The 1,119,387-nt window shown below is 41.3% G+C and overlaps 4 protein-coding genes and 4 non-coding genes across 12 annotated transcripts; 3 read left to right on the top strand and 5 right to left on the bottom strand.

The window, feature by feature from the left end:
• The first annotated feature begins 6,200 nt into the window (after nt 1-6,200).
• Nucleotides 6,201-242,371, top strand: GFRA1 (GDNF family receptor alpha 1). Of its 4 annotated transcripts, none has more exons than XM_038758440.1 (11): nt 6,201-6,275; nt 6,742-6,994; nt 9,323-9,616; nt 11,063-11,146; nt 63,534-63,548; nt 156,981-157,320; nt 191,721-191,830; nt 198,209-198,343; nt 202,730-202,917; nt 232,078-232,131; nt 233,981-242,371. In XM_038758440.1, the coding sequence occupies exons 2-11, from the start codon at nt 6,955-6,957 to the stop codon at nt 234,116-234,118; spliced, it is 1,398 nt and encodes a 465-aa protein (XP_038614368.1). In that variant the 5' UTR covers nt 6,201-6,275; nt 6,742-6,954; the 3' UTR covers nt 234,119-242,371. The 4 variants fall into 4 exon arrangements, with proteins under 4 accessions (XP_038614368.1, XP_038614370.1, XP_038614369.1 ...); XM_038758441.1 differs by having other exon boundaries at nt 6,259-6,286; XM_038758442.1 differs by lacking the exon at nt 63,534-63,548.
• Nucleotides 242,372-313,332: 70,961 nt separating this feature from the next.
• ATRNL1 (attractin like 1) lies at nt 313,333-915,752 on the bottom strand. The gene is made up of 30 exons (XM_038758614.1): nt 915,451-915,752; nt 886,414-886,497; nt 885,353-885,466; nt 882,472-882,600; nt 880,802-881,010; nt 870,096-870,270; nt 867,196-867,283; nt 859,342-859,597; nt 842,262-842,445; nt 834,886-835,040; nt 806,909-806,993; nt 805,167-805,375; nt 803,944-804,062; nt 799,315-799,447; nt 796,820-797,001; nt 792,404-792,617; nt 791,061-791,249; nt 781,944-782,162; nt 773,154-773,291; nt 753,043-753,136; nt 718,749-718,801; nt 699,398-699,492; nt 697,484-697,562; nt 696,295-696,452; nt 653,779-653,840; nt 636,488-636,566; nt 507,971-508,078; nt 394,697-394,811; nt 360,983-361,106; nt 313,333-316,707 (listed from the first exon to the last, which is right to left on the bottom strand). Exons 1-30 carry the CDS (start codon nt 915,750-915,752, stop codon nt 316,653-316,655), a joined length of 4,206 nt encoding a protein of 1,401 aa, XP_038614542.1. The 3' UTR covers nt 313,333-316,652.
• On the bottom strand, nt 342,466-342,603 carry LOC119938857. Its single transcript, XR_005454554.1, has one exon. It is a non-coding gene; the product is annotated as a small nucleolar RNA SNORA7 (small nucleolar RNA).
• LOC119938851 lies at nt 404,682-404,823 on the top strand. Its single transcript, XR_005454549.1, has one exon. It is a non-coding gene; the product is annotated as a small nucleolar RNA SNORA7 (small nucleolar RNA).
• Nucleotides 638,365-638,502, top strand: LOC119938864. The gene has a single exon (XR_005454561.1). It is a non-coding gene; the product is annotated as a small nucleolar RNA SNORA7 (small nucleolar RNA).
• Nucleotides 915,753-927,839: 12,087 nt separating the features above from the next.
• LOC119938890 lies at nt 927,840-927,977 on the bottom strand. Its single transcript, XR_005454583.1, has one exon. It is a non-coding gene; the product is annotated as a small nucleolar RNA SNORA7 (small nucleolar RNA).
• A 65,992-nt stretch (nt 927,978-993,969) lies between these two features.
• Nucleotides 993,970-1,027,447, bottom strand: TRUB1 (TruB pseudouridine synthase family member 1). The gene is made up of 10 exons (XM_038758703.1): nt 1,027,303-1,027,447; nt 1,023,099-1,023,197; nt 1,021,992-1,022,047; nt 1,013,884-1,013,965; nt 1,006,170-1,006,242; nt 1,003,869-1,004,008; nt 1,003,008-1,003,064; nt 1,002,048-1,002,241; nt 1,000,677-1,000,718; nt 993,970-994,083 (listed from the first exon to the last, which is right to left on the bottom strand). The coding sequence occupies exons 1-10, from the start codon at nt 1,027,445-1,027,447 to the stop codon at nt 994,078-994,080; spliced, it is 894 nt and encodes a 297-aa protein (XP_038614631.1). The 3' UTR covers nt 993,970-994,077.
• Nucleotides 1,027,448-1,061,427: 33,980 nt separating this feature from the next.
• On the bottom strand, nt 1,061,428-1,103,371 carry FAM160B1 (family with sequence similarity 160 member B1). Of its 2 annotated transcripts, none has more exons than XM_038757656.1 (17): nt 1,103,179-1,103,371; nt 1,094,655-1,094,733; nt 1,092,593-1,092,762; nt 1,088,531-1,088,635; nt 1,087,395-1,087,517; nt 1,083,995-1,084,288; nt 1,083,497-1,083,693; nt 1,080,695-1,080,809; nt 1,079,593-1,079,669; nt 1,079,311-1,079,503; nt 1,078,897-1,079,066; nt 1,077,836-1,077,979; nt 1,076,596-1,076,686; nt 1,075,625-1,075,768; nt 1,066,189-1,066,329; nt 1,064,472-1,064,575; nt 1,061,428-1,064,380 (listed from the first exon to the last, which is right to left on the bottom strand). In XM_038757656.1, the coding sequence occupies exons 1-17, from the start codon at nt 1,103,221-1,103,223 to the stop codon at nt 1,064,275-1,064,277; spliced, it is 2,298 nt and encodes a 765-aa protein (XP_038613584.1). In that variant the 5' UTR covers nt 1,103,224-1,103,371; the 3' UTR covers nt 1,061,428-1,064,274. The 2 variants fall into 2 exon arrangements, with proteins under 2 accessions (XP_038613584.1, XP_038613585.1); XM_038757657.1 differs by lacking the exon at nt 1,103,179-1,103,371 and adding an exon at nt 1,096,990-1,097,008.
• Between the last annotated feature and the right edge of the window lie 16,016 nt (nt 1,103,372-1,119,387).

Raw genomic sequence — 1,119,387 nt, forward strand, 5'->3', positions numbered from 1 at the left:
GCGGCAAGATAGATGATAAACGATAGAATTAAGGGATGTTCTGCTCATGGAGGAGCTGCTAAGGGAGCTCCGTGGGAAGGTAATCTCTGAGTTTAAATGACGAACAAGAATCAGGTTAGGGACGAGCAGTTGCTTATTTGTGAATCTAGTTTCAGGTTAAGTCCTTAACAATGCATGGCACTGTTTTGTAGCAATCCTTTGCAGTGCTTAGGGGCCTGTTGCTGTTGAAACCTTTACTTCGGCAAATATTGGTTATCTGTTTATAATCAAAGTTTGTGCCTAAGCCATCTGTGGGGGTGGAACCAGCAAATTCACAGGCCTTGCTGTCCCAGGGACAGAGGGAGGGAGGTATTTGGTATTCCTCCAAACCTCAGTCAATAGCCTGCAAAATTCCTGCCTGGCTAGCTGAAATCCCAATGCTTCCCTTGCTTTTTGAGGGAACCAAATCCGAGAGTCATGAGACAGAGGCAGCAAACTACAAGGGAAGTAATAGTGGTATTTGTTAATCACTTGCTATGTGCCAAGGGCTTGGGTAGTTACAAAATAATCAGGCCAGACACAGTCCCCATCCCACATGAGATTCATGGGGAAAAAGGTATTGAATCCTATTTTACGGAGGCACAGAGAAGTTAAGTGACTTGCCCAAGGTCACACTGCATACAAGTGGCAGAGCGCCTGACTCCCAGGCCCATGCTCTTTCCTTCTTCCTTCCTCCTTCCCCTTCCCTCCTTTTTCCCCTCCCCACAGCACCTGTATATATGTATATATGTTTGTACGTATTTATTACTCTATTTTATTTGTACATATTTATTCTATTTATTTTATTTTGTTAATATGTTTTGTTTTGTTCTCTGTCTCCCCCTTCTAGACTGTGAGCTCTGTTGGGTAGGGACCGTCTCTATATGTTGCCAACTTGTACTTCCCAAGCGCTTAGTACAGTGCTCTGCACACAGTAAGCGCTCAATAAATACGATTGAATGAATGAATGAATGAATGAATGAATGAATGAATAAATGAATGCTCTTTCCACCAGGCCATGCTGCTTCTTGTTTTGGAGACTTCTCCAAAGCAAGGTGCATCAAGCGCCAGCCTCGCTACCATCCTTCCTTCATTAGACTGTTTGGCATTACTCAGTGCTCTGAAATCAATTCTACATCTGGCCAGCTCATGGGCTTAAAGTGATGCCATCCTTTCTGGGCAATGACTGTTGCCGTCATCACTCAGTTCCCCAGTTAGAAGAGTTACGGTGTGGAAGTCTGCAGATCGCGAAGATGGATAAAAAAAACAAAAACAAAAATCCACCTGTTCCTGTTGTCAGAATCCCAAAGCTTCTGAAAGACTCTCAGTTCTGCTTTTCAAAACTATCGGCTATTAGAAGGAGCTCCGTATTAGAAGTGCTGGTTGTAGAAGGAGTACGTAGTGACAAGAGTGGGAAAGGAAGGAAGCATGTTTGGCACTCTTCACTAATATTCCACATTAGTCAGGAGGCAGAGCAGCAGATCTGTCCTTTCCCAGAATTTCAGAGAAATCTAATAATTGGGGCAGTCCACCCAAATCCAGTTTGTGAAAACTGGAGAAACTTTGGGAGAAAGAAGTTTCTTTTTTTTTTACCTAATTACAGCTCTCATTAGTCTTAGAGAGAGGGAAGATTCAGTCAGTAACAACTGTGGGAAAAAATGATTAAGTAGCCCTCGGTTTGAACCATCTGTCATGAATCTGTGGCATATGTTTGCTTTGTTTATTCAAGAGCCAAATGTAAACTGATACACTGAACTAGGCATCTGCCATTGGGTATGGGTGGGCCAGATCTCTTTCTCTCTGTCTCTTTCCCTCCACCTGCCTGCTTCCCTCACCCACTCCCGGTGTAAAGCAGCACGTGCACACACAAATAAGGGAGGTTATTTGAGAAACGCATCCGAAGTTTGCCACAGGAGGAAAGGTGCAGCCACACGTCTATGCACAGACAAATAAGGGAAGCTTTATTTGAGAAATGCATCAGAAGTTTGCCACTGGAGGAAAGGTGCAGCCACATGTCTGTGCACATACAAATAAGGGAGAGTTATTTGAGAAATGCATCAGAAGTTTGCCATAGGAGGAAAGGTGCAACCACATGGTTCTGCGTCTAAACAATGCCCAGCACGTAACAGTGAAGCTGTTCCTGTCAGAGGCCTCGGCTCCTCTCCTCCGAAATGATTTGTAGTTGAATAGAAAGATGTTCAACCGCTCCGCCCTGTCTGCCCCGCCCCTCATCCTCATTCTTAAACTTCACCCTTTTCAATGAAATCCCCTCCACCGAGATAGGTTATTTCCTTTGTCTCCCCCTCTTTGCCCATTGTTTGCGGGGCCGGGTTGGCTGATCCCGGCAGATGCGGTTGGCTGGGCTTGGGTTCATCTCGGTTACGAGAGCTAATAATAATAATAATATAATTACGGCATTTGTTAAGCGCTTACTATGTACCGAGCGCGGTTCTAAGCCCTGGGGTAGATACAAGGTAATCAGGTTGTCCCACAGGGGGCGCACAGTTTGAATCCCCATTTTTCAGATGAGATAACTGAGGCACAGAGAAGTTAAGTGGCTTACCCAAGGTCACACAGCAGACAAGTGGTGGAGGAGGGATTAGAACCCATGCTCTCTGACTCCCAAACCCGCGCTCTTTCCACTAAGTCACTCAACATGGACATCCCTAAATCAATCAATCAATCAATCAATCGTATTTATTGAGCGCTTACTGAGTGCAGAGCACTGTACTAAGCGCTTGGGAAGTACAAGTCGGCAACATATAGAGACAGTCCCTACCCAACAGTGGGCTCACAGTCTAAAAAAGAGTTGAATGCAAGCACAAAGCTAACGGCGGCGTTTCTGGTGCAAATAATAATAATAACAGTATTTCGTAAGCACTTACTATGTGCCCAACACTGTTCTAAGCGCTGGGGTGGATATAAGGGTAATGAGGTTATCCCACATGGGGCTCACAGTCTTGGTCCCCATTTTACAGATGAGGGAACTGAGGCACAGCGAAGTAAGTGGTTTAGGGAAGCAGCGTGGTTTAGTGGAAAGAGCCCGGGCTTGGGAATCAGAGGTCGTGGGTTCCAATCCCACCTCTGCCACTTGTCTGCTGTGTGACCTTGGGCAAGTCACTTAACTTCTCTTTGCCTCAGTTCCCTCATCTGTAAAATGGAGATTAGAAGTGTGAGCCCCACGTGGGACAACCTGATTACCCTGTATCTCCCCCCAGCGCTTAGAACAGTGCTTGGCACATAGTAAGTGCTTAACAAATACCATCATTATTATCGTTGTCATTACCCAAGGTCACAACTCTGACTCCCAAGCCCGGGTTCTTTCCACTCAGCCTTTCCGGGGGCCCTGCAGCGTGGTCGGGAATGGTGTGTTTGTGTGTCTTGTGTGAGTTTGTGTGTGCACGCGCGCTTTTTGCAATCTTGGGGTTAACTCTTTCAGTGTCCAAGCTGTGGAGTGTCGATGTAGAGGAAACGGCTCGGTTGTTGCTGGGTCCCCTTCGACCAGCCAAAGCCCCCGGAGGGAGGAGGGAGAGCGAACGTGTACGAGAAAGTGAGTGCGTGAGTGTGCGGTGATGGGCGCCAGGGGCGATCCCAGGATCACGGCTCTCAGCCGGCCCGCCCGTGACAAGTCAAACTTTGGGCTCCGAGCGAGGGTTTCCTGGTACGTTTGCCCAAGGACGAAGGCCACCGTTTTCCCGCATCATCGACCCCTTTTTAGGCGCGCAGGATGGAGGTCCGCGGCCATGTGAGTGTGGCCATAAACAGTGCCCACGCTTAGAACAGTGCTTGGCACATAGTAAGCCCTTAACAAATACCATTATTATTGTTGTTATTATTATTGTTATTACCGAGGTTCCCGGGAGGAGTGGGAAGGGGATTGTGCAGAATTACAATAATATTAATAATGATAATGACATGCGTTAAGCGTTTACTATGTGCCAGGCACTGTTCTAAGCGCTGGGATAGATGCAAGGTAATAGGGTGGGACACAGTCCCTTGTCCCACATAGGGAGGCTCCCAGTCTTCACCCCCTTTTGACAGATGAAGAAACTGAGGCCCAGAGAAATGAAGTGACTTGCCCAAGGTCACCCAGCTGACAAGCGGCAGAGCTGGGATTAGAACCCATGACCTTCTGATTCCCCGACCCGTGCTCTATCCACTATGCCCGGAGAAGTAGCGGGTGGCCGTGTTCAGATGCGCCGGGTAATAAATAATAACAATAATAATAATAATAATAATGGTATTGGTTAAGCGCTTCCTATATGCCACAGTGCTTTGCACATAGTAAGCGCTTAACCAATACCATTATTATAATTATTACTATTATTATTATTGTTGTTGCTATGTACCAGGCACCGTTCTAAACGCTGGGGTAGAAACAAGCTAATCAAGTTGGACGCAGTCCCTGTCCCACGTGGGGCTCATAGGCTCACAGTCCTTAACTTAGAGAAGCAGCGTGGTTTAGTGGAAAGAGCACGGGTTTGGGAGTCAGAGGACATGGTTTCTAACCCCGTCTCAGCCACTTGTCTGCGGTGTGACCTTAGGCAAGTCACTTTTTTATGGCATTTATTAAGCGCTTACTATGTGCAAAGCACTGTTCTAAACTCTGGGGAGGTTACAAGGTGATCAGGTTGTCCCCCGGGGGGCTCACAGTCTTAATCCCCATTTTACAGATGAGGAAACTAGGGCCCAGAGAAGTGAAGTGACTTGCTCAAAGTCACACAGCTGACAAGTGGCAGAGCCGAGATTTGAACCCATGACCTCTGACTCCAAAACCCGGGCTCTTTCCACTGAGCCACACTGCTTAACTTATCTGTGCCTCAGTTCCATCACCTATAAAATGGGGATTAAAAGTGTGAGCCCCACGTGGGACAACCTGACCTCCTTGTATCCACCTCAGTGCTTAGAATAGTGCTTGGCACATAGTAAGCACCATACCATAATTATTATTATCAATCCCCATTTTACAGATGAGGTCACTGAGGCCCATTCATTCATTCATTCAATCGTATTTCTTGAGCGCTTCGAGCGCTTCCTGTGTGCAGAGCACTGTACTAAGCGCTTGGAAAGTACAATTCGGCAAGAGAGAGACAATCCCTACCGAACAACGGGCTCGCAGTCTAATAACAATAATAATAATGATGGCATTTGTTAAGCACTTACTATGTGCCAAGCATTGTTCTAAGCGCCGAGGAGGGGGTGGGTGGGGGTGGGGAGAATACAAGGTAATCGGGTTGTCCTACATGGGACTAACAGTCTTAGTCCCCATTTTCCAGAGTGCCTTGCCCAAAGTCACTTAGGGTGGATTCGAACCCACGACTTCTGACTCCAAAGTCTAGAAGGGGAGAAGTGAAGTGACTCGCGCAAGGTCACACAGCAGACGAGGGCCAGAGCCGGGGAGGATGGACCTTAGATGTGCTTAGTGCAGTGCCCTGCACACAGGAAGAGCTCAAGAAATATGATGGAATGAATGAACTCTTATATTGTACTCTCTCAAGTGCTCAGTACAGTGCTCAGCTTACAGTAAGTACTCACTAAATACGATTGACTGACATTGCATAGAAAATGCTGCACACAGATGTTTCAGGTGGGCGGAGGCCAAAGAGAAGCAGCGTGGCTCAGTGGAAAGAGCACGGGCTTTGGAGTCAGTGGTCATGGGTGCAAATCCCGGTTCCGCCCATTGTCAGCTATGTGACTTTGGGCAAATCACTTCACTTCCCTGGGCCTCAGTTCCCTCATCTGTCAAATGGGGATTAAGACTGTGAGCCCCCCGTGGGACAACCTGATCACCTTGTAACCTCCCCAGTGCTTAGAACAGTGCTGCTTCGCACATAGTAAGCGCTTAATAAATGCCATAATCATCATCATCATTATTATTATCATCGTCTCTAGTGGACAGAGGCACTAGTGGACGGGGCAGGGAGACTGGGGAGGGGGGGAGAAAGCGGGAGGGAGGAGGGGTCGGGGAGGAGGGGCGAAAGAAAAAAAATTCAGAGCGCCCTTCGCTTGCAGGGTTCTGATCGCGGCCGGTCGCGATCTGTCGTGTCCAGGTTGGTGGCGATAAGAGAGCAAGTTACGGCCGGTCGGTGGGGGTAGGGCTCTGGTTTCCCAGCCCCTTCCCCTGGGGGGTGGGCGGGGCAGGGGGCCGGCTGGTGGGCAGGGGCAGGACGGACGGGCCGGCACCTGCTTTTCGCTGGCCCGCTGGCCCGGGATCGACGGGTCCTCGCCTCGGCCGCTGCAGCAGGAGGGAGTCCAGTGTGAGCGCCGGGTATGGGGGGAGCGGGGGGCTGGAGGGGTGTGGAGGGCATTGGGGGGGCCGGGTGAAAGGGGGCAGCCCCCGGGGCTGGCTTGGCGAGGGGGAGACCCACGAGCCCCGAGGACGGTGCCTCCCGAAAGCCTCAATTATTGCCTGCTTTATTTGTGGGCATTCGACCCGGAGGAAGGCGGGCAACACACACACACACACACACACACACACCACATCCCCCCCTTTCGCATCCTCGGACTTGGCGACGTCGTCCTTGGAAGAGCGCGCCCGGCTTTCCCCGTGCCCTCTGCCTCTACTTTTCTTTTTATTCCCATTTGGCCTCGGGCATCTCCTACAACGAGGGGAGGCGGGGGAGGGGGCGTCCAGTCCAGTCCTGCCCAGCGCGGGGCGGGGCGGGGCGGGGGCCCCAAGGACCAGCCGCTGCCCCCGGTTTCATCCCTCCGTCTTCGTTCCAGGCTGGGCGGGCCCAGACCCCCCGAAGAGGAGCTCGCCCCCACCGACCCCCCGTTCGGACGTTTTTTGGGGGGCGGGGGTCCCGGGCCCCGATGGGGCTGAAGTTTGAGCGGCCGGTTCGGTGTGGCTGTCGGGGGGTGCCCGCATGCTGAGCTCGCCCGGCCGGGCACGGGGCACCGAGGCGCCTGGGGGCGGCCCCGCCGGCCGACGGCACCATGTTTCTGGCCGCCTTCTACTTCGTCCTGCCTCTCCTGGGTGAGTTGGAGGGGCCGCCCGCCTGGGAGCCCGAGCCCCAGCCCCCTGCCCCGTGCCAGGGAAATGCACGAGGAAGACAGACAGAGAGATGTGTGTGTGTGTGTGTGTGTGTGTGTGTTTGGTGTTGGGGGGGTTGGTGTGTGTGTATATTACGTGTATGGGGATTTGGGTGTACGTTGTGTGTAGTGGGTGGGGGGATTTGTGTGTGTGTTGGGGGATTTTTGAGTATGTTGTGTTTAGGGGTGGGGGATTTTTGTGTATGTTGTGTTTAGGGGTGGGGGATTTTTGTGTATGTTACGTGTAGGGGTGGGGGGATTTGTGTGTGTGTGTTGTGTGTAGGGGGTGGGGGGATTTGTGTGTGTGGTGTGTAGGGGGTGGGGGGATTTGTGTGTGTGTTGTGTGTAGGGGGTGGGGGGATTTGTGTGTGTGTGTTGTGTGTAGGGGGTGGGGGGATTTGTGTGTGTGTTGTGTGTAGGGGGTGGGGGGACTTGTGTGTGTGTGTGTAGGGGGTGGGGGGATTTGTGTGTGTGTGTAGGGGGTGGGGGGGATTTGTGTGTGTGTTGTGTGTAGGGGGTGGGGGGATTTGTGTGTGTGTTGTGTGTAGTGTGTAGGGGGTGTGGGATGTGTGTGTGTTGTGTGTAGGGGCTGGGGGATGTGTGTGTTGTGTGTAGGGGGTGGGGGGATTTGTGTGTGTGTGTGTTGTGTGTAGGGGGTGGGGGGATTTGTGTGTGTGTGTGTGTGTAGGGGTGGGGGATTTGTGTGTGTATGGTGTGTGTAGGGGGTGGGGGGATTTGTGTGTGTATGGTGTGTGTAGGGGGTGGGGGGATTTGTGTGTGTATGGTGTGTGTAGGGGGTGGGGGGATTTGTGTGTGTATGGTGTGTGTAGGGGGTGGGGGGATTTGTGTGTGTATGGTGTGTGTAGGGGGTGGGGGGATTTGTGTGTGTATGGTGTGTGTAGGAGGTGGGGGGACTTGTGTGTGTATGTTCTGTGTAGGGGTGGGAGATTTGTGTGTATGTTGTGTGTAGGGGTGGGGGATTTGTCTGTGTAGTGTGTAGGGGGTGGGGGATTTGTCTGTGTAGGGGGTGGGGGATTTGTCTGTGTAGTGTGTAGGGGGTGGGGGATTTGTCTGTGTGTAGTGTGTGTGGGGTGGAGGATTTGTCTGTATTGTGTGTAGGGGGTGGGGGATTTGTGTGCGTGTTGTGTGTAGGGGTGGAGGATTTGTGTGTGTGCGTGTTTTGTGTAGGGGGTAGGGGATATGTGTGTGGTATAGGGGGTGGAGGATTTGTGTGTATGTGTTGTGTATAGGGGTGGGGGATTTGTGTGTGTATGTTGTGTGTATGTTGTGTGTAGGGGGGACTTGTGTGTGTTGTGTGTAGGGGGTGGGGGGATTTGTGTGTGTGTGTGTTTGTGAGTGTCGAGGGGCGATGGTGAGGGGTGTGGAAGGAGTCTGGGCTGCATCTGCATCTGTGAGCGCTCCCCCAACCGCCCGGGCTCGGAGGGGTTGGGAGCCGTGGCCGACCCCCCAAATCCTGCACTTTATTTTCCCCTTCGACCGGCTGCTGATTTTGCTTTTTCATCTGGTATCAGCGGGCTCGGGCCCCGCTGTCGGGGAGTCCCTGGAAACTTCCAAAAGGAAACTTTTCTCCTCCCGACTCGCCTTTAGGTGACTGCGGCCGGCAAGCCTTTTTTCCGTTTCTTTTTTCCCGAAGCTGCCCCGCCTCCTCTATTTACCCTCTCCCCTTCCAGCATCGCCCCCAAATGTGCCCCTCTCCCGGCCGCACAATAGGGTTTTTGTCGTTGTTGTTGTTTGTTTGTTTTGCAGGGTGCGGTGGGAGAAGTCCGGGTTTGTATTTGGCCCCAAGGTGGGGCGGGGGCGGAGGCGGGCACGAGGAACCGGGCGATGGGAGCCCGCAGCTGGGGCGCATATTGGGAAGGAGTAATCGGGGGCCGGGCTGGCTCCAGCTGCGGCTCCCTCCGGCCGGGATTTGGGAATTGGGACCCCGGCGGCCGAGTTCCGGCCTCCCCACCCCTGATCCGGCGCCGAGAGAGCCCTAGGGGCCCAGGGGGCATTAGAGGCCCCCTGCCCTCATTTCCAGCCGTGCTTCCCCTCCAGGCGAAGCACGTGGGCAACCCCCGTGGGTGGGTTTCTGTGTGGTGCCTTGGAAGCATCTCCCTGAGTTCCCCCCCGAACTTGATAGGATCATATTATCCCCCCAGTCCCTTAAACCGGAGAGGAGGGACGATGGGGATGAGTCTGGCTGCGGGAAAGAAAAAGGAGGGGAGGAATGGGGGGGGTCCTCACCCACCCCTCCCTGGTTCCTTGCCAGATGCCCTTTCATCCGCCGAAGTGAGTGGCGGGGATCGGCCGGACTGCGTGAAAGCCAGTGACCAGTGCCTGAAGGAACAGAGCTGCAGCGCCAAGTACCGGACCCTGAGGCAGTGCGTGGCCGGCAAGGAGACCAACTTCAGCCTGGCGTCCGGCCTGGAGGCAAAGGACGAGTGCCGCAGCGCCATGGAGGCACTCAAGCAGAAATCCCTCTACAACTGCCGCTGCAAGCGGGGCATGAAGAAGGAGAAGAACTGCCTGCGTATCTACTGGAGCATGTACCAAAGCCTGCAGGGTAGGTGGTGAAAGTCCACCCCCATCCCAACCTCCACCACCTTTGTCACCCACTTGCCGCAGAGCCATCATCATCATCATCAATCATATTTATTGAGCGCTTACTGTGTGCAGAGCACTGTACTAAGCGCTTACAAGTTGGCAACATATAGAGACAGTCCCTACCCAACAGTGGGCTCACAGTCTAAAAGAACGGGACCAGACTCTAAGGGGGCTCATTCTTCCCCAGGTTGCCCTTCAGCAGGCAAAGCTGGGCACCTTCCATCAGGCCCAGGGGGCAAGGGCAGCTGGCCAGCCCTTGGCACCACCTCGTGTGTTGCCGCCACCAGCGACCTCCTGGGGTGGGGAAATCCGGAGGCAGGCGTCCCACCTGGGCACTGAGTTGACCTTTCGAAAACCCAGTCAAAATACATTAGGGCGCAAACCACAAAGTCAATCAGTTCAGAGCATCTGTCCCAAAGAAACTAACCCTTAAATGGCTTGCTTAACTTCCACCAAATCACAAGGACCACCTTATCCTGTCTTTTTTCCTACCCCTGAGATCTAACCGTTTTGCCAGAGAAAGCTGCTACATCATCATCTGAATAGCCAGCTATTCTCTTGTCCTTGGGTCTTTATCAGTCAGTTGTGTGAGCTCAAACCCCTCAAGAGGAGCTGTGTTTCCATGTGTAGCCTTCCCTCAAACTAGTTGGGTTGCCTCAAATGTGGGTTAGTTCATTGAGCAAGACAGAAGGAAATATGCTCCACTTGCCACCAACACTCATTCCAACGGGATTTTTTTTGTTGTTTGGTTGAGTCCTAGAGGGTTTTAGCTCTGTTGACCAAGCACAGATATCCTGATCATCTTCTGATGGTGCCATCCACATTAAAACCTTTATCACAGGCACCTTTGTGGTCACTTCCTCCCAGATGTCTACAACTTTACTGGGCCCAAAAGTTGGATTATTTTACTCATGGTCACGCAGTCAATTTCAGGACTTCCTTTTTGTACAGAGGGGAAAGGGATGTAGTTGAGCAGTTTCCAAATGAGAAGTGTTTGTGTAAACAGAAATGATCTCTTCCTAACTCTTCTTGCATTGGGGACTGGAGTGAGGCAGAGCTTGTGACATCCCAGACTTGCTCCTCAGTGATTTTTATCCCCTCGTAAAGGGTGGGGGAGTTTCTGGCAAGGCATTCTGGGTTCCTTTCCAGTGTTTTAGTGGCCTCCCGGGAGAAAAAAGAACAGGGAAAAAGAAAGAATAGAACGAAATAAACCAAAAACCAAACCACAACAGCTGGACTTGAAATCTTTGAAAATCGTACTTTTGGTTATTCCAGCATTGAATAACCAACAAAATAACTCTCTGTTCAGTTTAGATGATTTTGCGGTGCCGAGAAGGAACAAACCTTTTTTCAAATCTTCAACTAATTTGTAAACACAGTCTCTAAATCATCTTTTTGCCTTTAGGAAATGACTTGCTTGAAGATTCCCCATATGAACCAGTTAACAGCAGATTATCAGACATATTCCGACTAGTCCCAGTCCTATCAGGTAAGAAGACTTAAATTTCTCCCATAGAATGTCAGCTGCCTCTTCTTAAAACAATCCAATGGGCTCTTGGGATGTTTCATTAAGAACTCCTAGGCAGCTGAAGGATTGCTTTGTGCATTTGGGGAAATTGGGCATGGTACTTAAGAGAATTAGGTTGATTTTCGAGTAATTCTGAAAGGAGTGATGGCTTTCACACTGCTACATTGGGGAGTTGAGAGAAGGAAAGAGACAATTTAGTTGACTTTTTTTGTTGTAAATATGGGAATGGCTAAATTGTGGGAAAAAATGACACTAGTTCTACCTGTAGGTGGCAATCTGATTCTCTTTTTTTAGAATTTGAAAAATGAACACTTTATTGGTAAGTGACTTGTTTGCATGTCATTTAAAGTAGGGAAGATTGGGGTGACATTTAGAGAGATTTCAGATGAGTTTTTTTGTTTAATTCGCTTCTGGTTTTTCTAAAAACTCTAAATTATTTTAGCTGGCTCAAAATTTCATATTTTGGCATTCTTCTAAAAGTAATTTTGCATTAATGATTATGTTTTGTTGTCTCCAGAACAATTTCTTGCCTGGGGTTGAAGTTAAATTCCTTTTCAGCACTCTCAGATTATACTAAACCTCTACATTCGGAGAGGTTCATAAATAGTGTGGTAGACAAGATCTTTGGTGTACTGAAGTTAGGCTGGTATTAACTTGTGTAAAGTTAAAATTTCCTCTAATGATAGCAGCAGCAAAAGATCAGTTTTTCACTGACTTCCTGACTTCCTTTGGTAGCTAATGCTGTAATCTAAATCCTCAAAATTATATAATAGTGATGAAATGCAGGTGAATCTCAGGTTGTAGTATTCTTTACTTACAATATGTATCGTAAATATTAGTGTGGCCAATCAGTTGGAAGTGAAGTCAAGGGAATGAGGATATAGGCAGGACCCAGGGGCATCTGAATATTCAAAGTCATACAGATAATTTCCATATTTGGGGGGAGTGCTCTCTTATTCCAGGATTGATGGTTACTTTCTGGAATTCTTCCATTACTTCCTTGTACTAAGTAGGTACTCATTTTCATTTATATATCTCCATAGTGGACTTGGTCAGCCTTTTGGATGACCTTGTTTTTGCCTGAAATAGAGCCGTTGGTGGGAAATTGAAAGGAAGCGTTCAGTTCTTTCTTCAGATCCAGACACCATTCAGTCAAGATGGCTAGAATAAGGAAAATGATATTGTGTTTCCTGAGAAATCAATCAATGGTATTTATTGAGCGCTTGCTCTGTTCAGAACACTGTACTCATTCAACGGAATTGGAAGGCACATTCCCTACTCGACATCCTGCTGGAGTTCTGAAAACTATGATTAATTAATGTGATCAAACGCTGGAACTTCCTCACCCATTTTTCCCTAAGTGGATAAGAACTTGACCTGCCCATTCTATAGTTTTCATTTAGGTGTGAGTTTGCCTCAGTTTGGCTTAGGCTGGAAAACAACATGGACTCACACTGCATTTTATTGCATTGAATAATCATACTATGAACACTAGCAGGATGTGGATGGGAAAAGTTAATTGAGTAATGTTGCTTTTAAGTCCAAAATTCTGCCTCTTTGACGATCTACATTCTTTAGTCCAGCTAGATCTCTGTATAGACTTGGGCAGCAGCCCCATTTAAACTCTTCCTCTTGTCTTGTAGAGATCTGGTAGTAATCAAAGTTTCCATACCTGGATTTTAGCCAAATGTGTGTGGGTGTGTGTGTGTGTGTGTGTGTGTGTGTGTGTTTGCTGGAAATAATCAATTTGTATGTCTTTGTGACCATCAATGACTTTGTTTTGACTCCAATCCACAAGTCTATTGAATCACTTATTAGCCAGAATAGAGACTTCATAGATTATCTCTGCAGTGATCTTTTTAATGAAGCATTACACAAAGAACACAGTTCTCAGATTAAACTGAACTCAAAATAATGATGCCTTTGTCCTGAGTTTAGGGGATGAGGAAGCCAATTAATCGTAAGTAGATCCTTTTCAGATTTGATTTTTACTAGGTTTGGTATTTTCCCCCAGGAACTACTTAAGATTATTTCTGCAACAACTGAAATAAGTGAAAATAAATGATTATTTTAGGTAAATCAAATGTTTATTGAGAATTGGTGGTTGACCCCAAGCCAAACTGGTGTGGAAGAAGATTCCTGTATTCAATCAATCAATGCTATTTATTGAGCACTTACTGTGTATAGATCACTGCTGCTAATCTTCTCACCATGCCTCGTTCTCGCCTGTCCTGCCGTCGACCCCCGGCTCACGTCATCCCCCTGGCCTGGAATGCCCTCCCTCCCCACATCCGCCAAGCTAGCTCTCTTCCTCCCTTCAAGGCCCTACTGAGAGCTCACCTCCTCCAGGAGGCCTTCCCAGACTGAGCCCCCTCCTTCCTCTCCCCCTCCTTCCTCTCCCCCTCCTTCCTCTCTCCATCCCCCCCGCCCTACCTCCTTCCCTTCCCCACAGCACCTGTATATATGTATATATGTTTGTACATATTTATTACTCTATTTATCTTCCTTGTACATATCTATTCTATTTTATTTTGTTAATATGTTTGGTTTTGTTCTCTGTCTCCCCCTTCTAGACTGTGAGCCCACTGTTGGGTAGGGACCATCTCTATATGTTGCCAACTTGTACTTCCCAAGCGCTTAGTACAGTGCTCTGCACACAGTAAGCGCTCAATAAATACGATTGAATGAATGAATCTAAGCAAGCACTTAACAGTCTACAGTTCCCTTTGTGGTCCACAGATAGACAAGTTCCCCAAACTTTTATTCCCTTTCCTACATCAGAAATGGAAACTACACATTCTTTGCCTCTCTTCTGTGAGTAGCTTTTCAGATGCCATCTCTAGATCACTTAATGTATTCATTTCCATAAATAATTCGGGGTGAAAATTGGAGAAAACTTATCCTTGTTTTAAAACCAGAGTTTGGGGGCTATACCTTGGTTTTGTTGGGAAGGAGTGCCAATTAGCAGAGCTGAATAAGAAGAGGAGGCAGTGGTAATGGTAGGCCACTGCTGGTGTCAAATGCCATGACCATAAGGAAACTAGGGACATGGAACTAGGAGTGGAGGTTATGGAGTCCATGAAAATGGGAATGCTTATGCATTTGCTTGGAACTTCAGCTCTCTGCGCCTTTAATTTGCTTGCCTTATCTCCCCCGTTCATCCAAGGATCAGGAGAGGAGATACATGAGCGGGATGGGTCATGCTTTGGAATCTGGATTGAAATCTCTTGAAGAGAGGCAACCTGGTTAGCCAAAAGCTGCACAATTGTGTCTATGGAATGAAGAACAGAGAGGCCAAGATTTTTAAAACAGTGATTGTGGGGTTAGGCACTGAGAAGAAAATACCAGATGATTCCACATTACAAGCTGAGGTATTGGATATTGGAATGGTTTGTCGGCAATGGGGCAAAATGGTTGGAGGCGTAGATTTGGAAACTTTGAATGTGATGAAGTTCAAGTATGTTAACTGCCTTTACCAAATCCTTATCCAAGCTCATGCCTTTGGTTAAGCCAGGACTTTTGCTACAGTAAGGCCCCTAGGGAGTCCAAAAATTCCCCCCCTTTCCCCAACAGGTGACATTTTCCCTCCAGTGGTGTAGTGGATAGAGCATGGGCCTGGGAGTCAGAAGGTCATGGGTTCTAATCCCACTCCACCACTTGTCAGCTATGTGGCCTTGGGCAAGACACTTAACTTCCCTGTGCCTCAGTTACCTCATCTGTAAAATGAGGATTAAGACTATGAGCCCCATTTGGGGTATGGACTATGTCCAACCTTATTTGCTTGAGAAGCAGCGTGGTGTAGTGGAAAGAGCACGGTCTTGGGAGTCAGAGGTCGTGGGTTTGAATACCGGCTCTACCACTTAGCTGTGTGACTTTGGGCAAATCACTTAACTTCTCTGTGCCTCAGTTACCTCATCTGTAAAATGGGGAGTAAGACTGTGAGCCCCACATGGGACAACCTGATAATCTTGTATCCTCCCCAGTTCTTAGAACAGTGCTTGGCATATAGTAAGCACTTAACAAATACCATCATTATTATTATTACTATTATTAGTGTATCCACCCCAGTGCTTAGTACAGTGCCTGGCACATAATAAGCGCTTAACAAATACCATAATTATTATTATTACTGTTATTATTATTACCCCACCTAATTATTTTGGAAGGAGGAGGGAGCCAGTGATAGCTCTCCTGTTTCACCCAGGGTGATGATGGAGTCTCTTATCAGGAGCCCCTATTTAGCCAGAGTCCTGTGGTTTTAGGGCTGAGGACCTGAGCCAAGGAACCTGAGAAGCAGTATGGCCTAATGGACAGAGCACAGGCCTGGAAGTCAGAAGTACCTGGGTTTCAATCCCAGCTCTACCACTTGTCTGCTTGACCTTGGACAAGTCACTTCTCTGTGCCTCAGTTAACTCATCTATAAAATGGGGATTAAAACCGGGATGCCCATGTGGGACATGGACTCAGTCCAATCTAATTAGCTCCCCCTCCCCACCCCCCCGGCCTTACCTCCTTCCCCGCCCCACAGCACCTGTATATATGTATATATGTTTATACATATTTATTACTCTATTTTATTTGTACATATTTATTCTATTTATTTTATTTTGTTAATATGTTTTGTTGTCTGTCTCCCCCTTCTAGACTGTGAGCCCGCTGTTGGGTAGGGACCGTCTCTATGTGTTGCCGACTTGTAATTCCCAAGCACTTAGTACAGTGCTCTGCACACAGAAAGTGCTCAATAAATACGATTGAATGAATTAATTAGCTCGCATCTACCCCAGTTCTTGGTACAATGCTTGGCACATAATAAGCACTTAACAAATGCCATATTTTTTAAAAAAATGATTATCATGCTTGTGAATGGTGCAGTGCCATTTGCATTCTCTCATCCTTGCTGGTTTTGTTCCTGTTGTGGCATGGGATGCAGCTACTGAGTTGGGGAGTGGAAAACACTGTGAGGTGCATTTTATGCCTTCACTCTCATTAGCCAGGTAGTGGTATTATAAATCATTTATTTATGTTAATGTCTGTCTCCTGCTTTAGACCGAAGCTCTTTGTGGGCAGGGAAAGTGTCTGCCAACTGTTATATTGTACTCTCTAAACCGCTTAGTGCAGTGCCCTGCAAACAGTAAGCCCTCAATAAATAACATTGATTGGTACCTGTGAAACCAAGGCTAGTACCCAGGTCTCCTGATTCCCAGAGCAATGCTCTGTCTGTTGGATCCTGTAAGTGAGACTGAAGGTAAGGAACGAGGCCTAATGGAGGAAATTAAAAATGGGAAGTGTCACTGTGGAATAGTGGGGGGCCTTATAGAATGCTGAGAAGAGAAATGGTGGTTGTCTAATGAAGAGAAGGAAGTTTGGAGGATCTTTGCTGGCTCAACCAAATAACTTTTCTTCGTTTTTTTTGTTTTTTAATTATTATTGGTATTTGTTAAACACTTACTCTGTGCCAGGCACTGTACTAAATGCTGGGGTATTTACAAGATAATCAGTTTGGGCACAGTCCATGTCCCACACAGTGCTCACAGTCTTCATCCACATTTTACAGATAAGGTAACTGAGGCACAGAGAAATTGTGACAAAGTCACAGAGCAGACAAGTGGCAGAGCTGGTATTAGAACCCAGGTCTTTCTGACTCCCAGGCTTGCGCTGTATCCATTAGGCCATGCTGATTCCCAACTCTTGGGAACACTGAAGCTCTAGACTCCCTTTATATAAAGAAACACTGGTCTACAACTCAAAAAGCAGAAGCTTGGTATCTGGAATAACATTCTTTTGAATCACCCTGATGTATCTATCCCTGAATTTTGCAGTAAAGGGTAAAACACCATGTTCATTTAGGCAGAATTCATTGTCGTATTTATTGAGCGCTTACTGTGAATATCAGTCTTGCATCAGCATCAATCAATCACAGTCATAATCAATTTGCAGTTGAGCATACTGAAGTCTGGTGAAATGAAGTGATTTGTCCAGAGCTGGGATTAGAATTCTGGTCTTTTGACTCTCAGGCCTGTTCTTTTTTCACTGTGCCACACTGCTTCTCAACAGGTAAGCAAGAAGTGTGTTATTATCCTGTGATTAGGGAATGCAGGACTGCACTGGGATAGATATGTGTGCATTACTGTCCCCTGATCAAGAACAAGTTACAACTGAGGTATGGTTCCCCAGGCATCATGCAGATTTGAGTAGCGTGGCCTAGTGGAAAGGGCACGGGACTGAGAGTCAGAGGATGGGAGTTCTAATCCCAGCTCTGCCACATGTCTGTTGTGTTACCTTGGGCCAGTCACTTAACTTCTCTGTGCCTCAGTTACCTCATCTGTAAAATTGGGATGAAGACTTTGAGCCCCTTGTGGGACAGGGACTATGTCCAACCTGATTACCTTGTATCTACCACAGTGCTTAGAACAATGCCTGGCACACAGTAAGTGCTTAACAAATACAGTTATTATTATTGTTGTTATTATTGCCCAGCCCAGGTTGCAGTGGATGGTCCTGGATTTTTGAAAGGAGGTGAAAGTTTTGAAGTACTTAAACATTGTTGAAACTTCAAATCAAGGGCAAAGATCATTTTTCTCTACTCTGGTCCAGTGTCTTATAATCCACTATCCCCTTTGAAAGTTCCACATCCATCCTTATGAAAAGTCTATGTGGTTGAACAGTTGTACTAAGTACTGCTGGGATGATCTCATCAATCAATCATATTTATTGAGTGCTTACTATATGCAGAGTACTGTACTAAGTGCTTGGGAGGGTACAAGTCTTATCCCATAGGTAGTAAAATCCCATTTTCCAGACTGATTAATATTTATTGGGTACAGAGCATGGTTCCAGGGGCTGAGCCCCACAAGGGACAGGGACTGGTTAATTCCTACCTGTGAATTTTCTCCCTGTACTTAGAGCCATGCTCTGCACACAATAAATTCTTTAATGCTAAATTCTACTAGATGCGTGGGAGCATGCATTAGTGGAAGTCTCCTTTCCCTGGAACATATCCTTGGTGCCATCATCTTTCCCATTCCACTCTCTGCCTCATTCTTCCAATTCCTCCAGGGTCAGGAAGAGGTATATGTAACCGAGCGCTTTCCATTACTGAATGATCGGAGCAGTTCCGAATGAAGTGGCGAGAGGGTTATCGTGAGACGTGAGACATTGCTGTACCCGGAATAGGTTGAGATTTGGGGAGGTGAGGTATCAAAAAGAAAGAGTGTGTTTCTGACCAGTTCTCTTCAAGTGGAGTTTTAATATAGGTCTGATTACAACCACTTTTTACTATTTTTCGTTTTGTTTTTTAAAATGGGACTTGTGAAGTGCTCACTATGTGCTAGGCACTGTACTCAGTGCTAGGATAACTCCCTGAGGCAACCTCTTCTACCTCTGTTTTCTTCTCCCCAGATTGTAGTATTTGCTCTGCACCCACAGGGCTCTCAGTAAATAGGATTGCTTGAAGGAATAAGTGATTAAAGTTGAAAGGCTGAATGGCTTAGTAGAAACATTGTGGAAAGAGCATGGGCCTAGAACTCATAGGACCTGGGTTCTAATCCTGATTCTGCTGTTTGCCTGCTGTGTGTCCTTGGGCAAGTCACCTGCTCTGGGCCTCAATTCTAAAAGGAGGATTAAACCCTCCTCTTCTACTTAAAGTTAGATCTCCTTATGGGACGGGGAGTACATCCTACCTAATTAACTTGTATCTGCCCCAGTGCTTAGAACAGTGCTTGATACAAAGTAAGGACTGAAAAAATGCCATAATAATAATAACACCTTGGGATTGGGAGTGAGCAGGATACTGGCCTCTTGTATGACCTTAACTCCTCTCTGCTTCAGTTTTCATATCTGTCAAATGGTGATAAGATACCTATTCTCCCTATTAAGGGACAGAGACTGCCTCATATGGTTACTTAGTATGTACTAAGTAGTAGTAGTATCTATCTACTTAACTTAGTACTTGATGATAATTTTATTATTATTATTTCCTTTTGCACTTCGTAAAGTGCTGGATAGAACACAGGTCTAGGAGTCACAAGGACCTGGGCTCTGATTCTGGTTATGCCATTTGTCTGCTCTGTGACTTTGGGCAATTTACTTCACTTCTCTGTGCCTCAGTTACCCCTTCTGTAAAATGGGGTTTAAGACTCTGAGCCCCTCATGGGACATGGACTGTGTCCAACCTGATTATCTTGTATCTACTCCAGCCCTTAGGACAGTACCTGGCTCATAGTAAGCGCTTAAATACCACTTTAGAAAAAGATCATACTTAAACTACAACAAGAAGGACAGCTGCAACTTTTGTTCAGGATGAATTGGAAGATACCATTCAAGAGAGTCCTTCTTATTTTTTATGAAGATTGCTTTTAGAAGGGCTAGTTAGTGTAGTTTAGAACAGGACAAGTTCTTTAACATTTAAAAATGGGTAACGTGTGGCTAAAGACAAAATATCGATAGAAAGGAAGAGTTCTGAAAAGTTCCTTAAAGGTTCAAGACCTGATAAACGGGTCGTTGTTCAAAATGACACTGGCACTTTGTGGAACCCTCCTTTGTCCATCACCCAACTATTTCAGGGTCTGGCAATTGGTCATAAATTAGTAGGACATGAGTTTTACTTGTTTAGGCTTAAGTAATGATATTTAAATAATGTTATTTAATGATATATAAGGGGCAATTCTCCTTTTGTACCCAGTTAGTTTGGGGCAAAATCAGATTTAATTTTCAAGAGTTTGGGGTTTTATTTAGCTTTTAGTCTTATGATTCAGATACAATAACATCTGCATGGCAAGTGTTTCTTTGGCAAGATGACTCCTTTCCAGCATTTGCAAATGGCCCAGATGGCTAAGCAAACACTCTGCAAAATAGCTGTCTGTTGGCAAAGCAAGCTTTGCTTCATTCAGAGTGTAGCACTCCAGCATCAACTCTAAATTTAACAATATCCAAATCCTGGTTTGGATGTGAGGTCTGTAAAGTGGGTGGCAAAATCCAGTGACCCACAGGAGTGAAAGGAAACTGACCAAAGGGGGCCAATTCCCCTGGGAAATGTGGACTGTTTGATTGGGGGAGAAGGGAAACCCTTCAGGCAAAATATGGTCCTTGCATTGAAAAATGACTAAAATTTGTAAATGTCATCTTCCAATATAGATGCTGCCTCTCTTGACGTCAAGTCACACACACCTACGCTAAATCCACAATGAGGTGGTCGGACAGAATTAGGATGGATTTGTAAATCGATTTGATATTTTTCTCTGCTAACCTAGACTTTAGAAAACTTTTAAAAGGAAAGAAATCTCAGGTTTGGCAGTCATCAAAATATTTTGAGGGATAAGCAGTTGAGTTAAATCAGATGAAATGCTAAATATGTTAAATCCCCATTAAGTGGGCTCCGGCAGGGGGTGGCCCCCCTCAGCATCAGTGGTGCCAATGGCAGCCTGGCCCTCTTGTGCCTCTGTCAATCACTGCCTCCCAGCCTGCATTCCTCACCCCAGTCTCCTGCAATCCTCAACTTCTTTTATCAGTTTGCTTCAGTGACTCAGGTGTCCTGGCCTCACCTGCCCCTGGCCGCTTTTCCTTTCTCCACTGTTGCTGTCTGTAACTGACTTACTTTTGCTGTCTATCCCAGTGCCTAGAATAGTGCATAGTAACAACTTAACAAATATTTGTAGTCTTCTCATTATTATTGTTGTTATTGTTGTTGTTCACTTTCTCCTGGCTTCTCCCTGTAAGCTTCTTGTAGGCATGGATTCTGTTTACCAACTCTGTAGTGTAGTCTTCCAAGTGCTTAGTACAGTGCCCTGCACACACACAGTAAGCATTCAATACCATTGATTGCTCCCCAGTCAATCAATCCCAGCTCTGCCACTTGTTTGCTGTGTGACCTTAAGCAAGTCAATTAACTTCTCTGTGCCTTATCTGTAAAATGAGGGGTAAGACTGTGAGCCCCATATGGGTCATGGACTGTGTCCAACCTGATGGGTTTGTACTTACCCCAGCATTGAGTACAGTACCTGGCACATAGTAAACACTTAAATACCATAAAAGAATCATATTTATTGAGTGCTTCCTGTGTGCAGAGCACTGTACTAAGCACTTCGGAGAGTACAGTAAAACAGAGGTGGAAGGCATGTTCTCTTCCCACAACAAGCTAGAGAGGGAGGCAGATATTCATCTGAATATAATCTGAATAATCTGTGGAAGGGGTTAATAAAGGGTGCATATCCAAGTATAAAGGTGACACAGACGGGAGTGGGAGAAGAAGAAATGAGGGCCTAGTCGGGGAAAGGCCTCTAGGAGGAGTGGTACTTTCAGTAAGGCTTCAGATATGAGGAGGGAGGGAGTTCCAAGCCAGAGACAGGACATGGGAAAAGGTTGGCAATGACATTAGAAGAGATTGAGATACAGTGAGTAGGTTGACTCTAGAGGAGCGAAGGGTGCAAGCTGGATTCTAGTAAGAAATCAGGGAGGTAAGTGGGAGGAATCAAGGTGATTGAGAGCTTTAAAGCTAATGGTATGGAATTTGATGCATAAGTGGATGGGGAACCATTGGAGGTTCTTCAGGAGTGGGGAAGCATGGACTGAATATTTTTGTACAAAAATAACCCAGGCAGGAAGAATGGGAGAATGGACTGGAGTGGGGAGAGACCGGAGGCAGGGAGGTCAGCAGAGAGTCTGACAGTAGTCAAGGCAGGATGAGAGAAGTGCTTGGAGTAACATGGTAGAAGTTTGGATGGTGAGGAAAGGGTGTAGTTTAGTGATGCTGTGAAGGTTGAGCCAACAGGATTTGGTGACAGATTGAATATGTGAGCTGAATGAAAGAGGCGAGGTGTGAGGGTAATGCCAAGGATACGGGCCTGTGAGACAGAGAGGAGGGTGGTGCTGTCCACAGTGACAGGAATATCAGGCGTGTTCAGAGTTTGGATGGGAAGATGAGGCATTCTGTCTTGGACCTGTGTAAGTTTTGAGGTGTTGGCAGGACGTCAAGTAGAGATGTCCTGAAGGCTGGAGGAAATGTGAGACTGCAGAGGAGGAGAGAGATCAGGGCTAGAAAGTTGGGAATCATTTCTATAGAGGTGGTAGTTGAAGCAGTGGGAGTGAATGAACCCCACTTTCATACCTCCACAGTTCTCTCCCTGGCCTACCTACCTCACAGGGCAAGATAACCTAGCACAGTAGAGCCTAAGTCCAGGGATTCCCAGGCTCTGATGTAAGCTGCATCACTATCACCAGTTTTGAACACTCATTGAGGGCAGTGCTAGGTGTCAGGGAGCAGCCAGTACAAGTGGAAGACTTGGCAGAGAGACCGGCAGATGAGATCATAAATATTCAGTTGGAATAAAAATAAAATCATAGGGGCAAGTGGTAACAAAGTAATAAAAGCCTACAGCCCGTTGTTGGGTAGGGACCATCTCTATATGTTGCCGACTAAGTGCTCAGTACAGTGCTCTGAATACAATTGAATGAATGAATGAATGAATAAATATGAAGAGTGGCTGTTGGAATGACCATCAGGGAGGTGGGGTAGTCATGGAAGACTTCCTGGAGGAAGATAATTTTAGAAGGTGTGGAAGGAGGGGAGGGTGGTTTGAATGGGGAGGGAGTTTGACTGGCCATCTGGGGTCTGACCCCCCTCTTGCCTTTGCTTCCAATGAATCACTACCTGCTCGAAGTTAAGAAGCCGCTTAGAGCCAGGGAGGAGAGCAACATGGAAATAAAATAGCTTTTGCTCCTTAAGTCCTTTCCTGCAGCTCCCTGGGAGCCCTAGAAACACCTCTTCTTGCCACTTCTGGCTTGTACACCAGGCCTCATATTTTCCCTCCCTATCCCCATCCCTTTGCTGTTTACATCCCAGTCCTACTCTTCAGCTCTTCCCCTGCATCCCCGCTGGATTGCATCTGCCCCTCCTCTTTGCCCCACTTTCCTGCAACTCCCAGCCTCCCTGTCCCCTAAGCCCAGGCTTCTTCACAGTGGTCCTGGCTTATCCTGTCCATCTCCGCTAACCCTGCTGCCCTAAAATCACTCACCCTGTTCTGGTTCTGCCCCAACACTGTCTCTGGCAACTTCAGCATCATTCCCCCGGTCATCGGTTGGGATGTCGTAAAGGTTTTAGGGAGTGGAGCACCTTCGCATCTCCCTCTTACCCCAGAAGGCAGGAGGGCATGTGGTTTGACTATAGGACTGTCCTGCTGAAAGCAGGTAGTCTGGTCCCCTAGCCCAAAATGGGGTAGTGGTGGCTGAGTAGACATCTTTGCTTCTTCTCAGGGTTATACCTAGGGGAAGGAGGAGACTAAAACCGAACTAACAGCTGAGAAATTGCACTAGTTTAAGATAATGTATGAAATGCAAAATGATTGTCAGTCTGCCTCCGCCCTCTAGTATTAAGATATTGCTGTATTACAGTATTTAAGTACTTACTATTTACCAAGAACTTTTGTAAGAACTGGGTTAGTTACCAGTTAATCAAATTGGACACAGACCCTCTCCCTCATGGGGCTCACTGTCTAATAGGAGAGAGAACAGGTATTGAATCCCCATTTTACAGATGAGGAAACTGAGGCACAAAGAAGTTCAGTGGTTTTCCCAGGGTCATTCAACAAGCAAGTGGCAGAGCTGGGATTGGAACCCTGGTCCTCTGACTCCCAGGTTTGTGTTCTTTCCACTAGGCATTGCTATTTCTCATAACCCTTTATCTGAATTTGAGAACCGGAAAAAATAGTCGTCTTTTCCTGTTCTCTGCAATTCCAGGCCTTAATCTCAGCCATGTAACACCATGGGAGAAAGGATTATTTGTGCTCTATTAACTAAAGGTTTCCTTAGCTTTAAATAATAGCATTTTCTATAAACATAGGATATATTTGGTCCCTTTTTTAAGGACTCTTAAATGATTGGAAGCTCTGATTTTGCTGTTTGAAATTTTTTTGGAATAATAATTATTCAGTAGGTGTCAGTTATAAACTCACGGTGGACAGGAAACTTGTTTCCCAACTGTTGTGAAGTACTCCCTCAGGTACTTAATACAGTGCTCTGCACATAGGAAGAGCTCAAATACCATTGATGATGAAGATAAATGCCATTGGTAGAGCATAATTTTTGTTTTTAAAATTTCAACATCTTTGAAATATCCTCTGTCTTTACGTTTGAACCTGTCCTGGCTCTCTCTCTTCAGAAAACAGAGTCAAATTTAAGATTCTTATTACTCATCCAACAATTTGAGATGACACTCATGCCATGCACCAGGAAAGGTTTGAGCATCTCTTCGATCACTTTTGTTCAGTTAACAGAGTTCGAGTCAGTGGGTGGAACTTTTACCTTTCCAGAGCAATTTGAACATGATAAAGGATTTGATATTTTAAGTCCTCATAATCCTCTGATTGTTCAAAATTAATCTTTTTATCTGGAAGTTTTGTTAGAGATGCTAACCACTTCTAGTAATTTATGGAGTGCTAGCTGGGTCAGTGATGAAAACTAATACAAATTTGCGTAGCGGGCTAATTTATTATGTCCTGTGGGCATTCTCATTTCTTTCCATGCTAATTAACACTGTGATCGGTTTTATCTCTGTATTAGGTGTCAGCAGCCATTGTTAACCTTTATTTTTTAATCTCCCTTGACCCTATAGCCTCCTTCTCCTCTCTGTCCAGGCATTTACACAGGAGTTGGGTAGGGAGCAAGTGCTGTGTTATGATCTTTCTTCAACTGGTTTCTGTTGTAAAATAAGGTGACCCAAGGCAGTTTTCCAAAACCTGGAAGGTTCTATAAAATACGCCTCAAAGGAGCTGATAGACATAATTATTTGTAAAAAACTCTCTGATAGGAAAATGCATCTTTCCTTTACCAAAAAATAAATAAATAAATCTCTCCAGAAACTGTTTTGTCAATTTTTGGCTGGGGCAGGACCAGCTGTGATCACCACCCAGCTGAGGAAACTCAAGAGCAGACACTTTTTCTTCCAAAATCAATTACAATCCCAAATGGCCTCTGGTCCACCTCTTGGAAGGATTAGCGAATGACAGACTTTTTTCAGGATTTTTGCCAAAGCGTCTATTTGAGGGCAGATGACAAGTCGTTTTAGAGCTGTGCCATTCCAAATTTGGAGAATGTGGGTGTCCTTTGGTCTGGGCTGGGTTTGAGCCCTATAGTCTAGAAGCAGCTAGAAGCAGCTAGAAGCAGCACTAGTGTTGACAGGGACCTGGGATGGGTACACAGTGCCTTTGGAGCAAGGGAGGGGGTCAGTCTTTTAATAGTTCTTGTTAAGTCTCTACTATGTGCCAAGCCCTGTACTAAGTGCTGGGGTAGATTCAAGATAGGTCAGCAATTATGTGTGTCCCACATGGGACTCACAGTGTAAGTAGGAGGGACTAGGATTTAATCCCCATTCTACAGATGAGGTCCTTGAGACACAGAGAAGTGAAGTGACTGCCTTAGGTCACACAGCAGATAAGTGGCAGAGCCTGGATTAGGACCCAGGTCCTCTGGCTCCCAGGCCCCTGATCTTTCCACTACACCACTGCTGCTTTTTCCCTTGGAGAAATGGCTCTGGTTTGGGGCAGACTTCCTCAAAATGTTTGGGTGACATCATTGTCAAGTTGCATGTCTGGTATAATGCCTGTGGTGTCACATGCATCCAGATGTCACATGTTTGCAAGTGCCATCAGGGACCTTCCTAAGTATAGATAAAAACCAACAAATGGAAAGAAAATCTAATTTTCAGCCCTTTAATTTTTATTAATTCATTTTTAAATTTCCTCAATGCTCTTACAAAACAAAGCTTTATAGGGAGTGTTAAAATATGCTAAAAACCCATCAAAGATGTGGAAATTGGAATTATAGCTTCTTATTGCTTACCGTCAGTGTATTGATGTAACCTTTTTAGAAAAGTTTTCAAGTGTCATAAAGGACAATAGACTGAATTTAAGGAACCCTGTCTTATGGAATTCCCAGAGGATCCTCAGATAGATTGGTTTTCTTTCATTTTAACTAATGAGATCCAGTGCTAAAACTAGAAAGTCCCAATTGTAAATGGGATTAAATCAAAGGCTGTTGGGCGGAAAGAATATTATTAATTTTGAAATATCTTCACAGCCACAAATTTAGGTATTAAATACAATTAGCCAAGTTTTAAAAAATTATTTGCAAAGCTCTTGGGTGCATAACCCCAAAACTTTGTCCCAGAAATCCCTTATTCAGGTTGCCAAGAACACTCTTATTCCATCTGAATTTGCGGTTATCCCAATAGAGTTATGGATTTCTTTTAAGTCTGGACCACAAAGCCCATGGATGCATCCTGACTTCCAGAGGAATTGTTAAGCATGAGGTATAGTGTCACCAGGCTTAACTGGATCTCTGGGTTGCTTAGTGTCAGCTTTCAGAATGTGGATTTGTGTCTACAGAGGCCGCATCCTTCCTAACTCCTCTGGGTATGTGCATGTCTGCCAATTTGTGTATGCCAGGTTAAGCACATAGTATTCAGAAACCAGATTAAATTTTAGGACACTGAATCAGTATGCTGCAATTAATGAGCATAATTTACAGCTTGCTCAACTGACCAACCAAGGTCCATTGATTGCAAGGGACTGAGATTCCCAGCAGGCCCTACTTGTTCCTCGGACAAGGAGCAGGCAGAACATAATAATAATAATGATAATGGTATTTATTAAGCACTTACTATGTACCAAGCATGGTACTAAGCGCTGGGGTGGAGACCAGAATGATCAGATCCCACATGAGGCCCACAGTCTAAGTAGGAGGTAGAACAGGTATTGACTCCCCATTTGCAACTGACAAATCAGGCAACTTGCCCTAGGTGACCCAGCAAGCAAGTGGCAGATCTGGGATTAGGATCCAGGTCCTCTAACTCCCAGGCCCATACTCTTTCCACTATGAAGATGAAGATCCATCCAGTCCTATATTGTAATGATACTGTGAATGACAGGCGGGGGTGGGGGGGTGGTCTCCAGTCAAATTTGACAGAGTCTCAGTGTCCAGTACTGAGAGTCTGGACAAAGAAATTTCTTGTAGTGATGGAGATTTGGACAAAGACCCCTGCACTCTCTCATCCTTGTCAGCTTTGGTCTTGCTGGGGGCAAAGGTGTGGCACATCATGAATTGCAGGACCCATTTAAGACACAAGTAACAAGTAAGACACAAGTAAGACATCAGCATATTGCTGATGCAGGGCTTTAGTGTGCTAGCCTAGCTATGTTTATCAGCTCTTTTCAGGGTTCCGGTGTGTCCATTTTTTAAATGGTATATGTTACACACTTATTATGTGACAGGCATTGTTCCAAGCACTGGGGTAGAGTCAGGTTTATCAGGTGGGACACAGTTCCTGGCCCATGCGGAGCTCATAGTCTAAGTGAGAAGGGCAACAGATATTTAATCCCCATTTTGCAGACTTGTCCAGACTTGTCCTTGCCCAGGTCCTCTGACTCCAAGGCCTGTGCTCTTTCCACCAGGCCATGCTGCTTTCTCATGACACAAAATGGCCTAGGGAGGTCTTCAGAGTTCTTAGTTCTACAACACTGTCAACCACCCCCTTCTCCTAGAAACATTATCCAACCTTGGCCTCAGTGACATTGTCCTCCCCTAATTTTCCTCCTATCTCTCTGGCCACTCATTCTCGGTCTCTATTACAAGCGCCTCCTCTGCTTCTCACTTATGTCAAGGCTCAAGGCTCATTTCTGGGTCCTCTTCTATTCTCCATCTACTCACTCCCTTGGAGAACTCTTTTACTCCCTTGGAGAACTCTTTTACTCCCATGGCTTCAACTACCACCTTTAGGTGGTTGATTTCTAAATCTACATCTCCAGTCCTGATTCCTCACCTTCTCTGCAGTCTTGAATTTCCTCCTGCCTTCAGGACATCTTTTCTTGGATGTCCCAACAACCTCTCAAATTTCCATGTTGAAAACAGGACTCCTCCTCTTCCCACCCAAATCCTGTCCTTCCATGATTCTCCCTCACTGTAGAGAGCACCATCATCCTCTCTGTCTCACAAACTTGTACCCTTGGCGATATCCTTGACTCCTCTCTCTTATTTATTTATCTATTATTTATTTATTATTTATTATAAATTATTTATTTATAATTATTTATTATTTATTCTAATAAATGAATCCACTTAACTGAATTAATTTCGGTCTCCCTCTCTGGACCATTATGAACAGAGAACATGTCTACTAACTCGCTTACACTGTACCTGCCCAAGTGCTTAGTACAGTGCTCTGCACCCAGTAAGTGCTCAGTAAATGCAATTGATTTTAAAGGCTGTCACTCCTGATGGCCTAGCCCCAGCAGATACTCCTCTCCTTTTTTTTTTTTTTTTTTGGTATTTCTGAAGCACTTACTATGTGTCAAGCACTGATCTAAGTGCTGGGATAGATGCAAGTTAACCTGGCAAGATACAGTCCCTGTCCCACATGGGACTTTACAATCTAAGTAGTGGGGAAAAAGAGTACTGAATCCCCGTTTTGCAGTTGAGGAATCTGTGGCACAGAGAAATTAAGTCACTTAACCAAGGTCACAAAGACAGCAAGCAGTGGGCCCAGGATTAGAACCCAGGTCCTTTGGTTCTCAGTCCTGTGCTTTTTTCACTGCTTCCCACATTCTAGTAGTTAAACTCCTTGCTCTGTGAGGGGACGGTCAGAGATTGGGGGAGGTTTTGTGAGCATAATGATAGTTTTTTGCATTGCAGCAAGGGGGTTCAGCTTTTGGGCAGTCTTACCCATGCCCTATGACCTACCCTCCCCTCTGGAGGCAGACAAACCAGTAGCTCGGATGAGGGTGGCCAGTAGTAGGCCCTTGGACATGCTGGACGCAGAGTAGAGCTGGAGAAAGAGGGAGGAGACTGGAGACAAATGAAACAAGAGAGAGGGACGTGGAAGGATCAAAAATAAAAAATAGAATTTGAGCTAGGCACCCTGCCTGTTTCCTTTAAAGCGTTAAGGTAGAATCCACCACTTAAAACTTGAAAACGTAGCACCTTGCTTTAATAGAATCCATAATTGATTTAGGAAATCCCAAGCAGCACAGTATTGAAATCATTCAGCATAGCTGCAAAAATATCTACTCAGAACTTGGGATTGCTAGGTTGTAGCTGTCTCCCTTCAGTTTAAGGTGGAGAACTCTAGTCCAACATGCTGAACATGAAACAACATGCTGAAGTTGTTTTTTATAGAATAGACTTCACAACACTAAAGGCAGGAATATAGCTATTAAGTTCCATTTCTTTAAAGTGACCTAAAGCTACTCTTCTGCCTCATGCCTCTTTGGGACCACTTTTCTTAAATTCATCAGCATAGCAGCAGATACTAATGCCTAAAAACCAACCTATAGAACATGATTCAGTTGCCCTTTGTACCCTGTCTCAGTAGTCTCCAGGAAAGTAATGTATGGAGGTAAATATTGATCCCATTTTGCCTCGGGTTGTCTAGCAGGTATCCAAGCCTATTGTTAACTGATGCCTTGGCCTATGTTGTTGTGACTTTTCGGAAGTGCTCTTAATTAGTGGACTCAAGGATCCCACACAAAATCACAAGGGTACTTATGGAAGCAGAATAAGGGCAAACTCGATTTGACTGGCCTACTGGGTAGGCAATAAATTAAACTGTCCTGGTAACCAGAAGGGATTGACTTTAATCTAGAGGCCGTAGAGCATAAATCAGTGAAATAAGGAGTTGGAGTTTTCCTGTGCAAAATGGAAATATTATCTGTGGTTCCTCAGCATAACCAGAGCCTTAAACCAGGCAACCATAGAAGCGGCTTTCTGGGAGTAACTGGGAGCGGGGTTGTTCCCTTTGAGCAGCGGCAACACAAAGATCAGGATGCCAAGAGGCAGGCTCGGAAACAGACAGGCCTTGTGTGGGGGACAAACCCATTAGTGCTGCAAGGCTGTATTCTTTCATGCAAACAATGCTTATGGGTGTGACGGTCACGCATCGATCTTGCCAGCCACCCTCTGAACACATGGTTATGACCTCATTGCCAGTAGTGTCATCTCTGAAACAAAGGGCAGATGTGTGTGTGTGTGTGTGTGTGTGTGTGTGTGTGTGCGTGCGCAGTACAATCAGGCTCTTTAAGAATTTGAGTTTTCAGAAGAGGAAGTGGATCGTGCGTTCTCAGTTTTTGCCGTCATGTGCTCTCCATCTCCATCTTCCAAATTTCAGGCTCTGGGTTTGCACTTTAATCTTCATTCCTTTGTAAAACTTCATAGTAGCAGAGTAAGATGGCCAGGGGTCTGCGGACGACCCAGGGTTGCTGTTGGAAATGACTCTGAAGTGAGGGTCTTGAGGAAGCTCACAGCAGCCCCCGCCCCAACCCCTTAGCCCTTTTCTGTGCTACCAAAATGTCACATTCTGGCCACCAGAGGGCACTTTGTGGACAGCTAACTTGCTTTTCCTCTAACCAGAGGGGTGTCTACGCTCATGAAATATATACGCAATTCGTCCATTCAGTAGTATTTATTGAGCTCTTACCATATGCAAAACACTCTACTAAGGCCTGAGAGATACGGAAGAACAATAAACTGCCCACAATAAGCTAGGTCTCTAAAATCCACTTTGGCCTCAATTATCCAGACAATTCAGAACAAAAACCCCATTTGTCTTGAAAACCCATCTGGGAAACTAAGGCCATAATTTACCTTTAAGGCTCCACTTTCTGGGTAATCTAGACAGTAGCTTGTTGTGGTCTGGGAACCTGTCTACCAATTCTGTTGCTCTGTAGTCTTCCCAGCGTGGATTACAGTGCTCTGCAGACAGTAAGTGCTCAATAACTATGATTGATTGATCTTCAGTGCCTGTGCCCCATCTGGTCTATACTGATTATCTTTTGCTGGTCCATACTGGTAATCTTTTGCTCTTCCTGATTCTTGCATTGTCCACACTCCCTTTTCCATGGGGCAGAGCTGAGTATTGTATATCAGGGGTCGAAGATACGGCTAGTCACTGTCCCTTAGGCTAGACATCTTGTCCCTAAGGTGGCATTAGCTTGTGTCTCCCCATCCCAGGGGCTACTTCAGGGAAGATGCCTTTTATGGGAACCAAGCTCTCTTCCCATAGGACCCCCCTCCTCAAGCCCTCCCACCTCGCCTATCTTCTGAACCTGGAATATACTTTTGGAGTAGCACCAATGTGCTAAGGCCAAACCTGGGGGTGGAACCAGATTTATAATGCAAGGGATCTGGTCACTCAGTTTGCCACTGAAGCAGCTGAAAGTATAGCAAGGAAATAGCTCTAAGATAATTTACAGGTAGAAAAGGTGAAAGGAAAAATGGATGTGTAAGATAAGTGCTTATTCAACAGTGTTTATTGAGTGCTTAGTGTGTGCAGAGCAATGTACAGTGCAACAGGGTTGATAGACACATTCCCTGCCCACAGTGAGGTTACAATCTAGAGAGGGAGACAGAGTTTGTAAGTTGATATGTATAGAAGTGCAAATGGGGAATATTCTAGAATGAAATGATTACCCAGAAGCTTAAGGGATGTCCGTGTCTGTCTCTCTGTTTGGAGTTCCTGAATACATTTGGGGAAATGTTCTCCTACTCCCTTTCCTAGACTGTCTTCTGGAGTTGGCAGTAGTGGGGCTGAGGGGACAGACAGTTTGTCTTGTTTCACATCCATGCATGTCTACTCCTTATGGTACTAGCTTGTGACTCCCCCTCCAAACTGGAAAGCCCCAGATCAGACAGGGGTTTTGTTGTCTGTCTCCCCTTTCTAGACGGTGAGCCCGTTGTAGGGTAGGGACCGTCTCCATATGTTGCCAACTTGTACTTCCCAAGCACTTAGTACAGTGCTCCGCACACAGTAAGCGCCCAGTAAATATTATTGAATGAATGAATGAAGCCTGGCCTAAGGAGAAATCGCAGGACCTGCCCAGGTTTTGGCCCTTGGAGGCTGCAGATTTGTCTTTGAACATGCCACAGATGCACTTGGCACCCCTGCCTGTCCTGCGTCTTGGAGCTGCTGCTAGATGTAGTGGGGCTGTGGAGGAAAGGCAGTGCTGGCTGCCTCAGTGCATGCTGGGAGCTAGTCATGATCCATTCTGGGGTGAATGGTTAAAACTCAAAACTCAAAAAACACCTAAAACTCAACATGTCCAAGACTGAACTCCTTGTCTTCCTCAAAAAAACACCTAAAACTCAACATATCCAAGACTGAACTCCTTGTCTTCCCTCGCAAACCCTGCTCTCTCCCTGACTTTCCCATCTCTGTTGACGGCACTACCATCCTTCCTGTCTAACAAGCCCGCAACCTTGGTGTCATCCTCGACTCGGCTCTCTCATTCACCCCTCACATCCAAGCCGTCACCAAAACCTGCCGGTCTCAGCTCCGCAACATTGCCAAGATCCGCCGTTTCCTCTCCATCCAAACCACTACCCTGCTCATTCAAGCTCTCATCCTATCCTGTCTGGACTACTGCACCAGCTTTCTCTCTGATCTCCCATCCTCGTGTCTCTCCCCACTTCCATCCATACTTCATGCTGCTGCCTGGATTGTCTTTGTCCAGAAACGCTCTGGGCATGTTACTCCCCTCCTCAAAAATCTCCAGTGGCTACCAATCAATCTGCGCATCAGGCAGAAACTCCTCACCCTCGGCTTCAAGGCTCTCCATCACCTCGCCCCCTCCTACCTTACCTCCCTTCTCTCCTTCTACAGCCCACCCCATACCCTCTACTCCTCTGCCGCTAATCTCCTCACCGTGCCTCGTTCTTGCCTGTCCCGCCATCGACCCCTGGCCCACGTCATCCCCCGGGCCTGGAATGCCCTCCCCCTGCCCATCCGCCAAGCTAGCTCTCTTCCTCCCTTCAAGGCCCTACTGAGAGCTCACCTCCTCCAGGAGGCCTTCCCAGACTGAGCCCCTTCCTTCCTCTCCCCCTCGTCCCCCTCTCCATCCCCCTCGTCTTACCTCCTTCCCTTCCCCACAGCACCTGTATATATGTATATACGTTTGTACATATTTATTACTCTATTTATTTGTTTATTTTACTTGTACATATCTATTCTATTTATTTTATTTTGTTAGTATGTTTGGTTTTGTTTTCTGTCTCCCCCTTTTAGACTGTGAGCCCACTGTTGGGTAGGGACTGTCTCTATATGTTGCCAACTTGTACTTCCCAAGCACTTAGTACAGTGCTCTGCACACAGTAAGCGCTCAATAAATACGATTGATTGATTGATTGAAGTACACCTGCTTCTATTTCAATCAATCGTTAGGATTTATGGGTTGCTTTATGATAATATACGGTAGAAGAGGTGAAAGCAAAAATGGATGTGTAAGATAAGAGCTTAACCTATGACATTTATTGAGTACTTAGTGTGTTCAGAGCACTGAACTAGCACATCAGAGAGTACAATATAACAGAGTTGGTAGATTTATTCCCTGCCCACAAGGAGAAGAAGCAACATGGCCTAGTGAAAAGAGCATAGCCCTGGGTGGCAGAGGACCTGGACTCTAGTCCCGGTTCTGCCACTTCACTGCTGCGTGACTTTGGGCAAGTCACTTAACTTCTTTGTACCTCAGTTGTTCATCTCCCGGTGCAAACCACTGGCATGGGAATTCCATTCCTTCAGGTGAGTTCGCAGTCCTGAGGCCTCAGAACTAAGGTCCAATCTTCATATATGACCAGAGTCCCCGATATCTTCATGATTTCCCAAAGTCCGGTTGTCTGTGTACCATAACTTTAATCATGTTGGAGTGATTGAGCTGTAGTAGTTTTACTTTCTGGTCATTTTCTTTCTCTTGCTTGAGAAGAAGCATGGCACAGTGGATAGAGCAAAGGCCTGGGAGTCAGAAGAATCTGGATTCTAATCCCAACTCGCCAATTGCCTGCTGTTTGACTTGGGCAAGTGACATAACTGTGTGGATCCTATTTACCTGCATCCACCCCAGGGCATAGTACAGTTCTTGGCACATAGTAAGCACTTAATAAATGCCATAATTACTATTGTTTTCTGTCCCTCTGTTACCTCATCTGTAAAATGGGGATTGAGATTGTGAGCCCATGTGGAATAGGGACTCCGTCCAACCTGATTAGCTTGTATCTAAGACAGTGCTTGACCCATAGTAAGCGCTTAACAAATACCATTAAAGACCATGAAGGGCCTCTCCCTATTGTCCCCTCTGAGAAAATAACTGCCTCTGGAATCTCCCAAATGGCATCATACTCTCTCCCTGCTGGATTTGCAGAGTGTGAATTAGCCACCTTTTTTCTTCCTATAACTTAATACTTGCTTGACGTTCTCAGCTGGTGTATCCCATGGCTTTTGGTTGTAGAGTTAGTGGTAAAAATGTGGATGTGTGATTGTGCAGGTGCCATAAAAACTGCAAAGCTCTCTAGTCTTTTCCCCAGAGGTCTGGAGGAGCTGTTTTTAAATAAATTATTTGCAAATAAAGTAGGAAGAATGGAAGCAGTATTTTCTGTTAGCACAGTAAAGCTCACCGGGTAGTTATTTTTATTCTTGTCTCACAAATTGAAATTTACCAAGATGAGGCATTTCATCTTCCCTAGTTCTTTGACTGAGATAAATTATTCATTTTACCTAGTTCCAGGCATAAGGAACAAAATACTTAATGCATCATGATTATACTTATGTAGTATATACAAGGATGTTTTAAGTCTTTGGAGACAAAAAAGCAATGTGTCCAATAACTCGTCACTGTGCTTTCCAAACAAACCAAAGATATGTGTTTGGTCCTTTCAGAGTGTTTTTGTTTAATAATAGAATGGGGTGGGGAGAGCTGGAGAGGGAAGATATTATATCCACAATTGAGAAGATTGTTAGACACTTTTCTTTATCCAGAAGATGCTGGTCTTGTTTCTCCTCAGATTCGTAAAAGTTTTGTGGGCAGGGACTGGGAATTATTCTTTGCTTCTCCAGGCCATAACACAATGCTCTGGTCACTGTGGGTGCATGACAAACATTACTTATGAAAATTCAATCTGTAAATTCTTTTGGCTTTCCAAGTTATGGAAGGGATCATGTCTTCCAATTCTCCCAAGCACTTAGTACAGTGCTCTCTGCACCCAGTATGTGCTCAGTAAACACTAGTGCTCAATAAGTGCCATCATGTACTCAGCCTTTTGCAGTGGTTTCTCAGGCCCCAGGCAGTCTCCCTCTCCTAGCCAGCCATTGCTCAGAAGCTCAAGGGATTAGAAAAATGTTAATACCATTAAAAAAAGGCCAGGGATTACAGGGAGCTTCCATGTCACCACAGGCTCTGGCCTCTGAAGGGGCCATCTTTAGTACCTATGACCTGAGTAGGGAGGGGGCCGAGAGGGTTAGAGCTGAAGAGCGGAGCTAATAATAATTCTAAGAACTGTGGGCTGTGTGCTGAGTATAGTGGTAAATACATTAAATCAGATTAATAATAATAATTGAAGCATTTGTTAAGTACCTGCTCTGTTCCAGGTAGATACAAGGTATTGGGTTGTACACAGTCTCTGTCCCACATAGGGCTCAGAGTCTTAATCCCCATTTTCCAGATGAGGTAACTGAGGCCCAGAGAAGTGAATTGACTTGCCCAAGGTCACACAGCAGATGTGTGACAGAGCCGGGATTAGAACCTAGGTCCCTCTGACTCCCAGGCCTGTTCTCTATCCACTAGGCCACACCACTTCTGGGGCTCACCATCTTTAGGGGGAGTGAGTACTGGTATTTCATTCATTGTCGTATTTATTGAGCGCTTACTGTGTGCAGAGCACTGTACTAAGGGCTTGAATTTAATCTCCACTTTACAAGAAGAGGACAGTGAGGCACAGATCAGTCAGGTGACTTGCTCAAGGTTACACAGCAGGCAAATGAGGAACCAGAGTTGGAACCCCAGGTTTCTTGGCTCCTGTCTCTGTGCAGTTTTCCACTAGGTCATGCTGCTTCTATTGTCTTACAGCTGTTTCATGGCTTTTAGGTGCTCCCATTGTCTGGGCCTTGTCCGCATTTTTTTTTTCCTCTTTTCTAAGTGCCTGCCCTCTCCCACCTAGATTTTGATTCCCTGTGATACTAGGACCCTGTCTACATTTCCTATTTTCTCTTCATCCCAGCACTTAGATGAGTGCACAACACAAAGCAAGCCCATATACTGAGATTACTGCTAGTAGTCAAGACTCCAAGATCAGAGAAGATTCTCTTTTTGTTACCTTAGTAGGCTCTGTCAGTACAGTCAGGGAGCTCAGAAAAGTGACAGAGCTGATGATAATTTCATATTTAGACACTTACAATATGCCAAGTACTGTATTAAGCCCTGGGGCAGATACCCAATAATCAGGTCTGATATAGTCCCTATCCCACGTGGGCCTCACAGAGTAACTCTGTCTTTCAGTGACTTGTACAGAACAGTATACTTCACAAAGGCTTAAAGTAAAAATATCAAACGAATGGAGACAGATGATTAGTTTAATAAGTAAAAATTAATTTAGTTCTGGGGAATTTGTCCAACTCCCTCCAAAGCATCTCTGTGAAATGGATCTCCATATGTCATGAGTTCCAGCTGTGGGCTCTTTATTGCATTCACTCCCTGTCTTTCTTCAGAGAAAGTACAACAGCCAAACCAGACTTCTGGCTCTTTCTTTTCGACCTTATGCTTTCTAGTGGGGAATCTCACTTATGTGTTCTCCCGTCTCAATACAGAAATGCTTCACTTTCTTGAATGCTTCTGGAAAAAACAATTGAAGAACTTGACTCCATGGTTCTGTACACAGTGAGTGTAGGAAAGTTACATAGACCCTCTCTCTGGTTTCCCTCTGTAATTGAAAGTCTGCTGTGTTCTCCATGGGTAGATCCAGTGATAATAATAAAGTAAAAGTGCTTTCTGTTTGTCAGCACTGTTCTAAGCTTTGGGATAGTCCCTGCCCCACTTGGGGCTCACAGTCTAAGCAGGAGGGAGAACAGGTGATGAATCCCCATTTTACAGCTGAGTAAACTGAAGCATGGAGAAGTTACACGATTTGCTCAAGTTTACACAGCAGGCAAGTGGCAAAGCCAGAATTAGAACCCAGGTCCTCTGACTCCCCCAGGCCTGTGCTTTTTCCTTAGGCCACACTGCCTTCAGAGATCTCGTAGAAATCTCTCCAAGGTCAAACCACCTGGATGCTTTGTGTGTCTCTCTCTGTTTGTGTGTTTGTGTGTGTGTGTGTGCGTGCGCATGTGCATGCACACGCATGCTCCTCAGGATAAACGGAACAGTCCATACTTGCTCACAGGGACTGTGTGTCCTAAATTGCAAGTACATTTTTTCCTATTAATAACACAAGCCACAGCATTTCAGATAAGCATGCTGAAGTGACTCATAAATGCTAAGCAAATATTTACCCAGAGTGTAAGGTACTTACCAAGTAAAATTTGATCTAAAAAAAATGAAAATAGAAAACGTTGCACTCTACAGGCTGAGATTTTTTAGCAGCCAGTATTCTGGTCATACTGGTCCCTGTCGATTTATTCTGGGAATCCACCATTGTGATTGTGACAGTCCCCACCACCTCCTGCCACCCCGATCTGTCACTGTCAACCTCCCGAATATTGATTTAAATATGCCACAGTGGCCTAAGCTCTGTTCTAGGTGCTGCGGAAAATGCAGTCAAAGTGACCAAGTGCCTTCTTTCGAGAAGCTCACAATCTAAAGTGGAGTTAGACACGGAAGGACTCCTTGCCCTCAGGAGTGATCCCCAAACATGGACTCAGTAGATAGTCATGGATGGGTGATGCGTAAAGTTAATCTGTCATCTAATGGGCCTCGGGGGAAATGAAGCAGTGTGGTCTGGTAGAAAGAGCATGGGCCTGGGAGTCAGAAGATCTAGGATCTAATCCCAGCTCTGCCATACACCTGCTCTGTGACCTGGCGCAATTCAATTTAACTTCTCTGTGCCTCCATTACCTCAACTGTAAAATGGGGATTAAGACTGTCAGCCCAAAGTGGAACAGGGACTCTTTCCAACCTGGTTATCTTGTATTTACCTCAGAGTTTAGTAGAGTAAGTACCTGATACATAGTATGCACTTTATAAATACCATTTAAAAAAAAGTGAAAGCAGCAGGCTTACCACATGAGCTGCCCCATGAGATAGAACACTGGCCTGGTGGAATAAGCATGGTCCTGGAAGTCAGAGAACCTGAGTTCTAATCCAGGCTCTGCCATTTCCTGGCTGTGTGACTTTGGGTAAGTCTCTTCTCTGGGCCTCAGTTCCCCTATCTGTAAAATGGGGATTAAATACCTGTTCTCCTTTTCCCTTAGACTGTGAGGCTTATTTGGGGCAGGGACTGTGGCCAACCTGATTATCTTGTATTTATCCCAGGGCTTAGAACTAGTGCTTGACCTATAGTAAGTGCCTAATAAATGCCATAAAAGAAAAAGGGATCAAGATCCAAGTGTTCCAAGATCAAGAAAGGGAGGCTGGCTTAGCTTTCCACCTTATCCACTTGCTACCACTGATGTGCATGCACACTTCTACGGGCCTGTGGTCTCAGAACATAACAAGCACCATTTAAAAAAAAAATGACGTCTGGCACTTGTGCCTAATTGGCCCCCTTTTGACTGCTTCCTGCACTAGTGGAGGTAAATAATACTGGTCATTTTCTCAGGCCATTGTTCATGGGGAGGGGCTCTGTGCCCCCTAGAAGAGATGACTCTCAGGAGGGTGGGGCTCCTCCTTGCAACCAGGTCTGTAAACTCCTCTTGGGCGGGGAATGTATATGTTTATTGTTATATTGTACTCTCTCAAGTGGTTAGTACACTGCTCTGCACACAGTAAGTGCTCAATAAATATGATTGAATGAATAACTGCCAGGGCTCATCTCTCTTTCAATCCACATAGTCAGTTTGTCATCAAAGCCTGTCGCTTCAACTCCCTGCTTACTGTCTCTCCCCACTCCAGTCCATACTTCACTCTGTTTCCTGGATCATTTGTCTACAAAACTGTTCAATCCATGTTTTCCCACTCCTCAAGAACCTTTAATGGTTGCCTATCCACCTCCACATCAAACAGCAACTTTACTGTCAGCTTTAAAACCCTTGATCCCCTTGCCCCCTCCTATCTTACCTTCCTGATTTTCTACTACAACCCAGCCTGCTCACTTCACACTCCCAATACCAACCTACTCACTGGTCTCAGTGGGATCTCTCACTTCCAACCCCTTCCCCCACATCCTGTCTCTGACTTGGTGCTCCTTCTCCCTTCATATCCAAAAGACGATCACTCTCCTCACCTTCAAAGCCATATTAAAATTGCATCTCCTCCAAGAGGTCTTCCTGAACTAAGCCCTTATTTCCACTACTTCCTCTGCCTTCAGAATCACCCTTGCACTTGGATTTCCACCCTTACTCACCCCACCTTCAACCCCAAAACACTTAAGTACATATCCATAACCTTTATATTAATGTCTGTCTCCTCCTTCTAGACTATAGTCTCCTTGTGGGTAGGAAAGTATCTGCATTGTACTTAGGTGCTTAATATAGTGTCCCGAACACAATAAGTGATCAATAAATATGGTTCCTAACAATAATACAGAAATGCTAGAGGTGGCTGTGGATTGATTTGGAGTAGTAAGAATGAAATTTAAAAGTTTGACCTTTGTAATTTCCTAAAATGCTTTAAGATTAAGTGGGACTGGCTTCTATAATGGTTGCAGTGGGAAAGCTCTTAAGTATATAGATTGAAGATGTCGAGTGTGTGGTGAGCACTCTTAGTTTGGTGCCAAACTGGAGGAAGGCTAGGTGACCCTGAGAAGAGTTAAAGAACAAAGCCTTATGCCCAACCCTTTCAGGTCAAGGAATAAGTGGTTTGATAGAACTAAAAAAATGTTCCAAACTCCTTAGCGAATCTGTTAATATCAACAAACAAGCAGGTTTTGAGTTTTAAAAGCAATTTATCGAGATCACTGAAGAGTGGTGTTTTCGAATCCCAGCAAATCTTACATACTGGTAAAGAGGGTGTTGTGGGAAAAAATAAAGTGCCAGTTGGAACTACATTTCCAGAAAAGGAAAGTGGGAGCCTCTCATTTTAAGGTTCCAGAGAGCCGCTTGCTTCATTGGTTTGAGGCAGTCTTCCTGGTGATTTTTAAGTTGCCACTCCTCCTTAATAATAATAATAATGATGGTATTTGTTAAGTTCTTACTATGTGCAAAGCACTGTTCTAAATGCTGGGGGGATACAAGGTGATCAGGTTTTCCCACGTGGGACTCACAGTGTTCATCCCCATTTTCCAGATGAGGGAACGGAGGCAGAGAGAACTGAAGTGACTTGCCCAAAGTCACAGCAGACAAGTGGTGGAGCCGGCATTAGAACCCATGGCCTCTGACTCCCAAGCCCGTGCTCTTTCCATTGAGCCATGCTGCTTCTCACTTGGAAAACTCAAATGCTTTGATGGGATTCACTGAAGGGAAGTTGTCTGTAATTTGAAGAGGAAATAAGGAGGAGGGGTGACCACCCTTTTTTAGTATTGTCTCAGTGATTGATCTTTTTTGCCCCGAGGCTGAGAAATATTGTGCTTCCAACAACCTGGATGAAGAGGCACTTCTTATTTTCGCCACTGCTCTAACCTTTCTCAGTGCCTTCTGTGCCAATGTAAAAGTGAATTCTGTGCCTCCTCCATGGTAGAGACAGGCAGGTGTAGATAGTATATATGCAGTGGGAGCAATCAGTGAGTCAATCAGTGGTATTTGACTGCTTACTGCATGTAGATCACTGCCCCAACTGCTTGGGGGAGTACAACCCAACAGAATTTGATAGACACGTTTCCTGCCTACCAGGAGCTTACAGTCTAGAGGGAAATGAAAGGGAAAGCATAGACATAGCAAGTAATGAGCAAGGTAAACACAAAAAGAATGTGTGAGAAATTCGGGTTTAGATAAATAAGATGGATATATTGAAATTTGGCAGATATATTTAGTGGCAGATGGGATGGCATGATTGAAGAAGTGGGGATTTGTTGTGGGAAAGCTTGGAGGAGATGGGTTTTTCAAAATGTTGAGGGCAAGAATTGTTTCTATTGTATAATACCCTCCCAAGTGCTTACTACAGCAAGCTTTCAAAAAATACAGTTGATTGGTGGATTGATAGGGGCCTTGAGCATTGTGCTGTTATGGCAGCCAGTGGATTTGGAGCTCTTTACACCCATTACACTGGAAATTTCTGGACCTAGTGGCGATTCTTGGGGCTTGCTAGAATGCACAGTCAAATAGAAAATGCCTAAAAGCGCAGAACAACACTGTGTCTTTCCTATTATGCATACTTTGAATAGCATAAATATTCATGTTTGCCAGTTATGGGGTTGCTTTTGGCTCTGCAGCTGAACTAAAGATTGGACTGCGGAATCTCATCTGTGTGCATGGGTGTCAGTTCGAGTCACTGACTCCCTTGATGTGCCTTTGGTTTGTTTCCCAGGTTCGGCATAAAGTCCCCATATTGCTGTCAGTGAGGAAGGTGTTTGGGCTATTTGGAAAATAGGTGCAGCAAGGCTGGAGGGGTGAGGCAGCAGCCTGGCTCAGCCTTCTGCCCAGGTATCTTGAGCCACAGGCTTGGAGCTTCCTTAGCCAAAGCCCCCCCACCTCCTGTCCTCCTCCCTCTGGAAAAGGGATGAGCTACAGGGTGATGAGTTGGGGGAGGCGGGGAAGAAAGAGAGAGTGTGAACTAAAATGAGCAGACATCCCAAGGTGACCAGTCTTAAAATTTCGGGGTTTGTTCCACTTCCTGCCTTGAGTTCTTGGGGATTTTGGGTCCGTGCATGTACCCTAAAGGAATGAAAGGAGAGTGTGCACTTCAGTTGATGGGCAGGGTCACCTGCAGAGGAAGATGTCGGCTACCTCAGTACACCACAGCCTACTTAGGTGGGGAGGAGAGACCAGGAGAGGAAGACAGGAAGATGCGGGCCAGTTAACCCAGGCCAGCACCAGCATGCCCCAGTATGGCCAGAGGCAGGTGGAGCTGACTCCAGTTGAATTGTCCCTTACTGGCTGTTGCCTCCAAGAGGAAGCAGATGAGCATGGCCGCTCTCCCTGCCCCCCGAGATTTCTCTCTTTTCCCTGTATCCTATCCTTCCCTACCCATTTTCCCCTCTTCATTTCTCCCTTCTGCCCTCTGGCCATGTTTCTCCCTTCCTCTTTTTTCTCCTTCCTCCCCTATCGCTGACCTGATCCCACCCAAAATTTCTGGTCCCCTTAACTGAGAGGCAGGGGAGTGCAGAGGACAGAATGGAGTGGGCCAGATCCCAAAATCATATTTTGTGGAGGGTATTCACTACCAACTGGACATCAAATAAAGTGAAGATTATTTTGGAATTAGGAGCATTTATCTCTGGGAACTTTGTTTTCTTGGAAAGTGATGAATTCTAAAAGTATGACCTCAGAATCTATTTTTATTTTTGAAGTGTTTAGATTGCGAGTATTTGAGTTGAATCTCTATTTTATACCCGGGCTCTTTGGCTAACCTGGCTCTCTTTAATTAAATGCTGCTATTTTGGGTCCCTTAACATTTGCTATGGAGAAAAGTCCTAAAATAGCTAATTAGAGTCCACCGCACTGAAATGGATCAATAGCCAAAGTTCTCTTATTTTCCCCATAAGTCTTCAGATACTTTAATGCCTCTCTATACTTATCCTCCTCCTCACACCCCTGGCACAGAAAGGAATTTTATATTGGCTTCTTTAAAAAGGCTACCACGTGTGATAAACATCTGGAAAAAAAGCTGTGAGAATATGCAATTAAAAAAAGCAACCCCACAGTGGGAGAGCTGCATTTCACCAAATGCAGCAGGATTTTGTTATCTCTCGATCTCTAAGCAGTCTTGCCAAAGTGATGTGTTGGAAAGAGGGGGGAAATGTCAAACAGTTTAAATGGAAACTGTAAATTAAGATGGATGTGTGCCTTCAGTGGTTATCAGGTTTGATTGCTTTGTAGGCCCTGTGAAATCCTTTTTCCATCTCCATTTGTCACCCAGCTGGTAGTGCTCATAAGTTCCCACCTTTCCATTACTCCTTTGCCTTCCCAGTCTGTAGCCTGAGCCCAGGGTAGGAGGTCTTAAAATAATACAGTCGAAGTTCAAAATGCTGTTCTTGTTTGGACGAGTAATGGATACTGGCTCTCCGTCCAACCCTTTGGGTTAGTGAAACTAGGCTTAAGCATTTTGAAATGGATGTTTCTTGGGTTACTGATTCTTAATGTGATAGTAATTTGTTCTGTGTGGTAATGGTTTGGCCCAAAATGCAAAATAAGAGATTCAAGTATTCTGTCCTTTAGGAGGAAAATGAATACCACAGATTTTAGGTAGTCAATGGATTTGATTGGAATACTCATGGAAAACATTATTACTTCATTGAACAGCTTACAGCCAATTAAGTTGGAACTGAACCTTTGATAAAATCTATTATCAACTGACAGCAAAATTTTAGTGGGAAAATACAACATGAGGGCCATGCATACAGATTCAGACTTGCCGTTTCCCTCTCAGAAGTATTTATTTGCTAAAAGTTGATACACTGCTTATAGCATTTAAAGTGGATACATTTTATGTGTACTGGATGCTTAAAGAGTGGGCTACATCAGCTGTTCATATTTGGGGGAGCAAAGAGCAGTTGGATAACTGGCTTTGGTCAGATAACACTAAGAAACTGGATGAAGTAAACTACTGATACTCTGGGGAGGTCAGTTTGAGGTTACTTCAAGCTTGCATTCCCCAGGGCTGGTGATGCTGAAAGACATGCCTTTTCCTGTTGTCAAGTACTCCACTGCCTCAGCAGGCACTTAAAAAGGATTCTGGGAAGAAATTTGCAATGAAAATGTACTTAATGTTGTATATAATTCCATTGTTAAATTTATTGGAAGGTTGTACCTAATGTAATAGTGTAAAAAATGAAGCTACATGTGTCAGCTTTATGGCACATTTGGAAGCAGCTGCAGGTTCCTTGTGGATTTGTGGCAGAAAGAAGATTGTTTTCCGAGCCCAGGAGATGGGGGAGTCTCTGACACAAAAGGAAACTATATAGGTTTTAGCCCAATGTATTGTTCACTCTATTTGGAATCTGCACTTCCCAAAAGCAAAAAAAATGGGGGAACAAACATCATGTGACCAAATGGCTGGCAGAAGGCCATATAGTCTTGAAATTTGCCACCCAGTAGTGCCATTCCAAAGGTAGTCAGCAAGACCTTGAAAAGTTCAGCTTTTGACTGTAGCCTTAGCCCAGGCGATGGCGGTATGATGATTAGTGCTAAGCAATCAAGCAGATAACCTCATGGCTGCCATAGTTGCTACTGCTGCTTCCAGGATGGAGATGGAAAAAACGGACAGTGGGCAACGGTGGCCTAGTTGAAAGAGCATGGGCCTGGGAGTCAGAGGATTTGGGCTCTAAACCAGACTCCGCCACTCATCTGCTGACTCACCTTGGGAGAGTCACTTAATTTCTCTGTGCCTTAGTTCTCTCATCTACAGATTAGGGATTCAATACCTGTTCTCCCTTACTTAAACTGTGAGCCCTATGTGGGACCTGATTACAGTGATCATCACAACGATGGATGTAACATGGAAGAAGGCCCCTAGGGGTTCCATCTCTATTATTTTTGCCCCTGCTGCTGTTCATGGCAGTTCTTGAGTTGGCAGACTAGCTTTTATTGTTTGATTTTTCTGTAGGGCAGGTCTTCATCTAATGGGACCGATTGCTTTCCAGGTAACAGAAGTCAGCGATTGCCTTCAGTATGTCATGGCCAGTGGGGAATTCTGTCTGGGTGCTAGGCTTGCCAGTGGAAACTGGTATTTCACCGTGGACTCCTGATGAATTGCCCATCTCCAGCATGTTGGCGATTCTGAAAAGTGACTTCTGTCTGAACTTGTAAGGGGCTGACAAAAATACCTCCCATTGGCCAGGCGTGGCTTAGTGGATACAGCATGGGCCAAAGAGTCAGAAGGACCTGGGTTCTAATCCTGGCTCTGCCATTTGGGTGCTGTGTGACCTTGGACAAGCCACTTCTGTGTGCCTCAGTTATCTGACCTGTAAAATGGGGATTAAGAGTGTGAGCTCTGTGTGGGACAGGGACTGTGTCCAACTTGATTAAACTTGTATCTACCTCAGTGCTTAGAACAGTGTTTGGTATATAGTAAGCACTTTACAAGTACCATTATTAAGTGGTGGAGCTGGGATTAAAACCCAGGTCCTTTGACTTCCAGGCCCGTGCTCTTTCCAACAGCCCATGCTGCTTCTTATCCAACAATGAGATTCTTATGGAATTCAATATGTTTCTATTCAGACAATGGAAAACCCTTCTTAAGGAACTCTGTAAACTTACTAATCAGAGAAAAACATGGAGGCAGGGAATACCAGTAGGTTAAAGAAATGTTTGGGGAAATTTTATAGATGTTATCTGGGATGGGTTACTAGAGGGGAAAAGTGGAGGTGTTAAGAGGATTTGAATGTCTTTCTCCCCTTCTAGACTGCAAGATCCCTGTGGGCAAGGGTTTTTTCTGCCCACACTAGTGTATTGTACTCTTTCAAGAATTTGGCAAAGTTTTCCACAAACAGTAAGCACTGAATAAATACCATTGATGGATTGGCTGGAAACATTGAAACACCTCTTCTCCCATCTCTCTCCCAGTAGGTTCAAGAGTTTAGATTGATTTGAGGACAGTAGGGAAAAGGGAATTACAATGTTCTTAAAAGTAAAACTGATCCCTACTCTTCCCAAGAGCTGTAAAAACTGATCCTGCGCAAAATGCAGATGAACTGAAAGTGAGAGCTTCTCGTCTTTCACTGTTAAAAGTTCAAACATGTCTGAAAGCATGGTGCGGTTTTGCTTTTCAAGAGTTGTTACATGTCTGCCTGCAATGAATTACATTAAGAAGTCTCTCAGGACAGAGAATTCTTGCTTCTCATATACCGTAATTGTTAAGCACTGGTTATACATGCAGAGTTCACTAAATAAATGAAAAGTACCAGTCTTGATAAAAAGAGACTAAAGATGCTTTGAGTGAATCCTGGATTCAGATATATGTGCTTAAGGGCCTTGTACTTGGTCCAGAACCAGTAAAGGAAATTGAACTCCAAATTAGAGGCTTTTAGATTCCTTTCCTGTTGTTCATTTTTCAGCAGGAAGGGAATATGTGTGAAAAGGCTACTTCCTGGAATATAGCGCTGCTGAATTTCCTTTGACAAAGATGAGATCCTCAAAGCAAAGGGTGCTAAAATCTGAGGCTACCGAACCCGAACCCTATCTCACGATTAGAGGTTGTCACTTACTCCTCCTGATAACTTTTAGCACCTGTTGAGGACTTTAATGATCAAAGTGTATACTAATTCATAGCATTTTAGGGCTTGCTATAAAAGGTAATTTACAATTTGTCCTTTCTCCATTTCTAAATGTAGTGGTTAATTATTCCCTAATGACTTTTTGTTCTGTGATTTGCTACAAAAAAGAGACAAGTCTTTTATCATCATTAAATGCTGGAATTTGATATTTGTGTTTTTATTTTCTAAAAAAAGGAAAAATTGCTGGAAAACGTTGTTAGACAGGACTAAGCATTTCGTAGCCATATTTACAATAAATGGATTTATTGCCTGTATTTAAAGAGAAGTAAAGGAAATAAAGTATCTTTCTCCTTAAATCATTCAGCAGAATAAGACAGGATCTAGGAAGCCTGCCAAATTACAGGGAATGATATAGATATTCAAGGGAGGCAGACACTATTCACATCAGTATTTATGAGCATCTACTATATGCAGAGCCCTCTACTAGGCACTTGGGAACATCCAATAAAAGTAGAAAACACAATTCCTACCTTCAGAGAACTTTACAGTGTAATGGGGGTGGCATATAAGGTGCCAATGTAAGTAATCAAAAAATGAATCAAGTGGAGTAAGTGAACCAAACCATGGATAAATGTCAAAGATGGCTGATGGGATGACCAGATTAGGGAAGAATGTCCACTGGAGGTGGGGAGGGAGTTCTGGCTCGGGGTGGGTGTACATAATGGGCCAGAAATAGGAGAGTCTAGAGTGAGATACAGTTATGAGATGAGTTTGGAACTGTCAGCCCTAAGTGGGACAGGGACTGTCTTCAACCTGATTAATTTGCTTTTCTCCCAGTGTTTAGAACAGTGCTCAACATATAGCACTGAACAAATATCATCATAATAGTAATAATAAAGGGAATAATAAGAAGGAAACAGCTAGTGGAGCATTGACTACAATGATTGAGTTTCTGTCTGATACTCAAAAAAGTAAGTAGCTGGTTTTGAGGAAGGAGTAATACATTATGAATGGCATTTCCAGGATGATCCAAGCATCAGGGTGTAGAAGAGACCAAAGAAAGAAGAGTCAGATGGCAAGGAAATAATAATAATAATAATACTTACGGTATTTTTAAGTGCTTAACTATGTGCCAGACACTATAGTAATAGTAATAATAATGTTGGTATTTGTTAAGCGCTTACCATGTGCCAGGCACTGTTCTAAGCACTGGGGGGGGGGGTGGATAAAACGTAATCAAGGGTGTCCCACGTGGGGCTCACAGTCTTAATCCCCATTTTACAGATGAGATAACCGAAGCTCAGAGAAGTTCAGTGACTTGCCCAAAGTCCACAGCTGACAAGTGGCGGAGCTGGGATTAGAACCCATGACCTCTGATTCCCAAGCCTAGGCATTTTCCACTTTCCACTGCTTCTCTAAGCATTGGGGTCTGCTAAGCATTGGGGGTGTATACAGGCAGATCGGGATGGACACAGTCCCTGTCCCACATGGGGCTCACAGTCTCATTTTACAGATGAGGTAACTGAGGCCTAGAGAAGTGAAGTGACATGCTCAAGGTCACATAGCAGAGAAGTGGCAGAGCTGGGATTAGAACCCATGACCTTCTGATTCCCAACCCCATGCTCTATCCACTACGCCATGCTGCTTCTCTACGAAGGAGGCTGACACAGTCATCCAAGCTGGGAAAGCTTGTTGTGGGCAGGAGTTGTTGTTCTGCCAACTCTGTTGTACTTTCCCAAATGGTTAGTGTAGTGGTTTGCAAATACAGTTAAGTGCTCAACAAATACCGTGGAATGGGAAGTATATGGACCAGGGTGATGGCTAGTAAGGGTAGCGAGGAAGGAGGTTAGAATGTGGCAGGAAAAAAATGGGAGGATGTGAGAGGTGAAAGAGAAGTCAAAGGTGACACCAAAGTTACAAGTTTCTGAGACAGGAAGGATAGGAGATTCTTCGACTTTTTACTGCCTATGGACCTGCTGCCTGCTGTAAATCTGAATAGGCCAAAATATGATGTTTTACCTCTTTAAGGACGTTCAGTGTACTAGTATGAACAGGTGTGACTCAGTTGATGTAAACGAATATATTTTCCATCCCCAGAATTTTTCATTAGATGAAATATTAGGGGTTAGATTCTAATACCCTTTCTCATCAGCCAAGGAAGATAACACCTTTTCTCTTGGAATATTCTTGCATTGTGTAAGGAAAAGTTCCAATGCTACAGTTTTCTGCAAAAACATGACTGGCCTCCATATGGAATTTTTATTCTTTGCTAATCCATTCTCTGTACCAAGTGCTGATTTTCATCGTTGTGGAAATTTGGTCTGTAATGTCAGTAATCAGAGCATTAGTTTTTATGTTGTAGTTAAAATATAAATTTATGGCTCAAAGCTAACTCTTTTTGGTTTTGAAGCTTGGGCAAGGGGAGTGCCAGTAGGTGACATTTGTGATTTCCTAAAGGGAAGATTTTGAATGTGGGGAAGCATAATATAGTGGAAAGAGCATGGCTTCGGAGCTAGAGGATCTAGCTTTTAGTCTCAGATCTGCCTCTGTACTGCTGTGACCATGGGCAAGTCTTTTAACATCTCTGGGCCTCAATTCCCTAATCTGAAAAATGGGGAGAATAATCCTACCTCTTTACCTCCCAGGGATGAGATTATTTATAGAGCAGTGTAAGTGTGCTTATACAAATTCAAAGAATTGTTCCATCATTTCTGAAGCTGCAAAAGGGTCTCTGGAAGCAAAAGGGTCTTTTGGCATATTTTTCAGCACAACATTCTGAGCTACAAGAGGAATGGGAATTTTCACATCACTCTTAGCCTGTTGACCATAGCATTTATCAATGGCAGGGCCTCTAATCAGCAAGAGAACTTCTTCATTTGTATAGTAATGATGATATGAGCTGTATTATAGCTAATGTTGGGCATGAGAAAAGAGTTGTCAGGTAAAGGCTGGGGCACGTGTCCCATTTTGAAGCAGAGCTGTTTCTGGACCGAAATAGTAATAATAATAATGGTATTTGTTAAGCGCTACCACTTGCCAAGCACTGTTCTAACCGTATCAACCTGATCCTAACCTGTTCATCATCCATTCCCCCTGCCCCCCACCAACCAGGCCAGGTCCAGCTGATACCTCTTTGGGATCATGAAGGTTGGTTGGGGACATGTAATATAATGTTATTTATACATACTATATGTCAAGCACCTTACTAAATGCTGGTGTAGACACAGTCCCTGCCCCACCTGCAACTCTCAGTATAAAAGGGAGGGAGAACAGGTAATAAACCCCCATTTTACAGATGAGGAAACTGAGACACAGAGAAGTTAGGCAACTTGCCCAAGGACTCACACAGCTGGCAAGGGATAGAGCTGAAATTTAGAACCCAGGATTCCTGACTCCATGACCCATGTGGTTTCCACTAGGCCAAGACACTTGTATGGGCATTTATCCAAGAGCCAACCGGGCTCACTGTCCCAGGCAACATTTGTCAGACCCTAATTAGCTGCAAACCAAGCTGGACACAAGTCTTAGAGGTAGTAGGAACCGGGAGAACTTGGAAGGTGTTAGAGGGACTTACATATATTTTGACATTCAATTCTTCAAAACCAATATTTAAAAATATATAGGTTATCCTCCAGGATTCTGGACTGAGACCTGAGCTTCAGCAATAAGCTGGCTTTCTGGGTGGTAGGATGGGACAGTGAGATCCTCTGGCATTTTTTTTTTTTTGTAATGGAACTTTTAAGTGCTTGCTATGTGTTGGGAACTGTACAAAGTGCTGGAATAGATACAAGATAATCAGGTTGGACTCACAGTCTTAATCCCCATTTTACATGTGAGGTAATTGAGACACTGAAAAGCTACGTACTGTTCCAGGGTCACACAGCAGACAAGCATTGCTCTTTCCACTATGCCACACTGCTTCCCAACAGGTTTAACCTTCCCCATTTGTTCACCTACATATAGTATGTGAGCGTTGACGAATATAGACAGACGGGGGACCCAGAATGCACATATAAACCAAAAAACATCGTGATTAAAGACCTTAACAGATTTAAAGGGGTTTTTTTTGGTTCTATCAAGAGATTCCAGTGATTTCTCATACCGTCTTTATTTTGGCCAAAGATTGGATTATTGGCCTTTTACAACTGGAGCTGGTCACCGTTTCTAGTGGTGGTGACCCTATTTTAAGAGAAGAAGTGTAGTGCCTTGGGATGAAAAGTGAAATAAAAATATTTTTCCTCTGAAGTTGAGACTGCGCCAAGCAACAAGTAAGAACCTAGACTTAACTATGGCAGTGGTTTGCTTGAGGTGAATGTTCTCTTTGGATTCTGGACTCAGTTGCCAAAAGGCTGAGGAAATTTTACTGCAGCCTTTCAGAGTCTGTTACATTTTCATGGGCACATGAAATGTGGTCAGTTGTAACAATGGGCACATGCTGGGAAACTGAATAACTGCTGTCTAAATAATTACATTTTCACAAGTGGTAGCAACGAAGTAATGGAGTTACAAAATACAAACCCTAATTTAAGAACCATTTAAACTCTATCGTGCTCCAACAGATCGTTCCTTTGGATGGGTAGCTGTTTGGCCATCTATGCTTTATCCTTAATCACTTTGCAAGTGGAAAAGCTTTGCTCACTTTAAGCTTTGTCTTAAGATGAAGGTTGAAGGAAGCTTTCAGGAATTACCTTTATCAGGAAAACATTGTGCTGTAGAGATGCTCTGCACACCAACGTTTTAACGGCTGTGAGTTCTCTTCAAAAAGGAATGCCGAGAACCAAGAGCTCAACCATAAGTCACAATCAGTAGATTATTTTAGGTAGAGGACCCATGGTAGCCTTCCAAATACTGATCAGCAGAGATTCCTCAACTGCTGCCTGCTCTTTCAAGCTCCTTACCATTTAACAATCTAAATAATCAATCAATGCATTTACTGAGTGCTGACTTTGTACAGAGAGCAGTGTACTAAGTGCTTGGGAAAACACAATACAAAAGAGTAGGTATGGATGATCCCTGTCTCAGGGAGTTTACAGACTAAGGAAGACCGATGTTAAAATAAATTACAGATGGATATGTACAGAAATGCTGTGGGACTGTGAATAGCAAAGTGATCAAAATAACACAGTCGTTGACAGGCAATCCAAGCTAGAAGTTGGACTAATATCCAGAACTCCATGTCTGGATTGAAATGTCGATGATGAAAAGTTAATCTGGATGGCAAGATAATTTCAGGCTAGCCGTGGCACTTGTCTGTTGATGTGTTGGGCAGGTCTTTTTAACTGCATTTTGTAGAACCTTTGCTGGGCGGGGGGAATCAAGCATTTGGCATGGCTTTGAAGAAGACAAGTGAGACCCGTGGTCTTGAGGTTCTAATCTTGGCTGTGCCACTTGTTTGCTCTATGGCCTTGGGCAAGTCATCTCTCTTCTCTGTGCTTCATTTACTTTATAAAATGAGGATTAAGACTGTGAGCTCCAGGTGGGACAGGGACTGTATACAACTAAAGAATGGACATTGTCCCTGCTCTCAAACTTCATAATCCAGGCATCATCTGCTCTCTTTTCATCTTGCCGCTCCTATTTTACTGAGGTGTTTCCCCTCAGTCCTTGTTTCATGCTTCCCAAGCTCTTAGTACAGTGCATTGCACCAACTCGGTGCTCAGTAAATACTGCGTACCAGTGAGATGAATGGCAGCAACTTTTCCTTTTTGCCTTTGGAACATCCAAGGTCTGAATAGCTAAAGATCTTAAGATGCTCAAGAAAGGTTCAGCTTCTGGGCTTCACTAGATGGATTCCTTCAATTTCCCCTTCTCCTCATCTTTTCCCTGTCACCCTGTTTTCTCTTGCCTACGTTTCTCCTGGTCCCTACTTTCTCTCTTGCTGCTCTCCTGTTCTCAGAATCCAAGCTGCCTTCATTCACAGCTGCTTCATTCCTCCCTTTTCAGTGATTTCTTCTTAAAAGCTTCTCTCTCCCTCACTGTTCTTCCTGAGCTCACAGGAAATCGGTGGGGGACCACATCTTCCCAGCCTGAAAGTTTAATCAAGCAGTCGTGTTTTTGAGTGCTGATTGTGTGCAGAGAACTGTACTAAGTTCTTGGGAGAGTACAATGTAATAGAGGTAACAGACCTTGGGCAAGTCACTTAACTTCTCTGTGCCTAAGTTTCCTCATCTTTAAAATGGGGGATTTAATATTTGTTCTCTCTCCTACTTAGACTGTGACCCCATATGGAACAAGGACTGTGTCCAACCTGGTTAACTTATATCTATCATAGTCCTTAGCACAGTAGATGTTTAACAAATACCATTATTATTATACAATAATTATAATATCACACTAATGGGAATATTAAGCTCCCTGAAAGCAGGAATATTTCTGACTTTATTGTACCTTCCCAGGTGTCTTATACATTGCTCTGCATACAGTAAGTGCTCAGTAGATACAACTGACTGATGCAGAGAACAGTTTGGTTGATACACAACATAAGTGGCCATATTGGAGCAAAATCACAATAAAGTAATCCAAGGCTGGTAAGGGCTGCCTGTACCTACTTAGTTACCAGCCTTTAGCAAATCTACCTAAACTGAGATTATTTTCATTACTTTACCCAATTTAGTCATCACTTACAATAATAATAATAATAATAATAATAGCATTTATTAAGTGCTTACTATGTTTAAATCACTGTTCTAAGCTCTGGGGAGGTTACAAGGTGATCAGGTTGTCCCACGGAGGGTGGTGGTGGGGAGCTCACAGTCTCTCACAGTCTTAATCCCCATTTTACAGATGAGGTAACTGAGGCCCAGAGAAGTTAAGTGACTTGCCCCAAGTCACACAGCTGACAAGTAGAGGAGCTGGGATTTGAACCCATGACTTCTGACTCCAAAGCCCAGGCTCTTTCCACTGAGCCATGCTGCATCTCCTAATCAACCCCTGACTGCCTTTGACACTGTTGACCATCCCCTTCTCCTCAACACATATATCCAACCTAGGCTTCTTTGACTCCGTCCTCTCCTTGTTCTCCTCTTATCACTCTGGCCATCACCTTGCTCTCCATCACCTTGCCTCCTACCTCACCTCCCTTCTCACCTCCTACATCCCAGCCCACACACTCCGCTCCTCAGATGTTAACCTTCTCACTGTGCCTCGTTCTCGCCTGTCACGCCATCGACCCCTGGCCAACGTCCTACCTCTGGCCTGGAATGCCCTCCCTCCTCAAATCCACCAAACAATCACACTTTCCCCCTTCAAAGCCCTACAGAAGGCTCACCTCCTCCAAGAGGCCTTACCAGACTAACCCCCCCTTTTCCTCTGCTCCCCCTTCCCTCCCCATTGCCCTGACTCACTCCCTTTGCCCCCCTCCCCATCCCACAGCACTTGTGTATATATGCACATATCTATAATGTATTTACATTAATGTCTGTTTACTTGTTTTGATGTATATTCATCTATAATTCTATTTATTTATATTGATGCTATTGATGCCTGTTTACTTGTTTTGATGTCTGTCTCCCCCTAGACTGGACTAGACTGTAAGCCCATTGTGGGCATGGATAATCTTTTTTTATTGCTGAATTGTACTTTCCAAGCGCTTAGTACAATGCTCTGCACCCAGTAAGCACTCAATAAATATGATTGAATGAATGAATGAGTTAGGCAATGTATCCCCAAAGAATGAAAAATGCAAATTTTCATTTGGACTTCCCTCCTTTTGAGGCAACCCTTGGTTAAAGTATCTGGAGGTACTTCCCTGGTTTTTCAAAAATCTTTCTTGGATCCTTGAAGCAGCATGGTCTAGTGGCAAGAGCATGGGTTTAGGCATCAGAGGTTGTGGGTTCTAATCCCAGCTCCGCCACTTGTCTGTTGTGTGACCTTGGGCAAGTCACTTAACTTCTCTGTGCCTTAGTTAACTTGTCTATAAAATGGGGTTTGAGACTGTGAGCCCCAAGTGGGGCAAGGACTGTGTCCAACCTGATTACCTTGTATCTACCAAAGTGCTTAGGACAGTGCTTAGCATTTCATCAGCGCTTACTAAATATCATAATTATTGTTGTTATTATTATCTTACAAGGCCTCTGATTTTCATATGGTCCTGTCTGTTGGTGAGATGGAGTCCAACTGTTAGTGTGAATTCTAAGAAGCTTTTTCCCTAGTGTTTGATAAGGGTAGCTTTCCTCCAGACGATCCTATTGAGCTCCTGAATGGTCATGTCTTGGGTGGGCGAGGCCATCACTAAACACTCTATAGGGGGCTTCTACCCTACGTACTTCTTGGTCAGGTACTAGGAAAACATCTACACAGGAGTTGCGTAGGGTTGCATGAGCTTGTTTTTATTTTGTGCGTTGCATATTTGACCTTGTACTGTAATGCTGTTTCAATGTTTGTGTTTCATTCCTCACAGTGTGTCTCCAGTCCTCTCGCCACCCCCAACCTCTGCTCACAGATGGTGAGCCCCTCGAGGGATAGGGACTGTCTTATTCCCACCTTTATACTCTTTCAAACGCTTAGTACAGTGCTTTGCACACAGTAAGCACTTAATGAATGCTATTACTAAGTACTACTACTAATCCTGAAAAACTGGCTCCTCTCTTCAGGTTTTCAAGATTCTAGCTACTGAATGTTATGCCATTTTCTGAAAATGGGCCCATTATATAATGGCCATGTTTACTTCTGATTTCCTGCAAATATTCACCCATTTTGGGTTGGGAGCAAGCTGCCCTTTACGATTGAATTTCAAAATGCAGCAAGGTGTTTTAGGTGTGTTTAAAGTTTCGATTTGTGGGTTTTTCCTTGCCCTTGAAATACTCAACGTAATTGAGCATTTGGGCACAGTCCGTTCTGGCTTGTCACGGAAAGTCATCGAATGTGACTGATGTACAAGCATGTGACACATTCATAACTCAAGTGAGTGACTGCTTTCAAGTAGGAAGACTATTACTCTGAAAGATTTATGAATTAATGTAGATTCCGTATTTAATTATTCATTTCCACTCACTTCCAGAAAAACAGTTCCCCTTTGGACCTGAATTGAGTACGATGCTCTTGGATTTTTAGGCACACTCCTGAGGGAGAATATTAGTGTTCCCAGTACAAAGTTAGACAGGCAACGGGGCCTTTAGTGGATTCAGAGACACATTGTGAAGGTGATTCAGACTTTGGAAAGTGCTTTGGTTCCTCAGAGATAAGCCCGGGAGGGAAGTGGGGGGAAGCAGAAAAAATGGCTCAAACTCCCCACTATCCACAAGGAGCTCTAGATGGTGACCTCCTTGTGTGCAGGGATTTTGTACACTAATATTCCCAAACACTGAGTATAGTGCCCAGCTTAGAGTAAGCACTCAGTAAATACTTTTGGTTGACTAATAATGATGCTATTTTTCGGGGAGCCCACTGGGACACAATACAGGAGATACAGGTGGTTTTGGGGCCATGTCAGGATCCGGCAGGAGATCCCAAATGAACAATGGATTGTATAGCGTATAAGTGGATAGTTGGCCTCTCTCTGTCTGCCTCTGCCTCCGGTCTACTCAGCCACACTGTCTTCCAGGCCCATGTGGCCAGGGCTGTGCCCAGATGCCATGCTTTTGCATAGCAGCAGGTGCAGGGAAGGAGAAAGAGTTAGCTTCATTATTATCATCAGTCACTGTGAGAAATTGGGGGCTGGCAAATGCCAAAAGAAATTTGCCTGCACATTTGATTTCCCAGAGCTGCAGGATGCTAGCAACTTCATTTCACAATTGCTTCAGATTTCCAGGTCCTCTGACGAGATCTCATTGCATTGACTAATATCAGTGTAGTCATTATTTACGTCCTCTTGTATTTAAATGATAGGGTCCGATATCTGCTGTGAACATCTGAGAATCTTTAATTTACATTTTAAAATACTGAGTAAAAGATCATAAAAGAACCCAGATCTCCAGGATTTATCGTAGGGAATACACATAATAATATTATCTTGTATCTACTACCCTAGTGCTTAGTACAATGTGTGGCACATAGTAAGCTCCTTAACAAGTACCCTTAGAAACAAAAAACAGTTGTGGTATTTGATAAACACTCACTTACCAAACATGTACAAAGCATTGGAGTAGACTCAAGGTAATCAGGTTGGATAAAGTCCCTGCCCATAAGGGGATCAAACTTTAAGGGAGAGAGAGAACAGGTTTTTAATTCTCACTTGACAGTTGAGGAAATTGAGGCTCAGAAAAGTTGTGACGTGTCCAAGCTCACACAACAGGGAGTGGTGGAGCCGAGATTAGAATGCAGGGGCTAGAGGGTCGCCGGGGGAGAACTTTCTGTTGACCACTATTTTCATGACTCCCTCTGTTGCTGACTTCTTCTTCCCTTATCCTGGATGTAAATCTGCTAAGAGAACAGGAAGGGGCTTTTTGGCTCTTGAACTCAAATTATATTGATGCTCTCTGACACGAACTGGGACCTGGGATGAATGAGCATATCACTTTTAATTATCAATGTCAGTTCCAAATCTCTCAAACTAGATTGGAGCAAACTGCTTTGTTTGTAGAAACAGATAGAAAATTCTTTTTATTCCATTCTTAATGGGGCTATTAAATTTGTCCAGAACCATGCATGTGTGAGCTCTGAAATGACTTTATCATATAGGGGATTATTGTTGATGATGATGTTGATATTGGTGACAAATACTTTATCCTGTGTCTTCTGGGATAGCATAGCTTTTTGGGATTAAAGGTGGTAAAGGTGGTACGTATATTATTTCCTAATTATTCATTTGAGCCCGATGGCCTACATTAGAGTACTCAGACTGAAGCTATTTTTTTCAACTGCCACCATATGCTTTGTGACATAGACTTGATGATACTTTATGGTATTTAAGCACTTACTGTGTGTCAAGTACTGTTCTAGACTCTGGGTTAGGTACAGGTTAACTTGGACACAGTCCCTGTCCCGCATGTGGCTCGTAGTCTAAGTAGGAGAGAAAACAGGTATTTAATCCCCATTTTACGGTTGAGGAAACTGAGACACAGAGAAGTTAAGAGACTTGTCCAGAGTCACATAACAAGCAATAGGCAAATCTGGGATTAGAAACCAGATCCTGACTCCCAGGCCTGTGACCTTTCTGTCCACTTTTAAGGAGTTACGTTTCCCTTACAAACATACTACATACAAATAGATTTCAAAGAATTGGAAATGCAGTGGTCTTTTCTTTTGGACAGCTATCAGTTAGAACAACAGTGATTGCTAGAGGGAGGAAGTTTAGTATGGTTTAATATGGTTTTTTATCATGGAGGTTTTAATAATGAAGTTAAAGTATTTTTACATGAATTCATTAAGCCTGAATTAAGTTTATTGTAATTTCTCTAAAAGTAATTTAATATAAGAGAAAATAGTTTTAAGCAGATATAAAATACACTGTTAGCAAGCAAACCATTATATTCTCCTTTATCAGTTCTATAAAATTGTGACATAACATCCCGGTATACAGAATTCAATCATAAAAAGTATTATTTTCACATCTATTTTCAAATGTATTTGAGTAGCTAAGAGCTATATCTTTCACTCCTGAAAATGAGGCTTTTTATATAATTGGTTTTGATGTCTGTCTCCCCTTCTAGACTGCAAGCTCCTTGTGGTCAGGGATCATGTCTACCAACTTGGTTGTATTGTACTCTCCCGAGCGCTCAGTACCGTTTTCTACACACAGTAAGCCAGTGATTGACTCGATGTTCTGGCTTTCCTAGCTTTCGGGTTGTCTCGTCAAGTTAGTGCGGCACCAGTAGTTTCTGAGGATGGCACCGGTAGTTTCTGAGGATCCAAGCTCGTTGTGGTCAGGGAATGTGTCTATTTGTTATATTGTACTCTCTTAAGTGCATACTACAGTGCTCTGCATACAGTAAACACTCACTAAATACGATTGACTGACATTGCATAGAAAATGCTGCACACAGATGCCTTAGGTTGGTGGAGGCCATAAAAAAAAAACCAGAAGGCAGCCGACAAGACACTGGTCTTACTTTCTAATATAACGAAAGCTAAGGAGAGCAAAAGAAAGGAAAAGGACTAAACTTTTCCCAAAGTAGGGTTCAAACGAAAACCAAAACCCCAGAGATAAAGGACAAAGTTGACATCATGTGGCTGGACTGAGAAGTCAGAGCCTTCCAATGGGCACCTCTAAGCTATTAACAAGATGCCCTGGGTCTCTAATCCGTCTCAACAGGGCCTGCAAGAAAACAGGTTGAGGGTTTGGTCTGGGTGGATAAACAGCTGAGAGAATTATCTGGCCTGTTCGATGATGGACACTAATCACATCGTTGGTTCTGTGCCACTGACAACCAGATTGGAGTTAAGGGGCATGTCTCCATTGGCAAAGGGAGTATCTACCTCTCAGACGGTTTCCTGTGACAGCGCCTTGTAAATCCTGCAGGAAATTTGCCAAGGGAGATTTAGACCTGGTCAAAAGGCCATCCTTAGCTGCATTTTTATGGTACATGTGCTTCCCATGGATCATAAACCTCTCGGCATCTTTCCGGGGGATTGAACTACCTGGTATTATATGGTACTAGGGGTTCATTTTCATGATCTCCCAGAAGTAGAGGCATGCATCTTGGGTTTTAAAACTGGCTCCTTAACTGACCTTTTCCAGACCCTTTGGGCTGTGGCTTCGTGACACTGCAGCTCTGTGGTTGTCATGCGTGTACGGTAGGCCATTAAGCTGATACTTCTGTCATGCCCTCGATTCATATATGACCACATCCAGGTCTGTGCCAACTCCACTGTGGGCCCGGGGCTAGTAGATTTTGCGGAACCCCCACAAATGATACAGGATGCCGCTACATCTTGGTGCATGGGACAGCATTGGAGCTGTCTCCCCAGTTTAATGCTTTAGCACCCTGAGAACAGTCTCCCCCATCCCACACTGGCTTCCCAACACCATTGTCCCCTGGTGTCTGCAGCCAGCCATGGTTCTTCCTGGGTCACTGGCTTTTGATTGGAGTTAGAGTGGTGGCACAGCCTTAGCCCAGGCTCCTGAGTTGAGGTCCCGTGAGCCCCTATGTCAATCCAGCCCTGATTATAAATCCTTGATCAGTCATCTCCTGTTGCTGGTTGTTTGGCTCCTTTATCTAGGAGAGTAGATAAAAGTGACTGGTCTCGGAGGTTTTGAGGAAGGGGTTTGGTATATCTGCCATTTGATATATCTGCCAATCAAAGGTCAGATGGTAAGCAGGACAGGAGCAGGAAATGGCATGTGTGTTGGCTGGTCCCATGAATAATAATAATAATATTGGTATTTGTTAAGTGCTTACTATGTACCAAGTTCTAAGCCCTGGGGTAAGATACAAGATACAAATTAGTCAGATTGGACATGGTCCCTGTCCCATTTGGGGCTCACACTCTTAATCCCCATTGTATGAAGTAACTGAGGCACAGAGAAGTGAAGTGACTTCCCCAAGGTCATACAGCAAACAAGTGGCAGAGCTGGGATTAGAACCCAGGTCCTTCTGACTCCCAGGCCCATGCTCTATCCACTAAGCCATGCTGTTTCTCTAACTAGATCCCATGCTTGGTATTGGTCAGGGAGCCATGACTATTGACTTGTTCGTTTTACTGGTGATGGTGTTGGTGTGGCTTTTCTTTCCATCAGCCTACCCAGGGCATAAGCCAACAGTACTAACAGTGCTAAGCGCTTAGTACAGTGCTCTGCATACAGTAAGTGCTCAATAAAAACGATTGAATGAATGAATTCCTCACAATACAAATCTAACCACCATTATCAACCCATCAGAGGTATCGGATCCTTTGTAAAATATCCAGCTTTTCCTGTAAAAGCTCCTGAACTTGAAGTTTTTCTTTCTGTAACACCAGTCACATGCCCTAGACAAACATTTCCTCAGGTGAGATGCCTTAAATGGGAGTTAAGTGCGTGCAATCTCAAGAAACTAAACTCCCTCATATATAATTTAACCCAAAGATGAGAGAGGAATGTGATTACACTTTTTGAGAACTGTCAACTACCCCTCCCCCAGCCTACCAGATGCAGTGCTCATTTTTATTGTATTTGGTTTAACTCTAATTTCCGGGAATGGATTAATTGTAATAATAAAGATACTTATCTATGGCACCTATGGATCATAACAGTGAATTATTCTTTGTTAATTCAGTCCATGGGTTCATTATTCCTTTGGTGTCCACTCATTAAACAAAGCACTAGGTAAATCAGAGAAGAATCTCACTTAATGTGATTGATGATTGCTAGCTGTTTCTTTAAGCATATGGTAAGGGACAAACTCTTTTGTAAATCCTTTAGTAACCATAAACAGTAAGAATTTGAAAGTATATTTTGTAGGGTATTTTTTAATCAGCAAAGATTTGTAATCAACTATCATGCCTCCAATTGGCTATTAGCAACAAAGAACTATAGTAGGGGAGTCTATTGATGTCCATATCTGAAGAAGTCATTTATGACCTTAGGGTATTTATCCTCAACATTCTTCAGATGTGGTAGGACTTGCACTCTTGTGGCCTTTTCAGTTGGAGAAATTCATTGTCTAAATGAGGAGAATCAGATGTTGCCTCCACTTTACAAGATCATAAGAAATTCCAATTCAGGCTCAGAATTTGGTGTTTGTTTCTCCAGATATCCTTTGCTGCTGCTTTCGGAAACCAGGGTGATATTTGCCTCACTCACTGTTATGGATACACCTTCAAACACCTTCCTGGGGTATCAAATTCCAGATGCTCAATCCAACCATCTTCCCTTTCCCTCCTATAACATTACATCCTCTGTTGATGTAGAGACAGAACAATGGATGGACGAATCATTGGCCAGGATTGGAATGGTTTATGCTCTTATGTGTAATTAATGGAAAAATGATTTATGATGAGAAAATATACATCAACAAGTGGATGGATTAAGTCTGGAACCTTTTAATTGATACCCTTAGATTCCCTCCATTTTGTTGATGTTATAATTGGTAACCACAATTCATTTTTCCATTAATTAAGTATGGGCTTACTGTTTTGACTGTAAGCTCTTTGTGGACAGGGGATGTGTCTACCAACTCTGTTGTATTGTGCTCTCCTAAGGGCCTAGGACACTGCTCTGCACAGGAAGCAACAAATAAAACAAATAAATACCATTGATAGAGTGCACTCTGATCCCAGGTGACTTCTTTGATTCATTGTCCTAGCTAGACTCATAGAAGATCAAACACATTCGGCTAACTGCTTTAGAGCCAATCCTTTATTATTATTATTATTATTATTATTAATATTCTATTAATATTAATATTATTAATATTATTATTAATAATAATAATATTAAACAGTGATACTTAATCATTCAGTATGTTCCCAAGCACTGTAAACTGATCACAGCCTCTTTCCCCTATAGGACTCCCAGACTAAGGGGTAGGGAGAATAGATATTAGACCCCCATTATGCAAATTAAGACAGAGACATTCTTTGTGCCTCAGGTCATGCAGCTGGTGCACTGTATGTCCACTGCTGTTTTTAGTTTATTATATCTCATATAATATATATATATATATTCATATATATATATTCTAGACTGTGAGCCCACTGTTGGGTAGGGACCATCTCTATATGGTGCCAACTTGTACTTCCCAAGTACTTAGTACAGTGCTGTGCACACAGTAAGCGCTCAATAAATACGATTGAATGAATGAATACATACTCCCTCAGACAGTGGGGCCTTAATCATATTTGATTGCTTACTGTGTGCAGAGCACTGTGCTAGGCACTTGGAAAAGTAAAGTATGACAGAGTTAGTAGACGTATTCCCTGCCCACAATGAGGTAGTTAGATGAAAAGTGATATTGCTTTCACCAGAGCATTGTGAAAGGATGCAGTTTACCTGAGCCAAGCCCTTCTGCCTGCTATTAAATATCCTGTTTCTCCTCTCCATTTCCCAATGAGTTGACTGCCACAGCCTTCTCCATATAGCTCCACACTTGACCCTGGGGTGGACATGTCTGTTGGCCTGTAGGCCTCTGGCCACTTTGTGACAGTGTTCACAGGTCAACACTGAAGAGCGATGGAGGGGTACCTCTGGGATGGCCGCCATGTCCGCTCACGGCAGCCCCTAACTGGCCTAGACCTGGCCAGTGACACAGTCCAAACCCCTGATTTACCACTGTTCCTGAGGATAAATTATATCTGGAATTGATTTTTATTAATGCTTGTCTATATCTGTAACTTATTTATATAAATGATGTTTCCCCCTCTAGACTGTAAGCTACAGGCAGGGAATGTGTCTTTTTATTGTTATATTGTACTCTCCCAAGAGCTTAGTACAGTTAGTACAGTGCTTTGCAGGCAGTAAGTGCTCAGTAAATACAATCTATTGATTTGCTGTGCACTCAGTAAAGACAATTGATCGACTAACTGTTGTATTCTCCCAAGCGGTTAGTACAGTGCCCTGTGCATAGTAAGAGTTCAATGAATACCACTGGTTGATTGAATTGTGTGCCAGAAGGAAGTTGCTGCATGTATCTGAGGTTGAAGCAGCCATGGGCTAAAGGGGCTCCTTTGAGGGGGGCTCTTTTATCATCTTCTCCTCTACCTGCCTTCATTACTTGACTGCCAGCTTGGTGGGCCACCTGGGAAAGAAATCCTGTGCAGTGTCTTCATTCGGTCGTATTTGAGTGATTACTGTGTGCAGAGCACTGTACTCAGCATTTGGGAGAGTACAATACAACATATTCTAGTGGTCAGTCTAGATAATGGCAGAGAAAATGCAACCATCCTGGATCCCTAGCTGATGAGCTTTGAGACTTAAGGGCCATCATTTAACCCCTCTTTTTCCCAGTTCCCCCATAAAGAAAATATACTTGCCTCTCTCAAACGTTTCTCTGTTCTCCTGAGGGTATGTTTCAATGACCCTAAAGCGTCAGTAATGCCAAGGGTATAGTAAACTATGAGGAGACTTTTATATTAAATCCTGTAGGTATAGAACTTAAATCTTGATTTTGACTCAGTCATATTTTGTGCTTATGCATGGATTAAATGGGGAAAGATCAGATAATTTTTGGCTCATAAATATTAAATGCAGATGTTTAATATATGCCCAGGACTGTATGCATTATTGATACCCTCATTTTTCATCTGTTTATTAATCAATTATTGTTCTTTCTCTCCCCTGCCTTTAACTTCACAGATGTTTTCCAGCAAAGTAGGTTATCATTTCCTACTATCTTTTCTGTCTGTTGGTCTTTTATGTCTCAAGTACACACAGCCCAAAGGAGGGAGTGGTTGGGCTTTTTGCAGAGAAAGACTTTGCTTGTGGGAGGTGTACAGAGTAGGAAGGTAAAGGGAGGTGGGAGGAGGAGAGGGAGGAGGAACTGTACTTGTGGGAGGGAGAGACTGATAATGTCAATCTCTCTCTTGCTCCCTTCTCTGGGCCTTGTCTGTGTGTGTATGTCTGCTGAGGGGAGAGGAGTTCTCATAGACTTGGCTGCTTTCATTTCCTTCTCCAGCACAGATGGGATCACAGAGGAGAAGGAGGTTGACTGGTTTCTGGCATGAGAATTATAGCTCCCTATTTAGCACTGTTGCTGTGGGTTAGTGAAGGCTGATAGGCTCGGTAGATAGAATACATGAGGGCTTATAAACCAGAGCGATTTGGGGGTTAATACAGTGGCCAGTGAGGACTATGTAGTTGTGATGCTTAACCTGTTCTCTGGGCATTGACTGGTGGTTCTAGTTCTGATTTGGAGAGTGCTGGGGGACACTTGGGTGAATGTTTGCTGTCTAATTGCCTTGTTCAGATTCACGCTGGGAGATGGGTTTGTAACATGTGCCAGCTGCAGTTATCTAGAATGTGTGACCAATTTGGGTTAAGAAAGGCAAAGGAAAAGCACCCCAGTGTTTCATCTTTGGTATTTGATTGCTTACTTTGTGCAGAATATGGTACTAAGTGCTTGGGAAAGTACACTATAGTAGAGTTGGTAGACATGTTCCCTGCCCACAAGGAGCTTATACAGTTTAGAGGGGGAGAAAGGCACTAAAAATAAATTACAGAAATGTGCATGAGTGCTGTGGGGCTAATGGTGGAGTGAAAAAAGGGTCCAAATCCAATTCCATGGTCAACACAGAAGGGAGAGGGAGTAGAGAAAATGAGGGCTTAGTCGGGAAAGGCCTCTTGGAGGAGATGTCATTTTAATAGCTTCCAAAATAATATGGTTTAACTTGATATTTTCTCTTACTGTTACTTCACCTGAAGCCAACAGAATATTATGCAGGGTATCTGATAGCTGAGTATCTTTTATCTACTCCAGTGCTTAGTTCAATGCCTGGCACATAGTAAGCACTTAACAAATAAAAACTTAACCATAAAAATAGCTATGATAGGAAAGTAATTATGGCTAACAATGATACCTTTTTCATTTGGAATCTGGAGCCACAGACCCATTTTTATAAATAATTCATAAATTCCAACAATCTATAAGCAGTAAATTCTAGTTGGCTGGAGTTAGATTAGCAAACTAGAAGAGGGGCTGGGTCCCATTGTGTAATGAAAGAGCTTATGTTAAGCTGTAACGCTGAAGCGAACCTTCCCTCCTGACATAAGGTATTCTGTGAAAGTGCTTTCAGTAGAAAACAGTTTTATAAATTAGCAGTGAGAGCCACCAAAATTAAATTGTATTTCTCCCCTTGAAATGTCACACACTATCATTTAGAAAGTCAACTTATGTACGAAATACACATATCCAGAAAGTCCAGGGGGATAATTTAAAAGAGTGACCCATATCAGACCTTGCAAAACACCAACAAGGCTTGGAAATGGATTTCATTATGATGCAGCCACTATAAAATGGCTTAACCTGCCTTTTTTATGTAATTTGGCTTTTTTGATGAGGGGTGCTATTCTACTGACAGGGTTTGACTGTCAAATTTAACAAGTACCATTATTGTTATCCTTATTGTGATTATTATCAAGATGGTCCTTCCTGGGATCAAGGACGGAGTATAGCCTGTCTCCTCATCAGCCCCTCAAGCTTTACAAGGCCTTCCAATCAATCAATCAATCCATGGTATTTATTGAGCACTTACTATGTGCAGAGCACTACTATACGCACTTGGTTGAGAACAGTGAAATGGAGTTGGCAGACATGTGCCCTGCCCACAATGAGTTTGCAGTCTAGAGGGGGAGGCAGGCATTAATGTAAATAAAAATTTAATGTATATAATCAAAAGATATATACATAAGTGCTGTAGGGGTGAAAATAAAATGCCCACCTGAGGGTTTCTAGGGTGGGTTTACATACTTTCATTAAACTTATTTTTTGTCATATTGCCCAAATAAAAGCCAAGATTAACCTTGTACTCTAAAGTAATAATATTAATAGGAAAATAAGTGTTTTTTAACTTCTAGTTTTGAAAAAAAAATAAAAAATGCAATCAAAGAAATATGTTCCCTTATAAAATGACTTAGTGAATTAGACCTAAGAATTCCATCCCAAAATAATGCAGTCACTTTTAACATTTGGATAAGTTTTAATAGAAACTACCCATATAAATCATAAAGACATCCCAGTTTATGTGGATATATCCTATCCTATTTTGTCCTGGCTAATTTTGTCTGACAGAAGAAATGATTTCCAAATCTCTGCTTTTGGCTGCATCAGAAGTCAATTTGTAGCCTATAAAGAAGTTCATATGAGATGAGTTTAATTTGTTGCCTGGAAAGCGAGGAGAAAAAGTCAGGCCTCAGTTAACATCCGCCATTCTCAGAGGAAACTAAAGTTATTTCCTCTGAATTGCATTATCATTTATTTCACCACTGATCTAGCTCATTAAGGTAGGTGACAGGGTTGTTAACTGCTAAGGAAAGCCCTGAAGTATGAAGCTTAATCTAAGCTCGTTTTAGTTCTTTCATTCTTAAATATCATTGACTACAGTATCCCAGGTCAGGAAGTCCCAGGAAATTACTAACAGCAGAATTAAGTACCCCTAAAATCCATGACTACCAATCTTAAAGTTTAAAAAAAAACGATAATTTTCTGGAGCCTCAACTACTCCTCCTCTCAACGTCCACATAAAGATCTTAAGCAATTGAATGACCTTTACAAAGTCCTAAGTGCAGAGCAGTTTGATGCAAACTTGAAATGCATTTGAGTTTGTGTATGGGTGTATGTGCTGAAGTGTCAGGAGTCTGATTGACCATTTAATAATGTCATTAGCACAACATAAATACCCTTTTTTTGAGAGCACAGAAAGGTATTCCTTAGACCTCATCAAGGCACAATTTCAACTTTGATTTTTAACAATCATGGTTAAAAAATAATCAACATGGCCTAGTGGATAGGGCAGGGTCCTGGGATTCAGAAGGACCTGGGTTCTAATCCCAGTTCTGCACTTCTCTGCTATGTGACCTTGGACAAGTCACTTAACATCGCTGTGCCTCCGTTACCTCATCCATAAAAAGAGGGGATTAAGACTGTGAGCCCCATATGGGACAGGGACTGTGTCCAACAGGTTTGCTTGTATACATCCCAGTGCTTAGTTTAGTGCATGGCACATAGTAAGCACTTAACAAATATCATAGTTTTTATTAAATCTAAAGTAGTCCTGTAATTGTAAATTCTTGAAGGGCAGAGACTATGTTGTCTCTTTTATTTCTGTTGTATGGTAACAATAATAATTATTATTATGGTATTTGTTAAGCACTTACTGTGTGCCAAGCACTGTTCTAAGTGCTGGAATAGATACAAGGTAGTCAGGTTGTCCCATGTGGGACACTCCCCATTTGCCAGAGGAGGTAACTGAGGCCCGGAGAAGTGAAGTGACTTGCCGAAAGTCACTCAGCAGACAAGTGGCGGAGCTGGGATTAGAACCCACAACCTTGTGACTCCCAGGCCCCTGCTCTATCCACTATGCCATGTGATCCCAAGCATCCAGTATAGTGCCCTCCACACAATAGACACTTAGTAAATATTACTTCTGAAGTTGAACTTTGTAGGCTTGGGTGTATATATTGCTGCTACTGGGCAGGGGTTACTTGAAGAGTATGCAAAATCAGTTGTCCAATAATGGAGGAGTTTGACATGCTTGACAAACCTTGCATTTAGGAAAACTAGTGTTGTAGTACCTATACTACATCAATTTAATCTGATATCATATCATTCATTCAATCATATTTATTGAGCATTTACTGTGTGCAGAGCACTGTACTAAGCACTTGGGAAGTACAAGTTGGCAACATATAGAGACGGTCCATTGCCTAATTCCTTAACTGTGTGAAAATACACATTATAGGAGAATTGACTGACTTTATCAGTGGCCCCAAAAAGCAACTACAATCATAAAAGAGCATTATCTATTAAAAAAATCCTAATTTGGGATATGACTAAAAATAAGATTTTTATTTTGTCTGGAAAAATTTAGCAAATCATTTTTCACATTTCATATTTTTATGTGGAACATCCCAGTTCTGGCTTGAGGGGGTTGGTTTTTTATAAGCTTCTTTCTGTTCCTTGTAAAGAATGTAGGAGTACTCAAGCATATTTGCTGAGTTTAGTTTTCAGGGTGGAGGCTGGATTGGAAGCTTAAAATATGAACCTCCATTAACATTTCTGTTCCATAGAATTGTTTCAGAAGCACAGTGTACAGTGCCTTAATGGCCACTTTAAAAACATTCTCTCTGAAAACTCCTGGAGGACTGAGGTATTGCTTCACAATTCTGTCACAATCTCTCTCCCCCCACCAATACTTTTTTACTAAGCCTTGTACAAGGGAGGTGCGTAAGTAAATTCTACTCTAAAGTTTATACCTCTCCACATTAATGCCACATAGATGTTAGACTTGTTTTGTTTGTTTTTTTGTTTCCGTTTTTCTCCAAAGTCTAGGAGTTTCGATCAATCAACAACTATTGGCAGTATTGCCAACTCTTACTTCATTCACCTGGCAAGCCAGGGAAGTCAGCTGACTATCCCTATAATTACTCCTGGCTATGACTTCTCTGCTTCTCCTCTGCTAAACTCCCTCAAGTTGCCCCTTGAATTGCACCTGCTGAGAGTGATTCCACAAACACTGCTGCTTCTCCATCATTTACGGGGAGACCCTTCAGCTTTAAAGCACTCAGTCACCTTGCCCCCTCCTATCTTACCCTGCTGCTGTCCCACTACAGTCCAGCCTGCACACTTTGCTCCTCTATTGCCAACCTACTCACTGTACCTAGATGTCATCTCTTTTGCTGCCAACCTCTCGCCCGCATCCTGTCTCTGGCCTGGAATACCCTCCCTCTTCATATACAACAATTACTCTCCCCACCTTCAAAGCCTTATTAAAGCCACATGTCCAACAGTAAGACTTTTCAGTAAATGATATTACTTAATTTTGATAGGCAACCAGAGCCCTGCCATTAAGGAGCTGACAGGCTAATGGCGGGTGATGTGTACACAGTTTACAAATAGTGGGAGCAGCAGGAGGAATGAGTATACAACTGGTAATAACAAGAGTATAGAAAGATGAATAAATGAGTAGAATACATTTGCTTACAGAGGATGGCCTCTGAGTTGACCTAACCTGATATGCTGGAAATTAGGGGGAAGCTACGGCAAGGAGGTGGGATTTCTGGAGGGCTTTGAATAATCATGGTACCTATTAAGTGCCAAAAACTGTACTAAACTCTGGAGAAGATACAAGAAAATCAGGTTGGATATAGTCCCTGTCCACGTGGGGCTCACAGTCCAAGGAGGAAGTAGGATTTAATCCCCATTTTACAAGTTAGGGAACTAAGACTCAGAGAAGTTAAGTGACTTGCTCAAAGTCACACAGCAGTCAGATGGCATAGATGGAAGTAGAATCCAGTCCCCTGACTCCCAGGCCTGTGCTCTTTCCAACAGATGGTACTTCTCAGTTGTAATTCAGCCCCTTCCACTATGGACTGGTAGAGTTGATTGGATGCCCAGACAAGTTCTTCAACTGGAGCAGGGGAGCTTGAGACAGAGAGAGAGCCAGGGCAGCCGTACCAGGAAGAGTCATTGGGATAGTCGGCTGACTTCCTTAACTTTCAAAGGTGGCTTAGATGAGTAACCTCTCCTGCCACTAGTTGTTGATTGGCCTAAACTCCTAGATTTTTGGAAAAGAAAGACAAAAAACAACCGAAACACCTATCTGGCATTAGACTGTGAGCCCACTGTTGGGTAGGGACTGTCTCTATATGTTGCCAACTTGTACTTCCCAAGCGCTTAGTACAGTGCTCTGCACACAGTAAGCGCTCAATACGATTGATGATGATCTGGCATTAGTGTGGACAGGTAGAAACACTATATTAGAATTTATTTAACACATCCTTTGTACAAGGCATGGTAAAAAGTGTTCTGGGGAGGAACATTGTGAGAGAAGTATGAAGAGAGGAGGTTAAGAAAAGCTAATTGGTGGGATTGAGTTGTGGGATCAAAGGTAATCCTTCCATTTAGGATGTATTTAAGTGCTTACTATGTGCCAGGCACTCTACTAAGAGCTGGGTTAGATATCAGCTAACCAGGTTGGACACAGTTCGTGCCCAGAAAAATGAAGTGACTTGCCCAAGGTCACCCAGCAGACAAGTGGCAGAGCCGGGTTTAGAACCCAGGTCCTTCTGACTCCCAGGCTCTTGCTCTATCCACTAGGCCATGCAGCTTTTTTATTGATTTTGCATATTTCAAACTGGTTGGAATACTAGGCTAGAATTTTCTCCACGTACTTCAGAAAAATTCATAGGCTATATTGTCCAGCAGCTGTGACCTTTTTGATATAAGCCATAGCTCTTGGGTCAGGACTGTGAAATGACTTTTCTTTTGGGTCAGTGGTATTTTGGAAAATACATCCCATAAAAGAATGAAAATATTTTCCGATGAGAATCCAGAGTTGTAGTGTTTTGTAGTAAGATGTGGAATGAAATAAAGGATAAATATTTGCAAAAATATTTTTACTGTTGGAAAATAAGTGCCCCAGTTTTACTTGAAATGTTTTAACATATTTTCATTTCATTACATTATCCTGAGCTGCAGCAAACTCTGAAAGTCAATTTGCAAACTTATAAATCTATCAAACACTTAAGTAAATGCAGTTCCCAATTAATTTTGCAAAGATTTTTCTCCATAAGTTTGTGGGTGAAAAATGATTAAAGTGGCAGTTGTATTTAAATACTAGCAACCTCTAAGATGCCCACAGTTGTAATCTCTTCATATTCAGTATAGATTCTGTGGTGTCCCATCTTCCTTGCCTAACAACTTCCTATGTGCTTCATTTTTCAGTGTGTTTTAGACTGCCACAGACTTTCTTGCCAGAGAACAATAGTTCATTTTTGGCACCATAAACTAAATCCTTGAGAGGATCCAGAAAATTGGGTCAAGTGGAATCTTTAGATCCATTGTCCACACACATCCCTTGCCAGAGCAGAGGGGTAGTGAAGGAAGAGTGGTCTTAAGTCTTCTATATCTGGAGACCAAATGTGTACTTACGCATTTGCACACTGTACTGGATGCCTGCTAGGGGAAGAGCATTGTTCTTTACACTTAAAGGAACTTGTAGAACAAAATGGAAGGGAAGGCTTTCTCAACTTTTTCTGGGGAGTGTTTTTTTAACAGAGCATGCGAGAAATTAAAATACATGCCATGGGTGCTATTGAGCTGATGTGACCTGTTGTGGTGGAAATTATTCCCCCCCCACACTCCCGCCAGCATTTTGGGGGGCTTGTTATATTCCATCTAGATAGACTGTAAGCTCCTTGTAATTAAGGATCCCATCTATCAACTCTGTTGTATTCTCCCAAGCGTTAGGTCAGTGCTCTTCACACAGCAAACTCTCAATAAGTACCATTGATTGATGGGTCCCTTGACAGTTTAGCTCACTTTGCATTGTGCAGTGTTGATGTGAAATCTTTCAAGATGCTCTGACAAATGAGCTGCTTTTAATGGCTCCTGATCGGTTGGCTCATAGTTTCAATGATTAGGTTGCCCGATCTTTCGGATGCCAAGGGAGAGGAAGGCGGGTTATTCCGTGAAGCTCCATAAGTGGAAGGGATTCACATGTGGGGAGCTGACTGGGGATGTTAGAGTGTGTGGTTTCTTCCAAAACTGAAGCTTGTGTGGAAAAACCTGGAAGTGGCCCCCATGGCAGGGCCAGGGAGGACCCCAGTCTGGGCCACTGCACCCGGGGCTTTCCCAGCTCCTTGGGTGGGTTTGTGCTGCCCGAGGTTCACCTGCCCATTCATAAGCTGGAAGCGGGGAAAGCAGGAACTCACCGGGCCCAGGGGCAAGTGGAGGGGTTGAAAGAGAAACCTCATGTTGTTTCTGTTTCCTTTTTGTTTAAAAAATTGGCCAAAAGTAAATTCCCCAAGGCTAACTGTTAGCGGCAAGGACAACCCCTGGACCAGTGAAGCTGTGTGGCAGGTGGGGTGGCATCAGATGCAAATTGGACTAGTGGACAGAGAATGGGCCTGGGAGTCAGAAGGTCTTAGGTTCTAGTCCCATCTCAGCTACTTGTCTGCTGTGTGATCCTGGGCAAATCACTTCACTTCTCTGTGCCTCTTACCTCATCGGTAAAATGGGGATTAAGGGTGTGTGCTCTATGAGGGACAGGGAATGTGTCCAACCCAATTATCTTGTATCAACCCCAGTGCTTAGAACAGTGCCTGACACATAGTAAGTGCTTAAGTACTACAATTACTATTATTATGTTATGACTGGCAGGAGAGGCAGTGCCCTGTTGGATTATTTTATTTATTCTTTTGGTGGGGGAGGGGAGATTTAAGCCCTTATTATGTACCAGGCACTCTATTAAGCCCTGGGTACCTCGGTCCCTTCTATTAAGTATCGTAGATCTCATAGGATGCCTAGACAAATTAGTCAACCAAAGAAATACCTCTTTTGCAAATCTCACTCCTGTCACAGACTTGATGGATGCAATCAATCAATGGTATTTATTAAGCACTTACTATGTGTAGAGCACTGTTCCAAGTGCTTGGGAGAGTAAATATAAGAGAATTAGCAGCCCCAGTCGCTGCCCATAATGAGTTTACAGCCTAGAGATGCAGGTGCAGGTCTCCTAATCCATGGGACTTGTAGTCCAAAGGTATACACTGTGAGATTCTTTTTCCACCTCCTAAATTGATTGTCAAGATTTAAACATGCACACATGTATATACACACACGTGGGCAATCCCAGCATAAATTTTTGTTAGCTTGTTGTTTTTTGGAAACTGGACAAAATTTGCCTTGAACTATAAAAGACTGTCCCAGTTGGATTAATGGGAGCTGGATTATAAAGCTGCAGAGATGATTACTGGTGTGGAATGTTTGTGTGTTTTTTGTTTTCTCTGGCAGAATTCGTCTGTTCTTCCCCCTCCTCTCAGTTTTGTAGTTCAGACACCCCTTCACAGCTGCCATTGCCAGTGCCACTCGATGCTTATGTGAAGATTCCTGGGGACAACTCTTCTTTTATTAACCAACACATACAGCTTTTGCAGAGGTGCCAGGCACCCATTTAATTTAAGTGCATACTATGTATGAGGCACTGTACTAAGCTCTGGGGTAGACACAAGCAAATTGGGTTGGACACAGTCTCTGTTCCATGTTCAGAGAAGCAGCATGGCTTAGTGGCAAAGAGCACGGGCTTGGGAGTCAGAGGTCATGGGTTCTAATCCTGACTCCGCCACTTAGCTGTGTGACTTTGGACAAGTAACTTAACTTCTCTGTGCCTCAGTTACCTCATCTGTAAAATGGGGATTAAGACTGTGAGTCCCACGTGGGACAATCTGATTACCTTGTATCTACCCCAGTGCTTAGAACAGTGCTTGGCACATAGTAAGCGCTTAACAAATACCATCATCACCCTCATCATCATTGACACAATTCCCGTTGTACAGATGAGGCACAAAGAAGTAAAGTGACTTGCCCAATGTCACACAGCTGATAAGTGGTGGAGCTGGGATTAATTCAGCCTCAGACAGTGTAATATGTGCACTGGTTCTCTTGAGCCAGTACATGCTCTAGTACTTGCGGGTAGCCACATCTGTATAGCCTGTACTGCTGGGAACACCACCAATCTTCTCTGTTCACCCTTAGTTCATTGAAAGTTTGCATTTGTCACTGAAGGAGTTGCCCCCATCAGCAGCATTGACTTTTGCATCCACAATGTGCGGGTGCACTGAATAAGGTGTTAGAGGATGGGGCTCTCTCTTCCCTTAGGAGGCTCTTCAAGGAAAGGGACCAAATTTTTTACTCCTTTTGTATGTTCCATGCTTCTAGCACAGTGCTCTGTGCACTATAAGTGCTCAGCAAATACTGATTAATGAATCAGAGTGACTGCCTACTTTACCGACCAGGAGACATGCAGACTTTCCTTGTTCCTTTCTCTACTTAATCACGATAATAATAGTAATTATGATAAAGCGATTACTATGTATCAAGCATTGGAGTAAATACCAGTTAATCAGATTAGACAGAGTCCCTGTCCCACATGGGGCTTCTTTTTTAAATAGGAAGGGAGATAGGTATTGAATCCCTATTTTACAGATGAGGAAACTGAGGCACAGAGAAGTGAAGTGACTTGCCAAAGGTCGCATGGCAGGCAAGTGTCAGAGCTAGGCTTTTTTTTACTAGGATACGCTGCTCCACATTATTTTATTATTACACTATTTTATTATCAATAGCTGCATCTCTGGGACATGAGTTACTGAGGGAGCTGAATTAATCGTAAGCATCTAGCTTGGTCCCAGTCCTGGGAGATATGTAAGGTTTTCCTTGGTTGGGGGTTGATTGGATCTCAGCAGCTTTATGCCAATTGTTTGTTCATTGTCCATGGATGACTGAGATTCATCATCATTAATTTGACAGTTTAGGGGTCAGGGTTAGTATATGACATTTTCTTGCACACCCGTTTTTAAGTTACTTTCATTGACCTCTTATGTAGTGCTGGTGGGGTGTCCCACACAAGCATTATGGGAAGCAGCGTGGTGTAGTGTAAAGAGAATGGGCCTGGGAGTCAGAAGACCTGGGTTCTAAACCCAGCTCCACCACTTACCTGCTGTGTGATCTTGAGTGCGTCACTTAACTTCTCTGACTTAGTTCCCTCATCTGCAGAACTGGAATTCATTCATTCATTCAATCATGTTTATTGAGCGCTTACAGTGTGCAGAGCACTGTACTAAGCACTGGGAAGTACAAATCGGCCAATTCAACACCTGTTCTCTCTCCTACTTTCTCTGTGAGCCAGCCCCACATGGGACCTGATTATTTGTATCTACCCCTGGCCTTAGTACAGTGCTTGGCAAATAGTAAGAGCTTAATAAATACCACACTTGTTGTGAATATCAAATCCAAAAATAAGTGGAAGTGAGGTCACTACCTTATATTCCCACCCAGTCCCAGCAAAGAAAGGTACATACATGAAGTGGCATTTGACTTTGAAGCCAATATTAACTTTTTAGATTCTCCTCTTGCTGAATAATTCTGTTACTGTGTTGTAGTGATCGTCTGTGTCCATCTGGCCATTTTTAAAGTCTGTACTGTTGCTGCTTGTTTCAACAGGTATGCTTTGGAGGGCAGGACCCTAATTTGGCAGCTAGCTAGATGTTAATATAATACCTTGCCCATTTACTCCCGCATCTGCTTGTGTGAAGTCTGGATTATTTACAACCTTAATAATAATTTGTCCATTGAAAATTGAAAATTAATTAACATGTAAATCTCATAAATTAAATCCACTGATTAAAATGTAAATAGATGGGGCTTTTTGCAGTTCTGTCCAAGCTGTCCTTTCTTGTTGAACAGCTGGATTTGAGAAGAATAAAAAAGCATGAATGCACAGGTTTTATTTAAAATGGCTTTAAACGAATGTTTAGTGAATCTCTAAAGTATTGGAGGTTTAGTTCACATAAGCCCACAAAAGTTCAACTACTTATCCAAAGCTTATCCAAACTTAACAAAACCTTTTAGGCCTATGAAGAGTTTAAGGAACTAAAACAACCAAGGGCCAATATCGTGTTTCAAGAAGCCACCTGCCCAGATCGAGAGGAAAATAAAAGTCTGTGAAACAAAATTTATCTTTTTAGAAGGGTTGAGGCCTTCCCTGATTGTAGCATTCATTTTTCCTAAGGTCCAGGAACTAGGAGCTCAGTTGTATTAACAATTTAGCAGAAAACTCCTTGTTAACTTCAGGCGCACCCATTACTGTATCAATCAATCAATCAATCGTATTTATTGAGCGCTTACTATGTGCAGAGCACTGTACTAAGCGCTTGGGAAGTACAAATTGGCATCACATAGAGACAGTCCCTACCCAACAGTGGGCTCACAGTCTAAAAGGGGGAGACAGAGAACAGAACCAAACATACCAACAAAATAAAATAAGTAGGATAGAAATGTACAAGTAAAATAAATAAATAAATAAATAAACAGAGTAATAAATATGTACAACCATATATACATATATACAGGTGCTGTGGGGAAGGGAAGGAGGTAAGACGGGGGGATGGAGAGGGGGACGAGGGGGGGAGGAAAGAAGGGGCTCAGTCTGGGAAGGCCTCCTGGAGGAGGTGAGCTCTCAGCAGGGCCTTGAAAGGAGGAAGAGAGCTAGCTTGGCGGATGGGCAGAGGGAGGGCATTCCAGGCCCGGGGGATGACGTGGGCCGGGGGTCGATGGCGGGACAGGCGAGAGCGAGGTACAGTGAGGAGATTAGTGGTGGAGGAGCGGAGGGTGCGGGCTGGGCAGTAGAAGGAGAGAAGGGAGGTGAGGTAGGAGGGGGCGAGGTGATGGGCAGCCTTGAAGCCCAGGGTGAGGAGTTTCTGCCTGATGCGCAGATTGATCGGTAGCCATTGGAGGTTTTTGAGGAGGGGAGTAATATGTCCAGAGCGTTTCTGGACAAAGATAATCCGGGCAGCAGCATGAAGTATGGATTGAAGTGGAGAGAGACACGAGGATGGGAGATCAGAGAGAAGGCTAGTGCAGTAGTCCAGACGGGATAGGATGAGAGCTTGAATGAGTAGGGTAGCAGTTTGGATGGAGAGGAAAGGGCGGATCTTGGCAATGTTGCGGAGCTGAGACCGGCAGGTTTTGGTGACGGCTTGGATGTGAGGGGTGAATGAGAGAGCGGAGTCGAGGATGACACCAAGGTTGCGGGCTTGTGAGACGGGAAGGATGGTAGTGCCGTCAACAGAGATGGGAAAGTCAGGGAGAGGACAAGGTTTGGGAGGGAAGACAAGGAGCTCAGTCTTCGACATGTTGAGCTTTAGGTGGCGGGCGGACATCCAGATGGAGATGTCCTGAAGGCAGGAGGAGATGCGAGCCTGGAGGGAGGGGGAGAGAGCAGGGGCAGAGATGTAGATCTGGGTGTCATCAGCGTAGAGATGATAGTTGAAGCCGTGGGAGCGAATGAGGTCACTAAGGGAGTGAGTGTATATTGAGAACAGAAGGGGACCAAGCACTGAACCTTGGGGAACCCCCACCGTAAGAGGATGGGAGGGGGAGGAGGAGCCTGCAAAAGAGACTGAGAAAGAACGACCGGAGAGATAAGAGGAGAACCAGGAGAGGACGGAGTCTGTGAAGCCAAGGTCAGATAACATGTGGAGGAGAAGGGGGTGGTCCACAGTGTCAAAGGCAGCTGAGAGTTCGAGGAGGATTAGGACAGAGTATGAGCCGTTGGATTTGGCAAGCAGGAGGTCATTGGTGACCTTTGAGAGCGCAGTTTCCGTGGAATGAAGGGGACGGAAGCCAGACTGGAGGGGGTCGAGGAGAGAGTTGTTGTTGAGGAATTCTAGACAGCGCGTGTAGACAACTCGTTCAAGGAGTTTGGAAAGGAATGGTAGGAGGGATATGGGACGAGAACTAGAAGGTGAGGTGGGGTCAAGAGAGGGTTTTTTTAGGATGGGAGAGACATGGGCATGTTTGAAGGCAGAGGGGAAGGAACCAGTGGAGAGTGAGTGGTTGAAGATGGAAGTTAAGGAGGGGAGAAGGGATGGAGCGAGAGATTTCATAAGATGAGAGGGAATGGGGTCAGAAGCACAGGTGGCCGGAGTAGCACTTGAGAGGAGGGAGGAGAGTTCCTCTGAGGATACCGCTGGGAAGGATGGGAGAGTAGCAGAGAGTGTTGAGAGCCAGGGGGTTGGAGAAAGGGGGGAAGAGACTTTGGGGAGGTCGGACCTGATGGATTTAATTTTGTTAATGAAGTAGGAGGCCAGATCGTTGGGGGTGAGGGAAGGAGGAGGGGGAGGAACCGGGGGCCTGAGAAGGGAGTTGAATGTACGGAAGAGCTGGCGGGGGTGATGGGCATGGGTGTCAATAAGGGAGGAGAAATAGTTTTGTCTGGCAGAAGAGAGGGCTGAGTTAAGGCAGGAAAGGATAAACTTGAAGTGAACGAGGTTGGCATGGTGTTTAGACTTTCGCCAGCAGCGTTCGGCAGCTCGAGCATAAGAGCGAAGGAGGCGGACAGTGGCAGTGATCCAGGGCTGTGGGTTAGTGGTGCGAGAGCGGCGAAGGGAAAGGGGAGCGAGCGAGTCTAGCTGAGTAGAAAGGGTAGAGTTGAGAGCAGTAATCTGATCAAACTGTAGGTTTGGTACTTTCTAGAGGAAGTCAAAGCAGTATATTAGAAAGCACAATCAAGCACTTGATTCCTGGCTGCCACATTAGTTTTGAAGGGAAGTGCTTTCAAGTGCTCATTGGTCTTCCCATATGCCCTATGTTCAATGAGTGCTAAGTCTAGTTTTATCTTCAGGGTGCTTCTTTCAGGGGAATTTTGTTCATTAAAAGGGATTGAGCAGATGGAGGGTGTATCTACAGAGAGAAAAATCAATTATTGGAAGACAGTATGCACATCTCGCCTTCTGGAGTTGCTTGGTAAGCATTGCATTGTGGGAGCTAGATTCTTTAGTGATTGAACGTCTGGATTTCAAGGCAGAAAACTAAAGGTGCCCATTAGGAAGGTGATGAACATGATTTTCCCATCTGTGTCCAGTCGTAAAGCTAAGTGCATAATTGTGTCCATTCTGTTAGTCTGTCCCCTATGTTAAAAAAATCCTCTTGAAACCCATGAAACCTACAATCCAGCTATCGCCTCATTGTCATCATCCCAATCCTGTTCAAACTCCCTGAACCAGTTATTTATACTCTCTTCCTTCACTTCCTCTCTTCCACTTATTTCTTGACTCTCTACAATCTGATTTCTGCCCCTTTGCTCCACCGAGACCACTGTATTCAAGGATACCACTGCCCTCTTCTCCAGGTACAATGTTTCAATTGCCCTGACCTCTCATCTACCTTTAATCAATCAGTTGTATTTATTGAGTGCTTACAGTGTGCAGCACACTCTACCCAGTGCTTGGGAGGAGAGTACAGTATAACAGAATTAGTAGACACATTCCCTGTCCACAGTGAGCTTGTAGTTTAGAGAGGGAGACAGACAACAATATAAATAAATCACAGGTATGAGCATAAGTGTTGTGGGGCTAAAGAAGGGGGAATAAAGGATGCAAATTTAAGTACAAGGATGATGCAGATGGGAGTGGGATAAGAGGAGAAGAGGACTGCAGCTCACCCCCTTGTCCTGAAAACACTATCTAATCTTGGCATATAGGACACAGTTCTCTCTTGATTTTCCTCTTACCTTTCTGGCAGATCCATCTTTGTGATTTTGGCTGGTTCTTCCTCTGCGTCTCACCACCTAACTGCAGGTGTCCTTCAAGGCTCTGTTCTGGATCCTTTTCTTGTAATTTCTATTCACTCAGGGAAATCATCCACTCCCACTTCTAAGATAGTGACTCCTAAATCTACCTCTCTAGCCCTGATTTCTCGCCTCCTCTTTACAATCTCACCTTATTTCCTGCCAACAGAGTATTTCTATCTGGTTGTCCCAGCAGCACCTCAAGTGCAATATGTCCAAAGCTAAACTTCCCTCCCTAGTCTTCTCCCCGACCTAACTTACCCATCTTGTTTGGCAATACCACCATGCTCCCAGTCTTCCAAACTCATAATCTTGGAATTATCCTTGTGGCATATTGGCATATGGCCAAATTCTATGGGTATTTCTCCACAGTATTTTAAGGATCTGCCCCTTCTTCTCCATCCAAATGGCCACCATGCTGTTCTAAGCCCTTGTGTTATCCCCCACTTGACTACTGTGACCTGCTAGATTGTAATATCCTTAAAGTGTAGTGATCACTTCTATTAATCTTTTTGTCCCAGGTGCTTAATACAGTACTTAGTAGGTGCTCAGTAAGTACCTATGATTGATTAGCCACCTCAGTGATTCCCCTGCCTCCAGTCTCTCCCCTCAGAAGTTCATACTTTACACTTCTGGGTGGATCATTTGTCAGAAACATCAGTCTGCGTATATCTCCCCACTCTGCCTAAACCTCTAGTGACTTCCCATTCCTGTGTCAAGCAGAAACTCCTGTGCATTGGGTTTCAAGCACTCAATCAGCTCTCCCCCTCAGACTTAAACACTCTCTTCTCCCACTACACTGCAGTCACACTCTTCTGTACTTGAAATTCCCTCCCACTTCAAGTCTGCTGGATAAGAGCCCTTCTGGAGTCATATCTCCACCAGGAGATGTCTTCCCCAATTAATTTCCAATCTCCCCACTTTGTATCTCCTCTACAAACATCATCAGTGTGGACTAGTGGAAAAAGCCCTGAGAGTCAAGAGACCTGGGTTCTAGTCCCAACTCCATCACCTCCCTGCTGTGTGACCATGGGCAATTCACTCAACTTCTCTGTGCCTCAGGGCCCTCTTCTATAAAATGGTTATAAATTTCCTGTTCACCCTGTCTATTAACCCGTGAGCCCATGTGGAACCAAGACCATGTCCAACCTGATTATCTTGTATCTACTCCAGCCCTTAGCACCTACTGAGTGCGTAATAAATGCTGTAATAATAATAGCATCCAAATTCTCAAGTATTTTCAACCTTCCAAAGTACTTCTGTGCAAATCTTATATACTTTAGTACTTCTTGCCAGTAATGTGTATAGTGTATGGTTCCACCACTCTATTGTTGAGGTCAGGGATCATGTCCACTAATTCTCTTTGTACTGTCCCACACTAATTCTCTTTGTACTGTCCCAAGAGCTAAGTATAGTACTCCATACACAGTAGGGGCTCAAGAAGTAGAGTTGAATAGTTAATTCTGAAAGAGGAGGTTGAGAGTTTTGGGGTTTTTTTTGTATTTCATTTGGGCAAGAGCTTTCCAATCAATCCCACAACCCCTCATATCTCTCACTGAATCGATATGGATAGAAAGGAAGAACTCGTTTGGGATGCTGACTTCAGTGTAAGAAATGGGGCTGCTTAAGCAGAAGCGAAATTGCATCTGGCAAAATAGCCTCTTGGTCTTCAGATAATAATTGAACTACAAAATGGAAAAGCCTTCAGGAGCCATTGATTTTGACTTGTTTCTTCCTGTCCTAAAGTGATTCTATGGTAATGGGAGGCACCTCCGAAAAGCATTAAATCTTTCAGACCACCAGGGGATAGTTTAGTGCCCAGTGCATCAGAACTGTCCTCTAGAGGTGTGAAAGAGTTACTATTCCTCCCAAAGTGCTTAAACCGCCACCAGAGTTACTTTAAAGACTTGAAATGATTGGGCTCCCCAGCTTTCCCCACTTGATTTAGACTGTAAGCTCGTTGTGGACAGGGAATGTGTCTGTTATCTTGTCATATCATACTCTCCTGAGCTCCTAGTACAGTGCTCTGAGCACTGTAAGTGCACAATAAATATGATTGACTGACATACATATGAACAATATTGCTATTTAAAATACTCTGTAGGATGCTGAGACACCAAGTGGGAAGGTTGCTATTCTTGTATCCTAGTAGTTAAGGATGTGTTATCTAGCCTCCCTAACTTTTCTCTCTGTAGTCAAATCTTTCCTTTTTAGCCTAATATCTCCTCCAGGAGTTCCTCCCTGATTTAATCTCCTGTCTTCTCTCCCCACACTCCCCTTCACTTCTGTACTTCCACATCCCCTAAGCATGAGGGTACTCACTTCTCACCTCCACTTCCCATCCTGGTAGCACATATGTACGTATCTGTAAACTCAGTTCATTCCCTCATTTGTAATTATAGTGTCTGTCTCCTCCACTAGATTGTAACATCCTTGAGGGCAGGAATCAATTCTGTCTACTTTATTGTATCATCATAGTTATCAATATTTATTGAGCACTTACTATGTACTATAATAAGCGCTTGGGGAAAGTACACCACAACAGTTGGCAGGCACATTCCCTGTCCATAATGAAGGTATAGTCTAGAGGGAGAGGTAAGCAGTAGTATACATAATTTATAATGTACTCATCCAAAGACTCAGAACAGTGCTGTGCATAGAACAAGCAGTCAATAAATACTAGTGACTAATTCTCATCCAAAAATGTGTCCAACCCTTCTTAAACTGCTGACTTTTTCTGCATGCACGGTTTCGTAAGGCAGTGATTCCATATTCTTGAGACCTGTCCTGTGAAGAAGGGTATCTTTATGCTTGTTTGAACTGGTCACTATCAATCTTGAAAAACTGTTCTCGCAATGAATGCTGTGGGATTTGGGCAAAAGGAGTCCCATGTCCAGTCTGACTTCAGTCAACATGATGGATAGAAGGCAATTACTTTGTCTTTATTTATGGCTTTTGTTAAGCACATACTATGTGCCAGGCACTGTACTTAGTGCTGGGGTAGATATAAGCGTATTAGGTTGGACACAGTCCCTGTCCCATGTGAGGGTCACAGTCTTAAGCCCCATTTTACAGGTGAGGTAACTGAGGCCCAGAGAGTTAAGTGACTTGCCCAAGGTCACACAGCAGACAAGTGGTGGAGTCAGGATTAGAACCCCGGTCATTCTGACTCCCAGGCCCATGCCCTATCCAGAAGGCTACCTTGCTGCTTTTCAGGCAGAGGAGTCCTAAGTTTTCAGGCTAACCGCACACAGAAGTGTCTCTATCTCCGTGATCATCTGTTACCCTTCTCTATTCCATCACCAGATCTATTATATCCTTCCTTAATTGCAGCAATCAGAACTGTGCACATTATTCCAGATGCAAGTGAAGATGGTTTTCTAGAGTAACAAAACTCTGCGTTTAGGGGATTTTTATCTCATTCCTTATGATTCCCAGCACTTCGTTGATCTTTTTAGTGGCTGTTGCCCATTAAACCAATGATTTGGACTCATCTTGCTTCCTTAAGAAAGGCACCCATAAAGTGGGAGCAAGCCATTGTGTAGATTAACGTGCAGAGAACTAAGAACTCCAGAAGCAAGAGAAACCCAAATGGAAGACTACTACTGCTACCTAGGCTGGGGGTGCCTGGCCCAGTCAGTCAGTCAGTGGTACTTACTGAGCGCTTACTGTGCACAGAGCACTGTACTAAGCGCTAGAGAAAGTACAATACAACCATGTTGGTAAATGTGAACCCTGACCACCCCTCACAGTTTACTGATCACAGGGTTTTTTTCCTAAGGAAAGAAGAGTGGTGGATTCTTTTGTTGGGTGGCTTACTCTCAGAAGACTGACAGGAAAATCAGAATAAGTGACAGTCTTTGACCATGCTGTGGTCTTTCTTCCTCAACAGACGATCTCAGCTCCTGTTCCAAAGGGAAAAAAATGGCACCCTTCTTTCTTTTTTAAGCAGACAAAAGTGTATTTTAAAATACCCCCAAACCAAAAGACTGTTCTTTCTCTTCCTCCCCAGAGTTAGGATATGAATGGCCTTTGAAAGACAAGAAGTGGACCAAACATTATGCTCTCTCTGCTGGCTGCTTTCATGAGTGTTTGTTCTCATTGCAGGAGCACAATTGCACTCAAGACTCTTGAGTAAAAAGGATCCATTTTTATTTTGTAATCATAGGTCTCTATTCTCCCTTCCTTCCTGGCTGCCTGAATTACTCAAGCTGCTTTCTACCTCAACCAAAGAACACTCTTTCTACTGGCAGGGGGTCATTGGAGGAGTATGAATCTCAGGAGTAGGTTTTTGGAGAACATCTTTTCCGCTTCTCCTTGACTAGAACTACAGGCATTACACACATGATGGAAACTCTGCCGACAGATCTCAGAAACTGTCTCAAGGCATTGTCCCTTACAGTGAAGACAGAGTAAATGCCAGGGAACAGTGTGGTCTTGTGGAAAGAGCATAAGATTTGAAGTCAGGACACCCGAATCCTAATCCTTGCTCCACCATCTGCTTGCTGGGTAATCTTGGGCAAGTCACTTGATTTCTCTGTGCCTTGATTTCCTTATCTACAAAATGGGGATTAAATATGGTTTCTCTCCCCCTTAGACTGTAATCTCCCATGTGGGATAAGGACTATGCTGATTTGATTTTATTGTATATCCTCTAGTGCTTAGCATAAACTGTGGCATATAGTAGCACAGAGAAGCGGCGTGGCTCAATGGAAAGAGCCTGGGCTTGGGAGTCAGAGGTCATGGGTTCTAATCCCGGCTCTGCCACTTGTCAGCTGTGTGACTTTGGGCAAGTTAATTAACTTCTCTATGCCTCAGTTACCTCATCTGAAAAATGGGGATTAAGACTCTGAGCCCCATGTGGGACAACCTGATGACCTTGTATCCCCCCCACCCAGCACTTAGAACAGTGCATGGCACATAGTAAGCGCTAAACAAATGCCATCATTATTATTATCAATGACCTCCTGCTTGCCAAATCCAACGGCTCATATTCTGTCCTAATCCTCCTCGACCTCTCAGCTGCCTTTGACACTGTGGACCACCCCCTTCTCCTCAACACGCTATCTGACCTTGGCTTCACAGACAGACTCCGTCCTCTCCTGGTTCTCCTCTTATCTCTCCGGTCGTTCTTTCTCAGTCTCTTTTGCAGGCTCCTCCTCCCCCTCCCATCCTCTTACTGTGGGGGTTCCCCAAGGTTCAGTGCTTGGTCCCCTTCTGTTCTCAATCTACACTCACTCCCTTGGTGACCTCATTCGCTCCCACGGCTTCAACTATCATCTCTACGCTGATGACACCCAGATCTACATCTCTGCCCCTGCTCTCTCCCCCTCCCTCCGGGCTCGCATCTCCTCCTGCCTTCAGGACATCTCCATCTGGATGTCCGCCCGCCACCTAAAGCTCAACATGTCGAAGACTGAGCTCCTTGTCTTCCCTCCCAAACCTTGTCCTCTCCCTGACTTTCCCATCTCTGTTGACGGCACTACCATCCTTCCCGTCTCACAAGCCCGCAACCTTGGTGTCATCCTCGACTCCGCTCTCTCATTCACCCCTCACATCCAAGCCGTCACCAAAACCTGCCGGTCTCAGCTCTGCAACATTGCCAAGATCCGCCCTTTCCTCTCCATCCCAACCACTACCCTGCTCATTCAAGCTCTCATCCTAGCCCGTCTGGACTACTGCACCAGCCTTCTCTCTGATCTCCCATCCTCGTGTCTCTCTCCACTTCAATCCATACTTCATGCTGCTGCCCAGATTATCTTTGTCCAGAAACGCTCTGGGCATATTACTCCCCTACTCAAAAATCTCCAGTGGCTACCAATCAATCTGCGCATCAGGCAGAAACTCCTCACCCTGGGCTTCAAGGCTCTCCATCACCTCGCCCCCTCCTACCTCACCTCCCTTCTCTCCTTCTACTGCCCAGCCCGCAACCTCCGCTCCTCCACCGCTAATCTCCTCACTGTACCTCGTTCTCACCTGTCCCGCCGTCGACCCCCGGCCCACGTCATCCCCCGGGCCTGGAATGCCCTCCCTCTGCCCATCCGCCAAGCTAGCTCTCTTCCTCCCTTCAAGGCCCTGCTGAGAGCTCACCTCCTCCAGGAGGCCTTCCCAGACTGAGCCCCTTCCCTCCTCTCCCCCTCGTCCCCCTCTCCATCCCCCCATCTTACCTCCTTCCCTTCCCCACAGCACCTGTATACATGTATATATGGTTGTACATATTTATTACTCTATTTATTTATTTATTTATTTATTTATTTTACTTGTACATTTCTATCCTATTTATTTTATTTTGTTGGTATGTTTGGTTCTGTTCTCTGTCTCCCCCTTTTAGACTGTGAGCCCACTGTTGGGTAGGGACTGTCTCTATGTGTTGCCAATTTGTACTTCCCAAGCGCTTAGTACAGTGCTGTGCACATAGTAAGCGCTCAATAAATACGATTGATTGATTGATTGATATTATTATTATAGTAAGCACAAGTCTGTGATCGGGACATGATTTACACAAGAGGCATTTGGTTGGCTTAAGTATTTGGCTAAAGTGTCCTATCAATTCTACCAATCCCGAGGTGAAGGGGTTGAACTACAACTCAAGATAGCGTCGCATTCCCCTTCCTCCCTCAGTCATATGATAAGGGAGGCAGCCCGGGTAGTGTGTCTCAGAGTCTAGAGAAGAGCCCCAGAAGATTTATTTTTTGTTGTTCATTTGAATAACAAACACTGAGGCTTCATGTGTCAGATGAGGAGCTGCAGGTGCTTTCCTGCTTTCCCTAATTTAGCCACTTCTTTGGTGGAACCCATGTGCGCTTGTCTCCCTCTGCCTCCTCTCTGTCTTTCCAGTGGTGGAAAGCATACATGCATCCCCCTTCACTCACACATGCTTCAGTTTTGGAGGAAACCGTATGTGCATGGCCAATGAACAGTCCGTTCCCCATGCACAAGTACCTTCCTCCCACAGAGCGACACAGAAAGTCCTGCCATCCCATCCTTAGAGGATTGGGCAACCTAATAATTCAAATTATGAGATGATCCATCAATAGCCATTAAAGAATCACTCATTTATCATATCATCCTGAAAGATTTTGCAATACAAAATGCACCAACCTGTCATAGAACCATAAGCACTTAATAAATAACACAATTATTATGTCCCTCCATGAGATTTTGATATCACAGAGGGTAGCAGAGTGTGTGCATGGACATCCCTGATTCCCCCACATCCCTGCCACACAAGGTTATACAAGCATTTTTCAAGTCATTTTGACTTTTTATCAACTCAGATTTTAAGTAAAGTCTATTGTACTTTGGTTTTTAGCTGGTTCACTGAGCTTGAACCAGATCAGGAGGTTAATCCAATTCAAATGTCTCTAAACAGAAAGATGTTCAGCGGAAAATGATTTTAGAATACTTTTCTGGGTATAAAAAAGAGCTTTATTCACCTCTCTTGCCTGGCAAGTGGTGGCCAAAACAATGCCTTGTCCAACTGATGCACTGTCTGTCAGCAGCAGCAAGAAACACCCTGTAGTCAGTTGTCAGGCTAGTCGCTTAGAGAGAAGCAGTGTACCCTAGTGGTTAGAACACAGGCCTGGGACTCAAAAGCATCTGTGTTCTAATCCCGCCTCTGCCACTTGTTGGCTATGTGACCTTAAGCAAGTCACTCCACTTCTCTGTGCCATAGTTCCCTCATCTGAAAAATGGGGATTAAGACGGTGAGCCCCAGGTGGGACAAGGACTGTGTCCAACCTGATTAGCTTGTATCTGCCCCAGTGCTTAGAACAGTGCTTAACCCATAATAAGCACTTAACAAATACCATCATTCATTCATAATGGCTATCCATGACCAAGTACGGAGAAATGTACATTTTATCTTCCTACAATTTTTCTTTCATTTGAAAAACTAAGCATTTTTACAATATTATCATCATCATCAATCATATTTATTGAGCGCTTACTGTGTGCAGAGCACTGTACTAAGCGCTTGGGAAGTACAAATTGGCAACATATAGAGGCAGTCCCTGCCCAACAGTGGGCAATGTTATGAGGTGGTGGTCTCTTAAACTTGATCAGTTTCTCTTAAACAGCCCAGGGTTCCTTTTCAGGTCAAAGCCCTGACTGCTTGAAGTTTCGCTTTCACTCTTGAAAAGCAGTATCTCTGCTCTGAAGTTTGGTTTAGTATTAAGTAGGGCGTAGGAAGTTCCTGTTATAAACCTGACAGTACTAAAGAATGATCTTGCATTCGTCTCAGAGAAAACTGACCTTCATTTTTGGAGACAGGGGTTGCAACTCTGGGCTCATTTTGCAATGCAATAATCTAGGAACAGAAAACTTCTACAGTATTGAATGTCAAACCTGGAGTCATCTGAGAACCGTGTAGGATAAGTAGTTGCCTAACGCATGCGGAAGAATCACGAATTTTGTTTCTAGCTGGGCTCCAACTTGGGGGCTTCCCATCGCCAGCTCTGGGCAACCCAGTGAAAGATGATTTCTGAAAAAAAACCCTTCTCAAGGAGGGCTGGCTATTTCCCCTGCCGATTTAGAGTTCTCTGTCATGAGAACAAGGAGTTCACATGCTCTCTCAATGTGACATCATTAAGGCATAAATACAAATAGCACGAAAGACCCAGAAATCCACTTTCTCTAACCTCTGTGAAAAGAGTGTTCCTCTAAATATTTAGCTTTCTGGTCTCATGGATGGAAGGGGTTCAACATATTTGTTATTATTTTCAATTAGTGGTATTTATTTTTTAATGGTATTTGTTAAATGCTTACTTATGTGCCAGGTACTATACTAAGCACTGGGTTAGATACAAGATAATCAGGTCCCACATAGGGCTCACAGTCTTAATACCCATTTTACAGATGAGGCACTGAGCCACAGAGAAGTTAAGTGACTTGCCCAAGGTCACACAGCAGACAAGTGGCAGAGCCAGAATTAGAACCCAGGTCCTTCTGACTTCCAGGCCCGTGCTCTATTCCTTAGGCCACCGTGCTTTTCTGTGCAGTGTTACTGTGTTATTGAGCATTTACTGTATTCTGAGCACCATACTGAGCACTTGGTAGGTTACAGTATAACAATAAACAGATACATTCCTTGCCCACAATGACATGTTCCCTGCTCATGACGAGCTTACAGTCCAGAGGGGGAGGCAGACATTAATATAAATAACTAAATTACGGGTTTGCACATAGGTGCGCTGGGGCTAAGGGAAGAGTGAATAAAGGGTGTGAATCCAAGTGCATGGGCAGTGCAGAAGAGGAAAAATAAATCATGATTGCCAGCAGGGGGTATGATACCCTTGATACATTGAAAAATGTGTCTGTGGAATCAAGTGCAGTTGTTCACCAGGAGGTTTGTACCAAAGAAGAGCTGAGAACTACCTTCCTTCTGAGCCTGTGTCCATCAGAATGACTAGATCTAGCACCAAGGAGATCTATTACGTTCCACTCCAATCTTCTGCTAATAACTTTTATCTCCCTTTATTGCTTTTTTAGTATTTGGAGACTTTGGGAGGCACTCAGTGAAGTTAAAAAAGTGGCAATTTTTGCTCATAGTGCCCAAGTGACCATTATCCATAGAGCAAAAGGGCATAGTTAAAATCCTTAGCCTGTGTGTTGTTAGAATAGTCACAGCATTGTCACCTTGAAGTTTACTGCCTTGAGCTAGCAACAAAAAAAGTCACTTGGATTTAATTTTTGAAAATTGGATTTAAAACCTAGAATCCCTTTTTTATAATTATACTCACTTATTTGGACAACATATGGAGAAAATTTATAAGGCCTATCACTGAAAAGAACAGAGCAGAGGCTCTAAGCTTTTATGATGATTACACCTATATGGGGTCTTTATGTGTTCACAATCTGAATCATTTATAGATGCACACTCAACAGAGTTCTAGCATAACTAGTACTGTATGTTTTTCCCTTTTTTTTCCAACTGATAGGCAAAGTGATTTTCAACAAATGTCCCCAGTATGCTATCATCATAGAAGTCTTGTAATATTGCTTTTTAACCTTAGCATTGGCGGCAATCCAGAAATTATTGCATTGATACCAAACTGCTCTGCACTAGGACAGTTACCCTTTTCTCCATGGGAACAGAATGAACTTCCAATTTGGATTTCACACCCCTCCTCTGGTTTTTATTGCCCAAATATCTCTTTGTCACATTCCCTGTTTGGCACATCAGGGCACACAAAAAGTTAAGAAAAGAAGCAAAACCATTTTTAAAAAATTGGACTCCTATGTGTGTTAATAGCCAATCATCTGTCTAGTCCTGGAAGTGTTCCATTAAAGTGGGAGATGTACCTGATCCATTCCAGAGGCAGTGGGGGCTCTTTCCTCCTGAGGCTCCTGGAGCCAATGTCTGCCAAAACGTCCCTGTCTCTTGGCTTTCCTTAAAAAGACAGATCGGGAATCCCTGGTTGGAGGGACTCTAGCAAGTTTTAGAGAATCTCTGAAGGTATTTCAAGGTAAGGACTAGACTTCTGCAACAGTAAAGTGGAACAGAGAATTGCTTATAGGGGTAGGGACACAGCAATGAGGGGAGAAATGCGGCAAACACTTTGTTTATCTCTAGTAAGAAAATCTGGTTTTTATATGCCCCAAAAGTTACTGCAGGCAGCCATGGATTAGGGCCTCCCTGCTATTAGTAAGTACCCCCTGGACCTCTCCTCTCCTACTTGAGTGAATTAGCAGCCAACATTAGCCACAGGTAGAGACCCCAGGGCTAGTGTAGCAAAATTGTGTTGTCACTGGCACGTTTGTTGTTCGCCGTCTCAGGGAGAGAGCATTTTGTGATCAGGTTCTGTGCCTCCTGGGTGGGAAAAGAATTAAACTCACTAGAGCATTTAGTCTTTGTAAACTTTGTTCCGGATCTTTCCAGGGCTTCCTAGCGATAGATGTGGAACAAAGCTTTCTCTGCAATTCTCTCCAAATACACTCATTTCATTTCAGAATCTAAAACTACCTGATTTTAAATAGGTTGGTTCCCTGTGCTTACTGTGCTTCTGCTGTGATCTGGGGTCAGTATGCCCCTCAAACTCCCAGGACATTTTCAGGAGACTGACTAGAGTCACAATCAGTGTGTGTGGCCTGAGATCTCCACTATGAATATCTCCACTAGGAAGCAGCGTGGCTCAATGGAAAGAGCCTGGGCTTGGGAGTCAGAGGTCATGAGTTCAAATACTGGCTCTGCCAATTGTCAGCTGTCTGACCTTGGGCAAGTCACTTAACTTCTCTGGGCCTCAGTTCCCTCATCTGTAAAATGGGGATGAAGACTGTGAGCCCCACGTGGGACAACCTGATCACCCTGTATCCTCCCCAGCGCTTAGAACAGTGCTTTGCACATAGTAAACACCTAACAAATGCCATTATTATTATTACAATAGGCCCCTCACCCCAACCAGCTTCCCCCATAGAGCCTGGAAATCAGCAAGTTTTCAAAACTCTGAGCTGATTGATGGCCCCCAGTCAGACAAAAATTGTCTCTAGCTGATACCAGACAAAAGAAAAGGGTAAGTATTCTAGCCTCAAACTTCTTAAAAGGGCAGGGTCAGATTCTCACTACAGTTGGCAGAAGTCTCAACCCAGTATCATTCAGAAGCGAGAAGGGAATCAGCTAAGACAACATTGCTACTAGAGAGCCAGGAGGCTCTGCATAAGGAGACTTAGATTGGTCATCGGAGATGGGATGAGGAAAGCTCAAAATGAGCAGGTCAAGAGACAAAGGAGGATAAAGGAGATTTGGGATTGTTGAGGTGGAGAGAAAGGGTGAAACAGAAAATAGAAGTTTTTGATGGAGGCGAGTGGGATGGGGGAATCCCAGAAGAACCAGTTAATAGGGGAAGCCTTATTTGACCTCTACTAACCATTGGAGAAGCAGCGTGGCTCAGTGGAAAGAGCACGGGCTTTGGAGTCAGAGGTCATGGGTTCAAATCCCAGCTCTGCCAACTATCAGCTGTGTGACTTTGGGCAAGTCACTTAACTTCTCTGTGCCTCAGTTACCTCATCTGTCAAATGGGGATTAAGACTGTGAGCCCCCCGTGGGACAACCTGATCACCTTGTAACCTCCCCAGCTCCTAGAACAGTGCTTTGCACATAGTAAGTGCTTAACAAATACCGTCATTATTATTATAGAGAGGCAAGAGGTCTAAAATTGGCAACTCCTTTAGAGACCTTGAAGGCTTCTTCTGACTGCTGGCAGCTTGGCAGTCCGGAGTAAACCTACAGCTCATGGTCCTGGGATAGAGACTGTAGGGGAAGGGAGCGTGAGGGAAATAGCGAAATTCCAAACCAGTTTGGGAATTCCGCTCCTTAAATTTCCCCCACCCTGGGCTGAATTTAGGACCAGAATCTCCCTGGTTCAATCTAGTAAGGAAGTAATGTAAGAGTAACTGATGGTTCCACTCTCCCTACCCACTTCTGACTATAGAGCAGCAGCTTGGTCAGAGCTGTCCAACCCTGGCCCTGAGTCCCAGACCTCAGGTTTCACCACTGTTCCAGGCAGGCCTACCAATGGTCACCACTGCCGGCACCCCAGATGTGGGGAGGGTGACCCAGTCTTCAGCCTCCTTGCATTCCCCCTTTGGCCTCCCGGAACCCCCACTCCATCCACGTCATAACTGCATACAGTCTGTCTGTACATCTTAGAACAATAGTAGACGATGGGAAGCAGCATGGCTTAGTGGAAAAAGCACGATCTTGGGAGTCAGAGGTCATGGATTCTAATCCTGGCTCCACCACTTGTCAGCTGTGTGACTTTGGGAAAGTCGCTTAACTTCTCTGTGCCTCAGTTACCTCATCTGTAAAATGGGGATAAAGACAGTGAGCCCCACATAGGACAACCTTATTACCTTGTATCTACCCCAGCACTTAGAACAGTGCTTGGAACATAGTAAGTGCTTAAATATTATTATTATTATTATTATTATTATTGTTATTATTCCAACTTTAGAGGTACCTGTGGGGAAGAGATTGTCAGACTGCACGAAGACATTGTCAATTAAGGGCCAGAAAGATGCCTGTGAAAAGGGAGTGGGTTTAAAGAACAGGAGGCAAGTGTTAGTGTTACAGTGATTGTGATAGTTGTGGTCAGTTATTGTATTAGATTATGAAGCATTGGTTCTCTTTAGGCACTTAATTGAAGATAATATAGAGTTGGCGGTATGGATAATATAACCCATATCTTCATCAGTCAAAATGAACAGTGCCACAAGGGTTTGCAACCCCCTCCCCAACAAGTCTTAGATCCACACCCAGCCTTGGACACCTCACTGTTGTATGTGTATGTTGTTGGTGTTTGCACTGTGCCATTTTATTACTGTGAAGACAGGTTAGCTGCTGAGGCTCTAGAGCCCACTGCCTGACTAGGTTGGTAGCTGAGACCATGTAATTCAGAGCCCCTTATTATCCTTCTAGACTGTAAGCTCGCTGTGGGCAGGGAACGTGTCTATCAACTCTGTACTCTCCCAAGCACTTATTACAGTGCCCTCTGCACACAGTAAATTCTCAATAAATGATCGACTAGGTTTAATCCCATTTCTACTGCTAATCACAAGAGAGCAGCATGGCAACAACCCATTGGCCTGTTAGTTTCACCACAAGGAAAATAGGGATAATCTGGGCTGCTGAACCACCGAACAAGACTATGTGGAGCATAGGTGACAGCCAGTGCGGCAGTGCCTTGGTGATGATATTTTGAATTTGCATAAAACTTTAACTTTTCCAAAACACTTCCACACCAGTTTATTTAAACAGCATCACTGGGGCAGGGTGGGAGGTGGGGGAGGGTGAAGTAAAGACAGATATACGTATTTTGCAGATGGTGAATCAATCAATCAATCATATTTATTGAGCGCTTACTGTGTGCAGAGCACTGTACTAAGCGCTTGGGAAGTACAAGTTGGCAACATATAGAGATGGTCCCTACCCAACAGTGGGCTCACAGTCTAGAAGGGGGAGACAGAGAACAAAACAAAACATATTAACAAAATAAAATAAATAGAATAGATATGTACAAGTAAAATAGAGTAATAAATACGTACAAACATATATACATATATACAGGTGCTGTGGCGAAGGCAAGAAGGTAAGACGAGGGGATGGAGGGGGAGGAGGGGGAGAGGAAGGAGGGGGCTCAGTCTGGGAAGGCCTCCTGGAGGAGGTGAGCTCTCAGTAGGGCCTTCCCGGGAGGAAGAGAGCTAGCTTGGCGAATGTGGGGAGGGAGGGCATTCCAGGCCAGAGGGATGATGTGGGCTGGGGGTCGACGACGGGTCAGGCAAGAATGAGGCACGGTGAGGAGATTAGCGGCAGAGGAGTGGAGGGTGCAGGCTGGGCTGTAGAAGGAGAGAACGGAGGTGTGGTAGGAGGAGGCGAGGTGACGGAGAGCCTTGAAGCCGAGGATGAGGAGTTTCTGCCTGATGTGTAGGTTGATTGGTAGCCACTGGAGATTTTTGAGGAGGGGACTAACATGCCCAGAGCGTTTCTGGACAAAGATAATAGAAATAGGCCCAGAGAGATTGTGACTTGCCCAAGTTCACATAGCAGGCCAGCAGTGGTAGAGATTGGACTAGAACTCAGATCTCTTGGCTCAAGGTCTGTGATCACTGCCTCTAAAATGTCCCTAAAAGTAGGACTGCATAGAAATCTGTGCCCTGGTTTTGCAACTATAGCATGCTGCCCAAATTTACTTCAGGGCACATATGGTAAATCCATTGTTGCTACTCTGTGTAGACATTCAGTGTAAAATAAAAAGGTATATACAGGTTTTGGTGGAAGAACTACTCAAGAAACAAGAAAGCAAAAAATAACTGTCATAGAGGCTATAAAGTGTGAGTATATGGAAAGATGATACATTTTACTAATGGAAATTATTTCAAAGTGGGTTTGTAAAGAGTTAAGGCTTTCCAAATAATTAACCTCTTCACTTAAATTGAAGTGTTGCAGTAATCTTGCTGTTTTCAGTTGATTTTTGATAATATTGTCACTTTGAACCATTTAAATAGCCAATCCCATCCAGAGAAAACATTCTTTATAACATCGCACATTGACTTTTAACACAGAGAGAAGGGTCAGGGCCTTGTGGAGTTGGCTTATTCCCAAGATTTTATTGTAACTTCCTTGAGGGACCTTATCCAGTAACTGTCCCATGGGAGCCAAGAAAAGTTGGCACCATTTTCTGTAGCTTGGCAACATTCAAAGCTATCTGTTGGTTGGTGCAATAGAAGTTGTTCCCTTACTTTGGGGGGGGAAAAAATGCACCTCAGTACAGTGTCTTTCTGTGCCAGATAGATTTCACTCTTTTATGTTCTGTAGTCCTGAAATGGGAGTAGAAGTTTGATTACAATTAATTAAGCAGATGATAGACGGTACTTAAACTGAACATTCAGCATTTTCCCAGTTGTGTGCGTAGTACAGAGGATAATTGGATGGGAAACAATTTGGCAAAGCCGATTCTTTAAAACAAGGGGCACTTCCACCCACCTCCCAGAGATAGAGAGATATTGACCCAGCAGAACTGTATATCTTAGACATATGAGTAAAACTAATCAGATGTCACATGCCCTCATTTTGTAAGTGCACTAGCTCATTTAGCTGTTAGCAAAATTTTGCTTAGTGGGGCATCAATAATTAGAAACTGTCATTGTCCATATATGAAATACTTCTTTTCTCTCTTGCTAATTCGTTCTTAGTGGGGGGAAAGAAGCATATAATACATTTCATTGTGCCTGGAATCAAAGCATATTTGGGAATAGCAAGATGGCTAAATTTTGACTACATTTTAAACATTAAAAGTACCCATCATTTTTTGAGTTGCCATTGGGGGAAAATGAAATTTAGAACTTCAGTGGCAGAGCAGGTTACTTGTTTGAGGCATCTGGATTATAGGTTTTCAGTTTTGGCTTGTTTCCCAGTCTTCATTCTCATACTTACTGGATGAGAAGCATAAAAAATATCTGATTATAACCCTAAATCAAAATTGTAAAAAAAAAAAAAAAACCTACAAGGAGATATTCCTCTTTCCTTCATTGGGAATGGTGAGGGGTGGAAGCTGCTGACTAAAAGGGCTTTTTAAAGTCATATGGTGGTCGGTCACCTTGAACTCCTTTTTAATAAACTGTGGTCTGTTTTCTGTTGAACTGAATTCCTGATACTAAGAGTGTTTGGTCATTCATTTAGGCATAGAAGCACCTTCCAGGGGTAAAGAATATTTTTCTAGAGTTTCCTAGTTTTAATAACACATTAAGTAGCTTTATATGGGAACCCTGTTTTCTATTCCTGTTCCTTTGAGGTGTTTGTATTCAGGGTGTAGGAGTCAGCCAGGAATCTCAGCTGCTCTGCCACCTTCCCACCTGTAAATGAAATACAGTTTCATCTGGGGCAAGAGCAGAGTTTGGGGCAAGACCCAGAATCCCTTACGGGTGCTCTGCCATCAGTATCTCCCAACAAGTTCTCCACCTCTTGGGGTGTCTAGGGGTGAAACCCCCATGTGCTGCTGGGAAAATTAAACTTTTTAGAATAATCAGTGATTTAACTCTGTAGAGATATAATTGTTGATGATTTGGGGGCCTTAATTTTCATCTGAAGGTGAGAGAGAGAATACAGATTGTCTTCCAAACTATCATTCATTCATTCATTCATTCAATTGTGTTTACTGAGCACTTACTGTGTGAAGAGCACTGTACTAAGCGCTTGGGAAGTACAAGTTGGCAACATATAGAGACGGTCCCTACCCAACAGTGGGCTCACAGTCTAGAAGGGGGAGACAGAGAACAAAACAAAACATATTAACTAAATAGAATAAATATGTACAAATAAATAAATAAATAGAGTAATAAATACATACAAACATATATACATATATACAGGTGCTGTGGGGAGGGGAAGGAGGTAAGGCGGGGGGGATGCCAGCAAAGATGCTAAGATGCCACTCAATCTTGATTAACTGACTAGAATAGCATGGCCTAATGGATACATCATGGGTCTGGGAGTCAGAGGACGTGGGTTCTAATTCCAGCTCCGCCACTTGTCTGCTGTGTGACCTTGGGCAAGTCACTTACTTCTCTGTGCCTCATCCATAAAATGGGGATAAAGACTCTGAGCCCCATGTGGGACAGGGACTATGTCCAACCTTTTTAGCTTATATCTACCCCAGTGCTTAGTACATTACCTAGCACATAGTAAGCACTTAATAGATACCATTAAAAAATTACTTTCATAACTGATGCAGTTAAAGAAGTAGAAGCAGTTTTATGAGGGCTCTGAAAGCTAGTTTTCAATAGAGCCAAAAAGTGTGTTTAAATTAATGGACAAGGAGTCTATAATTGGTTATTAGATGATAAAGTTATTGGTCCTAGGGAGTAAAGTTAAGGATTCTAGAAAGTTTGAGAAGCATTTAGATAGAGTTTTGAGTGATAAGATCAGGAAGAATTATTAGAGGAAAATGCGAGAAGTAGCATGGCCTAATGGATAGAGCACGGGCCTGGGAGTCACAAGGTCCTGGGTTCTAAATAGACTTCTCCACTTGTCTCCTGTGTGACCTTGGGCAAGTCATTTAACTTCTCTATGCCTAACTTCCATCATCTGTAAAATAGGGATTAAGACTCTGAGCCCCATGTGGGACATGAACTGTGTCAAATATAGCTTGTATTTACCCCTATACTTAATACAGTGCCTGGAACATAGTAAGTGCTTAACAAATACTGTAAAAAAGATAAGGCCATGAAGGATTATTAGAGGAAGAAGCTAGAAGACATACTGATAATCATTCAATCAATTGTATCTGAGTTCTTACTGTACTAAGTACTGTACTAAGTGCTTGGGAGAGTACAATATAGCAGAGTTGGCAGACACATTCCCTGACCCAAGGGATGTCTTGAAAAGCAGCAATCACTCTGTTCCTTTTAGGGTAACTTTTCACACACAATACAGGCATTTCTCCATACAGCATGGTAATTGCTTTCATGTAAACGCCCGTGTTAGCCTGAAATTATTTGTTAGCAGTTGTTTCAATGGAAATTAAGGGTTTGAGGGGAAGATGAATAAGTAACATCTGCAGTCGTTCATGTCTTCTGTCACACTGGTAAATCCAAGAATGTTGTAGAAGAGGTAAGTTAAAACCTGAAATGAACTTTCTCTGACAGTTATTAGTATCTCTAGGGAAGCCAATTGCACTGCTTAAAATCAATTTCTAGTAAACTGTGAATTGTAAATAATTGTACTTGGTTTCCCTTGCCATATTAGTGAAAGATCCCATAATAGGCTTCAACCTGATGTCATCTTTGCTTGAAGCAACATTCCTGATTAGAGTCCTATCAGTTGAAACTAATTCACACCTATATTATAGTAACTATGTTCCCCTATTCTTCTTGCTATCCAAATTGCCTTAGGCAAAAACATTTTACTGGAACTGGTCCAAACAAGAACAGCATTTTGTAAGTACTGTTGCTTCTACCCGTTGTTAATAAGTGGGAAAAGAGGAAATGCTTTAGACAGATTGCGTGTTTTATTATGGAGAGAAAATTATCTGATGTGGAGTGGCTTTCTGCATCTCAAGTTTTTCTTTTTCCTTTTCTTTTTCATCTTTAATGTGCTCATCTCTGCCGAAAAGGCAGAGAAAACAGTGAGTGTGCAGTTGGAGCAGAGAATAGATAGAATAAATGCCGTTGTGGTGGGAACTCTTATAAATTTAACAGAACTGACCTAAAGAGGGGCAAATAAACTACACCAGAAATAAATTTTGTAGAAGGGAAGGTAGAAGTAATAAAACAACAGGATTGAAAGTGGGCGATAGAGCTCATTGTGTGACTTAGGAAAATCAAGTGAACAGATTAAATCTGGTACTTGTCTCAGAGTAAGTCAACTAAGTGGTATGCTGAGTGAAGCAAAGTAGTCTCAAAAAAATGAACGTAAATATTGCTAAGGAAAGTCCTTTCTCCAAAATGGATGTTGAAATCATCTGCAGCTAATAGTCTGGAAAACCTAACAGTCCCTTTGGTGACAAAAATAATGGATTTGGTGAGAAAAGCAGTGGTGACCCACAGAGAACCTATACATTAAAACAGTTGTGAGAGAGTTTGAAATGGCCAAAGCAAAAGTGCTCACAAATGACAAAGTTGTTTGATTCTGCAGAGAAGTAAACTGCCTCAAGAAAGAATTTCTCACTTCTGTGCTAACCCTGCCAAAAGAGTCAGGGTACTTAAAGGAAATAAAGTGAGCAAACACTTCCAGTGAGAAATTATCACCACTTAGACAGCTCTTATTCCAAAAAAATAAAGAGCGTGATGGTTGGTAGTCACAAAGCCTTCAATAGCCCCAAAATTGAATATCTGTCAGGGCTATTTTACAATTGTTGTAAAAGGTTCTGATTGTAGCTCTCTGGGCGAGCTTTATAATTGAGTACTATTGCCTGTAGCCCATCCTGTTGCTCTCTGAACATAAATTCTCAATCTCTGCAAGCAATTTTTGGAGAATCACCCAACAAACCTGCCCTGTACAGCTTTTGAACCAGAGTGCCCAATTTGTCTGGGTGGATACTGGCAGTCAAATGAAGCTTTCCTAGAATCTGGCAGGGAGATAGTCCTGACAAAGCAGAAGTGACTTCAGAAAAGTTCTTTTTTTGGACTGGGTGACTACAGAAGAGGGTGAGGGGAGAGTATAGGGTCCTACTGACTTAGGATGATGTGAAATAGAGTCCAGTGAGGGGAGTGATCATTTGCTCCGGCCTTGCTATCCCTGGCCCTGGAGTTCCAGGTCAACCTCGGTAAGAAGGTCAGTTCTAGGGGTCCAGAACCAAACCAGATCCAGAAGCCCTTGCACTCCCCTAGTTTAACACCATAACTATTTTCTTGGCTAGTTCTGACACATTCAAACCTCAACTCCGCTCTTCTCCAGTTGTTGTAACCTAGGGTCAGTCTTTGGGGAAGCAGCGTGGCTCAGTGGAAAGAGCATGGGCTTTGGAGTCAGAGGTCGTGTGTTCAAATCCCGGCTCTGCCACTTGTCAGTTGTGTGACTTTGGGCAAGTCACTTCACTTCTCTGGGCCTCAGTTCCCTCATCTGTAAAGTGGGGGTGAAGACTGTGAGCCCCACGTGGGACAACCTGATTACCTTGTATATACCCCAGGCTTAGAACAGTGCTTGGCACATAGTAAGCACCTAACAAATACCAACATTATTATTATTATTATTATTATGGGAGGACTAAAGAGAGGGTAGTTGTTTTTGACTTCTTTCTGCATCAAGCAGGCAGTCACATCCATTAGCTGCAAGGCTTTCTACTAGCTTTTGCCATCTTACATAACCACTCTTTTCACCAGCCAATCTCCAGCCCACACTCTTGACTCTTCCCAAAACAAACCCTCTTAATTTACCTTGCTGTTGACTCTCCCACCTATGACTGCTTGCTCACACTCTCCCCCTTCCAAATCCAGTAGATCACAGCTTCCCTCATCTTCAAAACCCTCCTCGAAACCCACCCCATCCACCACCCAGGGTCTTGTCAACCTAAAACACTGGGGGGGGGGGGGGGGGGGGGGGTGTTGTCCTACATATTCAACCATCAATTGATGGTGAAATTCATCTATGACTGCATGTGTGGCTGAAAAGGCCCAAGTGGGATACAAAGCTCCGGTCACATCATTCACACAAAAAGTATGACATTTTAACATTTTATAAGTTTTTATGTCCAAAGCACTTAAATGGGATTGCATAATTACTGTTATGGAACATTTTTCTTAATATGTTTTCGTATTGTCCTTTCCCAACCCTAAGGTTTGGTGGATATTGCATAGTTGGGTGTAACTTGTGTTTTTTCTTGGCTCCCTCAGAGAAAATGAGCAGAAAGGCCACAGCATTTAAAGATGTAATCACAAGTACCTTGCAGAAATAAGGAGTTGAGGAGATCGCAGACACAAGAAAATTTAATTGCTATCTTTCCTAGACTGACAGACCTCATGAGGGCAGGGATCATGTCTCTTACTCATGTTGAATGTCCCCAAACATTCAGACCTTGTTTAAGTGCTGTGATTTTAGTAGGTGCTCAATTAATATTGTTTCTCCTAAACTGTTAGTGGGAATCAGGAAAGAGCCCGGGAAGGGACTTAGACCTGGATTTTAGACCGCGTTCCGCCACTTGCCTACTGAGTGACCTAGAGCTAGTCATTTGACTCCTCTATGTCTTCATTTTCTCATCTGTAAAATGGGGAATCAGTACCTGTTCTCCCTCCTGCTTAGACAGTAAACTCCAAATGGTACAAGGACTATATCTGTCTGGTTATCTTGAAGTGTTATCCCAACACTTAGCACTAGATACCAAAATTGTTATTAGTATTTTATTCCCGTTTCTTCAATGAGGAATGGGCATTTCCTCCATTAGATTGAAAGCTTCTTGAATTGCTCAATAAATATTTGGCAATAATTGATTGATAGTGGGGAAACAGGAGCAGGTTGTCACTGCATTCTATTTTATGCCATTATTATTTGTGAAATCTTACTTTATGCACTCAATTCATTCATTCAATCGCATTTATTGAGCTCTTACTGTGTGCAGAGCACTGTACCAAGCGCTTGGGAAGTACAAATCAGCAACATATAGAGACGGTCCCTACCGAACAACAGGCTCACAGTGAAAGGGAAAGGGACCTTGTCCCACACCCTAGGGGACTCTCAGTCTAAAAGGAAGAAGTTGAGGGTAGGGTGAGGAAACTGATGACAGGTCCCCCCAAGGAAAGGGCTAACAGAGCCACAGAACAAAAACAACAATGTGACCATAAAGGCAGCAGTTTACTAGCCAAGCTTCTCACTGGTCCACTACTCATAACCTTCCCAAGGTCTAAAAACTATCCCGGGCCAATTAACAGGCTCTGGAAACACTTCTACATATGTCTCATACTATAGGAAACTCATTCACTCAAGTTAGAAAACAACATTCTAAATGTGGAGATTTTCTTTTAACCTTATGTCTATTTCTGGATATTCCCGTAAAGAATTCAATAGGTTTATGTTAATGCATTATTGTCATTTATCATAAAGCATTTCATCAAACATGGACAGTTGTCTCCAAAACTGAGCACTGTAGAAACACATTCCTAAATAGGGATGATAGGCCTGACATCCCAAATGGTTTATTCCCTAAAAATAAATTAAAAAATGAGAAAGGTTGTGGAAGAGTAAGACCTAGGCAAGATCATGAAAGCAAGGTTGAAGAAGTGAGTTTTAAGGAGGAATTTGAAAAAGGAAATCAATCAATCGTATTTATTGAGCGCTTACTGTGTGCAGAGCACTGTACTAAGCGCTTGGGAAGTACAAGTTGACAACATATAGAGACAGTCCCTACCCAACAGTGGGCTCACAGTCTAGAAGGGGGAGACAGAGAACAAAACCAAACGTATTAACAAAATAAAATAAATAGAATAGATATGTACAAGTAAAATAAATAAATAGAGTAATAAATATGTACAAACATATATACATATATACAGGTGCTGTGGGGAAGGGAAGGAGGTAAGACGGTGGGGACAGAGAGGGGGACGAGGGGGAAATAAGCTGAAGCCGAAGTTTGTGAGTTCCCCAAAGGACAAGAAGCTAATTCCTAACTTTTTATTCTACCCAGCACTTAGTATAGTGTTCTTTATACAGTACACACTGAGTAAATACTTGTACTACTACTCCTAGAAGCAGTAGTTCTATTTCTAGACCACAAAGCAAGGGAAGAAGATACAAAGGTAGAACTGGAATACAAAGGTAGAACTGGGAGAAATAATAATAATGATGGCATTTATTAAGCGCTTACTATGTGCAAAGCACTGTTCTAAGCGCTGGGGAGGTTACAAGGTGATAAGGTTGTCCCATGGAGGGCTCACAGTCTTAATCCCCATTTTACAGATGAGGTAACTGAGGCCCAGAGAAGTTAAGTGACTTGCCCAAAGTCACACAGCTGACAGTGCCGGGATTTGAACCCACGACCTCTGACTCCAAAGCCCGTGCTCTTTCCAGAGAGCCATGCTGCTTCCCTATATAGGTAAAGGAGGATAAAAAGGGAACAAGAATGGAAAGAGTTGCAAATTGAAGTGTTCAGAGTCTTGAGAGTGAGGATAAGCCATTTAGACTTGAGAGAAGAAAACGAAGAGCAGTCTATTAATTTGTTGAGGTTGGAATGCTAAATAAGGCCCAGTGTATAACTGGTGTAAAAGAATTCATTCTGTTACTTGCCAGTCGTTTATTTTTTTTAACTTAGTCACTTACAATGAGGAAATGATACTGATGAAGACATTCAAGTGAAAACATTTATCAAAGGGCACAACAGTTGTGGAATCTATCCTGAGAAGCATAAGATCTCAAAAGATAACATAATTTGTGAGGATGTAAAGGATTGCATAAGTAGGTTGACTGTGCAGTGTACCAGAATTTGGGCTGGATTGTCCTGTAACATAATTTTGAATTAACTGATAGGTGAATTTTCTCTGGGAAATGTCAAAACTACTGGTATTTCAACCTGGCATTTTGGAAACTTTAAGACAGAAAGTTACTGCCTTAGCTAACTGTGTACTAAATCAGAAAAAAAGCCCATTAGAATAATTATGAAGGGATATAAATTTACTTGACAAAATTAAATGGCCAAAATGATATGCCCTGTATTAAGAAAAGGAGACCCAAATTGGATGTAGGGAATTACTCTGGATAAGAATTACTGTAGGCATCGTACAGCAAATGAGCTCAAATTTATATTTCCTGAGCCTCCACATGTTAGATCAGTTGTGACAGAAAAGAGTAAAAGGAAAAGGAGTAGATATTTTCCAACATAATTAGTGCTAAATCAGTGGGTTGCATTGGCAGCTAGAGAAGGATTTAACAGAAAAAAGTGTGATGGTATTTTCCTTGGCTCTGGTGATGGAGAGACCTTTCGTGCTCTTAGAGTTAGAAAGAACTGGTGGTATATAGCAGGGGTGGCTAAGGGCCGTGGGTTAAAAAAAATGCATTAATTGGAGCGGTGACAGTGAACAAGAAGTCCGCTAACTGTGGGGCCAGGTGTCTCTCTCCTCCTGAGCCTCACCAGTGTGGAGTCACTTAACACCATCAAAAAGGCTGATGTAGCAACAGCACACCGCAGCCCTGCGCTGCCTCAAAAGAATTAATGAGAAGCAGTGTGCTCCAGTGGATAGAACATGGGCCTGGGAGGCAGAGGACCTGTCTTCTAATCCCAGCTCTGCTACTTAATATTAATAATAATAATAATAATAATAATAATGATACTTGTTAAACGCTTACTATGTGCCAAGCACTGTTCTAAACTCTGAAGTAGATACAAGTTATTCAGTCAGGTTGGACACAGTCCCTGTCCCATACAGGGCTCACACTCTTAATCCTCATTTTATAGATGAGGTAACTGAGGCCCAGAGAAGTGCAGTGACTTCCCCAAAGTCACACAGCAGACATGTGGTGGAGCTGGGATTAGAACCCATGACATTCTGACTTCCAGGCCCGTGCTCTAGCCACTAAACAATGCTGCTTGCCTGCTATGTGATGTTGGGTAAGTCATTTCATTGCTCTGGGTCTTGGTTACCCTGTTTTTAAAACACCCATTCTCCCTCCCTTGTGAATCTCTTGCAAGGCAGAGACTGTCTGATCTGATTGTATTGCATCTACCCCAGCCTTTAGTAAATACCACGTATAGTATTATTAACAACAATAAATAAACTGTTTTGGTATGAGCTGCATGGTGAGGAAGGAAGGCCATCCGAAGCTCATGAGTTGTGGTTCACAGCCCTTGACCCCTGGTATTTTGATTTCTGAAGCAAAAAGATTTCAGGTTCAGGTGATGTGGGCTTTGGAGGCAGTTCATCAGGAACAAATAGACAAAGCAGGAAAAGTCTGAGCTGGGCATTGTGTTGTGCCAACTTTTTGTTTCCCCCTCGAGACTTGTAAGCTCCCTTTGGGCAGGGAACTTGTCTACCAACTCTGTTGTATCATAGCCTCCCAAGCGCTTAGTACAGTGCTCTGCACACAGTAAGCACTCAGTAAATGCCTGTGGTTGATTGATGCCAAGAGTGGAGCTACGGTGTGCGTTTTCAGAGGGTAGCCTTCATGGGTCCAGGCTTGATTAATTGGCACATAATAAGCGGTTAACAGATACCATTATTATTATTACTGAGTCCAGGACCAAATTGTTCCAAAGGGAGAGGGTCAGACAGAATATGACTGCAGCCATGTGGAGCTTCTTCCCCAGCAACACAGCTCGGTGGCCCAGTGGATGGTGTTCGAAGCTTTGGAGGCTCCCCTGTTGGTCCTGCCCATCACAGCTTGGAGAAGCCCATGCCCCAACCTTTCAAATGCCAGAAAATTCAGACTGTGTAGACCAAGGCTGACTCTTTGGGAAGCCAAGATCTCTTCCCTCCATCAGTGATGGCCTCCTGCTGCTCTTATTATTAGGATGGTGAATTTTAATTGCATTGACCCAGCCACTTCTTTCCCAGCGTTTCTCTCTGCTAATGCTTGTTCTCCCCACGTACTTGTTTTCCCCATGTACTTAGACTCTGAGCCCCATGTCGGGCAGGGACCGTGTGTGACCTGATTCACTTGTACCTACTCCAGCACTTTGAACATTGGTAGACACGCAGTAAGTGCTAAACAAATACCATAATAATAATGTTAATTCAAAGTCCTGGTGAAAGCCTTCCTCCTCCAATATGTCTTCCCAGATTAATTCCCAGCCTCCCAAATCATAAAAACCTTATCAACTACCTCTAACACTAATGAATTGATTATGTCTATCCTTAGCGGTTATAAAATTAAATTTGAAATTATTTTCCTTACTCTCTAAATATATTTTTGTCTTCCCCATTAGAGTGGAAGCTTCTTGAGGGCACTTGCTTTGGTAGTTCCTAGAACCTCAGTACAGTGGTTGCATTCAGCAGGCTACCTCCCTCCCTCCGCGCATCCGCCAAGCTAGCTCTCTTCCTCCCTTCAAAGCCCTACTGAGAGCTCACCTCTTCCAGGAGGCCTTCCCAGACTGAGCCCCCACCTTCATCTCCCCCTCCTCCCCCTCCCCCTCCCCCTCCCCATCCTCCTCGCCTTACCTCCTTCCCCTCCCCACAGCACCTGTATATATGTATATATGTTTGTACATATTTATTACTCTATTTATTTTACTTGTACGTATTTATTCTATTTATTTTATTTTGTTAATATGTTTTGTTTTGTTGTCTATCTCCCCCTTCTAGACTGTGAGCCCGCTGTTGGGTAGGGACCGTCTCTATATGTTGCCAAATTGTACTTCCCAAGCGCTTAGTACAGTGCTCTGCACACAGTAAGCGCTCAATAAATACGATTGAATGAATGAATGAATGTGCTGAGCACTGTGCTAAGCATTGAATTAGCTCTAAAACAAACAATTCAAGCAAAGTCCCTGACTATCAAGCGGCTCACCATCTATGGATGAACATAATGAAGGAAATATTCAAACAATGAAATAAGAGCTTATGTTATTTTTATCTTTGTGTTTTCAGCTCCTCTCCATTAATGCTACAAATTCTTTCCCAAGAAAGGATTGTAAATGAACATGAAGTCAGACAATATTAATTTTCCATTAATGATATATACTTAGTAACAGAACACTCCAGAACACTGGTCATGGGTTTGAATCCTGGCTCAGCCACTTGCCAGCTGTGTGACTTTGGGCAAGTCACCTAACTTCTCTGGGCCTCAGTTACCTCATCTGTAAAATGGGGATGATGACTGTGAGCCCCCTGTGGGACAACCTGATCACCTTGTATACCCCCAGCACTTAGAACAGTGCCTTGCACATAGTAAGTGCTTACTAAATGCCATTATTATTATTATCATCATTATTATTATTATTATTACTCCATTTTTTTCCCTTTCCTGAATCACTAACTGATAAATTTCGAGCAGGGATGTTGTAAGTGGGTAATGTTACATATATATCCTATCTAAAAACATTATTGGTTGTGAAGTAAGTCCAATGTATTAGGCAGACTCACCTGTTTGTTTTTTGTTTTTTTTGCTTTTGTTGTTATTTGTTTTTCCTGGAGATTCTGACATTTTTCAAGAAGGCTTTCCCTTTTTGCTGGTGACTTCAAGACACTGTTTCCAGATGAAGCAAGAATAAAAATATATAGGTTTACTAGTAAGTTGCATAAGTGAACAGGATTTCATTAGACCTAAGGAAGAACGGTGTCTGGCACCTAATAAGCACTTAACAAATTAACAAATACCATAAAAGAAGAAAAGGTTGTAGAGAGGATGGAGGGGGGGGGCGGGGGGGGGGGGGGGGGGAAGGGAGAGAAAGAGAAGAGTGAGCTTGTGAGAGAAGCAGTCCACAGGCCTATGCCCATTCTATTTTAATTAGGACAAGGCTTCAAAAGCCTGTGGTTGGATTCTCTCAGAAGATACTTTCTCTAAACTCTTGGATAAAAATAAGATCATCATCATCAATCATATTTATTGAGCGCTTACTATGTGCAGAGCACTGTACTAAGCACTTGGGAAGTACAAATTGGCAACATATAGAGACAGTCCCTACCCAACAGTGGGCTCACGGTCTAAAAGGGGGAGACAGAGAACAAAACCAAACATACTAACAAAATAAAATAAATAGAATAGATATGTACAAGTAAAATAAATAAATAAATAAATAGAGTAATAAATATGTACAAACATATATACATATATACAGGTGCTGTGGGGAAGGGAAGGAGGTAAGATGCGGGGGACGAGGGGGAGAGGAAGGAAAGGAAGGAAGGGGCTCAGTCTGGGAAGGCCTCCTGGAGGAGGTGAGCTCTCAGTAGGGCCTTGAAGGGGGGAAGAGAGCTTGCTTGGTGGATGGGCAGAGGGAGGGCATTCCAGGCCCGGGGGATGACGTGGGCCGGGGGTCGATGGTGGGACAGGTGAGAACGAGGTACGGTGAGATTAGCGGCGGAGGAGCGGAGGGTGTGGGGTGGGCTGTAGAAGGAGAGAAGGGAGGTGAGGTAGGAGGGGGCGAGCTGATGGAGAGCCTTGAAGCCCAGGGTGAGGAGTTTCTGCCTGATGCGCAGATTGATTGGTAGCCACTGGAGATAAATCCATAACTCTCCAAGAGCCATTAAATATTATTTTTAACTTTAAATATTGAGAGAAATCATTTTAGAAGGTTGTGTAACATAGTTATTTTTAAAAGATCATTTATATTAGCACTGGTGGATAACCTTTTTGAATAATTCACAGACATGACTAGTGCTTTTGGTAAACCATAGTAGTTTTTTATCTGTCAATCCATTGAGAGTTTAACATTTCACAACACAGATTTAAAATAGAAAACCCTAACCTATTTGGTAGTCCAGTCTCAGCTTCTTAAATGAAAAAAATCTATAAGTAAGATTTCTGAATTTTGGAATCAAATCTATTATTTCATTTTAGAGTTTCATGAAAGACGATTAAGCTATTTAACACACTGAAGCTGCAAGTGTGAACTACTGATTTTTCAGCAAGATCCTTCCTGTCATGAACACTAAAGGATGATTTTCACAACTAAAACATATTGGTTATTAAGGAGAAGAATGCACAGAGTCAGGAAATTAGCTCACTTGTAAACTCCAGGAATACAGAAGTATTTACATTTGAAAAATGTTCTTCAGTTCAAAATGAAATTTATATGCATTTTAATAATAGTTTTACTCATGCAGGCAACTGAGTTCGTTTTAAAGGACAGAACAGTTTTTTCTGCTGCCTTATTCCACGGCTGTGGTTTGGCAGGAGCTGTCTGAAAACTGGGGCTGTGTTCACAAACACTACTTAATTCAAACCAACTACATTCAGGCTTAGATTTCTCTTATCACCTGGGTGTGTTTTTGGCATTTACGTGTTATTGTATGCATACTTCATTTTAGTTGCCTAGCTTTTATTCTCCAATATGTAAGGCTTTATTATTTATTTTTGTAACATCTGCAACACTTAGCTAGCCATTTCTTGTAGGTGGGCAACAGAAAAGAGGCATTCCTGTCTTCTTGAATTTTATGTGTTTATTTGTTATCACCTCCTCTTCTGAACTAATGTTCACAATTTAAAATCCTGCACCATTTGCCAAAGTGCTTTCCAAAGAATAGTTTCCCAAAGGACTTTTTTTTATTTGTGTGGATCCAGTAGATAGTTGTCATCATATGAAACAGGTAGACAGTTCCTCTTTACCTTGTGAACATGCACAAAGGATTCTGGGATGCCAGCAGGCACCTTGCCCTAGGTACAGCTCTACTTGTGTCCAACCTGATTGCCTTGTATCTACCCCAGCACTTAGAACAGTGCTTGGCACAAAGTAAGCACTTAACAAACACCATAATAGTTATCACATGGAGCACTAGAGACAGTATTGATCCCCCACAATTCCAGAGGGAAATCAGAGAAAGTCAGAGGAAAATGCTTATGAGGTATGAAACAAGGATTGGTGGATTGAGGCATAGTAATAAAGGACAAAGAAGTGCATTTGCAGTGAAGAATAGAGAAGACACAATATGGTCTTCAGAGAAAAAGAATGAGCACTTGTACTTTGTCACTATTGTTACTGGGTAATGATAGCTAAAGGAGTACTGCTTTCAAGCCAAGAATCTTGCTGACACGGAGGGAGAATACTTTCTAGTTAGGGTGTAGCATGTTCCCCCACACATATTAGGCATAAAAGAAATGCTATTAATAGGGTGGTTGGGTGACAGAAGAGATGAACTGGGGCTGAGTTGGCTAGACCTTTTCATTGGAGCTGTTGAACATAAGGGATGGTGAATCATTGTTAGGCTGAGACATTAAATTGCTCTGCCAGCTGGAGAGGGTCCTTTCTGACCCCAGAAGTACAAATTTTAGCTCCTTTCCTGCCCACTTCTCTAGGAAACAGGATTTCTTTTCTTACAGACATTGCGGGTGGGGGCACATGGTATTTTTTTCCTAAACTTGGGCTTGTTCCCATTGAATGTATACAGTTTGTGTCTGCTTGCCTCCCCTGTTAGATTATCAGACCCTTGAGAATAGGGCCCATATCTTTTACTTTCATTGTTCTCTCCTAAGCCTCTAGTATGGTGTTCTGTACACAGTAGTTGCTCAGTAAATACTTTTGAATGAAGTATTTATAATGATGCTACTGATGCCTGTTCACTTACTTTGATGTCTGTCTCCCCCCCCTTCTAGACTGTGAGTCAGTTGTGGGCAGGGATTGTCTCTATTTGTTGCTGAACAGTGCTTCCCAAGCACTTAGTGCAGTGTTCTGCACACAGTAAGCACTCAGTAAATACGATTGAATGAGTGGTCATGAGAAGGTTTAGGCAAACACCTTTAAGAGCCGTAGCTGGTATTCTAAGTCCAAATTAGTTCCTTCCTAGTCATATCAAGGTAAGGGAGAAGGTGGCACTCAAAAGCTAGAGTCAAAGCCTAGAGTCTTCTATTACTTTATTTCTGAATCATTCCAGCTGGGTATTTCTTGCTTTTGGAAGCCTAATAAATCTAGTCATTTAATTATATAAAATTACTTAATCAGAGAATTTATGCTATAAATTATTACTTGAATAAACCAGAAAGAATGAAGCAGCTTTTCCCAATCTGTTTTTAGAATCGGTCCAGGCACTCATGTACAATTTAATAACTAATAGCAGAAGAGATGGGAATAGATGTTATTTTTTTACAAGGCAAAATAAATTTAAGGAGGATCATAAGGTTAATTAAAATTATGGATAGATCTTATTATCCAGTGTCACTGAATTTCTCCAGCAGAGTTATTCCTGGTGGAGCTTCTGTTGGTTAAAATGCTTAAAATGGAATCCTCATGTGAAACAAAATAAGCAACATTGTCTCTGAGCCTGCTCTCATGTACCTATGTCAAAAACAAATGTACAATTAGCCCATTTTCATACTAAATTACCATTCATTTTCCTAGGATTAGTAGGAAATAGCATAATAAGGGCAAGTTTAGCATTCAGCCTGGTGGTCCTGTGGGACCTTTAACACTCTTAAAGGATTAGTGCATATCCTGTGAGGCATCCTGTTACCAGGCTCACACAGGGAAACAGTATGCAGTTTCTGACCACCAAAGAGGTTTCCAATTTATCAGCTTTAACAGGCAACCCAGCAAAACTCCAGTGCAGAGACGATGGAGGAGGCTTGGGCACTCACGAGAGAGCAAGGAAAATGTGGGCTTGCCTCCAGTGAATATTTGGATTTTGAACAAATTCTGGCATGCTTGTTTGAGTTGTAAGACTGAGCTTTGTATTAATCTGCTTCAATAACCTGGGAGCTCCCTTAGGGATGGTGTCTTTTATGGTGATTGGTTCTTTTTTTCCTTTTCATGCAAAGATGTCATATTCCCTGATCCAAAACTCTTGGCTTTTGAATTATGGTGTATGTTAAATGGTAGGATTTTAGAGGTGTTGGGATTTATTCAGCTTAATGTAGTTAAAAAAACCAGTTGGAATAACTTAGCAGCCTGGCTTAGATCTTTAATTGATATTGAGCATCAACATCATCAAACATTTATTGAAGGCTCAAGGGCATGTACCATGGTGCCAGATATTAGAGATGTTTATAATGGAAACAGAGAGGAGTTTCATCAGTGCTATCAACAGAGGCGGATGGCCATTTTCAGTCATATTTACTGAACGTTTACTGTGTGCAAAGCACTATACTAAGCGCTTGGGAGAGTACAATACAATAACAGACACATTCCCTGCCCACAACAAGCTCACAGTCTAGAGGGGGAGTCAGACATTAATTTACATAAATAAATGTTTTGAAACCAAACAGAAGAAATGTATTTTCTTAAGGAAAAATGGCTGACAAACTTCTAATAAAATGGAAGCTCAAGTGAGCGTGGCAGGCCAGGTGGGAAATTGGATTTGCTCCTGTCATGGATAGGAAACCAAATGGCCCGAACTGAGCACCAGGCCTTGGGGAAACAGAGTCCCGGGGAATTTTTTTTCTGCAGACAGTCAACAGAATTAGAAGTACTTGCTCAGCATAGAATTAGAATCTGATTTTATCTCTGATGCTGGTGTTTATGGATCCAATAGTGCATTCACACACATCAGGTGAATATATTGTTAAAGAAAGAGAAGAGTGTCCTCTTTGATGGGACCATTCGTGGGAACACAAAGCCTCATGGTATTCTGTCAACCTGCCCTGGATCCAGTGGAACATAAGGTCTTGAAGGAGGGCAGCCCACCCGGGAATTGCAATTTAGTTTGGTGTGCTTTGGAGAAAAGAAACGCCAGGCTGCTCACCTCCCAAGAGGAGGGCACTGTTAGCTGCCCCATCTGGAACTCGCATTTAAATATCACTTAGGGTTTTGTTTTCAAAAAGAAGTGATTGAAGTGCTCTGAAGTACAGAGAGATTGTTTACATAGCAGAGTGACTGTGGCTTTTATTTTTGAAAGAAAATCTGGTACACAAATATTCTGCATGCTGTATAAGCATGGTTGGGAGAAACATTTGGATCAAATAAAAGTAACAATGAATAAAACAATCTTAACAGCACCCAAAACACGTGAATGAAAGATTCAAGGCTGCTACAGAGCTATTAGCTAAACCACAGCCTGCTAGACAGGGAAAAGACTACCTGGTAAGGCTTCAAAATATTCATTTCAGAAGCTCACTCATCCTTCCCTACAGTTGCATGTGATGAGCAGCCTGCTCCTGAAAAACATCAACAGAAAAAAAACTAATAGTCGAGTTGGTATGCAGTTTGAGGTTTTAATCCCTGAAGTGCCTTTTCCCTCCCCTTCCTCATCTGACAGATAACCACTCTCCCTATCTTCAAAGCCTTTCTAAAATCGCATCTCCTCCAAAAGGGCTTCCCTGATTAGCTCTTATTTTCCCCACCCCCTGTTGTCACTTGGGCACTTCTGCATACCTGTGCACTGTGGTACTCATGCCCTAAACACTTCAGTCTTCCCCTTGGCAGCACTTAATTATCTCTTAAAATTATGTTGCTTCCCCTGACCTATATTTTAGTGTCTGTTTCCTCCGCTACATGCTAGCCCCTTGAGGACTGAAATCGTATCTACTAACTACTGTATTCTCCCAAAGGCTTAGTATAGTACTACAAAGAATGAGCACTCAATACTATCAATTGATTGATTAAAATAATATGTGGACTTACCTCCTTTACCACCCTATGGTTGATGATATGGTGGGGGTGGAATACATTCACTGATTTCAGTCTGGAATCATATGTTGTATAAACTTTGGAATCGTAATGCACAGAAGGCCTTCTATTTCAACTAATATGGTACAGTTGGACAAGTTGCATATTGACCAGAGCCCTAGAAGGTGACTGTCCAGTTTTCAGCAAGTTTGTCACCTGACCAGTAGAACCACGAATGCCATTATCCAGTATTTTTATTTAAAGTCCCTTCACCACAGCTTTGAAATGGTACCCAAGTGTTTACAAAGACTAGAAGGGAACCCAACTGCTTTTTGTAAGTGTGGCACCCAGGGCTTCCCCCTTCCCCATTTTTCCCCCCACAACTCCTTGCCCCCTAGAAGAATTCTGTAGGTTCAGATGGTATCAGACAAACTACCAGACAAACTTCTTCAAAACATGCACATGACATCATTACGTTACACTGCACCCCAATGTAAACCACATGATGTCACATATGTCTTCTGCTATGTGTGAGGGCAGGGCAGTGAAAAGCTATCACTTCTATAGATAATGATATACTGGCTAGTGTTGCTTGTGTGTAGAATTATTGAACTTTGCATCATCTGCTCTTCTGGACCCAGATTCAGCAGTAACATCAATATTTAATTAAAGCAATTACCAGAGTTTCCAAATATCCTTAGGCAGGGGTGTGGAGGTATGTGCTTTACCCACATAGAATCTCTAACTTTTCTAAGGATACAAAGGCAAAATCTTTCTTTGAGCTTTTTGAATTGCCTTGAAGGGTAGCCACAGTTACAGAGTCTCCAGCAAAAGACCCATCTGGTGGGAAAATATGGCACCTCCAAACCAAATGCAGATGGAAAAAAAAGACTTTCTGTAATCTCAGTGGAGAATCTAGGAAGACTTTGAGGTTCAGGAGCACCCTGTATTGGGGCTTTTATGTGCCAAATTGAACAGATGAATAAACAAAATTCAGAGAGGTTAAAGGACTTGCCAAGGTCACATAGATTTTTTGATTCATAGATTGTATGCACAGAGGGGCACAGGGATCATGTCTACTTTATGTGGTCTCCACCTTAGCCTTCATTTCCCCTACTCTTTCTCCCTTCTGAGTCACCCTTGCAGTTGGATTTGTATCCTTTATCCTCAGCCCCACATCACTTAAGTACACATCCATAATAAATTTTAATGTTTGTCTCTCCCCCGTTTAGGCTATTAGCTCACTGTGGGTGGGACCATGTCTACCAAATCTGTTATATTGTAGTCTCCCAAGTACTTCGTGCTCTGCACATAGAAGGCACTCAATAAATGCAATTGATTGACTGGGGGAAGGAAAAGAGGAGATACACAAAAAAGGCTATAAACTAAATACCCAAACTAACACTTTTCTTGCCTTTCTTCCACATCCCTGATTCAGAAAGAGCCAAGTTCCCAATGTTACAGAGCTCCCATTCCCTGCTTTATCCAGCTTCAACTCCAGAGGTCTTGAGAGGCAGACAGGCCTAGGTGCTGCACTGATGAGTCAAGCCAAAGCCACAAACTTCCATATGGATCAATCTCTGTAGCAAAGGGCTCAATTCACACTCCCCACTCCACACAGAATCATGCTCTCAAACTGTATTATTGCAGTAGTCAGTTGACAGCAGCAGAAGACCGAGTAGCTGGTAATGTGGCACCAGGGAAGGAATTGTCTTCATCAGGCAGAAGCTTGTGAGAGTAGAGTCTTATGGGAGATCACAAAGTCAATTTGAAACAGGCACTGCAAGCGGTACCTTGGCATGGCAAAAGATAATCTTCTCCCTAGATTTGCATCAGAAAGAATGTGAGCTGTTGATCTGAAGGAATCTAAAGCCTGAAGAATAGCTGTAATTTCCAGTAATTGGTTATTAACAGCAACCTTCTCTAAGGAAAGTAGGAAGACAAAGCAAGAAAATTGAAGGCAATGTAACTGCTTTTGCATTTCAAAGAGTGAATTGCTCTAGATAACTTTTTAAAACTTCATCTGAAGGAAGTGCTTAAAATACTTGGGAGTATAAGCCCATTAAATTAGAAATTGAGTAAAATAAGTATGGCATAACCTGATGTTAGTTCAGATGTAGTATCCATATTCATGCCAAAGGAAGCATCGCTGATGTTTTGAAGTTCTTATTTTCAAGTGCAAATTGTGTGTGGCTTTAATAAAATGAATTCTATCAAGTAGTCCATAGAATAAATTTGCACCCAGTTCAACACAACATGAGCACATTAAGTAGGCTTTGGCAATAAAAGACCCAGTGCTGAATAGGAGTCAAAAATAAGAATTGAAAATAAATGCCCACATTCTCCCCAGAAGACTATTCACCCTCAGGCCATAGGCATTAATTTAACTGAATGAGGAAGCGACTATAGAGCAGCTGTTGGGAGCTTATTTGATTTGTGAATAAACAATGGCTTCATTTTAAGTGTTGTTCACTCTTATACCAAAATAAAACACCAAATACAGAAAACTAACTGCTGGCCCCAACTCCTCTAAAACAAAAGTATTTCAGTACCTTAAAATTTGAGTGTCAGTATTGGGAAAACCAAAATCAAAACAGACTGGAACTATTCATTTTTAAAGTACTAATGGCAACGTGCCTCTAACGAGAGCTTATTGTTAATTGATCATGTGTAGTTAGCCATATATTAATGAGACATTAGGGTAACATAGGTCACTTGTCAGCTTGAATTATCCTGCTACACATCTGTGGAGAAATGGTCATTGGAATTGCTGATAATTGCTATCACAGTTTATTCCAATCAAGTCCCTAATGCCCAAGCTCCAAGACCAATATAGATGAACAGTGATGATATGGCAAACAGTTTCATAATCATGCCTCGTTTTAGCATAGAAGAGGCATTTTTTAGTTGGAGAACCCTTGTTGGCTTTGTGCATGTGTAGTCATCACTTTGGTGAAGTGAAGGTAACAGTTCTTGGAGTAAAAAACTCCAAAGGGGAATGTCTATCTGACATATGTCTATCCTCCCCCTCTCCATACCCCCTGCCTTACCTCCTTCCCTTCCCCACAGCACCTGTATATATGTTTGTACGTATTTATTACTCTATTTATTTATTTTACTTGTACATATTTATTCTACTTATATTATTTTGTTAATATGTTTTGTTTTGTTCTGTGTCTCCCCCTTCTAGACTGTGAGCCCACTGTTCGGTAGGGACCGTCTTTATATGTTGCCAACTTGTACTTCCCAAGCACTTAGTACAGTGCTCTGCACACAGTAAGTGCTCAATAAATACAAATGAATGAATGAATGAAGGTTTTTATGTATTGCAGACAAAACTAATTGTCCAAATGAGGGAACTAGGAGAGTGGGTGAAGGGTTGGGAGCATGAATCTCTGCTGATAGACCTCATGCTTGACTTTAGAATCCTGAATCCAGTTGGTCAAGGATTGGGCTCAGCCCCTTCAGCACCCCAAAGGCAGGCAGTCCTGACAGAGGGAAGCAGTGGGAAGGAACCCCCTAAGGGTTTTAGGATGGCAAGATGGAACCTTGAATTCCATGACTATCCTGCCCATCTGGAGGCAACGGGTCAATCATTAAATCAGTGGTATTTATTGAGCACCTGGTGAAGTACTCCTGACCACTGGGTCTAAGGCACTAAATCAACTCTCCCCTTCCTACCTTAACCTGTTGATCCCCACTACAATGCAACTTGCGTGCTTTGTTTCTGTAATGCTAACCTAATCACTATCCCTTCATTTCAACTCTCTTGCTGCTGACCCCTTTCCCTACATCCTCAGTGTGGGGAAGCAGAGAAGCAGTGTGGGTCAGTGGAAAGAGCATGGGCTTTGGAGTCAGAGGTCGTGGGTTCAAATCCCGGCTTCGCCACCTGGCAGCTGTGTGACTTTGGGCAAGTCACTTAACTTCTCTAAGCCTCAGTTACCTCATCTGTAAAATGGGGATTAAGACTGTGAGCCCCACGTGGGACAACCTGATCACCCTGTAACCTTCCCAGCACTTAGAATAGTGCTCTGCATATAGTAAGTGCTTAATAAATGCCATCATTATTTTCCTCCACCTGGCCTGTTACTCCTTCCCCCTTTATATATGACAGACCACCACTTTCCCCACCTTCAGAGCCTTACTAAAATCACATCTCCTCCAACCACTCTTCCCAACTAAGCCCTCATTTCTCCTGATCCTGCTCACTTCTATTTTGCTTATTACTTGGACATATACCACTTAAGCACTTGATATTCACTCCATTGTCAGTCCTACAGCACTTACGTTCATATCTGTAATTTATTTTAATGTCAGTCTCCTCCTCTAGACTGTAGCCTTGTTGTGGGTAGGGAACGTACTATACTTCCCCAAGTGCTCTGCATACAATAAATAGTCAATAAAAAACATTTATTAACTGATTGAATGCACAGCACTGTACTGTTTGGGAGAGTATGATACAATATAGTTGGTATACACAATCTCTGTTTCCATAAATTTCTCATTCTGTGTTCTGTAGGGCTAAGCTGGGAGAGATCATAATAGGGAGAGGCGATCTGGAGGGAAAGGAAAGATAAGTTTTGATGAAGAAAATTATATTCATGAAATCATATTTCTGCTTACCTGTTGACAACACAAGATGAAATAGACCTTCACGGCCTTGTAAAATGGTGCTGGAAATGGGTCTGGATAAATGGTTTTGTGATAATAATAATAATAATAGTAGTATTTAAGTGCTTACCTTTTGTGTTAAGCACTAAGATGGATACAATATAAGCAGATCAGACACAGTCCCTGTCCCACATGGTTGGGGGAGGGGAAGGGAGTGTCTACACTTTATGCTCCTTGTGAGCAGGAAACATATCTATTAACTCTCCTACATGCTTAGAACAGTGCTCTGCACCCAATAAGCACTCAGTAAATACCACTGATTGCTTGATTGACAACTTCTCCAGTGCACTAGTACAATGGGTTTATCTTCAACATCAGGAATTATTACATCTACTGTGGTTATTATTATATTATCCAAATATAATCTAACACTTTAAGGTTTCTGATGGGGTTTTGTTCAGTGTTTTAAAGAAAATCGTATTATTTTAAGGGAATTCAGGAACAGATCCTAACTTGCCCAGAATTTCTTAGGTTATTCTTTCCCCAGGAGCTGGAGCATCCCTGAAGGAGCTCCCCAAAGGGAAGAGTCTTCCTTAAAGAACATAAAAGAACTAGAGTTGTTTAGTAACCCCTCTTTATGAATCACTTCATCTTGTGTGTCATTACATTGATTTTCTTCATCTAGGGAGGTGAAAATGAGAGCGGGGCATTTGATCTATTCTGTACTGGGACAAATGTCACCCCCTAGTAACATGCCTGGGGTTGGTCGCTTTTAGGCCATCAGAAAAAGAGGCAGAATTAGACACTGTTAAGGCCGTCTTCCCAACCTGCTCTCGATAATGGAAAAAAAAAAAAACCAAGATAACAAAAACCTGTTGGGTGTTTATTGGGACTCTTTGTCAATAGCCTTTTTTATTGTGCCAAGGACCATGCACAGTTTCCCCTCTGTCCTCTCCCCATGGAGCAAACTAATGGTACACCCCTCTCTGGGTTACAAATTGATGTTTCTAATACTTGATTGACTCCATTGTTGACCTAAATCCATTTCCCTGTAAAAGGGTGAATTTTTTTTTCTTGCCCAATTTATCTCTACCCTGGATTTATGGAACCTGTAGGGGAAAATAAAGGAATTAAGTGTAGCAAATCAGGATAAAACCCTTAGCCGGCTCCAGCGCTACTAATCCAGCCTCTGAACCAAGTCACTTAAAGACAGCCAAAGCATATGTAATTGGGGTCATGGTGTTGACAGAACTTTTTGTATGCTACTAGGTGCCTGGATTTACTGAAGTGCCGAGTGGACAGGCATTCCCTCAGGGCTGAGACTCATTCCAACCTTTGCCTTACCTAGAAATCCTGTGACCATTTGGGATATGAATTTTGGTCTTCTCTCGACAGTGATTCCAGGGGGATTCATTGTGGCTTAGGCACCGGGGAAGTCACCGGCATAGCCATCTGGCCTGTGGGAATGAATAGCTTGTAAAGGGGAGAAAAGAGTGATATATCCCTAATCCTGTAGATCCTTTGAAAAATTCCCAGGTCTACAGACCATGGTACTAGACACTGAAGTGCTGTATACACTAAAGTGCTGTACGTACTAAGCGCTTGGGAGAGAGTACAGTACAACAAAGTTAGTGGACCCATTCCCTGCTCACAAGGAGCACACAGTCTAGAGGGCCAAACAGACATTGAATTACCAATATGTACATAATGACTGAGGGTGGGGCTGATATCAAGTGCTTAAAGAGTGTAGATATAAGGGCCTAGGCAATGCAGAAGGGTGAGGGAGTAGGGGAAATGAGGGTAGCCTTCTTTTTACTTTTTTTTGTTACCTGTCAAGCACTTACTATGTACCAGGTACTGTTCTAAATGCTGGGGTAGATACAAGGTAATCAGCTTGGACACAGTCCAACACAGTCCATGCCCCACGTGGGGCTCACAGTCTTAATCCCTATTTTACAAATGAGGTAACTGAAGCCCAAAGAAGGTAAGTGACTTACCTAAGCACGTCACAGCACAGCAAACAAGTGGGGGAACCAGGATTAGAACCCAGATTCATTCATTCATTCAATCGTATTTATTGAGCACTTACTGTGTGCAGAGCACTGTACTAAGCGCTTGGGAAGTACAAGTCCTCCTGACTCCCAGGCTCATGCTGTAACCACTAGGCCATGCCTCTTTCATTCAATCATATTTATTGAGCACTTACTGTGTGCAGAGCACTGTATTAAGTGCTTGGGAAGTACAAGTTGGCAACATATAGAGATGGTCCCTACCCAACAATGGGCTCACAGTCTAGAAGACTGTGAAGCCTCTTCCCACTCTTGAAGATGTAATTTTCACAAGGCCTTTAAGGTGGGGAGAGTGGTGGTCTGTCATATATGAAGGGGGAGGGAGTACCAGGCCAGAGGCAGGATGTGGACAGAGGGTCAGTGGTGGGATAGATGACCAAGGTGCAATGAATAGTTTGGTGTTAGCTGAGAAAACTGTGTGGTATGGGCTGGAGCAGAAAATCAATGTGGCGAGGTAGAAGGGGGAGCACATGATTGAGGGATTTAAAAGCAAAGATAAGGAGTTTCCGTTTGGTGCGGAGATGGATAGGAAACCACTGAAGATACTTGAGTAGGGAAACCTGGACAGAACAGTTTTGCCAGAAAATGACCTGGGCAGTAGAGTGAAGTATGAAGTGGAGTGGGGAGAAATAGGAGGCAGAGATTGGTGGGCAACCACTGGAGGTTTTTATGGATAGGGGAGATCTTGTGGACTGAATGTTTTACAAAAGTGAACTGGCCAGCCGAGCAAAGCGTGGAAAGGAACAGGGGAGAGACAAAAGGCAGGGAGGTCATGTGGTATTCCGATCAGGGCTCCCATTTGCCCTATCTGCATGGATTTCCTGTAGAGAGGTTAATAGTAAATTAAGACCTTGTAACTGAAGGATTAATAGTTCATCATTGATATTGACAGGTGTCCTCCCTTCCAAGTATCTCAGGAAATGGTATGAGGCTTTATAAAATTGGCTATGGCGTGTGAGGAACTACTGCAGATCTATTTATGGCTCTGTGCCTACTGGTCCTCACCTCCTGGGAAATTGTCTAAATGCATGATTTGTTAAAGGCAATACATCCTTTCATGAAATTTATATTGCCCATTAATTGGTCATTGATCTCTAGCCTATTTAGAGCAGTTATGTTTACAGCTAATAGGATGTCTTTGTCGTGCTATAAGATGCTGGATTTTTGTTTACTTCTTATAGGACATAGTTCTGTCATTAATTCTTCAACAGTGCCTGGAGATTAGTACAGTGCTCCGCACACAGTAAGCACTCAATAAATTCATTTATTCATTCAATCATATTTATTGAGTGCTTACTGTGTACAGAACACTGTACTAAGCGCTTGGGAAGAACAAGTTGGCAACATATAGAGACGATCCCTACCCAACAACGGGCTCACAGTCTAGAAGGGGAAGACAGACAACAAAACAAACCATGTAGACAGGTGTCAAAGACGTCAGAACAAATAGAATTAAAGCTATATCAATCAATCAATCATATTTATTGAGCGCTTACTGTGTGCAGAGCACTGTACTAAGCACTTGGGAAGTACAAGTTGGCAACATATAGAGACAGTCCCTACCCAACAGTGGGCTCACAGTCTAGAAGGGGGAGACAGAGAACAAAACAAAACATATTAACAAAATAAAATAAATAGAATAGATATGTAGAAGTAAAATAAATAAATAAATAGAGTAATAAATACGTACAAATATATATACATATATACAGGTGCCGTGGGGAGAGGAAGGAGGTAAGGCGGGGGGGTGGAGATGGGGAGGAGGGGGAAAAGAAAGAGGGGGCTCAGTCTGGGAAGGCCTCCTGGAGGAGGTGAGCTCTCAGTAGGGCCTTGAAGGGAGGAAGAGAGCTAGCTTGGAGGATGTGGGGAGGGAGGACATTCTAGGCCAGGGGGATGACGTGGGCTGGGGGTCGACGGTGGGACAGGCGAGAACGAGGCACGGTGAGGAGATTAGTGGCAGAGGAGCAGAGGGTGCAGGCTGGGCTGTAGAAGGAGAGAAGGGAGGTGAGGTAGGAGGGGGCGGGGTGATGGAGAGCCTTGAAGCCGAGGGTGAGGAGTTTCTGCCTGATGCGCAGGTTGATTGGTAGCCACTGGAGATTTTTGAGGAGGGGAGTAACATGCCCAGAGCGTTTCTGGACAAAGACAATCTGGGCAGCAGCGTGAAGTATGGATTGAAGTGGGGAGAGACAAGAGGATGGGAGATCGGAGAGGAGGCTTATACAGTAGTCCAGACAGGATAGGATGAGAGCTCATACTCTATCCTAATCCTCCTCGACCTCTCAGCTTCCTTCGACACTGTGGACTACCCCTTTCTTCTCAACACGCTATCCAACCTTGGCTTCACATACTCCATCCTCTCCTGGTTCTCCTCTTATCTCTCCGGTCGTTCATTCTCAGTATCTTTTGCAGGCTCCTCCTCCTCCCAAACCCTGCCCTCTCCCTGACTTTCCCATCACTGTTGATGGCACTACCATCCTTCCCGTCTCACAAGCCCGCAACCTTGGTGTCATCCTTGACTCCGCTCTCTCATTCACCCATCACATCCAAGCCATCACCAAAACCTGCCGGTCTCAGCCCCGCAACATTGCCAAGATCCGCCCTTTCCTCTCCATTCAAACTGCTACCCTGCTCGTTCAAGCTCTCATCCTATCCCGTCTGGACTACTGCATCAGCTTCCTCTCTGATCTCCCATCCTCGTGTCTCTCCCCACTTCAATCCATACTTCATGCCGCTGCCTGGATTGTCTTTGTCCAGAAACGCTCTGGGCATGTTACTCCCCTCCTCAAAAATCTCCAGTGGCTACCAATCAATCTGCGCATCGGGCAGAAACTCCTCAGCCTAGGCTTCAAGGCTCTCCATCACCTCGCCCCCTCCAACCTCACCTCCCTTCTCTCCTTCTACAGCCCAGCCCGCACTCTCCGCTCCTCTGCCACTGATCTCCTCACCGTGCCTCGTTCTCACCTGTCCCACCGTCGACCCCCGGCCCACGTCATCCCCCGGGCCTGGAATGCCCTCCCTCCCCACATCTGCCAAGCTAGCTCTCTTCCTCCCTTCAAGGCCCTACTGAGAGCTCACCTCCTCCAGTAGGCCTTCCCAGACTGAGCCCCCTCCTTCCTCTCCTCCTCCTCCCCCCTCCATCCCCCCGTCTTACCTCCTTTCCTTCCCCACAGCACCTGTATATATGTATATATGTTTGTACGTATTTATTACTCTATTTATTTTACTTGTACATATCTAGTCTATTTTATTTTGTTAATATGTTTGGTTTTGTTCTGTCTCCCCCTTCTAGACTGTGAGCCCACTGTTGGGTAGGGACTGTCTCTATATGTTGCCAACTTGTACTTCCCTTCTCCCCTCCTTAACTTCCATCTTCAACCGCTCACTCTCCACTGGTTCCTTCCCCTCTGCCTTCAAACATGCCCATGTCTCTCCCATCCTAAAAAAACCCTCTCTTGACCCCACCTCACCTTCTAGTTATCGTCCCATATCCCTCCTACCATTCCTTTCCAAACTCCTTGAACGAGTTGTCTACACGCGCTGCCTAGAATTCCTCAACAACAACTTGCTCCTCGACCCCCTCCAGTCTGGCTTCCGTCCCCTTCATTCCACGGAAACTGCCCTCTCAAAGGTCACCAATGACCTCCTGCTTGCCAAATCCAACGGCTCATATTCTGTCCTAATCCTCCTCGACCTCTCAGCTGCCTTTGACACTGTGGACCACCCCCTTCTCCTCAACACGCTATCTGACCTTGGCTTCACAGACTCTGTCCTCTCCTGGTTCTCCTCTTATCTCTCCGGTCGTTCTTTCTCAGTCTCTTTTGCAGGCTCCTCCTCCCCTCCCATCCTCTTACTGTGGGGGTTCCCCAAGGTTCAGTGCTTGGTCCCCTTCTGTTCTCAATCTACACTCACTCCCTTGGTGACCTCATTCGCTCCCACGGCTTCAACTATCATCTCTACGCTGATGACACCCAGATCTACATCTCTGCCCCTGCTCTCTCCCCCTCCCTCCGGGCTCGCATCTCCTCCTGCCTTCAGGACATCTCCATCTGGATGTCCGCCCGCCACCTAAAGCTCAACATGTCAAAGACTGAGCTCCTTGTCTTCCCTCCCAAACCTTGTCCTCTCCCTGACTTTCCCATCTCTGTTGACGGCACTACCATCCTTCCTGTCTCACAAGCCCGCAACCTTGGTGTCATCCTCGACTCCGCTCTCTCATTCACCCCTCACATCCAAGCTGTCACCAAAACCTGCCGGTCTCGGCTCCGCAACATTGCCAAGATCCGCCCTTTCCTCTCCATCCAAACTGCTACCCTGCTCATTCAAGCTCTCATCCTATCCCGTCTGGACTACTGCACCAGCCTTCTCTCTGATCTCCCATCCTCGTGTCTCTCTCCACTTCAATCCATACTTCACGCTGCTGCCCGGATTATCTTTGTCCAGAAACGCTCTGGACATATTACTCCCCTCCTCAAAAATCTCCAGTGGCTACCAATCAATCTGCGCATCAGGCAGAAACTCCTCACCATGGGCTTCAAGGCTCTCCATCACCTCGCCCCCTCCTACCTCACCTCCCTTCTCTCCTTCTACTGCCCAGCCCGCAACCTCCGCTCCTCCACTGCTAATCTCCTCACTGTACCTCGTTCTCGCCTGTCCCGCCATCGACCCCCGGCCCACGTCATCCCCCGGGCCTGGAATGCCCTCCCTCTGCCCCTCCGCCAAGCTAGCTCTCTTCCTCCCTTCAAGGCCCTGCTGAGAGCTCACCTCCTCCAGGAGGCCTTCCCAGACTGAGCCCCTTCCTTCCTCTCCCCCTCGTCCCCCTCTCCATCCCCCCATTTTACCTCCTTCCCTTCCCCACAGCACCTGTATATATGTATATATGGTTGTACATATTTATTACTCTATTTATTTATTTATTTATTTATTTTACTTGTACATTTCTATCCTATTTATTTTATTTTGTTGGTATGTTTGGTTCTGTTCTCTGTCTCCCCCTTTTAGACTGTGAGCCCACTGTTGGGTAGGGACTGTCTCTATGTGTTGCCAATTTGTACTTCCCAAGTGCTTAGTACAGTGCTCTGCACATAGTAAGCGCTCAATAAATACGATTGATTGATTGATTGATTGATTCCCAAGTGCTTAGTACAGTGCTCTGCACACAGTAAGCCTTCAAATATGATTGATTGATTGATTGATGAGAGCTTGAATGAGCAGGGTAGCAGTTTGGATGGAGAGTAAAGGGCGGTTCTTGGCAATGTTGCGGAGCTGAGACTGGCAGGTTTTGGTGATGGCTTGGATGTGAGGGGTGAACGAGAGAGCAGAGTCGAGGATGACACCAAGGTTTCGGGCCTGTGAGGTGGGAAGGATGGTAGTGCCATCAACAGTGATGGGAAAGTCAGGGAGAGGGCAGGGTTTGGGAGGGGAGACAAGGAGTTCAGTCTTGGACATGTTGAGTTTTAAGTGGTGGGCAGACATCCAGATGGAGATGTCCTGAAGTCAGGAGGAAATGCGAGCCTGGAGGGAGGGGGAGAGAGCAGGGGCAGAGATGTAGATTTGGGTGTCATCAGCATAGAGATGATAGTTGAAGCCGTGGGAGCGAATGAGGTCACCAAGGGAGTGAGTGTAGATCGAGAACAGAAGGGGACCAAGAACTGAAACTTGAGGAACCCCCACAGTAAGGGGATGGGAGGGGGAGGAGGAGCCTGCAAAAGAGACTGAGAATGAACGACCGGAGAGGTAAGAGGAGAACCAGGAGAGGACGGAGTCTGTGAAGCCAAGGTTGGATAGCGTGTTGAGGAGAAGGGGGTAGTCCACAGTGTCGAAGGCAGCTGAGAGGTCGAGGAGGATTAGGATAGAGTATGAGCCGTTGGATTTGGCAAGCAGGAGGTCATTGGTGACCTTCGAGAGGGCAGTTTCCGTGGAATGTAGGGGACGGAAGCCAGACTGGAGGGGGTCGAGGAGAGAGTTGGTGTTGAGGAATTCGAGGCAGCGTGTGTAGATGACTCGTTCAAGGAGTTTGGAAAGGAATGGTAGGAGGGAGATGGGGCGATAACTAGAAGGTGAGGTGGGGTCAAGAGAGGGTTGTTTTAGGATGGGAGAGACATGGGCATGTTTGAAGGCAGAGGGGAAGGAACCAGTGGAGAATGAGCGGTTGAAGATGGAAGTTAAGGAGGGGAGAAGGGACGGAGCAAGAGATTTCATGAGATGAGAGGGAATGGGGTCAGAAGCACAGGTGGCCAGAGTAGCACTTGAGAGGCGGGAGGAGAGCTCCTCTGAGGATACTGCTGGGAAGTATGCACATATATATGCACATCATTAACAAACTAAATAGAATAGTAAATATGTACATTCAATAAATACAATTGAATGACTGAATTAATGAATGTTGAGTTGATTCATTCATGTGCCTCCACCCTTCTTATAATGATGGCATTTATTAAGCGCTTACTATGTGCAAAGCACTGCTCTAAGCCCTCCTTGTCTTCGTGCATGCCCAAGCATACATCCTGCAGGTGATAACTTAGGGATTTCAGTAATCATCCAATGAAGACACTCATTAGCTTAGTGACCTCCAACCTCCTGGAACAGATGCTCTCAAATTAACCTGTCCAAGAAGAGGTGTGTGAGAAATTCTCACAGCCTTGCACCATGCCCTGGCACTCAACATATTCAAGTCAGATTTACTCCATGGGAGCCCTGTTCTCTCCTCATTAATCAAATATAAGGGCTAATGATGGAAATGTCCCAGTTGCCCTCCTAGCAAGGTAATGCCATTTATTAGGTACCGAGGTGGTAGACTCTGTGGGGCTTTGTTAAAGAAATTAACACCTTGAGTGAACTTGAAAGCCAGGGTAAAGTTGGGGGACTAAGATGCCCATTTTGTTCAATTGTGGGTAGGGAATGTGTCTACCAACTACTTTGTTATATTGTAAATACCTGAGCATTAGTACAGTGCTCTGCACACAGTAAAGGCTCAATAAATACAATTGATTGATTGATAATTGTGGATTTCCAGGGTTAGTTGGGGAAGGGAAGGTCTCTAGCAAGACAAGAGACCGGAATAAGTGGAATGGGGATAGGGATAACGTGACTGGGGTGGGCAGAAGAAAAGGAGCGAAAGAGTCATTAAGATAGTGGAATGACATAAATGGAGAGAGGAAGGGAGAAAAGGAAGGGGAAATTAATTGACAATAGTGATAATTATGATATGTATTAAATGGTTACTCCATGTCAAAGCACTGTACTAAGTTGGTGAAGATCATCAGGTAGGACACTGTCCCTTTTCCCTGCGGGACTCAGTCTAAGAAGTAGGGAGAGTCTTAGCTTATCTCTATTTTATAGAGAAGGAAACTTGCACAGAGACATTAAGTGACTTGCCCAAGGTCATAGAGCAGATGGATGGCACAGCCAGGACTAAAACCCAGGTCTCCTGACTCTCAGACCCATGTTCTGTCCATGTGGTCATGCTGCTTCGTTGAGCAATCCTATTCCACCTGCCCCTCTGCCATACCCTTTTGGGGCTGTTTTCTGGGGAGGTCTTGACATAGGTCATCATTCCAGCCAGACAGAAACTCTAGGCACCAGCCTGGGAAGAGTCAGGTTAGCAATGGCACCTGCCAAAGGGGAATGAAAACATGAAGGACAATTACTTCTCCTCTGCTCCTGCTCCCTGCTGCAGTGCCCCTTCTGCAAAGAGGAACCCTAAGAGATCATTTGTATTCCCGGTCAGAACCACAACAACTGAAACTGCCCAGGTGAAATCAGGTCACTTAGTCCCAGGGGAGGGTGACCCTTCTTTAACCTTATTACAAAACTGCTGAATTTTGCTTTTCTTTCCAAGTGACCTTCCGGAGAAGTGGCAGGGAGAATCGAGACTCGTGGCAACAAGGGCTACCTTAGGGAAGAAGGACTTTGAGCCCTAGGTTAAGGGTCACCTTACAGCTGCTGTAGGGTTGGGGATCCTGTGTATGGAAATCGTGGAGGTGAAGGTCTCATCAGAACCATTTTCTAGTCAGGCTCCAAAAACTATTTCTGATTTCCATCAACCGCCCACCTGCCTCTCCACAGCCCAACTTCCACCAGCCTTGCTATAAAGCTGCGTTCGGGTCCCATTAGATTGTTGGTTCCTCAAGGGCAAGAACTGTGTCATTTACTTGGATTGAACTCTCCCAAACGACTTAGTACAGCTTTCCACAGCCAGGAGGTGCTCAGTACAGCGCTCTGTCCAGAATAGGTGCTCCATAGGTGCTGTTGAATAACTGCTAGACAGATACGTGGATGACCAACTTTGAATATGTGGATATAACTATTTAAAAAATTATACACTCATTTTAGTATTGCCCCTTGCATTCATGGATCAATCAATCAGTATTATTCTGAGCGCTTACTGTGTGGCGATCACTGTTCTAGATGCTTGGGAAAGTAAAATATAGCAGAGTTAGTAGATGTGAGCCCTGCCCTCAGGAAGCTCACAGTCTAGGGATGTTAGGGGATTGACCGCTTAGGCTTCCATCAACTCCAGCCCAACTAACTGCTCTCTTACAAAGGGAACTCCAAGCACTAGTCCCGATGTAAGCAGCAATTAGTCTACATGATGCTGACAACCAGACAGCCACTGCCTATGTGGGCACCTTTAGTACGTGATGACACAATCAGTGGTATTCATTTATTTTTATGGTATTCATTACGTGCTTACTATGTGCCAGCCACCGTACTAAGCGCTGGGGTCGTTGCAAGATAATCAGATCCGACTTGGGGCTCACAGTCTAAGTTGAATTCCCCATTTTGTAGATGAGGGAACTGAGGCACAGAGAAGTTTAGTGCATTGCCCAGGGTCTCACAGCAGACAAGTGGCAGAGCTGAGATTAGAACCCAGGACTTCTGACTCCCAAGGCTATGCTCTTAATGCTAGGCCACACTGCTTTGCCCTATACTAAATGCTGGGCAGAGTACAGTACAACAGTTCATAAAAACGTTCCTTTCCCACTAGGAACTTACAATCTAGAAATGGCAGTCGATGCATCCAGGCAGATTTAATGAATATGACTCAAGATAAGAAGGTCCTTCCTCAGAAGAAAGAACAGTACCTTCATGATCTAAGCACTTAGTACAGTGCTCTGCACACAGTAAGTGCTCAATAAATACGATTGAAAGAATGAATGAATCTAGACAAAATGAGTGAAACCTCTACCGAGATAATAAATTAATAATCAATCAACTGTATTTATTGAGTACCTACTGTGTGCAGAGCACTGTACTAAACATTTGGGAGAGTGCAATATAACAGAGTTGGTAGACACTCCCTTGCCCACAACAGAGCCAGGTGTGTACAGACATCAGTATAAATAAATTGCTGATATGTACATAATTGCTGTGGGGCTAAGGGAGGAGTGGATAAAGCGTTAAAATCCAAATGCAAGGGTGACAGAAGGGAGTGGGGAAAGAGGAAATGAGGGCTTAATTGGGGAAGCCCTCTTGGAAGAGATATGCTTTTAATAAGCTTTTGAAGGTGGGCAGAGTGATAAGTAGTATTTGAGTGCTTACTCTTTGCACAGCACTGTACATTTATGAATTTGGGAAAGTTCAATAGAGTTAGTAGACACAATCCCTACCAGCAAGAATCCCTGCATCACCACCACCCTCAAGAAGGAAGGCAAAAAAAAAAAAAACTGTTGCAAATATCATCTCCTCACATTTCTCAGGTTTCCTGACTATATCCTGATCAAAAACCTTCCATGATGGGGTACCATTCATAACACCAAGCATTATTTTCACTGCATAAATTTCAAACCAAAGAACAAAGGAGAGAATAACATTGTTGATGAAATAGCAACTCCAGTTGAACTTTTCTAATTAAATGCAGAGTGCTACCTTAACCTTTTAGCTTGTTGTCTTTTGTCAGCTAAAAGCAGATTGCTAACCTTATTTATTTGCAGCTTTGTTCTTGTTTTTAGTTCTTATCTATTGATCAGCATTCTGTTCTGTTTTCACTTCTGTTTTCCAAATATCCTTGAACAGAGGAATTTCTTTTGCCCTGTAAATTGACTGACAAGTAAGATTTACCTTGGAACCATGTGAGTTGTGAAGTTTGGACACATGATATTTAAAAATAAACCCTCCCAGTAATTCTTAAATATACCAAACAGAGCACTGTAATCCTTGAAGAAAATAATTCAAACCATAACATAATTTGAAATTACTCCTAATGACCTGTAATTTCCTCCTTCAGAAACATGCCCCATTACATTAATCAAATTGACATTTTTGTGATATATTATCTCATTACAAAGGAAATTATTCTGTTGTTGTTGCCAATTCACTATCCATAATGTATATAGATCAGTGGCTTGTGGTGCATTTTCAGATAAATTAAGCATTAAGAATATTTTAACATAGCGTACCTGAAAATAAATAGAACTCACAAATGCAGAGAAAATAACTTTTTTTTACACTTGTACATGAAATCTAGCCATCATCATCGACAACAGACTTCAGACATTTCAGTTGTTGACCAGTGATGACAGAATGAAATTCTCAGAGGCAAAGGGTATGTGCCATGTCAGTGGGACTAAATGCTCAATTTCTCTGCAGGCAGTGATTATAGTGCTGTTTTATTACAGCATGACTTGATCTGTATTTCTAACACCTGGCTTTATCATCATATGAGAAAACAAGATACTATTGGAAGCAACAGAAAAGCTTAGTGGAAAGATTTGGGGCAAAAGAGTGTGGGCCTGGGAGTTGGGAAACCTAGGTTCTAATCCCTTCTCCAACACTTGCCTACTGGGTCACCTTGGAAAAGTCACAACTTCTCTTTGCTGCAATTTCCCCCTCTGTAAAGTGAGAAGTTTCCCGCACCCTTAAACTGTGAGCCCTATGTGGGACAGAGACTGTGTGTGTGACCTGATTATTGTATATTTATCCCAGTGCTTAGTAAAATGCTCAGCACACAGTAAGCACTGAACAAATATCACTTATTAATAGTAATAATAATAATAAGTGATATTTGTTCAGTGCTTACTATTATGCTGAACTCCTGGTGCATGATATGATATTACACAGATATTTTCCCTGCTACGGGCAAAAGAAAATAAGCATTATGAATGAACATTGTGATAACGTATATGGAGCTATTTCTAGTCCTATAGCCCTTTTAGACTGTGAGCCCACTGTTGGTTGGGGACTGTCTCTATATGTTGCCAATTTGTACTTCCCAAGCGCTTAGTACAATGCTGTGCACATAGTAAGCGCTCAATAAATACGATTGATGATGATGATATATTTAGGTTTCAGGCTGGTCATGGCCTGCATGATTTGTATGCCCTGAGTGCAATGCTGGTTCCTAGAGAAGCAGCACGGTGTAGTGGATAGAGCACGGGGCTGGGAGTCAAAAAGTCATGGGTTCTAATACTGGCCCCAACACTTGACTGCTGTGTGACCTTAGGCAAGCCACTGAACTTCTCTGTACTTCAGTTACTTCATCTGTAAAATGGGGAGTGAGACTGTGAGCCCGATGTGGGACAGGGACTGTGTCCAACCCAATTTGCTTGTATCCACCCCAGTGCTTAGTATAGTGCCCGGCACAAAGTAAGTGCTTAACAAACACCAAAATAATAATAATAATAATTATCAGTGGATATGTCCTGAAAGCAAACTTGAAAATAGAGACTGAGTCCGTGTGAGCACAACAGGGATTCTCAAATGCCAGCCAAGTGGCAGGTGTGTTGGTCCGTAATTAGTCTAGAGTTCTGTGTTGCAAACAAACATATCTGGTTGTAAACTCCTAGTGGACCAGGATCCTGTCTACCAACTCTGTTTCACTGTATTCCCACCCACGTGTTCTGCACACAATACTTCTTCAAATGCCATCCAGTCGTTTCTGCTGCATAGCGACTCCATGGACACACCCTCTTCAGAACGCCTCATCTTCTGTCATAAAGTCATTCCGGTGTGCATATCCACAGAGTTTTCTTGTTAAAGATATAGAAGTGGTTTACCATTGCCTTCTTCCACATAGTAAAAACTTGAGTCTCTGCCATTGTCTTTGATTAGTGTTTTGATCACTTGATTGTCTGCCTTTGACTCTTTCCCATGCCGCTGTTGTCCAGCACAGGTGACACAATAAGTACTTTACTATTTACTATTAAGCCTACTCTCCCATGCTTTTAGTACAGTGCTCTGCTCACAGTAAATGTTCAATTAATTCCATTTACCATGGTAATTTCCAGCCAGCTCTCCCCCTTTTCCTTGATGGTGGTAATTATAGTGACACCTTTGGAATCGTGTGGGTCTTCAGTGTTCCATGTGATGATAAACAGCGTATGCAGGAGTCTAAACGTTAAGTCCCTTTCTTGCTTTTAGCAATCTACTGAAATGCCATCCAAGCCAAGTGCTTTACCATTTTTGTCATGGTTTTGACTCTTTCGTGGTCCTCTTCCCTCAGTGGTAGAAGAGACGTTTAGCAGATAATAATAATAATGGTATATGTTAAGCTCTTACTATGTGCAAAGCACTGTTCTAAGTGCTGGGGAGGTTACAAGGTGATCAGGTTGCCCCACGGGGGGCTCACAGTTTTAATCCCCATTTTACAGATTGAGGTAACTGAGGCACAGATCATTTTAGTGTTAAGTGTACATGATTCTTCTGTCTCTGATGAGGGAATTCTGTCTGTTCCCTTCAGCAGTACTGTGGAAATGTGTATAGGGGACATATCACTTTTTTATTGATCAGAGGTAATCAGCTAAGTCACGCATCTCTACCAGGAACAATATGGCTCAAAAAATTACAAGCTTTTCCATTTAATTGAGTCTGGATTTGCCTGCTTGAATTTAGCCCTGATACGCCATATCACAGGCATAGCTAAATAGCTTGTTTTTGAATGAAAACAGTATATAAAGTGCCTGGTCTAAGTGCCTGGTGAGACCCGTTTAATTTATTAATAGTCATAAATTTGACGTTAACATGTTTTATTTTCTAGAGTTTGGTTTTCGCCATTGTGCCAGGAAGCCAATTTGGATGAAGTGTTTCTCTGTTTCCTCTGAGCCAGATTCATAAACCAGAGTTGATCTTTACAGCCATTTATTTTCACCAAGTCAATAAACCTTGATGGTTCCGGCACAGTGAGCAGTTGAAGCATCTCTCCAGCGTGATTTCCTTGCCGCATGATAGCGATTCAGTTTTACATCCAGGCAGCCAGACTCTAAATATTTCATGAGCACTAGAGGAATTACTCTCCTTTCCCCAAGTTTTAACTTGCATGTTGTTTTTGAAGCAGCACATTTGTTACCATGTTACTGATTATGACTTGCTCTTGTAGAAGTCGATTTTCTCTTAGTTCATTTATCCTAAACCTGCTTTCGGATAGCCTGATTTAAGTGGGATTCAAATATCAGTGACATTTAGTTACAGCTGATGAAATCTAATTTTCATATTTTGAGACATCCCAAAATCTGATTAGTTGAATTCTCATCTGGATCCTGTCCCTAGATTTCCAGGTTGTCTCTGCTCTGTAGCAGTTTGTAAGCTCCTCGAAGGCAGGGACTTTGTCTTCTTCTGTTGTGCTCTAAGTACTTAACACAGTGCTTTGCACACAGCAGGCAGTTAATACTGATGATAATGATGATCCCATTAGTGAAAGAGGAGCAAAATCCTTGCCCCTTTCTGAAAGACTACATTTCAAATATTTGGAGCTCTTGGAAAGAATGGGGTTTATACAGCTAAGCTGTTCTTAGACATAATGGCTGTTCACGTTTTATAGGTGTTTCAACTTTCCTAGAACAGTCACTGGCCGCACGTAAAAAACCTTTGTGTGCCCTTTGCAGCGTGCTGCTCCCCTGCCTAACTTGCTTATTTCCCTCTGTCAGAGATAAGAATGTAAGTGGCACTGAACAACCTCCTATCACTGTAATCAATTCCTTCACTTCAGGAAGTACATGATAGGTTTGCCCTTTTCTAATCTGTGACTCCCACGGCAAATCAAGGCTGCCAGGAAACCTTTGTTGTTTAGATTCCTCCATTAAAAAAATGGTTTATGATCCTCCCCTCCCACCTTCCACTCTGATGGGTACCCCCAGGAAAGTTCTGATTGGTGGGCAAACTTGTCTGTTGCATACTCGAGGCACATAGGCCAGATCAGAGTCATGGGAAACTCTGTCCAAGCCCCCTAAACTAGTAACGCAATCCTCTATGGCTTTGAACGTTGCGGGGACCCAACTATAGGACCCACTATACCTTGCTTTTCATGGCAGCAGACATTCTGTCCTAGGTGTTCTGACTTTCACTTCTGGCCTCTTTTTGTAGCAAAAGCAAAAACTTTAGGCAAAGGGAGATCAGAAATTGTGAGAGGTGGGGGGACATGATAGCTGGGATGTGATCACTGAAGTTTGGGTTGGAAGGGACAGAGCCTGGCAGAGCTTCAATGCCTTTGGCAGTCTGATAATAAACTGCCAGCAAGTAGGAGAGAAAGCAAAAGTGAATTTTCCAGCACATATGCAAGCACTGGAGCTGGCAACTTTTTCACCTACTTGACCATGAATCCCTGTAAAAAAAAAAAACCTGTGGCTTGGGACCTCTGTGTCATTTTGTTAATGATGTGCATATAGCTTTAATTCTATTTGTTCTGATGATTTTGACACCTGTCTACATGTTTTGTTTTGTTGTCCATCTCCCCCTTCTAGACTGTGAGCCCGTTGTTGGGTAGGGACCGTCTCTATATGTTGCAGGCTTGTACTTCCCAAGTGCTTAGTACAGTGCTCTGTACACAGTAAGCGCTCAATAAATATGTTTGAATGAATGAATCTGCTGCTGCTGAGGAGGTCTCCCAGAAATACCACAGCTGCACTTAGCCAGTAGCCTGCAGTACTGTTGGCCACAGGGATCAGCAGAGTCCAACACCATTACCACAAAAACAAATCCAGCATATATCCTGTTAACAGTAGGGTATTCCTACCAGCTCCTTCATTCCTTAACTGAAGTCCTAGGTATTGTAGGGAGCCCCATTTCCCTTATTAATGAAGAGTCCACAGTGCCATTTGACAAACCCGTTTGTTGTCTGAGCAGCCCTGCTTAGAGGGGCAGAGCAGTGACTCCTTAGACTACGAAAGTCAATTAGTGTACTTTCTCTCATTCTGTCTCTCTCTCTCTCTCTCTCTCTCTCTCTCTCTCTCTCCCCCCCCCCCAAACTTTGCTTTCATCTCCTTTCTCTACAGCCAGTCCAAACTGCTTTCATCTTCTTTTTCTGTCGTTCTTCTACTCCAGTCTCCGTGCCTTTTTGTATTTTCATTTCTTAAAGCTTTTTTTAAGCACTTACTATGTGCCAAGCAATGCACCCCTCCCTCAGCCCCATAGCGCCTATGTACACATCTATAATTTATTCATTTATCCTAATGTCCAGCTCCCCTTGTGGGTAGAGAACATGTCTACCAATTCTGTTATGTCTTACTTGCCCCAAGCGCTTAGTACAGAGCTCTGTACATGTAAGTGCTCAATAAATACCACTGATTGATAAGTAAGGATTTCTGAATTCTAAGTTCGTCATTGACATACTTTAGTAAAATGGAATCAAAACCAGTGTAATATTAGGACTGAATTTTTTTAAGCAGGATCACAGTGGGAGTCTAACAAGACACATTTTGAAAGGTTTTGGAAATCATTCAGCATGTAATGTCTCTCCAGTGAAAAATCTTCTTTTTTTCCTGTGATTCTTCCTGTAATAGGCATCTTACATAAGAAAAATGTGATGTCTCCTACTGTAACTTGAGCAATTTGAATCTGCACATATCCCTTCAGCATGTGAATTTTCTTTCATCCCTGGCTTATTAAAAAATGCAAATCTAAATTGCATTGTATTAATGTGATTCTTTGTATTAAAGCTGTGGGGTGCTAAGGAAAGTCCCAGTTTTGCTAACGTATTTGGATTTTCAATGTGCAGAGTGCAATGAACTAGACTTTTTGCAGGCCATATTTTCTAATCAACTGTTAAGAAAGATTTTATTGTGTTTCTATTTCCTTCTCTCTCAGAATGCATGGAGATAAAAAGAGTAATGGCTTCATTGTTGTACCCAAACTATTTTCAGTCATGTAGAGATCCTTATTAATTTGCTGTGGCTTTTCAAATGTGACAATGATTGTATCTTCCAAGAACGCTCAGGAGAAGTATTTTAAAGATGTGAGAAACATCTAAATTGGTTGGTGTACGTAATTTATGTATGTTCACTTGGGCTTATGCGGGTGAGAAAAGGTATACAACAGATTTCTTGAACAATTTTTAGACTGGCATGCTGATCAGTTAAACAATTTCTTCTTTTTAAAAAATGATTCTGGAATTTAATTTCCATCAAGTTAAAAAATGATTCCGTTAGAAAAATGGTTGCATGTACACAATTCTATATATTTTTCGTGTTCACAGCAGATTTCCTGCCTCAGTGTCCTAGATTAAACTTAATGATCATGATGAAATACTTATTTTTCATGGAATTAGAGCCAGTTGGATTTGAAAATACAGGCTTGTAGAATGTTCAGACAGATATTATTCTTTCAGAGTGGGGTTAGACACAGAAAAATTTGCTCATTCAACAACTCTTATACTGACCCCAAAACACTGAAAAAGACATTCTGGATTAAACCAGAGTAAATGTGTCTGAGTTTTCCTTTCCCTAATACCCCATCAAAAGAACAGCAGTGTAGCTGTGTATAAAGCGCATGGTCCTGAGAGTCAGGAGATCTGGCTTCTAAACCTGGCTCCAGCACTTGCCTGCTGTGTGACCATGGGCAAGTCATTTAACTTCTCTGTGCCTCAGCTTCTTCATTTGTAAAATGAACCTATTCTGTCCCCATTTAGGACTGTGACCCCCATGTGGAACAAGGACTGAATCTGATCTGTTTATATTGTACCTATCCCAGTGCTTAGAACAGTGCTTGCCACATTGTAACTGCTCAACAAATATTGCAGTTATCATTATTATTATTAGTACAACAACAAAAGTCTCACTCCATTGCACGGTCCATTAGTCTTCATTTCTAATGGGAACATGACCCCATCTAATAAGAATGAAACACGCCAGAAACACTTATCCAAGTACCCCAAGTTACAAATTTGGTTCTTTCTTCAGCTTTGCAAAAATTCCCATTTTTCTGATTTTCTGAGAAATATTTGGAGTGTTTTGGAATTGTTGAGGTAGGAAATGTGGGTGATTCACTTCAGTGTTGAGATGGACATTGTAGTTCCCAAAAACCTACCAGCTCCAGCTTTACTAAAGAGGACTTTTTATTCCCCCAAAAATTAGGATTGCCATTTTTACAGAGTAGTCTCTGCTGAAATAGATTCTACAAAGCATTTGACATGATATGTCAAACGATGGCAGGTGGCAGCTTTCCGTGTTTCCTTCTGACATGAGCCAGCTGATGTGAAATGACATGAGGTAACACAAAACAGCCCTTGGAGTAGATATTTTTTCCTCTTCAGTGATGTGGATAGTATTTTCTAGCAAAAAAAAAAATAGAATGAAGGCAGGTCATGTTTAAAAGAAAGGCAAAACTGCTCTGCAGGATTTCAGATTAAACGTTACAATGGTCAGACCTTTGGGGAAGAGAAGATAGACTCTATGTAAAACAAGGGCATTTGTTTCAGTTCAGTTTCCTCAGAGTGAATGAATCATGGTGACTTCTTTAAGTTAAGTTTCTGTTAAGTATGATAATCTGATTAATTATTTAATTTAATATAATTTAAGCAAATGTCACTGAGAGTAGTCTCCCTTTGGATGTTGGGAGTAGAAGAGACTTTTACTAAAATGCCACAGCTTGCCCAGTTTCTAGCAGTCTCAGAAGTCTATGGGGCAGAAGCAGGTTAGGAAACAGCCATGATCAGAGCAGGTGCCCAAATAGTGTCTGTTTTCTCCCAGGAATTTCAGTTCAGGCAGTAGTAGTAATAGTAATGGTATTTATTTAGCCTCCATTAGGTGTGGTATTCTGTCCTAAACCCATTGGAAAATTCAGTGGATATACGAGATACGTTCCCTGACCACAAGGGGAAGGCAGGCAGAAATATTTGCAAATTGAGTAATGAGATTAAATGAATTATACTTCTTTGTACAATTGCTGCTGAAGAGGTTAAAAATAAATGTGTTAGAGGTGGCTGTTGGGTCGATGTGACTTTAGGTGTTGGGGGTTCCTCAAAAAAAGCTTTTAGGCAGCATGGCCTAGTAAACAGCACGGGATTAGGAGTCAGGAGATTTAAGATTCTTGTTCGTGACCTGTCAATGCACTGACCTGCTGTGTGACCTTGGGCAGGTCACTTAACTTGTCAGGGCCCCAGTTTCCTCATCTGTAAAATGGAGGTAACATCATTGTGAGCCCTGCGTGGGAAGGGAACTCTGTCTGAAGTGATAATCTTGTATCTACCCCAGTGCTTAGCTCACAGTGTTTGAAGAATGCCATTATTTTTATTGTTGGGGACAGTGGATTGAGACTTCAATTGACCCACTTTTGGGAATGAATACTGGACAAATAGCAGCACTGAACAGCTAACAAAAACAGCCACGTCAGAAATAGGGACTTGGGTCAGGTCTCGTACCTCTTCTCAATGTGTAAGAGGCAATGGAGCAGGGAAATAACTTCTTAACGCAGGAGAGAGGACTCGGGGGCTTTAGTCTGGGAAGCAGCATGGCCTAGTGGAAAGTGCACGGGCCTGGGAGTCAGAGGCCCTGGGTTCTAATTCCAGCTCCACTTACCAGCTGTGTGACTTCGGGCAAGTCACTTAACTTCTCTGTGCCTCAGTTCCCTTATGTGCAAAATGGGGAGTCAATCCCTTTTCTCCCTTCTACTTAGACTGTGAGCCCCATATGGGACCAGATTATCGTCTTACAGTGGTTGGCATATAGTAAATGCTTAACAAATACCACAATTAGTATTATTATTGGTAATAATCTTTGAAATTTTGGTGATCAGGATTCAGTAAATTTTGGCTTAGATCACCCTGAAACAACAAACCTGCAGGTCAGATGCACTGAACAATGACTTGCCCAAGATCATAAAGCAGACAAATTAGAGCCCAAATTAGAACCCAGATCCTCTGATTCCCAGGTATGTGTTCTTTCCACTAGACCATGCTGCTTCTAATGCCTCTTTGCTGCTGTTCTTGTTAGTTGCAGATAGGAGTGCATTTGTTGAGCCCTGCTGATGACAACCATTCTAGAAACAAATAAACCCACTAGGTCGACTGTGCTGTAAACCTGTGCTGTAAGCTGGGAAATGACCATCATGTGAAACAGTTTCTCAGACTGAGAAGGGGAAACTTGCAGGGAGGAAGCTAAACTTCTGGTTCTTGGGCATTGGAGTCCAAAAACTTTCACTGACCCCATTGCACTATCCAGCAATCGCCCCATCTCCCTCCTCCCTTTCCTGTCCTAACTCCTCAAATAGGTTGTTTGCTCCCCTGCCTCCACTTCTCCTCCTCCAACTTGACCCTCTATAATATGACTTTCACCCACTTCACTCCACTGAGACCACTCTCTCCAAAATTACCAATGACCTTCTTCTTGCCAACCTGTTAGGCCAGTGCTCTGCACACAGTAAGGGTTCAATAAATAAATACGATGGAATCTTAATTCTCTTTATTTTCTCAGCTTCCTTTGATACTCTAGACCACTCCCTTTTCCTGGAAACACTATCTAACCTTGTTTTCCTGACCCAGATCCCTCCTGGTTTTCCCTCTTATCTGTCTGGCTGATCCTTCTCAGTCTCTTTCACTGGTTCTTATTCTGTCTCCCATTTCCTAATGATGGATGTCTCTCAAGGCTCAGTTCTGGGTCCCCTCCACTTTTCAATCCATATTCCTCCCTTAGGGAGCTCATCTGTTCCCAAAGCTTGACTATGCAGATGTCTCCCAAATCACTCTCCCTCTGCAATCTCACATTTCGTTTTGTCCATCAATCGTATTTATTGAGTGCTTATTGTGTGCAGAGCACTGTACTAAGCTCTTGGGGCTGCTTGTCGCCAAGATATCTCCATGTGAATATCCTGCTGACACCTCAAGCTCAACATGCCCAAGCTCCCAAATCCTCTCTTCCATTTATCTTTCCTATCACAGTTAACAGCCCCACCCTTCCCATCTCTCAAGCTCATAACCACAGCAGTGTCCTTGGCTCCTCTCTATTTTACAATCCCCATATTCAGTCAGTTACCAAATTCTGTTGATTCTTCTCACCATTCCAGAACCCATCCCTTCCTTCTCCAACCAAACTGCCACTACACTTGTCCAAACACTTGTCATATCCCGATTCCACTACTGTATCATCCCCCTTGCATATTTCCCTGCCTCCAGTCTCTCCTTTCTCCAGTATGCATTTCACTCCACTGCCTAGATCATTGTTTTCAAGTATCACTCAAACCTCTAATAGTTTTCCATTCCTCTCTGCATCAAGTAGAAATCCCTGACCATTTACTTTATGGCACTCAGCTCTCTTCTGTCTGCTTATCCTCCCATTTCTCCCATTACACCTGAGCCTTTCACACTTCATTCTTCCCAAGCTAACCTACTAGTCTCTCTTACGGCCATCTTCTAGACTGTAAGACTGGGCAGGGAATGTGTCTGCTTATTGTTGTATTGTGCTCTCCCTAGCACTTAGTACAGTACTCTGCACACAGTAAGTGCTTACTAAATATGATTAAATGAATCATCTTGCTTGTGCTCGCCCTTCCACAAGGCACTCCCACCCCTTCATATCTTCAAGGGCTCTGTGAAATTACATCTCCTCCAAGAGACCTTCCATGATTACTCTCTCACCACCTCATGCTGTATCCCCCACCCACCTGCTGTGACTCCCCCAAGGCTTTCTGCATCATTTAAGAACTTGGATATTGCAACCTTTCCTCCCCCAACAAGAACATTTAGTTCAGGGATCATATCTACTGAATGCTAAGGTGTTCAATACAGAAGTTCCTTGGTGGTGGACAGGTAGCCTGCAAGCAAATCCTCCTCCCACATATGCTAACTGTTGTTTCCCCCTTTTCCTAATCACTTTGAAAGCTGCTCTTCCATCTTGAATCCTTAACTCCTATTATCGTTTGATATATCTCCCACCCAATGATGATGATAGCAATAATAATATAATAATAACAATTGTGGTTTTGTTAAATGCTTACTACGTACTAAGTGCTTGTGTAGATACAAGATAATCAGGTCCCACATGAGGTGAGGAGAGAGAACAGGTATTGAATCCCCATTTTCCAGATGAGGGAACTGAGGCACAGGGGACAAGGGGCAAATCTGGGATTAGAATCCAGTTCCTCTGACTCCCTGACCTGTGCTCTTTCCACTAGGTCTCACTGCTTTCATGTGTAAAGTCACTGAATGATGGTTTTCTCTCTCACCTCTTCTTAATAGCATGGAGATCTTACCTCTCCCCCACTCCCAGTTGCTTTTGGAGGAGGGGGAATTAAAGGCTTTGGAGGGTGACAGGATGAAAGAGTTTGAAAGTCTAAAGCTTCCCAGAAAGGCTAAAATGAGTGGGTTTACCAGAAGCCAACATAATCATCTCAATTGTCTAAAAGAATGACCATCAAGACCCGAATATCACACCTGTGTCCATTAGCCTGTTCCAGGTGTGTTCAGTATGTTGGCTCCCCTTTCAACTGGAAACACAACTTGGAGTTTTCATTCCCTTCACATCTCAAAAAGTGCCAGCTCAGATCCTTTTCAGCGATTTCATTTAAAATGACTAAATCTAAGCAGCATAGGAACCTGAGATCTGCTTTTAAATTCTGGAAAAAAAACTTGGAATATCCCTGCTTCCATCTTGCATGACACCATCATTTTTTATTCCATTTTGCTCAGCAGTTGTAGCAATTAAAGCCCCAAAGAATGAAATGTTATCATCAGGTAAGGCATTAAAAAATATTGGCACGTCAGAGGGCGAGGCAGGCCTTGTACTGCAGCTATTCTTCAGCTCCACTAAGGCGTGAAGTCATGAATTGCATTCATTGCAAACTCTGGAAAAATAAGGCTAAATTGGGCTTTAATCTTTATTATTAGTTGTACGGTCCCTGTTGGAATATAATGAGTGGATGCACCCCATTCAGTTTAAAGTAACAGATCTATATACAGCTGTTAATTTGTGGATAAATATGGGTTTTCTTCTATTGATGTTTCTTGAGTCACACAGAGTGGTTATATTAATACTGAAACATTATTAATCAATAGTTAGGTCTTTAAAAATACATCAGTAAGACTACCCAATTACCTTTAAGTATATATCAAAGGGCACAAAGCAATTTGACGTTCACTCAGGATCCATTAGTGGGAACCAGGCATTTTAATTATAATTTTTTGTAGTTACAATGAACCTTAGAAAGTGGATGGAAATTCCATCTTTTGACCACAAAGTGTTCTGCCTAGAAAGAACTGGTAACACGAGTTCACATTTGAACAAATTTGAGAAGTGTACAACTTGAGGATTGTAACTTTTGTGGAGGTCTGCAAGAGCTTACCATTGGAACAGTGTTAAATATGGCCACAGGGTCAACTATTTTGGGTCTCATGTCTTTACAAATAGTAGTTGAAGCAAGTTTGCTTTATCTTTAGAAGAGAAAACATGACAAAGTTTTGATAAAGGCCAAGATAAAAGGTCAATAGTTTTGGTCTCTTGTGTTCTAAAATCTATACATATTACATGCCTTATTTCTGCTTATTTTTCTGCATTTCAGTTTAATTAGAGGAAGGTAAGTGTAGTGCTAAACTCTGTTTCAGTACAAGGGAAAAAAAATCACAAAGACGAAATGCATTTGAGACTACTGTGTTGAAGAACGATTCCTCTTTTCTTCTGACTTATGTCCCTGGGCCATTATCCAGTGTAAGCAATCTGCTGAGAATAGCCTGAGGTGTAACTGATTGTCATTCAATGCAAGTGAAATCTTTAGGTGAACATTAGTCACTGTTTTAGACATGTTAGCTTGAAGTGGAAGCAGTCAATTATAGACCAGAGGTTTTATGGTTACATTATTACCATCATACTATTAGGTTTTCAGCAGCAGCATTCTGTTTGATCGATCTGTGCCGAGACATTGATGGATAGCTTTGTTCTTCAAATGTCAAATATGGGGTCTTTGGTATTTTATATATTTACTGACACACTAATCTAGTTTAGATACATTTTTCTCTGCAGTATCCCACTGTAGGAGATCATCCTGATTTCTGTTCTTTATAAGCTGTGCTGTAACTTTTAATAACATTTCACAATCCTTTTTCTATCCTCATGTTTTGTAAGGCAAAAATCTTACAACGTTATTGGCTTTATACTTGAAGAAGGTACAAAAGGGTTTTTCCACACCTTCCCTGCGCTGATTAACACACCCTTCTTGATGAACTAACAGTAGCTGGGGGTCCTGATGCAGAGATCTTCTGCAGTTATGATGATAATGACAGTAATAGTAATGATTGTGATTAAGCCCTTACAATGTCTCAATCACTGCTTTAAATTTTGGGGTGGTTATAAATTAATCAGGTCGGACACAGTCCCTGTTCCACACAGGGCTCAGAGACTTGAGTATAAAGGAGATCAGGCATTTAATCCTCATTTTACAGATGAGGAAACAAGGACACAGGTAAAATAAGTGACATGTCAATGATCACAGAGCAGGGAACTTGTAGAGCCGGGATGGGAATCCAGGTCCACAGTCAGTTGTGATATTTGTTGAGCTCTTACTTTGTGTAGAACACTATACTGGGAGCTTGGAAGAATACAATACAATTGGCAGATGCAATCCCTGCTCCCAAGGAGCTTACTGTGTAATGGAGGAGACAGACACTAAAGTAAATTTCAGGTAGGGGAAGCTAATATATATATAAGGGGATGTAGCATGAGTGCAATGGTGGTAGGGATGGAGGAGAGTACCTAAGGAGTTAGGAAGGCTGGATTAATTGCATGGGAGAGACAGTAGAAAGGGAAAATAGGGTAGGGGAATAAGAGCTTAGTCCTGGAAGAAATATGATTTCAGTAGGGCTTTGAAGATGGGGAGAGTTTTTTGGTCTGCCAGATACAGAAAGGGAGGAATTACCAGGCAGAAAGGAGAGTGTGAACAAGGGGCTAACACCAGGTGGGTGTGAATAAGGGGTTGACACCAGATGAGGTGAGAATGAGGGACAGTGAGTAGGAAGCAGTGTGGCCCAGAGAAAAGAACACAAGCCTGAGACTCCAAGGACCTGGGTTGTAATCCTGATTCTGACACTTAGATCCAGTGTGACCTTGGGTGAGTCACTTCACTTTTCTGTACCTCAGTCTCCTCATCAGCAAAATGGGGATTCAGTACCTGTTCTCCCTCCTGCTTAAACTGTGAGTCCCATGTGGGACAGGGACTTTGTCCTACCTGATTAACCTGTATCTACCCCGGTGCTTAGCACAGTACTTGGCACATGGTAAACATTTGACAAATGCCACTGTTGTTATTATTATTATTATTATTATTATTATTAGGATGGTACTAGAAGGTGAAGCAGTGTTTGAGGGCTGGGTTACAGTGGGAGAGGAACGAGAATAAGAAACAGGGAGGTAATTTATTAACTTGAATCTGATAGGAGTTTCTTCTTGATGTGAATGGGCAAATATTGGAGGCAAGTTGAGTGGGGAGGCAGATGCAGTAATCAAGATGGAATGTGACGAGGGCTTGAACCCGTATGGTAACAGTTTGAATGGACAGGAAGAAGCAACTTCTGGAGATGTTATGTAGATAGAGGATAGGAGTCAGGCCCTCTGACTCCCGGGCACATGCTCTTTCCATAGGCCATGCTGCTTCTGCTCTGCTCTAGCACAAGTCTGGCTTTCTAGTCATCATTTTTTACAAAGTGTAAAACAAAGAATCTACTGTGAAATTTTGAGGTTTGCTGAAGACTTCAGCTGTTTGACACTTACATTGCCGTAGCTATCTACTCCAAAACTATGTTTATTTTTCCATTTATCACAATGTACTTCTTTTCCAAACATCAGGCATCCATTCCAAAAGAAGAAAGAAAGAAGTACTTGACTAGATTTGGGCTGATGTACCTCGTAATAGAACTCTTGAAGCCCAGTTCTTCAAATGAGGCTTTTGAATGTCAATGGAGTGGGTCCTTTGGATCTTTATGAGGTGCAGGCATTCTAAAATGTGCTTTGCTTAGTTTCCCTGGTGTTGAAATTTGAGACCTGTTGCTATTGGTGTGATTACAGAGAGGTTTCCTCAGTTGCAATCCATATCATGCTCAGAGTGATAGAGATTTGGCACTAACCTTCCTTTGGTGGCTTTTTTTCATTAAACACCCACTTTTTTTGTCCAGTCTCACACCCACCCCTTCCCACCTCACTCTAATTCTCCTGCCTGCTAGTTACTAATTTATAGTTACAGAAATTTCTGATGGGAAATTGATCTTAGAACACCCTAGATTCTCCTTAACCATTGCCAGTTCTACATAAAGCCAGTAACAGGAAACTTCTCTAGCAGTGCAATTCAATCCTAGATTCATTACATGAAATTAATGGTGCTGCAGAAAGTTCTGTTACTGACTGTTTAGGACTGAAGGTCACATGACTTAAACCTTTAACCTGTGCAGAGTTTGGAATTTTGATGATGAGCTAAATCACCTTAGAAAGGACATTTTGTCAGTTGGGTTTGAATCTCTTAATCTTTCTTTGCCTTGAATCACCTCCCAGCTCATAACATCATTGATTCACTTTGGTATGTTGAGGATCAGTTGAGCCTACCAATATAAGTAAATCGGCAGGTTCTATTCATTCAGTCATTCTCCTCACAAATGCAACACTGTTAACTATTTTCTGGTTAGCTTTACTTCTTTCAACTGTAAAAACCAGGCTTCAGGGATGGGAGTGTCACATTAGATATGTTCGAAATTGTGTACTATCCTGGGCATTTATTCAGAATAAATAAATGGCATATTCAAGCCTAGTATATATGTGCCCATGGTACCATTCTAACACAGACAGACAGCTAGTCAACTGTGACATTGCCTGTCACTGAGCATAACTTTTTCTGGTGGTTGTTTCTCACAAAATCAACAAATTGGATAAACACCATTTCCTAATTGAGAAAAGGCAAACCTAAAATCAGTTTTAGAACCAAATTAATTTTCTCTAACAAATATTCAAAGGCATACCCTATGATCCAGCCATCTCATATCCTCCTAACCCAGTAAACCAGTCAATCAAATTTATTGAGTGCTTATTTTGTGCAGAGTACTGTGCTGAGCACTTGGGAGAGCATTATACAACAGAATTGGAAGACACATTTCCTGCCCACATCGAGCTTACAGTCTAGAGGGATGTAAATCCCTGGGCATGAATTTTACTGGTGACTCATGGGCTGCTATTTCCCCTAGATTCCCTAGGGGAAGCAGTGTGGTGAAGTGGCACAGTGCTGATCTTGAAGCTAGAGGGCCAGGTTCAGATCCATGCTCTGCATCTGTCGTGTGCTCATGGGCGATTCACTTAACTTCCCTGTACCTCAGTTTTCTCATCTGTAAAGTGGGGATAATAATACCTGCTTTCTCTCCCTACCTCACAGGGTTGTTGTGAGGGCTGAAATGAACTCATTAATGTGAGAGTGTTTTTCCAGTAAAAGTGTTATAGAAACCAGGCGCTTAGAACAGTGCCCAGCGCTTGGAACACTGCAGACACATAGTAAGCGCCGAACAAATACCATTGAAAAAAAATGCAGTTCGGTTTCATTACCGAACCAGCCCCAGTCCTACAGGTAAATAAAAGTTAGATTCTAAATCCCTCCCTGATTGTACCCTCCCTGTTCCTTCCCCAAAGTCAGACCTCTCCTCCCCTGTCTCCCCTCCCCCCGTTCCCAATATTTAACTCAGTGGTTCTGCATGACTCCTATGTGACTCCCAGGCTCAGCCAGGAAGGGAAAGGAGAGGAGGGGCATCTGCATCTACAACATTGCCTCTATACCATCTTGCTCTGTCCATGTCTCCATTCTTATGGCTGAAGCTGGGAAGGGGAAGGGAGGCTGTAGGTTTCTGTGTTTGTTTTTTAATGGCATTTGTTAAGCACTTACTATGTGCCAGGCACTGTACTAAGCACTGGGGTAGATGCAAGCTAATCAGGGTGGACACAGTCCCTGTCCCACATGGGGCTCACAGTCTTAATCCCCATTCTACAGATGAGCTGCCTGAGGCCCAGAAAAGTGAAGTGACTAACCCAAGGTTGCACAGCAGACTGGTGGCGGAGCCAGGATTAGAACCCAAGTCCTTCTGACTCCCAGGCCCTTGCTCTATCCACTAGACCATGCTGATTCTCAGGTGAGATCTCAGGGTCAGGTGCCATTCTGGGCCCAATGGCCACGAGAAGGGAGTGGTGCACTGTGGCCTGGGGCAGAGGAAAAGTGTGCTCGCAGATGGGGATGGCAGGGAGAGCTGAAGGCCACTATAGCCACAATCCAATCAGCTGGGGCCGCTTGAAGTCCTGTACTTGCAGAGGTGGCCCCAAGTGCATCCTTCTTATATTGACAGATAATTGCTCTCCCCCACTTCAAAGCCTTATTGAAGGCACATCTCCTCCAGAAAACCTTCCCTGACTGAGCCCTCCCACTCCCTTCTGCACAGCTAATACTTGCTCCTTCATTCATCCTCCTTCCCATCCCCCCAGCACATGTGTATTATAATAATAATAATAATAATGGTGTTTGTTAAGCACTTACTATGTGCTGAGCACTGTTCTAAGTGCTGGGGTAGATACAAGGTAATCAGGTTGTCCCACATGGGACTTACAGTCTTAATCCCCATTTCACTGATGAGGTAACTGAGGCACAAAGAAATTAAGTGACTTGCCCAAAGTCACACAGCTGACAAGTGGCAAAACTGAGATTAGAACCCACGACCTCAGACTCCCAAGCCCATGCTCTTTCCACTTACCTTCTCTGGGCCCCAGTAATAACTATGGTATTTGATAAGCACTTACTATGTGCCAAGCACTGTTCTAAGCCCTGGGGTAGATACAAGGTAATCAAGTTAGACACAGTCCCTGTCCCACATGGGACTCGCAATCTTAATCCCCATTTTACAGATGAGGTAACTGAGGCACAGCGAAGTTAAGTGACTTGCCCAAGGTCACACATTATATCTTCATATATCTATAATTTGTTTTTTTTTATCTAGCTTTCTCTTTATTTATATTCATGTCCGTCTCCCCCTCTAGACTGTGAGCTCATTGTGGGCAGGGAATGTGTCTGATGTTATATTGTACTCTTCTAAGTGCTTAGTACGGTGCTTTGCACACAGTAAGTGCTCAATAAATATGATTGAATGAATGAATGAAAGTGCATGTGTGTGAGTGGTTCCATGCACCTCACTACTGTAGTTCAACTTGTTTTCTCTAACGATATTGGCTTTAGTGCTGGGGTCTGGGCTTCTGGGTCCTGGGCTATATTAGCAATTAGTGCCTGACATATCTCCAGCCAGTACCTATAGTGGTTGTTTGGAACTGGAGGCACATCTGTACATTTAAGAAAACAGATGAATAAAAATAAAAACTCCATGCTTAGAACCTATTCTTATTTACCATCTAATTCTCATTATTTTATACAGTATTCTCTCCAATATTAGGCCACTATATATAATCTTTGTAAAAGAGTCATAAAACTGACACTGGGAAAAGGCAGAGGAAAGGAATACTTTAAGTGTAGTCCAAAAACATTGGCTTACTCACCTGACTGAACTTAAAAGAGATAAATGTCCTTCAGATAGCAGCCAAATGTGAGAATAGCCTCTTTTTAGAGTGGCACTTTGCCCAGGTATCACTACAAGAATATTGCCATTCCTGTTCAGCAATTCCTGCATAAAATGTACAGATTAAGTTACAATGACATAATGAAGCCATGGACTAAATTCTAAAGGAAAATCTCAGTAGTTTAAACTTAATCTTTAAGTGAACTCTTTAAAGGTGAAATAACGTGCACTAAATTAGGGATGGAAAGGAGTAAATGAATCATTGCTTTTGGAACCAATTTACAACCAACTCATTAAAATATATAAATAACATGAGGCATTATTGGGTCACCATTAGTGCTGTTTCTCTGATACTAGGAATTAACCATGGGATTCTTGAATGAAGGGATAGGGAAACAGGATGGTCTAGTGGGTAGAGCATGGGCCTAGGAGTCAGAAGGACCTGGGTTCTAATCCCGACTCTGCCACTTGTCTGCTGTGTGACCTTGGGCAAGTCACTGAACTTCTCTGGGTCTCAGTTACCTCATCTGTATAATAGTGACAAAGACTGTGAGCCCAGTGTGGGACATGGACTGTGTCCAACCTATCTTGTATTTACACCAGCACTTAGTACAGTGCCTGGCAGATAGTAAGTGCTTAACGAATACCATTTACCCCCACCCCCCAAAAAAAATAGTTTTGCCTTCATGTGATTTTTTTTGCCATAAATGTTATGAGGAAGGATCACTTCATACCATATTCCTCAGTCAATTTCCTTTCTAGTATTTGTATTTACTGCAGATTGAACAACATCAGGTTATACTGGTTTACTCACCGGGCTCCTTAAGTTGATATAGCAAATGAGAACAGAGGCTAAAAGAAACAGCATGGCTTAGTGGCAAGAGCACGGGCTTGGGAGTCAGAGGTCATGGGTTCTAATCCTGCCTCTGCCACTTGTCTGCTCTGTGACCTTGGGCAAGTCACTTAACTTCTCTGTGCCTCAGTTATCTCATCTATAAAATGGGGATGAAGATTGTGAGTGCCACATGGGACAACCTGATTACCTTGTATTTACCCCAGTGCTTGGCACATAGTAAGCACTTAACAAACACCATAATTATTATTAAAAGGAATCACATCACAATATGATTGCATAGTACCTCAATGGTGTACAAATCTAAGTGTTTTGTTACTATCAACCAACTTTGTAAGTTGGGGAATTGGAGCCTGATGTCCCCTCTGCAGAATGGTGTCTTAGAAGTTGAAAGTGGTGATGTTGATTATTCATTTCAGAACTGTTTTGTCTTCAACAAAGAAACTGTTGAGCTCTATCATAGAAGAATGATCTTCATAAAGCCATGGTGCAAGGTTAAAGCCCTTGCAGATTAATAAAAGGCTAATGGGGTCACATAGATGCAGAAATTGGCTCCTGGGAGAAAAAAATGTTGATTTTTGAAATCTCTAAAAATAAAGGACCCACCCCCCAGTTAGCTTATCTTTGCTGAAATTTTTGTATCAGGGATCCTAGCAACCATCTAAATCATTAATGATTCCGTATCGTTATCATCATCAGTATCTCAGCAGTACCCAAGCTATTTAATATAATCACCCTTCTTTCCCCTTTTTTCTTTCAAGCTTACTTTTTTGCTTTTAGAATCCAGATTTCCTTCTAATCACAATTAACTATCCCACTAATAACTGCATTTAAGTGATGAGGTTTACTTATTGATCCATGTCTCTTCCTCAAACTACACATACTTTCTCCTCCAGTCAAGATGAGTGTTGGAATAAATTTAATACTGTCTTGTAAGTAAATTCAAAACATTTTCCAATGCACGGTCTCCATTAAGGAGTTGCCATGAAGATGAAATTAATGCTGTTGGAAATCCTTGGATAGTTAAATTGTTTGCAGCAAATCAATGTCTTGACAAACTATCCGAACAATCAAGGTAGCATGTTGTCAAGCTCCTGGAACTCACATCAACACAATGATAGCCCAAATGGAGCAAAGATGGCAATTATGATCAGCAAATGAGTGTTTCTGTCAGATCCTGCTTACCGGGCAAATAACAAAGCTAGACAGACCAAGGGTAACTCTACCCACATTGGTTTGATGAAAATGATTTAAATACCAAAAAAGGCGACATCCTTCATTGATACCTCAAATCACCTCTTCATCTCCAAAAGCAAGGGTAACTTCATTCATTCATTCAGTCGTATTTATTGAGCACTTACTGTGTGCAGAGCACTATACTAAGTGCCAATGCATGATGTCAAGGCTAAAGGAATTCTAAGCTATGTTCACCTCGTTGATCACGCCTAAATAAGGGGGGGGCATTCAGCACAACAGTAGTTCTGTGGCACATACTGTTTCAGCACCACAAAAGAGGGAAGATAGTTCTAAGGTAAGACTTTGGGAGAGTTGTAAGAGTAGTAGTAGTAGTAAGACTTATTGAGTGCCCAATGGGTACAATGCACAGTAATAAATTTGGGGAAAATACAAAACAGAGAAGTGACATGATCCCTGACCTCTATGAGCTTACACTGTAAAGGGGAAGGCACATGAAAATTTGTACAACCAGTAAACTAAGTAATTGGATATTCAGTTATCAGATATATATATATATATATATGCATATATGTACCAGTGCTTAGAATGGTGCTCAACACATAGTAAATGCTTAACAAATACCATAAAAAATATTTGAAAGTGCAGAGGTTGGATATAATAAAGTACAAAAGGGCAGGAGATAAGTGAGTTTGTTGTGTTAGCAATAGCCTTGAAGTGTTCCCTGAATTGGCCTTCTGCCCTTGAAGTTAAAGCCCTGAGAAATGGCCAAAACCTGAAGCCAATTTTGAGGAAACCTGGAAGATGGTTAAAAAGTTCCCAGGCCTCATATCATTCCTTCAGTAATCTACAAGGAAGGAGAAGACTTAATTCTTAAATGTCTACATAAGCCATTCCTCTGTATATGGAACACAGAGGAAGTGGCACAGAATATGTGTTCTACTTGCACTGTCATTTCAGTCCAAAGTAGGGCACAGCAGACATGACTTTTTACCACATGATAAATTCAGAAAAGCAAGGAGCACCATTTATACTTCTGTATTGTATGAGACTTTACAAAAGCATTTGCCATCCAGATTGGACTTGGGATCTGGCAACTAAGTATATTTGGCTGTCCACAGATGCTCTTCAAGTGCTTATGGCTACTATGGGGCCCTTACACAGCCATAGTTGTGGCTGCTTGTGTCAGAGATGAAGGCATCCTGTCTGCCCTCTCACTTATTGCCCCATCACTATTAGAAAAGAGAGGGCAGTGAGGAGGTGCATTGAGATGACTAAAGTGTAGACCAAAGGAAGCCCAGTCTCAAGGTGATGTAACATTGCACTGCTAAGGGGTGGAAAAAAAAAACCCTTCAGAAGGTAGATCAGTGTCTTTGAAAAGACTGTTCTTAGCAGAAATGGAAAGTCTACTTGAGCAGCGACTTAGAGATTAGGAAGCCAAGAGGCAGGGACACAGGAAAAGCTGCCTCAAACAGCATCAAATCAGCACAACTAAGGACTGATTTTCATGGAACCGCTGGGAAATGGCAGTCAGTGCAAATGTGTCTTTTCAGTCAAACTGGTACACATGGGTAAAACCTCACCGTCCATCTTCAAATACAAAGGACAGCTAGCTGTATAGGTCATAGTTGAACAATATTTTTGCTTCACAAAATTTGATGAGTTCGCATGATCATGCAAACCTTTTCCCCCAGTTCAAGTTCTCATTAATTTTACTGCTAAGGAGATGAGAGCAATTAAAGATCTTAATGTAATTAATGAAAGTCAGCTGAAAGGAAGAAACTGCTCATTTAGTTGTCTCAAAGCTTTTTTAAAAAAGACTTCCAAACCCATGTATTTCAAAGTAAATCCAGGTCAAGTGAACTTGGTCTCAAAAGACTGTACTCAGAACATTTCCTTGAGGTTAAAATAAAGAAAAGTATTCTAAAAGATGGTTAGAGATAGGAAAAATTCAGAACTGAAAACTAGTCCTGCATATAAGAGCAAATTTCATGGTTGAAGTTGTAACCTGGATTGAATCCAATTAATAATTATGGAAATAGTAGCTTAGTATCTGGTGGGCACATAATGCATAATTAGATTATTTAAAATGGTGTATTTTAGGCTGGCTATTGTTAAATTGAAATCTAATTATAGTTTTATGGTTTTAAGGGGAAATATTTGGCTAGTTTGTTCAAGCCTTTCTAGAGACCATTTCCTCTTCATAACAGCTTCACCTGTGCCACAAAAATTTGTTTTCAAGCAGATGCAACAATGATCTTAAAATCAACCCCAAGTTAGAGAAAAGGCATTTTAATGAATGTGTTTAACTAACAAAAACATGCTGTGTTGTTCTATATTTCAGGTTTTAAAAGATAGCCAAGGAGCAATTTGGTAAATGATTTTTCATTGAAAGATATACATATTTTAGGACTATTAAATTGTGCCATCGTAATTTACAAAAGAATGTGGTGTTCAAATAGAAAATATGATAGTATGTGGCAAGACAAAAATAGATTCAATTTTCAGTAATTGGCACCAGTACAGTAACAAAGCAATTGCTAGTTTGCAAAAATATGGGCTCAGAAATTTCTTGCACTCCTGCAGTGTGGATTCAAATGCTAAGTTAAATATTTATGAAGCTGAGATTTCTATAATTGATCATTTTATGATTTATATAGAGTAATTATAATTAGGTTGAGAGGGATTTTAAAAAGGCAGTTTCCTGGTATACTGGGCCATTAAATAATACTAAGCTGCCAAAACAGAAATTAGGTGGGAATACAGCCACAAAGTTCAAAATGCCTGTCCCATACCTGATTTATAACAAGTCTTGTTACTTCAGGACATAGTAGTAGTAGTAGTAGATGATGATCTGTAGATCAGTCACTGCCATGTTTCTTAGACTTTTTATTTTTCCTTTTTTTTCAGACCTAATTTAACATAAACAAATGCAATGACTTTACAGATCCAATGTGTATAACAAAAGGAAAAAAGTTGCAGAAGGTGTAAAGGTTAATTAAAAATGTAATGATCGCATTTGCAGCGACGGCACTATTAATCACACTGCAGCAGCAGACGTAGGTTTTACACACCATTTACAATAAGATGGCTCATTTTGAAAGGTTTGCTTGTGCTCTGCACATGGAGTTAAAGTTGGGACCTCTTTCATATGGAGGAGGAAATTACATAAAATCATGTATTGCCAAGACCTCAGATGCTGCTAATCATACAAACTCCCTCCAGAAAAGATGTGATTAATGTGTAATGCCTTGTGTGGTGGTGACGAAGACAAGGCAGGTGGCATAAATTCATCATCCTGTAACCTAATATCTCTGAAACAGTGTGTCTGTGAGAAAATGGACTCTCAAGAGTCAATATGTGCATCTGAATGTAATTTTTACCACGCCAACTGGAAAAGATGAAAGGAATCTTAGAGGATCAATTATAAGGGTCACAACCATGTATTATCTGATTGGCTATTATTTCCCTGCAGGCTTTAGTGGAACAGGGCATGAATTTGGGGGAAAAAAAGAAAGGTAAGCCCAGAGGGGACTGAAATGCTACTGTGAAGATCAGGAACCTTTTCCCCATTTTATTTTGCTGTAGCGGCACTTTAGAGCGAGGCCACTATAAGCAGGAGAACAGTAGTTATGTTAACATGGTAATTAATCAAGTCTGGGGGAAAGAGGAAACAAGTTGTGAATTCAATTCTGCAGTAATAAAAAGAAATGCAGAAAGATACCCTGTAAATTGGCCCGGATTTATAAGCAACAGCACTGGTGCGTAGTGAACTTTCTGGGCAATAAATCACTTCTCATGCAAGATCTATATTTTCATATTCTCGCTGTTTCATTCCACCTGACACTATGCAGAAATGTATTTCCAGCTCCCTTGACTTATTTGACTCAGCTCATTTTGGACGATCTCTGGCCCTAGTGTTTCCAGTAACACGGTGTCATTTTCTAAGGAAAAATAATTAGAGGATCTCGGCTGAACTCGTGATGGCATTCCACACCACAAAACTAGCCCCTTTGAGTCCACACAGTGCAAGGATTGTATTTGGGGTGAGTAGGGATCTCTGCACTAGAGGGATTTCAAATGTGAAAAGGTTCTTCAGTGCATAATTCATCCCTGATGCTTCTGTGGTATTATATACGGGAGGGACTGGCTAAGGTCAGGGTGGAAATCACTGGTGCAGTAATGCAGGGAACAGTAGCCTTAGACTAGATTGGCATCGTTTCTAAGGGTCTTTGCTAAAGCTTTGTATTATAACAGTGAACTCTAGTGATGCAGGGGCTTGAGCCGAGGCCCATCAACTTGTACTTCCCAAGAGCTTAGTCAAGACTGTGAGCCCCCCGTGGGACAACCTGATCACCTTGTAACCTCCCCAGCGCTTAGAACAGTGCTTTGCACATAGTAAGCGCTTAATAAATGCCATTATTATTATTATTATTATTATTACAGTGCTCTGCACACAGTAAGCACTCAATAAATACGATTGATTGATTGATCTCCTTGATTAGCTTTAATTATTACCATATTTGTCAACTATTTTGACATAGCAGAAAAAGAGTACGCCCTTATTGGAATGAGGGCCGATCCCATCTTGCTTTGGAGTGTGGAGATCTCAGTCCTAGGAGTGGGCTTCTCATTTGGTGTGAAGCCCAAGGATTCTTGGGGTTTTCATTAAGAATCAGGATAAAACTCCCGAAATATGCAAACAGGAAGCTCAGGGTGTCAGGTTAATAGACTTTTCAGTCGAGGCCAGGGCTAGTGCTGAGACGGAGAATAATAATTGAAAATGGAGTGCAACAATGCCACAGAAATAAATGAGTAGACTGCTAACTAATTGTGCAGCGATGTCTAAATTTAAAACTGAAGCCTGATTCCAGAGTTTTGAACATAATCAATGTAGCTGTCAATTGTGTTGCAAAAGCATCCCATTTGCCAGTCACAGCCAGCGAAAAAGGAAGTGATGGCCACCTTTTGCAGTCCCATACCATCTACAGAGGTAAAGAATGAGTAGCAGCAGATTCGGGGAGAAAGTCAGTGTGTAGGCTGGGGAGGAAAGCCGCATTTTTCAGCTGAGCTCTCCAATAAAGTGGGGAGTGGTGATGCAGTGAGAGATTCAGGAAAGCTGTTCAGATATTAGGCTTGCGGAAGATTAGGATATAAGCTCCTTGCAGATAGGGAATCAATCAATCAATCAATCGTATTTATTGAGCGCTTACTATGTGCAGAGCACTGTACTAAGCGCTTGGGAAGTACAAATTGGCATCACATAGAGACAGTCCCTACCCAACAGTGGGCTCACAGTCTAAAATGTCTCCCCAATCCATAAGAACCTCCAGTGGTTGCCCACCCATATCTGCATCGAACAGAAACTCCTTACCATTGGCTTTAAAGCACTCAGTCAACTCACCCCACCTCCCTCACGTATTTCCTACTACAGACCAGCCCACACACTTCACTCCTCTTGTGCCAGCTTGCTTTCTTTACCTTAGTCTATCTATGTTGCCACTGATGCCTGTCCCACACCCTCCCTCTGATCTGGAACTCCCTCCTCCTCCATATCCAGCAGGCTTCTGCTCTGCCAACCTTCAAAGCCTATTAAAATCACATCTCTGCCCAGAGACCTTCCCCGACTAAGCCATGTTTTCCCCAATTCCCTCTCCCTTCTGTGTTATCTATGCACTTGAATCTGTATCCTTTATTCACTCCACCCTCAGCCCCACAGAACTTATGTACATATCTGTAATCTATGTGTTTATATTAATGTCTGTCTCCCCCTGTAGACTGTATGCTTCTTGTGGGCAGGGATTATGTCTACCAGATCTGTTGTACTCTTCTAAATGCTTAATACTGTGCTCTGCACACAGTAACCCCTCAGTAAATATCGTTGATTGATTGATCATATTCTCCCAAATGCTTAGTACAGAGCTCCATATGCAGTAAGTGCTTAATAAATACCATTGATTGATTGAGTGACAAGAAATGAGTCTGTTGCAGAAAAGTGGTGAGGTCTAGTGGAGAGAGCACAGGCCTGGGAATCAGAGAACCTGCCTCCTATTCCCACTCTGCCATATGCCTGCTGTTTGACCTTGGTCTGGTCACGTCACTTCTCTGTGCCTCAGTTACCTCATCTGTAAAATGGGGATTAAGACTGAGGGCCCCATGTGGGCCATGAATTGTGTCCGACCTGATTAATTTGCATCTACCCCAGCACATAGTACCTGGCACAGAGTAAGCCTTTAACAAATACTGTTTAAAAAAAGGTAGATCAATCAATCAATCAATCAATCGTGTTTATTGCGCACTTACTGTGTGCAGAGCACTGTACTAAGTGCTTGGGAAGTACAAGTTGGCAACATATAGAGACGGTCCCTACCCAACAGTGAGAGATGTGACCCATATCGGATTTGCAGAAGTGATACATTACATCTGGCAATATTGTGGAGAGAAAACAGAGCCGAATGTGCTCATTAGCCCAGAGATAGAAAGGCCCATGAGTGTGTCAACCATAGAAGCAATTGATTATATTCAAATTCGTATTCAGCCCAAGCACTACTGAAATGTTATGCTTATTTGTGTTTTACATAGGATCCATAGCCAATGCATATGTTGTGTGTTTCACTGTGATAATAAAGTTCACCATTCTTAAGTAAAAATAGGTAGTGTGGTTGTAAGTAAAAACATGTATTTTATCAGACACCTGTAATTCTGAGGTCTTAGAGAAATTAGATTGAAGGCTGAATGATCTGATTCTGTGACCAGGTTGTGAGTTGCTTGGAAATTATGTTTTTATGCAATTCATTGTGTTTGCCTTTAGTTTTTTCTTAGGAGTTGCAATTTACCAGTAGATTCACATCTGTCCCTTTTTTAGGTTTAGAGTCTTCTTGTGGTATTCTGTGTTCTGTCCTAAAATAACCATAAAATCACTTTGTAACCATGTAGTAATTAGCATGTGCTAGGCATTTATTATTCTTGGAACATCACATAGCAGTTATAGTTGCATTTAGCAATGTCATTTTATATACTGGGCATAAACAATTATGCAATTACTTATTTTCCAATTTGTCCCTGTTTCAGTTTACAAACCAAGTATTGTTATCATATGTAGTGTGATTCAGATGGCCATGTGCTAATTCCATTCACTCTGGGCTATAGAAGAGGCATTGGTTCAGAAAAAGGATACTATTGTTTAGGGAAGGTTTTGGCCCAATATGTCTATTAAACTAGTAAAATTTTCAGAAGTTACAGCAAAATAGCCCACTCAGCGAATCATTCGTGATTTCTGGTCTTTGGATCAAAAGCATTTTTCTTTGCCATGGAATTATTTGCCTTGAAAAGATAAAAGAAGAATGAAGCTCTTGATTTAAATGAGCCAGGTTCACAAATGAAATCCAGTGCTTCATGGAAGTCATCCCTTCTTCTCGTTTTGCAGTGGAGCCGGTCATTTCCAAGGGAAACAACTGCTTGGATGCAGCCAAGGCCTGCAATTTGAACGATACCTGCAAGAAGTACAGGTCGGCATACATCACGCCCTGCACCAGTAGCATGACCAATGAAGTCTGCAACCGACGGAAGTGTCACAAGGCCCTTCGGCAGTTTTTCGACAAGGTGCCTCCAAAACACAGCTATGGGATGCTCTTCTGCTCTTGCCGGGACGTGGCCTGCACCGAGAGGCGGCGACAGACCATTGTGCCCGTGTGTTCATACGAGGAGAAGGAGAAGCCGAACTGTTTGAATTTGCAGGAATCTTGCAAGACAAATTACATCTGCAGGTGAGGCACTACACGGCGGTGGGGGCGGGGGGATGAACTAATGAACGAGGGGGCCACGAGAACCGCTGGCTTTGTTAGATTTGCCAAGATTTAGAGTCACACTCTCTGCCAAGGTATAGGGGAAGCTGGGAAAGAGGTCGGAGGTGGGATGGGGAGGTTGGGAGGGCTGGCTGACTTTATTGAGTAGCTGAGTGTCTTTACTGAGTTTACTTGTTCTTGCATGTTTCTTCTGAAACCGTTCCAACTCCCCTGCTCAGGGAGCGCATCTCTCTCACCAGGAAAACCATATAACTCTTCTTCCAAATGTTGCCTTGGCGTGCCTTGATTTTCTGCTTTGTGATGGGATGGAGTGCAGTTTGCACGACAGTCACGTGGCTGATTTCTGTGGTTGTCAGGTGCCCTATCAAACCTACTAATCTCAAAGCGAAGGGGTGAATTACTCCTACATGGCACTACCCTTCCCTCCCCACTACCAATTCCCTAGTCATGACAGAATCCAGATGGGTCCCTTTGGTACCCACCCGGCACCTGTGGCAGAGCAGAGGAAGGCATGCATAGGAATGCAAACCCAGCAGCTGATTCTGTGACAAACTCTCTGAGCATTGCTGAGGATTGCTCGTCTCTGAGTGCCAGTTACCGTATTGTGCATTCCATGTGTGTATTAATGAGAAAGGGCATGGCTCAGCTGGATGATGATTTATTCAATGGGTAGTAATAGCTCAGTGCGGGTTCTCGACCTAAAGTGTGCACAGGGGCCTACCAGCACTGGGAGCCAACAGGAGTCGCGCCTACCAGCTTTATTGTATTCTACTCACCCAAGCGCTCAGTATAGTGTCTTTCACACACAGGGCTCAATAAATATCCTTGACTGTTTGATTCCAGTTTACCCTGTAACCACGTTGAACCCAGTGTATTTTTCCTGCTTCCCTTTCATCTTTAAAGGAATCTTGGCTTTGCTCTCGGTGAAGATCCAATTCCACTGCCCCTTAGCATGTATGAGGCTTCCTGTCTCTAGCCTTTAGTACCTCCTCCATTCCCCCAGCTCCTCGCTCTCTCTCATGCTTCTTGGATGCAACCCATAAACTAAGCATGCACATTTTCTTCTAGAACTACTGAATGTGTAATAAGTTTGATTTCTAGCTTCTGCCTAGGCAAGGTCTTATTCTTTCTTCAAAGAAGCTATAGCAAGGTCACCGACAAGAAACAAGGCATGCTTTAGCTGTGGGAAATACCATGCAACCAGAGCTCAGTTTGGGGAGTAGGATCGCAAGGAAAAAAAAAACATGAAAGGGTCGTTGTTCCCTTAAAAATTAGAATCCTGTTGGGAGGTCATTTATTTTTTTTAATGGTATTTGTTAAGCACTTACTATGTGCTAGGCACTGTTCTAAGTGCTGGGGTAAATACAAGCTAATCAGGTTGGACACAGTCCCTGTCCTATGTGGGGCTCACAGTCTTAATCCCCATTTTACAGATAAGGTAACTGAGGCACAGAGGAGTGAAGTGACTTGCCCAAAGTCACACAGCGGGCAAGTGTCAGAGCCGGAACTAGAACCCAGGACCTTCTGACTTTCAGGCCCATGCTGTAACCACTAGGCCATCCTGCAGGGAACGTGTCTACCAATGCTGTTATATTGTGCTCTCCCTAATGCTTAGTTCAGTTCTCTGCACACAGAAAGCATTCAGTAAGTATGGTTGATTGGTATTTATTGAGTGCTTACTGTGTGCACAGCAGTGCACTAAATTTTTGGGAGATTTTGTGGCACAGTGGGTAGTGCATGGGCTTGGGAGTCAGAAGGTCATGGGTTCTAATCCTGGCTATGACACTTGCTGCTGTGTGACCTGGGACAAGTCACTGAACTTCTCTGTGCTTCAGTCACCTCATCTGTAAAATACGGATTTGAGACTGTGAGCCCCACGTGGGACAGGGACTGTGTCCAACCTGATTAGCTTGTATTTACCCCAGCACTTAGAACAGTGCCTAACACATAGTAAGTGCTTAACAAATACCATTAAAAAAAATAAGTAAACGACCTCCCATCAGTGCACTTATGTGCCTGGCACGTAAGTGCTTAACAAATACCATAATTATTAATATTATTATTATTATTATTACAGTACAACACAGTTGGTAGAAGTGGTCCCTGTCCACAAAGAGCTTACACCTAGAAGTCTAATAATGAAATGTATTAAAAGAGCATTTTTGGGGGTGTGGGCTTATATCAGATATCTATTATAATAGAATGATGTGGCTCTACAGGGTCATCATGTACCCCAGGTCCGGGACTATTCCTAGACATGGGCATGGCTGCATTTTGTGTCTCCCTTATTTTGGAAATAGTTTCTGTACCTCCATTCCCTACCTCCTTCATATTGTAGGAACAGCTTAAGCTGGGCAGGTATCGTGTCTACTAACTCTATTCTATTGTACTCTCGCAATCGTTGCACACAGTAAGTGTTCATTCATTGATTGCTTCACCAACCTCAATCCTCCCCACCCTGAGAGTCCTCTTTAAATTCCACCTTCTCCAATGAGCCTTCCCTAACTAATTATCAGTCCCCTTAATCTTATGAAGCTTTCATCCGTTTTTGCCCTGATGTATTTTTGGTGATGCCCATCCCTAGCATACATATATATATATATTTGAGTGAACATTCAATTTTAATCATTTATTCATTAATTCATTCATTCAGTTGTATTCATTGAGTCCTTACTGTGTGCAGAGCACTGTACTAAGTGCTTGGTAGAGTACAATATAACAATAGACACATTCCCTGCCCACAACGAGCTTACAGTCTAGTACGACTACTACTTCACTCAACTAATTAATGATATTTGAGTGCTTATTATGTGCAGAGCACTGTAATAAGTGCTTGGGAGAGTACAATATAACAGAGTTGGTACATATGTGTCCTGCCCATAACAACCTTACAGTCTAGAGGATGAGCCTATAACTACTACTACTAAAACTAAAAGTAGACCCCCACAGAATTTTCAAGGTAGGAGGTCTGTAACAGAAGAAAGTTAAGTTTAGACCCTTAAATCCTCTCTACTCCTTCCTTTTGAGGAAGAATTGCGAGGGCACTTCTTTTGAGAGAGAATTGTGAGGAGAACATTTTTAAAACGTTTTGGAGTTCACAGCTGTCTTTTGCTTCACCTCTAGAATGCACTCTTAGAAAACACAGAATCCATCTAGTGAGTGTAATGATACAGTAAAAATGAGATTAACAGGACTGGGGAAATTCGTGAAATTTAGAGAGGCCAGCCAATCATTTTTTTAAGAGGTAGGCATGAAGAAGCCATAACTTAATATTACAACCAACTGGTATTTCACTATCTAACCTCCAGGCTTGCAAAATATTCCTCCTTATACAATGTATCAATTTTAATCCTTAATTCAAAGCATTCACTTATTTCCCTTAACTGTTTCCACAACCAGCCCACCCCCAAAATCTCCCCTGTGCCCTCAGTTGGCCTTGTGAAGTCTTACACCCAGGCTTCCTTCTTCCACAGTGGATTAATAGCCATGTGACACTAAGCATATACCTTTCTGATCCCATCAGGACAGAACAGGTTTAAGCATCCTGTCAAAGGAGCTTAGAACAGTGCTTGGCATATAGTAAGTGCTTAACAAGTACCATTATTATTATTATTATTGTTATTTTTATTATTAAAAGAAGCATGGCCCAGGGGAAAGAGCCCAGGCCTGGGAGTCAGAGGACCTGGGTTTTAATCCCAGATCTGCCAATTGCTTGCTGTATGATCTTGGACAAATCAGTTAATTTCTCTGTGCCTCAGTTCCTCAACTGTAAAATGGGGATTTGGACAGGGACTGGACTGTATCCAACCTGACTAACTTGTATCTGCCCCAGTGCTTAGAACAGTGATTGACACATGTAGTAAGTGGTTGAAAATATAATAATAAATGATGGAACAGGCAGGAGAAGGGGTTTAATGGTCAGTGTAAGGGAGCTTACGGGAGGAGGGGCAGGAAGATCAGTGAGAGGTCTGGTGCTTGGGAGGTCTATCTGTGGCTACTGCCTGCCATTTTTTTTTCCTTATGGAATTTAAGTGCTTACTGTGTGTCAGGCACTGTACTGAGCACTGGTTGGCATCATTCATTCTTCCTTGGACTCTTCTGGCTCTCTTTCCAGGGAGCACTAGGAAACATCGGACCTTCTGGCATGTGTACACAAGTTTCTGATAACCAACCAGCCTCACTGCCAAATCAATACAGAAAATTCCCACAGTCATCCCAAACCAGCTGTGTCTCGGTGGCCTGCATTCCACATTTTGTTGATCTGTTTTCCAAGCAGTGCAGCCTCTTTTAAATAGTAGCATCCCAGTACTTGGCTACAAGCCCAGCTGACTCCAGCTGCAGGTCTCTGAAGCAGGCCTTGATTATCCAACCAATAAATCAGTCAATAGTATTTATTAAGCACTTACTGAATGCAAAGCACTGTACTAAGCAGGATAAGTGAGTACTGTAGAAACACAAAGGGAGTGTTCAATAGAACAGGACACACATCTCCTGCCCTAGACTGTGCATCTCTAGAGTTTGGACAGGGAATGTTTCTTCCAGTATTCTCCCAAGAGCTTAATTCAGTGCTCTGCACACAGTAAGTGCTCAAAAATACAGTTGATTTATTGCTCTTCAGGAGTTTGCAGTCTAGTGGAAGAGATGGGCACACCCAAAGAGGTAGCAGGAGGGAAAATTGAGATACAGCTGATAGAGAATGGGAAAATGAATACATGGACTATATAAATTGATAATCACATGTAATTATGTCAGGATGAAATGAAAAGGGAGGTTGGAAATCAATCAGGAAATGCCTTCCTTAGGGATGTGTTGTCAGAGGGGTGTTGTGGGCTGTGCATGGAGGATTTAATTGGGAAGATGCTCCAGGCATGGTGGGGAAGGATACGGGCAAGGAGGCAGAGATAGGAGAATTAAGAGAGCAACTGCAGTAAGATATTTAATGTGGGAGGAGTGGAGAGTGCGAGATGGGGTACACTGGATGAAGAGAGTGGACACTCATTTAGTGGACCTTCTGCCTCAGCAGCAAAATTAGCTTCTATATATATAGGGTCACTTCCTTTCCATTACCAAAAAAACACTCCACTTGCTCTCAAGTGGGCATGCTTTCTCTTGATCTCTCTTTCTTATATCCGTAAGGCCTAACTGTCAACCCACTGCTTTAGAGAAACAATGTGGTATAGTGGATAGAGCATGGGTCTGGGAGTCAGAGGACCTGTGTTCTAATGTCGTTCCACTACTTGTCTGCTGTGTTAACTTGGGCAAGGCACTTAACTTCTCTGTGCCTCAGTTACCTCAACTGGAAAATGGAGATCGAGATTCTGAATGCTATGTGGGACAGGGACTGCATCCAACCAGATTATCTTCTATCTACTCCAGTGCTTAGCACAGTGCTTGGCACATAGTAAGTGCTTAGCAAATACCAAAAAAAACCCCCTCAGCAGCAGGGAGTAGTTGAAATTTCAGTCCATCAGATACAGATCTGCTCTCTCCCCTCTTCCTTCATCTGCTATGTCTCACCTCATCTGCTGCTGAACCCCAGCAAATTTAATTTGCATTTTAGCTGAGAATTGTGAGGGCCACTTCAGAAAATAATTCATTGCTCCACATGAAATTTTTAGTGACCCAGGAAAGTGGACCCCTGAGGTCTTCTCAGTCCTGTTTACTAGTTCCCAGACACAAATCTTGTCTTCCTTCACAACAAAAGTGGGCTAGAGAATCAGGGCTAAGGGAGAAACTCTTGTAATTATGCAGTCCATGCTGTGATGGTCCTGCCTAGGGAACCTGAAAGGGCAAACAGTAAGTTTCCTCCCAGCCAGCTATATTAAATCCTCCTGGAAAATGTGATCATGAGGATAGGATAGGGTTGATTTGACATCTCTGACCAGATTTCTGACAAAGAACTGAAAATTGTGGACAATTGTATGTGTGTTGGAGGTATCTGTGTTGATTCCACAGTGGTTAGTTGAATTTATATGTCTTTGATCGATGGGTTTTGCGCCTTGCCATGAATATTTCCTGGGCAGGTGTACTGATAGTTTCCCAAAGCAGTGCCCCATTGTACCGTTATTTAATTTACATTTTCCTTGCAGAAACCCAGCCTTATTACTCCCAAGTACTTCCTCATCATGTGAAGTAGAAAACATTTTAAGTAACTAGGTTAGTTAATGGAGCTTGCTGTCTTCAGATTCTTTTCATCTCTCCTGTAAATATATGCCTTTCATTCACCAGTGCTTAGGCCATATTGGGCTCAGGTTTTGTGCAGAGCCACAACTGGAATTAGTGGATCCTGAATTTCTCCTGGTTTCATATTTCAGCTCCTTTCAGTCCTCCACCTCATAAACCACCAACATAATGATAAAGATTTGTTTGCCTGACCTCAAAGGGAAGATACGATGAGTGGAAACTGCTTATAAAAATATCTCAAAGTACCAGACTTCGAAATTCTTCATCTACATCCTCCCACCACCGTCAGAACTGCTACACCTAATCATAACACCTCACATTAATAATAATAATTGTGGTATTTTCTAAGCGCTTGCCAAACACCATGCTAACTGCCGGGGTAGATACAAGATAATCAGGTGGGACTTTGTTTTTCTGATTTTCCCATCCAGCACATGGGGATTTTGATTTAGTTTAGATTTTTCACTGAAAGTTGGCAAGATCATATTGTTAAGTTCATTGAGATTTTTAGGGAAAGATGAACCATGATGTATTTCTTGTGGGGGACGCCATTAAAAAGTCTCACATTGTCTCACATCTCACATTGTATCAGACTCCCTCTGATACAGTATTACCCATTTCCTGCCCATGCCTATCCATCAGTAGCTGAAGCCTGCCATAACAGGATTTGACTTTAATTAAAGTAAATCCCTTACAAGAGTTCTTACCCTGATTGTATTATTTTGTTCAGAAATTAGCATAATGAGTCACTGACTACTTTTTTTTGAAATGCCTGGACCATTTACCTAAGAGAAGCAGTGTGACTTACTGGATAGAGCACAGGCCTGGGAGTCAGAAGGACCTGGGTTCTAATCCCAGCTCTGCCACATGTCTGCTGTGTGACCTAGGGCAAAATCACTTAAACTTCTCTAGGCCTCAGTTACCTCATCTGTAAAATGGGGATTAAGAGTGTGTGCCCCATGTGGGACAGGGACTGTGTCCAACCTGGTTAACTCGTATCTACCCCAGAGCATAGCACATAGTAAGTGCTTAACAAGTACCAAAATTATTATTATTGTTATTACTTCAGATTATTAAGAGACCATTTTAGGTCATTGGAATGGCCACATGCTTCCTGGTCTCTTAAGTGGTCTTAGAGATTTTTGTGTCTTCAAATGATAGGCAGTGTACTTACTAATGACCTTCAGGATCAAGCCCTTTTGGGATACAGAGCCAGGGCATTCTTTACCAGCATTTGGATGTACTTGCTAAAACCAACAAACAAAATTTGAATAGGGAGAAGCAGTGTGGTCTAGTGGAAATAATACAGGTCTGGGAGTCAGAGGATCTGGGTTCTTACGCAGCTCTGCCACTTGTCTCTTCTGTGACCTTAGCCAAGTCACTAAATTTCTCTGTGCCTCAGTTACCTCATCTGTAAAATGGGGATTAAGACTATGAGTACCATGTGGGACATGGACTGTGTCCAACCTGATTAGCTTGTATCTACCTCAGTGCTTAGTTCAGCCTGGAACATAGTAAGCATTTAACACATACCATTAAAGAAAAATAAATAACGTTAGTTAATACAGCAGAACTGTCACCTGACCTGAATGTGTGGCAAACACAGCTTAGAACCCACAGTAAAATCATAGGTAGATTCATTTGTCACCTTACTTTGTTTTACATCAATTCATTCACAAATGGAAAGGACAGATACAGGAATATTAGAAAATATAAGGAAATATTTTCCACTTCATTTAAGAAGGCCCTACTGAGAGCTCACCTCCTCCAGGAGGCCTTCCCATACTGAGCCCCCTCCTTCCTCTCCCCTCCTCCCCCCTCCATCCCCCCAGCCTTACCTCCTTCCCTTCCCCACAGCACCTGTATATATGTATATATGTTTGCATGTATTTATTACTCTATTTATTTTACTTGTACATATTCTATTTATTTTATTTTGTTAATGTGTTTTGTTTTGTTTTCTGTCTCCCCCTTCTAGACTATGAGCCCACTGTTGGGTAGGGACCGTCTCTATGTGTTGCCAACTTGTACTTCCCAAGAGCTTAATACAGTGCTCTGCACACAGTAAGCGCTCAATAAATACAATTGAATGAATGAATGAAAGAAACTTTCCTTCACAGGATTACCCTCATATCAGTGCTGGGTGGCCCACTTTTAATGTTACACAGCTGCACACACTACCCCTGGTTCCCTGTATTGAAAACCCACTTGACTCCTTTATAGGGGCATTCAATCAAGTCAGGGTAAGAAAGAGAGTTCAGTGTTAACTAAAACTGCTACTTTCTTCTTTGCAGCGAACATTCTTCATGTTTGATAAGTTAGTCTTCTGAAGGGCATCACCATATCCTTTGATATGTGGCCTTAGTATAGCATCTAAATAGCAGCACCTCAGATCATCCTAGCTTTCTGGTGATTTGAACTGTGAATCAAGCCTAAGCCAGTTGTAACTTCCCCTCTCTTGTCTTTGATTATCTCTTTGGTGTCTTTCCTTTCAGCACCAGGGGTATGTTATGCTGTTTGTCAGTTGCTGTTACATGTGCCCTCCATCCCTTAGATTTTTCTTCTCCTAAATTGTCTTGTCTCTTGCCAGTTAGTGATCTCTTGCTTCACTGTTCACACATTTTCTTTCACTTGACTTTCCCTTTCAGGACTAATAGCCCTGAGGCAGAAGACTTTTACCTTCCTTGACTTGTCCATTTTATATTCTTGTAAGTTTTGCTCTATGTGGCACTGAGCCTTCACAACACTGTAATGTGTAAAGAAAGATGGAATCTGTGGAAGAGATTCCCAAATAGAATGAATAAGAGAACTGAAAAACGGCCATATTTATCCAGGAATGGGCATGCATGATTTGGGAATTTAGTTGAGATCAGCTCTTCACAGTTGTGAGTGAACCAGAAGTCGAATTCATCTTCCTTTCTGTGGTTGTAAGCTCAACATCCTCATCTCTCTGTTTCATTTTACAGTCCACTCCTGGTTTCCTCTTTTTTTTCCCCTCCTGCTCCATTTTCACTACAATTTCAGCAATGGGTGGGGGTGCTAAAGAAGTTGGGGGCTGCTGTACTGGACCCCCTCATCCCTCTAGGTTGTAAGTTCCTTATAGGTAGGGATCGTGTCTGCCAACTCTGTTGTACTCTCCCAAGTGCTTAGTACAGTGCTTTGGTATTCAGTAAATACTGTTTATTGTTTTTTGTTTTCCCCTCCATAGCTCCAGGGTTATCTCTGAAGATGATAGTCCTTTTAGGTAATGAAAGACCTGGGAAGTAATGGAAGTAAATATAAATGAATCAATTCTTGTTAAAACAAGAATACAATTATAGAATGCTGTTTTCTATTCAATTGCTACACTTGACACAAATAGACAAGTTTGACTGGGTTTGACTTTTCTGGAGAAATCCAAGAAAGCTATACTTGGTTGTTTCTAAATCCAAGGGCTCTTTGAGTTTCAGTAAGTGAAACAGTGTCATTTTTAAAGATGATTCCTTTGAAGGCAGCTAATAATGTAGATCAGAACCATTCCTGAAAATGTGAGCCCCACAAGGGCCAGGAACTGTGTCTAATTCCAACCCATGTAGTCTCTCAAAGCGGTTGGTACAGTATTCTGAACACAGTAAGCGTTTGATAAATGCTATTACTACTACTACTACCGTTTCATGTAGTGAAAATGATAAAGTAACTCGTTGAAATAATTTATGTACTCTTGCATCTTAGTTTACATATTTTGTGTTTCAGTATGCATTGCTTTCCCTAGAGTTTTTTTTTAATGCTATTAAGTGCTGCCTGTGTGCCTGCAGTATTCTAAACCTTGGGGTAGATACAAGACACAGTATCTACCCCAATACCCTTGGGGTAGACACAGTAGCTTGGAGAAGCTACTGTGGCTCAGTGGAAAGAGCCTGAGCTTTGGAGTCAGAGGTCATGGGTTCAAATCCCAGCTCTGCCAACTGTCGGCTGTGTGACTTTGGGCAAGTCACTTAACTTCTCTGTGCCTCAGTTACCTCATCTGTAAAATGGGGATTAAAATTGTGAGCCCCCCATGGGACAACCTGATCACCTTGTAGCCTCCCCAGTGCTTAGAACAGTGCTTTGCACATAATAAGCACTTAACAAATACCGACATTATTATTATTATTATTACAAGATAACTGGGTTAGAAACAGTCTCTGTCAAAATAGGGCTCCCTATTTTAATCCGTATTATACAGATGAGGTACTGAGGTACAATGAAGTGACTTGCCCACGGTCAAACAGATGACAAGTGGTGGAGACAGGATTAGAACCCAAGTCCTCTGACTCCTAGGCCTGTGCAGGAATGACTTCTTTTGCTTTATACCCAACAGCTTGTGTTGTTGTCACAGAGAAGGGCACATTGATTATCTCCTCTGACCAAGGCCACATCTGTAGAAACCTGTCCTTTCTCTCCTCACACAAAGGGAAGGAGGTCATTCACACCTTCCCGGTTATGTAGCAGGTGATTGGTCTCAGTTTATCATGGGCGGCGGGGGGGTGTCTTGTTTTCAGTGGGGACCTCATGGTTGGGAAAATGTGACGGCCTGAAACCCAGCAGACCCCCTTCCCAAATGATCTCTCCACCATTAGTCCCACCCCCGTGAAGATGCAGTGGAATTTACTTGATACATTTACATTTCTTGGAAATATTTTCAGCCTGGGGCGTGGTGATTTACATTGAAATTCAAAACATTAATTATGCAAGAAACTTTTTATGTGTCGAGGAGAAACTGTTCCCCTAAACCATTCTCATAAAGAAAATATCACTTTGAAAAGTAATTACTACTCTGGGCAGGAGCCAACATTTGCTGCCTTGGCCACTGTAATACTCTCCATCTCCTCCCCTCCTCTCCCTCTACCCTCCCCAATCATCCATATAGCACATGCTATTCCCCCAAAGCTTCATTTTTTGTGAAATGAAGGTTAATGAGGTTTGTGTGGAAAAAATGATTTTCAGATCAGTTAACTTCTCCCCTTAGCCAAGAAATATTCTTGCTTTTTAAGATGCTTTAAAGCAGAAAGGCATAGAAACAGATTTGGGGGTAAAATTATCCTTCTTAATGTTTATTAAATGCCTAGAGCCCTTAACAAAACATATAAGAGATTTTCTCTTAAAGCTCTGAAGCCAAACACAATTGAAATGCTAATATGATTGTAGCAACATTACTAAACTTCCTAAATCACTACTCTTTCTCTTCATACACTTTTAGGGAAATTGGTTAGAAAACAGAACAATGTGATACTCAAGGAGAGTACAGTCTAGATGCATTCTTTCTAGTCATTGCTACAAAGCATCCATGCTTGGAGAACATGATTAGCAACATACAGAGAAGGAACCATGCAGTAAAGTGTTAATGGATTTTGTCATATCAGAGAAGTTTTTGGTGGTTTTATATGATATTGTTTAAGCTGTATAGCGTTTGGGGAAACATCAACATAATCTTTCTAGGCTTTTCAGATCTATAGACTCTGTTAGCGCTCTGGGGCTCATCACAGTGAACATGTGAAAATGGGTTCTTTCTAGATTAATATGACTCAGTGAAAAAACCTGAAGGTGTTGTGTAGTTAAACATTTCCCTTTGTTCGCTACTGTGAGGAACTGTTGGAGTAACTTCATTGAGTCAGTTGACTTCTCCCCTCTCTCTAATTTCTGTATTTTGCAGCAATTACAATGGGATTCATTAAATCATTATATTATTAGAAAAGAAACTGTGTTCAGGCAACTCTGCAGCTGATATGGTAACTGCTAAAATCAGAAATTGTTAGGGCTCCCAATGTAACATCATTTTGGGCCTCGGGGGAGAACGCATTAGAGTAATGGTCTTTCATTACAGGTTGCCATTTCTTTGGAAGCAGGCATAGTTTTTGGAGTTAGAGTCTGACCATCAACCTTACTTTTTCAGTACACAGATCACTGGCCTTTGATCTCCTCTTATGAAAGTCTGTGAATCCCTATTCACAAAATTTCATTTAGTTGTTTTATCATTTTTCCACAATTGAACGAAGAGCAGAAGAGCCAAAACTATTTTTCTCCAAAAATGTTTTTTGAAGCTACAGGATCAGGGGTGTGCAGTTCTCTTTAATGTGTAAAAATCTAGTTTTATGATCCTCATCTTGCCCTTTGTTCCCTACTCCAGAGGTTCTGGGAGATGAAGTAGTGTAACCCTGGTGACTTCACCGTGCCTGGAGGTTGAGGTGGGGGGTCAGGAGGGTGGGCAGACTCAGGACTCCCTGCTGTCTCAATCCCCCACCCAGATTCTTGGGGCATTTATCCAGGGTGCCTCCCTGGACAAGCTCATTAACAAGCAGGACTTGGGTGGACCTTTTTAAAGAAAAATACCATGCTATTCCAGAATGTACATCTGTTGCTTATGGCATTTTCAAGTGCAGTCAGAGTGGCACTGTAGTGGTAATACAGATCCCCAAAGCTCACACTCCCTGTTAGATTGTTAAGTGATTGACAGACAAGGTGATAGAGCCCATTCGAAAGATGAGACAGCAGTCAGAAAGAATGAGCTTATTAGAGGAATATTCCAGTTGTATGTCTCTTGCAGAACTGACTTTTTACTTCAGTGGGCAAGGATTCTTGTACCACTAAATTCATCCTTAAGGAGTCAGCCTTCACCATAGATTTCTGAATCATTCAGAGAATTTCAGTGACATTTGGGGTTTTAAGCATGTGGCTGAAGAAATATTTCATTCTGCTGAATGCCCATTCCTCTGCATCAAGCAGACATTTCTGACCACTGGCTTTAAAACACTCCATCAGCTCTCTCAGCCTGCTTAAGCTCTCTATTCTCCCACTATAGCCTAATCAATCAATGGTATTTATTGAGCACTTACTGTGTGCAGAGCACTATACTAAGTGCTTGGGAGAGTACAGTATAACAGAGTTGGTAGATATGCCACAACAAACACAGTCTAGAGGATGTGACGTATACCTAGCCCACAAGGATCTTTTACTTTAATTGTGAGTGCAAACACTTGAATATATATGCTACTATTAAAACATTTCTATTGAACAAACCCATAAACACAAGTGGTCTGTCATTTATTGGGAATCAGCTTTAAAAAAAACCCAAAGGACCCTCAATTCTATATTTGTAAGGCTAATGGAGAGAACAATTAACACTGAAGTTGGGAAGCTCATAGGGAACCTCGAGGTAGATGATCAGTGGTCATTCCCATGTAACCACCTTCACATGTCTAGAGCATCATTCATTTGATGGAATGGGTTTTATAGATCTGCTTCCACTGGGCAGTGAAGGTGAGCCAAAAAATTCCCAATCTAAAACAGACCTGGTACTCAACATTTTTTTTGGGGGGGGGGGGGGGTGGGCGGCGGTGCTGTTGTGTAGAAGGTCCTCTACACAAGGAGTGTGAATTAAGGAGTGTGAAGTAAGCCCACTGTTGGGTAGGGACTGTCTTTATATGTTGCCAACTTGTACTTCCCAAGCGCTTAGTACAGTGCTCTGCACACAGTAAGTGCGCAATAAATACGATTGATGATGACGATGATGATAGTTAAGAAACCGGATAGAGGAAGTTTGGCCAATGTCATTTATCCTTGCATGAATGCATGCATTTCAACAATCATTCCATCATTCCTTCTTTTCCTCCTTCCTTTCCTCCTTTTTTTCAGTCCTGCTTCCTTCTTCATTCCTTCCTTTCTTCTTCCATTAAATTAGCCTTTCCTTCATTAATTTATTTATTTCCTACCTTTACAGCTTCCTTTTGTCCTTCCTCCTCCCCCACCTTCCTTCCTTCCTTCTTTCCTTCCTTCATCCAACATGCCATTCATTTTGTTGTAGGCAATATTTGAGATAATTGGAGAGGGTGTCTCTCCAATAGATAATTGATTGATGATTGATTGGTTGGAGCACTGAATATACTACTGATGGGATTCCCTCTCACAAAGTTATTAGGGCTCTGGACTATTTGCTGTTTTGTGTCCAACCAAGTATATGTTTGGTCTAAAGAGACATTTGAATTTGGAAAATGCCACAAAGATCTGAATGTGAGATTTTCACACATACCTAGCAGTTCGTATTCTTATCAGAAGACATCTGTCTTCTCTAACATCCTTCAGATAAGGTGACATTGAATTGACATTGAATTGCTTCTGAGAGTTTTAGCTCGCTTGCAGCCTACTAGAAATACCAAAGGCGCAACTGCAAAAATAATATCATTTTTATTAATAATGATAATGGTATTTAAGTGCTTACTATGTGCTAAACACTGTGCTAAGCACTGTACTATGTGCTAAATTCTGGCCTGGAACACCTTTCTCTTCAAAGCCTTATTGAAGGCACATCTCCTCCAAGAGATCTTCCCTAAGTCCTTATTTCCTTTCTCTCACTCCCTTCTGCATGGCAGCAATTTGCTCCCTTTATTCACTGCCCCCTCAGAGCCACAGCACTTATGCCTATATCCATAATTTATTTATATTAATGTCCATCTCTCCTTCTAGGCTGTAAGCTCGTTTGTGAGCAGGGAATGTGTCTGTTGCAGTGTTATATTGTACTCTCCCAAATGCTTAGTACAGGGCTTTGTACATAGTAAGTGCTCAGTAAATACTAGGGAATGATTAATTGATTGGTTAGCCTTTGCTTTGCTCCTGTTATCTTTGGTTCTGTTCCCTATTCCTCCCCTGTAGAATATGTACCAGCCATCTGCTCTTAAGGGCTACTTCCTTTCTGGGGTAGAAGGGAGGGGAAAGTAACCAGTATAAAATATTTTTGCAGTCGATTAGAATTGCCTGTGAATCTTTGTGAAGTCACAACAGATATTGCTTTTAACGTCTTAAATTTGCAAGGCTTGTTAAGCAAGAGAATGTCAACTAATTCTCTCATTACACTTTATTGAAGTGTAATAAGTACTGATCTAGTAAAGATGTTATATCTCTGACTCCAAGGAAAATTTCTTCTGCCTGTCTACCCCAGAATAACTAAGCAAAAGTCAAGACTTAAATCTAAAATTCGAAAATGATGGTTTTTATTTGCAGGGAGGAGTTAGGCTTGGGCTGGCATTTCTCTGGTTTTGTTTTATCTATGTGTTTTATAACATCTAAAGCTATATTTTCAAAATATTGTCATTTCAGAGTCATCAGTTCATTTTAGTTTTTAAAAAATTGGATTATAAAAATGCATAATAAGGAACATAATAGGGATGGTGAACATATCTTGGTTCAGTATACCAGATCCCTATTAGTGTACCATATCCTGTTCTCGTGAGGCAGTGTATTCTTCTTTATGGTGTTTGTTAAGTGCCTATCATGTGCCAGGCACTGTACTAAGTGCTGGGGTAAATACAAGCTAATCAGGTTGGCTACAATCCATGTCCCACATGGGGCTCATAGAGTTAATCCCCATTTTACAGATGAGATCATGGAGGCCTAGAGAAGTGACCAGGGTCACGTAGCAGAGAAGTGGCAGAGCTGAGATTAACTCCCAGGTCATTCATTCATTCATTCATTCATATTTATTGAGCACTTACTCTGTGCAGAGCACTGTACTAAGCGCTTGGGAAGTACAAGCCAGCAACATATAGAGACGGTCCCTACCCAACAATGGGTTCACAGTCGAGAACGGGAGAGACAGACAAAAAAACCAAAACAAGTAGATAGGTGTCAATACCACCCGGGCCTTTGTGCTATCCACTAGGCTGTGCTGCTTCTCCTCTGCTTGTCTCTTCTGCTTCACTGTGTTGAAGAGTGTGAGTCTAGGAATCAGTGCTTGGGTTCTAGTCCTAACAATTTCACTGGTCTGCTCTGTGACCAGTGATGAACAACTTAGCCTCTCTGTGCCTCAGCTTCCAGACTATAAACTTCTTAATGGCCATCTCTTTTACTTCTCTTGCCAAACTTAGGGCAGCAGTCTACACCCAAAAGATACTTGATAATTGTGATTGAAAAACTGAAAAACAGGGGTAACAGTAGCTGTCTCTCCCTGCCTTACAGAGCTGTTGTGGGAATAAAATGAGAGGGCTTGATGTAAAAAAGTTTTGGAAACTACAAGTCCTGCAGATATTCAAGGTTAAAAGGAATTAAGGTTTTTTAGTAATGAGAAGGGAAGTCTGTGAGGTGAAGCTAATATGCATAGAGATGCTGCATACATTTCTAGACTGTGAGCCCGTTGTTGGGTAGGGATCGTCTCTCTATGTTGCCAACTTGTACTTCCCAAGTGCTTAGTACAGTGCTGTGCACACAGTAAACGCTCAATAAATACGACTGAATGAGTAACACAGGTTTAAATTGGATAAAGACAAAGTTTTGATCGGGAAGGGTGTTAAATAGTAGAGTGCAATACCTGAGGGAAATAATGAAATTTCCTTATTTGCTTGGGATAATTTAAATGTGGTCTTCTCTGAAGGCAGGGTGTTTTCTCTGGCCCCCTTTTCTCTGAGCCTATTTCAATTCATAGTGCTAAACAAGAGTTGTTTTAGTGGCAGTCTTGAGCATTGTCTATATAAGGAGAATTAGTCACCTAATGGCTTCAGACGTGATGACTGATATATCAATTTTAATGGACTATCCAGGAAAACACAGCTTGATGAATGCAGAGGGATATTTGTTCATTTTGGAGTCTCTGTTGGCCTTAAAGCAGCCAACATAAAAGACATTTCCTTGGGTGTGTTTACTGTTGAATATGATTTTCCTCATTAAGTCTGCAACCCTATCAAAGATTGATAGGTGATCTTACATTTATATGTTCTGCTTAGAGTATATTTGCTGAACTGAAGGCAATTAACCATTCAAACAAGCTCTCTCCAATCCCATTCCTCCTTGCCTTCGTGTACAGTGCAGGGGATTTAGGTTTATTTAATTTGCAGTGAGTAAATTAAGATTCAGTGGAACATTCGTTGAGTGTCTCATTTCTTAGCAGTTCAGCCTCAAGTACTGTCATGTCACTTATCCTGTGTTTCAGTGGGGATTGTGAGTGTATGTCTGAGTTTTATTTTTCTTCTACCAAGAACATCAAGGGAGCACAAACAATTGAAAAGAGCCCAGTGCTTGAAAAACTGGGTTCAACTTGCTTTTTTTATGGTATTTGTTAAGCTCTTACTATGTGTCAAGCACTGTTCTAGGTGCTGGGTTAGATACAAGTTAGGTTGGACACAGTCCCTGTCCCACATAGGGCTCATAATCTAAATTGGAGGGAGGCGGATTTAATCCCCATTTTACAGAAGAGGTAACTGAGGCACAGAGAAGTTAAGTGGCTTGGCCAAGGTCACAAACAAGCAACTGGCAAAGCCGGGATTAGAAAGAACCTAGGTCATCTGACACCCAGGCTGGGGCCATTTCCACTAGACCTGGCTGCTTCTCATCTTGGTTGTCTCAGCTTAGTTTCCCTATCTGAAAAAGTAGATAGTTGCATCATATCCACCTTGTTGTCACCCATCAGCAAATATTGTTTATAAACACTTAACGAAATCAAGCCTGGAACAGACAGCGATCATCAAGCTTCTCCTACGAAAGTCTGATCTTATTGACACATGGTGTGAAACCGAATAACCCTTTGTCTGGGAAAAGTTCCCTGATCCAGCTCACGTCTGGTTGGAATCAATCGATCAATCAGTGGAACTTATTGAGTGCTCAATGTAGACAGTAATGGCTAGCTGGTAAACCTCTTGATCATATTTGCTTGAGGAGGAAACATGGCCAAAGAAAGACACATCGCAATGGGAAAGGATGCAGTTTCAAATCAGGAAATAGTAAAGCTGGAGCAGGCTCCTCTAAGGTCATTTTAAGCAGCCCCTGCCTTAGCCTTAGCCTTCTCATTTCCTGGATAAACAACATCAGATTCTTTTCATTTTTCTTTAAAAAGCCCCTTTTCCACCCCTTTAGTCAGTTTTTCACTCTTCTCAGGGCCTTCTCATGTTTTCCTTGTTCTTTTCAAAGGAAATAGCCAAAACTAGATGCACAACTCTAATTTGGGCCTGACAACTGTGAAGTGGTTCTTGTGTGCCAGAATATGCATACCTGGGGCCTTGTTTGCCCTTTCCCAATCCCAATCCAGTGTCCTGTGTGCCAGTCACGGCTAGTAGCTCTGCAAAATCCTTCGCCTATTTTCTAATTCCCCAGCTGATTTAAGTTCACCTCCTTTTTCCTTAGGTGATTAAATGCTTCTGTGTTCTTAATTTGGGTTTCCAGCATTTCATTGCAAATGGAGACTTACTGTGATTAATCATGCACACTGGATCAGTAGCAGATGCACTTTAGGGATTTAATGGGCCATAAAGGTACTGTTTGGGTTCTTTTCAGCTCCAAATGGAAACTTTCAGGTTTTGTCAGAGATTTGGGAAGAGCAAATCTAAGAGTCTGACTTATACAGCTGGGGATGAACCTCTCCCCACTCCTCCAAGAACCCTCCCTTTTCCTCCCTCCCCAACACCCCTATGGAGGGGCACTTATAAAAATTATTGAATTTTAATGGTAGTATTTTTTACAACACACTCACACTTGGAGATAATACAGCAAAGTTAACCTTGGCCTAAACTCCTCTCATCCCCTTCTCAGCTTTTGAAAAACCTTGACATGAAAGGGATAATTAAAGTAGTATTAAATGTAGCATTTAATATACATTATGTCAGATTTGTATTTTGTTAGTACAAGATCTTTTTGTTGTAAGATAAAACTTTGAAAATTAAATATTTACATATATCCACAAAAATCAAATTCAAAATCTTTTATTACTCATATATTCATTGCTATTTGAATAGGTAACCAAAATTTTTCATCCTTGACATTCAATATATTTTGTTTTGGTTACGTTTTTCACATTTTGGGAACATATTAATGTGCTTTACATTATTCCCTATGGGAAACAAACCTCTTTTAGTGGTCTTTCACCTAATATTCTATTTTCAGGGAGGGAGCCAATTTACTAGAGAAGCAGCATTGTCTAGTGACTAGAGCATGGGCCTGAGAGTCAAAAGGATCTGGGTTCTAATCTTGGATCCACCACGTATCTGCTACATGACCTTGGGCAAGTCTTTTAACTTCTCTGAGCCTCATTTACCTCTTCTGTAAGGGGATTAAGATTGTGAGCCCTATGTGGGACAGGAACTGTGTCCAACCCAATTATTTTGTATCTACCCCAGTGCTTAGTACAGTGCCTATGGGCAGGGAATGTGTCTGTTACACTGTACTGCCCAAACACTTAGTACAGTGCTCTGCACACAGGAAGTGCTCAATAAGTACAATCGACTGACATAGTAAATGCTTAACAAATACTACAATTATTATTGTTATTACGAGTTCAGAGGCCTTCCCAGACTGAGCCCCCTCCTTCCTCTCTTCCTCCTCCCCATCCCCCCACCTTACCTCCTTCCCCTCCCCACAGCACCTGTATATATGTTTGTGCGTATTTATTACTCTATTTATTTATTTTATTTGTACATATTTATTCTATTTATTTTTTTGTTAATATGTTTTGTTTTGTTCTCTGTCTCCCCCTTCTAGACTGTGAGCCCACTGTTGCGTAGGGACCGTCTCTATATGTTGCCAACTTGTACTTCCCAAGTGCTTAGTACAGTGCTCTGCACACAGTAAGCGCTCAATAAATACTATTGAATGAATGAATGAGTGCTAACCAGGGGAGAGCAGTGCAGAAACACTTGGAAATTGGTCCCAATGCATTCCAAAAGCCTGTGTGAACTGTGACCTCCTGAATTGCTTTTCAATCAATGTCTGTATAGTTGAGATTCCCCATTATCATCAATCGTATTTATTGAGCGCTTACTGTGTGCAGAGCACTGTACTAAGCGCTTGGGAAGTACAAGTTGGCAACATATAGAGACAGTCCCTACCCAACAGTGGGCTCACAGTCTAAAAGGAGTACCCAATCCAGAGTATATTAGCCCAAAATCCCCTTTGGCCGCCATCTCTTTTTAGGGGCTTCTGAGCATGGGTAGTTTTGGTTTTTTGGGGGAAGTAGCAGTTAATGCCACCTTTCTTTTTCCTCTGGAGGGCAGCACCCAGAGGCTTGCGATGTATTGGGGCACAAGCGTGGACAAAGGAGAAATGCCCAAGACCCTTGGCAGCTGGCTTTACACCTACAGGGTATGCCGCCTGTGAGTTTAAAAGATTTGGTCGCCAGTCCTTCCTAAATATTTCTCAAACACATCTATCAAACAGTGGTATATTTTGACAGCTTATTATGTGCTAATCACTTGGGAGAGTGCCATACAATAGAGTTGGTAGACCCATTCCCTGCCCACAAAGAATTTACAGTCTAGAGAGAAAGAAAAGCATTACAATAAATTATGTATATGTATGTAAGTGCTCTGGGGCTGAAGGTGTGGTGAATATCAAGCAGGGTACAGATCCAAGTACAAGGACAACCCTAAAATCTACCCTTTCCTCTCCATCCAAACTGCTACCATGTTGATCTAAGCATTTATCATATCCCATCTTGACTACTGCGCCAGCCTCCTTGTTGATCTCCCTGCCTCCTGTCTCTCCCCACTCCATTCCACTGCTGCCCCGATCATTTATCTAAAAAAACATTTTGTCCATGGCTTTCCAGTCCTCAAAAACCTCCAGTTGTTGCCCATCCACCTCTGCATCAGACAGAAACTTCTCCCTATTTGTCTTATGGCACTTAATCAGCCCTCCCCACTCCTAGGTTACCTTGATGATTTCCCACTATAACCCATCCCACCCATTTTGCTGCTCTAATACCAACCTACTTACTGTACTTTGCTCTTATTCATCTTACTGCTAACTCCTTGCCCACATCCTCCTTCTGGCTTGGAACACCGTCTCCCTTCATGTCCAACAGACCACCACTGTCCCCATCTTCAAAATCCTACCAAAAGCACATCTCCTCCAAGAAGGCTTCCCTAATCCCTCATTTCCAGCGTGGCTTAGTGGAAAGAGTCTGGGCTTGGGAGTCAGAGGTTGTGGGTTCTAATCCCAGCTCTGCCACTTGTCAGCTGTGTGACCTTGGGCAAGTCACTTAATTTCTCTGTGCCTCAGTGACCTCATCTGTCAAATGGGGATGAAGACTGTGAGCCCCACATGGGACAACCTGATTACCTTGTATCTCCCCCAGTGCCTAGAACAGTGCTTGGCACATAGTAAGTGCTTAACAAATACCAACATTATTATTATTATTATTTCCTCTACTCCCTTTCCCTGAGTCTCCCTTTAGGTTTTTGAAGATCCTGTCTTCCTCCACCCCAACCTTCTCCTTTCCCCTCTCCCTCTAGCTCCTTTTCTCTCTCTCCTCTCACCCTGTCTCTCCATCCCTCCCTTCCCCTTCCCTTTTGCATTCTTCCTTTCCCTTTCTCACCCCTTTCTCTGCTTCACTTGTCTTTCTTCCTTTCTAGTCTGTCTTTCTACTTCTTCAAAATGACCCTGTTAGACTCTTCCTGTCACCCTGAGACATACTGCATAGTAGTTTGAAAGCTTTAGGATAGCTTTGTCTTCTGAAAATTTCCAATTTCCAAAATGATATAGTCTACAGAAAAAAAAAAATCTGACTAAAGAGAAGCCACTTAAAGTTTGAGGTGTTTTCTTACCACATTCTATGCTTTGCAAATTTGCTTTGAGTAATGATTTTACTGATTAAAGTCAAAAGAACTTACATCCTAGCCCAGTAATATTAAAAAAAAATTCTTCAAATTTAGCAAACATTTCAGGAAGTTGACTAGGAAATCAGTGGAATCACTAGCAATCATGAGGAAAAGATACACTCAAGAATGAAGAGCTCAATCAATCAACTATATTTATTTAGTCTTACTTAGTTCAAAGCAGCACTTGAGGGAGTACAACAGAAGCAAAACACACATTCTGTGCCCCTAGGGAGCTTATCTTCAATTACTGGGACTGGATCATCCTCATGAAAGTTTTGAAAAACTCAAGGGGCCAAGTTGCAAAACTCCTGCTAAATGTGTAACCTAGTATTATATATATATATGGACACTGTATTGGAGTGTTGTCTTTGTAATGCCCTTCCAGAAAAAAAAGTTCCACTGGTGATCCTGGAAAATAGTGACTGAGGAATATGACTTCTCCATCTGGAAAATTAGCAGGGCTTGAAACAGATACTGGTCATTGTAGCTTTACAAGGAGTGTAGAGCCAGACTGACCATTGGTTCATGCAATCAGAACTTGAGCTAACTTTACATATGCATCATAAACAAAAGCTTCTGAACCATCAGTTAGGTTAAATATCAAACTCCTGGAGAATAAAGAAACCTGCAGGGGCCTTGAGACTATAAGGTTCTCTAGACTGTAAACTCCTCTGGACTGTAAGCTCCTTGTGTGCAAGGAATGTGTCTATTGTTACAGTGTACTCTACCAAGTGCATATTATATTGATGATGATGGTATTTGTTAAGCACATACTATGTGCCAAGCACTGTTCTAAGCACTAGGATAGATACAAAGTAATCAGGTTGTCCCACGTGGGGCTCACAATCTTAATCCCCATTTTACAGATGAGATAACTGAGGCACAGAGAAGCTAAGTGATTTGTCCAAGGTTACACAGCTGACAAGTGGCAGAGTTGGGATTGGAACCCATGACCCACAACCTCTGACTCCCAAACCTGTGCTCTTTCCATTAAGCCACGCTGCTTCTCATAACAGTGCTCTGCACACAGTAAGCACTCAATTAATATGATAGAATGAATGAAAGTGACAACATCACAGTAGCCTTATTGGACAAGGAACCCCATCTACAAAGTAATGCCATTAACAATGGGGTTGTGGGATGGGGGGAGGGCAATTAGGGTTTGTCTGCCAGACCATCATCAAGACTGATGAGACCCCTCCCAGACAGAGTTGATGAAAACAACTCAGAGATTGAAAGCTATTAGAGCAATGTAAGAAGTGCATTGATAACACCTTGTAGCTCTTAATGATTATTATAGAATGGAGGCATAAAAAATCTGTGCTTGGACAATGCATACATAACTGAAGCTGAAGAGTTCCTTCAGTTTGTTAAACTCCTCCATTAGAGGCAAAGGGATAAAAAACTAAGGAAAAAAGGCTTTCATTTGGTACCAAATAAAATCATGGTATCCCCACCTGGAATCCTGGGTGGACTCTTGCCTCTGTTTAGATATAATAATTATAATAATATAGTATTTGTTGAGTGCTGATAATTACAGTATTTGTTGAGTGCTTACTATGTGTCAAGCTCTGTTCTAAGCTCTGGGGTAGATACAAGTTAATCAGGGTGGAAACAATCTGTCCCATGTGGAGCTCACAGTCTTAAAGAATCAATCAGTGGTATTAGGCACTTACTATGAGCAGAGCACTGTACTAAGAGCTTGGGAGAGTACAATGCAAGAATTGGTAGACATGCTCTCTGCCCATAATAATAATAATAATAATGGAATTTATTAAGCGCTTACTATGTGCAAAGCACTGTTCTAAGCGCTGGAGCTTACAGACTAGAAAAGGAAGAAAGGTAGTGCAGACTTAGAAAAGACAGAGAAGGCTAACCACAATGACCAGGGAGATTGAGAAGCTCACATTTTTCTAAGAGTGAACATGATTGAAGTCTACAAAATCAGAAAGGGTATGAACAGGGCCAACATGAAATTAATTTATTTAAAATCCACAATACCAAGATCCCTACTGAAGCTTGCCAAAGTAGATTAAAAATATACCAAAGGACAATATCCTTCACAGAGTAAGTGATGAGCATATGGAATTTAATATATTGGGTAGACCAAAGATAGAAAAATGTTCAAGAGAAATTGATTGGTGAGTGGTTTATAGCTGGTTAATTGTAGTATCATCATCAGCATCAATCGTATTTATTGAGCGCTTACTGTGTGCAGAGCACTGTACTAAGCGCTTGGGAAGTACAAGTTGGCAACATAGTAGTGGCATAAATTGTGCACCAGGCCCACTCTTTGCCCACAGGGAATTTACCAGGAAGGCTAGTGATGGGGAGTAGAAAAGTGGGAATGTTCCATACCTTTAATTTAAGAATGGAGAGAAAGGAGGATAAACATCACATCCCTGTTCGAATCATTTTGTTGCCATTGTTGAAGACAGTGTCCCTGGCTGGATGGATTAGGGTGGCTTTTCGGTTTTTAACTAGTGAAGAATTCCATGTAAGTACAAAATTCACTAAATTTCAAATGAAAAGTCTGAGGGCATACCATTAACAAAATTCATATAACCACTAGATTGTAAACTCCCTGAAGGCAGGGATTGTGTCTACCAACTCTACTGTATTGTACTACCCTAATTGCTTGTACAGCAATTGATTAATTGATTGTGATTTGAAATGCAGCATAGAGTGGTAAATTACTATGCCTTAGGAAGACTGTTTCCTTCATTTTTCTTTACAGTTTTCCTTCTGTTTTCTCTCTCAGCAGATTTTGATCCTCTCATGGAACAGAATTTTCTTTAAAAAAAAAAAAAGAGAGGGGGAGAGTGGGGTGGGTGTGGGTGTGGGTGTGGGGGTGTGTGTATGTGTGAGATGGACAGAAATATTGTGTAGTTAATTGGTTTGTGTGAGCACATGAACTGCTGACATTTCGTAAAGCCAGCAACCTTTAAGTAATCTCAGTGAGAAAAACATTTTTTATCAAGTATCCTAGAATGTCACAAGGTCCAGAGGGCAAGCCAAACTTGAATTACTGGGAATTTAAATTGACTTGCATTTGGCTAACATGACTTCCTGTTTCTAGGAAGAAGTTCTTATTGGACAGTCTTGGATATCTGATATGCTTTCAAATCATTTGCGGACCAGGATTGGGTAAAATTCTAAAACATTAATTGAACTGAGTTTTTTTTAAAAAAAACAAAATGATTGAGAAATAGTTGGCAAGGGTCAAGAAACACACAGATGGAGATGTAGGCAGGTTTATGAATCTTTATCTCACCCTTTACTTGTGTGTTTAAATGTACTGTTTTGTGATTGTTGTAAGGTAACCAGCGCAGACAGCCAATGCATTTTTAGGATTTTATCTGGTGTTCAGTTGCTGATGGGAATCTTGAAATCATTCTTTTTATCTCTTCTGCAGACTGAAAATAAAGAAATAAATTGTTGGTACTCTTCAGTTAAAATTAGGCCAAGAATTTTGCTGTCAGTTTTCAGGCCAAATGTTTTGCTTGCCCTTTGGACAGAAGAAACCCATTGTGCAATTTTAAAAGACATTCAAGGAAACAGATCCCCACAAAACATATTTAATATAGGTTTGATTTCCTGTGGAATGCTTTCCAGATGTTCTTAAACAGGCTTCTAGAAAATGTGATCTGCAGTAATTTTCTGTAAACAGAAAAAGAAAATTCTGTTTTGTGTCTGACCAGAGAACGGCCATCCGGGCGTTTTTATTTTATTGTATTTTCCTGCGTCAAGGATTAGCATTTTTTGTCCCCACAAAATTGCTTTGTTATAGGTGGAATCAGCAATTAGCAAACTAACCAGTACTGGCCAACTTAAGGTAAACTGATATAGAGCCCTCTATGAAATATTTAGCTCCTTCAGACACCAGAAAGTGAAATTTTCCAAAATGCATCATCTTACACCTTCAAACTAACAGTGGTGAGAATTGGACTTCAGCTCCAGAGAGTCGGCTTTTCTCAGAGTAACAAACATTGCGTGGACATGCATTACCTGCATCTGAGAGTTTAGGTTAAGGCAGAAAATAGAAAACAGTGTGGCCTAGTGGAAAGAGCACGGGTTTAGGAGTCAGAGAACCTGGGTTCTAGTCCTAGGTCAGCCACTTGTCTGCCACTTGTCCACTTGGGCAAGTTACTTAACTTCTTTGTGCCTCCATTACACCATATGTAAAATGGGGATTAGACACTACTCATTCCTACTTAGACTGTGAACCCCATGTGGGACAGGGACTGTGTCCAACCTGATTATCTTGTATAATAACAATAATAGTACTTAAGTCCTTACTAATGTGCCTACTACTGTTCTAAGCTCTGGAGTTGATACAAGCTAATTAGGTTGGACACAGTCCCTGTCCCACATGGGGATCACAGTCTCAATCCCTGTTTTACAGATGAGGTAACTCAGGCACAGGGAAATGAAGTGACTTGCCCGAGGTTACACAATAAGCATATGGCAGAGCTGGCATTAGAACTCAGGTCCTTCTGAGTTCCAGGCCCTTGCAGTATCCACTAAGCCATGCTGCTTCTCAGTGTATCTACCCCAGTACTTAGTACTGTGCTTGACAACATAGTAAGTGCTTAACAAATATCTTTTTTTTTTTAAAAAAAAAGGACCAGCTTAAACCAGTTTTCAGTGGAAGAAAACTTAAAGGACTTTGAAATATCTGGAAATCTTGAAATGGAACTCAAAGCCCAAATCTTACCCTTAGGGAGCCACCATGTTACATTATTCCCTTCCCCATTCTGTGTAAGTAGGGCTGCAATTTTTTCCATAATTTTGAAAAATCAACTGACAAAATACAGAATGAGCACTTTCCAGTGCATTCAGTTGTATTTATTGAGCACTTACTGTGTGCAGAGCACTGTACTAAGTGCTTGGAAAGTACAATTCAGCAATAGATAAGAGATAATCCCTACCCAACAACGGGCTCATAGTCTAGAAGGGCGAGACAGAAAACAAAACAAGTAGACAGGCAAGCATTATGGCATAGGGGTTAGAACACAGGCCCGGGAGTCAGAAAGACATGAGTTCTAATCCCAGCTACATTTGTCTTCTGTGTGACCTTGGGTAAGTCACTTCACTTTTCTGCACCTCAGTTACCTCATCTGTAAAATGGGAATTGAGAGTGTGAGCCCAGTGTGGGACATGGAATGTGTCCATCCTGATTAGCTTGAATCTACCCCAGTGCTTCATACAGTGCCTAGCGCTAGTAAGCACTTAACAAATACCGTTACTATTATTATTATTATCATTATTATTATTAATAAAGTGAAGAGACGTGGCCAGAATTGAGTCTTCTAATTAGGTCCTGGTTGCATATTCCTTTCTCCCTCTTGTTGTTCCACCTGGAGGATCCTCATAAGAGAGTCTCCTAGCTGCAAGAAGATATTTTCGAGCTTCTAATAATGTCTTCATTATATTCATGGGGGTTTATTTCCCGGGAAAAGTTTATGATCATATAAATCAGGAAGGAGATGGTAATTTTACAAAATGATGGGAATGGGAGGGTAATTTGTAAATGTAATGATTTAAAACAAAATCCCAAGAGAGCAAGTTCATAATCTCACTGTATATCATTTCACTCTTTAGTTTTGTTAGTGTACATTGAAGAAAGAATTATCAAATCCCCTTTTCAGGAAATTTCAGGAGTGAAGCACAGACTATTTACATATTCTGAAGAAGAACAGATGCATAAATATACAACTCATGTAGCTTTCAAGATCCAGAAACTGGAATTGACAGCCACTGAAAGGTGCTTAGATAAACAGAAATTCACCAAATTGAGATTGTTCTTTCCATTTTGCACACATTCTGGGGGTTGGTATGCAGGTGTGGAAACATGCAGCTTGTTCCACATGTGTTCACACAACTGTTGTTAAGCTTCCTATCCCTGCAGGCTTATGGATATGCAATCAGGAGAAATTGCAGACAGTCCTGAAAGCTGCATCTTAGGCACAGTGCTGCTAAGGTGGGGCCCTTTTCCTCACAGAAACTATTTTTAGTATGAGGGATTGGTTCCTGATCCAAAGTTGAATACCCTAATTTCCCCTAAATCACCTAGAATAGTGTAATCAATCAAAAATGTGTCATATAGCTACACTGCTATTTTTATGTTGAGTCCAAGAGGAATCATGCTAGGTAGTTCTTCAGAAGAAAGATGGACATATCATCCTCTATGGGGACTCCACAAGGAGCTCAGATGAGATCCCTGACCTTTCCTGCTTCCCCCCCCCCCCAGCCCTGTCCTCTTTAAAAACTTGCTCCTCATTTAAAATGCCCCATGACTGATTTTAAAATTTGCCTGTTCCTTCAACTCTCCCAGCCTTCCCAGCTCCAGAGATCTCCCACCTTCTCTCAAAATCTATCCCCCTCTGCCTGTGCCTCCAACCCTATCCCATACCACCTTATCAAAACATTGTCCCCTCCCTTCTTTCCTCCTTGACCACAGTCTTCAACTACTCACTTTACAATGCCTACGCCCCATGGCTTTCAAGCATGCCCATGTATATCATCTGTCTTCAAAAAACCAAAACAAAAAACCCCCTCCTTTGACCATATGGCACCCTCCAGTTATTGCCCCATCTGACTTCTACCATTCCTCTCCAAACTCCCCAAACAGGTTGTCTACGCCTGGTGCTTCCACTTCTTCTCTTCCAATTCTCTCCTTGACCCCTGCAATCTGGCTTGTGCCCTCTTAACACCATGGAAACTGCCCTCTCTAAGGTTACAAATAACCTTCTCGCCCAATCCAAGAGCCTCTACTCCATCCTAATCCTCCTCGATCTCTCAGCTACCTTCAACACTGTGGACCACCCCCTTCTCCCGGAAACATCATTTAACCTTGGCTTCAGTGACACTGGCCACTCCTGCTTCTCTTCCCTGGCCGCTCCTTCTCAGTCTCTTTCACAGTCTCCTCTCCCTCCTACTAACTGTGGGGATCCCTCAAGGTTCAATTCTGGGTCATCTCCATCTACACCCACTCCCTTGGAGAACGTATTTGCTTCCACAGCTTCAACTACCATCTCTATGATGACGATTACCAAATCTGTGTGTCCAGCCCTGACCTATCTTCTTCTCTATAGTCTGGCATTTCCTTCTGCCTTCGGGACATCTTTCCTTGGCACTCCTACCAATACCTCAAACTGAATTTGTCCAAAACAGAATGCCTCATCTTTCCACTCAAATCCTGTCTTGCCCCAACTTTCCCATCACTATAAAAAACATCACAATCTTCCCTGTCCCACAATCCCTTAACCTTGGTATCATCCTCAACTCATCTCTCTCTTTTAGTCTACATATTCAAACTGTCTCTAAATCTTGTCAGTTCTACCTATACAATATCTCTAGAGTCTACCCTTTCCTCTCCATCCAAAATGTTACCACTCTGATCCAAGCGCTTATCCCACTTTGGCGACTGTGTCAACCTCCTCACTCACTGACTTCTCTGCCTCCTGCCTCTCCTCACTCCAGTCCATATTTTAGTTTGCTGTCCAAATAATTTTCTTAAAAAAAGTTGTCAATGTTTCCTCACTTCTCAAAAGCCTCCAATGGTTGCATCAAACTGCAGACAGTACAGCCTCTAGACTGTAAGTTCGTTGTGGGCAGGGAATATGTCTGCTACTCTATTGTATTCTCCCAAACAGTACAGTGTTCTGCACATAGTAAGCACTCAGCATTGATTGATTGATTGATTGATCAAACAACCTCATTACCATTAGCTTTAAGGTATTCAATCAGCTCCCCCCCCCTCCTACCTTACCTCTGTAATCTCCTGCAACAACCCAACCTGCACACTTTGCTCCTCTAAAGCCAACCCACTCATAGTACTTTGATCTTATTTCCCCTTCATATCTGAAAGACCATCACTCTCCCCACCTTCAAAATCCTCCTAAGATCACATCTCCTCCAAGAGGCCGTCCCCAACTAAGTCTATATTTCCCTTATTCCCTCTCTCTTCTGTGTCACCTATGCACTTGATAGTTTCCTTATTCTCAGCCCTGCAGCACTTGTGTACATATCCTTTGACCTTGGGATTTCCCCTGTTTATAATTTATTTCCATGTCCGTATCTCACCCTAGACTATAGAGTGTAGGCAGGGATCCTGTCTGCCAACTCTTCTAAATTGTACTCTCTTAAGCACTTGGTACAATGTTGTTTACCCAATAAGCACACAATAAATACAACTGAATATCTGACTAATGGATTACATTGAAAGTTCTCTGTAAATAAATTGTCAGGTCTTTGTGGTTTTTAATTCCACCATGCAGGAACATAGTAGTAGCAGAGAAGACTATAGCATTCTGGATCTATAGATTGTTTTCTAAGGAGCTCATCCTATTTCTGAGAGCATGAGGGCAGGCAGTATCATCTCCTTTCCGTAGATGAGGAAACTAAGTAAATGGACAAGCTTAAGATGTCTCAGCCAGATAGTGGCAGTTAGTAACTGGGGTTAAAGATATCTCAATTTGTGGTCCAGTTCTCTTTCCTTTTCCCAGTTTGTGAACTGTTTTGTATCTTAAAGATTATGAGACTAGAGTGGAATTAAACTCTGAATTGCAATTGTCATTTAACTGTTTAATACATTGATCTTGCATGCAATACTTTCCCAACATTTCATAAGCATGAGGTAAAATACTTTTTCCACTGTCAAAAGACCATCCACCATTCAAGAAAACTTGCTTGAAATTTATCAGTATCCTCTTTTTTTCTTGCAGCTAGTAGTGTACAGGATGTGTGCAATTAGTGTTCCTGTTTTCTTTGAGAAGATTTCCCCAAGTGAAAGTAGAATTGGCTTTTTTTCCCCTTCAGAAAAGGGCTAATTTTCTAAGACTCAGCTGGGGGCAGTCATTTGGTTGGCTGTGCTCCATGTGAGAAGCAGCATGGTGTAGTGGATAGAGCATGAGCCTGGGAGGCAGAAGGTCATGGGTTCTAATCCTAGCTCCACTACTCATCTGCTGTGTGACCCTAGGCAAGTCACTTCACTTTTCTGTGCCTCAGTTACCTCATCTGTAAAAAATGGCAATTGAGTGTGGGACAGGGACTGTGTCCAACCTGATTAATTTGTATATACTCCAGTGCTTGAACAGTACTTGGGACATAGTAAGCGCTTAACAAGTACCATAATTATTATTATTATCCTTGCACCCAAGGCCCTGGAAGCAAACCTAAACATCATTGGTATTAGACAGTGGTTCAACCAGCTCAGTAGTGTGCCTCTGACCAGGAGCAATCAGATGTTTAGTAGAACCATAGATTTACCTTCTTTGTTACCCATTTTGGACCACTTGTCAATGAATTTTTCCAAACCGTGATTGAACCTGCTGATATTTTTTTATAATCTGCACAACTTCCTGCAGTAATGAATTCCGTATGCTTATCGTATGCAACATGAAGAAGGGGTTCCCTTTGCTTTGAACTCCAGACTGTAAGCCCATTACGGGCTGGAAGTGTGTCTACTAATTCTATTGTTTTGTGGTCTACCAAGTGCTTAGAACAGTGCTCTGAACATAGTAAGCACTTAGTAAATACTATTGATTGACTGACTGAACACCATCAGTCAACCCATGGCCGATGTAGCAGTAATGGTATCAACGAGTTATATTTATTGAACGCTTAATGTGTGTAGAGCACTGAAGTAAGCACTTCAGAGAGTACAATATAACAGAGTTGGTAGACACAAGTGCTTACATTATGCAGATCTCTCTGCAGTTTTAAAGACTGGAGAAAGCTAGAGAGATGTCTTCAGATTTGATTCCTGGCCCACAGGGGACTTGTGATCGAAAAGAGGGTAACCAGATTACAGATACTAAATTTTGGTTGGAATTTTCCTCCACAGAAATTCCATGTTTTCCTTTTTAACCACTAAAAAGGATGTTATGCTCCTCCAGCCCCTTGTATATTGTGGTATTCCCCATGCCTCTGCACCCATTATAATAACAATAATAATGGCATTTATTAAGCACTTACTATGTGCAAAGCACTGTTCTAAGCACTGGGGAGGTTACAAGGTGATCAGGTTGTCCCGTGGCTCACAGTCTTAACCCCCATTTTACAGATGAGGTAACTGAGCCACAGAGAAGTGAAGTGACTTGCCCAAAGTCACACAGCTGACAATTGGCGGAGTCGGGATTTGAACCTGTAACCTCTGACTCCAAAGCCCAGGCTCTTTCCACTGAGCCACGCTGCTTCTCTAATGCTAGTTCCTACCGGGTCCTGTAGAGTCCTATGGGGTCTATAACTGTAGGTCTATGGAAAGAACACAGCTGAGGGAATTGGGAGCCCTTGATTCTAGTCCCTGTTCTAATTGTTGGGGCTTTGCCAACTGTAGTGAAGATTTCTGATCCAAGAACCACCTAAACAGGCTCAGCCAGAATCCTGAAAAATAACTGACTCCTGTGGACACTGAAGGTTAAAGTGGCTGATACAAAGGCACAGTATCAGCACTCTGGGTTCAAACCCCAGCTCCACCAATTGTCAGCTATGTGACTTTGGGCAAGTCACTTAACTTCTCTGTGCCTCAGTTACCTCATCTGTAAAATGGGGATGAAGACTGTGAGCCCCACATGGGACAATCTGATCACTTTGTATCCTCCCCAGTGCTTAGAACAGTGCTTTGCACATAAGTGCTTAACAAATGCCATCATTATTATTATTATTATTATTACTGTGGTCACTTCGTATAGAGACCGGGTTCTGCCCATAAAAAATTTCACCAGCACTATGCAGTTGTGCTGCACTCCTGCCTGCCTCATTGCATTCTGTGCCCTGGTGGGAACATGACTGGTGAGAGAGTGCAAGTGATGATCTGCCTCCATCGCTATAGTCAACCTCCACCCAGATTCTTGGTCTGGAAGTCTCAGAACGAAGGCTGGTCCACTGTTCCCAACAGGAGACTCCATCATATCCTGGCAGCTTTCTATCTCATTGCTCTTCTTTCCTCCCCTCTATCTCAGGGATTCCAGTTCTGCCAAGATCCTCCCTAACTGCCAAACATTCCAATTTGCCCGTTTCATTTTTGAGTCTCCTAGCATTTGGGCGGAAGCATTTTCTCTTTTTGGCTTTGTGATTTTGCCAGTTTCCACATCTGCCGGCGTTTTTGTTTGAGCAATCTAATCTGCCCTCCTCGTTTTCATGCAATGTCCATTTGCTTTCCCTCTGACTCCTACAGTGCTTCCTTGATCTGGAGCCACCTTCCTCCCTGGAGTTTTGTCAAGTCTGTTCTCCTGGCCTTTCCACATCCCCTAGTCTTTAGCTAAAACCTGCTGTCACCTTGTTAGTTTTTTGTTCAAGTCCCTAAATTCACACAGAGTCAGGCCCTCCACCTGTTCTCTAGGGAATTCCCAGCCCTAAAGTGTCTCCTCTCTATGCCATTTACTTTTCCAGGCAGTGAGCAGTTGAAGAGTAGTTAGGACAGTTGTAAAGTGTTTACAGTGTGCAGGGCACCAGGCTAAGTGCTGAGGAGAGAGCTGAGCCATAGTGGAGTCACAATCTAGCTAGGACCCCTGGGCAGAGTGAAGGGAAAAAATGAACACCCAGGAAAACAAGTAAATTCAACAAACACTATGATAAAGGCTTTTGCCATGCACTACCACATTACACTTGCAAAATTATAAATGTCAAAATCTACCTAAAAATGGCTTGGGCAATTTAAAACCAAAATGACATAAGGACTGCTGTCGATGCGACTTGCCTTTCTCCCATAAAAACAGTCTAATTTATGGGAGAAAAACCAAGCCCTGTATTTCTTGTGCCTCGGATTTTCCACAGACCTGTCTGCATGTCCCTGGCTCCCTCGTGATTTGTATTCCCAGTTTCTTCACATTACTGCAAACACCAAATAATAATGATAATAATTGTAGCATTTGTTTATTGCAATTCTCTGGCTGCAGCCAGAGGCATTTACAGCACCTGAAAGCCGCTTCTCCTCCAGGGTAGGAAGCTGCATCTGTCCCAAATCAGAACTTGTATTTTCCCTCTTCTTCAGGGTGGGCCAAGTTGGGGTAGTCTTTGGGTGTGACAAATAAGGGCAGAAAATGTAGCAGACCAAAAGAGGTCTGGGTTTTTTGTCCTTCAACTCCTTCCTCTCTCCATGAGGGTTGGTTTGGGAAAGCAGCATTCTATGTCTCTCAACTGGAATCAGTCACTCCCTACCCAAGGCATGTGGGTGAGAGAAGGTGGCTTAGGGAAAGGATTGAAGGAACACAGTGGTGGAGATCATTTCCTCCAGGAAATAAACCTCTTCTGAATCCCTGGTTTCCCGACTGTATTTTTTAAAGATGGGCAGAGTTCTTACTTTCTGGAAGATGCAAATGAGCAGTGTATGCAAATAAATAGGAATGGAAAAATCCAATGCCTAGAGAAGGCTTCAGCCAGAGCTGAAGCCTGCAGAATCCACTCCCAAGGATGCAGACCCACTGAGTTTATGTTTTGCTTTTGGAGAGGGTGTTAATAGTCGAAGACCGTGTGATTCATGGGATTAAGGAAAAAAGAAATATTGACAAAGCGAGAGGTGCAAAAGTTAAGTCTGCCCAGAGGCTTGCATTTTTAAAATATTCATCTTTTCTCCCCATGTTACAGATCTCGTCTTGCTGATTTTTTCACTAACTGCCAGCCTGAATCACGGTCCGTCAGTAGCTGCCTGAAGGAAAACTATGCCGACTGCCTTCTTGCCTACTCTGGGCTTATTGGTAAGGTCTGGGGATGAAGGGAATGCCCTTTGGCACACAAATCCCTCTGAGCCCCAATGCCATGAATTGTTCTGAGGCACTTTATAAACCCTAAATGCAATTTAATGAAGTTTTTAATGAGGGCCTTCCTAAAGACTTGAAAGAGAAGGATTACAGGGAATAGTAAATTTCATATTTATTGAGCTCCCACTTCAATCAGTTGCTAGTATTTATTGAGCACTTGCTCTGTTAATGAGCACTGTGCTGAGCACTAAGTACTCACATGGTGGAATGCATGATGCTAATCACTTTGGAAGCAGCATGACCTATGGATAAAGCACGGGACTGGGAGCCAGAGGACATAAATTATAATCCCAGCTCTGCCACTTGTGGGCTGTATGACCTTGGGCAAGTCACAAGTCACCTTCTCTGTGCCTCAGTTTCCTCAACTGCAAAACTGGGACTTAATACCAGTTCTTCCTCCTACTTAGACCTTGAGCCTCATGTGGGATAGGGACTGTATCTAGCCTGGTTAACTTGTATCTACCCCAGTGTTTGACACATAGTAAGTGCTTAATAGGTACCATAAAAAATACAAAAAAAAAGTGGCACATTCCTTGCCCTTAAAGAGCCTTACCCTCTGACATGGGAGACAGGCTAAAAATGGTTACCGACAGAATAGTATAGACAAACAATTGAATGCACAATTGGGAGAAACAAAAGGAGCAAGTTGGTGAACAGAGCAGTTAGGTGGGCAAGTTGGTTGAAAGCCTTTAAGGCATTTGTGAGAATGGGAGAAGGTTTAAGGCAGACATTAAATGGACAAAACAGTGGGCTGTCAAATCAGTGGTATCTATTGAGGGCTTACAGTGTGCAGAAAGCTCAGCAGTGTGGCTTAGTGGAAAGAGCACGGGCTTGGGAGTCAGAGGTCATGGATTCTAATCCCAGCTCCGCTACTTGTCAGCTGTGTGACTTTGGGCAAGTCACTTAACTTCTCTATGCCTCAGTTACTTCATCTGTTAAATGGGAATGAAGCCTGTGAACCCCACGTAGGACAACCTGATTACCTTGTATCTACCCCAGCGCTTAGAACAGTGCATGGCACCTAGTAAGTGCTTAACAAATACCATTATTATTACCATTATTATTATTATTAACCTAAATACTTGGGAGAGTACAGTAGAGTTGGTGGAGGCAATCCCTGTCCTCGGGAGTTTTCAGTTTAAAAAAAAATAATAGTACTTGTTAAGTGCTTACTATGTTCCATGCACTGTTCTAAGCACTAGATTAGACTCTAAACGTCTTGTAGGCAAGGAACATGTCTACCAACTCTCTTATATTGCACTCTCCCAAGCACTAAGTACAGTGCTCTGCACACAGTAAGTGTTAATAAATACCACTGACTGATAGATTTGGAGGCAGCAGTTAAAGTAAACTACAGATAGGGAAATGACAGTACAGTATTGTCTTAGAGTTCCTTCATCGTGAAAAAAACTGGTATGATGAATCGATAAGCTGAAAAGTGCAGAGGAAATAAGCTCATATTGTAGTAGAATTGAACCATCAGGTGTGCTCAATGAAATGATATATAAGGAAAGGGACTAGCCATCTCATGTCTCAAAAATGTCCTGTTAGAAGAGTTGGTCTCTACTACCTATAGCTAATCTGGAGTTAATATTTGGGTGAGCTATATATTCCTAGTTCTTATGTTTTGTCTCATTATTATTATTGTAGTATTTGTTAAGCACTTACTGTGTTCTGGGCACTGTACTAAGCACGGAGGTAGATAGAGGATAATCAGATTAGACACAGTCCAGGTCCCACATGGGGCTCACAGTCTTAGCCCCCATTTTAAAGATGAGGGAACTGAGGCACAGAGAAGTGAAGTGACTTGCCCAAGACCTCACAGACAAGTGGCAGAGCCGGGATTATAACCCACGACCTTCTGACTCCCAGGCCCGTGCTCTATCCACTATTCATTGTGAGCCCCAACTGGGACAGGGTCGGTGACCAACCTGATTATCTTGTATCCACTTCAGTATTTACTACAGTATACAGTATTTAGTACAGTTTACTGTTACATTGTACTCTCCGAAGCCCTTAATATAGTGCTCTGCATATATTAAGTGCTCATTGAAAGTAATAATAATAATGGCATTTATTAAGCACTTACTATGTGCAAAGCACTGTTCTAAGCACTGGGAGGCTACAAGGTGATCAGGTTGTCCCACAGGTTGTCACAGTCCTGTTCCCCGTTTTCCAGATGAGGTAACTGAGGCACAGAGAAGTGAAGTGACTTGCCCAATGTCACACAGCTGACAAGTGGCGGAGCTGGGATTTGAACCCATGACCTCTGACTCCAAAGCCTGTACACTTTCCACTGAGCCATGCTGCTTCTCTAGAAGTGTACTCATAGAAACACCATTCTCCCTCTGTCATGAGCCAAGAGAAAAGGAGAATATTTTCAGAGTAAAGGTAAAGGATGGGGGAGAGGAAAAGAAGGGGAGAGACGTGGTGGCAAGTCAGAGGTAATGTTTGGTAGGAAGAGAAGATTGCAGGATGCTCTTTGGATTTCAGTATTACTGTAATTGGCATCTTAGACAACAAAGTGAAGGCTAGAAAGGAAAGGAAATCATAGTTGTCAGGAGGATAATAGGATGTAATTGGCCCATTACAGTGCATGTTTTGAGCAGGTATTGGGTGGGCATTGATTGAGCTGGTCACCTACCCATGCTAGCCAATGCCAAGTCCAAGCATTTTCTTCCTTTTGAACCATTGAAGATACTGTGAAGACAATCCAGAAATAAAAATTTTCAAGTGTTTTCATGGAACTCATTGCCACAGCTTATGATTTTTTCCAGATAGGCATAACTACCTCTGTAAATTGGGGGAAGGAGTAAACAATCAACAAACAAGGGAGGAAGCAGTAGAGTAAATGGCTAGGATGAGAAAAGGTAATTGTTGGGGGGAGAAGCTGGAGAAAGCACTTTCTTTCTGGTCTCTAGGAAAAAAATTGTTGATGAGTCTTATTCCTATTCCTTCCTATCGACAGATAGGACTGGTAATTCTGGAGCTATGTTTTATTGGAAAAAAAATATTATAACTCTGCATTTTATTCTTTCGGGGGCATAAGTTTCTTCAAGAAACTCTTCATGATTCCAGGTTTCTCTTTGGCAGTCTAGCCCTCTATTTAGTGGTCAAAATATTTTTCCATTTCTAACCACAAAACAAAATGTTTTAGGTTACGCTGTTTATTTAGGCTATACCCAGTACTGAAGTGGCAACATTATCAACAACAGTGATCTATATTAGCGTCACTTATCTTTGTTTACAATAGCACCTGGTTGGAAACTTAAATATGTTGAGTTCTGCAGTTCTTGTTTTTCTAAGTTCTACTATAGGAACTTAAAACACCTGGTTCCCCTACTTCTCCCTGACATAAGTGGTTCAAGTCATAAGAAAGGAAAGACCTTTACAGATATTTTTGCATATTGGTTGACAGTTTTCAAGTTGTAGTAATTGGAGTACATTGGTCAGATGCAGAAATTAATTTGCACCCAGCAAGCACTTAAAAAATACCACTCATCAGTTGGGGATATTTTAAGGCCAGGGGACCTTTTAAAGCCTCTAGACTGTGATCTCATTGTGGGTAGGGCATGTGTCTGTTTATGGTTATATTATACTCTCCCAAGCACTTAGTACAGTGCTTTGCACACAGTAAGCATTCAGTTAATACCTGGGAAAAAACTAGTTAGTGGCATGATAGTCTTTGTCCGATCAGTCAGTTAATAAATGTGATTGAAAAGAAAGAAAGTTTTCTTTGAATGCAGAGACTGCATGCCTTATATTCCTTTTGTATGGTCCCTAAGCACCCAGTAGAATGCTCTGAGCATAACAGGGCCCAATTCAGCACTCCACCCACTTGGTACTCAACAAATACTTCTGTGGCTGTTGATATTTTTTTTTTTTTTTAGAAAAAACTCAGAATTTGCACTGCTTATTTTCTCCTCCAAAAGAACAGATGTTGGCCCTAGGAAGTGTTTATCTACTCTTAAGTTTTAATGAGCTTGAGCAATAAGCACTCATTTTTTTACGTCGTCTCTTCCACTTTATAAATATCAGTTTTATTAACATGTCCTTTTTCCAAGGTCTAAAAATTCAAAAAAATAGCATTCAACTGATTGGTCAGCATTAAAACAAAAATAATTTGGTTTCTGTTTTCTTATACAAGGTGCAAAAAAATGATCCCTTTGAGGATCTATCATACTGTCCTCGCTCTACTAAGAGACTCACACTTCTATGCCTTTTAAAGCAATGCTGCAGGTGTGAAATGTGCTGATTTTTGTTTTGCACTGGTGTGCTATTGGCCACCCTCTAATTCGCTGGGTTTATGAAACCTGGGAAAAAACTAGTTAGTGGCACAAAGGTCTTAGTCCAGTCAGTCAGTCAGCTGTCTTTATTGAGTGCTTTCTGTGTGCAGAGTACTGTACTAAGTGCTTGGGAGAATACTATATAACAGTATAACAGACAGAGCTTGCTATTGGCTGTAATTCCCTATTTAGTATTGGTTTCTCATGGCAATGTTATCATATTCTCTGCTGGGCCACCAACCCCTGTGAAGAGTATTTTGGTATTTAAGGGAAAAATTTATATTAATGTAAATAAGAGGTTCATTGCTGGATCACATCTCTTTCAATTGACACAAATTTACCACATAGTAAGCCCCAAAGAGAGGAGAATTATTTCAGCATTTTCTGCTGCACTGATTCTTTTTTTAACCTCAGCTGAACCTTGAACTTGAACCTCAACTGTGCAAAATCAATCAATCAATCAATCGTATTTATTGAGCGCTTACTATGTGCAGAGCACTGTACTAAGCGCTTGGGAAGTACAAATTGGCAACACATAGAGACAGTCCCTACCCAACAGTGGGCTCACAGTCTAAAAGGGGGAGACAGAGAACAGAACCAAACATACCAACAAAATAAAATAAATAGGATAGAAATGTACAAGTAAAATAAATAAATAAATAAATAAATAAATAAATAGAGTAATAAATATGTACAACCATATATAATATATACAGGTGCTGTGGGGAAGGGAAGGAGGTAAGATGGGGGGATGGAGAGGGGGACGAGGGGGAGAGGAAGGAAGGGGCTCAGTCTGGGAAGGCCTCCTGGAGGAGGTGAGCTCTCAGCAGGGCCTTGAAGGGAGGAAGAGAGCTAGCTTGGCGGAGGGGCAGAGGGAGGGCATTCCAGGCCCGGGGGATGACGTGGGCCGGGGGTCGACGGCGGGAGAGGCGAGAACAAGGTACAGTGAGGAGATTAGCGGTGGAGGAGCGGAGGTTGCGGGCTGGGCAGTAGAAGGAGAGAAGGGAGGTGAGGTAGGAGGGGGCGAGGTGATGGACAGCCTTGAAGCCCAGGGTGAGGAGTTTCTGCCTGATGCGCAGATTGATTGGTAGCCACTGGAGATTTTTGAGGAGGGGAGTAATATGCCCAGAGCGTTTCTGGACAAAGATAATCCGGGCAGCAGCATGAAGTATGGATTGAAGTGGAGAGAGACACGAGGATGGGAGATCAGAGAGAAGGCTGGTGCAGTAGTCCAGACGGGATAGGATGAGAGCTTGAATGAGCAGGGTAGCAGTTTGGATGGAGAGGAAAGGGCGGATCTTGGCAATGTTGCGGAGCTGAGACCGGCAGGTTTTGGTGACAGCTTGGATGTGAGGGGTGAATGAGAGAGCGGAGTCGAGGATGACACCAAGGTTGCGGGCTTGTGAGACGGGAAGGATGGTAGTGCCGTCAACAGAGAATGTTCAATACTCATCATAGATTTTGTACTACCAGTAAGGGCCATCAGAAGTTTGGCAACATCTCCTTAAAAAAGCATTCCCACTCCCCAAAGGAAATGGGGTTGAAATTATTAGAAATACAAACAATTTCATGTCTTTTTATGAAAATTAATTAATTTTTAAAGAAAATTCAAGACATAAGCTCTTGTAGTCCATGTTTTTTCTCCAGTTAACTTTAGAATCCTTAACGCTTTAATTAAAAAAAACCTCAAAAACAAACTGGAACTCAGAGAATTGCAACACCCATTTCACAGTAAATGTCTGAATTAGTTTTTGTTTCCAGTTAAATGAAAAATAAAGGCTATGCTCACCTTAATTTACTACTTAGAATACACAGGGGTTGCTGTTACTCATCATGGAATTATCCTCATTTGTTTCTTAGGATGACTGTAAGCTGCTTGTGAGCAGGAATCATGTCTACCAACTCTGTATGTATTTTCACAAGCACTTAGTACAGTGCCCTGTGCACTGTTAGCTCTAACTAAATACCAGTGCTTGACTGATGATGTGCAATCCCATTGTTACCGCAATAACCTGTCTTTGCCCATTAGGTACTGTCATGACGCCCAACTACATAGACTCCAACAGCCTGAGTGTGGCTCCATGGTGTGATTGTAACAACAGTGGCAATGATTTAGAAGAATGCCTGAAATTTCTGAATTTCTTCAAGGACAATACATGCCTTAGTGAGTAAAACATTTAATTCAGCTTGCTCCTCTATGCTTAGTTATTTTTTTTCTAACAAGAGCACACCTCTAAGGAACCTCTGTTTCTGTTGGTGCTTAGGATAATTCAGCAGAGGACAGGGAGTGTTGTGAGGAGTACAAAATCTACCTGATCACATGATGAATTGTTCTCTGCAAAGCCTGAGTTTAGGAGGCTGGAGAGGGCAGCCCGAAAGATTTAGGCACATAATGTTGGAGGGAGGGGAATATGTGTCCATTCACAGATCAAATTTTGATCTTGGCATCTAGAAGTCTGCCTGTTCCAAAGGATCTTAAAACCTGGGTGGAATATCCAGTTTGAGGAACGCAGATGAATTAGATGGATTAAGCTTCAAAAGGCTTTCATATAACAAATGGAATTTTAACATCAGTGTTTTCCTGGATGCTCTATGTTGGCTCACAGATAAATCCAAAATCCTTTCCTAGGCTGAAGTGCTGAGAGTGAATTCACTGAGCATATCACTTTAGGACTTCAACAGCTGTGTGAATCCTTATTTGGGAACATTTTATGCATTTCAGGCATGTCTATGGTCTGACTTTGAAAAGGTCTCCCCCAGGGGATGGAGCAGTTATAGGATTGATGTGCAGTGCCTCAGGAGAGGTCACTAGCCAGACAAGGATTCACACATTACTGCTGTAGTTTTTACTCTCGGTTTGCCAGACTATCCCCAGTCATATTGAAACTATTTCAATATCACACATAAACATTACAAGATTGAAGTGCTAGTGACCTTTTGTAGGTCTGGACAACTTTGTGTCCAGATTGTGTGTCAGGAACACAGCTTGACAATGTTTTTCAAGCATGATCTCATGTCTAGGAATCAAGATCAAATCTAGTTCCAGTACTGACCACCTCTAAACACTGACTTTCCCTATGACTTCATGCTCCAGTTCCTCAGGGATATTTTGAACAGACATTGGGTCTTAGAGACTTTTGTGAACAGGGTGAGCAGAAATTTTGAGATACCCCTCTTAAGATGAATAGTATTTTTATTTCTATATTATTTTGTTCACATATGCTACTTACCCTGAGGGGAGATGCCCTGAATTTCTGCTCACCCTCAAATTTAGACAGTGGGCATTAAAAAAAATGTGAAACGTTTTACTTAAGAAGTGATGGTGGCCAGTCTTTCTACCTTCCCTTTAGAATAACGTGACTGTCCACATTTTAAAATGGAGTGCTTACATCAGGTTACAGGGTGCCTCGGATTCATTTTAGTGCTTCCAATTTGGACATCTGGTTATTGCCTTTGGATGCTAACCTCAGTGGGAAAATTGGACCCATTCACATGAGAAATCTGGGGGGTGGATCCAGCAATGTCCTCTGGGGATTGTCTTAGGTCTGGTTCCGTGCAGAACCCTTATCGGTGACCTAGGTAAAAGAAGCAAGAGACTTCTCATTAAATGTGCAGATGACATTAAATTGATGGAGGCTCTCCACACATTGAAGACTGGTGACAAATGTTAAGTCTCCTGGGTAAATTGGAAAAATCACCCTAAGCAAAAGGAATCAAATCCTATATAGGGTAGTACACTCCTAAGAACAAAAACCAATACAATTTCCAGATGAGCTAGACACAAGAATAGCAGCAGTAAAAGCCTTGGGAGCCACAGTCAGCCACTAGTTGATCATTAGCTGGCAATGTAGTGCTGTGATTTTTGAGAAAAAAAAATCTACAAGAATGGAAGTCATTAATAGAAGTATGGTAAGTCAGAGTTCAGAAATAATTCCTTTCACTATCCCTGCTTTGAGCCCAAGAATATGAGTTTGATTGATGGTTCATCCAGCCCACTATTCCTTCTCTAATGATGGCCCTTTGGGAGGCTTGGAAGGACAGAACAATCAATTGGTGGGCTTTGAGGGCTTAGTGTGTGTAGAGCATTGTATTAAGTACTGGGGAGAGAATAGTGCCATAGAACAGGATCCCTATACAAAAACATAGTTAGAGAAGTGTAATTGTGGTCACTGCCTTTGAAATAGGTAATAAAAAAACTGTAGAATGTCAAAAAAGAGGTCGCAGGAATCATTGGAGGGCTGAAAATGTAGATCCTATGATGAAAGGTTAAAGTGATGAGATCAGAAGGGCAGGGTTGTAGAGAACATAGTGCCAGTCTTCATGGGATGAAAATTCTGCCTTGTGATCTCCAGGTTGGCAGAGGACTGGAAATGGACTTAAATCATAAGAGTTTAGGTGAACATAAGAAAGAATGTAGTGACTATCAGGAGTAATAAAACAGTGGAATAGGCTACTGGAAGTAGCTGTGAGATCGTTATCGCTGGAGCTCTAAAAGAAAAAAAACAGCTACTCAAAATAGGATAGTGAAGAGCATCAGTTCTCAATGGTTTTGTCTTTCACCTGTGTGTGGAATCAGGGCCCTGGACCAGATTATTTGTAGGTATATTCATTCTGGCAAAACGTTTTCATTTTCTTAAAGACACAGTAATCTCTCCTATCCTATTCTGTTGCTGGCCGAATACAAGTTTCAGTGAAGATGAAGCAGTGACAATAGAGGTCACGGTGAGAAAAATTACCTTCACTCTAACTGGGAGACCTTCACTTTGTGAAGAAATTAAAGGTGTCCATGGTTAATAGCATTTCAGTGAGGAGGGAAAATGAAGGGCTAATGGCCTTTCAATAAAAATAAAGTCTGAAAATATATTGGAATATTTCACAGAAGCTCCATTTAGACTTCCTGCAGAAGGGATTTTGAGAATGTTTTATGGCAAGTGCACTATAAAGACTGCCTTCAAATTGTTAGATTCTCAGATTTATAAATTAAGTTATTGCGAGAGCGGATGGCAATTTGCACCAGAGCTGACTTTGTCGATGCAATAGTTTACAAAGTTAACCCTGGAAACAGCAGAATTATGCCAGCATTGAGCTATGTGACAGATCAATTCCTAAAAAGGTGACAGGCCACCAACTTGGACCATTCCCTTCCAACTGATAGAACACTTGTCACTGCACTGTGGCTCATCTTCCACACACACCATTAACACTATTTCAACTCATGTGCCCTTCTGTTTATTTGAAAGGACATTGTATTTAACAAGCCATATGCCCATTAATGGAAGGGAAAGTGGATCTAGCAGCAGGAAAAGTGTCCAGCACATGTATATGTGGTATAGTGAACTCGCTGCCTGCATTTTGAGCTAAGCAACTATAAGATAGTAGTAGCCCATTTCAACAGGAGTCTAGAATAGCCTTACCAGGGGAACGAGTCCAGTAATCATTCAATCAATGGTATTGAGTCCTTACTGTGTGCAGAGCACTGGGGTAAGTGCTTGGAAGTGTAATGTACCTGCGTGTATTTTTTCAACTCTCAAACAGGACCGACTCTGTTGCTTACCTGTCTTAATGTTGAAAGTGGTGGGGCGGGGGGCGGGGGGGGGGGAATGTTTGGTTTCTGTATTTAATTTGGGCAGTTGGATAACTCCAGTTCCCCCATTTAAACCTGGGAAAGTGACAAGAGTTTTAAAAAAAATGTCATTTGTAACAGTTTCTTCCAGCCCGAGCAACAAAAGATTTCCAAACCAGGGTCCCAATTTGTTGGGGACTTAATGGATAACAATTTAAGAATAAGGCATGTTACCCTGGGGGTGAAATTAAACGTAAATTATTCTGTGTTGCATATAGAAAGATACCACTGAGAGCCAAATATTACCAACTGGTTCATTCAAGTCCCAAGTGAAGGTGTTTGATTTCTTATACAATGAATTTAAAATAAGAAATCCCTAAATCCATTCTGAATCCCCAAAGACCTGATTAAAAACTGTTTTCCTTTTCATTTTGTGGAGAAAAAAAACCCACATAACCAATTTACTCCTGCCATAAAAACAATCTCTAATCCCATGAAATTGTAATAAGCTTTTTAACTTTTAAGATCTAAACTTTTTGTTTATGCAGTCTTTCTTTTACCCAATTATGCAGATTTTGCTATGAAGTCTGGAAGCCACAAAAATACACCATCATCTTACTTAAAACCAACTACATATTTATGGTGGGGATGGGTAATGGACAAAACAAGTAGCATAAGCAAGTCAATGAATTGCCAGTCATTAGTGATTGGCCCACTGCATAAAAATACAAGAGCTAGAGCCTTTGATTCACTGTGTCTTCTTCAATCCCCAAATCGAATTATTGCTTCTGATTTATGTATAAAATAAAACAGTCATTCAGGGAGGTTGTATAGAAATAAACTGGGAGCCAAAGCATTTCAACCTCAATTTTCTGGTTCTTCATTAGCATTTCATTCAGAAAAGTCAAGGTACCCTCTGCATTAGAGCAGTGGGGCTGCCATTCATGTTGGCTGCTGCAATTCTTTATTTCCTTTTCAAACCTGCAGAAAACGCAATCCAGGCTTTTGGCAATGGCTCGGATGTCAACGTGTGGCAGCCGATCCTCCCTGTCCAGACTACCACGGCGACAACTACCACAGCCTTCAGAGTCAGGAGCAACAAATCCCAGGGCAACCCGGGATCTGAAAACGACATCCCCACCCAGAATGATTTACCCCCATGTGCAAATCTACAGGTAAGAGAAGCGGAGGAGGGAGGTGGATTGGTTAATGCAGAATGTGTCGCACTTTCTTTGTCTCCAGGTTCTCAAACGGATATTCTGGTAAATTGTACTTTGTCCCATATCTGGTCATGCATGCAGTGTTACGATCTCGCATTTTATGCACAGGTGACAAATAGCAGGGGGTAAATAGTAGTAGTGCTAACTTTATACTAGTCTGCAGGACTGTTCTTAAAATAGAGCCCAAAAATGTATTCATACATGCTCCTAAAAATAAATCCTAAGTATCTCACTCTGCACATAGTAAGTGCCCAATAAATATGATTGATTATTCAAACTAGCCCAAGAATCAGTATTAACCCAATCTCTTTGAATTGTTATATATTGTAACTAGTTCATCTTTGTTGTTTTAGTAAGAAATAGTGGAAGCAGAACTTGTCATGCTTGTCAAAATCAGGGGTGAGGATTTTATTTTTGGGGGGTGATGGTATTTGTTAAGCACTTACCATGTACCAGACACTATCAGAAAGCTCATCACACCCAGTGTGTACTGAAATCACTTCTAATGGATTCTCAAAATAAATATTTGGCCCATGCCTCCAGTATAAACTGTCTTGAGCAGATGGTAAATCTTGTGAAGACCATGGCCTTTCTTCCTCTCCACACTTCTTTCCGCCCCTTCCTGTCTTGTCTTTTATCCTGAGCCTTCTCTGCCCTCACCTTGGTCCTGGTTCATGGGGAACATATCTACGAAATCTGTTGTATTGTACTCTCCCAAGCACTGGATACAGTGCTCTGCACACAGTAAGTGCTCAGTAAATATGTGATTGATTGGGATTATCAGGACTCAGCATCTCAGAATGAATTAATGCTTCATAATCAGTGGTATTTAGTGAGCACTTAACAGGTGCAGCATAAGTGCTTGGGAAAGTGTAATGTAATAGAGTTGGTAGATGTGATCCCTATCTACAAGAAGCTTACATTCTACAGGGGGAGACAGACATTAAAATGAATTACAGATAGGGGAAATAGAGTACAAGGATATGTACATAAGTGCCGTTGGACTGGGGTGCATATCAGAGTGCTTTAGGGATACAAAACCAAGTGCATGGTCCACGCAGAAGGGAGAATGGGGAAGGGAAATAATGGCTTAGAGTAGGCCTCTTGGAGACGTGATTTTTAGGAGGGCTTTAATGGTGGAGAGAGCAGTGTGAACAGTCAGATGTGAAGGGGGAGGGAGTTCCAGGCCCAAGGGAGGAATGGGGCAAGTGGTCAGGTGGTGGTGGGATAGATGAGATTGAGTTACAGAGAATAGGTTTGTGTTAGAGGAGCGGAGTGTGCAGGTTGGGTTGAAGTAAGAGGTCAGCGAGCTAAGGTAAGAGGGAGAGAGCTGATTGAGTGCTTCATAGCAGGTGGTAAGGAGTTTCTATTTCATGCAGAGGTAGACAGGCAACTATTGGTGGTTCTTGAGGAATAGAGTGTTACAGATTTAACAGTTTTTCAGAAAAATGATTCAGGCAGCTGAGTGAAGTATACTGGAGAGGGGAGAGACGGAAGGCAGAAAGGTCAGCGAGGAGGCTGATGCAGAAGTCAAGGTGATAAGGTTTTGGATCAAAGTGGTAGCAGTTTGGATGGAGAAGAAAGGGTGGATTCCAGAAGTGCTGTGTAAATAGAACTGACAGGATTTCACGATAGATTAAACTGGAATAACAAAGTAACTAGGAGCTGGAAAGAAGATGGGAGGAGGAGGATGGGGGAGGAGTGTCAGGAGGTAGCCAAATGGAAACCACCTACGCTTTCTTCCCTCCTTTCATTCCATCCCCTGTCAACCCCCATAAACAACCACCATCTTATTTCCCTTTAATCATCTCCACTGATCTTTCCTACCCTACCTGGCTTCTCATGCCACTGGGGTAGTTCCTTCAAGGTGATTAGATGAAGTCATGACCTAGGCACAGTTCAAGGGAATAGAGCACTTGGGACACATAGGAGTAGGGGTGTTTACCTTATTTCAGCCCAAATTCTTCATATAGAAAGATCTAGAGAGTGATGGAGCTTTCCTTTGTTCATGAAAACAAGGGTGAAATATCCAAATCTGTGAACATTGTAGAAGACTGATTAATGACCACACTCCCTTATGCATAATTTCCACCCTAAGAGAGCTCCTTGCTGCCTCCTGGTATTCCAAGCTTTGCAAAACCACTGTCCAAGGAAAACAGCCCCTCTTCCAGTTGTTCCCCCTGACCAAGTCTTGTCTGCCAGTATTCATTCATTCAATTGTATTTATTGAGCGCTGTGTGCAGAACACTGTACTAAGCACTTGCATTGTTGTCACATAGGGGTTAGAGGCAGTAACATCTGCCTCTAGGTAGATTTGGAAGGCCCAAAACTAAGGACCATTTGTTTACAAGTCCAACACCTAAGTATCGTCCACTAAAGAGAAGTACTGTGGCCTTGTAGGTAGAGCACAGGCTTGGGATTCAGAAGGTCCTGGGTTGTAATCCCGACTCTGCTAGTAGCCTGCTCTGTGACCTTGGGCAAGTCACTTAACTTCTCTGTACCTGAGTTCCCTCATCTGGAAAATGGGGATTAAGGCCGTGAGCCCTCTGTGGGACAGGGACTGTGTCCAACCCAATTATCTTGTATCTACCCCAGTGCTTAGACAAGTGCCTGGCATAGAGTAAGCACTTAATACCACAATTATTATTATTATAGAGGGAAGGTCTCTTGGTGAGTAGGTTCACCTCACTTCTTGTCTCTGAGCCACGGCTAATTTCACTCAGTGCCATGATGTTGACTATGTATTATTCTGCTGTCCTTTGTAATCAAGAGACTTGTTACTGTTGCAAGTGTGGCTGAAAGAAAACCAATTCCAAAGATGTATTATCTATATTTAGTGTGTCTCTCAACTAAATTGTAAAATCAATACCTGGGATCAAAATAAGAATAATTTTAAAAGGCCATTTGATATCAAAAGCTTTGGGAAATGTGAGTTCTCATCCCATGAACATTAAATAAATCAGATATCACTTCATACTCAAGACAAATAATGCCATCTCAGACTATCTCAGGGAAATATTTTTCATCAACCCAGTTGATACAGCCAGCATTTCAAACCCCTCATTCTTATATATTATTTGGCTGAATGGAGGACCAGTATTTCAGCCCAAACATAAAATACTCACACTTTTCTGAGAAAAGATGTAGGTTTTCACTGCTGGGTTGCCCAGGCAACATCCAGAAGAAACACACAAACTCCAAAAAACAATGCTTCTTTCCACTACATTGGTGACAAACATGGTAAATTCATAAAGGAAAGAAAAGAAACAATTAAAGGGTGATGATTATCTTGGGAATTGCCATTTAACTTTCCAGAAGAGTGAGAAATAGAGGTGAGGAGCTGGGGGTTGAGTGGGGGGAACTTTTACTCTTCATATGGTTTTCCAGATGTAATAGTAATTTTGCAGAGATTTATGTGGTTGTCTTTTTTTTTTACTAGGGGGTTTAATAGGATTTCATGTGCAGTATTATTTTTATACTCATCCCCTCTAGGGAATGTTTAGTAGTTTAGAACTGGGCAAAAATAATTATCCCTTTCTTGCATAAAATAGAAAAAGCCAAGATTATTTGTTATCCCCGAGGTGGCCAATAACTTGAACCCAGCTCACAGCACTTTGCTTTGAGCTATGCTGTTTCTGCTGGGCTGTTACCTTGTAATGAGACTGTATTTTATCCTGGAGTGGTCAGCTATCTTTTTACTCAGAGGCTCTGGAGATTTTATAACACTTAATGATCAAAGAGGAATAATTTCCAAAGTCTTCGGTTTCTCTGGGACTGGGAGATGATAAGGAGGGAGAAAGAGGTAAAAAAAAAGAGAAGCTAAGAAAAAGAGTTAGATTGAAGTAGAGGTTTAAAATAGTCAAGAGAGCTTGCAGATTATAGGCTAGGCCTAGAGGAAATCAGGCTGGGGAAGGGGAAAACACTCTTTGCATAGCTAATCCACCCACCTGCTGCAACATTTCTACAGGCCATTACTAGAAATATTTGAAGTCTGATCTCTAGGATACCAATAAGGTTCAGGAAGAGCTAAAGCAAAGTAGTGCACTGAAACCAATATTTGCAAGTAAGGACAATTTCTTAAACCTACTTGCATACCAATCTACAGAGGTAAAGCAGGAAAGAATCAGTTTTGGTTCCTTAACTCTAGAAGATGACACTCAGCAGACGAAGAGATCTATCTCATCCCCAGCTGAAATATCACCTTGCCCCTACTGCTGATTTAGGACACTTGTCATTGCGAGGAATTCTCAGGGGACTTTTTTCCCCATTCTTGACCTTCTGTGCCTGCAGAAATGTCAAATTAATTCTCATTAGCCAGAAAGTCTAAGAAATGCTTCAAGACGCTGACTTTGTCCCAGCCTAGTACGCCGTTTCTCCGAATAGAACAGACTTAAACTACTCTGGAAACATTTTTAACAGATTTGGACAAGCTATAATGCTTTGGCAGCTCTAAAGTTCACCTCCCATGAGAAGCGTCCCTTTGTAATATTTTTAAATATACAATAATACTACTACATGAAAGCTTTCCAGGACTTGTGTTTCTGCCTTAACATTTCTGAGAGATTTCCCTCTTGAAAGGAAAAATGGAAAGCAAATATTTTGAAAAGGATGATTGTCAGTAAACCAGCCTCAGTTACCTTTTGAGGTAGGTTTAGAGGTGAGCGTTTGGGTGGTGGTAAGATGTGGCTATATGAAGTGTATCTGCTGTTCCTTTTAAGTGAACTTTTTTGCATGAGAAAGGGAAAGTTGATTGATTAATATAAAATGTCATAGAAATGTCCAATTCCCAACCCCTGCGGTTGTAAAATACAGGGTATTAAATAATCTGCCAAGCTTTCGTGTTAGGACTAATTGGCACTCATATTGGTGACAAGAATGACACAGGCTGTGCTATTGTTACCATGTTTCTTTGCCTGTACAAAGTGGTTTTGTGAAAAACAAAGAGAGGTAAATAATTCCACCAGCTTACTTCACCTTCTGGACCCAAGTGGTGTCAGGGCTGGAAAAAACTTGGGGGATTTAAAGAAAAGGAACAGTTCTTGTCACTTAAAGTATATGTCTCTGGGAGATTTAAACTGAAGCTATCCCATCCAAGGATTTTCTTGTTTTCAGTTGCTGGTCCTTTGTATTATTGGCATTTGTCTTTGAGTTAAAGAAGCTCAAGTAGGGTAGGACTCCTGTGAGTTTCAGGTTAAAATAGAGCAGTTTCAAAACTGGAAAATGCCACCCAGTTCCGCCTCAAGCAGAATAACTCTTGAGAAGTAGCATGGCCTAGTGGATAGAGCATGGACCTGGGAATCACAAGGACCTGGATTCTAGTCCCCTCTCAGCCACTTGTCTGCTCTCTGACCTTGGGCAAGTACCTTCACTTCTCTGTGCCTCAGTTTCCTCATCTGTAAAACAGGGATTAATACCCATCAGCCCCATGTGTAAAATGGACTGTGTCCAACCTGATAAGCTTGAATCTACTCCAGTGTTCAGTACAGTGTCTCGCATAGAGTAAGCCCTTAAGACCATAAAAAAACCCTTTAATTCCTTTCCCAAGAAAGTGCCTGGGCTGGAGAAGTAGGGATAATAATAATAATAATAATAATAATAACAATAATAATGGCATTTGTTAAGCGCTTACTATGTATAAAGCACTATTCTAAGCGCTGGGGGGATACAAGGTGATCACTTTTAGACTGTGAGCCCACTGTTGGGTAGGGACTGTCTCTATATGTTGCCAATTTGTACTTCCCAAGCGCTTAGTACAGTGCTCTGCACATAGTAAGTGCTCAATAAATACAATTGATTGATTGATTGATCACATTGTCCCACGTGGGGCTCACAGTCTTAATACCCATTTTACAGATGAGGTAACAGGCTCAAAGAAGTTAAGTGACTTGCCAAAGGTCACACAGCAGACATGTGGGGAAGTCAGTATTAGAACCCATGACCTCTGACTCCCAAGCCCATGCAAACCTTCACCCTACTTGGGTTTCCCTGATTCACTACTCACTCCCGAGAAGGCCAAATAATTGTATTTTTGAGCACTTACTGGGTGCAGAGCACACTGTACCAAGTTGTTGGGAGAGTACAGTATAACAGAGTTGGTAGTCATGTTCCCTGCCCACAGGGAGCCTACAGTCTAGAAGGTACTGGAAAGTAAACAATTGTATTTATTAAGCACTTACCTTGTGCAGAGCACTGTACTAAGCACCTGTGCTCTGTAGGCCTTCTGAGTGGTTCTGGGAGTCAGGAGGACAGTCACTTTTGCTCCAGTGTCCCCTCCTATATGGAGGCTTGGGAAGTTTTTCTGAAGACTAATAATATTAATAATAATTATGGTGTTTGGTAAGCACTTACTATTTGCCAGGCACTGTTCCAAATGCTGGGGTGGTTACAAGCAAATCAGGGTGGACACAGTCCCTGTCCCATGCTAGGCTCACAGTCTCATTCCCCCTTTTACAGATGAGGTAACTGAGGCACAAAAAAGGGAAGTGACTTGCGCAAGGTCACACAGCAGACAAGTGGCAGAGCCGGAATTAGAACCCATGACCTTCTGACTCCCAGGCCCCTTCTCTATTCACCATGCAATGCTGCTTCAGTATAATGTTCAATATAACTAGTGTAGGATTCTGTGGCCTGGGCTTTATGACTTGTTGACAAGGCCCAGCTCTTGGTCAGTAATTCTTATTGTAGGCCCCACCTTACCAAAATGACCTCAGATCTCATCCTGCTGAAACATCAAGAGAGATCCTACTTGCTAAGTAGGAGACCTTTAAATTGTGTTCCCGGAACAGTGAGAAAGGAGATCACTTCATCGTGGTGGATATTGACTTCTCTGCAGCACAGATGTTTGCAGGCTGTCATTATGAAAAGGTTGCCTCTGGTTGAATCTCATATCTGTTCTCCCTCCTACTTAGATTTGTCAGCCCCAGGTGGGACAGGAGCTGTGTTCAAACTGATTAATTTGTATCTACCCCAGCACTTAAAATGGTGCTTGTGTAAGTGCTAACACATATAATGATAATAATCAAGAGGGGCAGTTATCCCCACTAAGATCAGCAATTACATGTCCAATGGGGCTCATCCCTTTCCCAGTGTGGGAGACTACTGCATCTGCAAAGCTTCAATGTCATTTTGTTCCTCCTATATGGACAGGAGACCAGTATATCTTCAAGCACCTGGGCCCCATCCAGGAGTACCCACAGGAAAGCTACCACTGGGGCCGGATGGTTCATGCTTGGATGCAGGTGCAGTGTGGCCTAATGAATAGAGAATGGGCTTGGGAGTCAGAAGGACCTGGATTCTAATTCCAGCTCTGCCACGTGAACACATGTGACCTTGGGCAAGTCACTTGACTTCCCTGTGCCTCAATTACCTCATCTGTAAATTGGGGATTAAGACTGTGAGCCCAATGTGGGGCAGGGACTGTGTCCAACCCAATTACAATTAGTATAGTGCCTGGCATATAGTAAGTGCTTAACATATTCATTCATTCAGTCATTTATTGAGCACTTACTGTGTGCAGAGCACTCTACTAAGTGCTTGGAAAGTACAATTTGGCAATAAAGAGAGACAATCCCTGCTCACCACGGGCTTACAATCTGGGGGGGCAGACAGACATCAAAACAAATAAACAGGCATTAATATAAGTAAATAGAGTTATAGATATATACATATATAAGTAAGTGCATTAGAGACACAGCATGAATCAGTGGAAAGGGCCTGGGTTTGGGAGTCAGAGGTCATGGGTTCTAACCCTGGCTCCACCACTTGTCAGCTTGTCAGCTGTGTGACTTTGGGCAAGTCACTTAACTTCTCTGGGCCTCAGGTACCTCATCTGTAAAATGGGGATTAAGACTGTGATCCCCATGAGGGATGACCTCATTACCTTGTATTACCCCAGCACTTAGCACATAGTAATCGCTTAACAAAAGCCATCATTAAGTGCTATGGGGCCAAGGGGGAACTGAGGAAAAGGGGGCTTATTTATTATTTAATGCCAGGTTGTCTGAGTGAGTGGGTGGCCCCCACCAGCACCATCAGGATTCTGGGGTATGCCCAGGCTGGGACTGAGCCTCCCCAATTTTTGTGCCCCTCCTCTCCAACTCCCCCAAGGTCTTGTCTGGTTTTCCTCCATATGCCTTGGGCCAGTCGACACCACTCTGCCTGTCTCATGCAGGCACCAACCTCCATACCAGGAGTTGAAACCACTTGAGTAGAGAGAGGTGGGTACTCACCCCACCATAGCAATCTGTAGTTTACTTAGTCTGACCCATGAGCTCCTTTGGCAAAGTCACAGGTGATGCCAGGTAAGTTGGCTTTCTTTTTGGGGATGGGTCTGGTAAGACAGGATGGTGTGAGAATTTGCAGGGCTCTAAGGTGACTGCTGTTAGGCACAATATTCAAAATGACTTGGGCCAGGCAAGTCATCTTTATCAAGCCTCAACTACTTTTAAGTCAGACGTAGTTGCCCTGATTGACTTTCTGGAATGCCAAAGTCCATTCAGGCTCATTGTCAAATGAGAAAAAAGCCCAAGACCGATTTTGAGGAATTGTTAGTGGAAGGAAGTTGATTGTTTGAACTCCTCAAATGGCTAAGATCCTTTTTTGGCTTTGTCAGAATTTCTTCTGGCCCAAATTAAAAGATATTTAAAAACAAAAGCTGCCCCCAGGGATTCTGTAAATCATCAGTGCCAGTGTACTGACCCCATTATGTCAGCTAATCCTGGACATTCACGAGGTGAATTTAAATCTTCAAGCCTGAAGCAGATAATCAACATTCTAAATGTTTTTTTCTTACAATTTATGCTAACGGAGCAGTGGGTATTGTAGATTTCTGTTAAGTGTCTGCCATGAACTGGCTCTTTCCAAGCTTTGCCAAAAATATGATGTTGCAAGTATTTTTTATACTCTTTTTAGAGGATTTCAGGGTGCCATTAGGCACTGATTACGAGCAAGTTGCATGTGGACACAAAGAAGGAGACGTGGACTCTTTTACATAGTGATCCAGAGCCCGGAAAGGTCAGTTGGGCCAGCCCAGTTCACCTCTACGGTTAGTGGATCTTCCTCAGTCAACTTTTTCCTGATTCTCTTCTTCCACAACCTATGGAGGGTAGCTTTGGGCCATGATACCAGCGACTGATCCTGAGGAGAAGATAGAACTACTAGATGGATTGTAAATTTCTTGAGGGCATCATGAGAAGCAGTGTGGCTTAGTGGAAAGAGCATGGGCTTGGGAATCAGTGGACATGGGTTCTTATCGTGGCTCTGCCACTTGTCTGCTGTGTGACCCTTGGCAAGCTGCTTAACTTCTCTGTGCCTCAGTTACTTCATATGGAAAATGGAGATTAAGACTTTGAACCCCATATGAGACAATGTGATTACCTTGTAACTACCCCAGTGCTTAGAACAGTGCTTGGCTTATTGCAAGTAGTTAACAAATACCAAAATTATCATTATTATTATTAAATCCATTATATTTATTGAGCACTAACTCTGGACAGAGCACTGTAGTAAGTGCTTGGGATCAGTCAATCAATCAATCATTGACCCCCTCTGTGGGCAGCAGAACATTGTGCTAAACTCTTGGTAGAGTACCCTGCACCCTGCCCTTGAAGAAATGATCATCTAATGGGGAGACAGGAACTCTCCCAAGCATCCACTACACTGCTCTGCACAAAGTAGGTGCTCAATAAATACTGCTGAATGAAGGAAGGTGGTCCCTATGGAGACTCCTGGGTGAAAAGGAGAGGTTAGAGATGGCACACAATCATCCTCTTGTCAGTTTGCCATCAGCAGCCATTGTAATAATAATAATAATAATAATAATAATAATAATAATAATAATAATAATGGCATTTGTTAAGCACTTTGTGCAAAACGCTGTTCTAAGCGCTGGGGGGGATACAAGGTGATCAGGTTGTCCCACGTGGCAGGGAGAATGAGACTAAAATAATAATATTAATTATAATGATGACATTTGTTAAGCACTTACTATGTGCAAAACACTGTTCTAAGCACGGGGGGGATACAAGGTAATCAGGTTGTCCCACGTGGGGCTCACAGTCTGAATTCCCATTTTCCAGATGAGGTAACTGAGGCTCAGAGAAGTTAAGTGATTTGCCCAAGGTCACACAGCAGACATGTGGCGGAGCTGGGATTAGAACCCATGACCTCTGGCTCCCAAGCCCGTGCCCTTTCCATTGAGCCACACTGCTTCTCAACTAAAAGCAACCCATTTGGATCCTTTCCCTATATTGTTTCGTGGAGAGTATTTCTAATCCTCTTCACATAAACCCACTACCCCTAAGCAGGGACTGGATAGGAAATAGCCCAACTTAAACCTTGACCCCAGTCCAGCCCTGCCTTAAGTGATGGTGAGTGATTTAGCATATCTAGTCCCACAAAGTGTTATTTTTCTTCATTAAATTCTAATGTCGGTCTTGTTTACAGTGTTAAAATATTTTACAGTTCAAATAGGGTAGCTGAAATAGCATCTGAGATCTTATTTCCATTTCACTGCAGCATTTCCAATTACAATACTGCAGTTTGAAACAGAGCATCTCGTATTTTCAGTTTCTGATGATACGCCCAAGCCATTCTCATTCACCTAGGAGCTCAACTGTTAGTAAAAAAATTAATTGAATACTTAATAAGCAGCTTATTAAGTACATATCCATAATCTTATTAAGGTCTGTCTCCCCCTCTGGACTGTAAGCTTGACGTGGGAAGGGAACATGTCTACCAATTCTATTATATTGTGATACTGTACCCTCCCAGGTGCTTAGTACAGTGCTCTGTACATTGTAAGTGCTCAATAAATACAAATGTTTGATTGACTTTCCAGAATCTGTCCCCAGTGGTTGCCAAAGGAAACCTCTACAGCAAAAATGTTGGTAGGAGATTGTTAATATGACTCAACCTCCCCTTTGTAAAATGGAAATGAATTTTTCCACAACTCTTTTGGACTCACCAAGAACTCTCATGTGTGGCACTATTGGGGAATTTAACCTAAGCCTCTGATCTACATCAGCTCTCCCCTTCCCAGGGCCAGCTGAAGGGAGACCATCAATCTCCTAACTTTCCAGTGGCATTCACAAGCTCTCCAATTTCTTGGGGACTCCTGGCATTAGCCAAGTAGAAATAATATCCCAGCAGGAACAACATGGGTGGCCCCTTCTCTTTGAAATGCAACAGTTTATGGTCATTTTAAGATTGCCTGTCTTGACAGCTATGCCACAGCTGCAGGCCAATCTTAATTTATGGATCATAAAGAAAGTTTGTGTTCCTTGGGAGAAAAATATTCAGTGCATTAAAGGAAAAATTCATTCTGCAGCCAGTGAACTTCATTCAGGTTGCCAGGCATATATTAGTGTAAAGATCGGTAGGTCCTTATTTTTACAGGTTCTAAAACATGTGTACCTTCATTGCTATATAACTAGCATTTCTCTTAATGAATTCCCAGCATGGGTAGCTTTCAGGAGTTCTAAGATAGAAGGGATTCATTTCTTAAGAGTTTCAACTTCAGGGAAAGAACATAAGAAATATGTGGATCACATTTCTTTGGCTTAGATTGAGAGAATTGGCATTATCACAGTGGCATTGGTTTTGCACACTTAATCCACTTCCCTTAATCATGTTGGGTAACATGGTGTGTACACAGCTGCTTTTTCTGGGTCCACATGAATGTTTTTTGCTGTAAAGACGGATCCTAATGCTTCTAGGGGTAACACTTCCATTGTTTTGTGACTCTGTCCTTTGAAAAACGTTATTGGGGTGGGGGCGGGTTGTAGTTATCTCCTCCTTCTAGACTGTGAGCCCATTATTGAGTAGGGACCATCTTTATATGTTGCCAACTTGTACTTCCCAAGCATTTAGTACAGTGCTCTGCACACAGTAAGCGCTCAATAAATACGATTGAATGAATTGTGTAAATCCCTGCAAAGCTATCCTTAGTAGTTGAGGGGCAACATGATCATGAGTGGCATTTCAGCCTTGTAAAAGCACCATATCTGTCCTATCTGCCACAGAATTAATCGGTCAATGATATGTGAGTGCTTACTGCGTGCAGAGCACTGCACTAAATGCTTGGGAGAGTACAATATATAGACCTTTACCTTGCAGGAAGCATCTGATTGCCAGCTGGGGGTTACTCATCCCTACCACTGTGCAGTACTGGAGACCAGCCTAGTAGGTCTGTAGAGGACAACAGCCCATGTGTGCTGCTGAGTGGAATGGATGGTGGAGAAGGTGGGCACTGGCTTAAGGAAGAAAGAGCTGCCAGTTTGACTCTCCACCAAGTGACCCTTCTGTCATAGGGGGTCAGGCTTCCCTGCTCAGAAGGGTGCTGAATGTGAGGGTATATCGACACTAGCTTTTGGGTAAGAGCATTCACTGTGGAAAGGAGTGAAGTTACCTCCCAAACCTATTGAACTCACCCAAGCATTTAGTACAGTGCAGTGCACTGTACTCAATAAAGCACTCAATAAATACCATTGGGAGCATTTCTTAAATTTCAAGTTAAGAGGACAGATATCAGTGAAACAGTGGTATTAACTGAACGCTATGTGCACAGTACTGTACTAACACTGTACTAAGATCTTGGGAGAGTACATGAGAACCTGTACTTGAGAACCTTACAATCTAGTTGGGGGGGATGTGACCTAGCAGCTGCCTTTGGATCTAATGAATGCTGGAATACCCAGTTCCGGCTACTTTGAAAAAATTATCTTTCTAGATTATGCAGTCTGCAGTGAATTAAATACTGACTTTACATACTAAATTTTAAAACAACTTACCTGCATATAAAGTGCAGTTTTAAAATGTTGTTTCTGAGTGAGAGCAAGAGGATTGACAGTGGAGCCTTCACTGCTGCTCCGCCTGTCCTGAGGCAGAATGTATGAGTCTTTTAAAATGATCAATTATTACTCAGTGGTATTTGTTGAGCCTTTATTGTGTGCACAGCACTGAATTAAGGGCTTGGGAGAGTACAATACAACAGGGTAAGCAGATAGAAGCCCTGTCCCCAGGAGCATATAGCCTAGATGCTATATAGAAGAAATAAATTACAGATGAATATGTGCATCAGTGCTGTGGGGGTGATATAAGTATCAAAGTGCTTAAGGAGTATAGACCCAAGGGCATAGGTGACACAGAACGGAGGGTGAATAGCAAAGTGAGGGTTTTTCAGAGAAGGCCTCTTGGAGGAGATAGGATTTTAGTAGGGTTTTGGAGATAGGGATAGGTGTGGTCTGTCAGATAGGAAGGGGAGGGAGTTCCAGGCCACCAATAGGTGGCAAAAAAGACAAAATACAACAAGTTAGTTGGTTTTAGAGGAGCAAAGTATGCTGGTTGGGAGATCAGCAAGGTAAAGCAGGAGGGAAAAACTAATTAAGTACCTTAAAGCCAATGGTAAGGTGGTGGAGGTTAATGGGGAGGGATGGATTGACCAATTTTTCAGAAAAATTTTTTGGGCAGCAGAGTGAAATGTAGACGAAGAGGGGAGAGACAGGAAGCAGGAAGGTGAAAAGGAGGTAAATGAGGAGGCTGAAGCAGTAGTCAAGGCAAGATATAAGTGCTTGGAGCAGTGTGGTAGCAGTTTGGAGGAAGAGGAAGGGGCAGATTCTAGAAATGGTGTGAAGGTAGCATTAAGATTTGGCAACAGATTGGGTTGAATGAGAGAGATGATTTGAAGATAATGTCAAGGTAAAAGGCTGGTGGGGGGGAAAATAATGATATTGTCTACAGTTAGGGGAAAATCTGGGGGAGGACAGGATTTGATTTGGAAGATGTGGACATACTGAGTCTGAAGTGTCAGTGGGACAGTCAGGTTAAAGATGTCCTGAAGGAAATGCAAGACTGCAGAGAAGGAGAGAGTTGAGGCAGATTTGGGAATCATCCATGCAGAAATGGTAGTTCAAGTCTTGGGAGTGAATGAGTTCTCCAAGAGAGTGGGGTGTAGATGGAGACTTATAACCCACATTCTTCTACAATTCCGGTGGTCACACAGAAATAATTAGGTAGACGTGATTAAACTCTTTGCCAGGCTCCAGAAACAATTTTCATTCCAGCATGAAAAGGTCAGTCAGCAGTCCAGGCTGTCCTCCAGCTCTCTCCCTCTTATACCTCTATTTTCTCTATTCCTTTTGTATCCCTGCTTACACTCTTCACTCCATCCAAATCTTCTGACAATACCTCACTTCTCAGTTCTCTCACCCCCATCCCATTATTCACACCTTTTCTTCTCAGAACCTCCAAATCACATCCCACCCCACCTTCAAAGCTCCACTTAAAAAAAAGAAAGCACCACCTCCTAGAGACATAGCCTCTAATTAATCTGGTCATGCCAACCTATTGGCCAGTTTCACAGTGATCTATATACCTTTTTTAAAAAAACTTTTGTTTCTTGTCATTGTAGCTAAGCTCACTTGCTTACCTATTATATACTTGGCAATCTGTCTCTGTCTGCCCCATTAGATTTTAGGTTCCTCAAGGGCAGAGACTATATTTCTATTACACGTTTCTTACCTGGTACTATGCTCTTCACCAACTAGGCACTCAATAAATGTTGCTTACTAAACTACTAAATGAGTCAAAAATATGGAGTCCCATTCTATAATTAGTGCAATCAGACATAACAACAATGAAAGCCCTAGGGAAAAGGCAAAATTCATACCAAACGTAGAAACTGGTTGTTTATATTATGGGATTTGCAAGGGGGCTATCAAACTGCTGAATGCAAACAAAAACACTGGCACCCAGTTGTGGTCTTTTCTTAAATGGTAGTTCACTTACAGAAAATTGGCTCCAGTAACCTTGGTCGTGCTGCCGATCATTTGGGGAAATACAGGATATGGGCATTCAACATGAAATCCAGCAACTTTCCTGGACTCTTGTTGTTGGAGCAGAGGGAGGAAATTCCAGGTGGTGACTGTTCCGATATAGGCAGCCCATGTGGCCTGGATTCTCCTGAGGAACCAGGAACTGTCCATGTGACATCAGTCTAGCAGGGCTCATCTCAGACTTTTGGAAACCTTTTCATTTGCTCAAGCCCTGCCAAGATTGCAGCACTGAATTAGCCCAACCACTGGGGATGGGATGGCTGAGACCCAATCATTCACCTCTAATCCCTTGTCCAGATCTGGCACGAGACTGCAAGTCATTACTCTGATGACTGTTGCTTGCTGGCCCATGTAAAAAGTGGCTTCAGCCCAGATTTTAGTACCCAGCTGCCATGACCCATCAAGCACAAACTCAGCACTGACCCTCAGTGGGCACTGGTCCCCTGAATGGGTCCTCAGGGTCATTCCTTCTCCTTGTTGATGATCTCTCCAGCTCTGAGCAAGCATGCATTTGTGGGAGAGGAGGTTGATGGCCTACACTCTAGAATGCACTGTGCCTTCTAGAAGGACCTGGCTTCTAATCCCAGCTCCGCCTCATGTCTGTTGTGTGACCTTGGGCAAGTCACTTAACTTCTCTGTGCCTCATTTACCACATCTGTAAAAAAAGTGGGGATTAAGCGTGTGAGTCCAATGTAGGACAAGGACTGTGTCCAACCTGATAAACTTGTATCTGTCCCAGCACTTAGAACAGTGATTGGCATATAGTAAGTGCTTAACAAGTACCACAATTATTACAGAAAATTTCACCTCCAAGCTAAAGGCAATGATAGGCCAGTCTAAAATATTTGGGTTTCATATTGAATATGCTCAGGATTAGCACAGTGAGACATTCCCCTGATGACTTTGATTATATTCACCTTTAAATAAATGCATAAAAAAATTGTTTTATATACAGTATTCTATTTTACTTTTTTAAAAGTGGTGTTCGTTAAGTTCTTCCCATGTCATGCACTGTACTAAGTACTGGAGTAGGTTCAAGCTAATCAGGGTAGGTATAGTCCATGTCCCATGTCTTAATCCCCATTTCACAGATGAGGTAAATGAGTCACAGAAAAGTGAAGTGACTTGGCTAAAGTCACAGCAGACAAGTGACTGACCTGGAATTACAACCCAGCTCCTTCTGACTCCCAGACCTTTGCTCTATTCACTAAGCCATGCTGCGTCTTGTGATTGCCTACAACATAGAATGCACCGTGCATGAACAGCTAAAGCTAAAAGCTTCACCTAGAACTAAAGACAATGATACATTAGTCTAAAATATTTGGGTTTCATATGGAATGTGCTCAGAATTATCACACTGGGCCATTCCCTGATTACTTTGATTTTATTCACCTTCGAATGAAAACAAAAAACAATGGTTTTCTATACAGCATTCCACATTGCTTAAAATGGTAAAAGATATTTCCCATGTACTGGAAACTTATCTGGTGCCAATGAGTTCTCTAAGGGAAACCCCCACAAAACCCCAGACACCGGAAACTGATGTCTCATGTACAGAAGCAAACATCACCTAAAGACTGTAAGATCATTATAGGCAGGGAGCATATCTGTTGATTCTGTTGTACTCTCCCAAGTGCTTAGTATAGCACTCTGCACATAGTAAGCACCTAATTTTTTTAAATGGTATTTTGCTATGTGCCAGGTACTTTACTCAACTCTTAGATAAGTTAATAAAGATAGATAAAGTTAATCACTCCTTGTCCTACATAGGGCTCCTAATCTAAATCCCCATTTTACAGATGAAGTAACTGAGGCCCAGAGAAGGGAAGTGACTTGCCCTTGATCACACAGCAATCATGTGGTGGGGCTGATATTGGAACCCAGGTCCTTCTGACTTCCAGGCCCATGCTCTATCCATTAGGCTTTGCTGCTTCTCTAATAACTGGTTTGAGCATAAGACCAAATGCTCGGAGTCAGGGGAGACATAGGATTAAAACTAAGGGATGAAAAGAAACTGATAGATTGACTGATAAAGGGAAGTGTAATTGCAGGGAAAACCAGAGAACTTGAGCACAAATGTTCAGTTGGTTCTGAGAGATATGGATCCATGGAGCCCATCCTACTCTGGAGTGGTTGAAGGGGTTCATCCCAGCCTGTGGTTGGCTCATGTGGTCCTTCAGAAGACCTCTAGGAGGGGGGCCAAACTAGGTCAGTTTGTGGGCCCTGCAGTAGGGCATCAATCTTCTTGCCCTTCACCTGATGAAATGGACACAGCAATGAATAGTCTAGCCAACTTCTTACCAAATTAGTGTTTATAAATCTGCAAGGCAGCCACTTGACTTTTGTTTTTCTTTCTGAAACTTGTTATGCACTTATTATGAACTAGGCACACTGTATTAAGCACTAGGTAGATGCAAGTGTTCCTGGGAGAAATAGTATAATTATTCTGTAAAATTATATTATCTGGTAATGAACATTTAATAAAAATTCATAAAATATGACTAACAAATCTTTAATATAAATGTATTTTCATTTAGCATTTAACCAATATTAGTGAATTTTACTGTACTTATTTGTAAGTGCTTTGAACAGTGCTCTTTACCTAGTTAGGTCTCAATTAATGCTATTATTCATTCAGTCATATTTATTGAGTGCTTACTGTGTGCAGTGCACTGTACTAACAGCTTGCGAAGTACAAGACGGCAACATATAGAGACAGTCCCTACCCAACAACAGGCTCACAGTCTAGAAATAATGGCATTTGTTAAGCACTTACTATGTGCAAAGCACTGTTCTAAGCACTGGGGAGGATACAAGGTTGATCAAGTTGTCCCATGAGGGGCTTAATCCCCATTTTACAGATGAGGTAGCAGGCACAGAGAAGTTAAGTGACTTGCCCAGAGTCACACAGCTGACAAGCAGCGGAGCTGGGATTTGAACCCATGACCTCTGACTCCCAAGCCTGTGCTCTTTCCACTGAGCCACGCTGCTTCCCGGTTCACCTATCAAAACCGTCAGTTTCTTTTCAACCCTTACTTTTAGTCTTCTGTCTCCTGTGAATATGAGCATTCAGTCTTATGCTCAAACCAGTTACTAGGCTCCAGAACACAAGGATCTGTTCTCCACTTAAGAAAATTGTTCACTCCTATATCTTCATGAGATGCAGCATGGCCTAGTCTCAAGAGCCTGGGCCTGGGAGTCAGAACCAGAGGACCTGAGTTCTAATCCCAGCTCTACAACATACCTGCTGTGTGACCTTGGACAAGTCACTTAACTTCTCTGTGCTTCAGTTCCCTCATTTGCAAAATGAGATTCAATACCCGTTCTCCCTCCTATTTAGACTGCAAGTACCACATGGGACCTGATTATCTTGCATCTACCCCAGTGCTTAATACAGTGCTTGACGCAATATGTACCTCATACCACTATTATTATTATTATTACTATTATGTGAAATTGCTTTCTGTATGCTGATTGGATGGGAAGGAGCATTTCAGTATTTAAGGTAGTCCTGGCTTTTAAGTGCCGATAGGATATGGGACTTAGGATGAAGGAAGAACCGTGTTTCCTAACCCTGTAAAGATTGACCATTCCCCAGCCTGCTATATGGCTTATGATACACAAATATGAAATCCAAAGCTTTCCCACCAACCAAGAAGCTGGAGCAGATGATGTTGGACATTCAATAGAGATTACATAACAACTAATTAGCTGCTTCTGCCGGCCACAGAACTGTAAAGTATAATCAGTTCTCCTATAAAATGCAAGGCTTGTGCCCTTATAAGCCCCTTGCATTAAGAAACCTTGCATTGTAGCATTCACCTTACATCTTATGTCTCACACATGCCTACAAATGTCTCTTCCAAAACTGTATCACGCTGTAACCAGACAGAAGGGCATTGTCAGAAGACATATTTTATATTTGCCTCAAATATTTTAATCCTATCTTGGTGAAAATGTGACAGAGAATTTGCTTTATAAAGTGATGTGGTTTTCCCCAGCTTTGACCCTGGATCTGGGGAGGCTGTCTGCTAAGCCAGATGTAAAACAAAATTCCTGAACCATTAAGTCTCCTGGAATATCAAATCTCAGTTAAAACTTGCCATCACATGATTGCCTTCCGAGAATAAGAATTCTTAGTAAATATAAATGTTTCGCTAGGATAAGTAAGCCCCATGCATTCACAACCCAAATAAATAAATCTCTGCAAATGGGTATGGTACATTTGTGTCTTCACTGGTAATTTTAATGAAGCAAATTTATTATTTCACTGTTCTTCCATCCATCTTGACTTTATTTTGGTGAACATTTGCTTCACCAAATAGCTCTGCCACTTGTCTGCTGTGTGACTTTGGGCAAGTCACTTCACTTCTCTGTGCCTCAGTTATCTCATCTATAAAATAGGGATTGAGACTGTGAGCCCCATATAGAACAGGGACTGTGTCTAACCCGCTTTGCTTATATCCACCTCAGCACTTAGTACAGTGCCTGGCACACAGTAAGCACTTAAAAGTGCTTAAAAGCGCTTAAAAATACCACAATACCACAACTATTATTACTATTGTTATTATTCCACAGAATTGACATATTGCCTGTCATTCCAACCAATCAAAAATGGACTTTCCTATCAAACATTATTTTACCAAAACCGATCCGTTTTGCTTATAATTTTCAAAAACGTGACCAGCTGAGATTTTTCTTTAAGGAAGGAGGAAAGCAATTTAAGGAGGAGAGCGTTACTGGTATTCCTTTCATCTACGTCTGATGAGAGGCCACCTGGGACAAGTTCCCCAGTAGTTTGATGAAGTTATAAAGTGATGTAAAAAAACAGGAAAAGCAGAGACAGAGCCCAGCATTAAACTTCAGTTTAGTCAGTGCCTTTACCCACTCGTCCTTCCTAGCCTGCCCCTGCTTTGAAATTACAAGCTCCCCGTTGCTGGCCTGTGTTTAGAACTTGACACAGCAACCCAAGGGACTGCTTAACTAATGGAAGACATTGATGTATCTTATTGGACTGTCTCTCTGTTGTGGCTTTCCTTAGTAAGTACACTATAAGGAATCGTAAAGATCACAACTCACTTGTACCACATTTAGCTTCCCTAAGCAGAATTAGAATGGTTGCTCCGAGGACTGAGTGATTTATCAAAGCTTAAATGGTGCTAGGCAGGTAGTAGTTACAGAGAGCCACCAGAGAGAGTAGAGATTGTAAATTTGTATCATTCCTCTTCCCATGCCACTCGTTATACCGAGACACACCACTTGGCAACACCGTGCCACAACTGGGTGAGTGTGAGCATTTTGTCATATAGAGTTGTACAGACTTGAGCCCTCATTTAAATTAACTAGTGTCTGGTGACCATTAAGGTATGTATAAACCCACCGGGTTTATGATGAACAAGGAAAAACCTGTTCCTCCTCTTGCCCCACACAGTTACTTTCTTCTGCTCCATCCAGGGTGGATCCTGGTTCAAACTGTATGCTCCATAAACATTAGAACATTCAAAGAATTGGAGCCCTGTGCTTGTTACTTACACACTACCCCAATCAGGTTCCTGAAGGAAAGAAAGCTCAGGCCTGTGGAATTCTGGCAACTCTGTTATACAGTCACTTAAGCATGGCATAGCGATTAGAGCGCAAGCCTGGGAGTCAAAAGGTCATGGGTTCTAATCCCCGCTCCGCCACTTGTCTGCTGTGTGACTTTGGGCAAGTCACTTCACTTCTCTGTGCCTCAGTTACCTCATCTGTAAAATAGGGATTGAGACTGGAAACCCCAAATAGAACAGGGACTGTGTCTAACCCGATTTGCTTATATCCACCTCAGCACTTAGTACAGTGCCTGGCACACAGTAATCACTTAAAAATACCACAACTATTATTATTGTTATTATTCCATAGAATTGACATATTGCCTGCCATTCCAATCAATTGTACTTATTGAGCACTTACCATGTGCGGAGGACTGTACTAAGCCCTTGGGAGAGTATAATACAACAGAATTAGGAGATATTTTCCCTGCCCATAACAAGCTTTCACTGGTTACAAATACATGTCATCAAATTCGCAGGAGAAGCAGATGGAAAACCTTTGTATACAGGGTGGTGCTGCCATTTTGTCAGTAGCATCTCTCTTTTCTTTTCTCTTTTAAGTTAACTGGCAAAAATCACCAAAACCAAAGAGATTATAAAATCAAGCTATTAGGCTAAGAGAATTACTTAGCATAAGCATTTATAGTATATAAATCCATATAAAATCAATATCAGAGCTGTAACATAAGGAAACTAAAAATAAGAAGCAAGAAGTCAGGGCCATGAGGAAATACTTCACTCAAATGATTATCACCCTAGGAAATGCGGGAAGCATTGCCCCACAACTTGATAGCCAGAAAAATCAGGTAAATAATTTTTACCCTTTAAGGTTTTTTTTCCCCAGAAAAAATGTGGGTCCATGAACGATTACTGTCATTTTGAACTACTATCAGTTTGACTGTTGCAGTCTTCCAGAAACGACTGGTTATGGTGCCACAATTTCTTGGAATTTCATCCATTTTGAGGAGATGGAACCCGAGAAGAGGGATTTTATTTTTTAAATGGTATTTGTTAAGTATTATCATCATTATTATTAATAATAACAATATTGTATTTGTTAAGCACTAAATAATAATAATTATACACTTATTAAGCACATACTATGTACCAAGCACTGTTCTATACACTGGGATAGATACAAGTTAATCAGGTTAAACACAGTCCCTGTCCCTTATGGGGCTCACAGTCTTAATCCCCATTTTACAGATGAAGTAATTGAGGCACAGAAGTGAAGTGACTTCCCCACATCCACCAAGCTAGCTCTCTTCCTCCCTTCAAGGCCCTACTGAGAGCTCACCTCCTCCAGGAGACCTTCCCAGACTGAGCCCCTTCCTTCCTCTCCCCCTCGTCCCCCTCTCCATCCCCCCATCTTACCTCCTTCCCTTCCCCACAGCACCTGTATATATGTATATATGTTTGTACATATTTATTACTCTATTTATTTTACTTGTACATATCTATTCTATTTATTTTATTTTGTTAGTATGTTTGGTTTTGTTCTCTGTCTCCCCCTTTTAGACTGTGAGCCCACTGTTGGGTAGGGACTATCTCTATATGTTGCCAACTTGTACTTCCCAAGTGCTTAGTACAGTGCTCTGCACACAGTAAGCGCTCAATAAATACGATTGATTGATTGATTGATTACCCAAGGTCACACAGCAGACAAATGGCAGAGAACCCAGGTCCTTCTGACTCCCAGGCCTATGCTGTATCCACTAAGCCACGCTGCTTCCCTGTGCCAAGCACTGTACTAAGCTCTGGAGCAGATACAAGGTAATCAAGTCTGTCCCCCAAAAGGGTGAGGCACCAATTTGACACCCCTAGAGCCCTCCTGCATCTCCTCTCTGTCCCCCTCTGGGACAAGGGCACTAACATACTTCCCACCCTCAGAGTTGCCCTTTCCCTCCTCTCTGTCCGTCAGAGTTGGGGGAGGGAGTATCACAGGAACAACCCCTGCCAGAGCCCGCAGTAAATTTTGATTTTTCAAAACATTCTCTCTGTCTTCGTATCCCACCATGATTTCCGTGCTTCAGAAGGTTGGCAGAGCTTTCAATCAACCAGATCCTGTCTATCAGAACCAGCCAGAGAATGTGGTTCTTGAAATGCTGAAAATCAGCCCCTTCAACGGGATGGAGTCCGAACAGATTTGGGCACCCATTCATGCCTGTAATCCAATCAGATTTAGTAAACCCAAGAATGTCTCTGTGACATTCTTTTCTAGAACTCAGAAAACTGGAGATATTTTCTTTCTCACTTCTTAGCTAGCCCCTCACGCTCTTAACCAGGTTGCAAAATGCAGTTTACTCATTTTCCCCAAGGCAGAGTAGCTTTAGTGGCAGTCTAGCATTGCCGAATGCCAGTAAAAAAGTGCTATGAGTGTGATGGATACCACTAAGCACCTAGTGAATGCAGGAGATTTAAACCACTTGTATTTTACAGTTTTTGTGCATCTTTGTTTCATTGTTTATGTATAGGCAATCATTAAGCAGGTTCTCAATACAGCAGATACTTCCCAACTGCTCAAGCAAGCAAACATTGATTATGAATATTTGGTTGCATTAGGATCAGGCTGCCTTATTTCATTAGAAGGTGAGGAGTAATTTTCCATTTAGGGGAAATGGGTGTTCCTTATGACTCCCATATTAAGAAGGAGCGAATGGCAAAGTTCCACACGCTTTTTTTTTTAAACTGGTCTTTGTTAAGAACTTGCTATGTGCCAGCACTATACTAAGCGCTGGGGTAAATACAAGCTTAGATACCTGTACCAAATGGAGCTCACAGTCTTAATCCCCATTTTACAGATGAGGTAACAGACACAGAGAAGTGAAGTGACTTGCCCAAGGTCACACAACAGACAGGTGGTGGAGCCGAGTCAGGTCATTCTGACGTCCAGGCCTGTGCTCTATCCACTAGGCCACATCTGAGTAAATGGACTGAAAATGACCAAAAAACAAAAGGTAAATGTAATTCAATGCCATGTCTATAATCCCAGATCAGTGTATATGTTGGCGGCTGCTGCTTTTAAAGCCTGTTTCCTATTTCATTTTCCTTAATTAAAATAAAAATGCTCATTTCCAAATGAAACTCTCCCCAAGAAGTTCTCTATCCTGTTCCAAATAGGATATACCAATATATATAGACTTAAATTTCACTATATAGAGCTTGCCATATAGCAACTCAGCAATAAATTGTTTCCTGATATGTTTTCAGTGAGAAAGTCTTTGGCATCAATTCAAATTTTCCAAATGCAAATCACTGGAGTAAAAAGCACTGAAGTCACCATTTTGTCTCCAGTTGACATAGGTTAACAACATTTATTGCATTTATTAACCCTCTTATGCTTTGAATTGGGAAGGGCTAGCTCATATAATTAAAATATATTGGAAATTCCTTATATAACGTGCCTAGGCTTGAGAATCACGATAGTAGAAGACAATTTTATAACAGCAGAGCAATGGATGACTGATTGGGTTTATGAAGTACTCCAGAACAACAGATTTTCCAGTAGAAAAAGAAATATTTATTGGTTTAAGGTCAATTTCTTTATACCTTAACTGCACATTTTCAATTCAGCAGCATGTCTCCATCAAACCAGGGTAAATTTTCTTTACATTGTTATTAAAGATTCTTTTTCCTACAGCACAGAGCTAAGAGTTTCTTTTTCATAAAGCTAAAATTCAGCTAATGTGAAGTGTAATTTATTTTGTTTTATATTAAATGGATCATATAAATTTGATTTTCTAAGCATTGTATTATTGGTTACAATGTTGCCATTAAAAAAAAAGTACTACCATTACCCTCCCAGACTTTCCTTAAAAAAAAAAAAAGACAAAATGGGACAGGCTTTCCCATTAGTTGGGCTAGTTACATAGTCATATTGCAGTATAAACTGTGCCAGCATTTCTATTATAACCCTGGGTCCTAAAGGTTTATAACTCAGCAATAGAATGTGTTTTTCAAATTTGAAACTTGTATTTTAAGGTTTAAGTGAGGTAGCTGCTCTTTTTCCCCATTTCACTCTGTTAAGCACTTTTAAGTCATAAACATTGTCCATTTTACCTTGAGGAAAAAAACTCTGTAATAATAATTGTGATAGTTAAGCACTCATGCTGGTACCCTGGCCTGGAGGTCCCTCCCCAGAGCCAACAGACCACCGCTTTCCTCAGTGTGGCCTTGTGGATAGACCAAAGGACTGGGAGTCAGGAGGCACAGGTTCTAATTCTGGCTCGACTTGCCTATCATGTGTGACCTTGGTTGAGTCACAACTTCTTCTGTGCCTCAGTTTCTGTAAAATGAAGATGAAAACCTGTTATCCCTCCATTAGACAGGGACTGTGTCTGATGCACAGTACTTGACACATAGTAAGCACTTAAATACTACTGTAATTAGTATTATTTTCCCCATATTCAAATCATTCCTCCTCCAACAAGCCTTCTCCAATTAATTTCCAGAACCCCAAGCCATACAAACCCATCAGCCAATTCCCACATTTATGAACTTAATCATACCCCTCCTCTGCATGCATATATTAGATATGCATGTATGTTTACTCATTTATTTATTTTAACTGGTTATAAGCATTTTCATGTTTGCCCCACTAGAATGTGTATTCTTTGAGGGCAGGGAGCATGTAACTTCTTCAGTCTGCATTTCCCAAGGGCCTATTCAGTCATCAGTTGTACTAACTGAATGCTTGTGTGCAGAGCACTGTACTAAGCGCTTAGAAAAGTACAATATAAAAATGTAACAGGCACATTCCTTGCTGACAGCAAGCTTACAGGGGGAGACTTGCATTAATATAAATACATTGCAGATATGTACGTAAGTGCTATGGAGCTGGGATGGGAGATGAATAAAGGGAACAAGTCAGGGAGATGCAGAAGGGAGTGGGAGAAAAGGAAAAGAGGGCTTAGTCAAGGAAGGCCTCTTGGAGGAGATATGCCTTCAGTGAAGCTTTGAAGGTGGGGGAGAGTAAATTGTCGGATATAAAGAATATAGTTTGGTATAGCTTGGCCTAGTATAGCCCAGTGGACCAGGTGGGTGCACAAGTAGTTCTACCGCTAGTATATATTTAATGATGATGATATTTATTAAACACTTACTTCATACCCAGCAGTATGAGAAGCACCAGGGTAACCAGTTTGGTCAGTCTCTGTTGACATTGTACTCAGTCTAAGAGAAAGGAAGAGTACCTTATCTTCCTTTTACAGATGAGGAAACTGAAGCCCAGAGAGATTAAGAAATTTACCCAAAGTCACACAGAAGAACAGCAGCAGAGTTGGGTTTAGAACCCGGGTTTCCTGACTCTCCAACTAATGCTGTCTTCCAGGCCCCACTGCCCATTTGTGTAAGGCAAGATACCCAACACATATGTATATATCGATTTATGCTCTCTATTTGTATGATCATTTGTTTCAATTTTTCATTCTATTTCCAACTCTAGCTATATTTTTCCTCTGCTCCTGCTTCTGCCTGCCTCCCCCATTAGACTGTGAACTCAAGGAAAATACTGTGTCTTTTACCGTCTCTATATGTTTCCAACTTGTACTTCCCAAGCGCTTAGTACAGTGCTCTGCACATAGTAAGTGCTCAATATATATGATTGAATGAATGAATGAAAGTGTATAGTGCAGTGGTCTGTACATAGAAGGCACTCAGTAAAAATTACTGAATGAATCAGTTTAATGAATGGTTGTCTCAGTATGGGCTTTCCAAGTTTATGCCCCATGTATGAATACATGTTTGGCAAAAACACCTAGATAATTGTGATTCACAAACCCAGTTTCCACCTCATTACACCCATTATTTGGCTACTTGGAATGTATACCATTCAAAGAGGTGAAAAAAAAGTGGGCAGATTTAGAAGTCAATATCTATTATGCCTGCAGAGATTCGCTTTTGCCATCTGGTTTAGGTATAGGAGCCTTTTTTAGTAACGGAGTTTGGCTTGCATTTCAATTTTAAAAATCAAGACCATCCTCCTCACCTTTCATGGGGAAGCAGTGTGGCCTACTGGAAAAACCACAAGCCTGGGAGCCAGAGGACCTGGGTCCAAATCCCGGCTCTGTCACTTGTCTATCGTCTGACCTTGGGAAAGTCAGTTAAATTCTCGGCGCCTCAGTTTTCGCAACTGCAAAATGGAATTCAATTTTCTCCCTCTTACTTAGACTGTGAACCCCATGTGGAACAGGGACTGTGTCCAACCTGATTACATGTATCTATCCTACATGTATCTATCTTTCTTTTAGACTGTGAGCCCACTGTTGGGTAGGGACTGTCTCTATATGTTGCCAACTTGTACTTCCCAAGCACTTAGTACAGTGCTCTGCACACAGTAAGCACTCAATAAATACAATTGATTGATCCTAGCACTTAGAACAGTGTTTGACACATAGTAAGTACTCAATAAATACCGTAATAAAAATAAACAGATAGATACAGTACTCGGTGCTTACATAATGTAGTACAGTGTTTTAATCATCCCTAGACATCATTATTTCAAGCATCTTCCACTGCTGTGTATGACTTTTCCATAACAAATGTGTTTCATCCATCACCCACCCAAAAGAAATTATCCTTAAAATGGGGATTTTTATACAGCTGTTATTTGATAATAAGATTTCTTTGCAGTGCTGTCAGCATGAACATGGCTCTAGTTAAAATAGCTGATGAGATGTAAGATGAAGGGGCTGGTGATTGGCCATTTGCTAATTTTCAGTTGGACATTGAAAAGAATACATGGGATGAAGGGGAAATGGGGGAGTTTTTTTCTGTAGAATTTTACCATCTAAATGTCTTTTCTTTCCACATAAAAATGCATCCATTCATGAGCTAGATTCTCCCACTGCAGCCGCTCTTTCAAGCCATAAGAATACTCTTCAGTAAATCATTTGCTTGGACACTTTTAATGAATAATTAATTCAGCCTTCAAAAGAGGGTAACTCACAACAAGTAGTTACTCCAGCCCAATAAAATCTTGGCTGGGGAGTCATTGAGTACCCGCAATGAGAAGCAGCATGGCCTAATGGATAGAGCACAGGCCTGGAAGTCAGAAGGACCTGGGTTCTAATCCCAGCTCTGCCGCTTGTCTTCTGGGTGAGCTTGGGCAAGTCACTTATTTTTTCTGTGGCTCAGTTACCTCATCTGGAAAATGGGGATTAATACTGTGGGGCTCCAACTTGAGGAACTTGTATCTGCCCCAGTGCTTAGCCTGGCACATAGTAAGCACTTAACTACCATAAACAACAAAAGAACTAGTCCAAATACCAATTCATTCATTCATTCAATCGTATATATTGAGCGCTTACTGTGCGCAGAGCACTGTACTAAGCGCTTGGGAAGTACAAGTTGGCAACACATAGAGACGGTCCCTATCCAACAGTGGGCTCACAGTCTAGAAGGGGGAGACAGACAACAAGACAAAACATACAACAAAACATACAAGACAAAACATGTGTAAAGGGGTTCCTTGTACTTGTACATATAAATACTTGTACATATCTATTCTATTTTATTTTGTTAGTATGTTTGGTTTTGTTCTCTGTCTCCCCCTTTTAGACTGTGAGCCCACTGTTGGGTAGGGACTGTCTCTATATGTTGCCAATTTGTACTTCCCAAGCGCTTAGTACAGTGCTCTGCACATAGTAAGCGCTCAATAAATATGATTGATGATGATGATGAGAGGGGTTCCTGTCCTTATAAATATGACCAAGACTATTCAGTAAAATCGAACCCAAGATTGACTCTTATGTAGATTACAATTACAGATAGCCCTTCACAATTTATCCCAACTGAATTTCCAGTTCTCCACTGTCCTAAGAATGAACCTGGTACTTAGAGGAAGATGCTAGTTTGGCATTATTTCCAGTGAGTCGGGATTTGCCAGACAGCTTAATTTAGATTCACCTAGGAACATCTTGGAAAGTGAACACTGCCTTCAGTCCTGTTTTTTTAAAAAAAGTTCCAAGTTCGCTCCATAATGTGACCATTCTACTCGTTATCTGAAGGCACTGAGTAAAGAATGGTAGCTGTCATTTGTAAATTATGGCACTATATAGGAAAGCAAGAGTCATCATAATTTCTGGGAACTGATCCAATCTCTAGAAGAAATGAAACACAAACTTCTGCTCCTCCTTGTCCTGGAGGTAGCATTCAGTAGGGGCAGGTTGACGGGTTTATGTTAATTAAAAGTAACTTGTAACTGTAAGATCCAATCATACTCTTAATTCCTCGTCAATTCTACGTGTAACCTTTAGTTAGGACCTTTTCACTAACCCTACTTAAGCTTAGTTGCCCCTTATTGTATTCTCCCAAGCTCTTGGTAGAGTGCTCTGCACACAGAAAGCGCTCAGTAAATATGATTGATTATTTTTGATGAGTTGCAATTGTATATGCCAAAGCTGGAATGCAGATACAGTTTGCAAATGTGTCGCTCTCCCATTTAGCATTGTGGCCAGGTTAGCTGGGTCACCAAACTTGCCTTTGCAAGTTAAGCACTTTGGGAGTATGCTTTACTCTTTCAGGTTTCCCAAGGGTCACCTGATTCCTGCTTCAGGACCCTGAATGGAGACGACATCTGAAATTTTGGCAAAGCCGGACTTCCTCCCATAGTTTGCTCACCTCACTGGATCTTTTGTTTCCGGAACCCAGAAAATAAAAAGATTACTCTCTTCCTAACCATGTATTGTGCTTTCCTCTAGGCACAGAAATTGAAGTCCAATGCATCTGGGAACACACATCTCTGTCTTTCTGAAGTAAGCACTTTAGACTATTCACAGTAATGTTTTCTTTTCTGCTGGCCTGGGAGAGGGGGATGTCTAGGTAGTCATATACAGACCTCGTTCAGAGGTTAAAACAGCGATGCAAAACACAACGAAATCTGGGAGAATGCCGAGAAGTTGCCTGGGAGTTAAGTGTCAGATTTAGTCGATACTTGGCAGTCATGATTAGAGCCAAATGAGTCTGTAATGTAGAGAAATGTCAAACATCCAAACTCCACGAAGAGGCTTGAGATGAGTGACCTCCGGGTAACCTGTGAACAAAAAGCTATCAGCGGAGAAAATCTATAAGGCCAAACAAGGCCAACCGCTGTATCGCATTTGCCTGGCCCAGACTTCCTGACTGCGGCCCACCTAGCCATGCCTTGTTCCAGACTTCCCCTTTGGGTCTGCACCCTCCTTTCTGCTCCCCCTGCCCACACTAAAAACAAAAAAAAATTTCACTCATAATATACTATATTGCTATATTATATTGGAATATTATATCAGCATATTACATCAGGATGTAATGTAGTGATATATTACCTTCTCTTGAATGTATATATGCACCAAATTCAAGTCATATTTGGATGGGTGGAGATAGAAAGATATATATATATATATTTAAAGATGGAGAGATAGTCACTGTCCATGACATTCTGATATATAGGAAAGGGTAGTCTTTATGGTGCCTTCAGCTACTTGGGGGGTCCCTGAGGTTGGAAGATCAAAGTGGAGGATCATAAATCCAGAGGGAGTGGGATTCATGGCAGGTGAGAGAAACAGTAGGGGAAGCTCAGGGAATAGTTTGGTTAAGGGGTCTGATGATTCTGAGAAAATGAAGTCCTCTAGACTGTCAGCTCTTTGTGGGAAGGGAATGTGTCTGTTACATTGTTGTATTGTACTCTCCCACACACATACCACAGTGCTCTGCACACAGTAAGTGATCAATAAACATGATTGACTGATTGATGTTTTGCAGGGGCAGCCTCAGTGGGGATCTGGGGGAGGGCCCAGATGGGAATTATGGTCAAGTATTCATTTTGGAGTCAGAAGAGCCTATAGTACAATGAGAGGAGGGATTGAAAAAGTGTCTTCTCTTACTGCTGAAGAGATCTTTTTCACCTGATTGTTTTCAATTCTCCAGGTGTCAGAATCATCTCGGAGTGAATGATGCAATTTTCACCTCATTCACTTTGAACAGGCTTGTTATTGCCCATGTTAGCAGATGGGCTATTGTCACTTGCCTCTAACAGACTTGATACTGTTAGAAATCCACAGCCTAAAAGGCCTCTGGAAAATGCACTAAGAAAGAAGGGCAGGCTCCTGCTTTGCTCAGGGGCTACACATTCCTATAGTCCTGTTGTCTGCCTCTGTGTGCAAATTGGGGAAAAATGCATTATGGAGCTACTATTTCTAAAGCACTGTTGGTGATGCACCTGGAACTGTACCAAATTCAAGCCATATCCACTGAGCCCTCTTCACTGATGGCCAGCCAAGGGAAGTCTTATGAATGGAAAAGAAGTCGGCTGAAGAGTAACCTTATGTAATTTGGTACTCCCCAGTCGTGAAGGGCTTTGGGAGGGAGCTGTGGGGTGCGCACTGCACTTCCAAAAGAAAATTTCATGTTTAACGACAAAGAATCCAGAGGTGAGTGATGTGACCACTGATGGAAGAAATGGGTGCTTTTCTCCTTATCTTTTAAAATAGCAATTGCTTGTAACCAATTCCACCTCCTAGTGTCTTTTCTGCAGTATGAAAAGGTAAGCCCCAAATTGGGTTAAATCTAAGGAAAGAAAATGAAAGTGCTTGATAAGATGCTGAAGAAAAATATTGTCTCTTGCAGCGTGATTTTGAGACCACCCGGCACATGTCAACAGATTCGTTTGCAGTGCCCACGGGCTTCAATCTAAGCCTGCTGCTGGTTCTGGTGGCTACAGTCCTGTCCGTCCTCTGGTCCTCACCTTTGGCAGAAACATTGTAGCTCCATTCAAAATGGACGTGCTGAAATACGAAACAACCAATTCTCCGATTCCTGTCCGCTCCGCTCTTGTTTATTTGTAAGTCCAGTTGTTTTAGGAGCTAAATTGAGGCACCCTGCTGAAACGGTTTCAGACAACTAGAATATTTTTTTTTAATTAAAGAAAGCTTCTTGTGATATTTAGGGGCTTCTGTGAAATACCTGATGCAGTGCTACATTCCAAACCCAGAGGCTTTTGGGTATGCAGTATTCTAAAGAGACTGTGAGTCAATTTGGCCAAAAATCAACCTAGTATTTTTTATTTTTCTAATTTTAATTCTGGCTTCTACTGCAAGGGAATACGTTCATCTCCCCAAGATCCTATGATCTACTTTAATGTTTTTGATTTCCTGTTAAGTGAACGTCAGATTAATATGGGTGCCAGTTTTGTCACAGTGGACTTTCTGACAACATGCTTATTGGATAGATTGCTACTGATGTTAAACTTTCTCAACGTATTTGCATTCTCCTTACTGTTTATGTACTGTAAGTGGTTCTGCATCCTCAACTGCAAAAACATTGTCACATACAGATGTGTTGTATGTCTTTCAGTTAAAAATCTCATAAAAAGTGTTTAAAAACTGCTAACAGCACATTTATCATTTAAATACACTTATCTAAGCCTTACATGGGTGAAAATTCCTTAAACTAACAAGACTCAAACATAGTGGAAGCTTAATGCTAATAATCTTTACATTTATGAGATTATACGTAGAAACAAATTTTACTAAATGGTTTCAACTGATGGCTTTCTATACCTTCGCTGTAATAATACGGTTGTCATTTTTTTACTGTTGGTTTAATACAAACCACATGGAATTTATTTTCCACTATTAAAAAAAAAACATTACCTTACGTATATTAACACTACAAATATAAACTCTTTGAAAGCAAAGTTACATTATGCTGTAGCAGAAAACCCTCCATCACATCATTGAAGACAGACAAGAGGACAAAAGAAATGCAGAGGTTAGATTACTTACTATTTCTTAAATGCTAGAACTCACTATTAGACGGAGATCAGTCCGGTTTTAAAATGATGCAACATTATAATGGCTGCACTGCCATTTTTTCTTATTCAATCCTTTAGGTTTTCATGCATTGACAAAGATGGACTTTGCTGAGTGGTGATGATTTCCTACAGGTGACTTTTATGCCTAACCGTAATGGCTTGGTTACTGTTCTATACAGATCACTTATTCTGAGTGATCAACAGTAATCTGTTTTTGTTGCATTGCATTCATTTTCCAACACTGAGAAAAACTGATTCAAAGTAAATGCTTCATCACAGTGGTGTATAGTGAAGCTTTCTAATTCATTCAAGCTAGCTTGAAACATCGGAACTGCACAGATGAGTATCTAGACTAAGATAGACTAAGATAACTAGGGATCCTCAAGTTATAAACGTCAATGTCATTTAAGAGTGGGGTGGGGGGAAGCATGCATCTTATTAACAAATAAGTCCATTTATTCACCTACTCATTTTTATTTTTAATTCTTCTCAAGCTACTAAACCAATGCAGGGAATGGCTAACATTTCTTTTTGAGGTCTAGGTGTGAGATGTAAAGGATACTCTGACATAATGCTGGGATCCTGGGTTCCTCTATAAAATATCATCCTGCCTTCCAAGGCTAAGAAGTTCCTAATTGCTTCCAAATTTGGCTGAGGGACTTTGAAGAGGAAATCTATAGGATATCATTTCTGACATAGTCTCTTGTGCATGCTGCTTCTTTCCTAGTAAGAAGTAATCAAATTACTGGGAAACCGCAGCAAGGTTAAAAAAAAAAATGTTAGAACTGAGTTAAGGTCTAAATCTTTTATCCCCAATGGAGAAGACTATCTTCTTATACCATAGTACTAAAAATGCATATACCTTCAAATTGAAATTGATGTTGCCTTTGAAACAAAATCACAAATATAGAGCTTTCTTTGATCATTGAAAGTATCTTAAAGATGCCATGTAGCACCATAAAGTGTAAAATATATTTGGAATGTTAAAACCCCCATTAGTATCTATTGCCTTGAACATATTTTGTTTAAATTATAGAAACACTCTGAATCATCATTAAGCTAATTACATCTATCTGATAGCGTGATCCACAATAAAAGCTATTGATTAATTCTGCTGTAAAAAAAACAACAACTCCATTAGCTTCAGATGACCAGAAAGGAAATGATTGTTATCAGATCTAATGAGGAGAGCCTTGAGTAATAAACTCATGGATGTGAAACAGACAAATTATATTTTGAAAAGCCAAGTCTATCCATCTTCAACAAGAAATGTTACTTTTTTCAGCAAAAAATAGAGTGATCAATTGCATCCTTAATTTCTAAATTAATTACTAAAAGGTGCAGGGGGGAAAGACCCTCAATATCTGACACTCAATTGAGATTCCTGCAGATTTCAGCCAGGTAAATTCTCCTGGATTCTTTATGGCCCAAAGAGGCAAGGATCCTGTCAAGTTATCATTGAGATATTGTCAACGTAGTCATCTTCAAGTGATAGGAGGAAACAATTGACCTGGTAATTTTTGTCCTATCTGATCAGTTGTATTGAGTGCATTGGAAACAAGTACCAGGGAAGCTCAAGCCTGGACTTCTAGGTTTTGGTCTCTGAGTTTCCTCAGCTGCTGTCTTGGGTAGCCAGTGGCATTCTAGGCCATATACTGATGATGGCAAGGGAGATCCCAGAGATTTCTATGGCTTGGCTGATTTTACATAATTCTCAAATTTAGATGAATCCAGAGTGGAGAAAGTCAAGCTTCCCTATTTGCTTAAAAGAACAAAATCGGCCAGTTAATATGATTAGAAGCACATGTCAATTTGATGTTGAGTCTATTTGACCAATGTATGTTTGAGTGTCTCTGATATAGCACAGAATGACAATGAGCAAGTGCACAATTTATAGAGGGATGCAAAGTGCTGACCATAGACCTATTTTAACATGTCTGTGTTTTCCAAGCTGCTAATGTAAGAAGTATAGGTTACGAGTCACAGAGGTTATTTTTGGTTAAGAGTAACAAACTGTTGTGGCGATACAGATGGTTGTTTAACTGTGTGGTTTCTATTGAAAAATCAAAAGAACTTTCTTTTGACGTGAACACAGTATTATTAGATGCCAGATCCGGAAGTTCATAAATAACAGCGCCTGCCTCATTTGAGAACTGTCACCTTTCATTTGGTCTATACTGAGAGCTGTTCCTCTCTTAAATAGTCAGAAAGGGTGGGCAGTCTACAAAATACCATGATTTGCACATGCCTCTTCATACTCTAAATCAGACCACCCCAAACACCCCATCTGTTCGCCTGAGAATGTGGGAGCACAGAAGCACTTTGAGTCAGTGTACATTCTTCAAAGAGCTGCAGGAAAAGTGGGAGTTCATTTAATTAGCAAGTTCTTTTCTTAGAATTCAGCCCCCAAAACTTTTTTTGTGTGTAGGAACTGATGGCCTAGGCAGTACTGAGAGTTTTCTGAAAATAAGTTCTCAGGCCTGAGGCAGTTACTTGAACCAATAAGCAACGGGACTAAAGAGTGCTGTGTGTATGAAAACCTCACAGCCTAAGTGGGCTCTTTGAAGCTAAAGGCGCACAGGTAAATTGGCTAAAGAGGCAAACTCACTGCTGTGAGTTGAGTACGGCCAGCACACTGCAGGAGAACTAATTTTCAGGGTCGGAGTGAGAAAACTACTTCAAGGGTGCAGGAAGTCAGACAATACTGAAGGTAGAAACAGCAGACAGGAGACAACCATAGCTGACTCAGATTCATCCAGGTAAAAAGAACTGGATGATCACTTTCAAGACAAGAAGAGACAGTTGGTGATGTGACAACACTCCACTGTGGGATGTCACTGAGGCCATTGCTTTTCATTATTGATAAGACTGAGGCACTTTCCTTCCAATGAAAAGACAGGGGCATGGTGTATTATTGGAAGTATAAGTTTTTTTTAGGGAGGGATTTGAGCTCATATGGAGGAAACAGGGTAAGTGGCTTCTTGTGCCAATCTATCAAAAGAAACTATTTTGATCTTATTAATTTAAAAGTTTAATTGTACCTAAACCCTTAGTTTAGGCTAGCCCAGCCACTCCAGTCTGGTTTTGTGTCTTTTGAAAGCTAAACAACATTCTCTTCCCTGTTTATGCAATTCAGTAAAATCGAGGGAAAGATAATCTGTAGTATTTAATGAGCACTTACCATGTGCAGAGCACTTTAATAAGCACTTGGGAGAGTACCGTACAACAGAGTTGGTAGACATGTTCCCTGCCCACAGTGAGTAGCTCAGGAAGGGGAAAGACTAGCCTGACTAAGAACAGCTCAGGGGCACTTGGAAGTCACAAATGACCAGTAGCACTTGTTGTCCCCATCTACTTGAAGCAGATGAGGTTACAGAGGGATACAAGAAAGTTCACCATGACTAGGGAGGAAATCACTTGAAGAGCCAAGGAGAGTTGTAGAGTTTTATCCCTGGAGACCTGGGAAAGAATGAACAGTTCTCTCCATCCCCATTGGTTGAGATATTTACCCATGTGGAGGCACCTTTCCAGCTTAGTGATTCTCTGATTCCATCTCACATCTATTGAACAAGATTCTTCATGGTAAATGATCTCTAAAATGCCTTCCCACAGCAGGGGCTCTAACTATCCTAGTTAGCCAGTGTCCGGAGATGCGCTTGGTTCTTAGGTTGTCATGGGAGTCTTTGGAACTACTTCATGGGAACAAATCACCATCTCAACAACTGGCTTCGTGAGGCCAACCATCACTCAGAACCTTCTAATCACAGCATTCATTAGGTACTAAATCAGGGGTAACATCAAGGCAGTTGGATCAGAGATATTCTCTGATCTTGGTGCATAATCTACGAGGGAGAGAAAGCAGGTATTTGATCTTCATTCTTACAGATGGGGGAACAGAGACCCAGAGTTTAAGTGACTTGCCCAATACAAGCAACAGACCAATAGCAGAGCTAGGATTAGAATCCCAGGGACATGATCTTTCCAAAGATCTTTCCAATTTACCCTTGGAAAACTCACCCTACCAACTCTTTGCATACCTCATTGGATTCCTTTCCTGACTTTTCTTCCCCTCAATTTCCTGAATTTAGTCTTGAACCCCGAGTCGCTTCCCTCATTTAAACCTGGATTCCAGAATCAACCAATGGTCAGTGTTTAACAGTCCCCGAATTGGTCATTGCCACATGGCTGGATGGACTCCTCCTGCCCCTCCCCCTTCGCTATTGATTCCAGCCCACAGCGTCCCCAATGCCATATCACTTCGGGCTTTTCTTTTTATTCCTTCTGTCTCTTGTTATGTTTTTCTCCTGGGAGTTGGCCCCACTCCGTGGGACCCGCAGGGCAAAGGAGGTGTTCCCAGGAGGGCCAAAGGACAATATTAGGCAGGCTGGTTCATCGTAGAGACTTAAGGGAAAAGAGCCAAGATTGGCCACATTCATCTCAATAGATGAAGGAGAAAACCGCAATCTGTTGCCCTGCAGCCAAATCCTCCGACCCCTAAGGGCCCCGTGCTCATCTGACCGGTGCAGCTGTGACTGCTGCAGGTGCCAGGACCAGTGCCTTGTCACACTGCCATGTGGAACCCACTTTTGCCCAGATGCATCTGCCAAATGTTAGTCTCAGTATCATTGGGGATTGGCTCCAGTTTTTCTGCTCTTAATCCTGCCGCTACAATTTCTTATCCTCTACCAAATTCTGTTGTCTGGGATAGAAGCCGGCTCTTTCCCTCACCTGTGACACTGGCAAAATTAAATGGCTTTACATATCCACAGCCCTGCCCTCATGCTTCGTGTCCAATCTCCACCTCCTAGAAAAGTGGGGGGGAATTTTGAGGCCATAGCAGGGTGGCCTTAGCAGCCTTGCAAGCCGGATACTTTAAATCATGATTGAATCTTTTCACCCTGAGCTCTAGGTTTAAGGGGTGAGTCATAGGAGGGGATTGGCATTTAAGTTGGTATTCTCTATTTTTGCCCCTGAATTGTTGTGAACAGCAACCTGCACATTGAGATAAAAAATAAAACGGCAGAGTTGCTCACCCACTCGAATCCAGCAGTATCCGAGTGGGAGGCCCAGGACCCCCAAACTTTTAGGGGCTTCCAGTCAGCCTGCACTAGAGTAAGTTCCTTGAGGGCAGGGATGATGCCTTCTTACTCTATTGTGCCCTCCTGAGCGTTTAGTACAGTGCTCTGCACACGATAAATGTCAGGAAGGAATGAAGAAAGAAGTGAGGCCTACCAGAGTTGGAGATTGGCTGTTGGGTATCTGCCCCCAAACCCAGCACTCTGTTGGCTTTACTGTCAGTTGCCCCAAGGGAAATTACAGTAGGCATAGGGAACTCCCTCAGTCCTCACCCACATCATTCTTTCATTTGGCAATCTAAAGTAGACAGTCCCAACTCTGAATGGGCTCTCCTCAACCTGAACTGGAACCCACTGGAGCCCCAGGAGATGACTTTTGAACATGCTACTACACCCAGTCTGAGGACATTGAGTAATCTTAGAGCTCTGGGATGGCTGACTTGCTTGCTACCTGTGTCAAACATTAGATTCCCTTCTTAAATGGAAAATGATGAGAAAAATATTTCCAGAGATTCATCTTCTGACAAACCAGCCCATCCAAGCTGGCAAGCTCCCAGTCCCACACCTGATAGGCACAGAACAAAGAAAACTGAGCTGATGTTTGTGCCTCCAGCTCACTCTTTGCTGGCCTTCAAGTTGAAAAACTACTAAAAAAAAAAAAAAATCAACTCTGCTTAGCCCTTAGGAAACTCAAACTCTTTCAAGCAAATCCAGTGGAGTTAGTTGCTGAAACCATCAGGTAAAGTTTAAGATATGATCTTTATCAGAAGAGGATATTTTTATTTATTTTTACATCAAGGTAGAGCATGAGAGATACAGTGAACTGATGCAGAAAGTCCAGAGTCCTAAAATAATGTATCCAAGTGCTACTTATATGAAGAATCCTAGGGATGATAAAGTATTGAGAAACTGGTATGCTCTCTTAGAAAACAGGAGCAGGTGGGGAAATACCAGCTTCTTAGGTGTTACTGAAAATTTAAGCAAAGCCAAAATATTAAGGCTTTTCTTTCCATCCACCTGTGAGACCACTGAATTCCTGCTGGAGTGTTGGAATGTAAATTGTATCCTAACAAAGCTCATGAGATTAAAACTCCATATGCCACTACCCAGTCAGAAGAATGATCACAGACTGCAGCTAGTGTATAATCCTGTGCTAGCTCCCTGTTTGTAGAGGGTGGCTTGATCTGGGGTCCAGTTTTCATTTTTCAGCATTTTCAGAAACCCTGTCTGATCGTAAGAGACAAGGGGAAATATGGCACCAAATAACAAATTATCTTGCTTTATTAAGCTGTGAGCTTCTTGCTGTAATCAGGCATTTTCTGGGGAAGACAGTGGGACTGACTGTTTTGGGAAGGTTGTAGGAATGGTTTTAGAGAGCTCTATTTTAGGTAATTCTTCTAGGTTTCATGATTGTCTATCTTTCTTTCCCCCATCATGGACTTGGTTCTGGATTTGCTTAATGGGGTCTACCCAGCACAGTATGCACCATCATTTTGGGTTGAAATGGTTATTATCTTTGTCGAATCCTGCTCATGCTAAGTAGCAGGGGATGTGGCATTGTTTTGTTTGTGCCTGATGCGTTTGCCCACATTGGGATTCATTCTCCTCAGTGGAAGTGGCAAAGAAATATGCTCGAGGAAGAACTGGATGGGAAGTCACAACTTCCGCTATGTTCCTCATGGAGCTAGGGAAGTCTTAGAATTTCAGGGTCTAGCAGGTAGGCAGCCCCAGATGGAACTGACACTTTTGCTATTCACTGTGAACCAAACTCCCTGAGAGGAGCTTCCTCCATCGCTTGCTTTCTGATTTCTGTTTTACCCCACTCACCTCCTTCTGTTTCTGCCATTAGAGGAATTCATCATGCAGCTATCTCGTTATAGTGTGTCCATTCTATCCCCACTCTAGAATTAAGTCCAGTTCCTGGGGGTTGTTATGTACTGAATCCATCAGAGCCACTTACCAACACAAGAAAGGACTAAAGACTTTGCTGTTTGAACTGTCTGGACTTTGGAAGTAAATTTGTGATGTCTGGATTTTCTGATAGCATAATGCTCATGCACCACACATTGTATATATCCCCTCCTCCCCATCCCAAAGTACCCTAATAAACATTGTTTTCTTTTTTAAAAAGCTTGTTGTGGTGTTTTGCCCCCCACTTCAATAACCATATCGTTTTTGCAGTCAAAAATAAAAATCCCTCTTCTAGCCTAAAGCAAAAAGCCTTGTTTCTGGGGATTGGGGTTTACAGCTGAGGGAAGAGAGAAAGAAAACAGGAACTACACACCTAGATGGGCATCCTCCCCTCAGCCAAAATCAGTTCTCAAGCAGTCTGGAAAGAAGCCTCTGAAAAAAGTGGTTCAAGCTGTCCATTCTTTAATTTAGCATTTATAAAGAGGAATGAGTGTTAGATGCAGAGCACTTTGAGATGTCCTGTATTCATTCATTCAATCATATTTATTGAGCACTTACTGTGTGCAGAGCACTGTACTAAGCACTTGGGAAGTACAAGTTGGCAACATATAGAGACAGTCCCTACCCAACAGCGGGCTCACAGTCTCTAGAAGTTTCCAAGTTACAAGACTCAGAAAACTTATCTTACAGATTGAGGGGTGGAGGAGGAATTCATGGTACCACCAGACTTTCCTCAAACATAAAACTTTAGTTTAATGAACAGGGACTAAACAGTAAAAACAGCTCTGAATGCTTATTCACCAAAACACTTCTAGGCTATGATTCATAAGCAAGTTCTAAAAAATACACCAAATTCTGAGTGCACATGTACTCATGAATAAGTATCTGGAGCGGATACCCTGCAAGGCTACCACAATGTGTCTCAGCAGGCAGGAAGTGTGAAAATAAGAGTTGTCTCTCCCAAATTTAAATACCTTGTCCAGCTTGCTTGCTGGATATCATTTCAGAGGAGTCTGGGAAATGTAGCTCTTAGGCGGATTTAACAATAATGCAATTCCAATTCCTCTAATGCCTTGCCTTCAATTCCACCTGCAGAAAAAGCTTCAACATTTTCACAACCAATGTCAGCCAAAAATGAGAAAACACCCCGTGCTGTGGCATTGGGGTCCAAACTTTGGCTATTCTTAAAATTCTCCCTTCAAATACAAAGTCCAAATTGGTTTTCTGGTGTCCTGCTGGTTCTAAAGTATCACCACAGTTATTAATTCATAGCCATATTGAGTGCCTTTCAAGTCACTTCAGAAGCTGGCTTCAGTTTCCACAGTTTCAGTGCTGTTCAGTGAACCCCAAGGCTCCAAACAAGAAAACAAGACCTAAAAGATGCTTGCATCCCTCCATCACCTGAGTTTTGAAGGATTTCCATCAGAAACCATGGTAACTTGAGGTATCAACAATGGACTGGACGTGAGAGAATGGTGGATGAGGTATAATTGGGAGGTTAGCTTGGTACAAGCCAAGGGTTAGTGAGAGAAGACAGCGGATAAATAGGAAAGACAGAGCTGATGGAAAACCTTAATCCAATGACAAGAGTTGGATGCAGAAAGGGCAGGGAACATATGCTCTACACATAGTAAGCCTTCAAAAATACCATTGATTGAAAGAAATGGGCAACTGTTGTAAGTTTTTGAGGAGGGGAATGATGTGCTTTGAATGGCATTTTAGGAAGATGATCTGGGTATCAGAGAGTAGGACAGATTGAAAGACAAGCTGGAGGTAGAGAGATCTGTAAGGAGGCAGATGGGATAATCCAGAGGGGAGTTATGATAGCTTAAACTGGGATGGTGGCCATAATGGTGGATCCAGTAAGTAGTGGGGAGATAAGATCAGCAAGATTCAGAAAGGCGAAAGAATACGAGAGGGAAGTCAGAGATTACACCAAGGTTGTGAGTTTCTGGGACAGGGAGGCAGCTTGGGAAGAGTGAGGAGTTCCATTTTAGGGGGAGAGGAGGACATTATACAATAGGGGAGAAGTTGGAGCTGCAGGGAGGTGGTATACGTAGCCGAGTGAATGAGCTCCCCAGAAAAGTGAGTCTAGAGCAAAAAAAGTAGATGGGCTGGGATAGGGTTATGTATAGAAAGTTAGACAGGGGTCAGACAGCCCAGAGGAGGAAGTGGAGCCCCATGCAGGTAAGTAGGGGTGAATTAAAGAGATGTGGAGGGCTGGACACTGCCCCCCTCTACCCACCCAACACTGATACACACCCAGTCACCATGACTAATGGCAACCCCTGGGCTGGTCACTGGTCACACAGCTCTGGACGTGTCCCCATTTAGCAGCAGGCCAGCTGGATGTGAATCCCAAAAGTAGCTTGGATCCAGCAGGTAGAGCTCACCCACCACTTGCCACCTGAGCCATCCAAACCCCTGAATCAGAGCCATGGAACATCCTGGGAATTTTATTAGGAAAAGGCTGATAAAAGAAATGTCAAGAAAATGAATAAGAGCTGTGAGAAGTTGTGCTGTAAAAGGCAGTCGGCATGTAGTGGTGTAATGCCTAAAGACAGACATATGGCGATGGAAGAAACTCAAAAATTCACTGGGGAATCTCCTGCTGACCCCCCAAAATTAAGGAAAATAATGCCACCCAGTGATTGGATTTGACTGACTCCATACTCTAGCTCCTTGATGGCACATCTTGTGCTTAATAACTCTATTATTATTATTATGGTATTTGTTAAACACTATGAGTCAAGCACTGTTCAAAGCACTGAGAACAACATAACCTCTGTTGTATTGTTTTCTCCCAAGAGCTTAGTGCAGTGCGCTGCACACGGTAAGCACACAATATTGATTGAAAAGGTAAGGCACTTGGGCCTTTGAGAAACCAAGTTGACAGATTATTGTCCATGCATATGCCACCCCAATGCTAAAGGGGCAAAGGGGGCACTTTTCCTTCTCTTCATCCTCCTCCTCCTCCTCAGAAAAGCAGAGCCAGCTCTTCCCCACTGTTACAGTGATGCGCTCAGCTTGACTTTAATATTTACACCATGAAAGCCCTTTCCACTGAGAGAAACCATGGCAGCTAGGGGAGAGGTACAGCCACACAAGTATTTTATGAGATTAATTATTGCAATTGCCCAACTCCAGTTTGTGGTTACCTGCCTTACCCTGTGGTGCGCAGAAGGGTTTTTAAATTACTCGTGGCTACTGTGGTTTCCAACCCCTGTCTGGAAATACGGTGTTCGGAAGTGACAGACTGCCTCTTGCCAACATTGCATCCGGTATTTTAACACAACAGCCCATCAAAAAGCAAAGCCCACTCAGCTGCCCCTGAAACCAGCGTGTAAATGCGTGGGTGACCGTTTGACTTCTAAGTCTAACAGCTCATTTGGTAGCATTCCCGTGGAGATTATGCTGCGAGAACTTCAGACAATAACCTGCTTCTTACATCCTCCACTTCTGATGATCAAAAGCATTAAAAAAAAAAACAAAACAAAACCACCAGCTGGCTTCACCCTGCTTTTCTCTAGCTGACAATTGATCCAGTGTTACCGGAGCTGCACAAGATGACAAATTACTATATGAACCTGTCGGCAGGAGCTAATTAGATTACCGCCTCCACTATATAAAAAAGAACAGAAGATTAAAAAAATAAATCAATGCCAAAAGAGCAGCATTTCAGAGCCAGGGTGGTTCCACCACGATTCCTGCTTGCATTTCTGGTACAAATTTCGGGTCTGAAAACAAGCCATTTGGTTCCAAAACACCAATTAAGCCAGCAAAGATGCTGGGTCGAGTGCCAGAAACTCCTAGGAGAGTGAGGCCCAGGATGGATAAATGACTTGCCCAGAGGTCGTGGGTTCTAATCCCGTCTGCCACTTGTCAGCTGTGTGACTTTGGGCAATCCACTTAACTTCTCTGTGCCTGTTACCTCATATGTAAAATGGGGACTAAGACTGTAAGCCCCACGTGGGACATCCTGATAACCTTGTATCTACCCCCAGAGCTTAGAACAGTGCTTGGCATATAGTAGGTGCTTAAAATACCATTATTATTATTATTATTATTATTATTATTATTATTATTATTATTATTATTACCCTGCTCTGTGACCTTGGATAAGTCATTTATCCATCCTGGGCCTCACTCTCCTCATCTGTAAAATGGGGATGGTTACACTTCTCTCTCCCTACCTCACAGAAGTGGAGGACAAAACTGAGATAAGCAGTGTGACAGTACTTGGAACAAATAAAAACAGTCTGTAAAATTGAAGGTGGTATTGTTATTAGAAATGCAAGCAGGAATCGTATTGGATGCCTGATTTTTGCAAAGCACAATACTAAGTTCATGGAGCCATGTGGCAAACAAAGGCAGGGGAGAGTAGGAATGAAGAGGTGGCTTGATGGGCAGGAATAATGGCCAGAGAGCAGTGCCAAAAGGAGGTAGCATCATCTAGTAGAAAGGGCAAATGAGGCCCTGGGTTCTAGTCCCACCAATGCTCTTAGAGAAGCATCATGGCTTAGTGGAAAGAGCACAGACTTGGGAAGTCAGAAGGACCTGAGTTCCCATCCCAGTTCTTCCCCTTCTCTTCTGTGTGACCTTGGGCAAGTCACTTCACTTCTCTGTGTCTCAGTTCCCTCATCTGTCAAATGGGGGATTAATACTGGGAGCCCCTTGTGGGGCATGGACTGTGTCCACCCTAATTATCTTGCATTTACTCCAGGGCTTAGTACAGTGTCTGGGACATAGTAAGCACTTAAATATCATTAGCAACAACTCTGGCTGATGATCGTTCAGGTTTCTGGACTACGGTAGTTGGATTTCCTATTATCTAAACCAGTGCAAATGAATCTGGCCATTCTGGGAAGGTAACTCACACAAACGTGTCATTAAATGAGGAAAAAGGGTAAACTACAGCACGGGAAAACTTGCAGCCATTATATAAGCTGTCTCTTCTAATGTTGTGCTTGGCACATAGTAAGTGTTTGACAAATACCATCATCATACAAAAAAATGTGCTTACTGTATCCTTACAGATTACCTTTCAGGAACACACAAACCTATGTATGAAACTCCATAGTCAGCAGCACCATCTTTGATTATGTAAGGCAGAGAGCGATTATGTCAAGTATTTTCTCCTCCATTTAAAATTAAATGATGCTCCAATTCAGATTCTTAATCCAAAGGCATTGTCTCGGCTCTTCTCCTAAAAACAACACCCATTCCCTTCTGGATATGAATCTGTGTTCTCAGGGCTCAATTGAGCATATAAACTGAAACGACAACTTGCTAATCATGTGCATTTAGATGTATTGACTGGGATCTCCAAGGTAAGCTTCGCTAAGGGTATGAATTAAGGCCTTCAGACAGCCAGTTCTCAGCTGATGCTCAACCGTTAGGGGTGATAGCTCAGTCAGCAGTTGTTTACAAGTCTCCAGGAAGCAGCACACTTACTAGCTGCTTGGAGTCCATGTTAAAAAATAAGCAGAGCCCTCGCCTTAATGAGAATACTACTAGGCAAATACACCCGATCAACATTAATTCTGTCCTTTTGCCCAGAGCAATTTCCAGATTGAGCTGGGGATGCCCTCAAGACACCCAAGAGATGCTTGTGAAACCAGAGCTCAAGACAACTTATTAAAGTACTGGGGATAGAACTGACTTCTACAGATAAAACAGAAATCCGGGGGGACCCAGAAAGCTCCTTCATGATGGCTTTTTCTGTACTCGGGCCCACCTGTGTCACAGGTCCAAATCCTGCCTGTTAATTACACCAGAGGAATGAATGCCAGAGTCCAAGCCTCCATCTGTTCCAAGCCCTTAATGCTAATAAAAATAAGCAGAAAATAGAAATCATGGAGTGATAATTGTCACCCCTCAGTGAACGGCCAACAATAGGAACATTTCTATCTCCTTTAGACAACAGACCATCTGTTCCCGTTTGTCCTCTTAGCGCTCCCGACTTTGATCTGGGGGAGACACTTAGGAAACCACAGTTCCTGGTTGAGGCTGTAAGCTTGTTGTGGGCAGGGACTGTGTTTCTTAAATTGTTGTGTTGTACTCTCTGAGGTGCTTATTACAGTGCTTTTATTCAGTGTGCAAAGCACTGTACTAAGCACTTGGGAGAGTACAATATAACAATAAACAGACACATTCCCTGCCCACAACGAGCTCACAATCTAGAGGGGGAGACTGACACTAATATAAATAAATATTTATTTGCAAATAAATATTATTTTCACACAATAAGCGCTCAAGAAATGATTGACCGAATGACTGAAGTTATGCCAAACCCTTAACCTGCCCAGAATTATAGGTATAATGAATGAAGGTCATTAAAAAGCAACCAGTGACTAGCTCCGTGCCTTACCTTATTCGCTTCTTTGATCTTGTTGAACAAGAATCCAGCCAGTGATTCATTCTGTATTATTTACTGAGCATGCACTGTGAGCAGAGCCCGTATTAAAGGAAAAGACCTGGTCCCTCAGGAAGCTTACAACAGTTATCTGGATCAGTGAAGATCTCAGCCAGCCTTTAACTAATTTTGGAAAATTCCACAAAATAATGATGGTAGTAATAATAATAATAATGATAGTATTTGTTAAGTGCTTACTTATGTGCCAGGCACTGTACTAATCTCTGGAGAGGACACAAGCAAATGGAGTTAGACGCAGTCCTTGTCCCATGTGGGTCTCACAATCTCAATCCCCATTTTACAGATGAAGTAACTGAAGCACAGAGGAGGAGAGGAGACTTGCCGAAGATCACACTGCAGGCAAGTTGGGGAGCCAGGATTAGAACCTATGAACTTCTGACAATAATGATAATTATAATGGAATTTGTTGAACTCTGGGGTATATACAAGATAACTGGGTCAGACATTGCCCCTATCTCACACGGGGCTCACACCTTAAGTGAGGGGGAGAAAAGGTATTGAATTCCTATTTTAAGAGGAAACAGGCACAGAGAATTTAACTGACTTGTCCAAGGTCACCTGGCAGGCAAGTGGCAGTCACCCAGGCCTTTGCTCTTTCTGTTAGGCCAAAATCAATCAAATGTGTCATATTTATCGAGTACATACTGTGTGCAGAGCACTGTACCAAGTACTTGAGAGAAAACAATGCAACAGAATTGGTAGACACATTCCCTGCCCACAATAAACTTAAAGTCTAGAGGTTCGGTGAGTTAATTGACATTACAGGAGTAAAATGAGCATGGTGGGTTGTAGTAGAAAGTCGGGGAGGCAAGATAGGAGGGGGCAAGTGATTGAGTGCTTTAAAGTCAATAGTAAGGAGATTTTGTTTGTTGCAGAGTTGGATGGGAAACTACCAGAGGTTTTTGAGGAGTGGGGAAACATGGACTGGATATTTTTTAGAAAAATGATCTGGGTAGCAGAGTGAAGTATGGACTGGAGGGGGGACAGGGAGGTTGATGCAGTAATCCACACAGGATCGGATAAGTGCTGGGATCAACAAAGCAGTAGTTTGGATGCTTCCTGGGAATCATTGATGGGAATGATTGATTACTGAATTATGGCTGAGGATGTACACACACACACACACACACACACACCCTTCTACCTCTATGCCCACCCTTACATGAGACTTCACCAGATACCACGCCTACACGATCTTCTCTGCTGCCCAGGTATCTCAGAGGAAAGGGCAGATTTTAGTGATTCATTTGTTCATTTATTCAATCATATTTGAGTGCAAACCATTGTACTAAGCACTTGGGAGAGTACAATATAACAGTAGACAGACACATTCCTGTTGCAAAGGTTGATGCCACACTGCTTCGTGGGAATCATTGATGGGAATGATTGATTATTGAATTATGGCTGAGGATGTATACACACACACACACACACACACACACACACACACCCCTTCTACCTCTATGCCCACCCTTACATAATAATAATAATAATAATAATAATAATAATGTCATTAAGCGCTTACTATGTGCCAAGCACTGTTCTAAGTGCTGGGGAGGTTACAAGATGATCGGGTTGTCCCACGGGAGCTCACAGTCTTAATCCCCATTTTACAGATGAGGTAACTGAGGCACAGAGAAGTGAAGTGACTTGCCCAAAGTCACACAGCTGACAAGTGGCAGAGCCGGGATTTGAACCCATGACCTCTGACTCCAAAGCCTGTGCTCTTTTCACTGAGCCACACTGCTTCTCTACATGAGACTTCTCCAGATACCACGCCTACACGACTTGCTCTGCTGCCCAGGTATCTCATGGAACGTATCTACCTCAGCACTTAGAACAGTGCTTGGCACATAGTAAGCGCTTAGCAAATACCATAATTATTATTATTATTGAACATGAGGATGGCAAGAATGGCCAGTGGAGACTTTGTGAATGGAAGTCGAAGATGGTAGAGGTGTCAGTATGAGTAAGATTCTGCACCTGGATCTTGAGAGGGGGTGAAGCCTTGAGCCACTCAGAAAGGAAGATGGTGGGGGAGGTGAGATGGGGAGACTATGTTTCCCATGTGGGACAGGGACTGGGCCCTACCTATTTAACCTGTGCTTAGAACAGTGTTTGACACCTAGTTAGCGCTTAAATTACCATACAACGACAAACAATTGGACGTGAAGAGAAGATGGAATACAAAATCACCCCATGGGTGAGAGAGATCAAGAGGTGGATTTGGGTTTTTTTGTGTTGTTTTTTTCCAGGCAAAGCAGAAGGAACTGTTGGGGAGGGTCCAGGCCCCCAGGATAATTCCCAGTGCTCCAATGGGCCACTGCCACCCAGCCATCTGACTACGATTCATGCACGCCCTGCTTTGAACTTGCTTAGGATTCACCATCCAGCTCTGCCCCTGACCTTGCTCATTTCTATTTTCTAGAACATTAATTTAGGAGATTATTTCTTTATGATTTAGAAATTCCTTTAGGTTAAAAGTATTCTTACCTTCCATATCCTCTCATAATTTTCAAAACAATAAATTAGGGCTCCTTTTCAAATCACACCTAGTCCAACACCTGCACTGAAAGCACCATCAGTCTGATATTTCGCTGGGCAGCCAATATTGAGCAAATTCATGCAGCAATCAATCACATTTATTGAGCATTTACTGTGTGCAGAGCACTGCACTAAGCGCTTGGGAGAGGACAATACAACAATAAGCAGACACATTCCCTGCCCACAGCAAGCTTGCAGTTTAGAGGCTGGTGGTCCAGGAAAAAGGGAGAGCCACACGGGACCCACTGGGGCCAGAAGAAAAAGTTTTGGGAAAGGGTTTTGTTATGAATTAATTATTAAATAATAATGGTATTAAGTGCTTACTATGCATCAAGCACTACTCTAGGCCCTGGGATATATTCAAGTTAATCAGGTTGGACATAGTTCCTGATCTTCAGGGGGCTCACAATCTAAGTAGGAGGTAGTACAGGTGTTGGAGCCCCATTTTACAGATGAGGAAACTGAGGAATAGAGAAGTTAAGTGACTTTCCCAAGGCCTCACAAAAAAGGGCCAGCTGGAATTAGAACCCAAGCTGTATTCTTTGGCTCCGAAGCTGTGTTCTTACCATTACGCCATGTAGCTTCTTAACCTTGTCGAGGAGACAGGGGATACATTTATTTTGGATTGGTCAGCTGTTTGTGGGTTTTCAGCTGGGATCAAACTACACTGCAGTCACCACCCTTCCTAGAACCCAAGCCTTACGGATTTCAGGGATCAGACAAGAAAAGATTTGTGGGTGCTACCCTCGGGTTAAGGTAGATAGTCTTCCAGGTACCCATTTGACACACTAAAACAGTTATTCTATCTGTTCTGGAGATGTCTGCAGATTTGATATCTCATTAAGCTACTTCTGGGCTACTGTTGTCTCCTATTCCCGGCTGCTCTTTTACTTTGCTAGGAAAGGATTAACTCTTCAAAACACTGACTCCACAGAGAATAGAATCGTTCTTGGAACCTTGGAGTTCTCTTTTGTGCTCATGTTTCTTTGAGCTTGCCTTCTAAACTGGGAATCTACTTGCATATTTATCCAGCAAGCTATAATTATATTGCTCCAAGATTGGATGGAAATGAGTCATTTTGAGGGGGTCTATTCATATCCTGGTGGCTTTCTATTGTGTAGGTATTAAAATATCATAGTCGAGTCTATGAAACATAGCAAGGCACCTGTTCTCAGTCTTGCAGAAACCTACAAACAAGAATGGGACATTCTGCTTAATCTCTGCCCAGGTATTCCTTAACATGTGTTTCAGGGAGAAAATGCCACACAACTTCAAAGACTCCTCCAGAGTCACCATCGTCAATAAGAAAAACGAGAGCCCTAACTGTGGAAACATCAGGGTACCATATTGCACTCCCATCACCTACGAGAGCCTAAACAGCATCCCTTTGGATAGTGTACTGAAGACGATCATTAACTAATCACTCCCTGAACTGAACTGTGGCTTCCAAGCAAAGAGCATAGTTCAGCAGAAATAATCCCTGCAGCAAGACCAATTCAGGTGAAGTTCAGAGAGCAACTCCACGGCCTTGTCCTAGGTTTGTAAATCTTACAAAATAATTTTGCTACACATGTACCAATGTATATTTGATTGTATGTTATTTATTATTTTTTCAGCTACTTCATCCTGACCTATTTATACTACTGTCTCTTTCTGCTTCTTGCTTCCACTCTCCTTAAATCACTGTTGTCTGCTTGTCTCCCTCATTAGTTTTAAACACCTTGAGGGTTTAAACTATGTGATTTGCTTCTGTGCTCTGCACACAGTTAGCGCTCAATAAACACAGTTGATGGACTGATTGCTCTGTATTCAGTAGGGACTCAACACATGTTACTGATCAGCCAGTTTAAGTTCTGCCAATCAACCAATTGTATTTATTGAGCATTTACTATGTGCCGAGCACTGTACTAAGCACATGGGAGGGCACAATACAACAGAATTAGCAGGTACACTTCCTGCCTACAATAGGTTTACAGCCTAGAGGACAAATACTTAGCAAATTTGGCTGCTCATGGAAGTTTCACAAAATCCTAAATCCCCTTCATGATGGTGTGGGCAGTTAAATCAGGGCTGAAGATGCCCTCTGGCTCTTTCCCCATCATGATCAGGCTTTGTGGAAGGATCAGTTCATTTTGATCAATCAATTGCCCAAAAGCCCAGCAGAAATCATTTTCTTTCTAAACAATTGCCACTCAGGTTTCAGACTTCCTGCTTCCTCCCAGCCCAATAATCTCCTCCCCGCTCCCCAAAATCACCCCATCTCTCCAATCCCCTAATGCACTTGCTCTGTTCCACTTCTATTCCCTTAGGTGATTCTTTCTTTTATTTAATGGTTTCAACTCTATTGGATTTCATTGGAGACCTCGTCGCTTCTACGACTGCCACTATCCTGGATGCTTCCGTGACTGGTGGTCCAATCATTCAATCGTATTTATTGAGCACTTACTGTATGCAAAGCACTCTACTAAGCACCTGGGAGAGTACAACAACTGTCCGGGGCTGCAAAGCCAAAGACGCAGGGCCAGAATGGAACCGGATGTGGGTGGTAGGGCATAATAGGGGTAAGTGACAAGGTTTTAGTACTCCTGCTGTCAACTGGGAAGCATTTTGGCCTAGTGCACAGATGGGGAGTCAAAAGGACCTGGGTTCTAACCCTGCCTCTGCCACTTGCCTGCTGTGTCACCTTGGGCAAGTCACTTAATTTCTCTATTCCTCAGTTTCCTCAACTGTAAAATGGGGATTCAATACTTGTTCTCCTTCCTACTTAGACTGTGAGCCTGGTGTGGGGCAGGGACTGCGTCCGACCTGATTAACTTGTATCTACCCCAGTGCTTAGAACAGTGCTTGACAGGTAGTAAGCACTTAAATACCATTTTTTTTTAACACAGCCAGAAAAAAAAAACAAGATTTTGTATTAGGCGACACAAGGAAAATTTGACGCTGGTAATCCAGAACTTGATGCTGTCACAAAATTCTGCAGCTGGGGTTCACTAGTACTTTGTCTAAGAATAGAATGCATAGAAAATGGAATCAGAAAGGCCAGCACATCTTTTGGAAGTCTGGTAAAGTTTGACATCAGCATAAGACTTCTTGCCAAACTGGAAGGAGGTAAAGCATTGTTGGTTTGTAACTGCCTGCATGGCTGTGCACAGAGCAAATGTCACTTCTTCAAAACTTTCATCAGCCTTGCCTGGGGGCCACATGAAACATCCAATAACAATCAATCAACGGTATCCATTGAGAGCTTACTTTTTATGGTATTGGCTAAGTGCTTACTATGTGCCATACACTGTATTATGTCCTGGGGTAGAGACAAGCTAATCAGGTTGGACACAGTCCATGTCCCACATATGGCTCACAGTCTTAATCCCCATTTTACAGGTGAGGTAACTGAAAAGTGAGATGACTTGTCCAAGGGTTATATGAGATTGGATGAGACACAGCACCTTCTCACCCCCCAGACCCATGCTCTAGCCATGAAACGGCGCTTCTTACTTTGTGCAGAGCACTGTTCTAAGAGCCCAGGAGAGTGCAATACAACAGAGTTGGTAGAATCGTTCCCTGTCCACAGTGAACTTAATAGTCTAGAGAGGAAGACAGACATTAATATAAATAAATTTATCTGCCACAATGAGGTCATGAAATGCTGTCAGCTCACCAGCACTGAGGCAATGTTCAATCACATATCTTCTCCGTGGGGGAAGAGGAGGCACAGGAGAAGGGATGGTGGCGAGCTATCGAAGCACTGTGATAACTGAAGTGGACATAGGCAGCCAGGCAGGGTAGGACACCAACCAATCAATGGTATTTATTGAGCACTTAGCAACAGAGCCTTACATAGCTCAGCTGGCAGAGAGGAGAACTGTTGTAGCAAATACGTAGGGATCCATAGGTCGTTGGTTAGATTCCACCTCAAAGGACTCTTCTTTATTTGAAGAAGCATGGCCTAGCACTTAGAACAGTGATTGGCACATAGTAAGCACTTAGATACCATCATTATTAAGAGCACAGGCTTGGGAGTCAGAGGTCATGGGTTCTAATCCTGTCTGCCCCACTTGTCTGCTGTGTGACTGTGGGCAAGTCACAACTTCTCTGTGCCTCAGTTACCTCACCTGTAAAATGGGGAATGAGACTATGAGCCCCAAGTGGGACAGGGATTTGCCCAAACTGATTACGTTGTATCTACCCCAGAACTTAGAACAGGGTTTGGCACATAGTAAGCACTTTCAAAAACATAATAATAATAATAATTATTATTATCATTATTATTGTTATTATTATTATTATGTGCAGAGCCCTGCACTATGTGGTTGGGAAAGTACCATACAGAGCTGGCTGCCCATGAGTAAGGGGATTTGGATTTTAAGGACATTGTGAAGCTCAGCTTCAACCAATGTCATGGAACAGAGACCTTTAGAGAGGAAGTGGCAGTGGACAGACTAATTTGGCAATAAGGAGGACGGTTGTTCTCCTCGAGCAGATGATTTAGTAAGGTTGGGAGATCAAGAAGCACATTTGAAAACTAATAATCACTGCAGGTGATAAACACATCACTGAGGCAAAGGACATTCTTTAGATTTACGGAGTATGGACTGGAGTACAGTGGCACTAAAAGCCTTTTAAGATTCAAAAAGCAGGACTTCAACACCAAAACCATTATTCTTGAATGTGAAGGACAGCTTCCTAAATATATATTATATAATGCTGCTTAATTAGAAGAGAAGAGAGAAAAGACATACTACAAATCAAACTCCAATCTAGATTATTTGTTTTGGGATGATGATTGAAATCTTGCACATTTAAATAACTATGTTCAACACTCAATGATATTAATTTCACATGACTCCTTGTCTTAAGGTCAAGAGCATTAATCAGAGTTGCCATCATTAGCTCAGTTTCCTTTCTATTAAGTGATTATGATCACTTACTATTAATGAGTCGTGAAGTTTTAATAAATTTTTGCCAGTGTGAAATTGCTTAACAGTAATTATGGTATATTTGGTATGGATGGTTAGTTGCAAAACGTAAAGTTTTCTTAATGTTGGTTAAAAAAACCCAACAACAAAAGAGCATCAAATAATTATTTAGTTGTATCTGGGGACCTGAAATAGTCCTTTTTCCATCCAAAGACTCTTAAAAAGAAAAGGCAAAACCTTTTTGATGTTATGATGAGAACTGTTACTTGGAGACAAGCATTTTTTTAACAATATGAATGGTCAAGCAAGGGGTATTAAATGTCTTGAGTATTGGTTTAGTTGAAAAATAAATGCTAATTTTTAATATGTCTGTTCACTGCTATATTGTACTCTCCCAAGTGCTTAGTACAGTGCTCTACATACAGTAAGTGCTCAATAAATACGACTGAATGAAGTGCTTACCTCTGTCCCAAGCACTGTATTAAACATCAGGGTAAATAGAAGATAATCAGGTGGGACACAGTTCCTGTCTCACTGAGGCTCACAATTTAAGTAGGAGTGAGTTTTCCCACTCATCTGTGATTGGATTAGTTAGTAATAATAGGAATGACAGGCAAAAAAATGCCAGGATAGTAAGCGCAATCTCTGGTCCAAAGTGTACAGGGTGGTACATTCACGCAGAGAAGGAGCACCTGGGTAAAGTCAATCAAGTCCTCTAGTTCCATAGAAATAGCAACAAATTACACAATTCAATTCAAGCATTTGTATCCTTTATTCATCCCACCCTCAGCCCCACAGCACATGAGCATAACCATACTTTATTTACATATATTAATATCTGTCTCCCCCTCTAGACTGTAAGTTCCTTCTGGGCAAGGAATGTGTCTACTGACTCTGTTACATTATATTCTCCTAAGTGCTTAGTACCCTGCTCAGCCCACAGTCCGTGATCAATAAATACCATTGATTGATTGACCAAAATATAACCACCTCAGGTTCATACATTCCCATACAGGAGTGGAAATCTGAGATCACAACTCCTCCAGGAGAACTTCCCTGATTAATCTTTCATCTCATCATCTTATTTCACCCCCTCAACTGCCACTTCAGCCACTTTTGTGTCACAAAAGCACTTAGGAGTTCACTCCCATCTCAAACTGTTTCTGGGATATATCGCTATACTCGACTGTTTAGTGTCTTTCTCGCCCCATTACATTGTAAACTCCTTGATACTCCTACAAGTGGTTGGTCTGGTGCTCTGAACACAAGTGCACAATCAATTCTATTCGCTCATTGACTGATGGCACAGCACAAAGAAACTTGCTCCTTCCACTATGATCCCTGATTATCATCTCCGTGACAGATAAACATGCCTAGACTTGGGGCTAAGAGCAAGGTTAAATTCAGGACTTTCCCCTGCTCTGGGTATTCTTTCTCTGGAGTTACGCTATTTCCTTAGAGGGCAGCAAGCAGAAAATTTATTACCACAAGAAATACATCACCATTGCCTCCCCCAAAAGCTGCAATCCACACAGCTGCTCTATGAGACCTGCCTGCAGCAGTTTATACTAATCTAAGGCAGGATTATTAAATCATAAATTCACATCTCATCTTTGTCTCATTGGACCAAAGCATCACTATGCTCATTAAGGAGGAATATGAGATTATTCAATATCATTTTTATGACTCTCCAAAGATATTTTGGGTCAAACATTAGCCTGAAATTTCAACTTTTAAATGCAAGGAGCACTTAAGTTTCATTAGAAGACAACAGAGCATAATGTTCGTTATTTTATTCCTAGTAATGCTACTGGTGTCACTATACAGTTAACCGAGGTGTAAGTCATTTCCCCCTTCTTGAGGCCTCAGGAGAATGCAAATGCCACTTTTGGCAAGGAAATAAGACTTCCTGCAAACTGTAACCTCCTTGAGGGGAGGGGTCATTCAATCATATTTATTAAGCGCTTACTGGATACAGAGCACTACTAAGTAGGAGCAAAGTGTGCAGACACATGATCTACCTACTCTGCTGTATTGTACTTTCTAAGTGCTTAGTACTGTGTTCTGCACAAAGTAAGTACTAAGTAAACAACACTGGTGGATTCTGGGAACTGGGGTAGAGTAAGAAGTGTCTTGACTTTCAGGATGCTGCTGGAGTTACCCTTTTGCTATAAACCCATTCAAGTTCACTGGGTGATAAGCACTTGTTTTGACTCAGTCCATTGCACCAGGGAATACAAGAATAAATCAGTGGAATTTACTATTTATTGTGTGCAGAGCACTCTCTTTGCTATGTGCTAGTGAGAATACAATGCAAAAGATTTGGTAGACATGATTCCTGCCCTCAAGGAGCTCAGCCTAATGGGAAGGTTTGCAAATACCCAGTGAGGTTCTGAAGCACTGACTGCTGAGCACTGCTTCAGCATGTCATAGTGGATAGAGCATGGGCCTGGAACTCAGAGGGCATAGGTTCTAATTCCAGCTCCGCCACTTGTCTTCTGTATGATGTGGGGCAAGTCACTTCACTGGGCTTCAGTTACCTTATCAGGAAAATGGGAATTGAGACTTTGAGTCCCACGTGGGACAGGGGCAGTGTCCAGCCCAACTTGCTTGGACCCACCCCAGGACTTAGTACAGTGCCTGGCTCATAGTAGGTGCTTAACACATACCACAGTTATTATGATTGCATTTTTGTGAATTGAATTTTTCCCTTGGGGCATTGTGTCCCCTCCCTTTAATAGGAAGCACCTTATGGGCAAGAATGGTGGCTTCTAATACAGCATCACTGGATTTGCCTTAGGGCCTAGAGCAAGGAAAGGAACAAAGAGGAGGCTTCAATCAGTCACTATAGAGGTTGACAACAGCTCTATTTAATCCACATCCTTCATGTAGCATTTTCATCCCATTTCCTAGGTACTGGGGTGCACTTAGCATATGTGACTTGTCCTTGGCAATTATCTTTAAGCATTCCCATTACTGGCTAACTGATACCTTTGTGTGTGTGTGTGTGTGTGTGTGTGTGTGTGTGCGTCTTTATGCATGACTAGATGGACTTCCTGCCCTGTAATGTTGCCTATTGTATTTTCAAACCTGTCTCTTGGTGTATCTGTTGAAATACACCGAATCCATTGTATAAGAACATCAAGTAAAGTGTACATACAGCTTCTAATCAATACACTAATATAGGAAAAACCCTTAAGTAAGGTTGAGTACCAACCAGCAAGCAAATATCTAATTAACAGCAATGACGATTCCAAAGGTTTCTGGTCAACAAACCTAGAGATTTATAACCAAATGAATTTTAGTCCTGGAAACCGATTTCCATAAAATGCCACATGACATTTTAAATGCTATTCTGTGTGCTGCCATAAAAAGCAATTGTCCAACTAGTGTTATTTATTCACAATTTACTGGATTGTTATCAGGCTTGTCCTCTACAGGGCTCAAGGCACTATCTGGAGAACAATTGCTTGCAGTCGTTTCAGCTGTCAGAAGGAACTTATGGTAAATATCAGCGTTAAAGTAAAATTGCCCAGAGTCTTTGGGAAAATCCCCCAGTGAAACTGAACAGTGTAGCAACACACTTACACCACAAAGTACTAAATGGAAGTTTGGAACTTCAATTCAATATCTGCTTCAGGAGAGATGCTAGGCAGGAGCTCTGCTGTGGGAATCGATTAATTTTTCATTAATGGTGCAGAGGCAAACATCCTTGGTTTCACTGCCCCTCATACTCTCTCAACTCAACTTGATTAAAAACACCAAGTTAGAATGAAGATAAAAGGTTACCCTCTCTGGGAGCCAAGGCAGAATCCAAAAGAGGAATTATTTCCAGTGGTGAGCAAACCTCAATCCCACTACTCGGGGACAGCCTGAGGCAGGTAAGGCTAGATTCCAGGGTTGGAGATTGTTGTTGCATTTGGGAGGAAGAGGCAAAAAAGGAGGGAAAGGGCCTTCTTTTGATTCTTTCTATGCATGGTGAGGGGGGAGGGAGAGAGACTAATAATTAGACCGAAGCAAAGGTACAAGCCAAATCCAAATTCTGCCTGCTCTCTACTTCTCAACTGAATCCAAGGCCTCAAGGTGTGAGAGACAGTGATGAGGATGATGATAAAGATTTTGATGATGATGATGTATCTGTCAAGCACTTATAAAATTCTAAGCGCTGGAGTAGGTACAAATTAACGAGGTTGGACACAGTCCCTGTCCTACATGGGGCTCACAGTTGAAGGAGGAGGGAGAACTGGTATTTAATCCCCATTTTAGTTGAAGAACTTGAGGCACAGTGAAGTTACGTGACTTGCCCGAGGTCACACACAGCAGGCAAGTGGTAGAGCCAAGAGTAGAACCTGAGTTCTCTGACTCCCAGGCCTGTGCTCTTTCCACTAGACCAAGCTAATCACAAAGTAGAGATTCTACTCTCCAACCATGTGAAGAGCCAACTAGACAAGAATGATACTACCTAGACAGACTGTCAGCTCGTTGTGGGCAGGGAACGTTTCTACCAACTCTGTTGCATTGTGCTCTCCCAAGCACTTAGTAGAGTGTTCTGCACATAGTAATCACTGATTGTTTATTGATCAGGGAGACTAACATCACTGGGAAACAATTTCTTGGTAAAACCATACAGTATTGCTCTGGGCTGAGGAAGAAGAAATCCCCTTGCCAGGAAAAGTTAAATGAAGATCGGTTTTATCAGGGGAAGTACTTTGAAGAGTGATGAGAAAAGTTGATTTCTTACAATCCAGTGGGGAAAGAGCATAGTTCAGAGTACTCAGCTCCAAAAGAGTTTAGCTGAACTTCTAAATGTCATTACAATCAAAGATATCTCTTGAGGCCATTTTAACAGAACTGCAGTCAAACTCATATTTTACCAACTATCTTTAACATTAGTCATGACGATGGACATGTGTTTAGTTTAGAAAGTCTGGAGTGAATGATAAACTCAATAACAAATGTCCCTACTGAATTTTCTTTCCAACTCTCAACACCTTTTTTTCCTGATTTGCAGCTGGATTGGCAATTGCAGCAAATTCTTCAACAGATGTTGGAATCAAAACACCAGAAGAATTTTACATTTCATTATAAACTTCAGATAGTAAAGCCCATCAGGAAACAAAGAGTGAATCAACATCAAAATTACTTTATTCAAAAATATTCCATTTCTTTTTATATTATTTTGCAGCATGACCTGGTGGGAAAGGAAAAAGAAAAGTGGGCCTGGGAGTCAGGAGACCTGGGTTCTAATCCCAGCCTTGGCTGGGCTCAGTGGAAAGAGCACAGGCTTGGGAGTCAGAGGTCATGGATTCAAATCCCAGCTCTGCCAATTGTGAGCTGTGTGACTTTGGGCAAGTCACTTAACTTCTCTGTGCCTCAGTTCCCTCATCTGTAAAACGAGAATTAAGACTATGAGTCCCCTGTGGGACAACCTGATCACCTTGTAACCTCCCCAGGGCTTAGAACAGTGCTTTGCACATAGTAAGCGCTTAATAAATGCCCCATATGGGACAACCTGACTACCTTATATCTGCCCTAGCCCTTGAACAGTGCTTGGCACATAGTAAGTGCTTAACAAATCCCATAATAATAATAATAATTATTTATTAAGCACTTACTGTGTGCAAAGAACTACTACCTGCTGGGAAAGAAACAAGACATGGCCCCTGCCCCTTGAGGGGCTCACATTCTATAAGTAGATACATGTCTCATCCCACATAAGGTCTTCATTTTTAGGGAAAGCAAATATCCTGTTCCTCTTTTACAGATGAGAAAATTGAAGCACAGAGAGGTTAAGTGACTTACCCAATGTCACACAGCAGATCAGTCAGTTAGCCGGTCATATTTATTGAGAAATGATGATGATGGGTGGGTGACGCCTTTCACTTCACCCTCCAGCAGCTATTGGAGATCCCACTGTCATCTGTCCCTTCATGTGTTGCATGGAGAGCTAACTGCATCCCAGGACCTCATGGCAGTAATCATGCCCAGTTTTTGATGCTGTATAGGGGTCATACGTCACTACTGCTGGTACAACTCAGCAAACTGATAGTCTTTTGTGGATAGCTCAGACCTTAGCCATATAGAAGGTTGGACATTGATCCAGACTTATAGATTTTATTTGGAATGAAATTTGATGCCCCTTTGTCACCAAATTCTACCACAGTCAATAAAGCCATGCCGGTCTTTATGATTCCATTTTCTCACTCTTTTTCTGTCTATGCATTGATGTTAGTCAATTGCTTAGGTAGCAAAATTCACCAAAAGCATTAAGTTCTGGGTTGCCAATGATAGCCTTTGGTTGCCTGCAGGGTGCACAACCTCGATTTTCATCAGCCTCAGTGTCAGTCTATATTGATCTGTGTCAACTTCAAATTATACTTTTTTATGTTTTTTTTTTTTTTAAGCACACTACTCGGTGTCAAGCATTGTTTGTTTATTTCTGTACGGTATTTGTTTAGCACTATGTGTCAGGCACTGTACTAAGCCCTGGGAATAGATACAAGGTGGTGGACATGGTCCCCATCCCTCATGGGGCTCAGAGTCTTAATCCCCATTTTACAGATGAGGTAATTTAGGCACAGAGAAGTTAAATGCCCAAGGTCACACAGCAGACAAGTGGTAGAGCTAGGATTAGATTCCAGGTTCTCTGACTCCCAGGCTCGTGCTCTTTCCACTAGGCCATGCTATTTCTCAAAAAGCAACTCTGGTGGGATTCAAAGCCACAATCTTTGAATGGTTTCCGACATGCTAAAAGTCCAATGCACTATCCATTGTGGCATAGAGCCAGCTTAGGGGAAAGAGCACGGGCTTGGGAGTCAGAGGTTGTGGGTTCTAATTCTGCCTCTGCCACTTGTCAGCTGTGTGACTTTGGGCAAATCAATTAAATTCTCTCAGTTCCCTCATCTGTAAAATGGGGATTAAGACTGTGAGCCCCACATGGGACAACCTGATTACCTTATATCTGCCCCAGTGCTTAGAACAGTGCTTGGCACATAGTAAGCACTTAAATACCATCATTATTATTATTATCACCATGTATATGCCTTCTTCGATCAGGGACTTTAAACGACAGCCATTAGAAAAGAGTAGCTGTTGATTAACTCTCCCTGAGTGTGTTGAAGAGAGTCCTCACAGGTTGAGTTGGAAGAATTTCCTGGTGGATCAGAAGCATATTCTGGTTTAGGGTCAGATTCATTCATTCAATCATATTTATAGAGCACTTACTGTGGGCAGTGCACTGTATTACACATTTGGAAGAGTACAGTACAACAGACATTTCCTACCCATAACAAACTTACAGTCTAGAGGGTGAGCTTACAGTCTGTTCAAGCTATCCCACCAAGCTTGAGGTATCAACAAGGCCCTTCTGATGGTGATACAGAAACTGTTACACAAAGTTCCATCCTCTCTGACCGCTAACAATGCTGTCGTGGAGGCGCCAAACTTGGGATGGCCACATTTGCTCAGTGGTTGCCAAAGTCTGGGTCATCTGACCTGCCAAATTCTTTTATAAGGGGCACAAAGCCAGTATAGATGTCCAGGAGTCACTCCTTGAACCTTTCCGCTATCTGTCAGGCTGCTTGATCACATCTACTGTGCTGTTTTTTAGACTACAGTCACACTGCAATTTAGGTCGTGTATGGGTAATGAAGAGGAAGGTTAATCATTTCAGCTGTCAGATATCTCTCACCCTTCTCAAGGAGGCTGATTAAGGAAGCAACTCAGAAATCCTGTGCCATTTCCTCTGTGTGTCATATGGTGAGGAAGAGCTCGTGCAAATTCCTGAGGAATAAATCCCCTTCCGGCTTGTACATTTCTGCAATAATGCGACCAAATCCAAGTGTCTTTCATGACTTTGTCCTAAGTCTGGAGAGGTCTTACAGCCTCCCGCTACAACCTTTCCCCTATCTGTAATTTGTTTTATGTCTGCCTCTCCTGGTATAAGTTCCTTGAGGGCAGGGATTGAATTTATTTATTCTATTTTACTCTCCAAGTGTTAAATTCAGTGCTCTGCACAGAATAAGGTCTCAATAAAAACCACTGATTGAGTGTAGGGGGCCATACAGCATTTTTAACTGAAGAGCAAATGTCATTAGTTTGGTGGAACTTAGTGTTATCCCTGGATCTCTTTAGTTTTGGCATCTTAACACTGGTCACATATGTTTCTTTGCTCATGGTTCTCTTGGGAAATTTTGACGTAAGTGTGCAGTGATGCTGAAATGTGAAGAAAATCCACTGTACAATTTGGGATTGGTAAATAAAGCAGTAATGGCTCAGTCGTGGGAATGGTCAGAAGAGCAGCGTGGCCTAGAGGATTGAACACGGGCCTGGGAGTCATAGTACCTGGGTTCTAATCTCAGCTGTGCCATTTGTTCACTGTGTGACCTTGAGCAAGTCACTTCACTTCCCTGTGCCTCAGTTACCTCATCTGAAAAATAGGGATTAACCCTGAGAGCCCCTTGTGGGATATGGACTGTGTCCAACCTGACTACCTTGTTTCTATCCCAGCACTTGGTACAGTGTCTTGTAAGTGCTTAACAAATACCATAACTCCCCCCCAGCCAAAAAACAAAAGGACGATTCTCCTCTGTGAAGTGCTCTGCACCAGCTAAACATCACCCATGCAGTTTTCTACCTAATGAACCCTAGTAAAACATCTTGGATACACTCTAAGTCCAAGCAGTGGCATCTCACTGATGCAGCCCTGCTGACAGCAAAACCTGAAGGATGTTCAAATTTCTGCTAGACTCACCATCTGAAACATTCTACTACTTCACTTTCTAAACTGGACTACATTGCACAGAAGGGCCTCCAAATCACCTAGAGACCGAACATCACACTTCTAGAGAACGACAGCCCAAACAAGGAATTTTAAGACAACATCAAAGCAGCCCTATTTGGGCAAGAAACCCCCACTGCCTCTGCTAACATGGCCATCAACTGGCTGTCCCTCAGGATATGTGATGCCAAGATCAAAGAGCTACTTGCAGCAAAATAAGGAATATCTCAACATCTGGCAAATGATAAAAATGCTGACCAATTTCCATTGTGGAATCAGGACAAACTGCGGAGTAGCATTACCTAGCGGAAAGAGCACAGGCCTGGGTTCTAATCCTGATATGTCACTTGTCTGGTGGGTGACCCTTGGCCAATCACTAAACTTCTCTGTTCCTCAGTTCCCTCATCTGTAAAATAGAGATTAAAACTGTGAGCCCCATGAGGAACATGGATTGCTTCCAACCTTATTATCTTGTATTTACCCCAGAGCTTAGTACATACAGTGCCTGACACATAGTAAGTATTTAACAAACAAAAGAAAAAAAAACTTCTCAATCTCAGTTTCCTCAACTATGAAATGAGGATTCAATACCTGTTCTCCCTTTTACTTAGACAATCATATTTATTGAGCGTTTACTGTGTGCAGAGCACTGTACTAAGAACTTGGGTGAGTACAATATAACAATAAATGGACAACTTATCTGCCCACAGTGAGTTTACAGTCTAGAGGGGAAGACAGACATTAATATAAATAAATTACAGATAAGTACATAAATACTATGGAGCTGGGGTTGGGACAGGGGGAATAAATGAATACTTAGAGTGTGAACCCAACACGGGAAAAGGACTGTGTCCAACCTGATTAACTTTTATCTATTGTAGTGCTTACAACAGTGTTTAGCTTAGAGTAAGTGCTTCACAAATATAACAACACTTATCATTGTTTTTATGATTATTATCATTATAGTGTGTAGCAAGTAGTGGATCCCAGGTCAGAAAGTATAAGCCTTCCTAGATGGAACCAAACCAAGGAAATCTACACCTCCCTGATGGTGCATATGGGCCCCACACAAGTTGTGACAAACCCACTCCAGAGAAGTGAAGATTTCACCCTTATCACCAACAGGGAATCTTCAAAGGTGTCAGAATAGTTTAGTCATCACATCGGCTCATGGGCTCCTACAGTAATAAAGTTGTCTGACCATTCAGTTAATTTGATCAAGATTCTAAGATTATTAATAATAATAGTAATATTAATAATGGTATTTGTTAAGCACTTACTATGTTCCAAGCACTGCTCTAAGCACTGGGGTAGATCCAAGGTAATCATGTTGTCCCACGTGGGGTTCACAGTCTTAATCTCTATTTTACAGATGAGGTAACTGAGGCAAAGAGAAGTTAAGTGACTCATCTGAAATCACACAGCTGACAGTGGCAGCAATAATATTAGAACCCATGACCTCTGACTCCCAAGCCCATGCTCTTTCCACTGTCATGCTGCTTCTCCATGTCAAATCCTTTCCCCAGCACCACTGGAGTAAAGCAGGCGTGAGCACCCAAAAATCTAATCTGAACTCCTAATAGACATTTGGGATGCCAGATTAAAAACCCTGCCAGATCTGGAAGTGGTAGAGAGGGAAGAATTCGGTACTCAATAAAATTTAACTGTGTTATCCAGAGGGGTGTCTAAGACAGGAGTTGTGCACCTAAGAAATATCATTTGGGATTGCTCTCCCTCAAGTGATTGTATAAGAGGAATAAATCACCACAGATTTGAAAAACCAGAGCTCTTTAACAGCGGCAGGGGATCCGTACGAGGTAATTCACCATCAACATCATTTGGCATTGTTTCTGAATTTATTAAACCAATGTACTATTTCTTTTGTTGATGTTTTCCTGGAAATGCCGCCTCTCATCAGGAAATGTTCATTTCTGAGAAAGGATGGAGATGGCAGCTGATGGAGCAGAAGGAATGTTGGTGGTACAAAATGCTGTTCCCACCACCTCGGCTTCAAGGCTCTGCATCACCTCGCCCCCTTCTACATCACCTTCCTTCTCTCCTTCTACAGCCCAGCCCGCACCCTCCGCTCCTCTGCCACTAATCTCCTCACTGTGCCTCGTTCTCGCCTGTTCTGCCGTCGACCCCCAGCCCACGTCATCCCCCTGGCCTGGAATGCTCTCCCTCTGTACATCCACAAAGCTAGCTCTCTTCCTCCCTTCAAAGCCCTACTGAGAGCTCACCTCCTCCAGAAGGCCTTCCCAGACTGAGCCCCCTCCTTCCTCTCCCTCTCCTCCCCTTCCCCATCCCCCCGTCTTACCTCCTTCCCCTCCCCACAGCACCTGTATATATGTATATATGTTTGTACGTATTTATTACTCTATTTTATTTGTACATATTTATTCTATTTATTTTATTTTGTTAATATGTTTTGTTTTGTTGTCTGTCTCCCCCTTCTAGATTGTGAGCCCGCTGTTGGGTAGGGACTGTCTCTATATGTTGCCAACCTGCACTTCCCAAGCACTTAGTACAGTGCTCTGCACACAGTAAGCGCTCAATAAATACGATTGAATGAATGAATGAGCTGATTACCTGAAACACCAGAAATCTACCGTCAGTTCCCCAGGCACTGCCATTTTTCAGCCTCTTCAAACAGAAGTTGTACACCCAAGGAAAGCAATAAGAGATGACAAAAGTATTTCCCCCTCTCTGCTTACTTAATACTCCATACCACCTCAGCACTCTGCAGCTTCCCTGAAGATCCAAATCCAAGCATTAAAAACAGTGCTTGGCACCTAGTAAGAGCTTAACCAATACCATCATCATCATTATTATTATTATATGAAGGGGGAAGGAATTCCAAGTCAGTGGGAGGACACGGGCAAGGGGTCAGTGGCAAGGTAGATGAGATTGAGATGCAGTGAGTAGGTTGGCGTTAGAGTAGCAAAGTATGTGGGCTGAGTTGAAGTAGGAAATTGGCAGGGTAAAATGGGAAGGGGCGAACAGATTAGTGTTTGGAATTTAGTGAAGGAATTTGATGCAGAGGTGGATGGGCAACCACTGAGGTGCTGGAGGAGTGAGGAAACATGGACTGAACTTTTTTTAGGAAAGTGATCTGGGCAGCAGAATGAAGGACTGGAGTGAAAACACAGAAGGTACGGAGGTCAGTGAAGAAGTTGCTGTAGTGATCAGGGCGGGATATGATAAGTGTCTGTATTAGTTTAGTAGCAGTTTGGACAGAGGGGAAAGGGCAGATTTTAACAATATTGGGAAGATAGAACAAAAAGGATTTGGTGACACTGAATATGTGGGTGGAATGAGAGAGATGAGTCAAGGATAATACCCATGTTTGAGGTTTGTAAGACAGGGAGGATAATGAGCAGGAGGGGACAGGCAAGGGGGAGACAGGTTTTGAATGGAAAGAGAAGTTCTGCTTTGGCCATGTTTAGTTTGCCCCCTCTTATTTCACCTCTCTGCTCACCTACTATAACCCAGCCTGCACACTTTGCTCCTCTAATACCAACCTACTCACTGTACCTCAATCTCATCTTTCTCACCACCAACCTCTCACCCCCTCAGAGAGCAAAAGAATATATTCTTCTGCCCTAGGTTGGGGTGAACTTCTTGGGATGGAGGTGGAAGCAAGTTTCTACCTAAACTCAAGTTAATTCTTGAGGTTTTTCTCTTCAGCATAAATTGTTTCCCTGTAAAGAAAGCTAATGAGAATTAATCTTTGATGTCAATCTTTAAACAGAGTAAAACCTCAGTCACCCTCCCCACTGCCTTGGCTTAGCCATGACACAGCCAGGCATGCCCCTCTCTGTAAAACTCTGGGTCAGGGTCTGGCTCAAAGCCTCCAGAATATTTTTACAGTTATAATTAATTCAAGCCTATGTTTTCAAGAATTGGAAGCAGAGGTTGTTGTGATCCTATACCTTGGCACAGCCGGTCACATTGGCTCATAATGGCTGCCGTTTCCTTGACTCTGATGAAGCCAAAAGACGGTTATGTTTAAAGGCTTTATTTTCTTGGGAGCAGGTGGGAGATGAGAAGCTTGACTGATCTCCCTGATGAGAGCATTATTAAAACTCTCTATCTTCCAGCACTCCATTTCTCTTTCCTTGCCTGGTGACCTTTTTATTGGACAATGAAGGAAACTTCTGTTTGTTCTACTACTCATCTAGTCACTGAAAAAACAGATCTTTCGCCTTGGATCTCTGGTCTGATATACAAAATACAAATGGATAAATTGTCCTAAACCTGCTGAGAACATAGAAAAAACTTTGCTATCCAGCACGCTGGGAAGATGCCATTACTCAAAAATTTTGATTAACTGAGGATGGACAGTTAGAGATACTCCTGGGAACCACTCCAAGCAGGGTGTGTTGTAGCAGTCATATAGATAGTCAGAACTAGCTGCATTATTAGGAAAGAGTCCCTGCAGTGGCCCATTAGTCTGAAGGAGGGCTTCAAGGAATAGAAATTATAATATTAATGATCACAATATTGGTTATGCACTTACTATGTGCTAAGCACTGGAGTAGACACAAGATAATCAAGTCCTGCATGGTGCTCACAGACTAAGTAGGAGGGAAAACAGGGATTGAATCTCCATTTTTCAAAGGAAGGAACTGAGGCATGGAGAAGTTAAGTGACTTGCCCGAAGACACACAGCACATAAGTGGTGATGTCGGAATTAGATTCCAGATCCTCTGACTCCCAGGCCCCTGTCTTACCTCCTTCCCTTCCCCACAGCACCTGTATATATGTATATATGTTTGTACATATTTATTACTCTATTTATTTATTTAATTATTTTACTTGTACATATCTATTCTATTTATTTTATTTTGTTAATATGTTTGGTTTTGTTCTCTGTCTCCCCCTTCTAGACTGTGAGCCCACTGTTGGGTAGGGACTGTCTCTATACGTTGCCAACTTGTACTTCCCAAGCGCTTAGTACAGTGCTCTGCACACAGTAAGTGCTCAATAAATACGATTGATTGATTGATTGATTTCCATTAGGCCACACTGCTTCTCAACGTCAAGGTGGAGAGGGAGCTTACTTATTATAAACACACACCCTCTACCCCCCAGCCCCGCCCCCGGCCGAAATAGAGAAATTGTTGGCCTTTTCCTACTCAAACTTGTGCTTCTTCTGGTAAGGTCCTACCTATATGTGTGCGATGAATTGTTAATAATAACTGTGGTATTTGTTAAACACTTCCTATGTATCAGGCACTATTCAAGATAATCAGATGGAATACAGTCCCAATACCACATGGTGTTCACAGTCTAAGTGGGGGGGGGGGGGGGGAAAGGTAGGTATTTTATTCCCATTTTACATAAGAGGAAATTGAGGCACAGTTAAGTGACTTGCCTGAAGTCATATAATAGGCAAATGGGGGGGGGCTAGGCTCATCAATGTTATTTATTAATTGCTTACTGGGTGCAGACCACTGCTTTAGGTACTTGGGAGATTTCAACAGAGTTGGTAGACACGATCCCTGCCTTCAAGGAACTTATGGTCTAGACAGCTTACTCTGCTGACTGTCCTAGTGATTGCAAACTGAAGGGGCAGATGGGCTAACCCGGCATAGTCCAGTCATGTGCAACCCAGTCCAAGGGCTGCTGATGTCCATGATGGCCCCCCTCCCCAAAACCACTACCCAGACAAAGCCCCCAGATGGTCAGGCAGAATCGTAGTGCCAGCCATGTGGCAACCCCAGAATCAAAACCACCTAAGGGAACGTCTGCCCCCTGAACAACAGGATTCCCAGGCCTACCAAGTCTCAGTATCTTCTTTTGTAAGATGGGATTTCCCCACTTTACAGGGATGCTCTAAGAAAGAGCGCTCCTCAAGGTATGAATTCACACACCTTTTACTAGAAGTCAGTAACTGTCCTCCCTCCTACACTGTGAGCCCCATGTGGGACACAGAATGTGTCTGACTGGATTATCTTGTACCGATCCCAGAGCTTAGAACAGAACTTGACGTGCAGTAAGTGCTTAACAAATATAATAACAATACTAATAATAATACCAATAATTTGTTCCCAAACTTAGCAAAATGCTCTACGCACAGAGGAACTCAGTCCTAATGGTGAAGGACAAAGAAAACATTTGATTTGAATTATTTTGGAAAAACAGAAGCCTTCCACAAATTCAAGATTCTACTGTTATTGTTCGATGGATACCACCTAAACCACCTGCTCCAATCTGATCTGAGTTTGAGGAACAGATAAATTGGGAAAATGAATAGGGGATATTGAACGTTTTTTGCTCTCTCTCATTAAGGTGCTTACCCCTTTCTGTACAGTATTTGCTGTGATGAATTATAACTGGAGCTGTGGATGGGGCTAGAGATGTCAGCTAAACATGAAATTGTAGGAGCTTAATTTACTCATCAGCTGATCTCTGGAGAAAGTGGAACCTTGACTAAGTGGTCTGTTGATTTCTAACCATAAATGAAAAGTAGTTTATCAAAGAATACTCATGATTTTCATATGCAATGATTTATAGAGTCAGAAGTTTCAGGTAAAGAAATACTATATAGTTTTCCTTTCCATTGGAATGTTGGCTTTGGAATTTGAAGATGAGAAGATATGATCATGGAAAATAATGGTTGTCATTATTTTAATTATGTTGTTATCCTCAGCTTCATTTAGCACTCAAAACAAAAACATTTTAAAGAATAAAATGATGGAAACAGACCTCCAGGTTATGGGAATGTAAGATTGGAATATGATCTTCAGAGCATAGATGAGAGAGGAAGAAGCCACATTGAAGATAGTGGAATTAATGTAATTAACATGTTCCAAGTCCCTGCTAGCAAACACTGAGTGCAGTCTTTTGGACACACAATGATAAACTTGCTTATTTATGTTGCCAACTTGTACTTCCCAAGTGCTTAGTACAGTGCGCTGCACATAGCACTCAATAAATACGATTGAATTCATTAATTCATTCATGAATTTATAGGATCTGGCAATTTATAAGTGTATCTCTCACACTGTTCAAGACCTCTGCTGCTTTTTGGTGGTGCTCATAATTTCTGTTTCACCAAAACTGATTTAGAAGGAAAAGTGAGGTCCATGAGGGTGGATGCCAGCATAGCAGACATTAATAATAATAACTGTGGTACTCGTTAAGTGCTTACTGTATGTCAAGCACTGTTCAAAGCACTATGGTAGACATAAGAGAAGCAGCATGGCTTAGTGGCAAGAGCCCGGGCTTGGGAGTCAGAGGTCGTGGGTTCTAATCCCGACTCCGCCACTTATCAGCTGTGTGATGTTGTTCAAGTCACATAACTTCTCTGTGCCTCAGTTACCTCATCTGTAAAATGGGATTAAGACTGTGAGCCCCACGTGGGACAACCGGATTACCTTGTATCTACCCCAGCGCTTAGAACAGTGCTTGGCACACAGTAAGTGATTAACAAATACCATCATTATTATTATTATTGTATAAGGTAACCAGGTTGGACACAGATCCTGTCCCATATGGGGTTCACAGTCCTAAAGCCCATTTTACAGATGAGGGAACGGAGGCATAAAGAAGTGAAGTGACTGGCCCATGGTCACACAGCAGACAAGTGGCACAAATGGCAGGGCTGGGATTAGAACCCAGGTCCTTCTGACTCCTAGGCCTTACTTATACCATTCTTCCAAGCAGTCTTTACTGCCATTGTCACAAACCACACTGACGATGTTCAAAGAGCACCTACTGTAACCGGAGAACAGAAACCACCATTCTGATCCAGTAGGATACTGCCTACGTTCCTAACTTCTTCAGTTCCTACTTAGTGGCATAACTCTTGGATCTGGCAACAAGCAGGTCAATGCTTTTCTCAAAGACCTTGTTAGTTCCAACAATACCCACATAATCTGACTTTAGCTTGCCTGTGAGGCCTGGTCTTGAGAAACCATTCAACAAGGGAAATATTGGTGCTGCCTGAAGCCGGGGCTGGGGAGAGAAAGAGGAACTAGGGGGCAGAGAGAAAGGAATGATAAAGAATGGGGATGAGCCCAGCAGGCTCCAAACAGCCCATTTTAGACCACCTCCCAAATCGTTTCCTCAGATTAAGGATCAAACAATGGAGGCGAAACAGGAGAATAGGCATTTTGGCAAGGGAGGAAACAACCCAAGTCTTCTGTTTGGTTCCCAAGTCAAAAAGGTCACTGAAGTGGAATGGTTCAGGAAGTGGTTTCAGAGATCAAGGGAGCACAAGGCACCACTGGTCAAGCCGATTGAAGAGGCCAGTCAACCACAAAAATTAATGGCTACACCAACAATGAGAGGGATAATTAAGGGTTACAGGCAAATGGGGAAGTGGTTGAAAACCAGGAAGACCAGACTCCAGTCATTCCATTGGAAAATAGTGGGGATGCGTGAAGGGCACAGAGCATTTTCAATCCTTTGGGGTTGGGGAAGAGGAAGGGGCACGGATTCTAGAATAAATCACAAATAGAACAGGCCAGAAAAGTAACTGATGGCTCAAGATGAAAAATTCCCATTATGAGATCACTGTGAAATGGTGGGGTCGGGGACTCTGGTTAGGGAGTGAGGGTGGATAGGGGACGGGCCTTAAATTGGGAAGACAGGTTGAGATGGATTGGATGCTTGTGGACCGACCAGGAGCAATGTTGTAGGTTGGTGTTAGAGATGGAAGATTGCAGAGGTCTAAGACCCTGGAAACTCTATATCATGTCATGAGAAAGAATGTAAATCAAAGGCTGGTGAGAATAGAGCAGGCAGGCTATTCGGATAACTACATTTATAAAAATAGCACATTTCTGATTTTACTCGATAAAATGATTACCTAAAAAAGACTTTAAAAAAATATCTTCAGTCCCCTCCAAAACACATAAGGAAGATAGTGATAGAGTGGAGAGGTTGATTGTGGATAGAGGGGAAGATGGTGGGTTTACAGCATGGACTGAAGGGATTTCCTGGTAACACCTGAACAATCAGAAACATCCTAGGTATATAAAATACATCCAGTTTTCCTGTAAAAGTTGAGAGGGGGTTTCCCTTTCTCATAGAACTCCAAGTTAAGGAAAAATTGGGAAACAACGTGGCCTAGTGGAAAGCCTGATTTGAAAGTCAGAAGACCTAGGTTCTAATCCCATTTCCACCATCTGTCTGATGCAAGACCTTGGTCAACTCACTTAACTTCTCCAGACCTCAGTTAATGGGGATTAAGACTGTGAGCCCCAGGTGGGACATGGACTGTGTCTGACCTGATTATCTCATATCTACCCCAGCGCTTACTACAGTGTCTGGCACATAGTAAACAACAGCGCTTAGAACAGTGCTTGGCACATAGTAAGTGCTTAACAAATACCATCATCATCATTATTATTTACTAGTATTAAAAAAATGTGGAAGAGTGTTTCTTGATCAATACAATGTTCGAACACAGGCACTCACGCACACGCATTCTTCCAACTCTGTCACACTGTGTCCAGACAGTATAGGCTGTCAGAAGAGCATTTCCAAATTCTGTCTTCACATCTGAACCAAATCTGAGTTCCCAGGATCACAAAAGGGGAAGGACAATATTATATTTTTCCACTGAAGTTCACCTATGAGAGTGTGTGGCTGAAAAAGTCAATGTGGGACCCGCAGTCCTGGGACACTCTAGGCACACAAAAAGTCTGTCCCTTGTTTCGTTGTCCTGTTTAATTTTCACATTTCTATTTTTCATAAGTGTACACAGAAAATCCACTTCTGTCCCTAAAAGTTTCAGGGTTTCATCACCACATGCTGTTCTGTGGTATATTAATGTCTGTCTCCCCCTCTAGACCATAAGCTCCTTGTGGTAGGGGTACGCATCTACCAACTCTGTTCAGGACCTAGGTGCTAGGAGCTAGGTGCTTTGCCATATACAAGTAACTAAGTGTATTTCCCCCAAAAGGAAAGTTCAATTTGGCACACAAACAAATCTTGCAAGATTCAGCCTTTCTGACTTCAGTCTCACTCTAAGCTCACCCTCGTACCCATCCTCACATGAGAGGCAACAGCCCCATGTGGAGTAAGAACTGTGTCCAACCTGATTATCTTCCTCCCCAGCATTAGAACAGTGCCTTGCACATAGTAAGCACTTAAATACCATTATTATTATTATTACTATTATTATTATTGTTATCTTGCCACTACACCAGTGCTGGGCATATAGTAACCACTTAACCAATACCATTGTTATTGTTATTACTCTCCAAGGTGCGAAGTATAGTTCTCACCCCACAGACAGTGCTCAGTAAGCACTGTTAATTGATCGGTTTGATCGGACTGGTGCTAGCCATGTAGTCCAGGGGGCTACTTCCCAACTTCAACTCCTAGGGGGAGGAAGGACTGAGGAAAGCAGCTGGGGAGGGTCAGGGTGGGGCTCCATGGGGCTACCAAGGGCTGGGAAAAACAGGAGGTGCCTGTGACCCTCACCTCCAAGAAGGGCTGGGAATTACATGGGGGGGGGGGTGTGTGTGCTCCATTTGCCAAAAAGTATTTAAATAAGGGGAAATTGAAAGAAAAATAACTTCCCCTGCAGACAGGCAACAAGGGAGAATTTGTGGCCAACATATGATTTTAGTTTCCAGAGCTTCCCAGATTGATTGGGTGAAAAGGGACTCCAAAGCTATTTTCTGAGTCTCAGCAGAAGTTAACCACCTCTGAATGCACCAGTATTTAGCTGTGTTGCTGACAGGGAACATGTAGGGGAAAAAGCAAGATAAATGAATGAACATACCAGATCAGAGTCCCTAGCAATCTGTACCATTCTATCCCCCTTGGCCCCTATTAACACTCTGACCATTTCAGGAGTCCCATATTGTTATTCTGGGAGTAGGACAGGAGCCAAAGTTCAGTGACATGGAACCTGTTGTCAGTAGCCCTCCAGACTGACAGGAAAGTTTTAATTGGGTTTTCTGCTCGGTGAACAGAACGGGATGAGTGAGGTTTGTATTTTTTTCTGAACAAAGAATGTTTCCCCTTGTTTTAGCTTCAGAAGGCAAATAAAGCAGCAAAGCCTCTATTTATGCTCCTTGCCATGAGACCTAGCAGACTACAATGCCCACTGGGCATAAATAGTTGGTCTTGCAGGGAGAAAGAAATGCCTAATTTCTTTGGTGACATTCATACTGTTGCTTTTTGGATATTTTCAATCCTGCCAGGAAAAGCAAAATGTAAAGCAAAATGTTAAATGTAAAATTTCCTGAAAAATGGTTTCTTCCATATCACCAACTTCCACACCCCTGGGGTCAGACTGATTCACAGTTTCTCCACCTCTGCTCCCCCTTACCCAACCACCTTGGGTAAAATATTAATTTCCTGTCAGATCCCAAACCATAGATATATTACACGTGGAAAAATCATGGAAAGGGAAAGGCTTTTATTACAGGATGATAAATCTGAGTGACAGGTTTCAAAATCTAGATAGAATCCATCAAGTCTAGGTCTCTGGCCAAAGTCTGTTATCTCTGTCAGGGATGATACTTTTGTGCGTTGGCTGAACATATTACAGTCAAATCATCTGGACTTGTGCCAGTTCTGGAGTCCGTGGGTTAAATGAAAAGACCAAGGACTCTCAGCAAGAATGTAGCCAAAGAGTAATTTTATTCCAATGACAGAAGATGATGCTTGCTTATTAGTCAACATTGATTAGACTGCCTAATGAGGAGAGTTGGCCACTACATGGTTCCTGATTGATTAATTGGAAATAGGATACACTCAGCAAATGTGGTCAGGTAGCAAGACCGTCAAAATATAGGAAAGAAATAGAACAAGAACGGACCTGGAGTCAGGAGATCTGGGCTCTAATCCTGCCACTTGCCTGCTGCGTAACCTTGGGCAAATCAATTTTTCTCTGTGCCTCAGCTTCCTCCACAGAAAAATGAAGATTATAATACCTGTTCTCCTTCCCCCTTAGACTCTGAATCCCATATGGGACAGAAACTATGTCTGATCTGATTTCATTGTATCTACCTCCTTGATGAGTACAGGTCTTGCTACATAATAATTGTGGTATTATGCAAAGCACTTACTATAACTTTCCCTCTCAAGCTTTAGGCAATGGCCGCATTTGACCTGCTAGTACTGTAAGCTTAATAATAATAATAATGGTATTAAGTGCTTACTATGTGTCATGCACTGGAAAAAACACTGAGGTGGATACAAGCAAATTGGGTTGGACACAGCCTCTGTCCCACATGGGGCTCACAGTCTCAAGCCCTATTTTACAGATGAGGTAACTGAGGTATAGAAAAGTGAAGTGACTCACCCAAGGTTGCACAGCAGACAAGTGGCAGAGCCAGGATTAGAACCCATGACCTTCTGACTCCCAGGCCTAGGCTCTATCCACTACTCCATATGGGCAGGGAATGTGTGATCCAACTGTGTGAATGTGCGAAAGTTACATTGTACTCTCCCAAGGGGTTAGTACAGTCTCTGCACATAGTAAGTGCTCAATAAATACCATTGATTAATTGACCTCGTTCCCATACTCCCTCCTGAGCAACCGTCCACACCCAGAATATCCTGAGCTCACTTAGGGGAATTGGTTGTGAGCAGTTCGCTCCCATTCCTTCACTCCTAGTCACTTCCTTGACCTACTGACCTCATCTGTCTCTGCATGACTGTTCAGCCTAGTTTCTTCCCTCCCATAGAGTCACCTCTTTCCCCCAACTGATCAATCAGTGATGTTTGAGCATTTACTATGTGCAGATAGGGTAAAACAAACAGCACATGTCCAAGAAATAGATGGCCACTTAGGTTTCATGTGCAAAAGTAGATAGGATCAGTAAAAACAACCCAGTTATCAGAAAGGCTCGTGAAACATGGTCAGTCATTTGACTAGCTGGTCAAGATGTTGGTGAAACTTTAGGAAGCAGAAACCTCTGAGCAATCTGTAACAAGCTGACCCTGGAATTGACAATTCTCAATCAGCTATGGCGTAGTGGATAGAGCAAAGGCCTGAGAGTCAGAAAGTCATGGGTTCTAATCCTGACTCTGCCACTTGTCTGCTGTGTGACCTTGGGCAAGTCACTTCACTGTGCCTCAGTTACCTCATCTGTAAAACAGAGATTAAGGACTGTGAGCCTCATCGGGACAGGGATTGGATCCAAACTCGATTTTCTCATATCCATCCCAGCAGTTAATACAGTGCCTGGCACGAAATAAGCGCTTAACAAATACCATAATTATTATTATTATTATTTAAGGCTAGACAATTGATCCCTAACCATTAGGAAGGAAGTTAAGGAGCGCAATTAGCCCCTGGCTCCTCCGAGCAGCCTCTTGCCACTTGAACACAGATGACTAGTCTGGGCACAAGATTGATCTTATCCTGCAATGTTCCTCACATCTTCAAGTGAAACTTCTCAGCTCTTCTGCCCAGTGGGAGTGGAAAGAAGGAAGGTCTCAGAGAACAGTTCCTGGCTGGTTCCTAAGGTATAACATCCACCCACCGGTTCACCCCTGAGAAGCTTCATCATGGCTACTGCTAATTTTATTTGACTTTTGCAAGCTTGGAGGGCAAGTACTGCATCTTTTACTTCCACTGAATTCCCTCATGCGCTTAATACAGTGCTTTCAGACAGAAGACATTAAGGAAATACCACTGAATGGATATATCAAGTACTTGCTTTGTGCAAAGAATCTTACTGAGGGCTGGAAAAGTTATCAGGATATTGAATCAGAATCAGTCCCTGTTTCACAAGGGATTCAAAAGGTCAGGCGAGAACAGACAAGACAAATCTAATTAAAGAAACAAATCAAAAGTAGCAGCCACAAGAGCCACGTTAACACATTACTGAATAAAACTAAAGGGACTCCCAGAGGTAAGTGGCCAGGGGTACATTACACTCCAAGTAATAGGGTTACACTGACCAAGAGAAGAGCCAGAGGATTGTGGGAAAAATCTTCCAAATGGCCAATTTATGATGATGATGATATTTGTTAAACACTTACTATGTGCCAAGCATTGTTCTAAGCACTGGGGTAGATGCAAGGTAACCAGGTTGTCCCACATGGGGCTCACAGTCTTAATCCCCATTTTACAGATGAGGTAACTGAGGCACAGAGAAGTGCCTTGTCCAAAGTCACAAAGCTGATAAGTGGTGGAGCCAGGATTAGAACCCATGACCTCTGGATTAAAACTGTAAGTTCCATGTGGGACAATGGATTATGTCCAACCTGATTAGCCTGTATTTACTCCAACACTGCCATAGTAAGCAGAGTAAATAAGAGCCTAAGTACCACCATAAAAAAGGTATTTATTGAGTGCTTACTGTGTGCAGAGCACTGTACTAAGTGCTTGGAAGAGCATAGTACAAAATAATTGGTAGGCACACTCCCTGCCCACAGTGAGCTTACCATCTAGAGGAGCTATGATTCCTTACTACATTGTTTTTTGCCCTGCCTTAAAGATTAAGTGCAGTTGCTGCACACTGTGGCTACTAGCATGCATAAAGACTTTCCCGGGACCCACTGTGAGGCCTTCTATTGGTCCATAGTTTCCAACAGCCCTATCATCTGACTAAAACCACCCGGATCTCTTCTTCCGAGTGGCTCCTCATTTTTCCTTGATTTATCTCCAGGTATCAACCAAGCAATTGTATTTATTGAGTGCTTACTCTGTACAGAAGAGTGTACAGAAGAGAAGCAGAGTGGATCAGTGGATAGAGCACGGGCTTGGGAGTCAGAGGTCATGGGTTCAAGTCCCGGCTCCGCTGCTTGTCAGCTGTGTGACCTTGGGCAAGTCACTTAACTTCTCTGTGCTTCAGTTTCCTCATCTGTAAAATGGGGATTAAGATTGTGAGCCCCCCATGGGACAACCTGATCACCCTGTATCCTTCCCAGTGCTTAGAACAGTGCTTTGCACATGTTAACATGGCATTGCTTAACAAATGCCATCATCATTATTATTATTATTGCTGAGCACTGAACTAAGCCCTTGTAAGAGTTGGTAGACATGTTCCCTGCCCACAATGAGCTTACAGTCTAGAGGGGGAGACAGGCATTGATATAAATTATGGTTATGTACATAAGTGCCGTGGGGCTGAGGGAGAGTGAACAAAGTGTGCAAATCCATGGGCAAGGGTGACATAGAAGGGAGAGGGAGAAGAGGAAATAATAATGGCATTTGTTAAGTGCTTACTATGTGCAAGGCACTGTTCTAAGCACTGGATGAGGGTTTAGTTAGGGAAAGCCTCTTGGAGGAGATGAGCCTCCAAAAAGACTTTAAAGGTGGGGCGAGTGATTGTCTGGCAGATATGAAGAGGGAGGGCATTCCAGGCCAGGGGCAGGACATGGGTGAGAGGTCAGCGATACTGATATCAAGGCACAGTGAGCAGGCTGGTACTGGAGGAGTGGAGTGTGTGGGCTGGGCTGTATAGTAGGAAGAAATCCGGGAGGAAAGGCAGGAGGGCCCAAGGTGATGGAGTGTTTTGTCCCTTGATAACTTCCTGCTTATCTTCTCCTTCCACCTTTTCTGGCTCCCACACTCTCCTTCCTTCCTCCCACCCCACTCCCAAGCTCTTTACACCCCAGATTTCCCCATTTTGTGGAAAGGGGGAAAGTGAAGGGAAGCATTCCCAACCCTTAAGCCCCACATGGATTTATAGGGGCCTTTCTTTCTGCTCTGTCGAGGTCCATAGAGGAGCCTGAGTCAGCTGAGAGAAAGGGAAGTCTCCGGAGTAAGCAAGAGGCTGTGGTCACCATTAGTGCTTGGGTGGGGAAACCCAACACATCATCTCTGCAACAGACTCAGTTCCCATCCAGCCACCAGAGCACAAGGGCAAAGGCTCTATGCTATCCCCATTGTGTAAGCCAGCCAGCCTGAGAAAATGGCAGTGGGCCATGCGGGAGCTTAGAAACATGTGTCTCCCCCAAATGCTTAGCACAGTTCCCCGCACACAGTAAGTGCTCAGTAAATATGACAGAATGAATGAATGAGAAGTGACAAAGAAAACAGCCAAGTTCCCTTCCAAATCAACCCATTCCAGTCACTGCTGCTTCCAAGGTCGACCTGTCAATGGACTTCATCAAGGCGAGGAAATGAGGGTCAGGGGTCAAGAGGACAACGGCTGGCTTTGCTGTCAACAACTGAACTTAGGATGATTGATTTCTCGGTGACTGACCTTCAACCTTCAGGCATTCACTTTTCAGTGATTGATTTGGACCCTGTGGACAGGGCCTCAGAGGAGCAGGGCAGCAGAGTTAAATAGATATCAGGAGAAATAATATTCTTCACCACCTTGCTCAATGCAGGGGGTCAAACCAATAGGCCCAGGGACTTTTCTGGCCCTCCAGCTATTTTGTTTTGCAGGTGAAATCTATTATTTAGCTTTGACTAGGTTGAATTCACTGTTCGCATGAGTGATGGGATCTCTCTTTTCTCCGAGCGGCTCCTCATTCTCCCTTGATTTATCTCCAGGTAACGTTTTACCCCTTGAGAAAGAACTTGGGGCCACGCTGCTCTGAAGTTAATGTTTCATGCAGCCACTCCATGTCCGCAGCTAAATGTAATCAAACAGGACATTTCCCTTTGATTAATTCCAAGTGCGCTGTCAGAGGGTGTAGACAAGAGCTTATTCACCAACCAAAGCAGGGAGGCAGCATAATGTCTCCCTTCTTTCCGACTGTCTGCTCTGATGAGCGACCACTGACTGATGGTTTCGCAGTGATGAGACACGTCGAGAACTGAAACAAGACTCTTCTCTGAGAATCACCAGCCAGGGCAGCTTTCCTGGGACTTATTAGCATATCTCCAGATGGGCAATTCAGAGGGAATGCCTGTCTTAAGGATTCTTCAGACCCATTATAGAGCCTGGGAAGAGCTGCAAGGTCACTGGGTGAAACTGTCGGCTGAAATGGGCTATGCTTTGCATGCCACGCTGAGGGCACAGAAACCTGAGAGCTAAACAAGTTTTCACCTTGGGACATAGCCACCTTCTAGGAGCAGTACAGAGCTGAGGCTCACCATCAGCAATTGGCTTTTAGGCTTAAAAGTCCAGAACTACTTGAAAACTGGCACTCTGCATTCTTCCCATCCTATCCCTCTTTTCTCTTTTTCTTTGGTATTTCATAATAATAATAATAATAATAATACTTGCAGTATTTGTTAAGCATTTACTGTGTGCCAGGTACTGTTCTAATTGCTGTGGGGAATACACGCAAATCAGGTTGGAGACAGTCCCTGTCCCACATGGGGCTTGCAGCCTCAATCCCAATTTTACAGGTGAGGTAACTGAGGCCCAGAGAAGTGAAGTGACTTTCCCAAGGTCACCCAGCAGACAAATGGCATAACTGGTATTAGAACTCACTACTTTCTGACTCTCAGACCTGCACTCTATCCACTATTCCATGCTTGTTTGGCACTTACTATACCCCAGGCACCGAATTAAGTGCTGGGGCAAATACAAGCCACTCCAGGTAGACACAGTCCAAGCCCCATATGGGGTTCACAGAGAAGCAGCATGCCTCAGTGGAAAGAGGCTTTGAGTCAGAGGTCATGGGTTCAAATTCCGGCTCCGCCAACTGTCAGCTGTGTGACTTTGGGCAAGTCACAACTTCTCTGTGCCTCAGTTACCTCATCTGTAAAATGGGGATTAAAACTGTGAGCCCCCCGTGGGACAAGCTGATCACCTTGTAACCTCCCCAGCGCTTAGAACAGTGCTTTGCACATAGTAAGCGCTTAACAAATACCATTATTATTATTATTATTATTTTACAGCCAAGGGAGGCACAGAGAAATTGTGACTTGCCTAAGGCCACACAACAGACAAGTGGCAGAGCCCAGATTTGAACGCAGGTCCTTCTGTCTCCAAGGCCTGTGCTCTATCCACTAGGCCACGTTACTTCTCGGGCTCTGAGTTTGGGCTAATAAGCTCACCTCTGCTCTCTCCCTTAGCCAGCAGATATGACAAGACCTACTGGCATCAAAGAGCTGTTGTGAGGCCTGACAAGTCCACAGTTAAGCACTTTGGAAATAGAAAGTGTTTCATAAAAGTGCAGTTTTACTCAGAAAAGATTTCTCTTTAACCAAGACATCAGCATGCAAATCTCCCCAAGTTACAGTTTTTATGAGGTCAATGAGATTCTTTTATTAGCGTCATCAGTTTCTCTTTCCAAGGTCACTATTTCCCATTTGCTGGGAATAGCTTAGCCGGCTCAAGTGAATTCAAAGGGACAAGATCTCCTGGCTACAGTTTAGGACCGATTTTTTGCAAGCTAGATGTCAGGAACAGTTGTTGCCTTGACTGATGAGACAGACTCTAAGATGAATGATTAAAAATGAATTCCAAGAGTTATTTATTCAGACTTCTCTCCTTCAATCCCTGAGTCATCATCTACAGAGACTTTGAAATGCTGAGAGAGGATGTTATTGTTCACATCTAGATACTCTCATGTAGACCGTTCAGTATAGAGACATTTCTAATGAGGGGACAGAGGTAAGGAAGGAGGTAAGGTAAGCCTACTCAAAGCTTGGCCAAGTGGACAGAGCCTGGGTGTCAGAGGATCTGGGCTCTAATCCCAGTTTTGCCAATTGCTTGCTGTGTGACTTTAGGCAAGTCACTTAATTTCTCCATGCCTCAGTTTCCTCAAGTGTAAAATGGGGAATGACCTGTTCTCCCTCCTATTTAGACTCTGAGGTCCATGTGGGACAGGGACTGTGTCCAACCTCATTAACTTGTACCTACCCCAGTGCTTAGAATACTGTTTGACAAACGGTAAGCACTTAACAAATAACAGAGAAGCAGCGTGGCTCAGTGGAAAGAGCCTGGACTTTGGAGTCAGAGGTCATGGGTTCAAACCCCGGCTCTGCCAATTGTCAGCTGTGTGACTCTGGGCAAGTCACTTAACTTCTCTGTGCCTCAGTTACCTCATCTGTAAAATGGGGATTAAAATTGTGAGCCCCCCGTGGGACAACCTGATCACCTTGTAACCTCCCCAGCGCTTAGAACAGTGCTTTGCACATAGTAAGCACTTAATAAATACCATTATTGTTATTATTATTATTAAATACCATAAAAACAAGCATTTGAAAGTCTGTCTGCTAGAGTCAATCAAATTTGTTGAGTGCTTACTGTGTGCCGAGCACTGTACTAAGGATTTGGGAGAGCCCAATAACACAATATAACAGAAACATTCCCTACCCACAGTGAGCTTACAGTCTCAAGGGCTATCAACTTACAACCACTACGCTACTAATTTGTCATTTTCTTGACTATAGCTGAGCCCAAAATCATCAATGGAATTCATTGCTTGCCTTTAGCTGTTTATTTCAGTTTGGATGGAAATGTAAAAGCATTAGAAAAACAAAAAAACCTCAGAATCTCACCAAACGTAATGCTTCTAAACATACATGCCTTCTAAATTGATGTTTCCTTTTTTATTTTCCTTAAGTTCTTCTATAGCGTCAGGAACGAGAGAATGGTTAAAAAAACAAATAAATTCCATATACTGAAAATGAAATGTCTGCTACAGAGTGAGGTGTTGTCTGGGTCCTAAAGCAAAGGGAACAGATGCAACGGTCCAGAGATTTCCCAAGACCCACCCGATCCAGTCACTTCCATTTTTTTGTTATTTCCAACCAGAGACAAGTGTTGCTTAGCAGTTGTTTATGTAAGTAGGAAACGGACTCCACTCTACTTCATAATGGCATCACTGTTTACATCAGATTGGCCATTATACCTGTCACCATGCCGGGTCTCTTTAGGAAGCTCCCACTTTCCTTAGCTCCAGGAGCAGAGAAAGAGCTGTGAAGAGGATGATTTGGTTGGCCCGATGTTGCTTTAACTCTCCTTTGCTTGATGCTATTAAGCTCTGACTTTGGCCATTAACGTTCTCTTTGACCATTTCTGCCTCTCTCACGTTATGTTTGGGAGCTTTGTTGCAGACTAGCAGCCTGTGAAAGTGGACAAGGGAAATGAGAAATGTGTGGCACCCAGCCAAGCCCGGAGCAGTGCCGGGAAATAATGCAGTGGGAGAGAAATATCTGTCTGTGCTTAGCCTCTTACAGCTACATGCTCTCCTTCCCCCACACCCCACATGCCAGGGACAAATGCCTGCTTGGCCACCGGGTGACTCACTGAAATATTTTTCTTTTCATCGTTTTTAGCAGGGGGCTTCAGTCTCTTCCTCCTCTGACACCAGATGGGTAGTTTTCTACTTTACCACAGCAATGGCTGAGTTTATACTGTTTTCCTTGGGATGCCATTCTCCTAGGAAGTCAGAGGACATATCCACAGAAGATTAAACACCGGGCCAAACAATCAATTATATTTGAGCACCTCCAGAGTGCTAAACACCATATTGAGCTTGAGCTGGAGAGTTTGATAGTAGCAAGGAATGCATTCTCTGCCCTCAATGCAGACTCTCTGTGCTGTTTTGGGTTGCAGGGGAGTGGGGAGAATAGAAAAGGAGGAGGAATATAGCAGGATCACTTATGTAAATATCCTTATAGTCGACTATTTCTCCAATCTGTAATTTATTTTAATGGCTGCCTCCCCCTATAGACTGTAAGCTCCTTCTGAACAGGGATCGGGTCTACCAGCTCTTTCATATTGTTCTTTCCTGAGTGTTGAATATGGTGCTCCGCACACAGTAAGTGCTCAATAAATACCACTGAATGGATAGATTAGCCTGAAACTGCTGAGCAGGGTAATTAATTCAAGAATGTAAATTGTGGCCAGAGAAGCTTGGGTTAAGCATAATGAAGACCCTCTCTCATGGAAGGGTAAGAACACACTGGAATGGGAGAGGGAGATTGGAGCCCCTCAAACTCCAGGCAGACATCCCCCTGACCTGAACAATTTAGTCCCTTGCCTTGACCATGGGATTTCGGTGTAAGCGTTCTAATTTCAAATGGCAGCCATTCTCCTGTCTAAGAGCACAGGGCACCCACACTCTAACTGGTGAGTAGGATTTTCATCAACTATTAAGTTAAATTTCTATTTTATCAATTTCCAATTTTAAAATGTGATATACAGGATTCAACTGGGAATTCCTCTGGGAAAACTCCGAAAGAGGGAGCAGTAAGGGGATCCGATGCAGCGTGGCCTAGAGAATAGAGCATGGGCCTGGGATTCAGAAAGACCTGGGTTTGAATTCTGCCTCAGCCCCTTATCTGCTGTGGGACTTTGGGCAAGTTGCTTCATGTCTCGGTGTCTGTTACCTCATCTGTTAAATGGGGGATTAATACCGAGCCCCATGTGGGACAGAGACTCACAATATTTCTAGCTCCATGATGGCAGGAAGTTCTGAATATCTTCCTGAAACTCCCTCCCCTCACCACTTTAGCAAGAATCCATTTCCTATTGCTTTGTTGCTCTGTGGATGGGGAGGAACTTTGGTCCCAGAACACTACCCTTTGGCGTAGCAGACCCGGGGATTGTGTTTTCCCATTCCCCTCCAGAAATTCTAACTAAAGCCCACTTTTCCTACATGAAAACCAGAGGCACTGGGCACTCTCCCTTCCTCCCTTTCCTCTCCCACCTCCCCACTTTTAACCACTTCCCTCTTATTCCCTTCATCTCCCATCCTCAGGAAAGAGTCTCATTTGCTGTATCCTCTTGTGCTTTCCTGCCCTATCTCTTCCTGAAATGCCCAGGTCCCAGCACCCACTCCACCCTCCCCACACCATACACACACACACACACACACACACACACACACACACACACACACACAGAGCACACTCTCTCTCTTCCCCCACCCTGGTTCAGCAGAATTTTAGTCTGGCCTGGTACCTAGGACATACATACATAGAGAAGCAACATGGCTCAATGGAAAGAGTACAGGCTTTGGAGTCAGAAGTCATGGGTTCAAATCCTGGCTCTGCTTGTCAGCTGTCAACTTGTCAGCTGTATGACTTTGGGCAAGTCACTTCACTTCTCTGTGCCTCAGCTACCTCATCTGTAAAATGGGGATTACAACTGTGAGCCCCACATGGGACAACCTGATTACCTTGTATCTACTGCAGTGCTTAGAAAGTGCTTGACACATAGCACTTAATAAATGCCATTATTATTATTATTATTATTATTATACACATACACACACCCTTGCATCAATCTCTAAACTTTGAGCAAGGTTGCAAAGACCTCCTCCCTCTTGGCTTCTACTCGGCAGCATAAGCAAATCTGTTTCCCTTACAATTTCTTCATAGGATCCTATTTTCCAACCCTTTAATCCTTTTTGCCCCTCATCTCTAGTCCCTCTCTAAAACAGTGTATCCAAAACAGGATGAAATACTCTTTGAATAGGGGTCTAACCAGCAGAGGACTGTAAAGCAGATTCCTACCTTCTGACTTTTATAAGTCACAGGCCTGTCAATATATCCTGAAAAACCTTTTTTAATAATGGCACTATGTTGCTGACTCATGTTTAATTTATGGCTGACTAGGAGTTCAAGTTGTTTTTCTCCTGTAATTGTGCCTTGCTAGTTTTCCCCCATTTTGAATTTGTGATGTGTATTTTTGTCTCTAAGTGCACTGCATTGCACTGGTCCCTGCTGAATTTCATCCTGTTTTTGAAGGCCTATTTTCTCAACTCATCTAAGACAATGGTGTTTTCTTTCTGCTTTCAAAGTGGTAGTGTCCATGTCCAACTTAATAATCGTGATAATTGTGGTATTTGTTGAGCGCTTACTGAGTGACAGGCACTATACTAAGCACTGGGGTGGATACAAGCAAATTGGGTTGGACACAGTCCCTGCCCCATGTGGGGCACACGATTTCAATCCACATTTTACAGATGAGGTAACTGAGGCCCAGAGAAGAGTAGTGACTTGCCCAAGGTCACACAGCAGACAAGTGGCTGAGCTGGGATTAGAACTCCCAGGCCCGTGCTCTATCCACTGTGCCATGTATTCAGTGCACCAGTTGCATGTTTTTCCTAATGAGTGTACTCTGTGTCTGCTTGTCTTCCTCAAAAGCTAGACATTTAAGTTTTACTGCAAGTCTGAATACCCAGCATTCTATCCCTAGTAGTCACCTAATAAATACTGAAGAAGGAATGGGTCAGAGGGTTCATTTCTCCACACTCTCCCCATTACAAACACTGCCCAATATCCAGGTAGCCATGTCCCTGGGGCAGCATTTGATGTTTCTAGTTCAGTTGGCATAGCTTTCCCAAAGTAGCCAATTTTAGGTTGCTCTTAAAGAGTTTACAATTGAGAGTGCAAAGGGTTTGAGAATCCTATAGACTTTTACTGTACTGCAAAACAATGTATGAATCGCCTTAGACAAGGTGATATTTTTATTGTTGACAAGAACCCCAATGATGCCAGTCCTGATCAGAGCCAAGGGGCAACAGAATAGGCTAGAACTTCTTGGTGGTGCCAACGGGGACCCTTGTGCTTTGAGAACGAGCACTGAGAGGAACGCAGATGAACTTGGAAAATGAGTTTCTTTTCCAGTGTTGGAGCTGGGAGGATTAATACAGCTTTAAAGGAGGGGGGAAAAAAAGCACACACACACACACACACACACACACACACACACAAACACACACCAACCTTCCTATACTTCAAAGCTCAAAGAAAAAAAGAGATCTGAATTCATTAGGAGGATGCTGAGAAACCTGCTGGGGACTGAGTCCACTGTTCTTTTTAAACCCAAAACTTGCCAAGCTGGCCAAGCTCACAGGCTGATGAACGCCCGTGGGGAGTTCCGAAAAGCCGGGAAAAACAATAAGGGAAGAAAAAAGTGCTGGATCAGTTAAAAGTGGTGGAAAGGCAGCTGGAGGCAGTCATTACTGATGCCAGAGATGGGATGTGTCAAGGAGCAGAACCTCATTTGAGAAGTGGCAGCAAGGCAAACAAGAGGTCGCGGAGTTACCCTCTCCGCACACGTACCTTTCTTGTCCGACCCCACAGGAGATGCAGGTCGGTTCTGAGATTGGTTGTGTGGTCTGCTGGAAGGGGGATAGGGATTTCTGCTGCCTTGTTTCCAATTCAAAATGTGACCTGATGTCTCTCCACTTCTCCAATCCTCTCCTTGACCCCCTCCAACCTAGCTTCTGCCCCCTTCACTCAGGGAAACTGTCCTCTCAAAGGTCACCAATCATCTCCTTCTTGCCATTGCAATTCCTATATTTATATTAATGTCTGACTCCTGCTCTAGACGGTATGCTCGTTTTGGGCAGGGAATATGTCTATTTATTGTGATATTGTACTCATCCAAGCACTTACTACAGTGCTTGGCAACCCTTAAGCACTCAATAAGTACACCTGAATGAATGAATGGCAAATCCAACTGCCTCTACTCCATCCTAATCCTCCTCAGTATCTCAGCTGCCTTCGACCCTCACGACCACCCCCTTCTTCCTGGAAACATTATCCAACCCTGGCGTTAATGATGCTGCCCTCTCTTGGTTCTCCTACCTCTCTGGCTACTCACTTTCAGCCCCTTTTGTGGGCTCCTCCACTGCCTCCCATCCCCTAACTATGGGAGTCCCTCAAGGCTCAGCCCCATAACTGAGTCCCCTACTATTCTCTATTTACTCCCATGGAAAATGCACTTGCTCCCATAGATTCAGCTACCATTTTCACACAAATGGCTCCCAAATCTACATCTCTTGCTCTAAACTCTCTCATTCTTTCCTTGCCCTCTAAACTGCTACCGCATTAATCCTAGCACTTATCCTATCACATCTTAACTACTGTATCAGCCTCCTTGCTGATCTCCTTGCCTCTCCCCAACCCAGTTCATACTTCTCTCCACTGCCCAGATCATTTTTTTTTTTTTTAATATTCAGTCCATGGTTCCCCAGTCCTCCAGAACCTCCAGTGGGCTGCCCATCCACCCCTGCAAACACAAACTCCTTACCATTGGCTCTAAAGCACTCAATCACCTTTCCCCCTCCTCCCTTACTTCCCTGATTTCCTACTACAACCCAGCACGCTCACTTCAGACCTCTAACACCAGCCTACTTGCTGTACCTTGATCTTGTCTATCTCACCACTGACCTCTCACCCATGTCTTGCCTCTGGCTTTGTACTCCCCCTCTCATCATATCTGATGGATGATCACTCTCCCCACTCACAAAGCCTTATTAAAATCACATCTCCAAGAAGCCTTCCCCAATAAGTCCTCATTTCCCCTGTCCCCCCTAGCTTGTGTCACCCTAGCACTTGAATTTGTACTTTTTATTTACCCCAACCTCAACCCCACAGTGCTTATGTACTACATAATATATATAGATGTATAGATATGTTATATATCTAACTGTAATTTATTTTAATGTGTGTCTCCCCCTCTAGACTGGAAGCTCCTAATGGGTAGGGAATGTGGCCTACCAACTCAGTTATGTAGAATCACCCAAGGGCCTAGCACAGTGCTCTGCACACACTAAGTGCTCAATAAAATGATTGATCGAGTAAACGCTAGCAAGACATTCTCTCCTCGCCTTTAAATTGTTCACTCTTTCTGGTCAGGGATCTTATCTACCAACTTTACAGTACTCTTCTAAGTGCTTAGTACAGTGCTCTGCACATAATAATGATGGCATTTATTAAGTGCTTACTATGTGCAAAGCACTGTTCTAAGCACTGGGGAGGTTACAAGGTTGTCCCACGGGGGGCTCACAGTCAATCCCCATTTTACAGATGAGGTAACAGGCACAGAGAAATGAAGTGACTTGCCCAAAGTCACACAGCTGACAACTGGTGGAGCCGGGATTTGAACCCATGACCTCTGACTCCAAAGCCCATGCTCTTTCCACTGAACCATGCTGCTTCTTCCAATGATAATAATAATAATAATAATAATAATAATAATGGCATTTGTTAAGCGCTTACTACATGCAAAGCACTATTCTAAGCGCTAGGGGGGATACAAGGTGATCAGGTTGTCCAATGTGGAGATCAGAGTCTTAATCCCCATTTTACAGAGGAGGTAACTGAGGCTCAGAGAAGTTTAGCGACTTGCCTAAGGTCACACAGCAGACATGTGGCGGAGCCAGGATTAGAACCCATGACCTCTGACTGCCAAGCCCATGCTCTTTCCACTGAGCCACACTGCTTCCCAATGATATTGCACATAGTAAGCACTTAAATATCATTGACTGATCCATCATAGGTAAATACGGCAGGATACATACAATTACAGCAAATCTAAAATCCACTCTAGTCACATATGTAGTCTCCCAGTAAGAATGACCAGATGATCCCAGGCAGCAAGATGCACCTACTTCGTCTACCAGAGGGCCTTTCCCCGCCTCTCCTACTCCTGCCAAACCCTTAAGAATGCCATCCATTCTGTGGAGTTGGGGGAAAAGGTACTAAAGCAGATATTTCAAATGCTAATTCAAATGCTAATTTCCTAATTGAACTTGGAAATCTTATCCCTGGAAAGTGTCCTTTGGATTAATGTCCCAGAGTAATCTTCCACAGTCCCCCATCCCTGAGAGGCTGGAGTGACTTGTTCCTTGTGTTTAGACTCTACATGACAGAAAGGGACTGGACCTTTTGCAGGGGCCAAGTGAAGAACAATAAAGCAGCTAGTTGTAGTCAGAAAAAAACCTACTGCTACATGTAACAAAGTCTTCAACTCATCTGAGGAGCAGTATGGCCTAATGAAAAGAACCCAGGGCTGGGAGTCAGGGGGCCTGGGTTCTAAATGTCAGCTCTGCCATTTGCCTGCTGTGTGACCTGAGCTTAACTTCTCTGTGCTTCAGTTTCCTCCGCTGGAAAATGGGGATTTGATACCTGTCCTCCTTCCTACTTAGACCGTGGGCTTCTTTTGGGAAAGGGATTACACTAAACTTGATTAACTTGTCTCTACATTTAGATATAGCATTTAGAACAGTACTTGATAAATAGTAAGTACTTAAATACCATGGTAATACTAGTAACAGTTGACAATTCCGTGGGCTTTCTTTGTGCTTATCTCGTGCTGGCTAGCTCTTCTCTGGCCACCACTCTCCCCAAACCTCAATAAGTAGACTTGAGGAAGATTATATCTTGAGATGAGGGGCAACTGCTACACTTTGGGCCATGCCACTCTGAACCTGAGGTCATCCTTGACCTTTCTATCGGATTCACTTGGTAAAGTTCAGAGTTAACTACTCCCAACAACAACAAGCCCTTCAGCTTCCAATAGGCCCTCTCTACTCGGTGCGTTTTGGGACTTGAGACAGTTTATGTCTCACATGATATTGCGATCTATGTTCTGACTGTGATGGACACTTTGCTTGCTCCTGTCACTGGAAAACTGTCAGTCCATAAAGCCTCAGCCTCATTTGTCCTCCTATTTCTGGAAAATGCCTTAGTCTGTTGCCATGTAGGTGAGAAGTTGGACAAGAAAAGGCAAAGGAAGAGGAGGATTGCAGCAACTGCACCATTCTTTTTGGGAACAGAAACAAAGCAAAACAACCAGGATGTTCAAAGGGATAGGGTGATTTCTGTCTGGAAAAAGGGAAAACATTTGGAAAGATGAAAATGGTGAATGGAGGGCATGAACAGAGATGGGCACAATTGAGACTGCATCCTATAAAAAATTGAAGGTAGTGTGTTCAAAACATAGGAAACATTTCTTCAGCATTATGTGGTAACTTCTCCCCCTTCACACCTGACAAGCCATTACTTTTCCCAATTTCAAAGCCCTACTAAAATCTCTCACATCCTACCCTATTTCCTCCCTAAATACTGGAATTCTCACTCTTTAAGCACTTAGGTACCCACCACTAATCCCCACTGCAATTATGCATATAGCTTTATAGTTGTGGTCCCTTCCCCCTAATTTGCAGTTTATTTTATTGTCTGTGTCCCCATCTCTATTGTAAGCTCTTTGAGGCCAGGGATTGTGTCTACTTTACTGTACTTTCACAAATGCAACGTGTATTAAGAGCTCAATAGATACTTCTGATTGAAGTCATTTATAAAGGAAGTCAAGCAAACTGAAATGATCAATAGATTTGAGAGGGGTTGAGAAAAATTAATGGCCAAAAATAAGTGGGTTCCTAGAGGAAAAGAGATGGTGAGTAAAAAGTTAGGGTTGTTAACTGGTCCATCGCTAAGCATGGGGATGGATGTCCAGAAGAGCAATCCCCTGCTTTCTTCAAGCATTTTATTGCCATTGACACACAGGTGGTGGGATGGATGGACTGACCTTGTAATGACATTGCTTGGGTTCTTGGGAATTGGCCTCATGAGAAAGAGGGGAGAGAGGGGGCAGGGGAAGGAGAGAGGGAGGGGGCAGGGGAAGTAGAGAGAGGGCAGGGGAAGGAGAGAGAGGAAGGTTGGGGGGAGAGAGAAGGGGGAGAGAGAAGGGGGAGAGAGAAGGGGGAGAGAGAAGGGGGAGAGAGAAGGGGGAGAGAGAAGGGGGAGAGAGAAGGGGGAGAGAGAAGGGGGAGAGCAGTGAGAGAAGATGGGGGAAGTTGGGCTGATCCAGGACCAATGAATATCAGCTTAAAACCTACGAAAAATGAGGCATGTGGCAGGCCCTTTCTAATACTCCCATATTTGACAGTGGGTCAAATCAGAACATAATAATAATAATAATAATAATAATAATAATAATAATAATAATAATGACAGTACTTGTTAAGCACTTACTATGCATCAAGCACTGTTCTAAGCACTGGTGTAGATACAGGGTAATCAGGTTGTCTCACGTGGGGCTCACACTTTTAATCCCCATTTTGCAGATGAGGTAACAGGCACAGAGAAGTTAAGTGACTTACCCAAGGTCACCCAGCAGACAAGCGGCAGAGCCGGGATTAGAATCCAGGTCCTCTGACTCCCAAGCCTGTGGTCTTTCCACTAAGCCACACTGCTTCTACAGTACATCCATCTGTACCTCTGCAAAGCAGCAAATGTGTTCACTGGAATAGAGTGAACTAGGGAGCTTATTAGAGGATGACCTTGTAATTGGTCCCCTAATTTGAAATCCCACTGAATGGGGAAAGTCACTGCTCCTTAGCAGCCTCATATTAAGCCTTGCTTTCAGCAGAACATAATTTCCATAGCTGTCTTCTCCAATTTCAATGGACTAAAGCATCTTCTCTTTTCCAACACACAATTCAATGCCCATATTCAGGGGTTGTTTCTTTATGCTGATAATATTTCCAGGTAGCAGGAACCTTCCTTAATCCGGGCAATCAGAGAAATATTTCGGAAAGCTTTAAATAAAAGCAGACGTTTGTTTTGGTTAACCCAGCAAAGAGTGAGTTTCAAGGTGTTGTTTTCATAGAAAATACAATCAGTGGCAGAACACTCTACCAATTTTAGCTTATCCTCCTAAAAATCAGGAATCAGGTATTCCAGTTCGCCTCTACTCAATGTTTCAAAAATGCTACTTAGCTGCAGGGAAGAAGAGGCCATTTATATGAAGGCAGGCATTTTTGACCAAATCCCTATTCCCTAATCCATTTGTTTATTCAATTAGATAAAATAGGCAAGTAACTCTGTGTATGTCTCCAAAATTTCTGTGTCCCAGAATCAATTAATTTATTGAGTGCTTATTGTGTGCAGAGCATTGTATTAAACACTTGGGAGAGTACAACAGAGTTAGTAAACACTTTCCCTGCCCACAATCTGAGCTCATTTCCATCAAGAGGACAAAGTCTGGAAGGGAAAAATAACCCCAAATGGCATAAATGACTCACCATTGTCATTTGGAGGGTCGAATACTTTCTCAAAGTAACAATGTTGTTCAAAAATTGCACAAGGCAATTGATAAGGTGAAATGAAATCACACCAAACAAAGGCTGTGTACCATAGGAAAATGCTAATGCTGTGAGGCCCCCACTTCATGGAGGATCAATCAATACTATTTATTGAGTGCTTACTGTGTGCAGGGCACTGTACTAAGCACTTGGGGAAGCACAACACAATATTGTTGATAGGCACGATCCCTGCTCACAAGAACCTTACATTCTAGAGTGGGAGATAGACATTGAAATACATTACAGATGGGGAAATATAGTGGACTGTAAGGATATGTGCATTATGGGCTGTGGATCTGAGGATGGCAGAAGATAAACATTTCAAGGTTTCCACAGGCAGATTGTGAATGTAAAAACAAAGTAGGTAAGAGGGAGGTAGAGGAAGCGATTGTCAACTCTTTGGGATTGCGAACTGCTATTCCAAGCACAGGAGACAGAAAGATAAGAGGGGAAATGTAGGCTACTTGCCTCTATGTGACCTTGGGCAAGGCACTTGAACTTCTCTGTGCCTCAGTTTCCTTAACTATAAATTGGGGGTTCAATACCTGTTCTCCCTCCTACCCCAGTGCTTAGAATAGTGTTCGAAACATAGTAAGAGTCTAAATACCATTAAAATAAAAACGCTATAAACTTCAAATTGGAAAATAGATCAGGATTGAGAGGATTACTGAATTTGTGGATGTGGCAAGGCCTTCTTGAAAGCTCCTTTCTGGGAAAAGAGATGGAGGAAAAAGAAACCTTTCCACAGGAACCAGTCTGCAGAAGCAGTGGGAGATGAGCCCCCTTTTTCCTCTCCTCCTCCCCCCGCTCTTCCCCCCGGCCCTATCTCCTTCCCCTCCCCACAGCATTTGTATATATTTGAACAGATTTACTACTCTATTTTACTTGTACATATTTTCTATTTTCTTTATTTTGTTAATGATGTGCATATAGCTATAATTCTATTTGTTCTGACAATTTTGACACCTGTCTACATGTTTTGTTTTGTTGTCTGCCTCCCCCTTCTAGACTGTGAGCCCATTGTTGGGTAGGGACCATCTGTATATGTTGCCAACTTGTACTTCCCAAGCGCTTAGTACAGTGCTCTGCACACAGTAAGCACTCAATAAATACGATTGAATGAATGAACGGTAAGACACTTCCAGTTTCCAAAACCCTTTGGGGAGATAATATGCAAACAGAGCCAAGGAATTGAGGCAGTCTCTCTCCAACAGCTTGCTGTGAGCAGGGAATGTGTCCACCAACTCTGTGATACTATGCTCTCTCAAGCATTCAGTACAGTGCTCTGCACACAGTAAGTGCTCAATAAATACATTTGATTGACAGAGAAATGAGTCATCTAGTAGCCAAATCAGTTCTGTCTGGTTAGAACAATACAGTCACCTCGATTTTCAGAGATGAATTTCATCTCTGAAATTCCTATTAAGAACCTCCCTCCTCAGGGTCATCCTAAATGCTGCTTGCTTTTTTTTATATGGTGTTTGCTAAGTGCTTACTATGTGTCAAGTACTCTTCTAAGTACTGCGGTAGATACAAGTCTTATCAGGTTGGACACAGTCTCTGTTCCATATGGGGTTCACAGTCTAAATTGGAGGGGGTGGATTTAATCCACATTTTACAGATGATGTATCGGGCACAGAGAAGTAAAGTGCCTTTCCCAGGGTCACTCAGCAAGCAATTGGCAGAGCCAGGACTAGAATCCAGGTCCCCTGGTTCCCAGGCTCATGTTTTTTCCACTAGGTCATGATGCTTCTCTTCCTCAGAGTACCCTGATATTTCTGGGTAGGCCTTTCATATTCAACCTTTTCCTCCTCAGTGAGTTTCTCTTCTGTAAATTCCTTCTTCAGAAACTTCACTCCCCAGAATCCCACCTTCAAATACGGAGATACTTCCAAGACTCATAGCAGCTATTCAGCTGCGTTGTCAACTTCTACAATTCCTTAACTGTGGGAGTTTCCCATATAAAAGGTCCATACACTCTCTAGTCTATTCTAGTTGGATTGTGCAGAGTCCCAGGGTGTCCGGGACACTGCACAGTTCAAAAACAATGGACTGGGAACCTAAAGATTGGAATATGTTTCAGAAATACTCAATTGTTCGATTGTGTTGAATTGAGAGGCAGCAGCTGATCACTCTCTGGTTTGAGTTGTGTTGTGCATCAAGGCACTCGATCAAAATCACATGGTGGAGATGGGAAGAAGAGGTGCTGGGATGGAAGGTGAAAAATAACATTTTCCAGCGGTCATTGGGCTTTCCGGGAGGAGTCTGCTTCTACAGCCCAATAGGGAAGGAGCCAGGAATGAAGGAACCTCTGAGGGAGGAGCCAGAATTTTAAAAGGTGCTAACTTTTTCAGCAGTAGAGGCCAGTCAGAGGATAGGGCATGTGTAGAGTTCTCGAGACCAGCTGGGCCTCAGCACACAGAAGCTTTTCAGCCTCACCCACAGGCACCTCTGGGCAGGCCTGTGCCTGCCACTGAGGGCATGAACACCAATAAAACCCCACTCTCTGCAGGCTCATATGAACTTCTCATATGATTTGTGGGAAAGGGGAAGAAGACATTACTCCTGCCAAATCCTGACTACCCCCGCTTCTCTCTGTGCAACCTGGAAATACATCTCTGGGAAGTTGCTTTCCTTGCATATTGTGACAGGTTTCCCCTCCCCTTCCTCTGCCCACTACTGAAAACAATTATTCTTTCCATTTGTCTTGCTTGTCCCAGAAGGTAATCCATCTCCAAGCTGCCTAATCTAACATGAACACTGACCCAACGGCATCTTTAAAAGCCTCCCGTCTGCACTAATGTATCAGCCACTGGGAGTATTGCCTTCCTCTCCATAAACCTCGTCAACTCATGAAGAGAGTACAGCAGACTGGTCTCCCACCTGAATAACAGTTCTGCCTCACACAAAGCCATTTCCTGCACTCAAACTTCATGGAACCTATGCTTTTGTCTTCTCAACTGCTATTAACGACTCCTCCTCACTCATCCAGTGGACGAGCCTAGCTCCTCAGTATTTCTTTCATCCTCTCCCCTTTCTGAGAGTCATTACCCACCTAATCTCATTAACTTTGAATTGTTTGGCCACAGAACAGTGTAACCTATGTACTTGGCTACACAACTCTGCCTGACACATCAACTACTCTTTTAAATGGCTTCACTGTGGTGCTTTGTGTGGCATTCACTCCTCTCAAAACAGATCTGGTCTAAAAAGGCTCAGAAAACACCACACTCTTACTTCTTGCAAGTTTTGTTTCTGGCGGATTCTCTCTCTACTACCCTCATGGGGGGAAAGACAGGCACAATCAGCAGCGAGTTTAATTAGTCCCAAGCGGACTTCATAATAATAATAATAATAATAATAATAATAATGATGATGGCATTTATTAAGCGCTTACTATGTGCAAAGCACTGTTCTAAGCACTGGGCACTGTTCTAAGTGCTGGGCACTGTTCTAAGCGCTGGATATTAGTTCAAGGAAGTCTCAGGCACACTGCCATTCAAAGACTGATTTTCGTGTTCACACGTAGTTGCCTCAGTTCCCTCCGGTTTCATTTTGCTTTGCCATGGAAACATCGGGTCACGTACATTTGAAATGTTACTTCTACTTCTAATTGTACTGAACAGATTGAGCTTCCAATACATTTTTCTGTTTCTAGTGCCTGGTGATTCTGACTTCAAGTGAAAATCTTCACTCGGACTATATGGACATTTCAAATCTTCTCCATGAAAACAGCAACAGTGGAGTTCACGTTACAGAAGTGGTAGATGTGATCGCTTTTTAAATGCCAAATCCTGTTAATGTCTGTGGCAGGCTAAAACTTGAGAAATATCGGTAGGATTGATTAGATTCAGAATGTAACAATAAAAATTTATCTGGTTACTACCCTCTGACTGAATTCTGTCCTTCAATTTATTCAGTCAGCAGGCTGTTACCTTCAGTGAGAAAGCTGCCATCTAACTAGCCATGTTTGATTTGAGTCTCCTTACAATACAAGGTTTCGGGGGGCTTGTTCTCTATTATTATTATTATCATTAATAATCTGTTTAAAGATTAGGCAGGCTCTGTACAATTCTTTAAGATTGACTATATGTCATAAATTATTTATATTAATGTCTGTCTCCCACTCCAGACTCTAAGCTCCCTGTGGATAGGGAACATATCTACTAACTCTGCTGTACTGTACTCTCCCAAGAGCTTAGAATAGTGCTCTGCACACAGTAAGCACTCAATAAATACCATTGATGATGATCAATTACTTGTGAAGGATCTGGGTCACAAATCTGCATGGTGGGTACAACTCCACCCACTCAGGGAATAATGGATACGAACTCTAATGGACATTTTTTCAGGAAGAGAATTCCTTTTCTGCTTGAAATCAAACTCATCCCTTGAATGTCAGAGAATGAGAACTGCAGCAGTGTTGGAAAAGCTAGGTGACACAAAAACATCTGCAATTGCCTGTTCGGAGAGTAACATTCCTGGCCCTATTCATCAGTGCAATTTTGCTCATAGTAATTATTGAGAGCCTCCTTCATGCAGAGAAGTAACTCTGACTCCTTTGAAGCTCAAATATTTCCTGAATCCAGAAAGTCTCATTTTATTTTCCATCCCAAGCAATAGGTTACAGAACACCTCTTTCAAGACAGTGTAGTTACAATTTTCAGGCAAGTTAAGGTTTTCTATAGAAATGAGATGGCATGATTCCTAAATCTACCTCACCAGCCCTGACTTACCTCCTTTGCAATCTTGTATTTCCTCCATCCTTCAGGATATCTCTACTTCAATGTCCCACAGACGCCTAAAACTTTTCCAAAATAGAATTCTTCATCTTTCCCCCAAAACTCCCCCCATACCACTTTCCCATCATTGCAGACAGCACAACCATCCTTTCTGCCTCAAGACAGTAGCCTTGACACTGTCGTTGACTCATCTCTTATTCAAACCAACATACTCAACCTGTCACTGGATCCTGTCTGTTCTACCTTCTCAATATCACTAAAGTCCATCATTTCTTGTCCATCCAAACTGCTACTACAATAATAATGATGATGGTATTTATTAAGTGCTTACTATGTGTTGAGTGCTGGGGGAGATACACACTAATCAGGTTGGACACAGTCCATGTTTCACATGGGATTCACAGCATTAATCCCTATTTTATGAATGAGCTAACAGGCTCAGACTTGCCTACATGACTTGTCCAAGGTCACGCTGCTGACAAGTGGAGCGGGAATTACCAAAACCTGCCGGTCTCAGCTCCGCAACATTGCCAAGATCCGCCCTTTCCTCTCCATCCAAACTGCTACCCTGCTCATTCAAGCTCTCATCCTATCCCGTCTGGACTACTGCACCAGCCTTCTCTCTGATCTCCCATCCTCGTGTCTCTCTCCACTTCAATCCATACTTCATGCTGCTGCCCGGATTATCTTTGTCCAGAAACGCTCTGGGCATATTACTCCCCTCCTCAAAAATCTCCAGTGGCTACCAATCAATCTGCGCATCAGGCAGAAACTCCTCACCCTGGGCTTCAAGGCTGTCCATCACCTCGCCCCCTCCTACCTCACCTCCCTTCTCTCCTTCTACTGCCCAGCCCGCAACCTCCGCTCCTCCACCGCTAATCTCCTCACTGTACCTCGTTCTCGCCTGTCCCGCCGTCGACTCCCGGCCCATGTCATCCCCCGGGCCTGGAATGCCCTCCCTCTGCCCCTCCGCCAAGCTAGCTCTCTTCCTCCCTTCAAGGCCCTGCTGAGAGCTCACCTCCTCCAGGAGGCCTTCCCAGACTGAGCCCCTTCCTTCCTCTCCCCCTCGTCCCCCTCTCCATCCCCCCATCTTACCTCCTTCCCTTCCCCACAGCACCTGTATATATGTATATATGGTTGTACATATTTATTACTCTATTTATTTATTTATTTATTTTACTTGTACATTTCTATCCTATTTATTTTATTTTGTTGGTATGTTTGGTTCTGTTCTCTGTCTCCCCCTTTTAGACTGTGAGCCCACTGTTGGGTAGGGACTGTCTCTATGTGTTGCCAATTTGTACTTCCCAAGCGCTTAGTACAGTGCTCTGCACATAGTAAGCGCTCAATAAATACGATTGATTGATTGATTGATTGATTAGAACCCAGATCCTTCTGACTCCCAGACCATGCTGCTACTATGCTGATGCAAGCACTTCTATCCCACCTTGACTACTGAATCAGATTACTTGCTGGCCTCCCTGCCTCTCCCCATACTTCACTTAACTGTCCAGATCATTTTTCTAAAAAAAAACAATTTAGTCCATGTTCTCCCACTCCTCAAGAACCTCCAGTGGTTGCCCATCTACCTCCACGAAGAGAAACTCTTGAGCATTTTCTTTAAAACACTCAATCACATTGTCCCCTCCTAGCTTACCTCACAGATTTCCTACTGAAATCCAACCTGCATATTTCACTCCTTTAATGCCAGCCTTCTCACTGTACCTATATCTCATCTACCTCACGTCTTCCCTTTGGCCTGGAACTCCTTCCCATTTCACATCTGACAGACCACCACTCTCCCCACCTACAAAGCCTAAAAAAATCACACGTCCTCCAAAATGCCTTCCCCAACTAAGCCCCCGTTCCCCTTACTCCCTCCTGCATCACCCTGGCACTTGTAACCTTTAAGCAAGTGATATTCACCCCACCCTCACCAGTCTCCCTCTCTGAACTGTAATAATAATAATAGCATTTATTAAGTACTTACTATGTGCAAAGCACTGTTCTAACCACTGGGGAGGTTACAAGGTGATCAGGTTGCCCCACAGGGGGCTCACAATCTTAATCCCCATTTTACAGATGAGGTAACTGAGGCACAGATAAATTAAGTGATTTACCCAATGTCACACAGCTGACAATTGGCAGAGCCGGGATTTGAACCTGTGACCTCTGACTCCAAAGCCCATGCTCTTTCCACTGAGCCACGCTGCTTCTCTAAAACTCTAAACTTCTTGTGGGCAGTGAAAAAGTTTACCAACGCTGTTGTATTGCACTCTCCCAAGCATTTAGTAGGGGGCACTGCATACAGTAAGCACTCAAAAGTACCACTGATCGACTGATACTGAGAAACAAAAAATGAAAGTTTGAATCTCTGATATGTGAAAGAAACCTTTGAGAGTAGAAAGTGACACACTTCAGAGGAATTATGAACAGTGTCTACCTGGATTTCATTTGTCATTCCATCTTCACAACCCCCATGTGAGATGGTAGAGAGATGCAGTGTTTATTATACCCATTTTACAGAAGAAGGAATTGAGGCCAAGAAGTTAAATACCTTGCCTCAGGTCATCCAGCTATCCAGAGGCAGAAATTATTCCAGATGGATGAGTGTCAAAGCCTATCCAATTACATCAGCATAGAGCATGGACATTCAACGCAGTAAAACGTATGCTAATACTCTCAAATCTACGGGGAAGGAAACCATTCTATAAATCCCCAGGAATGATTACTGTTTAGTGTTTTGCCTCTCTCCAGGTTTAGAATTGCATGTAGGTGAGGTGTGAGAAGAGAAATGGGAATGGGCTTAATGGTCTAAATAATACACCAAGGAAGGCAAAATAATTCCCTCCTTATATTCTGCACAAAACACTGGACTATTATGTTTCTTTATTTCCATCGAGTAAAGAGTGCTTCAACTTGAAACAATTACAAATTAGGAGACAGCACATGGAAATGGAAAGTGGACAACGTGATCTCATCAAGATGCAATGTGAAAGTGCCAGAGTCACTTTGGATAAGATCAGAAGAGCTTTCTGGTCCCAGTGATGTGACATGATCAAGTTGGAGGCTGCAGCACATGCATAATTGGGTGAATTAATAAGGCAAGCTAACACTCTGGTTGGTGGGATGTTTTAGCTTCGTAGACTGCCTTGAGCTGGGCATAATTGGTGCTCACTTTCCACACATGGGAGAACCATGCAAGCTAAACTCCAAAAGATCTGGGTCCTTGTTGAGAAAGAAAGAATGTTTATTTTTAATTAAAACAACTCCCTTCAAGTACAGAGCGTGTGAAGAAAGGATAGTTGAGCCATTTGATAGTTGGTGCACAAATGTTGTTTATTTTTCCTTATAACCTGTCATTTCAAGATGAACATCCAAACATACACCAGATTTCGAATGAGCTCATTCTTTTGGGCTATTTATAATTATGGCTCCAGTTTTGGAAGAAGTTGGCCTCTCTTCTGAGGTTCAAGATAATTGCTACATGAGCGCATCCAGCACTTAGTACAGTGCCTCACTGCTTAGTACAGTGTGTGGCACATAGTAAGCGCTGAACAAATACCGTGATTGTTATTATTATTAACTGGCCTGCCAAAATATAGTTCCCTACCAGAAAAACTGGTAGAGAGCAGCATCCCCCAATTCCTATTAGTTCTGAATCAAAGCAAAACCTGGGATGATGGATCAGAAAGAAAACTTTCCCACAGACCAATAAATCAATCATATTTATTGAATTCTTATTGTGTGCAGAGCACTGTGCTAAGCACTTGGGAGAGTGCAACATAACATAATTGAGTTGGTAGACAAGTTCTCTGCCCACAACGCGTTTCCCATTCTAGTTTCCTCTGCTACACAAAGATGTGTTTTCCATCCAAAAATACAGGTCGTTTTTAACAACACCAAAGCTTTGGCTTTTTTTTAAGCCAATTGTGTTCTAGGTGTGCAGCTGCTGACCATTAGCTTAACTGTAAAGTTGATCACTAGTTGCATTTGTATAATTTACTCTGACTTTTCATTCAGTGCAGAAAGCCCTAACCCAGTCATTATAGGTGAAAACATAGATGATGCATTATGTTCGATCATACCAATGTCTCTACTACTAGCATTCTCCTGAACAACAGTGTATTTTTTTAACCCTACTGGTACCTAAAAGTCATATACTTGACTGATCCTAACCACCAGCACCGTGAATTATTAAGTTATATTTCAAAAGACAGTCCAGCCTCACAACAGACATGGAATTTGAATATTTGTCTGACAATACCTTACTTAAAAGAAAATGGCATTTGTTAGGCTCTTACTATGTGCCTGACACCGTACTACATGCTGGGGTAGATATAATTGGGTTGGACACAGCCCAAGTCCCACAGGGGGCTCACAGTCAATCTCTATTTTACAGAGGAGCTGAGGTACAGACAAGTTCAGTGACTTGCCCAAGGTGACACAGCTGGCAAGTGGACTATATATCCCTAATACTCAATACTTACTTGTCAAACACCCAGAGCAAGTTGACGTATTTGTCAAACTCAGTCCAAGACTTGGCCAAGAAGATTTCTCAAAGGCTCAAGGATTCATTGAAATTATCTTGGAAGATTCAAACAAGAGAAAGGTTTAAATGAAGGTTCTCCCTTGCTTACATTCTGCCCTGATTCATATTGATTCTCACCCTGAAAGGGAGTGTCAGAGCCATACCTGAATATATTTTCCAAAAGGCCACCAATAACAGAGGACTAGTCTGGCTGCCTCCTGCCAAGCCAAGAAAGAGCAGAAAGAAGCCTAAAACCAGACTGGATGGAATGCTGGGGAAGACTATGGCTGTTTGGAATCAAAGACAATCCTTGGAGCTGTGAGATGACAATAATAGTAATTATGATACTTGTTAGGCATGTACTATGAGCCAGGCACTGTACTAAGTGCTGGATAATAATTAAAGTCTTTGTAAAGCACTTACTATGTATAAGCACTAAGCACTCGGGTGGATTCAATAAAATTAAGTCCCAAATGGGGCTCATAGTCTGAATATGAGGGAGAAAGGTATTGAATCCCCATACTGCAGGTAAGTAAAGTGACTTTCCCAGGGTCAAATAGCAGACAAGTGGTGGAGCCAGGATTAGAATTTAGGTCCTCCGTGCTCTTTCCACTAGCCATACTGCTTCTGACAGAGGCGACTCCTCCCTCCAGGAATTATGTTGAGGTAGTTTATTTTATTCATTTTTTCTTGGATTTGTCTGTCTAGCCTAATTTAGATTAGACAGTCCCACATGACCTTCACAATCTCTTCACTTTGTATTTACCTCATCACTTAAAAAGACTGCTTCACACATACTAAGTGCTTACTAAATACTATTGCTACAACTAATAGTGCCTCTTTTCAGAGAAAAGCAGTGTAGCCTAGAGGCTAGATTATGGGTCAGGAAGTCAGAAGGACCTGGGTTCTAATCCCAGTTCTGCTACTTGTCTATGTGACCTCAGGCAAGTCAGTTCACTTCTCTGTGCCTCAGTTACCTCATCTGTACAATGGAAATTAAGACTGTGAGCCCCATGTGGAACAGGGACTGTGTCAAACCTGATTATCTTGTATCTACCCCAGGGTTTATTAAAAAAAAAAATCTATGCCAAAACATGAACAGAGACCTAGGTGTTGACTTTCTTAACACACAGTTATCTCAACAACAAATGAGATGGGGGCCATTAGGAAGACAGTAATTCTGAGCTGGCTTTTGGAGTACTCTTCTGGGTATTACAAGTCCCTTCAATTGAGAAAAAAATTAACTACATATCACAAAAGTGGAAAATCCAGAGACTGTTAACATTCATTGCCACCTTCAGTAAGTAATTTATTTCTCACTTGCACTAGTGAATGCAAACAGCAATTAGTGATTGCTAATAACCACTTCCCCCAATGGTGATTACACGAAATGGAGCTTAAGATATTATCCACACTAACTACTGAAGTGCTCTCAAATGCTTCACCAGAGCACAGTCCGTGGAGTCAGAGGACCTGAGTTCTAATCCCTACTCTGCCATTTGTCTGGGAGACCTTGGGCCAGCCACTTAACATCTCTGTGCCTCAGTTACCTCATCCATAAAATGGGGACTAAATGGAGATTAAATTCTACTGACACCACTGTGCCCAACCTGATCTACTCCAGGGCTTGGAAAAGTGTTTGGCACAAAGCAAGCACTCAAATACCATATTATTATTTTTGTACACATTGCACCATTAACCTGCCACCTTGTTTGAGAGCTGGCTAACTCAGGACTGTGTGAGTGTATGCTACATTCATGACACGCCTTTAGAGATTGCCAACAGTCACTACCAAGTGTAGAATGGGAGGAGCAGTACAGTGTAGTGGATAGAGTTTGGGTCTGGGAGTCAGAGGGTTGTGGGTTCTAATCCCAGCATCACCACTGTCTGCTGTATGACCTTGGGGAAGTCACTTCACTTTGCCTCAGTTACCTCACCTATAAAATGGGGATGGAGACTGTGAGCCCCATATGGGACAGGGACTGCATCCAACCTGATTTACTTGTATCCACCCTAGTACTTAGAACACCGCCTGACACATAGTAAACACTTAATGCCATTATTATTTTTTATATATAACCTGTTCACACCCTTGGGGGATAATATTCACTACTGGACAGTCTCAAACAAGGTGAAATAGTAGTGGACCTGGAACAGAGCAGCCTGCGGGGCAGCACCTGGGAGAGGGTTTGAGAAAAGGCTTCACCAAATGGAGATGCCAAGAGGCAGGGGTGAAAGCAGAGATCCAGGACAAGCAAGAGATGACTATTAATGCAAACAGTGCGGCAAGACTGTGTTGGTCATGCATCTGTCTTTGCATCCTCACTTGCACGCATGGGTAATATCTTCCTGTCAGTCCCATCTCTGAAAAGAAAGGACAGCTACACACACACAGTATCACCAATTTCCCATTTCCCCAGTTATACATACAGAAATGTACTGACTTTTTTTTTTTGTCTATAGTTAAGACTGGGACAGCAGTATCAGATTTTTCATTAGGTTAAGTTCCCCGAGGGCAGAGACTGTCTCCTAATTTTTTATCCATGTGCTATCAAGCATTGAGTACTGCTCTTGGCGATCGGTGGTATTCGACAAGTATACTGCTTATGTACAGGACACTGTACTAAGCTTTTGGGAGAGTAAAAAAGAGTTGGTAGACACAATTCCTGAACCCAAAAGGTGCTCAATAACTGTTGTGGGTGACGGTGAGAAGTCAAAGAGAAAGTATCCTTTAAACAAAGGATAAAATTGATGTTTCAAACTCGGGGCCTCAATGCCCACCCCCTGTACTTTCCCCTTGCTCCCCGTTAGTGTTTTTTTTTTTTTAAGAAAATTTGTATTATTTCAGTCTCTACAAACTCTCACAGATGTTAAACACATTTTATGGGACCTGAAAGAACAGAGTCCAATAAACAGGAAGTAAAATCTTATGATGGCTTTTTCTCTCCTAGCACTTAGATCTTTTCTACATGATTAAAAATTCCCAGTTCCTCTTTGCTGAATTGTTTGGAGTTCTTTAGCAGGCTCAGTCCTGATTAAAACAAATTAGCATTGAAGATCCCCTGCTGAAGGAAGAATCATTAATTGAGAAACATGCAATGCTCCTTAATTACCTTTAGAACCGTCAGAGAACAAATAATGTTAGGTACCAAAGGTGTTTTGTGGACTCAGTGCACTTCCACCGATGACTGGAAGAATGCTCAGGTGGCAAGCACTGCTCGGGACTAGGAATGCAAGTCACAGTAAACACATTGTGGATTATTTATCTGGAAAGAAAACCTGTGAAGCAATGACTGATTGGAAGAGAGAGATGCTTCCGTTTATTACGCTGAAAGGAGATTTAAAAGTGCTTTCCATATGCTGATATTGACAGAAATAATGTGAGCGGTTTTATTGATACAAATTTAAATACTTTTGTGTAAAATACCCATTATGCAATCACCTGACAAAATGTCAGCAGTATGTACAGATATAGCAACTTTACAATTTTAAGTATAACAGAAAGACAGAAAGGTAACAAAACTCCACAAAACCCAGCTGAAAATGAAAATACAAAACATAAGTGTACCTCAGTTGTTAAATCCCCTAATATACAATACTTTAAAGGGTTCATTATATAATTAGGAAGGACTCTGGCTCTCTAGGTCAGTGCAGTATGATGCAGATCTTTACATGAACAACAAAAAAACCCTTCCCCTTTAAGAATATCCAGGAAACATTTAATAGTAAAAACATCTTTGTTTCTGTAAATTCATTATGCAATACTGAGGTAAAATCTCACTTAAAGCCCAAACACTGTGCATATAGCATTCTGAATATGTACACAGTAGAAAATTAACTAAAAGGCATTCAAACACTAAATGATTAGAATGCTTCAATTCATGGCTATTTGATTGGGAAGCAGATGATTACTGGGCAGTCACAATATTGATCAAACTAGAGAGATACCGTTCTGATAAGGATTAATGATAATACTTTGCACTTGTATAGAATTTTGCGTCTGACACACTCAGAGCTGGGCAGAACAAGAATTCTCACAACCACCCTGTGAGGTAGGTAAGCATTATCCCCATATTACAGATGGGGAAACAAGCATAGAAAGGCTAAGTGACTTCTTAAAATCACACAGCAAATCAATGAAGAACAACTGGGTCTAAAATCTTGGATCCCTTCCTTCACTTTAAACAATGTATCTGGTTTGCACAATGCTCCTACTCTTAGGAGACAGCAAAGACACTATTCATCTTTAATTATTTCTTCTGCTTTAAAGTTCAAATATCCTATTTGCGCATTGTACAAAACCATGCCAAAACCTACAAAACCACACTGGGTGGAATTCTGACTTCTGAGCATGAGCTTTGCTTGACCCTTATTTATTTAGTTCCTATTTTTTTTTTAATTTCACCTATACCCAAACCTAATGAAAATTGACAAACTGGAGGGAAAGAAAATGAAACTTTGGGGCTGAGATTAGTGACCGTTTATTCACGGAGAGCTCAGGAAGTTGCATGCCTTGGGTAGGGAGTGCCACAGTAGGCTGTTTTCCACTTTCAGAGGGTAAATTTACAGTTCCTTTTTAGGGAGTGTCTCCAAAGCAGCAATTCCCCTGGGGAAAATGTTAAGAAATATCTTATATTCATGCCCAAACTGCCGAAAGCTGCCCTTCTCCCAGTTGATGGCTGTCACTTTTCCTCGTGTGACGGTGTCTTGTATCCAAACTTTGCTCAAAATTTAAAAAGACAGCCAAGATAATCTCTTCGATTTATCTACAACCTTAAAGATATGCAAGGCCAGCAACTTCCAGCTCCAACTGCATTACAGAGTCAACTTATAAGGTTTACTCAAATAATATGCACATGAAGTTGGTTTGATAAAAATAAATGAAAGATACACAACCCTAACTGCTTGTACCGTTATGGATAGCACAAACAATAAACTGATTATCTTTTCCCTGATTTATTAAAATGAACATATTCAAAGATTTATAGAAATAATGCCAGTTCAGTAGTCCCCTTCCAATAGCTATGGTGTACTTTCGAAAGCTCTGCTATTAGCAAAATTGGTCTTTGGACTATTATTTCAAAGTTTTCCAACTTTCTCCACCAAACACTTTATTGCTTCCATACATTCATTTTGTTTAACACACCCTTGACACCATTGTGCTTCTTTTATGGTTTGCCAAATATAGTACTATATTTGAAAGCAATAATACTACTTGGGTTCTTGCTGCAACCTGAGAGTGTACAATAGATTAAGTAGACTCGATGCTTGCCCTCAGAGCGTACTAGTGGAAACACAAACACCAATGATTGCTTTTTGAGCCTGCTTTTTGCCTGAAGATGTCAAGTTGGTTTTTCTATGTAATAGAGGCAAAATCAGAATCCACACAGAGTAGCCACCTCTGAATGCACAGTGTCCATGACCTTAATACCATAATTCTTTGGGTCTTTCAATTATTCCTGATCTATCCCCATGGAAATTGCCAAGCATTTATGATGTTAAAACAGAATTTTTACACAAAAGTTAATGAGTGGAACCCTTCTTTCTATAGTACAAATACAGCTTGACTCCTCTAGACTGTAAACTATTATATCTCTGTTTCGCTGTACTCTCCCAAGTGTTTAGAATAGTGTTCTGCACACAGTAAGCACTCAGACAGCACTGATTGATTGATAGTCAAGTTACACAAGACCTAGTTTCCATATATTTCCCAAACCCCAGAAAACACAAGTATCTAAATGAAATGAAGTCTGACAAGCCAAATCTACACCAAACTCGGGTGGTTCATTTGCAAAAAGGCAACTGGGGTGGGGGTGGGGGATGGGGAGAATCATCTTTTTAGGATGTGTTTAAAGTTACAACTCAATTTCTGCGATCACGTGGGCTGTAGGGTGAAATTTCATGCAGCAAGAGAGCCATGCATCTTAAAAAAAATGGTGGAAAAATCATTGTATAAGAGGAATACTACAGGAAAACTGCAGGTCTGTCCATTCTCTGGCTGGAGTCCTGACAGATAATGGCATTGGCAATTCCCAGCCATCTGAATATTCAGACCATTCCAGCAGCAGAAACCCCCTTTCCAGGAGTCATCCAGGGCCAACATAGGAATCAGGGGAAAGAAGATTGGGGTAGGAAACAAGAGAAGAGGGAGCTTGGGGAAAGGGAAGAATAGGCAATACTTACCCTCTCCTACACATTTTGAATATTAAATTTAAATACATGTTCTAATCAACCTTTTATTTCCCAATGCCTAAAAAGTCAATTTCATAAAGGAAAGTGTTTAAAAAAAATGCACCCACAGTATCATTAAGTTTTACTAAACAGCCCTTGCATCACTTCATCTAGTCTCCAAAAATACCCATATAGGTGATGGGCCACCTCAATGATATTGCCATTAGGAAAAAAAAAGTGAGGGTTTTGCTTCTAATTTTATTTCAAAAGAAAAGAGTAGCCCCATGAACTATTGGGGATTGTATCTAACTCTGGAAAGATAGGAATGCACTGTAGTGACCTTGGAGTTGTGCCCTGAAAAAAAACTCAAAGACTTGTCTGGGCAACTGCCAGTTGAATCCTGGTTACTTTTCTAAGAGAAAGAGCTTATCTGTGCACCAAGGCATAAGGGACAATATGCTTTTGTTCTTAAACAAGGTCTGCAACTGTAAATCAATTACTGTTCTCATACTCAACAAGGAATAGTTTTGCTATGTATAATATTCTGGCATTCATTATAAATTTGAAATGCAAGATATTTCTCTTTTGGTGGAAATCAAATTGTTTTAAGCAGAGCTGGTGTTTTTATTGGAGTCCTTCCATGCATCCTTTACTTTATTTCAAACTAGCTGGTATTTCAAGACTGCAAACACATCGCTGCCACGTAAGCACAAGAGAAAGAGAAGTTGGAAGATACTTTATCCCAGATTTTAGAAAATAACTGCTATGCCTCTGTGCTACCACTCCTCCCCAAGTAGATCAGTTTGGGATTTGGTAAGATGGTCAAAGAGAGCTAGTCCACAAGAGATTTAATGCTTTTTTTAAAAAAAATGGTATTTATTAAGAGCTTACTATGTGCAAAGCACTGTTCTAAGCGCTGGGGAGGTTACAAGGTGATCAGGTTGTCCCATGGGGGGCTCACAGTCTTCATCCCCATTTTACAGATGAGGTAACAGGCACAGAGAAGTCAAGTGACTTGCCCAAAGTCACACAGCTAACAATTGGCAGAGCTGGGATTTGAACCCATGACCTCTGACTCCAAAGCCCGTGGTCTTCCCACTGAACCACTCTACTTCTCTATACTTCCCATTATGGTGCCTTTTAAAATCCTGAAATATCCCAAATAACTAAGACAATGCTTCAAAAACTTTAATTAGACAGGAGAACTTTGATTAAAAGGAATAGCAACTGAAAGCACACACACACACAAAAAAAATACAACCATGCTGGGATGTTACCAACACTCAGTCTGTGGAACAAGAACTAACACTGGTGGGGGGAAGGGGCTATGGAGAGCTCTCACCGAGTATTTCCACTAAAGGAAAAACAGTCTACTTTTCATGTTCAATGAACAGTAACAAATCTTTGTATCCTCGTGAGGGAACCGGGTATTTTAATTCCCATTTCGCTGACTTTAACTTAAAACTAGAGAAATCGCAATTTGCCCAAGGCTAAAGAAAGGGTTATCACTAAAACTCAAGACAGCAATCAGCTCTCAGGATTAAATGGCAAACACCTTAAAAATCCCCAGGACTATCCATGAATAAAGAAAATCTGTTAATTCCCTCATTAATGCTATTCCCTAGATATATTTCATTTTTATGTCCTTTAAACCCACAAAATTATACCCTTTTATGTGAGAGCACTTCCTGTAGGTAATCATGACTACAACTCGTTCTCATTTCGTTTGAAACCTGCTTCAACACCCCTCTTCTGTGTGCAACGGTCATTATCACTCCCGATCAGAATGGGTACAACCCCAGTGAAATCAAAACAATAAACAATTGTTAGGCTGTTGCAACTACTATGAAGACTAGCTCCACAAACAAACCGGGAGGTTCATCCAGTTTTGCACGATTCTTTTTTTTTTTTTTTTAACAGAGGCCTGGGGAAGCTGTCAAATCCTTAATTGCCATCCACGCATATATCTCCTCTTCCCCAGGGATAGAGAAGAAAAGGGCCTCCAGAAACTCCTGGTAACCAACTACCCATTCTTTGCTCATCAAACGGGATGCTAAGTAAAGTTTGTATTCCGGAAACGAAAACAAAGGACCAAAGTGAGATCACCGTTATCTTTCCCTGTTTACCAGATAAAACTCCAGATTAAACAGTCTCCCTGGATTAAGGAATACCTCAGGCAGGAATGCAAAAGCCACGGACTCAACTCTGCCTTTTCACTCCAGCAGCTCGTGTCCCGACCGAGCTCGCCCCCCCCACCCCCCCCCCGGCCCCGGGCTTGCAGCCTTGGAAGAACTTTAAAAAGACACCCAAGTCTCCAGCCATTATATTCCCCATCATGTTGTTGTTGTCTCCTACCTGTTGTTCCCCGAGGTGGAAGAGTTTTGGGGACACAGAGTGGGAGCCTCGATCTTGGTCCGTCTTCCAAAGTTGGGAAAGGGCAGTAGCCTGGCCCAGCCCGTGCTCTGAGCAGGGGATCATTGGCAACACCTGGCATCAGGACGCCACTCACCTGGGGGGCGGGGCTGGATGACGATGGGAAAACGGTGAGCTCCACGTGGGCCACGGACTGCAGCCAAACCCGTTTGCTTGGATCTACCCCAGTGCTTAGGACAGTGCCAGGCCCATAGTAAGCTCTTACCTCTAGACGGTAAACTCCTTGTGGGCAGGGAACGTGTCTTTTATTATTGTAGTGTACTCTCCCGTGCCCTTAGTGCAGTGCTCTGCACACGGTAAGGGCTCAATAAATACGACTGAATGAGGGAACGAACAGCACAGTTGTTAATAGGGGCTGGGCTTATCAATCACACATTCAGGCAGAGAACCTGGTGCTGAAGAAATTGTTCTAACCGCATAAGAGACAAGGAATGGTGGAGAGGCCACTTGGAATCCTGCTGCATGGCTATATGGAGAAAAGTAATAATAATTATGGTATTTGTTAAGTGCTTACTATGCGCCAAGCACTGTTCCAAGCGCTGGGGCTGATACAAGATAATCAGGTTGTCCCACGTGGGGCTCACAATCTTAATCCCCATTTTATAGGAGGTCACTGAGGCCCAGAGATGTGAAGTGACTTGCCCAAGGTCACACAGTAGACAAGAGGTGGAGCCAGGATTAGAACCCAGGTCCTTCAGACTCCCAAGCCTGTGTTCTTTCCACTAAGCCACACTACAAACTTTTGCTGGAAACACTGTAATGATGATGATGATGGTATTTGTTAGGCGCTTACTATGTTTCAGACACTTTACTAAGCGCTGGGATGGATACAAGCAAATCAAGCTGGACACAGACCCTGTCCCACACGGGGCTCACAGTCTCAATCCTCATTTTACAGATGAGATAACTGAGGCACACAGAAGTGTGCCTGAGGCAAGTGAAGTGACTTGCCCAAGGTCACTCAGCAGACATGTGGCAGATCGGGGATTAGAACCCATGACCTTCTGACTTCCTTGGAGAAAAGTTGGGGGCATGTCCCAAAAACACTAACCACATGAGCAGGGTACTACATTATGTAATTTCATTTCCAAAAAAAAGTAATTGGAGTTAATCTTAGCAAAAGAGTTTTCTTTCAGTCTCTGCACCAGTAGAGGAGAATAGTCCTTGGATTTTTTTATGAAGGACAGAAATTTTGACAGCCAATGGATCAATTCTGAAAAGAAAAACAGGCAGGGGAATGGACTAAAGTAAATCTTTTCAGACGTACGATTCTATAATGTGATTTTAATTTAAGCCAGCAAAGATAACACTGATTATTAGAAGACCCTGCAAACTTAGAGAGTCATTTATATCCCACCCATTAAAAATTTTCCAGTTCCTCAACTGAGCTCTCCCTGTGCCAAATAGATCAAGATAATTTTTCTACATCTCAAAGAAAATCATCAAAGCTTTGTCACACTAACAAAGCTATAAAGCATAAAGGAAGTCTTAACTAAGCATTCAGGATTCTAGGTTTGTGTATTTTTAAAATAATTGTTTAATCCTGTTAGTATATGAATACATTTCTTGAAGTTAATTCAATGGAAAAATGTTTTGATGGAGGAAAGCATTCCATTCAAATAATAGTTCAACTAAGAAAACAAAGCTGCAATGATTATCCCTTGTCTTTCTGCCTGCTCAGATTGATGTATTTGGGGAATTTTATTATTAAGGAGATCTGTATTGTTATAAAAATGTTGAATAATTATTTACATAGGTGCTACTATGCAGCACAAACTAACATGCATATTAGGGCTTTAATTAACTTAATGAAAAATCTAATGGATGTATGTCACTCTTAAATGCTGCAATACACATTATGTGACCTCAGATGGGTTTCAGATTGACGCAATCTAAAATTCTCTCTTGGGAAATTCCATTTGTTTTACCTATCTGAAAACACATTCTCTGGATCTTACAAAACCCCTCAAAACGGTACACATCACTGCTGGGTCTTCAAGCCCAGAGGACAGCTATATATAGATATAGATATCTATCTATATCTATATCTACCTATATATATATAGATATCTTTCCTAGGTAAGGGTTTTGTCATGAAAAAGAGAACATAATTAAGCAAAGAGTCCAGCTCTGAGGTTTATTTTCGAAATTTGTTTGTAGGTATCAGTCCTGCTTGTTGTTCCTTGAGCAAATCAACCTTTAAAGAGTCAGAGGGGAAGCCAGGAAAAGGGCAGGTTTCTAATGTGGTAACATTATTTGCTCATTTTCTATAAAGTCTGGAAAATAAACTTTCCTGATTTTTGCGGGAAGTTGTGAAATAACTGAGGGATGTCAAATTAATCAATGAAAGTCACAGGAGATTGGTGGAATCATTTTAGGAATGAATCTCATTTCAACACATGGAAAATACCCAATAACCATGCCAGCTTATAATTCATAAATGCCTAATTTTTTTAAAAAACAATATATTAGATGCAACCTAACAACCCAGCCTAAGACATCAATTCCATATTGTATGATTGTTCCTTTTGCATTTTTACATTTAGACCTCATCAAAATCAATCTAAATCTCTATGCATTAAAATGGCATTATGAAATAAACACTAAAATTCACAATAGGGCCTTATTCTGCTACAGCATCACTATGACATGCAAGAAACTATACAGTAAAATATAAATAGTCATTGTGTCATCACCTTCCTGAAAAAAATGAAAATTCAGATATAGGGAACATCAAGTATATCATATTTTTCTTATTTACCAAAACTCTATTGTATAGAAGAGTTATTCATATCTTTGCTGCTGCTTCTTATATTATCGCATTAGACCACCATTGAAATTAGTAACTACTCTCCCACACAGGATTTAAGAGACCTATTGAGTTAGAATGAACATCTGCAAACGCGTAGGAGGCAGAAGAGAAAACAAACCATGTCAGCCTCTTCTTTAGAAGCCAACTTCCTTCTGGAATAGTTCAGATTTATGGTCAATGAGTTTTTGTTGAAGTTTTTAATTCTGGTTGCAGGATGCCTCCCAGCCCAAAATCCAATCCTGAGAGGCAAGGTAAGTTTGGCACTGTACTTGCCACTGGCAGTAGACAGCACTGGAGTAGTTATCTTGACAGAACTTCATCCATACTGCTAGATAGGAGGTGACAGGTATTCACATACATTTCATTAAATTAGTGGAAGGCAGGGATGGATAAAATTCAGCCACAGGGCAAGGAAGACTAAAGGAAACTCATAATTGTTTCCAGAAAAATACGTGGATTGCTGTGTTGTGTTTGCAAAGTGCAATCATCTGTCGACAATTAAAATATTACCGTACTAGAGCAGAAGCAGGTGAACTGTAAAGGGACAATTTAAGCTCCTTTTGGGCTTATAGTAGTGCAGGCTGTTTGGGGGGAAAAAGGGAGAAATTGATTGCTGGATGGGCTTTTCCATGCTCTATCAGCTCTGATAATGAGTCAGTCTGTTGGCAAGGCAGGCAAAAATGTCCTCTCCATACAGAATTTTAATAAACCTTCCACCGAGGGCACAAACCGTCTGCCTCTGCCGGCCTTTCCTGGATCAGCCTGGCCTGCATTCCAGGAAGATAGAAACCCTTCTTCTACCCAAACTGGGTTTTGGGAGATACATGGTCATATGAAATATTTAAATGCAATATGTACATACTATTAAATTTCAAATCTGCTTTCACATTTCACATTTGCAAGAAGATTAAACAGTATCTAAAGCCATTTCAGATGTTCAGTTCCTGCTTTATGCACTGGTAGTGATATTTCTTATGAGGAGAACACTGAACAATTCTCTCCATTAAGCCTTAAAAAAATCCTCTTATAAGAGTCCCACAATTTTATCAGCTCGGTCTTGAAGAATTATACAACTTTCAGCCACATTAGGAAACAAAGGACAACCTTTCCTAGACTTCAGTTCATTTGTGATCCGTTTGAGATCAGCATAAAAATTTACTTAATTGTTTTGTGAACTTCAATCGCTTGCTTTTCACTCAGGCTTACGTCACATATTCATTTTTGTCCTAAGGTTTTCTGATTCAGGGCACAGCAGGCTGGACGTTTGAAAGCCCAGGACGTGTTTTTTACCTATGATTATAGGTTTGCCTCCAGAAAAACTGAGGCTGTAAGATAGCTTTCAAAGGAAGCCATTTAAAAAGAAAAACATTACAGAATATACAAGTGCAGTTTCTGGACCTCAGACACAAGTTCCTTGACGGGTTGAAAGGTGATGTTTCCGATTCCGGACTCCGGAACTCTTTTCTTTGCTATCCGCAGACTTCTGTTGTGAAATGTCTATTAGTGCACTGGCAATTGCGAGACCTAAAGACAAAAGAAAATAGTTTAATGCTCAATTATTCTTGGCTGGTAGAATTACAGGGTTGCTTAGCTCTCTCATGAGTTGCTCTTCTGGTGGGTTAACTGGAGAGATGTGCACTCAAGTATTTGTTGGCTTGCTAATATCTTCAGGAAACGGCAACAAACCCAACTTGGTCAATTTTAATGCAATGTGGGCGTCAGGAAGAGAGATATCAGTACTATAAAAAGACAGTTTCAGTTTGTAATCATTTACCCAGAAGGCGCTGCTAAAAAGTTGTGCAACTCAAGTATTTGCTGGCTTGCTAAAATGTTTGGGGAATGGAAACAAACCCAATCTGGTCACTTTCAATGCAATACGTGCATCACAGAGATCAGTACCATAACAAGACAGTTTCAGTTAGTCATCATTTACCCAGGAAGTGCTGAAGAGATGTGTAACTCAAATATTTACTGACTTGCTAAAATCTTTGGGAAAGGGAAACAAACCCAACTTGGACACTTTTAAGGTGATAAGGCATCAGGAAGAGAGGTATAAGTACTAAAATAAGAAGAGTTTCTGCTGGTAATTATTTTCCCAGGAACATGGTTATTGAAAAATCCATGGGGAGTGTGAGGAAGAGGAATGGTGACCCAAACTTTGGATGAATGGGTCATGGAAAGAGTTGTGAAGCAAACCAATTACAGAATGCATACCCAACAATACTGGATATTGTACTGTGCAATGCAAGACCAATACTTTTGGAATTGTGAACCACCTTCTAGCTCACACCGAAGGCCCTGATGATAGCACATTTGTCTGATTCACATGGAGATTCAGATATTTCCGCTGTGTCAATCCTGCCCTCCATTCCACTCATTCATTCATTCAATCATATTTATTGAGCGCTTACTGTGTGCAGAGCACTGTACTAAGCGCTTGGGATGTACAAATTGGCAACATATAAAGACGGTCCCTACCCAACAACGGGCTCAGTCTAGAATGGGGATGACAGACAAAAAAAACAAAACAAGTAGAGAGTAGTGTACCCCATTCCTAGCTGGGGTACATAAGGGCAAGTGCTTAGATTCAAGGCAAGAAAGCCGTGGGATGAGTGGGTAGGCTAGCCCAATTCAATGTCAATATCTCCTCTCCACAGTAACCCAAACTATCGTTTTTCAGCCTTTTCAGCTGAATTGCAAATTGAAGCTCCTAATAGGAATTAGAAGCTATTGCTAGCTGGTTACAAAGCAAGATGGTGTAGTGGATAGTGCATGGGCCTGGGAGTCAGAAGATCATGGGTTCTAATTCTGCTCTGCCACTTGTTTGCTGTGTGACCTTGGGCAAGTCACTTCACTTTTCTGGACTTCAGTTACCTCATCTGTAAAATGGAAAATGAGAATGTGAGCCCCATGTGGGACAGGGACTGTGTCCAACCCAATTTGCTTGTATCCATCCCGGGGCCTAGTACAGTGCCTGGAAAACAGGAAGCATTTAAATACCACAATTATTATTACTATTATTATAGATACAATAAGTGATGTTAAGATAAGAGTTGGGCTACAATGAGCTCTTCAGGACAGCCTCCATCAGGTCTCAGAGTTGGTAGTGAGTGGCCTGAAGACTGAGAGCGCCCTTTGCCCACCCACTGTTGTTGGAGAGACAATTTTTCCCTCATCATTAGACTATTCAGATGACTGTGGGGGACTAAACGTAGTAGGCAAGGCTGGAGCAAAAAGGATCTGTGTCCTCTACTTTTATTTCAGGTTCCCAAACCACAGATGGAGGGGGTAGATTTTGAGGGCACATCTTCTTTCAAAAGATGAGAAAGAGAGGGTGGAGGCGGAGGTAAGCGAATGTTGAGGTGGCGAGGGTGGGTTGTGGGGAGCTTCTCTCCTGATGGTTTCTATTTCTCTAACCAAGCGGTAGGTGAGATCATCAGGAATTAGAGAGGGAGGAGGTGGGGACACTTGGAGTTTCAAGAGGGAGTGCAGGTCTGGAATAGTTGGAAGGGGTTGTGGGGTGGGAGTAGAGAAGAGAGGCATCATAGTGTTGTCAAAGAGAAGAGAGGGCTGAGTTACAGCAGGTGAGGCTGAATTGGAAGTAGGACTGGTCTCCTTTCACCTGATATCTCTTTGATGAACAGCATTAAATAGAAGCTGGATTGCTGGGAGAGGACTGCAGTGTATGGCCAGAAAAAAACCTCTCTGTAGCATACCACAGGAGAGAACTGCTGGGCCCTCAACCACTCTGTGAGACATTGTTGAAAAAGGTTAAGGCTTCACTGACAACTCAGGAATTTGGAAACAGAAGGTGCTTTGATAGTGAAAGGTCACCTGGAGGGAGGGGGCATTTGAGAAATTAAAGAAAAACACACACACACAAACTGGAAACAAACACAATTTTCTACATCACTAGTTTTGCAACCTCTCACCTTACCATGCATCTCAGTCTGGGGACTCTCCCAGACAAAGAACTGCTGTTCTTTCCAACATGAAAATCAGCTGGGATAAATCAACTAGGCCAAAGGTAGCCCCTGAAGCAATGATATACTGTGCCTTGAAAGAATTAATGTAGCTTCTAAAGGTGAGTAAGTTACAAACAAGGGAACAACATAGGTATGAGGAATCCTGAATCGACAAATCTTTGACAGAGCACAGAGTGGACAGCAGATTTTATCACTTGACAGTGAAAAGGTATTCTCTTCTCAGTAGTACTGAGATGAAGTAAATTCAAACTTCTAATGTCACAGCCTCAAGCAAATTAAAATTCTCTTGTCTGTAGAGAACTATAACTTCTTCAGATCTTTGACTGCCATTGAATTATACCTCTTTAAAAGTAATGGCCTGAAAGTTCACTGCAAGCGGACACTTGCCAAGTTTCCTCAGCTTATCTAACCTAAGGTTTCCCTTGACAGCCATGGTTCTTCAGTATCCTCTCTAAATATGTTATATGTCTCTTTGGCTACCACGGTATACAGCTTTGAGTAAATATGGTTTTCTGGGATTGTCCATCATGCTGCTGTCATTTCAAGTCAGCTAAGTCCTCACTCACTACTCCCAACACTGCAACTGCTTTTTGCTTTATGCCATTAGTGTATACGTAGCTACATTAGGAGATATACAGGGAACTTATTTTAACAGTGGCATTCATTAGTTCTTGGTTTTATGGTACAACTGGTTCCTAAAAACCATCTAGTCAAAATGTGGTTAACCTAAACAAATCGTCTCCTAGGAACAATGTTATAAAAGGGGGATTGATGTTTGAACTAAAGCTGGATACCCTACTTTCATGAAAAATTACTCAGAATTGTGTACCTCGTAAATTACAGATGAATAAAATAGCTACAATAATGTATTTACACTGAACTGAGTCACAGAGGGTTCACAATAGGGCAGCTGACTTTTATTTAATTAGAAAGAAAACAGACATTTGACCCTCTCTGGGAAATAGAATAATCTTCTTCAGCTCCTGTTCCCTCTAAAAACTTCTTCCTCGCCTCATCATAGCTTTTAAAATAGATTTCCCAAGGCTTCCATGCAACTTCCCCCAGCCCCGAACTCACTGCCTGGTTCCATAAGGAAGCTATGGTTGCAAATTTTAAACTGATGTGCTGTAAAGGTGAAAATTTAGATTTGTAAATTTAGAAATGTTTGATCATTTTTACTCTAACTTTCTTAAATTGGGGATTATTTAACCTAAATACTTAAAATACTCAGCCTTAAACTTATGGTCACAGAAAACATTAAAGAGTTACTGTAATATACATAACAAGAGATTTTCCTCAAGTTGTGAAAAGCATTATGACAAAACAATGTAATTTAGAAACATGTAGAAAAGATTTTCACACACTGTGGGATACTACAGGGTTACTGGTGACTGCCACAAACCTCCATGGATTTTACTCCCGGTGACAAAGCTACGAGTTCCCTAACCCTCTTGGATCCATGAGCCTTTTGATTTACCAACAGAATTGTGCTGGTGTTTGAGAAGGGAAAACTCTGTTTATTCGAGCTTCTAACACTCCCGGTATATTATATGGGTCTTTGAATAATTATTGCAAAGTATAACAAATTGTATGTTTCCTTTAATGTGGACAGGGACCACTTAAAATAATTTCAAAGGCCACAAAATCCAAATATGACCTTATCGCATGTATTTCACTACTGCATCATGTGGCCCAAAGAAAATGAAAAAATACACTTCCATTTATATGTGGCTGCAAATATTCCTTTACTTATACAAGAAATACTGCCAGAAAGGAAATAAATAGTTCACTTTGCTAGCACTGGAAATCCCATGCTACTCTAAGTTGTCAGAGAACCTTTGAATATTAGACCTAGCAAATGGAAAAGCCTAATTTAAGTGACTTTTTCCACAAATATTTCCAGGATTTGCTAATAATTTCAAAAATTGGTTACATGCTTAGATTCAACACCATAAAACACAATCTACCTCTCTATTTCTACCAACAGAAATATTAATTAAACAATAGCCTTTATTGAGGCACACAACTGTTTGATCAATTGAAAACCCTGCACTGGCTTTATTAGAGAAAAACCATAGTTTAAAACAGTTATACTTACTATTCTCCCCAAAATAAAAAAACAGTGGGAGATTTCTGCTTCACGCTGCTTTTTAGTAGCATCTCTAAGCTGTCTCAACAAATTAATTAATGGTATTTATTGAGCACTTACTGTGTGCAGGGCTTTGTACTTAGCTCTTGGAAGAGTACGTTGCAGAAGTTGGTAGACATGATTCCTGCCCACAAGAAGTTTAAAGGGGAGACAGCTTTTAAAATGAATTACAGATAGGGAATATGGTAGAGTATAAGCATATGTGTATGCTGTGGGTCTGGACATGAGGTCAATATCCGAGGGTTTAGGCGACGCAGAAGGAAGGGTGAAGAGGGGAAATGAGGTCTTAGGGAAGGCTTCTTGGAGGAGATGTGATTTTAGTAAGGCTTTGATGGTGGGGGGGAGTAGGGGTCTGTCATATATATATAGGGAGAGGGAAGACCTGGCCAAGGACAAACCACATCGAGATACAGTTGACATCAGAGGAGTAAAGGGTGCACCCAGGGTTGTGGTAGATTACTGAGGACAGGTAGCAGGGGGTGAATGGACTGAGGGCCTTAAAGCCGATGGCAAGGAGTTTCTGTTGATGTGGAGATGGACGGGCAATGATTGGGGGGGATTTTGAGGAGTGGGGAATCAGGGAGTGAACGTTTTGTAGATTGGGCAGCAGAATGAAGTTTGGATTGGACTAGGGAAAAGCCAGGCAAGGAGGTCAGTGAGGAGGCTGATGCAGTAATCAAGATGAGATAACAAAAGTGCTTGGATCAGCATGATAGCAGTTTGGTTTGAAAGGAAAGGGTGGATTCTAGAGTTGCTGTGAAGGAAGACTTGACAGTATTTGGTGACAGATTGAATACGTGTGGTGAATGCGACAGATGGGTCCAAGACAGTGACAAGGTTACAGACTTGTGCAATGGGGGGGATGGTGGTTTTGTCTAGGGATGGGAAGTTGGGGGAGGACAAAGCTTGGGAAGGAAGTTGAGGAGTTCTGTTTTGGACATATTAAGTATGAGGTGTTTGTGAGACCCGCTCAAAAAGAGATGTCCTGAAGGTAAGAGGAAAATCAGTCATATATATATGTCATATATATATATATATATATATTGTGTGCAAAGCACTGTACTAAGCTTGGGAGATTACAATAAAACACTTGGTAGGCATGTTCCCTGCCTACAACGAGCTTACAGTCTAGAGAGAGTTGACAAATACTATTTATTAATCGACTGACTGTTTCATTATGTCTGTTAGGGATCAGACCAGATGTATTTTATTTGGGATTTAAAACCCTTTGCCCGACTGTTTTCACAAGGAATTTAGTCCCTTGATTTAGGTTTCATGATGCCTAGTCCACACTGAAAAGCATTACAATATAGCAGGAGGCACTTCCTTCAAATTGAATGTTACATGGTGGGGCACGCTGGCATGCTGTTATAGTTCCATTAAAACCGGGTCATTCCAGATGATCATTTTTCAAAATGTCACACAAATCATCTGATGAAATCCACTTATTGTGTTCTCTAGGCCCAGCACAGTTCCTTGTTATCAAAGCAATACAATTAAGTGGGGGAACAATTCATTATTTTAGACTGGTGGTCTAAAGGAATTTCATTTACCATGTCAAGATGATGCACAGGCGCAGCAGGCTAGCAGAATTTACATTGAAATACAACGGAAGATTCAATAAAAGTGCTGTGGCTTAAATATTTAGTATAAGCTTTACATTTTTGCAGCTTTAGTTCTTAAATACTAGGTCCTGAGACATTTAGATTATTTAAGATTAAAGGCTAATCACCCACTGAAGAAAATGTTATCTTCTGCTTTGTGTCCTGTTCCCTTTATCTGTTGTCCCCCAAGGTCCTTTGCATGAACAATCACCTCAAACTGATACTTGCTGGCTCAGATGTTTTGAATTGTGGGAGGGACAGAGGTAGCAGCTAGCTTTCCTGCTTTTCTGTTATTCCTAGGAAAGACCCTCACAATGGGTAGCCTGGGGCCAGAAGATCAGAGTTGAGTTCTAGAACTGGATCCTTAATATTTCAGAATGATTTGAAACCTCTGAATAGAAATCACATGTCTTTTTACTACTCTTACAATATTAGGTGTATACAACTGAAAGAGAAATATTAAAAGTCCACGTCTCTAAATTGGACCCTATTTTAAAATCAGTGAATTCATATAGTGGAGAAACAGCATGAATTTAGTTATTTTTAGTCAAACTGTAGTTTTGTCCCTAATGGAAGCAAAATGGCAATAGTGCATTCTAGCAATAACAATCTAATCATGAAATTACTGGTGTGGTTTTTTACAATTACGTTGAACAATTAATAAGTACAGTAATGAAACACAGCACATCAAATGAGATTACTTTGGAGACAGCCTTCCCAAAAATGGTACTTCCATATTATTTGAATAGAAGCCTATGAAAAGTCATTCATTTTAAAATGCATGCCTCTCAAGTCAGTGTAAAAGCAGGCAGCACTATATATTTTAATTTTCCAGGAAAACAGCTTCATTAGGCGTGAAAGGTTAATTTCAGGTTTAAGTGGAGTTCAGGGAACAGTGCAGGGGTCAGTGGTGAATAGCCCAGTCAGCGACAGGCAGGCTGAAGGAGTGCTCTAAACTGTTTGCCCTTACTGAAATGCCTTACTACCTCATTTACTATCTGTCTTCTTTTACAGCTTGTATTTGTAGTTCTTCTAAACCTTTAATAGCTACAGTTTTATTTCACCATAATCAGATTTAAATGGAAATACTCCTGCTGGGACATTTAAATGCCTTTTCTTGGATTCTATAGAACTGCACACTGTGAGTCTGAGTCTTGGCTAAAATTCAAATATTAGGACAGGTACTTAGAAGAATTTGGATGGAGGGCACTTATACCCTTGCTGGTTTGCAAATTTGTTTTACAATTTTAACATTCACCATAGCCACCTAGGAAAAACGTGTGTAGGGAAATGGAAAAGATTTCTTTCCAGCTGAATGTATAAGACTGAATTTCCAACACATATGTTACTATTAGGCAAAATTCCCCCAAATTCCACTGTTGGACAGAACCTGGACACTTGCAGTCCTGAGGACACTAAAATGACTGAAATGGGCTATTTGCATTTGCATCAATTGCACTTGCAGAAACTTTTCTTCAAAACAAGAGACAGCTAACAATAAGAAGCAACAAGGCCCAGTGGATAGAGTATGGGCCTGAGAGTCAAAGGACCTATGTTCTACTCCCTTGTCTCCCTTGATCACTTGTCTGCTGTGATCTTGGGCTTTGACTCCTCTTCTCTGAGCCTCAGTTACCTCATCTGTAAAATGGGGATTAAGACGGTGAACCCTATGTGGAACAGGGACAGCCTCCAACCCAATTAGCTTGCATCTATCCCAGTGCTTACTACAGTGCCTGAAACATAGTAAGCTCTGAATAAATAATCTAAAAATAAAGGCAAATGATAGTTATATTCAAGCTATAAAATTGATTTTCTGCTTCAGCATAACAAAGTTGGGCTTTCTTACGAAAAGTTTTGGAACAGGCACTTCTTTGAGAATGAACCTGCACATGAGTGCCTACCTTATTACTTTGTCCAGCACCCCTAAAGTTCATGTGGGCTGTGTTATGCTGCTAGAAAATGCACCAATTATGTGATGGGAATTACAGTCTCTAATCACTGTTTAATTCAAATCACTAGAGGGCTTAATGAGTACAGTATCTTCCTGATCTCATCAGTACTTCTTGTAATTACATGCTAGGAAATTTTCCTGGGTTCATTTGATCTATTCTACCATTTTATCTGTGCTACAAAACAGCACTACCAGAAAGAAGCCTTGTTCATCAATTCAACTTTACAACTATGGCTAAGCTTCCCGATCCCTACTAAGCTTCTCCATCCCTGTTTCCCAAAGTCAGCTGAGGGGCATCTTTTAGCCTTTTCCCATCTGAGATTAATCAATCAATCATATTTATTGAGCACTTACTGGGTACCAAGCACTTAACTAAGCATTGGGTAGATAAAGACTGTCAGATCTCACATGGGGCTCACAGTCTACATAAGAGGAAGAACACATATTGAATCCTCGTTTAGCAGATTAGGTAACTGAGGCCTAGAGAAGTTAAGTAACTTGCCCAAGGTCACACAGTGGACAAGTGGTGGAGGCAGGTTTAGAACCCACGTCCTTCTCACTCCCAGGCCCATGCTCTTTACAATAATAATAACAATTAATAATCATTGGCCACCCTGCTTCAATAATTCTCATGACAACAACAAATATCTAAATGAGAACTGTAACAATACAATTCCATTTGGGGTTTCCTTAGAGATGCAGGCATAAACTACTTTCAAATCTTCATTAATTGACAGTATCAAAAGTATAGGCTCGATAGTGATGTAAGCAGTTCAGAACACACAACAGAAAACAGACACACAAAACATGCTCCCTGCTCACAAGGACATGTGACATATTCCTTAAACAGCACCTCACAACAAAGCGAGTTAATCTTAAAGACCCAGGATTCTAGAAGAAAGGGTAAGTTCAGACATGATATATCTCTTCAGTATTTTGATTTCTTCATAATAATCATTTTGGTCATCATTAAGTACTTACCATATGCCAAGAAGTATGCTAAGTATGGGGGAAGAAATTTCATTTCTATATCTACCCACCAACTTTTAGTATGACATGTTCTGGGGCATACTACAACTACAGTTGGATGTCCAACTAGTTGGAGATGGTTGATGGACTCACTGAAGACCTAGCTCTCTCCAAACTACACTGTTTCCCCTGTCCCTCTCTCTCAAGGGAGCTTCACTGTCTTGCATTCCCCCCAAAATTGCTGAGGAGCCTGCTCCTGACCCCTCATTGTTGCTTCTGTACAATTCTCCCACGTCCATCCTTCACCTTCTCTTTCTTTGCGGTCCACATAATCTGCCTTTATCACCCACTGAAATTACCAGTTGCTGTTATCCCCCACCACCCTGCCTCCATCTCCAATTTTCTGAGCAATTTTGATGCACTTCTCCCCTTCTCTCCCTCTTCTCCAGCATTTTTCAACATCCACACGGCTGTTCCTGAAGACCCTCCAGCTGCCCACTTCCTCTCTCACCTCAACTCTCCACTGACCACCTGCTTCACCCCACCTCACCTGCTCACCTGCTCACACATGCTGGATTTCATCATTCATTACTGGTCAATGTGCAATACATCTTATACCAAAGCAGGTCAAACTCTAAATTTGATACAGCTGCCCAAAGTGGGAGACTGGGAGGAGAAAGATGCAGTAGAGGTGGCCCTCCTCTGGTTTAGCCGGAAGCCTGGTTCTTTGCACCTGCTCTGGGCTGAAGGAGATGCTGTTGCTCCTTGTTGGAGTTCTAGGATCCCAAGCTGCCCTGCTTCTGGTTCCCCAACACTGGAAGTCCTTCATTCAGGCAGGAATACAGAGGGAGGGGTAATTTCTGCTATATCTCTCTTCCTCTGATGTTACTGTCTGAAAAGCCCATCTGGTGAATGTATATGTGTGTGTGTGTGTGTGTGTGTGTGTGTGTGAATGGGAGGGTGTGTGATAGGCATGTGTGTTTACCTCCCTGTTTTTGTTTCTGTTCTGTACCTTTGTTTTTTAAGAATCTCTGTCTTTGTCTCAGCCAACTACCTTTTTGGTTCTCCTGCCTCTCATTCAGTCTCTGCATGTGTTTTTGTGTCTGTTTCTGTGCCTTTGCTTTCTCGCCTTCTTCCCACTAACACTGGACCACTATCTCTGTCACCATGGAAGCCTCCACCCGTTAACACTGCATCTGCAGAAAAATGGCAAAAGCAGTGCTACTCTTTGATTTTTGTTTCTTTTTTTTCACAAATTATCTAGGCAGCAATGTATTAAATGGGTCCTCGTTGGCCTAAAAGACTTAATACCAACCCATAACTGCCTAAATTTCTAGGAGAAAGGGACTTGGGTTCAGGGGAGATACTGAATCAATGTCTTGGTCAACACAACTTCTCAATTAAACAGTTCATACTATCTGTGGGTGGGGGTAAATTATTGCTAAGCATACCAAACAGCTGCTTCATTGGCTCACACAACTATGACACTAGCAGGTTATGTTAATCCCCCAAATTTGGAGGAACTTTGGGAAGCAGACCTGATGTATGGATTCTAGAAATAAATGTTCTTGGATTTGACTCAGAATAGGTGCAGTTCTACCTGAAGAAACTAGCTTTCCTCTGTGCCTACAGAAACTTGAGCAAGCACTTCACAGGGAGAGAAAGCAGTTCGTCTTCCATGTACTGACTTCTCTCCAGAGACAGGAACAAAATTAGTGCCAATTCAGATGGCATTCTTCAGTTTGGAAGCACGTCCACAGGGAATTGGATTGAGAATATCACCCACTTAAGCCACTGATCAGTTACAAGCTTGAGGAGGAATGCTTTTTTGAGCATTTGCTGAGCATTAGATGCCACTGAATAAATAGAAGAGAGGAGTAATTAATATCATAGGGTTCAGATAGAGCCCTTCCCCTATTATAAAGCGCAAAATCAATTTGTACAAAAATTCTAACATCTCTTAAAGTTGTCATGCTCCTTCTGCCTTGATTTCATAGTACACTTGATGGATGAAAATCTAAATGCTATCAGAAAATTAAAATAGCGAATGCCCATCAATTGCCTAAATCTCACAGGTTGGTAGAACAAATGAAAAACCTCCACCCAAAATGACTCACTGCCCATATGTAAAAATTGTTTTCCGGTTAGCAGCTGCAATCTGTTGGCAAAGCTTGACATTGCTCCTAAGTGGACCTCAGACTTGAGAGTGACTCAAATTTTTTGCTTAAAAGCTGACCTTTTCTCATTGCCACATGTCGAGTCAGCCTGCCTGCCGCTATGCCTCCTAAAAGTCCACAGCTATGTCTTAAGAATAATAACTGTAATGGTGATAATACTGTTATTTGTTAAGCACTTAGTATGTGCCAAAATACTCTACTAAGTGCCTGAGTAGATACAATATAAGGAGACTGGACATAGTCTCTTATCCCAAATGGAGCCCACAGTCTACGAGGTGGGGAGAACAAGTATTACCCCCATTTTAAGAATGAGGAAACAGAGGGTCAGAGAAGTTAAGCTACTAATCAAAGGTCATACAGCAGGCAAGTGCCAAAGTAAGGATTAGAACGCAGGTCTCCTAACTCCCCGACCCATGCTCTCACTACTGGGCCATATAAGGTTGTGTTTTATTATGTTCTGGTAGCATTTCTTCCATTCATCTTCATTATAGCTACCCTGGTTAAACTCAAGATACAGCAGCATTTTAGGTATTCAGATTTCATTCATTTGCCACATATTTTCCATTACAGATGCACTGTACTGAATGTGAGCTCAATCTTGGTATATGTGCTGTGTTCTATCTAAATCCCACAATTAGTTGCCCTTTCTTGCCACTTAATATAAAAATTGCTTGAAGGTGATGCTGATAAAATTGCTCAATAATGCAGCTCTGGAATTTGTGGCAGATCCAGATTCTGCAGCCTCCCTGCCTTCCGCTGTAGATTTTTTATTTAATCCAGAAACAGATGCCAAAAAGCACGAAACACTGTCCAATAACCTCCATAAATAGACGCTAATTCTGTTGATTACAACTAGAACACTGATGAACTTAATGTCTACAGGTAAAGTTAGGGCTCCCTTAGACTGTGAGCCCCAGGTGGGACAGGGTCTATGTCCAACCTGATTATGTTGTACCAGTACTTGGATATTTATGATATTGATATTTATGTGAAATAATATCCTAATTTGTATAAGGCTGTTTTCCTTTTCCTAGTACTTTCATGTTATTCATCTCATTTTGTCTTTAACTCTGTAAAGTAGGGAGAATTACTTTCCCCATTTTACAGATGAGGAGACTAAGGTTTAAAGAGGTTGGGTAGATTGTCCAATGCTACATAGCTGAGTGGCAGAACTTGGACTAGAACTCAGATTCTCTGATTCATAGACCCTTCCTCTTTCCACTAGATCAAGCTGCTGAAGATAGGACAGAGCATCCTCAGAGTCTACAAACGATGGAGCACCTGGGAAGAAAGTATTTTTTTTTATTGAACTTCACTATCTTCAGTGTGAGAAGGCAAACAAGCTGCAAGTAAGGAATTCCCTTGTGGACAGATAGTGGGGAAAATTGGTTACTTCCTTAAGGAATTTGCCTGTGAACATAAAAATTGGTCTCCTTCCTGGTTTTCCTTTTTTTAATGGTGTTTTTTTTAACTACTGTCCTAAGCGCTGGGGAGATACAAGTCAATCAGTCCCTGTCCCACTTGGGGCTCACAGTCCAACTTGGAGAAAGGACACATATTTAATCCCTATTTTACAGAAGACGCAACTGGGGCACAGAAAGGCGAAGTGCCTTGCTCGAGATCACACAGCACGCAATTGGCGGAGGTGGCAATAGAACCCATGACCTTTTGACACCCAGGCCTGGACTCTTTCTATTAGGCCATGCAGCTTCTCAATGAGCTAACTGTGTCATTTGTGGCAGGATCCAGATTTTGTAGCCTCCCTGCCTTCCTGCTGTAGTGGCTAGGTAGATAGAGCAGGGGCCTGGAAGTCAGAAGGCTAGGGGTTCTAATCCTGCTCCGCCACGTCTGCTGTGTGACTTTGAGCAAGTCACTTCACTTCTCTGGGCCTCAGTTACCTCATTTGTAAAATGGGGATTAAGAGTGTGAGTCCTATGTGGGACAGGGACTGTTGTCCAACCTGATTAACTGGTAGCTACGCCAGTGCTTAGACAATGCTCGGCACATAGCAGGTGCTTAACAAGTACCATAATAATAATAATTATTACTATTATTATTAATTCAGAAAAGGTTGCCAAAAACCATATGCTCTTCTTTCCTCTACCTGGTGTCTTGTCTTCCCTCCCAAAACCCTGCCCTCTCCCTGACTTTCCCATCACTGTTGACGGCACTACCATCCTTCCCATCTCACAGGCCCGCAACCTTGGTGTCCTCGACTTCGCTCTCTCGTTCACCCCTCACATCCAAGCCGTCACCAAAACCTGCCGGTCTCAGCTCTGCAACATTGCCAAGATCCGCCCTTTCCTCTCCATCCAAACCGCTACTCTGCTCGTTCAAGCTCTCATCCTATCCCATCTGGACTACTGTATCAGCCTCCTCTCCGATCTACCATCCTCTTGTCTCTCCCCACTTCAATCCATACTTCACGCCGCTGCCCGGATTGTCTTTGTCCAGAAACGTTTTGGGCATGTTACTCCCCTCCTCAAAAATCTCCAGTGGCTACCAATCAACCTGCGCATCAGGCAGAAACTCCTCACCCTCGGCTTCAAGGCTCTCCATCACCCCGCCCCCTCCTACCTCACCTCCCTTCTCTTCTTCTACAGCCCAGTCCTGACCCTCCACTCCTCTGCCGCTAATCTCCTCACTGTGCCTCGTTCTCGCCTGTCCCACCATCGACCCCCCGCCCACGTCATCCCCCTGGCCTGGAATGCCCTCCCTCCCAACATCCGCCAAGCTAGCTCTCTTCCTCCCTTCAAGGCCCTACTGAGAGCTCACCTCCTCCAGGAGGCCTTCCCAGACTGCCTCCTTACCCAGCCCCCCGCCTTACCTCCTTCCCTTCCCCACAGCACCTGTATATATGTATATATGTCTGTATGTATTTATTACTCTATTTATTTATTTTACTTGTACATATCTATTCTATTTATTTTATTTTGTTAATATGTTTTGTTTTGTTCTCTGTCTCCCCCTTCTAGACTGTGAGCCCACTGTTGGGTAGGGACCGTCTCTATATGTTGCAAACTTGTACTTCCCAAGCGCTTAGTACAGTGCTCTGCACACAGTAAGCACTCAATAAATACAATTGATTGATTGATTGATTGATTGGTGTCAGTATTATGTGGGGCTCTAGCTTTTGTTTGGGGACGTGCCTGGAGTGGTAGTGGCTGGCCTGTGCTGGTGACAGCTGAACCCCAGGGTTGTCAGCCCCTGCCTCTTTAATCCCTGAACAATGTGGCCCTGAGAGCCAGGGCAAAAAGGAGCAGAGCAGTTTGGGAATGCATCTTGCACCTGCCCACTTGGGGATTCTCCGCTCACAGACAGCCAGCATAAAACTTCTTTCTCCTTTGAAGAGTCTATGGGTGCATGGCTAACCCCCGGGAGCCACACACCAGAAAATCAGGATCATTATCAGGATAAATAGTATTGAAGTCACAAAATAATAAGGAGCTAGATAATTACTACTGCTGATAATGGAAAAGCCAAAGGCACTTTGACGGGAGCAGGTGGGCCCAGCATCAAATTGCTTCTTATAAATCTGCTCTGATGTCCATCAAATGGGATAGGGGGCAAGACAGTGCACATTGTCTACTTTTCTCTAACAATTCAAAACTGAGAGTCTTTCACGGCCTGCTTATATGGTCAATTTTCACCTTTATGTATGATTGTGTAAAACCTTCTTCTCTGAAAGGTTTTTGAGAGCCTGAATGTGCACTAAAGAAATGGAAAAATGCTTCATTTTCACCCTTTTTTGCCTTTGGGAGCAACCAATGTTTCTGCTCAGCTACTGGGAATTTCATTTCACTAGGACTTAGAATGTCTATTGTATGTCCCCTGAGCACCAAGTCCAGGGCTAAGAAAGAGATATTGTGGATGATAATGATTTCACTTGAAAAAGTAGAAAAGCTTTCTTACTCAACAAATGGGTAAATCACAAAGAGAATAATCATCTCCATAGTGATCTGGAACTTTCCTGCATCCTGGAGAGTAGATAATGCATTCACTCTGCTTCAACTCTAGTGGTGTAAAGAGACTTTCTATACATTGTACAACTTCATCATCCTCAACGACAGCACTATTTGAAAAGCACCTACTGACGAGCACATATAGAACCCCATATATACAGCACCTGTATATATGTATATATGGTTGTACATATTTATTACTCTATTTATTTATTTATTTATTTATTTTACTTGTACATTTCTTTCCTATTTATTTTATTTTGTTGGTATGTTTGGTTCTGTTCTCTGTCTCCCCCTTTTAGACTGTGAGCCCACTGTTGGGTAGGGACTGTCTCTATGTGTTGCCAATTTGTACTTCCCAAGCACTTAGTACAGTGCTCTGCACATAGTAAGCGCTCAATAAATACGATTGATTGATTGATTGATTGAGTCACTGGTTATGTCTCTGCTTCCTTGACAATAAGAGAACTTTTGTTCAAGTTTATAACTTTCAATCTTTAGCTCACCAACACTTCTTCTGAACTAGTATGAATGGAAAACTAGTAATAGTATTTATGAGGTGCCTACTTTTCTTTTCTGGGGTTTGAGGAATTGTTTATGAGAAGCATAAAACAATGCTCCTGTCAAAGAGGAACCTACCGTTGAATGAAGAAACGCAGAGCTGAATGCAGCTGCGGTTACTATATGATGCTTCTACAGAACCCACTCTGAAGGAAAAGGTTTCAATATCTTTTTCTGAGAAAAGATGGGAGATTTTACCTTATTCATTAGAAGTGTTCAGTTTGGATATTTTCCACTAGCTTTCAATAAGTACCTTGAATTGAAAAATTTGCTTTTGGGTCAACAAAATGAATCTCCTACAGTTGTTTGTAGACTTGGCTGGAGATTGGAATAAAATCCTCTGGCTAACAGGCTCTGAGCTGCATTCTGACAAGGGTTACAAATTAGCCTTGTTCTAAGAACTGCCCAGTGAACCATCCGCTTACTTCCTACAGGCCAGTGGTTGCTGAGTTCCCACCCTCACCTGATAATAGTGGTGTTTATAAAGAATTTATTATGTGCCAAGTGCTATAGTAAGCCCTGGTGTAGATACTGGATGATCAAGTCCCACATTAGGTTCACAATCTCTGTAGGAGGCAGAACAGATATTAATCTCCACTTTGCAGATAAGGGAACTGAGGCACAGGGAAGTGACGTGCCTTGTCCAAGGTCACACAGCAGACAAGTGGCGGAGCAGGAATTAGAACCCGGGTCCTTTGACTCCCAGGCCCATGCTCTTTCTACTAGGTCATGCTGCTTCTCTCTCTTGGAGCTTGAGTGAAAACAAAATTCAGAAGATCTGAAATTAGAAGGGATAAGGATGGGAGGAGTCTGCTGTTTTCTGGTATCCAAGATTCCTTTTATATTCTTTGAGGGTTGGATGTCTAGAACCGGATCTGGATGAAATTCCTGCCTTGTGAGATTTGCAAAGATATAAAAAAGAATACAATGAAGAGAATAGATAAAAATGGCTTACTCTCTTTCTGGTTTACTGTAAAACAAGCAGTGTGGCCTACTAAATAGAGCATGGGCCAGAGGGTCTAATCTCAGTTCTGCCACTTTTCTGCATGTGTGACTTTGGGCAAGACACTTAACTTCTCTGTGCCTCAAACTGTGAGCCCTATATGGGATTAGTTTGTATCTACCCCAGCACTTAGTACAGTGTCTGGCACATAGTAAGCACTTAACAAATATCATAAAAAAACAAAAGGTGGCCAAAGAGTGTTGCTTCTATGATGAGTCAAACAAAGCTGGTTGTTTTGTAACAAACACAGGGATGGGAGCCAGGACAGTGGTTACTACGTGCCAACCACTCTTCTAAATGCTGGATTAGATACAAGTCAATCAGGTTGGACACAGTCCCTGTCCCACATGGGGTTCACACTCTTAATCCCCATTTTACAGATGAGGTAACTGAGGCCCAGAGAAGTAAAGTGTCTTGCCTAAGGTCACATAGCAGACATGTGGCACAATCAGAATTAGAATCCAGGTCCTTATAATGCCAAGGCCTGTGTTCTATCTGTTAAGCCATACTGCTTATACTAACTACCTTATTCCTCCTCAACCTGGGGGAGAGGCAGAGGAGGGAGGGACAGGGAGGTTATTTGCTGAGTACTTTTAAAGACTTCATTCGAAGAGGTACCTCAATTCATTTGAAGAGGGGCCTTTTAAAGTTTTATGACCGGCTTTACCTCTGTGTCAGAAAACTTTAACTGTATGGAATAGTCCATAGAATCAATCAATTGTATTAATTGCACACTTCCTTTGTTCAGAGCACTGTACTGAGCACTAAGAGATCACAATAGAGTTGGTAGACAAGATCCCTCCCCTCAAAGAGGGCTAGACACAATCCTTGCTCACAAGAATAAGGGCTTTCTCTGGGAGAAAAAGACTGTACTCCTTTCACATCAAATGGAGCAGCAATTATCAGCTGAAAAGTATGTCCAGGTGTTTGTGGCTCTGACTCTCATTTAAGTTTGTTCATATTTTACTTCATAGTGTAAAAGGTAGCTCTGTAGTTTGCTCCTGCAATATTGGTAAAACACCAACTGGTGAAAGAGGGCAGGGAAGTAAGAACTTGGACCTTCAGCATATGAAACATTACTGTTGTTACTTGTCAAGGAGCAATTTCAAAGTGCAACCCATTATTCTTGGAGAGATGGATCTGAGGGAACAGAAATGCACAATATAAAATGAAATGCAATTATTGCAACAGATGTTGCACCACTACAGTTAGTCTGCTGGCATTATTTTCTAGTATATATTAAAACTCACTATTGCAAAGGGAGTTATAAGCACAGATGGGTGAACTAGCTTAGGCAAAGTATAAATTGATTTTAACTTCACTCATTCCACAAAAATGAAATTATGTAATTTATAGAACCATCCTCCTCCTTCTCCCTTCCACAAAACAGTTACTATCAGAAACAGTTTGATTTTGGTTGCCAACACAGATGAAATGTGTGGCTCTCATAGGACTCACTCCAAAAGCAGGGGAAAAGAAAGGGTAAGATGGGCCACTAGACTATTTGGGAAGGGCTTATTCATTCATTCAATCGTATTTATTGAGCGCTTACTATGTGCAGAGTACTGTACTAACCATTTATATGAAGGGAATGAGGTAGACACGGTATCTACAGAGCCCCTAAGAAGGTAATTCCCAAATCTGGGGCATAGTAGTGGCCTGGACCTACTGCTTCATGATTGTTCGGAAAAGCATTTTTTCACATGACAAATCATCAAACAGGTCTTTGGAAATACACTGGAGACAATTTCCTAGTGCAGAAAGTGGGGCAATCAAATAGGGAAGATGCCCTACTTACCATATGGGAAGAATAAAGCAAGGATCTAAAGGTGAATGGAGATGATACTAAAACTTGTATTATTTGTTAAGTACTAAAACTTTGTGCCAAACACTGCTAATGTCCAGTCTTATCAAGATAATCAGGTCAGGCACAGTCCCTGTCCCACGTGGGATTTACAGTCTTTGTAGAAGGAAGATCAGGTATTGAATTCTTATTTTACTGATGAGGAAACTGAAGCACAAAGAAGTTAAGTGACTTGCCAAAAGTCATACAGCTGGCAGGTGGCAGAGCTAAAATTAGAACCCATGTCTTCTAACAACCAATCCTCTTTCCATTAGACCACACTGCTCCTCTCAGAGGAATCAACCACAAGGGCCTGAGTTTAAGATCAATAAAAGTAATAACTTTGACATTTATTAGAGACAAGCTATGTGCCAAGCACTATGTGCTAAGCCCGGGGGTAGACAGTATAAGCGGTTCAAAGGGAAAGGAAGGTGAGAAGAAAAATTAATAATTAGAATGTTGGGAAACAGAGTTTATCAGGTATACAAAACATTAAAAGGAAAGTCCTGCTAGAGAGAGGCCTAACACAAAAGGCAAAGCTATTTGTCTGTCTAAGGGATAAGGACAAGATAGAATAAGGGGGTAGGCAGGATAGGCAGGACAAAAAAATGGAGGTTGGGTAACCCAGAACTCTACATAGGAAATCAGAAAGTAGCATAAGTGGAAATTAGCCCAGATCACTTAATGGACCAGAATCTTTAAAAGAAAACAGCACGATTCAGTAGAGATAGGTTCAAAGAAGTCAAAGCAAGAAGGAGGATGCAACTAGAATGAAGCATTAAAGGAAATAAAAACCATTTTTAAATGTGAGACAACCAATGACTGGCACAAAAAATCCTCGGTCAGATCAGAAGATACAGGATGCTGACAATAGATAATGACTAAACTGTGGAGGTAGTTCACTGATTTTTCATTCCTGTGCTTTTGAGAAGATCGAACATGAAGACCTGACCAAAACAAGCCTTTCTTCAGTTGGGATATTGGGAAGCAAAGCTAGAACAAACAAAGACACTGTCTGCATTCAAATCACCAGGTTCTGATAATATACAACTACAATTCTTAAGGAAAAGATAGGCATAGCTTGCTATTGCTTTTGAGAAATATTGGCAGACTGGAGATTTTCCCAAGGATTGCCAATGGGTAAATGTTAGACCCATTTTTTAAAAAGCCAAAGGAATGGTTCCGGTTAATTATGGACATGCCAGATTAACATCAGTAGCTGGGAAGATATTAGAATAAATCATCAAACAACTCCCTAGGAGAACAAAGGTTACTAGGAAACCACCGACATAGCTTTCTGAATAGCAAATTCTGACAGACCAGATTAATTTCCTCCTATGATAGCTGACAGGCAGTCTAAGAAAGGGAAGTAATAGACATCATTTATCTACCCCTCACCAAGACATTGGATTTTGTCCTTCATAAAGATGAAGGGATGGCTTGGACATTTTCAAGTATATTAAAAGCATTTTTTAAGGGTGGCAATCACTTATTCTTCATGGACACAGGTACATGAGGAAAATAAGAGACAAATCTCCTTAGACTGTGAGCCCCATGTGAGCCCGGATCGGACATGATTAAATCCTATATTTATCCCAGCACTTAGAACAGTGTTTGGCACACAGTAAGCACTTAACCAATTAAATGATAATAATAATTTTTTTTAAATGGTGGTATTTGTTCAGTGCCTACTCTGTGCACACACTATGTTAAGCGTTGCGTAGATATATTATCAGGTCCCACATGGGGCTCACAGTCTAAGTAGGAGAGAGAATAAATATTGATTTCCCATTTTGCAGATGAGGGAATTGAACCACAGAAGTGAATTGACTTGCCCAAGGTTACACTACAGGTAAGTGATGGAGCTGGGATTAGAACCCAGGTCCTCTGACTCTCAGGCTGTGCTCTTTTCACTATGCCATACTGCATTATCATCATCATCACTATCATTATTGTTATTATTATTTGTTCTAGTATTAGTATCTGCCCCAGGCATGGGTTAGTCATTCACCTATCTAGAAACTGGGGGCTGGCTTAATTTTTTTTTCATGGTATTTGTTAAGTACTTATTATGTGTCAGGCACTGTTCTAAGCACTAGGGTAGATACAAAGTAATGAAGTTGGATATAGTCCACGCTCCATATGGGGCTCACAGTTTTTTAGATGAGGTAACTCAGGCCAAGAGAAGTGAAGTGATTTACCCAAGGTCACACAGCAGACAAGTGGTGGAGTCGGGATTAGAACCCAGGTCCTTCTGACTCCCAGGCTCACATTATATCCACTAGGCCATGCTGCTTCTCAAATAATATATGACCCTCTGAGCCTCCTGTCCAGTGCGGAGAATTTATGAGCCACTATTAGGGCACCTAGGTTGCTAGTCCATGGCAATTGGGAGCTGGGACTGGATACTGGTTAACTTCTAATCCCTTAAGGGTCAGTAGTGGCAGGGTGACTGCTGTGATGCTGGGAAAAGAAGTGTATTTTCCATTTTCCACTCACTGCCAACAATGGCTGGTCAGGTGGTGGAGGGCTGAGGGCTCCCCTGCTGAGCGGGAAGTTGAAGGGAAGAGGAGAAGGATCCATTACTACCCTGGGTCTAGGAGTCTCAGGAAGATATGACTAAAGATGGTCTTTGGGTGTTGTTCCAGGAGAATGCTGGCTAGGATTCTGCCATTTCCCCTATCCCTATCTATTTAGTACTTTTCTTGTGCTTAATCTATTTTAATGTTTGTCTCCCGCTGTAGGACTGTAAGCTCTTTGTGGGCAGGGATCATATCTACCAACTCTGTTGTATTGTACTTTTCCAAGTGCTTAGTACAGTGCTCTGCAAAGAGTAGGCACTCAATAAACACTACAGATTTATTGATTATTCCCAGCTATGAGATCCTATAAACCACAATCTACTTTTTCTCACTAACTTTCTTCTTGTAAGAAGAAATCCCAGCTATGCCAGTTGTCTGCTCTGTGACCTTGAGCAAGTCACTTACCTTATCTGTGCCTCAGTTTCCTCAACTGTAAAATGGAGATTCAATACCTATTCTCCCACTTAGACTGTGAGACCCATGGATGACAGGGACTTTGTCCAACCTGATTAACTTGCATCTACCCCAGCGCTTGGAACAATGCTTGACATATAGTAAACACTTAACAAATATCTTAATAAATTATAGTAAATTTACATTACCTCCTACCTCACCACCTTTTTCTCCTTCTACAGCCCAGCCCGCACCCTCCGCTCCTCTGCCACTAACCTCCTCACTGTACCTCGTTCTTGCCTGTCCCGCTGTCGACCCCGGCCACATCCTTCCCCAGGCCTGGAATGCCCTCCCTCCCCACATCCACCAAGCTAGCTCTCTTCCTCCCTTCAAAGCCTTCCTGAGCGCTCACCTTCTCCAGGAGGCCTTCCCAGACTGAGCCCCCTTTTTCCCCCCGCCCCACCTCCTTCCCCTCCCCATATCACTTGTATATACATTTGTACAGATTTATTACTCTATTTATTTTACTTGTACATATTTACTATTCTATTTATTCTGCTAATGATGTCCATATAGCTTTATCTCTATTTGTTCTGATGATTTTGACACCTGTCTACCTGTTTTGTTTTGTCGTCTGTCTCCCACTTCAAGACTGTGAGCCTGTTGTTGAGTAGGGACCGTCTCTATGTATTGCCGACTTGTACTTCCCAAGCACTTAGTACAGTGCTTTGCACACAGTAAGCGCTCAATACATACGATTGAATGAATTAATGAATGAATGAATTAGCACTGTCACTGACAATAACAATGGGGCATCCTAGAAATCCTGTGGCATTTCCCCACACTATTCCATAGGCTGGGGAAAAACCTAAGAACCACTTCCTCCAACTTGCTTCTAGATCTCAGCATAGGTTGCCTTTAGATCTGAGACTTGGTTATTCTTCATGACTCTGACTGCAGTGATGACAAGTGTTGGGGCCTAAGCCATTTCTTAACACATTTCTTCATAATGATGCTGGAAATTTGTTAAAGAGTGGGAGATGTCAGTCTAACTACTGCTGACATTTAGGAAGGAGCTGCCAAGATGTGAACAGAAGAGTAGATCCTCAGATAATGTCATGAACACTTGATTGACAGATTCTGTTGCAGTTTATCCTGCAAAAGACCGATTCCATAAGCTATGGAAGTTCACTTTTCCTTTATAAAAACTGGAAACGACCACCATTTGGGGGAAAGAGAGGCCACTAACTGAATCTTTTAATTTATGTATGACTGGAATTTCTTGAATTCTTGGGCAGAACATGATCCTTTACAGGACTTTAGCTATACTTGATGTTATTTTTCATTGTTTTGACACTTTATACAAAACTTTTAATGTGACATTAAAAAAACCCTGTAGTATGTGGAGATATTTACTCTTCAGATTCCACTTATTCAATTTGACTGATTAATTTTAGACTTAAGCAGGCATTAAATCCCTAATCAGGTAAGTGCCTCTTGAATTTGAGCTAGGCTGCAAATTTGAGTATAATAAACATAAAACTGCATTTATTACTCGGCATGTAATCTTTATCCCTAAAATCCAGTAAGCAATTAATATAATGACCTCTTCACAATAACTTATATTCCATTCCTAAACAGTGAGCACATTTTAAAAAGTTAATTCTTATACTTAGTATTTTATTTTCTTTGGTAAAAATGTGCCTTACTGTAACTGCCTCAGGGAGTGAGTATAGAAACAAGGCAACAATAAAAATCAAATAAAAATATAATTCTGATCAAAACAGCAGCACCATGAAACATGAAACAATAAACTTGATTTCTGTCTCTTAATAGGGAAGGTTAGTTTTCAGAAATACAAGCAGACTTTGTGAGGGCACATTAACAACTTCTGAGAAGTGGGTAAGATGGGGTACAGTTTCCACCTACACATGTCCCTAAAGAGCTGGGACACAGGGTTTGTGTCTGACTCCAGATTGTACATGCTAAAGTGGGTGTGTCAGGGGAAGCAGCATGGGTCTGGGAATAAGAAGGTCATGGGCCCTAATCCCAGCTCTGCCACTTGTCTGCTGTCTGGCCTTGGGCAAATCACTTCACTTCTCTGTGCCTCAGTTATCTCTTCGGTAATTAAGTAATTAATCAGGGGTTAAGACTGTGAGCCCCATGAGGAACAGGGACTGTGTCCATCCCAATTTGCTTGTATCCACCCCAGTGCTTAGTACGGTGCCTGGCACATAGAATGCGCTTAGCAAATACCACAATTATTATTATTATAATTAAAAAATGTCCCATTTTCCTAGAGGTTCACTCTGGTTAGTTCACACTTTCCAAAATGAGCACTTAGAAAGGATCCCATGTTGACAACCACTACAAAGCTGTACGACTGACTTCTGGAAGTGAACTGCAATTAAATACCCCCAAACCCAAAGAATGGAATTCAGGGAGGCTCCAGATGCTCCTTTCAAATTCAAAGTGGATGGACACTTGAAACAAAGCAAGTTGAGGAATATTTTCAAACCTTCAATCGAATTCATTAACAGACAATTTCGCTACTGAAAACTACATTTTAATGACCTGAGCCAGCTACATGAACTTCTCTTGGAATCCACTTTTCCACCCGAGTTTCCCGCTGCAGTGAACACATCCTTCCTATCACAGAAGCCCATAAACTCGATATTATGCTTGACCTCTCACTCTTCTTCAGCTCTTACCTTTTACAGTCTGTCCCTAACCACCTTGGTTTTTACTGCTGCCTTGTTTCTATAGCTTTGGAGGCAGTTACAGAAGGGAACATTTTAAAAGAATTAAATAAAATTCTATTTATTTTATTTTGTTAGTATGTTTGGTTTTGTTCTCTGTCTCCCCCTTTTAGACTGTGAGCCCACTGTTGGGTAGGGACTGTCTCTATATGTTGCCAACTTGTACTTCCCAAGCGCTTAGTACAGTGCTCTGCACACAGTAAGTAAGCTCTCAATAAATACGATTGATGATGATGATGATGATAAAATGCCAAGTATAAGAATGAACTCTGTGCCCTAATGGATAGAGCTCGGTCCTGAGAGTCAGATGGAGCTGGGTTCTAATAATAATAATAATGATGGCATTTGTTAAGCACTTACTATGTGCGAAGCACTGTTCTAAGCACTGGGGAGGGTACAAGGTGATCATGTTGTCCCACGTGGGGCTCACAGTCTTAATCCCCATTTTACAGATGAGGTAACTGAGGCACAGAGAAGTTAAGTGACTTGCCCAAGGTCACACAGTAGACATGTGGGGGTGCTGGGATTAGAACCCATGACCTCTGACTCCCAAGCCCATGCTCTTTCCACTGAGCCATGCTGCTTCTCTATCGGCTCTGCCACTAGTCTGCTGTGTGACATTACGCAAGTCACTTCACTTCTCTCAGTTATCTCATCTGTAAAATAGGGCTTAAGACTTCGAGCCCCAAGTGGGACACAGACTGTGTCCAAACCTGATTAGCTTGCACTTAGTACAGTGCCTGGCACGTAGTAAACACATAACACAAACCATACCCCAAAAAAATCAACTTTCAAAATTTAATCCTTATGTTTGAGATGTAATGAATCCCTAACGTAAGAGCTCGATCTGATGAGGTTTAAAGAAAACACCTAGTGGTAGCAGAGTTATATTATGTGGGTACTGGGGAACACCTTAAACTGCAGGAGGGTCATGAACTCAACCTTACTATTTAGGCAACATCTGTGGACAAGGAGAACAAGAAAAAAGGTTGCTATCCCTGCCTTGCCACATGCCTATGGTTTCTGTGGATTGTGGATTTATTCGTAAGACCCTCCATGTAAGAGTCTCAAGAAATGGTAATTTCTTCTACTTTTATTCTTTACTTCCAAATGCCTAGTCTTGTCTTATGCTGTCGAGTCATCTCCGACCCATAGCAACCCCACAGACATATCTCTCCCAGAACGCCCCACCTCCATCTGCAATCATTCTGGTAGCATATGCATAGAGTTTTCTTGGTAAAAATACGGAAGTGGTTTATCACCGCCTCCTTCTGTGCAATAAACAAGTCTCTGCCCTCGACTCTCCCATACCGCTGCTTTCCTGGCATAGGTGAGTTTGTTTGACTTGCTGCAGATTGCTTTCCATTCACTAGCCACTGCCCAAGCAAGGATTGGAATGGATATGCCTCTGCTTGACTCTCCCTCCTGTAGTCGAGACTGGTAGAGTACTGGAAACCCTCCAGGTGTGTTCCTGAGAGGGGGAAATGCCTCGTATAGTGGGCTTATTATGGTATTTGTTAAGCTCTTATTATGAGCCAGGCACTGTATTAAGTGCTCGGGAGACACAGGTTAATCAGGTCAGACACAATCTCTGCCCAATATGGGGCTCACAGTCTATGGGGAAGGGGGACCAGGAAGATGAAGAAACCGAGAACCAGAGAATTGAGTGACTTGCACCAGGTCACGCAGCAGGATAATGGTAAAGATGGGATCAGAATCCAGGTCCACTGACTCCCAGGTCCATGCTTGTTCTACCACACCATGCTGCTTCACAGTATTTTAATTTATTGTTATTATTATTATCTTAATATTTCCACATTGCATACAATATCATTGATACAATAGCTCTGAGAAGAGATTTAAGGCTCTTTTGTGATAATAGGTATAATCCATTACCAGGGATTAAGAAACAAAATCACTGGCCACCTTTCTCTGGCCAGAGAGGTTTGGCATGAACTTTTCAGATTTTTAATCCCTGCTCTGCTCCACATTCCCATATCAGCCAAAAGGATATCATATGATCACACTGCTACTCAGGGCACCTCTCTGGATTTTGGGAGGCTTGCAATTTGTTCCTTAGCCCATTAGCTAGTCTCAGATTTTGCTGCCACAAGGCAATAATACCCATAACAGATCCCCTTCCAGAGGTTAAGTTCTGTTTCAACATTGCCATGGCTTGACGCTTGGTTTCTCTGCTCAGTGCTTGCTATGTGCCTGTCATCTGATTCTGCCTTGTAGCAATTTATGTTTGATTGCCTGCTTTGCCCTGTTGGCAACAAATACATTTAGAAAGAAAAGAGTAAATAACAATCCTCAGGCTTTCCTGCCAGGGAGTAGACATGGGGTGGTTCCTGCCTTGACACACAAAGGGACCTTATCAGTTTGTCTAAATTCATTCAATCATTCAGTCACATTTATTGAGCACTTACTGTGTGCAAAGCACTGTACTAAGCACTAGGGAGAGTACAAAATAACAACAGACACATTCCTGCCCACAACAAGCTCACAGTCTGGAGGGGGAGACAGACATTAATATAAATAGATAAATAAATTAATTAGATATATACAAACACATATATGCTGTGGGGAGGGGAAGGAGGATGAATGAAGGAACAAGTAAGAGCAGTGCAGAAGGGAGTGGGAAAAGAGGAGAGGAGGGCTTAATAAAGAAAGGCTTCTTGGAGGAGATGTGCCTTCAATAGGTTTTGAAGTGGGGGAGAGCAATTATCTGTCTGAATGATCTGTCTAAAGTCTAAATTATCTGTCTAAAGACATCTGTCTAAAGCAGCTGCTTAGAACATGGTGGTTAGGTGACGGACGTATGAGACCAAGAGGATGGACAGGCTGAGAGCGGCTCAGAACCACAGGGGCTGGAATCTCCAGGCCGTTGGGACTCTGACAGCTTGACAGTGCCAAGCACTGTGTCCTGTCAATGTCCTGAAGTTGTGAGGCATACAGCATTTTGTAACCAAGATTCTTGGCTCTCTAGACTATAAACTTGTTATGGGCAGGGAACACGTCTGCTAATTCTGTTGTACTGTATTCTCCCAAACATTTACTACAGTGCTATGTACATAGTAAGCACCCAATAAATATCACTGATTGACTGATTGATTGACCTGGGTGGGGACATAACTGAAGGCTGCCCCTTATAAGCAACTGTTCAGCTACGACATTTTTCATCTCCGATATTTTCACTTCTGTAAGTTGTTTTAATTATGTTTGCATTATTTTACTCTCCTGGTGTATGGCTTGCTCTCTTCTACTTGGATTGTAAGTCCCTTGTGGGCTAGAGAATGTGGCCCTGGTAAATTCCTCCGCTAGACCGTAAAATCTTTCACGGCAGGGATTATGTCTACTTACTCTGTTGAGCCCTCTCAAGTACTTGGAATGGTGCTGTGTACTCACTAAGTGTTCAATAAATACCGCTGATGGATTTTTTTTGTATTCCATACAGAGCTTAGTGGTGCCTTGTTCAGTGTAAGTACTCAATAAACGCTAATAACGAGACTAAATGGGTGTCACTGGGATTACTGCAAAGACGGGTGGTTTTGTTGACTGGGGCGATACAAAGAATTGATTGATGCTGAAGAAGTTCTAATTCAACCCAGAGCACAAATAAATAAGAGCTCTTGTTGAGCGTGAATACTAGTTCATGAAGGTTTTATTCACATGATCATAGAAGACACATTCTTCTACTCTGACACTAAATTCATTAAATCATATTTATTGAATGCTTACTATGTGCACAGCACTGTACTAAATACTTGGGATATAACAATACAATGATATAATAATAAGCAGACACATGGACCTGGATTAAAGATGAACTCCAATGGCTGTGGTAGCAGGAAATAGAAAGGTAAAAGCCTCTGTGCTATGCTGGAATAGCTAAGGAGAACAGAAAACTACATTCCTAAGACCTCTCCCAGCCCCTGTCTAACACCAAACTAACTCCTCCATAGTCATATACTGTTTTAGTTTTGGAAAAGTATACTATTAAGGATGATCAGTATGGGCAGTATAGAGCTTATAGAGCAGTGGAAACAGCAGTACTGGTGAAAGGACAACCTGCTTTCCTACACACCCACACCCTCACACACATCTCTCACACAAGTGTATATTTCACACAGAGATGTGGTGTGTACAAACATACAAACACATATATACACACATTTATTTTTAATGGTATTCATTAAGCGCTTACTATGTGCCAGCTGAGGTAGATACGAGCTAATTAGGTTGGACACAATCCCTGTTCCACATAGGGCTCACAGTCTAAATCCCCATTTTACAGATGAGGTAACTGAGGCACAGAGAAGTTAAGTGACTTGTCCAAGATCACAGAGTAGATAAGTGGTGTAGCAGAATTACAACCCAGGTCCTTTTGACTCCTAGGCCCCTGCTCTATCCACTAGACTGCACTGTTTCTCTCTCTCTGTCTCTGTCTCTCTCTCTCTCACACACACACACACACACACACATTTATACTTGTTTTTGTACTCAAGAAGTTGCCACATAGTGATGCTCACCCACCCACCTACACGTGTTTGTGTGGCTGAAAAGCCCAACGAAGAGTTTACACCTGACCACTCCACACAAACAGATTGGACTTTCTTGTGCTGTTGGGCTTGCTGTTTGCACAACAAACTGCTGATTTTGCTTTTGCTTTGGAACCCCCCTGGAAGATCTTGAACTCTGAGTTGAATTCTAGTATAGACACACTGCCCAATTCCCTATTAGCCAGGTGAATTATTCACAAAGGTATAATTTTTGACTTACCATAGAAAACTATCCACTGTTTTCTGGAGGCTTAGAATGACTCCTGGGCTCCATTAGACTAGAGCAATGAAAGACTTCAAAATGCATGGCTAATTCAGTGAGGCAAGCTTCCATATCAACAGGATTCCCAGGAGAACTTGCACAGTGTGCACTGCATAACAGAAGAATTTGTAAGAAGAATGATTGTCATTCATTCTGGGTTTCTGAGTTGAAAACAATATGGAGAGAGAAAGAACAGTGGAGACTGAAGGAAGCACTGATGAAAGCAAGCTCTTTGGGACACACTAAATTATATTAGCCTGACATTAGAAGCTCACAAATTTGATATTTCTGGTCCTGATTTCATCTGCAAAAAGACAGATCAGATTCTCTATGTTTCATCTATTTCTCATGAAAAACTTACCAAGAAAGAATTGGTATATGGTAAGATTCAATATGCTTCTGCACCGAGTCTTGGAAATTTTCAGGCCTGTGGATTTTACTTAAGAGGCTAGGTTAAAAAAAATATTACTCATCCGGTCCCACTTCCCCCAGGGTTATCAAGCCCATAATTTATTTATCAAGTGTGTCCACATGAGCAGAGTCAGTTTTCCAGTTTAGCTAAGGTTCTGGTTTTCAGTCAGAGTAGTAGTAGTAGTAATAGTAGTACTAGTAGTAGCAGCAGCAGTAGTAGTAGTAGTAGTAGCAGCAAGGGTACTTCTTAGGAACTGAGTGCAATGAATTATTCTAAGCAATTAGGAAGCACAAGTCAAGATGCCTGGCCAGAAAGAGCTTTGGATGTTTTTGAGGAGTGGGGAGACGTGGCCTGAAAGGTGTTTTTAGAAAAATGAAAAATGGGCAGCAGAGTGAAGCGTGGACTAGATTGGGGAGAGACAGGAGGCAGGAAGGTCAGAGAGTAAAGCTGATGCAATAGTCAAGTAGAGATATGAGAAATGCTTGGATCTGTATAGTAGTAGTTTAGATGGAGAGGAAAAGGTAAACATAGCCTAGCCCCCCCACCCCCCAAAAGTGGTGAAGATGACTAAGGTATAAATGCATAATTGCAAAAGGTGGCCAAAGGAAATGAGATTTGCACGGTTATAAGAAGTTGGAGAAGACTTACTGGTGGATATGGGATTTTAGGTCTTTGAAAATGGAGAAAGCTGAGGTCTGAAAGATTTGGAAGACAGCTAATAATAATAATAATCATGGTACTTGTTAAGCACTTACTATGTGCCACACACTATTCTAAGTGCTGGGGTAGATACAAGTTAATCAGGTTGGACACAGTGCCTATCCCACATGGTGCTCACAGTTGTAATCGTCATAATCCCCATTTTACAAATGAGGTAACTGAGGCCCAGATATGTGAAGTGACTTGCCCAAGGTCATACAGCAGATAAGCAGCAGAGGCAAGATTAGAACTCATGTCTTTCTGACTCCCAGGCCCATGTTCTATTCACTAAGCCAGGCTCTGGGGATAACGTGAATAAGGTGTCAGATTTGGGCAGCTGTAAGCAGTGTACAGTGAGAAGATGAGTTTAGGAGGAGAAACGAATGACAGCAGTGTTGTTGTGGGTGAGGAGATCCAATCTGTAAAATCTGGAAAGCTGGGGGAGACTTCTGAAGCTGAGGTTTTCATCTTGACATATTTACTGGTGCTTCGAAGTAGGATTTCAGTGCCTCTGTTAGCATAAACACAATCTGTTGACCTCTTATCTATTAAAGATCTGCATACAAATACACTTCATAAAAATCTGAACACAAAGGAGAGAGCCATTCATCAGCAGAATGAAGATTTTTCGTAATTTAAACAGAATGTTCTGTTATAGTTTGACATGTCACACGTTATATTTATGAATTATCACCATACATTTTCCTGTTACTGTTATGATAAAGAAATTTCCATATACATGCATTATAGGCAGGGGGTATATAATGAGAAAGGAGAAACGTTTAGGTTTTTTCTGGATTACATATCAGCTGTTTCTATGTTCCGAGAGAACATAGATAATTTCCAAATAAATCCTAAAATGACAGTAATGCCAGGCTGTGTCCAACCTGACTAGCTTGTATGACCTTCAAGGCTTAGAACAGTGCTTGGCACACAGCAAACACTTAACAAGTACCATAAAAAATGATAATTATAATCATTATTGTTATGATCCCCTCTTAGGTAGAAAGCAGGTTCAGGTGTGTATGCCCTGCCTCCGGGGACTTGTAAATCTCCTTTCTCCTGAGGTTTATGAGGGCGGGGCTAGCATCGAAGGGGTCTGAAAGGGTGAACCTACTTAACATGTATGGTCAGGCAAAGCCTTACTGCTGGCCTCGTCTGTGTCCAAAGAGGGCAGCTTCCTAGGGATCAATCAATTAAGAATATTTCTTGAACGAGTACTCCTAGCTGAGCACTCCACTAAGCATTTTTTTATGGTATACATTAAGAGCTTACTATGTGTCAAGTACCGTTCTAAGCACGGGTTAATACAAGTTAATCAGGTTGGACAGAGTCCCTGTCCCACATAGGGCTCACAGTCTTAATCCCCATATTACAGATAACTTAGGCACAGAGAAGTTAAGTGACTTGCCCAAAGCAACACAGTGGACAAGTGGCAGAGCCAGGAATAGAACCCAGGTCCTTCTGACTCCCAGGCCCTTGCTCTATCCACTAGACCATGCTGCATACTTGGTAGAGTACACTAGAGTTAGTAGACAAGACTCCTGCCATAGACACATTTTCTTCTTTCCAAGCACAAATGAGTACAAATGGGAGTTTGTAGAAGGGCCTGAAGGAATCTTCCCTCTCAGCTGCTCCTGGAGAATACAAATTTGTGTTTGCCAAAAGGAGACTAAAGCTACACAGTATTCTCCCTTCTCATTTATTTTATTATTCTATTTACACTCAGCATGACTGATTGAATTGGGTCATTACTGATCTGGTCATATTAATAACTGGGCCAGGCAGGCCACAAACATCAAATGAACCAACTTTACTTAGTACTTATTACTGTAGCAAAAATATATTTGAAATACTGTCTCCCCCCTCCAGACTGTAAACTCGCTTTGGGCAGGGAACGTGTCCATTTATTGTTACGTTGTACACTCCCAAGCTCTCAGTACAGTGCTTTGAGCTCAATAAACATGACTGAGTGAATGAAAGTTACATGTTTGGGATACGATAAGAATAATAACTTTGGTATTTGTTAAGCATATACTATATGCTAAGTACTGTACTAAGTGCTGGGGTAAAGATAAAGAAGTTGGACATGGTCCCTAATGTACATGGGATCATCATCATCAGTGATATATAGTGAGCAATTACTGTGTGCAGAGCACTGTACTAAGCGCTGGAGAATACAGTATAACATAGTTGGTACACATGTTCCCTTCCCACTACCAGTTTACTGCCTAGAGATTCACCGTCTATTGGAGGGATGGAGAAGAGGTAGTGAATCCCCATTTTACACATGAGGAAACTGAGCCCCAAAGAAGTTCAGTGACTTGCACAACTGGCATTACCAGGATAAGAACCCAGATCCTGTGACTCCCATTACCATGCTCAAAAGTCACAATCAACCAAAACAATCCTAACAGTGTCTCACAATTTTACTGCCCTCTAATCTGGGTGAGTCAAAATTGTTTTCAATCTATTATTCCTATATTACAAAAGCAGACAATTGAGGAACAGGACATTTTTCAAATGTCTCTTTCTCAACAGAGTCTCTGTCTATTTGAGTTGCTTTGATTAGCCCCTAGCTTAATGGCATCTGCATGTAGGCATTTACTACTATTATTTGCTGGCAGTAATGTGGATGTTGATACATTGTTTACTGTTTGAAATCATTTAACAGCAAAGTTGAGACTACAAATGGAAGAGGTTTGTGATGTGCTGCACAATCTAATTACTCCCAGCTTAAATATGACCTGGAGGCTTTAAGGAAGAAATTTGCCCTCCAAAGCCTGCATTGCAAACTAGGAAGTCCTTTGGATGAACATATGAAGTCGACTCATTAATGTGCCTGCCAATGCTTTCGAATTGTATTTTAAATGATGTCCTACTTTAGGCAGATAATTGGCCCAATTCTTCCCTTTCTCTGGGCATGCAACTCCCTTTGAAATCAATGGGAATTGCACATTCACAGGGAGGAAAGAACTGGGTTATAGGCTGAGTTAATGGAATAAAGGGCTTTGTAGATCTCTTAAAGCCTGTGCAATTACATTTTGGTCTCACACAATTCCCTAGGGTAACCAGCAATTTGCTGGCCAAGCAAACCCAGATGATTTGGCTTTCTGAGAAGTGTCACAATTTATGGTTCAGGGTAACATATAACGTAAACACACAGCCCATGTTGGCTCAGTGCCACATTTTGACTTAAGAGCACGGTCACTAGAACCTGGTGATCTCTGCTGTCATTCACTTCTGGCTGACCCAGACAATAGCTGAATTTCAAGATCATCTGCAGAGTACGTTTCAGATAACAAAATTCAATGTTCCCAGATTTTCTGAACACAAACATTCCTGTGGGCTAAAGTACAGTTACAATAATAATAATAATAATAATGATGATGATGGTATTTGTTAAGTGCTTACTATGTGCCCAGTACTGTTCTAAGCACTGGGGGGGATACAAGGTGATCAGGTTGTCCCACATGGGGCTCACAGTCTTTATCCCCATTTTACAGATGAGGGAACTGAGGCCCAGACAAGTTAAGTGGCTTGCCCAAGGTCATACAGCTGATAAGTGGTGGAGACGGGATTCAAACCCATGACCTCTGAATCCCAAGCCCGTGCTCTTTCCACTGAGCCACGCTGCTTCTCAAATTGTGGTCACTGAAAATGTTCATCACAATACTTAAAAGTAGAAAGTTTGCTAATTGAATTTTAGAAACCAAAAAAATGTCCTCTATCATTTTGAGTTAAGAATGGACAGCAAACCAAGAAGCTTCCCACCTTAATTGGAAGTGGGCAATTCAGTTTAAAGCTGGAAGGAAAGGAAATGAAGTGATCTACAATCCCCAGGGGAACTTGGCTCCACAAAAATCCATGAGGGACCAAGGATGCATACTGACCCCTCCAGAATTACTTCTGTTAGTCCTGACCCCCAAGATGACCCATGACTAGTATTCTCCTATGCCATGGTCCCCCAAAATTGCTTCTGACTCTGCTTCTAGACTGAGCCTCTTCTGAGGATGGATCATGTCTATCAGCACTATATCAATCAATCGTATTTATTGAGCGCTTACTGTGTGCAGAGCACTGTTGTTCTCTCCCAAGTGCTTAGCACAATGCTCTGGACACATTATGCACACAACAAATACCATTGATTGATTGATGATAACTCTCATTACCCAACGTAAACCAGACCATATTCACTGCCTACGTGCTCCAGCTTTGACCTAGAAATCCCCTCATTTCCACTTGCCACAAACCTTGGGGATACCATCTACACCCACCCCTCGTGTTGAACCTGGTCTATATAAATCAAAAGTGACCTCCAATAGCCTTGACCCCCAGTAACAAGAAATGAGCATTCTCATGGTATCATTCACCAATCAGTCATTTATTTTCCTTTACTTTAGATCCTTCCAGTATTGTCTTGAAACTCTGACCATTTTCTCCATCTGGCCTAGAGTTGAAACTCTAGAGGAGTCTCTAGAAACTGGATCATCTTTTGAAGGAGGCCTGGGAGAGACACAGATATAGTTGGTTGATCAGTCTGATGGACTGTGCTTAAAAATCTTAGTACAGTGCTCCGCACACTGTAAGCGCTCAATTCATACGATTGAATGAATGAACCTGAAAAGAGCTGAGTGCAGTGTGGAAGGACATAGACAGGATAGTAGCAAGTTTGGAAAGTAGGGATCAGCCAGGTTCCAGGACTGTGTTCAGGATGGAAGAGAACTTGTATAGCAGTTTTTTTTTTTCCAAAATGTCTTCACACGCATGACCTTATGTTTTCTTCACAATGTCTTGGGGTGGAAAAAGAGCCTGTAAACTCCTTTGTGGCAGGTGTCATGTCTATTAATTCTACTGTATTTCACATAATAAGCATTCAATATATATTCATGCTTGATTTCTTGAATGATTATCCCCAATATAAACATGAGGGCGTTGCGGCAGAGAAGGGTAAACAACTTCTCCAAGTCCTTCCATAGAGCAAGGGAAATAATAATAATGACATTTGCTAAGCGCTTACTATGTACCAAGCACTGTTCTATAAAACCCAGGTTTTTTGGCTCTTGTCTCCTGCTCTTTCCACTAGGCTAACACTGCCTCCCATGTTGAATTAAGGGCTGGGATGTTATGGAAAGGACTTGGTCGATAGGAACGATCCTAGCAACCCTCTCGCAATAGAACTCTGACCCTGCTAAAATTATGGACCCGATTCTCTTGTGGCCACGAGGGTATTTGGGATGGTGAAACTATGGGAGTGCAGCTAGGAGTCTAAAGATAGTTTGGGGGTTGGGAGCAGGTGGACAAGAAAGGCAGCAGCAATATTTGGGAGCCCTGGAAAACAGGAATAACAGAAACAGCTTTAAGGGGACAGAGAGACAATTTGGAGGCTGGTTTGAAACAGCCCATTTTCACCTAATTGGTTTATAGTAGGCAGATATTTTCACTTCATTATTTTCTGTGCTGATTGGGTTGTGCTTCCCTCATTTGTCAGAATTGGCTCAGGATGGAAGAAGCAATTTGTTTTCTTTGGGTTGCTACCACCACTCTCAATGGTCGGCTGCCTTGAACTGTGAGGGGCAACACTTGGTCCTACATTTCCCAAGAACACATCTTGGGGTCAGACAGAACTATGACAAAATGCAAATTTGTACTGAAACACTACGTACAACTGTTTGATCAGGCAAAAGACTTTTCTTAATAGAGAAGCTGAACGGAGAAGCAGGATGGCGTAGACCTGGGAGCCGGAAGGTCATGGATTCTAATCCCGGCTCTGCCACTTGTCTGCTGTGTGTCCTTGGGCTAGTCATTTTACTTCCCTGTGCTTCAGTTACCTTGTCTGTAAAATGGGGATTGAGACTGTGAGGCCCTCATAGGACAGGGTCTGTGTCCAACCCAATTTGCTTGTATCCACCCCAGCACTTAGTACAGTGCCTGGCACATAGTAACTGCTTACCAAATACCACAATTATTATTATTATTATTATTATTATTATGAACTGTGACATATTAAGGAAAACAAAAGTCCTTCTTGGTTTTATTTATTCCCGGTGGTCTGACTCTCAGTTGTACATCTTTTCACTACTTTATGACATCTCTTTTAGCAGTAGGGACCAGTCTTTCTCCTAGCAAGAAGTCAGAGCTTGGGGCCTGGAGCAGCTTCATATAGTTACATCTTCACTAGTGATTTCAATGAAAAAATTCCAGAAGGTAAGAACCAAACCTGGTCATTAACTTGCTTTCCACTGTACTCAGCAGAACATCAGGCACAAGTCAGGTCAAAATGAGTGTATTAAATGAAATGTTTGCAGGAGTACTCTACTGTTCACAAAACAATTTGGATCATTTCCCTTACAGATTTTTGAGACCTGAAAATTGCAGCTGCCGGGGAAAGGTGCCTTAGAAAATTCTTGAGGTAAATTTTTTATGAGAGAATTATTTTAGGACCCGAAAGGTGGGCCAAAAATAATCAGACCTGAAGGATATGAAAAATATCACCAAGAAAACACCTAAAAACATGATCCCACAGGTGAGTGTTATCAAGAGAATTAAGAGAGGACAGTAAATCATATAACTTTCACCTAATTTTTTTTTACTGAGGCTTTTTTTTTTAAATTAAAGCACTGCAAACTGTTTTAGAAAAAAGGGGAGGGTCTGAATTTTATTTCAGTGGAAACCTCAATAAGAGAACCTATGCAGCTCTGAAAGCAGAAGTGTTAATACACCTTTTCCCAGAAACAATGAATTACACTGAATGGGGCATAGTTAAGCTAGGACTGTAGAATCACTCAGATTCCTAAAGAGGCACAACAATGATAAATATCTGCTCACAGTTCACGACTCATTATGTTGAAAGGAGCAGTGGAGAGAGTCTTTATAGTTCAGGCAATTGTACTCAATATGCAATGTTCAAAGAGCATCTATATTTTAAAAATATGGTAATTGAATGTTGAGGATAGAGTAATTGCATATCCACCAGAGTTATGACTGTTTCTTGGAACGATGGAGATTTCATAATATTCAACATTTATCTTTACTTTCTTTTTAATGAGGACAGCTTTTGATGAGTAGATTCGAGCCATAATTTTCAAAATCATAAAAAGGGACACAAGTAAAGATAGCACACTTCCTAAATTAATTTGGACTCTAATTTTTTAGAATTATCCACACAGATATGCACCCAAATTATGAACACATCTTGGAATGTCAGTCAAATCTAAAGTCCTACTTCTTTTTAACCTTCAATTTCATATCAAATTTGACGCATGGTGGTCAGCAAGTCAAATGGGTATAAAAACAATTTATAAGAACAAACCATGGATCTTAGCATATAACCAGAGAGTTGAGGTACCCTAAAACAGGCTTTGAGTTGTACAGAAATTTAAGGCTAAAGTACACCCCTGAAGCCCTGGTTATAACAATAACTTCCCTGAGCAATTACATCCGGATAAAAGTATTGTGAAGTCTTGTCACTGCAGCATTGAGTCAGCTGAGAAGCATGATGTGGGGCTACCAGTAACAGTAATAACAGTAACAATAATAATAATGATGGCATTTGTTAAGTGCTTACTATGTGCCGAGCACTGCTCTAAGCACTGAGGAAGATACAAGGTAATCAGGTTGTCCCACATGGGGCTCACAGTCTTAATCCTCATTTTACAGATGAGGTAACTGAGGCCCACAGAAGTCAAGTGACTTGCCCAAAGTCACACAGCTGACAAGTAGTGGAGCCAGGATTAGAACCTACGACCTCTGACTCCCAAACCAGTGCTCTTTCCACTATGCCATGCTGCTTCTCTCTATAAATGGATAAAGCATGGGCTTAGGAGTCAGAAGGACCTGGGTTCTAAACCCAGCTCTGCCACATTCATTCATTCATTCAATCATATTTATTGAGTACTTACTGCGTGCGGAGCACTGGCCTAAGCACTTGGAAAGTACAATTTGGCCACATATAGATGGTCCCTACCCAACATGTCTGCGGGGTGACCTTGGGCAAGTCACTTAACTTCTCTGTGCCTCAGTTATCTGTAAAAGAGGGATTAAAATACTACTACTACTACTACTACTACTACTACTACTAATAATAATAATAATAATAGTATTTGTTAAGTGCTTACTATGTACAAAGCACTGTTCTAAGCGCTGGGGGGATACAAGGTGATCAGGCTGTCCCACGTGCAGCTCACAGTCTTAATCCCTATTTTACAGATGAGGGAACTGAGGCACAGAGAAGTTAAGTGACTTGCCCAAAGTTACACAGCTGACAATTGGTGGAGCCAGGATTTGAACTCATGACCTCTGACTCCAAAGCCCATGCTCTTTCCACTGAGCCACACTGCTTCTCCAACTGTGAGACTTATGTGGGACAGAGACTGTGTCCATCCTGATTATCTTGTACCTACCCCATCACATAATACACTGCTAGGCACATAGTAAGTGCTTAACAAATGCCATTTAAAAAATCACCTCCTCCATTAACAGGATTCTGATGCATCACTACATACACAAAAAGGCCTGGTTGCTTCTGTGTCTAACAGTTTGGCAGTGCAGGGTAGACTCTAGAATCAGTCTTGCCATTACAAGCCAAACCATAATAAAAAATTCCATTAACGAGAACACAAAAGTGGTGTTTGAATATAGTCAGAGTAATTTTTCCTAGAGAACCATCTGCCCTTTATCCTTATTCATCATGTATGCTATATTTGTGTACTTATAATGTAGAAACTTGAGCTTCTATTATGTCACGATTTTGCCCAATACAGCAGCGTATTATAATAATAATAAAAATAATGGCATTTGTTAAGCACTTACTATATGTGAAGCACTATTCTAAGAACTGGGGAAGATAGAAGGTGATCACGTTGTCCCACATAGGGCACAGTCTTAATCTCCATTTTACAGATGAGGTAACTGAGGCTCAGAGAAGTTAAATGACTTGCCCAAGGTCACAGAGCAGACATGTGGGGGAGCCGGGATTAGAACGCTGACCTCCGACTCAAAAGCCCATGCTCCTTCCACTGAGCCATGCTGCTTCTCAAGTGTATCATATATATTGCTCACTGAAAAGGGATGATATAATGAAAGACTTGAATATAATGCACACAAATAAGAGGGCAAGAACTGAAGTTGTCAGGACTACATAGCAACTAAAATATTAAGGTTCTTCCTTTTAATGATTAATCTCAGTATTATATTTAAACCTCAACAAATGCATTGAGGTTAATATTTATGCATTTTATATATGTGATGAATTGTGACCACAAAATAAATCAAAGGTCATTAAAAATAATAACCACTCAGAATATCAGCAAAAAAGGCAAACAGCTATTTGTAGAAAGAACGAATCACTCCTAAAATTCGCTTCTGTTTTAAGGGGATGCACAATGCCATTTTAAGAAAGGAAAAATGAAAATTCCTTATGCAATTTTGAAAACAATGAATCAGTACTGAATTGAATTCAAAACAAGATACCTAAAGGTAACATAAGGCACTGAAATAGTTTCATTTCCTGATGCAAAAGGAAAGTCTGGTGGCAACATTATCTTTCTCAGACTATACAATATAAGAGTTTAGGAATGTTACAAAGCAAGGGTTTCACAACAGTTAAGAAGTAATTAAGGCATGGACCAACCTCAGCAATAGCCAGTCAAAGGTGAGTTTGAATAATGGCAGAGATGGCCATAGACAGGGAAGGGATTTGTGGAAGGAATGAGTTTGGGCTGAAAAATAATTCTGGCAATTATGGTTTATGGCGTAAAATGTCGAAGAAATGGAGAACAGAATAAAACACACGTAAGAGAGAACCTGAAGAGAGGAGAATCCTTGATACAAATTTAAGGCTAAGCAACAATTTTAACTAAACAGTGTGCAGATGCAAAATCGACATGACAGTATTTGAAAAGAAAGATTGCCTGAGCATTGGGAGATAGCATCACTTTAAATAAGAATTAAGTAATTAAGAAAAAAATGAAAGGATAACAGGATCTAAAATTTTAAACTTTCAAAAAGTGAATGAGAGAAGTTTTTGGCTAAGACAATCAGAAATTCGGCATCCCTGGGGGAAGAATCAGAAACAGTTTCCAGATTTTGCTAGATTGCAGGATGAATGTGTCAGATGATAAGTCTGACACTGGCAGTAACTCTTCCTCAAAAATGTAGCTTCTATATACAGAGATCTTCAGGTAAACCAATTTCTAGTTTCACCCCAGCTGCCAAAGCTCAGTCTCGGAGGACTGTACTTCAGCAAAGACTTGTCAAATCCCCCAATTGCTTTTCATTACTGAAATCCTTCTGTATCATTTTTGCCAGCTTTTTTTAAAAAATAACAAATTCATATAGGATTGATTTTTAAAAGACAGAACCAGTTCAGGTTACTCATTCATTTTCTTTAATGTACAAAATAGTCGGGAGTGGCAAGATCTGGGGGTGAAGCTATTTGTGGGTTCTTTGTTTCCTGGGTTAGTCTCTAATAAAAAATACTGAGAAGTGTCATTCCTTATTTTACACATTAAAATATGACTGTGCAATTCTCCTCAATTCATGTGCTTTTGTCCCATTAATGTTAATGGAAAGTACTCGTGTGCATCAAAGGGAGAATAGAGCCCTTTGTCTTTTTAATTGGTGCCATAAAACAATAAACGAATTCATTAGGTTCTGCTATATGGAGGAGGAGTCAGGCCACAGAATCTCCTGCTTTCTGTTGGAGGTAGATACTGTCTAGTTCTCTGGCTCTGCACTGCATAGGCACAAAATATATGAAAAGTCCTCAAGATTAACAGGATAACTGCTAAATTAATGCTATAGGAGGAAATAATGTTTATGATGTATCTCAAAAATACAAAGCATCAGGAAGCAACATGGATGAAGTATTTTGCAGGGAAAACTACAACTTAATAGAGGACAAGAAAGCAATTAACAGTGTAAAGTCACTGATGCAAAGGATGGGCCTAGAGATTAGAATCTTATTAAAACAAATGCTGGTACCATTTGATTATAATGAGATAAATGGAAGGCTCCAAAACAATCATTATAAGGGAATGTGAAAAAGGAAAAAGAATTCACCATTTTATTACCAATTTTGGTTGCATTTATGACCACTTTATTTTCCAGATTGGAGCCAAAAAACTATTTAATAATTTTAAAGGTGCTTGCTATTTTCTAAAATCAGTAACTCAAATAGGACAACAGAATTATGCTTCTGAAATTTAATTCCTCAGAATGGGGCTACTGGTGAATTGAGATTGTCAGTAATATTTGCTCCCCGAAATGAGAACAGCAGATAGCCTATTCTCATCACCCATGCTGAAAAACAACAAAAAAGATCCCTTGGGAAAGGGTTCTGTCTGTAGGCTAATGCATGTACTGTGTACTTTTCTCCATGTAATCTTCCCTCACAGATATGTAAAATCTGTCTTTCATTTTCCCAGATAATGCTACTGAAGAGGAGATCATATTCATGTTTGCAAATGTGCCTGAAAAAACTGCTGTGCAACTGACAATTTCATGCCTATGCAGTTGCGCTTTGCAGCACTTCTCCATTTGCTATTCACAGGGCCTGATGTTGTTTTGATTCCTGCCTCCAGCCATTAAGATCTTCCCAAAGCCTGGGATCCAAAAGAGCCTCCCCTCTCCTAATTGCCACATGTCAGCCCAGTCTGAGTATCCCTGAAGTTTCCCAAAAGATTGTAATATGCCTTACAGCAGGTGAGTCTTTGAGTCTCGTACTGTGCCTGAAATTTCCCCAAATTTGTTTGCTTTTTTTAAATGGAATTTGTTAAGCACTTACTATGTGCCAGGCACTGTACTAAGCACTGGGATAGATACAAGCTATTCGGGTTGCACACAGTTCATATCCCACAAAATGCTCCTAGTCGTAATCCCCTTTTTATGGAGGATGTTACTGAGGCACAGAGAAGTTAAGTGACTTGTTCAAGGTCACACAACTGACAAGAGGCAGAGCCAGCATCAGAACTCAGGTTCCCTCATTTCTAGGCCCGTACTCTTTCCACTCGGCCATGCTGCTTGTATGGTTTACATACAAATTCTGTTGGCCTAAAATTCTATGCTGCTGATGAACCTATGCTGTAAGAAAATTCAAGCTGTAGTAATAATAATAATAATAATGGTACTTGTTAAGCGCTTACTGTGTGCAAAGCACTGTTCTAATCGCTGGAGGGATACAAGGCGATCAGGTTGTCCCACGTGGGGCTCACAATCTTAATCCCCATTTTACAGATGAGGTAGTAATCTAGCAGTGCATACATGTGTACAATCATTTTTCCTGACACTCCTATCCCGTTGAATCCTGACAGGCAAGCCTGATTGGAAGAGCATGGCCTGATTCACTAAGAGATTTCAAACCAAAACTAACAGCGAAAACATGTTATGGAAGAGGTAAGTGTAACTATAAAGCCCAGGATGTATGGTAATTCACCCAATGAGACACGGTTAGAGAAGCCGTATTTAAATTAAGCTCAGTGGGAGATTAATTTGGGGGAAATCCTGAGTCTATTTTTCATCAAGGTGTTAAATCTTTTCTATGGGATAACTCCTGAAAAGTCAAGTTGCTTCTGGCTATAAACTTCAAGAGAGAGCAATGAAACTTAAAAGGAGGATAATAATTTTCATTCAGAGAACTATTCTGGGGCCCTGCCAGGTTCAATCAATCAATGATGGTATTTATTAAGCTCTTACTATGTGCCAAGCACTGGGGTAGGTTCAAGACAATTAGGTTGGACACAATCCCTTTCCTACATGGGGTTCATAGCCTAGGTAGGACAGGAATTGAATCCCCATTTTACAGGTGATGAACCTGAGGCACAGTGCAGTTAAGTGACTTCCCTAAGGCCACACAACAGGCAAGTGGCAGGGCCAGGAATGGAGAGACCAGGTCCTCTGACATCCATGCTTGAGACCTTACTGCTAGACCATGCTGTTTCCCATGCTGCTGGCTGGAATCTTGGGAACTGGTCTGGATACTTGCAGAGAGATGCCTTGAACCAGTTACTGCTTCAGCTCCAGAGGCTAAAGAGTTGGGAGCCTCTCTTTCACCCCAACCCCTTGCTAGATCTTCAACAAAAAGGCACCTTGGGATTCAGTCTATGACAGCAGTTGCATCCCCAGAAGATACACTCCGACCCAAGAAGCAAAAAAGACATCCAGGAAAGTACAGTGTCTGACACATAGTAAGTGCTTAACAAAATACCATAAAAAAAATAACTGGGGTGGAGGAACTGAGTGAAGGGAAAAGGAAGAGGAAGAGGAAGCTGAGTTGGATGGAGAGAAGACAGTAGGAATCCAGAAACCACCTCCAGACATAGTAATTTTAATTAGCATGGCCTAGTGGGTAGAGCATGGGCCTGGGACTCAGAGGGATGTGGGTTATAATCCTGGCTTCACCACTTGTCTCCTGTGTAACCTTGGGTGAGTCACTTCACTTCTCTGGCTCAGTTACCTCATCTGTAAAATAGGGATTGAAACTCTGAGCCCCATATGGGGCAGTGACAGTGTCCAACCCGATTTGCTTGTATCTAACCTAGCGCTTAGAACACTGCCTGGCACCTAAGTGCTTAACAAATACCACAGTGATTATTATTATTATTATTAAATACTTGTCAAAAGTATTTTGAAAAAAAAGGGAGGGCTCGAGGATCCAGTCCCCTCTCTCTCACTGGCCCCAATGACATGGCATTTTCCAATGAATAGTGCTGAGGATATTTACAATGTTTCCTCAGCCTTTCAGTTTTCTTTGATGGCTTCAGCTCCCCATATAACAGCTGTTGTGGTATCTCAATGAGGGAAGCTGAGTTAAGGCGAGCATTGTTTAGGGGCCTGTCAATAGTGAATGCTAGTTCTGATGTGTGGATGACACTGATGAAACTGCTCAAGAACTTGGAAGTGACATTTGTGGTAGGCTTAATACTCACGTGCAGTTCCTTCTCTTTAGGTCTTCAGACTGGTGCCCCAATGCTGTCAGCCACTCAAAGGTTTTTTTTTTAATTTGTTTTTCTCCGACCTTGTCTGTCCATGCAGAATTAGACAATGTGCTCCCTAGACAGCGGAATTCAATGAGAGCATTCAACTTTGCATCACTGATAGAAGTCCTCAGTTGTGTGCAGGAATTTATGGGTGATGGATGGGAAATAATCACAGCCTGCTTCAGGATTATTGTTAGCTCATAACTTTGTGGTTCATGTTATTTGCATGTCTTTTTATGGATGGACTTTCAGGGCAGAGTCAGCCATGTTGAGCAGTTTTTTTATGACTGACTCAAGGGCTTTTGATGTTACTTGTAGCCTGTTGAATTGGCAGTTTTTCAGACCTGACCAGAGGTATATTATTAAACTAGCTTTCCAGCTCCCTGCTCTACCCTTAAACATGGCTACAATGAGTTGGTGGAAATAAGATTGGTCATACCACACAGAACCCGTTGGACAGAAAATTATACACAGTGTACATTTTAAACAAAAACCTGTTCTTGTTTTCTTCAGGGATTCTAGGGCATTTTAAACTATGAAACTCCTGGCAAATTCTACAGGCACTTCAGCTTCCGCAGTCTCCACCAATCCCCCAATCGTTTCCTGTCTGGGGGAACCAACCTATAAAGCAATGCTTTAAACTAGTAGGATATGATCTAACAAGATGATCCGGAAGCTATCACTTCTCGTAGAGTCATACTTTAGCAAGGCATGAACGTCTTACGCATTATATGATACAATAAGTGTCCAGACTATCTCTCTTACCAGTCCAGATCTCTCACATAGTTAACATTCTTGCATCTTTTCCTACCTCCAGCATGTCCCTACCAACACAAACTCAATTCAGCACACAATCAACTCATCTTATTTCCTAAATCACCTCCTCCTCCTTTGACCTTTCCCATCACAATCAAAAACAACACCATCCTCTCTTTTCCAGAAGTTTGAAAACTTAGCATCCTCTTTGATTTTTCTCTGCTTTCACCTCCGACAGGTCTTTAGATCCTGTCACTTTTTCCTTCACTGTATGTCTCAGACCTTCTTCTCCTACTAACCTTATGACTAGGACCATGGTCCAAACCCTTGTTTCTTCATATCTCAATCAATCAGTAGTATATACTGAGAATCTACTATATGCAGAGCACTGTACTAAGGACTTGGGGAGAATACGATGTAATTAGAAGATATCTACATTCAAGAATCTAGGTCATTCTCTTAAATCACCACTTGGAACACCTCACTTCCCTTTTCAAAAAATCTCTATTGCTTTCCTGTTTCTCTCTTCAACCAATCAATAGTATTGATGGCACAGCCACTGTAGGGCAAGCACTGGTCTAGGTGCTTGGGATAATTTAATGAAGAGATGAAGTTCCTGTCCTCAAAGATCTTATAATTTAATGTGGAAGATGACAGAAATAAATTGTTTACAGTGTGTGGGAGCAGGAAGAACAACACAGATACAACTGGCCATTGCCATGGCATAAGGATGTTAAGATGAAGAACGGAATAAATACACAGAGGTCATAAATTGATATATTCATGTTTAAAAGTGATTGTTGGATGATGTGACCTGGGGTGCTGTAAATTAATTGGATACTATTTTTCCTGGAAGATCTAGGATTTTCATGAAGACTCTGAAGGAGAGAAGAACTGTGGTCTGGCAGATTTTATAGGGGAGGGAGTTCCAGACAGGGAGAAGAAGGGTATGAGCACTGGGATTATTCAGCAGGAAGGCTGAATACAATGTACAGTAAAAAGATTATCTTGGGATGAACTAGGAATGTAAGAATAAAGAGAGAACAGAGGAGAGATGTAATGAAAAAGCTGGCCAAAAGACTAGAAGCGAGAGAAAAGCCAATTGGAAGAAGTTAAAGCTGACCATATTGCCTTTGTTCAAGCCGAGGATGATAGAATGTTTTGGTGGACACTCTGACATTCCCATCATCTGTGCTAACCAGGCACAATCAGATCATAGAAGCAGAATGGCCGCTGTATTAAAGCTGTATTACATAATACATTTAAAAGTCCTTCCACACAGGTGCAGTCTCTGGGGACAGTAACAGCAATGGAAAAAAAATTCTTTTCACATTTTTTTTGTAATCAATACAATTGAACTAAGCTGATCATTCCTCTGGTTTGTATTACCAAGAAAGCTGCAAGACAATAGCAACATGTAAAACTGCCATTTAGCAAGTAGGGCCCACTTCTGTTATTTATTTGAATAGTGGTAAAAAAAAAATGTGGCCATGTAGAACATGGTTCTGTTATGTCTGAAGCAAAATACATTAGTTTCTGTGGAGATGACACAAAAGTCTCTGTTAAATTGTACTTTTTGGTGGAAGAACAGAGTCAAGATTAGCAAGGTTATGAAGAAACCCCAAGTGGATGTTCCCAAAGGATAGACTACTTAACTCCCCCCAAAAGCTATAAAAACTCAGTTCACAAGACAGAAAGGTCTTACTATTTTTCATGATCTCAGAAGTTACTTCACAGGTCAAGTTTTAGAGAAGTTGCTTATCACATCGATGGTGGGCTGATGTAATCATATCTGTACATCTTATGGAAGCTCTGAGAAGACCTAGTTACAGGGTCTTGTAGGAATGTATAGACTCAATAAAAACATTTCTGACAATGAGGGAACCAGATATCCAAACCAAATGTCACATCTCTGTGATTACTGAGTAATTTTTGGTTCTAAAAACGCCCATGGCACAGCAGGCTCTTCACAGTAGCAGAACTTCAGAATCTATTATTAACCAAGTCATCATATGGTGGTTGTTTGGAAATAATTGAAAAGGTTGAAGGGTCAGAACTAAGAGAGGCACAAAACAATGACACAGTAAGGGAGTAACCAAGTGCCCCAAACCACTTCCACATTACAAACATGAATAATGCCCAGAGCACACGGAAGAAGCCGGGAGAGTCACAAACACCCACACTGCAACACTGAATGGCAATGTAGATTAAAGTTGCCTCCTGTCAAATAAACTGATGTATCCATTGTGTAGCATGAGCAATAGGGCACTGAACTCCCATGACTTTACTAGTTATAGTGGGTGCAGAGAGCAGGGAGGATGGAAGCGAGCTCTCTATAATAGACTAAGAAGTTTATTGTCCATGGAAAGAGGGAGTTGCTTGGTGTTCATGTAATGAGATAAATTTATGAGGAAAATTCTGCATGAGTTTAAAGAGAATCGTATAAGACTATAAGATACACTGCAATTTGCAACACATAGTGCTATGTAAGAGATGATGGTAGGATTACAGGAGACCTCTAGGAGCAAGTGCTCTCACCAGTCAATCACAGCACTAGAGTTAAGAAGGCAGCCAGCCACAGAGACAAAGACAGCTACAGAGGGAGAGAGGGCGACCGGAGAATTCTAGTGCAAAAAAAGCGGCAGAGCAATGGTAAATACTAGTAATAATTAGGGTATTTGTTAAGTGCTTACTATGTGCCAGGCACTCTACTAAGTGCTGGGGTGAATACAAGCAACTTGGGTTGGACACAGTGCATGTCCCATTTAGGGCTAACACTCTCAATCCTCATGTTACAGATGAGGTAACTGAGGCACAGAGAAGTGAAGTGTCTTGCCCAAGGTCATGCAGCAGACAAGTGGCAGAGCTGGGATTAGAACTCAGGATCTCTGACTCTCAGGCCCGTGCTCAATCCACTTCTCCATGCTACTTCTCTGAAGGAATGGGTCTTCTTTCTACCAAGTGCTTAGAAAAGTATTCTGCACACAACAGGCACTCAAAACATGCAACTGGTTGACTGGGAAGAAGAGTATGTGGAAAGGGAATGGTGACACCAAACACAGAAAAAGTAGGAAGGAGTTTAAAAATACTACAACCAAATAGTCATGCCAATTACCTAGCAGTTATTAATCCCTTCTTTAGTTAAATATTATTGTAAGCAGCAAATAAATGTTCTCCTATAAAACACTGCACATACATGGGCTGTTTCACTGTACTCTCTCAAGCACTTAGTACAGTGTCCCCCCACAAAAAACACTTCATAAATACCACTGATTAATTTTTGTCTGCATAGCAACCCCCATGATCAGCCAGAATAGTTATGCATTTATGAAAAACACTTTTTGCCTTCAAAATATCCTTCCTTCAGAAGTGTTGAAAAGTGAAGAAAAGTCTCCTGGTTGCAAAATCAGTCTAGGTAGACATAGCAGGAAGCTCAGAAAAGGTTTGACAAGGTTACAGCAGCACACTTCCTCTTCAGTACATGCAATGCAACAGCTCTGGAGCAATTGGGGTGGGGTGGGGTGGGGCGGTTAGGAAGGTCAGGGTACCCCAGAGAAATATTCTAAGTTTGGGCAGGTTTGGTTGCTATTGCCAACATAACACATGTGACGTCATCTGCATTTCAGCAACTGGTTCTTTCCAGGGCCTTAGTTGAAGATATCCCAGCTATGCGTGGGAAGCCCCAAAATTCTCTTTAAGACTCATCCACATTTCTTGATGTGCTCCAAAGGGATAAATTTAAAATCCAGGCCTCTAAGTTAGCCAACCCGTTTCAGGATCCCACCTGGAAAGTTTTCAGTACTTCCAGTCTCGGCTACGGGAGGGAGAGAAGAGCAGAGGCATACCCATTCCATTCCTGTGCAGTGGCTTGCCAGAGGAAGGCAATCTTATACAGGTCAGAGCTCACCCATGCTGGACAGCAGCACATGGGAGAGGGTAGAGGGTGGAGACTCAAGTTTACTGTATGGAAGAAGTCAGTGGTAAACCACTTCTGGATTTTTACCAAGAAAACTCTATGGATACACTACCAAAACCATTGCTGATTGAGAGTGGGGAGTTCTGAGAGAGATGTGTCCATGGAGTCGTTATTGTTCAGAGACGACGCGACAGCTTAAGACAAGCTAACCAGAGGAAAGGCTCTCCACTAGGTCCTTGTTCTTCCCTGAAAGCCGAGCAACGGAGTTTGTAATGAAAGCATCAGAACCCTGGGGAAGAGAATTCATGTGGCAGACCAGGGAAGAGTATGTGCATGTGAGAGGAGAAGACAATACCAGTGTGGTGAGGTGGTAGATGTCTCAGGTGGGATAGGGGTGAGGCCAAGGAGCCTGAGAGGTAGAGGGTACAGAGGGAGAAAAGTGGGGAAAGAAAAGAAGAGACACATTTTCACCCACAATGAGCTCTGTTAAGCTCTTACTATGTGCCAGGCTCTGTTCTAATAGCAGGGGTAGATGCAAGGTAATCAGGTTGGACACAGTCCACAGCTCAGTGGAAAGAGCACGGGCTTTGGAGTCAGAGGTCATGGGTTAAAATCCTGGCTCCGCCAATTGTCAGCTGTGTGACTTTGGGCAAGTCACTTAACTTCTCTGGGCCTCAGTTACTTCATCTGTAAAATAGGGATTAAGACTGTGAGCCCCCTGTGGGACAACCTGATCACCTTACAACCTCCCCAGCACTTAGAACAGTGCTTTGTACACAGTAAGCGCTTAATAAATGCCATCATCATCATCATCATCATCATCATCATCATCATCATCATCATCATGTGCCACATGGGGCTCACAGTCTCAATCCCCACTTTACAGATGACGGAACTGAGGTACACAGATGTGAAGTGACTTGCCCAAGGTCACACGGCAGACAAGTGGTAGAGCTGGGACTAGAACCCAGGTCCTGACTCTCAGTCCTGAGCTGTATCCACTAGGCAACACTGCCATGTGCAGACATAGTCACTGCTTTAGCAGGGCTCTCAAATTTATACCTTAGAGAGGTTCTTTTAATCTTCAAACAATGTTAGTATAAACAGGACATCAATTCTTATGAAAATTGGCTTGAAACCTAGTTAACCTAGAGGAAAAAAAATAAACATCAATGCTGTGAAACCCTCATGAAACAAATAGGGGTTTACAATGAGAGATTCATTTTAGTGATATGAACACAAAGGCAACATTAAATTAATAATGCTACATCTACTGGGGAAAAACATGGTTCAAATGAAAGCAGTTTGTTTGCATTCTTGCAAAAAACCAAAGCATTATCCCTCTTTGGGGAGGAGCAACAGTCTTCTTAAGCATTTTTCTAAACTAACAGCTGCAGGGAAGAGAAACAGTAACTAGGAGTTCTTTTCTGGTGAGGCCAGCAGAAAGGAAATTAAGAATAATAACTGATCTTTGTTAAGCACTTACTAAGTGCCAAACACTGTACTGAGAGCTGGAGAGGAGACAAGATAATCAGGTCTGACAGATCCTCTATCCCATAAGGAGCTCACATTCTAAGGATGAGGGAGACAGGCATTAGACCCCATTTGACAGATGAGGAACCTGAGGCCTAGACAAGTTAAGCAACTTACTCAAGGTCACATAGCGGGCAAGTGGCAGAGCCAGAATTAAAACCCAGGTCCTCTGACTCTCAGGCCCGTGCTCTTTCCACTAGGATAAGCTGCTACATTACTCTGATCTGCCCCATTCCACATAATCACTGTAAAAAGCTAATGCTAATGCTAACCTTCTCACTGTACCTCTATCAGGTCTATCTCCCCGATGACCTCTCACCCACATCCTACCTCTGGCCTGGAATGCCCTCCCTCCTCATATCAGATAGATAATTGCTCTCACCCACTTCAAAACCTTATTGAAGGCACATCTCCTCCAAGAAGCCTTCCCTGACTAAGCCCTCCTCTCCTCTTCTCCCACTCCCTTCTGTGCCACTCTTACTTGCTCCTTCATTCATCCTTCTTCCCAGCCCCACAGCACATATGTAGATACCTGTCTATATCTGTTATTTATTTATTTATTTATTTATTTATTTATTTATTTATTTATTTATTTATATTAATGTTTTTCTCCCCCTCTAAATTGTGAGCTTGTTGTGGGCAGGAATGTGTCTGTTGTTATATGGTACTCTCCCAACCATTTAATACGGTGCTTTGTACACAGTAAGCGCACAATAACTACGATTGAATGAATGAATTAGATACTTGTTCTCCATCTTTCTAAGTCTGTGAGCCCCATGACAGGGACTATGATCTAATCATCGTGCATCATCTCCAGTGCTTAGCAGAAGGCAAGTGCTTAATAAATATCATAATTTTTTCTGTCTTGTAGTATCTATGTTCCACCTGTACCTTAATCCTATAATTGGCATTATGACTTGAGATCTTGGCTGACATTCAATAGATTGCTCTACATGAAGCTGGAAGAACGGTTACGGGAGGAGGAAATCTTTCCTGCAGCAATTTCATTTTTTAATGGTATTTGTTAAGTTCTTACTATGTGACAGGCATTGTACTAAGCGCTGGGGAAGAAACAAGATAGTCAGGTTGGACACGGTCCCTGTCCCACATAAGGCACACAGTTTCTATCTCTAGTTTACAGATGAAATAACTGAGGCACAGAGAAGTTAAATGACTTTCCCAAGGTCACACACCAGACAAGTGGCAGAGACAGGATCAGAATCATTGTCCTCTGACTCCCAGGCCCAGGCTCTATCCAATAGACCACACTGCTTCTCAATGGGACTTGGGAGGATACTGAAGCTGGCTTCTTTTTGGACTACAATTCCCATTATCATTTGGGAATGAAAATGGCTACTAAAGTCTGCCATATAGACTTAAATGGCTTAAATGGCTACTAAAGTCTGCTTTATAGACTTAAATCAGAAGTTCAACGAGGATGAATACACTCCCAGATGGGACGATCCCAGCTACCCTCCTCCTTCACCCCTCCACCAATTTTCCAGATATTATATAGGGATAATGCAGATGTACTTGAAATGGATGCTATGCAGAAAAAGATTGGCAGGCCGGGTAAATATTTCAATTGTCATCTGATGAGTTGTTAAATTACACTGAATTAATTGACTTTAATTAACCCTCAATATGATTGGGTATAGGTTTGTGCTTAATGATAATTATGCAGAGCACTGAATTTGATCCTTGGGTTCTACGCTAACCGAGGCCAAGGCATGAAATAAGTTACTTAGACCAGTGCATTCGTACAGGCTAGTACGGTACAATTTAGCCCTTTCCTGTTACCAAGTACATAACTTTCTACCAATTAATGGCCTGGAATTATACAGAATCAATCATTGGTATAAACTGAGCACTTACTGTGTGCAGAACACTGTACTAAGCACTTGGGAGAGTCCAATACAATAGAATTAGCAGACACATTCCCTGCCCAAAATGAGCTTTCAGACCTTAGAATAGAAGAATAGAAGCCCATAGTGTTCCTCTTGGTTGAATGTAAATTGAAGCACTCTTAAGAGAAGATATTCCATCCCATTCGATGGGCTGGTTCCTCATAAGTGAATGAAATCACAAAAATAGAGATATAGAGTGTGAGAGCCAAGGAGACATCCTATGATGTGCAATGGAAGTTTTACCTATCATAAAAGAGAATTTTAAAAAGTCTTCAAGGTGGGCACCTAAAACTAAGTCAAACAATTATTAATGACATTTCTTCATAGAGAGCACCACTAATGTATTAGTCATTCTTATGTCTGGCAAGTAGTAAGCCAAAGATGAAATAATGGACAATATTTTCAGTTGCATAAAGATGAGGAAAATTTGTGAGTTATAACTCAAGACTGATGTGGAAAAGATTGAGTAATGGGACCAGAAATTAAAAATGAAAAACAAACTAGAGCTGTTGACATGAAAAGTGTTGAGAAGAAATGCTGCAACAAGTATCACATACCTGACCTCACAGGCTACTGTAGACAGCACAATGTTGCATAATCTCTCTGAACATTCTGGGGTTTATAATTACATAGTAGTACTTTTTTGCTTTTTCTTCAGAGCACAAATGCCACAAGTACCCTCTATTTATGCAGTTACTTTTCATCATTTAACCACAGGGCTAATTCTGTGGAATACAATAGTGCATACATAAAGGAGTAATTACAGCATAAAGTACCTGAAAACTTCTATTCTCTAAAGTGAAGATTGAATGTTAATTACCCTTAAGAATATTATCTCAAATGCAATTATCAGGTAATTCGTAGGAAGAGGTATTTCTTGGATCTGAATTTAAGTAGGTAGGGGTATTATTTGGATCTGAATTTAAGTCACATGTAGTTACTTTGGGATGGTTAAAAAAAATGTTATATGCTATTTGGGCACTGTGAGAAATAATGCTCAGAGGTGCCAACTCAACTGTCACCTTGCTAGCTCAGCTACTGTTCTAGTGAACAATGTCATATTTGCTCTAAAACATCTTTTGTCCAATATACCAAATTATCTTGGAGATGTGGTAAAAGGTAAATAATATTTGCTTTCCTTTCCTTGAGTGAACAGAATACATGAGGATCACAGTTTGGGAAATATACCTTCTCATCAGCAGCTTTTGTTCTTAAATATGAAATCACAACGGAGTGTCCAGGTGGTCAAAATTTTTACTCCAGCAGCTGCAATTCTAACCCCCAAGTTCAAAAGCTGAAGCCCAACAGATTGGCAGTTTCCCATAATATTATCTCTATAACATGTAATTTATTCTCTGTGATAATCAGATATTGAGAGAGTCACGTAATTATAGAGAAATGGCTTCCTGCATTTTTTGGTTCCCTGAAGATCCACTGGCAGGCCGAGGATCTACTATGGGTAGTGATGTGATTCTGCCTTGGCAGCAGCATCAGCAGACACTGGTGAGATATCACTGAGGCACTCTGAGAGCTAAAATAACACCACCTAAATGCAAGCACTTCTTCAGTGAATTGGCACATCACATTTTTGCTTCAGATGGGCTGGAGTTCCTTTTACGCTAAGGGCTTTAGAGAATGTGGGTCACCAACAGTACTACAGTGTGAAATTTTTAAAGAAATGAACCGAAATACATTTTCCTAACTCCATTTGGTAAAATGGATAAAATGTCTACCTAATGTGAAGTCCAACTGGAATCTAATTTCTTCTTTTTGCTGTTTATTCCTTAGCTGCCTAACTCACAAATCCTGGAGGTGGTAGCTCTCGGTGGTGGCTTTGGAAGAAGCAAAGTTGGGGAAGCAGCATGGCCTAGCGGATAAAGCACAGGCCTGAGAGTCAGGAGGATCTGGGTTCTAATCCTGCTCCACCAACTGGCTGCTGTGTGACCTTGGGCAAGTCATTTCACTTCTCCATGGCTCAGTTCGCTTATCTCTAAATTGGGAATTAAGACTGAGCTGGTCGTAGGACAGAGACAGGGACTGTGTTCAACTTGATTAGTTTGTATCTACCTCAAGACTTAGTATAGGGCATGGCACATAATAAGTGCTTAGTACATATCATAAAAAATAATAAGTTGTAATGGCTGGGGGAATTCTGGAAAGTAGGAAAAGAGTCAGTTTCCCCTTAGACTGCAAGCTCCTTGAAAACAGTGATTCATGCCCTGCATCTCTAATAATAATAATAATGAAAATGATAATGATGGCATTTATTAAGCACTTACTATGTGCAAACCACTGTTCTAAATGCTGGGGAGGTTACAAGGTGATCAGGTTGTCCCACGGGGGGCTCACAGTCCTAATCCCCATTTAACAGATGAGGGAACTGAGGCCCAGAGAAGTTAAGTGACTTGCCCAAAGTCACACAGCTGACAATTGGTGGAGCCGGGATTTGAACCCATGACCTCTGACTCCAAAGCCCACGCTCTTTCCACTGAGCCATGCTGCTCTAATGTGCTGTAGTCTCCCAAAGCTAAGTACAGTGCTCTGCATACAGTCAGCGTTCAATAGATATGACCAACTGACAGATTTTACAACTATCAGCATCCATTCCCGTAATTTGAGAAAAGGAAGAGGTAGGAGGGAGTAGCTGAGGGGCTGAGTATGAGCATTTATATTTATTAAGCCTTTACTATGTGTTCGGAGTGGGAGTGCATACAAGATAGTCAGATTGGGCTCAGTCCCGCTAGCACGAGGAGCGCAGTTTACCCCTCCTGCTTCACCTCGTTCTTTTCCTACTACAGCCCAGCCTGAACACTTTGCTCCTCTTAATGCCAACCTACTCATCATGCGAACTACTGCAGATGGAGGTGGGGTGTTCTGGGAGAGGTGTGTCCATGGTGTCGCTATGGATCAGAGATGGCTCGACAGCATGAGACAAGACTCATCATGCCTCAATCTCGTTTATTTCACTGCTGACCCCTTGCTCATGCCTTCCCTCTGACCCAGAACTCCCTCCACCCCTCCATATGACAGGAACTAATCTTCCTACCTTCAAAGTCTCCTGCAAGAGGCCTTCTTGGAAGAAGCCCTCGGTTTCCATTTCCCCTATTCCCTCTCCCTTCTGTGTCACCTATGCACTTAGATCTGTATCCTTTTAAGCACTTGCTATCCCCCCCACCCTAAGCCCCACGGCACTTATGCACATACCCATTAATGTCTCCTTGTGGGCATGGATCAGGTCTACCAACTCTGCTGCAGTTTACTCTTATATATATACCCATAATGTATTTATTTATATTAATGTCTGTCTCCCCCTCTAGAGTGTAAGCTCATTGTGGGCAGGGAATCTGTCTGTTATATTGTACTCTCCCAAGTGCTTACTAGAGTGCTGTGCACACAGTAAGTAATCAATAAATACGATTGACTGATTTTACAGAAGGAAATGAGACATAGAGAAGTTAAGTGACTTGTTTCAGGTCACCCAGCAGGCAGGTGTTGGAGCCGTGATTAGAACCCAGGTCCTCTGACTCCTAAGGCCATGCTCTTTCCACTAGACCACACTGATTTTCAGGTGGGGTTGCTCTTCTGGAGCAAAGATTATGTGAACCCTGGCAGCCCAATAGGAAGATTAGGAAAAATTCCTGGTGCCGCAAGTGTTCCTACATGATGCCTCTTGTTCCAAAGCAGCCACTGAGGAGGGGGCAGAAGCAGATGGTAGTAATGAGAGATTTCCTCATAAGGTGCAGAGGCAGTTGGGTTTGTGACCTCTGACAGGATCATGTGGTGTTTTACCTCCCAAGCCTCTTGTACCAATACTGTTTTCTCCCTCTGTTCCACCGTTTTTTCTTACAAATCACTCACCTTTCTTGCCCTCTAAAGCTCCCCTTGAAACACGCATTCTTAGCTGCTTTCACCTGGAAGCACTATGCAGGTACTTTTAAAATGACAATGATGGCATAACAATACATACACACAGGATTCATCTGGAAATAAGCCACCTTCCTAGACCAGTAAAAGGACTTTAATACTGTCTAAAAGTAAATGAAACTAAGACTAGCTCCGGAGACTCAATCAGATGTTCCAATTTGATCTCCTGCTCTATGAACAAGAGAGTAGTATTGCAGGAGATGTGTGAGTTTACAGTAATTAACTTTTTGGTTTGCTATTAGTTATGTATCACAAAAGTTGCAGTGCTTATGGTTAACTCTCAAAAACAGAAAGCCCACTGTGTAGTTTCCAATTGCCAGAGCCAGCAGTTTATCCCTTTGCCTTCAGATAAACTGCTGAGTCTGAATGCTAGAAAGGTTTTTGATAGAAAAATTGCTTTTTTCCAGCATCCGACAGAATGGTCATCTAATTAAGGGGTGGTAGATTGACAGAGATGCCATTCAGAGAGCAGGAGGTTAGTGAATTTTGTTTACTGACCCCTTAAAGATGGGTACCATGAGGAAGCCATTTAATAGGTTTACTTTTTGATTTATGCTTTCTTGAGAAATCAATTAACTGAGCTCTTCAATCCCTTAGTATGGCTATCATCACCAAATGGACAATTATAGGACAACCTTGTAAGCTTTACTCTGGCAGTTTATCAACTAAACTTCACTGGGAAATAACAGACAGTATAACTCAGTAATACTAGTCTCACCTTCTCCAACCCCTAAGGCTACCCATCTCTGGTAAGACAAGCTTGAAAAGTTTCAATATTTACTTTAGGTGGCATTGTACACTTATTTGGAGTCACTGAGAAGGAACTTGTGTGGCACAAAAAAAACAATTATTCAGAAAAGCAAATAATGCAGAACAATGTACTAGACTGTAAGTTTCTTGAGGGCAGGGCTTGTGTCTGCCTACACTATTGTACTGTACTAATTCATTCATTCGATCATATTTACTGAGCACTTACTATGTACAGAGCACTGTACTAAGCATTTGGAAGAGTACAATACAACAATCAACAAATACATTTCCTATCCAGAACAAGCTTATAGTCTACAGGGGGAGACAGACATTAATATAAATAAATACAAATATAAATGAATAAATTACAGATATGTACTTATGCTGTGCTGTGGGGCTGGGAGGTTGGATGAATAAAGGGAGTGAGTCAGGACAACGCAGAAGGGAGTGGGAGGAGGGAAAAGGAGGGTTTAATCAGGGAAGCTCTCTTGGAGGAGATGTGCCTTTGATAAGACTTTGAAGCAGGGGCGAGTCAGATATGAGGAGGGAGGGCATTCCAGGCTAGAGGCAGGTTGTGGGCTAGAGGTCGGCGGTGAGACAGAGGTACAGTGCGAAGGTTAGCACTAGAGGAGCCAAGTATGCAGGCTGGGTTGTAATAGGAAAGTACCAGTCCTAAGAACTTAGTATAGCTTGCAGTAAGTGCTCATTAAATACCATTCATTGATTGACTGATTGCAAAACAATGCTTTGGAGAAGGCAAAACTGAAAAAATCTTCATTGACATTCAATTTGGGAAAAGAATGGGCCTGAATCTCCTCAATCTGGATGCTGGAAATGGCCCACTTGACTAATTCCCGGGTCAAATTGTATGGGAAAGCACATTCCTTGCCAGCCACTCCCAACCAGGGCTGAGATTAAAACAATTAATGATGAATGGATCTTGGAGGAAGCTCTGCTCACAGTTTGTCAGATTTTCAAAGTCACTGAAACAACCCTCCCAAGCAGATAACCGAAGAAGTTGTTGAATTGGTGATGAAATTTTATTTAGAAATGGATGAGGCTGCTAACAATGAGTTAAATGCATCTCACTCAGGCCAACCATGGTCCAACAGCTGCTCATCATACCTTGACAATCTAATGCAACTCTGCAAGATGTCAAAGCAGGTGAAGGTAGAATTTCTTCACCACCTACTCAAATTTGGGGATTAAAATGTTTTGAATCAATTTCCAGTATCTAAAATGTGACTGAAGAAGACAATCCTAATGAAGAAGACAGCTCAAAGTAGTGAAGATGTTTTGATAGATTTAACCTGCTATAAGTTACTTTATGAAGAAAAGAAGGCTGCTGTTCAACCTAATTTGTGCAAACTCTTCACTGAAGTTGAAAAACCATAGGCAGAACAAGCTTCTACTTTTGCAGGCTCCAGCAGACACGTAATATTACAACTCCATGTTTTTTTTAATTGTGAAGTTATTCTTTGAATTACTTTAATAATGTTAAATTATAGTTTAGAGAATAGTTTCATTCTTCATCACTTCCAAAAAAAACCTGGACAAGATTTACTTTTACATCACTTTAAAAGGGTAATTTCTTACCAATTTTCTGAGGGGGTGTTGAAAGTTTGAGTGCTGCAACTGATGCCATTATACAACAATATTTAGATGAAATGAAAACAATTTTAGAGAAAACCACACCACCCACCTAAAAATACAGGTTTCTGGAAGCCTAGAAGAGGGAACATTTCTGAATAAGCCACAGATCTACTTGTTTTCAGAATACAGCAGCAAGAAAGGAATAGCAACTGGAATCAGCTGAATCTCCATTATGTTGGATTTTGCTATCTCTACTTGCTGGCTGGCACCTGTCAATAGTGTTATCAGTAATTCACCAAAAGTAAACCTATCTTCAGCTACACAGAATTTCAGTTCTCTTAGGTGAATCTTTCCTGCCCTCCATATACATTTTCATTGATTACTCTTTTTCCTTGTGCAGCTGTTGTCTGCATTTAGGTTCCTCTATTAGTAAAAACTGGAAAATGATTAAAGATACTATGAAACAAATAGGAGGGAACTTTAGAACTAGGTCAGCAAACAGTGTCTACCATAGGAATACTCAGCTACAAGCTTGATTTCAAGGAGGATCAACTATTACGTAAACCTTGAAGGTTCTCATAAAATCTAGACTTTGGTGATTACCCATACTGACTTACATAAACAAATCAAGCAGTTTTCACTCATGATCTTTGTCAAGGCCTGGAAAAACTGACCAGCTGAAAAATCTGTCCAGTTTACTATTCTTCTGGAGCCCTGGCAGTCATTCACTGCAACATTCTTTTACGGAAATGGCAAATTTTTACTTTAGCTTCTTGCATATAGGCTATTGAATCCTTAGCCTGAACAGAAAGCATGATTTTAATACTGTTTACACAGTTGGCTCTGCCAGATAAGAGCAAGAAAGCATCTTTTTGTGTTTTCTCATTTTACCTTGTGATATTTATTTTTTAATGATGATGACGATGGCATTTGTTAAGCGCTTACTTCATGCAAAGCACTGTTCTAAGCGCTGGGGAGGTTACAAGGTGATCAGGTTGTCCCACGGGGGGGCTCACAGTCTTAATCCCCATTTTACAGATGAGGGAACTGAGGCACAGAGAAGTGAAGTGACTTGCCCAAAGTCACACAGCTGACAATTGGCAGAGCCGGGACTTGAACCCATGACCTCTAATGTGATTTCTGATGGATTTACTTTCTTGTCAGAGGAAATTTTGATTTATCCAAACCTTCTGATTAACACAATACAACCTGAGGGCAGACAGCAATGTATTTTTTCTATAAAGAAATGCAGATAAATAAAATATAAGGGATTGAAGACAATAAACTTTTGAATACTACTTTAAAAATGGAATTGTCCCCATCAGGTATTTGAACTTCTAATAAAGAAAACAATGACTCATTTCTGTCAACATTCTTCTGAACCACAAATTACTGGAGCATTAGAAATTCTTTGGAAGTGGCAGAAAAAGACCATCTAGCAAAAGTATTCTTAAAAAGTGCAGGTCTGCAAATCGGAGTAATTTCAGAGAACAACACATAAGGCTGAAAATATGGCAGATGCAAAGACTGGATTTAACCATAGAAGATAACCCAATTTTCTCCACAGCCCTCTAACTCAGTAAGTCTTTAATGGTTTGTACATAAACAGATGGATGTCATCAGAAGCTGCAGGATGATAAATCTGATTGATGTCGGAATAACTTTGCACTGCTTTATCCTCAAAACAAATAGCATAAAATATGCCCCAAAAAGCAGCAAGGGAATATAAATTGTTTGATTAGAGACAGCTGAATTTTCCCAATGGCACAATACTGAAAGCAACCAGCATGTCAGGTGACAAAGGATTCAATGAATCCTTTTAATGCGGGTTCTTCCTTTAGAAGACTTACAGACTTTTCTGATTGTTTATTCATTTAGTTATTGGTTTCATTTCATTTTTAATAAGCGACTGAAATGCCAAATTAGAATCCGTTAAAACATTATGATTTTCAGTTGTCCTTGTAGATCCTTGTGAGTTAACTGATCTTCGCTGTATCTCTGCTTATAGAGCAGGTATTTTTAGAATTTAGTTCATTAACTACATTGAATCCTCATTTTGCTCACCCACTGGCAGCGAATCCCTAAGTTTTGGTGTCCTCAAATTCCAGATCTTATGTGTTAATACCAAAATTATGAATCTGAACAAACTCTAATGTGAATATTAAGTTAAACATCGATGAGATGTGAACAGGTAAAACCAGTTACAAGATTATGACACAAGAATTTAACCATAGTAATAAGAGTGCTTCCTTCTAACAGCATACAGCACTAGAGTATACAACTTCTTAGTGGCAAAAGGGCCTCTTTGCATGCATTGACAAGGCTCGCCTGAATGTGACAAACAGTGTGGAGATTTCACAGGCTCCAAGCAAATCATTCATGCTAATGATCCCGATCTCCTCAGCTAAATGTGGTTTTGGACAGAAATAATATTTCACACCTGGTGTTCACTTTGGTAATTAAACAAGGGCAAAGTAAGAAACGTTTTACTTGAAAGACAAATCCATTGCTTTTCTCAGATTTCATTTTCACATACATTCATCTGTTCATTTGCCAGGTCACTTTTCTCATTTTATGCAAAATGTGCAATTTATGCAATAAGAGCAGTAAGCCTCAAACTGCCCCAGAAAAAAGCAAAAAAAAAAAAAGCACCCTAAAATTCTTCTTTTCCTTTAACACTACACTACAAGTTCATGTCAAAAGAAAAAAAAGAGGGAGAGGGGAACCTTCTTAGACCTTTGTGATCTGACTTGAAAAACTTGCCCTTACCATTTTCCCTACTCTTAAAATCACTCTCATTGGCCTCTTATAATAACTGGTCACTAACGTAAGTTAGCTAGACTTTTCAACTGGCAAGATGAAGTAAATAAACATCAGTTACTTCAACAATGCATAAAAGAATGATTAGCACTTAAGCACTTAGGTATTTTGCATCATTATGTTCTTAAAAGAGGTTATTAAGAAATGAGACATGCCTGAAGTACAATGGTACAGTAGCTATTTGTCATATTAAAGCAATTAATATTTTCAATAATAATTCTCTGTCCTGAAAACAGTCTGGCTTAGACACAATAATTTGAAGGAGGCTACGGATGTCCCTGTCTTTATTAAGCATAATGGAAGGCACCTATATTAATCATTGCGGGCTAGGTTCAATATGATTACAGAATAATTTTGGATTTTTTTCATTACCAGATTATAAATGTGACCAATTGTATCTAATGTTTCCAGAATACCATAAAATCAACACATGCCTTTCCCTTAATTTACTGAAAAAATACAATGCAATTTATAGAATACGATATTAAGGTAGAGAGTTCAGACTTTGAGAAAAGTGTGAATATGACACTCTTTTCTCCCAGTTTCTTATTTAGTCTTTTCAAATTTTTTTACATAATTCTTTTTATACGATAAAATAAGCTCAGATAATAGTAATCGTAATACACATTGAACAACTTTATTCATTTCCATGAATTAAAAATCTTATGGATTCAAGACTGTTCAAATTGATGATTTTGGTATCATAAACATTCTGTGCAAATTTTTTATGTCTTTACTTCATCAGGCTACTTCACTGTGCTATAAAAAATTTAGAATAAATTTCTCTAACGATACTTGCATTGGGACCACCACCCTCTATAATTGTTCAGTTACAGCATATTCCCATCAACATAATTTATAGATGTTTTTAAGGAAAAATGCTCTAGTACCTCATCATGATCATACAAAACTTAAATATTTAAAATATAATCAAATTTTCTAAAAAACATAACATTGTAATTCCTGTAAAGAGTTCAATATCCCCCGTAATCTTATTTAAAAAAATAACACCATATTACAAGATTCATTCCTCCTGAATTGTTCCTCACAAATAAGACTTAATGATGGAATGCAGTGAGGCCTAATGAAAATAATAATAATTAATTATTATTATTATTATTATCCAATTAGTGATTGAAACATAGTAGCACTTAACAAATACTATTAAAAATGAAACAGTAAAAATGGTCTTTACTGACATTTAAAATGCCATGGTAATTTAAAAGGGAACTAGGAAAATAAGGTGACAGTTTAGGAATGATATCAACGTAAAAATGCAAGAGCCCAAGATAGGCCATACTGAAACAGCCAGTGACTGACCCAATCCCTCACTGTGCCTCTAACCTTGATGAAAAAGCATGTGGGGAGGAACAGTTTGGTGGTTGCTTAATTTGAATTTTCATCCTCATGATGAGTGATTGCTAACATCTCAAATGGTGCCCTCCAATGACTCATTAGGAATCTCTTTTTCATTCATTCATTCATTCAATCACATTTATTGAGCGTTTACTATGTGCACAGCACTGTACTAAGTGCTTGGAAAATACAATTCTGCAATAGAGACAATCCCTGCCCACAATGGGCTTACAGTCTGGAAGGGGGGAAACAGATATCAAAACAAGGAACAGGCATCAACAGAATCAATACAAATAGATAGAATTATAGATATGCACACATCAAAACAAGTAAACAGGCATTTCGTGAATTTATCTGAAATCTTTGTGAACCCAATGGTATTTTTAGCTGGCACACCCTCCTGGTACTAACAAATTCCATATACTTATCTCCCATCATGAGATTTTTCCCTTTTGTCTGTTTTGAGCATACAACCTTCAACCACCATAGTTAAATAGGTCGGTTAAAAGTTAAAGAGCCAAAGAATCCAGGAAAGCCAACTGTTCCATCAAGAAAAAATAGAAAGTACTTAGCACATAAAATGAGAGATAAAGATAAGGTAGAAGAGAACCTAAATAACTAAACTTGATGTTACATAAGCTGAATGTCAAAAGACTGGAAACGAGACGTAGTCACTGATGAGATGTACAGAATAAATAGTTCTAAAATGTAGGAGAAAATCAAAAAAGCCTAAACAAGTAATGCACTGAAAATTACAAGAGACATATAGGAAAATGGGAATATACATTCCAATAGAATTTGCTCCTTTTTTAATTGAAGAGGGGAAGCTAATAACTGATGACACTGAAACAGCAGAAGTTTTAAATGGTGTATTTCCAATTTAATGTTGTTTAAAAAATATAGGGTATTCACAAGATAAGAAGGACAAAGGAAATGTTTCTAAAACATAAGAAATCTGAACTTCAGATGATGTGGCAATGCTGTGATTCCCTGAAGTCTGAGGTAACACAAGAACCTTTCTGGCCTACAATAATTTAGAATAGGTTTACTGCCTTTGGGCGTGCTCATATTCATACATACTAAACACCAATCTCAAAAAGTGACCTGTGGTTACTAATAACATGGGAATTTGCAGCCCAAGCCAGGTTCCCTTGGTATCAGATCTGCTGTTCTCTCTTCCATCCTGTGAGGATAAATGATTTGCTTAGTACAGTGGTCTGCGCAAAGTATTCAAAAAATACCACTGATGATATTTGTGATTGTGTGGGACCATCCAGGATATATTTATATATATACATAGATAGATATATAGATAATCACATGCGTGATGCCTATCTTGGGCTCTTGCATTTTTACGTTGATATCGTTCCTAAACTGTCACCTTATTTTCCTAGTTCCCTTTTAAATTACCATGGTATTTTAAATGTCAGTAAAGACCATTTTTACTGTTTCATTTTTAATAGTATTTGTTAAATGCTACTATGTTTCAATCACTAATCGGATAATAATAATAATAATAATAATTAATTATTATTATTTTCATTAGGCCACACTGCATTCCATCATTAAGTCTTATTTGTGAGGAACAATTCAGGAGCAATGAATCTTGTAATATGGTGTTATCAGTTTTTTAAATAAGATTACAGGGGATATTGAACTCTTTACAGGAATTACAATGCTATGTTTTTTAGAAAATTTGATTATATTTTAAATATTTAAGTTTTGTATGATCATGATGAGGTACTAGACACTTTATACATATGAATATTACTCCCTTAGCAGCAAGAACCAAACTATGAATACGCTAGGTGCACAACTATTGGAAAGGTTTAAATCGGACCTGTCATAAGAAGTGATGGTCCACAAAAATCACTCTTTTGCCCAGTGCCATTTAACATTTTTAATGGCGACTAAGATGATTGAATAGAGATCAATCTCATTAAGCCAGGCAGATGGACTGAGGGCCACACCTGGGAGACTAGAATAAGAAAGAAAAATTATCTTTATAATTGGGAAAGTGGTCAAAATCAAATGAATGACACAATACAGATGAGTGCAGGGCAGCTGGTTTAGGGAGGGAGAGAAGCTGAGAATGAATAGCTGCTGGTATATAAGAAAGAAATCTAGGAGGTCACAGTAGACTGTAAATAGAACATGAAACAGCAATAGCACAATACTGTCAAAAAGACAAGTATGTGGCTGAGATTTGTAAGATAACAAACAGGGAATTAAGAAATAAAGACCAAGAGAGGACCCTTTGTTATAATAAGGCTGAACAAACCTCTCACATTGTCATAATAATAATGATAATAATAATGAAAAATAATATTTGTTAAGCGCTTACTATGTGCCAAGCACTGCACCAAGCATTGGGGCAGATAGAAGATAATGAGGTTCCACTGGGGCTCACAGTCTAAGTAGGCGAGCTAACAGTTATTGAATCCCCATTTTGAAGAGGCACAGAGAAGTTAAGTGACTTGCCCAAGGTCACACAGCAGCCAAGTGGTGGAACTGGGATTAGAACCCAGGTGCTCTGACTTCCAGGCTTGTGCTCTTTCCACTAGCCCACACTGTTTCTTAGACAGACTCTGGCAATTTTATAAAAATACAATAATGTCCCAACTCTGGGACAGTCAAGCCAGAACTGCGAAAAGGGATGAGGTACCTTCCAAGTTTTCCGAGCTAATGCCACTCTGGCTCCTGGCTCTGTACTGAACTATCTTGTTGCTATTGGGATACCCTTGAGGGAGCCCATAGTGACAGCTGTCAGGACATAAAATGAGAGCAGTGAGAGCCAGTACCTAGGCTGTTCCCCTTGTATACTCCTCCTGTAGACTGTAAGCTCCTTGTGGCCAGGCATTGCATCTCCCAACTCTACTGTACTGTACTTTCCCAACTGCTTAGTGCAGTGCTCTGCACACAGAAAGTACTTAATAAATACCATGGATTGACTGATTGATTGTGCTGGCTGGCTGTGGTGCTTTGGAGTCACTACTGACCAGATGATCTGTCCCAAGAAGCTTTTCCAAGCCCCGGGTAAACTCTGGAATTGTAGACTGTTAACTACAGACCATCCTCTAAACTGTGCTCCTTGTGCACAGGGAACATGTCTAACAACTTTGTTATCTTGTATTCTCCCAAATGCTTGGTTCACTGCTCTGCACACAGTAAGCACTCAATAAATACGACTGATTGATTGTAGGCTTCCCCTCCACTCTCCATTTCCCCAGTAGCCTGAAAGAAAGGTAAGCGTGCACTTTCCAAAGTGTATGCTAGAACTGGAGGAAGAGCAAAGATTCTGGGTCTCTTCCTCCCTTGACTCCCACCCTCTTTGTCTGTCTCTCTCCCAGGACTGGCTTTAGACAGTAAGTAAAGTGAACTAATGCATCGGGGTGTTTACATAGCATCCTCCCACAGGACCTCCTGACTTGGATCTCCACAAAGAAGGCATCTGGAAAGGTCTCTCAAAGATGGCTACTGTTCAGGGACCGAAGTGAGAGTGAGCATAAATTGGGGTCTCAGAGCTCTGCTGTCCAGGACTCTCAGTTGAGGGGCAGCTGAATGTTTCAGTGTTTGTTAAATACCACAACAATAGCTTTTATATAGGTTCTGATATATGTGAATCCTAATAGCTTCCTTTTCATTTTACCAGTAAGATCAGGAATACAAATGTAACTCAGAATCATCCCATTACCCAGCCCTGAATTTGGAGACAATTACTTTGCAGCACATTTAAAGACATTTTTCATCACAATGGTGGGCAAGAGAAAGGTAGAAGGCATGGTCATTGTATCAATTTGATGATCCTTATTAAATACTGAAGCAGCATGGCCTAGTGGAGAGAGCATGGGCCCTAGGAGTCAGAGGACATGGGTTCTAATTCTGGCTCTGCCAAATATTTGCTGTGTGACCTTGAGAGAGTCACTTAACTCTCTGTCTCAATTTTTTTAATAGTATTTGTTAAGCACTTACTATGTTCCAGGCACTGTACTAAGTGCTGCGGTGCATACAAAATCATCTGGTTTGACACAGTTCACATCCCACATGGGCTCACAGCTTTAATCTCCATTTTACATATGAGGTAACAGAGGCTCGGAGAAGTTAAGTGACTTATCCAAAGTCATACAGCAGACAAGTGGCAGAGTCAGGATTAGAACACAGGTCTTCTGACTCCCGGGACCACGCTCTTTCCATGAGGCCATACTGTCTCAGTTCTTCTCTTTGCCATCCTACTTAGACTATGAGTTCCATGTGTCCAACCTAATTAACTTGTATCTACTCCAGTGCTTAGAACAGTGCTTGACACATAGTAAGCACTTAACAAATACCATTAAAAAATATATGTCACTAAATGCATAGTCAGTGTGGCCCAATTTCTTGATTTTTCCATTGTTGGGTCTAATTATATCAGGCATTAGCTTTCAGAAGCAAGAACAACTTCCTGAAGTTTCTCAGAAATAATCCCACTTTCCCTTTCAAATTTCCCAGCTCTCTCAATCCCACCATGCTGTTTTCCCAGGTTATTTTCTACCTGATCTGACAACTGAACTTAAAGAGTATGGGAACTGAGGAAAGTATCGTAGTTTTCTTATATTTTGCATATGTTCTTGTAATTGCGATAAATAATCAAGTAGCTGAGTAGAGCATGGTCTTCTAGGTGTAGCATCTGTTTTACCAGTTTGTAAATAATGGGATCTGTGAGACATATGGAATAAACTATACACACTTTAGAGATATATTAACTCTTTCAGATGTCCAAAATATTATGTCACAGTGTGCCACAGTCACATACTCTAGGTGAGAAACATCCATTTTCTCTGATAATTGCCTTATGGCCAGTAGAAGGAGATTTGGGCTGGCATTATCACTCTTCCACCATTGGAAGCCACCTACAAAGAAACTCAATGTGTAAGCTTTGGCTCTGGCTAACAAACACTATGAGCTAATCACCAGAATGGGATCAGACCCTTGACTCACAAATTCCAACAGCACAGATTTCGAGACTGCATGGCCAGTATTCAAGGATGCCTGCAGACACATCGAGTTTTGTCAGGCGAAAACTCTGATATTGGATCCACAGAAATGACAGTGAAGTCAAGTAGCTGATACAGACCATGCCTACTTGACATCGAGCATGAATCGATGACAGAAACTCTGATAAAAAACAAAGGGGGCTTCCAGCACATCAAGCAGCTGGCACGAGCACAACTCTGCCAGATGAAGGAGAAGCGGTGGGTGGCAAAACCTGAGGAGCTGTAGGCAGTGGCTAACAGCAAAGATGGCAAGAAGGCTTTCTAAGAGGTCCATGCAGTTCATAGACTAATCTCCAGTGCTGCTAATCTCATCCTAAGTGCTGTCTAGTCACAAATGCAGTTCTGCTGAACACTTCAATGATGTTCTCAAATGGGCATCTACAGTCCTAGATAATATTATAAGCGATCTGGAGCAGTTTCCTATAATTAACATGTCACATTACCACCCGACGTGTCGGATCACACTTCAGATGGACAGGGCTCTGTTCCAGGAGGTGGCATTCTGGCAGAGGGGTACAAGTGTGGTGGGAATCAGCTCATCAGAAAGTTTACCCATCTGCTTAGCGCAATCTAGACTGTGAGCCCACTGTTGGGCAGGGACCGTCTCTATATGTTGCCAACTTGTACTTCCCAAGCGCTTAGTATAGTGCTCTGCACACAGTAAGCACTCAATAAATATGATTGATTGAATGAATGAATCTGGGAATGGGAATAAGTACCACAGGTGTTCAAATCCACACACATACATACACACAGAATCCACCTTTATTAGAGGAGGGGCAATTGTCCTTCATGTGCTAAGCATTATGGGAAATCTCTCCTGGTCACTGCTGGGAAGCTTTTAGCTGTTGAACTGCCTAACTGACCTACTAACCAGAAACAAATTTCTGGTCTCACACAGCAGACAAGTGGCAAAGCTGGGATTAGAACCTAGGTCCTTCTGACTCCCAGGTCTGGGAGCTATCCACTAGGTCATACTGCTTCATCAGTTGCAGGAGAAGTGCAAGGAGTAGAACAAGGGCTTGTACCAAGTCTGCACTGCTGTCACAAAGGCATTCAGCAGGATGGCCTCTGGACCGTTCTTCCCAGGTTTGATTGCTCAGAAAACTTGGTTCCCATCACAAGTTCGCTCCACAAAGGAATGACAATTGGAATGACAGTGAAGTTTGGACTAAGGCTGCTTCTTGATGCCCTACACAACCTTCGTGGTCACAAATGGCATCAAACAAGGCTACTTTTGGCCTTGCTGGCTGATGCATTCAAAGACATGGAATGCGGGGGTCTTCATGCAGAATCATCTGGATGGTGGATTTGTGAATTTGCAGAAATTTCATGCAAAGACAAAGGTGGCAAAGATTCTCAACCATGAATTATTATTTGCAGATGAGTGTGCCCTAGTGGTCAATACTCATCAAGACATATAACTAAACTGCTCACTGAATGTTTTGCACAAGATATTAAATGCTTTTGGGCTGGCAATCAGTCTGAAAAAGCCCTAAGTCATATGCTTCACCAAAGTCCAATACTGAAACTCCTGCTCCAGCTGGTTTGCAGCTTAAAGCTTTTGAACATTCCTGCTATGTGGGTGGCAAGCTCACAGAAAAAAATGCTCTTATTGATAATGACACTTCAAGATGTATTGATAGAGCCAGCCCAGCTGTTGAAAATCTGTAGCATCGGCTCTGGAAAGAAAAGGGGATCTGTCTAAGACAAAGATTGATGTCTACTATGCTGTTGTTGACATCACAACATTGCTATATGGTTGCAAGGCATGGCCATCATGCTGACAGCATATAAAACAACTCTATGGGTTCCATCTGTGGTGTCTGAGCTGGAGAGCCAGCCTACAATGGCAGGATCTCATCCATAGCCTTGAGGCCTTGCATGTTGTGGAATTGCAGGACACGGGGCTCAGCCGTGAGGATGCTGTGGTCATCTGAAAGAGTGAATGATGAAAGGACTCCTCAAGACAGTCTTCTGTGGAGAGCTAGGCATCCAAGTATGCTCCAGAGGTGCCCAGAGGAAAAGGTATAAAGACGTAGTGAAAGCTAACCTTAAAACGTGATCCACTGATGCTAGTGAATGGGAACTTGTGTCCCAAGCCAGGTTCTCCTGGGGCCAGAAATACCATTTGGTTATTTGTTTCCAGGAGTACAAAAACATTGCCACAGTAAAGGACAAATGTTCAATGTGAAAGGTGACTGATTTCAAGAGCTGCATATTGATTCTTGCATGCCCAGTCTGCAGTCAGCCTAACCTTAGCCTCCATAAACACCTCAAAACACACTGGAAGCGATAGTATGGAGGCTTATTGGGCATTTCCATCAAGAGAACCCATCATTAACTCTTTCAGGTCATCTAAGTCCAACAAGAAAAAAGTATTTACCAAAAAGATCTTTCTGATTTTGAAGTTTGCTCCTTTCTTCTTCTTCTTCTTATTATTGTTACCATTATTATTGTGTTTTAAGCACTTACTATGTGTCAAGCACTACTATATAATATAAATGGTATACACTTACTATGTGTTGTAACCACTGTAGTAGGTACGCGATAATCAGGTTGGGCACAGTTCCTATCCCACAGTCTAAGTACGAGAGAGCCCAGGAAGTGAATCCTCAATTTACAGATAAGGAAACTGAGGCAAAAATAAGTTACGTAAATTGCTCAAAATTACAAAGGAGAAAAGTGGCAGAGCTGGGATTAGAACCCAGGTCCTTTGACTCCCAGGCCAATGCTCTTTCCACTCAATCACACTGCTCCTCTCATCAGATAAACTCCGTGTCTCACATTCTTTCTTCAATAACACTACAGCAGTGTGCATATGACCAAGTGGCTTTTTCAGTGATGAAATAAGTCCATTATTTGGTGGTAGTGATTGACTGACTGATAAGAAAGACTAGACATATTTATTGTGGCAGTTCATCACTTGACCCTCACTAGCTTCAAGGTATTGATGATACAATTCTTCCTCTGCTTCAGGTATTTTAAAAATAATTTTTAGTTAATCAAGTTTGATGGTGTCATCTGGCCACACCCTCAATCTTAAAAATTGCTTTATAGACAGTACTTTTAAGCAATATCCCTTTGAGGGTCAAGTTGATAGGTAATGTAATTGCTAAATTAATAGGCCTGCTTTGTGATGGAACAACACCCTGTAGATTTCTTTTCGTTTTCCAGGAACTTAACATACATTGTTTTTATACTTAGGATACTGCTTTTGAGTATACAAAGTTGCATTGCTAGTGTGAATTTGGAGTGTACCAGTCATTGTACTTGCCATGTACAACTTCTGGGTGACGCTGCTTGATGTCATTTTAGGTGTTTCACTATCCAGCCTCACTTTCACCTATCTGCTCTCTCTCAACTATTGACACTTTGGGACAGCTAAAATTCCATGGAAACAAATACTACATGTTTATGTGAAGAAGTGTTTCCACCACTGAGATTCAACAGTTATCATGAGATTTAGTGAATGACAACTCTGAGTTGGCTTTGTACTAATTCTACTTTTTGTCTTTTAGCTGTTGTCTTTCTATATAGGAACGGCCCCATTCCCTTTATCATCTTGGTTGCCCTCTACTCTAGATACCAGTATTCTATGGGCAGACGTACTGTGGCTTTAACAGAGCAGCATAAGAATATCTTTTGTTTGTTCTCCTTGCAGTTCTTAGTAATGTTTAATATTTTGTAGGCCCTTCTGCTTGGAATGATGATATGAAGGAATATTGAACAATGACTCCAAGATCTGCCTCCTGCTCACTTGGAAAGTTCTCTACCAGTCGGCAGACCATATGAAAAAACGATTCCAAGGAATTTTGCTAAAATATCCCACAATGTAGAATACACTAAAGAATTCATTATGTTAAACTGGAAACTTTGAGAAATGAATGGCATATTTTCCACTGAACTGAATCAGAAGTAGTGATCTAAAAAATGATTTCAAAGAATGCATCTACACTATGCAATACAGATCATTGGGTCTACTTCTCCTGCAGAAGTCCTCCCATAAAGGTCAATTATTTCATAATTATTTCCCTCTAGTTTTTAAGCTCATTGTGGGCAGGAAACCTGTCTACCCACTCTGTTGTACTGCACTTTCCCAAGTCCTTAATACAGTGCTTTGCACACAGTAAAGACTCAATAAATATGACTGATTGATAAGTCTAATTCCAATTTCAAAAGCCTTTGCAAAAAGTGAAAAGTAGTTTTATTGACCTTTTAGTTCATTTATATCCAGTTTTCCTATGGCTGATTATTGGTAATGACAGTATTTTTTACACTGAGAAATATTTTCTATATTTCATCCTAAAAAGGTTGTAACATTAACTGAACATCTGGAGACATTTTTCAGGCAAGAAGGGTCAATTAATATTGCATTGTACTTGTTCCAACAATTTCACTGAGTAAAAAATTACATTCTAAATTCTACCTTTAAAATTTCTACGGTTCTGTTTATATTTTTATAGCCAACTTTCCTAAAAAGCCCCAGCCCTACCTTTGTGTTTTATGAAAGCATGAATATCTGCAGTAAACAATATTTTTATACACCCATGTTGATGCCATGGAACTAATGTGGGTCACTGTGTTAGATGATGATGATGATGATGGTATTTGTTAAGTGCTTACTATGTGCAAAGCACTGTTCTAAGTGCTGGGGAGGTCACAAGGTGATCAGGTTGTCCCACGGTGGGCTCACAGTTTTAATCCCTGTTTTACAGATGAGGTAACTGAGGCACAGAGAAGTTAAGTGACTGTCCCAAAGTCACACTGCTGACGGCGGAGCCGAGATTTGAACCCATGACCTCTGACTCCAAAGCCCGTGCTCTTTCCACTGAGCCACACTGCTTCTCTATGATATGATAGTGATTCATCATGTGTTCTTAATCCTGCCTTCAGTCACAAGCACAACTAACCCAAACTAATACTTTGAATTCAGTGCTCAAGAACATTCCACAGTTAGGTGATTGGAGGTGTTTCAAAGATATAGATTCAGAGAAAAGTAAAGAAAATGTAAGACTGAAAGCAACCCCTAAATCCAGTTTCTCAAAAAAAAAAAGAATTAGTTTCTCCAAAGACAATCTGCATATTTTAGATTGGTTACATAAGTGTAAACTCTACTGCATCAGCCTCCTCGATGACCTCCAAGTCTCCTGCTCTCTCCACTCCAGTTCATATTTCACTCTGCTGCCCAGATCATTTTTCTACAAAAACATTCAGTCCATGTTACACCACTCCTCAAGAACCTCCAGTGGTTGCCTATCCACTTCTGCATCAAATAGAAACTTCTGATTATAGGCTTTAAAGCACTCAATCACCCTGTCCCCTTCTACCTTGCCACCCTGATTTCTTACTACAACCCAGCACGCACACTTCACTCCTGTAATGCCAACCTACTCCCTGTACCTCAATCTCGTCAATCTCCCTGTCAACTCCTCGCCCAGATCCTGCCTCTGGCCTGGAACTCCCTCCCTCTTCATATCTGACAAATGATCCCTCTCCCCACATTCAAAGTCATATAAAAGCACACTCTTCCAAGAGGCCTTCCCCGATTAAGCCCTCATTTCCTCTTCTCCTACTCCCTTCTGCATCACCCTGCACCTGGATTTGCTCCCTTTACTCACTCCTACCTCAGCCCCAGGGCACTTATGTGCAAATATATAATTTATTTTAATGCTGCCTCTCCCTCTAGACTGTATGCTCCTTGTGGGCAGAGAATGTGTCTGTGAACTCCGCTATATTGTACTCTCCCAAGTGCTAGCTCATTGTGGGCGGGGAATGTTTCTATTTATTGTTACCCTGAAGGACCCTGAATCGGGCATGAAGAAACAGGGCACAAAAAATAAGAGGAAGGAATCATGTAAATTTGTGGGAGGAGCTTGCTTGTGTTTCATATGAGAGTGTGATCTTTCATACATCAGCGATGGAACACTGGCAATGGTGAACCCTGGCACTGGGGGCCAGTGGAACACTTTGACAAAGATGATGATGATGATATATGTGTGGGGGATGGGGGGAGGCGCAGTGTGTGTATGTGTTTGTCCCTTTAGGAATTGCTACCCCACCAAGATAACTATATCCCTCAGACTGATAAGGCATAAAGAGCCTGTTTCCTTTAAGTCCAAAGCAGAGAAGGACACTGGCATGGGTGGAGAGATGGGTCACTTTTGGGGGAAAAGGGACAGGAGTCCTTTATTCTGGACACCATGGGAATCAGGTCCTAGTGATTCATAGGGTCTCCATGTCACTCCAAGTCTTTCTCCCCATATCGATCGATCAATGATATTTATTGAGCACTTAGTGTGTGCAGAGCACTGTACTGAGCACTTGGAAAAGTAGAATATAGCAGAATTAGCAAACATGTTCCCTGACCACACCGAGTCTACAGTCTGGGAAGAGTCATTGAGATAAGCCCAAAAAATTGCCTACTCCTTCTTATAAATTGCATTTTACTGCTTAAATGTCACCTGGATGCTCAGTTTGGTGGCCTGAATCTCTGTAAAGAGAAGGATATATTTAGGGTGTTACATTTCAGTATGAATTTTCTGTCCACTTCAATCTGTAGCTTCTTTCTCATTATTAGCAATGTGTTTTCTGTGTTGTCTCTGAGGTTCAGAAGGTAGAGACAGCCTACTGAGATATCTGTGGAAAGACTTTGGTATGTAAAACCTCCTGATTAGAGGTATTACCAATGCATTCAGGTGGTGAAAGCAACTTTTTTGAAGCCATTGTGTGAGTGTGTTTTCAAAGCATCATTCCTTTTGAACTTTAGAACCTAGGCAGAGAAAGTATAATTTTCCCTGATGGTCATTTTGAATACATGAAACATCAGTTTAAATTGGGCTACCCAAAAATTCGAAAAAAGTCTCCTCTTCTTTAGCACAAAAGGATGAGTATCAGGCAAGTGATTATGGATATGCATATTATTAGTACGGGCCACAGGTCAATTTGTTGGTAAAGTGAACTTTTCAATTATTACTGAGGTATGTGTGCATTACCCTTCCAAAGGATACATCAGTCTTCAACCTGATTTAAGGTCAAAACGGAAACCTACTACAGGGTGAACATATGTTGGTAACATAAAACCTACCTGCCAACTGATAGTGGCACAGTTGGCAGTTTTTGCTCACACAGGAAGCAAAGGAATCAAATAGCAGGTAGTACTATGCGATAGGAATGCTGTGAATTAGCTTAGCTACAGGTGAGCCAAGAAACTTGCCTACAATCTTGTATGCACTCTGAAGAGACACCTAGTGAGAGTACCTCATGAGCACTTAAAATCATTTCACATGTGAAGGAAATGGTAGCAATACAATTTAATGGATGAAACAGCACAATTCAAATATCGAGCATTCTTGATTTTCTCTTTACCAGAATCAATCAATCAATGGTATTTATTGAGCATTTACGGTACTAGTAAGTACTTATTTAAGTACCTGGGAGCCGCACAATACAATAGAGTTGATAGATGGGTTCCATGCCCACAACAAGATTAACATGTAGAAAAGGAGACAGACATTACCGTAAATAAATTACGGATATGTATGTAAGTGCTGAGGGGCTCAGGGTGGGGTGAATAGCAAGTACTTAAAGGGTACAGATCCAAGTGCACAGACTTCTCAGAAGGGAGGGTCAGGGAAAAGAGGGCTTAATTGGGGAAGACCTCTTGGAGGATATGTGACCTTAAGTGCACCAGGAAGCCTTTGGGAAAGCCTAAAGTGTCTTGGGGAAAAGGAGAAAATGCTCAAGAAAAGAAAGGGTGGTTTGGACTGGATTTATGTTCTATTGCTTTTTGTTTGTCTTTAAATGGTATTTGTTTAGTACTTACTATGTGCCAGCCACTGTACTAACTGCTGGGGTAGATACATGCTAATCAGGTTGGACACAGTTCCTGTCCCACATAGAGCTCACGGTCATATTCCCCATTCTACAGATGAAGTAACGGAGGCACAGAGAAGTTAAGTGACTTGTCCAAAGTCACACAGCAGGCATGGGGCAGATCTGGGATTAGAACGTAGGTCCTTCTGACTCCTCAGACCCATGCTCTATCCACTAGGTCATGCTGCTTCTCTATCGGAGTAATGCTCTAAAAATACTTGCTGGACGTCTAAAACATATTCAGATCTTCGATGCTGGTGTTTCTAGACTGTAAGCTTTGTGGGCAGGGAACATGTCTATCAACTCTGTTTTACTGTACTCTTCCAAGTGCTTAGTGAAGCGCTCTGCATTCAGCAAGCACTCACTAAATACCACTGACTGGTTGATTGATTGGTGTCCGCTTGTGGAGAGGGCTGGGGTAAGAGAAGCTGGGTTGCTGTGGGAGAGGGGCATGGCCTTGGATGTCAGAGGGAGGGAGGAGTGAGTCATTTCTCCCCTTCTCCCAGAGCATCCAGCAGTCAAGCCCAGGAAAGGAAATGGTGAGCAAGTCTCCGAATGATCCCTTTCTGTTCTGGAAAATGCCTGGTTTAGGGAACACTCGGAATGGTGGCAACTAAAGAAGGGGTACAGGACTTGGGATTTGCAAGGCAGGGAGCCCCAGTAACCTGCTTGTCCTGGGAATGGAAGAACTGGGGGGCTTTAGGAACCATCAGAAACTAACAGAGATGTGAGCACTCCTAAGTGACTCTGGAGGCTAATTCGACTGGGATTTAAGGCCTGCAAACCCCCAGAACTGTCACAAGGTCCACAAATAGATGTGTTGCTATGAGAATGGCTTCTTAGTTTCTTTTGCTATTTCTTCTTCCTCTCTCTGTCCTTTAATTATGAGTGTTCTGCAAGGCTCAGCTCTGGATCCTTTCTTCTTTTCATGTTTCACCAACACACTCAAGCTTACTTGGTTTCCACTACCACATCTAAGATACTGACTTCCAAATCTTTATTGCTCGCCCCCATCTCTAAGTTGCAAAAAATCTCGGACGATCTTCTACCTTTGGGAAATCTCTAGCTGGTTGAGCTTCCAGGGCCTTAAATTCAATGTGTCAGAAACTGAACTCCTCAACTTCTTCTCTTAATCCTTTCCTCATCCCATCTTTCCCAATATTGTTGTCACACCTGCTGCCGTCTTTGACTTCTTTGTTTGAATCCCTAATTTATTTATTTATTGATATTAATGTCTGTCTCCCCTTTTAGACTGTAAGCTTACTAACGGCAGGGAACGTATCACCCAATGCTTAGTAGTGCTCTGCACACAGTAGATGCTCAGTAAATACTATTGACTGACTGACAGTAGACTTCTCTCTCTTATTTGCCGCCCACATTCAAGGTCTCAAAATTCCTTCAGTTGTTTAATATTATTATTATTAATAATAATAATAACTGTATTTGTTAAGCACTTACTATGTGCCAAGCACTGTTCTAAGTGATGGGGTTGATACAAGGTAATCATGTTGTCCAGTGTGGGATTCACAGTCTTAATTTTACAGATGAGGCACAGAGATGTTAAGTGACTTGCCCAAAGTTACACAGCTGATAAGTAGCAGAGCCGGCATTAGAACTCAAAACTTCTAACTCCCAAGCCCGGGCTCCTTCCACTAAGCCATACTGCTTCTCACTATTTCCTCCATGGAATTTCACGCATCTCACCCCTTTAACCACTATGCCTAATACATGTCCTCATCACTTTCCAGCGAGATTACTCCAACAGTCTCCTTCTTCATCTTCCTCGCTCCTCTCTGTTTTACATTCTACTGTAAGCAGGTTGAAGGCCTACGATTTGTAATCTTGTATATTTGACTGCAATTATTTGTATCTAGTTAGTGTTCTGTTAATAGCAGACATCAATTAATCAATCAATCAATGGTATTTTATTGAGCACTTACTGTGTGCATAGCACTGTACTAAGCGCTTGAGAAGTGCAAGTTGGCAACATATAAAGACGGTCCCTACCCAACAACGGGCTCACAGTCACAGTCACTGTATTAAGCGCTTGGGAGAGTACACTATAACAATAAACAGATGCATTCCCTGCTTACCCCATCTCCATTAACAAGCATGCCCAAATTCAATCTCTCACAGTGAGATGAAGCAAGCCAATCACATTTTTCTACTGCAAGTTACAGAATATTATTTAACTTCTTACCTGACTGACCAGGAGGAGGGACACCTGATGATCCTCTTGGGAGACACAAAAACACAGTAAGTACAGCTGCTTTGTTCCCAGCACAGGGTTCTATGGCAATAGGTTTTGGGGCACCCTAGAAAAAGAAAGGAATATTTCCAATGCATATAATTAATGTAACAGAAGTTGACCTTTTTTCTATATAAAACTAGTTGAGCTACGAGCAATGAAATCTAAGTCAATTTTTCCCATTAATTCACCTTGCTGGAGACACAACAGACAAACAATATAATTAATTAATTGATCAAAAAGACTCCATTGGCAGGTTTTGATTTCAATCAATTCATTTAAAGATACATACTTATGAACGTCTCAGTGCTTTCATTTGAATTTTAAGTCAGCAGGAATGGGGGAGTGAATAGATGGTTCCAAGAGAAATAATGGAAGAAGTTTTCATTTAAATACAATGAGCTCATTCTCCTCTTGGTGGAGATTTTGAGACCTACTGCTGAGACAGTGAACCAAGCCCAGCTTCCTTATCCTTTCTTGGATTCTGCCCTTGAAAACGGGCTGTGTCCAGCCCAGCAGTTAATTTGTGCCAGGGCCTGTCAGACCTTAGCCCCTGGCACTTCTTAAAATAGTGGTTCACAGTCCTGGCACAGTTTGGCAGACTAGACCAAAGAATATTTTGCCAATGGTAATAATGATACTCATGTTTCTGTGCAGTCAGTCATCAGTCAATTGCTTGAGCCCGGGCACTGCTTTCATTACAGTTGGAGCCTTGATCTGACACACCTTCTTCTAAGGAGGAAACAACATGGGCCTGGCAGTCAGAGGATCTGGGTTATAATTCTGGCTCTACCACCTGCCTGCTGTGTGACCATGGGCAAGTCATTTAACATCTCTGCGACTCAGTCTCCTCATCTGTAAAATGGGCTTTCAGGACCTGTTCTCCCTCCTACTTAGACTATGAGCACTGTGTGGAACAAGGGCCATGTCTGATCTGATTACCTACCCCAGCACTTTGAACACTGCATGGCACATAATCAGTGTGCACCACATATTATTGTTATTACTATTATTTTTAATATTTTGGGGCGAAGGAGGCTAGGAGGCAAAGCCAATCCCTTTTCTAGACCTCAAGTCCAGGACAGAACCAGGGTCCCTAAAGCAGACCCACAGATGGGAGTTCACTGAGAGTAGAGAAGGTGTCTAAACTCTTTTGTATTGTACTCTCCCAAGCACTTAGTACGGTGCTCTGCACTCAGTAAGTGATCAATAAATGGCACTGATGATGGCGACGGGAGGGTCACCACTAGCACTGGTCTTCAGCCCTGTCCTCAAATGTTCGTGTACCTGGTTAACCCACAGTGTTTTTGCCTTCCCAAAGTGTCTGATCTCCAAATGTACACCTCCAGCCACAATCTCTATGCTTCTCTGCAGTCTCTTATTTCCTTTTGCCTTCAGGACATCTCTATTTGGATGCCCTGCAGACACCTCAAACTTAACATGTCCAACACAGAACTTTAGACACCTCAAACTTAACATGTCCACCACAAAACTCCTAATATTCCTACCCAAATCCTGTCCTCTCCCTGACTTCCCCATTACAGTAGACAACAACATCATCCTCCCTGCCTCACAAAACCTGGGACGTTGAAATTAGCCTAGACTCATCTCTCTCATTCAACTCACATGTTCACCCAATTTCCATATCCTGTCAGTTCAATCTTCACAGTATTGCTAAAAATCTTCCCTTTCCTCTCTATCCAAACTGCTATCATGTTGTTCCAAGCTCATATCCTATTTGTCCTTACCGACCTCCCCGTCTCCTGTCTCTCCACACTTCAGTCCATATTTCACTCTGCTGCCCAGATCATTTTTCTACAAAACATTCAGTCCATGTTACCCCACTCCTCAAGAACCTCCAGTGCTTGCCCATCCATCTCTGCATCAAGTAGAAACCCCTTACAAAAGGCCTTAAAACACTCAGTCACCTTGTCCCCTCCTACCTGACCTCCCTGATTTTCTACTACAATCTGGCCCACATACTTTGCTCCTCTAATGCCAACCTACTCACTGTACTTCAATCTTGTCTATCTTGCTGCCAACCCATTGCCCACATCCTGTCTCTGACCTGTAACACTCTCCCTCTTCATAGCTGAAAAATGATTCCTCTCCCCACCTTCAAAGCCTTATTAGAAACAGAGTCCTCCAAGAGGCCTTCCCCAACTAAGCCCTCACTTCCTTTTCTCCCACTCCCTTCTGCATCACCCTGCACTTGGATTTGCACTTTTTATTCAACCTCCCTCAGCCCCACAGCAATTAGGTACATATGCATAATTTATTTACATTAATGTCTGTCTCCCCCTCTAGACTGTAAGCTCCTAGCAGGCAGGGAGCATGTCTACCAACTCTGATGTATTATATACTCTCCCAAGCCTTTAGTAGAGTGCTCTGCACACAGAAAGTGCTCAATAAATATGATTGATTGATTCCCCACCTTTACTAGCACCAATAATCTAACGACCAGGCTGACAAAGGCAGAATGAAGCCTTTGTAAATTAAATGTTCTTAATCCCTTCCTCTCCAAAGAAATGCAGTGGAGACTAGGACTCATGCACTGTGGGAATTCTACTGAAAACACTGTTTTAGCTGATGCTATTGAAAGAAAACTACAAAAAAGAAGATCATGCTCCTTTTGTAATTAAAATAGCCCCTTGGCATCTGCAGGCTCTCGGTTTCACAAATTCATTGTTGGATGTTTCCATACACAGTCTCTTTGCTCACCAGCAACCACAGCCTCGCCTTTTTGGAAACTGCTGGTCAGCTCTCCTTCACCTCCCCATCCTAGGAAAGCCCTGATGCCTGAGAGTTGTTGGTTACTTTTTTTTAAAGGAATTTCTTATGTGCTTACTATGTGCCAGATACTGTACTAAGTAATGGGGTAGATACAAGATAACCAGATTGGACAGAGTCCCTGACCTACATAGGGCTCACATGAGGTAACTGAGGCACAGAGAAGTGAAATGACTTGCCCTAGGTCACATAGCAGATAAGCAGCAGAGCTGGAATTAGAACCCATGTCCTCTGACTCTAGGCCTGTGCTATTTCCCACTAGGTCCAACTGCTTTTCTTGTACTTTTGTGAGTACTTTAAGTGCAGCTGATGTCTGGTGCAAATGCTACTTGCAGTTTCACCTTTCCCACGGGGGTCTGTCTAACTGATACCCTGTGAAAACTGAATGGCTACTAACAGAGGTGGCAAATTTAGGTTCCATCATGAATGAAAACTAAACAGATAATTCTGGTAAAAGTTCAGTCTACAATTTCCCGAAAGTTGTACAAAGAGGCATAAAAATAATATATATCTAGCTTCATGCAAAACTAAAGCCAATATTTCTGATGACAATGGTTTTATGTGGCTATAAAGAATTTCTCCTCTGTAGTGACATAAATATAGTCTTTCAAAATTATCGTTCTTCCAACACATTTTTGGAGTTTTCAAGGTAAAGGCCAGAGTCCTGTGAAAATCCATAGGATATAAAAATTATATGGGGAGAACATCCTGAGGCATGCAGTTATTGATAGCTCTATTCATATATTTTGTGTAGCTAAGTGATACCACTTCATATCTTTAAGTTCAACTGTATCATTGAGCTTATAATAGAATCCAGAAAATGTGAGGTCAAAATCAGCATAAGTACATATTTTGTATCCCTTGGATAAATATTTAGAGAATAGATTTGCCATATTTGGGGGCAAAAAGAAAAATATGAATATTTTGACTCCTATTTCTAAGCTATTAAACTTTACACAGACATGAAAAATGCTAAGTATATATAAATATCAACTTGTTCAAATATACTGGGAGAACATATAGCTCATTCAAGTTAAGATGATGGCAAGCTACTGGAAATAAAAAAAAAGTTCCTATTATATGACAAAGCAATTGTTAATTTCTATTCAACTAGTTCTTAGAAAGCAATAATTCATTATGTTTAACTATGAAATTCTAACCCACAATGAGCTTTTTGTAACTGATCACACTTTAGATACAGGAATCCCATCAAAAGCAGTATTTACATTTGAAACTGGAATATCAAATTCTATAGTTGTAAACAAAAATAGTCAACAAATTCCCGTCTTAAGGAATTTCAAAACCTAATGAGCATCTTGGGGAAGGCAGCATCTAACATTCCTGGTCCGACCTTCTTTGTTCATGGTTCCTGGCACATGCACTTGGATTCTATTGTGAAATAATTTTTAACTTTTTTTTTCTGAAACCTTGTTGGAGAAATATCGCTTTCATCAATTAATCAATCAGTGATATTTATTGAAAGCTTACTTTGTGTAGAGCACTGTACTAGGCACTTGGAAGAGTACAATACGTTTACATTTGGTAGGCACTATCCCTGTTCTCAAGAAGCTATAAGTCTAATTCTGGACTTTTAGTTCATGAGTCTATTTGTCCTTCAGCAATATCTCATATAAGTATGATTTCAGAAACTGTAAATACTTCAAGACACTATCAAAGTCCAGAGACTTTGAATAATAACAATGCTATTTGTTAAGCGCTTACTATGTGTCAAGCACTGTTCTAAGTACTGGGGTAGATACAAGGTAATCAAGTTGTCTCACATGGGACTAACAGTCTTAATCCCCCTTTTATAGATGAGGGAACTGAGGCACAGAGAAATTAAGCAACTTGCCCAAAGTCACACAGCTGATAAGTGGTGGAGCCGGGATTTGAACCCACAACCTCTGACTCCCAAGCCTGTGCTAAAACATCTACCAAGGCCTGGTGACCCAGTGGCTCTCCCTGCTACGATATCGATTGATAACTAAATTTAAACTGAACTCCATGGGTAGTTACTAGGGGAAAAAGCATAGAAGAGAGAAACTGAAACATGAGTTACTCATTTATCAAGTGCTTTGAAACTTTAATGTGAGATGGCTCCTGAGGTACTGTAGCTGGTTCTTGAATATAGTCATAAAGTCAGAGAAAAGTGACATCTTGAAAACAAGTGAGGAGGAAAATCATCACCTTTTATCTAAAACTGATAGCATCAACTCTGCTTCTGGCCAGGCAAACCACTGAAAGTTGGTTTGCAGTATTTTAATGTCTATCCCCCATTCAGACATTTAGCTCCTTGGGGGCAGGTAATGTGTCTTCCAACACTATAGTATTATACTCTCTCAAGTGTTTACTACAGTGCCCTCCTCACAATAAGTGCTCAACAAATACTATTCATTCATTCAATCATATTTATTGAGTGCTTACTGCATGCAGAGCACTGTACTAAGCACCTGGAAAGTACATTTCAGCAACAAAGAGGCAATCCCTGCCCCCAATGGCCTCACAGTCTTGAAGGAGAGAGCCAGGCATCAAAATAAGTACACAAGCATCAATAGCATCAATATAAATGCATAGAATTATAGATATATACACATCATTAATAAAATAAATAGAATTATAAATATGTACAAATATACACACAAGTGCTGTGGGGCAGGGAGGGAGGTAGAGCAGAGGGAGTGAGTGGGAGCAATGGGGATAATCAGAGGAAAAGGGGGCTTAGTCCAAGAAGGCCTCCTGGAGGAGGTGAGCTTTCAGTAAGGATTAATTGCATTCATGCCCTTGAGCCCATTTGGCTAACTGCAGGAGAATGGGAAACAAAGCTTTTCCCAAGAACACAATGATTCAATCATATTTGTCATGTGAGACTTAGAGCTATGCAGCCCTTCATTTTAAAGGCATAACTAATGATAGAACAAATGTATATGCCTTGAAAGTATACTTGTATCGTAAACTGTGGCATATGCTGCATTTTTTTCAGCATATATCATTGTATCATAAATAAATAAATAAATTATTGTGATATTTTTAAGCACTAGGTGCCAAGCACTCTACAAAGCACTGGGATAGGTACAAAATAACCAGTTTGGATGCAGTAATGGTCCAACATGGATCTCACAGTATAAGCCAGAAGAAAAACAAGCATAGAATCTCCGTTTTACAGTAAATTCGTTCTTGAGTCTGTAAGCTCGTTGTGGGCAGGGGATGTGGCTGCTAAGTGCTATATTAATAATAATTATTATTATTATGGTACTTGTTAAACACTTACTATGGGCCAAGCACTATTCTAACCACTGGGGTAGATACAGGTTAGTCAGGTTGGGCAAAGTCCCTGTCCCACAAAGGGCTCACACTCTTAATCCCCATTTTACAGAAGAGCACATTTTAAATGCTCAAGAAATTCAACTGATTGATTGGCTGAATTACATTTGAAGCTACAAATTACATTTTTATTTATTATTTGGAGATAGCATCACTTCATGAAATTTTATTAATTTATTTCCTCTAAGATTTTTTTTCCAGGAAATCTGCAGTGACACTAATGGATATTTGACTACCCATTTGGTTTTAAATATTATTTGTGAGTTTTACTGCTCTAATGTTTTCAGGAACTCTGTTCTGTATCTTTTCAAAATTGTTTATAATGTTTCCAAAGAGTTTGTAAAAAATTTCACTTTGTTTCTTGTATCTTAAAGTGCAACCTGGCAATTATATAGCATCATTCAATTCCTGCAGCAGAAAACTACAGAAACTGAAGATAACACTTAGATACCCTGAGGTTTGTCAGATGTTTAAAGACAAATACACAACTAAGAATCAAACACAATTCACAATGACATAACAAGCTCCGCGAAATATGCAATTTATCAGGCACTTTTCATGGCTGCCTTTGAAAGTGATAAGGCATGTGTTTTCAATTGAAATTTACTCAAAACACTGTCATTGCTTTGAACAGAAATAATCTAGTACTGGACCGTGCCAAAAAAGCTTCTATGACAGTTATATAATTAGTAGTTTTTTTCTTGTGAATTACTTCCTTGAAAACACCTTCTGTTCATTTACTTGGTAAAAAACCTCAACTTCAATTTTCAAATTCCCCTGTTCATAGGTGAAACAATTCTCACTGACATTGTATGTGATGATTTCTAGTGCACTGACTTCATATAAACAACTTACATATTTAAAAAATCATCAGATTGCAAAAGAGGCTTTCTAATTCCTTACGCACTTCAGCAAATGTATTCTGACTACAGAAGCCAAATGGCTTAAATAACCAGCACATTTCTTGCTGAATCATTGCCAGATAACAAATTGGTGCAAAATACTCTGCATTCAAAGTTCACAATAGGTTAACATGACAAGTCCACTTCATCCTCCAATATATACATATTTGAGGGTGACCATTTCTTTGATAGTAAAGACTACCTTTTCTTCTGCAGTTGAAGGATGGAGCAAAGTAGCTTGGTGGCAGAGCTCACCATGTGGAGTGGATCTTCTTTGAACAATAATTTAACTGGGAGGGCAGAAAAACAGTGGAAAGTATTGGGTCATGGCCAATCTAGTTCATCAAATGTTTTAAAAAATTCTTTCCATCCTATACAATTCAATCATTCCACTGTATCTATCTGTTGAGTGCCTTCTGGGTACAGAGCACTGTAATAAATGTTCAGTAAAGTATGATAATGGTAGAAGACATGATCCCTAACCTTTAAGAAGCTGATGATCCAGCATAGGAGACAGATGTATATTAATTACAGATAGGAGGAAGGAGACAATAGAAAGATGAAAATGTGGATCGGTGAGCTCTGAAATTGTAGAATTCATAAGTGGATATTTGCAGATACCCATAGCACTTTGGGTCATGTGATTCTTAATAAAAACAGATTGACAAGGGAATCTGCGGTATTTAAATGTTGGCTCTGAAACAAATTTCAAAACCTGAAAAGACTGTAAGGCCCTTTGCTAGACAGTAAACTCCTTGACTACAAAGATCGGGTCTATTTATTTTATTATACTCTCCCAAGCACTTAGTAAAGTGCTCTGCACATAATAACTGTTCAATATACAGCGCTGATTGATTGATTGCAATGACAATAAAGTCTAAATCCAAATGCTATTTTAAGAACAGAGGAAGCAGATTTTATTTTGGCCGAAAAAGGGGTATAATTGATCACAGAATAATGAGATGAAGAGAAGGAAATGTTGGGTCAAGGATTTTCTGAAAAAATGATCCATTTGAGAGTGGAAAACACTTGAAGAACATGGGGAAAAGTGCCAGTGGGACTATTAAGAAAAATAAAATATAGGAGTAGCGTCTCTGGATTAGTTGGGGATTGCTATATTTGTTAATTTTAGATCTTTACTCTGATCGTTGGAACTATGGGGTGTGACAGCCTGGTGAGTACAAGGTAGCTTTGCCTTCTGGGTGGCATCTACTTCCGGATGGTCCTAGTAGCCTGAAAGAGTCTGGAACTACTGAAGATGGGAAAGAGATGATCCCGGGAAGAGAGAGATGATGGAAAACAGAAAGGGGTGGGGGAGAGAAAGGATCTGACTCTCTTCCTAATCTGGGAATTCAATATGGCTTTAACATCAGGGAAAGAATATTACATGAAAGTTTGGCTATTGTTCTTTGTTCCAATAACTGATACTTTATTCAAATACTGTAGAACTTTACATATCCATCTCTTAGTCATATTATGCTTTCTGTTGTGGCACTCAAAGGGTGCATCTAATTTTTTAAAGCATATTATTATTATGCCATAAGACAAATACATTGCCCAAGACTAAATGGCTACTATCTCATGCCAAAAAGGTAATTAGGAAATTGAATCAAAGAAAGAATTAATGATTAATGTAGATATGTTATACCTGTCAGCAGTAATACGTTCTGACAAGAATGGAATAAAGTTTGGCAGTATGCTCGAATGGGTCTGATATATGACAGATGTATAAAAAATGCAAACAACTGCACATTAATCATGCTAATGCTTTCCAACTCAAACACTTTTAATACAAATCTTATCAGAATTCACCTATAAATTGAAATCAGTATTTTTCAACAGCTTGGATAACTTGAAATTTGTAGTTTAATGAGTTTATAGTAATTGAAAATTGAATTTTTAATCACATTAGTAAAGTGACATTAGTTTGGTGAGAACCAACGAAGTCAGTCTACTGATCCAGATCACAAGCATTGATTCCATTGGGATAACAATGAGATTCACTATCTTAACAGCTGATTCTTAGATTTCAATGTGCTAGAAGTGGAGAACAAAATGGAAATCACATCCTCCCCTTATTAGCTTTTTGCTTTGCAGGAAATGATACAAGAGGAAAAAGCCTGTAAGATTGCTATGCTCTAAGTGAGAAGGCCTGGCATTTAGAGAAGAAATTAAGCTGACCTACACTTTCATACCCAGGGTTAAACTGCATTAGAAGCATATTCAAAGAGAATAATGTATTACACAAGGGAATAGGAGAAAGAATAAAACATGATATTCATGTAATGAGTATGCTACCCTGAAGCTTGCTAAGGCATTTCAATCTTAAACTTCATTTTCCTAGTTCCCTGACTTTTCTCTTCCTCCGTGTTCAATATTTCCAAGTGTGGTCACAGCCCAAAGAGACAGTGTGGTTCAATACTCTATGTTCAAGGGAAAATAAATCCACTGACTTAGCACTATGGACTTTGCATTGTTGTCATTATAAAAGCACAAAGTACACAGTGGTATAATGTTTTTACACAGACCCACAGACTCAAAATTAATTGCCCTTCAAAATATCAGAGGATTGGTCTCATTTCATTTAAATGTTTCAGGATTAAGACGCAGAGGGTGAATAGCAAAAATAACATTATTGGGTTTTTCCAGTCTTTGGGAACCTAAGAAAAATCAAGCCAATATGACCTCTTTAAACAACGAGAGTTCTTGAGTAATTGCATAGTTTTATGACAATTGTTATTAGTGAAGTAAGATGATTCATTCTGAAAATATCTAAAATATGTCCCCTTATTGTAGTTCTACATTACTAGTAATAAAATTTACTGTTTACAAAGCACTATTCTAAGCATGGGGAGATAATGCACAGGTGAGACAGGGTCCCTGTGCACAAGTAATTTATTTATTCTCTGGTACTAAATTTTGCGTTCCTCTCAGAGTCGCACCTGGAGAGTTTCCAGTACTCTACCAGTCTCAACTATGGGAGGGAAAGTCAAGCAGAGCCTGTCCATTCCATTCCATTCCTAGCTTGGACAATGGCTAGCGAGTGGAAGGCAAACTGCTACAAATCAAAACTCACCTGTGCTGGGCAGCAGTGGAATGAGGGCAGAGTCTAGGGAAGAGACTCAGGTTTACTGCGCGGAAGGAGGCAATGGTAAACCACTTCCGAATTTTTACCAAGAAAACTCTATGGATACATTACCAGAGCGATTGCTGATGGAGGCAGCGTGTTCTGGGAGGGATGTGTCCATGGCGTCGCTATGGGTCAGAGATGACTCGAAGGCATAAGACAAGACTAAATTTTGCTGCACCGTTCTAAATCAATGATCTGGAAGGTTTCCCTGGCCTAGTTGCACTGGAAGACTAATTCTACACTTGCCCCTACATTACAACTTAAAAGCTCAGTTTGACTTCCAGCCCAGGTCTATTAACAATAGGCCTAGTAGAAAAAACACAGGCCTGCAAGTCAGAGGACCTGGGTTCTAATCCCAGTTCCACCTCTTGTCTGCTGTGTGACGCTGGGCACATCACAAGTTCTCTGTGCCTCAGTTACCTTGTCTATAAAAAGGGGATTAGGACTTGAGCCATATGTGGGGCAAGTTGGACTATATCCAACCCTTTTGTTTTCTGTCTTGGCCCTTTAAGGGTTTTTCTGAACTATTATACAAGGTATTATTTTTATGTCAGGACTGAAAGAAGTTTTAAAACATTTTTATAAACCTCTAAATTTCTACTTTTCTAATAGATCTCTGATTAAGCATGGCTTAGTGAATAGACCATGGGCCTGGGAGTCTGAAGGACCTGGTTCTAATCCCAGCCGTGCCACCTGTCTGCTGTGTGACCTTGGGCAAGTCACTGCACTTATTTGTGCCTCAGTTACCTCACCTGTAAGATGGGCATTAGGAGTGTGAGCCCCATGTAAGGCAGGGACTGTTTCCAATCTGATTGACTTGGATCTACTCAGCACCTAGAACAGTGCTTGGCACCTAGCAAGTACTTAACAAGTACCATAACTATTATAACACATTATTTGCATGCTCTTCGAGGTGGAGAAGCAGCATGGTCTAGTGCAAACATCAAACACCTGGGAGTCAGAGGACCTGGGTTCAAATCCTGACTCTGACAAATGCTTGCTGTGTGCATTGGACAAGTCACTTAACTTCTCCATGCCTCAATTCTCTTCTTCTCCCCCCCTACTTACACTGTGAGCCCCTTGCGGGACAGGGACTGTGTCCAATCTAATTCACTTGTATCTACCCAAGTCCTTAGAACAGTGTTTGACACACAATAAGTGCTTAACAAATAGTATTAAAAAAACTCCTTCACAATTCAGAAATATAATTGCTACAGTACTGAAAAGGAAAATTTCAAATATTTTTCTAGGATCCATAAGGGATTTAAATGCTAAAAAAGAAGCACAATCTGCAAGGCTCTTTTGCTGTTTTTGTGGCCTAAAACATTCCTTAAGTTATGGAATTTAAAAATTGACTGAGTGAACTTTTGTAAAACAGTATATATTGCTCATTTTAAACCTCTTGAAAATAAGCTAGTCTGAAGAGAGACTATTAAAACACTTGTACCTAGCACTATAATAATAATAAAAGAACTAAACCAAGAAACTCTGTGAATACTAGCTGCTAGAAAAGGGGAATAAAAGTACAGGATTGGCAATATTTTTAACATAGAATCAATTGCTAATAGCACTTACATAATTAATGTCTTCTATCAAGATCACAGCCCATGAAAAGTAAGAAAATCACGGATGAAAGCCATGAAAGGTTGAGGTACTGTTTTATTGCTGCTGCTCTTGCAATTGTTGCATGGGAATGTGTAATCAATCAACACATAAACATGCATACTGTACTAGATTTGATTTATTCAGTTTTGCGTGTACACTCACACAATCTCTACTGGAAATACTAAATCAAAGGTGCCTAACAAAACTCACAGTTACAACTCATCATAGAAGCTAAGGAAGATATTTAAGAATCTGATGGATTATAAATATGCAGTGTATATACAAAATACTTAAGACACATCACTTTCTAAGTGTAGATGTCAACCAATCAATCAGTAGTATTTATTAAGTGCTTACTGTGTGCAAAGTACTGTACTAAGCACTTGGAAGAATAGGATCTGTTAAGCAGAGGAAGCAAGAGGAAGGACAAGCAACTGTCTATAAAGATATGTACATAGACGCTGGAGGAAGTGGGGTAAGTATCTAAGTGAGTAGAGGTTCTGGAATCAAGTGCAGGTGATACAGGAGGAAGGGGAAGTAAGATGGGGAGAGGAGAGATAGTGGAAGAAGACCTCCTGGATGAGATGTGATTATTTTAGAGATGACAGAAATATGAATCTCCAGAAAAGGCCAGAGGTCCTGGCGACAGAGAGGGGGTATGATTTTCCCACTGAGTTGGAAATTTCCATTTTGAGCATTGCCTCTTTGGCTCAAGGGTTCCATTTAGTTCACTGGCAGAGGCTTCTTACTAAATGAGTTCTGAAAGTCTGAGAGAATGAATTAATACATGTCCCCAGAATGAGCATTTATTCACTTCTCCGTGCTTGATGCTTTCCCAGCAATGATTTGCTCATCCTTATAGTAACTCTAATGAAGATGCATATCAGGCACCATTTTGTAATCCAATTTGTATAAAGAACTATATTAAAGTCATGGACATAATCCAAAATCGAATGCATCATAATCTCCTTCAATACCTAAATGCAGATGTTGGCTTTCCTTTAGCTGATTCCATAGTGGGACATTGGAGAACAATTGGTACACTCCTTTGTCAGAAGTAAGTTTGCATGCCCATACCCACATGGATGTGATGATCTAGATGAGACATTAAATGATAGAAGTAATTATTGGTGGCTTTTGAAGATAAATATTAAGGTCACCATAGCCATGAGCAACTTTAAACCCACAACAGACAACAGGTATTGCTGTAAACTACAGTCCTGGCCGCTTATATACTTGTGCGGACCCCAGGAGCAAGTGGTTCTGCCAATATTTTCTAATTCTGGAAAAAAATGAAAACATCAAAACTGACTTCTAACCATAACCCAAAGCCCTGGATCACTGCCAGTCTACTTCCTTCACTCCTGTGCACGAGCCGCAGAGCACGGCTGGTGGAAATCCAGTTATCAGGCCAACTTCATCCACTTCAAGTTCATCCTTGCCTACTTTAGTCCCACCCGGCAAAATTATTTCTCCAACTTCACTGACTCCCATGACCTTGCCAGTTGTTCCAGACGTTGAGAAGCAGCATGGCCTAGAATATGGGCCTGGGAGTCAGTAGGGCCTGAGTTCTCAGTAGGGCCTGAGTTCTAATCCCAGCTCTGCCTCTTGTCTGCTCATGACTTTGGACAAGTCACAACTTCTCTGTGCCTCAATTCCCTCAACTCTAAATGGAATATTAAGACTGTGATCCCCGTATGGGACAGGGATTGTGTCCAATATGATTTGCTTGTATCCACCCGAGCACTTCGTAGAGTGGCTGGCACATAGTAACTGCTTAACAAATACCACAATCATTATTTAACTTCCTCCTCAAACCCCGTTTCCTTTCCCCTGCCTCGACCGCCTCTTGCCCCTAATAACCAGGCCATGTATTTTATTGAGAAAATTAAAACCATCAGGCATGATCTCTCTAAAATCTCCCCTGCCCCCTCCAGTACCTCCCTCCTCCTGCTCCTTATTCAACTCTCCCATTTTTCCCAGCAGTATCTCAAGAGATCTCTTGACTTCCCTCAAAATCAACCCCTTCCACCTGAGCCTCAGACCCCATCCCGTTTTACCTTATCAAAGCACTTGCCTCCTCCCTTTTTCCCTCCCTGACCGCCATCTTCAACTGTTTACCTGCCAATGACATTTTCCCCAATGCTTTCAAACATGCTCATGTCTCCACTATCCTTAAAAAAAAACTTGACTCCACAGCTCCCTCCAGTTATTATCCCATTCCCTTCCTACAGTTCCTCTCCAACTCCTTCAGTGAGTTGTCTTCACCCACTGTCTACAGTTCCTTGCCTCCAATTTTCTCTTTGACTCCCTCCAATCTAGTTTCAACCCCATCCCTCCACAAAGAACTGCCCTCTCAAAGGTCACACTGATTTCCTTTTTGTCAAATCCAACGGCATCTACTGCATCCTAATCCTCCTCGACCCCTCAGGTGCCTTCAAAACTGTCATCCATGCCCTTCATCTGGAAATATTACCCAACTTCAGCTTCACTTACACAGTCCTCCTGGTTCTCCTATCTCTCTAGCCAGTCCTTCTCAGTCTCCTCTACCTTCCACTCTCTAACTATGGGAGTCCCTCAAGGTTTAGATCTGGGTCCCCTTCAATTCACCATCTACCTTGGAGAATTCGTTCGCTCCCACGGCTTCAGCTACCATTTATATGTGGATGATTCCCAAGTCTACATCTTCAGCCCTGATCTTTCCTCCCTCTCTGCAGTATCACATTTCCTTCTGCCTTCAGAACATCTCTATTTGCATGTCCCATTGATATCTCAAACTTAACCTGCATAAAAGAGGGCACCTTATCTTCCCACCCAAACCCTGTCCTTCCCCTGACTTTCTTGTCACTGTAGATAGCACCACCATCTTCCTGCCTCACAAGCCCATAACCTTGGCATTAACCTCGAATCATTGCTCTCATTCAACCTACGTATTCAATCTGTCACTAAATCCTGCTGGTTCAACCTTAATGACAGTGCTAAAATCCGCCCTTTCCTCTCTATCCAAACTGCTACCATGTTAATTGAAGGACTTATCCTATCCCGCCTTGATTACTGCATCAGCCTCCTTGCTGACCTACCTATCTCTCCTCACTACAGTCCATATTTCATTCTGCTGCCTGGATCATTTTTCTATAAAAACATTCATTCCACATTTCCCCATTCCTCCAAATTTTCAGTATTTGCTTATCCACCTCTACATCAAACAGAAATTACTTATCATTGGCTTTAAAGTACTCAACACCTTGTCCCCTCCTACCTTACCTTGCTGGTTTCCTACTACAAACGTGCACACTTCGCTTCCTTAATGCTTACCTACTCACTGTACACTGATCTCCTCTATCTCATTGATGACCCCTGGCCCACCCCCTGCCTCTGGCCTGGAATGCCTTCAAATCCAACAGACAATTACTCTCTTCACCTTCAAAGCCTTATTGAAGGCACATCTCCTACAAGGAGCCTTCTCATGACTCGGCCCTCATTTCCTCTTCTCCCACTCCCTTCGGCATCACCCTTGCACTTGGATTTTCACCCTTTATTCACCTGTCCCTCAGCCCCACAGAAGTTATGTACTTATCCATTAGTTATTTATATTAATGCCAGCCTCCCCCTCTAGACTGTAAGCTCATTGAGGGCAGGGAATGGGCCTGCCAACTCTTATTCTCCCAAGTGTTTAGTACAGTACTTGGCACAAAGTAAGCGCTCAATAAAAGCCACAATGATTGAACACAATGAACTAAACAAAAATATATGACAAGAATCAAATGCCCACTGTTATTGTTGTTGATGTGAATAACCTGTTGAAGCACGGAGAGAGACTAAGTACTGCTCAACTGGTGCTGAGGATTGCACAAGTTTTAGTCGAGTTCATCATGTGGTAGTTTCAGGTGTGACCCTTCTAATCTTACGGTTTGACAGTGCCTTATAGCAAGCCCAGAGCATTTGCCACCGATGGGGGTGGGTTCTGTCCACTGAATTTCTTTTTGTTCTTTCATCAAAGTAACTTTTCTAACACCAGGGCTTAGTTACCCATGGCAATTATCTCTCTGCAAGGTTGCCTATATACCATTTGGTTTTCATCTAAGATTTCTATTTGGGTCCTCAGAATATTTTATCAGTATTAATGAAACTGCCTCATCAGTACTGCCTTGAAAAAATGCAGACTAAAATAGAATCCAAATTCAGTTCTCTTAGGACTACTTGTTCATTGCCTGTTGAAAATTAATGGCCAGTGCCTGTGAAATGATCCTTTCTCTGGTTATAGTTACACTGTTTTACTACCTCCCATTTGGTTCTACTAATTATGTAATTGATTAAGCCTTTGAGAACACTTCTGTCACTTGGGTGGGGTTCATTACCCACATCTTTTTTTTTTCCTTTGTAAATTAAAGAGGAACTGCAGATTAATTAAAATAAGTCCAGTACAAATACACAAAACTAGAGGAAAAAATTGAGATGCCTCCTTAGAACATTTTCATCATCCATATGTTCACAACTAATGGAAGTAGGAAATGATTCTTTAAGGCAATCTTTTGATACTGAACCGTTTTAGGAATAGCAAAAATACTCTTAGAACAAGTAATTCACCCTGTTTCCCCAGAACATTTGTACTACTTGTTAGTACTAGAACTATTATACTTTCATTGTAGGATGAACCATGTATCAAATATCATGCCTAATTCCAATAGATGAAGAAGCAGGAACTTATTTACTTTGTGGGGATTTGAAATTAATCAAAAAGCAGATGGCAATTGTGAAATAGAAAATATTCACATTGTAGTTACTTAGAAACTGCAGGGTAAATACATTCAAAATAAGTATTTCCTTGTTGACTTTTAATATAACTTCAAATGGAAATTTGGCCCACTAAATTATTATGAACACAAGTTATTTTTCTATGACCAAATACCATGGATCAAATAGGTTTCTCACCTAATGATGTGACATCTTCTGGCTTCTGTACTGACTAATCATCTTTAAAGAATATTCACTTCACTACTGCAATCAGCTTATTTAATTTACCTTTCCTGGGCAGCGACTTCTAAAAACGGTTATTTTCTCTTATACAACAGTGAAAATATTTCATTTGGTTAGACCAATCAGAAGAATCCCGGTCAGATGTAATAAGAAACAGTGTCTTACATATCTTCACACACTTTGTTAAACTATTTCTAAATATTTTATTTAGCAATTAAGCCTTCCAATGTAAGAAATTTCCTTAGTTTAATGAACTATCTTCTGTTGCTGTCTGCTGTTGCAATACCACGTTATTTTAGACGGTCCTTTACTGCATCTTAAATTATGTGTCCTACCTCTTTATCATCATCAATGCTATTTATTGTGCAGAGCACTGAACCAAGCGCTTGGGAGAGTACAATATAACAGAGTTGGTAAACACTCTCCCTGCCCACAATGAGCTTATATTCTATAGGGGGAGACATTAATATAAATAATTTGTAATACATAATTTAGAATTTTCTCACAAGTGCCATTGCAGTTCATTTCCCAGCAGCTCTTTGGGCATCCTGCTATTATCCTTTCTCCTCACACTTATTACCCAAGTAAATTATATTGCTGTGAGCATTATCTCAATGCTGATAATTCACTGTATTCAAGGATAGTCAGTTATTCAATACCCATTTTGGACCAAATGCTATTAGGGAATTACAGAATACATTTCCACTCAAATACATATGCACTGAAATGCAGTCAGAATAAATGGGTTTGTGCAGGTGTGCAGAAGTGGCCAAAGTGTAGATACTCTAGTCACAGTTTTTTATAACACAAGTTCTTCAGCAGAAGCCTGCAGCCAGAAAGCAATAGAGACCATTCCGGTTGAAGATGACAATAATAGATGTGGATTGAAAGTCCAAGAAATTTCATCAGAGTTCCACATTTTGAGGAAATAATTATGCATACATAAGCTACAAGATAATAATAATGATGGCATTTATTAAGTGCTTACTATGTGCGAAGCACTGTTCTAAGCACTGGGGAGGTTACAAGGTGATCAGGTTGTCCCATGGGGGGCTCACAGTCTTCATCCCCATTTTATAGATGAGGTAACTGAGGCACAGAGAAGTTAAGTGACTTGCCCAAAGTCACACAGCTGACAACTGGCAGAGCTGAGATTTGAACCCATGACCTCTGACTCCAAAGCCCATGCTCTTCCCACTGGGCCACACTACAAGATCCTTCCTTGTACATTTCTGAAGGAACGCAATTAGGTCTAAATCTACCATTTCTCTTCATTATAACTGCGAGAGTGACTTCCTTGAAAGTTAAAGTTAGATATGCTTCTTTCCATATTTTGGCAGTTTTTTTTTCTTTGTAAAATATCTTTAGAGGATGACTGCAATGTTGGTGCCCTCCCTGCAGGATTCTTTTTCTAATGTGTGACCAGAGAGGATCTCTCTGCCCTCTTTAGTAGTATGAATATGGCCATATAATTCCTCTAGTCCTGAACAAGATCCTTGTTTCAGCAGTGATCAACTTAACCCTAGTTTTATTTCTATCCACACATTACTGTGCTAGGTTGGCATGTCACACCTTATGCTTTCATGGGACCCCTTATTTTATAACACTCATGAGATGCTCCAAGATAGTTGCGGATGGGATTTCTTACTCAGTAGAGCAGATATGACATTGCCACACAGTTCCTTGCTAACATCTTCATTCTCAAGAAGCTTCATAATGAGCCACAATTATGTTTTAGCTGATATTTTTCAATTCACTGGTTGAACTGCTAACACACATTTGGATAAATAAAATGATGGTGAGTCCCACATAAAGATGCAGTTATACATTTTTGAGTTCCCACTACAGAATGATGATAATATCGATGAAATGGGGTCCCATAATGCAGGTATTGGCAGGGTATGTAATAATAATGATGACATTTATTAAGTGCTTACTATGTGCAAAGCACTGTTCTGAGTGCCGGGGAGGTTACAAGGTGATGGGGTTGTCCCACGGGGGGGCTCATAGTCTTGAACCCCATTTTACAGATGAGGTAATTGAGGCACAGAGAAGTTAAATGACTTGCCCAAAGTCACACAGCTGACAATTGGCAGAGCCGGCGTCTGAACCCATAACCTCTAACTCCAAAGCCCGTGCTCTTTCCATTGAGCCACACTGCTTCTCTGCATGTGCTTCTCTGTATGTGCTATAATAATAATAATTGTGGTATTTTCATAGCGCTTACTATGTGCCAGGTGCTGTACTAAGCACTGGGGTAGATGCAGGCAAATTGGGTTGGACACAGTACCTGCTCCATGTGGGGCTCACAGTCTCAATCCCCATTTTACATAGGAGGTAACTTAGGCACAGAGAAGTGAAGTGACTTGCCCAAGGTTACAGAGCAGACAAGTGGCAGAGCTGGGATCTATTTTATTTGGAAAGAAGATGGTGCTGGTAATTATGAGATGATGTTTGGTGCACTCACTGAGCAGAAATAAATCCAGGCTATTTAGCTTTTCATGTGATCCATTTAGTCCAAAGTTCTTTTTTCCATGTTTTTCCATGTTTTGGAACTGCTACCTTTCTGAGCATTGAATTTCAAAAGCATCAGTCAAAAAATAATCAGCCTAGCTAACCCTCTCATGGGAGCAGTACACAAATTACAAATGTCTTGTAGGGAAGGCACTGACTATAGATCTTATTTAGTTTATGTGTGTTTCTGCTTTGCCACACACTTGACAGTTAAAGAAGTGGCAGCGAGATCGTCTTTCCGCTTTGGTTAGTTTAGCAGGGGCACATCAGGAAAAGAAAGGCAAGAATAAAACCGATGGGGGCAGTGGGGACAACTGAGAGGGCCACTTCTCTGCCATGTAACCGTGGGCAAGTCACCTCACTTCTCTGTGCCTCAGTTACCTCAACTGTAAAATGGGGATTAGGACTGTGAGCCCCATGTGGGACATGGAGCGAGCCCGACCTGATTATCTTGTATCTACCTCAGCACTTAGTACAGTGTCTGGACTGTAGTAAGCACTTAACAAACGCTTTATTCTTAATTTACACTATGGGATTAAAGTGGCCAAAGAGGAACTGAAAAATCTTGTTTCTAATTCTGACAGGTCATTAACTCCAAACGCTTTGTTCTTAAGCAATTTTCATTCTTCTATCTTTGAGTTTTGTGAAGTATGGCCAGTAATGGAAAATGGTACTGATTTTTTTCCTCACCCTGTACATACAAAAAAATCACAAATTAATTTAACACCACATTATAGAACTAATTCCAGCCAAGATGTTCTTTGGTGATGTGAAAGTATATAACTGGACAAAAAGATTCAGCTCCTTGTTAATAATATCACTTCATGTTAAATGGTTCCTTTCAATTAAAATTAAAACTGGGAAAATATTGGATACAGGTAAGAGCAGATAAAACTGAGCAACCCCAGTTCCTATGAAATTGCCCAAATTGTCCCAAATGCATACAATATCACTGTGGACTTGACTTTGCCAGAGCTCTACACTGTAAGCTCATCCTCTAGACTGTAAACTCATTGTGGGTGGAGAATGTGTCTGTTCATTGTTATCCTGTACTTACTTGTCCAAGTGCTTAGTACAGTGCTTTGCACACAGTAAGCACTCAATAAATACGATGGAATGAATGAATGTCTATGTATGAAGCATTAATTCTTTCTCTAGTTATCTTCATTTGAAGAGGCGGAACAGAAATGATTCTACTTTCAGGGTAAGAAGAATTCATACACTGCAATGTATTCAAATTGGTAAATGTTCTACTCTTGGAAAATGTTCTAAACTTTAATCTGGTCTAAATATCTGATAATGTAAGTCCTTAAAAAATGCTATGTCTACTAACGGTCAAGTTTTTTCTTGTCTTAGGCTATTGAGTTGTCTCTGATCCAAAGTGACTCCACAGACACATTTCTCCCAGAATGCCCCACCTCCATCTGCGATCGTTCTGGTAGTGTATCCATACATTTTCTTGTTAAAAATATGTAAGTAGTTTACCACTGCCTTCTTCTGCTAGTAAACTTGAGTCTCCACCTTCAACACTCTCCATGCCACTTCTGCCTTAGCACAGGTGAGTTTTTTCTTTTAGCTGATTGCCACTCGCTAGCCACTCGCCAGCTAGGAATGGGATGGGTATGCCTCTACTTGACTCTACCTCCCATAGCCAAAACTGGAATGGCCAAGTGAGCCTTTGGAAATACTTCCATCAGAAAAGAGAAGAAATGGAGATGTGATGCTAACTAGTTTGAGGGTTTCTTCTCCCCCGCAAACCATTAACAATACATTTTACTCATGAAGTTGGTATATTGGACAACACAAGTAGCAGCAACTGGTGCTGTGAATCACAGAAGCAGCATGGCCTAGTGGAAACAGGCTGGGAGTCAGAGGTCCCGGGTTCTAATTTTGGTTGTGCCACTTGTCTGCTATGTGACCTTGGACAAGTCATTTAACTTTTCTGTGTCTCAGTTCCCTCATCTATATAATGAGGATTCAAAACCTGTTCTCCCTCCTACTTATAAGATAAGTATCATGTGAGACCTGATTATTTTATATCTACTTCAGTGCTTTGTACAGTGCTTGGCACATAGTAAATGCTTAACAAATACCACAATTATTAGTATTATTACTACTATTACTATTACTATTAGAGAAGCAGCATGGCTCAGTGGAAAAAACCTGGGCTTTGGAGTCAGAGGTCATGGGTTTGAATCCCAGCTCCACCAATTGTCAGCTTTGTGACTTTGGGCAAGTCACTCAACTTCTCTGTGCCTCAGTTACCTCATCTGTAAAATGGGGATTAAGACTGTGAGCCCCACATGGGACAACCTGATCATCTTGTATCCCCCCAGTGCTTAGAACAGTGCTTTCCACATAGTAAGTGCTTAACAAATACCATCATTATTATTACTATTATTGTCATTTTCCTAGGATGCGCTACCCCTCCAGTGAATACCTATATCTAACCATGTCCGGTTTAAATGTGGAAAATATAATCTCAGTAGGGAGACTGAGGTTGACAGAGGTTCACTGGCTCAAGAGAGATACTTAAGTTCTCTCCAGCCAAGTTAGAGAATCCACGTTATTCATTTTTTCTGTACTCACGTATATTAACTTGAAACAAAGGAAGCAGTTATTAATTTAATACCCCACTGTCTATCCCCTACAAAATTCTTTCTGAAATGAATTATTTTTAGTCAGGTAATAATAACAACTATCAGTCCTCTGAAGAAAGGCACTAGGTTTTCCTAAAAGTAATTCATTTTAGTTTTTATTTGCAATTTGCTTAAAAACATCAGGAAATTAAGTTTCACAGTTTAGGGCAGTTCCCAGCCTAACCCTTAGATACTCCCTCTACTTATAAATATATAAATGCTCATCTCCTCTGTTGGAAAATTTAGGGAACATGTCACTTTGCTACCCAATACAGTACAGGGCACCAAGAGAAGCAGAGTGGCCTAGTGGATCAAGCACAGGCCTGGGAGTCAGACGGCTCTGGGTTCTAGTTCTGGCTCTGCCACTTGTCTGCTATGTAAACTTGGGCAAGTCACTTCACTTCTCTGTGCCTCAGTTAACTCATCTGTAAAATGGCGATTATGACCGTGAGCCTCATGTGGGATATGGACTGTGTCCAACTTGATTACCTTGTATCTACCCCAGTGTTTACAACAGTGCCTGGCACATAGTAAGTGGTTCACTCATTTATTCAATCAATCATATTGAGTGCTTACTGTGTGCAGAGCACTGTACTATGTGCTTGGTTAACAAATACCATAAAAAAGTGAGTGCTCAATAAATGCTGCTGCTACTACTACCATTACTATGATGACTAGTACTACCATACTGTAGCATGGCCTAGTGGCAAGATAGGTTTGGGAGTCAGAGGTTGTGGGTTCTAATTCTGATCCACTACTTGTCAGCTGTGTGACCTTGGGCAAGTCACTTAACTTCTCTGGGCCTCAGTTACCTCATCTGTAAAACGGGGATTAAGACTGTGAACCCCATGTGGGTCAGCCTGATTACCTTGTATCCCCCCAGAGCTTAGAAAAGTGCTTGGCACATAGTCAGCGCTTAATAAATGTCATTATTTATTATTATTATTATTATTATTATTATTATTATTATTATTATTGTTATTACTATTTCTAAACCTGCTGGGTTTCAGGGGACCCTCAAAGAATCCAGTTATCCCCTGGTAGGATTGTGTTCTGTGTTTTCTTTTTCAACTTGTGGATCAAAAATCATGGTACATATCTCATTACTGAACAAGATTCTCACATAAATATGGTACCAAAATCCCCAAAAGTTAGAAAATAAAATAACTAGCGGTGGCCGATATTATGCTGTGCACACAAGCAAGAAACAAAATTACTGTAAAGCCTCATTTATTCATACCTTTTAGTTCAATTGAAATGTCTGTTAGAGTAAAATAACTGACAAACCATGAAAAAGTCTGGTTTGTTTCTTTTCTTGATTTTTACCAGAATGCATTCATGTACAGCCTCAACAGCTGCACACAGTCTGTTATTGTGGCTCTCCAGTCAGTTTAGTGCTTCTTGAAGCATTCCATTGTTTCAGCATGTGATGGAGTCATTGTTAAAACTTTCTCCTCATCCTTTATGTTTGAGTGGTTCACGGTATCACAAACCATTTCCCTTCAATGCTGCTGGGAAAAGTTCTCGGCGACCCTATCCTCATACTCATTTTCATCACGATTCAGCCATTCTGGAGTTGTCCCCTAACCTTGAAAGAAAGACCCACTGCTGTTGCCGTTTCCACACCTGACCTCTTTGGGGCTTAGCAGCTCCAGCAATGCTAATGTGCTTCCACATTTGACAACTGTCGGGGTTGACGTCACCCCATTCCTCTGCCAACACGTAGATCACATTTTTAATTGTTGCAGGCATTCTGTTGAGAACAAGAACTCTCATTCCTTTCTAGCTTCACTACCCGTTGCAACAGTGTGGTACAGCTGTTTGAATGTTGTCAGAATTCCTCTGTACACCAAAGTGTAATATCCATTCATAATCCTGGCATTACTGTGGACCAGCCCAAACCGGACTGAACTATAACCTATATCTGACCTCGGAGGACTAGAGATTTATGCAATCAGAGTTTGAAAAACAATATTTTACATATTTTCAAGCCTCACAGTATTCATTAAAATGGGATTAAAACAACATAGTAGTTTTAGGCAGTAAATCACCAGCAATTTAGGTCTGAGGGTGCCAGGAACACACCATAGGTGGGTGGATTTCACCTTTCTCTTGAATTCTTCTCTCACCCCACGTTCTCCACCAAGTTGCAGATGGATAATAATAATAATAATAACATTTGTTAAGCGCTTCCCATGTGCTATACAAAGTGCAGGGTAGACAGCAGATAATCAAGGCAGACACTGTCGCTGTCCCAACACAGGGCTCACAGTACAAGCAGGAACACGGATTGATTGAATCCCCATTTTACAGGTGAGGAAAATGAGGCACAGAGAAGTCATGTGATTTGCCCAAGGTCACAGAGCAGGTCAGTGGCTGAACTGGGATTGGAACCCAGTTCCCCTGACTCCCAAGGGTGTATTGCGCTATTTCCACTAGCAGGGGTGGATTTAAGCACCCGACATCTTTTAGTTGGTACAATGGATTTTATGGTCATGACATACCAAAGTTCATGGTTAAAACACTGCCCTATGTCCGGTCCTCTGATAATGTCTTCTGGGCTCTACAGCCCTCCAGTTCTTCCCTTCCAGAGCTGGACAAGACTGGGGATTTCTGATCCCTTCTGAGTGAGCCATTTTGCCAGTTACCATTATTTCTTGTCTCTCACATAAGCACCCCTACAACAACTAGGGGATCACTAGGAATTTATACAGTCTTCTTCCCTCTCAAGATTATTTTTTATGGTATTTGTTAAATGCTTACTATGTGCCAGGCACTATACTAAGCAGTAGATACAAGACAATCAGACTGGACATAGCCCATGTCCCATATGGAGTTCACAGCTTGAATCCCCATTTAACAAATGAGGTAACTGAGGCACAGAAAAGTTAAGTGACTTTGATGAAGGTCACACAGCAGACAAGTGGTGGAGCCAGGATTAGAATTCAGGTCCTCCGGCTCTCAGGCACATGCTGCTTTCACTGGGTTGGCTGCAGGAAGCTCAGATGAGTCCAGTATTCCTCCTTTCCCTCAGCTTCCCAGGTAACTTCATCTCCCCTTCACCCAGGGGCTACTCAATCTGGTATCACAGCCAAACAAAAAGGTTAGAGCTCTTTGTTTTTTAACAGAAGAATTGAAAGCCTCTCCATTTCCTTTTGAAGGCACATCTCCTCCAAGACACCTTCCCTGAATAAGACTTCATTTCCTCTTCTACCATTCCCTTCCTAATCGCCCTTGGACTTGGATTTGTACCCTTAATACGCCCCTCCCTCAGACCCAAAGCACTTTTGTACATATCCATAATTTATTTACTCATACTAATATCTGCCTGTCCCTCTAGACTGAAAGTTTGTTATGGGCAGGGAGTGTGTCTACCAACTCTGTCCTATTGTATTTTCCCAAGCGCTTAGTACAATGCTCTGCATTAAGTAAGCTATCAATAAATAAGACCCATTGATTTGATCGATTCCCCTAACACTATTCTCCTGTGCTTGCCTTGTCCACAGCCTTTATGATTTTGTAAACTTGAATCATGTCCCTTTTTCTCAGTCTTCATTCAGTTCTTCTGGGGCCCTAATCTTTTAATTTATCACCTGATCAGGCTGGTTGCTAGTCTTTTCTATAATAATAATAATAATAATAATAACTATGGCTGGGATAGATACAAGTTAATCAGGTCAGGCATGGTCTCTCTGCCACATGGGGCTCATAGTCTAAGCAGAAGGGAGGATAGGTATTGAATTTCCGAATTTTAAGATGAGGAAAATGAGGCACAGAGAAATTAAGTCACTTATCCAAGGTCACAGTCCAGCCCAATAGCAGAATGGAAATTAGAAAGCCAGGTCCTCTGACACCCAAACCCATGCTCTTTCCACTGGCCATACTGTTTATAAAAATCTATGTCCGTCTTAAGACGCACTCAATTACCTTGCCCCCTCCCACTTTTCCTTGTTGATTTCCTATTAAGACCCAGACCCTACATTACACTCCAACACCAACTTACTCATTTTACCTGTTCACTGTACCTTGATTTCATCTACCTTGCAGTCAGCCCTTGACCATATCCTCTCTCTGGCCTGCAACTCCCTCTCCATTTACATATGACAGAACACTAACTCTCCCTACTTTCAGAGCCTTAGTAAAATCACCTCTCCTCCAAGAGGCCTTCCCCAGCTAAGTAAGCCCTCACTTCCTCCAGTCCTTCTTCCTTCTATGTCACCAATGCATTTGGATTGGTACCCTTTAAGTCCTTTATATTCACTTCACCCTCAGCCTCACAGCACTAATGTACATATCAGTAATTTACTGTAATATCTGTTGCCCCTCTAGAATGTATGCTTCTGGTGGGCAGGGAACATATCTACGAACTCTGTTGAACTGTACTCTCCCAAGCACTTAGTACAGACTGCTCTGAACAACTGACTGATTTAGTGTCTTACTAACGCAAGAGAAGAGAGGATATTTCTTTACTCGTGGCCAAATATCTCAGCCTTTAAAAGCAAAACAGCTTAGAGGTCAGTGCGACAAATGGATAATTCAAAGAAGAATTAACCCAATTAGGAATAGAAGGGGATCAGTTGGCTATCAGTACAGTACCAGTTTTTGTTGTCTTGTACTCTCCCAGTACAGTACAGTGCTGTGCACACAGAAAGCACTCAATAAATATGATTGAATGAATGAACCCCAAGTAATTTTCAATGTCTTTGAGTGGAGAGAGAGAGAAAAAGGCAAAAAGGGGGAGGAGGAAGTGGAGGGAGAGGCAGCAGGTAAGGGACTGCAAGTAAGCAGTCATTTTCTTGCTCTGACATTGTTTCCTCCACTGCTTTATTTTTGGTGCTATTTGTTAAGTATCAGCCACTTGTCTGCTATGTGACCTTGGGTGAATCACTTCACTTCTCTAGGCCTGAATTACCTCATCTGTAACATGGGGATTGAGACTGTGAGCCCCACCCGGGACATGGACTGTGTCTAACCCAATTTGCTTGTATCTAACCTAGAGCTTAGTACAGTACCTGGCACAAAGTAAGTGCTTAACTAATACCATAATAATAATAATTATTATTATTACTGTGTGGCAAGCACTGTTCTAAATGCTAAGGTGGATACAAGAGAACCAAGCTGAACACAGTCCCTGTCCCACATGGGACTCACAGTCTGAGTAGGGGGGAGAAGAGGCATTGAATCCCCATTGCTTTTACCTAATGCCCTCAGGGGAAACACTGCCAAGATGGGCCAGTTCTCAGGGGCCTGGGGTTGCCATTTTTTTCCCAAATTGGCCCTGAGTGAGCTGGCCGTAAACCGTGGCCCTTCAAAAACTGGCCTGCGTTGGTTGACCCTCTGCCAAGCCTGAGGGCTCTAAACCCAAGTCACTCTTACACTGTGAGCTCACTGTATGCAGGGAATGTGTCTACCAATTCTGTTATAGTGTTCTCTCCCAAGTGCTTAGTACAGTGCGCTGCACACAGTAAGTGCTTAATAAATACAACTGATTGGCCCTGGAGACCATACCCCAAGACCTAGAGTCACAGGGCTCACAAGCAGGCCTCACTCACCAGAGCCCAGAACTATATGCCTCAGGCCGAAGTGCCAAAATGCATGAGGCTGCCCCACTTAAGTCAAGATGCCTGGTCACCTTACCAAGTAGTAGCATGGTCTAGTGCACAGGGCATGGGCCTGGGGGTCAGAAGAACTTGTATTCTAATCCTGACTCCACCATTTGTCTGCTGTGTGACCTTGGACAAGTCACTTAACTTCTCTGTGCCTCAGTTATCTCATCTGTAAAAATGGGGATTAAGACTGTAAGCCCTATGGGGGACAGGGACTGTGTCCAACCCGATTATCTTGCTTCTACTCCAGTGCTTAGTACAGTGCCTGACACAAAGAAAGCGCTTAACAAAAATTATATAAAGAAAGAAACTGACTGAAATTTAGAGAAGAAATGGGCCTGTTTCTGATGGTTTAAAATTGGTTTTTCTAACAATAGGACAAAGGTACATTTTTAGCAGAATCAATTCCATTGTACAGCATTATTCTTCTCGGCATGGTAAAGGAGGGCAGCCTAAGTTTTAATGAAAAAAAGAAAAAGGGTCCTTCAAAAACTTACCATAGTGAAGTCAACCCCTAGAAGTTTAACTTCTGTGATGGTGTGGAGAGGATGTTAATGGATTTAGGAAAATATCATTCTGCCTCTTCCACCACCCATTACAAAATAACTAACCCATTTTCTGTGCCCAATTACAAATTTGCTGCCCCCCAATGGCTAAGGGGTCAAACCCATTTCCCAATGCTTTGCTCCTTGCACATGGGGAAAGAGGGAAAAGAGCACAGTGACGTGAGGCTGTTCACACAGCTCTGACAAAGCAGCACAGCAGACTGGGAGAAACCACAGTTGGCAGATTGTGCTGTGTGATCGCAGACCCCAAGAATCTGAGCAACTTGGCAGGTAGATCTGTGTGTGGAATTAGTAAAGTCCTCACTCACTGAACTCGAGGAATGAAAAGGAAGTTATTTGTTTCCCACTGACATTTCTCAGCAGAATCGGTATAATTTCCTTTTATTTGAAATTACATCAGTTGGTCCCCAAGACTGTAATTGTTGGAACCAGTTTCTGGAACAAGCTTCTTTAGAACAAAATCCCACACTGTATGCTCATTATGGTCTGCACTGACAGTACAAAGACTCAGACCTGAGTTTCCTAAACTTCCTTGCCATCTGTACCCATGAAGAAAATACAGGTCCCAGAAATAAACTGGGTGAATACTTTTCTGGAGGGCTGCCTTTTCCAGACTGCATACTTTCTGAAACTGCCATATCTCACAGAGACTCCTGCAGTCAGAATTTGTTCTAGCGAGGCTTTGGGGAAGTGGACACATTTAATTTGGGGGAGATGAATTCCTGTGACTGAAAATACAAGGTGAGACCAGTTCAAAGAAAGGCAACGATAATCAGTAGGTTCAAACGTAGCATGATAATGACCCTGAAGTACTTGCCCAAAGACGACCATGCATTTATTTCTATAGCCTTTCTTTCAAATGCTCTTTTGGACAGAACTGGCAAAACTCATGCTTTTGGGGGCAGGAAATGTGTCTACTACGTGTACTCTACTCTCCCAAGATCTTAGGACAGCACCCTGCACACAGTGAGCACTCAATAAATCCTGGTGACTGACTGATTGAAAAGGCATCTTCAGAAGTGAGGTTGGATTCAGCCTTATGGTAAAGTGACTGCATTTCAGGTGACTCAATCATCAGTAGTCTTTGAACATCTAATGTGTGCACAGCACTGTACTAAGTGCTTGGGAAAGTCCCTACAGGGATAAATGATCTAAACTCTCTGAAGTCAGGAGTTGCAATGTACTGGGGGAAAAGTAGGATGGGGGTGATGCCTCCAGAGAAAAACACACTAACACACATCTGAATGCATGCACACACGCACTCACACACAAACACGCACACCCAGAGAACACTCTGCCTCGTTTGCTTTTTCATGGCTTGTGACGCAGCAGCTGCTCACCCCGCGTCAGTGAACAGCCAGCAAGTGGCGGCAGTGACCTTGCTGCTGTTGGGCATTACATCCTGGAGGTTTTTGTGAGATGGAAATGGGTCAGAGGGATTTTACAGGGAATCTCCAGGAAACGGTTTGGGAACAGGCCAGTGCAGCAACAGTGGCAGCACTTCTGGAGTTTTCTTCAGAGTACCCCTCATCAAGGGTCAACTTTTTGGTGGGTCTGAAGTGGCTGGGTCCACGGCTCCCACACTGACCTTGGCAGCCACATCTGTGTTTACCATCATCTTTAAAGCCCTTAAGCAGATCACTCCATTCTATCTTTGCTGATTTCCAACAACAGTCCAGCCCTCACACTTCTCTCCTCTAATGCCCACCTACTCACTGTACCTTGATCTTGTCTGCATCACCGCTGCTGCTACTGCCTTGCTCGCATGCTCCCTCTGGCCTCCCTCCCCATTCATGTAGGATAAACTACCACTCTTCCCACCTTCAAAATGCTCCTAGAATCATATCGCCTCCAGGAAGCCTTCCCTAAGCCCTTAATACCACTACTCCCTCTCCCTTCTGTGACACCTATGCCCTTAGATCTGAACTCTTTAAGCACTTTATATTCACCCCACCCTCAGCCTCATGACACTTACATACATACTCGTAAGTTATTTTAATGTCTCCCCATCTCGATTGTAAGTTCCTAGTGGGCAGGGAGGCATAGAGGAGTTACGTGACTTGCCCAAGATCCCACAGCAGACAAGAGGTGGAGATGGGATTAGAACCCAGGTTTTTTGGACTCCCAGGCCTGTATTCCTTGAGTTGAGTTCCTTGAGTTGTCACTCTTGTCCCTGAGGTGCGGCTCTCCTGGCCAAAAAAGGGGATACTGGTCTGTCGCCCCATGTTTCTGGCGGGCATTGAAGGTTGCAAGCTGAGACTCGCCACTCACTATGGGGCCGTTGATCAATTTAACTTGTACTGCGAGTGGGAGAAACATTCTTCGCTTCCTATGCCAGTCAGTCATTAGCAGCCAGAATAACTGCGCAATTCACGACAATAACCCTCGCTGCTGTAATAAATCCAAGGAGCCCCGGTCACCCTGTTCATGAGCTCACTCTAGATTACCACGGCTTATTTTCAATAATCAAGATTTATATTATCCATTTGAACAAGATTTACTGGGTGAATGTAGTGCTACTAAATATACCGGCAGCATCCTTATAGGAAGAAATCCATGATAATTAGGGTTGCTATATGTTTTGCATTTGTCCCTTCTTTCATTGCCTAATTCATTTTCCCATATTTTCAGGAGGGGATGTAGAATGCTTTCTCTTTGAACAGCACATAAGCTAATTGGTGACACAATACCTCAGCCAGGGTACAGTATTCCCCAAACTGAAATCTGCTGACACTAAGATTTTAATCTGAGTTATATTCAAAAAAAAATCTTGTAGCAATAAAAATAATATTTGGTGGAATGTGTTAAATGTCTACTACATACAAATCACTGTACACTAAGCACTGGGGTAGAGATGATAGAAGCAGATCAGACATAGTCTCTGTCCCACATGGAGGTCCCCATCTAAGAGGATGGGAGAACAAGTGTTTCATCCCCATTTTACAGATGAAGAAACTGAGACCCAGAGAAGTCACGTGTCTTATCCAAGGTCACAGCACAAGCAAGTGGCAGAGCCAGCGTTAGAATCCAAGTCTCCTGGCGCTTTCCACTAAGCCCAGACTGCTGAGTTAAAGTAATCTCTTCAGATAATTATTTTAAAATCATTTTTAGGTTCTTTCTAGCTGTTTCATCAAAAGAAATATATAGAAAAAATCACTTTGAAAAGGGGACAAAAATTATGAATTTTGATTAAAATCAATGTCTGTCTGGATATGTCAACTGTCAGGGATGGAATCATAGTCAGGAGCTTTGCTCGGCCCTAAGGGTATAATCACGGTTCAGCATTGCAAAAACGGTATGAACAATTCAACTACTTACAGTTTCATTTCTGCTTCCTAAATAGAACATATGAGATAACTATGTTTGGTGGGCTGAACTTTAGATCACTCTGCTACTTGATCTCATATTGATGTCCTGTTTGATGAGTGAGTTGTGTATTGACCTAACTCTTTGGGTGTTTCAGAGTATATCATTTTCCCCTCTTTCCTAGAACACAAGCATTACAGTAGTTTTCATTTTCTTTTTATGAAAATGGAATTCACAGTAACAGGTCAAATGAAGCAATAACTAACTAGCATTTCAAAGGTTTCACCTTCTCAGGAAAGATTTGTTGTCAAAAGAGTATTTTCTGCAGGCACAGATGCTTTGAAAAATATTTGAGCAAAGTTCATTAAGAGCGAAAAAAGTTAAAGCATAATGTGTCTTAGAATTCTGGTTATTATTAATATTAATAGATGTCAAGTTTTTGTCAATATTTGCTAATGTAATTTTTCCTTCAAGTTTCATTTTTATTTTTATAGTACAATTGATTTTTTTCAGTGATATATTTTACAATATAAGTGTGAAGTGGTGATGTGGTTGGAAATCTTGGAACGTATGTTTACCTCATGAGGTTATCAAATGTAATTTTTTAAATATCAGATAATAGTAAACATAAATTTCATTTTGCTTTGGCTCCAAGCATCAGAACTGTATAACAGAAGCAGCAGATAGAGCACGGGCCTGAGAGTCAGAAGGACCTAGGTTCTAATCCTGGCTCTGTTGATTGTCTGCAGTGTGACCTTGGGCAAATCACTTATTTCTCTATGCCTGAGTTCCCTCATCTGTAAAATGGGGATTTAGATTGTGAGCCTTATATGGGACAGAGACTGTGTGCAACCTGATGATCTTGTATCTACCCCAGGGCTTAATATAGTGCTTGGCACATAGTAAACGCTTAACAAATAGTAATAATAATGATAATAATGATAGAGAGGCAGCAAGGCTTAGTGGAAAGATCCTCGGCTTGGGAGTCAGAGGTTGTGTGTTCTAATCCCAACTATGCCACTTGTCGGCTGTTTGACTTTGGGCAAGTTGCTTAACTTTTCTGTGCCTCATCTGTAACATGGCGATTAAGACTGTGTGAGCTCCACCTGGGACAACCTGCTTCCCTTGTATCTACCCCAGTGCTTAGAACATGGCATGGCACATACTAAGTGCTTAACAAATACCATTATTATTATTATTATTATTATTATTATTATCAAAGTGTTGGTGGTGACGGCCAATGTCTTAATGACTCTCAGTTGGTAATGGCATTTTGCCACTCTGCTGAGTTACTGACACAGTAATATGTACAATGGGAATCCAATCCTCCTCTCTCCAACTGTGAACCCCATTTGGGCCAGACACTGTGTTCGATACTGATTCACTTGAATCTACCCCAGCACTTAAAACAGTGTTGACACGTAGTAAGCACTTAACAAATACCATAAAAAATGTTTTAAACTGTTTTGCAGGCAATCCTCACTTTCCCCTCTCACCAGGGGCTGTTTTACTTTTCGAGAACTGATGATATGAGCTTCTTGAGGTTTATCCCCCAGGTCAATAACACTCAATATCAATATTCCTAAATTAAAAAAAAATCCTGGGTCTACTCTAATACTATAGTTTTTTTTCATATTTCTGTGACCCACTTCTACCTCCAAAGCTCTGGTTTCTGCTTCTCTCATAGCCCCTTCTTTTCATTATTACTTCTTTGCCTTCTGTCAAGTGAACATCTTTTAAGCCTCATTTTCATTTGTTAACTATTTATTAACTATTCTGTAATACTCTATTATATTAACTATTCTATTCTAATGATTATTCTATTCTAAATATTCTAATTATTAACTATTCTATACTAATAAATACACTAAATATTATTATGACTGCAAATCACAAATAGGATGAGATGCTCACTTTTTTTAGCACAGAACTTGAGATACTGGGAATGAAGGAGCCACTTAATTAACCTGAGGAATTATAAAGTGATCTTTATAAGGAAACTCAACAAGTTAGACTCAAATGAATTCACCAGCCCAGGTTCATCATGGAGAACCAGAAATAACTCCAGGTATCGCAGGGAGTGAGTGTGTGCATGTTTTTAAAGTGAAAATGAGTCCAATTCATATTATAGAACTAAGATCGATGATAGACTCAAGGCAGTTGGGACTGTAAATGAAATTCTCTCCCATCTCTCATTTATTAACAGTTTAAATTTCAAAGTAACCGCTGTTCAGAAATATCTGAAAACAATTAAATTGAAAAAAATCTACTACGTGCAGAGGCATGGCAGACTTCAGAGTTTGAGGAGAGATGGTTGAAAGTTAACATGAAAATTTATCAGATTAACCTAGCGGGCCTCGATTCCCTTGTTTCTTTCTACTTTCAAGTCACTCCTTTCTCTTTCCTGTGGCCAAACATAGCCACGATCCTCTTACTGGATATTTAAGCTTGGTTTTATCTCTGTTACACCTCTAGTCATGCACCATATGACTGGAATTCTCTTAATCATTCAGAGAATTTCTGAAATCTGGCTATTTGAAGAACTGCTTTCCAAACTAACTGGAAATTATTCTTCCTTGAATATAGGGAATGCTTCATATGCAGATAATCTATAGCAAGTCTGTGAGCCCCCTGAAAATTGTAAGGTCCAGGTCCCAGCTGACTAATTTAAAAAGTGGGCCCATTAACTTTCATTGAAATTCAAAAATCTGTCCCATGGACAAATAAACTCACTTCAGAAAGACAGTTATCTCATATCACATGACCTGGGTTCTAATCCTAGCTTCACCACTTGTCTGCTGGGTGACCTTGGGCAGGTCACAATGTCTCTGTACCTCAGTTACCTCTTCTGTAAAATGGGGATTAAGTCCGTGAGCCCCATGTGGGACCTGGACGGTGCCCATCCTGATTAGTTTGTATCTACTGCACCCAGCACTTGCTAAAGTGCCTGGCACATAGTAAGTGCTTAACAAATGTAAGAAAAGAAAATCACACTTATTGACTAGATTCAATAGTTATACGTTGACCTGACAGAAATTACTTCCTCTCAAAGTGATTGCTGTTTGGGCCACAACTTTAGTGGATTCACTAGAGAAGTCTCCCACAACCCCCCCCCCAACCACCGCCCAGCCCCCCAACCAATCCACACACACACTTCCTACCCCCACCTCCCCCATTCTCAGCCACCAACCCAGGTTTCCCCAGTTCCTGAAGTATTTCTGTTTTTTTCTGTTTTCAGTTTTCCTGTCTCCTTGCCCTAGCTCTAGTCTATTTCACTGAGTAAATGGATTTATTTTTTCTAGAGGTCTACTGTTGCCGTGTCCCAGCAGGGACTTCACTGCACCTGCTGTACTGTCCTCCCACAGTCCCTCAAAGGTCCCTTTTTCAGCCATCCCTCCCTGCCTTTAAGGGCTACAAAGGCAGCCAAACCTGAGAGAGATGGGAAGGCAGGGAGGAAAGATAGCAGCAGTGCCAGGAGGAAGAGGAGGAGGAGGGTTGGGGAGAAGCTTTGAGTCTCCTGGTTGTCCTTCTTCACTTGTGCCAACATCTTTCCTCCCCAACATTTTCCATTAATCAAATTCCTTCAAAAATTCTTCAACTCTATCGTATTTTCATTTAAAAAACCCCTATGCTTAACTCAAGATTGTGAATTTAGGTGACTTGCCACACATATTTATTCTTAACAGCCACCAGTTTCTCTCATTTTACCCATTTCCTAAAGGAAATTGCAAGTTAATAGAAAAAGCAGTACTGGAACTGCCTCACATCCTATAGTTATTAATTAAGCCAAGTCTGGTTCAGTACCCCTGGATACTAAAAATATAGAGTTAAACAAAGCCCAGTGCTTCTTGAAATGAAATTTCAACTTCAATAATCATTCTACAAAATTTATGCATTAAAATCTATATCCTCCATTAAAGGAATTCTGCACACAAAATTTTCTGAGAACAGGAGCTTGATATCTTTCCGTTTCTTAGTAAGAACTCTGAAGCAGAAAGAATCACAGAATCACCAAAATAAATGACTGAAGTTGAAGTAAGTTTCTTTAAAGGCTGCTAGTCACATCATTCTGTTTTATTCCCCACTACATAGTATTAACCCACAATCAATAAAGCAAGAAACTATAAAAAAGATATCAATTTTATACAATAGTTAGTAACCTTCAAAATACTGTATTATAAAACTTTTAAATGTTTCTGATAGCTTTGGATCATACAGGATAATTTCTACCCTTTGTGGTATAAAACGCTAGCAAGTGGGTATCATGCTGGGAAAATGCACATAATTTCTGCATGTGAGAATTCATGTCTTTGTAGAGAGAACTTTTAAAATGTTATCTCGCTATTAAGAGGGTGATTCTTAGAATTTGATTCAATAGAAGTCTTTGATTGACAAATGTTTCAAATATATCTATAAAATACATAATATGGAATGAAAACATAGATACTCATGAATAAAAATAAAATCACAATCCTCCTGTAATGTCAGTGTTAGAAGATTCTGAAAAAGTTAAGCAAATGTGAGGTTTTATGTACAGTTACAATCAAATCTAAAAACACAAAGGACAACCTTGGTTGTGAAACAGAAATCTTTGTTAATAGAGCATTTATCATCATGTTATCTAAGAGCTCAAATAGAGATCTTAAACTTATTTTTCAGGGAGAACTGCATATTCACCCTACCTTGAGCCCCACAGCACTTATATATCTCCAAAATTTATTTTAATGCTTGTCTCCCTATCTAGACTGTAAGCTCCTAGTAGGCAGGGAATACTTCCACCAACTCTGTTATAGTGTACGCTCCCAAGCACTTAGAATACAATGCTCTGCACACAGAAATTGTTCAATAAATAGTACTGATTGAATGACTTCATCATCATCATGAAAATCAAAAGAAGTACAGGATGAAGTTTCTGACTTCAAGGAATCTATAATCTAATAGAGAATGTAAGCACATAAAATATGAAGAATATTCAAAAGCTAAGGGTAGAAGTAATAGTATTTATAAAGTGTCATCTGCGTGCAAAACACTGTACAGCATATAGGAGATGTAGCCCCCCAGTCCCTGGCCCAAAAAAATAAGGGGAACGAGGACTGATGACATGAAAATAAGGAAAAGTGAAATAAAAAGGTAAAAGAGAAGAACGACGATAAATGCAGAGCAGCCTGGCCTAGTGGATAGAGCATGGACCTGGGAGTCAGAAGGAGCTGGGTTCTAATGCCGGCTCCACCATTTGTCTACTCTGTGACCTCGGGCAAGTTACTTAACTTCTCTGGGTCTCGGTTACCTCACCTGTAAAATGGGGATTAATACTGTGAGCCCCATGGGGGATGGGGACTGCCCAACCTGATTAGCCTGTAACTACCCTAGTGCTTAGACCAGTGCTTGACACACAGTAAGTGCTTAACAAATACCATCATTATTATTATCACAAGAGGAGCAGAAGAGCTTCAGCCCACTCCTGGGTATGACAAATTTACAAAAGTCACAGCCACAGCGTGGCCTTCCCAACGTTCTGTGAAAGTTGACAGGGCCTCAAGCTGAAGCAGAGGCCGATGGCAGTCCTGGGGATATGGGAGTGGGACAGTTTATCTCTCCTGCTCAGTAGACCGAGAAGGTGAGATGTAAAACGAGCATGTTGCCGTAATGAACACAGGTTAAAATAACAAGCATAGGGAGATAAATAAACATGCAGCTGAGGGAGATATGAATGCTGAGATACCTGGGAGGATACAATGATGGGGCTGAGGGAAGGATTTATTAGGGAAGACCTCATGGAGATGATGGCTTTTTGGAAGGCTTTAGAAGGTGTAAAGGTTTGTGCATTGGGGGCCTTCTGCATCAGGAGGGCTCATTTGCTAGCTGTTCCTGTCAGTGGCAGTGAGAATAGTCAGTGTTGCCATCAGCTGGGACGAGATAATTCTGTTTTTTTCTTTATCCTTCCTGACTTTCTCCTGCTCTCTCCCCACTCACCGTAGGAAACGGTGGGTAGGAAACCCAACCCTCAACCTTTTTAGAATAACCTCTTGTCCCTTTGTACTGCTGATCCACCACTTTTCCCTTCCTCGAATTCCAAACCAGTCTGGCTTTTATTCCAAATAACTTGTTGCTCTCTACCTTCCAGTCCCTTTCTCGGCTTCCTTGGTCCCACCTAGGAGTGGGACCAAGTGAAGGGAAGTGAAGGGAAAAACTTGTTTTTTTGTGGTTTGGGGGGGTTTCTTGCAACGGTGAGGTGCTAAGGCAGCATAACGCAGGCATTGCACGTGGAGCAAGGGGGACAGCAGAGTCACTGTGGCTCCCCCTGCAGTCTAGGGAAGACAACGGAGGCCCCCAAAAGGGCGCAGCTGGACAGAAAAGCTGAAGCAAGGGGAGCAGGGGCTGTCTTTGCACTCATCCATTCCCTGGTGCCAACCCTGTGCTCCCCGCATCCTGTACTTTGTAACGCCGAGATTTTGCATAGCAGTTGGCACATAGCTGCCAGACATATAACCCAAGCCCCTTGGGGTGACACCACAGAGGCTGAGCCCACTCCTACATACACACACCCTCCCCCACCATATACCCCTTATGGAGTCTCCAGGGAGGCAGGGCTGGATGGAGGGGTGGGCTTTCTGGATTCAAATAAACATTTTGGTTGTTCTCCCCCTAATCTGGGACCCTCCCCCCAGTCCCCAGCTCCTCAATCTTTGAGGCCCCATCAATTTACCTCTCTCCCTTGGAGCTGGAAGACTGGGTGCTAGCAGGGCACCTCTAAGGGCAAGGAAGGCTCAGGGTTAAAGTAGAAGATAACCGGCCCTGAGGGGACTGACCCTGGACCTTTTCCTCTGAACTCTTTTTTTTCTGCCTCCACAGCATCTCCCAGGAGACAAGAGGAAGAAGGAGCTGGAGAAAGAGGATGGAGGGGGTTGGGAAGGGTTGAGGAACAAGGGTTTGGACCCTGTCTAGTCCTCCCCTTTCTCCTTCAGGATAGAGTTACTCTTCCCATTTGGAGGGGGGAGAGAGGGAGACATGAGGACAAGCCAAATCAAGGGAGGGGCAGATGTCTTTATTGCTGTATTGTACTTTCCCAAATGCTGAGTACAGTGCTCTGCACACTGTAAACGCTCAATAAATATGACTGAATGAATCAGATGTGCCAGCCTTGCTCCTGAGAAATGGCAGAGGGCGGCTCGATACCAAAAGATAAAGAAACCTCAGTTTTGAAATAACGCACACTGTTAACAGCATCATATACACTTATTGTTTCACTTGTGAGGTATTCCAGATGGCTGCAGCTTTCTTTGCCCTCTGGCCCGACCCCAGCCAGGTAGGGCTAACACGGCTATTTGACCTCCATGACCAGAAAGGTGGCCATCTCAGCTGAACTGGCCTGTGAATCGGAGGTGATAGGGCAGAGACAGTGATAGTGGTAGCAGGGATATATTTTTTCCTCTCTCCTGCTTCTCCACTCTCTTTTTCCTCCTCTCCCTTGTTCTTTTTTTATATTATTTGTTAAGCACTTATTACGTGCCATGCACCAAACTAAGCAATCCATGAGGTTCAAAGTCTTAATCCCCATATTACACATGAGGTAACTGACAACAGAGAAGTTAATTGACTTGCCCAAGGCCACACAACACACAGGTAGAGCTGGCATTAGAATCCAGGTCCCCTGACTCCCAGGCCTGTGGTTTTTCCAATAGGCCACATTATTCTTCTTCCTTTCCCCTTTCTTTCTATCTGTCTTTTCTCTCTTTCTTTCTCACTTCTGCTTTGCTCCAACATCAATTTCATGGTTTTCAGAAATGACAAACAAGACGGGCTAAAGTATATTTGTGATACTCTTGACCTTTTGGTTTAAGCATACGATACTGTGAGATAGCTTGACTCAGTGGAGCTAGGTAAAATGATGATGGAAATGATTTTTCTGTGGTTCCATCTCTCGGAATGTTAATTTACTTACAATGCATTCACCTTGACATGATCTATTGTTATCATCATCAACAGTGATACTTACTGATCAGTGACTTGCTCCCTGCCCTCAAGGAGTTTACAATCTAATAGTGATGCTGGATAATAATAATAACCATGGTATTTGTTGTGCCAAGCACTCTGTTAGGCACTGAGATAGATACAAGATAATCAGATTGGACACAATCCTTAGCCCATAAAGTGCTCAAAGTCTCAGAAGGAGGGGGAACAAGTATTTTAACCCCACAATCCAGATGAGGAAACTAAGGCAAAGATAAGTTTACTGACTGGTCCAAGGTCACACAGCAGTCAAGTAGTGGAACCAGGACTATTCCTGACTCCCAATTCTGTGCTCTTTCCACTAGGAGAATCAATGTTGCTTAGTGGTTGGAGAGAAGGACATGCGTTCTATTCCCTGCTCCGTCACTTGCCTCTGCGTCACGTTTGGCAAGTTACTTTACTTCTCTGAGTCTCAGTTACCTCATTTGTAAAATGGGGATTAAGACTGTGAGCATCATGAGGAAATAGCCTGTGTCTGATCTGATTAACTTGAATCCAGCCCAGCGCTCAGAACAGTGCCTGGAACACAGTAAGCTTTTAACAAATACCATTGAAAAAAACAGGCCACCCTGCCTCAAAGAAATTAAACTGTGTAAGAGTCATAGGTATAAAATGTGAGATTACCAATGGCAGAACTATATACGAGTTATAAGGTTATATTGAAAACTCTGGAGTGAATGGCATAATAAGATCTGGAGACCTGACCTTGGAAAAGCTTCAGACAGAAGGAGGTGGCACTCCACCAGATGTATGGTGCCTAGCAAACTGCAAGGACTCAATCAATAACCGCAGGGTTCCAAAAACACAATCATCTAAGGAGAGAAGTGGAAAATCAAAGCTGACAAGCAGCTTCCCCTTTAATCCTATAGGTAATTAACAAACAGCAGGGGAGGAAAAGAGGTACTGGGAGAAATCATCCAACAAAGAGCAACAAACAGACAAGCAGAGGCAGACAGACCCTGACAAACGGTAATTCTGTTTGACAGGTGAATTATGCTAACATTTGCCAAACTTTGAATATCTGGATTTTAATATATGAAAACTTTTGTGATAAGGGCTATGTTCCACTTGTTAAGGTTAATACAGCTAGTTCCTCTAATACCTGTGTCTTCAATACACATTTCGGATGGAACACTTTCGAAGGATTGGGAATATTCTCACAAAGTGTGTTTCATTCATTCAATCGTATTTATTGAGCACTTACTGTTTGCAGAGCACTGTACTAAGCGCTTGGGAAGTACAAGTTGGCAACATATAGAGATGGTCCCTACCCAACAGCGGGCTCACAGTCTGTCTGGATACAATGGAATGTTGTGTAGGGAGACCCAGTTTTGCCATGCCTTCAAGGTGTGAGTACTACAGTGCCAGTTTCTGTGAACACAAGTTCTTTAGGAACTCAATCCCCATGTTAAAGATGAACTGACTGCTAATAGAGATGCATTTATCATCACTGGCACAGTTACTGATTCAGTGAAAATAGCCCAACTTAGTCGCATTGGGCACTTCTGGATCCTAGGACAACCTTGGAACTTTTTTTCCTCTGGTTTAATAAGCCTAATAAGGTCTCGGAAGGGAATGTTGATAATAAGCCCAACCTGTTGGCTAACAAAGCACACCTGGATTTATTCTTGGAAAGCACATCTGCATGGAAATCATCATGGTCCCAGTGAAGGGCAAATAATTACAAAACTCCATGGCAATCTAAAGAATGGATCAATCTGAGAATTCAATTTAGAACTCAGTTTTCTATAAGTTGGAACAGGAATTCCTTTAGCATCTCTAGATTGTAAGTTTGTTGTGGGCACGGAACATGTTTACCAACTCTGTTCATTCATTCATTCACTCATATTTATTAAGCGCCTATTGTTTGCAGAGCACTGTACTAAGCGCTTGAGAAGTACAAATCGGCAACATATTGAGACGGTCCCTACCCAACAACGGGCTTTGTTCTCTCTCTTCCCTTTTGACTGTGTCAAATGTGAGCAGGCACTGTGTCAGACCTGATTATCTTGCATCTATCCCAGTGCTAAGTACAGTGCTTGGCACATAAGTGATTAACAACAACTTGTTTTGTTTTGTTGTTTGTCTCCCCCTTCTAGACTGTGAGCCTGTTGTAGGGTAGGGACTGTCTCTATATGTTGCCGATTTGTACTTTCCAATCGCTTAGTACTCTGCTCTGCACACAGTAAGTGTTCAATAAATACGACAATGAATGAATGAATATTATTATTTAGAAATGACAGGATAATAAAGAGAAGTTCCATTCAAGGTTTCCATTCCTGGAATCAATTTACTTAGAGAAATGAAGGCTCATGTAAGGCTTCTAAATTCCTTCTGCTGCAACACATCTGCTAGTATGAAAAATGAAGTTTTTCCATATAAGTGACTTTAGCTGCAAGGTCATTTATGAAACTATAAATGTGGTATAGGTAAGATTGAAGCCCTTGCTCATACTTCAGTGATCGGTTCATTTAGTCTTTTCTATGACAGTTTTTAAACTGGTGTCACTGCAGTAAACTATATCTTTCAGATAAAATGATGCACCATTTAAAAATATTAACATAAATTTTAGAGTAAAAGGATTAAGACTAAAGTAGTCCTGTCGAAATTAATTTAGGTAAGTATACTAGATAAATAAATCAGCACCCTTCTCCTTTCAGAAAGCACTTTAGCCAATTTCAAGTCATTAAAAATACTTTTAGCTCCAACATTTTGGCTCCTAGTATCGTCTTAATGGTTATATGACAGTATGTTCTACTACTAGCTGTATGGCTTTTATTACCCGGCCTGATCTATTTGATGATCACGGCAATGTTTTAGAGAATTACAAAGAAAAAAATAAAATAATGAATTATTTTTGGACAACTCTAATAAAATTGTTAATCAAAAGTACCATAAATGTCACCAGTGACTGTAAATCCTAAATTTTTAATATATTTTTGGCTAAACATTTACTGACTGATGAAACCTCAGAGAGGCAGATGAAAAGTGTGAAAGAGCAGAGAAGGATGAGAGGGCATTCTGCATGGCATTTCCAAAAGCCTCTCCCAATTGATTTACTTTCTATCATTTACTACTATTTGAACTAGGCTCATATGTTTGTGACAATTCCTGAAAGTTTACAAATTTCTCATATGGATGAATGTCATTACATTTGAGATCTCTGGTTAGATTAAAAGCCAAGTCCCATAAGGCAAGATTTTAGTCAATGATTTTCACCTTATGTTGCTATCATGAAATATTACTCTTTTAAAATATATTCCCTGTTCACCAATACATTTTAGAGTGAATTGCAGGCTTCTTATTGTCATATAGCAAATAAAATAATCTCAGAATACAACTTGAAATGTATCTGATTTATAATGATTTTAATACGGATTTGTTTTCACAAAACTTTCTCCTGCAGAAAGTGATACTTTTTTTTCTCTCCAAATATTTCGACAAAAACATTAGGAGGAACCTAAATTAAAGCAAATATAACTTCAACCGGATGTGGAGTTGTGACAAGCTGGAGTCAGGGCACATCTGCAAAACCCCCTCCACGGCCCATGGTATTTCAATCCAATTGGTCTCTCTGAAAAGGGAGTCATATAATGTCCTTGAGAAACTATCTGAGTTTGAGAGGTGATGGCCTAAGGCATGTCTCAGGACTTTCCACTTCAGCTGCTTCTATAGCAAGCACAGCCACAACGAGACGTCCTGTCTCTGGCCTGAAACACACTCTCTCCTCATATCCAACAGACAATTACTCTCTCCTGCTTCAAACTCTTGTTGAAGGCACATCTCCTCCAAGAGGTCTTCCCTGACTAAGCCCTCCTTTCCTCTTCTCTCACTCCCTTCTGTATGGCCCTGACTTGGTCCCTTTATTCATCCCCCTCCCAGCCCCACAGCACTTATGTACATATCTATAATTTATTTATTTCTATTAATGTCTGTTTCCCCCTCTAGATTGTAAGCTTGTGTACGATTGTTCCCTTGGCAGGGAATGTATCAGTTTATTGTTGTATTATACTCTCCCAAGAGCTTAGTAGAGTGCTTTGCACACAATAAGTGTTCAATAAATACAAATGAATGAATGCAACTTTCTCCTTCTGCCTGGGCTCCCCACAATAAGTGTTCAGTAAATACAAATGAATGAATATCTCTATCTTTCTCCTTCTGCCTGGGCTCCCCATGACCTCCATTATGCGTTTAGAGAGCTACTGAAGCAGCAGGAGCTTCTCCCATGACAAATCAATCAACCAATGGTATTTATTGAGGGCATATTGTGCACTGCTCACTGTACTAAGCCCTTGGGAGAATAAAATACAAAAAGGTTAGCAGACACATTCCCTGACTATAAGGAAATTACAGTCTAGGGCCAAACCTTCAGAAGTTGCCAGTTTACAGGAGCTGGTGATTAGCTTTCTAACAGCAGAAATGGAGACCAGCCAGCTATGGCAACCAGCATCCAAAGCTTGCTTCCAGTGCTCTCTGAAGCCAATTCCTCTGCCTTTCTGTTCCCTTCCCCAAATGGGGGACGAGTAGGCTAACAGGGACAGCACTCCCCACTCAGGGCTTAAGGTATATAAAACCCCAAGACAAGACTGACATCAATCAATCATATTTATTTAGCATTTACTGTGTGCAGAGCACTGTACTAAGCATTTGGGAGAATACAATATAACACATCTGGTACACACTTTCCCTGCCCACAGAGAGTTTACAGTCCAGAGGACGTGCTTACACGCATCCAGGAATGCTGCATTGATCTCTCAAGCTTTTATTTAAGAAACTGTAAGATGAAATGACTCCTGTTCCTACATGCACCCTTACTCAACCAAACCCAGAACTGAAGGGCCAAAAAGAGAATGGGATTGCTCCACATCCCACTAGATTCCACTGCTAAGCCTGGTCACCTATCTGTACTAGTAGTAATTGTAGGCATAGTGTATATTCAGCACCTTCTGAATCCCATTCCCCTTATAGTAAGTGCTTGGCAAAGTATAACAGGAGCTTAAGACAAGTTCCCTGCCTATGAGGAACTTACTGGGGAAAACTGACGTAATATTTACCAGTGACTGAATGTACATAAATACTTAAGTGTAGAGGTTGGATATAAATACAGCCATAAATGCTAAGAAAGCCTGGTGACTAGATAATACTGGGAGTGTTGAGAATTATCTGGGGAAGGCTTGTTTGAGGAGGACAAACTGCAGCAATTTGTGGGATGTAATGTATGTCAATAGCATGCCAGTAACCATTGGATCTGTAGAGTTCAGAGCACAAGTTAATATTCCAGCAATAGCTCAGGTTACATGTGAAATTTTCCTTCCCCCTTACCCTGAGAGGCTTTCTTACTGGGAAGAGAAGCAGGGAACCTGATGGATAGAGCATGGGCTTGGGAATCAGATGGACCTGGGTTTTAATCCCGGCTTTACCACTTATCTACTGTGTGACCCTGGGCAATTCACTTAACTTCACTGTGTCTCATTTACTGACTGGAGTTGGTGACAGATCAAAAATGGTAAAACAGGGATAATGCCAAAGTTCTGGGCAGAAATGGAGCAATTGGGGGGTGGTCAACTGTGATGGGAAAGTGAGGTGGAGGAGAGGATTTGGGTAGGGAAGATGAGTTTAGTTTTGAAAATTATAGATGGTAGTAATAATAATTAATAATTATAGTATTTGTTAAGCACTTATTACTTGTCAGGCACTGTACTAAGCTCTGGGGTGGATACAAGCAAATTGGGTTGGACACAGTCCCTGTCCCATATGGGGCTCACAGTCTCAAATCCCCATTTTACAGATGAGGTAACTGAGGCACAGAGAAGTGAACCGAGGTCACACAGCAGACTGTGGTGGAGCCGGGATTAGACTTTCTGAATCCCAGGCCCATGCTCTATCTATTACGCCATACTGCTTCTGTAGCATGATGAGGAAGAAGAAGAAGGAAGACCAGCTGGCACTGGGTAGAAGGGACTTCTTATATACGGGCACCTTCCCTCTTATACCAAAGGGTCTGGTATCTTTCCCCTACCGCGCTCCCTGGCATACATCAGGGTATCCTGATTCCCTTCTGAGATAGGTCATGCATGACATCTCACAATATTTGGAAAAACTGAAAGTGTTAATTTTTTTGAAAGTTAATGGCCTATTGATTGTGTAAACAAACAACTAAACTCACTAGGAACTTGGCAACACAAAACGGAGGAGGGATTGGATTTAGGAAGTAGACTGCCTCAGTGCTTATTATTGAGGGTGTTTTGCCTTTTTTCTTGTGTGTAGGTATGTGTTTATATACACACACACACACATATATATATATACATATATATATATATATATATATACATACACAAAACATTTGACGGTAAAAAGACAAAAATCAGCAACACCAAGAGGAAGGGTTAAAGTCACAGATATGCCACTCTGGGTAAAGACGAAACTTTTTAATAATTTCTCTTATTCTGTTTTCCCCCTACCCCCCTTTTTATAGTTGCATAATGGAAACCATAAAGAACTTGTTCACCTCAAGAGGTGACACAGGTTAGGAAAGACATCATATGGTCAAATGTTATGTCTTTGGAATTAGCCATATTTATGTACTTTCATATCACAACTCAATCTCAGTATCTGTTATTTCTATAATTTACTCCCTTCAAAAACATTTTTAATCTACTTCTTTTTCAACAGTTGACTTTGATTAGAAAAACGCTTTGACTTTTGGAGCAATTTCAGTAGTTACACATTTTGTGACACTGTTCTAAATGGGTCATAATTCTGGTTATTTAAGATTTCTGAACTTAAATGAGAATAAAAGCCATAGATCTCACCAACATGTGACTTGTCATAAAAAAGAAAAATGTATAATTATGGAAGAAACTAACGGGCTATGTTCACATCATCAATAAGCTTTAATTATGAATGTCTCCCTTTATAAAATGTAGAATTACCTTTATTACCGAAGAACACAAAAATGCCATATTAGTACAGACCAATGGTCTATCCATACTAGTATTTTCACTTCAATAGGGTTTTTGTGAGGTTTTTTTGTGAGGAAGAGGAGGAGTCTCCATCAAACCTGAGGATAAATTACTAGAATAGGGTGATGGTTTTGTGGTGGTTGGTCTTTATGATACTCATTTTATTTGTTTTTTAAGAAATATCTGATCCCGTGGAGAGCAGCAGGCAATCAAGATTAGTGAGAAGAGAAACTCCTGAGGTATATTTCACTGCCATCCACTCTTGGATAGATTCTAGTCAGAATCCTTTTGGACAGGCTCCTGAAGAATGTGGCTAACAAGGCATTATTAGACTAGCAATTAGGCTTCATGTCCAAGTCCATGGCAGCATTAAGGATATTTGCAGTATGATAGATCTAGAAGAAGTGCAGAGGGCACTGTTGAGACCTTTATATCTTTTCCTAGACCTTAAAAAAGCATCTGCAGGGAAGCAGCGTGGCTTAATGGAAAGAGCACAGGCTGGGGAGTCAGGGGTTGTGGATTCAAATCCCAGCTCCACCACTTGTCAGCCATGTGTCTTTGGTCAAGTCACTTAACTTCTCTGTGCCTCAGTTACCTCATCTACAAAATGGGGATTAAAAAATGTGATCCCCACATGGGACAATATGATTACCCAGTATCTACCCCAGCACTTAGAACAGTGCTTGGCACAGTAAGCACGTAACAAATACCCTAATAATTACTATTATTATTGACACCATCAATAAACCTGAACTCTGGAAATTAGGCTGCTCTGGAAAGTTGGAGGGAAAGTGTTGATTAAGTGCCTTGAAGTTGATGGTCAGGAGGTTTTGCTTGATTCAGAGAGGAAAGGACAACCTTTGGAAAAGCTTTTTGGGGAGAATTTTTTTTTTTTTAAGAAAAATGATTTGGGCATCACAGTGAAGTACAGACTGGATGCTATGGAGAGGGGAGAGAGGAAAAGGAAGAGGCTGGAGGCAAAGGCACCAGGACACTACTGAGGTGACTGTTGGAGCAGTCATTCTGGGATATGACATCCTTAAACTATTCCACTGTGGAATCATATGTGGTCAGGTAAATCAGTTGAATGTTCTCCAAATGACTCTTTGCCCAATACAATTATAGTAGAGCAGAGATATGTGGCAAGGCAGTCCTGTTCAACATATTCTATGCCAAGAAGCTAAAGGATACAACAGGAACTCTAGATATTGGAGTCCAGCTAAGATTCCAATGTAGCTGAAACCTTCCCAACAGGCTACAAACGTGTTGGCAGGTCTCTGACACAATCATTCCGAAAGTACTAAATGCTGAGAGGACTGGGCTCCTGATACACGCTCAGAAGAACACATGCAAGGGAGCAGGATGGCCTAGTGGATAGAGAACTATCCACTAGACCATGGCCTCAAACACAATGAACTGATTTTTGTCTTCACTCTTTTTCAATCATTTGATATTACTTCCATTACTAATCAGTCATCTCAAACTTTTGCTAACTTTTCAGCCAGCAATCAGCACTATGTTATCCAATTGGTGCCCCTCTCACATACCTTCCATTCCTCACTAAACTCTAAAATGGCTCCCCAGTATCTATTTGCTTTTGAAAGATCTAAGCTTTGAGATATTTAGAAAAAGTGGCTTTTGTGGTTTAAAACCACCTGAATATTGATGGTGAACTTTTTTCCATATTAACGTGCTTTATATTATACAGAGTTGTGTTCACTAAGCAAGCTATAAATAAATATAATAGTAGTAATCAGAGTTGAACCTATATTATTTTAACAAATTTGTAACATACACATGGTTTCCATGACAACAGACAGGGGCCATGAGTGCAGGATAATTTCACTGGTGGACTGAGTTGAAAGGAAATATGCACACGAGGAGTCCTTTTTCATACAAATCAATGAAATAAAGCAGAAGGAATACAGACAATGGATAATCATCACAATTCCTTTTTATAACTGATATTCTACCTTAAATATGTGCTTGCATCAAGCTCCTTTCTCCAGATAATTTCAAAAATGAATAAGGAACGAAGGCCAGCTTACTGTATTGTATCAATGATAGAAAAAAATCTTTGAGCACTTTTCATCTTTGCAAACCACATAGTATGAATTTGTCCCAAACTGCTTTTGGCTAAAATGCTTTTTAAAAATGTTATTCCTCACTGACACTAACAAGTCTCTCCAATAATAGGGAGTACATTTATCATATCTATCAAAGTGGTTAAGAATGGAAAGGGTTTAGAAAGGAGGAACTGTATTGTGGTAAAATATGATTTAAAGTGGTTCGCTCAGTTAGACAACAGTCATTTTAATTGGCTGCTTATAGAAAATAGTTTGTTTCATTCTGGAGAGTTCAAAAGGTATTTAGTCAGTATTTATTGAGTGTCACTGGGTAGATCAATATACTATGGGCATGGGGGAGTATAACAGACATGGTTCCTGTCCTCAAGGAGCTTAAAATCCAATGGTGGAGACAGTTGGGTATGAATTATAACACCATCTAAAATACTGATATATGTATATGTTTTGAGGATGGGAGTAGATAGAAAATTGCTAAGGGTAGTCATGTAATACACAACCCTGAGGATGGATGCAAATTCAACTGCTTAGGGTGCCTTTGGGTGGGCAGATTGGGGTTGTAAGAACCAACCAGGGAAGGCTTCCTGGGAGGAGAGGGATTTTAGGAGGGTTTGACAATCAGACAAGTCGTGGTCTAGATGTTTTGAAAGGTGACAGAGTTCCACGCAGTGAGCATGGTGACAGCAAGAAGCAAGAGAGTCAGTAGGATATATTTTGTTACAAGGCATTTACTGGAGAAGCTAAAGGTGTCACATGGGATGTACTGTGTAAAAAAAGTGCCTTTGTGGGCCACCTCCATCTCTTGGAGATACTATCTAACCTTGGTTTCTATGACAGTCCTCTCTCAGTTCTTCTCATAGTCTCTGGCTGCTCCTTCTCTAGGTCTTTCAAGTGCTCTTCCCTTGCTTCCCTCTTAAACTATAGGGCCCTCAAGGCTCAGTTGTGGGTTCCCTTCCATTCTCAATCTATACTCATTCCCTTGGGGGTGCATCTATTTCCATAGCTTCAACTCACATCGCTGTACAGGTGACTCCCAAATCTAGCTCAAGCTAGTGGCTACACAACCTCATCCCTTCTCTACAACTTTACATAATAAAACAGTACTTGGCATGTAGTAAGTGCTTAACTAATGCCATCATAAGACTAATAATAATAATAATTATAATGATGGCATTTGTTAAGCACTTACTATGTGCCAAGCACTGTTTTAAGCGCTGGAGTAATCAGGTAATCAGGTTATACCACATGGGGCTCACAATCCTAATCCCCATTTTACAGATGAGGTAACTGAGGCACAGAGAAGTTTGGTGGCTTGCCCAAGGTCACACAGCAGACAGTGGAAGAGCTGGGATTAGAACTCCTCCTACCTCCAGGATGTCTCTCCGTGAATGTGCTGATAGAACCTCACGCTCGAAATGTCCTAAACTGAACTCATCTTCCCACCCAAATTCTCACTCCACCTAAGTTTCCCTCACTGTTGTCAACCCACCAACATCCCTCTCTCTCCAACCCACAATCATGACACTGTTCTTGACTCCTTCTCTCCCTTATAATCACCATATCCAGTCTGTCACTGTATCCTATCAGTTCTTCCTTCACAACATCTGCAAAACCATTCCACCTTGATCTTCCAAAATGCCACCATTCTGGTCCAAGCATGTCTCATATCCTGACTAGACCACTGTATCGGTCTTCTTGCAGACCTCCCTACATCCAGTCTCTCTCATGTCCAGTCCATACTTTGCTAGGCTGTTTGGATCATTTTTCTAAACTATCAGTTTGCACAATTCTCCCTCTGCTCCTCTTACGTCCAGTCTCTCCCCTGTCCAGTCCATACTTTGCTAGGCTGTTTGGATCATTTTTCTAAACTATATTTTTGCACATATTTTCCACTCCTCAAAAACCTCCAGTGGCACTGATTTTAAGGCATTCACTCCATCACCTATTTTATTCCTACTCATCCTCACTCCTCTTACACTACACCCCAGCTCATTTGCTTCAGTCCTCTCAAGCCACTCTACTCACAATGCCTTGTTGTCATTTCTCTTGTCACCCATCTCTTGCTCATGCCCCTTCCCTTCCGCCTGAAATTCCCTCTCCATCCACATTCGGTAGACCACTGTTCTCCCCAACGTCACGGCCCTTCTGAAATCTTCTCTCCTCCAGGAAGCCTTCCCCAATTAAACTCATCTTTCCACCTCAATCTCCACACTTCTATCATTTCATTTCATTATTCCTGCATCACCTAGGCATTAGGTACTCACCCCTGCCTCACCCATCCTTTAGCTCTTATGCACATATCATTAATAATCTATTACTTCCTCCTTTCTGTAATTTACTTTGGTGTCCATCTCTCTTTCTAAATTTTAAGCTCTTTGGTGCACGCACCATCTCAGCTAATTCTACTGTGCTACCAAATGGCTGGCACAGTACTTGACAGAGTAAATACTCAAATAAATACTACTGACTAACTGATTGAAAAAGGAGCTGGAAAGTTAAATGGCTTTGAACCCTAAGAATGATAATAACCCTAATTATTATTTTTGTGTAATCCATGGCATAAAGGAAGAAAAGTAAAATAGTCAACCAAGACATTTTCTTTTTACCAAAAACTCTGAGCTTACTCTAATGAAATAACCCCTGCATACGCCTGTTTAATGATGGCATTTATTAAGCGCTTACTATGTGCAAAGCATTGTTCTAAGTGCTGGAAGAGCTGGGGTGGTTAAAAGGTGATCCCACGGGGGGCTCACAGTCTTAATCCCCATTTTACAGATGAGGTAACTGAGGCACAAAGAAGTTAAGTGACTTGCCCAAAGTCACACAGCTGAAAATTGGCGGAACTGGGATTTGAACCCATGGCCTCTGACTCCAAAGCCCGTGCTCTTTACACTGAGCCACGCTACTTCTCGTGCTTCTGTTCTCCTCTGCTGCTTCTGTTCAATCTACTGTTCTTATTAAAAAGGCAGGCAATGCAGAACAGGAGCAGATGATGTCGAATGTTAGAAAGCAAATTTACAGGGTTATATAATGACACCACTTTCTACATGTTGCTTTGGACAGACAAAGGGCAGTGTTCTCATGGAAGATGCAGAGAAGGGCAGCATGGTTTGGTGGAAGAGTGCCAGTTCAGGGGCCCGAGGACCTGGGTTCGAGTCCAAGTTCAGCCATCGGCCTGTTGTGTGATCTTGGACAAGTTACTTAATCTATCTGGACCTCAGTTTCCTCATCTGAAAAATGGCGATATTAATACCTGCCTCCTTAGTTAACTCGCAGGGTTGCAGTGAGGGTAAAAATAAACTAAGTATCATGAGACTGCTTTGGGAATGAAAGCACTAGACAAAAACCAAGATATTATTATTTCCATTATTATTATTATTAATAATAATGGTAATAATAAGAAGAATAATAAGATGAAGGCACTGGAACAAATATATCTTGACAATGATCACTGAATATAACAGAAATCACGTTAAATACCAGGGAAACTACAGATTGGAGCCATTATGGGTTTCAAATTATACCTGAATGATATAGTTCATTTGACCACAATAAAAAGAAAATAACGATTTCTGTTCATTACACTACATAACATATAAAGAAAAGATAGAAACAGGTCCACTAAAAGGCTGAAAATAACTACAGCTAACTTGAATACGATGAAAATTAAGGACACTTGGAAATAAACAGGTCTTGATTATTAAAAATTTACATAACCTCTGATTACACATTTTGATTGTATATGTATTGACTGGGCACTTCAGCAAAACATAAGGCAAAAGAATTTGCTTGCAGAAAATCCCTAGAAGAAAAATCTCAAAAGAGATTCCAAAACGCATGTACTTTCGACCTTGCATAAGCAGGATTTCCTAAAGCAGAAGCAGCAACAGCAGTATTGACTAAGCACTCATTGCATCCAGAGCATAAATATTAGGTTTTTGAGAGGAAACGGTTGTAGAAGACGTCATTTCTGCCCTTAATAAGTGCAAACTGAGAGATATAGCCATGATTGTTTGATACCTTGATAGTTGCAGGTAACAGCCATCTCACCAAACAACTACCCCTGGGGAACAACATATATCATTTTATGCTTTATCCTACGTACACAAAAACTCAACTGTCCTGACGTTTCAGCTGAGGGCTACAAGTAAATAAATACATTCTATACCTCTTCCCTATATGGACTGAGATTAAGAAATCAACAATATATGGATCTTGGGGGAAAATCTGATCACAGTTTGTGTCATCTTCAAGGTATAGGAATAACCCTCTGAGTGGGTAAGCATAGAAGGTGTCGAACAAGACAGGCATTTAATTAGAAATACATGACACAGATATTGATGAGTTAACGGCAACTCATTCCGAGCAATCATCTAACGAGGACCTCAATGAACTTAAGCAGATCAATGCATCATTGCAATCTGCCAAAACAGATGAAGATGCTAGGTTCCCCTTCCCCTCCACTTGGGATTAATAAGTCTTGCATCAGATTTAAAGAAAATGGATTAATGTAGTTCATTTTAGGCAGGGACCACGTCTATGAACTCTGCTATGCTGTACTCTCCCAAGTGCTTTTACAGCATTCTGAACACAGTAAGTGTTCAATAAATGTGATTGACTGATTGATCATTTATAAAAAAGATTGAAGATCTAGAGGGAAAGAGGAGTTAAAAATTATACACAGTTGCTCAGAAGGAATTAGCCTGTTATAAAGTACTTTAGGATGGCAAAACAAAGTCTGTTGTTCAACCTTATTCACAACATTTACAAAAGCTAAAAAAACCCTACCACAGATGGCAGAGCAAGGTTCTACTCATGTAACCTGCTGAAAGAATACATCCTAATATGACTTATTTTGTTAATGTTGTGATGTTAGGCCTTCAATTATTCTAACAAAGATTACACAATAGTTTGGGATGCTTAATATTAAAGTACCAAACGTGTAAAATAAATTTATATTGTTTTCCCAGAGAGTCTGGAATGGGTAACCATTTTTTACCCATAAGTCTATGTGCTAACAAACCGTATCATATAACCATTCAAAATATACCCACGTATTCAAGGAACACATCATTACTGTATTGTTAAGTCTGCACGGGGAATGGTGTCTCGTGATCTGGTTGTATTGTACTTTCCCAAATGCTACGTACAGAGCTCTGAGCACAATAAGCACTTGATAAATACCACTGGTCGACTGACTGAATATGCCTGTGGACAGTGCAGGAAGAGGCAATCTCTACAAGGAAACAATAGTGAAGGGATGATTCATCACATATCAGATCGTTCTCATTACAACAAGTACACAAACTGAAACATAAAGGAGAGCACTTCGTTACCAACCGAGGACAGAAACATGAAATCAAAGAAAGCAATCAATACTTTATAGAAGAAAAAGGACCAAATACCTACAAATTGTTCCAATGATAGAGTTAATTCTATGATACACCTATTTAGTTTTAGCAACTGTGCTCTAAACTCTTTATCATTTTCATGCATCTAGATATACTAATACAAAACAATTGAAACCTTTTAGGTATAGCGGGGAATTCTCCAGTGCTATTACCATTCATACCGCCAAATCACTATAATTTCTCTGTAAACCAGTTTTAAATGTGTCAGGAGAAGGAATGATTCATGCTTTTCATTTTTCTTGACAATAGATTGAATATTTGGGGATATTTAGAGTGTCAACTTTCTTGACAAGTTTTATTACATTTTATTTTCCGGTTTTTCGAAAGAAAAATGGTTTGACGATACCAACTAAACTTATCACTTTGCCACTTCTAACCCCCTCTTCCTTCATATATGGTTGAATAGTTTATGGTTTGATATTAAAAAAGAAACCAAACCGCACAATCAGGAGCCTACTGTTCATATTACGAAATTTCAGCAACAAAAGCCAAAAAGTGATTTCTTACAAGATAGATGTACTTTACTTTCTGAGAATCTAAACTACAAACTTTAAATTCAGTCCTCAGAAAACGCGGCTGGGGCATCGAACAAACAGGACGAATTGATATTCACTACAAGACCTCATGTTGTAGCTCTAGCTAAATGTGCAAGTGAGGAGCTGTCATTTTTTTTCTCTAGGACTCTAATGGAGTGGCCAGGGAGAGCACTTGAGGTAACATGGGAGGTTACATGTGACTGTGAGCTCTCCTTCTAGACTGTGAGCCTGTTGTTGGGTAGGGACCGTCTCTACATGTTGCCGACTTGTACTTCCCAAGCGTTTAGTACAGTGCTCTGCATACAGTAAGTGCTCAACAAAAACGATTGAATGAATGAATGCAGGTGTCTGGCTGCAATTGGCCCAAACCTACACATCATAACAATAACAACAATAATAATTGTGGTATTTGTTAAGTGCTTACTATGTGACAGGCATTGTACTAAGCACTGGGGTGGATACCAACAAATCGGGTTGTACAAAAGTCCTTGACGCATGTGGGGCTCACTGTCTCAAGCCCCATTTTACAAATGAGGTAACTGAGGCTCAGAGAAGTGAAGTGACACATCCAAGGTCACACAGCAGACAAGTGGCGGAGTAGGTTTTAGAACCCATGACCTCTGACTCCTAGGCCCATGGTGTATTCACTATGCCATGCTGCTTCTCATGCTGCTTGGTCCATAAACCTTTGCAAGCCCATACCAGGTTGCCTGTTCCAGCTCTGAAAAGGGAAGCAGCTTCCAAAATGTAGAACTTGGGCATCAGGACCTGAGGCAGAGGGAGACTGGATTTTTTTAAATTGTTTCTTTTTAGCATTTTCTAATGTGCCAAAATTCTGTGTTAAGTACAAGGTTAGATAGAGTGTGGCCCAGTGGATAGAGCACAGACCTGGAAGTCAGAAGGATCTGGGTTCTAATCCTGGCTCTGCCACTTGTCTGCTGTGTGACCTTAGGCAAGTCATTTCACTTCTCTGGGTCTCAGTTCCCTCACCTGTAAAATAGGATTAAGACTGTGAGCCCTATCTGGGACAGGGACTGTGACCAAGCCGATTAGCATATATCTACCCCAGCGCTTAGAACAGTGCATGGCACACTGTAAGTGCTTAACAAATACTACAGTTATTATTTACAGTGGTGCACTGGCATTCTCAGGATACCCCAGAGCTAGAAATATTTTATGGATTTGGAAGGTGAATGGAACTTTAGAGTTTATTTGGAACATGAGAGCTAGTGTACGGAAAACAATTTAAAGTTACAATTTTCAGATGCTGGGGAGATTTCTAAAACATATCACATAATACATCGGCTCCAGGAGTATAGCATTTATCAATCAATGGTATTTACTGACCACTTACTATGTGCAAAGCATTGAAGCGTTTGTTATATACCCCTATTTCAAGAAATAATTAAGGTTCGGCATGGTGAGTGATAAACAAGAAAGAAATTCTACAATAGAATTAACTAGGGAAAATAAACTTCAGAGAGTGGATATTTTTTCCCCCAAGGTTAAAATAAACTGACAGTACATGCTTTCTCCAAAAAGGTTACCTAGAAGCACAGCTACTCTTAGCAAAACTCAAGAAGCTTTTAAGTTTCTGTTAAGAAAAAGGCACATCTCATATCTTCCAAGGGGAAATGTTTTATTCTGATGTTGGGGAAAAAAAGAGTATCAAGCTTATTTTATTTCTCAAAGACTTCAAGAAACAAAGAGTCAATAGAGCTCATAAATTAGTGTAAGATGAACTTTGTGAGTATCTCTAGTTCACAGGAAGGCTAAACAGAAAAGTTGGAACACTGTCTTTTTTGGTATCAGAAAAATCAAAATAAAATAGATTTTTTTCTCCAGGTATCAAATTTGGCTAAATTATAATGGAACCATTTTAGAAGCAGCGTGCCTCAGTGAATAAAGCACGACCTGTGGAGTCAGAGGTCATGGGTTCAAATCCTGGCTCCGCCAATTATCGGCTGTTTGACTTTGGGCAAGTCACTTAACTTCTCTGTGCCTCATTTACCTCATCTGTAAAAATGGGGATTAAGACTGTGAGTCCCCCCCGTGGGACAACCTGATCACCTTGTAACCCCCCCAGCTGCTTAGAACAGTGCTTTGCACATAGTAAGCGCTTAATAAATGTCATTAAAAAAACCAAATAGTTCAAGTATAACTAAGATTAATTAGGAGCATCAGAATGAAACTTTTACATGCAGATTGACAAGGCAAATTTGTCATTCCAAAGCAACTAAAAATACTATGAATTTACAGCTCCATATTTTCTTATTGATCTTTATTTATAACTAAAGTACAAGAACACTGAAAACAAGAAGCTTTCCTAACTGCTAGCAGCTTACATATTGACTTGACCATTGATTGATATGTTAAAGTACAAATCCCAAGCCAGGTAACACTGGCTGGCCAAATCTTAAATGTCAATGCTGTGGATTTATTACGGGACCCTAGGTATTTTAGAGCTGGGCAAGTTATTAGCTAAGAACAAATCAACGATTATTCTTTTACTTTACAGTTTGAAACAGACAAAAAGAAGTTTTGAATCTAATGAGCCTAAAAAAGCAACTGTTTTTATTATCGTTTTTCTCACTCTAACATCCCACGTCCTGCTAAACATGATATTTAATGATTAATTTACTAATACCTGAATTTCATATGTTTAGCTTTTCCATTTCCATTAGGAAATGAGTAAAGCCATTTTAAAGAAGTAGGGACTAAAGATAGATTCAGAAAAGCAAATCCATGCAACAGCACTCTAAGAGCAAGGCTCTTGACATACGAAAAGATGAAGAATAGACCCTCCACTCCACCAACATTTTACTAACTGATACTTCTGACTCTCCACTTAATCTCTCAACTGCCTCTTAAACATCAAAACCATTCTTCCTTCCCTACTGATTATCTGTTAGAGACTTCCCTCTACTTAAAAAGTACACAAGATTCCCCTGGAGGCCCTGAGATGAAAAGCTAGTGGGCAGGGTGGTGATTAGCACCTATTTGTATTCTTCCCTATCCCTCCAGGGGGTTAATGAGAGTAACAATACTTACAATAACTGTGGTACTGGCCCCCTTTATGGGTCAAGCACTGTACTAAGCACTGGATTAGATACAAGATAGTCAGGTTCCACGTGGGGCTCACAATCTAAGTATAAGAGAAAATCCATTTTGCAGATTAAGGAACTGGGGCGCCGAAAAGTTAACCAAGGCCATATGGCAGGCAAGTGATATTCATTCATTTTTCCTTCATTCAATTGCATTTATTGAGCGTTTATTGTGTGCAAAACACTGTAGTAAACGCTTAGGAGAGTACAATATAACAACAAGCGGACACATTCCCTGTCCACAACGAGCTTACAGTCTGGGGGGGGAGGCAGACATTAATATAAATAAATAACAATAATAATGGTGGTATTTGTTAAGCGCTTACTATGTGCCAAGGCACTGTTCTAAACGCTGGAGGAGATACAAGGTAATCAGGTTGTCCCACGTGGGGCTCACAATCTTAATCCCCATTTTACAGATGAGGTCACTGAGGCCCAGAGAAGTGAAGTGACTTGCTCAAGGTCACACAGCTGACAAATGATGTAGTCTGACTCTGACTCCCAAGGCCGGGCTCTTTCCACTGAACCACGCTGCTTCAAGTCATGTCCTCTGGCTCCCTGGCCCGGGCTCGTTTTCACTTGGCCAAGTTGCTAACTGAGAAGAGGAGGCTGAGGTAGGGAGGATTTTAAACATTGCCAAGATCCGCCCTTTCCTCTCCATCCAAACCGCTACCCTGCTAATTCAAGCTCTCATCCTATCCCGTCTGGACTACTGCACTAGCCTTCTCTCTGATCTCCCATCCTCGTGTCTCTCTCCACTTCAATCCATACTTCATGCTGCTGCCCGGATTATCTTTGTCCAGAAACGCTCTGGACATATCACTCCCCTCCTCAAAAACCTCCAATGGCTACCGATCAATCTGCGCATCAGGCAGAAACTCCTCACCCTGGGCTTCAAGGCTCTCCATCACCTCGCCCCCTCCTACCTCACCTCCCTTCTCTCCTTCTACTGCCCAGCCCGCACCCTCCGCTCCTCCACCACTAATCTCCTCACTGTACCTCGCTCTCGCCTGTCCCGCCATCGACCCCCGGCCCACGTCATCCCCCGGGCCTGGAATGCCCTCCCTCTGCCCATCCGCCAAGCTAGCTCTCTTCCTCCCTTCAAGGCCCTGCTGAGAGCGCACCTCCTCCAGGAGGCCTTCCCAGATTGAGCCCCTTCTTTCCTCTCCCCCTCGTCCCCCTCTCCATCCCCCCGCCTTACCGCCTTCCCCTCCCCACAGCACCTGTATATATGTATATATGGTTGTACATATTTATTACTCTGTTTATTTATTTATTTATTTATTTTACTTGTACATTTCTATCCTACTTATTTTATTTTGTTGGTATGTTTGGTTCTGTTCTCTGTCTCCCCCTTTTAGACTGTGAGCCCACTATCGGGTAGGGACTGTCTCTATGTGATGCCAATTTGTACTTCCCAAGCGCTTAGTACAGTGCTCTGCACATAGTAAGCGCTCAATAAATACGATTGATTGATTGATTGATTGATTGATTGATTAAAGGGTAGTGTTCCCTTTAAGAGCCAGATAACCTGGCAGGAATTGCTGTGTGTGGTGGCTCTAACCAGCAGTTAGGTTGGTATGGTCACAGTCTAAATTGAGCTCTTCTAGCTCTGATCTTCCACCTCTTGTCCTAGAAGCCAGAATGTGTCTGTTATATTGCTAAATGGTACTCTCCTAAGCGCTTAGTACTGTGCTCTACACAGTAAACACTCAAGAAATATGACTGACTGCCACCACTTTGCTCTTCAACACTCTTCAATCAGTCAATCTTATTTACTGAGCGCTTACTGTGTGCAGACAACTGTACTAAGTGCTTGACAGAGTACAACATAACAGAGTTGGCAGACATGTTCCCTGCCCATAATGAGTTTACAGACTAGAGGGGAGCACTTCTACTCCTATTCTATTTCCTTCATTCCGGATACCAAATTGGAGTTGGTTTATCCCTATAAACAATGTAGTTTCACAGAGGAATTTTGGAAAAAACAGCCATTGCTGTTCCTCCTATACAGCATTCAGGACTTGTTCAACTTGGGTCCTGGCTTTGTCAGCTCTCTCTGTATTCTATTAATATTGTATATATAATTAACAAATTTTAATGTTAGCTGGCAAAAGCCTGACATATCATTAGGTCTATTGAGACAAATGCGGGCCTTCTGCATTTATTTTCGACATGCCAATAGTTTTGCTTGGGCCAATATGTCATATTTCACCAAGCTGCTTTCTTTATCTGTCCATCATTCAACTGCAAGGTTAAATCAATCTCCAGGGTGGGATGAAAAGTTTTCTCTCCCTGAGGCCAGCTTCTCTGTGTCAGCTATTTGAAGGGGAGGGATGTAATGAAAGTTCCTCTTCTTGTTCACAGAACAGTAAAAAACCTCTTTGGTGCCCTAGGAGAAGTGGATACTTCCACACTGTGGTCAGAAGCCAATCTGGCATGTGCCCAGGCCCTTTTTTCCTATAGCACCTCTGCAATGACAAGCAACAACCAAAAATTTTCTGATGTTTGCTATAGACTACAAAAGCTGAAGCTCAAAAAGCAGAAGTGATTTTTCCTAAAGGCAGACGGAGGAGGGTTGAGCAAAGGAGCTGGGAATAAAACTCCGGATTCAATCTCAGATTCCCTATTTTCTATTATTAATTATGTTAGACCATCTTAGCATTTGGAAAATAGGATAAACCCAGTTGTTGCCCAGTTGAACTAGTAAGTATAGGTTGACATAAGAACACAGAACTATAAAGGAAATTGTCCCCTTTGCTTCCATGGAGTTGGTGCTCTTGTCGCAATCTAGCTAAACATTACTAAACTCAACCATTAGGGGCTATTTAGCTGAAATAATAATAGTAATAACAATGACAATAATAATTTTTGTTAAGCACACACTGAGGGAGATAAAATTCAATCAGATCAGACACAGTTCTTGCCCTACATAATGGTCACTGTCTACAGGGAGAAGGGAGAGCAGGTTTTCACCTCTATTTTGCAAATGGAAAAACTGAACCAAAGCAAAGTTAAGTGACTCGAAGAAGGTCACATAGCAGGCAAGTGTCAGAGCTGGGATTAGAACCCAGGTCTTCAGACTCCCAGTCCTGTGTTCTTTCCATTAGGTCACATGCGGTGCCATGCGGTCATTAGGTGCCATGAGACTAGACAAAGTGGTAGAAAACAGAATCAAAAAGGGTGGTCTCTTCTTTGGAGACAGACTAAGAGGGTAGCAGCCACCTGGCACCCCTTTCCAACCAAGCTGAAGGTCACTAGAGCAACTGCAGGGTCCGACCTTCTGGAGAGCCCAGAATTTGGGCTGATTTCATCTGATCTCTAGAGGGGCCCTCATCATCGAATGGCGAGGTAGGCTCAAAAACAATGAGGTCCTAATTGTATTACGTTGCTATGGCAGTGAAGAGCAGTGGAACGACAGCTGCTGTGTCAAGGGAGGTGCTTTGCTGTGAATGTACGCCAGTCTCCCTGCCTTTGGCCACTTTCTCAAACTGGTTTGTGCGGCCTCAGTGGTATACCCTGTGAATGGATCTATCACAGAACACGAGGAGGGGGGCGAGTTCATAGAGGCTGTTCTCCCCTGATTCACTGTAGCCTGCTTTCCTTCATGCAAGGGAGAGACCTGCTTAACTGAAACAGAAATACTACATTATTCTGAAAGTACACTCTGGGAACAGAGAAACTGATCCTGTTCATACTGGTATTGATTAGGATTAACAAATAAGATGCATACACCATTCTTTCAAGGTCTCAGAATACCACATAAAAGATTTATGAACTTAGAAAGCGTTTTACCTCTTCCATTTTCAAAAGAATGTGTGCTTCTTCCTCTTATAATGCTATTTTACATATGTCGAATACTGTTTAGTCATACATATCCCCACGTTTCCGTAAGTTAAATTTATCTGTAGGAATTTTCACTCCCAGAGAGAAGCCAACATAGTGCAGTGACGGACAAGGAAGAATATCACAGAGCAGTATTTAAGAGTTCATGCTGGCAGACACTGCTAACCCAGCAGGGGCTTAGGCCCGAGGAAACCACCCCTATTTCTTTAGCAAGTTCCAGGATCACGAGCAGATGATCCCTGGATTTGGCTTGTTCCTAAAAAGACTAGCATAACAAAGCTTTGCAAACTTTGTATTTTTTTAAAGCTACAGAAAAAAACATAAAACACTTTCCCCACAGTGATCCTAAACACCTCAGGAAGATGACATCCTGGAGGACCAACAAATTTATGTTGAAAAGACCAAGCGTTCACTCCGCTCCATTTTGGCTCAGTCCACGATTCCTTTTCTGATACTACAAATCAGGTTATTAAATTAGCACATCCTGCATTAGTTACTTTGGAATGAGCGGATTTTAGAAAATCATTATTTCTGAACTGGTCATGTAATGCATGCCGAGCTATAACAACCTTCAGATGGTGAGGCTATCATGATTCATTCATGCATTCAATTGGATTTATTGAGTGCTTACTGTGCGCAGAGCACTGTAGCAAGCGCTTGGGAGAGTACAGTATAACAATAAATAGACATATTCCCTGCCCAAAACGAGCTTACAGTCTAGAGGGGGAGATACACATGTACATAGCTGTAATTTATTTATTTGTATTAATGAGCACTGTGGGGCTGGGAGGGGGGATGAATGAAGGGAGCTATCAACTATCAGCTATCATCAACTATCATCTCTATGCTGATGACACCCAAATCTACATCTCTGCCCCTGCTCTCTCTTCCTCCCTTCAGGCTCAGGTCTCCTCCTGCCTTCAAGATATCTCCATCTGGATGTCTGCTCGCCATCTAAAACTCAATATGTCCAAGACTGAACTCCTTATCTTCCCTCCCAACACCTGCCCTCTCCCTGACTTTCACATCACTGTTGACGGCACTACCATCCTTCCCGTCTCACAAGCCCGCAATCTTGGTGTCATCCTCAACTCTGCTCTCTCGTTCATCCCTCACATCCATTCCGTCACCAAAACCTGCCGGTCTCATCTCCGAAACACTGCCAAGATCCGCCCTTTCCTCTCCATCCAAACCGCTACCTTGCTGGTTCAATCTCTCATCCTATCTCGACTGGATTACTGCATCAGCCTCCTCTCTGATCTCCCATCCTCCCATCTCTGCCTCCTCTCTGATCTCCCATCCTTCCGTCTCTCCCCACTTCAGTCTATACTTTACGCTGCTGCCCAGATCATCTTTGTGCAGAAACGCTCTGGGCATGTTATTCCCCTCCTCAAAAATCTCCAGTGGCTACCAATCAACCTACGCATCAGGCAAAAACTCCCCACTCTTGTCTTCAAAGCTCTCCATCGCCTCGCCCCCTCCTACCTCACCTCCCTTCTCTCCTTTCCTGCTTCAGCCCAGCCCGCACCCTCCGCTCCTCTGCTGCTAACCTCCTCACTGTGCCTCGTTCTCGCCTGTCCCACCGTCGACCCCCAGCCCACGTCTTCCCCCTGGCCTGGAATGCCCTCCCTCCGCACATCCGCCAAGCTAGCTCTCTTCCTCCCTAAAAAGCCCTACTGAGAGCTCACCTCCTCCAGGAGGCCTTCCCAGACTGAGCCCCCTTTTTCCTCTCTTCCTCCCCATCCCTCCCACCCTACCTCCTTCCCCTCCCCAGAGCACCTGTATATATGTTTGTACAGATTTATTACTCTATTTTACTTATACATATTTACTAGTCTATATATTTTGTTAATGATGTGCATCTAGCTTTACTTCTATTTATTCTGATTACTTGACACCTGTCCACATGTTTTGTTTTGTTGTCTGTCTCCCCCTTCTAGGCTGTGAGCCCGTTGTTGGGTAGGGACTGTCTCTATATGTTGCCAACTTGTACTTCCCAAGTGCTTATCACAGTGCTCTGCACATGGTAAGCACTCAATACGATTGAATGAATGAATGAATGAATGAATGAATGCATGACTGAAGGGAGCATGTCATGGCAATGCAAAAGGGAAAGGGAGAAGATGAAAGGAGGGATTAGTCAGGGAAGGCCTCTTGGAGGAGATATGCCTGCAATAAGGCATTGAAGGGGATGAGAGTAATTGTCTTTCGGATGTGAGGAAGGAGGACATTCCAGGCCAGGGGCAGGATGTGGGCGAGAGGTCGTCATCGGTGAGATAGACAAGATGGAGGTTTAGGAGTAGCTGTACTGCAGCTTTTCAGCCACATGTGTTCCTTCATCCCTGGCCATGCAGCTTCTGCATAAATGCACCATCATTTATCATTTTGCTATGACAGCGGAAGAAGGCTACAAGGTCTGGCAGTTGATCTGGACTAGGGAGAGGTGCAGCTCCTGGCCCAGTGCTTGCCCCTGCCTCGACTGTCTTTTGTTCACCCCACCAGCCACCCTGCAGAATACCTATTCAGTGTTCTTGTCCAAGACTTATTTTGTGATACTGCTCTCGACTACATTATGCTTTTGATTTGTGATTCCTCACCATAGCTACACCCCTGGGCAGAAGTTCCTAATCTCCAATTAATTTTGGGAGTAATCCAGCCTCAACAAAAAATGTCTCTTCATTCAAATTTGAAAGTTATTTCCCTGTAACTAGAAACTTGCAGGCTAGAAATGTCAATAAGGATGATCTATTTTGGGATATCAAGCAATCAGAGGCACTCCTTGATTAGGTTCATAAAGATCTGTCAAAAGAGGCTTATAGTTCTGACTCAATCCCACAAACCTGAGCTAAAATTTTAATCTTTATCAAGGTGTTTATTTGGTGAAGCACGAAAATTTACTATGCAACTTCTTTTTCAGAGTTTGATGATCTGATTTTCATCATTTGGAAAGAGATAATACTTTTCAAGGCTGAAATTTCAACTCATGTCTTTCATATTGACATGTCACTCCTAAAAATCTTTACTCTTGTGTTAATGATTACTAGCCAGCTTAATAAAAATGATATTGCTATTAAGTATTAGGGACATAGAAAAGAAACCAAGTTGGGGTTTTTCGGTGATTAGATAAGAATAGTTCTTGAAAGAATATTAATCAGAATATTTTAAAGTGCAATAATGCACTCCATCTCCTCTTTCCCTCTCAGGCCATATTAATGCTGACCTCTTGATTTAAACCTCATGAAATAAAACTTCAAGTAAGCACGATGTTTGAGGATTTTAGTGACCAATAATTCTTCCTAATGCTTGATCATTGTTCTTGACCCCTTGGACTCAACCACAATAAAATCACTGTCTGCTCAGGTATTTGCATTTGAGCATCTTAATGATAAAATAGCAATGGAAACCCATTTCCAAATATTAGACCCAATGAAGGGTTCAGTTTTTCAAAGTAAATTGTTCTCACAGTGAAATGAAGGTGCATAAAGATGCTGACACCAAAAAACTGGAAGAAATATTTTCTCATCCTTCTTATAATTTTGATTCTAGGATTATACAATTAACTGGACTTTGGCTACTAAGCCTTTCAAAATGAGTTCTGAAACGTTTTATCTGAATGGTAACTCTTTGTCATTGTTACAAAATAGCTAGTCTCCAGTTTTCTCTGCAGGATTAAAAAAAAGTTTATCGATTACTTGACATGAAGGTGCAATTCTCATGGCCTCTTTCTGGCTAGCTACATTAGACTATGGTTAAGTACACAGTCCATTAATGAGAGCCGCTTCATTTTTCCCTGTTCACCTTCCACTGCTTTGGAAATATGGATCAATCCAGGCACACATAAAAAAATAAATACATTTTAAGCTTTTCTGTTGTTGAAACACTCAAGCTGTATATGCTTTTTAAGAGATGTCATAGGAAATCAGTTTTCCCTTGATTATCACACTCCTGTTAAGGTGCTTGCAGTTCTTATTCATCTAAGGGACCAAATAATTGAAACTCTCCATCTCTCCCCGCCCCCGCCCCCCCACAGAGACACTCAAACACACACACACACACACACACACACACACCCCACACACACACACACCATGTTCTGTAATTTCTTCCTGCCTTGGTGATGTTTGCTGGTGATGTCAACCAGAATCAAGATCTCCTAAGACTTGCCTCATATTTTTGTGAAGGTGTCTACATAACTACAGTCATCCATTCATTCATTCACTCAATCGTATATATTGAGCGCTTACTGTGTGCAGAGCACTGTACTAAGCGCTTGGGAATTACAAGTCGGCAACATACAGAGATGGTCCCTACCCAACAACAGGCTCACAGTCTAGAAAGGGGAGACAGACAACAAAACAAAACATGTAGACATATGCTACTAACCTTTCCCTCAACAAGAATACAAGGAGGGACAGGAAAAGTAGCAGGGATTGCCCTAGCTGGGTGGATAATGACTAAAGACTTGTGTATTGTTTTCAAATCAATAAATCAATAGTCTTTATTGAGCACTTATTATGTGCAGAATACTGTACTAAGCACATAGGGAGAGTACAATACAACAGTATTAGCTGATACTCCCTGCTGCTGCTTTCTTATTCATCATGATTCCCAGATAGTTGGAATAACTGACTGCTTTACAACTCTTGCTCCCACAATGATGTTTGCTAGGATGGGGCATTTTCCTGATGTGCTCACTTAAAGGCTACAATGAGTAAAAGCCTTAATTACTTTTTCCAAAAGATGTAGTGGCCCATGGAGGGAAATCATCTCATTTGCATAGCTATTACTGAATATCATGATACTAATCTCTTCTCCATCTCCATGCTATTCCGTTATGCTCATGTGCCATTTCAGCAAAAATTAGAGAAAGAAGGCACAAGAAATATGATTTCTAAAATGAATGAAGTGCAGGCCTACTTCTGTAGGAAAGAAATAGAGTTAGAAAACCTAGATTATAACTGAACACAGAAAGTCAAGTGCCCTAATGATCAATACTGGTCAATACACTTGTCTCTATTCTCCCAAGATTACTACAGCATTACTCCCAGGAGATGTCAGGGTTGGATTGGCTCTGATAATCTTATCAGTAAATCCCCAGCATGAAGGCTTGAGGGAGCAGATGGGGAGAGAGAGGGACAAATAAGATTTGAGAAGCAGAATCTTTAAACTTCTGTCTTCCACTTTGGAGCAACCAGAGGCCACCATTTCTGGCCTCCCTGGCAATCTCTGCCTCATGCCATTGTTATGGTGGGAGCCTCTGGTCTTTTACTTTAAGAAATGTGGATGGAAGAATCCCATCCACATTCCAGTTCGGGTCGGGGAAGCCTTCCTTTGGACTATAATAACTGTGGCATTCATTAAGCATTTCATGCTCTGCTAAGGCCTGTAATAAGCGCTAGTCGTGCCGGATGCAGTCCCTGTCCCAAATGGGGTTCATCGACAAAGTAGGGAAGAGAACGGGTATTCTGTATGAGAAGCTGAGGCAGAGAGAAATGATGACACTTGCCCAAGACCATACAGCAAGTGGCAGCATCAGGATTCAAACCCAAGTCCTCTGACTTCCAGACGCATACCCTTTTCATTAGACCAAACTTCTTAATAGAGTTGTAGTGCTGTCCAACCTTCTCTATGATTGTGCGACTCCTTGCAACTCCAACTCCTTGGTAACATGTCTGACTATGTGAACAATTCCATCAGCACCACTTAATGGCCACACTCAACATCTAATGGCATAGTTCAGGAACAAAGCTAGTCTACTACATTAAGACTACACTAACCGAAACACAGATTCAGTGGATGGGACATCTGAGAAAAATGGATGACAATAAGACACCTCAAAAAGCTACTGTATGATGAGCTAAAACTGTAAGGTCAAAAAGAGGAAGCAGAGAAAATGGTGTTTGAATAAGTGAAGCCCTCAATGTGGCATTACAGCTGAAAAGTGTAAGAAGGAGTTAAGAAGCCGTGTGGCCTGGTTGATAAAGCAGGGGCCTAATAGTCAGAAGGACATGGGTTCTAATCCACACTCTGCCACATGTCTGTTGTGTGACCTTGGGCAAGTCATTTCACTTCTCTGTGCCTCAGATATCTCATCTGTAAAATGGCAGATTAAGATTGTGAGTCCCATGTGGGACATGGATTGTGTCCAACTTTATTAGCCTGTATCTACTTCAATGTGCTTGGCACATAGTAAGCGCTTAACAAATACCACCATTATTAACATTATCATTACTGTGCTTGGCAAAGAGTTAGCATGTACATATGTACATAAGTGGCATGGGCTTGAAAGTGGGGCAAATATCAAGTGCCCAGAGGCTACCAATCCAAGTGCATAAATGACATAGTAGGGAGACAGAGATGGGGAAAAGAGGGCTTAATCAGGGAAAGTCTCTTGGAAGAGACATGACTGTAAGAAGGCTTTGAAGGAGGGGAGATGGGAGGAATGCACAGAATCACTGCCCTTCATAATTACAGATTATTTACAAAGAGTGGAGGCGGTCAGAATAACAATGTTAAAATGGTACAAACATATCAGATTGAAGTGGCTAAATAATTAAATATACCAATAAAAGTATTTATAAAAGTAGATTGGAACAACCAATAATTGCAGCCTCCCTTCCTTCCATGCTGTTGCCTCTTCCTGCTGTAGCTGACTGAACTACCCTCCCCTGGCATGCTCTGTGCGTGCTGGGACAGGCATAAAAGCTGCGGCTGTGCCTTCTCAACCTCTCTTCATCATCATGACCCACTGAAAAACCTGGTAATTACAGCCCCGATTTGGCCGAACGACCCACCTTCTCTCTCCGCCACCCAGGGTCCTGACACGCTCTGTGCGTGAGGCCCTGCCTCCCTGGGAACAGGTACCAGCTCTCTTGCATACCATCGAGGGGACCCCATCCCATCCTGTTTTCTACCACCCTGGCAGGACACAGAACTACACCTGCAGCATGAGGCCTTATAAAACTTTCGGGAAATGTAGTGGTAGCCATTGCAGTGGCTACAGGTATGCCGTGAATTCTGAATCACGAGGAGCTTGAAATCCTCTCCTCTAGCCACAGCTCCTTACTGACTTTTGCCTCTATTTTATGCTGGTGTATTTGTCTATGTCTCTTGCGATGTTTAAATGGCTTATTCTTTCATTGCTCTAATGTGTCTGCCTTTCAGCCCTCTCCCTAACTTCTTTTCATAGAATGTGATCCCCTCAAGGGACAGACTCCATTTCTAATTCTCACCTGGGTACTCTTTCCCATTGCTTAATACAGTGTTCTGCACATACTAGGTGCGTAATAAATATTATTACTACTACTACTTAAACAGTTTAGGGACATAAGTGCTGAGTATAGGAACATCAAACATAGAAGTGGGGCAACTGGCATGTTATGATTTATCAGTGAAAGATTCCTGGAGGAGGTAGGCTTTTAGGATGGCTTTGAAAGTGAGGGAAGCTGTGGACTGGAGGATTTGGTGGGGGAAGGGCATTCCAGACTGTGGAGCAGACACAGGGTTACAAGGGTTACAGACAGGAAATGCTGAGAGCAGAGCATATCATTTAGAAGGTAAGCTTGGTCTAGTGGAAATAATCAAGAGACAAGCCCCAGGTCCAAAAGCCAGATCCACTACTTGCCTTCCACGTGACTTAGGACAAGCCACTTTGTCTCTGTGCGCCTCACTTTCCTGACCTGTATAAAAGGGATAAGATACACTAGGAATCCAATGTGGTACAGGGACTGTCTCTTGACCTCAAAATTTTCAATCTAATCGCTTAAAGTGGTATTCAGTCAGGATACTGTAACTTCTGCTCATATTTTCTGATTGGAAACTGCAATTGCCTAAAGAACAGGGAAATCTTTGAGAATAGGACAGATGTCGTTTTATTTTTTAAATCAAGCAAACTGCATCATAAAATGAGCACTGTCTACTCGGGAATTGTCTTAAGTAATAATCAAGATGAGAAGATACTAAAAAAATACCTACTGTAAGTCATAGCATACGATCATTCAAAACCTCTTCATGGACTATTCTAATTCAAATGTTTGTTATGGACAACAACAACAACAGGATGCATATTTCAATGTAAAATTAAAATTCATTAAATTTAAAAGTAATGTAAAAGTGACTATTTTCCATAATGACAGTAATAAAAAATAATAAAAAAACTAGACACGAGATTTTCCAATTTTTCTTGAGTCCTAACTTTTAAGACAATGACAGAGCTAGTTAGTCATTTGTCCATGGGATGCACTTCTTGCTAAAGGTCTTGAGTTCTAGTCTATATAAGAATATGGCATTGTTTGACTGATTTTTCTGTTGGAGTATGTGTAAGCAGTCTTTCAGAATAAAAACAATCTTATTTGCTGTGCATACAGATGAGAGAATAATAGATGATTGCCCCTGACTAATTCAAGAAAACAAAATATTGGAGCTTTTTGTCAGTGGTGGGATTTAATTATACTTCATTAATCATACTGATGTGTCAACAAAAGGTCAAAGAACAAAACAGAAGGAAAAAGGTTTGACTAAGGACAAATCACTTGACTACGGACAAAATGAAAACAAGTTAATATGGCAGCTTATTTGAAAAAGGGTTATTTCAGAGAGATTTACAGTCAAATTTCTGATTTGGGTATGGAAAAATATGAACTGTGTCTTAAATACCTTTCACATTATAACCCTGTAAATTGAACCCAGCACAACACTGGCAATGCACAATATTAGTCAATTCCATTACTACAATGAGGGCAATGGAATCACAGCTGAATCATTTCCCAAGATATACCATATATTTAAGATCATTACTAAAAGGGACTTTTGAGAAACTGAGTTGCTTCTTATCTGAGGATCTTTTATGCTGTTCCAATTTCCTTTCTTCATATTACTTTTCCTTAGCAAACGATAACTCCTCTCCCTCCAGCACATTTCCTGTAATCAATAGTATTTATTGAACACCTCCTGCGGGCAGAGTACTATACAAAGTGCTTGGGAGGGTATAATGGAGGCAAAAGACATGATCACCTGTATTACTATCTTTTTTCAAACCTCCTTTCCCTATTGTGCATCCCTCCTTTGAAAAAAGAACAACTTGGAAGAAACTTCGCCTGCAAAATTGTAGTATCAACCAGAAACAAGATACAAGATCAGAGTCATTTTACTCTCACCAGTCAAGTTTCAAAACTATATTTCCCTCTTGGTTTTTATCTCACCTTAAAAAAAATAAACCTCTTCTTTTTCACTCTGATTCTCACTGTAGCTGAATCATGCGACTCTGATTTAAGCTTGCAGAAATGTCAGAGCAAGAAATTTTACTCCTTGGCCTTCAGTGCTCTAAGCTGCTCTGAATCATCAGTTTGGTTTTTTGCCAAATGAAAAGCAATTTAACTTGAAAAAATGAAGAAAAGAAGGAGGAATTGGTAGGTAGGATGGAGGCTACTGGTTTTCAGCTCACGGTGAATTAACAAAAGGCAACTGGGAAAAAAATGATTTCTTTACTTTTTTGAAAAAGCAGTGAAAAGTTTACATTTTCTAGGCTTTCATTATATTCCAACCTTTTCATTTCCTGACTACCTAGGAGCATAACAGTAATTAGGAGCATTACAACCGTTTAACCCAATTAATTACGTCAAATGGACCACGGAAATTATCAGGATGCCTTACTGGAGTGCACATTTACAGCTGTATTTAGTTGAGTGGGAGGTGGTTAGAGAGAAATTTGTGATTAGCTGGCTAAACACCTTAGTAAAATCCCCAATCTTCTCCTCACTTAACTTTCCCATCCCTGTTGACACCACCATACTCTCCCTGTGTCTCAAGCCAACCACCTTGACAAAATCCTTGACTCCTTTCTTTCAATCACCAAATTCAGCCTGTTTCCAACTCCTGTCAGTTCTTCCTCCCCAGCATCTCCAGAACCAACTCATTCCTCTCCATTCAAACTACTGCCATGGTGGCCCAAGCAGTTGTTATATAATTACTCAACTACTGCATCAGCCTTCCCTCCAGAGTCCTTTCCCTCTCCAGTACATAGTTAATCTGCTGCCTAGATCGTTTTTCTAAAACACTCTTTGGTACACATTGTCCTGCTCCTCTAAAACCTCCAGTGCTTGCTCTTTCTTCTCTTGTGTCAAACAGAAACTCCCGACCACTGGCTAGGCAGTAAACTCATTATGGGGAGGGAACATATCTCCTAATTCTCTTGTATTGTACTCTCCCAAGCACTCAGATCAGTGCTCTGCACATAGTAAGTGCTCAATAAATAAAATTGATTGATAATAATAGTAATAATAATGATAATAATAATGGTATTTGTTAAGCGCTTACAATGTGCAGAGCACTGTTCAATAAATACCATACATTTAAGGCATTCAATCAGCTCCCTTCCCTCTACTTATCCTCACTCATTCATTCATTCATTCAATCGTATTTATTGAGCACTTACTGCGTGCAGAGCACTGTACTAAGCGCTTGGGAAGTACAAGTTGGCAACATATAGAGACGGTCCCTACCCAACAGCGGGCTCACAGTCTAGAAGGGGGAGACAGACAACAAAACAAAACACATTAACAAAATAAAATAAATAGAATAGTAAATATGTACAAGTAAAATAAATAGAGTAATAAATATGTACAAACATATATATGGTGCTGTGCGGAGGGGAAGGAGGTAGGGCGGGTGGGATGGGGGAAGGGAGGAGGGGGCTCAGTCTGGGAAGGCCTCATGGAAGAGGTGAGTTCTCAGTGGGGCTTTGAAGGGAGGAAGAGAGCTAGCTTGGCGGATGTGCGGAGGGAGGGCATTCCAGGCCAGGGGGAGGATGTGGGCTGGGGGTTGATGGTGGGACAGGAGAGAACGAGGCACAGTGAGGAGGTTAGCGGCAGAGGAGCGGAGGGTTCGGGCTGGGCTGTAGAAGGAAAGAAGGGAGGTGAGGTAGGAGCGGGCTAGGTGATGGAGAGCCTTGAAGCCGAGAGTGAGGAGTTTTTGCCTGATGAGTAGGTTGATTGGTAGCCACTGGAGATTTCTGAAGAGGGGAGTAACATGCCCAGAGCGTTTCTGCACAAAGATGATCTGGACAGCAGCGTGAAGTATAGACTGAAGTGGGGAGAGACAGGAGGATGGAAGATCAGAGAGGAGGCTGATGCAGTAATCCAGTCGGGATAGGATGAGAGATTGAAACAGTAGGGTAGCGGTTTGGATGGAGAGAAAAGGGCAGATATTGGCGATATGGAGGTGAGACTAGCAGTTTTTGGTGACGGACTGGATGTGAGGGGTGAACGAGAGAGCAGAGTTGAGGATGACACCAAGGTTGCAGGCTTGTGAGACGGGAAGGATGGTAGTGCCGTCAATAGTGATGTGAAAGTCAGGGAGAGGGCAGGGTTTGGGAGAGAAGATAAGGAGTTCAGTCTTGGACATACTGAGTTTTAGAGGCGGGCAGACATCCAGATGGAGATTTCTTGAAGGCAGGAGGAGACACGAGCCTGAAGGGAGGGAGAGAGAGCAGGTGCAGAGATGTATATTTGGGTGTCATCAGCGTAGAGATAATAGTTGAAGCCATGGGAGCGAATGAGTTCACCAAGAGAGTGAGTGTAGATAGAGAACAGAAGGGGACCAAGAACTGACCCTTGAGGAACCCACTCCCACTGTGCCACAGCTCACACATTTCACTTCTCTCTAGTCAACCTACTCATCAGTGCTTCTCGACACTGATCTCTTGCTTAAACCCTCCTTTCTTCCTGAGATTACCTCTTCCTTCACATCCGGCAGACCACCGGTCTCCCCATCTTCAAGGCCTTTCCCAAATCACATTTCCTCCAGAAGGCCTTCCCTGATTAATCTCTCATTTTATAGCCCCCACTACTGCCACTTCAGGACTTCTGCAACACATCAGCACTTGGATTCTCATCCCACCACCCCCAAGCATGTAGTGACATATCTTCCTACCCTATTACTTCCTTCCACCTGTTACTGATTTTACTATATACTGTCTCTTTCACTAGATTGTAAGCTCATTTAGACAGGGATCATGCCTACTCTCTCTACTGTACTCTCCCAAGGGCTTACTTTGCAGGGAGTAAAAACTCAATAAATATTATTGAGTGGTTGTTGGAAAATTTCCTCCAAGTAGGCTTAGAATGCTGACATTTCCAATAAATGCAAAGTATGAAAGGCTGGGATATTCAGGTTATATAATTCCAAAACTTCACATTTTTCATCAGGAAATACAGTTTGGGATGTATTTTAATTTCTTTTGTTAACCTTCTTTTCTCCTTGGAATTCAATTTTACAAATTGTTACCTTTTGTCGGTGTCTGTGGCACTTCATCTCTAGCCATAGAATGCCCATAATGGCTACGTATCTTTCTTTTCTTATGAGGACTGTCTATCTTGACTTCAAAAGTGCAACTTTAGACACTGTTCACCTGTTCAGTATGTTCAGCTCACACCAACCTTCATCTTATCGAAGACCACTCCTAAATACTGGTTATCTTATACCGCTGCAGCGCCATTAAGCTGTCTGAAACGTCTTATTTCTTTTAAAATTGCTCTTGTTATGAACAATTTTCATAGTGTAAAAAAGAATTGTGAAGGAGCAAGCATTTCAGACATTTTAGATTAGTCTATTATAGTAGGATTGAGCATTCCAATCAAGTCATCTACCAACTACACTGATTTACTACATCATGATTTTTTCTGCTTTAGGCTATTTGGAAAAAGAGAACAGCAACTGTAACTGATTCTCTCTCCAAAAAAGTATTCTACAGGAAAGTTGACCGAGGGAGAAATATATTAGTGTGAAAGTTATTCTTCATATTGAATATAATTTCCCAGACATGGGGAGAGGCCACGTGTCTTAGTGAACAGGAGCCTAGAATCTGGTTTTCCCGATTCTGTCACAGCTCTGAAGTGCTGAACCCTTTCCCTCTCATCTGTTGAAAGTATTTCTCCATCTTCCATCTTACCATTAACTTCAACAGGAGCATGGCCTAGTAAAAACACTTCGGGCCCGGGAATCTGAGGTCCTGGCTTCTAATCCCGGCTCTGCCCTTTGTTTGTTGTGTGACCATGGGCAATTCATTTCACTTCTTTGTGCCTCAGTGACCTCATCTGTAAACTGGGGATTAAGACTGTGAGCCCTATGTGGGATACGGACTGTGTTCAACGTAGTTAGCTTGAATCTATTCCAGTGCTTAATACCGGGCCATTGATTCATTCATTCAATCGTATTTATTGAGCGCTTACTGTGTGCAGAGCACTGTACTAAGTGCTTGGGAAGTACAAGTTGGCAACATACAGAGATGGTCCCTACCCAACAATGGGCTCACAGTCTAGAAGGGGGAGACAGACAACAAAACAAAACATATTAACAAAATAAAATAAATAGAATATGTACAAGTATAATAAATAAATAGACTAATAAATACATACAAACATATATACATATATACAGGTGAGGTGGGGAGGGGAAGGAGGTAAGGCGGGGGGATGGGGAGGGGGAGGAGGGAGAGAGGAAGGAGGGGGCTCAGTCTGGGAAGGCCTCCTGGAGGAGGTGAGCTCTGAGTAGGGCTTTGAAGGGAGGAAGAGAGCTAGCTTGGCAGATGTGCGGAGGGAGGGCATTCCAGGCCAGGGGGATGATGTGGGCCGAGGGTGGCACATAGTAAGTGCTTAACAAATATCATTTTAAAAAACAAACAAAAAACCCCTCATTCTCTCTTGTCTCCTTCCCCTTGCCCTTCTAAAATGCCTGTGTCTCCCTAAATTGACAAAATTTGGCCCTCAACCCCCTTTGTGACACTTACTCCTTCCAGTTGTCAACTTTTATTCCTATTGTATAGACTGGATACATCCGCTGTGTCCACTTTGTCTCTATCAACTCCCTTCTCAATCCCCTGAAATCTAGATTTTGCTCCCTTAATTCTACTGAGATGGCACTTATCAAGGTCTCCAATTACCTCCAGGTAAAACTGAATGGGCTCTACTCTGTCTTAATCCCCCTTGCTCAATCCCTTCTCCTAGAAGCTTTCTCAGTCCCTGCTTTACAGACAAGGTTCTTGCCTCGTTTCCTTCCCATCTCTCTCAACACTCTTTCCCACTTTCTTCCGCTGGCACATCTTTTTTCTCGTCACCCTATTTACAGTGGGTGTCCTTCCAGGCTCATGTCTGAGAACTCTGCTCTTCGTGTCCCAGAGAGTTCACCCATTCTCATGTGGTCAACTATTACCTCTCTGTATTGCTTCTCAAATCTATTTGTCCATATATGTCCAGGCTTGGCTTATATCTGGTTTATCATTTCTGTATCACTGACTGCCTGCCTCTGGGATATCGCCAGCTCACTGAATTTCTGACACCTTATACTTACTATGTCCTGAATCACTCATATTCTACATGTCTAGAAACGTGGTTATATTGTACTATCACAACCATTTAGTACTCTGCATATAGTAAGGGCTCAATAAATACCACTGATTGGTTGATCTTCCCTTCTACACCTTTTCAAAATACTAACTTTCCCATCAGTGTCGATGTGGGCATAAAATATGTCTGTTATATTGTATTGTACTCTCCCAAGCACTCAGTACAGTGCTCTCTGCACACAGTAAGTGCTCAGTAAATACAATTGATTGATCAGTGTCAGCACCATCCCCATCCTTCCCATCCCAGAATCCTGGGTCTAGGGTTTTGTATTTTTTTAATTTTTAGTTTTTACCTTCTGCCTTTAAATACTACTGGCTATTTTTCTAAAACATTTTACAAATGCACCCATTCTGTTCCAACCCCACTACCACCAAGTTGGTTTAGCTTGACATGACCTCCAGGTTGGATGCTCTTCCCTGTCTAGTCTATCCTACATGCCATTCAGTAGGCACTCAATAATGCTATTTGTTCTGCTATAACTGCATGAATTATCTTTCCAAAATGTCCCTCAGTCCCTAAGTCACACACTTGGCGTGTGAAGAGTATATGACACGAATAGAAGACAAAGACAACTTGAGGAGCTAACAACTGAAGGGAAAATAATCTCCCGTTGTCAAATTTAAAATCATTTAAAGAGGTGATCTTTTAAGGCAGAGATTTAGAAAAGACTGAGACACCAAGGTGGTGAAACTGCACCAGCCCTTCATCCACACTATCCTAGTCTGGCAAAATCTCACTGTCAAGAACAACATCTTTGAACCTTGTGTGACAACTACCCACACGAATCCATACCTAGCTCTCTTATATGTGAGATACCTAATCCTCAGAATATTGGTTATTCTACTAATAAATTGTTTAAAGCCACTGATAAGCAAGAAAAATGACAGATCATGGACTGTTCAATAATTATGAATTTATTAATATACGATAGTATCAGAACCTTCAAAAAAATTTTTTTAAGTTTCGTGAGTTTACCAATTTAAAATCTTCAGTCTCCTACTTATTCTTTAAATACCACTGTTTATTCTATTGATTTCAAACATATGATTTTCCCAGCATCATTTTTTATGTATGCAATAGAGATTTCATTTAGTTTAAGGGTTAGAGGTTCTATGCCTCAATATCCTTTTAAAAAAAAAGATTCAAAACTGGGAATTAAAGCCTATTTCAAATGCATTTATTAGCTACCAATCTTACTGGCCTTTCATGGAGCAATATCCCTTGCTTTTGAAACCAGCTTGGCAAACCACCACAGAAGACACTAAATCTGTTAAACTAGTTTTGTTTCTAATTTTACTGCAACATGTAATATGAGTTGGTACTGCACTTTTTCCTAAGAGACTGGACCTTAAATTTCAATGCTCAGCTAAACGTAAAATATGAATGTTTGGCACTTGGTTGAAAATGGAATTTCATTGTAATATCTGGTTATAGGTGGAAACAAAATTTGAAGGCCATGGTGCTCCCTCACAAAGTCTACATGGAATAAGAAATGGGATGGCCAAGTGGATAGAGCACAGACCTGGAATTCAGAGGTCCTGGGTTCTAACCTTGGCTCTGCCACTTTTCTGCTGTGACCTCGGGCAAGTCACTTCACTTCTCTGTGCCTCAGTTACCTCACCTTTAAAATGGGGATTGAGACTGTGAGTCTCATGTGGGACAGGGACTGTGTCCAACCTGATTAGCTTTTATCTATCCTAGGTCTGAACATGGTTCCGGGCACATAGTATTAATTCATTCATTCTTTATTCATTCAATCATATTTATTGAGTGCTTACTATGTGCAAAGCACTGTACTAAGCACTTGGGAGAGTACACTTTAACAATAAACAGACATATTCCTGGCCCACAAGTTTACAGTCTAGAGAGGGAGACAGACATTAGTATAACTAGACAAAAAGAGTTAAACAAAGGCTATTAAAATATTTATTTATACACACACAAATACACACACATATTTATATACACATATGACAATTCTGTCCAGGGCTCTTTCAGTTTGTTCAAAATATTACTATAAAAGTGTGCTTTCACCTTAATTACCTGCTTCTGGGGGGATAGTCCAGCTTTATAGGAAATACTGCTTGGTGGAGAACCCTTAAGTCAGTTCTGAGTTCTGGGGGTTGCTGCCATCTGTACCATTTATGGGTATTATCAATATGATTTTGAATTGCTAAAGGCATTTACTGTGCTTTTAAATCTCAATGATACTAGATGCTTTATGGGAAAGATTAACAGGCATTCTACACAAACCTGCACAATCTCTACTTTCAGCATAAGAAGATGACCTCTGTCTATTTTTTTTACAACCTGAAAACTGGAGAGTCAATATAAATGTCAATGCTCTGAGAAGATTTCCTTCATTTAATTGTAGCAGGGGTTTTCTCTTGCCTCCTAGCTGGCAGCCTGCCACATATTCCTTTATCTCCTTACAATATTTATTTATTTTGCTGCTGGAATGGAGATAAACCCTTTAAAGGCTTGTGGTCTTCTGTGTGGGTTTTATTTGACTTGATAAAGGGGGCATTGTTATTTGGGGGCAAGACAATGTTACAAGTTTCATTTCAAAATTCAGGACTTAATAAAAATATCTAGCCCTTTCTAAATTAGAGGGTAAAATGTTTTTTTTCTTTTAATCCTTACAACAGCATGTTGACTATGACATGCCAACATTTCATCTAAAGCAATCATGCGATACATTCTTCATATTAAAAATTAAACTGAAAAAATATAAACTATAAAATAAACATGAGTTGAATTCTCCAATGAAAATATTTAGGGAAGAAACAGAAAAACTTCCCCACATAACACTGATTCAGAATACAATCCCTTCTCTTATAATGTGGGGGCAGTGTTCTGTTAAGGAAAACTCACACTGTAGTATTCATAGGTGCCACATGCACAACTGTTTCTTTCAACAACACACTGCGTTCAACCCACTCTCTGATTGAACATTCCCTAATTCTTCTGTCTTCCTCTATTGCCTTCTATCCAAAACGCACATTGAAAACCCATGTTAGAGAGCAGACTGTATTGCATAGATAACACCTATATTTTAGGCTTCACTGCAGCTGATGGAATGAGAACTACAGTTGGATAAATGTCCTCGGAATCAAGGGAACAATCCAGTTACTGGATGAGAGTAGTCAGAAGGAAAGAACCCCCCATGTAGGTATTTGTCTCTTAAAATAAGAACCTGAGATTAAATGATACACTAGAAAGTGGAAGACCCTTCTGACTACAAAGCTAAAAACTGAAAAAGGGAAAATGAATGAAATCGACAAAATCCTGAAAGGTGTGGATGGGATGAACATAGAATTTTCATTCACTGGATCCCACAGCACAAGGAAGAGGAGGGATCCGGTGAAGCCTGAAGTGGGTAGGTTCCAAAGAAACTAAGAGAAAAACTTTGCACAGCATGTGGCAAACATAAGGAATTTGTTACCAGAGGAAGTAATACGAGCCAAAAATGAGGGTAAAGTTAGAGAAAGTCATGGTTTCAGATCCCTAGTGGATGTCAAGGGGGAAGGTACAGGAATGTTAGCACTATTTCTAACATTAGTTGCCACTGTTGGAAACAAAATGCCAGGCCAGAATTACCACAGTTGCAGACTAGGTAATGACATTTCTTCTGTTTCTTTTATTTCTTATGCTTAAAATTAAATATCCAGAACTGCCAGTTCATTTGCTCAGCCACTTACAATCTCTTGTTACCGACTCAATGCTTGCAAGTCCAGTGTTGAGGGGCCCATTCTAAGCAATAAAAAAGCAATCCGGACCAAGTACTAGGACTAAAGAGAGAGAGAGGAAAGATGCAGTACTAAGTATAGAGAGACTTCACATTAAATTTTCCACTAGCTTGATGGGGTTGAAGGACCCATCAATGTTGAGGTAGAGATACCTACTCTGACCAACCGACAGAAAGCTTTATACCAAAAGCTGCCGAAGAATCAACTTTTTGTTGTTTATTTGAATCAAGATCACTTTTTTATTCATAAAGAACTGATTCATGAGAAGCAGTATGGTGCAGGAGATAGAGCACAGGCTTGGAAGTCAGAAGGTCATGAGTTCATTCATTCATTCAATCAATCGTATTTATTGAGCACTTACTGTGTGCAGAGCACTGTACTAAGTGCTTGGGAAGTACAAGTTGGCAACATATAGAGACGGATCCTATCCAGCAACGGGCTCACAGTCTAGAGGATAATGATGGCATTTACTAAGCGCTTACTATGTACAAAGCACTGTTCTAAGCGCTGAGGAGGTTACAAGGTGATCAGGTTCTCCCATGGGGGGCTCATAGTCTCAATCCCCATTTTACAGATGAGGTAACTGAGGCCCAGAGAAGTGAAGTGACTTGCCCAAAGTCACACAGCTGACAATTGGCGGAGCCATGATTTGAACCCATGACCTCGGACTCCAAAGCCCATGCTCTTACCACTGAGCCACGCTGCTTCTCTAATCCCAGCCCTGCCACTAGTCTGCTCTCACTTTACTTCTCTGTGCCTCAGTTCCCTCATCTGTAAAATGGGGATTGAAGCTGTAAGCCCCACATGGGAGTGGGACATGGACTGGATCCAACCCGATTTGCTTGTACCCACCCCACCCTAGCACTTGGTACAGTATCTGCTTCGGGGGGATAGTCACAGTACATAGTAAGCACAATAAATACCACAATCATTGTTATTATTATTATTATTCACCTAAAGCTGCCCATAAGGTCTTAATGCTTGTGGGAAACTACTGGTCCCTCACTTTTTCAGGGGTTTTTGCTTCTGTGGACAACCCAAGAGCAAACATGGCCCTCTGAACCTTGTTCGAGACTTTGAAAGTAGCCCAGACAATGTTGGGAACAGAAGCATGCATGGAAGAAAGGTTTCCTGCATGCTCTAATGGTGGAGGGAACATATTGGCCTGGGGGTGGGGGGTGGGGGGGGAAGCTAGGCTTCTTCAGCCCATAGCTAGCTCACCAGAACCTTAATCTTGCCTTAAATCCACTGTCTTCCACATGATGGTTTGACAAGAATCCTGGAAATAATTATTATTTCCTAAATAAATCAACCAATCAATCAATGGCATTTATTGAGTGCTTGCTATGTGCAGAGAACATAGGAGTGAACAATACAACAGAAATAACAGACATGTTCCCTGCCCATAATGAAAAAAAAGGATTTGGATCATAAATTTAAAAAGCAACAATCAGTTTGATTATCTATGGAAATGCTGGCCAAAAATCACATAGATAATTAAAATCTATGAATTAGCAAAAAACCCTCTATTTTTGCCAACACTTTGAGTCTCTTCCTAGAAAATAATTTACCTCAGCTGTTCATAGTGGCAAAATGGTCTGGTTTGAGTGCCATTTCCTTTTACTTATCCTGATAATTTCCCAAGTGGTTAATTTATCAAAGGGAAAGGAATACTGTAGATAGGAGGAGAAACAAGAAGAGGAGGAAATCAGTCAATCATATTTAATGAGTGCTTACTGTGTGCATTTAGTGCTGGGGAGAGTATAACAGTACAATGCTCTGCACACAGTAAGTGTTCAATAAATACGACAATGAATTAATGAATAACAGATTTGGTAGACACATTCCCTTCCCCCAAGGAGCTTAAGGTCCAGAGAGAAGGAAAAAGGCCTTCAGGAGAATAAAATAAATTTATATGTGAAGGTATTTAACCCCGGGTTATATTACGGTAAACAAATATCAGGCATGTTCAATATGGCATGTAACTAATAAATGGTAACACAAAAGTATGGACAGGAGGTAACAATGAGCTTTATCTAGCTCCCCCTGCATTACACTCCCAGCTCATCAGGACTGATCACTTCTTTATATGCACAATTCCAATTAACAATGGTTCATTCCTTCCTTCAATTAATGCAGGCTAATTGGCACGTATCTGCTAATTCTGTTACACTGTACTCTCCCAAGCACTTAGTACAGTGCTCTGCACATAGTAAGTGCTCAATAAATACAGGGACTGTGTCCAACCTGATTTTCTTGTATCAACCCCAGGGTTTAATACACTACCTGGCACATAGTAAGTGCTTAACTATTATTATTATTACTACTACTAATAATAAATACCACCAATTTATTGAAGGGCTATTGCTAATGGCTCCCTTGACATTTCTGCCGTAGGCTGGTGCTTTTTCAGGCAACTGATGCCAGTCAGTCAGTCAACCATGTTTATTGAGCACTTACTGTGTGCACAGCACTGTACTAAGCGCTTGGGAGACTACGGTACAACAATAAACAGATGCATTCTCTGCCCACAGTGAGCTTACAGTGTAGAGGACTGAGGCAGCTCTAGCCAGTCAGTTCCCTTACAACCAAGGATTCAGGAGAAGGGGAGGGAAGAGGGTGGTGATCTTTGGCCCTGATTCTCTCCCTGCAGGTCGGGGGGCTCACTGACTCAATGAAGCCGAGCTAGGCTGGGAGGGGGTGAAGATCCCCCACACGAATGGGGATCTCTCGTGTCTCTCTCCACTTCAATCCATACTTCATGCTGCTGCCCGGATTATCTTTGTCCAGAAACGCTCTGGACATATTACTCCCCTCCTCAAAAACCTCCAATGGCTACCGATCAATCTGCGCATCAGGCAGAAACTCCTCACCCTGGGCTTCAAGGCTCTCCATCACCTCGCCCCCTCCTACCTCACCTCCCTTCTCTCCTTCTACTGCCCAGCCCGCACCCTCCGCTCCTCCACCACTAATCTCCTCACTGTACCTCGCTCTCGCCTGTCCCGCCATCGACCCCCGGCCCACATCATCCCCGGGGCCTGGAATGCCCTCCCTCTGCCCATCCGCCAAGCTAGCTCTCTTCCTCCCTTCAAGGCCCTGCTGAGAGCTCACCTCCTCCAGGAGGCCTTCCCAGACTGAGCCCCTTCTTTCCTCTCCCCCTCGTCCCCCTCTCCATCCCCCCGTCTTACCTCCTTCCCTTCCCCACAGCACCTGTATATATGTATATATGGTTGTACATATTTATTACTCTATTTATTTATTTATTTATTTATTTTACTTGTACATTTCTATCCTACTTACTTTATTTTGTTGGTATGTTTGGTTCTGTTCTCTGTCTCCCCCTTTTAGACTGTGAGCCCACTGTTGGGTAGGGACTGTCTCTATGTGATGCCAATTTGTACTTCCCAAGCGCTTAGTACAGTGCTCTGCACATAGTAAGTGCTCAATAAATACGATTGATTGATTGATTGATTGAATGGGGGCTGGGGAACCACGGCTCTGCAGGGCTTGTGTGTCTACTGCACCATCTCCCTGGCAACAGGCTGCAATGGCAAGGAAGGGAGGGCGTTCTGCCGCCAGAGGATGGAAGTGTCAAAGAGCTGGACTTGAGGGCAGCTTTTGGTCTGGGCCTGAATTAGAGCAGTGGTGGGAGCTCACACAGCTGGTGACCACATTTTTTTTTAATTTGAAGTTATCTGTGAAGGGCTTGTGATGTGGTCAGGCCCTATTCCAAGCATGGGGTAGATACAAGCTAATCAGGTTGGACACAGTCCATGTCCCACATGGGGCTCACAGTCTTAATCCCCATTTTACAAATAGGGTAACTGAGGCACAGAGAAGTGACCTGTCCAAGGTCATCGGCAGAATCGTGGCAGAGCCAGGATTAGAACCCAAGTCCTTCTATTTCCCAGGCCCGAGCTCTATCCACTAGGCCACGCTGCTTGGTGTTCGGGGTGTCCCATCTTCTTGGGGCTGTCTGAGCTTCAGCCCTATGAGTCCCTACATTAATCTGTCCCTGGTAGAGAAATTTTACTACAATTATAAAAATGGTAGTCTCAGTCATTTTCTACCCTGCTGAAGAAGCACAAATGTAAAGCTGTTCCAGAATAATTATTTCAATGATTAACTCCTTACATTGGAACAGAAATATCTGCCAATACAAACTATCAATTGCTACTCTCTGAAGCACCAAGTAATTATCATTATTAGGTCTTTATATGGCCCTTTCCAATTTATGAAATGCTTCATTTCAGGTGGGTTGGCAAATATTTTCAGCTCTATTTTATTTTCTCCTAGACAGTGGAAAAGTCCAGGTTTCTATTTGAGGTCCCACAGCCAATGTTTAAGAAATCTCGGTTCCTGTGCTGAGATTCACATTGAAAAGCACCAATGTGCTATTCTTCTCAAGGGCCCTGGGTGACTCTCCAGTATGGGTTTACTGGCCTTTACGTGTCCCTTGAAACCTGCATAAATTAACCCTTGTGGGATTTACAAGGAGCACAATTTATACTCAATAATCGAGTCAACAGAGAGCTCCTGTTTACCATGGCTATTTCTGTATACTTACACAGGCACACACTGTGGGAACTATACTCAGTATCAACCAGCATGACCTTCATTTATGATGTAACATAGGGCTTCTCTAACAGAGATTTTGATCCCGAAGAGATCAAGGAGAAACTTCAGGGAGCCACACTGACCCAGGTGGCGGTAACTTCTGTTTGGCAGGCACTTGGGTGAATGAGGATTTCTTTACGTAATCCACATTTCTTCCTTCATGTGGGGAAAATCAGTCAGTGTTATTTACTGAGCGCTTACTGTCTGCAAAGCACTATACTAAGTGCTTGGGGGAGTACATTACAACAGAATTAACACAATCCCAGCCTACATGGGGCTTGAAGACTACAGGGGGAAATGGTTTTAAGTGTGGGAACCCACTCTGGACATGGTTCACAAGACCTGTAGGGGACAAGATAAGTGCACAGCTATGACAGACAGAGAAAACGATAAATTCCATCTGCAGGTATGGGCAGGGAATGTGTCAGTTTACAGTTCTATTTTACTCTCCCAAGCACTAAGCACAGTGCTCTGTACACAGTAAGTGCTCAATAAATATGATTGAATGAATGAAGGTGAGCTGGGCAGATAGACTATGATGCTGAGTGAAAACATATTTCCTACCTCACAGGCTTGTTGTGAGAACAAAAATAAGTAAGATGAGAGAGCTCTGGGAATAAAAGTGCTATATCGAAGCCAAGGCATTATTATTTCATAAAATGCCAGAAAGGGCAGATCGTGGGGAAAAGTGATCACCAAGTTTTCTTCTAGAGCTACCTTCCTTCTGCGGTTCAAGTCATGTTGTAAGGATTGCAATTAAACTTTGCAATTACTTGTGTCAATGCTTCCGAACTTGCCAAGAGACAGTTACCAAAGATCTGCTGATGACGATCCACCCCTAAAGCAGAAAATGTGCCTAACCATCATCAGAAAATATGTTTCCCAGGGAGTGAGTGATGGAGTCATGCTGGGCATGATGGCTGATCCTCAGTACTGAGACTATATGGCCAACAACGTGTAGAGGAAGCGGTTATAATAACATTAATAATAATGATGGCATTTATCAAGCGCTTACTATGTGTAAAGCATTGTTCTAAGTGCTGGATATAGTTCTGGTGGCTTGAGCAGATCCATTCACATTCTCTGCTCCCTGCCGGTCATATTTTCTCTGGGGCATGAAATGCTCCTAGTAAGTAGGTGGGCAGAAGAAATGTAATCCATTGGAAAATTCATGGACAGTCTGCCCTTGTTAGCTAGCTCCATACATAACTACATAACCAGGACTGGGAACCCACATCTCCGATTCCCAGAGCAGTGCTCTTTTCATCGTATCAGCAGCAGTAAAGAGGAAGGTTCTACAAGTTTCTAGAAAGTTTCTGGTTGTAGTAACAGCCAGTCAAGGACACGACAAGGAATTGGAAGTTGGTATTATGAATCTCGGTTCCAGGAAACTCTTCCAAATAAACTAGCTAAAAGCATTATCAGTAGTCCTTGAGGTCGTCATCAAGGAGCTGTTGATGCCTGCTGCATGCTGATAGCTGGGCCCTGGAAGTGCATATTCATGAGCTCAGCACAGTTATATGGATGGATAAGAAGAAAGGGGTGAAAGGATGCCCTTATCGGCAGTAGGGAAATATTATAAAGACCCAAATAGTTTCTCAGAACTGGTAGATGCCACCATGTTTAGCAGTTTAATCTACCACTTCTACACAATTTTTTCCATTCACCTCAGAATTTCATTTTGCTGAACTTGGGAGGGGCAAAATATTGAATATCTAGATAACAGTAAACAAATGAGGATCAATTATTGATCGAAAGGACTAAGTACTTTTAACCACAATTACATCTTTGATTGTGAAAATGAACTAGCCATGTACTGATCTCTCTCTCTCTCGCTCGCTCTCTTCCTCTCTCTTTCTCTCTTCCCCCCACCCTCATCTTCCTTCTTTCCTTCCCCTGGATCCCGGAGTAAAAGTGCTTCCATTCTGAAGCTAGACAGCATGCCACTAATTGAGAGACTGGATGGAACTTACTGCACAAAAAGTCCTGCTAAAATATGATTGAAAAATTGGAAACGCGGAGGATTCTTTTAAACTCTAATCGTTACTTTACTAAACACATTTACTCCAAATATTGTGGGTAACCTAATTCCAAGTCTTCAAAAGCCACATAACTCTAATAGGGAAAGAAATTTTGCTAATCAAGAAGAAGCTTTTTGCTATCATTTTCAACTTTCTTTTGATAATGTGAATTGATTTTTTTCAAAGAACTCGAACAGCAAAGTCTTTGAAACTCCACCTCAAAATAGGTCAGTGTCTAACTTCCTTGGTTTTTCTGAGAGGCATAAAATGCTGCCTGCATTTTCTCAGGATTTTTCTTCTCATGGGGCCTCCCATGGATCATTTCTCTCAGTAAAAAAGAATCCATTGACTGAGCCTATCCTAGAGCTAACAAACTGAACATCCATTGGGAAACAACTACAAATTGAGTGTAGATATTGACCAAGGTACTGTAGTTAAAAATATAACAAACAATGCCTTACCAGGTTTACTTTAGCGTTACTGGCCTACATTATTTGTTATCTGCCAACCTTCAATTGAAGTTGAAGAAAAATAAAAGTCAGTTGTTCTGTATGTATTCTTATTTCAACTGCAAGGCCAAGTTTGAGAGCAATCATTCATTCATTCAGTCGCATTTATTGAGCACTTCCTGTGTGCAAAACATTGTACTAAGTGATTGGGAGAGTACAATATAATAATAAACAGGTACATACCCTCCCACAATGAGCTTAATCATGATATAAGTAACATGAGAGTGCTTTGGGAAGAAAAGTGCCATACATCATTGTGGGCAGGGAATGTGTCAGTTTATTGTTAAACTGTACTCTCCCAAGCACTTAGTACAGTATCCTGCACACAGTAAGCGCTAAATAAATACAACTGAATGACATATCATTGAATGACTATAAAATTAAGGTATTATTAATGTAGATGGGAGACCAGGTATTGAATCCCCATTTTACAGTTAAAGAAATTGATGCACAGAGAAGTTAATGGACTTGCCCGAAGTCACACAGCAGTAAAGTGGTGGAACTGGGATTATCACTCAGGTCCCCTCATTCACATCCCATTATTCTTTCCAAATATGCTAATATCCAAGATCACTTGGCACAGCTCAGGTAAAAACTGAAACATTAATGGTAGGGAAAAGGGAAGGTGGGGACCCTTATGAAATAGAAAACTGGGCTAATTGCTAATTTGCATTTTAGACAACCTCCCTTCCTGGTGGTGTTTCCCATTTTCTCTGACTTGGAGGGTCAGCATACTCCAGAGGGAAATCTGGTAAACTGCCCGTTTGATGCTTTTCTAGTGTGGGGTAAAGGGGGCTAGCACATTTGGCCTGCACCTACCTCCATCCTCTAGTGGTGACATAAAAGACGTCACCTTCCCGCAGAAGCTTGGGCTCTGGTAGCTCTGTAGCATCTTGGGAATTTACCAATCTGATTTCATACAAGTCCAACATTACCACGATCCCTGACCGGAGAATGACAAAACAGGTTTGTTATCTTGTTCTCACTCTGAATCTTTCATTTTGTGCCACATCTGCTGGCTTAGAAGAGGGCCATTTTGTTGAATCTTTTTCCTCCTCTCCTTATCTCTTTCAGATCTGCTGGAACCATAGCACATGAGAGAAAAAGGTGTGGATTTGCCTGCTTGAATTATCTGTTTGGGCAGACTGAATATTGCAAGTCAATTGCATGTATGGTACAAATCCATTAGTGTGGCAAATATCTACTCTAGAATGCAAACAATGTGCCAGGGTGTATTAAGTCACGTATCAGCCACACGATCTTACCATGGGAAGTGTTATCTTCAGAAGCAAGGATTAGAGATACATACATACACAATTAGGGATACACATACAGACACACATGTCCCTCCCACACACTTCGATACAATCTTTCAATCAAATTCTTAGTTCACTTGGATTGTACACCCTCAGTTTTAAACAGTAGTCCACTATATTGAGAAAGTAAACATATCAGACATTAAGAAGTATGATTAAATAGAATACATTATACTATATATATATATGGTATTTTTCAGCTTGGAAAAAAGTGCTGATTTGTCTTAACAATAATGGCCAGAGATAAAAATAGGAGTGAAAGGAAAAGTACTAAAAAGATTGCTGTTATTTGACAAAGGACAAATACTATTATTTAGAGTCTGAGTCCGTTAATGTTCCTTCTAACTTTGGGAGTTAGGATGATTTGGGGGAAGTGAGAGATAATGATAAAATTAAGGTATTAATATTGACCAACCAGCTTTTCTGGTAGCAGAAAAGGGAATAGAAAATATAGGTGTGCTATAGAACTTTCTCATATCACTTGAAAAAAAGCTTCTATTTCTGTGATCCAATCTAAAGAAGTTCAAACACTTTATATCTAATTAGTCCTAAAAAAAGCAAATCTAGATGTTTGGGTGCATGTGGTCATTCATGGAGAAAAGCTGAGGATGAACAAGGAAATGTCATGTGTTTGACCAATACCAGGAAAGGAGAAACTTCCTAACTGCTTATTCTAGAACTAAGAAATTATAAATCTATTCCTAGCACAACTCGTTTAACAAAAGGCTTCTGTTAATGAATCCTATTTTATCTGGATTGTTACCCAGAAAATATATTAATTAACCTATTCAGTAAGTGAAAAGACAATTTTCTATTGTCTTTGACTTTTTAGTATTATGAAAGCTGTTCATTATTAAAGATTTGCTAAGGGCCTCTCTACTAGGAGGTGAAACTCTCAGCAACAGACTAGGCAATAAGTCAATTGCTTGTTTCTAACTTACTCAATTGCCCAGAGGCATCAGTGACCAACTAATGACCCCAAGCCTCCCTCAAACACAAAAATGCTATGCTACTCTGTCAGGCCATAAGCCTCCATTAGGACAGATAAGAAAGAAAAGAAGCATCTGGACAAGTTCACTGCAGTAGAACCAGTATCAGATGGACTGGTTGACTTCGGAGAGTTCAACTTCAACTGCATGCTTAGACAGCAATTCTGGAACACGGAAAAAGAATTGGACTATCTGGGTTTGGAAAGCTAAATAATTCTGGTATTTACATTTAATTTACATTTAATACACTATGAGGAAAAACCTGGAAAACACAGTCATGCTTATTAATGTGTCTGCTAATTCTGTTATATTCTTCTAAACAATTAGTACAGTGCTCTGCACATAATAAATCTCAACAAATACAATTGACTAATTGACTGAACTGAGTGAGAAAGCATTGGTGGAAGTCCCCCTACACTGTAAACTCCTTATGGGCAGGGGCTGTGTCTGTTTATTGTTATATTGTACCCTCCCAAGAGCTTAGTACAGCGCTTTGCACATACTAAGCGCTCAATAAATACCACTGACTGATTAGATAGGTATATTATGGCTACTGAGCAGTATATTCTTGGAATGAATCTGAAAACAGGTCTGATTTCTATGCATTACCATCAACAGACATTAGTGAATCTGTACTCTACTGTAGCCTTAGCTCTGCACACAGTAAGGGCTCCATAAATACAACTGAATGAATGAACTGAATGAATACCTGCTGAGTACAGAATAGCCAACTAGATACTTGGGAACACTTAATATAAGTAAAAGACACATTCCTTGCCCTTGAGGAGCTTACATCCTAATGAGGGATGTTTATCCTTAAATAAATGTGTTTCTGCTGAGCTGTAGCAATAAGGAGAGTTTATACTCATTATCAAAGTTATAATTAGGGGTGACATGAATACGTTAAAGATGGGTTAGCCTAAGGGGTCTCAAGGAGGACATAAATAACTTCAGAGAGCTAATAAAATTAATGGAAAGGTTTGCATTCTCTTTACAAAGAAAAACTTTAATTGAAAGTGAAGTGGCTAATACAAAAAGAACAAAGAGGTGGTACTGACTAAACAATTCACAGGCCAATTGTAAAGATGCCGTAGAATCCTCACATAGATCAAAAAGAGATAGAACAAGATAGACAAGATAATCTCTCTGCCTTGATAAACTATACAAGGCAGAAATGGAATTGCTGGCTAAGCAGGAGGATGATTCTTGTTCTCAACTAGTTGTCCTTGAGATATATTTCTGCGGTTAAGCCATCTCAGAACAAAAATGATCACAAAAAGGGACATGCACAATTTACAAGACTTTCTTAACAAGTCTACTGGGAACAGCTCCTCTTTACAGCAGCACTCATTCTTAGGTGAATAAAAGGATTAGGTAGATGTTGAGTTTAGTAGTTTTACCTACTGAAAGCATTGCTCCCTTTACCAAATAACAGACACGATTGTTGGTCTTTACTATGAGCAGGCCGGAAGAACAGGGCTCCAGTTTCCTTGCCTATGAAACAGGGAAAGAGTACAGAATGCTAGAGGAAATGGCCTGAAGGGTCAATTCCCCTCTTTCAGGCAGAGGAATAATTAACCCATCAAGGAAAGATGGTTTCCTGTCCTTCTTTTAAAGATCCCAAGGATTGGAGACTTACAGTAGCTTATTAGAGTGCTTCCTTCAGTCAAGGAATTCTTCCTTATGTTCAACCACAATCCTTCCTGTTCCCTCTTGTTTCGGCATGAAGAACAGCTAATCAGAATCTCTCTCCCACAAATCCTTTATATACCACCACATCCAGGGTTATGGTCACCCCTTAAATTTTGTAATCTGGGATATATCCAGCATTAATTGCTGATGTATCCCAGGATCTTTAAGCCCAGCCCCTTAAATTGAAATAATAATTATGGTTTTTGTTAAGTGCTTACTATGTGCCAAGTACTGTACTAAACACTGGGGTAAATACAAGAGCATCAAGTCCCACATAAGGCTTATAGTCAAAGGAGGAAGGAAAACAGGTGTTGAATCCCATGAGGGAAATGAGGCATAGGAGAAGTGAAGTGACTTGCCCAAGGTTACACAGCAGGCAAGTAGCAGAGCCGGGATTAGAAACCAGATCTTGTTACTCCCATGCCTGGGCTCTACATACTAGGCCAAATGCCACCATTATTATTATTATTATTCTTTCTAGTTATGTCCAATAACTTCCTTTCCCACTCGGTCCATCCAGTTTCCCTGCTCCTCCACATCCCTAACTCGCCCCTCCACCCTTCAATCTCCCACCCTCCAGTACTTTTTTAAAAAAACTGATTGATGCGAAGCTGATGCAAGCAACCACAATGCACACAGCGCCAACCCAATACTCATACATGCACACAGCGCCAACCCAATACTCATACAATGTATTGCTAAGTGCTGGGGCATATAGAAGATAAGCAGATTTGACTCAATCCCTGTCTCAAATAAGGCTCACAAAACACCACAGAGCACCTGTCTGCACCTCCCGCTCCAAGGCTGCAAGCATAATTGGGTTGAGCATGGTTTCTCCCAACCTGGAGCCAAGTCCCAGGCCCCAGTCCTCTCTTGCCACGTTCAAATGCCGCATGGCACTGCCCACTTCTTCCCACTTGCAGTACCGTCTCCTGGCCCAGGCCCAAACATGAAGGAAGCAGCGTGGCTTAATGGAAAGAACATGGGTTTAGGAGTCAGACAATGTGGGTTCTAATCCCGGCTCCAGCATCTGTCCGCTGTGTGGACTTGGGCAAGCTACTTAACTTCTCTGTGCCTCTGTTATCTCATCCATAAAATGGTGATTAAGACTATGAGCACCATGTGGGCAACCTGATTACCTATATCTACCCCAGCACTTAGAACAGTGTTTGGCACATAGTAAGCTCTTAACAAATAGCATAATTATTATTATTATTAGAGTGGGATGGGGAGAGGAACAGATTGGTGCTGGCGTAGGGAAACAGCTTTTCTGCCAGTGCCCTATCCCTTTCCCTTCCTGGCTTTTACCTGACTGCTGTTAAAAGAGAAGCATTTTTTCATTCAATCACATTTATTGAGCATTTACTGTGTGCAGAGCACTGTGCTAAGCCCTTGGGCGAGTACGAATACAACAATAAACAGACACATTCCCTGCCTACAATGACCTTACAGCCTAGAGAAAGGAGGAGACAGACATTAAAATAAATAAATTACAGATACGTACATACATGCTGTGGAGGAGGGAAGAACAAACAGAGCAAGTCACGGTGACAGAGAAGGGAGTGGGAGAAGAGGAAAGGAAGGCTTAATCAGGGAAAGCCTCTTGGCTTCGAGGACAGGGAGAGTAATTGTTGGATTTGAGGAGGGAAATAATTGTCAGGCCAGAGGCGGGACACAGGTGAAGGGTCAGCAGTGAGAAAGATGAGATTGAGGCACAGTGAGAAAGTTAGCATTAGAAGAGCGAAGTCGGTGGGCTAGATTGTAGTAGGAGAGTAGCGAGGTAGGGCACAGGCCTGGGAGTCAGAGGACCTGGGTTCTAATCCTGACTCCTCCACCTTTCTGCTGTGTGACCTTGGGTAATTCACTTAGCTTCTCTGGGCCCAGTTCCTTCATCTGCAAAATGGTGATTCAATGCCTGTTTTCCCTCCTACCTGGACTGTGAGGCCTATATGGGACCTGATGATCTTGTATCTACGCCAGCACTTAGCACAGTGCTTAGCATATAGGTAAGTGCTCAAATTCCAGAATTATTATTTTTAGCTGGGGCTGGGGCAGTAAAGTGCTCTGCACACAGTAAGCACTCAATAAATACGATTGAATGAATGAATAAGACTAGCTGTGCCATCATCAACAGAGCCACTGCCAGAGCATGTAAAAAAAAATTAAATTTTGGTGGCAGATTGGGGCAAAGGGAAGAATGTGGGAATGGGAAGAAAATTCAGAGGCACAGGGTAGGGAGGAGGATTCAGGGCACAGGTGTTTGGGAAGCACACAGGGGGAGGTGGGAGAACAATTTTAAAAAGGGCTTTGGGGGCCAGGGAACTTTAAAGAACATGGGCATGGTGGGGCAAGAGAGGCCAAGAGGTAGGAGGGGAGGGGGAGAGAGGAGGAGCTTAAATGTCACCAGGTCGATTTTCCAGCAGGGGCTGACACAATCCACTTAATCTCCATTGAAGCCTGTTACCCCACTGTGGAACTTCGCTGACTCAATATAACTGCCTTAATGTAGCTCTACTGCTTATCTGTAATTAAAGACAAAATGTTCGGTAATTTTGTTAAAAATATGATATCAGACATAGGTTCAGCAACCAACCCCCTATTTATAACAAAATGGTTTCAAGTTCAATTTTGATCTAAGACAAAGCTTTCACAACCAATTAAATTCTAAGTTCGAGGATGGCGTTAAGAGCAGTTTATCCCTGAGATAGCAGAACTATCATTCTGAATAGCAGGCAGCTCTCTTTAAATCCTTGAAGTACTCTAAACCTGTTAGAGTTTATTTTCCAAGGCTTTATCTTGACTCCCTGCCTCTCCCCCTGAGGATCTTGAACTAATAATCTTTCCATTGCTTCCACCAAGGTTTCCGCCCAATTTTAGATTCCCAACTAACTGAATCTGAAAGCCAAAGCAATCCAAAATTCTGTCTGATTACTGGCAAAATACCCAACAGCCTTTCTATAAGGCATCTTGGCATCACCAGTGGATCCTGAAGCCTGCTTGGTAAGAGGACCAAAAATTGCCTTGTCTGCTTCCTTATTCCCATTCAGAGGTCTGCAGTAGGCAAATGTCATGGCATGATGCCATTTTTTAGTACAGTGCTCTACACATAGTAAGAGCTCAATAAATATCACTGATTGATAATCAGGGTGATGCGATCCCTGTCCCTCTAGGGGGACACAGTCTAAAAGGGAGAGAGAACAGAACCACCATTTTGCAGATGAGGAAACTGAGGCACATTGAAATTAAGGGACATACCCAAGGTTCCCACACAAACACTCTCCTTGACTTTCCCATCACTGAAGACACCACTACAATTCTACCAGACCCACAAACCCGTTACCTTGGCATTATTCTTAACATGTCTCTCATTCAACGCACATAGTCAATCTGTCACCAAATCCTGTTGGTTCTACCTTCACAACATCTCAAGAACATGCTGTTTCCTCCCCATCCAAACTGCTAAGAAGCTGACTCCAGGACTTATCATATCCCACTCTGAATACTCATCAGCTCCCTTGCTGACTTCCTTGCCTCCTGTCTCTCCCATCTCCAGTCAATACTTCACTCTGCAGCCCAGATCATTTTTCTAGAAAAACAAAAAACACACACACACAAAAACCAAACACAAAAAACTACAAAAAAAACTGTCCATATCTCCCAATTTCTCATAAACTTCCAAGGGTTCCCCACCCACCTCTACATCAAACAGAAACTCCTTATAATCAGCCTTAAATCCCTCAATCAGCTGACCTCTTACCTGAACTCACTGATCTCGCGCTACAACCCAACCAACATACTTCGCTTCTCTAATGCCAGTCTACTCACCGTACCTTGACCTCACCTCTCTCACTGTCGACCCCTTGCCCACATCTTCCCTCTGATCTGCACCTCTCTCCTCCTTCACATGTGACAACCACCATTCTCCCCACCTCAAAAGCACTAAAGAAAACCACATCTACTCCAAAAGGCGTTCCCAGACTAAACCTTCATTTCCTCTACTCGCTCTCTCTTCTGCTCTTGGATCTAGATCCCTTAAGCATGTGATAGTCATCCTACTCTCAGCCCCACAATGCTTTTATTTATACCCTTTGTATGTACATTTCCCCAATCTCTAATTCCTCTGTAATTTAATGTCTATCTCCCGCTCTACCCTGTAAACTACTGGTAGGTTGGAATTATATATTCCAACTCTACTGATCTGTACTCTCCCAAGAGTTCAGTAAAGTGCTCTGCACACAAGTGCTCAATAAATACCATTAATCAACTGCTTGGCAAGTCTCCTGATCTCAGGCCCATGCTCCTTTCCCTAGGCCATGCTATATACTTTATTCTGCTGAGATTCTACTCCACATCAAGCAGAAACTGAACTATTTTAGCTTTAGGATTTTCAATCCACTCTCTCCCTTCTAATTATCCACTTTCTTCTCCCACTACACCCCAGCTTACACACTTCATTCCTCTTAAATTCATCTATTCTCTGTTCCCTGCTCTTTATTCTCCTACTGTCTGTTTACATCTTTTCCTTTCATCTGATGGACCATTGTTCTCCCCTTTTTCAAAGCTCTTCTGAAATCACATCTCCTTCAAGGGCCTTCTCTGATTAATTTCTAAGCTCCCCACTGTGTATTCATTCTCTTCCACAAATCTGTAGCATTTAAGTATCTCCCATAGCACTTAGGTACAGATCTTCAGAGTCTGTTACTGCCTGGTAACTGTGCATACACTAAGCCTCAGTACATACAACTGAATGAACACCTGTAATCCCCTTAATATATTTCCCTGGCTAAAGGGTCCTTGAGGGCAGGGCTCCTGTAAGCTGATTCGACTATACCCTCCCAAATACTCAGAACAGTGCTCTATACATGGTAGGTACTCAATCAGCACTTAGTACAGTGCTCTGCACACAGCAAGCGCTCAATAAATATGATTGAAGGAATGAATACTATTGGTGGATTGATGTTAGAAGACTCATTCCCAGCCATACTGTTAGATGTGGAGGGCAACCAGTTTACAGCACTTAGAACAGAGCTCAGAGCTTGGAACAGTGCTTGGCACATAGTAAGTGCTTAACAAATACCATCATTATTATTATTATTCTCCCAAACATCTTACAGGACTAACGTCATAGAATACTGGGATGAAAGGACCATTGACCTGACTCAATGTAGCACTGATGATGCTATTTTGTTGCTATGAACATCATGATATCATTGACTTTTGAAAATGAACTGAAATGAATTTGAACTTCAGGTTGTTATCAGCAGTGGATAATATGACACCAGAGAGGAAAGAGCTTTAGGTAGTCTTTTGTTTCCCCTAATATCCAGGATAACTCCATTGCTTATCTAAGTGAATACTAACTCAGAGTGTTCATTAAAACTGTCATTTTTACCGTGTTTCAGTCTGCCTTATAAAGGAAATTCTTATTTTAACAGCATTATCTTAATGTTTTTGCTAGCTATGGAATGCCTGGTGAAGAGTGCAATATTAGAGTTCATTTGGCTCCACATTTCTGGTAATGGATGCTGCCTGGAATATAATAAACTGTAGATATTCAGGCCTCGATTGAAATGTGTCATGGTTACTTTTCCAATTACTGTAGTTGGTTGTAGACCCCTACACAATTGGATATCATTTCTCTTGTCTGACTGTTGCCAACTGCTAGTGGTTGGCCTTTGTATAAAGTTGATAAAAGCAAATTTCCTAACAACTTGAAACACACTTTTACATGACTCAATTAAAACCGTTCATGCCCTTCGTTTGAGTTTCCAAGTGAGGAAAAACTAAGCCAGTGCTCTAACAAGGATTAAGAAAGTGCATCTAAGATTATCATCAATGTATACTTTTCAATGTACCTATAAAACCAAATCATGGCTTGCATTAACATCTGAACATAAGTAGAAATTTCCATTGCACATAAGTTACATTTCTTTTAATTTAATGTCTATCCTATTATTGTACAAAACTGTGTACACAGTGTGCTAATAAACTAAAGCCCATTTCACATAATGAGCTTTTCTTCTCATTCAGGTGTGATTATTTCCTATTGTTTAGTGAATAACCTCTTTAAATAATACAGTCACTGGAATTGCACAAAGAGGAAAATTACTAAGCACAGATAAAACTCAAGTAAATGGTAGATTACCCAACCACTGGTACACTGGCAGTATTTTTTCATTTTATTGTGCATTTTAATATTTTAATGCTAGTATGAGAAATCAAGACCTGTACTACACAACTAAGACAACCCTCTGACATGATCTTCTTTATATTTCTTGTTCAATGAAGATGTCACATCTAAGGTGATTTTTGTGGCAGACTGGAGAAATACATGATGGATCTGTACTCTGTAAGCACTTGATATTCACCTCAATGTCAGCCCCCGCAGCACTTATGTACACATCAGTAAATTGTTATTATTTTTTAATGTCACATTGTTGGAAGGAGGTTCTGAAAGTCCCCAAACACTTGTGTCATGGTACTGGGGGTGTTTGGTTACCAAGCTATTCCACAAGGGAGCTATCACTACTGGGGTTTCTTCGCCTCCCTTGGGCAAAAGTGGGCCCGGGACTACGTTTGGGAAGGGAAATCTCAATTTTGAAATGGCAGCATCAGCCACGACCCTCCACTCTGGAGCCCAAGATGTGTCTCAGTTTCAACTGCTTCTAGAACAAGTTCTGTGCCTACCGAGAGCCCCCAGGTTACCCTACTGACCAAAGCCATTATGGGGATTCCAGGGGAGGCCAGAACTGCAGCAGGAGTCACTGGATCAGCAGCCAAAATCAGAAGGGTGGAACCCACGCAGGATGGCTTGTCTCTAGACTGTAAGCTCTCTGTGTCCCCCAACTCTGTTGTACTGCATTCTCCCACGCACTTACTACAGTGCTCTGCACCCAGTGAGCACTCAATAAATAATACTGATTGATTAATGCTTGCCTTCCCCACTAGCCGGTAACATCTTCATGGGCAAGGAATGTGTCTATCAATTCTACTGCATTATATTCTTCCCAAGTGCTTAATACAGTGCAGAAGATTTCTCCACCAACAGTTTATGGGAATATTCTGTTCCCCTCATCTCTGGATGATCACTTGACAGGAACAAATTCTGAAATCGTTTCTCTTCCATTCTAGACTATCTACTACTAGTCATTTCAGGTTTCTGGATTGGAAAAAAAATCCCTACCAGTGTTTCTGTGGGTAGTAAATGAGAGACATCTTTGTTCCAAAGTGTAAATTTTTCCCAAAACCTTAAGGATGAGAGGAGGGATTAGAAACATTTAAAAGTACTCATGCATATGCCACATATAAATGTAGCATTTTCACATAAAGCTTAATTGGCAGGTAAGTACAATAAACTCACACAGAGTCAATCCTGCCAAAAAAATTGTATGAATAATGATATTTAGTGATATTTAGTGGCAGGTAAGTACAATAAACTCACATAGAGTCAATCCTGCCATAAAATAGTATGAATAATGATATTTAGTGAGCATCCACTGGGGGCAATGTAATGTACTAAGTGTTTGGGAGAGAACAAGAGAAGCACAGGATATCAATCAAAGGAGTGTTTACTGTGTGCAGAGCATTATACTTGGACAGTACAATAATCTGTTAGACACATTCTCTGACCATAATGAGCTTACACCCTTACATAAGAATAATTATGTGTTCTAGAGTGAAGAAATGATTGTGCACATACATGCAGTGTTATATGTAGACTGAGTGCCAAAACACAAGCTTTCTTTAATGTGGGTTCTTAAAGAACACCACCACTGCATTTTCAAAGAAATGACTGTATGGCAAATTCTACTCTAATGTACCACAAGTACTGAACTCTGAATGTTAGGAGCAACAACAGGAACCTGAGAAAAACATTGGAATTGAGAATACACAGTCAGTAATAAGATTTGGCTTTTTAAAGATTTCAACTTTAAGAATAACATGAACCAGAACTTAGGCAGTACAATTAAAGATGTTTCTGAGTTTCCCTTGAAATAGCAGTTCAAGGCTGTGGGGTACAGAATGAATTAGAGAAATGCAGTCTTGAAAATGCAGTGCTTTCTTAATGAAATATTATATTGCCAGCCTCTGCATAAAATTCAATTTATCTTAGACAAAGTTGTTTTTATGTGAGTGTACTTTTAAAAAATTCAATAATAAATGCAGGCGCCATTGTGCAACACATCAGAGGGTTTGGCTGCCATATATTCTATACATGCCTACAAACTCATACAATTTTAAAGGAGTGTGAATTTTCTGCCTCAGTAACAGTAAGAAGTTAAATGTGAACAATTTATATGGGTTTAATATTGCTCATTATTTATTTATGCAAAATACATAACCAGCATATATTTACTTCTACCAATGCATTTTTTTTATCTCTACTGCTACCTCTGAGAAAAGAAATACATAGAGATCAGTAGAACACACCAGTTGGACTAAATTTTTTAATGTTTTTGGAAAATTATGTGCTTTTTAATTTCATAAGTATCTCTGGTTCTAAGCTAAAACCAATTAAGACAACAAAGCAGAAAATCACATGGCTGAAACAACCAGCCGTTTAAATGTAAATTTTGTTGGAAAAAAATGAAAGCCAGGCAGTGGTGCTGGGCTTTGAGAGAAGAAAAAGCAAATATGTCCATTCAAAGTATCCTAGTAACATCATCACAGTGTTTCTCAGAAAGTATGCATAGGGGAGAAAGCATTTCCTCTGGACTAGTAGACTGGAACCGTGACTTTGCATATCAACTTGAGTTTCCTTTTGTGAAAGACTTTTTCTACACATGGTCTTTCATTCTTAGGGCGAGAAAGGGCATCAAGAAGCAATTTAGTTAATTTCCAAGCCGGCAATCTGGTTAATTTCCAAGCAGAAGAGTGCCCAAACAATATTGGCCTAGGCTTTTTCTGGGTGTCAGGAAGAGTCAGGAGAGATTCCTGGACAAAAATTCCACAGTGAGCTATAAGGGAGGAAAAGTTAAGGGATGTAAGAAGGAAGAGGCCTAATGATCTGGTTGTGGGCAGGGAATGTGTCTGTTATACTGCCGTGTTGTACTTTCCCAAGTGCTTAGTACAGTGCCCTGCACAGGGTAAGTGTTCAATAAATACAACTGATTGAGCATCAAGGAGAGAAGCTATCCTACTGTTCCACCCAAGGATTCTTTGGGTAAAATGAATATAATTCTGGTGACTCAAAGCCAGTAACCATCAAACATTGAATCCTAAATAAATGCAGGGATTCACACCTGACCATTCAAAACTTAATTTTTGATGATTTCTTATACTGCCATGTAACTTGAGATATTAGAAGTTTCTATTGATCCTGGTAATAGAGAAACCATCTTAGTGCTGTCGATGTTATTAAGTGCACTCAGTTCAAAAAAACTCACAGGTTATAATCCCTCAAAACCCTGCATTAAAGATAACTCATGATATCTGAAACTGCGCACAGGCACTCTGTGCACAGGCACTCGTGTAAGTAAATCATTTCTTTAAACGCTACGGAACCATCTATTAAAAACAGGCTCATGTTGTCAGACAGTAGTTCCCTAAATCTCTTACGTCAACCTAGCCAAAATGCATAGTGAAAACATAAGCCCTGGTAGAATTGGCTGTGATTCTGGCCTTGCAGGCGCTGTGGCTAGAACCCAGGGACAAAAACACAAACAGGGGACATCCTCTCCAAATAAAGCCCATTCTTACTCGGTTTCATGACAGATTTTGCCAACTCAGTTTTAAATGTGCAGGCATGGTACCAAATGAGCACAATACACAAAATCCTTGCTCAGAGAGATGACATGGCCCCGGATCTACAAGCCCTGCCCCTCGATCTCTTAGGCCATCCTTCCTCCTGCTCTGCCCTGCTCTGCTTTTTGGTCATTCGCATCCTGAACTCAGTGCCCTTGCTCCCCAGGCTCCACTGCTGAATGGTATCTTCCATTCATTCATTCATTCACTCATTCATTCAATTGTATTTATTGAGTGCTTACTGTGTGCAGAGCATTGTACTAAGCGCTTGGGAAGTACAAGTTGGCAACATTCCAGCCCTCCTTATGTACATGGACAGTTGATGCTGAAATCCACAGGCATCCTAACTGGGGCTGTTGAAAACCATGAATAATAATAATAATAATAATAACTATGGTATTTGTTAAGTGCTTACTATGTGCTGGGTGGATACAAGCAAATCGAGTTGGACATAGTCCCTGTCCCACATGGGGCTCACAATCTCAATCCCCATTTTACAGATGAGGTTACCGAGGCACTTAGAGGTGAAGTTATTTGTCCAACTTCACACAGCAGACAAGTGGTGGAGCCAGGATTAGAACCCTTGCTCTACTGACTCCCAGGGCCATGCTGATACTATCCACTACACCATATTGATACTAATTTACCACTGCTGGCTACTCCATGCATCTTCATCACAGCTGTCTGAACCTGTGGGTGTCCTCACCATGGTTAAATCAAACTTACTTTTCCAGCCCCGTGACGGGTACATAGTGCATCCTCTCTTGCCATGACAGTGTTCGAGGTAGTATTACTCCCCAGGTTCCTCTTTTAGCTCAACCTCCCTTTCCCAGCCCCAGCTTTGGAAACAGACGCTGGGCAGGGCCAGGGCAATGGCTGATGTAGGGAACTGGCTAATCCCTTCCCCACCTCTTTTTCTTCTCCTGCCTGGGGCTGCAATGCAGAGGGGTAGAGTGATGGAGCTAGCCATGTTGACAGCAATAGCTATTGCTATGAACCATGATCACAAAACTTATTAAAATACTGGAGTGTAGGGTGGGGAAACAACAGAGGAGTGGGTTGAGTTTGGCGAAAAGTGGGACAGGGCATCCCCTAGATACAAGGGAAGGGAGGGTTTTGGAAAAGAGCCTAGCAAACTGTATGTGAATGCATGGGAAAACATGTCTCACGATACAACCACGTTTTCAAGGACTATACTGTGGCTGCATTGTAGGGTATGCTGGTAGTGGACATAATAACTTACATCATTTTCTCAAATGCCATTCAATACACATACCAGGTCTCAGAGCCACATGTCATTTTCTGGGCAACTTTTCAGGGCAGACTCAGAAATAGTTCCAGCTGACCTTTTTCATTCACCTTCATCTGAACACTACTTTCCATTCTATTCTGTAATCAATTCAAAATAATTTAAAATAAGACTTGCTGTTCTACCATATATTTGAAATAATTCAATGAAAATATTCCTTTTGTATATCTCTCATTTATTAAACAGTATGAGATATAGAGATATATAACTTTAGCTCTGCAATCGGTGAACTTTGTAGCTATTTCATGAAATAAGATGTTGGCAGCACTTTAATCATTAATTCCAGGAAACCTAGGACACTTACAATGTCATTTACTCAGAAATTTAAACACAAGAAACTTCTTATGCTTAAAAATGAGATGATGCCATTTTATGCTATTAATTTCACAATATGCACAATCCAATAATTTAATTAATAAATATATTTCAGACCCTGCTAATACTGATGAAACACCGTCATTTAATCTAAACTAATTGCTGCAATCAAGCATGAAATTCATGGCAATTCTGTTCAACTTAAATCCTATATTTCTAACCAAGCAATTTGAAAGCTGGTATACTTCAATGGCTTTAGTGAGGCAGCAAGCCTCGATTACTTTAATAACAATTTTAAATAACTGCTGAAGTGAATTCCAAAATGTTATAGTAAAAAACTTTTTGCTATGCTACATATGCAAATTACTTGATGTTATATAAAATTATGCTTGCAGAAATCCAAATTTTTCTGTTTTAAAATCAACTGAACATTAGAAAATCTTTATCTTGGAAGCGTGTTACTTTTCTGTAAGTTTTGATCAAAAACCAAGACATAAACCACTCCTCAAATCCTGGCACAATGTTTTGGAACAGACATAGTAAACAAAATCTTCCATGGAGTGTGCCATGGATGGATGAAGTCTGATTATCAGGTGTAGTTAAAAAAATAAGTAAATATGGAAATTAAAAATCCAGGCGTATCAGTCATATTTATTCGTCACTTACTGTGTGTAGAGCATTTATTCAATCATATTTACTGAGCGCTTACTGTGTGCAGAACACACCATACTGAGCATTTGGGAGAGTACAACATAACAGAGTTGTTGAACAGGTTCTCTGCCCACAATGAGCTTACAGTCTAGAGGGATATACAAATGATCTGGAAGACTGCAAAGTTTCTAAATACTCTGGTTGTTTATTATGGCTCTTCAAGTCATTCACAATTTGAATTAATCCCATTGCCAGATTAACTGACACATATCAGAAACTAGGTCTCTTAGCTTTAAAAAAAGTATTTGTGACATGAGAGAGCAGGAAAATGTGGGCTTTAAGTCGACTCATCTCTCTCATTCCACCCACATATACACTCTGTCACAGAATCCTATCAAGTTCTATCTTCACATCTCTAAAATCCTCCCCTTCCTCTCCATCCAAACCACTACTATACTGATTCAAGAAATTCTCATTTCTTGCATTAACTACTGCATCAGCTTCCTTGCTGACCTCCCTGCCTCCTGTCTCTCACCTCCCCAGTCCACATTTTGCTCTGATGCACGGATCATTTTTCTACAAATACCATTCAGACTGTCTCTATATGTTGCTGATTGGTGCTTCCCAAGCGCTTAGTACAGTGCTCTGCACACAATAAGTGCTCAATAAATACGACTGAATGAATGAATGAATTCAGTCCACATCACCCCACCGCACAAACACCTCCAATGTTTGCCCAACCACCTCCCCACTAAAGAGAAACTCCTTATCATTTCCTTAAAATAGCACTCAATCTGTTCTTCTCCTCCTACCTTATCTCACTGATTTCCTATTACAGATCTAGTCTGAATATCACTCCCCTAACTCCAACCTAATCACAGTTCCTTGATCTCATCCTGTCTCACCATCAACTCCTTGCCCACATCGTCCTCTTGCCTGGAAGTCCCTCCCTCTTCATATCTGACAGACCACCAATCTCCCCACCTTCAAAGCCTGCCCAAAATCACATTTCCTCTAATTGGTCTTACCAAACTAATCCTCATTTTTCCTACTCACACTCCCTTCTGCACAACATTATTTATATAGTGGGATCTGTATCCTTTAAGCAACTGATATTCACCCCATCCTCAGACCCCACAGCACTCATACGTGCACTTATGTAATTTAATTACTAATTTTAATGTCTGTCTTCTCTTCTACACTATAAGCTCTTTGTGGGCAGGGACTGTGTCAACCAACCCTGTTATAATGTAGGCTCCCAGAAGTTTAATACAGTGCTCTGCACATAGTAAGCACTCAACAAATACCATTGATAAAACTTTCAAGATTATCCGATGATTTTTGTGCCAAATGGTTCAAACTATCAATATTTACCTAAAGAAGACCAAATGTAATCTAAACTATTGTCTTTGGTCTATGAGTACCGGCTTGAATAGGGGGTGCTATTTCTCAGTTCGGAGATTGAGGGACTCAGAAAACAACTTGGAGGTACATAACTGGCCTAGGAAATAATCATCTCTATGAGACAGTTGGGAAGGAGAACCATTTATTGGGGAAGGAGATTTAAGCATGACCAGAAGTTAATGCTGAAACGATAAGGGTATCTGGATCTGAGAGGAACTGGTACACTGCACTCATTTTTTTTTTTTAAAGGTATTTGTTAAGCACTTACTATGTGCCAGGCACTGTACTAAGCGTTGGGGTAGATACTAGATAATCAGGTAGGAAAATCCCTGTCCCACAAAGGGCTTACAGTCTTGATCTCCATTTTACAGTGGAGGGACTTAGGTTAAGTGACTTGCCCAAGGCAACACAGCAGACAAGTGGCAGGGCCTGGATTAGAATCCAAGTCCTCTAACTCCCAGGCCCATGCTCTTTCCACTAGGTCATGCTGCTTCCCCATCCCCATCCTCTTTCTTTGGCTCCTGGCTCATTTCTTCTGAAGGATACAGGGTTCAATTGAGAGGCAAGGGACTTCAGAAGGTATTCAACCCAAAGCATACATTAAATGACCTAACCATGGCTTTTATCTTAAATTCTCTTGTGGCACTGGTGGCATTGGTATCAATCCATTATAGGCATATTGTGGTCCTAGGGGTATCCTTAGAAGCCATTGTGATGCTTTTGCCTTAACCCAGTTAGATTTAAAACTAATGCAGCATCAAAAGCCATACTCAAGGTTTCAAATGGAGAGAATCGATCAATATGCAAAGAAGCCTGGTTTGTTGAAAACCCCTGCATAACCCTGAAACCCTGTTTCAAGACGTAGGGAGATGATCAGCCACTGGAAGTGGGAAATAAGATTCCTTATAGAGGGAATCTTCCATGTCAAAAGGTTCATCCTGTGTGTACACCATGATCCAGACAGGCAGAACAAAACTCCAGAACAAAGGTTTCTTAATTAATAGGAACGGAGGCCAAGGAAGAGCTGTATTTACTAGGAATTACCTTTCCATCTGCAACCTGTCATTTCCAAATATCTGACTAATGGAGAGGGGCCCGTGTGTGTGGTGCATGGGGGGGGGGGGGGAGGGGGGGGCGTTCTTGGATCCATAAAGTCAGTAAAAATCACAAATGGGACTTTTACATTAAAATACCATATACAATTTACTAAACAATGCAACAGAAAATGCTGCGAGAACTAAACCACCAAAAGTCAATCAGGTTGAAGCTGATCACCAGAACTACTAGCCAGGCATTTGAGAAGGCAGCTTCAGAAAGCCAGAAAAGGCCAGTGGTTGGGTGCAACAGGGTGGGGTTATGCTTTCTACGGCTCTGGGAATCAAGCCAATAATGCTTTTAATTTCAGAGCTGCTGGTTTCTTGATTTGGCACAGACTGTAACATTTTCCTTTTCTCGAGAGAAAGAGAAGGAGAGATAGACAGACACACATACACAGCACACACGTGGAGGTTTTTTTTAAAAAATGGGCTGGTCTCAGCTGCCCTAATAAACAAAAGAACCAATTTCAGTATGATATCAAAATTAATGTTTTTGGTAAAACCAAAGAGAAGATAGAATCTGAATGAAAATTTCTGCTGGTCTGTGGTGTTGAATGCATTATTCATTGGAATCTTCTCCTGCCTAACCTTCTTCCTGACCCAGATATCTTCCCAAGACTATGGTTTCTAAGTGGAAGAAAAATGGAGGGAGAAAAGAACCTCACAACTGAGGTTTCACCTTAAAATGAAACCCATGGGAAAGGTTTAGACTTGTTATCTTCAAAATGGAAAAAAACAGGACACAGAATGCTGATAAAGTATGAGTATGGTTTCATTTCGGTCAGAATAATCAAGCATGCTTGGACTGCGGTTTTTAAAATTGCTCATTATTCAAATTAAATAGCAAAAAGAAACCAAAGTTAAACTAGATTTCTGGAAAGTCAGCTACAAAGTCTGATATTTTAAAAACCTGTCATAACTACAATTGCTTGTTGTGGGCAGGGAACGTATCTGCCAACTATTGTACTGTAATCTCCCAAGTGCTTAGAATAGTGCTCTCTAAACATAGTACTCAATAATTGCCATTGATGATAATGATGAGGATAACGATAATAGAAACTTCAAATATACAGAAAACTAAAGTCTATGCCCTGCAGTTTACTGTACTTTACAATATCATCTTGATTAATTTGTAGCAATTTAGTGACAACTAACATTGGTCATGTCTGCTCAGGACTGGAGCATGGTTGCATTCAAATTTTAACACGAATCGGCAATGATCAAACCACACAATACACACTTAAGTTAATGTAAGTAGGGATTGTTCTGGGAAGACAAAATCAATGTTTGGAGCCATGTATCACGAGTCCTGCCTCGAAAACCCTAACATCAATATATCTGCCAGATTAACAGTTGATTCAAAGCTCTGCTTTTCCAAGGCCAATTCTACTTCTCCATTCCCTTGCCACCTTTAGGGAGCTTCAGAACTATTTCTAGAGTCCAGCCAGGCAGGCAGCTATGAGGGCAGAGGCACTGAATGACAAGAACACTTAGGCAGCAGATGTTCAACAGATGGAGTTCCGGGTCAATCAGAAGCATCTGGGACAATGCTATTGTTTTATGGTATTTGTTAAGCGCTTATTATGTTCTACGCGCTGGGATAGATAAAAGATAATGAGGTTGGACACAATCCATGTCCCATAGGGGACTCACAGTCTTAATCCTCAGTTTACAAAGAAGTTAAGTGACTCACCCAGGGTCATACAGCAGACAAGTGGCAGAGCAGAATTAGAACCCAGGTCCTTCTGACTCCCAGGCCCATGCTTTATCCAATAGGTCTCACAGCTTCTCATGGCAGTTGGAGAGGATGGGGGAAGAAATTCTTCACCTGGTCAACCTCATCCTATAGTTTTTCAGAACAGCCACGTTGAATAATGAGGAAAGCACTAATAGAATAGTTCTCTGGGATAAGCTAGTTAAAGAAGCATATTTCATTAGAGATATTAAGAAGCATGTAAATTTGCATATATTTTTAACTGCCCCATGCAGATTCAGCTACTCTAAAAGATAAAGTCAGTGACTTTCCCACTGCTTTGGAACACCAGCCCTCAGGGGAGTACTTGAGGACTTGGAACCAGCGATGGAAGCATGAACTTAAGTGAACTACAAATGACTCGACTGCGTGAAAGGGAAAAACAAAGAGAAGCATGTTTAAGGTGGTAAGTTTTAGGCAATTCTGACATTTTAAAAATTATTACTTGAACATTCAGAACTCTGAGATTGCTTGGCTGACCCCATAATATGTATGCAATTACACGTAATTGTATGTAATGTTAATTCTATTTTTATATGCTCAACATTACAGCAAAAGAGATATAATGTTAACTTTTAAAATTCACTTACTATAACATTTCAAAAAAAAGACAGCAATTCTAAAATGCAGCAAAATTGGCCTGATGAAGGTCTCTTTCAGAATCTAGAGTTGTCCCTTGCCCCAGTCCAGGCCCTAGGGCAGTGCTGGTTGCCCCCAGATATCCAATCCAGACTAGCCCCTGGCCCAGAAGACCTCCAAGAAGTTTTTATGGGGAAATGGATAGGGACAGTTTAGGGGGAGAAGGAAAAGCCAAGAAACAAATTAAGTCAGAAAACAAAGATAAGAATATGTTAGAAATCCAGAAACTGTCTTGGACTCTAGGGAAGCCTTGGACAATTAGGGCCAACTAGGGATCAATCAGACCTCTTTGGGAAGGTTTGTTTCAAAACAGATGCTTGCTTAAATTGGCTCAGGGTGCTCTTGAACCAACCAAAATCCCAGAAATACAAGTGTAAGGTCTTACAAAACTCTGGTCCTTATATATGGCAGCCCCAATATTCAGGGGCTCACCAATCCACTCCTAACATCAAAAAGTTGATCTGTCATTCCTTGAAGAATTCTGGGATATAAGAAAATATCACTGAGAGAAGAGACTAGAAAATCAAAACCCTTGATACGATTTCACTGGAATCAGCACTAAACTGGGAGTCAGAAGACTGGATTGTGTTCCCGTTTTCACCACAGATTAGTTCTATAGACATGGGCAATTCATGCTAACTAATAATAGTGATAGTCATGTTGATAATAACAAATAATTATGGTATGTGTTAAGTGTTACTATGTGCCAAGCACTGTGCTAAGTCCTAGGGTGGATACAAGCAAATTGGATTGGACAGAGTCCCTTTCCCACATGGGGCTCACAGTATCAATTCCCATTTTACAGATTAGAAAACTGAGTCACAGAGAAGTGACTTGCTCAAGGTCACACAGCAGCAAGTGGCAGAATTGGGATCGGAACCCACATTTTTCTGACTCCCAGGCCCGTGTTCTAACTGCTAGGCCATGCTCTTTTCCTCCCTGTATCTTGGTTCCTCCATTGATAAAATGATAATTATATAATTTCCCTCCCTCCCTCACAGGGATATTCTAAAGATATACAGGATAATGCGAGTAGCAGAGGAGTGTGCTTTTGGAAGAAAAAGTATTTATGAATTCTTAACTACTATAATCAGTGTCAACTGACATCTTAGTTGAGACTTTATAATTGTAAAAGATGTATACTTTTTAAATGGAGAGAATCATAAAATGCATGTTAATTAATTCCAAATGAGACACAACCTGAAGAAAGCAAGTTTATAAATAACTACTTCTCAAAATTTCTGAAAAGACTCTAGCTCCTCAAGCACCTTCTTTCTCTCAAAGCACCAGCAGCAGAGGTAGAAATAGTGAAATCCATAAAACAAGGATTAACATTTTGGTAAACTAACATTTCAGTCAATACATGAAATTCAACAACAGCTCAGAAAAGGCCACTAGACACACTAATGAACCAACTGAGATGACAATCCTGGACAGTGTGGCATTAGAAACCTTTGCTGCAACACAGGAAAGGTAAAACCATCAATAATAGTTCTCAGAACTAGGCCCCATGAAACAACAATGTCAGGGATACAACGGGGCATGTATTCTACTGCTTCCAATAAATGAATTCGCACATATTTACGTAATACACTCATGTATGAACTCAAAAAATATTTCATTAGGTTCTATTAATTTCCAGACAATTGAAGGAACAGAAATACTACCATTTGTGCATTAGGATGTTATTTTTGATAAACATTCTAAAATTGTGGCAGCACAAATGAGGACAGTGATTTCAGGGTGGGAGGGATTTTTTCTTTGAAAGCATTGCTTAACAATAATAATAATGATAATAATAAGAACTGTGGCATTTGTTAAACATTTACTATGTGCCAGACCCTGTTTTCAGTACTGTGGTAGATACGAGATATTAGGGTTGGACAGTTACTGTCCCACATAGGGCTCACGGTCTTAATCCCCATTTTACAGATGAGAAAACTGAGGCAGAGAGAAGTTAAGTGACTTGCTCAAGGTCACAGAGCAGTTAAGTGACAGAGCCGGGATTAGAAACCCAGGTCCTTCTGACTCCTAGGCCTAAGCTCTATCCACTAGATAATGCTGCTTCCCTACACTGAGCTTAGAACAGTGCTTGGAACATAGTAAGTGCTTAACCAATACCACAATTATTATTATTAGGTCTTATATTGGTACATCTGTGGCAGCATTATTTTTCAAAAAAATCAGGAGTATCTTTTAATAAGATAATATATAAGATATAATCATTTATATTTTAGATAATAAAATTGAAAGGTGTTCACTCAGCCATTTAAGTAAGGGCCCCCATGATAGATAATGAATCCATCTATGTTATATTAAGCTCATATGGCTCAAAGATCAATTCGATGTCATTGAAAGTGTAGGAGTTATTACAATGTCAATCAAAAACGGAAAACTACCCTTATATTTGGTCAAGAGCACACATAAATGTCAGGGAAAGGTTACGGTTTGGGATTCCAAAGAATCCTGCATGCCTCCCATGGTAATGGCAACTGTTACTATGTCAATTTTAAGTACCAGTAAAGTGTCAGTGGTATACTCTGGGAAAGGTAATTAATTCTAAAACTTAACACCTTATTAAAAATAACTATGCTGAGGAAATAATCACTTTAGGGTAAACTAATAAAACTAAGCAAAATCAGATTCAAGGTGTGGATTTTTACATTTCATTTTACGTGCTTTCAGCATTTCAAAAAAGGGCTGATTTGAATGCTTAGCAATATGAGCACTTACAGATTCTTGGTCACCCTTCAGCGAGCTTCCAAATTAATTTTCATAGCCGCTTCAATCCCTATGTTAAATAGTGCCCCTTCCACTGTACAAATAAGAAGTAAAAAGAAAGGCAGATGTAAAGCTAAGAGAAAAGCAGGGCCAAAGAAGGAACCAGGTTTAGAACTTAAGTCTATTTGCCTTGCCGTCTGTCGGGATTGTTGCATTGTGAATTCTCAGTAAATATCAAGAAACGTGAATAATATTGGTCTTCTCTTTGAGTGGAAGTTTAGAGATGGACACTGAAAAACGACTAGTAGATAACTCCCAAACCCTCTTTAGTTTCTAATGTTGGAAAACAGCCATTGATATTAGTCTTGGAACAGGCATCTTGTCGGCTTGAGCTCTGCTCTCTGCTGCATAGGGAAATCAATAAACAGCAAAAGACTAGTTCAGTGTTTGACAGAAACCATTTTTTTTCCAGGCTTATAGGGCATTATAACAATAAAAAGCCAACTCAGTTTCGTTGCTGTATAAAGCAGAAACAGTTTCTGTTTCTCCCATTTACTTTTCCTTTTTAGTCCACCATACTTTATACAAATTAGAGGAGCGTGGCTCAGTGGATAACAGCATGGGCCTGGGAGTCAGAAGGACTTGGGTTCTAATCCCAGCTCTGCCACTTGTCTGCTGTGTGACCGTGGGCATGTCACTTAACTTCTCTGGGCCTCAGTTCTCTCATCCATAAAATGGATATTAAGACTGTGAGCCCAATGTGAGACAAGGACTGTGTCCAACCTGACTACTCCAGGTCTTAGAACAGTGCTTGGCACATAGTAAGGACTTAACAAGTATGATAACTATTATTACTATTAAATTAGGCTTAGACCATGATCCCTACAGAAGACAGGGACTGTATCTAACCTGTTTAACTCTGCACTTGGAACAATGCTTGACACATAGTAAGCACTAAAAAAGTACCATAAAAGTAATATTGGAGTGTTTTTTTATTCTTGACTCACACACATATTAGTCACACGGAACGCATTCCACAAGCGAAATGAAGCAATTGCTTCACAATGCTTAGAAAAGGAGAAAATAAAAATATAACTTTTAAAAAGCTTTCATCTCCATCAGTGCTTAAAAAAGGCAATAAAAGAAATGAACAATTAGCTTTTGAGGTTTGCTCCTGATGTTCAATTAAATAAACATTGAGTAAACAACCAAAGTGTTCCAGAAGGGACACAAAAAAGTTCTCAAGTTGCATTACCAAAATTTCAAGATGTCAATTAACTTTAAATTACAGCAGAGAAAAGGACCTGGAGAGTTCTCAACATGACTAACTGTAAATACTGTCTCTTCTGAGGCAAGAGGAAGCTGAACAGCTGAAGTTTGAGTTTTCAGCCCTGACATGTATTAAAACCAACTTCATGGCAGAGTGACTTTCTCAACTCAGTTGATAAAGAATTAACACAGTTCCCTGTGAAAGTGGAAGATCCCAGATGCTCTTCCCATTTCTTCCTTGGAATATTTTCTTACTAAAACAGTTCATTTCTCTACACTTAGCTATGATTTTAAAGTCCTGAAATAGTTTGAGAAGTAAACGAGAAATACAACCAAGTCTCAGATTACTCAGAGGGCAACGATCCAACTGGATTATCTAGCCTCCATATTGATTACCCCACCACATGCCTTTCCCCTTCATATAAGGCACTCTGGGCCATGTGGATGTTTATAGCACCTTCTCCAGAAGGCAGCAGGGGAAGGAAGAACAGGTGAAAAATGGAATCATCCAATTTGGCTACTTGTCAACAGCAACAGAAGAGGAATAAAGGCTAATCTGAATTTTGTGGATTATTTGAAAATTTCATTTATCTGTGTTGTCCCGGACTTCCATTTCTACAGAAAATCAAGGATTGCATGTAAACGAACGGATAGGCAGATTTCCTGTCCCACGCTATTGGGATTCTATTGGCTACAATCTGTGAAAATTCCACACTGATTACTCAAGATCTAACAAATCTCCCATATCCTTTCCACAGATCAAGGCCCAGGAATATTACTCCCCATGAATTTCTTCAAAGAACCCAAACAATTGTTTACAATGTAAATGTTAAATAAAGCTATAAAAACTATAAAACCGTTTTTGTTTTCTCCATTTCCTAACACACTGGTAGAAGCACAGGGGACACTATTTGTCTCTTGCAAAAGGCAATGCTGCACAACACAAGGCCCAAATTCAATTCAGTTGAGACTGGAAGAATCAGAAAGGGAGTGTGAACTTCAAATGTGCATAGCTCCCTAACACTCCATTTCATCTTTTTGATCAACATGATGGTAAATGAAAAGTGACACGACACTGACTAAAAAGCATCAATTACTAACTCTGACTAATCACTATTAGCACCATATGAATTTTTGTCACCGTTTTCAATTTTCATTTTTTGAAACCAAGTCATGCATTATTACACAATTCAGATACTACAATGGCTTCCATATAATGATTGCTATTCCAAGTGTACTGAATTTCTGCATTTACAATGAACGAAAGTAATAACAGTCATTTGCCACAAATGAAAATATTCACTGTACTCTGACCTTATTAAAATTCCCAATGAAACCACAAAATTAAAATGCCACTCATTCAGTGTAAAGTTTGTTAATTAAGATGTATGTGAACTGTTATCCAGTGGCCTTGTGCACCGCAGGAGCTTGAGTTTCTCCTTCATACGTGTATCTTAAATGCCTTCGGCTTCTGTCAAATAAAAACTGCCGGGTGAGCAGGCTGTCACTTCAGCCTGGGCTAATAGATTCTCCAGCGGCTTTTGTCACAGCTCATGTCATACTATTAAAAGTATGTGCCTCAGAAATGGTGTAACGTTTAGCAGGGTCTTGTCAGCTCCAGATAATCGGACTCTGCTCGGTTGCAGGAGTAGATGCAGCTGAGACTGGCAATATAAATATGCAAATCACAACGGTCCCCTTTCCGCACCACTGTTCCTACCTCTAACGGGCCTCGTGGAAAGTCTGTTTGTTCAGCTCCTACTTCCAGGGCTACATCAACAGAAGCAAAAGGACGGCTGGCCATCTGCTGTCGCTCTCGGAGCAGTTGCTAGAGGGGGTTAAAATTATTTGTTTTAAAATGGTGGTTGTTTTAAAAGCATGAAAGCCCACAATATTCTGTCCTGCTTTTTCAACAAGTGGTACCCTCAGCCCTTACTCTGCCCAGAGTCACAGCCACACCAATAATGGCAGAAAGATTTTCTCCCCTTGGCATGGAGTTATCGTGACCCGTAGGTTTGCTATAAGCAATGCTTGTAAATAATTTTTCATTGCCCTCCACCCCAGAAGTCTAACAAAATGTATTCACAACATTTTGAAAACCTCAGGTGAGAGGTGTTAATTCAAGGGCTGTCTTCATCATGTTACGCTTTTTTGAACTCATAATAACCCATGCTTTTGTCTTAATGAAAGCAAAAAAACAGTCCAAATGGTTAGGATAAAAGAGTGCTGTTGAATTACATGCATAAAGACTAAACCAACACCTGCCAAGAAAAAGGTCCTGTAGGCCTTCAAATCCCTAGTCTAATATATTAAACCAGCTGGAGTTACTAGTAACAGTGTTTACAACCTCATGCAGAAAAACAGCAACCCTGTTTCAATTATTTAAAAAGAACGATTTGGAGATTGCTCTCTTTGAGGCTTCATTTCCGACAAACCCACTGATTTTCTTACCATCCTTGCTTCGTTCAATGCCTTCCACCAAAACACTCCTACACCCCAACCATCACTGCACCAAGGCAATTTGCATTTTTTCCTCTACCTGCAATTATATTTCTCATTAAGCCAGAAAATTTAAAAAAATTAAAAAAATGGATAACCGCGGCAAGATATTACAAATCTCACCACTCTGATTCTATAAAACTAATAAAAGCATTATTAAATATTTAAAGTGCAATTAAAGGCCTGTGTTCTTCCAAATAAGAACATCACACCATCTGGAAAAAGCAAAATCTTTGCATAAAATGTAATAAGAAGAAAAATATTTCATTTTCCACACAGGAACTTCTGTGTATTCAATAGCAAATCCTAAAGTACTAGCTATTGGCCTCTGAACGTATCCAGCATCCAGTATTGGGGAATATTATTCATAAAACACCCTCCGAGATAATAAAGAACATGCAAATATTTGTGATGGCTGTTTATATTTAAAACTCTTGCTTTACTGGGTGTGACAATGGAGTAAGAATGTTTTGTAACACCTTTCAAAAGTTTTGCTTCATGCACGTTTTCAGGATTTTTTTTTCTTTTCTTTGAAAAAGAATAGACCCCAGGGATAAAATAAAAATACCACGGTCATCTAAATGATCTCTAGCTAGGTTCCCATTTGTGTTCCTTAAAGAATAAATACGTTCAAACCAAAGAGAAAACATGATTGGATGATCAGGTTGCGCATTTCAATTTAAGATGAATTACAGATTTAAAAGTGTTAGTAAATTAAAAAGTCTAAGCCTTGTAGAAAGAGGAATGGTCTTCTGGTCTAGCCTGTGAACAAACAGCCATGAAAATGCAATAGAATCTGGTTATGATACTGTCTTCTACAGCCTTTGGTAAAACACTTAATTTCCTATTATCTGTCTCAGTGTTATAACTGGAGAAATAACACTTTCAATGTATGACGAAGTTCATCTTTTAACTAAATTCAATGTTTAAAAAATACTTTTCAGGATAAAACCGGCTTCATCAGTGATAAAAAAGTCTCCTTTCCTCCTCATTTCCTATTCCTTAAAACTGACAGTGATTCCAAAATAACCCCATTGTTGCCAGACATTAGGCTTTCTTGAAACAACATTTTAGGGGAGTAATATGATTACAGCCCTGGTGATAGCTTTTTTTTTTTTCAAAGGCACTTTTCTTCCACATTACAAACTGCTCAGGTAAGTTGGGAAATACTTGTTAGCCTGGGAACTGGAGGTTTGGTCTTCTTGTTGCATGAGGATAACCATTTTCTCTTTTAGTACAGAACATGTTAAATTTTCATCATTTACTCTGGTAGAAAGTCCGTATTTCATTTGAGTGGCTTTGTGCAGAGGATTATACAAAGAGCCTGGGAGACTGAAAGCTCATCTCTAGACTGTAAACTCATTAGGGGCAGTGAAGGTGTCTGCTAATTCTCTTGTCTGCTAATTCTCTTGTATTGTACTCTACAAAGCACTTAGAACAGTGTTCTGCACATAGTGAGCATTCAAGAAATACCACTGATTGACTGAATCCAACAGAATTAATAAACATGATCCCTGGCTTCAGGCTGCTTAGAAGCTAGTAGGAAAGACAGACATTAAAATGAATTACAGATAGGAAAGAGTACTACAGTTTAAAAGTGCCATTGGGGCTTGTTAGGATTTAAATGTTTAGGTGGCAGGGAAGTGCTGAAATGGGAGTTAGGGGAAATACGATGGGAAGAATAGAAATTCATTGGGAAAGGCCTCCTGGAGGAAATGTGATTTCAGGGGTGTGCAAATTGTGAAGAGAAAGGAACCCAGAACCAAGGGCTTAAAGACCATCCTCAGTGAGACAGTGGGGGAGGTTGGACAAATGCCAGGGGAAGAGAATGAGAAAGATTGGCCAGTAAGATAAGGGGAGAACCAGGGAGAGAACTCTGCTAGAAAAACCACGGCAGTGGTCTGGCAGTCTTGAAGGCTGTTAAGAGTTTGAGGAATATTAGGATGCCATTTTGGATTTGGCAATGCTGATACTGGAGAGAACTGTTTCAATGGGGTGAAACGGGTTGAAACTGGAATGTAGATCAAGAAGGGAGCTGGGGGGACGAAGAGAGGACGGGGGTGTAACAGAGTGTGTTCAAGGAGTCTGTACAGGAATGATAGGAGGGTGACCAGGCAACGGCTGGATAGTCGATGGAGTCCACAGAAGGTCTCTTTGTTAAGGATAGGGGAAGTGTGGGCAGGTTTGAAGTCAGAAGGGAAACTGAGTGAGTGTTTGAAGATGGTGGTTAGAGCGGGAAGAGGAGTGGGCACCAGAATTTTTAGAAGCCGTGAAGAAATGTATTGGAGGCTCACGTAGAGGGGGAAAGTTTCAAAAGTGGATGAGAAAGACAACTCTTAGAGACAACTGAGAAGGATAAGCAAGTAGATGTTGGAGTGGGACAGGATTTGGAGTTGAGGGGGATATTTTGGGGAGTTCACGCTTATCATTTCAATTTTGCCAACAAAGTAGTTGGCAGAGACATGAGCAGCAAGACAGGAAGGAGGGGGATTTGAGAGTCATCTGCCTAGAGGTGCAGAAGGTAGTGAGCTCCCCTAGGGAATGTAGATGAGAAGAAAAGGGGGTCCGGAACTAACACCAGAGTTAGTGGGTAGGAGGCAAAGGAAGATGTGGTGAAGGAAACTGACAACGGTTGGCAGAGGAAAGAGAAGAGTCAGTATCTAGTAGAAGGGAATTGTCTACAGAGAAAAAAGCAGCTGAGAATATATAATAATAATATAATAATATAATATAATAATAATAATAATAATAATTATAGTAATAATAATCAGTGGTATTTATTGAGGGCTTTCTGTGTGCAGAGCTTAATGTGTGTAATAATGATAATAATTGTGGTATTTGTTAAGTGCTTACTATGTGCCAAGCACCATACAAAGTGCTAGGATGGATACAAGCAAATTAGGTGGAACACAGTCCCTGTCCCATGAGGGCTCACAGTCTCAATCCCCATTTTACAGATGAGGTAACTGAGGCCCAGAAAATTGAAGAGACTTGCCCAAGGTCACACAGCAGATAAGTGGTGGAGCTGGGATTAGAGCCCATTACTTACTGACTACCAGGAATACAACAGAATTGCTAGGCACATTCCCTGACCCCAAGGAGCTTACAATGCAGAGAGATGTTATTAATAATAATAAAAATATTAGAGAGGACATTTATGGAGAGCTTGGCAACTGAAAAAAATGTGAAATAAATGGAGAACACTGGCTTGGTTATAACAACCAACATTTTGAGTAACTTTTAGAATACTATCCTTCACCTTCATTTTACATTTTCTTACCCATCATGTATTCACGAGGGCTGCATTTTACATATCAAAAATTGGAACAAATGGAAAATACAGCCCCGATTTTAGAGCTACCATGTACTACAAACAGAATTCCAATTATAGGATAAGCAATCAGTATACAACAGACAGACACTGTCTAGTCAGTATGTCTAGCCAAATATTCTCCATTAAGCAGACACATTTCTGAATCCAGACTGATCTCACCGTATGCAATCTATTTTTTTTAAAGTCCTACGCATTTGATCATGTTTTGACATTTACCTCATAGTCACTGAAGACAAACTAAGGAAACTTGGCTGACAACTGAGCCACAAACAGGATCTATGTTCCATCCTTATAAATGGGGTGAAAGCTACACCATCGTGAATGGTGATGAACTGTGGTCAACAACCCACAGTCCTTTAATCACCTCCTGAATGTGCTTGATGGATAAGATAACCAGGTGTTCCAAAAGTAATGGGGCAGGACCACAAGTGAGCATTGTATTCCTCTGTCCCTCTATCCAGTTGCTGCCCCAAAAGTCTATGGCCTTTCTGGTAGCTCTGCCAGGGTTGGAATCTGGAGGCAGAAATGAAGCCAGCCTGTTAAACGGTGAGGGATTGTATTTTCTCTGAATCCTGCCAGGTAGTAGTTATCTCTGTGGCAGAGCAGAAGGAAGTGCATCCTCAGCTGTGCAGCATATTGAGACACCAGCAGACTGCTGGCCCTGTTTCTGTGCACAGTCCTGAATCTTCCCTGTCTCCACTATTAAGTGTTGGAAGAATATTTTTTTAAAAAAAATATGGTGAGGAGCAGCATGGCATAGTGGTAAGAGCTCAGGCCCGAGAGTCAGAAGGTCATGGGTTCCAATACCATCCCTGCCACTTATCTATGTGGTCCTGGGCAAGTCACTTTACTTCTCTGTGCCTCAATTACCTCATCTGTAAAATGGGGATGGAGACTGTGAACCCTGTGCAGGACAGGGATTGTGCCCAACCCGATTTGCTTGTATCCACTCTAGTGCTTGGTACAGTGCCTGGCATGTTGTAAGCACTTAACAAATACCATAATTATTATTTGTTAAGTGCTTACTATGTGCCAGACACTGTATTAAGTGCTGGGGTAGACACAAGCTAATCAGGTCGGACACAGTCTCTTAACCACATGGGGGTCACAGTCTTAGTCCCCATTTTACAGATGAGGCAACTGAAGCACAGAGAAGTTAAGTGACTTGCCCACAGCCACAAAGCCAAGTGGCAGTGCCGGGATTAGAATCCAGGTCCCTCTGACTCCCAAGCAGGCGATGCTGCTTAGGCTGGAAAAGTCTAGGGGACTGAGGCTGGGGGCTGTTTCTGGTTAAGGATGGGAATCTTGGCCTCCATCCCATGGTATGGGGTACAGGGACAGGAATCCCAGTCAGGGACCAAAGAAGGTGGGGTCCTGTATAACTAGTCCTGGGAAGATGGGGAAGCAACTGCTGCCTCCCATTATTTCCATCTCTCTCCTTTTTGTTCCTTTCCATTTCTCTCCCATAGCTCAGCTATGGATTAATCCTCGGGGATGTAGCCTGCTATTTCTTTCTGGAGAATGGATTGGCTTTTCCTTAACTGGAGAAAACACTCTTTATCTTGCCCTCCCCAACACACAAATGACTGGTGGAAGGATGGCGATATACGGTATGTGTCAGTCTAGTTATATGAGCCAGTCTTGTGGGCACAAGTCAGGCTAGCGAGAGAGGTGCAGGTAGAGGCTGCACTTACTACAGAGGAACATCAGAGAAATATCTGGACAAACCAAGGTCCCCCCAAAGCCCCACCCCAATACACCTTGTACCACCACACCTCGAGACACACACACACACACACACACACACACATATACAAAAAATGTAAGCAGATACACAGAGCTATATATTTAGCTTCATGTTTTATCCAGCTTTATATTCCTAGCTGTGTGTCAGTGCACTACTCATATATATACAGATGGATGTTCTCTCTTGCTCTCTCTAAATTTGTGGGTCTTTGTATATTTAGATATATACAAATCTATACAAATACAGAAACGCAAATACAAAGACACAGATGTATTCACAAATTCACAAAGCATTCCTACATAGACAAGCACCTGCATCCTCATATGAAAGTACATTCACAGATATCTGCCAACAAATGACAAGAGTCAGAGATATGCTATTTGCTTAGGAAGCAGAGTCTGTAATGGAAATGATAGGGGAGGGGAGAGGTGAGAGACAAAAGACCCTTCTAACAGAATGATTAATTCCTCTGCCTGTATTGATCATAGCTCAAAATAATGGACCGGGAGTTAGAGAGGCAGCACAACCAACCTAAGCAAAGGGAATTGTGGGAGCCATGAGAGCTGCAAGATGGCTTCATCTCAGGCATTTCTACCATTGGATGTTGAGTGGCTAGAAAGTCTTGACATATGCATCACGTAATGATAATAATAATTGTGGTACTTGTTAAGGACTTACGTGCCAATCACTGTTCTAAGCACTGGGGTAGATACAAGTTAGTCTGGTTGGACATAGTCCCTGTCCCACATGGGGCTCACACTCTTAACCCCCATTTTACAGAAGAGGTAACTGAGGCCCAGAAACATTAAGTGACTTGCCTAAGGTCACACAGGAGACATGTGGCAGAGCCGGAAGTAGAACCCAGGTCCTTCTGACTTCCAGGCCCATGTTCTATCCACCTCGCCATGCTGCTTCTCATATACACTGCTAGCTTCTTGTGTGCCCGGTTCATGTCTAATAACTATTATATCGTATTTTTCCAAGCTCTTGGTACCATATTCTGCTTGCTAGGGAAGCAGCAAGGCCTAGTGGAAAAAGCATGGGCCTGGAAGCCAGAGGACCTGGTTCCAATCCTGGCTCCACCACCTGTCTGCCGTTTGACCTTGGGCAATTCACTTAACTTCTTTGTGCCTCAGTTTCCTCAATTGCAAAGTGGGGATTCAATACCTCCTATTTCAACTGTCAGCTCCATATGGGACAGCGACTGTATCCAGCCTGACAAACTTGTATCTATCCCAGGTCTTACTATTGTGCTTGACAAATAGTAAGCACTTAACAAATACCATGAAAAAGGACACAGTAAACATGAAACAAATACCACTGATTGATTGATATATGGGGAGTTTCTGGTAACCAAAATCCCATCCCCATTAGTGTGTAGCAATTGTAAACTAAAATCAAGAAAGACTGAAGTTCCTTATGCACATATGCTATTGAAAACCTATCATTCTGTGATAGTCCTGAAAATCTGAAATGAGGTGTAACATTTTTCTACATCCCCCCAGAAAATCATATATCTGATGTATCAGTTTTACAACAAATCTCAAAAATGGCAATTATTCAGAAGAATAATAAAGCCAAGAGAACAAGTTGATCATAATATATAATAGATTACTTTCAACCTGCTACAAAAATCTGTGAAGAGAGTACACAATGAAGGGATAGTGAAAGTAATATTCTAGTTCCAGTTCCATTTTTCTGATCATTCAAAATGCTTTGCAATATAAACAGTAAGTGCAGAAAATCACAAGATAAGTCTATGTTAAAATACAATAACAACCAGGTGTAATCATGTTTACTCAAATCAACTGAATTTACAGATAAACAGAGGACATGTTTATTCAATTCAATAGTATTGACTCAAATATTCTAAATATAATAGCTGAGAGTCCTTATTCAGGGTTATATTGTTTGTGTTAGTCTACCCCCAATAAAGAAATACAACTTTCATGAGCAGATTTCAGGATAAGATTTTTACAGAAAAAATGACACCATCTCTGCTCTTTTTTTCTCTTTCCTCTCCATCTTTTAGTCCCAGCTTGTTTTGCTTTTCTCTCCCTTTGAAGATCCTTGAATCATATTTTGCAACATGCCCTCAATCAATCAATCAATGGAATTTACTGACCACTTACTATGTGCAGAGCACTGTAATAAGAGCTTGGGAGAGTATCATACCAAAGAGTTGGTAGACATGTTCTCTGCCCATAACAAGCTTACAGTCTAGAGGGGAAGAAAGACATTAATATAAATAATTTAAATTTATAATGTATAATTTATAGATATGTTCATAAATGCTGTGGGATTGAGGGTGGGGCAAATACCAAAGGCCCCAGTGCCCAGACGTCGCCCTCCTGGAGGTCTCAATTGGTGAACATGTCTAAGTGGGAACAAGTCAGACTCATTTTCAATGTTGTGTACATATTTACTAAATACATCAAATTTTTTAACTGAAAAGGACAAGTTGTACCTATGTTATTATTAGCAGGAAGGAGGGTAAACAACAGGAGTTAGGCCATTATCTCTTTGTGTTAGTTTACCAAACTGATGTCAGGAGAAGAACAAGCCTGAGAGGAATATTGATGGACAGAAGAGGAGGAGTGTAACCAGAGAGGGTCAGAGTGTGGAAAGGGTGATGTACCTTAGGACACCACACCTGTAGCAGGCCCAGTGTTTTCACTATCTACTCTTCCCTGCAGTGTGGAAGGCAGGAAATGGGAAATTCCTACAGCATTTAAGGGGAACAGATAATAGATTTCAGGGGGAAGGTTGATAATGTGGTCCCTCAAAAATTCCACCACCAGTCACAGATCTCTGCCAAGATCTCCGATGTTTCCTGTCTTGGTGATGCCGCTGGTATTACATTAGGCCATGAACCAAGCACGTCAACTCTTCCCTCAAGGATGAAGAAGGTCTTCTTCAAAGCCCTTCCCAGAATTCTAGAATTTGGGGGGGGGGGGGGTTCTTCATCTTCTTCTTTAAAATTTCCACTAACCTCTGAGAAATGCAACTTTTGCATTTTCAGACACAGACCAGGTTTGCATAAATCCCACCTGGCATCTCTATCAACCCACCCATCCCTTGATGTTCCAGTCCACATTGTCACCTCTGCCCTCTGACAAAATAATCTCCCTTGACCCTTCTCACTGGTCCCTCCTGCTTCTAGCTTTGCCCCACAATAGTTAAAAATGTGGTATTTAAGTGCTTACTATGTGCCAAGCATCATACAAGATAATCATGTAGAACACACAGTCTCTTTCCCACATGAGGTTCACAGTCTAAGGGAGAGAGGGAACTGGTATTGAATCCTCAATTTACATATTAGGAAACTGAGGCACTCAGAAGTTACCCTAGGTCACACAACAGGCAAACTGGTGGAGCTGTAATTTGAACTCAAGTCCTCTGACTCTCAGGGCCACTCTCTTGCCACCAAATGGGCTTGTGCCCACATGTCGATTGTTATACCAGGAGGTACTCCTGTTTATGGAAGAACGTTCCGAATTCTTCTATCTTTTATAGCCAAATTGGTAGTGAAATCCCGAAACTCGTTTTTCTAATATAAAATTCATCTAATATTCTAATTTTAGCTGGATAATGAGTGAGATATCTAGCTTCGATATGTGACAGATGGATTCTGTGACATTTTTTCAAATAAACTGTCCCCGGATATAGTCTAAATCTTTAGTTTCAAACAAAAAACACTAAAAAAAGACCATAAATAGCTTTTTAACACAAATTCACTCTTCAGAGGCTTATCACTACCCATTAGGATCTCTGCCAGGAGAGCATATAATCTTCAAAACCACTTACTCCCTATGGTCACCTTACTGTACAATCCCACTACCAACTAAGTGTGTAAGAAAATGTGATGGATTGGGGGGATTTTTTTCAACATTAAATACTCAAGTTTTTTTTATTCTTGGAAGAGAACAATGAATATTTTCATTAAGAGGAAAGTCAAGGTGAACGAGGGTATCTCACTTGTAAACATACAGCTGTATGTTGACCCCCATCCCATCTCTATATGATCATATATTTCTGGCATTTGGCAAGCAAGACTAAGTGGCTCTTTCAGAAAAGATCACTGATTAAATTAGAAAAGCATAAGGCAGAATTGAAGTAGGCAAGAAATTCCCTCCCTACAAATTTCCACAAGTTACCCTTTGCTCCATATATAAAACAAAGCATCCTGACCATCTGATCAGGGCTCCTCATCAATTGGCTCCTTCCCATGCTGATCTCATTTCTTTGTTCACCTCGGCTCATGCTGAGGAATTGCCCTTGGCTCTCAAACTTTTGCCTTCAACCCACTGTCCACAATTTTCTTCCTGTTAGAACTCCCTCTCCTCCTGGTTTCACCCTATCACACCCTCCAGCTCAGCACTAGAACAAGCCCTCCTTCTGGATTCATTCATGGGATTGTCATCTAAATAGCCCTCTCATCATAAATATGCACTATTCATTTATTGTGCTTATGTTTATCACATGCAGGAAGATTGTAGCTGCAGCTGTGGTTATCATGGCTGTCGTGACTGCTGGAGTCTGAACCTGAAGAATGAGGAGCCAGAAATTTTGAACCTCTAGCCACGAATCCCTGTAGCTCTTATTGTATTTAATGTGGCCCTTGTATTTTATGTGGCTTTACTTTTCTAGTTTTCCTTAGTTGTCTGTTTTCAGTGTGAAGCCCCACACAGCTGATTCCTTGACCCCTCTGATCTGTAAGCTTGCTGTGGACAGGAAATGTGTCTGTTTAGTGTTATATTGTGCCCCGCCAAGTAATAAGTACAATGCACTCAATAGAAACAACTGACTAACCATTGGATTGTGGAGGCCTACTACTTGGGAGAGAGGCTTCTCAGCCCTTACACAATCCAGTTCTCCCATCAGGCTCCCTTTCAGCTAATCCAGATGAAGAAGAGTGGCAGAATGAGCCTTTGCAGTGTTTAGGATTTTGGGAAGATCGTGGTTGCAGCTATGGCTATTTTTGGGTGTTGCCAATGCTGGACACTAAAGAGTCCTTCTAAGTGGCCTGAAACTTGCTCTATTGTTCTCATTCTATTCTTGACTGTCTTTTTATATTGTTTTCATGTTTTGTTTCATCTTTCCATATCTAATTGTTGCCAACCTCCTCATCTCTAGACCGTGAGCCACTTGAGAGCCTGGGATCACATCGAATCCCGAGCATTATCCCCAATACCTAGTGTAGTGTTTTGCCCACGGCAGACACTCAATAATACTGTTGAATGAACAAATGAGTAACAGAAAAAAAACTCGGCTTCCCAAGCTAAGCATAAAATTGAAGACCTCCATGTGTTCAGTCCAATGCTTTCTAATCAGTCAAGTGGCGTGTACTGAGTGGGAGGCAAAAGTAGAGTTAAAAGGCTGACCAGAGGATGGGGATCATAGGCATGACGTTTTGTCAGGATTATGTGAATGAGCCCAACAAGCACAAGACACGCAGAACTCCTAGAAGGTGGGGGCTGCATCCCTACATAAACCTGTCGCATCCTCATCACTGACTTCAGAGCAGTCAGTCACCTCACCTTGCTACTCTCCTACTACAACGCAGCCTGCACACTTTGTTCCTCTAATGTTAACCTACTCCCTCCCTGGACCTTGATCCCGTCTGTCTAGTCCCCAACCTAGCCCATATCCTGCTTCTCGCTCTCCCTCCTCAAATCTGACAACTACTCTCTTCTCCTTCAAAGCCTTACTTGAAGGCACATATCCTCCAAGAGGCCTTCCCTAAGCCCTCTTTTCATCTTCTCCCACTCCTTTCTGTGTCATCCTAACTTGCTCCCATTATTTCATCCCCCTCCAAGCCCCACAGCACTTAAGAACATATCTGTAATTTATTTATTTATATTAATGTCTGTCTCCCCCTCTAGACCGTAAGCTCGCTGTGGGCAGGGATTGTGTCTGCTTATTGTTATATTGTATTCTCCCAAGCACTTAGCACTTTGCTCTGCACACAGTAGGCACTCAGTAAATATGAATGAATGAATGAATTGTCTTATGGCTGTTCCTCAATTCGCAAAAATATTCTAGCCAAAGTACAGAGTGAAAGGACATCTTCTGGTGGAACTGGGGTGTACCTTTGTATATTCCTATATTATCCCTAAAGAGAAAAGAACATGGGAAAATAATTTTGATTCTTCTGTGGAAGGCATGAATATCCATCATTTCTGGGATTGTATATGTGTGGGGTTGGGGGCGGTATATGTATATGTATGTGTATATACATATATGTATGTGTGTGTGCATGTGATTGTTCAAGAAACTGATATAGAGTGCCAATAAAATACCAAAACATTAGTTAAAATATCTATTTTACCTGGACCTGGGTGTGTGTTAATGAAAATATTATAACAGTAGAACCAAATGAAACAACTTAAAATTGTATAAAAAATGGTGTAAATTTCTATGAAAGGGTAACCAATAGTTTGCTTTCTCATCAAGAAAACTGTGTGCCTCATCCAGGGTTTCAAGGAGAGAAGATAGAGGCTAAAGCAATACAGAAATATCAAAATGTCATTCTGTAGACCATAGCTTCACGGGCTATAATCCTTACATCCTTAACTGGCGGACTGCAAGTAAAATTGAAAGCTGAACAGATGATCAATTTGGGCTGGCAGAGATTTTCTAAACAAGAACATGTGGAGTGAAGCTAATGCTGTGAACATAAGGCAGACGTCTCCAGGGAGAGGATTCAAAGGTTCCTGATTTGGTATGCATCTACTACATTCACCCTAGAGGAATGTTGATTGGCTACCAGAAACTCCTGCCAAGAATCAACAGTTTCTAACCAATCAACAACTGTTCTGCCAAATGATTGGGGACAGTGACTACTGGGGATCAGGAGCTGCAGTTGAAGCCAGAGACAGCCAGATAGGGAAGATGGGAGAAGGAAGGGCAGGGCAGGGGAGGGGTGCTTGGGAAAGTTCTTGCTGAGGGGATCAAGGAACTGGGCTCTGACTCTAATCGCCTCTGCACTGTCTCCCATCATTTGGCAGGGCCTGTAGACTAGATAGCCACTAACATTTGGATGCTCAAAAGTGAAATATGATAATGCCATATTCAATTAGGAGGAAACCAAAATCCAAATAAACTGTAAACGTTTACCCATGTTCACATAATTTCCAACATAGGTAAATTCATCTAAATAGATTATAGATATAAATTGGATTGTTCATCTCAAAATGAAAAACATATTGTGACAATGGGTATTTGATTAGAAAGGCTTTGGGTGATTAAATAAAATAATTCTGAAGAATGAATTTGCCACATTTCTATCAAGCCCTTAGATACAGAGGAGTGGAGTGGAAAGATATAGTGATGTCTCTGGACTGTAAGCTCGATGTGGGTGGGGAAAATGACCAACAACTCAGTTAAATTGTACTCTGTACACAGAAAGTGCTCAATAAATATGATTGATAGGTAGTATGCTTTTGAGAATAAGGGATTTGGGCAAGAGCTAAAATGGAGAGAAAAGGGTTAGGAGAGACTGAGAGAGAAGGAGAGAGCAAGAGATCAAGAGAAAGAAAATAAGTGAAAAAAGTTTCAAAAGCAGGGATGAGGATGAAAGGGGTAATAGCAAGTAGAGAGACTGGACTTAAGTGGAGGAGAGTGAGAGACAGCTCTTGTCAGACTCAAGACATTAAGGATGAAAGGACAAGGAGAAATAAGGCAGTATTAGGAGAAGAAATCTGTGATTTTGCTTAGCCATCTTGTTAGTAGAAGTAATAATGATAATAATAATTATGGCACTTGTTAAGCGCTTACTGTGTGCCAAGCACTGTTCTACGCGCTGGAATAGATACTAGTTAATCAGGTTAGACACAGTCCCTGTCCCACATGGGGCTCACAGTCTTAATCCCCATTTTACAGATGAGGTAACTGAGGCCCAGAGAAGTTAAGCGACTTCCCCCAGGTCACACAGCAGAAAAGTGGTGGAGCTGGAATTAGAACTCCAGGTCCTTCCGACTCCTCTGCCCGGGCTCTATCCAGTAAGCCACGGTCCTCAACAGTAAGTGAGGATGATGGATGTGAGACAAGGGAGGGTGAGCAGAGAGTTAGCTGACTCAGCAGTAATCACTTTTAAAGAAGCTTGTATGCATTTTCAATCTGAAACTGAGAATGTTGGGTAACTTTACATTTGAAAAATATCTAGTCACCAAGGTTCATTGGCTACATCCTTCAACACTTTGTTGTGTCTGTCTGATTGCTTGACATAAGCAAGGGAACGAATTTGCTGTGTACTCTTTAATCCAGTTTTGCAACACATACTCGAAATACAATGTATACAGCTCTTCAAAATCATAGTAACAAAAGGTCAGTTTCATAAATAACACACTGAAACTACATACCAGGTTGATGTAATTCTCTTAAATCAAAATAGAGAAGAGGAAGAGTAATGAAAAGGTCATTTTGCAAACAAATGCTGAGAACAGATGCTTACAACATGCAGCAACACAAGTATCTTGCACATATTTACTATTCTATTTATTTTGTTAATGATGTGCATTTAGCTTTAATTCTATTTGTTCTGACGACTTGACACCTGTCCACATGTTTTCTTTTGTTGTCTGTCTCCCCCTTCTAGACTGTTAGCCCATTGTTGGGTAGGGACTGTCTCTATATTTTGCCAACTTGTACTTCCCAAGCACTTAGTACAGTGCTCTGCACACAGTAAGTGCCCAATAAATACAATTGAATGAATGAATGAAGAATATTTCATATCTTCAGGTACAGAACTAGTTCTTAATTAAACCTTTACCACCTAGAATAAACTCATTGTACTGCTGAGGAATATATCAGGTGCACTAAATTTAAAGTCTAACTCTTCTTTAAATAAGAGAAAAAACAGTCTTTCTTTCCATAAACTATATGAATGGATTCTGCATCTCTGACATCCTAGCAATGCACAGTATGTTCAACTCAACCTTGAATAGTGAGACTATGAAAGCAGCTGATTACAAAAGAAATGACACATCGACTCGTGCTTGTGTGCCAGTAATTTATGACCGCAAGGTCTTGTTACAATAAAGCTCTGATCAATCCTTCAGTAGATTTTTTTTTCCCTTTAGAATTAACTAAAGAAAGATTTTTTTTCCCGGTGTTGAGAATCGATACTAAGCTCAAGGTTCAATTCTGAATCCCAACATGATAGCTTCTAAATTAGGAAATTCTAAATGTGACCCAATCCTGTTATCTTTTTCATTTAGTGAATAAAGAATTCATGTTCACATTTAAATAGTCAGGGACAATAATCGTTTTGGAAAGGTTCTTCATGAGGTACTTAAATCTTCCTGGAGGCACAAATGACCCACACCCTGCCCTTTTCCTCTCAATCAAGTGGATCTTTAAACATTCCTTTTAAGAAAACGTGATTGTTTTGCCCTAAACCAACACGGCCATTTCAGGTCAATATCATGAGTTCCTAAAAATAGCTGTTTCTATAAAGTGAACTTCTGTTACACTGCAATTTTTAAGGGTTTTACAGAAAATAACCTGAAACAAACAGAACCAATTAATAGCCACACTATTTTGTTTGTTTATTGTTTGTTTATGGCATTTTTTAAGCACTTACTATGTGCCAGGCACTGTACTAAATGCTGGGATAGATACGAGCTAGTCAGGTTGGAGACAGTCCATGGCCCACATGGGGCTCACAGCTTTAACCCCCATTTTACAGATGAGGTAACTGAGGCCCAGAGAAGTTGAGGGATTTGCTCAAGGTCACACAGTAGTCATGTGAAGTAGCTGGGATTAGAACCCAGGTCCTCTGACTCCCAGGCCCGTGCTCTTGCCAATAGACCACGCTGCTTCTCCAAACTATTTTCAGATTATTCCAACATATTCAATCATTCATTCAATCGTATTTACTGAGCACTTTCTGTATGCAGAGCACTGTACTAAGCACTTGGAAAGTATAATTCGGCAACAGATAGAGACAATCCCTACCCAACAACAGGCTCACAGTCATACATGATTTAAGGGTGTTCAAATTAGGTTGATATAGGGGTGAGTTACTCTCGATTAAAAAAAGAAGTTTTCCCTTCCAGAATTTGGTAATGGGAAAAGCCACAAAATTTGTAAGTGAAGGAAAAAAATAACCCATCATGATTACTTACACTAATAGTTGCAAATGATACCGTGAACTTTCAAGTAAAGAAATGCATGTAACCATTTGCTCAGATATTGTGTCATACAGAAAAGAAACAGTGTGTGGTTGTGGATGCCCTCATGCATTATTTTTCTGAGCACACCTCCTTAAACTTCAATTTACACTTCCCCAGATCTCAATCTGCCTGTCATTTTAAAGTTGAGACTGTTCCCTGGGTTGCTGAACCATACAACTGGTTTCCTGGAACAGTCAAGCTACTGGCCTGAATTAAGTAAGGCATTTTTCGGAGTGTGTAACATATCTAGGGAGTAGCTTATTTCCCCAGCAAGATCCAGTCCATTAATTGGGAATGAGTCTGCCTGCCCAGGATGCTACACACAGGGATGCTGGGAGACCCACCCTGGACTTCCTCTTTCCCTATGCTTGCCTCATGAAAACTAAGTACCATCAATTAGTCATTATCTCAGGTAAACAGCATGTGGAGAGGGCAATGGCATGAGGTGGGATGTGTGTACCACTGCTGACAGAACCGGGGATACATTTTCTTTCAATAGTTTCCTCTCGGCTTGTGTACAGGAAGTACATTGGTGACAGACTCTTAAGAAATGATTAGCATAAAAATTCCCTTTCCAAAGGAATTAGGGAGCAAAGGAGTTAGCTCAAAGCCCAAAAGAAAACTCTAATATATTTTTGGAGGACTGATTAAACACGTCTGTCAGCTAATAATATTTTTAATCGGAGATACAATTGAAGGAGAATGCAAGGAAAGACTGAAATAAAAGTTACCCACAGGTGGAGATCTGAGCTGTACCCAGAGGGACTGATGAACAAATAAATGGTTTCTACCACAATCTTGGAGTTAAGCCTCCAGTCTAAAGCTTCTGTTTGGAAAAGGATGGAATCGTTAACCTCGAAGGTGACTCCCTGCGTCCTTAGCCTATTTCCCCATCAGTGCTGATTAAGCAGAGACAAAAACTCACCACAGCCTTGGGTGTTCCTGCAGAAGCATGGAGTGCAAGGAGCCAGTAGGCAGGCAGGTGTGTGGCACATCATGAAATGAACCATTTCTTTTTTTTTTTTTACACCCAGGACTCATTTACAGCTGACATGACCATACCATGGCCTCTAAGAGGAACTGTAGCACCATATTTCAGAGAGCAGTTGCTCTGATACCTCCTACAGTCTATTTTCACCCAGACCAGCCTACTCATTCATGTTTTTGTCCCCTCTGCCCTACTCACCCTTTTCATCCTTTGTTTCTTTCCTGTCTCCATTATTACTGTTAATATAATTGTATTTGCTAAGTACTTTGTGTCAAGCACTGGATACAAGTTCATCGTATCAGACATAGCTCTGTCCTTCTCTAGGGCTCAAAGTCTAAATAGGAGGGGGAAACCCCATTTTACAGATGAAAAAACTGAAGCACAGAAAAGTTAAGTAACTTCCCCAAGGTCACAAAGGATGCAACTGTCAGTCCTCTGACTCCCAGTCCCATGCTCTTTCCACTAAGCCACCCTGCTCCTCCTCCCTTTTGACCCTTGCTTCAATCCAACTCACAGTTCACCCCACAATCCTCTCTGCTCCCTTCCTTTTCATCTCTTCCTTATTCTCAGTCCTTTACCAGTGACCCTTCCCTATCTTATTCCTTCTTCTCCCTCACCTCTCCACATCCAACTTTGAGTGGTGGGTTCCTTCTCTCACCCCCATTCAGCGTGGTTGCTGAAGTTGGTTGTCTAGATTTACTAAATGATCATTACAGCCAAGTCTGAAATTCACCAACTGTACAGGTGACACTTGAAATAGATAACAATTAGTTTTCCAGACAAGTATTTGATCTTTCAGACCTCATTTCAGGACTGCTTTGGCAGGCAAATGCATTCCCTATGTCATGTAGCGGTCGAAGATTAAGGAAAATTTGTAGCTTACTAGCAAATGGATTTTGGTATTTATAGACTTGTACATAAATAGAAAAAAATTACTAGCCCATACTAATTCTTTAACTGCTCCTCTTTTACTACCTCCAGGAGGCCCAATGGGAGAAAAATGTAAGAAATTGACATTCTTATATATTCACTCAGTATAAATCATCTATATACTACATAGCATGATTTATATAATATGTATATAACTACATATCATATATATCACTATCTAGATATGCATTTGTGTATATAAAGCTGGTCTTCATTTTTGAAAATTACATTACTAAAGATGAGCGCCTATACATTCAAGCAAATGTGGCTAAAATGACCAATGATTGATGAATAAGATATTACCTCTTTCTAAGATTTTTTTTAAAGTCCATGCATATTCTCTTATTTTTAACTATGGACTTAAACTAAAATAAAATGGCTAGGCCTAGTTTGCACTGGTTTCTTTAATATGAGTTTAGAAGCCATCATTCACTTATTGTTTTACATAACCTATGCCACTGATCTTTGCAAATATCCACAGCTAGAGTTTTAATGATAGCAAATTCCTGATTTAATTTACATAACACCTAGGATAACCTGCTCAATACCACTGGCTTCTGAAATCAAATTTTCATTGATGGAAACATACCTCTAAATAATAGTTGCATAAAATCTGGTACGGCCTTCCCTAAACCAACTAGAAAAGGGGAATTACCCTTTTAATGCCTAGAGAATAAAATATACTATCATTTAAAACAAGGGGGTTTCCATCCCCATTTTTCAATCTTATTATTTACTCTCCTCTGAATATTTTTAACTCTTTGGTTCTCTTTTCATTAAGGAAAAGAAAATATTTTTTCTAGGTTAGGAATAAGAGATTTTATCATCTACTGCTTAACATATTAATCAATCAACTGATCAGTCATATTTATTGAGCATCTACTACAAACCAAGCACATTACTGTGTACTTAGGGGCCAACAGAAGAATCAGTACATGTGATCCCTGCTCAAGAGATATTTTTTGTATAATTAAATACATCAGAAGTAATGCTTTCATTTGTCATTATTTTAGAAGACCTTCCTACAAAATAATAATAGTTCCTTGCATTTAGATAGCATTCGCACAACTATAATTTGATTTCATTCTAGCACTTTCCCTCAGCTAGGAAGGAGAAAACACTATTTTCATTATTGGTGCCCAACGTCTTATTTGACTATGAGACCTGGACATACTACTGAAGACACAACCAGGTTTTGTGGTAGTTTCACCGGCACCACTTTCAAACCAGAATTAATAACAAATGGGGTCAGAGGGATCCAGGCTCTAATTCTGGCTCTGCCACTTCATTCATTCATTCAATCAATTGTATTTATTGAGCGCTTACTGTGTGCAGAGCACTGTACTAAGCACTTGGGAAGTACAAATTGGCAACATATAGATACGGTCCCTACCTAACAATGGGCTCACAGTCTTGTCTGCAGGGTGACCCTGGACAAGTCATTTCACTTCTCTGGGCCTCAGTTACTTCATCTGTAAAATGGGGAGTAACACTGTGCGCCCCACATGGGATATGGACAGTGTCTGACCTGATTTGCTTGTATCTAGCCCAATGCTTAGTACAGTGCCTGGCACATAGTACATGCTTAACAAATGCAATAAAAAAAGTCAAGACAATTACCAACAGGTCCTGAAATGCAGTCAGCTCACCATCATCAAAGAAATGCTCACAGTAATAGCTACATGCATTGCTATGCGTAGACCAGGGGATAACTATGCAGCTTTTGTAAGGAGAACTGAAAGGAGGTAGATGGAAGCCTGCAGGGTAGAATAAATGATATAACGACATGCTGAAGAATAGTCTCCAAAAATGTGATGTTCTAGTGCACTTTTAGGAGACTATTGCTTTGTGACAATCAGGATGCCAAGAGGCAGGCATTAACACAAAGAGATCCTTTAACAGACGGGCCCATTAATGCAGTAAGGATCTCTCCTTAACTGTAAACAATGTGATAAGGCGTGTCATCATTTTTTCAGTCACACTCCAATATGTCGATAGGATCTCAACATCCACCAGTAGTGAAATGGAGGTCAGCTAGAAATACGTGGGAAAACCGAGGAATGGAAAAATTTAAGTGACTTGACTAAGGTCACACAGTCTGGTTCAGAACTAGGATTACAGCCAAGTGCTCTACCTCTCAGCCCAGCGCCCTTTCCCCTCAAAGCAGCCTCCTCCAAAACAGACTGTTATGACATTAGGAGGTAAAGAGGTCCTGCCTAGGAGGAGAAGGGCTGAATTTCTGGTGCATGCCCAGTAGCCACTTCTGGGAATGGTGCCTCTGCCTCTCTTCCTCCCCCCACTTGCACCCACCCAAGTGGCCACTTGTGCAGTTGGACGGGCCCTGATAATGACAATCATCATATCAATTACCACTCCATCAATGCATGTGTAGGATCTCTTAAATGGACTGAAAGGAAATGGATCTGTAAAAATATAGAAGAGCAAGTTGGCACTTTTACAATGACCCAACTGCACTTGATACTAATATTTTATATTACAAAATGTTGAAAAATAAAAGTGGTAATGGCTCTCTCTCTATATATGTAATTAAAAAAATGAGTAATAGTCCCTGCACAGACAGTGAAATCAAGGAAATATATTTAAAAAATGTTTAGTTAAATCCTTAATTGTTGATGTTACAGCTCAATAAGGAAACCATTATCCAATTCACTGTATCCTGTGGACCTTTCATTATTGGTTTATCCCTTTAATTAGGGGTCAATAAAGGATTCAAATTTAAAATTGAAATCAGAGGACCACAGAATCTAATGCGACTGAAAATATGTTTTCTGGTCAGAAATCGTCTGTTGCAATGTGAGTCGTTCTGATGATGCCATAAGATGTGGCAGTCTATCTCAAAGGCTAAAAACATTAGAATGCTGACCCTTCAAAATATACGTCTAGGAATGAGAGTGACGAAGTTTGCCATCTGGTGGCCACTGTGTCTGATCTGGGAAGTTTCAGTCTTCTGGTGTACAGACCTAAGGGTACAATTCTGAATTGGTCCTAAAAAGAGCATGTCCTTGGACTGTCATTTATTCTTAATATCGCAGTGACTGGGAATAGAAAATGCCCAACAATGAGATGGTCATATTGTAGCAGAAGGTAGAATAGGTAAATGAAGCATGACTGCAATAACAGTGGAGTAGGGGCCACCTGTATAACTTTAAAGAGTTCTAGCAGCTCTGGAAACCTCAATTGTAATTAATAAAACTGCTTAAGAATAGGAACTGTTTTTCCTATTTCTAAAATCGACTATACTTTGGAAGTCAAGATCATTAATTCTAGCAAAATGAAATTTTGTATTTCTCTGGATGAAAATGTCTTGGAAACACATAGACCTTATAAATCAAGCATGTCAAACTCATTCCTGTAGATGGGCAGCTTTTGTAGTTCTACATTCCTAGAAGGGCAGCACTTTTAAAAAGTCACAAATGAGCAATACATTCTTTGGATACTGGCAGCCTACGTGACGCTTAAATGAATAAAGGGAAATGAAATTGGTGACGAGCTATTTTTATAAATCTCCTGAGATCAGTCAAAGTCTAATACATCTCCTTTTGGTTTCGGCATAACACACATCTCAGGGGTTACTCTGAATAATTTTGACTTCGCTGTCTCAGAACTGCATTACAAGGAAGCCAACATATAATTGTAGAGAGATACAACTCTCTCCAAAAATGTGATCTCTTAACATGCTGGTGTATCAGAAATGTCTCATCTTAACCATTGGGGTTCATTTAATAGCTTTACCATCTAATTTAGCATACTCATAATATGCCATTAAATATTCTTGGTATTCAGAGCTGGCACTATTGGAAGTGTTACCCAAGTTTATCAGCACAACTAGAAACCCTACTTTTTCTGCCATATTCCTTTCTATACCAAGTAAATGGAAAAAAAATGCATCCTCTGATTAAAAACCCATCACCCTCTTTATGGGTCCGCTGCTTTGTCTCATGGGTCATTTACAGCCTTTAGCCACAAGCTCTGATTGATGTGTGCCACATTTGTATGGCCATTGCTGTTGCTCTTCAGTAGCAAATACCTACGCAGCATTACTAGATCTTCACTTAATTTGTACAGCATCTTTACTATGTTTGTGTTTACTCCACCAGCCCACCAAAGAGTTGCTGTTTGGATAACCTGCAGCCATCTATCCCTGCACATATTCTCTAACGTGAATGTCAGCGGACTAATGCTCAGCTAAGCAGTATATAATTTCTTGTGTTTTGGCTTGGGTGACCTTCTGGAGCAGAGCTGTTAGAATAAGCCATTCTGAGATGATTGTCTCAGGAACGCTTGAAGATATTCCCAGGCTCTTAAACTATAAAGGTCTTCCAAGGATTGGATGTTTATTCTAATATCAGTTTCAAAGTTTCTGTTGTATCGTTGAGTATGGATACATAAAACAGATGCCATTAGAACTGAACCTATTATGGAGAAGGACATGGTCAGTGCAATTACTTCCTGCTGGATCATCTTGAAGACTCAAACTTAACTAGTAGCTGCCAAACTCTAGATTGTAAGCTCCTTGTGGGCAGGGAATGTGTCTACCTACTCTTTTTTATGGTATTGTCCCAAGTGCTTAGTACAGTGCTCAGCACACAGTAAGTGCTCAATAAATACCATTGATTGAAACTCCAGGGCGTCTATTGATATTGCTGAAAATACAAGATATGATAAAGAAGATATGATGGCTGTTCCCTGCTGTTGTCATTTCTCCCAACATCATCAACAATGGTATTTACTGAGTGCTTACTATAGGCAGAACACTGTACTGAGCAGTTAGGAGAATACTGCAAGAGTTGGCAGACACAGCCCCTCCCCACAACAAACCCACAACGAGCTCCTGTGACTATATTTGAGTGCACAGAAACTACCCAGAAATTACCGGGGAAATCCTCAAAGAGTTCATTGCTGTCTATCACTATAACAACTGATTCAGTATCGAAGTGACCAAGAGTGTAAAACAGAGCATGCTGACATTTTGAGCTCCAGTGAGGCTATTTCAAAAAGGAGAAGGTGGATGATTTAGAGTTCATCAATTACATCACATCAAATTAGTCTCCCTCATTGGGCTTGGCTTGACAACTTTCATCTATCCTAATTTGGAACAGAAAGGACAGCCAAGAACAGGATGGTAGCAATGACACACTCAAAGGGAAGCTCTGGAGATTTACGCAGAGAGAATTATGATTTGTTTTTTACAATGAGCAGCAGTAAGATCAACATCTCAACTCTAATTAGTTTCTAAAATTTGATATGATGTGATACTCCCTTGCTTTCAAAATACAAGTGATCCAAATGTCTCCACTCTTCAGGCTCCTGATAATGAATGCCCTACTTACTTCTTAGGAGAGGAGGGTGAGTTAGGGTAAAAATTCAGGCTTCGATATTTAGTCCACAGAATTAGATGAAGCCCTGCCTCAGTGGTTAGCCTATTCCTTGCCATCCACATTTCCTTATACAGCTCCCCTTATCACTAGCCATTCAGCAAACATATGTCCTCAGCAGGTATAGTAAGGCCTCCCACTTCTAGGACAATTGCTGATCGGCATTTTGCCTGTAGCCTACTATCTTTTAGACCTTAGGCACAAACTTCACCAAATTGGATCACCTGTTTGTATAATTTATCGCACAATGCTTTAAAAATCTACCTGGTACAAGCACCGCTATTGAAAATAGCTGCTGCAAGGAAAGAGGCAAGGAGAGGGAAACCGAGGCAAAAACAGGGATGGGAAGAAGGTGGAGAAAGAGAAGAGCTGGGAAGCAGGGAAAGAACTGCAGCCCAAAGCAGGGAGGAAAAGCAAAACAATTTTCCAACTTCAATCAGCTTTAAACACCTCCACTAGAAAGGGAGTGAGAAGAGAGTAAGGATGAAGAAGGGTTATCCCGCGTAAGGAAAACCAAAAACAGAAAGATGGAGAAATGGTGAAGGGGAAAGAGAGCTGCCTATTGGAACACCAAATTGTGATTGCTTCTCTAAGAACCAGAAACGACTCAATCAACTCCTTCCTGTTAAGGTAACCGAACTCCCTTAAAGCTCTAAAACCCTTATGTAAACCCATTCCCGTCTCCTGCCCCCCATCCTCAAAATTTCCCTTTTTTGGCCGTTCATATCTCCTCACCCCAAACCTGTTGTGCCAATCCCCACCCCACCTCTGTTTTTCTATGGCTTCACCATGGCTGTGTTCCAGCGGGGACCTCACTGGTCCTGTCACTGCCACACCCCTAGCCACTTCTGTGGTTATCGGTCTTCATATTCTGGGGCCGCAAAGTCAGGGAAACCACGGCCAGGCCAAGGTCATAATAATAACAATAATAATAATAATGATGGTATTCATTAAGCACTTACTATGTGCCAAGCACTGATCTAAGCACTGGGATAGACACAAGGTAATCAGGTTGTCCCATGTGGGATTTACAGTCTTAACCTCCATTTTACAGATGAGGGAACTGAGGCATAGAGAAGTTAAGTGACTTGTCCAAGGTCACACAGCAGACAAGTAGCGGAGTTGGATTAGAACCCATGACCTTCTGACTCTCAGGCCCATGCTCTATCCACTAGGGCAAGCAGTGGAAAGACTGTCCAAGGCTCTCCCCATATCTCCCTCTACCTGCTCTCCTTTCTATCCTGGCTTGGTCCAGTCCCAGCTCTGTCTTGGAATTTCTGGAAGATGGGGATGAGCCATGGAAGTAGCCAGGATAGAACAGGAAGGTTCTCAAAAGGACCCAGAAGTGCTGGATCTGAAGAAAGAATGACTTGGTATAACAACAGATATAGAATACAGGCGATGGGAGGAATCTGACAAGATAGGAAGGTGAGTTGGGGATGGGGAGGGAGGATGGGAAAACTGAAATCCATGGAAGGAAAGGCAGATTGGGCTGGTGATTTAGGGACAGGACTACTCCACTGGTGAGTTCTCAAAAGCAAAAAATTAACAGCATTTTTTCTAAAGATTTTAAAAATTCTTGTGCTTGTATTAAGCTACCTGGTCTGGGTGGGAATGCCAAAACTGACTCTGAGAAACATGACCTAAAAGTAATTCATTTCCTAATGGCTGACTCCCACCTGGCAAAAGACACATATTACCTCACCAACACTCCTCTTAATATCCTTAAAGACTGACGTCATTTTTAAAAGTACATTGTGCCTTTTGGGAAAAGATGCCAAACACATTTTCTGTGCAAGTATTAACTTTGAGATACAATTCAAGATGCTGTCTGTGAATCACCAGTGCTCCACTAAGCTTAAGATTTAACTATCTTTCATATAACTTTTCCCTTAGGTAGCATCACTGAAATCCCATGTCCACTACCCATACCAACTATTCCAGACTTTAAACTCTGCTCTTAACCTTTCAGTGCCCCACCTCTCAACACTCTCTTCCCGATAACCCTGTCAACTACCCTGTTGAAAAAATCAAAATGATCAGGCACGAACTGCTGAAAATCCACTCCCATCATCTCCCCAGCTTCTTCTTACCCACTCACCCACATTCTTATGATTGCTGGCCATAACTCAAGAGGTGATCTCCCACCTGTCTTCAAAATCTAGCCCTTCTGCTTGTGTCTCTGACCCCATCCTTTCACACTTTATAAAAACATTTGCACCCACCCTTCTTCCCAGCCTGACCACCATCTTCCACAGCTCACTTTCTAATGCCTCCTTCCCCTCTGCTTTCAAATATATCCTGCCAAACTAAAAAAACAAAAACAAAAACCCAAAAACCGCTCTCTTGATGACTCGGAACCATTCTCCTATTGCCTCGGCACACCCTATCATTCCAAACATTCCACACTGATTGTTTAAACCCACATCTTACACTTCCTCTTCATCAAGTCCCTTTTTGACTGGTTACAATCTGACTTCTACCCTCTCTATTCCACTGAAACTACAGTCTCCATCCTAAGCCTCTTACCTCTGAGTTGCCTTTGACACAAGGGAGAAGGCTCTTCTAATAACAACAATAATGATGATAATGGTGTTTGTTAAGCACTTACTATGTGCCAGGCACTGTTCTAAACGCTGGGGCAGATAGAAAATAATAGGGTTGGACAAAGTCTTTGTCCCACATAGGGATCACAGTTTTAATCACCACTTCACAGATGAGGGAATAGAGGCCCAGAGAAGTGAAATGACTGTGTGAACCAAGGTCACACAGCAAACTTATGGCAGAGCCAGAATTAGTACCCATGCTCCCAGGCCCATGCTTTATCCACTGGGCCATGCTGCTTCTTCTCCTGGGAATATTATCTAACTTTGGTTTTTATGAAACAGTTTTCCCCTGGTTCTTCTCCTAACTCTCTGGCTAATCCTTCTCGGTCTCTTTTGTGAATTCATCCTCTGACTCTCCACTCCCAAACTGTGCTTGTCCCTTAAAGGTCAGTTCTCTTCTATTCTCCATTTACACTCATTTTCTTAGGGAGCTAATTCAATCTCACAGCTTCATCATCATCATCATCATCATCAATCGTATTTATTGAGCGCTTACTATGTGCAGAGCACTGTACTAAGCGCTTGGGAAGTACAAATTGGCAACATATAGAGATAGTCCCTACCCAACAGTGGGCTCACAGTCTAAAAGGGGGAGACAGAGAACAAAACCAAACACACTAACAAAATAAAATAAATAGAATGGATATGTACAAGTAAAATAAATAAATAGAGTAATAAATATGTACAAACATATATACATATATACAGGTGCTGTGGGGAAGGGAAGGAGGTAAGATGGGGGGGATGGAGAGGGGGATGGAGAGGTAAGATGGAGAGGGGATGGAACTATCACTTCTACAGAAGTACTGTGGCCTAGTGGAAAATGCAAATGCTTACAAATCTGGGAAACTGGCTTCTAATCCAGGTTCTGACACTTGCCTGCTGTGTGACCTTGGGCAACTCAATTAATTTTTCCGTGCTTCAATTTCCTCATCTGCAAAATGGGCATTCATTATCTGTTCTCCCTCCTACTTTGACACTGAACCTCATGAGGGACAGGGGCTCTACTCCAGTGCTTAGTATGCAGTAAATACTTAACAAATATGACAGTTATCATTATTCATCCCCTCAACCCTCTTGGAACTTGGGTACATATTTTTAAACTCAGTTGCCTCCCCCTTTCTGTAGTTTATTTTAGTATTTGTCTCGCTCGCTAGATAGTAGGTTCCTAGATGTCACATAACTTCTCTGTGCCTCAGTTACCTAATCTGTAAAATGGGGATTAAAACTGTGAGCCCCATGTGGGACAGCGACTGTGTCCAACCTGATTACCTTGTGTCTACCCCAGTATTCAGTACAGTGCCAACCATTAAAAAAGACATTTACCTGCCAATTCAGCTACTGAAATTATGAACTTCCAACATTCTCTCTTTTTTAAAGTGGTATTTGTTACACACTTACTATGTATTTAACTCTGAGGTAGATATAAGATAACTGAGTTGGACATCGCCCCTGTCCCACAAAGGGCTGAAAGACTTAAGCCCCATTTTACAGATAAAGTAACTGAAGCACAAAGAAGCTAAGTGACTTGCCCAAGGTCACACAGCAGATAAATGGCAATGCTGGGATTACAAGCCAAGTCCTCTGACTTTCAGCCAATGCTCTTTCCACTAGGTCACAATCGAGAGAAATGGCTGATCAGCCTGTCCAAAGAGCTCTCCCATAAGTTTAGTAGCGTTCTTGGGCTCAACCAATAATTTGCTAATATAAAATGAGGTGCACTTAAAACAGTTGGAGCTTCAGTGAGAACCTCTCATTTCAAATCCAGCTCCATATAGAATGTTAAGAAAGAGGAAAATTGTTCTAAAAACATTTTAAAATATAGCCTAATAGTAGCTTCCCAAATATTTAAATATTCACAAAGGTATTCATACATATTATAAAACAAATGATAGCAAAAATGTTATAGAATTATTTTTTTTTCCAATTTTAACTTTAGGGTACGAGAGTCAAAGAGCTTAAACTATTAAAGAGACACTGTCTAGAGAAATTGCTCCCAAATACCTCAAGATCAAATTTCTACAGCTTTGCTAAAAGCTTCTCTGAGAATCCAGTGATTTAAAGGCAGTAATAGAAACGTATCAATGAGAAATTTGAATCACAAAGATATACAAAGAGTAGAGGGTCCTACAATTAATCTATGCTATAACCAAACAATATACTGGACAATAAATCAGTGATAAAATCCGAGATTTAGGCATTGGTTAGCTTCAAAAAGAATTATAATTTAAGAAATCGGCATTTGCAAGCAACGTATAAAAGAAGTGCTTTGTTTCAAATATACCATCAGCTACAATGTCCTTGTTTCTTCTGAGATTGCTCAATAAATGATAAAATCATACTGTGACTGGGTTAAAATACAATACAACAAATCTCCTAACAGCAATCCAGATTTTTTTTAAAGCAGTTCAAAAATCTAACATCTATAGCAGAGGAAAAGTTGGCTGGGGCCATGCATTCGTAACTATGACAGAGTGATCTGGCAACAACACTTTTGGATTCATAGAACCTGCAAGCAGCTCTATATGCTGGCGAAACCATATGGCAACTCAATTTGTAAGTTCCTGAACTGCCTTGCTCTTGGCTGATTATCACCGAGCTTCTCGTTCACAAATATAGTGTCTGGAAAAGAGCTGTAGCTGCAGTGTAATCCTTAAAGAAATGAGGCTCCTACCAGCATCTCATGTCATTAGCAAGACTACAGCTGTTATGGGGACTGCTCCGTTAAATTAGCTTTTATATGATCTAAGGAAATTTTCTGCTAAGTGCTCAAGAATGGGCAGTGGAAATGTAATGTTCTTATCAGTCCATTTAGAAAATAAGAATATTCTATGAAATGTATTCAAAAGTCTAGTGTCAGAGTTATAGCAAATATTCTTCATGGCACTATTGGAATTGGATGACTAGCAATCAGAATAATCTACTTGTCAAGGATGTCAAAGTTATCCTAGGTAGTAGGTAACTTTCAGGGCTGAATTACTGGAGTTTGTAGTAGCCAGGGCCCTAGAGTAGGGCTGGACTGGGGACCTTTCAGGCTGGGTATGAGAAAGGGGGAAAAGAGATGATGAGAAGCAGGGTAGCTCTAGCTTAAAGTCAAGTTGAAGAATGTCATGGCAGAAGCAAAGGAATGTATCCCTTAAGTGTATCCCAAAGTGTACCCCTTAAGCACTTTGATATTCACCCCACCCCCAGCACTTATTCATTCAATCGTATCTATTGAGTGCTGTGTGCAGAGCACTGTATTAAGCACTTATGTCCGTATAATTGTACTTTGCCCCTTCCCCTATCTGTAATTTATTTTAATGTCTGTCTCCTGCACTAAATTGTAAGATCCTTGAAGGTAGGAGTTGTGTCTACCAACTCTACTGAATTCTCCCAAGTACAGGGCTCTGCAATCAATCAGCCGATGGTATTTATTAAGCACTTACTGTATGCAGAATACTGTACTAAGCACCAGGGAGAATACAATACAATAGAGTTGGTAGTCACATTTCCTGGTGGCATTTACTGAGCACTTCCTGTACACTAAATACCATACTGAGCACCGGGGAGAATGCATAATAATACAACAATGATGATATTTGTTAAGCACTTACTAGGTGCCAGTCACTGTACTAAGTGGAGTTGGTAGTCACGTTCCTTGCCCATAAGGAGCTTATAGTCTATCTTATAGTCTATAGTTTACACACTCTCCCAACTGCTTAGTACAGCGCAGGGTTAATTGAGCACTGAGTCACTACTAGGGAGGGGCCTTGTGGGTGGACAGAAGCCCTTGGTAGGGGACACATTACTGGAGTGCGGAACAGAGTAGATCCTACTGCTGTACCTATTTACTAAGTAAAACTCAAAAAAAGAAAATCCTGCAGAAATATTTTTACTTTTTATTTCAGGGGAAAGTGGCAATGATAGCAGTGTAATGATGATGAGGAGCTGGCTTAGTGGGTAGAGCATGGGCCTGGATGTCGGAGGACGTCGGTTCTAATACTGGCTTTGCCCCATGTCTGTTGTGTGACCTTGGGCGAGATACTTAACTTCTCTGTGCCTCAGTTACCTCATCTGCAAAATGAGGATTTGGACTGTGAGCCCCATTTGGGACAGGGTCTCTGTCTGACCTTATCACCTTGTATCTACCTCAGGGTTTAGAACAGTGCTTGGCACATAGTAAGCGCTTAACAAATACCACAATTAATTATTATTATTATTATTACGCTACGGAAGGTTGTGCATAAGCTCCCAATGCCTCCATGAATGGGGTCGATAACCCCTGCAGCAATGAGGGAGAAAGCAGCAAGCAGCTGCCAGGGCTGCCTGTGCCTGAGGACTAGGAGTGGGCAGGTGGGAGGGTGGGGGAGGGGCTGAGGACTTGAGGCAGAAAGCCTCCAGATGGAAGGTCTCAGAGCTGGTGGGGAGGCTCATTCATGAATTGGAGAAGACGAGTCCATGGGCAGGGAAGGGGCTGCAAATCTGAGTGGTTGATGGCCGAGTCCCGAAATGGGGATCCCCAAATCGACTGGAAACTGTCACATCCTGCACAGTTCCAGGCTCCACTGGTCTGATACTGGCAGGAAAATGGAAAAAAGACCAGGTCAATTTATCAATCGTATTTATTGAGCACCTACTGTGTGCAGAGCACTGTATGAAGGGCTTGGGAGACTACAAGGGTATAGCGCATCTCTGTTGTGACAGCAGCCAGGGACAAAGCCAGGAAAATCCTGTCCCTGGGCTGAGACACATCTCAAGTGATATTAGCATGTTCAAGGCTTTGGGGCTGTCATTACAGCAGAGATGCTTGGACTTTGTTCCTGCAGCTGCGGATCCCTACAGTACCAGCTTACTTGGAATAAGGCCAGTGGTTTCTGCCCTGGGAGTGCAGAGACGCCCAGAACAGGCCGCCTGCCTGTCTGTCCTCCATTCCTGGGCAGGGAAACCACGCCTGGACTCCAAGTCCCTATCCCCCTAGAAAGCTACATGTCTGGCCATTAGGTCATCTTTTTTCCATTTTCCTGGCAGCATCTCTGGGGCCCTGATTACAAGCACAACATACGACCCTGATGGTTCAGCCCATGGGTGACTACCATTGAGCAATCCAAATCCTTGCTAGTTGTGGGGCACTGTGGCTGACTTTGGCCCTAGGACTCTGGAATACAGGATAAACTCTGGTGGATCAAATGAAGGGGAGGGCCTTAATGCCTACTACAGCTATGAGGACTCTATTTGGATGGCTCTAGGCATTACCTAAAACATTAAGCTCTGAGGGGGGCTGAGAGACCCCTGAAAGAGTGGATTCAAATACCTAATTGACTTACTGATGGACAGTGAAGGTGGCCATCAGAAGTCAATGGGAATTTTAATGTTTTAGTATAAACAATAATAATTATGGTACTTAATTATGGTAATTATGGTACTTAAGTGCTTACTATGTGCCAAGCACTGTTCTAAGCACTGAGATAGTTACAAATTCATTCATTCAATCATATTTATTGAGCGCTTACTGTATGCAGAACACTGTACTAAGCGCTTGGAAAGTACAATTCAGCAACAGAGACAATCCCTAAGCAACAACGGGCTCACAGTCTAGAAGGGAATCAGGTTGGACACTCTCCCTATCCCACCTGGGGCTCACAGTCTTAATCCCCATTTTACAGGTGAGGGAATAGAAGCACAGAGAAGTTAAGTGACTTGTCCAAGGTCCCACAGCAGACATGTGGCAGAGTTGGGATTAGAACCCAGGCCTGTGCTCTATCCACTAAGCCACACTGCTTCTCTGAAAACATGTCACCTTCTTCTTTAAACCCATATGGGCACATATACGTGGATGTACTTCCCCAACGAAGTAGATCAGATATTCAAAAGTAATCACACTACACACACAGACTGCCATTGTCACTGAAGGAAACAAAACAAATGCTACTCAAGCTAAAGAATATGCTAAACTATTATTTTTTAATCAGTTGTTTAATTATTGTTTTCTCCTTGTGATTTTCTACAAGTGTAACGGAAGGAATAATGATAAAACTTGCTACTAATTCCCCCAAACCTTGGAAATAAACTGCTTATAGGATCTTACTGAGTTCTCTACGGGACAGAAAATAAAATATTCTTCTCTTCGTTCTCATACTTATTTTTCGGTTGCAAAAGAATATGTAGCCTTCATTGTTATGCAGATGTTATGAGAAAGTTTCCATTTCAGATATAATGAAAAACTAATGAAGAAAAAGAAGGTGTTTAAGTACAATGGAAAATAAAATACAGTCATTAATTCCACTCCTATGACTACTTTAAATGACTAATCTAAAAGAAAAATCACAGAAAACTTGAAAAATACAAAAAATTGTTCAATGTTCAAATATGCATTCTTTATAATGGTAGTACTGAACCTGTTTTACAAACGTACAGCATTACTAAAGTACCTATTTTCTAGACATTTTATTCTGCCCATTGGTGCTTCTAGATCATATATACATTTATATTTATATACTTCAGAATTTATGTGCTACACGCAATAAGCACTTAATATGATAGAATAAGTGAACAATAGACATGCACACATATAATGTTCATAAACTATAATCTGTGAAAAATGATCAGTTTTTTTTTTAACTTTCAGAGCACTCAGTATGAAAAGACAAAAATAACCTGATCATTCCCTTTAGATTTTAAGGTCCCTACAGGTAGCAAATCACATCTTTTTAACTCTTTTTCATATACTCATATTGCTTGCTATTGCCATAGCGCTTTCTATGTGCCATGCACTGTTCTAAGTGCTGGGGTGGATACAAGGCAATTGGGTCGGACACAATCCCTTTCTCACAAGGAAATCCCCATTTTACATATGCAGTAACTGAGGCACAGAGAAGTTAAATGACTTGCCCAAGATCACATAGCAGACATGTGACCAAGCTGGGATTAGAATCCAGGTCCTCTGACTCCCAGGCCTGCGCTTTTTCACTAGGCCACTTTGCTTCCCTGTTTTGTTCTTAGAACACTGCTTCGTTTCTGCCAAAAACAGTGTAAAATTTACTTGTTACTTTCTGTTCATCTTGGATTTTTTTTTGCAAGGGACAACACTTTTCAAATAATCCATCAATCCAACAATCCATGGCATTCATTAAGTGCTTACTGCACCCTGAGGCCCTTTTGGGGCACCTCATCTCATTATCTTAGTCCAGCAGTATGTTCCTGTGGAAAATCTGGATTATTTCTGGCATCTTCATTAGGTTAGTAAAACTTGGAAAATCCTGGGATATTAATCAGTAGTATTTACTGAGCACTTACGGTGTGCAGAGCACTGCACTAAGTGCTTGGGAGCATACAACAAACTTGGTTGACCTGTTCCCTGCTGACAAGGAGCTAATGAAAGGGTTCTGGGGTGGACTGGTAGCTCTAGATTGGGGTCTGCTTGAGCATCTGCCCACTGGAGTCTCGCCCAGGCATCACCCTCAGCTGGTGAATCCAGTCCGTCACTGCCAATGGCAGGCCTTCCAAACAAGAACAGGTTGTGATGCTCTCTTCCACTCTGTCTTTAACCCTCCTTCCTGTTGCTGCCACCGGCTGAGGAAGATCAGCTCAGTATGCATGAGGGCTGGCAGGGAAGGTGAGGCTGAATGTGTGAAAGGGACAGAGAAGCAGCATTGCCTAGTGGCTAGATCCCGGGCCTGGGAGTCAGAAGGTCCATAGATTCTAATCCCGGCTCCGCCACTTGTCTGCTAGGTGACCTTGGACGAGTCACTTAATGTCTCGGTGCCTCGGTTCCCTCATCTGTAAAATGGGGATTAAGACTGTAAACCCTATGTGGAACAGGGACTGTGTTCAACCCGATTATCTTGTATCTTACCCCAGTGCTAAGAACAGTGCCTGGCTCATAGTAATAATAATAACAATAATAATGGGATTTGTTAAGCACTTACTATGTGCGAAGCACTGTTCTAAGCACTGGGGAGGATACAAGGTGATCATATTTTCCCACGTAGGGCTCACAGTCTTAATCCCCATTTTACAGATTAGGTAACTGAGGCTCAGAGAAGTTAAGTAACTTGCCCAAGGTCACACAGCAGACATGTGGGGGAGGCAGGATTAGAACCCACTTAAGCACTTAACAAATGCGATTATCATTATTATTATTATTGTACTTGTCGATGCCTGTCTATCTCTTCTGCCTTTTTCTCCTCTCCCATGTTGAAACATGGACCTCCACCTCCAAGGAAGGCACACTCACTAATACTGTATCTGCAAAAAATTTAATACACTTCTATTCACCAATGTAATTTCCTTTTGCTCTATTCATTTTAATTAACAAATTATAGTCTGTTACTATTTTACAAAAAACATCAGAAATTTGTAGTTGTTTTTTTTTAAAGTATAGCCTACGGCTGTTTGAATTAGAACCCCATAAGAATCCACTCACAGGATAAGTTTCCTGTGCCTCAGGTTCCTCATCTGTAAAATGGGGATTCAATCAATACCAGTTCTTCCTCCTACTAAGACTAGGAGTCCCAAATGGGACAGGGTCTATGTCCAACTTAATTATCTCATATCTATCCCTGTGCTTACTACAGCACTTGTCACATAGTAAGAGTTTAAAGAACACCATTATTATTATTATTATTATTAATTATTATTATTATTATTATATAGACTTGATGTCCAGCAAAACTCTTATTTCTGAACTTTGCTTTCAGAAAACTCAGCTATGCAAAATTTTACCTTAGGAATTTAGCCACTATAATCCACTTTCTGTGAATTCCTTAGAATGGTCTGCATCTTTCTCACTGAATGTCAAAGACTTTAAAAAATGTACAGTACTTCAAGTACTCCTAAAACACAGAACTCTGAGTTGAGAAAAAGGCATATTGTGGTACTCAGGGGGTCTGAGCTTCCATACTCACACACAAACCATTTTTTCAAATATCTCTGAATCCGAAATCAGTGGGTGTTCCCTAATACCCAACACTGTTCTACCCAAAATTTGTAATGAAAACATGCATTCTGACAGGCCTGGATTACTCTACATTTACTAGAGTCCTTATTTCATGGTAATATAATTGTCCACGAAATTTAACATTCTGAGATGGACTTAAAGGGGTATAAGGTTTATTAGGGCAGGACTTTAAGGAGTGTAATGATCTTAGATTCAGAAATCTCAACTACACATTAACGAGAAACTAATAAAAAGGCAAGCATTAAAGGAGAGGAAAACTTCCACTGGATAGATACATTTTCCAAATCCCACTCTCCTTTAAGAGGTGTCCTTAAACATTGTGCTTAATCTGACAGTAGGGCTGGGTTAAGGCAATTGCTGCTCTGAGAAGTCCAACAAAATGCTGATTTTAATCCCAAGGATATGACTGGTCACAAGAATTGAGGGTTCTTTCTCTGATTCATTCCCTATCACCTCAAGAAAAAGCAAGGCGGAGAGAGGATCACATGAAGTCCAGTGCTCTGCACACAGTAAGTGCTCAATAAATACAATTGAATGAATGAATCCCATTCAACATATTCTAACCTGCCACGATGAAGGTTGTAACAAGGAATTTGGGCGCTGGGAAACAACTTCCATTTCAAAAGGAAGAAAAATATCCTGTCTTATCACAGGGTGGTAGAAGCTGAAGAGGACCTACATTAATTCTTGACTAGACTGTTCGACTTGATACCATTTGATACCTGAAGAACAGCATAGCTTACATTGTCAGTCATCACCATTTAACAATGCCCAGATTTTATACATTAGAATGAAGTTTTATCTATCCATTTATTCTACTTCTAAAATTCCAATTGCAGTGCCTGGGCCCATGTATTTGATGTTAGTTTGGGTAATTTTCAGAGTCATATACTTCTATTATTCCTCATGAAAAGTTGGCACAAAGTTGAAAGAGAAGAAGCTTTCATCTGAGAAATCTTGCAATTCAAAGTCAAAGACAACACTATTTTGGCACTTATTTGAGGAGATTTTTGGCTGGAGGAAAGTTGATTCAATCTGTTTAGTAACTGCAGTAAACATTTACAAATATTTTATACTTTAATGAATCTGTAGGTATTTTTAACCCATCATATTTATGATTTTTTGCAGAGGAAGGTGGAACTTGACCTAAAAATAATCTGCACTGGCTTGAAAATCAAAATTTGGAGATACCATTATATTAACAATTAGTTCACACCAATTAGTGTGAACTAATACATATAACATTCATTACTTTCAAATTGGAAAAACTCATCTTTTGTCCTGGACAACATAATTTATTGGCCTGAACCAAAAGACTCTTTAGGAGCATCTGTCTTGCCTTATGCTCTTGTTTCCCTGGAAATGTATGGTAATGAAGTCCTTTTTAACAGATGTTTCTCTAATAATAATAATATTTATGGTATTTGTTAAGTGCTTACTACGTGCCAAGCACTGTTCTAAGCATTGGGGTAGATACAAGGTAATGAGGTTGTCCCACATGGAGCTCACAGTCTTGAACCCAATTTTCCAGATGAGGTAACTGAGGCACACAGAAGTGAAGAGGAGGAGCTGGGATTAGGACCCATTTCCTCTGACTCTCAAGACCGTGCTCTTTTCACTGAGCCACGCTGCATCAACTACAAACTAGAGTATTAGAAACACAAGGTAAAGAGTTGAAAAGGACATAGATAATAATAATGATGGCATTTGTTAAGCACTTACTATGTGCAGAGCACTGTTCTAAGTGCTGGGGATGGGGGTACAAGGTGATCAAGTTGTACCACGTGGGGCTCACAGTCTTAATCCCCATTTTACAGATGAGGTAACTGAGGACATTGATGCCCCCGTTGGCATCTAATCTAGTTATATCACTAGACTAGTGCCTGCAGATGATAACAACAATAGTGTTAATAGTGTAGGTATAAAATTGCCCTAAGAAATGAGGGAATTCCACATGACTCAATAACTGGAGAGTCCCTAAATGGCTCAAGGCAAACCTTTTATGAATCAGAGCCTTTCATCGTTTCTGCCTTAGCTATTGGCCACAACTAAAAGCAGAGAACATATTTGATTATAGTTGCCTCAGGACTGTTCTTTAAGCAAGCTAAAAATATTATATTATGTGAAATTACTTTTAATGACTATGAAGGGAGAACAATGATGTTTCTAATAATCATGTACATAAAGGAAATAAAGTTCTCCAAAAGTAGGTGTGGAATCTAGAACAAAAAGAGCGGTACTAAAGGCTAATGCAATATCTTGCAAGTTGATGGATAACAGCTCAACAAAGAACATTAAGACAACGTTCTGTGAATTACACCCTAAATAACCTTCATCATGTAGGAATCATGTCAAAGTGTACGGTTAGAGTTTACGATCCATTAATCAATTTACACTGGACAGTATATGCAGCAAACACATTATTCAAAGTTGATTTTCTGGTACAGAAAAATGCATTTTTGGCTTGAATCTGCTCAGGACAGGCCTAACACTGTTAATCTAGCATTAATGGACAGGGAAAGATAGATAGCTGCCTTTCATATTAAACAATACAATTTTGAGATTGGAATTGTATCCATGATAGCAAGTGAGACTGGAAAAACACAGGCATCACTGACCAGTCCGTTCTCACTGAAAAGGAATCATTTGCCCCTCTAATGCTTTTGCTGCTTCCAACACTAGTTGCTATTTGTGAATCTGTCTTTTTGTCCCCAGATCTGCCTGAGGTTTCTACATAAAGCGAGCAAACTCTCTTGATTGCCATCGGCCAGCCTCGTCTGCTTGGTCCAACAGACTCACAACAGTCCATTGCTTCATCACATTGTTTCAGACTGTGATTCACTATGCCTTTAAAGTGCTGGTTCTACTTTCTTTCTTTGTGTATGCGTGTATGGCACTAATGATCTTTACTTACCTGAGCAGACTGCATTTCAGGATCCTGTGATATTAAGCCCTTACACTTTAAATCTTCCAGGTGACAGCTCTATCTATTGTCAAAGCCCTTCTTGAAAAAGGCCTTTCCACCACTCAGTCTTGTTCACTAAACAAATGAGTGGTATTGACTGCTATTGGTTTTTACTGTGTACCAATCACTGTCTAAGCACTTGGGGAACCACAGTAGAGTTGCCAGACACATTACAGTCTAGGGAGGAGACTAGTTCCTCCTACACCGAGACAAGCTTAGAACATCAACAGACTCCCAAATAAAGTGGCAAGGGGAGAAGTTCCCAGATCCTCTGGGCAGCAGCTGAAAACCGAATGGATTTTCAAGTCAATTAGGAGGACCACAAAAGGACAAAAATCTCGCATAAAAATTCCCTACCTACCAGCATAAGCCCAAACAATATTCCTTTTCAACTTCCCACAATGAATAGTGCCAAAAATAAAAGTAAATTGTCTCTATTTACGGCATTATTAGGCCACAGGTGAAATCCTTAAGAGTTTTTCACTGTAAGGTTTACCCCTCAGAGCCATGGCTCAAACCATTACCCTCATTTTGGCAATTAAGAAAAGAAGTCCATAGCCTTGTCGAGGTAACAAACAGGGTCTGAGTTAATTTCAAGATGAGATTATAACTCAGATTTCTTAAATCTGAACCTTATTTATCCCTCTGAGTTAATTTTAACCCCATAGCCTGGGATCTAGGATTCATCTCATGGAAATTAATTTGTCTAGTACAACAGGTGGACTGACATTTTGAGCTTAGTTGAGAGAGGATTTAGAGATAGGAAGAATAATATTTCAGATGGTGACAGAAATGAAGTGACCTCTGGCTACACAGAATTAATACAGATTTAGATGGGATAAATGGGTGAGATCATAGCTCATGAAGCACAATCTCAGAAAATGATGCAGAAAAGATTTTAAATAATGACAACAGAGAAAGAGGGCAGACATCCAGGGCAAGTGGAAAGGCTGAAATAAAGCTTTGGGTAGGGAAGGCTTAGGGGAGATCGAGAGAATGAAATTTGAAAGAAAAGAAACTCTGGGAACACACACACACACACACACACACACATAGATATACATATTTACATACATACACAGTATAGTGTACACTATACTATAATATACCTACACACACAGTATAAAAGTGAGAAAAGTAGGAGAGGGTGCTATCAGACATGGAAACTTTATAAAATGGGTAAAGACTTTATCTGTAGCTAGGCTTATGTTAAAAATTATGTCATGTAAATAAAAAGGTTCACAAATAAAATATAGAATAATTTTCCCACACTGCTGCTTCAGCGAATGCCCACAAGAACAATAAATATCAGCCTCTAGATTAAGAAATAAAGTTTTAATATTTTCATAAAAATTGATTATGAAGTAAATATTGCTGCTTTTGCTAGTACCCGAGGAGCATTATGTTCAGAAGTGAGGTAGAGTTATACCTTCTAATGAAAATGAATTATAATTTCACTCTCTTTCACTACTGGTCTACTTAAGGGGAGAATTCAGTACCAGCCTTCTTTACTAAGATAAAAAGACAATATACTGTTTAATATTAATGGACCACCAACATATGCCTTGTCTTATGCCACACATAAACAATATGATCTCTACCCTTAGAAGCTTATATTCTAAGGCCATGTGATGCATACACATTGTATGTGTTTGTCATGTGGAGACATTCTTGATTATGCTTATATACATAAGTGCTTCTGAATAAGGATGAAGGAGGTGATGCCACCTGCCTGCTTTGTGACCTTGGGCACGTCACTTAACTTCTCTGTGCCTCAGTTTCCTCATCTGCAAAAGAGTGAGAAAATATCTGCTCTTCCTCCCACTTAGATTGTGAGCTGCATGTGGGGTAGGAACTGTGTCTGATCTGATAATTTCATATCTACCCCAGGCTTAGTACAGTGGTACATAGTAAAAGTAAGATAGTTGTGGGCAGGGAATGTATCTGTTTACTGTTGTATGTACCCTCCCAAGAGCTTAGTACAGTGCTCTGCACACAATAAGCACTCAATAAATGAGCCCGTTGTTGGGTAGGGACTGCCTCTATGTGTTGCCGAATTCTACTTTCCAAGCGCTTAGTACAGTGCTCTGCACACAGTAAGCGCTCAGTAAATGCGATTGAATGAATGAATACGACTGGCCGACTTACCGCTTAACAAATATCACAATTCTTGTTATGAAAATAAATACAAAAGTGCTAATAATAATTATGGCATTTGTAAAGTGCTTACTATGTGCCAGGCACTGGTCTAAACGCTGGGTTAGATACAAGATAATAGGGTTGGACGCAGTCCCAGTTCCACTCTGGGCTCACAGTCTTAATCCCCATCCCCAAGGTCACACAGCAGACAAGTGGCGGAGCCGGCATTAGAACCCATGACCTGCTGGCTCCCAGGCCCGTGCTGCTTCTCCAGGAAAGGTGGAAGGAGTCAAAGGGGTTAGAGTGGTCTCAGGGGTTGAGGAGATTTCCAAGGAAACTTCTTTACCCACCTTAGAGTGTCGGTGGTACATGTCAAAACCTGAGTCTTGTGACACAGCCACAAAGAATTAAAATCCTAATTGTGAGAGATCTAGGTCAGGCCCTTCAAATTATGAATTACCTAGTCATGCCACTTTGATCCTCCATCTCTCAGTTTAAAAAAATTACGGAAAATATTTGCATATTTAGAACTTCCTGGTGAAAATATCTGGAATCAGTTCATCAGTGCTCAATACCACTGTAGTTTTAATCTATCTTTGCCTTTGGCAACGGTAAGTGCAGATTGCTTGTCCTGTTTTCCCAGAACTCTGAGTCAGCATCGAACTTTTGGCAAATGAGTGTGCTTCATCAATGCCACCGCCTTAGAAATTACATCATTCTTGATTCTAGTAATATCTTCTTTTACGTCCATTATGCTGTCACCTCTGAACGTTAACAATTTTGGAGCAGCATAACTAAGAGTTAATATTTGATAACTTTAATTGATGTTACAGACCAACAACAAAGAGTATATATATGAACGCTAGCTAATTAGCTCAGAACCCAACTTGGGGGTGAAACCACTACATTCTCTCTTGTGGTATGGAGGATTGGCTAGTACACAATTTAGTTATGTTTTAGAAAAATAAGGTTAAAATCATCTTTCAATATTCACTCTTATGGGCTGTAACTTTTTCACAGCTGAAAAGGTGAGGTTTTTTTTTGAAGGGGTGGTGTTGTTGCTTGATCCCAAGATATGGCTAAATAATGATAATAATAATAATGATGGTATTTGTTAAGTGCTTACTATGTGCAAAGCACTGTTCTACATGCTGGGGAGGTTACAAGGTGATCAGGTTGCCCCACGGGAGCCCACAGTTTTAATCCCTATTTTACAGATGAGGTAACTGAGGCACAGAGAAGTTAAGTTACTTGCCCAAAGTCACACAGCTGACAGTTGGCGGAGCAGGGACTTGAACCCATGACCTCTGACTCCAAAGCCTGTGCTCTTTCCACTGAGCCACGCTCCTTCTCCAATCAGTAACAGAGCTGTAAATCTGTATAACAGAGCTTCTGAATAAGGGAAGAAGTGTGTCTGATGACCTGTGCATTAAAGGAAAAGAATTCTATCTTCAGATGATTACTTCCTTTGTTTTTAAATATTTGATGACATTTTATGTTCACTTAAAAGTACTCTTTGCTTTTTATTAGAATATAAGCAGCCTCTAACAAGATCAAAGTCGATTCTCCAGAGAGTTAATGGAAGAATTGGATTAAGCTGTTGTCACCCGAAGCCTTAGTGTGGTTCTAATTCCAGATTTCTGAGAGGAAGTTAGCATCAGTTGTCTAGAGATGTTTTAAATTTGAGTAAGCCAAGAAGGGTTTTCAATTACCACTGTGCAGTCTTAAAGAGTGAACTTGCTAAGCCATAACCATATACTTTTTTTATATTTGTTTCGTGCTTCCTATTTGCCAGACACCATATTAAGTGCTGGGTTACATCTAGATGTTGCCAACTTGGACTTCCCAAGCGCTTAGTACAGTGCTCTGCACACAGTAAGCGCTCAATAAATACGATTGAATGGATGAAAGGCGAGGCCATTCAGGGGTCCGAGCAGGGGGTCTGGGCGAAGATTATCCACGGAGGAAGGGCTTCCCCGGTCTCTGGGTCTCAGTTCCCTCATCTGTAAAATGGGGATGAAGATTGAGCCCCCCGTGGGACAACCTGATCACCTTGTAGCCTTCCCAGTGCTTAGAACAGTGCTTTGCACATAGTAAGCGCTTAATAAATGCCATCATCATCATCATCATCATCATATAAGGTAATCAGGTTGGACAAAGTTCACGTCCCACACGGGTCTGACAGTATTAATCGCTATTTTACAAAGGAGGTAACTGAGGCTCAGAGAACTGAAGTGAGTTGCTCAAGGTGACACTGCAGACAAGTGGCGGGGCCGGAATTGGAACTTAGGTCCTTCTGACTCCCAGGCCCAAGGCCTAGCCACTAGGTCACGCTGCTTCATTGTTACTGGAAAATTGTTTGCCATCAACTTTTCAGTATGGATCAATTTCTGTAAATAATGTTTTATACACAGGTTCATTGGGCATCTGATTCCTTCCCATACTTTGCTTTCATATGAACTGTAAAAATCTCTTACTGGTAAAAACTGAACTCAGAATTTTTGTAGAAAAGTGCTTGTTTGGACAACAGGCCAGGGACTTTCTGACTCACAGTAATTGAAACACTGTGCAGAGCATGGAGATTTTACTGTGATGTGTGGAATCAAATGATTAGTCTGTTAGGGAAATTTTGATTAATCCTTCTTTAACTCGCTGCTTTAGAAACCACTTCAGGGGTTTGCTTCTAATACAGGAACTGGAAATTTTCATCTTGATGCTTATAATGTCGTGTTTTCCAACCAAATGCACACCTGAATGTCAAATTCGTTCGTTTGAGCTATAAAGCATAAGCACTAAGGAGGAATGTTATGTAATATAGCTTAGAGAGGTTTATAACATTTCTCCATGTATTTATATGCCGATTTCACAACTTGCTATTTCCTTTCCCCTTGCTTTATGGACCTGTTATGCTTTCTGAAAACTTGCATATTTTATGTATTCAAACACAGAATGTGATTTCCCCCAACCATAATGAGCATAACTCAAAAAGAAAATGCAAGTGCATTATCTCAGCTAATTAGTCCAGTCTATCATAACTGTTTTGTTTTTCTGTACTGACAAGGAATGAACCGGCTCCCCCTGACCTTTACACAGCTTAATATCACCATTTCTTTTTATAGGTGAAGTGTTCCCACGTGTTTTACACAAAGGAGGCATTTGGGCCACAGGAACCAAGTGCAAGAAATGCCATCTGTTCTCAGAGGTGGCCAAACAATTAGACAATCATGCACTGCCTTCCCAAAGTTTAGGCTCTTCAGAGGGATTCATGCCACTCTAAATTCCTGGTCAAACATGTTAACTTAGAGGTAAAATTGTTATGAATCAAGGTAAAAAGTCAAGATTGACTTTTCTCTAGGAAAGTGAATTGCCTTATTAGAATATGAGTTCTCCCACTGAAAGTTTAAGAATCCATGTAGAGATATATGCATTTTTAGGGCCAGATGGACCAGAGCGCTTAGTACAGTGCCCCTGCACACAGTAAGCGCTCAATAATTCGACTGAATAAATGAATGAATCTTTTTTGGGGGTAATCTTCAGTGGAGGATTCAGTATCCACGAAAGGACTGTTGGACTGTGGGCATCTATATTTTAAGATCTTAGGGGGTCCAATTTAATGCACACTGAGACAGACAGATGGTAAGAGACAAACTGCAACACAGTTTTGTATTGGCTTGGCCCAGGATGGGTGGGTCTCCTTTTCCTTAGTTGAATCCTTTTAATAGTTCCTCAGTTGAATCCTTTTAATAGTTAATAGTTCTGTTAGGCTAACCACTTTCCATATCTCTCAGATCCCGCCCCTAGAGAGCTGCATATAATAACTGTAGTATTTGTTAAGCACTTACTGTGTGCCAAGCACTGTTCTAAGTGCTGGGGAAGATACAAGGCAATCAGTTTGGACACAGTCCCTGTCCCACATGGGGCTCACGTTCTCAATCCTCAATTTATAGATGAGGTAACTGAGGCACAGATAAGTTAATTGACTTGCCCAAGGTCACACAGCAGGTAAGTGGCAGAGCCCAGATCCTCTGATTCCCAAGCCCAGGTCTTTCCACTAATCCATGTTGCTTCTGAGGTCAGCGCTTTACTCTACAATGGGATACTGCGTCTGCTGCTGAGAAGAGAACCAAAAAAATATTCCAAGGCCACAGTCTGCATACTCTACTACCCTTTCCCTCGGCTTTCTACCTTCTTTCTCTCCCATTCCCACATCCATTCTCGCCCTTCTCCCGTGCCCTCCCAAACTGGCTGCTACAGTATCAGGGCAATGGGTTATTTGTAATTTAAGTCCTTATTCATCCACAAATCTATCTTTCCATTCTCCCTCTTATGCCAGTAACATTTTTGCTTTGGTCTCCCACCCTAGACTGTCAAGCTTCTTGAAGAAAGGGATCACATTTTATAATACTAATAATAATAATGATACTAACAATTGTGGCATTTGTTAAGCATTTACTATGCACTTGGAAGGCTGGACGCAGTTCTTGACCCATGTGAGGCTCAAAGTACTCTACTGTATTCTCCCAAGAGTTCATTACTAGTACAGTGTTCGGCACACAGTAGGTACTCAATAAATACTATTAACTAATAACAATGGAGACCTAGTCAATCAATCAATGGCATTTATTGACTGCTTACTGGGTGCAGGGCACTCTACTTAGAACTTGGGATATAACAGTTGATAGAAATATTCCCTGCCCAAAGGAGGTTTCAGTGGAAAGTGCACAGGCCTGAAAGCCAAGGACCTGGATTCTAATCTTGACCCTGCCACATGCCTGCTGTGTGACCTTGAACAAGTTACTTAACTTCCTTGGGTCTCAGTTTCCTCTTCTCCCTTCTGCTTATAAGCACAATATCAGAAAGGGACTGTTTCTGATTTGATTACCCTGTATCCATCCCAGTGCTTAGAGAGTGCTTGGCATATTGTATGAGTTTAAAATACCACAATTATTTATTAGCAATATGATTTATTAATCATTCAGTTGTTCTGTAACTAATATCTTTTTGCTGCATTTTGTTTTATATGGGTTGTTCCTCTGGCTTCACTAACCATAAGTAATTTTTACCTGTATCCTTTATTAGATTGTAAACTCCCTGAGGCCAGTGAACATAAAGCTTCTTCCTGTCATATTCTCTCAAGCACTTAATAGAGTGCTTAGCACTCAACAGGAGCTCAGTAAATGCCATTGACTGATTGCCTGTTTATGAGTTTTGCTTATACAGGAACACACTGACTTCTGCGGCTGAGATTTTTTCAAAAATCATTCTAGCCTACTGAGAGTTTTAATGATAGCTTAAAAGTTAATTAGGGCTTCTTCCCTATTCAAATCACAATTTCCATAATAAATGACAAATTAAAGTGGTAGAGGAAAAGTGGTAGAAGAAAAGACTGCAATTTGGTAAGGCCTTTGGTAAGGAATTATGAAATGGCATAAACAACTTGCTATTTCTAATTTGACTAAGTTTAGGACTGATAGTTCATGAAAAGAAGCACTGATACTAAAAAGATCATTTCCCCATTTAGCTAGATAAAAAAGAAAGCCTACATAGCTGACTTCTACATCCAGTATACAGAGAAGTATTAATTCTGACCTTTTAAAACTGAGCTTTGCCTATTGAAATACATTTGCACTTTTAAGCTATAAAGTGAACAATAGACAACATATTTCTATTGCTCTGGATCTTTCTGATTCTGTTTCCTATCCCACTCACCACCTGCTCTACTTAACTCTGACTGGCCCTGTAGCTTCCCCAAATCATTCAATAGAAAACAAACATGGTACTGTTATATTAAGGGCCTAATGTGTACTAGGCTCTATCATTATTGGTCAGTACAGGAATTTTCCAAGCATCTGGTTTATAGCTCACATCACACACAGATAATTTTACACTAGTAATTGAAAATGATAAAGCATTTGACCCTTTCAGATGTCTAATGAGGATAAATTACACTTAGAGTGTGAGCCCCATGTGGGACAGGGACTCTGTCCAACCTAATTCACTTGTATCTACCCCAGTGGTTAGAACTGTGTTTGACAAATGGTAAGCACCTAAAAATATACCTAAAAAAATCAATCAGAAAACCAAGGTTTTCACAAATTTAGCCTAAAGTGAAAAATAAATATCATCCCACATTAGGATTCCAAATAGATGTTGATAGGCATTTTTTCATATATTTTAGGTAATTCCTCTTTCATGGTGAAAGATGTAAAACATGTAAAATTTCAACCAACGGATGATTTTTCATAATGCACATATGTTTAAATCCCTATAAAGGGGTAGACTGCTTTGCCCTAAGTTTTCAAATTTCAATATCTTATCCACAGGAAAACTATACATGTCAGTGCCAACTTCTGCACTCTCTCTTCTCTGAGAAGTGTAACACATTTTCCTCATACTTAACATGTGTGCATGAGCCGGGGAAGGTGGGAGGGGAGGGAGGAAGTCATAGAAGTAAAATTTTGGTCTTTTCCCATAGAATCCTGTGGCGTGTATAAACTGATTTTCATTCTGTTTTGAACTGAGCACACCTAATGAAGCACTGATCAATACATTTAGACAGCAGCACATTTTGTTGTGTTGAGCTTAATGTCTGTTCTGTGCTTCAAATTAAGGGATTTTCCCCAACCACTAGTCCCAGAAGCCAATTCCAGAGGGGAATTGAGTGGGCAGGATAACCTACAGGCAAGAAAAGGGGAATGAGAAAGTAAGTCACTATTTTTCAATTTGTTACTTTCTTTTATCATCATAAAATCAAGACTATTTACCAAAGTACCACTTGCAAAACTCTGATTTAAGGAAACCTTGCCTTGTAATATGAACTAGGTTCAGCGCCAGCTGCATAAGCATATATGTATGCACAAGAACCGATTCTTCTGTCACCTAGTATCAAAATGGGTTATTCTGGTCAAAATCCCTGCAAGCCTCCTCGTCAAAATGAATCGGGAAAGCACATTTTGGCAGAAATTAGTTTACTGTTCGAGGTGCTTACATATAAGAAATATAAGACAAGGTTCTGGCCCTCAAGGAGCAATATTTGGAAATGTTTGATTATTTGACTTGAGCAGCATACAAGAAAGAATATGTTAATTTTCATTGCTGTGGTAGATCAGGCCAGACTCCAGACTGTAATCTCACTGTGGGCAGGGACTATGTCTATGCTTGTATTGTACTATCCCAAGTGCTCAGTACAGTGCTCTGCACACAGTAAGCACTCAATAAATACGACTAACTGGCCAATGGTCCAACAAGGCCAGCAGACCATCGCAAATGGCTGTATGATGCTTGGAGTAATGATTGATTAATCAATCATATTTACTGAGCAATTACTGTGTGAAGAGCATTGTCCTAAGTGCTTGGGAGAGTACACTATAACTGGATTGGTAGACACATTCCCTGCCCACAATAAGTTTACAGTATAGAGGGGGAGAAAGACATTGATAGAAATGATTAAATTACAGATATATACCTAAGTGCTGTGGGGCTGAAGGAGGGGTGAAAAAGGGAGCAAATTAAAATGCAAGGGTGATGCAGAAGGGAGTGGGAGAAGAAATGACAGCTTAGTCAGGGAAGGTCTCTTGGAGGAGATGTGCTTTCAATAAGGTTTTGAAGGTGGGGAGAGTAATTCCTTCAGATATTAAGAGGGAGGCTGTTCCAGGCCAGAGGCAGGAAGTGGGCAAGAGGTTGGTGGAAAGGTGGATGAGATTGAGATACAGTGAGTAGGTTAGCATTAGAGAAGTGAAGTGTGCAGAATGGGTTATAGTGGGAGAGCAGCAAGGTATGGTAGGAGGGGACTAGGTGATTGAGTGCTTTAAAGCTGATGGTAAGGAACTTCTGTTTGATGTGGAGGTGCAACTACTGGAGGTTCTTGAGCAGCAGGGAAATATGGACTGAACGTTTCTGTAGAAAAGTGATCCAGACAGCTAAGTGAAGTATGGACTGGAATGGGGAGAGTCAGGAAGCAGGGAGGTCAGTAAGGAGGCTGAAACAGTAATCAAGGTGGGATAGGATAAGAGTGGATTTTTGTGATGCTGTGAAGGTTGAATGGACATGATTTAGCGACAGATTGAATATGTGGGTTGAACCAGAGAGCTCAGTAGAGGATACTGCTAAGGTTACAGACTTGTGTGACAAGGACGTTGGTGTTGTCTACAGTGATGGGAAAGTCAAAGGGAGGATGGGACTTGGGTAGGAAAATGAGGGGTTGTGTTTTGGACAAGGGAAGTTTGAGATGTTGGTGGGATATCCAAGTGGAGATGTCTTGAAGGCAGTAAGAAATGAGAGACTGCACAGGAGGAGAGAGATCAGGGCTGGAGAAGTAGAATTGGGAAACATCCGCATAGAGATATATTTGAAGCCACAGGAGTGCATGAGTTCTCCAAGGGATGGGTTTAGAAGGAGAATAGAAGGGGACTGAGAACTGAACCTTGGGGGACACCAACAGTTAAGGGATGGGAAGCAGAGGATAAGCCCACAAAAGAGACTGAGAATCAGCAGCCGGACAGGTAGGAGGAGAACCAGGACAGGACAGTGTCAGTGAAGCCAAGGATAGATGATGGTTCCAGGAGAATGGGGTAGCTGACAGTGTTGAGTGCAGCTGAAAAGTCAAGGAGGATGAGGATGGAGTAGAGGCTTTTGGATTTGGCAAGAAGCAGATCCCTTATGACCTTTGAGAGGAAGATTTCTGTGGAGTGAAGGGTGATGGAAACCAGATTGGAGGGGGTCAAGGAGAGAATTAGAAAGGAACTGGAGATGGCAGATGTAGAAAACTCACTTTAGGAGTTGGGAGAAGAATGGTAGGAGGGAGATGGGGTGATAACTAGAGGGTACTGTGGGGTCAAGGAAGGGTTGTTGTTTTTTAGGATAGGGGAGACATGAACATGTTTGAAAGCAGTGGTGAAAAAGCCACTGGAGATCAAACAGTTGAAGACAGAAGTTAGGGAGGGAAGAAGGGATGTAATGATTGCCCTCTGATACCTACTCTAATGTTCATATATGCAGCATTTAACCTACTAACTTTATCTTCTTCATCCCTATTTTTTCCTGTAGTAGCCCATTACAGACACATAATCTATGTAGCTCTCTAACCTCCTCTTGAATTTGCCAAAATTCTTAGCGGGCAAACCCACCTTTATTTATTTGCCACCTACTGGAGGGAACAAAAATGCCCTTTTCCTTTGGAAACTACCAATTTTAAACTTTAACAGGTGTCCCTTCGGTTATCCCTTCACATATTATTGTTTGATTTGGTGAATAACAATTCTGAATTCCACCCCAAAGAGTTAGGAGTATAACCAAGAAAAGAGAGTGTCCGAAAAAACAAAGTTAGATGGTGTTTCCAGGAGAAGGGTGGGGAGGGAGCAAAGTGCTAAAGGCTTCTGAGAGCTCAAGGAAAATTAAGATGAAGTAGAGTTGACAAGCAGAAGGTCAATGGTGACCCTGGAGAAAGCAGTTTCAGTGGAAAATACTGGATTGTAGAAGGTCAAAAAGACAGCTGGAGGAGAGGCAGTGGAAGCAACCTGCTCAAGGAGTTTGGACAAGTGTTGTTTCATTTGCTTCCCTCAAACAGAGACTTTGAGATCAGGATGCTAAGTGGCATATTAGAAAATGGCAGGCACCGCAAGTAGCAAAACCACAGTATACTCAAATTCACCCAGAAGATGGGAATTGGAAAAGCGGTATAACGTACTGGAAAGAGCATGGACATTATAGTCACAGGACTTGGGTTCTAATCCTGATTGCATTTTTCCTGCTGTGTGGCCCTGGGCATACCATTTAACTTCTCTGTGCCTCAGTTTCCTCTACTGTAAAATGGAGATTCAATACTTATTCTCCCTGTCTCAGACTATGAGTCCCAGGTGGGACTGGGACTATGTCCAACTTGATTATCTTGTATCTTGCCAGAGCTTGATATAGTGCCTGGAACACAGTAAGTGCTTAACAAATGCCAAAATTAATTAAATTAAGTTACATTCCTGAAAAGCCTCAAATGAGGAAAGCACACAAAGGAGTATTTTCATTTTGACCAATACCATGAGAATGTTCATAACCATTTCTCCTGACATCAGAATGCATTCTATGCAGACAACCATGTACTGTCAGAAGAACATTCAATATAACTGGGCAAAGGGGTCCATCCAATAGGCACAGTAACAACATGTACTGTAGGAGAACAACTGAACCAGAAGAGATATGTTTATGTGCACAGAAAGTAGAATGGACTAATGACAGGCACAGTCCTTTTAGCCCATCCACACACTTAATTAGAAGTCACCATCCACAGCATCTACTCTGGATATGGAGGAAAGATACACCAATAGGTAGGTAGATACTGGTACATGTTCATCACTATCTGATTGTCTTTAAGGTAAGGAAAACAACATGATAGAAGAAATTAAGGGAGAATTTGATCAGCCTTAGAATAATACTTGATTTACAGGAAAATTCTTTCAGTGTGGGATGGGTTTTTTGCTTTATCATATATTTACGAATACTGCCGTATGCGAGAATCGGACGTCATCATCAGGGAAAATATAAATCTAAGGCACAAAGCTGACTTGATTGTATCATAACATTTCTGTACAGATTGTACTTCTCCTTTGGAAAAACAGGTCACATACCAAAGAACCTGGCAATTTCACATTGTTTTTCCACCCATAAAAATTGATAAGTGGAAGAAGAAGGATTTCAGAAAGAGTGAGGTATTTTATTCATTGGCTTTCAACCAAAGTTGAAGTCATTTCTTCCATTTGAATTTGGTCTTCACATTTCAGTATCTCACTTGAGCTCTAGATGAGGTTATATAAACACATGACAAACTACGAGACAACAACAGGAAGGGGCAGGCTGAGATGAAGTGAAAGGAGTGATGACAGTGAAAATCGATGATAGTGTGAGGTAGCTGGTATGCTTATAAATGCTTGGCTCACTGGAAAGAGCATGGGCTTTGGAGTCAGAGGACATGGGTTCTAATACTTGCTCTGCCATCTGCTGTGTGACCTTGGGCAAGCCACTTCACTTCTCTGTACCTCAGTTACCTCATCTGAAAATGGGGATTAAGACTGTGAGCCCCACTTGGGACAACCTGATTACTTTGTATCTACCCCAGTGCTTAGAACGGTGCTTGCCACATAGTAAGCACATAACAAATACCATAATTAGTATTTAGTTACCTTGTAATTGATGAATGCCCCTCTCAGGACCACATCTGGAGAGTTTCCAGTATTCTACCAGTCTCGACTTCAGGAGCGAGAATCAAGTGGGGGTATACCATACTCATTCCATTCCTAGCTTGGGTAGTGGCTGGCAAGTGGAAAGCAATATGCTACAAGTCAAAACTCACCTACGCTGGGCAGCAGCGGCATGGGAAACAGTCAAGGGTGGAGAGTCAAGTTTACTGCGAGGAAGAAGGCAATGGTAAACTACTTCTGGATTTTTACCAAGAAAATTATATGGATACACTACCAGAATGATTGCAGATGGAGGTAGGATAATAATAATAATAATAATAGCATTTATTAAGCGCTTACTATGTGCAAAGCACTGTTCTAAGTGCTGGAGTGGATACAAGGTGATCAGGTTGTCCCACAGGGGCTCACAGTCTTAATCCCCATTTTACAGATGAGGTAACTGAGGCTCAGAGAAGTGAAGTGACTTGCCCACGGAGTCGCTATGGGTCAGAGACAGCATATGACAATTAATGAATGAGGTGGAGTAAACAGGCAATCTGAACTTTTATTTTGGCAGAGAGTCATCCATCTCTTTCAGATCTGGGTGCCCTTGGGTGCACTTTCTGCCTTGAAACCAGTGGGGCAAAATGATAACTGGTAGGTGGATGCACTTTACAATGAGTGCCTGAGGTGTGCTAGTAAATCAATGGTATTTATTGAGCACTTTTTGTATGCACAGTCCTGAAACACTTGAAAAAATATGAAACATTAGGTAGGCATGATCATCCACCTTCAAGGAGTTTACAATCTAGCAGGGGGGGATTGTTCGTTTAGTCATCTCAGAAATAATAGCTATCACATATTAAGACTTATTTCAGAAGAATATGCAATTTAGTTGTTAGAAACAAAGGGAGAAAAGGAATCCTTATCATTCACTGGTTCTTACTGCTGTTTTTCATAATAATGGGACTTTTAATTTCACTCTAAGTTTCTGCCATTTTAATCACTTATTCTTTTCAGTGTACTTGTGTTTCTTTTATTTGAATGCCTATTCAGATGAAAATTCTTCCTGACTTCTTAAGTTTTATAAAAGAAAACCCCTCCAATTTAGCTACCTAAATGGTTTTTAAATGCTCAAATTAAAGGCACAAAGCTGACCTGATTGTAACATAACATTTCTGTACTGATTGTGCTTGGCTTTTGGAAAAATAGGTCACATACCAAGAACCTGGCAATTTCCAATTGTTTTTCCACCCATAAAAACTGATAAGTGGAAAAACAGAGTTTCAGAAAGAGTAAGGTATTTTATTCATTGGTTTTTAACCAAATCTAAAGTCATTTTTCTATTTGAATTTGGTCTTTACATTTCAGAATCTCGCTTGAGCTTCAGATGGGTGCCAAAGTGCTTTGTTAACAAACTTATTTACCAGATGTGATTGAGTTGGGACAGAAGGCACAAATGCTCTAACACACCCAACAATTCAATTACAGTTATCTTATGGTGCCATCATATTTTTCTTCAACAATCAAACAACCTCAGCTGGAAACTCCAAGCAATAACATAAATAAAGGACCATCTGGCAAGAATAATTAAGGAAGGTTGGAAATAAAACATTAATTAGTTCAGTATTTCAAATAACCTTCAAAAGCCTTATTACAAAATTGTATTCAAAACAAGTAATCACTTATTCCACTTCGTTGGGAAACTGAAAGAGACATGAATGCACAAACAAAATTTTTAGTATGTTACTGAATATTATTGGTTAAAACTGATAATGAAATAATATTATTTCAGTGTAGAAATTGAAACTACAATTTTTAAAAAAAATTGGCAGGTTAGCCCTTGATGAGAGGTGGCATGGTGTAGTGGAAAGACCAAGAGCCTGGGAGTCGGAGGACCTGGGTTCTAACCCCACCTCTTCCACTTGCCTTCTGTGTGACCTTGGGTAAGTCACTTAACTTCTCTAGGTCTCAGTTCCCTCATCTGTAAACGTGGGGATTCAATACTGTTCTCCCTCCTACTTATACCGTGAGTCTCATGGGGGACCTGATTACCTTGTATTTACCCCAGCGTTTAGTATAGTGCTTGGCCTACAGTAACCACTTAACAAATATCACAATTATTATTAGTTACTCTGCCAATGTTTAGAAGTTACAGTAATTCAAAACGGTGTTAGGCTACACAATAGTCAAAATTCCAAAAAGAGAAGCCAGAACCTTGAAATAATTTTCTGTAACATTTTCTGCATGGTCTTTATACATAAAAACCATGTCTTCTCTACTTCACAGATATCTTAAAAATTCTCATCAGCAAACATATTATGGATCGATAGGCTAATTGAATTTATCTTATGGCTAGCCTGTGGCTTAAGAATTACAAGAGGTTTTGATAAATGTGGATGAAGTCAATAGAACTGTAGGTGAAATACCATTCTGATTAGCAAAGTTGTTCATGAAAACTATCTATAGCTAAAGTATGGATTCAGTTCTCAATTCAATCCAATTTATATTCTGAATTTTTAAAAAATTAAGTTAATTAAAAAAACAGAAAAAAGTTATTTCTTAATTTTTTCACAACTAATACATACTTTAGTTGATCTACAAATCCATGCTAATCCTGTCACATTGACTTGCACAAATGTAGTGCACTTAAGTCATAATAATAATAATAATAATGGCATTTATTAAGTGCTTACTATGTGCAAAGCACTGCTCTAAGCGCTCAAGCACTGTTCTAAGCGCTGGGTCATGATTTACCAACTTCTCCACTGTTATCCAAAGAACATGTATTTTTGAATGTAATATCTGTAAAATTTGTTTATTTTTGTACATGCCATTTTTTTTTCTATGGCAGGTTTCTCTTCTTACCAGTCAGTAAAGAGTCTTAGGCAGAAGCACTGCTTAGGGGGATAAAAGCTCTACTCATCTTCACAGCCTTTTTGAAATTACATTCCTCCAGGAGGCCTTCCTGATTAATCTCTCTTCTCTCTACTGTAGTTTCTCTAACAGCCACTTTAGCACAGCCCAAACACTTAAGTACTCACAACCTCCTGTAACACTTATAAGCTCCACTACTTCCCATTTCTGTTATTAATTTTAGTGCCTGTATCCTCTGCTAGATTGCGAGTTCCTTTAAGGGCAGAAAGTGTGTATACTAATTCTACTGTACTCTCCCAAACACTTAGCACAGTACTTTGTACACAATAATAGATGCTCAATAAACAGTACTGATTGAATGATTAATCATTCTTTCTGCTTCAATGTAGAGCTCTCGCTTCAAAGCCACAAGAGAAGGATTGTGTCCAAATTGATTACCTTTCATCTGCCTCAGCACATATGGTGCTTGGAACATAGGAAGAATGTTTCCTGTTCTCCCTTCTACTTAGCATGTGGGACCTGATGATCTTATATCTACCCCAGTACTTAGTACAGTGCTTGACTTGGCTTTAAAAATACCGCAATTATTATTAATGTTATACTGCTAATAATTACTATTATCACTATTAATCTCTAGCAAGGCCTTGACAATTAAAGTAGATTTGTTCTTCCCTGAGTAGATGGGTGAGTTCCAGGATAAAAGGTAAATCTTAGAATTCAGTCAGTCCTCAACCATATCTATTTATTATTTCTACTGTAACAGAACACTGGGCTAGAGAGCCCTTCAGGAATAAATTAAGTACTTAAACAGTAAGGCAATATCTGCAGTAGTTTTGCCAAAAAAACGAAATTGAGTCATACCCAATGGGGTCCTGTGGTTAGACCCCACCCCTCTCCTCGAAACCTTCTAGTCACCGCCTATCACTTCACATCAAGCATAGCCATTGGCTTCAAGGAGCTCCACCAGCTCTTTCCATCTTTCTTACTGGCTCTCCACACCTGCTACTCCAATTTGCACTCTTCACTACAAGCCCACCTTCTGCTTGTACCCTGCTCATCTTGGCCACCTCTGCCCCCTTGTTCACACTGTCCTCTCCCCCACCTCTGCCCCCTTGTTCACACTGTCCTCTCCCCGACGCATCCACTCACCTTAATCTCTCCCACCTAAACCTTCCTAATTTCCACCTCCTTTAATAAGCCTTCCCTGACAAAGTATGAGTAGCCCAGAACCTTATAATGCCCTTTATTTATACTGATCCTTAGCACTTGCATACATATACTATTGAACATTTAATTTTGCTTATTCTGATTGCACCACTTATGAATATGTCCTTTTCTGTCCTCCCCATTAGGAAGCCCTCTGTAGGCAGGGAATGTTTCTTGTACAAAAGTACAAAGTACAAAATAAGGCCAAGACACAATGTACTTCACAGTGCATTGCATTCTGAAGGTGCTCAAATACCACTACAACTACTCTAGCATTATTTCACAGAATCTCTTTAGCTATGTGACCTGATGAACCCTTTCATTTTGCTTTATATTAATCACTCTGTTTCATTCCTTCGTACACCATATGTGGAAATTTGTGTGCTTTTATGGTCTAGGATGAATTCTTAAACATAAAAATAATCTATCAAACTCATTTAGAGATTGGTTCAAAAACCTAAGATAAACATATCAAGTTACAGTTTCACTCAAATCTATCTGAATAATATTAGTTGCTAAAGCAAAAGATGGAGGTGGAGATGACGATTATGTTCTAAAATACAAAAAGATTCTATGTTCTTTGTTATGCAGGGTAGTTCCATTAGGATTAATAGTCTCCTAAATTATATGTATTTTCTACATGGTATTTGCTTACTACCTGGTGGTCAATTAATGTTATTGTTCCAGTATACATTTTCGGGGATATAAAATAGTGAATTTAGCTTTTATCACAGCCTAAGATTTTAAGAATATATACACATACAAGCCAGTAAGTCTTTGTACAACCTTGTAAATAGTTCAGTGCTTAATGTGGTTGGTTGAATATAAGCACTATTACAGTCTTTAATGAACTGCTATTGTGTAGTATAAAATAGAAAAACTGTCTTGTAGAAGTCACTTAGAAATCAGCAAGATAATTTGGCAAAGATAATAAAAGTTCATGATAATTATGGGAAGTCATATATCAAAAGTTTGAATTATTAAATATGTTTTAGCTGATAAATGCTACAATGAAAGAGAAGAGCTCATTTTACTGATTTCTTTTCAGAAGCAACTCCTTTGCATAGTATTACTGATAAGGCATTTTCCTTCTCAGACATTTTTCCCTGAAAAATAAAGGAGATTAAACACTTCATACTTTAAGGTCTTTCAAAAAGCCAGTAATTAATTATGGTATAGGTATACCCCAAAATTCAGCAGTGATGTGTTCCTTAAAAGCCTGGCTGCATCATAAATGGCTATACTGAGGGGTTCATGTTTCTAAAGGCTCAAATGCAATTTGTTAGTTTCCATTTCTGAAACAGTCCTGACCTGATGACTGGGCACTGCAGGCAAGTAAAAATTACACTGCAAATCCCTCCCCGCTACCTCCCTCAATTAATTCATCCATTAATTGATATTTGTTAAGTGCCTACTATGTGCCATGCAAAGTACCAACCACTGGAGTAGAGGCAAGATAATCAGGTTGGACATAGTCCCTTTATCACATGGGGCTCACAGTCTCAGTAGGTGGAAGAACAGGTATTAAATCCCTATTTTAAAGATGAGGAAACTGAGGCCCAGAAAAGTTAACCGATTTACCCAAGATTATACAACAGGCAAGTGGCCAAAGACAGGATGTAAGCTAAATGTGGGCAGGGAATTTGTCTGTTTATTGCTCCATTGTAGCAACAGTACAGTGCTCTGCACAAAATAAGCTCTCAATAAATATGAACTGAATGAAGGTCCCCTCCCTCCCAGGCCAGTGTTCTTTCCACTAGATCACACTGATTCCCATGCTTATTCCCCTACCCTTTTTTTAAGGGCTTTCTTGCTCCACTGAAGCCCCAGCTCAGTCCCTCCTGCCCTGCTCCTTCTTTCCCATCTCTACCCTCCAGTATTCATTCATGTTTTTTGAATTCCATTCAAACCAACAGCAGTTGCTGCCAGGGTAACTAGCAGTGACCACTCCCACAAATAACAGTGGTTGCCCTCTCCTGCACCAGCTATAATTCTATTTGTTCTGATGATTTTGACACCTGTCTACATGCTTTGTTTGTCTCCCCTTTCTACACTGTGAGCCTGTTGTTGGGTAGGGACCATCTATATGTTGCCGACTTGTATTTCCCAAGCGCTTAGTACAGTTCTCTGCCCACAGTAAGTGCTCAATAGATACGATTGAATGTATGAATGAATAACTGAATTATTATGGAATAAAATACACTCTGTACATCCAATTACCCTCTACGCCTACTAAGGAAAAATTACTTGAAATAACGCACCTGTAGAACTGAAAATTTTATAGGGTTAGTAACAGTATTTAGGGCTGAAATATCATTTCTACTCATGGAGGACATTTTAGAAACACGATGGTATAAAAACAGACTGAAGTCTATGTAAGTGGGAATTACTCATATTTTTAAAATAATTATGCATATTCAGAAAATTCTGGGTGCACTGAGTTTCTGAAGTTTAACAAACACCCTTGAAAAATATCTAATAAGGGGAATTTGGGACCAACAGAAATAGATTTAGTTAATCTTTGCATTTTTAGGAGGAATTCCTGAAAATTCTAAAGTTTCCCTGACTGGATTTATATTTGTGTATCAGAATTTCATGCATGATTGGTTTTAGAAGCTTTTCAACCAGTGCCTTTGAAATGAGCCTCTAATATCCTATAGAGGGAAAGAGCTTAGCTAGTTTCCTTGTAGTGTAAATGTACAGCTCAGAATCAAACACACAGCATGAAACTGTTCAGGGATTTTCAGAGCAATATAAGTCTTAAAGCTTCGGGGATAAGAAGGATACTTGTCCTGATGGTCTTAAGATTTGGCTTTTATATTTATAGGCTGAGGTTTATCAAATAAAAATGATCCCATCCATATGTTTTACCTATCAGGAATGTCCAGACTGTTAATAATTTTGTTAAATGAACAGAGGAGTTAAGGGGACTCTGGGCAGTCTAACCTAAAGAAACAGTGTGGCCTAGTGGATAGAGTGGCACATCATAACCATTAATTATTATTAATTATAATTATTAATGTGTTATAATAATTACTTATAATAATAATAATAATTAATACTAACGTGATTTGTTAAGCACTTACTATGTGCCAGGCACTATACACTAAGCGCTGGTGTGGATACAAGTAAATTGGGTTGGACACAGTCCCTGTCCCACGTGGGGCTCACAGTCTCGATCCACATTTTACAGATGAAGTAACTCAGTTATAGAGAAGTGAAATGACTTACACAAGGTCACACAGCAAACATGGAATCAGAACCCATGACCTTCTGATTTCCAGGCCTGTGCTCTATCCACTATACCATGCTGCCACTTTTAGGATCATTATAAAGGATTCCACTCTACCCTGATGGAGAAATGGTTTGTTAATAGGTCCCTTGGCAATGCCGGGCTAGTTGCTGAGGGCTTCAATCAATCAATGGTATTTACTGAGTGCTACTGAGCGCAGAACACTGTTCTAAGCACTTGGGAGAGCACAATACACTGTGTAGTAGTCGTGGCCGAGTAGTTAAGGTGATGGAGTAGAAATCCATTGGGGTTTCCCCGCACAGGTTTGAATCCTGCTGACTATGGATTTCCAATTTTTCTCCAGCTCTTAGAACAGTGCTTTGCACACAGTAAGTGCTCAATAAATGCCATCATCATTATTATTATTCCCACAAGGAGCTTTCAGTTTAGAAGAGGACCTTACAGTCTCGAGTCTTTGGTTGCTTCAGGCCCAGGAACTGCTAGTTCCTACAGACCCAGGTTTACCTCAGGATGTCCCCAAACAGGCAGAATCTGAGAGTCTTCATCAAGCTCTCTGGAGGGGCCCTAAGCTGCAAGGCCTACAGCCTCTGGAATGACTCCCTGAGCTGGACTAACCTCATCAATCAATCAATGTTATTGAGTGAGCACTTAGTATGCACAGAGCACTGTACTAAGCACTTGGAACAGTAGACTACAATAGTCAGTAGACACATTCTCTACCTTCAACCATCTTACAGTCTTGAGAAGGAGCACAGTCTAGAACCCAACCCAAGCATCAGATTAGATGAACTCTGAACATAAAAATGATCAACTCACTGATTCTGCTTTTTCGATTGCAACCCTGAGATATGTAACATTTTCAATTTGCACTTTTGGAAAAAAATGAAGCCACTCCGGTGGGCAAGAATTCACATCTGCCTCCATCATTCTGACCGGCTAATGAATTCCTCCACAAACTACCTTCAGAAATGGGATAATTATAAACTAGGTATGCATAAGAAATACTTTAAAGCTGTAATACATGAAAAGCTCAAATGATGCGCCTTGGCTGATGACAGCTTGGGAAACATCAGTCCAAAACTGATCAGTCTGGTGTGCAATAATTAGAAATGGGAACACAAGCTTCAGGAAGATTAAAACACAAAAATAGCACTAGGTATTGTGGGCAACAAATACAACATTGCAGGAATGAACAAAATAAAAAGCACAGGAGCAATACTAAGATCTCAAAATGGTTTTCATTGACCATGCTAAACCATTTGGCTCTAAGGGTTCATCTGGATTCTGGAAACTGCTTTCGTAAAATTGGCTGCCCTGCACAGTTCATTAAAATTCTGAGATTTCTTCATGATGGTAGAGCTGGTTTCAAAAGAGCTGAGGGTGCCCTGTTCGATTTATTCCACACCACCACAATGGAGTTGAACAGGTCCTGTTCAATTTATTCTATGCAATCCATGCCGTTTAAGGGACAAGAAGAGACATGGATGCAGGTGCCACAACAGACTTCTGCTCACCTTGGGGAAAGCAAAAACTCACTTTTACCACCACTCAAAGTCCTAGAGATAGTCAGTCATTAAGGAATTTCAAGAGTTGACTGTGCCCTAGAGGCACTCACCCAAGAAGACCTGCAATTGATTGTAAACCTCTTTGCAGATACAGTGGAACAATATGGAGAGATGATATAGCTAAAGAAAACTAAGTCATATATCTCCCTCCATCAGGGAAGCCATACACACAAACCAAAAATCTACCCTGGCCTTTTGAAGCTAAACACTATTACAAAATTCTGGGACTTAGGCAGCTTACTACTGACCAATGAAGCAATGGTACACAACAAAGCATAAAACTGAATCAAAAAGGTCAGTTTATCCTTTGGGAGTCTACTGAATGGAGTGTGGTCATAGTATGGTATTTGGCTTAAGAGCAAACTAAAAGTTTACAGAGCTGTAGTGCTAACCAACCTCCTTTAGAGCTATGAGAAGTCGACTCCTCACAGATGCCAAATCAGCTTAGTTGAACAGTTCTGTCAGTATCCCTTTGGGGCTATATTTAAAGGTCACCCATAATGGAACTTCTCAAATGAAGTCAGTCTCCTAGCCCTGGAGCTATGATCCCCTTAACCCAGCTGCATGGGCTGGTACTCCTAGGGAGAATAAATAATTAATGATAATTGTGGTATTTGTTAAGCACTTATCATTTGCTAGGCACTGTACCCAAACACCTGCTGAATGGTCAGCTGTGCTGAAGCACAAAGATCAAGCCCTTTCATTTCCCCCCTCTTCTCACTGACCCTCCCTTCTCGGGCTACCCAGATCTAGGCCTGTTTGACCACCTCTGGGTGTGCCTGATTACCTGACTGACCCAAGTAAAGTACACCATAACATATCTTAGCATATCAACTGAAGGGGAGATGAAACTACTCTCGATCTAATCAAGACCCCTGGCCCTGCTTATGAGTACTTTCAGGACTGCCTAAATAGCAAAGCTGGGCCAGGGCTGACGGGGAAAAACGCTCAAGGGACTTTCTGTTTTTTATCCTAAAGTATTTCTGTATTGTACTTTATTATGAATGCTGTACCAACAATATAAAAAATACTCTGAACTACCTGAAGTTGAATTAGATTTCACTAGTAGTGGAAACTCTGCTAGTCAACTTCTCTTCCCTACTAGTGCTGATAGAAAAAAACTTGTCTCTGACATACCCACTTGAACACAATGCAGAGTTCATGAAGCTTTTCTTCCACAGCTGGAATGGGCAAATCAAAAGTGAGGTGGTCAAAGGAAGCATTTTAAGGATACAATAAAAGAAATATTCTGACAATGTCAAACTTCCGCTATAAAGTTGGAGCCAATTGCCAGAGACAGACCAAAAAGGGTGCACTGTTATTGGGAGAGGAGTGACTTTTCAAGCAGAAGCTTTGAAAGAATTGTGTGACAAGAAAGCACATAATAAAAATTAAAAAAAATAATAAGAATAATGGTATTTGTTAAGCGCTTCTATGTGCCAAACACTGTTCTAAGAGCTGGGGGGGATACAAGGTAAACCAAGTTGTCCCACGTGGGACTCAGAGTCTTAATACCCATTTTACAGATGAGGGAACTGAGGCACGGAGAAGTTAAGTGACTTGCCCAAAGTCACACAACTGACAGGTGGTGGAGTCAGGATTAGAACCCATGACCTCTGACTCCCAAGCCCAGGCTCTTTCCATTGAGCCAGGCTGCTTCTCATGGACACATCAAATGTGACAGGACAAGAAGGGATAAAAATCATCAATAATAATAGTGGGGGTTTTTAAGTGCTTACTATGTGCCAAGCACTGTACTGAGCATTGGGGAAGATACAGATAATCAGTTCCCACTCTAAATAGGAGGGAGAACAGGTACTGAATTCCCCCATTTTGCAGATGAGGGAACTGAAGCACAGATAATTTATGTGACTTACTCAAGGTCACACAGCAGGTAAGTGGTAGAGCTGGGATTAGAATCCAGGTTCTCTGACTCCCAAGGCCATGATCTTTCTACTAGGTCACCCTTGTTCTCTAATCTGAGCTCGTTCTAATTCCACATTAGCCTTTTCAAACACATGTGCGCACACACACACACACACACACACACACACACACACACACACACACACACACACACACACACACACACACATCTATAGGTGAATTTGGCCATCCACCAGGAGATAAAATTGCATACATATGTGTAAATATCTGTGAAGTAAAATCAGAAAGAGGCCTATTTTTCATTCATTCAATCATATTTATTGAGTGCTTACTATGTGCACAGCACTGTACTACATGATTGGAAAGTACAATTCGGCAACAGATAGAGACAATCCCTACCCAACAACGGGCTCACAGTCTAGAAGAGGAAGACAGACAACAAAACAAAACAATTAGAGAGGCAACAAAACAAGTAGACAGGATTTTCCCCCTGGAAAATATAACTTAAAATAACTTCCCGTATTCATTTACTTTATTGTCCCATAAAATTACCAGTAAATTCTGGAATTGTTAGAAATTCCCAAATCAAAGGCAGATCCTTCTCATTCACCCAACAAAAATGCTTTTTAAAATACTCATTTCTTTCATACATGAAAGTAATAGGTTTTCACAAGGCCATTTAGAAACCTTTGGTATTAGGTTTCAAGTGGCATAGAAAAAATATTCGGAACATGAACTAGAACATATTGAAACATTACAGAAACTAATTCAAGGACAGGTGCTTAAAAAATATGGAGGCCAAAAATAAATTGTTTGGACCAGAGTCCTGCTAGCTCCAAGTAGAATAATTACTAGGACAGCTGATGCTTCAAATGAATCTAAGCTACCTTGGCTGCTGTACAACTTATAACCAACATATTGATATTCTCACTCTCTTTTTGTTGGAACAACAAATTACTAGGTGGTGGTAAACAAACCACCCATTTTAAGGGCTAGAGTTTTTAATACACAATGTATTCCTAACTAAGCTTCAAGCCATACTCCAAGATTACTTTAACTGATGATGTAGCACAGGGTGAACAGTTAATATCCAAGTTTGCAAATGTCTGAATGGCTAAATGCTATATCAATGGGGATAAACTACAAGAGAGTATCAGAGGGCTGAATGAAATGGTTGAGATGATTTATGAGTTTTAATATTCATTCATTCAATCATATTTATTGAGCACTTACTGTGTGCAGAGCACTGTACTAAGCGCTTGAGAAGTACAAGTCGGCAACATACAGAGACGGTTCCTACCCAACATCGGGCTCAGAGTCAAGAAGGGGGAGACAGACAGTAAAACAAAACATGTAGACAGGTGTCAAAATCATCAGAACAAATGGAATGATAGCTATATGCACATCATTAACAAAATAAATAGAATAGTAAATATGTACAAATAGAGTAATAAATCTGTACAAATATGTACAAGTGCTATGGGGAGGGAAGGAGGTAGGGCGGGGGGGATGGGGAGGAGGAGAGGAAAAAGGGGGCTAAGTCTGGGAAGGCCTCCTGGAGGAGGTGAGCTCTCAGTAGGGCTTTGAAGGGAGGAAGAGAGCTAGCTTGGCGGATGTGTGGAGGGAGGGCATTCCAGGCCTGGGGAAGGACGTGGGCTGGGGGTCAATGGCAGGACAGAAGAGAACGAGGTACAGTGAGGAGGTTAGAGGCAGAGGAGCAGAGGGTGCGGGCTGGGCTGTAGAAGGAGAGAAGGGAGGTGAGGTAGAAGGGAGTGAGGTGATGGAGAGCCTTGAAGCCGAGAGTGAAGAGTTTTTGCTTGATTCATAGGTTGACAGGCAACCACTGGAGATAATATAAGCAAATACATGGGCTAGACTGTAAGCTAGTGGTGGGCAGGGAACTTGTCTGCCAACTCTGTTGTACTGCATTCTGTCAAACATTTAGGAGAGTGCTCTGCAGACAGTAAGCACAAAATATATACCATTGATTTATTGATAATATATCCAGTGAAAAATAATCCACATTAAAACTACCAGATGATACAGTATAAAGTCCTCATGGGCAACTTCTACTTCTACTTCTTTTGTATGCTCCAAAGCACTAGCACGGTGCTCTGCCCACAACAAACACTCAACAAATGCTGCTGCTGCTGATAATGAAGAAGATGGGCCTAAACTATGAATCACAACTGAGGAAAGAGAATGTGGAATTCTGTCTTCTGTTCTCTCAAATCATCAGTTGAAAATGTGATTGCAGCATAAAAATAGCCAACTAAATGCTGAGCATCAGCATTAAAGGTATAGAAAGAAAAGCAAATTGTTTATATGTGCCCCTATATAAAATCATGTTTAATTCACCCTTTATGAGTTCTTCTAATTGTCCCCAGCGCTTCGTACAGTGCTTTGCACATAGTAAGCCCTCAATAAATGCCATCATTATTTTATTATTAACTGTGAATATAGATTTAAAAGATTAAGGCTTTAGTCTAAAAAGGAGATGTCCGAGAAGGAATACAAAATTACAAAGAGTATGATCAGGGTAAACATAGATTTTTGTTTTGTCAGATTCTACAATGCTAGGGTTAGGTGACGTGCTGAGGTTTGAAGGTGGCAGATACAAAAAAGGGAAAGAGCTTTATTAAGGGAGCCCTAGGAAGTTGTGGTAACATAAAATATCAATCATATCACATTGGAATTGGATAAATTCATGGAAAAGAGGCCCATTATTGGCATAGTAATATTAAGGGAAAGGAAGTAGTATTAAGGGAAAGGAGGTAGTTTCCAGATGAAGAGAGGAAAGTTAGAGATGTTACTTTGGCCAACAATAACCTCAAGCTACATCTTTTGCTGCCACTGCTAAAGGCAGAGCCCTGGGTGAGTTGGAGGAGTCATTTACCTGACCTGTATGGCATTGCTTATATTTTTTTAGAATTGAATCATCCTTCATATACACAAAAATGGAGATGGGTGATGATGTACGGCAACTGGAAAGACAATTTCCATAATATTTATAATACTGAAGCTCAATATCAAGCATAAAATGAGTACTATGAGACAAAAATGAGAATTTTAGAAGAACATGCACAGTATACTACATGATACTTTCATTGAAAAATACCCAACTCAGTTCAAGTTTCTTAAATGTTTATATATCTTAACTAAGGACATTAAGAAAAGCAATATGCTTATGTACATCGCTGTAACTTTATTTATATTCATGTCTGTCTCCTCCCCTCCCATCAGCCCACCCACTGTAAACTTTTGTGGGCAGGGAATGTGTCTGCTTATTGTTTTCTACTCTTCCAAGCACTTAGTATAGTGCTCTGTACACAATAAGGACTCAATAAATATGACTGAATGAATGAATTGCAAAAAGTGTTCAAATATTTTCAGACCAAACAAAAAATGCATTAGCGCAACTATGCACTGGTCTCACTCGTACTGACAAATGCCACTACCATCTCTAATCACGTACATCTTTATTTTGCTTACCAAATCACTACACTAAGATGATCTGAATGCCTTTTCTTAGAAAAGGCAGCCAGCACTCTTTTAAAAAAGCACTGAATCAAAAAAACAACAACAACAAACACTTCATCAAAAGTCAGAAAGGACAGCAGGGATGTATTGGACTTTCTGCTTAATTTGGGGAAAAGTGGGGGAGGGCTCTGATTGCAGGATCATTTGCTAATGATGCAACTACTTTTAACATTATTCCAAAGAGAATCAATATGATTTCAGATTAGCATTATTATTTATATTTATCCAACAGGACCCTGCTATATGGCACAAGAGAGGAGAGCCACATCTCTTAATTCACAAGATTCAGGCACCATCTGAAATTTGGGGACAAAGAATTCCCTTTTGGCATGGCAGAAGGTTACTGAATCTTCCAATATGCAAAAGTCAATATATCAATCAATCAATAATATTTACTGAATGACTATTGTGTGCAGAGCACTGAACTAAGCGCTTGGGAAAGTACACTACCAGAGAGCTGGTAGACACAATCCTGATATATTTCCCAGGTGTACAGGGGCCTACATTTACATTAATAGAACAATTAGTATTGCCTCAATTCTCACAGTAATTCCAGTGTAAATCATGTTCTATATTCTGCACATGAATGATTTTTCAAATCCACCGTTCATATGCATTGAACTCTCTGTGCGCAGAGCACTGTACTAAATGCATGGAAGAGACTAAATGAGAGTATACACATGAACCCTGCCCTCAAGAACTTTACAATCTAACAGGGGAGACAGGCATTAAAATAATTTACAGACAAGAGGAAGATGGAAAAGGGGATATGCACATGAATTAGTGTTAGAATGTTAGGGTATGCAAGATATGCACGTAACTGCTTAGGTTGGGGCTTAGAATACTGGTGCTTAGGCGGCACTGAAGGTCTAAAGTGGCAGTAAAGAGCCAACATAACCTGGGGACACGAGATTAATTGGGAAAGGTCTCATAGAGGAGATGTGATTTCACGACTGTGAAATTATAAGAAACACTATGGCACCTCTAAATGCTACTTTTCTCAAAAGAAGAATACTGATTAAATCCTAATAATGCATACTGCACACTTGAAATATTTAAGGACCTAGTCATTAAAAACTGATTCTGCAAAGGATCCTGACAAATGCCATCTGATGATTTACTGTCTACTTTCCTAGAACACAATTAAAATATATGACAACTGTTAAGAAGCAATTCCCCATTCAAATCACATTGTTAAAATATTAAAGCAGACCTATTCCTTTGATCCTTCCTTTAGGGTTTTAAATGCTATATAATTTAAACTGTTTTATTTCATGCTTTGAATGTTGACAGGATTGTGAAAGTATTATGAGAACGAACACCTTTTTATTTTTTAGGAATAGCGCTAAAAATCAAGAATAACTTAAATGAAGTCTCTAATAGAGTGATTGATAAGAATCAGCTTTCAATTAATCGTAAAGCACAACTCAAGTAGATTTCACTACAAAATAGTTTAACATGGATCTATGAGATGAAACTTACTTAAATAGGAAAGCAGTCTTGCAACTTGACCATTAAAATTTTGGACAGCTAATCTTCTTTAGCTTTACCTCGACCTTTAACATTACCCTTTATTGACAACTTAACAAAATTCAAAAAAGTGAGTACAGACATAAAATTTGGAATAAAGTCAAAAAGTTGTATTTATAAAGCATTTAGTATGGTGCTAAATGCTTGGGAGAGTATAAGAGAAGCAAGAGACAAGCCCCCTTCCATCGTGGAGCTTTCAATATAACAAGGAGGGATTTTTAGCAAAATAAATCTGCTTTTTATGGTCTATTCACTTGTCTGGGTGAATCTGTATAATTAAGAGCATGGCACTGTCACTGTACTGTTGGAACTGACAGGATGTGATCAAAAGAACATCTACATTTAGAATAACTATAGTGAAGTTTAAAGTACACTGGTAAATTCATCTATGTCCCAAAGTCAGAAAATATTTATGTGCATTACAACTGGGAGAATGACAACAGAGTTATTTTAAATCATGGGTTTTTTAAAATTCCCATATATAAAAAGGATGGTATAATGTAGCTAGATTTCAAACTTCTTCCCTTCAGCATGGGGTCTTGAACACTAGGGGATTGAAAGGCTAATAACACAGGCCAATTTATGTAGTCCGAGTGGGTAAAGTTGATAGGAGGTCCACCATAAAAATAAATGTGTATTTGATTAGAATATGCTGTAAAGCTTTTAAGTTCCACATTCTGCACCTAGCCAAGATTAATCTGCCTGGTAATTCACATTTTTCCAGTAGAGTCTACTTCTGTATGTCTTCAAATGTCATATTATTCTAATATTCAATAATGTGAACAGATGAATAAAATTTGTGACAATGCCAAAGTAGTTAAAAAAGAGCTCACACAACCCCTAAAAATGAAGGATATACATTGAAAACTCATCCTAGAATGTGGCATATAATACAGTGTAATTTGAAATTGTGCACTAGAAATTATTTTTTTTGTACTCTCTTATTAGTTCCCTTCTCTCTGCTACTCAGTTTATATTAGTCTGCTTATTTAACAACTCAATCTCATGGACAATTAAACAATATCCACAGAGGTATACAAATGTCCGACCCAATCAGTTCCACCTTATTAAGTTCTCCTTCATTGTTTTGTTGCATTGTGAACCATACAGCTAAACAGTCCTTTGAAGACTAGTTACACTTAGTGATTATGATGCAGAATGACAAAACCAAAATTTGTTGAATAAGTATACTTGATTTTTTTTTACAATAAAAGGTAAATGCCTCATTTTCCATACAGTCCTAAGATTTATTTGTGCAAAAACTTCATTCATTAAATTACTGAAAACACTGATTATGCTATCATTTGATATTAAAGATTACTTTCAATAATGATAGCAACTGAAATTTATATGCGGGTGACCAACAATACACATAAAATTACTCCTTGCCATACTGTTGCATTTACTACCCCTAGATGCCTATTACTATTTTAATCTAATTCTTCAGGTCTCCTCACTGATCTCCTTCCTTCCAGCCTCTCCAATCAGTATTACCTGCTACTGCCTGGATAATCTTGAAGAGATGCTCAATAAACATCTTTCTATTCTTCTAAACCGCCTTAAGGCTTCCTCTATTTCCTCCTTATCAATCAGTTTTATTGCCCTCACTTGCTCTCCTTCCTCTCCACCTCAAATACTTAATTCCTCCCAATCCAATGCATTCAGGGTGCCTCATTCTCATTTGTCACCATCAAACTCTTGTTCTCGCCCTCCCCACTGCCTGGAACTCTCTCCCTTCCCCTTCATATCAGGCAGACCACTGCTATCCTGACCTGCAAGACCCTTCTGAAATCACATCTCCTCCAGGAGGCTTTCCCTTATTAATCTTTTATATCCCCCCTTTATGCCCCCCTCAAATGCTATTTCAGAGGCAGGATGTGAAGAGTCAGCGGGAGATAGAGAGATGCAGTGTTTAGATATGCAAAGAGGCAGGGGTAACTATTGAAGGTTTTTGAGGAGCAAAGAAACGTTTGCGGAACAATTTATTTGAAAGATCATCTCAATAGAAGAGTGAAGTATGGACTGTGGATGGGACAGACTGGAGGACAGATAGGAGCTAATCAGCACCTGGACCAGGGTAGAACAGCTTTTGACTGAGAAGAAACTGTCAGGTTCAGGAAATGTGGAAAAGCTATGAGGATTTGGTGCAGACTATGAGAGCAGAAAGAGAGCAAGAACTCAAGGACAATTCCAAGGCTGTGGGCACCCTTTGCAATTCTTTGACATTTCTTAATGCCACCCCTGGGAGAATTGCTTGGGCAGGTCCTTAAGATAACAGATGGCTCCACATTTCACCAGAGACTAATAGGGAATCAAAAATAGATGCCAACAACATATAACCATCTCCTTTACACAGTCTCCACCACTCAGACTCATTTTTTTTGAGAATTAAAATTTAAAATTGTTTAACCAATGGCTCTTTTGGCTGCTTTTTGTATTATAAACTCAGGTTTTCAAAATTTTATCATAAAAAGCGATAGTGCTTATTTGTGTGAAATTGTGCAAGTGAGAACATGAAATTGCAACTAAATATTATCGAGGCAAATTCTTATTTTCCTCATCCTCCAGGGTTCTGTAGAATGCAATTGGAAATGCATGTTGCGGCAGCAGTGGGAATCTGGCCTTTCATTTTAAAGAAATAATTACCTGCAATGATAATTCAATTGCTTGGATAAAGTATTTACTATACCAATGGCCTTCACAACTCTCTTCCAAATATACGACTGCATTATTTTTTTACTTTCAGTTAAATTAAGTCTATTTACCAGTGACTTGAAGCGTTTTCCCTAGATACAAGCTGAGTATCCTATAAGAAGTTAACTGTGATGGGTTCAAATACCTACTGCATTCACAAACCATGCTAATTAAGATAAATCAAACTATGTGTCTTCTTCCTACATGATCATGTCAAATGGATCACCGGAAAAAATAATTTACACTATTTTTATCAAAGTCCCTCTAAATCTGCAGCAATCTCTAATTGCCTTTCATAGCTTGTTTCTGAGTTTCCTCCTAAGGAAGAGCATAAAGAGAACTCTACTCCTCTTTCAGAAGTGCCTTTCTTCTTTGCCTCTTCACAATACAGTCTTCCAAAGGGAAGAGGAGTCCTGAAAGTTGGGCAGTTCACTTGATGCAGACAGACAGATGCCACAGATATTCATTTGCCAACAAGGACTTGGGGGTGGGGGTGGGGCACAAATTGCTTAGTTTGCTATGAGTTTCTTTAATCTACTGTTTTTTCTATATCGCACAGGTCAGTGACTTCTGACTCTCCTCCTTTCTTAGACCTCGAGTCCCACAAGGGACAAGGACCACATTTATTTCTCATCCATGAATTTTCTTCCAGGGCTTCATACAGTGCCCTGACATATTGAGTGCTTAATAAAGACTATTGCTACTACTATTATTCCTCCTCATCCTCCCAGTTTTCTCCTGCTGTCTCTGAAGGGAATAAACAATGAACAGAATAGGAGAGAGGAAATGACATTAAGAATGCTTCCACTTTGAAAACTGCCTCTGGTGCATGTACCTTGGGGAATCTGATTTCCCTTTTTCACAATGCAAGGTTTTTAAGGAAAGGAGACACTCACAATGGAATACACAGTAATCTGATTAATAATATTGAGCCTGACTGTACCAATCAATCAATCAATGGTATTTGAGTACCTACTATGTGCAAAGCACTGTATTAAGCACTCAGTAGAACACGACACAATTACCTGACACATTCCTGGCCTCTAATAAGCCTACTCTCTCTAACATTAGGGGAAACAGTAGCTGCTGAAAGTTCATACAAAATCACCAACATATAAGATGCACCTCAAGGGCACCCAGAATTATTTGACAGAAGCTCAAGGACAGAGTGGTGTGTGTGAATTGCTGGCAATTTGAATTTTGGTGTGGCCGGTATTGCTCCACTCCTTGTAACATGTATTAGATCGATCAATTAATCTAGCAATGTATTTATTGAGGGTTTACTGTGTGCAGACCACTGTATTAAGGTGTTAGAAGAGTACAATACAAAAGAGTTGGTAGACACGATCCCTGCCCACAAGGAGTTTACAGTCAAAAGGGATTGGAATGCAGTCACTTTTGTAGCGTTGGGAGTTTGAGCTGACGAGTGAGTTGTAAGCCTGGGGAAGTATGGGAAAGAAAATGTGTCTGCTGTAGTGTACTCTCCCAAGCGTTTAGTACAGTGCTTTGCACACAGTAAGGGAACAATAAATACAAATGATTGATTAATTGACTGAAAGAGAGGGTGGTGGGCTGGAGCAAGCTTTGGCTTGGGGCAGCCATATATGGGACAGCCTTTCTAGCTCCCAAAGCTGAGTTACTCAATGGCTCCCTTGCCTCTCTCCTGGAACTCTCCTAAACCAGTTTTCCCTGCCCATCTATTCATTCAATCATATTTATTGAGCACTTACTGTGTGCAGAGCACTGTACTAAGCACTTGGAAAGTACAATTAGCAACAGAGACAATCCCTACCCAACAACAGGCTCACAGTCTAGAAGTGGGGAGACAGGCAACAAAATAAAACAAGTAAACAGGCATCAATAGCATCAATATAAATAAATAGAACTACAGATATATACACATCATTAATAAAATGAATAGAATAATAAATATATACAAACATACACAAGTGCGGTGGGATGGGGAGGGAGGTTACAGCAAATCTACTACTTCTTGGTGGGAATGGGGGAGGTGAATATTTGTTTTTCTCTTATTCATTTATTTACTCAGTTTTTACTTTCAATTATTGTTACAAGTTGAATCTGCATTTTCCTTCAATGGTTTCTGATTCTCCTCTCTTCTTAGATTGTGACAAGGACCAGGTTTACTTCTCATCTGTGAACTTTCTCCCAGTGCTCAGTACATATATGTGTGATCTATACTGGCTTCTGAAGGGCTGGTTCAATTCCTTCTAATTTTATTGTATGTTTCCATATGCTTCGTGCAGTGCTCTACATACAGCAGGTGCTCATATGACGATAATGATGATGAAGATGAAGAATGATAATGATGATGAAGATGAAGATGAAGTACACTGTGCACAAATTCCTGCCCCACTGACAAGTTTTTGATAGGTAACCAAAACCTTTCCTGCATTAATAAAGGCACTTTCATGGCTCACCAAAGTACTTCAAAAATATACCATATTCTTTGGCTAGGCATTCCCAATTTTCAATTAGGTAAATTGAAACAAAAAAAATTAGGCGGCTTTTCAGCCCATTAGTAGCTCATGCGTGCTACCGCTAATCAGAAATTCTAGTGTTCCGGTTCTACACTCAGATTCCATTTTACTCAAGATATATTAACCTAAAGTAAAAAGGAAATTATGATTTTTAGTTTTCTACTACTTATTGTGAGGCAGATTCTCTAACATCGGCCTTTTATACAACAGCAGAGGAATCTTAATTTTCAAGGAAAGAAATGAGTGACAGCAACATAAATCAGTGACAGGTCATCCTTTTTTAAAGCCCAGGTCTTTAAATGATACTAAATGACACTATTATATTCATATCACTTATCAAATGACTGCCGACATTAATGTCTTGTTTCGGGAATAACTGTGAATCTCTTATGATATATTTGGGCTACTGCAATGTACAATTATAATAAACTTTTGTCCTAGATCATTTAATCACTAATGCTCATTACCCTTGTTGTCTGACCTATGGAAAGCTCTCATAATCAAAATTCTGACACAGGAGTTCACAGTTCAGATCTGCCTTTCAAATTATCCTTGGAGACTACTTATACTGGTCTTAGACTTTTTTTGACAGCTGGGTTGAGATCTCCTGATTATAAATTCCACTTTTAGTCTTTTCATTGGGAAGGGCAGCTGTAAGTAATACCATTTAATTGCTGCTGTGCCCCAGCTTCTTAAAAGGGTTTCAAAGGATTTGTTGGGGTCTGCTTTACAAAAACAAAGCAAAAAACAGAAACAAAAAAACTGTTGATATGACTTCAGTCCAAATCTCTTGCTCCTCAGAAGGTTTAAGCTACTACTAAATCCTAGGGGGGTAATTCATGTAAATTTTTATCACAAGGGGTCTGTGTAGTTACCTCTGCATGGTTGGCTTTCAAGTCACCTCAGTGGAAATGAAATTATTTCACACAAACCCTAGCAGTCAATATTTATTCCAGTCACTGAAATGGGAACTAAAATAAATAACAATCTATGACTAACTTCTTTTACATCTGATCTGAGCACATTTCTTTAATATAGGCAAGTTGAGCATTTTGATTTATCTATACAGAAAGCCAACTGACACCCTTCTAATTTGGGGAGGCAAAACGTTTCCTATGATGTTACAAATCCATATTACTTATCTGAAGGCTCATTTCCTGTGAACCCCGCTCTTTTATAGACTGCCAAAGTTCATGAATTTAATCATAAATATCAGGGTACTTAATCACAAGAGGATAAATAATTTTTGACATTTGCCTCTGATGATTTCTCCAACTGGGAGAATTTGCACCATTTGGGTGAAAACACCATCTCTACCTGTTCCTCATGCCTGAACTGTGAAGACATCTTTGAATCTTCACAGCCCTTTATTCAGTTTTATCTAAATACCACTACTTCTTTCTGAATATTGCTCATATTTAACCCCACTCCCACCTTGCCTCGTATACTGCCATTTCCATCATTCCGGTCCCAGTCTAGAGTCTCAAATGGGCTGAAATCCCCATCCCAGGACTGGCTCATTATTTCTACAAGATATTCAGACTATATCTCTGAAATTCCCCAAAACTTCCAATGGTTGCCCATCCACTTAAACAGAGGCACACAATCAGTTCTCTCACTTCTACCTTTCCTCATTTATCTTCTACTACAACCCAATCTGCACAGTTAGCTTCACTCTCTCCATTTCCTCCTGGTTCTCCTCATCTCTCTGGCTGTTCATTCTCAGTCTCCTTTGCATACTCCTCCTCCCCCTTCTGTCCTCTAACTTTAGGGGTCCCTCAAAGTTCAGTTCTTGGTCCCCTTCTATTCTCCATCTACTCTCACTACCTTGGAGAACTCATTCTTTCCCATGGCTTCAACTATCACCTCTGTGCGGATGACACTCAAATCTATATCTCCTCCCCTGTTCTCCCTCTCTCCCTCCAGGCTCGCATCTCCTACTTCCTTCAGGACATCTCCACCTGGATGTCCTTTTGCCATCTAAAACTCAACATGTCCAAGAAAGAGCTCCTTATCTTCCCTCCCAAACACTGTCCTCTCCCGAACTGTCACGTCACTGTAGACGGCACAACCATCCTTACTGTCTCACAAGCCCATTGCCTTGGTGTCATCCTTGACTCTGCTCTGTCATTCACCCCACATACCCAATGCTTAGAACAGTGCTTGGCACATAGTAAGCACTTAACAAATGCCATCATTATTATCCAATCCGTCACCAAATCCTGTCAGTCCCACCTTCACAACATCGCCAAGATCTGCCCTTTCCTCTCCATCAAAACTGCTACCATGTTAGTTCAATCATTTATCCTATCCTGACTGGATTACTGCATCAGGCTCCTTCCTGACCTCCCAACCTCCTGCCTCTCCCCACTTCTGTCCATACTTCACTCCTCTGCCTGGATTATCTTTCTACAGAAATGCTCAGGGCCTGTCACCCTCCTCCTCAAAAATCTCCAATGGTTGCCTATCAACCTTCGTATCAAACAAAAACTCCTCACTATTGGCTTTAAAGCCCTTGCCCCCTCTTATCTCACCTCCCTCCTACCTCACCTCCCTCCTCTCCTTCGACATCTCAGCCTGCACACTCTACTCCTCTGGTGCTAACGTTCTCACTGTGCCTCCATCTTGCCTGTCTCGCCACCGACCCTTGGATCACATCCTATCTCTGACCTGGAATGCCCTCCCTCCTCATATCCGCCAAACAATCACTCTTCCCCCACTCAAAGCCCTACTGAAGGTGCACCTCCTCCTAGAGGCTTTTCTGGACTAAGACCCCTTTTCCTCAGCTCCCCCTCCCTTCTGTGTCACCCTTTGCTCTTCCCCCGTACCCTGCCCCATAGCACTTATGCATATAATGTACATATCTATAATTCTATTTATTTATATTGATGCCTGGTTACTTGTTTTTATGTCTGTTTCCTCCTCTCTAGACTGTTAACCCAAGTGGGCAGGGATGGTCTCTCTTTATTGCAGTATCGTACTTTCCAAGTGCTCAGTAGAGCGCTCTGCACATAGTAAGCACTCAATAAATACAATTGAATGAACACTTAGTTCCTCTAACACCAACTCAGTCATTGTATCTCAATCTCATCTGGCCTGGAAGTCCCCTGCCCACTATCCAGCACTACACCACTCTCCCCAATTTCAAAGCCCTCCTAAAATCACATCTCCTTCAAGAAGCCTTCCCCAACTAAACCATCCTTCCCCCTAACCCATCCTCTGCTCTGCATTGCCTTGTATTCGGATCTTTATTCCTTAAGAACAGTGCTTGGCACATAGTAAGCACTTACCAAATACCATAATTATTATTATTAAGCATTTGATATTCACCCCGCCCCCCAACCCTCGGCCACAAGGCACTTACGGACATATCCTTACACCCTGCCATTTCCCCATTTTGTAATTTATTTTATGGCTCGTCTCTCCTTTCAGACAGTAAGTTTCCTATGGGCAGGGATCAGGTCTACCAACCCTACTGCACTTTACTCTGCCAAGTGCTTAGTACAATGTTCTGTGCACACTAAGTGCTCAATAAATACCACTGGCTGCTGACTGGGAACCCCAGGACTGAAGTGATTGAATCTAGGCTGAATTCAAATGGGTTTGGGAAGAGGTCCCATTGTCTTGGGAATGCTGGGGCTATGGCAAGGGCCACCTATAATCAAGAAAGATGTGCAGCAGTGCCCAACGCCTGGAACAAATGTGGCTCACAGTCTTAATCCCCATTTTACAGATGAGATAACCGAGGCACAGAGAAGTGAAGTGACTTGCCCAAAGTGAGAGAGCAAGCAGTGGGGGAGGTAGGACACAGGTCTTTTTGACTCCCAGACTCCTGTCCTATCCACTGCTGATTGTTATTCAAATCTGACCCTTGATTGGTCAGTTTTACCTCACTCAGCTGAGGGGTTCTTTGGCCTTTCATTATCTCTGCAATGACCTGTGCCTTACTTTGGCCTGGAATAATTTTACAATTTCCATACTTGTCTTTTTCTACCCTCTCCTCCACTTATTAGTATTGAATATTTTTACAAAGGTCTTCCTTTGCCACCTATTCAAACCATTCTCTTTCCTTCAGGGGCACTCTTATCAGCCTTTTCATTAGCATCATCTTTATGATGTGCTTAAAATTCACTTATCAATCTGCTCTGACCTACTTTATTCATATCTCACATCTATCACTTACCATTTCTTCTATTCCAGTTTAATGCTCTCTCTCTTCCAATTAACACTCCTCCTAGGCTTTAAAGCTTAGTACAGTGCTCAGGACACAGTAAGCCCTCAATAAATACCACTGTGATCGACTTATTCAGAAACTGGAGAATATTTACCCAACATGGCTTGAAAAAGTACTGGACTAACATCTAGAACCAACTGCACTTCAGAACAATCGCACTTATACAGCATGGTCACGAATAAAGAGTACCAGATTGGGAGTCAGGAAACCTAAGGTGTTTGAGTCCCAGCTTCATCACTGGCCCAAATGTGACCTTGAGCAAATTACTTAACCTCTCTGAGTCTCAGTTTTCCTGTTCGTAATTTGGGGAGATGACTGACTGTGATCTCCATTTGGGACAGAGGCTGCAACCAATCTTTTAACCAGGCATCTGTCTAATGCTTTAACACACAGTAAGTGCTTAGTAAGTACTATAATTATTATGTATGTATCTACATCATTGATTGATATACTACTCTCAATGAATTGATATTATTTACTAAGAGCTTACAGTCTACAAAGCTCTGTAGCAGATGCTGTAGAGAAATACAAAGGTATGTATTTAGATGTTATCCCTAATTCCCAGAAGAAATGATGTCAAACAAATAGGGAAAAGGAGAAAGAAATAGAGAGAGTGGGAAACCTGGGAAACATACAGATAGGCAAATCAATAACAACAACAGTAAGTACAACAGTTATTTACTGGGTAAGGAGCAGATATTCCTTAGTTTCCTCAATTCCTCAATAGTCACAAGTTTAACAAATAGCTTCTCTTGTTCCTCCTCCACTGGTGGAATGAGTTTTTGAACTGAGTTTCTTTAAGATCAGAACTCCCGCAGTATGGAATAACATTTTATATAATCAATCAATCATAATTATTGAGCTCTTACTGTGGGGAGGGCACTGAACTAAGTGCTTGGAAGAGTATAATATAACGGAGATGGTAGACATGTTCCCTACCCACAAGGGACTTACAGTCTAGAGGGGGAGACAGACATTAAAATAAATTCCAAGTAAGTACATAATCAATCGATCAAATTTATTGAGCACTTATCATGTGTATCAAACACTTGGAAGAGTACAATATACCAGAGTTGGCAGACATGTCCCTGCCCACCAGTGATGTGGGGTTGAGGATAGGGTGAATATCAAGTGCTTCTGTTGTACTGCACTCTCTCAAGCACTTAGTACAGCGCTCTGCCTAAAGTAAATGTTCAATAAATATCATTATTGATTGATTAAAGGATACAAAGCAACCTCATTCACTCAATGTTAGATATTAAGGGATTAGTGCAGTGAAGCACTGTACTAAGCACTGAGGAAGCCCAGAATAAAGGCTAAATAAGACTCCACTCCTGGCCCTCAAGGGACTCACAGTCTCAAAGAGGGGGGATTGGAGGATAGCAACAGGTCCTAAGGAAGGACTTAAATACATAAAGACAAAACAAATGGAGGAAGATAAAGGGCAATAGACTGTGGCAGTTTTAGGGACCATTTCAAGCTTCTCACTGCTCTAAGTCCATCCAAACAAAGCCTTCTACAATAAGCGGAGGCAAATGGATGCACCTCAACTCCCTCCTGATCCCACTTGTGCAGGGCACAGCAGGAGCTGAGGCCCAAGATGCTACAGTGATCTTGGTTCTATATTAACCAATAGGCTTAAGTGGAAAGAAAGGAATTCCTTTTCCATAACTGGATGACTACTCCATACTTGTCATATTAGTGCTTTGCCTCTTAAAGAGTTTCACAACATATTCACTGTCGATCACATTAGAGTTTGGATATTATTTTCACAGTGGGTTAAAATGGTCACTGATGCTGATAGGAAATTATCTTCAGTATTGTTTACAAAGTGAGAAAAATGTGACTATAAAACTATAAAGCTCACGCCAATGTTGAACTATTACCTCTTCATTTATATCTTTACATGTAGCTGGATCAAAACCTGAATGCTGTTTGTTATCAAATATTGAGTAAAAGAAGCCCTGATGTTCATTTCGATAATTCATGCTTACGAGACATAAAATAATGGATCACTACTTTACATGGCAGAGTATATTTCTCTCAGTATTTAGGAAGCTCCAAAGCACTGAGGGCAAACATTAGGGAAAACCTGATTTAATATTTGAAAGAGGCTATAAATGACTTACTGAACATTACAGATGTGTACCTTTACAATGACCTTGAACAAGAAGTCACTGTGAAATATCTTCACCACATTTAAACTGTCCCTTGCACTTCATCATGCATCACTGAACTGTAACAAACTTGGACAGGTATAGTGTGCATCTCTAAACATTATGACACCCGCCTCGTGGCAGCTGGAAAAGAAAAGCTGGACATTATTCGGCATTTTCCAAAGAAGTTAATATGGCTTTGTGCTGACCAGCTTGGTTTGAGACACTAGTGAGATACATAAATTTAAAATATTTGGTTAAATAAACTCATTTTACCATTACAATGAAAAGAAAAATGTCCAGGGTAATTGCTAGTCTCAACATCAGCAGCTGGTTTCTGTCTTGGATACAATATTGTCATAGAAATATCTATTAAAAATAAACCTGCAGTGTTCAATAACCTTGATCCATTACAAAACAACCCATGACAAAGGTTGTTTGCAAAAGCAACAATATTTACATAATAATTGCACGCAAAGAAAACAGCTTGAAATGCTATATCATTCTATGAATTATCTTTGTCATAAATTTTTTCCATTAATTACTTAAAATGATTTTTACAAAGACATGTTACTTAATATTTCACTTACACTAGAATATTAACTCTAGAACTCTACCCTGAAAACAAAAGTCCGATAGAAGTCCTTGATAATGACTTCCCTTTTCAGAATGTCTACAGAATGGAGGGTACATTTTCAGAGTTACTCTAAGATCCCACTGAGTCAGTTAGTCAATTGTATTTACTGAGCACTTACTGTGTGCAGAGCACTGTACTAAGCGCTTTGGAAAGTACAATATAACAGACATATTCCCTGACAACAAAGAGCTCACAGAATAGAGCTTAAGCACAATGAGCTTAAGCAGACAGATCCCAATGCAGTTTCAGTTATTTGGGAATTTAATTCCATGAGCATCATGCTGAAAACTTACTGTCCTCGTATCCAAAGAAGCAAAGCTAATTCTCCCATAGCTCTCTGCACTTCTGCTTTCAATTCAAGGAAATTTCTGCCAGGAAACCAATTTTGAGAAAAACAGTAGGGCCCTTCTTTTGCCACAATCACAGCAAAAATAATACCTAATACATTTCAGAATATCCTAAGGCAGCTAACTTCTGGAGTTAACTGGGTTTTCTTTTAAATGACATTTGTTCATTCATTCATTCATTCATTCATTCATTCATTCAATCATATTTATTGAGCGCTTACTGTGTGCAGAGCACTGTACTAAGCGCTTGGGAAGTACAGGTTGGCAACATATAGAGACGGTCCCTACCCAACAGCGGGCTCACAGTCTAGAAGGGCGAGACAGACAACAAAAACAAAACATATAAACCAAATAAAATAAATAGAATAAATATGTACAAGTAAAATAAATAGAGTAATAAATATGTACAAACATATATACATATATACAGGTGCTGTGGGGAGGGGAAGGAGGTAAGGCAGGGGAATGGGAAGGGGGAGTAGGGGGAGAGGAAGGAGGGGGCTCAGTCTGGGAAGGCCTCCTGAAGGAGGTGAGCTCTCAGTAGGGCTTTGGAGGGAGGAAGAGAGCTAGCTTGGCAGATGTGCGGAGGGAGGCCATTCCAGGCCAGGGGGAGGACGTGGGCCGGGGGTCGATGGCGGGACAGGCGAGAACGAGGCACAGTGAGGAGATCAGCGGCAGAGGGGCAGAGGGTGCAGGCTGGGCTGTAGAAGGAGAGAAGGGAGGTGAGGTAGGAGGGGGCGAGGTGATGGAGAGCCTTGAAGCTGAGGGTGAGGAGTTTCTGCCTGATGCATAGGTTGATTGGTAGCCACTGGAGATTTTTGAGGAGGGGAGTAACATGCCCAGAGCGTTTCTGGACAAAGACAATCCGGGCAGCAGAGAAGTATGGATTGAAGTGGGGAGAGACAGGAGGAGGGGAGATCGGAGAGGAGGCTGATGCAGTAATCCAGTCAGGATAGGATGAGAGATTGAACGACTAGGGTAGTGGTTTGGATGGATAATGGTGGTATTTGTTAAGTGCTTACTATGTGCCAGGCACTGTTCTAAGCGCTGGGGTAGATACAAGATAATCAGGTTGGACACAGTTCCTGACTCACATAGGGCTCACAGTCTTAATCCCCATTTTACCGATGAGGGAACCGAGGCCCAGAGAAGTTAAGTGATTTACCCAAGGTCACCCAGCAGACAAGTGGCAGAGCCGGGATTAGAAGTGTTTAGAGGTTCTGTACATTTCTACTTTACCCTATTCTGACGATAATCCCCTTTCAGTGGAGTGAAAAGGTAAAAGTGTACACTGACCCATGAGGAACATCAACTTTTTCTGGCAGGGAATATTAGTTACACTGTGTTTTAAAATACAAGTTACAATTATTCAGATAATTGAGATCTAAAAAGGTTTGTTAATCTTGACTATCCAAATATTCAAGGCCATAATCCCTTTCAGTTCAATAACCTGGATAATGGAAGCTGAAATATATACTTAGAGGTTTAGTATTTATTAAAATAATTCCCAAATATTGAGGTCTTCATGTTTCTACAGGTATGAAATATGGCATTACCATCTTCTAGACCTTGAAAATCACTGTAATTTTAAGACAGAGGAAATCAAATAATAAAATTACTACTATAAGGAGGCAAAGGTTGAGCAGTGCTACATAATACTATTAATAATGATTATTATTAAGGTATTTTTTAAGTGCTTACTATGTGCCAAGTGCGGTACTAAGTGCTGGGGAAGAGATAAGTTAATCAGGTTGTACACAGTCCTTGTCCCAAACGTGGCTCCAAGTTTCAGAAGGAGAGAGAACAGGTAATGCAACCCCATTTCACAGATAAGGAAACTGAGGCACAGAGAAGTGAAGTGGCTTATCCAAGGTAGGTCACACGACAGGCAAATGGCAGAGGCAGAATTAGAACCTAGGTCCTCTGACTCTCAGGCCCATGCTCTCTCCACTACGCCAAGCTTCTTCTCTCTTAAAAACAAATGCATTGTTCCCCTTGGACAATGATTACCTTTTCTGATACAATTCTATCTCAGCCTAGCCCCCAATTATGAAGAATATCTTTGAAAGTAGAAACTTTTGTGAGTTTCAGTCATCATTTACTCCAGTAACCTGGGAACAGATTTCAGAATATCCAGAAGCAGCCAACTTGAGGATTTTCAGCTTGGACTTTCAACAAATGGGGAATTGCTGTCCTGTGGACAGGGTTCTCATCTACCAACTCTGTTGCACTGTATTTTCCCAAACATGTAGTATAGTGCTTTAGTGCTCTGTACAGTATTTTCCTACTCTTCAATCTAAGGAAGTAGCCACATCTTAATCAGTCGTTGGTCTTTATTGAATACTTACTCATACATTTAGTGTGTACATTCTGAAAGTGTGTACTTACTAATACATTTCAGAATATCCTAAGGAGTAGACTGTGAGCCCGCTGTTGGGTAGGGACCGTCTCTATATGTTGCCAACCTGTACTTCCCAAGCGCTTAGTACAGTGCTCTGCACACAGTAAGCGCTCAATAAATATGATTGAATGAATGAATGAATGAATGAACAAATGTCATTTAAAAGAAAACCCAGTTAACTCCAGAAGTTAGCTGCCTTAGGATATTCTGAAATGTATTAGTAAGTACACACTTTCAGAATGTACACACTAAATGTATGAGTAAGTATTCAATAAAGACCAACGACTGATTAAGATGTGGCTACTTCCTTAGATTGAAGAGTAGGAAAAATCCATTGTCCTGAGAAACATATACATATTTAGAATAAATTCCTAAATTTATGTTTTTAAATTTGAAAGAGAATGAATGCATCATACAAAATACAATTTTCCAAGATGTTTAACGTACTTCATGTATGTTAGTCCAACTATAAGATTTTGTTTTCATTTTCTGCTACAATGCTAAGAATATTTTCTATCCTAGTTCTAAGTCTTAAAAATTGGTTGAGATAACCCTCACCTCTGGTGTGCATTTCCTTAGAAATACACGTTAGAGAGTGCCCAATAACCAACCCCAAAGTGAACATTTTTTTTATATGTGATTTTGCATTCGTGCAGGTTCTAAGACCTTAGAAATTAACAATTTAAGAATTGTTCTTTTTCTTCCTTGTTGGAACAGCAAAAAATGGAAAAAATAAAACCCCAAAGTTAATTTGCTTATGAAATGATTGAATGACCTTTACTCGATAGTATTTGAAATCAATATATTTTTCCATGAAGTGTATAAAGAGTGTTGATCTAGGACCATAATTATTAGTTAGCAGTGATATATTATCACTAGTAAAAGTTAAATAGCCCATTATTTTTCTTTGTACTTTTTTTGGTATAAATCAATGAACTACAAGGCAAAGAAGCAAAATTTAATGTTCTAAAAATGCTCCTTGTGGGGAGGGACCATGGTCTGCCAACTCTACAGTACTGAATAGGCTCAAGCGCTTAGTACAGTGCTCATCACACTGTCAATGCTTTACAAATACTACTGATCAACTGATAAATATTTATGTCAGATTTACTGTAAAGTGTAAGGCAATGTCCCTTGTTGGGACTAGGATTAGTTTTTCTCCACATTTGGGGTCAAATATACTGCCGACTCTAAGTTCTAGACTAGAAGCTCAATACGGGCAGGGAACATGTCCACTAATTCTGTTGTACTGTACTCTCCCAAACAGTACAGTCCTCTGCACACAGTGCGTGCTCAAAAAATACCATTGATTGATTGATTGCTGAGAGAAAAAGTGAATTGTTAAACTTATCCAAGTGACCAGTTTAATGCAACAGCCCAAGAAGAGGACATCAATCACTGATACTTACTGAGCACTTATGGTGTTCAAAACACTGTCACCCAGCAGTTTTAAGGTGACTGGGGGGCTGATTTGCAGAAGAGGTTTGTGTGTATCATTATGCAAGTTGTTTTTTAAATAAATGTTGGCAGCAGAGAAAAAACATACCATGTAGATAAATTAGGAGAAGAACAAGCAAGGAACCTACTGCAGATAGACTTCCCATTATCATAAAGCATTAAAAAAAAGAGAAAAGGCAGAAGACCTAGAGAAGCCAAGAGAGGACCACTCTGGACCAAATCAACTATATCCTGGAAGGTACTCCAAGAATAATCTATGTTGCTCACTGGTAAAAATTTCATTCCTGCAAGACTGGAGCATGAATCGCTACTTTCAAAACTCAACATTGACATCTTTGATGTAAGCTGAATAAAATGACTGCAAAAACGTCCACTGAGACTACCTTCCTAGGTGAGCTGTTGCTGAGAAATCTGGGATACCTGATAGAACTGGGAATGGATGATGATTACGATATGTTTATCGACACTATGACAGGTAGCAAGATCAAATTAGAAAAGCACAAAGGAACAGTTCACAAGCTTGTCAGGAAAGATTTTGGCTCCTGGGAAAAAGCAAAAAACTAGAGTGGAAGGAAAAGTAGGTGATACTCACAAGGCATTCTACAGAGAAATAAGGGTCAAATATGCAAAAAAATACACGGGATTCAGAAGGAACAAGAAGAGAGGGTCTGCCTGGTATCAAAGAGCCTGAGAAAAGCAGAACACAATATTCGGCTGAAGTTCTAAATCCCAACAGGTTCTCCAGTCACAACTGTCTACTTTGGTTGCTACCTGTTCTATCTATATTTTTCCTCTTGTTTTCCTTGAATATAAACTATTGTGTCTACCTGGCTCTCACCTTAAGACTATGTTCTTCAAGGGTAGACCTGTATTTTAAGTTCCAAGTGTTCTGCATACAGCAGACCCTTGATAAGTACTGATAACACAGATATAAAAACAAACTCACTTGCTGTCAGCACAGCTGGATAGAATTGTGCAAATCTAGCTTGGAAATAAATATCTCCAAAAACAAATGGATCCTCGGTGCATATTGCGAAGGAGGAGTTAGTCAAATCAGTGGCCAAAAAAAAAAAAAGAGAGAAGGGATCAGCAGCTTTGTGAACCCGGGGTATAAACTGACTACAGGAGGTATCTTCAATGGCCAAGGTAGTAGCAGACAAAAGGTTGCTATTGCAGAATAAAAACTTGGCTGATGTTCACCATTTTGCCTTCCATGATGTATGGGCCTGAATACTGATGAGCAACACCATGAAATACAAAAAAGAATGGTGAAAAGGAGAATGAGCAAAGTACCCTTAGGAGATCATATACAAAACAACAAAACGAAACAAAATCTACACAAAGCACTGGGATGACAGATGCAGAACAGGTAATTTATGCAACCTAGTGCAGATGGGTCAGATGTGGCCAATGTCAGAGTAACAGATGGACAATTCAAACCACAAACTGTGTACCCCAAGGCCATGAATGGCCACTTGGAAGTCCAAAGTCTCACTGGGCAGATCCAAGGACAAGATTTCTTACACAGATATGAAAACACCCAACATCAGAATGTGATTAAGAAGAGAATTAAATGTGGAGAAACAGAGGTGACAACTATGCACAAGTCTGGACCTTGCAGGGTAAATTATTTTTCTTCAAAGTGGGTAGCAATGATGGATCACTTCGGTACTGACATCCAACACTTGGGGTTTTGCTGTTGTTGAAATGGCAAATTGAGAAATGAAAGAGGTTGTTATTGTCGCACGTCACTCTGGGTTGGCTTTGCAGACACAGCCCTTGCCTGAACGATGTCAAAGTCAATTCTTTTTCCACTCAAGCAGTTTCACAACAAATGTACTGACCTTTTGGATTTCCACTTCTAATTATGCCAGTTAGAAGCCCCTAACTAAAAGTGCCTAGTGATAATTAATTCTAAGCTTTCAAACATGCAATCAATTAACCCAAAACAACATTTCAGGCACCAAAAGAATAGGCTCATAAAAATCTGAAACATATATACTAATAACTCTACTATATTTCTATTCTATTTGGTGGAGACAAATTATTTTGTTCTTCAATTGATTTATCCTGAAAAACAGGTCAGCTATCCTAACCAATCATAAAATAGGTACTCTTAGTTGTTCGTCCACATCCAAGTGTTTCAGTACTTGGGCGAGTAAAGTTCAGTTGGTAGTTATAAACCCTGTCCTTAAGGAACTCTCAGCCTAACAATCTACATCCTCTAGACTGTAAGCCCACTGTGGGCAGGGACTGTCTCTCTTCATTGATGTACTGTACTTTTCAAGTGCTTAGTACAGTGTTCTGCACACAGTAAGTGCTCAATAAATACCACTGAATAAAATGAATGAATGAATACTCAAAAGCTATCAAAATACCCTTTAAATTCTACAAAAATTTTTTTCCTAAAAATGAGAAAAAAAAATTCAGTTGACAATGACTCTTCTTCCATGTGACAGAGTGTGTTGCAGTGGGAAGAACATGAAACTGGGAGTTAGCAGACCAGGATTCTAATTCTGGCTCTGCCACTCATCTTTTATGTGCAGTGTGCTATATACTGTGCGGTAAGTTCAAGAGAGAATTCAATGGGGTGGTGTTAGAGAACGGAAAAAGATACTTCAGTAAAACACTGAAAGGGCTACATTTTGGACCTGTTTTTTATAAAATTACTTTCAACAGAATTCTATGGATTCTTAGACACTAAGTGAAAGGGAAGCTGTGTGGCCTAGTGGAAAGATGAATCAATCAAACATATTTATTGAGCACTTCCTCTGTGCAGAGCACTGTACTACCAACTTGGGAGAGTATAACAATATAACAGAGTTGGTAGATACGCTCTCTGCCCACAACAAGCTTATATTCTAGAAGAGCTTACAAACACTGAGAAACAGTGGAAAGAGCATGAGCCTGGGAGTCAGAGGGCTTGGGTTTGAAACCCAGCTCCTCCACTTCTCTGTTGTGTAACCTTGGGCAAGTCACTTCACTTCTCTAGGCCTCAGTTCCCTCATCTGTAAAATGGGGATTAAGCCTGTGTGCCCCATATGGAACAGGGTCGGTGTCCAACCCAATTATCTTGTACCTACCCCAGCGCTTAGTACAGTGCCTGCCATACAGTAAGCACTCAACAAATAACACAATTATTATTATTATCTCCTGCCCACTCTCCCAGATGCCTACCACCATTTTGACCTTGCCTGTAAAATGGGGGCATGGAGCCATGATGATGTCAATGGGGAGCCCAATTTAAAAGCAGAAAAACTCTGGCCCAAGGAGGTAAGAAGAAAACAAAATTGATAGTCCCTGCTACCACCATTACTGGCTCCATGGGGAGTTCCTGCTTCTGCCAGATCCTAGGAGCTTCAGGCAAGGGAAGTCCAAGCTGAGTAGCAGCTGTAACAGTAGCTATGGCTGCAAAATCCCTACTATCTACTCCTGCCAATAGTGTTGCCTAGAAAGGACAAAGGCTTTAGTGTGTCACTGTGTGTGTGCACGTGGGAGTGTGTGTCTTAATGAGCTGTAAGTCTCTGTGGTTATATACAATGTGTGTCTTCTGATTCAGCCTCTATTTCTTCCTAGCCCTGAGCAAAGCAGCTAATTCAGCTAGTATTAATATAAAAATATTAAGTACTCTATCATGGGAAACCCTAGAAACACACTTCAGTTCTTATTGATATTTTCAATTGGAAGTTGGCAGAGCTTCAAAAGCTTATCTTGACCTGATCAATGCAGGGTACACATCACTGAAATTTCCTTTCTAAAGTCTTTTTCCGGCAATTTAATCCACTTGCTCTTTTCTCTCCCCCAACCTTTCTGACTGAAATAGATTACGAATTCAGTAGTGGACTTTGCCAGAATCCCATGAGTATCAAGATTTAACTTTCACTCATTCATTCATTCATGCAATCGTATTTATTGAGCGCTTACTGTGTGCACAGCACTGTACTAAGCACTTGGGAAGTGCAAGCTGGCAACATATAGAGATGGTCCCTACCCAACAATGGGCTCACAGTCTAGAAGGGGAGACAGACAACAAAACAAAACATGTGGACAGGTGTCAAGTTGTCAGAACAAACAGAATTAAAGCTAGATGCACATTATTAACAAAATAAATCGAATAGTAAATATGTACAAGTAAAATAAATGGAGTAATAAATCTGTACAAACATATACACAGGTGCTGTGGGGAGGGGAAGGAGGTAAGGCGGGGAGATGGGGAGGAGGAGAGAAAAAAGAGGACTCAGTCTGAGAAGGCCTCTTGGAGGAGGTGAGCTCGCAGTAGGGCTTTGAAGGGAGGAAGAGAGCTAGCTTGGCGGATGTGTGGACGAAGGGCATTCCAGGCCAGGGGGAAGACATGGGACGGGGGTCGACGGCGGGACAGGCGAGAATGAGGTACAGTGAGGAGATTAGAGGCAGAGGAGCGCAGGGTGCGGGCTGGGCTAGAGAAGGAGAGAAGGGAGTTGAGGTAGGAGGGGGCAAGGTGATGGATAGCCTTGAAGTCAAGAGTGAGGAGTTTTTGCTTGATGCAGAGGTTGACAGGCAGCCACTGGAGATTTTTGGGAGGGGAGTAACATGCCCAGAGCGTTTCTGCACAGAGATGGTCTGGGCAGCAGTGTGACGTATAGACTGAAGTGGGGAGAGACAGGAGGATGGGAGATCAGAGAGGAGGCTGATGCAGTAATCCAGTCGGGATTCCCTAAGTGGTATTCACATTTACCTTTGTTTAAGCAGTAAGCTAGAGGCTTGCTCTGTCTACCATTCCTGCCATTCACATATTACATAAAACAATTACATGTTAGAAACAGAATGTTCCTTAAGCTTCTAAATGAGTATACCTACAGGGTCTCATAAACATCTTTGGGGATCTAACAATCTTAAGAAAATGGTGTATACCACCATCACATCTTGGAGGCCTATTTTGCAAATTTTAGGGTGGAACTGTTGTTCTCTATTCTTTGGCATAAACTTTTTAAAAGGTTGATGAAGTCAGCTGTGATTTGTACCCTAATCTCCTTTGGGATAGACTAGTAATAAACTGTAAAACAAATAAATTACAAGATTCTGGCATTGTTGCTTTTAGTTGGAAAGGATCAATTGATTTCATTAATTATAGACCCTACAATGCTGAGTCCTTAGCTCTTTAAACATGATTTAATGGGGCTCTTTTTTGGCCCTCCTGACCAACATGTGAAACCTGCGATGTCTTATCTCTATTAGTAGTAGTGGTAATAATAATAATAATAATAATAATAATGATAATAATAATAATAATAATAGTATTTGTTAAGCGCTTAGTATGTGTCAATTACTTTTCTAAGTGCTGGGGTAGATACAAGCTAATCAAGTTGGACACAGTCCCTGTCCCATCTGGGGCTCACAGTCTTAATTCCCATTTTGCGGATGAGTTAACTGAGGCACAGTAACTTGCCCAAGGTCACACAGCTGACAAGCGGTAAAGCCGGGATTAGAACCCAGGTCCATCTGATTTCCAGGCTGCTGCTCTATCTACTAGGTCATGATGTTGACTGTGAAAAAAACTCTTCAATGAAATTAATTCAAACAAAATAGTCATTGCATTCCCTAGACTGCAAGCTCATTGTGGGCAGGGTACGTGCCTGCCAACTCTGCTATACTGTACTCTCCCAAGCACTTAGTACTGTGCTGTGCATACAGTATGCGCTCAATAATTACCATTGATTGACTGGCATTCTGCCAATGTAATTTGACTATAGTATGTTTTCTACTGTGTTTTCTTAATACAGCAGGATTAGGGAACATTTTTCAACACCACAAGCCTATATGGATTCTGCGCTACACAATGTCAGAAGAAAGGTTGCACACATGTGCAAGGGAGCAGTACCTCACATGGTCAGCATTACAATGAAAGTCTACCAATTCTGGTTCCTCTTTTTACTAAACGGTATTTATTAAATACTTACTATGTGACACACACTGTTCTAAGCAAGTTCATCAGTTGGGAGTACAGCCCCTGTCCCATTTGGGGTCACAGTCAAGCAGGAGAGAGAACAGGTATTGAATTGCCATTTTGCAGTTGAGGAAATTGAGGCCCAGAGAGGTAAAGTGACTTGCCCAGGATCACAGAGCAGGCAAGTGGTGGAGCCGGGATTAGAACCCAGGTCTTGTGGCACATAAGCCCATGCTTTACCCACTAGGCCAAATGCTTCCCTACAATTCTGTAGTACTGCACTCTTCCAAGAGTTTAGTACAGTATTTTGCTCATAGTAAATGTTTAATAAATATCACTGAATGATTGATCACAGGTCATAAGGAAACACTGCCATTCTCATACTGAGGAATATCTACTTCCTAGGCCCAATGAACTGAGACACTTTCTGTCACTTCAATGAGTTTGTAACTTCTGGGTGACTGTGGGATCCTTCAAAGCTTCACAGTGAAAACTGACTTTTTTCCCAACTTTTTTTTTTATAAAATTACCTTGTTTACCAATTTCATTCAGCTGAGTCAGATGGCTTCTTTTGCCTAGCTTTGATATCTATGTGTACATATACATCAATCCAAATCAACTAATGATATCACAGGAACAGAAGTGCTTCCTGTCCCCCTTCTAGAAAATGACCATCACTAAAGTTCTGCCCGCGTGTTAAGAAACAAGGTTGACACATAGCTTGCAGCCTCTGAGTCAATGGAACTGATATTTGGTAGTGCTGCTTGCTCCTAGGAGACTTATAATCTGCCCTGTGAGGCAGAAATACTACCACTTCTGGCAGGATTTGTCATTGTTTGCCGCTCTGCCTCCATCTCATAGACTGAACAATGCTTTTGCTCCAGTGAGCCCCATCTCTGACTGCTGCAGGCCAACTAAAAAGAAGCAAGCAGGCTCAATTCTTCCCCACACTTCTCTTTTTGGGGGAAATCAGAAACATTTTCTGTTTGCTTAAAAGGCTACAAAAGATAGCCATGACTCAATGGGTAACTTAAATCCCTATGAATATGAAAGCATCATGGCATAGTGGAAAAAGCACGGGCTTGGGAGTCAGAGGTCACGGGTTCTAATCCCTGCCTCCCCCACATGTCTGCTGTGTGACTTTGGGCAAGTCACTTAACTTCTCTGAGCCTCAGTTATGTCATCTGTAAAATGGGGATTGAGACTGTGAGCCCCCCGTGAGACAACCAGATCACCTTCTATCCCACCCAGCGCTTAGTACAGTGCTTTGCATATAGTAGATGCTTAACAAATGCCATTATTATTATTATTATTAAAGCATAAACATTGCCTTAGCTCCAAACAATAATTATGAAGTAATAGGAATAAGCAATAGGTAAATCCCATTTTTCCCAGGGAAGTCTTGACAGTCCATAAGCAAGGGCCCTTAAAATGCCTAAAAGAAGCAGTGTGGCCTAGTAGATAGAGTATGGGCCTGGGAGTTAGAAGGACCTGGGCTCTAATCCCGGCTCTGCCACATGGCCATGAGACTTTGGGTAAATCACTGAACTTCTCTGGACCTCAGTTCCCTCATCTGTAACATAAGGATTAAGGATGTGAGCCCCATGAGGGACAGGGACCATATCCAACCTGATTACCTCGTATCTACACCAGCACTTATGTACCATTATTATGATTATTATTATTAGGAGATCTTAGCTTGTTGGCTTCCTCAAAATCACTGACTCGCTGCCCCAAAGTGTGCAGTAGCAGTGGCCCTTCCAAAGCCCTGAGCCAGTAGGGTTCTAGGATAGCCCAGTTTGGCTAGTGTTCTGAGACACTCTGAAAGGGGCTTGGCCAAGCTGCTTGTCCTTGTTCGGTCAGATCCCGGCTTTAGTGAGTGCCCAGACTAAAGATGGAATTTGCAGGTCTTCTGAGGTTGCTACAAACTTGGTAAACCCAGGATATGTGGGAATATCTACTGAGGCTACCCTGAAGCTTGAAGACTCTAGGTCTTGCTCTACACATCCCAGCTGGGCCCCATCCCTAACGGATCTGGAGGTCACAGACATAGATGTGGGGAGCATTCAACTAGGGGTGCGGGGGAAAGCTCTTCACCCACATAAACCTGTGGAAGGGACTCTCTATGGATTCTTGTGGTACTTATTTATTCATTTACCTAATTTTGCATTCTCCTTTTCTGTCCTGTCTATATTTTGTATTGCTCTTTCTTGCTAGAGTCTAAGCTTTCTGAGATTAAAGATGGGGTCTTTTGTCTCTATGGTACTCTGCGAAGCCCTTAATATAGTAGTTCATGAGAGAAGGAATTTAATAAGTATTCTTCACCCGCTGAATAGCCTAAACTGTGGCTTCTCTCAGCTTTCAGGCCTTTCCTCTCAGAGTTGGCAATTATTACCATATTATAGTTCTAAAGCATATCCTTCCAATATAAAGGAAATGCCCATGCCACATCCATCTTGTATCCATGGCAGTGAGGATGGCCAAAGTGGCTGCCATGGCAACTCTGCCCTGTCCTCTCTACCAACTCTGTTATACTGTACTCTCCCAAGTGCCTATTAGAGTGCCCTGCACAAAGTAAGTGCTCAATAAATACCACTGATTGGTTAACTGAATACAAGTTCCAGTTGTTTACTGCTGGCAATAGCATCAGTTCCGTCATGGGTAGAGGCCCCTATCTAGGCAACCCCTTTGTATTTGGGCTAATAACCAGGAGACAGTGATTTTGCTACAGCTTTTTTAACTACCTATCGATGATACACCTATCGATGATACATTTGAGCAACATCTCCCTCTCCGACTGAATTTTCCTAATGAGAAACGAGGTAGGGTCATGGAAATCCATACCTTTCAAAAGGAGATGGTAATTAGTGTGGTGGTACAGAGACTATAATTCATACTATTGCAAGTAGACTAAAAGGCTGAGAAACTTACATTGAAAATCAGTAAGACACTAACAGAATATTTAGTCTGCAGCACAGACTTCCCAGGAAACAGTGGAAACCCAACTCTCTCGGGTCATTCAAAAACAGATTAAATTAAGGACCATATATTTGCTGAACAGGAGAACAATTCCATGTCTGCAGAGCAGGTTAGATGATCAATCAAATCTGCATCGAACAAGGCTGCTTTTATAAAATGTGTACAGTAAATGAAGGGATTCATTCTTTAGGGATAGACTGCAACTTCAGGATTGCAAAAGATGATTTCAGACATTTTCAGTCCAAAATTCACCTACAGTGAATTTTAGCAACTTGTAAACTTCAGAAATTTAAAATAAGTGTTTAACATTAGAATACTAATATATAGTTTACTGCCATAACACAGATGCACCACTAAAATGAGCCTGTTAGTGGTGTATTATAATGAAAGTTTTAATGTACTCTTGATTTTCTGAAAAGGCCTTCTGGGAAAAAAAGAAATCCAGATCAATCATTTGTTTCCAAACTAAACTCTGTGTGCTCCTGAAATTTATATAAATATATTCAGGAATGGTAATCTTCTAAAATGACAAAAGCATTAATGCTTTTTAATGGATCTCAGACAAACTGTTATATAAAACATAAAACACAGCCGGTGTTTGATCTCAGAAGCTAAAGAAATGTCAAGAGAATTGATTTTTTCTCTACATTCACAGTAATCTACTCATTCTCAATGTTTCACCATCAACAGATTAGCCCACATATAAAATCAATCTTTAATTCCGTGGCAGGCAAAAAATTCTTTGTTCCCTATATGACTACTAAATGAATGGAGCCTCTCTTCATGGCACCACTCAAGTGGCAACACAGCACACAGCAGATTTAGAAACCATGAAAATTCTCTTCAAAATTAGATCTTTCCACCCTTCAAGTTAAGTTGTCTGCTATCACTACATTAGAGGATCATTTTAGGTTTTCTCTTTGAAATATAATGGCTTCAACTTTCAGGATAAACAAAGGACTCAAACCCGAAGAAATGCATAAAATGCTAAAGACCCAAAAGTAAATATCATAAAAACAAATCAAAGGCCCGTTAATAAAACAAGATACCCCAAAAGGGAACATACAAAGTAAGGTTCTGATTGAGATCACCAAAAGCACAGAGTGACTCTGATGATACAAGCTTGTTCAACATGAAGAACAAAAGTGCAATTCATATGCCTGAATAAGCCAGCTAATCTTGTTAGGTTATGCATTCATGTAAAATTAGTCTCTGCATCTCAGTCTGAAAGAAGCACTTAGACCTTTTTAATTTTTATGGCCTCCGGCAGTAAATGACTGTAATCATTTAACAATCAGACTCTTTACAACACAGATTTGTTCTTAAGGCTGATAGAGTGGATACTTCCCATTTAACATGGGCAAAATTGAATCCATTTATTTTGCCATAGTATTGTATACTGCAGAAAGTGCAATTCCAGATTAGGCTTGTGTGTTGAAGTTTCTGAAAGAAGAATAACGCAAAACCCTGTGTCCAGCTGTAATTCCCTTTGGTTCTCTCCCCAGAACTCAATAAACACTGCAATAGAGATGGCCCTGTTGTGTCTGCTGTTCGTTATTAACCTTGTCCTCTTGACCCTTGTATGAGGAAGTACATACCCCTGCCATTTAAGAATGCCAATTTAAAATGAATCCATTATAAAATGTTCTGTATGCACTATGTGCTAAATTGACACTTTTTTCAGAGCAAACTGTACTTTAAGAAGTTGAGGAAAGTTGATGTCAGATACTAAATCATTGTCCAAATAACCAGAAGTCTTCTATTGAACATTCATGGACTGCAGAGACAAAGACATTTCAAAGACTAAAAATATACATTTTGTGGAGGGAAAACCCCTGCACAAATGAACTTTTCCAAAGACTTTTAATGTTGGTGCCCTAAGGGGAAATTAAAGCCTAAACTGTATTTTAGCTCGTTGACTCTGTATAACTATTATCCAATTGGTTAAGCATTGAGAAATAGTTCATCTAACAAGGAAATCCCCTCTTTATTTTTCCTCATTAAGAAAAAGCCTACCTAATTAGACAATGAAACTATAAAAAAAAAATTATCCTCTTTAAGGGCTTTTCTCATTTTCTGAAATCCTCTAAGAGTTAAACAAGAAACCTTTTCAGAGGGCCATCAGAAATAGTAACTGATGGCAAATATGTTGTGGCTTCATCTACCAAAACAGCGGATGCCTAGTTTGAAACAGTACAGATAGTCCTGATGTAACACTACAGTTTTGACAGAAACTGTGGTGTCTAACAATGTTAAGTGAAATAATCCTAAGAAAAGCCAATTTCCCCATACTAAATAATGTCGATAGGATGGAGGGACATTTTTCTCTCCAAAAAAGGCAATAATGATAATAATAATAATAATAATAATAATAATAATAATAGTACTTGTTAAGCACTTACTATGTGCCAAGCATTGTTCTAAGTGCTGGGGTAGATACAAGTTAACCAGGTTGGACACAGTCCCTGTCCCACATTGGGCTCACACTCTTAATCCCCATATTTTACAGATGAGGTAACTGAGGCACAGAGAAGTTATGTGACTTACCCAAGGTCACAAAGTAGACAAGTGGTGGAAACGGGATTAGAACCCATGACCTTCTGACTCCCAGGCCTGCTCTCTATCCACTACGCCATGCTGCTATCACTTTAAACAAACAACTGACTACCCCAGGGATGGACGGACAGCTTCATTGGGGTGGGGAATTCAGAAGGAAGAAAACATACCTAAATAGTGTACCCAAATTAATGATTTTTCTGGGCATTTTATTTTACAACTCCTACATCTGCTAGGGCATTGTGATCCACCACATCGGGTTAGGGATTCATGGCACAGAAATGTTCAAGGAATATTTACACTCTATTGATAAAACGTAAACTACAATGACTGCTACAATGAAGCAGGAATGACTCTATGTCATGGAAGGTGACTGCCAAAGGTGATTTCAAAGGACTGCACAATTTCAAACATATACATTTCCTAACAAATGATTTATTTAATGCCAAACATTAACTGGAATAATTTCTATTCATTCACTGAATTCCTACTGGGTACAAAGGCATTTGGGAAAGTGGGATTTGGGAGTATACAAAATGAAAGACATTGTAAACTCCTAGGCAGTTTAATGGACACCTTTTCTGAGATCATATTTCTTGGATTTTGAAAATGATAATTCTGTATTAAAATGTTGGTTGTAGTTTTTGAAGACAACTCTTATACCTAAGAACCGTTAAAATGTAAAATAAAAGATGATTACAAATATTTGGAAAACACTAGCTAAGACGGCACATGGTTTTGTGATCAATAATGAAAGTTAAATAAATTATAAAAACACATTGTGAAACCGTCCAAATGTCAACAGCACTAAAGCTGTAGCGTTCAGACAAAAACAAATGAACAATACATCCACAGTTTGATTTTCAACTTAATAATAGTTGGGGCTGAGATCTGTCACTACTCTCGGCTTCACTGCAATTGACAAATACATTCTTTAGATCGATACTCTCTATTTTATTGTTTTTTTCAATGCTTCTAAATGATTAGATTTCAGTTCTAGCCTAATACTGCATTATGATTTCTACAAAAAGCAAGGGTTCGTTTGCTCTATCTCAAGTTAAAAGAAAATAAATTAAATACTGGAGGGAATTTCTGTAAAAATATACCGTGTTTTCTTGCATAATTACTCCACTTTTTTCAAGCACAAAAACATGGGTGGGACCATACAAAAGTCTAGCAATAAGGAAAGCAGGAGAAATAAAGGAAAATGAAGGAGAGGAGACTCAATCAGTCAATCAATGCTATGTATTGAGTGCTTACTGTGTGCAGAGCACTGCAATAAGCACTATGGAAAGTACAAGCCAAAAGAGCTGGTAAAACTTGGCTTCTCCCCAGGCTCTCCTCCTACTTACCTGATTGCTCATTCTTCATCTTTCTCGCGAGCCCCTCCTCTGCCTCCCACCCCTAACTGTGGGAGTTCCTCAAAGTTCAGTTCTGAGTTCCCTTCTATTCTCCATCTACACCCACTCTGGAGAACTCATTCACTCCCATGGCTTCAACTACCATGAGAAGCAACATGGCCTAGTGGAGAAAACATGGACCTAGGAGTTCGGAGATCATGAGTTCTAATCCTGATACTTGTCTGCTGTGTGACCTTGGGCAAGTCACTTAACTTCTCTGTGCCTCGACTACCTCATGGAGATTAAAACTGTGAGCCCCATGTTGGACTATGTCCAACTTGATTAGTCTGTACCTACCCCAGCGCTTAGTACAGTTCCTGGCACATAAAAAGCGCTTAACAATTACAACAATTATCTTATCTCTATGTGGATGATTCCCAAATCTGCATCTCCAATCATGATCTCTTTCATGATCTCTTGCAGTCTCACCTTTCCCCCTGCCTTCAGGACAATTCTATTTGGATGTCCTGCCAACCCCTCAAACTTGACAAATCCAAAACAGAACTACTTACCTTCCCATCCAAACCCTGCCCTCCCCATGACGTTCCCATCCCCATGGACAGCACCACCATCCTGCAGATGGTATGTGCACACTATGGCGATGGGAATATCCAAAGACCAGGAAAAAGCACGCACACAGAAAAGGAGCTGAAAATCCAAGGGAGTGTGAGGCAAAATGATATTTTTGTTCCAACCCACTGTAGGTCATGGAGGCAATTTTCCCACTGCCCCCATCGAGGGTGTGTCTCAGTCCCCCATGGTCTTTTCATATGGTACTTGTAAATGCTTACAATGTACCAGAATTCTACTAAGCATTGAGTGAGATAGAAGACAGTCAGGCTTGACATGTCCTTTGTCCCAGATGGAGCTCACAGTCTAAGAAGGGGGAAGTAGGATTTAATCTCCATTTTACAGATGAGGTATCTGAGGCACAGAGAAGTTATGTGACTTGTCCAGAACACACAAGTGGTGGAAGTGGGATTAAAATCCACGTCCTCTTATTCCCAAGCCCATGCTCTTTCCAGCAGGCTAAACTGCTCCCCTCCCATTTAGCATGGAAGACTCCATAGAACACTGTTGAATAAAGTGCTTTTATAAAAAGAAACAGGTCCAAAATGCAACCTTTTCAGTATCACAACTCAGACTATAAGCTCATCTCTAGACTGTATGCTCACTGTAGGCAGGGAATGTGTCTGTTTATTGTTGCATCGGACTTTCCCAAGTGCTCTGAACATAGAAAGTGCTCAATAAGTGTGACTGAATGAATGAATGAACTCAGGTCCTCTGACTTCCAGGCCCACACTTCTTCTTGACTGGCTTTCACTTCTTTCACCTCTCCTGTCCCCTCAGTGCTTCTAAAATGGAACTTCCACTGCTGACCACCAAATACATTCAACTGGAAAAAAGAAACTTCTAGTGAGATATCATCATCATCATCATCATCAATCGTATTTATTGAGCGCTTACTGTGTGCAGAGCACTGTACTAAGCGCTTGAGAAGTACAAGTTGAGATATCGAAATTAGCAAAGGTTTTTTTTGCCAGCCTAACCATAAATTCATCTGCATGATTTTCAGGGAAATTAACAGAGTGAAACGCCATGTTCTGCTTTGAAAATGTTCTCCAAAATTTCTACAGGAACTTGTCATTTCCCAAATGATTTACATCTGCTTATTCAGCGCCTTAATTTAATTAGAGATTCTCAAAGAGCTTTCAAAGAAATAAGGCCATGTCCCAGCTGAATAAGCAGGAGAGGAAAGAGATGGACGGCTTTGTCCTAACACCCTGCTATGGTGTCGGGAAATCTGTTGCCAAGAACTGAGTTGTGCAAACCCTAAATGGCTTTGATGTTCTGTAATGACAAGGGAGCCGGTGGGTCTTGCGGATGTGCGCAGGCAGAATTCAACTTGAGAGCATCTGGTACCTAAAAGAGCACCAGATCAAAGTGATCTGTTCACTTGCAACAACAACCGTTGCCTCATCCAGCCCTAAACTGTCCCTGTCTGCATTCGGCTCCAAATCGAGAACAGGAAGAAGAGGGTGGTACTGTGTGATTTGATGAGGCAGGAGTGTTGTCAGGCTCTTAACAGCAGTTTTGTGTATCTTGAGTAGTGTACTGCCACTGTCTGTGCATTCACAGCCCCAGTTGTGATCTTACTTTAAAAAAGGGAAAGAATACTGGAATGCAAGTGGAGGGGTTCTGAAGAGGGAGTCCAAGATCAATGTGGGAGGGGTGGGGGAAAAGGGAAAGCAAGAAGGAAGAGCAGCACGTCAGTCAGTCAGTTGTATTTGTGGAGAGCTTACTGTGCGCAGAGCACTGTACTAAGAGCTTGGGAGTGTAGAATGGCACTAAGGCAGGAGACTCAGCCCAGAGATGGCAGCTCTGGCTCCACCTGCCATGGAATCCAGAGAGGCAGATGGGAGTGAGTGAGTGAGCCCACGTGTCACTCTGGGAGCTGGAGTTGCCTCTGCTGAGAGACTAATCCTTCCTTCATCTCCTCCCTTCACCTAGCGTAATCCCCCAGCATTGGGGACAACAGTGGTGATGATGATGATGTTCGTTAAGTACTTACTATGTGTCAAGCACTCCACTAAATGCTGGGATAGATACAAGGTAATTACAGTCTAAGTAGGAGGGAGAACAGGTACTGAATCCCCATTTTGTAGATAAGCAAACTGAAGCACAGAGAAGTTGAGTGACCTGTCTGAAGTCACCCAGCAGGCAAGAAGCAGAGTTGGGACTAGAACTCGGGTCCTCTGATTTCCCAGGCCTGTGCTCTTTCAACTAGGCCACACTAGTGACAGCAGACCAAGATGGCAGATTTTGATGAGACCCACAAAGAGGAAGAAGAAAAAGAGTGGCAAAGTCTCTTACCATCAGCCAACGATGATGATCTATGAAGGCTCTGAGCTGATGGGAACATTGGAAGGAAGACTGGGGAATGACCCATGCACCGCTACAAAGATCGAAGACGAGTGGCCCTTCCACCTGGCAACTGATACCAAGGCATACGAGCAGATCTTCTGCCCGACAACCGATCATTGGCTGCAGGAGATTGTGTGAGCCGGAACTTTTAGGGCAAGACTCGGGAGGACAGACTATGTCACTTAGGAGACAGAATATGTAGACGAGCAAGTTAAAAACATACAGAGCTTCAAGCAATGTGTGGCAGTGTTGCAGATCTGTTTGAGTGCCTTTAAGATTTCTGGGAAGTTGTGAGAGTAGAAGCAGGCCTCCTCACTTTCAGACCTGCGGGCTTTTCAGTTCCTTTTAACTCACATACCTTTGTGGTGCCCCTTCTCCTGCCTGCCTCCCATAACACTAAAAAGAATAAAGATATAATACATGCTCTTCAATCACTGCAGAGAGGCATAAACTCAGGGAAATGCCATTATTACAGATTTTACGAAGAATATCTCCACCTCTGTACACAACACCTATTACAACTACAAAAATTTTTACCTAAAAAGTAGGCAACATGCGAAGCGAAGTTACCTAATTTTCAGTACATTCTGTACTAGTCATAGTAATCTTTCTCATTTATGGCATAAATGCCTCACCATGTGCTACCTTTCACTTAGATTATTCACTTGTGTGGTGTGCAAACTCTTAATGACTTATCCCTACGCATATGCAACTTACAGTTTGCTACTGCAGAATTTAGCAGTCTCCCTCGTGCCAGTCACAAGTATTTTATTTTAAGCAAAATGGGTTTTATCCAAGCAAACCCAAATCAGCCTTGTGAACAAGGAAGTTTCCTATCAGAACATAAAAGACTAAGAATCTTAGTAAATAAGGTATCCTTTGCTGATGTCCTACTACAACCCACACACTTCCCTATTCTATCGCCAACCTAATCACATCAGTCTGGTCTCATGGCCCACCATTTAACCACATCCCCTCTCTGGCCTGGAAATTCCCTCCCCCTCATATCTGACAAATGTCCACTCTGCTCATCCTCAAAGCCATCATAAAATCACATCTCCAAAGGTCTTCCCTTACTAATCCCTCACCTTGCCTAGTCACCCTCCCTTCTGCTTCACCTGTGCACTTGGATCTGAATGCTTTAAACACCTGATAACCACCCCCATTTTCAGCCCACAAGACATATGTACATATCTGTGATTTATTTTAATGGCTGTCTCCTCCTCCAGACCATAAATGCCTTGTGGGCAGGGACCTCATCTACGAATTCTGTTCTTCTGAACTTTACCAACCATGTAGTAAGGTGCTCAGCACACAGCAAATGATTATTTGATGACTGATTATTTGATGTTTGGGTATCCTGATGTCATTGTCTACCCCAGAAAAGCTGTACTGCTGAGAGCACTATCTCAACACAAATGAGATGACAGCTTTTCAAGACCCCACTGTTAATAATCTCATCCTGCCATTTGATGGGTATGATTCATAATGTCACTGCTGAAACTTTTCAAGAAACTGGATGCTTTTTCTCATGCATTCAAAACCTGAATTTTTAAAACTTTCTTTTATTTTCACTAGCAATTATTTTTTGGAAAGAATACAATAACTTAAAAAGCTGATAAAGAAACAGTTTTAAAAATCAAGAGAAAGCACATCAGATAAAAAAGGAAAGCAAATTTATGTCCTTTCTGTACTTTAATTAAAAGCACTCAAATGTGTCTACCAATAATGGAGGGTTGCAACCCACAGGGACAAAATAAAAAGAATTAGGAAAGCAGCATCTTTCTATGAATCCTACTTCATTTGTCACTTTGGTAAGATGAGAAAGAGAATGCAGCTTGAATTCTCAGTTTATAAATTCATTTATTCCCCACCCTCTCTTCCCCCAACCCCAATCCCTCCCTTTCGCCCCAATTTTTCCCCAGGCTACAGTATTCTTTTTCCTTTTTAAAACTTTAACTACAGCAACATTGGTCATCTCGGACACAGCTTACGACACCCTTTCCCCAACCCACCATAATCTGGCCCAAGGCCACCTTTTTTATCATTCTTGCCTCAATGGCCAAAAAGGATAAGTAGGCCAGCACGTCATTAAGTGGGAGGAGAAGACAGTGGATGCTGCTTTGGCAACGACTGTCGGCTATGGATAATTAATCAATCAATGGCATTTGTCAAGCATTCACACTGAGCAGAGCACTACACAGCATCTGAGAAAGTACAATTCATCAGAGATGGTAGATATAGAGATGACTTTACAGTCTTGAGGGATTAAAGCGCTTAGTACAGTGCTCTGCACACAGTATGCGCTCAGTAAATACTGAATGAATGAATGAATTAGGGTTTAACAAGAAAGGTAAAACATTTTTGGTGATCGTTCTTGTCCATATCGACACTCTCTCAATGATCTCCTTGCCTCCAGTTTCTTGGCTTTTCATTCCATATTTCACTCTGTGGCCGCCTCTCACTATTAATTGCATTTCTGTACATATCATATAAACCCGATTACTTAAGCACTAACTCATAAGCAAATCCCATTTTCATCTTTCTACTGGGATATATTTTGTCAGTCTCCTCTGCTAGAATGTAAGCTGCTTGAAGGTGAGTAACAGGGCTATTGAATCTATTTTGCTCTTCCAAGCACATAGTACATTTCTCCATATAAAGTAGGTTTTTGATAAATAAGATTGGAGTGTGGAAAGGGGACCTAGGAGATAAGGGAGTAAGGAAGCATGTTTAGCATAGGGAGGGAGAAGAGAAGGTGGGAAGAGGGTGCAGGAATAAAGACAGAGAGTGGGTTGGGTTACAGTGTAATTTTTATTTATCTGGAACGTTGGCCATATTGTAGGGAGAAGCTGCGTGGCTCAGTGGAAAGAGCACAGGCTTGGAAGTCAGAGATCGTGGGTTCTAATCCTGGCTCCGCCGCTTGTCAGCTGTGTGACTTGGGGCAAGTCACTTCACTTCTCTATGCCTCAATTACCTCATCTGTAAAATGGGGATTAAGGCTGTGAGCCCAACTTGGGACAACCTGATTACCTTGTATCTACCCCAGCATTTACACAGTGCTCGGCACATAGTAAGTGCTTAACAAATACATTTTCAGGGACTGTAACATGGTTATGTCGTGAGTCAAGCTGCTCATATTTTGGGAGATAACACCTTAATTCAAAGGGACCATGACAAATTGAGACAAGCATCCCTCAAATTGAAGGTGATACTCAATATCATACATAGGTGCTGCTTTTGGACAAAGAATTAAAGCAAATAGAAGAAGGGGAAAGACTAGCTGGAGCAATTTCTGTAGAAAGAGATACAGGAGTCATAAGTGACCAAACCTGAAAGAGCTAGCGTTAATGTTCAAGAAGTCAGTGTAGCTGGGGTATTTATGTAGCAGGCGATACACTGAGTCAAAAAGTACATTTCTCATGAACTCTGCACTAGTGAGCCAGCTGGAATGGCACAGTGGATAGAGCATGAGCCTGTGCATCAGAAGGACCTGGGTTCTAATTCCGACTTCACTTCTTGTCTGCTGTGTGACCTTCGGCAAGTCACTTAACTTCTCTGTGACTCAGTTTCCTCATCAGTAAAATGGGGATGAAGACTGTGAGCCTCATGTGAGACAGGGACTGTGTCCAACCAATAAGTCACTGTATCTGCCCAGCACTCAGAACAGTGCTTGACACATAGTAAGTGCTTAACAAATACTATTATTGTTATCATAATTTTTGATCCAGCTGCATTTGTTCAATGCTTCCCGCTGACCACTACTCTGTTCTACCAATCGTTCTCCTAATCCTAAAAAAAAATGCTTTTCTTTTGTATTTCTCTCATGACTGGCTTTTCAGTCTTTTTGACTTATTTTGTTACACCGTTCAAGCCAAATATGGGGGTCCCCATCACAATTGGTGGGTCCTGTTAAACTGAATGATTCGATTTACCCTTCCCACAATTCTGCTGGTTTAGATCATTATTGTAGTTTGTTCAATTTTCAAACCTAAATTTCAAACTCTTTTTGACAGAGAACACATTTTTCTCTTCATCAAAAAGTATAAAATGTCACCTTTCAGTATTGCTTATATTATACTTGTAAAAGTATAACTAATAAATAAATGCCACCTGTTACTAAAAATAGCCAAAGTAAAATCAAAATTAAAAAAAAAAACAAACAATTTGAGAGTTTCTAATCCTCTACTGATAAAACGACTTTCATTTACACCACTTTAAAAGTGTTAAGTTCGCTTAGGGCTTTTCAGAATGGAAAAGTAGAACAGGATTTAATCACAAACAGAGGAAGATTTATCATTTCGGTAGCCAGAGGCACTAGGTTTATTGCTGCCCCCTAGTTTATTAATTATAGAACTGTATATATTATAAAAGCATTATTATAAAATCCTGATCAAGAATTTACTTTAAAATGAACCCAGCACCACACCCTAATCCTTCTTTCAGCAAAAGATATTGATGATGTAGGACAGCAAGCAGCGTGGCTTAGTGGAAAGAACATGGGCTTGGGAGTCAGAGGTCATGGGTTCTAATCCCAGCTCTGCCACTTATCAGCTGTGTGACTTTGGGAAAGTCACTTAATTTCTCTGTGCCTTCGTTACCTCATCTGGAAAATAGGGATTAAGACTGTGAGCCCCATGTGGGATAACCTGATAACGTTGTATATATCTCATCACTTAGAACAGTGCGTGGCACATAGTAAGCACTTAACAAATACCATCATTATTAATTATTCCTATACAGTACACTTTTTTCCATCACTTTCATTTTAGCTTATATTTCCTTCAGCTCTACTCAAACTTTACCTTCCACTCGAACTTCATTCTTAAAGTCTCACACATACAACCATGCTACTCCTGAGGCTGTTGCACTCCCACACCACTGTCCTGCCCACACTGGTTACCGGGTTGCAGTTGAATTGTGAATCCTATAGATTCAGAGGCAACCCAGTAACCAGTGTTGATTGGATTGGATTGTGAATCCTCTAGAACAATAGTTGTATTTGGGGGTGGGGGTGGGGAATCCCCACACACAGTGAAGTTATTCATATATAAGCTTTTGTTTTTCTGAAAAATTGCTACCTATCAAATATGTTTCAAGCTTTGGTCCAGGGCCTTCAGGCCTATTGGGAAATTTGCCAGTGATCACATATGAAATCAAACTGAATTAAAGATGTTCCTTTCCCATACATACTTTATCAAAGTGAGTTCTGCCTTTCAACCTAATTTACTACAAATTTGCAACAAGTTCATTTGTGTTCTAATCTAAATAATGATCCTGTGGAACTTTTTAATTTAAATTTTACCTATCTTTTAGCCTTCCTTTCTCATTATGGCCAGGGAACAAGCCTGCTAATTCTGCTGCATTGTATTCTCCTACGCACTTAGTGTAGTGCTCTGCATAGTAAGTGCTCAATAAATGATTGATCGATCAATTGATTAAACTCTAATTCCTCAATGGTGTTGCATAATCACATTTGTAACACTGCAGTAATTCTTCCTTGACACATCTAGATCCCTAAGATATGGCACAGAGAATGTGGTTGATCAGTAAAACAAAATCCACCTGCATTTTCTTGAGAGGGGTAAGAGAAGAGGCTATAGGTCTCACCCCCATTTTAGACCAGCCATGTTGAGTTACACCCCCTGAGGGGGGTATACCGAGGATCAGATTCAGATGGGAAGCAAACTAAGCAGTAACTTTCCTCAAGATCAAGATGGCCACAAACAAAACTCCCCCCCACATACACGTATAGAGCTCCTTTCGCGCCCCGCCCGCCCCATGACACTGTATGTGGGTGGCAGCTATCCTGGTGGTTGCTTTTCAGTGATCCTCCCTCCACCACCAACCCTCCTGCTCTCCCTTGAAATAAAAGTATCTGCCAGAACATTTTTACATGTTTTTACTGTGCCATAGTGAGGTTGGGATGGGGCAGAATTAAATGCTTTGGGACTGGGAGATAGGGTAGCATCTGTTCTTAGCTCATATCCACATCACTTTAACAGTTCTATTTATCTTACTTGTAGTGGTGACATTCTTTACTTTATTTAGTAAGCTTTTATTCCTACTTCTATCATTTTGTTATACAATTTAAACAGGTAAATGCAATCCTGATTATAATTAGGATCCATATTCTATTAAAAATTTGGGTTCCAATTTAGGGTCTACCAGGGTAACTTTCCCTCCCAAATCTAAAGTCCCCATTACTGGCAAACACAGTACAAATTAGCTGTGAGAAATTTGGGACAAAGAAAGTTAGGTAATTGCCATACATTTTAAGAAGTTTTGTTTTAATGGACGAACCAAATCATTAATAAAATTTATTGAGTGCCTACTGAGGACAAAGCACTGAAATTAGTACATGAGCAACTGCAAAATAACCAAAAATACTAATTACAATAAGAGTGGCTTTCATTAACACCTATGTGCCAAGCATTGTACTAAGCGCTAGGGTAGATACAAGATAATCAGGGTCCCACATGGGGCTCACAGTCTAAATAGGAGGACGAATAGATACTGAATCCCCATTTTGCAGATGAGGGAACTGAGGCATAGAGAAGTGATTACAGCATAGTTAAGTGGTGGAGCCAGGATTAGAACCCAGGTCTTCTGATTCCCAGGCTCGTGCTCTACCCACTATGCCACACTGCTTATCACTCCTTCCAGGATTTAACTCAGGAAGACGAGCAAGACATATATCTCCTGTCCTCAAGGAACATATAATCCAATGGAACAGTTTTACATTATTTTGCTCCATAGGATAAACGAACTGAGTTGCCTGGCATTCTAAAAAACCAGCAATTTACATATCTCCTTGATATGAATATCTCAAATTCAGCTTGAGATATTGATATTATGTTCCCCATAACTTCTTAACATTGGAACCTTGTACTAAGCCATTCTAAGCAGTGTCTTCGAAAAACTGAATTATTGAAAACACATTAATCTTGTGGATTGGTTTTATATATGATTTTAAGTTGGCTACAATATTTAAGAAAAATATGGAGAAATAGCTACTTGAATGCCACAGCAATAAAGATAGGTTTAAATATAACACTCCATTGGATCAACTGAAACCTTTAACAGCGTTTCTGTAACTTCCTCTCCGGACCGGATAACTCCATCTAATTCCAAGTAAAATATTTTAAGTATATTGGTAAAACATGAAATTCACATTAATGGATAACCCAGGTATTACAAGCTGCTTTTACAATTCACTTCTATACCTTATTACTTCAACCTTCCACTTCATTTCCAGTTATGAACAGGCACACATTTTAAATGAAAGGTGCTAACCAAAATGGTTCATGTACATATTTTTAAATTAAAAAGTCAAAGAAAATAATAATCCAAGTCTTTCATTAGATCTGTTTTTCTTTCAGAAAACCTGCACTACTATTTCCAATGTATTATTACAAAAGGTAGTGTCTTCAATGTATGTAATAAATGGGAAATTTTTAGTTAAGAATAGAACCTACATTTTAACAGTCAAACTCTTAGTGTGATAAAAGGTGAGCCCTATGTGGGACAGGGACTGTGTCCATATCAATTATCTTCTCTCTATTCCAATGTTTAGTACAGCGCGTGAGACATAGTAAGTGCTTAACAAATATCATTTTAAAAAAGCAGGCTACAGCAGTGGCAAGAGTAAGAAATGATTTCATGAAGAATTTCTATTTCGAAAAGGCAAACTGAGATGTGTTCATATTTTTAACCATAGAGCAGAATATTGTCTGCCAAAAATCCATGATTCAAATCAAGAATATTTAGATCTTGGGTCTAGCACTCTCACAATTCTACTTTGTCTGGGATATTCATGAGCATAATTTCTACTATTGATGAGAAGGCCATAAAAAAGCCCAGAAAACTCACCAAGGGAAGAGACGAGGCTCGTACCTACGAGGAAGTCACGGTCTCAATCAGAGCCATAAAAAAATAATCAAGGGTCTGGACCTGATGCCATATCTATTGAAATAAGCAAGTGTGAAAGGGACACAGTGCTGAACACATACACAAGCTTTTTCATCAGCATTTGGAATGTTGATATGCTGCAAGGTCTCAAAGATACACCATCATGCAGTCTCTTCAAAAGGAATAACAGAACTCTGCTGAAGGTGTCTAATCTGAAGCAGCATGGCCCAGTGGCTTGAGAACGAGCCTGGGACCTTGGTTCCAGTCCCGACTCTGCCGCTTGTCTGTGGTGTGACAGTGGGCAAGTCATTTAACTTCTCTGGGCCAAAGTTCCCTCATATGTAAAATGGGGATTAATACTGTGAGCCCCACGTGGGATAGAGACTGTGTCCCACCGGATGGTCTTGTACCTATGCCAGCACTTAGTATAGTGTTTGGCATATACTAAGCACTTAACAAATACCATTATTATTAGAACTATTGTTTGCATGCCCCTGGAATCACAACGTGGCTCCAGACCATGGCATAGCCCAGAAGACAGGATTTGTGCAGCCTACCAGATGAACAAGATGGGCAGATAATTGCTCTGGGGCATTGATGCAATTTCCATCGACCTTGGAAAGCATTTAACACCTATTAGTAGATTTGGAGCATGGTAATGACTAGCCACGTACTGAGAGTTCACATCAGAATTCTGCTACTATTCCTACCTCTCACAACATCCCACCCCCTCCACCCCAAACCTCTGATCATTGCTGGAATCCACTTCCCCTTTTCTGGGTGATTCTGATGGCTTTCTCTCTCCACCTCCTCCTCCTCCCCTACACTGACCCTTGGAGACTTCGATGGCCAAGTGGATGTTCTCAGTGATTCCCCAGCCACCCACCTCCTCTCACTCCTCCATTCTGCAGACCTGATCCACCTCAGGCACTGACCAACTTCATCACACACTGGATTTCACCATCCCTTGACTTCATTTAATTTCCAACAACCATATAGGACCATGTCAGTAAATGGTATATTAACATTCTAAATACTGGCAAGGCCATTTGAGAAAACATCAGTCCATTTAAGCATTTGGATGTTAATGTACAGTGGATCAAAATGGCCGAGCATTACAATAAAAATGATATTGCAGGCATTTAAGATGTTTAATATAACAAAAGGCTGAAACACGACTTTTGAAATGTGCAGCCCATCTTTGGAGAGTCATATTTTTCACTTTAATGCCTATGGACCCAGACTAGTCAGCATTCTTCCAGGGTGGAATTTTATACATTTAAAAAAAGAAAAAAAGAAACTCCACAATATTTCTCCTTTACTGATGAACTATGCTTAGAAAACAATCGGAAAAGTGAACCTCCTTGCTTTATTTTTATTTTTTGGCTCCTTATCATGTCTCAGGTATGAACTAAATATTGCCACATTTTCTTAACAACATGTATTAAGTGTCTTGGTCACACAATACAAACAATAAACTGTGGACAGTCAGGACTGTATGTTTTTCTCACTTATAAGTTATTTTTGTTATTGTTATCTACCAGGGTTTCAACTACAAAGGAACCTTCATTTGAGATCCAATGGAATTTATCTTCACAAAAGACTGAATATAAGGCATGATATATGAGCACAATGGCAAAAGGGGACATTCAGAACAAAATTTTTATTGATGAGCCACTAATATGGAACAACAAACCCAGCAATGGGTAAGTCCCACTGAGCTTAGTGAGAAGGAGTACAGGAGCCGAGTCTAGGTAGACCTCAGCCTACGGGACCCTTAATTTTCAGGGTCGCCTATTGGTGGAAATGACTTTGATGGCAATGTTTGCCCAAGATTCACCACCCCTGGAATGTTTTTGGGACAAGTGGTACTGGACATGCTCTCTGAGAAAAGCTTGGGGAAAAGAAGTGCCCCTTCCCCCTCCATATCCCGTGCTTGAGAGAGACTTGAAGTTTTGCCCGGATCTTTGGATTTACTGACTCTGACATTGATGAGAAACCCGCCCAGCAGGTGGGACATCTCCCAAATATTTCATGGGCTAGCTAGCAAGACGCTGAAGATTTCAACAGAGGTACAACTACCTAGTCTGCCCCAATTTCCTTTCTAGCATTTTCTGAGATCTCGTTTGGCTGTGCATCTCCCAATTAAACTAATTGTTTCCAAAATACCTCCAAGTAGTTCAGCAATGTGCAAATAATCTGCTGATTAAGAGACATGTGAAAAAATGAGTCCACTTGTGAAAGAAGATAAAATTAAGTTTCTTTTGGTGGCCTGAAATTCCATACCAGGAAGGAAGTTAATTTAATGTCTATAAAATGTTTAGTTGTCCTTCATACTTGAAGACACCAACTGATAGTGAAGTTCAACTATGGATGCATGTGTGGTTGAAAAGGCCAATGAGGGACTTGAAATCTACAGTACACTGAGTCAACACAAAGAATAATAATAATTATGGTACTTGTTAAGCACTAACTATGTGCCAAGCACTGTTCTAAGCACTAGGGTAGCTGCAGCTCAATCAGGTTGGACACAATTCCCATCCCACATGGGGCTCACATTCTTAATCCACATTTTACAGATGAGGTAACTGCTGCCCAGAGAAGTTATGTGACTTTCATTCAATCGTATTTATTGAGCGCTCACTGTGTGCGAAATACTGTAGTAAGCACTTGGGAGAGTACAACAACATACAGACACATTTCCTGCTCACAATGAGCTTCACAGTCTAGAGACAAACCCAAGGTCACCAAACTGACACGTGGTGGAGCCGGGATTAGAATCCAGGTCCACTGACTCCCAAACCCGTGCTCTATCCTCTAAGCCAGAGTTTTCTGTCTTCCCCATATCACCTTTGACTGACCACTGCCCCTGCAGTAACAGAAGGCTAAAGCTGATAGCAGAGCAGTTAGTTCACGGGACTCAGCAGTGTATGAGCTGTAGAAGAAGTACACCTGTTCTGGCGATAGGCCGTGGTTTTCCTAGATGGGGAGGAAGGGGAGGAACACAAGGGTCTGGGAGAAATAGGAGACAAATTCCCTGAGTAAAGATGAAGCTGGCTACTAGTGGATGGTAATGGCCAACAACTTCATCTGAGTAGGGTATAAAATGTAACACTGGGAACACAGATAGTGACACAGCATGGTACAATGAAATCCCTATTAATTTACATTTATAAAATTATAAAAATATGATGCACTGTTTGATTACCATCTTACTTATTCAGCAGATATAGCAGGTTGGAAAGAACGCAGGCTTGGGAGGCAGAGGTCCTGAGTTCTAATTCTGATTCCACAACTTCTCTGCTGGGTGACCTTGGCCAAGTCACTTCTCTATGCCTCAGTTCCCTCATCTGCAAAAGGAGATTCAACACCTGTTCTCCTTCTCCTCTAGACAGTGAGACCTATGTGGGACAGACACTGAGTCCAACCTAATTAACCTGGTACAGTGGTTGGCACATAGTAAATGCTTAACAAATACCATAATAATAATAATAAATATATAATAGATTAATTAATATAATACTAATTAATAGTAATATGATTATACTTAATTATAATTAATTAAAATAAATGCAATGTTATTTTAGGACAGTTGTGTAGCTGATACTGTTGGGAATTATAATTATAATTAATTATATAATAATAATAACAATAATAATAATTATTAGTAGGGGTTTTTGACTCCCGGGCCTGTGCTCTTTCCACTAGGCCACGCTGCCCCACTGTTTGTTTGATATAGCCCTGCTAGGATGCCTTAAACAGAGTTTTTGCAGAATGCATTAGTGGGACGGAATACTGCTTAAGTTTATCGGTTCCTCCCTACAATGGAGAAGATTCAAATTTCATCAACCAGCCAAGTTTGCTGTTGCATGGAAGCTATGAGAAATCCTAGTTGTTAGAGCTTTCCAGATGGTACAGTGCCAGGTAACAAATCTTCTAATGTAGCATCTTATCTAAACATCGCCAAGAACATGTTGTTGGGTAGGGACCGTCTCTATATGTTGCCGATTTGTACTTCCCAAGTGCTTAATACAGTGCTCTGCACACAGTAAGCGCTCAATAATACCATTGAATGAATGAACAGTGAGAAATCCTCGAAGTGTTTTGGGAAGCTATGGTTCTGTTAATTAAATGAGCTATGACTGATTGTTAAAATAACCTATGGTAACCTACCAACATTATAATGTAGCTCCCTGCCAAGATGCATACAGTCCTGGAAATTCCAACCACAATACTCAGTTGCTTTATACTAATGATCCTTACAGTAATTGAATCACATCCATAAAAACAGTGGACTCTTCAAATATTCGTTTTATTCTCAACAGTATCAGCTACACAACTGTCCTAAAATAACACTGCATTTATTTTAATTAGATTTTGCATTTCAAAGAATTATTTCTACTCAATATTATTTTATGGAACTTATATCAATAGTCTAAGATAAAAGAATAGCCAAAGGTTATATGTAAATTACTAATTATCTAAAGGAAGTAAAGCTGAGTTGCTGCTTAATTCAAGTTAGCTCATCTGTTAGGCAAATCACTTCAGAGGGCAGTAATAAATTATCCACCTCTGGTTAAGAGAAATAGTGATTCACTAAATATGGTATAATGCAAAAATAATGACTTTTTAAAGATACAGTACTTTCACATTGATTAGAAATCTGTAAACTCTACAGAAAAATGATTTAGAAAAAATTATGGATTATTTCAGATTATAGTCACACTTCTAAAAGGATATAGGATCACCAGTGCTTTGAGGTGTATTCAGTAGGAGGCTAGATGTGAAATTATGAAAAATGAAATACTATTAATGATTTAGATTTCACCAACCCACGTGGCCTAATGCAAAGAGTGCAGGCCTGGGAATCAGAGGACCTGGGTTCCAATCCCAGCACTGCAGCATCTGCTGTGAGACCCAAATTATCTACTTGTAGCCACATTAGTATCTGATGCCCAGGGATATATCCATAAGGCCTGGGAGTTCCCATGGAGGGATGGGAGGTCATTCAATATTTGCGGCTCACGTTAGTGACCTCTTGATATTACCCTCGTTAAACGAAACATCATCCCAAAACATTCAAGATTTGTAGCCCTAGGCAGCATGGTATCTGAGGTTCCAACTTGAAATGCTCAATCAGTCAAGCAATGGTATTTACTAAGCACTGTATGCAGAGTTTCGACTTGAAGCATAATTTCCATGAGTGTGTGGTAAATCTGAGTATTTCCTGAGGCAGTCATATTTCCTGAGCTCTTACCAAGTGTAAAACAGGGTACTAAGCATTTGGCAAGGTACAACAGTAGCTCAAGACAAACTGGCTTCACACAAAGAAATTTTTCTCTAACAGTAATGTGCAGTGAAATTATTAGATTTCTCTGCTTTTATAATAATAATAATGGTATTTGTTAAGTGCTTACTATGTGCCAAGCACTGTTCTAAGCGCTGGGATAGATACAAGGTGATCAAATTATTAGGTTTGTGGCAGAGAACATGCAGATTCAATATCTGTTCACTCTCTTACTTAGACTGTGAACCCCACGTGGGACCTAATTATCTTGTATCTACTCCAATGCTTAGTACAGTGCTTAGCACATAGTAGGTGCTTAACAAATATTATTATTATCATTTTGAAAAAATAGCACTGAGCACTGTGAGTAGTGAAGGTGACAGTGCAGCAAGAGGCGATCTTAACAGACACAATATGTGGAAGGGATTGTCAGCTGCACTGCACTCAAACTCTGATCAAAATCTTGAGTGTGTCATCTCCAATCTCCAAGGGCAGCTTTTGATTCAGTTTATATATGAACCAACCTAAAAGCCTTTAGATATCATCTACTTATAATGCTAAAATTGAGGGTTTCTACATTTATGTACAGGAAAAAGCAAAGAAAGACAGAGTGCTTCCTTTACATGAAATGTATTTCAGTTGATTGGTAAAACAGTCTTAGGCAAACTGCTGAGATTATAATTTAGCTCACTTTCAATATTAACACCATCCAATAAATTCAAACAAATTTACCCACACATTTTACCTAAACAACTAGTGTATAAACTGAACAGAATGGATAAAAATAAATGTCTGTTCAAATATTCATGCTTTTCCCTCAAGTATTTTGCTTCTACACAGTACTCCTAAAATAACACTATATTAATTTTAATTAGATTTTGCATTTCAAAGCATTCTTTCCACACATGGCAGTACTTATGTGACTTATGTCAATACTTCAAGATGAAAGGAAAGTGAAAGGTTAAATATAAAGAGTCATTGGCAGTGTGGCTTAGTGGAAAGAGCCTGGGCTTGGGAGTCAGAAACTGTGGGTTCAAATTCCGGCTCTGCCACTTGTCAGCTGTGTGACTTGAGGCAAGTTACTTCACTTCTCTTGGCCTCAGTTCCCTCATCTGTAAAATGGGGATGAAGACTGTGAGTCCCATGTGGGACACCCTGATCACCTTGTATCTATCCCAGTGCTCATAACAGTGCTTCGCACATAGTAAGCCCTTAACAAACACCATTATTATTATTATTATTATAAAAGTAGAGTTTGTATCAGTTCACATTAACTGGAGCTACTGTACGATTATTAGATTTATAATGAGAACTACGGTTTTAGTGAAGATAAAGTGTCACGATGAATTATGAGAAGGGTATAAGCACTCCAAAAGTTATACCATGGTGGAATGTATTAATATTTGTGATAACTTAAAGGCAATCCTATTTCTCAATTTTTTACTACTGAATTTATTGACATAATTGCCTCCAACATGTAATTTCCTTCTTCAACTACCCCAGATTCTTCAGGAGGAAATAAAAGATTATTTCAGTAAGCTTTAATAGTGGTGTGAGCCAGGTAGGAAGAGGAGACGGATCAGAGCTCGCTAACGCCACGGACTTGGGCACATGCCTTGAGAGTTTGTTCACTGAAATGAGCATGCATGAGCCAGGGTAGAGAGAAGAGAAGGACCAGAACACGATAGCATGGGTACAGACCCATGCTGGGGAGGGAGTTTCTTCACTGAGACGTACAACTCTAGGCCAAAAAGAGAAAGGAGGGGGAGGAAATTCATCAATTGCCCATGGGATGCACCACAACAGAAGTATGAGGTGCAGTCCTGAGTTCCCTCTTACCTTCCTCTTCCATCTCCCCTTCTCTCCTCCTCCCCATTTTTTCACCTGCTCCCCTTGCTGCTTGACTTATTATTCTACATATGACATCCTCCCTTGTTATGGGGTTGCAAAAAATATTCAAAAAAGCCAGGCAGTTATGCAAGCAAATATAGCCTGTAGATTGGCCTTAAAATATTCTGTAGCTTCATAATTGCCAGCTCAATTTTGACAAACTTTCAGCCATTTAAGCTGTAATGTTCATTAAGAGAAGAATGGTCTTGTATTTTTCTCATTATTCTTTTCTTCCTATCTCTAAGCCTGCAAATATTCTTCGTTGCTCTTTTTTTTTTTTTTGGAAAACAGCTTCTTTTACTCATATCTACAGGAAGCAAAACTAACCCCTGAAACCAAACAATTCCTTTTTTAATAGGATTTGTTAAGAGCTTACTATGTGTCAAGCACTGTTATAAGAATGGGCTAGATGGGGCTCACAGTCTAATTAGGAGAAAGAATGGGTACTGAATCCGCATTCTACCACTGAGGAAATTGAGGCACAAAAAAGTTAAGTGATTTTTCCAAGGTCACACAGCAGGTAAATGGTGGAGCTGGGATAAGAACCCAAGCTCTCTGACTCTTAGACCTGTGGTCTTTCCTCTAGGCTTCACTGTTTTGGGCGATTGTTCTTTGCAAACAAAGAGGGATATTTCCAGAACCCTCTGAAACTATTCCAGGACCTACACCTTGTACCCTGTTTGCACACTGACTGACAGGCGACACTGCACTTGTATTTTTTTTATAATATTTGTTAAGCACTTACTATGTGCCAGACACTGTACGAAGTACTGGGGTAAATACAAGATATTCAGGTTGGACACAGTCCGTGTCCCACAAGGAGTTCAGAGCCTTAATCTCCACTTTACGGATGACATAACAGGCCCAGAGAAGTAAAGTGACTTGCCAATGGTCACACAATAGACAAGTGGAGGAGCTGGGATTAGAATCCATGTCCTTCTGACTCCCAGGCCCATGTTCTTTCCACTAGGCCACACTGCTTCCATAGTCTCCTATATCTTCCTTTCAATCTCACATTTGTGCCCTGTCCCTCCTTAATTTGTTGAAGGACTTTCAACACACTCTCCCTCGTAACACGGGAGAATAAAAACAGTGGGGGATGGAAACACAAAGTGTACAGGGAAGAGTAATTGGTCTCATAGAGGAAAGAAGATTAAATAAGCGCTCTGCAAATCCTTAGCAAATAAGGTCTCAATTCAATTTTTTAATTATAAGGGCCTCTTAATTTGACAATAAGCTAAATCAGCCATTCTAAAACAAAAGACACTACCAGCACCAAGAGATAACTGACGGTGCAGGGATTAATCTGTTGGGTGAAGTCAAGTCCGCACGACATACAACCTGCCAAGATACGTGCTCTGCTCCATCACCCCACCCCCTTAATTCTTATGATGTAACTCACCTTCCCCATCCTTGTCTTCATGCCTCCCCGCTGCTCCCGCCCTCCCTCTGACTTCCACTGGGCTGGCCTGACCCCTTTCACTGGCCGAGTTTTTTGAGGATGGCAAGTCCAGAGTGTGTGGGGGTAATAATAATAATGATGGTATTTAATATAATAATAATAATGGCATTTGTTAAGTGCTTACTCTGTGCCAACCAAGCACTGTTCTAAGCGCTGGCGGGGGGTGGGGAGGGGGGGAATACAAGGTAATCAGGTTGTCCCACATGGGGCACACAGTCTTAATCCCCATTTTCCAGATGAGGTAACTGAGGCACAGAGAAGTGAAGTGACTTGGCCAAAGTCACACAGCTGACAAGTGGCAGAGCCGGAATTAGAAACCATGACCTCTGACTCCCAAGCCCAGGCTCTTTCCATTGAGCCACGCTGCTTCAACCCACCAGCCACGCTGGTATTTGTCAAGCGCTTACTATGTGTCAGCGCTTAGAACAGTGCTTTGCACATAGTAAGCACTTAATAAATGCCATTATTATTATTATGTGTCAAGCACTATTCTAAGTGCTGAGGCAGATACAAGCTAATCAGGTTGGATACAGTCCCTGTCCCACATGGGGCTCACAAACCTCATTTTACAGATGAGGTAACTGATGCACAGAGAAGTGACTTGCCCAAGGTCACACAACAGGCAAATGGAGGAGCTGGGATTAGAACCAGGTTCTACTGACTCCCAGGTCCATCCTCTAGCCACTAGGCCATGCTGTTTCACTGGAAATTCATGCCATAAAATGAGAAGGATGGAGGTCATGGATGGATTATTTCCATAGTAGATGAATTGACAAATGGAGAAAACTGAGCACAAATAATTTAGCAGGAAGGAATTTCTTCTGGCTGATATGGAAGGGTACCAAACTGCCAAGGCACAGGAAGCAAAACTATAGGCCAAGAAGGTATAGGAACTTGAGGAGATCAAAGCCAGAAGACTTTCAGTAAACAGTAGTTTTCCTCACTAAATGGACTGACTTCACTGAGCTGGAACTGGAGGTTTTCCCTAAAGGTATGACCTAAATTTCCCCCCATATTATTTTCAGGGAAAGCAGGAAGTAAAAGATTAGTGATATTAGCAGAGATCTGTAGTTATAATTAATCTTTAATGTTAGTGCAATAACAGTAAAGGGAAAAGTCACACCTGGATAGTCCTGTTTTAAATTCCCATATTCAACCAACACAGGACTTGTAGTTCCAGCTAGAGAAACACTGGTCCAGCAGAAAAGCAGTGTGGCCTAGTTGATAGAGCACTAGAAGGACCTTGGTTCTAATCCCAGCTCTGCCACTTGTCTGCTGTGTGACCTTGGTCAAGTCACTTAACTTCTCTGGGCCTCAGTTACCTCCTCTGTAAAATGGGGATTAAGACTGTGAGCCCCATGTGAGTAATGGACTGTCCAACCCGATTAGCTTGTATCTATCTCAACACTTCGTCCAGTGCCTGGCACATAGTAAGTACTTAACAAATACTAAAAAATAAAAGCAGCAGCATCAGTAGTAGTAGTAGTAGTAGTAGAGTAGTAATGATATTTACTGAGCACCTACTGGATGGAGTGTACTAAGTGCTTGGAATGCAAGAAACACTTCCCCAGTCTGCAAGGAGCTTACAGTTTAAGAGTCAGACTTAAAAATATCTACAACTATTGGAATCAGAATAAATAACTGAATTCACAATTTAAAATAAGCATATACAATCTAGACCCTTCTCAGGGTCACACCTGGAGAGTTTCCAGTTCTCTACCAGCCTCGACTACAGGAGGGAGAGTCAAGCAGAGGCATATCCATTCCATTCCTAGCTTGGGTAGTGGCTAGTGCCTACTAGTCAAAATTCACTTGTTTTGGGCATGGGAGAAAGTCAAGGGCGAAGACTCACGTTTCCTGAGCAGATGGGGGCAATGGTAAACAAGTTCTGTATTTTTAGCAAGAAAACTCTATCGTTACACTACTATTGCAGATGGAGGTGGGGTGTTCTGGGAAAGATGTGCCCATGTTGTCGCTATGGGTAGGAGATGACTCAACAGCATAAGACAAGATACGATCTAGTGGATTATAAAGTGAAAAACCAAGTTTATGCTAGACAATATGCTACACACTGGGCTAGATACAAGATAATAGGATTGGACACACTACCTGTCCCACATGAAGTTCACAATTTCAAGGTAGGGAGAATATAGATCTTATCCCCATTTTATGGATGAACACATTGAGTTACATAGAGGTTAAATGATTTATTCAATGTCATACAGGTGGCCAGTGGTAAAATCCAGTTTTCCTGACAATTCCCTAACAGTTCCTCTTAGCCTTGCAACCCAACAATAGCTACAGATGCCTCACCCCAATCTTACCTCTTCACAGCCTTCCCACCTCCCACTCACTTCCCTGTTAAATGTGGCTTGTTGAGTGCCCATTCCAGTGTGTATAGACTCCAAGACTGATTCCTAACCCATTTTTTTAATGGTATTTGTTAAGTACTTACTATGTGCCAGGCATAGTACTATGTGCTAGGGAAGAGACAAACTAATCAGATTGGACCCAATCCCCATTTCAGAGATGAGGTAACTGAGCCACAGAGAAGTGAACAGACTTGTCCATGGTCACACAGCAGACGAGTGGAGGACCTGGGATGAGAATCCAGGTCCTTCTTACTTTCAGCCCCGTGCTCTTTCCACAAGGCCAGGCTGCTTCCTGTGGGCAGTGAATGTGTCTGTGTATTGTTATATTGTACTCTTCCAAGCGTTTAGTACAGTGCTCTGCACACAGTAAGCGCTCAGTAAGTACGACTAACTGCTTCCGACATTTACTCCTTCTTGCTACCTGGCACACTCCGGGCCGTCGTGGATCCCCTGCTGCTTTCTCCCAAAGTGGCTTCACCTTCTCCCACTTCTAGGGAAAGGTGGATTCATCTACCTCCTCCTCACTCATGCTGCTTCAATACCATGGTCTGCCAACATCCAGCACCATGGAAAACCTATCAAAAACTAACGATTTTCACTGGTCCCATGGCCAATGCTACCAGATCATTCTGCTTCCTGTTGAGCACAATGCTCAATGATGCACACTGTAGTGAAGGAGAATGAAAGACACTGGATCAAAAAAACAACACTCCTTCGGTGAGCGGTCAGACACTGTGACCTCAGGATGACATCCTGCTTCAAACCAAACTTAAGATCTACAGATCCGTACTCTAGTTCTGGCTTCTCTATGGACCGTGCCCACAGACAATGATCCAACTAATTTGTTGGGCAGTTGCATCGTGTCACTTTGGGCCAGACAATCAATCAATGGGATTTACTGAGCATGTACTATGTGCACAGCACTGTACTAAGCCTTTGGGAAAGTACAATGTAACAGAATTAGCAGATATGTTCCCTGCCCACATCGAGCTTACAGTCAAGAGGGTAACATCAAAAGACAGAGCAGCAAGATAGGAAAAGAGCATTTAGGAGTACCTTTCATATGATCAACTCATGCCATGTAATACAAATCCAGAGAGACACTGTGCCAGCCTATCTGTAGCAGAGACGACAAAGGCTAAGGAATCTCTCACAAAGGTGAAGTAGTGTGGCCTAGTGGATAGACCACAAGCCTGGAAGTCAGAAGGACCTGTGTTCTAATCCCAGCTCTGCGACTTGTCTGCTGTGTGACCTTGGGCAAGTCACTTAACTTTACTGTGCTTCAGTCACCTCATCTCTAAAATGGGGATAAAAGCTGTAAGCCATACGACATAGACAGTGTTCAACGTGATTCGCTTGTATCTACCCCATCGCTTAGTATAGTGCTTGGCACATAGGAAGTGCTTAACAAATACCATAAAAATGTATTTTCAAAATTAAGGGCATGAAAATCTAAAATTTATCAAAACCCTCTCTGAGTTTTTTATTTTATTTTATAGTAGGCTAAAATGAAAAATGGTCCATGGAAAGGGTATGCCCACAGGGCATATTTGGTCCTGAGCGAGGAAAGGCACAATCTAATTCTAAATAGGTAAAATTGGGAAACTCCATCTACTAAACTAATAAGTTCCCCTGGTATTTTATCCACTTGGATAGTAGTTACATTAAGTGAAACTATTCCTAATGTATTATTAATCGAATTTCAGAATGAGGTTATAAGAAACATATTGCCCTCATAATATTAATTCATTTCTATTCATAAAAGCAGTGATCCATGGACTGAAAATAAACACGCTAATTTAATAAATGCTTTATGTAATGTTTTAGCATTCAGTTCTCAGCTATTGACTGTATTTTATGTTCAGTTGCAGTCCCCATTTCCATATCCAATTTTCCTCAACCTCTAGAACTGAATTCACAGTGGCATGAATACTGGCATTCCTTAAGGAGTTGTAAGTGATCTACTGAGAGCAGGGATGATGTCTCCTGATTCTAATGTTCCCACACGTATGACTGAACATTTGGGAGCCCCTTCTGCTTTGGGGTGCATCTGGGCTAGCTCCCCTGATGATAGTACCCTAAACTAGCTTGAGAGCTAGTTCACTGTGCTAGTTCAGTAAGAACTGCTTCACTTTTGTGAGGATTCCTTAGCCTTTGTCCTCTCTGCTACAGATAGGCTGGCACTGTGACTTCCTGGATTTGGATTACCTGGAATGATTTGATCATGCAAAAGGCACTCAACTGTTCTTTTCCTTCTGACTCCCCGGACCATGCTCTATCCACTAAGCCACAGTGATTCTCCTTTCTTACCCCTGCTGCTTGGGGGGACAGTCAAGGTTGCATGCAAGCTTGCCCTCTGTAGATTTACCCCAAGAATCAGGAGGGTGTGAAGCAAGGGGAACATGTTTTTTTTTTAAATGGTATTCCTTAAGTATTTACAATATGCCAGGCACTAAAGAAAGTGCCGGGGTAGAACGAGATAATCATTCATTCATTTATTCAATCGTATTTACTGAGCACTTACTGTCTTCATAGCATTGTACTAAGTGCTTGGAAAGTACAATTTAGCAATAGAGACAATTACTGCCCACACCGGGTTTACAGTCTAGACACAATCCTTGCCCTACATAGGGCTCTCATTCTTAATCCCCATTTTACAGGTGAGGGAAGTGAGGAAGCTGAGACACAGCAAAGTGACTTGGCCAAAGTACAAGTGACTCCCAGGTCTATGCTCTATCCACTGGGCAACACTGCTTCTTAAGTGTAGAAGAGATTCCTTGCCCCATGCACAGGATCACTATACCACATCTCTACGGAGCACCAAAGTGTGCTCACCCTGCAGTATGCAGAGTTTTTTTATGTGAACAGCTGCAAGATACACACCTAATAACTCTTCCAGAAGGAAAGGAGCTCAATGCCCAAACCTCTTTTGCTTGGGGACTTTGACTTTCCATGGACTTCAGAGGGTGGGTCCAATCAGAACCACAAGAACTACTCCAGTCCAGTTCCAATATGCCTGGATCCCCTGCAGCCTGCAGCAGAGTCCTCAGGTCATCCCACCCCCTAGCAAGATGAAGACACCTCAAGCAGCAGGCAACTTGGGGCCTTTCTGGCCACTGCACTCTCAAGCAGCATGGCAGAGTGGATACAGCACGGGCCTGGAAGTCCTGGCTCCACCACTTGTCTCCCGGGTGACCTTGAGCAAGTCACTTCATTTCTCTGTGCTTCAGTTCCCTCAACTATAAAAATGGAGATTCAATTCCTTTTCTCCTTCCTACTTGGGCTGTGAGCCCTCTGTAAAACCTGATTATCTCGTATCTACCAAGCACTTAGTACAATGTTTGTAACATAGAAAGCACTTAGCAAAAGCAATTATTATTATAGTCATATCACACCTTGATTACTATGTCAGCCCCCTAGCTGACCTCTCTGCCTTTCCCCACTCCAGCCCTTACTTCACTCTATTGCCCAGGTAATTTTTCTAAAAAAAAAAAAAGTTCAGTCCACATTTCACCACTCTTCAAGAGCCTCTAGTAATTGTCCACTAACCTCTTGCATCAACCTTAAAAATCCTTAACATTGGATTTCAAACAGCTCACCCCCTCCTATCTTACCTCCCTGATTTCCTACTACAACTCAGCCTGCATACTTTGCTCCTCGAATGCCAACCTACTCACTTGACCTCAACCTCATCCATCTCACCACCCACCCCTTGCCCATGTTTTCTTTCTGGCCAGAAACTCCCCCTGCATATCTGACAGACCACCCCTCTCCCTAACTGAAAAGCTTTAGGAAAATCACATCTCCAAGAGTCCATCCCAACCATGCCCTCATGTCCCCGATTCCCTCTCCCTTCTGGGTAGCCTATACATTTTGCACTGTACCCTTTAAGCCCTTGATAGTCACTCCACCTTCTGCCCCACATAATTTATATACATAGCTATAATTCATTTACAGCTCCTTCTAGACTGTAAACTCCTTATAGTGTTTACCTACCCTTGAATTGCAGTCGACCAAGCCCTAAGTACTCTGCACACAATAAGCACTCCATAAACAGGACTGACTGATTGATTGTTTGTTTGAATAATCTATTCTAACTCCTAATCTAATGCTAACTTTCTCACTATGCCTTGATCTTGCAGCCGACCTCTTGCCCACATCCTACCTCTGGCCTGGAACGCCCTCCCTCCTCATATCAGACAAATAATTGCTCTCTCCCACTTCAAAGGTTTATTGAAGGCACATCTCCTCCAGGAGGCCTTCCCTAAGCCCTCCTCTTCTCTTCTTCCACTCCTGTCTGAGACACTCTTACTTGCTCCTTCCTTCATTCATTCTCCCTCCCATCCCCACAGCACATATGCATATATCTGTATATATCTGCAATTTACTGATTTATCTATTTATGTACTTAGAGAAGCAGCGTGGCTCAGTGGAAAGAGTACGGGCTTTGGTGTCAGAGGTCATGGGTTCAAATACCAGCTCCACCACTTGTCAGCTGTGTGACTTTGGGCAAGTCACTTAACTTCTCCGTGCCTCAGTTCCCTCATCTGTAAAATGGGGATTAAGACCACAACCTGATTACCTTGTATCCTCACCAGCGCTTAGAACAGTGTTTTGCACATAGTAAGTGCTTAATAAATGCCATTATTATTATTCTTATTACTTATATTAATATCTGCCTCCCCCTCTAGACTGTGAACTCGTTGTGGGCAGATATGCCTGCTCTTATATTGTACTCTCCCAAACACTTAGTACAGTGCTTTGCATACAGTAAGCATTCAAATATGATTGAATGAATAGTCTGTATAATCACAGATGTCAAACAGAAAATTTTTTAAATGAATCATTATGGCATTCTGTGGAACTGCTAACCCCTGTTTTCTGAGTGTCAGATATATTTATATGACATCAAATGGGAGAATTTTAATCCTAGGTTTACTGTAAGTTTTTATGATGATCCACTTATAAATCCTTAAAATTGGTTTTATAGTCCAAAAAGTGTATCATGAAAACTGATGCCAAAATCCTTAGTAAAGTATCACTTTCCCCATCTCTATTTAATGTTTTTTATTGACTTTTGAAGCAATGCATCAGCAGAAAATATGCCATAGAAAACTTGAGTGGCATGATAAATCATACATTAATATGCCTTATAAGTTTTAATGCTCACCCAAAGAGAAGACTAAGAAAAAAAGGCACGGGAAGAGAAAAGGCTTTAAACAATTTTAAAATACAGGCAAGGACTATAATTATAATAGGAGTCAAGGTGAAAATGAGGCTTTACTCAATTGTGAGGCAATGTCTTTCTACTATCTATTGTAGTGGAGTTACAGATTGAACTTTTATAAACAACTCAATAACACATGTACGAAGTTCCTTTAGGCTTGTTGTGTCCCCGTTAAAATGTGTTTGATTCAGCAGTTTCACTGTTGTGTCAACTTCAGTTAGTGAAATGCTTGAATTCAATATCTGCATTGCAGGGGAAAAAAAGTAATAATATTGGGTTCGGTTTTCACACTGTAAAATCCCAATCTCCGATTGTAGAATTACACTTACTCTCCATTAAAAAAACAACAGCAATTATTTCTGTCTTGTATATTGTGGGTGAAAATCTAAGTTCTCAGTGCTCTAGCACATTACATTTATCATTGAACTCCATCATCGAAACTGAAGATCTCTACCACCTTTAGAAAACAAACTGTAAAACATACACCAATTCCCTAACATACTGTATTGTATGTTAACCAAAATTCATTTGTCTCTGTTCCATTCAACCATTCAAACAGTTAACAGAAATTCAATAGTTAATAGAATTCAAATATGAAACCATTCAAATAGTTAATAGAACGCCTGAAACAAAACTTTAGCTGTTAAACAAGTATTGGGCTTAGAATATATCTTTCACAGTTGCATTTTTCTGTGCACTTTAAGAAATCTATTCATAAAGTTTAAGATCAAAAAGCACCAGGTATAAATATTATACACAAAAAACAAAATTAACCTCTAAACTTGCCTATTCCATAAAAAGAAGCAATATGTTTCCACTGCACCAACACACCTCATTTTAATATTTGTCTTTGATCTTAAGTTCTTTTAAATGATAATGGAACCCATATTTACAAATAAATGACTAGTTTGCTTTGTTTGAAAGATATACTGGCATTCTACAAATAAATGACTTCTAACATTGAAGTCATAATACTTTTCTTCTGTTTCATGACACTGTAGTGAAGAGAAAATACAGCCATTTGATTTTTAGATAAAGCACTGAATACTCCATCTCCAGAAGGAGAGAACAGACAAATATGTGCCTCTTCACTCTTCAACCTTTCCAACCACCTCTGCCTTCAAGGATCTTACAAGATGATAATGGGGGTAATGGTGGTAGTGCAGGGAGAGGGAGGGGCAGTATGAAGTTTCCCATCCAGAATGACGGATAAGCCTTAGTAATAATAATTATGGTATCTGTTAAACCCCTGCTATATATGCCAAGAATTTTACTAAGTGCTGGTGTAAAGGAAGTAGCCTGGCCTAGTGGAGGGTGGACAGAGCACATGCCTGAGAGTCAACAGGATCGAGGTTCTAATCCCAGCTCTGCCACTTATCTGCTGGCGACCTTGGGCTAGTCACAACTACTCTGTGCCTCAGTCACCTCACCTGTAATATAGGGATTAAGGCCGTCAGCCCCACGTGGGACATGGGCTGTGTCCAACCTGATGTGCTTGTATCCACCACAGTGCTTAGTACAGTGCCTGGCACATAGTAAGCACTTAACAAATGCTATTATTAGTAGTAGTACTACAAGATTATCAGGTTGGACACAGTTCCTGTCCCCTCACGTACTCATAGTTTAAGGAGACGGGAGTACAGGTATTTAATCTACAGGTGAGGAAACTGAGGTACAGAGAAGTTGAGTGACTTGCCCAAAGTCACAAAGCAGGCAAGGGGCAGAGACCTGTGTTCTTTCCACAAACCACACTGCTTCTCAGGACCAAGAACTGATTATAGTTTTGCATGCCACAATTGAAGGAGTCACTGATGATGAAATGTGCTTACTGGTATCAGTGTGACTGTGCATCCCCTGAGGAACAGAGACTGTGGCTGATTTGATTATCTTCTATCAACTCTAGTGCTTAGTACAGTGTTTGGCATATAGTAAACACTTAATGCCACAATTATTTAGTGCAGCTAGGAAGGTCCAGCTAGTCCTATCTATATCAGTCCCACACAAAGGCTGCCTGTTGTTGTTTGTGGTGTCTGGGGCTGTTTTTGTGTTTGCAGTTATAACAATAATGATAGCATTTGTTAAGCGCTTACTATGTGCAAAGCACTGTTCTAAGCACTGGATGACTCAGGACCTTCTCAAGACCTCCCCTTCAAATCAGCAATAACTTTCTTGGTTTGCAGTGTGCTTTGCTGATCTGCTTGCTGCAGCTGTCACCCAGTTTTTAGGTTGAAATACAGAATTGTCAGAGGATTTATTTTAATGCAGTCTCAAAATGTTTCCTCTGTCTTATAGGTTCGACAATTTTGTCTCACCAAAGAGCAGCTGCTTGGGTGTCCTGCTGCCATGGCCAAATTAACACAAGTGTCTTAAGGAGTTGGAGCCTTGGGGCCTGGGTGAGAGGGAACCCCGGACCACCCCGCAACTCAAAGAGACTGGCAACACGAGCCAATCATGCACCTGTTTGAGACAATGGGCCAACAGATCTGGGTACTTTCAAAAGGAGGGGATCAGTACTGGCATTGGCCTAGAGTCCCAACTCTTGACACTCAAGTGCTCCCTCTCATACTATGTGTGTAGAGTGGCCATTTTCAACTTCTCCACTCTGGAAAAGAGGGGGCTAATGGAGGAGTGAGGAAGAGACAGTGGGGGCTGTGCACTTTGAACTCCGCTCTGACCCTCAGGCATTGCCTTGGGCTGACCCTAGCTACCACACCATCCCAGACCACCCATTCCCCCAGCCAAAACCGGCCTACCACCTGCCCATTCGTGTTAGTGTGGCCAGCTCTTCTAGAAGACAGACAGCGGCCCAAGAAAGAAGCCTGCACGTCCCCTAGTCAATGGACGAGATATGACTGGGGGATTCCCTCCAACTCCTCTCCCAACACCCTGAGCCTGAGAAACGATGTCAGGGAGGCGGGAACATCCTGGATGGAGGAAGGGGGCACTGAGGCATTGCTGCAGCAGCCAAAGGTCTCAGGTCCGAACCTGGCCCCGATCCAGCCCCCTTGGTGTCCTACCTGCCCCTGTGGCATTGCGTGCCACAGTGATGCTGCGGGGAGTGAAGACACATGAGACCAGGGCCAAGGGGACTGGCTCAGTGATTCAGATGGCATAGAAGCTACTGAGAAATTTCTCAGTCTCCCCCTGGCCATGCCCCTGATCACAGCCGGACTTGTTCTCTTCAGAAAGCCCCATCCCAAACCAGTCGGACACTTTATTGTCCCCACATGGATGATGTGGACTGAGGGAGCCGGTAGAGGAGGCGGCAACCTAGCTGCTAGGCCTGGGTAGACTCAGCTAAGTGGCTGCCTCCCTAAAAGACCAGCTCCTCAGGTTCCCCAGGGCTCTTGCTGCATTTAGTCTGGTAGTCACTGCTGACTGGGCTCCTGGAACCATTCAGCCTGGCCTGGGTTTGTAGGTGTCTGAAACCCCGGGTGCTGGGGTCAAAGGGTGCACTTTGAAGTTTCCATCCCCATCCACCTCCTCCTCCTACACCTCTGGCCCCAGCAAAGGGCATGACAAAGGAGGTGTCAGGGGGCTACTGGGCACTAACTGACACTACTTTACCCTCACCTCTACCCCAGCTCAGGTGAACAGGAGTGGTGGTCTTGGTTTTTGCCTCAGATGAGGCTTTGGGGGCCCACAAGAGTCCGATCCTGGGTGCCAGTAGGAGTGGACCAGGCCCCACCAACTGTTACCCATTCTCCTTACATGTTCCACCCAGGCAATCTGTATCGAAGGGATCAGAACTTCAATGTTTGTCATCCTGCCTTAAGTTTGATGTTGACTGTGGAGAAATATTAATATTGTTTTCTGCACTGTCTTCTGAATCTGGCCCACAGTTTTTCATTAATCTTTCCAGGGAAACTCTGGCTGGGGTCTTGCTAGCAATGCTGGACAATGAGATCCTACAACATTTTCTACAGTGAGCTCTCTTTACCCCTCTCCCCCCTGGCTTTTTAAAAATTATTTTGACAAAAGTGGCAAGGTATTTCCCCAAATCATGAGGAAGAATGTGGCAGGGACCCTAAGCACCAGAACCCTCCCTGTTGATAGCTCCCAGCTGTGTTTACCATTAGCTATGATATCAATGCCACTTTTCATGGCTCTAACTGTCTTGGTGACTTCATTACATATTGGAGCAAAAGCCATGCCTTAACACCATTCTTCACTGTGACTCATCCTTAATGATGGAAGGTGTATTCAGAAGTGATACTGCCATTTCTTCAATATTCCCTTTGGTATGAGGTTCGAGTCAACTCCACACTCTTCCCTGGTGCTTTGTGATGGAAATGGAGCCATAAACCCTCTTAAGGATGCATAATCTCTTCATCTTTGACAACCCCTCTACTCCCACATACTTCTTCTGTTAATCTGTATTCCACCAATCCTGTGCTTCCAATAGATTCCCTCCACATTCCAAAGTCATTGCTCATACATACATTAAAATCTCCCAGCTTATCAGATATTGGTGCTGCTGTGATAAGTTTGTTTAGTGCTTAACGAATCATTTTTCTCCTCACTCGAATCAATAATGGAGGGGGCACATACACTAATGACTGTGACATAGTACTTCTGTTTTACAGGTAGTCAACAACTATTTTATAAATTACAGATGCACCACTATCACCTAAACCTTAAATCAAAGGTGACACTAAATATTTCATTTAAATTGCTGAAGAACTATAGCTGAGTGTGTTGTCTGAGATAAACCATTGCCTATTTTATTAAAACTCTTAGATAACCTTGAGAAGGTTACCTATTCATTTGAATCAGTTCAAACACCTATTTGCCGATAACCTTGAACTTCGTTATGTAGAATCAAAATGTAAAATGAAAAATTTCAAATATGAAACTGTATCACCAATGATAATGTCGAGTATTTTATATTAAACTGCCTGCAGCTAATCCACATTCCTTCTGATTCTGACTCATTCTGACAGTAGTCTAGTCTGTTTTATAGAAAAGAGAATCGTACCAGATCTCCTTGTTCAACCTTAACACATAAAATTGGCCAGAGAAGTTTATGTCTTCAACATAGTACCTTCAGTTATACAAGACAGACCTGTGCTTTCACCTGAAGGCCTAAATTCACCAGACAAAAGGTTAAATGAGAAAAAACTAATATTGATACCTCTCTTCGTCGAGAAGCCCAGCAGGTTTGTTTGATCTTCCAGACCACAGCAGCCACCAAGAGCAAGGACAAGAAACAACTAGAAAAAAAAAACCAAAAACATTACCCCATGTTCTAAATATCTGCTCTATAAATGAAGGTGAGAAAACAAAGAATAATATTAATCCTTGCAGAATCACAAAATACATTTTGTAAATGTTGTGCTAATATTCATTCAAATGCTCATGGATAAGTATTCATTCAGAGTTTCACTGCTGCTCCAAAAATCACCCAAACATTGCTCTCTTCTTGCTGAAATACAATAATTGTGTATGAACATGAGGGTGGTGAGGAAAGCTGACCAATGAGAAGGAGCTTTCTACATGTATTAAGGTGCAAGCAGGCCCCAGGTTTCCACCACACTATCCCCTTGTTTCTTTCCTAAAGTTCCCTCAGTTCACTGGTTCATCAACATTTCAAACTATGCCATGACAGTCCCACAAGAGATTATGGGGGTAATACTATAAATACATAAACTGAGAAGACACAAATGGCTTTTACATAGGCAGGGAGTGTTGTAGTCATCAAAAGAATAAGAAAAGAGTGAGTGGACACAGCCTTAATGGATCTGTACTGGAAATGGCTGTTTTCAGAGATGCCTCCTTTGCAAGGTACCTCCATCTTTGCAGAACCAGGCTAAGACACACAGAATGCATGTCTTAAATAATTTTCTAGAGTTGGTAGTTCTTATTAGAATCCAAAGCCTTTGGTTTTTGGATGAAGAAGACTGATCTCATCCAAGCCTATTAAATAACCCACAGTAATTTTTTTCCTATGCAAAAGTCCACAATTTTCCACATGGCCAATGTTAAATGACAACTTTTCCTCTGAGGATACTTTAAATCTCCTTTGGGACCATGCATTTATTCTGAAAGTGAAAATTAGTTTTCACTGATTTATTTTACATTCATTTTATTAAAAAAACAAACCAGTTCTCATTCCTTCACTGAATCGTTCTTTTTACGGTAGTTGAGTTTTCATTGGTTTAAAGTGCTACTGATGGATCTGAAAGGAGGAATGTACCTCAGAATTATCCTCATCCCAGTAGAAATCAGACAAAACACAAGAAAATGAGCTGCAGAAAAAGGGTAAAGGGCAAGTTTGGCAACCTGAGGCTTGAAGGGGAATTTCAACTATTTCTTTTTTAACCTTTCTGAAATGATCATTAATGAAATGACTCAGAATTTAAAAGCACACAAAATTGATTTTGTAACCTCATTTAGAAAAATATATTTTAATACATATTCCATAGAATTACCATAGTGAGGCATAAAATGATATTCCTCGAAAAGGTTTCTGGTGACAAAGAACTATCCTCTGGTGACAGTCAAGCTAACCAAATGCAAAAAGAGATAATATTGTCATTATCTTTTTCCAGCAGTTTAACTGACTATGAGCATCAAGTTGGAATACATATTTTCATAAAGTATTATTAACGGTTGGTTTGGGACTGCATATCTTTTATTCCCCCAGAAAGAGTTAGAAACCAAGGAATTGTGTTGAAGCCCAGAAAGTTATTCCAAGAAAATTATCATTTACACTTTAGTAACTGATACCCTAATGAACATTATTTCTAAATGGGTAAAACTGGCAGATTTTTAGGTATTTGGTTATTTAAAACATACATTATTATTCCCATTGGTCCTTTGCCAGATGACAAGTACATGAGCAAATAAATGGAGTACGTAAATTGCTAAATCGCTAACAGTTGTGGGGTGATATGACCTGAGGTTGTAGGATTTAACCTGAGGTTGTAGGATTTAATCAGGGAAATCCTCCTGGAAGAGGTAGGCTTTCAAAGTTGGCTTTGAAGATAGAGATCGCCTAAGGTACGTGGGCCCCTCTCAGGGTCGCACCTGAAGAATTTCCAGTACTTTACCAGTCTCGACTCTGGGAGGGAGAGCCAAGCAGAGGTCTACCCATTCCATTTCTAGCTTCGGCAGTGGTTAGTGAGTGGAAGGCAATCTGCTACAAGTCAAAACTCTTTCATGCTGGGCAGCAGAGGCATGGGAGAGTCGAGGGCAGAGACTCGAGTTTACTGCGTGGAAGGCGGCAATGGAAAACCACTTCTGTAATTTTACCAAGAAAACTCCATGGATACACTATCAGAATGATTGCAGGTGGAGAGTGAGACATTCTGGGAGAGATGTGTCTGTGGTGTCTCTATGGGTTGGAAACAACTTGATGGCAAAAGACAAGATGTGTAGGAATAGATAGGGAAAAAAATGCTCTTAACTAAGGCCACAGTGATCATTTGTGTGTTTTTAACAGTGTGTCTAGTGCAGTAGTAACCAAGATGAAGTCATTCACACTTCAAATATCAAAATCTGGATCATTTAATAATAAATTAAGCACTTTCATTATTGTGATAATAATTTCATCTTAGTATTACTGCACTAGACACATTTGCACTGTTACACATGCTTAGACTGCAAACTCTATGTAGGACAGGGACTGTGTCCCAATTGATTATCTTGTGTCTTCCCCAGGGTTGAACACAGAGTAATCACTTAAATAAATGCCATTATTGCTATCAATCAATATCAAGACTGTACAAATTAATCAGTAGACATGATCACTATGTGGGGTTAAACAGACAGGAATATAACATAGACAGGTATGTGTATCAAGACCCATACTTAAGTGCAATGGAGAGTGGTCTGAGTACCCAAGTGCTTACCATGGAGCTGGAGAGCTGAAGTGGCAACAGAAAGATATAAAGTAGGCAGACAGAAATTAAGCAGGGGGAGGTGATTTCAGAAATGCTTTCAAAGGAAAGGGCAGAAATCCAGAAGAATTGGAAGAGGGGAGTTCTATGCAATGTGAGTGGGGAGAGAATGAACAAGAAGTTGATGGTGAGAGAGATTAAAGTGGGGAGAAGGCGGTAGGATATCTTGAGTGCAATGTTCTTTAGGTAGCTCATCTACACATACAGCTTCAGTTACAACCTCTAGGAAGAGAACTCTCAAATCTCTCTCTCCTGGCACATCTTTTCATCCAATCTACAGTCCTACACTTCTTCTTGTCTCCAGGATATGGCCACATGGATATCCTGCCTGCACCTCAACTCAATTAATCCAAAACTGAATTTCTTTTGTTCTCCGAAACTCACTCCTCCTCCACCGTCACCGTTCCTGTTCCAGAAGCCCACAACTTTAGTATCACTGGCAAGCCTAAAAATTCTGTAAATCCTTCCTCTACCATATTTCCTCAGTCTGCTCCTTCTTATCCACCCAAAGAACCTCCATCCAGGTTCCAGCTCTCATCTTATCATGGTTAGCCTACTGTACCATCCCATTTTCAACTGATACTATATGCTGCTCTATAGATGATCATCTTGAAGTGACTCTCAACACACATCACTCCACTCTTCAAAAACCATTAATGGTTCCCTAAATCCCTCCATGTCAAGCAAAATCTCCTCACACTTAGCTCCAAGGCTTTCCACGTCACACATATTGCCCCTCACACCACTATTCCTCAGCTTGCCCTCTCCACTCCCCGGAAGCTGACAACTGACAGCCACACTTAACTCTCCCATCTCTGAACTTCTGCTAACACTGTTCCCCAAGCCTGAAATTCCCTCTTAAACCTCCTGGAAGCTTTGATAATAATAATAACTGTGGTATTTGTTAAGCGTTTACTATGTGCCATGAACTGTTCTATGTGCTGGGGTGGATATAAGCAAATCGGGTTGGAGACAGGGACTGTCCCTATCTCATATGGGGCTCACAATCTTAATCCACATTTTACAGATGAGGTAACTGAGGTGCAGAGAAGTTAAGGGACTTGCCCAAGGTCACACAGCATGGAGAAGTCAGGATTGGAACCCAGATCCTCCTGATTCCTATGCCTGTGCTCTATCCACTAGACCACAATGCTTTCTTTGATCAGTTCACAATACTCAGCTTCCCTCAACCTCACAGCTTCCCCTAGCACTTTTGTGTTTTAACCCTATCCTTAGCATTATGTAGGTTCACTTGTATATTCAATAATGTTTTCAGTTATTTCATCCTGGGAAATTTGTTCTATTCCCTATCATAACATTATCCTTCTTACAATTTTAAATAATTTCTGTCAGTTGTCCCTCAGTGGATTGAAGCTCTTGAGGGCAGGGATCATTTATCTTTCTTCTGTTGTACCTCTCAAGTCCTTAGAACAGTGCTTTGTACTCGTTAGCATGCAATCAACATCACTGATTGATGGATGGATGGACAGTTTCAATACAAAACAGTCCCAATACAGGATTTTGAAAGACCATAGTGAGGAGGCAGAGATAAGAATAAATACATATGTCAAATGTTCAAAATTTTTTCAACTTAGGTAGCTTAGTAATAAGGTAGCTTAGTAATAAGACAATGATTCTAACTTTAGCTCTGGTTTCAGCAATTAGCAGTGCCCAGGAAAATATAAATGCAGTTTAACCTAAAGACAATGTTTATGTAGATATTTGTCACAAATATTTACTAAACACAGACTCCAGTTGTGCATGAAAGAAACTTCAAAGGAAAAATCCAAAATAACATGACTATTCCATTTTTTATTATTAGCATAAAGAGAAAAAAATAGTTGTGATGCAGGCAGAATGTTTAGCTAGAATTTAGTAGTTTAAAGAATTGTCTCAGTCCTTAATTAGCTGTGTGTCTAGTATAAATTCTTATCCTTAGAGAAGCAGCATGACTCAGGGGAAAGAGCATGGGCTTGGGAGTCAGAGGTTCTAATCCTGGCTCCCCCATGTCTGCTGTGTGACCTTGGGCAAGTCACTTAAATTCTCTGAGTCTCAGTTACCTCATCTGTAAAATGGATATTAAGACCGCAAGCCCCACATGGGACAACGTGATCACCTTATATCCTCCCCAGCGCTTAGAACAGTGCTTTGTGCATAGTTAGCACTTAACAAATGTCATTATTATTATTATTATTATTATTATTATTATTATTATGCTTGAAAAACTGAAAGTTAAGTGATTCAAAGGGCTGGAACATGACCGCCTAGGAAAAGCAAAAAATGTAATTATGATTAAAACATTAACATCCTTTAGGATTATTAATTTTACTAAAATTATACAGATGCACTTAGTATGTTTTTAAAGAATAATAATAATAATGATGGCATTTATTAAGTGCTTACTATGTGCAAAACACTGTTCTAAGCACTGGGGAGGATACAAAGTTATCAGATTGTCCCACGTGGGCTCACAGTCTTAATCCCCATTTTACAGATCAAGTAACAGAGGCACAGAGAAGTCAAGTGATTTGCCAAAGGTCACACAGCTGACAAGCAGCGGAGCCAGAATTAGAACCCATGATCTCTGACTCCCAAGCCTGGGCTACTTCTGCTTAGCCACGCTGCTTCTCTAAAGAATACACCCGCTACTACTAACACATTTAACAATATAAAGACAAAGTTTGTGCTAAAGTACATTGCTCTGGAGATGATACAGTCTTTAAAGGCACTTGATGAAACCATTTACATTTGATGAGGAGCATCATGGCCCACTGGAGAGCGAATGAGTTTAGGACTCAGATGACCTGGGTTCTAATCCCAGGTCTGCCACTTGAATGTTGTGTGATTTTAGGTAAGTCTCTTAATTCCTCTGTGTCTCAGTTTCCTCAACTGTAAATTGGAGATTAAATACCTGTTCTACCTCCTACTTAGACTGTGAACCCCATGTGCGAGAGGGACTGTGTCTAACCTGATTAACTTGTAACTAACCCAGTGTGAAGTACACTACTTTAAAAATATTATCATTATTTGTTTTTCTTTAGTGGTTCAGTGAAATTTTACCTTTATGAAGGCTGAGTCTGCAAAGCTCAATGAAATGGGGCCTTTGGGAATTCATAATCTGGTTGATTTTTTGCATGTGTGTGAGTAAAATCAAACTGGGTAACTGAAGCCACCAAAGTAACTTCTAAGAACTGTATGATCCAGTTGGGCATTATAAATGGAGCAAATCAAACATATAATTGTTCAAATTACTTAACTTGGGTTCTTGGGATTCATTCATTCAATCGTATTTATTGAGCACGCACTGTGTGCAGAGCACTGTACTAACGGTTGGGAAGTACAAGTCAGCAATATATAGAGACGTTCCCTACCCAACAACGGGCTCGCAGTCTAGAAGGGGGAGAGAGACAACAAAACAAAACATGTAGAGAAGCAGCATGGCTCAGTGGAAAGATCCTGGGCTTTGGAGTCAGAGGTCATGGGTTCAAATCCCGACTCCACCAATTGTCAGCTGTGTGACTCTGGGCAAGTCACAACTTCTCTGGGCCTCAGTTCCTTCATCTGTAAAATGTGGATTAAGATTGAGCCCCCCGTGGGAAAACCTGATCACCTTGTAACCTCCCCAGCTCTTAGAACAGTGCTTTGCACATAGTAAGCGCTTAACAAATTCCATTATTATTATTATTATTATTATTATTATTATGTAGACAGGTGTCAAAACCATCAGAATAAATAGAATTATAGCTATATGCACATCATTAATAAAAGAGTGGTAAATACGTACAAGTAAAATAGAGTAATAAATATGTACAAATATATACAAGTGCTGTGGTGGGGCGATAGGGAGGGGAGATCTTGGGATCCCACCTGTATGACAGATTGAGGAGACAACTCTACAATTCAAAATATCACTGACTCTAAATTGATCAGTTTTGTATTTTCTCATAGCATTGAGTAAAAATTAATTAGGTGAGCACCAGGGATTCAGGGCTTTAAGACACACGATCAGCTTTCTCCCCCTACATAAGCTCATTTCTCTTCCACTAAAACCCAGTTTGGTCATTTTGTTCCTTTCAAGCCAACCTACTCCCCATGCCTCTTCTCATCTGTATTACTTCTGACTTCTTGTTCACACCCTCCTTTGCATCTGAGACGAACTTCCCAGTTATACCTGAGAGACCACTACTCTCCCATCCTCAAAATCTTTCAAAAATCACATCTCCTCCAAGAAACTTTCCATGATTAGCATTCCCCACCTCCAAATGCTAATCCAGTCCTTCTGCATCTCCTAAAAACTAGGGTACTCACTCCCAAGAACTTGGATAACTCCCAGAAGCATTTATATATATATATATATATCTTTAAATTATCTTGCTTCCCACTGCAATTTATTTTAGTATCAGTCTCTCCTGCTGTTCTGTAAGCTCAAGGGCAGAGGGATCATGTCTATTAACTATATTGTACTCTCCCAAGTGTTTAGTATAATACTTGGCACAAATATAGTGTAGAGTCCAAAATGTAGCATGAGAATCAAGAGTGTTGTGTCTGTAACATCAAGGCCAAAGAAGTAGCAGAGGATGAGGCTAACCAGGTCAAGAGTGATGGACAGAGTGTGGAACCGAGGAAAGAGACCAAATGTTGTGCTCTACCCCTCTATCTCTTCCCTCTGCTGCTTCCAAGACTTCACAGACACAAATGAGTCACCCAATTAATTTATCACAATAACACTTATGGTATTTATAAAGTTCTTACTAAGTACCAAATCACGGTGCTGAGCTCTGAAAATCAGACTGGACATGTCCCTACCCAATACAGGACTGAAAACAGTTTTTATAGTGGTTGTTAAGCACTTATGCTATGCCAGGCACTATACTAAGCAGTGGGGTAGATACAAGATCATCAGGTTGGACAAAGTCTATGGCCCACATGGGGCTGACAGCTTTAATCTCCATTTTACAGATGAGGTAACTGAGTCTGTCCATCTGTCCTTCTTGAGTGCTTCCTACTAAGCACTTGGGAGAGTAGGCTATAATAATAAACTGACACATTCCCTGCCCAAGAAGTTTAGTGACTTACCCAAGGTCACACAGCAGACATGTGACAGAGCCAGGATTAGAACGCAGGTCCTCTGACTCTCAGACCCGTGCTCTTTCCTCGAACCCATGCTGTCTTGCCAGTGTGTTTAAAATGGGCAGTGTGTTTAAAATGTAAGAACAAATAATCACTGGAGACAATATCCGCAATAACAATGAAGATAACAGCTAGAGAGATATATTTGTGAGACATGACGTCATGGTGGCGGTAGGGGTGAGAGGGCAAGATGAAGGAGACCTTTGCTGCCTCAGCACCTATATACTGGTAGAAGCAGTCCCTGCCCTCAAGGAGCTTACACAATAAGACTAGTCAACGTTGGCACCTCACATCACCTTCACATAAATTCCTCAGGGGTGGTGTTTCACAGCACTTCAAACATATGGGGCCATATATTGTTATTCTCTCCCAGAAATAGTAAGAATACAAAAGCTAAACAGTTAATTTGGTTTAAAACTATTAGTTGCCCTGCAAGGTACCTGATTCTTAAAGATATAATTAAGATTGTGACCAATATTCATGTGTGTCCAAGTAAAATAAAATCATATAATTAAAATTTTCTGTTCATTCCTTTCAGGGCAATTTTATTAAGCTATTTTTATTAACCTTCTATTTTAAAACTCATTAGTTGGAACTCCTTATGAATCCAAATCTTTGTCTTCCAGTGTAATCATTATATTTAATATTTTAATAACTAGAGTAACCAGAGTTAACGTTACTTTCTGTGTTTTATCTTTTCTTGTCCCTTTGGATTATTACAATTCAGTACAAGGACCAGCAATATTTCTCAACTCCTGAAAACAGGTTGTTCATTTCTCAGATGTCACTCATTTCACAGAGTGCTATACCCACTGTGTCTGACAGGGAAGGAGACTGGCAGACGAAAAAGCAACTTGTCATCTGTTATAACATAAGATGTCATTATTGCCTAGAGCAAAGCCTACTCTTACTTTTTTTTCTGCCTCACTAACCTTCACACAACCACACCAGCTGTTTATATTTCTAAAAATGGAGTCTCAAAGTTGAGAACTGCCATGGGTCATATACTTTACAAAGGCCGGGGGGGGGGGGGGGGGCATAAGTGTTTCCAATATGAATATCAGTAGAGAAAATCAATGAATTTGTTTCCTTACTTTGGGCAGAGCACTGTACTAGGATTTTGGGATACAATGGAGTTGGTAGAAATGTTCCCTGCCCACAAAGAAGTTACTGTCTAAGAAGGGGAAAGACTGTTCTAGACCACCTGTTCATTCATTCATTCATTGAACTGTATTTATTGAGCGCTTACTGTGTGCAGAGCATTGTACTAAGCACTTGGGAGACTGCAATACAGCAATAAACAGTCACATGCCCTGCATGCAAAGGGCTTACAGACCTGTAGTAATACCAGGTACATTTCAAATCAGCCTAATTTAAAGAAGGTGATCAGAACTAAAAAAAAGTGCACGTCAAACTGTTCCTTTTACATATCTTAGGTTAAATCATCACCTGGTGATTTAACCTAAGATATGAATCTTTAACAGGCCTAGTGAAAACTTTGAAACACTTGAAAAACCTTAGGCAACTTCAGATGTCAAACTTTGAAATGACGTGAAATCTCAGGGAGCCATCTTATTCATTAACCAAGTAGCTTTAAAGCACCAGTGAATTTTTTTTTTTTTGGTTTTTAAGTGCTTCCTCTGGGCCAGGCACTGCACTAAAGCAATGTGGCTTAGTGGAAAGAGCCCGAGCCTGGGAGTTCTCATCTTTAAATTCGGGATTCAATGCCTGTACTCCCTCCAGTGTAAATTGTGTGCCCCATGTGGGACAGGGATGTGTCTGACATGATTTCCATGTATCTTCCCTATAGATTAGTACTTCACTTGGCACATAGTAAGCATTTAAAAAATACCACAATTATTTTGACAATTTGGTCAATTTGTCACAGTTAACTGGAGAAGCAGAATGGCCTAAAGGAAAGAGCCTGGGCCTGGGAGTCAAAGGACTTGGGTTCTAAATCTGGCTGTACCACTTTTCTGCTGTGTGACCCTGGGCATGTCACTTAACTTCTCTGCACTTGGCACGTAGTAGGCGCTTAACAAATACCATAAAAAATTATCTCATATCTACCCCAGTGCTTAGTAATACTTACAGTATTTGTTAAGTGCTTATTATATGCCAAGCACTGGGTTTAATACAGGATAATCACATCCCACATGGGGCTCAGAGTAAGTAGAAGGAGAACAGGTAAAGAATCTCCATTTTGCTGATGAGGGAACTGGGGCACAAAGGAGTTAAGTGATTGCCCAAGTTCACACAGCAGGCAATTGGATGCTCAAGACTCCCAGGAGATTTATTGTGGTTATATGAACATGTTTTGAAATATAGTAATTTATGGTTCTATAAGAAGAATTGGACCACTGGTACTATATTTACATAAGTAAATCATGCAAACAATAACAAGTAGGAATTATCTAATGCAACAAATTATGACTCTTCATTGTTTTATCCCCAAAGGAACCTTCATCTTAAGCAAAAAGAATACTATATAATGCTGTGACTGGTAAATATTTTAAGGTCATAAGAGCATATGGTAAAAATAATGTCAAAATTATTGCAATTTAATATTTTCATCTTTATTTTGGTTTTAGTATTCAACCAAATTTGGCACATATTAAAATGAGTACATATCTTTACCCTCTTTGCTGCATTTTGGCAACTTTTATTAACATTTGCCCCCTTTTAATATTATGTGAAATCTGTTAAAAATATTAAGCATACACTTAATTTATAGGAACTACATAAGAATTATATTTCAACCATGTATTAAGCAAACACCAGGAAACAAATGACTCTCTAGTTCAACACCAGGTAGGAGTTTGGATTGGGGATGATTTGACCACAATTTATGGGATCATTCTGAAAATTAAATTAACTGAAAATCAAAGTCAAGCAATACTGCCTGACATTGTAGTAATATTCTCTTTCTGCAACAAAATGAAATGATAATTTATATTACAATTTCAAGTTATAATAATTATAATTTATAATTACAATCTCAAATTTAACCATCCAGCATCTAAAAAAGGATTTTTCAAAACAATACCAGGGAGTTGACTTATATTACAGTTAAGCAATAAGTTCAATTGAAACTCACACCTGTATAGTCATATAGCAAGTCCCCTCAAATATTTTATACATTACCTAAGCTTGAGGGAAAATCAATAAATTGTATTAATTGAGGGCCCACTAAGGGCTAGGAACTGTACTAAGCGCTTGGGAGAGAAAAACTTTGGCAAGGCACACACTCCTTCAAGGAATTTACTATCTGAAGGGGAGGCTGAGAAAAATGATTTTTTGAGAGTGAAAGGTGGAGGAAAAACAAGTATACAATTAGTGGCAGTACAAACACATCCCTACTCCTGCTGCCTCTTAGATTGTGGATCCTGTGTGGGACTGAGACAATTTCCAATCTGATCATCTTGCAGCTACCCCAACACCAGGCATGGTGCTTGACCAATCCATCAATGATATTTATTAAATGCTTACTGAGTGCAGAGCACTGTACTAAGTACTTGGGAGAACACAATAGAGTTCTAGCATCGAAGAGTTTACAATCCATTAGGGGAAACGGACATTAAAATAAATTACAGATAAGGGAAATGGCAGAGTATAAGACATATATGGACATAAATGCTGTGGAGCTGGGGGTGAGGTGAGTATAGAAGTACATTAGGGGTAACATCAAAGTGTTTAGCTGATACGAAAGGGAAGGCAAGCAGGGTGGGGAAATGTTATTGTTTACTTGCTTAATCTCCTCCCAGATACGGAGAAGAAAGGAAGGGACTAATAATTATTATTATTATGGTACTTGTTAAGCACTTACTATGTGCCAAGCACTGTTCTAAGTGCTGGGGTAGATTTGAGTTAGATTAAACACAGCCCCTGTCCCACATGGGGCTCACTGTCTTAATCCCCATTTACAGATGAGGTTACTGAGGCCCAGAGAAGTGAAGTGGTATGCCCAAGGACACACAGCAGACATGTGGTGGAGCCAGAATTACAACCCATGACCTTCTGACTACCAGGCCCGTGCTCTGAGCCACTAAGCCACGCTGACTACAAACTTCCAGGCAACACAGGCTTACTTATAAGTCTATGAGAAGCAGCGTGGCTTAGTGGAAAAAGCATGGCCTTGGGAGTCAGAGGACATGGGTTCTAAGCCCGGGTCCGCCACTTGTCTGACCTTGGGCAAGTCACAACTTCCATGTGCCTCACTTACCTCATCTGTAAAATGGGGATTAGGACTGTAAGCCCCACGTGGTACAACCTGATTACCTTGTATCTACCCCAGCGCTTAGAACAGTGCTTGGCACATAGTAAGCGCTTAACAAATACCATTGTCATTATTTTTTATTATTATAATAAGCAAAAACAGACTCATACTGGACAGGGAGGTCAGGTTAGAGTTGACAAAAAGTGTGGGCCTGGACTGCCATGCGCCAGGCATGACAGTGTCACACTGGGGCCAAATCCCCTCACTGGCAACACCCCAGTGTTGGGGGATCCCAGCCCCTGTGCTAGTGTAATGTGGTCAGTCCAGATGGCTCAAAGGGCAGTTGGAAAAAAAAAATCCTCTTTGAAACAATTTTTTTTTTAAATGATATTTGTAAAGCACTCATTATGTGCCAAGCACTGTAGTAAGTGTTTGGGTAGATACAAAATAGGAAAAGCGGCGTGGTCTAGTGGATAGAGCATGGGCCTGGGAGTCGGAAGGACCTGGGTTCTAATACCAGCTCTGCCACTTGTCTGCTGTGTGACCTGGGCAGGTCACTTGACTTCTCTGTGCCTTAGTTACCTCACTGGTAACATGGGTATTAAGACTGCGAGCTCTAGGTGGGACAGGGACTAGGCTAGGCTCCTGCTTTCTATAGACCCAATTACCAGAATTAAGTCACCCTAACACCATAATGATACAAGGGGGCAGGGAAGCAAGTATGTTTCTCACTAATGCCACATAACAATGTTCAGTACTTTAAGATACTTGAGGGCAAATTTCGTTGCATTGCCTTTCGGAGATGCATTGCCTAATTTGGAGACAAGAGTTTTGGAGTTTTTCCTATTAAATTTTTTTTTCTTTTTAATTTAGCAATTTCTATATAGAAACTCACATATATGAACAATGAAACAATCTTAAAGTAACCTAATTAACATTTCCATATTTAAGGTCATTTGAGGAAATTTAAATGACAAATGATAAATCAAACGTATTTTAACCCCCACAATAATTAGAACCAGCAATTTCATTTAGCCATCGTGGCAATCTAAATAAACAATACCATGTCTAAATGAGTCTTGCAAAACACCAGCTTTTTCAATGTAATGATACAGCTATTCAATTATAATACCCTCACAATTTGTGAAAACCCAATTGGGAATCCTAAATATATTAAAGCAATTTGCATACATTTTCAGCACTTGAATTTTTTTAGAGATATTTGAACTTTCCAATTCATCCTATTTTGCATAAAAATAATCCTATTTTTATTGAACAAAGACGGTTCCTTCAATTGATTTCTACAAATATACAGTCCCCATTAGTGTTGCTAATAGCTTGTAAAAGGTCATTTAAATTCAGCGATACAAAATGCCCAAACTGCAAACTTATTTAAGGTTCATGCTGAAACTTAATCTTCATTACATTTTCCAGAATAAATAGTATTTTCTGCCCATTAAAATCAAAACATATTATATATTCTGATTCCTTGCATTTCATTTCCAAACAAGCAGACTACTGATTTACGTAAGACCCTAAAAACTGTGTTTCCCAATGGAAAAATAATGCTTCCCTTCACCTTTCCTTCATAATAGAATGGTTACATCTGCTGAGTACAGATGGCTATGACAAGAAAAGTCTAGCTCAATATGTGGTTGGGGTACACTTCTCCACGACAACAGCTTTTGCTTAACTGTGAATGAACCTAGTTTATGCCACACACAGATTTTAATCATGAGGTTCTGTCAGAGTCACGAAGCTCTAGCCACCATTCACCTTGTCCCCAAACTCCACACTATACACCTGTGAGGTTTCCAGAACTGATGGGGTCCTTCACCTCCCGCCCATTTTTCAACTGGATAGCTTTTCAGGCATGGAGGTCAGCTAAGGCAGCCAGAGATAGGTCACCTTACTTCAGTTACCAGATTGTGGCCCTCTTCCCTCTAAACCATCCTGGCCCTAGAGGGATTACTGCATCAGCCTCCTCACTGATCTCCCATCCTCCTGTCTCTCCCCACTTCAATCTATACTTCACGCCGCTGCCCAGATCATCTTTGTGCAGAAACGCTCTGGGCATGTTACTCCCCTCCTCAAAAATCTCCAGTGGCTACCAATCAACCTATGCATCAGGCAAAAACTTCTCACTCTCGGCTTCAAGGCTCTCCATCACCTCGCCCCCTCCTACCCCACCTCCCTTCTCTCCTTCTACAGCCCAGCCTGCACCCTCCACTCCGCTGCCGCTAACCTCCTCACTGTGCCTCGTTCTCACCTGTCTCACTGTCGACACCCGGCCCATGTCCTCTCCCTGGCCTGGAATGCCCTCCCTCTGCACATCCGCCAAGCTAGCTCTCTTCCTCCCTTCAAAGCCCTACTGAGAGCTCACCTCCTCCAGGAGGCCTTCCCAGACTGAGCCCCCTCCTTCCTCTCCCCCTCCTCCCCCTCCCCATCCCCCTGCCTTACCTCCTTCCCCTCCCCGCAGCACCTGTATATATGTTTGTACAGATTTATTGCTATTTATTTTACTTGTACATATTTACTATTCTATTTATTTTATTTTGTTAATATGTTTTGTTTTGTTTTGTTGTCTGTCTCCCCGTTCTAGACTGTGAGCCCGCTGTTGGGTAGGGACCGTCTCTACATGTTGCCAATTTGTACTTCCCAAGTGCTTAGTACAGTGCTCTGCACACAGTAAGCGCTCAATAAATATGATTGAATGAATGAATGAATGAATGAGGGGACTGTGAATAGACCCAGGGACTCTTCTTTCTCCCTCCTGGCCAGAAGGCTAGGCTATAAGGTCCACTGGGCCCAACCTGTTCTCAGAGCCCAGTGGGAGATACTTTCTGGGCCACAATTGGGAGCTTTTTTCATTCTATCAAACAATCAGTGGTTTAAAGCACTCGATCACCTTGCCCCCTCTTACCACACCTCGCTACTCTCCTACTATAACCCAGCCTACACACCTCGTTCCTCTTATGCTACCCTTCTCTCTGTACCTTGATCTCATCCATCTCACCACCAAGCTCTTGCCCACATCCTGCCTCTGGCCTGGAACGCCTATCCGCTTCATATCCAACAGAGAGTTACTCTCGGCCACTTCAAAGCCTTATTTGAAGGCACACCTCCTCCAAGAGCTCTTCTCTGACTAAGCCCGCCTTTCCTCTTCTCCCATTCCCTTCTGCGTCACCCTGCCTTGCTTCCTTTATTCATCCCCACTTCCAGCCCCACATCACTTAAGTAAAATCTGTAATTTTCTTTATATTATTGTTTCCCCTTCTAGAATGTAAACTCGCTGTGGGCAGGGAATATGTCTGTCATATTTTACTCCCCAAGCACTAAGTACTGCACTAAGTGCTCAATAAATAGGACTGACTGATTGAGAAGCAGCATGACCTAATGGAAAGAGAGCAGAACTGGGAGTCAGAGAACCTGGGTCCGAATCCCAAACTCCATCACTTGTCTGCTGTGTGACCTTCGGCAAGTTACTTAAACTTCTCTGCTCTTCAGTTTTCTCATCTGTAAAATGGGGATTAATGCTATGCGCCCTTTGTGGAACAGGGACTATGTCGAACCTGATTAACTTATATCTACCTCAGCACTTAGTAGAGCACCTGACATATAGTGCTTAACATATGCTTAACAAATATCATAAAAAATAGCAACCACTGAGCGCAAAGCACTATGATTACAAAGATACAACAGAAACAAGTAAAACCAAAGTCTGAAAGTATTTTTAAGAAGAGGAAATGGACCACATGTCACAGGACGCCAAGTGATGAAGGAGGATTAAGTCAGAGTAGAACAGCATGGCCTTGTGGAAAGAGCAAAGATTTGGGAGTTAGATGACCTGGGTTCTACTCCCTGCTCTGCCACTTCCCAGCTGTGTGACCTTGGGGAAGTCATATAACTTCTCTGGGCCTCAGTTCCCTCATCTGTAAAATATTCAACACTTGTTCTTCCTCCTGCTCATTATGTGTGTTATAAAGAGCCAATGTCAGTGAGTAGCTTGCCTTTTCACTATGAATCTCTTTGTAATCTAATTCATATAGTTTGGATTCTTGAACTGGGAAATTTCAAGATCTTTCAGCGTCCTGGGTTACTCAATTATCTGGATCAGATCTTACCCCCTACTCAAGACCACATTTAACAATGTGAATAAGGTACCTCCTTAGTGGTACCAGAATAGTGTTGTGGATAGAGCACAGGCCTGGGAGTCAGAAGGTCATGGGCTCTAATCCTGGCTCCACCACCTGTCTGTTGTATGACCTTGGGCAAGTCACTTAACTAGACCTCAGTTTCCTCATCTGGAAAATGGGGATTGAGACTGTGAACCCCACATGGGACAGGGATTGTGTCCAGCCTGATTCACTTGTAGCCACCGCTTTGCATAGAACAGTGCCTGACATACAGTAAGTGCTTAACAAATACTATAATAATCATAGTAATATATTATTATTATATTATATCATTATTATTATTATTGCACTCCTGAATGCCAGAAGCATGGCCTAGCGGGAAGAGTAAGGATCTGGGAGTCAAAGGACCTGGCTTCTAATCCCAAGTCTACCACTTGTCCACTGTGTGACCCTGAGCATGTCACATCACTTCTCTGTGCCTCAGCTCCTTCAACTGCAAAATGAGGATTAAGACTGTGAGCCCCTCGTGGGACATAGACTGTGTCCAACCTGATTATCTTGTATCTATCCCAGTGCTTATTAGAGTGCCTGGAATAAACACTTAACAAATACCACTGGAAAAAAAAAGATTGATCAATCAATCAACAGTACTTATTGAGTGCTCACTCTGTGCAGAGCACTATACTAAGCACTTGGGAGAATACACAGTTGGCAGACACATTCCCTGACCACGATGAGCTGACTGTCTAGAAGGTGCCTTGAGTAATGTGGAAGGGAAGAATGACTGAACAATTTTTACAGTTCTTCCCAATGGAAGTACTGCTGCCTGAATCATGAAGGCACAGAGAGATAGTCTAGGAAGAGGCACTCTACCAAGTTAAAGATTTGCTCTACCGGTGGTTTGAATTTACGGGAATAAATCCTCTAAAGATATGAAGTGGGATTTTTAAAGGTTAAAGAATTGCTAAATTATATCACATACTGACAGAACATATATCAGAACAGAGGCTCAACTGGTCAAAAGTCAGAAAAAACAATTTACCTGAAGAAAGTGACGAAGAACTGCACAAGATCCATGATCGTGTTGTGCTGCGAGAAAGCAATCTGTAAATCAAAATAAAACTAAGTTAGCATAAAATTTTGTAAAATCTATTATCTCTTCTAGATCTTTAAATACTTGATATTTACTCCACCCCCAGCTCTACAGCACTTATGTACAAGTCCTTATACTTTCTCATTTCTCCTATCTGTAATTTATTTCAATGTCTGCGTTCCCCTCTGCACTGTTAAGTGCCTTGTGGTCAGAGATCATGTCTACCAACTCTACTGTATTTTACTCTCTCAAGCACTAAGTACAGTGCTCTGCACATGGTAAGCACTTAAATGTGTTGATTAATTGATATCCCCCTAGGATGTCCTAAAAGCAGTCCTACTTTGGATCTTATGAACATGTATGTTAGGTTCTTCTGTATCATTATATTAATTGCACATTACTCAATTAATGTAAATTCAACCACAAGGGAAACTCAATACCTTTCCCTCTTCCGTGCCACTGAACAATGAGAAACTCTTCTATAAAAATGGCCTTGGGAATTCCCAGTAGTAGTTTCGTGAAAAGGCTTAGGTGACACACACACCCACACCCACACACCCACACACGCACGCACACACACAATGCTTTACCCTCTCAAAGTTTAATTTTTTTTTGCTACACATTCTGAAAATGTTGATACTTGCATTTTTTAAAAAGTGCTACTGTCTAATTTACAATGTGCTATGGAAAACAAGCTTGGCATATTAGGAACATCCTATCGTTAAAAAATAAACGTCGATGGAGGAGCCATTAAGCTCCATTTTATCATTATTCTGTTTTGTGGCTACAGTTTGTCCAAGATTAGCATGTTACAACCAAAATAACTTGCTGGTTTTCTTTCACACATACTTTAAAGCATTTTTTAAATTCAACATTTTTATGAAATTTATCGTAATGTGGGGGCTTCCAAAAGTAGCCTCTTCCCCAAGTCAAAACCAGAGAAATGTTTTTCAGGAACATCTTTTTAAGCAGCAACCAAATCTACACGGAGCGAGTCTCCTTTTTGTAAGGTTGTTCTGGTTTTGACCAGACTCTGCACGGTGCAAAGCAAACATCTGGCACCAAACATATGCCTGCAGAGATTGCGTCTGTGCAGACCAACCTAATGATTTTAGAGTCACGTTTTGGAACCTTGGTGCTTGCCCAGGACCCCTGATATCAGCCCTCCTGTCAGACTGGCATTTGTGCCCATTTATTTGCCCTGCTCTAGATATTAAAATATTTCACAGCTGCTGGTTTGTTTTATTTTTTCTACAGATCTTTTTACTTTCTTTCTTGCTATGTCCAGGCTCCCCTATCCTGGTATCATAGAACTCCCTCAGGTTTTGGAAAAGAAAAAAGGAAGGGAAATGGCAAAGGAAGGGGAAGTATGAACCATTTATGAAAATATGAAGCACCAAGGGCATAAACATAATCTAAAATGCAAATTAGAGATTAGCCCATTTTCCTATTTCAACAAGGCTGGGCTGTCTGACTTTTCATACATTTAACCAACCTTGATAAGTAATACCTTAATTTGGTCCTTTCCTGATTCATTTTTCACCTTCCCAGTTTTTGTCTTCCATAACTGCCACTTTAGCACTTCTGTGTTATCTACACATTTGTGTACTGAGAACTACTTAGTAGCACTTATATAATAATAATAATTGTGGTATTTGCTAAGTGCTTACCATGTGTCAAGCACCCTTCTAAGCGCTGGGATAGATAAAAGGTAATTAGGTCAGACACAGTCCCTGTCTCGCATGGTACTCACAGTCTTAATCTCCAGGTGAAGTAACTGAAGCACAGAGAAATTAAGTGACTTGCCCATGGTCATACAGCAGACACAGGGCACAGCCAGGATTAGAGCCCATGTCCTCTCTTCATAACCCCATTACTGAAGCACAAACTCTTAGCCATATCCTCTTCACTGTCTTCCTACTATCTGTAAATTATTTTTTCAGTTAATTATATTTATTCAGCGCTTACTGTATACACAGTACTGTACTAAGTGCTTGGGAGAGTACAATATAATGGAAAAACTCCCTGCTCAGAACAAGCATACAGTGTGTATCCGTGGTAGATTTTAAGTTCTGTGAAGGCAGAAATCATGTCAACTATTATACTCTCCCAGACACTTAGTACAATGCCCTGCTCATAGTGGCACTCAATAAATATTACTGAAAATAATGATGGTGGTGGCGGTGATGAAAAAAACAAATGTTTTCTAATTTGCATTTCATATTCTAATTCTGCCCAGCAAGGACAGGGCCAGGAGTTGTTGCCGATGTGTACTTCCCTAGCGCTTAGTACAGTGTTCTGCACACAGTAAGTGCTCAATAAATATGACTAAATGAATGAATAAATGTGTTGATGACTTTGTGAAATCTATTACTGTAATCAACTTGTTCATTCATTCAATCGTATTTATTGAATACTTACTGTGTGCAGAGTACTGTACTAAGCATTCACACTGGTTCTCGGTGCCAAAGCCTTGGTGACTAGTCCAAAGCAGAAGACACCTTCACATCTATATAGGACTCATCAGCAGTGTTTTAATTTGCTCAGAGGAGCAGCCAAACATTTATGTCTGATTATAAATATAATTATGAAACAAAAATTTCTCATCTGCACTGTAAAAAAATGGCTATCTATCCTGGAAAAATTCCTATTTTCAAAAATTTCACTAGAAGTAAAAAATAAACTCAGAGAGTTCTTTCAAGACGGCATTGAGAAGTTATCACCTTAAAATATATTCAGTGCTCAAAATAACCACATCCTTTTCTACCATCAGTTGAATGAAATAACATACAGACATCCTAACGTACAGACAAAACATAGGCAATTTCAACAGAGTTTCTTGTAAGTGACACCATTAAACAACTATTTGTCAAAGAAGGGCTTTTCATTTTATATTACTGTAATTATTCTCAGTTAAAGTGCCATCATTCCTTGGAAACATCCCTCAATTCAGAAACAATTCTTGTCAAGGTAAACTACAGCAATCAATAACAGCGTGCTTCTGATTATAAATGATAGCCATAGAGGATCATTTCAACATCAAATGTTTCTAAGAAGGGTCACTAACGTAATACAAATTTTCCCACAACATATCAAATATGAAAAGCCATGTTTATATATAGTTTATATATAAACTATATAAAGTATATATATATACTGCTGTAAAACTAAAGGATCATATATTTATGCTTGAATAGCTTTCATTGATAAAGGCAGCATAAGCCCATATAAGTGGCACAGCATCCCCTGAAAGGCCAATGGAATCCCATGAAATTGTTCTCTGTTTCTCTTACTGCCTTTGTCACACTCAATATACATGGCTAGTGAACAGGAGATCACCTCCAGAAATGCCTGCCACGTCTGCTAGGGTAGAGGATATAGGTTAGGGCTGTTTTGGGCTGGGGTAGTGGAGGCCATGCAGGCTCCTTTTCATTCCTGCTGGAAATGTGGAGAAACAAGCAGAGAAGTAACGGAAATAAGAATCTGGATACCATGGTGGCACTACCACTGTAATACTGATATTTGAAAGCATTCTGGGGGTAGATAGAGCATGGGTCTGGGAGTCAGAAGGACCTGAATTCTAATCCCAGCTCGGTCACTTGTCTGCTGTGTGACCTTGGGCAAGTCACGTTTCTTTTCTGTGCCTCAGTTACCTCACCTGGAAAATGGGGATTAAGATTGTGAGCCCCATGTGGAACAGGGACTGTGTCCAACAAACTACTTCGTATCAACCCCAGCACTTAACACATAGTAAGTGCTTAACAAATACAATTATTATTATTATTAACTCAGAACTGTGCTTTCTTTACTTAGCTCAGATGGATATAAGGGGGCTTTTTTATTTTATTTGTTAAGCATTTACTATGTGCCAAGCACTATAATAATAATAATAATAATGATGGTATTTAAGTGCTTACTATGTGCCAAGCACTGTTCTAAGTGCTGGGGGGGGATACAAGGTAATCAGATTGTCCCACATGGGACTCACAGTCTTAATCTTCATTTTACAGATGAGGGAACTGCGGCACAGAGAAGTTGAGTGACTTGCCTAAAAGTCACACAGCTGGCAAATGGCAGAACTGGGATTAGAACCCATGACCTCTGACTCCCAAGCCCATGATCTTTCCACTGAGCCAGCTGCACTGTACTAAGCACTGGGTGTCTGGACACAATCCCTGTTCCACCTGGGGCTCACAGTCTTAATCCCCATTTTACAGACGAAGCAACTGAGGCACAGAGAAATAAAGTGACTTCCCTAAGGTCACAAAGCAGACGAGTAGCAAAGCTGGGATAAGAACCCAAATTTTCTGACTCCTAGGCCCATGCTCTACCCATTATGCCACACTGCTTCTAGAGGGTAACAAGGAGCCACGGTTGACTTACCCACTCAACCAACCCAACTCATTCTGCTGGTGTCTGGATAAGCACTTTACAAATACCAGTACCAGTACCAGTTACCAGTACCAGTTACCAGTATAACAAAGGTATTCTTTCAGTCATTACTAAATCGTGATCGAATCACCACGGCTTTACACTGCCAACAGGAGTAGATTTCTATCCAAGTACATTTTACAGGTAGGAAACCGAGGCACAGGAAAGTTAAGCAACTTGTCCAAAGTCACAAAGCAGATGAGTGGCGTATCTGGCAAATGTTTTCCTGAGAAATCCCCATTCCTTCCACTAAGAGCTGTAGGGATTTGAAGGAGGTGGTTGAGGGTCAAGAATCGTAAGGCTTAGGAGAAATGGCCTGGGTTGGTGTCAGGGATGGGAGGAGACCCAAGTATTGTACTCTCTCTCAAGCCCCTTGTGTAATGAGACCCTAAACCCTCTCCAGGCCTCCCACAATCTCAGTTCACCCCAATCCCGTTCTTTCCTCCCTGCTAAGATTCCCATTTGCCACTCTGTACCAGGTGTTGCCTTGAACTCTGCAGTAATGAAAATAATAAAGATGGCATTTGTTAAGCACTTACTATTTGCCAAGCACCGTTCTAAGTGCTGGGGTAGATACAAGGTAATCAGGTTGGACACAGTCCCCTCCCACATGGGGCTTACGGTCTCAATCCTCATTTTACAGATGGGGTAACTGAGGCCTAGAGAAGTGAAGTGACTTGCCCAACATCACAGAGCAGACAAGTGGTGGAGCTGGAATTAGAACCCATGACCTTATGACTCCCAGGCCCATGCTCTACCTACTATGCCATGCTGCTGTTTCTCCTAATAAGTCAGGAGCAAAATGAGGGTGAAGTTAGAGAAGGGAAAGCATTGAAAGACCCCACCCAGCTTCAGTCTCTGAGCTTGTAAGAACCGAGATGGAGAACAAAACAGTCAGAATAATTTATGGATATTATTGTCAGTCTCCCTCTGTAGACTGTAAGTTTACTGTAGGCAGGAAACATGTCTACCAATTCTGTGGTACTGTATTTTCCCAAGCACTCTGAACAGTGTTCTGCACACAGTAAGCACTCAGTAACCTCTGGATGTTTACAGTTGGGGACAGGTGTGTTCAGCCAAGGGTCACCTCATTAGCAATTGCATCCTTAGCTGACATCTTTCAAATGACCTCGGGGTGATGATTAGGAGCTTGGCAAAGGGTATGCTGGCACTCTTGCTGGAAGTGCAAGGGACTCCGCCTTATTGCCATGCTTCCTACAGAGGCAGCAGGTAACAAAAAGCAGCAGCGTCTTCCCTCCCTGGCCCTTTGAGGCAGGACTCCTACTTAGGCAGGAAATCCTGCACCTGCTCTGAAACAGGTTCTTTGCTCAGTTTCTAAAGCCGGGTGGAACAACTGTCACTGTTTTGAAAAATCCTCCTCAGAAATGAAGAAATGTGTGTCACAGAAGGATAACTCAAGGCTGTTCCATATTTAAGCACAAATGCCTTCAAAATCCAAAATGAATATCCTTGTACTCTACCTTTTAGTAAACTTCAAAGAATTCAGGAGAGGATGTTGACATTTCTGCTTCATATATTTCAATAATTAGTCTAATCTTTAAGCAATTTAGTGTTGAGCCAGAGAAAGATAAACGGTGAAAAAACTAAGTATTAATTGTCATTAATCGTAATTTGGGATCATTTTAAGAATAAAGGACTTAAAGTTAGTTTTGTTTGCTAGGCAATTCATTATATATCATGATATATGTATGTATACATATATAAACATATGCACAATATGGTAGTTTGCTACGGAAATGTGCAGGAAAATTACTATAAACAAAGCAAACATGCATTTTCTCCACTATGTTTTTGGTGGAAAAGCAGCTTATGTAAGACAGGTTTTGCTTTTAAATAAAACCCCAGAATTCCTCTTCACCATTCAGGAATAGGATGTTGATTTCCTTATCTTTGCTCAGCACAAGATGTTGTGCTTTACAATAAGGACACTTTAGGAATTAAAAAGGTAGTGATAAAATAAAAAAAACAACAAACAACAGCTCTTCTTTATTTAGATTAAAGCCTCAAGGTCAACTGAGTGAGCAGCTAGTTTTCTGGAATATAATTGCCATCTTAAACCAGTAATACTAGGGTTACCATCACATAAAGAATAACAGAACAGTTTACCAGAAACAGAACAAAGATAATTGCTGTAAAAAAGTTGGTTACAGAGATTTTCATAACACCAGCAAGAAAGAAATGTCAAAAGTGGACAAAAGTGAAAAGAAAACATTAAAGAGATGCAAATTAGCACACATACTGAATAGGGAAAAGAGATATAATATAATAGAGATAAGAGTCAAAAGAAAGTCAAATACCATGCACATAGATATATGCAAAGAAAGAAGACATGGTCTCCCTAGGTCAGTCATGTTCATAATGCATGTAACATCAAAACAAATATGCCATGAAAGGCAACTGTCGTAAGGCAGTAGTTGTGTCCAATGTGGCAGCCCCACTTATTAGAGAATGGAGCATGCCTACCTATTTCTCTCTCTTACCTCATATAATGATAACAGCACATGCTTTGCTCATTCAGGAGGACAAAGTAGCTTGTCTGTATGTTTTTCACACCATTTTGTAAGCTGCCTTAACACCATTTTGTAAAATGTGCTATTAAGGATGAGTGAGTGGGAAAAAAAGAAAACATGAACACACTAATAATAATGATGATAATAGTAATAATAGTGGTATTTGTTAAGCGCTTACTACGTGCCAAGCACTGTTCTAAGCACTGGGGTGGGTACAGATTAATCAGGTTTTTCCACGTGGGGCTCACACATTTACTCCCCATTTTACAGATGAGGGAACTGAGGCACTGAGAAGCTAAGTGACTTGCCTGAGGTCACACAGCTGGCAAGAGGCAGAGCCGGAATTAGAACCCATGTTCTCTGACTCCCAAGCCCAGGCTCCTGCCACTAAGCCATGCTGCTTCACTAGTGGACTCCACCCTTCTATCCAGTTGCCATTTTTTTAATCTTATTATGTTATTTGTTGAGTGCTTATTACGTGCTAGGCACTGTACGAAGTGCTGGGGAAGACAAAAGATAATCAGGTTGGACACACTCCATGTCCCACATAGGGCTCGCAACTGTAATCCCGATTTTAGAGATGAGGTTAACAGTTACAGGGAAGTTATGAGTTGCTCAAGGTAACACAGCAGATAAGTGGTGGAGCCAGAATGCCAGAATTAGAACCTTACCTTCTTCATTAGTGAGTGAATGCATGAATATATGTATGTATGTATGTGTGTGTGTGTGTGTGTGTGTGTGTGTGTGTGTGTCTCGGGCGGGAGGTGGAGGGGAATATTGGGGGAGAAGGAAAGGGTTGTTGATGACTGTGGATGTCTGCAAGAGTACAAGTTGTGGTGGGGGAGATGATTGGGTACACCCATTTCTTCTATAATCTGGGGTTAGCGTTCTTACCCAAACCTTGTGTTAAGGATTTATAGCACTTGCCCTGTGTCCAATGTTGCACACATATTCACAACCTCATTTTCCAACAGTGCCTCATGCTGTATTCAGGCAGATGCAGATCCACAGTGTTGGAAAAACATTCCCTATTTCTGCCATTACCATCTGTTCAAAATGCTTACTGAATGTACATGAGAGAGAGAGAGAGAGAGAGAGAGAGAGAGAGAGAGAGAGAGAGAGAGAGTGTGTGTGTGTGTGTGTGTGTGCGTGCGTGTGTCTGGGGAGGAGCAGGGGGATGACAGGAGGATGGGTACACCGTAATGACAAGCATAAAGAGACCAAATGTGTGGGACCTTCTATATGTGAGTTTGCCCTTATACCAGGTTTCCTAACCTTGAATGAACCTCATTTTGTTAGAATGAGATCACTGTTACTATTTCAAGCAAGAAAATTCCAAGGATTTCGCTTTGGACATGATTTGCTGGATTTGCCATATGAAAAGACATTTATTTCCACAATATCCTCAAATGCTTAAAAGTCTTATATAAAAAGAGAAGCCAGGAACATTGAACACACACTATCACAATAACCAGTTTTGGAGCACTGATCCAATAAACATTGACCTGAGCAACATCTAGGGAAAGGATTGCCAATATGGGTTGTTGGAACAAGAGGCCTTCCCTGACTTCTCCTTTTCTTCAGCTCACTTCTGTGTCACCCAAACTTGCCCCCTTTATTCATCCCCCCTCTCGGCCCCACAGCACTTATATACATATGTATTTTATTTTATTTATATCAAAGTCTGTCTCCCTCTCGAGACTGTAAGTTTGATGTGGGCAGGAAATGTGTCTGTTTTACTGCTATACGGTACTCTCCCAAGCCCTCAGTACCGTGCTCTGCATTCAGTAAGCGCTCAATAAATATGACTGACTGGCAGAAGACGAAACAACATTTATTGAGTTCCCACTCATTCATTCAATCATATTTATTGAGCACTGTGTGCAAAGCACTGTACTAAGCTCTAGAGAGCTTAGTACACATTCCTTGCCCATGCCAAGCTCACAGTCATAAATAACTAAATACATTACAGATACATACATATGTGCTTTGGGGATGGAAAGGAGGATGAATGAAGTGAGCCAGTCAGGGTGATGCAGAAGGGAGTTATAGAAAAGGAAAAGAGGGCTTTGTCAGGGAAGGCTTCTTGGAGATGTGCCTTCAATAAGGCTTTGAAGTTGGGGGAGAGCAATTATCTGTCTGAGATGAGGGAGGAACTTCCAGACCAGAAGTAGGGTGTGGGTGAGAGGTCAGCGGTGAGACCTTGGCACTCGGCACTCAGTGCAATTACCTGTACTATAGACTTGGGAGAGTACAGCAGAAACACAAGACATGTTCCCTGCCCATGAGGAGGTTACACTCTAAAGAGGGAGATAGTCATAAATAGAGTATATAACTACATGTTCACAAGTGCACAGGAGGGGGATCAACAAATAAGTGCTAAGGGAAGATAAGATTCAGGAAACTGTGTCCATAGGTAACAAAGCAGCTTACCTTTGCTAGCAATGTGCTTAATAATCAGAGAGAATCAACATTTACCATTACTGTAAATAAATTTTCCTTTCACAGCTTCAGAGATGACAAACAATATGCAGAGAGGGACTGACTTCTAAGAACCACCATGTTCAATATTTCCTACAATTTCTGCTATTACTATTAGTTTCTCCGAATTCGATAAACACATTTTCCACTCACTTTGAATCCTTCTCTCATGAATAACAATAGTTCGGCCAAGGATTATTGTCATTTTGAACTTCAACCTATTTATCCGGTGAAGTCCTCCAAGATGACCGGATAAGCAGTAACTTGTGGTCTCATCCACCATCTAAATGGTTCAAACTACGTTAGTTGCCGGCTTGATGACAAGGGTGTGGAGCCGGGGAAGAGGGAGATGGGATGTTCCAGTGAGCCCAGCTTCTGTCCATCCCACTGTGCCGCTCTGTCTCCCTCCATCGACACCATCCCTCCCAGAGTGCCCCTCTGCCTCCTCTGAAACCTTGCCGTGGTCAGGGAATGTGTCTGCTATACTGTCACAATGTACTCTCCCAAGCTCTTAGTACAGTGCTCTGAACACAGTAAGGGCTCAACAAATAGGACTGGCTGACTGACTGACTCTCTGACCCTGGAGGGTTGTCAGCTGAGAAGGCTAGGGGATATGGAAAAGAGTACCCTAGGCAGGACCGCTCCCCTCCCGAGAATCTGCCTTGGTTTTTCCTCTCTCAGTTCCCTCTTGGGGTTCCTTGGGACAACTGAGTTGGGATGCCTGCATTGCTCGACCTGGGATGTAGGAATTTGGCCGTCCCATCCGGCGTTACAGAATGGCTTCGACCTGGGCCCTCCCCACCTCCCTGGTGACATGACCCCTCCCCTCGGTGAGGAGCTGGGATACAGCATCATGAGGCTCATGGGGGAAAATGCCGATTTTGATTTTTCAGAACCATTATCTCTCATCTCCCTAGGTAGGTCTCTACATTACACTTTGATTTCACTGTGTCAGAACACTGGCAGACCATCCAATCAATCAGATCCTGTCTGCAGGGACCAATCACACACCTCAAACATCTCATCCAAAACTGAATTTCTTATCTTCCCTCCCAAACTCTTTCCTTTCCATGTCTTCCCCATCACTTTAGCCAATACCACTATCCTCTCTATCTCACAAGCCTATAACCTCAGCATTGTCCTTGGCTTAACTCTCTCATTCCAGCCACATATTCAATCAGTCACCAAATCCTATCAGTTCTACCTTCACAACAATGCTAATATCTGCTCTTTCCACTCCATCCAAACTGCTACCACACTGATCCAAGCACTTATTCCAGCCTGCCTTGACTGCTGCATCTACCTCTTTGCTGACCTCACGGCCTCCTGTCTCTCCCCACTCCAGTCCATTTTTCACTTTGCTGACCAGATCATTTTTTCCAAAAAAGCATTCAGTCCATGTCTCCCCACCTCTCAAAAACCTCCAATGTCTGCCTATCTACTTCTGCATCAAACAGAAATCCCTTACCATTGGCTTTAAAAAACTCAATTCACTTATTCATTCAATAGTATTTATTGAGTTCTTACTGTGTGCAGAGCACTGTACTAAGTGCTTGGGAAGTACAAGTTGGCGACATCTACCCAACAATGGGCTCACAGTCTAGAATCAGCTTGTTCCATCCTACCTCACCTCACTGATCTCCTACTACAGCCCAGCCCTCATACTCCACTCCTCTAGCACCAGTTTACTCACTGTGCCCTGATCTCATCCATCTGGCTGTTGACCCCTTTCCCACAACCTTCTCCTATCCTGCAACTCCCTCCCCTCTCCATATACACCAGACCACCACTCTCTCCACCTCCAGACCATTATTAAGATCGTATCTCCTCCAAAAGCCCTTCCGCGATTAAGCCCTCTTTATCCCAGCTCGCTCTCCCTTCTGCTTCATCGATGCAATTGGATCTGTGACCTTTGGATATTTTATATTCACCCCACCCTCAACCCCACAGCACTTACATACATATCTTTAAATTACATATTGTAAATAACTTATTTATTCGTACTAATGTCTGTCTCCCTCTCTAGACTGTAAGTTTGTTATGGGCAGGAACATACCTGCTATTTATGTTGTACTGTACTCTCTCAAGTACTTAGTACAAGCTCTGCACATAGTAAGCACTCAATAAATATCACTGATTGACTGATGAATACAAAGAGTACAAGCCATTCGTTAAAAAAATCCAAAAACCTTTAATTAGCTAATTTGCATGTATGTTTGTCTTCTTTTTAAAGCTGCTAACACCACTTTGAAAATTGTGTTAAGAACGACTGTGAACCACTAATGCACAATGAAAGAGGAATCAAGGTCTAAAAATAGGTTTCAGTCCTAGGCTTCTGGGATGCCCTTCTTTTGCATTGTCCCCATTCAGTCAGCCATCATTTTTTTAATCCACAAGGTACTTTGGGGAATGTATTACTAAGCACTGGTGCTTTGTACAAACAAGTGACCAGACTCCATCCAGTCATAATTAGAGAATAATCTGAAAAAAGAAAAAAAAAAAAACCAGTCCATTAAACACCTCTCTCACATGGGGTAGATTTAAGCTCATTAGATTGGACACAGCCCATGCCACTTATGGGGTTTATGATCAACCCCCATTTTACAGATTAGGTAACGAAGACACTGAGAAGTTAAGTGACTCGTCCAAGGTCACACAGCAGACAAGTGGCGGATCCGTAATTCAAACCCAGGTCCTTCTGACTCCCAGGTGTATGCTATATCCAATAGGCCACGCAGCCCTTCATATCAGAGACACGGCACTGGCAAGGAAACCACTTCACTTAATGGGCCACTGCTCAACTCCCTACTTTCAATGGGAAGGACGAAGATAATCCACAACACCAAATTCGTAATGGTTACTATATATAAAGTACTGTCCGATAAAACCAAAGCGATTCCTAGTGTCATCAGGATACTTTCAAATGCCAGATCTGGTCTTGTTTTCATCTGGCTTGAGGGAAACTGGATAGGTGGATTCTTCAATGACCAGTACCAGGTTTTGTGCTGTATGATTCATTGGAAAAAAAATAGTACAAGTCCACTGGTTTGCCTTTAAAAGAGTTTGCAATAAATATGGATATTGAAGCAATATTCTGAGTAGCCTAATACTGTGATATTTCCACAAAATGTCAGAATTTCAAAGTGAGGAAAAAAATATGCTTAGAGCATGAAGGGCAAATTAGTGTGTTTGTGCAAAATGTCAACTCGCCATTAAATAATGAACTCTGACAGTAACTAATATAAACAAAGATGATAACCTTAAATAAAGATGTGTTGAAGTTATTCAGCCAATTTGACAAATTCAAATCACGTAGTATTAGATAAAATACAGTATATTTCAAAGAAGTGATATTTAGATTGTTGTTCTTTATGATATGGATATAATAGTATACCTTCAGATAGTGGATGTTAACCAAAACATCAATTTTGTGGACATTTAGCTAGTCATGATAAATGGCTATTTATTTTAAGAAAAAAGACATACAGCTGGGATTAAAATTAAGTATAAATGAAGGTGTAAATACCTTCACATTGAAAATGGACTTTCATCACACACTGGGTTTTTTTGGCATACAAATTCAGTTAACTATTTCTGAAGAGCAATTAGCATTGACATGGCTTACTTATATAATTTTCCCACAGTTCAACTTAAATCCACCCTGACTGCTTCTCTGACCTAATATCTGAGCCTTTCTATGTACATATCTCACCTCAAAACCTTAATGTTGCAATGCAGTTATATAAATATGAGCCCCCATTTTCCTCTCCTCCTCCCCATCCCCCACAGCCCTACCTCCTTCCCCTACCCACAGCACCTGTATATATGTTTGTACAGATTTATTACTCTATTGATTTAACTTGTACATATTTACTATTCTATTTATTTTGTTAATGATGTGCATTTAGCTTTAATTCCATTTGTTTTGATGACGACACCCGTCCACATGTTTTGTTTTGTTGTCTGTCTCCCCCTTCTAGACTGTGAGCCCGTTGTTGGGTAGGGACCGTCTCTATATGTCGCCAATTTGTACTTCCCAAGCGCTTAGTACAGTGCTCTGCACACAGTAAGCACTCAATAAATACAATTGAATGAATGAATGAATAAATATGCCAACAATACACAAAGCTGTGTCGGTCATAGACTGATCTTTCAGTCACATATGAACACATGGTTAAGAAAAGCAGCATGGCTTAGTGGAAAGACCACGGGCTTGGGAGTCAGAGGTCATCGGTTCTAATCCTGGCTCTGCCACTGATTAGCTGTGTGATTCTGGGCAAGTCCCTTGACTTCTCTGTGCCTCAGTTACCTCATCTGTAAAATGGGGAATAAGACTGTGAGCCCCACTGGTGACAACCTGATTACTTTGTACAAAACAGTGCTTGGCACGCAGTAAGCGCTTAATAAATGTCATTATTTATTAACTATTACGTAGTTAGTATCTCACTGGTTCTTGTGTTATTTTTGAAAATGAAAGTTCTTTTATATACACATATTTAGTATCAGGATATCTCTCTCAGTTTGCTAAAGCTCAGTTTGTAAGATGAGTCGAAACAAATTAATTTTCCATCAACATCACGTCGAAGTGCCTAAAACCTTAGAACCTAACTGGTGAATCCCAAGAACATATCAATTCTTTTTAAAATGAAAGACATATTTCCTAAACTTATTGTTACAAATTTACGGTATATTATAAAACTTTATTGGGAGCTATTTAATAAAAATTATGTATTTGCATTATTATCTTTTCCTGAGTATCTTGGATTAACATATTAATGAGGTAATTTTCAGAGCCTCAGGTTTTAACCCACAATTCACAGGTTTTTATATCAGCAGGACTAATGGATTACACAGAAGTCTATAGCTTATAATATCCCAAAGGCATATCACAATTGAAGCTAGTAATGCTACTTTGTAAAAATAACATTTTGTGAGCTCTTGTTTTACTAGGTTTTTCCTTTATAACTTGTTAGATAACTAAAAGTGAATTCCCTCCCTCCAGGCTGACTCTCAATAGCCAGTTTCACCATTTCATCCCTGCTGCTGCTCCCACAGAAGGGGGATCCTATCACAAAGCGCCTCCATTATTAAGTGAAGGGCATGGTAAGCATGATTAGGAATACCACCTGAGAAGTAACAGCAAAGACACAGTTTAAGAGGAAGTTTTAGAAAACAAATGGAACAATAAATTAAAGGATTAAATCAAAGAGTGAAGATGGCTGTCCTCAGCCAACAAAGGGAAGAAGAAAGTATCAGCGACTTGATAAACTCACAACACTCAAGGAGAACTAGGCACTTGGAATTCATTTAGACGATGTGGAAGACAATTTTGTGAATTTTTTCACCAAAGGGGTGAAAGTTGTATCTCCCTGGAGCTTTTGTTTACAATTTTCCTCTTCCTGAAAAATCTAGACATAGATCTTTATTCCACTGGGCTGTGGGTCTGTGTCTGATCTGATTAACTTGCATCTACCCCAGCGCTTAGTGGAGTGCTTGACAAACAGTAATCCTTTAAATGCCATTATTATTATTCACTAAAGTGTTAATAAGATTATCCATACCGTGTTGAAGTTTAAAGGAAAGAAATCAATCACTAAAATAGACATGGTGAGGACAGAGAAGCAGTGTGGACTAAAGGTTAGAGCACAAGCCTGCAATTCAGACGGACCTGGGTTCAAATCCAGACTCCAAGTCTACTATAATGGAGATTAAGATGGTCAGCCCTGTGTGGGACAGGGACTGTATCCAACCTAATTGACTTATGTCTATCCCAGTGCTTAGAAGAGTACCAGGCACGTAGTAAGCATTTAACAAAAACAAAAACAAACAAAAAGGATGCAGATGCTTCAGTCATATACAATGATGCTCCATTAATCTTTGCTGGTTGACACCATTCTGTATCCTGAAAGTTAGAAAAAGTAAATTCTAAATTAACTGAATGTTGTTCCTTTCTTCAAACAGGGAATGGAATGGAGTGGGAACAGGCCAAAATGGTACATCAAGTTTCTGACCCATGAATAGCTATTAAATGACCAGAAAAAGGCAAACTCCCCATTCTTCTCTTGTAGCCCCAGATTCTACTACCATTTCAGGGCAGAGCTGCAGTCTTATGCAGGCTTAACTAAGCTAACTCTCACACTAACTGAAAACTAACACTTGGATATTTAGGAATTTACTGCATAAGTATTGACTTACCATTACAAACATTAATTCACAATTGTTTTAATTTAGTTTTAACTCTGGAGTTTTTTAAATTTGTTTACACACCTCTGAACAGGCTTAATATTGATTTATGTTGTTTACTGAATACTTGAATTAACCTCTGGGGCAATCGCTCACAGTGAAATAAATCATGCAACCATATTTAAAATTGGCTCTGGAGGGTTTGTGCAAAACATGACTGGACAGGTTTAAGTCCAGGTAATACAAGTGGTCCACCTAAATTTTAAAATTAAAGTTGTTTTACTTAAAATGCTTGAAGTGCATTTCCATTTTAGGATCTTATGTAGTAATAGCCCATTTTTGTTGCAGGACAAATGTATACAGGGACATAAGGAGATTACTTATTTACATTACTAAAATATTTTCTCTTGAGCTGCACAATAGTTCTTCGTTAGACTGTGAAGCCAAGGATACACAAACACTTCTTACTGAGGGATACAGTATAATTTGATAATTAAGACAACTTCTTCAGTCCTCCCTGAAATTTCCTTCTCCCATAGGAATGGAAATGCTCATGCTCAAAATAATTTTAACAATAAAGTGTACAAAACATTTGGAGGAAATCTACTACATTCCACCTCAAAGCAACTGAACTATCCAAGAATCATTTTTTATTAGCTAAGAATTACTAGGCCACATACTCCCTAACTCCCACCCCAGGGCATTTAGAATATCCTTATACTCAGATGTTTCCCTTACCTGTACCTAATTTTAATGTCTACCTCACTTTTTAGACTGTAAGAGCCTTGAGGGCAAGGATGACGTCAACTTAAACTACTATACTCTCAAAAGAGCTTAGTACAGTGTTCTGCACTACTTATTTATATTAATGTCTGTTTCTCCCTCTAGTCTGTATGCTCTTTGTGGGCAGGAAATGTGTCATTTATTGTTGTACTGAACTCTCCCAGGCACTTAGTACAGTGCTCTGCACAAAGTAGCGCTCAACAAATATGACTGGCTGACTGACGGCACACAATAAGGGCTCAATAACTGATTGACTGGTTTCTGAAAACAGAAATATAAATAAAACCATTTTATACAAGTTCATACCATTTTAAATTGCTTGTTCAAAACAAGAAATGCAATATGGTGATTAAAAGTGTAATTTAAAATCCAAGATAGTAAGCTGATTTTAATTCAAGGATTTAGGATTTCACTTCACTGTACTTTACATGTACAATGCCTATCAGAAGATAATTTACTGTGTCAACTGAACTGTTGTTCCATTAACTTGAAACTGACTACCCATTCTCTGGAAAATGATAAAACAAAAAACAAATCAGTTAATATAATTAGAAATTCCATCATCACTTTAGGGTTGGCAGTTCACAAGGAAACCGAACCTCTGGCGTTACAGACCACCACAAGATACCATTAGAGATTGCAAAAGAACTTACAACAGACCTGAATTTTATATTTCATTTAAATGAGAAAGGTGGATTATTAACAATTTAGAATGTAAGGTACCTAATTCTCAACAAGCCATAGAAAGGGAATGAATTCATTTTAGCCAGGAAATATTTGAAAGATAGACACATTGACTAAGCACCATTTAGTGATCAAGTTGTATATACTGGGATATTTTAACATTTATTTTAAAGGTGATTTAATGCTGAAAAAAGTGACCCACTCTGTCATTTGAAACAAACTTGGAATAGAAACTTTATCAGTATTCATCTTTTCAGTTCTTGTTTTTTAACTTGCACTGGCAAGACCCCATTATTTCAGTAGAAATAAGGACAGAACTGTCAACTCTAGCTTCAACTGGCAAATATGATAAAAAGAGCAACTTCTGTTTTCAAATCAGAATTGCTAAATTATAATGGAAAAATGGACATATCACTATTAAGACCTGGTCCAGTTTCAATTTCAATTTTTCTACTTTGATCATTATGAACAAAAGAATAACACATTCTAAGAAAGAAATCAGAATTTAAAGTGGAGGGTAATTCTTGGCATTCTCAAAAAAAATCAAATCTAAATTATGACATCAGTTGCAGATTGACTTAATAGTGAATTACCAAATCCAATTTACTCAAGACCTGGTAATTTAGATTCAATCTAATTTAATTCAATTTAAACCGTGATGTACAAATGTTGATGAACAACACTATTGCAACAGAATGCAAAGTACTTAAGGCCAATGTGCAATTTCAGTTATTCAAGTTATTAGCACTGCAACTATGGTTTTTTTTCCTCTGTCAAAATAAAATTGCAAAGTACTTAGAAACCATAAAGAATAAATGTTAGCAATATAAAATCTCACCCTCCAATTCTTGCAAATCAATTCAACAGCAGGGTTTCCAACATTAAAAAATTATTCCCGAGATCTAGATTGTAAATGTGTACTTTAAACATGTCAAGGGTCAAACAAAAGCTCCATCTTGGATCACACGACATTAATTTCCAGTTATATTGGAACCCAGAAATGCTTTCTTTAACTTACAGTTTAAAATTTGAACAAATTTAATTGCCAATACCATATAATCTCTATCTTAATCTGACATTTAAATAGACCTAAATGATTAAACCCATTTAAATTAGTGTGGCCAGTTGTCTGGTTTCATACTAGACCAACTGGTTGCCAGCTGGTCTGTCCCCTGTCTGGTTCCAATTCATTCCTAGGCATTTTTACATGTCTCTCTCCCTCAATGACTCCTTCCAACACCAAGTCCCCTCTACTGCAACTCCTGCTGCTGAGTTGGGTGATAATAATAATAATAATAATAATAATGATGATGATGATGATGGCATTTATTAAGCACTTACTATGTACAAAGCACTGATCTGGGTGACTCCAAATTGTCCTTGGAAGGGACAGTCAAGGCTCTGGAGTAAATCAAGCATTTAGGAGTAAATCAAGCATTTGAGGTTTTCCCTACAAAGAAATGCTCTTAAAACTGCACAAAATCCTCATATTTCTGAACTGCGGCACCTGTGACATAAGCACATTATGCTGCATACCAGATATAATGTGTGTGAAGATCGCATGCATGTGGACAGTTCAGATCATCAGTGGCCACCCTAATTTATATCTACAACTGCCACTTAAATGGCATAATTTAAGATTTCATAGGAAAAACTCAAAAACATGAATGAAAGAATATTAGTTACAGAAATCCCTTGGCACCTGTGGAGGACTGGTCCATACTTCACGCTGTGGCCGCCATCATTTTTCTACAAAATCATTCAATAAAGTTTACTGACTCATCAGGAACCTCCAGGGGCTGCCCACCCACCTTGGCAACAAAGAAAAACTCCTCGCCGTAGGGTTTAAAGCACTCATCAACTTGCTCCCTCCAACTTCAGCTCGCTACTCTCCTACTACAACCCAGCCTGCACACTTTGCTTCTCTAAAGCCAACCAACTCACTGTACATCAGACTCATCTATCTCGCTGCCAAACCCTCATCCTTCCTGCCTCTGGCCTGGAACTCTTTCCCCCTTTACATGTGACAGATGATCACTTTCCCCACCTTCAAAGGTTTTCTTAAAATCACATCTCCTCCAAGAAGCCTTCCTCAACTAAGAGCCCTCATTTGCCTAATCCCCCTCCTTCTGCATTGCCTATTCCTCTGAATCTGTACCCTGTAACTGATGCTGACCCCACCCTCAGCTCTGCAGCACTTAGGTACATATTTGTAATGTATTTTAATGTTTTTCTTTCCTTCTATACTGTAAGCTCCTTTTGGGAAGGAACTTTGTTGTAATGTACTGTGCCAAGCATTTAGTACAACCATCTGCACACAGTAAGCGCTCCATAAATGTGATAATGCTGATGATAATAACAAACAATAGTACTTGTTAAGAGTTTACTATGTGCCAGGGACAGTACTGAGCACTAGGCTAGATACAAGCAAATCAGGTTGGACAATGGTCCATGTCCCATATGGAGCTCACAGTTTTAATCTCCGCTTTACAGATAAGGTAACTGAGGCACAGAGAAGTAAATCAATCAATGGTACTTACTGTGCCCTGATCTCAGCACAAGAGAATTAGCAGACACATTCTCTGCCCATAATGGGCTTACAGCCTAGATGAGAAGAAAGGCAGCAATATGAATGAATATGAATACGAATGAATACGAAGTGAGCAGACCAAAGTCACACAGCAGACAAGTGGTGGAGCCGGGATTATTACCCAGGTCCTTCTCATTTCCAGGCCTGCCCGCTATCCACTAAGCCATGCTGCTCCTATTGACTGATTGACTGAAACCGCACCGAAGTGAAATCATGAATGCCAGCTGCACCCAACAGTTGAGATTTACTCGATACCTCACGGCCATCCAGGCTCTCTGGTAAGGGTTGAGGAGGCCGGCCATTTACTGCAGAGACAGGGCTGCAGCTGCTGACACCCAGAGAATGGTGAGAACAGGGGTCGGGGTCATGGCCAGGCACTGCCCACTCAGCCCTGAGCCTGGCTCTATCCAACTGCTAACAAGCAAAAACCATGAACAGAAAATGCATACAGAACTAAGAACGACTGTACATAAATATCTTACTGCTCTTATGCCACATGCAATGTAAACACAATAAAATTCAAGCAACTTCAATTTTTTAACTTTCGTTGCTTTCTTGGCTCAGTGGATAGAGCACGGGCTTTGGAGTCAGAGGTCATGGGTTCAAATTCCGGCTCTGCCAATTGTCAGCTGTGTGACTTTGGGCAAGTCACTTCACTTCTCTGTGCCTCAGTTACCTCATCTGTCAAATGGGGATTAAGACTGTGAACCCCCTGTGGGACAACCTCCCCAGTGCTTAGAACAGTGCTTTGCACTTAGTAAACACTTAATAAATGCCATCATTATTATTATTATTTTCTGCAGCTGACAGTTAATGCAATTCCTTCCCTGACTGGCACTTTTGGAGGCATAAGTAAGACCTGTGAGGTTCTAAGATTCAATCTAAAAAAAACAAACAGCTATCTAAATTTTAGAATGGGGACTGTACTTTCCATTGAAAAGGAACAACTTTCCAACCATTTGTCAAATATCCTCAGTTTCCATTTCAGGACAAATTAAAGTAAAATGAATTATTCAGCAAAGATACCAATTTATTCATCTAATATTTTCAAATACCCCATAGTTACCAGAGGCTCAAATTCAGTGAGTTTTATACAGACCATGCCAGCAGTGCTTAGCCAAGGCAACTTTTTTGTCTTTTCAATTTAGCAGAATCCTACAATAGTCACAAAAAATTAGCAGCTGTCATGATAACCTTTGCCCTAAGAAAACACTAACAAACACAGAATTGAACCAATGATTTCCTTCCTCATTCCACTGTATTTACATTTGATGGTAGAGAGTATGTTTCTTTTATTTTGTTCACCTGGCAAGATGCCTGCCCTTAAGCCACAAGAAATGGGTATTTGATAAATCGTTTCCATGCCTAAACAGCTTATAAAAACCTGACTTAAGGGAATCGCTAAATACAAAAATGGGAATTGGGAAGAACTGAAGAAATGGCCTGGAAACATAACCCCACTCTTTCTCTCCATCAATGTGTCTGAAGGAAAAAAGAGTTATCGATATTCCCAACAGTAAAATGTACTACAAAATTTATTATTGTTGCGATTTGGGCCCTTACTCCAGTACAAACAGAATGAGAAGTATCTTTAATCTTAATGAATGTCCAGGGCACTTGGAACTTGCCCCTACCATGTCAATTTAAAACAGACTCTTTTATGATAAAGTATGGCTTTATGGGATGCAAGCTTATTTTAAATGAGCCAAGTGTACATACCAAAGAGATTTTTATCAATCAGAGGTTAGTGAAATTACTCAGCTACCAAACAGTTTACACTTTGGCTCAACGATATAGTACTGAGGCAACAAATCAAATATTTCCCCAGCAATACGGAAAGTACAATATAGAACAACTTCAAGATTTAATTATACTACTATTGAATTTTAACACTACTGAATTTCAACATTTATTATCACTCTCACTTTGAGATAATGCTGCAACCTGCACCTTGGCTTAGACACTCCCCCCCACCCCCCATTTAAGTATTATGCCTATTTTGAATAGAGCAATTACAGACTGTTTCAATTAAGAATGAACTGATTAGTAGCAGCATGCTCAAAGCCTCCACCTCCCAACAACCACCAGCAGTCACCTCTTCTGCAACCCACACCATGCCATCGAGGGGCCTCAACCCCAGCCTGACCTGCACCAGCACATGGGCATTAGCCAGGGGAACCGGTAGCCCCTTTGCCCCATCTCTGTGATATCCAGAGGCTTCATTCCTGGGTTGCCCCGCATCAGCAGGAAGGACATGCCAGCCCAGACAGCACCCGACTTCCATAAAATAGAGAATGTAGGGAATGCTAGGGTGGTTACTGTGGCTGAAGTGGTGACTGTAGGACTCGGGAAATTGAAACTCTGTTCTCCTAGCCACATCACTCTACTGCTCATTTTGTTTGTATTTTTTGCATTCACCATTGTGCTTATTTTCTATTTTTCCATTCTCATGTTTTACTGTTTCATCTTTCCTTACATTAGGCTTCCGCAACTCCCTCTCCCCACCTTATTCTTTGATTTTTGAGTTCCCTTGAGCCAGGAATCATGTTTAGTTCTCAACCCTGTATGTTTTTCTATTATTTAGCATCATGCTTTGCACATATTAGGCATTTAATAAACACTATTACAACTAACAAGTATTACATAATAGCAATAATAATAATAACTGTGGCATTTGTAAGTGCTTATCATGTGCCATACACTGTACTAAGTACTGGAATAGATACAAGAAAATCTGATTGGACACAATCACTCTCCCACACGGGGCTTACATTCTTAATCCCCATTTAACACAAGGTAACTGAGCCACAGAGAAGTGAAATGACTAGCCCAAGGTCACACAGCAGACACGTGGCAGAGCCAGGACTAGAACCCAGGTCCTTCTGACTCCCAGGCCCAATTTCTATCCAATATGCCATGCCGCTTAATTTAGCATACACAATAGGTGATCTCCAGTATGCTAGCTCAAGGTGTAAATATGCTGACCAGGATGCGAAAGACAATACTTTCAATATTATGTATTGAATATATGCACATAGTAAAATCAAAGTCAAAATCATTCCTTACTGGTATCTACTCATATTACTATCTGATCATGCACTGAATTGTAATTACCTTTTAATATATTTATACTTTTGGTCAATTTTTAGATCTTGGGAATGCATTAATGTATTAGAAGTCTATGGGCACTACAGCCCAGATATGTTCCTAAAAAATATCACTTTATCGTGAATTATGTTTGTTCCCATAGACTTTCATGCAATTAGTTTCTACCTTTGGACCAACCCTGAGTGACAGCAAAGCCCTACAGGTAAGGAAAAATAGCATTGTAAATCCCTCCCCTAGTGTGTGCCTGGGTGTCAGAAGGACCTGGTTCTAACTGTGGCTCCTCCACTTATCTGCTGTGTGACCTTGGGCAAGTAACTTACCTTCTCTGTGCCTCAGCTACCTCATCTGTAAAATGGGGATTAAGATTTTGAGCCCAAAGGTGGGACAGGGACTGTGTCCAACCTGATTGGTTTGTACCTACCCCAGGGCTTAGAACAGTGTTTGACACATAATAAGCTCTTAAATGCCATTATCATTATCACTGCTGTTATTATTATTATTATCATTCTATCCCTCCTACCCCTAATCATAGTGGCTTTCCAGCTGCCTCAAACCCGCCTCTCCTTTCCTAAACTCTCCCTTCCTGGCTGCCAAGCCCCAGACACTGAGAATCTTTTCAATGTATAAGTTCACAAACTAAGAAAACATTGATACATATATTATTTTTCTATCAGGCTAATAGGAAAACAAATTTTAAAGGGCAAGAATGAAGCAAGGTAAAATCTGAATGGCAAAGATCTACTTCATTTCCTTTTAAACCATTCATATGTAGCCTAAAATCTGGAAAATGAAAATTATATCATCCTTGTATCAGGTTCATTAACTGCATTTTTAATGATAGCTGCTTAATTCAGCTGAGTATTTTTTAAACTGTTAATGAGCAAACCTCCTTTCTCACATCCAATTACACCCATCTCTTCACCCATATCACATAACTTTTCTAAAATGCTCAACACTGACAAGAGAAAACACTTCCTTCTTCAGTACTCAACACTACCTTACTCAATTTCAGAGATCTGGATGGTAGGAAGGGCATCACAGATCATCTACACTTTTAAACTAGAAGGTAATTATTTATCTTACTCTGAATACCTCCGAACAAGATCCTACATCATCTCCTGGAAATATGTTCCAGAATTTCACACCTTGGTAGTCAGCAAATTGTTTTTAATGCCTATCCTGTATGCTTTCTCATTGACCTTACTGGTTCTAATCTGCCTTCAAGAGAAGTGGAGATCACAGATACAACCCCACTTCACATTGTTGAGAACAATTTGGTGATCATTGAGTCTCCACCCCTACATGAAAACATTCTGGAATTCTAACACTTGGTAAATAGCTAATCAGTCCTACCCTCATTTACTTCTTCTCTGTATAACTGTGCTTCCTTGTAACTGTATATCTGGTTGCCTTTTTCAATACATCAGAGTTTCAGAACAGAAAGATCTGTACTAGAGAAGCAGCGTGGCTCAGTGGAAAGAGCCCGGGCTTTGGAGTCAGAGGTCATGGGTTCAAATCCTGGCTCTGCCAATTGTCAGCTGTGTGACTTTGGGCAAGTCACTTCACTTCTCTGTGCCTCAGTTACCTCATCTGTAAAATGGGGATTAAGACTGTGAGTCCCCCATGGGACAACCTGATCATATTTTAACCTCCCCAGTGCTTAGAACAGTGCTTTGCACATAGTAAGCACTTAATAAATGCCATTATTATTATTACTAAATTAATAACTGAAGGCATGATGAATTTCCCTTCAACTGTCTTAATTTTCTAATATAATGAATTCCTATTGCACTAGCTTGCATCCTGTGGGAACACATTATTTGAAAACTTAAAGGGTTAAGTATTATTGTATCCCTTAGTTGAGAGCAAAAGTTACACACCCCATCACTTGCAAGTGATCTTTCCATGTTAATTTCCTCAAGAATTCATACAATACTGTCACTCTAAAACCAAACAATCCAAGGAAAGGCTATGGTTATAGGAAAATGCATTTATGATGAAGAAATTAAATATTGTTTAAGGCTTGCACAATGATTACTTCACTGGTTTCTGTCTTTGATACATCCATCCAACACATGCAATTGGAAAGTGGAAGTGGCATTTATGCTGCAGTCAGGGACCCGCCTTGCCTCTCTTCCCCTCCTGAATGGGATGGCAGGGTCATAGGAGGCCAAGCAATGGTGCCGGGTGCAAGGATGAGGATGACACCATAGTGTGAGGAGGCCAGATCCTGGAGTGCAAGTCCAACCACAAGCAAGACACCCTGCAGCCCCTAGGTACCAGGCCCCCTCCTGCCCTCTCCACCGTGATCACGTCAAGTGAGGAGGAAGCGAAGCATTCATGGTAATGTTTAGAGCATTGGGATGGGGGAGGTTGAGGGAGTGATGGTTGAACCTGTTAGTCTAGGGAGGTGCGAATAGGAAACTATTCCACTAGCCATATTGTTCTGTGACTCCCATAGGATTTATTCTTGCCTTTGTCTTTTAATTCTGTTCTTCCTTTTCACTGTTACCTCAGTATCCATCCACAACACTCCATAGCTACAGATTGAACCAGGACTATAACACAAGTATCTTGACTTCCAGAGTAGTGTTCTCCATTGAACTTACAAACAGGGTTCACTCTTGCTAATACCAGTCACATGGGAGTCCTTCTTCCCATTCTCCTAATTTGTAAGTAATCTGGGCCTAATAATTATGACATTTGCTAAGCACTTACTACGCCAAGCACAGATAATCACGTTAGACACAGTCCGCCCCACATGGGGCTCACAACCTAGGCTGGGAGGGAGTAGGATTTAATCCACATTTTACAGATGAGGAAACTGAGGCTCAGAGATGTTACATGACTTACCCAAGGTCACAGAGCAGACAAGTGGCAGAGCCAGGATAAGAACCGAGGTCCTGTGACAACCAGACCGATGTTCCTTCTACTAGGCCATGCTGCTCTACTTGAATTCCCCTTTTGGTTTAATGTTCCCTGAGGCCAGAGCTAGTACCTCTAACTTCTTTGGCTCAGGAGGGGTGCCTGGCCACCTAGCCAATACTGGAGTTGAGTAGATTAATGGATTGACTGGATAGTCATCTTGGCAAATTCTTCTCACTCATTCAGTTAATCCACTGTATTTATTGAGCATTACGAGCACAGTACTGTACCAAGCGCTTGGAAAGGTACAATAGAACAGAATTTCATAGAATCTAATTCTATGAAATGTACTACTACACAAATTGAACTGCAGGATAAGGAACTCTGATTCTTTTCTTCTTGCACACTATAATGACTGCTCCTCCTCAACCAAGGGCTCTGGGTCATTCTCATAGCATATAATTCTGGTAATGATTCTTAACCTCATAGGTCCATTATCTGCCTAACTGTGATCACACTTTTCAGGACAAAATATGACGCTTATGTGAAAACAAAGATTACTATGGAACCAACTGAAGATCTTCCTGCAACTTTCATCAATAATGGATAACACATCCTTTAAGGAAAACGATTATCAACCCAAATGAGGTGGGAGTTGGTAATCTACTATACATTCAAAACAATCTTGGTTAGTAGAATTGTCTGTTTGAATAACTAACAGTTTGTCAGTCCATTTTCACAAACCTTATTTTGTAAACAGCAATCACTTTTATCTCCAAAACTGCAGTTAGGAAAAACGGAAGTACTCTTACAGGTCAAATATTTTCTCATAATGTAGACAACTAGAGAATTGCTAATGTTAACAATACCTCTTTTGTGGGTTTAACCACAATAAGAACAGGATAAGCTCCATTTCTAAGGTAACAAGAGAGGACTAATATAGTAGAATATGAATAATACAACTCTAAGCTAACTTTCTTTAGAAACAAATTCTCCCCAGGATTGACATAATTATTTAAAACTCCACATGCCTTCTAGGAAGCCATTAAAGTTGTGCTATGATTCCTCTATTTCATGAACAGTAATCAGACATGATCAAAGTCATCTTTCTTTGCAGGAAAACTAGATTTTTTTTAACCAAAGAAAGCTTTAAGGAAAGCTTATACAGCTTGGATATGAAATGGCGAGGACATAACAAAAGAACATAGAAACCAAGTCATTTTTTGTGCCTAAAATAACTTTTCCAGTTATTTTCCAGACTCCAAGCAGTGATGCTCTGAGTAACCAAGAATAGAAAGAAACTAAGAAACTGCCCCCAGAGCCAAACTGAGTGCAAAGCCAGCAGGTTGGATTTTTCTCCACAGGAAAAAGTAACAGTGATGACTGATGTGTGTTTGCTGTGACTGATCACAAAAACTTAGAGCTACAAAATTCCTCCAAAACCATAGCTGAACACAAATTAAGTTGGATTCTATTTTCACTTAGATTTTTTTATAAGAGGCTCAGATCAGGGCAAAATTGCAGAACATTTCAATGTGTGATCTGTCACCATATGAAAATACAGGACAAAATGAGAATTTTTTTGTAGCTCATTCTGTTTTCCATAGTTTTTGACAAATTGATAAAAGAGGTTTCAATGTGATTCTAACTCACAGTGAGCTATTTACAAAAATGGAGAATAGGTTTCATTAAACAACCTGACACCAATCCAGGCAAAAGCAGTACACTGCCCCAAACGGGTTGAGGATACACATAATAATGACAATTCAGAGGCTGCAGAAAAGAGCAAGCTTTTTCTAAGTCACAAAAGTTACCAAAAGGTTATGCAGCCTGACATAAAGGATTTGGCTGACCTATCTAATCAGTAATGTCTGCAGTGCAGCACCACTTTCAGAAACTGTCAAAACTGTGCAGCTGGAGAACCCATTTAAGAACTGTTCTAAATAATATTCACAGACATCTAACAATGTAGTATTAATATTTTGCAATTAAAACTACTTTCAGGACTAGTTTTGAACCTCAGTTTTCACCAAAATTAATTGCAGTTACCGTGTTCATGAGTATAGAATCTCCCTATGCCACAGGGTGGGAAAGCAGACCAATGCCATAGAAGTAACCTCCTCCATTAATGACAAAAAAAAAAAACTGTAGCATTTTTAATCAGTGATATTCACTGAGTACCTGAGTGCAAAGTACTATACTAAGGCTAATTTTGTATTTTTTCCTCAAACCTGTGCTTCAATTAAAAAAAAAGAATATAACTCTTGAATGCTTAGTGGTAGCAATTATGGAAGAGCAGATTTCTAAGATCTTTATGAAATACTCACAATTGCCCACAGTTTAAGAAAAACGAAAACCTCTGTTACCTCTGAAACATGTTCCCACCACAGGAAAAATGATTTCTTCCCAAGTGCCTGTTTAGACAAGACATGGTGCAACAGGGTGAACCTGCAGATTCTGGATTCATGGATACGGATCAGTTTCCTCACCCCCAACTGGGTGCTCTCTGGACAACTCACTGTTAACTCCTTGTTCTGGAAGGCTTTGCCCCAGGTGACTTTCTCTTGCTTCACCATGTTCTAGCTGGCATACACAAATTGGCTTTTGTCTGCCAAAAAGGCATCAGCAGGTCGACACACAGTAAGGTCAGTGGAGTGGGATGGGTAGCAGCAGAGGTGAGTGGAAGGGGAGGAGAGGGAAGGCCACCAATTGTCAGCTGTGTGACTTTGGGCAAGTCACCTAATTTCTCTGTGCCTCAGTTACCTCATATGAAGACTGTGAGCCCCCTGTGGGACAACCTGATCACCTTGTAATGCCCCCGGCACTTAGAACAGTGCTTTGCACATAGTAAGTGCATAATAAATGCCATTATTATTATTACTATTACTAGATGGACACTAATATGGGCTAACCCCTTGGCACTAATGCTTTTCTTGTTGTTCCTTCACTGGGTTATTCATTGTTTTTCACTGTAGTTTCTTGCTGTGACTGTCCTTCCCCCTGAATTTTACCATTTTTATCCCAGTGCACCTATCTTCTTCTCGCCCTCCCAACCCCTGTTCTTGGATTGTGAGCCTCCTGTAGGCCACACAACTATTTGAACTATCCATATACCTTTTCTCTAGTCTAGTGCTTGTCCAAATTAAGAGGTTAGAAGATTCAATTTAAAAAAAAATTAAAAATAGGTGTAGTGACGGCTGCTGGGAGGAGGGGGTGCTGGTAGAGTGGTGAATAGGGGTGTGAATAGTTTAACTGAGGAAAGGAGAAGAAGGGGATTCATTTAGTGTCCCAAAACCTAATTCCTCCTTTTATCATTTTACTATACATAAGTGTAATTCATTCATTCATTCAATCGTATTTGTTGAGTGCTTACTGTGTGCAGAGCACTGTACTAATAATAATACATATACATACATACATACACAGGCTTTCACAATTTGCTTATGCACTTCTTTTTCCAAAACACAATCACCCGGTGAAGTGAGAGACCAGTATGATCCCTCCTTGCCAACTGCAATATGACTTGATTTCTGGAGTCTAAGTAATTGGCCAGGTCTCCATAGCTCTCCTTATTACAGCTGGAGAATGGGATGGAGGCTGAGCACAGCCTATTACTGTATCACCAGTTTCTCTTTACCCTGACGTCCTGATGAGTCTCCCAAGCACCCTCCTTTACCACACCACAAATGAGATTCTCCATCTTCTCCTTACAAAAACCCAACAGAAGTATGGGCTCCCAACAGCAGGCTTGGATGGATTCTGTTTTCCATAACAGCCATTCGTTATCGTGCTTTCCCAATTTATCTTCCTCAGGCTAGAGAGACCTTCATGCATCCTAACCTAATCTTTGAGCTACATGCTTGGAAGGGACTCAGAGAGGAGGGTTAAGAAGGGCTGATCCTTCCATTTCAGGGGTATTTGAGGCTGAGCCCACACTGCCCACCACCTTAGGCCTGGGCTGCAGAAGACCAGGTATAGTTAGCCACCAGCTGTACTGTCGGCTCCCAAAGTCAGACGGCAGGGCTCTGGTGGGGGGAGAGGTCCCATCTGGGGGAGGAACGGTGATATCTGTTTTGTGCTCTGGATGATTCCGCTCTTTCAACCAGCAGGAAGTGGCCTGCAGCCCGGCCTGGACATTCATGGGGCTCCTCTCCTACACCCTCTAATCTTGCAGGAGCAGTTTGAAATAACTTGCTTCATCCACCCCCACTTCTGATATAACATACAGTCTTTTTAGAACAGTCAATGCATTTAAAGCAGAAGGAGTCAAGTTTTACTTTCATTCCTATCGTCGGCTATGTCTGTAGTTCCCACATAGGCCTCTTTTATATGAGCACTAAATAAAAGCCAGAGGGATGACATCAGAAGAGATGAGAAATCAGTCTTCACAAAAAAACAAAGATAAAACCCATCCAATTCATATTAGTGTAATTTTCTTCCAAGCCTTCAGGATGTCTCTTCTAGTTCAGAATAGTGGTGTGAATTGATTTTTTTGCAGGAATTCGAACACGATGTTTTTTTTCTACCCCAACCCCATGTCCCATACAAAAGTACACTAAGAAAAGTGTTTTCTAAATAACTGCAGCAGAGTGATTAATGCTTTTGGAAAACAAATGAAATGATATTAATTTTAAACCTCCACATTTTAGAATGGTAAATCTTTAATTCATTTCTCTAGACAAAAGATAATAGACTTTCTCCTCTTTACTACTGTTATGAATGAACATGTAGCTTTACAATACACAGCAATGCTTGATATTGCTAGGTATCCCAGGTACATTTCCATTACAGGAAATATTTTAGGTCTTTACTTTGGGATCTGAAATGGGCTCTGAGAGCCAGGGTCCTGAAAGGGAAGATAAGGAGGAGGAGTCTCTACCACGATCCAAATGCAGGGCATAAAATCTATCAATCAATATTATATGCTGATACTTTGATCATAATTAGGATTTGGAAGAGTGCAACAGAAGTAGACCACTTATTTCCTGCCCTTAAGGAGCTTACCGTTTGAAGGGGGAAGTCACTGAATTGTACACTCCCAAATGCTTAGTACAGTGCTCTGCACATAAGTGTTCAATACATACCGTTCATTGGACAAAAGAGTGACTCACCAATATTAGAAGCAGGAGAAAGAACAAGGATATAACAGGTGATAGTACAAACGTTAAGATAAAATAGCTGACAATGATTGAATATACTAATATATCTGCAAATAAGTGCTGAAAAGATGAATGCAACACACAAAAGCGTAAGGGTGGATGATGAGGTGACACAACTAAGCTGCTGTGAACTAAGTGGGGAAGGTTTCTTGGGGGAAGTAAGATATTGGGAGGGTTCGGAGATGGGAAGTGCTGAAATCTGGCAGATTTGGAGAAGGGAGTGGCAGGAGATGGGAAATGTGAGGAGCCAGAGGTGGGAGAGTTGAGTGTGAAGTATAATTAGTAGGTGAGCTTGAGAAGAACAAGAAGTATGAGTCTGGGCGGAGAGAGTCAATGTGTGAGCTGGAGAAAGTGGGTGGAAAGCCTTGAGGCCAAGTGCAAAAAGTTTATGCTTAATATGGAGGGAGATGGGAAGCTTTGGAGGTTTCTGATGAGTGGAGATATGTGTTGAGTGACATTTCAAGAAGTTGATCCAGGCAGCAATGTGTTTTTTTCTATCTTTCCAGATCAGCAACTGTCTGAGCTTCTCACATAGCCTACTTAGCACAGAAGTGCCAAGGTGAGCACAGCTTTATTCATTTATTCAAACACTCTTTTAATGTATTCATTGTGCTCCTATCATGTGCAAAACACTATTCAGCACTGGGAAAAAATACAGAGGTGGGAATTAGATAAGATGTCTGGCTCTTAAGGAGTTCACAAATTAGTATGGGGAGGGGGGCAATTTGGAGGTAAGTGGCAACTGGCACATGAAGAAAGACTGAAGTAATAAAGACCAAACAATATTCAAACGTGAGGAAATCGGCTGTTTGAAGACCCTTACAGCTCAAGCAGGACTATCCAGGGATGAACAATGCCAGTGACCACAGCTATCTCAATGTTCTAAAATTTGTGAAAGCTTGGCTGCTACTCCAGTCTCTCCCCATCCCGCTTAGACAAAAGGTGGGGGACAGGAACCCTGGAGGGTGTGGGATGGGCAAGATGTGTCCCCAGCCTCCTGCTCCTGTGCTATAACAATGGCCAAGTCCATGAATTGCTGCTACTTGGGTCTGTTCCCATCCTTTTCTGACAATAAGACAAGTCAGGACCCTCCCAGCTGGCATGGCAGGTGGGTGGCAGGTGTCCCGGAAAACACTCCTTAGGATTCCAGAGGTACAGTACTAGTCGAAACCTCACGTTACCTATAAGATTTCATTCCAGGTCATCATTGTCTGCAATCCTTCCTGCCCCTGAAGGTAGAGCACGACCCATGAGAGACACTGAAGAAGCTGCTCAAGGATTTGGCTACAGTGCTTGTGCAAGTATTTGGGGTTGGGGTGAGAGAGCTGTGATGCATGCAGATCCTCCAAGCCACAGAGAAGCTACAGATCTTTGGTTTCATCTGAAACCTGATGCTACACTGGCACCACATTTCATAAGAAATGCAGAGAAGCACTGTGGCTTAGTGGATAGAGCATGGGCCTGGGAGTCAGAAGGACGTGGGTTCTAATCCCAGCTTCACCATGTGTCTGCTGTGTGACCTTGGGTAAGCCTCTTCACTTCTCTGGGCCTCAGTTACCTCATCTGTAAAATGGGTGTCCAACCTGACTGTCTTGTTTCTACCCCACAACTTAGAACAGTGTTTGGCACATAGCAAGCCCTTAACAAGTACCATTGTTGATATTCTTACTATTTTCATCTAACAGTCTTCCAAAATATGTACTGCCCTGAACTGTTTTTGTTTACTTTTATGATATTTGGCAGTGTGCTGCCTAGACAACAGAATTCTGTGATAACATTTAGCGCCAGGTAGCCAATGAAGACCTTGGGTTTCATGTATTCCTTACCTGAAGCAGGTTGTGGAAACTACTGGGGTATTTCTCCACTGCTGTTCCCTTTGGGGCAGGGAACCTTTGTACTTTCCCAAGCACTAAAGTACTCTGCACTCAGTTGGAGCTCAATGAATACCATTACTAACAATTCTACATCTACCATTAAGATTGTAGCCAGATACCTTTTGAACAGGTCACTGAAAAGTAGAACTAACCAAGCCTTTCCTTAATTGCACTGTAACTCATACCAAAACACAGCATGGAAAATGGGGGTTTTGCAGAAAGAGCAGGGAACGACACAAGGCCAAACACTAGAGCATTTGACATAGTCAAAAGACCTGTCTCTCGCAACTGCTAAGTACATTCTGCCTTCCTTGAGAGCTAGGAGAGCTAGGCTCTGCAGTGCAAAACAATTCAGAATGAACAATTCTTTGAGAGCATAAGACTAGGGAGGAAACCAAGAAGCTGTCTTGGGGAAACGTTTGCATTCTGAAAGCCTAAGGAGAATTGCCATCTTCATAGAAATCTGCCAATCAGAGTTCACCTACTGGACTTAAATAGGCCAAAATTATTCTGTCCCAGAAATAGAGAAATAGTGCAATGCCCCACAAGAGAATAACAGTGATGCAAATTAAGAAATAGCCTCAGAGATTCACGGAATTATAATTATCATTAATTGGAGCACTAACTGCTTCATGACATATAGAATTCAGCATGAAAGGAAGTTTCAAAGAGGGTTCATGATTCAGTGAATAAACTCATATAAACAGAAGTTACACCATTGATTCAAGTTTCATTCTATACATAGCAAGATTCAAGGTCATTTCATAAGCTCAGAAGCCAAAATAAAGGACATTTTTGGGGAGAAGGTCCCATGGAACCTAATGCCTAAATAATGAATGTCTCATTCTGCCACCCGGTCACTATGGTTCTGAACATTCCCAGTATGTAAAATCCAGAGATATATCCTGATATCTTCTCATGACTGCTTGACAGAGCCTGGGATTTGTAAACTCCACCGGATGTTCCAATCAGTCACTGCTGGTAAGGAGGCCCCTTCCCAACTCTCCCTTCCTTCACGCTGCCTCAACCGTGTGCCCACTTCCCAGTCGATGACTTGCAGGTCAGGATCTCCATTTCAGCAGGATCTCCATTTCAGCAAGGGAGTCCTTGAAAGGAGCCGGAATGGAAGGGGCAGCATCGCTTCTCTCCTCAGTCTGATACCGTTCAGCCTTGGGCTGAAGCGAGAGAAGACCTCATTCAGCCACTTCTCCTTCCCCTGCATCCCATTCATTAATTATAGCCTCTTTTCTCCATCCCAAGTCTGTGCTGCTTTTAGAGGACAGAGGATGGAGGGAAACTTGGCTAGGTGGGAACTGCTGCTCCATATAACAGGCTCCTTTCCACCTATAAGCAGCCAGAAATGGCCCTGGGCTAAATCAGTCCAGCTCCCTGTCTTTTGGGGCAAAGAGGCAGGGCCACGACTCAAGGATCTGGCCATCGGGGACCAGAATGGATCACCCCCACCCCAACCCCAAATCATTTTCTTGCCAGAAATCACAAAGGCACATGGCTTGAGGAGGGGAAGTGTGAGTCCTTGGTTTGCAAATGAGTATTAGAAAAACTGGATAGGTAAGAAGAAGGGGAGCTGGGAAAACTGGGGGGGAGGGGAGGATCATGTTTGAGGTACAGAGGTGGGTGGGAGGGTCAAGAAAAACTGGGAAAAGAAGGAAAAAGGATCAAGGGAGGGAGTCCATGGTGTGGCAGAGGAAGCGGGGGAATTATAGGGTAATTTTTCACTACCTAGAGGGTTTGGTTATATTGGGGCTGGTTCTGGGACTGGAACCCAGCAAATTACATTTAAACCTATGGAAAAAAAATCCTATATTACGATGGCCGACAATACACCCACATTTGGGATGAACACAGGACAGACACATCCTGTCCATACAGCCTAAGTATGAAGTAAATGGAATCACTACCACAGAAAATGAATGATAACTGACAGAATTTTACATTATATCAGGAAATGAAAGGAGTTTAGGGAAGTTTAAAATACTATTTTCTCAAAAGATGATGGTGCTTTGGCCACTTCTGTTCAGAAGACACAATGGTAGTTTAAAGCCCGATTGCATCTTCTTGGTAGGAGTAAGTATGCTTGCTCCATTTTATTTGCTTCATTTTTCAAAAACATTGCTTCTCTAGTGTGCAATTTATAAATGTTTACGAACAATTTCATCAGCAGTTTGTATACTGCCTTATAACTTGCTAACTTTTTAGAACTTGCTAAAGGGTCACAGCAATAGAGCCTGTACTGGCTCTCCTGAGTGCCACAGATTTCAAAGAGTTCTGAGAGGGTTCAAGCCAATCTTTTACTTCAGAACTCACAAATTCACAAATGAAAATATAAAATCCCAGACGTACCCAGTAGCTTTTAGTATTTTATATCAGCACTAAAAGACAAAGAGATTTTTGACACACTGTACTTTATATTCTAGGCGTGCTACCAAAATAATCATTGGAAGCAGTTGCATTTTCAATACTTGGTGGAGTTTGTGCTTTCCATAAATGTATTCTGTTTCCTTCTTTTCTATTTTTGGCATTCATATTTATGAAAACTTGAATGTATAACAACCTGGATCTGTGCTTAGTGGACATCAGATTCTACTGATTATTCAAAGATCAAATCTTTCTCAACCATTCATTTAAAATTAACCCAGCACTTTTAGAGCACTGACCTTCAGCCTAATATTCATAATAGATTCAACATCACAACTGGTACTTTTAAACATCTTCATCCAACACTGGACATTCTATGATTCAAAATATTGACCACAAAAGTAAAGATGTTCACAAATGTAAATACAAAATAACCACACCTCCTTGCATATTATTGTTTTACATACTGCAGCCAGCTCTCCACTAGAAAAATGAGTGGCAAATTAATCTAACTAATGATATGACTATGGCCAAACTCAATTTTCCTTAAATTATTCCTCCCCATTACCTAATAAATTATAGATTAATATTTGCTGATAATATGCTGAGCAAACTATGGTCATGATTATCAAAAAAATTCAGAAAAAAATATTGATGGACAAATGTTAAAGTTCTGTTGATTTTTTGCAATTCAACTCAACAGTTCAACATCGTTGAACAGCTGAAAGCTGAAACAAGATAGCAGACTAATTTAAAATTTCAGTATTTCACTCTTGATCCTCATCATATCAGCCATTAAAATAGTATGATCATATAAACAGCAAAAATATGTAACTGGGAGTTTATGCCCATAACATCAAATCTGAATTAGCATATTCATATCCATGAATATATAGATGTATAAATAAACAAATATATATTTGTAATAATTTTGTTCAGAAAATATTACTAATACTGCATAAGCCCTAAAAGCAGAATGTGTTTTACTATAATAAATTTGGCTTGACATTAGATGCTTATAAGCATACCCTTTAAATAGCAATCATCATATTTACTGAGCACTTACTGTGTCCACAGCACTGTATTAAGCATTTAGGAGAGTACAATACAACAGATTTGGTTGGCATCTTCCTTAACCAAAAGGAGCTTACATTCTGAAGGAGGAGCTTACAGCCTAGATAGTCTACAATCTAATTGTTATATTTACTCATATAATCACACAACATAGACTTTTTTGCTGAGGAGATAAAATAATTTTTCAAAATTTTTTTGAAAATCTATTTTAAAGACAAAAATCAGGAATTTATTTTAATGTCTGCCTTCCCCCACTAAACTCCTTGAGGACAAGGGATCAGGTCTACCAACCCTACTGTATTGCTTAGTTCAGTGCTCTGCCCACAGTAAATGCTCAATAAGAGCACAGGCTTGGGAGTCAGAGGACACAGGTTCTAATCCCAGCTCAACCACTGTGAACTGTGCCATGCTGTGAACTTGGGCAAGTCGCTTCACTTCTCTGTGCCTCAGTTACCTTATCTGTAAAATGAGGATTAAAAGTATGAGCCCCACTTGGGACAACCTGATTACCCTCTGCCTACCTGAGCACTTAGAACAGTGCTTGGCACATAGTAAGTGCTTAACAAATACCATAATTATTATAATTACTATTATTCTGAATGTCATTGACTGATTGATACTACTTAGTGCAACCTATGTATAATGTCTGGGCAGGCATTCCCTGCTGCTGGCGCTCATGGCCCCAATCCCCTCATGTCCAGCAGGAGCCAGACAGCACTCTGTCCACGTTTCCCCCTTCTGCCTGCCCTCCCTTCCACCCTCCACTGCCTGGTCGACCCTTCCTCTACCACCACACTGTTCCCAACCCACACAAGACAAATTCTCCCACCTGAAAATGGGGGTAGCAGGCCCCACAGCACTTATGTCCTTATCTGTAATTTCTTTATTTAAATCGATGTCTGTCTCGCCCTCTAAACTGTGAGCTCGTTGTGGGCAGGGAATGTGCCTGTTATACTGTACTCTGTAGTGCTTAGTACAGTGCTCTGCACACGGTAAGTGCTCAGTAAATATGACTAACTATTCCTGATCTCTAAAATGTTGCTGACCTGTTGACTTTTGATAATCACTTAAAGGAAAGAGAACAAATGTAGTGAATACAAGTACATGTCCATGTAGACAAACTTACCCTGAAAAGGTTACTACAACGTAAAGCCCACTGTGGGTTAGCTGAATCACATCTGACTTCAGACCAAAATACAGCAGAGGAGCTATTATTTTTGTAGCACAAGAGATCAAACAGTCAAAGTACGGTATTCACTGAGCACCTACTTTGCGCTGAGAATGGTCCTAAACATTTGGGAGAGAACAATAGAATGTGAAAGACGCAATCCCTACTGCCAAGGAATTTATCATTTAGTGGGTGAGAGAGATAAGAAAATAATTTAGAGATAGAAAGGAGTAGGAGGAGTGAATATCTATCAATCAATCTACTATGTGCAGAGCACTGTACCCAGGACTTGAGAGAGGACAATAAAATGGAATTGGCAGAGATATTCCCTGTCTAGAGTATGTGTAGATATAGAGTGATATAATATATATATATATGATATATAATATCATATGATATTATATGATATATAATGATATAGAGTACTACAGGTGTTGTGAGTAAACAAGTGCATAGTTAGCACAGAAGTTCTGAAGTGCTACTTAGAAGAATACAACCTGGGGAGAAGAGAAAATTATTTGGGGAAGGTCTCTATGAGGAGACAGGAGTTCAAAAGCAAAAATTTAGCAAATGCAGCAAGAGGAACACCAACGCCTTTCTACTATGTCTCTTGCCTTAACAAAGCACTTGACCTTATCAACAAACTGGAGCTCTGGAAACTGCTAAGAAAATTCAGCTCTCCTGAGAATTTCATCATGATTCTCTGCCTACTCCATAACAGAATGGTTGGTCCAGTCAGTTAAAATAACTTGTCCTGTTTCTTGTTATAGTGTACTCTCCCAAGTGCTTAGTAGAGTGCTCTGCACACAGTAAGTGTTCAATAAATACGACTGGCTGACTCTTTCCGTATCACTGTAAGAGTGAACTGGGGCTGTAAGGTAGGTCCAATTGTTATCAACCCATTCTAATAGGTTGCCATCCCCTGAGGATGCAACAAGACATATGCAAGGTGGAGTCAGACATGCTTCTATGCAACTGGGAAACTCTCATTCATTCATTCATTTATTGGGTGCTTACTGGGTGCAGAGCAATCATCATCATCATCAATCGTATTTATTGAGCGCTTACTGTGTGCAGAGCACTGTACTAAGCGCTTGGGAAGTACAAGTTGGCAACATATAGAGACAGTCCCTACCCAACAGTGGGCTCACAGTCTAAAAGGGGATCATTCAAGAGTGGGAATCATTCAAGAGCAATCATTCAAGAGTGGGAACATAATTAAAATGACTGCTCTGGAATCACATTTGAAAAAGATATGCACATGACTGAGAACAGCTTTGTGGGCCCAGCCTAATAACTATGGGCTAACCATAAACCTGAGTAAAACATAAATTATTTATCACCCTACAGCCAGAGAACCCAACACTAGAACCAAAGGTTTTCACCGGCAACTCAAAATGTAAACTGGCCTCAAATTCTGCTCTGAAGGCAGGGTGCTGGTTCGGTATTCATGGACAGGACGGAAAAATCAAAACTAAACATAGTCTTCAGGGGATTGCAAGAGAGAGTGTGAAGGAAAAGAGGCATCAAGCTACATACATATCAAGTGAAGGTCCTCAGCACTGCTGTACCATATAACTTTCTATGTAGACCTGCTACAAATCCAAATCCTGGAGTAGTTTCATCAGCATCATCAACATCAACTGGAAGTACCAGATAATCAACAATGAGGTTCTGGAATGCAGTCAGCTCACCAGCATTAAAGCACTACCACAACAATGCTGGGAGGGATATTTGAGGAGAATGAATGACAGCAGGATGACAGCAACTGCTATTCGGGGAACTGAAAGGTGTCACATGCAAGTCTAGAAGGCATAAAAAGCAATTAAAAATATGATGGTGCACTGTTTCCAACAATTTGATATAGCAGTGTGCTGTTCGGAGACCAATGAAGTAGGCAGGTCAACCTGGTGGACAGAAATTGTAAGAGAGGTTGCTTTCCCAGAACAAAAGCTTAAGAGAAATCAAAATGTAAGGAGGCAGAATTGAAAATGGAGTCAGATCTAAAGTAGGACAAAAACATGAGCGCAACAGGGATTTATCCTTACTTGTACACAACTGTTTATAGTATGTGTTAATCCTGCACCGGCCTTTTCGCAACACTCAGATGCACCAGTAGAATCTCAATGTCATTAAAAATGAAGAACAGCTATATAAACACTGAAAAATAATTAGGGATACTTACTTAAAAATGAAACATCACTGATAATTGTGCTAATGTGGAGGGAAACAAATGAAGCTTGAGAAGTATTTACGTGGGTATGAAGATATGTATGTTTCTATGTAAAACCTGCTAACGAATCAATTTCCTAATTTTTCCCAAAAGTTTCTAAATACGAAGAGATTTCTGTGTTTCATTGTCATGTTCATTTTAATAAAGTAATTGGATTTGTGGTACTTCATTAACAGTGGATTACTGGCCCTCCTCTTGGCAGTTACTGATAACTTCTACTTTTCAGAGCTTTTAAAATCAGTATTTATCTGTGAACAATGTTAACTTTTCCAAAGGAACTTAAACATAAAGGAAGTTGAAATAATTAAGTATGCTACACTGAGTAAATTTTATTGAGAACAGATGTTCCTCTTGACTTTTATTAAGCTGTTTCTTCAGGTACAAGGTTCAGTCTATTAACATGGGAAATAAAATCTTTGCAGAGCTCTGAAAAAAGAACTAGTTTGTTAGAAGACTGCTGATTTCCCCTTCTTCTAGTATACTACCACTGAAACCTGTGATGTAAAATTTCTTTATGATGAAACACCTATGTTTAAATTTAAAATATTCCAAGGAAAGAAACAAGAATATAGCACATTGCAAACCAGTAGAGGATCTCCCTTTTCCCTGACATCTAAAGTGAAATGTGATCACCTATAAAAAAAATGAAGAGTAAATTGGGTTAAGTAGAATTTATCTTTTAAAATACTACTTTTATGTTAGTGCCTCCATAAAAGTCATGAAAACTCCAGAAGGGATGATTTTCATGGAAACTTGTTTTTATATCAATGTCATCTTTTCTTTGACCAAGATACATATAAAGTGATGCAGAGATATGACAAGATATTGTTGTTGACTTTCATGAATATTACAATTTGGAGGACGTTTTAACAGTGGTTCCCATTTCTCTCATCTCTTCTCACCTCCTCTGGGGAATGGGAAAAAGATGTCAGACATTTATTGGTCAGTATATTTACAACTCACCAGTCCCAAATCTTATTCCCATCACCTAGTGCCTAGACAATTAAGAAATGGCAGGGCAGAAGGGTTGATTAATTCTATGACTGAAGTGGTTTTGAAAGTTCTATTACTAGGACACTAGCCAAACACCATACTACTAAGTATACCACAGTAGCACACACCACAGAGACACTTGCACTTAATACTATGATACCCATGTGGGACAGAAACTGAGTCCGATCTGATTATCATCACAACACGTAATGCAATGCTGTGCACCAAGTTGGCCCTTCATAAATACAATTGTTATTATCAGAATTATTGGCAATTGAAAGTGCTCTCAGTTTAGTACTTTTTCAGAAACTGTGGGGCAACTAACATAATAACAATAATAATAATAATAATTATGGGACTTAAGCACTTACTATGTGCCAAGCACTGTTCTAAACACTGGGGTAGATACAAGACTGGGAACAATGCCCTGGTGAAAGTGGGACAAATATTCACCAGTCATCATTGCTACTGATGTTATTTTCACTGTTTGGAAAATGTATGTGGAAGCTCTACCCCTAGTTGGCACAAAAGTGAAAAAAAAGAGGCTTAATATGTCAAGCTAAAGGCCTGAGCAAAACCACAAAGAAAGCTACAAAGAGAAACAGTTCATTCACCTGAGAATACTTTCACTAAGACCACAAGTGTAGATGCAGGGGAGAAAAGAACCCCAGAGGATATAAGACATGAAAACTCTAAGAACATTTTAGAATGGCAAGAGAACAAATGAAGATTTGGAGTGGGAGTTGGGGGATTTATGAAAAAAACTATAGAAAACATGTGAAAACAAATTCTGTCTTTCAAGACAGAGGACCCTCTAGGAGACAGCAGCAATAATTAACAAGTAAATATACTTTATGCAAAATATTTACCCAACCTGATAAACCAACTGCTACCAAAAAATTAATGCAAAATACCTATCAATATGCCATATTAAATCACCAAACAGCTAAGCACTATTAGTTACAGCAAAACATTGTTTAAATGTATGAAAATTGGGCCACATTCATCCAATCTATGGAATAAAATCCTCATGCATCCAAGGAGAACAAGAGATCTCAAGGAAGAGAATAATGAATGGTGTTGACTCTTTTATTTTTAGCAGAACTGTGATGACTGGACAATCTTTCCATGTGCCCCAATTCTGACCCATCCCTCAGTGTGGTGGTGATGGTGACATAAAACAGCTAGAAGTAGAGGACCAGAAGTCCAAAAAACAAGTCTGTTCTTGTTTAAAGCCATCTATAAGTCTGAGTAAGCACATTCGTTGTAAGAAAGCAAAGCTTGTGCACATGCTGTGGAGCACTGGTCACGATGAGGAGCAGCCAAATTCTGCCTCAGACTTACTGTACAATCCAGGACATTTTCTTTGGGGTTTTGCAACTTTGCAGTATATAAGACAGTAAAAGGGCAAGAGTTTAAACATCCTGCCAGTACTGGACACTATAATGATGGAGGAATTTGAATAGAAAGCCATTTGTAACGGTGATATCTTTGAATCAGGACGCCCTGATCTATTAATCCTCATTAAATTAATAGTTATCTGATTTTTTTTTTCAGGGGCAGGGAGAGAGGATGGGAAATGCACCTTTAGTTGTGTGGTGACTACAGGCTATCTTGTATACAAAGAATAAATATTTTCAGAGTAGCCTGTTCCCTTGGGAAAGACACCCAGCATTTTGAAATATATTTTCCAAAAACTAATTTCAAAAGTCTTTGTTCAACCTCTCTCTTCAACGAATCATGCAATTTGGTGGATATATTTCTTCAAATGGTCATTCATTTGCAGATGGGATTACAATGATCAAGATTCACTAAATGCGACAAGTCAACTTCTACATGGAAAAAGTCCACTGGTCCATTAATTTTGCACAAAATGCTCACTTCAGCAATGAAGACAGTAGGATTAAGAAATATAAGGTTATTTGCACTCACCTGTATTTTAATTGGCCAGGAAAAGTTGCTGACATATACATAAAATGTAATGTTTGGGTTGCTTCTGAAGTTAAATTTTTCACAGGAAAAACTATCTCTGTATTCCTTTATATTAGCTTTAGAGACTACAGGAATTTCTTCTCCAGATATTGTCCCAGCTAAAACACAAATTACAAATAAAAGTTATAAAATGTCATTTGAAATAATTTAGCAAAATATAACACTTGTTCTTGTTTTTGAGAGCACTCAGCCTTTTTAAAATGCTCTCCCTCATGTAACCTAGTTTGAATTGATCCCACCAAAGTAATGGTGAAATATTTCAGGAGGTATATTTTTTAGAAAATGGATCTTTATTAACTTAAGAACTACTGTGATTTTTCCCAGAAACAGCAAATCCATTTTAAAAGTATGTTTTTCATTACATAAAATGAGTAAAATGGCTTTCTCATTTGAATACTGACGGATTTGGGCTCCTCTTCGTATTCTAGAGAAAAATGCCATAGTTGTCAGCTCTTAGTTCATCAGTATACTTGTTGCCTTTGTAAATAGAATGCAATGGAATATATCAAAAGTCATAAAGGAAAAGAAACGGTGAATACTTTCTAGGAAATCAATATGCAGGATTTGTACATCTCCTTGGATTTATTTTCCAAGATAGCAATTCCAGTTTATAAAAACTTTCTAAAATAGGCTCACTACATTAATCTTGTAGTCTCTCAACAGTAATGTCAAAGAGGGGGTTATTTCAAAGTTTAAAAATAACAGATAAGCTGTTCTTTTTTATCTGTTCACACAGAAGAATTTCATTGTTTGATATCAATGTTAAGATTAATAATTAAATTTTTAGCTTCAACAATGAAACAAAGAAATTAAAATCTCAGTCTCTCCAGTCATTAAGGAAGTAATTTATCTTAATTAAAATCACAGCATCTCATAACTGCCATTTAAAATTTTAAATAGAGCACAAGTTTTGGCTACCAATGTCATTTTAATTGAAATAGAGAAAAAGTTAAAAGTTAACAAAGCTTTATTCACATTGCAAATTATTATCAATACTTTAAATAATGTGATTGTTAATGACAATGATAATGGTAAAGAACAGACTTTCAATATTGAAATTATGAGCAAACGTCCACATAAGAACAGTTTAAATACTCGTTGCAGAACAGCATATGGGAAATATGCCTACCTGTTGACCCAATGGACCACGTAATATTGAGGTTAAAGTTGTTTGAAGCATTAATTGATATATCCAAGTTTTTGTTTGACTAACGACAAAGAGAAAATACAATTTACAAAACTCAAAGGACATTATGAGGCACATCACTTAATCTACTGCAATACTTACTGACCCAATGCAGTGTTTGAATACCTTAACCAAGACATCGGAATTCTCCACTGCTAGAGGTCACAATCTACATTTTTGGAGCAAAAACTACTTTCATAAAAATAGAATCAAAAGTACGAATAAAAAGTCAAAACTAGATAGAAGAGACCTATTTTTATTTTCCCTTACTCATTAGAATGGGATCTATACAGCAGCCTTACAGGCCTCATGTGACCTGCAGTGACGGCAGCCTGCCTTCAAAGCAATGGGAGAAAAGAGATTTAGCCAAGTCCTGAACCTTCTGCTGATAGCCCAGTTCCTTGCTCAGAGCTGAAGAGGCGCGCTGCCACTACTCCCATTTCTATGGGGGGGGTTGATTTCTCTCTCCAGTCTCAGAGGAAGCCACTCTGCATGCCATTTTTACAGATGGGACACCAGAAAAGAAACCACCCCTCCTGTCAGCAGTGGCAGGGATTCCATCTACCAACTTCAGAGAACTCGCCCACTGGTAGAGTGCTCTGCAGAGTGTAAGCACTCAATAAATACTACTGATTCACTGAAAATAAGGACTGGTGAGACTGACAGAGGGAAGGGGGCTGGATTTGGCAGATCCTTGTGGTCTTTGTGTTGGCCTTCCTGTGTCTTTATGTATTGGTCTCTTGTATCTGCCTTGTTCTTTCCCTGACTCTCTGTTTTTCCCTTTCCGGCCATTTCCATGGCTGCGTAAGAGTCCCATCCACTGGACTTAGTTTCCATAACTCCCCTGCAGTCAAAAACATTTCATTATTTAAAAACATTTACTATTATTCATTACAGTATTCTTCCTGACTCATTTGTTCATTTAAGATTTGTTAAGCATTTGCAGCATTAGCATTCTGAGCTTGCTAAACTTCCTGTTCCTTTTAGTGACAAATCCTCAAACCACTTTGCTTTTTTGTGATTATTTTACTTATAACTGCATTTTACATATACCTAATTCTCCTATAACATAGGGGTGACATTTCTGCAAAAGGAAAATTCATCCTGTAGAATACACTCACTCTGATATTTTACACACGCATATACACACAAATCAATTCCCCCGCTAGACTGTAATGCTTCCTGTAGTCTGGGAACATGTCTTCCAACTTTGTTATACTGTACTCTCCCAAGCACTTAATACAGTGCTCTTGCACATATTAAGTACTCAATAAATACTGCTGATTGATTTATTCTGACACTGTGCTGCACTGTATCCTAATGAGCTTATGCTGTGGGTGAACACTTTTTAATTCTAGTCAAAATGTGTAGGGAAAATGTGTATTATGGCTCAAAATTAATTAATGGTAAGGGTTGAAACCCCCCCTCCAAATCAATGTATTGTTGACTTCAAACACAGCACAGAAACCTTACACTATTTGTTTCATATTATTCTTTTTTTAATATGGGGTTTGAAATTCACAGCTTCTATTCCAAGTTAGGTTGTACGTAAAATGTGAAAGAAAATTTTCACACATGATTCCTGGACTTTAAATGCAAGAGATACATTTTAAATTACAAAAATGTTGGTAAAACCAGCAACAGCCAGCTCACATACAGAATGAAAGTCAGTAGAACTTGTTCATCTCATAAATATTCCAATAATTTAGAAAATGAAAGAAGGCTAGCCTCCCCCACAAAAGCCCAATTCAACGATCACTCATGGCAGAGCGAAAAATCACTGTGAAGTATGATGGAAAAATTGGATACCTTGGTTTGATCTTAATTATATTACGGAAGATGAATTGCATTTCTCACCTGTTCTGGGTTTGCTATGAAGTTTATGGCAGTGTGGTGTCGGTCATCTTCCTGTAATAAGCTGAAGGTAAACTGGTAGTCAATCAAAAGGCTGTCTGTGGATGAAATGGATCATTTAAAAAAGGAATCCAGATGAGTACTTTCATAGATTAGAAAATCTAACTGTTTATGTATGTACCATTGTAGATTCACCAAACTTTTATTAGAAATTAATATTTTTCATTAAATTTTCAAAATTGTAGATAGGCAATATATAGATATTACTCAACCAGATGGTGAAAGAAACAGGAAAAAACTGATAGGAAGAACCAACATTACTTAGAATGAAAAAAGTTATTAATTAAGTTGTTTTATTAATTTATAAAGATTACTGTTTTCAAAGTAAGGGCATTCTAAATGCCATATAATCATCATCATCATCATCACCATCATCATCATGGTATTTGTTAAGCACTTTCTATGTGCCAAGCACTGTTCTAAGCACTGGAGCTAATACAAGGTAATCAGGTAAAAGCATATCGTTGTCCCACATGGGCCTCAGTCTTAATCCCCACTTTACAGATGAGGTAACTGAGGCTCAGAGAAGTTAAGTGGCTTTTCCAAGGTCACACTGCGGACAAGTGGAAGAGATGGGATTAGAACCCATGTCCTCTGACTCCCAAGCCCGTGTTCTTTCCACTAAGCAGAGAACCATAATACACACTGGGAAAGTAAACAAAGGTGGGAATTAGTCACAGCCCCTGGCCCTCAAGGCACACACAATCTGAGATTTAAAACAATTGTTGTCTCAAGGTAACTCCTGTAGTACCTAGCAAAGTCAGAGATTTCACCACTCAGCAGCCTTAGAGGATGCCTCTAACTAAATCAGTCGGATTTACTGAACACTTACCATGTGCTAAGCATTGTACTAAAAGCTCAGGAGAGTACAATATAACAGAGTTGTAGAAATGTTCCTGCCTACAAGAAGCTTACAATCTTCCACTGTGAGTTAATAAATGGAGGCGGGAGAAGACCTTGAAAATCAATAGGGTGGGCCCAAGACACAGACAGAGGCCCCTGGGAGATACAGACTCCCTTCCTAAATTCTCCAGTCCAGCTCTAAGGAAAACAGTGACAAAATTGATACAGTATGACTTATTGTCTGCTAGATAAATCCCTTGCCAATACTTTAAGACACAGAGAAATTTAGTATGACTATATAAAACTTTACCTACTGGAGTAACTGGCTATTTGAACCACTGTAGAGATGCCAGTAACAGAACACACAAGCTCCCTATGGGTACGGAGTGATACCATATGCAACGTTCCGCAGAAGCACAACTACATCTACTTGACCTCAGAGCAATTTTCTAAGGGTCAACCCTATCCCCCCCATGCCCTTCATAGCCTTTGCATTAATAGTAATAATAATAATAATGGCATTTATTAAGCGCTTACTATGTGCAAAGCACTGTTCTAAGTGCTGGGGAGATTACAAGGTGATCAGGTTGTCCCACGGGGGGCTCACAGTCTTCATCCCCATTTTTACGGATGAGCTAACTGAGGCACTTGCCCGAAGTCACATAGCTGACAATTGGCGGAGCTGGGATTTGAACTTCAAAGCCCGTGCTCTTTCCACTGAGCCACGCAGCTTCTCACTGTTAATTACTTTCCAGTTCCCTGTGAACACATGAAGCACTTCTGTACTACAGATCTTGGCAGTAGAAGCTGAGGTAAAGGGAGAATAGGTGCTTAAAATAAAGATAGCAGATCTAGAGACCAGTACCAAATCTGGCCTGGCTAGGGGACAAATGAACTGAAAATTAGACTGCCCAGAAAACTTAGACCTACCTAGACTGTCCACACGGACAGGGATAGGGTCCTATCTAATTAAGATGTACCCACATCAGCACACAGAACAGTGTTTGACGCATAGTAAGCGCTTAACAAACGCCATGAATAAATAAATGAATAAACAAATGAAACACGGCTGATATTCATTCAATCGTATTTACTGAGCACTTACTGTCTGCAGAGCACTGACTTCTTATGCTCTGGAGACTAAGGATCATCTATAGGAAATCCATATGAAAATTTACGAAAATGAACATATTCCCTAAACTAAAAAATGATTACAGTGAGTTTTAAAGACAGGCACATGCATCTTATTTTTATTTCCTTTCCACTATTTTCACATGGATGCTTATATTTTTATAGATAAACTAAGTATATCTGTTGCAAGTAGTTGTTTTCATGAACTAAGAATAGAAGGGCAAGTCCTGCTTAGTAACTGTAGTAAAAAAGCTGAAAGGGACTCAAACCTTTAGAATGGACTCATTAGAAGGAAAGAAATGGGAAAGGTTCATAAAAATGAATTTATCTTCACCTACATGATATTCCATAAAAAACCCTTAGTATAATCTAGCTATGATATTTGATTGTCATTCTCTGTCCCTGATTTAAACAATGGCAATACCCCCAGTACAAATAATGATATTTGGTTATGGCACTGCCTATTCCTGAAATCAAAACAATATCTTGATTACCCAGTCTATTTTAGGAGCCAAAAATTCATTCTCTCAGCTTTGACACCTTAACTGGATTCTAAACCTCACCGGCAACAGAAATAACATAAGGAAATTTTAATGCCCATGTACTTGAGAGTTCCCTTGCTCCACCAAATCAATCTAATCAGTGCATAAATATAAAACCAACTAATCTAATCAACAACAGCTAACAACACTGGAAGTGTCTTTAGGCTTTACTCTTATCTGTCCTTAGGTCTTTCCTTGGAAAAAACCAAAATTGTTTCAGTGAGTAACCAGAAGATCTGAAAATTTATTGACCACAACCATAAAAACATTAAATCAACTTTAAAGAAAATAAAAATGATCAGCAGGCTAAAAACAAATCAAAGACCAATGCCGATAGAAAGGATAAGTTATGTAATGACAAAGTGAAAAAGGGTCACATTTCACCAATGGTCCTGATACATGTGTGGTTTCCACTGGAACACAAATCCTTTCCATCAGTCAAATCAATGGAATTTATTGAGCACTTACTCTAACCTGAACATTCAAGGGCCAACGAGATTATGATTGAAGGTTGGATAATGCTTGATCAACAAGCAGAAACTACTATTTTAGTCAGAATGTACCTCATGAAAAACCACACTTTATTACTGCTAAATACACTCAACTGATTATTTGCCCACTTGCATGGATGTAAAGTAGTGGTAGTAATCAATTATATTTACTGAGTGAAGAGGACTGTACTAAGCATTTGGGAAAATACCACACAACAGAGTTGGTAGACACATTCCCTACCCATAAGAATCTCACAGTCTAGAAGGGGAGGCAGTCATTACAATAAATTATGGATATGAACTAAGTGCTAAGGGGTCGAGGGTGGAATGAAAAAAAGGTACAAATCCAAGTGCAAGTATGATGCAGGGGGGTAGGGGAAATGAGGGCTTAGTCAAGGAAGGCCTTTTGAAGGAAATATGGTTTCAATAGGTTTTGAAGAGGTGGAGTGTAGTGGTACAGTCAATATGAAGAGGAAGGGAGTTGCAGGCCAGCAGCAGGATGTGGGCGAGGAGTCAGTGGTGAGATAGATGAGATCAAGGTACAGTAAGTAAGCTGAAGTTACTGGAGCAAAGTGAGTGGTAGGAAATGAGTGAGGTAAGATAGGACAGGGCAAAGTGAGTGTGTGCGGGAGTTTCTGTGGAGGTGGATGGGCAACTGGAGATTCTTGAGGAGTGGGGAGACATGGACCTAACAGTTCTGTAGAAACTGATTCAGGCAGCAGTGTTAAGTATGGACTGCAGTGTGGAAAGACAGGAGGCAGGGAGGTCAGAAAGGAGGTTGAAGTAACAGTCAAGGTGGAATAGGATCAGTGTAGTATCAGTTTGGGTGGCAAGGAAAGGGAGGATTTTAGTGATGCTCTGATAATAGAACAGACAGGATTTGGTGACAGTTGGAATATGTGGGTTGAATGAGAGAGATGAGTCAAAGATAATGCCAAGGTTATGGGTTTGTGAAACATGGAGGATAGTGTTGTTGTGTAAAGTGATGGAAAAGTCAGAGGGAAGACAGGGCTTGGATGGGAAGATGAGGAGTTGGACATATTAAATGAGAGATGATGGCGGTGCAGCCAAGAGGAGATGTCCTGAAGACAGGAGGATATAGGAGGCTGCAGAGAAGGAGAAACATCAAGGCTGGAGATGTAGATTTGGGAATTATCCACACAGAGACAGCAGTTGAAACTGTAGGAGTGAATGAGTTCTCCATGGGAATGGGTATAAATGGAAATACAAGGGGACCCAGAACTGAGTCTTGAGTGACTTCCAAAGTTAGGGAGCAGGAGGCAGAGGAGGGGCCTTTGAAGGAGACTGAGAATGAGCCACCAGAGAGATAGGAAGATAACCAGGAAAGGACAGTGTCAGTGAAGTCAAAGAGCACTGTACTAAGTGCTAGGAGAAAGTACACAGGCAGGAAATAGACATGGTCCCTTTACCTTGGGGGTCTTACAATCTAAGACCTGCCCCTTAAAGAAATATTCAAAACAGTGAATCTGTGTATATGGTGAGATAATTTATTGAAAATATTAATCAATGGAACAGCATTCCATGTAATGAATGTAATTATCTGAAAATGTTACCATCAATAACAAATGCTTCCGGAAGGCAACTATTCTTCCTTTTCTCTCTGTACCTTTATACAACTGTAGTTCTCTCAATCTAACAACTCTATACCTTCCTTTCAATCATATTTTTATATTTCTATCACTTGTTTTTTCCTTAAAAGTTCTTTGTAAATAGTATTCTAAAATAAATTTCTGCCTTCCACTAGTCTCTGGATTTACCCCTTGGATTTACCTTACTTTTAGTTCCTGATCCATTTTATAAACGGGTCCATGACACTCTGCTTCCCTTTCGGCATTTTTATTAGTGACTCCATTTAAAGAATTCCATCTCATCTGTTTCATTCTTCGACCTATCTTTTTAATTCGCATCAGTGGTGTAGAGTACCTCATTTAATTGCCTCATTTTACTTACAATTTTCTCTAGCACTGTCCAGCTTTCATCTCCATATAGCTCAGAGCAATAGGAATGTCTTGTGGATTTTCATTTTTGTTTGCAAATTTTTACTTTTGCCTGTTTTTACTTTTGAGTTGATATTGTATGCTCCTGGCTTTCTCGGATTCTATTTGGCGCCTCTTGATCTATTCTTGAATACCATTCAAGAATTATTCCAAGGTATTCAAATTTCTACTTTTTCCATTTCCATATTGTGGTCCATTGCCTCTTTTTCTTTCCTTCCTTTTGCTCTCCACAACACTTCACTGGTGTTTATATTAATTTCTATTCTTTTCTATCCTCCATTCTAATACTGTCTTTTGTAACATCTCCTGGAATTTGCTATTAAAATAATTTCACCTCTATATACTACTGCCTGAATACTAATTGGTCTCAAAAACTAATTTCCCACTTTCGCTTTTACTTTAAGTGTGAAGGACCTTGTAATAAATAATACAAATACAAAAGGATTTATAATTAATACAATTGCAGTTGAAAAACACTACACTGCATTCTACCTGGAAAAAATAGCAATCGGATACTTTGCACCTTCTTTATTGGAAAAAAGTTTGAATATCTTGCAATGCAACCATAAAGAAACAAAATATTTTACTTTTTAAATATTAAAAGAGAGGAAACTAATAAGTGGCTTAATCTTTCATTAACTTATCAAAAAACTATGACATATAAGCTTAGTATCAGAAATGAACCATTCATATTCACCTCAAATTTATTTTGGACTAGGATTTTAGTGTGCTATCCTAAGGATTTCTGCAAACAATCAAAATTACCTCTTAAATGAGGGTTCCATTAACTAATTTTCTTTCAAAACAGGATGGCCCCAAAATGAAGGTGAAACAGAATTAAAGTGGGGCATTTGACTTTTAAAATGCAGTAATTTAATAAAATAAAATACACCACTCTCTAAGAATAATAATAATGGTATTTGTTAAGTGATTACTATGTGCCAAGAACTGTTCTAAGCGCTGGGGTAGATACAAGGTAAGCAGGTTGTCCCAAGGACTGCTCCCAGTCTTAATCCCCATTTTACAGATGAGGTAACTGAGGCACAGAGAAGTTAAGCGACTTGCCCAAAGTCACACAGCTGATAATGTGGCAGAACCAGGATTAGAACCCACATCCTCTGACTCCCAAGCCTGTGCTCTTTCCACTGAACTGTGCTCTTCCCAATGAACCATGCTGCTTCTCTAGTCATATATTTCTGCTGTTGGTTGTAGCTCGAGGCTGAGTGTTGCTACCTGCACTGCAACTGAGTCATTGCACTACAAAGTTTCAATCAATCAATCAATCAAATGTACTGAGTGCTTACTGGCTGCACAGCACTGTACTGAGTGCCCAGGAGAGTACAATGTAACAGAGTTGGTACTCATGACCCTTGTCCACAGGAGTCTAGAGAGGAAGACAGACATTATAACAAATTGGGGATATTTACATGAGTGCTGTAGGACTGAGGATGAGATAATTATCAAATGCTTAAAGGTTACAAATCTAAGTACAAGGGTAATGCAAAGGGGAGAGGGAGTAGGGGAAATGAGGCTTTGTCAGGAAAGACCTCAGAGCAGACATGATTTTAATAGGCTTTGAAGGTGGCAAAAGTGATGGTATGTCAAATATGAAGCAGGACAGTGTTCCAGGCTGGAGTGAGAATGTGGGCTGGCAGTGAGATAGATGAGAACGAGATCGAGTAGATTGGCATTACAGGTGTGAAGTGAGCAGGAAGATTTCCTCTCTGGCAAATCAGAACGGTATGATAAGAGGGGGCCAGCTGTTTGACTGAGTGCTTTAAAGCCAATGGTAAGGAGTAACTGTTTGATGCGGCAGTAGATGGGCAACCACCAGAGACACTTGAGGCGTGGGGAAACATGGATCGAACAGTTTTGTAGAGGGATTATCCAGGCAGCCAAGTGAAGACTGGAGGGGGAAGAGACAGGAGGCAGGGAGGCCAGAAAGGAGTAATAGTAATAGTCAAGGTGGGATAGGATAAGTGCTTGGATCAGTGCAGTATCAGTTTGGGTGGAGAGGGAAGGGTGGACTTTAGTGATGTTGTGAAAACGGAACCAACAGGATTTGGTGACGGATTGAATTTGTGGTTTAGGTAAGAGATGATTAGAGCATAATGCCAAGATTACAGGCCTGTGAGACAGGAAGAATGACGGTGCTGTCCAGACTAATGGAAAAGTCAGGGCAGGAGACATTGTTTGGGTGGGAAGATAAGGAGTTCTGCTTTGGATATGTTATGTTTGTGGTGTCAGCAGGATATCCAGGGAGAGATGCAGAGGCAGGAGGAAATGTGAGAGTGCACAGAAAGAAAGAGGTCAGGGATGGGGAGGTATATTTGGGAATACTCCACATAGAGATAGCAGTTGAAGCCATGAGAGTGAATGAGTTCTCCAAGGGAGTAAGTGAAGATGGAGAACTACTGTTAGAGGGTGTGAGGCAGAGGAGAAGCCTGCGAAAGAGACTGAGAAGGAGCAGTCAGAGGGAGAGAGGTGCTGAACCAAGAGAGGACAGGGTGAGTGAAGCCAAGGTTGGATAGCGTTTCCAGAAGAAAGGGTTTGTCTACAGCGTCAAAGACAGCTGACAGGTCAAGGAGGATTCAGAGGGAGTAGATGCCATTGGATTTGGCAAGAAGGAGGTCACTGGTGACCTTAGAGAGGGCAATTTCTGTCCACTACACTCCATGAAAACTGCGACTAGGTCCTATAAAACCTCATAGGTAGTATATATAGCAAAGTACAGGGCTCTGCACCTATGACGTGATCAATAAATATAGTTAATTGATTGTGAAGCTATAGTTTCCTACAAAATAGTTGAATACACTGTATTTATAGACTACTTTGCTATTTGTAAAAATGGAATATTTCATTGAAGAACATGATGTTGACATGCTATGTTAAATGTTTATGCTAAGAGTTGGCCAAAGGAAAATGCTACATTAACTACTTAAAATCTCTTCTGAACTCAATTTAGGCAATAACCCCCAAATGCATATTTTTTCCCATTAGGAACAGGAGAAGTAATAATAATAATAATAATAAGTTGCCACAGAGGAATAAACTATCATTTTACTTTACTGTACACTCCTTAAAGGTAAGGATGGTATCTTCTGACTCCATTATATGCTCCCAAAGGTTTAGTGTAGTGATCTTCACACAGCAGATGTTTAATACTCCTTATTGGTTTTTACCTGTCAGTGGTTGGTATGTGAGGAAATGAGTAGATGATCATGGAATATCTGGTTTGGCACCTCTATCAAAACTTTTCTCATTTCCACCAAAATATTTCGGTTTACTCTTACCAGTAATTTAAAGACTATGGTATAAATGATATATGAGCCACATAACAAATAAAAAGTATAATCCGTTTAGCAGTTCATTTGAACATCTATGTTTTTTAATCATGCCTCCATAATGCTGGATTATTTCCCATTAAATTCTAACAGTATTTTGAAAAGCCAGAATTCCCACTGTGAAATTTGTCTCTTTTGTCTATATGTATTCACAAGATGTTAATTAGCAATAATGTTTTTTGTTGGGATGAGTTTCCCCTTTAATAATTGCAAAAGCTTTAATGAAGGGTGAGATTTTGTTCTCCCTTTTTTCTGGTAAATATCTGCATTTTAGTCACCTGACAAAGCACTAGTAATTAAACAACAGCAAGTAAACCCATTACTACTTCACTGTAATAAGCATAGGTTTTCATGTCTATGCATTTTAGAGTTCTGACGTTCTTTTATCTGTGTATCTTGTGAATCTGTTATTGTAGTTTTGCAAGCCATCTTCTTGTTAAAACTACTGAACTTTTAACAGTATCAACTCCAATAAAACACTTTATTCACAACACTTATTGCATTCAAAATACACTTCAATTTTCCTTGTTAAATCTCAGGTTTACTTTGCCACATCTAAATCTAAAAAGCACCCCTTTGTTTTTTAGGCAAATTCATCTATTGAGAGATGTCACTGATTATAGTTGTCATGATCATTCCATACTTTTTATACTCCCTTAAAAAGAGTTTCAAGAGCTTGATTACACTTATTCAATTAAGAAAAACAAGTAATTGGAAACAGTGCAATATGTCTATAATGAACACATGGAAAATTACCACAATAATTACACAAAATCAAGTACCATTTTAATTAAATAAGAAAATAAATTTGAAACCACCAGCTCAATTTTATCACAAATACCAGTTTTAAACAGTCTACTCTTGCTGATGAATGCAAGTTGCCTCATTAAAGGTGTGAACATAGCTGCATGTTCATAAATTTCATTAAGGCAGCTGAGATTTATGAATATGTGGACAAGATAGAAGACCCAGACAATTCTAATATTAGTCAAAATATTTCCTGTAAGATTATAACCTTCATATATATTGTGCTATAGTCCCTCAAGAAGGAGTAAAGATGATCTAAGAGCCAGATCACACACATACACACCCCAAAAAAAAAAAATCACACCACTGTCTACATTTTGGAAGGTTTAACTCTATGTATAACTACCACAACACATCTATGGAAAAATAATCCAAATTGCAATACATGATGATAGGCTCTAAGCTGTTAGTCAGAAAAACAGACATTTTAGAGTTATCGTTGACTGTTCTTTTAATTTTCTGGTTTAATATGTAACAGGAGCTTAAAAGGCCAATTAAATGTTGGGCATCATCAGGAAGAGTACAGAAAACAAACCAGTGTTTGACAACACCTGAAATATTATGTTCAATTGTTTTGTCATAGTTTAGGAAACGCATATTTGACCTGGAAAAGGTATACATAAGAACAACCAAAATGATTAGGGAAATTTGAAATTCAGACATGGGTTCTAATTCCAACTCTGCCACTTGTCTGCTATATGACCTCGGGCAAGTTACTTCACTTCTCTGTGCCTCAGTCACCTCATCTGTAAAGTGGGGTTACGATTGTGAGCCCCATGTGGGAGAGGACATAGGTCCAACCTGATTATCTTGTATCTATCCCAACCTAAGAATAGTGCCTGGTATATAGCATGTGCTTACCAAATACCATTAAAAAAAATTTAGAAGTTTCCTTCCAAAGACAGACTGATAGAGTGAGGATTCTGTAGTCTGGAAAAAACCTGCTAAGATGTCTACATAATCATTAAGAATGCGGATACAGAATTATTGTCCCAAGAACAGGACTTGTCAAAAGCCACTGGAATTGGAGTGTGATAGGCCATAAACAGATCTGAAACACTTCTTTACATAGTGAATGGAAGCATATGGAATTATCTACCAAAGGAAGTCATACACACAGAAAACATTAGTGTTGAGAGGGTACTGAATAATTTCATAGAAAAATGATTCCTAATGGGGTACAAGAAGAAAAGGAAGGTTAGTGATGGAAAAGTTGAAGATGTTACATGACACTAACACAGGCAAGGAAGACTACAGCAGCTAAAAAGGCAACCGTTAGGGTACTGGGAATCAGATCAGTGTTATGTTTAACCATCAATGGATCCTACAAGTGAAAAAACCTTGGCATTTACCTCACCATGTGCTACACCCCTACCTCGCTATTTGATCAATTAATCAATGGTATTTCTTAAATGCTTACACCCTCTAAACTGTAATCTCACTATGGGCAGGGAAAGTGTCTACCGATTTTGTTGTACTGTATTCTCCCAAGTACTTAGTACATAGAAGTGCAAGTGCTTAATTAATGCCATTAATACCGATCAATACCACTTGTCTGCTGTGTGACTCTGAGCAAGTCACTTAACTTCTTTGTGCCTCAGTTACCTCATCAATAAAATGGGGATTGACTGTGAGAACCACGCGGGACATAGACTTTGTCCAACCTGATTGGCTTGTATCTACCCCAGCACTTAGTATAGTTCCTGACACATATTAAGTGCTTAACAAATACCATTAAAGAAGGAGAATACAGTCTATAGATCAGCTCTATAGCCGTTTCTTTGCACTGGTTCTTGGTCTTGAAGTCTTCATGATTTGACCAAGGCTTATGCACTATTCTCAATGGGAGCCTGCATCATCACCAGATATTAGGATAAGTGTCAATAAGGACAACCACCATCCAGTCCTTCAAGCATTTGTTGGTTTGTTCAAGACAAAATACTGGACTGGATGAGCCCTTGGTCTGCCCCCAGAAGAACATTCCTTACGTTTTTTTATATCCTGAAAATCCACCTGTTACTGGCTTTGAGGCAATGCTCAAAGCAACATAACTTCTCTAGGTGAATCACATGAAGAAAATAGACAGTGTTCTATTGGAGGAAATTACAGAAGACCAGTAGGCCTGGACTGTGGTAAATGGGAAGAGAGGGGGGGTTTCCTCGAAAGGAAGTTTTGGGAAGGCTAGGAGGCTAAATGGGAAATTAGTGGGAATGGGAAATGGAAATGAGTGGCAACCAAAACAGTTCAGAAAGGACCACCTTCACAGGTACACAATGAAACACAGAATGTCAACTTCTCATCAGCCTATGCAGCCAAACCTAAGGGCACACAGAGGATCTTATGCTTGGTAGCATTATCCTCATATTTAAGACAGTTATTTACCTATAACTACACTATTTCAGAAAATAACGAATTTGACTTTTATTCAAAACTCCTCAAGCACAGACAAAGTGAATCAATGGTAATTAAGCTTCTCTTCACTTGTGAATAGGGTAAATATTGTTAATTAGCCAAACTAATTGGCACTGAGGATTCTTGGGATAATCGAAAGTTAATTTAGCCCAACCTGTGACCCAAGTGGGTGGCTGGGAAATGTCAACAAGTTCATATTAATTAGCTGGAATAGAAAAGTGAAAGAGGTTATAATAATAACCCCACCCCACAGCACTTATGTATACATCTATTATTTTATTTATTTATATTGATGCCTGTTTACTTGTTTTGATGTCTGTCTCCCCCCTTCTGACTCTAAGCCCAAAGTGGGCAGGGATTGTCTCTCTTTACTGCTGAATTGTACTTGCCAAGAACTTAGTACAGTGCTCTGCACACAGTAAGTACTCAATAAATATGACTGACTGAATGAATACTAATAATTGTGGTATTTGTGGCCTACTGTGTGCCAAGCACTGTATTTAGCTCTGGGGTAGGTACAAGATCATCAAACTGGACACGGTCCCTGTCCATCATCAGACTCAGAGTCTGTAATAGTCTGTCGGAGGGAGAATGGACAAGGAAACAGGCACAGAAATGTTTGGTGACTTTCCCAAGGTCACACAGACCTTTTTCTATTCTATTCTCCTTCCTTATTCTAAGGTACAAGCCTCTGTCTTGTTGACAATTCCCTCTGGAATGCTCAAATAGGAAGAGTGTTACTTGTGGGGACTCATTTGAAAGGCTAATTAGAAGTGGACTAGGGTGAAGAGATACTTTTCTTAAAGAATAGCCAATCAGTAAAAAAAAAAAAATCACTGCCTGCACAGAATCTTACTTTGCTCATCCCCATTTTCTCTGTGAATTGTTTTTCTTGCTTTTTCCCTTGTTTTAGCAAGGAAATGGAGAAAACATCCCCAGTTCTTTCACAAACCAACTAGACGGCCATACACAACAATGACTTATGAGAGGAATCAATGTAACAGTGCGTGCTGCCAACAAAGTCTCTCGGAGCGTTTGGTTTCCTAACCATAAACTGCATCCACCATCCCTATCAGTCATCTTGCAAATTGTGCTGATCATGACAGGAGAACCACGAGAAAGTGTGGGAGGCTTGGCACAACCTTTCACCATCCGTGACTAGAGAAATATAGCCAGCATGTCTCCTGCTGACCATTGGATATATCTGTCCCATCTTCCCAACTCTAATCTAAAATATTATAGGCAGTTCCACTCGGGTCTCTTATGGAGGAAGAAACCAGTGTCATTCATTCAGAGTCCCTTATGTGCACGGCACTGTACTAAGCACTTGGGCCAAAATAATTAGGATCTACTCGGGGAAACAGGCAGGCAGAAAAGTACTTAAGCTTAGGAGTCAAAAGCTGCAAATGATTATGACCCGAAAACGCAAAGATGGGTAACTGAATAAGTTGTACCTGCATTGTCAAGTTGATATGAGTCAATAGGATACGATTATATGCATCGATACGTATATAAGAGCTTAAGATGGCTAACAGTACCGATGAGTTGAGTTGGCTGTTGCGGTAATGCCACCCAAAAGAAAAATACTTTAATTAAGGAAACCTCCTGGAAGAGGTGAGATTTCAAGAGAGCACTTTGAAGTTGGGGAAAGTTCTGGCCTGGCAAATTTGAAGGGCAGGGGATTCTGAGCAGAAAGGGATGACACGAGCAAGTGTGGGAGACAGTGAGATAGTTCACTTCGGGGGGCAGACAGTGTGGGTTGGGGAGTAGCAAGACAGGCCAAACGAGAGTCCCTAGAAACCCCTGAAGGGATGGTTGGTATAAAACATATTAAAGAAACCCTGAAGAATATTTGTTTACAATGAAATTTTTCAGTCTGTCTGTATTTGTAAGTTATTTTCCCAGGTCCTCTTATACTCTTGATTTTCCCCAACAATAGACTGTAAGTACTTTATTAGACTGGAGCACGTTATGAGCAGGGAAGATGGCTGCTAATTCTGCTACATTGATTGTACTCTCCCAAGTGTTTAGTAAAGTGCTCTGCTCTTCGTAAGTGCTCAATGAATATCAGTGATTGATTGATGATAATATAATCACAATGACAGCATTTATTAAGCTCTTGCTATGTACCAATGTGCTGAGAGTTGAGATAATATAAGTTAATCAGACTGGACACAACCCCTGTCCCATACAGGCCTCACAGCCTAAAATGGGAGGGTCACAAGTATTTCATCCCCATTTCACATATGAGGAAGAATGAAGACGTTAAGTAACCTTCCCACGGACAATGTACCTCATACTTACCTCTCCTGCCCCTGACCTCTTGGTTCATCTCCTTCCTGCTACTAAAACTCCCTTCCATATCAAATCCCACCAGATTCCAGCTCTTCCCTCTTCAAACCCTCTTGCAATAGCACCTCCTCAAGGAGAATTTCTCCAAGTCATATCACATCTTCCACATCAGCACTTAGGCATTCACAGAACTTTGGGACCCATTGATATACACACTACTCTTTGAGAACTTACTTATTTACTTTCCATCTTTCCACTCTATTTTTCTTCCAATACCTAAATTATCTGGTGTCTTGTTTCCCTCAGATTGTAAGCAACTTGACGGCAGGGATTGAGTCCTTTATCCTCTATTGCACTCTTCCAAGTGCATTTAGTACAGTGCTGTTTACATAGAAGACACTCAGTATGAATGATTGCTTTGATTATGCAACAAAAACAGTTGCAAACCATTGGACTATATGATCTCCGAATATTCCTTCCAGCCCTAGATTCTATGCTGTTAAAACATTTAATCTCAATTCATTACTTCAGTTCCTATTTTCTAAAGTAAAGATCCTTTAAATTGTATGTTTTCTTGTATTTTAACCTGCTGAATTCAAGAAACCAGAGATGGCACTTGCCGGTGTAGTCATTATATTCCTGTATTTAGTAATAATAGAAGAATTGCTTCAATCTGCATGAGGGTCAATCAATGTTAGATATAATTTCTGGAACTCATTACTTTAAGTCAAGCATGACAGTTTTATAATTACAGTAGGAATTCAGTTTAAACTGAATGCTGTCCTAAATGAAAACAAGTAAAATATGGCTCTGTAAAATCATGGATAAATCCTGTCCCATTTCTTCTAATTCTGCAAAAACCACTTTTAATTCCAATTGCTGTAATTTACAGCAACTGCCATTCATTTTAAGTTTCAGATAATCTTTACAATTATTTGAGGTTTCTGTCTATAATATTTATACTTGCATTTACCTTAGCTACTCTCCTTCAAATGCTTTTGACTTTAAAGCAATAAAGTACTTCAACTATAACAAGGCTGCCATCTAGTGCTTTAGGTCCATTTCCAAGACTTTTTTCCCCAGCTTTTAGCTCTAATTTAAGAAGGGAAAAGATCTTTGCCACTCCACCTTTCAGTACTTTTTTGAATGAATTATGAACCACGTGATTTCAATCCCGTTCTTCCAAAGACTTAGATGTTTGGATCCACATGTATAGCAAATAAAGACAGACTGAGGCATCCTATTCGATGAAGGGTAAAGCTTATGTTGTCAAAAACATAACAGGCTCTTCACTCCCTACACCGACCGCTTTAAACCACATTTCAAATTCAAGGTCATGCTCCACAAAGACTGTGTAACTCCTGGAGGAAGGAAGAAAGGACTTAAGAGGAGAAGGAAGAAGAGGAGGAGAAATATGAAGAGGAGGAAGAGCAGAAGGAGGATCAGGAGGAAAGGGAGAAGGAACAATGAGAGGAGCAGGGGAGGAGGAAGGGCATTAGAAGGAGAAGAAGAAGGAGAGGAAGAAGAAGAGGAGGAGGAGCAGGATGAGAAAGAGCAGGAGGAAGGCGAGGAAGAGCAGGAGGAGGAGAAGAAAGAGGATAAGATCCTTAGGGAAAATACCAGATGTTTTATATTTTATAATTTGACCATTATATCATAATTTAATACTTTAAATTACTGTTTGATATATTATAATTTTGTAATTACATTTTTGTTTTTTTAATTTGCCTTTCAGTATCAAGAATTTGGATCGCAAAGAATTTGGATAAACATAGAAAGCGTGGACAGGATACATCATTTTGCAGTGTAGTATTTTCCTGCCAAGACCTTACTCTGCAGTTGAAAATCTGTGAATCTTATGGCTATTAGGTGTGTGGAATTTCCATTAGAAGCTTACTGTAAAGCAAACAATACATAGCCGCTTATTGACAAGACACAATACCAAACATAGAAAACTATTTTCAAATTAGCCTCTGAATAATAATAATAATAATAATAATAATAATAATAATAATAATAATAATAATAATCATAATAATAATAATGGAATTTATTAAGCACTTACTACGTGCAAATCACTGTTCTAAGCGCTGGGGAGGTTACAATAATAATAATAATAATAATAATGGCATTTATTAAGCGCTTACTATGTGCAAAGCACTGTTCTAAGCGCTGGGGGTGATACAAGGTGATCAGGTTGCCCCACGGGGGGCTCACAGTCAATCCCCATTTTACAGATGAGGTAACTGAGGCACAGAGAAGTTAAGTGACTTGCCCAAAGTCACACAGCTGACAATTGGCGGAGCTGGGGTTTGAACCCATGACCTCTGACTCCAAAGCCCGTGCTCCTTCCACTGAGCCAAGTTGCTTCTCTGAATCGAAATAATACCCCTAATGGTCCTGAACGGTAGGATTTAATAGAAACACGGATAAATCTAAGTTGGTACTTTTCAATAATAGTTTACCATTTCCCTTTTTCCTCTGATCAGAAGATACTTCTTGCCAAAATCATAAAATATTGGTGAAACGGCTTTTCTGAAAGTGAAGATGCTAGCTTTCATTTTATTTCCAAAATATTGTTTTTAAGGATTTTAGCTGATGTTTACATAATAATGATGGCATTTATTAAGCACTTACTAGGTGCAAAGCACTGTTCTAAGTGCTGGGGATCACACAACCATAGGGATTCACTACAGTTCAAAAGTCATTTATTCCATGAATCCATCTTTGGAGACACCAAGGCACAATGACTTAGAAAACATTCTTGGACTTTAAAACTCCTCACTTGCTATTCCACAAATTAGCCATGTACTTAGAGACTAGGTAATTTCACAGATGAGCACTTCTCTGTCAGCAAATACTAGAAGCCATTGAATCCTGAAGATGGAAATTTAAGTTCACCTAGCCTGTACTGTGGCAACAATACAATATCTATAAAGAGCATTTCCAATAAAGATAGGCTCTCGGAGCATTTCCGAGACTTGACTTTGACCCTTAGCACCCTCATACGCTTTTAATTAATTAATAAAAGTGATCTAAATCCTGGCTGAGAGTACACATCCTTCCTGGCCTCTTCTCCCCAAGAAGGGCTTGGGCTTCTTGGCTTCATCTCATCCCTCTGCACTATGACTCTTGGCAGACAAACTGAACAGATTAACACTACATTTGACAATATTAGTGTTTCCAAAGCATTCACTGAGAGGGAAGAAACTGTAGCTCATTCCTTCACTTGCTGTGCAGCTTCTGGTGAAAATTGAGGTAACGAATACTTTGTTATGCTTTATTTTGCCGTTGCAGCAGCTGTGACTATCCTGCCCACATGGGGCTAGGAAAGGGAGGGAATGCAATGACCAACACAGACCCAAATGTTTCATCGTCACTCGCCACCACCACCAGGTCCTCCCCAGAAAACCGGCTCATCACCACTCTTCCCCAGAACACCACTCACCACCACCTTCTCCCAGAAAAAAGTTTGCCTCCACTCCTTGCCATTTCCTCTAACCTCAGAACACCTGCTTGCCATTATGGTAAAATATTTTTTTTTTGATCTGCAGCTCTTGGCCACATTGTGTTTTCAATTTGCTGCTCTTCAGTTCAAGAGAAGCCCAGTGGATACAGCACGACCCAGGGGTCATAAGGATCTGGGTTCCAATCCCGGCTCTACTATGTGTCGGCTGTGTGACCTTGGGCAAGTCATTTTACTTCTCTGTGCCTCAGTCACCTCATCTGTAAAATGGGGATTAAAGCTGCGAGCCCCATGTGCAGCATGGACTGTGTCCAATCTGCTTAGCTTGTATCTACCCCAGCACTTAGTACAGAGCCTGGCACATGGCACTTAAAAAACAACATTATAAAATGAGATTGGTCACTTCTAGCACATGCTGAATAGTTCTGCTATGAAAGGATCTGAAAAAAAATCTGAAAGGAGCACCTGGATAGGTGAAACCCATTTCAAAGATTTCAGCTGTAGCTGATGGAGATGTCTTTGATTTGCCCAGAAATGGTCACCATGAATAGCCAAAGAAGTTTTTTACTTTAATTAAAATGTACAACTAAATATCATCTGGCATTCTGATATCACTGCAACACTTGGGCAAGTACTGCCAGCAATATGAGAAGCTGAAGAGTCAAGCATAGATTGATATAACTGGACAAAGGCTCAGCAGAATATACTTGGAAAGAGCATCTCAAAAAAGACTAAACGCTTACAGATTCAGCCTCTTTTACAAGTGTTCAAAACAAGAAATAGTAACATTAATATGTCCTCAGTCCCACAGTATTTACATGCATATCCATAATTCATGTATTCATATTAATGTCTGCCTCCCCCTAAAGCTTATATGGAGAAGTGGGGGCTGGAGTGTGGGGGGGGGACATGTCTATAAACTCTGTTTTATTATACTCTTCCAAGTGCTCAGTATACACTTAGTAGCTCTGCATACAAGTAAGCACTGACTGATAATATTAGTGCAACAACATGTGGTTAGAACATAAAGAATGAAGTAATGCAAATCCTGTAGGGTTTTGGTAGCTTTTTGGAGTATTTTGTAACTGGAGTGTCAAATAGATTATCGAGTCAAAGGCAGTCAGAGTAAAAGGGGCAACTGGCTGAGAGGCATCCTAACAGAGAGACAAACCTGGGGCAGAAAAACACCTTTGTTCTCTTTACAATCAACTGCCCTGACTGGTTCACTCAGTCACCTATCTGGAAGCAGAAGGTCAGATCGGATAATTTCTCAAGATCCATTCCAGCTCTATTATTCTGTGTTTCTACAATGATGACCAAACCACTGACCACTTTAAAACTGTGTCTAAAACCTTTTTAAAAAGGTATTCATTGAGGTTTCAGATGAAACATAAATCAATGGAAATATCTGTGGTCCCTCTGGGATAAGCATGCAGGCCAAGGAAGGTTAATTAACAATCCGTTTGGAGCATTCTGTAGCTATATGGAAACTTCAGAACTCCCGGTATTCTGGTGAGATTTGGATACTCTTTCACCAGACATCAGTGTTGCAAAATCCCCAACAGTCATAGCAGTATGGGGAAAGTATTCAGTTTTAAAATCTGTCAGTGTAGAATGGGGGGTGGGGTGATATACCACCTACGAAACAATAAAAATAACCAGCCTCCAAACTCAGGCAGCATGTGGCAAAGGTTAGTCTAGGCCTGGGATGGTTGATCATGGAACTGTTAGAACCTCAACTTAAGCACATGCCTACAGTATCAAAAAACCACATCATTTTACAAGGTAAACAATGCAACCTGTTAATTAATTCAACATTCATCAGAGGCATTTTTAGTAGTCAAGGTGCCTTTCAAATTGGGTTATGGCAGTATTAAATCTACTGTGCTGTTAAGAACTGGCTAAGAGGATAAAGTCCTTAGGAAAAAGAAAACATTCAAATACTCACAGTAACATGTTCCTCTAAGTGGATTCCCAAGATAACGATTTTCAGAGTCACATCTGCAGAAATTAAAACATTTGAATCACATTAAAATGTCACAGTTTAGAAGACCTTTCATTTTTCTTCAAAGTAAAGGAAGTGTTTATATGAAGATGGCACTAAAAATAAATCTTTATTTTAAAGGTAAAACACAATATTCTAAAGTGTTCAAAAAGCAAGCTTGCATAAGTCTGTACATAAATATATATACACATACATAATTACATAATACATATTATTTATATTAATTTTCATGTATTCATTCTTTCAATTTGTAAAAACAACAGTCCTTAAGGCTCTGGGTAAACATACACAGTTTTAAAATGACAAACCATTTCTCTCTAATGAGAATTCCCTTAAGTGTTCTATTAAAGAAAAACATGTAAATTGTTGCATAGCCCATTTAAACATTTTGAACAGGGGAAGAAAGTTTATGTTCCAAAGTCAGTCATTTGTATATTGAGCGCTTACTACGTGCAGAACACTGTACTAAGCACTTGGGAGAATACAATATAACAATAAACACACATTTCCTGCCCACAACAAGCTAAGTGCTGGAAAGAAAACACCTTTCTTCTAGTTGCCTTGAAGACTGAACATGGGTGGGAGGGAGTGTCTGTGAACAGTTTTAAAGATGGTTTACATCTGCTAGACCACAGCTCATGAGCTCATCCCACATAACTGAACATCAGAACAATGCTATAACAGACAGCAACTGGCATCACTATCTGGAAAACTTGCTGTTCTGTTTCTGACAAGTATTTTCAATATTATTACATCACATATGCCCACAGTCTGATTTCTTCCAAGCTTAGTCTGTTCTGCTTAATTCCTGGATATACAACTAGAAGTTCATTTTCATGGTCAAGGTAGATGCATAGCCCACTACAGGTACCATGGACCACAGCCAAACTGACCGGTCCAAACCTGATCCTCCCCTCATGACCAACCAACAGAGGAGAGCAGGGCTATGAACTAAGACCAGCCCGGTTGAAACCATCCTGTGCAGCCATACACAGTAAGGGTTCAATAAATACCACTGATTAATATTTGAAGACACAACAGGAAAACCGGAAGCTTGTACCATCATCATTAATGGTTTTTATTGAGCGTTTACGGTGTGCAGGGCACTGTAGCAAGCTCATGGGAGAGGATGCTTCCATTTATCCAAGGCATTGCTTCAAATCAACAGAGAGCACAAACTAAAGAACATGAAGCACTCACCATGAAGTTCCTTTTATATTTGCAACTATGCTTTAAACCCCCATATATGAAAACATATGATCAATCAATGCTGTTTATTGGGCACGTGCTATGTGCAGAGCACTGTACTAAGCACTTGGGAGAGTATAATACACACTGTTGGTAGATACATGCCCTGCCCGCAAGAATCATACAGTCCAGAAGGTGCTTTTCAGAATCAGCCCAATGCTAGCATCATCGCTATCAGCATTTATTGAGCACCTAATACATGCTGAGTATTGTGTTGGACACTTGGGAACATACAACAGGAGAAAAAACAACCCCTGCCTTCAGAAAGCAATAAGCCAAAGTTATGGATTGGTGATTGGCCTGAAGAATATGTGACAGTGTGAATGCCTTCAATGACTTTGCTTCTTTAGCAGTACACCTTTCAACAAAGCACAGATGAACAAGAAAGAAGCTCAGTGGAAAGAGCACGGGCTTTGGAGTCAGAGGCCATGGGTTCAAATTCCAGCTCTGCTGTGTGTGTTTGGGCAAGTCACTTAACTTCTCTGGGCCTCAGTTACCTCATTTGTAAAATGGAGATTAAAACTGTGAGCCCCCCGTGGGACAACCCGATCACCTTGTAACCTTTCCAGCACTTAAAACAGGGCTTTGTACATAGTAAGCACTTAACAAATACCATCATCATTATTATTATTATTAATACACAAAATGGCAAAATATCAAATGAAATAAAAACTGGTACAGTAAAAGTTCTGTACCCAGTGAACTCATGGATCAGAAATAACCTATTAATCAAAAATGAGTGGAAGATTCAGGGGCTAACCAATAATGGGTTAGGCACACAGGATAAAATTTCACCCAGAAGCCTCAGGAAGGTCAGTGTAGGGTAAACAGCAGAGTAGCTACACTTAATGTTCATAATAACAACATACTGAACAATACACTGAACATGACTCAATCAAAGGTAATTACTGAATGCATACTGTCTGCAGAACATTGGGGAGAGTATAACAGAGTGAGTAGACATATTCCCTTTAATAACGGTGCTTACAGTATAGTGGGAGAGACAGACATTAGAATAAATTCCAGCTAGGAGGAGGTAATAGTGTATTAAGATATGTTAAGTGAACATATTATGAATTCATAAGAGCTTAGCAGGTGCCAGTGCCTTGATAAGGCGGTTTCAGGGAGATAGGGTGGGGAGATGCTAAATTAATCGGGGAGAATGGGGAGATCAATAGTCTGTCAGATGGGAAAGAGGGATACAGGGGTGTGGTGGGGGGTTGCAGGGCACAGTGAGAAGGGGGAGCTTGATAAGAATGAAGAGTGTGAGCTGGTGTGTAGTGGGACAAGGGATTCAATAAGGAGGAGGCAGAAAGCTGAATGAATGCCTTAAATCCAATGGCCAGGAGTTTCTATTTGATGCAGAGAACAATAGGTAACTGCAGGTTTTTGAGGAATGGGAAGATGTGCACAGAACAATGTTTTAAATAAAATGGTAGTCTGAGAGGGGAGGGAACAGAGGCAAATGGTATCGGAGAAGAAGCTGATATAGAAGTCAATCCAATAGTGGGAATATAATAATAATTAATTATGGTATTTGTTAAGCACTTACTATGTGCCAAGCACTGTTCTAAGCACTGGGGTAGATACAGGGTAATCAGGTTGCCCCACGTGGGGCTCACACTTTTAATCCCCATTTTACAGGTGAGGTAACTGAGGCACAGAGAAGTTAAGTGACTTGCTCAAGGTCACAGCAGACAAGTGACAGACCTAGGATTAGACCCATGTCCTCTGACTCTCAAGCCCATCAAAGGACGTCATAAGACTGCACCAGTGTAGTAGCCATTTGGTTGGAGAGGAAGAGGCAAATTCTAGAAATGCTATGGAGGAAGAACAGACAGGACTTGGTGACATACTGCTTGACGAGGTTGAAAGAGAGAGAAGTCAAGGATAACATCAAGATTATACATAAGCTTGAGAGACAGAGAGGTGGTGCCTGTTTTGGGAAATTCAAGTGAAGGAGAGGAGAGGGGAGGAAAAATGAGAAAACATCAGGTTAGGAGATAATCTCTTGCTGAAATGATAGCCAGAGCAGTATAGAAGAAAAGCAAAACCTTGGTAGGACTTGGGGACTGCCTGGGAGCCAAGAACAGACATCAGTGGGGAGCTCAAACTGCTGCTACTCACCGAAAGGGAAAGAGTCACACTCTGTAAATAGCTTCTCCAGAGATCAATCAATCAAGAATTTTATCGTCCTATGGAAATAGGAAGGTTGGTAGAGGCTTTTGGCAAATGTTTGATAAAATGATTTCTCACTTTGTCCTTTGGGAAACTGACAAACTGTGGCATTAACATGGTATCAAAATTTGGATGCAACAGAAAGTCAAGAGACCAACTGTAGGACCCAATTTTCTAACTTACTTACTGTAAATCCTGGACTTAATTTATGCCCAAATATCATGGAGGTGGAAGAGGGCCATCTCTCCTATTGGCTGGACACTATCAGGGAAAAGCTATCAGCTTCTCTGTAGAAGTAGTCCCTGCCATTGGATTTAAGGCATTCAATCAGCTTTCTCCCTCCTCCTCATTGAATCCCTTCTCCCACTAGTAACCCCCCTGCCCACCCCTCATGCCCCCCTTTCCCATACAACAGACTACTGATCTTCCTATTTTCCCTGATTAATTTGGCATCTCCCCAGCCTATCTCCCTGAAACTGCCAGGAAAGAGGCCAAAGGGGGAGTTTCGGCTCCTCTTTTAATCATCTGCTGAAAGGCTGAGTTCCTTCCTGACCTCATGCTCACTGGGCTACTGAGCCAGGCCAGAATCAACTCTTGATCCCAACTCGGAAAACTACAAAGAAATCCTTCCAAACCTACCGCGGAGACTGTCATTACGGGCAGGAGATGTGTCTGCTAGTTCTCTTGTATTGCACTCTCCCAAGCACTTAGTATAGTGCTCTGCACAAAGTAAGGACTCAATAAATACGACTGATTGAGAGTGGCTCCAAACGACTGGTCCTCACTGGTTTTCAGTCTAGAATCTTTGGTCTTGTGCCACAGTCCAAGACACTCAGCAGTGAAAGAGGAGACAGTGGCCCCAGTGAAGGTGAGTTTGTTCATTCAGCATCTGCGTGAAGCTCACTATAGAAGCAGCAAGGCCCAGGGGGAAAAGCCCAGGTCTGGGAGTTGGGGGACCTGTACTCTGATCCAGGCTTCAACACCTTTCAGCTCTGTAACTTCAGGCAAATCACTTATTATCTCTGTACCTGTTTCCTCATCTGTATAATGGGGTTTAAATACCTGTCTACCCCTGGCTTAGACTGTGAGCCCAATGTGGGACAGGGACAAGCTAGGATCTCAAGCAATGGGTCCCTGGAACACAGTCAGATCAACTAGTAAGTATTCAAGCATTGTTCACTGCATGAGCCGAACATGGGAGCAGAGCGGATAACAACAGATTCACTAAATGGCTGCTTTAAGATGATCTGAAATGAAAGGATCCTGTCCATCCACAGAAAGGATAGAAGAAATGCTTTAGAGGTAAACCACAGATCCAGAGATTTGGTAGGCAAGAGGAGAAGGAAGACCAGTTTGATGTTCAACAGTTGGGAATGGGGCAACTTAGATAGAGCAGTCTTTACGAAGAACCCAAAGAGAGAAACAAAAACAATGTTTGCCATTAATGACGGCAAATGCCACAGGACACAAAGGAAATTTCCAAGTTTTTTTATTCTGAAGTCTCGGCACAGAAGTTGATCTATTATTCTTACTGGGAGACATCAGGTTTAGAAGGAGATAAGGAAAGAACTAGAATCATTAACCAATTTTGACTTAATTTGATGTTCAACTATTTAACCTTAGATACATATCAATTAAAATCTACAGATCTATAGAATGTTCTGCTTCTAAAAAAAACTGGAAAAATGACTAGTGGCAATGGGATTTCAGTCAGGTAATTCAGTTTTTTCCAGCACTTAGAACAGTGCTTTGCACATAGTAAGCGCTTAATAAATACCATCATTATTATAAGCATGAATCCTGATACATCACAACACCACCACTAAAATCAAGCAAAAACTCCTCACTCTTGGCTTCAAGGCTCTCCATCACCTCGCCCCCTCCTGCCTCACCTCTCTTCTCTCCTTCTCCAGCCCAGTCCGCACCCTCCGCTCCTCTGTCGCTAACCTCCTGTGCTAACTGTGCCTCATTCTCGCCTGTCCCACTGCCGACCCCCGGCCCACAACCTTCCCCTGGCCTGGAATGCCCTCCCTCCACACATCCACCAAACTAGCTCTCTTCCTCCTTTCAAAGCCCTATTGAGAGCTCACCTTTTCCAGGAGGCCTTCCCAGACTGAGCCCCCTTTTTCCTCTCCTCCTCCCCATCATCACCCCTCCCTCCCTAATCCCTCCCCTCTCTCCCTCCTCACAGCACTTGTATATATATTTGTACATGTTTATTGACCTTGTATACCCCCAGTGTTTAGAACAGTGCTTGGCACATAGTAAGTGCTTAACAAATACTATTATTATTATTACTTTGTTTATTTTACTTGTACATATTTACTACTCTATTTTATTAATGATGCGCATATAGCTATAATTATATTTATTCTGACCGTTTTGACACCTGTCTACTTGTATTGTTTTGTTGTTTGTCTTCCCCGTCTAGACTGTGAGCCCACTATTGGGTAGGGACCGTCTCTACAATGTTGCCGACTTGTACTTCCCAATTGCTTAGTATAGTGCTCTGCACACACTAAGTGCTCAATAAATATAACTGAATGAATGAATGAATGTCAAAATTATATTAAATGTAAGATGACAAATTCTTACAAATCATACTTTCATCATTCATATTGGTACTCTAAATGAAAGAAGTGCATAGAACTACAATGAAAAGAAGAGAAATTCTGATAACAGAATGACATTAAATATAGGGATAGAGCATTGCCAAAAATCTAACTGGTTGCAAAAAAGTAATCAAATATTCATGTTTATTCATAAAAATATGTATTGCAAGTCCCAGTTCAATTCTGTTTCCAAATTGTTCCAATCTCCCATTAAAGATGCATACTACAGTTCATGTGAATTGCTTTGGGTAAGTCTAGAAGTACAGTCCCAATTATAAAAACTGCTACTCAGTGAAATTGTTCTACCATTATTCAATTTAGTTATTGCAATAATTGTTTTGTACTTTTCCAAAAACCAATATACATTATATTTAAAATAAAGTGTTCATTTTTGAGGTAAGGTTGTTTTATTTCTGGTATTGGCGACAGGTGCTTGGGAACATACAACAGAACTAAAAGCACTGGGTCCTGCCCTCAAGGAGCTTTCAATGAAATGTATTCTACTCTTGGTTGACACCAGGAAAGTAACCTAGGTCAGAGTCAAGGAGGTAATCGCGATGACTTTGATGATGTTATTTTTTGAGTACTTACTATGTGCCAAGCACTGTACTAAGCACTGGTGTAATCACAAGATAATCAAGTTGGACACAGATCCTGTCCAATCTAAGTAGGATGGAGGAGGTATTGAATCCCCCAGTTTACAGGTGAAGAAACTGAGGCCCAGAGAAGTTATGTTACTTGCCTAATGTCACACAGCAGGCAAGAGGAAGAGTTGGAATTAGAAACCACAACCTCTGACTCCTATGCTCGGGCTCCTTCTGCCTGACCGAGCTGCTTTCTATGTGGAACTCTATAGACTGGGCAGGGTCTGCCAAGATATTCAAGATACGCAGGTCAGGCATATGAAACCAACAATATCATATTTACTATGAGCCCCATGTGGGACAAGGAATGTGTGACCTGATTAACCTGTATTTACCACAGGGCTTAGAAGAGTGCTTGTCATATTGCAAGTGTTTACAAATACCATAATAAAAATAATACCACATTGCTCTGGCCCATTGTTTTACCTAGGATCCAAGATTCTGAAAGTGTTTAACAAATAGTACAAGAACATTTCTCTAATCTGTATTAGCTTTTTAAAAAAACTTTTAAGCACAGTAGTCCTATTTTTCATATCAGAAATAGATTCCATTAGCATGCAAATTTCCCTTAAAAGCAAGGGTTTGATTTTGAGAATTTTTTTAGTAAGGATCAGTTTTGTGGGTTTTTTCATTTGATTTCCATAGCTTTACTTCTCAAACTCACGCAGTTGCAGTAATCTGTCCACATATCCACAGTGATCCATCCAATGGCAGACTACAAATTATCATTCCCTTTATTATTCCTCCCACTCCTGATCTCTCACACACATATACCACATACAAACACTTCAGTTCTGCATCATTATAACATTTTCAGTCATCAGTCTTTAAAAAATAATGTAGAGCTCTAGAGACTGAACTCCTTGTGGGCACAGAACATATCCACCAACCATCTCGTTCTCTCCCAAGTATCTAGTACAGTGCTCAGCACACAATCAGCATGCAATAAATATCACTGATTGATATATAGAGAACAGGACTATGATCACAGCAAAACAAAGAAAATATTAAAAAGATGAAAAATGATTCTATTATAAACAATAAAGAGAAGAGAAAAGAAAGCTAGAGGATGGCTTACAAACTTTTGTTAGTATATAAAGGACTTTTGTGGGAGAGGATGCTGACCAGTTGATCTCTCCAATTTGTTGAACACGGAAAAAGAGAAAAAAATGGAATAAAACTTCTTGCTTTTCAGGGTGGAAAAAATACTGGAATGGCCTAATGAAGACAAACAACTATCTGGAGGCAGTGTGGTCTAATGAAAAGACCACAGGAGTGGGAATCAGGAGACTAGGTTCTAATGTCAGCTCTTCCCCTACTGAAATACACTGGGCAAAGAACTTAATTTCCTTGGGTCTCAGTTTTCTCATCTGTAAAATGGGGCTGAAACTGGTTTGTTCATACATTCATTCATTCAATTGCATTTATTGAGTCCTTACTCTGTGCCGAGCACTGTACTAAGCACTAGGGAGAGTACAATACAACAATAAACAGCCATACTCCCTACCCACAACAGGTTTATAGCCTAGAGACTGTGAATTCCAGTTCCTAGGCCATAGGAACCACTTAATACATGCCATAATCATTACTATCGATGGTTTTGTCATTCATTTTTCTGGAGACTGGCGACTGAATCAGATGATCCTTTGAAGTCCTTTCTAACTCTATTATTATTTGAGGCTAAAATACTTTTTACTCAGAAAAGCAGTGATAAGAATGATTTATTCACTTTCCATTGATATACTTATAATGACAAATGGAAGAATATACTTAACTGCAAAAGTATTTATCTATGGTTGTTTTAATAATAATGTCGTCTAGCCACAAAACTCTTTGACCAGTCATTAAAATGTCTCATAATCCTATTTATATTCACCCACTGAAAATGAAACTCACATGAAGCTTCCTATGATTTTCTGGGAGATGGAAAAAATACACCACACTACAAGATGTAGTCTTCTTAATTTCTTCTAAATCAGTGGTGAGAAACATGCTCTGAAATATTAAGTTCCTTTTCTTTGTGTTTTCTATATTCCCTCAACATATTCAAAATATCTAAGAATACAGAATCCATTTTGCTTGTTCTATTGCAAAACGTCCTCATTTGAATTATGTCTCATTTTCCCTTTTCAGCAGGACAGATTATTCAGGGCTTTCAAATACTTCATGTGAAAAACGAACAGTGACTGTTCTTCAAATATTCTCACCAAAAGCTAAACTATGGACTGTATTTTCCAACATAGGATGTCCCAATAAATGTAACGTTTCACCATAGGTACCCTGTGCGGTGAGAGAAATACAGAGGAGGAAGGAAAACAATGCCAACAAGCCAAGATGATGGAAGGGAAGGAAGCTGGCACAAGGAAAGAGGAGAGGCAGGAAAGTCTGGGACCTTGTTAGATAATCATCAATTCATATATTCTTCATTTCTAACAACTCTTCCAAGAGGCTTTCTCAGACTGAGCCTCTTTATTTCCCCTTTCCTCCCTACCTCTGCATCGATTATGCGCTTGACTGTGTACCCCTTAGTGATGATGGAATCTGTTAAGTGCTTACTATGTGTCAAACACTGTTCTAAGTGCTAGGGTAGATACAAGATAATCAGGTTGGACAGAATCCCTGTCCCACATGGGGCTCACAGTCTTTACCCCCATTTTACAGATGAGGTAAGTGAAGCCCAGAGAAGTGAAGTGACTTGCCCAAGGTCACACAGCACAAAAGTGGCAGAGGTGGGATTAGAACCCAAGTCCTTCTGACTCCCAGGCCCATGCTCTATGCACTAGGCCTCGCTGCTTCATCCAGCCCCACGGCCCTTATGTAGATACTCTTATAGTTTAGTCTTCCCCTTTCTCTAATCTATTTTAAAGGCTGTTTCCCCCTGTAGACTGTAAGCTCTCTTGTGGGCAGGGATTCCATCTACCCACTCTATTACACTGTACTTTCCCAAGTGCTTGGTACAGTGCTCTGCACATGGTAAGTGCTCAATAAATAGCACTGATTGAACTGAACATGATTCTCATTTTGTATTTCTTTGGCTGCACACCCAAAACTGCAAGTACAGAGGCACAAATCTGAGAAACTGAATGTGATAGTGACTGCAACCGGGTAAGACTGTAGATTGCAAAACAGTTTTTTTGTTTTAATTTAGCTGTAAAAATCTAGACTTCTTATCCATATGGAAACACTTATAAGCCCCAATCAAACTATTTTGGAAAAAAATTAATTGCTGTAATGTGAAGAGAATGAATAATAAAAAAGGAGAAAATGAAATACAATTGAACGCCTAAGAGTACGGCTGACTAAACATTTGAGCCACCTACACCTTTAAATTGGAAAGACCCTGGAACATTTCCTTATTATTCCAAGAGTTTGAAATTTACTTGTCTTGATGATTTAGACGCTGCTTTTGTATTGGCTGTATTTGTAGCTAAAATTCAGAGCACTTGAGCCTCTTGCTTAGCTTCAGTCATCTGCACATCTCCCAAGCTCCTCTGACAGACGAAATAACCTATGTGATATCTCTCTAGGCCTCTGGTGCATCCATGATGTCTTGCACTTATTTGGGAGGTGGGTGATAGTGATTACAAGTTAGCAGACTGCTGAGTTTTCCAATCTTATGCAATAAGATGACCTTTCTTCTGTTATGGCATCACTGCCTACCCGTGATTTGAAATTTCCAGTGACATTTGTCTTCACAAATGTTTACCAACTCTTATCATTGTACTCCCCCAAGTGCTCAGTACTGTAAGCTTGTCTCTAGACTCTAAGCTCACTGTGGGGAGGGAATGTGTCTATGTGTCTGTTTATTGTTACATTGTACTCTCCCAAGTGCTTCGTGCAGCACTTTTACTCATCTGTAAAATAGGGATTAAGACTGTGAGCCCCCTGTGGGACAACCTGATTACCTTGTAACCTCCCCAGCGCTTAGAACAGTACTTTGCACATAGTAAGTGCTTAATAAATGCTATTATTATTATTATTATTATTATTATTACAGTGATTTGCACACACAAAGATTGTGTGTGATTGCAAACACAATCACATTTATTTTCTTTCCACTCATGGAACACAGAGAGCCCCTGAGTTTCAAAACAACTAAGGGTAATTAAAGTAGCTACCAGAAAATATGGAATTCTGGTGAATTGCAACATTCAAACAAAAAGGACACTCAGATTTGCTAAAAGAAACTTACTACAGATCTGGAAGGGTTGGAATGAAGGAAGCTATATACGTTTCAGAGCTGTCCTTTCCCTAATCTAGTTCAATTGTTTCCAATTGTTAACTTCCTCTATTTGCAATGCCCTGAAGTATTCTGGCACCAACTGTAAGAACTCCCCTCTGGATCTTTTTGTATCTGGAGCATACCTGATAAAGTTTCTTCGGAATCACTGAAAAAGGCTTAATGTCATAAACTTGTTAACTTAAACAGGGAGTAAACAGATGAGGTTTAAGAAGCACTGACACCTGTTAGGAAACTATCAAAGCCGACACCCTCGGTCCCAAGCATATGTTTGTTGTACTCCAGAGGTTTCATGTGCAGCAAAGCAAATCTGAGGAATTCTTTAATGTTATTGTATTTTCAGATATTTCAGAAAGGGCTACACTGAACAGTGCTCATTAGATATTTTATTTATACACCAGACTAATTACAATAGACCATGAACTGAGGCTTCACTGGAAGACTTGCAAAGCCACTCTGGCTCCCTCACCTCTCTCCCTGCCTCTCCCCTCAAAGGTTCAGTCAGATAGTTCCAGAGACTGGATTAGGCAAGCACAGACAGAACCAGACACAACTCAAGTGCTTAGTATAGTGCTCTGCACACAGTAAGCACTCAATAAATATGATTGAATGAATGAATAAATGAATGAACTGGACTTGAGAGAGCTCTAACATCCTCCTCCTACTACTGTTTGTATCTCACCAGAGACTAAGTTGTACCTAGGACTAAGTATTAGCTGTAGCAAAGACTTATCTGGAATAACATCTATCTAAGATGACTTGGCCATCCATCTGTCTGACACCAAGGTGGTGGACCAGATGCCATCTTCAAATATGTTTATGTCCTTTTCATCTATGATTACTGGTCAGCTAATTAGGGTCCTGCTGAACCCTTCAAATTGCTACCAGCAAAACGGAAAGGAAAGCGGAAAGGGCTACTGAGAGGAAAGGGGTGAGGCTTACAGGAAGGAATAATAATAATAATAAATTATGGCATTTGTTAAGTGCTTACTATGTGCCAAGTACTGCTCTAAGTGCTGGAGAAGATACAACGTAATAAGCTTGTCCCATGTGGGGCTTGTACAGTGCTCTGCACACAGTAAGTGCTCAATAAATATGATTGATTGATTGATTAATACCCATTTTACAGATGCGGGAACTGAGGCACAGAGAAGTTAAGTAACTTGCCCAAAGTCACACAGCTGATAAGTGGCAGAGCCAGGATTAGAACACCTGACCTCTGACTCTGAAGCCCGTGTTCTTTCCACTAAGCCACGCTGTTTCTCAATTGGGGCGGGGTGGCTACAGAAAGGAATGCAGATTGGCTGTTGGCATCCACTCAAAGAACAATTCTAGGTGCTTAGGCACACAGAGAATATTCCTACAAAATATTCTCAAGATTTTTGTTCATTCCCAGCAGGAGATTCCCCTGCCTAGGAAACATCAATCGTAAAATCATATTGCTGGAAGGGAAGCTGAAAGCCCATTTGGCTTAGTTCCCTGCCACAGGCATGACTAAGAAATTCAGGACTTATGCTTGACTGTTCTCTTTTTAAAAGCTCTCTAGAGATGGAAACACTACAACATACGTGGGTAGCTTGTAACACTTTTTTATCACCCAGACAGTCCAGAAACATTCCAAAGTGCAACTGACCTTTCTCCAGCTATAATTTAAACACATTTCTACTTGTATAGCATTCTACACTCAGAGTGAACTATGTCTTCCTTATAAAAAAGAAAAAATTATAATCCTGAAGACAGTTATCGACTCACCATTTAGCATCATATCCTCCAGCGCAAACAGCCCCAATTATTTTAAGCTTTTCTTACAGGTTCTATTTTCCATTCATTAAATCAGTTTAGTACTTCTCTCTGGACCCCTGCCAATTTCTTCCTATCCTTTTAGAACATTGGATCCAAAAGTGGATCCAATATTCTAATGTATTTGACAACACATGCCGTAATCAGCAAGATTATTCTGACCTTCAAGGACCTCTTTTTGATGTCATAAGCAGATGGTTCCACTCCTTCTCACTATTTCAGCAGACATCATCATCAATCAGGAGTCACCCTCTCCTAAGGAGTGACTACAGTGGGGCCAGACAAAAAATGAGTATAATTAGCACTGCCGCCTCTCTTTTCCAGAGAACCTTCCAAAATTACCAGTTTTGTTCTCCACCAGCATGATCACTGTGGGAATCTCTAGTGAGCTACAGCAGGCATCACACTAGCAAGGCACCCAATGCCAGGTGAAATTTGAACAAATGATACAGCAGCCAGGGTCCAACATCATATACAATAACAGGAGCTCACCAGGAGCAATCGTGTATTTTTATAGCATTTTGTTAAATGCTTACTATGTGCCAGGCACTGTTCGAAGCACTGGGGTATATCCAAGCTAATCAAGTTGGACACAGTCCACGTCCCACATGGGACTCACAGCACTAATGCCCATTTTACAGATGAGGTAACTGAGGCACTGAGAAATTGAGTGACTTGTTTATGGTCTCACAACAGACAAGTGAGATCCATGTGGGACAGGGACTGTGTCCAAACTGATATGCTCGTCTCTACCCAAATGCTTAGAACAGTGCCTGGCACATAGTATTTACAGGTACCATAAAGTAAATGCGGCAGAGCCAGGATTAGAAACCAAGTCCTTCTGACTCCCAGCCCATGCTCTATCTACTATTTCACGCTGCTTCTCAAGGTGTATCCAAGGTGTCATCTCAAATGAACAGTAATAAAAGTAATAAAAATAATAATTGTGTTTTTTAAGCATTACTATGTGCCAAGCACTGGGGTAGTTATAAAAGATCACCAGCTGTCATTACCAAATTTTGGCAGCTGATGCTTAAGTAAACCATATTTTTTTACCTTACTGTGCCATGTGAAGTCCCTATAGAAACCTTACCATAGTGTCAATTAATTAGCAAGTTCAAGTTTTTAAAAAAATCGGTAACAAGAATATAGCCAGAATAAAGGTCAGCACACCCAAAAATCCTTAATCAAACCTAGTGCATATCACGGCCTTCAAGACAAGTGTCTTTTTCTTCATTTATCAGTGTAGCACTACATCACTAAGGGCATGTGAATAGGCTACTGTTTTTGAAAAAAATATGTATTTAATGACCTTATTTGCATGTGTAGTTTTCCATTGTAATTTTTTTAATAAAGCATGTGTTCAGTGATAATTTTTATGGAAACAAGAATACATGTGTTACTAGTGTTTGGTGAGTGGCTAGCCTATATACATTAGAATCCCATATATACGTGACAAAATGTCCTTTCGTTTATCCAGAGAAGGGCATTATATAATATTAGTGAGTAATGAAAAGAGTTCATATGGCAGGAAGGCTCTATATGGGTAACCAAATACACTATAGAGAAAGGAAATTATTTTCCAGAGAAATGCTTGTAATTCTTTATAAACTTTCCACACACTGGATTCAAGCTGTTTCGATTCTTTGGTTCTCCTTTTTTCACAGTCTAATAGTTCACTCTATTCAAGCTTTTTGACTCAAGGCTGCACAAGATAATAGGCTCCAATTACATTTACCATCTTTCCATAACCGAGGAAACCACATTTGTTCCACATACCCACGTGGAAATTTGTCCCAAGTCAGTTTGTTTAAATCACACAATAATGTGATCTTTTTAATGTATAACACTTTGTATAATGCTTTTATATGATGCTAACAATCTCTGTGCACTCCTATAAAATAGTATGTGATTCCATGCAGCGTGGCTCAGGGAAGCAGCGTGGCTCAGTGGAAAGAGCACGGGCTTTGGAGTCAGAGGTCGTGGGTTCAAATCCCAGCTCTGCCATGTCTGCTGTGTGACCTTGGGCAAGTCACTTAACTTCTCTGAGCCTCAGTTACCTCATCTGTAAAATGGGGATTAAGACTGTGAGCCCCATGTGGGACAACGTGATCACCTTGTATCCTCCCCAGCGCTTAGAACAGTGCTTTGCACATAGTAAATGCTTAATAAATGCCATTATTATTATTATTATTTAATAACAACTCTATATCAATTTATTTTCCCAAATTCTAAAAAGTGTAATGACAGCAATGATACTCTATCGTTTTGACTGTAATGTAACAGAATTGCTTTTGCTGTAGACCTGTTTTTTCTTCTTTTGTCAGCACCTTATATTCTGAATTACATCTACTTTCCTAAAACCATGCTATATAATGAATACCTCAATTTGGAATGTCACCAACCAGCTATAAATGGGGAATTTCTTACTGTCACTTCAAAATTTCAACTTACTGTGGCAGTAACTTGGCATGAATACAAAATATCAACTAAATGTTCAATAAATTAAACAAATGAAATGGCAGAGAATGGATTCCCGAAAAGAAAAACTCTCTTTTGGCAGGCTTTCCATGAAAATGATCCAAAAATTCACTCTATGTGAATTATTCAATATTTGCAGAAAATTTGAGTACATTATCTGAAACACTCAATTCTTTCACTAGGTTTAATGGTCAGCAGTTAAAACTTTAATTAAAGTCATAAACTAAGATCGTTTTCAAAAGTGTTACATTTCCCAAAACAAAAAATTCAAATTTCTGAATACTCCAGCAAGAAAACTTTTAACTCAATTTTTGCAAATGCTTGATTAGGTACAGCACTCCTTTATGCTGTGTGAATATAGACTGCATATATTTTCACAATTTGAAAATAAAAGTTGATATTACGAACTCAGTGGCATTAAGACCTAAATGATAAAACCTCTGTTGAATGCTTTTTTGGAACACTTAAAACTTTTTTTGGTGGTTCTAAATATTGACCATCTCAAATGAATTATTCTGAAAAGCATTCCGTGACTTAGTAATCACAGTGTCTAAATCATCTCAGCTCCTGATTGTAGCAGGAGAATAAGAGCAACATGGCCTAGTAGATAAAGAATAGGCCTGGGAGCCAGCAGAACTGGGTCCTAATCACAGCTCTGCCATTTGCCTGGTATGTGACTTGTACTTACCTTTTCTGTGCCTCAGTTTCCTCAACTGCAAAAAATTGGAATTCAATGCCTGTCTTCCCTCCTAATTTACTATGGAACAGGGACTGCATCTGGCCCAATTAATGAGTTCCTACTCCAGTTCTTAGGACATTGCTTGACATAGTAAATTCTTAACAAACACAATTAAAAAATTGGAATTCCAGGATGACATACTTTCCCAAATGCTTAGTACAGTGATCTGTACACATTAAGCACTCAATAATGAACTAATGGTTCAAAAGTGGAGGTGGGCGGAGTGAGAAGAGGGAAGAGTGAAAAAGTTGGAAAGATGGAAAAATTAAAGCAAAGCTACAGCAGACATGTGTGGGACATCCGACTCACATGCACACAGACACAAACAGGCCTGAAGATGCCCACCAAGACAAGCAGAGACTCAAAATCAAGCTAAACCAGAAGGAGAAAAATAATAGCAGTGGCTGCCACCGCAGCTCACTCCCCAGAGTTACTGGTGCAGCTGCTAATGATGCTGCTAAGTAGACGTTCCCTGGGCAGAGGCAGGAAATAAGTGCTGAGAACTTCAGGATGCTATTGCAGCCACAGATGCCTCCGTCACTTGCTCCAATAGTTTACCTCCCACTGCTGTTCATCTCATCTCAGCTCTAAACTGCCTCTGCCTCTCTGGAGTTCTCACTGCCAGAGTCAAAAGCAGAACTTGCAGTGAGTTGCAGGACCAGAAAGCCCAGAGGATACGGTCCTGTTATGGGCAGGATCGAGTCACTTTCTGAATAATCCTACATAGATGCCTTTTGTGTTTTCATTCATTCATGCAATCGTATTTACTGAGCGCTTACTGTGTGCTGAGCACTGTACTAAGCGCTTGAAAAGTACAATTCAGAAACAGATAGAGACAATTCCTACCCAACAACAGGCTCACAGTCTAGAAGGGGGAGACAGACAGCAAAACAAAACAAGTAGGTAGCGTGACCATCCCCACCCGCCACCCGCTGGCTCCTCCTCTAGTGGAGGTCTCGGAGCTGTGGGGTCTTACCTCATCACCAGTTGTTGTTTTTTTAATTCTGACTCCCTGTTCAGAGTATCTAATACATACAGCTGTCTTTTTCAAAGTTGATACTATCAGTGGTAAGACCATGTGAAATTACTTTCACATAATTTCTGAAGAGACCATTTCTGACCCACACTCCCTCCAGCAGCTGTTTGCATGTAAACCTAGCTCTGAATTGCCCAGTGAGTTTGCTTCCCTGGCAGGACTGTCTCTTTTTAAGCCTGCCCACACTGTTCCAGGAACTGTACTGAGCACTTGGGTAGATCCAAGACACAGGTTGGACACAGTCCACATCCCATATGGACATGTCCCACCTGTGTGCAGTCAATAAGAGTAGACATTGTCAGTGATGGGGGAATTTATGGCCTAATGGTAGAGAACAAACTACTGGGATTGGGCTTGAGCTGCACTGTTTTAACATCCATTCTAACTCTCTTGATAAAGTTTTCATGGGAATTTGTTTTAAATATTGCTATTATCATTTGGGGGGTTGCTCTGGTCAAAAGATTCCTTTACTACTCTAGAGAGAGCCAAAACCATGTGTGGAAGAACTATTTGAAGCAGAACAGGTAACTAGAAGCCAGCTCTTCTGGTGCTTTGCTCTATTTTCTTCCCACTACACCACACTGCCTGCCCATTATCCTTATACATTACTTTTGGCTTTCAAAATGTGAAACAAATGGCTAAGTGGGTTAAAACCACTTCTAAATTCTCGATACTGATAAATTCCAATAAACTTCCACATTTAATATAAAGACGTCCCAGGCATAGTATAAATGCATAGATGTCATGAAGGAAGGAATCATTTAAATTGCATATATGTCATGTGATGAATTACTATAATAGTGCATTTGAGTCATCCCTCAAAGCTTCAATACAGTGGAAATTTTGTGCAGCATAGCATGCTTCCACTTCAAGACAAAAATGGAGAATGCTAGAAATTTTTTTGAAGGGATCTATTACTGAAATCATCTACATTTTCCTGAGGCTCACTGAGGAATTTGACAGAAGAGGAAATCTTAATGATGCAAGTATGTCATTCATTCCTTTGCATTACTGTGAATATTTGCCAAGCCAGAGCCTTGACAGTCTTTCCAAAATTTATTACTAAGAACAAATCTAGACTTGCTGTGTGATGACTGCCCTACTGTGTAACCTAGGGCAAGTCAACTAAAATCCCTGAACCTCAGTTTCCTCTTTTGGAAATCCTCATCAGAGGATAATAATACTTGCCTCTCCCAAGCCTCGGGGATGTTGGGAGCATTAAACGTGAGAACTGGTATTTGGGAAAAGAAAAATGCCAGACAAATGCCTGGTGATGTTATACTGGACAAGAGGACCCTAATGAGTTACTCGATGATTGCTACCAAGAGGGTAAGATGCTAGAAAAACATTGAGCTTAGTGCCGTCTTCCCCAAGGCAAACATTCTCACTGAGCCTCTGTAATGCTGTGCTTAGCACAGGAGATCAGACACCTAAAAATCCCTGAGAGCCAGGAGCTTGCTAAGTTTAATTATTACAGTTCTCCAGGGATAGGAAAAATGCAAGGTCAGACTGCAGGAACACAGTTCTTTTCAGGTTACTTAACTACTGCTTCCAAGACTCCTAAAGGATACCTGAGTGATTTAGATCGAAGGAAACTCTGTCCTTCAGATTTCCTTTGCCTCGTCCATCATCTGAAGCAGTTGGACAACTCCTAATTTGCCCAATGTTGGAGAAGAGAGTCATGTCCTAGAAATGAAGGTCAGCTCTGGGTTTCTATGGGGGATTTAAGGCTTGCCTCTGGGAACCTGAGACAAGAAGGGCCAGAGCCAGGCTCTAGGAGCCCAAAACAAGAAGGTTAAGCTTATGGAACAGAAACTAATGAACAGTTAAAATCACAAGGGAGCTAACAGAGGGGTATGGCATGGTTTGGGGGAAACCAAAGAAAGCAGAATTATAATCCAGGGGTTCAAAATGAGAAAGTGAAGAAGCAGGACATTGTTTCTGAACCCAGGTTAGTAAACTGTGGGCACCGCTACTGTAAGTAAGAAACTCCCATTTCATATATACATTTTCATGTATCCACCCTTCAGAGCTTATCCATCACTTTCTCATCTTTTTCCTCTACATTGTAAGCTCTTCCTCTAGACTGTGAACTCCTAGTGGACAAGAAACATACCTATCAATTTTGTTTTACTGTACTTTCCCAGTGCTTAGTATAGTGCTCTGCACACAGTAGGTGCCCAATAAATACCACTGCTTGACTGAGTTTACATCTTCCTGCTTTACTGTTAGATTGTAAGCTATTCAAAGACAAAGCCTGCCTCTTCAATTATTATTCTAAGATCTCAAGCACCTAGTACAATTCTCTTAAACATAATAGGTGCTCAATAAACACAGTGAGTTCTCTTAAAATACATGATTTCACTAGACACTATGCATTTCAGATAGGATGCTATTGGGGAACATTGAAAGCTTTCAATGATGCTATCTATCTGGACAGAACACACTGTAACGGAAGTAAAAATTGGAAACATGCACCTGGCTTTGATAACGTAGGTTTTCCCTGGAGACCAACAACAAAAAGAAAAAAAACATGGTCCTTTCCCTCAAGAAGCTTACACTTCAAGGATACAAAGAGTTATTATTCAGAGCATTACCAAAAACTTTTTGAAAGAGCAAGAATTGGGAGCAGGGTTTAGAAGTTTGCTGCTGCAGGTTCTTGGATGAAGATCAACCAAGGGACTCTTATTGGGGCCCATTTCTGTTCCTGAGATGTGGTGAAGGGAATATACAAGCCAACCCCATGATTAGGAATCACCTCCCAGAGGTCTCTTTCTCCTGAGGCCTCCCTGCAGCTATATCCTTAGGACTATTTCCTTCTCCTGAACTCAATAACACTGCCAATTTTTTATTCAAACTTGAGCACTGTGGCCCAAATGAAAAAGCACATGCTGCTCAGTCCATCATAATTAGTCAATTGCCTTTACTATAATAATAATAATAATAATAATGGCATTTATTAAGCGCTTACTATGTGCAAAGCACTGTTCTAAGCGCTGGGGAGGTTACAAGGTGATCAGGTTGTCCCATGGGGGGGGGCTCACAGTCTTAATCCCCATTTTACATATGAGGTAACTGAGGCACAGAGAAGTGAAGTGACCTGCCCAAAGTCACACAGCTGACAATTGGCGGAGCCGGGGTTTGAACCCATGACCTCTGACTCCAAAGCCCGGGCTCTTTCTACTGAGCCATGCTGCTTCTCCACGAGGCCTGATGGGAAGTGGGGAGAGGGGCAAGCTTCAGCGAACACCTGCTCCAGGCCCCTTTGGGAGCATTTACTGTGTGCAGAGCACTGTACTAAGTGCTTGGGAAAATACAATATAACGGATACATTTCCTGCCCACAGTAAGTTTACAGTTGGATTATGTGGGTTCTATTCCCTGCTCTGCTACTTGCCTTCAGTGTGATCTTGGGAAAGTCTCATTACTTTTCTGTGCCATAGTTCTGTGCAAAATGGTGCAAAATGTGCAAAATCCATTTTCCTTTGTATTTAGACTGAGAGCCCCATTTAGGACAGGGACTGTATCCGACCTGATTATCCAGCATCTACCCTAGCTCTTAATACAGTGTGTGGCACATAGTAAGCACTTTAAAAATATCACAATCATTATTAGGTTGCCAAGAATTCTGAATGTTTTACCATTCTTTTTTAATTCACATAAATTCCCAAATTTATAAATACTAAATTTTTAGAATGTGAACACCTCACCTACCAACATAGTAATGAAGATATTATAGCTACAAAATGTGCTTTAACGTTAGTGAAATAGCTGCTTATTCACTGATTCAGTGATTGCTAAATGAGATTAGGTATTATTGCATGTAAAATTTAGCAATCAAGATTCTAAACTACAAGATATTAATCATCAATAATTGCCATCCTTAGAATGGGAAAAATGCGTTTTTATATCTTTCACTGTTAATTGCGATATAAAATCCACTTTAATACTGTATATCTACATAATTGAAATTTTTTATAAATGCTTTTTTGTTTCTTTTATGACAAAATTTCAGCATTAATAATTGGTAATAAATCTGAAACAAAAAGGTATAGTGGTTTTCTTCTCAACCGTCACAAAGTTGGCTTTCTGCTTGCCATTTAAAAATGGCCATAAAATATATCAATATAAATACAGGTGAATAGTTCACCAATTAGAAATAGTTGTTGGAAGATTAAATACATCTTCCTATACTAGAATCTTTCCAGAAAATATACAGCATCAGAAGTGCTTACCTAGACAAGCGACTAATTTACCGGGAAAATGCATTTTCTTTTTTATGCTTGTCAGCATTCAAGATTACAAATCTTTCAGGTCAAAACTAGTACATTATATTACAAATCCAAAAATAAATGTTTCTAAAGGAAGCATAACTCCATTTTAGCTACGTATGGGAAAGGTAAAAAAAAAACCACTAGCAAAACACAGCAGAGAGTAGAGAGAAATGATCTGAACAATTCAAGTCAAAAACACTTTTATCAATCAACTGGATATTTTCAAAGAAACTGTTCATACCTGGAATGAAACCAATTTCCTCATTTCTCTGTTTCCTTTTATTAACAGAGATCTGGCTTTGGTCTGTCAGAAAGATGTACATTTTCCATTTGACATCCAATTGTTTACTGTAATACCTTTTTTCTCAAATCAATTATTGGGCCAGACCCTCTCTAGAAGATTAGGATACTAATCCCATTAGATTTTTTTATGAAGAATCAGAAACAGTACATTAGTCCTTTCCATTTGTAGGGCTTGACTTCTTCCAGCACTGGGTTTGAAATAGAATGTGCAGCTAACCGATTTGGGGACTCATATACAATGGACTCTTAGATCAACTATTAGTAATAAATAATTATGAGAACAACTGTTGTATTTGATAAGTGCATACTATTTGTCAAGCATTGTTCTGCATACTGAGGTAGAGCTTGCACTGAGGAAAATCATGTTGGAACTAGTCTCTATCCCATATAGGCCTCAAAGTCTAAGTAGGAGGGAGAACAGGTACTGAATCCCATTTTACAGTTGAGGAAGCCGAGGCACAGAGAAGGAAATGACTTGCCCAAGGTCACACAGCAGGAACATGGCAGATCTGGGATTAGAAACCAGGCCTTCTGACTCCCAAGCCTGAATTCTTTCCACTAGGCTATGCTGCTTCTGTGCACTGTAAGCACTGTAAAGAAGACAGATCTTTGCCTACACCAAAAATGGCTGTTGGGTTGGATAGCTTGAGATGTTCATGTCACGGAAGGCTTGTTGCAGGAGGTGGGATTTTGGGAGGCTCCGAGTATGCCCAAAGATGTAATCTATCAGATTTGGGGAGAGTGTTACAAGGTGGAAGAACAGAGTTGAGAATCAGGTACCGTTTTTAGGTGAGTTATGGAAAAATGAAGAGAACAAATAATTATGGCATTTATTAAGTGCTTACTATGTGCAAAGCACTGTTCTAAGCACTGGGGGTTCTTGTTTCCTGAATTCTACGACACCCACCGTTTGCAAAATCCAGGTTCCTTTCTTTGTCTCTACACATTGTGGCACAGAAACCTTGAGTCTAGTGACAAGGAGACTCAAGGCCATGAACACGGGAACCTATTCCCAATTTTACAATAGAGCTGAATTGATTGCATCAGATCTGGGAGTTTTGCCACTTTTCATGACTTTGAGTATTGCAGTGTTAGAGTGAAAGTATTAGTGAGATTAAGTGCTAGAGTTAAAGGAATGACTTCATATCTTGGCAAGTGAACTATTTTTCATAAAGGTCATCCCCAGTGGGGGATGGCATTAAGGAAGCCATTGAAGGGCTGCAGCTATCTCTTCAAGATACCTTCTTATTTGTTATCAATCAATCCATCAATTAATGGTATTAGCTAGTTTGGCAGATGTGTGGAGGGAGGACATTCCACGCTAGAGGTAGGACGTGGGCTAGGGGTCGACGGCGGGACAGGTGAGAACGAGGCACAGTGAGGAGGCTAGCGCAAAGGAGTGGAGTGTGTGGGCTGGGCTGTAGAAGGCGAGAAGGGAGGTGAGGTAGGAGGGGGCAAGGTGCTGGAGAGCTCTGAAGCCGAGAGTGAGGTGCTTTTGCTTGATTTGAAGGTTGACAGGCAACCACTGGAGATTTTTGAGGAAGGGAGTGACATGCCCAGAGCATTTCTGTACAAAGATAATCCGGGCAGCAGAATGAAGAATAGACTGAAGTGGGGTGAGTCAGGAGGATGGGAGATCAGAAAGGAGGCCAATGTAGTAATCCAGTCGGGATAGGATGAGAGATTGAACCAACAAGGCAGCGGTTTGGATGGAGAGGACAGGGTGGATCTTGGCGATGTTGTGAAGCAGCATGGCCTAGTGGATAGAGCATGGGCCTGGGAGTCAGAGGACAGGGCTTCTAATCCCAGGTCTACCAGCAGTCTGCTGGGCAACCTTGGGTAACTCACTCAATTTCTCTGTGCTTCAGTTCCCTTAACTAGACTGTGAGCCCCATGAGGGACAGGGACTGTGCCCAACCTGATAACCCTGTATATGCCCAATGATCAGAACAGTGCTTGGCACATAAACACTTAAATACTGTAATTATTACTATTACATTGTTGCTGCAGATCAATCTAGAAATAAGCACCTGTGAGCATCACAGATACAAATATTGTCATTAAGATTTGATGAATATGAAATTCAAGCAAAGCTGTATGCCATGACTGCTGAATAACCACAGCACACATGGTACTGTGGCATATAACCACCAAATCACGGACAAGGACCAAGACAAGAAGGAGGAGGAGGAGCAGAGGATATTCAAGACACCTAATCCTAACTATGAAAAGTGATTGCCTTTAATACAGCGCTCAAGTGCTTAATACAGTACTCTGCACACAGTAAGTGCTCAATAAATACGACTGAATGAATGGCTGCATCGCTTAATGAGCAGGAAGGGAAATGACATTTCTCCCTAAAGGAGCATTTAACACCAATGCTGACTCCAATAATGAAACAGTCAACATTTAAGGTGTGCAAATAATCCAGGATGGGATGCTATCGACAGTAAGTCTAGAAACAATCCTCTCAAGCTACATTCAGGAAGTGATCAGGGAGTATGAGGCTGAAGAATAGCTATTATCCATTTTTAAGAAAATGAAAATGTTTCAGAGTAGGTTCTGAAAGCAACTGGAGCACTAAAAGCAAAATTTCAAATAACCATACTTTCAAGATTTCAATGAGGGGCAAGAGACTGGTCCTCCATGCAGTGGGGCTGAAAAGATAGGTAAGGAAGACAAAATAGAGTTTAGCGGCAAAGAGAAGTAAAAGCTTTAGTGCCATCTCAGGAGGAGTAGATCCAAGAAAATCTGGTCAGAAAACAGTCCCTGTTCCACTTGGAGCTCAAAGCCCAGGTAGGAAAACAGGGACTGAACCCCTATTTTACAGATGAGGAAACTGAGGCACAGAGAAGTTAAGTAACTTGCCCAAGAAGGTAAGTGACAGACCTGGGATTAGAACCCAGGTCCTCTGACTCCCAAATCTCTGTTCTTTCTACTAGTCAGTCAGTCAACTGTATTTATGAGCGCTTACTGTGTGCAGATCACTGTACTAAGCACTTGGGAGAGTACAATATAATAGTATAGCAGATACATTTCCTGCCCACAACGAGCTTACAGTCTAATCCCTGCTACTCAGGTTAAGAGAGACAGAGGAAGAAAGAGAGCATGACAACAAAAGAAAGGGAGTGAAAGTAGCCCTCCCTGGCTGGCGAAGGGACTGTCAGGATTCCTGAAGGTGGGGGTTAAGCAGCCTCTCTCCCAAGGGGAAAGACCCAGTGGAAATCCAGTGTTAGAGGATCAGCTTCCTCTACCAATAGTCACTGGACCCTAACACTAAAAACCATAACTCCTTATAAACTTCAATTACCAAATTACTATGGCACAAGAAAGAACAGAGTTCACTGTCTTCCAATTAACATGAGAACTGAATAATTACTGTATGAAATCCTCAGAATCTAGCACATTTTCCTTAAAAACTTTCAACAAAGAACTTCAAAGTATTCCCCCAGCTCGTTGTGGGGAGGTAATGTGACTGCTTATTTCTCTTGTATTGTAGTCTCCCAAGCATTTCGAATAGTACTCTGCACATAGTAAGTGCTTAATAAATACCACTATGCGATTGACATTTAATTATGTTATAAACAATATTTTGAGTTTTTAAGTATTAAAATGGTACATAATTTTGAATAACTAGTAACCTAATTTTTCCATCTTTATAACTCCCTGACAGTTCATCAACAGGAGCTTACTGCAAATTGATCAAGAATACTTTTTACTACATACAACTGAGCTATACCAAATAAGACCAAACTCATTTTTCAGGGCACAAAACCACTAGAAAGGAAGTAATAGGTAAAATCAGGAATCAAAAAGTTAAAGTCACCTATTTAAATACTACTATTTAAGAAAATTTCAAGAAAATGCATACTAATTCTTTCTTACACTGCTCATATAGAAAAGTCTGAGAATATATTTACTAATGCCACTTCTCAACACCTAAACAGAAAGGATCATCATCAATAGAAAGGCAGTCTATCATATCATACTCTTGAACAGTCCCCTCATCCACTGATTTATATGTCTTCATTAGTTTTCTGAGTAATTTTTAGCCTACTCAGGCTACTAACTGGAAGGGCAACTTGTTAGCAGTGCAATCCCATCTTCCCTTCTACACTCCCAAATGTTTAGTACAGTACTCTGCACACATTAAGTGTGCTCCTGGCTTGCCACCTGTCTGGTGTGTGACCTTGGGCAAGTCATTTCATTTCCCCTGGCCTCAGTTACCACATTGGTAAAATGGGGATTGAGACTGTCCACATGGGACAGGGACTATGTCCAACCCGATCTGCTTTTTTCCACCCCAGAGCTTAATACAGTGCCTGGCACATAGTTAAGTGCTTAACAAATACTATTATAAAAGAAGTAAGTGCTCAATAAATATCAGTGACTGATGGATTGAGTCCCTTCTTTTTATGGTGGTCTTTCTGAGCATGAAATTTTGTGAGATTTCACTTGAGTGGGTTGGTCTTGGGACCATATTGGAGACATTCTGCTGCAGAAAAATCTACTTCAAATGAAGAAGGGTGACCTGGTGGATAGAGCATGGACCTAGGAGTCAGAGGACCTGGGTTTTAATCCCTGCTCCACCACCTGTCTGCTCACACTCGGATTCAATGCTCTCCATCACCTCGCTCCCTCCTACCTCACTTCCCTTCTCTCCTTCTACAGCCCAGCCCGCACCCTCCGCTCCCCTGCCGCTAACCTCTTCACTGTGCCTTGTTCTCACCTGTCCCACCATCGATCCCCGGCCCATATCCTTCCCCTGGCCTGGAATGCCCTCCCTCCACACATCTGCCAAGGTAGCTCTCTTCCTCCCTTCAAAGCACTACTGAGAGCTCACCTCTTCCAGGAGGCCTTCCAAGAATGAGCCTCCTTTTTCCTCTCCTCCTCCCCATCTCCCCACCCTACCTCCTTCCCCTCCCCATAGCACTTGTATATATTTGTACAGATTTATTACTCTATTCATTTTACTTGTACATATTTACTATTTGATTTATTTTGTTAATGATGTGCATATAGCTATAATTCTATCTGTTCTGATGATTGACACCTGTCTACATGATTTGTTTTTTGTCTGTCTCCCCCTTCTAGACCGTCTCTATATGTTGCCGACATACTTCCCAAGCACTTAGTACAGTGCTCTGCACACAGTAAGTGCTCAATAAATACAATTGAATGAATGAATGCTGTGTGACCTTGAGAAAGTCACTTAACTACTCTGTGCCTCCCTCACCTGTAAAATGGGGATTAAGATTGTAAACCCCATTTGGGACCTTACCTGTGTCCAACCAGATTAGCTTATATCTAACCCAGCACTTAGTACAGTGCCTGGCACACAGGAAGCACTTAAATAACCTAAACAGAATGGTTGGCCACACAGATGGGGATTTTTTTAATTGACTGGACACCTCCTCATTTGGGCTGGCAAGTAAAGTAATATTCTTTTTGCAGTTTTGAAGGACCAATGGTTCTGAGTTTGCTTTTGGCATACATTCTTCAGAGACATTCCAATAGCACAAGACTTGATGCCAGACTGGAATGTGAAGTAGTTCCAAATACCATGCACAATTAATGGATTATTTGAAATCCTTCAAAAATGAATTTGTAAGGACGACTCCTCTCAGATAAATTGTCAAACAGCAGATTTGGAAAGTTCCTCCTTCAATTAAACAGTATGACTGACTAGTTTAAAAGATTAGGAAAAGATTATCTGTAAAGACAAGCAAAAACTGAAAGATTAATGACTACACGGCTGATCTCTGTATGAAATCACTGGGAAAGACGCAATTTCATTAATTACAAGTTCCAATTTCCATAGACTTGTAAGATTTATCATTAGCCAATATTTAGAGTTGCTTGGTTCTGTTTATGTAGTTATTAAACTTTGCATTTCCTGCAAAGTACTTATACATCACAAAGTTAACAATCCATACCAATGGCAGCCACAAAAAAAATCACTGAATTAGTCTGGGAGCTGTGATTAAAGTGCAGTTGTTTTCGGTCTATTATAAGAATATCTGAGCTTAGTGTAAGGAGTTTCAAACATACTTTCCCCCTTTCTATCAGTGATAATGAAAATACATAACTAATGCAGTGGAACCTGTGATGTGTACAGTACTTGGCACATAAAAAGCACTTAAAAACCACAATTTTTTTTTTTAAAAAAAGGACTTCATGAAGGGTGGATCCAAGGAGATGGAGCTAGAAACAGAAAGAGACCCAAGAGACAAACCCATGAATGCAAGAATGATCTTTCTTTCCTTGAAACAATACAGGAAAGAGCATCGATTCTGCTTCAGTCTTTTCAGTCCTTTACGTGGCATGCATACAAACTCACTGATGGCAGTATCGTCTTAGAATACAAAAGACCACTATATATAAGGAATTACAACTTTTATGGAAAGCACCTAACCCCAGTTTGGGATATACACCCAACCCACAACGTGGCTCAGTGGAAAGAGCCCGGGGTTTGGAGTCAAAGGTCATGGGTTCAAATCCCGGCTCTGCCAACTGTCAGCTGTGTGACTTTGGACAAGTCATTTAACTTCTCTGTGCCTCAGTTACCTCATCTGTAAAATGGGGATTAAGACTGTGAGCCCCCTATGGGACAACCTGATCACCTTGTAACCTCCCCAGTGCTTAGAACAGTGCTTTGCACATAGTAAGCACTTAATAAATACCATCATTATTATTATATGCTTGCTGCTCACAGTGCCTACGTGACAAAACCAGAACACTATTAACAGCAAGAGTACCATGTGGAATATTGGAATCACACTTCAGGACTACTATAATGGGAAAGTGCAACAGATGAGTATTATAATGGGGGTCTGTACCATGATATTATGCTCTCTTCCTTTCCTCTAAGCTCTCCATACACACACACTCTCACACACCCCAAACCCCCCCACCAAAAAGTCTCTCTAGACATAAACAGAAAACACTGTAGGATTATGGACAGAAGAATATGGATTGGGAGACACAATACTAGCTTGGAGGTCTAAGGTTTGATTATTTTAAAATGAATTAATGTAACCACATTTTAATAGCTTTTCCATGTGTAAATACTCCAAAAACCTTTACTTGTACTTTATCAGATTCTTTCCATTATTTTTTTCATTCAATCAATCACATTTATTGAGTGCTTACTGTGTGCAGAGCACTGTATTAAGCGCTTGAGAAGTACAAGTTGGCAACATATAGAGAAAGTCCCTACCCAGCAACGGGCTCACAGTCTAGAAGGGGGAGTCAGACAACAAAACAAAACATGTAGACAGGTGTCAAAATCATCAGAACACGAAGAATTAAAGCTATATGCACATCGTTAACAAAATAAATAGAATAGTAAATATGTACAATTAAAATAGAGTAATACATCTATACAAATATATACAAGTGCTGTGGGGAGGGGAAGGAGGTAGCGCAAGGGGGGATGAGGAGGAGAGAAAAAGGGGGCTCAGTCTGGAACGGCCTCCTGGAGGAGGTGAGCTCTTAGTAGGGCTTTGAAGGATGGAAGAGATGTGGCGGATGTGTGGAGGGAGGGCATTCCAGGCCAGGGGAAGGACGTGGGCCGGGGGTCGATGGCGGGACAGGCAAGAACAAGGCATAGTGAGGAGTTTGGAGGCAGAGGAGCAGAGGGTGCGGGCTGGGCTGTAGAAGGAGAGAAAGGAGGTGAGGTAGGAGGGGGTGTGGTGATGGAGAGCCTTGAAGCCGAGAGTGAGGAGCTTTTGCTTGATTTGTAGGTTGACAGGCAGCCACTGGAGATTTTTTGAGGAGGGGAGTAACATGCCCAGAGCGTTTCTGTACAAAGATAATCCAGGCAACAGAGTGAAGTATAGACTGAAGTGAGGAGAGACAGGAGGATGGGAGATCAGAGAGGAGGCTGATGCAGTAATCCAGTCAGGATAGGATGAGAGATTGAACCAGCTTCCTCATGAACCACTTTCTCTCAGGATGGAGTCCAAAACCTTTGAATGATTTCATTCCCCATGTCCTCAGAATGATCTCTGTGCTCCCCCTTGACTTCACGTCCTTGGATTTTTTATAGTATATCATATTTTAGAAATAAGTAACATGGCAGTTTCATCAAAAATAATTTACATAATGCCTTTCACCCAAGGATGGATCGCACATTAAAATATTTTTATATACAAAACTGAGTGTGATATGCAATGTCATAAATCCAGGCAGAAATTCAGGCTGAATAAAACAAATGAAATGTAATATGAAAAGAAGAGGTAAAGAAAAAAAATGAAATCTAATAAGAAATGATTCTGTGGTGGTGTTTCAGCAATTTGACGCTATCCAGGCAGGACACATTGGAATTCTAGGTAATTCCCGCCCCAGAGGGAAGGACAAAAGCACCAGCAGCTCACAGAATTGGCCTCCTTCCCATCAGTCTGCTGAGTTGCATTGCTGGTGGACCTCTGCCAGCCTCCACCAAACCACGCTGAGGCCTTGCTCCAGTCCTGACCCATGCTAGGAGGGCAGAAAGGGGAGACTACCATCCCTCATTAAATACCATTAAATGATGAACACAGTCCTTGTCCCACATGGGGCTGAGTGAGGGGGGAGGAAGAAAAGGTATTTCATCCCCATTTTACAGATGAAGAAACTGAGGCCCAGAGAAGTTAAGTTCCTTGTTCAAAGTCATAGAGCAGGTCAAGTAGCTCCAAGCACTCCTCCCTGCTGAGCCACTTTCACAAGTGGTAGGAACGGGAAGGGAGGCCAGTTTAGGGCAATGTTACACCACCTATGGAAACAGCACAGGCGGTTGTGACTGCTGGTGCCCGAATAGTGGGACAAACAACCAGTTAGTCACGCGATGTCTTAAGTCTGTATGTTTTGCCAATTGGACGTTGTCTCCAACTGTCTGAAGAACTGCCTTATTGTAGTGTTGCCAATTTTGTAACTCAGTTTTACAACACCTGGACTCAGCAGCCTAACTGATCTGTCAGTTCCCTGAAAACTCTTCATGCCACTTCTCACGTCCTCTCCCTGGTTAGGAGGTTGGCTTCAGCCCAACATTGGGATAGATGGGGGTCCCTTCCTCCAGCATTGGGCATGAGGTGGGGGAGGGCCGGGTTTGGGGCAAATGGAGTCAGAGCTCAGTTTTTTCAGACTAGGCAGGATGGGATAGGGAAGCCCCCTGCAACTTTCAGGAAGGAATCAGAAAGTCTATCGGTGGCCGACCGGCCAGCAGTGGTCTAGGCTCTGGGAAAGGAGAGCCAGGTTGACCCGACTCTGGGGGAAACAGAGGGGTTTGAGCACGAGACTCATTCATTCAATCATATTTACTGAGAACTTATTGTGTGCACAGCACTAAGCACTTAGCACTATAAACCCCCCTACCTCTCCAGCCCTTTCCGGGTTCACCTCCTGCATTGCCTCAGGAACTGCCACTTCAATCACAGAGAAAATAAATTGGGGACCTACGTTCTCCAATGGAGGAGGCATGAAGCACGGTTTAAAACAAAATCCAAAGGGCTCATAGAGCTCTCCTAACTTATCTTCCTGCTTCGCAGGTAGCAATCAAATACTCATTCTTCATGGGCAAAGATTTTTTTTTGTTTTGACCCAATTTTCTTTCAATGAAATAAAAAATGAAATTTATAAAGATTTTCATTAGCCCAGCTTATTTAATTATTCAGAATCAATTCCAGTTTCAATCTAAAACAACCAATCTACTAAGACTAAGAAAGAGACGGTCATTCTCAAAAGAGTGGTTCTTCTCCTATAGCTTTCCAGTCTCTAAGAAATGATTTGCTTTGTGTAGCTTCCCTCATTCCAAACCCTCCAAATCCCTGAGGTACGGGCTCACTGCTCACTCACTATGGACAATTAAAATGACAGAAAACAAACAGCCCTTCAGCTACAACTCTTTAATCAATAGACGGCCTGACAAGAATATAAACCTAACTTTCACCCTGTCCAAAAAGAGTTTGAAATCTTCACAGGGATCCTTATTTGAGTAATCGGCACAGTGCTAAAATTGCATATTAGCTCACCCAACAATCAGCTTGAACACCTTATGCCTCACCTTATGGCGAGCAATGAATATTTACATTCAAAGAGTTCATAGATCAATTATGCAGAAAGTTACAATAAATCACATTGTATAAAGTCTTCTAGAAAACAATAATGTATGGATAGTGATTTTTCTTCAGCTACACAAATGCTTTTGTTATGGTATTTGTTAAGCACTTACTATGGATCAAACACTGTTCTATGCACTGGGGTAGGTACAAGTTGATTATATCAGATATAGTCCCTTTCTCACCTGGGGCTCACAGTCTAGGCAGGTGGGAGAGTTGGTATCACCATTTTACAGTTGAGGAGACTGAGGCAAAGAGAAGTTAAGTGATTTACTCAAGGTCACACAACAAGCAATTGGAAGAGCCGAAATCAGAACTCAAGTCTGTACTCTCTACTGTTTCTTCTGATAAACTTCCTCAGCATTCACTCAATCGTATTTACTGAGTGCTTACTGTGTGCAGAGCACTGTACCAAAAGCATGAAGGATGGGCCTTGGGAAGCAAGAAAAGGTCAGACAGTGGAGATCTCAATATAGAAACACTCCCTTAGGGAGATCACCATTTAGCAAAATACTAAGGCACTGGTTTTGCCAAAATATTTTTTGGTATTCTAGATGAATTAGGATCAGCACAAATAATTCAAAATTATGCAACATTTTCCACTAAATTTTCTAAATGACAGGCAGGGAATTAACTATGCAACAACTCCACTTAAGTACATTTTATGTTACGTGTGTTCTGCTTAAAATATATGGCGACTGTTGAATTCAGTCTTTAGTGGCCATAGATAAGAAATATTACAACTTCAGGAAAGAGGCAGGATTATCTCAAATCTAAAATTGCTTAGCTCTTAATGAATTATGCAGGAGAATGAAGAAATTAAGCGAGAAGTAAAATCACCCACTGACAGTCAAGGTCATGTAACATCTTGAATCACCGCCTGAACAAATGTGCATCTCTTTTATGTTGTAAATAAATCTTTTGGGTATGTGCCTTGAAACCACTGTGGTAAGTAGGCTAAATAAATAAAGTACAACATTTGTTGAAGTGGAGTAGAAGACATGAGTGCAAGGGCTTCTATTCAGCTCATGCCTGGAAAAAAATAAAAGGACTTAGGAAAAAAAATGTTACATTTGAGTATTGGTTCAGACACTTCCTAATTTCCACTTGATGGGACTCGTGAAATACTGGTTTATGTCAGGATACCCGACAAGGTGCAGTACGGTGAAATGAAGTGGGTAGAATCTAACCTAGGAAGGTAGGAGAACTGTTTAAAAGCCAAAGTGAAATGTAACTTCAAATGATACAGCACAAAGGGGAAATAACTGGAAGAGTTACAGACACATGTGTTTCAATAAAATATAGAGCAGAGGCTAAAGGGGAAATTCTAAGGGAAATCTTTTTTAAAATCCCCGGACTGTAAATTACTTATTCCAAAACATAGGAGAATATCTGTGGGGATATGATGTAGAATGAACTGCCTATCATGTGCCAGTCTATACAAGTACACGGAATATGAGGATAAAGTCTCAACATCAGTAGCTCATCTTCAAAGACAGCATCAATACAGTTTTCACAGCCAGTTATAAAGAGATTTCATATATGTTTTAGCTTATGCAAATTGTGAGCCCATCGTTGGGTAGGGACCACCTCTATATGTTGCCAACTTGTACTTCCCAAGCACTTAGTACAGTGTTCTGCACACCGTAATCGCTCAATAAATACGACTGAATTGAATGAATGAAATTGGTAGCAAAGCATTTCATATATTTGTATGTGCACACCTATATCCACTGCCATACAATATAAACGTATATATCCCAGTTAGATGCCTTCCTCCAGTAACAATACTTCTCCATCCTTACTGACTCCCATGCCCACTGTCCACACCAGCTGTTTCAGATTTTATTTCCCTCCTCTGACCCCTTGTATCCTCTCATACTTCCATCTCTTGTTCCAATGATATTGTCATGTACTTCATAATACACTTGCCCACTATGTGTCCTTGGGCAAGTCATTTCTCTGCCTCAGTTTCCACAACTGTAAAATGATCACTAAGTAGGATGAATAACTTTAACTAGGAAATAATTCCAATATTTTTGACATGAACATATTTCACATATATCACTCATATATTTTTAAATGTTAAGGACTAGCCAATAGTAAAAGAGCCATATGATTACAGTACCAAAGCACACTGTAATTATTCACCGTAACTAAAGATGCACATTTCACTAGTTAGTATTTATGTTGTGACATGCCTTAACTATTATCCAACTAAAAGCATATCTAAAATTTCAAATCTAGTGTAAATATTAATTTAAATATTTGTAGCAAATGTACCTGATAAGACAAAATCAACACACTTTGGAACTTGATTGAAAATGTAAATAAGGGATAAGCTATGCCATTCAAAAATATATCCAATAACCATCAATTAAAGGTAATAGGAACAAAGATTTGCAGCACACATTTTACTAATGCAAAATTGTAGGGTCATGTTTTAACCAAACTCTGAAGTATTGCTCTTTGCGGCAAGTGCCACAGTGAAGGTACAATGAACCAATATAGGCAAAATTAGTCTATTTTACCTGCAACTTAGCTAGAACCAAATTTGAATCAACATGCTAAATCATATTTACTTACAGTTGACATTGATCTCCTTTAATTCCTTTGGTTGTGCAGAAACATTTTCCTGTGTGCATGTGACAGATATTTGCATGACCACTGCATGTACAAGCTACAAATCAAAATGAAAATAAAATACTCAATTATGTGTAGTATAAACACGTACATAATCAGTCAAGCATATTTATTGGCAATAAAGCACTGTATTTCAATACGACAGAGTTGGTAGACACATTCCCTGCCCAAATACACACACATCTTGCACAAAGTATAGTTGAAGCAATGCACTTTAATCCATAATTCATACCTCATTAAAATAGTATTTAAATCAATTATTTGGTGCATAAGCAGGAACCTTCAATCTAAAGTGGTTTGACAGTCTTGAATGTGTTACTTGGTCAATTTGATTCACAGATTACTAATAAATAAAATGATTGATGGCAATATGCTGTCGTACCCTGAGAAGCTTTAATCTTTCATATTTCACAACCACAGGACTAAAATGATGTCCACTCTGAACTCTTTGGACAGTTAACTTGCACTCAAAAATCCTCAACCACAATGTATTTACTACTTAGAGTAGATGTAGGAAACATACTGCATAATCAGTCTAAGCTAGATAAAGGCAGGGAACATTTCAACCAACTCCACTGATCTGTACTCTCCCAAACACTTAGTACAATGCTCTACACACAGTAATCAATCAATCAATCAATCTTATTTATTGAGCGCTTACTGTGTGCAGAGCACTGTACTAAGCACTTGGGAAGTACAAGTTGGCAAGCATTCAATAAATACCACAGATGATGATGATGATGACTGTGGGGAGGAGTAGGCTGGTGTGAAGCAGCCCAGGTCTGAATAACTCTGCTCAGTAGAATATTGGCCTGAACTTCCATAAGCAGGACTTCTTAGAGGCACAACCTCTAAGAATTAATGTCTGGTGTTATTTTTCTAGGGGTGGTAGCAGAAGTGCCAACTTTTCATTTTGAGAGTGTGATTAACTTGGCAGTGGAAGATTGAGGGGGTGGGGCAGAAAAGCAGGAAAGAGAAGAAAAGGTGGAAAAGAGAGTTGAGGAAAAGTAAGAAATGGAGATGTAGAGGAAAGAGGGGGACAGAGAGAGGAAGAGGAGAGAAGAAGGGTATGGAGAGAGAAGGGGGAAGGGAGAAGCAAATAGGGAGAGCATGGGGAAGGACAGAGAAAGAGGAAAAATGGAATGCAAAGGAGAAGAAAATGAAAGGCCATTTAAAAGCAGGAGCTCTCTTCTATTGTACAATACCAAATTCCTAGAGTGATGATGATGATGATGATGATGATGAGGGTATTTGTTAAGCGCTTACTATGTGCAAAGCACTGTTCTAAGCGCTGGGGAAGTTACAAGGTGATCAGGTTGTCCCACAGGGGGCTCACTGTCTTCATCCCCATTTTCCAGATGAGGGAACTGAGGCCCAGAGAAGTGAAATGACTTGCCCAAAGTCACACAGGTGACAAGTGGCGGAGCTGGGATTTGAACCCATGACCTCTGACTCCCAAGCCCGGGCTCTTTCCACTGAACCACGCTGCTTCTCCTGAACCACGCTGCTGTGTACAGAGTAGGCACTGAGTGAGTACCAGTGAAATAATGAGTGAACTCATATCTCCTGCCACTCTGTGTTCTTCTCTTCTCTGCCTATGCTGCTTTTATCCTCCTCTCTGGGATAAGGGGCACTGCTAGATGATTTTCTGCTCCTAGGGCCTACAAGGACATGAGCTGCAGAGGTTAACAGCAGAGGTTATCCAAGCCTGGCACCACTGCCACCCTCCTCCTGCCACCTCGAGTGGCTCAGCAGAAGTGACTCTAGTGCCAATCCAGGACAAGCTAGCTAAGTTGGATCTTCCACCACTCACGGTCATCCATGCCCAGCTGGGAAGGAGCACAGAGACTGTCCTGGTCTGAGAAGCTTAAACTGTGTCTGTAGTGGCTCTTAAAGAGTGCCCCACCCCCGCCAGCCCCGGAGTCTAAGCTCACTGCGGGCAGGGAATGTGTATGTTTATTGTTATTTTGTACTCTCCCAAGAGCTTCTGCACAAGTAAGTGCTCAATAAATACAATTGAATGAATGAATGAAGCAGTCTCTGGTCTGAACCACTACCACCAGCTTGGAAAGAACCTTTCACATGTCAGGCCAGGGACTGCATCCTGCTGGAAGGGGGAAAGAAATGGATACAACATTGCGGCTCCACCTTTGGCCTCTTTCCAGTATCAGGGATGAGGTTGGTATGGCTGCAGCTGCCTGCCCTGGCCCAAACCTATTGGGCAAAACTAGTGGCTTCACCTCCATGGTTCCAATTTCCACCCTTATCTGTCCCAAAAGAGTGGCACATAAAGGTGTGTGAAAGATGAAACTGCCCTCAAATACTTCCCTACTGCAATGAGAAAAAACACAAGTTACCCTCTTGGGCAAACCAAGGGGGAACCCAGAAAAATCATCGTTATTGCGCAGTGTTCCTGAACAAACAAAATTTGCTTAGCAACTCCAATCATGAGAATACAAATTGCCAGGGATTAAAATGGGCATGAAATCAGACTGAAATCCCACTCAGGATATGATCAGACTCCAAAAAAACAAAGAGATCACATTTTTAGAAGTCAAATGAAACCAGCTTAATTCTCAAGTTCAGCTTTTCCATTTAAATTAAGAAAATATATTATTCTCCCCACTGATCTCTGGGCCAATTGCCTGTCTCCGCCATATATGTGATCACTCCTCTCCCTACTTCTCCACTGGGGCTGTTGTTATTGGAACACAGACGGGAAGCTTTAGTAGTTTTGTATATGTGGGGACGAATAAATGTGCTGTGTACGGCTGAATTATGTGAGATCATCATGTGTCTGTTTCTGTTCTGTGAGAGTGCTGTATGTTCCCTTTTGTCCCAATTCTTTTCAACCACAGCGTAAGCATTTGTGACTTTTTTACACATATATTACACATACACATATTCACATTTGGATGCATAAATAGGAAAATAGTTATAGGCCTAAATTAAAAAGAAATACAATTTAATTACAGTTTTACCAGACAATGCACAAATTTATCAAATACCAATGTAACCAAAATTTCACCTAATTATTCTCTTCATTTGAGTCTTTCGGCAATTGCCTCTATTAGAACAGTTTTAGTGGGCTTTCTTGTTCTTTAGATTATAACTCCCACATTATAATTGAGCTATAAAATGGCTAGTGAATATCTAAACACATTCTAAAACTATTACTACTTTTGGCTAAAAAATATGTGCTCAGTCCTCCCCATTTTCCAGCTAATTTAGGCACTGCAGGTGCTCAATATTCTAAATGTACAAATTAATCTTTCTAAGCCAAATGACTCAATTTGCAACTATTGTCGTCTTCTAACAGAATAAACACCCACCTCCCATAATAATAGGTTTTATAGAGTAGCAGTTAAGTGAATTTCAGGGGATGTGTTTCCAATAAGATAATCATGGCTTTAGAATATTAGAGATTCTAGCATTATAATGAATTATGATATACCCAAAGGATGGAGCTATGGTCTGTTTCTCATATTTCAGGAAACACCCTGACAATGATAGTTTTTAAACTGCAGAATTCGATTTAGATACAAATAAAAGTAATTTTTAGGACACAAAATGAGAATCCTCTAACAAGGCTATGAGAATATTGGCTCAAAATATCCCAAAAAAGTCTTTAATCCCTTAATCTAATAAAAAAAAGTACTGCACTACTGCAGGCCTTTTCCTCAATGAATTATATCTTTTCTATAGAAAATACATATTGCTTAAAGTCTACATCTCATGGCTTAACAATTACTAAAAGCTCTTAAATCTCTTTTCCCATTAAGTACTGAAAAAAATTGTACTGTTTGAGGCTATAATGCCTTTGTCAAGCAATGGTATTTAATGAGAGATTTCTACATGTGAAAATAACATTACTGGATCAGACCAGTGTTGCTTTTGAATTCAGTTTTCAGTTTCTATCTAAGTACACATCGTTGGATGGTGAAATACTTAGGTAGCAGTATTCAGTGAATGCTTTCAATGTGGCAATGCCTATGAAAACCTGAAAGTGAAAACAGGGCCAGACATTGCAAAACCAAACAAGTCCAAATAAAGCCTCATCTTTGTGTGTGCCTGGTTTTGTTCAAGATCACTGCTTTTGCAGCACCCTTTTCAGATACACCCACATGTGGGGGTAAACTGCACCATCAGGAATCATGTCCCAGTAGTAGAATTTACCCTCTCCTTCATTTTCAAAACTGATGCTAGTGATGATGTGTTTGCTTAGCAGCCCTGCCTCAGTCTCACAATCTTTTGAAAGCTGCTGCACTTGTCTTCCAAATGCAGCCAATACACCAAATGGGCAATCAATGGCATTTACTGACCTGGTACTGTGGAGAGGGCACTATAATAAGTGTTAGGGAGAACACAATACAACAGGGTTGGTAAACACATCTCCTGCCAACTAGGAGCTTACAGTCAAGAGGGAGAAGTAGACTGTAAAATAGATTATGTATATGTACCTGCACTATAAGGACCGAAGCTTGCAGTGGGAAGAGGACATGTCTACCAGTTCTGTTATACAGCACTCTCGCAAGCACTTATTACAGTGCTTGACACACAGTAAGTACTCAGTAAATACCATTGACAGATAAGAGGGTACTTAAAGGGCATAGATCCAAGTTCATAGGCAAGACTAATAATAATAATAATAATAATAGTAATAATAATAATAATAATGGCATTTGTTAAGCGCTTACTATATGCAAAGCACTGTTCTAAGCGCTGGGAGGGATACAAGGTGATCAGGTTGTCCCATGTGGGGCTCAAAGTCTTAATCCCCATTTTACAGATGAGGTAACTGAGGCTCAGAGAAGGTAAGTGACTTGCCCAAGGTCACACAGCAAAGAATAATAATAACTGCTCTATTTTTAAGCACTTACCGTGTGCCAGGCACTGTAGTAAGTGCTGGGGTGGATACAAGCAAATGGAGTTGACACAGTCCCTGTCCCACACGGGGTTCACAGTCTCAATCCCCATTTTACAGATGAAGTAACTAAGGCCCAGAGAAGTCACTGACTTACCCAAAGCCACACAGCAGACGTGGTGGAGGCTGGATTGGAACCCACGACCTTGTGACTTCCAGGCCCATGCGCTTCCACTACGCCATGCTGCTTCCCAGGTTGTGTTTTACTGCATGTCTAAGTGTTTCCTCTGTTCATCCCTGCTCTGGGTTAAATGATTTCATCTCACGATAGGGCAACTCTTTGGGGATCTTGCTTGTTTGGAGCCAGAGCAGTTAAGCTAAGAGTCCTGCACTGCGAAGGACTTGTTTGGATGGTCAGGGAGGAGATGGAACTGATTGCCACTTGCAAAACACTCAAAGATAAAATAACGAAGAAAGATGCACACAGGTCAATCCTCGAATTGTCACTTAATATGAAAGAAGAAAAACGGGGAGGGTTTGGGGAAAATTATATAGAAAATTGCAAAGCTTTGGTCAAAAAGGCTTAACAGTAATTAGAGGAGGATTGCTTATAATGGAGGGTCATGGAAGGGATCAAGAAAAGGTTTAAATGATATGCAATTTCCTCCTCTCCCAATAAACTGTATAAAAACGGAAAATGTTAGAGGCTCTTAGTTTGCTGGAGAACCGAGGCCTTGGTGTGTTGGTATGCTGCCCTGGACTTCTAAAAGCATTGCATATAAAAATGATAAGGCCCACTAAGTCACCGGCAAGAAGACACATTGTTTTCCATTAATTTTACATGCTATAGCTAGCAAAACATGCTGAGGAGAACAAAACGTACAATACATGTGACTGACACCATTCCAGGACCTTATTTTTTGTGACTCTGCCTTACCACTTGGGAGTTTAGCTTAATACTTTTACTCCAAAATAGAAAATACAACTCACTATTTAAGTATTACTCAGGCAGGAACAAAACTAGTTTCAAAGAGATTCAAAATGCCATTACTCAGTGAACTTTTATCCACTGCATATGAAAAGACTATTTACTTCAACAAATTGGAAATGTACACCAATAAAGCCTGGATATACGCATCAATAAAGGTTATAGCTGCAAACACTGAGTTCTTATCTGATCAATACACAGGTTCGCTTTGGAGATATTTGAAAGACTGAAAATAAGGATATTTGAATTCCTCAGAGTTAAATCATTACAAGTAAATCTAAAAAGTCATGTCTCCGGAGCTACTATGCGACTTTTACATGAAATCTATCTTTTGATTAATTGTTTCTCTTTTACTTTTCTCCCTAAGCTATTTATTTGAAGTCCATCTTAATTGGAATTCGGAGATACTTCTTTCTTCTAAGATAGTGAAGCTGAAAAAATGAGGATTGTGAACTGCTGCCCAATGGCACTAGGGATCCCTGCAGTTTGGGAATCATTCAGCTTTATGCGTTTAAGGAACAAGAGGGCATCCTTCATTTCAGTAAGGTTCAGGAAAAGAAGAATAGGTTGATGGGGTGCAAACCCCATCTTTATCTGCTAAAATTCTAATACATTAAAATGCATTTCCTGTCCTGTTTCATAAAAAGGTACTGATGTTCAAAATCTAAATTTGAGTTGAACTGTCCCGTGATCGTCAACTAGCACTAACCAGGAGCCGTCTAAACATACTGCTAAATATTTCTTCATGAAATTCCAGTTCTGGTTCAAATTACTGAAAATTTCATGAAGATGGGGGAACAAACCACAGAGCCACAGTATAATTTTACATTCTACAGAAAATGTTAAAAAAAAAATCTGACTGGAGAAAGAAGAACTGCAAAAAGTAACTCAAAACGAATAGTTATAAGTGGCTACACCTGAATTAAATCACTTCAAAATAAAATGTGTTTACTCACCTATTATGCTAAGCAATATGTAATCCTAGAATTAGGATTAGCCCTTACTTATGACCTCTTTGAAGCTGAAGGTCAAGTACTCATTTTGAAAAATTGTTAAACTGTTACAGAATTAGAGACTCAGAATAATAATAATAATAATAACAATAATGGCATTTGTTAAGCACTTACTATGTGCAAAGCACTGTTCTAAGAGCTGGGGAGGATACAAGGTGATCAGGTTGTCCCACATGGGGCTCACAGTCTTCATCCCCATTTTACAGTTGAGGTAACTGAGGCATAGAGAAGTTAAGTGACTTACCCAAAGTCACACAGCTGACAATTGGTGGAGTCAGGATTTAAACCCATGACCTCTGACTCCCAAGCCCGGGCTCTTTCCATTAAGCCACGCTGCTTCTCTACAGTCTAGAGGACAAACCAACTGAAGGCCTAAATAACTCTGCATCATCTGCACATTTGGATCTGAACCACTTAGGCACTTTATATTCACCCCACCTTCATCTTCACTTATGTTCATATCTGTAATTTATCTATATTACTGCCTCCTGCTCTAGATGTAAGCTCGCTGTGGGCAGGGAATGTGTCTACCACCTCTGTTGTATTGCACTCTCCCAAGCATTTAGTACAGTGGTCTGAACACAGTAAGTGCTCAATAAATATCACTGCATATTTGTCGAAGTATTTCTGTTTCAATGGGTGTCTGGTTGTGTTGTGTGCTCTTTGTACATTTCTGTGTCCATCTGTTTTGTCTCACGTGCTCTGTGGCTGGAAGAATGTGTGAGCGTTTAGTATCGTGATCTGTACACAGTAAGCAGTTAGACTGTTCACAGTTAGAGAAGCTGCATGGACTAGTAAACAGAGCACAGGCTGGGAGTCAGAAGGTCATGGGTTCTAAACTGGGCTGTGCAACTTGTCTGCTGTGTGACCTTGGACAAGTGACTTCACTTCTCTGTGCCTCAGTTAGCTCATCCGTAAAATTGGGATTAAGACTGTGAGCCCAATTTGGGACAGGGACTGTGTCCAACCCAATTTGCTTGTACTCACCCCTGCACTTAGTACAGTGCCAGACACATAGTAAGTGCTTAACAAATACCATAATTAATTAATTAGGAACTCAATAAATACAATTGAATCAGTGGAGGCTGAGAATTCCCAGCTCAGGCTAGCCACTACTGCTGCTGCCATAAGGCACTTTCCCCAGCCCTACTTCGCCCTGACTGGCTGTTTTGCTTGCTTTAGTTGTCTGGGCCTAGTGCTGGGTTTAACGGCAGCTTAAAGGTCCCTGATCTCCACCCCACCTCTGTGGGACAGGGACTGTATCCACCCCAGGGCTTAGTACAGTGCCTGGCACACAGTAAGCACTTAACAAATACTATAATAATTATTACTATTTCCTATCACTCCTACACTAGGCGAGGTCTCCCCTCTACTCTCTGGTCCAGCCCCTCACCTTACTGTTAGGCTTGGCTCCCCAGGCATTGATAGTTTTGGTGGTAGAGACATGGACAGCAACTACCTACCTGCTCCTCCTGCCTTCCCTTCCCATGTGATACCCAACATTCCCAGTACAGAATGAAATAGGTTGACGGTTTTGGTGTGCAAGACTACAACTTAAACTTTGTTAAATCCTGTTTGATTTTCAAATATTCAATGTGCACTTTTGCTTTTTTTGAGATGGTAGCCAAATATTTGAATATAATATGATCCATTAAGGAAAGTTTGGTCTCTAAAATTATCATTCGATAAAATTTGCCAAACGAAAAGCCACAGAATGATGGTTTCAAACTTGTTTGCTCAGCATAAAAATGGAACCATGCTGACAGCAGCAGAATACTACCAACATTTTCATGAAGTACATGCTTTAGACAATTGAATTCAAAATGCATTTATTGCTTTTTGTCCCTGAAGTATAGTAGCAAGTGGACATTCTTGGAAAATAAGCACATTACAAAAGGTATTTTAACTTAATTTTTTTTACTTTAAAGATTAAAGTAAAGTGGCTGCACACAGACAATCCTTTTATGCTACACTACCAACTAAACTACTATCCAGTTTTAAAGCAAAGAACATATTGAATCGGTTAAATATTAATACTAAATATTTGTTTTAAAATGTTTTAGAGAAGCACAGGCCTGGAAATCAGAGGATCTGGGTTTTAATTCTGGCTCTGCCACCCATCTACTGTGAGAGCCTTGGGCAAATCATTTCAGTTCTCTGGGCCTCAGTTTCTTCATCTGTAATTTGGGGATTAAGGCTGTGAGCTCCATGCAGGACATGAACTGTGTTCAACCCGATTAACTTGTATCTACCCCAATGCTTGGCACACAGTGAACACTTAAATATTATTAAAAAATTGAGGATTATATAATATTTACATCCCACGGTGTAGTTGGTGGGCTTTCTTATACAGTGATCACTGTTTAATAAACGATAGCATGACGTTTATATTATCATTATAAAATTTCATGTTGTTAAATATCTTAATTGTTTTAATAATCCAAAACTCCATATCTCCTTTTCCATGTGCACATATTTTTTTGTGTGAGTATGTCTCTGACCAAGTTTTTGATTCCTGGGTTTCCTATGTACAAGTGTCCATGTGTTTCCCTTAACTAACACCATTCAATTTTAATAGATATTGATAAAAAAAATTATGCGGTGAATGTTGCCTGGGCTTACATCAAAAACAAGAATGGGAACTGAGTCCTAGGAAAGGGACTCTCCATGCTAATGAGTCTCTTTTCCACAAAACAATGACAATGAGTGCTTACTGTGTGCACAACACTGTGCTAGGCACTTGGGAAAGTACAGTACAGAGTTGTAGATATGTTCCCTGCCCACACACTTCCTGTTATGTGACTAGCTGATTAACAGGGGGGAGTTAATCATAATCATAAGTTAAAATAAATTCCAGAAAGGGAAAACAGTAGAGTATAAGGATGCACACTAAGGGGCTGGGACTAGTATCAAAGTGCTTAAGGGTACACAGCCAAATGCATAGATAAGGGGAGTGAGAGGGATGCAGAGTAAGAGAGGAATAAAAGGCGAAGGGGTGAAAAAATGGGAGAAGGGAAAAAGAATGGAAAAAAGGTGGGAGTGTACTGACTCACTACTGCTGGACTGCTGCTGTCACCATCCCCAGCAACCAGCCTAGAATCAGCTAGCTGGGCCACAGCCACTACTGCTTGTGTGGCGCAAAAACGAGTGGTAGCCTCCACCTCATGAATAGCTTAGCTCCTCAACAAATGGGATCATAGGGGTTGCAATGCTGCTGTGGGCTTGGATATCTGCCTCAGCGGTGGGAAGCACGACAAGGCCCTGGCCCACCCTCACAGCATTCCCAAGTGAGAGAAACCCTCCAGGTCTGGGATGGGGAATCCGAGGCCTACCGACGAGAGGGAAAATAAAACCAACAACTCTGCTCCATGTCCTCACATTCCCCAGCTTGAAAGGGAGAGACCAACGTATCTAGACCTGCTTGCCTGCTCATAAAGCTGTGATAGTCCCTCTCCTGCATCCTTATGGAGCTGATGCCTCCAGTTGGGGAATCCCCATAACCAAGGGAGACCAGGTCAAATATCTCTGCCTCCCCCAGCACTCTTCATCCAGCATTGCTCCAACTTCATGCCTTTTGGGCCCAAGGGCACAGGGTGGCCATGGGGAAATCCCAAAGAAGCAGCCCAAGAAAGTGGGAAGAGTTACTACTACAGCAGTAGTAGCATATGGGCAACACTGGAAACCATCTGGAGTGGGGTTAAAAGCATTTAAAATCATCACATTTACAATAAAGTGTTAGCACAGGTGTAAATTGTACAACTGGCTCTTTTTGTGCCCCGACTACTTGAACGTTTCATTTAATTTGCTCTTCTGCTCAAAAGGCTCCCAAAATACTTGGGAAAGTAATGATAATAATAATGACAATAATAATAATTGTGGTATTAAATGATTACTATATGCCAAGTACTGTACTAAGCGCTGGGGTAGATACAAGCAAATCAGGTTGGACACAGTCTCTGTTCAACATGGGACTCATGATCTTAATCCCCATTTTACAGATGAGATATCTGAGGCCCAGAGAAGTCAAGTGACTTGTCCAAGGTCACGCAGCAGATAAGTGGCATAGCCAGTATTAGAACCCAGGTCCTTCTGACTCCCAGGCCCATGCTCCGTCCTCTAGGCCACACTGTTTTGTAGAAGAGTACAAAACATATCTGCCCTGTCCACAAAGAATTTACAATGTAATACAGTGTGGTCACTGATGGCACTTGAGAATACTGGACATTGCTATATATGATGTCACAGATTACTCTGGGAACCCAGTGCAACACGATTATGTGATTTATGCCATTCTGAATAACTGTGCTTAATTCATCCCCATCTAGGCAAAAACTCCTTGTGGGCAAGGAATGTATCTACCAGCTCTGCTCTATTGAACTCCCCAAAGTGCTTAGTACATTGCTCTGTACCACTAAAATGCTCAATAAATATGATTTATTGATTGACTAAACATCCCTTCTTGCTCCGGAACCAATGAGTTCCCCTTCCAGGGAAAAATAAACATGAGCGCCTCTTTGAAGCCACGGAACCAAGCAGCAGGAAGGAGGTTGGGCATTGAAAATAACAATACTGGACATAAAGACATCTGATGTGCAATCATTTCAGATGTGGGAATGATTGGCTGAAAACCAGATGGCCCAATATAGAACCAAATAACCTGGCACCCTCACTTAATGGTAGCCAACCATTTTTAATCAAATTCATTGTCACAATTGGACCAATATGGCAGAGTCAAATATATGACTCAAAAAAAGTTAATGACACAAGGTTACAATAAAATGCAAAATTATTTTCAATATTTTTCTTAAGGGCATATCAATTGGTTATTCATTTGATGTCACTGTACATTGTCAACCCAAGGGGCATATGAAACATGGCCTTTTATCAATAGTTCAGAATAATCTTAACTAAAAGTAAACTCTATAAATAAAAATAAGCAGTCACAAAATACAAGTTCAAAGTATCCAACCCCCTTACCTACAATATTTCCTGGTAAAAAAAAAAAAAGTTCACTCAAATACCCAGAAACCTTTCCCGACAAAGCACAATTTCTTCGTACTATATCCTCAACAGCATATATGAAAAAAATACATAGTAATATATTTATTAGTATTGATGCCAGTGATGGAGAGGATGTAATAAACCAAGCTTTGCTGTAAACTGGACATTTGGATTCTTCTGCCTAGTACTAAAGCCAAAAGAAGTTCAGCATAAATAAAAGTTGTAGATGGGTTGAAGTAAACCCTAAAAGAGATATGAAATGGCACAAAAAAACTGTTTGACCGCTGAACCCATAGCAGTTTTAGAATCTGATCTGGGAAGGAACAATATCTAAGCCCAAAATGGGTAAATGAAGTCTTACTTTCAAAAAATGAAAATCTATCTTTACAATTATTTTATGGCATCTTCCAGAGACTTTTTTTAAAAATATACCTAACAAAAAGAATAAACTCCACCAGTAATCTCCAATTCACAATGAAGAAACAAGTGGGAAAAATATTACTTATCAGGCCTTATAAACTGACTTTACCCATTACTATATTAAGCATAATTCACCAAAGGTGACATAGTCCTTATTTGGTTAGATAGCTAATGTGTCCCTAAAGAATACAAATGACTTTCATATATCACAATGGAATAGAGAGGCTAGAACAGCAAGAGAACATTTTGTCAACTTCAGGAAACGAGGGAACTATTTAAAATTATTTAAAGCTTCATAAATTACCAAAAAATGTTCAACTGTCAATGAAGATAAGCATTAATCTCTTCATTCAATTGAATACACTTAATCTTAAACAGATGTGCAATTTTACTAACTGAAAATGGACACTGAATTGCTGAATAGAGGTTACTGCAATGGAACATTATCACGGTTAGTGATAAAGATTTCACTTTAAATAATTTTCCCTGCTACCGAAGTGCCATTCTCTTTTCAACATATTCTGCAATTGATGTCTCTCCCTTTAATCACAATTCAATAAATGGGGTAATTTTTATAGCATTTATTAAGCGCTTACTATGTGCAAAGCACTGTTCTAAGCACTGGGGAGGTTACAAGGTGAACAGGTTGTCCCACGTGGGGCTCACAGTCTTAATCCCCATTTTACAGATGAGGTAACTGAGGCACAGAGAAGTTAAGTGACTTGCCCAAAGTCACACAGCTGACAAGTGGTGGAGCCGGGATTTGAACCCATGACCTCTGACTCCAAAGCCCATGTCCTTTCCACTGAGCCACGCTGCAACACTTACTACACACAAAGCACTGTTTTAGGGGCTGGGGGCTAGATACAAATAAGCAGATTGAAAACAGTCCCTTCCCCACATAGAGCTCAAAATCTAAGGGGGGGGGGGGGAAGGACTTCTTTATCCTCATTTTACAAATTACATAACTGAGGCACAGAAAAGTTAAGTGACGTGCCCACGGTTCCATAGCAGGAAAGTTGTGGAGCCTGGATTACAAATCAGGTCCTCTAAATCCCAGGCCTCTGCTCTAACCACTAGGAAATCCTGTATCTCACAAAAAATAAGTAAACCCTTCTCTGAACTCTCCTGTATTATCCAACTCTTGCCTATTTATCATCTCCCATACTTGTCCAAATTCTTAGCAACATCTTCTTGATAAGTCTAACGGAGTCTTCTCTATCCTAATGTTCCACAACCCCTCAGCTGCCTTCAATAATGGTCTACTCCTTTTTCCTTGAAGCTCTACCTAATCTTGTCTTTTTTTTCTATAGTTTGCTCCTGGTTCCCCTCTTACCTTCACATTTCTCCCCACTCTTCAAAAAAACCTCCAATGACTGTCAACTCCTTTCCACATCAAGCAGAACTCTTGATTACTGGCTTTACAGGCCTCAGTCAGATCTCAATCCCCCACTTAATCACTCTATTCTCCCTCTACATCCCAGCTAGCACTCTTTGTTCCTCCCATAGCAACCTATTCACTCAACCTCATCCTCATCCTCATCTCTTTTACCACCAATCTCTCTCTTATGCCCTTCCCCAGGTTTATTATTACCTCTCCTTTCACATATGACAGCTTCACTGGCTTCACTGACTCCGTCCTCTCCTGGTTCTCCTCTTATCTCTCCGGTCGTTCTTTCTCAGTCTCTTTTGCAGGTTCCTCCTCCCCCTCCCATCCTCTTACTGTGGGGGTTCCCCAAGGTTCAGTGCTTGGTCCCCTTCTGTTCTCAATATACACTCACTCCCTTGGTGACCTCATTCGCTCCCACGGCTTCAACTATCATCTCTACGCTGATGACACCCAGATCTACATCTCTGCCCCTGCTCTCTCCCCCTCCCTCCAGGCTCGCATCTCCTCCTGCCTTCAGGACATCTCCATCTGGATGTCCGCCCGCCACCTAAAGCTCAACATGTCGAAGACTGAGCTCCTTGTCTTCCCTCCCAAACCTTGTCCTCTCCCTAACTTTCCCATCTCTGTTGACGGCACTACCATCCTTCCCGTCTCACAAGCCCGCAACCTCGGTGTCATCCTCGACTCCGCTCTCTCATTCACCCCTCACATCCAAGCCGTCACCAAAACCTGCCGGTCTCAGCTCCGCAACATTGCCAAGATCCGCCCTTTCCTCTCCATCCAAACTGCTACCCTGCTCATTCAAGCTCTCATCCTATCCCGTCTGGACTACTGCACTAGCCTTCTCTCTGATCTCCCATCCTCGTGTCTCTCTCCACTTCAATCCATACTTCATGCTGCTGCCCGGATTATCTTTGTCCAGAAACGCTCTGGACATATTACTCCCCTCCTCAAAAACCTCCAATGGCTACCGATCAATCTGCGCATCAAGCAGAAACTCCTCACCCTGGGCTTCAAGGCTGTCCATCACCTCGCCCCCTCCTACCTCACCTCCCTTCTCTCCTTCTACTGCCCAGCCCGCACCCTCCGCTCCTCCACCACTAATCTCCTCACTGCACCTCGCTCTCGCCTGTCCCGCCATCGACCCCCGGCCCACGTCATCCCCCGGGCCTGGAATGCCCTCCCTCTGCCCATCCGCCAAGCTAGCTCTCTTCCTCCCTTCAAGGCCCTGCTGAGAGCTCACCTCCTCCAAGAGGCCTTCCCAGACTGAGCCCCTTCTTTCCTCTCCCCTCGTCCCCCTCTCCATCCCCCCGTCTTACCTCCTTCCCTTCCCCACAGCACCTGTATATATGTATATATGGTTGTACATATTTATTACTCTATTTATTTATTTATTTATTTATTTTACTTGTACATTTCTATCCTACTTATTTTATTTTGTTGGTATGTTTGGTTCTGTTCTCTGTCTCCCCCTTTTAGACTGTGAGCCCACTGTTGGGTAGGGACTGTCTCTATGTGATGCCAATTTGTACTTCCCAAGCGCTTAGTACAGTGCTCTGCACATAGTAAGCGCTCAATAAATACGATTGATTGATTGATTGATTGATTGATTGATATGACAGATCTCAGCTCTCCTACCTTGAAAGTCCTCGTGAATGCACATCTCCTCCAGGAGGTCCTCCCAGAATTCGAATCCCTCCCTTTATACTCCCCAACTGCTACCTCATCTCTTCTGCATCACCTAAGCACCCCCAGCCTCTTAAGCACTTATGTACGTCTTATACACACTATTTATTCCTATTTATATGTTAATGAAAAGTCTAGCTCCACCTCTAGTCAGCCAATCGTATTTATTGAGCACTTACTGTGCAGAGAGCACAGTCCTAAACACTTGGGAGAGTACAGTATAACGGACACATGCCCTGCAGACAACAAGCTTACAGTCTACAGAGGGATTGTGGGCGCCTTGAGTGCCAGGATATTTTATTGTAACTCTCGTAGTCTCCCAAATTCTTAGAACATAGTAGGTGGTCGATAACTGCTACTGATAGAAATGGTTAAATTGAGTACAAAGGAATAGAAATAGGGACTTCAAACACCAACAGAGGGGCAGTGTTAGGAATATTGCTTAGAAGCAGCATTCAAATACTACCTGCAACAACATACAAGTGTACTCCAGGGCAAAGCCAGAATATGTGGATGCATCATGGAATAAGTTTATCCCATTGATTTAGATGCAATCCATTAGGTTTCATTCCAGAATCAACCCTGGCAATAACAACCAAGCCCTACAATTAATTAAAAATTAAACTGTAGCTCATTCCCTCCCATCCCCCTCCCCTCCACTATTCCTAGGGACTTTCTTTATCTTTATGTATCCCAAACATGACTGGGTCCTTGCTAGGAACAGAAATGACCAGAGAGATATCTACTTTTTTATGGCATTTATTAAATGCTTACTATGTACTGCTATTAACACTGGGGTAAATACAAAGCAATCAGGTTGGACCCAATCCGTGTCCCACATGGGGCTCAGAGTCAATCTCCATTTTACATATGAGGGAACTTAGGCAGAGAGAAGTTAAGTGATTTGCCCAAGGTCACGTAGCAGACAAGGATGGAGTAGGGGTTAGAATCCAAGTCCTTCTGACTCCCAGGCCCATGCTTTACCCATTAGGACACGATGCATAGTCCTGGCAACACGTCTTTGCCCCACTGGTGGGGAGCTGCGTCAGTTTAACCTGGCTAGGTCCTCTCCTGTCGCTCTGTACTTTGCTACACACCCCTCTAGCCCTGCTCTAGCTGCCTATCAGCTTGGGGGCCAATGAGATCAGGCGTCATTTCCTCCCAGCAGCAATTCCAGTTAAGGAAGAAAACCAGGACGCTGTCGGAAGAAAGGACAGTGAATTCCCCCCCAGCCTCCTGACCGGAGTTATGCATGAGAAATGTGGGATGGGGGAGCAGTACAGCATGAGAAGCAGTGTGGCTTAGTGAATAGAGCATGGGACTGGGAGTCAGAAGGACCTGGGTTCTAATCCCAGCTCTGCCGCATGCCTGCTGTATGACCTTAGGCAAGTCACTTAACTTCTCTGGGCCTCAGCTACCTCATCTGTAAAATGGGAATTAAGAGTGTGAGCCCCATGTGGGACAGGGACTGTGTCCAAACTGATTAACTTGTATCTATTTTAGTGCTTAGAATGGTTCTTGGCACACAGTAGACACTTAGCAAGTATCATTAATATTATTATTATTACTGGAGTGAGGTAGATGAGGTTACTGTGGGGGTTCCCCAAGGATCAGTTCTTGGTCCCCTTTTGTTCTCGATCTACACTCACTCCCTTGGTGACCTCATTCGCTCCCACGGCTTCAACTATCATCTCTACGCTGATGACACCCAAATCTACATCTCTGCCCCTCTCTGCCCCTGCTCTCTCCCCATCCCTCCTCCTGCCTTCAGGACATCTCCATCTGGATGTCTGCCCGCCACCTAAAACTCAACATGTCCAAGACTGAACTCCTTGTCTTCCCTCCCAAACCTTGCCCTCTCCCTGACTTTCCCATCACTGTTGACGGCACTACCATCCTTCCCGTCTCACAAGCCCGCAACCTTGGTGTCATCCTCGACTCCACTCTCTCATTCACCCCTCACATCCAAGTCTTCACCAAAACCTGCCAGTCTCAGCTCCGCAACACTGCCAAGATCCACCTTTTCCTCTCCATCCAAACCGCTACCCTGCTCGTTCAAGCTCTCATCCTATCCCGTCTGGACTACTGCATCAGCCTCCTCTCTGATCTCCCATCCTCGTGTCTCTCCCCACTTCAATCCATACTTCATGCCGCTGCCCGGATTGTCTTTGTCCAGAAATGCTCTGGGCATGTTACTCCCCTTCTCATAAATCTCCAGTGGCTACCAATCAATCTGCGCATCAGGCACAAACTCCTCACCCTCGGCTTCAAGGCCCTCCATCACCTCGCCCCCTCCTACCTCACCTCCCTTCTCTCCTTCTACAGCCCAGCCCACACCCTATGCTCCTCTGCCGCTAATCTCCTCACGGTGCCTCGTTCTCGCCTGTCCCACCATCGACCCCCTGCCCACGTCATCCCCCTGGCCTGGAATGCCCTCCCTTCCAACATCCGCCAAGCTAGCTCTCTTCCTCCCTTCAAGGCCCTACTGAGAGCTCACCTCCTCCAGGAGGCCTTCCCAGACTGAGCCCCCTCCTTCCTCTCCCCCTCATCCCCCTCTCCATCCCCCCGTTTTAGCTCCTTCCCTTCCCCACAGCACCTGTATATATGTATATATGTTTGTACATATTTATTACTCTATTTATTTATTTTACTTGTACGTATCTATTCCATTTATTTTATTTTGTTAATATGTTTGGTTTTGTTCTCTGTCTCCCCCTTCTAGACTGTGAGCCCACTGTTGGGTAGGGACTGTCTCTATGTGTTACCAACTTGTACTTCCCAAGCGCTTAGTACAGTGCTCTGCACACAGTAAGCGCTCAATAAATACGATTGATTGATTGATTGACTGCCTGAACCTGACTACAAAAATCAATGGTATTTATTGAGCACTTACTGTGGGCAGTGCACTGTACTAAGTGCTGGGGACAGTACAATAAACAGAATTAGCAGACACGTTCTCTGCCGATAACGAGTTTACGATCTAGAGGGGGAGACAGACAGTAAAATATAGAATATTTGCCCCTTCCAACTGGCACAATCTGTGCCTTCTGCCTCTGGTGACCTTGCCCGAAGCGAGGAAGCTGAGGTTCAAGTATGTGTTTTGGAGACAGTGAGGTATAAATTAATTTCCCTGCAGTGCCTGAACAGTAGGTAGGGACTTTTTCTCATCCCCTATGCTATCAGCGAAATTAGCGCATGGCAACTCCAGACTTTCTGTACAGTGGGTAGTTCAGAACTAGAAGGGGATGGCCTGTATGTGAAATCTTGATGTTCAACGAACCCATTCAGTGAAGCAGTTATAAAAGCAGAAAGACTCAGGAGCCAGAGTGGCCGGACAACCTTTGGACCATTTAGATTAACAGTAGCATACGGTAAGCCTATTAATTCTGCTGAGGATGACACATCAAAATATATAAATATTTCTGCAACAAACTGTAAGAGAAAATAACAAGTCAATCTAAATGTATAGACATGCCAAATGATCACTAAGTAGGATGAATAACTTTAATTAGGAAATAATTCTAATATTTTTGACATGAACATATTTCACTCATATATCAGATATAATAACTGCTGACCTCAGTTCATTTGCCAGCATAGCCAAGGAGAATCACTGAAATGTTATTTGACAATTAAAAACCATGCGCTCTACAAACAGATACTACCATGATTAAATAACTCTGCTTTCAAATTTTAGGCTAATCAATAGAATGAAAAATAATCAAGTGCTCTTATTTCCTTTCAACCACACAACACAAGCTCCTAATAGTCAAAATCCATTTGCAAGCCTTGAGAACAGGGATCCTGTCTTCCAGGTTTATTGTAATCTCCCAAGTGCTAAGTATTGTGTTCTATACACAATAGGTGATCAATAAATACTACTGATTGATTGTCATTAAAAACATTCTTCACTTACTAGAAGCTGCAACTGAATCTGTAATGATGGAATACCAAATAGGAGAGAACTGAACAGTTTTCCAAAAATGCCAACTTTTAGGAGAAAATGCCAACAGTCACAATTTTTTAAAACAGATACACTGTAAACTTATAATTTGAGAAGCAGCATGACCTAGTGGAAAAACCACGGGCCTGGGAGTCAGAGGATCTGGATTCTAATCCCTGCTCCATGACTTGTCTGCTTTGTGACCTTGGGCAGGTTACTTTACTTCTCCATGCCTCAGTAATCTTATCTATAAAATGGGTATGAAGACTGTGATCCCCATGTGGAACGTGGACAGTGTCCAACCTGATAATCTTACACCTACCCCACCAATTAGTACAGTGTCTGGCAAATAGTAAGCATTTAAATGCCATTAACTGGAAATAGAAATTTTCAATTTCAATTCAGTCATTTTTTATTACAGTTCCTTATTCCAAGCATACACATGATTAAAATTGAAATATTGTTTAGGAAATGATTTTGCATAAGAAAACAGCATCTAAAAGTTAAATTGTTTTAGCCTCTTAAAGCCTGTCACTCAAATTTCCACAGTTACCACCCCTGACGTACTAAATTTATCCCTCCAATAACTGTCTTGCACAGACTTAACCAACATCATTCACAAAAGCAGTCGCAAAAACCATCAAGTGTAGCTATTCAAACTAAGGAGCCAATGTTAGAATACCATGCTCGTTTCTTTCACTCCAGGTTCCTGGCATAGAACCATATTATAGAAGAAGAAAATCAACTACCTGTGCATTGGCCCCCATTGGTTGGGTCTCCGTAGTATCCTGGCATACAGTCCTGGCACTGCTTTCCTGTAGTGAGGTTTTTACACTGCTCGCACACGTTACTGTTGATACAAGTGCTGTGTCCATTACACTGGCAGGCTATAACAAAGAACAAATGGCATTGTAAATATTCTTCTACATAGTGTGACGACACTAAATGTAAATCAAATATTTTTTGCAACCTTTAAAATACACAATGCTTTACAAAGTGATTGGGGAAAAATGCCTAAATATGTCAAAAATGTCTTCCTTCCTTCCTTCATTCATTCAATTGTATTTACTGAGCACTTACTTGTGTGCAGAGTACTGTACTAAGCACTTGGGGAAGTTTAAAAGTATTATGAATTTCATCCCTCCCCTCTAGGCTGTGAGCTCTTTGTGGGCAGGGAATGTGTCTACAAACTCTGTTGTTTTGTATTCTCCCAAGCATTTAACCGTGTTCTTCAGACAGTGAGCATGCAGTAAATATGACTCATTGAGTAATACAATCTGCAAGAGATGGGGGGAAAATCTGCGACATTTTGACCCATTCACTATGCAACATCAGAATCACCTAATATCATTATGTTCTCAGTAAACGTGAGTTGTTATTGAGAATACCAGAATATATAATTGCAAAGAATTTAGATTTTGGGATCAACTTCAGTGAAGAAACAGGGCACTGTGTAATACAGTCATTTTACAATATAAAAATTGGTACTGGACAAATACATAAACATTAACTCCTTGATTATCCATATACTGTGGAGCATTCACTTACTACTCGGTCCTACTCTACTTCCCCCAACTTCAAGGCTGCTGCTGCCCTAGCACCCTTCATTCTGAGAGCTCACCTCCTCCAGGAGGCATTCCCAGACTGAGGCCCCTCCTTCCTCTCACCCACCCTACCTCCTTCCCCTCCCCACAGCACCTGTATATATGTTTGTACAGATTTATTACTCTATTTTACTTGGACATATTTACTATTCTATTTATTTTGTTTTGTTAATATGTTTTGTTTTGTTGTCTGTCTCCCCCTTCTAGACTGTGAGCCTGTTGTTGGGTAGGGACCGTCTCTACATGTTGCCAACTTGTACTTCCCAAGCACTTAGTACAGTGCTCTGCACACAGTAAGTGCTCAATAAATATGATTGAATGAATGAATGAATAAATGCCCAGCCCTCCCAAAGCCCAGCCCTTTGCACCTTGTCTTGAGAGGTTTAAGGCACTCTCTCCAGAACTTCCAAGAAGCCTTGTTCATATCTTTCCTACCCTAAAAAATAAACTACGCTTGACACCATGGCCCCCTCCGCTTATCGCTCCATCTCCCTCCTACCATTCCTCTCCAAACTTCTTGGAAGTCACATGGAGAAGTTGGAGCTAACACAATGACATGCAAGGCTCCAGGCCTCTTTTTGGAATCTGGGAGATTCCCACACAGAAGAAGCTCCTTTATGGACAACTTCACTCCAGAAAACTACCTTTAGGCCCTGATCTTAGGAGGACACCAGGGCAGGGGCAGGCCTCACTCCAGGCAGTCTAAACAAAAGATTTCCAAAGGGAAAATCCATAAATTGGTACATTGATCTTTTTTCAAAACTGGCAATACGATGGCAGTTCTGACATAACTATGCAATGACTACATCTTCATTAGGAAATAAATTAAAACAGTTTATATTCATGACAGCAGAATTCACAATTCAGGACCAATTCTCAGTCTTCATTTTAAGCTTTGCTGGAACTAAACTAAACTAAACTGGAATGGGCTGGAAATCAATTCGAATCGATTTCGGTAAATATAAAGTCCTGGAATGGCTGTTTCGGGACGGATTTTTTTTCACCACTACAGCTCTTTGGGAAGCCTGCTAAGAGTCTACCCTCCCTAACTGCCATCTTCCACTGTTCAATCTACAATGGTTTCTTCTGTACTGCTTTCAAACCTGTTCATATCATTCCTACCCTAAAAAATAAACTACGCTTGACACCATGGCCCCCTCCACTTATCGCTCCATCTCCCTCCTAACATTCCTCTCCAAACTTCTTGAGCGAGTTGTCTATACCCACTGTCTCCAGTTTCTCACCTCCAAGTCTCTTCTTAACCTCTTTCAATCTGGCTTCTGACCCTTCTCTCCACAGAAACTGCCCTCTCAAAGGTCACATATGATCTCCTTCTTGCTAAATCCAATGGCCTCTACTCCATCCTAATCTTTATAAACCTCTCACCTGCCTTCGACACTGCCAAACACCCCCTTCTCCTAGAAACAGTATTCAACGTTGGCTTCATGATGCTGTCCTCTTCTGGTTCTCCCCCATCTCTCTGGCTGCTCCTTCTCAATCTCTTTTTTGTGCTCCTCCTCTGCTTCCCATCTCCTAACTGTGGGAGTCCTTTAAGGTACAGTTCTGGTTCCCACTCTATTCTCTATCTTCGCCCATTCTCTTGGAGAACTCAATCACTCCCATAGCTTGAGCTACCCCAAATACTGTAAAAGGGCATCAGAGCAGTTAAATCTGGAGTCCCGCTTTCAGAAGGAAAAACTAAAATGCTGAATTAGAAATTGAAAAAGGCAACTGCAGCGTTCTTTTAATTTTGCATAAATTATCAGGTGAGCCGGAGGTCTACGATTACTTTTGGCCGCGGCTGAGCTAATGAATTATTCCTTGGGATCCGATGGGTGAATGGACGTGTTCGCAAGAGTACATGTGGTTGTGCATTCGTGTTTGGGGAATGGAGTCTGCGGCTTCCCAGAAAATAACTCCATTTGGGGTGGCCCTGGCTAGATTTTCCCTTACTTCACATCGTGGAATGTTTGAGGGAAGACCTGGACACCTGTCCTTTGGAGGAGGCCCCAAATCACTGCTGAAGTGTTGCAGTCGATCCCACCAGGGATGGGAACTGAGGCCCAGGGAAGTTAAATGACTTGCCCAAGGTCACGCAGCTGGCAGGTGATAGAGCTGGGATTAGAACCCAGGTCCCCTGACTCCTGGTCCTTTGCACTTTCCACCAAGCCATGCTGCTTCGCAGTAATAGTCAACTGCTCCCTGGTTTTCAGCAATTTCCCCTTTTTCCCTGCCAACTAACACAAACATACACACAAACTTGTGTGGTTTCTGGCCCAGCCCTTCACTCCCACTGTCACCATAATCCTCTCTTCCTGGCCGAACCACGCCAGGCATGGCATGCTGTCACCTGGGCCTCATCCCTGATGAAGAGGCTTTGTTAAAAAGATCTTAAACCTTATACCCTTGTTTATTGCTTTACAGGCTCAGCCTGACTGCCAGAGGAAACAGATGCCAGCGGCCAGGGGCCATAGCCCTCCTTCCATTCTCTTGCTATCTGCTCAGGGTGAAGACACACTAGAGTTAAAAGCCACAAGGAGACCCTCAGACCTCCCCTCATCCCATGCCCAACCCCACACAGAGACCGGTTTCTTGTTTCTTTGGGATGCATAACGATGTGGTGGGAGAGCAGTGTTCACAGATCTCTCCGGATGGGCTGAGCCCTGGGGAGGCTTAGGCAGGCACAGTGATATCAGTGACTCAGGAATCCTCTCCCTTTTTGAGGGCCTTGGGCCTCTGCCTCTCTCTCCCCGTGACCTCCCAAAAATCTTAAGAAAGAAAGCAGTCAGGATCTGAGCCCCAGTGCTGATAGACTAAAATGCCAGCCCCTACTCCAACTGGCCCTCTTTCCTTGTCTCCACCCGCCATGGTTACAGATTGTGGGGAGGGGTCCGCTGAAGGAGGTGGCCTGGGACTACCTGGGGTCTCTGGCTTGGCTACAGTGAACCCGAGACAGTTTGAGCAAGTCTGGGGGCAGTGAGCCCGGAAATAATTTTTTCATTTGAAATTTTCCTTACCCAGGACCTTCGAATCAGTCCCTTGGTGTTCTGTAGTGAATTTAATTTTCAGGGTAGATTGATGGCCCTAGAAACCCAAGCACTTACTATGTGCAAAGCACTGTTCTAAGCTCTGGGGGGATACAAGGTGATCAGGTTATCCCACATGGGGCTCACAATCTTAATCCCCATTTTACAGATGAGGTAACTGAGGCCCAGAAAATTTAAGTGACTTGCCCAAAGTCACACAGCTGACAGTTGGCGGAGCCGGGATTAGAACCCATGACCTCTGACTCCCAAGCCCGTGCTATTTCCGCTGAGTCATGCTGCTCTCATGCCGACTTGTACTTCCCAAGTGCTTAGTATAGTACTCTGCACACAGTAAGTGCTCAATAAATACGATTGAATGAATGAGTGAATACTCTCCCAAGAACTTAGTACGATGCTTTGCACACAACAGGCACTAAATAAATTATGGTTGATTGAGGTGCCTCAAGAGCAAAGCCTGGAACAAATACCTGAACCCATACCTCAAAGACTTTTGATAATGCTTGTAGCTTGTTGAGCTACCAACAGAGCTGCTGTTAGAGAAGCAGCGTGGCTCAGTGTCAGAGGTCATTGGTTCAAATCCTGGCTCCACCAACTGTCAGCTGTGTGACTTTGGGCAAGTCACTTAACTTCTCTGGGCCTCAGTAACCTCATCTGTAAAATGGGGATTAAGACTGTGAGGCCCCTGTGAGACAACCTGATCACTTTGTAACCTCCTTAGCGTTTAGAACAGCGCTTTGCACATAGTAAGCGCTTAATAAATGTCATCATTATTATTATTATTACCAACGTTTTCTGGTGTCTTGGAAGTGGATTCCAAGTCCAGCTTCCAGATCCCTCATTTGATCCTCAAGTATGAAAAGAATCGAAGTGGTTATTCAAGACTGGAGCCATTCCCAGCCTTGCTTTGCCTCAACAGTGATTGGGAAAGAGCCAGGCAAGGCACCTGCAAGCTCTGATTTACTAACCAAACTATCATGGAATAACCCAAGTACTTAGGTTCCTCAGAAGAGTCAAAACTGCCTAACAATTGCAAAAGCATTGTACAGTCGCTGCACAAAGTAGATGCTTGATAGATACTACTGAGGATGATGATCTTGAAGTTATTTCCTATAAATCACTCATTTTGACAGGTGATAATTTGGCACATAACTAATATGAGGCCTAGTGATGCTGAGGCCGGGGACAATAAGGTTTTATTAATATTACATGGAATCAATCAAAATTTTATGTCTTTGTTCAAGGGAAATAGTGCTAAGTAGTGATAATCCTTTAATGGTGCATACTGACTTTTGTCTCTTATTGGACTAACCCCTGTACTCTGAGGCTAATGGTTAAGTACACCAGAGCTTGATTAGTTTGGCAATTCTCTACAGCATTCTGAGAAAACCCACTGTTTGGTACCTGAACACATCTACGTACTTAAAACGACCAATGTTAACAAGCACTGGTTTAGTGGCACGCTGACCATCAAGGCATAACTGACAGAGAACCACTGTTTTTATAATGTTGATGAAAAGACTGGAGGATGTTGCTACTCATGCAGAACAGACCACAGCAGGCTGAATGTCTTTGACTCCACAACAGCCCAAGTATTTGCAAGTATCTTTGACTTGCCAAAGTGCAGTAATCAGCATTTAGTAAATGAGGTGCAAAAAGGCTAACGGCCTTAATCTTTATACATAGTTGCTGCAAACTGAAGATGACACCATCTGTGTGATATTGAATGTGAATGTGCTTGTTGTCACTTCTGAATGCATCCATCAGCATTACTGCATAATGTATATGTACAAAAATAGCCAAGCAAGTTCACAGTTTATGCCTATCCATACCATTGAAATGAAATGGTAAACAAAACTGACATGGTTCGGAAATCAGAAATCTAAGTGAGCATAGTATCTGTTGGGAATGACAGGGTGAGCCTGATACAGCCAGATTTACCCTAAGAGCCGTCAAAGTCCATATACAGAAACCTTGTCAAAATATGATAATCGGCTCAATAGAAACATAACAGACCTCAATATTTTGCTTCTGGGATCTTATTTCTGCATATGCGGCTGTGAATGTCATTTTCACAGGCAGGAAGCCACACTGATGTTCAAAGAGGATCCTCTCACTTCCAGAGCAAATATCTTTGCGCAAATTTTTGTGGTACTGGTTAGTTGAGAGATCAGTCAACCCATCAATAGCATTTATTGGGTGCTGAGTGCAAGCATTGTAACTGCCAGGGAGAGTATCATATAATAGAGTTGATTGACACAACCCCTACCCTAAAAGCGTGTACAATCTAAAGAAGACAGACATCAAAAGAGATGTTACAGTTCATGTCAAGCAATAGTATTATTTAAGGAGGGCCTAGGGTCCAGCCTCCACAGGTCAGTTACAAGGATTAACTGGAGAACTTGAATAAATAAAGGGATTTTCCTTATACCGCCCCCTGAATATCAAAAGGCTAGGGGCTCATCTCCAAGTCTAGAAGAATTGGAAGCAGGGTGCCCCAGTCACATAGGGAAGGTAGACGGAAGGACCTGGAAGGATACAGAGGTAGTAGCCTCTCTAGACTGTGAGTTCTTTGTGGGCAGGGAATGTGTCTAATTATTGTTGCTCTGTACTCTCCCAAGTGCTTAGTATAGTGCTCTGCACACAGTAAGCACTCAATAAATACAGTTGAATTAGTGAATGAATGAATAGTAGGGTGAATTTGGAGGGAGGAAGGGGCTAAGTGGGATCTCTTAGTTGCTTTCAGTTGGGAAGAATAGGAGATAGGCTAAGGGTATCATGTTGAGATGAGGAGTCCAGGGCTGAGGGAGAAGCAGAATGGCCTAGTGGAAAGAGCACAGGCCCATGAGCCCGAAGACCTGGGTTCTAATTCCAGATATGTCACTTATCTGCTGTGTGACCTTGGGCAAGTCACTTCTCTGGGCATCAGTTACCACATCTGTTAAAAGGGGAGTAAGACTGTGAGCCCCTACGGGACATGGACTGTGTCCAACTTGATTAGCATGTATCTACCACAGTGCTTAGTACAATGCCTGGAACACAGTAAGCACTTAAAAAAAAACATTAGAAAAAAAAAAGAGGGGTGGATCTGCAAGAGGAGACGGAGATTTTCAGGAAATCTGACACTTGTTAGCAGGAGTAATTCCAAATCCCATAATGTTGACACCTCAAAATAAAACGAGTACAAAATATTTTCCCTCTGACAGACTCTTTTTTACCCATTTCTGCCTCCAGAGGCTATACCCTGTCCCCTATAGTAGGCTTTTAACAGACCCTCAGGTAAAAAAACAGAGCTGAATCCCTTGTTTGGAGGGGAGGAGATAAGAGAAAATTGCTAGGCAGTCATGGAACCATTCATGGCTTATGCAACTGCCCTAACTTTATGGAACTGGACCAGCCTTACCATGCTGTACCATATTTTGTGTGTTTGCAACTTTACAGTGCTTTTTAGTGTAGTAAATTTACACTTACTGAATGTTGTTATAAAAGAAAAATGCAGAACAATATATTCTGTACAAGGGGAAAGATAAGAGATGAGAAAGTCCGGAGTGAGATGCAGTTAGGATATTACCTTGGGGAGAATAAAAAGTGTGGTAAGCAGGAGGAGAAGATATTACTAAAGACAACTGGTGGAGAGGTCTAAACACAAAGGTCAGGAGTTTTCAGTTTAATGTGGAGACACTTGGGCATAAATTGGACTGCTTGAGACAAAAGCGGCACGTTCTGAATGACATTTTAGGAAGATCAGTAAAGTATTCTAATTCTGACTTTCACCTCTCATCACATTCATCAACTGGTTGAAATGGACTAGTGCTGAAATTTTAGAAGTTCCTAACCAGAACACCACCAGGGTGGAGAACGGATTTTATGGGACCCGGGGGAGGGTGGTTGATGGGCTGCTGCATGAGGGTGCGGTGCTGTGCTGTGCTGGGGTGGCTCCCGAGCCAGTCCCTCAAGTTTGAAGTGTTGGCCTGACTCAGTCCTATTCCAGACGGCTCGGGCGGGCACTCCTGGCATGCGGCCCGGGGACTTGGGTGGAGTGATCTGAGAGAGGGGAGCTGCAAGCCAGCCCCATCTGGTCAAGGAGGGAATGCCCTTTGCTCTGGAATGGACAGTTTTGGGCTTTCTCCTTGTACCAAATTCCAGCCAGTCCAGGCTTACCTCCAGCACAGAACAGAAGTGGACTGACCACACAGCCTTGTTTTACCCTGACAGCTACTGGGGAAAATAAACACCTTGTTTAAAGAGAAGTCCAGTGGTGAAGATGGGTAGGGGGCTTGGGAGAGAAACGGCCACAGAAACTGGATGACAAAGTGATGAAGGGGGAGCTAGCTTCCCTGGGGAAAAACATTACTGTTAGAAAACTATTCCAGTGCCTCATCAGGACAGTAAAATTGACAGTCTCTCTCTCTCTCTCTCTCACACACACACACACACACACACACACACACACACCTTGTACATATTTACTATTCTATTTTATTAATGATGTGCATATAGCTATAATTCTATTTATTCTGACAGTTTTGACACCTGTCTACATGTTTTATTTTGTAGTCTGTCTCCCCATTCTAGACTGTGAGCCCGTTGTTGGGTAGGGACCATCTCTATATGTTGCCGACTTGTACTTCCCAAATGCTTAGCACAGTGTTCTTCATACAGTAAGCGCTCAATAAATATGACTGAATGAATTAAAACCATTCGGCCTGATTTATAATCTTGCCTCTGCTTTTGTATGTAGCAAATTTGCAGAGATCTTTAAACATATTCAACATTTGAGTCAAATGAAAATTGTGTTCTTCATTTGACAGGATAATCAATCAGTGGAATTTATTGACACTGTGTGCAGGTGTCTTGCTTACAATGTTTAAAAAACAAAAAAGAACCTTACCTGGACAGTGGATAAAAGACCATTCGTAATTTTTCTCTTTAGGGCAAAGGCTTGTGTCCAGGACCATTTCATTAGTGTGCATCCCAGAAAGCTTCATTGGTCCCCTTGAAGAGCCTTCAACACAATGTCCTTTTCCCGTATTCGTAGGATCATTGCACCAACCACATCCAGGCTGTTCCAAGCACTGCCCACAAGTTCTTAATCCAGAACAGTTTTGTGCTAAAAAGTCAGAAGGACGTAAGAGAAAGACAAATTATTTTAAATTCCTTTGGGTGTGCTTTTTTTTTCAAACAAAGGAAACAACAGATTTGTATTCAGAGCAGTTCAGAAAATGATTTAAATTTATAGAAGATTTTTCACTATGACAGCCCAGAATAATGGTTCTATTGTTGCACAAAAATAAGTAACATTTCCAGAAAGATAACTGCTATGAAGAAAGAATGGTATTAGAGGTCAAAAATACCAAATGCTGATCAGACTGGTTCTTTTTCTATCCTTTATGTAAACATGATTGGGAAAAATTTCATTGAATTTCATCTGTAATTTAATATGGTCCTTGACATTTTAATTACACAGTTATCAATTACAAGATAAAGTAATGCGAATTTTCCTCAAAAAGGTGATTTAGATTTGTTACACTATGGGGATGTTGACGACCCCCAAGATGTATTTAACCAAACTGACTTTAGGCTGAGAGCTGGTTTCATTGTGATCTGCTATTCCAAGAGCACTGAGCCCTGGAATGCCCTCCCTCCACATATCTACCAAACTAGCTCTCTTCCTCCCTACTGAAAGCTCACCTCCTCCAGAAGCCCTTCCCAGACAGATCCCCCCCCTTTTCCTCTCCTCCTCCTCCCCTCTCCATCACCCCCACTCCATCCCTCTGCCCTACCCCCTTCCCTACAGCACTTGTGTATATTTGTAAATATTTATTACTCTGTTTTATTAATGATGTGTATATAGCTATAATGCCATTTATTCTGATGGTATTGACACCTACTTGTTTTGTTTTGTTGTCTGTCTCCCCCTTCTAGACTGTGAGCCCGTTGTTGGGTAGGAGCCGTCTCTATATGTTGCCGATTTGTACTTCCCAAGCGCTTAATACAGTGTTCTGTACACAGTAAGCACTCAATAAATACGATTGAATGAATGAAAGAATAGGCATCAATGGGCATCACCAAGGAAGAAACATGGCAGGTCCTGCCCTTAGAAATCCATTTCTTGCTCTTTCTGGGTTGACATCTGAAAAGACTTCCCAAGGAGCTATGGAAGATGAGTTTTGGGTCAGTCTGACACTCCTAACTATGCCATCTATCCAGTTGCTAACACCCTAGAAAAATCAAGAGGTTAAATTATCCATCTTAACCCCAGCACCACGGGACTGGAAGGAATTTCCACGACAATGCCATTCCAACCAGACACTGCCATTCCAACCAGCACCCTTCACATTCTGGCCAGCCACACACCCATTTCAAGAGAAATGGGGAGTAACCTCTATTTCCATTCTTATGGCCTAGATACTAATTTATTTTTTCAGAATATGATTAAACTGTAAATCTCTTTTTAAGGTGTACTTAAACATGATCCATCTACAAATATAAATCAGTCAGCAATAAAGTAGTTAAATGTTTTTAACGACAGTAAGTTCTTTCATATCCAAATATCAGTTCATTCTGCTATTAAACATTTTTTTCAGCTGTGTGAAACTTGGTTTTATGTTCTTCCTTCTCTGTAGTTAAAATACACAGCCTCTCACTGGAGGCCAGGGTGATGGAGGTGGAGAAGGGAGAAGGAAGAGTCCTATTTCCGAACCATAGGGATGGGTCCCTCTTCAGCCCTGAAACCTGGATTAAAAATAGAATCCGGGCAACCCTGCCGATGCTGATAATATATTGATAGGAAAAAAAACCCAACAACAACGACTTGAAATGATTGGTCTGATTATTTTCATTACCTAAGACGTTGTTTTATTCCACCTGTAAACAAATGGGGTGATAGCTGAATGGCATTTTTATTAAGCACTCACTATGTGCAAAGCACCGTTCTAAGTGCTGGGGAGATTACAAGGTGATCAGGTTGTCCCATGGGGGCTCACAGTCTTAATCCCCATTTTACATATGAGGTAACTGAGGCACAGAGAAGTTAAGTGACTTGCCCAAAGTCACACAGCTGACAAATGGCGGAGTCAGGATTTGAACCCATGACCTCTGACTCCAGAGCCTGTGCTCTTTGTAATGGGATCCAGATAAGGTTTTGTTGGGGGGGTTTTGTTTTTACGGTAGGGGAGACATGCACATGTTTAAAGACAGAGGAGAGTGAGTCTATCAACATAAGCTTTCATTCTTATTTTATTTGTAATCAAAGAAGTAGGAGATTTATTATTCGAATACCAATCATTCATGGTTCAATTTTCATGGGGATAATGCAAATTCCATTTGGGGATGATCAAAAGCCTAGACCCTGAGACTCATGCTTGGAGTCTCAGGAATTAAAAGCACCCTAAATGTTTACTGTTATACATAAGGGAACTAAATATTTTTGAAAACTGAAAGGTTAAACACTGAATGGAATATGCCAGATTTAATCCATAAAATATTCGTTTCCAGTTCTCAACTGAATTATTAAAATAAATGGTCTTATTTCATACGATTGCAGTAACATTGGCAATCTAAATTCACAGCAATGCATACAATGGCTTTCGTATTCATTCATTCATTCAATCGTATTTATTGAGTGCTTACTGTGTGCAGAGTACTGTACTAACTGTATTAAGTGCTTGGGAAGTACAACTCGGCAACATATAGAGAAGGTCCCTACCCAACAGCGGGCTCACAGTCTAGAAGGGGGAGACAGAGAACAAAACAAAACATATTAACAAAATAAAATAAATAGAATAGATACAGTACACGTTTTCACATTGGAATTTTTAAATAATAAATTTTAAAAAATATTAAACATTTGGACACCCATTTTTTATTTCTCACTCTTAAGCTTTCAATATTTTATGTCTGAAAAGTTTGAAAAGATGGAAAACACAATTCCAGGTAAAACTGCTTACATTAGATATTAAACTGGCATGAAAAATTCCTATCGGGTTATGTAATAAAAAAGAATTACATAACTGCCTCAAAGGAGAACTACATTAAGCAATTTCCTGTGCCTTCTTTCCTACCAAAAAAAGATTATTGGCCTCCATGTCAAAAACTAACAAACTGAAACAAAAGCTGTAAAACGGCCCAACGGGAAGATGCAAGCCTTACATTTTATCTTCATTCATATTATTGAATTAGAAGAAAATTGGACATTGACCTGAATTCTCCATTTCCAGTTCTACAGGATTCAGCAAACCACTTGCTAGAAGTAGAGGGGAAGAAGGAAAAGGGATTTCCCTCTCTCCTCTCCTGTACTGGGTCACTGCTGCCACCAAATGTTACATCAACCAATTCGATCCAAGCCATTTCCAGGCTGAAGCAATCTGCCGGGCTCACCTAATCTGTGTCTAGCTGGATCCAGGCCCTTATTTGGACCTAGCACATCAGAGTTTTTACAGAGCCTTTTGTGGTCATGACTACCTCCCTTCCAGCTGTCAGTACACAATAACATGAAATGATTTTCCCAAAAAGGCTCTGGGCAAACTTTGTGGCTTATTTTCTTGAGCCTACATCTTTGTGACTAGGTATGTTATATCTGCCTTAACAAAGGGTATTCTATGCCCTGCTCTATGTGGATGTATAATTAGCGTGAGCTACCTAGGAAACAGATAATACTTGGAGGTATTCTTTTATAAAACAAAAGCATAAAGTACTTAACTAGAATTAAAGAAGGGTTATAGAATTAGGGAAATAAAAAAATATGGCAATTAAGAGCTTCAAATAATTCTAAAAAGCACCCGGTACCAGACTAGAGGATTTTAAAATTCCACTTAAAAGCAACATTCAGGTTATCAATCAATCAATCAATCGTATTTATTGAGCGCTTACTGTGTGCAGAGCACTGTACTAAGCGCTTGGGAAGTACAAGTTGGCAACATATAGACACAGTCCCTACCCAACAGTGGGCTCACAGTCTAAAAGGGGGAGACAGAGAACAAAACCAAACATATTAACAAAATAAAATAAATAGAATAGATATGTACAAGTAAAATAAATAAATAGAGTAATAAATATGTACAAACATATATACATATATACAGGTGCTGCGGGGAAGGGAAGGAGGTAAGATGGGGGGATGGAGAGGGGGACGAGGGGGAGAGGAAGGAAGGGGCTCAGTCTGGAAGGCCTCCTGGAGGAGGTGAGCTCTCAGTAGGGCCTTGAAGGGAGGAAGAGAAGGAAGGTTATCTGACAATAAGCCATACTCAGAACTAATGAGAATGAAAACATGGTTCCTCCCTTCAAAACAGTGGGCTCAAAAATGATTTATTTATAAGGCAATGTAATCTGTAGGGTGAAGAATATAAATATTTCTCCATCACAGCTTGAGTGAATCGTAAAGGTGAGAAGTTTACTGTTCCCTCTATCTCATATATTTCTCTGCTCCTAGAATGAATCCCTCTGGTACTGGTTGTCCTGAGCCTTTTTCCACTTTTTCCACTTTAATGGAATCTTCACAGGAATGAGAGATCACAACTAAATTACAGAAACGACTAATTTGATAGAGATAGTAGTTCAGTGCACTAAAAGGTTTCTGCTGAGTGCCAAAAACCTTCCGGAACCTAGAAAATACTACAGTCAGCCAATTCTTGAATTATATGAAAATATATTCCAGTCTTGAGAATGAAGTATTGTTGGCATAAAAACCAAGAAAGGGCAGCAGAGACAAGACCACCCAAGGGAACACAGAGACAGATGAATAATCTTAACAGAAATAAGGCTGGCCTTCACTCTGCAAGTGGATACATTTGGTCAAAAACCAGCAAGAGCAAATTGTTCCCATTAACCCTGGTGAGTTATGGACTACAACAGTGGCCAAATGTACCCATTAGTTATATGCTACATGCAATCTGAAATTACCACGAGTCTCTGCTCTGTTCCAGCACAGCAGAGAAAAGGAGCAGCCACAATTGGCCTTCTTAATGTGGAACACGTTGGGAAGGCTGTGACTGTGACTACTGTGACTGCTGACTCTGAGCTGCACGGAGCGTGAAACTCCACTTCTCTATCCACAGTATCCAACTGCTCTCTCCGGAGTATTGTTTCCTATTTACCCTTGCCCTTGTCTTGCAATGTTTGTATGGGGTTTTTTTTTCCTTTTACCTCTCCTTGTGCACATATTGCCAGTTGCCTCCCCTGTTTTATTTTAAAACTGAAAGTTCCTGGGTGTCCAGGGATTGTGTCTAATTCTCAGACTTTCTCCCAGTGCTTAATAGACTCAGAAGCTTTTTCCTCAAAATATTTATGGGCTCAATTACCTGTGTAACAGCAAGCCTGAACTAAAACTAACAAAAATAACAAAAATGGGAACCATCCAATCATCTAAACAATCTAGACAAATGGAAAGAGTAAAGATGCTGGCCAAGATCTACCTGCTAACTCTGCAAAGGCCTCTGAACCAGATTCCCCCACAGAATAATGGTCAAAAGTCATGATTTGATTGGTATTCCAAACTGGAATGGATACCAACAGAGGGATAGAAAGGCTGAGATTTTTACCATATGATATTTAAAACAACTGAGGGTTAATGCTGCAAAAGCACAAATCTATCACTGCCTGACTACAAAGTCGGTCACTCTGTACTTGGTCACATGGACTACCTAAGACTTTGGGGAAGGGGTGGAAAAGATGTAACTAAAAGAAACACAAATGAGTTCAGGCTAGTCTCCTCTTTACCACATCTACAGCTTAACTAGAGATAAAATAAACTCACTACCTGGAATACTTCATCCTTGGAGTTCGGCCAAAGCAGCTCATAAAGCAGAAGTGAAGCTAGCATGGCTCACGGAAGGTAGCACAGCAAAAACTGAAGTTTTTTCAGAGTTTTCCATGAGGAAAACTCAGCCCCCACCCCCACCAGAATTGTGTGGAACCTTTCAACTACTAGCAGGGGAGATAACTCCTTCCCAAACAACCCAGTGACTTCTAGAATGTTTAGGCAAAACTAGGCCCTTTGTAGTCAATCAGTTAAATAAGTGTTTACTGTGTGCAGGGTACAGTACCGCACACTTGGGAGAGTACAATGTGACAGACACATTCCCTGCCCACAATTAGCTCACAGTCCAGAAGAGACAGACATTAATACAAATAAAATCATTCATTCATATTTAATGAGCACTTACTGTATACAAAACACTGTACTATGCGCTCGGGAAAGTATAAATTGGAATGGATACCAACAGAGGAGGAGAAGGGGAAGGGGAAGGGGAAGGGGAAGGGAAGGGGAAGGGAAGGGAAGGGAAGGAGAAGGAGAAGGAGAAGGAGAAGGAGAAGGAGAAGGAGAAGGAGAAGGAGAAGGAGAAGGAGAAGGAGAAGGAGAAGGAGAAGGAGAAGGAGAAGGAGAAGGAGAAGGAGAAGGAGAAAGAGAAAGAGAAGCAGTGCAGCTTAGTGGAAAGAGCAAGAGCTTGGAAGTCAGAGGTTGTGGGTTCTAATCCTGGCTCTGCCCCTTATCAGCTGTGTGACTTTGGGCAAGTCACTTCACTTCTCTGGGCCTCAGTTACTTCATCTGTAAAATGGGGATCAATACTGTGAGCCCCACGTGGGACAACCTGATTACCTTGAATCTACCCCAATACTTAGAATGATGCTAGGCACACAGTAAGCATTTAATAAATATTATCCTTATTATAATAAAACAATAAACAGACACAATCCCTGCCCAGCTTAGAATCTAGAGGGGAAGACATATGTACAGCAGTGCTGTGGGGCTGGGAGGGGGAGATAAATAAAGGGAGCAAGCCAAGGTAATACAGAAGAGAGTGGGAAAAGAGGAAAGGAGGGCTTAGTCAGTACCCTGGGTGTTCCTTGTACTGTCCTTCCCTGCCATTCTTTTGCCAGCCTTTTAGCCAAGCCTGTTTAGAAGAAGTCTGAACACTACTTTGGCTACAACCTCACTATCTAATACAACGAGTACAGCGCTTTTCAGATGGTAGATGCTTAATAAATACCATTACTACCACAGCTACAAATGTGAGGCTGATGTAGCTATATGAATTAAGAATTACTTCAGTGAATTACATAAAATACTATAATACTAATCTATATATAAATTTCTCTTTAAGTTATGGAAATATGGAACTACTGCAAATGTTCAGGTATTATGTTAATTTTACAGCTACAACTGAGTAATAAAATGAAAACCTTTGAAGTCTAAGTCTTTCCTATTGCTCATATTGCTACATATTGCCAAATGTGCATAGCTACACAATATCTAAAATGAAATAAATTATAAATGAATATATTTGCCAGCCAAGTAAAACTAAAATGGCAAAATGCAATATGAAAAATTAGGTTTTCCTATACATAATTTATAAGATTCTTTATCTTTTCTCCATTCCTTAAGGTTTAGCAATTCCCTCATCCATTCCCTCAATTGCCTTTCCCTCTCTCCTATTTTTCCCCACTCCTTTCTATTTTCATTCTTCTTTTAATCTGATCTTTACTATCCATTTCCATCCTCCTCCTATCTTTTTTCTTCAGAAATATCTCCTTGTGTTTCTTCTGTCAGTCCTCAACATGCTTGCACCCCCTAATGGTGTACCATTTGCATGCTTGCCAGCAGTCTGTTAGGAATTTAAGAACTTTGCCTAAATGTAAATAGATGACCAAACACTTCTCTCCAATGGCTAAATAGACTTCTGATATGGCACCCTTCAACGGTGAACTTGCTAAAGCCTAACACTTTTTGTTTATCTGGACTTAACAAAATCTATGAATATCAAAAGACACTGTCATTGCCTTCCAGAAGTTTATAATCTAACACCCAAAGAGCAAAAGAAAGTCCATGAACCCATTCTAGCCCACCCAGTGCTTGTATCTAGTCTTTGAGCCTGATTCAGACTTGTTTGCATTCCAATCACTGGTGAGGGGAAGAATCCTTTCCACACACCGGGACCCTGAAGTACACAGTATAGGCTTAGTGGAAAAATCATACTTCTGGAAGTCAGAGGACCTGAGCTAAAATTCAAATTCCACCACTTGCCCTCTGTTTGACCTTGGGCAAGTCACTTAGCTTTTCTACGCCTACATTTCCTCATCTGTAAAATGGGTGCTCTCCCTCCTAATTACATCTCGAATCCTATGTGAGTGCAACCTGATTACCTTGTACCCAAGTTAGTGCTGAGTATAGCACATGCCACATAGTAAGTATCTAACAAATACCATTATTGTTATTATTAGTAGTAGTAGTATAGTAGTAGTAGTAGTAGTATTACTATAACCCACAGTATCTACTACGGTCATCTTGGAGTAAAAACAGAACCATCGTAGGTAGAAGTATTGCACTTCTAGAAGTTCAAAATCCCTAACCCCTCCCTCACTTTATACTAACCCATAGACACTTACTGAAAGTGGCCTTTGAGTGTAAATAAAAGCCCACCCTTGCTTAAGTAGTCAAAATGTAATGGATTCCTGGAACCATAGCCTCGTCGTCTTGGTCCCATAAAGATGCATAAATGGATATAAACTGAAGACTGAGACTAATATCATTGCAGCATGCTATTTAATTGAAACAATCTTCCAGTATTCAGGATTTCAGAGTTGAGTATTGATTTACTGAGTCTTAATTAAAGATATGCAATTCGAATGACATATAGAAGAAAGGGAATTAAGTTAAATGGGTTCCTACGGTTTAAGCGTTATTAAAAAGGAAACTTTTAGTAAAAGTGCTATGTATCCACCTCCACAATCTATAATTACACATTTTTACGCTTACCACATTATTCATTATGTTTGTCCTCAAAAGGATGTTATACTATTCGGAATATATTTTTAGCTGAAGAGTTGAAGTAACTTACAAAGGTTTCCCAGATCAAGGATCACAAATATTAATGGGGTAAAATGCTGGCTGGAATCCGATGACCTTTCTCTCTTATCTTTATTGGATACTATTCAAATGTTTATGCTTCTGCCTGGTGGGAAAATTAATCATGGTATAATTAAACAAAAGTCTAATCCACTGAAAACTTACGAGAACAGGTGGCAGTTTGCCACTCCAGGCACTGTCCATATGGAAAAGAGATTATATATGCATTGGAGTCCACACATCGTTTGGTACTGCTACACCACATACACTCCATGCCATTGCTCGTGCAGTTGGAGCAGGTAGTTCTTAAAGAGCATGGTTTCTTGCATGGTCTTGCATTCTGATTTGGACTAACTGGAATAAACCCAAGAAAGAAGAGACAGATGTTTATTTTTTAGTGAAAACATTCTCTACTACTTTTTAGAAAAAGCTTAAAAAGAATACTTCATTTCCAATATGCTTGCCCATAACTTTCCTTTATGCAGGAATGCACAATAACTTTACAGTATAACACCAAAGAGAAATCATTTAAAATACTTTTAACTCAATTCTGCATTTGTAGTGGCTTAGCGGATAGAGCACGGAGCTGGGAATCACAAAGTCCTGGGTTCTAATCCCGGGTCTGCCAATTGCCTGTTGCGTTACTTTAGGCAAGTCACTTAACTTCTCCATTTCCTCATCTGTTAAATGGGGATTAAAACTGTGAACCCCATGCAGGAAAGGGACTGTGTCCAAATCGATTTGCTTCTATCTACCCCAGCATTTAGTAGAGTCTTTAGCATACAGTAAGCTCTTAACAAATACCACAATTATTATTATGTAAATATCCTTGTCTAGCAATGAGGACAATTCCAAAAGAATCACCGGGAACTGAACATTTTTTGAATATCATATTTTTGTGAAGGTAATATTCTACAAGGTCTTTTCTTGCTTACTGAGAATTTTGCTTACTTTATTTCAAACAATGAGAAAGAAATGCTCATTTGGTTGCCCTCTAATGGCAAACTAAAATGTGCAAGAACTCAAAAATACAATATCTTTATAGGTTCAATTCATAATTACATACAAGGGTGAATTTTTCTTTCTAAATATGTCTGAAAATGAATATGAAAGTCTGGAGATTGTTTTCTATTTTAGTGTGCAAAATGAAAATTTTTGGCTAAAATTTGTACATTTAAAACTGAAACAAGTATAGTGCGATCTGAAAAAAGATAGGCTTACATAATACAATGCCCCATTAACAGAGTCCTAACATAGAACACAGACCCCTTTAACAATCCTTGCAAATGTATTACTGTGGTTAACTGCCATAATATATTTTTTAATACTACCAACCTATTGGATCAAAAAGGATTACATCATTAATCTTCCTAACTAAACTTAAATAAATACCATAACTGATGAATATAAAACAAAGGGAAATGATTCAACAATTGAACCTTGTGTAATCATGTAATACAAGATAATTGATAGCAATTGATAACCATCCAATCTTATGAACTACTTACCAACAGGCTTTTCACAAACAAGACCATTTGCCATGGATGTGCAGGGATTAGCCTTTAGTCCTGCCACTTCTGCCCTTTCTAGGTATGCACAGAATCCAGAGTCATTTGGTTCACCAGGAAGCCACTGAAGGGTTGTATTTGTGAAAGGAGACATGTCTTCCCAACCCCAGTAGGAAATGTTGATCTTGCGTAAACCTACCCATGGTGATATCTTCTGCACAACAAACAGGGTGACAAACAATTGGTCAGAACAGATTTGTGATCCATACTGGAAAAATGAATTCTGGGTGAATGCAGAGACCCACTGATGGATTAAAACAGTTAGCACAACAGAGACTTCCTATTCCACACCTTCAGGTTTATATGGAATCAACTATATAATTCTGATTGAAGTCTGGGAGCCACCTTTCTGGGACAATTTTTTGATTGCCAGATCATCCCTTGATACCATGCAATTTTCCTAACTCGCCAGGAAAGTTATACTCTGGGAAGCCTTGTTGTGGGCAGGGAATGTTTCTGTTTACCGTGATATTGAACTGTCCCTAGCACTAAGCACCGCACTTTGCACACAGTAAGCACTAATAAATACAACTGAATGAATGAAGCCACACTTCTTGTAATATATTTAGAATTTAAGACTCTGTGTTCTAATCCTGAATCTGCATCTGACCTTCCGATGACATTAAACCATCTTCTGCTTTGGTTTCCACCCCTCCTTCAAAGACACCTAGTTAAAAACTCTTTGAATACTGAATAGGAAATACTGAGCAATGAATGTACCCCCAGTGAAACTATTATGATAACAAAGTAATCATACACATGCACAAACACCTCATGAGGAAATATATGAACTCACCACTGATTTTCGATTACATTAAAACCTGAAATGTATATTCAGTAGAGGCATTATGATTTTGCCTGCAAGGACCCATTCATTTTCAACTAATCTATCAAAAGATCCAATAGAGAGGGAGAGAGAGAGAGAGAGTGCCAAAGCACTGTTGAGAGTGTACAACTGTAAAGAGTTGACCCCAGAGAGTTTGAAGAAGGTGGCCTCTCTGATACTTTTCGTCAGTCTCCCCCACGTAGTCTCTCCCACACCATGTGCAGGACTTTCTGCTAAACAATGAATATCTTTGTCACATTAAATACAGTAGATATTTTTTACTACTAGGCTTCTTCTTTAGTGTTCCCCAATCTGAAAGATGGAGGAAATCTTTTGAGGCCATGCCTCTTTTCTTCCAAACACTTCCCACACCTCAGCAATTCCTCCATTGCAGTGCTCACAATTTCTTAACTATTTTATCAGATACATAGCAGATGAATTTCATTAGCCGTTTTACAGCAAAAAGTACCCCATTGCACTTTAAGTTTTAATCAAAGCAATACACTGAGTACTTTTTCAGGTCCAGTATTTATATTCTTGTTCCCCACTAATTTTTTGAATCTACTGGGAAAATGATTCTAAAACTTGTCTTGATTGCTGTGGACCTAGGTTATTAAGAAATTTTAATGCAAGTCAATTTAAAGCATTCCATTTAATTTACACTAGTCATTTTAGCCCTTCTCTGCAACAACCGAAACAGACTACTGGCCTGGCTTAAGATATTTTTTTGAATTACTAAAATATAAGATTTAAGGTTTGAATAATTACAGATACAAATTCTGATTTTCAAATCACTGCTCTGATGCTCATGATACTGCAAAAATTATAACCTACTACAATATTTTTGAAATCGTTAATGTTAAGAATTGATGTCAGCACTTCTTAAATATTTCAGATGAAGGGACAGAACACACAATACAATGGCTCAGTTTGCATTTGTGAGCTATCTGTAACAGACAATTCATCTAAAAAGAAATCTGGACTTCTACCATGTGATATTTAAAATTTTGGGAAAAAGGGAGACAAAGGAAATTCATGTAAATTCTCAGTGTGCTTCTGTGGCAGCTGATAGCATGTTTTGTCTGTCTGATACAGAATAAATGGAACTGGACAGGCAGCTTGAAATGAAAGAGAAATTACTTTTTTTTTTAAGACAACTTATGGCAGTCTGGCATAAATCACTGTAACATTTCATTACAAGTTTTTGATAAGTAAATGATTTTTTAACCCAAGATATCCCTTTAAAGCACATGAATTTGTCTACCTTTGTGACGGGAGGTGAGTTATCTCAAATTTGGAAAACTGGACTGGCTTGGCACATAATTCATTTAAATAGAGATACACTTGGCGGGATGTCACCTTGCAGAAGTTTCTGGTTTTGAAATCTTTCTAGAGGCTGACAATCCAAAAAAAAAAAAAATAACCATCCCCTAATCCCTCACCTACAATAAAACTAATCAGCAAATCGTCAACTCTACAGTTTCTTGTACATTACCACATTTATACACTTCTATAGAAAAAGAACACCACACAAATATTAGTTGGAATTCTGACATAATTAATAATAATAATTGTGGTATTTATTAAGCACTTACTTTTTGCCAGCCACTGTACTAAGCCCCGGGTGGATACAAGCAAATCGGGGCATGGACTGTGAACAATTTGATTAGCTTGTAATCTACCCCTGTACCTTGAGAAGCAGCATGGCTCAGTGGAAAGCACATGGGCTTGGGAGTCAGAGGTCATGGGTTCTAATCCCGGCTCCGCCACTTGTCAACTGTGTGACTTGGAGACCGAAGACCCTAACCTAGCAATGACTGGCAAAAACTAGAGATTTTAGTTTATAGTGAACCACATTTGTCAGGTCTCATTTTAGCAGACAGAGGAATTGAACAGTGTTACAAAGCAGAACATTGCTGCCTTGTTTTTAGAGAGGAAAAATCCCAAGGCTATATAAAAAGAGAGCTCCAAGAAGAAAACCATGACTTTATTCCCTTTAGATGAACCAAAGCTGTGGGGCCTTGTCAATGTCCAGCACATACTATTGTGCTGGGACTTTAGTACCCAAATGTGTGTGGTTAGCCTAACTGTGATTAACATTTATGATATTTTAGCAAAAGGATTTGGATCATTGTGGACTGGAAGGTCAGCCTCCAATGCTTATTCAAACCCTAAACGACTCCAGTAAGCAGAATGTGGGGAGGAAAATGCTACCAGGATCGTGATTGGGACCCTCCAGGTAACTGATTTGCAGACTGTTGGCATCACTGTTGAGAAGCAGCGTGGCTTAGTGGAAAGAGCATGGGCTTGGGAGTCAGAGGTCGTAGGTTCTAATCCTAGCTCCGCCACTTGTCTGCTCTGTGACCTTGGGCAATCCACTTAACTTCTCTGTGCCTCAGTTACTTCATCAGTAAAATGTGGATTAAGATTGTGAGCCCCATGTGGGACAACCTGATTACCTTGTATCTACCCCAGTGCTTAGAACCGTGTTTGGAACATAGTAAGTGCTTAGCAAATATCATCATCATCATCATCACGTGTTGAAGATAGGAAACAACTTGACCAATTCCATTCTTGTTGTCTGTGGGCACTAGCCAGCACAGAGCGGCAATCCTGCCACTGTAGCAAAGGTCCTAAAGTACTGCAGGGTCACAGCAATTAAGGCAATGACATGCCCAGACGAGCTGTCAATGGTGTGGTCATCTTAATACTAACTGATTGCCATGATACGCTTTAATCAATCAATGTGCAGAGCACTGTACTGACAGCTTGGGAGAGTACAATAAAACAATGTAATAAACATATTCCCTGCCCGCATGAAGAGCCAGCCACTGGACCACAGTGGCCTGACAAGTAAATTACAGCTTGATCTACCAGGCACAGCATCCTTGTGTTCATGTGATTATCCATGCTTTTTCCGTGACTCTTAGCTCTTTGTTTTTCCTATCTCTCCAATGCCTCTCTCTATAATAATCGTCTAGTGGAAATATGCCTGCATACACAATGTTTGGGATACGCATTCTCAAGTGATAAACAGTCCTACAAACTTTGAAGATCAGAACTCTGTGCCTCACCATCCTTGAAACAAAGACCTCCTTAAATTCAGAATGTCGCATTTCATGTTATCATCCACCTGGAATTGAAGTGTAATGCAGAACTGAACACTTGCCCCACGGCAACGAACCGCTTTTAATCCAATCTTTTCATTCTACAAAACTCAGCTTGCCTTGAAACTATCACAATTTGAAATGACTTCTGAAATTATAATTTCAGAACCTCTTAATTTGATAGTCATTGAAAAGCGCTAGTTGCTGGGAGAAAAATAAGAGGCAATTTGGAAATATCCAGCACCAAATAAATGTGCCACAGTCTTCATCTTTAGCTGGTTCATTGCTGAAATCAGTTCCACCTTGATTTCCAAAATACTAATAGGAAGGGAAGTGAATTTAAGTTTAATGAATGGTTTACGGTATCTTAAAAAGCTCTGTAGTTCTTAACCATAATATCTAATCATATATAATCAGAGTTACCTGAAGTGTGTATTTCTGTATTTCATCCAGAACAAATTCCACTTCTTTTGACGCTGTTAATGAAGCAAGGTTTCCACTCAAATTGTAACAATAAAGCTTTGCATTGTCATAGTTTTCCCTGCTAGAATTGACACGAAGACAAGCATCTCCAACATGACTCCATCCTTCTCCACAAAGATGAGCTAGTGAATAAAATGCAGAAAATGAATTTCAAAGTTTCTACCAAAAAACACTCATTTTCTGATTTCTAAATTTCTAATAAGGATATGTTTTAAGGCAAACAAAATCATCAATGTTAGATCAATTCCTTTCTTATAATACACTTCAAATTTAGAACGTTCAATCTTGTTAAAAGTGTTGCAACTATATACGATAGGCTACGATTTCTAAAATTCTCTATATTTGAGAAGAGCATAGCCTAGTGGAAAGAGCATAGGCCTGAGTTCTAATTCTGGCTCCACCTCTTGCCTGCTGTGTGACCTTGGAAAAGTCACTTAACTTATTTGAGCCTCAGTCTCCTCATCTGTAAAATGGGTATCCAGTACCTGTTCTCCCTCCTACTTAGACTGTCAACCCCATGTGGGACAACTGATATACTTTTATCTACCCCAGCTCAAAGAGCAGTGCTTGACACATAGTAAGTGCTTAACACAAACACCATTAACTTTCCTGGAAACATTTTTATATTTGCTGCCTTAATGAATCCAAAAAATTCCTCATTATAAACCTCCTCTGGTCTTAAAAATGCTCAAAGGTTTGATACAGTCAAATGAGTATCTCATTCTAATAAGACAATCACTTAATTGATATCATCTTTGAGGCCCATGATCAATCATTCAGTGCATTTATTGAGTGCCTAGTGTTTGCAGAGCACTATACCGAATTCTCAGAGGAATACAACAGACAAAAAAAAGATACAATCTCTGCTCTCAGTGAGTTAATAATCTAACTAGTTAATGATCTAATTTTACTGATAAAAGGAAAAAGAGATTGTAGATGAGTGAATAACATGCCAATAGTTTTTTTAATGGTATTTGTTAGGTGCTTACTATGCATCAAGCACTGTTCCAAGTGGTGGGCTGGATACAAGCTAATCAGGGTGGACCCAGTCCCTGTCCCACCTGGGGCTCAGGGTCTTAATCCCCATTTTACAGATGAGGTAACTGAGGCACAGAGAAGCTTAGTGACTTGTTCAAGGTTGTTCTTCCATAAAGTCCTTCACATTTTTGGTCCAAGGTACCTTATATGCTGCTATCTCTCGCCCTATACAACTTGCAAAAAGTGAGCTCTGCCGGGCTATTCTTCCTAGCATTTCCTGGAGCTGAAGTTTTATGAGCAGGATGTTTCCTTTGGTGGGCTCAGGATCCTCATTTTCCCCTCCTGATCATTGAGAGTCCATAACTATTAAATCTCCTTCAGAAAATGATGCAAGGCCCATCTGATCAATCCTACTTTGACCTAGCATTTTTAAAAATCAACCAAGGAAATAAATTACTATTGCCTTCCTTGCACCATTTGTTCATTATGCTCAAGATCAAGGTGATTGGCACCTCCTACAAATTTTAAAAATAGATAAATTCCTGATGCATCTTTGTATCTCAATTAAATCATCATAAACAATGCATCGGTCTAGCCTTCCCTCAAGTATTCACCACACAGACAGTGGATGATTGCTCTGGCATCTTTTTGGCTTGAATGTCATGAAATCAACCATGCAACTGTATTTATTGAGCACTTGCTGTGTGCAGAGCACTGTACTAAGAACTTGGGAGAGTATAATATGGCCAAAAGACAATCTCACTCAATTACCTTTCATTGATTTAAGATTTAAAATGGCAGGTACACATTTCTTACATCATGAATTTAAATGGTAAATATTACCCATGTGACATTCGACTTTTACATGCTCTTGCATTAAATACAGATATTTGCAACACACACCACTTATATTTTACATACCTTAAAAAATGAACACATCAACAAATTTAAAAAACAGGATAAGAGTGACAAATAGAATGACACTGCATGGAGAATGTTCTAGTTAAAAGCCTGTATTTTGACCAGAGTAAAAAAGAATCATAAAGTAAGGAAAGGTTAATTTTGCACTTCTCACCAGAAAAGTATCTTGCTGGTCACGATTTACAAAAGTAAACTTCATAGGGAAAAATTTCTATTTTTTATTACTATTATTATTTTATATTTTCATTATTGCATTTGGTAAGCATTTACTACATGCTAAGCACTGTAACAGATGCTGGGGTAGATACAAGAAAATCAGTTTGGACACAGCTGCTTTTCGCCATAGGGCTCACAGTCAGTCCCCATTGTACAGTGAGGAAACAGAGGGACAGAGAAGTTAAGTGATTGGCTTAAGACCACACAGTAACAAATTGGCAGAGCTGGGCTTTGAACACAGGTTCACTATGCCATGCTTTACAGTAGGACTTTCACTTAAATTACTATAGTTGTCAGCTGGGACACTTATATTTCTGTACCTGGTAAAGCCTGACATTCTTGCTGCCGCTGATCCCACTGGCAGTTGAGGTTTAATGAACAACTTTTGCAGCTGGTCAGCTTATTACAAATCTGTTCATTTCTCACATGGCACTTGGTGTAGTTTTTGACTGACTAAAAAAAAAAAGAAAAAATTAAGGGTTAATTTTCACCTTTACAAAGGATTACACAGACAAATCGGAGAACTATCTGTCAAGGACCTACCACTCCAAATCAACACATGCAGCAATGAGTTGAATGTCTACCTGGAAGCCCCAAGGCAACATGTGACCCACTGCTAAGTCATGTGAAGCCCTCACAGGACAATCAGCCAGCAGCAGCAGCACTGAAACAGAAAGATATAGGCAAGCTCCTGCTTCTGTAGCTGTCAGAAGCTGCTTCTGGCATTTCTGCCAGAAAATACCCTTCAGGCCATTCCCTGCTCCACAAGCACCTCAGGAGTTTCCTAAGTAGCAGCAGCCTAGAACTGGGTTACCAGCTACTTTCCTAACTAGATTTTCAACTGACTTTGTGACAGGGTTCTATGCCAAAGGCACTAAAAAAACCCCAGTAATCATTGATTGGATGTTCTTCCATCATAGAAATCTGGATAAAAAATAAGCTACAGGGAAAGGAATAAATGGCCACTTTTAGGGATAGAAAAACATAAATAATGGGGTTACTCGGGGAACTGTGCTAGGACAATTTTCATTTAACGTAGTCAAAAATGACTTGGAAGAAGAAATGGAGAGCAGTGAAATGTCAAAATTTGCAGATGACACTAAACTCTTCCAGGTGGTGAAATGTCATGCAGATGGAGATAAACTGCAGGAAGGCCTCATAAAGCTGAGTGGGCCAAAAATGGTAGATGAGCTTCAGTGTAAACAAGTGAAGGTGATGTTCTATGAGAAAATGATCCAAATTACAAACCCATGATGCTGGGCTTGGATCACCCACAATTCAGGAATGAGATCTTGGAGTTATTATTGACAGTTCTTTTACATTCCTGGCTCAATAGATGGCAGCAGCTAAAAAGGCCAACAGATTGGTGGGCATTGTCAAAAAGTGGGTAGGAAACAAACCCCAAAGCAGAAAATAAAGCACAGTATGTGCTTACCTATTATGATGTGTGCAGCTCTAGCATTACTGCTCTTGTTACTGTTATTATTATGAACACAGCCCTGCTGTTGGTCTAGCTGTAAAATTCCCAAATAAGGAGACTGTATCCTAGGCCTGTGACGGTCAGCCTACTCGAGTGCAATCACCAGTTATCAATGTTTCTGACTGAAAAACCATCTTGGGTGTACTGCAAGGTGGACACTCCCAGCGAGGATCCTGAAGTACACCTGGCTAATGGATACAGCAAAGGCAGTAACTGCTTCCAGGGCAAAGCTATTTAATGAGCACATAGTGCAGAGCACTGAGAGGATACAATCCATAGAGTTGGGAGACATGATGCCTGTCCTCGAGGAACTTACAATCTAGTGGAGGTTGATATCTTTAGGACAGCTTATTAGCCAAGTGCTACGGATAGCCTGGCCATTAGTGGGTTGTGTCTGTACAAAACGTATGCATTCATTTCAAATAGGTCGCACACCTGCCAGGCTGCCACTCTGCCAGCCTGGGGACCTGGGAACCTGTCGGAATTACCTTCCTTGAACATGTTCCAAGAACAGAAGCAGCAACATGGCCTAGAGGATACAGCATGGGCCTGGGCGTCAGAAGGACCTGGGTTCTAACTAATCCTGGCTCTGCCACGTGTCTGATGTGTGACCTTGGACAAGTCACTTAACTTCTCTGGGCCTCAGTTCCCTCATCTGTAAAATGGGGAGTAAGACTGTGAGGCCTATGTGGGAAAGGGAATATGTCCAACCTGATTTACTTGTATCTACCCTGTGGTGAGTATAGTGCCTGGCACGCAGAAAGCACCTATGTCCATTAGTTTTAAAAAAAACAACTTCATGCAGTGCCTTGCACTCAGCAGGCATACAATAACTATACTTGAATGGAAAATTTTTGCATGGTTTAAGATACACTCTCCTTTACATTACTGCATAAACATAATCACAGGAGCATCAACCCTCACACTGTTTTGTAATGATTGACCCAAACCTCACTTGTTGTTTGTAGGTATTCAATACATTTATAATGATCTTTCTAATACAATTTTTTTGGCTTTACAGAGTTCTCGTTCTAGGTTCACTAGGATACAGATTAAATATTTTATAATTCTGTACAAGAATCATCTGGATCATCTCCTATACATCAATGATCAAACAAAATTTCTATGGAGTGCCTTATCAACATGTAAAAATAGGAAACCAAGTAGCACTATAAGGCAATTCAGTTTAGGGATGGGAATCATTATCCACATCAACCTACTTTTTTTACTATTAAAGACTGCAACAAATACCTAACTGGAAATCTAGTATAGTTGTTGAAATTAAAGTTCAATCACATTGTCAAACACATTTTTTTAAATAAGAAAGAGTTCCATTATTTTGAAACTACCTGATTTTCTTATGGACCTACAGAGTAGAGGCAGGGATTGTCTCTGTTGCTAAATTGTACTTCCCAAGTGCATAGTACAGTGTTCAATAAACTAAGTGCTCAATAAATATGAATGAATGAATTAGAAAACAAACACCAAAAATAACTCATTACTTTTTTGATTTTTACTAGAGTAAACTGACAGGAAAAGTTTAAAATAAATATTAGCAAGATAAGCAGCTACTGAACCACTCTATCCCATATATACTCTAATGCAGTAAAAAAATGTGCCTTTATCAGGTAATACATACACACACAGAATTCATACTAAAAGTTCACAGACCTTTCTGTGCACATTGGTATTTCATCTGGCTTTATCAGAAGAGACAGTGACAAACTATCTAACAGACACAATACCAAGAACTTAAAATTACAAGGGAATACCATCTATTCCTTGTATTATACTGCACTAATACTCTCCTTGGGAAAAATCATCACCAAAACCAAATTCTTAAGCCAGAAAGATATTTTATGAACTAAATTCTCAACATTCTACATAGAATTGAATTTTAAAGATTATGTACATTCATCTTTTCTTTTGCATAAATTTCTAAAACAGACTAATTCCAGGATTTTGACAATATAACAAGAGATTCAAAGGGCTCTATTTGTTTCAACACTGTTCTAATCTAATAATGTTCTAATAAAATTGTTATAATAGTGTTTTTATTATATTTCCACTCCTAATTTCCTCAACTCCGATTTCCAAATTACTCTTTAGAAACACCTCATTGGTAATTTGTAAATAGGAATAGAAATGGTAATGTATATTTTTATAAAGCAGTCAGGAAACTTCAAAGTTATGACTGAATGTATCTAAAATGCTTTATTGTGATTATAGTATACGTTACCTAAAACCATCTACCTCTAATATTTGTGCAATACTGAAATACCATCATTACAATTTTATCTATCTTCTATTTTACTTTTCACCTTCAGAATATTATTTTCACATAGCATCAACAAACATATCACCCAATTTCATAAGAATGCTCTAGACTTTTAGGTAAATCTGAGAAGTGGGTTTTCTCTTTTTTCCTTGATTGCATATGTAATCATTCTTGCTGTTAAGTTTTGACTTATATTTAACCTGACAATGTTTCCAAGGATTCCTACTAGGGTCTTCGGTCTTCTAATTATATCACAGGGTGAAACCAAATTTAATTATTGCTCCTGAAAAATGTGTAGTACTGACAAATGTAAATCATTAGAGGCGGTCCTATCTACTTGCAGCCCTCTTTTCAACCCCATTAAAAAGGAGATTGATAAGTTCCCTGCACACACAATAAGTGCTCAATAAATGCTGGCAGATTGATCACTATCTTCCACAGCGTCATCCACAGCATCAGGATCAGCTTCTATTGAACACTTACTGAATTTGGGAGTACACAATACAATTAAAAGGCTGAGGTCCTGCCCTCAAGGAACTTACAATATGAATGAGATAGGCAAATACAGAGTATAGACATACAATAAGAAACTGGACTAAAATTGATAAAAATAAAATCATCAAAAAAAAGTGTTCGGCACAAACAGCTATACATAAGTGCTAGAGGTGGCTGGTGGGCAAATATGACCATGGAAGGCGGAGATTAGTAAGTGAATACTTCTGGAGGCACAACATGGCCAGAACTGTGGATCCCGCACTGGTCTTAGCTGGCGCTCACAGTCTTAATCTCCATTTTACAGATGAGGTAAGTGAGCACAGAGAAGTGAAATGACTTGTCCAAGTTCACCTGGCAGACAAGTGGCAGAGCCAGGATTAGAACCAATGTCCTTCTGCCTGCAGGCCCATGAAATATCCACTAGACTATGTTGCTTTGCACATAGTAAGCACTCAATAAATATCACTGATTAATTGATTGATTGAATTCTGGACAACTGCCACTGAAAACAGAAAGAAGGTGAACATATGAAAATATATTAACTTAGTAAAAGATTCAAATTTTCACATCTCATTTGTACCGACTATTTTTATCGTGTCTGATGTACAATATGCAACGTCATTAAATCCTGGTATATGGTGAGCCAATGGTCACAAAGAATTATGAAACTCAAAGTCATGTATTTAAAACACTCACCATACTGCAGTTACTGTTTGCTGAAATGCACTTTTTATCATCACACCACTGGCACCCATTTGTATTGGCAGTACAGCTAGCACAATCTGCATATCTGTAACATCTGTCATCTGCAGCAGCTGTAATTCAAATGGGACACAAAAGAAATCATTGGGGATAAAGAGAAAATGGCACAGGAACATTTCTTAACTTCATTTCATACATTTGTAACAGCTGTCCTAAGATAGGAACATCCACTTTTTGATTCTGTTTGACCTTCAGTCGAAGAAGTTACCAAATAGGAAATCGACCAAATAGGAAATCGACCATATAGTTTCCTTTCATTTGCACTGTGAATTGGTGTGTTTGGAGCACTCTCTCTGCAGCTCAATAACTTCTGTTCTGGGTTAGGGAAAAGTTCAGAACTTTAAATCTTATTACTTGAATTCAATGGATCACAGGCTTTGGAATGAGTCAATCCACTAACACTGGACCTCTGCTCATGTCAATAAAGCTTCGTTGTGATGGACCTGAGAGGAAAATGGGTGACAACAGGGTGCCAGAACAGCTGTCTGTGTGCAGAGCTCTTGGGTCAGTACTCTGCACAGAGTAGGCACTCAATAAGTATCACTGATTGATCCAATGACGTGATGAAAGCAAAGACATAAAAAGTATTTTAAGGAGCAATAAAGCACCATTTTAGACAATTCAGCTGCACAGCAGTCAAACAAGGAGTGGCTTCATTAAAATGGAAGCTTCCAGAGGGCTGTGAGATTAGGTAGCAAGAACAAATGTAGCATCCAGTACTGTAAACTGGAACATATTTGCATACATCTTAATGTGTGAACAATGTCACGATCATCAGTTTCCCATCAGCCTACCATCAAACTTACAGTTACAGTTACACTTCATCATTAGCAATGTCTTTTCAAATGTGAACATATACATATACACATAGATATGTACAAAGACATACTTGCTGACCATTCTAAAACATGCTATAGACTTTCAGAAATGAAATACATGGATTGTTTGAGAAGTCGACAGTGACTTTCAGAGTGTTCAGTCTTCTTGGTAGCAAAACATTACACAGAGAAAAACCAAATAGAAAATTGGGCTGTCGTTACATCAGAAGAAACACTATTAAAGGAATTCCCACTCCAACTTTCTGCAGGGAAAGTGAAGCTTCCTAACAAATACCAAATTACTTGGAAATAAATTAGAGAAGGAAATTTCTTTCTTACCTGACTTTGGGGGGCACTTTGCTCTGAGAATGTTATTAGTATGCCCAGACTCCCAAGATTCACAGCGATTCTTGTTCCATAGACATTTTATCCCTGGGCCAGCATTTTTACAGAGTTCTTCATTTCCAAAAGCCTCACAATTCGGAGGTTTGTACACAAGGATATCATTAAGTAGTACACTAGAAAAGCCTCCAAATATATACATAGACCTATGGAAACAATGTTAAAATATCTTGAAGAAATAACATGAAGGAAATCCACTTTTTCCAATTTAGAGTTATCAATCAAACGTATCTACTGAGTGCTTTCTGTGTGCAGAGCACTGTACTGAGAACTTGGGAGAGTACACTATAACAGAGTTGGCAGACGTTCCCTACCACAAGGAGCTTACAGTCTAGAGGGGGAGACAGGCAATAAAATCAATTAGGGATATGTATATACATGCTGTGGACTGGGGGTGGGGTGTGCTACATGCACCCCCCATGTGGCTTTTGAAAGTCCAGGCAATTTGTTTGCTGAGTTACAAGTCTTGTAGGATAGGAATTTTGGAAGATTTCCCTGCTAAAAATTTTACAAGGCTTTTTAAAGCTGCAAAGCAATGAGTTTCCAGTTTGTCCAGGTTTGGAGCTAAGGTAAACTATGTGAAGAGAATGAACAAGCATAACATAGGAAGCAGCACTGCTTTTAGGCCTCGAAGGTGAAATCAGTGCTGCATTGCTTTATCTCATATTTCTACAATCAGTAGAGTTGACTGCATAAGTAGAAATCAGACTTATAGCTTTTCTACTGTAAAATAAGATTCTCATTTTTTTAATAAGTGATAGGTAGAGTTAGGGAAGACCAAACTGACAGAAAGACATGTTAGAATGTACCTGACCTGTCTCTTTTTCCCTTTTAAAATTAAAGAGGCCAATACCTAATAATCTCACAATTTTGATCTCATTTACAATCCAGATTCATAACAAAATCAAGGCACCTTGATCAATGTCATGAGACCATAATAGATGTGCAATACAATTTTTCATTAAAACAGATAGGATTTGAAAACCCCCCACAGAATCAAGGTTTTTTTAAAGTGAAATCAACAGAATGTAAATTTATGTTCATTTTACATAAACCTGGAAGTTTTGTTATCTATCAGATCCTTCTGAATTCCTTACAGCATGATCCTGATTGCCTGAAACCAGTTACGTTCTTCCACTATATTAATCCTCAACTTTTCATTATACGACTCATTTATGTGGCATCTTTTCATAAATTTTTTTCAATTCATTCTAGGGCCACAAAGTCATTGAATAATACCAGAAAGAAAAACTGGCCAAACCGTCTTTAGGAAACATACAGTGTTATGATTCTAAATATACAGAAAAGTTGTGAGTAAATTTATTCTAAGTGCAAAGGTGACACAGGTTCTAATCCTAGTTCCACCTGTGGTGTGACTTTGGGCAAATCACTTAACTGTTCGGTGCCTCAGTTTCCTAATGTGTAAAATAAAGATTAAACACCTGGTCTCCTCCCCTTTAGACTATGAGCCTAATGTGGGACAGAGACTTTGTCTGATGTAATTATCATGTATTTACCCAATGCTTAGCAGAGTGCGTGGCAGATGTAAGATACAATAACAAATAGCACAATTTGTATTCTCACAGTGAAATAGCACTGATGAAAAAGGACTGCATAACATGGGCATGAACTGTCATACTGACTCACACTGCAAAGATTTGCAAATAAAAGCAATTTACCCATTACTGACAACTGCAGAATGTCCAAATCTGTTGACATCTCTATGAAGATTGGGTTTTCTTAAAATTTTCCATTCATCACAAGCTAAAGAGAGAAGGAAATTCAAACAAAATTTAACAAGATTAATTGTTTTCTACATTTCAGGATTTAACTATATAAATGTGAATTAACATTCTGTGCTACACAACTTTCAAAACCAAAAATTAACCATAGGAAGCTCTGAAAAAGATTTTCTGTTTTCACTGTAGACTTTAACTTTACCTGCCTTTAACTGACACTGAGAAAACACAGACCACAAACTCACCTTTAAAATGAAAAGATCTCTCTAAAATAATACAATTCATTGCTACATAGTAGCATTTATTCCTTCTTAAAGTTCACTAAGAAAAATCTCCCTGCTTTGTGGCAATGAAAATGCTACTGCTTTAAATCAACAAACTATTACCTGGGCCAAACGGCATTCTCACTTTGATTCATTACTTTTGTCTTGGTTATTAATCAAATGCCAACCAGGTACCAGTTTCCCAAGGCCAGAGAGCATCCATATCTAAATACTGTCTTTGCCACTGTAGCTGGCCATCCCTGAACAAAGGATGATTACATGCCCTTGTTCTCTCCCTGGTTTACCAGAGTAAGCCACAAGAGTATAATCATCCAAAGCAACGGAGGGCACCTCCCAAATACCTCACTCAAATGAACACTAAATTCAAGGTTGATTTATTCCTAACTTAAGTCTGCTTTGTCCAAAAGAAGTACAATTTGATTATAGAGTCATTAAAACAACTACACCACTATCAGGAATTTTCACTAAAGAAGAAACAGAAAGAATATTTCACTGCATTTTTAAGTACCGGATGTTGAAAAAGGGCAAAACAGAAAAAGACTCCAAGGGGCTATATTAGAATCAAAAGATAAAAGGAACTCTGTGACTGTAAGCTCCTTGGAAAGCAAGTAATTGTGTCTTTCACCTCCAGTGTGCTTTCCCAAGTGTTTAGGAAAGTATTCACCTTGTAACCTCTCCATCACCTTGTAACCTCTCCAGCGCTTAGAACAGTGCTTTGCACACAGTAAGCGCTTAATAAATACCATTATTATTATTATTATTCTCCACACTGCAGATGCTCAGTAAATATCAATGACTCAATCAAGGAACCACCTGATCTAGCCTCAGCTTCGGGTAAAGGCGAATATGAAGCACTCAAGACAAACCAATGTCAAGTTCTTTCAGGATGGAATCTTCAGAATTCCTTATTAGTTCACTCCAGTATTTTATTATCCAATCGGTGAAGAAATTTCTCTTTCCAGTTGACCACCTTGCCTTCATTTACTGTTTTATACATATTTATTACTCTATTTATTTATTTATTTTACTTGTACATATCTAGTCTATTTATTTTATTTTGTTAGTATGTTTGGTTTTGTTCTCTGTCTCCCCCTTTTAGACTGTGAGCCCACTGCTGGGTAGGGACTGTCTCTATATGTTGCCAACTTGTACTTCCCAAGCGCTTAGTACAGTGCTCTGCACACAGTAAGTGCTCAATAAATACGATTGATGCTGCTGCTGCTGCTGATGATAACAACAGGGAAATCATTAGTGCAAAGTACAATTGATGATTACTCCCCAACTTTTTCATGCCTTTTTCCTGCTGATCCTTCCAAGTATTATGACAATTCTATTGCACTGACATATTCGCTTGCAGGTCTGCTCTGACCAAGCATCTATTTCTACTGTACTAATGGAAAGGGCAGAAATTAGCATGGTGCAAGTAGATGCTATGTAAAAATGAGGGGTTGTTAAGATTAGTAAGCTGGCAATTTGCTGAGTGGGGCTGAAACCAAGTTAGACCCTGGAATCACAGCTTCTAAGTTCCATCCAGAAGTGAAAATGTTCAAGGATTACTGTGGTAACAGGGAGTTCTGCTCTTCAAACACTAGGCCCTTTGAAACCCAAAGGTGGCCCCAGAACCCCTAAAACCAGCTCTTGGAAAGAACAAAAATTGTATTTCTTGTCCTGGGTGCTGAAATAAATCACAAACGTTCTGCCTCAGGAATTTCTTATATCGTCCATGGATTCTCAGAAATAATAGCCAGTGGTTTGGTAAGCAACACCTATCAGTTTCCTAAATAGCCTAAGATTCATGTCTAATGGAGAATATGGTACTCTCTCTCCCACTCTCCCAAATCCTCTGCTAGACAGGAAGAGAAAAGTGATGACTGTAGAAAGGCAGGTGATTTTAATGTTGGTGTTAATTAACTTTTGATTTTTCCAAATTGATCATCCACTAACCAAGGCACAATTCACTTGGGACACAAGGCAGGAAAGCTAAACAAGAGGGTGGGAAAGTGAACTCAAGAGTATTTTTTTAAATCCTGGATGAATTTTAGTTTCCAGGGTTGGGGCAGCCCCCCGCTCACACCATCCTAATTTCAGACATAGAAGGTCCTGTGCTGTGGCCATCTCAAAGGGAAGAAAGGAAGACCCCATTTCCTAGTCAGCTTAAGATCAATACCATGCAAGACACAAATAAATCATCAAGTGGTCAATATCCGATCACCTAAAAGAGCAAAGGCTACTGACCTATTTGAAAGTAAAATATTCTATGGGAATTCAATTTGTAACTAATTAGAACTTATTAGATTCCTAGAGCCAAGTAATTACAATGCTGAGGACAAGCATCATATTTTTAGATGTAACATAAAAATCAAATTAGTTTGGTCATGATCATTGAAAATTTGTCCTTTGAAAACAGTAGGATGATGCAGTTAAGCTAAGAACTCTTGATTTGTCAAGAAAACAGTCCTTCAGACTTTCCAGAAAGGCTGATTTCTTGTAGCTGGCAAACAATTCTGGAACATGAGAAAGACCAATCATTTGGCTACATAAATGGTCTCTGAAAATGTTTTTGGAATCCGTTAATGAGTTGAAGATATATAACCAAAATTTTAGAGGGATTTCAAAGTTTCCAAAGAATTTGGGATTCAATAATTAAGGTTAAATTTATATCTATGGCGATGACAACAATTGAGATTTCTAAACAAAATTTTTAACCAAATCATGGCGTAGTGGATAGAGCACGGGCCTGGGAGTCAGAAGGTCATGGGTTATAATCCTCGCTCTGCCACTTGTCTGTTGTGTGGCCTTGGGCAAGTCACTTTACTTCCTTGTGCCTTAGTTACCTCATCTGTAAAATGGGTATTAAGACTGTGAGCCACATGCAGGATAGGGACTGTATCCAACCCAATCTGCTTGTTTCTTCCCCAGCACTACTTAGTGCAGTGCCTGGCAAATAGTAAGCACTTACCAAATGCCATAATAATAATAAAAATAATAATCACCTAGGGACAAAATTTGGCTCATAACAATCATGAAAGAACACAGGATGCATTAATTATATTATACATTTATAAAAATGACCTACATTACAGATAGTAGCATATGATTCTAAAATTAATTTAACAGAAGAGTAAGAAATTGCTATTTTATCAGAACTACCCATTTTCCAATTTAAGGAACCAGAGGGGTATTTATTCCTAAAACTTGAGTTTAGGCAGTCAAAGCTCAAACAGGACCACAAGCATCTGCATACTGGAAGGAAGCTAACATTGTCAGCTTAATATCAGCACTTACTTCCTTCCATCTGCTTTTCCTAATAATTCTGCTATGACTACGTCTAATTTCAGTGAATTCTTATCTCAACTTTTATCATCAGAACACAACTTTTCCCATAACAATCAAAAACTTTGAAAGTAGAAGGTATACAGAACATCAAAGTTGCAGCCTGGAAGAGAAGGTTGACGGATGACTCAGTAACAGCTTTAACAGCTCCTGAAGGATTATCTGTACACTAAGCCTTGTTCTTGCCTCTCCCGCTTCCAAACCCTTGCTCAGGACCTCCTTTCTGCTTCAAACTTCCTCTTCAAATCTGCCGGACTTCAGCTCTTCCCATCTCCAAAACTCTTCTGAAATCTCATCACCTCCAAGAGGATTTATCCAATTAATTTTTGCTTCTTCCCAGACAATATTCCCTAGCTACAAACTTGTTTATGCACAACCAACTCTAACACTCAGTATAAATCATCTTATATATCCTTTTTCTTCAGCACTCACTCATCAACATATCTACATTTCCTTCTTTTTCCTATCGGAAAATTATTTTTATTTCCTTCTCTCCAGCTAGACCAGAAGATTCTTGAGGGCACAGATTGTTTCTTCTATCTTTATTGTGCCGTCCCAAGCACTGAAGACAGTGTCCTGCCCTTGGTAGGTGGCTCGATAAACACTACTGATTAAATACTATCAATAGGTAGACACCATCCCTGCCCAAAAGGAACTTATCAAGATATGTGGTCGTAGAAGTGCCGCCGAAGAGCCTCTTCCTGCCCTCCAGGGTCCACATCAACTCCTCCGAACTACTCTCCCAGCCTGGTGAGGATTGATGGATTCCAAGAACCTCATGAGTGCACTAATCTAAATCTATCAAACTTTTCTCCCCAAAGGTCTGGCGCCTCTCTCCCTTTACCCACTTCCCGACTTTGAAACCAGGGACTCCTGGGTTCCACCTGCACAGCTTCTGCATGCTGCAGGCCGTGATTCCTAGACACTCCCTGGCAAAGAACCAAGGCTTCGGAAAGGGGAGGGGAGGGGAGAGAGTTCCACTGCAGGAGAGCAGAGGAGCAGCATGGCATAGTGGATAGACAACAGGCAGGAGAGTCAGAAGGACTTATTTTTCTTCCTGGCTTTTAACTTCTCTGGGCCTCAGTTAAAAGTATGAGCCCCTTGTGGGACAGAGACTGTGTCCAACATGAATTCATTCAATCGTATTTATTGAGGCTATGTGCAAAGCACTGTACTAAGCACTTGGGAGTGTACAATATAACAACAGAGCCAATTCCTGTCCCTGAACGAGCTCACAGCCTAGAGGGGAGACAAGTATTAATATACATAAATCAATAAATTACAGATATATACATATGTGCTGTGGGGATGTGAAAGAGGATGAATGAAGGGAATGGGAGAAGTGGAAGGCTTATTCAGAGAAGGCTTCTTGGAGGAGATGTGCCTTCCATAAGACTTTGAAGTGCAGGACAGGAATTATCTGTCTAATATGAGGAGGGAGGGCATCTGATATGGGGAGGTAGGATGTGGGCAAGAAGTCAGCGGCAGGATAGACAAGATGGAGGTAGAGTGAGAAGGTTAGCAATGACTTGTATCTTCCCCAGTGCTTAGAGCAGTGCTTGGCACAAGAGTTAGCACTTAAGTGCCATAATTATTAGGAGACAGAGTGATTGGTCAAGGGGAAGTGTGCTCCATCCAGTTGTTTTCAAGGGAGGCTTTTAGCAGGGGTTGAAGTGGCAGCATTTGCAGTTTAAGGTCAAACTATGGAGTCCTGGGGGCCCTGACTTGGCCTAGGGCTTCAGCCCAATGCACCCTTGTGGTAACCCAGCCCTGCTCCCGTAAAAATCATTTTAATAAATATTACATCTATTTTCTATGATTTCTGTTGAAGGTCTCAAAGAATTTTCACCTGAAAATTATTTAAACAGTAGGAGTTACACTAGAGAAAATCCATAAAAAACATTGGTAAAAGCAAGTTTTAAGATAAGCCACCTTTGCAGAGTAGAGACATAATAATTCTAAGCATTCTGATATTATTTGTCAAACTGGCAGGTTTTTTCAATAGAAAGTGTGGGGAGAGAGAGACAAGGGTGGGGAAGGTGTTATAAATAGCATTTTCCTCTTATCTTTTCTAGCCTTCTCAGTAACTACTAAACACTGTATTGGGATAGATAAATACTTCTGCTGTGCTTCAAATTCCTCATCAGAGTTCTGTGTAAAATACAGATTAGCTCTTGTAGGACACAGGGGTTATTTAATGACTAAGTACTCCTCACAGAATTAAACATAATTTGTTTCCATGTTATCTATTCCTTCTCTCTCCCCTCCCTCTTCACATAAAAGCCTGAATTATTTCCTAAATTACTAAGTGCATCATTATACATCTTGACAGGGAGAAACTTATTTCCAAGGGCACTCATGTTATTTTGGATCTATAAACAATTCAAGTCTAACTAAATTATAGAAAATTTCAATGGCATACCATGTTCACCAAATCCCAAAACACGAGAATGGAAGGGGCACCCAATGGAGCTTGGAGGTGGTGGGCGCAAAACAAATGGAAGAAAACACTTCATACAGCAAGTGGTAAACATATGGAAAGGCAGAATATCAGTGGGCTCAAAGAGATTGGGAAAAATTCAGGAACGAGCAGTCCCAAATGAATTACTAGGGGGAAAACTGATTTGAGGGATGTCAGGAATGTTACGTGATACATCCCTGAACATTAGGATTAAGTTCAAAGCATCCATCAGATAGTTTCTCTAAGCATCCTAGTCACTATACCGATAACAGCATCCAGGGCTGGATAGATCATTTGCCTGACCCAAGAATAATAAAAATTCATATCTGTGGAATTTAAGTGCTTTATGTTCCAAGCACTGTACTAAGCGCTAGAGTAGATACAATGTAATCAAAATCATTTTCTGTCTGAAAACTCCATGGACCTATGAATTCCAAATAAAACTTACCAAAATGGTCTACTGTGTACATATAAAAATTTGTGCAGGTGTTTATATAGTTTAAAACCCCAGGTTTACATGAGGAAAATGACCTTTTTTTTGGCTGGGAATTTTTCTTTCCACCTACATCTGTGCATCTATGTAAATCCAACTCAGATCTCTGCAGAAAAAGAAAAGAGCTTGGCAAGTTCAGGTATCCAACCCTTGAGGGGCTTACTGGGAGCAAACAAAGAGTTTTTGCTTTGTTATGCTTTCTCCCTGTCTTTTTTCTAAATAGTATCGGTTAAGCGCTTACTTTATATTACTTGCTGTACCAAGTAAGTACCAAGGAAGATACAAGCTAATCAGGTTGGACACAGTCCATGTCCCATGTGGGGTTCAGAGTCTTAACACCTGTTTTACAGATGTGGGAACTGAGGCACAGAAAGTGAAGTGACTTGCCCAAGGTAATACAGCAGACAAATGGTGGAGCTGGGATTAGGCTTTTGACTCATAGGCCTGGGCCTATCCACTAGGCAACACTGCTTCTTGGTGTGCAAATCATCATGCAGGAAGACCACAGTTGAAGGAAACCCAAGCACAGGAAGATGGACAATCACTCCCCAAAACTGTGGGGACAATGACACAGCCATCCTGCTCCCCCTCCAACAAGTTCCCATACAACCTTCAAAGAGGAAATTAAAAAGAAAAATATTCTGTCCTTCATTTGGGGGAGTACGCTTTTTGAATCCCTCAGATTGGCTATGGAAGGTTTAGAGCCATAACAATTTAGGGACACATGCCCCAAAAAAAGGGAATAATAAGTATTTCCACACCTGACAAAAATCAGCTGTAAAAATCCACTTTGTAGAAAGCTGATAACTGGAATGGACAATTAAAGGAAAGATGAGGATGAAAATTTATAGGAATTAATGTGCAAAACAAAGACTGCTCACAAAATTTATCTACAGTATATGGATATCCTTATCCCTGGACTCCGAGCTATAACGCATTAATAAAAGCACTTATGGCCGATTATTGATTTTACTTATTCTAATAAATAGGATGTGACTTGGCCAAACAGGCTTAGGCGATTTGAACATTGAGTCAATTTACATACCCTATTAATAACATATGTATGCCAGTTATTTTTAGAAGCTACAAATGAAATAATCTTTGAAGTAGACCGTATAGTAAAATAATTCTGCAAGCCGGGTACCCTGTAAATGGAAAAACCAGGCCCTGCCATAATGGCCCCAGCTTGGGACATTCATGAAGATAACACCCAAAACAGACGGTTTCAAGATGGCTGCGTTAAATGCAACATGTTAGAAAATACACAGAGCCAGGGTGGAGTTAGATGGTAGAGGCCACAGTTCCTCCAAATCCACCTCTCTGACTCTGTGCATACACAGAAGTCCTTCACTATGTGAAGGAGACAGTGTCTGATGGAAAAGCAGAGTTAAGGTGGAAGGAATAGGCCCCAAGCACTTCCATGGCTGTCTTCATCATGTGGCATCCTCCCAGACAGGCACAGTGTGACAAGCAGTTTGTCCAGTAGTTACAGCACGGGTCTGACAGTCAGAAGGACCTGGATTTATTTATTTGTTTATATTGATGTCTGTCTCTCCCTCTAGACTGTGAGCTCATTGCGGGCAGGAATGTGGCTGTTGCTATAGTGTACTCTCCCAAGTGCTTAGTACAGTGCTTTGCAAATAGCAAGCGGTGAAATAAATACAATTGAATGAATGAATGAACCTGAATTCTAATCCTGGCCCCACCGCTTTTCTGCTGTGTGACTTTGGGAACGTCACAACTTCTCTGTGCCTTAGTTACCTCACCTGCAAAATGGGGATTAAGACTGTGAGCTGCATGTAAAACTGGGACTGTGTCCAACCTGATTAGCTTGCATCTACTGCAGCACTTAGTACAGTGCTTGGCACATAGTAACTGCTTAACAAATAACCATTAAAAAAACCCCACAATACAGCCCCAGGACACAGAAGCCCATGCCTGTTTAGTCTCTAAAGTTCTCGAGTGGCTGACTGTTAAAGGAGATTTTACCTCCTTTCATTAGTCACGCTCAGATCAGAGCAGGCAAGGCAATGGGCATCCTGAGAGAGAAGCCCGCACATTCCAGACCATGTGGAAAAGGGGTGACTGTGCCCACCTTCTCTGACTCCCCTTCCCACCCCAGAAGCAGCGTGGCTTAGTGGAAAGAGCACGGGCTTTGGAGCCAGAGGTCATGGGTTCAAATCCCGGCTCCGCCAACTGTCAGCTGTGTGACTTTGAGCAAGGCACATCACTTCTCTTTGCCTCAGTTCCCTCATCTGTAAAATGGGGATTAAGACTGTGAGCCCCACTTGGGACAAACTGATCACCTTGTATCCCCCCTGTGCTCAGAACAGTGCTTTGCACATAATAAGGCTTAACAAATACCATCATTATTATTAGTAGTAGTAGTACTATTATCTGTGGTGGAAGAGCAAGATTGATCCTGAATGGGTGTGGAGCGGGAGCAGGGGCTGCAGGCACTGCCGCACATAGGCTGCTAAAGGAACCAGGCCCAGAATTCCCAGGGCTGGAGTCTTCCTTAGCTGTCCCCAGCATTCTCATCATATTGGTATCGGGGATTCTGCCTGGCGTGCTGCTGGCCGGGACCGTGAACGGCTTGGTCTGACTCGGCTGAATCCTCCAGGTGATGGGATTCATAGTCTCCATTCCCTACTGCTGCCTCTGCCTACTGAAACTCATTCATTCATTCATTCATATTTATTGAGCACTTACTGGGTGCAGAGCACTCTACTAAGCACTTGGGACAGTACAATATAACATATTGAAAGCATATTCCCTGCACACAGCACGCTTACAGTCTAGAGGGAAATCATTCAAAGATAATGCACGATCACTAGCAGGGATACACCTTGTCTTCCCCAGTTAGCATTTGCTCACCCTTCAGTTTGACAGTAGAAACCATTCTTAAAAGTAGATTCGTACTGTGAGCCTCACCTGGGCCAGGGACCTGTGTCCCAACTGATTACCTTGTGTCTACATCAGCACTTTGTACACTGCTTGGAATAGAGTAAGCACTCAATGAAATACCACAATTATTCTTTGTAGTATTGACTACTACTCATCCTCCCCAGCTCTTATGAACAGGTTTTTGGCTCTTTGCTGAGGTCTGGAGGTTGGGAGTCTGGGGGAGCCAAAGGGAGAGGAGAGGGAAAGCGGCTTTTTAGGGTTAGGGAGGAGAAAGAGAGTTGGAGATGTGTGGTGCTGGGCAATGAAACCATTACGGCACCCTTTACATTGGGCTTCATCTATGTCACACCCCACAGAGGGGCCAACCAAGGCACTCCAGGCCAAGGATTCAGCTTCACTTGTTCCAGCCCTGAGAGGTACATGATACAAGTGAACTTTCTGAAGAGGATTTCAAATGATTTCTTAATTCATTTCCTATAAAAGTCTGACAAATTTTAAAGTATTGCTCAGGATATTAGGGAAATTTTATCTCAGGTAAGACAATGAGGGGTCATGGGTTGTCTTCAGCAACACTTACAGTCTTTATTCTTTAAGACTTGTGCTTTCAATTTAAAATGTTTTATCCCAATTACTAGTTTTCATGAACAGTTGGATTTGCCCCCATTTTGGATGCCCATGCCTCTGATTCAGGGTGCAGGTGAAGGAGTTCCCTTGGATCTTATCCAGGACTTCTCTCCATCAACTCTGGGCTCATGCTGGGATTAAGTGGAGCATTTTTACCATCTCCTGTTGTAAATATAAATCCCAATACATTTCTGGGGAAAGAATAAAAAAATAAGAAGGTCATAGCAGTCATTTTACTGATCCATCTTAACCATGTGCCTCTCAATTTTTTTCATCCTCCAATTCAAAATATTATGCTTGTTCACAGATCTCCGTATTTTCTTTCTTTAGTCCAATTTCTCTTCCCCAGTGAGTTTATATTTCCACCTTCATACCAGTTTCCAAAGACATTATGCATGCAGAAAATTAAATATCCTCTACAAGATTTTTATATTTAAAAATAAAAACACTTTCCAGGGTTTTTGTTGTGGTTGTTAAAAAATAGATATAATCTTTTAAACGAAGCTTAATTGAATTCCAAAAATTGTTTTTTGGTTTTTAAGGCACTGAATATGGAACAAGCAAAGCTTGATTAGGGTTTGGCATAAGGATAATAAACTTATTTTTATGTACTTTTCCATTTACTTTATATTCAATAAATCTACCTTTATTTCATTAGTTTAAAAAGTCCATTCTCAGCAAAACTTTAAGCCAGACCTGTATTAAACAGCATGAAATAAATTTTAACTACAGGTGTAACATCCTCAACAGAGCCCATAAACCCAACAACAAATCCCCAAACAGCAATTTAAAGAAAAAACACAAGCTTGAAGTTGACAACTAAATGAAGCAATTAGTGCATTATACTATTATGAATTTGTTTTCCTAATACTGCAGAGATAAACTGCTAATTACTACCACTGACTGTGCCAGCAATGCATTTATGCCTTAAATACTCAAGAACACATAAAATTTAATGCATTGCAGCTGCTGCTTCACATTCTCTTTGGGACAACTCACTGATAATGCATATCTAATTATGTACTTTTGTTCAATGTTATATATTCCAATATTTTTCTTAAATATAAATTTGAGACTATTCAACTACATAGGATCCCTCAGTAGATATGGAGCTTTAGAATACTTCCTTGTATAAACAAAATGATTACTCAGAAAAACATAAATTGTCAAATAATAATATCATCCTAAATTCATTCAAGAAGTTAGTTCTAACAGAGGTTAAGGAACAGAAGAGTTTATCAGTGGATTCTAATACCACAATTTGTTATGATTGCCCCTGCAAGAAATAAGTTACTAATATTTAGCAATACTATCAAGCTCTGGGTTTCCTTAAGCCCAATATTTCCTTAAACCTAAATCACACCCAATATTTGTGGATGGGTTCCATTGCATTTTCAGGGATACCAGAAAATATTCCAGACTCAATTGAAATATGACACGAAGTAGGAATAGCAAGGTGGAATCTTCATGATGACGATCCCTCAGAGTCAAAACTTGTGGGTAGATAAAATAGTGAGAACCTCAATAACCAATCCACTCCTAACTCCAGCTTAGTAAACTCTCCAAAATCAAGAACAGAGAGGCATAAAAATAAGTGTTCTTCATTCCTCCTAGACAGTGAGCCCCATGAGGGTCAGAGACTGTATCCAATTTGATTGGCTTTGTACTGACTCCGGTGCTTAGCTTAGTGCTTATCTTACGATTCTTGGTCCACCGTGAGTGCTTAATAAATAGCATTACTGTCAAGCATAACTCATATGTGTGTAGCAGTAGACAGTGAGGAGACAGCCAAAGAAGATGAGTTAGCTGGGTGAAGAGCAATCAGAAATTAGTCTAGAGGTTAGCCCTATCTACTTGCTAATCTTAGGGTCCTTGGGAATAGAAGCTACCTCTGACACCAGAAATGCAGGGAAACACAGATGGATGCTGCTCAGGGAAACAGTCAAGCACACTTAGAATCCAAAAAAAAGTCAGACATACACGTAAAACAAATTATTCCTCATCAGAAGACAGTGTTCTTAAATTCTATACACACACACGTATATACATACATGAATGTAATAATAATAATGATGATGGTATTTGTTAAGCGCTTACTATGTGCAAAGCACTGTTCTAAGCGCTGGGGAGGATACAAGGTGATCAGATTATACCATGTGGTGCTCACAGTCTTCATCTCCATTTTACAGATGAGGAAACTGAGGCACAGAGAAGTTAAAGGACTTGCCCAAAGTCACACAGCTGACAATTGGTGTAGCTGGGATTTGAACCCATGACCTCTGACTCCCAAGTCCATGCTCTTTCCATTGAGCCATGCTGTATCTCTAATGTACTATACATATGTACTATGTACATATGAATATGTGCTATATACATATGAATATATGAATACATATGAATATGAGACTTCAAGATCCTTACCCCTTATTTGTCACTGACTTAATATCTCATACAATACTATTTACCATTGCAAAATGTTTTCCATTAACATCACTGTTACATACAATTTTATGTTGCTTCTTTTTTCCTTCTTGTAACATAACTCTCTCCTTTGCTCAATACCATTAATGATCATATGCTTAAGAGACAAAATCAATGGTTTCTAGCCTTAAATTGCTGAATTAAGACATTGGTTTCTTCCCAACTGTGCAAAGGATATTCTTTCTTGCTTATTCTCACCAAATAGCTAGGGGATTTCTTATCTCATGCAGCACCTAGAGCTTAATTACTTGGGTAAAGTGAATATTCTATAGTTGAAGCATTTTTTTTGTCTGAAACACAATGTGATAGCCTCCTTTAGTCCATCTCTAATCTGGAACGAGTAAGGCTTTGCCACTGTACTCCAAGAACGACTCATGCAGAGAAAGAAGCTGTGATCAGATTTCAATCTAGTTAGGCAATGAAAGGGATAACTGGGTGAGACAATGTTTTTTCCAATCCTACTTAATGAGCTGTGGGGACAGAGAAAGAATAATCCTGGCTTGTACTTTATATTTTGCCTTCTCCATCATTAACTTAAGAGTGCTACTGTAAATGTATATTCTGTAACACTGTCAAAGCTGGCAATTCAGGCAAGTGTATCATTTTGCTTCCTTTTCTTTAACTACCTTAATAACGTTTATTTCTGGTAGTTAATAAATTTATGAGTAACAAAACTAGAATGCTTACTTGCTGTTAAATTTGGTCTGAACTGGAGCCAATCTAAAAGGAAGTACATAAATAATACATTTTGTTACCTAGTGGAAGAGTACAAGCCTGGGAATCAGAAGACCTGGGTATTAAATCCCAGATCAGCCTGCTGTGTGACCTTGGGCAAGTTACTTAACTCCTCTGTCCCTCCACTCCCTTTTTGGATAAATAGGGATTGAATGCCTGTTCTCCCTCCTACTTAGACTGTGAGCCATATGTGGGACCTGATCTCTTTGTACCTACCCCAGTGCTTGGCACTTAGTAAGCACTTTAACAAATACCATAATTCTGTCAGTATTTTATGCAACAGATTAAAAAAATTAATATCCTCTTAAAATATACCTAATGTTACAATATTAACTTCACCTTTTGCTATACATATCACGTACTGGTTAAACTGTTTGTACAAGACTTGATGCTAATTCCACAAAAATCATGTACATTCATTAAAGCAAAACTTTAGCACAGAACAAAAGGCTATCAAAAATTTAGTGACGATTTTTATAGCATCCTATTTCTACAGCATCTTATCACACATTTTATGACATCTACAGTCTTCCAAATTGATGGTCTTCCATAAAAACATCTTTACAGCTCATATATACATGGTGATTGATCCTGAAATCAATTAATTAACATAAAAAACATGTAAATATGTCCATCTATTCAGCACCTAACTGCTATATTATAGTTACCTGCATAAATGCAGATTTTCTAAATTTCTGAAAATTGAGGAGGAGCTGGGAGTTCAAAAACTCCAAATGTGTTTAACATCTGCTGAGAGAAGTGATTTGCCCAAGGTCACACAGAAGACAACTGGCTGAGCCGGGATTAGCCAGAATTAGAACCCAGGACCTAATTACTCCCAGGACTGTGCTCTGTATACTAAACCATGCTGCTTCTAGTCTATCCTAGCAACAGCAGACAATGTGCTAACCGGACTAAAGAACTGAGTGCCAAAAGAATTGTGTTCTTGCAAAACCTAACGTTACAGAAAACCCACCGTGTAGTACTCACTGTGCCTGACACTACTCACATGCAGCATATGCACACATCAATCCTATGTATTGAGTGCTTACAATGTGCAGAGTACTGTACAAAGTGCTTTGGAGAGTACAGTACAACAGAATTAGCAAAACCTTTCCCTGCCCATAACAAGTTTACATGTGAAGAAGCAGTGTTGCCTAGTAAAAAGAGCATGGTTCTAGGAATCAGAGGACCTTGGTTGAAATCCCAGCTCTGCCACTTGCCTGCTGTATGACCTTGGAAAAATCACTCAACTTCTCTATACCTCCGTTTCCTCATCCATAAAATGGGGAACAAATTCTCCCACCCCCTAAGACTGTGAGGCCCATTTAAGGCAGGGACTGAATCCATCTTTATTTTGTAGTTATCCCAGGGCTTAGCACAGTTCTTGGCACATAGTAGGCACTCAATAAATACTGCAGTCATCATTATCCTCATTCTCAAGCACACAGAACAATTGCTCCACATCTGGCATGCTGTAACCAAACAAGTTCATATACCTGGGCAAGCATTCTCTAATTCTCTACAACATTCTTGCCAGAGAATAGTAAAAACCTATTATACCAGAACTGAATGTATTGATTGTTGATTACATCAGTAGAGGAGACAGGTTCCTTGTTTCTGAAGCCTGTTTGGTTGCCACAGAGTTCCTTCCACAATACTTCATTCTCCAGGATTTGGACACAATCCTGGCTATCACTTGGGGATGCACTGGCTTTATCGTTATTGAAAGTTTGGAACATATCAAGCAATGATCAGTCCAGTACTCTGCCACCACGCCAAGCATGAACAGCCATCCTTCAGGCTCACTGACGTATGATAATATAATCAATAAGGTCTCACTGCCTGGTTCTTAGATTCATTCAAAATGTCTTTCTTTCATTTGGTAATCAAAAACTGAGTTGGTAATTGTGAGCTGCAATGTGGCACATTTACTGAGCAATAATTGCTATTTAATTTACAAATCCCATTTAGTCTAATGATTTTTCTGCACATTTAATAATGATGGCATTCATTCTAAGTGCTTACTATGCTCCAAGCCCTGTCATAAGCGCTGGGGTAAGCCTAGAATAATCTCAACAGATGCTATCCCTGTCCCTCAATGGGTAATTCAGCAACCCTGCTCCTGTGTGAATTGAAATCTTCTTTGAAAATCAGCTTATTACAACCTCAAGGCTCTTGTCATGTGCCTGTCCAGATACTTAAAGAAAATCTTTCCCCTCACTGGTGTCAATCAGCGACTTAGGCACTGATTGATGATTGTGGCATAGGGATTCCCATTTAGAGATAAATGTACGGCTATCAGACGTTCGCTAATGCCTCTAGGTAGATAGGGAATGCTTGAGACAAGAGATTGATTGCGAATCTTCCGTTGTGAGGAGGGAAGACCTTTCCATGAAAAGTAGTATTCAGAATCTATTTCTGTGAGCTGCCCTGCAATCAGGCAGTCTTGGTTAGCTCAGTGTTCCAATGTGGACTATGTATCTGTAACTCACAGACGAGTGCTGTTTTAGAGAATGGTTGTTTTTTTCCTTGAGTTTAGAAAGTTTTGAGTTTGGTTTTTTTTAATGTTCTTTTAGCTGTAAAAACATTTACTTAGTTTATTTAATGAAAAGCAGCATGTTCTAGTGGACAGAGTACAGGTCTTGGAGTCAGAAGGAGCTGGGTTCTGAGACCTGCTCTACCACTTGTCTGCTGTGTGATCTTAGGCAAATCCGTTAACTTCACTGTGCCTTAGTTACCTCATCTGTAAAATGGGGATTAATACTGTGAGCCCCATATGGGAATGCGTCCAACCTGATTAGCTTGTATCCCCACCCCATGCTTAATACAATGCCTGGCACATAGGAAGTGCTTAAACACCATAAAAAAATACTTAAGAGGGACTATAACTATTAAGTGCACTCAGCTCTTCCATAATGCAGGGTTCTTGAGAAATCCCACATAATGGAAAACTAATGTTATGCTATGCATATCTTGACCAGCACTGTGCATATGTTTTTCCAAAAGTACATGACTTTCTTTCCAGATAGAACAATGTTGTCGAAATACTGCTCTATCCAAAATATGTTGTAAGAACACATTTTGAGAGAACAGAGTGTATTATTACCCCACTTTATGAGTAAGTTAACATTGTTAGATGATGCTCTAATATACTATAATACTTTCCTTTATCACAGCTTTTAGCAGAAATCGCTCCATGTAATAGCAAGTCTGCACTGATTTTTGAATAAAATCACAGGAAAGATTTTCAGATAGCAGTTTTTACAGATTCTAGCAAATCAATCATCAGAATATAAAATAAAAGTTGCGTAGCCTGGTAAATCAAATTTAGAGAGTTCAACTTGGAGTCTGCATTTTAAATACATGGCACATTGCTTATTAGCGGATTCCATGTCATTCAGAATTGGAATGAGGCAACAATAAAAGATACTGCCTCTCTCATTACCTAGGTTCAATAAAAAAAGAGATAAAGAAAGTTTATCCCTGGACCCTTAGTATTCACATCTCATTTTTGCATATAACTCTTTCATTGCAGAATGAGAGAGAGAAACCTATGAAGGGTGACATGCAGATTTGATGAACCTTTTTTTTAACAGTGCTTGTTAAGAGCCTCTTACTATGTGCCAGGCATTGTACTAAGCACTAGGATAGATACAAGCTAATCAGGTTGGACATGTCCCACATGGGGTTCACAGTCAATCCCCATTTTACAGATTGAGGTAACTGAAGCCCAGAGAAGTTAAGAAACTTGCCCAAGGTCACATTGCAGAAGAGTGGCAAAGCCGGTACTAGAACCCAGGTTCTTCCGACTCCCAGGCCTGTGCTCTATCCATGCTGCTTTTCTTTCAGGTCAAGTTTTCCATTTTAGCCAAAGAGAAAGAAGAAGGATATGTATAAGCCTATAATCTGAAATGATCCTACCATTAGAGCCTTAGGCAATCAAAATTTAAAATATGCACCGTACTTTTAGCTTGCCCTCAACTCTAGCTGTGAAGTTTGTGCAACAATTCTTTTTTCATTACACTGTTAAAACAACATAAGAACAGAGGAAATGTCACATTGGGTTAGGCCAATAGTATATTCAGCCCAGAACTAAGCCTCCAGGAGCAGCAATAAAAGATGTTTGAAGAATGTTTGGAGATGGCAACAACTCAGGGAAATACATATAACTTCTTCTTGTGGCTTCTACATGGAATGCACTCCAAAAGACATATATATTCACTTATAGATCTATAAATGTACGGCACCATACTTAAAATCCTTCTTTCTAAAAGGATGATTATAGAAAAAAATTTACTTAAATGCAATTCAGATCTTTCAGATGTATGCTTATCTATAGAATATCACATTTTAGAGTAACTAAAATAGTATTCCTCACAGAACAGCTCGATACAAGCAGCTTATTCATTCATTCAATTGCATTTATTGAGTGCTTACTGCAGAGCTCTGTACTAAGCCCTTGGGAGAGTAGAATACAACAAAAATCAGGCACATTTACTGCCCGCCATGAGCTTACAGTTCCTTTTTCTCCCAACAACATAGCTACCAAAGATTCGAATCCAATGATTGTTTGAAAGGTCCTTTAAATGACAATGGTGTATTCAAGGAGAACTTATTTGAGGTAAATTTAGCCTTTGAGAACTTTGCACTGGCAGTGGAGTGTATATTCCAACCCAAATGATCACTCAATAGCATTAACTGAATACTTATCAATATCATCAATGGTATTTCCTGAGCATTTACTGGGTGCAATGCACTGTACTAAATGCTTGGGAGAGCATAATACAACAGAGTTGGTAAGCCCGTTGCCTTGCGCACAAGAAGCTTACAGTTCAGGGCATACTGTGTGCAGAGAACTGCATTTAATGCTTTTAAGACTACAATAAAAATACTTCCTTCCCGTCACTCGTCTAGGGAGAGAAGAGCTTATAGATGGGTACGTATATAGTGCTATGGGACTAGAGGAGGGGTGAATATTGACAATTGGTAAATGTGCCCTTAAAGGGATATAGACCTAGGTACAGAGGTGACGCTGCAGGGAGAGCAAATAGGGGATAATGAGGGTTTAGTTAACTCAGTGGTCACGTAACCACCTCCACCAAATTCCTTCCTGTCTCCGGATATACATAAGGAATACGCTACTCATGAAAATCTACTTAAATAAAAGTCTCTGAAACAGACTCCAATGGCTCTTGAGCATAATTCCCTGGATCCCAGCTTGGTAGATGTCCACTGACTCAGTGGAGGAAGCAGTCGCTCTATGTAGTTTGGCCTCTCTCTTGATCTCTTCTCCGCCTCCCCTCCCTCAATCTCTTCTGTCAGTTTACATTTCTCCCATTTGATAGTCAAGAGGAATATGCCTCGCAGCACCCTGGAGAGTCCAATCAAAATCTTCTGAAAATGTTTCAAGTGTTCAGTTTTTACCCACTGTAGCCTCCTTTTTCTCCCTATTCTTTTCCCTTTTCTCCCCTCTACCCCAACTTCTTATTCCCCTGCCTCTTGCTGACAGGAAAGAAGAGAGAGTAGGCATTTACTCAGGCAGCAAATTACCTGAAATAATCAAAAAGGGTTTCCACTCCAACCAACCAGCAGAGTTGAGAGCAATTATTTTTCTATTACACAGCAGAACCTCATCACAGCTCAGATTCAATAAAACCTTTTTATCTCTCTTAGTGCCAGGATAAGCTTCAGAGATTTACACATCCAGAGAAAAGAAGTGTGATATAAACCAAAATTCTTTCTCTCCCTACACCTCTTGAGAGTTAATTGAGAAGAACTTTACCCAATGGAGGATGAGGGTTTTGAGCATTTATTTTTTCTTCAGTTGGTGCGGTATTTTGAAAATCTCAGATTTTGAGAATCTTAAGGATAAAGAGTAATCCTTTATGTGTGAAGCTGTCGATATAAGGAAAAAATTTTGGAAAGAAACTACATAGGACTATTTAGAAGTCTGAAGAAAACTGAAGATATGAGATCCACAAAAGGTATTTGTTTGGGATGAACATTTTTCCTAAAATATTTTAGTTTACACAAGAGACATTTTGTTAAACAATAATGAGAAGGGAAAAAATTACTTTTGGATTCAAGAAAACGAGATACGGTTGTCTTCTCTAAGGCTTCTCAAGTTCTCACAAACTGACCATCAGTGTCACAATGAAGAACTTGATAAAGGGATCATAACAGAAGCAGCGTGGCCTAGTTGATGGAGGACGGGCCTGGAAATCAGAACGACCCAGGTTCTAATCCTGTCTCTGCCGATAGTCTGATGTGTGACCGTGTGCAAGTCGCTCAATTTATCTGGGCCTTAATTACCTCATTGTAAAATGGGGATTAAGAGTGTAAGCCCTATGTGGTTCAGGTAATATGTCCAACCTGATTAGCCTGTATCTACCCCAGCACTTAGTGCAGTGTCAGACTCATAGTAAACAATTAACGAAAGCCATAAAAAAATAACATCCTGAGTCCTAAGGATCATAAAACTTCTTTTAACCTAACAGAACAGAAACACATAAGATATGGTCACATTTTAACACCACAGATATGTATATCATGGTCTGTCAGGGCCAGGGATGATGCTGCTAACAGTGAGATATGTGTGTGTGGATGTGTGAGTGTGTGTGTGTGTGTGTGTGTGTGTGTGTGTGAGAGAGAGAGAGAGAGAGAGAGAGAGAGAGAGAGAGAGAGTGTGTGTTCCCAACACAGTACAGCAGGGTTGTGTACTGTCTGTTGTATGCTGTTCTCTACAGCCATGCTAGAGAATGCAACAAGCAATCTGGAATCTTGTGTCAAAATATTATTCTGGCCCTCTGGAAAACACTTTCAAACTCAGCAGGTTGACAGCAGCATTAAGAGTCCTTGAATCATTATACAGATGCTGCTATATACTGATGAATGTCCTATGAAAGTACACAAATAAGAAGATTGGCAGGCAATCATTATCTGCTTTTCAGAATGAGCAAAGTGCTACAAATTGACAATAAGCTGGAAAAGGCTGAGGCTATGTAGCGGCCCAAGCCTGGCAAACCCTTCACATAACCAAGGCACCCAGGGGAGTTCTCACTCTGAATTCTGTTTACACAGGTGGCACTCTGCTCAATGACGCAAATAGAAAGGATGAGGGGGAAAAAAAGGAAAAAGGCTAATGTGTCCTTTGGGTGACTGATGACTGACACCAAGAAGTGCTGCCTACATGGCATTAAGATTTAAACCAAATGAAAGCTACCTAGAGTAATTAGAGTGTTCAAACTTCATAATCCTGAGAACTTGACCTGCCAAAGACACCACCTTTAATATCTAAAATAGTACTACTTTAACATCAAATGGCAAACCTTGAACTCAAAAAACGAGGCCCAGGAATGTCATCCTACCACCAGCACTAAAGCAATGCTCATCATATTGGACTTACTGGGCAAGACAATTGAGGAAATAGATGACAGCAGGATACAAAGAGCTATTCTCTGAAATTGGGAAATTGTAGAAAGTGTGGACCAAAGAAGTTAGTTAAATCACAGTGATGCAAACCTCAAACTATATGGCATTTTAATCATGAGAGGCAGACATGTCCCTGCCCACCACTAGCTTTGGAACTGGTGTTTCCACTGAACTGTAAGCTCGTTATGGACTGGGAACGTGTCTGCTAATTCTGTTGAATTGTATTCTCCCAAGCGTACTAAGTTTGGGAGACTCCAATATAACAGAATTAGCAGACACGTTCCCTGCCCATAATGAGCTTACAGACTAGAAGGCAACTTCTCCTTCACTACATGTGCATCATGCCCTGCTGTTGGTCCAGGGGAAAGGGCAGAACTCTGGGACCCCCGGCCCACGTCCTCCCCCTGGCCTGGAATGCCCTTCCTCCACACATCCCCCAAGCTAGCTCTTTTCCTCCCTTCAAAGCCCTACTGAGAGCTCACCTCCTCCAGGAGGCCTTCCCAGACTGAGCCCCCTCCTTCCTCTCCCCCTCCCCCCCATCCCCCCGCCTTACCTCCTTCCCCTCCCCACAGCACCTGTGTGTATATATATATATATATATATATATATATACATATACATATATATATATGTTTGTACATATTTATTACTCTATTTTACTTGTACATATTTATTCTATTTTATTTTGTTAATATGTTTTGTTTTGTTGTCTGTCTCCCCATTCTAGACTGTGAGCCCACTGTTGGGTAAGGACTGTCTCTATATGTTGCCAACTTGTACTTCCCAAGCGCTTAGTACAGTGCTCTGCACACAGTAAGCGCTCAATAAATACGACTGAATGAATGAATGAATGCTCAGCACATAGTAAGTGCTTAACAAATACCATAATTATTATTTTTATGGTCTCCCTGCCTCCATGGTTGTCCATTCCTCTCCACATCAAGCAAAACCGCTGGATAATCAGCCCCACTACTAATCAATTCTTCCTTCCCACCTACACTCTACATTCATCCTCCTCTCACCATCTTCAGAGCTTTCCTGAAATCCCACTTCCTCCAGGAGGCCTTTCCCAGTCAATTTTACTTCTTCCGAAGTCATAACCTCCCAACTACTACCACAGGACTTTTGTACCACCATCTTACTTGTACACTCACAACCACCTGTAGAATTTCTATACATATTCAATTCCATACCGTACCATTAAAATACTTATTCAGCCACATATTCGTTTATCCATTCTGTTTTCTCCTATCTGCAATTATTTTGTGACTGTTTCCTGAGTTACATTATAAGGTCCTTGAGATCAAGGATCGTATCTTTCAATTCTGTTGTACCCTGCTAAGTGCTCAGTACAGTGCTCTGCCCAGAACAGGCATTCAATAAATGCTACTGATTGATTGTTCCTTACTCAATCCTCCATAAGACAAGATCATTCATCTTATAACTACAACTATTCCAGATAAACAAATCATGGATAAGACATAATTAACTAGTTGGGAAAAATGAAATGGTAAGAATGAAAAATGGAAAGTATAAGAAATGGCAATGTAACAAAGACAACAAAGACCATTAAAAAGTGAAATTAATGGAATAAAGGACTAGAAATACAAGTACTCAAAATATTCCAAACTAGTATCAATTTCAGATGAGAATTAAAGTAAATGTATTGCTGAGAGGCCAACCTAGATATTCCTCGACTCGGCAATGGTACATAAATTCCCAAAAGCAAAATCATGTATTCAGTGTAAAATTAGCCCTCAGTTTCTACAAGTATATTTATTGTGAGTACCTTTTTAAGAGACATAGAAAGTACTAAAGAGGCAGTTTTTCACAGCTTAATCTTTTAAATAAGTTATTTGTTGTTTAATAAACATCAGCTATGTAGTGCATGTTAGAACTGGCTGAAATACACCTTACAAAAGTGAACAGAATCAGAAAACACTAAAGAGAAGTGAACAGAAAACAGAAAACAGAAAACTGAAGCCAGAATTAAGATGTCATTCACCCAAGGGATAGCTTAGCATTTAACAATTCAATATCATGAACACCCTTGTGACTGGAAATGATTTATACAAGAGTTTGCCTGAGAAGAAGAGGAGTAAATCCAATATGTTGGGAGAATAAATCCATAAGAAGTATAAAAAGTATTTGGAAATTTAGCAATTAGCAGTTGGAAGCAGAAAAAAAATACATAATTTAATTCTGTTGTTCCATAAACATGCAGGGCCCAGTATGATTGTGGGTGAAATCACCATGAAACAAGGTTAGCCTTTACCAGAAATGAGACCCTAATTATGCAGAAGATAGTAGTACTTCTTTAACTGAATTTTTTCCAAAACACTTTAGCAAACAATATCCTCCAAAAATTTAGGCTTTCACTTAAAATTCCATCTCCTTTTTTATTTTTAACTTTTAATCAACATCCCTCTCAAATTAATTCCAATCCTACCCCCTGATTATGTGACACCTTTCTCCACAAATTATAAACTTCTGTTGTTAGCATATAATATTCACTAATGATTACCTTCATCCAACTGCCTGAAGTGGCCAATGAAAGACATATTTCGATAGGGTTACTACCCATGTATTAACCAAATATATTAAATTCATTATGACCTCTTCTTCTTTATCCTCAGAGAAGATGATCATTTGTTTCTTTGCTACTTAATTAAAAATACACCCAAAATAGTTGCAGTCATTACCTACCTGGAAATTAGGATAAGTCAAAATGATGTGCTTTCGAAATCGTGTAAATGCTATTTAATGTGAATTCTATCAGATGTAGATTTGCAGCTGCACTGCTTTCTACAAGATACATTTTTGTTACTAGCCCTTCTTTAGGCTTTTCCAACTAATCTAACTCAGGAAATTGCATTTTCACATTTCTGTTACCTAGCTTCATTTTATTTCAAAGTTCTGTGTAACCTTCTTTTACCCTGAATGATATTTTCCAATTTAAGAATAATAATGGCATATCCACTATAATTTCTTTTTTAACCATACAGATTGTGTATAAATGCTGGTGAGGTACCCAGACCATTTAGTCAAAGAACATATGCTGTTCATTCTGAAGCACAAAACATTACAGATGTCACTTGAGTTTCTCTCAGATTCATTCCAATTATTTATGTTTTTATTTTAATCAATGGCTCTGATTCCAAATACTCTCTCACTACTAAATAAGAAAATACTACAAAAGTTTTGAACGTTTTTCAAATATAAACAAATTAAATTAATCCCCTTTTATTTTGTAATGATCAAGTCATGAAACCAAGCTGGCTTAAATTAGATGGTTATTGATTGTTTTATTGTCATCCTTTTCTAACAAGGATTATCAATCAGATAAATTGTATGCTTCAAGTCAGAGGCATTTGTTTTCCTTACATTTTGTATAATATAGTGCTGGGAAAATTCTGGCTACTTTTAATGAGTAAGAAGGTCACTATAACAATAAATCTAATATTAGCTAAGCCTTGGAATACAGGAACTGAACTTCCTAGTTAAAGATCAGAATCTTCAAGGGCTGGTTTTAATTAGAATTCTAATGGAAAGCATATAAAATGATAAAAGCAAGTTAATGCCTTGGTTTAATTTAAGCAATACTCGCAAAATTATTTCTGAATTAATATTCTCTGGAAAGTGAACATTTTTAAGACCAGAACTGAGAAGTCAGAGTGTTCGATAGAGTTGAAAGATTGCTGTTAGGGGTCTCAGAAGGGCTAATCTGCAGCAAAAGACGCTCAAGGCCAGTGAAGTCCAGGTAATTTGAAGAGGTAAAGTCATCATCGCTAGGCTCAACTTACTCACGTATACCTCGATTTCATCTATCTCACTGCCGACCCCTTGCCCAAATCCTTCCTCTGACCTGATAATAATAACTGGGGCATTTAAGCGCATACTATGTTCCAGGAACAGTACCAAGCGCTGGAGTGGATACAAGGAAATTGGAAATGCCAACTCCCTCCCCTCTATGTATTCAGCAGACTACCACTCTCCCCACCTTCAAAACCTCACTAAAATTGTATCTTTTCCAAGAGGTCTACACCAATTAAATCCTCTATTCCTCTACTCCCTCTCTCTTCTGCATCATCTATGCACTTGGTTCTGTACTCGTAGGTACTTGGTTTTCTTTCCACACTCAGTTCCACAGCACTTACATACCTATTCATAATTTATTTATATTAACGCCTGTTTCCCCCTCTATCCTGTAAGCTACTAATGGCAGGGATTGTGTCTACCAACTCTGTTGTAGAGTACTTTCCCAAGCGCTTAGTACCATGCTCTTCACAACACTGCTAAAATCCACCCTTTCCTCTCTGTCCAAATTGCTACCACGCTGATCCTTGCTTGCACTTATCCTATTCCTCCTTGACTACTGCATCACTAACTGGCCTCCTGTCTCTCCCCACCCCCAGTCTACACCTCGCTCTGCTGCATGGATCATTTTTCAACAAAAATGTTCAGTACACATCTCCCCACTCAAGACCTTCCAGTGACAGTGCATTCACTTTCACCCTGAACAGAAAGTCCTGACCATTGACTTTAAAGGGCTCAATCAGCTTGCCCCATTCTACCTCACCTCACTGATCTACTACAGCCCAGCCCGCATACTCTGCTCTTCTACTGCCAGGTTATTCACTGTGCCCCAATCTCCTCTGTCTTGCCACCAACCCCTTTCCCACATCCTCTCCTTAGCTCGGAACTTCCTCCCCCTTCCGTATACACCAGACCACTACTCACTCCACCTTCAAAACATCATTGAGGTCCCATCTCCTCCTAGAGGCCTAGAGGCCTTCCCCGATTAAGCCTTTTTCCCAAGCTCACTTTCCCTTCTGTGGCATCTATGCACTTCAATCTGTGACCTTTGGACACCTGACATTCACCCCACACTAAAGCCACACAGCATTTATGTACTATCATTAAATTATGCATTATAAATTCCTTATTTTAATGTCTGTCTCCCCGCTAAGCTGTAAACTCACGGGCCCTGTATGTCAGAAGAACACAAAGACAAAAGTACAGGAAACCTATACTAAAATATATGAAACCATTGCTTCATGTAATCCTTACCTTTTTCATACATTTTATTAAAAAGATGAGATGGAGTCTCCCATATTTTGAGAAGAGTATAAATGAAAATTAGCACTTCGGAATATTGCAAAGGTGAGATAAACATATATAGGTGACTACTTCATTGAAGATATGTCACCCTGATGCCCTACAAAACTCAATGTGACTGAAATTATCTCCACTTTCCATTATAGAAGAATAGAAAATACTTACAATCCTAGAACATTACTAAAAATTAAAAACTTATTTTCCCCTTATTCCTCATCCTAGGACTACATCCGCTGAGATCAGCATATTTCATATATAAAAACACCAAACTTTTCCCTCGAAGAAATAATCTGAAAGATAGGAACCCAGCAAACTCCCGTACCTAAGCCCCACTGGAATGGAGTTGAGCATCCCCCTACTTTACTAATATCAAAGTACACAAATATGGTATGCCAGCAGAACCTCACAGGAAATAAGGGTGATTATAGGTTCTAGACATTATCCCCCAACCCATTTCCAGCCCAAATTAAGTTTCCTAAATTAATTCTGCTTCACACATCCACTCAGGAACACCTGCTTCTCACTCCCAATCACTACAATTTTTAACAACTGAAATTGAGTGCAATTTCTTCTGATAAATGAAAACATTTTTAAAGGGAAATGAAAGTCTAAATATTTAGACTTTTAGAAGTCCTTACTCAAAATTAGCACTCTGATCATCTTGTGATTCCTAAGTATCAAAGCTTGGTGTTTCAAGAAACATTTAAAACTTTCACCTTATGATCCTCCATTCCCATATATACAAAATGATTCACTTTCTATATTCATAGCCACTTTGGTTGATTTACTACTTATACCACAGGTCTTTGCTTCCAAAGACAAAGGACTCAAAATAGGTCTGTTGGTATGAAATACAGCATTTCGCTCTTTTTCAAACTATGTCTTTCAGAAATAAATTCTGATTATCATTTCTTTTAACAGCAAACTTTTGAAGGATCTCAATGAATTATAGAATATAAACTTAAGACAAACTCTGGGAAAGAAGAGAATTTCAGTACCACTAGCACGAAGAGCTGTAATTTCACTATTAGGCCCAAAATGGTAATAAAGACAAAAATAGTCCAAAATGGTAATAAGTAAACACAAAAATAATAGTGGCTAAGAACTCAGCCACTAGCAGATAATCCACTTTCCTTGTTTTTGTCTTTCCCATGTTTCTGCCCATTAAACTGGAGGGGTTCTATCTTTATGGACTTTATCCATAACAAAGTGGCTATCTATTTAATGAAAGAATTAGCTGGGATCCCTGATGACGGAAAATAAAGTGGAGCTAGGCCTTGGGTTCATACAATGAGTGCAGATGCACTTTAAACTGCTTGACATACCTTGATTTTCAAATGCTCTGCACACAGTAAGCGCTTAATAAATATGATTGAATGAATGAATGAATGAAATGACATATAGTATTAATAATAATGGTATTTGTTGAGTGCTTACTAAGTGGCAAGCACTGGGATAGATACAAGGTAATCGTGTTGTCCCACATGGGGCTCACAGTCTTTACAGATGAGGTAACTGAGGCATGGAGAAGTTAAGTGGCTTGCCCAAGGTCTCACAGAAGCCAAGTGGCAGAGCCAGGATTAGAAACCACATTCTCTGACTCCCAAGTCCTTGCTCTTTCCACTAAGCCACACTGGTTTTCCAGTATAAGAGCTCTTGGGGTATCTCTACTGCTCCAACAGTTCTCTAAATGGGATGAATGTACATGTTGATGGTTCCCTTTGCGTATACAAGATCAATCAATCAGTCAGCGGTATTTATTGACAATGTGCACAGCTCTGAACTAAGCAATTGGCAAAATAAAAAAGTGTTAGCAGTCATGTTCCCTGCCCACATGGACATAGAGCTTACAGTCTACAGGATACTCACTCTAGATTTGCCTTCCAAGCCTTCATGGGGCTCCCCTTCTCCTAGTCTGGGCATACCACTTTTATCCACAACTTGTCATCCTGTTCCATCCTCAAAAAAACCACCCTCATCCCTTTGTGTCACATTATTAAAACATTATTAAAGTCACCTATTTTGCCCACCCCTAAAAAATACATACCTATGTCATATGCCAGGAAATCGGCAGAAAAGCATTTTGCACCATTACTCAAGGAAGTGTCATTATGGGTGTTTCCTCCAAAAATAAGCATAGCTCCATTGATTAGAACAGCTGAATGAAGGTATCTGGCAAACCCACTCTCTTTCAAAATAGTCCTACAGAATAAAATTTGAAAAGGCATTACAAAAAATATAAAGACTTCCCTCTTTATGAACACAAGTTAATGCATCTGACTAGAAGCACTGTCCTATCATAAAGGACATGAGACCAAGAGTTTAGTATGCAACCTCCAGCTGGATCAGAAAACTCTTATGGAGGTCTAGTCAGCCAGGAGCCTTTCTGAGCATGTTTCTTTTTTTCAAATAGAACACTATATCTTAGTACACGTTTATTTACTCTGATATTTTTAAAAAGAGAATTAAAAAGCTCTGCTTTTAGAGTCACCTATTTCTTGATTTGATCAATTTTTAACCTCCAAATGGAGTACAAACGCTTCACCAAAGAATCAATAATATTTATTGAGTGCTTCCAGAGCACTGTACTAAGCACTTGGGAGGGTACAATACAACAGAATTAGAGACATGTTCCCTGCCAATAAGTCAGTCATCAGTCTTTCTTGCCACACTCATACATTTCTTAATAGAACCCATTTATTGGGTTTTTCACTCTTCCTCATACGGAACTTGCTTAAATCATTTAACATGCCTCTTTTAAAAAAAATGAACACCTCTTGAAAATATATTTTTCTTTGAACTATTAGGTATGGTAATGGCAAATGAGGAGAGAAAACATCAAAATATGATACATCGTAACATGCATTTGGTTATGTTTAAGAGGCATTTTGAAATAATGAGCTCTACAAATACCACACAATGAATTTAGAATTTACTGGCCCCCTAAGAAAAATGCAAAACAGTTATGAGAAAGAGGCACATTCAGACTTTTCCTTCTTCAGCATCTGTCAAGGAAATATAACACTAATCAGTTCATTTGTGTAAAACTAAAATGATTATGTAGTTCTATTTCAAATGACTTAACATCTCTCCTGAGCCATTCAAAGATACTTAGGATATCCAGGCCACAAAATTGGAAAATACAACTCTACAGAGTATAAAAAATGAATGGGCCAGAAGTTCTGGGAACTGCAAAATGTAAACCTTAGGTCACCTCTATTTCCACTTTTCCATCAAGAAGCACCTTAATGGATCCTAGTGATCCCTAAATTTCCCACTGTAAAATTATGGTACTTTTATATTACAAAATGAGCAACAAATAAGACACCAGAATGAAAAATGAGGAATATATTTCAAGAGAATAAAACCACTAGAGTAAAAGACACATTAGCAAATAAGTGCAAATAAGACTGAAAATGAAAAATGATGTAAATAAATTCAAAAGAAAATCTTAAAATTTAGATCTTAAAATTAAAAAGCACAAAAAATGAAAGTAAACAACTCAAACTATAGAGAAAACAACAAAGAGGATACAAATAGTGTTTTCCATTCTAAAAACCAACTGAGTTTTGCCAGAAAGCTATATTCTAGTCTACTTAAATCAATCAATGGTATTTATTGAGTGCTTACTATGTGCACAGCACTGTTCTAAGCGCTTAGAGAAGGACAATATAAGAGAATTAGCAGACTTGAAGGTAATGGTTCCATTGAGAGGAAAGTCAGAGAATTTCTATAAGGATATTAGAGGAAAAAAACAAGCCATACAATATGGGCAAGTAGCATTATCACACACAGCTGCAATATTTAGAAAAATGAAAAAAAAATTACAATGAAAGGATTCCAATAATAAGGACAAGAAGAGGAATTATGGTATTTGTTAAGTGCGTACTATGTGCCAGGCACTGTACTAAGTGCTGGGGTGGATACAAGCAAACTGGGTTGGATATAGTTCCTTTCCCACATGGGGTTCACAGTCTTGATCCCCATTTTACAAATGAGGTAATTGAGGCACAGAAAAGTGAAATGACTTGCCCAAGGTCACACAGCAGACAGGTGGTGGAGCTGGGATAAGAACCCATGACCTCCTGACTCCCAGGCCCACACTCTATCCACTACGCCATGCTGCTTCTCATGAGGAATTTATAACTTCTACAACCCAACAATTGTAGAACTTTGAAAAACATCACCATTATTTGTTCATCATATGTAATCATACCACTAGCAATGTATGGGAAGGAACATTTTTCCAGATTGTGATATTGTCCCACATATTTAAATACAAAAAAAAATCAATATTTTGAAATCAATGGGAAAAAAAAGAAATTCAGAGTTAAAAGTAGTTTAAGAGAATTCACTCTGTGTCATCCTCCTTAAATACTATAATAATATCCCATAGAATAGAGTAATATCCAAAACAAAAAGAGAGATTTGGGTACTACTTATACACTAACATAGACCTGGGAAAATAACCATGCACCCTGCTCTGTCTGCCCATCCCAGGATCATCCTCCTTCTTATATCTCTTCCTGCCCCAATCCCTCATTATTTTCAGACTCCCTGAACTGTCCTTTCCCTTCCTTATAGAGTTCTCCTGACCAGGCTGTATTTAACCAGTCCCAGGGTTATTTGCCAGCAAAACTTATGGCCCTGGGCTTGCTTGCTTATCATCCTTTGTGCTCCAGGCCCCAACCTTGTTCTGAGCTCTAATTTATGGGCACACTTTGATCATGACCCTTAGTGACTCTCTCCAAACCCTAGTTCCCTTCCACCTCTTGTTATGGGCAGGGAATGTGTCTGTTTGTTGTTATATTGTACTCTCCCAAGCGCTTAGTACAGTTCTGTACATACAGTAAGCACTCAATAAATATGACTGACTGACTGACAACCTGCTGCCTATTCAGGCACAGGAAATGCCAGATGGAATCACTAGCCCCCACATTATGAAGAAACCTGCCTCACCACACCACAGGAGCAGAAATCACATGAGAATTCTGCTACCACAAGGCCCAAACTCCCTATTCTAGGACCCTTGGACTTCAAGAACTTCAGTGGGGAAGCAGAAGGCAGGCTTGTATCTTTCATGTGTTAGTCAAGGATCGGCCACTTTCCACAAATTACAATATGCCTGGTGCAAGCAGGAAGCCACTTGGTTGGAATTCCTTCATTCCCCTCACTCATACTCCACCAACCATCAAGGCAACATTATGAAGAGTTAAACCTTGATCAGTTGGGGAATTCTTTAATTTTTATTAATGAAAATGCTGCGGTATTAATTTTGAGCTGTTGAATTCTCTGTTACTGCTTTTTTTGTTTAAAGTGGGTGCTTCCACTGTGCTTTCTCCAGTATAAAATAATTCTCCACTGCGGAGAATTCAGGAAATGTATGTGATAATGGTGATGAGGAGGAGGATGTCTGAGTATAAACATTAGTGAACATGAACATAGTGAACATTTGAAGCATAGTTAACAGTTGGATCACTTGTTAGGCACAAATTGGATAAAACTGAGGTAAGGCTAACATCCTGAACACCAAATAAACATTAATATTACAAAAATGTGATAATACAAAAAGCCCCTTAGAACTGCTTGAAAACTCATCATATTTAAGGTGAACCTAATACATGAAATGATCAAACTTCGACTAAAAATATTTAAGATTTTTAAAGTGCTTTATTATATTATAGTCTTCTGGACAGTAAACTCATGGGTAGGGATTATGTCTACTAACTGTTGTACTGTACTCCGCCAAGCACAGTAAGCTTTCATTCTTTCATTCAATCGTATTTACTGAGCACTTACTGTATGCAAAGCACTGTATTAAGCACTTAAGCACTGTACTTAAGCACAAAATCACCATTAGTGCTTGGCAATTAAAACAAAGACTCTGCATCCAACTAAAACCTCAAAACTTTCTCTAAATTTCCAATAACCGGACCCTAGAGCAAACCCCATTAGCTTAAAGTGAAGCCAATAGTGCCCACAGCAAATATTAAATTGACAAAAATGTTCTCAGAGAAATGTCTTGCTCTTGAAACAGCTCTGTGGTGAAAAAAATTCAAAGATCAGTTTGTGCAAGGAACATAGGGCAATGCTCACAAATTACAGTATACTTTAGAAATACAGAATTGACAAACAAAAGCATCAAATCTAAGAGCAGAATATTAATGAAATAACATATATGATTTTGATCCTTATTAGAAATACTAAATGCATCTCTTCTAAAAGATTTCAGGTGAATAAAACTCTTAAAAAAAATAAAGTGTGATATATAAAATTTTGTAGCTAAACAGAAATAGGCTATTTCTCCTAAGGAGACCAGATCTATTTACAAGGGTGATATCAAAAATTGATGAGGTTGATACCCTCTTAATTTTAAACAACATATTAGTTTCAGCACTATGAAACTGTGAGGAGAGAAAGACTCTGAGACATAGTTGTTTTATCTGTGCATTTACAAGTTCTCATATGAAGTTATACAATGGTGATCTTCAAGTCCTGCAAGATATATAATCAGCCTGATTTTTACCTATTATAAAACTGAGGGAACAAGAGGTTAACTTGTTTTTGTTCACAAACACAGTTATTTTCCCTTTAAGGAAACTCTGAAGTTGGAGTTCACTTACCTTAACATTTAACTCATTCCCCACTTCCCAACTGTTTTCCTACTCCAAAGCTAATGATCTCAAGATCAATGTCACCCTAAACCTGCTCCAATATTCCACTCCCTTATATCACTACCTTTAATCTTTACCAAAACTCTGTTCACCAGCTCCCTCTTATCCAAACTTCACTCCTTCCTCAAAACAATTCTCTCCATTGTTCCCATTCCAACCCGACCCATGGGTTATCTCCAATTTGTTCTTATCTCTCCAGCTGTTCCAGCTCTCTATCAAATCCATATAGTTTATGTTCTTCAAGATCTGTTTAACCTGTCCCACTTCAAGGAATTTTTAAACATTGAAGGGCTTCAGCAACTATGGAATACAATTAATAGTCATAAAAATACGGTAATTACTAAGGTAAAACAGTATCAGGACCAGAAATAGAAATCAAAAGTCCTAATTTCAATGTCAGTATCCTTACCACCTAATAAATAAAATTCAGGTTTGAGGGTCATGCTCAGAAAGTCTACAGTGAAAAAAGATGAATTTTACAAAATCCATAAAAAGAAAAACTTGTTTCTAAAAGTACCAAGAACAGATAAACAAAATAAAATGGGAAGGGAAAGATGGCAGAGAACACCAAAATGCAAAGATGTTTAACATAGGGTTTTTTTTTTTATCTCTGTCTTTTGGAAAAAAAAGTGCACAAGGAAATGGGAATGTGAAGATGGAACATGAAGATTATAGGATGCAACTCTGCTGGGCAGGCACAATCTAGGAAGAAAAGGGATGGGAAGGATAAAATACACAGAATTATCATGAAATCCAATCAGACAAGAGGAGTAGTTTGATTCAGCATTGTTGTCTGACTTAAAATGTCATTTCCTATATTCCTTTGCACTTACTAAGGATGTATCAATCAATCAATTAATAGTATTTATTGGGCACCTATTATTGGTCAGAGCAATGAGAATTCCACTGTATTAGTAGACATGATCCCTGGTATCAAGAAGAAAAATCAAGATAGATTAAGACAAGGGATGTGAATATCCTGATAAGGTGACACTCAGATTCTGAATGGATATTCCAAAGCTATACTGGTTGCTATTTTTAAAACATGGATAGTTAAAAAAGTAGCTGAAGATTGGAATAAAGGTCAAACTTTTTAAAAAAAGAGAGAAGTAACACAACATGTAACACATAACAGGTAACACAACAGGTAACATGTAACAGATAACAAGTAACGTCACACATGTAACAGGTGTGAAACCAATTTTATCTGGAAAATAATAGAAAAAAATCATCCCAAGGTTATAATAACTAGAAATATGTCACAGAGAACAAGTCCTGTCAGGCTAATATCCACCTATGATAATACTGAGTCCCAAAGACTGTGATAAAGAATAAGTTGTTTTACTTTGTCCTGCCACATACAAAAAAGATGAAAAAATACAGTCTGGATTGAGATGATAATGGTAATCTTTGAAAAATTTAGTGTTTCACAACTATAAACTCTTGGCTGCATCTTTTACTTGTTTACTAAGGCCTGGATGAACAGAAGATGTGATCAGTCAATCTGCAAATAACCAAGTTAGTTGAATGAAAAACTTTGAAAAACTGCATCAGAATGAAAAGTGATATATGCAAATTTTAGAAGAGGTGAGAAACCAACAAAGAAAAGCTGCTTCAGTGTAAGAAGTATGCCTAGTGGGTAGAGCACAGACCTGGGATTCAGAAGGCCCTGGGTATTGTACTCTCCCAAGTGCTTAGTACAGTGCTCTGCACAAGGTAATCACTCAGTAGATAATATGGATTGATTGCTTCTAATCCTGGCTCTGCCACTTGTCTGCTGTGTGATTTGGCTCAAGTCACAATTTCTCTGTGCCTCAGTTACCTCATCTGTAAAATGGGGATAAAGACCGAGAGCCCCAGGTGGGACATGGACTGTGTCCAACATGCTTAGTGTCTATCTACCTCAGTGCTTACCACTTTACCTGGCACACTGTAAACACTTAGCAATTACCATTTGAAAAAAAATGGGAGTATGAATGGAGGAAGCCAGGGATAATCCCTCCAGTATTTCAGACCCAGAAGGATCCTTACAAAAGAAGCATACAATTTTCAGCTTTTCAACTAGTGAGATACCAGTCAATGAGAGCAGTGATAGGATGCCTTAAAATAAGAAAGTATTATAAAGTAAGACCTAGGAAATAGGTTATATGAACTAAAAGTAGTGTACAGTCTGGAAGAAAACAAGACACTGATGTTAACAAGAAGTATAAAACAATGGGTCCTACTATGGAAACACTAATCAACTGTTTTCAATACTCTCTAAGAACAAAATAAATAGAAACTGGATTAAAATATAGCCTCAGGGGTTTTGATTAGATTCTCAATGAAAGTGATTTGCTAAATATTGAAGTGCACTACCAGATTTTTAAATCTCACACGAATGGGATGATTTACGTTTTGTCTTGCCTCGAGTGGGAAGAGATCTAGGTGATCTCACAGTCCTTCATTGTTCATAACCCTACTTCCATTTATTAAAATACAAATGACGTAATAATGCCAAAGGGCAATATATGTTAAAAATGCTTTTTAGAAAAAATATAACGATAATGAGTCCACTATTCACCGTGGTGACTATATAAAAACATTGATTCATTCTTTCAAGACTACATGTATATTTTTGAGCATGTATTAGCTTCATATCTAATAATATCCATTATGCACCGAAAATTTTCCCCTTAGCAAACATGATACGCATCTTGTCATTACAATGGTATAGTGTTCTTCCCCTCCCCGTATGCTGTATACTTACCATGTCCTGGTGTTGACTTCATATCTGTAAAGATCATCCACTAATCCATATTTATTGCCTGGTAATGCTTTATATCCTCCATGAACATATATGGATTTTGTCATTCCCTCGTAGACACTAGTATGGCCATAACCACCTTGCACAATTGCTCCTTTAGTTTCTGGGACAAACCAAGTATTATGCACTACAAGAAGAAAAAATATTGAGAAGAAAAAATAAGATTAGTCTAAAAATGAATAATTTGCAGATATCTAGCAAATTATATTAAAGAAAATATATTAAACTGACTTTATATAGTAGTTACAAAACTCTGAATAGCAAACCTTTGTGAGAAATTGTTAAACTGTGCGGCACTACGGTCAGTGTGTGTTCAAAACATGCAAAAGTTCCTGCTGACGGTTGGCCAGGAAATTGCAGAGAAGGAAATGAGAAACTACATTTCCCAGAAAGCAAAGGAGCAGACTCATGACCTTCTGCAGAACAGTACGGTATGATCCTTGGTGAAGCTAATTCCCCAACGTCCCCCTCCGCCTATCTCCTTTTTGAGTTCTCTTTTTCCTCCTGATATTAGTTTTCTCATCTACCTCTGCAGAGCAGACTCAACATTGATAATCAGTCAGTGGTATTTATTGAGCATTTCCTTACTGAAGAGTGCAATACTAAGCACTTGGAAAAATACAACAGAGTTGGTAGACATGATTCCTGCCCACAAAGAAATCCATATTCCCTAATTAAGCTGAAGGGATGGTGGGCCAGGGTTGGGGGTTGACTATTTTGTAGTTCCTCTGGTGGTTTTAATATTTCCTTGAATTTACTTTCTTACAATTGTATTTCCACTTAAAATATTATTATTAGCAGGCATGGGCAGTCAGGTTATAGTTCTTCCAAGTATTCAGGTAGAGCACCCTTTTGGATTCTGACCAGATTCCACATCTCAGATTCATTTTGAATACCTGGCTTCGGGAAGGGTAGTTATAAATGCTTTTCATTCTAGGTATCTTAGCCGGGGGGTTCCTCTTTAACAGAAAAGTTAATCCATCAATGAACCAGGTTAGGGAAACAGAATAAGCAAGAGGCTGGGGAAGGATGAGTCAAGAGCAAGTCACGGTTAGAAGGTGAACTTGGGAGAATGGGAGAAGCAGGTGAAGAGAGTCAGCATGAAAGATGGGAAGAGCTCATTAAGAGCCTTAGAATAATGGTAATAATGTTTAAATTATTATTATTGGTATTATTAATAACAGTATTTGTTAAGTACTTACTATGTGTCAAATAAGTGCTTGACATCCACCTCTAACTCCCCCTCCCTCCCTCATGTATTGTTGTATTGTACTCTCTCAAGCACTTACTACAGCGCTCTGCACATAGTAACCACTCAATAAGTGATTGACTGATTGTCAAGCACAGTACTAAGCCCTGAAGTAGACACAAGACAACCTGTCCCACAAGGGACTCACAGTCTAAAGGACGGAGAACAGGTATTTAATCCCCACATTTCAAAAGGAGAAACCAAACCCCAGAGGAGTTAGGTGACTTGCCCATCGTCCTAAAGCGGGCAAATGGTAGGGCCAGGATTGGTACCCAGATTAGAGGCGGAATTAGAATTTTGAAGGAATTGTGAAGAGAATGTATCTATGAATGGTTATACGATCAGTCCTCCTATAATAATATGGCAGCTGTGTTCGTGAACTTTACATTAAGGAAAACTCATAAAATAGTACTCATGTCTCAACTAATACCATAGGCATGCACATATGATTTCTTTCTACACCAGGTCAAATTCTAATTAGATGTGTACTTGGAACCGCCGTGTCCCTGGCCCCCTGCCAATATGTACTGTTAGGCTTTATCCAAAATGCATAAGAAAAATAGGTATTATAATAAAACACTGTATTTTACGCACGATGATTGCAATAATAATGATATTTTATTAAGTGCTTACCATGTGCCAAGATCTGGTCAAAGCACAGGGGTGGATACAAGATAATCAGCTCAGACACTGCCCCTATCCCACCTAGGGCTCACAGTGTAATGGGCAGAGATAACAGGTACTTCATTCCAAGTTAACAGATGAGGCAACAAATAGAGAAGTCACTAAGCAACTTGGCCCAAGGTCCCACACAGCAGGTAAGCTGCAGGGTTGGCACTCTAACCAAGGACTCCTGACTCCCCAACCCTGTGCTCTTTCCACTAAAATCTCAAACTTGGTAAAGCTGTGGATAGCAATTAGAAATAGGATAATCATTAAACACCAAGGCTATAAGAAGACCTTGACACAAATTTAAAAAGGCCCCTCCAAAAAATGGTGTCCCATACTTTGGGTAGTAAACTAAATTGGGCTGCAAGAAGCAATTTACGTGCCCACAATGTGAAGGAACCGTCCCTTGGGCATCTGTTTTTAAACTAACTCACTCACTCTCTCTCTCTCTCTCCCTCTCCCTCTCTCCCTCTCTCCCCCCCTCCTTCCATGCACTGGAAAGCATCTTTGGCAGCATCATCTAACCAACTGAGCTTTATCAAAATGATTTCAGCACCATAATCAAACACTTCATTATTACTACTATAGCTATGGCACTAAAGATTATAGCATTTAAATGTCAGATAGTAAAAATCTTTAAGAAACCGCATGCTTTTGTACTTACTTTCAACTACCCAGAGAGATTAGCCCAAATGTGTAAAGCACATCTCATCATCAATGGTATTTATTGAGTGCTTATGATGTGCAGAGCACTATACTAAGTGCTTGGGAGAGTACAGTACAACAGACATGTTCCCTGCCCACAATGAATTTATTCATTCATTCATTCAATCGTATTTATTGAGCGCTTACTGTGTGTAGAGCACTGTACTAAGCGCTTGGGAAGTACAAGTTGGCAACAAGTTTACAATCTAGAGGACATCTTACTTCAACACCCTGTTCACTTCATTAAAGTTAAGATAATCAGGATGTACAACACAAAGTAAAAGCCTAAAAATTCTTTGCAATTGCAACCATCTCTAAGGCAGAGTAATAATAACGGTAATAATAATTACTATGGTATTTGCTAAGTGCTTACTATGTGCCAAGCACTCTTCTAAGCACTAGGTAGATGATACACAGAAATCAGGTTGGACACAGTCCCTGTCCCACATGGGGCTCACAATCCTTATCCCTATTTTACAGATATAAAACTGAGGCACAGAGAAGTTTAGTGACTTGCTCAAGGTAACACTGCAGATAAGCAGTGGACCTGGGCTAGAACTTACAATCCTCTGACTCCCAAGCCCATTGAAAGGGTAGTCCCCTGAAAAAAAGCCATCTAGATGAGGCTGGGTGAAAGACCATTTAGCCCATTTTCAGGCTGTGAAACTGCAGCTGTCACCAATGAAGACAATTTGAAAACTCTGTTTCTCAACACTTGTGCCCATATTTGGATGACCCTGAATGACAACTAGTCATCAGGATCAGCTAACAATTTAACCAGGAGAAGAGAATAGGCATAACTGATCAAACAGCAAAGTATACAACTATGCAACAAAATAACAGAATGTACGGTTTAGAGCAGGTAATAATTCAGATTGGTTCCATCAATTCTGAGGAGCACTGTCATCAATCAATCGTATTTATTCAGTGCTTACTGTGTGCAGAGCACTGTACTAAGCGCTTGGGAAGTACAAGCCTTTCCCATTGTTCCCATGGGCTCATACTCTTAGTCCCCATTTTACAGATGACATAACTGAGGCCCAGAGAGGTAAAGTGACTTCCCCAAGGTCACACACCAGACAAGTGGCAGAGCCTGCATTAGAACTCAGGACCTCTGACTCCCAAAGCCCATGCTCTTTCCACTAAGCCACGCTGCTTCTCAAATGAAAAGAATTATCATCATGGTATTTGTTAAGCGCTTACTATGATGATGATGACATTTGTTAAGTGCTTACTATGTGCCAAGCACTGTTCTAAGCGCTGGGGTAGATACAAGGTAATCAGGTTGGCCTACGTGGGGCTCATGGTCTTAATCCCCATTTTACAGATGAGGTAACTGAGGCACAGAGAAGTCAAGTGACTTGCCCAAAGTCACACAGCTGATCAGTGGCAGAGCTGGGATTAGAACCCATGACCTCTGACTCCCAAGCCCATGCTCTTTCAACTAAGCACGCTGCTTCTTCTCACTCAACATAAGTGAATCTTCTGCCACCCCGCCAATGGTCATTGACAAACATGAAAAGCAACCAACACACTCCTGAAGACATCACCAGTTTCATTATTGAACTGTAGACTGTAGTCTGTAAACTCGTGGTGGGAAGGGAATATATTTACAAAATCAGTTTACTTGTACTCTCCCAGGTGTTTAGTACAATGCTCTGTACACCTTAAGTGCTCAATAAAAATCACCGACTGATGATTGACTCATACCATACTTCTTTAACCCAACACTTGTGTGCAGAGCACTGTACTAAACACTGGGAAATAATATACAGGTGAGAATTACATATAATTTCCTTCCCACAAGGGGTTTACAATCGAAGGGAGACAAAAATAACAAATGTACAGCCAGAGTGATCAATGGTATTTACTGAGCACTTACTGTGTGCAGAGCACTGTTCTAAATGCTTGACAGAGTACAATACAACAGAGTTGGTAGACACGATCCCTGTAATCAGCAAGTTTACAATCTGGGGCTGGGAGGGAAGAGGGTGATCAAAATAAATGAATACAAGTTCATACGAGTGCTAAGGATGGTATAAAGAAATACATAAGTGTTTAAAAGTGTATCAGTGATGTCTTTAAGAAATAATACCTATCCACATCTTTGTGATAGCAAAATATCAATGCTGCACACCAATAAAGTAACCAACAGTAACTGAAGTACTTTATCCCAAGAGTGAAACTGGCATATGTCTATTCTTCCCCAAAGCAAAAAACACAGCCAGGGCTCATTATGCACAACTAACTGAAACAGCTAAAAATTAATGAGCAAAAATGATGGCAGAATACTTATCTTTGAAAAATACTGTTCTTACGCAAAGCTATCAAGAACCACTTGGAAAGAGAACTTTAGTCCCAAAATGAGTTAGGAAAACAATTTATATGTTCCATTGGGGCAACATAGATAAAGCTTTATTTACTTCTCAACTAGTATAAGGGCATGGCAGCAATGAATTTAGCTGCAAAAGAAGCAGTGGAAGAGGTGATTGTAAAGATCTGCCGTAAGGGAACTTTTAGGGATAAAGACAAGAAATCCAGTGGGGAAACAGTTGTGTTGAGCCCAGTACTGCTTACCTCACCCTGTTCCTCTGATTGCTCTTTGGGGGACAAAGAAGCAGGATGAAGGTTGATGGGTCAGAGATTGCTGACACATAATGTCTGATAATTACCATCCTTGTTATAGAAAATGGGTTTCTAAAAATCCATTATTTCCCAAAGGAAATAATAAAATATAACATAAAAATTTCCTAGTCAAAGTTGTAATATCAATTTCCAATCTGAGGAATCAGATCTCCCCATAGTATAACTAGTCAGTCATAGCCCTTAATTACCCTAATACCTTGTTTAAAGTAACCTAAAGTATGAACATTGTAAATAATTGGAAATAAGCAATAAGAAAAACATCTCTTTTTTGAGTTGGATATCTGAAAATAAAAACCAACTGAATTTGAGAACATAGTGATGCAATATCAAACCAAAAATAAAAGATAAAAATGTTGTTTTACATTTTCAAAAATGATCTGTAAAGTTTAAACACACTTCTCACGTACAATGCAGACCTTGAGTTCTCCAACTATGCATTGCTAAAATCAAACTCTGCAACTTCAGTTGTGAGCCTGCAACAAAACACACAGCCAGTGCTACATGCCTTCCCATATTCTGTCTAATCCATCCATTCACCAATCATATTGATTGAGCCCTTACTGTATGCCCAGCATTGTAACTAAGCACTTCGGAGAGTACAATATAACAGAGTTGGTAGACATGTTGCCTGTCCACATTGAGTTTGCACTAACAGAATTTGGTATTTTCCCAAGTCATTTCCAAAGGCCTGGCCTGGGTTAAAGTTCAGAAGAATATCTGTGCTCATTATCATGAAATCAAATCTACGAAACAGAAAATCTCAAAAAATAACTATACTACTCACTTTTATCCATTTTACTCACTGCCATATAAAAACATATATAAGCAGTGCGGTTCAGTGGAAAGAGCATGGGCTTGGGAGTCAGAGGTCATAGGTTCTAATCCCAGCTCCTCCAGTTATCAGCTGTGTGACTTTGTGCAAGCCACTTAATTGCTCTGTGCCTCAGTTACCTCATCCATAAAATGGGGATTAAGACTGTGAGCCCCATGTGGAACATCCTGATTACCTCGTATTTACCCCAGTGTTTAGAACAGTGCTTGGCACATAGTAAGCACTTAAATAACATTATTGTCCTGCACTTAGAACAGTGCTTTGTACACAGTACGTACTTAACAAATGCCATCATTATTACTATTATTATTTACTTGCAGACTAGCAAAAAATGTATAATGAAAATTGTATGTATTTCTCACTACAAATTCAATGCCTCTGAATTATCACCTACCAAATAATGCCACTAAATTTGGGGCTGCAATCTACCACTTAATGAATAAGGAAGTCACATTCTTGCCCCAAATAGAGCAATCATCTTGCCCAAAGGATCTGTGAACCTCAAAGTCATAAGTCATAAAGAAACAATAATATAAACAGGATGTTTCTAGTTGACTTCTAAACTATACAAAAAATTCTGAAGGTGTGAAGAGGCTTTTTAAGCATGTGCTAAAACAAAACATTAATATGATACTCACCTTGAGACTCACATTGAGTTTCTTAGAAAGTATGTGAAATATTGCTACCTAAAGTGAAATAAATTTCCCTCTAGACTAACCCTGAAAAGCTTTATGGTTCAAGTTAGTACAACCATTCACATAATTCCTCTCTAGAGATTTATTGGTTCCCCAAAACTCATAACTCTGAGAATGGCACAAAAGGGCAAAAGGAAGCATCTTTATTTCCAGAGTGGGTCCAAAGGCTTTCTAATAACTTTAGGATCACAAATTCCCAGACAGCCAGACATATGAGGAAAAATATACATCTGCTTCCTCTCCATTTTGTATTACATTTGGAAAAAAGTACAATGCCCCAGAAGAAAAATACTTTCATGTCATTCTAAAACAGTTCATCCAAACACTGAATTAAAACAATTGTCATCTTGCATTTCTCTAATCAATCAGTGGTAGTTACTGAGCGTTTACTGAGGGGAGAACACTGTACTAAGCACTTGGAAGAGTCAATAATAAACACAGGGTTGGGGTAGCTGATGGGTTGATATGAGCAAGAAAGTGTGTGTGTTTGTGGGGGGTGGTAATCCAGGAGTGCTTCCTGGAGGAGGTGACTGTTAGGAGGGGAGGAAGGATGTTATTTGGCAGAGCTAAGAGGAGGGTGGTATGCCATGAGAAGCCCGGGCCTGGGAGTCCGAAAAACCTGGGTTCTAGTGCCAGCTCCTCCAATTGTCTACTGTGTAACCTTGGGCAAGTCACTTAACTTCTCTGAGCCTCAGTTCCCTCATCTGTAAAATGGGGATTAAGGCTGCGAGCCCCACGTGGGACAACCTGATCACCTTGCATTCCCCCCCAACGCTTAGAACAGTGCTTTGCACATAGTAAGTGCTTAACAAATGCCAATATTATTATTATTATTACAATATATCAGAGTTGGGAGGCACATATTAAGAGCTTTAATCAGTACCATTATCATTGAAAAACAGAACTAGTCAGTCAATTGTATTTATTGTATGCTGTGTGCACAGCACAGTACTAAGTGCTTGGGAGAGTACAATACAACAATAAACAGACACATTCCCCACCCACAGTGAGCTTAGAGTCTAGAGTAGGAGACAGACATCAATATAAACTATGGACATGTACATAAGTGCTGTGGGGCTTAGGGATGGGTAAAAATCCAAGTTCAAGGGCAATGCAAAAGGGAGTGAGAGACGGGAAATGAGGGCCAAGTTAGCAAGGCCCCTTAGAGGAGATGAGCTTTTTAATAAGGTTGCATTATCCTCTATGTACAAATTATTTATTTCTGTGCATAGCTACATGAGTTTCTTGTGAACTAGTTTGTCTTCTTGTCTTGTCCGCCCATGTAAAGACCACAGCCCTAGGACTCGGAGGATTTAGGTTCTAATCCCAGCTCTGCCAACTGCTTGCTGTGTGACCTCAGGCAACATCTCTGTGCCTCAGCTCTCCGGTTCTCCCTCCTACCTAGAACACGAGCCCCATGTGGGACAGGGACTGTGTCCAACCTAATAATCCTGTATCTACCCAGTGCTTAGAACAGTGTTTGACATAGAACTAATGCTTGAAAATACTTTTTTTTTTAAAAAAAAAAAAGGTCCCTTCAGACAAGGAATGTACAGAATGTTAGTGGTAGGAGAATCCTGAAAGGCCACTCAAGCTTCCTGAAGTTTGAATGGGTTAGAAGAAGATGGAGTGGTAAGAAGGAAAAGGCAGCAGTACCTCTAGGAATAGTCATCATCTCACTCTTCCTGATTCCTAAAACGTTACTCAAAACACCAGTGAACCGAGCCAATTTGACATCCCCCCCCTAAAAAAAAAATTTCTTTAAATTAAATCCTGTCTTTCTGAGAAGAAAGAGAAAGGGAAGACACAGAGGGATAAATACTGGGCCAGATAGGTCAATTTGCAGGTGCTAATGAGAGATGCATTAATAAAGAAGTTTTTCTGTGTATTTTAGGAGAATATTATATAGTAAGTACTAGCGTTGATTTCTGGGTTTTTTTTAAGATTGCCATTAAAAACATTTTGGAGTAGTCTCATAACTAAAGACTTTTAAATTACCTAACTGGATGATCCAAATGAAATAATCTAATTAAAATACTCAAGTAATAGCAATATGATAATTAGGTAAACTATTAAATTAATTGAAGTTGTGGGAGAGCTAAGTCATATGCATGGACACATGAACTCAAGTGGGATTCAGACACTAAACACAGATTCAGAATAATAATAATGGCATTTGTTAAGTGCTTACTATGTGCCAAGCACTGTTCTAAGCACTGGGGGGTACAAGGTAATCAGGTTGTCCCACATGGGGCTCACAGTCTTAATCCCCATTTTACAGATGAGGTAACAGGCACAGAGAATTTAAGTGACTTGCCCAAAATCACACAGTTGACAAGTGGCAGAGCTGGGATTAGAACCCATGACCTCTGACTTCCAAGCCCATACTCTTTCCACTGAGCAATGCTGCTTCTCAATGACCTATCCATTTATGTCGCCTTCTGTGATTTTCTAATACTGGAACACATGGGATAGTAAAGGCATGTTTTTTGATTCCTGGATTCTGTAAATCTTCAGAATGAATGATCATCGTGAAATTTTATAACAAGATTTTGCATTTTTATGGTTGCTTTTGTCAGATTTCTGATCCTGTTTGTTTTCAGATTCCCCCTGAAATGCTGACGAGACATCTCATGCTTAAAATGGTGCACTTCACTATATTAAATTTTCTAGCATGCCTAAATATATGTGTGTGAATGTCTTCAGCCCTACACTATAAACCCTACACTTTTAAGACATTGATACCACTAAATCAGCCACATAAAAAAGCCTAAACTTTTCTAATTGTAGTATAATCCTTCTTTCTGAGACTGGAAAGAAAAAAAAAACCTATCCCAAGGGAGAGAACTATTCCCCTTATAACTTACATGATAAACGATTCCATTACTTACATTCAAACTGGCTCTGCTTTACTGCTATCATCCCCTGAAGTGCCACTTTTTAGCGGTGAACTTAATTCTTTTGACAGTATCTTTTAACTGTATTTGTCCATGTTGTTTTCTTCTTGAATGCTTTTCAAAATGAAGGCACTTTAGGATAGGTTTTTTTTGTTCCTGGCATAACTTTCTCTTTGAAGTACCATAAGAAATTCATTCATTCATTCATTCAATCGTATTTATTGAGCACTTACTGTGTGCAGAGCACTATACTAAGTGCTTGGGAAGTACAAATCGGCAACATATAGAGACAGTCCCTACCCAACAAAAACAGGCTCACAGTCTAGAAAAGGGGAGACAAATAACAAAACAAAACAAGTACACAGGTGGCAATATCATGAGAATAAACAGAACTATAGCTATATACAGATCATTAATAGAATAATAAATATGTACTAATAGAATACTAAATATGTTCAAATATATACAAGTACTGTGGGGAAGGGAAGGGGGTAGGGTAGATGGAGGGGGGCAATGGGGAGGAGGAGGAGGAGGAAAGAAAAAAGGGAAGAGTCAGTCTGGGAAGGCCTCCTGGAGGAGGTGAGCTCTCAGTAGGGCTTTGAAGGGAGGAAGAGAGCTAGTTTGGCAGATGTGTGGAGGGAGAGCATTCCAGGCCAGAGGCAGTACGTGGGCCAGGGGTCGACGGCAGGACAGGCGAGAACGAGGCCTTGTGAGGAGGTTAGCAGCAGAGGAGTGGAGGGTGCGGGCTGGGTTGTAGGAGGAGAGAAGGGAGGTGAGGTAGAAGGGGGAGAGGTGATGGAGAGCCTTGAAGCCGAGAGTGAGGAGTTTTTGCTTGATTCGAGGTTGACGAATAACCACTGGAGATTTTTGAGGTGGGGAGTGACATGCTCGGAGCATTTCTGTACAAAGATAATCCAGGCAGCAGAGTGAAGTATAGACTGAAGTGGGGAGAGACAGGAGGATGGGAGTTCAGAAAGGAGGCTGATGCAGTAATCCAGTCAGAATAGCATGAGATTGAACCAGCAAGGCAGCGGTTTGGATGGAGAGGACAGGGTTGTTTTAGTGACGGACTGGATGTGTGGGGTGAATGAGAGAGTGGAGTTGAGGATGACACCAAGGTTGCGGGCTTGTGAGACGGGAAGGATGGTAGTGACGTCTACAGTAACGGGAAAGTTAGGGAGAGGACAGGGTTTGGGAGGGAAGATAAAGAGCTCAGTCTTGGACATGTTGTGTTTTATATGGTGGGCAGACATCTAGATGGAGATGTTCTGAGGCAGGAGGAGATATGAGCCTGGAGGGAGGGAAAGAGAACAGGAGTGTCATCGGTGTAGAGATGATAGTTGAAGCCATGGGAGCAAATGAGTTCACCAAGGGAGTGAGTGTATATGCAGAACAGAAGGGGACCAAGAACTGACCTTTGCGGAACCCCTAGAGTAAGGGGATGGGAGGGGGAGGAGGAGCCCGCAAAGGAGACTGAGAATGAAATACATGGAGGATATTATGCTATGGAAGCAGCAAACATAGAGGGGTCAGAGAAGAATGTTATTTTAGCAAAATGGAAAGCACAGTCACAGGGTGGAGCAGAAGCCAAGTGAGGCCAGTTGGGTGGAGAGTTAATAGACGGTCAATTGTTTCAGCTGTGCAGCAACGGAAAGTCACCGTACAGTTTTTAACAGGAAGGTGTGTGGCCTAGTGGAAAGAACACGGGCCTGGGAGTCAACGAGGAAGCAAGTTGAAATACTAGAAGTGGGAACTGCAGCAGTTATGCAAAAAATAATAACTGGTGCATTTGTTAAGGCTTGTTATGGGTCAACTGTTGTGGCAGATATAGTACAAGCTGGTACGTCACAATGCCTGTCCCACATGGAGCTCTCAGTCTAAGTAGCAGTGAGAAAGGATAGTTAATCGCAAATTTACAGATGAGGAAACTGAGGCAGAGAAATTAAGTGACAAGTGCAGGAAAGCAGCAGAGCAGTGATTAGAACCCAGGTTTCCTGGCTTTCGGGCCCATGTTTTCTACTAGTCCAAGCTGCTTCCCTATGGATCATGACTTCGCTTTTTCTGCTACAATCACCTACACTCTATTGTATTTTAAAACAAAGTGCTTTTACCAGAAATGTAATAATTTTCCAGTATAAAGGACGACTACACTGATCAATCATGTTTCTGGAGCACTGTGTGTGTATTGTGGGTGTTTACATGTACACTACAAAATTTTCATGGGCCCCTATTGCTTATTCAGGTTAAATTCTAGCACCATCTCATCCCAGTTTCCCTGAGAACTTTGGAATGCTTGGGAATTGGTACAGCCTTGTGAAAAGAGCAAAGATCTAGGAGTCAGAGACCTGGGTTCTAATCCCAGCTCCATCACTTGTCTGCTGTGTGACCTTGGGCAAATCACTTAACTTCTCTTTGCCTTAGTTTCTTCATCAGTGAAATGGAGGTTAACTCCAACTCGTTCCTTCTTAAACTGAGAGTTCCATGTGGGACAGGGACTATTTCCAACCCGATTATCTAGAATCTATCCAGAGCTTACTGTAGTGCTTGCCACATAGTAAGTCCTTAATATAATAATAGTAATAATAATAACAGGTGCTCAGTGCTGCTCTGTCACTGCTTGTCAGTGTTATCACCTGGACTATTGTGGATTGTCTGTTGTATACAGTACTGTTGGCTAAGAAGCAGCATGGCCTAATGGGAAGAGCACAGGCCTGAGAGTTAGAGGACCTAGGTTCTGATCCCAGTTCTGCCACTTATCTGCTGTGTGACTTTAGGCAACTCACAACTTCTCTGTGCCTTATTACCTCATCATTAAAGCAGGGATTTAGACTGTGAGCCCTATGTGAGATAAGGACTGTGTCCAACCTGATTATCTTGTATTTTACCCCAATGCTTAGAACAGTGCCTTGCACATAGTAACTGCTTAAAAAATACCGTAAAAATCGATTAATTAAAGGTTTCAGGGGAAGTATGTTGTATAGGGCTGCTGGGTCCTATCAGTTTGGGAGTTCTCAACTTCTCACTGTGCCTTGAACTATCCTATCTCGGCACTGACCCCTAGCCCACGTCTTGCCTCTAGCCTGGAATTTCCTCCTTCCTCAAATCCGACAAACAATTACTCTCCCCCAACTTTCAAAGCCAGATTGAAAGCACATCTCCTCCAAGAGGCCTTCCCACACTAAGTCCCACTTTTCTTCATCTCCCACTCCCTTCTGATTCACCCTGATTTGCTCCCTTTACTCTTAATGATAGCATTTATTAAGCGCTTACTGTGTGCAAAGCACTGTTCTAAGCACTAGGGAGGTTACAAGGTGATCAGGTTGTCCCACAGAGGGCTCACAGTCTTCATCCCCATTTAACAGATGAGGGAACTGAGGCCCAGAGAAGTGAAGTGACTTGCCCAAAGTCACACAGCTGGCAATTGGCAGGGCCAGGATTTGAACCCATGACCTTGGACTCCAAAGCCTGTACTCTTTCCACTGAGCCATGCTGCTTCTTTGCTCTTCCCCCTCCCAGCCCCACAGCACTCATGTACATATCTGTAATTTTATTTATTTGTATTGATGTCTGTGTCTCTCCATCTAGACTGTAAGCTCATTGTGGACAGGAAATGTTCCTGTTTATTGTTGTATTGTACTTTCCCAAGCACTTAGCACAGTGCTCCGCACACAGTAAGTGCTCAATAAATATGACTGAATGAATGAATGAGTTTTTGATCATCATTTCCTGGGCTCAAAAAATAGTACCAATTAATAAATAGCATTATATGAATGTATGAAGATTTCCAGGGCTGATACCTACATTGCTTTGCTGGTAAAGACTCATCACCTTCCTCAGAAAAGTATCTTTCATCAAGTTTGGCCTGTACATGCACAACTACATGGGACATGTGGAATCCATTATTTTTCTGGAGTTTCCCAAGTTACTGCATCTTTCAGCAAGGGTCGACCTTCCTGGGGAGTTTGAATATTGTCTTAATCCTATATGGTTCTAGAATTCTGCCCATTCTATCTGTTTGCCCTCGAACAAATAGAAGCCACACTGTGTGAAATGAAACTCAAGTCTTCAGCAATTCTCTGTGGCACAAGGTCTTCCACATATGGCTTTATTTATAGTTTATGAAAATGTCTGCTCAAAAGTCCTTCTTCACTGTTGATTGCTCTGATTGCTCCTAGCTCTAGTGATTGTGGTCACAAAGCCTTAGCAACCTAATAGGAAGTGTGTTATCTACTGAGCACATTTGGGATTTGAATGATGGGATTTGAATTCAGAGACCAGTCAGAGACCAGTCAGTATGCATTAGTTTTATGCAGACAGCACATCCCTGGATGTTACTGAGATTTTTCTTCCCCTCTCAGGGTATTCAAGAAGGAAACACATCCACTGATCTCAATTCCACAGCAAAGTTGATTTTCATGTTTGTGTTGAAGTGAGATTAAAATGGATCAAATTTTTTCTCAAGAATTGGGCCAACTGAGGAATGTTTCTCCCATTTGGCACACCTTGAAGGTAGATTTTAGATTTGCCATGTCCAAGGCTTGGCTTTGGCTTGAATACAGAGTGAAAGTAATGGAGGATTTGATTTGGTGCTGGACAGAGAGGCATCTTTTGTTGGGCTATCATATCAATAATTGTTTGCAGTCAGTTACGTTGTTTTCTCTTGTCTCATAAATTTTCTGTTCACAAAATGCTGCTCATTTCTTGACTGCAGAGTGCCACACTGCCTAACTGTGGCACTGACTCATCCTATCCTGTCTGGATTACTGTATCAGCCTCCTCTCCGATCTCCCATCCTCCTGTCTCTCCCCACTTCAATCCATACTTCACGCCACTGCCCGGATTGTCTTTGTCCAGAAACGCTCTGGGCATGTTACTCCCCTCCTCAAAAATCTCCAGTGGCTACCAATCAACCTACGCATCAGGCAGAAACTCCTCACCCTCGGCTTCAAGGCTCTCCATCACCTCGCCCCCTCCTACCTCACCTCCCTTCTCTCCTTCCACAGCCCAGCCCGCACCCTCCGCTCCTCTGCCACTAATCTCCTCACCATGCCTCGTTCTCGCCTGCCCCGCCATCGACCCCTGGCCCACGTCATCCCCCTGGCCTGGAATGCCCTCCCTCCCCACATCCGCCAAGCTAGCTCTCTTCCTCCCTTCAAGGCCCTGGCTGAGAGCTCACCTCCTCCAGGAGGCCTTCCCAGACTGAGCCCCATCCTTCCTCTCTCCCTCCTCCCCCTGTCCATCCCCCCCGCCTTACCTCCTTCCCTTCCCCACAGCACCTGTATATATGTATATATGTTTGTACGTATTTATTACTCTATTTATTTTACTTGTACATATTTATTCTATTTATTTTATTCTGTTAATATGTTTTGTTTTGTTCTCTGTCTCCCCCTTCTAGACTGTGAGCCCAGTATTGGGTAGGGACCGTCTCTATATGTTGCCAACTTGTACTTCCCAAGCGCTTAGTCCAGTGCTCTGCACACAGTAAGCGCTCAATAAATACGATTGAATGAATGAATGAATGAATGAACTGACTCCTACTTGCAAGTTGGGAATACCCAGGTGCTTAGGTGGTGCAGAAGTGCAGACGAAGTGGCAAAACTAAAATTTATAAAGTGGAGAAATTTACAAAGAATCCCAGAAAGTCTCCTGAAGGAATAAGTCCCTCCCATTCAGGGAAACTGTGCTGAGGGGAGCATAGCTTCAGTCTGAGGAGACTGACTCATTCCAAGACTTGGCTGTTTGTGATTCTGCCTTGCCTTATGAGATTAGCCCTTAAGTGGAGCTTCTTAAGAAGAAGCCTCAGGCATCTGTGGGGAATTCAGTTCTCATATATCCAGACAAGCTCGGCAGACCTTCACTTTGGTATGTAGGCTAATTCCACATTGTTACCACACTCCATTTTACAGTCTCCCATTGATTTGTCTGCCTCTGCATGTTGGCAGACCTTCATCATCAATAGAAGATGATGGAACTCCCTTCTTCTCAATTACTGCCTCCTCTCATGCCATTCTTCACATTTGGAATGCCTTAACCTTTCAGTTCAGTGTCAATCAATCAATTTGTAAGATTCATTGAGCATCTACTCCATGCAGAACACTGCACTGAATATTTGGGAGAGGAAAATAGATGTAAAAGACAATATCCCTGCCCACAAGTAGCTTGTAATCTAACGGGGAGACAGGCACAAAATAATTTCCAAAAAGGAGGAAGAAGAGCTTAACTAGAAGAATATGTAAATTCATATGGACAAAAGTACAACAAGGGGTACAAAATGCTGAGGCGGTGCTCAAGTGGTGAGATGTGGGAGGGTGTATGATATGGGGAAAGGAAAAATGAATCCAAAAAAGCTCCTAAAGTAGAGGGAATTCCACACTGGCTCTGAAGATAGGTAGAACTGAATCTGGCAAGGAGTACCAGGCAGTAGGAAGGGCAGGAGCAAGGAGTTGGAGGCAGGGCACTGAGAGGAGATTTGCTTGAGAAGACTGAAGAATGTGAGCTATGCTACAGGAAGAGAAAGATGGATAGGAAAGAGGAAAAGAGCTGAAAGAGTGCCTTAAAACCACTCATCAGGACTCTCTGCCAAGCAGACTATTTCCGACTGTCCCCAATCTTCAGTCAGTATTCCTGGGGAATCAGAGGGCAGTCATCAGAACCCAGGTAGGCTGGCCCCAGGATGAGATTATATCTACAGACAGATGCTGTCAATTGGACTAGCTCCAGGACCAAAAAGGAGGCAGACTTAACATGTAATTCGTAACTGTACATAATTCATAACTGTACATAATTCTCCAGCACAAAAGTTTCCTGCTTTGAACAAGTGTTTTCAATGACTGTGTTGCATTTTGACAAAAAAAAGTACCTTCAACACCTCTTGGGGTTTTGTGATTAAAGTATGATACATAAATGGGGATGTTAAACCTGGATTCGGAAAGAGAATGTCTAACCCAACAAATCCTGTTGCACACAGTCTTGCTCTGCACATCAGATATTTTCTCTTTCAAATCACTGGCAAACTAGTACCATCTACTGGCTCCTAATAAAAAACTAAACCTCATTTTTAAGACTTGCAGATCTGAATGAACTTGTTCGGAGTGCACATTATATTTTTCACAAAGGATGGGTGAGAAACTGACAAAGATGTTTAAGGACCATCACACAACCAAACAGAAATGAGAGCAGAAATTATTGTTTCTAGGTACTCTGTCCTGGCCTTGGATCATTCATCTTTTTTCCCAATTAATTCTGGTATTGTTACTGAAAAAGAATATTTTCAATCATTGCAAAAAAGAAATAAAAGCATAAAAATATATAATTAAAAGTAACTCACAGATAGAGTATTCCTGTATGCTGCTCGTATAACCATACACAGATGAATAGCCAAAAAGTATAATCATGATGACATCTTTGTTATCCAAGTCCATGATATGTGCTGAATGTCCCTCCACCGCATACTGCTGACCATGTCCAAGAATGGTAGGAATCTTTGTACTCCACGACTGACTCTGTATGTTGAAAACCCACAGTTCATCTGTGACATTGCCAATATTTGTTTCAATTTTGCCTCCATACATGTAGATGGCCTCCTGGTAATTAGAAATAAAGAACTGAATGATTATAAAAGAGTAAGATAGCAACATTTTTAAGATTTTCCATAAATATGCAAATGGGAAGAAAATTCCCAGAATCAAACAATTCAAATCCCAGATGATGAATGGTAGTTAACTCCTAGCCTTGGACCACCCCAGGATCCACTCTGTCCAAGATCGCTCATGCACCTTAGCGATCTCGGTGGAAATCCAAAATCCATGTAGGCCCCTGCCAAAACAACTTTGCTTATTCTAAAACTCTGCCCTTGCATTTGCATTTGGGCAAGTCACTTCACTTCTCTGTGCCTCAGTTACCCCATTTTTAAACAGGATTAAGACTGTGAGCACTATGTGGGCCAGAAATTGTATCCAACCTGATTATCTTGCATCTACCCCAGCTCTTCTACCAGTGCCTGGCACATAGGAAGTGTTTAATAAATATCATAATTATTATTATTAAAATACAGTATCACAAATCTGAACAAATTAACTCCTAAATTACTTCAGTGACAGTTAATTGTGACAAATTCCTTCTTTTAAAAAGATGCAACATTAAAATGTATCTCTTTCTGAGGCCTGCTAAATAACTAATAAAACAACTCTGAAGTTCCCAGAAGCTTTTCATTTCTCAAGTAAGAATTATTTTCATATTTAGGATTTACAATTGAAAAAACAAATAACATTTCCTTTTTCAAATTAAACCCTTGGATGAGTAATTCACCTACTATTTCTAAAATGGTTTAATTCCCCAGAACTATTACAAGACATAATTTCACTTTCTTACAACAAGAATGGATTAGAAAACACAAACATGACATTTCAGGCACCAATGTGTAGTACAACATGAAACACTCTGAAGACAGGAAAACTAGAGACAAAATAATTACTTAAGTTCATTATTCAATCATCTGTCATTCAACAATGCAAGTAATCGTGAACAAAGCACTCTCTAGGTATGACAGGCAACTGAATAGCTAAGCGAGCACGGGTATTTGCAAATTTGTGTCATTTATAAGAAATATTTATAATGTGGATTTGAATAATCAAAAATCAAAATTCTGTGCCCAATTCTGGAAGAAAATGGAAAAAGTTGACTTAGCATATGACAGGCTCTCAGAGACAGGTATGGCAACAGTTCTCAGATCCAAAGATGCAGGCCGCCTATTCCCCGTACACCCCCTGTGAAGGTTATTCCCTCTTGGCACAACTTCAATAAATTGGCACAGAGCGCAGTGTGAAACAGCAAGGAATAAAGAGGGGACTTTAGTCACACTGCCAAGCAACTGATATTATTTCCAACTGAATGTTTTAATAATTCATCAAAGACATTCTATATTTCTGCAAGAAGTTCTCAGAAATTTAACATTTTTTCTTTGAGAGGCAAATTTACAGAAGTAAAAATAGGAATACTCTGAAGAATAATTTTTGAAAATTAGCAATGGCATTGAACTGTTCTGATAGTCTCTTGAATCTTGCCTTCCAATTCACTTTTTGAAATTGGACCTAAGAATGAATGTCAAAAAACCAAAAATCAATCACTTGTACATATTCAGCACTCACTGAGTATACGAAACTACACTAATTGCTTGGGAGAGTAAAACAGAAGTAAAACACTCAATCCCTGAACTGAAGATGTTTACAATATAACAGGGGCATGACACACAAACTCATCTGTAGATAGGAGGAAAAACAGAACGGAAAGTTAGAAAAGTGAATAAATTGTGCTTCATACTAGAATATGTAAATTCTATGCACCTAAGTGCCTCAGGTGTCTCTGAGTACATAAGCACTGAGAAAGCAAATGGGATGATATATGAGTTGAGAAGAAGAAAACGGACTGAGTTACACCACTGGGAGGAGGTGGTATTTCAAGGGGGCTTTCAATACAGGGAGATTGGTACTTTAAATCACTGAATCACCTTGCCCCCCTCCTATCTTACCACTCTAATCTCCTGCTTCAACCCAGACCACACACTTGGCTCTTCTCACACAAATCTACTCAATACACCTCCATCTCATCTATCTCATCGCTGACAACTTGTCCATGTTCTCCCTCTGACCTGGAACTCTCCCCTTGGCCCCATCATTATCCAGCAGATCACTACTCTCCCCAACTTCAAAAACCTTCTAAAATCACATTTCCTCCAAGAAGCCTCCCTATTGCCCTATTTTCCCCACCAAACTCTCCCACCCCTCTACATCGTCTATGCCTTTCGATATGTATCCCTTAAGCACCTGTATTCCTTTAACACTTTGATACCCCAATCCACAATGTCTCTGTATATAACCTTATACTCTGCCAATTCCCCTACCTGGAATTTATTTTAATTCCTCTCTATACTGTAAATCCCTCGTAGGCAGGGATTAGGCCTACCAAGTCTATTGTATTGTACTCTTCCAGGAGCTTAAGTACAGTAAGTAGCTACAGTAAACACACAGTAAACCCTCGATAAACATCAAATCACAGATTAAGTGATTGGTCTGAAAGACTTGAGGGTTCTACTCAAGCAGTATGTTATGCATGAACAAGAGATTCAAAGTGGAAGAGGTAAGAGCGAGGGCCAGTGAAACTGTCCACTTGGGAAGAGCACTTGGTGAAGAAGCCAGATAAGGAAGGTGAGACCTGGTGAACGGCCTTAAAGTCAATGTTCGGGATCATTTCAAAGGATTGTGTTCACTAATGAAGCTCCCTAATCAGGCCTTTAAAATAATGCATTTCATATTCCTAGTTTATCAGGAGACTGAGTCACCATATGCCAGGAACAGGTTAACTTGAAATACTATGATAATTTAAAATACTGAAATTTCAAAACAGATCAAAAACAAAACAAAAGAGAGACTACAGAACGCTGTGGAGCTTTATGACTCAAAAAGATCTGTGCTTTTGAGAAAAGGGATGAAAACAGAAAAGCAGTGTGGCCTAGTGGATATGGCAGGGGCCTGGGAGTCAGAAGGACCTAGGTTCTAATCCCAGCTCCATCACTTGTCTGTTTTGCAACCTTGGACAAGTCACTGAACTGTTCTGTGTCTCATTTACCTCACCTGCAAAATGGAGATTAAGACTATGGGCTCCACACTTGTACCTACCCCAGCACTTAGTACAGTGCCTGGTACATAGTGAGTATTTAAAATAATACCAAAAAAAAAAATTCATTCAACACTGCAGGACAGTTTGTGCTCAATTATCACCTGGTCTTTAAAATACTGTCCATTATCTTTTCTTGTATTTTTTCTTACTTCAATCATTTATTATTTTTGTAATTTACTTGGGCAAAGGCCGTGTCTAGCTCTATGGATTACACAGCACACAGCATGTCAGTGAGCCCGTTGTTGGGTAGGGACTGTCTCTATCTGTTGCTGAATTGTACTTTCCAAGCGCTTAGTACAGTGCTCTCAAAAAATACAATTAAATGAATGTCAGTGGAAATTAAATAATACCGCTGAAAACAATATTCCAATAAGATAGAAACTGAAGTTTTGCTTTCAAGGCTTAAACAATTAGTTCTGAAAAACTCATTGATGTCCCACAAAGTGGAATAAATCAAACCTCTTTCCCATGCCAGACCTACAAGATCCTGCACTTGCATGAGGAGAGTCATGTCCCATGCTATGTCCCTTCGCTTGTTTGCTATCACAAGATCGCCAAACCTGCCCCCTTGCTCCCAAGTATCCAGGAGTCCCAAAAAGTCAGCACCTGAAAACTTGCCACTGCCTTTCAACGCGAGTGCCAAAGTCTGCAGGGAGCCCAAATGTCAAACTCTGAGTCTTTAGAAAAGATGGAACACTGGGAGAGGATGTGACTATTTGAAACCAGAACTGCAAAGAGAAAATAAGTCAGCACTGTCCCTTCCAAGGAATCTTTATCATTTTGTCTAACATATTTATCCCTTTGCTATAGACTCTTTCCTCTATTTAAAAGTGCCTGAGATTTGTTGTCTATAATTTAATTCTCTTTTCATTTCAGGGACAAGAACCTTGTCTGAATTTGTTTCACATTTTTCCCAGGACTTAGTGCTTTATAATAATAATAATAATAATAATGATAATAATTCTGGTATTTGTTAAGCACTTGCCTTGTGCCAGGCACTGTATTAAAAGCTGAGGTTCCTTGTCCCATGTGGGGCTCAGAGTCTCAATCCCCATTTTACAGATGAGGTAACTGAGGCCCAGAGAAGTACAGTGACTTGCCCAAGGTTACACAGCAGACAAATGGTAGAGCTGGGATAAGAACCCACAACCTACACAGCAAGCTCTCATTACATACCAGTAGTATTTCTACTACTCTCCGATCACTTTACTAATTCCTTTAAGATGGGATTGTTCCCAACTATACACTAATATGATATCTCACTCTTTACCAGATACTACAACATTTAATAAATTGCCTTGGAAAGAGGACCCACACCTAAAATACCCTTCCTGTACTTTTTTTTCTTTTCAGTTCCAACCTTTACTCTAAATTACACTGCTGGAGATCTATCCTACCCAAAACCCTGCCCTCCTTTTTCCAAATATCTACATGTTACTGTTCAGAGAATACAGTACAGGGCATTCTTTTCCCATTTTCAGATAGACTTCCACAGTATAGACTCTTATATAATAATAATAATAACAATAATAGCATTTGTTAAGTGCTCACTTATGTGCCAGGCACTGTACTAAGCCCCGGGGTGAATACAAGCAAATTGGGTTAGACACAGTCCCTGCCCCATGTGGGGCTCAGTCTCAATCTCCATTCGACAGATGAGGTAACTGAAGCAAAGAGAAGTGAAGTGACTTGCCAACGTCACAGAGCAGACAACTGGCAGAGCTGGGATTAGAACCCATGACCTTTTGACTCCCGGGCCCATGCTCTATCCACTATGCCACGCTGATCTTCCACAATCCCTTCCAGCTATGGGATACAGGACCTTCCTTGAAGTTTCCTTAGGTAAACCAACATTTTCTAAGTTCCTTTCCTTACCTTAATTGCTACTCATCCAAGCTGCACATATTTTGTACTCTTGAGTCTAACAGTTACTGACTCTATACAGTCTTTCATTATTGGTTACTGGACTTCAAATTCTTTTCAGGCAATTGACTTTACTTCTCCTGGTACTGAAGCGCTTAATGCCTTGCAAGCCAAGAAGAGGTTCAACAGTATTGAATATTATCTCATTGGTAGCACAGAAGTATTAAGAATAATCCTCTCCAATTCTGATAACCTATTTAGTTACAAAAGTTAAACCAGCTCTCACCAAGCAACACTTCAACTGTAGCCAAAAGCATGGATCCTTTTATACACACACTCTTCCATAAATGCAATAAAAGTCAACAGTACCACAATGGTAGGCTTCTGATCCTTTTCTATTCTAGAATATAAAAAATTTAAACTTCAGAAGCCTTATAAAAGCAACAAGCACTACAAGTGCTTTTCATTCTCCACAGAGTCAATTACATAGCTTCAACTGAATGAACTACAGACACACTAGATTAAGCTCCTTCTTTACGCAGAGTTACACTTTAAAAAATCTCAGCTGTTCAAATTGGAAATTTTATAACAGGCTTCTTCATAAGATTTTTCATTTCCTTAAAAACGAATCCACTGCCTCAAGACGAATACACAGCTCACAACTGCCATCTTTAGGCTTTCTTTTGAACCTCTGAAAAACCTTCTCTGCCAATATATGCCAAGATATTTCCTTTTAAGCCATTACTTCCATTTCATCATTAAAATTAATTTGCCAAAAAAAATCATGGGAATCATGTCCACATGTTTAAATGTTCTGTGTTGTATAAAACTGGTTCTGTGTGTTCATTATTGACCAAACGTTGTGGATTTAGTTTTCTGTATCAAGCATAAATGTTAACTATTTCCTATTTCATGAGTTAACCGAGAATAACCTTAGTTTGTTATAAGAGACTTGCCTTCACTACATCTAGTTTCTATTTTCATTAATAATGATTTTATGAACTTGTGGATAAAAAACAGTCCAGTAAATCTTAATCAAAAGGGGCTCTTTTATTTTAAATGTAATTCTAGAATATAAATACTATTTTGGCCAACATTTGTAGATTAAATGGTCCTGGGAAGGTAACTTTAGAGGAAAGTGAGTAATAATTAATTGTTCCTAAAATATTGTAGCACTATTTTCTCTAAATGGCTATTATGGAAAGGTTTGTACTAAAGTGAACAACTTTTGAAGTACAAGGTTGAACTTTAGGCAACTTTTCACCATCACCAACACTCGATTACTACAGAGATCTGCTTTCTTCTGAGTGTTACTGATACCTTATCAAGGGCAACACTGATCCCTGAACTTAGTAGAGGAGAATAGATTTTAATTACTTTTTATAATATATTATCACCTCAATGTGAACATCTGTCTTTTCTTATGCAGTAGATTACATTAAGCGTCACATACATTTTCAAATAACTTTTTTCACATCAATAACTTTCAACACTATTAACTCAGTTTTCTTCTTCTTCTTAGATGCTGTCAAGTCTCTATGGCTCTTTTTCCATAGAGTTGTACTGGTAAAATACACAAAGGTGGTTTACCACTGACGTCTTCTGCGCAGTAAAAATTTAAATCTCTGCTTTGTCTTCGATCAACATTTTGATCACTTGATCATCTGCCTTTGACTCTTTTCTATGCTGCTGCAACTCAGTTTTAGCTATAGATTGAGTCTTGAAGATATTTTATTGTAGAACATGATTTCATACATACTACAGCTGAAATGTATTGTTAATTTACTGTCTCTTAGGGAATTTTTTTGAGAATAATTAAGCTGCTAAAGGAAATAGACTAAACCATATAACAAGAGTGGGAAATGGTCCCAATACATGTTTTTACTCAACAATCCCTCCCTTGAAACATACATCAATCAATGGTATTTATTGAGCACTTACTCTGAGCAGTACACTGTACTAAGTGCTTGGGAGACTACAATTCAACATAGTAGACATGTTCCCTGCCAACAAGGAGATTACAGTCTAGGGATGCTGCACCGTAACCTTAGAAACACGATTACTGCCTATCCCAGGAGATCATAATCTGCCAAAATATAGGCAGTAATCAACACTTTTAAAGAATTCAGAAGCTATTACTCAAAATATGTTTAAACTGCTGCAACAGCATACCTGCAATATAGAGGGTTTTTTCCTTTTTTATCGCACTTTTTTAAGTGTTTACTATGTGCTAGGCATTTCACTAAGCACAGGGGTACAGACAAGCTAATCAGGATGGACACAGACAAAACCCACAAGGGCTCACCATTTTAATCCTCATTTTCCAGAGGGGATGACTGAGGCATAGAGAAGTGAAATGACTTGCCTAGGGTCACCCAGCAGGCAAGCGGTGGAACCAGGATTAGAACCCAGATCCTCCTGATTCCCAGGCCCGTGCTCTACCCACTCTAGTGTGAACACAGGGAGAGATAAGGAACGAGGGGAATGGATGGTAAAGTTCCTCCCCATTCTGAAAAGGGAACAAGTCACCCCTGGTTCAAAAATTAGATTAGTCCCAAATGAAGGTCTTGTTACATAAAAACCTAACTTTTGTAAATACTGATCACAAAATAGACCACTAAAAATCAAAAAGTAGGATACAAACCTGATATAAGGCCAGAGAGTGTCCATATCTCTGCAGTGGTCCCCTGGATATCGGGCCAACATTCCATATGCTGCTCTCTAAATTATAGCTAGAGAGGCAGAGAAAAATCAAATGTATTAGAAAGCAGAGAGCATTTTCATTCTCATTAGTGGTTTTAAATGTGCTTTCCTGCTTTACTTGCAATTTAGAACATGTTAATCTAAAAATCATCGATTCACAAAGCAAATTTCTTTACTCTCTCCTCAACTGTTTCAAGGGTAACAGTAAGATATCCCTGTAGACTGTAAGCTCCCTCTACACTATAAGTTCGTTGGGGGAAAGAAACATGTCTACCAACTCTGTAATACTGTACTCCCCCCCCCCCCCCAAGTGCTTTGCTCAGTACAGTGCTCTGCAAACAGTAAGCACGCAATAAATACCATTCATTGATTGACTTATATCCAGACTTTTACACATTTCCAGGGCTGCTGTGGGCACACAGTGAACCTTTGGAGCTTCTAAAGAGCAAAGAAAACCCTCTTCCTCTCATTTTTACTCCATTTTCTTAAACAGAATCCAAGTCAATAGCTTCAGTGGTACTTTGATTTCATAGCCAAGCCATCTCAATCTAATTCACCCTATTAACCATACATTGCATTTTAATTTTTTCAAATCAAAGCTACTGCTTTAGAGGCATCATCTTTTTTTGAAAACACAAAACAGAGACATTTCTGCACAAATCACTTTCCATTCTATATGTTTTTCTGTGCAAAAATAATGTAAGTACAATAAGGTGCAAATCGTGCAACAAAAAGCTGGGGGATATTTGAAAATCTACTAATCTTTCCCATCTTATGCAAAGCCTGTGAAATCATTTAGCATCCTTGGGGAGGAAAATTTTGGCTTAAGGCTTGGAAAATACCCTGAAAGGCTACTGCACGAGGAGAGCTGCATTAATCATTTTTAATTTAATCTCTACTTTTTATAACAAATGCATACACAGATACTCATTAGGTACTAGAATACATCTCACAGATCTCTGCTACTAGGCATATTATAAGACATAAAAGTGTGATTCCTTATTTTTCCCCAATTTAGACAAACTTTTTACAATATAATAACTTTACTCTGGTTAAAGAATTACACCCCCCCAATTCATGAAATCTTGATTTGCTGCATTAATCACCCTAATCTCACCATGGAAGGTCGATCAAGTTATAAAGAATGCTAATTATCACTCCCACGAGCTGTTATACATCTATTCCCCTAGCCAAATTGCATTTCAGAATGGTGACATTTCTTCCTTGCCCTTGGAAATAGCAAAGGGATTACTTCCAATCTGATTTTTACATTAATATGGTTATTAAATGCACCATCAAAAATTTTGGCTGGCCATTATGAATCAGATCGAATAGTATTAGGGGAAAATTCAGTTCTGAGAAATTTTCTTTTCCAGTTACTCAAATAAGGCTAAAAATTTATGAGAATCATAATTTTATGTTATTTTCTGACAAAAAAAGTAAGCATTGTAGCTATTTGAATTTTCTTCACTTGACATTTACATTTTCAAATTTCAATTCATTCTAACCCTTTTTTTAAATCATCTTTCAACATTCGTCTCCAGATTCATAGTTCTTATGTTTTCAGATGCATCTTCCATCTTAACTTTATTTCTAACTGATTTATTTCCTTTCCCTATATATCATTTATTTTGAGCTTCAGTTGCTCACTTCTATAGCCTTGAACATTACCTTTCCTAGGTCCCAGAACTCCATTTACTATGAATGTTCAATAAAAAAAACAAGTTTCAAAAGGTAATTCTGAGGTAATTATCCATTCCAGGGTAGAATCTTTCATGGCTGAGAGTAGCACGGTTAATTGTTCCCCTATTCACATCACTTCCTTCCCCAATTCCGTGAACTATATCATAGTCATTATCAACATCCCAACAAGACAGTATGTTTTATGTTTCTTTAGGCCAACATATTTTCTCTTATTTTCACATATTAGAATGATTTCTTCAAACAAGTGCTTCTAAAAGAATATTCACTTTAACAGGACAAAAGTTCAAATCCAAGCAAACTTGGAAAGTTCAGACCCGATGAGGTATTCCTAAGATATGCAGAAACATTTTAGGTAACCTCAAAACATTTTCATAAAATGTAATTCCATTCTTTGCAATGGTGAAAATACAGCTCTATTGGACTGCTGAAATTTACCAACCAGCAAATCAATCATTGGTATTTACTGCCAGCTTACTGTACGAAGCACTTAGAAAAGTACAATACAACAGAGTTATTAGATGTGGTACCTGCCAATACAGTCTATAAGGAAAGACAAACATCAAAACTGCTTAGGGATAGCGGAAATAGTGGCATATATGGATATTTATATTCTAGTCTACACGTCACCATGGCACTTGTTCATAACGTTTTTGAATCAAACACATTAAATTCTGTGAAATTTAGATTAATAAGTGAAGCCTCATCATAATTAAAAAGTTCATAATAATAATAATGATGGTATTTGTTAAGTGCTTACTATATTCTAAGCACTGGAGAATTTTCATCAGGGAAGAATTTTGTGAAGGGGGGACAGAACTTCAGCTTCACTTATAGCTCAAAATAATTACTTTTTTGGGGGGCTAGAATTCCAACATAGTGTCTGCATGTAAAAATGCCAATGGTTCAGTAACAATACTAGTAGGGGCATTTATTAAGCACTGTACTATATGCTGGCAGGATGAGCATTCAACTACATATCTGAGCGATATTGTCCTTACAAGAAAGAGCAGTACAATAATAAATATTCATAATTAAAAACAATGAAAATTCATGAAAATGTGTCTAATCTGTTGAGTTTCTAGCTATCTAGAAAAAAGTGAGAACATAAAAAGAATAAAAAGAGGTAAAATCACTTACTTTAAAACCATTTGGAAAGAACTATAGTTAAATGTATATCCACCAATCACCCACATAAACTTTCCGTGTAAAACTGCTTTATGAGAAGCCCGACCTACAGATGGGCTGAATGGTTTTACATTTGGAAGAATCCAGTAAGACTCGGTGGAAGGAACATTCAGAGAACAATCAGGACCTGTTTCAAAATACATGAAAAAATTGTGCAATGCATTACAATAAAGACAAGGCCAACATATACAAATTTCAAGGGAACTTGCAATTTACTAAGTTAGCATTTACTATGTGCCAAGCACTGTACTAAGCACCAGGGTGGACACAAGATAATCAGGTGCCATATGGGTCCCACAGTCAAAGGAGGAAGGAGAACATGTATTGAATCCCCACTTTGTAGATGAGGCACAGAGAAGTCAAATGGCTTCCAAGGCCACACAGCAGGTAAGTTCCAGAGCCAGGTGCTCTGATTCCCAAGCTCATGCTAATCATTTTGAGCCATAATAGACTGTGAGCTGGTTGTTGGGCAGGGATCGTCCCTATATGTTGCCGACTTGTACTTCCCAAGGGCTTAGTACAGTGCTCTGAACACAGTAAGCACTCAATAAATACGACTAAATGAATGAATGAATAATAAAAGACCTCTCATAAGAAATGTTAAACAGACCATAGATTCATGTATTCCAAAGACTTCAAACATTACCCAAGAAAGACTGCCAAGGTTGCCACACCCTTATTCTTTGCCATTCACAACTGCATTACTTGCACTGCCCAAGTTACTTAGAAAAAGATTGGAGATGAGTATCTTAATCTTATATAGATGATTATTCTAAAGTAATCACTTGAAATCCTACACCTACAAATGCCAAGTCTTTAAGTCCGTCAGAGGTCTCCCTTTTTGAACAGGTAACTCATACTCTGGCACTAGGAATTTGTGAGAGAGGCCGGGAGGCGGGGGGCAGAGGGGAGAGAGAGAGAGAGAGAAATGCACCCACAGAGAGAGGGGAAAGAGAGACTGAAAAAGGGAGAAAGAGGGGGAGAGAGGGAGGGAGGGTGGGGAAGACAGGGGAGAGAGAGAGAGAGAGAGAGAGAGAGAGAGAGAGAGAGAGAGAGAGGCACATTCACAAAGTCTGACACCTCACTGCAGAGAGGAAGTGAATCAAGGAGAATGCCTTCTTGCAGCTATATGCAAGAAGAAAAAGAAGAAGGTGGAGAATCTCAGCAGAAATCCTGAAAACCTGACAACAGCCTGCTGGTCTACGGTGCACTGGCAGACAATGGTTACTTTGGCTATAAATGAGCTTTGAACCTAAAGTTCTTGCATAAAATTCCCAATGTACTATACTTGTGCCCGTTTACCCACTCACTGCACTCCATGATCCAGCAGGAACAAGACCGGAAGGGACAAGGAAGAGAGGTGTGCAATGCTAGACCTTTAGGCAGGTTTTCTATCACGAGTCTTTGTGACTGGATCGAGACTCATCTGTCATTCTCAGCAAGAAACCAAATCATCATACATTTAAAAAGTGCAATGGGGGGTCTCTCTCTGCCTGGGTATACGCTGATAGTCAAAGCATACCACAGACAAGAGCTCAAAGGAACCCAGCAAGAAGCAGAACAGAAGTATCAGCACTTAGAACAGTGCTTTGCAAGTAAGCAACTAAGCGCTTAATAAAGGCCATAAAAAAGTAGCAGGAATAGTTAAGAACAGACATTTAATTAACTGTTGGTGCCTCCATCACAGTCACCAACTTTCCGGAGTTCATACTTACAGCAAGTACCCTCAAGGTGCAGATTAACTGCACGAGAATTAAGTAAAACCACAAACCAACCACTACTACTGCCACTCTGGTTTCATTTTTGCCTTTTGTGTGTAAGACTTTATGGCCACATAAAGAGATAATGAGGCAGAGAAGGGCCCATATCTGACTCTTTCTTTGTCTCTTCTTAACTCCAAGTGAATCACAGGCAATTCTGCCAACAATTAATACTTATTCAGTGTGGCCCAAGTAATAATAATAATAATGATGATGATGATGGCATGTATTAAGCGCTTACTATGTGCAAAGCACTGTTCTAAGCACTGGTCCATTCTAGGTTTTTTTGCTTGTTTGTTTGTTTGTTTTTCAAGTGTGATTCCTGAACACTACCGCAGTGAATAATTAAACTAAGACTCTCAAGGTCAGGAATGGAACCTTTTGCTTCTGTTGCATGTTCCAACACTCCTAATTCAATGCTCTGCATAAAGCAGGTATTTAATAAATTCTAATGAAAATAACGAATTTAAACTATTGTAAATACATTTTAACAAGTTTAAATAAGTTTAGACTTCTTGGAGGGGAAAAATTAGACCTCATTTGTGTTGTGAGGGTTAAGGGATAGGGCTTGGTAATAACAGTAATTGAGAAATGAGCGAAGAAAAATAGCTACAGTCCCAACATTTAGGACCACCTTTTCTTTTGTCATTCAAACATAATTTTAAACCCCAATATGAGCAAAGACAAGCTCCTGAAAAGAATTAACACACAAATTATTTCCTTTAAATACAGATGAATCTCAATTAACAGGATTTGCTTCCCTCGTAACGTAACAGCCTTCTTATAAGGAAATTATGCATGGCAAATTTTCATATCACTGAATAATTTTCAGTTAGAAAATGATAAAGCATATCACATATTACTCTAATCTCTTCCATAGGAACAGGCATACATTAGCTATGCATATTACACACAAATATGAAAGCTCTAACCATCAATCATGAAGAAGCAATTGCAGTTTTAAAAGACTTAAAAAGGGTTTTTTTCTCTTGTAGATTTGCCTAAACTCCTTAACAAAACAAAAATGCATTCATCCTCAAATGTTAATCATCACCAACTCCATTCATTGGCTAACAACAAAATTTAAATATTTAGGATCTCCAATCTGATGTTTTTATTTTATTGGGTGGAAGGGAGAAAAGCGTTTTGAAGGGGAAGGGATGAAACTCCTGTCATTTTTGCCAATTTTTCTTTCACCATTAAAATCCTGATGGGAGCTTTGCTAGAATCCAAGTTATTTTAAAAAGAGAACTGTATTCTTGCTTGTCTTTTTCCCACTGATTACTTCAGTGATTTAAACAGTGCTTGCTACAAAGTACTTAATAAATATTACAACTAGCTGACAACTAGCTTCAGTTCTATTGTACTATACTCTCCCAAACACTTAGTACAGTGGTCTGCACACAGTAAGCACTCAATAAATACCACTGCTTGATTCAAAGTAACCCACCGGTTCTCTTCACTACCCTGAAGCCACAGTCTTCACTCCTCCCAGGGTAGCCTTCTCACTGTGCCTCCCTCTCAACTCTCCCACCTGCAAACCTTTGCCCATATGCTCCATCCTGCCTAGAGGGTCCTCGCCTTCCATCTAAATGCAGCGGACCACAGCTCTCCTCATCTTCATATCCCTCCTGAAAACTCATGACCCCCAGGTGACACCCCTCAATTAAGCTCTAACTTCTCAGGTCATATCCATCATACAGTTACTCTTAGCACTTAAGTTACAACTCAAGGTTTCCAGACCCAAGACCAGGCAGCAGATAGGAAATAAGCTGGATAAGACCCCCTCTATGTTTCTTCTTCAACCTCGCATTTTTTTCCACTGGCTTACACCAAAGGGGCTTTGCGGTAAGTGTGGCTCCTCTGCCTGATGCCAACTGGCTTGCATGAAAAAGAAGTAATACATACACACACTAAACAAAAGCAGCCTCTAATGTATCTTAATTGTATTTCTCTCTTCCTCTCTCAGAATCTGTGACCAGCAATTCCACTACTGATTCCCTTCTAAATCCCCTTTAAATGACTCTCCCCAACAGGGAGAGTTCAATTCAACAGGAATGGATTCAAACAACAAGAGGGCAGTACACAAGGTGACCCACTTCTCTTATTTAAGCATCCTTCCACTGACCTTTATTTACCACCACAATCCTGTGTTATACCACAGTGCTTGAGACTGTTTCATTTTGCTCTGTGTTTATGACATACACTGATGTCACAAAGGTGCACCCAATGTGGAATGTCACTTGCAAATATGTCTTTTCAAATCACTCTTTACACAAGGCTTTGATCACAAGGACCTGCAGGAAATTGATGCATTTTTTTCCCTGCTTCAAGTCATTTTTCATCCTTGCCTTGTTTTCAGTGAATAGATAAGGTCGTTGCTTCTTGCTGGCCAACACTGCCACCACCTGGCAAATCCATATCCAGAAAATGGAAATCATGGTCTACAATCTTATTTTAGGAATGAAGGAGCTATTTTAGGAGCTATCACCCTCTCTATTTTCTACAACTTAAAAATTTGTACGTTATTCAATATATATTTCAGTTCCACCCATAAAACAACAGGAAAATATCAGAACAGAGTGTTAGCATTAGCCAAAGTAGCACAGCCCCCAGATATGGAACTTCTCCTCCTGTGTCTCCTCCACTCCTGTGCTCTTGCCACAGTGCTATGATGGAAAATCAGGGACCAGGCCAACTTTGTAATGTTATTAACTCAATTCTGCAAGCTAGTAGCAGTGAGATGGCTAATAACTAGAAAACCTCAAAGGGAGGACAGGGAGGCAAGAGAACTGGGTTCCAATCCCAGCTCTGTCAAGTGGATTTCGGTGTAGCCAAGGGCAAGTCACAACATCTCTGAGCTTCAGTTTCCTCATCTGTAAAATAAGGATAGGATACCTGCTCTCCCTACTAGTTGGCAGTAACCCCCATAAGGGAATGATTAGCCTGCATGTATTCTAGTGCTTGACATTCAGTAAGGCCAGAATAACATCTTCATTTTTATTATTGCATTCTAAACTAAAAATTGTAACATATTCTTTGGAGAAAAATAATTTTAAGCCAATTTGAAAATCCTTGAAAATAAACCATTTTATTAATCACTACCATTACTGTTAATTAAAATTAACATTGCTGTCTACCTTTTCCTTAAAGATCTCCAGGAATAAAAAGTCAACAACTTTGGTAGCCGACTCCAGTAATGTTTTCACCCAGGTTGTCAATAAGTTCTTCCATAAATCCTATTGAAAAGCCTCCTGTTTCAATTTTATGCCCGTTTTCACCATTTCTTACTCTGACTCTGAAACCTATCTCCATAAGAACCTTTTATATCCTTGAAAACAGTACCTGGGTCACCTTTTAGCTTCCACTAGGTTAAAAGATACTTTTCCCCTTTTCTCTTCAAATTTATTAAATCAATCAGTGTTGTTTTGGTTGCTCTTCTCTGGGCCCCATTAATTCTCCACAACGTTTTTAAAATGTAGTGACTGAAACTGAACCCAATATTCAAATTAGAATCTGGCCAATATAGAGTATAGATGAAGGATTACTCCTTTTCCTCACATATATTATTCTTGTTGAATATGCCATGACAATGCAGAAATTTAAATAGTGACTAGGCAGGTACACAACTAGCTGGAAGGCTGTTCTTTTATATAAGGAAGCAGCATGGCCTACCCTGCACTTAATAAATACGACTGATTGACTGATTGATTGGAAAGAGCATGGGCCTGGGACTCAGAGGACCTGAGTTCTAATCTCAGCTCTGCCAATTACTTGCTGTGTGACCTTGGGTAAGTCACTTCTCTGTGCTTCAATTTCCTCACCTGTAAATAGGGATTAAATCCTACTCCTTCCTACTTAGACTGTGAACCCCATGAGGGGCAGCGACTGTGTCCAACCTGATAATAATAACAATAATAATAATAATAGTATTTGTTAAGCGCTTACAATGTGCCAAGCACTGTTCTAAGTGCTGGGGTAGATACAAGGTAAACAGGTTGTCCCACGTGAGGCTCACAGTCTTGATCCCCATTTTACAGATGAGGTAACTGACACACAGAGAAGGTAAGTGACTTGCCCAAAGTCACACAGCTGACAAGTGGCGGAGCTGGGATTAGAAACCCGTGACCTCTGATTCTCAAGCCCATGTTCTTTCCACTTATGCTGCCAACTCATACTTCCCAAGCGCTTAGAACAGTGCTCTGCACACATTAAGTGCTCAATAAATACAACTGAATGAATGAATGAATAAATGAACCAAGCCTCGCTGCTTCTCATCTCGTCTCTCATCTATCTCGTCTCTCTCCCAGAGCTTTGTACAGTGTTTGGCACATGGTGCACACTTAACAAATACCATAATTATTAGTAGTAGTACTTTAATCATGAGTGACCCAGTGATAACCGGGGGGGGGGGGGGGGTGACGGGCAGGGAGGAGCATCACGAATGTGGGTTCAACCACATTTCAAAAATCAAGCTGGAACTGAGGAACCTGGATCAAAAGGAACCCAATCTCATTTTCCTGAAGTAATGGAGCTCCATATACATGCTGTAGCACCCAAGCACAGTTGGAACTCTTCCAAGGCTCTGCTAACTGTACCCCTGCTCTCACCCAAACCCTACCTCAAATCCTTTCCTCTCGTTGTCCCACCTACCCATATCTCTATTTCATGAAGATTCCCTGGATATAAGTTATTCCCTCCTTCAAAGCACTTCTCAAATCCCAAAGCCTCAAAAAGCCTTTCCCAACTATCTATAACTCGAGTTGCATCAACCCAATAATCACCTCTTGCATTTATGTAGTGTTTGATGCCCATCCTCACCACTTTAAATAAAAGCTTCAATTTAAAATTCAATGCATACATTCTGACCACTATTTTCAAATAACAAAATTAATATTATTTATTAAACATGTACAGTGTTCTGAACACAATACTAAATGATGGGAAAGAATACACAGATGAGAATTAGACACTTGCCTCAAGACGCTCACAATCTCAGTAGTTTTATATCTGTTTCTCAGATTAAAATATAGGCTCCCTTTGGGCAGGAAATGTGTCTTGTGATTTTACTGTGCCTTTCCAAATGCTTAGTACAAGTGCAACTGGACATAGCAGGGGCTCAATTCTGTTACTACTACTACAACTTCTTTGGACTTGTCACTGCAATGACGTCACAAGAAGGTCTACATAAGTGAAAATCTTCAACCACTGTGACACTGTGGTGACAGTCAGGAACTACTACCCTTCAACCTAATCAATTAGTCAGCCAATCCTATTTATTGAGCGCTTACTGTGTGCAGAGAACTGTACTAAGCACTTGGGAGAATATAACATAACAATAAACAGATACATTCCCTGCCCAAAGCAAGCAATCCTACCCAAACAGGAAGAAGTGTTGCTAGTCGACAGTCAGCCCCTCAATCCATGTCTGATGCAAAGCCTACCAACCAGGGAGCATGGCTGGCAAATTGGATAACAGGATTAGAATTGGTAAACTGAACAACTGGAATCAAAACGAAATACAGATAAGTGGAGGGGGAAAAAAGAAAAGAAATGGTGCACTAACCAGATGCCTGCAAGGAAACAAACTTCAAGTCAATATGGGGGGTATGTCAGACCTGGTGGTCCAGACTTGAGAAGCAGAAGTCTCAGGTGCCTGAAGTTAGCAAACGAAGTCCATGAATTGTGAAAAGAAAAATCTGGTACGTATATTTTACTAAACTTGTAAATACATTTCAAAAGTGTCAGCATCTACCTACTCCCTGGATGACTGCATCTAAAGACAGGTCTCAGAAGATACAGACCAGTTGATTATGTTGTAAGGTCAACATAATCATATGATTCCCATATGACGTATGCATCAGTGTGATCAACAGTTCAAATTGTGGGAACAATTTCTCTCATCATGGACAGTACTTTCCCTTCTAAAAATACCTAGTAAAATTCTAAGCAATAAAGTCATGAAGGTATGACACTTAAAATGGATGACCATAACAGGAAACTGTGCAGTAATAACTTTAAAAATACGAAATCTCATCAAGGCTGTAAGTGCTATCTTTCAACAAATGATACAGAGATGACTGAAAATTACTCTAGATGGAAAAAAGTCAGTTTCTAAAAAATACTCCAACCAGATAACAGCTACTAGAAAATAATTTTATTCTTTTAGATATTTTAAAATAAGGCACTAAAGCAGCATGGCTCAGTGGCAAAAGCCCGGGCTTTGGAGTCAGAGGTCATGGGTTCGAATACCAGCTCTGCCATGTCTTCTGTGTGACCTTGGGCAAGTCACTTCACTCCTCTGAGCCTCAGTTCCCTCATCTGTAAAATGGGGGTTAAGATTCTGAGCCCCACGTGGGACAATCTGATCACCTTGTATCCCCCCAGTGCTTAGAACAGTGCCTTGTACATAGTAAGCGCTTAACAAATACCATCATTATTATTATTATCATTATTATTATTACAGGACAGGAAAGGAAAGACATCAGGCAGAGTTCCAAACAAATATTAAAGCATTGTCTAGTGGAATGAATATGAGCCTCAAACTCAGAAGACCTGGACTGTAGTTCTGGCTCTGCCATTGCTGCTGAGTGACCTTGGGCATCTAGCCATTTGACTTCTCTGTGCCTCAATGTTCTCATCAATTCTATTCTCCTTTTAAAATGTGAGTCAAGGACTGTGTATGATATAATCATCTTGAATCTACCCCGGAGCTAAGCACAGCAGTTAGAACATAATATGCAGTTACTAAATAAATATTATTATTCTTATAAATCAATTCCAATGAAAGTGTCATTTAGTTTCCAAAAGAGAATTACCTAATTTTGTGTATGATTTTATACCAGGCCTCAATTAAATCAAACCTACATACATGATATAAAATTGGAACTTTTAGAATCTAAGTATTTTAAAGACGTTCTTTTAAAATTTCATGCTACAACTTTTCTTTCTATAGCTTGACTAGTTCAGTGTTATACCGTGTATTTCCTCACATAAAATTTTTTTTTCAAAGTAGCCACAAGAGGGCACCCTTGTTCAAAAATATGTAAAATGGTTCAGGATCACTAAACTAGTGATTTTTAAACTCAGAAGATTCGTACAAAAGAGATTAAGAGAGTGAGATGTCAGAATATACAGTAAATTGAGGAAAGCAAGTATAAAGGCTTTAGGGAATGTGTTGTTTTCATTTTGAAAAACTGCTAAAGAACCAATCGGAAAATGACTTGTTACACTAATGGCCTGAGAATTAATGTATTTTCAAAGAAAAATTTTATTCATTAATGGAGTACTTTATTCCCCCACAAAAAAATTCAAAAAACCCAATTCATTCATTTTGCAAAAAAAAAGCCAAATAAGAATTTAGTTCCCTAAATTTTAATGTAATGCAAGGAAAAGGAAAACTAACTGTCACAAAGATTCATTCAGTATCTTGAGAAAAAATGATAAAAGAAAATCAAGAAAAATTTGGAAACGTAAAATTATCTTTGAGAAACTGAAGGAGGTACTGCCAAATTAAAATATCCTAACTCCTAATAAAATTACTTCAAAATTTTCCCCCCACATAGACCAGGAATAAAACATGGTTTGTGAAAATCTGGCTCACAACTGAAAACTAGTGTAAAGACACTGTCAAATCAAGGCAAAGAGCAGTGAAGAGAAAGCTACAGTGGTGGGTAGCAGGAGAGGTAATGGAAAATGTTGACCCAACAGGGCCCATGGGAGAAGATGCAGAAGGTTCCGAGGGGTCCCATCTAGGGAATCAATCAATCATATTTATTGAGTGCTTACTGTGTGCATGCAGAGCACTGTACTAAGCGCTTGGGAAGTACAAGTTGGGAAGCCGAGCTCTGCTCATGTCCACGTTACCATGTCTCTTCCCACACATTTCTCCCTCAAGTTCCCCAGTCTGGCTCTTTCCCTGGTCCTTATGACACATTATGGAGCTATATTATGGATAAAGCAGGAGCAACAGGACATTTATTGATTGGTCAGAAATGTCTGCTAATAGTGTCTCTGATACAGTAGCAGCAGGCCTCAAAGACAGAGCATGGGCCTGGGAGTCAGAGGTCCTGGGTTCTAATCCCAGCTCCAATCCTTGCCTGCTATGTGATTTTGGACCAAGTACAATTTCTCTTTGCCTCAGTTTCCTCATCTGCCAAATGAGGGTTAAATACTTGTCCTCCCTCCCTTAGACTGTGAGTCCCATGTGGGACAGGGAACGCTGTTTCTTAGAAGATTACAGTGTATCTACCTTAGTGCTTAGACTAGGGTAAGAGCTTCAACACAATTATTATGATACATGTGCCAGCACTGTAGAGTTACAAATGGATCCCTTAAAATCCTGGTTTAGAGAAATAATTGCAGAGGGAGGTGGGGGTGACAATTTTTAAGTGGGGGAAAGAAACAAAGTCTTTCATATATTTCAAAGTATCTGTACATAGTTTTTCTAATTGTGCTACTATCTAATATCTAAGTTGCTTGCAGCCAAAGAGAGAGGGCAGTGCACAGAGTGAGGGGATTCCTTTATGTGACTGGGAGAGTCCAGAAATGAGCTCACTTAAAGACATGCTTGCACACATTAGAGAACTCTTTTCTTTTTTAAAAAAACGAAGGACAGCAGTAAAGCTTATGGGAGAAACTAAGCTCAGTACTATGAGCAGAACAATGGCAAATCAGCCCCTGTGTACCAAGATCCTTGTTGCATTAATTTAGTAGACATACTCTTAGCCCGCATGAAAACAGATACAATACAAATTAAATTGCATTAAAAAAGTACTCTATCCATTTTTTCTTCTCAGCTTTGATAATCTTGATGGGGGGGGGAAGAAAAGTAGGTCGGAAAAGGTTCCTTGACGTATGCTCTACATATTACTTTTTAAAAATGCACACACAACTTACCTTGCCAACTGTCATTGCAGACACATAATTTTTCTCCTGTGAGATCACAGTACCCATGATCGGGACTGCCACAGTTGGCTTTACAGTAAGGGATATCACACGCTTCACCTTTCCAGTATTTGTCACACTCACAGTACACTCGACTTGGAAGGGAAACACTCGGTGTGCACTTCCCATGCCCTGAGCAATTGTTAGGACAAGAATTAATGCTGCAAAATATAAAAAAGTTAAAAATTATACTCTAAAAACAGATATGTTTCTCCACCTTTGTTTTCAAATATATCTTTTAACAGGCATCAATGTCCACTAAAAAAAATAATAAATCACTAGTAATTATTATACTGGTAATGACTGGCTTTGTCACAGGTCTTGTGTGCATATCTGAGTTACTATTATACATATTTAGACAGTGAATTTAGACAAATCATCACCTGCAAGAGACTTGTACTCCAATATCCCTGAGCCAGTAGTGGTGAATTTCAGAAAATAACTGTTTTCTGAAATGCTTTCCCCCCAACCCATGCAAAGTTTTTCTCATAAGCTTTTTTCACTTCATTTCTTCGGAGATTTTCTCCATGTTGAAAAAAATCACTGAGCAGACTTTAAATTTTAAGCAGACAAAAAAGAGAAAGCCCACTTTTCCCCTCTTTTCCTACGAAGTCACCCTCACCCAGGAGATGAAGGAGTTCATCTCCTTATGTGGCAGTCATGAACTGCAGATTCTTCCTCTAAGATGGAAAATGTTAACACAGATGAATGTTAAATGATAAAAGCACTACAAATATTTGATTTAGAAGAGTGTGATGAAAGAGTCCTGAACTATTAAAAGTCTTCCACATAACAGAAAGTCACACTATCAGGTAAGCAAATGTCTCTCTGTGCAAATGGGACACTAACATGTTTTAATTCTTTCTGGCCACTAAGAGCCACAGTTAGTGCACTATTTTTTTCAATTTGCTAAATTATGCCTGAATAGTTTGAAAGATAAAATTTGTTTTCAACTGTGTCCAAATATGCCTAGTTTACTGAACATCCAATTTGGGACCTAAGAGTTTGACCCAAAATATTTTTGTTCTACAGTAAACTCCAGTACAATATAGACTTGCAATTAAAATAAAGAAATCAACCACATTCCTGATACTGGGTTATAGCAGAGTTCGTTCCCAACAGCAGAAAAGAACTCCTCCCAGAACTGGAAATGATCCTCCATGGTAACTTGAGATAAAACATATTGACAAAATCCAGGCTTCATCCCACATCTAATCTTTAAAGAAATGGTTCACAAAAGTCACGGGGGTGGGGGCGGTCTTTCCATGTCCCAATAAGCAGAGGAAAGCTGGAGTGCTCCAGGAAAGGGAAAACAGCAGTAATGTGCAGATCCCACCTTCTTCTCCACAACCCCTGGCTGGAATTACGCAGAGAGTAATCCCAAGAAGAAACAGTGAAGGGGACATTTGATGGGATTTTTACAGATTGTTTTTTTCTATTTCCCAAGAATCAATTAGGGCTCCATATTAAAAGAAGACCTCCATTCTAGTGTATTCTGCATTCTACCCTAGATGAATGTTAAGAAATTGATTCATAAAATTAACAGTTTTAAATCCCCCCCCACCTGCCAGATGATAAGTAACCGACTAAATCTTATCCCAAGATAGAGCTAAGATACTTACGAATAAAAGATGTTGAAACCAGTTAAATTGTATGCAGCATCGCTAAAAAAGTGTAGTAGTGCATAGCCGGATGTAGTAACAACTTCTGGTACAGTTTCATTCCCACGTACCTCAGGGACTATTAGACCACTGAAAAGAGAAAAAAAATCCCCATGGTGTAGTAATAGCGGTAATTATAATACTAATATTTAAGGACTTACTATGTGACAGGCACTGTAAGTCCCTGTCCCACATGGGGCTCTCAGTCTCAATCCCCATTTTACAGAGGTGGTAACTGAAGCACAAAGAACTGAAGAGAGTTGCCCGAGGTCACACAGCGGACAAATGGCAGAGCCAGATAACTCTGGGTTTGTAGAACCCAGGGCCTTCCAACTCCCAGGCCTGTAATCTATCCACCAGGCCATGCTGCTTCTCTTAACTTACTAGCAGTGGCTCTCTTCCCGTAGTTCTGGTTGCCCAAGACCTAAAGGACTGGGCTGGCCCAACTTGAACCTATCTGTCCCCCTGCATGCCTACCTCCACAGAAGCTCTCGAACCATTTCCTCTCTGGACACTCTGGCTCCCGCGCCACGCACCCCCAAAACAGCAGTTGAGACAATCGGCGGCGGTGGATGGAGAGACAGACAGAGGAGGAGGTAGCGAGCAGGATAGGGTCACCCCCTCCCCCTGAAACCAGCACCATCTCCAGCTTCAGGGTTGGGGCTGGGAGGGGGCAAGTGGCTCAGTAACTGAGTGGCTGGGTAACAGTGAGACGGCGCCTGAGAAGGAGCGAGTTGACCTGGAGCCATGCCCGGCTCGCTGCAGCTGCCCTCACCCCCGCACCCACAGTGTTTCCTGTGCCTGTGCTTTGATTTTCCTCTCTGCAGGAATGTCAAGTCTGACACAGCCACGTGAAAAGAGGTACTGTGCTTCCAAATAAATCAGGCTAAGACACCGTCTCAACTACGGCAGGAGAGTTTGAAATGGAGATTCATAATAATAATAATGGCATTCGTTAAGCGCTATGTGCAAAGCACTGTTCTAAGCGCTGAGGGGGGATACAAGGTGATCAGGTTGTCCCATGTGGGGCTCACAGTCTTAATCCCCATTTTACAGATGAGGTAACTGAGGCCCAGAGAAGTTAAGTGACTTGCCCAAAGTCACACAGCTGACAAGTGGCGGAGCCGGGATTAGAACCCGTGACCTCTGGCTCCCAAGCCCGTGCTCTTTTCCACTGAGCCACGAGACTGTGAGCCCTATGTCAGGGACTGTGTCCAACTTGATTACCTTGTATCTACCTCAGCACTTAGAACAGTGCCTGGCACATAGTAAGCGCTTACCAAGTATTTTGGGGAAGTAGCATGGTTTAGTGCATAGAGCACAGGCCTGAGGCTCAAAGTCATGAGTTCTAATCCTGGCTCTGCCAATTGTCTGCTGTGTGATCTTGGGCAAGTCAACTCACTTCTCCAAGCCTGTTACCTCATCTAGAAAATGGTGATTGAGACTCCAAGCTCCACGTGGTACAGGGACTCCTTCCAACCCGCTTTGCTTGTAGCCACCCCAGGACTTACTACAGTGCCTCACACATATCAAGGGCTTAACAGCTATCATTATTATTGTTATTATTATCTTCTAAGCTGGGCCATCTTCACCCAGAGTCTATTTCTACAATCAGATTCAATTCTTGTTACTTAGTACATACCTAATTGGAGTCGACTGAGGTATTTAAAAAACATATGTAATGTTAGCAAAGGCATTTACTAGAAAATCTAGTTAGATATATCCTCTATATCCTTAATTCTACTTCTTGATAAGAAAATTTCTCTAGATAAAATGCGTGCACATAGAAGAGCAAGAAAGAAAAAAGAACTTCACAGCCGAAGACATTTTTATGACCATAAAAACACAATTCACGCAATGAGGATGTGACTGAAAAACAAATTCACAACTAAATTCAATTTTATATTGGGTAGTAATAGCATTTATCTTTTACTATGCTGATACCTGTGCCATTTGCTGACTGCCACTGCTTTTAATCTGCTTCTCTTAGTATTTTAATCATTCCAAAGTCTCTGCTCAAAGAAGGCAATCCCTATTGCTGGCTAAATTCCTGCTGATGTGTCCCCACTTGGACCTACCTCTTCCCCTTATTTGCCCACCTCAATTATGGCAGTTCCGTAATAGGACACTAGTTAAGGCTATAGTCCAGATGCTTTCAGAATAAGTCCTTCATGAATTTACTTTATACAAAGACAATATAAACCAAAAAGGCTCCCCAGGTGACAGCACATTTCACTCTGCAAGATGAGGCTTCTATTCATTAACAATCTAAATTTAGGATCCTGGCCATGAGCAGGATTTGATCTCCTACACATATCCAACAATTTTATAATGTGTTTCACATAAAATGCTCTCTCCACAAAAAGGCACTCTTTACATGAGACAAAGTATTTTGGAAAAGACCTATTTTATTCAGATTTTTAGAATCCAAATGTCTTGACTGAACTAGCCTTCCTCTTTTCTGTCTTTGCATAATCTAGACAAATATACACAAAATGCTACATATAATGTACTGTACAGAAAATGCACATTCATCAGGGAATCTAGAATCTATTTCAACAAGATGGCATTCCACCCTCCTGGCTTGAAAATGTTCACTAATTAGCATGAATGTGAGCTCAAAAGCTATTAACAACAAAGTAATGTATCCATTCTAATAGGGTTTACCATTCATAATTATGCTTACTTCCTAAGAACATTAAGGAAATGTTCTAACAAATATAAACATACATAACAAATATTTACAATATACAGCATGTAAATAAACACAATTTAATCCTGAAAAACATTTTCACTGTTTGTAAAAACTTCTATAAACATAACAATAAACAGTATTACTCACCTAAGTACAGCTATTAGAGGTGCATATATTGAATCTCCATCATAAACATACATGTGGTCCCAACTACATTCTGTGGCAAAATGATTAAATCTTAATCTTAGGACTGCATTAGGACTACAAATGAAAATAGCTCAAGGTTAATTGATTACAATATACAAAAACTGTTCTTAGCAATAAATCATTCTAAGTAGTACTACAAAAATACTGTACTTAATAGCTTCAAAAAGTCACCGCAGTCTGATGTTGAAAATTCAAACTGAATGTTTATATTCTACAGAGATTAAGGCATTTTCTAAGAGATATTTTAAGGCAGTAGAATATAAATATCTAAAACAGCAATAAATTCATTCTTTTAAATGGTTTATTTTGTACAAAACCTCATGCCTGCTTTAAATATGATCATCGGTAGAACTGCTTTCAATCTCTGATAGCTGTTTCCCTTCTGCTTTTAAGCATACCCACTTGTCCCACTATCTTAAAATACTCCCTAACCACCAACGGCACCATCTAGCTGTTGCCCCATTGCCCCCTATCATTATTGTCCAAAGTCTTCAAACAATTTAACACCCAATGCCTCCACTTACTCTCCTCCAACTGCTCCCTGGGCCCTCTATGCTCTGACATGTATTCCTTCCATTCCACTGAATCTGTTCTCTTGACAGATACCAATGACCTTTTTCTTTTCAAATGCAATGGACTCTACTCCAACCTTAGCCTCAGCTTCCTTAGACACCGTGGATTACCCCCTTCTTCTGAAAACACTAGCTAGCCTTGAGTTTTCCAGGTTCTCCTCCTACCTCCTTAGAGACTCCTCCTCTGTCTCTTTCACCTCAGCTCTTCCTCTGCCTCCCAATTCCTTAACTGCCCCTCAAGGCTCCTCACCTATTATCATTCTACACTCACCCCCTCTGGGACCTAATTCCCTCTCATGGCTAAAACTACCACCTCTATGCAGGAGGGCTCCCAAATCTCTCCAGCCCTGACCTCTCTCCTCCGCCATCTCAGGTCTCTCCTCCTACCCCCACCAATAGCATTCAATAAATTAAAAATGTCATACTTACTAGCCTTCAATTAGCCAAGTACATTTAGTTTTATATTTATAATTAATTGGTCCATCTGTTAAATATCCAGAGGGTTCTGTTAACCTAGAAAAGAAAAAACAAAGCCATAAATACAATTACCCTTATAGTCATTTAAAAGAGGTAAAACAGCATCATAAATGAAAATATCAACATTGAAAAGTTATAGCTCATGACAGACGGTTAGAAAAATATCACTCAGGGTTCATATTAGTCACCACTTTTTTTGAACAATCTGAGAGCTCTTTTGCCATGCATCTTTAAATATTTATTTTCTAATAGGAGTACAATTTTCTGGGAAAAGCAAAAAGCACTACTGTATAGATAGATCACATAATATATGTGTGCAATTAGTTCCTCTATAAGACAAAGGTTAGGTTCTTGAATAATCTGCTAGTAAGAAAAATTCACACTATATTACTCATGCTTGACTGACCTTATGCACATACGCATAATTTCTTTCACCATCCTTAGCGTGCTCTATCGAGGCAAGCACCTACTGTTGGAAGAACATTCCCTGATCCTCCAAAAGTGTGCTACACAAAACACATCAGTATAGTCTAGTGGAAAAAGCACTAGTCTGGATACTATGAGTCCCAGGTTCAAGTCTAAGTTCTGCCCCTGGCCTACTGGGTGGCTCTGAGTACATCAATTAATCTCTCTGGGTCTCAGTATCCCCATCTGTAATATGGCAATAATACTACCTTCTCTCTCCTATCTCACGGGAATATTGTGAAAAGAAAATGTCATAAATCATATGAAAATACTTTGGAATAATGAACGCTATATAACCACAAGTACTGTTATTATAAAAGCTCTGTTACACAGACAGCATCTTATTCAACAGAAAGTTCAAAAAACCCACCTGTTGGTTATTTCTCCTGCACGGATGATACTAACTGATTCCTTTTGGAGAAGGAATTTAACCAAGTTTGAGTTCACCCCAGGGGTATGGATCACCTCTGGGGGCATTTGCATAAGCTCTCTGCTTGTCTGATTCATGACTGCTCCAGCTCACCTTCAATCAGTGAGCACCTCTCCTGGCTACACCTATTACTTGGGCTCCATTCATTCATTCATTCAATCGTATTTATTGAGCGCTTACTCTGTGCAGAGCACTGTACTAAGCACTTGGGAAGTACAAATCGGCAACACATAGAGACAGTCCCTACCCAACAACTGGCTCACAATCTAGAAGGGGGAGACAGACAACAAAACAAAACAAGTAGATGGGTGTCAATACCATCAGAATAAACAGAATTATAGCTATCTATACATCATTAATAAAATAGAGTAATAAATATGTACAAATAAAATAGAGTAATAAATTTGTACAAATATATACAAGTGCTGTGGAGAGGAGAAGGAGGTATGGCAGAGGGAGGATGATGGGGAGGAGGAGGAGAGGATGGGGGGGGGGGGCTCAGCCTGGGAAGGCCTCCTGGAAGAGGTGAGCTCTCAGTAGGGCTTTGAAGGGAGGAAGACAGCTAGTTTGGTGGAGGGGTGGAGGGAGGGCATTCCAGGCCAGAGGTAGGGTGTGGGCCAGGGGTCGATGGCGGGACAGGTGAGAACAAGGCCCAGTGAGGAGGTCAGAGGCAGAGGAGCAGAGTGTGTGGGCTGGGCTGTAGGAGGAGAGATTGTCTGCCCCTTGGGGACATTTGCATAAACTCCCTCAAGGGCCAGGGTTGCACTGCTAATGTAATTAGCAAACAGTCTTCCTCATCCAATCACTAATAACATTTATTAAGGGTTTTCAAAAATGTGTTTAACTGGGAAGAGACCACGCACATTGCTTCCTAAACAATCCATGGCCTATAGGAGGCCAGACATTCTACAAGGAAGGAAAAAAAATACAGAGGAAAATATAGCTATATCCAATTGTTCAGCAAATATTCTTCTGGCTACAAGTGTTGAGGGTTCACTGTGCCCTCAGTGGAGCATTCTAGAAGGTCTTTACTCAAACTACTGTGTGACAATTAATGCACTCTGATGATAAGCCCTGAATTACTCAATAGTAGTAGAGTATTGTACTAAGTGCTTGGGAGAGTGAAATAAAGTTAGTAGACACAATTCCTACCTGCAAGGATCTTACAATCACTTAGACACTGTAACTGAAATGTTCAGCTAACCAGCAATTCCCATTCCCTGAGTGTGCTGGATGGCAGAGGTCTGTGTATCTGTTCAAATATATAATCTTTTATTTTTAAAGGTAATGCTATATAGACTTGATATACATATCAAGTCTAAAATGATTAATGGTTAAAAATGATCTGGATGAACTGATAATTCACTCTACTCTGTGTGCATGTAATGGTAGCCCTTCGCTCCTCTCCTACCTTTACCACTGGCAGCAGCAACTAGAGCTGATTCTGAAAATGCCTCTCAATGGCCTAGTCTTTCTTAAACCTTTCCTGATTGCTATATGCTGGCTCACCTATGTACTCCAGCTGTATCCCAACCGTCTGGTTTTATACAAACAAAATCAGGAAAGCCATAGACACCTAAACAAAAGGCATTTGTTTATCATCATTTGAAACCACGTTACATCCACACTGGGAAAACCGGTTACTCTTCAGGTAATCACATTTTAGGAAGGATTAACAGAATTGGACTATGTACAGAGAAGAGCAGTCAAAATGATTGGGAGACAAATCAGGAGCCCATGCACAAGGATGGGAGGGTTAAGTGAGATTGCGGTAGTATGCACGAAATAATGGAGCAGGCACAAATCTATCAGCTATTTAAAAACCCTATCAACACCTATTAATGGTGCCAGCAAGTACTGTCTACCAAAGGGCATTTAAGATTGTGGGTTAAGTCAATAGACTAGCTGAATGATAACAACTCTTAGATCAAGGAGCAACTTGCAGCAGAGCAAACAAAAGTATCCTCAACATCCTCATGGCCCTTAGAAAGGGATTTATTGAAAGCTACATTGTGGAAAACAGAACAAAGTAGGGAACATATGCGACAAATAATGAGACACCATGGCTGAAGATTAATTTCCCCTCTTGCCAGTCAAGTTATCTCTTCTCAACGTTCATGAATTTATCCACTGATGTATTTATTCCCTTGTATCTACTTATATCCATTCCATTACTCTTAACTATGGTACATGAAACAACTTATGTCGGCCTCTCCCCATTAAATCAAGGACAGGAATTGTCTTTTACTACTTTTATGTTCCCCAAGTGCCTATTACCGTGCTAATGTATACAGTAGGTGTTCGATAAATTATATTGAAGCTGAAGCTATAGAAGGATATATATTGAGAGATGCACCCACATACCTCTCTCTCTCTCTCACACACACACACACACACACACACACACACACCACACACCACCCCAGCCCACCCCCCACACACACACACTTCTTCTCTCCTTATTTTATTATACTTATTTTTCTGGCCAAAATAGCTAAACTAGTGAAGGATGGATACTGAGAAAAATTTCAGCAGGCCAGTGCTCATCTGAACCACTTCCTGCTCTGAATAATAATAATAATAATAATAATGATGATGGCATTTATTAAGCACTTACTATGTGCAAAGCACTGTTCTAAGCGCTGGGGAGGTTTCAAGGTGATCAGGTTGTCCCTCGTGGGGCTCACAGATTTAATCCCCATTTTCCAGATGAGGTAACTGAGGCACAGAGAAGTTGAGTGACTTGCCCAAAGTCACACAGCTGACAATTGGCGGAGTCAGGATTTGAACCCATGACCTCTGACTCCAAAGCCCGTGTTCTTTCCTACTGAGCCACGCTGCTTCTCTGCATGATGCCATTCTTGCTGAAGCAAGTCAATTAGAAAAGCAATAGACAAAAAGTAGATAAAGCTCCACTCTTCAAATCCTCCCCCTCACTCTCAAGGGTTTCTCTTGGGTTTTTCAGCCAGTCCAGTTCAGATCTGGTGCCCCTTACCTTTTTGAGATAAAGCTCAGCTCTCTCAGAGGGAGTGCCTGTATCTCAGCAGAAGTAACTCTGAAAACATAGTGAGTCACTGAACCCTGGAAAGGATTCTCTCTGCCTTTGATTGGGTGCTTTCCCTCAACATTCTGGTGTGCAGTCTTCCTTCACGGCCTCTCTGCCCCCAGCTACCGGATTTGCTCATTATAATTATACTTATTTTTTCATTCTTCACAGGGAATCAACTGAGTCCCTTCATTTGTTTTTGCCCTGCCCCATCTGACCATAAGCTCCCACACAGCAGACAGAACAGACCCAAGGAAATGAAAGGCCTCCGGCAGGGGGTGACGTTAGTTGGGGCTAAGGAACTTATAAGACTGAAAGTTTGTTATGGGCAAGGAACATGTCTACCAGCTCTTCATATTCTACTTTCCCAAGTGCTTAGTACAGTGATCTGCAAACAGTAAGTGCTCAATAAATACCACTGATTTTTTTAAAAGGCATATCTATGACATGTAGGCCTAGTAACAACTGAGAAGAATGCATTTATAGAACTACGGTTCCCGAAATGCCAAGTGAAGAAACTGACAACAGTGGTGAATTGATCACGTAATTACCACAAAAAACAAGGCACAAACAACCACTGCTATGTTAGGGCTTTACGCCTTCAACCGCATTCATGCTTTAGGGAGACAGTGGGAGATAGGTAGAGATTAGATCAATAAATACGATTGAATGAATTAGGGAGTAAGAAAGACCTGGATTCTAAACCCAGCTCCTTCATGTGTCTGCTGTGTGACCATGGGCAAGTCACTTCACTTCTCTGTGCCTCAGTTCCCTCATTTATAAAATGGGGATAAAGACTGTGAGCCCAATATGGAACAGGGTCACTGTGCCCAACGTGATTTGCTTGTATCCACCCCAGTGCTTAGTACAGTGCCTGGCACATAGTAGGCACTTAAATACTGCAATTATCATTATTATTACTAGCTTTTCCATTTATGTCCACCACTTATTTAACTGGATCCAAGCATTTCCTTGTTTCCTCTGATTGATGCTACAACACAAGTTTTCATCAATTTGAGGCTATTCAGGAACACAACCCTCAAATTATGGTAGAATTGTCATCTAACAATACTTGTCCATGGTGTTACATAAAGTAAACCAATCAGGTCTACCATAATCTGAGAGTTGTGTTCCTGAATAACTTCACACTCACAACTTGGGTGGCATTACTCATATTGGGCCCATGGCCATGCATAAATGCAAAACTGCTCCTTCTGACACTAAACTGCATTTACTCTAGACATATGCACTCTGTCCAAATAAAAATACCTCATTCTTCAATAGTGTCAATAAAATAATAGTGGAAATGATGGTGGTATTTCTTAAGTGTTTACTATATCCCTAACATTGTATCAGATGATGATGAAGATGATGGTATTTGTTAAGCACTTACTATGTACCAAGCACTGTTCTAAGCACTGCGGTAGATACAAGTTAATCATGTTGGATATAGTCCCCATCCCACAAGTGCCAGGGCGTATATAAGATAATCAGGTCAGACATAGCCCCTGCCCCTCATCAGGCTCAAAGTCTAAGTGGAAAGGAGAACAGATACTGAGTCCACATTTTACAAGTGAGGAAACTGAGGCACAGATAACTTAGATAACTTGCCCACAGTCACACAACAGACAAGTGGCAGAATGGAAATTACAACCCAGGACCTCTGACTCCCAGCCTATACTTCTTAACTATGTATTCTATCCAAAACAAGTAAAGAAAACACACATTATCAATCAATGCTATTTATTCCACACTTTCTACGTGCAGAAAGTACACTGGGAGAGTACAACAGAATTAGTGGACCCATTCCCTGCCCACAACGAGCTTACTGTCTAGAGGATGTGACAGAAGTGTCTGTTCATGTTTTTAATGATGATGATGGCTGTACTGAAAAACAGAGTATTTCATTCTTTAAAGGCTGATTGAGGTGAGTATCGGTGCTCTTGGAGGGTAAAGAGTGTCAAAGAAAGTCTCCGCTTGAAGTCTGCATGTATGTGTACATATGATATACATATGTGTATATTTATTCAATTAAGGTATACTGGTGATATAAAATATAAGTTAAATACGCAAAACCTATTCTAATCACACCTGCATACAGTAGCCAAAATAACTGTGGGTAATACTTGGAATAAGGTGTTAATTCCAGGATGGTTTTGGTAAATATTTCTTACCCTCAAGATTATATAAATCATAGAATCACAGAGTTGGTGAGATATCATGAGATCATCTGTCTAGGTTCAGACTTCCAGACAGGTGAATCAAACAATTAATGGTATTTATTGAGTGCTTATTGTGTGCAAAGCACTACACTAAGAACTTGGGAGAGTAGAGTTGGTAGGCCATCCAGTTCTTATTGTGATCCACTATTTTCTTTAATATCCACGAATGAAGAATCCACAATCTCCCAGGTTTTTAATCAATCATTCTGATAGCCAATAGGATTTCTTTATGTACAACCAATATCTTTTTATGCTTTAAACTCATCTCCTCTTGTTAATTCTCATGAGAAACACAGAAGCCCCAGAGAAACATTAGACAGCATCCTCCATAAAACCTTTCATATACTTAATGACAATTACTAGGTCACTTCTCCCCTCTGGAACACATCACCCACATTCCTTTAACCAATTTTCCATTCCTTTAATCAATTTTCTGTACTTTCTCCTTTTTAAACCTAGATGCCTAAAAGTGGAGTTAGCACTTTCATACTTGTCTAATACTACACAGTAGTGAAAAGGCTATTTTCTAGTTCTTATGCTATATTCTTACTACTTTTTATCAGTACCATGTGATTTTTCAAATAAAGTAACTAGACTGCTGACTCATATTCCACTTGCAGTTCACTAACTCCCATGTCCTTGTGGACTGTAATCTCCTTGAAGAGCGGGATTGTAACTACTAATTCTTTTCTACTCCCCCAAGCACTTGGCATTCTGTATGCAGCAAATACTCAAATACTACTGATTGATGTCTTTTTCCAAGGAACTCCTTCTTATCCAGTTTTTCTTCCCCCTATATTTGTGGTGGTGGCTTTTTTAGCTGTAAGTGAATTACCCTCAACCATTTTTCTCATTTACCCAAATTACTTTGAATTTTGTCTTCCAAAACATTAATAACTCTACCCAAAATAATCATTTGCAAATTGAAGAATATTTGTGGGACAAAAGCCTTCTCCCTCAAGTACCCCCAAAGAGGAGCAAAGAGAAAAGCCCTCCACCAATCAGAGAATTCCCAAAGATATGAAAGAACCCATGGACTCCGGTGGAAAGAATAAGAAGGGGGACTACGTAACCGCTGCATAAATATTTTGAAAAGTTGCAAAGCTCTGACTGAACACCTAATATTAGCCAGCAAACGTTGGTTTATTCAGAAGATTTACTTGAAGAGGAAGGCAAAAATGAAACTAAGATTTAAAACCACAACCAGAAAACCATCCTTATTGATTCAATGTTTAAAGGGTTACTCACAGCTTGCATGCCTTTAACCACAGGCTCGGAGAAAAAAAACAAAGGGGCAAAAGGTTCTCAGCAGCCTTAAGTGTAAACAGAGAAAAGCTTTTCCTGAGTCCCTCCAAGAGAACTCTGGAAACATGACTTGTGCCAAGAACAACCCCCTTAGTTCTGTGAAATGTAATGAATCAACCCTTTCGCGTGTTAGGAAATGTACTTTGACCTTTCCTTCTCTTCGATTCTCTTGCCCACCTCCAACAGGTGAGCTGATGAGATGTTTGAAATCACACAGTTCCCACCAAAGATTGCCTGCCATTAATATAGCAGAGTTTACCAATTCTTGATTCATTCGTTCAGATCATTAACAAAGACAACTGCCTCAGGACCAACCTCTGTATGATGCTGATCTCCCTGCTCCACAACGGCAGGGAGAAGCAGGAGCCACAGCGAGAACCACTGACAGACTCGTCCCCCCCCAAGCCCAGAGCTCTGCTGCCCCTCAGAAGAACTGCCCCACTCCCATATCACTTCCCCTCAGCCTCTGCCCTGCTCCACCATAGCAGAAAGGGCTGCTCAAACAACAGGCTATGACTACAGTTCTTGTAACTGTTGGGCCCTGAGCAAGGAGAAGAAACAGCATGGCCGAGTGGATAGAGCACGGGCCTGGGAGTCAGTGCCACTTGTTCGCTGTGTGACCTTAGGCAAGTCGCTTCACTTCTCCGTGCCTCGGTGACCTCATTTGCAAAACGGGGATTAAGACTGTGAGCCCCATGTGGACAGGAGCCATGTTCAACCTGATTAGCTTGTGTCTACCCCAGCACTCAATACAGTGCCTGGCACATAGTAAGTGCTTAATCAATACCATGAAAAAGGAGGTGCCTCTGCAACAATGTTCTTCTTGTCACGGTGCCTTTATTGTTTTTCTTAAATTTACTTTTTGTATTTACCGTTGTCCTTTTCTGTTTTCTTTGATTTCAAGGTTCCTTATGTATTTATTGTCAAATCCTCCTCCCCTGCTTCTTCTTTGATTGTGAGTCACTTGGGGGACCAGAGACCATGACTATATCTCCAACAGATTTTTCCAGGCCCAGTATGGTTCTTTACCCTCAGCAGACACTTTATAATATACTACTACTACTGCTGCTGCTACTACTGCTGCTACTATTTGGTCTGTCTCCCTAGGTTGACAATGAACCACTGACAAGTGCATTCTGGGTGCCCCCCTGGAGTAGGATGTCACTTTACACCTATTTTGTGGTTGAGAGATGAAGCAATACTTCTGCAATTGAAAAATCATTTAAAACCATCCTTTAATAATATTAATAATAATGTTGGTATTTGTTAAGTGCTTACTATGTGCCAAGCACTGTTCTAAGCACTGGGGTGATACAAGGTAATCAGGTTGTCCCACGTGGGGCTCACAGTCTTCATCCCCATTTGACGGATGATGGAACTGAGGCCCAGAGAAGTTAAGTGATTTGTCCAAGGTCAAACAGGTGACAAGTGGCAGAGCCGGGATTAGAACCCGCGACCTCTGGCTTCCCAGCCCGTGCTCTTTCCACAGAGCCACGCTGCTTTACACTGTAAACTCCTGGTGGGCAGGGAACATGTCAACCAACTCTGTTGTACTGACTCTCCCAAGCGCTTAATACAGTACTCTGCACACAGTAAGCTCTCAATAAATACCATGGATTGACTGAATCATTTTTGCAATGCAGTACTTCCTTAAACACAACCTAACCACTAAGAACGATTATATATATATATATATATATATATATATATCACTACCAAAAAGCACTAATTTGGAAGATTCTACATTCAAGGTATTGCAATAACTTCCATTCTTAGGATTACTTTCTTCCCAGCATAGTAATGAACAGGGTTTAATTAAATAACTGTAAAATAGATCCCTAGCATGAAGGGTGCGGACTGCAACAGCTGTCAAATCAACAACCTGCTGGGTTGCGACCAAGGACAGTATTGGCACTATGCTGGGGTCACTTTGATAGTAAATGGGTCTTGTACATAAAGAGCCTTTGTGGGCACTTGGCAATGTGTTGCCCCTGCCCTCCTCCTCACTTGCTGCATTCCATGCCTCAGTAGGAACACAACTGGCAAGGACAAGAACAGAAGTGGTGTTGTACAAACCACTGGTCAATTTTCTTCACCCAGGTTTTCAGTCCCAAAGTCTCAGCCCCAAGACTCATCTTGCTGTTCATGATGGGAGACTCTTGCATCATCAGAAAGAATTCTGTTCTTTTTGATTTGAGTACTTCAGATACTCCTAAATTCTGCTGGTGAGAATGTAAACTTTTCTAATATGGAAGAGGTTTACTGTTTTGCTCCAGGAAGATTGTTATTCACCAAATGTCTTGGAATAGTCTAACCAACCCTCATCTAAATAGGAAAATGGTACAGCCCTTGACTATGTCATAGATTAGAGTGGCTTTTATTCAAACTGCTCTTAAAAACAACTTACAATGGAAGAAAAATCAATTTTATACAAACCCCATAAACTTAGTAATGCACTAAATATAATGAGCACATATATTTAGTAGATTTGAAAATTTGGGGAAAATGCACAGATATGACAATTTAAGGAATATTTATTCAATTCTAGTAATTATCTTTTGTGTCTTCTACTCTGCATTGATGATGATAAGCTTTGTTTGTCTGCTATGTGACCTTGGGCATGCCATTTAACTTCTCTGCACCTGTTACCTCATATGTAAAATGGGGATTAAGACTGTGAGCCCCATGTGGGATGTCGACTGTTTCCAACTGGATTGGTTTATATCTGCCCCAGCATTTAGTACAGTAGCTGGTACATAGGAAGCACTTAACACAGTCTTCAAATTTGTCAAAACCTGTGCACACATTAAGTTCAACATGTCTGTCTTTAATTGTAAGCTTTTCAAAGGCAGGAAGCTTGTCTAATTAACTTTGTACTATGCCAGTCACTATGCCATGTGCAGAAGCTTATACGTTAATCACCCAAAAATTATATAATTTCTCATCCAAAAAGTGGGGATCATCCATATTAACAATTCCTCCTGAAATGCCAAGCATAACTAAAATAGAATCTTTGCCCAAAGCAGAGATATTTGATATATAGAGTCTATGTAAATAAAATGCAATCTTTTTCAAATTAAAAACTGTCACTTAGAAAATTGAATCTTGGCATTTTGTCAACACATACCAATGTATTTCTCAAGAGGAAATTAGAAACACTGGATGGTGAATTTTAACATTTCAATGAGTACCTGCTACTCTTAAATTCAATCACAGAGAAAAGGATCATCGAAGATATGCTCCTCTTGTAAACAGAAATGAGAGCAGTCAACTCAACATTGTCGAGAAATAATTAAAAAGGCCAAATGTGCATAAATAGACATAAAACAATGCCCACACTGTATGAAATTAACTGAAGGATACATCAAACAATAGTCACTGTGTGGATGAAACCAGAGTAGCAAACAACATTTGACCCACAGAAAATGCAGTTTCCAGATAACAGTGGCCTTGCTACATTATGTAGCTAGAATGACTGGAACTAATGATGGTAATTGATTGCAGTTACAGGACACAAAGCATAATAATAGTAATAATAATAATGGCATTTCTTAAGTGCTTACTATGTGCAAAGCACTGTTCTAAGCACTGGGGTGGTTACAAAGTGCTGACCAGGTTGTCCCACAGGGGGCTCACAGTCTTCATCCCCACTTTACAGATGAGGTAAATGAGGCCCAGAGAAGTGAAGTGACTTGCCCAAAGTCACACAGCTGACAATCTGTGGAGTCAAGATTTGAACCCATGACCTCTGACTACAAAGCCCGGGCTCTTTCCACTGAGCCACGCTGCTTCTCTGATGTTCATAACATAAACATCATTTGGAATATTTTGCAGAAAATTTCCAATGTGCCCAAACCTGAAGCAGTTCTAATAGCTATCAACCCAGCGCCAACCACCCTTAACCCTTATACATTTCTTGATGTTTTTAAAAAAAATGATATTTGTTAAGCACTTACTATGTGCCAGGCACTGCACTAAGCTTATTAGGTTGGGGCTCACATCCCCATTTTACAGATGAGGGAACTGAGTAACAGAGAAGGTAAGTCACTTGCCCAAGGTGTTTCAGCAGATAAGTGATGCAGCAGAATTAGAACTCAGGTCTTTCTCATCTGCTATGTATCTTTTATGTATTTTTATTCAGCTACTTTGATCTGAAAATATTTGTACCTTCATTATGTCCTAGTTCTTCCTCCTGTTTCCTCAATTGCTAAACAATTATAACTTTTGTCTGTATGTCTGTTTAACTCAGATTGTAAAATAGAGGGAACAGATGGTAGATCTGGTTTCTGCACCCTTCTAAGCACTTTTTACAGTGATGCGCAATCAGAAATGCTCAATAAATATTATTAATGATAGAGCAGTATCCTCCAAGATGGCTTCCAGGAGGTGATGTGATTTTTAAAATATGGAACACTTCACAAATACACAAGTTATGATGTGTGCATTAAAAGAGAGTTTAGGGGTGGGCAATGAAAAGGCTGTATATTCAGGTACTAAAGTTGTAATGAAAGTAAGTGGGCTCGACGGGCTAGCACCTAAAGTTGCTTTACTAGACTCTCACTATAAAAAAACCTGGTAATCTCTGTGGGTCGTTTGGCAACAAATGAAATGAACTGATAATCTCTGCTAATACTCCTATGAGCCCCATGTGGGCCAGGGACAGTACCCAACCTGATTAGCTTGTACCTTCCCCAGCATTTAGAAGACTGCTTGACACAAAGTAGTATTTAACAGATACCATCATTATTAAAAACATATTCAATACTAGGAAGAACATCTTAGAATATCTTCCCATTTTCATTATACATTACAGTACACCTTGGAGACACTTCACAAGCCTAAGAATCAAATTAAAATCAATTCATCATTCATTGTATTTGAACTCTGTACTTCAAACACTGGTACATATTCAACTCATATCTTTTAGTTAGTATCCCTCCAACCTTGAGCATCATTAAGAGTGAAGAAAAATAAGTCTAAAAACTCTTGGTACATTTTAAAACTCTTCTCCAACTCATCCTAGTTTTTCCCTCCTGGAGCTCAAGAAAACCACACCATTTTACTATATCTAGATTTCTGTTACAACCATCTCCACCCAAAAGTTTTTGCCACTGGACCTACCAAATATATTCTTGGTTTTCTGCATGATTAGTTCCTGTAAGACAGGAAGTCCATAGGCTAACCTACGTGACAGTTATAGTGCCTCCCTATGCACTCACCTCCCCTAGCTTAGTATATATTTGCACTCATTTTTGCAGCTATATTCTTCCTGACTTCACTTGGGAATATTCACGTGAAAATAAAGTGAATGCCACATAAGAAACAAGAACTGGAGTGCCTCGATTCTTGCTTCTACCCCAGTGACTTGACAAAGTGAGCACGTCGAAAACACCGTTATTAACGTGAAGTCAAGAGAGAATTTAGGAGGTGTGGAAGGCTTTGGGGAAGTTTATGTGATGTCATGCTAACAAATACTTGGTCCATTCACCAGAAGTCAGAAATGGCACAGCAGTATGGCCTAGTGATGGCCTAGCAGAAGTAGCACAACCTAGTGGAAAGAGAACAGGATTGGCAGACGGATGGCTCTAATCCTAGCTCTGCCACTTCCCTGCTCTGGGACCTTGGACAAGTCACATAACTTCTCTGGGTCCTTGGTTTCCATATTTGAGAAATGAGGATTCAATATCTGTTCTTCTTTCTACTTAGACTGTGAGCCCCATGAGGGACAGGGTCTAGGCCTGACAAAATCTTGTACCTAGCCCATAGCTTAACACAGTGCCCTGGCCTAGAGGAAGCACTTGAATACCATTATTATTTTATTATTTCTAAGAGAAATGTACATGTGATATTCTACCGCTCTTCAGGTAAGTCATCGTTTCTTCTTTAGCACATGAAGTCAGGCAATGGTCTAATATAAAATGCCTTTGATGGCAAAAATAGAGTGCAAAAGTCCTCTTTTCTTCAGAGGCAGCTCATCATCCAACAGTGATGTACTACTTTCACTGAATCAGATTCGGGCCGTTTTTCTCCTGCTGCAGCATTCATTATTAAATGTATTGGCTTTGTTTACTTCCTGTATGACACTTTCTTCTACTTATTAAATGTATTCACCAATTTACTTGAATGGATCTTTCCAAGCAATATTTGTTGAGCATCCATTTGAGCTTTGAGGGATTCATCTCTAGGCCAAGAACTTGTGACCATTCTGCAACTCCTGCATTTTCATTTCCACTCCTGCTGCATCATTTTAAAAATATAAAATGAAACCTTTAGTGAAAAGACTATCAGTTGTCTACAATCCTACTGAGTACCTTGTCCAAGGTGTTTGTTTACAGCCAGAGCCCAGTGACTAATCAACAGTTTTGGTGAGATTATGTGGGCCTACCCAATTTTCCCTTATTATCAGTCTCCCTCAAATGGGAGGTATTTTGTTAATGGTTAATCAAGACTACAATGGCATTGTTTACTAGAGAGCATGGGGCAGAGCAGTGATTAGAATTGGGAGGAAAAAGCATCTCCTAAATCAGTTTCTGCGGGGGAAGGGGTGATCTGTCTATCTATTTGACTTCCTTGCATACAACACTGAATTGTACTTTCCAAGCGCTTAGTATGGTGCTCTGCACACAGTAAGTGCACAAGAAATACGATTGAATGACTGAATGAATGAATACTGAACACAGAGATTTCTGTTAAGAAAACACAGCTGCCCTCCTCCAGGGGATATCAATTTAAGCACTCCAAAATATAAGCAATATCAGACTATTCAACCCAAGAGTTTGTCTCTGACAGTAGTAGCAGGATGCTTGAAGCCATTTGACTGTTATCTTCCCAGCTACTCATCCTATGGGTTACAGGACCAGATCCATTGAGCACAATATAAAATAGGCACTGAATTCAACCGAGTCAATCACTTTCTTGTAGTTGTGGAATACAAAATACAACTGGGATTTGATATTTCTGGAGTTTTCTACTCCTACCTAGAAGGGGGAGTCTGGCCAATAGATGATTATCCTGATGATTATGGTTTGTTTCCTACAGATATGCTATTGAAGATCATTCTTGATGTGGTGTTTCTTAATTCTGGTTATGTATTTTTGATGGTAGTTTCAAATACATTGTTTTCCTCTTCATCAGCAGGATTATAGCATTTATTATTCTTAGACTGTGAGCCCTTTTTCCGACAAGGATTGTGTACACCCTGATTACCTTGTATCTACCCCAGTGCTTAGTACAATGCTTGGCACATAGTAAACACTTAAGTATCATTATTGTTACTACATGAAATTGTAGCCCCAATGTTCAGAATTTGGAAAAGAAGAATGGAGATTGGGACAGATGGTGGCGACAGCAATTTCTGTGGGCATCGTTGCCAGGATCATCAAACCATGTTCAAAGTTCAAAACCCACTGCGGAAAATCCTAGAGTCCTAGGCTGGGTCGTTTAGGATGCAGGGAGGGTGTAAAACCCCCTAGGAACATGAGTAAAAAGGGGATGAGAAGAATGGGCTGATGGGAAGGGACTTACAGTATGATTTTTTACTTTGTGTGTAGGGCCCAGTTGTTACCTTATCACACAATTTACTAGTCACAATTTCCAAGACCATAACATGGCTGCATTGTGGGGTACTTCTACGTAAGTGACGCATTAAAGCACAGGAAGTACTCAAGTTTTGACAAACGGCCCTTACAACAAGGTTGAATTTGTATTCGTTTTGAGGTTTACAAGCTGAGCTGACTTAATGACATTAGATCAGTAAAGTATGATTTATATAGCCCTGTCTTTTCCCTTCCTACAGCATTCCTGTTCTCTTCTGTCTCCTCTCTCCCTGCCATTGCTGCTCACCCCCTCAAAATAATAATAATAGAAATTGTGGTATTTGTTAAGTGCCTAACATGTTACAGGAACTGTTCTGAGGGCTGGGGTGGATACAAGCAAACTGGGTTGGACCGTGTCCCTCATGGGGTTCACAATCTTAATCCCCATTTTACAAATGAGGTAATTGAGGTGCAAAAAAGTTAAGTGACCTCCCCATGGTCAAACGGCAGGCACGTTGCGGATCCTTCTGACTCCCAGGCCCATGTTCTACCCATTAGGCCATACTGCTTCTCGTCTTCTTTTGTCCACAGCCCCCACCGCCCAAGACCACAAAGCCCAAGAGCCGGGGGCACCAGCCACAGGAGAAACAGAAACAGCAGTAGCCACAGAGGTGCTCCTGTAACACAACTAACACACAGTCTCCACCTTCCCTTTAGTGGGTGACAGTAGCAGCACAGCCCTTCTCCTATTCACCCTCCTTCCGAATGCTATTTATGCAACCTTTACTTTTCACAGAACACTTTACTAAGCGCTTGAAAGAGTACAGTGCAGTTCATAACCACAATCCCTGCCCTCAGGTACTTACAGTCTAGCTGGTTAGACAGACTTTAAAATAAATTACAGTCACGGGAAGCAAACTAGGCCTTTGTGACAGGGAATGTGTCTGCCTACTGTTACACTGTACTCTCCCAAGTGCTTAATACAGTGCTCTGCATATAGTAAAGGCTCAAAAAGTATGATCGATGGATTGACAGGGTAAAGTGCTGAGGGGGTGGGGTGAGTAGCTAAGTGCTTAGGAAGTGAGATTATGAGCACGGGTGAGCGAGTCAGAAGGGAAAATAGGCACAGTAAGTCAAATGACAAATAATACTGTTTAGATTATAATATAGCCCTGGGTCTTGTCACTGGTCCAACCAGACTGCCCTCTCCCCAGCATTCCAGAGGCTGGAGAAAGTAGGCTTCTCCTTAGTGCCAGTGGCAAGCTGGAACTGTCCAAGGCACTAGGTGGGTTCCTGGCCCCCAGAGATCACCAGGAACCAAAGACTCTAGGCCATGAGGCACTTAGCTTCTTCTCTCCCCCAGCTCCTGAAGACAGGAGGGAGCGCTTCTCCTCCGCAGTGGCAAGGGGGAGGATCAGGGTTACCCCAGAAAACAGACAGACTTCCTGCGGAGCCTAGGGCCTTGCAGGCAATTTCCACTCCTCTGGTCAGCAGGCCCCCCCACCTCCCTCCCTGCTTTAGTGGGTAAGAGGATCAGATGCCAAAGTAAGCCAGAACCATCGGGAAATTGGTTTCAGTAAAACTCAAAGTGCCAAAACAACCCATATGATTTCAAACCAGATACCTTTTTTATCTTCTTCAGCCCCTGCAGCTCATACTTCACTCTGCTGCCCAGATCACTTTTCTACAAAAAGGTTCAGGCCATCTTCCCCCACTCCTCAAGAACCTCCAGTGGTTGCCCGTCCGTCTCTGTATCAAACAGGAACTCCTCATCATTGGCTTTAAAGCAGTCAATCACCTTTCCCCCTCCTACCTCACCTCGCTACTCCCTACTGCATCCCAGCCCGCATGCTTCAATCCTCTAATGCCACCCTTTTCAAGGTACCTCGATCTTGTCTATCTCACCTCGGACCTCTTGCCCAAGTCCTGCCTCTGGCCTAGAACACTCTCCCTCTTAATATCTGACAGGCAATTACTCTCCTCATCTTCAAAGCCTTATTGAAAGCACACCTCCTCCAAGAGGCCTTCCCTGATTAAGTCCTCTTTTCCTTTTCTTCCACTCCCTTCTTTGTCACCCCGACTTGCTACCTTTACTCACCACCCTCCATCCCCACCCAGCCCCACAGCACATGCACATATCTGTAATTTTACTGAGTTATATTAATGTCTGTCTCCCTCTTAAGACCGTAAGCCGGTTGTGGTCAGGGAACCTGTATACCTATTCCTATTGTATTCTCCCAAGTGTTTAGTACAGTGCTTTACACACAGTAAGCGCCCAGTACAACTGATTGACCAAGGACTAATTCATTCATTCAATCGTATTTATTGAGCGCTTACTGTGTGCAGAGCACTGTACTAAGCTCTTGGGAAGTACATGCTGGCAACATATAGCGATGGTCCCTACCCAACAGTGGGCTCACAGTCTAGAAGGGGGAGACAGAGAACAAAACAAAACATATTAACAAAATAAAATAAATAGAATAAATATATACAAATAAAATAAATTGAGTAATAAATACGTACAAACATATATACATATATACAGGTGCTGTGGGGAGGGGAAGGAGGTAAGTGGTGGGGGGGGGGGGGGGAGTTAAGTGACTTGCCCAAAGGCACACAGCTGACAATTGGCAGAGCTGGGATTTGAACCCATGACCACTGACTCCAAAGTCCGGGCTCTTGCCACTGAGCCATGCTGCTTCTCAACTAATGGAGAACCTCTCTCCTATGAATCAATGCCTTACTGTGGAAGGAGAGTTTGCATATGCCAATAAAGCTTAGAGCTATGCCACTGAGAGATGCTCTTTCATCAGTTACCCGTAATGGAAAGGCCTATGCTGAAGCTTCAGGCTTCCACCTGTGTTGGGCAGCAGTGGCACGGGAGAGAACCAAGGGTGGGTGATCAAGGACAACGGCAGAGACTTAAGCTTTTACTGTGCAGAAGGTGCCAATGGTAAAACAATTCTGTATTTTTTACCAAGAAAACTCTATGTGTTAATCCATAAAGTCACTAGGAATCAGAAACGATTTGATGGCATCTAAAGAAGAAGAAATGGAGAACTTAGCTTTTCTGGCCTCTCCCTATCATATTTCAGCCTGGTCTCTTGTGACCAGTTGGATCATTTAGCTCCTACTGAGTGTGGAGCACTTTACAACAGAAGCTTGAAACCTGGTTCCTGCCTTCCAGGACTTTTCCTCTACCCTGGGATGTTCTGCGCTGGCTCTCTTCTCAACCCATTTGCTGCTCAAAAACTTCCAAAATATGCATAGAAATTCCTGAGCACACCCAAAATTGTGACTCTGTTTATACAACAGACTCTGTGACTCTACTTTGAGGGCCTCGAAATGTATAGTACACTCTCAGATGGCCGAATTATTCAGGTCTAACTGACACTGATAAGTGAGCATTAGAGGTTTCATTTTCAATCTAGGGACAGTACAAATCAGAATTCACTCCTTTTCCTGTAGCTAGGGACTCGGAGGAGAAGCGGGCTAAAAATAAGCTGCTTCCAAGGGCTACAGAACAGGGAGAAAAGACACCTAGATTATTTTTAGCACTTCCTGACAAACTGGTTTGCAGGGAGAAAGATTAATTCTTGTACAGCACATAAAAGTTTCAGCTACATGAATCGTTAGGCATATGCTACTCCACAAGTTTTAGTGCTGCCATTATCTTTCCCCAAAAATGACTGCCCCACTGTTAAATTCCTTCAATTGTCTTTAACATGTGCAGAAATATCATGACAATCAGAATTAAGAACTTCTTTATAAGAAGCAAATCACACCCCCAATCAACATAAGGCTTAAAGAATTCTATGCACTGCCCAGTAAAAACCTTGCTGTGAGTCTGCAACTCTTCCATCTCTGGCTCCTTGCTCAGATCCTCCTCCCAGCTTGGAACTCACTCCCCTTTCAAATCATTCAGACCACAGCTCTCCTCAACTCCTCCTGCCTCCTAAAATCCCATCTTCTCCAGGCATGTCTTTCCCAATTTCCATCACCCCAAATCACATCAACCCAACAAACCCCACAAGTACTTTGTGTATTCATACCTATCCTCAGCTCTTACATACACATATATATTTACTTATTCCTCTATCTAATCTTCCCATTCTCTTACTCGAAGTTATAACCTTGTTCATCCTCCTGCTATCTGTAAATATTTTATATCTGCCATTTAGAAGATGGTAATCACTTTGAAGGCAGGGGTCATGTTTTTTGCTCCACTGTACTATCCCGATTCCATGCCGAGCACCCAGTAGGCACTTAACAAAATATCCCTGCTTGATTACTTTACTGAACATGACCTGCAAGATAGATGTGATGGGTGAAGCTGACTAATGTTGGAGGCACTCCAAACATTATTTTACTTGTACATATTTACTACTCTATTTTATTAATGATTTGCATATAGCTATAATTCTATTTATTCTGACAGTTTGGGCACCTGTCTACTTGTTTTGTTTTGTTGTCTGTCTCCCCCCTCTAGACTGTGAGCCTGTTGCTGGGTAGGGACCGTCTCTATATGTTGCCGACTTGTACTTCCCAAGCGCTGAGCAAAGTGCTCTGCACACAGTAAGCGCTCAATAAATACAATTGAATGAATGAACGAATAATCACTCAGAGGTGGAGAATCAAGTACAAGATACTATTAGATTTTCTTGGAGAAGTGGAAAGCATGAGCCAACAAAATGCTGGGCACCATCATTCAATCATATTTATTGAGCGCTTACTGTGTGCTTAAACTCTCTGGGCCCCCATTTCCTCATCTGCAAAATGGGAATAAGATGCCTGCTCCCCACTACCACTTAAGATTACAAACCCTGTATGACAGACGGAGACTGTATCCAATCAGATTATCTTGTACCTACTCCAGTGCTTGAGGCAGTGTGTGCTTACCAAATAATAAAACAAAACTATGATGGAGCACAAACATTTCCTCACGCATCAGGGCAAATATTGAAACTCACATAACTTGTGAGACTGGGGCATCCTTGCTGACCTATGCTGAACAAGGAATCAAAACATCAACCCTCCTACACCCAGAGCACTCAAAATACGGTGAGTAGGGACTCATCTTCCCACCCACGCCCTGTCTTCTCCATCACTATAGACAAGACCACCATCCTTCCTATCCCAAAAGTTCATAACCTCGTTATTATCCTCAACTCATCTCTCGTTCAATCTGTCAGCAAATCCTGCCAGTTCAATTTTGACAACGTCACTATGCCCTTTCCTCATCCAATCTGCTACTAGACTGGTCCAAGAAATCAATCCATCATGTTTGAGCACTTCCTCTGTGTAGAGCACTTTATTAAGCCCTTGGAAGAGTAAACTACAACAGAGTTCCTGGCCCACAAAGAGACGAGCACTCATCGTACCCTGCCTTGACTCCTGCATCAGCCTCTTTGCTGACCTGCCATCTGTCTCTCCCCACTCCAGGCCACATATCACTCTGTCAATCATTTAGAAAAAAAAAACATTCAGTCCATATTTCCCCGCTCCTCTAGAACGTCCAGTGGTTTCCCATCCATTACTGCATCAAACAGAAACTCCTTACGACTGGTTTTAAAGCAGTGAATTATCTCCTCCCCTCTTACCTTACCATGCTGATTTCCTACTATAGCCCAGCCCACACTGGCTACTGACCCCTTTCCCACATCTGCCCTCTGGCCTAGAATGCCCTTCCTCATCATATTCGACAGACCACCACTCTCCCCGCCTCAAAGCCTTATTAAAATTACATTTCCTCCAAGATGCCTTCCCCAATTAAGGCCTCTTTTCCCCTACTCCCTCTCCCTTCTGTGTCCTCTCTGCACTTAGCTCTGTACCCTTTAGTACTTGATATTCACCCCACTCTCGGTCCCACGGCACTTATGTACATATATTTGTAATTGATTTATATGAATGTCAATCTTCCCCTCTGGACTGTAAGTTCCTTGTGGGCAAGCAATGTGTCTACCAACTCTGTTGTACTGTACCCTCCCAAATGCTTAGAACAGGGCTCTGCACACAGTAGGTGTTCAATAAAAACCACTGATTGATAGACGGATAGATAGATAGATGATTGATGGATCCGGCCAGAATCCAGACGGAAGCTCTAGAAAAGTTAAAATAGTTGCTAGGCAGAATGATGGCCAAGAACTAATGCTTAATAAGAACATTACAATTAAAAAGAAAATAAAGGGAGCTTCACCACTGGAGATTTCAACTCTGCACATAAGGACTGTTTGATTGCTTGATCAACCACTTATGAAGTGCTCAGCTCAGATCCTTGAAGCAGATGGGCACTTTCACCTTAAGAGAACGCTTAACCTCACCACCAATTTATGGCTCCTGGACCCACGTCCAACCCCTGAAATAAGGGAACATGTCTGCTAATTCTGTTGTACTCTTTCATGCACTTAGTACAGTGCTCTGCACATACTACGCGTTCAATAAAATACAACTGACTGATTCCGACTGCCTGCTAGAGAAACAGAGAATCTCTGCAGGCTTTTAGGGCCACCACTGGGTTGCTGATTTCCCTACTGCATCTTTCATTTAATCACATTTATTCATTTGATCGCATTTATTGAGCATTTACTGTGTGCGGAGCAATGTACTAACTGCTCGGTAGAATCCAATACAACAATAGACAGACACATTCCCTGCCCACAATGAGGTAATAGCTTCCAACGAGCCATCGCACTCCCACGATGGCTGCCAGCATCCAGGAGATGGGCTGTAACGGGGCCGATCCAAGGCAGACACCACCTCCAGAGACTCTCCCTCCCCCCTCCCCAGGCAATCTCTGCCCCTGGTGCCAAGTTCTGCACTTCAGGGAAGGGGCCCATGTTCACAAGGACCTGGGAGGAGTATGCAACATCTCCGGAGCACATGGGGACACGTGAGGAGGGTCAGGGATCACCTTGGAGAAATGCTTCTAGGGTAAAAAGCTCGTGGTGGGCAGGGAATGTGCCTGTTATATTGTACCCTCCCAAGCATGAAGTACAGTGCTCTGCATATGGTAAGTGCTCAATAAATATGATTGCTAGGTTCAGACACACTTGCCCAAAATGGCACATGGCATTAACACCTTACGCCGTGTGCCTGAGGCAAAGCATGGGTTACTACGTACAACTCAATGGCCGGTATTCTTGAGTCCCGCTAGTGGCCACCCCAACCATTATACAATACTAGAAGAGTGGAGAAATGATGTTACATTGCTTGAGAGTTGTACAGAGTCTAGTGGCAATCTGCATTTTTAAAATGCACCATACAGGCTAATATATAACTGCATAAAGTGGGCTAGCCATAGGAATTTGAAATGCCAGCTTTATCTAAAATTCCCAGCAAGTTATGTAGCTGACAACATATCAAGGAACTTAGGGAGCCTCATGTCAGAATCCAGTCAATCCCCCCAAAATGTTTACTAAAAATATTTTACACATCTAAAAATCCAATTTAATATTTTCAGATACACGGAAATTTCCTTTCTGTTTTAGTCTAATGAAAACACTGACTTTCAAATAACTTTCTAATTTTAATAGAGTAAAATATGTTACACTATAAGTATATTTTACTTGAATAAAAAGTACACCAGCTTGAAAACAAGCCTTTAAGCAGTATATCACCTTTTTTCACACCACTTTATATAAGCAGCAAAGCTTAGCTTGAGTACCTCCAAATAAATAATTAATCCAAGTCCCAGGCTGGACTGCCTATTCAATCACTTTTTCCTTTCCAAAAAGCAGTTTTTCCTGGCTTTTATTTTTTTTTCTATTTTGGCTCGTTTTGTGGCTATTGATGTAATATCCCTAGCTTCTCTTAAAATCATGTGCCTTTAATCCTATTGAATGATTCAAAGGAAAATTCACTTATACATAGGAGGCAGCAGAAATTTAAGAAAAATGGGACAGAATTGGAGATGGTGAATACGCAAATTAACTCTGAATGACCAAAGGACTTCCCTACCAGTAGTGAAAATGCTTTGGTTCTAAGACATTTATATTTTTAAAACTTTAATTCACTCAATCCTGTTTCTTAGTATTGCTCTCTACAGAACTCATGCCATAATATCAATATCTTACAAAGATATTATACCATAATTGGTATACTTAAAATTCATTAATAGGTATATCTAAGTAGTAGAGAAAATGATTTGTAAAGAAAAAAACTATCAAGTAATTTTAAAAGTTAGGTTGCCATTTATGAATACTAGGCAAAGGGTTAAAATTAATACCAATATTTGAACAGTGTTATTAATCACTATCGCTTCCTGGTATGTTTAAATTCTGCAAATAGTCATGCCAAATTTACAGATAAACAGCAAATTCCTTTCCATATTAGTCTAATGAAAACACTATGACTTTCAAATAATAGCTGCATACTGAATTTTAATTTAAATTTCCAGAAAAAATGATTAAAATGCAAAAAAGATGACATACGGCTGTACTCCATTAATACAGTTCAGTGAAGACTTTATTCAATCTGTTAACCTGAAAAATGTTTACCCTGAAAAATCGCTCAACAGCATTCCACACTTCTTTTTTAAATGTTATTTAAAATGAAAAGTTTTTTATTGTTAGGTTTATTAGTGTCCTATTAAATAGAATTTTAGAAAGCCCCCCAATCCAGCATTGCCCTGAAAAGTGGTATACTTTCTGATTGATCCTTACAAATAAAGGGACTTTTTTTTCCTTCTTTTCCACCTGTTCCCATTTGGAAAGAAAAAGTAGAGTCAATTCCTACTTTCCCTCCCTTAGCTATCAATCGTCCTTCCATCCTAGAGGAGCATCTGAAGAATACTCTGATTCCCTAGTGGGTTCCTTATGGTGGAAAAGCTAGGTTACCATGGAACCAGCCAATTAATTTTGACACCTGCTTAGTAAGATTGATCAATCATTTTTGAAGTCTGCTGCTAGATTGCTATCCATCACTTTAGAGATTTCTAGAGATAATTAATGTCTAGAGAATCTGAAGCTAGACTCTTCCCCAGCCAGTTAATACTTCCACCGCCTGGTAGAGCAAACTACTTTCCTTAAGATGAACTATTCACGTACGTGTAGTTCAACAAGTACCGTATTTAGAAAAATTGAGATATTCTTTTGATAGATTACCAACTTTGGTCTTCATCCCAAAAACATGTTGTCAGTAGACCACCGGTGAACCAGACAGTTTCGTCTGCACTGTTCCTTAAGAATGAAAAAGCACCAGCACTAGAATCATAGAAATGGCATTTTGCAAGACATTGACAAATGTATCCAATTATCAGTACAGACTGGATTTTCTTTTAACTGTATATGTCTTAAAAAGATTCTCCTTTTTCATTCACCTGATAAAGGATTATATTTTTCAGGATCATCTTCCAGGTCTGCTTATTTAAGGCTGTAGGACCTTGATATTTAATGTCCCTCACTGACTGGATTACCTTTTACTAGGATGCACACAAGGATGACCCATCTGGTCAACACAGCTACACTGACTTTAGAGGTTGCTATTTATTAAGAGCTTCTCACAACTATAGCTAGTCCATGCTTTTTAAATTTTTTTTCCTCAGTATTTCTTAAGCACTTATTTGCCAAGCATGCTACTAAGTGCTGGGGTAGATACAAATCAGATCAGATTAGATCAGATCCAGTCCCTGTCTCACACGGGACTCAGTCTCTAAGGGGATAAATCTAGATGAGCTACAATGTTCTGAGGAACAGGTCTAACAGGCCAATCCAAAGATCCCCACACTGTATCCCACTGAGACTATTTTAATACCTGAAAATGAAAACAAATATAAACATTGTTCACTCCTTTGTGAAGATGTAAATTGAAAACTGTAAATCGCTTGGCAAACAATGAAGTTTACTGCCACGTGCTCAATTCTCCCACTGCCTAAACTGATAAGCCCTTGGAAAGAGCATTAACCCTTTCTAACCTAGGCCACCATCCGTGGTACTTCTACATACACTGCAGTGAAGCACTGAAAAGACCTTCTTATCTAAAAGGATTAGAGCTCACATGAAGTGCTTAATTACCAAGGAGGAACTTTAGGCACTGGAAGAATAGGCACTAGAAGCTTTTGGGCAGTGTGCTCAATCCCCCATTAGACTGTGAACCCCAAATGGGACGAAGTGGGTCTGATCTGCTTAAATCGAAACTACTGCTTAGCACCTAGTAAATGCTTAAGATACCATAATTATTACTGTGGTTTTCATCTGTCCTTGAATAGGGAGGACACTGATAAATTCTTCAAGATTAACAATAACATTACTGTCCTAATGTAAGAGCCGATGGCTTCTCTCCTTCTGCCATTCCTTATAATAGAGTTCCCCCACTTAAGATGAAATCAAAATGCTATGCTAACTTTTAAAAACGCATACCAAAAGTTAACTAATTTCAAATATATTGAGATCTATATGAATCCCCAGAGACACAAGCAGGTTTTCAGTCTTCAATTTTAATCCTATCCTGCATTGTGGAAAATTACCAAGAAATACTCACTCACCATAGGATGCTAGTCCTTTTAAGTGCAATTCAAAACAGTTCCTTCCCATTAAATTCACAGCATCAATACAAACTTAATACACTCCCCCCTAGACTGTAAGTCGTTGAGGGCAGGGAATGTGTCTGTTTTATTGTACTCTCCCAAGCGCTTAGTACAGTGCTCTGGACCCAGTAAGTACTCAATAAAAACAAGTGACTGACGAGACCGAAAGGTTATAATGCAGTATTATTTATGGTATTTGTTATGTACTTACTCTGTTTCCAGCACTGTTCTATGCACTGGGGTAGATACAAGATAATCACGTTGGACACAGTCCCTGTCCCACCAAGGGCTCACAGTCTGAATTGGAAGATTTAATCCCCGCTTTACAGATGAGGTAATTGAGGCCCAAAGAAGTTAAGTCATTTGCCCAAAGTCACACAGCAGACAAGTGGCAGAGTCGGGACTGGAACCTAGGTCCTCTGACTCCCAGGCCCGTGGCTCTTTCCACTAGGCCACAGGCTTCTCAGTTAGTAAGTTAGCAACTCCCTTAAGGATAGATTTAAGTTACTCCAAAGAAATATTTGAACCCTGACCCAAAGGAAATCAATCTTCAGTCCTATCCTTGTACTTGGGGTTGGTTTGTGGCCCTCTAAGAAACAAACAGCTTTAAAAGTCAGGTTTGCCTACACATCTCAGTGACCTTTCCAGGCACTTCAATCTTCATCATTTGCAAATCTGACCATTTTTAGCCCAATGCATAATTTCAGGACCACTAACTACCCACAAGTTTCACCACCCTCATTGGGGACACTCTGCAACTCATTAACAAATTTGCTGAAAAATACAACCGAAGCCAAATGTTTATGGCCTCTGCTCATTTTTTTGATGGTCCATCCTCAAATCCTTAACCTAAACCTTCATTTCCAATCAAAGCAGATACACTGTGGTCTACCACAAAATTTTCCTGGGGGAAGACGATGTATCAAAAAAAAAAAAATCAACCACCCAAAGCCTTTCATGCTATCCGGGTATCATAACGGGGGCAAGAAGAGTCGTAGCAACAAAATGGACGGGGCAGTTCATCTTTTTGCCCTATTATGACTTATCATCATCATCTCTTTTAACGTGGTTCTTCTCGAGAAAATGGAGCTTTCGCCTCATCTCCAGTTTTTCCTTTTTCCTTGGTGCACCTATCATCTGCCAGGGGGAGGTGGGGGACCACCTCCGGCAGTCAGGCCTGCGTAAGGTGGGCACTGGGGGGAGGGTACGAAGGCTACTCTTTGCTGGCCGGGGCCCCACTTGGCCCTCGGCCTCTCCGCTGTGGGCACCAGCCGCCCACCGCCCACCCTGCTCCTCCTCCTGGAATACCTGTGCCACTCCACCTATGGCACCTGCAATAGTGCTGCCCACCTTGCTGACACCGGAGGGGAAAAAGGAGGATGGGGCTGGGGGAGGGGAGGAACGGGAGAGAGGCAGATGGGGGGGGGGGGTTGTATAGAGAAGAGATGGGGACAACTGGGGGATGGCATAGGAGGGATGGGGGGGCAAAAAGGGTGGGGAGAAAAAGCTGAGAGGGGAAGGGAGGAAAGGGAAGAGAGGATGACAACTAGGGGGTGGTCTGGGAGGTATGGGGGGGGCAAAAGGGAGGGAAGGAGACAAACCTGATGGGGGAGGGGGCAAGGAGAGAGAGGGAGACAGAGGTGGGGGGTGGCCTGGGAGGGATGGGGGGGAGGCCAGAGGAGAGAGAATGGGGCAAGTGGAGAGAGGGACACAGAACTTGGAGGGGGGGCAGTCTGGGAGGGAAAGGGGGGCAAAGGAGGGAGAGGAAGACAGAGCTGGGGGGGGGGCGGCCTGGGAGGGATGTGGGGGGCAAAGCGGAGAGAGGGAGAGACGGAGCTAGGGGGGAGGGAGGGGATAGGACCAGAGGAGAGAAATGGAGGCAAGGGGAGAGAGGGAGACAGAGGTGGGGAGACGGCCTGGGAGAAATGTGTGAGTAAGGGGAGAGGGAGACAGGTGGGGGGGTTGGGGGGGGGCAAAGTGGGGAGACAGAGACAGAGATGGGGGAAAGGCCTGGGAGGGATGTGGGGGCAAAGGGGGGAGAGACAGAGCTGGGGGGAGGGAGGGGACAGGACCAGAAGAGAGAGATGGGGGCAAGGGGAGAGAGGGAGAGGGAGATGGCGGGGGGGGGATGAGGGGGCAGAGGTGGGGGGAAGGGAGACAACTAGGGGGGTGGCTGGGAGGGATGGGGGGGCAAAGTGGAGAGAGAGAGAGAGAGAGAGACAGGACTGAGGGGAGGGAGGGGACAGGACCAGAGAAGAGAGATAGGGACAAGGGGAGAGGGAGGCAGGTGGGGAGGATGGGGGGGCAAGGGGGGGGAGCGGGAGACAGAGAGCCAGAGGTGGGGAAAAGGCCTGGGAGGGATGTGGGGGCAAAGGGGGGAGAGACAGAGTTGGGGGGAGGGAGGGGACAGGACCAGAAGAGAGAGATGGAGGCAAGGGGAGAGAGGAGAGGGAGACAGGTGGGGGGGGGATGAGGGGCAAAGGTGGGGGGAAGGGAGACAGGTGGGGGGGTGGCTGGGAGGGATGGGGAGCAAAGTGGGGGGGGGGAGAGAGAGAGAGAGACAGGACTGGGGGGAGGGAGGGGACAGGACCAGAGAAGAGAAATGGGGACAAGGGGAGAGGGACATAGAGAGACAGAGGTGGGGAAAAGGCCTGGGAGGGATGGGGGGGGGGGGAGACAGAGCTGGGGGGGAGGGGACAGGACCAGAAGAGAGAGATGGGGGCAAGGGGAGAGAGAGAGAGGGAGACAGGTGGGGGGGGGGGATGAGGGGGCAAAGGTGGGGAGAAGGGAGACAACTGGGGGGGGTGGCTGGGAGGGATTGGGGGGCAAAGTGGGGAGAGAGAGAGACAGGACTGGGGGGAGGGAGGGGACAGGACCAGAGGAGAGAGATGGGGACAAGGGGAGAGAGAGAGAGAGATGGGGGGTGGCTGGGAGGGATGGGGGGCAAAGTGGGGAGACGGAGAGACAGGGAAGGGGGAAAGGCCTGGAAGGGATGTGAGGGGCAAAGGGTGGAGAGACAGAGCTGGGGGGAAGAAGGCGACAGGACCAGAGAAGAGAGATGGGGGCAAGGGAAGAGAAGGAGACAGAGCTGGGGGGACGGCCTGGGAGGCATGTGTGGGCAAGAACAGAGGAAGACAACGGGGGGGGGGGGGGTTGGCGGGGATGGGGGGCAAAGGGGAGAGAGGGAGAGAAAGGGCTGAGGGGAGGGAGGGGACAGGACCAGAGGAGAGAGATGGGGACAAGGGGAGAGGGAGACAGATGGGGGGGATCAGGGGGCGAGGGAGACAACTGGGGGGGGGGGGTACTGGGAGGGATGGGGGGCAAAGGGAAGAGAAGGAGAGACAGAGATGGGGGCGGGGGGGGGGGGGGGACAGGACCAGAGTAGAGAGATGAGGGCAAGTCGGGGAGAGAAACGGAGGTGGTGTCGGGGCGACCGCGGGCCCCCTAAGTCCCGGGTGACTTACTTGAACCTGCCCTGGCAGTGCTGGCACTGGTCCCCGACCCAGCCCTGGTCGCAGAGGCAGGTGGAGTTGACACAGCGTCCGGAGAAGCAGGAGCCGGTCCTGTCGCAGGGCTTATTCGCCTGGGCCCGGACCAGCTGGGCGGACAGCACCAAGGACAGGAGCCCGTAGCCCAGCAGCCAGCTGTGCCCGCCCAGGCCCCGCGGCCGGGGGCCCCGGGCCGGGGAGGGCGACGGGCGGCCGGGCCGGACCCCGACCCCCGCCGTCCGGCCACGGCCCGGCCCCGGGGCCGCCCCCGCATCCATCGGCGCCGCCGCCCGGCGGGCTGGGCTCCCGGGGCCGCTGTTGCCGATTTGTACTTCCCAAGCGCTTAGTGCGGTGGTCTGCGCACAGTAAGCGCTCCCTAAACACGACTGAATGAATGAAAGCTGCTGCTCCCCGTGCCTGGTGGGGGGGCAGTTTCTCCTCCTCGTGAAACGCGGTTCCTCTCCGTGCCCGGGCTGCTGCTGCAGCTCCTCCTCGTGCCCGGGTTGCTGCTGCAGCTTCTCCTCCTCGTGCAGCTCTGCTCCTCCTCGTGCCCGGGCTGCTGCTGCAGCTTCTCCTCCTCGTGCCCGGGCTGCTGTTGCTGCTGCAGCTTCTCCTCCTCGTGCAGCGCTGCACCTCCTCGTGCCCGGGCTGCTGGTGCTGCAGCTTCTCCCCCTCGTGCCCGGGCTGGTGCTGCTTTTGCTGCTGCTGCAGCGTCTCCTCCCCGTGCAACCGGAGGCTCCGCTCCGCGCCTCCTCGTCGAGCAGCTGCAGGAGGAGCAGGAGCGGCTCCCCCCAGCCCGGCGGGGCCGTGGCGGGCGGCCGCCGCTGACCTTGCCTCCCCCGGGCGGGGCCGAGCTTGGGGCGGGGGCCGGGGAGGAGGAGCGCTCCGGAGCGGAGGTTAGCCCCGAACGGCCGCTCCAACGGCGGGCAGCTCCCCAGCAGCCATTTTCCCTCCCTCTCTGTCTCTCCTCCCTCCTCCCGCCCGGCCCGGGGGACGATCGCCGCCAAGGTCCCGGCCCCCTTGCAGAAATCCCCGGGCGGCAACTGCAGCACCACCCCCGGCTCCCTCCCCAAGCAGTCAAAGCGCAGCCCCGAGCGGGACGCGCTCCCGGAGGCTCCAGCAATGCGCGAACAGCTGTGCGGCCGCCTCGGCCTGAAATCAATCAATCAATCAATCGTATTTATTGAGCGCTTACTATGTGCAGAGCACTGTACTAAGCGCTTGGGACGTACAAATTGGCAACATATAGAGACAGTCCCTACCCAACAGTGGGCTCACATAAGGAGACAGAGAACAAAACCAAACACGCTAACAAAATAAAATAAATAGGATAGATATGTACAAGTAAAATAAATAAATAAATAGAGTAATAAATATGTACAAATATATATACATAATCAATCGTATTAATCATCATCAATCGTATTGATTGAGCGCTTACTATGTGCAGAGCACTGTACTAAGCGCTTAAAATTTAAGTGTCTGGCCCAGACTCACACAGCCAAGTGGCGGAGGCGGGATTAGAACCCATGACCTCTGACTCCCAAGCCCGGGCTCTTTCCACTGAGCCACATTATTGAGCGCTTACTGTGTGCAGAGCCCTGGACTAAGCGCTTGGGAAGTACAATGATGATGATGGCATTTGTTAAGCGCTTACTATGTGCAAAGCACTGTTCTAAGCGCTGGGGGGGGGGGATACAGTGTGATCAAGTTGTCCCACGTGGGGCTCACAGTCTTAATCCCCATTTTTACAGATGAGGGAACTGAGGCTGAGAGAAGTTAAGTGACTTGCCCAAGGTCACACAGCAGACTTGTGATGGAGGCGGGATTCGAACCCACGACCTCGGACTCCAAAGCCCGTGCTCTTTCCACTGAGCCACGCTGCTTCGCTAAAATTGGCAACATATAGAGACGGTCCCTGCTCAGCAGTAGGCTCACAGTCTAAAAGGGTTCACAGTCTAAAACCCTCCTCCTCCAGTCTGAAAGCCAAACGCTGCCGCTGCACATTCACTCAGTCGTATTTATTGAGCGCTTACTGTATGCAGAGCACTGGACTAAGCGCTTGGGAAGTACAAGTTGGCAACATATAGAGACGGTCCCTACCCAACAGTGGGCTCACAGTCTAAAAGGGCTCACAGTCTAAAACCGTCCTCCTCCAGTCTGAAAGCCAAACGCTGCCGCTGCTCATTCACTCAGTCGTATTTATTGAGCGCTTACTGTGTGCGGAGCACTGGACTAATCCTTGTCCCCCTCTCCATCCCCCCCATCTTACCTCCTTCCCTTCCCCACAACACCTGTATATATGTTTGTACATATTTATTACTCTATTTTACTTGTACATATCTATTCTATTTTATTTTGGTAGTATGTTTGGTTTTGTTCTCTGTCTCCCCCTTTTAGACTGTGAGCCCACTGTTGCGTAGGGACTGTCTCTATGTGTTGCCAACTTGTAATTCCCAAGCGCTTCGCACAGTGCTCTGCACACAGTAAGCGCTCAATAAATACGATTGATTGATTGATTGACTGATTGAAGTGCAAGTCGGCAACATTCTAGACTGTGAGCCCGTTGTTGGGTAGGGACCGTCTCTATATGTTGCCAACTTGTACTTCCCAAGCGCTTAGTCCAGTGCTCTGCACACAGTAAGCGCCCAAAAAAGACTATTGAAGGAATGGATTGTCTCGAGTGCTGAACTGTACTTTCCAAGGGCTTAGTACAGTGCTCTGCACACAGTAAGCGCTCAATAAATACGACTGAATGAACGGATTGTCTCGAGTGCTGAATTGTACTTTCCAAGGGCTTAGTACAGTGCTCTGCACACAGTAAGCGTTCAATAAATACGACTGAATGAATGAATCTAGAGACGGCCCCTACCCAACAACGGGCTCACAGGCTAGAAGGGGGAGACAGACAACAAAACTAAACATGTTGACAGGTGCTCCTGCTTCACCTCCCCTTCGAAGGTGGGCTTGCAAAGGGCCACCAGGTCACAGAAAATGGCAATCCCCTCCGACAAACCTTAACGTGGGCTCATTCATTCATTCAGTCGTATTTATTGAGCGCTTACTGTGTGCAGAGCACTGGACTAAGCGCTTGGGAAGTAAAAGTCAGCAACATATAGAGACGGTCCCTACCCAACAACGGGCTCAGGTTCAGGAACCCCTTCTTCTCTTCTGCGCTGTCATCGACCCCACCACCCCCGCTTCTAGACTGTAAGGCCGTCATGTGCAGGGATTGTCTCTATTGCCGAATTGTACTTTCCAAGAGCTTAGTACAGTGATCTGCACACAGTAAGCGCTCAATAAAGACGATTGAATGAATGGATTGTCTGTAGTGCTGAATTGTTACTTTCCAAGCGCTTAGTACAGTGCTCTGCACCCTGTAAGCACTCAATGAGGACGATTGAATGAATTGTCTCGAGGCTGAATTGTACTTTCCAAGCGCTCAGTACAGTGTTCTGCACACTGTAAGTGCTCAATAAAGACGATTGAATGAATGGATTGTCTCGAGTGCTGAATTATACTTTCCAAGTGCTTACTACAGTGCTCTGCACCCTGTAAGTGCTCAATAAAGACGATTGAATGAATGGATTGTCTTGAGTGCTGAAATGTACTTTCCAAGCGCTCAGTACAGTACTCCGCCCACAGTTAGCGTTCAATAAAGATGATTGAATGAATGGATTGTCTCTATTGCTGAATTGTACTTTCCAAGTGCTTAGTACAGTGCTCTGCATACAGTAAGCGCTCAATAAATACGATTGAATGAATTGTCTCTATTGCTGAATTGTACTTTCCAGTGCTCTGCACTCAGTAAGCGCTCAAAAAATGCGATTGAATGAATCAATCAATCAATCAGCAGCGAAACCCAAATGGTTACCCCACTTCCTCTCCACCATCCAAATGGAATCGATTTGGTGGTTGTCCATATCATTGGTATGTACTGAATGTATGCTGCAAGTGGAATACAATCTTCTAAGCACATGCACGTGGAGCACAATCTACTAAGCACCTGCGGCTTGCTAAGCACTTCATTCATTCATTCAATCGGATTTATTGAGCGCTTCCTGCGTTCACAACACTGTACTAAGCTCTTGGGAGAGTACAATACAACAATAGACACATTCCCTGCCCACAACAGCTTACATTTGTTTGCATTTGAGAAATAAACCATGATAAACACATTGTTAGTTTCAGAAGAGGTGCCAGAAGATGGATGAGGTCCTTGATTGTCAAACACCTATTTAGTAGCCACCACCATTCCATTAGATTCATATGGTGAGAGTGGACACTAAGAGGCTTAAAGCTCATCTCACTTAAAAGCCTCTTTAGTCCTTCTCCAATTAGCTTGAGAGTCCTAACCTGGAATACTTTCCTTGCTTCCACAAACTTCTCAAATAGGTGAACCCCTCCTCCCACACCAATGTGCTTTGCTTGCTGAAAACACACGCCCATTTTCACTCAGCACATGGAAACTTACAGAGTAGAAGAATTCACCCTCTAATTTATTAAGCACTTACTATGTGTCAGTCACTGTACTAAGGACCTGGGTAGAAGCAAGCTAGTCAGTTTGGACAGCCCATGCCCCACAGCTCTAATCCCATTTTACAAACAAGGTGACCAAAGAACAGAAAAGTTAAGCAACTGACCCGTGGTCACACAGCAGACAAGTGGAAAGAAGGAGGTTAAAACTTCGGTCCTCTGAATCCCGGATCCGTACTGCTCTTTCCACTAGGCCATGACGCTGCTCAATCTGAAACTTCAGTGGCCTAGGGGAGCTCTTGCAAATTCCCATTAAGAAAACATAGGTAAAGTCACATGCATTCCATAAGGCACGCAGCATTAACAAGATGACATGGTATATGGCTTTTTCTGGAAGTCTACCAATTCCAACAGATCCTTTAGGGTTTCTCTGGGGGAACCCTTCTCCTCCAATTTGCATTTTCTTCCTGGATTCCTGTGAAACTGTGGTACGACATCCCAACTGTGAAATTAGGTGGCAGGGGCTGCAGCATAGGGTATTTGCAGCATATGCATATGCAGCATAGAGAAGCAGCATGGCTCAGTGGAAAGAGCATGGGCTTTGGAGTCAGAGGTCATGGGTTCAAATCCTAACCACCAATTGTCAGTTGTGTGACTTTGAGCAAGTCACTTAACATCTCTGTGCCTCAGTTACCTCATCTGTAAAATAGGGATTAAGACTGTGAGCCCCTGTGGGACAACCTGATCACCTTGCAACCTCCCCAGCACTTAGAACAGTGCTTTGCACATAGTAAGTGCTTAATAAATGCCATTATTATTATTATTATTTGAGAGCTAAAAGTTTAAATACTAAAAGCAGAGGTATCCTGTGCCACATTTGTACCAGACAGGGAATATGCCAACTGAAATTCAAATCACTGCCTACCCTATTTGGGTCCTCTTTGGAAAATGCATATTTGCAATATCAAGTCATTTCTAAGTCCTAGACATAGAGTGAAGTCTACGGTAGATTGCCTTCCCAAATTCTTTTTTGGGGTGATTTGTTTTTTCCTACGATTTCTTAGATGACTTTTACAAAGTTCTAGCATTAGCTCCCCTTCCCCATCAACCTACTGTCTCCCTTTGCTCTACTCCCCCCCCCTCCCAGCACTTATGTATATGTGTACATAGCTATAATTCTATTTATATTAATGCCCATTTACTTGTTTTTATGTATATAGACCTATACTTCTTTAGATTTATATTGATGCTATTGATGCCTGTTTACTTGTTTTGATGTCATTTTGTTTGTTTACTTGTTTTGATTAATGATGAGTATATAGTTATAATTCTATTTATTCTGATGGTATTGACACCTGTCTACTTGTTTTGTTTTGTTGTCTGTCTCCCCTTCTAGACTGTGAGCCCGTTGTTGGGTAGCGACCGTCTCTATATGTTGCCAACTTTTACTTCCCAAGTGCTTAGTACAGTGCTCTGCACACAGTAAGCGTTCAATAAATACTACTGAAGGAATGAATAAGTCCCACTGTAGTTTCTAGTTTCACTGTGCCAATAAAGGTGTGTTTGAGACTTAATGAGGAGATACAGATTTTAATTCCAGCTCCACTATCTTTGTGCTGTTGTGATCTTATATCTTCCCCAGCACGTAGAACAGTGCTTAACACATAGTAAGTGCTTAACAAATACCATTTTTTTTTTTAAAAAAAGTCATTTAGCCTCTTGGGGCATCAGTTCCCTCATTTGTAAAATGGAGATAAAATGCCTGTTCTCCTTTCCTCTTAGCCTATGAGTTTCCTGGGATTTGGGCTGTGTTCATTTTGATTGCCTGGTATCTGCTCCAGTGCTGAGCACTAAGTGCTTAATAAAAACTATCATTATTACCATCATTTAAAGTGAGGAGCCAAAACCCCACTGCTTATAATGGTAATGTGTCCGTGTTGTTATGTTGTACGCTGCCAAGTGCTTAGTACAGTGCTCTACATACAGTAAGCGCTCAATACATACGATTGACTGACTGACTGACCAATAAGATGTTTAATTGAAGAAAACTAAAATCTTCAAAGGGTCTGAACAAAATGCCCACCATTTTTAAATCACATTTTTGATCACTTTTTAAAGCTGCGCATACAACTTAAATGAGCACTCTTTGTACTTATCACATCTTGAAAAAATTCTAAAGTCTTTTGGTTGGAAATAAAACATTTTCCCCAGGATGTTTGGAGATTCTCATTATGTGGCTGATTGTAACAAATACATTTTCTTTTTTTAAAATACATTCTTCTCAGTTTTCCCATATACCTGGGATTTCTAATAGCTGATTCCTGCACCTAAAGTTAAGGTTAATTCATTCAATCATATTCATGAATTCAGTACACTTGAAAAATGATCACCTTTTTGAAGTAGATTTATACCTTTATGCAATTTCCCTAGATTTATAACTCATCTTACCAATACAATGAAGGGATTTTTTAGGGGGGTTTTGGTGCTAGGGAGCTCTGTTATATTGCTGACTCAGACTTCTTCGGCAGGAAATATATATATAACACGTTTAATGTCTTTAAAGTACTTGATAGAGTACAATACTAAGAATCAAAAGGCCTGGGTGATAGTTCAGCTGTGCCATTGACTCACTATTGCATGCCCTTGGAAGTCACTTAAGCTCTCTCTTTTAAAGATGATAAGGAGATAATGAGATAGTACATGAGAATAGAGGAGCTATATAAAATCAAGGTTTTATACCCACAGCACCTGTATATATGTTTGTACAGATTTATTACTCTATTTTACTTGTACATATTTAATATTCTATTTATTTTGTTAATGGTGTGCATCTAGCTTCAATTCTTTGTTCTGTCCACTTGACACCTGTCCACATGTTTTGTTTTGTTGTCTGTCTCCCCCTTCTAGACCGGGAGCCCACTGTTGGGTAGCGACTGTCTCTATATGTTGCCAACTTGTACTTCCCAAGCGCTTAGTACAGTGCTCTGCACACAGTAAGCACTCAATAAATATGATTGATTGATTGATTGATTGATTGATTCTTTGCCCTCAGCTTTAAAGTATTTGACATTTTCCATACGTTTGAAACAAAATTTACTTCAGATGTGAAAAGGGTAGTCAGACTTTTGACTTTGGTTGGTATGAGGGGGATGAAAGGAAAAACAACAGTTGAGAATGTTTGAATAAGGATGAAATTTACTTCAGAAGATTATTTCTCTAGCGTTCACATTCAGGCACATTAATAAACATGCAGGCTAGAATGAAATCCAAGTATTTAATCAAACAGTACGGGATCTTCCTTCAATATTAAGTAATCGCTAAGTAAAATGTTTTGAGGGTACTATATTAATCTTTAACAAAACAAATTTGGCTTAATTACATTTTATTTTGCACCATTAATCAAACTTTCATAACATAATTTTGGAATTCTCATATATTGCCTATACTCTGAAATTGGGTATTATATTGGGAATTGGGAAGCAGCATGGCTTAGTGGATAGAGCATAGGCCTGGGAGTCAGAAGGTCATAATAATAATAATAATAATGGCATTTATTAAGTGCTTACTATGTACAAAGCACTGTTCTAAGCACTGGGGATGTTACAAGGTGATCAGGTTGTCCCACGGGTGCTCACAGTCTTAATCCCCATTTTACAGATGAGGTAACTGAGGCACAGAGAAGTTAAGTGACTTGCCCAAAGTCACACAGCTGGCAATTGGCAGAGCCGGGATTTGAACCCATGACCTCTGACTCCAAAGCCCATGCTCTTTCCACTGAGCCACGGTCATGGGTTTTAATGCCAGCTCTGGCACTTGTCTGCTGTGTGACCTTGCACAAGTCACTTCACTTCTCTGTGGCTCAGTTTCATCTTCTGTAAAATGGAAATTAAAGCTGTGAGCCCCTTGTGGGGCATGTATTGTGTCCAACCTGATTAACTTGTATCTTCCCCAGCACTTAGTATAGTGCCTGGCACATAGTAAGTGCTTAACAAATACCATAAAAGAGTAATTTGTAATACAGCAAGCAAATTGTGTTAAAAGTATACTTATGAAGCAAAAGTTTGAAGACACCGAAGGAGAGAGGACAGTTTATGAGTGGTAGCCCAGTGGTTGTTCATCCTACGCCTCATCCAATAGAAACTCCTTACCATTGGCTGTAAAGCACTTAATCACCTTGCTCCTTCTTACCTTACCTCTCTTCCTACTACAATCCAGCACACACACTTCACTCCTCTAATGCTGACCTACTTACCACACCTCGGTATTGTCTGCCTTGCTGCCGACCCCACGCCCAAGAGAGCAGGCTTGGGAGTCAGAGTTCATGGGTTCTAATCCCAGCTCTGCCACATGTCTGCTGTGTGACCTTGGGCAAGTCACTTAAATTCTCTGAGCCTCAGTTACCTCATCTGTAAAATGGGGATTAAGACTGTGAGCCCCACGTGGGACAACCTGATCACCTCGTATCCCTCCCCAGCGCTTATAACAGCGCTTTGCACATAGTAAGCACTTAACAAATGCCATCATTATTATTATTATTATCCTACATCTGGCCTGGAGCTCCCTCCCTCTTCAAATCCGACAGAAGATCACTCTCCCCACATTCAAAGTCTTATTAAAAGCACATCTCCCCCAAGAGGCCTCCTTGACTAAACCCTCAATTCCTCTTATGCCACTCCCTTCTGCATCGCCTTTGCACTTTGATTTGCCCCTTTGATTCACCCCACTCTCAGTCCTACAGCACTTATGCACAGACACATAATTTATTGATAATACTAATATCTGTCTCCCTCTCTAGATTGTAAACTCACTGTAGGCAGAGAACGTTTCTGCTAACTCTGTTGCATTGTACTCTCCCAAGTGCTTAGTGCAGTGCTCTGCACACAGATAGCACTCAATAAATATGATTGATTGGCTGATTGAGTGCTTATGAGGTCATGAAGAAAACTTGATAAAACAGATAAAATTGGTTGACAATGTTAAATTACCTTTCCCATATGAAAGCAATTATACAAATCTTGTTATGCACTCAGGTGATCAATACGGTAAATAGTTGTGACTTGGTAAATGTATTAAGGGAAAAATATTTGCCTAGGCCAAGTTTAAACGACCCTTTCAGATATAACTGTGTCAACTGGGGGCATGGATAACCTAGTTTCTCTCTCTCTCTCTCGGTCCATATAGACATCCATACACACACTCTTTCCCCCTAGTATATTATCATATGTAAACCTAAAGCAAAAAAATGGAAGGTTTTACAGCTATTGTATTATGCTATTTCATTCATTCATTCATTCATTCATTCAATAGTATTTATTGAGTGCTTACTGTGTGCAGAGCACTGTACTAAGAGCTTGGGAAGTACAAGTCAGCAACATATAGAAACATATTCCATCAATGGGAAGCAGCGTGGCTCAGTGGAAAGAGCATGGACTTTGAAGTCAGAGGTCATGGATTCAAATTCCCGCTCTGCCAACTGTCAGCTATGTGACTTTGGGCAAGTCACTTAACTTCTCTGTGCCTCAATTCTCTCATCTGTAAAATAGGGATTAAGATTGTGATCCCCCCGTGGGACAACCTGATCACCTTGTAACCACCCCAGTGCTTAGAACAGTGCTTTGCACATAGTAAGTGCTTAATAAATGCCGTCATTATTATTATTATTACTATTATAAAAAGGAATAGCAGTATATTAAAGATAAATATGCTATTAAAACATTTTAAAAGCCCTCATTTCAGATATTTAATGAGATTCATTCAATCGCATTTATTGAGCACTTACTATGTGCAGAGCACTAAACTAAGCCCTTGAGAGAGTACTATACAGCAATAAACGGTCACATTCCCTTCCCACAACGAGCTTATAGTCTGGGAGGAGAGGGGAACAGACAACAATGCAAATAAATAAAATTACAGATATGTACATAAATGCTGTGGGGCTGGGACGGGGGAAGAGCAAAGCTAACAAGTCAGGGTGACGCAGAGGGAGTGGGAAATGAGGAAAAGTAGGGCTTAGTCTGGGAAGGCCTCTTGGCTTTGAAGGTGGGGAGAGTAATTGTCTGTCGGATTTGAGGAGGGAGGAAGGGAGGGCATTCCAGGCCAGACCCAGAATGTGGGCGAGGGGTTGGTGGTGAGATAAATGAGATTGAGGTGCAGTGAGAAGGTTAGCACTAGAGGAGTGAAGTGTGCAAGCTGAGTTGTAGAAGCAGAGAGGTGAGGTGAGTTCGGAGGGGGCAAGGTGGAGGAGAGCTTTAAAGCCAATGGTGAGGAGTTTTTGTTTGATACAGAGGTGGATGGGCAACCACTGGAGTTTTTTGAGGAGGCAGGGTGACATGCCCTGAACATTTTTGTAGAAAAATGATCTGAGCAGCAGAGTTAAGTATGGACTGGAGATGGAAGGAAGGAGAGAGGGAGGAAAGAAAGGAAGGAAGGAAGGAAGGAAGTCTCAGATTCTTAGTAATGAATAAAAGAATTCTAGGTTTTCTTCCTATTTGGTTAATAAATTGAAATTAATCTCCACATTATTTTACTGTCAGAAATCATAATTATTTTGCATTCAAGAGAAAAAACAAGGCTTAATCTAGAGCTTCACATTCAAAGCATTCAAAGCATTTCTCATGATAGGTTCCCAAGATCTTTGGTACGGTATCACATTAAAAATAAAGAGAAGTTTGAAAAGGCCATGCACTGCAGTAGGTGTCATTCAGCATGAATAAAGGATAATTTGAAGGATTGTTCTGGATGGGATTGAATCCAATAATTACAGTGTTATTGAAAGAGCCTGATCTCCTGAGTCACTGTCTACGTAGGATGTTTGTCAACCCAAAGGAAATACATTAGTTTCGCCATCTATTTCAATGAAACATTAGTTTAAATGAAAAGTCTGTGACAGTGGAAAAACAGGAAGTGCCGGAAAACAAAAATCCAGGATCAAAATAAAGAGCTTAATAAAAACAACAAGAACAACAACAAAAAGAGGTTCTGACTGGCAGCTATTGGGGATATTTTACGTTTACATAAAAATTTTTTTAAAGCATACAGCCTACTATTAAAGCATGAAAGAGGTCAGTGAGGTGGAGAAGTTATCTTGGGTAGCACTTGAAAATGTACTACAAAACAACAGCAAGACAGTTTGCCAAAATAATATTTAGGCCCCAGCCAATTCAGACAACGTGACATCCTAGTTATTAAAAACATCAGTCTTCGGAAGGCTTGGAACATCGTAAGTTTTAAAATGTTCACAACTAAATTAAAAACATGTTTGTAATGTTTTCCTTTTGAAGGTCTTTTTCACCCCATCACTCTGGGATGTTTTGGTTGATTTGTTCATTTAATTTTAAAAGGTTTTCCACAAAAAGTTGCCATTTGGCAATGTAACATTTTAAAAGTCCATAAGTGGATTAGAACATCCCTTTGTGACATTTCAGTAAGACTTCACAATGATCCTCTTCACAGATCCTTTTAAGGACAGAAATTTTTAGCAGGCACTTCCAAATAAGCTTTGTGTCCATATCTCTATTTCAGGAAACAAAATATATGCTACAAAACACCTATTTTCTGGTGGTTCGTGGAGGCTAGGTGTATATTAAGGGGGCAGAAAGCTAGGCTCCCTGTCCATTTGTTCTTAGTTGCCTCATGGTTGGCTCTATTACCTCTAGAACCCATGCTCCCTTTGTCTTGTCTTATGCCGACGAGTCATTTCCGACCCACAGTGGCACATCTCTCAAAACACCCTTGTTCTCCATCTGTAATTGTCCTGGTAGTGTATCCATACAGTTTTCTTGGTAAAAAATATGGACATGGTTTACCACTGCCTCCTTCCATGCAGTAAACTTGAGTCTTTGCCCTTGACTCTGTCCTGTACTGCTGCTGCCCAGCACAGGTGAGTTTTGACTTATAGCAGACTGCCTTTCACTTGCTAGTCACTGCCCAAGCTAGGAATGGAATGGGTAGGCCTCTGCTTGACTCTCCCACCCATAGCCGAGATTGGTAGAGTACTGGAAACTCTCCAGGTGCGACCCTGAGAGGGGCATGCTCCCTTAGAGATCTCTAAAATCAAGACCTCTCCTCATTCATTCATTCAATCAATCGTATTTATTGAGCGCTTACTGTGAGCATGGCCCTGTACTAAGCGTTTGGGAAGTACAAATCGGCAACATATAGAGAGTCCCTAACCAACAATGGCCTCACAGTCTAGAAGGGGGAGATAGACAACAAAACAAACAAGTAAACAGGTGTCAATACCATCAGAATAAATGGAATTATAGCTATATACAGATCATTAATAAAATAGAGTAATAAATATGTACAAATATACACAAGTGCTGTGGGGAGGAGAAGGAGGTAGGGCGGTGGGGGCGATGGGGAGGGGAGGAGGAGGAGGAGAGGAAAAAGGGGGGGTTCAGTCTGGGAAGGCCTACTGGAGGAGGTGAGCTCTCAGTAGGGCTTTGAAGGGAGGAAGAGAGCTAGTTTGGTGGATGTGTGGAGGGAGAGCATTTCAGGTCAGAGGTGGGACATGAGCCAGGGGTCGATGGCAGGACAGGCGAGAACGAGGTCCAGTGCGGAGGTTAGCAGCAGAGGAGTGGAGGGTACGGGCTGGGCTGTAGAAGGAGAGAAGGGAGGTGAGGTAGGAGGGGGGGCAAGGTGATGGAAAGCTTTGAAGCCAAGAGTGAGGAATTTTTGCTTGATTTGAAGGTTGATAGGCAACCACTGGAGATTTTTGAGGAGGGGACTGACATGCCTGGAACGTTACTGAGGAAGGGAGTGGCATGCCTGGAACGTTACTGTAGAAAGATAATCTGGGCATCAGAGAGGAGTATAGACTGAAGCCAGGAGAGAGAGGAGGATGGGAGATCAGAAAGGAGGCTGATACAGTAATCCAGTCGGGATAGGATGAGAGATTGAACCAGCAAGGTAGCAGTTTGGATGTAGAGGAAAGGGCGATTCTTGGCAATGTAATCTCCTGTTTCCCAGCAGGCAGTGGAGCACAGCAAAAGGGGTGTACTCTCCCACTCCTGGAGCAACATTAAAATACTGCAATTGACACTACCCAGAAAGATATTTTTGCATGTCAATCGACATAATGAAAAGAGGAGAGTGTATTTTCTAAGTAGAAACAATAATTGGTGAGGATTGTGAGAGTAGGTCTGATTAGAGAGGACTTGGGGACTTGACAAGCAGAGGACAGAACTGAATTATAACAACTCAGGGTTCATTTGAAGTGACAGGATTTTTTTTAAACCAATAAAGAAGAATCCCTTGAGAAAAAAAGTGATTGTGCCCCTTCCTACTGGGATTCCACTTCTCTAAAGAAAAAATAGAGAAAAATCAATCAATAGAACCAAAACCACATAAATAGTGTCATTCTCAACCCAGAGGAAGTGTGGTTTTTTTTATTAGAAAAGTCTATTTAGGGCATGAATCTGTGTAGGGCAATTTATAGTTTCGTTTCGGCCAACCTAATGATAAGGTGTTAACAATCTGAAGAGGAAGCAATATAAACAGAGATTGTGTTTGTTTACTCACACACCTATGTTTATGTTAGCTTATTCCAGTTTGTTTACTTTTGATTGTTTTTATGGTGCATATAATGTAAACATATGAGATAAGAAGGAAAACAAAGACACCGCTGGCAGTAAAAATTAGCATAAACAAATAAAGTGGGATAGATGAAACAACCTACACAGAAGTGTTCCTCAGGAACTGCCTTCTTGCATTCATGATAGGAAAAAATAAGACAAAGCACCCATCTCCGACACTGTGACTGTTGATTCAACTCTCAGGGTAAGCTAACCTCTTTAGTACTTGCCAAAGGCCAAGTCTGCTAACGATGTCTAATACTTTTATCCAGTCTTTGTTTACCTGATAGAAGTCTAGATGCTTTTCCCTGAACTCTTCTTGAAACTGATAAATTCACTGAAGACTAAGTGCTCTGCACACAGTAAGCCCTAAATACTATTGATTGATCGATGTCTGTTGTGCCACCTTACTGTTTAAATACATATCACAATTTGGGGAAGGGGGGCGGTCCTCAGAAAATAATAGTCTGCTAATCTGGCTTGATTAGAAGGAATCCAGCTGGATTTTTGTCGGGTACTTTAGTGCGGTGAGATGGCCCAATCGTTTTTGCAGTCAACTTTTCTATTTTGGGCTGGTTAATATCACTTTTTTTAAAAGTCTATTTCTGTATGCCTGCTGGAGCATAATATTTTTCACGCGATATATTATCTATCTCTATAAGTTAAAGAATTTCAATAAAGGTAAAATATCTGTTCAGAGATTTTGTAATGGTGGGAGTAAATGACCTGAAAGTCATTTACAGGATCGCATTGTTTGGTTGCACTAGTAACAGTTTAAAATGAGCAACTGAACAAGACTATAAGCCATTGATTTTTCATTTCTCCCTCGGTAACATCTTTGCTTCCTCATCATCTCCAAGAAAAAATTGCCGGCTATGCAGGAACTGAGTCAAAACCAAGGCCTAATGATTAAAAGTAGCATTTTAGTTCAAACTCAACAAACAACAAAAAGGGTCCTTTTATAAAGATAAAAATAGAGATTGTAGGAACTTTTCCAGAAAATTCTATCCAGATCTGCAGATGTGAACTTCAGAAAACCGTGTGTTCTCAGTTTGATTTCTTTTGCTCATTTTATTTCCTACCCAAAATTTTCCCAGAAATCAATGTGCATATTTTCCCAAACTGATTTTTATTCTGAATTCTTTTCTCTTGAAAGAGAATTATTTTAATTGACGTTTATCACAAAACTACATGAGAAATGATTTGAGATTTATAATATTGGAAGAGGCATATGCCATCTGCTTCAGTAATGCAAGTGGCAAATTATCCTGCCAGGAATAATTTGTCATGAACGGAAACATTATTCTTTGAAAATCTCACTTGTGAATTGATGAGAAGTTTTTCTAAAACTTAAAATATATAAATGCACATGACTTGAAGATTCAACTTACGAGCCTCCAGTTAAATGACTTTCACTCCTTTAACAGAGAAACTAGTGCAATGTTTTGGTTACTTGAAGTTATTACAGACATGCACCTTTTATCACGCTTCACTTAAGAGCAAGGTGCAGTGGGATGATAAGTGCTTCTTTTAGAGAAGGGTGTAATTTTGGAAGTAGAGGGGCCCTTGAGGGTACTAGAAAATGAGGTGGCATCATATGACATCACATCAACCCTTCAGCATAACATGATGATATTCTATGTGCCATTAGGTGGAACTGGACTGAGCTCCCACATCTGATGCGTTTTTGCGAAAGAGCCTCTGACCCACCCCCACTTTGATCCAGAGTCATTGCAATTTATTCACTCATTTAATCGTATTTATTGAGCACTTACTGTGGGCAGAACATTCTACTAAGCACTTCAGAGAGGACAGTACAACTATAAACAGACACATTCCCTGCCCACAACAAGCCTACAGTCGAGAAGCAGTGTGGCTCAGTGGAAAGAGCATGGGCTTGGGAGTCAGAGGTCATGGGTTCTAATCCCGGCTCTGCCGCTTGCCAGCTGTGTGACTTTGGGCAAGTCACTTAACTTCTCTGTGCCTCAGTTACCTCATCTGCAAAAAATGGGGATTGACTCTGAGCCCCACATGGGGCAATTTGATCACCATGTATCCCCCCAGTGCTTAGAACAGTGCTTTGCACATAGTAAGTGCTTAACAAATGCCATCATTATTATTACTATTAGAGTGGGGGAGATGGACATTAATAGAAATAAATAAATTACAGGTATGTACATGAGTGTTGTGGGGCTGGGTGGGGGGAACAAAGGGAGCAAGTCAGGGCGATGAAGAAGGGAATGAGAGAAGAGGCAAAGGGGAGCTTAGTCAGGGAAGGCTTCTTGGAGGAGATGTGCCTTCAATAAGGATTTGAAGGGTGGGGTCGGGGGAGAGTAATTGTCTGTTGGATTTGAGGAGAGAGGGCGTTGCAGGCCAGAGGTAGGATGCGGGTGAGGGGTCAGCGGTGAGATAGACGAGTTGGAGGCACAGTGAGGAGGTCCAGGTGAACTTGGGAGCAGTTTCTGAGCCAAGGAATTCAGTGACTGGAGCAGAGATAGAAAGCCTTTGTGCCAAAAACAAATATACCACACAAGGGACAAATAAACTAGATTGTCCACTATAAAACTAGACCAGTATAAAACTGGATGACTAGAGAAGGAGCATGGCCTAGTGGATAGAGCACAGGCCTGGGAGTCAAAAGGTCATGGGTTCTAATTCTGCTCCACCACGTGTCCATTATGTGACCTTGGGCAAGTCACTTAACTTCTCTGTGCTTCAGTTATCTCATCTGTAAAATGAGGATTAATAATTTGAGCCCCATATGGAACATGAACTGTGTCCAACCTGATTACCTTGTACCTAACTGATCCCTTAGTACAGTGCCTGGTATGTAGTAAGCGCCTATTGAATACTATTTAAAAAAAATTGGATGACTGGCCACCTCTCTGAGAAGTGAGATCATTTTTCTGCCCCTCACCTATATGTCTTCACTTACCCTTTCTTTTCCTTTCTTTTGATTATTTGAGCACTGTCTCTGAAACCTTCAGAAAGAGTGTATACAGTAAGCTCTAGACTGTAAACTCCCTGTGGGCAGGGAACATGTCTACCAACTCTGGTGTATTGTACTCTCCCAAACACTTATTACAGTGGTCTGCACACAGTAAGCACTCAGTAAATTAAATAAGCAATAGCAATGGGTTGCTAGAATAAAGCAGCAGTAACAGAAGAAAAAAGGAGGAAGTAGCCTGTTTTCATGTATGACATTTCCTGAAACTGATTTTTAAAAAACATTTTTTATAGTTTTTGTTATGTGCTTACTATATGCCAGACACTGCACTAAGCGCTGGGGTAGATACAAGCTAATCAGGTTGGACACAGTCCGTGCCCTACATGGGCCTCTAAATCTTTTCCCCATTTTAAAGATGAGGTAACTGAGGCACAGAGAAGTTAAGTGACTTGCCCAAGGTCACAAAGCAGACAAGTGGTGGATCAGGATTAGAACCCAGGTCCTTCTGACTCCCAGGCCCATGTTCTATCACTAGGCCAAGCTGACATTCCTATCTTTACCATTTGTTTGAAGAACTAGAGTGGCTGGGATAGAATAAAAAAAGAAGACAGCATTATTTTAAGAAATGCTTTAAAATGAATACACCAAACTAATAACCTACCAAAGCATATGGAGATATTAGGATCACCCAATTCCAGGACAGGAGAAAAATCAAGGTGATTGCAACATTTAAAAAGAGCATGGTGAAGCTGGAGCAGAACAGAGAAGAGTAACCAAAATAATCAAAGGAGTGAAATCACTTATCTTCTATGAGGCAGTAAAGATAAGGACTGGAGAGACAAAGGATAATGAATGAAGTTTATAAAATCAGGAAAAGTGTGGCTGGATTTTCTTTTAACAATACAGGGAAGGACCTCCTGTGATGGGAAAATCACAGTATGGTAATCTTTGATTCAGTGGGAATTACTGGTTTAAAAGGTAGATGACTCAGAGATATCACCTTTGAGGGGCATTTTTCAATTCCAAATTCCTGTATTATTATGTCCACCACTTGTAGAACATTTTATATCCCTTCCACTTAATGTTGTTTTAATGATGGCATTTATTAAGTGTTTTCTATGTGCAAAGCCCTGTTCTAAGTGCTGGGGAGTTTACAAGGTGATCAGGTTGTGCCACGTGGGGCTCACAGTCTTAATCCCCATTTTACAGATGAGGTAACTGAGGCACAGAGAAGTTAAGTGACTTGCCCAAAGTCACACAGCTGACAAGTGGCAGAGCAGGAATTTGAACCCATGACCTCTGACTCCAAAACCCGTGCTCCTTCCGTGAGAAGCAGCGTGGCTCAGTGGAAAGAGCATGGAATTTGGAGTCAGGGGTCATGGGTTCAAATCCCCACTCCGCCAATTGTCAGCTGTGTGACTTTGGGCAAGTCACTTAAGTTCTCTGTGCCTCAGTTATCTCATCTGTAAAATGGGGATTAAGACTGTGAGCCCCCCCATGGGACAACCTGATCTCCTTGTAACCTCCCCAGCGCTTAGAACAGTGTTTTGCACATAGTAAGCGGTTAATAAATGCCATCATTATTATTATTATTTTTTCACTGAGCCACGCTGCTGTTTTACGATAAGGTTGCTAATTAAGTGCTTACTGCATGCAGAGGTCTGGAAGCAGCATGTTCTAATGAATAGAGCATGAGCCTGGGAGTCAGAAGATCATGAGTTATAATCCCGGTTCTGCCACTTGTCTGCTGTATGACCTTGGAGAAGTCACTTCACTTCTCTGTGCCTCAGATCCTTCATCTGTAAAATGGGGATTGAAACTGTGAGCCCCACTTGGGTCAAAGACTGTGTCCAACCCGATTTGCTTGTATCCACCCCAGAGCTTAGTACAGTGCCTGGCACATAATAAGTTTTAACAAGTACTTTTTTAAAAAAGTTGCAAAAACACGAAGTATGTGTGGTACAGTTTGGAGAAGCAAGGTCAAGGCTGGTGAATAAACTAGGATCATGTCATGACACCTAGGCACATCCAGTTATTCCAATGACAAATCTGCTTGCACCAACATATGGATTGGATGCCAGAACTGACTCGTGCTCTGGGCTCTACCACTTGTCTACTGTGTGACCTCGGGCAAGTCATTCCATTTCTCTGTGCTTCAGTTCCCTCATCTGTAAAATGGGGATTACGACTGTGATCCCCATGTGGAACTGGGACTGTGTCCCACCTGATTAGTTTGTGTCTACCCCTAGTTTGTGTCTACCCCAGAGCTTAAAATAGTGCTTGACACATAATAAGCACTTAACAAATACCATTATTATTATTATTATTATCATTGTTGTTGTTGATATAATTATTATTATGCATTGTTGGAAACATGGGTGGTAGCAGAACTGATTGTCTACTAAATTATCTATTCCCAGAGGTGTTTTCCTACAGTTTTAAGGAAGGTTTCCATTACCACGGGGTTTCCCTCATTCATCACTATGTGTTAGTTCCGATATAGGAAATTTTATTAGTTTCCAGAAATGTTTTGGCAGGTACACAGCATAAAGTTCAGGGTGAGATCCCAAAAGATAATTCTGCAATGAAGTTGGAAGTGCCACATAACCTGATCCAAAAGAGGGAGAATAAATTGAATCCGGTGAATGGAATGAAGTGTTCCAGTGTAAGTTCAAATTGTTCTAAATATATTCAGTTTAAACAACATCAGTTCAATCAGTTGTATTTATTGAGAGCTTACTGTGTGCAGAGCACTGTACTATATGCTTGGAAGAGTGCAATAAGTGTTATAGGCAGAAGGGTCCCTAGAGGATAATGGAGCAACTTATTCGAAACAGGAGCCAATCCTTACAGGAGATGCAAGGTGTGGGTAGAAGCACCCAACCTTTCTCACCCAGCTCCTGACACCAGATTCTGCAGTCCAGTCAGTCATTTGTATTTATTGAGCACTTACTGTGTGCAGAGCACTGTACTAAGTGCTTGGGAGAATGCAATATAATAATAAGCAGACACATTCCCTGCCCACACCAATTTATAGCCTAGAGGGGGGAGACAGACATCAGTATAAATAAATAAAATTACAGATATATACACAAGTGCCGTGCGGTTGGGAGGGGGGATGAATAACTGGAGCAAGACAGTGTGTTGTAGAAGGGAGTGGGAGAAGAATTCAGAAGTGGCACCTGTGTCCAGAGAGTCCTAGTAAAGGGAGTACAACAGCTCTGGAGCAGCAAGATTGGGGAGGATCCCGGTTCTGCTATTTTTCTGCTGTGTGACCTTGGGCAGTCACTTCACTTCTCAGTGCTTCAGTTACCTCATCTGGAAACTGGGAATTAAAGACTGTGAGCTCCATGTGGGTCAGGGATTGGGTCCAACCTGATGAATTTGTATCTATCCCGGCGCTTAATACAGTGCCTGCATATAGTAAGCGTTTAACAAATACCATTAATAAAAGGATCCAGAACCCTCCAGAGGTATGCTCCTGATTTCCATAGATTTACACAGAATGTTTCAAATGTTAGCATTACATTCCAGTGTGTGCTTTGAACAATGTCCATAATGTTAAAATATTAATATTAATAATAATAGTAGTAATAATGGTATTTAAGTGCCTACTATGTGCCAGGCACTGTACTAAGTGCTGGGGTGGATACAAGCAAATTGGGCTGGACATAGTCCCTGTCCCAAATTGGGTTAGCAGTCTCAATCTCCATTTTGCAGATGAGGTAACCAAGGCCCAGAGAAGTGAAGTGACTTGTTCAAGGTCACACAGCAGACAAGTGGCAGAGCTGGGAGTATTTGTGTCTGGTAGCCACAAATGCCGGTAGTGGCCCCTCTACCACTTGTCCCAATCGGAACCGGCCTCATGAGGTCAAACTCTTGTGTCCACTGCATGTGATGCCCTTCACAGGGTGGCAGCAGATGGAGTCCAGCTCAACAGAGATCACAAGGGAGGAGTCCCAAACCATTGCAGGGGGGATCCAGAGTGATTGTGACCAAACAGTATTGTAGCCAGGGCTTCTCCATAATCATCTAAGACCCAATGAGCTGCCAGATTGATGAGGAGATCTCCGGCATGGGGAAGACCTCTTGGGAAAGAGGAAACGATGGTCCCTTGGCAATTTGCATTCATCTACTTAATGTTTTCCTGTAAGGGGTTGTGGCCTAGGAAAGAGAAAGGGCCTAGGAGTCAGAGGACCTAGGATCTATCTCCCAAGGGCTTAGTACAGTGCTTTGCACTCAGTAAGTGCTCAATAAATACGATTGAATGAATGAATGAATCCTGGCTCTGTCAAATGTTTGCTGTATGACCTTGGGCATCAATCAATCAATCAATCAATCGTATTTATTGAGCGCTTACTGTGTGCAGAGCACTGTACTAAGCGCTTGGGAAGTACAAGTTGGCAACATATAGAGACAGTCCCTACCCAACAGTGGGCTCACAGTCTAAAAGGGGGAGACAGAGAACAAAACCAAACATACTAACAAAATAAAATAAATAGAATAGATATGTACAAGTAAAATAAATAAATAAATATTTGGGCATGTCCTTAACTTCTCTGTGCCTTAATTTCTTCAACGGTAAAGTGGGGATTAAATCCCTGTTCTCCCTCCTACTTGCACTGTGAGCCCTATGAGGGACAGGGACTGTGTCCAACCTAATTAACTAGTACCTTCCAGTGCTTAGAAGAATGTTTGATCAGAAACTATGTAAGTACTTAGTACTTAACATAGTAAAGTACTTAACATAGTAAAGTACTTAACATAGTAAGCACTAACAAATAGTTAGTATGTAACAAATACCTCAAAAAAAAAAAAGACTCAGTCACTGAGGAAAGGACAGGCTAGTGATACAAGCATACACCAAACACAATTTCTCTCCAGCAGTCCTGGGAGTCAGAGGACTAGGGTTCTGATCCTGGCTCTGCCATTAACTTTCTGTGTGACCTTAGGCAAATCACTTAACTTCTCTGTGCCTCAGTTTCCTTATCTATATATTGGGATTCAGTGCCCATTCTCCCTCCTACTTAGGGGACAGAGGCTGGGTCAGACCTAATCATCTTGCATCTACCCCAGCACTTAGTATAGTGTTTGATACATAGTGCTTAACAAATACCACTATTGATTTTATTTATTATTCTTATTATTATCATGATTATTATTATTCTATCTAGAGGTGTTCAAATTGGGCTTCTCAAGCTACTGGTTCCTTTCTACCTCACAGACCTGCTGCAACTCTTGGAAGAGAATTTTAGCCACAGAGCTATAGACAGTGGCTGCCACAGCTTCTTTTTGGGGTGAGGAAAGGAGCAAGAAAAGAAGAAGAGATGTGGTTTTTAAAATCTGACTGCTATGGAAATTGTAGACTAGGTGCCAAAATGTCTAAGGCAAAATAAAATTATGAAACACCGCCTTCTGAAGTCAACACATATTTTGTCACTGCAGCAAGCACAACAACCATTAACTTCCCCCTTGCAAGGGTGACTTCTGGGGGAGTTATCAGCAGAAATTGTCTTGTTGCCAATAACAAGAAGGGGAATGGACATTGGAGGAAAGGTTACCAAGTTGCCCAGAACAAGCCCAAAATAAATCAAAAGCAAATCAAATCATAGTTTCTGATCAAGCAGTTGGATGTATTGAGCATCTTCCCTATTCAGACCACTGAATTAGGTGCTTGGGAGAAAAGAATAGAATTACTAGACATGATCCCATGGCCTCAAGGCATTTACAATCTAATGGGGGAGAAAGATGTTAAGCCAATTTACAGCCGGTGGAAGAAAGAAAGAGGGGCATAGGTAAGCAATTAAGCTATATAAGATATATATCCAAGTGCTATGGGAGGTTGAGGATTCATAAATGCTCCATTGAAGAGGAAGTACTGATGTGGAAGTTGGAAAAGATGAACTGGGGAGAGGAGAAGTTAATCAGGAAAGTCCTTCTGGAGGAGAAATGATTTCAGAAAAGCTGGGAAGATGAAGATAGGTGTATTCTTTCAGATATGAATAACAACAATAATAATAATTATTATTATTTTTGCTAAGCATTTACTATGTGCCAGGTATTGTTCTAAGTGCTGGGGTAGGTACAAGATAGTTGGGTTGAACGCAGTCCCTGTCCCACACGGGGCTCAGTCTTAATCTCCATTTTACAGATGAGGGAAATGAGGCACAGAGAAGTGAAGTGACTTGCTCAAGGTCACACAGCAAACAAGTGGTGGCTTTGGGATTAGAACCCTCTACCTTCTGACTCCCAGGTCCTTGCTCTATCCACTAAGCCATGCTGCTTCTATGGAAGGGAATTCCAGGCAGTGGGGAGGGTGAGAGCAACAGATCTGAGATGAGAGAGGTGAGATCGAGGCTCACTAAGCAATGACAGGAACATTGCGTGCGAGCTGGGGTGGAGTGGGAGAAAAGAGTGGGTAAGTAGGAGGAAGAGAGATGAATGAGGGCCTTAAAGCCAGTGGTCTGGAGTTTCTGTCCAATTCAGAGAGGAATGGATGACCTTTGGGATTTTTGAAGAGTGGGGAGAGTGTGAGCGTGGTTCATCATGATTCATCATGCCCATTTCTCCCAAAATGTCACAACACTCCTATATTGCAGCTTCCCTCTAGGTTGAAAGAATTTATAAACAAGTAAATAAAATACAAATGTAAAATTTTATTTTTTGAAGGATGAAATTAACTTGCCTGTTTAATAGGTTTTTCATGTATGTACTTGAAACATTTCACTAATAAAATCCATTAATTTAATTTTACTTTCAAATGTCAAGATGCAATTTTTGACTCTTTGAAATTGAAGATTCCATTTCAGAAGAAGGCAGGGAAGTCCAATGAATTATGCTACAACAAATTTCTCTAGACATCAGTTACCAGAAACCCTTTTAATGAGAGCTTTGAGGATTGACTGTACTTTACACAGCTAAGGAGACTGAGTCAGCAAATGCTTCCCAATCTAAAGATTTATCTGGCCACCAGCCAATCCTCACTCAAAAGCTAATGTATTTTTAAAACCCAACTCCTTCACATTCATTGTCTAAAGGATGTTGAAGTTAAAACATTCCAGGGAAACAGCTGGCTCAATATATGGATCTCCCTCACAAATGTTTTATGTAACCTGGTTTCTCAGCCTAAGTTTTTCTGATAAGAAATAACACATGTCCGGACCAGAATCATGTTTGTTAAATACTAATATGAGCAATAGAAATATTTTGTAAAACCAACCTATAGAGTCCCAATGCAACAAATGCCTGACACATGGGTCAGAAATATGCTATTAAGCACACTGAATATGAAGAATTGCTGCAGTCATCACTGACCATCAGGCAGTCATATTTACTGAGTGTTTACTGTGTGAGGAGCACTGTACTAAGTGCTTGGGAGATTCCAAATGACAATATAACAGAAACATTCCCTGCCTGCAGTGAGCTTACAGTCTAAAAGGTGAGGCACACATTAATATAAATCATGTATCCAAGCACTTAGTACAATGCTCTGCACATAGTAAGTGCTCAATAAATACGATTGATCTATCCTCCACTCCTCACCTCCCCACCCCAAACTAGGGTAAATGGGCTGAACCCTGAGAGAAGGAGAATCCTTGTTACCAGGACACCACCGACTCAGAGCCACTGAACCCAACAGAGGGGCAATTCCTAAAGGGACAGGGATGCCAATGCATCCACTACATTGTAAACTCCTTGAGGAGAGGGATCCTGTCTACTAACTCTACTGTATTATCATGTATTGTCATGGGTTCAAATTCCAACTCCACCAATTGTCAGCTGTGTGACTTTGGGCAAGTCACTTAGCATCTCTGTGCCTCAGTTACCTCATCTGTAAAATGGGGATTAAGACTGTGAGCCCCACGTGGGACAAACTGATCACCTTGTATCCTCCCCAGCACTTAGAACAGTGCTTTGCACATAATAAGCACTTAACAAATGCCATCATTATTACTAAGGCCCCCCTCCCCCCCCACTCCCACTTCCTTAGAGAAGCAGCGTGGCTCAATGGAAAGAGCACGGGCTTTGGAGTCAGAGGTCATGGGTTCAAATCCTGACTCTGCCAATTGTCAGTGGTGTGACTTTGGGCAAGTCACTTAACTTCTCTGGGCCTCAGTTACCTCATCTGTAAAATGGGGATTAAGACTGTGAGCCCCCTATGGGACAACCTGATCACCTTGTAACCTCCCCAGCACTTAGAACAGTGCTTAATAAATCCCATTATGATGATGATGATGATGCTCCCCCAAGCACTCAATAGTGTGCTCTGTACAAAGTAAGCATTCAATAAATACTACTGATTGATTGATTGATTCATCTTGGCAGGAATTTTGTAATGTCCACAATGAACACCTCCATATCTGCCTGAAGCTACAAGTTCATTGCCACTTAATTTCCAGGGTCATTAGACAATACAGAGAGTTTTTGCTCCTTTCTAGGATGTTCTTTTCATTAGGGTTTTTTTTTTTTTAGGAATTCACAATCTAAAGGCTCATTAATGTGTGCCATTTTTTTTTTACTTTGAACAACGTATGAACAATATTTGTTAAGCACTTACTATGTGCCAAGCATTGGGTAGATACAAAATAATCAGGTCAGACACAGTCCCGGGCCTACATGGGGCTCACCATCTGAAAGGGAAGGAGGATAACAGGTGTTTACTCCCATTTTACAGATGAGGAAACAAGTTCAGTGGTTCACCCAAGATCACCAGGTGGAGAGGTAACAGAATCAGGATGAGAACCCAGGTCCTCTGACTTCTAGGCCAGCAGGCTTTCCAGTAAGCCCATGCTGCTTTTCAACATCCTATTGTTTCTATACCTTCCAGGTTCTTGATAAACACACAAGAGAAAAACTGCAATTTCAATCTCTAGCAAATACTTCGTTCACAACAGGGAGTTCATTCATTCATTCAATTGGATTTATTGAGCGCTTACTGTGTGCAGAGCACCGTACTAAGCGCTTGGGAAGTACAAGGCGGCAACGGATAGAGACGGCCCCTACCCAACACTAAATCTACCCTACCCATACTAAATCTTTGTACTGCCCAACACATCATTTTATATTTATTAGGCCAAGCGGGCCATTACTGAGAAGTATAACTTTCATTATCCTTCTACTCAGAGCCATTCTTTGGTCTCACTGTATGTAATATTAGCCAAGCAAGAAGCTGAATGGGAGGAGAAATTGTTGTGTGTTAATGGCAAATTATATGATTGATAAAAAACCATTTTTTCATGTAGCAAATTCATCAGTGAATTAAATTGTATGGTAATAATAATGATCAAGCGCATCATTAGGTTTCTCATTCAGCTCTTCTAATATGTAGTATTGACCTGCAGTATCCTTGCTTTTCAGCCCTAGAACTTTCTTGATAAGAGATGATCTGACATGCTAAACTGTGTGGCAGTTTGGTGATGCAGACACACACACACATCCTCCAGGGCAGTAGGCTGGAACTACAACCTAATTCAGAAGAGATAAAGAGCAAGGAAATACGGTGAAGGCAGAGATAGGCTCCATTTCCTATTTCTCATCCTGCATTTCCTTTAAAACCGGTACCGTTGCCACAGTGAGTTGGTTTATTTATAAAGGTTCAGGGACTGTGTGGCTAGCTCCCAGAATGTGTCTGTATTTATGTATTTTTATAGCATCCATCAGTGAAATTCCTCAGTTTGTTGACGGGTATGCTGTTTTACAGAAAACATTACAAAGATTAGGAAAGCTGTCTGTGAGAAGGGGCTCTGTAAAATAATACACCAGATTCTCAAACTCTCTCCATTATTCTGTGTGGAAAGAATAACTAGATTTCCTGGTGCTTGCTTGAGAAGAAAGAGGAGAAGGGAGAGAATAGTTCTCCCCTCTTAGATGGGTCCCATAATGCTACATCTGGCTTCACTGGGTGTGGGTAGCCCTCACAAAAGAGGTGGCCCAGGGCATGGCAGGAAAGCAATGAGATGGAGCCAGTAGGATGGTGGAAGGGGAGAGCTGTGTGCACTTCAAGTCTGTCTAACTGGGACTGTCTCTCAACTACCAGGCGATTCTCCAGGAGAGTGGCCAGGGATGGTTCTCAAAAAAACTGGACCACAGAGGCCATATATCACATGGGTCTGTATATCACGTGTTACACTGGTCCACAATGTAACATAGTGATGTTATACAGACATCATTTTATAAAAATCTGCCCATGTAAAGCACTTTTATGGAGTACTTTGAGTCCCCCCCATTCCCCTATGACCTCCACATACCCAATTGCTCCACAGTCATTTGTGGTTCCTTCCCAGATCCCTCTGAACAGCTTGTTGTGGGAAGGGAATGTGTCTGTTTATTATTTTGCACTCTCCCAAATGCTTAATACAGTGCTCTGCACAAAGTAAGAGCTCAATAAATATGAATGAATGAATGAATGAATCACTACCATTTCTGGGCCACTGAATTTAGAGACAGGAGTCAAGGGGGAGGGGACATGGCTTAGTGGATAGAGCATGGGCTGGGGAGTCACAAGAGCTTGGGTTCCTAATCCCAGTTCCACCACGTCTGCTGTACCTGTGCAAGTTCTTTAACTTCTCTGTGCCTCAGTTACCTCATCTGAATAATGGGGACTAGAGTTGTGAGCCCCATGTGGGACACAGAGTGTGCCTAACTTGATTAGCTTGCATCTACCCCAGCACTTAGCATAGTGTCTGGCATATAGTAAGCATTTAGCAATTATCATATAAGCAGGATGGCAGCCGAGGTCTAAAAAATTAAATATTGGACACAAAACCACCAATCAGTACAGGACAGGAGATAAACCATCTGAAACTGTACTTCTCTATCTGAAACTGAAATAACAGTCATCCTATTCCCCCTTAGAGGTGCCTGTAGTGTTGGATTTTAGAATTTGCCATCCCTCCTGCTTTAGCAGCCATAGTGTTCCTTAAGGGCTCTAGATATCCATAGAAGCTCTAGAAATCAGGACAGCGGAAGAAACTACACTGGAGCCTCTGGACCAGGTTATGAGGTGAGGGAGAGAAGGCAAAAGTTGGGAATAACACTGGCGGGGTGGAAAGGAAGGGCAAGCCAATGGTACATGAGGGGACTACTTACTACCAGAGCGGGTCTCTTGAAACAAAAGTTGAAAAGCCCTGCCATTTTTAGGCCCATGGCTAATGCTTTTCCATACTCCAAAGTGAAGAATGGGATCATGGATTGGAGAGTATGGGAGGTCACTGGGGAGGGAATGGAAGGGAATGTTTGGGTTGAGGGCAGGAGGGGAATAACAGAAACACCAACCCCAAATAAAATTTACCGACCAGTCAGTCGGAAATTTAAGCTTTTTAAGAATCATGATTACTATCCTGACTATCCTAAGCTTTTTAAGAAAATCGTGATTACTATCTTTGCACTTGTGAAATCAGATTTAACTCTGAGTAGGCATCAGGAAACTCATACTGCTGGGCATGAATTGAACCTTATTGACAGAATTGAGTATCCATGACAACTATTTAGAAAATACCAAATAGCTCTTGCTTCTGAGTACCATGAAACAAAATATGTAGAGAGGCCCATATAAAACTGGCCCAAAGTAAAGGGGTCCTGGAGCCAGTGGCAAACAAATCATGGGGTGGAGGCCCAGAAAAGAAGTTTGCAAGGATTTCCATTCTGCATGTCATTGAGAGGATACGGGAAGAGGGCATGTGCCCATCTCAGGCTGCCAGGAGCGTGGTACTTGAAAGCAGCTCCCTCCGTGTCCAGGTCACCTGGGCAGACGTGGTAGGGAGGTGAATCTATGGAAGGAGGGGAAAGGAGAATGGGGAGGACTTTAAGGGACTAGGGGCTTGTTTTCCAAGCAGGGTAGACTCACATGTCACCCTTATTAGTTGCCAACCTGTGGTCTAGAGCTCAAAACCCATAATGACATTACTGTTGGTAACCACTTCAGTCTAACCACATCTGGATTGCCTTGCTGCTTCCACCACCATTAAGGCTCTTAAGGAAAATGCTGCCCTTTAAATTGCTGGGAAGAAAGCAGCACACAGAGAGAAGCCTGCAGGTGCCCGCAAGCTCCTTTAAAATGCTCGTTGACTCAACCTCCTTCCATTCTTGGTGAAGCCAACCTTGGGGGTAGTGACTTGCTTGCAATGTCACTCGTAGCCCCCTTACATCCTTCTTGCCATTCTGGCAGGTGGCACAGTAATAATGTCATCAAAGTTCACATGACAAGCAGCCTGACTAGACTGTTCAACCTCTGGTTCAGACTTCTGTTAATTTGGTCCTGTCCCCAGGAGAGATACTAAATGGGAGAACTTCTCCTGGCCCTGGCTGGAGCACAAAGAGAAAAGGTCTGGAAATTTTACAGGTAGTTCTAGATTCAGATCTTTCAGGAAACAGCATCCATGGAAAGGATCAATAGTAACTAAATCCCTGAGAGGAGTAAAGAAAGTATGGCTAAGGAAAAGGGGACTAGGAAACAGTGATTGGAAAAGTGAAAAACAGTAGACTGCAAACCAATGATTAATCAATCAATGGTATTTCTTGAGTGCTTACTGTGTGCAGAGCACTCTGCTAAGTGCTTGGAAAAGTACAGTATAATATAGTTGGTATTATCTCAGTAAATAAGCAGGATACCCAGCTCTCCATACCCAAATTTTAATTTCAGGAGATAAATTTCCACCCTGAGACCAATACCTTGTTGTTCCATGCCTTATATATACCCTAGAGGCAAATTTCTGGTGATTTCCACTGTTTCAAACCAAAAGTAAATTGCGGGAAACTGGAAATCACCAGAAATTTGCTTTCAAAAAAGCAACATGGCCTAATGGAAAGAGTCCAAGCCTGGGGGGCCAGAGGATCAAGGCTCTGACAATAGCCTGCTGAAAATTCAATACCTTTCTTCCTCCTACTTAGACTGTGCACTCCATGTGGGACAGGGGCTGTTTCCAGCCTGATTTACCCCAGCACTTAGTACAGTGCTTGGCACATAGTAAATTTAAAACAAATTCCACAGTTATTAGGGAAAGCAGCATGGCTCAGTGGAAAGAGCATGGGCTTGGGAGTCAGAGGTCATGAGTTCAAATCCTGGCTCTGCCACTTGTCAGCTATGTGACTTTGGGCAAGTCACTTAACTTCTCTGTGCCTCAGTTACCTCATCTGTAAAATGGGGATTAAGATTGTAAGCCCCACATGGGACGACCTGATCACCTTGTATCCTCCCCAGCGCTTAGAACAGTGCTTTGCACCTGTAAGTGCTTAACAAATAACAAAATTAATATTATTATCATTATTATTATTAGAGTTATTGCTCTAGGGTATGTCAAAGGCAAAGGAGATACAGGGGAGCTCTGCAAAGGAATCAGACATGGTAAAGATTCAGTGAATAATAATAATTGTGGTATTTCATTTATTCATATTTATTCAGTGTTTACTGTGTGCAAAGCACTTACTATGTGCCAGGAACTGTACTAAGCACTGGGGTAGATAAACGCTAATCAGGTTGGACACAATCCCTGTCCTACAAAGGACTCACAGTCTTAATCCCCATTTTGCAAATGAGGCACCTGAAGCACAGAGAAGTGACTTGCCCGCGGTCACACAGCAGACAAGTGGCAGAGCCAGCAAGTGCTTAGAACAGTGCTTTGCACAAAGTAAGCACTTAATAAATGCCATCATTATAATAGGACCCAGATCCTCTGACTCCCGGGCCTGTGCTCTTTCCACCGGGTCATGCTGCTTCTCTGCTTCAAGTTTCTGAGAAGATGACAAAACTGGGGAGGTGATGGAGGAGGGAGATTGTGAGGAGGCATGCAAAATATGGAGTGGCTCAAGAAATACAGCAGAAAAGAGGAGGAGGAGCAATAATTATTCTGGTCCCAAAGCTGTGATAATGTACACTTCTTTTCCCCTCCTCCCAGAGTGGTGGAAAGGTAGGGAGGAAGGGAGCTGGGAAGAACCAGGATTCAGCAGGTGAGGTGCAGTTCTGGGGCTGAGTCTCCTGCCCAAGACAACAGAAAAAGAGAGCTGAGTTTAATCATTTTCAAAACCAATAAAGTTTTCTCAATCAATCAATCAGTGGTACTTATTGAATGCTTTACTATGCTAAGTGCTTGGGAGAGTACAATAAAATCAAGTTTGTCAACACTACTTCAGCCCACAAGGAGCTTGCAGTCTAGAGGGGGAGAGAGAGATTGAAATAAATTACAGATAGGGGAAGTGCTAGGGCAAAAGGAGAGGAACATTAGTGGATAAGTCAGGATAAGTAGCAACTGCTTAAAGGGTAAAGATCCAAGTGCATACACAAGGGACACAGAAGGGAGAGTGAATAGGAGAAATCAATCAATAGTATTTGAGTGCTAACTGTGTGCAGGGCACTGTACTAAGCCTTGGGAGAGTGCAATACAACAATATAACAGACACATTCCCAGCTCACAGTGAGCTTAAAGTCTAGAGGGAAATGTGGACTTCATTGGGGAAGGCATGAAGAGATGGATGGGAGATTCAGTCAGAGAGATAAAAGAACCAGGAAAGAACTATGACAGAAAAACCAAGGAGAAGGAAGTGGTCAACAGTGCTGAAGGCAGTTGAGAGACTGAAGTGAGTAAGATAGAATAAAATCTGCTTGATTTGTCAAGAAGTACATCACTGGTGAGCTTGGAGAGAGTGGTCTCAGTGGGAGTCAAGTGGCAGAAACTGGATTTTAAAAGGTTAAGAAGTAAATTGAAATGGAGCAGCAGGGGAAGACAACCAGTTTGATTAGAATGAACAGGAATGGGAGGAGAGAGATGGGGAGATGGTGATGAGATGATCATTGGATGATGGACTGAGGTCCATAGAAGTGTTTTTAGGATAGGGGAGATGTGGGTGTGTTTGAAGGCATAGTGGAAGGTGACATCAGAGAATGAAAGCTAAAATGTGGCAGTCAGGGTGGCGGAAGAAAAATATGTTTAGAAGGTGAGAAGGGGTTTTAGGAGAAGGAATTGAGAAACAATATGGCCTAGTAGCAATTACATAAGCCCAAGAGTCAAAGAACCTGGGTTCTAATCCCAGTTCTGCCAGTTGCCTGCTGGGTGATCCTGGATAAATTACTTAACTTCTCAGTGCCTCTGTTTCCCCATCTGTAAAATGAGGATTCTTTACCTGTTCTCCCCACTACATAGACAGAGATCCTTATATCAATCAATCAATCAATCATATTTATTGAGTGCTTACTGTGTGCAGAGCACTGTACTAAGCGCTTGCTGAGACAGGGACTGTGTCTGATCTGACTGACCTGTATCTACTCCAGAGCTTAGAGCAGTAATTTGACATATAGTAAGTGCTTAACAAATTTATTATTATTATCATTGTGATTCATAATAATAATAATAATAATAATGTCCTACCACTTTATAGCACTGTCCCCACCCCTATGGCTTGGACCCATAAAAGCTGCCCTGATTTGCTCCATGGAAATTCTTCAACTCTGACCACACTGCTTTCTCCATACTTGAGTCTGAAAGCCATTTTATAATAACAAACGAAAAGTCAGTTCATTCCCACAAGAACAGAAATATACTTTAAACAGAAGAAGCTTCCTTGTCAAATAATTCATTACCCTTCATTCCATTAGCCTTGGGAGAAATTGCAATTTTCCATGGTTTCTAATTTTAATTTAAATTTGGTAGGATTTTATTCTCTATCAGAATTGCCACTCATAAGGAAAGCCCCCATGAATTAGTTTTAAAATCACTAACAATATTTCAGTATTGTTTTTATGTCAAAAAGTGGGATTGGGTATCAAAAAAGTATATAGGTTAAAGTTATGTTTAAAGATGACAATCGCTTTGATTTGTACATCTTTGAGGAAAGAATTAACATTTTGAATTAGAAAACTTACTAAACTAAACTGGCTGCTGACATTCCTAAATTATAGTTTTTTTCCTGACATTAGAAGTGGTAGAAGTAAATTTATTTACATTCCATAAAGAATTTTGCCCACGTATGACATGCAACGGCTTCACAGTTATGGTTCTAGCTGGTCAAAATGATAATTGGTTACCAGTTTGTTCTTAAAAGTGCTAAAGACTCTGCAATGGAACAGATGGTTTGGAACTTCTCACATGAATTTTGCAAGAATTTCCTTTAGATGAGCAAGGGCAGGTTTTTTTGGTTTAAAATGTCTTCTTTCAGTAAAGAGGAAATAGTTGTAACATTAATCAGTAAGGATATTCATGAATCTTTTAGATTGCATTCCATCTATTTTGGGGGATGTCACTTCTCACCCCTGTCCCAGTTAATAAGAAAGGCATTAGCTCTCTTGGTAAAGAAAACACATTCAAAAATGCTAAAAATGCAAATCATTAGAAAGAAAGCTTTTAATGGTGGGTTTCATTAGTAGACTGAAAAACAGTTGAAAGTCAGAATCTTGTTTCTAAAATAGTAATATATATCTTTTAAAATTTAGCTTCCATATATCAGAAGGAAATACCCAATATGCTTTTTAGAAGTATCGCCTAGCTCAATTATACAAAGTCATGAAATATTTTCATAAAGAAAGGTCGCATCACAAATCCCAAGTATTTTTGGAGTCCAATCATGTAACTTCCTTTCATATGAAGCTGCATTCCCTTTTTTTTGACATTTCCTTCCACAACAAAGCCGATTAAAAAAAAAATCCTACCATGTTTAAAGAGAATAAAATATGTTCAAAAAGAAGCACAAAAAATCCAAGTTAAAGCTGATGTCAGCCTGATTCTAGAGGGTCCCTTCTCAACGTAATGGCAGAGAGTAGCAAAACCAGAAAAATGTAGCATTGTTTTAATCTTCAGTAATACCATCTTTTATTTGAGGAAACCATAAAACTTAAGCTAAAAGGTCCTTTCCAATGTAAACTTGCCAGAATATCTGATGAATTGCACATAAACTGTCTTTTGAAATGCTGAATTCTAAACTAAAACATTTCCATGATAGTATATGTTGCAAGTAACCACCCACCCTTGACAATATCGAGGACCCACACAAAAGCCACCCACCCCCTATCCCAAAGCCACATACCCTCACCCCAGCATCCCAGCAAGCATGGCTTAGTGGATAGAGAACAGGCCTGGGAGTCAGACGGGCCTGGGTTCTAATCCCAGCTCTGTGACATGTGACCTTGGTGACTTGCCCTTCTTGTGACTTGTCACTTCTCTATGCCTCAGCAACCTCATCTGTAAAATATGGGGATTAAGAGTGTAAATCCAAAGTGGTACAGGGACTGGTCCAACCTAATTAACTCCAGTGCTTAGAACAGTGCTTGGCACATAGTAAGCACTTAAAAAGTATTATTATGGTCATTATTAATAATAACCAGGCAATATGTTCGAAGTAATGGTCCGAAGCAATGATGTTTACTAAAGGCAGGTCTGCATCGTTGTTACCCCCACACTGGCACACCTGCAAGTGGTTCCAAGATGCCCAGAATGGAGCTGGATCTTGGGTCTAGCACGCCTTTTTAACCCTCCAACATCCCACACTCCTCCCTGCTTCTGTCCCAAAGGCCATTCTCCTCCCATCTCTGATGTCTCTTCCTAGGTGGTCCAGGATATTTCTGAATAAGGTGGGGGTGTTCTTGGACGAGGGTCACATGTAGAGGGGGTGCATACGACATCGCTTTCCCCTCCCGCTCACCTCCCAGCAGGATTTGCACAGTTCTTTCAAAGGACACCATCAGTTTAGCTGACATGACCTCTGTGAATGAACAATCTTCTTATCGAGCCACCCAGGAACAGGGAGGGGCCCTCCTGGTCCTTCTGCTTCTTTAAAATTCTCCATTGTGTGAAGGTGATACCCTTTAGCTCCTTGGTGATTGTGGTCTTGACCATTTTATTGAAGATGATCACTTTGCCCTTTCTTGTTTCACAGTCTATTTTACCCTAAAGAAAATTCCCTCTTGCTCCCTGGCTGCTACTAGCAACTGCCCCACCACATTCTTCCTATTCATCTTTTGTTATTTTTCTCCCAAAGAATTTGTGTACTCCAAACTTTACATTTCAACCACTCTAACAAATATGCAGAGCTGGACTGGTTCCCAAATCAGTACTAGAAAATACCAGTATAACAGCTTAAGAGCAGTGCTGGGGTAAAGAGTGCTCAGAAGCATCAATTTCTCTGTTTCTGTCTTTCTCCCCCTTTCCATACTGGCTCCAAGTAGCTCTTTGCTTGCTCCACACTCTATGCAAGCTAGCCTGAGTCAGATACAGCCCAGATTGCCCCAGATTGACTGCCACGGACACTAGCTCAAAGGGATTTTCCCAGTATCCTTTCTGGCTCTGACATTATGAAAGACCTAATATATAAATGCACTCGACAGATCCCAAATTTAAAATTCAAGTAAGTAAGCTAATCCTAAAATATTTCCATCTATCTTTTTCAGATAAACTCCTGCTCTAATTTTTCTCTGCCAAGAAGATGACTTAACTGAATGATGACATATGGTATTTTATTGCAAACTGTATAATCAAATATGCAAATAACAGTTCTAACATTCAATACAAATTAAACTTATATACAAAATGAATACAAAAAGAGTAGCCTATCACTTAACTGTCTTGCTTTACTGTGATGTTAAACAAAGAAAGTGAGCCCAAGAGATAATGACTAGAAAAATTATTTGCTTTATAGAATTGTCAATGTTTGTGCCTTTTCATTACTTGCACATTTTTTTCAACTTTCCAAATGAGTGACTAGCCAATGACACAGTCTTCCTTTCATGATCACATCAAGGCCAAGAGCAACCGTTTCAAACACAAAGAAGCCTCCTGTTTCATTTGTAGAGAATGCAACAATGTCCTCATTTCCAATTTTTTTTTTCCCTAAAAAGTGACAAGAACAGGACATGTTTTTCTTTCCTCCCTGAATTGAACAATACATAGCAATGCCCTTTTCAGATGTACAAGAAATTAGCTCCTATGTAGTCTGAAATAAAAAGAATGAAAAACATTAAATGCCTTTAATCATGATTTCCAATATAGCCCTTCAAATATTTTCATTTTGAATTTTGTCTTTACTCAGTTTCAATTATTTTATGCTGTGAAGAACCTATAACATTGGGGAACCTTGTCCCTTTCAAATACTTCATTCTGATTTTTGTCTTTATCCAGTTTCAATTACTTTATACTGTGAAGAAACATATGGGAGCCTGTCCACCTTAAATTAGGAGTTTCCTATTCTTAATTATTTTTGAGTGGTATTGATTAAAGACTAGGGAGAGGGATCTGTTAACTGTGTTAAACTGCATTTAAAAAGGTCAATTGCCTACTTGGGGAAGTCATTCTAATTTAAGTCAATTTGGAGAGTGTGCTTCCTTTTCAGTTTTACTGATATTTTATAATTTTCTCCAATTTTCAAAAAATAACTTTGAAATCTCATGCCCTTCTATATATTTCCAGTTCCTTAATTAGGCCTGGAGACTAGTTTCAGTATGAAGCATCGTGATCATCATCGTCAAGAATTCTACTCACCCTTCTTTTGTAAAGCTCATTTATTGAACCTTTAAAATATGCAAAGTGAAAAAACTACCCAACTTAATTTTAATGATCCTCTATGTGCAAAACATCAGAACCAGGTCACATTAAATAATGGGCATGTTATTCACCAAACAACATACTAAACTATCTGAAATGACATATCTTTTCATTTCTATTTATTCTTTTCCAGTGACCTTTAAACAATACATTTCTTTTTTAAAATAGCCAGAAATTCATTCACTAATTGGTGGGCTAGATTCCGCTGAATAAATCTTAACTCATTTGAAAAAGGTTCAGTTATCAACAAAATGAAAAAAAGTGATAAAATATGTTCTGTAAAAGTCCAAAAACATCTCATAATTAACACCTTGAATCCTAGATCACATAAACTTTTTCAAATAAAAAAGTGGATTTACCAGGGCATTCATTTATCTTGTCTTTCACCATTAAAGGAGAAGTTTGCCAAGAGGGGATGGCATGTTGGTAAAATGCTAAGAATATTCAGGATAAAACCAACTCTATTAATCCTTCCTCTCTAACTTCCTAAATTCAATCAAGTAATTCAATTAACTTTTCCTTTCAGCTGGGGAGTTAAAAGACCAGGATTCCAATCCCAGTTCCACCACTGTTGTTTGACATTGGGCAAGTGACTTAACTTCTCTAAGCCTCCATTCCCTTCTCTGCTAAGAGGGGATTTAATGCCTGTTGACCCTCCTACTTAGACCGTGAGCCCCGTGTGGGACCTGAATATCTTTTAGCTGCCTCAGTGCTTCGTACAGTGCTGGACATTTAGGAAATGCTTAATAAATACCACAGTTATTATTATCATTATTGATAATGATGATAATGATGAATTGCATTGTGTGAAATTGTCTTTGATTTCATGCAATTTTGCATGATGAAGATAATCTAAGGGTACAGAATATATAAAAGTGAGCTTATTTGGGAGGGCATTCAAGAACGACATCCTTGAGCATGCACTGTTGGAGTCAAGGACCCCACTGAAATTTTAGATGGCAAATTATTGAGCTCTATTGTCCAACTGGCATGATCCAAGTTGGTGAATTGGGTGCATACTTTGCAGAGCAAGCCTTTCATGAAGGTAGAAGGAGGAAGAACAGAGAAGTGAGGTGACTTGCCCAAGGACACACTGCAGACAAGTGGCAGAGCCTTAGATAAGTTAGATAAGTTAGAGGCTTAGATAAGCAGATGAGGTAACTGAGGCACAGAGAAGTTAAGTGACTTTCCCAAAGTCACACAGCTGACAAGTGGTGGATCCAGAATTCGAACCCATGACCTCTGACTCCCAAGCCCGTGCTTTTTCCACTAAGGCATGCTGCTTCTCTCTGCAAGGTAATCAGGTAGGACGCAGTCCCTGTCCCGTGTGGGGCTCTCTGTCTTAATCCCCTGGTATACAGATGAGGGAACTGAGGCACAGAGGAAGGGAAATGACTTACCCAAAGTCACACAACCAACCTTTTTCAGCCCCTGGATCTCGGCCAGACTGCCAAGCCCAGTGCAGGGTGGTCCTCCTTCCTCATCACTCCCACTCTTTCAACACCAAGCATCGTTTAGGCCTCCATACTCATTAACCTGAGCTCTCTATCCATCCTCCTGTCTCTCCCCACTTCAATCTATACTTCACGCTGCTGCCCGGATCATCTTTGTGCAGAAACTCTCTGGGCATGTTACTCCGCTCCTCAAAAATCTCCAGTGGCTACCAATCTACCTACGCATCAAGCAAAAACTCCTCACTCTTGGCTTCAAGGCTCTCCATCACATTGCCCCCTCCTACCTCACTTCCCTTCTTTCCTTCTACAGCCCAGCCCGCACCCTCCGCTCCTCTGCCCCTAACCTCCTCACCTTGCCTCGTTCTCGCCTGTCCTGCCGTCGACCCCCGGCCCACATCCTGGAATGCCCTCCCTCCGCACATCCTGTATATATGTTTGTACAGATTTATTACTCTATTTATTTTATTTGTACACATTTACTACTCTATTTATTTTATTTTATTAATACGTTTTGTTTTGTTGTCTGCCTCCCCCTTCTAGACTGTGAGTCCACTGTTGGGTAGGGACCGTCTCTATATGTTGCCAACTTGTACTTCCCAAGCACTTAGTACAGTGCTCTGCACACAGTAAGCGCTCAATAAATATGATTGAATGAATGAATAAGGCCTCAGGGCTCCTGAAGTCTGAGATGAGAGCCTGGCTCAACTCTGGCTCTGCTCCCTCCCATGGTTGCCACCTGTTCAGATCCTCTAGGACATCTAGAGAAGCAGCATGACATAGTGGTTAGAGCATGGGCCTGGGAGTCAAAAGGTCATGGGTTCTAATCCTGGCTCTATCACTTGTCTGTTCTGTGACCTTGGGCAAGTCACTACACTTCTCTGGGCCTCAGTTACCTCATTTGTAAAACGGGGATTGAGATGGTGAGCCCCACGTGGGATAGGGACTGTGTCCAACCTGACTTGCTTGTATCCACCCCAGCACTTAGTACAGTGGCTGGCACATAGTAAATGCTTAACAAATACCATAATTATTATTATTATTATTACCTGCAGGCTCCTGAGGATGCTTGAGGCTACCCTTGACCTCAGGCGTATCTAGGGTAAATTGAGTCACTCCCAGGACTCAAGGTGCCCCCCAAATCCAGGAACCACACTGGGTCCTGCATAGGGTCAGCTGACTTTACTGGGCTGTTGACAAGCCCATCTTCATTCCTTATACACTCTAAATACACACCCTCGCCCTTCCACACTAGGCTGTAAACTCCTTGAAAGCAGGGATCTTGTCTCCAAGCGTAGTGCTGCAATGATGATGATGACAATGGTGATGATGACGGAGGCCAGAGTGGGAGCTTCAGTCATTGAATTGGGGCAGGAGAACTGTCCCAATAAAGGTGATGGCTATTTAAGGCCAAAGTTGCACGTCCCTGAGAAAATTATATGTTAACTCTTACAGGTGGGGAAACTTAAGATCCTGAGGGCCCAAAAGTGACAAACCCAAGAATACAGCTAGGTTTAGTGTTTAGTTTTCCTGCTTAGAGGCATTGGCCCAAAGTCAATAGAAGATTGATAAATGTAACACGTTAGATTTGGAAACAATCCATGCATTTGACTTAGAGAATCACCAACAAGTTTTGCATTTAGCAAGGTTTTGCAACAAACTCACAGTTCCCATCCTGAATGGACTCTTGTAATGAGCCTACGGGTATCATGTAAGACAAGACATAAAAATACAAACCAAAAATTAAAGTGACTCCAATTAGTTGTTGAAATGGGAAAATACTCTTGACAGAACAAGGAAAGAAGAAATTCTCTCTTTGAGGAACCAAATTATTTTATGAGAAATTGAAAATGAAATGAATTTTTTAATGCCTTCTACCAGAAAAGGATCCTGGTTTTAGAAGAATTAAAAATTTATTTCATTATTCATGACCTTGTACACCAATAATTTATACTGAGAAGATATTTACTGGCCATGATCCATAAAGATAATTATGCATCATTTCCAGACTATCTTGATCTGGTAGACTTGTCAACTTTATCTTGATATATGTTCAGAGTAGCAAGAATATTTATTCACATATTTATATACTCAAATACTATCTTAGAAAAATTAGCATCATTTATTTAAAATGACAGAAGTTCCAAAGTTCATCAAATATTTAGACATTACCTAGGCACTTGAATATTCCCCCACCCTGAGCCCCACAGCATTTATGTACATACGCTTACACACTGCCATTTCCCCTGTCTGTCATTTATTTTAACATTGGTCTCCTCCTCTTAGATTATAAACTCCTTGTGGGTAGGGATTGTGTCTATCAATCTATTGCACCCTACTGAACACCCCAAGTGTTTAGTTCAGTGCTCTGCACCAGTAAATCCTCAATAAATTCTATTGATTGATCGATTCTAGGTAAAGACAATTGAAGTATTTTTTGAAGAGTAAAGGGTTTGGTGATTGAAGTTATTTATTTGCCTTTGCATGAGTTGTTCCATATTCCCGGAAAGGCTCCTTCTCCCAGTTGTATGATTAATCTATTCAAAACCACCCTAAACATCACCTCTTACATTAAAACCTCCCCATTATGCTGAGTATTATTAGTAGTTGGTAGACTAACTACTCAATCTACTAACCTGGCACACCACTAAGGCTCACACCACTAATGCTAATTTGGCCTCTTACTCCCCACTGGCTCCTTCCCCTCTGCCTTCAAGCATGCTGAAGTTTCTCTAATACCAAAAAAGCTTTTCCGGATTCCATGGAGCCCTTGAACTAATACCCCACCTTTCTGCTCCTTTTCTTGTATAAAAAACTTTTAGAACGGGCTGTATACTTCTGCTGCCTACCTTCTTCTTTACCAGCTCTTTTCTTGATCCATTAAATCAGGTTTTCTCTACCTCAAACAGCTCCAATCTCTCTCCAGCTACACTATTGCATGTTTGCTCTCGACTCCAAGACACCCCTAGATGTCTTGCCAGCACCTAGGAAAACTGAACTCTTTGTATTTCTTCCTCACCCTACTTCTTCTCCTAACTTCTCCATCTTTGTCAATGACAGCTCATCCTCTCTGTCCTGTGTCAGCAACCTTGGTGTGAATTTTGACTCCTCACTATATTTTAATCCTCATGTTCAGTCTGTTGCTAAAGCTTGCCAGTTTTTTCTCCACAGGTTTCTCAGCTCCACCCCTTCTTTTCCACACAAATAGCCACCATCCTGGTTCAAGTTGTTGTCATCTCTCCACTGGATTCGTCTTCTCTCCCAGTGTCCAACCCCTCTTCCCTCTAGTTTGTACCACAGCTCAAAACACCTTCCTCAGATCTTGGTTCACATGTCTCCTACCCACAAAAATCTCCAATGGCTACTCATTTCTCTGCACATCAAATAGAAACTTCTAGCCATTGGCTTCAAGGCTTTCCACTGACTCTCCCCTTCTTACTTATCCACCCTCTTCACCCACTGATTGTCTGCCAACTCTATTGTAATGTACTCTCCCAAGAACTGAGAACAGTGCTCTGCACTCAATAAATACCATTGATTGACTGACTGATTGATTGATTGGTAGGAGTTGTTGGAGTTGCAGTCCCTTTAGGTGGTAAGCTCATTCTGGGCAGGGAGTATGTCTACAAACTCTGTAATACTGTACTCTCCCAAGTGCTTTGTACAGTGTTCTGCACACAGTAATCACTCAATAAACACAGTTGATTGACTGACGTATATTAGCCAGGGTTCCTATTCGACCTGTTCACCTCTTGGAACAACCTAGGTAGTTCTTTGATTGGAAATCTCCGCAGATCGCATCTCCCTAGCAAGCAGACGTAGGACTAGAACACGTCTCAGCACTTAGTGCAGTTCTCAGTGCTTAGTACAGTTCTCTTGGCACACAGTAAGCACTTAATAAATACCATTATTACTACTATGTCCCCGATTCTCAGAGCAGTCCTCTCTTCATTGGGCCTAAAGGGGAAATACTGTAGATGATGGAAATGATGATGGTAAGAAAGAGAGGGAGAGAGAGAGAGAGAGAGAGAGAGAGAGAGAGAGAGAGAGAGAGAAAGAGAGAGAGAGAGAGAGAAGTGTAACCACAATAGGACTGGAGCCTTGTTCTTAGACGCTGCTTTCTATATCATTCCAGCATCCGAAGGCACAATGCCAGGCATTTACTTTTGGCCTTTTTGCATCTGAGCTGGGAGATAGAACTGGTCCACAAAAATGGTAATGTATTCTCTCCAGGGAACAAACAGAATGGTTCATATAAAGAGACGCCAAACCTGCAGTACTTAATTCATCACCTGCATTTGTGACATTTTAATTGGGCTGAAGCGCTCCCAGGGATGGGAGGAAAAGCCCTAAATGGAGCTATCACTATCACAGCTGATGACTGGAGGGAACATATGCTGAAGGGTCGTACATCTTTATTGACCACCCTGGGTGACTTACACCCATGACAAGGGCTGGAGAAATTTCCTGTGTGGTGTGGACATTTCATAATGTGATTGGCAGTCTGTGTCCAAAGCAGGCAGCACTGGGGAGATAACTCGTGTCACTGAAAAACAGTCTAAAACTGAATGAGAAAATCAGCACTCCCTGCCAGGTGTTTGTTGTTCAACTGAAGGACAGGGAAGTTGTGCTCGATTCCCTGGGCTAATGTTTGTCCACAGAAGGAAACCCTAGAAAGGCTTGATAACAAAGGGTTTTTGCTTTCTGTTTTTGCTTCAAAAGCTCTTTGTCACAGGGGTATTTACATTAGTGACATCACAATGAATTCTAGGTCCCATAAGCATTCAAAAGTGCTGCTTTCTCACTGGGTCAGAGCAGATCACTAGCTCAATCTTCTTCTGCTTGAGGATTTTTATTAATCTGATTTCTGAACTGGAGCCTTGTTGCTGATATATCTAGAATGAGGGGCAGACTAAAGAGCACTCTTCCACCCAGAGCATTCAGAAGAAATAAGCGTGATAAGGGGTCTGACCAGATTCAAAAGTGTGCCCTAGAGGGGCCCTTTTTTATGGTATTTGTTAAGCCCTTACTATGAGGGTGGAGAAAATATAAAATGTCCCAAAATCACAGTTCCAAATTCATAGATGTAGACGGGAGACATGTTCCTTTCCCACAAGGAGCTAACAGTTTAGAGAGGTTGTCAGACATTCATATACATAAAGTATAGATATCAATCAATCATATTTACCGAGGACATGCTATGTTCAAAGCACTGTACTAAATGCTTGGGAAAGTATAGTGCAACAGAATTAGCCAACATGTTTCTTGCCCATAATGGGTTTACAGTCTAGAGGGGGGACAGATATTTACATGAATAAATAATTTATAATATATGTTCAGAAGTGCTGTGGTGCTGATGGTGGGGTGAATATGAAATGCTTAAATGGCACATAATAGTAAGGGCTTAATAAACACTCTCATTGTTATTAATCCCAAAGGAAGTAACCAATTAATTTTTCTAGCCTGCTTTGCCACAAGTACTGATTAAACAAAGAGAGTTACATTCCCATAAACCAGCCTGGGTGTAGAATTCTAGGAGCTACTGTCTCTCAACCAGAGCAGAGAAGAAAGAGACAGGACTATGGTGTAGTGGATACAGCATGGGCCGAGGATTCAGAAAGACCTGGGTTCTAATCCCAGCTCTGTCATTTGTCTCCTGTGTGACTTTGGGCAAGTAATTTAACTTCTGTGTTTCAGTTTACCTTATCTGTAAAATGGGGATTGAGTGTGAACTCTATATGGGACATGGACTGTGTCCAACCTGATTAGCTTTCATCTACCCTAGTCCTTAGTACAGTGCCTGGCACATAGTAAGCATTTAACAAATACCAAAAAAAAAAAAGCCAGTTGAAGGGCCTTTGAGTTTGCCCTCTCCCTTTTAAAGACTTGGCTCCACCCCAGTGATGGCTACTACCTCCACCCCTTGAAGTGAAGGTAAATGTCTCCATACTACATGCCAAGAACTGAACTAAGCAGTGGGACAACTAGAAATCTTTATATCCATCAATTCTCATTAGATCAATGGTTACTACAGCAAGATAGTCCCATAACATTAGATTCTTTAAGTGCACATATACTACTGTAAAGTAGAAAGGAATATGGCAGGCAATATATGCATTTATCAGCTGGCGAGAAATTGGTATCCTGCCCTCGGCAGGAGCTGGTCAGCCATAGCAGTAGAGTAAGAAGGTCATTAATCAATCAATCAGTGATATTTCTCAGTGCTTAACTGTGTGCAGAACACTGTCTAAGCACTTGGAAGCGTACTATACAACTGAGTTGGTAGGCATGTTTACTGCCCATAATGAGCTTACAGTCTAGGTCATGTAGGCAGCTGAGGTTTTTTTCTGATAACATTACTTGATTTGGCTTGATGTTGACCTTAAAAAGAACTTAGGATTTCTGCATGGCCTACTGAAAAAGGACGCGGGTTCCAGTCCCAGCTCTACTACTTCTTAGACTGTGAGCCCGTTGTTGGGTAGGGACTGTCTCTATATGTTGCCGACTTGTACTTCCCAAGCACTTAGCACAGTGCTCTGCACACAGTTAGCGCTCAATAAATACGACTGAATGAATGAATGATCTTAGGTAAGTGGCTTAGCCTCTCTGGCCCTTAGTTTACTCATCCAACTTACCCAAGATCACATTGCAAGCAAGTGGCAGAGCCAGAATTAGAACACCAGTCCTTCTGACTCCCAGGCCCGTGCTCTGTCCAGTAGACCATGCTGCTTCTCCTGTTGAGCCAGCCTCATTCCAAAAGCTGTTGTTTTGGCTTCTAGTTCAAGTCCTGAGCCTTCTGGTCCCTTCTGAACTTCCATGGAATGCTGTGGGAGATGGGCGTTGGTTGGTCAGGACCTTTCTGCAGCAATACCCAGAAGCACAGAAGAAGAGGAATAAGGAAAAAGGACCTTATCCTTCTTCCCTCCACAGTTCCCCAAAGGGAAAGATTTAGCCCACAGTAAGATTTTCCTTGTTGCTCAACTTAGAAAGTATCACAGCACTTCAATGCTTCTAAAGCCCCTGAAACACAATAATCTTCAGTATTTTCAGTCATCCATGAAATGAACATTCCAGAAATACTGCAAATTGATGAGCCACCCTTGAGCAAAGCTACTTACTCACAGGGAACAAATGCTGTTAGGCGAACTGAGAGAGAAGCAGGGAGAGGAACAAAAAAAACCCTTCAGCATATTTTCTTCCTGAAAGCAGACACTGTGAACAGATATTGAAATTATTGCTTTAATTGATCCAGCCTGCACAGACCTCCATTAGGTGGGAATTAATTACCTTCTAATTGGAGGTGTGCAAAAAAAGATACATTATTCTTTGAGCATTTTAATAAAATGTCTGCTTTCAGTGTCCCTCAGGTCTTACTTGATAAACCATGCAGATCTAGAGTCAATGATCATGGGGGAACCGGAATTACATGGATAATGTATTTCTACAGATAATCCTTAAACTCGGTTTAATTATTTTCACCTCTTTCCCACAAGAAGCCTTTTACTTGAGCTGTTAGCAGGTAGCAAAATTGACCCTAAGGGAGGAATACAAACTGCAGGTGAACAGTGAAATGCCTGACATGCAGACAGTAGAAGGGAAGAGAAAAACCAGCCAGTTGATATTCACACTGCCCCAATGCTGCAGCACTTATGCACATATCCATCTGTGGCCTAGTGGAAAGAGCATGGGCCTGGGAGTCAGAGGACCTGAGTTCTAATCCTGGCTCCACCACTTGTCTGGTGTGTGACCTTGGGCCAGTCACTTAACTTCTCTGAGCCTCAGTTATCTGATCTGTAAAATGGGGATTTTTAAAATGGTATTTGTTAAACACTTACTATTTGCCAGACACTGTTCTAAGCCTGGTGTTAATACAAGCTGATTGGATTGGACACAGTCCCTGTCCCACATGACTCTCATAATATTAATCTCCAGAAGTGCTGACAGCAGGAGGGCAACAGAAATGAAGAGGAAGCCCAGTTTCCTCTTCTGCTGTCTTTCCCTCCTTTTCCTCCTTTTTTCTGCTCCTTCTCTAGTGCTGGTGCTGCTGTGGCCCAACTGATGAGAGCTTCTGGCTGCTGGTCATTGGGTCACCAAAGTCACAATTCCTGAAATCTGACTCTGCTCCCCCTTGGGCTGGGAAAATCAGGTCATCTCATTTGGGGCCATGAAAATGACGCAGTGTCTTCTCTTGAGAAGTTTACATCTTAATGGGGAAGAGAAGCTGATCTAAAATGGCAAATATGGATTAGTTGTTTATACATATATATGTGTGTGCATATATAGCTGTGTATGTACATGTGTATATACATATATATATGTATATATATCTGTATGTATTCTATATATATAAATCTAGACTAGTTTCCAATGGCTTCTTCACTTTCCAACAGCTGCTTCATTTCCCAATGGCTTCTTCCACACTGCTTTCAAACATGCTTACGTTTTCCCTATCCCAAAAAAGCCTTCTCTTTACTCCATGGTTCTCTCCAGTTATTGCCCCGTCTCCCTCCTGTAATTTCTCTGAAAATTTCTCCACTTCCTCTCCTTCAGTTCTCATCTTGAACCTTCCAATCTGGTTTCCACCCTGTTCACTCCATGGAAACAGCCCTAAAGTCACCAATAACCTTCTTCTCAGTAATCTTACGGCCCCTATTTCATCCTAATCCTACTAGACCTTTCAGTTGTCTTTGGCATTGTCTACCAACCCTCTCACCTTGAAAATGTATCCAATCCTGGCTATACTGATTGATACTGTCCCTTCATAGCTCTCTAACTTTCTGACCGCTCCAGGTCTTTTTCTGGCTCCAACTCCTCAGACGTAACATGTTCAAAACAGAACTCCTTATCTTCCCACACAAACCCTTTCTTCCCCCTGTCTTTTCCATCACTGTAGACAGTACTACTACCCTTCCTATCTTACAAGCCTATAACCTTGATGTTATCCTTGACTCACCTCTCTCATTCAACCCACATATTCCTGTCTAGTCTACCTTCACTCAGATTTAAAAATTCACCCTTTCCTCTCCATCCAAACTGCTACCTTGTTGATCCAAGCACTTAACCTATCCCTTTTTAACTACTGCATCTGCCTCCTTGCTGACCTCTATGCCTTCTGGCTCTCCCCACTCTAGTCCAAACTTCACTCCGCTGCATGGATCATTTTTTCAATGGAGGTTCAGTCCAGGTTTCTCCAACCTACAGTGATTATCCATCCAACTCTGCATCAAACAGAAACTCAGTACCTTTGGCTTTAAAGTACTCAATCAGCTCACCCCCTCCTACCTTGCCTCAATGATCTCCTACTACAGCCCAGCCTGCTTACTTAGTGCTTTCTCTAGAGCCAACTTGCTCGCTGTGCCCCAGTATTGTCTATCTAGCTGCCACATCCCTACATTCCACTTCCTCCCTTAGCTGGGAATACGCTCCCCTCTCCATTTATGGCAGGCCACCACTCTCCCCACCTTCAAAACCTTTTTAAGGTCACATCTCCAGGAGGCCTTCCTTGATTAATCCCTCTTTCCCTGGCTTCCTCTCCCTTCTGTGTCACCTATATGCTTTGATCTGGGTCCTTTGGGTATTTGATATTTTCCCCGCCCTCAACCCCACAGCACTTATGTATGTATCTATAAATCATATATAAACTATTTATTTATATTAATGTCTGTCTCACCCTCTAGACTGTAAACCCATCATGGACAGGGGACATGTCTACCGATTCTGTTGCATTGTACTCTCCCAAGTGCTTAGTACAATGAGTGCTCAGTTAATGCTATTGATGATGATGATTAAGATTTAAAAGGCATGAGGGTAAATTTGGGCACAGAATAACTCCCTTATCTCCTTCTACAGCCCAGCCCGGACCCTCCGCTCCTCTGCCACTAACCTCCTCACTGTACCTCATTCTCACCTGTCCTGTCGTCAACCCCCTTGCCCACGTCCTCCCTCTGGCCTGGAATGCCCTCCCTCCACGCATCTGCCAAGCTAGCTCTCTTCCTTCTTTCAAGGCCCTACTGAGAGCTCACCTTCTCCAGGAGGCCTTCCCAGACTAAGCCCCCTTTTTCCTCTCCTCCTCCCCACCCCCCGCCCTACCTCCTTCCCCTCCCCACAGCACCTGCATATCCCCACAACACCTGCATATATGTTTGTACAGATTTACTACTCTATTTATTTTACTTGTACATATTTACTATTCTAATTTGTTAATGATGTGCATCAAGCTTTACTTCTATTTATTCTGATGACTTGACACCTGTCCACATGTTTTGTTTTGTTGTCCGTCTCCCCCTTCTAGACTGTGAGCCTGTTGTTGGGTAGGGACCGTCTATATGTTGCCAACTTGTACTTCCCAAGCGCTTAGTACAGTCCTGTGCACATAGTAAGCGCTCAATAAATACAATTGAATGAATGAACGAATGAATCAAGGCCTCTCTTTATGTCAAACCCTTTTGAAAGCATTTTGTAACCATGGATTCTCTCAACTCTTTATATACCTTCAGATCTTTGGGTTTATGCTGAAGCTATCCACAAAAATAGACTGGTAGTGATTGGGTATGGAATCCCACGGTAACCAGGAGCAGCTATCATGCCAGCCGTAGATGGAATGGTTAAACTTGAAGTGCCCTGAGCTCATCTATCCTGCCAACATCTCCTTGCCCACCATCTCCCTTGGGTCTGGAACTCCTTCCCCTTTCTTATTCGACAGTCCACCACCTTCAAAAACCTCCACAACCCCTTCAAAACCCTCCTAAAATCACATCTCCTTCAAGAGGCCTTCCCAGACTAAGGCCCTTGTAGGCTGTAAGTTCCTTGATGAGGATGATGATAGTATTTGTTAAGTGTTTATTATGTGCCAGGCCCTGTTCTAATCACTGACTATGTATACACAGTCATATACACAGTCCATGTCCCACATGGGGCTCCCAACATTAATACCCAATTTACAGATGAGGTAACTGAGGCCCAGAGCAGGGATTGGGTCTATCAAGTCCGTTATATTGTACTTCCTCAAGCATTTAGTACAGTGCTCTGCACAGAATAATTGCTCAATAAATACCACTGATTGATTGATTGATGGAATGATGAAGATAGTCCTAACAATTTAAGCTTCATTTATTTATTTATTTTTGGGTGTGATAGTGGCATGGATGCCTGCTCAGAGAATGGAAGGGGTCTAGCAGATCGATTTCTCTGCCTCAAAGTCAAACCCTCCTCTGCTTCCTCCAGTTATCTGTGAGCCACCTGGAGCTGAGGGGAAGACTTGTCCTTAATGTCTCATCCTTCTCATCAATGAGAAGCAGTGTGGCTCAGTGGAAAGAGCACGGGCTAGGGACTCAGAGGTCATGGGATCAAATCCCAGCTCCACCAATCAGCTGTGTGACTTTGGGCAAGTCACTTAACTTCTCTGTGCCTCAGTTACCTCATCTGGAAAATGGGGATTAAGACTGTGAGCCCCATGTGGGACAACCTGATTACCATATATCTCCCCCAGCACTTGGAACAGTCCTTGGCACATAGTAAGCACTTAACAAATACCAAAATTATTAAAATTATTATTATCCTCCAAGTGTGGATTGTTGTGATTTTGTTCCATTTGTTTATGAAATTAGAGACATATAGTAGAATGTTTCTGCCCCAAAAGTCCCCAAGTAAAGCTTGTTTCCTAATAAAGACCGAAGAGCTGACTAGAAAGCTGCCAAGTTTGCATTTCTAAACAAGCTAAATTTACTTCTCAAAGCAATAACAAATAAAGCTTCCCTTAAGGAGGCCAATGCTGATTATTCTGGGGTCTTGTGCACCTAAAACAGCAGCAACCCCAATAAAGAACCAAAGAATGAATCAATAATAAAATATACTAAACCCTTCCAACATGCCAGTCACTGCCCTAAGAAACTAAAAGGACAGTGATTCAGACACAGTATGGCACCAAGGGCCTGCCACTGTACGTGAAGCAAGGGAAAGAGAAAGGAAGATAGCAGGCTAGGATTAACAAGTCACTAACAACGACATGACCTAGTGGAAAGAGCACGAGCCTGGGAGTCAGAGGAACTGAGGTCTAATCTCAGCTCTGCTACTTACCTGCTGATTGACCTTAGGCAAGTCACTTAACGTCTTAGTACCTCAGTTCCCTAATCTGCAAAATGGGGATTCAATACCTGTTCTCCCTCGCCATTAGAATGTGAGTTTATGTGAGACCTGATTATCTTGTATCTACCCCAGTGCTCAGTACAGTGCTTGGCACACAGTAAATGCTTAACAAATACCACAGTTAGCATTATCACTATTGTTTTTATTATTAACTTGTTGTTGGGGTGGGTAGCTAGTCTGGTTAAGCCTTATCTTTTAAATGGTCCAGTTTGTCAGGTTGGTACAAACTGCCTCCACCTTTCCAATGCCCTGCAGGATGACAGGCTTCACACTCACAGTGAGTCACAGCGTGGCCTAGTGGAGAGACCACGGGCCTGGGAGACAGAGGACTTGTGTTCTAATCTTGACTCCACCACTTGCCTGCTGTGAGTCCTTGGGCAAGTCACTTTGCTTTTGTGTGCCTCAGTTCCCTCATTTGGAAAATGAGGATTCAATACCTGTTCTTCCTCCCACTGTGAGCCCTGTGTGAGAGCAGGACTGTGTTCATTATCCTGTATTATCCTGTATCCTCTGTTACCCTTCATTATCCTGTATCTACCCCAGTGCTTACTTAGTACAGTCCTTGGCACATAGTAAGCACATAATTATTATCATTTAGGTGGGACAGCTGTCCAGAGTTCAGGTAGCACAGAGGCTGTGATGGAGAGTCCAGTTTTTGTCCATCCTCTGCTCCTGCCCACATTGCTCTTTAATTATCCTTGCTTTCCATTTGTCAGAAAAATTGGGAGAGAGTAAATTGCTTTTTTTATGCAGAAGAGTTGCTTAACTGATTCATTGATTTCCTAATCTGGGTCCACTCTACAAGCTAATGCATAACCCAGTGCTACACACTTTGCTTTGCCTAATGCTCTCTCCCTCCCTCTTTTCTTTCATCCTCCCTTCCTTCTTTTTTCCCTCTCTCCCTCCCTCCCTCACTTCCCTCACAACGTTTTAGCATTGCCACTAGATTGGTTTATTCATCATTTAACTTAGCTGTGACCAACAAAATATCAGCAGTATGATTCCTGGAGGCACCAACCAAATTTGAATTCTGCCAAAATTTGTTTTCAAGAAGGGAAATTTTCTTCATTTATTAGTAGGGGGACATGAAATAGCTGTGCAGCTCAGGATTCTATCGAACTTCAGGTCATTTGCCGGTGCATTAGATGGGGATCAGAGTGGTGGAAGAAGCATTTCTGTGGTGGAATGATTTCTGCCCTATCAAATTCCGGTTTTCAGCAGAACACAGGCGCCACTCTGGGCCCTTTAAATCCAAGTTGGCTACCTGGGGTTTTCTGTTGAATTCTGTTTTGCCATGCTCTGTCTGGCAATTACTACTTTTTATTCAGAAATTCCCAAATGCCCGATTATCATGATAGCCCAGTGACTCTCTTCTAAGGAGTTTGAAGCACTTCTTGGAGATATTTTATGCATCTTCACTGTAACCTTTGTGAGATCAGAAGCTATTACCATCCCCATTAGATAGATAGGACATCTGTCCTCAGAAAAAGAGGCTAAGTGTCTGATTCAAGGTCATGGCGAGTCAGTGGGAGAGCTGAAACCAGAAACGGGAAATTCTGACTCTCAGCCCAGCATTCTCTCTTTGAGATTTTGCTGTTCTCATTGTTTTCCTAGTGTTAATATGCTTGGCTCATTCACATGCTTCCACTTTCTCCATTCTGGGTCTGTGGTTATATCTCCTTGTGTGTCTTTACCGAGAATAGTTCCTGCCACCAATTATTCTCTCAGATACTCCAGGCCCCGGCACTGTGAAGGAAGTTCTCTATTTTACCAAGCCTGCAATTATTTATGTGCATAAATAATTGTGTCCTTAATTGGCTAATGGAGAGCGCAATTTGTTGCATGGGGTCATAATTAGTCATTTGCCCTTAATTTGGAAGGTGCAGTTACTGAGCAGGGAAATTCACTTTGATAGATAATTGCCAAAACAGGAGAAAGTCCTAGCAAGATATCCAGAATGTAATTACTTTTAACATAGTGTGTCACAAAAAAGTTGTCAGGGAAAAGGCAATATAACAGTCTATCTGCTAAGTTTTTCTTTACTGTAACTTATCTCTGAATCCCAAGTCGAAGTGTAGGTAAGAATGAATCAAGGGCCTCATAGCACTTGAAATTGCATAGCATCATGGCAGAGTAGAAAGAGCAAAGGCATCAGAGTAGAGGACCTGGATTCTAATTCCAGCCCCACTGCTTGCCTGCTCTGTGACCTTGGTCAAGTCACTTAGTCAATCAATCAATCAATCAATCGTATTTATTGAACACTTACTGTGTGCAGAGTATTGTACTAAGAATTGGAGAGAATACAATATAACAGAGTTGGTGGACATATTCCTTATCTACAATGAGTTTACAGTCTAGAGGGGGAGACAGGCATTAATATAAATAAATAAATTACAGATGCAAACATAAATGCTTCTCTGTGCCTCAGTTTATTTGTCTATAAAATAGGGATTCAATACCTATTCTCCCTCCTTAGACTTGAGCCTTATGTTGGACAGAAACTGTGTCCAACTGATTATATCTATCCCAGCATTTACTACAGTGCTTGACCCCTGAAAGCACTTAACAAATACCACTATATTATTATTTTTACTGTTGTTGTTATCATCATTATTATTATAGAACATTTATTTTTCAAAGTGCTTTCCCATTATTTAATGCATTTTGTCATCAAAGCATCCCCAGAAGGTAGTATTAGTATTCTTATTTACAGATGAGGAAACCAAGGCCCAAGAACGTTAAATGATTCACCAGAGGGCATATGGCAGGCAGCAGGCCTGTGGCCAAGGAAGCAGGGTGGCTGAGTGGAAAGAGCACGGGCTTGGGAGTCAGAGGACGTGGATTCTAATCCCGGCTCCGCCACTTGTCTGCTATGTGATCTTGGGCAAGATGCTTAATTTCTCTGTGCCTCAGTTACCTCACCTGTAAAATGGGGATTAAAACTGTGAGCCCCATGTGGGACAACCTGATTACCTTGTATCTACCCCAGCACTTAGAACAGTGCTCGGCACATAGTAAGGGCTTAACAAATACCATAATAATAATAGTAATAACTAAAATCCAGGTCTTGCTGACTCCCAGTGTCCTGTGCTTTCCAGGAAACCTCACGGTACCCAACTCATCACAGCCAGAGCCAGGTAGGGAGTTCCTTAGGCTGGTTGTTTCTCAGAGCCCCTCATAAGACATATGATGCAAATCAGTGTCAAACTCCTCATGATATGACACAATCCGGAGTGTGACATAATGACATCATTACTTCGCCACCCTCTCCAGCCAGAAAGAGGGGATCTCTAGGTGGTCTCAGATTTCCATGCATACCCCAAAGGCAGCCAGAGCCCACCCCCATCGAGCTGAGAGGGAAAGGGAAAAGATCAGAAAACCTGTCCCTGTAATTCTGCCATGACGCTGCAATGTTTCCTGGTACACCTCTCCTCCTTACCTCACCCCTAGGCTCATTTCCTCCCAACAAAGCTGGAGCAGGCAGTGGAGGTGCAGCTCCAGGACTCCCTCTGTCCCACCCCCATCTATTTACTGCCTACTGAAAGCATCATAGTTCAGTTTGGGGAGAAGCAGTGTGGCCTAGTGGAAAGACCACAGGCCTGGGTGTCAGAGAACCTGGGTTCTAATCCTGGCTCTGCCAATTGCTTGAGCAGGTCACTTAACTACTCTGGGCCTCAGCTTCCTCATCTGTTAAGTGGGGATTAAGACTGTGAGCACCTGGTGGGACAGGGCCTGTGTCCAACCCGATTATCTTTATCTACCCCAGCGCTTAGTACAATGTCTGGTACATAGTAACTTAACAGCACTTGTGTACATATCCTTCTGTTTTGTTATTTTGCCGATATGTAATTTAGACTCTAGGCCATAAGCTTGTTGTGGGCAGGGAATTTATCTGTTATATTGTTATATTGCAGTCTCATAAGAGCTTAGTGCAATGTTCTTTTTTTCTTTATGGTATTTGTTAAGCGGTTACTATATTCCAGGCACTGTACTAAACGCTGGGGTAGATACAAGATAATCAGGTTGGACCCAGTCCATGTTCCACATGGGGCTGTCTTCATCCCCCTCTTACCAATGAGGTAGCTGAGGCACAGAGGAGTGAAGTGACTTGCCTAAGGTCACACAGCAGACAAGTGGCAGACAGATCTGGGCTTGCACTCTCTCCACTAGGCCATACTGTTTCTCTGCACATGGTAAATGCTCAATAAATATGATTAATTGATTGATTAACAAATACAACAATTATCATTGTTATTATTATTAATAATACTTGTTTTCTTTTTTTTGTCTGTCTCCCACTTCTAGACTGTGAGCCCGCTGTTGGGTAGGGACCGTCTCTATATGTTGCTGATTTGTACTTCCCAAGTGCTTAGTACAGTGCTCTGAACACAGTAAGCGCTCAATAAATATGATTGAATGAATAAATAATAATAATATTATTATTGGAGCTTCCATTCTACATACAGGGCAGCGTCCCCTTTAAGATCCTACCAGGCCAGCCGCCAGGATTCGGGCAGACAGCAGGCTGTCCTGTCCAGCGTGGCCCACTTCTCCCTGGAGCTGTGCTTGGCTGAGAGGTTGGTGGGAAGCAGCAGAATTGGGCCCAGCACAGGACATTCATGGTCTGGGGCCTGGAGTTGAGCTCCAAAGATGCAGTCCCAAATGGTGCCTCACACCTGTATCACCTGCTCTCTCCTTCAGAGAGTGGAGAAATTTTAATTAGCCACTGGGCATGCTCAGTTCCCAGGAGATATCACATGCTGGGAACTTCACACTAGCAACACCAGTCCTGTTCTGCCTTGTCTGATATTGACCATGTGAGGTGGCCATTTTGGGAAGGTTTATTTTAGGGGGCAGCTTCATCTCATGGGGTGGCCATGTTGCTAGGGTCAGAAGGCTTGTGATTGACAGCAACATCTCTGGGAAGCATCCAGGCCCCCTCCCAAGTCCAAGGCCCCTGAGCTTCAATGCCATGAGCCCCTGCATGAATCCAGACCAATCGCCACTCAACATCAATACCAAAGGGGCCAATTAACCTGAACCTCAGGCAGTGCCCAACCATCTGCCTGTTTTCCAGAACAATAAGATTCAATCCTGTTTCTCTCCAATATTATTTCAGGATCCTTCTGTCTGAGAACCTTTAACAGTCCTTTGAGACTGCATCGTATGATCTCAGAATGCCAGCTGACTTGGCACTGTGAATGATTTTGTTCTCTGTGGGAAGAGAGGCTTTAAAAAACTTTGATAATACTTTTAACTAGTCATTCAACTGGGAGAGTGTGCTGAACCAGGAGGTGAGGACAGATGTCTTAGTTATTTTTTGAATTTTGGATAGCAGCGATGTGACAGTCCAAAGGAATTGGTTTTGTTGGGGCTTTTGGATTTCCTGTGTTTCAGTTTGTTCAACTCTGAAAAACTCATCCTATTCTCCCACTCAATCCTACCAAAATATACTTGTTCGCTGCAGGTTCTAAAAATATATTTCACATGCTGGTGCAGACGAATTTTTTTAAAACAGGAATTTACTTTTTAGGAACGAAGAAGCTGAATATTTTTAAAAATAGCCTCAAATCTCCTATCATCTGAACGTTCTGTAACTCATATCTTCAGTGTGCTACCAGTGACTTAGTAGACACTGGGCCAAAATCTTCTTTCATCAGAGAAAAGAGCAACTATCAGTGCCCTGACCCTCTCTAACAGGGCAGAGAAGACAGCATGGCAGATGGGAAGAATACTGGGTTAGGGGACTGGGTTCAACTGGCTCAAGTGCTCACATGATTTCCTGCTAAGAACCCTTGAGAGCAGCCTGGAGGGAATAGGATGGAGAGAGAGAGAGGAGAGAAGCACTGCCTGATCCAATATGGCCAAACAGCTCATTCACTCTGCTGGTGTTTTCCCAGTATTCCGGGGCCAGGGCGATCCTTGGAAAAGGATCCTTCTGTGGCAGAAGGGCCAACTAATACCCTTCATAGCCTCACAATATGAATAGATCTCCCTAGGTTTCCAGTTAGGAACTGGTTTTCATCAACAACTGCAGGAGAGACAGCATGGTTGCCAATGATCCAATTATCTTCCACCTACTAATGGTCTAGTAATTAGAGTGAGGGTCTAGGAGTCAGAAGGACCTGGGTTCTAATCCCAGCTACACCACTTGTCTGCTGTGTGACCTTGGGGAAGTCATTTCACTTCTCTGTGCCTCCGTCACCTCATCTGTAAAATGGGGATTAAGACCTTGAGCCCCATGGGGGACATGGACTGTTTCCAGCCTTGTATCTATCCCAGAGCTTAGTAAAGTGTCTGGCACATAGTAAGCACTTAAGGAATACCATAAAAAAGTAATACACACCTAGCTTGTTCTTTATCCTTTACTATACTTTTCTCATGTGAAACTGCTACTGTACTTAGCTCTCCCAGAACATTTCACCAAAATCCGCGGTTGAATTGTTTTTGTTCCCTGATGCCAACATTAAACACCAAGCCACTTTTCATTTCACTTCCCTGTTGTCCTTGAATTTTTTAAATTGTTAGAGTGATGTGCTGCTCTCTGTGACCTTCCGAGAAGTGATCATTTTCACACCATTTATTTCATGCCATGTTCTTTGCAGAGCTAATTCCTTTCTTTAAGAACAACCTTTCCATTGTAAAGTTCCCATTTCAAACCATCTTATTTCCGCTTTTGTTTCTGCTGAGCCCCTATAGAATTTTTCTTCCACATGGTTTAAGTAGCTTTTTTCTTTAACCTACTAAATTTGCTAATATATACATCCCTTCAACACTTCAGGTAGGGACTTTTATGTGACTTTTGATGTTTTTGTTTCCTCCAGCTTCAAGACGGAATTCTTTATTGTGCGTAAACCTCGCAACTCTCTTAAAAAATCACCCTAGCCTTATATTGTTTACTAAACCAATATATCCATTCCGAGAAAGAGAAAAATCATAAATAGCACCTTTTTTTAAATTAAAAATCTACCCTGAAGTGCTTACCAGAACAGTAACGTATCTTAAGAGAATGTTTACACCAAACAAAATTCACACTAAGCACCTCTCTTCTGGGTGTTTTCTGGAAAATTTTAGTGTAGAACTCTGAAGTGAGAAAGAAGAAAAGGTGTTAGATCCATTTCATTTGATTTTATAAGATAATGTCGCATTACAAAGACATTCAATTTTCCCCAGGTTGCAAGAGAAAAAGATCTTGTTCACATTTTGAAACGTTAATAATAATAATAGTACTTATAAAGCACTTATTATGTACCAAGCACTGTTCTAAGCACTGGGGTAAATACAAGTAGATACAAGTTCATCAGGTTGTCCCTGCCCCACATGGGGTTCACTGTCTTAATCCCTGTTTTGCAGATGAAGTAACTGAGGCACAGTGAAGTGAATTGCTCCTGGTCACACAACAGACATATGGCGGAGCCAGGATTAGAACCCCCAGGCCCATACTCAACCCACTAAACTATGTGCATCCCAGAATGCAAAGTACAGCGTCGTGCACACTTTGGATACACCTTGAATGCATGATGGTAATGGAGACAATTACATCACAACTTGTTTTGGAAGTGCACGGTTCAGTTAATCTTCTATCTTGACTCCCTTTCACATGTCCCTCCTCACCAAGTTCTAGACATTCTTGTTGTTTCGGGTGGGGGTTGCAGGGAGGAATAAGAGATCACTGGTGGAGGATAGCAAACTGCTCTTCCCTTCCAGCTGATAGGTGGAAGCAGTCGGAAATGCCATAGCTGCATTTCGCCCATCCTACGCTTTGGTCCTACCCCAATTATTCCAGAGAGGTATCTTCCATTTTCCTTCACTTCCATCATGAGTCCTGAGGAAGAATCGGGGTGTAATTAGCAAAGCCCTGTATGGAAAATAGGAGCTTCAAGCTCTACAGGTGAGATCAATCAATCGATCAATCATATTTATCAAGCATTTATTGTGCGCAGAGCACTGTACTAAGCACTTGGGAAAGTACATTACAACAATCTAACACAGTTGGTAGATGCATTCCCTGCCAACAGTGAGCTTACAGTCTATAGCATATTAATTAATAATTGGGGTAGTTGGTTAGCACCTACTACGTTCCAAGCACTGTACTAAGCACCTGGTTAGATACAGTACAACCAGGTCAGACCCAGTCCCTGTTCCTCATTCATTCATTCATTCAATCATATTTATTGAGTGCTTACTGTGCACAGAGCACTGTACTAAGCACTTGGGAAGTACAAGTCAGCAACATATAGAGATGGTCCCTACCCATCAATGGGCTCACAGTCTAGAAGGGGGAGAAGACAACATTCATTCATTCATTCATTCAATCGTATTTATTGAGCACTGAATGTGTGCAGAGCACTGTACTAACCACTTGGGAAGTACAAGTTGGCAACATATAGAGACGGACCCTACCCAACAACAGGCTCACAGTCTAGAAGGGGGAGACAGACAACAAAACAAAACATGTGGACAGGTGTCAAGTCGTCAGAACAAAAAGAATTAAAGCAAAATGCACATTATTAACAAAATAAATAGAATAGTATTCATTGATTCAATTGTATTTATTGACTGCTTACTGTGTGCAGAGCACTTTACTAAGTGCTTGGTAAGTACATGTTGGTAACATATAGAGACAGTCCCTACCCAACAGTGAGCTCACAGTCTAGAAATAGTAAATATGTACAAGTAAAATAGAGTAATAAATCTGTACAAACATATATACAGATGCTGTGGGGAGGGGAAGGAGGAAGGGTGGGGGGATGGGGAGGAGGAAAGGGAAAACGGGGGCTCAGTCTGGGAAGGCCTCTTGGAGGAGGTGAGCTCTCAGTAAGGTTTTGAAGAGAGGAAGAGAGTTAGCTTGGCAGATGTGTGGATGTCTACAAAACATGTAGACAGGTGACAAAATCGTCAGAACAATATAATTAAAGCTAGATGCACATCATTAACACAATAAATAGAATAGTGAATATGTATAAGTAAAATAAATAGAGTAATAAATCTGTACGAATATATGTACAGGTGCTGTGGGGGTTCACAGTCTAGGAGGGGGAATATGTATTGAACCCCCATTTTTCAGATGAGGTAACTGAGGCACGGAGAAGTTAAATGAGTTGCTCAAGATCACGGAGCAGGCAAATAGCCGAACCAGGATTAGAAGCCAGGTCCTCTGACTCCCAGGTCCAAGTCTTTTCCATGCTGGTGAGGCCACACTGCTTCTGGTGGTGCAAAGTGCTGCTGCTGCTGATAACGATTCATTCATTCATTCATTCAATCGTGTTTATTGAGCGCTTACTGTGTGCAGAGCACTGTACTAAGTGCTTGGGAAGTACAAGTTGGCAACATATAGAGACAGTCCCTACCCAACAGCGGGCTCACAGTCGGGAGCAGGGCCGCACACATTGAATGCTTTATTTTCTCCCAAGGTAAAGGTTTGAGTCAAATTTCATGTTTTTCAAAAATGATATCTAAGTGCTTACTATGTGCCTGCACTGTACTAAGTACTGGGCTAGATACAAGTTCATCGGGTTGGGCACGGTCCCTGTCCCACATAGGACTCATAGTCTTAATCCCCATTTTACAGATGAGGTAACTGAGGCACAGAGAAGTTAAGTCAATCAGGCAGTCAATCCTATTTATTGCATGCTTACTGTGCGCAGAGCACTGTAGTAAGCACTTGGGATGGTACAATATAACAATTAACAGACACATTCCCTGCCCATACAGGCTTACAGTCTAGAGTTCAGTGAGTTGGCCAGGGTCATTCAGCAGAAAAGTTGGGGAGCTGGAATTAGAACCCAGGTCCTCTGATTCCTAGGCCCAGGCTCTTTCCACAAGGCTACTCTGCTTCTCCTTTATTCCAGTCCTTCAAAGTCAGGGTCTTCACTCTCTAGTTCCTTGGTAACATTCTAATAAAATCATTGAATTCCAATTAAAATGTAATCTCTTGTTTCTGGAACGGAAGGAAAAGGGTGTTACAAAAACATGTTTTGCCTCGACCTTCCTTTAGTTGCCCTTCACAAAGTCCAGCTTAAATTGGTTGAAAATGTGTGACTATTCATTTTACCGTGCCGTCTCTTCTTCCTTAGACATAAAGGAAGCAGATATCATATGTTAGAGAAGATTTCTCTCTGATCTCCCATCCTCGTGTCTCTCTCCACTTCAATCCATACTTCATGCTGCTGCCCGGATTATCTTTGTCCAGAAACGCTCTGGGCATATCACTCCCCTCCTCAAAAATCTCCAGTGGCTACCAATCAATCTGAGCATCAGGCAGAAACTCCTCACCCTGGGCTTCAAGGCCCTCCATCACCTCACCCCCTCCTACCTCACCTCCCTTCTCTCCTTCTACAGCCCAGTCCGCACCCTCTGCTCCTCCACCGCTGATCTCCTCATCGTACCTCGCTCTCGCCTGTCCCGCCATCGAACCCCGGCCCCCGTCATCCCCCGGGCCTGGAATGCCCTCCCTCTGCCCATCCGCCAAGCTAGCTCTCTTCCTCCCTTCAAGGCCCTGCTGAGAGCTCACCTCCTCCAGGAGGCCTTCCCAGACTGAGCCCCTTCCTTCCTCTCCCCCTCGTCCCCCTCTCCATCCCCCCCATCTTACCTCCTTCCCTTCCCCACAGCACCTGTATATATGTATATATGTTTGTACATATTTTTTTTACTCTATTTATTTATTTATTTTATTTGTACATATCTATTCTATTTATTTTATTTTGTTAGTACGTTTGGTTTTGTTCTCTGTCTCCCCCTTTTAGACTGTGAGCCCACTGTTGGGTAGGGACTGTCTCTATATGTTGCCAATTTGTACTTCCCAAGCGCTTAGTACAGTGCTCTGCACATAGTAAGTGCTCAATAAATATGATTGATGATGATGATGATGATGATGATGATTAATGAAAATCTACAATACACTTAGTTCAAGGCAGTCATGGGCTTTCACAGTGCTTCCCTGGCTCTCATATTAATTAGAGCAGAACAAAATGTATGGCATTTTTTTTGGCAGAAAATTGAAAACCAGGAAACTATTCTTCCCCCATTTACTGATGGGATCCGGTGTCTTCTGTACATAAAAAGTATCTCCCTGGTTGTGGCGAATACAAGGAAATTTCATCATGTTAATTAAATTCTGGGTCTCCTCCTCCTCCAAAGGCAAACAAACAAAATCAACTAAAGGCAGTTTCAGTTCTTAGAATTTGAATGAGTACTATGATCTTTTCTCAAACAGAAGCTTTACATACATAAAACTGGTGCTAATCAGATTTTGGTATTTCATTTTGCTTGGAAGGCTGATGTTAATAGTGATGGTTTCCAAATACAGGCAGGTCCCATGAAAATGTGCTAATATCATAAATGATTTTATCATGGACTACTTTTTCCCAAAGACTTAATTACATATTATAAATTAGGATCTGTCTGAGAAACTCTGGAAAGATATTATTCCTAAACATAATATATACTGCAGTGTTCAGCTTCACTAAACTTGTTTCATTTATGTTAAAGAAATTCAAAGCAGAGCATCACATTTAACTAAGTTGTAATAATAATAATAATGGTATTTGTTAAGCGCTTACTATGTGCCAAGCACTGTTCTAAGAACTAGGGGAGAAGTTTATCAGTTTTAATCCCCATTTTACAGATGAGGTAACTGAGGTACAGAGAAGTGACTTGTCCAAAGTCAAACAGCTGACAAGGGCTAGAGCCGGGAGTAGAACTCACGACCTCTGACTCCCAAGCCTGTGCTCTTTCCACTAAGCCACGCTGTGTCTCTTTGTAGGATGCTATAGAAGTTGACATTTGTTCTGCTGGCTGTAGTAGTGATTTTTCAGTTTGAGTGAAGAATTTTTCCATTTTAGGTTTTTTCTTCAGAAAGTACATTGTGGAAAACTTGTATTTCTAAACACCTCTGTGCACTTTTGAACTCTCTCCAACAGACTTTTATTCAGTTATTTTTATGAATTCCTTAACTTTCCTGAAAATTAATGCAAGATTTCCTTATTCCAAAATTTTAGCTGTATTAGGGAGATTATAGCTTCTTTATCTTTCAGCAGCTTGCGGTGACATATTGAATTGTTGAAAATCCTTCATAGACAACAATGCAATTAATTCATTGATATCTGGAGCAAACATTTCTAAATTAAGTTGCCTCCCCAATTCAATGACTTCTTTAGTCATCTGTTCAGGAGTTTCTTCCACACCTTGAAAATCTGATACAGACTGTGGGCAGAGCTTCCTCCATGATCCTTTTTTTTTGTGTGTGGTATTTGTTAAACATTTATTATGTTGCCAGGCACCGTATTAAGCGTTGGGTGGATACAGGGTAATTAGGTACCTCTCCCACATGGGGCTCACAGTGTAAGTCATAGGGAGCAGAATTTAATCCCCATTTTACAGGTGAGGTGATTAAGGTGCAGGGAAGTTAAATGACTTGCCCAAGGTCACACAGCAGACAAGTGGCAGAGAGGGTATTAGAACATAGGCCCTCTGACTGCCAGGCCCATGCTTCATCTACTAGGCCATGCTGCTTCCCACCCAGAATGGAGGGAGGGAATCCCACAGCTCAGGAAAGAGTTCTAGTGGCATGGCAGCATGAAAGAGAAGGGCAAGAGGTGGGAGAAAGGAGGAGGAGGAGCTATTCAACCTTCTCCTCATCCTCTACTGCCTCGTCCCCTCCTCCTTTATCAGTAATAGTGGCAGCTGCCACCACCTCTGAAGCTGAAACTTACCATCAGTGGGAGTTTCTGGTGCAGATTTCCAATGGAGTTTCTGAAATCCCTAGGTTAAACCCAGAATGGGCCAGTGGAAATTGACGCAGGGAGACAGCAGCTACTACTACCACCATACATACACAAAAAAGGAGGAAGTGGAAGAGGAGGAAAGGACTCCTCCACTTCTCCTCCTCTCTTTCTTTCTCTGCCACCAATTTCTGCCTTGGTAGGGATAGAAAATAGCAGAGGAGGATAGTGATGGTGACAGTGGTAGCAACAGCTGCTCAGTGAGTCTCTTCCCACTCCCCACCTCACTCTTTCATTCTCTCTGCTCTCATCTCTCCTCTTCTTTTTCTTGCCTTTTCTTCTCTTCCCCTCTGCTTCTCTCTCCTTGTCTGTGTACCCCTTCCTCTCTGGCTGTCCCCCTCTTTCAGACCTCCATCTGCAGATCCCTTATAGGCTACACTCCTTGGGGACCCCATTTCTTCCGCATAAGATGAACAGAAATCCAATCATCTTGCACCTTGACTTTTTTCCAGATCCTGCTAAAAGGACTGCTCTTCAGGCACTCCCTGCATTATCTCCCCACCTTCCCATCATGCCTTACCATCAGCCACTTCCACACTCATATATTTATCTTTTTACTTGTTATTTACTTATTCACTGGAGTCTATTGTTTTTTTATCTATTCTCCCTCAATGTAGGAATATTCATCAATTTACGTGCACTATCACCCTTACTGGATTATAAACTCTTTGTATGTCTTTTCTTTATTCCCCAAGTGCCTAATACAGTGCTCTGAATACAAGTAGGACACAATAAGCACTGCTGAAACTGATCCGATAAAAGATGAACGTGCCCAAAATTAATTTCAAGTGGAAAGCAAATTATAAACAATGCATAGCACATACTCACTAGACCTAAACATCAATGTTTTCACTTCACCTGGAAAAATCCAAGTGAACAATAACAATCACCTGGCTTTTGAGGAGTTAAAAAAAAAGACAATTCTAAATTAATTTCCTAAAGCCAGGAGCATGCACATGCGCGTACACACACACAATTAAAATTGATGAAAGATTATCAACCTAATTATATGATTTGCTCCTACTCGTGAAATCTGTACATAGGATGTATTTTTGAAAAGCTATAAAGTACTGAGAAATATTTCAGTAAAATTATTAGCAATATAATGCAGTACAGGTGGTGTTCAGATTTATGACAAATTGTATCTTAAATTGGGAAGTTGTTCGTGAGATACAATTTTCTCAGAGGAGCAATGTCATAAATGGGGATTTGGTTCTTGAACTAGCTTACCCCATTTTTTACCAAAATTACACAAAATTGTGCACTTGATTCTTGAACCTATATTACTATATTGATGGATGAATATTGATTCAGAGAGGTTCACACAGTAGGGTAATCAAGTTTTACTTCATTGGAAGTAAAATGGACTTGTTAATCTTCCCTTGTGATGCCACTTACCATTTCCCAATGGCCCCAGCCACCTCCACTCTGCCCCTCCCGCCCTCTTTATTTCCCCTTCACTGAGGCCTTTGTTTCCCCCATTTCCCTTTTGGCCACCCCCACTTCTGCTGCCCATTCCCCTGGCAGGTCGTGATAGGTTAGATCAGAGCAGCCCTGACAGAGTGGTAAAGAGTCTGGAAAGTACTTCTGTAGCAGTGATGTCCTGCATGTCTGATTTTTTTTGTTTTTGCAGATGTTTGTTAACTTATAGTTTTGCTTTATCATATTCCTCTTCCTTCTGTCTCCAGTTCCTCCTGACCTTTTAGACTGTGAGTCCCCTGCAGGCAGGAACCAGGCCTGAGTTACCATCTTAAGCCTCTCTGTAGTGTTTAGCACAGTACTCAGTATAGAGTAAGGCTTGACCAATGCAAGAAATAGCAATTTCTTAACTAAGTCATAATATGGAATGCTCTGGGTTTCTGATCCTTTAAACAGTAAGTGTTCAGTAAATATCATTGATTGATTTTTTTTAATGGTATTTGTTAAGCACTTACCATATGCCCGGCACTGTACTAAGTACTGGGGTAGATAAAAGATAATCAGGTTGGACACAGTCCATGTCCCACATGAGGCTCACAGTCCTAATCCCCATTTTACAGATGAGGTGACGGAGAAGTTAAACGACTTGCCTAAGGTCACACAGCAGACAAGTGGCAGAGCTGTGAGTAGAACCCACATCCTTCTGACTCCCAGGCCTGTGCTCTATCCATTAGGCCACACTGCTTCTCTTTGCCTTCAGAAATGAAGAAAGACTAAGGCACTGACCAATTGAAATGAAAAACTAAGCTAGGAAATTGTAATTGTTGGATTTTGTAAAGATGTATTGTAGCATTCTAGTCAATTTGGATTATTTTAGTATGAAATCATCTGCAACAAGACTGCTAGAAACTGCAAGTTTGATCAGAGGGATGTTATTTCTCATTGACTGTGCTTAGCAACTGTAGGCATTTCCACAAGACATAGCTTTCCCAGGGTGAGGGTTAAATCAATAATTGCTTTATTGGCAACCTGTTGAGTGGCAATCCTGAATGGAAAACATTCGGAACTAGCCATAGGGAAACAATCTGAAAGGATGCTGCTTGGTGAAGATGCAAGCAAAGCTATTTTGCACTATGTCCTTTGTTTATAATGTTTGTTCCTAGCTAGTATTTCTTTGTTTGTGATATGAGCTCATTTGTGTCAGTGGCATAGCAGAGGTATCGCATATACTCCATATTGAATAATAACAACAACAATAATAATATTTGTTAAGCACTTACTATATGCTAAGCAAATGTACTAAGCACTGGGACAGATACAACAACAATAATAATAATAATAATGGTATTCGTTAAGCGCTTACCCTGTGCCAGGCACTTTTCTAAGTGCTGGGGTAGATACCAGATAATTGGGTTGGACACAGTCCCTGCCCATATGGAGCTCACCGTTTTAATCCCCATTTTACAGATGAGGGAACTGAGGAGAAGTTAAGTGACTTTCCCAAGGTCACACAACAGACAAGTAGAGGAACCGGGATTAGAACCCATGACCTTCTGACTCCCAGACCCACACTCTATCCACTAGATCATGCTGCTTCTAGATACAAGATAGTCAATTTGGACACAGTCCCTGTCACATGGGGCTCACAGTCTGAACGGGAAGAAGAAAAGGCTTTGAATTCCCAATTAACACCATTCTCCCTCACGGCAAATCAATCAAGCCACATTATTCATTGAGGGTCTATTGTGTACTCACTGGACTAAGTATTTTGTAAGAAGAAGTACGGACTAGTGGAAAAAGTGCAGGCTTGGGAGTCAGAGGACTTGGGTTCTAATCCTTACTCTGTGCCTCAGTTATTTCATCTGTAAAATGGGGATTAAGACTGTGAGCCCCATGTGGGACATGGACTGTGTCCAACCTTTTTATCTTGTATCTAACCCAGCACTTAGTGGAGTGCCTGGCACATAGTAAGTGCTCAACAAATACATTTAAAAAAAAAACTCAGCCATCCACAGCCCCTCCAAAAAACCTGTCCCTGTAAGCCTGCCCTCACAGACTGCCCCTCCCACCTGTCCTCATAGCTTCTACTTGGACTGTGAGACCCATGAGGGACCTGATTATCTTGTATTCATTCATTCATTCACTTGTATTTATTGAGCATTTTCTGTATGCAGAGCACTGTACTAAGTACTTGGAAAATGCAATTCAGCAATAGAGACAATCCCTACCCAACAAGGGGCTCACAGTCTAAAAGGGGGGTGACAGATATCAAAACAAGTAAACAGGCATCAATAACAACAATATAAATAAATTGAATTACAGATATACACACATAACTAATAAAATTAATAGCATAATAAATGTGTACATATATACACAAGTGTTGTGGGGTGGGGAGGGGGGTAGAACAGAGGGAGAGAGTCGGGGCAATGGGCAGGATGTATCTACCCCAGCATTTTATACAGTACGTGGCACATAGTAGCGATCAAATGCCCCAGTTATTATTATTACTCCAACTTCTTGCTTGTTAAATTGTACTGGGAACAAAGAGTCAAACGCCAATGATGAAGTCTTAGACACTATCGGGAACATATAGAAGACAAAGTCCCCAACCCACGGGGCCTACATTTAAAAGGACAACAATACTGTTGTTTTCTGTGATTAAATTTAGTCACGACAAAGCCTGCAAGAATTACAAGAAAGCAAGAACTGGAGTGAGATCCACAGCAGAGCAAGTGACTTCAAAGGTGAATATCACTTAGACACCGTCTCTTCCCAGGGGCTTTAGGAATTATTTCAGCTTGTCACTTCCACTGGAAGATTTTTCTTCACATATACAAACGTTAATTTTTTTTGCAAAAAAGCGGCAAAGAAGATGGTTTGAAGTCTTTATCCTTATAGAAAAGGAATCATTAAATGAAATCCCTGTGGGCTCTAAAGGACTATGTAAATCAAGAACAATTTAGACTTCAAATGAATAGCAGGGAATTTTAATACCACAGTTAAAAACAATAGAAAGCCTATATAGTTTAAAACATCACAGGTCTGAGGTGTGCCTTCAGAATTAACGATCATCTAGTTGAGACCCATATATTCCCATTCTCAGTTCATGTAATGTTCACCCACCATGGCTAAATCAGTAGGGACAGAGCTTACTGACAGGGAGGAGAGAAATGACACCAAAGAAGGAGAGAGGGGTGGCAAAAAAGACCCCGTAAGAGTCTCTGGAAAAGTTCATTGTTTTTAAACATTTGACCTTCATTAGAACAATCTATATTCTGCTGGATACCATCAATATTTACCCTGCAGGCTACATACAACCGTAAGGTTGGTTGTACCATTTGTATAAAAATTCATTCATTCATTCATTCAATCATATTTATTGAGCACTTACTGTGTGCAGAGCACTGTACTAAGCGCTTGGGAAGTACAAGTTGGCAACATATAGAGACAGTCCCTACCCAACAGCGGGCTTACAGTCTAGAAGGGGGAGACACACAACAAAACAAAACATATTAACAAAATACAATAAATAGAATAAATATGTACAAGTAAAATAGAGTAATAAATACATACAAACATAAATACATATATACAGGTATATATACCTCCTTACTGTGACGTGCCTTTCCTGTCCCTATGCAATTGTTACTTCAATTGCTATCTCACCCAATCTGAGAAGCAGCATGGCCTAGTGAATAGGGCCTGGGCCAAGGTGTCAGAAAGACTTGGGTTCTAGTCCTGGCTCTGCCAGTTTTCTGCTGAGTGACTTTGGGCAAGTCACTTCACTTCTCCGTATCTGAGTTACCTCATCTGTAAAATGGGGATTAAGACTATGAGCCCCATGTGGGACACAGACTGTGTCTAACCTGATTAACGTGAATCTACCCCAGCACTTAGTACAGTGCCTGACACATAGTAAGAGCTTATCAAACACCATAAACCCCCCTCCAAAATTAAGCCATCCATAGCTCTCCACAAAATCTGTCCCTCTCCACAAAATCTGTCCCCATAGTCTGTCCTCAAAACCTATCCCCACAGCCTATCCTTTCAGCCTCACAACCTTATTCCAACTTTCCCAGTTTCATCTTTTTCCTCTCTTAAAGTGTTCATCCCATAAACATTTAGTGAAACAGAAACTGAAGATACTCATTATATAAGACATTTATAAAATGCCAATGTGTTATGTGTGTTTAGTGGGTCAGAAAGTAAACCTAAAACTTGGACTGGTTATATTAAAATCCACCTACTCTTTCATTCTTTCAATACCCCTTGCCCAGCACAGCTGTTGAAATGCACAGACAGAGGGAGGTTCTTTCTGTGCATGAACCGAGAAACGTGCTAGAAGGATTATTCCTTTCTCGCCCCTAAAGCAGGCAGCAAAAATGGGAGAAATATTGAATTTCAAACTGGTTGAAGGAGTGCATTACTCTCGCGAAGCTTCTGCTGTACTATGAGAACATTTCTTGTAATATCAGCAACCTGGATAAAATCATCAATTATTGTAGGTCTCAGAAGATAACCCATTTCCTTAGGGGCGGTAACCTAGTTTCTTAAAGAAAAGCCATTGAAGAGGCTTCCGATAAGGATCCTCGTCTCCGTGGAGATGAAAACCCTACCTAAAAATCAGCCAAGGGCAAATGAACATTAAAGCAATAGGAGCCGGTCAGCTGCTTCCAAGCAGAACTGAATTCAGAGAAAAATCCATTCTCTTAGCAACTGCACGTCATCTGCTGTCAGTTCTGCTTGGGAAAAGCCAAGCGATGCTTCACACTTGAGAGATTCAACATCGCACAGGATGCAATAAGTGTGGAATGGCCCCTTCCCGATCAGGCAAACAGACAAGTCGGCCAAAGGAAGATTAAAAATAAACACTTTTCTGATAGCGAGTACTGTGAGTGCCTGAGTCTCCCCGAATTGTAGTGTCACCTGGAAACCGCGGGCGAATGGTCGGGGCTGGGGTGCGTATGTGTTTTGAGCCATCCTCCATAAATCTTAATCGATAAGGATATTGCGTGTGGAGGGGAGTTTCAGAGAAGACAGCTCCAGCCCTGAGGATAATGGCACTTTAATCCTTGTACTCCCTCAGCCTGAACACAGAAAGAGACTGTACAAAAAGAGTGAGAGAGCCACTAACTAAAAAGCTGGAGCTGGAATCAGTTTGAAGCACTTTAATCTCTGCTGCTTTTCTATGACACCCGTGGCCATTCATTCATTCATTCATATTTATTGAGCACTTACTGTGTGCAGAGCACTGTACTAAGCGCTTGGGAAGTACAAATCGGCAACCCATAGAGACGGCCCCTACCCAACAACAGGCTCATAGCACCTGCCTCACTGAGGCAGAATTTCCCTGTCTAACAATAATAATGATGGTATTTGTTAAGCGGTTACTATGTCAAGCACTGTTCTAAGTGCTGGGGAAGACACAAGGCTGTGTTGGACACCGTCCCTGTCCCATGGGGCTCAATCTTAATCCCCATTTTACAGATGAGGTAATTGAGGCATAGAGAAGTGAAGTGACTTGTCCAAGGTCACACAGTGGACAAGTAGCAGAGCTGGGATTAGAACCCAGGTCCTTCTGACTCCCAGGCCCGTGCTCTATCCACTAGGCCATGCTGCTTCACTATAAAAAGAATAATATCCTCCACTCATCTCCAGCCATGAAATGATGTCTTCCTATGTTTGAGAAAGAAATGGCTCCTGTATTTACTTCAAGATGTGGTGTGATTATTTGTCCACAGTGCAATTTAATAAGCAAGAGGTGGTAGTAGTAGTAGTAATAATAATTTGTCTTATTTAGTAAGTGTTTACTATTTGCCAAGCGCTGTACTAAGTGCTGGGGTAGATACAAGATAATCAGGTTTCACATGGGGCTCGGTCTACATAGGAGGAAGAAGAGGTATTGAGTCCCCATTTTGCAGATGAGGGAACTGAAACACAGAGAAGTTAAGTGACTTGTCCAGTGTCACACAACAAGGTAAGTGGCAGAGCAGTTTAGAACCCAAATCCTCTGGCTCCCAGGCCCGTACACTTTCCACTAGGCATTGCTATTTATAGTAATAGTAGTAGTCATCATAGTAGTAGAATCAGCAGCAGCAGTAGCAGAGAAGCAGTAGTAGTAGTTAAGCCACTTCACTTCTCTATGCCTCAGTTACTCCATCTGTAAAATGAGGATGAAATTCTAATAATAATAATGATATTTGTTAAGTGCTTACTATGTGCAATGCACTGTTCTAAGCACTGGGGAGGTTACAAGGTGATCAGGTTGTTCCACGGGGGGCTCACAGGTTTCATCCCCATTTTACAGATGCGGGAACTGAGGCCCGGAGAAGTGAAGTGATTTGCCCAAAGTTACACAGCTGACAGTTGGCGGAGCAGAATTTGAACCCATGACCTATGACTCCAAAGCCCAGGCTCTTTCCCCTGAGCCATATTATTACCCTACTCCCTCCTACTTAGACTGTGAGTCCCATGTGGAACAGGAACTGTGTCCGACCTGATTTACTTGTATCTACACCAGTGCTTAGAACAGTTTGGCACATAGAAGTCACTTAAGTCCCATAATTATAATTTTTATTATTACTACTACTACAAGAAGAAATGACCTGCTTAGCAGAGATGAAGCCCCAGGGTCCAGCAATCGAGAAATAGAAAACCTCAGTTCTATTCCCAGCCCTGCCATTGAGATAGATGGGGGAGGTGTGAACCTAGATGGGCTAATTGAGCTAATTCTTCCTCCCTCTTTATTCTCCCTAAAGCTTATACTTAACTCTGGATTTTCTCTGATAATGATAGAAATAATCACACGGATAAATGAAACCTACAGAGAATCCGAATTGCTCATTTTGTCACTCGTTTTGACCCCTTTCCCTTCTTATCAGAACTGCTGAAAAGAAACAAAACTGATCAAGCATTTACCTTCCTGTTTTTAAGGGGAGGGTCGTAAGCAGTGAAATGGACAAAGATGAGTGGCAAGAGGAATGTAAAAGTAGATCTGGGTGACCGGGATCAGAATAATCAAAAGTTGTCTCTATATTCCACATACGATGGGGCAGGAGGGGAGGGAAAGGGAGAAGACAGAGACAGTTGAGTGTGTGCTCTGCAGATTTTATTAACAAGGCTAACAGGGTCTGCACCATTGCATTTCTAAATCCAGGAAAATTTTCTGGTAACTACTGGTGAATAGGGAGATTAAATGTGGTTCTTTGATATGAAGTAATTTTAGAGGTCAAGTCTGATATTAATGCTACTTCTAGGTTTTATGCCTTCTACACATTGCATAATTCATGAAAAAGTTAATAAAATGTTTTAAAAAAGAAGGAAGACTATTTGGGAGAATTACTCTGTCTCACAGTCTTTTATCTTTCTTTACACTGGGCCCTCCTCCTTGATGGCATAAGCAGGGATTCCTGGAAGAGATCTTAATAACTAGAAGAATTTATAAGGATGTAAAATCCAGGCCATTGATGAGAGGTGTGTCCATGGACAGACTGCGGGGAGTAGCTAGGACATCTCATCAGCGAAATGAAGGGTCACAGGAAAGTGGGGAAGGTCAGTAAGGATGCTCTAGTTTTGGTGACAACCAGAGCCATGGCAAGGGCAGCAGGACAGCAGATGGAGGGTGGGAGAATGGGCTAAGGGGAGAGAGAGAGGGAAGGGCTCCAGGGAGGAGAGGTAGTTTCATTCATTCAATTGTATTTATTGAGCGCTTACTGTGTGCAGAGCACTGTTCTAAGCGCTAGGGAAGTACAAGTTGGCAACATATAGGGACGGTCCCTACCCAACAGCAGGCTCACAGTCTAGAAGGGGGAGACAGACAACAAAACAAGCCATATTAACAAAATAAAATAAATATGTACAAGTAAAATAGAGTAATAAATATGTACAAACACATATACAGGTGCGCTGGGGAGGGGAAGGAGGTAAGGCGGGGGGGATGGGGAGGGGGATGAGGGGGAGAGTAAGGATGGGGCTCAGTCTGGGAAGGCCTAGTTTGTGGATAAGCACCGGCAGTGGGATGACTGACTCCCTAACCTCTCTCCTGTCCTCCTAGAAAATCCTGGGGCATGGGGAGGGGCCTGAGGAAAGAGTGGCAGGATGCTGACTGGCCAGAAACTCCTGCCCAAGACTAGAAGGTTCTGATAACTAATCAGAGTGGACCAGAGACTGCTGGGGTACGTTTAATGCCATGAATAGCTACGGTGGCAGAGCTTTGATTTTTATTCAGCTACTTTTTGCCTCGGCCTAAATAAAGCTTCCAATCTTGGAATTGTAGCTAACTGGTTTCACTGAAAATTTAACCTAGAGAAACAGTAGAGAAGGGGAAACAATTGCTATAACACTGACAGCCTCTATAATGCAGAAAGCTCTTCTACAGCAAAAGTAATTATGTATGTAGCCAAAATTTATTTATTTATATTAATGTCTGTATCCCCCGCTAGACAAAAAGCTCTTTATAGGCAAGAAACATGCCTACCAACTCTGTTATATTGTACTCTCCCAAAAGCTTAGTACAATGTTCTGCACACAGTGAGCAATCAGTAAATATGATTGATTACACCAATGTCTACTGGATTTACGTGTGCAATTGCTCTACTTTGCCTAGATTTTGCAGCCTCAAAACAGGGGACGAACTTTAACCCGGGGAATTAAATATAACAATAAGGGGAGCAGAAGAAAACAAAAGGAGAAAAGAGTAGGGAGAAAGGAGAGAAGAAAGTGAAAGATGAGGGTAATTTTTCTTAATGGTATTTGTTAAGCACTTACTATGTCCTAGGCACTGATCACTGGAGTAGATACAAGATAAGCAGGTTGGATACAATCCATGTCCCACATGGGACTCACAGTCTTAATCCCCATTTTATAGATAAGGTAACTGAGGTACAGAAAAGTGTGACTTTTCCAAGGTTACCGAGGGCAACCTGTGGAGGAATCAGAATTAGAACCCAGGTCCTTCTGACTCCCAAGCCTGTGCTCTTTCCACTAGGCCAGGAGCTTCTCTAATTGAGATGGCATCTCTTACTTTTATTGCACTCTTCCAAGTGCTTTATAAAATAGACACTTGATGAATTATGGTAACCCCCCCTCCCTTTCTTTCTCCTCTTCCTGCCCTGGAACACAGCCAATTTTGCAGAAGAAATTCCCCTTCCCAGGGCATAATAATAATAATAATAATGATAGTATTTATTAAGTGCTTACTATGTGCAAAGCACTGTTCTAAATGCTGGGGAGGTTACAAGGTTATCAGGTTGTCCCACGGGGGGCTCAGTCTTAATCCCCATTTTACAGATGAGGTCACTGAGGCCCAGTGAAGTTAAGTGACTTGCCCAAAGTCACACAGCTAAGTGGCAGAGCCAGAATTTGAACCCATGACCTCTGACTCCAAAGCCCGGGCTCTTTTCCACTGAGCTACGCTGCTTCTCTGGCATGAATCTGTCTCTTCACTGAGGTCACATTCTGACCTTTCCTCTCTTCCTACTCTGCCCTGCTCTATCACTACTTACAATTACAGATATTTAGTACAAAAAAAAAAAATTCCTCCTCAAAACTCAGGAAAGGGGAGGCACACACAGTTAAGTGGTAGATTATACCCCCTTTAGACTGAAAGCACATTGTGGGCAGGGAATGTGTCTACCAACTCTGCTCTGTTGTAATCTCCCAATTGCTTAGTACAGTGCTCTGCATGCAGTGAGTGCTCAATAAATCCAACTGATTGATTGAGGCAACTGTGTGAGAAAATGCAGTATATTGGCACATATGTGCTCATCCTCTAGACTGCAAGTTCATTATGGGTAGGGAATGTGTTGCTAATTCTCTTTTATTGTACTCTCCCAAGTGCTTAGTACAGTACTCTGTACATAGTAAGTACTCAATAAATACCACTGATTGATAAGTGGTGCAAATAAAAGCATATTAACTAATCAATGCAATCTAATTTTGGTGAAACTTTATTGTCCAACAGTTCAGGGGAAAGATTGGGTTGAAATACTTGGGACTTTGTCCCCACCACATTCAGCTGGAAGAAGGCCACTCACTAGGCCTGCAGAGAGATTCCTGCACCTGGCTGTTCTACAAAGGAATTTTCTTTTCCCCAGCATTTCTTGAACTCTACCCTCTCAGAGAGCCAGCAGTACAGAAAATGCATAGCGCTCACCTCAGTGGCCTCCCAGGAGTTCCGATTTGAATTATAATGTTGGTGTCATACAGGTGACTTGCAAAGAACCTAGGGCAAAATAGCTACTGACACGTAAAAAGTGATTTATCAGAATGCTACTCTTTGCTGTGAGGAGAGGGCAGGCAGTGCGAGTCGGGGATTCGCATTTGAGGGAACAAAACCGACTGTGGCTATTAACCCTTTTCAGAAAAAAAAAAAACCAGTCCTGTTTTTGCCACCCGCTCCAAGAATCGGACGGTTGGCAGCATCACCCTTCTTTTCTGTGCAAATGGGCTGGGGCACACTGCATTTGTAAGAACAGGAGTAATTGTGGCGGCCTTGATGTGTATTTTCTCTCCCTTGGCTTAATCAGTGCTGGCACAGCAGAAAAGAGGAATCGAAAATGCTTGGCTTTGGCTGATAATAGAAAGGAGCTAATGAAAAACAAACATGGACATGGACCGGAGTTTGGCTTAGCAAGTTACCACCGGCTTTTTCCACTGATGCTCTAAAATTAGCCCAGATTCAGTTTTCCTCGCTCCCCCGGGGCTTCCCACCTTTTGAACAAATGGTCTCCGGGAGACAGGAAAAGAATTGGGTTTTGAGGCTCACGTTCTCCTCCCTTCCTTGCAGTCTTCCTCTCCTGCTTAGTGTTTTCCTCCCTGCAATGAGCCTCATTTTGCGACCAACTGCCAATGGGCCATTTTAATTCCCCAGGCAAACGGAGGACAGCGACGGGAACGAAAGCGTCACGTTTTCAGAGCTCGGGAGGCCCTTTGAACAGATGTCTGTGTGAGAGCAGTGCCACTGTCTTTGCAGGTGGGGCAAGCTGGAGCTGTTTGCAAAGTGCACTGAATGAAGGCAGAAATAAATGAAAATGGGGTAGGGGTCTCATTCCAGGGCATTCCGCACTGGGAGGTACAATTGGATGCTCAACAAGAGGAATGTGAACGTTTACTCCAGGCCCCTGGGGCAGCTGGGGAATTTTCTGGAGGCTGTAATCCTTTATTTAGCTTTCTCAGTTCAATGTCTGTTAGATCTTGGAATGCAGGGTTAGTATTAGAGGGAAATTACTTCAAAAGAACGCCTCCCTCCAGCCCGTTGCCCCACCAGATCCAGCAGTGATCAAGCATCCAGAAACAAAGCAAGGACAATTTATTATCAATCACAGATGCTCTCAGTGAAACTTTCTGGTTTCAAGCCAAAATAATAACAGTACTTGTTAAGCGCTTATTATGTGCCAAGCACTGTTCTAAACACTGGGGTAGATACAAGGTAAGCAGGTTGTCCCACATGGGGATCAGTCTTCATCCCCATTTTCCAGATGAGGTAACTGAGGCCTAGAGAAGTTAAGCGACTTGCCCAAGGTCACACAGCAGACAAGTGGCAGAACCGGGATTAGAACCCACGATGTTGGACTTCCAAGCCCAGGGTCTTTCTGCTAAGCCACACTGCTTCTCAGCTGCAAAAGTTGTGGGTACATAGTAACCTGTGTTATCCCAACAGGATGCTCATTCCTTTGCCCCACTAAAAAAAACATAATTTATTCTATTTATTAGCGGAGATGTTTAACCAATGCCAAAAGACCCATATTGACAGGAAAGGTTCTTCTACCATGTTTAAATCCATAGTCACACTCCCATTACCTTTTCCCCCAGCCAGGTACAATTTAGGGTTTGCCTTCCAGAATGCAATACAGTGAGCTTCCTGAATATTCCCACCCCTAAATAGAGCTCTCTCCTACCAACCCTACAATACTGACTTCACAGCTACAGGGTACAGCTACAGGGCATGTAGGAGACACATGTACAGAGACAGCTACAGGGTATGTAGGAAAACAGTACCCAAGGATTCATTCATTCATTCAATCGTATTTATTCATTCAATCAATCAATCGTATTTATTGAGCGCTTACTGTGTGCAGAGCACTGTACTAAGCGCTTGGGAAGTACAAGTTGGCAACATATAGAGACAGTCCTTACCCAACAGTGGGCTCACAGTCTAGAATGGGGAGACAGACAACAAAAACAAAACATATTAACAAAATAAAATAAACAGAATATGTACAAGTAGAGTAATAAATATGTACAAACATATATATATATATATATATACAGGTGCTGTGGGGAGGGGAAGGAGGTAAGGCGGGGGGATGGGGAGGGGGAGGAGGGGAAGAGGAAGGAGGGGGCTCAGTCTGGGAAGGCCTCCTGGAGGTGAGCTCTCAGTAGGGCTTTGAAGGGAGGAAAAGAGCTAGCTTGGGGGATGTGTGGATGAAGGGCATTCAAGGCCAGGGGGAGGACGTGGGCCGGGGGTCAACGGCGGGACAGGTGAGAACAAGGCACAGTGAGGAGGTTAGCGGCAGAGGAGTGGAGGGTGCGGGCTGGGCTGTAGAAGAAAAGAAGGGAAGTGAGATAGGAGGGGGTGAGGTGATGGAAAGCCTTGAAGCCGAGTGTGAGGATTTTTTGCCTGATGCATAGGTTGATTGGTAGCCACTGGAGATTTTTGAGGAGGGGAGTAACATGCCCAGAGCATTTCTGCACAAAGACGATTCGGGCAGCAGCCTGAAGTACAGATTGAAGTGGGGAGAGACAGGAGGATGGGAGATCAGAGAGGAGGCTGATGCAGTAATCCAGTCGGGATAGGATGAGAGATTGAACGAGTAGGGTAGCGGTTTAGGTGGAGGGGAAAGGGTGGATCTTGGCGATGTTGCGGAGGTGAGACCGGCACGTTTTGGTGACGGATTGGATGTGAGGGGTGAACGAGAGAGCGGAGTTGAAGATGACACCAAGGTTGCGGGCTTGTGAGACGGGAAGGATGGTAGTGCCATCAACAGTGATGGGAGTCAGGGAGAGGGCAGGGTTTGGGAGGGAAGATAAGGAGTTCAGTCTTGGACATACTGAGTATTAGATGGTGGGCAGACATCCAGATGGAGACGTCCTGAAGGCAGGAGGAGATACGAGCCTGGAGGGAGGGAGAGAGAGCAGGGGCAGGGACGTAGATTTGGGTGTCATCAGCGTAGAAATGATAGTTGAAGCCGTGGGAGCTAATGAGTTCACCAAGGGAGTGAGTGCAGATAGAGAACAGAAGGGGACCAAGAACTGACCCTTGAGGAACCCCTACAGTAAGGGGATGGGAGGGGGAGGAGGAGCCAGATTGATATCTGGAGTGAAACTTCACACCCAGCTCTTTCCTAAATGATCTGGGTCAGTGCTCTGCATACAATAAGTGCTCAATAAATACCATTAATGATGTTATTTTCGTAGCAGATAATTGTTCTGGATTATTAAGAATTCCCATACCTATGATCTATCAAATGGATCTGTCTCTGCCCTATTCTCTGGTAGGCATCACAAAAGATATATTATTCCGAAGGAAATCCTCTATGCACGCATGAGGATTCCTATTACTAGGCCTCTTTGAGCTAACAACTATGACATTTATCAATCAATCAACTGTATTTAATGAGCACTGTGTGCAGAACACTGAACTAAGCATTTGGGAGAGTACAAGAGATATATAATGTATATTACATATTAGTATATATTTTATTATAATTATATCATCTTACATTATAATTTATACAAATATATATCATCAATCGTATTTATTGAGCACTTACTATGTGCAGAGCACTGCACTAAGCGCTTGGGAAGTACAAATTGGCAACATATAGAGACAGTCCCTACCCAACAGTGGGCTTACAGTCTTGTAGACATATAATATACTATTTGTCAAGTGCTTACTATATTCTAAGCATTGGAGCAGATTTAAGGTTATGAGATGAGATACAGTCACTGTCCTTCACTGCTCATAATCTATTTTATTCCTATTTTACTGTCGATGAAGCAGGTCCAGAGATTAAGCGACATGTCTACGGCCACCCACAGCAGGTCAGTGACAGAGCTGGGATTAGAACCCAGGTCTCCCAACTTCCAGACCTATCCTCTTTCCACTAGGTCATACTCTACTCTCATTGTGGAAACAGACTATCGACAATGAAATGACAAGACTCAAACAATGGAAAATGACCAGTATTTGAGCTCAGAGGATGAGCATCAGCATTTATTACGAGTGCAATTTGAGTGTTGATGGATGAAAAAAATCACAAAACTTGGACCTTTATCTCTCTCAGTTCAAGTCTGCATAAAGCAAAAAAAAAAAAATTAAGAAGCAATATCTCTTTTTCCAGCTTCCTACCTTTATTTTCTTCTTTGGCCATAATTGTGAAAAAAGAGCAATCCCAGGGATTTTTAAACACAATGAAAATATGGAGTTTTGGGTGCTTGAATGGAGGACTTGAACTTTTATTTTCAAAGGAAAAGTACAAGTAATATAAGAGGCAAGAGACCAAAACTCCATATTTTCATTGTGCTTAAAAATGTATTGTTCTTATTTTTTAAAAACTGTCACATCCATTAAATAATTCAAATTGATGATCCCCTTAAAGCCCTTAGCAATGTGTGAGCCAATGGGGTGAGGCAATCTAATACTTTACGCATATAGGGAATTGCATTAGAAACAGATTTTTAGGCAGCTTATGCAGTTATTCATGCAAATGTATTCCAAGAAGGCAGACTGTGATCCGTACAACTTATACAGTGACCGAAACTGGTAATGTTTGAAAATAAAACAAATGCCTAAATGACTTAAATTCAGATATTTTTCATTGAAGAGACTAAATAAATTGGGCAAGCCCTCCTTGAAAAAAGGTGACAAGAAATCCAACACCCCACTATAAAGGCAAAGTTCGACTTTATTCTGTTTCGTATTGTGAATTCCTGGGGGCTGGGATCACTTGCATGTTCTGATGGGGCCTCAATAGAAAACAACTCTCTCAGTCTTTGAGTTGTGAGCCATACTCAATATCAGTGGGGTCCTGGACTAGAACATGCTCAGGGCCCCATGGATTTGAGAGATAGTATATATATGAAGCAGCATGGCTCAGTGGAAAGAGCCCGGGCTTTGGAGTCAGGGGTCATGGGTTCAAATCCCAGCTCTGCCACTTGTCAGCTGTGTGACTTTGGGCAAGTCACTTAACTTCTCTGGGCCTCAGTGACTTCATGTGTAAAATGGGGATGAAGACTGTGAGCCCCCAGTGGGACAACCTGATCACCCTGTAACCTCCCCAGCACTTAGAACAGTGCTTTGCACATAGTAGGTGCTTAATAAATGCCATAATTATTATTATTATAAGATTGGGTGACAACAGGGGACCCTAGAAGTCATCACATGCCCAAGGGTAATAATAGCAATAATAATAATAGCAACTGTGGTATTTGTTAAGCACTTAGTATGTGCCAGGCACTGTATTATTGAGAAGCAGCATGCCTTAGTGGAAAGAGCATAGGCTTGGGAGTCAGAGGTCGTGGGTTCTAATCCCAGCTCCGCCACTTGTCAGCTGTGTGATTTTGGGCACGTCACAACTTCTCTGTGCCTTAGGTGATCTTATCTGTAAAACAGGGATTAAGACCATGAGCCCCATGTGGGACAAACCTGATTACCTTGCATCTCACCCAGTGCTTAGAACTATGCTTGGCACATAGTAAGCGCTTAACAAATACCATCATTATTATTATTACTATCATTATTACCATTAAGGTATTTCTTAAGTGCTTTCTATGAGTCTGACACTGTAGCAAACGCTGGGGTGGATACAAGCCAATTGGGTTGGACACAGTTCCTGCCCCATGTGGGGCTCAGTCTCAGTCCCCATTTTACAGATGAAGAACTGAGGGCCAGAGAAGTGAAGTTACTTGCCCAAAGTCACACAGCAGACAAGCGGCAGAGCCTGAATTAGAACCCATGACCTTCTGACTTCCAGGCCTGGGCTCTATCCACTAGGCCATAAGTATGCCATTTATAGACAAGTAGAAGTAAATGAGTAGAAATAAATATTTTCAAGGCAGTAAAAGGCAGCAAAAATGAGGCATACCAGCAGACTCTCGGGAGCAGAAGCAGAGTTGCCTATTGGAAAGAACACTGGCCTGTAAATCAGAGAACTAGGGTTCTAATCCCTGCCTCATCACTTGCCTACTATGTGACCTTGGGCATGTCACTCCCCTGGGCCTCAGTTTCCCCATCCATAAAATAGGGATTCAAAATGTATTCTTCCTCCTACTTAAATGGAGTTCCATGTCTCACAGGGATTGGGTCCAACATAATTATATCTATTTTAGCCCTCATTATGGTGGTTGGTATAAAGTTTGGCACATAGTAAGCACTTAAATACCACAATTACTGAATTGTTGCAGACACAGCGGGACTGGCTAAAGGCAACAAGCCAGGGCTTGCTATCCTGGAACAGTAGAATACCAACTAATAGATCTCACTATCAGGAATTTTTCCCTTATACAAAGCCTACATTATTATTCTATTACTGCGTGTATACTTCGTTCCACTCTAAATAATTAATTTCCCTCTTTTAAGTTTATACCCTTCTGCTATTTGTAGACATTTAGTGAGTCTCTTCTTAGTCTTTGCTTAGCTAAGCTGCACATATTTAATTCTTTTAATCTTTACTCATAAATCAAACCTTATAGACCCTTAATCATTCTTGTTGCTGTTCTTTGAACTTTCTCCAGCTTGCCTCTCTAAGCCAGGTAATGAAATGTCCAAAACTGAATGCAGTTTTCCAACTGAAAATTCACTCAGGTTAAATAGAGGGACACTGTTGCTTTATCTGTAATTGGAACCCTGATATTAACCTTGTGTGCCGGAGTACAATGCTGCTCTCGCTCTTGGCTTCGCTACTTTTGTTTCTTCCTCCCCTCAAACATCTGTGTATCTGTTAATCTTTCTCCAGACGTGAGCTATGGTTCATGTATTGCTCCTTGTTGTCTTTTCTACACCCCCTGAAATTTTTACATGGTTCTGTTGTTCTGTCTTTAAGCAGGGTTTGCAATACCCTTTACTACATGTGCAACATTCATTAACTTCCTGTTTACTCCATTCAAAGCACTTTAATAAAGGGGTTATAGCAGGTGAACCCTCCCCACCACTGGATGAGTTGACAATTTTCATTAATCATTGCTTGACATTCACCTGACCATTTCCTCTGTCTCTGTATCAAAGCCCATTTTAACTCTTCCTGTTCTTCAAGCACCAGGAGACAAAACGATCTTAAATCCACTTAGCTTATGTTATTTTGTTGCTCAGTTTATTGTAACCCTCTTTCAGCGAGTGCAACTGAGGTTTATGGGAGGCCACCATTAGCAAAGATTTGGAAGCCAGGGTGTCTTGGGCCTACAAAGGACTTGAGAGGCAAAGTGTTTAAATGTCAAAAATCTTGCCTGTTCAGCCCCTGAAAGCAGGTCTGGAACCCTCCTGCCCACTAGCCCCAAACCAGGCTAAAGGGTTCCTATGAGATTTAAAGAATAATTTCCTGTTGTAAGGCTTGTTTCCAACTGAGAGGTATCATCTTGGCAGGCCATTAAAAACAGCAGAGATTCATCTTCTAGGAACAGTATGTTGTGGTCCTGCCAGAAGGAATAAACTGCCTTGAGAAAAGTGCTCTTTCAGAAGAAAAAAAAATGTTGTATGGAATCAACCTCAATAATTTATACTGATCTTTCCCCCGCTTTCCTACAAAATGTGGGCAGGACTTGGAATCTCTCAAAATCACAAGTAAGGCTTTACTTGTTGAAGTCCAGTTAGAAGGCTGGCTCTAAGTTCTCCCAGCCTGGGAGCTATTTTGGGGGCAGATTGGCAGCCCGGCGAGATAATGGTATGTACGTGACCTAGACCTGCAGTGGACCCCCATCCCCAACCCCCATGCTGCATGGCCAGAGAGTCCTAATGCGTGTGCAGTTAGGTGCCAAGATCGTATTAACATGAGTGTTTAAGCGCTTAGTACAGTGCTTTGCAGTAAGCATTCAATACAACTGAATGAATTTAATTGGAAAATCAGAGACGAAGAAGCTACCAATTACAAACGCACACACCCAGTTGTCCTTCATATTTGCAGTCGGTAATGACGGTGATCCCAATTAAGCACCATGGGCCACTAATCCAAACGAGAGCTGCTCATGAAATTGCATATAATAAAGACAGAAGTAGTTCTAAGCCAGCCCTCCTAATTGATGGAGCTATCTGGTCATTATGGTAATTCTGATGCCTGAAACTATTAACCATTGATAATCTTAATCTTTTCCGTAACTGAAACACTCAACTTTTAAAGACAACTGCGGTAAGTCTATATTCCAGCACTTGGTGGATTTAGATTCTTTCAAAACTGACCATTTCCCAGAGAAACACAAGCTTAAATGCCCTGTACAATTTTTACCCCAAGTGTAGATTGACTAAAAGAGCACAAAACAGTAAGTCCTTCCATACAGCTTATTATGAGTCAAAGAGTTTTCTACACTGAGAAGGCAAGATTATTTGTGAATTTTAAAATGTGACACATGGCTATTTTCCAGGATTCAAATTTCAAAATGGAAAAGCTCTTCAGGGATGGCAGAAATGACATAGGCCAAAACAAAATCATTTCCTAAACCTTTCAGAGGCATATTCTGAGAAATCTTTTGCACATAAGGATGCATCTTACATCACATTTTTATGACCCATATCAATATTTTACAACCCTTCTAAGGTAATAGCGAACATTTCCCAAGGAGAAATGAAAACGTTAAGAATATGCAACCTCATTCATTTAACCTTTAGGCAGATACTGCCTTATTTGCAAAATGAGCTAGTTGTCTGTAAAATTGGGGGCTTTGGAAACCACGAATGATTTCCAGCACACATCCCTCTGTAATTTCAGCGGCCTTGCAAAGGGTCACATACCCACCTAGGAAATTTTTTTTTTAAAAAAACACCATTACTGCGGAGTTATGGAACAACATTTTCAGGCATATTTCGCTCTCAAGGCACCACCCATTAGGTGCTATTTGTAAGTGAAAGAAAAAAAAACCCTCAATTGAGGAGAAAACAACCTTTGATAAGTACATACTCCAGCACATCACAGCAATCCCAATTGGATCATTCAATCCATATGGAAAATTCAGAGGAATTCATGTCACAAATGTCTAATATAGTATAAACCAGAAGCCTATCGAGTGAAAATGAAAAACTGTATCTCTGGCAGTCAGATTTCACATACATAGGTTAACTAGAAAATCAGGTCCCTTGATGTTTACATATAATAATGATGAGCCAAGCACTGTACTAAGCACTGGGGTAGAAACAAAATAATCAGATTGGACACAGCTCCTTGTTCCTCACAGGGTTCAGTCTAAGTGGGAAGGCACTGAATCTCCATTTTGGAAATGAGGAAACTGAGGCAAAGAGAAGTTGAGTGACCTGCCCAGGGTCACAAAGCAGGTACTGGAAGAACCAGAATTAGCCTTCAGGTCCTGATTCCCAGGCCCATTCTCTTTCCACTAAGCCATGCTGGCTCTCTATATGCTCTCTAGGTCATAACAGGCAGGTTTATATATTATTTCAGCTCTCCATGAGAGTAGCAGACAAGGACTCAGAATCATGTGAAAATACTACATAGCTCTGCAATGTCTATGGGAATTTTGCACAATATAAATGCTTAATATTGTTTGGAGAGTTACCATGGCCTAGTGGAATGAGCTGGGGACTCAGTCAGGAGACCTGGCTCCATAACTCGCTTCCTGGAAGAGCTTGCACAAACCACAAGCTTTTGCCCCTCTAGACTTTAAGCTCCTTGTGGGCAGGAATTGTGTCCACTACTCCTCTCCTCACCTCCAGAGCCTTATTAAAACCACATCTCCTCTAAGAGACCTTCCCAAACTGAGCCCTCATTTCTCCCTACTCCCTTTTCCTTTCTTCGTCAACTCTGCATTTGGATTTGTAACTTCCATTCACCCCATCCTCAGCCCTACAGCCCATATGTACATATCCATAATGCATACTGTCTGCCCCCCTAGACTGTGAAGTCCTTGTGGGCAGGAAGATGTAATAATAATAATAATTACTATTATATATAAGCGCTTACTATGCCTCAGGCACTGTACTAAGCACTGGGGTGGATACAAGCAATTCAGGTTAGACATAGTCCCTGTCCCAAATACGGCTCACAGTCTCAATCCCCGTTTTACAGATGAGTTAACTTAGGCACAGAGGAAGTGAAGTGACTTCCCCAAGGTCACGCAGCAGACAAATGGCAGAGCCAAGATTAGAATCCATGACCTTCTGACTCCCAGGCCTGTGCTCTATTCACAACACCATAAGATGTCTATCCACTCTGTTATACTGTACTCATCCAAGTGCTTAGTACAGCGCTCAGCACACAGTAAGCGCTTGTGTGGCCTACTGTTCACATGCTAGCCACCTTGTAATCTCCTAGGGACTCTGATTTTCTTCCTTTCTTGATCCAAGGAATTTTTTCATTTAATGAATGGTTGCATCAAGATTAAAATATTGACAGCTACTTAGATGTTTTTAGCCAATCATTTCAACCTCCTTCTCCACCATACTTTGTAGCACAGCTGGTAACAGGTCAGAAAATCAACAGATTTGTGTTTCCTCAAACCACCTTCCAAAGCTGAGGAGCAAAGATACGGCCATTGGAAATATGAAACAAAAGAGGAGAAACTGGAAAGCTGAATAAACACTCACATTAGATAATCCACCTGATCCAGAATTGAAGACAGAATTTTTGGAGCAGGGGAGATGCTGGAAATAGAATGGAACTATGGTAATCATAAACTATTAGGCCTCACAGAAGTAACTGAGATTAAAAAAAAACACCACATACACGTACCATGGATGTTTTTCCAGAGATCCAGATGTAGTTGGACAAGGCCTAAGGAGAAGGGGAAAAGGAACAGCTCAAGGATAACTTTTGGCACGAGATAAAAAAAAAAAGGAACCAACAGGCAGAAAGCTCCAGTGCTGTTAATCCACACAGCAGTTCTTGATGGTGGTCTACCCTAATAATAATAGTTGTGGCAATTGTTTAGTGCTTACTATGTGCTAAACATTGTACTAAGCAGTGAGATAGATGCAACATAAGCAGATCAGACACAGTCCCTGTCCCACATAGGGCTCACAGTCTAAGGGGGGAGACAGATGTTTAATCCCTGTTTTACAGAAGATGACACCGAGGACCAGAGAAAGTCACATAATATCAGATTGAGCTAGGCCAGGCTGCTTCTGTAACTATTAACAATACTCTAATGCCAATGGTAACATTAACAAGTATCACTGGACCACCCACCAAAAGGGGTCGAGGGGCTGAGGCTGTTGAAGATGTTATTTTGGCAGAGATGACCTCCATTTTCTTGGAGAAGATGTTCCTTCTGGTAAATACAAGGCAACGCTGTCAGCAATTTACACCCCATCAGGGGCATCAGCAGGTGATAATGATCTGGACTCATTAACAAATATGAATTACAAATTTGTCTCATTTTAAGACGGTTACTGACAAAACTACAGCTAAGGAATGAATGCAGTTTCGGCAAACGGTTACTTTAGAAACAATCAGTTCTTCAGCTATGCCCTTAAGCACTTCAATTAGGCAGTTTAACATGGATTTTACTGTTACAAATAATTCAGTAGAGTATTAATCAAACCTTAGGTGAATTGTTACCAAAGTCCCAGTGGGAGGCCCCCATACAAGAGTACACTGATTTGATCCTTTAAAATGGAAATTCATGTTATGTAAATTGCAATCATAATTTTTTGGTTGTTTTCAGTTAGGTTAGAAAACATGTTCAAGTTACTTATTGATGCTGCTTGGATGAGAGACTAAATACAAGGGAGTGAATTATTTCCTTCCTCAAAAATGTTTCCTGAAATTTAATTTAAAATTTTCATTGGCAATCTGGAAACACAAAAATATCCTATCAGCCCGATCAAGGGAATGACAAAGGGCTTACGTTGCTGACAAGCCCATTTATAATGCAACGCATCACAGAAATGGAAAGGAGTGGAAATAACAAACGGTGGGCATTCTTGTCTCTGCAAAAAAAAGATCGAGGGGACCATTTTCTCTTGCACTGCAGCATGTCATCCTTCGCTTCCAAGATGATAAATTCAGCGAGGAATTCCAGGATGACCTCAGTTCAATTTAAAAATGTCTCAATCACTCAATCTTTTCCGGTGACCTGATTGCTTTCTTTTCGAGGCTCACCGCACATTCTTCAGAATCCTCCTCTTTGAATTCTTCAAGAGCCGGCTCTTGGGGGAGAAGCGACATGCCATACTCTAGGGATTGGGCTATCGCATCAATTGTCCATTTGTCTTCGTGAAGGGCGTGCTCTTCGAGGGTAAATGGTCCCTGTTTGGTTCGCGTCAGCTCTTGCACAGTGGCACAGGAAGAGAGCTCTGCAGAGACAAAAGTCGAAGCCCAATAGGTAACGAGCTCATTTAATATTGATCCAACGCCAAGGCCAAAGCCTCTTAGAAAATTCCTTGCAGAAAAAACCTGAAAAATCCACTAAACACTTCGCCCTCCCCATCAGATTAAGGTGATAATGCCTGTCAAGATGACCTAGTGGAGAATATCGGTAGGAAGCAGTGCTTCACGATGTTCCCACTTGAGTCTTTTGCTTTCTTTCAACTGGCCTCAAACTAGAAGATTAAATTTCAGAGGAACTGGTGAAGTTGATTACCTCCCCTTCTCACCCTCACTGAACAGGTAATTTATTCTGTCTTTGAAAAGCTCACCATCCTGGCCATCCCACTGTTCCTTAAATATGACTTCCTTGGTTTTCTGTACTCCCTCCTTTTCCCTTCCTCCCTCTCGGTTTCCAAGTATTTTGTGCTGCTGCTGCTCCTATATTGCCAAAAGCCCAAGGATGGAATTACAGTTAAAGTCAGCAGATTCCAGCTCACGGCTGGATACATGGCATTTTCTTTCTTCCCTTCCATTGAAAAGGAATAGCCCTCTTGGCTTTCTTTTCTCCCTCCTTCTCTCTTTCTCTTTTCACATGCATCTTGCTGCTGCTTCTGCTGCTCCTATATCACCAAAAGCCCAAGGAAGGTATTACAGTTAACGTTGGAAAATTCCAGCTCTTGGGTCGGGCACTCGGCATTTTCTCTCTTTCCACCGAAAAGGAATATTGTTTCCCAAGTGAGTGTTCATTCTTACCTTTGCCAATGTCACTGACCAAGCTTCTGATATAAAAACCTCCTCCACACTCAACATCTGGAATGTTAACAGTGACATGGTAAATTGCCTGCCCTATGAAATATCTACTTTCTGTAAAAATGATGCCCCAAACAAATGTAAAAACGCACTATGCAAACAATCAAGTGATAAAATATTTATAGGGCAGAGTATAAATTATTCATCTCGTAGCACATGTGTTGGTGAGATTGCAGAGCAGAGTGTGGGGAAAGCAAACAGCAGTAACCCAAAGAACACATTTAAAATTAACTGACAGGTTGTGGCATTTCAATAAATACTTTGGTCTAGTTCCTTTAAAGGTTTCCAAAGGTTAGAAATCTCAACCTTAAAATGACAAAAAGTGGGTTTCTTTATCATAAATATTTTCAAGTTTGTACTTGCCCCTCAACGTGGGGTAAGGCCACAGCAGCAGGAACATTGGCATTTTAAAATGTCCCCTTAAATGTCAAGGTATGCTGCTGCTAAATATTTCACCCGGGATTATCTAATCAAAGTAGAGGTTTCTCTATCGCCTGAGCCCTTTGACAACAATGATGTCATTTGTCCCAGTGCTCTGCACCCAATAAGTGTTCAATAAATAGCACCGACTGAGTGAACTTCCTGTGAGGATAGGTGGAGCAGATGTTGTTACTCCCAGGGTTCAGATAAAGAAATCAAGGCACGGAGAGAAGAGGTTAGGACACAAGTTTAGGGCCTACCACCCCAGTACTCTCTCCACTAGACCACATTACCCGCTACTGGGTATATTTAAACCTCCCCTTCCTTGAAACAAAAGAACAGGCAGGGATGGGCAGGTTTGCATTTCAGACATGTTCCCCTTACCTAGTGTGAACAACGGGGGCTGGAACTTCTGAAGAGAGAGACTGTACACTGTGACTGGCCTCGCCGGTTTGGCCTCTACTGTTTTACCTTTCTTCATCAAAGTTGAGAGCCTTTGTCCATCTTTCTTCAAAGCTGAATAGCTAAAATGGATTTTAAAAACAACGAGAACGGAAGGAAAAGGAGATATAGCATATCACTATAGACAGTAACTATGGGTACAAATGGGGGAAGAGTCTATTCCTAGATTTTTGGTTTCAAAATACAGGGTCATTACTTGTGCTTTCATTACACCATCATGTAAAAACCTTCAGGAGTATGACTGAAGTGAATAAATACTAATAAACTACCACTTTAATTAGCTCTAGGAAAGAAGCTATTTAAGACTGGTGTTGCAAAATGACTAAAAAACAGACCTGTTTCCTGTTCAACATCTGCGGTATTACAGGACACCATAATACTAATGATGGATGAGAGGGAATTTTCCAGAAGGAAAATGACAATCCTGAAAAATCTTCGCACACCAATTTAGCTGGGAAAAATGAATGAAAAAAGTCACTAGGTCCCGATATTTTTTTCCCATTATTGCACCCAAACTTACATCTTATGAGAGTGGGAGACTATAGCAAGGGAAATGAGAAGTGTTCTACAACAGTGACTCATTCATCCCTGAAACTTCAATCTTGCATTTCTCCTACAGATTATCTTAATAAACAGCGTGTTTTCATGCCTGGACAAGGAAAGTGAGGTACTGACCACTGTGACGTGAACATGAAAGTGATATATAAAGCTATATATAATACAATACCTCCTCATTATCACCATCAACAGCATTTGTGTTCCACATGGGAATTTACAATCTAATATGGCAGGCAAGCAGACCCAAACTGCCAAATATTCCAGAGATAAGGAAAGGAAAGTGTATTTACAAATGGTGATAAATTCAATAACAGAGTTTGGCAGATTTGAGTGGGCAGTGAGTTTATAGGTCAGAGACCTGAGAGTCATGAGTGAGGTACTTAGGTTAGCTTGGGAGAGTCAAGAGTGCAAACTGGGGTGGCATGTCCTCTAATGACCCAAAAGACAACTTTCATTAATTCAGCTTTCACCTTTAGAGCCAATTTGAGTCAATACTGCAATGACACGTCCCTAGACGACTTCCTGTTTTTCCTTTGAAATAGGGTAAACAAAATTTCATTTACCTCATAATTAGGGGCTAAGCCCTATTATACAATTCTCTTGACACTTAAAACTATTTAGTTGACCTAAACCAAACTGCACTTTTAAAAAGTTGGGGATCATTTAAAAGCACACCCCATGTGGATGGTTCAGTGTCCTTTCAAAGGAATAGCTGGATATTCAAAATATTATTTGAAGTATTAAAGCTGAGACACTATAACTTAAAACATCTCTGCCTCTCTTGAGTAAGTGAAAAAAAATGAAAAGGACATCATACAAATGGTAGCTCACGCCTCTCTCCCCGCTCCTCTCTCCTGTTGTCCTATTCCAATGAAGCTGCTGCAGAGATTAGCGTCTGGACCATAATGACGGTCACTTCTGCAACCCGTTTTCCTCAGCTGAGTCTTTCTGTTGCATTCAAGAAGGGTCTCACCGGGTTCTGATGCCAGAATCTCCAGGAGCGCATGCCTTCAGGGGATGGAATGCTCTCCAACATCAATCAATCATATTTATTGAGCACTTACGGTGTGCAGAGCACTGTACTAAGCGCTTGGGAAGTACAAGTTGGCAACATATAGAGACGGTCTCTACCCAACAGTGGGCTCACATCACCAACACCAGACCCCACAGGCCGCTAGAAGTGTCTTCTATGCAAATGCCATACTCCCAGAGTTTAGAATTCTCCAGAGGATGATCAGATGCCTTCATTACCAATCATTATTTAGCATTTATTGTGTATGCAGGGCACTGTACTAAATGCTTGGGAGTGTACAATCTAACAGAGTTGGCAGACACATTCTCTGCCCACAAGTCTAGACATATATATGCACAGTTCCTTGGTTCTGGCCAATGTCTTAAGGCTTCTGCAGATTTTCTAGGCACCCTAGTTCAGCAATCTAACCCTAGTAGGCATTTTATAAATTCTGTTTTTGTTGATGAGGATGATGATGGTTATGTCTGGCAAGCTGCTGCACCAAAATTATTCTTGTATAGAAAGTTGCTAACTGTTTTCCACACTATGTTCGGTAGCTGTTTTGTAAAATTGAAAACACTTAAAGTAAAATGTCCTCCAACAGTTGAATTTTCCTTTAGCTGGAAAATGACTCTGGAAAGAAAATGTCTTACAGTGGAGGAACTTGCATGATGTCCCCTGTAAACTTTTCCAGAATGCATTCCATATCTCTCTGGGTTATCTGATCTGCCAAAAGGAAACAGAAACAAACATTACCACTAGCACAAAAAGCCACCCCCACAGGCACATCCTATTTTAGTGACATCAGAACCTGTGAAAATGAATCCATTGCTAAACTCTATGCTGCAGATTCAGGGGATGGGACAAAAGGGTTTGAAAAGGAAGATCGGTACACTGCACAGAGTAAGCCCTCAATAAATACAATTGAATGAATGAATACCATGCTTTCTATTAATTTGGAATAATTTAACCACTTTTGAGAAAAAAAAGGGGTGAAAATATCTGTCTCTTCATCTTTAGGAAACTGCTGCTAATATTCCTGAAGTGCTCAATTACTCTGAAAAGGGCAAAGAACAACACAGCTGGAAATAACTCTTTCAAGTCTCACCAGGCAATAAGCAATTTCAAGGCTATACCAAAAACCTACAGTTTCAATGACCCACTTGTATCGGGCAAGCGAATACTTTAAAGATCACTTTTCAGTAGAAAAAGCAACTTTTAGCCCAAGCCGCCCTAGAAATGCCTATCTAAGTAAAGCCTAATGTTTGGGCAGAGCAGACCAGTAGATGCCTCTGAAAACCTGTGCCACCACTCCTGACTGAGCTGGTCAGGGATTCCCTGCTGTCAGGATGACAGACAGCACTTCTGGATTTTCAGCTCCCCTGGTTCTTGGTCCATCTCCCAGGGGAACGCAGAGCATCACCAAGAATCAGATAGGCTGGGGGCCGAGTGAGGGCAAAGCCAACAGCTGCCAATCAGCAGGTGCCTAAGGGAACACAATCCCAGAGCAAAAACAGGCCTCCACAAATCAATGGTTCTTAGACCCTCCCAGACCGAAAGGGTGACAAAAAGGCCCACAGTCCAATTCCTATTGAGTCATACACCATTAGTGTGGATCAGACCTAAACAGAACCTGAAATCACTGAACACTGACCCATGATGACACATGGCCAATTTGTCCCTAAGGCTCACCATCACTGGTGCGCTCTGTCCCAACTCACAGGAATAAAACCACATGCGAAAAATAATGCTGAGATGTCCAAGATGTAAAATGGAGTAGTCTTTTTCACAAAGATCATCATTTAACAAACAACTGTCCTATCATCTTCCAAAGAAATACCAAATTACACTCAGATCAACCATAAGCCATATTTTCACTAAGTGCCATGGCTCGAATGTTGGTAAAGAATTGGGGAATATTTACCCAACAACACAAGCTGTTTGGATACAGCAGGCTGTGGTAAAGAAATAATCTATGACTGCATGTGTGCACACATTGGAACGGATGCATAGCACAGAGCACATTTTCTTTAGGCGGGGTTCTGCAGCAGGCATTACACATCCTCCTTTTTCAATTCTTCTAGTTTGAATGGCCCTTCCTTTCCTTCTCCTTGTATCATCTCCTCCTCTGACTTTTTTTGTTCTTTCTCTTCATGTAAATGTGCAACATGTTTAATAAACATCAGTCACCACTATAAGTGCATTCTTGAATGCCTGATAAAAACTTCTTAAATCATGGGTCAAAAAATAAGGGGATTAGGATCTTGAAATGACATTTATAATACAATTTTCATTTAAATGGAATCCTTGGGCAAGTATTCAGCTCTAAGGTTAAAATTATGTGGAAGAGGAGCGATCGATTGGAAGAACTACTGCCTTCTCTTCTCTGGCCTTCCCCATCTCCCTGTTTCTCCTGTTTTCCTCCCTCCATCAGCCCCCAATCCGGTTTGCTTTCTGGACTTCATAGTAATGGTAATAAAAATGGAGGTATTTGTTTAGCGCTTACAAAGTGCCAAGCATATACTAAGTGTTGGGGTGGATACAAACAAATTGTGTTGGGCACAGTCCGTGTCCTACATGGGGCTCACAGTCTTAATCCCCATTTTCCAGTGAGGTAACTGAGGCACAGAGAAGTAATGTGACTTGCCCAAGGTCACAGAGCAGGCAAGAGGCTGAGCTGGGATTAGAACCCAGATCCTTCTGACTCCCAGGACCACACTCTACCCATTAGACCTCTCTGTTTCCCATGGCTGCTTCATGTCAGCAATTGCTGGGATGCTGCTGCTAGGATGGCCTGAATGCTGAGCTATGTGGTAAAAGAACAGGATGCATTTATCAGGGGGTTGGATGGGGGAGAAAAAGGCCTGCTGACTTCACTGCCTGGCTTTCTAGAGCTATTGCTGAAATCAGTGGAAGCTCAGTATGGCAAGTTCTAGGGTCAATTCAGTTTGTCCTCAGCAGCACACTCTTCTGCCAGGATATGTTTTCACTAGAATGCAGTGGCAAATAAGGAGCTAGCAACGCCAGGCTCTATAGGATAGAGTGCAAGGCAGTGTTGGAGAAAATGGTTGGGCCAGCCGCCCTCAGACTTGCTGAGAACTACATCATGAGTTTCCATAACATGGGCTTCTACAAGAAAAGAACCGCCACTACTAGAAGAATTGGACATGCCAGTTTCTCTTCAATTTAAATTTTCTTCTGTTTGAGGAGTTTCATTCTTTTTTCTGCTGAAGCTCAAGCTGAAGTCGATTCAGGCATGCCTTCTCATCAAAAGCTTTTATCAAGCACCTACTGTGTACGGTGTGCTGAATTAGGAGTCGGGAGCACATAACTAGAATAAAGGACATGATTTTCACCTTCAGTGAGTTTGCACTTGGATCTGCTCCCTTTATCCTTTGGGCATGTGCTATTCACTCCCTCCTCCTCCTCCCCCAACCCCGCGGCACTCATGTCCATAGCTATACATTATTTATTTATATTAATGTCTGTCTCCCTCCCTAGACCATGAGCTTGTGGGGGGGGGAACACGTACTCTCCTAAGAGCTTAGTCCAGTGCTCTGCACACAGTAAGCACTCAATAAATACCACTGGTAGAAGGATTTACAATCCAATGGTGGAGATCAGGAAACACATAGTGAAAAAATACAAGAGGTAAAAGATCCCCCACCCTAAAGCTTTAAAAGCATTTGTTGTAACCTTGGCTGATTTCCCCTCATCTGTATTTTTCTTTCAAACCAACTTCCTGCTGAATTCAAATTAGATTTGGCTTGATAAATTTCATCTCCCAAAGTTGGAGTAAGCTCCACCACTAGACTGTAAAATCCATGGGGGCAGGGATTGTGCTTACTATTGTAATGTTTTCTTCCAATTGTTGAGTATAGTGCTCTGCACACAGCAAATGTTCAATAAATACCACTGATTAATACAAATGATGTTGATCTTGTGAGGTTTTACCGTCTGGCTAGAACAGTCCACCTTACCTAAAACATCCAAAACCTTTAGCTTTTGTTTTCAGAATGTGTTTGATCAGACCAATTATTTTTCTAAGGAATTATATCTTTCTAAGATAAATACAAAATAATATTAATGAAGTAAAATTCCAAAAAGTATCCTATTATTAATATTTCTGATATTTTCCTGGGAATCCCAACATCACTGTGATGGATTAGGAGTAAAAAAATATTTTGCGGAGATGACAGTCAAAGGACAAGGAACAATATTTGAGGGGAACCCAATGTCTCCCTAGACACAATTCTTTTTCCTCTTTGAAACATGGCTGGGCAGGTTTATTCAGACACTCATTCGCTATATTTCATCTTCTGTGGCAAAGACTTTACAAGATCTGAAATGAATGGGTTTTTATGGTTCCATAAGCCTTTGCCTTATCCATCTTTCAAAGCTTGAATGTATTCTTAAAAAGTCAAAATGGGATTATAACCACAAATTTTAATATAAGCCTTCCCAAGAGACAGCGTGACCTTAGTTTGACCTAGATGCTCCAAAGCTGAATAGGAAGAAATGACTAAAATTACACTAAAAAGAAGGAGGGACACTGCAAAGCTCAGAGCTTACTGTAAGTCAGTGATATTGCCATTACAAAGGCAGCTTTCTTCTCTTTAGTTAGGCTTTAATTCAAGTCCTTAAAAAAATTCTTTTCAAACAGAAGGGTGCCCACGATACTAATGAAGGCTTACTCCATGACAAAAATCCATCTCTACACCAGCACTAAAGCATAATTACAGTTAATACTGTCCTGGTGGAGAGGGAACCCTTTCAAATTCACCATATAGCAGATGCCACCACTATGCAATGCCAGCTGTCTGTGATATTACAGTAGTTCATAAATCAGTTATGGGTGCAATAAAAAATAATGAATAGCGAATTCATACATTTTCAAAGTCTCTAAGCAGGCGATAGTATGTTGTCAGAATTAGGCAGCTGCAGTCAAGGAGTCGTCAGATGATTAGGGAAGATATAGCATTAGTCCTCTCCAAAAATAATTCTGTCAACCAGGCAAAGGTATAAGGATGAGTTACATGATTACCAGATATTAAAGGGAATTTCATTCATTTATTCAATTGTATTTATTGAGCACTTACTGTGTGCAGAGCACTATAGTAAATGCTTGGAAAGTACAAATAGGTAACAAATAGAGACAATCCCTACCCAACAACAGGCTCACAGTCCAGAATGGGGGAGAAAGACATCAAACCAAGTAAACAGGCAATGATGGCTAAATTTTATGCGTCCAGTATGTCTTATACAATCTATCTACAATCTATCAAGAGTATTGTAGTACACAGATGGGATTCTGTCCTACCTGCTTTCTCCCTAGTTATTAAATTCCTTCAGGGCAGGGATTATGTCTCTGAACTCTACTATACTCTCCTAAGCTCTTAGTAAGGTGTTTGGCACACAGCAGACACTTAATAAATGCTAATGATTGATTACTGAGTAGTCACTGCATGCAGAGCACTTACAAATAACAGTTTAAGACATGAGTCTTACTCTCAGAGAATGTGCTATGCAAAGTGGGAGAGCAAATACACACAAATAAAAATTTTATGTAACCACATATTAGCTAGTAATATCATCCAAACTACAAAGATAGCCATACAGTGAGTCAAAATTTTAGCAACTACTCAGATTCAACTTCTTAATAAGCCCTAATATATGACAGATTCTGTCTGGACTATACCCCAAAGTCACAAGAACTTTTTGAAGTCAACAAATATGAGACTAACTTGAGCCACATTACTCTTTAATGGCAGCAAAACGTTATAGCTACAGATGTCAGCACTTCCATTTAAAATCTACCTCCAAAAGCTTTAACATCAATCCATAAAATTTTGCTCCAAGCTAAAATATCAATAAGATGCAAACTTGTCTTCCCTGTCTTCTTCATTTATTCAATCATTTTCTAGATGATATACGGTAAGAGAGCTATGGCTGGTTCTTATTCACATCACATACATCTGCATGTTTGGAAATGTTCTTGGAAATATGTCCATGAAATTTATGAAGGTAGAAATAAATCTTCTAGCTTTAATGATCCAGACAACCAGCATGGCTTAGTGGACAGAGCACAGGCCTGGAGTCAGAAGGACCTCAGTTCTAATTCTGGGTCCATCATGTTTATGCTGTATGACCTTGGGCAAGTCACTTAAATTATCTGTGTCTCAGTTACCTAATCTGGAAAACGGGGATTAAGACTGTGGAGCCCATGTGGGACATGGACCGTGTCCAGCCTAATTAGCTTGCCTCTACCCCCGGCTTAGTACATGCCTGGCGCACAGTAAGCATGTAACAAATGTTATATTGTACTCTTCTAAGTGCTTAGTTCAGTGCTGTGCTCACAGTAAGTGCTCAATAAATTATTATTAGTAGTAGTAACAATAACAATAACAAATACCATTTCAAAAAGCAATTTAAGGACAGATAAAAAATATCTTGCCAATGCAGGTAAATACTGATAAAAGCACAACAAATCTCAAACATTACCCTAAAACGTCCAAAGAGAGGATAAAACTACATGGAGGAAGTTTTAAATATCTAGATCTTTTCTCTGTTTCCTGACTGCCAGCTCGTTATGGGCACGGAATACGTCCGTTTTTTGTTATAGTGTACTCTCCCAAGCACTTAGTACAGTGCTTTGCACACAGTAAGAGGCAGGCATTAAAATAGATTGCAGATAAGGGAAAGAGCAGCCTATAACAATATGTGCACAAGTATTGTGGGCTGGAGTGAGCAGCAAAGTGTTTAAAGGGTACAAAGTCAAGTTCATAGTCAACACTGAGGGGAGGGTGGATAGGGAAAACATGAAGGGTTCAGTCTGGGAAGGCCGCTTGAAGGAAATGTGATTTTAAGGGTGGGGGTTGAAGATGGGGAGAATGAAGGACAGTCGGGCATTAAAGGGAGAGGGAATTCTAGGCTCAAATTGTCACTGCAACTTAAGACTGTTTTGGCTTCCCTGTTAGTGTGTGCTCTACTTTAGCTCACTACAAGCAGTCAGGTGGGGATACTGCCGCTACCCATCATTTCACAAGTCCAGCCCATCAAAGCTGTGTTCAAAGGGGGAATGCTTCAGTGTTGATGACTGACTGATGGACTGACTCTCTTTCCTGGAGGTCTCATCTTGCCATGAAATGATGAGTTCTTAGGTGACACTAAAGCAACGGCTTTAGGACCCTACAGTGGAGCTAGGTCGGGGTGTCAACAGTTTAATTTGAGGGCAGAGAGGTGGACTTGAGCAGTGAATGCTTTGAGGGGCCGTGGCATCCAGAAGCGGAAGTGCCCTCCGGTCGCCAGCGGGGCCTTCCAAAAGCCCTGGGTTTTCCGCACAGCCTAATGAAGGAGAGAAAAGGTCTCAATGTAGCTCTGGACCTTGGTGAGCAAAGAAACGGGCCCCATCATCATCAATGGGATTCACTGAGCGCTTACTCTGGCCAAAGCACAGTACTCAGCACTTGGGAGTACAATATAACAGAGTTGGTAGACACGTTCCCTGCCCACATAGAGCTACGGTTTTGAGGGGGAGACATACTTTACAGATATGTTCTTAAGTCCCATCAGGTACCTTTAGCCCACCAGAGATGATGTCAAAACCCCCCTGCCAGCCTCCAGGGACAGGGTGGGGGTTGGAAAAGAGAAAGAAGTGCCCAGAGGCCTCCCTGGGCAGCTGCGAGGAATCTCCAGCTCGCCCACTGGGTCCCAGTTCATTCCCGTTAAGCCAGAGGTGAGGCAGGGGTCCATCTTTGCCTCCAACACCTTATGCTGGGCTTCAAGACTGGGCTATGGAGCCAAATGAGGAGTCATCATCTTATTGTTATATTATTATTGTATTTGTTAAGTGCTTACTATGTGCCAGGCACTGTAGTGGATACAAACATATCAGGTTGGACACAGTCCCTGTCCCACATGGGGCTCACAATCTCAATCCTCATTTTGTAGATGAGGTCACTGAGGCCCAGAGGTGTGAAGTGACTTGCCCAAGGTCACACAGAAGACAAATAGCAGAGTTTGGGGTGGGTAACCATGGCCACAACAGAGGAAGTAGTTTCCTGCCACAGTGCCAAGCCCTGGGCTTCATGCCCACCTGGACCTCGTGGAGCTGCCACCATGATGCAGGAGTCACAACCACAAAAATGGCTGGATCCTACTACACAGATCTTCCCCTGATCACATTTCACCAAAGAAGTAGAATAATAATAATAATAATGATGGCATTTATTAAGCGCTTACTATGTGCATAGCACTGGCCAACAGTGCCCTTTGCCAATGTGACACTACAGACAAAGTAGAGCACACTGATGGGAATAAAATGACAAATTTAGAAACTTCTCACATATAGCAGTATTAATTTCCTACCATAAGGCTTCTCTTCTGTTATTTTCCCAGTAGCATCCAGTGTATCGGTGGCTTTCCCTAGTTGTCCAGTGGTAACATACTTCTGCAAGAGAGAAATAAGTCCAAGCAAATCAGGCTTTGGGTAAATAGTGTGCTTAATAAAAGGAAGGTGTGTGCTGCACACATAACATTTTTCCTCAAGTCTTGTGTGGCTCTAGGCAATCCTAAGAAATAAAACAATCAATCCACAAGTCTACGTTGGCAGCCAAGGATGATTCAAGATGTGTTTGCAAAACATGCATTTTAGTAAATCAATAAGAGATACACTTAAAAATTCTTCCCAAACAGCAGTCTTGAGGAAAGATTTTGATGGAAAATTCCGCCTTGCAGGTACACTATATTTCTAGCAATATGATGCAAAAAATCAATTTTAGAGTGAATAGTTTTTTAAACACACAATGGCTGTCTGCAGCTTAATGGTAAATTGGAAAAAAAAAGGCCCCCAGAATCCATATTTCCTAACGGTCCTAATGGCTGTTGCCAGCTAATGTTAGGAGGATTGGGAACTAGCACTTTTTGGTCAGGACTATACCTGAGCTTGTACAGTGGGGCATCTGACCACAGAGCAGTATTCTTATGCGCCTCTTGATTGACGGCTGCTGCCTCAGGCTGCTAGCTGCTTACCCCTGTCAGCCTCTGGGAAGAACTGGCATTAGCCTCACTGGGTGTCAAGCTGGTGAGGAAAGAGAACTGGAAGTGGAGAGCAAATGCCAACTGTCAATCGGGTACGGGCACCCTTCGGGGCTCCCTGGGTGGGCTCTGAGATGGAACGAGTGGTCTGGGCTCCAAAAGCATCAGTTCTGCTTCTGATTCTGCAATCAATCCCTGTCATTGTCAGTATGCTGGTTATTGTTGGATTTGTTTTGTGAAGAGGCAGGACCAAGCTGCTCCATGCTAAGCTGACACCACCAGTGACAACAAGGAAAATCCTAACCCTAAAGCCAAGCTGGAAATACCATTCTTCCGTCACTTACGTGTTCTCCGGGACAACAACCAGGTGTTTGAGGAGGAGCCTTAACTTTCTTAGAGTACCCCAGGTTTATCGCATTGCTGCACAGCACAAATGCAGCCATGCACTAAACCACAGGGTGATGTGATAGCGTTAATACTCTTGCTAAAGGGCTTAACTCCCCGCCAGGGAATAAATATTGTTAGACTTTGGGAGGACTGAATTTGCGTCTAATTGTCTACACACCCAAATGACTTTTGTAAGTCCTCTGCAGAATAAAGAATCTAAAGGTTCAACTATTTAAAAGCAAAATTCAAACTTGTATAGGATTACATGTTTCGGGGCAGAGCAAGTTAAATGAAAGAATTTCTAAACTGTTTCTTAATAAAAAAACCTAACTTCTCCTTTTACTCTATTTCCCTGCGAGAGGAACGAGAGCTGATGAGGCATCATCTCCTTTCTATAACTGAACTACCTTATACTGACGTTGGGGAGTGATCACTGTATAACTCTATCCACTTTACCCAACAATTAGATTTTTGCCTTCCAATTCCAGGATGACCATATCTTTTCATCTTTATGACTGTCATCCTTGTTCTTAAACCTTGGTCTTTCTTGGGGAACCTATAGAAGCTAGCCCAAAAACTTCACTATATTTTAATTTACGGAGAACTGAGAAGAGGAAGAATAAATCAGTTTGGGTTCAAGTTACGTGCTTATTGTGTGAAAGTCTCCATGCTAAGTGCTGAAGTTGATGCACGATAGATCAGACATGCTCAGGAGAGGACATTGTTACAATTTTATAATCCCCTAGGTGGGTGAAACGACCTTGTCACCGCGGCCCCTAGGCTATGCCTACTTAGGCTCTCTAGCCTTGGCTCTTGAATAGCAGCAGACCTGGCCTGATGAGCCTTGATTGGTCCCAACCGGATAGGGGCTACAATGGAGTAAAGGTATGTCTCAAAATGGAAATAGAACATTTTAACAAAATTTTAGTAACAAAATAAAAACAAAAGGTGAAAAGGTTTGCTTTCCGTTAAAATACCCCCAAAATATAACAGTCGCTTAAACAAGATAGTGAAAAATCTCATCGTGAAGTTTACTTTTACTCCTGTAGTTTTAGCCAGCTTCTTTCCATCAATGGATTGTGTTGAGCACTGTGTGCACAGCACCGTACTAAGTGCCTGAAACTCCCTTCCCACCATATCCACAGACCACCACTCTCCCCACCGTCCAAGCCCTACTAAAATCACATCTCCTCTACAAAGCCTTTCCTGACTAACCTATCATCTCCTCCACCTGCCCATTCTCCCTCCCTTCTACATCACCTATGCACTAGGGAGTCACCCTACACCTCTTATGTACATATCCTTATTCCATGCTGCTTCCTTTAGCTGTAATTTAATAATAATAATAATGGTATTTATTAAGCGCTTACTATGTTCAAAGCACTGTTCTAAGCACTGGGGAGGTTACAAGGTGATCAGGTCGTCCCACGTGGGGCTCACAGTCTTAATTCCCATTTTACAGATGAGGTAACTGAGGCACAGAGAATCAATCAATTGTATTTATTGAGCGCTTACTGTATGCAGAGCACTGTACTAAGTGCTTGGGAAGTACAAGTTGGCAACATACAGAGACAGTCCCTACCCAACAGTGGGCTCACAGTCTAGAAGGGGGAGAGAAGTTAAGTGACTGGCCCAAAGTCACACAGCTGACAAGTGGCAGAACTGGGATTTGACCCATGACCCCTGACTCCGTAGCCCATGCTCCTTCCAGAGCCACACTGCTTCTCTATTTTTTTTTATTTTATAGACATTTATTTTAATGTCTATCTCTCCCATTAGACCGTAAACTCCTTGAGGACGCGGATTGTTTCTATCAACTCTACTGTACTCTCTAAAGCACTCGGAGCAGTGCTCTGTACATAGTAAGCATTTAAATACCACTGACTGATTTGGGAAACTTATTTTTAAATAAATGATGAATGTGCTCTGCTATTCCAATAGTTCTTTCATTCATTCAATATTTATTGAGCGCTTACTGTGTGCAGAGCACTGTACTAAGCGCTTGGGAAGTACAAGTTCCCAAGTTCCAATAGTTGTTCAACCGTTCTCCCTAACTCATCAAAATAACCAAAGAAAACACTTTTGCAGGAGCATAAATGCTGCTCTAAGGCTGCTTCCATTTATCTACAAAGGCCACCTTCCATTCTAATGTCTCTTCCTTAAGAATTCTCCCGTTAACAATAATAATAATAATGATGGCATTTGTTAAACGCTTACTATGTGCAAAGCACTGCTCTAAGCACTGGGGAGGATACAAGGTGATCAGGTTGTCTTACGTGGGGCTCACAGTCTTAATCCCCAATTTACAGATGAGGTAACAGGCACAGAGAAGTCAAGTGACTTGCCCAGAGTCACACAGCTGACAGCTGGTGCTTACTATGTGCCAGGCACTGTATGGGGTTGGAGAAGGGGCAAGGGGAGGCCGAGGGGACGAAGCCGGAGGTCTGGGGGGTATAATCTTAGAGCTTATTCACCCTTTTCTACTCGATGCCAAATTTTAATATTTCAAAGTAACTTTCAGGTATGAATTAATGCACAGTCACTCACTTTTTGCAAACTCTGAGACAAAATCACAACAGTACAACTGAGAAATCACAATGCCAGATCACATTTGAGTCTTGCGGGCTCACTTCTAAAGACAGCAAGACATCCAGTTCCCAGAACCATTTACACAAGCGTCATGCTACTTCTCATTCTTGTTTAGCTTGCCTAAAATTACTTATAAATTCATACTTTCCATCAAGTTGGTTTCTATGAGTAAATCACATAAACCCTCTGTCAGATGAAAATTTCATTTTTCTACCCATTTTTCAAGTCCAGTGACGTGTAGGTGCATGACTATATGTTGATAAATTTTTCATTTTGTAATTAGTAACAGAATTCAATTACCAATGGTCTGAAATCATGTGCTGTCAACACACAATTTTAGCTCTTACTGTCCTGGAGCTCTGCATAAAGATGGATCAGTGATTACCACTTACATTTTCCAAAATAACAAACAGAATTTGGAGCTTTTGAAAGAACACCAAGTTTTACCAGTGGGGAGCAAATACAGGCATGCTTCATTAATTCATGCAAGGGAGGTTCCTTTCCTAGTTGCTGGGAACCAGATTTACTTATCCAAAGTGGGGGTGGATGTCACCCAGGGATCTTGTAGCAGGACATAATCTACCCCTTGGGCTGCCATTTTTCACGTACAGATTTTTCTATTTTAATTGACATCTTTCTCAGAAGTACCACCATCCCGTTATAATCCTTGACAACAGGACTGAATTTTAGTGCCATTATTCCTTACAGCATTGTCTAATTTTGAGAAAACACTGCAAACTTCACTTTTGCTTACATCCTACTCATCTTTTCTAGTGGAGTATTCTGATTGGTTTGACAGTGATTGAGGCCCACTTCACTACAGCATACACAATTATAGCTGTCTACCACAAATAATGGTAGATCAGTTTGTTGTAAAATGTCTAACTAGGACATGAAAGGTGGCACTATGAAAATTAGGATTGGCATTTACATATGTACACATAAAAAAGTCAATTGTTGCATTTATTAAGCGCTTACTGTGTGTAAACCTCTGTACTAAACGCTTGGGAGAATATGATACAGCAGAGTGGGTAGACACGTTCCCTACTTACAGGGAAAGTAGGGTTTAGATGTTAATATAAATGAATAAATTATGGCTAGGTACATTTATGCTATGAGGAGGAGGGTGGGAGGAATAAAGGGTGCAAATCAAAGTGCAGAGATTACCAAGAAAACCTATTTCAAAGTTGTTTATTATTTAGTTTACTATTTGACCTTGTGAACATATCCCCTTTACATGGTTTCCTGTGGAAAACTACACTTCGTTTACACAATTTTCACGGAAGCAATTTAGTGAGCTAATGGGATAGTATTTGAATTTCCTATATGGCTACTTGCCAAAATAGTTCCTCCAAAGATCACTTCCAAATAAATGCTGTGGGCTCCCTCACTTTCAATTTTTATACCTCCTCACATACACTGCTATATAGACCAAAGCCTTCTGTGCTCTCTCTACAGACCTCTTTAGTCCTGATACCTATCTTTCTCCTCTCCTTTCTGTTAAACAAAAGCCCTAAAATTTCTATTTTCTACGTCCTCTTGATGTTGATGATGATTGTGGCATTTGTTAAGCGCTTTACTCTGTATCAAGCACTGTTCTAAGCGCTGGGGGAGATACAAGATAATCAGGTCCCTATGTAGGCTGTAAGCTCATTATGGGCTGGGAATGTATCTGTTTCTTGTTGCATTCTACTTTCCCAAGTGCTTAGTACAGTGCTCTGCACACAGTAAGCATTCAATAAACATGACTGACTGAGGTTCCATATAGGCCTCACAGTCTAAGTAGGAGGGAGAACAGGTAGTGAATCCTCATTTTGCAGATGAGGGAACTGAGGGCATGGATAAGTTAAGTGACTTGCCCAAGGACACACAGCAGACTAGTGTCAGAGCTGGGATTAGAACCCACGTCTTCTGATGCCCAGGCCTGTGCTCTTTCTACTAGGCTACAATGACCTCTTCTTCTGGCAGGATCTTCAGACACCTTCAGGGGATTCCTGGAGCACAAGAGCAGGCCCTAGCCTAATCAAGGATTTTTCAGCAAGCATTGCTACTCATTTAATAATGGATCCTGGAAATAATCAACTTTACTGGTCACACGAGGCCTTGGAAGACTGCTTCATACAAATTCAACACAATGTCCAAATGAGCCACTTCAAATCACAGAGAAAACAAAACAGAATAATTTCCATTTTTACTCTGGTATTAAGATGACTCAGCCCTTAACATCTTTCCTTCTGGGTTATTTTGTCGATCCTTGTAGCTCAGGGTGTCAGGCTTTGCTTTTAGACCGTAAACTCGTCATGGGCAGGGATTGTGTCTGCTAATTCTGCTGTACTGTACTCCCCCAAGGGCTTGGTGTAGTGCTCTGCACAAAGTAAGCGCTCAATAAATACGATTGATTGATTTTGGTGGGACACTTGGGAATCTCTTTGTGGAAAAAAAGTTAAGCATTTGATTTAAAAAAAAACCCAACAACCTTGGAATACCTGTTAGGGATTCCCTCTGACTACATTTCTTGAACTGTCCTGAGTCACCTCAGAGTGCTCAAACCAACAGGTCCCAAACTTATTTTGGGACCAAAACTGCTGTTGAGTTATTGTTCATTCTAAGTGTTTAATAAGTACTTCATAAATACTAACAACGGCTGCAATTTCAGAATATTTGTGGTACAAGTGTGAAAGATAGCAAATTTGTGAAATTTGATATTTGATATTTGAAATTTGATATTTGTGAAAGATATCAAATTCTGACCTCCCTACCATGTTAAAGACATATGCACAGGCCCCAAATACTTCTATATTCACCGATACCTTTCACCTATGTTGAAGGAATTAACTGTCTATAAGCCATACCTTGGTTTAAGAAACCCCAAAAGTGAATACCTTTAAGCTACGAAGACTAAATCAAAGGTGAAAGATAGCTCACAAAGCATTTAATCTAGAATGGGAAGGTAATAATAGTATAAATAGCAAAAACTAAGAAAACTCAGAAAACAGTTTCTGAGCAATGCGACACCAAAGAATGGAGTACTGTTATCTAGTTATAGCTGGAATTTTCTTTCTATATTCTACTAGCACAGGTGAAATTTGAGATTTACAGGTTTCCAAGGAATTAGGGATGGTGTAGGAGATGAAAGATGAAAATCCAATCACAGGGTACTAGAAATAATATTTTCTTTACTTCTTTTCTGAATGAACTTATATGCCACTATCATTATTATGTTATTATTATTATTTGTTTATCATAAAAGGGTTGGACATGAGGCTTAATAAGGCTTCTATATTATGCAAGATGAGTTCGTTCCAATTTGGGAGGAGTTGATTTTACAGACTTGACTAGGCTGCTTTAAATCTCGATGCCTGTAGTTTGTTTTTTCACTATAAAATAACTAGACGTCAAAACAGTAGGTGAGATAATAATGATTTATAACAGGGTAGCTAACTGGGAGTGCTACTTATGGAAAGTGGCACTCAGACGCCGTAGGCATTTTATCACACCTACTTGTTGAAAAAGGGCTGAGAAAAAATTGAGTTCCGAACAAGTAAACTCTTGAAATAATGCAGGACTCGGGGGAAGAATGTCCCCTCCACCTTAACCCATGTTATACACCAACCAACTGAAAACAGGTCTCATTCCTGACCCTGGGAAGTGCCTACGGAGTTTCTCAAGGTCAGAAGACATGCCTCCAGTATTTTACGGAACAAAACATATCTGAATCCACAGTTAAGGTACAAACAAGAACACTACGCTTTCCAAAACTGCCCCTTTCTTTTCATTTAAATGGCTACCACACTGTTTCAGAGACTTGTCATACTAAGTACCTCCTCTGACTTCAATCTCTCCCCTCTTCAATCCATGCTACATTCTGCTGCCCGGATCATTCTTCGAAAGCAGTGCTCTGCAGCCATCTCCCCACCCCTCAAAACCTCCAATGCCTATTCTTTTCCCTCTTTTTCTAAAAAAGGTATTTGTTAAGAGCTTACTATGTGCCAGGCAAAGTGGAAACTCATGACCAATTGCGGCATGACACTCCATCAATTCTCTCTCAGCCAACTTCTCCCACTACACCACACTACACCAAAGCCCCCACCCTTCATTCCTCAATCAATCAATTCATTGAGGGCCTACAGTATGGAGAGCATTGCACTAAGGGCTTGGGAAATTACAATACAACAGACTTGGTAGAAGCGATCCCTGGCCACAAGAAGCTTAGAGTCGACAGAAGGAAACAGACACTGAAAATGATTGCGGATGGGAAAAGAGAAGGGTATAAGACTTTTTACAGAAGGGGCTGGGGTGATCTTAGTATCTCCATTTTACAGATAATAGGCAAAGATAAGTGACTTGCCCAAGGTCACACAGCATGCAAGTGGTGGAGCCAGGATTAGAACCCAGGTCTTTTTTCCACTAGGCCAGGCTGATCCTCAAGGTATTATGAAATAAGATACTTTGAGACTCCTTACCTTGGAACCTGACAACAGTCCACTCAACATTTTTGTTCCTTTTCCAATTCCAATCACTGCCAACGAAAGAGAGAAATGATGTTAATGCTCTGTTCTGGAAACTCATTATCTGTCATTGTTCCTCTCAGGCACCACAAATGGGCTCATGTGACCAACACATTTTAAAAGTAAACTATATTTCTAAAAGACAACACTATTCCTTTTTTAACTTGGCTGGGTCACAAAATGGCAAAAAACTATTTAACCGATGATTTGTATACAATGAATTCTCTGACAATTCAATGGCTAATACATTCCTGTGGGATCTTAGGAGACTGATGTTTTCTATGGGCACCAATGAAGAGGACTGCAGAATTAACCATTAACCATGCTCTAGTGTCTATTACTGAAGTCTTTGCCAGTTCATTATTAAGAAACTAGAAGTCATCATTGTAGCTAATGGACCATTTAAAGATGAGTAGTACCCAGAAGGGTTCAGTCAAGTAAAATGAAAAATAATACATCAAGGGATCAACTTAACATAGGATGAGACAAAGTATTAGCAAGTGTTAAGCTCAAGTAAATGCCAAAGTCAACTAGTGTTTCAGCTGCTTCTACTGCTTGGAATCAAATCATTCCTCAGGAAGAAACTGTCCATCACACTATTACTTGTATTGTGCAAATATTACAATAATAATTATGGTGTTTATACTATTCATTCAATCGTATTTATTGAGCGCTTACTGTGTGCAGAGCACTGTACTATACTATGATGTCAAGCACTGTTCTAAGCCCTGGGGTAGATACAAGTTAATCAGGTTGGACACATTCCCTGTCCCACATGGGGCTCATAATCTATGCAGGAAGGACAGCAGGTATTTAACTTCCACTTCACAGGTGAGGAAACTGAAATCAAATTAATATATGTCATTTCGGACCTGTCCCCAAAGACCATTTCTAATCAAGACGGTTACATACATCGGGTGTCACAATATGGCTGTGTGAGCTTCTGGACCATCTAAAAGACGGAACTACAACACCAAACTACAATAAAGCTTCACCAGCCTTTGGAAGACATTCATTAAAGGTAAATCCCATTTCCGCTTGGCATACAGTCATACTGATTACCCAAAACTCCTGTGGCTGCACTGTCCAGAGTCCCTCCGTGTCCAATTTTCAGAGCCTGCTTCTTCCTTTTCTTTCCATGCTGGAAAGATATTCCAGCTTCTAATGAGTAAACGAAAAAGAAAAATGTTTGCAATTACTCATCTCAAGCTGAAATAGGGTAAAAAACAAAACTATCCAGATCAATCACTGGTTTTTAGCGGCTTGGCTTAATGGAAAGAGCACGGGCTTGGAAGTCAGAGATCATGGGTTCTAATCCTGGCTCCACCACTTGTCAGCTGTGTGACTATGGGCAAGTCCCTTAACTTCTTTTTGCCTCATCTCATCTGTTAAATTGGGATTGAAGACTGTGAGCCCCACATGGGACAACCTGATAACCTTGTATCTACCCCAGTGCTTAGAACAGTGCTTGGGACATAGTAAGTGCTTTACAAATACCATTATAATTATTATTGTATTGAGTGCCTATTGTGTGTGCAGAGCACTCTACTAAGTGCCTGGGAGAGAAGCAGCATGGCTCAGTGGAAAGAGCATGGGCTTGGGAGTCGGAGGTGATGGGTTCTAATCCCGGCTCCGCCACTCGTCAGCTGTGTGCCTTTGGGTAAGTCACTTAACTTCTCTGTGCCTCAATTCCCTCATCTGTAAAATGGGGATTAAGACTGTGAGCCCCATGTGGGACAACCTGATCACCTTGTATCCTCCCCAGCACTTAGTGCTTTGCAAATAGTAAGCACCCAACAAATGCCATTATTATTATTATTACTACAATACAACAGAATTAGGTAGACATATTCCCTGCCCACAAAGTACTTACAGCTTAGAGGGGGAGACAGACATTAAAAGAATGAAATGAAAACAAGCTAGTGAAAATGTAGGAAGATGAATGTAATCAGTTTGCTGTTTTAGAAAAACTATGATAATGCTGCCTGCAAATTATAAATCCTCAAACTAAAAAATGTGAAAAACCTATTATGATAGTAAACACTCAGTAAATACCATTGACTGAACTGGAGAAATTCAGACAGACTTTCTTTGGGTTTGATTAGATCAACAAATAATACCCCTGACCTATGGTAATAGGTTTCACACAATATTGTTGCCTGTCAGATTGCAGAATAAACACTCAATAAATACCACTGACTGAACTGGAGAGATTCAGGGAGACTTTGTTCAGGTTTGATTGGGTCAACAAATGATAAACCATGACCAGTTGCAACAATAACATCTTGAAGGCACAATGCATAATTAGCATTGTTTATTGAGTTGTATATAAATGATACTACTCTCCACTTGTATAATTTACCAGGACACTAAAAAAATTACATTATATTGTTTGTCTCATTTTGGGAACCGCAAAGAAGGACAGCAAATACAGTGAAGTATTTATTGGAACTAGATTTCTAACCTAATACTCTACCTGCCTTTATTTGTTTGGCAACCCGTTTAGCAAAACATACTGCAAAAGAAGTTTATCAAATGCTACAATGCTACAGGCAAAAAAACACTTGGCTTTTTTTCAGGAAAAAAACAGCCATAATTACAATACCTAACACTCTATGAAACTTTTCATTTTTCTTAAAATAAAATGTTTGCCATGTGCTGCCTGATTACACAGGTCAATCAATCAATCGTATTTATTGAGCGCTTACTGTGTGCAGAGCACTGGACTAAGCGCTTGGGAAGTACAAGTTGGCAACATATAGAGACAGTCCCTACCCAACAGTGGGCTCACAGTCTAAAAGGGGGAGACAGAGAACAAAACCAAACATACTAACAAAATAAAATAAATAGAATGGATATGTACAAGTAAAATAGAGTAATAAATATGTACAAACATATACACATATATACATATAAAATAAAAATAGAATAGATATGTACAAGTAAAATAGAGTAATAAATATGTACAAACATATATACATATATATATAAATCAATCGTATTTATTGAGCGCTTACTGTGTGCAGAGCACTGGACTAAGCGCTTGGGAAGTACAAGTTGGCAACATATAGAGACAGTCCCTATCCAACAGTGGGCTCACAGTCTAAAAGGGGGAGACAGAGAACAAAACCAAACATACTAACAAAATAAAATAAATAAAATGGATATGTACAAGTAAAATAAATAGAGTAATAAACATATACAAACATATATACATATAAAATAAAAATAGAATAGATATGCACAAGTAAAATAGAGTAATAAATATGTACAAACATATATACATATAAAATAAAAATAGAATAGAAATGTACAAGTAAAATAGAGTAATTAATATGTACAAACATATATACATATATATATATCAATCAATCAATCGTATTTATTGAGCGCTTACTGTGTGCAGAGCACTGTACTAAGCACTTGGGAGGTACAAGTTGGCAACATATAGAGACAGTCCCTACCCAACAGCGGGCTCACAGTCTAAAAGGGGGAGACAGAGAACAAAACCAAGCATACTAACAAAATAAAATAAATAGAATAGATATGTACAAGTAAAATAAATAACTAGAGTAATAAACATGTACAAACATATATATATGTATACACATATAAAATAAAAATAGAATAGATATGTGCAAGTAAAATAGAGTAATAAATATGTACAAACATATATACATATATATATATCAATCAATCAATCGTATTTATTGAGCGCTTACTGTGTGCAGGGCACTGTACTAAGCGCTTGGGAAGTCCAAGTTGGCAACATATAGAGACAGTCCCTACCCAACAGTGGGCTCACAGTCTAAAAGGGGGAGACAGAGAACAAAACCAAACATACTAACAAAATAAAATAAATAGAATAGATATGTACAAGTAAAATGAATAGAGTAATAAATATGTACAAATACATACATATATACATATAATAAAAATAGAATAGATATGTACAAGTAAAATAGAGTAATAAATATGTACAAACATATATATATAATAAAAATAGAATAGATATGTACAAGTAAAATAGAGTAATAAATATGTAAAAACATATACATATATATAATAAAAATAGAATAGATATGTACAAGTAAAATTAATGGAGTAATAAATAGAGTAATAAATATGTACAAACATGTATACATATATATAATAAAAATAGAATAGATATGTACAAGTAAAATAGAGTAATAAATAGAGTAATTAATATGTACAAACATGTATACATATATATAATAAAAATAGAATAGATATGTACAAGTAAAATAGAGTAATAAATATGTAAAAACATATATACATATATATAATAAAAATAGAATAGATATGTACAAATAAAATTAATAGAGTAATACAGTAATAAATAAAATAGAGTAATAAATATGTAAAAACATATATACATATATATAATAATAGAATAGATATGTACAAGTAAAATAAATAGAGTAATAAATAGAGTAATAAATATGTACAAACATGTATACATATAGATAATAAAAATAGAATAGATATGTACAAGTAAAATAGAGTAATAAATATGTAAAAACATATATACATATATATAATAAAAATAGAATAGATATGTACAAATAAAATTAATAGAGCAATAGAGTAATAAGTAAAATAGAGTAATAAATATGTAAAAACATATATACATATATATAATAAAAATAGAATAGATATGTACAAGTAAAATTAATAGAGTAATAGAGTAATAAATATGTACAAACATGTATACATATATATAATAAAAATAGAATAGATATGTACAAGTAAAATAGAGTAATATGTAAAAACATATATACATATATAATAAAAATAGAATAGATATGTACAAATAAAATTAATAGAGTAATAAGTAAAATAGAGTAATAAATATGTAAAAACATATATACATATATAATAAAAATAGAATAGATATGTACAAGTAAAATTAATAGAGTAATAAATAGAGTAATAAATATGTACAAACATGTATACATATATATATAATAAAAATAGAATAGATATGTACAAGTAAAATAGAGTAATGAATATGTAAAAACATATATACATATATATAATAATAATGTTGGTGTTTATTAAGCACTTACTATGCGCCAAGCGCTGTACTAAGCGCTGGGGGGAATACAAGGTAATCAAGGTTGTCCCACGTGGGGCTCACAGTCTTCAACCCCATTTTGCAGATGAGGGAACTGAGGCCCAGAGAAGTGAGGTGATTTGCCCGAAGTCACATAGCTAAGTGGTGGAGCCGGGATTCGAGCGGTACCTGCCAGCAGCTTCCGCTTCAGCTGGTTCAGCAGCTTGGCCGACGTGAGGCCCTTGGGCTTGTACACGGCGAAAACGCCGCTGAGGGACAACAGCTTGGAGGCGGCCGCCATTGGGACGCCATCCTCCTGGGCGCCCACCTCCATGGCGACCCCCGGCGGCGCGCACTGATGACGTCACCGGCAGGGCGCCCGCCAACGCCTCCCCTCCGCGGAGGGGCGGGCGGGAGCGCGCCGCGCGGCCTTCTGGGGGTTGTAGTCTTTGGCCGGCTCACGTGGGGGGACGCGGGCGCAGGGGCTTCTGGGAATTGTAGTCATCTCGTCCACGTGCCCAACCGCCACGTGGGCTGAATGGCGGGGCGTCCTGCAGACTAGGCAATCATCATCATCAATCGTATGTATTGAGCGCTTACTATGTGCAGAGCACTGTACTAAGCGCTTGGGAAGTACAAGTTGGTAACATATAGAGACAGTCCCTACCCAACAGTGGGCTCACAGTCTAAAAGGCAGAAATGCAGAGCGCAGGGAAACCACCTGCTCCCCAGTTTGAGGGTCTAAATAATAATAATAATCATCATCTTGGTATTTGTTAAGCGCTTACTATGTGCAAAGCACTGTTCTAAGCGCTGGGGAGGATACAAGGTGATCAGGTTGTCCCATGTGGGACTCACAATCTTAAACCCCATTTTACAGATGAGGTAACTGAGGCACAGAGAAGTTAAGTGACTTGCCCAGAGTCACACAGCTGACAAGCGGCAGAGCCGGGATTTGAACCCATGACCTCTGACTCCCAAGCCCGTGCTCTTTCCACTGAGCCATATCCTCTCCAAACGGCAGGACCAGAAGGAAAGAAAACTAGCAAAGCAAAAAGGCAGCATAAATGAAGTCCAGGTCGGTAGCTTGACGTGGTCTTCTGCCCAGCGAAAGGCCGCCCTCCCATAGGGACCCGGGTCCCCAGGGCTTATCTCTTTAGTCCTAGGAAGAATTAGGCCAAATTGAACATTTAAATACAGCCTTGAAGCAGTGAAGCCTAGTGAAAGGAGCGTGGGCCTGGTCTAATCCCAGCTCCGTTGCTTGCCTGTCGTGTGACCTTGGGGAATCAATCAATCGTATTTATTGAGCGCTTACTGTGTGCAGAGCACTGTACTAAGCGCTTGGGAAGTACAAGTTGGCAACATATAGAGACAATCCCTACCCAACAGTGGGCTCACAGTCGAAAAGGCAGAAATGCAGAGCGCAGGGAAACCACCTGCTCCCCAGTTTGAGGGTCTGTATCCTCACCAAACGGCAGGACCAGAAGGAAAGAAAACCAGCAAAGCAAAAAGGCAGCGTAAATGAAGTCCAGGTCGGTGCCTTGACGTGGTCTTCTGCCCAGCGAAAGGCCGCCCTCCCACAGGGACTCTGCACAGAGTAAGCACTCAGTAAATATGATTGATTGATTGATCACTGCCCCACCTGCTTCCACCCCATCTCTCCATGGTACCTGGACTTTGCAGCGGCTATAAGCACATCCAGAACTCTGCGGGCGGGGAACTGTTAGCTTTACCTGTTTGACTGGAAGGAGTTTGAAGACATGACTGTGGAGGTTGCTTATAGCAGTAAAAGTTGATCCACTGACGAGTCACTCCCTTGGATTCCACATCAAAAGACTGAAAATCATCTTCAGAAGACAGCCCTTGAATTTTCCAGATCCAAGAAAGAAGGGTCATGATTTCCATCCTCCTTGTCGAAAACCCGGGGTGTTCTTGAATTTACGAACTATGCCAAGTGTGACCTAGAGGAACTTTCTCAAGGAAGAATTTCTAACTATCATTTTTGCTAAAAGCCCTATAGCCTCTCCAGAGCTCTCACAATGTAAATGTTTGGGAATGAAGTATTCAAAACAATGGATTCCTTTTCCAGTGCTTTAAAAATGTTTTCTTTATCAACCTACACTCCTAAAGCTACTTGAATTCATTCATTTGAGGTTTAAAACTCCTGTAAATACTTGATTTTAGTCTATGTTTAAAAGGTTGCTGTTGAAATCACTTTTATTTGCCATTGACTAGCTGAATGAAAGTTTTCATATTCAATGTTGACTGTGGTTATGGGCTAGAGAGTGGAGTGATGCTGCCTTCACCTATCATTTGATGTCACAAAACTCCTCGGGGCATCAATCTTTTCTCCCTTCTTTTAGTTGAACGTTAAAAAATATGATCTTAACATTTTAAAAGTGTTAAAAATGCAAAATTGACATTTGCTTGGGAAAAATTTGGATTTTCTTTCCATTTTAGTGTTTTATAGCTAATATGCAGCTAGAAACTCATCTTTTCACACACTTAAAAAGGTAGCAAATAAACCTAGATTCTTGTTGTAGAACAAGGCAGGTGATTTGTACTCACCACAGAAGTAAATGTCAGAAATAGGCACAAAATCCAGAAATAATCATAATGATTTCATATTAAGTAGTATCTCTATCCTGCTTTCTGAACAATCCTGCACTCATCATCTTTGATGTCTCACTCTCATGTTAATGGATGGGATGTGAAGAGCAAAAGAGCCCCTGTTTTTCATATATAATAACAAATAGCATGAAAAATTGCATCCCCTTGCTCTTCCTCTTCCTCTCCACTCCAGCAGACTTACCTCAAGGTTCAGGCACTGTCATCCTTGCTGTTTTGACTGCCTCCATTCCCTCTCCATCTACTTGTCAAGCAGTAGCACAAATGATCTTTCTTAAGCATCAGTCTGATTATGTTGCTCCCACTTTCTAATCAGATCTAATTGAAACACTCAGTCAGGAGTTCCAATAATAATAATAATAATAATAATAATAATGACAGTATATGTTAAGCGCTTACTATGTGCCAAGCACTATTCTAAGCACTGGGGTAGGTACAAGGTAATCAGGTTGTCCCACGTGGGGCTCACAGTCTTAGTCCCCATTTTACAGATGAGGTATCTGAGGCACAGAGAAGTGAAGTGACATGCCCAAAGTCACACAGCTCATAAGTGGCAGAGCCAGGATTAGAACCCACGACCTCGGACTCCCAAGCCTGTGCTCTTTCCACTAAGCCATGCTGCTTCTCTGAGGCTCGCCATCAACTGTGAGCCCACTGTTGGGTAGGGACCGTCTCTCTATGTTGCCAACTTGTACTTCCCAAGCGCCTGGTACAGTGCTCTGCACACAGTAAGTGCTCAATAAATACGATTGAATGAATGAATGAATGAACTGGGATTCCCTCATGTCTTCCCGCCTATCCCCCCGACCTCTGCGATTTCATGCCCTCTAGCCACAACCACCCTATCTCAGCCTGATTCATAATATATGGATCCAAACTGCTTGGGCTAATCTCCCATATATATACCTATCTAAAATCTTCCTCCTTTTTTCCTTATAGCATTTGCTAAGCCCTTATTCTATGTGGCAGGCACTGTACTAAGCACTGGGGTAGATACAGGATAATCAGGTGGACACCATCCATGCCCTACATGAGGTTTACAGTCTTAATCTCCATTTTACAGATAAGGTAAGTGAAGTGACTTGCCCAAGGTCACACAGCAGACGAGTGGCAGAGCCAGGATTAGAAGCCAGGTCCTTCTGACTCCCAGGCCCAGGCTCTATCCACTAGGTCACACTGCTTTTCTATACCTCCTGTGTGAAATCTTCTTTGATTAACACCATCCCTCCTTTTTGACAGATTTCAAAGAGAAATTGATTAAGAAGACCTAATTCTTGGGTGTCATTGGACATTCAGGATGAGTGAAGCCAGTTATTTTTGCAAAAACAGTGGTCCTCTCCTCATATCTAGAAACCCACGGAGCTCATGGCCCCTTTTGCCCCTAATGATAGGTACCAATCTAAGGCAAGTGTGAATTGTGCCTGGCAGATACAGTTTCGGAGCCATGCCTCCCTCATCCCACCACTATTGTGGATACCCTAAAATCAACCTGCCCATCTGATTGATCATAGTGTCCTATATCTTTCCATCCTCAGTTCTGGCCTCCCATCCCCCTTTTATCGAGTGGATTTTGCAATCCCAGATTGCCAGCAGCCCGGCAGTGGGATGAGACTGAAGGAGCCCAGAACTGGCAGAGCGTCATGGAAGGTAGAGAACAGAGCTGGGATCAGAACACAGACCCTTCTGGCTTCCAGACCTGTGCTCTATCCACCAGGCCACAGGTCTGGAAGCCAGAAGGGTCTGCGTTCTGATCCCAGCTCCGCCACTTGTCTGCTTGTCTGCTGTGTGACCTTGGGCAAGTCACATAACTCCTCTGTGCCTCGGTTACCTCATCTGTAAACTGAGGATTTAGACTTCGAGCCCCATTTGGGACAACCTGATTAGCTGTATCTACCCCAGCACTTAGTATAGTCCCTGGCACAAAGTTAGTGCTTAACAAATGCCAATAAATTAAAAAAAAAACAACGAGCTGACTTTCTCAAGAGAGATCATCCTTTAGGGCTAATTGACTGGCACGTGATCAATTGACAGATTGTGGCTTTTTTGTATGACTCAATGCTGTCATGTTCCTAATGCCTACTACTGCCAGGACCCCAGGTAGCTGCCTTCTCTGCTGCAATCTTGAGGTCAGAGTATCCTTTTATCTTTAGCTCAACCTAAAGCTTTTTAGCCCTAGACTGTGACAATAAGTACAAGCAATAAATCACCCTGTTACTAGCTAATGAGTCAGGTACCATTAGCACTATGGAGATATGGGCAAAACTTGTAATGTTTTTTCAGTTTGCCATTAGTTTTGCCCTGTGTTGACTTGGCTGGTGTATCTGTGAGACAACAGGAACCAAGGTTGGTTAAAAAACATCAGGTCTTTAAAAAAAATTCATGGAAACTCTAACCAGGTTTACACCCTCCTGGGTCTACTGATTGATTATTCAAAAGAAGCAAATATACATTGCAGGAGAAAGAAGTCCATTTATTTTTTCTGATGTTGTTGAAGTAACTTATGGGAGCAGATTGCCATAAATTAGCAAGTAAATGTACCCTGTATTTTCCAGAATTATGGGACACCTGCCATTGTTCCTCTGTATCTACAATGCTATGTTAGCAATATCAAACTAGAAAGAAGAACGGGCCTAGATTTTGAGTTTGAGCTGGGACTCATTGGGACTACGAATCAAGCAAAAACTCCTCACAGTCAGAAAAGGAAGGGAGGAGGGTAGGAAAGAAGGAGGGTGAGAGTGGAGGAAACCAGGAGGGCAGAAAAGAATAAGGGGAGGAAGGAAGAGAAGAGGATAAGAGTAGTGGGGAGAGAAGTATCTATATCTACATCTTCTCTAGAGAGAAGTATCTCTACACTCACTCTCTTGGTGAACTCATTTGCTCCCACGGCTTCAACTATCATCTCTACACTGATGACACCCAAATCTACATCTCTGCCCCTGCTCTCTCTCCTTTCCTTCAGGTACGGGTCTCCTCCTGCCTTCAGGACATCTACATCTGGATGTCTGCCCACCATCTAAAACTCGATATGTCCAAGACTGAACTCCTTATCTTCCCTCCCAAAGCCTGCCCTCTCCCTGACTTTCCCATCACTGTTGATGGCACTACCATCCTTCCCATCTCACAAGCCCACAACCTTGGTGTCATCCTCGACTCTGCTCTCTCGTTCACCCCTCACATCCAATCCATCACCAAAACCTGCTGGTCTCACCTCCGCAACATCACCAAGATCCGCCCTTTCCTCTTCATCCAAACCGCTACCTTGCTGGTTCAATCTTTCATCCTATCCTGACTGGATTACTGCATCAGCCTCCTCTCTGATCTCCTATCCTCCTGTCTCTCCCCACTTCAGTCTATACTTCACGCTGCTGCCCGGATCATCTTTGTGCAGAAACACTCTGGGCATGTTAATCCCCTCCTCAAGAATCTCCAATGGCTGCCAGTCAACCTACGCATAAAGCAAAAACTCCTCGCTCTCGGCTTCAAGGCTCTCCATCACCTCGCCCCCTCCTACCTCACCTCTCTTTTTTCCTTGTACAGCCCAGCCTGCACCCTCCGCTCCTCTGCCTCTAACCTCCTCACTGTACCTCGTTCTTGCTTGTCCTGCCGTCGACCCCCGGCCCATGTCCTCCCCCTGGCCTGGAATGCCCTCCCTCCACACATCCACCAACTAGCTCTCTTCCTTCCTTCAAAGCCCTACTGAGAGCTCACCTCCTCCAGGAGGCCTTCCCAGACTGAGCCCCCTTTTTCCTCTCCTCCTCCCCATCCCCCTGCCTTACCTCCTTCCCCTCCCCACAGCACTTGTTTATATTTGTACAGATTTATTCCTCTATTTATTTTACTTGTACATATTTACTATTCTATTTTGTTAATGATGTGCATATAGCTTTAATTCTATTTGTTCTTATGGTTTTAACACCTGTCTACATGTTTTGTTTTTTTGTATGTCTCCCCCTCCTAGACTGTGAGCCCGTTGTTGGGTAGGGACCGTCTCTCTATGTTGTCGACTTGTACTTCCCAAGTGCTTAATACAGTGCTCTGCACACAGTAAGCACTAAATAAATACGATTGAATGAATGAATGAATTTCACTTATAGCCAACTTATTTGAGCATCTTACTTATGAATTGTATGAACATATTTTGCGCACATATTTTCCATTTTCTGATTGCATCAGTGCTTTACACCATGTTAGGCAAGAATTTTTAGAAACCCTTATTAAGCACTCAAATACCACTGATTGATTGATTTGGTAAAAGATGCCCTGTTTTCTGATACATTTCTTGGAGAGCAGCTAACATTAAACTCTTTATAGGAAAGGATCACATCAACCAACTCTCCCCACCACTTTGTGCTTTGCCCCCAGTTAGCTCTCAATAAATACCCTCAATTAAGTCCTCTGTCTTCTCTCTTCTTCCACCTGTCACAGTATTTGTCATCATACCTTTGTTGCAGTGCCCTAAAAGAATTATAAATCCTACAAAGTTATGTAGTTTACTCTCCCGAGCACTTAGTACAGTGCTCAGTGTGGGAGAGGAGCTGTGTCCCATCTAATTTTCTTGTAAAATGATTTAGCAGAAGGTCAGCAAAGAGTTTCAGGAAAGCTTGCATTTAAAGTCAGCTCCCTGGATTGTGGGCCACAACTTTTACTTCTGTTGACCTCTCCCAAGGGCCAAGTTCAGTGCTCTCTATTTTGTATTTCGTTCCCATTTTACAGATCAATCAATCGTATTTATTGAGCGCCTACTGTGTGCAGAGCACTGTACTAAGCGCTTGGAAAGTACAAGTTGGCAACATATAGAGACAGTCCCTACCCAACAGTGGGCTCACAGTCTAGAAGGAGGACAGATGACAGAAGTGAGGGACAGAGAATTTAAGTGACTTGCTCAAGAACTAGAACTCGGTTCTCCGGCTTCCCCGTCCCATGCTCTTTCCACTAGGCCACAGTGCCTCTCCTGATGGATAGGAGGATTTAAAATGCATTTCCATGTGTTTCTTTCCAGAGTCATGTCTGTGGCAACTTCCCTATCCTGGGCCTCCCGTGTTTCCCGGGCATAATCTGTAACCAGAGGTAAGAAAATATCATCTCCCTAACAAATCTCTATGATTAATGTGGACTCCAATGGGGTCAGTGCCTTTCTTACAATCTTCAGACAGGTGCTCATCTGAAATGATTTCATAGGTAACTGGCTTTAATTTTCATTTACCTTAGTGAAAGCTTGCAAGCTGTTTGTAAAAGGCTGGGAGGTTTTAATGATCCCCAAACCCCGAAAGGCTTAAAGAAGTTTGAAAATTAGGAGACGGTGAAACCATGAGAAAGGGAATGCTGAAATCAGAGTAAAATTTGATCTGCTCATCTGTAAAGAAAGGAGAGATAAATTTATCAATGAAATAAGAGACAGAGGTTAGTCCCATTATTCAGAAAGTTGATCTGCTGGAACCCCACTTGCTCTGCAGAAGGAAATGCCAGGGAAGCTAACTAATGTGCTGTTATTTACAACCTGCCATTCTGATCATGACTGCCCATGGAGGATACAGAGTGCTATTTCTTTTTGCAGATTACATCATTTCTTTTGGTGTCTGTTACAAGAATGTGATCTTTTGTGAAAGGTTGCTAACAGGTCACAACGGTAATGGGAAAGCATGATCGGCTTAGCCAATTTTGCCCAGTTACAGTAATAAAACTCTGTAACTGGTTATTAGTATTCAGTGATTCATTTTATGACTCTAATCTTTCCTCTTCTCTTCCAGTGAAGAGAATAATTGTTGTTAGAGAAATTTTGCATTGATTCCTTCATTTTGAAAAAAGGACCCAAGTGTTTTATCCAGTTCCTAGAAATATACCAAATAATGTAACAGGAATTATTTTCTCCTGCAATCGTAAAAATATTAAATATGTAGGAAGAATATACTCCGACACTAGTATGTAAAACACAGTACTTAGCAATAGGAAAAGAAAGACCTTGTTTTTTTTTCACTTGTCCAACAGTATTATATTCCCATATGGAGTTAGGATACTTTGGATGGTGATTACTGAATTCCCCTCCATCAGAAAAAGATAGTGATATAAATCCTCTGAAGTATCAGGGACCCCCAGGGGAATAGGATACATTTTTCCATAATTTTTGAAACAAAAATTGTTTGTTTTTTTAATGTTTGGTTTAGAAACTTTTAATTTTTCTTTTGAATTTGAACAAAATGGAATTTGGATTTCACTGAAATCATTTTTTTTTAATTCCTATTTGCAATGTTGCAACTAGAAAATTCCTTTAGCAGAAACAACAAAACCAAAAATGATGGCATCTTGATGGCTGGCTTAGCTCTTCAGCAAAGGTTTTTTTTCTCATTGCATGTCTTCATATTGTCTCACATAAAAACTTAGGTGGTAGTGTTGTATGAGACACAACCTCTCACCTCTTTCTGCTCACTTGAGACAAAAATGACAAGAGATACAGCAGCTTGTTATCAGAAAAATCAAACTGCCTATCTAAAAGTGAATGAAATATATTTACAGTCTTTGATTCCTCCTACCTAAAATCTTAGGGGGAGGAGGACATTGAGCTATGGTTTGAATTTACAAGATTTATTATTATTGCACTTGCTGTGAAAATATGCTCCTTTTCCATAGAGTAATATCCTAATATTGAAATAAGGAATCACCTTCTTAGGAAGGGCTGCCATACATCAAGGACTTTAAATAAAATAGTAGGTGGGGCAGGAAGCAGATCTTTTTTTTTTAAACTAGACAATAAAAGGAGGGAAAGGGTTCTTCATCATTTTCTCTCGTTTTGGAATGGATAAATGCAGAGACAAGCTTCTACTCTTATACACCAAAAGCTCAGAACAGATTGTGGCTCAGATTAAATTGCTTAATGATATTTCCTAGTAGTGTGGCCAGAAGCAGTGTGTTGATCTGGAGCAAGCCAGCATGAAGTGATGGATACCACGATATTCTTGCAAACCATTAATGTGCTCAACCCGATTGTTGCCATATTCTATCTTGCAGTCTGCTGTAGCCATTTTGTTCTGCTTTCTATGTTTCTACTATCCATCGTTGAACAGTGCCCTACCTAGATAGCAGAATTCAGCGACAGCCTTAAATTTGTGTTGTCAGTGAAAGCTTATGGTCGTTTAGGGTTTTCAGGATGTTCGTTGGTACCCTACATGACCATAAGGTTTGGTTTTCTACAGGTTTACTGTTAATCCATAGTCTTGTGCTGAATCTGAATCTGCCCTTCAGTTTTGAAGATGACAGTACTGACTGACAATTTTTCCAGGGCTGTGAGTGTGACTGAGTGGGCCAGCGCACAAACCGATAGATTTTTCCTGCACTGTGTGTTCCTAAGGATAGATCATTCTGGAACTAGTAGGCTTGACTTACACACAGGGCCAGTCTCTGTTTTTGAGCCCACTTCTTACTGAAAATAGCTGTGTTATTTGTTAAGTGCTTACAGTGTGCATTTACAGTGTATGCTTTATTAAGAGCTGGGGTAGATGTGAGATGATCTGGTGGTATTATTATTAATAGTAGTAGTATTGTTATCAGAGAACAGATCAGAGAAGCAGTGTGGCTCGGTGGAAACAGCATGGGCTTGGGAGTCAAAGCGCTTAGTACAGTGCTCTGCACATAGTAAGCGCTCAATAAATACGATTGATGAGTCAAAGGTCATGGGTTCAAATCCCGGCTCCGCCGCTTGTCAGCTCTGTGACTTTGGGCAAGTCATTAACTTCTCTGTGCCTCAGTTACCTCATATGTAAAATGGAGATTAAGACTGTGAGCTATATGTGGGACAACCTGATCACCTTGTATCCTCCCCAGTGCTTAGTACAGTGCTTTGCACATAGTAAGCACTTAACGAAATGCCATCATTTTTATTACTATTATTATTATTGTACTTGTTAAGCACTTACTATGTGCCAAGCACTGTTTTAAATGCTGGAGTAGATACAAGTTAATCAGGTTGGACCCAGTGCCTGTCCCACATGGGGCTTAAACTCTTAATCCCCGTTTTACAGATGAGGTAACTGAGGCCCAGAGAAGTGAAGTGACTTGCCCAAGGTCACACAGCAGACAAGTGTCAGAGCTGGAATTAGAACCCAGGTCCTTCTGACTTCCAGGCCCATGCTCTGTCCAGTAAGCCACACTGCCCTGTCGCACATGGGGCTCACAGTTCAAGTAGGAGGGAGTAGGATTGAATCCCCATTTTACAGATGATGAAACGGAGGCAAAGAGATGTTAAGTGACTTGCCCAAGGTCACACAGCAGGCAAGTGGCAGAGTTGGGATTAGAACCCACATCCTGTGATTCCCAGGCCCGTGTTCTTTCCACTAGGCCATGGTATTTATTAAGTGCTTACTGTGTGCCAAGCACTAGTTTAGATTCAAGAGATTCTCGATTTAGATGCATTTAGATGCAAGAGCAAAGATTTTGCCCAAGGAAGGCAACCTTTTTCCTAACCATGTCCCAGTTAGCCACACCACAAAATCGCAAACAACACACTTAACAGTGGACCTTTGGCAGTAATTGTATAGCAGTCAGGGAAGTGATTGCTATATAGTGAAGCTGAATAAGATAAATGCAAAATATTCAGATGGAAAAACTTAATTTATGAAGAGTCCCTTTCCAAATCATAAGATTTGGTGTCTGCCAGCTCTGTTGTATTGCCCTCTCCCAAGCAGTTAGTACAATGCTCTGTACTCAGGACCCTTTTCCCCCAATGCCACTACAAGCAAATCCTTCAGAGAATAAGAAAATAGAGTCATCTAGCAGCAAAATACCATTTGTCAAGGAAAGGCTGTGTCAATCAATCTTTTAGTGAAATAAGTCATTTACACAAGACTATTTAGTAACGTGTGTTCAAAGTTCCACAAGACCTGACTGCAAGTATTTTCTTTTAGAATGAAGAGAATTCAAAGCCTCAGCATGAAATGACTCCCTGAGCATTAATTCCCAGTTGCAGATTTCTATTACTGCAATTGTTCTGAAGAAAAATAATTTGTCACCTATTGATGACTAATACTGACTTCCTTAAGTGTTAGCTCTCAGCATCAGTTTATATTGGGAGTCAGGGAGAAAAGACAACCATTTCTTAAATAATCATAAATTAGTTTCAAGTTATTTGCTGCAAACTGAAAGCCTCTACCCTATGGTCTTAATTCAGAAAAAACCCTCAGGAGCTTAAACAATGTTAAGTCCAGCAAATGCATTCATTCATTCGATCGTATTTATTGAGCGCTTACTGTGTGAAGAACACTTGTACTAAATACTTGGGAAATACAAATCAGGAACACATAGAGACGGTCCCCCCAACTCAGTCTGCTCACTTACAATAATTTTATATAATAATAATAATAATGGTATTTGTTAAGCACTTACTATGTGCAAAGCACTGTTCTAAGCACTGGAGGGCTACAAGGTGATCAGGTTGTCCCACATGGGGCTCACAGTCTTAATCCCCATTTTACAGATGAGGTAACTGATGCACAGAGAAACGAAGTGACTTGCCCAAAGTCACACAGCTGACAAGTGGCAGAGCTGGATTAGAACCCATGACCTCTGACTTCCAAGCCTGTGCTCTTTCCACTGAGCCATTACATCGCTAGGGCAGTAATTCCACTCAAACTCATCCACCCTATCCCAGACCGAGCCCAGTGTGGGTCTCACATCATCTGGCTTGGGCTAACATCATGCTGGCCCTTTAAAACTGGTGGCTTGGCAAAATCAGGGTGTTCACAGATGGTGTGAAGGACAAACACATTGGTAGGTTCAAGAACAGTTTGGCTAAATTAATTAGAGTTAGGAATTTTTCATGGTACCACCCATTATCACTGAGGTGGATGTCAAGGAGAGCAATCATCTTCCATTTCCAGTAAACATCCTGTTGCCACTGTCAAAGGCAGATGACTGGCTTAATCCATTCATTCAATTCATTCAATGTGGTATGTTCTCCTACAGGTAATTAAAACATTCAGAGGAAAGATACAGTGATCGGGGATGTCCAAATAGTAATCTTGGAGTACTGGAGAGTGCAAATGATGTTTCTAACAGGTCTGTGCTTCTGGTCATCATGTTTACAGGAAGGTCATTATGCTACTTTGCTTTTGAAATCCATTTATTACTTCTAAATCTACTGTAACCAATTTAGACTTGATGCTTTGTAGTGAAACATTAATGAGATGCTCACTCATAGTCATAGAATTGATCTGATTGCCACATTCATATTTAATAAGCTTGCTGCTTACACTTCTGAGTAACCTAACAGAAGGTAGATAATGTAGAATTTTCTTATGGGACCGCACCTACATTAAGCCCTAGATTATTAATTAAGCAAGCTGCGGAGAACAGGGACCTGTAGACCTTAAACTTATCTTCAGGAAGTCCTCGACTGAAGAAATTCTGAGTTGACGATTGGCACCTACAAAGTTTCTAAATTCACACCTTGTTTCAGCTTTACAACACATCAGTCAAGGGAGGCAGCATAGCAGTCTAGCAGAAAGAGCAAGGCTTGGGAATCAGAGGACCTTGGTTCTAAGCCTGGCTCTACCACTTTTTATTTTTAATGGTATTTGTTAAGCACTTACTATGTGCCAAGCACTATTCTAAGAACTTGTCTGCTCTGTGATGTTAGGCAAGTCATTTAACTTCTCTGTGCCTCAGTTACCCAGCTATAAAATGGAGATTAAGACTGTGAGCCCCATGTGGGAAACAGACTGTGTTCTAACCAAATATCTAGTCTCTACCCCATGGCTTATTATGGTGCCTGGCACATAGTAAGCTTTTAAAACAAATACCATTTAAAAAAAAATCAATCGATCAGTGGTATTATTGAGTGTTTACTGTGTGCAAAGCATTGTACTAAGCACTTTGGAAAGTACAATACAATAGAGTTGATAGACATATTCCATTTTCACTAGGAGCTTACAGTCGAGAGGGGGGAAGCAAACATTAATACCAATAAATAAATAACAGATGCTATGTTAACAAATAACTTAAATGCTATGGGGCTGAGGATGGAGGGAATATCAAGCTCTTGAAGGGTATAGATCCAAGTGTGTAGGTAATGCAGAAGGAGGAGAGGAAAAGAGGGCTTAATTGGGGAAGGCTTCTTGAAGACGTGATTCTAATAAGGCTTTGAAGGTGGGGAGAATGGTTTGGAGAATCTTGAGTGGGACAACACGGACTGAATTTTTTTAGAAAAATGATATGGGTAGGGAGAGATAAGGCTGGGAGGTCAGTGAGGAGGCTGATGCAATAGTCAAGGTGGGATATTACAAGTGCTTGGATCAGGGTAGTAGCAGTTTGGATGGAGAGAAAAGGGAAGATTTTAGCGATGTCGTGAAGGTAGAACTGACAGGATTCTGTGACACTGAATATGTGGGTTGAATGAGAGCGATGCGTCAAGGACCACGCCAAGGTTACTGGTTTGTGTCGGCTTGTGAGATAGGGATGCTAGTGTTTTTGTCTACAGTGATGATAAAGTCAATAGGCGGATAAGGTTTGGGTGGGAAGATGAGTTCTGAACTGACATGTTTAGTTTGAGGTGTTGGTGGGACATCCAAATAGAGATGTACTCCAGTCCCCTTTATGGCACCAAACCTGCAGGCCGGTGGGGGATGCATGAGAGCTACAGAGAACTTTAAAAGCTGGACTGGGGAAGGGATGGGCGAGCTAAAGAGGGTGGGGGGAGTTTCTAATCACAAAGATTCATCGGGGAGGGTTGAAGAAAAACTTGGTTACTCTATCATGGACCCTCCCTGACTCAATAGAAATACATTAATATAGCCATATTACTCATCTACAATTGAATACACAATTCTGGGTAATTTTGGTAAAAACTGGGAATCCAAGCTTTATTTGGAACCAATTCCCTGTTTATAATGTTAGTCCCCTGAGAGAATTGGTTCAAACAATTCATTGTGACTTAGGATGCAATTTTCAGGAGCTAATCATGTCTCAAATCCAAGGACTTCCTGTACATCTTTCACTCTATGATTTCTACCAAATTTTCCTCTCCATTTTGAATCACTTTCACTTAAACTGAACATAAAAATATCATTATATTTGTTAAATGTGCTCTATGTGCTAAACATGTGTATAGATCAATCATTGGAATTTAGTGAGCACTTACTATGTGCAGAGCACTGTTCTAAGTGCTTGGGAGTGTACATTATTACAATACAAGAGAATAAGCAGACATGTTTCTTGCCCCTAATGACCTCACAGTCTAGAGGGGGATACAAGCATTAATATGAGATACATAATGGTTATGAGTTGAGACACAATCGCTGTCCCATTCGGGGCTCACAATCCCCATTTTAAAGTTGAGAAAACTGAGGCCCAGAGAGATTAATTTGCCAGTGGTGAAATGGGAACTCCTGTCTCCTAGTTCACATGCTTGCTCTTCGAGGCCACAACTCCTCTGGCTCAGATTAATCCCCCTGACCTGAAAAATCCTGCAGAATTGACAAATATATTCAATAAGCCACTTTCAGGTTCAAAGGTTTTTGCCAATGTGGAGTCTTTCTCCAAATGGAAGGGATCAGTTTTTTCATTTCCATCTTTTACTTCACTACTTGGGACCACTGACAGTGTTATCAACCTTTCAGAGTGGAATAACATTAATCCTTCAGGAGTTGATTTGTGATCACCCCACTTAGTGCCCACAGTCACAAGAAACAGCCTTTGGAGCTCCAGAAGGCAATTGTTCCCAATCTTTTCAAACCTGGGCTACGTATGAAGCAGTAAAGTAATGGCCAAAGGCTCGATACTATCTCATTACTAATCCCCTGAGGTCTCTTACCCTGTAGACTGCTAGTAAATATTTGAATAGATGATAATATAATTTCATGGTGACTTGTAGAAAACAGTCCCCCTTCATTTTCCTCATAAACCTCTTATATTGTGTCAGGAAAGAACAGAAGACCTGAGAATTGTCTACCTACTCTGTTGTATTGCAGTCTCCTTAGCGCTTAGTACAGTGCTCTGCATACAGTAAGGGTTCAATAAAGACTATTGTCTATGATGATGATGACCTTGATTAACAATAACCAAAGTCCAAAATATATCACATTGAGAATTTGAAGGACATTAAGCCACTGAAAAGCAACTTCCTGATTGATTTCTTCAAGACATAAATGTCAGGTCTACTTCCTTTCCTTGTTCTCTTTAAGTGCACTTGGTAGTGATAGGCTGTGGCTCCTCCAACTCTTTAGAATTTCTGTTGTAGAAATCATGGTAGAGGTTAAATAAATGTCACCACAAAATTTCTGAGTAATTCTGCAGGATTTTCATTAATGTTAAAACTAGATTTACTAGAGTTTTCCTCACATTTGGAAAAGGGCTTTCAAGCTGAGCTGTTTAAATTTTGTCGAGATCTTTCAACATATTTTTGACTTCAGTTTGAATTTCTTTAAAGTCAGTGACCTAAGCTCAAATCACAGTGAATGAAGATGAGAAGCTGCCGTGGTTACACCTATTGCAAAGTTTTAGGGACCTTTTTTTTTAAAAAAAATCTAACTCTCTGAAGCAATTCCAGGGATCAATATGCTGTAAAGCCTTTTAAAATGCAGGTCTCTTGGGGATGAGGAGAAGCTCCATGTTTGAGCTCACTGAGGTTTCTCTGGCAACTGGAAGAGTAAGTGCAGAAGCTTCCAACTTGGTAGTTGCTGCTCCAGGGACCTGCCCTTAGTGCTGGAACTGGTTTCCTCAACTCTCCTCCCAGCCCAAATAGACCCCAGGGCCTCTATAGATGCCTGACAATTTCCACAGGATCCTAAGCTCTTTGGTTCGCTCTTCCAAGAACTGGAAAGACTTGGGGACTCCCACAACACAAACCCCAACATTCCAGGTCATAACCACCACCCCTTAACTCTCCGATAAGCCCTCCAAACAGCAAGGAGATCATTCAGTCATTAGAGCTTTAACTAACTTGTTAAGGAAATTGATCTAATCTTAATGAGTAAATTAGGTAAAGATAAAAAAATTCTGATCCAAATCTCCTTTCCTTCCTTTCAAACACATTGCCCTCTCAGGAACTTTCCATTTTGGCCCCCAAGGCCCTTTCTGCTTTCTGGCTAAGCATCCTGGTGCCCATTCCCATTCCACTCAGCCTTTGAAATTCCGTTTCAGGTTCACACTCTCCAGATCCTCTCCTCAGGATTTTGGGGAAAGCTGATTCATTCTTGTTCATTCCTCTACCAACCATTCTATTCTCTCTAGCTTTTAAGTATTAATTTGGGCTCTGTTTAGCCTTTGGCAAGAATGTTTTCTGCTTCTTGGGATCCAGTCTGTTAGGTGGGAAGTCCATCTGTTGCCTTAAAATCTGTGAGCTCCAAAGCCATTGTAATTTACTTCTTCCATTGCTTGCACCATGTCTTTGACATTTTTTTTTTTACTTCCTAATTTATTTAGGGAGAATTAAGTCTTTGCACAGGTGTCACTTGATCGCCCTTTGGAGTCAGCCATCTTCTCTTGACTATCCACTTGGGTGGTGAAATTCACTTCTAGTCCAAATTCATTTCCAATTCGGCTCCCCCGTTTGCACATAATACAGCCTTCAGGGTAGAGAGATGTCACATTTTCACTATAATAATAATAATAATTATGGTATTTGTTAAGCACTTACTATGTGCCAGGCATTGTAATAAGTGCTGAGGTGGATACAAGCAAATTGGGCTGGACACAGTCCCTTGTCCCTTGTGGGCCTCACAGTCTCAATCCCTATTTTATGGATGAGGTAACTGAGGCACAGAGAAATAAAGTGACTTTCCCAAAGTCACACAGCAGACAAGTGGCGGACACAGGATTAGAACCCATGACCTTCTAACTCTCAGGCCCATGCTCTATCCACTCTTCCATGCTGCTTCTCAAGATTTTCTTCCAGGTAAGTTTGTTGAAATAGTAGCAATAGTATTCATTAAGCACTATTAGGTGCACAGCCCTGTGCTAAGCTCTGGAAAAGAGTGCATAGGTGGGAATGAAACACAGTCTCTGGTCCTCAAAGGGCTCACAATCCAAGTGTAAAAGTCAGGAGCGAGGGATTGATGACCACAAGGAGAAATGAAGAGTGAAAACACTAAAACAACATAAGACAAGGATAAATATACAAAGTCAAAGCACAGAAGTAGTGGGATTCTGTGACTAGAGGAGCAGATATGACTCCAGTGTGATTGAGGGGATTATGTCTCTCTGCTTCCTTTGTAGAGGTTCACCATGGATGTTAGCAACTGTGCTTTCATTCATGCAGTCGCTCCTTCCAGAGTTCTTTGTTAGCTTGATTCCAAATTCATGGAGCGTACTGAAAACAGCACTGTATTTGACCTATGTGAATATTTCCGGCTATTCAATGAAACCTACATTGTACATTTGTTGCAGGGAACCAAGTTTGTTGCAGGGAACATGTCTGTTAATTCTGTTGTAATGTACTCTCCCAAGTACTTAGTTCAGTGTTCTGCACATAGTTAGCTCTTAATGAATACCATTGCTTGATTGATTTGAAAGCAAAAGCAACCAGGATTTGGTGTTCTTGGGAGTTTTCTGTGCTAGTAGAAGGAGTAAGTGTGGTCAGTAGCTGAATATACTAAGGAGTAATCTGTTCCTGTTCTGTTCCCTGCAGTTGTACAGTTCAAGGTAATTGTTGATGAGGTTCAATATGACCCTGAAGTGTCACTGGGCAAGAATTTCAGTGAGCCTCAGAAAATCTCCTTTGCCCCCAAAAGTTAGTTTTTGTGGAAGCTTAGTGATCGGGGCCTTGCATTTGCCCCTTCTCTTTAGACCATCCCCTCTGAGCTGTTTTGCCTCTTGCCCCACTTTATTGCCTTGTAACGATCTTGTTTAAGTGAACAAGAGTAATTCCTGTGACTAGAGTCCCTAGAGTGGTAGATTACCAAGGGATGGAGTGGGATGGGGCAGGGACTATGTCCAGACTGATCATCTTGTATCTTGTACTTAGAACAGTGCTTCACACATAATAAGTGCCTAATAAATACCATCATCGTCATCATCATCACACCTTGGAACGACCTCCATTGAACTTCTTTGTTGAGAACCTGATCTCACCCACATCAACATTGAGATGTGAGGTAGGATTTTGTGCCTACACCTCCCAAGTCAATATTATAAAACCTTTATGCGTAGGTACATTTTGATGTCAGAGGCTTTTCCCAATAAGAGAATTTTTTTTAAAAAAATCTATGCTAGTTCTTCTCTTTTTATTTGGAGGTAACAGTTAGAAAGTCATTTAGTGTTGACGTAATGTATGATTGCGCCCTCCTCCCCCAGTGACATTTTCTCTTAGATTGTAGTAATAGTATTTATTAAGTACTTACTGTGCAGAGAGCACTGGACTATACTCTGGGTAACAATATACATGTGGAAATTAGACATGGAGCCCCCAGCCTCCAAGAGACTCACAAACTAAGACTATAAGATAGGAAGAGAGGATCGGCAGTAGATAAACATGGAGCGACGAAACAATGAAATAATAAAATACCATGAAAGACAAGACAAATACACAGAATGGAAAACAAAAATTAGTAGGGCACTGTGGCAACAGTCAGTTCAAATGAATCTATCTTCTCTTTCTGGAAGCAATCAAAGCTAGCCAGAGCTAGGCACAAGGTGCAGATTGCGGCCCTGAAAAATGACATTGCATTGTTTCGATAGTGTAACAGCAGGGGCCCACTTCCTAGAGAGGGGTGAATCCAGCCCTGGACTCTGCACTGCTGCCATCACGTCCAACCCCTGCTGGAATCTGGGATGAGGCTTCTGCCAGGAGATAGTAGAGCCATCGGGCCAGGAAGCTGAGTAGCTGAGGTGGGAGCCACAACATAGATTAGAGAGGATTGTGGCGGGAGAGTGGTGCCTCTCCTGACTCCCCAGCAGCAGAGAGAAAGCTCCGTGTTGCTCTGGGTTACTGCCAGCTCTTTACCAAAAGTGCCTTGAAAACTGTGGGGTTTTCTGACTTAAAAGGTAATTTAACAATCGATCCTCGGCTCCAGTCTTTGACATTTATTCCTACTGTCAACCACTGATTTACTCCTGACCTTATGTGCATTATTCCTTCAAGGGGTCAAATTACAGAGGAATTTTCCCTTGCACCAAAAGACTCCTTTTCTTCACTTGAGACCTTTCTTACTTGAACAGTAAATGTGTTTAGGGTTCTTTGCTTTTAGCTATGTTTATCTCTGGATTTGGATTTTAACTCATCTCCTAATTCTCATCTTGTCTAAAGGGACCAAAGTGGGATAAGGGGCTGGCATTTGGTAGGTAGTGGGAAAAACTGTGGGAGTTGACCAGTCCTATATCAACAGTGACCAACCCTGCCAATTTCTCTTCACTGATGTTTTCGCTTGGTCTGCTAAAGGACCACATAAATCAGTTGAAGCTCCAGTAGTAGCAATCAATCAATCAATTAATCATATTTATTGAGCACTTACAGTGGGCAGAGCACTGTACTAAAGGCTTGGGAGAGTAAAATATAACAATATATCAGATACATTTCCTGCCACAGTGAGCTTACAATCTAAAGGGGGAGACAGACATTTCTATAAATACATTCATTATGGATACGTACATAAGGGCTGTGGGGCTGGGTCGGGGAATGAATAAAGGGAGCAAGTCAGGGAGATACATAAGGGTTAGAGTTAGGGTGGGAGAAAAGGAAAAGACAGTTTAGTCAGAGAAGGCCTCTTGGGGGAGTTGTGCTTTCAATATGGGTTAGACGAGGAGGAAAGTAATTATATGTTGTCGGAAATGAAGAGGGAGGGTATTCCAGGTCAGAGGTAGGACGTGGGCGAGAGGTTGGCGGCGACATAGAAGAGATCGAGTTTGGCATTAAAAGAACAGTTTGGGGGCTAGGTTGTAGTAGGAGAATAGTGAGGTGAGGTAGGAGAGGGCAAGGTAATTGAGTCCTATAAAGCCAATGGTAAGGAGTTTTTGTTTGTTGTGGAGGTGGATGGGCAAACACTGCAGGTTCTTGAGGTGTGGGGAAACATGAACTAAGTGTTTTTGAAGAAAAATGATCCAGGCAGCAGAGTGAAGTATAGACTGGTGTGGGGAGAGACAGGAAGCTGAGAGGTCAGCAAGGAGGCTGATACAGTAATCAAGGCGGGATAGGATGAGTGCTTGGATTAATGTGGTAGAAGTTTAGATATAGGGGAAATGGAAGATTTTAGTGATGCTGTGAAGGTTGAACCGACAGGATTTAGTGGTAGATTGAGTATGGGGGTTGAATGAGAGAGGAGAGTCAAGGATAATGCCAATGTTATGGGCTTGTGAGACAGAAAGGATGGTGGTGCTATCTATAGTGATGGAAAAGTCAGGGGAAGGACAGGGTTTAGGTGGGAAAATACAGAGTTCTGTTTTTGACATTTTAAGTTTGAGGTGACAGCAGGACATCCAAATAGAGTTGTGGAGGAGATGTGAAACTGCAGAGAGGGAGAGAGATCAGGGTTGCTTAGAGCTGGTAGTTTAAGCCTTGTGAGCAAATGAGTCCTCCAAGGGAGTGGGTATAGATGGAGAATAGATGGGGACCCAGAACTTAACTTGGAGGGACACCTGCAGTTAGGGGGTGGGAGGTAAAGGAGGAGCCCATAAAAGAGACTGAGAATAGCTTGAATATATCCCAGTGCTTAATACAGTGCCTGGCACATTCATTCATTCATTCAATCGTATTTATTGAGCGCTTACTGTGTGCAGAGCACTGTACTAAGCGCTCTGCTTAGTACAAAGAGTACTGCTTAGTACAAAGAGGATGGAGGATGGAGTAGAGGCCATTGGATTTAATAAGGAGATCATTGGTGACCTTTGAGAGGGCGGTTTCTGTGGAGTAAAGGGGACGGAAGCCAGATTTGAGGTACTAAGCGCTTGGGAAGTACAAGTTGGCAACATATAGAGCCGGTCCCTACCCAACAGTGGGCTCAAAGTCTAGAAGGTACATAGTAAGCACTTAGTAAATCCCATTAAAAAAATACAGAGAATCCTGAGAAATTATGTAGTGTGTCAATCAATCAATCAGTTGTTATTTATTGAATGCTTACTGAGTGGCAAGCATTGTACTAGGCGCTTGGGAAAAAATAATACAGTAGAGTTGGTAGTAGTGATCCCTGCCCACAGGGAGCTCACCGTCTAGCCTCCATGTGAGTCAGTGATGTGCCTGTAGGAGGAATAGAAGAAGGACAAGAGCCCTGGGCCTGGAGCCTGTTCCTTGTTCCCTTCCCTCTGGTGACTTCCGGCCTCTAAGCCACTCAGTGGCTGTCGTAACATCCCATAAAGCTGCTCTGCTGGTAGGCTCCCTTTCTCCGATGGCCACCTTGTGCACCTAATGAAGAGAAAACTCCAAAATAGTTTTCAACACATATCAACACCTCACTGAAATCTCTTATAACCATGGGAATATGCAGGAAGGAGCCCAAAGCTGAGAACAGGAGCAAGAAAAGGCTCACTCCTTTCCCACTTCTGACACTTTGTAGGCCCTCAGGGTCCAAGCAGAGGGATGAGGGGGATGATGATCTCACCAGCTATTTCCTTTTTGATCCAAGAACCAATACAATAGGGTGGATGAATCCCCCTACTCACATGCCAGGAAAGAATGGGGAATCCTCCTATAGGGAAGCAGCATGCCCTAGTGGAAAGAACACAGGTTTGGGAGTCAGGAGACCTAGGTTCTAATCCTGGCTGCACCACTGCCTCTGTTGTGAATTTGGACTAGGCAATTTCTCTGTGCCCCAGGTACCTCATCTGTAAAAGGGGGAATTAAATACCAGTTCTCCTTCCCCCTTAAACTGTGAGGGGAGGGGCAGAAACTGTGTCTGGTCTGATTTTATTTAGCACCATGCTTGGCATATAGTAAGTGCTTAACAAATGCCACTATTATAATTATGACCCTGGACAAGTCACTTACATTCTTAGTGCCTCGGTGTCCTCATCTGTAAAATGGAAATTTGATACCTGTTCTTCCTCCTACTTAGACTGTAAATCCCATATGGGACAGGGACTGTGTCCAACTTGATTATCTTGTATTATTTTACTGGGCTGGCTTGGTGGATGTTTTTTGAATTTTCACTCCATTTCACAACCATCCCTCTTCTCTTTAAAAGAAATTACCCCAGTAGGCCACAGCCAGCATGCAGGTAAACTGAACACACTTACAGAGGGCAAGGTATAGAAAAAGTGGGGTTCTCCACCTGCCACAGTTCTGTTTTCAAATCCATATTTTTATAATTTCCGTGTCTTCTTATTCCTTATGTGGTTCAGTGAAAGGTACACACTGATTTGTTTAGTCCAATATTCTTAAGTAGTCATTCTACAACTTACTCTTGCCAAATGAAAATAGGAAACTGATTATCCAAATTTTTATCCCAGTGGACTGGTTTTCCAGAACTAATAGCAATACTGGCTAGCAAAATTTTCAATCATCCAAATTAGTAATAGATCTATTTGGATACGCATACCCCAAACAGGATTTGTCCAAGGTTATCAAGAGGGGACGGGGTGAAGAGAGAGAACAAGGTTATCTGCTCCTGGGAGGAGCCCAGGAAGTGCAAAGGGTAGCACTTGGTTCCAAGTGCTACCCTTTGCACTTCCTGGGCTCCTCCCAGGAGCAGATAAAGCAGTAACACTCCACATACCCGCTCAATGGGGAAAGGGAAGATTGGAAAACATGTGCAATGATGTTTATGTGTCCCAATACCTAGGTGGGAGTTGGAACACTGTAGAAAGATGCTGGAAGGACTTATTTATTTTTGTCTAACTCAGGATGGCTAAGTATCTTTTACTCAGTAATTGGATAAGCTGAGAGTCCATTCTGTTTTTGGCAAACAGGCTTTTGGAGTAGCTGTCTGAAGCAGATAAGACAAGCTCACTGACTGCATCTGAAGAGGAACAGACACTGTCTGTTTTCGAGACATGAGGAAGCAGCATGGCCTAGTGTAAAAAGCTCACTTCTGAGAGTCAGGAGGTCTAGTACAAGTCCCAGCACTGTGGCTTTAACCATCAATAGCATTTATTGAGCGTTTACTGTGTGCCAAGCACTGTACTAAGAACTTGGGAGAGTACGATATAGCAGAATTCGTAGACCTCTTCCCTGCTCACAGTCTAGAAGAGGCGATTACAGTCCAGAGGCAAGTCATTTAACCCCTTTGGGCTTCAGTTTCATCTGTCAAATGGGGATAATACTCACTTCTCCATGCACTGCAGACATTTTTTTTTAATGGTATTTGTTAAGCACTTAGTTCCAGGCACTGTACTAGGCACTGAGTTAGATATAAATGTCCCACATGAAGTTCCCAGTCTTAATCCCAGAGAAGCAGTGTGGTTTAGTGGAAAGAGCACAGGCTTGGGAGTCAGAGGTCGTGGGTTCTAATCCTGGCTCTGCCACTTATGAGCTGTGTGACTTTGGGCATGTCACTTCACTTCTCTGTGCCTCAGTTACCTCATCTGTAAAATGGAGATTAAGACTGTGAGCCCCACGTGGGACAACATCATGACCTTGTATCTACCTCAGTGCTTAGAACAGTGCTTGGCACCTAGTAAGCACTTAACGAATACCATTATTACCATTCTTATTATTATTAATCCCCGTTTTACAGATTTTACTGAGGCATCAAGAAGTTAAGTGATTTGTCCAAGGTCACACAGCAGAATGTGGTGGAACCGGGGTTAGAGCTCAGCTCCTTCTGACACCTAAACCCACTCTCTATCCCCCTAGGCTGTCATGATGATGTTAAAAGAGTGATGAAATAAAAGAGCTAGATACATTCCAAGTGTTATTATTCCAATTGCTCTGAATGATTCATTTTCAAAAATCCTCCTCATTGTCAAAAGAACTGAAATTACCACTACATTGTGTTGCCTGTGCCTGTGACGCTGGGTAGGGAGTCTTGAATTATACCCTGAGCACAGTAGTAAAGTCGTACTGTAATCTGGTTGTGTAGCTGCAGCCCAGCTGGGGTCTCTCATAAAAAGAGTTGCATTTCTGTTTTATACATGGGTGAACATATGCAATCAGCACTAATGTAGTTATTAATGTTAGTGAACACTATCTGGCTCCATCATGTTTATGTACAACATGGTGAGCAGAAAACCACTTAATTACCATAAAGCAGTAAAAAGATCCTTATGGAGCCTGACAATGACAGCGGAACTAACTTGCTTGAGGATAGAGAGGCCTTTCTGCCATGACCTACAAACCGGGCATGTCATTTTTTTTGTGTGTGATGGAAGAGCATAGGGTCTCAAGGATGTTTTAATCCTGCAATTTAAATACCCACCCTGCACCCCCTAAATGAATAAATAGGACTTGCTGGTACAGATTGGTGCCCAGGAAGGGGTCTAGTCAGTGTCAGAGTGAATCAGAGGTCCCTTAAATCTAATTGCTGTGGCTGAATGAGTTGTCACTAAGCCATTTAGGCTGAAACATGACCTGCCTTGCCTCTCTAAAATATTTATGGCTAAACATACAAACATTTCTTTTCAGCTTCCTCTTCCTTGGAATAGCTTCTATAATTCAGAGGCCCAAAAGGACGCCTAGGTTGGAGGAAGCATTTTCACCCAATTGTAAGAAATCAATTGTGTGCGCAGCAGAATATCAGGGCACAGAGACCATCAGTAGGGCAGAACTAGCCTCTAGCAGAACTAACATGGGGGGGGGGGGGGTGTTTCATTAAAACACCCCTCTCTCCCCTGTCTTATTACTGTCGAATTGCTACAGTGGTTAAAAGACTATGACTAATGGCAAATCCTCTGATAAATGGCTTTGCGAGATCCATGTTAATTTGATTCTTGAAATTAAGAACTGCATCATTTCTGTGGCTTGCTGAAGCTAACAGGGTTACAGAGGAAAGATCAGTGTGTAAAATGCTTCCAACGCCACCCCTCCAACAAACTCAACTTCCTGTCTTTCTGTGATCTTGCATTACCCACCCTCACAGCCCTGGATTGTCCCCACAGGATATTTCCTCTGCTCATGCTACACTGCGATGTTGGGGAAAATCCAGGCACCACTTCAGATTCATCCTGAAGTGGGAAGTGAAGTGAAGTGAGAAGCAGCATGGCTCAGCGGGAAGAGCACGGGCCTAGGAATCAGAGGATGTGGGTTCTAATTCCGGCTCCACCACTTGTCCGCTGTGTGACCTTGGGCAAATCACTTGACTTCTCTGGGCCTCAGTTACCTCATCTGTAAAATGAGGATTAAGACTGTGAGCTCCATGTGGGACAACCTGATTACCTTGTATCTACCCCAGCATTTAGAACAATGCTTGGCATATAGTAAGCATGTAACAAATACCATAATAATAATAATGATAATGATAATAATAGTCATTATTATTATCATCATCGTCATCCTTACTGCTTCCCCGGTGTCAGTTCAGGAGATGAGCTGGCAGTCAAAAATCCAAGACTGCCCAATCAGCATCAGAATGTATGGTCACTATGCATTTCAGAAGGAGAAACTATAGCAAGAGCAGATTAAAGTCCTCCACCCCCTGCTCTCACCATATCACACATTTAGTCGACATTGGAGACAGCTTGAGCCGTTGCCCCAGTAACAGAACTGTAGCGTTTCCATTCCCAGTGAGAAACAGGAAGGATTTGTTCTTTCATTTTTTTTTTCCCTTCAGAATAGAAGTGATATCACCACATGTTGGTGACAGTTCTGTAGCTGCTCCCCCTGGCTCCCCCCCACCACCACCCCCCACGCCAGCCATTGATCAGCCGGGACAGCTGCCAACTGGGTCAGAGAAGGTTTCTTCACGATTGTGTCTCCCTTTCACCAAGTGGCAGCTGGGAGCCCCGAGCTGTGACACTGTAGCCGGCTTCCCGAGACCTGGTACTAATTAGCAGCTGATCACTGAGGAGCAGCAAATATTAAAACAAAATAAAGCTAGAGAGTCAACTGAAAACTGCAAAAACATTGAGTCCACCTGGGATTAGTAATGGAACGTAAAAAATAATTGGGCACTTTCAGTAGATTTTGTGAACGTTTTAACTGTTGGGCAAAAAGATAGCCTCCTTTTGGATTTTAATTGAGTGAATAATATCACTGACCATTAGAAGTAAGGTGGGAAATGGCTCTTTTACCAGACACAAAAATAGGTCTTCAGCACAGCAAGCCCAGGGCTGGGGAAGGGCAGGGAACAAATGCTGTCAGGACTGGGAGAGGGAGCAGTGGTGATCAGGATGGGGAGGAAGAGCTGTGCGATCAGGCTGGGAGGGAGAGAAGTGGCGATCAGGATCAAGGAAAGGGGCAGCAGCCATCCGGCAAAACCTATCACCAGAGGTGTCTCAGGTCTAATAAGAAAGTGGAAAATTCTCTTTGGAGAGATCTCAGTTTTCACTGAATTATTTTAAGGGAAAATGGACTCATATTTAAAATTTAAAATAAGATCTTGTAAAGGTTAAAGATCCAGTGGGTGGGAGAACTTGCCAAAGGCCCACATTACCTAGGTTTGGTGAGAGGAAACATTACCTCGTGTTAAAGCGGCTTTAGAGATGCTGGGTTTTGGCGAGACTGTGGTTCTCCTGTTGCAACTCCTATTGGCTTCTCCTGTCTAATGTAAAGAAGTTCTGAAATGGAACAGTCTTTTCAAAAAAACAGCTATAGACAAAGAAATGCTTCCTGAAAACACAGAGTAGGTGTACAATTTTCACATTTTGCCAAAATCCTTTATATTTTTGAGAAAGCTACTTAATGAGTGAGCTAGCTTCCCTTCCCATCCCTCTGTGAGTCACTTTTTTTATAAGCCCTCCCCATCTATTCAGTCTACAATTGGCCTCCCTTTGGCCGGTACCCTGAAGGAACAACGAATCACACCATCAGATTTCTCTCCTTTGCACGGGGTAGATTTGTTAACAAAATAGCAGCCTCAGGGAAATGACAGCATCCCTTCCGTTGCAGGTAAATCTGTGACATGGAAAATTTAATTTGATATTTCTATGTACCGTTATGTTCCTGAAGTCTTGAGTTGCAAAATTGTTCCAGACCATCATTCGTCATTATTTTATTTAATCAACTGGCCTACCTGTCCGTTCACCCTCCTCAGCAATCCCACCTTTCAAGTCCTGTTCCTTAGAATTTTTCAGTCTGCACTACAGAGAGAACCAAGCCAAAACCACATTCTTTATTTGGGGCCTACTTTGTTACTTTTGTGGGCCTGTGATGGTCACAGTTGAGTGGCTGCCTGCAGGCTATGTTCCAGCACAGTGGTCTAGAAATCAATCCATCAGTGGTATTTATTGAGTGTTTACTGTGGGCAGAGCATTGTACATAGTGCAGCATTTGTTGGTCGAATATTGGTCTGTTCAGACATACTCAACCAGCACTGGGATTTTATCATCCCATTGTATTGTACTCTTCCAATTGCTTAGTACAGTGCTTTTTTATGGTATTTGTTAAGCGCTTACTATGTGCCAGGCACTGTACTAAGCACTGGGGTAGATACAAGACAATCAGGTTGGACACAGTCCACGCCCCACTTAATCCCCATTTTACAGAGAGGTAACAGAGGCACAGAGAATAAGGGTGGAAGCTGTCTGCTCATCAGGATTATTTGATGATATAAATAATAGGAATAACTACAGAAGAGTTGGCTGGTATAGGCAAGGGCCAAAGGATAATGAGCTTGTATCAAAATCTAGAATAATGAGGTCAAGGAGCATGGATGATGTGCTTCAAAATGGTGTCCATTGTGAACTACTTCGCTCAGAATCACCAATGTCAATTGCATTGCATTTCCCAGTTCACTTTCTAGTAAAAATTAAAGTGATAGCAAATGAACAACATTGCTTTGCAATGTATCCACTTTTGTCTGTGAGTTATCTAGATTGTAATGAGTTCATTCATTCAATCATATTTCCAGTTTTATTGCAGGATAAAGGAATGCTAGACATTCACTTCTCATTATAACGAATGGAGAATGCAGTCATAGGCCAATAGAGCTGAGAGAAACTTGGAGAGATGATTTGGTCCACCCTTTTGACTTCAGGCAGAATACATGGTGGGTGTGGAGGATGTCCTTTCTTAGACCCACACTCAAAAATGGATTATCCACAACATTTCTGGTAGCCTATTTCAGAGTTTGATCATTAAGGTGTTCATGAAATAAGTCTCCAATTAAGCTCCCACAAGGAGAATGCCATCTTATGCACATATCCATTATGCAATTTATTTTAATGTGTATCTTCCCCTCTAATGTGTAAGCCTCTTGTGGGCAGGGATTGTAGTGTCCTGTATACAGTGCTTAATTAATGCTGTTAATTGACTCACGGTACCAATGGGATTTGGATTGGAGTCTCTCGATGAAATTGCAAACAATGTGAGAATAAAATGGGAACATATCCAGGAAGCTCCCGGATCCAAATGGTGACCCGAGCTTGGGAGTCAGAGATCTTAGGTTCTAATCCCGGCTCTGCCACTTGTCTGCTGTGTGACCTTGGGCAAGTCACTTCACTTCTCTGGGCCTCGGTTACCTTATCTGGAAAAGGGGGATTCATTCATTCATTCATTCAGTCGTATTTATTGAGCACTTACTGTGTGCAGAGCACTGGACTAAGTGCTTGGGAAGTACAAGTTGGCAACATATAAAGACGGTCCCTACCCAACAGCGGGCTCACAGTCTAGAAGGGGGAAATATTCTTTGCATTGGTCAGGAATCGAACCTGGGCCTCCCACATGGCAGGCGAGAATCTTCCACTGAACCGGGATTGACTGTGAGCCCCACGTGGGACAACCCGATCACCTTGTATCCCCCCAGCGCTTAGAACACTGCTTTGCACATAATAAGCGCTTAACAAATGCCATCATTATTATGTAACATTTGTGATTCTTTAAATAATTTTATGTTTCCTCCTCCTTCACATTTCAAAGACCAATACAGGAATACAGCCAAAAATATTTTGGGCCTAGAAAACTAGACTCCTTTCCAAAGACAAGATGTCTGAGATTGTTTCGTAGAGTATAGAAAGCAACAGAAAGAATACCTGATAATAATAATAATAATGATGGCATTTATTAGGGCTTACTATGTGCAAAGCACTGTTCTAAGCGCTGGGGAGGTTACAAGGTGATCAGGTTGTCCCACGGGGGGCTGACAGTCTTAATCTCCATTTTACAGATGAGGTAACTGAGGCACAGAGAAGTTAAGGGACTTGCCCAAAGTCACAGAGCTGACAATTGGCGGAGCGGGATTTGAACCCATGACCTCTCACCCCAAAGCCCGTGCTCTTTCCACTGAGCCACGCTGCTTCTCTATAATCATTTCAACATCATAACATAAATGCTTCTGAAACCAGCATCTGTTTTGAGGTTTAAGGGACAAGAGCTAGAGTGGCAGAAGTAAAAAAAAAAAAAAAAAGATATTTGTAAACTATGAAGGTTTACAGAATTGGCTCATTTGTTTTTCTCTCAAAATCCTCAGTGTAAGATCCTCCTGGGAAGGTTAATCATTTAAAATCTTGCTTCTGCTGGTAAAATGGCATGAGGAATACATTTCTCATGTTGTTACATAATGAATCTCATTTTCAAGGCTTTAAAAATGTTACTGTAGCCAGACTACAGTGAATTTGTGAGTCATCTGCATTACTGAAAAATTGATTTAGTTATTCGTAACCCATAAATAACAAGCTTGGTTTATTCACCAAATCTTAGGCAGCAGTGTCCTGGAAATTGCTATTACTTTGTCTTGCCAAGTGAGGTGTGGGATGAAAAAAAGTGGGGTTTGGAAGGAAAGGTCAAGTCATCCCAACTCGTGCTCTAGCCCATAATTTTTGTGGGGGGGGGCAGAGGGGAGGTATTTGTCAAATACTATGTGCCAGGCACTGTACTAAGTGCTGTGGTAAATACAAGATAATCTGGTTGGACACAGTCCCTGTCCCACATAGACTGCCCAATCCTAATCCTCATTTTACAGATGAGGTGACAGAGACGTTACATGGATTTACCTAAGATTACACATAAAATCAGTGGTGGAGCCGGGATTAGAAAAAAAAATGATGGTGTTAAGTGCTTACTATGTGATGGGCACTGCATTAAGTGTAGGGGGGGATGCAAGCAAATTGGGTTGGACATAGTCCCTGTCCCACGTGGGACCCATAATCTCAATCCCCATTTTACAGATGAGGGAACTGAGGCCCAGAGAATTGAAGTGACTTGCCCAAGGTCACACAGCAGACAAGTGGTGGAGCCAGGACTAGAATGCATGTCCTTCTGACTCCCAGGCCATTGAGTTGGCCATTAAGGTTACCTTGATATGAAAGACAACTTTTCAGTGTAAACTGAATATATACAAGTGTCTTTTGTACTCCAAGTCCATGCCTCTGATGGTGACTTTGCCGCTAGGGGCTGGGGGTTAGGATTGAGGGGAGGGGAAGGGGAAATGTTCATTCATCCATATTTATTGAGCGCTCACTGTGTGCAGAGCACTATACTAAGCGCTTGGGAGAGTACCATACGATATATAGACACATTCCCAGCCTACAGCGAGCTTACAGTTTTAAGGACCTGCAGTTCTGACCACACCATGCAAAGACTGTCCTTTGTTGAGCTATTGTGTTTCCTGTTTCAGCTCCTAGCAAAGTTTTCACTCTAGCTTTTTCTCATGATCTCTTCAGGGCTTCTATTGAAAAAGGCGTGAAGCCTTCCTTAATTGCTGATCTAGATGTCATCACTGCCTCTCAGATTCCAGAAATGGGATAGAGCAATATTTAAGGTCAGGGTTCTGTGGACTCAACAAAATAGGAGTTATCTGATGTTCTTAGAAGCCCATGAACTTGACTTGCTCAGTTATCACTGAGGAAAGGGATCATGCCTTCATGTAAAGCTTCTATATTAATACCAGAGTGAAAAATCTATACATCAATACACGCAATGTGTTTATATACAAATATTAGAGGCCATGTTTTATGAAGGGAATGTCCCAAAACTCCAAGTCTTACACTTGAAGGAATCAGGAAAAGTCTGTCAGTTGAATTATCTCTTTTCTGCCTCCCTCTCCAACCAATTTGTTCCATGGCACTCTCGAGGAGAGAAGCCTGTGTACTTTCCAAGCACTTACTACAGTGCTCTGCACACAGTAAGCGCTCAATAAATACGACTGAATGAATGAATGAATGAATGAATGAAATCTTTCTTTTCTTCTGGGCCCAAACAAAAATTAGGTTTTTGAATTGGCCTGATACTCGCTCGAGTAGGTTTTACTCAACCATTGTACTCCACTTTAATCCTAACAGTCAGTCTGTGTTCAGAGTACTTAGTAAGCACTTTGCAAAATACAATCAATAGTATTTATTGAGCACTTACTGTGTGCAGAGCACTGTGCTAAGTGCTCTGCACACAGTAAGCGCTCAATAAATACGATTGATTGAGAAGGTACAGTACAATAGACGCGTTCCCTGCCTACAAGGAGCTCACAGTCTAGAGGGGGAGCAGACATTAAAATAAATTACAGATCCGTGCATGAGTGCTGTGGGGCTGAGGATGGGGTGAATATTAAGTGCTAAGAAGGTACACATGCAAATGCAGTAGACAATGCAGAAGGGAGAAGGAGTAAGAGAAAAGAGGCCTTAATCAGGGAAGGTCTCTTGGAGGAAATGTGATTTTAATAAAGCTTTGAGGGTGGGGAGAGTGGTGATCTGCTGTATATGGAGCGGGAAGGAGTTCCAGGTCAGAAGGAGGACGTGGGCAAGGGGTCGGCAGGGAGATAGAGGAGACAAAGTAGACACAGTCTCAGACCCGAGGGAATTTACAATTCTAGGTCATCTGGGATTGCTTCTTGTCTAGGTGAGACAGCAGAAGTGTTCATACTGCTTCGAACAAAAGATCTATGCTTCCAGTGGATGTGGCAGAAACAGATGGAAGAGTGTGGGGAGGTGACAGGGAAGAAGGCAAAGACGTATGCATGGATGTGGAGGGAGAGATAGTGAGGGAGCCTCAAGTTCTCCACTCTGTTTTCAGGTGTCTCCTAAATGATCTCCGTGGTTGAAATCAGGGACTTTTCTGGAGAGCTTGATGATCTCAAGTGACAACCCAGTACTCCTCCTGAAGGTGGCAAGGCTGGAGGTGGTGGCATACTAAGGTGGGCAGGGAATATGCCTGTCAACTTTTATTGTACTGTCCTCTCCCAAGCACTTGGTACAGTGCTCAGCATTCAGTAAAGTGAGCAATAAATACCACTGTTGCTGCTACTGCTAAAACAGCCTGGGGGAAGGGGCAGGGGACAAGGCTGTCAGAGGCAAGAGGAAGGCAATTGTGGCACAAGGGTGCCCATTTGTTTTTTAAATAGTATTTGTTAAGCACTATGTGCTAGGCACTGTACAAAGTGCAGGGATAGATATAAGCTAATCAGGTTGGGCACAGTCCATATCCCACATGGGGTACTCACAGTCTTAATCCCCATTTCACAGATAAGGTAATTGAAGCTCAGAGAAGTTAAGTGACTTGCCCAAGGTCACACAGCAGACAAGGGGCAGAGTGAGGATTAGAACTCAGATCCGTTTGACTCACAAGCCCGTGCTCAATCTATAAGCCCGGCTGTTTCTCCTATATGCTGCATTAGCCTCTTCTATACCTCAGTCCTTCCAGGTTATTGAAGTGTGGGAGCCCACGATGAGCAAACTGGAGATTTGAGAGAGGGAGAAGGAAAGAGAGGGAGAAAGAGGGGAAGAGAGAAAAAGGAGAGAAGTGAGTGAGCACTTCTGCACAGGGGAGAGATGTGTTTGGAAGCTGGCCTTCCAACTTCCTCTCTGGAGGAAATCAAACATCAAGTGCTTATCTGTTTATAAATTTTAGTTGTAGAGTCAATTACTTATTCACAGCCAAGGAAGCGATGCCCCTTTTCTCCTCACTGCAACAGCCAACTGCCACTCTTCTGAATCCTCTCAACAAACTGCCCCTTCCTCCCTCTTAAGTTTCAAGACTGAACAGTGTTGCAAGAGAGAGGAACCACCAGAATGCAGGAGTGTGACCAGAGGCAAAGGCAAGGGATTATGTAATGGTTGACATGGCTGAGGGGGCACTATGGGTTTCTTCAGAAGGCTGGGATACTCATTTTACCTTCTGTCCAACTGCCAACGCTGGAAATTTGCAATCACTTAACTAAAGGAGTACAGAATTTGAAGTGCAAAAGAGACGCTTTACTGTTATTCAGTACAATAACTGCTCAATCAGAATGTCGGTGATAATGCTAGGGATGATGGGTCAGAGTGCTGGGTTTATTTACAGTATGGTGGCCACCAGATCTCTGAAAGACTGTTTCCTCCAAGTTCTGGAACACTTGAAATATGACTGATTCAAACACCACAAAAACCTTCATTTAAATTATATTAATTTATTTTTACAATATCCCTTTTAGTCCTGCATGCCTTAGCACAAAAAGTTGAATTTTATCAAACCTCCTTTGTAAAAGTTAACGTATGTACAATGGGATCATTTTTGTATGGTTTCCTCATTGTATAGCCCATGTCTGCCAAAACCTTGGTAACACTGCCAAGTCAAAGTTTTAATAGAAAAGTTTTACTGAATATCCTCTGTTTAATGTAAACAAGGTTGGAGGCAAAACAAAGAGTTTAAAATAATACTATTTTATAGGGCCCAGAAATATGAATATTAACCAGGTATTAAAGCACTGTGTGTTACAATGGCATGCATATTTGGATTTAATGTACAACCCAAAGTACAATTACCATGTAATCGGTAGCTTTTTTTTAAGCATTTCATCATAACTTTATTTTATCAAGACAAATATCAATGCACTTCATAATTAAATGGTAGCTCCTTCATACCTTTTGGGAAAAAAAAATTACCATGGATTTATGAAGCAATTCAATCATTTGTGCCCTGTAAAATGAAGTGTGACGATCTTTAACACTAGCAGTAGTGGAAGCAAGCAAAGGACTTTGGTCCATTTTTATACTTATATATACACACACACACTTACAAGTGATGTACAACCAGACCAAAAAGCTGTATATTAACACACAGCTCCTGTATTGCACAGACAGATATATGATGAAACATTACAAAGTCACAATGTGAGTACTACAGTGGAAATTTCTGTTCTAGGAAGCATGCTAGTTCATTACCACCATTTTCAACAGAGTCTGAATCCACAACTAAATTGGTGGAGAGGAAAGAAAAAAAAGTATCCTCCTTTACACAGCTGTGCAACAGGATTCAAACTCAAGTCTGGGATCTATTTGTGGCAACATCTAGCTGATGTTTTTAATCAAATACTTCATGAGTAATTGTTTTTCAAGTGTTCACACACAAAACAAAGAAAACTAGCACTTTAGTGTGCCCTCCATTCACAAATTAACTCAACACGAGACCACGGATTGACTTTTAAAAATGAAATAAAAAAAGTGCATGTGAAAATTAGAAGAAAAACAAAACGTGGGCAACTTTTATCCTAAGCTTTAGTTTTTTTTTACAAAGAACAGGGGTGACTACCATTATATGCATTATTTTTCCTTAAGCAGCACTTACAATAGAAGGTATAAAGCTTGTCTTTGCCCTGGATTATCAATGCCCATGTTGGAAAGTTGCAGACTGACTAACATGTGGTTTGGGAGGTAACAGACATGCCAACTACATATACTGAGCCCTAAACACATCATGGAACTTAAGCAGACATTTAATTCTCCACAAATTTTCAATATAACCAAGCCTCCAAAAAAAAATACACATCTGTATTAATAGAGCTAAATCTTTCTTGCATTTTAAAATATAGAAACTACAGCTTTCCTTGCACAAACTGACTGATTCGGTAGTAATGGACTGAGAAATGAGATTTCATTTCAGAAGATTTTTTTCAAGAAAAATCACCCTTCAAGTTCATGTTGTCATTGTTTTCCTTAATGAATTGATGGACCCGCTCTAATAGAGTATTGCTTTACATTACAAATATATCTTATAGTATGAAGCCTTTTATAGGCCAGAATATTCATGAACTTTTAACATCCCATTCTGAATAAATAATGAAAAATCTTTTTTGGGTAAAAAAGTTCAAAGCAAATAGAATAAAAATTACAGCCAACTAAAATTCATGTAAGCATATTACCTACGATTGTATATACACGTAATGCAGGGTGGGGGTACAAGCAAACGTGTGTTCTGCAAATACAACTTCTCATAAGGAGCCATTCCCTTCACGCTCTAAAGCAAATTTCTGCTATCCAAATATCTGCAAGGGGACAGAAATAAAGAAAAAGTGCAATTGCCTAGCTTTTAAAAATCTGAACAAAAAAGATAGCTTAGTAAAACTACTGTGTGAGGGGAAAGAATGACTTCCATTTGTCCCAATCTTTTATATGTTCAAATGAGAACTCCTAGGCAGTAGGAGCAAGAATTTTTCTGTACAAACTAGAGCATGCGCCCAGCGCTGCTTTCAGACAAACCACAGGCCCATGAAATCCTTTCAGCGTCCATTTTCTATCAATTTCTAAAAACACACATAGGCATATATGTGATTTTCCAAAATCCCTCACCATACCAACAGGACAGTAAAAGGCTAGGATTTTTCCTTTACAATCCTTACAACTAGCTCTTCAACAAAAAATGTAAACATTAAGGGTGACATTGGCATTTCTGATTGCTGCCTAAAGTGGTATCAGTCAGTTCTTTTGTCTGGACACTACCATGGATTCAATAAGAAAATAAAATTACAAAACACTTTTGGTTGCCAATTCTCACGGCACAAAATATCCTTTACCCAATTTGTGTTAAATTAGCTTTAAAAAAAATATGGTCACACTATGGGTGACCTGCATAAATTTAACATAGTTGCAAACGTGACACAGTTTCAATAAACTGGGGCCCATACACAGCAATTAATCACTACCACAGCTAAATCCAATAAAGGTTTAAAAATCATTTTGAAAAATATAGTAGTTGAGATTAGTATTCAAGAATTTCTTCATTGTATTAAACTGTTCTCTAAAAGAAAAGTATTAAAGTCAGTATATTTGTTATATTGGGACTATCAAATATCCATGATCCCTCCCCCAACTTTTAATTATATAGCAAACTCTGCTTGTCTTTTCATGATTCCTGTATATTTTCTTCCTAGTTTACACTTTCCTTTAATATCAGATAAGAATTTGGACATCAAAATATTTGTGATAGCTTCTCTGTACAGTAGCCAATAATATTAGCATCTGAGTCCCCAGACTATGTCAAAAACCCTTATTCCCCAAAACAATGTTAAATGACCAGAAATCATCGAAGTCATGATATCTGAGGTTTTGCAGCTTTTCAGTCATAAAAAAAATGTTTTCCTGAAGTTCCTTTGATTGCACCCTGGATTCAATGTGCACTTGCACACAGAACCATAACAATACAGCCAATGCCAACAAATCGCAGAAACAGTGAATAATGATATCTGCTCAGCTGGGTCCTTAACAGTTCCGTCCACATTACTTCAACACTTCCTAGAAGAACTTAGACGTTTCTTGACTGGATGGAATTGAAAGTCTTTTTTTAAATTTTTTTTTTTTGATGAAATGCATGAAGCAGCTTGATTCCTGCTGCAACTGAAAAGAGGCTCCTTACGGCGTGGAGGAAGCATGGTATTTCACAAATGCAATGGCTGCTAGTTCTTTACAGAACTCCTCAAGCACAATCACACCCTCCAATAATGTCATGTGGTCAATGCTACGAAAGGAAAGCAGAATAGTAATTATTTGGAAATTGCACAATAGTGGGATTTGTTAAAATGTTGGAAGGGTACAAAACACTGGCTTACATATGACCTTCAGGTTCCAAACCAAGCAGTCGCTTTCTGACCAGCAGAAGTTTGGGGGTGAAGTCTGGAATGCGCTGGATTCTGACCATAAGGTCTCCAACCACCTGCATCACCCAGAGAGACAACAAGAATACTCACAGCATTTTCTTGGGCTTGAAGGCCATTAGTCACAGTCTAAACTGTAAGCTCATTGTGGGCAGGGAATGTGTCTTCTGACTCTGTTGTGTTGTACTCGCCCCCAAGCATGAATGAGCATGTACAGTGCTCTGCACAGAGTAAGCGCTCGACAAATACCACCGATGATAGTGATGATGGAGTATCCCATCAAGATTCAGTCAATCAGTGGTATTTACTAAGCACCTAGCCCACTGTTGGGGAGGGACTGTCTCTATATGTTGCCAACTTGTACTTCCCAAGTACTTAGTACAGTGCTCTGCACACAGTAAGCGCTCAATAAATACGACTGATTGATTGATTGCAGACCACTCTACTAAATGCTTGGGAGAGTACAATCCAACTAAGTCGAGCGACAGACAAGTTTGGTCCTGAGCTTGAGAGCCTGTATGAAACAACTGACTGTTAAGACTAGTGGTTTGTGCAGTGCCATTCGCATTCATGCCATTCTTGCTCCTGCTAGGCCTCAGCCAGCAGTGAGTGCAAATGTGGGTCAGGGTTCTGCATATTGCAAAGTATGGGCCAAGAGGTTTTTCTGGGCACATTTCCTAAAACGTGACTGCAGTATAGTTCCAATACTGTGTCCCCGTGCCACAATTCCATAGGCAGTTGACTTGGTGGTTACTGTGGTGTTTGCTATCACCATCCTATGTGTAATTTACTTGATTGTCACTCTCCTCTGTTAGACTGTAAGCTCCTTGAAGGTAAGGATTCTATCTACTAATTCTAATGGATTATCCCAAGCAGTGGGTACAGTGCTTTGCACATGGTAGATGCTCAATAGATACCATTGATTGATGGAAATTAGCGTACTGTATTCTAAGATTTCTGATGGGCTTGTCCATATTTTGGTTCTTTGGTCAAAAACCTTCACCAATGATGGCAAAGCCCAGCAAGTATTTTTCCCTGTGGTATTTGCTAAGCACTTACTATATGCTAGGCACTATACTAAATGCTGGAGTAGATGCAAGTTAATCAGGTTGGCCATAGTCCCACATGGGGCTCACAGATTAAGCCTCATTTTACAGATGAGGTAACTGAGGCACAGAGAAGTTAAGCGACTTGCCTAAGGTTACACAACAGACAAGTCGTGGAGTCAGGATTAGAACCCAAGTCCTTCTTACCCCCAGGCCTGTGCTCCATCTACTAGGCCACACTGCTTCTCTACAAATATTCCCCTACTTGTTGAGTTGGGACTAGAATCCCCAGCTCCTGTTTACCACACCTGTGCTCTTTTCAATGGACCACCAACAAGGATATGTACTTAATAGTACTGCCCCGAAAAGGATCAGTTTATGCTCTAAACTGCTTTGCTTTTTATTAAGAATTCCCACCCACTCACTCTGTTAAAATCGATTAAATCTCCTGCATGTGTTCCATCTTAGAAGGTATTTTATTTAAGGAACCAGGCTTAAAAATGTTGAATTTTCCCCACAGTATATGAACATATTACACAACACAGTGACATTAACAATGATTTCTACAAGAGGTATCTTGGGCCTCTTTTAAACTTGATATCATGTAAACGTTTTCGTATACTCACCCGGACAATAACAGAGAAAAGTGATCTGCAGCCTGAAGCAAGATTCACATATGGGTCCAAAAGATACTCATGGATATGTGGATGAGGGAACAGAGACAGTCTGGACAGCACTGATGTTACTTGTAAATTTACATCATATGGCTAGAGAGAGAGGAGAAGCAAAAACAATGACATTTTAGGCCAGGGAGGACATCTTTAAAGAAGCTACTCTACTGCATTTGAAACCACATCAATTATACCTAATTCAATGTATTAATTTGTCTTTACTGGAAAGTGGAGGCTATTTCTGTTAAAGTCAAGGGCTACCTGACCCTCTGTCTCTTTGCACACCAATCTAACAATAAAAAAATTAAGAAGAGCTTTGGCACGACAGTATCGAATAGCTGAAAAGAACCAAACAGCAGGAGGGTCTTTGGTAGTATTAGCTAGGCCCAGGCAAAAAGTACATTCATTCATTCAATCATATTTATTGAGCGCTTACTGTGTGCAGAGCATTGTACTAAGCGCTTGGGAGGTACAAGTTGGCTACATATAGAGATGGTCCCTACCCAACAATGGGCTCACAGTCTAGAAGGGAGAGACAGACAACAAAACAAAACAAGTGGACAGGTGTCAAGTCATCAGAATAAGTAGATGTAAAGCTATATGCACATCATTAACAAAATAAACAGAATAGTAAATATGTACAAGTAAAATAAATCGAGTAATAAATCTGTACAAACATATATACAGGTGCTGTGGGGAGTGGAAGGAGGTAGGGCGGGGGAGAGGAAGGAGGAGGCTCAGTCTGGGAAGGCCTTCTGGAGGAGGTGAGCTCTCAGTAGGGCTTTTACTGTTCCCCAAATCCGATCTTTAACTCACTGTGGAGCAAGTTAACGGCCCACAGGCTCCGGAATAGCACCCGGAAAGGGGAAAGGGTCTATGGGAACCAACAAGAATCCTGGACTTGGCCAGTAGAATGAAGAACCATTTGCCTCCAGATGCAGGTCCGTCCCTTGGCTCCCCAGTGTCACGTGTTCAGAGCAGGTTAGAACAGTCAAAGGGCCTCACTCAAGGGTAAGTTACTGTGTGCAGAGCACTACATTAAGCACTGGGAGAGAATTCACAGGTGGGAATTAGACATGGTCCATGTCCTTCGGGGGGCTCACAGTCTAAGATGGGAAATGCAGAATTATGGGAAAAAAAAGTCATTGAACCATCTGATTTAGCAAGATTTAGTTTTGTTCAGAATCAGCTAAACATCCGCTTGTAATTATCAACATTATCTTCCATCTCCCAAATAAGAGAAGGATATTATGGTTATGTCTAAATCTAAAATCAATAGCATTTACTGAGCACTTACTATGTGCAGAGCAGTGTACTAAGCACTTGGGAGAGTATAATACAGAATTAGCAAACATGTTCCCTGCCCATAATGAGCTCACAGTCTAGAGGGGGAGACGGCTATTATTATAAACAAAGAAGCAATTTATAATATATAATTTAAAGATATGTACATAAGTGCTGTGGGGCTGGAGTGAATATCAAATGTCCCGAGGTCATAGATCCAAGTACATACACAACGGAAAAGAAGGAGTGAGCTGGGGAAAGTAGGCGTTAATCAGGGAAGGCCTCTTGGAGAAGATGTGACCCCTATAATTTTTTTGAAGGTGGAGAGAGTGGTGGCCTAGTGATTATGGAGGGGGAGGGAGTTTCAGGCCACGAGGAGGACGTGTAAAAGGGGTTGGCGGTGAGACAGATGAGACTGGGGCACAGTGAGTAAGCTGGCTAAAAGAGTAGCATCTAATTGATTATATCATTGTTTGGCAGCAGAACTTGAAAGATTTTATTAGTTCAGCCAAGCAAGGTGCCACATTCCTGATCATCATCATCAATCGTATTTATTGAGCGCTTACTATGTGCAGAGCACTATACTAAGCGCTTGGGAAGTACAAATTGGCAACATATAGAGACAGTCCCTACCCAACAGTGGGCTGATATGTCTGTTTCCAGTCACTCCCCACTAATATTCTTAGACTCTGAGCCCCCTGAGAGACATGGTTTAGATCCAATTCCCACCTGGGTATTCTCTCCCAGGGCTTAGTTCAGCGCCCTGCACACAATAAGCGCTTAATAAACATACTATCACTATTACTACAACATACTGGACTGACCACCGTCTATTATACTCCAAATTGGTACTAGCTGTAAAACCAGTGAAAAAAAAGACAGTGGCATCCGAACTGTAGAGTGTAAACTACTTGTGGCAGGGAACCTGGTTCACGATTCTGTTGTTTAGAGCTTGATGATTAATGGGTATTCAATAAATACCAGACCAATACTACCTTGAGATCAAGCTGGCAACCTACCACCTGTTCCCACCCTCAGCCTTAGTATCATCACATCTCCTCCAAAAGGTCTTCCCCAACTAAGCACTTATTTCCCTCACTCCCTCTCCCTTCTGCATCCCTCTCACACTTGGATGTGTACCCTTTAATGTCTGCTAACTCTGTTATATTGTACTCTCCCAAGCACTTAGTACAGTGTCCTGCACACAGCAAACACTAAGTATGACTCATTGATTTCTAATCATCAATACTCTGCACACAGTAAGTGCTCAATAAATACAATTGAATGAATGAATGAATATTTACTGAGCACTTAACTGAAGGAGTGCTCTGCACTAGGCACTTCAGAATAAACGAGAAGAGAAAGACACAGTTCTCAGCCTCAAAGAATTTGCAGCACAATGCCAAGCTCTTACGACAAGTTCCGAAGCAATGTCTCAGTAGTTTTATAAAGAGTGAGGAACTTGAGCTACCAGAATCTGAGTGAATAATGAAAGATCACTTTTCTTTAAAATGCTATTTGTTAAGCACATACTATGTGCCAGACTCAAGCTATTCAGGTTAGACACAGTCCATGTCCCACATGGGGCTCAGTCTAATCCCCATTTTACAGATGAAGTAATTGAGTCAAAGAGAAGTTAAGTAACTTGCCCCCAGTCACAAAGCAGACAACTGGCGGAGCCTGGAATTAGAAGCAGGTCCTTCTGACTCCCAGTTCTGTGCTCTATCTATTAGGCCATGCAATTTCTCCAAAATTCTCCAAGACAGGATCCAATAGGATTAGTTTAATGATCACAAATCTGATTTTTAAATTACAAGCAACAAAGAAAAAGGTCATTATCATTAACTGCAACTTCTCATGACCTCATCCTGAAATATTACATTAAGTTTCAAGCTAAGGAACAGGTAGGGACCCAAGACTGAAGGGAAACTGGGGGACAGCTGATTGCCACAGAACCGGGGACTTTTAAGCACCACTAAAGAAGGTACACAGACCTGTACACAAAAACATAGCACGCTGAGAAGTGCAGATGGTTTCACAGTGAAAACTCTCACAGTATCTGACGGCTCTCTGTTGTCGGCCGCATCCCAGTCAGATTTGATGCGTCAGAAGTGGCTACTAAAGAATATAATGAATCATGGACTCCTGAATCGCAATGTGCCTTCAAAACACAACACTGCCAAGCAGGCAAAATCTTTTCAGTCTAACAGATGAAGAAATGCGGGGAAAACATCAAAATTTCTATTCAGGAAACTTACAAAAAACATTGTTCACTATCAGTAGGCCTGGGCTGGCAGCTACTAAGCGTTTGGTTATCCTGAAAAGACCTAAAAACTACTTCCTGAGCAGCATGGTGTAGTGGCTAGAGCACAGGCCTGGGAGTCAGAAGGTCAGGGGTTCTCATCCCAGCTCCACCACTGTCTGCTTTGTGACCTTGGGCAAGCCACTTCACTTCTCTGTGCATCAGTTACCTTATCTTTAAAATGGGAATTTAGATGGTGAGCCCCGCATGGGACAGGGACTGCATCCACCTTGATTTGCTTGTATCCACCCAAGCGCTTAGTACAATGCCTGGCACATAATAAGTGCTAACAAATATCATCATATGGCGGGCTAAGGTGGCCCTACTGCCCCATTTTCCCTATTACCATCAGAATAAAGTGTAAGGCCAGTCTTGCTCATCAATGGTTTTTACTGAGCGCTTACTATGCACAGAGCATTGTACTAAGTGCTTGGGAGAGTCTAGTACAACAGAGTTGACGTACAGCTTCCCTGCCTGCAATGATTTACAGTCTAGAGGGGGAGACAGACATTAATATCAATGTCCTCTCTGTCCCATTTGGTAAAGGAACCAAGAATCCAGATTATGCACTTGTAATACTAATAGAATTAATGTTATTAATTCTACACAAGCATGTAGCCCAGCAGAACCAGGTGGGTATCAGGATAAACATCTGATGCCCTGGTAAAATCTTTCAAGATTTCGACATTACACACTAGAAGCATTATTAAGTCTTTGAAATACCCACCCAGAGCTACTCTACAGTTATGACTGCCCTCTGGAGGTACACAAATAAACACTCTCAAGAAGACCTAGAAATAATAAGGAATTGCTTTATATACAGTCATAGCAGTTGTGAACAGTAATAATACTGAAAACAGTGGGAGGGTCTCCTCACTACTAAATTTCATCAAAACAGAGATTAATAATTCAACAAAGTCTGCTAAGGTGTTCACTATCCAACAATGAATCAGTCAGTCAATCAATGGTACTTATTGAGTGCCTCCTGTGTGAGAAGCAAATGTACTATGCACCTGGGAGAGGACAATAGAATTGGCAGACAGGATCTCTGCCCTCAAGAAGCTTACAATCTACGAGAGAGTCAAAAAGGGGAATTGAAAAAGCCAGCTTGTCTGACTTCAGGAAACTGCTATAGTGTGGTAACAACAGCACATCAACTTTTAAACTAAACTGAATTTCCTTGAAGCTGAGTTAGCATGCAAAATTTATGTGGCTAACTTAGGTCTATCACAGAAGATACATCTGGGTTCTCAAGAAGTTCAACAGCACTGCCTACTAGCAGTCACCATCATATGATAGAACGGAATGACCAAAATAATGTCCTGAAATGTAGTAAATCCATACTCAGTCAATAGTATGCACTGGGCACTATTTTCAGATCACAGTACGAAGCACTTGGTAGTGTAAAATATAATATATACAATTCCATCCTTAAGGAGATTACAATCTAGCCATGGAGACAGACATTTACGAGGACAATAGAGTTTAAAGATATGTAATAATAATTATGGTACTTGTTCAGCACTTACTACGTGCCAAGCACTGTAGTAAGAGCTGGGGTAGATGCAAGTTAATCAGACTGACAAAGTTCCTGTCCCACATGGGGCTCACACTCCTAATCCCCATTTTTTAGATGAGGTAACTGAAGCCCAGAGAAGTTAAGTGACAGTGACATGCACAAACTCCCATAGCAGACAAGTGGCAAAGCCAGGATTAGAACCCAGGTCCTTCTGACTCCCGGGCCCATGCTCTATCCACTAAGCCACACTGCTTCTCAGCTCCTAAGTGCTGTGGGGGAATGCAAGCACCCAAGTACTTAGGTGGCAGGAAGTGCTGAAATGGCAGTTGTGAGAATATGTAAATTAATTATATAATAATTAGAAATTAATTGGGGAAGGCCTCCTGGAGGAGATGTGATTTTTAGAAGGGCTTTCAACATGTGGAGAGTAGTGGTCTATTAGATGGTAAAATAGAGGGAATTCCAGGTGGGGGTTTAGGGAGGGGAAGGATAGTCTTAAGTTACTTGTGAGCAGAGATGGTGTCTAACAACTCTGTTACACTATACTTTCCCAAGTACTCAGTACTGTGCCCTGCATACAGTTAGTGCTCAATAAATACCACTGATTGGCTGATTGTTTGACCAAGAGAGCAGTGGTGGGAAAGAGGTAAGCAAGGCACGATGAGTAGGTTAGCTTGAGAGGAATGAATGATGTGAGCTGGCATACTGTGGGAGAAAAGAATGGGTACGTAGGAGAAGGAGGGGAGAGAGAAAGAGAATGCAGATTGAGTACCTTAAAAATGATGGTCAGCAGTTTCTGATTGATGCAGAAAGGAATGGACCACCACTGGAGAATTTTGGAGGAGTAGTGAAGACATGGTGCAAAGGAAAGTCTTAGAAAAATGAACTGGGAAGGAGATTGAGGTAGGGACTGGAGAGGGACAAGACTGGAGGCTGATACAGTAGTAAAGCCAGGATATGACAGTGCCTGGCCGTTGGTGGAGAGGAAGGAACAGATTCTGGAAATGTTGTGGAGGGTGTCTGATCTGACTTTATTAATAATAATAATGATGGTATTTGTTAAGTGTTTACTATGTGCCAAGCACTCTTCTAAGTGCTGAGGTAGATACAAGGTAATCAGGTTGTCCCACTTGGGGCTCACAGTCTTAATCCCCATTTTATAGATGAGGTAACTGAGGCACAGAGAAGAAGTGGCTTATCCAAGGTCACACAGCTGACTAGAAGCCACAACCTCTGACTCCCAAGCCCATGCTCTTTCCACTAGGCGTTTGGCACATAGTAACCACTTAAATACCACAAGTGTTATTGTTATTAGGACACCAGTCTGCAAACAGTGTGTCTTAAGTTTTAGGTTCCAGTTTTAACTGAGGAAGTATTTTCGCTTATAGCTTGTTTCCTGGTCGAAAGCAGATCCTTTGCAGAATGGCAACTGTCAAATGCAAGTAATTTTGTTGAATGCATTTTAACACAATTCTCTCCTCCCAACACACTTCCCTTTCACAAAGATTCAAAAGGGAGAGAATACTTGAAATTCCAGGGGCTCATGGGACTGATTACAACGAGTAAAAGCTGGGGGACAAGTCAGAAAGGCATATGCAGCCTCAAATGTGCATAGTGGGAAGGTATGGAAAGAGCACGGGACAACAACGCAGGTTGAAGTTCAAATATTCTGATGGAGAATTGATGGCCTTTAATCAACTGAAGTTCTTCTTTGTGGCCACTACCATGGTAGGGATGACCTTTAGTTCAAAACTCTGGCAGAGACATGAGGTGGTTTGCCTACTTGAAAAATAAACGGGTTTTATAGTCCTAAAGTCTTAAACCCAATTCTGCCTATCTTCCGCCAAAGTCAGAGGGGTTGACTTTTCAAAAGGAGAATAATTATCCCATGATATCTGAGAATTTGATCTTTTTCAGCTTCTACTCGAGGAAAGTTGAGGGCAAAGGGTAAATTTATTCACCTTAGAGCAGCTGGAAATTTTAAATCTGGGTTCCTCCTACTCTGATAACATATGAAACTGGGTGCATCTAAAACATGTTCAATCCAGGAAAGTACTGCCTGGAATATACTCTAAATGTGCTATTTCAAGAGTGGAAAGTGCAGGTTCAGAGGAAACAGAAATCAAATACCCTACAGATGCTGTACATAATAGAGAACACAAAAAGGGGGAACTCCCCTAATTCTACCTTTTAGGCAGATTTTTAAAAATCACAATGTTCATTCCAATAGGTCTTAAAAAGACTTTTAAACATGACTTCAGTTCTGACATTTTTAAATGCCTAAGGTTTTGGGGTTTCCCACCCCCCGGGGTTGCATTAGCATTAACATTTAAAAATTTTCTGGCTGAAAATTTGGTTTTAAGATTTATTTTAGTTTGGTCATTTGCTTTCTGAGAAAAATTTCAGAAATTTCCAAGGCTGTCACTGATTTTATCCTTTAGAAGACAAGATACGCTTTGCTTAAGAACAAGAAGCTCCTTACTGGCTTGTTTCAGAAATTCATATTAACATTTTCCTAAACTTTAAACCATGTTTATTTTAATATTTGGCTCCCTCTAAAACGTGTAGTTATTATACTGAGTTGTGCTAATTCTACATGTGAATATAGGTTTGGCTCCCTCTAAAATGTGTAGTTATTATACTGAGGTGTGCTAATTCTACATGTGAATTTAGGTTTCACTCGAAGTTGAGGCTGGATTTATGATACATCTAGTACTGACTGGATCATTTCCTGGCTGAATACATTTACTGAATGGAAGCCCTTGGATTTAGAAAAATGATTCTTAACTTGATGCAAATATTACTGTATGAAAACACGGCTAAGGATGAAGCCGTCAGATGATCAGCCACCAAAATCCTGATCATCACTAGGAATGGTAAAGAAACCCAGAGGCATACTTTTGCCTCTCTAAAACTATGCCCAAACTAGAATAAGAACTGTGGTATTTGTTAAGCACTTACTATGTGCTGAGCACTGTACCAAGCGCTGGAGGGGTAGGTACAAGATCATCACGTCCCACATAGGGCTCACACTCTAAATAGGAGGAAGAACCGGTACTGAATCCCCATTTTTCAGCAGAGGGAATTGAAACACAGAGAAGTTAAGTGATTTGCCTAAGGTCACACGGCGTACAAGTGGCAGAGCTAGGATGAGGACTTCTGGCTCCCTGGCCTGTGTTCTTTCCACTAGGCCACACTGCTGCAGTCCATACTGCCACATCTTAGGAAGGATGAAACAAATAAGGGCAGCCAAAATGATCTATTGGGTGAAGCAACTTTTGTTTGCTTTTTTGAGGGGAGACTGGAAAAATTAGGGCTCGTGGCTGAAAACACAAAGGCCAAGATGGACCAAAACTTAAATTTACAAAATCATGACGGACCAATGTAAGCTTGTTGTTTACCCAATCACACAATTTCAGGGATAGGAAGCAGCAATTGAAGGTTGTAGGTTAGAAGAAATACATTCAGTTCTTCTATAATACAGGGGTTACATTCTCACAAGACCCTGCATTAAGGAAAACTTGTGTTATGCTCATTCACACACTTTCTGCCAACACCCCTCTCGACGGTAAGCTCGTTGTGGACAGGGAACGCGTCTACCAACTCTGCTAAGTTGTACTTTTCCAAGCACTTAATACAGTGCTCTGCACAAAGTAAGGCCTCCATAAATACGATTGACTGACACCACTTTTCACCGCTTTTCCAGAAAAGTAGACGCTATCCAAAGAATATCCCCTAATTCTGGGGTCAAGTTCTATCCAAAATCTGTAGTGATAACACATGTTCTGGAAGAACAGAGAATAAAAGTACATCCCTACTCTCACCCTTGGTATAAGCATGTGGAATTCATTTCCACAGGAAGGTGTGGAAATTGGAATTATCGGTAGATTCATTTTAACCAATAGATTTCAATTTAATTGCATTTTTTTTCTTTTACAGACCCTGCAAATCTACCTGCAGTAGAGAACATCATGCTCTGATTTCAAACAGTAGAAGCACTTTCCAAGAGATGGTATGTACGGAATTATAATGACATTTAATTGAGATAAAGTTAAATATAAGCATGGTTTACATTTTTATTACACTTTCATTGTTGTGACCACTTTAGAACCTGCTATTTATTCCATCCAAAATTGACACCACAACAATTCTACTGGGGGCAAATATATAGCAAAGCATTATTCTATTGAATACTTGACCAAGATTTGGGCCGAACCTGTAGAAAACAGAATTTAGAAAATAGATGAGAGCATTACAAGCAATATTTTAACTTTATTTTCCCTTACCTGATCAAGAATTCTTCCCATTCTGTCAAATAAAACTTTTAAGAAATGACCCTCGAAGAAAGCTGCTTCTAAATTGCATTTTTCCAATGCTTTTGGAGACCCAGGCCATTCCCATTGTAAGCAGATAGCACAATAGTCCCGAAACTAGGAAAAAAAATATTGGATTAATTATCACAGGATACAGAACAAGAATCAAATTTAAACAAAAACAATTTTCAAAAAATAACATATCACATATGTTCAGAGAAATCAGTGCTACAGCTTCATAGCTTAAGAGACAGTATTCCAAAAGATCATCCCTTGCCTGTAATACACATACTTCATCATCAGTAGAGTATAGAGCACTTACTATGTGCAGAGCACTGTACTACACGCTTGGGAGAGTATAGTACAGACTTGAAACAATTCCAAATATTGAAAATGAAATCACATTCCCTCTATCAATTCTACCATTCTGAATGCTTCGAAGCAATGCAATCACAAAGTACCTGGACTCCAACATGCCAGTGAGTTTAAAATAGTAGTGGGTATTTGTGTGAACATATGGGCATCACTACGAGAGAGATGGTTTAAAGAGCAGTTGCAATTTGCATTCTCCCTTGTTGCGGAATGTGTAAATATGTGTTTGCTAGACAAATATTTAGAAGTAGTAACTTTGTTTCCCTACCCAGATGACAAAAAGATGAAGAGGCAGGAGTTATTATTCCAATTTACAGATGGCACAATGAGGCAAACGGTGATTAAGTGGCTTACTCAAAGTTACACAGCAAGCCAGTGTAATAGTGGGAACTAAACTCCTATTTTCCTATTTCCCAGACCCATATCTTCCAAGTAGACAAGCGACCACCTAGATTATCTACATGATTATCTTTGCCATTTCCAGAAAATGTTCTCTATGCTTCCCATTCATTTTAAGATATTTTAATGCTACAATCACAAGTATTACATACTCCTTTAGTAGCCTCACCTACCTGCCTGTGAGCATCCCGGAGGTAGGTGTCATAACCTGTGCCCTCTACATGGTAGGATGATTTTGCTTCATCAGGTACTAGGCAGAGGAAACTTGAAAAAACCCAATAAATACCAATTAGTGTCTACAACAGTAATACCTGCAAGTCCTTGCTAAAAAGTTAGCCTAAGTGTAACTCAATTTGGGGTAAGAATAGAAAATTCCCTTTTAAAGTATTAAACTCAGTTCTTCCCAAATGCTTTTTCACTTCATGCCTTTTAATAGACCATGGCATCAGAATTAGGAAGTATTATTACAACAGTACATGTTAGTTTGGATACAGCGCAACACGGTGTCATAAGAAAGAGTTTTGTGCATGTGTGTGGTAGCGGATATGGGGTGGCTACAATGCAAGTGGTTCCTACTAGCAAAACATTTTTTGTGTGATTTCCAAAGTCATCCTGAAGAGTGTTTTTTCTTTAATTCCTGTTTGCTCATTACTCATAGGTAAGAATAGGAAGTCTCTAAACATCAAGGGTCTTATGTGAAACTTGTTTCCCATATCTATTCAGGGTGGGCTTTGGCCCTTCTAACTCAGATTACACTGCCAAATTAGGGTAAGGGTGGGATAATGAAGAGATGGGAACAGTAAAAATAATGACTGTGGTATTTGTTAAGGACTATGTGGGTAGATACAGTAAAAACAGTTGGGACACAGTCCCTGTTCCACAAAGGGCTTAGTATAAATAGGAGAGACAACAGGCATTTAATCCCCATTTTACAGATAAGGCAATTGAGATTCAGCCAAGTGACTTGCCCAAGGTCACACGACAGGCAAGTGGCAGAGCTAGGATTAGAAGCCAGGTCCTTCTGACGCCCAGGCCTGTGTTCTTTGCACTAGGCCACACTGCTTTTCATTCATAGGTTCAGTGGAGCTATGTCCTGGAACTCAAACAACACCCTCAGTTACCCATGGAACTGCCTGAGGAACTCCAGCTCCATACAAAATGGCTCCAGAAACCGGTAAGTAGTTGTTCAGGGTTTAGAGCAAATTCAGTGTCAGCCTCTTAATAACTGAATGACCTCTTAATAACTGAATGACCCTCTTCAGCAAAAGGTGTCCAGCAGAAGGTAATATATCTTATGCAAGAGCAGGTAATGTAAATATAGGTAGTTCTGGCTAGAGCTATCCACATTTTCATTAACCAAAAGATTAAAATAAATGACTGATCATAGATCTGGCTGTTATTTTCTCACCTCACCTATTTACAATTTTATGAACTTCAGTCTTCCCATCATTTTTGGGATGTTCTGGAGTTGCAGGTGGAGAAACAGTAAGCCACTCTTGGTTTGACAAGGTGTTATCCGTTGAAATATCCGTAAATAATGGATCTTCTTCCAGATCTCTAAGTTTAAATGTAAAACCGACAACTTTTTAAACCTCCTGTTCACATTCAAAGCTTTCTGAAACAAAAAGTGGCTCAAAAAATGCTATTGACTATTCATGGGGGAATCAGCCACGTCTGGAACAATACCAGGCAAATAAGTGAACCTCCAGGTACACGAGACTCAAGGGATAGTTTGGTTGTTACCACTGAGGCCACAGCTTCTGGCTTCCAAGCTCATTCTCACTTTCTCCCCGACCAATCTCCTTTATCTTGAGTGGCAGGAGCACTATAAGGTAGCACAGGCTGATGTGATTGACGTTCTGACTGTGAATCCAGTACACACCCTTTCCACTTCTAGCCCCATCCTCATATTGCCATGCCAATATAGAAACAGTGCTGATGTTAATTAAAAAATGTTTCATTGGCAGCCTTTTGCCAAAATAAAAAACAAATTACCTATCAATAAATGATGATACTTATGGTATTTGTTAAGCCCTTATGTGTCGAGCACTGTTCTAAGTGCTGGGCTAGATTCAATTTCATCAGCTCAGATACAGTGCCTGTCTCACATGGGGCTCACAGTCTAAGTAGGAGGGAGGACAGGTATTGAATCCCCATCTTACATATTTTTTGGGAAACATTTACAAACAAATGCTTGAAAAGTTCTATCAAAAGTACTGGGAGGCATTATCTAGAATAAATATATATGTACACACACACACACACACACATATTTTGTGTTCAAGACAATGGCCTTACATTACTGCTAATAGCATGAATTACTGTACCATCTGCCTTTTTCATTAAAATACTTTTTTCAATGGAATTTAATTAGAAAAACCCTCAAATTAAAAAAAGATAGCGATAGAGAATAAATTAAGTTTATCTTAGAATTTTCCATCTGAAATATTCCATTGGCATGGCAGAATACTTACACTGCTCCTGCTATCAACCCATTTTCCACCACATCTTTATCTTCTGGGCATAAAGGTTTATATTCTGTGTAATTTCTTTCTTCCAAATTTCTCAGGACCAAGTTATAGAGAATATGCTCATTGGGTTTTTGTAAAAGATATTCAAACATTCTTAAAGTCATTATGCTAATCTGTAATACAAAAGATGAACGAGGGGATGAAATCAATCAACCAATAGCATTTACTGAGTGCTTACTTTGTGCAGAGCACTATACTAAGCTCTTGAGAAAATTCAAGACATGATTTCCTACTCTCAAGGAGCTTACAGTTTACAAAAACCTCCTGTTTTTGCCTTTATGTAAATGTTTATTTTTTAACTTTGGTAAACATATAAAGGAAAAAGTTTGTGCTAGATCCAACGTTCAATCTCCTCACCTCATCAGATATATGATCACAGTGCTCAATTAATCTATGCCGCAATGGATGTCGGTTGATGTCTGCCAGAGTTTCTGGTGCCCTCTGCTCGCCAAGAATAAATGAAACCATTTCTTGAAGCAAAACATCAGATGTGACTTGCCGAACAATACGATGGAGTAGAGCAGTTGATGTCAGAATTCCCATCTCTGAACTGAGAAAAGTAAAAAGATACTAAATATTAGTAGAAAATGCTAGCTTGACATGCATACTTTTTTTTTCCCACGGGGAAACATTTCTTACGTTTGCATCAACTGTGGTTCCATCACATCAATAAAAAATCGTTCTCGAACAGATCTTGCCATAGCAACAGCAGCTGTCTAGAAACAGTATGAAAACATTACTTCAGTGAAAAATATGCAACAATGCTGAAATACAATTTAATTTAGAAAAGATGTAGTTTACTATTTTAATACTGCTGGTGAAAAAAAGCTTTCTACTTGGACCACATTGCTTTGGTGGAACCATTTGGACCTAAATCTTGGCCCCACCACTTGCTCACTGTGACACTGGGCAAGCCACTTAACTTTTCTATACTTCAATTTCCTCATCTTCAGAATGAAGATTAAATGCCTATGATCCATATTCCTTAGACTGTGAACATTATGTAGGACTGGCATTGTGCCCAATCTAATTATCTTGTATCTATCCCAACACGTAGAACAGTGTTTGGCACATAGCAAGTGCTTAAAAACCACAGATTATTACTACTATCAAATTAAAGGTTTTGGAAGACTCTGACCACATTAGTTAAATTGTCTATAAGAGAAATGTTACCAATTGATCCCCCAAATTCTGAGATTTGATTCCAGGTGACTTACTGACACGATGGGGCCCAATTCCAAAGATTAGGATCATTTATCTCCAATATCTTAACGAACAACTCCACTCATGTTACCAGGCTCTGGGAGAATACTATACCTTAAACAGGCAAACACTTTTACCTCCCTAAAATGTTTTTAACCTCAGGGAGCTGGTGACTCTCCCTCATAATGACAAGTTCCTTCTAGGAACTGAATTCTTATCTCCAAGAAACCTACTTCTCTCTTAGGCCTTTCCACTTATACCTCTCCCTTGAGGAGCTCATTCACCCCATAAATTGTCCTTTTCAAAGTGCCACCTCTGAAACACTGTTTGGATTAAAGCAAAGAAAGACCTAGTAGTTTACCCAAGGCAACAGTGGCAAACCAGGACTAAACCCCACATCTTCTAGTTTTTTTTCTACCTAAACTGTGTTGGCTTAATCAATAGACTATCCAGGAAAACTCTTCTTGGATACTCTCAGTAATTATAAATACATTTACAAAAAAGAATGCTCTATTTATAAAACTAGAAACTATCAAACCTTTTGCGCTTCTTTAATGAGCTGATCACAGTAATCAAACCATGAGAGAAATGAAATAAGAGCTCGTTTCCCCGGAAAAGCTGATGCATCTTCTTTGTGACTGTATGAATCCAAACTGGAGAACATGGAGAAAGTGATTAGCTGAAGTAGATGTAAAGTCTTATTCAGGTTTTCTATGATTCATCCCCACATGCTATTTTCTTAGGGTTCACTGGACGCAATGAATAGACTCGCACTTCAACAGGAGGAAGCAAAGAGTGGAAACATGGAAGCCACCACAAAGAGGGGCTGGGGAAGCAGAGGAGACAGAACGGTACACCATAAAAACCAAGAAGAGACATCAGGGAGGGAAGACAGGAGAAGCAGAGGAGGAATAGTCAGGTTTCTTGGGCTCAGAGGCGGAGGAGATGAGAAAAATTGCAATAGTATCTACTGCAGAACTACTTCACTTTTTTCCCTTATAAAAGGACAGTAAGGGTTGTTATCAGGGTAGTTGGGCCTCCACACACTCAGAGAAGGTCAAAGAGAAGAGGCTGTCCCCCAGCTAGGGGTCTGAAGCTGTAAAAGCTTCCTGGGAGGGAGAGGCAAGAAGAATAACACAAAAACCCATCTGGCTATTAAGAGGACATCCCTAGAAGATTTGAGAATTGAACGATTCATCATCGGAGGCCAAGGGCAGTAATGCAAACAGATGCTTATAAAGCTTTTCTCCAGAACTGGGAGACAAATTAAGATCTTGTTCAAAAGGGAATGCTCAACTGTTAACTGAGGTTACTCAAAGCTAGGAGAAAAGGAAGGGGTCGAATCATTCAGCAGCTGCTATACACCTACTACACTGATTCCAGCGCTTAGAACGCTGCTTTGCACATAGTAAGTGCTTAATAAATGCCATCATTATTAATATTATTTTAGTCTTCATTCAGGTGTCAGAAATGCTCTGATGAAAACCCAATATAATGAGCTGTCAGAAAATCCTTGTTATAGCAATACCTTGTATCTCCAACCAGGCCTGTAAAAAGTCCATTACAGGTCCATAACTATGCCCATGCATGTCCATAAGGAGAAAGGTCTTCAAACACAATTCTGCCACCTTCCATTCTTCCAACCACAGACATTTCAATGCTTGTGTCAGCAATCAATGGTATTTATTGAGCGATTAGTATGTGCACAACACTGTAGTATACGCTCGGATGAGTACAACACAATAAAGTTGGTGTAAACATGTTTCCTTCCCCCAATGAGTAAGCACTTCAGGAGATTACAATGTAACAATGAACAGACACGTTCCCTGCTCACAATGAGCTTCAGTTTAGATGGGGAGACAGACATTAATATAAAGAAATCAAATGACAGATATATACATAAGGGATTGATTGCTGAGGAAAGTGCTGAGTGTGGTCTTGGTTAGCGTCCGGCTGCCCGAGTCCCAGAGGTTACCTGCTGGGTGCCCATCTCAGGTCTGCAATGTAGCTCTATCAGGCCGAAAGTAAAACAAAAGTCGTGTTGTGGGACCTTCCAATAACTGGACCGTAGACCCACATACTTCCTAGCACTTTTTCCCCACTGTGCTATTTATGCTGGGGACAGGAGGCCTGAAAGTTGGGCTAGGAAAAATGGTTTCATGTGGACACCTTAAGAAGCAGCAGGTAAAGCTATTTACTATTTAGGTGTTTGCATTGGAAAATGTCAGCCAGGTTGGCTTCTTCAAACTATTTGCTCTTTAACCCATACTTGAATCAGTGGTTACTGTAATGTGATTTTTCCACAAGATGGGGTTCTTCAAGAACACATCCCTGTTTATAACAGGAACATCTGTACTTTATAACTTGTTCAAAGGCCATGAAAAGAAAGTTATTTTCCTGAAACCTGCCTGAGGGTTGGAGGGGAAACTTTTCCATTGTTTTCAGGAAATTTGCTGCTTGAATAAATATTGACTCTCTCTTCCTGCCAGTTCAAGTGAGGGAAGTAAGAATCCTTGATTAACAAAGGGAACAGAATTAAAATGGCAGGTGGGAGGAGAAAGTGAGTAAGGCATAAGTGAAAGCAGAACTGGATGTAGGCAGCAGCATGGCCTAGTGGCAAGACCCGGGGTTGGGAGTCAGGGGATGTGGGTTCTAATCCCGGCTCTGCCACTTGTCTGCTGTGTGACCTTGGTCAAGTCACTTAACTTCTCTGTGCCTCAATTACCTCATCTGCAAAATGGGGATTAAGACTGTGAGCCCCATGTTGGATAACCTGATATAACCTGATTACCCTGTATCTATCCCAGTGCTTAGAACAGTGCTTGGTTCATAGTAAGCACTTAACAAATACCATCATTATTATTATTATTAATAATAAGACTTCAGCCCAGAATCTGCCCTATGGGAGGATTCAACTTCCTGCCTATGATGGGTGAATGACTACCCAGAGAACCAAGGGCCATGCAAAGAGACAGTGAGTGGCAACTTCAGATCCTGAATCAGTGACTGTTATGACAGAAATTTTCATAAACAGTGACTCTCCTAAATGTGTATGTTTGGAGACAAGTAATTCTGGGGAGCGGTTTAGAAAACACTGGTTTCCCTCTGAATCAAAGATCTGGAAGTGCTGATTTACCTACTATGCTTTCTCAAGAATGCTTCTAATGGCATTAGAGGGGAGAACTGTAATATTTAATCTGAAATATACAGATTTTTGAAAAGTAGACAAGACCAATTCAATTTCCAAGAGTTTAAAAGAACACTCACTTCCAATCATATCACTAACGTGTCTCAGGCTAAATATTTTTCCATTATGATAAGAGGAAATGAAGATTCTTACCCCCAGTTAATGGCTTCCACTGATTCGATATCTAAAGGATCCACTGACTGAGGTAAGGCCTTGTACAGGGAAGCAAGTCTGTCGGTCAATAATTCACATAAACAAGTGCTCTGGGTAAGGCACTTGGCTGCCGCTGGCTCTGGTAAACTTACTAAGAGCATCAGACCTTCACATGCCTTCACAGCTATCCGACCGTCCTGAAAAAGAAAACATACCAAAAATTTAGAACCAATCAATTCTATATATCGAGTGCTTACTATGTGCAGAGCACCGTACTAAGAGCTTGGGAGAATACAGTATAATGACATAACAGAATTCATAGGCACGTTCCCCAGGACCTTCTCACTATGTAGCTCAGAAAACCCAAACAAACTCCAAAAGCAAGTTGATGCATTTGCTTCAAAACTGAGGCCCATTTTATAAAGTAAATGGCCATTTCATACCTTTGCCAATTAATTTGACTGGGAAGGAAATTAGTGCAGCAAGAAAAGAACTTACTGGGCTTCTGGTAAGATTTAGCAAAGAATTCACTAAATTATAGTCCTGGTTTGGACGAATAACTGTGGCTTCAGGAAGGGAAGTGACATTTAGATCATCCAGTCCCGTGGTCAGATCATCTATCTGATGAGAGAGGTCATCTTCTGGGTCTGTTTGTTCCATTCCAATAGTACCAGCGAGTTCCTCGGGCTGAAAGGTTTGTCCTGTATCGGCTGTCAAAGAATCTTGACCTTTTAATGAGCCTTCTGAAATTACATTTGGTGATCCTTTGGAAGCTGTTGTTTTCAACTTGTTCTGAAAAGGATTAAGTTGGTCTGCTTCATACAAAATAACAATATACCCTTGGAAGCCACACAAAAATATGGATTTTTCTAGTCCACCAATAAAAGTCTACTAGTCAAGCCACAGTAACATGTTGAAATCTCAGGGAAGTGAAAAGACTAAAGAAAACTGATCATTATGTTTTAGAAACGGTGTTTCTATTTTATGATGGATGTGGAACTGTACTGAAAGTATTTTACTAATATTCCAATATAAACCTACCATTTTGGCAATTGTTAGAAAAGTTTGGTCTGTGTGAGATTTTGGGGCTGGGGTTACAATTTGTTTTATCCTTCTCGTATATTTAATCATAAAAGAAGTTTAATAATATTGGTTTTTAAATAAATGAATAAGCTCCTAATATTTAGAAGTTTCCAAAGTGCTAAATTCTCCAGGGTGTATAATGTCCACTGGAAAGCTTTCCCCTTGACATGCATCTCTAAACCAAAAATTAATATGACACTGAGAACACATTCTACTTATCCAGTTCTGCTTTTGAAAATAGAACTGGATGAGGAAGTTGGTTCTCTGAAGTATTTTGTTCATGTTAAAATTATAATTTTATTTCAACTACCTTAAGAAACTAAGCTTTTAGCACAAACAATTGAGAAGAAAACAAAAAACACTCCACAAACTTGTCATCGCCCATCTCTCCTTCCCATATTCTATAACACTTTTCTCCTTGGAGGCAGCTCCTTAATGGTGATGGATTGAGGATCCATCAGGATTGAAGATGAGCCTCGGCCCTGACTCAGGACCAAGAACCTGACAGGGGGATTGATTCACACTCTTGTCCCAGCCAGATGGGTGGGAGTACAGCACAATGCAAACTTTTTAATAAGTGATTTTTTAAAAAACCTTTGAAAATAAGAATATTCAGATTAGAAATTTCTGGTAAATTGCATGCAAAATGTAAACAGTTAATCGGATTCTCCTCAATTTCTAAGCCGCGTGTGGTGAGGGAAATGAATGTGTTTGCAACCCTTCTGCCCATGTAGTCCCATGAAACTGAATATACACACTTTTCTAAGAAGGAAAGTTAAGCTCCATGATAATACAGCCACCAAATACTTTACCACAAGTTATAATTATGTACCCATCTCCTTGTATTATCACTGGAAATGTCTGGATTTGTGTTCAAAATATCAATGTATAGTAAATTTAGTGAATTGAAGAAAACATTTTTTCAGGAATTTGTGAAGAGAGATACATAATACAAATTTTTAGAACATTTTTAATCTTACAGTTGTGGAATAACTTTCCCTTTTTAGCTACTCCTTACAAAAGGCACTCCTTATTGTTTTCCTAGCCCTGATGGCAAAGTTAAAGATTATTACTATTATGGTATTAGTTAAGCACTTACTATGTTTTCAAGCACTGTTCTAAGTGCTGAGTTAGAGACAAGTTAATTAGGTCAGACACAGTCCCTGTCTGGCATAGAGCTCACAGTCTGGTCTGTCAGTATGGCCTAGTGGAAAGAGCATGGGCCCAAGGGTCAGAGACCCTAGGATCTAATCCAGGCTCTGCCTGCTGTGTGACCTTGGGTAAGTCACTTAACTTCTCCTCAGTTTCCTCATCATTAAAATGGGAATTCAGTAACTGTCCTTCCTCCTACTTAGACTGTGAGCCCCAGGAGTGACTGTATCTGATCTGTTTATCTTGACTCTAACCCAGCACTTAGTTTACTGCTTGGCATAAAGTAAGAGCAGAACAAATACCACAATTATTACTATTACTGCCAGTAGAATGGGCTAACAGAAGTGATATCAATGCTTCTATAAAGGCAGGGTAGCACTTAGTTTACTGCTTGGCATAAAGTAAGAGCAGAACAAATACCACAATTATTACTATTACTGCCAGTAGAATAGGCTAACAGAAGTGATATCAATGCTTCTATAAAGGCATGGTAATGGAAACTCGATCGCTAACCGAGATAAAGAATTCCACGGGCCAAAACACTGGTGTCTGAATCGGTTGTTTCCCTTGCTCAGTCCAGCCTACTGTTGGCTGTGTTGTCTGGCACAGTACTGGCGAAAAGAACTGGTCTGAGCTGCACTCCAGTCACCATCAAATGGGAAATCAATCAATCGTATTTATTGAGCGCTTACTGTGTGCTTGGGAAGTACAAGTTGGCAACATATAGAGACAGTCCCTACCCAACAGTGGGGAAAGGAGACTGCCTAAACCAGAGTGGATGGAAAGTGTCCTGGCAGCCCCTGTCTAAAATGGAGGGGAGAGGAAAGCTGCAGGGCTGTTGATAACCTGTGTTGAGTTGGCTCTGGATACTCAGATATCAGTGATATTCTCTGAGTCCATGCAGAGCTCTGACCAAAGACAACTGAGCTTCAGTTCTTCCCTGCTTCAGATTCCACAATATCAAGACAAGAGGGAGATGGCCTCTAAGTCATTTTGAATTTGAGAATTATGATCTGGAAGAATGAGGGACGGCAAACTGAGACCCACCTGTGCTTTTATCCATTAGGCAACAACAGCTCTCAAAATATACTCAAAGACTTCAGGAAATATGCAGTCGGAATTCTTGCAAATAGTTAAGCTAGCACTATTTTTCAAAAAATCCTGCAATTTTATAGCTTATCTGTTCGCCTCTCTCTGACAAGAGTGCAGGACAAGATCCTCAACCACCTAACAACTGAGGTGAAATAAAACATGCATTCAGTGTACCTAATTAAAGGATCCCACTTTAAGTGACTTCCTTACTGTAAAATAATTAGTGAAAATACTTGATAAACGAATATTTTCATCTCAATGCTAAAAAACATACTTCATTTATTTAAGGCATTGCATAATTAAACACATATAAGATGGTTTTAAAAAGGAGGTATTTAAGGATTATAATTAAATATAGTTACCCTGTAGAGTAATTCATAAACTCAACAGAGTGCCAAGCTTTTAAGATTTTTTTCTTGTAGGGCACCAGACAGTAAGCACTGACTGAAAAATGATCAATACACAATTAATCCAAAAAAGAAATTTCTTCAACTTAGTCACTTAATCCACTACTGAGAAACCTTTAAATACATATTCACCAATATTTAAGGTTCAAATCCAGTAAACATACCTCAAGAAAAAAATTGACGAGGTAGGGATCCTGCTTCAACTTTGCACATACTATACAGAGAAACTGAATTTCTTCATTTTCAGTTGGAGTAGCAAGGACTTCCCCACAGAGCCTGATTAATTTCTGTCAAAAAAAAAAATCCATGTTTGCTTACTTTTCAATAAGGCTGGCCTTAGTGGTAGTTACAGTAACACAGGACCAATTCTATTTATATTGTATTTTAGGAAATATACATGGCATTCTAACACATGAGACATTCTGGGAAAAAAAAGGAAAAAACAGATTAAGGAATACCCTTGATTATCCAGCCTAATTTCTAGCTCAGGCAAACCAGAGAAGTGAAAAGCATGAATAATCAAAAATGCCCTTGGGGTGAAGGTGAGTGGTCTTTCAGCTCGGGTGTGTCACGTCACCAGATTTGGGCGGAGGTGGTGGGTTATGTCTGAGTTGAGAGGTATCTGACCTTTGCTGAGGCAGCCATGGCACTGAGCAAGGCTGGTCACTGCTCAATCAGTCAATGGTCTTTATTGAGCTCTTTCTGTGTGCAGAGGACTACTCTGTTTGCTCGCTGCACAAGCCCTACTCAATCTGACAGTGGTCAAAGGAAGGCAGGACTCCTCAGGCTCAGGCAAGCCACCGCATCAGCTGTCCAGGCAGCTCACCGAAACTGCATCCTGGAAAATGCATGGTTAATCCCCTCTAGTCTGTAAACTTTATGGGCAGGGAATGTGCCTGCTAATTCTGTTGCATTGTACTTTCCCAAGTACTTAGTACAGTGCTTTGCAAATAGTTACTGCTCAATAAATACCACTGACCAATTGATTAGTCCACAACTCAAAAGCACATCCCCTGGTTAATCAGAAGTAAACTGTACACTATATGGCATCTAAAGAATAAAACATTTACCATGACTTTTTCCAATACTTTAACTATAAAATTTGACAATTGGTTTCATTGAACTTTACCCTTAAAATAATTTCTTCTATGAACAGCAGCATTGCAGATGCTGCAATTACACTTGGCCAGATCATTCTAAATTATGTGTTATTTTAAAGGAAATCCAGGGATCTTCTTCAGACCCCTTCACCTCTACAGTTCTAATAAAGAAGTAGCTTTGAGAAAAGTGAACGAGGTACCTGCACTGGTCTGTGTACATTAATGTGGGGAAGAAGTGGCTGCTTGATTCTTCCTAGAAGTTTAGTGTAGAAAGTCAAAACTTGCTGTTTCATTCCTGGTGGACACTAGGCATGTTAAGAAAAAAAGAAAAAGTAAGAATAAAATAAAAATGAATAGCATTTTTTTTTACTCAATTATCAAAGTAAGAGGAAATGTGAGATGGATTTGACTAACTATATGTATTACTTCCTCAGTTGCACATAGTTCTTTCATCATTTGTGTGTGGCATTCTTGCAAATCCTCACATTAATGAAAACCCGTGCTGTAGTACTCACTCATTCTCACGTCACATACATTCACACGTGCACACACCATTTCTTTGGATACCAAAGGGCACTGTGATAATAAGTAACATTTTACTGGGCCTAAAATTTAAAGTTGTTTATTGGAGCCAACCTACACAAATAATGAAATGAATAATTCCAGAGGATCATAAAAATACAATGCAATCTGAAAGACATAAAATTTGGTTTATGGAGGCATTTGTTTTGAATCATAACATTGCATAGTCATAATAACTATTTAAGGGTTCACCAACTAAAAACTGGGTAGCATCATGGACTATACTTAAACCTAGTGTCCAGCCCACAGTGGGTTCACAATCTAGAAGGGGAAGGGAGGACAGACACCCAGGGAAAGTTCAGCAATTAATATCAATCGGAACATGTAAAAAAGGGCTGCATAGGTGTAACAGCAAATATGTAAGAGTTCTTTACTGTATAGTCACTGAGCAAAGAGTTCTATGTGAATACTCCACCGCTGCCATCTTTCTAACCTGTTGAACAGGTGGGCTTCTCCTCAGTGTTGTGATGGAGAAAAAGGCAGCTGCCCCAGGGCTTGGGTGGCTCTGGAACTCCACTGATGGAAAGTCTGAGGCTGTGTGGTGCCGGAGAGCCGTTTACAACATTGTGCTCCTAAATAGTGCTTTAAGGAGCTCACATGCACACAGTAGCTAGCCCATCCACTCCGGATCAAACAGAAATGCCTTACCCTCAGCTTTAGGACACTCAATCAGCTCTCTCCCTCCTACCTTATTTCACTCATCTCCTATTCCAACCCACTATTTACTGAGCTTTTACTGTGTTCAGAACACTGTAATAAGCACCTGGGAAGGTAAAGTATAATAAGAGTTGGTAAATGTGATCCCTGCCTGCAATAAACTTAAAATCTATAGGGAGAGACAAACATTAAAATAAATTACAGGTAGGGGAAATAGTGGAGTATAAGGGTATGTACAGAAGTGCTGTGGGTCTGCGGTGAGTGTCCAACTGCTTAAGGAGAACCCAGTCAAGTGCGTAGTCAACGCAGAGAGGAGGGCAGGTAGAGGAAGTGAGGGCTTAGTCTGGGAAGGCCTCTTGGAGGAGATGTGATTTTAGGAGGCTTTTGACGTTGGGGAGAGTGGTGGCCTGCTGAATATGAAGGGAGTTGGAGTTCCAGGCCCAAGGGTAGGGGGTCAGTAGCGGGATAGACAAGACTGAGGTAGATCAAAAGAGTAGGTTGGTAGTAGAGGAGCAGAGTCAATTGCCCTTGTTGTCACCTAGCACTGTCCTACACACTTTTAAGTCCCAAGAATCACTGTACTCACCCAATTTACTTTTGCACCCCGAAAAGTCCTAACACTGTAACATAACTAAAACTGTGTTTCAGACATTTGGTGGTAAACAAAAAAATCCTGCCAAAGACAACAAGTTTATTACATCACTCACCCTTTACTTCTGACTACATTTGTTAGATGATTAAAATATGTTTTTTAGACATGTTTGAAAGATCAATTTTCACAAGAAGGGTTTTAAAAAGCCTGTTCTAAAGAAATCTGAACTTTTAAAAACTATACTTTCTATTAGATTGGCAAATTGTTTTCAGAATTTACATTGGCCCCCTTCAGCACTTAACAATGACATTCCTTTCCTCTTCTAGGAAACTACATCTTCTCCTAGTCTCCATTTATCCTAGTCTATTAGCCAATGCTACTCTAAAGCAAACACTGTATACTCAAGGGGTCTCCTAACATGAAAAGACTAAGAAGGAAAGGTCCAGTACACTAAATTTCTTTTATATCCTAGGGACGTGGGCCAGGCACAGTTAATTACAAAATGGGGATGATTTACATTAGGAATTCCATGTGTTTTTCTGTCCGTTCAAAGCTGTCATCCCCACCTGGACAAGGGACAATTACTATGCTTGGCTGGGAGGGCAGGACCAAGGCAAGGGGAAAGGCAGGAGTAGCGAGAGCTCGGGAAAGGGGAGAGGAAAGGAAGCAGAAGAGCAGCAGGAAAGAGGACGTCAGGATCTGAGAACCTGGAGTCATCAGGAGAGTTGGAGGAGAGAAGAGAGGCTGAGCCCAAGTCTGAGATTGATCTCCTGACTGCAGAGGAAACAGGGCACGAATCAATGGGAGAGGCAATGCCCGGTCAGATGAGAGGGGCAGGAGTGTAAGGCTGTGGAGACAGGGTGGAGGCCAGGCATCCTTGCTAATATATGTAAGCTCATTAAGGGCAGTGAATGTGCCTGCTAATTCAGCTGCACTGTACTCTCCCGAGTGTTTAACTGAATATTGAAATACGATTGAATGAATGAATTAGTACAGTGCTCTGCACCTAGTAAGTGCTCAATAAATACCACTGATTGATTGACTGACTGATAAAAGATAAGATCTGGTGGAGCTATGGGAAAGAAAAATGATCCTGAAAAAATATAGCATTCCATGGGAAGATAATATGATTGGGTACAAAACATTAAAGTGATAGGATGGAGAAAACTGGGTAGGCACAAAAACAGCTGAAAAACCTGGAAGTTACAAATGATCACAAGCTATGAGTCAGCAAAGCAGTGCTTTTAAAAGCAAATCTAATCTTGGGGTGCATGAACATAAGTATGACATAGAGCCAAAAAAGAAAGGCTTCCCCTATATTCTGCTCTAAATTGGATCATCAGACTTCAAAATAATAAGGAGAAATGGATGAGGGTCTAGAGAAAAATAAGAAAATTACTAAAAAGAATTAAATTAGGTACTAAGAGCTTGTTAAGCAAGAGGAAAAAAAGGTTCAAGGGTGATTTCATGTTGTTTAGTCATTTATCTATCAGGAGGACAAGAGCCAAATGATAAGAACATAAACAGTAAGAAATGCTAAACTGGGTCAGATCAATGCCCCTTCCTCTGCCACCATCCCCTTCTCCCCGCCCCCCGCCAGCTCAGTATCCTAAGTCTGACAGAGTGGCAATAGAGGATGCTTGGGAGAACAGTATGACGACAGCCCTCCTTGAGATAACGTTCCTCTAGACTGTAAGCTCATTGTGGGCAAGGAATGTGTCTACACCTCTGTTACACTTATATTGTACTCATCCAAGCACTTAGTACACTGCTCCACAGACAGTAAGCAGTTAATACGATTGATCGACTGATTTCACTGGTAATGAATGACGCTCTTTTTCCTCTCATAACCCAAAATGGATCTATCATCCTAGTATCTAATGCTTCTTCAGCTACCAACTAACTTTTATCTTCTAAGAACTCTTTCTGGACCTCTTGTTCAGGAATTTATCCAAATTGGTCTTGAAAATCCTGATACTTTTCCGCTTGCACAACTTCCTGCGGTAACTACTTCCATATTTAGCTCCCTTCTAGGAAAGCTTTCCTTTTCATTTGGCTTGACTATCTACTCCTTTGAAATCCCAAAGGGTGACTTGAAAACCAAATCTGTGTTTGCTTTTGCCACACCTTTCTTCCTGTTGTAAATTCAATTAGATGTCCCCTCAGCCTTCTTTTTTCAAGATTGATAAATACTAATCCTGTCACAAAAAAAGTCTCCACCTTCTGACAATTTGACTGATTCTACACCTTTTTAGGCTCTACTATTCACATCCTGAAGTGCAGTAAGCGAGAAAGACCAACCTAAATTCTCCCCTTCAAAACTGTGACTATTCCATTTTATTAGAGCACTCCATTACAAGTTCTTCACGCGTAGCATTTTAAAGACCAAAAACACTTTATAATCCACCTAAAAATAGCATTAAGAACTTACATCAGCTTTCCCCAATGTGTACAATGTTTCCAGGATCTTGTGATGAAGTAAATATTCCATACATGGCCCCGTCTCTCCAGATTCCCGTTCATTTTCTTCCTGAACCAGGATACCTAACATTTGCTCAAGATGAGAAGGAATGTTTGTATCTGTCACAGGAGCTTTATCATCTATTAAGAAAGAAAAACAATGTCCATTCATTCATTCAATTGTATTTATTGAGTGCTTACTGTGTGCAGAGCACTGTACTAAGTGCTTGGGAAGTACAAGTTGGCAACACATAGAGACGGTCCCTACCCAACAGTGGGCTCACAGTATAGAAGGGGGAGACAGAGAACAAAACAAAACATATTAACAAAATAAAATAAATACAATATGTACAAGTAAAATAAATAGAGTAATACCAAGGTTACGGTTGTGAGATTGGGAGTATAGTGGTATTGTCTACAGTGATGGGAAAGGCATCACTCTGAAAAGATGCAATGTCAACCAACAGTTAGCTTTTTCTTGCTGCAGTTTTAGCCCTCCATACCTTGTCTTTAGTCGATTGAAATTTAGCCCAGGGACAAAAATAGTATGCTGGTAAGTTGGCTTCACAAACAGCAAAATGTTACTGGCAAAGATAATGTACTAAGGGAAGACTTGTAACCGTAGGAAGCTCAGATCCTAATAGAGAAATGCACAGGGGCAGGACTGTGGACTTCTTAACCTTCTATCTACCCCAGTGCTTACTATACTGAAAACAATTAATAGATATCACAGTTGTTATCATTACTATCTTTGCACCCAAGATAGAGTCCTAACTGAGACTGCCATATCTAGGTTCTGATGTGATTTCTTAAATTGGGATGACTGAAGAATGTTTATTTTTGTTGCCGCAAGGGGCATTTGTAGGAGGGTGCCATTCTCAAAATTATCCATAAACATCTGTAGGAACTGTAGATGTGAGGCCACTAAATTCCCAAAAAATATTTTTGATTGGTGAAAAAAATCAATACATTAGCCCTAGAAATGCTGTAATTGGAATGTCTGGTAAGCAAAAAGTCAGAACTCCAAAAATTGCTGCCATTATAATCCTTTGCTCTATCAGGGTCACAGAGGAGCTGCAAGAGCAGAACAAAGTCAGTTTCGATCACAATGAAAAGTGACTTAAATAATCATGACTTGCATTTTTTTAAAAAAAAATAGCTGTTTTGTCAGATGAAGAAGTGAGAAATAGTTTGACCTAGGCTAGAGCACAAGCTGAGTGTCAAAATACCTATGTTTTATTCATGAGCCTGTCACTGGCTTCCCGAGTGCACAGGTTACTTAAAATCTTTGCCCTTTTCTCTACAGTAAGAAGAGCCAAAAGGCATAACCTCACTCAAAAATTACTGAGATCCTCTGGCAGTAATAAATGACCAATTTACAATTGTGAAGATCATACTAAGCTGCTATGCAGGCAACTGCATCTGTACATATGATTCAACTTCTCAGTTAACAATACTTCAGTGACAGATTCTCAAATTACTGAATTTACAGCACATGTACTATAAAATATCAATCCAGAAATAACCGTATCTTTTTAGCATAATAAAATGTTACAGAAAAAATATTTTAATAAATTATTTCTCATGAAGCTTTAGCTTTACTCAAATTCAAATCTTATTTTGTTTTTGGCTCATCATTTGCTTCCAGATTATCAATGTACAGAACAAACATTCAAAATGGTGATTTGGTGTTTTGCAAAAAAAACAAAGATAAACAAACTGAAAACAGACCACCAGTATAAGCCTTCCACCCAATTAGGAGAATGATGCCTGCTTGAAAAAGGCATATTTCTGTCAAATTGAACAGAACAAAGTCAGAAATCAGGCCTGATACTAAAGGGTGAATATAAAAATACTTTTTACATTTCTTACCCCAGACTGTTATTGACAAGTACAAAGATCAGGAATTTTGAAAGGAAAGTCAATGTTTTTAAGGGATTTTAACATAATTACTTCACAAATACTCCCTTTAGACGTTTCCTATTTGCTTTACTCTGCTAACTTCAAACAAAAAAGAAATTCTTGTATTTTACCTGATGTCTCTATGTAGTAGTGGGTAATTGCTTTCCAGTGATATACAAAGTCTTCTTGCAAAGGAAGAGAAGGTGCCAGCTACAAAAAAAGAAAAATACCACTATTATTTAGGAAGCATTTGGTTTTTCTTCTCACTGTACTAAAATGTACGTAAGTGCTTGAGAGATTACGATATAATTTTTTTATGTAATTTGTTAAGCACTTATTATGTGCCAGATACTGTACTTAAGCACTCAGGTAGATACAAGGTAATCAGGTTGGATACAGTCCCTGTCCCACTTAGGGCTCAGAGTCTTGATCCCCATTTTACAGATGAAGTAACTGAGTCCCAGAGAAGTGAAGTGACTTCCCCAAGACTGTAAACTCTTTGTGGGCAGGGACTGGATCTACCAACTCTATTATATTGTACTTTCCCAAGTGCTTAGTACAGGGCTCTGCAAATGCGAATAAATAAATAAATACCATTAGTTGATCTGCTGGATGTGAAGGGGAAGGAGGTTCCAAGCAGGAAAAAGGGCCTGAGCAAGAGTTAGATGATGAGAGAGATGATAAAGAGGCATACAATCCCTCTAGATTGGAAACTCAGTGTGGGCAGGGAACGTATCTACCAACTCTGTTATACTGTACGCTCCCAAGTGCTTAGAACAGTGCTCTGCATACAGCAAGTGCTCAATAAATACAATTGTTTTATAGTGTTGATAATGGAGTGCACTAATTATGTGAGCTGGGTTATAGAGGGAAAGGGGTGAGGATAGATAGCAGGGAGAGAAATGATAGAGTGCTTTAAAGCTAGTGGTCAGGAATTTCTCCCTAATGTGGGGAGAAATAAGCAACCATTGGAAGGTTCTGAGGGGTGGGGAGACATGGCAAAATGATCTTTAGATGAATGATCTGGGCAGACTGGACAGAGAAGAAGTTGGCTGTGGGGGAGTCTGTAAGAAGTGCAGTAGTTGAGTCAAGATCCAATGAGTTCTTGGGACCAGAGTGATGGCAGTTTGGAAGCATAGGAAGGGATGGATTCTGGAAATGCTGGGAAGTAAGAACTGACAGAATTTGGTGACTCACTGAATATGCAGATTGAAGGGTAGAGATGAGTCAAGGATGGTGCCAAGGTTGCAGGCATAAGAGATGAGGAGTATTAAGAGTGGTCTATATATACACACACACACACACACACATATATATATATATATATATATATATATATATATATATATATATATATATAGGACTCTTGCTTATCAGACTGCAAGTGTGAACGTTAAATGCTCATTAATATCAAGGACATCATCTTTTCAATGTTTTAAAGCTACTGTCCACACAAAGTCTACACTTACACCCTTCTAAAAATTTAGTTTCAAATAAACCCACATTTACATTCAATGAGTCATATCAGTAGATTGATTCTTGAGAATATTGATCTTTGCACCTAGGACTTTGAAATGCCAAATAGCAAAAAGCTGTAATTAGTTCCACATCAGCAATACAGGAGAACACAGAGAAGGCAACTAAATAATCACATTAAGTTCATTATCCACTTTCAATACTGTCGACAGTTAAATTGTATATCATTTAAATCTACACACTGCACTGAATACAGCACTTTATCTTAATTATATTTGACAAACAGTATTAAATGTTTAATGTGAAGGGGATACTGCCACAATTTAAGATTTTACATGGCCATTTTAAAATGTTTTAAATTTTAAAATGTTTTACGGCAGTATGAGCATTTAAAAGATATGGATTGTGCTCATTAACCTTTATTCCATACTACTATTGCATGAATATATATGAATTTAAGAGAAATGCACAAAATACTTTGCTTGGTTTTATTTTTAGAATTTCTAAGAAGTAAATTGTACACTTTATAAAAATAGTAGTAACATTTTGGTAATTAGATCCTCTCATGCTTTGCACCTTGAGTATGTTTTGAACAAGAACCGTAGTGAAACTGCCAGGATCAACTGACATTATCTAGATATTTATAAAGCTACAATACCACTTTGCCAGCTTTCAGTCTACAAGCAAGCAGAGTGACACTGCGACTTCATATATTCCAGTCTACCAATAATACACTAAAAATCCATTCTTGTATCCTTTTTTTAAGTTTTGGGCCGTTACCTTTAATATTGTACATCTGTTCTATTGTACTCTCCCAGACACTTAGTACAATGCTTTGCATATGCTAAGTACTCAATAACTACCACTGATGGATAAAGTAAGTTCAGAATAGTACTGGTAACTGTTAGGGCTCAATCTATCACCAACCCCGTGGAGGGACAAGGTTCAATCAATCTATCAAGCAATCAGTTGTACTTATTGAGCACTTACTGTGAGCAGAGCGCTGAACTGAGCTCTTGGGACAGTACAAGAGAGTCGGTAGACAATGTCCCCTGACCGTAATGAGTTTCAAGTCTTGAGGGGTCCACTGCCGCCTTTGGCTTTTAGCTGCTGGGGCAAAGCCACTCTCGTCTTCCCCATTGTTTCTGGACTAGTCTCCTTGGGTAGTTAGTTGGTGCAAGGTCTCGGAAAAGATCAGATCATTTTTGAGCGGACCTGCCTACCGCTCCCAAACTCCATTCTGTTTGGCTTCCTTCTGTCCCCCAAAGTCCCAATATCTTTTTGCCCCCCACTCAAAATGAAAAACTGGCACCCTGTTTCACACGTTTCAATCCAGAATAGGAGTTTAGCTTTGATAGTTTTGGTAGGCCATTCACTCTTTGTTTTTTCAGAGTATTTACTGGGTGGCAGCATGGCCAAGTGACCATAACCCAGGCTGGGAGTCAGGAGACCCAGATTCTAGTCCTGGCTCTGCCACTTTCCTGCTGCGTGACCCTGAGTACAACACTTAACTTCACCTGTCATCTTTGATACCTGTCACTAACCTCCTATATTCAGTCTGCTTCTAAATCCTGGGGGAAATGGAGAATGAAAACTCTTATTAAGATTCTTACTGATCCATCATTTCATTTCTTTTTAGCCTGTAGTCCCTTAGATTTAAAAAGAGTCCCAGGATATCAATCAATCAATCTTATTTATTGAACGCTTACTGTGTGCAGAACACTGTACTAAGCACTTGGGAGACTACACTATAACAGACTTGGTGAAAATTTTCCCTACCCACAAGGAGATTACAATCTAGGTGGGATATCCACATCCTTCTAAATTCACTGAAGCTTCTTCTCACAAGCAGTGAGGTCGGTTTGGTTATTACCATAATACGGGCAAAATGTAATACACCTTTGGATGAAGTAACATCCCTTCAAAAATGTTGATACTTTAATTCTTCAGAGAGAATGCATTAAAAGTCTGGAAAGAATGCCAGGATGAACGCACAGGAAACTGATTTTCACATTACCTGAAGTACCTTCTAGATTTTGATCTGTCAACTGAAATTTCCAAATAGCTAAGAATTTAAGACCCATTTTACTGTTAAATCTGAACAAGATATATTCTTTAAAGCAAAATTTCTATATCCCATCCCTAAATCCAAGACATCTTTTTCCAAGTGTATGGTTACATGAAAAATACAGAAAAAAAACTGATGTGATCAGTTATTGGATTCAGACTGTAAAATTTGTTTTACATGAAGCAAATGTCCTAACACGTATTATGATAATAATAATGATGGCATTTTTTAAGTGCTTACTATGTTCCAAGCACTGTTTTAAGTGCTGGGGTAGATACAAGCTAATCAGGTTGTCTCATATGGGGCTCACAGTCTTAAATCCCCATTTCCCAGGTGAGGGAACTGAGGCCCAAGGAAGTGAAGTGGCTTGCCCAAGGTCACACAGCAGACAAGTGGCAGAGGTGGGATTAGAACCCACGCCCTCTGACTCCTAAGGCCGTGCCCAACCATAAGCAACAATAATTTCTCTAAAATAATAATACTTTTGCCTACTATTCAGACTATGAATTCCTATCTCTAATGAGCAAAACTGAACTGGAGAGAAGTTGGAAAAACATAGTAAAAAGCAAACATTGCAAGTACAGGCTTTCCGCCATCAGGCTAACACCTCTATCTCCTCTGATTTGAACTTTTTGGTTCTATGTGGGGAGAAATTTCTCGTGAAAGGTTAGTAGTTTATGCCGATAATTATGAAGTTTCCTCTTTTAGAGCTGACCTGAGATCTGAGTGAGTGGAAGCTTTGAGTTTTAGGCAAATGAGGTCATTTTATTCCCCCTCTGTAGGGTGTGGTAAACTGACATACTTGAAAATTGGTTCTAAAGTGACCGACTCTGATCTCAGTTGCATGCTATGTAGCACTGGGATGTTTCTCGCTATAGGTAAACAAATCCCTTCCTATTATAGTCAAATTTTGTAAGTGCCGATAATTAATTCTGGCTGTTAAAAGACTGTCAGCTTTGAAGTGAATCCAGTAACCCAATATTCTATTTTTTCTGCTAGTTGTGAATTGCTCCCCCCAAATCTAAGCTCTTAGTGATACATTTCTGTAAATAATCCCTCGAACATCAGAATGATAGTTCTTCTTCCCTCTGTAGATAGTGTAAACAGCTGTGACTACACAAAATAAGAGCCCATTATAAAGCCATTGTTTTTAGTGCATCCAAACTTCTTGGCAACCCTAAAGATTCAGAAGGAAAACAAAATTGGAAATGAATGAGAGAAAAATGGAAAATCTCATTGAGAGACTTCATAGTGATTTCACAGTACTAACGGAACCTAACAAACAGGTGCTATTTTGTGTCCCTGCATATACGGCACGCATTAACAAATCGGATCGATTAGGATAAAGAGAAGGCGGCTTGTTCATTTAATCCTGTAGAGTTGAAACTGGAATACTGAGTGCTGGTTGTATTAGAACATTTCATGATTTTCTAGATAAAAGGAGGCACACAAATCAGATGGAGGCAGAGAAAAGCAATGGATATGATCTGGGCAATTAGGAGATTCACTTGGAAAAAATGATTAAAGGAGTTAAAAAAGAATAGGTCATCACCAAATTGGAGCAGTGAAGGAAGTTCTTCCAATACCTTTCTTATGAAAACCCTAAAGATAAATCTACTATTATATAAAACATATCCAAGACAAAAAATGTAAAGGGAAAATTTAGGCTTTCTGCTAAAAAGAAAATGATGTTGATAGATTCCAATAAATCACATGGCAGGCATCAATCAATAGCATGAACTGAATGCTTTCTCTGGGTAGAAAATCGTACTCTCAGGACTTGGAAGAGAATGGAAAAGTTAGTAGACACAATCCCTACCCGCAAAGAGTTTACAGTCTAGCAGGGAAGTCAGCTACTTTAAAATAAATCACAGGAAAGGTGAAAGCAAGAGTTTAAAGCTGTAAATAAAGGTGATGAGAGGTTGCTGGGTGAGTACCCAATTACTTATAAGTGGATGTGCTGATGTAGGGGTTGTGGGGTAGAATAGGATGGGTGATGAGAAATGAATCTGGGAAGGCCTCTTGGAGGAGATGTGATTTCAGAAGGCCCTGGAAGATGGGGAGAGCAGTGGTCTGCTCAATGCAAAGGAGGTGGGAGTTCCAGGCAGAAAGGAGGGCGTAGACAAGAGGTTAACGGCAAAAGAGTCAAGAAACAGTAAGTTGATTGCTTTTTCTATGAAGTGTCTGAGCTGGGGGGTGTAGTGGGAGAGGAGGAGCAAGGATGAGAAGTGGGAGAGAACTGATAGAGCCTTAAAGCCAATGGTCAGGAGTGTCTGCTTGACACAGAAAAGAATGGGCAACTAATGGAGGATTCTGAGAGGTGAGGAGGCAGGCGCAAAACAGTTCAGAAAAAATGATTCTGGCAATCCAATGAAGTATGTTTTGGAAAGGAAAAAGCCTGGATGCAGGGAGGTTCAGCGAGGAGGCTGATGGAGTAGTCGAGCCGGGATATGACAAGTGCTTAGTTTGGGCTGGGGTCAGTTTGGATAGAGAGAAGGGGTGGACCCGAGAGACACTGTAAAAACAAGAAGGGCTATGGGGTTGCAGCTGACTATGGGGATTGACAGAGCCCGCTGTTGGGTAGGGACCGTCTCTATATGTTGCCAACTTGTACCTCCCAAGCGCTTAGTACAGTGCTCTGCACACAGTAAGTGCTCAATAAATACAATTGAATGAATGAATCAAAGAGAGCGAGACAGAACTAAGGAATAATGCAAAGGTTTCTAGCTAGAGAGGCAAGGAGAATGGTGGTGGTGTCAACTGAGGCCTGAAAGATTTACATTTTCATAATTTTATACTGATATTGGATTAGGTAGGCTTTTCCCGTCAAAGTCAGGAATTCAGTATCATAAGAGAAGATTAATTGGAGAGGTAGATAATGTGATGGATTCTAACAACATTTGCAGTCACAGGAGGACAAAAGAGTGCAATGAAAACTCTGGCCTCAGGACAGCCTTGCCTTTACTGGGCTTTAAGGGGACAGGCTGTCTTCCAATATTCCAGGATTTCAATCCTGCTGAAATGATCAACTTGGATAGATTAATGATTTGAGGTAATCTAATATGCTGTTGATTGCCAACGACTATGAAATGAGGTCATAAGACTAAATAATACTCTATAGTCTAAAACAGAGGAGATGGACTTTAAATATCCTTTGTTCTATGAGCTTGGGCCATCATAAAAGGTGCTCTTAATGCTGTTAAAGAGACAAAGCAAAATCGAGTTACTTCAAAGGTTTAAACTGGAAACAAATCACTTCCTTCACCTGCAACAACATCCTAAATTCATGAATACACTTTTTTCCAATTTTCATACCATTGTGTTGTAGGAAAAAAAATTTCCAGGGCTTCCAGTGAGCCCCAAATTAACATGAAAAATACCCAAGTATATTTAAGGTCTTATTTTTGAAATACTATTCCTGTTCTTTTTGATTCTAGACCAGAAATAAAAGCCATGTATTATAAAAATGTAGAGATTTAAAGAGCATCCCTAAAAATAGCATATAAACAGGGAATGTTATTTTTTTAAAAAAATTTGTAAAGGAGTACAGTTTTAAAATATTTCCATTCTGGATCATTTCCGCTGAATAGTTACAACCGGTAAGCCCTATGCGGCCCTAACTCAGTCTCATTTTTTTTTATGAATAACTAGGCGATGACTTTTAGTGCAAAATCATTTCTTTCAAGTAACAGACAATACAAATACACAGCCTGAGGCCTAAAAAAGGAAACAGAGGGTCTTTGGAAGAACTGGTAGAGAAGAGTATTTAAATCCAAGCCAGTTTTATTTCCCAGGGAAAAGTCCCATTTTTGTCCAGCTGTCAGCATAACAGTGGGGTTGTCGACTAGGCCTCGCTCAGTGATTTTCTCCAACTAAGGGTGGCCCCTGGAAGAAAGCTGCCCACCCCCAGCCAGGATGCGATGATATTTGTTAAGCACTTACTATGTGCCAAGCACTGTTATAAAAGCTGGGGACCGGCCTGGTTATTGGGGGAGGGGGGCAGAGTGGGTGTGTAAGATGTGTGTGTTTTTTGGGGGGCGGTGGGTTATGTATGTGTGTGTATATGTGTGAGTAGGTGGGTGCTGAGTGTTGTTTTTGTCTTCGCCATCCATGGAAGGTTTTTCTTGCAAGACAGTTAACGGTCTAGAAACCCCCGCCCCCAAGCTAATATTCATTCATTCAATCGTATTTACTGAGCGCTTACTGTGTGCAGAGCACTGTACTAAATGCTTGGGAAATAATATCCGTGATGGACTCCCCCCATCCCGATGCCCCCAGTCCTCTGCACCGTCCCCCCCAAATTCATTTTCATTCAATCGTATTTTAAGGAGCAGCGTGGCTCAGTGGAAAGAGCCCGGGCTTTGGGGTCAAAGGCCATGGGTTCAAATCCCGGCTCCGCCAACTGTCAGCTTTGTGACTTTGGGCACGTCACTTCACTTCTCTGGGCCTCTGTTCCCTCATCCGTAAAATGGGGATCAAAATTGTGAGCCCCCTGTGGGACAACCTGATCACCTTATAACCTCCCCGGCGCTCAGAACAGTGCTTTGCACATAGTCAGCGCTTAACAGATACCATCATTATTATTTATCGAGCGCTTCCTGGCGCAGGGCACTGGATGAAGCGGCTGGGAAGTACAAATGGGCAACATAGAGGCACCAACGGGCTCCCAGCCCAGAAGGCTTGCCTGCCACCCTGGGGGAGGTGGGGCGAGGGGCTCGGAGGCCTGGGCGGCCTGGCCTGGTGATGGCTTTTAGCGCAAGACCATTTCTTTCAAGCAACAGATAATACAAATACACAGCCTGAGGCCTAAAAAAGGAAACAGGGGGTCTTTGGAAGAACTGGTAAAGAAGAGTATTTAAATCCAAGCCAGTTTGATTTCCCAGGCAAAAGTCCCATTTTTGTCCAGCTGTCAGTGTAGCGGTGGGATTGTCGACTAGGCCTCGTTCGGTGATTTGCTCCAACTAAGGGTGGCCCCTGGAAGAAAGCTGCCCACCCCCAGCCGGGATGATGCTGATGCTATTTGTTAAGCACTTCTTATGTGCCAAGCACTGTTCTAAAACCTGGGGACCGGCCTGGTTACTGGGGGAGACCCGGGCTGCCGTAGGCCTTACCGCCTCCACGGCGTGCTGCAGGATGGACGTGAACTTGGAGAACATCTTATCCCGGGACTGCAGCAGCCTCGCCCGCGACGACCGGGACAGCTCTTCGATCCGCCGCCGCCGCGGAGGAGGAGGAGGAGGTGGAGGAGGCGGCGGCGGCTCCGGAGGAGGAGGCGCCGCCCGCCGCGCCCGCTCCAGGCTGAAGGCCGGGGCCGGACCAGCCGCAGAGACCGGGCCCGGGCGGCGGCGCCGCGGACACCGTGGCACTGACACCGCCGAGCCGAGCCGAGCCGAGCCGAGCCGTCCCCCTTCCGCCCGCAGCCTGCAGGGGGCGCTGCCCTCGCCGCCGCGGGAGGCTGACGGAAGGGCCCGAGGGCCGCACACAATGGCGCCCACTCTGTGTGTGTGTTTTGTGTGCTTTTGTGTGTGCGTGTGTGTTTGTGTGTGTGGAGGTGCGCGTGAGCGCACACGAAACGTAAGCTTTTGTTCCCCCGGAGCCCCGCCTGCGTGGCCTAGTGGAAAGAACCCGGAACTGCGAAAGAACCCCCCCCCCACCTTTTCCTCTCTTCCTCCTCCCTCCCTCTGCCCCACCCCTTTTCCCCTCATCATCATCATCAATCGTATTTATTGAGCGCTTACTATGTGCAGAGCACTGTACTAAGCGCTTGGGAAGTACAAATTGGCAACACGTAGAGACAGTCCCTACCCAACAGTGGGCTCACAGTCTAAAAGGGGGAGACAGAAAACAAAACCGAACATAACCAACCAAATAAAATAAATAGGATAGATATGTACAAGTAAAATAAATAAATAAATAAATAGAGTAATAAATATGTACAACCATATATACATACATACAGGTGCTGTGGGGAAGGGAAGGGGGGGATGGAGAGGGGGACGAGGGGGAGAGGAAGGGAGGGGGACGAGGGGGAGAGGAAGGAAGGGGCTCAGTCTGGGAAGGCCTCCCGGAGGAGGTGAGCTCTCAGCAGGGCCTTGAAGGGAGGAAGAAAGCTAGCTTGGCGGATGGGCAGAGGGAGGGCATTCCAGGCCCGGGGGATGACGTGGGCTGGGGGTCGATGGCGGGACAGGCGTCATCAATCGTATTTATTGAGCGCTTACTATGTGCAGAGCACCGTACTAAGCGCTTGGGAAGTACAAATTGGCAACGTATAGAGACAGTCCCTACCCAACAGTGGACTATTTGTACATATTTATCACTGTTTTATTAACGATGTGTATATAGCCGCAATTCTATTTATTCTGATGGTATTGACACCTACTTGCTTCTTTTTTTTTAATGGCATTTATTAAGCGCTTACTATGTGCAAAGCACTGTTCTAAGCGCTGGGGAGGTTCCAAGGTGATCAGGTTGCCCCTCGGAGGGCTCACAGTCTTAATCCCCAGTTTGCAGATGAGGTGACTGAGGCACAGAGAAGTTAAGTGACTTGCCCAAAGTCACACAGCTGACAATCGGCAGAGCCGGGATTTGAACCCCTGACCTCTGACTCCAAAGCCCGGGCTCTTTTCCACCGAGCCGCGCTGCTTCTCTCGTTTCGTTGTCCGTCTCCCCCTTCTAGACGGTTGTTGGGTAGGGACCGTCCATGTTGCCGATTTGTACTTCCCAAGTGTTTAGTACAGTGCCCTGCACACAGTAAGCGCTCGATAAATACGACTGAATGAATGAATGTGAATCAGGGATCTGTCACTGGGACCACTCTTTAATAATAATGGCATTTATTAAGCGCTTACTATGTGCAAAGCACTGCTGTAAGGGCTGGGGAGGTTACAAGCTGATCAGGTCGTTCCATGGGAGGCTCACATTTTACAGATGAGGGGGACTGAGGCACAGAGAAGCTAAGTGACTTGCCCAAAGTCAAAGAGCTGACAAGTGGCAGAGCCAGGATTTGAACCCATGACCTCTGACCCCAAAGCCCGCTCTCTTTCCACCGAGCCACGGTGCTTCTCGGTTTCTTTGATCTCGGGCTAGCCATTTGTCACTTCTCTGGCCTCTTCACCTGGAAAATGGGGCTCTCCCTGACCCTCAGACTTTACATCCCAGCTGTGTCAAGTCCGATTGGATTGTGTCTAGCCCGAGGCTTGGCGCGTAGTAAGTCCTTAGCCCCTTTTATTATCATTATCATCATCATTACTGTTATTACAACCTTAAACATCTCGGCCACGCTTCTCTGGAACTAATACCATGTATTTCTCGACGCAGAGAATAAATAGGCACGGATCAAAATCTTGACTGTAGTGTTTGATGATAACTACCGTGGTCGGGACATCCTTTCAAATCTGCCCAGAGGTAGGAATGACTGGCTGGTGATGCCCTGCTGCCCCCTGAAACAATTCTCCTTACCGGCAAACCTATAACCCTGATCTGGTATTCTCTAAACCTTCTTGATCCTGTCTAGATGTGCAGAAAGTGACTATGGATTTTCTTGCTGTTGTTACTGTTCTATGGTTTGGGTTTCTTTTTCTGTCTTTCCTTTTGTTTCTTTTCTGGCTTTCGTAAGAAAGTGGACAAGGCCTTTCCTCCAACCATTACTAAGCCTCTCTGTATATCAAACACTGGTATTTATTGAGTGCTTGCGGTGTGCAGAGGACTGTACGAAGTGGTCGGGAGAGTACAGTACAACAGCTGGTCGGCTCTGTGATGGCTTGTTTAATAAACGGTGAGGGGCCAACGGTGTCTGCTGCTCATAAGGTCTCCAAGATACCGTGGTCTAAGAGCAGCAGTCTTCCAATGCTTGTATTTGGGTACAAAGGGACTGGATGAGAGAGTGTGGATGACTCAGTGCAAACCACCCACTACTACCAAAGCAACTCGAGTAAATGTCCTGCTAGAGCCAGAAACATTGTGCATATAATAATAATAATAATAATAATAATAATAATGATGACAGTATTTAAGAGCTTACTATATGCTGGGCACTGTACTCTCCTCATGGTGAGGGCAATCTCCTCACCGTGCCTCATTCTCGCCTGTGCCGCCGTCGACCCCCGGTCCACGTCCTCCCCCTGGCCTGGAATGCCCTCCCTCCGCACATCCGCCAAGCTAGTTCTCTTCCTCCCTTCAAGGCCCTACTGAGAGCTCACCTCCTCCAGGAGGCCTTCCCAGACCGAGCCCCCTCCTTCCTCTCCCCCTCGCCTTACCTCCTTCCCCTCGCCATGGCACCTGTATATATGCATATATGTTTGTACGTATATATTACTCTATTTTTTATTTTATTTGTACATGTTTATTCTATTTATTTTATTTTGTTAATATGTTTTGTTTTGTTCTCTGTCTCCCCCTTCTAGACTGCGAGCCCACTGTTGGGTAGGGACCGTCTCTATATGTTGCCAACTTGAACTTCCCAAGCGCTTAGTACAGTGCTCTGCACACAGTAAGCATTCAATAAATACGATTGAATGAATGAATGTACTATGCACTGGGTGGATACAAGCAAATCAGGTTGGACACAGAATCTCGTCCCACATGGGGCTCACAGTCTCAATCCCCATTTTACAGATGAGGGAACTGAGGCCCAGAGAAGTGAAGTGACTTGCCCAAGGTCACACAGCAGACAATAAGCAGAGCCGGGATTAGAACCCATGACTTTCTGACTCGCAGGCCTGGGCTCTAGCCACTACACCTACACACATCAGCACTCATGGATACAGTCTCACTGACAGCAGGGTCCTCTTCCAACCAAAGGAGAACTCTACTACAGTTCTTGAAGGATTAATAAGAGAAAGTGTTAACTTCGCAAGGAGTACCCAGTGAGCTCCATGGTATTGTAAAACATTAGCACATGATTGAAACATAACAGGATTAAGATAAAAAGAAGGAATTTTAGCCAATACTTAATAAGAGTAATAATGGTATATGTTAATAATAATAATAATAATGATGATGGGATTTATTAAGCACTTACTATGTTCTAAGTGCTAGGGAGGTTACAAGGTGATCAGGTTGTCCCACGGGGGGCTTACAGTCTTCATCCCCATTTTACAGATGAGGTAACTGAGGCACAGAGAAGTTAAGTGACTTGCCCAGAGTCACACAGCTGACAAATGTCAGAGTGGGATTTGAACCCATGACCTCTGACTCCAAAGCCCAGGTAGTACTTACTATGTGTCAAGCACTGTACTAAGCACTGAGGTAGATACAAGATAATCAGATCCCACATGAGGTTTGCAGTCTAAGTTAGGAGGGATAACAGATATTGAATTCCCATTTTTGCATAGGAGGGAACTGAGGCACAGAAAAGCTAAGTTCATTCGTATATATTGAGAGTTGACTGTGTACAAAGCACTGTACTAAGTGCTTGGGAAAGTACAACAACAAACAGACATGAGCCCACAATGAGCTCACAGGCTTGCCCAAGATCACACAGTGGGCAAGTGGCAGAGTTAGGATTAGGATGTAGAAACTGACTTCTGGGCCCACATTTTCTCCACTAGGCTGTGCTGCTTCTCTATTCATTCAGTTGTATTTATTGAGCGCTTACTGTGTGCAGAGCACTGTACTAAGCACTTGGGAAGTACAAGTCAGAAACATAAAGAGACGGTCCCTACCCAACAATGGGCTCACAGTCTAGAAGGGGGAATGTACTATCTGCATGTACTTCGTATACTATCATTCATTCATTCAATCGTTTTTATTGAGCGCTTACTGTGTGCAGAGCACTGTACTAAGTGCTTGGGAAGTCCAAGTTGGCAACATAGAGAGACAGTCCCTACCCAACAGCAGGCTCACAGTCCAGAAGGGGGAGACGGACAACAAACCAAGACATATTAACGAAATAAAATAAATAGAATAAATATGTACAAGTAAAATAAATAGAGTAATAAATATCCTGTAGGAACTTTTAAAACTAGCAGTTGACATGAAAAAACAATTTGGAGCCTTTCCACAGAATTCACCCCCTTCTTATTCCAGCAATGGGATTGTAATAATAATTGTATTTGTTACAATGCCAAGCACTCCACTAAAATCGGGGTAGAATAATATGAGCAGGTAAGACAGTAACACTTGATGCTCAGAACAAATGATGTGACTGATGCTCTATAACAGATGAAGTAAAAACAGACCAAGGGAGAGACCCACCAGGGATGTTATCAGATCCGGAGACCCAGGCAAAAGCCAGAGCTCACACAGCCAGAGAGCCCTAAAGGAACAGCAAGAGATGGATCCAGAGATGCACCCAAAGCCAGAGCCCAATTGATGGATGACATGAGAGATATCACCTCTGGCCTGGAACGCCCTCCCTTCTCAAATCAGACAATTAGTCTCCCCCAGGTTTAAAGTCTTACTGGAGGCACAACTCCTCCAAGAGGCCTTCCCTGACTAAGTCCTCCTTCCCTCTTCTCCCACTCCCTTCTGGGTCACCCTGACTTGCTCCCTTTGTTCACCCCCCCCGCCCAGACCCACACTTACATACACATCTGTAACATTTATATTTATAAATATAAATATATTTATATTATTTATATATTAATGTCTGTCTCCCCCTCTAGATTGTAAGATCATTGTGGGCAAGGGAATGTGTCTGTTTATTGTTATATTGTGCTCTCCCAATTACTTAGTACAGTGCTCGGCAAACAGTAAACCCTCAATAAATAAGATCGAGTGAATGAATAATAATTATGGTATTTGTTAAGTCTGAATGAAAGATAAAAAGATGAGCGAGTGGCAAGATGGACCCAGAGATGAAAGGGGAATGAGGCAAAGACAGAGATGGACGGAGGTGGGCTTACCTTGGGTGAGATGGGGGGGCCCAAGCCAATCTATCGCTAACCCTGGGTGCCATCTGTGGCTTACAGAGGCAACCCTAACCCATTCTTTGGCTGGGAGGAGGAAGAGGAAGAGGAGGTCAGGACCATGATGAGATTGCCCATGCTCTGCCCAAGGCTGAGAGGGCTGGGTTCTCTGCCATCCTTGATTGGAGGCAGGCGAAGGGGAAAAGGCCCTCACCTGAGGAAGTGGAGATTAGGCCTGCCACTGCCACTGGGTAGGGGGCCAAATCGGAGGCTGAGCTGCCGCCATCCAACAGAGAGGGCCAGGTTTTCTGGGGCACTTTTCCAGCTGCATAGTACAGTGTATGTTGTCCTCAGTAGCTATTGGGTAAACAGCATTACAGCTAGCTGCAGCTGTACACCCAACTCAAGGAGCTGGAGGCCACCGTCTGAATTCTAGAGTAGATGAAGCTACCTAGAATCTCCTCTACAATGGCACCCCTGCTCTCTCCCCCACCCATGTAATGGGGCATGAGGAGGCACTGAATGGAATGCATGGCCCAATCATTGGCCAAGCCAGAAATAGAACTGGGAAGCTCTGGCATCCTGCCTGCTTCTTTAACTGGCAGTCAAGTGACACGGGCCATAATTGGCTGTATCCTGGCCAAAGACCTCATTTCAATTCTGGCCCTGCAGTTTTGCTTATGAGTAACAAGATCCATTAGCTCAATTTCTTGCAGTAGTTCTCTTTGCCCAGCATGCGGGAAGCCAGGAAATCAGCAGTAAAGTTGTTACACACTAGGTTAGAGTTTGCCATTTACATACATATGATTACCATGTCTGAGAAGTTTTATGTGCCTCTTTGACTTGTATAATTCATACATCTCAGGGAAGGGGAAAAAGCCTTTTAATTGTACAGTACACTGGGCTATTGATTCTTTTCCTCTGTGGAGACTTGAACACAGGAAAAACAGGAGTCTTTGGAGTGCATATTGCAAATGGAATAAGCATGGCTTTGAGAGGTCTCCACAGCCTTTCAAGTATTCCTGTTTCTTTGGCATTCTGAAAAATCTGGGTCTGTTGTGGGACATGCCACAGAGAAATTAGGAACCCAGATGGGTGACAGTGGGCTAAAGAGTTCCAGGTGGGAGATGTGGCTATTGAGAGAAGAGATTAAGGGAAGGCAGGGAAGGAAATCTGTTTTCTGCTTCATTACCACTCCCTTGTAGTGCTGAAAATGTGCTAAAATCGGTACCCAAGTGAGAGAAAGGCCTCTCCCTCTCCTCCTAACCCTCTCACCCCACCAGGCTGTGCCAAAGACTGCAAAATACCCTAAGCAGTCCTATTTTAGGAAAATTCCGATTCAGTGTCATTTTAAACCCTTTCCAATGATACAGTCCACTACAAAAAAAAACAAAAACCAACTATTCATTCAAAGTAGAGTTAGCATGTAAAGGAAGCTCACACTTATTGGGTCTGATTTTTTGAGCCATGGTTAAGGTGATGGTTCTGAACCTTTTCATCTCACAACTTCCCTTATAGTCTGTACAGCCCCCTTACCCTACTTATGCCCTGACTCCACCAGAAACAGCACATCTTAAAGGCCAGGAGGAAGGTATTGTACGCAGAGGGGGAGGGAAGTTTCTGAAATGACACCACCTCTAGGATGCCTTCCCTGACTAATTCCTCATCTCCTGACCTTACATCCCCCCATCTGCCACTTCAGCACTTCCATACCACCTACCACTTGAGTATTCTCAATCAATCAATGGTATTTATTGAATGCTTACTATGTGCAGAGCACTGAGTTAAGTGCCAGGGGGAGTACAATACAGTAGAGTTGGTAGACAGGATCCCTGCCCACAGGGAGTTTACAGTTTATGGATTTTACAGTTTAGGGGGGAGACAGACATTAAAATAAATTACAGATAAGGATATGTACATAAGTCTATCAAAGGTGTTCTTTTGTACTCTCCCAAGCATTTACTACTGTGCTCTGCACACAGTAAGCACTCAATAAATATGATTGATTGATTGGTGATTATCAAGTGCTTACTGGGTACAGATTAGGTGACAGAGAAGGGAGGCAGAATAGGAGGGCTCTCCCCAGCCCCCAGCTCCTCTATGCAGATATTTGCATATGCTATGCTATGCTATGCTATTGCCTCCTATGTATAATTTATTTTAGTATCTGTCTCCCCTGTCTAGACCATAAGCCCCTTGGAGGCAGGGGGTTGATGAGGATCAGAGAAGTCCGCAGCAACAGCATTGGTGTGGCATTTTCCTTTTCCCAGGTCATTGTCCCTGTTTTCTTCTATCCTGCACACAAGGGGCTCCAGCCAGAGCTAAGTTGCCTCACGGGAAACATTGTTGCCCTAGACTGGGGCGAAGGGGAGGCTTTCTGGCATCATCTCCTGGGCCGAGGTGGCCCGTCACTTGGCCCGTCAATCAGTCCCTCACTCAGTGGTGTCCACTGAGTGGGAAGTGCAGGACTAATGTTTGGAAGCCTATAGCCGAAACATGACACACATTCTCTGCCTCAAGCCTTCTTCAAATAAGTAGAGGAAGTTTTTGTTGCCTTAGGCTGTCGAGTCGTGTCCAACCCATAGCGACGCCATAGACACAGCTCTCCCAGAATGCCCCACTTCCATCTGCAGTCGTTCTGGTAGCGTATCCGCAGAGTTTTCTTGGTAAAAATATGGGAGTGGTTTACCATTGCCGAAAAATCTACAAAAAGTCGAGGAGCCTGGGGAAGTTGACTTACCCACTTCCCCAGCAGCAGAAGTAGCATTTATGTGATTGTCTGGCAGCCGTAGAGTGCAATACAGAGCATCTACTGTGTGCAGGCTTCTATTTTTTGCTCCCAGGGCTGAGTACAGTGCATTGCCTTGTTGTAAGGGGTAAGAGATCACAACTGCTGGAATCCTGGATCCTTAATATAGTGCGTGATTTGATTACCCCGAGTTTCTATCCAGGGAGGGCTTTTTAAGCATTCGAAGGCATTTCATTTTCTTAAAGGGTGGGTTATGCTAAATTGATTTTTAAGCCAATGTCCAGGTTGGGTTTTGTTTTTTTTTGCCATTAGCATGCACTAAACCTCTGGGTGGCACTCTCACCAAATCCTTTATTTTAGCACAGCATAATTCCTTTGATCCCTCACATGAGAATTTAATACCTCTCCTGTGTCCTGAACCCATTTCATGTGCAAAGTACCAAAACTTCATGTAAAGTAGAGAAATTCTGCAAAAGTGAGCAACTGGATAATGTAAGCATTTAGTCAAAAGTACCTTTTCATTTTTATTTATAGTTTTTTCTATTTTTATGTTTGTCCAGCATTATGGAGCTTCAAAATGCAATTACATAAAAAGACAACTGTAATCAAAATATTTTAGTAACAAAATTAGAACAGCAGGCTCATCACTTAATTCACCTACCACTTACATAACAGGTCATTGGAATGAAAGGTTAGGAAAGCAAAACAGAGATTATCTAGTGCAGAGCTTTCAACCAGTGTTACGAGAACCACTAATGATATTCCACGGTGCCCCAAGCCCCGAAGGGAAATTTCTGAAGTATTTGTTTTCCTGAGGAAAGATGCTTTAAATATTTGTTGGAGTTCCTTAATGAAAAGGGATATTGACTGTTAAAGTTTGCCATAGAAGCATACGAGCAATTTTATTTCTCCATTACTGGGCTATAAACAGTTCTTCCCTCCCTTTGGAGGACATCTGGTGATACAGATGATGGCCAAATATCCCCCAAATGGTATTCTCAGAAAGCAGTTTCACTAAACTTGTTCATTTCCTTAGCTCAAATTGGACTGCACCTAAGTCACTCTAGCCGCATCTCTGAAAAGGAGATTCCCCCAAACCACCACCTTCTCTTCCTCCTCCTCCTTCTGTTCCTCTCCTTCTTTTCCCTCCATTCCTTCTTCCTTTTATCCTGCCTCCCCTTTCCTCCTATTCTTTCCCTGCCTCACCTCCTCCCTTCCTTCTCATCTCTCTTCTTCCTTCTCTCTTCTTTCCTTCTGTCCTTCCATCCTCCCTCCCTCCCTTCCCTCCTCCCTTTCCTTCCATTTCTCTCTTTCCCTCTACTTCTGGTCCCGTCTCCCCTTCCCACATCTTCTCTTCCTCCTTCCCTCCTCCTTCCTTCATTTCACTCAACTCCTACTACCTTTCCCTCATACTTCTCGCCCCACTAATCTAATCCTCTTCTCTTCTCTTCCTTCCTCCCCTCATTCTTTTCTGCCCTCCCGGATTCCTCCACTCTCACCCTCCTTCTTTCCTACCCTCCTCCCTTCCTTTTCTGAATGTGCAGAGCACTGGCAAAGTAGTTGGGAAGTATGCAGGAGAATCCTAAATCACAGTCCTTGTTTTCAGGGTACTTACAATCTAATGAACCTTCCATATTTAAGAGGGTATGAACAGGTAAGAACATAAAGCCACCTCACTCCCATTTCAGTATTTTGTTTGCTGATGGAGTTTCCTTTCAGTAAGGATGGTTGAGCCTCACTCCTGAGTTTCTTGTTCCAGTCCCATACTGTATTTTTCACTGTCCTCTGAAGGTAAATGAATAAGAGAGCCTCAAGATCTCCCTCCAGACCGTAAACTCACTGTGGGCAGGGAATGTGTCTTCCAACTCTGATTCACTGTACTATCCCAAGTGCTTAGTGTAGAGCTCTGCAGACAGTGAGTGCCCAATAAATATCATTGATTGATTGATTGAGTTGGCCCAGGAACCGGATGCTGCATGGGAGTTCTGGAGGGTTTTGGAGTGATCTGTTCAGCACATTGCCAGCCTGCCTGTCTCTGGAGGCTGCCTGAGCCCCACCATTCCAGGATGATAATGGGATGGGTGGACAGAGCTGGGGGCCATATTATGTCAAAATGCTATCTGATGGCTAAGGACCATGAGGAAGGCTGGCCGTGGGGCTCCCAAGTGGCCTCCAAGGTGGGATATAAAGGCTACCCTGGCCAGCGAAGTGCTATATTTACCAGATCCGTTATGATTTCAAGTGTTTCCCTAAGCAATTCTGAGGCAGATTCTGTCAGAAAAGGCAGTTACCCCATGCAGGCACTCACTAATGCACTAGTTCTCACTAGCTGTACATATTTAATTTTATTTCACCGTGCGTCTGCTGGTCCCAAAATGTGTTACTGTCTTAATTATTAGTAGCCTCCCCTCCCCACCTTATTTAATGGTATTTGTTTAGTGTTTATTATGTGCCAGGCGCTGTACTGAGTGCTGGGGTAGATACAAACTAATCAGGCTGGACAAAGTCCTTGTCCACATAGCACTCATTGTCTTAATTCCCATTTTACAGATGAGGTAACTGAAGCATATAGATAAGTGAAGCTACTTGCCCAAGGTCACACAGCAGATAAGTGGCGGAGTCAGAATTAGAATCCAGGTCCTTCTGACTTCCAGGTCTGTGCTCTTTCCACTAGGCCATGCAGCCCCCGGCACTCTCCCAATGTTTAGTACAATGCTCTGTACACAGTAAGTGCCAATAAATGTGGTTGAATGATTTTTTTCCATCTTCTCTCTTTGACCCAACTTTGAATAGGTAGAAATCTGGGAGGTCTGTGATAAAGTATTGGAAGGGGTCAGGTTTGGCAGTTGATGAGCTTTATTAAAATGCTCTGCAGGCACCTTCTCAGAAGGCTGCCTTGTTTGAGGTGAAGGAAGAGACATGTCGAGGGCCTCCCTGAAGGTGGGTCTTTCTCTAAGGCACGAGAAAAGCCTTGCCCTGAAGATGGCAGCATTTGCCCTCAGGAGAATTTCTTTTGCCAGGTTCAGAGCCTGAAGAGATTGAATCTCATCTGGACCCCTTAACTTCTTCATTTTGGGAATTGCCAAATACAGAGTAGGAAGTGGAGAGGTTGGAGGAAATGATGGGCCTGTGTCTGTTAAGTAGGCATATTGTACTCTCCCAAGCACTCAGGACAGTGCTCTGCACACAGTATCCAATCATCATCAATCGTATTTATTGAGCGCTTACTGTGTGCAGAGCACTGTACTAAGCGCTTGGGAAGTACAAATTGGCAACATATAGAGACAGTCCCTACCCAACAATGGGCTCACAGTCTAAAAGGGGGAGACAAAACCAAACATACTAACAAAAGAAAATAAATAGAATAGATATGTACAAGTAAAATAAATAAATAAATAAACAAATAGAATAATAATCATCATCATCAATCGTATTTATTGAGCGCTTACTGTGTGCAGAGCACTGTACTAAGCGCTTGGGAAGTACAAATTGGCAACATATAGAGACAGTCCCTACCCAATCAATAAATACGACTGACTGATTATCTGACTGATTAGCTTATATTTACCCCAGTGCTTAGTACAGAGCCCAGCACATTTTAAGTACATCACAAATACCATTTAAAATCAAAACAAAACCCAAACAAGGTCCGTGAATTCATGGATATAAGATTGGTTGGATCCCTCCCAGCCCCACGACACTTATCTACACATTTGTAATCTATTTATTTATATTAATCTCTCTCTCCCCATCTAGACTGTAAGCTGATTGTGGGCAGGGAAAGCGAATGTGTCCATTTACTGTTGTATTGTACTCTCCCAAGTGCATAGTACAGCGCTCTGCACACAATAAGCGCTCAATAAATATGATTGAATGGATGAATGAATGAAGGAATAAATGAACAAAGCCTTGAAAATGGTTGATGGGTGAGACCGAAGGGAGGTCAGGAAGGAAAGGGAGTTGAGTTTGACAGAGAGGGCAGAGTTTAACGTGTGGATTTGAGGGGATGTTGAACAGGAGTACAAATTTCAAGATGGCTTGGGGTGAGTGGAGGGGGGCTAGAGATCAAAGGTCTCTGTATGGAGGGTGAGGATTGTTTTGCAGTGTGGGATTGTTATAGAGAAGTAGGCTGAGGTTGGGAATGGTAAAATGCCAGTTTACTCATTCTACCTCCGTCTCTTGCCTATCTCACTGCTGACCCCTTTCCCACAGCTTCCTTCTGGACTGGAACTCCCTCCCCCATCATATACAACAGCTCACCACTCTCTCCACCTTCAAAGCCTTATCAAAATCACATCTCCAAATTTGGGCTCCAAATGTCATCTTCTTTTGGAAAATCCTCTTCCTGAAATTGTATTTGTTCCACCTAGGATCAGGGAGTTTATAATACTGTCCTAGAATCATGCTCATAAGGCTAGAAAGAACTAGGTATATTCCCAGAATATGCTTGTCAAAAGCTTGCACAGTAATAATCACCATCAGTGCCCATTATAATTATTATTTAAACTACCTTGTTGTAAAGCCCATGTCCAAGAATAGCTTAAAGTGTTTTATGATTTTACTGCTTGTCAGGTAGACAGGGGATGATGGGATAATTATCCTCATTTTGCAGATGAAACTGTGGCACAAAGAATAAGTGACTTTTTCCCATTTCTACTGTGAACCAGTGGCCAATAAATTGTGACAATAACAATACACATTCAAAACTATAACAAATAAAATAGCAACAGTGTACATATGCCACTTGCCATTCAAGAGTCCCTAATAATAATAATAATAATAATAATAATAATAATGGTATTTTGTTAAGTGCTTACTATGTGTCAAGCACTGTTCTAAGCGCTGGGGTAGATACAAGGTAATCAGGTTGTCCCACATGGGGCTCACAGTCTTAATCCCCATTTTACAGATGAGGTAACTGAGGCACAGAGAAGTTAAGTGACTTGCCCAAAGTCACACAGCTGATAAGCCACACATCTGGGATTAGAACCCACAACCTCTGACTCCCAAGCCTGTGCTTTTGCTACTAAGCCAGTGGCCAACTTTTTTGAGAGAAGTGTCGGAAAGTACACGTGGCCCCAATTCCCATGTCAGAAAATACAACTATAGAAAAGTTTCTCTCCATCCAAACTGCCAACACGCTGGTCCTAAGCACTTTTCATATCCTGCCATGGCATCAGCCTCCTCACTGACTTCTCTGCCTCCAATCTTTTCCCTCTCCAGACCATGCTTCAGTCTGTTACTTCCCATATCTGTAATTTATTTCATTGTTTGTCTCTCCCACTATATTGTAAGGTCCTTGTGGGCAGGGATCAGGCCTACTGATTGTATAGTATTCTGCTATGCACTTAGTACAGTGTTCTACACACACTAAGCACTCAGTACATGTCATTGATTGGTCGATTGATTGAATATTTATAGAAGCAGAATGTTTAGAGAAAGAACATTGTCTAGTGGAAAGAAAATGGACCTGGGAGTCGGAGGACCTGGGTTCTAATCCCGGTTCTGCCATTTACCTACTGTGTGATCTTGGGCAAGTCATTTAACTTCTCTGGGCTTCAGTTCCCTCCTCTGCAAATTGGGTATTCAATATCTGTTCTCCCTCCTACTTAGACCAGTCATGAAGACCTAGGAACTTATATTTAGTTGCTTTCTTTTCCTTCCCTGTAGTTTATTTTAATGTCCATCTCCCCAGCTAAATTGAAAGTTCCTTGAGTGCATGGATCATTTCTATAAACTACAGCGACCTCTCCCAAGCAGGAGGGACTAGTTCAGACCCATGGCCTTTGGGCACCCTAATCTGTGAGCCACGCTCCCACTTACTATGGGAAGACCACTCTGGGTGTGGACGAGATTCAATCAATCAATCAATCATATTTATTAAGCACCTACTGTATGCAGAGCACTCTACTCAGCACTTGGGAGAGTACGCTATAACAGAGTTTGTTGTTATGTTCGCTACCCGCGAGAAAGGATGAGAAGGATAATGGCTTCTTTCTGGGGGTTTTATTTCCAGTCCCAAGCACCAGTCCCTTTAGACTGTAAGCTAACTGTGGGCATGGAATGTCTACCAACTCTGTTATATTGTACTCTCCCAATCATTTAGAACAGTGCTCTGCACACTAAGTGCTCAACAAATACATTTGATTGAAGCTAGGGCAGTGGGCTGAGGCCTCTGGACTATGGGCATTTTGGTGATAATTTTTTTTTAGTTTTATTTAGCATGGCCTATATAGTTTTGCACATGGTAGGCACTAATAAATACTAATGAAGGTGATGATTTTTTTCTTTCTCATGTTTTTTACTACAATTTCTATCCCATTTCTTTTGCCTTTCAGACCTAATCCCATTCCTATTTCTGTGTTCAACTTCATTAGCCAACTGCTTTAGGACCCCATTTCTAAAATGAAGGTCTTAATCTTTTTTTTTAAATGGTATTTGTTAAAAACTTACTACGTGTCAAGCACAGTTCTAGGCTCTGGGATAGGTACAAGTTAATCAGATAGGACACAGTCCCTGTATCACATGGGGCTCATGGTTTCAAGAAGGAAGACAGGTTATTATTATTATTATTATCATTATTATTATTATTATTATGTGCCATTGACTCATTTCCGACTCATAGCAACTCCATGGATATACAGGTAGTGAATCCCTATTTTACAGTCGAGGAAACTGAAGCACAGACAAATGAAGGGACTTGCTCAAGGCCACATACAGCAGGCAAGTGATAGATTAGAACCCAAGTCCTGTGGCTCTTCTTTTTCTTTCTTTATGGTACTTGTTAAGTGCTTACTATGTGCCAAGCACTGTTCAAAGTGCTGAAATGGATACAAGGTCATCAGGTTGGACATAGTCCCTGTTCCACATGGGGCTCACAGTCTAAGTAGGAGGGACTAGGAATTTACAGATGAGGAAACAGACACAGAGAAGTTAAGTGACTCACCCAAGGTCACACAGAAGCCAAGGGACAGAACTGGATTAAAACCCAGGTCCTCTGATTCCTAAATCGGTGCTCTTTCAAGATTGTTCAGAATTAGAACTGTGAAGAGGGTATGGTGAAAGGACTGGGGAAGGGCATACCCTGAGAATGTGAAACTCAGGAGGCAGGTGGGGAGGGGCTGAGGGATATGAGGTAAGGAACTATTTTAATCCCATCTGATGGAATTACACCTCTTTTGGTATAAAAGTGCTGCACCAGTATTTTTTGAACTATACATTCAGCATCATCCTTTCTGGCTATTTTGCCCTTTGGTAATAATACCTTGATTTTGTAGTGTTTTCAGTTTTTCCAAGGGCTTTCACTTCACTTGTTTCATTTCATCCTCAGAACATTTCATTTTCACAGGAGGACATTGAAGCCCAGAGAAGTTAAATGACTTGCCTGATGTCACACAGCAGGCAAGTGGCAAGACTGGGACTAAAACTACTACACTTTCCCAAGCACTTAGTACAGTGCTCTCCCCCTTCTAGACTGTGAACCCACTGTTGGGTAGGGACCGTCTCTATATGTTGCCAATTTGTACTTCCCAAGTGCTTAGTACAGTGCTCTGCACACAGTAAGAGCTCAATAAATACAATTGATTGATTGATTGATTGCTCTAGAAATACAATTGATTGATCTGTAGTGATGAGGTCTGGAAATTGATGTAGTTGAGAAGCAGCATGGCGTAGTGGATAGAGCACAGGCCTGGAGTCATACGGTCATGGGAGCTAATCCCAGC

The sequence above is a fragment of the Tachyglossus aculeatus genome, chromosome 16, assembly GCF_015852505.1.
Source record: "Tachyglossus aculeatus isolate mTacAcu1 chromosome 16, mTacAcu1.pri, whole genome shotgun sequence".
Lineage (NCBI taxonomy): Eukaryota > Metazoa > Chordata > Mammalia > Monotremata > Tachyglossidae > Tachyglossus > Tachyglossus aculeatus.

Bases quoted from the DNA above. Each gene is read 5' to 3' on its own strand.
- ATRNL1 (XM_038758614.1), bottom strand. From the start codon at position 915,752: ATGGATGCGGGGGCGGCCCCGGGGCCGGGCCGTGGCCGGACGGCGGGG. The intron at 885,467-886,413 runs GTAAGTATGACA...TTTCATTTGTAG, and splicing joins ACTTGGCTAATTGAAGGCTA to TCCTAATGCAGTCCTAAGAT. The intron at 867,284-870,095 runs GTAAGTGATTTT...CTGCCTCTCTAG, and splicing joins TCTTTCCAAATGGTTTTAAA to CTATAATTTAGAGAGCAGCA.
- GFRA1 (XM_038758440.1), top strand. From the start codon at position 6,955: ATGTTTCTGGCCGCCTTCTACTTCGTCCTGCCTCTCCTGG. The intron at 191,831-198,208 runs GTAAGGTCTGGG...TTTGCCCATTAG, and splicing joins TGCCTACTCTGGGCTTATTG to GTACTGTCATGACGCCCAAC. The intron at 198,344-202,729 runs GTGAGTAAAACA...TCAAACCTGCAG, and splicing joins CAAGGACAATACATGCCTTA to AAAACGCAATCCAGGCTTTT.
- TRUB1 (XM_038758703.1), bottom strand. From the start codon at position 1,027,447: ATGGAGGTGGGCGCCCAGGAGGATGGCGTCCCAATGGCGGCCGCCTCC. The intron at 1,023,198-1,027,302 runs GTACCGCTCGAA...TTTACTCATTAG, and splicing joins GAAGCGGAAGCTGCTGGCAG to AAGCTGGAATATCTTTCCAG. The intron at 1,004,009-1,006,169 runs GTAAGACATTTT...AATCCATTTTAG, and splicing joins ATCATGCAAGTTCCTCCACT to CTATTCAGCTTTGAAGAAAG.
- FAM160B1 (XM_038757656.1), bottom strand. From the start codon at position 1,103,223: ATGTTCTCCAAGTTCACGTCCATCCTGCAGCACGCCGTGGAGGCG. The intron at 1,094,734-1,103,178 runs GTAAGGCCTACG...CTTTTTTTGTAG, and splicing joins TGCAGCACGCCGTGGAGGCG to CTGGCACCTTCTCTTCCTTT. The intron at 1,092,763-1,094,654 runs GTAAAATACAAG...CTTTCTTAATAG, and splicing joins CTACTACATAGAGACATCAG to ATGATAAAGCTCCTGTGACA.